The 1062912-nt window shown below is 42.8% G+C and overlaps 6 protein-coding genes across 21 annotated transcripts; 1 reads left to right on the forward strand and 5 right to left on the reverse strand.

The window, feature by feature from the left end:
- Positions 1–18728: 18728 nt before the first annotated feature.
- On the reverse strand, positions 18729–29874 carry LYG2 (lysozyme g2). The gene is made up of 6 exons (XM_020904103.2): positions 29622–29874; positions 27327–27398; positions 24758–24898; positions 23793–23989; positions 22746–22884; positions 18729–20926 (listed from the first exon to the last, which is right to left on the reverse strand). Exons 2-6 carry the CDS (start codon positions 27367–27369, stop codon positions 20808–20810), a joined length of 639 nt encoding a protein of 212 aa, XP_020759762.1. The 5' UTR covers positions 27370–27398; positions 29622–29874; the 3' UTR covers positions 18729–20807.
- Positions 29875–54216: 24342 nt separating this feature from the next.
- Positions 54217–64662, reverse strand: LYG1 (lysozyme g1). The gene is made up of 5 exons (XM_020904102.2): positions 64620–64662; positions 58892–58996; positions 57819–58012; positions 54572–54704; positions 54217–54378 (listed from the first exon to the last, which is right to left on the reverse strand). The coding sequence occupies exons 1-5, from the start codon at positions 64660–64662 to the stop codon at positions 54260–54262; spliced, it is 594 nt and encodes a 197-aa protein (XP_020759761.2). The 3' UTR covers positions 54217–54259.
- Positions 64663–102802: 38140 nt separating this feature from the next.
- Positions 102803–113075, reverse strand: TXNDC9 (thioredoxin domain containing 9). 2 transcript variants are annotated; one of them, XM_020904111.2, is made up of 5 exons: positions 112898–113075; positions 110303–110521; positions 108437–108555; positions 105834–106088; positions 102803–103534 (listed from the first exon to the last, which is right to left on the reverse strand). In XM_020904111.2, exons 2-5 carry the CDS (start codon positions 110489–110491, stop codon positions 103417–103419), a joined length of 681 nt encoding a protein of 226 aa, XP_020759770.1. In that variant the 5' UTR covers positions 110492–110521; positions 112898–113075; the 3' UTR covers positions 102803–103416. The 2 variants fall into 2 exon arrangements, with proteins under 2 accessions (XP_020759770.1, XP_020759771.1); XM_020904112.2 differs by lacking the exon at positions 112898–113075 and adding an exon at positions 112646–112743.
- A 961-nt stretch (positions 113076–114036) lies between these two features.
- On the forward strand, positions 114037–178797 carry EIF5B (eukaryotic translation initiation factor 5B). 2 transcript variants are annotated; one of them, XM_020904109.2, is made up of 24 exons: positions 114037–114252; positions 138497–138622; positions 138724–138808; positions 139467–140142; positions 141472–141689; positions 142090–142240; positions 150197–150292; positions 150767–150856; positions 152665–152739; positions 155723–156018; positions 160595–160702; positions 160885–160995; positions 163602–163669; positions 164225–164366; positions 172131–172262; positions 172663–172845; positions 172985–173146; positions 173671–173802; positions 175217–175348; positions 175455–175531; positions 175645–175809; positions 176581–176719; positions 177861–178022; positions 178333–178797. In XM_020904109.2, the coding sequence occupies exons 1-24, from the start codon at positions 114218–114220 to the stop codon at positions 178438–178440; spliced, it is 3669 nt and encodes a 1222-aa protein (XP_020759768.2). In that variant the 5' UTR covers positions 114037–114217; the 3' UTR covers positions 178441–178797. The 2 variants fall into 2 exon arrangements, with proteins under 2 accessions (XP_020759768.2, XP_020759769.2); XM_020904110.2 differs by having other exon boundaries at positions 155726–156018.
- A 1171-nt stretch (positions 178798–179968) lies between these two features.
- On the reverse strand, positions 179969–265021 carry REV1 (REV1 DNA directed polymerase). Of its 5 annotated transcripts, XM_070474851.1 has the most exons (24): positions 264820–265021; positions 263444–263737; positions 242097–242157; positions 240590–240716; positions 227771–227939; positions 219395–219547; positions 215987–216699; positions 213783–213890; positions 212265–212381; positions 208243–208351; positions 202850–202978; positions 200439–200593; positions 197827–197946; positions 190476–190696; positions 190041–190213; positions 185388–185490; positions 184516–184681; positions 184198–184400; positions 182923–183156; positions 182288–182408; positions 181342–181562; positions 181080–181236; positions 180714–180816; positions 179969–180377 (listed from the first exon to the last, which is right to left on the reverse strand). In XM_070474851.1, exons 3-24 carry the CDS (start codon positions 242145–242147, stop codon positions 180266–180268), a joined length of 3765 nt encoding a protein of 1254 aa, XP_070330952.1. In that variant the 5' UTR covers positions 242148–242157; positions 263444–263737; positions 264820–265021; the 3' UTR covers positions 179969–180265. The 5 variants fall into 5 exon arrangements, with proteins under 5 accessions (XP_070330952.1, XP_070330960.1, XP_070330949.1 ...); XM_070474859.1 differs by lacking the exon at positions 263444–263737 and having other exon boundaries at positions 208243–208348; XM_070474848.1 differs by lacking the exon at positions 263444–263737.
- Positions 265022–302969: 37948 nt separating this feature from the next.
- On the reverse strand, positions 302970–881664 carry AFF3 (ALF transcription elongation factor 3). 10 transcript variants are annotated; one of them, XM_070474946.1, is made up of 25 exons: positions 881116–881255; positions 880503–880619; positions 790212–790286; positions 787872–787992; positions 786492–786801; positions 785983–786365; positions 610190–610237; positions 513742–513822; positions 503356–503392; positions 491075–491126; positions 470225–470278; positions 434848–434899; positions 401809–401846; positions 364123–364309; positions 355614–356723; positions 350393–350517; positions 344770–344971; positions 342734–342855; positions 331479–331542; positions 327032–327168; positions 320669–320740; positions 318675–318768; positions 315413–315462; positions 314811–315034; positions 302970–311073 (listed from the first exon to the last, which is right to left on the reverse strand). In XM_070474946.1, exons 1-25 carry the CDS (start codon positions 881232–881234, stop codon positions 310952–310954), a joined length of 3996 nt encoding a protein of 1331 aa, XP_070331047.1. In that variant the 5' UTR covers positions 881235–881255; the 3' UTR covers positions 302970–310951. The 10 variants fall into 10 exon arrangements, with proteins under 10 accessions (XP_070331047.1, XP_070331038.1, XP_070331067.1 ...); XM_070474937.1 differs by having other exon boundaries at positions 401809–401849; XM_070474966.1 differs by lacking the exon at positions 881116–881255 and adding an exon at positions 881287–881664 and having other exon boundaries at positions 401809–401849; positions 785983–786801.
- Positions 881665–1062912: the final 181248 nt, after the last annotated feature.

Consider the following 1062912-nt stretch of genomic DNA (forward strand, 5'->3'; position numbering starts at 1 on the left):
CAAAAACAAGACCCCTATATATGTTGTCTACAAGAGACCCACCTCGAAACAAGGGACACTCACAGACTGAAAGTTAAGGGCTGGAAAAAGATATTCCATGCAAATAGAGACCAAAAGAAAGCAGGAATAGCAATACTCATATCAGATAAAATAGACTTTAAAGCCTGTGAAAAGAGACAAAGAAGGACACTACATAATGATCAAAGGATCAACCCAAGAAGAAGATATAACAATTTTAAATATATATGCACCCAACATAGGAGCACCGCAATATGTAAGACAAATGCCAACAAGTATGGAAGGGGAAATTAACAACACAATAATAGTGGGAGACTTTAATACCCCACTCACACCCATGGATAGATCAACTAAACAGAAAATTAATAAGGAAACACAAACTTTAAATGATACAATAGACCAGTTAGACCTAATTGATATCTAGAGGACATTTCACCTCAAAACAATGAAGTTCACCTTTTTCTCACCGTTTCTCATGGAAACGTCCAGGATAGATCACATACTGGGCCATAAATCTAGCCTTAGTAAATTCAAAAAAATTGAAATCATTCCAAGCATCTTTTCTGACCACAATGCAGTAAGATTAGATGTCAGTTACAGGAGGAAAACTATTAAAAATTCCAACATATGGAGGCTGAACAACATGCTGCTGAATAACCAACAAATCACAGAAGAAATCAAAAAAGAAATCAAAATATGCACAGAAACAAATGAAAATGAAAACACAACAACCCAAAACCTATGGGACACTGTAAAAGCAGTGCTAAGGGGTGGGTTCCTAGCAATACAGGCTTACCTCAAGAAACAAGAAAAAAGTCAAATAAGTAACCTAACTACACCTAAAGCAACTAGAAAAGAAAGAAATGAAGAACCCCAGGATTAGTAGAAGGAAAGAAATCTTAAAACTTAGGGCAGAAATAAATGCAAAAGAAACAAAAGAGACCATAGCAAAAATCAACAAAGTCAAAAGCTGGTTCTTTGAGAAGATAAACAAAATTGACAAACCATTAGCCAGACTCATCAAGAAACAAAGGGAGAAGAATCAAATCAACAAAATTAGAAATGAAAATGGAGAGATCACAACAGACAACACAGAAATACAAAGGATCATAAGAGACTAACAAACTACTATCAGCAACTATATGCCAATAAAATGGACAACTTGGAAGAAATGGACAAATTCTTAGAAAAGTACAACTTTCCAAAACTGAACCAGGAAGAAATAGAAAATCTTAACAGACCCATCACAAGCACAGAAATTGAAACTGTAATCAGAAATCTTCCAGTAAACAAATCCCAGGACCAGACAGCTTCACAGCTGAATTCTACCAAAAATTTAGAGAAGAGCTAACACCTATCCTACTCAAACTCTTCCAGAAAATTGCAGAGGAAGCTAAACTTCCAAACTCATTCTATGAGGCCACCATCACCCTAATACCAAAACCAGACAAAGATGCCACAAAAAAAAAAAAAAAGGAAAGAAAGAAAAGAAAACTGCAGGCTAATATCACTGATGAACATAGATGCAAAAATCCTTAACAAAATTCTAGCAAACAGAATCCAACAACATATTAAAAATTTAATATATCGTGACCAAGTGGACTTTATCCCAGGGATGCAAGGATTCTTCAATATCCACAAATCAATCAATGTAATACACCACATTAACAAATTGAAAGATAAAAACCATATGATTATCTCAATAGATGCAGAGAAAGCCTTTGACAAAATTCAACATCCATTTATGATAAAAACCCTCCAGAAAGCAGGAATAAAAGGAACATACATCAACATAATAAAAGCTATATATGACAAACCCACAGCAAACATTATCCTCAGTGCTGAAAAATGGAAAGCATTTTTGCTAAAGTCAGGAACAAGACAAGCGTGCCCACTGTCACCACTATTATTCAACATAGTTCTGGGAGTTTTGGCCACAGCAACCAGAGCAGAAAAAGAAATAAAAGGAATCCAGATTGGAAAAGAAGAAATAAAATTCTCACTGTTTGCAGATGACATGATCCTCTACATAGAAAACCCTAAAGACTCCACCAGAAAACTACTAGAGCTAATCAATGAATATAGTAAAGTTGCAGGATATAAAATTAACACAGAGAAATCCCTTGCATTCCTATACACTAACGATGAGAAAACAAAGAGAAATTAAGAAAACAATTCCATTCACCATTGCAACGAAAAAATAAAATACTTAGGAATATATCTACCTAAAGAAACAAAAGACCTATATATAGAAAACTATAAAACACTGGAGAAAGAAATCAAAGAGGACACAAATAGATGGAGAAATATACCATGTTCATGGATTGGAAGAAATCAAAATAGTGAAAATGAGTGTACTACCCAAAGCAAGGGATTGGGGGCAGGAGGAGAAGGGGACGACAGAGGATGAGATGGCTGGATGGCATCACCGACTCGATGGACATGAGTTTGAGTAATCTCCGGGAGTTGGTGATGGACAGCGAGGCCTGGCTTGCTGCAATTCATGGGGTCGCAAAGAGTCAGACACGACTGAGCGACTGAACTGACTGACTGACCCAAAGCAATCTATGGATTCAGTGCAATCCCTGTCAAGCTACAAATGATATTTTTCACAGAACTAGAACAAATAATTACAAAATTTGTATGTAAATACAAAAACCTCGAATAGCCAAAGTAATCTTGAGAAACAAGAATGGAACTGGAGGAATCAACCTGCCTGACTTCAGGCTCTACTACAAAGCCACAGTCATTGAGACAGTATGGTACTGGCACAAAGACAGAAATATAGATCAATGGAACAAAATAGAAAGCCCAGAGATAAATCCACTTACCTATGGACACCTTATCTTCGACAAAGGAGGCAAGAATATACAATGGAAAAAAGACAACCTCTTTAACAAGTGGTGCTGGGAAAACTGGTCAACCACTTGTAAAAGAATGAAACTAGAACACTTTCTAACACCATACACAAAAATAAACTCAAAATGGATTAAAGATCTAAATGTAAGACCAGAAACTATAAAACTCCTAGAGGAGAACATAGGCAAAACACTCTCCGACATAAATCACAGCAAGATCCTCTATGACCCACCTCCCAGAGTATTGGAAATAAAAGCAAAAATAAACAAATGGGACCTAATTAAACTTAAAAGCTTTTGCACAACAAAGGAAACTATAAGCGAGGTGAAAAGACAGCCCTCAGAATGGGAGAAAATAATAGCAAATGAAGCAACTGACAAAGAATTAATCTCAAAAATATACAAGCAGCTCCTGCAGCTCAATTCCAGAAAAATAAGCGACCCAATCAAAAAATGGGCCAAAGAACTAAACAGACATTTCTCCAAAGAAGACATACAGATGGCTAACAAACACATGAAAAGATGCTCAACATCACTCATTATCAGAGAAATGCAAATCAAAACCACAATGAGGTACCATTTCATGCCAGTCAGAATGGCTTCTATCCAAAAGTCTACAAGCAATAAATGCTGGAGAGGGTGTGGAGAAAAGGGAACCCTCTTACACTGTTGGTGGGAATGCAAACTAGTACAGCCACTGTGAAAAACAGTGTGGAGATTCCTTAAAAAACTGGAAATAGAACTGCCATAAGACCCAGCAATCCCACTACTGGGCATACACACTGAGGAAACCAGAATTGAAAGAGACACGTGTACCCCAATATTCATTGCAGCACTGTTTATAATAGCCAGGACATGGAAGCAACCTAGATGCCCATCAGCAGACAAATGGATAAGAAAGCTGTGGTACATATATACCATGGAATATTACTCAGCCATTAAAAAGAATACATTTGAATCAGTTCTAATGAGGTGAATGAAACTGGAGCCTATTATACAAGTAAGCCAGAAAGAAAAACACCAATACAGTATACTATCACATATATATGGAATTTAGAAAGATGGTAACAATGACCCTATATGCAAGACAGCAAAAGAGACACAGATATATAGAACAGTCTTTTGGACTCTATGGGAGAAGGCACGGGTGGGATGATTTGGGAGAATGGCATTAAAACATGTATATTATCATATATGAAATGAATCGCCAGTCCAGGTTCAATGCATGAGACAGGGTGCTTGGGGCTGATGCACTGGGATGACCCAGAGGGATGGGATGGGGAGGGAGGTGGGAGGGGGTGTCAGGATGGGGAACACATATACACCTGCGGCAGATTCATGTCAATGTATGGCAGAACCACTACAATATTGTAAAGTAATTAGCCTCCAATTTAAATAAATAAATTTATATTTAAAAAATAAGCACTCTATGCTGAATGTTAAACATATAATTTTAAGCATTATATGCCCAGTGTTAAACTTTGTACACCCGATGTGATGTGTGTATACCTAACAAATAACGTCAAATGAATGAATTGCATTAAATGTACATATTATTAAAAAAAAAAAAGAAATGAAATTGTCAAGAGTAAAAGCTTGTCAGAAGATGAGCACAGGCTAGAGCGTTTGTTTTCTGTTATCACGTGACATAGTACCACAGTCTTAGCTGCTTAAAACCACATGTACTCATTACCCCACTGTTTGTCTGGGTCAGGCGTCTGGGCATGGCTTAGCTTGCTAGTCCACTTAGAGTCTGACAAGGTTACAAAAAAGGTATCAGCCAAAACTGGCCTCTCGTCTGAGCCTTGACAGGACATGTATCTGCCTCTAAGCTCTCCCAGGCTGTTGGCAGAGTTCATTTCCTCGTGGCTTTTAAAGTCAAGACCAGTTGCTTCTTTAAAAGCAGTATCAGAGTGAGATGGTGCTACCTCTTAGGTAATCATGTAAATACAATTATCTGGATTCCATCTCCTTTGTTTCATTCCACTGGTTAGAAGCAAGTCATGGGTCCAGTTCACATTCGAGGAGGGAAGTTCCCCAAAGGCATGCCCACTAGGGGCTGGGATCAGGAAGGCCTCCATGAAGTCGATATGTCAAGCCTGGTCAAGTCCATCCTCAAGCTGGACAAGGGGAATCCCAAGATTGATACTCCTTTGCCTCCCATCATTTCAAACCTTTTAGGCACTTCTTCTCTCCAGTCTTTGTGTCTCTGAGAATTGCTTTATTGCAGAAGGTTTGTCTGGTCACTCCTTGGTGAAACCATTGGCCCTTTGGTCAGGCTCAGGGGAGATAAAGTTACTCAAGCAGTATCTTTAAGAGCCTCTCCAGTTCCCAGGGTCTTCTCAATCTAAATGGTGCCTCTTTCAGTCCAAACACCTTTCTTGTTAACAGTACTAACTGTTAATAGTATACTTATCACTCTGTTACAATTTTACCAAAGTTTGGAATTGCACTGGCCACTTTAGGAAGCTCTTGACAGGAGCAAGATTGTGTGTTTGGAAGGTACTTTAGAACAAAAAGTAAATCTTGATGAAGACATCATTTGTCTTGTTTTTCTTAAAATTTTTTTAAGACTATTTAATGTAGGTGGTATCCTCTCCCTTTCTTATATTTTGAGGAGTATTAAGTATTGATTTTCGAGCACACAGCTTGATAAAAATATCAAGGGTCCAAGTTACTGTAAACTATCTGTCAAATTTTTTACCATCTGTCAAATTTTTTAAAGTATACGTGTCACAATCTAAAAAATAAAGTATACATGTCACAATCTGTTTTATACATTTAAGCTTTTCTCAACTTTAATATCTTAGGTAATTAAGTAATTAATTAAGACTGGGGGACTTGCCTGGCAGTCCAGTGGTTAAGATTCCACACTTCCACTTCAAGGGGCATAGGTTCAATCCCTGGCCAGGGAGCTAAGCTCCCACCTGCCATGCAGCCCGGCCAAAAATAAAAAAAGACTGGAAGTCTGGACAGTTTCCAGATAAGAAACAGATACAAGAGGGTAGGTTTGGGGAAGGGGAGGGGAAGGGAGGGCAGGTCCAGAGCAGAGTGGGTGGAGTGGAGGGGGCTGACTGAAGGAAATGAGACAACCTTTTCCTCCCACCGAATCGTGATCCTCCTGCGTCTGCTGGGGTTACCACCGCCGCCCGTGAGCGCCCAGGCCGGGACCGCGTGCCCACAGGTCTCCCCTGGGGTTTCTTTCCGAACCGCCAGTGCCAGCCCCAACCTTGGCCACAGCTTTGCTGCGTCCTCCTCTCAGGGATCGGCTCCCGGTCCCCCGGCTCCGCCCCCAGCACCCGGAGCCAGGACCCCGGAAGTGCGCGCTGGTGGCTCCGGCGAAGGTTGTTTCCATATCTTGGTTGCTGTGAATAATGCTGCCATAAATATGGGAATGCAGAAAATCCCGAGGGAGCAGCTCTGTACTTTGTCTCTGGTGTGTGTATTGGACTGGTCCTCACCCTAGCTGCCTTGGTGATGAGGATCTCTTGCCACATAGACTGCTGTCAGCATTCCCAGAAGCTTCTGAAGGACCAAGAAAGCAGCAGCAATAGCAGCGACAGCGAGGATGGCAGCTTGGATGCAGCATCTGACATCTCAGTCAAGAGACATCAGCGCTTTGAGAGGACTTTGAACAAGAATGTCTTCACCTCAGTGGAGGAGCTGGAGCGAGCCCAGTGGCTGGAGGAGCGGGAACGTATCATCAGGGAGATTTGAATGAATGGCCAGCCTGAGGTTCCCGGCACTAGGAGCCTGAACCGCTACTACTAGGGGCAGGAGCAGGAACCCATACCCCACTGTTTAGCTGCCTGGGAGAGAAAGGGCCCCGCAGAGACAGTGGCCACTAAAAGTTGAATGCAGTTCTGCTAATGTTATGGTGGCAGAGATAAGCAGGACACTGTCATTTTTGAGACAGTAAGACAGATTTGTCCCTTTTGGCTACATGGAGAAGTAGAAAAACCAAGTTGTTTTATCAACCTTTCTAGATCTTGGAATTGTGCTGAAAACCCTCTCCAGCAATGTGGATGGAGATTAGAGGAATGGGACTTGTGGTGTGGTTTCTCTTGATTTCTGAGGATCTCAGAAGTTTCTGCAGACTTCATTGCTATGTTTTATTTCTATAGAAAAGGAAATATTATTATAGCAAGAGGGCTAGGAAGAGCAGGGTTACCTTAACTTAGTAAATGCAACTTAAATGACTGTTTGCATGGAGGTGATTTTGATCCAGATAGCATGATCCATGCTTATTATTTAAGGCCTGTTTTCAAATCTTGTCTTGTAATTGCAACCTCTTCCATTTTAAATGGCACCTCAGGGATTAAAATCCTGTTTTTTATTACAGTTACCACTTCACTCATGAAAATGAATAATGTATCATAGGAGATATGTCAGTGAACTAGAAAAATGTCAATAACCTCAAAGGATGAAGGGTTTTATTTTAAATAGCTTCTAAGGACTATATTAATGTGCATTTAATGCTGTATGCATTTGAAAATGCAGCAGAACAAAAGCCGTGTCTCCCCCCTTTTGGAGAAAAGAAAACTTTATGACTCTAGATAATCATGACTTTAGACATTTTGTTAAAAAAATAAAAACCATGTTTGGATTTATAGTAAGAGAATGGGAATGGGAGGTGAGGAATAAAGCCAAAGTTAGGTTGGGATAAAAAATAAAAGTTACATAAAATCTTAAAAAAAAAAAAAAGAAACAGATACAAAACATTAATCACTAAATAAAAATTTTACCCTTATTTCTTAGAATGGCCATCTAGTGACAAATGATGAAATGCCTTTAGATAAGATTACTTACATTTCTTTTTCCCTCGAAAGTATTAAGATGATATGAATGACTGGAGAAAAAAATAGCTAAACAATCTTTCAGTTTCTGTCCTCTAATTTTCTTCATTGTCTGGAGAAAAAAATTACTGATCACTTTAGTTAATGATAATGTAGTTAATTAGGCGTGTGTGCCTTCTTAGTCAGTCAGTCATGTCCGACTCTTTTTGAGCCAGTGAACTGTAGCCCGCCAGGCTCCTCTGTCCATAAGAAATACTGGAATGGATTGCCATTTCCTCTTTCAGGGGATTTTCCCAAACCAGGGATGGAACCCAAGTCTCCTGCATTGACAGGTGTGTTCTTTTCCACTGAGCTACCTGGGAAGCCCAGAGGGAACATACCTCAACATAATAAGGGCCATATATGACAAACCCACAGCAAACATAATTGTCAGTGGTGGAAAACCTGGAAGCATTTCCTCTTAAGATCAGGAACAAGACAAGGATGTCCACTCTCTCCACTATTAATTAACATAGTTTTGGAAGTCCTAGCCATGATAATCAAGGAAAAAGGAATAAAAGAAATCCAAACTGGAAAAGAAGTGTGCATAGAAAATCCTAAAGATGCTACCAGAAAACTACTAGAGCTCATCAATGAATTTGGTAAAGTTGCAGGATACAGAATTACTACACAGAAATCTCTTGCAATCTTATACACTAAAAACGAAAGAAAGAGGAAACAATCCCATTCACCATCACATCAGAAAGAAAAAAATTCCTAGGAGTAAATCTACCTTCAGTTCAGTTCAGTCACTCAGTCATGTCCGACTCTTTGCCACCCCCACAGACTGCAGCATGCCAGGCCTCCCTATCCATCACCAACTCCTGGAGTTTACTCAAACTCATGTCCCTGAATCGGTGATGCCATCCAACCATCTCATCCTCTGTTGTCCCCTTCTCCTCCAGCCTTCAATCTTTCCCAGCATCAGGGTCTTTTCAAATGAGTTAGTTCTTCGCAACAGGTGGCCAAAGTATTGGAGTTTCAGCTTCAGCCATCAGTCCTTCCAGTGAACACTCAGGACTGATCTCCTTTAGGACTGACTGGTTGGATCTCCTAGCAGTCCAAAGGACTCACAAAAGTCTTCTCCAACACCACAGTTCAAAAGCATCAATTCTTCCATGCTCAGGTTTCTTTATAGTTCAACTCTCCCATCCATACATGACTACTGGGAAAACCATAGCCTTGCCTAGATGAACCTTTGTTGGCAAAGTAATGTCTCTGCTTTTTAATATGCTGTCTAGGTTGGTCATAACTTTCCTTGCAAGGAGTAAGCATCTTTTAATTTCATGGCTGCAGTAACCATCTGCAGTGATTTTTGAGCCAAAAAAATATAAAATCTGCCACTGTTTCCACTGTTTCCCCATCTATTTGCCATGAAGTTATGGGACCAAATGCCATGATCTTAGTCTTCTGAATGTTAAGCTTTAAGCCAACTTTTTCACTCACCTCTTTCACCTTCATCAAGAGGCTCTTTAGTTCTTCAATTTCTGCCATAAGTGTGGTGTCATCTGCATATCTGACATTATTGATATTTCTCCCGGCAATCTTGATTCCAGCTTGTGCTTCCTCCAGCCCAGCATTTCTCATGATGTACTCTGCATATAAGTTAAATAAGCAGGGTGACAATATACAGCCTTGACATACTCCTTTTCCTAGTTGGAACCAGTCTGTTGTTCCAGGTCCAAATCTAACCGTTGCTTCCTGACCTGCATACAGATTTCTCAAGAGGCAGAAGATGGTCTGGTATTCCCATCTCTGTCAGAATTTTCCACAGTTTATTGTGATCCACACAGTGAAAGGCTTTGGCATAGTCAATAAAGCAGAAATAGATGTTTTTCTGGAATTCTTGCTTTTTTGATGATCCAGCAGATGTTGGCAATTTGATCTCTTGTTCCTCTGCCTTTTCTAAATCCAACTTGAACATCTGGAAGTTCACAGTTCATGTATTGTTGAAGCCTGGCTTGGAGAATTTTGAGCATTACTTTACTAGCATGTGAGATGAGTGCAATTGTGCGGTAGTTTGAGCATTCTTTGGCATTGCCTTTCTTAGGGATTGGAATGAAAACTGACCTTTTCCAGTTCTGTGGCCACTGCTGAGTTTTCCAAATTTGCTGGCATATTGAGTGCAGTACTTTCACAGCATCATCTTTCAGGATTTGAAATAGTTCAACTGGAATTCCATCACCTCCACTAGTCTTGTTCATAGTCATGCTTCCTAAGGCCCACTTGACTTCACATTCCAGGATGTCTGGCTCTAGGTGAGTGATCACACCATCATGATTATCTTTGTTGTGAAGATCTTTTTTGTACAGTTCTTCTGTGTATTTTGCCACCTCTTAATATCTTCTGCTTCTGTTAGGTCCATACCATTTCTGTCCTTTATTGAGCCCATCTTTGCATAAAATGTTCCCTTCGTATCTCTAATTTTCTTGAAGAGATCTCTAGTCTTTCCCATTCTATTGTTTTCTTCTATCTCTTTGCACTGACCACTGAGGAAGGCTTTCTTTTCTCTCCTTGCTATTCTTTGGAACTCTGCATTCAAATGGGTATATCTTTCCTTTTCTCCTTTGTTTTTTCACTTCTCTTCTTTTTCTATTTGTAAAGGCTATTTGTAAGGCCTCCACAGATAGCCATTTTGCTTTTTTGCATTTCTTTTTCTTGAGGATGGTCTTGATCTCTGTCTCCTGTACAATAAATCTACCACTGGGGGCAAAATTTTAAAAAGTAATAGATTCGTATCAGCAAAAAGAAAAAAAAAGTGGGGAGAATTGATCTTCCTAGGTTAGTTATATGTCTATTAAATACATTTCAGTGAATATATTTTTTAAGTTAAACATAGTCCTTGGACACAAAGACTGGTACCATAAAACTACCTTCTAGAAGTTTTCTCCATTGTTCTGAAATAAAAATTTTCCCTTGCCCCCACTCCCTTTCTTTTTATTATGAATCTGAACAGGCACTAGGGAACAGCTTCAGTTAAATGGAAATCACCAGAGGCTCTTGGCTTATTTCAGTCTTTCTTCACCTCCAGCAGCCAAGATGTGTATCTGCCTTGTCTAAGAACCACAGCAGCAATAATAAAAGTATGAAAACTTCATGAGTTAGTTCTTGGGTCTCCATCAATCTTAATGGCTTCCCATGCGGTGCTATATAGACTTCCACTGACAGTAAACCCTTGGCATCTTTCAGCTAGTCACCTAACCTGTGAAAAACTGGTGCTCTTCCTTCACACATCGCTGTCCAATATTGTCATTCTAAACCCAGCCACCTCCTTCCCTCTCCCACAAAGGAACCGTTCACAGTTGCTTGCCTCAGGGAACTAGCCATACCCTAAACTGACCTTCTAAAGACTCCCCTGAATAACTCTGATTTAATTTCTGTGTAGATTATACATACTTAGTAAAATTAAAAATTACAAAGCAGGTTGGGTCATCAGACTCAAATTTGCCCTTGAAATACAAGCTTTCCTCAAAAGTTATATCCATCTGGACTTCCTTGGTCCAGAGATTAAGAATCTGCCTGACAATGCAGGGGGTATGGATTGGATCCCTGGTCCAAGAAGATCGCACATGCCACAGAGCAAGTAAGCCTGAGCACCCTAGAGCCCGAGCTCCACAAGAGAAGCCACCCCCGTGAAAAACCTGAGTACCACAGTGAAGAGCAGCCCGCCACTCTCCACACCTGGAGAAAGCCCAAATGCAGCACCAGAGACCCAGTGCTTCCATAAATAAATAAAAAATGTTTAATATTTAAAAAATTATATCCATTCAATGCCCTCTCCCAGATCTGCCCAGTAACAAAACTAAATATTTATACTGATAGGCTAGGTAGCTGATTTGGAGTTAGTCTGTGACATTGAAATGCTTTAGAAACAAATGTGCTGATCATCACAGGAGCCCTACAAAACTGACAAAGAATTAAAGAGCCTTGAAGTACTTTTCTATATGTAAGGAGGTGACCGTAATAAAAAGTGAAACTTAGCAAGTATGTTTTGTGATATTACCCACAAAGCAGAGGAAAATCAGCAGCAACATTGGACCAGCATTGGTAGGGTAATTTTAGAGATACCACTGAGGGTTTTTCCACTGCATGTCCTACCTGCCAGCAAAGCAATTCTGACAAGACTAGACAGGATACTCAAAGCCCCTTTGAACACCGTGATTTAATCTCAACTGGTGGTGGTTGGGGGTGGGGCAGTGTATTTCTGGTTGTATTTACATACTACAGGGCAAGCACAATTGTGGATATAAGGATAAATAAACCACCTGATTCTGTAAAGGACCCTGCTGGATTCTGGGATCTCTTCAGTGTTTTCATTGCTTGGGTTATATAATCTGGGACCCTGGCTTTATAGGACTTGTCACAAGACTCATGATCTTTTGGTTTCTGATACTTGCCTGTGTTATGGTTGGTCATTGTTGTTATTGTTCAGTTGCTAAGTTGGGTCCAACTTTTTGTGACCCCATGAACCGCAGCACGCCAGGCTTCCCTATCCTTCACTATCTCCTGGAGTTTGTCCAAACTCATGTCCATTGAGTTGGTGATGCCATCCAATCGTCTCATCCTCTGTCATCCCCTTCTCTTCCTGCCTTCTATCATTTGTCATTGTATCCTGTCCAAAATCTTAAATGCTGCTGTGCAGTCATTGTCACATCAGAGACTCAGCAACTCATCCTACGACAGAAGGGGCATTAGCTCTGGTCCAATAAAGACTATGTCCTCTGGACATCTTCCTGGTCTCACTTGGCAAACTTTCCTGTTTTGTTTTTCTTTTTGCCACACCCCACGGCATTCAGGATCTTAGTTCCCCAACCAGGGATGGAACCCATGCCCCCTCCAGTGGTCCTAACTGCTGGACCCCCCAGGGAATTCCCTGAATCATCAAACTCTTGACAAGTGAAAAATCTGGCTGTCATGCATTCATGCCTGTGGTCTGACTTTGTCTTTGGCCAAGGAGGATCATTAGAGAAAAACAACTCTGACAGTCAGGAGCTGACTTAGAACCATCACACCTTGGTGTGTCTAGGAACTGGAGCGATTTCACAAATTACCAACCTCAGATAAAGCTGCGCTGTGACTGATGGTGGTTTAGTTGCTAAGTTGTGTTCGACTCTCGTGACCCCATGGACTGTAGCCCACCAGGCTCCTCTGTCGGTGGGCTTCTCCAGGCAAGAATACTGGAGTGGGTTGACATTTCCTTCTCCATCTGTGACTGATGGATCAAGACAGAAATAAGCTCATTGTGTAATCATGTCTGAGCAGAGATGAAAACACCGACATTGTTCAAGCCAGAAAAGTGACCGAACATTCCCCTCCTCTGGGTAACGTGGGGGCTGCTGCTGCTTGTCACACAGCTTCAGCCTCACTTCTCCCCTCTCACCTTCTAGATGAGATTAATGAAGACACCAGTCATAGAGCCATCTCTTTCTCCCGACAGCGCCAATCCTGAGCAACCCCTGCTTCTTTGAACACTCATGAAAACCCTCTAATAAAACCCCAATCCTACAGTCCTACCCAAAGAACTTTTTCTGAGATAGAGATACAATAAAGGGAACTTACCAAGCTCCAGGTGTGTCTTTTGGTCTGTGGCGAGCCAGCACTCTCGATGCCCATTGTTGTTTTTTATTTTTTGTTTTTTTGGCTGCATCTGGTCTTAGTTGTGGAACTTTGTTGTGTCATGCAGTTTCTTTCATTGCATTGCACAGGCTCAAGAGTTGCAGCGTGCTCTTAGTTGCCCCACGGCATGTGGGATCTTAGTTCCCTGACCAGAGGTTGAACCCAAGTTGCCTGCATTGCAAGGTGGATCCCACTGGACCACCAGGGAAGTCCCCTGATGCTTGCTGCTCTCAGGGTCTAAGCTGCTAGGATCTCTCCTTAGGATCATTCCACTCAGCCTCCACCTCTTTAGAGTATCTCTGTGCTTCTAGCTTCACCACAGGTAACCCAGTCTGCTGGTTCCCCTGCTTGGAGAACTTGCCAGAAAGAAACACAAGTGGTCCAAGTCTTACTTTCTCTTCTGTGCAGGGGGATCCATCACTTCCCTGCTTTGTGTATTCCTTTCCCAGCAAGGTTGGTGCAATTCCAGGCCCTCAGGATGGCTTGGCCTGACATATCGGGGGAATCTCTAGGGAAGAGAACATGAGGTCCAGCCATGGGGGTGAGAAACAGGGTGCAGGAAATAGGATGGGAGTAACCATCAGGTGCCGCTACCCCTACCAGGACACCCTGCCCCTGTTCCTCCCTGTCTGAGGCTTGTGCCCTGCCCTCCACATTCCCAAGGATATCCCTGATAAGGGCCACTGTCAACAACCGTGTGTCATTATCCGGTTGTGAGATGTCTTCATATGTGTACATATACGGAATCTCCCAGAGCTGGCATTCTGCTGTTTGAGGAGCTTGGAGAAGATGCTGCTTCCACTGTTCCCACTTCAGTGTCCACAGCCCTCTTTCTGAGCCTCCCTGACACCAGCCTCCACCTTCTCAGTGGACCCTACAAGGTCTCCCAGCCTCTGCTGGAGTGCCTTCCACAGGCCCATTTCCCCTCACTGCACCTGTCCAGGCTCCCCTCATTGTCTCCGTCCTCACCAGTGGGTCCTGACCCAACACACTTGCCCACCTCATCACTGGCTTTTGTTTTGCCTCCCTTCTCACCGGCATTTCCTGCTCCCACGGCTGGCCTCACCACTTTGCTCCTGATGCCCTAGCCACTGTGTCCTCCTAAACTTCACTTGCCCTCTTCACTCCGCCTCATCCCCTCTGGCTTCCTTATCTTGGCCTCCAAGGTCTTCTCTGTCATTAGTCCCCCCTCTTTCCCACCAGAGCCCTTTGTGCCCCTGGACTACAGTCTTTTTGGACCATCCTCCAGCCCCCACCAGAGCACACTCAGATACACAAACTTTTTCCCCAGCTAGACTCCCCCTTTGTCTCTGGGGATCACTTCTGTACCCCCATGTTCATAGCAGCTTTATTTACAATAGCCAAGACATGGAAATAACCTAAGTGTCCATCAATGGCTGAATGGATAAACAAAATGTGGTTGTATAATGAGCATGGCATGCTAAATCACTGCAATTGTGTCTGACTCTTTGTGATCCTTTGGACTATAGCCCTCCAGGCTCCTCTGTCCATGGGATTCTCCAGGCAAGAATGCTGGAGTGGGTTGCCATGCCCTCCTCCAGGAGATCTTCTTGACTCAGGGATTGAACCATTGTCTCTTATGTCTCCTGCATTGGCAGGCCACTTCTTTACCACTACACCACCTGGGAAGTCCCATATTATTCAGACATAAAAAGAAGGAAATTCTGTCGTTTGCAACAACAGGAATGGACCTTAACAGCATTATGCTAAATGAAATAAGTCAGACAGAGAAAGACTAATGGTGTATGATATCACTAATATGGGGACTCTTACAAAAAAGAAAGAAACAGCTCATAGGAAAAGAGATCAGATTTGTGGTTACCATAGACAAAGGTCCAAACTTCCAGTTATAAGCAAATAAATCCTGGGAGGTTATGTACCATGTGATAACTTGTTAACAATGCTGTATGATGTATTTGAAAGTTTGTAAGAGAGTAGATCCTAACAGTTCTCATCACAAGTTAAAATTTTTTTCTTTTTAATGTGTCTTCATGAGATGATGGACGTGAACTAAATTCATTGTGATCATCATTTCATAAAATGTGTAAATCACATCATTGTGCTGTACATCTTAAACTTACACAGTGTTATGTGTCAATTATGGGGGCTTCCCTGGTGGCTCAGTGATAAAGAATATGCCTGCTAATGCAGGAGACATGGATTCAACCCCTGAGTCAGGAAGACCGCCTGGAGGAGGAAATGGCAACCCACTCCAGTATTCTTGCCTGGACAATCCCATGGACGGGGGAGCCTGGAGGGCTGCAGTCTGGGGTCGAATAGAGTGGAACGTGACTGAGCGCCTTTCACATTCATTAGAGAATAAGATTGCTTTGCGATCATTGACCAGTATTCCATGAGTAACACCTTTACTGATAAGGGTACTAATGTACGCTTTGCATACAAACCTGCTGCTGAAGCACACACTCTTGGGTGGACATTCACCCCTCTGCTCTCTGAGCAGAAGCCTTCTCTCCCCTCGGATTGCATCTTCCATGCTCTGCACACACCCATGACTCTCACAACTTCCCCCTCCTACTCTGCTCTCGCTGGGGGTGCTAGACCTCAGGACCTTTCAGAGGTCTTCCCTGGTGATGATAGGTAAGGCCTCCACAGATCTCCATAGTGTGGACACTCTCCCCAGATCCCCCTGAGAAGACCCCAAGGCCCGAACCATCCATTGAGCCTCATGCTCTTCACCTGTCTTCAAAGAGTGCTGAGGATATGAGACAACATGGTAATAGACCCTATCTCTTAGCACTGCTCTGTAAATAAGAGCATAGGCAGATGCTAGAAAGATAGATAATAGAAACTAAAACAACCCATGCACTGCACATATAGGAAAGTCTTTGCAAGCACCACAATGTTGAGCAACTGTGAGGAAAACTGTGTTTTGTTCATTCATAAACCCCACAACAATACCTTCAGAACTGTATTGCACTTAAGACATATCTTCTTCCCCTAAGATACTCTTGTCAAAACAGTCCAGAACCCAGGACAATCCTAAGATCCGTTAATTATATTTTTGCAAGAAAATGAAACTAAAAATGTGTGTGCAAAACCCAATTTAACCTAATTAGTATGCTTTCTATAACTTTAATAAGGGCTAAGAACACACATTGAAACAAAATTTTTTATCAATCATTTTTATTTTCAATCCATGGACACAAAGTTCAAAGGATACCTGAGCAGGGAACTCTTTAGAGAGGACTCCAAAAAAACCTCCTCAAAGCTGTAAGTGATAAGGAATTTTTGTTCTTTACCTGTGAAAAGGCTAATCCAGATTCTCTGGCTCCAGTTCCTTCAGTTGGAAGTAGCACATCATAGAAATACCTTGACCGAGAGTTCACTTTGTAACATATCTTTGTCTTAATTTTAGAATTCAGTATGGGAAAAGGGCACAAAGTAGTGATGGAAGGCTGGGGTATAGAGGCAGCAGGAGGGGATGCCAAGCCCAGGGAAGACCCTTAGGAAATGGAGAGGTTTGTGTAGACCTAGGAGTTCAGAAGGGGCAGACAACCTGGAGAACAGGTGGAGAAGCATAGATCCTGCAGAGGGAAGGACCATGAGTGTGAGAGACTGAGTGAAGGACATAGTGGGAAAGAGAATTAGGTAGGATAGGAGAAGACATGGTTAGGAATAGAGCCACATAGAGAATTGGGGAAGCCAAACCTGTTGCTTTTCACAACATTGACTTGGGATATTTAAACAGATAAGACGGGATGCTCACAGTCATGGCTCCATATGGTTTTGCTAGTTTCAAATGACAGTGAACAGCCTCTAGAAAGTTATTTCATTCTTTTAAAAATGAGAAAAGCTGTTTTTCTTTCAGTGATAATTACACTCAAAATGGATTTGACAAAGCTAAGCACTGGAGTGGTGTTGCTACTCTTCGCTGCTGTTAAAGTTGAGCTTGTCAATCAAACAGGAATTCAACCCCAGGCAACCAGCAAAAAAGATAAACAAGTGGAACAGAAATGAGAAGCAATTCACACCCAGATTCCGGTGGCTACTGGTGTGCAGCCCTTCTCAGGATGCCAGAGCCTGCAGATGCGTGTAAAACAGTGGTCCCTAACCTTTTTGGCACCAGGGACCGGTTTCCTGGAAGACGATGTTTCCACGGACTGGGGGTAGGGATGTGGTTTCAGGATGATTCAAGTGCATTACATTTATTGGGCACTTTATTTCTATTACTACATCAGCTCCACTTCAGATCACCAGGCATTAGATTCTGGAAGTTGGGGACCCCTGTTGTAAAGCATTCAGGCTCTTTAACCTCAAAGGCACAATCAGAAACCACACCTCCCCATCCCTTTCTGCGCTTCACATTTTTAAAGCTTCAGCCATGTTTTAACCTTTCATCTTCTTAAAAGTAAACAGTATAGCTTTTCTGAGGAATGTATTGAGTGAACCCAAGCAGCAGGAATGTCCACGTGGCATAATTCCTTTCACACTTTAATCTGTGCTTTGTTCTTTGTGTTTTGTCTCCCTCATTGGCCAGGCCTTTCTTTGTGTTCCTTTGACTAAAGTCAACCTCTCTTTCAGGCATTTGTGAGGTTTGTTTCAGGGTTGGGGGGATGGTCAGGATCTTAGTTCCCTGACCGGTGAGCAAACACGCAGGAGAAATAAGAGACATTGCTTTAATCCCTGGGTCGGGAAGATCCCCTGAAGGAGGGCATGGCAACCCACTCCAGTATTCTTGCCTGGAGAATCCATAGACAGAGGAGCCTGGTGGGCTACAGTCCATAGAATAGCAGAGTTGAGCACAACTGCAGCAACAGCACAGGCTAGAGAGAGGTTTTCTGGAGAGTGCCCCGTACGAAGCAAGGGCCTTTCTATGTCCCTAGACACTTCAGGATTCTAACTGATTTACAACTGCCAGGATCTGCACATCAACATCTACCTGGAAGTGCAGGTAAGTATACCGCTTACTTGCACGGCAGACCAGAAGAGCAAAGAATTAAACTGCTCTCCCCTCAACAGGCAGATACCTCAGTCAGTGGTTCTTAGAAGTTGATGCATAAATACTTCAGCTCCTTGTCCCTAGAGTGTAATATTAATAATTCTGCAGTGTGTGTTTTGTACAATTCCTTGATGTTTGCTTGGAGGAGCAAACTCCAGTGCCCACTGTGGTAGCCGGCTTGATGACATACATTTTATGAGTTGTCTTCCCTTCCCTGTATGCCCAAGCCACTTCATACCAGCACTCCCTGCATCACTCAAATAAACCACCTGCGCCTGAGGGTCAGGGTCAGGGTCAGGGTCAAGGTCTACTTCTATGGTAACCTAACTAAGACACCTTAAATATGGACTCTACAACATCTGGTATCTCAGCCATAAGTCATCATATTTTTTCTTGTTTTTAAATTATTTTGAAATGATCTCATCTGGGTGCACTTTATTGTTTTAGTGGAGACATTGAAGGAGTTTGCAGTTAAACGGAGAACATGTTTGTGGTTTCCCCCACAGAAGAAACCACTCTTGAGCAATGTGAATGTCTAAAAGTGTCCTGGATTGCCTCTATGCAGAGATAATAATCAAAGTATTTAACAGCTGATACAGCATGGCCTCATCTGATCACAGAAGATGCTGGCCTGTGTACTGCAGGGCTATCACACTGTTGGCTCTGCCCTAGTGAAACACGGGGTCCCAGTTCTGCCTGGGTCAAATCTTCAGGCGGGGTTGAGAGGTCACTGAGCAGAGAGGGTTTACCTGGCTTTCTCCAGGGGGGCTCAGATGTAGGTGGGTGTGATTTTTTTGGCTGTGTTGAGCCTTGGTTGCTGCTGGAGGGCTTTCTCTAGTCTCGAGAGTGGGGGCTACTCCTCGCTGCAGTGCCAGGGCTCCTCCCTGCGGTGACTTCTCTTTCTGGGGAGCACAGGCTGTGAGGCACAAGGGCTCAGCTGTTGCAGCACACAGACTCCGCGGTCTCGGAGCGGGTGGGATCTTCCCGGACCAGGGATCGAGCCCCTGTCCCCTACATGGACAGGCAGATTCTTATCCACTGGACCAGGGAAGTCAGGTGGGTATGATTTTGATTCCTCCTCAGAAAAATAAGTGATTCTTAGAAACATTCATCAAACATCTCTGACGGAAGCTAAAGGCCCAGCAGGGACCATATCGGCAGGGACTTTGAGAACTTTACAATCCAACACGTTACTGGTGTTTTCTCCTGAGTATGGAAGTAAAAGCCACACTCTACCTGAGGTTTTCTTCAGGAGGAATGTCTCTTCTCCATGGTAGTGGTCTGAGCAAGACCAAAAAGCAAAGCAGCCAGCCCCTAGGTATGAGTATGACCTGAGATAGTCCATCAGAGTCTCTCTCCTTGGATGATGAAAGTGAAACAGAGTGGTGAAAGGATGGGAGAAAAAGGCGCTGGAGTTCATTTATGCAGTGAGCGCACTAGTTCACTCATGCAGTGGGGTGATACAAAGCATGCTCAGCTGGTTCCTGCTACCCAGAGTCCAGAGTTGCCCGGGTTCTCTTCTTGTCCTTGATCTTCTCATTGGCTCAGTGAGCCTTTGATAGTCTTTCAGTAATTTCCTTTTATTGTTTAAAATTTCAAGGATTGGCTTTTACTTGCACCCAAGAACCATAACAAATTTAGGCCCAATATGCTTATCTTCAGCCATGTTTTGTGGAGAATTGACCCCTTGAAAGAGCATGTGGCAGCAACTACTGACAAAAAAGGGAAGAAAAGAAGCCAGTCCCTGGATCTTCAGCAAATAAGAGGAAGAAGACATAGGAGGCAGGAGTGGGCCTGAGGGATGCGGTGTACGTCCCTTGAGGAGGATGAGCTTCACCGAGGTTGGCTCTCAGGTGCCCAGAGAGCTCGAATTCCACCCTGGGAATTCGACGGTTTCTCCACTGTCTCCCGGGTTGGCTTATGAGTCAGGCATCCCTCACAAGCAAAGCTCTAGGGGCTTGAGCAGATGCTGGGAGGAGGTCCAAGGCTCAGGTCAGGCTCTCTTCTTATTAGTAATTCTGGTAAGACAAGGAGCAGGTGGGCATTGAAATCATGAGCTAGGACTTCCTGGTTGTCCAGTGGTTAAGACTCTGTGCTTCTACTGCAGGGGGCACAGGTTCAATCCCTCCTGATGGAACTAAGATCCCACATGCCATGTGGTGTAGTCAAGAAAAGAAAAATCGTGGGCTAAAATGAGGCCCTGCTGGAATAGGTAGACTTATTCCTAAGAATATGGTAAGAATACATCACTTACTATGATTTTCACTTTTACTGCACAGTAATTATGCATATATCTATATATATCTCACGGGAACCATAATGTGAACTGGGGGGATTTTCCTTTTCTCTATGCTTATTTGCATGAAGAAGAGTAGGAAATGGATTTTTTGTCTTAAGTGTAACCATTCCTTTGCCAGCACTGGGTACAACACAACCTTATCAAATCCTCAAAGGGTCCGTATGAGTACCTGCCGGCCTGGCCTAGCCATGGAGCTTTGTCTAGAAGCCGTGTTTCTTATAGAATTTAGCTCGGGCTAAAATATCATTGACATAGTCAGCCTGTATGTCTGCGGAGGTGGCAATGGCTTCAGTTCCTGACTTGAAGGCTGAGAGACCACCTGAAATGAAACCAGAGGTTCAGGTTGAAAAATTAACTTTCAGCAGAAGTAAGCTATGAGCAAATCTCCAAAAGCACAGCCCCAGATCTTCTTTCCCCCTTCTTCCCCTCCTAAAACGATCTATTTCCTCAAGAGTCACTGAGAAAATTCCAGATTGCTTTCCTTCTGTCTCTCTTTTTCTAGAGGCTTTTGTTTTCTTGCTGCAAAAGTCAGATTTGCTTCTCATTTCTTTACCAATCTTCACTCTGAGAATACTTGTAACATTGTCTCCGTCATTCAATAACTCATTTATTCACTCACTCATGCATTCAATAAATGTTTTTAAGCAACTATTGTGCACCAGGAAGGGTGCCACGCTGACTTGCACGCTGCACAGTGATGCCCGAGACATGCTCATTTCTTTGTAGGTGTATGCGTGCAGTGTGCATGTGTGTGTTATACACCCTAGAAGGTTAATCTTCAACAGTTACTCATGTGTTTAACATAACCATGCTCTTCTTGGATGTCTAGAGAAAAAGACCCCTGGTCCTGATCCCTGCCTCCTAGGAAATTGAAATAGAATATAGAAACTGTTTATTCAAAAATCAGGCTGTAAAGTGTGGAAGGAGAGAGGTACGTGCATATGATGGGTCCACAGGAGGTATGGTTGGATGTGAAAGAAGAAGGAACTAGGGAAACTCAGAAAACAATCTGGTTGTTCTGGCCAAGATGACTGGATCTATTATGGTGCCTTCCACAGAGACAGAAAATACAGAAGAAAAAGCAAATGTATAATGGGAGGCTAGTGAGTTAATTCGCTTCCCTGTGGCTCATCTGGTAAAAAAAAACCCACCTCCCAATGCAGGAGATGCAAGAGATGTGGGATCCCTGGGTTGGGAAGATTCCTTGGAGAAGGAAATGGCAACACTCTCCAGTATTCTTGCCTGGGAAAGCACATGGACAGAGGAGCCTGGTGGGCTACAGTCCGTGGGGTTGAAAAGAGTCAGGTATGACTAAGCAAGCAGGCAAAGTGAGTTAATTCAGTCTGGGAGACACTGAACTTGAGGTGGTCTGTGATCAGCCTAGAAGGCATCTTTCCCTGGACACATCATGATAATTAGAGCCCTGCTGTCACTGAGGATGCTCATGGGGTGAACATGTATTCCAACAGTTCAGAAAGTGTGCAACAGTTTCTTGCACCAGGGAGAAAAAAAATCCATCAGAGAAAGGGAAACATATTCTTTTAAACAATCACACTAACTCTCAGGGCATCACTCAGTGGCTCAGGACCAATGAGAAGACTTCCCTGGTGGTCCAGTGGTTAAAAATCCCCTGCCAAGCCAGGGGACACAGGTTTGATCCCTGGTCCTGGAATATCCCACATGCCATGAGAGCAACTAAGCCTGTGAACCACAACTACTGAGCCCGTGCTCTGGAGCTCCCGAGCCACAGCTACTGAGCGCATGTGCCGCAGCTTCCGAAGCCCGCCCACCACGCCTCCGCCGCGAGAAGCCTGTGCACCGCAGCTGGCGAGCAGCCTCCAGTTGCCACAACCGGAGAAAATCCTGCATGCAGCAACGAAGACCCAGCGCAGCATAAATAAACGAATGCTTTTTAAAAAAGGAGAACCAAGGAGAGATGTAAAAGGAACCCCAACGTCTGGCCGAAGGAAATGGAAGCAGAAAAGAAGACCGCTCCAGGGAGCTCAGTGCTTCGGAGAGCGTTCAGGCTCCTCGCAGGCCCAGAGTTGCCCCGGCGGGCACAGGCCCAGGAATGCCCAGGGCACACCGGCCTCCGGGGCTCTTACCACTCTCTAAACAGCACTGCACATCCGGCCTACCTTTGAGGTGCTGAGCCGCACTCCAGCCGGGGAATTTTTTCTGGGTTGCCTTAATTCTGTCTGTGAGAATCCCAACAGCCTGCAAAAGGTGTTCTTTGCCATCCCAGGTACCGACAGGACGATGAATTTTTTTATCAAGCTAGAAAATTCAGATAAGAATGTCAGCATCTGATTGGAGCAACACAGGTTTCTGCTGTCCTGCTTTCTGTTCCTTATGTTCAAGGTCATGGGCACCGCCTTGCCCCTTTTATGTTTCCACAGAATCAATTCTAAATGTCCTTTCTTTCACGGGAAAGAGTCTGAAAAACAAAGTGAGATTTGGGAGAACTGGGTGTGGCGTAGTTTTAGTTAAGCACTCAAATATTAACAAATAAATAAAGGAAAAAGTTGTTTTAAAACAAATAATGAGCACCCAAAGCCTAGATATTTGCAGTCAAAAGTATCTTTTTTCTAAGTGGGGAGACTGGAAGTCTGGGTTTCTCAGACCATTCAAAATAAAGCCTGGTGGAATTCCCTGGTGGTCCAGTGGTTGGGATTTGGTGCCTTCGCTTCCGGGGCCCAGGTTCAATCCCTGGTCAGGGAACAAAGATCCTACAAGCTGTGTGACACAGCCAAAAAATAATTAAATGTGAATTTTAAAATAAATACAATAATAAAAGCCTGGAAGAAAATATTCTGAAAATTTGGGTCCCCTTCCTCCAAATTGCCTAATGAACAATTTGGTTCAAGTAAGACTTCATTACAGTGTTTTAATCTACATGGATGAAATTTACTATTTCATGAACCTCAACTGGATACTGGTAATAGTGCCCTTTTTCATAAGATTTTCTCAATTTAAGTGCATTGCATAGTATTCATTGCAAATTGTAGTTATAAAACCCGTAAGATACTTTTTAAAAAAGGTATCAAATAACTGGTATATCTTGACATGTTACAGAATTACCAGCAGAAACCATGCAAGTAGCAGTGTTTTAAAGCCTAGGATAAATGCAAATAATCTATCAGGAAGGATGGAGTGGGGCTGATGGAAAGCTTCTGGCTGAGTACCTGCATCAGGCCAAATTTAAGTCCTGTGTGGTCCCAGCCATCCAGCAGGATGGTTCCACCATGACTTTCTCTAGAGATGATGGCTGCAATGAGAGCAGGGTCCACGCAGTGCCGCAGTCCAATTTCTTTGATCAGAATTTGGTAAGACTGTAAGGCCTTCAAATCCATCTCCGCAAACATCTCAGAACCACGGATGCCTGCGTCAATAGAAAATAAACTGTGTTCTCCACTTCATAAGAGGACTCTTTTTCAGTTTAGTAAGTTAGCCCCAGCTCCTGATCGTAGCCCCTCAGGCTTGGGACAACCGTTTTAGGACATTTTTGATCTTTGCATAAAGCCGCAAAGGTCCATAGCCCCAGATGGATACCACTTTCACTTTCTTTATTGTTCTTCTGTTTTCTGCCACATTTGGTGCAAGAGGGGAAGCCTTGGACGTGAAGTCAGCCAACCTAAGTTTGAGTCTGGTTCTGCTACTACCTAGCCCCGGAACCTTGGGAAGTCCCTCCTCCTTGGTAAGCCTCAGTTGTCTGATCTGTAAATTGGGAAGGTAGGATTAGATTGACCTTGCAGTTGCTTCAAACTCTGACATGCTAATGCTGAGACAACGTAAGGAGTCTTTGGAACAGAAGACCGAGAGAGGACATACAGAGAGCCTTGCCTCAAGCGTTCATGTTGTAACATGAAGTAAATACAACAACAAACCAAAAAACAAAGCCAGAATTTGACATTTTACTAAAGCAATCATTTTAATATGTAGAAATAAAGCCATCTGGATCGGGTTTGGAAAGGATGAAGGGAAAACAGAAGAAGTTTGTTAGATGGGTCAGGATTCGGTTTTCCTCTAGTTTTTAATTTTGATAATACTGCTATAAAAATGAACTTCTCAGAATTAAGCTACTTCCTAAGAAAGAATCTGAAAATGATGAAAGGAGGCTAGCCAGATGCTTGCATGGCCTCACACTCACCGCAGGCAACCAGCCTGGTGTTATCACAGGGGACACCAGGGGTGTCCATGGTCATGATGTCGCCGTAGCAGCCATGGTACAGGCGGAAGTGCAGGCGAGGACTCATGGTGTGAGTGGAGGCGTGTGAGCCCCTGGAAGTGCCTGTGGGGCAGGATGGTAATTCACATGAAGCCTTCGAGGAAACACTGCTCAAGCTGCTCTCATGAGTGTTACTAAACCAATGGCAAAGCCATAGGCTTAATCCTCCCAAACCCCTCTCCAAACCCCAGAATGGCTCACTAGACAGAACAGAACAGAAGATTCCCCCTTCCCACTCTAGTTCAACCTTAAAAAAGTTGAATACTACCCTTAATTTTAAACGCTGTCCGAAGTATTATGACAATCAGTTCTTACAGGTCTCAAAAACATTTGCTGCAATCTTCATCAGAACGAAAACTGCCAATAAAATTTTAAGTAAAAACTTGGAGAAAATTTTTAAGAACACCTCTGACACAAATGCTTTTGGAAATGTAAACATCTGAATTCATAATGGCTTTTGTTTAGGAAGATAAGAAAGAAGAGTATCATTCACTTAAAGAAAGAAGGGTATCATTCACTTAGTAATTTGATATCATTTTACTACGAAGTTGAGTTTCTATCTAAGACTAATTAAGAAACTTGGAAATAAAATTTAACTTACCATAAAATTTAAGTTAAATCTATTCTTATTTTTTATTTTGTTATTATGAAGTGAGTTTCTATTTACTGAAGGAGATAAGAAGCTTGTCTATAAGTTGAAAAGTTTCTTCTAGTAGTTCTTATGATGGCTGAATTGTGCCTTAAGACCACAACTTTTTTTTGTAAGAAATTATATTTGTTAAAACATTTGCTGTAAAAACCTATGTTTCACTTAGTGTTGTGAATGGTGTTCTTAACTAGAGAGGTAGATTTTACTCTTTTCCCATAGATCTAGTTCTGATTAACCAGACAGTATAAATTCTAGAGACTTTCTTAGAATTAGGCACAAAGTCAGTGGAACTCTTCCTTGCAAATGTTTAGTCACTAAATCATGCCTGGCTCTTTTGTGATCCCATGGGCTGTAGCCCACCAGGCTCCTCTGTCAATGGGATTTCCCCGGCAAGAGTACTGGAGCAGACCGCCATTTCCTTTTCCAGGGGATCTTCCCAACCCAGGGATCGAACCCATGTCTCCCACATTGGTAGGCAGATAAGTTAGGTAATATTTATCTTCAAAGGAAAGCAAAGCAACTCTAAAGATTAACTCTTCACAAGTATGTGATTTTTAAAAAGCAAAACTCATCAAAACAAATAACAAATACAGGCATAATCTTCTCTCTCCCATCTACAAACAGACAAAAAAGGAATTAAAAAATGAACCAAAATGGCAGAGAGTGAAACTATCAAATAAACTCAGGATGCTGAGAAAGCCTATCTAGATTATAGAAGCAGCGTAAACCAACAAAGCCCTTACATTTCTTTAAGCTGTGTGGATTCCCATGTGAGGCAGAGAGCAGGAGATCGCCTCGACTCCCCTCTTGGCCCTTGGTGTTTTACAATGTTCGTGCCTACAGGGTGTGTGTGAAATACATATGAGTGAATGAATGGACAGAGTCCCACGATGCAGATCACATGTAAAATTGAAGCATGGGTTGTAAAGTAATTGGCCTCCAATTAAAATAAATTAATTAATTAAAAAAATTTTGAAGCATGGGGTTTGAGAGCGAGGGTGCAGACAGAAGACATACATCCAGAATCTGACCACTTCTCTTCACATCTGCTAACACAATAGCCAAAATCAGCATCGTAACTGGTCTGGTTTAATGTTCAGCCTCTTAACTGACCTCCCCACTCCACTCTTGAAGTCTATTTTGATCTTATGAATATTTCTATAATAAAATAAATTACATCAAATAGAGAAAAAGACATTCTAAAAAATGAAAAACAAAAACTCTATGCATGCATGCTAAGTCATTTAAGTTATATCCGCCTCTTTGCAACCCTATGAACTGTAGCCTGCCAGGGTCCTCTGTCCATGGGATTCTCCAGGCAAGATTACTGGAGTGGATTGCCATGTTCTCCAAAGGATCTCCCCGACCCAGAGACTGAAACTGCATCTCTCCCGTCTCCTGCATCGGCAGGCGGGTTCCTTACCACTAGTGCCGCCTGGGAAGCACTTCCACCGTCATGTACCTTCCCAGATGCCTTTTTGGTCTCATCATACTGACTGAGTGTGAACTCTTTCTTCTAAACTCCTCCCAGACTAGAATTTTTCTATTTACTCATATAACTCTTATTTACTGTCCGGAATTGAGAGTTTCCTCTTCATATGTCTTGCCTAACAAAGCACTGTTCCATAATCTCCCACTGATAACACCTCCACTTGCTTGGCAAGAAAACCCTCTTAATTATAGAAATAAGCAGCTGATTCATGGCTGGGCCTGTCAGGAGAGCCCACCCCCAACCCCATGACATATAATCACGGCCATTTCTGATTTATGACTGGGCTGGATGGGGCTAGATGTTTTTGTGGACACCTTGCAAACAGTGATAAATGTCAATCAAGGACTTACCAATGAGGACAAAAAGGCCCCCAAACAGGGCAAAAGATAGCATGGTAGGTGGTGACTTGTATCCTCCAGCACCTGTGGTGATTCAAAAGAGAAACTGGTTAATTTTAAAACTTGAAAGTTTCCTAAAGAAACTAGTTTCGATTTTCTTAAAAAAGGTTTCTTTTCAATTCAGTGCCCTTTTTTTTGTTTCCAAGATATTATTCTCATAGACTCAGTTCATTGGATCACTCTCTATCCTAAGCACCAACTCCCAACTCATTTTAACCAGCTTTTATACTGACATGAACCCATGAACATCTTTTTAAATTTATTTTAAAATTGGGTCATAATTGCTTTACAATGTTGTTTTGGTTTCTGCTATAAAGTGACCTGAATCAACCATGTTGTTGCTGTTTATTCACTAAGACATGTCCAACTCTTGCAGCCCCAGGAATTGTAGCCCCACCAGGCTCCTCTGTCTGTAGGATTTTCCAGGCAAGAATACTAGAGCGGGTTGCCATTTCTTCTTCCAAGGGATCTTCCTGACCCAGGGATCTAACCTACTTCTCCTGCTTTGGTAGGCAGGTTCTTTACCTCTGAGCACCAAGGAAGCCCAAATCAGTCATCAGGTCAGTTCAGTTCAGTCGCTCAGTCATGTCCGACTCTTTGCGACTCCATGGACTGCAGCACGCCAGGCCTCTCCATCACCAACTCCCTGAGCTTACTCAAACTCATGTCCATTGAGTCATCACCTTCTCCTCCCACGTCCAATCTTTCCCAGCATCAGGGTCTTTTCAAATGAGTCAGTTCTTTGCATCAGGTGTCCAAAGTATTGGAGTTTCAGCTTCAGCATCAGTCCTTCCAGTGAATATTCAGGACTGATTTCCTTTAGGATGGACTGGTTGGATCTCCATGTAGTCCAAGAGACTCTCAAGAGTCTTCTCCAACATCACAGTTCAAAAGCACCAATTCTTTGGCGCTCAGCTTTCTTTATAATCCAACTCTCATATCCATACATGACTACTGGAAAAACCATAGCCTTGACTAGACGGACCTTTGTTGGCAAAGTAATGTCTCTGCTTTTTAATATGCTGTCTAGTTTGCTCATAACTTTTCTTCCAAGGAGCAAGCATCTTTTAATTTCATGGCTGCAGTCACCATCTGCATAGGTATACATATATCCCCTCCCTCTTCAGCCTCCCTCCCACCCTCCTGTTCCACCCCTCTTGATCATCACAGGAGTCTATGAACAACTACTTACATGTGTTACCTACACACACACTCCCATCCATCTACAAACAAGGTCACACCACAATTTTGTTCCTATGCTTGTACTAGTCTCCTTAGAAAATCAAAAGAAACCACTTTTAATAAGAGGAACCTTTTATAATGAGTATATATTGGCTTTCACAGGGACGTTCATTTGTCATAACCGGCAGATGTACACTTAAGATTTCTGCACAACACATACTGAACTCTAATATCTTCAAGCTGAACTTATAGGAGTGTGATGATGTCTGTGATTTATTTTGAAATACATTTTAAAAGAAGATGAATGGATTGAAGGCTAGAGTAGTGAAAAAATGAATAGGTATGTGAAAAGACAAGTATAGAAAGGCATTAATTGTAAAATATAAATTTATAGGCATATGCTTGGTCTTCTGATGGCATCACTGACTCAACAGACATGAGTTTGAGTAAACTCCAGGAGTTGGTGATGGACAGGGAGGCCTGGTGTGCTGTGGTCCATGGGGTCGCCAAGAGTCGGACATGACTGAGCAACTGAACTGAACTGGTTGGTCTTCCAATTGTTAAAAATCTTCCAACTTTGCTGTTTGTTTGAAATCTGTCAAAATAAATGCTTTTCTTTTTAAAGATGCAGAACTTAAAAAAAAAAAAAAAGAGGAACCTTGGCGATCATGACTCAGAAGAGGTTTGCTGTGCTGCATCCTTCCTCCATGGGCTCGATCCTTGGTTTCATTCAAAAAGCAGCTCATGTGTTTTACAAGATAGAACAAGGCTAGGGCTCCAAACTGCTCTCCATACTGGCTGTACTGGGAGATTAGGACTGACAGGTACACACTGCCCTGTGTAACTCAGGTAGCTAGTGGAAACCTGCTCTATAGCACAGGGCGCTCCCTGGCATCTGTGACCTACAGGAGTGGGATGGGGGGGGGGGAGTTGGGGAGGAAGACTTGGTAGGGAGGGGGTGTATGTATACTTGTCGCTGATGCACTTCATCGTACGGCAGAAACTAACACAGCATTGCAAAGCAATTAAACTCCAATTAGAAAACAAAATAAAGCTAGGACTAACCTGGTTTGGGACTTTGCAGAGAAAAATCTCTCGTCTCTGTTTGAGAAGGTCTTCTGAACTCAGCAGCAACCTGTCAGGACTTTACACAGTGGTGGCCTTGGTCCTGTAACATAGGTTGGTTTCAGTTCGAAAATTCATGAGCAAATTTCCTTCTTCCTGGCTTCAATCCACCGCCTTCAGTGCAGCTCTTGAGCCGTGGAGGAGCTTTTAAACACCAGCATGCATACTTGCCCGCCTCTCTCACCTTCATCCTGTACCTCCGATCTGGGAGGAGCTTTATATATGCTTTAAAGCCCTCTCTATAAACCGCTGACCTCATTAGGCCTGATTATAATGGTACTCGGGCTAGGTGGCCCTTTTAATAAAAGGATTTGAAAGCATACATTAACCACTATTAATCAATTAATCTAATGAACCCCCAAGTTGTACTGGAGGTATACATTTGGTGGACTGTTTCTGGGTTTCTAAAATTGTGCGAGGCAAACATCTTCTGAATGTGAGAACAAGAAACAGATAATTAGCCTAAAAAAGATAAATAAATAGGAAATACCAGCAGCTGCCACTCTTGGCTTGTTTCCCTGAAATGCTAAGCCTCCTGCTCTTTGTTCTTCATTCCACAGTCACAAGGTCCTTTTGGCTCTTTGCTCCAATTCTGCCTCTGACAAGCATATCTAAGAGTGTCTGCCTGCTCTTGAGATGTCAGTGAAAAGCTAGGGACTAGAAACATGGGTACTGGTTTCCCAAACTTCTGAAAAAATGTGAAAACAAAATTTGGCCAGGGATGAACATTTCTTCGAGGATGGACTGTCTTCATACTGATTTGTAGGAAGAGATGGAGCTCATTGTGCAGCTCCAGAAACAGGAAGTGGAAGGGATGTTCTTTTTTTTTTTTGTCTGCACTGGGTCTTTGTTGTGGCACTCAGGCCTCTCTTTAGTTTTGGCACAGGGCCTTAGCTGCCTCGCAGTTTGTGGGATCTTAGTTCCCTGACCAGGGATGGAACCCACATCCCCTGCCTTGGAAGGCAGATTCTTAACCAATAGACCACCAGGGAAGTCCTGGGCAAAGTACATTTCCCAGAGGGGAGGAGAGTCTGACACGGGTGCTGCCACCAGTGTGAGAAGTCTCTAAGACTGTACAGACCCTTTCATTCATCCCCAGCTGCAGAGGTGTGAGGGAGACTGGTCAGGAGACAAGCGACTTCCAGGCTCCCTGGCAGTGAGCAACCACATCTCCTGGGAAAAGCTGATCTCTGTTCCACCCACTGCACTAGCTGCTGCCCGGATCTGCCTCTGGTTTGTAGAAGAGTCTGCCCTTCACACGGCCTCCAGCCTTGCATTCCAGGGAAGAAGGGTGGGGCTGTCCTGACTGATGGTGCTCCTGCCCCGGCCATCAGGAAGATGACTCGTGCGGGCCCTGCCCCACCACTGCTGTCAACGTCAGGGCCACTCTTCACACAGTGGTTTGGCGTGGGTCCAGCTGCTCCCAGGTGGCCCTCGGGAATGCGTGGGCTACCACCAGTGACTGTGGCACCAGCTCATAGCCTTCCCAGTGCCAGGGTTTCTGTGGGGCTTACCAGCTGGGAGTAAGGAGAGAGATCAAGAAAGGGAGAAGAACAAGTAGAGAAGAGTTAAATTAGGTAAGAGATATGGGGTAGAGGCTAAAGCTGTCTCTAGAGAATAAAAGAAATCATAAAACATAGAGAGGACTGTTGAATGTGGAGCTGAGTTTATTCTTCTCCCTGTTTTCAGAGAAGGGGCCTCCAGTCCTTCCAGGTATGAAGGTCTTAATGTCTAGGCCCTCTGCAGTTTAAAAAATGGCTTTCAAAGTCATGTGGATTATGAAGCTTTGCCCAAGTTATGAGACTACAGATGAGCATTTATTTGACACCCATTGTCCACTAGAGTTGCTGTGGACATTGTATCATTTGATCCTCCCAATGACCTTGTGAGGTCGGTATTGTCCTTTATTTTAGAGATGAGGAAAACGAGACTCAGAGAAGTTAAGCAACTTATCAAAGGTTATGCATGTAGGACATGGCAAAGCTGGGATGTGAACCCAGGACTGTAAAATTCCAAAATCCACGTTCTTCTACTGCATCAGAGGTACTGGCACTGTGGTCCAGTGACCCCAGAGAGTGATTACCCTAACAGGCTCAACTCAACCAGTTTGCACACAAAGCATTATCTGTGGTCTGAGTAAATAATTTCAGTCACAGGTTACCAGTCATTCAAGTAGATCCTGTTGTAATTTTTAAACACAAATGAGTATGAGTCAGCGTATCCTCGATGTCCACTTGTCACTGTACCTCTCTCCATCAACAGCAATGGTAGCTAACATGCATTGAATTTGCACAGCAAGCCTAGTGGAATAATAGTGAGGGGTACAGCCTAGGCCTGAACCCAGATTGGTTGCACTCTAAAACCTTACTCTTTTTAAAAAAATTATTTTATTGAAGTATAGTTGATTTACACTGTCATGTTAATTCTGCCATATAGCAAAATGATTGTTATACATATATACATTCTTTCTCATATTCTTTTCCAATATGGTTTATCACAGGATATTGAATATAATCCCTTCTGCTATACAGTAGGACCTTGTTGTTTATCCATTTTACATATAATAGTTTGTATCTGCTAACCCCAAACTCCCTACTGCCTGCTTGGCAACCACAAGTTTGCTGTCTATGTCTGTGAAGTCTATTGCTGTTTCATAGATAAATTTGTGTCATTTATTATTTTTATTACTTAGGCTGCACAGCTTGTGGGATCTTAGTTCCCCCACCAGGGATTGGACCCACACCCTCAGAAGTGAAAACTTGGAGTCCTAACCTAATTCTCACCAGGGAATTCCCGGTGTCATATTTTAGATTCTGTCCATAAGAGATATATGATTATTTGTCTTTCTCCGTCTGACTTCACTTAGTTTGATAATCTCTAGGTTCATCTGTGTTTCTGCACATGGCATTATTTCATTCTTCTTTAGGGTTGAGTAGTATTCCACTGTGTGTATGCACCACATCTTTTCCATTCATTGCCAATGGACATTTAGGTTGTCTCATGTCATGGCTATTGTAAATAGTGCTACTATGAACACTAGGGTGCATGTATCTTTTCAAATTATAGTCTTCTCTGACTATATCCCCAGAAGTGGAGTTTCTGGATAATACGGCAACTCTAGTTTTAATTTTTTGAGGGACCTCCATACTGTTTTCCATAGCAGCTGCACCAATATACATTCCCTAAAACCTAATTCTTTTTTTATTCATTCATTTATTTATTTTTGGTTGTGCTGGGTCTTCATTGTTGCACAGGCTCTCTCTAGTTGCTGCAAGTGGGGGCTCACTCTCTGCTGTGGGGCACGGGCTTCTCGTTGTTGTGACTTCTCTTGTGGCAGGGCACAGGTTTTAGGAGCACAGGCTTCAGTAGTTGTGGCACACGGGCTTAGCTGCTCTGCAGCATGTGAAATCTTCCCAGACCATGGAACAAACCCATGTACTCGGCACTGGCATGCCGATTCTTATTCACTGTACCACCAGGGAAGTTCTAAAGCCTAGTTATTAACCATTGCAATCTACTGACCCAATGGATGATTAAATCCAAGTGCTATCATATGAGGATCTTAGTTGTTGTTCAGTTGCTCAGTCATGTCTGACTCTGTGACCCCGTGGACTGCAGCACGCCAGGGTTCCCTGTCTTCTACTATATCCAGGAGTCTGCCCAAACTCAAGTCCATTGAGTCAGTGACGCCATCCAACCATCTCATCCTCTGTCATCCCCTTCTCCTCCTGCCCTCAATCTTTCCCAGCATCAGGGTCTTTTTCAATAACTTGGCTCTTCACATCAAGTAACCAAAGTATTGGAGCTTCTTAGTAATTTTTGGATGATATTAGTAATTTTTGATATTTTGAAAGGAATTTACTGAATTTACTGAATGATTCTCCATCTCTTCCTAGTGATGCCAAAAATGACTCTGCACATGAGTTGTACTCATGCTGCCAGAAGGGGCTTGAGGGGAACTTGTCACCTGCTATAATCTCCCTCATTCCCCAGGCTTCCAAAATAAAAATACACTCTACATGCATGCAATGTCCTTGCTGTGCAAACAAAACTCTATGACCAATCCCCTGACCTCATGACCCTTCCAATCAGTTGTCTGCCTCTCAAACTTCACAATATAGCAAATCTCTGGTAGCCTCTTGCAGAAGGATCCCTGGCCTGGACGTCTAGAGACCCAGCTCCCAGTCTCTGATACTCCACTAACCAGCTGAGAGTAGCCAACAGGGCAGACTCCACTTTCCCATTTATAGAGTCAAAAAGTTGGATGAGACCAGATGATCAATGAGATCTCCTCTGACTCCCACCATCTTCTGGAGTTGGTGAGTCAAGTGTGTCTGGATCTAGGAGAGGGAATAAACATGGGAGGTTGAGGAGAAAGTGAGTTGTAACTTTGGAGTTCTTGCAGGAAAAGATAAGCACACATCCTTTTACTCTGCTATCTTGTGGGCCTTTGACTGTGTGGATCACAACAAACTGTGGAAAATTCTTAAAGAGATGGAAATACCAGACCACCTTACCTGCCTCCTGAGAAATCTGTATGCAGGTTAAGAAGCAACAGTTAGAACTGGACATGGAACAACAGACTGGTTCCAAATTGGGAAAGGAGTATATCAAGGCTGTATATTGTCACCTACTTATTTAACTTATATGCAGGGCACATCATGAGAAATGCCAGGCTGGATGAAGCATGAGCTGGAATCAAGATTGCCAGGAGAAATATCAATAATCTCAGATAAGTAGATGACACCACCCTTATGGCAGAAAGCAAAGAAGAAATAAAGAGCCTCTTGATGAAAGTGGAAGAAGAGAGTGAAAAAGCTGGCTTAACACTCAACATTCAGAAAACTAAGATCATGGCATCCAGTCCCATAACTTCATGACAAATAGATGGGGAAACAATGGAAACAGTGAGAGACTTTATTTTCTTGGGCTCCAAAATCACTGCAGATGGTGACTGCAGCCATGAAATGAAAAGATGCTTGCTCCTTGGAAGAAAAGCTATGACCCACCTAGACAGCATATCAAAAAGCAGAGACATTACCAACAAAGATCCATCTAGTCAAAGCTATAGTTTTTTCAGTAGTCATATATGGATGTGAGAGTTGGACTATAAAGAAAGCTGAGCGCCAAAGAATTGATGCTTTTCAACTGTGGTGTCAGAGAAGACTCTTGCAAGTCCCTTGGACTGCAAGGAGATCCAACCAATCCATCCTAAAGGAAATCAGTCCTGAATATTCATTGGAAGGACTGATGCTGAAGCTGAAACTCCAATTCTTTGGCCACCTGATGCAAAGAACTGACTCCTTGGAAAAGACCCGGATTCGGGCAGAAAAAGAAGTAAAAGGAATCCAGATAGGAAAAGAAGTGAAACTCTCTCTGTTTGCAGATAACATGATCCTCTACATAGAAAATCCTAAAGACTCTATCAGAAAATTACTAGAGCTAATCAATGAATACAGTAAAGTTGCAGGATATAAAATTAACACACAGAAATCTCTTGCATTCCTATACACTAACAATGAGAAAACAGAAAGAGAAATTAAGGAAACAATACCATTCACCATTGCAACAAAAAGAATAAAATACTTAGGAGTATATCTACCTAAAGAAACAAAAGACCTATACATAGAAAACTATAAAACACTGATGAAAGAAATCAAAGAGGACACAAACAGATGGAGAAATATACCGTGTTCGTGGATTGGAAGAATCAATATCGTCAAAATGGCTATACTACCCAAAGCAATCTATAGATTCAATGCAATCCCTATCAAACTACCAACGGTATTTTTCACAGAACTAGAACAAATAATTTCACAATTTGTATGGAAATACAAAAAACCTCGAATAGCCAAAGTAATCCTGAGAAAGAAGAATGGAACTGGAGGAATCAATCTGCTTGACTTCAGACTCTACTACAAAGCCACAGTCATCAAGACAGTATGGTACTGGCACAAAGACAGAAATATAGATCAATGGAACAGAATAGAAAGCCCAGAGATAAATCCACGCACCTATGGATACCTTATCTTCGACAAAGGAGGCAAGGATATACAATGGAAAAAAGACAACTTCTTTAACAAGTGGTGCTGGGAAAACTGGTCAACCACCTATAAAAGAATGAAACTAGAACACTTTCTAACACCATACACAAAAATAAACTCAAAATGGATTAAAGATCTAAACATAAGACCAGAAACTATAAAACTCCTGGAGGAGAACATAGGCAAAACACTCTCCAACATAAACTACAGCAGGATCCTCTATGACCCACATCCCAGAATATTAGAAACAAAAGCAAAAATAAACAAATGGGACCTAATGAAACTTAAAAGCTTTTGCACAACAAAGGAAACTATAAGCAAGGTGAAAAGACAGCCCTCAGATTGGGAGAAAATAATAGCAAACGAAGCAACAGACAAAGGATTAATCTCAAAAATATACAAGCAACTCCTCCAGCTCAACTCCAGAAAAAATAAATGACCCAATCAAAAAATGGGCCAAAGAACTAAACAGACATTTCTCCAAGGAAGACATACAGATGGCACAAAAACACATGAAAAGATGCTCAACATCACTCATTATCAGAGAAATGCAAATCAAAACCACACTGAGGTACCATTACACGCCAGTCAGGATGGCTGCTATCCAAAAAGTCTACAAGCAATAAATGCTGGAGAGGGTGTGGAGAAAAGGGAACCCTCTTACACTGTTGGTGGGAATGCAAACTAGTACAGCCGCTATGGAAAACACTGTGGAGATTTCTTAAAAAACTGGAAATAGAACTGCCATATGACCCAGCAATCCCACTTCTGGGCATACACACCAAGGAAACCAGATCTGAAAGAGACACGTGCACCCCAATGTTCATTGCAGCACTGTTTATAATAGCCAGGACATGGAAGCAACCTAGATGCCCATCAGCAGACGGATGGATAAGGAAGCTGTGGTACATATACACCATGGAATATTACTCAGCCATTAAAAAGAATTCATTTGAATCAGTTCTAATGAGATGGATGAAACTGGAGCCCATTATACAGAGCGAAGTAAGCCAGAAAAATAAAGACCATTACAGTATACTAACACATATATATGGACTTTAGAAAGATGGTAACGATAACCCTATATGCAAAACAGAAAAAGAGACTCAGATGTATAGATCAGACTTATGGACTCTGGGAGAAGGCGAGGGTGGGATGTTTCAAGAGAACAGCATCGAAACATGTATATTATCTAGGGTGAAACAGATCACCAGCCCAGGTTGGGTGCATGAGACAAGTGCTCCGGCCTGGTGCACTGGGAAGACCCAGAGGGATCGGGTGGAGAGGGAGGTGGGAGGGGGGATTGGGATGGGGAATACATGTAAATCCATGGCTAATTCATTTCAATGTATGACAAAAACTACTGTAATGATGTAAAGTAATTAGCCTCCAACTAATAAAAATTTATTCTGGGAAAGATTGAAGGTGGGAAGAGAAGGATGAGATAGTTGTATGGAATCACTGATTCAATGGACGTGAGTTTGAGTAAGCTCCGGGAGTTGGTGAAAGACACGGAGGCCTGGTGTGCTGCAGTCCATGGGGGTGCAAAGAGTCGGACATGACTGAGTGACTGAACCGAGAGGGTAATGTGCTGTGCTGTGCTAAGTTGCCTCAGTTGTTTCCAACTCTTTGTGACCCTATGGACTGTAGCCTGCCAGGTTCCTCTGTCCTTGAGATTCTCCAGGCAAGAATACTGGAGTAGGTTGCCATGCCTTCCTCCAGGGGATCTTCCTGACCCAGGGATCGAACCTGTGTCTCTTAATGTCTCCTGCAGTGGCAGCCAGATTCTTTACCGCTAGCACCACCTGGGAAGCCCAGAGGGTATTATGTTAAGTGAAATACATCAGTCATAGAAAGACAAATACCGCATTATTTTGCTTATATGTGGAATCTAAAAAGATAAACAAATGAAAACACAACAGAAAAGTTATACTAACACAACATTGTAAATCAACTATGCCCCCAGTAAAAAATTAAAAAAAAATTTTTTTAAGCCCACAGAGTTATAGAAACAGAAAACAAATATGTGTTTCAGAGGGAGACTGGGTAGTGGGTGAAAAGAATTAGATGAGGGGGAGTCAGAGGTACAAATTTCCAGGTGCAAAATAAATAAGTTGTGAGCATAAAATGTACTGTGTGGGGAATATAGTCAATAACTATATACTGTCTTTGTATGGTGATATATCACAACTAAAATTATTGCATTGATCAGTATGAAATACATAGAAATATTGGATCACTATACTGTGTAACAGGAACTAACATAATGTTGTAGGTTAGTTATACTTCAAAAACAAATTCAGAAAAAGAGAGCAGATTTCTAGATCTGTGGTTACCATAGATGGGGGTGCAGTGGGGAGGGGGGCCAGGATGCAGTCAAAAGGTACAAACTTCCATTATAAGATAAACAAATATTAGGGATATAACATGTGTGTACATGCATGCTAAGTCACTTCAGTCGTGTCCAACTCTTTGTGACCCCATGGACTGCAGCAGGCCAGGCTCCTCTGTCCTCCACTATCTCCCAGAGTTGGCTCAGATTCATGTCCATTGAGTCTGTGATACTATTTAACCATCTCATCCTCTGCATCACCCTTCTCCTTTTGCCTTCAATCTTTCCCAACATCAGGCTCTTTTCCAGTGAGTCTTCTTTTTCACATCAGGTGGTCAGAGTATTGGAGTTTCAGCATCAGTCCTCCCAATTCAGGGTTGACTGCCTTTAGGATGGACTGATTTGACCTCCTTGCAGTTCAAGGGGCTCTCAAGAATCTTCTCCAGGACCACAATTTGAAAACATCAATTTTTCGGTGCTCAGCTCCAACTCTCACATCCGTACATGATTACTGGAAGAACCATAGCTTTGCCTACACAGACCTTTGTCAGCAAAGCGATGTCTCTGCTTTTTTTACATATCTCTGCAGAGAAGCGATTATTTTATTTAGTTTTCATATGATTAACAAAAGACTCGCACAAAAGACAGTGTAATAAGGAATCCTATTTTTATTTATTTATTTATTTATTTTTAAGTTGAATATTTCTTTTGGTTATATTCCCTTTTTTCATTTATTTTTATTAGTTGGAGGCTAATTATTTTACAATATTGTATTGGTTTTTGCATACATTGACATGAATCAGCCATGGATTTACATGTGTTCCCCATCCTGAACCCCCCTCCCACCTCCCTCCCCATCCCCTCCCTCTGGGTCATCCCAGTGCACCAGTCCCAAGCACTTGTCTCATGCATCCAACCTGGACTGGTGATCTGTTTCACACTTGATAATATTTCTGTTTCAATGCTGTTCTCTCAGATCATCCCACCCTCATCTTCTCCCATAGAGTCCAAAAGTCTGTTCTATACATCTGTGTCTCTTTTTCTGTGTTGCATATAGGGTTATCGTTACCATCTTTCTAAATTCCATATATATGTGTTAGTATACTGTATTGGTGTTTATCTTTCTGGCTTACTTCACTCTGTATAATGGGCTCCAGTTTCATCCATCTCATTAGAACTGATTCAAATGTATTCTTTTTAATGGCTAAGTAACATTCCATTGTGTATATGTACCACAGCTTCCTTATCCATTCACCTGCTGATGGGCATCTAGGTTGCTTCCATGTCCTGGCTATTATAAACAGTGCTGTGATGAACATTGGGGTGCACGTCTCTTTCAGATCTGGTTTCCTCAGTGTGTATGCCCAGGAGTGGGATTGCTGGGTCATATGGCAGTTCTATTTCCAGTTTTTTAAAGGAATCTCCACACTGTTCTCCATAGTGGCTGTACTAGTTTGCATTCCCACCAACAGTGTAAGAGGGTTCCCTTTTCTCCACACCCTCTCCAGCATTTATTGCTTGTAGACTGTTGGATAGCAGCCATTCTGACTGGCCTGTAATGGTACCTCATTGTGGTTTCGATTTGCATTTCTCTGATAATGAGTGATGTTGAGCATCTTTTCATGTGTTTGTTAGCCATCTGTATGTCTTCTTTGGAGAATTGTCTATTTAGCTCTTTGGCCCATTTTTGATTGGGTCATTTATTTTTCTGGAATTGAGCTGCAGGAGCTGCTTGTATATTTTTGAGATTAATCCTTTGTTTCTTCATTTGCTATTATTTTCTCCCATTCTGAAGGCTGTCTTCTCACCTCGCTTGTGGTTTCCTTTGTTGTGCAAAAGGTTTTAAGTTTCATTAGGTCCCATTTGTTTATTTTTGCTTTTATTTCCAATATTCTGGGAGGTGGGTCATAGAGGATCCTGCTGTGATTTATGTTGGAGAGTGTTTTGCCTATGTTCTCCTCTAGGAGTTTTATAGTTTCTGGTCTTACATTTAGATCTTTAATCCATTTTGAGTTTATTTTTGTGTATGGTGTTAGAAAGTGTTCTAGTTTCATTCTTTTACAAGTGGTTGACTCGTTTTCCCAGCACCACTTGTTAAAGAGGTTGTCTTTTTTCCATTGTATATTCTTGCCTCCTCTGTCGAAGATAAGGTGTCCATAGGTATGTGGATTTATCTCTGGGCTTTCTATTTTGTTCCATTGATCTATATTTCTGTCTTTGTGCCAGTACCATACTGTCTCGATGACTGTGGCTTTGTAGTAGAGCCTGAAGTCAGGCAGGTTGATTCCTCCAGTTCCATTCTTGTTTCTCAATATTGGTTTGGCTATTTGAGGGTTTTTGTATTTCCATACAAATTGTGAAATTATTTGTTCTAGTTCTGTGAAGAATACCGTTGGTAGCTTGATAGGGATTGCATTGAATCTATAGATTGCTTTGTGTAGTATACTCATTTTCACAATGTTGATTCTTCCAAACCATGAACATGGTATATTTCTCCATCTATTTGTGTCCTCTTTGATTTCTTTCATCAGTGTCCTATAGTTTTCTATGTATAGGTCTTTTGTTTCTTTAGGTAGATATACTCCTAAGTATTTTATTATTTTTGTTGCAGTGGTGAATGGTATTGTTTCCTTAATTTCTCTTTCTGTTTTCTCATTGTTAGTGTATAGGATGCAACGGATTTCTGTGTATTAATTTTATATCCTGCAACTTTACTATATTTATTGATTAGCTCTAGTAGTTTTCTGTTGGAGTCTTTAGGGTTTTCTATGTAGAGGATCATATCATCTGCAAGCAGTGAGAATTTTGCTTCTTCTTTTCCTATCTGGATTCCTTTTATTTCTTTTCTGCTCTGATTGCTGTGGCCAAAACTCCCAAAACTATGTTGCATAGTAGTGATGAGAGTGGGCACCCTTGTCTTGTTCCTGATTTTAGGGGAAATGCTTTCAATTTTTCACCATTGAGGATAATGTTTGCTGTGGGCTTGTCATATATAGCTTTTATTATGTTGAGGTATGTTCCTTCTATTCCTGCTTTCTGGAGGGTTTTTATCATAAATGTATGTTGAATTTTTTCAAAGGTTTTTTTCTGCACCTATTGAGATAATCATATGGTTTTCCTTAAGCCTCTAATTCCACATATTTTTCACTCTCAAACACCAATTTGTTAATGTGGTGTATTACATTGATTGATTTGTGGATATTAAAGAATCCTTGCATTCCTGGGATAAAGCCCACTTGGTCATGTTTTTAATATGTTGTTGAAAGGAATCCTATTTTTAAAAATGAAAAAAAGACAACGAACCTCAATTGGGGAAATGAGACTTTTCTCGCCCAATTTAAAGTCTGATAATAGACAACGTTGGTGAAGATGCGCCCCTCACCCCCAGAGGGTAACTGTGGTGTGGCTGCTTTGAAGTGTGACCTTATAGAATTTCTGGTACAGCCGAAGATGTAACTTGGCTTATTTTCTATAACTATATATATATATATATATATATATATATATATACACCTGCTTAAAACAAAATTGGTAATATTCATTAGTGCCCTTTAATAACCTGCTTACATAAAGTGCTTAACAATATGTCATGAATATTTCTTGTTGATAAACAATAACACTTATTATTAAAAAGCCTCCAGCTGAGGCCTAACCTGCGCTTCCTCTCTCTGCACCTCAAGGGGCCTCTGGCCTGATAAAAGGTCACCAGAGGCCTTTGCACACACCATCCCAGGGCTGCCCACACCTGAAGGCCCCTCACTGCCAGTGGAGGCACTGCATGCTTGACCTGTTCGTCTCATTGATCCACTGCCCACCCCCAAATTGTCCTTCAGTCCTTGATTTTGCTCCTGTGACTGAGGGGGAAATGCTAGGGGGTTCCAGTTCTAGAAATGAAAACTGCAGTAGGCAGGAAAATGGAGTGAATTGCCCTAGAGAAGGGCCTGGCAAAGCAGGTGGAAGCTTGTGTGTTGCTATAAGCTGCAGCCGTGGGTGGAGTCAGAAGTGACAGGGAGAGAGGATCACGTGGGACAGAGGAAGCCCTCTGCTTTCTCCCTGTCCATGCCGAGGTTGCTAAGCCTCAAATCTAGCATTTTGGAGCCTCTGAACATTGACAGGCTCCAACCTCAGCTCATCTGTGTCTGGAGCTCAGTAATCTTTTTGGCTGGGAAAGATTAAAGTCCTATCATTTCCAGGTACAATTTAATTTCTAATTTTCTGAGAAAGATTGAAGGCAAAAGAGGAAGGGGGCAGCGGAGGGTGAAATGGTTAGATAGCACCACTGACTCAATGGCCATGAATTTGAACTCTGCAAGATAGAGTGGAGGACAGAGGAACCTGGTGGACTACAGTCCATGGGGTCGTAAAGAGTCAGACGTGACTTAGAGGCTGAACAAGAATCCTTTTGGCTCTCTTGGCAGTTCTGAGTCTCCAGATTGACTTTCTCACATTTTATCCATTTCCTTAAGCCTCTAATTCCACATATTTTTCACTCTCAGCACACAACTTGAACTCCTATTTCACAGAGGGATTAGGAATCGTTAGAGAGCTCTCTCCATTTTCTTCCATCAATTCTATAAACTGGGGACTTCCCTGGTGGTCCAGTGGTTAAGAATCTGCCTTCCAATACAGGAGACACGGGTTCAGTCCCTGGTTGAGAAACTAAGATCCCACATGCTTCAGGGCAACTAAAACCTGGGTGCCGCAACTAGAGAGCCAGTGTAGAACTTAGTGAGTCCAAGCACTGAAACAAGGGAACCCCCCTCACACCACAGTGAAGAGCCCACACGCTGCATTGAAGCCACAGCACAGCCAAAATATTGATTAAGTAGTTAATAACAAATAAAATTCTATAAATTGAACTGCATTGCTATCTGACTTTTTCCTTTCTTCTGCACTGGAAGAGGGGTTCCCACTCCTGCCCCAGGCCAGTCTCTATGCTTTTAAACTCATACCTTTAACATTACTTGATGACATAATGCTTCCACTCCCAACATCCTCAATACCTTCTACAGTATGTAAATATTCTGAGTCACTTGAAGCATGAGCCCTAACAAAACAGCCCCACCCAAGTCTTCCTCCAGATGCCACCCCAGCTCTTGTCTTCATCACAGGCAGAGTGAGCAATCCTGGCACATGTCTTAAACATTCAGACTTCTCCTTTTTCCTTTTTAAACCACAAGGAAGCTTCTTTTCAAATAAATCTGTTTCTAGATGTAGTTGAATGTGGGCATCTGACCCAACCAAGGGATGGGAGTTCTACCTTCATTTGTTTGCATGTTAATCTGAGTATTATTCCATAATATGGCTATACCACAATTGTTTTTCCTTTTCTTCTTTTTATAGTTTATTTAGTTTTGGTTGCACTGGGTCTTTGTTGTTGCCTGGGCTTTTCTCTGGCTGTGAGAGCAGGGGGCTCCTCTCTAGTTGCAGTACACGGGCTTCTCAATGTGGTGGCTTCTGTTGTGGTGGAGCAGGGGCTCCAGGGTGCTCAGGCTTCAGCAGTTGCAGCACCCAGGCTCACTCATTGCAGCTCCTGATCTCTAGAGCACAAGCTTAATGGCATGTGGAATCTTCTCGATCAGGGGTCAAACTTGTGTCTCCTGCATTGACAGGCAGATTCTTTATCACTGAGTCACCAGGGAAGCCCTTTGGTCTCTTTTTTTCTTTTGGTCATACTGTGCCGTATATGGGATCTTTGTTCCCCAACCAGTGATTGAACCCATGCCCCTTGCAGTGAAAACAAGTAGTCTTAACCCCAGGACCACCAGGAAAATCCCCATATACCACAATTGTTAATCCATTCCCCTGTTGAACTTTTGGAGTGTTGGTCTATTATGAATCAGACTACTATGAACATTCTGTACAAGTCTTTGGGAGACATTTGTTTTCATTTCTCTTGAATAAATACTTCAGATTGAAATGGCTGGGTCATAGAGTAGATGTGTGTTTAATTTCATTAAAAACTGCTATACAACTCTCCACAGAAATGATACCATTTTACAGTCCAAATGTATGAAATTCTATTTGCTTTATGTTCTCACCAACATTGGACACAGCCAGCGTTTGATTTTAGTCTTTTCAGAGAGTCTGAAATGCTTTCTCATTGTGGTTTTAATTTGTAATAATTTCCTGATGCCTAATGATGTTGAGGACCTTCTTCATGAGCTTCTTGACCACTTGCATATCTTCTTTTCCCAAATGTTGGTCACATACTTGACCCTCGAAGGCCATATAAGTGTGTCTGCAGAAGGACATGGAAGTTTACCCGCCATATAGTGATGCATTCCTGCTCAGTCACTTCCCTCATGTCCGACTCTTTGCAGCCCCATGGACTGCAGCCTGCCAGGCTCCTCTGTCCATGGGATTCTCCAGGCAAGAATACTGGAGTGGGTTACCATGTCCTCCTCCAGGGGATCTTCCCAAACCAGGGATCGAACCTGAGTCCCTTATGTTTCTTTTTTTATTTAATTAAAAAAATTTTTTTTTCATTTATTTTTATTAGTTGGAGGCTAATTACTTTACAATATTGTAGTGGGTTTTGTCATACATTGACATGAATTAGCCATGGATTTACATGTATTCCCCATCCCGATCCCCCCTCCCACCTCCCTCTCGACCCGATCCCTTTGGCTCTTCCCAGTGCACCAGGTCTGAGCACTTGTCTCATGCATCCAACCTGGACTGGTGATCTGTTTCACCCTAGATAATATACATGTTTCGATGCTGTTCTCTTGAAACATCCCACCCTCGCCTTCTCCCACAGAGTCCAAAAGTCTGTTCTATACATTTGTGTCTCTTTTTCTGTTTTGCATATAAGGTTATCATTACCATCTTTCTAAATTCCATATATATGTGTTTGTATACTGTAATGGTCTTTATCTTTCTGGCTTACTTCACTCTGTATAATGGGCTCCAGTTTCATCCATCTCATTAGAACTGATTCAAATGAATTCTTTTTAATGGCTGAGTAATATTCCATGGTGTATATGTACCACAGCTTCCTTATCCATTCATCTGCTGATGGGCATCTAGGTTGCTTCCATGTCCTGGCTATTATAAACAGTGCTGCAATGAACATTGGGGTGCACGTGTCTCTTTCAGATCTGGTTTCCTCGGTGTGTATGCCCAGAAGCGGGATTGCTGGGTCATATGGCAGTTCTATTTCCAGTTTTTTAAGAAATCTCCACAGTGTTTTCCATAGCGGCTGTACTAGTTTGCATTCCCACCAACAGTGTAAGAGGGTTCCCTTTTCTCCACACCTTCTCCAGCATTTATTGCTTGTAGACTTTTTGGATAGCATCCATGCTGACTGGCGTGTAATGGTACCTCAGTGTGGTTTTGATTTGCATTTCTCTGATAATGAGTGATGTTGAGCATCTTTTCATGTGTTTGTTAGCCATCTGTATGTCTTCCTTGGAGAAATGTCTGTTTAGTTCTTTGGCCCATTTTTTGATTGGGTCATTTATTTTTCTGGAGTTGAGCTGGAGGAGTTGCTTGTATATTTTTGAGATTAATCCTTTGTCTGTTGCTTCGTTTGCTATTATTTTCTCCCAATCTGAGGGCTGTCTTTTCACCTTGCTTATAGTTTCCTTTGTTGTGCAAAAGCTTTTAAGTTTCATTAGGTCCCATTTGTTTATTTTTGCTTTTGTTTCTAATATTCTGGGATGTGGGTCATAGAGGATCCTGGTGTGGTTTATGTTGGAGAGTGTTTTGCCTATGTTCTCCTCCAGGAGTTTTATAGTTTCTGGTCTTACATTTAGATCTTTAATCCATTTTGAGTTTATTTTTGTGTATGGTGTTAGAAAGTGTTCTAGTTTCATTCTTTTACAGGTGGTTGACCAGTTTTCCCAGCACCACTTGTTAAAGAAGTTGTCTTTTTTCCATTGTATATCCTTGCCTCCTTTGTTGAAGATAAGGTGACCAAAGGTTCGTGGAGTTATCTCTGGGCTTTCTATTCTGTTCCATTGATCTATATTTCTGTCTTTGTGCCAGTACCATACTGTCTTGATGACTGTCGCTTTGTAGTATAGTATGAAGTCTGGCAGATTGATTCCTCCAGTTCCATTCTTCTTTCTCAATATTGGTTTGGCTATTCGAGGGTTTTTGTATTTCCATACAAATTGTGAAATTATTTGTTCTAGTTCTGTCCTTATGTTTCTTATATCAGCAAGAGAGTTCTTTACCACTAGTGCTAACTGGGAAGCCCCAGCATATAGCAGATTAAACCTCAAGCAAGAAAAACATTCAGCAGCTCAAGCCAGGCACAAAAACTTCTTGAGATTAAATTGAACTTTTTAGTGAAATGTGATGGAAAGGCTTCTGCCTTCTGCCTTCCCCCAGCCTCTGTTACCAAAGTGCCTTTGCCATGGGTGTTTAGGCAGCCCCTTCATTCCATAGGTTTTGAAGTCATGTAGTAGATGCCTGGCTATTTCTGTTCTCCTCCCGTCTCACTAGGCAGGCTGCAGAGTCCCAGCAACAGCCCTTGCTTGTCCTGCCATATTTCCTTCCTGGAAGAAAGGAGGCTTTATTTGTTACTTCCTGTCCTATAAGTCAATTCTTCGTTATTGCTACTGAAGATTCATGGATAAATAAATGAGCAAAGGAATAAATCAACAACCAGCTAATCCATCAGGATGTGAGGACAACCCCATCATAATAACTGGAATCTGTGGGAAGCGTTGCAGTTTACAAGATGTTTCCACATATATAATTTATTTTTATCTTCAAAACAAAGTTATAGGGCATCATTATCATGTCCATTTTATAGATGAGGCCAACTAAGGCTCAGAGAGGTTAAAGGAGTGACACATGATAATCAACCTTGGCTGTTCTTAAGGATGGAGCACTGTGGGGCTTCCCTGGTGGCTCCGGGGTAAAAACTCCACCTGCCAAAGTAGGAGACATGGGTTCAAGTCCTGTGCGGGGAAGATCCCACGTGCCATGGAGCAACTCAGCCAATGAGCCACAACTATTGAGCCTGTGCTCCAGAGCCTGGGAGCTGCAACTATTGAAGCCTGCGCACCCTAGAACCTGCACTCCACAGCAAGAAACGCCACTGCAATGAAAAGCCCACGCACTACAACAAAGAGCAGCCCCCGATCTCTGAAACTAGTGAAAAGCCCGTATAGCAACCAAGACCCAGCAGAGCCCAAAATAAATAAGTAAATACAACTATTAAAAAAACAAAGAGTGGAGGACCATGGTTGGCATTCACAAATGGCAGCAGGTGGAATCGAACCTGTGTCTATAGCTACACACTGTTCTGGGAGGGAGGTGAGTGTGGAGGAAGAGGGAGAGGGAACCAGCGGAGCTTGAGATGCTGGCCTGCTTTAACTCCCAAGGATAGGACATGGCTAACTTTCTTTCCTGGGTGTGATTTGAGGACTCCCTCAAGGAACACCCACCAAAACTGAGTTCTGGACACACACAGTGCTTCACATCCCAGCATCATTCCTCTCCATCTCCTAACTAGGAGGACATACTCCTTAAGCTTTTCCCTTGAAGGTCTCTCACTGGCAGAAGCACACTGAGGCTGCCCTGGGGGAGAGAGTGTCTGAGCAGAGTCACAAGAAGGAGCAGAAAGAGAAAGGTTTTTAATCTGATGCTCCATCTTACACATTCTTCTCCAAAATAAAGGTGTGGATTTTTAAATGTATGTGCTTTACTATAAAAATAATGCCCCCTTTGCAATGATGTGTGTTCCCTCTATGCCCTGGTGTCCCCAGCACAGCAGGCCCCAACCTTTGGCACCAGGGGCAGGTTTCGTGGAAGACGTTTTCCCCTAAAGACTAGGATGGGGGGGGGGTATGGTTTCAGGATGATTCAAGTGCATTACATTTATTATGCACTTTATTTCTATTGCTATTACATCAGTTCCACCTCAGATCATCAGGCATTAGATCCCGGAGGTGGGGGACCCACCTCTGACTGGGTCATTTTTCATTTCAAGAAAACAAAACTTAAGGTATTAAGAGCCCTGGTTAAAAATTAAACTGTATCTGAAAATGCTATGACTATATACTTTCTGTCGTCAATGACTACAGTTCCGTTATCAGATTAGCCCAAGGAGAAGGAGGACACTGGGATCAGGAAAGAGAGAGGCAGCAGGAAAGCAAACTAGAAAATTCAGTGGACTTGCTCAAGGCCTCTGACTCTTGTCTCAGACCCGGACATCACGTGACAGACACTGTGACAGCCTTCAGCCTCCACTGAGCCCCAAACTATGAGAGACAGTGCCCAGAACCTGTATCAAAGTCTCCTGACCATTATGATTTTTCAAAAGAGAAGCTTGATTTTTCAATTTACTGTATTTGCCAGCTATTTACATTATTTGGGAAATTTTGAGCCACTCGTCACATGCAGTGTAAAAGCCTCATTGGCAGTGCTCATATCTGCTCTGAGTCACCCAGCCTGACAGGAAAATCCATAATTACGGCTGAGACTAACAAGCAAGTCAGCAAGCGACACTTCTTTTTACGTTGTCCTTGTCCATATGAAAATGGTTGATGAACAGGGTCTTAAATTTAAGTTCTGGACTTGTATATGATAAAGGTCTTCGTGTGTGTGCTCAGTTGCTTATTCGTGTCTGACTATTTGTGGCTCTATGGACTAGCCCGCCAGTCTCCTCTGTCCATGGAATTTTCCAGGCAAGAATACTGGAGTAGGTTGCCATTTCTTCCTCCAGGGGATCTTCCTGACCCAGGGGTTGAACCCTTGTCTCCTGCATTAGCAGGCAGGAGTTTACCATTGCAACACCTTCTACTATTGACTAATTGCAAGGAAGAGAGGAAAACCAGAGAAAATTCACTTTGAAAGCCACCTCAAACACAGGATGAGTTGCATGGCACTTGGCATTTTGATGAGAACAGAAATGCAGTCCAAGTTTCCACACCTTTCTCCTCAATTCAGTTCAGTTCACTCGCTCAGTTGCGTCTGACTCTTTGTGACCCCATGGACTGCAGCACGCCAGGCTTCCCTGTCCATCACCCATTCCCCAAGCTTGCTCAAACTCATGTCCATCAAGTTGGTGATGCCATCCAACCATCTCATCCTCTGTTGTCCCCTTCTATCTTTCCCAGCATCAGGGTCTTTTCCAAGGAGTCAGTTCTTCGCATCAGGTGGCCAAAGTATTGGAGTTTCAGCTTCAGCATCAGTCCTTCCAATGAATATTCAGGACTGATTTCCTTTAGGATGGACTGGTTAGATCTCCTTGCAGTCCAAGGGACTCTCAAGAGTCTTCTCCAACACCGCAGTTCAAAAGCATCAATTCTTCAGTGCTCAGCCCTATAGTCCAACTCTCACATCCATACATGACTACTGCAAAAACCATAGTTTTGACTAGACGGGCATTTGTAGGCAAAGTAATGTCTCTTCTTTTTAATATGCTGTCTAGGTTGATCATAGCTTTTCTTCCAAGGAGCAAGTGTCTTTTAATTTCATGGCCACAGTCACAATCTGCAGTGATTTTGAAGCCCAAGAAAATAAAGTCTTTCACTGTTTCCATTGTTTCCCCTTCTATTTGTCATGAAGTGATGGAACCAGATGCCATGATCTTAGTTTTCTGAATATTGAGGTTTAAGTCAACTTTTTCACTCTCTTCTTTCACTTTCATCAAGAGGTTCTTTAGCTCTTCTTCACTTTCTTCCATAAGGGTGGTGTCATCTGCATATCTGACGTAATTGATATTTCTCCCGGCAATCTTGATCCCAGCTTGTGCTTCCTCCAGCCCAGTGTTTCTCATGATGTACTCTGCATATAAGTTAAATAAGCAGGGTGACAATATACATCCTTGATGTACTCCTTTTCCTATTTGGAACCAGTCTGTTTTTCCATGTCCAATTCTAACTGTTGCTTCCTGACCTGGGTACAGATTTCTCAAGAGGCAGGTAAGACAGTCTGGTATCCCATCTCTTTCAGAATTTCCCACAGTTTGTTGTGATCCACACAGTCAAAGGCTTTGGCATCGTCAATAAAGCAGAAGTAGGTTCTTTATGGAACTCTCTTGCTTTTTCGATGATCCAGCGGATGTTGACAATTTGACCTCTGGTTCCTGTGCCTTTTCTAAATCCAGCTTGAACATCAGGAAGTTCATAGTTCACATATTGTTGAAGCCTGGCTTGGAGAACTTTGAGCATTACTTTGCTTGCGTGTGAGATGAGTGCAATTGTGCAGTAGTTTGAACATTCTTTGGCATTGCCTTTTTTGGGATTGGAATGAAAACTGACATTTTCCAGTCCTGCAGCCACTGCTGAGTTTTCCAAATTTGCAGGCATATTGAGTGCAGCACTTTCATAGCATCATCTTTTAGGATTTGAAATAGCTCAACTGGAATTCCATCACCTCCACTAGCTTTGTTCGTAGTCATGCTTCCTAAGACCCACTTGACTTTGCGTTCCAGGATGTCTTGCCCTAGGTGAGTGATCACAACATCAGGGTTAACTGGGTCATGAAGATCTTTTTTGTATAGTTCTGTATATCCTTGCCGCCTCTTCTTAGGTCCATCCGTATGGTCATAAGCAGCCCCAGGGAATAGGGTTGTCTCAGAAAATAAGAGTGGCCCTGAGAGAAATACACCCTATAGACAGAGTGTAGGCCATCTCAGAAGATGAGAGGCCCTGAAATGTGGGGTGGTTAGTTTTTACAGGTTGGGTAATTTCATAGGCTAACAATTGAGAGGATTATTCCAACTATTTTGGAGAAGAGGTAGAGATTTCCAGAAATCGGGCCACTGCCCACTTTTTGTCCCTTTTTGTCAGCTCAGAACTGTCATGTCACCTGTGAGTGTGTCGTTCTGCTGATGTATTTCAGTGAGCGCATAGTGAGGTTCAAAGTCTCCTGGGAGTTGATTTTTCTGCCACCTTGGACCTCGTTGGTTCTAACCAGATTAAGTTACATCCTCAACGCCTCTTTCATTCTTTGAAAGATTGTGTTCTGCCCCCTTCCCTCCTGTTTCAGAGCTTGGTTCTTTTTTTCTGGGGACACCCTATGCAATCTGCCTACAAGAGCTACCCTGGTGTGATTTCAGGAGTTCATTCACCCAACTGATTCCCATCTGGGCTTGCAACCAGTGCCTCCCAGTTCGCCTCCCTAGTGCCAAGGAAATGGAAATCTTCAAAGCTGTGTTCCTGAGGGCTTCTCAGTCTTCTTGTCCCGAGTGAGAACCCCTTCACCGGATTCAGGCTTCAGACTGGTCTTGAAAGGCAGAGGGCTGGGAGACAAGAAGGCGGTAGCCCTGGAGGAGTTCAAGGACACTGATGGCCATGAGTAGCTTCTGCGTTCCGCTCAGCACAGAAGGTAAGCACTGACACAATCACCCCGTGTCTGCCCTGCATCTGTACCTTGTGTGCACGTGTGGCTGGCTGCTACTCTCAACTCAGTTGTGTGATTGAACAGTTCCTGAGGGCCAAACCTCTGATACAGTGCTTCATACATGCTAAGACAAAGCTGTTGTTTAAAAAATATATATTTTTGCTTGAAATGATGACAGTTGTTCTAGAAAGACCCTCTGTAAAGTGTTGATATGTAGTTTTAGAGCGTGCAAGCACAAGACTTCATTTAGCAGCGAGTGTGTTGTCAGAGTCCTTGAGGGCAGTTCCAACTGAGGATTCACTATATGTGTGTGCTACGTTGCTTCAGTCGTGTCTGCCTCTCCACGACCCCATGGACTGTAGCCCGCCAGGCTACTTACTCTGTCCATGGGATTCTCCAAGCAAGAATACTAGATTGGGTTGCCCTGTCCTCCTCCAGGGAATCCTCCTGACCAAGGATTGAACCCGCATCTCCTGCGGCTCCTACCTTGCAGGCGGATTCTTTACTGCTGAGCCGTGGGGGAAGTCTGAGGAATCACTGTCTGGTGCCCCAAACAAAGGGAGAGCTCAACTGAGTTGGGGGAAACTGGATGTAGAAGACTCTGTGGTCCAGGGGAGGAGAGGAAGAGGTGAACTTACATGTCAGAAAGACCTGGAGATAAGATAATGCTGCAAAGTTTAAAAGTGAAATTGAAACTGCACATCAGAGATTGGGCCTTGAACCCACTGTTTTTATTGAGTTGCCCAAAAAAGTTCATTTGGGTTTTTCCACAAAATGTAAAGGAAAAAGCCCAACAAACTTTTTGGCCTACCCAATAATTGAGATCACACACCTGGTCTCAGGACTTAATGAAGGTCAGTCTCTTTATGTCTCGTCACAGAAAGAATTCATTGAGAGATGAGGTGGTAGCTAAGAAGTGGATTAATTTAGAGAGATAAATATTCCATAAACAGAATGCAAACTGTATCAAAAAGTGAGAGGCACCCCAGTGCATGGGGTTGTCTCAGGAAGGGAGAGCAGCCTGGGGAGAAACACCCCACAGACAGACTGTGGGCCATCTCAGAAAGTGAGAGGCCCTGAAATAGGGGGTGGTCAGCTTTTATGGGCTGTGTAATTTCACAGGGTAATGAATGAGAAGACTATAACAACTATTTTGGAGAAGAGGCAAAGATTTCTAGGAATTGGGCCACTGCCCACTTTTTGGCCTTTTACGGTGGACCTCCGAACTGTCATGGTACCTGGGGGTGTGTCATTTAGCTAATGTATTTGAATGGGCGTATGCTGAGACTCAGGGTCTTTGGTGTTCAGTCACTAAGTCATATGTGACTCTTTGTGCCCCCATGAACTGCGGCATGCCAGGTTCCTCTATCCTGCACTATCTCCCAGAGTTTGCTGAAATTCATGTCCATTAGTTAGTGACGCTATCTAACCATCTCATCCTCTGCTGCTCCCTTCTCCTTTTGCCTTCAATCTTTCCCAGTATCAGGGTGTACCAGAAGTAACATGTTCACATTCTTGGACCTAGCTGGTTCTAACTAGTTTTTGTTACATCCTCAATGACTACGTTATTTTTTTTTTTAAAGGTTGTGCCTTGCCACCTTCCCTACTGTTTCAAAACTATTCCCCCCAGCAGATGGGTCTGGCCACCCTCTTACCCTTTTTCTCATTAAAAGTTTTCAATAAGAATTTGAAACTATGAATTTTTTAAAAGAAATCAGTGATAGGGTTGCCAGACACAATAACCAAATGTCCGGTTATGTTTGAATTTCAGATAGAAGACTGTTGTTCAGTCACCAACTCATGTCCAATTCTTTGTGACCTCATGGACTGCAGCATCCCAGGCCTTCCTGTCCCTCACCATCTCCTGGAGTTTGCCCAAGTTCTTGTCCGTTGAATCGGTGATGCCATTCAACCATCTCATCCTCTGTTGCCCTCTTCTCCTTTTGCCTTCAATCTTTCCCAGCATCAGGGTCTTTTCCAATGAATCAGTTCTTCACATCAGGTGACCAAAGTACTGGAGTTTCAGCTTCAGCATCAGTCCTTTCAGTGAACACTCAGGACTGATTTCCTTTAGGATGGACTTGTTGGATCTCCTTGCTGTCCAAAGGACTCTCAAGATTTTTCTCTAGTACCACAGCTTGAAAGCATCAATTCTTTGGTGATTGGCTGTCTGCCTTCTTTATGGTCCAATTCTCACATCCATACATGACTACTGGAAAGACCATAGCCTTGACTATATGGACCTTTCTGGACAAAGTGATGTCTTTGCTTTTTAGTACACTGTCTAGGTTGTGTCCCAAATATTGCATGGGACTTGGACTAAAAAAAATCATTTATCTGGAATTCAAATTTAACTGGAATCTAGTATTTTTATTTCCTAATCCAGCAATGCAAGCCAGTGAGGTACAGGAAGCATTTCATGGAAATCCACATGACAACTCACGCATATACGCATGTATGTGCACACATATATGCTCAGTTATCTGCGACTCTTTGCACCCCCATGGGCCGTAGCCTGCCAGGCTTCTCGTCCATGAGAATTCCCAGGCAAGAATACTAGAGTGGATTGCCATTTCCTTCTTCAGGGGATCTTCCCAACCCAAGGCCTGAACCCATGTCTCCTGTGTCTTGGCAGGAGATTCTTGACAGGTAGATTCTTTCCCACTGAGCCACCTGGGAAGCCCAATAGAAATACCTTTAAAGAGACACAGCCCTTATTCACACACACACATCAGACCACAAAATGCAGGTAATAATTCTTTAATGTGATTCACGTTATTTTGATGACATTCAGGCCAACTCAGACTCACAGTTATTGGCCTCATTGGCTGCTTTTATTTGTGTAATGGCTGAGGCCGGCTGCATGATAGGCATCTTGGGTTTGAGCTGAAGTTTTAGAAGCCTTGTCTCTTGAAGTACTTGGCTCGTGCAAGGACATCGTTGCAGAAGTCACAGCTCAGGTCCTGGCTGCTTCGGATGTAGCCAGCACCTCCCGCGTAGGCACAGAGTCCACCTGGAATTTGTGACGTTGGTTAATGCTGACCCCACAGCCCCTCACTGTGGCAGGGTGCTCAGCAGTCAACTCACATTCTCTTTCTGAGCTGCTTTTCAGGAGGCAACTGAGGTTTGGGGGAATTGGATGCAGCATATTACATAGCATTCCTGTTGATTTCACTCTGGGAAACCGACCCATGGGGAACACGCACCTCTCAAGCACTGGTCAGGGGTCCAGGTTGGGAACCTCCTCTGGATTTCTTTGATTCTCACAGTCAGGACTTCAGTCACTCGGGAAACCTGGGCCTCACTGATCCAGGATGTGGGGGCATAAAGACCAGGGTCCTGCAGGGAGAGAGGCAGTGGGTCTCGCAGCTTCCTGGGATCAAGGCTACTTTTTCATTTCCATTCTTTTTCTCTCCTCCTCCTTTGGCAGAACCATTGCCACCTTCAATCTCCCCAAGGGTAAATAATCAAGCTACAAGTGTGGGCAAGGGCTTCAGGGTAACGGTGATGGACACAGCTGGAAACCCGAGGTGACACAGTGTAGGGACCAGCCTGATGCCCTCCTCTCATGCTGCAAACACAACCCACGCCCACCCCCACAACAGGTTCGAAAGGGGCTTTTCTATCTGTACTTGTTAACTCTTCTTCCAGATAATCTGAATGTCTGAAGCTATTTCTGACTTTTCTTAGACACCATGTGCGTCTCACCATACGTAGGAGAAATGTCTGACTCCGGAGAGTTATTTCTTCATCTTCAAAAGAGATGGCTCATCTTTTCCCCAAGAATGAGATTTTAGAAGGAAGGCGGAACAGGGCAGGAGAAATGGTGCTGGTGATAACATCACTAATGTTGTCCTCGGTCCCAGTTCTGCATTTTCCAGGTGTCAGGTGACTTTGCAGCAATGACTCTGTCCTCGCAAATCCACTTGCTAACTTGTAAAGGATGGATGACTTGTCTTCCCTGACTCCCTCCAACCCCATCCGGGTGAGTCCCCAGATCAAAAGAAGATAAAGTATTTGAAAGTACTTCTAAATTGTCAAGTGTCACATACTTTGGGGAGCCTGTTTAAAGGTCATTGAGGAATATGCTTTCCTAAAACTATAAATTATGACTGCAATATGTAAAGGTTTATCAACAACTACAATAATGTGAAATACAAAGGAAAAAGCCTCATTGTCATCTTTGCCATCCCAGTTTCCCCAGCACAGAGTTAATTTAACAGTGGAATTCAACAGTTCCCTGAAAGGTTCTATCTGGTTGTGAGTGATACTGTTCAGAGTTAGCACGAAAATGAAATCGATCTTCACAACTAAGAACTGTGTAGACAGAAGACAAGGGAAAGACAAATTCAATATTTGTTGAGAATCCACCAAATATCAACTATTTTTTCACACTGTTTCACTGAATCTTCATAATGATTCTCTGAGATTGCATTTTGTCAATGAGGAAACTGAGAACCAAGGAGAATAAGTGATTTATCCAAGGTCACATGGTTACAATGCAACAGAGCAAGAACTCAGTCTGTGATCTCTCTCCTGCATTATCACCTTATTGGAAATCCAGAATAGGGTATGGTTGAAGAAATTGTGACTCTAAGCAAGGCAGAAGTGCTGGTTCCATCTCTCAGACAGGGCTGGGCTCTTCCAGCTCCAGGGAGCACCTTTCACTCTGTATTCTATGAAACTGTGCTCCAGGGAAGCAATCAGCAACAATACATGTGAAGGAAATAAAAAGAGGGGAGGACTTCCCTGGTGATCTTGTTCTTCAGTCGCTAAGTCTTTGTGACCCCATGGAGCAGCACATCAGGCTTTCCTCTCCTTCACCATGTCCCAGAGCTTGCTCAAGCTCATGTCCATTGAGTCAGTGATACCATCCAACCATCTCATCCTCCGCCGTCCCCTTCTCCTCCTCTCCTCAGTCTTTCCCAGCATCAGTCTTTCCCAATGAGTTGGCTCTTCGAATTAGGTGGCCAAAGTATTGGAGCTCCAGCTTCAGCATCAGTCGTTCCAATGAATGTGTGTGTTAGTCGCTCAGTCGTGTCTGACTCTTTGTGGACCCGTGGACTGTAGCCCACCAGGCTCCTCTGTCTATGGACTTCTCCAGGGAAGAATACTGGAGCAGGTTGCCATTTCCTTCTCCAGGGAATCTTCCTGATCGAGGGATCAAACCCAGGTCTCCTGCATTGCAGGCAGATTCTTTACCATCTGAGCTACAGGGGAGTCCCATTGAATATTCAAGGTTAATTTCTTTCTTTTTTTTTTTCATTTATTTCTATCAGTTGGAGGCTAACCACCCTACAATACTGTAGTGGGTTTTGTCATACATTGACATGAATCAGCCATGGAGTTACATGTATTCCCCATTCCGATCCCCCCTCCCACCTCCCTCTCCACCCGATCCCTCTGGGTCTTCCCAGTGCTCCAGGCCCAAGCACTTGTCTCATGCATCCAACTTGGGCTGGTGATCTGTTTCACCATAGATAATATACATGTTTCGATGCTGTTCTCTTGAAACATCCCACCCTTGCCTTCTCCCACAGAGTCCACAAGTCTGTTCTGTACATCCGTGTCTCTTTTTCTGTTTTGCATATAGGGTTATCATTACCATCTTTCTAAATCCCATATATATGTGTTAGTATGCTGTAAAGTTCTTTATCTTTCTGGCTTACTTCACTCTGTATAATGGGCTCCAGTTTCATCCATCTCATTAGAACTGATTCAAATGAATTCTTTTTAATGGCTGACTAATATTCCATGGCGTATATGTACCACAGCTTCCTTATCCATTCATCTGCTGATGGGCATCTAGGTCAGGGTTAATTTCCTTTAGGAATGACTGGTTTGATCTCCTTGCTATCCAAGGGACTCTCAAGAGTCTCCTCCAGCACCAGAGTTTGAAAGCATCAATTCTTTGGCTCTCTGTATTCTTTATGGTCCAACTCTCACATCCATACATGATTACTGGAAAAACCATAGCTTTGACTACACAGACCTTTGTCAGTATAGTGACACCTCTGCTTTTTAATATGCCATCTAGGTTTGTCATAGCTTTTCTTTCAAGGAGCAAGCATCTTTTAATTTCATGGCTACAGTCACCATCTGCATTGATTTTGCAGCCCAAGGGAATAAAGTCTGTCACTGTTTCCATTGTTTCCCCATCTATTTGCCATGAAGTGACGGGACCAGATACCATGATCTTAGTTTTTTGAATGCTGAGCTTTTTGAATGTTGAATTCCCTGGTGATCCAGTGGCTTAAACTCCATGCTCCTAATGCAAGGAACCCAGATTCAATCCCTGGTCAGGGAATTAGATCCCGCATGCTGCAACTAAGACCCAGCACAGCCAAATAAATAAATATAAATAAATATTTTCTTAAAAAATTAACAAATGTGAAGGAACCCCTTGGGTGGTGAGAAGTGGCATATGAGATATAGTGACTGATGGCAGGTTACCTGTACCATCTTGACTCCATCACCCACACCGTCCACATTGGCCAGGACGTTGCTGCCGTGAGACTGCCTGGACAAGACACCAGCGATGACAGCAGGGTCCACGCAGTACTTCTGGCCAACAGTACGAATGACAGGTCGATATCTCAGGAGGAACGGCATGTCTATTTCAGCCAGCCTTTCAGAAGCACGAACTCCTACCGCAAACATAGAAGGAAGGAGGCAGGTTGAGGTGATTTGTGCTGAAACAGGAACTCAAGAGGGGAGAGAAAAATACACTCCAGGGACTCGGGCAGTGGTCCAGGACTGAGAAGTCCAAGTTTTGGTCTGAAATCTCTGATGGCCGTTCCTAGCCCCGAAGCTGTAATTCTCTTTCTCTGAAGTGGAGTCACTGTGCCCGGAGATGTGCCCGTTGTACTCCTCGGCTGGGCTCTCCGGGGCTGCTCTGCCCACCTGGGAAATTCCACAGGCACACGCACCACTGGCCCCTGAGCATCCCAGAGGGACCCAGGAAAACCAGCTCCCACACACACAGAATGTGAGAGAAAAGTTCTCCCAACCCTTCAAGGAGTCCTTAGAGAGTTTCCCTGACAGGTACGCTCACCCCTGCCCGCCTTTCTACCCTAAAATGACACCCAGAAAGCATGTGAGCTCAAACTTTTATGAAGTAATGAGAAATGACAAAATGAAGATCAGTACTAGTTTACCTGGCTAGTCCACTTTACTGGTTTCACAAGCACTCTCATCCACCTTACAGTAGGTGCTATACTTCCAATGGACACTCAGGAGAACTGGGTGATTTGCTGAAGCCCCAGAACCAAGACACTCAGACAAGCTCTGGGGACCCCACATCTAGTACCCTCTTCACCACTCCACCAGGTGGGGCTGTGGGAGGCAGCGGGGACCTGAAGGATATGCCGAAAGGATCAAAACTGTGGGAAAAGACAGAGAGGCATAGGCCTCTCTGAGGGAAGCGTCAGAGTCCTACTGAAGACATCCTTGCCAAAAGGAGTCACCTTCTGAGAGAAAGAGGAAGAATAAGAAGAAGGCAGGGTGCACAGAAAGATGATGAATACCGCAGTAGCTCAGGCCTTGACGCCTTCCGATGCCACAAGATGCCCCAGGGGTGTGGAGGGTCCGGATGTCTCCATAGCATCCCCAACTGCTGCTTTCCGATGAACCTACAAATGGAGCAAATGTCAGTCTGAGACACTGAACTAGGAGTTCTGATCCCATTTCTGTCCATTACGAAGTGATATTAATAAAAATAACCAAACAAAAATCAGTGACAGTGGAAATCACTCAGCCATGGAAAGCATTCTGAAATTTATAGTATGGCGACTAAGTGATTACAGAAACTAGTGTCTCACCTCTTCTTCCATGGACTTCAGGAACAGTTGGAGTTACAATCCTTGCAAACCTCTGGAGCTGAACAGTGCTGTTGGGTAGGTGTCTTGGAATCAAAGCAGAGATCCTGTGTTCCCTATAAGCTAGTCCTCACCTCGTGTCTTAGGTGAACCCTCAGAGCTTCTCCCTTCATGCACCTTACAGTAGGTGCTTACTCAATGGGACATAGAAACTGTGTTGATTTGTGTAGCCCCGAACCAAGAACTCAGACAAGCTCTGGGGACCCACATCTGTACCACTCTTCACCACTCCACAGTGGGGCTGTGGGAGGCAGGGACCTGAAGGATATGCCGAAAGGATCAACTGTGAAATGACAGAGAGATGGCTCTCTGAGGGAAGCAATCAGGAGTCTAGCTGAAGACATCCTTCCAAAGGGTCACTTCTAGAGACAGGGAAGAATATGAAGAAGCTGGTGCACATAAGATGATATACCGCAGTAGCTCAGGGTCTTGACGCCTTCGAGCCACAATGCCCAGGGTGTGAGAGCCGATGCTCCATAGCATCCAACTGCTGCTTTCGATGACCTACAATGAGCAAGTGTCATCTGAGACACTGTAACTAGGAGTTCTGATCCCATTTCTGTCCATTACGAAGTGATATTAATAAAAATAACCAAACAAAAATCAGTGACAGTGGAAATCACTCAGCCATGGAAAGCATTCTGAAATTTATAGTATGGCGACTAAGTGATTACAGAAACTAGTGTCTCACCTCTTCTTCCATGGACTTCAGGAACAGTTGGAGTTACAATCCTTGCAAACCTCTGGAGCTGAACAGTGCTGTTGGGTAGGTGTCTTGGAATCAAAGCAGAGATCCTGTGTTCCCTATAAGCTAGTCCTCATCTCGTGTCTTAGGTGAACCCTCAGAGCTTCTCCCTCATACTCCTAACTCTGTAGTCTGGTGAGATACTTGTGCTTGCTCTGGAGAAACACATCGTATGAAGCCTGATCTCCCTGAGAGCTCAACCAGAGTCAAAGCGAAGGCACAGCTGGTAAATTGGACTCAGAGTTGGCTTCCCCTGCTCCAGGGCACACTTCTAGGTGGGAGCCTAAGACAGCAAAGAGGGGAGGATACATTGTGAGGTCTGGGACCAGGTCTCTGCACCAGGCTTCCTCTGCCCTCTTCCCTTTCTCTCTGTGCCCTTCTGTCTCTCTCTCTCTCTAACTCCCATTCCAGCCACTGGAGGGGCGAGCATTCCCTAGAATTTATAGTTCACATCAGGAGGGCACATGAGCCAGCAACAAGTTACCTACAGAGAGCAGGAGACTGCCCCTTGACAGAATCATCTCACTGCTATCAGCTTGTAAGAACTTCGCATTAGATTACTCTTTTTTGTTTATTTCATCTTTGACTAAATTGGATTATGTCATCAAATCTTCATGATATGCAGATTTTGGGAAGTATATCTGTGTACTGTAGGTTTGTGTGCTAAGTCGCTCAGTCATGTCCGACTCTTTGCAACCCCATGGACTGTAGCCTGCCAGGCTCCTCTGTCCATGGGATTCTCCAGGCAAGAATACTGGGGTGGCTTGAAGATCTTCCTCCAGGGGATCTTCCCAACCCAGGGATTGAACCTGTGTCTCTTATGTCTCCTGCGTTGGCTGAAGGGTTCTTTACCACTAGCACCACCTGGGAAACCCGCTGTAGGTTTATGTAAATGCATTTTAAAGTTCCGATTTCTTATTAAGAGCTTCATGGGGTTGACATCTGAAAATACAGGTATTTTAGAATAAATACTACTTTAAAAACTTTCAATGAGTAACCTAAGAGAAATGAGGAAATGAAATGACTTGATGCTTTATGAGTATACTAAAAATTAAATAAGCCAACATTTTCTTGTTTATTTTTTAATCAGTGCCCTTTTATCTTTATAATTGGTGACAAATACCCTTAATAGTAGTTGGTTGTGTTACTCATTATTCCTTGCCCTGTAGCCTCTTCCTAGTCACATTATATGATATGCTCCCCAAAGTTTCTTTTGTTTCTCTTTTAACAGTCTTTATTTTAAAGTCTATTTTGTCTGACGTGAATATTGCTACTCCAGCTTTCTTTTGATTTTCATTTGCATGGAATACCTTTTTCCATCCTCTTAGTTTCAGTCTGTATGTTTTCCTAGATCTGAAATGGGTCACTTGTAGATAACATTTGTACGGATCTTGTGTTTTTATTCATTCACCAGGTCTGTGTCTTTTGGTTGGAGCATTTAATCTATTTGTGTTAAAGGTAACTATCAATATGTAGGGCTTCTCTGGTGGCTCAGTGATAAAATAATCCACTTGCAATGCAGGAGACGCTTGTCTGTGGGTTCGATCCTGGGTCAGGAAGATCCCCTGGAGGAGGAAATGGTGACTCACTCCAGTATTCTTGCCTGGAGAATCCCATGGACAGAAGAGCCTGGCAGGCTGCAGTCAATGTGGTTGCAAGAATTGGACACGACTTAGCTACCACCACCACCATGTTCTTGCTACCATTTTGTTAATTGTTTTGGATTTGTTTTTGTAGCTCCTTTTTATTCCCTTCCTCTTTTGTTCTCTTCTACTGTGATTTTTTTGACTAACTTTAGTGTTGTGTTTAGATTCCTTTTTCTTTTTTGTGTGTGTACCTAGTATAGATTTTTGGTTTGCAGTTACCATGAGATTTTGATATAGCAGTATATAAACAAGATTGTTTTAAGTTGCTGTCTTCTAATTTCAGATGCATTTCCAATATCCTACATTTGTGCACTCCTTTTCTTACACTTGCTGGTTCTGATATCATATTTGTGTACAGATGATTTCCTACCTTTACTGTATGTTTGCCTTTAGAGGTGAGCTTTTCTATTTGTAAGTTTTTTTTTTTTCTAGTTGTGGCCTTCTCTTCTCCACCTAGAGAAGTTCTTTTAGGATTTGTTGCCAAGTTGGTCTGATGGTGCCAAAAGCTCTTGTCTGTAAAGGTTTTGATTTCTTTGTTTGATCTGAATGACAGCCTTGCTGGGTAGAGTGTTCTTGGTTGTAGTTTCTTCCCTTTCATCACTTTAAATATATCATGCCTTTCTAGCCTGCAGAGTTTCTGCTGAAAAATCAGCTGATAATCTTATGCAAGTTCCCTTATACATTATTTGTTACTATTCCCTTATTGCTTTAAGTATTTTTTCTTTGTCTTTAATTTTTGTCAGTTTGATTACTATATGTTAGCAGCATATTCCTCCATAGACTCTGCTATTTCTGGACTTGGGTTACTGCTTCCTTTCCCATGTTAGGAAAGTTTTCAGCTATTATCTCTTTAAATATTTTCTCAGGTCCTTTCTCTTGCTCTCTCTTCTCTTTTTAGGACCCCAATAATGTGAATGTTGGTGCATTAAATGTTTTCACAGAGGTCTCTTAGACAGTTCTCATTTCTTTTCATTCTTTTTTCTTTATTCTGTTCTGCAGCAATGATTTCCACTATTCTGTCTTCCAGCTCACTTATCTGTATTCTGCTATTGATTCCTTCTAGTGTATTTTTCATTTCAGTTATTGTATTGTTCACCTCTGTTTGCTCTTTATTTCTTCTAGATCTTTATTAAACATTTCTTGTATCTTCTTGATCTGGGCTGCCATTGTTTTTCCAAGGTCTTGGGTCATCTTTCTTATCATTACTGTGAATCCTTTTTCAGGTCGATTGCCTATTTCCACTTCACTCCACTTCAGTTGTTCTTCTGGGGTTTTATCTTGTTCCTTCATCTGGAACATACTCTTCTGCTGTCTCATTTTGTCTAACTTTCTGTGATTGCAGTTTCTGATTTGTAGGCTGCAGGAATGTAGTTCTTGCTGTCTGCCCCCTGGTGGATGAGGCTAAGAGGCTTGTGCAGGCTTCCTGGTGGGAGGAACTGGAACCTGACCACTGGTGAGTGGAACTGGGTCTTGTCCTTCTGGTGGAGGACAGGGATGTGTCAAGGGGTATAGTTTGTCGGACAGCTGTGTGCTCAGGACAACTCTAAGCAGCCCGTCTGCTGATGGGTGGGGCTGTGTTCCCACTCTGTTGGTTGTTTGGCCTGAGGCCTCCCAGAATTGCAGCCCACCAGCTGTTGAGTGGGGCCAGGTCTTGGTGAGAAAATGGTGGCCTCCAAGAGGGCTCATGCCAAGAACTGCAGCCACTAGTATCCTTGTCTTCACAGTGAGCCACTCCCCCTACCTCCACAAGAGACCATCCAATACTAGCAAGTAAGTCTGACCCCATCTCTGATGAGGCCACTGCATTTTACCCTGATTCCTGGTGTGCACGAGACCTTATGTACACCCTCAAGGGTGGAGTTTCAGTTACCCCAGTCCTATGGGATTCCTGCAATCAAACCCCACTGACATTCAAAGGCAAATTCATCAAGGGTTCCCCCTCCCATTGCCAGACTCCTAAGCTGGGGACCCTGACATGGGCTCTGAATTTTCATTCCAGGTGAGAGAACATTGGTGGCATGATTATTTTCCAGCTTGTGGGTCACCCACCTGGCGTGTATGGGATTTGATTTTATCAGATTGTGCCCCCCCACCATCTCATTGAGGCTCCTTCTTCGTCTTTGGATGTAGGATATCTTTTTTGATAGGTTCTAGCATTTTTTTGTTGATGTTGTGTTCAGCAATTAGTTGTGATTTTGGTGTTTCCATAAGAAGCGGTGAGCTCACATCTTTCTATTCCACCATCTATCTCCTCTTCCCTAGTTTCTTATGGTCCCAAAATTCCTCGTAAAATTTTTTAAAAATACTTCTTGAATTGGTGGGTCAAGAAAGAAAGGAATGAATGTAAAGCTGGCTCCATTTGAGAAATTTTAAAATTTCAGATCCAGGAAAAAAAATTTTCTTCTCTTAAGACGCTATGCTTCCTCTTTTTCTTTGTCAAAAAACATGACCTTTTCCTCTTTGCCCCAGTTGCAAAGAACCTTAGGACCAAATCTTAAATTCAAGCATGGCAACAATGTCAGCCTCAGTGGTTAACTGAGTCACATCTCCTTGATCCCCAAAATGCTAGTTTTCTGTTGAATTACATTAGTTTTACAGTGGTAAATCACCTTAATCCTTCTGTAGAAATATATGGCCTATTAATAAATTCAGTAAGTACTTTTGGTGAAAGAATTTTTATAGAGGAACAGTGAGCATTGTTCAATGGTATAGTTTTGTTGTTTTTTTTTAATGGTATAGATTTAAAGTCTGGCCTCAAGCAGTGCTGCTATAAGCCCACCCCTCATTCTGGAGAACTCCCTCCTTTTGTGAGGCATCTGGGAAGAGACTGGATGGCTGTTACCAACCCAAGGATTTGTTGAACAGCTTGGGGGAAAAAAACTGCTGTTTTTTTTTCACTGCAGTTTTAAGTATCAGAAACACCACTGTATTCCCATGCTTATCTTTCCCATCTCCAAGGTCATTTGGGGAAATGGAGCACACTCACCTGTAAGGACAAGGAGGCCCAGAAGCAGCCAGAGCACAGACATATCAATGACTTGGCTTCACAGATCCTAAAGTGATTTTTAAATAGAAATTAGCTTGAAGATGTGAAAATATCAATTGTCATGATAACACTATGTACTGTTTCTATGGAAAGGTGTGAAAAGAATGAAGTGTCCCTTCAGACAGTGTCCCTGTGTCTGAATAAGAAAATTAATTATTGGAGTCAGAATGAAATAAGTTGAACTGGGACTTGTGCTCCATCTGTCCTTTTAATTAAAAGTGATGAGGCTCCTCCTCAGCCCACAGAGACTCAAGATACTGTCAGGCTACAGAATACTGATTCTTTCAAGAAACCAAGATACTCTGATTCTCAACATGGAGAAACATGCTGACCTGACCACAGATCTTGTAAAGGAAATTTCTGATGCTTTTGCCTTGTCTTAGTAGCCTCCTCATTATCAAAATATAATTACCAAAAGAATTTTATATTAGTTTTTCACTTACTTGGGGTCTTTTTCCTTTAGGTTAGAGGAAAGGTTACACTTTCCTCAGTGCCTTGCCATTGTCTTTGCTTTAAGAAGGATCTGGCTGTTCATTGCAGCACTATTTACAATAACTAGGACATGGAAGCAACCTAGATGTCCATCGACAGATGAATGGATAAAGAAGATGTGGTACATATACACGATGGAATCTTACTGAGTCAGTTCTGATGAGGTGGATGAAGCCTATTATACAGAGTGAAGTCAGAAAGAGAAAAACAAATATTTTATGTTAATGCACATATATGGACTCTAGAAAGATAGTACTGATGATCCTACTTTCAGGGCAGCAAAGAAGACACAGACAGAAAGAACAGACTTTTGGAAACAGTGGGAGAAGGAGAGGGTGGGATGATTTGAGAGAATAGCATTGAAACATATGCATTGCCATATGTAAAATAGATAGCCAGTGGGAATTTGTTGTATGATGCAGGGAACCCAATACCAGTACTCTGTAACAACCTAGATGGGTGGGATGGAGAGGAAGCTGGGAGGGAGGGATGTTCAAGAGGGAAGGGCATATGTATACCTATGGCTGATTCATGTTGGTGGATGGCAAAAACCATCATACTATTGTAAAGCGATTATCCTCTAATTAAAAAATAAAAATAAAGAAGAAGCTGGAAGACAGTCCCACTCCTCTAAGCCCCTAGCCTGGGCATCTCAGACCCCTTTGGTCACCTTGAGCCATGTTCCCTGTTCTCCCTCTGCCTAGGCAAGAAGGGACCTGGGCCAGAGCCTGGGGATACCAATAATCAGGCTATTTCTGCCAGTGAAGTTAAACCCCCATGAAGTCAGGTCATGGTCAGGGGCCAGGACTGAATTCATAGTGGGTTTGGCAGACAAGAGATCAGACAACTGATCACCATTAAGCACTTGCTCTCAAGTTCATTCTCATCCCAACTATTATTCTAATCATCTTCCTCATGTATAAAGAGCCCTGGATCCCCTAGTAGCTACCGAATGAATACACAAATGCCACCCAGGACAACTTGTTGTTGACCCCAGGGAATGCCTAAAGAGCCAGCCACCTGCCCCAAAGCCTCCACTTTCCACCAACCCCTCCCACTGTAAGCTCCTCCCATCATCTCCCTTGGTCAGCTGAGCTTGGCTACCATCATTTTGGATTATTACTATCATTACAAGTAGAGTGTGAGTATAAATATGTACTCAGCACTTTTGTAATGCTCTTTTCATCTTTTTTTGTTTGAAAGTTAGTCTTTTGGGCAGTTCCTTCTAAACACCCTGGATGAGAATATGTCCCAAGATGAAGAAGAGCTATTAAGAAAGTTATTTGAACAAACAAAAGCCATGCTTTTCATTTTTCTTCCCTACAAAATCGAGATGGTCTATTTGATTTCCCTTAGCTGAGCAGAAAATGTCATGCTCAGTCCAAAACACCAGAAAGATACAGGAACTTGGAATCTTAGCTGTGTCTGCAGGAACTCTCAGATTCAGTCACCTGACAGGAATCAGCCACTGAGCCCCCAGCTATGCAAGAAAGAGGACACTCTGGCCCAGGAGAAAGAATAAGGAGTCCTGTAGGTGCAGGAAAAGCTCAGTTTCATGAAAGTGCATCTTTACAGAGGCTTCTCACTGGCTTTCTGGAAAGGACACATCAGAAAAAAGCACTGCTTGCATCCAATTGCTAAAGCCAGAGTATTTTGCTCTTTTTACTGCTTTTCCAAGGAGCAAAAATACTTCTTGGAAACCAAAGTAGAAGAACTTAGCTTTTATTGCAATATGAAAGCTTGTCTCATTTTCTAAGCATGGAACTAAATGTCTGTGTTGAGTACACTCTTGAATGCAAAGAGACTATGTAAACACACATGCAAGTGACTTAGGAACAGAGAGTCACCTTCTTATTTTTTTGTTCCAATTATATCAAGAAGGAGCAAGAAGTGACAATAAGAAGTCAGCTCAGCATAGTGAGCAACCCGAACTCTGTGACCCAACTTTCCAGGTGCCAAAAAGTGGTCCATGTTCAGAAAAGAGTGTTGAGGCATCACTGGAGTGTATGTGAGGACTGAGCACAGGTCCCCCAGGACTGATCTGGTCACACCCTGTGGCTTCCACCGCTTGGAACCACTACCAAAGTGTCCGGTCAGTTGTGATGCCAAGCATGGCAACCCTCTGCTCCCTTCCTGAGAGCAAAACAGTGACAGACAGCATGGGGGTGTCAAACTGGGAGTGCCCTGGAAACTGACAATCTCAACACCCCGGGAGGTAGTTTAGATCCTGGTGGCCTCCCCTCACCCTCCCTCCACTGAGCACTTAGTAATCCTTAAAGCAGGTTTGGATCTGTAAGGCATCATAGACCATTTCCTCCTCAGTTAAGCAACGTTTCTTGGAAAAGTGGAAATAAAGGTCTTTGCACTTCTCTCACCAGAGAGCCCCCATCTGTTTTCCACAAATGTTCTCCCAGATTTTCCCCATAAATCTTGAACCACAGGCATCCCCAGTCTTTGGGGCCTTCCAACCTGCCTGGAAAAGTGGCCATGTTAACATTCTAAGGTGCTGGGAGACAGAGGTGGCCCTGCCCCATCGTGCCCCACCTCATTTGGTCCTGGAGGGATTGAGAACTTCTCTGTACACCCTGACCCTGGCTTTAATGCTGACTCAGGTCTCTTGCTTGCCTGTGTGGACTGACAGGCCTTTCTGCTGATAGCAGCATCTGTACTGATACCATCTCCTCTCTTTCTCTCCCTCCTTGCACACTCCCACAGACTGCTATGCACCAACAGGCCTTAAAATTAAAATAACAGCAATGACAGTCACACATAGAGAATGTTTCTGCCATTAGGACCACGTTTTTTTGAGTCGAACACAAGCCGCCTTCTAAGCTCACTTTTTGCAGAGTTGCATTTTCACATGCTCTGTGAAAATATGTACTTAGTGAATTTAGACTGGTGAGCAAGGAACCAACCTGGAAGGTTCAAGCTCTTCTCTCCACTCTCTGCAGGCAAATCCTTTCCTGGTCGATAGAAATCTAGGAGGGAGTTCTTTCTATCCCTTTGGCCCTTGTGTTTGCTTTCCTCATTTTGCCTATCTGGGATTTCCAGAGTTGAGAACTCCAGGAAGTTTCTCTCCCAATGCTGAGGATTGTCCCAGGAATATTCCATTCTTTTTTTTTTTTTTTGCTATACCACACAGCATGCAGGATCTTAGTTCCCCAACCAGGGGTCGAATCCACTTCACCTGCAGTGGAAGCATGAAGTCTTAACCACTGGACCACCAGGGAAGTCTTAAGGAATATCCTATTCTGAACAACAATCAAGTCCAATAGACTGTGGTCTCTCTTCCACCCAAAATTCTTGAAGCCTGTCCAGTCTTTGACTCTTGGACACTGCCAAGTTTATGCTGTTAGACTTGTTGGCCTTCGATCTTTCACAGCCTCCAGAGAAGACAGGAGTTTGTTATAGCAGCCTCACTTAAGGTGGGTGGGCTTACATCTGGAAAAATACAAATACCTCTGTCTTTTGGCCTTGAATTCATAAAAGAAGACATCCCATTTGGCCCATCACAGTTCCTGTTAAATGCACACATATTTCTGTTCTCCATTTTTTTCTCTTGCCCATGGTCCCTTCCCTGGTGGCTCAGCAGTAAAGAATCCGCCTGCCAGTACAGGAGATGCAGGTTTGATCTCTGGTCTGTAAAGATCCCCTGGAGTAGGAAATGGCACCCCACTCCAGTATTCTTGCCTGGGAGATCCCATGGACAGAAAATCCTGGTGGACTATGGGGTTGCAAAAGAGTTGGACAGAACTTAGTGACTAAACAACAACAAATCCAAAACCAACTGTTAATACATTTTTAATTAAAAGAAGTCTAAATATATCTAAGTATTATTTTAAAAAATCATTCTATCATCTATATAATCTTTTACAACTTGGGTTTTCCTTGCAAGCTGCTTGAGTTTTCTCTGACTCCAACTTTTCTTATTTACTTAGCAGCAGACTCACAATCATTATCAGTTTACCAATTTTTCATACAAAATAGGCCTGAGCAGGGTTCCACCACTCACCTGTCTTCAGCAAGCTCTTGTTCCTAGAACCCATCAGCCCATGTCTGCTTATATAGAGTCCCTGGCCTGCTTCCTCTTTCAAAAAGTGTTGACTTCATCATTCTCTTGGGAAGAGAGTTATGGCTAAGTCTTACAAATTATAGTAATCATCAAAATAATTATAAAGACTTTGAACTTATATAGGGCCTTTTATTCAGGAATGTTCTGACATTTTGTAAACACTAATCAATTAGTTCCTGACCACACCTAAGAAGGCAGATCCTAGTTCTGTTCACTTTGACACTTTCAGGTCCTACGTGTGTGGGTGCTTGGCATGTCCGATTCTTTTGTGACCCTATGGACTATAGCCCACCAGACTCTTCAGTCCACGGAATTCTCCAGGCAAGAATACTGTAGTGGGTTGCCTTTCCTTCTCCAGGAGATCTTCCCAACCCAGGGATTGAACCCATGCCTATCATGTCTCCTGCATTGCAGGTGGATGCTTTACTGCTGAGCTACTGGGAAAGCCCCTTCAGATCCTACACTTGTTTTTTTTTTTTTGTTTGTTTGTTTTTTGTTGTTGTTGGACGAGTTCAGTATCTGTCATATATTAAGCTCTTTTTTTTTTTTTTGTGGTTTTTGTCATACATTGAAACCTACACTTGTTTTTATTTTCACCAATTTCTGGGAATGGGGTCAGGTAAGAGAAGGAAATAAGGAAGGGAAGAAGGAAGAAAGGGAGGGAGGAATTGAATTGAATTTGGAGTATTAGAAGCTCTTATTTTTGGTGTGTATTTTAGGCAACAAGAGCCACGCCTTAGGTTGAATGATGCTCTTTTGTACTCATCCGATACTTACAGTTTTTTCTTAAATGTCTACCCCAATAAATACTTTGAGAGGGTTTATAAGAAGTTTCAAGGAAAGACTCTTTGCCCCAGATTGCCCAAGGGATGAATTTCGTAATTAAAAGAGGGCGCCTCCTGCATCGCCATGCCCTATGCCCCATTACTACTGAATGGCTTGATTGCCACCAAACAGCCTCACTGTTTGCTCTGTGCCTATGAACAGGCCCCTCCCTTTGACAGAAACACCCTTGGGGACTGGATCGGCGTCTCCTTAGTCTTTACAACCCCAGCACCTAGCACCCTGCCCAGCACCCATGAGATGCTCAGCCCATGGAATAAGCGGCTTGCTCATTGGCTGACTCGCTGATCTGTCTCCTCTGCATCCCCTGCCTTTTCCCCAGCCCCCTACTCTGCCACAACTGGAATGCTGGCTCCATGAGGGCCGTGAACTTGGCAGCTTCATTCATGACTGAATCCTCAGATTCCAGATCGAAGTATGGCACATTGCGAGTGTGTATTCAGTAAATACTTGCTGAATCAGTCAGTGCAGAAAGAGTTCCTTCAGTCTCACCCAGGTTCAGATCCAGTCTCCAACCCCACTTCCTATCTTGGGTTCCATTTTGCCTGGAGGATATTTCAGCCTGAAAACAACTTGAGAGCAAAGCCTGAGTCTTTTTTCCTATATCATCTAAATGGCACCTAAGAGGTATTTGGCAGATGTTGCTGAAATGAATAAAAGAACCAATGGATATTTATGACTTGGGGAAGTCACTGACTCTGTATCTATGACCCAGACTTTGGAGACTGGGATTTCTGGTTCTCTCCCTGGGGCAGAGATGGTGGGGCTACAAGAGGGCAGGGTCTTCTGAGCGAGCATCTAGACCCAGAGACCACGAGTTCCTGATTTTCACATTTGTGGAGAGGGTGTGAGAACGCTGATCTCTCTGTTGTTGGCAGAGTTGGCATGAAAAGCAGGTAAATAGGAACTTCCCTAGTGATCCAGGGGTTAATACTTCTCTTTCCAATGCAAGAAGTGCAATTTCAATCCTGATCAGGGAGCTGAGATCCCACATGCCTCGTGGCCAAAAATACCAAAACGTAAGACAGAAGTGATACTGTAATAAATTCAATAAAGACTTTAAAAATGGTCCACATTAAGAAAAAACTTTTTTTTAAAAAAGGAGATAGACAACATACCCTATTATAAACCATATCCCTACCAAACCATAGAATCCTCTCTCTTTATTTTGTCTACCAAGGTCTAGCACACACCCATCACAACTCAAATTCATTAGAATGTGTGGAAATTTGGAAAAGCCCTGGGCTCATCTGTGAAGGCATCATGTCCCCAGGGCCCATTTAACCCAGTGCTGAAGGCGCATATCAGCATCCTGGAAGGCTCTCCCCTGGTTGGCAGCCCGCATGTTGCCTGGCAACAGCTCCACATAAATGATGCCCACTAATGCCCTCAGGCGTTGTTCAGTCTTCATCAAGTCTCTATGGACAACTCTCCCTTCAAAGACCAGGCGGACACCCAGTGGGGAAGCTGAAGGAAGTATTGAAAAAATAGCTTGTTGAACTTGCTCTTAAGTGAGACTAAATAGAAACAGCTCAAGATATTCCCTGCCACACTTCTATAATTCTGACACCAATTCCACTGTGTGAGTTTTGTTCCATTCAGGTAGTTCTGTGACACCAGCTGAGTCTTACAATTTAACTCAATTCTGATACTATCTACCTGGAAATCAGATCTCACAGATTAAGGTCTAAGTCCTATACGGCTGCCCTCTGCTCCCACCTCCAACTTCAGAAGCCAGTTGTAAGTTCAGGGTGCACCTGGACTTCTGACATATTGCTGTAGATCAGAGGTGCCAATGACCTCTCCTTGGGTTCCATTAATTTGCTAGAAGGGTGATAGAACTCAAGAACTTTTTACTTACAAGATCATCAGTTTGTTATAAAAGGTGTAACTCGGGAACAGCCCTATGGATAAGATGCCCTAGGACAAGGGCTGGAGAAGGGATGCAGAGCTCCCGTTGGGCTGGGAACACTCCCCCTGAACTCCACATGCTCACCAGCCCAGAAGCTCTACGACTCCTCTCCTTCTGGGTTTTATGGAGGCTTCATTGCAGAGGCAGGATTGATTAAATCACTGGTTATTGGTGACTGAACTCAATCTTCAGCCCCTCTTCCCTCAGTGGGATTGGAAGTTCCAATCCTCTGATCACTTGATTGATTCCCTGGCAACCAGCCCCCATCCTTGGGGTCTTTCATTAAAATAACAAAAGACAACTTTATGGTTCTCATCACTGAGGAAATTCTAAGGGCTTTAGGCTTTAGGGGCTCTGTGTCCAGAAGGGGACAAATGGAGGGGCGGAGCTTGGAACCCAGGTTTAGGCTAAGAGCCAAACCTGTTTTGCCCTAGATGCTGCTCCAGGTGGCATTCAGTTCTTCTTCTTTTTAAATATTTATGCTTATTTATTTGGCTTCGCTGTGTCTTGGATCTTCAATCCTTGTTGCAGCTTGCAAACTCTTAGTTTCAGCATGCAGGATCTAGTTCCCTGACACGAGTCTTAGCCAATGGACCACAAGGGATGTCCCTTGCCAGCTCTTCTTGCCCTCCCCTGAGGCTGGTGTCAGACACACGCTTGGGGTACAGTCTCACAGAATGTACCCTGTGGATACTGGGTGCGGCATACTCATTCTGTGGGTAGGCCGAAGACGGCTTTCCCATTTCCATATCCTGGAAGGATCTTTTTCGCTTTTCTAAGAACAAGGAAGAAACTGATCTGATCTGATGTGCACCTGTAGAAACTTTGCATTCATTTGAAGAGATCCTATGGTCATATAAGCCTTATTATCGCTCTTCCATGCATGCATGCATGCCCAGTGGCTTCAGTTTTGTCCGACTCTTTTAGACCCCATGGACTGTAGCCTGTGAGGCTCCTCTGTCCATGAGATTCTTCAGGCAAAAATATTGAAGTGGGCTGTCATGCCCTCCTCCAGGGTATCTTCCTGACCCAGGGATTGAACCTGCATCTCCTGTGTCTCCTGCATTGCAGGTGGATTCTTTACCACTGAGCCACTGGGGAAGCCTGTTCTTTATCAAAGACTAGTCAAAACACCAGGAACAATAAAATCTATGCAAGTTTTTCTTCACACATTGAACACAGAATTTATGGATGATTTTTTTTTCTATTTCTTTTCACAGTGTAGGATGCCGTCCTCAGAAAGAAAGGTCTATACTCTCATGTTAAAAGTCCATATCTTCCAGGTTTCAATGAAGTCAATGTGAAGGAAAGCTATGATTGAAATTTCAGTCTAAGAAAAATTTGACTACCAAAACCTGTCGGATGGGAAAAGGTATCATGTCTAAATATGCTGCTGGTTACTGCAAGGACAACTTGAAACCTAACTGCTTTTCTTGTCAGTGATTGCTGGCAGAAGAGAGGTATTTTGATCAATCTTGCTCACAAGAAGCCTCCTGCCAGCTCTAGGATTCAGAAAATTATCTTGTTCTTAGTAGTCAAACTCCAGTTCATTGAGAGGTACTTCCATGCTTGTTTTTCTCTGGGGGAAAATCTTCTATTTTGCAAGCCTACTTTTTAAATCTTTGGCTTGACACATCCCTAGGTTATGAAGTCCCCTTGTGTGTTAAGAGCAATGATTTAATATCAGTTTACAAACATGTGAGTATCTACATAAATTCAGACATGTAAACACATATTTTATTGGCTTTCCTCTTATACATAATAAAATTTCCAAGAAAGATACTTCTCAATTGTCAAAAACTTCTATTACATGGACCAGAAAAACTTTTTTGCCTGAAAGCATTAGGGAGATTGCCTATGAATGAAGGCTGGACCTTTAATTTGTTCTGATTACTTCTAGTTTATATAAAGAAAAAGAATAATTTGGCATTTGAATTATGAACCTGACATAGGCACTTTTGTGCATTTTCTATTTATATTCATATGATGCCTTTTCTCCAATAAGAGTGAAATAAAATATTGACCTTGTGTTAACAAAAAAAATACAAAAGCAAGGCAAATAAAAAAATGCCTAGGCTGGTTACAGAGAAAAGCAATTCCAGGAAGCAAGTAACAACAATACCCCTTTCAAAGTATTTCTGTCCCTCCATTAAATGAATATTTACTTAGTACCTGCAATGTGCCAACCACTGGGTTTATGCCAGGAATAAAATATTTAATAAGACAAGCCTCTGCCCTCAAGAAGTTCACTGCCATTTATTTGCTGATGATTTTCTGACCTCTGTAGGGCTAAGAGGCTAAACTGCTGGCTCCTCCTGGAGCCAACATCCAGCCTTTCATGTACAAGTCATAAAACTCTGTAGAATTTATTAGCCAGCCTATAACACACTGATGAAGTAACTCTGAGTTCTTTGTCCACAGGCATGGAAGTGTGAGACCAATGAAACTGTCGTATTTAGGAACCAATAAAATTCTTAGATGCTGTGACTCATGTAATTTGTGTCAAATAGCCCAAATGTGGGAACCTACCCAAGGGATCACCCAGTCATACCTCACAGTGGTGGATCACTTCCCAGGGAATCAGATACTTTCACATGTGATGTTGTAGCACCCTTGTGATGAATTGTTGCTGTCGTTGTTTAGTCACTAAGCAGACATCATCATTACCCTTATTTTATGGTTGAGGAGACTGTAATATAACAATAATGAAACTGTTTATTCAGATGACCACATCAGCATGGGGGCAGAAGTCAGGTACAGTGGACTTGTTTGCCTTCAACTTATATCCTATAACTCTTCAGAGAGGATAGAGGTCCTTTCTTAAATTGAATGGCATCTCTGAGGACTACCGTGATTTAGGAACCTGCATCAGTCAAGGCCACAGCAAGTTGCTTATTACGTGGAGAACACTGGCTCACTGTGGTTGTATAGAAGTGACATCCTCCAGTGGTGGCTGGGATCCAGGGGTATGATGCATTCCTAGCAAGGCCGGGGAGTTTGCCTTTGATCGGGGAATGCCATTGATCAGGTCTGGGAATGGAGCTCTGTGTCCCATATCTCAGGGATTTGCACTCAGGAATGGAGGACATTAGATGCTCTGAGCATGGAGCTTCCAGGGGTTACTATCCAAAATCAGATCCTGAGGGGAAGCCTGGATCATGGAGTCACCAATGTCAAGTTCAGGGTGACTCTGGAATATCTGAGATGGAGATTTATCTGAGTAGTAAGATGTGTTGCCTTAAGAACATAGAGACCAGGCTTGGGACAGCCTCATTTACAGCCAGTAATTTCAAGCCATCTATGGCCTCTGTAATAGTGGCCAGTTGAGTAACCAGAAGGAATAAGAAAGTTCTTACGGTTTGTAGACACTCCCTTGAGAATAACTGCCTCATATTTGTGTCAAAAAGAATGCACTAGAATCTGGCTAGGGTTTCCTGTCCACTGGTTCTGAATTAACTTTAACTTGGGCTGAGATGCATCAGTTGGCTGTTCTGTCTTATGATTCCTCCAAATAATAATTAATTCTGGGATCCACTAGACTTGTGGACCTGAATGTGTAATGGTGTCATTCAATTCGAAGATTTCTATTTGCTTTTTTGTACCTTTAAAAGCTATTTTCTTTTGCCGAGACTTTCTATTTATCTGCTAAGACTTTGTTTCAAGCAAGCATGTTTGTTGAAGGATTTAGAAATCTTTGTCAGATACATCTAGCGTCTCTGTCCTCTGGGTATGGGCATCTACTGACTCTTCTTTCATTTATTTGGAGATCTCACCTAGTTCTTGGTATGATGAGTGATTTTTCGTTGAAATCTGGACATTTGAGGTATTATGTTATGAGACTCTGGATCTTATCTAAACCTGTTTTAACTAGGGGGCTTCCCAAGTGGTGCAGCGGTAAAGAATCTGCCTGCCAATGCAGGAGACACAGGTTTGACCCCTGGATCAGGAAGATCCCTGGGAGTAGGAAATGGCAACCCACTCCAGTATTCTTGCCTGAAATATTCCATGGACAGAGGAGCCTGGCGAGCTAAGTCCATGGTGTCACAAAGAGTCAGACACAACTGAGCTACTGAGCACACGTATTAGCAGCTCCCTCGGACACTGGCTCAACAGGGGAAGGGAAGGGTGCCGTGTCTTTACTGCTAGGTGGGGTTGGGAGTTCAGGGTCCCCGCTCAGTCTCCGCTGACACCCTGTGAGGAGCGGATCCTTATGACTGTCGTGCAGGGTGGGGGGGTCGGTTCCCAAGCAGGCCTCTGCTACGTCTCCCCAGCTGGGAAGAGTAAGAGTGCCCGGCTGCAACTCTGACACTGGGTGGGGGTGACCTCATTACCTCTGCATGGTAAAGTCCTGATTTTCCATTAGACCCACACAGAATCAGCTCCACTGGAGAGAAGGTGCTCATTACCATCAGGTGATGGTGCAAGTCTCCAGGGACACCACGGTGAGAGCAGGACATTCTGGAGCCCCGTTGGGGTTAAAGTCCCAGCTTCCTTCCTGACACCACAACTTGGGGAGCAATTGAGCCCCTTGTTACAGCCTGCACGAGGGGGGAAGATCTAAGCTCCCTGTTCAGCCTCTGCTGCTAGGGGTGGGGCTAGAGTTTGATCTCTGTGTTTGCCTCGTGTTTGGACACGACTTAGCAGCTAAACAGCAGTAGTGTCACTTATACTGTGTTGCTCCGAGTAGAGCTGTAATTGTCAGAGGTTGTCTGTCTTGCCAGGCTACTCCTTTCTCGGTCCTCTGGTTAGACACAGCAGATTTTGTCGAGGTCTTTTGCAGGAGGGAAGGGAGTTTTTCTGGGATCATGGGTGTTTCCAGGTTGCTGGTTTCTTCCGCAAAGTCTGTCATATACAGAGCAGAAACCAACCAAACAAAAAACAAAGCAAAAGAAAACAAACAAAACCCAGGGAACTCACTGCCACGTCATTCTTCAGGTCATGAGCCAGTCTGCCTTCTTTTCTTGACTTTTCAGTTTTTTAGTGTTGTTTTTTTTTTTTTTTTGGTTGGTTGCTTTTGGCTTTGTGATTTTATTTTACTGAAGTATGGTGGCGCTAGTAGTAAAGAATGCACCCACCAAAGCAGGAGACAAGAAATGTGGGTTCCATCCCTTGATTGGGAAGATTCCCTGGAGTAGGGCATGGCAATCCACTCCAGTATTCTTGCCTGGACAGGGGAGCCTGGTGAGCTATGGTCCAAGGGGTCGAAAAGAGTTGGACACGACTTAGCAGCTAAACAGCAGTAGTGTCACTTATACGGAGCAGTGGAAAGTCTTAGAGCAGGTAAGGTAACTTGTGCTGAGCAGGCAAGCTCTGACTGGTTGACCTGACCCTTCCTTGAATGGGAGAGCTGAAGGTAGAAACTTAGCATGAACAACTCCATGTTAGGCTTAATCTGGTTCCTTTAAGAGCTGTTAAGTAAAAATAGGTTGCCAGGAAGGTTAAATGGTATATAAATAATATTAAGCATCTAAGACAGTGCTAGATACCTAGGTATGTTCTATTTCTTTACAGCAGTGGTATTCAGTGGCTGATCATTAGAGCCACATTAGAGCTTTAAAAAACATCGAGATGCCTGTGCCATCTTCCAGGCCAATTACCTTGGAATCTCTCAGGGTTGGGCCCAGGCATGGGTACTGTTTGAAGCTTCCCAGGTGTGGTGGGCAGAACAGTGGCCTCGCAAAGAAGACCATGTCTTAATCCCCAGAACCTATTTTCTGAATGTATGTTACCAGTAGGGAATCAAGGCAGCAGGTGGGATTAAGATTGCTAACTAAGCAACTGACCTTAAAATAGGTAGACTATTTTGGATTATCCATGTGGGTCCAGTGTATTTTCAGGGATCTTTGACCATGGAAGCAGGAGGCAGAGGAGTCAGTGTCAGAGATGCTATCAGGCATCAATCCTTACGAAGATGGAGTAAAGGGCCCCTAGCCAAGGAATGACGCTGCCTCTAGGTGAGAAATACAAGAAAATGGATACTCCATGGAGCATCCAGAAAGAGGCCAGCCCTGCTGACCCTTAGGTTTGAGCCCAGTGAGTGCCCCAGACTTCTGACCTCCAGAACTGTCTGTTGTTTTTGGCCACCGTGTTTGCGGTAGTTTTTACAATAGCAACAAGAAACTGAGATGTGCAGCCAAGGTTAAGAACCGCTGTCAAAAACCAAAACCCTCTCTGCTGCTGAGTTTCTGTGGGCTCTCAGCCATCATTTGTCAAAATCTTTTCTCGAAATCTTTTGAGGAATGTGGCTTTGCCTGAGAGGGAGTGAGTTGCTGTGGCTGTTTCACTGTTTCCAGTTCTTTTTTTTTATTTCTAAATTTTAAAAATTGAGATAAAATTTACATATAACATGTAAGTTTAAGGTGTATGTGTTGATTTGATACAACTACATATGCAAATTTGGTTACCCCCGTAGTTTTATTTTTTATTTATTTTTAAAATATGTAAGTATGTATTTATTTATTTGGCCGTGTCGGGTCTTGATTGTGGCAGGCAGGGTCCTCAGCTGGGGTTTGGCAACTTTTAGTTGTAGCATGTGGGATTGAGTTCTCTGACCAGGGGTCGAACCCCAGTCCCCTGTGTTGGAAACTTGGAGTTTTAGCCACTGAACCACCAGGGAAGTTCCACCACCATGGTTTTAGCTAATGTGCGTATCATGACACAAGCTTTGCATTTCTTTTTTGTGGTAAGAACAATTAAGATCTAGTCTCTTACCAATTTAGATGTAATACAGTATTGTTGACTATGATGACTGTACCACTTATTGGATCACCAGAGCTTATTCATCTTCTAGTTGCAGGACTGTGCCCTTTAACAACATCTCCCAAATTCCCCCACCCACCAGCCCTTGGCAATCATCATTCTACTCTTAAAAAAAAAAAAAGAGTTTGGTGTTTTTATTTATTTGGCTGTGGCGTGCGGCATGTGGGATCATAACTCGCTGACCAGGGAGCAACCCTGAATTGGGAGTCTTAACCACTGGACCCCCAGGGAAGTCCTGAGTTGGCATTTTCAGATTGTATATATGAAAGATATCATAGTTTATCTCACTCAGCATAATGCCTTCAAGATCCATCCATGTTACTGAAATGACAGGATTTCCTTCTTTTTTTATTTAATTTTCTTAACACCAAAAACATTTAGTATTGGGGTACAGCCAATTAGCAATGTTGTGATGGTTTCAGGTGGACAGCGAAGGGCCTCAGCCATACGTACACATGTGTGCATTCTCCCCCAACCCCCCTCCCATCCAGGCTGGCACATAACATTGAGCAGAGTTCCACGTGCTATACAATAGGCCTTTGTTGGTTATCCATCTTAAATATAGCAATGTGTACATGACCTTCCCAAAGTCCTTAACTATCCCTCCCCCCCCCCCCCCCGCAGCAACCATGAGTTCATTTTCTAAGTCTGTGAGTCTCTTTTTGTTTTGTAAGTTCATTTGTATCACTTTTTTGATTCCACATATAAGGGGTGTCATGATTCATATGATATTTCTCCTTCTCTGACTTACTTTACCCAGTATGACACTCTTTATGTCCATCCATGTTGCAACAAATGGGCTTATTTCATTCTTTTTAATGGCTGAGTAAAATTCCATTGTGTGTGTATACATATATGCTATATATATGTGTATATATATATACATATATATATACACACACCACACCATCTTTATCCATTCCTCTGTCAATGGACATTTAGGTTGTTTTCCTGTCTTGGCTATTGAGAATAGTGCTGCAGTGAACACTGGGCTGCATGCATTCTTTAGGGCCCTGTCTTTCTTTGGATACGTGCCCAGAAATAGGACTACGAGGTCACATGGTAGTTCTAGTTTCAGTTTTTTAAGGAACCTCCATACTGTTCACCATAGTGGCTGCACCAGTTGACATTCCCACCAACAGTGCAGGAGGGTTCCCTTCTCTCCACACCATCTCCAGCATTTGTTGTTTGCGGATTTTTTTGACGACAGTCACTCTGACTGGTATGAAGTGACATCTCATTGTAGCTTTGACTTGCATTTCTCTAATAACTAGTGATTTGAACATCTTTTCATGTGTCTTTTGGTCATCTGTATGTCCTCTTTAGAGAAATGTCTATTCAGGTCTTCTGCCCATTTTGAGTGGATTGCTTGTTTTGATGCTATTACGTGTCATAAGCTGTAAATTTTGGAGACTAATCCCTTATCAGTGACACCATTTGCAAATATTTTCTCCCAATCTGTGGGTTGTCTTTTTGTTTTGCTTATTGTTTCCTTTGCTGTGCAAAAGCTTCTGAGTTTAAGTAGGTCCCATTTGTTTATTTTTGCTTTTATTTCCATTATTCTGGGAGATGTATTTAAAAAGATTTTGCTGTGATTTATGTCAGAGAGTGTTCTGCCTAGGGATTTCCTTCTTTCTCCTGGCTGAATAATACTTCATTGTGTATATATGTAATATACATACATATATACATAGTTTATATACACATTTTTATCCACTGACAGACACTTAGGTTGTTTCCATATCCTGGTTATTGTGACTATTGCTGCAATAATCTTGAGAATGCAGATCTGTTTTTGATATCCTGTTTTCATTTCCTTTGGATATACACCTAGAGATGAGATGTCTGGTTCATATGGTAGTTTTGTTTTGTTTTGTTTTCTGACCATGCTATGCAGCATGCAGGATCCTAATTCCCTGACCAGGGATCAAACCTGCACACCGGACTGCCAGCAAAGTCCTCACATGGTAGTTCTGTTTTTAATTTTTTGAGGAAATTCCATATTGTTTTTCACTGTGGCTTCACCAATTTACATTCTTGCCAAGAGTCTAAGAAAATAAAAGTGTCAGTTGCTCAGTCTTGTCCGACTCTTTGCAACCCCATGGACTGTAACCCACCAGGCTCCTTTGTCCAAGCGGATTCTCTGGGCAAAATTACTGGAGTGGGTTGCCATGACCTTCTTTAGGGGATCTTTCTGACCCAGGGATCAAACCCGGGTCTCCTGCATTGCAGGCAGATTCTTCACCATCTGAGCCATCAGGGATGAACATCTTTTCATGTGCCTGTTGGCCACTCAGATGTCTTTGGACATTTGGGAAAAAGTCTATTCAGTTCTTCTGTCAATTTTTAAAATTGGATTGTTTGTTTTCATGTTATTGAGTTATACAAATTTATAAAATATATTTTGTACATTAACCCCTTATCTAATACATGGTTTGCAAATATTTTCTCCTATTCCATAGGTTGGTTTTTCATCTTGTTGGTGATTTCTTTTGCTGTGCAGAAGCGTTTTAGTTTGATACAGCCCCACTTGTTGATTTTTGGGTTTGTTGTTTGTGCTTTTGGTGTCTTAGCCAAAAATAATCATTGCCAAGGCTAATGTTAAAGAGCTTCTTCCCTGTGTTTTCTTGGAGTTTTACAATATTGGGTCTTATGTTTAAATTTTAATCTACTTCAAGTAGTGAGTAGTGTAAGATGAGTAGTGTAAGATAAATAGTGTAAGATAAGGATCCAATTTCATTTTTGTTTTGCATATGGTCATACAGTTTTCCAAACACTATTTATTGACTATCCTTTTCCCATTGAATGTTCTTGGTCCTCTTGTCAAATAGTTGACCATTTATGCATGGAGTTTATTTCTGAGGGATTCCCTAATAGCTCAGTTTGTGAAGAATCTGCCTGCAATGCAGGAGGCCCCAGCTCAATTCCTGGGTCAGGAAGATCTGCTGGAGAAGGGAAAGGCTACCCACTCCAGTATTCTGGCCTGGAGAATCCCATGAATTGTAAAGTCCATGGGCTCGCAAAGAGTCAAACATGACTGAGTGACTTTCACTTTCACGTCACTTCACTTTATTTCTGAGCTCCCTATTTAATTCCATTGGTCTTTTGTTTCTTTAGGTAGATATACTCCTAAGTATTTTATTCTTTTTGTTGCAATGGTGAAGGGTATTGTTTCCTTAATTTCTCTTTCTGTTTTCTCATTGTTAGTGTATAGGAATGCAAGAGATTTCTGTGTGTTAATTTTATATCCTGCAACTTTACTGTATTCGTTGATTAGCTCTAGTAATTTTCTGGTAGAGTCTTTAGGGTTTTCTATGTAGAGGATCATGTCATCTGCAAACAGAGAGAGTTTCACTTCTTCTTTTCCTATCTGGATTCCTTTTACTTCTTTTTCTGCCCTGATTGCTGTGGCCAACACTTCCAAAACTATGTTGAATAGTAGTGGTGAGAGTGGACACCCTTGTCTTGTTCCTGATTTCAGGGGAAATACTTTCAATTTTTCACCATTGAGGGTGATGCTTGCTGTGGGTTTGTCATATATAGCTTTTATTATGTTGAGGTATGTTCCTTCTATTCCTGCTTTCTGGAGAGTTTTAATCATAAATGGATGTTGAATTTTGTCAAAGGCTTTTTCTGAATCTATTGAGATAATCATATGGTTTTTATCTTTCAATCTGTTAATGTGGTGTATTACATTGATTGATTTGCAGATATTAAAGAATCCTTGCATTCCTGGGATAAAGCCCACTTGGTCATGGTGTATGATTTTTTTAATATGTTGTTGGATTCTGTTTGCTAGAATTTTGTTAAAGATTTTTGCATCTATGTTCATCAGTGATATTGGCCTGTAGTTTTCTTTTTTTGTGGCATCTTTGTCTGGTTTTGGAATTAGGGTGATGGTGGCCTCATAGAATGAGTTTGGAAGTTTACCTTCTTCTGCAATTTTCTGGAAGACTTTGAGTAAGATAGGTGTTAGCTCTTCTCTAAATTTTTGGTAGAATTCAGCTGTGAAGCCATCTGGTCCTGGCTTTTGTTTGCTGGAAGATTTCTGATTACAGTTTCGATTTCCTTGCTTGTGATGGCTCTGTTAAGATCTTCTATTTCTTCCTGGTTCAGTTTTGGAAAGTTATACTTCTCTAAGAACTTGTCCATTTCTTCCAAGTTGTCCATTTTATTGGCATAGAGCTGCTGGTAGTAGTCTCTTATGATCCTTTGTATTTCAGTGTTGTCTGTTGTGATCTCTCCATTTTCGTTTCTAATTTTGTTAATTTGGTTCTTCTCCCTTTGTTTCTTAATGAGTCTTGCTAACGGTTTGTCAATTTTGTTTATTTTTTCAAAAAACCAGCTTTAGCTTTGTTGATTTTTGCTATGGTCTCTTTAGTTTCTTTTGCATTTATTTCTGCCCTAATTTTTAAGATTTCTTTCCTTCTACTGGCCCTGGGGTTCTTCATTTCTTCCTTCTCTAGTTGCTTTAGGTGTAGAGTTAGGTTATTTATTTGACTTTTTCCTTGTTTCTTGAGGTAGGCCTGTAATGCTATGAATCTTCCCCTTAGCACTGCTTTTACAGTGTCCCACAGGTTTTGGATTGTTGTGTTTCATTTTCATTCATTTCTATGCATATTTTGATTTCTTTTTTAATTTCTTCTATGATTTGTTGGTTATTCAGAAGCATGTTGTTTAGCCTCCAAATGTTTGAATTTTTAATAATTTTTTTCCTGTAATTGAGATCTAATCTTACTGCACTGTGGTCAGAAAAGATGACTGGAATGATTTCAGTTTTTTTGAATTTACCAAGACTAGATTTATGGCTCAGAATGTGATCTATTCTGGAGAAGGTTCCGTGTGCACTTGAGAAAAAGGTGAAGTTGATTGTTTTGGGGTGAAATGTCCTATAGATGTCAATTAGGTCTAGCTGGTCCATTGTGTCCTTTAAAGTTTGTGTTTCCTTGTTCATTTTCTGTTTAGTTGATCTATCCATAGTTGTGAGTGGGGTATTAAAGTCTCCTACTATTATTGTGTTACTTCCATTGGTCTATGTGTCTAGCACTATGCTGATGTAATTATTAGTGGTTTGTAGTATAGTTGAAGTAAGGAAGTGTGATGCTTCCTTCTTTCTTAGGGTGCTTTGGCTATTCAGAGTCTTCCATGATTCCTTACAAATTTTAAGATTGTTTTTTCCATTTTTGTGAAATATGCCATTGGGAATTTTGATAGAACTGCATTAAATCTCTAGATGACTTTGGATGGTATGGCCCAAACACAAAATTTAAATCAGCTATAATAAATAAAAATTTTAAAGCGATCAGTTAAAAATAAATAAATAAATAAAGAGATCAGTTATGTTTCTATATACTAATAATGAAATATGTCTGAACTACAATAGTATAAAAAACAATATTTAGGAGTAAATTTAATCAAGGGAGTGAAAGATCAGGAAAATGAAAACCACAAGACTTTGAGAAAAGAAATTTAAGACAATGTAAACAGATGGAAAGAGATCCTGTTCATGTATCAGAAGAATTAATATTGTTAAAAACACCTGGTTTTGATCCCTAGGTTGGGAAGATCCCCTGGAGGAGGGCATGACAGCCCAATCCAGTATTCCTGCCTAGAGAATCCCTATGGACTGTAGCCCACCAGGCTACTGTGTCCATGGGGTCACAAAGAGTTGGACATGCCTGCGTGACTAAGTGCAGCACATAAGTGATATCATATAATATTTGCCTTTTTGTTTCTGACTTATTTTACTTATTGTGAGAATCTCTGGATCCATCCATGTGGCTGCAAATGGCATTTCATTTTTTATGGCTGAGTAATATTCCATTACACACATATGCCATACCACACACATACATATGCTGTCTTCTCTATCCATTTATCTGTTGATGGACACTTAGGTTTCTTCCATGTTCTGGCTATTGGAAATAGTGCTGCTTTGAACATTGAGATGCAAGTAATTTTTCAAATGAAAGTTTTCATCTTTTCTGGATATATGCTCAGGAGTGGGATCTGGATCATGTGGTAACTATGTTTATTTTTAGTTTTTTAAGGAGATTCAATACTGTTGTCCATGGTGGTTACACCATTTTACACTCCTACCTATAGAGTGGGAAAGTTCTTTTTCCTCTAGCATTTACTATTTGTAAACTTCATAATGATGGCCATTCTGACTGGTATGAGGTAATACTCATTGTAATTTTGGTTTGTATAATAATTAGAGATGTTGACCATCTTTTCATGTGCCTACTGGCCATCTGTATGTCTTCTTTGGAGAAATGGCTACGTAGGTCTTCTGTCCGTTTTTTGACTGAGTTGTTTGGTGTTTAGATATTGAGTAGTATGAGCCATTTGTGTATTCTGGAAGTTAAGCCCTTGTTGGTTGCACTGATTGCAAATTTTTACTCCCAGTTCATAGGTTGTCTGTTCATTTATTTCCTTTGCTGTGCAAAACCTTCTAAATTTGATTAGGTCCCATTGGTTTATTTTTTATTTCTTTTGCCTTGGGAGATTGACTTAAGAAAATATTGCTACGATTTACAAAACATTTCAAAGAATGTTTTACTTGTGTTCTATTCTAGGAGTTTTATGGCATCATGTCTTATATTTAAGCCATTTTTAGTTTACTTTTTGTGTATGATGTGAAGGAGTGTTCTAATTTCATTGATTTATATGCATCTATCCAGTCTTCTTAACACCACTTGCTGAAGAGACTATCTTTTCTCCATTGTATATTCTTGCCTCCTTTATTGAAGATTAACTGACCATAGGTGTTTGGAATTATTTCTGGGTTCTCTATTCTGTTCCATTGATGTATATGTCTATTCTTGTGCCAATACCATGCTGGTTTGATTACTGGAGCTTTGTATTATTGTCTAAAGCCTGGAAGGTTTATACCTCCAGCTTTGATCTCTTTCCTCAAGATTGCTTTGGCAGTTTTGGTCTTTTGTGTTTTCATATAAATTTAGGATTATTTGATCCAGTCCTGTGAAATATCATGGGGAATTTGATAGAAATCACATTAAATTTGTAGATTGCTTTGGATAGTATGGCCATTTTAACTATATTAATTCTTCCACTTCAAGAGCATGGGATATCTTTTTATTTCTTAAGATCATCTTTGATTTCCTTTATCAATGGAAACATAATTGATTTCTGTATGTTGATTTTTATATTCTACAATGTACTAAATTTATATAGTTCCAGTAGCTTTTTTTAATTGACTTTTTAAGATTTTCTTTATAGGAGATCATATGTGCATGATCAGTCATATCTGACTCTTTGCAACACCATGGACTGTAGCCCCACCAGGCTCTTCTGTCCATGGGATCTACCAGTTAAGAATACTGGAGTGGGTTGCCATTTCTTGCATCTCCTGCATTGCAGGTGGATTCTTTACTGCCTGAGTCATTGGAGAAACCCACAAGCGATCATATTGTCTATGCTATGCTATTGTGTTCAGTTGCTTCAGTTGTATCCAACTATTTATGGCCCCATAGGCTGTATCCCACCAGGCTCCTCTGTCCATGGGATTTTCCAGGCAAGAATGCTGGATGGGGTTGTCTTTTCCTTCTCTGGGGGATCTTTCCAACCCAGGGATCGAACTCGCATCTCTCATATCTTCTGCTTTGGCAGGTGGATTCTTTACCACTAGTGCCTCCTGGTAAGCCCCATATTATCTATAAATAATGACAATTTTATGTCTTCCTTTCTGAATGAATGCCTTTCATTTCTTGCCTAATTGATCTAGCTAGGACTTCTAGTATTATGGTGAATCAGAGTGGTGAATGTGGGCACTTGTCTTGTTCCTAATGCTATAGGAAAAGCTTTCAGTCTTTCATCACTGATAATGATGTTAGCTGTGGGCTTGTCATATATGGCCTTTATCATGTTGAGGTACATTCCTTCTATACATAATTTTTTGAGTTTTTTATCATATGACTTTTATCTTTCATCCTATTAAAGTGTTGTATCTCATTTATTGATTTACATACGTCAAACCAGCCTTGCATCTCAGGTATAAATTCCACTTGGTCATGGTGTATGATCCTTTTAATGTGCTATTGAATTAGATTTCTTAATACTTTGAGAATTTTTGAATCTATATCCATCAGGAATATTGGTCTGCAGTTCTTTCTTATGGTGTCCTTATGTGGCTTTGTTATCAGGGTAATGCTAGCCTCATAAAATGAGTTTGCAAGTGATTCCTCTTTGATTTTTTGGAAAAGTTTCAGGACTGGCACTAATTATCGTTTATATGTTTGGTAGAATTTGCCAGTAAAGCTTTTTTCCCTCTGGCTGTTTTTAAGATTCTCTTTGATATATGACATTTTCATTATATCTTAGAGAAGAGGTTAGGGGAGAACAAAGGAAAAATAATGAGGATAGATCATTAGACTTCCTTCATTCTATTTTCTTTGTTCTCCACTAACTGCATTATTTCAGAGTTCCAATCCTTTGGCTCACTTTTCCTGTCTTCCATTAGATCTACTTTGCTGTACATGTTTTATATTGCATTTTTCATTTTGTTCACTGAATTTGTCACCTCCAGAATTTGTCTGGTCATTTTTAATGATTTCTGTCTCTTTGTTAAATTTCTCATTTTTCATGTATTTCCCTGATTTCACTGAGTTGTCTGTGTTTTCCTGTAGCATACTGGATTTTCCTCAGAACTGCTGTTTCAAACTCTTTATCAGCTTGATCTCAAAATTCCATGTCATTGCATTCAGTTATTGGAGGATTACTGCTTTCTTTTGGTGATGATATTTTTCATGCTCCTTGGAGGTTTGCAGCTTTTGCACTGAAGTAGTTGTTGTTCAGTGGCTAGGTCGTGTCCGACTCTATGACTCACAGCTTATGGCGAACCGTGAATGCTGCTGCCAGATTCGTGGTCTCCAAAGAAGGATATTTAACTCCAGGACCAAAGAGAGTCTCAGTCACTCAGAGCTTTGTGTAGATTTTATTTAAAGTGAAAGTGACAGAAAAAAGCTTCTGACATAGACATCAGAAGGGGCAGGAGAGTACCCGCCTCACTAGTTTAAGTGGGCCTTATATACTTCTGAACTAGCTGCTGAGAATAGGTTAAAAAATACCTCAAGACTGTGAGAATTTTGCCCAGACCCTTTCCTGTAACATACATCCTGGGATGACATCAGCACAAGATTAGCCAGAAGGAACAGGTTAACCCAGAGCTCAAGGCTGTGGAAGTTTTTACCCAGACCTTCTCCCATGACATACATCCGAAGCTCAAAAAAAGGAATGTCCTTGAATAAAAGATACTGCTGCCTACGAGGCCTACTTGTCTAAGGCAAAAGAATGTGAAAAAGAAAGAATGTTTACCTCCTCCTTAAAGCGGCCTTAGGATTGGACTCCTTATCAACCTGCCGAAGTTAACTTTCTCATGACCCCATGAACTGTAGCATGCCAGGCTCTTCTGTCCTCCACTATCTCCTGGTGTTTGCTCAGATTCATGTCCATCGAGTTGATGATGCTATCTAACTCTCTCACCCTCTGCCACCCCCTTCACCTTTTGCCTTCAGTATTTACCAGGGTCTTTTCCAATGAGTCGGCTCCTCCCCTCAAATTTACCAGTCACCTTCAGGTGGGATATACTGTTCATTGTCTTGTTACATCTGGATTTTCTCTGACCCTGTATGGGCACACCTGCTCCACACTTCTTTCTCCCTTTTGTGATGGAATTTTTAAGCTTTTATGCCTTCTCTGGTTCTTACAACTCATCAGGTTGACCTCTGGAAACCTTTATTTGTTTGCCAGAAGGTGGCACTACAGCACAAGATTGAGGTTTCTTGTCCACAGACCCTGGTCAGATTTTTCTGAAAATACTCTGGCCACTGCAGTCAGTAGCACACACAGTGTCCGAGGCAGAGTAGGGGTGGAGGGGGGACTGTGAGTCTAGCACTCAGGGCTTTGGGGGTACCTGTGGGTCCAGTGGGGAGATCTTCAGGTGAGTCTCCCAGAGGCTCATGAGCAGACTTCTTGCCGGAATCCTGAGCACAGTCAGTGGGAACCATGTCCCTTTAATGCTGTTTGATACTCTTAAAATTTTTTTTATTGGCGAATAGCTGATTTACAATGCTGTGTTAGTTTTGGGCATACAGCAAAATGAATCCATTATATATATACATGTATCCACTCTTTCAAAGCTTCTTTTCCCATACAGTCATTACGGAGTGCTGAGTAGAGTCCCCTGGGCTGTATGTGCCTGTGTGCCAAGTCGCTTCAGTCGTGTCCAACTCTTTGTGACGATATGGACTGTAGCCCGCCAGGCTCCTCTGTCCATGGGATTCTCCAGGCAAGAACACTGGAGTGGGTTGCCATGCCCTCCTCCAGGGGATCCTCCTGACGCAGAGACTGAACCTGACTCTTATGTCTCCTGCATTGGCAGGTGGGTTCCTTACCACAAGCCCCACAGTAGGTGCTTATTAGTTATCTCTTTCTGTTTAATATCCTTATCTGCCTCTTTTCTGATTTCCTTCATCTCTCCAGTCCCGGAGGCCTGCCTCAGCACTCGAGGTGCTGCTGGAGAGAAAGGGGTTTGTCCATCAGTGTCCCGCACAGCCAGGACACCCAGGCGCTCATGCACTGCTCTCCTTTCCCCCTGGGAGGGAGGCTGCTGTTGGTTAGTTCAGCCCTGCAGAGCACTGATTGGGAGGGGCAGCACTGGCAAAATTCTTCTCACCCCCTCCAGTGCATCCAAATCCATCCTTCTTTTCTTTTTTCCCTCCAGCAGTGTGTTGGACTCTCTCCTCTGGAAGGTTGGACATCCGTGGGTATCTGCCCAGGTCAGCACTCCTCAGGGCTTACCTGACCGTGGCTGGGAGGGGTTGGGGCAGGTTCCCCAACTCTGTTGGCTCCACGGCCTGTACCAAGGTCTGCCTATTACCAGATGCACGAGCAGCGAGACTCCTCCTGGACCCCTTGGCTTTCGGTGGTGGAGCCCACAACTCCCACAGAGGTACTTTTGTTTATGGATGGATGGGTAATTAGCTGTTGTCATTGTTTTTAAGGTTTTTTTTTTAAGGTTTATTTATTTGGCTGTGCTGGGTCTCTGTCGCTGCTCAGGTTGCGATGCAGGGGCTTCTCATCGCACTGGCTTCTCCTGTTGTGGAGCACAGGCTCTAGCACATTCAGGCTGCCGTAGCTGCAGCATGTGAGCTCAGTAACTGTGGCTCTCAGGCTCCAGAGTACAGGCTCAGAAGTTACAGCACACGGGCTTAGTTGCTCCATGGTATGTGGGATCTTCCCAGACTCGGGACTTGAATCTGTGTTCCCTGCACTGGCAGGTGAATCCCTTACCACTGAGCCACCAAGGAAACCCAGTTGTTGCTTTATAAAGGGACAGAAAGGAGGAACATCTTATACCACATAATGCTGAGGTCATTTCCCATTTCCAGTTTTCACAATCAGGACTTCTCCCTTACAAGATTCAGCTTGCTTTAATTTTATTTTTGTCTTTCTGAAGGACCACACTCTTCTTTTTTCTGTGCAATTTGAAACACACAGAAAAACAGAGTTGTAAATAATGGGTTTCTTTACAAGGATGGTAATGACTAGCACAAAATTATTTAAGTCAGATGGCTTAAAAATACATGAAACAAGAATTTTTATCATATGTAAGAAAAAGGGCATACCCCTCATTACACTTAATGGAAGAAAGATCAGAAAAGTCTAAGAGAGTCTCATGAAGGGGGGAGTGTATTAACTTGTTTGCTTGGAGGGATCTGGAAACAGGACACTAAGGAAGCTGGGCCACTCACAGAAGGGGTGCACAGTGGAGAGGAGAGAACTTGGCAGTGATCTGAGGGAAGGGAAGCCTTCTAACAGACCTGCACTGTCCAAGAAACCCAGAGAGCATGTGTCCTCTCCCACCTCACCAACGCCTTCCCTCCAAACCAACACATATCCCTTACTCTGTCGGCTGTTTTCCCAATCACTTGAAACATGACACTTTAAAATTGAAAGTACTGGAGAGCTTTCTTTCTCAGTCTTAACTTGCTTATTAGGAAAGATAAATTCAGTAATGCTTCTATCAGGCAATTAAAAACTTAAGATAATCTCTCAAGACTATTTCATAATGTATAATATGTGCTTTACACTTTTATGAGCATACAAAACCTGGTACTTTTCTCAAGATTGTTTTTACATGGAGATGTCATTTAAGAGATTTGGTTTCCTCTTCCTTAAAAATAATTTTTTAAATTTATTTTTGGCTGTGCTGTGTCTTCATTGCTGCAAGTTTTTCTCTAGTGTGGCAAGTGGGGGCTACTCTCTAGCTGTGGTGGGGGGCTTCTCACTGTGGTGGTTTCTCTTGTTGTGGAGCACAGACTCTAGGGCATGCAGGCTTCAGGAGCTGTGGCACATGGGTTTGGTAGTTGCTGCTCCCAGGCTCTAGAGCACAGGGTCCATGGTTGTAGTGAGTTGTGCACGGGCCTGTGCACGGGCTTAGTTGCTCCGAGGCATGTGGACGCTTCCTGGACCAGGGATCGAACCCATGTCTCCTGCCTTGGCAGGTGTATTCTTTACCACTGAGCCACCAGGGAAGCCTTCCTCTTGTTTTATGAAAAAGAAAGAACAACATTGTTGAGGTTTCTGGCCCAGAGCAGTCCACATTTTATTTCCTATAAAGGACTTTCCCTGTGCAATTCATTTCACAAGATGAGAATTTGCAGGGGGTGTTAAAAAGAAAGGGGAGGGTTTTGTGGTTCACATTTGCCTGATGAGGAACCATTTTCATATGCAGCTTCTGTACAATAGGAGACTTTGTATTCATTAGAGAGACAGGTAGCTCTGTACGTATCACTATGGCACAATGTTCAAGCTAGTAGCTAAGTGTGTGTTTGGGGGTGAGGGGAAGAGGAGTCCATGTTATAGGAGGCTGTCCTGACTTCAGATTCTTATCACTGAGAACAGTCCAGTTTGCTTGCTAGTGACAACCTAGAGTAGCTTTTCTGTCCCTTCTAGGCTTTTCTAAAATTATCCATATCCTTTACCTTTCCCTTCTGTCTTTGTGACCCCATGGACTGTAGCCCTCCAGACTCTTCTATGATCTATGAAAAATCATGGGATTTTTCAGGCAAGAATACTGGAGTGGGTTGCCATTTCCTCCTCCAGGGGATTTTCCTGACCCAGGGATGAACCTATGTCTCCTTTGTTTCCTTCATTGCAGGCAGATTCTTTACCCACTGAACCATCAGGGAAGCCCCATATCATCCCTAAATTCCCCAGTATTTGGCTTCTGTCCCAATCACAATGGTGACAATACAAAACAGGGTTTTACACTTAGGAGTTTGATTGCTGAGTCATGGGGTGCTTCTGTTTAACTCTTTGAGGAGCCCAGAAAGTGTTTTCCATGGCAGCTACACCATTTTATGTTTCACTGTTGAGTTACAAGGGTTCCACTCTGTATCTATCCTAGCACCTGTTCTCTTTGAATTTTAATTAGTCATTCTAGTGGGTAATGAAGTGGTATCTCATTGCAATTTTGATTTGCATTTCCCTGATGACTCATGATGGTAAACATTTAATCTGCTTGTTGATTATTTGTATATTTTTTGAGGAAATATATATCCAAGTCCTTTGCCCATTTTTAGATGGTTTGCCTCTTTAAAAAAAAAATTTACTTGGCTACACCAGGTCTTTGGTGCTTCACATGGTATCTTTAGTTATGACGTGGGAACTCTTAGTTGCGGCCTGTGGGATCTAGTTCCCTCCAGGAATTGGATCTGGGTCCCCTGTATTGGGAGTGAAGAGTGTTAGCCACTGGACCACCAGGGACCTCCCTGCCTTTTTGCTGTTGAGTTGTAATTTCATGTGAATTTGAACCGGTCTTTCCATTTTTGCAAAAAACGGCCACTGGAATTTTCATAGGCATTGTATTGAATCTCTAGATTGCTTTTGATAGTATTGCTATCTTAACAATATTGTGTAACTCATGAACCTGAGATATACTTGAATTTTTTAAATAAATATTCATTTACTTCAGTGATGTGTAGTTTTCAGTGTACAGGTACTTAATTTCCTTGGATAAATTTATTCCTGATATTTTATTCTTTGGATGCTATTGTGTGTGTGTGTGTGTGTGTGTGTGTGTGTGTGTGTGTGTGTGCTTGCTCAGTTGTGTCCTATTCTTTGCAACCTCATGGACGATAGCCTGCCAGGCTCCTCTGTCCATGGAATTCTCCAGGTAAGAATACTGGAGTGGGTTGCCATTTCCTACTACAGGGGATCTTCCTGACCTGGGAATCAAACAGTCTCTCATGCATCTTCTGCATTGGCAGGTGGATTCTTTACCACTGCACCACCTGGGACGCCCTGGATGCTATTGTAAATGGCATTATTTTCTCAATTGTTTTACTGCTTGTTCCTTGCTAGTGTATTGTAAACGCAAAACTGATCTTGTGTGTTCACTTTGTACACTGCATCTTTGTAGTATGCAAACTGAAATTCATTTATTCTAGTAGTAAGTTTTCTCTCTCTCTGTGTTCTTTGGGATTTTCCATTTACAGGAGCATATCATCTGCAAGCAGAGGTATATTGATTCTTCCTCTCCAGTTTTGATGCCTTTCCTTTTTCTTACTAAATTGATCTGGCAAGAGCTTCCAGTCCAGTGTGGAATAACAGTGATGAAAGTGGGCTTCCTTGTCTTGTTCCTGCTCTAAAGGGAGAAACTGTTACTGAATATGAAGTTAGCTAGCTTTGTGGTTTCACCTGAATCATGAGGAAGTTCTCTTCTATTGCTAGTTTTATGAGTGTTATTATCCTGCAAGGATGTTAGATAATTTCAAAAGCTTTTTCTGCATCTGTGAAGATGATTATGTGGGTTTTTCCTTGGTTCTATTACCATAGTGTATTATATTGATTTTTCTTATTTTGAACTATCCTTGCATCCTAGAATAAATCCTATTTGGCCATAGTGTATAATCCTTTTGATATGTTGTCTGATTCTATGTGCTAGTATTTAATGAGGATTTTGCAACTATAAGTGATACTGATCTACAGCTTTCTGTTCTTTAGGTACCTTTGTATGGATTTGGTATTAGGGTAATATGACCTCACAGATATTAAGAAGAGGTGGCAAGAATACACAGAAGAACTGTACAAAAAAGATCTTCACGACCCAGATAATCATAATGGTGTGATCACTCACCTAGAGCCAGACATCCTGGAATGTGAAGTCAAATGGGCCGTAGAAAGCATCACTATGAACAAAGCTAGTGGAGGTGATGGAATTCCAGTTGAGCTATTTCAAATCCTGAAAGATGATGCTGTGAAAGTGCTACACTCAATATGTCAGCAAATGTGGAAAACTCAGCAGTGGCCACAGGACTGGAAAAGGTCAGTTTTCATTCTAATCCCTAAGAAAGGCAATCCCAAAGAATGCTCAAACTACTGCACAATTGCACTCATCTCACACGCTAGTAAAGTAATGCTCAAAATTCTCCAAGCCAGGCTTCAGCAATATTGGAACCGTGAACTTCCAGATGTTCAAGCTGGTTTTAGAAAAGACCGAGGAACCAGAGATCAAATTGCCAATATCTGCTGGATCATCGAAAAAGCAAGAGAGTTCCAGAAAAACATCTATTTCTATTTTATTGACTACACTAAAGCCTTCGACTGTGTGGATCACAATAAACTGTGGAAAATTCTGAAAGAGATGGGAATACCAGACCACCTGACCTGCCTCTTGAGAAACCTGTATGCAGGTCAGGAAGCAACAGTTAGTACTGGGCATGGAACAACAGACTGGTTCCAAATAGGAAAAGGGAGTACATCAAGGCTGTATATTGTCACCCTGCTTATTTAACTTATATGCAGAGTACATAATGAGAAACGCTGGGCTGGAAGAAGCACAAGCTGGAATCAAGTTTGCCAGAAGAAATATCAATAACCTCAGGTATGCAGATGACACCACCCTTACAGCAGAGAGTGAAGAGGAACTAAAAAGCCTCTTGATGAAAGTTAAAGAGGAGAGTGAAAAAGTCGGCTTAAAGTTTAACATTCAGAAAACTAAGATCATGGCATCTGGTCCTATCACCTCATGGGAAATAGAGGGGGAAACAGTGGAAAGAGTGGCAGACTTCATTTTTTTGGGCTCCAAAATCACTGCAGATGGTGACTGCAGCCATAAAATTAAAAGACGCTTATTCCTTGGAAGGAAAGTTATGACCAACCTAGATAGCATATTAAAAAGCAGAGACATTACTTTGCCAACAAAGGTCTGTCTGGTCAAGGCTATGGTTTTTCCAGTGGTCATGTATGGATGTGAGAGTTGGACCATGAAGAAAGCTGAGCGCCAAAGAATTGATGCTTTTGAACTGCGGTGTTGGAGAAGACTCTTGAGAGTCCCTTGGACTGCAAGGAGATCCAACCAGTCCATCCTAAAGGAGATCGGTCCTGAATATTCACTGGAAAGACTGATATGGAAGCTGAAACTCCAGTACTTTGGCCACCTCATGCGAAGAGTTGACTCATTGGAAAAGACCCTGATGCTTGGAGGGATTGGGGGCAGGAGAAGGGGACGACAGAGGATGAGATGGCTGGATGGCATCACCGACTCGATGGGCATGAGTTTGAGTAAACTCCGGGAGCTGGTGATGGACGGGGAGGCCTGGCATGCTGCAATTCATGGGGTCACAAAGAGTCGGACACGACTGAGAGACTGAACTGAACTGAACTGACCTCACAGAATACATAAGAAATTGCTTCCTCTTCTCTTTTTCGAAGAGTTTGAAGGACTAGTGTTACATATTTAGATGTTTGGTGGAATTCACCAGTGAAGCCATATGGTCTTGAATTTTCTTTCCTGGGTGTCTTCTTTTTAAAAAACTAATTCAACCTCTTTATTCACCATAGGTCTTTCAGATTTTCTATTCCTTCTTGAGTCAGTTTTGGTAAGTTGTGCATTTTCTAAGAGTTGGTCTATTTCTTCCAGGTTATCTAATTTAGTATACAGTTGTTCATAACATTCTTTTATAACCCTTTCTAATTCTGTAAGGTCAATAATAACATCCCAGTTTCATTTCTGATATTAGTTGTTTGCAGGTTTTCTCTTTCTCAATCTAGCTAACAGTTTGCCATATTGGCTAATAATCTCAAAGAACCACATTTGGTATAATCAATTCCTTTAAAAAAAATTTCTATTTCATTTGTCTCTGCTTTAATCTTTATTAGTTCCTTCTGCTATATTTGGGTTTAGCTTGTCTTTCTGGCTTCCTTAAGATACAAAGCTAGCTTACTGAGATTCTCCCTTTTTAAAAAATATACATTTTTTAAGAGCTGTTTTCAGTTCAGTTTAGTCGCTCAGTCGTGTCCAGCTCTTTGTGACCCCATGGACTGCAGCACACTGGGATTCCCTGTCCATCACCAACTCCCAGAGCTTGCTCAAACTCATGTCCTTCGAGTTGATGATGCCAACTAACCATCTCATCCTCTGTCGTCCCCTTCTCCTCCTGCCTTCAATCTTTCCCAGCATTAGGGTCTTTTCCAATGATTCATTTCTTCACATAGGTGGCCGAAGTATTGAAGCTTCAGCTTGGAAGCTCCGATCCTTCCAATGAATATTCAGGACTGATTTCCTTTAGGATTGACTGGTTTGATATCCTTGCAGTCTCCAGCACCACAGTTCAAAAGCCATCAATTCTTCAGCACTCAGCTTTCTTTATGGTCCAACTCTCATATCCATACAAGACTACTGAAAAACCATGGCTTCTGCTGTTTTAGGTTCACGGGAAAACTGAGTGCAAAGTGCAGAGATTTATCATATATTAAATGCTCCCACTCATGCATGGTCTCCCCCATTCTCAACATTCCCAACCAGAGTGGCGCACTTGTGACAATTGCTCACCTACCTACCTTGATGCATCATTATCACTCAAAGTCCTTAGTTCAGGGTTCATTCTTATTGTTGCTCTGTTTTGGATGTGGACAAATGTGTAATGTAAACATGTATAATGACATGTATCTGCTATTACAGTATGATTCAGAGTACAGATGTCCCTGACCTGTGATGATTCAACTTAAAGATTTTTTTTACTTTATAATGGTGTGAATGTAAATAAGCATTCAGTAGGAACTGAACTTTGAATTCTGACCTTTTCCTGGGCTAGTGCCCTGTTGGACAGAACTCTGGCAATGCCAGGCAGCAGCAGGGAGCCACAGCTCCAGTCAGCACATGATTACCAGGGTAAACAACTGACACGATTATAACCATCTGTACCTAGACAACTCACTTCCAGTACAGTATTTAAATTACATGAGATAGCCAACACTTTATACAACAGGCTTTGTGTTGCATGATTTTGCCCAACTGAAAACTAATGTGTGCCCTAAGCACATTTAAGGTAGGCAAGGCTAACCTATGATGTTTAGATAGGTTAGATGTATTAAATGCATTTTAAAGTTATGGTATCTTCAACTTATGGTGGGTTTATCAGGCTGTAACCCTGTCATGAAGTCCGGAAAGATCTGTAGTTTCACTGCCCTAAATATCCTATGTGCTTCAGCTTTTCATACCTCATTCCACTTTAACCCCTGGCAACCACTCATCTTTTCACTGCCTCCAATATTTTAAGATCTATTTATTTTTGGCTGCCCTGGGTCTTCGTTGCTGCATGCAGGCCTTCTCTAGTTGCAGTAAGCAGGGGCTACTCTTTGTTGCAGTGCACAGACTCTAGGGCATGGGCGGCAGTGATTATAGCATGCAAGCTCAGTACTTGTTGCTTGCCGGCTCCAGAACACTGGCTCAGTACATGCCGTGCATGGGCTGAGCTGCTTCGCTGCGTGTGGGATTGTCTTGGACCAGGGATCGAACCTGAGTCTCCTGGCAGGTGGATTCTTAACCACTGGACTAGCAGGGAAGTCCACTGCCTCCAATATTACCTTTCCTAGAATATCATATAGTTGAAACCATACAGTATGTAACCTTCCAGATTGGCATCTTTCACTTTGTACCATGCATTTAAGTTTCCTCCATGCCTTTTCAAGTCTTAATAGCTCATTTATGTTGAACACTGGATACTATTCCATTGTCTGAATGTACCACAGTTTATCCATTCATCTACTGAAACATCTTGGTTGCTACCAAGTTTAGCAATCATGAATAAAGCTGTTGTAGGCATTCATGTATAGGTTTCTGTGTAGAAATACATTTTCAACTTATTTAGGTAGATATCAGGAGTGCAATTTCTGGATCATCTGGTAAGAGTGTTTTGTAAGTAAGAAACTGCCTAACTGTCTTCCAAGGTGACTGTACCATTATTACCAGCAATGAATGAGAGTTCCTCTCGCTCTGCACCCATACCAGCATTGGGTGCTGTGGTTTGCGTCTTTGGTCATTCTAATTGGTGTGTAGTGGTATCTCATTGTTTTAACTTGCATTCCCCTAATGACATACAATGTGGGGCATATCTTCATGTACTTCTTTATCTTCTGCATATATTCTTGGGTGAAGTGTCTGTTCAGGTATTTGGCCAATCCTTTGAGTTGTTTTCTTATGGGTTGTTGTCTTGTTAAGTTTCAAGACTTCTTTTTATTTCAGGAGTCTTTTATTATACTTTGCAAGTATTTCCTCTATGACTTGTCTTCTTATTTTCTTCACATTTGTTTTCACAGAGCACAAATTTTTATTTAATAAAGTCCATCTTAGCCATCCTTTCATTCAGGGATTTTGCCTTTGGTGTTGCATCTAAAAAGTCATCACCATACATACCCAAGATCATCTAGGTTTTCTCCTAAGTTATCTGCTAGGAATTTGAGTTTTGTGCTTTTACACTTAGTTCTAAAATCTATTTTGAGTTAATGTTTGTGAATGGCATAAAATTTGTCTGAATTCTTTTTTGTGAGGAGGGCATGTGAAGGTCTAGTTGTTGTAGCACCATTGTTGAAAAGGTTATCTTTGCTTGCCTCTGCTTTTCTGTCGAAGATCAGCTGACTATATATACAATATGGGTTTGTATCTGGGCTCTCTATTCTATTTGTCCACTCTTCTGCCAACACTACACTGTCACTGTTGTTGTTGATCAGTCACTAAGTCATGTCCGACTCCTTGTGACTCCATGGACTGCAGCATGCCAGGCTTCCCTGTCCCTTACTAACTCCTGGAGTTTGCTCAAATTCATGTACAATGAGTCAGTGATGCCATCCAACCATCCCATCCTTTGCCAGCCCCTTCTCCTCCTGCCCTCAATCTTTCTCTGTATTAGGGTCTTTTCCAATGAGCCAGCTCTTTGCATCAGGTGGCCAAAGTATTGGAGCTTCAGTGTCAGTCCTTCCAATGAGTATTCAGGGTTGATTTCCTTTAGGATTGACTTGTTTGATCTCCTTGCTATCCAAGTGACTCTCAAAGAGTTTTCTCCAGCACCACAGTTTGAAAGCATCTATTCAGTGCTCAGCCTTCTTTATTGCCCAACTCTCATCTCCATACACTGCTACTGGAAAACCCATAGCTTTCACTATACAGATCTTTTCCAGCAAAGTGATGTCTCTGCTTTTAATATTCCATCTAGATTTGTCATAACTTTTCTTCCAAGGAGTAAGCATCTTTTAATTTCATGGCTTCATTATCCATGTCTTTTTGTGTGTGAAATGCAAAGAAAATATGTACTTTCATTAATACTGTATCACATTAATTTCCTGGTTTTTTTTTCTTTTTGCAACATATTATTTCTTTATATTCTCAGAATTGGATTAGAAGGGTCAAGCATCAAATTCTTTTTGAAAATCATTAAGGTAATAAAATTTCTAGACTTTTAGCAGTAATACCAGATGCCAAAATACACAGAAGTATATTAAAAGCTTTGAGTGAATATAAATTAGAAATCTAGCATTTTATTCATCCTAAGTCAAACAAGTGGAATCACAATGCCATAAATTTTTTACTTAGGCAAAAATTCTTTTCTAAAATATATATTACATTATCAGTTCAGTTGTGTCTAGTTCCTTGCGATCCCATGGACTGCAGCATGCCAGACTTCTCTGTCCATGACCAATTCCCACAGCTTGCTCAAACTCATGTCCATAGAGTCAGTGATGCCATCCAATCATCTCATCCACTGTCATCCTCTTCTCTTGCCTTCAATCTTTCCCAGCATCAGGGTCTTTTCCAATGAGTCAGCCCTTTGCATCAGGTGGTCAAAGTATTGGCGCTTCAGCATCAGTCCTTTCAATGAATATTCAGGGTTGATTTCCTTTAGGATTGACTGGCTTGATCTCCTTGCAGTCCAAGGGATTCTCTGGAGTCTTCTCCAGCACCATAGTTCAAAAGCACCAATTCTTTGGTGCTCAGCTTTCTTTATGGTCCAACAATCACACATGCCTACTGGAGAAACCATAGCTTTGACTACATGAACATTTGTTGGTAAAGTAACGTCTATTTTAATAAGCTGTCTAGGTTTGTCATGGGCTTCCTTTGTGATTCACAAGCTTCCCTTGTGTCTCAGCTGGTAAAAAATCTGCCTGCAATGCGGAAGACCTATGTTTGATCCCTGGGCTGGGAGGATTTTCCCGGAGAAGGGAAAGGATACCCACTCCAGTATTCTGGCCTGGAGAATTCCATGGACTGTATAGTCCATGCGGTCAGAGTCGGACACGACATAGTGACTTTCACTTTAGGTTTGTCATAGCTTTTCTTCCAAGGAGCAAGTGTCTTTTAATTTCATGGCTGCAGTCACCATCAGCAGTGATTTTGGAGCCCAAGAAAATAATGTCTGTCATTGTTTCCTCATGTATTTGCCCATGTTACATTATACCTACTATTTATATATGTGTATAGAAAAGCTCTTTTACTACATTTGATAAACAAGGAGGAAAAAAAGATGGAGAAATTGGAAAACATAAACTAAATGAAATGAGAACACTGAATATGAAATAGAAGTGAAACAAACTAGGTAAGATTTACCAGAATTATGTTGGAGGTTTTTGAAAAATATAAATGCCCAGGTATTGCTTTTTTTCTCTGAAGTTCCAGATGTATTTCTAATTAGTGCTCATGTTTTAAAAAGTGCTTTTTAAAAGGTATGATAAAAAGATATGATGATCTTTTATTTTAAGTCTTAAAGTTGGGTAATGTCAGTCTTCCAACTTTGTTGTTCTCCTTCCATACTGTGTTGGCTCTTCTGAGCCTTTTTCTTTTTCATATAAACTTGAAAATGTTTGTCAGTATCCATAAAATGTTTCAGGGATTTTGACTGGGATTGTGTTGAATCTATGAATTAAATTTATGAACCTGTGAATCAAGTTGACTGTAATAATTAACTGACATCTTAAATACTGAGTCACCCTATCCCTGAACATGGACTGTATCTCCACTTATTCCTTAATATCTTTCATCTGTTTTGTTGTTTTCCCTCAAGTCTTATACATATCTTATGTCCATTTCATTTCAGTCAGTTCAGTCATGTCCGACTCCTTGCGACCCCATGAACTGCAGCACACCAGGCCTCCCTGTCCACCACCAACTCCCGGAGTCCATCCAAACCCATGTCCATCGAGTCGGCGATGCCATCCATCTCATCCTCTCTTGTCCCCTTCTCCTGCCTTCAATCTTTCCCAGCTTCAGGGTCTTTTCAGGGTCAGCTCTCCGAATCAGGTGGCCAAAGTATAAGAGTTTCAGCTTCAGCATCAGTCCCTCCAATGAACACCCAGGACTGATCTCCTTCAGGATGGACTGGTTGGATCTCCTTGCAGTCCAAGGGACTCTCAAGAGTCTTCTCCAACACCACATTTAAAAGCATCAATTCTGTGCTCAGTTTTCTTCACAGTCCAACTCTCACATCCATACATGACTACTGGAAAAACCATAGCCCTGACCAGATGGACCTTTGTTGGCAGAGTAACGTCTCTGCTTTTTAATATGCTGTCTAGGTTGGTCATAACTTTCCTTCCAAGGAGCAAGCGTCTTTAGAACTAATGTAAATGGTAGCATCTTTTAATTTAAAATTTCAGTTGTTCATTGCTGCTGGTATAGGAAGACAATAGACTTTTGTACATTAACCTTGTATTCTGCAACTTTGTTGTATCTTTCATTAGTTCCAGGAGGGTTGTGTGCTTGTTTTTGTAAATTATGCTGGACTTTCTATTAATACATAATTATGTCATTTACAAACTAACACAAGTTTACTTCTTCCTTTTCAATCTGCACATATATTTTTTCTTTCCTTTTTGTATTAGCTAAGAGTTCCAGTATGATACTGAAAAGCAGGGATGAGCTGGGAAAGACAATCTGCCTTGTGTGTGACCTCAACTGGAAAACTTCAAACCTCTCCCATTAGGTGTGATATTAGCTGTAGGTATATTAGTTGTAGGTTTTTGTAGATATTTTTTAAAAATCAAGTTGAGGAAATTCCCTTTATTGTTTACTGAGTTTTTAATCATGAGTGGTATTGGATTTTGTCAAATGCTTTCTCTACTGATAAGGTTATATGATTCTAATTCTTTAGACTGTGATTACATTGATTTTTCAAGTATTGAAACAGCTTTGCATACCTGGGATAAATCTCACTTGGTTGTGGTGCCTGGTTGTTTTTTATATACTGTTTGGACTGATTCGCTAATATTTTAAGGATCTTTGCTTCTGTTCAAGACAGATACTGGTCTGTAGTTTTTCCATAATGTCTTTGTTTTTGGCATTAGAGTAAAGCTGGTCTCAGGAGTTAGGAATGAGACCTAACTCATTCTGCTTCCATCTTTTGAAACAGACTGTAGCGAATTAATAAAACCTCTTCATTAATTAATGTTTGCTAGAATTCACCGGTGAACCCACGTGGGTCTGGTGCTTTTTGTTTTAGAAAGCTAGTAGCTGTTGATTATATAAAATAGGTCTATTCAGATTGTCTATTTCTTGTGTGAGTTTTAGCAGGATCATGGTTCAAGTACCACAGAGACTCACTATTCTTGCCAAGACTGAGTATTTTCTTGAGTAAGTGTTTTTTGTTTGCTGTATGCTCTTATGACAATTCCCAGAGACTTTAATTTTTAGAAAAAAATTTACCAGTTATGGTTGTTTCACTGTAGATCATGCTGCCATTCCCAAAGTGCTTCTTGCCTGTTTAATGCATGTCTTAAAATATAAGCAATCAGGACCTTTAAATAAGGCAGTATGTTCACAACCTGAAAAAGCTTCCTGATGCCATCCGCTGGTTCAACAACACCATGCAGCTTACAGAATAAATAAACAGTTCTTTAATAATTATCTTAAATATATTCCAGAAGTGATGAGTGTTTCTAATTCATTTACAAGTGCTGTTACACCAGTAAATGTTACTTGACTTCTTTATAAAGTAAATAATGCTGCGTAAGAATTAGTCCTGGAATAGTGTGCTGAATTTCTATTTTCAATTCAGTAGATTAAAAACACAATTGTGAATGGTATAAAAACGTAAGAATCATTGTGATAAAACCAATCTCAAAAATAGAGAATCCGGACTCTCCTCAGATTATTTTAGAACTCAAGGCGTTTTCCTCTACTTAAACACAAGCTCCACATAGAAAATATTAAAGATGCTTTTCAACATGATGCCACTGCATAAAACTCTAGAATGTGACCATCAGGAGATGAACATACTGAAATCAATGGAGTTTAGAAAACACATCTAATTGTGAAGTAAGGAGAAATAAAAAGACGATTTACAAAGAATTATAACTGATTTCTAATCATCATCAGAGTCTGAATCATATTTCTTTCCTCGAATAGTTTTCTTTTCCAGCTTTGTGAAGTTTGTTCCAAATTTCTTTTGGCTCTGAAATGGTGGCTCCATTAAATTTCCACTAAAAAGAAACAAATTTGAAAAACACTTAATTCTCTATGATTTAGTATAGCTGGTATACTAAACTACACAAAAATCTATCTTCACTGTAACACATGGAATAGAGTAAAATTTTCTTTATAATGCTGGTGTTGAGGAAGAGGTACTGAAAATTAATACTGATAGTTAATAGTTGATAATGATAATTAGCAGTTTTACACCTTACTTTGTACTACTAAATGCTTTTGACTAGCATTTTATTTTCTTATCGTTAATTACCGATTAGCATTTCATGGAATGTACCAACAAAATCTCTGATTGAAAACCACAGGAGGAAATCAGTTATTTTCATGTTTTGGGTATGCCGAATCTGTATTAGATTCCTATCCCTGTGAGAATGACAGGAAAATCGTGCTCTATTTTCGATAGCCTGTTACGGCCAGTTTGATCCTATTTAACATCTTTTAATGTTTAGATCACTATAGACAACAAACTCATGGAACTCATTATCATTAACCCTGAATTACTATGGAAAGCTTTTCATGATACCTGAAAAACAAGATCTTGGTTTTGAAATATCATTTGTCACTGAAGGGACTCATGGCTTCTCGGAGATAAAGTCAATTCCTATGGAGAGTACAACACAGGTCCCCCTAAAAGATCTTATCTGCACCAGAAAGAAAGTGCTCAAAGGATTATGGGGACATGTCAAGAACACACAGAAGTCAGTATGCAAGGCTCTCACTGGGCAAACGTGAGGCAATCTGAGCTTCAAAGTAAATAATAACAGTAATATTCAATAATATATCCCATTGAACAAAATAATCCATAGCCCATTCTAATACAAATAAATGAAAAAGTAAACTAATGTGGGGTCTGGAAAAGGTCTTCCTTAAATTACCAGTTGGCCTGGTAGACAACTGATTAGCCAGTGCTCAGATAATACTGCCAGTAATGTGACAAACCACCCTATGTCTCCTGATATGGTAAAATGAGAAAGAAGAAAACATCACTTCCATATTACACCTGTGGAAAATATGCAAAACCTGAATCTAATTGTGAAACATTAGATGAACCCAAACTGGGAGATGCTCTATGAAATAACTAGTTTGTTCTCGTCAAAAGTGTTAAACTATTGGAAAACAAGGGGAACAAGCTGCTACAGGTTAAAGGGAACTAAAAATTCACAGTAAATACTTGTGACTCATTTCTTCAGTATGGAGGATATTATTGGGACAATGATGGACTCTGAATAAGGTCTGTAAACTATGTATTTTTGTGTTTTAATAATTTTACTGTGGGTGTATAAGAATGTCCTTGTTCTTAGGAAATGCAAACAGAAATATTTAGGAAGAAAGGGACAATACATCTATAATATCCAGTCATGGTTCTGAAAAAAGTTTATATATACCCAGAAACAGAATGATAAAGCAAATATAAAATATTGAAAATTGGGGGATACAGGTGAATGATATATCAGAATTCTTTGTACTAGTTTCCAACTTCTTTAAAATTGGAAATCACGATTTAATATTAACATTTTACTTAAGAAAAAAAAACCTGGAACTTCAAAATCAATTTCTACAATATAGGAATGACTTATACACATGTAGGAGAGATTCAGAGAAAAAGGAGGAAGGAAAATAAAAAGATGAGGGAATTTTCTTATTGAGAGATACTCTGGAATAACTAGAAAATTTACCCTATTATTTTTGCAAATAAAAAACAGATACATAAGATGATGTGCTCTAATCTGTGAAATTAGATAAACTGCCTGGAGAAGTGAACAAAGAGATGAGTGGAAAATGGAAGCTGGATTTTAGATCATTTTCTACTGAGACTGTTCTTTATAGGTAAGTAATTTAAGCTAAACATAGAAATGAGATGTGATATAGTTTATCAGAGTCGACAAGTGATACAGGAATAACTACATTAAAAATCTAATGTTTGAAAATAAGTCATTATCAATTTGAGTAATCTGGGTTCAAGCAGGAAGGAGTCAATTCTTCCGGAGTGTCATCCTGGGTTTCCAGATGAATACCGAATTAGATTTCATAGGATCTGTTTGAAAACTTTTAGAGTTAGGTGGACTCTAGAACCCAAGATCAACTTTATTTGGAACTCTGATTTTGCTGTAAGATCATACTAAGGTACACTTTAAGAAATACGCTTTTCCTGTGTGGCAGTTTTTCTTCATCTCCAGCTTCAAGATAAAGCTTATAGAAATATTTCCATAAAATAAATATTAACATTAAAAAATTATCTAAAAACTTCAACTGAATATGGCAGTTAAAACAAACTGATGGTTTGCTGAAGGTTACCTGTAATTAAGGATATCAGCACAACCCAGCCTCCACTCCAAGGTTTCTGTGGTGAAGTCATCTGTATTTCCTAGGTCAGAAAATCCAACAACAAAATCCTGTGTTTTGCCATCTTTCACCAGTGCTAGTGTGGGAATGACTTTGATACGCAGTCTCTCACAAAGGAAAGGTGCTTTTTCCACATTCAGTTTCAAAAATTTGGTCTCAAGATGCTTCTTGGACAATATCACCAAATGTCTGTCTAGTATTTTACACCTGTAAATAACAACACATTGAAAACCAAAAGCTAGAAATGACAATTTCTTTATCAAAATAAATATTAAGGCACATCTTAGTTTTTACTTTTTCTGAATCTCATAATCTGCCAGTCAACCTATATATCTATCAGATAACCTTATTCCCATTTCATAGGTTAGGTACCTCTTTTTCTACCTCTTATGATACTGCAGTCTAGAAGGTTGGATCTGCCTTAATGATAAATATAAAGAACAAAGTATTCAACATATGACTTAAGTCTTAAGTGGCTCACAAAGCTGTCATGTTCATGGTTAAGAATAAAAAATAGTCATTTTCCTTATGCATATTTCCTGCCATTTCATAGAAAGAGACAAACCTGAACTTGACAGAGCTCAGAAGACACCTCTCAGAATTAGAAATGTACAGGTGGTAGTGTACTTGGAAGTCACTAAGAAGGACCAAATGTGTCACTGAGAAGGAACCTTTCCAACCATACAAATTCTGTTAGTGTGAAGTCTGTCAAGGTTAAGGGTACAAATATATGGTCACTATGGTCCTAAAGAAGTGCAAAATTCCAGCAGTATTTTTATTAAGCCACCTGCAAAGGAAAAGTGGTCTTTTCTTTAAATTATACTTTAAACTGGCCAACCCTTTAGTGTATCTGAGAGATACACTTATAGTTGAGCAGTTGTTCTTACCCAGAGGTGATTAGTACAATCAACTTTTAAAACATACAGATGAATCAAAATTCTCTGGGACTTGAGCTGAGAAACATGCAAGTGATTCTCATGCTCAGTGAAGTTTGGTAACTACTCTGCTTTCGATGATTAAGACACCAAATTAAGACACCAAAATCATAGCTGATTTTACCAGCAGGTTTTTGGGGTACTTCTTGGTAGTTTTTCCTGAGTTAAGTTCGGGTCCACTGAGTTTCTTATAACCTTGATGTCTCACCACCTCTGAGTGATTCTTTTTATATATCACTCATGCAGTGCAGCAATGGGATTTTATTAATAGTGAAAACTGTCAGGAGAGAATAAGTGGTTTCTGAATGAAACTCCAAAGCAGTGACAGATCATTTGGAGAAATACGTTCTTGAGGATTTCTACATCAATCAACTCCACGGTTTTACTGGAATAATGTGGAATCTATTTTAAATATGTCCCATTGGCCAATTAATCCATTTTTTAATTGAATTTTAAATCCAATTTAAACCCAGAGGTAGCAGTCATGATGCAGTTAAAATAGCATTAAGCTGGGCTCAAATCTGCTTTTATCATTTAGCAACTGAGTGACATCAGGCAGGTCACTTAATTTCTCCAAGTCTTGGTGTCCACACACAAAAAAGTATGGGGATTATAAAGTGCTTACCTCAAAGGGAGATTGTGAATGTTCCAGGATCTTATACCGCCTGAAGCATCTAGCATTACCACATGCTAAAAACTTTGATATCTACCTGTCTATATTTATATCAATTCATTCAACCTTGACTTTATTTTCTTTCATTTGTATTCTATTAGTTAATAAATCCCAGGCATTAATAACCACGTTGTTGGGTGAAGAGGCAAAGACAGGTGCCAGGCAGACTATGGAGATGAGAGAAGAGGGCAGGGCTAGGGGAGACTCTGGGTGGAGTGCGAGTTTCCACAGGAGCTACTCAGCATCAGCAAACTGCTTTCATACAACTCTAGGTCTGTTATCACATCATCTGATGTTAGCAACTATTCAAACTTTGGAGCTAAGGAAAAAAAAAACAGGCTTGAGCCATCTTGTTTAAGATATAACCTCTACTGGGGCTATTTTTACTGTGAGGGATCTGCCTCCAAAGAGAGGCTGGCAGACCTGGGCTCGTCTAAGAGAAATTATTTTCTCCATCTTCCAGCCAAACCTGAAGTTCCAACTCTGCTCCTGGAGAAAGGCCTCATCAAGCCATCGTCTCCCTGTGAATTGCCAGTTAAGAACTGACTGAATTCAAACTTGGTGTTCAGGTGTTGGCCGCATTTCCAACACTGTGGCTGTATTGTAATAGTAGGGACAAAAGCAGAACTCTTGGAATTGATACTTTAAAAAAAAAATTTAAGTGCTCATTGCTAAGATGTTTCTAAAATTACCTAGCGAAAATATCATTCAGAAAATAGCCACTTCTATGAAAATACTGAAATCCAATAATTTATACTTTTTTATGTCACTGGTTTTTAAGTTCATCTTTGATGACTGCTTAATTTTAATATACAGACTTCCAGTACAAAGGGACAACTAAGGAATTAGTTCCTTTCACATTTTTCTTAATTTCTCTATTAAGTCAGGGTACCTATTCAACAATCTCTTCATGTTTAAAAACAGTCACTGAGGGGAAACCAAGTTACCTGAATGTGGAGTCTCTGTAGAAATGGCAAACCACTTTTTTACTCTCCTTGACTTCTTGAAAAAAGTCTCTTTCACTAGGGATTTCTCTGTATTCCCCATGTCCTTTTGAAAGCCATTCCTAATTTGAAAAGAGAAATATCACACATTTGAAATCTCTTTCAATGTCACTTTACATCTTATATCCAAATCACTAAATTATTTTGTAATTAAGTCGATTTTATCTTAGAAATGAATTCTTCTTGGTAATGTACTTTCCTATCTTTCTAGTGTCAATGCAGAAATAGTCTGTGGGCCACGACTATCTCCACAGCATGGCTTGTAATTATCTTGTCTTTGTAACTTGAAACACGTTTTCTTAGAATTTTGAAAATAAAAATTTAGACCATAAAGATTGAGAATGTAAACATCTACTTAATTTCTTTGCACTTAAAACTACTAAAATAAAAAGAATCTGATCCAAGTTACTACAAAGCTTTAAAAAAGAACAGCTGTGAGATAAAGCCAATTGGTATTTGGGGAGGGGGCAGGTACTGCAGCTCTGAAGCTGAGGAGCCCTGTGTACTTTTGATGACCACCTCAGAGACAGCACTCTTCTAGTCCGGCCACCCACGGATAGTATCCAGTGAAGAAAAAGGAGTTTTCTCACGTGGTATCCAGAAAAAGGGACCCACAAGTCCATCTAATCCAATTCTCCAGATCACTGTCTCGATCCTCATCATCCATGTTGGACAGGTATTTCAGTTTCTTCTACCTTTCCCGTGGCAGGTAGCTGACTGCCTCAGGTGGAAACTTGTTTCCTTTCTCAAGACTTCTACTGTCATTTAACCTTTTTTTTTTTTCTTCTCTATTTCTTTGCCCTTCTCAAGACTTGGTTTTAATAAAAAGGAGGACTGGACTTGCAGACAGAAGGACTTGAATCACTGCTCTACCACTCATTAGGCTGTGAATTCTCATAACCCTTCTGAGTCTCACATTCCTCCTGAGTCTCACATTCCTCATTTGTAATGTAGAGATCATAAAACAATTATCTCACTGAGCTACTGTGACAAGACAACATGAAAATAACAGAGTGGCTGGCACATCACACATGCCTGAAAAGCATTAATACATGTATTCTCTAGTTCTCAGAAAAGTCTTCTCCCGCTGACTGCAATATATCCTGACCTCTCGTCTGTGGATCCCAGCCTGGACCTCAAATGAGAGAAGTTCTAATCTATCTTTCAGGTCAGCCCTTCAAATATCACATGATGCTTACGTCTGTCCTCTTCTACAGGGAACACTTCTGTTTGCTTTTGACTTTCTCATATGAAATGACTTTTAGACGTCCTCATCCTCTGAACGCACTCTAGAAAGGGGCAGGAGCGCAGACTGCACCCCTAGTTTAGGCATCTGCTTCACGTTGGCTTACGCGGAGCTACAGGAGGCCCCGGTATTTTCACCGTATTTCTGTGATAAAGCTCCCAGAGAGTTTAAACTCCTTAGTGACAGGCTTCCTTTGAGCACAGACAAATCATGATGGGCTTTCTCCTAACTCTACCTGAAAGGGAACCTGCAGATCCCTGTTTCTCCCAGTGTTCTTCCTCATCCATACTCTCCTCAACTACACAAATCTGAGCTCAGAAAATTATCCTGGGCCAGGTGTTTCTTGTATTTGACTGTCAATTAACACTGAGCAGGCTAACTCGGAATGTGTCTTTAAAAACTATCTTTTCCCCCAGGGAAAATTTTCACTGGCATTAGGTACTTTTGAGGCCAAACAACCCTAAAGACTGAGGACTGAAATGTGACTACTGCGGCACGTGTATATAGAAGTGGTTAGAAGCATACTGTGAGAGCAATTTCAGAAAGCAGGGCAGAGAGGTTACTTGTTTCTGCTGTTGAGCTTTCTTCAGAGCCTCGAGTCTCTTTTCTTTGAGGCGTTCCAATTCATCCTCATCCATCTGATCTAGTTTCTGAATTTCCGAATCCAAATGTTCTTCCACTAGTTTGGTGGTTTGAAGCAACTGATTCTCTAGGACTTTTGAAAACATGTCAACAGATGCATTCGCTTCCATTCTTCTAAATGATATGGTTCAGCCTTGACGCTGGGGAGAAGGGTTACAAAGTTGGAGAAAAAAATAAGACAGGAAACTTTTCTCTTAGTTCCCAAAATGCTAGCAAATATATAACTTGGAGTTCACAAAGTGTTCTGCTGACAACCAACCATGTAATGTTAAGAATTTTTACTTAAATGTTTTAAAATTTAATTTTCAACAGGTTATAGTCACTCTTGTGTGTTAAGTTGCTTCAGTTGTGTCTGACTTGTTGCAACCCTATGGACTGGAGCCTGCCAAGCTCCTCTGTCCATGGGATTCTCCAGGCAAGAATACTGGAGTGGGTTGCCATGTCCTCCTCTATGGGATCTTCCTGACCCAGGGATCAAACCCTTGTCTCTTATGTCTCCTGCATTGGCAGGTGGGTTCTTTACCACCTGGGAAGTCACACTAGTCAAAAATAATTTAGACCAAAGGTTAAGAGTGCTTTTGACTTTATTTGTTTACTATTCTAAAGCAAAGACAAATCTTTGAGATTATCTCCAGACCAGAAAGAAATGAGTTGAAACTAAACCTAGTGTTGTATACTGACAGTATTCTTTACCAAAGGAAAAGGGAAGCAAAGCAGAAATGACTGCAAACATGATAGTTTTTAACTGTAGCAAGGTTTTACACATATGTGTACACACACCAAATTTTGCTTCAAGATAGAACAGATTTGAGCAAAAGACATTATTTTCCATCTCTGCCTAAATTGTTTTAACTCTGAAGAGAGCTCATTACAACTTGTGTAAAGAACTCTGCCTGGTGTTTCCTAAGCTCTAGTTTCCAATTCTGTTCTCTCAGTAACTAATAGTCTATAAGCCCACAAAGATTGACACTAGTATTGATTTAGGGACACTCAGTGCTTGTAACTTTGATGTCAAACAACATAACACTCCAAATATTAAAAGTATATTGATTTTACCATCACTCCTCTATGTAAGACAGGAGTTTAAAAATAGACTCTAATTCAGATTAGAAAGGCAGATCTCAATGACTTAGTCTATTCATTTACAATTTTTATTTTATGTTGGCATATAGTTGATTTACAATGTGTCAGTTTCAGGTATATAGCAAAGTGATTAATTTATACATACTCAATTACCTTTTTCAAATTCCTTTCCCATTTAAGTTATTACAGATTACTGAGTAGAGTTTCCTGTGCTATACAGTATGTCTTTGTTGGTTATCTACTTCAACTGCATATTTTAAAAGAAATTATTTTCTACCAGCAACAATTAGATGGTGATTTTATGTGTACTCCTAGGTTATTACCACAGAAATTTATAATTTTTCTGTCAAAGCAGGAGACTGTTGATCTCAACTATGATATGTTTTCAACTACTACTGAAGCACTTTTTAAAAATCTGAATAAACTTGTGAGCTCATTTGCCCAGCTTCTGACACACAGCCTGGCCCACCAGACCCCCTATTAGCTGTTGAACTGAATTGAAATAGTCTTTCTGCAAAATTCGCCTCTGATTCCACTTTTTTCCCCCACATGAAAAGCAGTTGAAAAGCACACTGGATTTTATCTTTGTATTCCTGGAGCTCGCAGTGTTCGGGACACTGCAGATGCACAAAAAATATTTGTCAACGGCTGAAGTAGCATGTGTCTAGCTATTGTTCAAAAAGTATTTCTCGGTTTTAAAAACCAAAATGTAAGTTCCTCATTTGCGATAGAATTTTAAAGGAGCTGTATTTCAAATACAGGAAATGAATTTCACACTCCCTACTTCTCAAGAAAAATTTAAGGCTATGACTCTCAGGATCGGGGCCGGATGAGACAGAAAAGTATTTGTTAAACACTGACTTGCTTGTCAGATCTTGTTCTTTACAAGGGGCGTAGCAGATGCTTGTCCCTGGAGTTTTAGAGGCTGAACTCAGAATTTAATTCTGAGATAACTGGGAGAAGCGATTAACAAGAGCTGTTGTGGGGGGCAGGTTGTGCTGGTCATCGCCTTCACAAAGGGGGAAAGGAGATGGTGCAGAGATAACTTCATTTTCCAAACCACAAGCTTCTGATTCTTTTTTCAGTTTAACTGAATGGTGGGCAGGGACGTGTCCTCAAGTTACCTAACCATTTCCGCGATTCCCCTGCGTGCACCCGCCAAAACAAGCAGGGGGCCTCACCGTTAACCGCACCCCAGTCGCTTCCCAAAAGTACCCTCGCCACTCGCCGCGCCCCCGGGGACAGACGAGGGCAGAGGCGAGGTGGCCCCAGCTTCAAAGCCTCCCCGGGCGCATGCGCCAAAGCCTACTCCGTGGCGGGGACTCCGGAGCCCGAGCCGCGCCCCTCCCCCGACCAGGCAGGATGCTGAGCGGTCGGGTGTCCGTTAGCACCAGGATGCATGGCCGGTGTTTTCACACCACCCTCTGCCTCACCTGAGCTCTCGGCGACACCTGAGATACGAAGACCCAGCTTCTCCAGAAGAGCAATCCTCTCTCAGTTCGGCCTCCAAGCAGCTGCGGGTAGCTGCGAAGCGGCCGTCACTTCTGCCTCCTCATTGGCCGCAGATCTCACGCGATAGTATCTGCGACGTCCCAGGAAGTGGAGGTAGTGCGGGGGAGGGGGGAGGGAAGTGCGCGCGGCGAGCGCTTCTGCGCGTGCGCCCTTCTGCACCTTTCCTGCGCTCCGGCGTTCCGAACTCTTGGCGTATGAATCTCTCCCTCCCTCCCAGTGAACAGCCCAGAGGGCGGGGGAGCGAAGTACGCTGGAGATTGTAGTTTCCTAGTGCTCAGCCTGGAGTTGACGTTCTTATGTTCTGACACACGTTACATCAGAAAGGGAATAGCTATGCTCCTGCTCGGGAGTGGCACTCCAATTTTGTTTCCGTTCGGTTTATTGAACAATTCCCACCTTTAAAAAACAATTAAAGTATAACTTACGTGTAAGTTTTTACATAGTTAACACATAGTGTCGTTGTCCAGATCCGGATATAAAACACTTTCACAATCCTAGTATGCTCTCTCGCGACTTCCCTGACATAAATTTTTAGAGCTTGTTCTCGGTTTGAATGTAAAGATCATGATCTATTTAGGAGAATTAATGGGTGTGTCCTTTTTAAAAGAATGGTTTCTGTTTATTTGTTTCGGTAATTCATGGACATGACTACGAGGCTCAATACTGTGGATTTCTCTGTCTCCCTTTGGAACACCCAGACGGCTCACCAGTGGTTCACGGTGCTTCTTTATTGAACTTGACGCAGCTGAGTACAAAGGGACAGAGGTTAAAGGTGGAAGGGAAGCCCAAAATCTACTTTTGAACTGAGATCCAATTCCCCAACTCTGCGTCCCCCAGCAGGGAGAGGGGCGGACGGGGGAAATTTTCAACCTCATTGTCCACCCCTAGGTTCTAGAATCTTGAAACCCCGCGGACCTCGGAGCGCCGCAGACACTTGACGGAAGAGGGCGCTCGGGTTCCCGCTTGACGGGCCGGGTAACTAGAGACGCTCTACCCGCGGCGCAGCTCTCGATGAGCCGCGCCCTGCGTCCCCACGCCGAGGCGGCGGGGCGATGCGCTTGCGCACTCGGAGCTCACACCATATGTGCCCTGTCCCAGTGCGCGGGTCTGTGGAGAGCCGGGTGCGAGAGGCGGCAGCGCGAGGGTGACGGAGCCGAGCGGAGACCGAAGTCAGCCGAGGGACAGCGGGTCTGTGAGGGACCGAGTAGAGGGGCTGGGGCTGCGAGCGCCGCTGACACACGATGGGGAAGAAGCAGAAAAACAAGAGCGAAGACAGGTAGCTAGTGGCGGGTCCTTACGGTGGCGGCCGGCGCGGCTCAGGGGGTCGCACGGGTCCCGCGGGCGCGGGGCGGACCCGGGTCGAGGCTCGAGAGCGGCCCCGCGAGGCACAGGCCGGGACCCAGAGTGGGCAGCGTGGGCCCGAGACTCCAGTTCCCGGCGGGCGAGGAGGGCCTCGGCGACGAGCGGGTTCCCAGCCGAGACTCCGTCCCCTCGCCCGGCTCGGGAGAAGGTCTCCGGCTTGAGGAGCCCGGAGTCGTTTTGGGGTTCGCGGTCCCGTGGGGCAGGGCTCGGGCGGCCTCACGGAGCCGGGGGCCGCTTGGCCACCGTGGCACGGGCTGGTGGGAGTTGTTGCGGCGCTGCTTTTGGCGGAGGTCTGGAAGAGTTCTTTTTCATGCCTGTGTACCTATGAATTCTTGGAGAGAGAAGCGTTTGGAATGCGATGTGTCTCCAGCCAGGTGTTCTCACTCTCGGAGCCTCTCAGGCACGTTAGAGACAACTCGAAGAGCGTAGCAGGTTGCTCTGTCTTAACTTCATTTAATTTGGTTCAGCTTTCAATTACTTACGGGCTGATTGTCCAGACTCCATGCTTTTCGTGTTCCTTCTTCCGGCCTTTTGGTCATTTCTTTACTCGCTAGCACCTCCCCTAAGAAAGGAGGAGATGAAACAAACCAACCAGGGTCGCTCTTTTCTAACCACTTAAAAAGGCTTTGGGGGCGAGAGAGCTTAAGGATGTATGTAGCGTTGAGTACCCCGAGATTATTGTAACATTCCTGGGTGTCATATTCGGTGGAGTTCTTTTCCCCTCTTCATGGAGAGGGCTTACTTCCTGGGAGTGAACAACATATGTTTTTACCTTTGTAAACTACTCACCAGACTTAGTTCAAATACTGGGTGTAGTAAGAGGAATTCGAAAGACAAAAACAACAACCTGTGATAGTTCATTTTGATTCAAAACGGATATTTGCTCTTGAAGTTTGAATACGTTGTCATTTGGAATCCTGGGTCGTTTCCTGATCTGGCCCTCACCTAGCTGTTGAATGGAGTTAAAAAGACACCAAGTGTCTTGTATTTCAGTTAGAGGTCTATTGGAAGAAGTTAATTGGTTTGAAGAGTAGCCAGATAAATAAGAAAAAATAAGCAGAATTCTGGGGTGATTTAGTGGGGCAAAAATTTCTATGCTTTTGACAGGATGTTTTGGTGTCTGAGATACTTTTTCTTCAGCCTTACACAAGAAATGGAGAGATGAGTGTAATAAAGCTTCCTGTACCAGTTACCCAGCTTCAGCCATTGTTGTCACGTGACTGGTCCTGTTTCATCTACCTGCTGGATATTTGAAAGCAGCTCTTAAAATCGTTTCATGTGTAAATCCTTTAAGTGTATCTGAAAGGTGAATACTTGAGGGAAAAAACCACAGAAACACAACATAAAGCACAAACACAATGTCATTAAACCTAAGGAATACTAGCAATGATTTCTTAAATACAGTCAATTGTCAGTTTTCTAATTTCACTGATCCTTATTTTAAGAAATCTTTTTTTTAAAAAACAATTGGTTTGTTTGGATCAGGATTACAGAACTCTATTCTTTAGTATAAAAACATATGTATATGTTATCTTACTTTTTTTACTTTTCAAGCTCTTTTGCATTAGAAAAAAGCTATTCAGAAGAGAAATATTTATTCTTGTGTGTGTATTTTTTAGAGAAGAGTGTTACTGATTCATAACGTTGTTTACGGATGACATAAAGTTTAAATTGCAAAGACTAGACCCTGTTAAATGATTGGTTTGATAGTATAGAAAGAAGGCTGTTGAATTTTTTTCCCCTCAGACTAAATCTGCAGCCTTTATTTTTTGGCCCTTGTTGAAGGAAAAATGGTGGCAATGTCAGTGAAAAACACATTTTCTCATAAACCAGTATCAAGTTTCTTTGTTTTTTAATGCTTTTTTAATGCTCCCACCTCCCCTTTCCTTCCCAGTTGTCTTAAGCTGGACATGTTTCTGCTCAGGAAGAACTGGGTGAGGAATGAGCACCTGCTCATTAGCTATCAAGTTGGGCCACTTTTCAGTTACTGGAAAGAACATAAAATACGTGACTATTTTAATCCTTATATTGTTAATTTAAAATTTTTAGCTGCTCAGTGTTCATTTAAAATTAGATTTTACTGTCTAATCTGAGGGCTCCCAGGTGGTAAAGAATCCACCTGCCAGTGCAGGAGACACAAGAGATGTGGGTTCAGACCCTGGGTCGGGAAGATCCCCTGGAGAAGGAAATGGCAACCCACTCCAGTATTCCAGCCTGGAAAATTCCGTCGACAGAGGAGCCTGGTGGGCTACAGTCCATGTGGTCACAAGAATTGGACATGACTGAGTGCGCACATACACACACATGCACATACACATCTAATCTGAGGGATCTTATTTGGATTACATATGTTTTGTTATATCAGTGACTGACCTTTGTTTAAACATAGAGTTCTAGAATTTTGCTTATGAAATTCTGAGTGAGAATTTGGTAGTTGTTAAGCAAGTTTCCTTTTTCAGTTGACTGGGATAAGATTCAATATTCACAGATCATAGAGACAAAATACATGGCCAATATTTTCGTTTCTTCCTGGGCTTCCCTGGTGGCTCAGATGGTAAAGAATCTGCCTGCAATGCAGGAGACCCACATTGAATCCCTGGGTCGGAAAGATCCTCTGGAGAAGGGAATGGCAACCCACTCCAGTATTCTTGCCTGGAGAATCCCGTGGACAGAGGAGCCTGGCGGGCTACAGTTCATGGGGTCACAAAGAGTTGGACATGACTGAGCGGTTAACACCCACACATAGAACTTTCTGGTCATCAGTTTATGTGACCAGGCCGCATCTCATGGTGCCTTGTGTGCTCTAGCAGTGCCCTGCTGTTTACACAGCACATCTCTTTTTAGTATGTGCAGAGAAAAAAATGATCCTGATTATCTGATTTTTCACAGTTAACCTCCAATTCATCATTTTAATCCGTTTTTAAAAATCCCCCAAGTGTGGTAGTTGTAGTTTTCAGGTTGTAAGGGATGTGTTCTGTTGCCTTGTTTAGAAAGATTAATACGTTTCCGTTCCATCACAAAGGCTGCAGAGCGAAGAAAAATCATCATCCACTCACCTCGCAGTCGGACATGGAGATGGGGTGTCACTCAGGAATTAGGGGTTGTTTCAGGGTCGTGCGGGCTTCCCTTGTGGCCCAGCTGGTAAGGAGCCCGCCTGCAGTGTGGGAGACCCAGGTTCAGTCCCTGGGTTGGGCAGATCCCCTGGAGAAGGGAAAGGCTACCCACTCCAGTATTCTGGCCTGGAGAATCCATAGACTGTCTAGTCCATGGGGTCGCAAAGACTCGGACGCGACTGAGTGACTTTCTCTTCACTTCAGGATTGAGTGCAGTTGTGGGGCATCTTCAGCTCTGACTCTTCGCTGGTGGTGAGCTAGTTATTGTTGTTCAGTCACTAAGTTGTGTCTAGCTCTTTTCGACCCCATGAACTGCAACGTTCCAGCCTTCCCTGTCCTCCACCGTTACCTGAAGTTTGCACAAATTCACTTCCATTGAGTCAGTGACGCCATCTCATCCTCTGTTGCCCTCTTCTCCTTTTGCCTTCAATCTTTCCCAGCATCAGGGTCTTTTCCAGTGAGTCAGCTCTTCACATCAGGAGGCCAAAGTATTGGAGCTTCAGCTTCAGCATCAGTCCTTCCAATGAATATTCAGGGTTGATTTCCTTTAGGATTGACTGGTTTGCTCTCCTCACAGTCCAAGGGACTCTCAAAGAGCCTTCTCCAGCACCACGGTTCGAAAGCATCAGTTCTCTGGCTCTCCGCCTTCTTTATGGTCCAGCTGTCACATCCATACATGCCTACTGGAAAAACCATAGCTTTGACTAGATGGACCTTTGTTGGCAAAGTGATGTCTCTGCTTTTTAATAGGCTGTCTAGGTTTGTCATAGCTTTTCTTCCAAAAGCAAGAGTCTTGTAATTTCGTGGCTGCAGTCATCATCCACAGTTATTTTGGAACCCAAGAAAAGAAAAGTCTGTCACTGTTTTCACTTTTCCCCGATCTATTTGCCATGAAGTGATGGGACTGGATGCCATGATCTTCATGTTTTGAATGTTGAGTTTTAAGCTAGCTTTTTCACACTCCTCTTACCTTATCAAGAGGCTCTCTAGTTCCTCTTCATTTTCTGCAGTGGTGTCATCTGCAGGTCTCAGGTTGTTGATATTTCTCCTGGCAGTCTTGATTCCAGCTTGTGATTCATCCAGCCTGGCATTTTGCATTATGTACTCTGCATGCAAGTTAAATAAGCAGGTGAACTAGTACAGTAGCTCTTTGCTTTTAATGGCATATAATGCTCCTGTCATTCCTGGCAAGATTCCTGCCTTTAGGGGAGTTCTGGTTATCTCTGAGTCAACTGTCTATGTTCTAGACTTTTGTCTTGGTTTCACACATTCACCTCACTCAGGTATGATCACAGGGTGGCGGGTCCCTTCCCTGAGATAGAAACGTGGTGATCTGCTTAAGGAGCCTGTGAGCATAGCAGGTCCTCCAGAGCTTTACAGAGGAAGTAGTCCAGGTGGCAAATGTGTCAGGTAGTCCAGTTCAACAAAGAAATTTACTTCTCATTTGTGTATTTTTTGAATTAACAATAAACTATTTGCATACATTAGATCAAAAAAGAAAAAAATATGTATAATCTGACCATTCTCTTGGCATACCTTGTTCCTGTGCTGATACTTCAGGTGATTGATACCTGAAAGGAGGGGAAGATGTCCTAGTTAGTGATAAATGGATAAAAAACGCAGATAATAAACTTGTGAGGTTCTGGTAGCCTTTTCAGCGTTCTATACTGGTGATCTCTGAGGAGCTTATGTAGGTACTTTTGATGTTGCTTACCAGTCTAATTGGACTTTACTTATCCTTCTGGGTTTATTCCAATCTGGCAGTTGGGCTATACATTGGGCAAAGCATTGTTTAACTGAGGAATGGAGTGTCTGGTTAGGTTAGAAAAGCAGTTCTCAAACTTTCTGGTCCCAGGACCTCCTTACACTCTTAAATTACTAGGGAACCCAAAAGGCTTTTCTTTATGTGGGTTATATCAATGTCTCTGTGTGTGTTAAGTCACTCAGTCACTTTCAACTCTTTGTGACCTTATGGACTGTAGCCTGCCAGGCCCCTCTGTCCATGGGATTTTCCAGTGGACAAGAATACTGGAGTAGGTTGCCATTCCCTCCTCCAGGGTATCTTTCCTACCCAGGGATCAAACCTGCATCTCTTGCATTGGCAGGCAGATTCTTTACCACTGAGCCACCTGGGAAGCCCATATTATTGGATACCACATTACAAATTAAAACTGAAAAATTCTTTGAATATATTGATTTAAAAATAAAAACAATAAGCATCACATATCAACATAAATAACATTGCTGAATAATCACTTTCAAAAATTAATGAAAGTAGTGGTGTTAAATGGTTCATAAACCTCCACAGTCTGGTTTAGTAGAAGATAACTTGATTCTTACCTGCTTGTGCATTCAGTCTGTAGCAAATCACACACCATGTGGCCTCGGGAAAACACTACTATACAGTCGTGAGGAAATGAGAAAGAAAAAAGGCCTCCAAGTATTATGTGGAAAATAGTTATGATCTCTTGATTTAGTATAGATGCCCTGAATAAGTCTTGAGGGGAAACTACCTTGAGAACTGTTTATTTAGGGATTCCTAAACTTAAGAGTTAGACATTTGTGAGACATTCTCCAAACAGGTGCTTAGAATGCTTGAGTATCACTCAGAGGAAAACTTAAGATATTTGTGGGCATGTTCATGCTCTTGATAGTTTAGCCATTCATAATTTTAATTTTTTATGTAATAAGTGAGTTTATCAAGGTCTATTAAAAATCTCTTGGGACTGATTTTAATTAGGAATTCCATTAAGTTTTTAGATTATGTGGTACACTTTTATCTTTATGGTATTGAATCATTCCCTTTGAGAAATACATTGAGTGTCTGTTTAAGTTTTTAAGTGCCAAATATAGTGCTGAAATATAGTGATAAACAAGTTAGTAACAACATACTTCTCTGGTTAATTATCAGCAATATTATTTTCTTCATTTGCACCTTTAGGATATTTCTTGTTTGGTTTGTTTCTAGGTATCTTGCAGTTTTGGTTGCTGTTAATATATGAAAATTTTTTGAGATGATCTGACCATCTTCCTGAAGTAGCTTTGTGAAGGATGAGGCCTTAGTTGCGACTCACTTCTTAGTTTGTGATAATATGTGATGGAAGAGCAGGGAGAAAAAATTGACATAACAGCATTCGAATGTTTTAGTGACATACAAATGACTCCTTTTCCCCTCCCTTTCTAACTTTTATTGTTGTTCAGTGGCTAAGTTGTGTCCGACACTTTTCAACCCCATAGACTGCAGTATGCCAGATTCCTCTGTCCTTTGCTATCTTCCAGGGTTTGTTTGAATTCATGTCCATTAGTTGGTGATGCTGTCCAACCATCTCAACCTCTGACTTACCCTTCTTTTGCCTTCAGTCTTTCCCAGCATCAGTGTCTTTTCCAGTGAGTCAACTCTTTGCATCAGGTGGCCAAAGTATTGGAGCTTCTAGTGACTCTAAAGCTTCTAGGATCATCAGTCCTTCTAGTGATTCAGGGTTGATTTCCTTTGGGATTGATGGTTTGATTTCCTTGCAGTCAAAGTGACTTTCTAAAGTCTTCTCTAGCACCACAGTTCTAAAGCATCAGTTTTTCTGTGTTCAGCCTTGTTTATGGTCCAACTTTCACATCCATACCTGACTACTGGAAAAACTATAGCTTTGACTATAATATATGGACCTTGTTAGCAAAGTGATGTTTCAGCTTTTTAATACACTGTTTAGATTTGTCATTAGCTGTCCTTCCTTTTGTCAAATATGTACTGTTAAGAAATTTTAAATCAAGTAATTTGAACTGTTATTAAACAATATTGAAATAAACACAGTATAGTACTTGCCCTAGCAGTAATCACAGAATTTACATAATTTAAATAATGAAAACACTTAATGTAGAGGCAGTAAGTATGCTGTAACTAGTTTGAGAATCTGGAGGACGAGAAATGAACAAAGAGATAAGAACTACTCTGTAACAAGTGGTGGAGGAAACAGATTTAGCATAATAATATGCTTGAGACTTATAGCCTCTCAGTTGATAAGCCAAATGGGGCTCCAGAACCTGTGGTTAAGTGTGCCAGTTTCTTTCTTACTTAACTTTAATTGAATAACTACCTGTTTCATAGTCTGTTTACCATGAAAGCTATGACGATTTGATGTTTCATTCCTTCCCATTTCAGACATGATATAGAAATTTTCGGGTGTGTTTTTTCAGAGGAATCCCTACTTTTCACCCAGGTAGCAGTCCTTTTTTAGAATCATTTGTTTTCAGACCAAATACAAAATATTTGGTTTTTCTGTTTTTGAAACTTGTTTCATACCATAAACTTCATATGAGCAGTCTCCAAAAACACAGTAAGTACTGTTTCAATGAAATTAAATTTGTGTCATTAGGTTTTAGGTACCGAGCTCTGGTGAAACTAGAAGATGTCATTGATGATACTGTAGTAGTTGGAATTTAAGTCTAGAATCACATGCCCTCAGAATTCATTGTATGAATGTGCCACATTTTATTAACCCATCCATATATCAGTTAGTGGAGATAGGGGTTTTTCCCACTTTTTGACTCTTTTGAATAATAACCATTATAAAAATCCGTGTATAAGTTTTTGTGTAGGTGTATGTTGGAGAAGACTCTTGAGAGTCCCTTGGATCTCCTGCAGGGAGATCCAACCAGTCCATCCTGAAGGAGATAAGTCCTGGGTGTTCATTGGAAGGACTGATGCTGAAGCTGAAGCTCCAATACTTTGGCCACCTCATGTGAAGAGTTGACTCTTTGGAAAAGACCCTGATACTGGGAGGGATTGGGGGCAGGAGGAGAAGAGGACGACAGAGGATGAGATGGCTGGATGGCATCACCGACTCGATGGGTATGAGTTTGATTAAACTCTGGGAGTTGGTGATGGACAGGGAGGCCTGGCGTGCTGTGATTCATGGGGTCGCAAAGAGTCCGACACGACTGAGCGACTGAACTGAACTGATACCTAAGAGTGAAATTGCTTGGTCACTCTAGATTTAACTTTTTCAGAAACTGTTGAGTAGGTTAACTTTTTTTCCAGGAAGTGTCAAAGCTGCTGCTCTGTTTTTTATTCCAACCAACAGTGTATTAAAGCTTCAGTTTCTCAGCATCTTTGTCAGCACTTATCATCTGACTTTTTGATGATAGCCTTTTTAGTTGGTGTGAAGTGGTATCTTCTTGTGACTTTTGGTTTGCACTTCATGATGGCCTAAGGTGTTGAGCATCTTATGTTTATTAGACTTTTGTATTTGTATATCTTGTTTGGAGAACTATCTGTTCAGATCCTTTGCTCGTCTTAAAATTGAGTTCTTTACTATCGAGGATTAAGAGTTCTTTATATTTTCTAGAAAAACCACTTTATCGGATACGGCTTGCAAATACTTTCTCTCATTCTGTGCATTATCTTTATTTTTCTCCCATAGGGGGTTCTTTCAGTTTTTTGGTGGTGATGTTCGTAGCACAAAAGTTTCTAAGTGTGATGAATTCTGATTTATCTATTGTTTTCTTTAGTTGCTTGTGCTTTTGGTGTCAGATCTAAGAAATTTATCACAAAATCTAAGGTCATGAAATTTTACTGTTTTCCTCTAGGAGCTTTATAGCTTTAGTTCTTACATTTGGATCTTTGAGCCATCTGGGGTTAATTTTTTTTCTGTTGTCTGAAATCAGCAGTAAAGAATCTCAATGCAAGAGACCTGGGTTCAACCCCTGGGTTGGGAAAATCCCCTGGAGGTGGAAATGACAACGCACTCCAGTATTCTTGCCTGGAAACCCCTCGGACAGAAGAGCCTGGTGGGCTACAGTCCATAGGGTTGCAGAGAGTTGAACACGACTGAAGCGACTTAACAGCAGCAGCAGGGAACCAGGTTCATTCTGCGCATATGGACATTCAGTTGTCACAGCCCTATTATTTTATTTTATTAAAGATCATTCTTTCTCTAATTCCTTGTTCACATCAGTTGGCTGTGTATGTGGTGTTTTATTCTGGGCTTGGTTCTGCTCCATTGATCCATGTGTCTGTTCTTACGGCAGCGTCACACTGTTTTGATTACTACAGCTTTAGTATGAAGTTTTGAATTTGGAAAGTGATTTCTCTTTGTTCCTTTTGGAGCTGTGTTTGGCTATTCTGGGTTCCTTGCATTTCTATACAGATTTTATGGTTAGATTCTCAATTACTGCCCCCCCACCCCCACCCCTGGCCAAAGGAAAAAAAAAGGCAGCTGGGATTTCAATTGAGATTGAATTTCTTCTGTAGATTGATTTTGGGAGTATTGCCAATGTTATGCGTTCAAATCCGTGAACATGGAATGTGTTTCCATTTATTTAGGTCTTCAGTTTTTTTCCAGTGATTTTTTTTTTTTTTGTAGTTTTCAATGTATAACAGTTGCAACTCTTTTTAAAAATCATTGTGACATTTAATTTTTTTATGCTGTCATAAATGGGATTATTTTTAAATTTCATTTCCAGATTGTTTATTGTACAGTTTAAATACAACTGATTTTTATAAATCAATCTTGTTCTTGCAAGCTTACTGAACTCCTATATTATTAATAGCTTGAATGTTTGTTGTGTACGTGGATTCCCCTGGTGGCTCAGTGGTAAGGAATCACCTGCCAAGGTAGGAGACCCAGGTTTGATCCCTGGGTGGGGAAGATCTGGAGAAGGGGATGACGGCCCTTCGAGTATTCTTGCCTGGAAAATCCCATGGAGCCTGGTGGGCTATGGTCCATAGGGTCTCAAAGAGTTGGACACTACTGAGCAAGTAAATAATCATTGTGGATTCCTTAGTATTTTCTGTGTATGTGGTCACATCAGCTACAAGTCCGGACAGTCTGCTCTTTTTTTCTGTTCTTTTCCTGTCTCAATGGTTTACAGTTCTCTGGCTAGATCCTGCTGTCCACTGTTGGATAGAATGGGGAGAATGGGCATCCTTGTCTTGTTTCTGATCTTAGTGGAGGAAAAAGGCTTTCAGTTTTTCCCGAGAATGGCTGTTGGATTTTGTTAAATGGTATTTCTTCATCTGTGAGATGATTATGTGATTTTGGTCTGTTACCCTACTTATACATGATGGATTACATTAATCAGATTTCATGTGTTGAACCAACTTGCAGTCCTGGGATAGATCCACTTGGTCATGGTGTGCAGTCCTTTTTATATGTTTCTAAATTTGGTTTGCTAGTGTTTTATTGAGAATTTCATTTTTTTTCCTTTTTTTACTTTTAACCTTTCTATGTACTTGTTTGAGTTCTTTGGATAAACGTCATAGAATTGAAATTTTATTAATACAATTTGATAATATCTCTGAGTTACTTATACTTGGCTTGTGATTATACATCTGTGTTAGTGGCTCAGTCGTGTTCAACTCTTTGGAACCCCGTGTGGTGTAGCCCACCAGGCTCCTCTGTCCACGGAATTCTCCAGGCGAGAGTACTGGAGTGGGTAGCCATTCCCTTTCCCAGGGGATCTTCCTGACCCAGGGATTGAACATGGGTCTCCTACATTGCAGGCAGATTCTTTACCATCTGAGCCCCAAGGGAAGCCCGATTAATGATATATTTGATCTTATTTCAGCCATCCTGGTTTGTTTTTTGTTTGTGCCAGTTCTGCAGTTCTTTGTTTCTATTTTTACCCCCTCTTGTCTTGGATTAGAATTTATACATGCTGTTTCTATTTTTTTTAAGTGATCTGACTTAAAATTTTACTTTGGTTTGACTTAAAATTTTGCCTTGCATATGTATATAAAGCCCTGTAAACCTATAAAAAGGTAGATTGTTTCTACGTTTTGGCTGTTGAGGGTTTCCCTGGTAGCTCAGTTGGTAAAGAATCCACCTGCAATGCAGGAGACCCTGGTTCAGTTCCTGGGTTGGGAAGAAAAGTGCTGCTCTGAACATTTGTTTGTGGTTTTGTTTTGAGTCCCAGTTTTCAGTTCTTTTGAGTGTAGTATACACCTGGGAATGGAATTGGTAGGTCACTCAATGTTTAAGTTTTTGAGGAACCACCAAACTTTTCCACCACAGCTGCACCATTTTACATTACCACCAGAATGTACAAGGGTTTTGATTTCTTCATTGCATTGCCAGCAGTTCTGTTCCTTTTTTGTTGTTGTTAATAGCCATCCTAGCAGTTGTAAGGTGGGGTCCCATTATGGTTTAATTGGCATTTCCGTGGTTACTGATGAAGTTGAACATCTTTTATGTATTCAGTGGTCATTTGTATTGTTGTTGGTTAATCGCTAAGTTGTGTCCCAACTGTTTGCGACCCCATGGACTGTAGCTTGCTAGGCTCCTCTGTCCGTGGGATTTCTGAGGCAAGAATACTGGAGTGGGTTGCCATTTCCCTTTTCAGGGGAACTTCCTGACTCAGGGATCAAACCCAGGCCTCCTGCATTGGCAGGTGAATTCTTTACTGCCAAGCCACCAGGGAAGCCCAGTCATTTGTATATCTTTGGACAAACATCTGTGAAAGTCCTTTACTCATTAAAAAAAAAAAAAAAAGATTTATTTGGCTGTTGTTCAATCTTAGTTGTGCGGTGTGGGCATCTGCAAGATGAGGCATGTGGGCTTAGTTGTCCTGGGGCATCTGGGAATCTTAGTTCTCAGACTAGGAATCAAACCTGCATCCCCTGAATTGCAAGGTGGATTCTTAACCACTGGATCATCAGGGAAGTCCTACTCATTTTTAAATTGGCTTGTTTCTCTCAGGTTGTAAGAGTTCTTTCAGGATGCTTGATCTTTAACAGATTTGTAAATACTTCTGCTGTTGTGTGGGTTGTGTTTTGACTGTATTGATAAGGTGTCATTTTTACAAAAATTTTAATAAAATTTAGTTTTCTTTGCTTGTGCTTTGGGTATTCCTTGCGTATCAGGGAATCTACTGCTGAGTCATGCCAGGTCATGAAGATTCACCTGTACGTTTTCTTAAGAGTTCTCTTGTTTTAGCACTAACATTTAGGTTATAACCCGTTTTGAGTTAGTTTTTCTATGTAGTGTGAGGTAGGGGGTCCAACTTTATTCTTTTATGTGTGGAAATCTAGTCCCAGCACCATTTGTTGAAGAGACTGTTTCTTTCCTTAGCTATTGATTTTGGCACTGTCACATCAGTTGACCATGGATAAATGGGTTTATTTCTGGACTAATGGTTTTATTCTTTTGTTTTTTATGTTTATCCTAATAACCAGTACCACATTGTTTTGGTCACTGTAGGGTAAATTTTCTTAAATAAGGAATTTCAACTGTATACAGAAGTAGAACAGTTTAATAAACACATCTGTCCACCACTCACCTTCAAATATTATTGATTCACAGATTACTTTGTTTCATCTACATTCTACTCATTCTTCTCCTCACTCTACCCATTATACTGAAATAACCCTAGACATGTGTAAATATTTCAATATGTTATATAATTATAAGAAATTATATATTTATAAGAAAGAAAGCTTTACATCTTAAATATAATTTTTAAAGAATGGTATGTTTTCATTCAGATGAAAAATTCACATAGAGTCCTTGCCTGTGTTAGATAAATGAAATATTGTGGTTTTCTCTCAGTGGGATTTTTAAACTGTTGTTTGAATCTGTTGTCTCAGAAAATTCAATTTGGAAGTTTACAGTGATCAAATACAGTAATTGTTATGCTGGTAGACAAGGTTTTTATTAAGCTCAAGTGATGAAACTGGTGAGGCTTGCCTGTGGTATGCAAATTGTGGTTGCCATTCCAGAATAGGGTTTTTTCTTTAATAGTGTCTGTTAGGAATGTGTTACATTCCCTGCTGGTTGCTAGTTGTAAAAGGTAGGGAGATGAATTGAGCATACAAAAAGACATTTTGTGTTCTCAGAGGAGCTTACATTTTAATATAGCAAATAGGCACAATATAGTGAGGAGATCTCGAGTTGCTTCACTGTTGCCTGTACTTATGTGCAGCCAGATCATTCTAATGATGGTGGTGTTCAGCACATGAGAAGTTCTGTCTCCTGAGAGTAGTTATCTACATCGAAATTTTATTAGTATTTGATTATGCCAGGTGAGAATAACCTTTTAACAGTGATTAAGGACTAGAGTTCTTTTACAAAGAGATTGAGTTTGCTATCTGTGAATGCTTAAAGTATTCAATTCAGTCAGTTAATTTTAAACATAAGTTGTGTCCTTAAGGTGTTAATTGAGAATGTCGACTTAAATTATCAACACTGCATATATATATATATATATATGCATATATATATCTTCAAGCTCAAAACTAAGTATAAACTCTGATGCAGTTTGAAATTGTAAATACTCATCAAATAGAAACAAAGATAAAAGTTTTTGACATTCAGATTTGCAGCATCAATGTGAAGAATGATACTTTTGTTGATTCTAAACCAATGCTTCTGATATTCTAATGTGCATGTGATTCACCTGTAGGTCTTGTTAAAGTGGAGATTTTTGATTCTGTAAGTCTTGAGTGAGACTTGAGATTTGGCATTTCCAACAAGCTGATGCTAATGCTGCTTATCCTGGATTTGTTCTTTGAGTGGTAGGATCTGAATGACCATTTTATTGTGAATGTATTGCTTCCTATGATGGCAAAAGTTCAAAACCTAAACTTGAGTTCAACATGCCTGTGCTAGTAAAGGCTCATTTTTTCTGATATCTTTTTCAGTATGAAATAATGACTTTCAGTTTTGCTTTATAGCACTGTCTTGGGAAAAATGTTTAATTTCCACATTAAGTTTGCTTCTGATCTTTTACATTAATGTGAAACAACTTAGTAGAGGTTTGTAAACAAAAGCCTTGGCTGATGTTCTGTGGCAGTAAACTGTGATAAAGTGGCAATCCATATAATTCATGGAATGTTCAGTTAGATAAAAGTCACTGGGGACAGTTCAGATTTCTGAAAAAGCTGCCCTAAACTGATGACATAGTTGGACATATTGGAATCCATAATAATGTGTGAACTTAGATGTGGATATTTGGAAGGCTACAAGATGGTGCTTGTTCTTGCTTTTGCTTTTGTATTCTTACTACTTCGGTTATGAGGCATTTAGAAAGTGGAGAATTAGGCTGCATTTTGTGGAGGGTAGTAAGATACATTCTGTTTGCTTGCATTGTGTGACGCAGTATGGTTTCATATCCCTCTGAAGGGCATCAAGACTCAGTTCATAAGGAGGGGCTTTTCGTTTTCCTCTAAGACATGATTAGGTACTTCTGAATTTATTAATGAGTTGTACCTAAGATAGAACTCCATTGAGGGAGTGCAGAGTGTTGGGTTCTGTGGTTGTGCAGTTGGCGAGAGCTGGTGAGGAGCAATGACTGCTGGACTTTTTCTTGTTTTATCTTTGTTTTTTCTGTTTGTAACTGTTGTCAAGGAGTGCTTGACAGGTGTTGAGATAAGAAGAGATGGAAGTTGGAGGAAAAGAAATCTGAAAGGAGTCTTAAGGAGAAGGCAGGACTAGATTTCCCTGTTTTCCTTATTGGTACTGGCACTGCCGAGATAAAGTTGGAAGTGAAGAAGAGAGTCCTTATGTTTTCTGTCTTGTTTGCTCTTATTCATAAGCTGGTTTAATGGGAGGAGCAGAAGCCAAAGTAAAGTGAAAAAGGTTAGTGACCACTATGCCTGCCCTCAGTACTTACAGATTATGAACTTTTTTTTTCTTTCCACCCGGGTTTGGGGGAGGGTCAAGTTCTGGGTGGGAAGAGGAAGGACTGGTGTGGTTTGGATTTTACCTTCTTCCATCGCTCTGCTTTCTACTTATAGGCCCTGGTATCCTATTAGGTACAGAAAGAAACATGTGAGTGCTTCAGTTATTATTGTATCCTAGCAAGTCATTCCCATATTTAGTGGTTTAAAACACTGAAAATAATAATCTCTCTTGGTCCTGAGGGTTGACTGGACTCAAATGGGTCTTGCTTGGAGGTCTCCATGTGGTTGCAGGTAAACGATGACTGAGATGGAGTCATCTGACAGTCCCCTCACTGGCCATTGCTTACTTCTGGTAGTTGATGGTAACTGTTGGTTGGGATGTCAGCCTGAACACCCATCCTTGGCCTCTCTCTGTGGTCTGGACATCTTCATTAGCTTGGCAGTGAATATCTCAAGAGCCAGGAAGTAGAAGGCCTGGGCTCAGAAATTGTAGCATCATTTCTGCCATATTCAGTTGAGCAAACATACAACCATGTATTAAAAGGGAGGGGCATAGATCCCTCTTAGAATGTCAGAGAAATTTGGGGCCAGGTTGTAAGACCTCCACAGAGGGTAAAATAAAGAGGCGCTGGAGAAAGGGGATTATAGTAGGAGAGAATCCTTGGGAGCTGGCAGATTTTGAATTGTGGACTAATTTGGGAGGGGATTGGATTTCCTGTGTTTTTATCTAACTTAGACAACTTTTTAGTGGAACATACATGTCATTAATAAATCGAATTTGCCCAGTTCAAAATTGAGAGATTTGTAAATAAGTTAATTTTACTTCTTCACAGTAGACTTTTTTGAGTGGGGTTATATTGTGTATAATTAAAAGGCTTTGGTGTATTGATCTCAAGGTGAAGTGTCTCATTTTAAATTTTTATGTGTTTTTTGATTATTCCAAAAAGCCAAGCACTGAAGTTGATCACATGCTTTTACATACAGTTAATAAATAACCAACCATGTTTTTAAAAGACTCCTTCACAGTAATATCATTTTGGTTACATATTACATTGTGCTAGTAGAGATTAAGGTATTATAAAAATATTATATGTTGATTCTTATTTTCATAACTTATAAAAATGAATAAAATGACATATTATATATATATAATTTTAACTTCACTGTTTTCAGTAAATTGATAAATCCATTCTGTAACCTCTCAGCTGCTTTTATAGTATCCCTAGAGATTTAAATTCTCCTCTTTGAGGTATAATTGACACAAAATAAAATACACAGATTTCAAGTGTGGAGTCAGTAAGCTTTGGCAAATTATACAGTTGTGCTTCTTCACCAGGGCTTCCCTGGTAGCTCAGACAGTAAAAAATCTGCCTGCTGTGTGGGAGACCTGGGTTCAATCCCAGGGTTGGGAAGATTCCCTGGATGATATTTTATATTTTCATTAGCCCTAGAAGTTCATGACCCTTTGTAGGCAATCCTTTCAGGCCAAAAATAACTGTAGCTTTTGGGTTTTTTTGGGGGGGGTATTGTAATTTTCCCTTTTCTAGAAATTCATGTGAATAGAATCAGAGGATGTAGCCTTTATTGACTGGCTGTGTTTCTTTTAAAGTAGTACTTTTGAGATTCATCTGTGTTGGTGTGTATAATATTAATTCTTTATGTTTATTATTGAGTAGTATTCTATTATGTGGGTGCCGTGCCATGCCTAGTTGCTCAGTCATGTCTGACTCTGAACTGCATGAACTCTAGCCCACCTGGTTCCTTTGTCCATGGGGATTCTCCAGGCAAGATTACTGGAGTGGGTTTGCTATGCCCTCCTCTGGAGTGTCTTCCCAACCCAGGGATTGAACCCAGGTCTCTCTAATAGTAGGCAGGTTCTTTACCATCTGAGCCACCAGGGAAGGGTAGCTGGATATTTAGTTTTTATTCCAGCTTCTTGTGATTTCGACTAAAGCTGCTATGGACATTTGAGTACAAGTCCTTGTGTGGATGTGTGTTTTCATTTCTCTTAGGTAATACCTAGGAGTGAAATTGCTGGGTCATATGGTAAGTGTGTATGTTTAACTTGAAACTGCCAAACTCTTTTCCAAAGTGACTGTGCCATTTTTGCATTCCCTCCAGGGGTTTGTTCCAGTTGCTCCACATCTTCTCTCAACACTTAGTATTATCAGTCCTTTTGGTCATTCTGGTGGTTGTGGAGTGGCGGATCGTTGTGATTTGACTTACATTTCCTTATGAGTTAATGGTACTGACCGTCTTATCATGTGTTTGCCATTGTTATATCTCATTTGGTTAAGTGTTGAAATCATTTGCCTGTTTAAAAATTGTGATCTTTAATGTTGAGCTGTAGAAATTTAATATGTTATAGACAGATATTTCATTAGATATGTTATTGCAAAATCTTTTTCTCAGTATAAGGTTTGCCTTCTCATTTAAACAGTGTTTGGTTTTGTTAATTAAACTTTTAAGATTATTGTCGATTCACATGTAGTTGTAAGAATTAATAGATTCCTGTATCTTTTAATCAGTTTCCTCTAATAACATCTTGCAAAACTGTACAGTATCACAACCTGAATATTGACACTGATACAGTTCACTGATCATATTCAGATTTGCCCAGTTTCACTTGTACTAGCACACGTGTGTATGCTTGTGTTTAGTGTTATGCAGTATTACCACATTGGCAGATTTGTATTTTCATTGCCATAGTCAAAATACAGAACATCACTGCAAGGATCCTTCATGTTGTTCATTTGTAACCATGATCATCTCCTTTCTCTGCACCTCCCCCTAGTAACCCCTAGTAACCCTGAGTCTGTCTATACTTGCATAAAATCTTTTATTTTCAAAAATTCATATAAGTGGAGTCATATATGTATATGGCCTTTGGGAATTAGCTTTTTTCCACTCAGTCTAATTTTCTTGAGATCCATCCAAGTTGTTGCATGTATCAGTGAAATGAACGACGCTCAGTCATGTCCAGCTCTTTGCGACTCCATGGACTATACAGACCACAGAATCCTCCAGACTAGAATACTAGAGTGAGTAGCCATTCCCTTCTCCAGGGATTTTCCCAACCCAGGGATCAAAGCCAGGTCTCCTGCGTTGCAGGCAGATTCTTTACCGGCTGAGCCACAAAGGAAGCCCACATGTATCAGTAATTCATTCCATTTTGTTGCTGAATAGTATTCCATGGAATGGGGTGAGCCACGGTTTATTTAACCATTCACCCATTGAAGGACATATGGGTTATTTCCAGTTTTTGTTTATGCAACAAACATTTGTCTACAAGTTTCTGCATGAGATATATTTTTTGTTACTCTGGAATAAATGAGCATGAGTGCAGTTGCTGGATCATATGGTGAGTACGTTTTCAGTTTTACAGGAAAATGACTGTTTTCCAGAGTGGCTGTACCAGTTTTCCTTTCCACCAGCAGTGTGTGAGTGATCCAGGTGCTCTATGTCCTCAACCACTACAATTATTATCAGTGTTGTTTGGAGAGAAGACATTCTGATGGTGTGTAGTGATAGTACATCGTGGTTTTAGTTTGCATTTCCCAAACAGCTCATGATGTGAAACATCCTTTATTTGTCATCTGTAAATGCTGTTTGGTGAAATATCTTTTCATGTCCTTTGTCCATTTTCTTTGTTTGGATTTTTACTGATGTGTTTGGAAATTTCATTAGAGTTTAGATACTAATTCCCCTCCCTCCGCCCTGACCCAGATATGTACTTTGCAAATACTTTCTTCTACTTTGTAGCTTGTTTTTTTACATTCCCTTCACATGGTCTTTTGCGCAGTAGATAGTTTAAATTTTGATGAAGTCCAGTTTTTTTTTCTGAATTGTACTTTTAACTTCAAATCATACCTCCTTGCTTAGTGCAAAGAACTAATAAGTGAATTCAGTAAGTGGGTGGTTGCAGTATACCAGATCAGCATAAAAAATTCAGTCACATTTTTGTGTATTAGGAATTAGTATGTGGAAACATACACTGTGTGGATAAACATATAAACACGTAAACATAGACTGTGTGGATCACAACAAACTGGAAAATTCTTAAAGATGGAAATACCAGACCACTTTACCTGCCTCCTGAGAAATTTGTATGCAGGTCAGGAAGCAACAGTTAGAACTGAACATGGAACAACACACTGGTTCCAATTTGGGAAAGGAGTACGTCAAAGCTGTATATTGTCACCCTGCTTATTTAACTTATATGCAGAGTACATCATGAGAAATGCTGGACTGGATGAAGCACAAGCTGGAATCAGGATTGCCAGGAGAAATATCAATAACCCCAGATATGCAGATGACACCACCCTGATGGCAGAAAGTGAAGAACTAAAGAGCCTCTTGATGAAAGTGAAAGAGGAGAGTGAAAAAGTTGGCTTAAAACTCAACACTCAAAAAACTAATATCATGGCATCTGGTCCCATCACTTCTTGGCAAATAGATGGGGAAACAGTGGAAACAGTGACAGACTTTATTTTTGGGGGGCTCTAAAATCACTGCAGATGGTGACTGCAGCCATGAAATTAAAAGATGTTTGCTCCTTGGAAGAAAAGCTATGACTAACCTAGAGAGCGTATTGAAAAGCAGAGACATCACTTTACCGACAACGGTCCGTCTAGTCAAAGTTACGGTTTTTCCAGTAGTCAGGTATGGATGTGAGAGTTGGGCTACAGAGAAAGCTGAGTGGTGAAGAATTGATGCTTTTGAACTGTGGTGTTGGAGAAGACTCTTGAGAGTCCCTAGAACTGCAAGGAGATCCAACCAGTCAATCCTAAAGGAAATCGGTCCTGAATATTCATTGGAAGGACTGATGCTGAAGCAGAAACGCCAATACTTTGGCTACCTGATGTGAAGAACTAACTCATTTGAAAAGACCCTCATGCTGGGAAAGATTGAAGGCAGGAGAAGAAGGGGATGACAGAGGATGAGATGGTTGGGTGGCATCACTGATTCGATGGACATGAGTTTGAGCAAGCTCTGGGAGTTGGTGATGGAAAAGGTAATCCTGGAGTGCTGCAGTCCATGGGGTTGTAAAATGTCAGACACGACTGAGTGACTGAACTGAACTGATGTGGAAACAAAAATACCGGTTCAGGTTACTTTAAAAATTAAATACATACACTGATGAAAAAAATCAAAGAAGATTTAAATAAATTGAGAAATACTGTGTTCACAGATTGGAAAACTGAGCATAGTAAAGATGTCAGTTTTTTTAAATTCATGTACAGTTAATGCAGTTGCTATTAAAATTACAGCAAGAATTTTTGTAAACTTGCCCAAGAATATTCTAAAATGTATTTGAAAAGTCAAAGGAATTAAGAATAGAGAAAGCAATTCTGATAATGAAAGGAATCATTCCATTTCATTTCAAGATTTATAGCCACATTAATCACGACAGTTTAGTAGTGTCAGAGGGAAGGACACATCAGTCAATAGAGCAAAATAGAGGACTTAGAAATAGCCCCGTACGAGCACAGCCGAGTGGTTTCTGACAAAGGTGCAAAGGCAATTCCATGTTGAATGGGTAGTTGAAATATTGCTGGAGCTGTTGGCTACCCAAAGGCAAAAGATCAATTAAACATCGAAATACCCAATGTTTGGAACACAACACAGTTAAAAATCTTCAGGACCTAAGAGTTGGTGAAAAGTTCCTTTTCATCGCATCAAAAGCATAAAGAACAAACTTGATAAATGGTACCTCATGAAAATTCAAAATTTTTGCTCTGGTTAAAAACCCTGTTAAGTGGATAGAAAGACAAGCTACAAATTGGAAGAAAGTATATATAAATCATATGTAAAAGAGTTCTGAAAACTCAACATTAAAAGAAAATCATTACAACTAGAAAATGGGTAAAAGACATGATATTTCACTGAATGTGTGTGAATGGCAAATACAGGAAACAATGTTTAACTTCTCTAGCCTTCAAGGAATTGAATAGGAAGACTTTATCACCACACATTTACTAGAGCAACTTAAAGGAAGAGTAGCCATAATACTAAATAATAGGCTGGTGTGTGGGAGAAAATGTGTATCTCCGTGGAGATATTGGTGTTGGTGTATGTATGGAGATACATCAGTATTGTTGGTGTGAATATTAAATGGGAAACCACCTCAGAAAGTGGTTCAGCTGTTTCTTGAATTGCACATGCAATATTGTTAATAGCTTCATTTTTTTAAGGCCATTCAGTTATAACATTTTTTCTGTCTTGACAGAGGAGTGTGGCCTCTGAAAACACTGCCTTGATTGAGTACCATGGAAAATTGCCTTTTATTTCTGGAAGTTTGCAGTAAGTTTGGAATAAAAGATTAGGAGCTATAGGGGAAATATGGTAGGAATATTGTAGCTTTAATAAAGGAAAAAGTGCTCTGCAGAAAGATATACCTACGGAAAAATACTCTGACAGATTCCTTAAAGATTTTAAAGGGTTCATTATCAGCATGACTGGATTTTAGATTTGACTCTTAGTTCATTAAAATCTTCAAGCTGTAGTGTGTATGGACAGGTAGAAAAGTAGGACTGAAATGTAGACAGTATATAGAGTATGATTTAAAGTTTCAAGTTAGATCACTGGCACTAATGTCACTTTCATGTCTTGTTTTAATAGGGTTGACATTTTAGGACATTCTTTTGAATCAAGGGCAGGAAGTTCTGTACACATTGAAAGAATGCTTTAAAAACCACAGTAATTAAGACTGTTAAGCATTGCTATATCATTGATATGTTTTGTAGTTGTATTTGAATTTCTCAAATACTTTTCAGAAACTTGATTACTGAATTTCCCATTTTCTAGGAAGTCACTACAGTTTTGGTGTCAGATTTGGGCTTGAGTTCCTGGTGTGTGAGTTTCTGGCAGGATGCCTTTTATAAACTATCTGTCATCATGAAGCTTAATTGAATAGAGTTGTTAAGGAGGATTAAATGGCATAACAAATAGTGTGTCTGGTGACTGGGTCAGCGCAGTGCCTGAGACACAGAAAGCACTAAGAAGCCATTAATTTCTCTTCCTACCCAGGAGCAGCTTTTCAAACTCAGTGGCATACAGATGTAGTTCTGTGTTTTGGTATTCTAGAGCTATTTGTTAATGAATATTGTGGCAGTATAGCCAACCATAAGCTGCTCTGATTAGATGAGTGAGGACTGACAGAGTTTCTGGAGGTGAGGTGCCAAGTTTCAGCATTAATCGCCTTCACCTTCCCTTCTCACCCTGTCAAACTTCTGTTTTGTGAAATGTTGGCAGGGCTGCCTTTGGAGATAGTGCTGGTTGATCTCAAGCTGGGCCAGATGGCTGATGCTGGGCCAGGCTTAGGTCCCTGTTACCTGATGAGACCTGAGATTTGTTCCTTGAGTCTTCCCTTCCCCTTTCTGTATATATTCAGTTGGTCACGGTGTTGCTGATTGATCCCTAAGTATTTACCTGACTCGTATGTCTTCATCATGCCTGCCACTGCTGCAAGTCAGGAGTTTGTCATCCCAATTAACTGTAAAAGCTTCCTACCTTCTCTTGCTTCTTAACTAGTTGGGATTCTGCCCTGTCATTTATACCAGAGGCAGCTTTCTAAAATGCGAATTTGATTATGGCAGCAGGGTTAAGATCTTCAGCTTCAGAATCAGAGCTTCCTGGGTTCAAATCCCATCTCTGCCTTGTCTCATTCTGGACAAGTTCTCTGTGCTTCAATTTCTTCATTTATTAAAAAAGGAAAAAAATTCAAATCTGACTTGCAGTCACCTGGGAAGATAGCTAAATGTACACTGCCTGGCTCCCACCCTAAATTCTGGTTCCCTTGAGAAATTAATAGCCTGTAAAAGGTTTCTCGGTTGGTTCAGATGCCCTTTTTTGAGTCCTCCTGAGGCCCTGTGCATGGCATCACCCTTAGGCTTTTGTGCTCATTGTGTCTGATACCTGGGCCTCCTTTGCCTGGTTAACTTCTTTTTTCCTTCCGAAACTCAGGTCAGAGTTTCCCCTGGAAAGTGTCTGACTTTCTCTTTCTTGATTTGGTGCTTTGGAAAGTCACCACCAGTACAGTGGTTCTGTATTCTATGTGAAGTCACTCAGTCGTCTCCAACTCTTTGAGGTCCCATAGACTGTAGCCTACCAGGCTCCTCCGTCCATGGGATTTTCCAGGCAAGAATACTGGAGTGGGTTGCCATTTCCTTCTCCATAATCTCCCTCAGATACACTGTGTAAAATATAGGACCGAAGAGAACACATTCAATTCTAATGTGTCACTTAAAGTCATTAAATTATTTTGTGGCATTTAGCATTTTGCAGTTCCTGGTTTACTCATTTTCTCTCTCTCTGTCTCTCCTTGAAGCTTCTTGAGTATAAATTCTGTGTCCTCAGTGTCTTTTTACATAATCTTAAAATTTGTTGTTGTTGTTTAGTTGCTAAGTTGTGCTTGACTCTTTTGTGATCTCACGAACTGTAGCTCACCAGGCTCCTTCTTTGCATGGGATTTCCTAGACTAGAATACTGGAATGAGTTGTCATTTCCTTCTCCAGATCTTAAAATTACATATTTCATATTAGGAATTGTTTTTGTTCAAGTGAAACACCTTTGCAACGAGGCACCTACCAGTGGAGGCCATGTTGCGTGAGGCCCTTGTTTTCTTATTGCATCATTATTTGAATTCATACACCTTTTCTGCTTGTGTGTCTCAAACTAACCTTTGTTTCCTGTAGGTTTTAACTGAATTTAGTTTGTTTTGCTCTAAATAAAATAAAATTGGCAGATGAGGATGTTGGGGGATGGAACCAGAAACGAAACCAGGAATGTAAAAGACTGTGAGCAGGTTTGGTTTTGGATTTGGGGGCTGTTTTATGTGTTTTATTTACTCAGTCATTCCTATTTAGATTTGGATGTGTGGTCATGAGTTGCTGAAAGTACTCAAACTTTTTGCATCTTTGTTTCCCCTCAATGAAACTTCCTTTCAACTCTAAAAATTTCTACTTTTCCAAGTAAAGCTACAAAGATTTCCAAAGATTTAGATTTTACTGATAATCAAGTAATAATATTTTTCTCTTTTAAGTTCTTCTCATTTTATAAATAACTCCATTCAGATATTCACACACACAGAAGAAACTTTGGTATCAGCAAAAGTGAGTTTTCTTTTCTTCTTTAGGGTTACTTGAATACAAGCATGAATTTCCTTTTCTTGATTACCTAGATTCTCTCCCTGGAGCTCCTCATTACAACTCTTTCTGGGTTTGAGTGTAACTCAGACTTCATTGAAGATGCAGAGAGTCTGAATAAATACAACCCAAGTGTTGTCATGAAAGAACTTGTCAAGTGAATTTTTTTCACTGGGCTGCCAATGCATGAAAAATGCTAAAATGAAAAAATGTTTTCTGTAAGTGAATGTGGTAGATATATTATTTTGGTCTTGAGTAACACTTGGGTCTCCTTTGCTTTCATTTAAGTGCCAAGGATGATATTGATCTTGATGCCTTGGCTGCAGAAATAGAAGGAGCGGGTGCTGCCAAGGAGCAAGAACCTCAAAAGGCAAAGGGGAAAAAGAAAAAGGAGAAAAAAAGACAAGACTTTGAGTAAGTAGATTTTAAATATATTTGAATTTTCTTAGCTTTGGTGCTAAATTTACTTATTAAACTGAGTCAGTGTCTCAAACTGTATTCTAACCCATTTCCAGTGAAGATGACATCCTGAAAGAACTGGAAGAATTGTCTTGGGAAGCTCAAGGCGTCAAAGCTGACAGAGAACCTGCTGCAGTGAAGGTGAGTACAGGTCACTGTTACTTGTTCATGCTTCTTCCTAGCTCCATTTTTAGGGACTGCCTTTGGAAATTTTTGAGCAATATATGTATGTTGGTTAGAAGTTTCTAGCTGATGCCAAAGGGGGAAAACAGTTTTTAGGAAAGCAATAATGAATTTTGAAGTCTTTCACAGATATAAAGATGCTTTATTTGGGAATCTAAAGCTGTTTCACTTTATATTGCCAGTTTATAAAATTGGTACATTTGGAAATCCAACATTTCACAACTCTACCTCCATATTCTATATTATTTCCTTTCCATCCTTTGAAATTGGATAAGCCTCAGAGTAATGAGAGAGGGGTAGATACTTTTTTTTTCAATTTTCCCCCTTAGGTTTTTTATGCCATGTGAAGAAGGTAGTGAGGTGGACTGTGATTAGTGTCTACTTCAGAGCACCTGGGTTCCAAAACTTACAATGACTGTGAGATGTGCTTGAGTCCTAGGCCAGCTTCTGGTATTTGCTTGAGTTTTATATTCTTGTGAAAGAACCATATTTTAAAATTCTTCTGATAGTTTTTTCCGTGTGTACTTAATGAAGTACATGACTTTGAACAGCTTCAGTTATTAAAAAAAAGTAAAATATAATGCTGTTAATATTTCTAACAGTGGACATGTTTTAGCCAACAGAAAATAATGAAGATGAACCCATTTCAAAACAAGATAAGAAAAAGAAAGGACAGAAAGGCAAAAAACAGAGTTTTGAAGATAATGATAGTGAAGAATTGGAAGAAAAAGATTCAAAATCAAAAAAGACTGCAAAACCCAAAGTGGAAGTGTACTCTGGGAGTGATGATGATGATGATTTTAATAAACTCTCCAAAAAAGCGAAGGGGAAAGCTCAGAAATCAAATAAGAAGCGTGATGCATCAGAAGAGGATGAGGATAACAGTAAAAGAATTAAAGAGCGTATGAGAGCACATTCTTCTGGTGAAAGTGGTGATGAATCAGATGAATTTTTGCAATCCAGGAAAGGACAGAAAAAGAATCAGAAAAACAAACCAGGTCCTACTGTCGAGAGTGGGAATGAAGATGATGACTCCTCCTTCAAAATTAAGACAGTGGCTCAAAAGAAGGCAGAGAAGAAAGAGCGTGAGAGAAAAAAACGGGATGAAGAAAAGGCAAAACTGCGGAAGCTGAAAGAAAAAGAAGAGCTGGAGTCTGGTAAAAAGGATCAGGGTAAACCAAAAGAATCTCAGAGGAAACTTGAGGAGGAAGCTGTGAAGTCCAAAGTGACACTTGACTCTGGAGCAGCTCCTGCCTCTGAAGAGAAAGGAGAGGGTCCCACAGGTGCAGAAGGTTGGTAATAATATTGGCGGAAGGGTCAGAGGCTTGGATTCATAATTAGTTCCTTTATTTATTTGCTGTGCTGGGTTTTCGTTGCTGCGCACAGGCTTTCTGTAGTTGCAGTGAGTGGGGGATACGCCCTTATTTGTGGAGCGTGGGCTTCTCATTGTGGAGGTTTCTCGTTGCAGAGCACAGGAGGTTCTAGGAGCTTGGGCTCAGTGGTTGTGGAGCATGGGCGTAGTTGCCTCGTAGCGTGTGGGACCTTCCTGGGCCAGGGATTGAACCCTGTCCCCTGCATTGGCAGGAGGATTCCTAAACACTGGACCACTGGGGAAGTCTCCAGTTAATCTGAATTTTGATTGTTATGCTCCAAAATCATTTTGTTATTTATCCTTGGTTATAAAGGTACTGAGTTGTAAGATGTGTTAAAAAAAATTAGTCTAAGTACTCTTTTTCAATTGATTTTTGTTGTTAAACATGTATGTAGTATAAATATCTTTCAAATGAGTTGTACACAAAGTAGGATTTTTGTGGAATTTCACTTTGGAAAACAATTTTTTGCTGCTGCTGAAGACTGGAAGTTGCTTAATGAAAAATGTATTGTTCCTTTTTATAACTCAGTGTGAGATGATACCTGAATTCTCTCCTGTTATTAAAAACCTAATTCAGGTTTTCAAATGAAAATGAAATGGAAAAGCAAAATACTGAAATTAGTTATCATCTTTTAAGCAATAGTGAGCCATGTTTTTGTACTGGAACCAGTTAACAAAAAAAAAGCTATCTAGTTAAACTTCCCCCTCTTATTCAGAATGAAAACAAAGAGCAAATGATTTACATAATTTTTCTTTTAGACTGGAAAGCTTTTGATGGGAAAATTGGCATAGCTTTTTAACCTCTCAAATTCTTATTGTCTAGGCATCTTTGAGGAGAACCATCATGAATGTAGCTTCAGAATCTTTAATTCTTTAGGATAATGCTGTAGAGTTCCTGGAACATATTTGTATTTTTGTGTTTTATCCTAATATCTGTCCCCTTAAGGTAGACTTCTTATCATCTCCGTCCTACAGAAGCATTAGATGCGGTGTATCTTCTCCCTTCTGACAGCATCCTGCTGTCTTCTTGAATCCCTTAGGATAACTCAGAGTAACACCAACATCATAGGCTTCTAAGGAAGCCAGCTGGGTTGTTCTGAGCTACTGGCTGCTCCCAAGTGCTCAGGAGGCCTTGATGCCTAAAGACCTTAGTCTGCTGCTGGCCCATTGTAGTCCCTGGATTCTAGGGTTTGCTCACCACTGTTGTAGGAAATGACTTTAAAAATACTCTGCCTCTTTTTTTTTGTAGATGATAATGAAGGAGACAAAAAGAAAAAAGATAAGAAGAAAAAGAAAGGAGAAAAGGAAGAAAAGGAGAAAGAAAAGAAGAAAGGACCTAGCAAAGCCACAGTTAAGGCTATGCAAGAAGCTCTGGCTAAGCTTAAAGAAGAGGAGGAAAGACAGAAGAGAGAGGAGGAAGAACGGATAAAACGGCTGGAAGAGTTAGAAGCCAAGCGTAAAGAAGAGGTGTGTTTTTGTGAAGTTGCTGACATTGACACTGTGTTACTTAAATCCTCTTCTCATGACACATCTCTAGCATTCTAATTGTAAAACTTTCTTAGTTGCATGGTAGTTCAGTTACATTATTGTTCAGATATAGATAATAAGATCAGTACAGAAAATCCTGCCTTATTTCCTCGGGTATAGACAAGAATTGCTTTTGCATCATTACCAACACATAGTCTACCCTCATGTGATACTAATTATATTCATTATGTACAACATTTAAAATACTTTCATTTGAAAGTTCCTAACATAATACTCTGCATGTATCTCAAGAGCTTTGTTAGAAATTTGGGATGTTTGCTTTTAAATTTTGTAATTTGTTAAGCTAATACAGTTTTGTCTGCTGTGTTTTCTTTTATAGGAAAGATTGGAACAAGAAAAAAGAGAAAGGAAAAAGCAAAAAGAAAAGGAAAGGAAAGAACGCTTGAAAAAAGAGGGGAAACTTTTAACTAAATCCCAGAGAGAAGCCAGAGCCAGAGCCGAAGCTACCCTTAAACTTTTACAAGCTCAGGGTAGGTTGTGTTCTTAATTAACTGAACAGTCCAGAGAGTTCTCTCAAGCAGTTATCTCTGTAGTGGTCAAAAGGAGAATTGAATTGAGACAGAAGAATTTCTGTGAAAAGGCTATGAAAAAGTCCAATAGTGTAAATAGGTGAGATAATTTCATTATTTCAGGAGATGAACTCTATGCTGTGATAAGTTTGCATGTAAGTGATAGTATTTCTGTAAATGAAAGTATGGAATAGTGAAACAAGTCCCCATGTACCCATCACTGTTTTAACACTTAACCATTCTTGTTTTGTTCCCCTCCCCCATCCAACCCCAGAGTATTTTAAGGTGAATTCCAGAAGTCAGTATTATTCTACTCACAGTTTACTTTAGTATATGTCTCTAACAGATAAGATTTTCCTTTTTAACATAGTATAGTGTGTATTATTATATTTAACAGAGTTCCTTGATGTCTTGATTTTGTTCATGTCTGTTTTTTTTTTTCACTTGTCTCCAAAACATTGTTTATAATTGATTTGTTCAAATCAGGATCCAGATTAGATTCAAGTATTGCATTTGGTTGGCATGTCTCTCATTGGTACTACTTCCACCCTCTGTTTTTGGCATGGATTGATTTATTTGTTCAAGATACGGGATTTTTTTTTCTAGAATTTTCCCTGTTCTGAATTTATCTAATTGCATTCTACTGGTGTTGGCTAATTTATTTCTCTATACCTTATAATTTTTTAGATCTAGCAGTTGGGCTGCTACTTAGCAGTGCTGTGTGGCACCCAGTGCCTCATGTGAGTAGGCATATGATCTGGTTGTCTTGCTTCTAATGATGTCAAGATTGATCATTGAGTTTAACCTTTGGTAGCCTTGTCCATTACAGAAGTACTTCATTGATTTTTCATCTAATAATGTAAATTCCAATTGGTGATCATTGCCTATGTCCTGTATTTCATTAGGAATTGCAGAATTGTGATAGGAAAATCAGGAAGTATGCTTAATTCTTTCCCTTTCTTTACTGATTTACAAAATAATCATTTGCTGTCCCCACAACCTCCAAAGCTAACCAATGAGTTTAATTTTGTTTTGGATGTAGAACACTTCATCTTAATGGAATTTTATGTATTTGATATGTTTTCATCTCCTGAAGTTATTTACATTTTGGATATTTTGATTAGATGCTATCTTTGGCTCGGAGGAGGTCAGTCAGGTTGGTCCCTGTGACTTTTTCATTTGACTACAGTGTTCTTGGGCCCTTCCTTGCTTTCTGACACCACGAGATATCTCAAGTTCACCTTGTACATGTTCTTCTCTAGACCTTAAAATCAACTGTTTACCCAAGGAACTTAGTTCCTTTTAGTTTAGATTCTATAATATGAACATTTCATTAATTGTGCCTTTGACAGGTAAGATGATTTAAAATAGTGTCTTTGCTCCATTGAGAAGAATGTTTTGGGAATTCTCTTTATGTCCTGTCCCTTCTTTCCACAGGTTTTATATTACAGTAATTTTGGTGCTTATGCTATAATTAAAATAATAGCTACCATTTATTAATGTATTTAGTATATAACTGATGCCATTTTTGACATTATTTCTTCATAAAAGTCTTCATTTCCATCATATAGATGAAAAAATGGAGACTCAGGAAACTTGAACAGCTTGCCGGAGGTCCTGGAGCTGATGTTTAACTTATCTGTGGGACTTCCTCTGTGCTATGTTCAGGTGGAAGCAGTAAATTTGGAGAAGCACAGGACTGAGATTTCAGAAAGTTTTATATTTAACTGGTGATAATAGCTTTTTAAAAAATGAAACTAAAGAACAGATTCGAGTACAACTAGCAAATCCAAATATTGGACTTAACCGATGGGTGTCTGACAGACTGGAAGACAAACTTCTCATGGAGAGGCTGGGATGGGGCCATGCAAAGAGTAGTATGCCTGTCTCGGAAATGCTATTTTATGGAGTAGTTTGACTTGTGTCTATAAGATTAAAATTATGAACTTGGCATCTGTCTTTAGGACAGGCTTGGAAGAGGTGGTGTCTCCTGTGGCATCTCTAGCCTCAGTCTCCTTCTTTATTCTTCATAATGTTGCCCAGTGTTTGCCTTCGTACGGGCTCTGTATGGTCTGTTAATAAAAAAAAATCCAAACTTCCTAGCCTGGGATTAAAGGTCCTCTAAAGTCTGCTCATTGAGTCACTTCAAGGAAGAAGTACTACATGTTATGTTTGACCATATCTTTTGAAGCCACCTTGTTAGATAAATATTATTTACTATGTTCATTACCTAGAATAATATATATAAACTTATTCATGGAGCTCAAAAATGTGTTCTAAGAGAGTATATCTGCAGATGTTTTCAGATAATGACCTTGAGTTGTGCAGCAGGTTACCTTTCTGGTCTGTTCCATAGTTTAGCCTGTAACTGCTGAGTGTGTAGCAAGTACACATTCCTTAAAAGACACAAACTGCCAAAACTCAAGACACTTAATCTAGATAGTCCTGTGTCTATTTAAAACATACTCATATCTCTTTACATTTCAGCTTAGCTGAAAATGTCCAATAAAGAAGACTTTATGCCTCTATGATTTCACTTGGGAATTCTAACAAATATTTAGGGAAGAAATATTGCCAGTTATGAACATTATCTTCTAGAATCACCCAACTCATGAGGACAGCATTATCCTTATGTCATAGTGAGACTGGAGAAGGCGATGGCACCCCACTCCAGTCCTCTTGTCTGGAAACTCCCATGGACGGAGGAGCCTGGGAGGCTGCAGTCCATGGGGTCGCTACGAGTCGGATGCAACTGAGCGACTTCACTTTCACTTCTCACTTTCACGCATTGGAGAAGGACATGGCAACCCACTCCAGTGTTCTTGCCTGGAGAATCGCAGGGACGGCAGATCCTGGTGGGCTGTCCTCTATGGGGTTGCACAGAGTCGGACACGACTGAAGCGACTTAGCAGCAGCATAGTGAGACAAAGACATTACAAGAAAGGAAATTCTAGATCAATATCCCTCAACAGAGATGCAAATTTCTCAGCAGAGTATTAGCAGTGTGATTCCAGCAATGCAGTTGCCCCTTGTGCAATCTAGGAGTCAGAGGCAGCTCTCCATGCAGTCACCAGTGTGTGGACATTTATAGTTGGCCCTCTGTATCCACGGTCTGTATCCACATACTGAACCAGCAGTGGATCTTGTAGTACTGTAGTATTTAGTGAAAAAAATGTGAGTCCAAGTATCCATGTAGTTCAAACCTGTGTTATTCAAGGGTCGACTATATAAATATACTTATATGTTGCATATATTTATGTATATATTTAGGGACAGTCTGTTATGACCAAGTGGATTTTATCCTGGTAGTGCAGGGGTGTTCAGTATTTAAAAATCAAGAAATAGTTCACCTTATTAATAGACTAAAGAAAATCTACATGATTGTCTCAATATACAGAAGTATCATTTCACAAAATTCAGTATTCATATATAATAAGAATCCACAAACTGGGGATAGAAGGGAACTTCCTTCCCTGATATAAGACATTTACAAAAAATATGCAATTACACTTACTTTTAAATGACTGAAAACTAATAAACTCTAATATTGTGATTAAGGCAAGGATATGCACTCTCATCACAATCATTCCACATTGGTCTGGAATGTCGTGATTCAGGCAGTTAGGCAAAAAATAAGGCCTACAGATTGGAAAGAAACAAACTGTCTATTCATAGATGCCAGTTGTCTACGTAGAAAATTCCATGCAGTCTATCCCCCACAAAATCCTATAGTTAGTGAGTGAGGTTAAGAAGATTATAGATAGGCCAGTATGCAAATATCAACTGTATTTCTATATGCTATCAATTAACATATAAATACTAACAGTATAAAATCAACAGTACTATTTATAGTAGCACTCGCCCATAAAAGAAATTGAAATAGTTAGTTAAAATTCTAGTATTTGTGGAATCTATATGCTGAAAGCTGTAAAACATTGATGAAAATAATCAAAGGCCTATGTAAATAGATGTTGCTTTCACGGAGCCAAAGATGTGATATTGTTAAGATACCAGTTCCCAAACTGATTCGTAGATTCAGTGCAATCTCAGTCAGAATTACAGCAGAATATTCTGTGGATATCTGTCAGCTGTTTCAAGATAAAGGAATTAGAACAACCGAAGTATTTTTGAAAGAACCTTGGAGGACTCACAGCATTCACTTTCAAGACTGACTGTAAAACTGCAACAATCACAGTGTGCTACTGGTTAAAGGGTAAACAAATCGGTCAGTAGGACAGAACAGAATTGTCTGTCTGGTCAGGTTTTCTTTGTGTCATCAGTTCCGTTCAGTTCAGTCATTCAGTCGTGTCTGACTATTTGCGACCCCTGGACCACAGCACGCCAGGCCTCCCTGTCCATCACCAACTCCCAGGGTTTACTTAAACTCATGTCCATTGAGTTGGTGATGCCATCCAACCACCTCATCCTGTCTTCCCCTTCTCCTGCCTTCAATCTTTCCCAGCATCAGGGTCTTTTCAAATGAGTCAGTTCTTTGCATCAGGTGGCCCAAGTATTGGAGTTTCAGCTTTAGCATCAATCCTTCCAGTGAATATTCAGACTGGTTTAGGATGCACTGGTTGGATATCCTTACATTCCAACGGACTCTTAAGAGTCTTCTCCAACACCACAGTTCAAAAGCATCAATTCTTCGGTGCTCAGCTTTCTGTATAGTTCAACTCTCACATCCATACATGACTACTGGAAGAACCATAACTTTGACTAGATGGACCTTTGTTGGCAAAGTAGTGTCTGCTTTTTAATATGCTGTCTAGGTTGGTCATAGCTTTTCTTCCAAGGAGCAAATATCTTTTCATATCATGGCTGCAGTCACCATCTGCAGTGATTTTGGAGCCCCCAAAAATAAAGTCTGTCACTGTTTCCACTGTTTCCCCATCTATTTGCCATGAAGTAATGGGACCGGATGCCATGATCTTAGTTTTCTGAATGTTGAGCTTTAAGCCAGCTTTTTCACTCTCCTCTTTCACTTTCATCTAGAGGCTCTTTAGTTCTTCTTTGCTTTCTGCCATAAGGGTGGTGCCATCTGCATATCTGAGGTAATTGATATTTCTCCCGGCAGTCTTGACTCCAGCTTGTGCTTCCTGCAGCCCAGCATTTCTCATGATGTACTCTGCATAGAAGTTAAATAAGCAGGGTGACAATGTACAGCCTTGATGTACTCCTTTTCCTATTTGGAACAAGTCTGTTGTTCCATGTCCAGTTCTAACTGTTGCTTCCTGACCTTCATACAGATTTCTCAAGAGACAGGTCAGGTGATCTGGTAGTCCCATCTCTTAAGAATTGTCCACAGTTTGTGGTGATCCACACAGTCAAAGGCTTTGACGTAGTTAATAAAGCAGAAATAGATGTTTTTCTGGAACTCTGTTACTTTTTCGATGATCCAGTGGATGTTGGCAATTTGATCTCTGGTTCCTCTGCCTTTTCTAAATCCAGCTTGAACATCTGGAAGTTTATAGTTCATGTATTGCTGAAGCCTGGCTTGGAGAATTTCAAGCATTACTTTACTAGCGAGTGAGATGAAATGCAATTGTGGGGTAGTTTCAGCATTCTTTGGCATTGTCTTTCTTTGGGGTTAGAATGAAAACTGACCTTTTCCAGTCCTGTGGCCACTGCCGAGTTTTCCAAATTTGCTGGCATATTAAGTGCAGCACTTTCACAGCATCATCTTTCAGTATTTGAAATAGCTCAACTGGAATTCCATCACCTCCACTAGCTTTGTTTGTACTGATGCTTCCTAAGGCCCACTTGGCTTCACATTCCAGGATTTCTGGCTCTAGGTGAGTGATCGCACCATCATGATTATCTGGGTCATGAAGATCTTCTTTGTACAGTTCTTCTGTGTATTCTTGCCACCTCTTCTTAATATTGTCTGCTTCTGTTAGGTCCATATCATTTCTGTCCTTTATAGCGCCCATCTTTGCATGAAATGTTCCCTTGGTATATCTAATTTTCTTGAAGAGATCTCTTTCCCAATGTCTTTCCCATTCTATTGTTTTCTTCTGTTTCTTTGCACTGATCACTGAGGAAGGCTTTCTTATCTCTCCTTGCTATACTTTGGAACTCTGCACTCAAATGGGTATATCTTTCCTTTTTTCCTTTGCTTTTCGTTTCTCTTCTTTTCACAGCTAATGACTCAGACAGTCATTTTGCTGTTTTGCATTTCTTTGTGTCATAGGAAAAGATGATTCAGTAGATAAAATACAGTGTTTGCTACAAGTGATGGTGGAATAATTAGACATTTATGTGCAAAAAATAAAGCTCAAAACGAAAAACCTAGCCCTCAGTCCCACTCATTATATAGAATTTAACTTGTAATGGATTGTAGATTTAAATGTGAAATATACAACTGAAGAATTTTCAGAGGAAAACATAAAATTATGAGTTTGTGCTAGGCAGGGAGTGCTTAGTTACAACTTCAAAAGCATAATCCATAAAAGGGATAAAATCATAAAATTGAGGAAGTCCAGGTAACAGCTTCTGCCATTCAAGAGACCATTGAGAGAATATCAAAGATAATACCTAAAAATCACACATTTGAAAATGGTGTGTGTATGTATATATAAAGATAACTCAGAATTCAACAAGAAAAGCAATCCTATTTGAAAAGGGGCAAAAGGTAGACGAGACACTTCACTGAGATACTGTAAGCATGTGGAAGGAATGCTCGACACCATTGGTGGTGGTTTAGTTGCTAAGTCGTTTCTGACTCTTGAGACCCCATGGACTGTAGCCTGGCAGGCTCCTCTGTCTACGGAATTCTCCAGGAATACTGGAGTCGGTTGCCATTTCCTTCCATGGGATCTTCCCGATCCAGGAATCAAACCCTGGTCTCCTGCATTGCAGGAAGATTCTTTCCGGACTGAGCTATGAGGGAAACCATTAGGAAAATTCAAATTAAGACCACTATGAGGTATCCCTAAGCATTTATTAGAATATGTAATTTTTTAAAAACCCAGCATTTGTCTCTACCAAAAGCTGGCAAGAGCAGTTGGAAGTGTCATATGCTGCTGGTGGGAATGCAGAATTGTCAAGCCACTACAGTTGGCAGTTTCTTACAGATTTAAATACAGTTGACCTCTGAACAACATGGATTTGAATTGTGAGGGTGTTTTTCAATAATAAATACAACAGTACACGATCTGTGATTGGTTGAGTTGAAGAATTTGGAACCATGCATACAGAGGGCTGACTATAGGTTATATGCAGATTTTCAGCTACATGGAGGGTTGGCAGCCCAGACCTACATGTTTTTCAAGGGTCAGTTGTATGTATTTAATGTCCCATCCATTCCACAATGTGTATCCCAGAGAAACGTTCACACAAAAATCTACGTGCAAATGTTGATAGCAGCTTTATTCGTAATATCAAAAACTAGAACTCATGTCCTTTAGCTGTCTATTGAATAAACGGACTGTGGTCCGTCCATGAATTGGACTGCTGTTCACCATAAAATGAAACGAAGTATTGATACATATAGTAACGAGGATGATTTGGATCCATTATAGTGATAGCCAGACTGTAAAGCTTTATTTTTGTGACTTTCTGGAAAGAGAACATCTTAAGGGATGGAGAACAGATCACTGGTTGCCAGGAGCTTAAGGATGTGAATAGTGACCTCCCAGAGCAGCCCGGGGTGATGGAACTGTTATGCATCTTCATTATGATGGTACTTGTGTAACTACAAGCATTTGTCAAAAGTCAAAGAGCTAGACACCAAAAAGATGAAATTCTAATGCATGTTTAAAATACCTTATGTTGAAAAGAAGGTTTTCCATGAATGTTCTTTATATTTTAGGGTATGTATCTCTGAGGTGAATAAAATGTTACCTTCTTAAATAGTATTTCTTAGGTGACAAGCCAGTAGTATAAACCCTGAAATTTTCCAATTTTATCCTTCAGGTGTTGAAGTGCCATCAAAAGACTCTTTGCCAAAGAAGAGGCCAATTTATGAAGATAAAAAGAAGAAAAAACCACCACAGCAGATGGAAAATAAAGGTTTGCATACAAAACCTGTGACTTAGAAACAGTTTTGCTTGCCTTTTCCCCATAACCTTCAAAACAGAAGTCTCAAAAAGAAATCACATCAGAATTGCATATTGAAACCAACTTCCTGTACCTTGTTTAATATTAATATCATTCTCCACTGATTCAAATGACAGGTTAATGGAAAAGGACATCTGTTTGTAAAATCTGGGTCCTATGCTATGAATAATTGTTCTTGACTCAAAAAGCATAATTATCTTTTTTTTTTTCTTTTCTGTTTCCTTATCAACCTTCTGTAATTACACAGTCTTGTCAGAAAGAAAAACTAGTTTCCTGTTTGTAAAAAACCATAGCTGGTATTAAATGTTTTGTAAACTTACTAAAGAATTTGGATTGTACTGCTGGTTTTTATTCAATACAACAGAGTATCCTAACAGAAAATGCACTGAAAAGTATTGTTACATTGGTTTCTGTTCCTTTTGTCAGTTTCTGAACCAGTGGAATTAAGCGCTACTGTAGAAGTTGTGGAACAAGGAGTACCCGAAAAAGAGGAGACACCGCCCCCTGTTGAACCAGGCCAGTAGTGCTCCTGTGTCATGCGTTGTCTTGGTTATCACTAGTTTGCAGAAACCAGGTGTCTGGCAGAATGGCCTTCTTACTTTATAGTTCTTTCTTTAAATCATTTCGTTTCCTCTGAAAAAATTGTAGAGGTGAGACTTGAATCACTTTTTTTCTTTACAGTAGTGTTGGAAGTGTTTTATAGGAAGGATAGAGGTATTTGGATTTTCTCTGATGTTTTTATTTATGAGTCAGAATTCTTAGGTGGTACCAAAAAGACCTAAAGTTCTTTGTTTAAATCCTTTGGACGCAAATTGGGAGCCCTTTTGATTAGACTTTTTACGGAGAATCATAAGAATTGGGATTTTAAAATCTTTAGAGGTCAGCTTCTGTTTACTAAATTAGTAAAGAGGATTCAGTTTATTCATTCTATGTGTGTATTTTGAGATTAGAGAACATCTCTGGATTTTTTTTTTTTTTCTTTAAACACTGTTCTAATTCATGAAACTAGGTGTTGCTAGGAGAGCCAGAGGCTGGCTAAATTGTATGTTTGGTAAAATCAGGAGAATCTCTGGTGTTTACTGATAGGAGTAGGAGTTCTTTAGAGAATGTTAAGACTGACCCAGACTGGGGAGAGTTTGGGGGAGAATGGATTCATGTATATATATGGCCGAGTTCTTTTGCTGTACTGAAACTATCACAACATCGTTAGTTGGCTGTACCCCCAATACAAAACAAAAAGTTTTATCTTTTTTTTAAAAGATTGACCTACACTTGTGAAAGATACTGGGTTGGCCAATAAATTCACTCAGGCTTTATTTTAAGATGTTACGGAAAAACCCAAATGAACCTTTTGGCTAACCCAATATTACTGATCCTTTTTTTCTTCCCCTCCTATTCTCAATGTAAAAAGGATCATTTTCCTCAACACACCTCAGCTTAACCTGACGTTAAACCTGAGATCAAAGACATTCATGTTGATAGACTTAATGGGAGTTCACTACCTTAGGTGGCAATTTGTAGCAGTAGAAAGAGTTACTAATTTAGGAGTTTAGGGTTCATGTTTCTGACTCATTTCCTCCTCCTCAGGAAAATGTATCCAGGCTTGTTGGCAAGTAGTAATTATGACAGGGAAACAAATACCCCATGTTCCACCCTCATCTTTCTTTCATTTGAGAATAATTTTGCTTGACTAGATTTAAGTAAAAAGAGAGTCATTTTTGTTAATAAGGAGAGTTTATAGTCTTTAAATTCAAAATTATACCTTTCTGGCTAGTTTTGGGTTATAAGCACAACATGCTGTTCTTACTTTCAGCTGGAATAGAACTGTAGATTTGTACCTCCAACTGTAATTTAAGTAGTACTTGTATGTATTTGAAGAGGTTAAAGCTAAATAAACAATACAATCTTATGTATATAGTTTGAAGATCAAAAAGAAGATATATGTGAAATTCTATTTGTCCTTAGGAACTGAATGCCATCATGTGCCCTCTTCAAGATCTAAAGGAACATTTCAATGAGTTGCTAATATTTTGGACAGGACTTAGTGACTGAACAGCAATCTTTTACCTCAGATATGAAATCTGGGTTAAGTTTAATATATTGTATTCAAAACATGAGGAAATTGTGAAGCATTTAGTGACAGTAAAGGATTTAACATGCTAAGTATGTTGAAAAATAGTTGCAAAGAATGAAATTATATACATCTTTTTTATAACTAAAGCATTTTTGAAATGTCAGTATAGTTTTCTGCATTTGTTTTTCCTAAAAGCAATCTTAAATATCTAGATAATTTTTATGTCCTTAATGAAAACTTTGATCCACAGAAGAGGAAGAAGAAACAGAGGATGCTGGGTTGGATGACTGGGAAGCTATGGCTAGTGATGAGGAGAGAGAACCAGGTGAGTAGCTCCTAAGTGCACGCTGATAAGTCCATTGGCTGTTGGTGATGTGTCTGTATTTAAAGGAGTAGTCTCTTGATTGTGAAAGCTGCACGCCCATTCCTGGAGATAGAGGACAGTCTGGCTCTTTCCATTGCCTTGATTCCTAAATCCCCCAGTGGATACTGATTTTATTAATAAATGGTTTTTCAGAAAGTGACTTGTAAGATAGTTGCCTAGGATTTAGAATGCATTTTTTCCCAGAATGGTGATTTTTACAAATGAGAATAGGTTATTAAAGCTCTTTAACTTAAAATAGAATAATACAAAGATAATATAGATAAGATAGTAGAGTTCCTCTTAATCACTATGAATAAAAAATGGTTTTCCCAGTCATTTCCTCCTGGCTTCTATTTTAGGGTTTTATTTGCTGGCTTTTCCCTAACTTTTTGAAGTGACTATTTGGCTCTTTGTTTTTTCAGTCTTATTTTAAAACTACATATTTTTCTCTAAGCCTGGCTTCAGCCAAATTCTCTAAGTTCTGATATATTGATATTTTTAAATTTCTATTTTGATATTTTAGCCTGTAATTTACTTAAAGTTTATTTCTTAATTTATGAAAATGAGGACTTTACATATCTTTGTTGTTTCTTTGTGATCAGAAAAACACATGTTTCTGTCCTTTGAATTGTGTTGACTTAATTTACAACCCAACAAATGGGTGGTTATTTTACATATTTCATGTGACTGGAAAGAATTTATATTCTGCATTAGTTGAGGGCCTTGTTATCTATATTTAGTTTGCTGGTTATCTTGTTCAGCTTCTGAGTTTTTTTTCCTGGTATACTTTTCTCTCTTTCGCTGAGAGTGGTATACTTAAATCTCCCATTGTGCTTATAGATTGTCTTTTTCTCTGAGAGTCATATTAATTTTTGCTTTAAGTATTTTTGTGCTGTATTATTAAATTAATGTAATCTTACATCTTTCTGATGAATTGACTGTTTTATCACTTATTTCTAATAATGTCTTTTTTCTTAAAGTCTGCCTTATCTGATGTTAATATAGCTATACCAGCTTTAATTTACATGATTTTTTCTGTCTGTATTACTCTTTCTGTTTCCTTACACAGCATATAGTTGAGATTTTAAAATCTAGTTTGTCACTTTTTATTTTACCTGGAGTACTTAGCTGATTACATCTAGCATTTAATACAGTTAATGAAGTTTAGTGATTTTATATTTATCATCTTACTCTTCTTAATTGTTCTGTTTTTCTCTTCTTTCTAACTATCTTTTGGATTATTTGATTTTTTAAAAAAATTCCTTTTTTTGCCCTTTCATGAGCTTGGACGTTTTGTACTTTTCTACTTACTTTCGGTGGTTACTCTAGACAGTTTTAACGTGGACTTCTGAAGTATCAACGTCTGTTACCTTCTTTCCAGGCAAGATAAAGACCAGAGAATACATAAATTACATTTGAACAGTTCTCAGTTCATATACCATTGTTCTCATTTACTTTAATTCTCGTTTTAAATGCCAGAAGCTTTAAAACACACACACACAACAATGGGTATATATTGAAGTTTACTCACATTCTTAGCTTTTGTGGTGCTTCTTTTGTTCCCCAATCTCTGACTTTCATTGGGGTCATTTCTTCCAACCTGAAGAGTATCTTTTAGAATTCCCTTCAGTATGAATCTGCTACAGAGACTATCCATATTTGCTTTTCTGAAAAAGCTTTATTTCATCTTCATTCTTTTATTTTTTTAATTTCTTTTTGGCTGTTCTGAGTTTTCATTGCCACATGGGCTTTTGTCTAGCTGTGGTAAGTAGGGGCTAACTCTAGGTGGTGGTACACAGGCTCCTCATTGTGGTGCCTTCTGTCGCGGAACATGGGCTCCAGGGCATGGGGGCTTCGGCACTTGGGGCTTCTGATCTTTAGAGCACAGGCTTGATAGTTGTAGTACACAGGCTTAGTTGCTCTGCGGCATGTGGGATCTTCCTCAATCGAACAGATTGAACCCATGTCTCCTGCTTTGGCAGGCCGATTCTTCACCTCTGAGCCACCAGGGAGTGAATCCCTCATCTTCATTCTTGAAGGTGACATACTAAATGAGAAATTCTTTGTTGTAATTTTATTAATGCTTTGATGATACTAGTCCCCTGTCTTGGCTTTTATTGTTTCTGTTTAAAAGTCAGGTGTTGCCCTGAAGTTTCCATGTGTCTTTGTTTTCATCAGTTTTGTTATGATACAGCGCGGTTTGTTTTTATTTTCTCCTGAGTTTCTTGAAACTGTAGAAATAATTTGATGGCAAAGTTGATGTTTTCTTACTCCAGAGAGAATTTATATGTACATTTACCAGGAGTCTGAGTGAACTAGCAATATAGAATCATCTTATTCCACATTTGGAATTTAGAGAACCTGGAGGTGATCAGTAATGGGAAGGTCCTGTTTACTTCCAGTTTATATTTACTTCCACAGTAGAGTTTTTTAGGATTTCACCCCACAGTAAGGGCATTACTCATTGTTCTTCTACCTTGCCCCCCCTGAAATCCTTGGTAGGCCTGAACCCCCAGTGCCTGGACCCTTGAGCTTTGAGAGGCCTTTAAGAGCACTGCATAGCCTTTCAGCTGCCTCCTCTAGGGTCTGCAGATGACCCTGGGAGGGAGGAAGTACTAAACATTGTGTTCCTCTCCCTGGGTTTCTGTCCTCTCTGGGACAGTATATGCTGGCTGTGTCCTGGCCAGTGATGCTTTGCTTTTTTTTATTAGCTTAAGTATGGTTAATGCATTAAGTTTTTACTGTTAAAAGGCAGTCTTTACTGTAGTATGTAGACAAAACACTCTGCGTTTATGATGTATGAAAACATAAATTTGGAATTACATTGTAAAATGTAACTGCCTTATTTAGTACAGTTTTGGTATTATTTTGTCTTTAAGGTCTCTATTTTAATAGAAACCTCATTTTTAACTTTGGTTTATTTCAAAATGTCTTTTCCTGAAAGAAGAAAACACGGTGCACATAGAAGTAAAAGAAAACCCTGAGGAGGAGGAGGAGGATGAGGAAGAGGAAGAGGAGGAGGAGGAGAGTGAGGAGGAGGAGGAGGAGGAGGAGGAGGAGGGAGACAGTGACGGCAGTGAAGGCGACGACGACGACGGGAAGGCGTCAGATGAGAAGGATGCTGGGAAGACATCAGATAAAAAGCCAAGTAAAGACGTGAGCTCAGAGTCCGAGTATGACTCTGATGATGATCGAACTAAAGAAGAGCGGGCTTATGACAAAGCAAAACGCAGGATTGAGGTATTCATTTTTCCTCTTCTCTAACTTCTTTCCTCCCCTTTCCTCTGTGATCATTAGAACTTTACAACTAAGGCTTCTATTGAGGAGCAATTTAAAAATAGTCTTGGATTGGTATCTGTTCAGTTTTTGTGATGCTGAGACATAATAGGTCCTTGACACTGGTCTAACCCAAGGACCTCACTGTTTGCTGAGATGGAATGATGACTGCTTTATCAGTTTTTCCTTTTTTTAAATCCAAATTTTAGTGTGCTCTTTGAGAGATTTTTTATAGGTTTACAGAGGTATTCTGAGCTTACGTGCTCTAACTGAGTGTTTGCCTTATGTTTAGTCATTCTGACGCATGTGGTCCCTTCAGTTGTTTAAATCAGGTGGGTTAATGAACCTTCCATTTAGTCAAGTTGACATACTCTGCCACTTACTGTTTTCCCTTAATGCAGTAGACTTCTGCTACTACTGCTAGACTTCAAGAGAAAGTTTTCTCTAGTTATGTCAGCTTAGCATAAATGATACACTAAAAACTAATTTGCTTTGAGGAGGCTAAACTATTTTAAAACTAAAAATTGTTTTTAGCTTTCCTTAATTTTTTCATGTGTAATTCTAGCTTTCAGTTTGTGTTTTAATACCTCTGTATCAGTATTTGCCTTTTCCTTCTGTAAAGTTTAGTTAGGAATACATTTTCCAAATTTCTAAAGGACTGGCAAAGTCTGTTACTGTTAATTGGGGTTTCTCAGCCTCAGCACTATTGACATTTTTGGGCCTAAGAATTCTCTCTTGTGGGGGACTGTCCTCTTCATTTTAGGATGTTGAGCACCCTCTAGATCCCCTCCCTTCTGTTGCTTGTGTCTCTGCTTCTTCCCACAGCATCTGCTTTGGCCAGACATTGTATACTGTGCTTGATGATTTACAAATAGAATGGGTATAATCAGAAAGTAAGAGTTCCCTATTATCTCACTCCCTAGTGAGATAGAACTACCCTTGGCAGTGAATCTGTTTATGAACCTCATGATTTTTTTTTAATTAATTAAAAAAAAAGTAATAAATTTAGTGGATGCATTCCACCCCCCCACCCCACCCCACCCCCTGCCATTTAACAACATGCACGGGTCCTCTTTAGCTCAACAGTTTAAAAATCGTTTTTGGCTGCACTGGGTCTTCGTTGCTGCGCTCGGACTGTCTCTAGTTGCAGCTCATGGGCTTAAGTTGCTTTGTGCCATGTGGGATCTTCCAGGACCCGGGATTGAACCTGTGTCTCTGCACTATATGGCAGATTCCTCTAGACCACCAGGGAAGTCCTGGTTTTTTTTAAATGGCTTGGTTGAGATGTGATTTACATACTGTAAAATTGACCCATTTTTAGTTTACAATTCAGTGACATTTTGTAAATTTACAGAGTTGTGCAACCACTCCCATAACTCAAGTTTTAGAGTATGTTCATCACCCCAGAAAGATCCTTCTACCAATCTCTAGTCATTACCCATTCCTGTCCCCAAGCGACTACTCACCTGTTTTCTGCCTCAGGAGAGCATCTTCTCCAGAAACCTCTTCATAAATACAGCTTTATATCACATGGTCTTTTGTGTCTGGCTTCTTTCACTTAAGCCTATTCATTCGTGTTGCTGTTCTGTCAGTACTGTGTTCCTGTTAACTGACAGTAGTGTTCTGTTACATATAGGTATTACCACGTTTTATTAGTGTCCATTTACCAGTTAAAGAACATTTGAATTGTTTCCACTTTTTGGCATTTGTACTGCTGTTACAAAATGGTCTCATAGGAGTCTGTGCGTGGAAATATATTTTTATTACTTTTGAATAAAAACAATATTTAGGAGTGAATTTTTTAAAATCCTAGAAATTTAGCACTTTCTAGGAGTGAAATTGCTAACTCACATAGTAAATTCGTGCTTAGCTTTTTCAGAAACTGCATTTTCAAAGTGGCTCTACAATTAAAGATGTTAACCACTTGAGAGTTCTAATTTCTCTGCATCCTCACTAATACTTGTTATTATCTGCTTTCCCATTGTAACCATTCTAGAGGGATGTGAAGCAGTGTGTCTGTGGTTTCAGTTTGCATTTCCATGATGTTAATCATTTCTTTATATGCTTTTTGGCCATTCCTATAATCTTAATTGTTGAAGCATCTATTCAAACTTTTGTTCATTTTTAAATTTTGGAATTTGTCTTTTTATTATTGTGTTGTAAGAGTAGTTCTTTTCATTTTTAGCTGTTTCTTTTTGAAAGGCATACATTTTTAAGTTTGATAACATCTAATTTATTAAGTTTTTCTTTTACTAGAGCATAAGTTATTCTTCTGGTGTTGTATTGAAGAAATCTTTGTTGAAACCAAGATCATGAATAGTTTGTCCTGTGATTTTATTCTTACAGATTTATACTTTTTGTTCCTTGTATCTTTATGATCTGTTTTAAGATAATTTTTATGTAGGGTGTAACGTAAGGACTTAGGTAATTTTTTTAATGATAACCAGCACCGTTGGTTTAAAAGACGACTCTTCCCCTCTTTATGTTGCTTCCTCATCTTTGACAAATCAAGTGGCCAGAAGTGTGAGGGTTTACTTTTGTACTTTCAGTTCTGTTTAATTCATCTGTACATCTTCTCTTATGTCAGTACCACACTGTCTTGATACTATAGTTTTTATGATAAGTTTTGAAGTTGGGTAATGTAAGTCTTCCAACATTGTTCCTCCTTTTTTAGATTGTTTCAACTTCCTAGGTCACTTGCTTTTCCATTCAGATTTAGAATCAGCTTGTCAGTTTTTGCAAAAGTCTTCTCATACTTTTGATAGAGACTGCATTGAATCTGTAGATCAATTTTAGGGAGAATTACCATCTTATTAATACTGAATCTGCCAATCCATGGAAATAGCTGTCTCTCCATTTATTTAGATCCTTTGAAACTTCATCCAGCAATGTTTTGTAGTTTCAAGAGTATAGGATTTATTTTTCTTTTGTTAAATTTATTGTCACATATATTGTTTTTTTGATGCTCTTGTGAGGGGAGTCACTATTTAATCTTCCATTGTTAGTACAAAGAAATGCAGTTGATTTTTATAGATTGATCTTATATGCTGCACTACACTGAAATTTTTTTACTCCAGTAATTTTTCATAGATTGTAACTAAGCTCGTGATGTTTGCTTTTGAGTCATACTTTTTTTATTTTTTAGATTTTTGTTTATTAGTTTTGGCTGTGCTGGGTCTTCATTGCTGCACACAAACTTTCTCTAGTTGCAGCAAGCAGGGGCTGCTCTCTAGTTGCAGTGCACAGGCTTCTCCTTGCAGTGGCTTCTCTTGCTGGGGAGCAGGAGCTCTGGGCACATACGGGCTCAGGAGCTGTGGCATGTGGGCTCTAGAGCGCCAACTCAGTAGTCGTGGGGCGCGGTCTTCGTTGCTCTGCAGCACGTGGAGTCTTCCTGGACCGGGGATCAAACCGTTGTCCCCTGCATTGACTGGTGAATTCTTAATCACTGGACCACCAGGGAAAGTGTGAGTCATAAATACTGTGAAGCTGTCGTACTGCTCTTTGCTAGTAAACTGCATCTCTCTTTTGGCATTCCAAAATATTTTTTCATTACAATTTCTATAGAAAGATTCAGTGTCTGATGCTAGAAATGAGAGTGTTCTTACGAAAATGGTTTATAGTTTTGTAAATGACATTATTTCAGACTTTTTGTAGAAGTCCTCCTTCATCTGCATGCCAGCTTTACTTGAAAGGCTGTCATTTTGAAGAGGAACTGCTGCCTTGTGTTTTTGTTTGGTTCTCAGAAAACTGAAGTATTTAGAAATAAATGCTTCAATAAACACATTGTGGTTCAAGAGGCTTTCTCATGCTTAGAGGTACCTTAGGGAGGTGGGAAGTGTCATCTGGGTGTCTTAGGCTGAAGCTTGCAGTAGCTGTGTACATTTGTACACTGGATAGAGTTTTGAAATATATTGCTTTAAAATTTTTAACAATTTGAAGTGAAATTTTTTTGAATGCTAGAGTATACCTCTTTTTACATAAACTCCCCCCCACAGGGCTTCCTTGGTGGGTCAGCAGTAAAGAATCCACCTGCACTGCAGGAGACATAGGTTTGATCTCTGGTTTGGGAAGATCCCCTGGAGAAGGAAATGGCTATCCACTCCAGTACTCTTGCCTGGAAAATCCCATGGAGCCTGGTGGGCTACAGTCGATGGGGTCATAAAGAGTTGGACATGACTTAGCAACTAGACAACAGAAAAACAACAACATGAGTTAGAGGTTTTACTATATAGTAAGTGTGAACAAAATATTCATTATATTCCATTAAATTAACCATGTACAAAAGTGTTCAGAAAGTTTGAGCCAATATTTTACATCATTCTAATCCATAATTAGCCGTGCTGCTCTGAAATCTAAACAGGTGTCTCCTTGCTCAAAGACTGTAAAGTTCACATTGTAAAATGCAGTTACATGTAGTTAAATCAGCAAACAACTTGTATGCAGGTTGTGGTATTCTCTTTTGAAGGCAAACTAAAGGAAAATGGTAGTGAAGGTTTGAAATATTTAATTTTGTGTGTGGTTTTTTTTTTGTTGTTCCTAGAAACGGCGACTTGAACACAGTAAAAATGTAAATACAGAGAAGCTGAGAGCTCCTGTTATTTGTGTACTTGGACATGTGGATACAGGGAAGACAAAAATTCTAGATAAGGTAAGAAAATGTTGTGTGCCTTGATACATAACTCTGAATAAGTGAATGATACCTTATGAAAAGCTAATAGAAACTATAGCACACATGGGCAGTTCTGTTTACAAAAAGTAAGCTGTTGTTTTACTGCTTTTGCTTCTTTTTGCATTTTGAAATTTGACTTGGAATCTGCTCTCTTATCCCAGCTCCGTCACACACATGTACAAGATGGTGAAGCAGGTGGTATCACGCAGCAGATTGGTGCCACCAATGTCCCTCTTGAAGCTATTAATGAACAAACTAAGATGATTAAAAGTGTAAGTGCACTGTATTTCGTGTGTCTTAATCTCTGACAAAAATTGTTATAAATAATTTTACATATAGAAAAAAGAACAGAATAGTATCACAGACCCATAAGCTCACCGTTCATAAATAACAAACCACGTTGCCCTTCAGGTCTCTTTTTTTAAAGACATAAAGCATTAAGTATTGTAGGAGTCCTCCTTCCCTCTTGCTCCAAGAGGCAGTCGCTTTTCTTTGTTAAAAGTATGCCATTTCCTTGTTTTAATACTTTTATCATGGGTCTCCATGTTTAAACATTGTGTTTCCTCCCCCACTCTTCTGATTTTATCTCCTATTTCTCAGCTTTGGAAATACTCAGTTTTTATTTATGTTAAATATAACACGAGAGAAAATCACATAAGATTAATGTAAAGCTTAGTGAATCAAACATCGTTTGTGTTACTCAGCTTCTGGGCAGAACCTTGCCAGTTTCTTCAGAAGCCTTGTGTCCCTGTTCAATCTGAGTCTTCCTCTTCCACCCGGGATTAGCTTTTAAAGTCATCTCTAAATGTTGATATTCCGATCCCATTATTTGATTACTTCTGCAGAGTCCTCATCTGCTGTTCGGTTTCAGAGTGATGGGATGTGGGGGAAAGGCCTGATCCTTCACCTTTAAGTCCCAGCTTTTCAGATAAAGAGTGGTTTGGTTTTATATTATTATAAACTCATGGATTTCAACTTCTTTATACTGTGTTTTAATCCATTTCAGTTTTTACTATGCCGAGGTAGTTGCATCGTTCTAGGAGTGATTGGCTTCTGTGTTTTTGATGCTGTTAAAGTGGTCATATTTGTCTCTGGTGACCTCCGTGCGCCCTGGTGTAACACAGTGTGTTGTCACATGCTGGTGTCTGTCTCCATTCTTTGCTTAGTCTCAGCTCTGTTTAGAAAGGCTCTGTGAGCGGGTCACTCCAGTTTTTGTTTTGTTTGTTGGAAGTGGTTTTATGAAGCTTCTTTTCTGGTAGATTCCTAAAGGAGTAATGGGAGTAATATTGCTTGAGTTCTTTAAACATTGAAGCGTTACTTTGTGGCTTTCATCCTGGAAAATCAGTTGGCTGCATGTAAATCCTTGGTTCCCCTTTTCTCTCCTTAAATGTATTGACTGTTATTCCAGTTTCTTCTCACATAAAGCATCACCTTTCGAGCTTTAATATAAGCTGGCTTTCATCCTCTTATAAGCTGTGTGGTCTTTTGCATCTTGGTATTGGTTGTTCTGGGTCAATTTTCTAGTTATATGGTATTCCTTTTTAGTATATAGTTGAAAATTTTTATTTTAGGATAGTTTTCTTGAATTGCAGTTTTCTGAATTTGTAATTTAAATTTGATTCTGGTAGTGTTTATCTGTTACCTGTCTGCATTAGCTCCTGAGGAATTATAATAGCTTATTCCATCAGTTTTCTGATCCTGAAACCTGGTGTTATTTCAGAACATAGTTAAATAGCATGATTTTTATTAGGTCTGTATTAAAGTTCTCAGGATAACCTTTATATGACAATTGTAATTATATTGTTTGTATTCCAGACAGTGAACTGAAAGTAATCATGGCACATTTTGATTTTAAGACCACCAGAATGCAAAATTGAAATGTTTTGTATTTGAATCATTTTGACCTAGATCCCTAGATAAGGTTTGGGAAAATCATTTCAGGATTGACAAAAGTATAGATAAGCAAAGTGAAAAAAGTTCTGTGTGTGTATGAGTGAGAGATTTGTTGGTCGGTGCTACTGTTCAGGTGAAAAGAGGATGTCCATATCTCAGTTCAGTTCAGTTCAGTTGCCTAGTCATGTCTGACTCTTTGAGACCCCACAGACTGTATCACACCAGGCTTTGCTGTCCATCACCAACTCCTGGAGCTTGCTCAAACTCATGTCTATCAAGTTGGTGATATCATCCAACAGTGTCATCCTCTGTCGTCCTCTTCTCCTCCTGCCTTTAATCTTTCTCAGCGTCAGGGTCTTTTCTGATGAGTCAGTTCTTCACAGCAGGTGGCCAAAGCATTGGAGCTTCAGCTTCAGCATCAGTCTTTCCAGTGGATGGATACTCAGATGTAATGCTGTTTCCATTCGTTCATGGACTTTTGTTCAGAAAATCAAGTCTTTATAATGACGTTTGAATAAGCAGGATATGAGCTTAATTCTTTAATATTTTAATATGCTAATTTTCTTTTAAAACATACTTTGGGGTATTTTTCAGAGTTTATAATTGCTCTAAAATTGGACCAGATAAATTTTCCAAACACTGAGAGCGTCTTCTGTGTCAGCTTTTTATAGATAATCACTCTCAGATGACTCCTCTGTCATTTGTTCCTTACAAGTAATCTGTTCAGTTTTAGATTACATCAAAGTTAACTTAACAAGGGGACTTTTTCTCATTTCACTTTTTTTCCTGCAAAACTCCTTTTAATATTAATGAAAATGTTAACTTTTTTGTGCTTTGCTGGTTGACTCACTGTTTTAAAGCAGTTCATTTGGAAAAGGAAGTGCTGTTATTTTGAAGTTCCTGGCAGAATAATTGTCTTGTAAAGATGCTTTTGTTGTTTTGGTTCTTTGTTAAGTAAGCTCTCCACTTTTCCTACTTTTTCTAGTTTGATCGAGAGAATGTACGGATTCCAGGAATGCTGATTATTGACACTCCGGGGCATGAGTCTTTCAGGTAAGAGTGATTTGTGTCTTTTGTCAGCAGGCACACTGCTTGAAACCATTAAGTCTCAACATTCAGTGAGTGAGGACTTCTGACTAGTCATTAATCTTTGTGTACTATTTTGATTCTGTGGTCCCTGTAACTACCAGCCCTCACGTCACTGACTTGTTAGTAGCACTTTATTTGGGTACTTGTTTTTTGTAGAGAGAAGTCTTTTCCATTTTGAAAGAGCAAATCCTAGTACATGCCTGGTCTATCTCCTATGAAACCTGTTACAGGTGGAGTTTTATTCTGTTGCCTCTTGACCATGTTCCTTAGTGCAAAAAACTTGGTCAGTTAAACTGGCAGAAATAATGGAGTAATTTCTGAAACTAAGTCATTGCAACTAATGTCAGTTCACTGTCAGATAAGCATTTTACAAGTTAAGGGCTAATGCCACTTGAATTTAATGCATGTACTTCATTTTGTTCTTTTTGTGTAGGTTTTACAAAGAAGTGAAAATTTTAAGTTTCTTTGAGTAAAAGTATTTAATTTCAAGATTTCTATTTATGTGTCCTTTTCCAACAGTAATTTGAGAAACAGAGGAAGTTCTCTTTGTGACATTGCCATTTTAGTTGTTGATATTATGCATGGTTTGGAGCCCCAGACAATTGAATCTATCAACCTTTTGAAATCTAAAAAATGTCCCTTCATTGTTGCCCTCAATAAGGTAAGCTCCTCTTCTGAAAAATTAAGTCGTGAAAATGTGCTTTCTTTTAATGGTTAAAATAACATAACTTTCATATAAGAAAACACACTCATGTTAAGTGTACAGTTCAGTGTATATGGACAAAATTACACACACACACAGCCACCATCATTTAGAATATAGATTTAACATCCATATTCCCAGAATGTTCCCTCATGTTCTTTTAAGTCAATGTGCCCCTTCTACACCCCTGAACACCAGCCTTCTTTCTGCCACCATAGACTAGTTTCGTCTGGTTTATAGTTTCATGTTAATGGAACTACACAGTGTGTGACCTCTTTATCCATGTTGCTACATAGGTCATAGACTGTTCTTTTTATTGTTCAGTAAGATTTTATTACCTGGTTAATACGTCTTCACCATACTTCATCCATGCATCTGTTGAAGGATTCTTCGATTGATTATAGTTTTAGGTTACTAATGAAGCAGCTGTGAACATTTTTACACAAGTGTTTGTGTAGACATTTATTTTCCTTGTTGTAAATATTTAGAAATAGAATTGCTGGGTCATATGGTAGGTATATATTCAGCCTTATGAGAAAATGACACATTTTTCCCAAAGAAATGGTACCAATTTACATTTTTTAGCCAACAGTTAGGAAGAGTTTGTTTCTGCACATTCTTGCCAACACTTAACCCCTGCCTGCTGCCACTCTGATAAGTGTGTAGTGCCAAAGTGTACCGTTTCTGTTTGCATTTCCATGATGACTAATGGCATGAAACATCTTTTTGTATACTTACTTGATTTCTCAAGTATCTATTCAAAATCCTTTGCTCATTTTTTTATTAGGTTGTCATCTGGCTCAGTTTTAAGAGTTCTTTTCATCGTTGATAGAAGTCCTTTGTCAGTTGTGTGTGTTGCAGATATATTCTTATAGTCAGACTTGAGTTTTTTTTTTAATGATGTTTTTTGAAGAGAAGAAATTTGTAGTTTTAGCAAAATTGATTTATGAGAAATTTTTTTATAATTTGTTGTTTGTATTCTATACAGTAACCTTTTCCCATCCCAAGTTCATGAAATTTTTTTCCAGTGTTGCTAGCTACTTAGCATTTAGATCTGTGATTTTAATTTTGCATGGTATAAAGTAGACATCAAAGTTCACTTTTTTCAAAATGTATATCCACCTCAAAATCCCCTTGTGAGGTTATTCTTCCCCCATTGAATTACTTTGCAATCTTTGTTAAAAATGACCATGTACATGTTTGTTCTTAGTATTTCTCTTCTCTTCCACTGACCTCTATGTCCCTCCGTATGCCACTGCTTCCCTGTCTTGATGATTGTAGTTTCATAGTGATGTCATGAAAGCAGATGGTGGTTAAGTTCTTCAACTTCTTATCTCTCAAATTTGTTTTGGTTATTTCAGGGTCCCTGAATTTCCATATAAAGTTTAAAATCAGCTTGTTATTTTCTGCAAAAAACCTTCTGGGATTTTTATTGGGGTTGTATTTGTAGGTAAATTCTGGGAGAATGGACATTTTAGCAAAGTTGAGTCTTCCAGTCAATGAACACGGTGTGTGTCTCTCCAGTTACTTTCTCTCGACCATATGCTGTAGTTTTTTATTGTCTGTGTGTTGGTCATATTTTACTAGATTTTCCCTAATATTTCATGCTTTTGGTGTTACTGTAAACAGCTGTTTGGATTTCTGATCATCAGTTTTAAATAAAAATACAGTTGATTTTTATATATTGACCTTTATCCTGTGACCTTTTAAATTCAGTAGATTAGGCCTAGGGTCTTCTTTTGTAGTTCATGTGGAATTTTCTGTAGTTTGCCAAAAAGTTCATTCAGGTTTTCCAGGTTTGGGGAAAACCCAAACGAACTTTTTGGTCAAGTCAATACATGATTATGTAATCTGCTGATGAAAACTTTTACACTTTTTCCCTTATCTGTATCCTTTAATTTTTTTCTTCTGTATTGCACTAACTGGGTCTTCTAGAATATTGCTAAATAAAAGTGGTGACAGACATCCTTGTTTCTTCTCCATCTTAGGGGAAAGTTTTCCATTTTTTACCATGAGGTAAAAAGGACATTCCCTTCTATTCCTAGGTTACTTAGTATTGTTTTTTGTTTGTCTTGAGATGGTTGTTGATTTTTGTCAGATGCCCATTCTCTGTCTCTTGATAGGCTCATGTGGCTTTTCTCCTTTATTCAGTAACAGTGAGAATTCCTGTTGATGTGGGGATTGGGGGGACTTGACTTACTTCTTGTTATTGAAACTTTATTATTTTTAGAGCACTTCTAGATTCATAGCAAAATTGAGGGGAAAGTACCCCTGTCTTCACACATGCAAAGCCTCCCCCATTATTGACATCCTGCACAGAAGAGATTCCTTTGTTACAACTGATGAGCCTTCGCTGATGCATCATTATCACTCAAAATTCATGGTTCACTCTTGGTGGTGTTATACTCTCTGGGTTTGGACAGAGCTGGAGGAGACTGACCACTAAGCTTTCTTCACAGACCCAGCCTCACTAGGTGACCTTTGGAAACTGAATTCTTTCTAAGTTCATCACTTTTTTAGAAGAGAGATAAAGATTCTCATTAAGCTCTGATCAGTACCAGTTGTAAGATGGAGTTGTTTTGTATCTTTCTAAGTCATAAATCCTGTTAAATAGTAACAGTAAGAATTTAGTGAGTGCCTGCTGCATACTCAACCCTTACCATATATTCCAACCACTGTGTTAATTTTGGAGAAAGACTGTTTTGTGGGTTGCTTAGTTCAGTTTGGTTTCCATGTCTTTTACTATCTAATGTGCACACCTGATAACCATTTCCTTCCACTTCATTTTGTTAGTTTTTTTCCTTCTAGGAGTTTAACTGTGTTTAATCCAATTCCTTAATTTATTGAGGTCATCCGAATGTTGCTTTGTTCAGATGCAGTCAGGTCCTCCCTTAGGAGTTTTCTCCCAGACCGCACAAGCCTGTGCTTTTGACTTCTCACCAGAACGTGGTTTGGCCATTGGTGGGCAAATCTGAATTAAGCAAGCACAGTGACTCTGGTCTTGTTGTGTCCTGGAAATCTCTATTTGCTCCTTACTCCTAGAATTTTCCTGGAAAAACTGACAATCCTAACAGGACCGCAGCCTGCTCTTCTGCTGTAGGCACCACCTTAGTCAACTGACTGTTTTGTTCTGTTGTTTCTGGAGAAGCAGCATCCTGAGAGCTCGGAGTTAGCAGAGTGGGACAGTGGTTAAGAGCTTGGCGTCCAGGGTTTGAATCCTGGGTTCTTATCCTGGCTTTACCACTTCAGACTTAGAAAAATGGCCTTAATTAGCCTCTTTTTGCCTGCAAAATAGAGCATTATTGAATTTTTGTAAGAATTAGAGGTGATAAAATATGTCAGGTCTTAAGACTAGTATTTGATCAGAGTAAGGTTCAAAATAGGTTAATTATTACCAAGTGGAAAAGCTGTGACATAAGTATTTTTATTCTTTCTATAAATTTGCTTTTTCCTTATTTTTAAAGTGTTAGTTGTTCAGTTGTGTCCGACCTTTTCAACACCATGGACTATAGCCCGCCAGGCTCTTCTGTCCATGGGATTTCCCAGGCAAGAATACTAGAGTGGGTTGCCATTCCCTTCTCCAGGGGATCTTCCTGAGCCTGGGATTAAACTCCAGTCTCCTGTATCGCAGGAGGTCTCTCCATTGAGCCACGGGGGAGGACTGCGGTAAAACTATACACAGTGTGGGATGAGTTTTGGTCTATGTGTTCATAGGTCCTTATCTGTTTTTGTTTACTCACTAAGTTGTGTCCAACTCTTTGCAACTCCATGTACTGTAGCCTGCCAGGCTCCTCTGTCCATGGGATTCTCCAGGCCAGAATACTGGAGTGGGTGGCCATTCCCTTCTCCAGGGATCTTCCCAACCCAGGGATTGAACCCAGGTCTCTTGCATTGGCATGTGAGTTCTTTACCCCTGAGCCACCAGGGAAGCCCACATCTTTGTTAAATAGCCTGAATTAAGACATAAAACTTTCCATCACCTCAAAAGTACTAGCGTGCTCCACTCTAGTCAGTTCCCAGCCCTTTATAGCAATCACTGTTCCAAATTCTATGTCCGTTGATTAGTTTTGCCTGTTCTTGAATTTCATGTAAGTGAAATTTGACAAAATACAGTCTTTAAAAAAAAAAAAAATACAGTCTTTTGTGTCTGGCCTTTTACATTTAACATTATGGTTCTGTGAATTCATCCATGTTTTTTGAGGGTGTGAGAAGCTTATTGCTATTTTTAAAATGTCTTAATTTTTTAGAACAGTTTTAAGTTCACAGGAAAATTGAGGGGAAAGGAGAGATTTCTGATACACTCCCTGCCCCCACACATGCATAGCTTTTCCCATAGTTGTTCCCATGATCAGCATACCCCACCTAAGTGCTACCTTTGTTGGAACTCATGAACCTGTGCTGACACACTCAGGAGTCCAGAGTTTACCTTAAAATTTACTCTTGTTATGGTGCTTGCTCTGGGTTTGCACAGCTGTGTCATGTATCCACCAGTATAGAATCATACATCGTTTTCTCTGCCCTCGATATCCTCTGTGCTCCACCTGTTTGTCCCTCTGCCTCCCACCCCTTGTCAACCACTGATCTTCTTACTGTCTTCCTAGTTTTGCCCTTTCCAGAGTAGTCATATGGTTGGAATTCTATAGTATGTATGTAGTCTTTTCAGATTATCTTTCCGTTAGTAATGTGTTAAAAGTTTCTTCCATGTCCTTTTTCCATGAGTTGATACAGTTCTTTTCTTTTTAGCACTGAGATCCCATTGTCAGGATGGCCTATAGTTTATTTATCCATTTACCCTCTGAAGGACATCTCAGTTTTGATAATTACGAATAAAGCTGTGGTAGCCATTTTGTGTGCGCATAAGTTTTCAGCTCCCGGGTAAATAACAGTGGAGCGTGATGGCCAGGCTGTTTGGTCAGAGTGTTTAGTTTTTGTAGGAAGCTGCCTAACTGTCTTCCAGAGTATGTGTAGCATGTTGTATTTCCACCAGCAGTGGAGGAGAGTTCCCATTGCTCCTCATCCTCACCAGCCTTTGGTGTCGTGTTTTGAAATTTGGCCATTCTAATGGGTGTGTGGTGTGGTTAGTCGTGTCCAAGTCTTTGTGACCCCATGGACTGTAGCCCACTAGGCTCCTCTGTCCATGGGATTCTCCAGGCAAGAATACTGGAGTGGGTTGCCATGCCCTCCTCCAGGGGATCTTCCCGACCCAGGGATCAAACCGGCTTCTCCTGCACTGCAGGCAGATCTTTACAGCTGAGACACCAGGGAAGCCCAGTAGGTGTGTAGTAGTATCTTGTTTCATTCGTATTTCACTGGTGACATAAGATGGCATCTCTGCATGTCCCTGTTTGCCATCTGTGTATCTTTTTTGGTAAAGTGTTTGTTAAGCATTTTGGCCCATTTAAAAAATTGGATTCTTTGTTTACTTACTGTTGAATTTTAAAACTTATTTGTATATTTTAGATATTGTTCCTTCATCCACATGTTATTTTGCCAATATTCTCTTCTAGTCTGTGCTTTGTTATCTCACTCTCTTGACTCTGTTTCACAGAACAAAAGTTTTTAATTAAGTCTAGATTATCAGTTCTGTTTTTCATGGATCATGCCTTTGGTGTATCTAGTCATCACCATGGCCAAGGTCATCTGGGTTTTCTCCTGTTTAAAGAGTTTTAGAGTTCGATGTTCTACATTTAGATGATCCCTTCTGAGCTAACTTTTTTGTGAAGGGTGTGAGATTTGTGTGTCTCTTCAGTGTTTTGCCTGTGGACATCCAGTTGGTCCAGCACCATTTGTTCTTTACCATTGCCTTTTTAAAAATTAAACCAACTTTTTCATTACTGGAACAACACCCATTTGGTCATAGTATATTTTTTTTATGTTTTGCTGGATTTGATTTGCTAACTTTTTTATGTGGGAAGATTTTTGTGTCTATCTGTGAGTGATTTTGGTGTATAGTTTTCTTTTAATATCTTTTGTCTGGTTTTCAGAATAATGACCGTATAAGACTTTATAAGAAGTATTTCCTCCTCTGTTTTCTGAAAGGGTTTGTATAGAAATATTATTCTTTAGGTATTTGATAGCATTCATTAGTAAAGCCACATCAGCATGGAGTTTAAGTAAGCTGCGTTTGTTTATTTTTTTACTTTCCTTTTGTTAGTATAGAAATCTGTGTCTTTCAGAGAACCAGCTTTTGGTTTTATTGATATTCTGTACTGTTTGTCTATTTTGTATTTCTTTGATTTCAGGGGTAATTTTTATCGTTTTTTTTTTTCTTTCTGCTTACATTTGTATTCATTGTTCTTTTTCTGGCTTCTTAAAATGGAAGCTTTCAGATATTTTTTTCTTTTCTAACACAAGCCTTTAAAGCTATGCTTAGCACTGTTAAAAACATTGCTTAGATGTATTGTGTTTTTATTATCACAGGTAAAAATATTTTACAAATAGTTTTGTTGATACAGAATTCTAGGTTAAAAAATTTTTTTTGCCCTTCATCATCATCACTTTCTGGCTTTTATCTCTACTCATTCTTTGTTCCGCAGTATGTAATGTGGGATTTTTTGGATTGCTTTTAAAAAGACTTTTTCTTTAAGAATTTTGTCAGTGAGATTATGTAATAGTTTTCTTTATATTTATCCTGCTTCAGTTTGATTTCCTTAGAAAGTTCTTGGTCATTATTTGTGCAGTTATTTTTCTGCTCTCCTCTTATTCTTTAAGTGTTTGATAGAATTCTAGAGCTTTTCTAGACCCTGAGTACTTCTGTTAATATTGTTTTATAGAAGTTACTGAAGTTTTCTTTTTCTCCATGATTTTTTTTCTATGTGCCTCAGTTGGGGTAGTTTTTATTTGCTTTATCTTATTTGCTGATCTTTGGCATTGTGTCACCTGCTTCAGTTCAATCAGGGATTTTTTTTTTTCTTTTTAGTTCAGATTTTATATATGTATATATACACTTTTTAGCTCTATGGGTTATATGCCTTTCCTTTAAAGTCATTGAGTATATTTATAATAACTGTTTTAAGGCTGTTGGATGCTAATTGGGGGGCTTCCCTGGTGGCTCAGAGGTGATGCTAATTATATCTCATCGTTGTCATTTCTGGGTCTGTTTCTACTGATTTTCCTTCTTGTTAGCATTCAGATTGGTCTGCTACTTTGTATTATCACCCTAGACTGAGCCAACATAAGATATTTTTTTTGTTTTTACTGTTAAATAATTTTCCTCTTTATACCCATTTGTCACTCTTGAAAAGTGAGAGAAAATAGATTATTTAATTAAACAGATTCAACCCTAATTTGAGCAATAAAACAGGTAATGATGGGGTGTTCTCTGAGGTAGGAAATAATTGTCTATTTTCCATGTTTTTCATGTCATTTTCCTGGTGATGTACTTGGCTGTAATTAATCCTTTTTTCTGTCAGCTACTTAACCATTTTGGAATTCCAGCATATGTTAATGTTCCCAGGATATTTTGGAATAAATGGCAGCCTCTCATGAACTGGCTGGAAGCCAGTGGGCAGTGTGGTACTTCAGTTTCTCATTAAGAGGGGGTGCAGCTAAGCACGTGATTGGCACTTTTGGTTCCATGAAATGTCTGAGTAGTACACACTCTTCCACATGTGTGTGATACACATTTGGATTTCCTGGAGCTTTTACATTAACCTTAGTTATTAACTTGCTGAGCTTTGTGAGTGCTTTAGAAATGCTTCTTACATAAAAAAATGTTTCTAGATCGATAGGTTGTATGATTGGAAAAAGAGTCCTGACTCTGACGTGGCTGCTACTCTGAAGAAGCAGAAGAAGAACACCAGAGATGAATTCGAGGAGCGGGCCAAGGCGATCATTGTGGAGTTTGCGCAGCAGGTCAGAATGCTTCCCTTCTTTACAAGAGAGCACATCATAGGAGATTTTTTCTTCTTTTGCCATGTCTTTATAATCAAGCCAGTACTTTGATTGATACTGGTTCTGTTTCCCTATGAATGGCATTTAGCATTTTTCATTCTCTTCTCCAGTCTCCTTTTAAATTCTTTATTTCAAAGACCTCTCTTTGCAGTCTGAATTTTTAACATTTAAACAAATGTTAAAAACCAAGCTGACTTGGAAAGAAGCTGCTTTTCTGTACGATGATTAATACCTCCAGGGTTCATGGGATCCAGGTGTTGGTGAGGAGTTTTCAGAATTCATCCAGCTTCCAGCTAGTGGTTTCTGTTCTGGAGACCTTCCTCCCCATGGCCTGTACCAGTGACTTTGCTTTTATGTCTAGGGGCTGAACGCAGCTTTGTTTTATGAAAATAAGGATCCCCGAACTTTTGTGTCCTTGGTACCTACCTCTGCACATACTGGTGATGGCATGGGAAGTCTGATCTGCCTTCTTGTCGAGTTGACTCAGACCATGTTGAGTAAGAGACTTGCCCAGTGTGAGGAGCTGAGAGCCCAGGTGATGGAGGTAATGCCAGCTATTCAGTTTAATCCACCCCCCCCCCCCCCAGCAGGGGTTTTCAGGTGGGGCCGTGGACTGCTCTCGATTTAATCAATATGGTTCATTGTAGCCTGTGTTTCATCCCATTTACAACAATGTCTCTTAGGTTAAGGCTCTCCCGGGAATGGGCACGACTATTGACGTAATACTGATCAATGGGCGTCTGAAGGAAGGAGACACGATTATTGTTCCCGGAGTAGAAGGGCCTATCGTCACGCAGATCCGAGGCCTCCTGTTACCGCCCCCCATGAAGGAGTTAAGAGTGAAGGTGAGTCACATGAAGGAGTTAAGAGAGTGGTGAGCATCAGCGCACAGGACTTGCACAGAGAAGTTCTGCTGGGGTTGTTCCTCCCTTTGAGAGCCACCTGCTTTAATGCACACACACCCCCGTCACTGGTTAAATTCCAGGTGTCTTCATACAGAAAGAACCTTCTATTAGAATAGAGATTTGAGAAAGTTCTTACTTACCAACAGTTTCTCTCATAAAAATCACAAGTATGCTGTCTTGGTTCCACATAGCTATCTAGTTACTGGCATTAACTAGATAAGTAATTAGCAGTAAGTATTGTGGCATTTGCTGCTGTGACTCATTTGTTTACTCATTCTGTGGTATCTTTGGAATCAACGTTACTTAGCTTTAATGTTATCAGTCTTTGATGTGTATTTATTTCTTTTTGCATGTACTTTAGCGAACTCTTCCTGTCCCAAAGTCATGACAGTGTCATCTATCGTCCTTGTCCCCTGCTAGCCACCTTTCATGTAAATGTAGTAACAACTGTTTTGATTCTGTAGAACCAGTATGAGAAGCATAAAGAGGTAGAAGCCGCACAAGGGGTAAAGATTCTTGGGAAGGACCTGGAAAAAACATTGGCTGGCTTACCCCTCCTCGTGGCTTATAAAGAAGATGAAATCCCAGTTCTTAAAGTAAGTTCATTTATTTCTTCCTCCAGTGATGTTTTGTGTTGTATATTGTGTGAGGAGGGCACATGCTGAGAATGAAGAATAAAATAGGCACCTTTGTCTTTGTGGAGACTTATCTGGGCCTCTTAACAAATGGTTGATGGTTTAGAATTACTTCCGTTTGTATAATCACAAATTGGCATAAATGATCATTTATATACATTAAAGTTAGAACATTTTATTTAAAAAATGAATCAGGTACTTCCCTGGTGGTCCAGTGGTGAAGACTTTGCTGCAGGTTCAATTCCTGGTTGGGGGACTAAGGTCCCACATGCCTCACGGCCAAAAAACCAAACATAAACCAGAAACAAATTCAGTACAGATTTTAAAAATGGTCCAAAAAAAAAAAAGAACCAGAAACTGGAAGTTCTCCATTTGTGTTTATTTTTTTTAAGATACTCAGTTATATAGACTGGTGCTATACCTGGTGGCCCTGGTGGCTCAGTGGGTAAACAGTCTGCCTGCAGTGCAGGAGACCTGGGTTCAATCCCTGGGTTGGGAAGATCCCCTGGAGAAGGGAATGACAACCCACTCGACTGTTCTGGCCTAGAGAATTCTACCGACAGAGGAGCCTGGCGGGCTATAGTCCATGCGGTTGCAAAGATCGGACACGACTGAGCCACTTTGACTCAGTCACAGAGGCAGAACTAATGGATCTTTTATTGGGTTCTGGAGGTCCTTTTAAAGTCCGTCTGCCTGTTTCCAGGAGCAGGTGGCGCACATGAGCCCAGTGGAGCTTCACAGAAGCAAATGCTGAGACATGACTGTTCTCTCGTGAAGAGAAAACACCCCTGTTGCCCGCACAGGGCTCCTGTGTGCTGGGGCCACTGTCCTTGAGGCAGCACCCAGGCACTGTGCTCAGGGAGTCGGCCACTTCAGGACCAGTGAGGACAGGGCGTCCCTCTTGCCAGTCTCCGGGAGGCCATGGACGGGGCTTTCATGACAATGACAGGGTGATTTTACTTACCTCTGGTCAAAATCTCTTCACCTTCTAAGGAACAGTGATGAAATAAAGGACTGTTGAGATGAGGGGGTTTGATCATCAAACCCACTGGGCTTAGGACTCCTGTACCACATTACATCAGTACTTTTATCTTCCAGAAGATTATTATATCATTCCTCTCATCCATCTGCTTTATATCTACTCTGCCACGGTGGTGCAGAGGTATCACCCATCCCAACATTAGTCAGCCTAACAGCCCAGATCTGCACCCACGTCTCTTCTTCCCTTCCTGCACAAGTTTACCATGCCTTGCCCGCATTCAGCCTTGGGTTATATTTTCAGATGAACACTTAATCAAAAAGAGAAACAGTTTAATTCTAGGCTGCTGAGATAGTGGTGTATTTATAATCTTGTCAAATGTCGTTTCTTCTCAAGGATGAGCTGATCCATGAGTTAAAGCAGACACTGAATGCTATCAAATTAGAAGAGAAAGGTGTCTACGTCCAGGCCTCGACCCTGGGATCTCTGGAAGCTCTCCTTGAATTTCTGAAGACATCAGAAGTGCCCGTAAGTCATGGGGCTGACTCCCCAGGACTCAGTGGGAGGCGCTGTCTGGGGGAGCTGTCCCATCACCTGACACAGGCATCTGAACTGGGAAACCCCCTTTTTACAGTATGCAGGGATCAACATTGGGCCTGTCCACAAAAAAGATGTCATGAAGGCTTCGGTGATGCTGGAACATGACCCTCAGTAAGTCACTTCTCTGCGCTGAAGGCTTGCATGCTGCCTGTTTGATTGAGTAGGACTGTTGAGACACGGTCTGTATTTCATCAAATAATCCTTGATGTGTTTTAACCTTGCAGGTATGCAGTGATTTTGGCCTTCGATGTGAGAATTGAACGGGATGCGCAAGAAATGGCTGACAGTTTAGGAGTTAGAATTTTTAGTGCAGAAATTATTTATCATTTATTTGATGCCTTTACGAAATACAGACAAGACTACAAGAAACAGAAACAGGAAGAATTTAAGTAAGTTGGTAATTGTACCTACTTTGGATCTGTGCTAACACTGCTGATGACGTGACTGTCTGCAGCACCAGACCGCTGTGTGCGGGCAGCAGAAGCATGGCACTTGATCTCCTGGAGGCTGCGTCCTGCAGAGATGTGTTACCACAGATCAGGCCCACCTGAGACGCACAGTGTGTGAACCCACGCTCTCTGTAACGTTTCTGTTTGGTGTTTGGTTTTCCAGTCGGCAGACCTAGGTTGCATTAACGGGCTGAGGATGCATCTTGCTGGGGGTCCTCATCTGGGGTCGCGTGGACCAGTGTGAATGGGGAATTAGAAAGTGAAGGAGCCCCACTCTTCCAGCAAAGCTCCAAGGGCGACCCTGGCAGGTCCCTTCTCTTGGAGCTCAGGGAAGACGGGAGAAGCAGAGAACACGGGAGAAGCTGGGAGAAGCAGGGTAAAGCAAGGAAGGGCCTCAGGCAAGCTGAGGTTGACAGTGTGGCTGGGGAGGGGGCGGCGGGGTGAGAACAGCCCTGGCCATCAGGATGAGTGCTGGGGTGGAGGCACCAGTGACCTCGGGGAGAGCAGCGGGAAGCACGTGCAGAGAAGCGGGCAGCCCCCATAGTCCAGGCGGGATGTGAGTGGGGCTGGCCAGCAGGGCCTGAGTGGGGGCCAGCCTACCTGTTGCCCTCCCCTGAGGGGAGGTGACGTCTCATAGTCACCTGTGCTTGCTTTTTCATGCATCTTAAGTGATTCTGTAAGCTTAAAAATTCTTGGGTTTTATTCTTGTAGGCACATAGCAGTATTCCCCTGCAAGATAAAGATCCTCCCTCAGTTTATCTTCAATTCTCGGGATCCGATAGTGATGGGCGTGACTGTGGAAGCAGGGCAAGTGAAGCAGGGGACACCCATGTGCGTGCCCAGCAAAAATGTAAGTTCTGGGTGTACTTAGAAAAGTCTACTCTTAAAGCAGTTCTGGTAGTTCAGGAGTGACGACAGAAAACCCAGCAGAGCCTGTCCCTCCTTGCACGTTATTCCTCGGTGCCAGTTCCTGATCAGTGTCGATTCTCAGCTCCTGGTGTCAGTGCTTGAAGTAATGAAAGCTGCAGAATTATCAATCTTGATACTTCTGAGTCTGGGAGAAAATTCAGACTAGAATAATGAACACTCATTCATCTTTCCTCTGGATTAGCGTCACACCTAAGGAAAAGTAACATTGAGTAAAACCCTGTAATTCACAGTTCTCATTCACACTTCACCAATAATGCCCAAAATGTCTTTGGTCATGTTGTTTGCTGATCCGGCCCAGGGCTCCGTCCAGATGTGCGGGGTCTGGTTATTAGCGCTTCGATCTCAATCAGGAACAGCCCGTCATCCTTTTTGAAGAGTCCAGACCAGCAGTTTCACAGAGGGCTCCTCAGCTTGGATTTGTCTGGTGGTTCCCATGTGACTGGGTGCAGGTTACAGTGACTGGGAACCCAGGCCACTCAGCATCTCCATCGGGGACAGGTTTGCCCCACTTAGCACTCACTGTCCTCCCCTGGGCAGTGTTTATGCCTTCTCCCCATCCCGGACTTTGCTTCAGGCATCTTGTACACAAGGGTTTGTCTCCCTTGGTACCCCAGTTATCCGGTGTTTGGTCCTCGTGTGCTTGCCCGTGGCACTTGGAGCCTTCTCCCCCTTGCTGGTGCACTAAGGTGCCCCAGGAGGCCTGGCTCCCGAGTGGGCGGGGCCCTGCCGTCCTCTGCGCACCGTGACTCAACTGCTCCTCGGGGTCATCGCTCCTCCGCCGTCTCAGTGGGCTGAGCTGGACACTTCCTGGCAGCAGGGGCCGCTGGTGTGGCTTTAGCCAGACTAGACTCCCGTGTTCACTCGTGTTTTCCTGGGTAGGGATCCAGGCAGCAGCGTGGTGCTGTGGCTGAGGGCAGCTGGCTCGGCGCCCACCCCACGTGGGCTCCTGCCCCTCAGCCCAGGCTTGATTCTGTCCCCCCTCCTCCGGCAGCTGTCACGCAGAGGGCAGGGCAGAGACAACTCAGTGCCTCCGCTCACGCCGCAGTTTCTGTTCTTTACAGTTTGTTGACATTGGAATAGTAACGAGTATTGAAGTCAACCATAAACAAGTGGATGTTGCGAAAAAAGGACAAGAAGTCTGTGTCAAAATAGAACCCATCCCTGGCGAATCTCCCAAAATGTACGGACGCCATTTTGAAGCTACAGACATTCTCGTCAGTAAGGTAAGCCGCTCACTCAGCAGTTAAGGGAGGGGGCTCTCAGCTCTTCCGATGACTTTACTCGGGAGCGGAGGGCGGATGTTTAGAACCTGAAGGGACTGGATTCTTCATTAAGGCTTGGCCTGGCGTCCAGCCTCCTCAGAGCACCCGCTGGAACATCTAGGTTGGGTCCCCTCTGCCCGACTGGCCGAGCAGAGTCGGGGACACTGGGCCTCTGCCTTGGTTAAGTTCCGCCTGAGCTTTCTTGGTGACGACAGCGCCCGGCACCCGTTTGTGACGTGGTTTTGTTTACTGTCTGCCTTGGGCCTTGCAGATCAGCCGGCAGTCCATCGACGCCCTCAAAGACTGGTTCAGAGACGAGATGCAGAAGAGTGACTGGCAGCTTATTGTGGAGCTGAAGAAAGTGTTTGAGATCATCTAAGTTTTCCACCCGGGGCAGGAATTGGAGTCAGCTTAATATTATGTGATAATATCACCAAGAAAAACACGAAATGGACCTGTCGGAACACTGATTGACCTTAAGTATAGAAGAAAAAACTAGGTGTATAAAATGTTTTCCATGAGAAACCAAGAAACTACACTGGTTTGACAGTGGTCGATACACGTCCCCACAGCTCCGACGTGCCTGTTCACTCGCCCACGCCCTCCCCAGCCCCTCTCTACTGGCTGCTGTTTTAAAGTCTGCCCTTCCTTCCCCAAATTTGGATTTTTATTACAGATCTAAAGCTCTTTCAATTTTATACTGATTAAATCAGTACTGCAGTATTTGATTAACCAAGCTTCTGCAGATTTTGTGATTCTTGGGACTTTTTTGAGGTAAGAAACACGTCTTTATTTATGCATATCCTTCCCAGTGATTCTTCTCCCAGTGTTCTTCTGCCATATGCCCTTAGGAATTTTTTAAAATAGAAAATTAGGCTTTCTTGATATTTCTTTATCTGCTTTGTGTGAAATCACAGTGTCAAGCATCGCCGGCTTGTTTGGTCATGAGAGTCCACAGTTCTCAGCACCGTCCGCAATTCCAAGAAAGAACCCAGAGGCTGCCTGCAAGCACCGCTGGGCTCCCTTCCTGTCAGCATAGTTGCTCTCCCACGTCTCCTCCTGGTATAGCACGTTCTCTCAAGGACAGGAACTGTCTGATTAACTGTCTGATTAACATGAGGGGTTTTTATCCATCAGTCTGGGTATGTTTTGTCCTAGCAGGTTCTATCATCAGACAATCAGTAGGGTGTTGATCAACTGTCTGGACTTTGTAACAGCTTAGAAATACTGAGACATAACAGTTTCTTCATATTAGTAATTTGGTGGTAGCTAGTCCCCTAAGGTTTTCCTGAAGAATATGGGAAGTGGGTCCCTGAGATAAGCAGTCTTAGCATCAGACTAGTACCTGACTACCTTCTATAGCACAGTGTTGAATGAAGTCAGTGTGGGTGTTGGATAGCAGGTGTTCCCAAGTATTCACTGGCATAGAATTATAAACTATATTTTTAAAGTATTAATAACATATAGCATAGACGAATACTTTTATATACATTTGAAAATCTGTACCATTCATTCTTCATCATTATTGAAGTTTCTCAAGGGCCAGTAGAGGCAAAGAGAAAACCTCTAAACCATCTGGGGGACATAATTTTCCCAGGAAAAACTTAGTCTTCATTGTGTGTGTGTTCTAATTCAGAATATGTAAATTCCTCCGCTTGGAAGAAGTAAAGAAGATTTTCTTAACATGGTCCTGTGTTGGTGCTTTGGGTTAGGATTGAGTGAGTGAGTGCACGCTTTCTTTACCCTTGCTTGGTTGGCACAAGCAGAACGCCAGTCAGGGCTCTCAGGGATTTATTTCAGAGCTTAGCATGGAGCCTGTAACTGTCCGGCTGGGAGGGTTTCAGCCTCTTTAAGTAGTATAGTTCAGGATTTGCTTCCTAAAGGATTCACAAAAAGGAGCCTGTACAAAATATACATACAGTTCTTTATTAAACAACTGTAAACACTTCACTGTAAAAATCCATAAAACTTTATAAACAAACATTTTGTAAATAGAATCTATGCTACAGTAAAAGAACACAATTATTTACATGCAATACTGACAAATTTGGCACTTACTGAAAAGAAATGTACAAAAACACTTGGCTTAAAAAGAAATTTAAAATTATAAAACTCAGAGCATTACTATCATGCACTTTGCAAATACCTCACAAGCACTTATGGCACAGCTAGTGGAGAGCGCCAGGCTCCCTGGTAATTCATCTTCATGTGACTTTTAGTGTGCTTCCGTACGTTTGCTGTAAAACCACCTGAACATTGTCGAGAATAAAGTCAAATGCCATATTCCAAACCGACTCCACCGACTGCTGCATCAGCCTACAGGCAGGAGAGGAGAGGTTAGCGTATATATACATAAAGGTTAGGAGCTTTAACATCTTCAGTATAAACACTCAAAAGGGTACTTTCATGGTTTGACTTACATTTGAGAGGAGGAACAATCTCGTTTTGACCCCTTTTACTCCCCAGTCAACATTAGCTGGTGGGTGTTCAAAATGAACTTAGCGCGCTCACATGAGTAACTCTGAGGAGCACAGTTAACCTAAACCTAAGTGATGCCCAGAAGGAGTGCAGCCTGCTTGCGCCCCCTGCCACCTTCCCCCGCCCCACGAGCCATGGTGACAGACGTGTTGGTAAAAGCGCTGAGTAGTTTACCTTTTCATGTATTTTATAACGAGGTCCAATTTTTCTAAATCCTTTTCCTCTATTAGATCAGTGCAGTATCTTACAACTTGCAGAATGTCTTCCTCCATCGGATCTAGAGCAGGGAGAGCGCGTGTGAGGACCAGCTTGTCCTTCTGAAGGGGAAGGCTGCACTCAGTGGGGACGGTGGGGAGACCTCGCCCCGGGGGGCTGTAGTGAGCGAGGCTGCAGAGCCAACCCCACAGTGCAGACGGCGGGGAGGTGAGTGTCAGAGGCTGGCTTACAGACCTCGGAAACGAGTCCCTCCCTCTAGCCGAGGTCATGCTCTGCACGCCTGCGAGGCTGGCACATCTCAGGACCAACACCAGTGCCACCAACCTGAGATGGTGGTGATCCACTCTCGGAGCAAGGTCTTCACGTCACTGAACTCCACGGCTCCAGCCAGGTTGGGCGCAGGGGGCCTGACACTTGTGGACACGTCAGGCTGCAACCCAGAAAGGCCAGCAACACCTGAAGTGGAAGCAGAGAGTTCTCCCTGTTAAGAAAACAAATGATAACAAGTGCTGGATTTACATAACATCCGGTACAGGAGGAGCTGATGAAGGAAGGGGTCAAAGTTTAAAAAGTGTAGAACAGTTACCAGAGGTTTCTCTGATGTGGAACCTTCCTGTTTTAGAAACCCATCAATGAGCTTCTGGGGACTTGTGCAGGCCCCTGGCTGGGTCTTCGCCGGGCTGTTAACCAGCGTGGTTTTCAGAGGGCTCTGAATCTTTCTTTGGGGGCTGAGGGGACTTTTTTTCTTGTTTCTTTTCTTGTCTTTCGCCGCTGCTGGTTTTAGCTGCAGTAACGGGTTCTTTGGCACTAGAGGAAGATGGATGTAGGACCCTCAACAAACATGCCAGAAGGGAGAGCACCGCAAGTCCCTTTTCTGCACGCGCAGCCCTGCACACAGGCGTGGGCCCAGCCTGAGGGCGGCTGCTGACAACAGCCCCAGTTCCTAGGGTTTGCTCAGCCAGGTGCTCATGGCCTCTGCTTATCTCTCTGGGGGCGCTTACAGGAGTCAATGGAAACGGGTGAACTACTTCCAACAGTTCAGCAGCAGTATTATTGTTTTCATTTTAACAACTTCTTATTGAAATGACTTCTGACCAGAAACTTAATGCCTTTTGTTGTTGGAATGGAATGTTACTGGCCAGAGGTATTTCAGTGTTCACTTACATAACAAATCACTCACTGCAAAAATCCCCAGGTCAGTGAGGTGTTAAATGTGGTGTTTGTGATGCATGTTCAGAAAACCTTCAGATTCTGTGTTTTAAAAGCTATATCCCTACAAGGAGCAGTCTCAACAGATAACATAATTCAGAAGATTTCCGGGTGGTATCTTGTTCATATGTAAGAAGTTCCAGGTGCGAGTCTGCCTGGGACTCTGCAGCCTCCCCTGGACCACGGGCTAGTCCCTAGTCCTGTCTGAGGTGCGGAGCACAAACAGGACTGAGCGAATGCCCCAGGCCCTCACACCCGCCAACCCAACCACACGCTCACTTCTCCCAGCCTCACTGCTGGCCCGGGAAACCTGCACAGCTCACCGGGGGCGCCGGCCGGCTGCTGGGGAGGGGCGTGCTCGCCCTGACGCTGCCTTTGATCGTAAGCTGCTCTCAGCTCCTTCTGAAGCTCCACAGGAAGAGCCGCGAACACCTCTGGATCCACCTGGCGGAAAGGAGAAGGTTCAGTCAGACCTGGGCTGGCCATAGGCAACTGGTTTATGTTCTTCACTAAGTATTTCAAATCATACTTTTCTGATCTGTATGAATTCTTAATAGGTCCTCACTATCAAAGCTCATTAAATTCTCACAAAGTTTTAGGCTGAGAATAAGGAATACAACTTTGAATGTGAACTGATGAACAAAAACAACCAGGGCAAGAAGCATTAGTAGAAAAAGGGGAGCAAAATGCAAGAAAACAGGTGTGTATGTAATGCGCCTGAAACCTCAAACCCTGACTGCTGTTGTCCCTGGTGCTGAGGGGGCCCAGGAACAGCAGACTGTTCTTTGGGGGGAGCTCTGGGCACCCCCACACCAGAGCCTCCCTCCTCTCCGCCCTGGTGTCCTGGCTGCTCTGTCAAGTGTCTGTCCCGAGGGTGATGTGGAGACAGGCCGCCCTCCTCCCACGGGGGCCAGAGGAGAAGAGAAGTGCTTGGGGCTGGACGGCCGCAGACACTCACCTGGGAAAACGCCGGAAGGGCTATTACATTAATCCCCGTGTCGCTGTTAGGGTCCTGAGGGGCCGGTATCTGCAGCAGCACAGTCCCCACGGGTTGTGGCAGGATCCCTGTGCTGCAGCCGTTGACGGGCTCTCTCCTCCGCTCGCCCGGCGGCTCCGCCTGCTGCACCGCGCACGCCTGCTCCACCTGTTCCCGGAGGTCGGGCGGGAGAGCCTCCAGGACAGAGCGATCAATCTGTGAGAGCAGACAGATGCTCAGAGACCACGTCTCCTCTGGACACGGGGCAGCAAACGCGACGTACAGGTGCCCGGCTAGCAAGGCCACCCCCAGACAGACCAGCTTCTGGAATGTCTGGGATTTTGGCCACTGACGCCCGGCTCGTCCGACATGGACTCTGGAGATGACCAGTGCGGGCCCCTGGCTGGTTCCCAGGGTCAGCTCTGCCCCACCTCTTCGCCGGACATCCTGCTCAGGGGCGGTCCTAGACCTTCCCTGGAAGCAGCCAGAGCCCAAGGCACATAGGCATTTCTGGGATAGGTCAGGAGTCAGAGGTTTGAGTTTCAGACAGGAGACTGCCTGCCTCACATCTATTTGACAGCAGCAACCTAGAAAAAAAGGATTCTAGAAGCTTAACTCCGCTCCAGCCTACACACCAGAACCCCTGCCCATCCGAGACATCCTCAGGAACATGACTGCAGACACTGGGCAGGCCAGGCTGCCGTGCTGGGAGCCACTCCTCGGGGAACTCACCAGAAACCCGTGCCCTCCCCTGGCCCAGTCACACCCCCTTTCCCTGGCCTCACAGCCCCCACTGCTCAGGGGAACAGAGAAAATGGATTTCCCCAACAGAGCTTCCAAACAGCAAACACACCAATAGCATATCCTGCTTACAGCCCACATCAGCTGAGTGAATAGATTGTGTGAGGAAAACCATTCACCCTACAGAGCGAGCTGCTTGCCAGGGCTGCAAGAAAAACCTCTGACAAGGCCTCTGGAGCAAAGCGGTGCTGTTGACCAGGGTGAGTCACCACGATTACGTCTGGTGGCTGCTGATGGCGACAGTTCAGGAACTGGCTTTCATCTGTGCTACATGACCTGCAAAAGCGGCAGGCCTCCACGGAAGCACTCTTGCCTCTCGGCTGTTTCTCACTTGAGTGAGCAACTGAATCCTCCCCGACAGGTAGCCCTTTCTTGGCCATTATTGGTAAAGAAAACTTGCATTCTTGCCGTAAAGCTACTCGGGCTGACCTCACGTCTACAACTCTGAGTACCCACCTGGGAAGGCGACGGGACCTCGATGCTCAGGTTGAGTCTTGACTTGAAGCTGACGGGAGAATGCAGCCCGTTCCACTTGCTGGCACACTCGGCTTTGCTGGTAGTGACAGGCGCGGCGCCCGACGTCAGGTGTGTAGGCAGAGATGGCACAGTGCAAGATCGAGAGGCAGGTGGCACTTCCAGATCCACAGCAGCCAGAAATACTGGAAATACAGGAGATGTCATAAAATAGCTTCTTCACGCACAGAAGGCCTTGTTACTCACGTAACTCAGCGTCAGGGTGCTGAGCGTCGGGTGGAGCCCGCCGGCAGCACTGACCTTGTGCGGGCTCCTCTTCGGGGGGCTGCCTCGCCCGCTGGGCCTGCAGGAGCTCCAGGACTGAGGGGGCCCCGCCTGAACTGTGGCTGGGCTGGGCTGCTGGGCGGCTGAGGCATGCGGGAGGGTTTGGATTCGTTGGAACCAACTGATTCACGTGAATCCCAACCTGGAACCAGAATGAAACAGGTTTCTAGGAAGAAAGGTTAAGTGAAAAGTATTTAAACAGCCTTTTATATCATTTATTCCAAAACTACTTCTGCAGTAGCTGGTGAGCAGTTAAGAGTTCAACAAAATTTCACTAGGGGGGCAGTCTCCTTGCAGCCCTACTTCATCTATCATTTTTGGGGGGGCAGGGAGTGGGTGCACTGCAGCGAAGTGCAAGGAAGCAGCCCCACCCTGGGAGCACTCATTCAGTTACTCCAGTGCTCAGGGGTGTGTGTGTCAGGGGGACTCAGCACCACTACGGACGTTTCAGTCCTTCCACAGAGCCCACACCATGCCACTAACTACGCTTTACTCACACGTGTGTGCACACACAACCTACAAAGGTTAACCTTTAAGAAAATTGAGGTTTTTTCATCTAGATGCCCTCTCACCATCTGTTCCAAAGGTATCTTCACCTGCCTGGGGTAAAGTCTCCCTGCTAGGTCATCAGACCTCAGAGCAAATTTCTGACAAAAAAGGACCTCAGAGGTCAGAACATTTGCAGCCTCACAGTCCCCCCGGCCCTCAGCAGTCCCTGACTGTTTAACAGAAAAACGCTTTGAAAATTCAAGACCATGAGTGGGTGAAACCCTACACCGCACCACGAGCACCCTCAGATGAACCCTCAAGTAAGAAAAATGTTCCAGTTTAGGGTTTTACCTACTCACCCCTCGCATATCAGAGATGTTGAGTTTCATCGCATGAAACATGTTCAGTGCGGCCGTGCCAATTAGTTTTGCACTGTCTGTTGCCTGGTCAAGAGTCACGGTCCTGCAAGTGATAGAATCAACTCTTTTGAAGAACAAAAGCTACATTCCATATGTGTTCCCTAGTATGTAAGTGGTACAGAACTGTTTTAAAAGATTAAAGTTGTAAAGAAAGTTATCGAAAGCTTTAAGTAAATGGGATCCTTAAAAAGGAAGGTGTGTCTTCCTTCAGTGAAGCCAATAATGTGAAATCCATTATGCTGGCAACAAGGGGGAAAAGAAAAATCAAGAACACTGGGACTTTCAGAGACCTGGTCAACTAAAAATACGCGGAGAAAACTGTCTCAGAGAAACTGTATTTTAATGTATATTTAATATCAGCATATTGTGCTGCTTCTAAACCATGAGTCTAAGTACAACGATATAGACTGCAACAGAGCTTTTAGGTTGCAAGACTATCTATGCTGACTTACGGTTACTACTCAAGAGAGAGAGATGACTCCTGGATTCTCCTGACTGTTTTCAACACGTGAACATGCCCAACATAACTGTCCTTTTCTCCCAGAGGGTCTCCTAAGTGGACACAGAATGTGTGGACAGCTCTGATAAAGGAAGTGTGGTGACTCCCTGTCTAAAACCCAGACTAGATTATACAATTCTTACATCTAAAGACTCCTCAAGGAGGACCAGAGAATGTGCCAGCATTGGTGGTGGTGGTTTAGTTGCTAAGTCGTGTGACTCTTGCAACCCCACAGCCTGCCTGGCTCCACTGTCCATGGGATTCTCCAGGCAAGAACACTGGAGTGGGTTGCCATTTCCTTCTCCAGGGGATCTTCCCAACACAGGCAAAGAACCCAGGTCTCCTGCATTGCAGGCAGACTCTTTAACAAGTGAGCTACGAGGGAACTGTGCCAGCATTATTAGGTGCCAAAAACTACATTTACTCTTGATTTTTTCCATACCACGAATACATCATGTTCTTATTTAGGAAAGTCCCTATTTCTTTAAGGAAACCCATTTGCAAAAAATTTCCACTGATTACCTCATGGTAATCTTAAGTGTATTTCACACAAATCAATAGAGAATAACTTAAAAGCAAGATTTTCAGGGGACTGTGGTGGTTTAAACATGTTTATTTTCTTTCCAAAACAACACTAAAACAGACTTGAAATTCTTTCCGAATGGTATAAACTCTTGAATACAGAAAGCAAATCAGTAAGTGGTAAGTTACCAAATGCCTGTTAAATGTGTAAAGCAAGGCACCCACTTTGAGAGAAGCCAGTTTACAGTACAGAACCTCGGAAGAGCCCAGCTGTCAGAGGTATGTGTGCGGGGGGTGCCTCCTTCCCTGACAGTTTCCCAGAGACGGGGATGGTGACACAGAAGCTACAGACTGGGGCACAGCGAGGAGGAGCAAGGCCCCTCTGCAGCACAGGACACCCCCCGAACCCTTCCTGAGCATCCAGAACACCAGCTGCATGGCCCACCTTCTCGCCCACCCAGGGCTGCACGCTCCCAGGAAGGGTGGCAGATACCGCCCCACCTGGTGAGTGACCGAAGACACGGCCCTCCATCGGTTCTCCCTGGCTGCGTGTCCTACTGAGTCCAGAGGCTCCCATGTTTCAGCAGTTCACTTACAGATGGCCAACAGCTATCAGGTAAATGCCTGAAGAAAATCTCTATTATAAGACAGCAACCGAAACTGGAATAAAAGGAACTTAAGAAACAGACTGATATTGGGACTAGAAGAATCTTCAGGAGGTAAGAGAAATTCTCTGTGAAGGGATACTATAAATACTTAAGGTCCAAAGAATAAATTTAAAAACGCAAAATGTTAGTAGAAATGAAAAATTTAGTTAATAGAGATGAAAAGTTAAAATCCACTGACAAAGTACGGGGCACAAAGACAAATGAAGACCGCTCCAGGACCCCGGTGATAACGAGGCAATCGGGGCAACCGCACCCCGAGAAGACGGTAGCAATGGAGCCTTTCCATGTCTGAGGGAGGACAGCTGCTGGTCATGTCTTGACCGCCGAGTAAGAGCAGAGACGGCTGTAACCCATGAATTCTTGCTCAAGCTCTGAGCAGACCAGGGGCCCAGGGAAACGGATCCACACAGAAAAAGGACATCTCACAACTCCCAATTGTTCAGCAACTCTTAAAACGAATTCCGGTTGGAGTAGCAGGCTGGGCTGCCCCGAGGCAGGCCTCTAAGAAAAGACGTCAAAACCAGTAACGGACCTGCTGATGTGCTGAAACAGAGTCACACTGGAAGGGAGTTTGGGGGGTACACTCAGTGGTAAATTCACAAAACAGCAAAACCAGATGCTCAGTAACTCGAGGAGAAACCATCAAAAGGAAAGAGCATGTCAGCCTAGTGGACAGTGTGGGGTATATACAGTATACGTATGTCCTAACAGTAGAACACTGGATGGACTGAACAAAACCCACCAACTCTAGCAGGGGCAAAAGAAATACACATGCGAACAGCAAGAGGCAACGGAAGAAAGCGATCCGCCCTCTCCTACTGCACAGCCAGCTGACATTTTGGAAAACTATGGATGTGAGCATCAGAAGAAATGACAAAAGAACAACGGTGCTCGAAACCAGGGAGAAGAAAGGGGCAAGGGGCAGAAGAAGCTGTTATTTGACCTCTGCAATTAATCACTTTTAAAAATATATATACAATTCAAAATACAAACATATACACCAAAGAACCCCAAGAAGGAAAACTTCTTTTTCCAAAAGGAAAACTGTTATGAGAAAAATTTCCCTAAGTGGTAATGAAGTCACAGATTTCAATCTCCACGCGGCTCTCTGGCTTACGAAACTTTTGTCATTGCAGTGACAGTGTCCTAACACGTCTGTGAGTCACGAGACTGCAGGGAGTCTGAGGTCACAAAATGATCACTGAATTTAGCAGGCACACAAGACTCCAAACTGCAACACTTGTGGGACCTAGCACTCTGCTGTCTCTCACATAGCCTCTACTTTACACAGCCTTTCAAATAAAAATCATTCGTCGTTAGCACAAATTAAATAAAAACAGGCCACAGGCTGGAATGTGGGCCTCAGGAAGTAGTTTATCATCCCCTATGTTAGAGGATATACAGGATCAGTATTATAATATTTCAGAAGCTCTTACCTAAAAGCTTCTCTTAGGCAGTTATAATGTTAGGCTCCCAAAATGTTAGGCTGATATTAATGGCTTACAATTGATCAACATCTTGTATTTATAAAATGACACTACTTTCAGTTTAAAAAGTGTAATTATCATGCATTATCATGTCTTACACAAAGGTGAGGGCCAAGTGAAGCCCCCTGGCCTGCGTGTCCTACTAAGAGTCCAAAGTCGCCGGCGTTTCAGCAGTTCACGTACAAACAGTCAACAGCTATCAGGTAAATGCTTGAAGAAAATCACGTCTTACCCAAAGGTAAAGGGCGTGGTGAAATGAGCACTTTATTGCCAGCAACGCAGGCAGCTTTTGAACTGTCCTGTGTTTACTAAACCAGGGTCTTGTCAGAGATAGACACCTAGATACCTGTGGAAGAAATGGTCCGGTCTCTGACAGTCACTTCAGAATAGCTGGGGACAGGGGAGGGCTGGTGCAGGAGCCAGCAGCGACCATGGAGCTCAGGGGGTGGGGTGTGGGGTTCAGGACGCTGTTCTCTACTTACACATGCATACATTTTTCAAAATAAAACTTTCAATAGGACAAAAATGAACAAATACCAGTAACAGCAAGCAGATAAGTGTACGTCAAAAACGCTGAATGAATATTATTATTAAACTGGAGGGTGGGCTTTGAGTATAGTTAAAAATCCCAATTTTTTAGTGTTGTGTTGCTAACTAGATTTTTTGGAATATCTGGATTTTCCAAAAAGGCTTAAATGAAGGCAGATTTTCTTACTGAGCTTAGATAGACTCAGCCCCTAGGTACTGCTGAATGCACCAAAATAAGAGTCCTAAGAAACTGTAAGGTATTTAAAATTGAGTAGAGAGCAAGAAGAAACTACTACAGTGTATTTTAATTTACCCGTCAGTCAACCAAAGCTTTACAACACAGTGTCCTGTATAGTATAAGTGGCACACAAAATCAGGTGTTTTCACACTGGCCGCAGATCTTACATCAGTCTTATATTAGTGGCCTTCACATAAAAAAAAAAAATAGGGTTTTAAAATGCTTTCTACCAATTTCCAGAGACTATCATGATTAATCTTTTCACAAAAAGGAAATCACACCTCCCTAAATGAAGTCAAGTCCTCACTGCAATCATTTTCTGAATGACTGATGCTTCCCTATGGGACCTTCCCACCAAGCCCACAAGCATCCCCCTTCCTGTCCCTGCACCGAAGCCCACGGCCTGCAGACCCCACGGACAGGACAGCCTGCCCCGTCGGGACACGCCGACAGGTTGGGGCAACCTGGCCCAGCAGGGTCGCTCCACGGCAGGGGCCGAGGCCTGGCTCTGCACATCACCCAGGAGTGTCAGTGTCTGCAGCTCTCTGGGCACACTTTTACTTGGGTTTTTTTTTCTTCCCATTTTCCATTCATTACAATGACCTGTAATGAAATATCGGTATCTAATGTCCTTTTTATTAATAAGCTTACCTGGTGGTGATGTCACAAATGCCATGGCCTCCATACTTGGCCGTTTCTACAGGGGCCCCCGGCTTCCGTACCATGATTTTGAGAGTCAGGCGTTTGCCCTTCATGCCCACAGCTTCAAGGCGCCGCTGAATTTCTTCTGAAAGACTCAGAAGAAAAGCTTCTGCTTCTTTTGGCTACAGAAAGACAAACATAAAAAATACCCATGTTATTTTCCTCCGCGCCTAATGGTTCTTCTCAAGTATATTAACCTTCAGTATTTAATATGTGATTTACTGCACTGTCTGCTCTATTTAAGAACATACGTTCTGCCAGCTCTGGGAACAGCAAGGGTTTTAAGGCTTCATTTCAAGTATCAAGAGTCATGGTCTAGCTGGAGAGACAGGACTATGTGCAAATACGAAAAACAGAAGCTAAAACCTGTGAGGAGATCAGTACCTGGGAAAACCTTATTCCATAGTTGATCTCAGCTGAAACAGATTTTCTTTCCTTTTCAGTGCGAACTGGTCTGTCGTCCAAACCTCGGCAGAACCTATAAAGCATCTGACCAGTTTTGGGACCAAATTCTTTCTGGAGTTTGGCCATGGTCATATACTGCAAGTCTCCACACGTCCTAATCCCCAAAGACATCAGCTTGGATTCCATTGAACGTCCAACTCCTAGGAAAGGGACAGTTCCTTAATTCTGCATGTAGACTGTTAAAAACAACTCAGCAACACAAAATAACTGCTAATGCACAACAACTAGTTTAAAATAATCTCCCCTATAGTTCTGAAGTGACATAACTGAAGCATCTCATAGATTAAGAATGTTTTTTAGTGCAAATCGTACTAGGAAAGTTATTTCTGGACACATGCTTCTCAATTTGGACTCCCCCTACAGGTGCGCCAGACTTCTCAAGCAGGTATTAGTAAGTTTTCCAAAAAATGTGATTTTTATTTATTACTGATGACATTCTAGGAGACTCGGGAATGTGAGGGGTTCTACCATGATTCCGGCGATGACCAAACTTTGCAGTGGCTTGAGCCACATTTTCTTTGAATGGGAACTAGAGTCGGAAGTCATGACAGGCCCATGCCCACATGCTCTCATACCAAACAAGGTGGCACAAGTGATGTGGGATGGTGTTTCCTGAGCCAAGTGGCAGCGAGCCGAGGACAGGCAGAAGTCTTCTACAAACGAGAACTATCTCCCTAGACAGACAGCGAGTGTCCTGCAGCCAGCCCGGCACCCAGCAGCCCCCTCGTCACCGTCTGCAAGGTGGAGCCTCAGCCGAAGGGTGCTGGGCTCCTATCAATGTGGTCTCCACGTGCCGCGGTCAGTGAGCCCCTCAGCGACTCAGACTGAGGTTCCGGTCTCCTGCAGGCTCCTGGCTCCACTTCTGAGTGGCCTTGTGGGGACAAGCAGTCCGTCCAGGTTCTGGAGGGGAACCTCTTATAGCCGTTTTGCAGACACATGGCTAGGAGGGAGGTGGACAACCTGATAAAAGCTATACAGCCACGGAAGGGGGAGGGAGACGAGTTTAACTCAAGAAAATCTGTCCCCTGATGGAAGTCAAGACGAGAGGCGCTAAGGGCGCTGCATCCCATTTGCGCCACTTTAAAGTTCAAGTCAGAACAGAGACCAAGCACGGACAGCAGGGTCTCAGTCAACAACCAGAGGAAGGAACACTGTGCGCAGAAACATGGAATTTTAAGTGAAACCTAACAGAATATAAGGGAAGGTTGCCGTTCCCTTCTCCAGGAGAGCTTCCCGATCCAGGGATCGAACCCTCGTCTCCTGCACTGCAGAAGGATTCTTTGCTGATGAGCCACCGGGAAGTCCTAAAGAGAGAAGGATCAGGTAGCAGCAGACGCTGCGCACATGCGTGCTAAGTTGCTTCAGTTGTGCCTGACTCAGCGACCCCATAGACCTTAGCCCGCCAGGCCCCTCTGTCCGTGGGATTCTCCAGGCAGAAGACTGCAGTTGCCAAGTCCTCCTCCAGGGGACCTTCCCGACCCGGGGATCGAACCTGCGTCTCTTGTGTCTCCTGCATTGGCAGGTGGGTTCTGTACCACTAGTGCCACCTGAGAAATGACTAATTTTTAACAAGATAAACAGCTGCTTCCTTGTCAGAATTTTCAGAAACGTTTACTGCCTAGTCTCCTGTACATATGTGAAACCCATTTCCAAAGGAACAGCTCGTAATTTAGATGGGTTACCAGCTCAGGGCAGGGATAACAATTGAAAATGCTGACATTTTACATACTAAAAAGTTCTAAAACCTGTCCAATAATAAATTTGGGGACTTTTATAAAAGTCAGTAGTGTTGTATGTCAGAGAAGGCAATGGCACCCCACTCCAGTACTCTTGCCTGGAAAATCCCATGGGCAGAGGAGCCTGGTGGGCTGCAGTCCATGGGGTCGCGAAGAGTTGGACAGGACTGAGCGACTTCACTTTCACTTTTCACTTTCATGCATTGGAGAAGGAAATAGCAACCCACTCCAGTGTTCTTGCCTGGAGAATCCCAGGGATGGGGTCGCACAGAGTCGGACATGACTGAAGTGACTTAGCAGTAGCAGCAGCGTTATATATAAAAATCTCGTTGACAATTCTGGGTGGCCATAGCTGGCTACAAGCCAGTTCTGAAGGAGAGAGGAGCAGTGGGAGAAGGTGATTTGCGGGAGGAAGTCCATCCTGGCTGCCCTGCTTCCCCCGCATCTCAGCTGCCTCTTAGAAAATTCAAGGCTGTGCTGAAGGATTCAGCCAGGACACATAACCGCACATTTGCCCTTCAAAACATCAAGTCCTTCTGACCATGAATCAAACGAAGGTGAAAGGTAAACTCTCTATTTCTGTGTTTAAAAAAAAAAAAAAACCCAAACCCAACAAATACACTTTACAAAAAAGATCCAGTATGAAGATGGTGCTATGGATGGAACTGCATCCAGAATCTCAGGATTCCTATGCTGAAATCTTAATTCCCAGCATCTCAGAACATGACTAACCGGAGAAAGGTCTTTCATAAAGGTAATTACGGTAACAACAGGTCATACACGCGGGCCCTAATTCAGCATCCCTGGTGGCCCTGTAAGAGATCAGGACACAGACGCAGAGAGCGAGCATCACGCTGAGAAGACAGCCGCCTACAGGCCAACAGGAGAGACCCCAAAGAAACCCAACCTGCTGACAATTCAACTGTGAGCTTCTAGTCTCCCAGATCTTGAGGGAATAAATATCTGTTGTTTAAGTCACACAACCTGTGGTATTTTCTTATGGCAGTTTTAGCAAACTAATATAGATAACCAGTATCATAATCTTGAACTCTTAAGATTTCACAGGCACTTTAAATATACTGGTTTCTTCTTATATAAAACTGCAATAAGATGTGTTAGAAAAATGCTAAACTGTGTTGTCTAATAAGGTAGTTTGCTAGCATGGTTTTATAACGTTAACTACTCTTCAAATTTAACCTCAAACTGACTACCACAATGTTGTATTCCACGTTTCTGATACTAACACATTCTTCAGTTCACTCAGTTGTGTTCGACTCTTTGTGACCCCATGGACTGCAGCACACCAAGCCTCCCTGTCATTCACCAACTCCTGAGCTTACTCAAACTCATGTCCATCGATTCCGTGATGCCAACCTCTATCGTCCCCTTCTCCTCCCACCTTCAATCTTTCCCAACATCAGGGTCTTTTCTAGTAAGTCAGTTCTTCCCATCAGGTGGCCAAAGTAGTAAGAGTTTCACCTTCAGCATCAGTCCTTCCAATGAATATTCAGGACTGATTTCCTTTAGGATGGATTGGTTAGATCTCCTTTCAGTTCAAGGGACTCACAAGAGTCTTCTCCAACACCACAGATCAAAAGCATCAATTCTTCGGCACTCAGCTTTCTTTATAGTGCAACTCTCACATCCATACATGACCACTGGAAAAACTACAGCCTTGACCAGACGGACGTTTGTTGCCAAAGTAATGTCTATGTTTTTTAATACGCTGTCTAGGTTGATCATAGCTTTTCTTCCAAGCTGCGAGTGTTTTTTAATTTCATGGCTGCAGTCACCACCTGCAGTGATTTTGGAGCCCCAAAAAATAAAGTCTCTCACTGTTTTCACTGTTTCCCCATCTACTTGCCATGAAGAGTTTGGACTGGATGCCATGATCTTAGTTTTCTGAATTGAGTTTTAAGCCAACTTTTTCACTCTCCTCTTTCACTTTCATCAAGAGGTTCTTTTGTTCTTCGCTTTCTGCCCTAAGGGTGGTGTCATCTGCACATCTGAGGTTATTGATATTTCTCCCGGCAATCTTGATTCCATCTTGTGCTTCATCCAGCCCAGCATTTCTCATGATGTACTCTGCATATAAATTAAATAAGCAGGGTGACAATATGCAGCCTTGACGTACTCCTTTTCCTATTTGAAACCAGTCTGTTGGTCCTTGTCCAGTTCTAACTGTTGCTTCTTGACCTGCATACAGATTTTTCAGGAAGGTCAGGTGGTCTGGTATTCTCATCTGTTGAAGAATTTTCCACAATTTGTTGTGATCCACACAGTAAAAGGTTTTGGCATAGTCAATAAAGCAGAAACAGATGTTTTTCTGGCACTCTCTTGCTTTTTCAATGATCCAACGGATGTTGGCAATTTGATCTCTGGTTCCTCTGCCTTTTCTAAATCCAGCTTGAACATCTGGAAGTTCACAGTTCACGTACTGTTGAAGCCTGGCTTGGGGAATTTTAAGCATTACTTTACTAGCGGGTGAGATGAAATGCAATTGTGCGGTAGTTTCAGCATTCTCTGGCATTGTGTTTCCTTGGGACTGGAATGAAAACTGACCTTTTCCAGTCCTGTGGCCACTGCTGAGTTTTCCAAATTTGCTGGCATACTGAGTGCAGCGCTTTCACAGCATTATCTTTCAGGATTTGAAATAGCCCAACTGGAATTCCATCACCTCCACTAGCTTTGTTCATAGTGATGCTTCCTAAGGACCACTTGACTTTGCATTTCAGGATGTCTGGCTCTAAGTGAGTGATCACACCACCGTGATTATCTGGGTCATGAAGATCTTTTTTGTATAGTTCGTCTGTGTATTCTTGCCACCTCTTCTTAATATCTTCCACTTTTGTTAGGTCCATATAATTTCTGCCCTTTATTGTGCCCATCTTTGCATGAAATGTTCCCTTAGTATCTCTAATTTTCTTGAGGAGATCTCTAGTCTTTCCCATTCTATTGTTTTCCTCTATTTCTTTGCACTGATCACTGAGGAAGGCTTTCTTACCTCTCCTTGCTATTCTTTGGAACTCCGCATTCAGATGGGAATATCTTTCCTTTTCTCCTTTGCTTTTCACTTCTCTTCTTTTCTCAGCTATTTGTCAGGCCTCCTCAGACAGCCATTTTGCCTTTTTGCATTTCTTTCTCTTGGGGATGGTCTTGATCCCTGCCTCCTGTACAATGTCACAAACCCCTGTCCATAGTTCTTCAGGTACTCTATCAGATCTAATCCCTTGAATCTAATTGTCATTTCCACTGTATAATCATAAGGGATTTGATTTAGATCATACCTGAAAGGTCTGGTGGTTTTCCCTACTTTCTTCAACTTAAGTCTGAATGTGGCAAAAAGCTCATGATCTGAGCCACAGTCAGCTCCCAGTCTTGTTTTTGCTGACTGTATAGAGCTTCTCCATCTTTGGCTGCAAAGAATATAATCAATCTGATTTCAGTGTTGACCATCTGGTGATGTCCATGTGTAGAGTCTTCTCTTGTGTTGTTGGAAGAGGGTGTTTGCTATGACCAGTGCGTTCTCTTGGCAAAACTCTACTAGCCTTTGCCCTGCTTCATTTTGTACTTCAAGGCCAAATTTGCCTGTTACTCCAGGTATTTCTTGACTTCTTACTTTTGCCTTCCAGGTCCCTATAATGAAAAGGACACCTTTTCTGGGTGTTAGTTCTCGAAAGTCTTGTAGGTCTTCATAGACCCATTCTACTTCAGCTTCTTCAGCATTACTGGTTGGGGCATAGACTTGGATTACTGTGATATTGAATGGTGTGCCTTGGAAATGAACAGAGGTCATTTAGTCGTTTTTGAGACTGCATCCAAGTACTGCATTTCAGACTCTTGTTGACTATGACAGCTACTCCATTTCTTCTAAGGGGTTCTTGCCCACAGGAGTAGATATAATAGGTCATCTAAATTAAGTTCACCCATTCCAATCCATCTTAGTTCACTGATTCCTAAAATGTTGATGTTCACTCTTGTCATCTCCTGTTTGAGCACTTCCAATTTACCTTGAATCATGGACCTAACATTCCAGGTTCCTGTGCAATATTATTCTTTACAGAATCAGACTTCACTTCCATCACCAGTCATATCCACAACAGGGTGCTGTTTTTGTTTTGGCTCTGTCTCTTCATTCCTTCTGGAGTTATTTCTCCACCGATCACCAATAGCATATTGGGCACCTACTGACCTGGGGAGTTCCTCTTTCAGTGTCCTATCTTTTTGCCTTTTCGTACTGTTTATGGGGTTCTCAAGGCAAGAACACTGAAATGGTTTGCCATTCCCTCTCCAGTGGACCATGTTTCGTCAGAACTCTCCACCATGACCCATCCGTCTTGGGTGGCCCCACACAGCATGGCTCTTAGTTTCATCAAGCACATTCTTAGATTTATTTACTAGGGAGCCAAGTGGCTTTAAAACTAATTCATCATAAAATGGCATTCGGGTCCTTTAATAACTTTGGCCTATAACAGATACTTCTATGTTAGTTCAGATATACTTTTCTTAGGCTCAGGAACATGCATTCAAAAATACCACTCTACTTTTAACAAACAAACTTTCACTAAAAATATACTGTCTTGAATGTTCATACTACAAATACACAGGAGTTTTGTGAAGCTAACACAAGCTGCTTTACAAAAACCGGAGAGAATAATCTGAAATGGAATCATGGATTACTATAAGGTTCAGAGAAATTTTTTTTAATTTACTTTTAATTGAAGGATAATTGCTTTACAGAAAGAACTTTGTTAGAAAAGAGGCATCACCATAGAAAGCAAGTCTAAATATTTAGTAAAAGTGAAGTGAATTCCCTACACACAAAATTTACACCTGATCAAGGGCCCCAAAGGGCAATGATTTTCCGTTATAGTCGATGACACTTGATGTTTTTCCATAGAGAAAGGTCTCTGCATGCCAGGTGAGCTAGCCACACTACACAAAACAGTAAAACCACTAGCCATGCTGCCCAGGAGGGGAGAAAGGTATGCCCCTCTAGACACTTCACTCCTGCCTCAGTTAACAGAACAGAATACTTCAGTTTAGGTTTTCTTCTTCCTGATATGCTTCAAATATTTTCTACTTTTAAAACGACTTGCTGACTAAACTCAGAAACATATCACTAGCTTGGCAGCACAATTCTGTAAACTAGGGGAATCAACTGTCAAAACTTTATCTTGGGCCTAGATGTACATTATTTCAGTTCTGATTTATTTAAAGGATCAAAAGTCAGTTTCATCATATTCTTTTAAATATGCCTTCTTAGAACTCCTTGACCTTGGTACTTCAGAAATACTTAAACACTTGAAGTAAAACACATGAGTGGCAAAGCTAAAACATTACATCGAGGTTCTGATAAACAAATGGAAGGGTTATTTACTGCGGTGTTGTAAATTTTGTTTACCATGGCACTCAATAGAGATTAAAAAAATTTAAATCATGTTTTGGAAAAGAGACATACATTATACATCTATACAAAGCACCAATGAATATTTAAAACAAACAAAAGTTAGAAAGAAATGCTCTGTATTTACCTGGTAGGTTAGTAACGAGCTGACCTCTGATAAAATCATCTACTTCTTCTGGTTTTAAGTGGTATTGGCCATCTGGTTTTGCCTTTCTAGTTGCCATTCTAGCCAGCAGAATGTTAGAACCTATAAAAATTTGTTTTTAAAAAACAAGTCATTTAAGAAATAGTCACAATTATTTTCAAAATTTCCTAACAAAGACATCTACAGATAGGTTATCTATCAAATTTCTAAAAAGAATGAAAATAATCTGCAACTGTGGTAACTTTGAGTTGCTAAGTCATGTCTGACTCTTTTGCAGCCCTATGGACTGTAGCCGTCCAGGCTCCTCTATCCATAGGATTTTCCAGGCAAGAATAGCGGAGAGGGTTGCCATGTCCTTCTCCAGGAGTATCTTCCCAACCCAGGGATCAAACCCACATTTCCTGTACATGTCTCCTGCATTCAGATGGACACTTTACTACTGAGCCCTCAGGGAAGCTCAAATATTTATTTATTTGGCTGTGCCGGGTCTTATATGCAACATGCGGGCTCTTTAGTTGCAGCACACGGGATAATTTCCTGACCAGGGACAGAACCCCAGCCCCCTGCATTGGGAGCACAGGGTCTTAGCCACTAGACCACCGGGAAGTGGTCATTTAAAGCATAATACAAAACTGGCAGAATTCTGTTAAGTATTACAGATTATAACCACCTTTTGTTCCCAAACATGTGACATTTCAGCATCTCCCACCCAGGTGAAGGAGTAGAGAAAACAATCCTAACCAAAGATGAGAGGTTTACAGGCAGGCAATCATCAGCAATCAGCTCATTTTACCAAACAATCTTTGTGTTTCTGGCCACACCATGCAGCTTGCAGGATCTTAGTTCCCCAATCAGGAACTAAACCCGGGCCCAAGGCAGTGAAAGGTCAGAGTCCTAACCACTGGACCACCAGGGAAGTCCCTCATTTTACCAACCAGTGAATCCACACTAGGGAGAAATAAGGCCAAAGACATGCCATTGGACTGGGTGGGGGGGAGCCCCAAGAACCAAATGTCTCACTATATGATCAGAATATGGGTGCAGAACTGTAGGCGTGAGTGTCTTAAAAAAGAAGGTAGACAGATTGGGAGGTCCAAGGTGTGTGAATGGACACAGACGCTAACGCAGAGCAGACAGAAGGCTACCGGGGCCAGAGAAGGTGTCAGGCAGCTGAGAAACATCTCAACGCGGGTCAGATGAACTTCCATGTAAGTAACAAAATCTCCACAAACTACAGAAGACTTCTATAAAGGACATATCTTAGTTTTATGGGAAGCTTATTTAAAAACAATGTGTTTTCCTAGGGTAAATGTAAAAATACTCGTGAAGAGAAAAAGTACTGCAACGTCACACCAAAATGATAAAAGTGGTAAGTTGTGAAGAAAAAGAGGGCTGAGAAGTAGAAACATCATTTGGGACTTTTGTCTTAATAATGTGCTTGAACTTAAAAGAACATATTCATATCATCCCACTTGTAAATTTAAAATAAATACAATTAAAAACGAAGAACTAAGCCAGTGCCTGATAGCAGACTCCAGGAGGCAAGTCCTAAACAAATGCTGAGGGGGGTCTGCAGGCCACACCCAGGAGCCCAAGAACAGGCCTGCTGGAGAGCGGAGGGATGCTGTTAACCTGCTCTGCACTGGGTGGGCCAAAAAGTCTTTTCAGGTTTTCCCGCTGCATCTTATGGAAAAACCCACACAAACTTTCTGGCCAACCCAGTATTTTCTGGGGCTCATGATGTTCTGACATCTTAGAAGTCCCGCCTGACGGGAGCACCCGCCCTCCCAGGGCTGGTTCACTCCTGAAGATGGCAAGCTGCTTGCAGTTCCTGGGAGCCCACCTCACACAGCCGCCAGAAGCCCAGCCTCCTAACCACACTCACACAAACCCCAGCAGAGGCTCCACCGAGGAGCCTGTTCCCTCCCACTCTGCCTCCAGATGGAGACCTGGTGCTCCATCAGGTCACCCTGCGAGGGCCACACAAGCAGTCGAGGTCTTCAGTCAGCAGAGGTACTGGGTGCTCAGAGAGGGGCAGGTAGGCAGGGAAGCTGAGGGCGACACGGGGGACTCAGGGCACACAGCGGGGGAGTCCGAGAGCAGCACAGACGACCGGGGTGGGGACGGCCAGCGGAGGGAGGCACACGTCAGCACTGTGACTTCTGCAGATCGTGGAGGCAGGGCTGGCTGAGGGGCCCGGGGAGCTTCAGAGGGTAATCGAGTTCCTACAAGACTCATCAACATGGAACTCCAAACCCAGCCCCGCTGCACGGCTTTAAACACAGCCTCTGTTCACGTGAGAAAAATAACATTGTTGACCAATACTGAATTCAATTCTCTCCATTTTTGAGGGAAAAGAAATATTCCAATTTGTACACTCTTCAGATGTTATCAACCATTTACCAACACTTCCATCAGTTTGATCTCAGGCTTCGCCTGTGAGCCATGCTACGTACCATCTCAGAAGTGGAGGCCTAAACATGAAAGTGATAAAAACAAAACCTAAAAATTACTCCTAAAGTTAAGTAGGTTTCAGTGCTCCTAGAGCGAGGCTCTGACTAAAATGAGCAGTACGAGAGACGCCGGCTACTGACCGATCCCCACAGAGGCAGCACATTTAGTCTGGTCCTTAATCTCCATGCGGACAGCGTTGGCAAACTCGTCAGGTGTGAGCCTGGTCTCCGCGAGGATCTCGGTGATGTCCACCAGGGCCTCATCACAGCTGACGGCTTCAATGTTGTGTGTGTAGCTGCCAACACAGAGCAGACGCATGAGTCACAGCCGTGCTTAGCGTCACGCAGGCGCGCCCGGCCAGCAGGCTTCCCACCACCGCCTTCCCCACATCCCCTGAGACTGAAGGTGCTAGAAGTGCTACCATCTGAACTGAGCTGGCTCAGGTCACTTCACCTCTAACTGCAAAGTTCACCAGTATTTTTTTCCATATTAACTACCAAAAATACAACAGAAATGATCATTTCAATTTCTCTACAGTGAGAACACCTCCATAAACCTTTGAATATCTGGAAAGTATTGAGTCAATTAGAATTGTCACAGCATTTACTTTTAAACATATTCAAACATGTTTTACCAGAATCCCTGAGGAAGAAAAATCACACAAATCAAACAAGCAACTGATGGTCTCCTGAACACAAATGCCCGGGACAGAGCAGGATATGACAACCAGTCAGCCACGTGCCCATCTAGAAGGACACTGGTGACATTCTCTTCAGATGGAAACACTCTGGGCTTTGGTTTTGGTTGTTGCTGTTTTTGGTCATGATCTACCTACACAGAGCACTGTTTCAGTTCACCAGAGGAGAGCAAAGTTGTTGTGTGGCTGTTCATTAAATACGTGGACCACAGGCCAGCAAAGGCCTCGGGACGAGAAACGGATCTTCAATAGTCCACCTGGTGAAGTATCAGGGGGCCAGCCCTCCACCTCTCACCACCACTCACTGCAGGCTGTGGACCAGACTAATTACTACCAACAATCATTTAAGAGATGCGTGGTCTGTCTTGGATTAACTCCAGGGAGCCATCTATCAGAGTAGTGTGTGTCCTGATACTAGAGCTGCCCTGAGGCGGGATTTCCAAAGGTGGCAGGAGAATAACGAGGAATCTTTTGTTCAAAGCACACAGCCACATGGCCACTGAAAATGTCTCCACCAACCAAAACTACATGACCGTGTCCGCGAAGTCCCCGCCCTGCGGTCCAGGCTGCCGGCCACTCCGGCCCGTAACCGCAAGCAGCAGCACCAGCTCAGGCCCACCTCCAGCCCCCGCGGGCAGCGGCTGACCACAGCTCCGGAGGGGACCCAACAAGCGCACGCCCCACCTGCTAACAGGGCAGGCCGGTGTTTGGGGTCTCAGGACAGCTGTGTGAGAACTGGCTTGTCCCTCAGCCCTAAGTCCACACACTGATGGCAGAGAGCTTCCCTGGCCCTCTGAGGTTCTCTCTCCGTTAGAGGGAGCCCCCCAAAGGCAGGGTCTGGATCTGACTCCTCTCCTGCAGGACTGGCGGCATCGACAGTTGTCTGCACGTGGTAGATGCCCTGTAAGCAGGAGAGGACGAAGTGACGAGAGAGGCGAGCATCTCCCTCAGAACTCCTTCAGAACATCAGTACTGCCTAAGGGCTGACCGGCGTCCATTCACACCTCGCCCGTGGCGGCTCCAGCTGCCCTCAGCAGAGCTCAGAGGCTGGGACGATGACCTTACCTGGCCTTTTATAGAGAGAATACGGCAGGCCCACATACTTATTTAAAAGTTTGAATTTTGAATTAACATTAAATATATGTATACTGTAAATATTCAAAAAACAAAATCTCCTTTTCTCAAGCCATCTAATCACCTATCTTGAGACTATGGGCGACCCTCGAACAGCAGCAGTTTGAACCTTGAGGGATGGCTCATGCATGGATTTTTTCAGTAGTGAAGACGAAGAGTGCTACGTGATCATGAACACGGAGAAGCCATGGGTACAGACAGCAGGCTGTGGGCTACACACGATTCTGCACCTTGTGAGCACAGCACCCCACTGCCACCAAGTCGTTCAAGGGCCAGCTGCATCACTAAACATTTTCATAAAAGCTAACATCTGGCACGCCTATTGATTTCAGAGGACAAAGGATTTGAAAGAGTCTCTACTTGTGAACCTACAGTTCTAATTTTCAACAAAACTATAGCTCGTATGTAATAAAAGAGAATAACCAGGTTAAAAATGCCCATCTTTCACCCGTCTGGTCCCATGAAGGGGAAACTGGAGCCACTGGGCAAACGCCATGTGGACAGAAGGTGAGACCCGCGGCAGCACCGGCGAGCGGCTCAGGCCCAGCTGCACAGAAGTGTCTTGCGGCCCGAGCCTCGCCCTGGGGGTGCGTACAGGAGGAGCGGGGCCAGATGCTGGCGGCGGAGGAGTGGGTTTCCACCAGGCCTGAGGCAGCGGGTCCATCCTCAGGATTAGGTATGAGCAGTCAAGGGACAGAGCAGTGAGCATGGCGCACATACCTGGCCAGCGTCTCGTACATCGTTCGTGCAACCTCTTTATACGCATGGAAATCGTAAGGGACTGCCTGGAGACTGGGACAAAGCTGCTTGGCTTGCCCGAAAAACATTCCATTCCTAATGCCAACTTGTCTACAGAAAGAACAGAATACAGGGGAGGTTACACCTGGAATTTTTTTTTTTCATTTATTTTTATTAGTTGGAGGCTAATTATTTTACAATACTGTAGTGGGTTTTGTCATACATTGACATGAATCAGCCATGGATTTACATGTATTCCCCATCCCGATCCCCCTTCCCACCTCCCTCTCTACCCAACCCCTCTGAGTCTTCCCAGTGCACCAGGCCCGAGCACTTGTCTCATGCATCAACCTGGGCTGGTGATCTGTTTCACTATAGATAATATACATGTTTCGATGCTGTTCTCTCGAAACATCCCACCCTCGCCTTCTCCCAGAGTCCAAAAGTCTGTTCTGTACATCTGTTAGACCTGGAATTTTTAAAAGCCAAATCAAGTATCAAATATTGCTATCTCCCCAAGCCACTGACACACAATTTTCATTTGACACACAACTCCCCTCTCAGGAGACGTAAAAAACAGGCAGTGAGAAAGCTTAAAGTTTGTTTCCCCACAAAGGAGAACCCCACAGTTGTCAGATAAGTATAAGTGACACAGCAGACACGCCCAAATATGTTATTCAAAGACACCTCCCAGGCCTTATACCTCTGACCCCCCTGCAGATGCCAGAGCGTCCCCAGCCATGCCACAACCACCACAGAGCGGGACCGTGCTATGGAGGTCTGCTGCTCCAAAAGAGGGCCTGGCTCTGCCACGGTTCATCCCCCAGAGACAGAGAACCACAGAGAACAGTGAGCGCTACGCAGGCAGGAGGTACTCATTCCGTCACCACCCAGCTCCCCTGCGATCGACTCCAAGCGCCTGTGTGGGTTCCACGGTGGCCGAGATGCCGAGAGCGGTGGCCACGGCGGGACGTCACTCTGGCAGGAGCCAGGGTCCACAACTGTGAGGGACCTGGTTGAAAATGGTACATCTCAAATCTCCTACATGTCTCTGTGCCCCAAATCACCTTTGATATTTAGAGCATTCAGCACAAAACTGTAATTATGGGATTATGCACAATGAGTAAAATTCCATGTTACTACTCTGCAATGGATCAAGAAAAAAAATCTTACAGTAAAAACATAAGCAGATGCCAATAAGCAGAGTTTCCTGAGATTACATACTTGTAGGTAAATGCATCACATGGTTACTTCATGTTTCCACTCAATAAACATGTACTCACTCAGTACTCAGCACTTAGTATAGAGGTGTCCCTGTTTTTAAGAAACACGGTCTTCAATACGCAGAGGCCTGCAGTGCCTGACTATCCCAGACCAGCAGTGAGCAGCAAGGAGGAAAAGAATCCTCCAAGCTACTGACATGAAATGATATACTTTTTAAATGTATATAAAACAGTAATGGATGATCACACTGCAAAGCTCAAAGTAGATGAGAAACATCTAATAGGAGGGAAAAATGACAGGAAAGGAAGAGATGACTAACAAATCATGGTAAAGAAAACAATGCTCTCATTCATTTAAAAAAAATCTATGCCTCAGGCGCCATGTGAAGCGGTGGGTAGAAGACAGTGAACAAAATGGACCCCCATGACGTCCATGAGGATGACCCACAGAGGCCCAGGAGAGGATGGACTCAAGCCCACGGGCCTTATTATGAGGCAGGGAAGTGCATGCATAATAGTTTACAAGGCTACGTAGAAGTACACAAATAGTTTAAAACATGATAGGTAGGTTCAACATGTAAAAGCTAAACTTACAAATTAAAGGAATGTGTTACATAATTCCTATAAGTACTATATTCTTATATTTACAGTACTTTCATTTTCAAATTTTTTACCTACTCAAAAAATTCCACAGGCGTATCACTTAGAAAAATATAATACATCAACTTACATACTCAGGCGTACCTATGTCCCAGAGAGAGATGCTTGGGGATCACTAGACACTGTAAGAAGTTATGAATGAAAAAGGAAAAATCTAAGAGGCCTCTCACAACTAAGGGAAGTAAAATGCTCCTAGTCGGTGGCTGGGAAAGGAGGCTTGTTTCATATAAAACAAATGCCCAGGACTTCCCTGATGGTCCAGTGGTTAGGATTCAGCGCGCTCACTGCCAAGGGCCCCGGTTCAATCCCCGGTCAGGGAACTAAGATCCCACAAGCCACGCAGCATGGTCAAAAAGTAATAATAAACAGGTAAAGACAATTACAAAGCAGTCTGAGGTGACTTCACTACACTGACATCTATGCCCGCCAACTCAAACACCAAGCAGGACCAACACCAGGACTTCACAGGCGTCCACTGCCCGGTTTACAGGGAAAGCAGCACAAGCCTTCTTCTCTGTGCTATGTGCTCAGGCAAGGGTACTTGGGTTGCATTAGATAATGTTAAAAAAAACCCAGCTATTAAATCGCTGTCATTGTCAATTCAATATTCTGAAGGACATCCACATCACTAATTCAGGATTGTAAAGGGTGAAAACAGAGGTTTAGAAATTATTTGCTCTTTAAAATCAATAATTGTAGGATATATGTATATCATTACCTATCCATCCACATATCTGTCTTCTAACTTAGTTATGGATACAGCTATTACTTGTTCTCTATGGTGGTTTAGTCACTAAGTTGTGCCAACTCTTGAGACCCCATGGACTACAGCCTGCCAGGTTCTCTATGGTAAATATAAGATAACAGGCATGCAAATCCCGACTTGTGGAATTAGGTTCTACCTTCCTATGGCTTCCATGGTCATGTTCCATACTTAGCTAACCCCATTATTATAAAAACCATGTCTACTGAAAACTCTCCAGTGCCTAAAACTGGGATGACTGTCCCTACAACCTAGTCTCCAGTCCAAGTCCAGAAACATTTCTCTGATGCAACTCTGTATATATTCATTAAAAAAAAAATCTCACTGAAGGAAAATGTAACTGTTAGACAGCCTTTAAAAAATAGGATATCCAAGAGACCCTCATTAGGAGTAGCCTAGAAAATGAAAAAACTACAATTAAAGGACAAAAACCCCATTGTTGTGGGTTTCATGTTTTCTTTCCCCCCAACTTACACTCAAATTCATTTTCACCACTTTTCGCATCTCCTTCAACATTTGCCATCTAAGTGACCCTTAAATGGCTTGCTGCACAGCATTTGGCCCTCGTATATCATCACTCCAATTATTCTGTAACATATTCAGCTTGACAATCACCATCTGTGGTACAATACAAATGCCCTATCCAAACACCAACAGAGGCCTGGAGTCCAAAACCACCAGGAGCTGGCAACACTCCTAACTCTGAGGCGACCTTGGCACTCACTCCCCAACCAGCATCCAGCAGGGGGCGCCGGGTACGGGGGTGGGGGGGTGGGGGAGGACCCGACAGAGGCAGCACAGGAAGGCAGCTCCCACGTCATCGACAGCCAAGGCCAAAGATTGGGCAAGCATCCCTCACAGCTTCGAGATGCAGAACACGACGCCCGGTCACCAGAAGCATGCCGTCTGTCACCACCCGTAACTCAGCAGGGGGAGACTAGCCCACTGCACAGAATCAGCTCTAAACTTCCTGCACTAATGAAAACATAGAATCCACAATGCATTCAGATCTAATTATCTTTTTCATTAAAGAAAGTTTCAATTCCTTGGCGACATGATCAGCGAACAATGAAAAAGATTAAAACATAACTGTCACTGAAAAAAATCAAAGTCAGTTGGTGAGTAAAAGCCTGACGTGTCATAAAGGATTTGAATATAATCCTTTTTTCTTAGATATCCTTTTAATAAAAAAATTGGCAAGATTTTAAGCAAACTATTCTGGTTAGCTGATGATGTGTCAAGATACTTTTTTGATCAGATTAGACTTGCTTGAATAACTCCAACTTTAAATCAAGACTGAAAAATGTAATATATATATCAAGTCATTGTTGTATACTGTTAATGTTACATGTCAATTATATGTCATTTTTTAAAAAGCATGAATGACAAAACCATTAAGACACTACCAAACAAAAACAGGACTGAAAAGTGTGCCCAGTGTGACCTCAGCCTGCTCTGTAATTAGTAAACACTCCCACACCTGCCAGCGGTCTGTAAATAAGTGCTTTGCTGTTGCTGCTCAGTCGCTCAGTCGTATCCAACTCCTCATGACCCTACGAACTGTGACTCATAGGCTTCCCTGTCCCTCAGCACCCCCTGGAGTTTGCCCAAGTTCATGTCCATTGAATCAATGATGCCCTCCAACCATCTCATCCTCTGTCACCCTTTTTCTGTCTTCAATCTTTCCCAGCCTTAGGGTCTTATCCAATGATTCACCTGTTCCCATCAGGTGGCCAAAGTACTGGAGCTTCAGGTTCAGCATCAGTCCTTCCAAAGAGTATTTCGGATTGATCTCCTTTAAGATTGACTAGTTTGCTCTCTGTGCTGTCCAAGGGACTCTCAAGAGTCTTCTCCAACACCACAGTTCAAAAGCATCAATTCTTTGGTGCTCTGCCTTCTTTATCATCTAGCTCTCACATCCATACACGTCTAGTGGAAAGACCACAGTCTTAACTACGTGAGCCTTTATCAGCAAAATGATGTCTTTGCTTTTTAACACACAGTCTAAATGCTTGCTGTTTTATAAAGTGTCTGTGTTCAGTTAACAAGGAAGAAAAAAATAATGAATGCTCTTTAAATTAATCACTTAATCATGACTCCATTTTTACAACCTGAATAATCGATTTCTAAAAACATCTTTCTAAACTAGGAGGAACATGTGCTATGTATCTGTTTCCTCCAGAACTGACACAGCCGGCAGTAATCAGGCTTCGTGCTGGCAGGCCGAGAGCACTGCGAAGTGAGCAGATGACCAGGTGTGCCAGGGCGGGACTGCTGGGTTGTGACCTAATAGGCAATCAGGTTTTAACATAACTTAAAAAAATACTGAGTACCAGGTTTAAATAACAAGGGATGTTTCCTGGCAGAAAGAAATAATGATCAGAGTAGATGACCCTAAGGCCCTCTTCCACCCGAAAATATCTAATTCTTTAATCTTATGCTTTGAAAGACAACGACTGAAAAATGACAATGTCCAGCTTCTTTTGGTTTTCATCACAGAACCTACTGCTTCAGCAGGACACTAAGGTATTTATTTAAAGTTACCGAGCATTTGTGAAGGCAAAAAAAGGAAACGGAAGGGATTAAGGTTAGAAAGACTTCTTTCTGTATTTGTTACATTCAAGTCACAGGTTTGACTAACCCATCTAAATCCACTTCAAAAGATTATATAAGAAATGAAGTAAATTAATTATTCATTAAGCATTACAACATCTTTAATGCCTACATACCTGGCTTCATAACTGCAAGATGCGATTTCAGCCTTTGACAAAACAGAATCAATTCCATTTATCTGTGCGGAATCTTGACTCTCCCATGTTGATGGATCTGGTATTTCTGCTTCAAAAATAAAATTGAATGATTTTATGTTAAAAACTGATTTTCCTTAACTTTCATTCAAAAAGTTTGTTTACCATTCATTTCATATACAAATGTTCAATAAATTCCAAATAAACTGACATTTACCCCCTAATCATTTAACAAAAGAAAATCTGAAACTCTAAAATAGCTTACTTCCAGTATATCCTTTACCAGCAATCAAGAACTTATCACAATACATACAGTTCTATCTTAATAACAGTTTGAAGAGACACATACCAAAGGATAAATATAAACCATCCCTTTAGGTCTCTGGAGACACACAATAATAATGAACCCCTTCCTACAACTGCGAAAGGATGACACAGCTCTCCCAACTTCCAGCTTCACACAAGAACACCAAAGCACACAGTCTAGACAGCCTATTGACTGCCCGTTCTATGATGTGACCAGCAAGTGAGAGAAGGGTTAAAACACAACTTCAGTTACATCTCTTGGGACACCACAGAATTCCCAAAAAGAATATGCTCTAAAAAAATCTATTCTCATAGTTCTACTATTCTGAACAAAAAAATACCATGAGTCAGTAAAATAAGACTGAGAGTTTTGGGGCTAATTCCAGACAAATACATTAAGAGCACGACGTTAACAACATCACTAACAAGCTCAGGATCTCTTTCCTATTTATTTCAGAGACATGACATTCCATGAAAAATCAGCCAAGTGAAAAGCACTGCCAGGAAAACAAAGATTTCCGAACAACTCCTCCTGATCTGACTTCAGTGATCCTCAACACATTTCACGCGACTATGCAACACATACAAGCAAGTCTGGGTTCCAGCACCCACATACACGAAGCATAAATGCAAATGAAAGTCTGAGGACTGGCATATTCATGGGGTCAAATTCCACTTGCATCCAAAGTAAAAACAGCAGAGCATACAATCTGAGTCATGATTTCTGATACAGCATGACTAACATTTGCTATACTAGGACAAATTAAGGACAGAGTGCAGAGCAGTCGACCCAGTGTCCTGAAGGGGTTTGGAAGGCTAAATATCAGCTTTAATAGTTCATTATTCCAAGCTGAAAATCTGTAAGGATTTCAGGGTTGTTAGTATGACAGTTCAACGGTGGCTGCTACTAACCCAAAAAAGAAAAGCTGAAGCCTGAACAGCCACAACCAGCTGCCTTTCAAAGAAGCACCCATGAGTTATGCCTTAAGAGCTGGGGAGTCAGGGAACTTCTATTCCAAGGGCTAATTAACCCACCTAAGGGAAAAGTCCCACTGCTGCTGAGAACACTGTCCGCGGCCCCTGCGCCCAGCGGCCTGCCTGGGGAACCTTGCAAAGTTCTCTCCGCTGGGTGGACTGACCCAGCCCACAGTGCGCCAGGGCACAGTGCCTCCACGAGCGGAGCGAGCTGCTCCGTGGGAGGCCCGGGGAAATGCAGGGATACACTGTCCCCCCGGAGGGCAAAGGAGAAGGCGGCTCGTCAAACCCTGACAAGCCAGAGGGCCACGTGGAGTATGTGCAGGGGTGGCTGGAGAAATCAGAGAGGACCCACATCTGTGAGAAAGAAATCGCTGAGAGTAAGTCTATGACTAATACAATTTAAAACTCTGGTCGCTCTTTAGAACTAACACTGAAGTTGCTGATGGGATAGGGAACAGCTGCATTCTGAAATCTGGGAAGGGAGAAAAGGCCCAGCCAGGACATCGTAGTATACACGGATTCCAAATTCAAGAGAAGGCCCACTGCTGAGTATGGCTCAGGAGCAGCTGCAAAGAAGCCAGGGGTGGAGACCCTGGTCACGCTGGTCTGATCAGACAGAGTCCCTGAGTATGACAAGAAAGAAACTGAGGGCCTATAAAAGGCTAACCATGTGTTGGCTCTAATACCTCACCGAGATGTACAAGACAAAACATTAGAACTGAGGTTTCTTTTTTTTTAAGTTATGGTACAGAAGGCAAAGATTCTAATTCCTAAATTGATCCTCAATGTTTTAAAATTTGGTGTCGTATCTAATAACAGGACCCAGGGAAAGAAAGATCAAAGAATAAAAAGGAAAGAGGAACGAAAGCACTGGAAAAACAAGTTCCAGGTGTGAGCTTAACTGCAACCGCACTAACAAAGGCCATCTATTCACATTATATGCAGCAAATATTGTTAAGATTCTAACAGGTCAAAAGGTTCAGGACACACATAAAAGTGAATGATGTCAAGTCAGAGAGAGTGTAAAATATAAAGTATCGTATTCTCCTTTTCTAGTGACAGGAAAATCTAGCTTTGACAGTCTTCAATGGCAAGTCCAACATCAATACTTCTTCTAATATTCACCTCTAGTTTACCACTCATACTTAAAGAGGCAGAGAGAATGTGAGCTATACAAGCTTATGAAAATCCAGCAGCTACACCGAGGATGACAGTTAAGTTATTATGAAGGTCAGAATTCTGCTTACAAACTGCTTATGGTCAGATCATTGGTGACAGGAGGAAAGATGTGAGAACAGCTCTCCACTCACTCTGAGGAAGGCATGCTTGCCAAGACCAAACCTCTGGATGTACACTGCGTAACAGGAGCAGCTCTGAGCACCGGGGAACCAAGAGATGCTACGAGCAGTGTGCACAGGCCTCTTCCCTCTTTAAAGCTCATTCAGTATTTACTGAGCGCCAAGTGTGACAAGTGCCGTGCATTCTCTTAAGCTACTTATTTACCAGAATCTTAGATTTCATCTTTAATATCACACAGAAAAGACAGAAAGGAAAACCAACCTACCACAAAACCAAGCTACCAATACTTCAACTACCCACCTTGTCAAATACGACAATACAACTCTCAACAAGTTCAGAATACCAACCTCAAGATCTACTCGCTTCACACAAAACACTAGAATCTCAAAAGCTCTTATTAAATGACCAGGAAAAGTCTCAGGAAATCTGGAGAACACAAGTGCACATGAAGCTTCAAAATGTAGCTATAAACATTCTCCTCTGTATCCATGGCATGTAAACAGATGATCACAGCCAGCAAGAAAAATGTGATCCCAAGGTCCTCCGAGACATCTAATGGCGTTCCTTTCATCTTAATTTCATCGAGGTCATTTCTAAAATAACCCCCAATTTTTGTAACTGAAAACTAAGAACCTGAAGTAACTGGGACGAAATTTAACTGCAAGCCTTCCAGACTACTACACATCTAATCTCTATTTTCTGAAAAATTAATTTTAAAAAATTTGCAGACATCCATGAGAAAACTGGCCAATGTCAAATAATTACTTAGTAATTACTAAGCAAATATTTCTCAGGGAAAACTGTGGGGTGGGGGTGGGAGGAGGAGGGGAGAGACATGAAAATCTTAAACTGTAATGTGATTAGTGTAATTTACATAGTTTTTGCTTATTAACAGCCAAAATTTAAAAGCCAAAGAGACAAGAAAAGTTTCTCATATGCAACAGGTGCAACAAAGATGGGGGGGAAGATTGCTGGCTTTATCTTCTCACTCCAGTAAGTAAAACCTTAACTCGTCCGCTGATGCATACACGTCTTCAGAAAACAAACTTCAGTGTCCTTACTTGGATCAGAGCCCAAAACAACAGGTAATTAACTTTCAAGTCTAGAGGTTCCTACAAAATGATGTCCATGATTTTCCTCCCCAAACTAAATCTATACAACGCAAGCTAATCATGCCTTTTAAACATTCTTCACTCTCTTTCCCAGGAAAGTATCATTATCCAATTCAACAAAACCTAACTATAAACCACTCATTTGTATTATGTTCAGATTTTGCTTTAAGGTGTGACTGACGCCCTTAAAACCACTGAATGAAAAAGCTAATTGTTTCAACTCTGCTTTTATTTCTGTAACAACAGAACCAAAGCAAAATGCAGAAGTCTTCGACAGGTGCACTAGGACTTTGCAGCTTGTATCTGTACCTGCTTTGCCTCTCAGGATCTTATTCTGATAATACTGCCACTCCAACTGGGGGTTAGCGCCAGGACGCAGAGGGGCCCTGCCGGTGCCCCTGTTACTTGTAACAGCCACTGGTTTTCCTGTAAGAAGAGTACGATTAGTTTTAAACCTAAGTACAGGAACGTTAACAACAGTAAAAAACATGTAACAGAAAATTTTTCAAAAGACGTAAAAAAAAATATGACATTTTTCTTTAGCTTTATTCAGGCATTAGTCCCTAAAGGAGACAGGAGCTTTAAAGATTATCAACTGCTATGCAAGTCATCTAAGTGTCTCTGCACCCCCCAAAGTAAACTATTCATGGCAATTTTGATGCATTTATTCAACTTAAAAGCAACACTATCATAGCTTCTCATTGTCTCTCTGGTTTCTTAAAGTAGAAAATAGGCAACACAGAACCTCAATTCAGAGTGGCAGGGTGAGGAGAGAAAGAAAAACTGTATCTAGGCTTTTTATAATTCTGGTATCAAAAAAGTAAGGTAACATCTAAACTAATCTTTATTTTTACAGCAAGAAAAAACTAATCAAAATATATATGCAGAGGAATCACAACCTGACCTACTATAGAACAAAGGTGAGTGTAAACGATTGTGAAATTTTTGGTTTAGTTACAAAATCTTTCACACACCATTTCCTTGTATGTGTATGTGTCAGAAGATAGCTCTAACTCTGTAAACCAACAGCATGGATAATTCATGTTTGTGTGTGTGTATAAAAATATATTTCACTGAATGCATTTGTAGTGAGGACAAAGAAAAAAATGCATCAAAAAGCCAGTCATGGGCTAAAATCAACTCTTTACAATCTAAACACCTCTATCAGAGCTCAAGCAGCAACTACTTGTGATAAAAATAAAGCCCTATTATTATCCCCAGCAGCTTCTGTGCTTCTCTTACACGAAAAATACTCTCGGAAGAAAAGGTATCTCTTTCAGATCTAAACTTCTGAAAAATCCAGAACAAATATTTCCAAAAGTACTGACAGGTCACAAATACCTAAAATTTCCATTAAAACAAAGACTGCACAGAGGACAACACATTTTAACAATGTTCAATAACACAAAATTATTCTACAACCAAAAAACTTAGAATGTCCTCTAACAGAAAGATAGTTAAGCGATTCACTTAAAGCACAGTGACCCAAGTTGCAAAGACATATGCTGCCATAAAATTTCCATTTATTGACAAAAAATAATAAATATAGATTAAAAACATAGAAAATGCCCTAATCTTAGATGATAGATCCTTCAACTGAAGAGGAGTATTCTTCCCTAAAGGCTTGGTCTCTACAGGGAGGAAAACAATTTTTTCTAACTTCCCTCAATCTTTCTTTATTATGGAGTCCAGAAAATTTGGAAGCAGTAACTGATTTTGCCAAGGAAAATCAGAATGAATATTTCTTAAAGAATATGTTGTGATCCCTTAGAATATATATTTGTAACAATATATCAATTTTCTTAATACATAAACAAGAATACAGACCTTTGAGATCTGGTCTATTTCGTATACCCACTGATACAAAGAAGCAATCCATATCAACATGCATTATACAGCTCTGATGTCTGGGTGAACTCAATACTGACATATTTCCTAGAAGGAAAAAAAGAACGTTCAAACCCCAAACTCATCAATACTTTTTAAAATATCAGGTCTAGTTAACTTTAGAAATTATATTCCTAAATGCTTACAAGCAGAATAAAGTTTTTAAAACAATACAGATTCTATAATTGATTATTTATATCACCTCAAGAGAAATCAAAGTTCAGTTTCTTTGTCTCTAAAAATAATTCAGAGATACAAATTTAGTTTCCAAACATAATTTAAAATCAATTATGAAGACATCATGTTTCCTAGTCTATATTCTAACAAATCTCTCAATCTGTCTAAATACCTATCTCAAAGTTATTTCTATGTGCTGAATGGTACATAAAAATGTACAAAGGTGTGTTCATATATTTAGTCCCAGGGAGCTAAGTAACTTTAGCGACCACTACTCCAGGTGGTGACATCACTCCTTGACAGGATAGCCATAAACACTGCTACTGTTATCCAATGCTTAGCAGTAGGTGTTAGGCACTGTTTTAAGAGGTTTACATGTATTAATTTAAACCCTCACAACAACATTATGAAAGAGGTAGTAAGATTATCCCCATTTTTCAGACTAATAACTTCAGTCACACAGCCAGTAAGAGGCTGAGCTGGTATTTAATCCTAGGGCATCTGATTTCAGAGCCCACAGGCCACCACCCTTGTAAAAAGCATGCTCTCATAAAGGAATTTTCCTCTGATAGATTTAAGAACAACTGTACTGAGGTTAGTCTTCATGACAGGCTCCTAAAAACTTAGTTAGTACCCAAAAGGTTGAGACAGCTCTATTTAGCAGACTGTGACTATGAGCACGTTTCCCTTGTTCCTACTAGGGCACAGCATGGGGCCTTGCTCCTGCCGCCCTCCTGGACCATCACTCGTCAGCCAACAGGAAACAGGCTCAGAGAGTGAACTCACACGCTGCTTCCCGAGAAGGGTGCAGCCCGGCTACGCGCGACTATCTGACTCCAAAGCCTTGGACTTCCCTGCTGCTCTCCCTGTTACCTCAAGAAATAACTTATAAATCTTCATTATAATCCTGCTGGATAAGAAACTATTATATAAACATAATGTAAACAACTCAAAATAATGGTTTTAAAGATTCAAGTCATATGGAAGGCATGTACAAAATGTCCACTGAATGCTTTCATGCAATATAAAAATCTCTCATCTTGGAAAATTCCCACTCATAGAAATGATTCATAATTGCTCTTAGAAGCTTTCGAAATTAAATGACCTTTAGGTAACAAGACCAAGGCATGATATAATGAAAATCTAATACCTATAACCATTATTTTTAACTATTTTATAAATAACAAAAAGCATCTGGAATAATTAAACAGCAAAACATAACAAAAAATCCACATGTAGCGGCTCTACCAGTCTGGGAGACATGAGCTGCTCTCTGCACCTCACCTTCCACAGCTATAGACTGAACAGTAGTATCAGCTCATCTTCAGGGAGGAACCATGTAAGCCACAAAAAGCAACTAAAGCCTCACACTAGATACCAACTACACTGACAGGCACAGAGGTGCAGCCTGTTACTGTGGTTTTGTTTTTGATGACAAGAGAAATGTTGAAATACAAAATACAATTGGCCAATCTACTTATATGAAAATACTTAACCTCACTAAAAGTGTACCACTATAATTACAATAGCTATTATGTCAAAGTTACTGAAAGACTTAAATTCATTATGACGCAAGCTTTTAAAAATTAACAGTTACTCTTATCAAACCAATTCATTTTTACAGTAGATTAAGCACTGAATATAAACTATGCTATATTTTACAGTTCAAAACTTCAACAACTGATAAAGTCTACAGGAAGAATGAATGCTCAGAACCCCAACCTTGGACCTATTCAAATTACTTAAAAGATTTTCAGTTAGCCACAATCAAAACTAATTTTGTAAAAAATACTTTAGTAAGAAAGCTTTTCATCATCTGTTATACTTACTGTTACTTACATAACCCGATACTCCTCAAGGCTGCCATGTTACAAGAGCTTAGTACTGACCAGAACACCAGTGACAGATTAAGAGCAAAACAGTAAGCATGACTGTTTCTTAGAAAACGATTGTAGTTGAGTATCTACCTGTGTCAGTTACAACAAGTGCAGACCTGCCTGCTTTCATTTTTTTTAACTTTTCCCTTCCTGGAAAGATACCACTATTCTGCCTCTGCAGCATATTGACAAACTCAGTCAGTTCACACTTCCACGTGGATATGTGGTGCAGTCTGGACCGGGAGTAGAAGTCCGAGATGAAGTTGCAGTCCGAGGGTCGGGGCGGCCCCGAGGGCGCCCCCCTGCCCAGGGCAGGTACTGACGAAGTGCTCTTTGTGCTTGAAGGCCCCTGAACGGTGGAGTGGTGAGCACCGTTGACTCGAGGGTTGCTGTGCAAAGATGGCGAGGAGAAGGGCTTAGTTCTGTGTGGATCCCGCAGAGCGTCCGCGCTGCAGGTGCTCTGCTGGGCCGGCTGCACGGCGCAGTCTCTGCAGGCGCCGCGGCTCCTCTCGGCCCCCGCGGCCTCCTCCCGGGCGGGCTCTGCGGACAGCCTGCTGGCGACACCGCTGCCCGGGGGCGCCAAGCAATCCAGGCTCTTTAAGGCACCGTGAGAGCTGTGGGCGTGCCCATTACAAAGGGCACGGCCATCTCTGGGATGCGGAATACCATTCTGCTTCCTTCCTGGGAACACAGGCTGCAGCCCTGCAAAGCCAAAGTCATCATCTGCAGCGTCCTCATTCCAGCTGTTCACGCCATTGACTCTGACTTCACTTTCCGTCTCGATTTTCTCAATTATGTGATTTCTAAAGCAGGAAAAGAAAAAAATTGCTTAAATGAATAGTGTCTGACTTTCAAGCTGAAACAATTTTTCATGTAAACTTTCTTACTGATACACACTTTAATATCCCCCCCACCCAAATCTGAAAGATTAAACCATGACTTGAATTACTGCTCTTCCAACAGAAGATAATTCTTCGCTAAACTGAAGGAGCAAGGTACTAGGAAAATTTTAGGATATTAACTAACAGTCTTTTAGGTTTTGTTTCCTTTTTAAAAATTTCAGATACTCCCAAAGAAGAAATAGAATGGGATCTTCTTCAGATTGAAGAAAAAACCAAGAAACAATTTTCAATTATTTTCCCATTAAAAGTTAATTGTTATCTATTGATATAAGTCTGAGTCACAGTGCCTGGCATACACTAGTAATGAAGCATTTGCTCAATTAATACAATATGAATAATTCCTGTAAAAATGGGTAAGAAACCTCATGTGAATTCTTACTGCTATGTTTATTTTCAGTTTTTTATGTAAGGTACTGTTCAACACATTAAATCCAATACTGTTGCCCTCCTGAGGCTGGTTACTTTCCCTCAGGAAACAACCAACATACTATATTCATTAATCCATTAATAGGGTCAACTGGTGTAGATAAAAAGTAAAAAAAGAAAAAGTCAATGTGTAAGGTTAATTCAATGAAATTTATATCTAGAAAAATGAGGATGTTTGCCCTATTGACAGGGAATTAGTGTTTCTGTTCTAAGAAATGCATTATTTAGATGCCAGGGTGGTAGGTCCAAGGCAGTCTGGACCCAGTGTCCTGATGACAGATTTATAAATGCAGGAACTATGACAAACGTTACACTAAATTACATCATGCCTCTAATGATTCCCAGTAATGTTCTGTAATAAAGAAAAAAATCACTTGTATTCAAAACCATCATCTAAGTAACAAAAACAAGAGTCTGAACCACAAAGCCGTAATTCACTCTACTTAGGAAAGTCCACAGCGTTCATTAGCCCAGTTACAGTTCAGACTCCAGATGAGAGCATGCACAGCACCAAGGCACATGTTAGACTACCACCCCATCAACAGGTTTAATCTCAAGTTTCTCCTCCTAATACCAACTGGGTCTATCAGTAATGACAGTCTGACTACACAGGAAAACCACACATGAGCTGGATCCAAATATCACCTCCCATTTCTGGGTTGGCTCTGGCTGATCAGCTTGTGGATCTGACCGCCAACTCTGAGCAGGTCCAAGCCTCACAAGTGAGCACACCAAAGAGAGAAACAGAAAACCACCCAGAAATGATTAAGAGAGGAAGGAAAGAAAACCTAAAGCGAGGCAAGACAGAGAAAGTCTGGCCCCTGAGACAAAGAACAAGGGAGCAAAAGGTGACATGAAGGAGCTTTAAAAAAAATTTATAAAATGCACTGAACATGCCAAAAAATAAAGATCAAAAAAGAAACAAAAGAGAAATCAGAAAAGCCTTAGATCTTGTTTTCTGTGTTATAAATGCTAAGATTTTAAATGAATACTAGCACACATGCAATAGAAATGCACACAATGGCAATAAAACACTGCTCACGGCCCTCTTTCTGCACTGCGGTGTTCCAGCCTAAGCAAGCAGACATCTAAAGTGGCTGGACTGGAAATACACCATGAGTGGATAATACATTCACTAGGCAACAACATAAATGGATCAATAATTAAAATCTAATAGGCAAATTCTTCCTAAAATCGACACAGAGAAGAATTTCAAAACACACACACATAGATATTTTATTAGTGGAGTAAGAAAAAAAAAGATGAAGTTGTGCATTCAGAAAGTTTTCTGATAATGCCTATACACATTGATGATACAAAAAAAACAAAATTAGAAGTTTTAGGTAACATGAAAAACAACTTATGTAAGTGAATACAAGTTAAAGAACAAACGCCAACAAAACTACAGAAGGTAGTGACATCGGATCCCCCCAATGCAATTAAGACTCCTGGTGTTTTGGGAAAAAATATATCCAACTCCCAAAGCAAGCAATTTAATAAATAAGGAGAAGGCTCATGATAATGAATCATGATGATAAACCACCTGATATACAAGTTAAGGCAACATACCAATTAACTATAGAGCCAATTTACCTAGGGTTACTGCAATTAAAACTTAAATCAAAATATTTTAAAAACACATAGAATAAGGCCTAGATTCATCTCTAATTCTATAACCTTGAGGGTCATCAACTAAATTTTCACCAACATAAAATATTTATGTTTTTATATTGTTACTGACTTAGAATATTTCAAAAATAACCTAGAAATGCTAACATTTTCATTATCTATCTTTCTGTGCAACAGTGACAACAAATGTACAGGTGGCGTAGTTCAGTTTTTGAGAAGGTAATACTCTACAGCAAATTACTTGTGTCAAAAATTATTACTGCCATGGAAAATCCATGAAAAATTTTACTTCTAGTAACTTAACAGCCATTGGTTTAACACGGAAATCTAATGTGAGTGGAAAAGTTTTCTTGTTTACATTTTACTTATAAAACTGTCGTGATGAAAATAATTTTCAGCTCAGACACCCACCGCTATGCTTCCACAGGATTAAGACAGATGGGTAACAAGGTTCCATGTGTGCCTCTATCTTGCGCAGAGCAGGGGCCAGGCACACTGCCAAACCCCCACTCTGCAGCCTCCCCAGCCCAGACGCACTTACACCCTGTCGCTGAGCTGCCTGGCGATGCTGCTGGGACCGGGGAGGCCGTCCTCGGGCTTGCACACAGGGTTAAAGTTGAGGCTTTTCTGCACAGAGGACTGCTTGCTGTACAGCTGATACGGAATGCAGGACAGCAGGCGTCCAGCTTTGATGCTGAAACGAAAAAGTCAGACCAGTTTAAGAGTTTAATACTGGGGGTACACAAGCTTCACAGAAAATGAGCGTACTCAAGAACAGGAGTATTCCACCAACAGCATGCCACTGCTCTTTCTAGTTTATTCCTTCCTCCTTCGTTTTAGTGGTCCTAACACAATATAATTTTAGTTAAACTTGAAGAGATATGTCTGAAACTTTAAAAACCAGTGGCCAACAATCTCACATTGAGGAGGGGAAAACTAGAGAATAAGATGGGAAGAGTTTAAATACAGAGCTGGACTAGTCAATATTTTAACCATCATGACTTTAATATTAACCACAATCTTTCCCCAAAATTGCTACAGATGGTGACTGCAGCCATGAAATTAAAAGCCTGCTCCTTCGAAGAAAAGTTTTGACAAACATAGACTGCATATTAAAAAGCAAGAGACATTAGTTTGCCAACAAAGGTTCATATAGTAAAAGCTATGGTTTTTCCAGTAGTCAAGTATGGATGTGAAAGATGAACCATAAAGAAAGCTGAATGCTGATGAACTGATGCTTTTGAGCTGTGGTGTTGCAGAAGACTCTTGAGAGTCCCTTGGACTGCAAGATCAAACCAGTCAAACCTAAAGGAAATCAATCGTGAATATTCATTACAAGGACTGATGCTGAAGCTCCAATATTATGGCCACCTGATGGGAAGAGCCGACTCATTAGAAAAGACCCTGATATCAGCTGGGCAAGAGTGAAGGCAGGAGAAAGGGACGACAGAGAATAAGATGGCTGGATGGCATCACCAACTCAATGGACATGAGTTTGAGCAAACTCCAGGAGATGGTGAAGGGCAGGAAGCCTGACATGATGCAGTCCATGGGGTCGCAAGGAGTCGGATACAACTGAGCCACTAAACACCAACAACTACTACAACAATCTTTCTCCAGCTCCCACACAATCAGCGGGGTTTTCCTCAACCCATCTCACATGGGTTTCCCCAGTGATCCCCAATTCCTAAGATTCATGTCAGGTCTATTACATGTGAAAGCCTGTAATGTGAAGGCCAAAATAAAGAACCTCAACTTTAAGAGAAGTAACTTATACTATTTTATATGTATAAGTGTGATAGAGACAAGGCCACTAGAAGACAGGAACTAAGAGAAGGTACCATATACATCTAGGTATCCTCTTCCAAACATTCACTATCTACATATCAACCACCACCGCAGTAAATCAGGGGGCATGAGTAGTATGATACTAGACAGCCTGGCCCATTAACAGACATTCCCAAACACCTATTGTAACTAAGAACTCAAACCAAGGTCATTAAACTAATATTTGCTTTCTAATAAACTGAGTTACATATGGTTACTGTGTCTTTAAATATATCATTTTCAATTCAAAATTGAAACATTTCAAAGCACGTGTGGCTTTAAACCTAAACTACATATTAAGAAAGCCACCCTTCAATTATTTAGGAAAAAATGAATAAAGAGTAAAATATTTTTCTTAGTATCTGACAAATTCAAAAGTTTTGACATTTTCCTCAAAGGGCACTCCACAAAACTTAAAAAAAAAGTAAGAAATTACTGAACTGGCTTAAACAAACAAACCAATTCCAAATATTGAGTCAACAATTGTGAATACTGAAAAACATATGATGATATCCTAAAAATGGAAATATGTCATGTTACAAACTAAGTTCTTTATGTAATTATATCAGTAATATAATGCCCCCATAACACCTTCAGCTTTAGGTAGCATTACTAAATATGCTGAAGTACTAAATTAAGACAGTGGAGAACATTACTGCTGACAACACACTTCAATTCTCATTTACCTAAATAAATTTACCATCAGGCTAAAGCTAGTTTTTATCAAGATGACAGATTACATGCAAATAAGAGAATGAAAATCCTAAAACTAGACTATTTATTATCCTTTATTCTTCATCAAACTAATTTTGCTTCTTTTAACAACCTGTCTCCGCTGACTGGCCACAGATCTTTGTCTTCTTAGCCTCTCCTGTCCTACCTGCTCCCCCAGTCCCAGTAGCAGAGGGACTTGGCCCTACCCTGAGCGCCTGCCGGCTTCATCACACACAGCACAGCTGGGACTAAGGGCTGAGTGGAGATTGAAACGGTGCCCGATGTGCCAGGGGCACGTCAGGAGGAAGACCCAGGTGCAGCAAAGCCAGGACATGCCCCGCTGTCATCTCCCAGCCTCCTGACAGTGTGCTGGCTGACCAGACCCTGGAGGTGCTCTCTGTGATCAACACTGATCACACACGACCCCTGTGAAGGCTGCGGTTACCTGGCAGAACCTAAGGCCTATATAACTCAGCCCATGAAGGCTGGTAAGAGAGAGCCAATTTTAATACTGCAGGTTTCTAACCAGACATCCTCAGAGATGCCCAGTAAAAGCAACTAACACCCTGAACACTATAATAATGTTAGACAAGGAATTTTTAAAATTTCAAACCCAAACCACTACACATCCACTGTACACTCCTAACTGTCAAGACTTATCCATCTGTCCAACTACAGACATGGCAGAAGTGTTATCTGAAGGAATGTTTTTAAAAGATCTTCTTTTAAGAAATCTCTCAGGGATTAACTTGTAACATTTTCTAATTTCACTGCTTATCCTAAACACAAAGGAACTGTATATTTTCTACTATTTTTAAGAAAAAAAAAAAAAAAAAAGCTGAATACCAAATATCAAAATCCAAATTTCAGGATCAAAAGGAGTTTCACTTTACCAAAAGATATTACTACATGATTTCTTTAAACGGTGGACTTCCTTCATACACTGAAAATAGACTCTGGCATATATGAAAGAGATTACATTCTATTCAGTGTATCAGATACATGCTCACTGATGTGAAACATTCACTTACTTTGGGGACTCTTAACTTGGTTTGTCCTCTAGCCCCAATAAACTTATCTCTAAAGTAGAACTTTGCTTCTAACAATCCTCTAAATCATTTCCTATGCTGACACAATGAATTTACACTGACAGTTATAACCAGAATCTGGAAAATTTTGTAAAAATCAAGATATAAAAGTCACTACGTTGATTTCTATTTCAAACTCTGTAGTATCACTGTAGCAATACTATCTTCTTTGGAAATGCAATTCTGCTCATCAAATGTCATACAGTTCATCAACGTCCGAGTCATTCTCTATTAGAAAACCCCTAACACTGTATATTCATCTGCCCATCCAATTCAGGCATCTGTCTTCTTCCTCATTCAAAAGTGAATTTAAGGCAAGAAAGGAGTGAATTATGTGCTAAGGAAAAACTGAACTGTTTTTGCCTTATATTCTACCACTAAACAAAAATTCTCCATTCAATTCAACATTAAATTTAATCTGTCCCCATCTCCCTGATCAACTAAGCTTTCCAACCACTCACCAAGATCGTACAAGCTCAGAAAAGGAAATAACAGGTATGAACACACACATATATATAACTTGTTGTCCTTTATCCTACAGGGCCCAAACTGCTTTTCATTCTTTAACTCCTGAAAACCAAGAGTATCAGTTCAGTCGCTCAGTCGTGTCTGACTCTTTGCGACCCCATGTATCACAGCAAGCCAGGCCTCCCTGTCCATCACTAACTCCCAGAGTTTACTCAAACTCATGTCCATCGAGTCAGTGATGCCATCCAGCCATCTCACCCTCTGTCGTCCCCTTCTACTCCTGCCCTCAATGTTCCCCAGCAGCAGGGTCTTTTCCAATGAGTCAGCTCTTCACATCACATGGCCAAAGTACAGCAGTTTCAGCTTTAGCATCAGTCCTTCCAATGAACACCCAGGACTGATCTCCTTTAGGATGGACTGGTTGGATCTCCTTGCAGTCCAAGGGACTCTCAAGAGTCTTCTCCAACAACACAGTTCAAAAGCATCAATTCTTCGGTGCTCAGCTTTCTTTATAGTGCAACTCTCACATCCATACATGACCACTGGAAAAACCATAGCCTTGAATAGACGGATCTTTGTTGGCAAAGTAATGTCTCTGCTTTTTAATGTGCTGTCTAGGTCGGTCCTAACTTTCCTTCCAAGGAGTAAGCATCTTTTAATTTCACTGATGCAGTCACCATCTGCAGTGATTTTGGAGCTCAAAAAAATAAAGTCAGCCACTGTTTCCCCATCTATTTCCCATGAAGTGATGGGACCAGATGCCATTATCTTAGTTTTCTGAGTGTTGAGCTTTAAGCCAACTTTTTCACTCTCCTCTTTCACTTTATCAAGAGGCTCTTTAGTTCTTCTTCACTTTCTGTCAAAAGGGTGGTGTCATCTGCATATCTGAGGTTATTGACATTTCTCCTGGCAATCTTGATTCCAGCTTGTGCTTCATCCAGCCTAGCATTTCTCATGATATACTCTGTATTTAAGTTAAATAAGCACAGTGACAATATGCAGCCTTGACCTATTCCTTTTCCTATTTGGAACCAGTCTGTTGTTCCATGTCCAGTTCTAACTGTTGCTTCCTGACCTGCATACAGGTTTCTCAAGAGGCAGGTCAGGTGGTCTGGTATTCCCATCTCTTTCAGAATTTTCCACAGTTTATTGTGATCCACACAGTCAAAGGCTTTGGCATAGTCAATAAAGCAGAAGTAGATGTTTTTCTGGAACTCTCTTGCCCTTTCAATGATCCAGCAGATGTTGGCAATTTGATCTTTGGTTCCTCTGCCTTTTCTAAGACCAGCTTGAACATCTGGAATTTCATGCTTCACATACTGCTGAAGCCTGGCTTGGAGAATTTTAAGTATTACTTTATTAGCATGTGAGATGAGTGCAATTGTGCGGTTGTTTGAGCATTCTTTGGCATTGCCTTTCTTTGGGATAACCAAGAATATATTTTCTTATAAGTATTATCTACAACATGGGGTGGAGGGGACTGAAATGTGTGTACTGGGTAGTTGGCCAAGTAAAAATAATTTGAGAAGAATTCTGTAGTGTAGTGAGAGAAAAAAGTAAACACTCAAGGTAAAACATTTTTTTAAAATGCAAATCTAGACTAGAAATGAGAATCATGCATATTTTCTATTAAGAATTGAGGCAAGACACAGAAACATAAGGAGGAAATCATGAGATAAAATGGCAGTCAGCTTATATTTGATCTCAATAGACACTCTAATAATTACGTTGAGTGTAATTAGAAACAGTTTTATTCCATATGAAGTACGAGGGCTTCATGGCATCGCAATTAAGTGACAGACACACAAGCATGTAACGCTCAGGAAGGGCGCGCTGCCTGGGAGCCAGTTCCTCCCACGAGAAGACCCTGTGGGCTGGCATGAACAGGACCCTCTCTCCTCGCAGCCCAGCCCATGAGAACCAGGCTCTCTCGCCATGGAGACTCGATGCAAAGTGGATGATGAGACCAAAACCATGGTTTCTACTGTGCTGCGCCCTGATGAGTCAGAGGGGTGACCAGAGTGGTTTCTGTAACTACTTCACACTTCAAATTTCCACATCAAATTGTCTGAAGAAAGGGATTAACAAAAATGTGAACATCACAAACTCATACTATACCATAAACAACCGTAAGATTCACAAGGCAAAGCCTTCAGTAACATAACTCAGAACTTAAACTAATGCACACAGGCTTCTCATTAAAGAACTCCCCTGCCTCTTGGAAGTTGTGACCTCGTAATCATGTCTGTATTAACTCAGGTTTAATGGCACCTACACAGGCACCAGGGAATTTGAGTCAAAGCAATCAACCTGCACACTTAGAAGTGTTAGTCACTTTTCAAACTGCTCAAACCAAAAACAGGAAAACCAATTATAGAAGAGAATACCATATATCACCCTTTAAATAGCTAATATAATGTTCAAATTTTTAAGTATAATAAACTCTCATTAAAGCACTGCAGAGGACAAGAGATGAACAAGGCTGGGATTAAGAGTGTGGAAGCAAACAGCTCTGATTTACCCTGGAGAAGCCCATGCTTATGACATTACAGACACCGGGCATTTATGTCATCTATTAGGGCACAGCGCCGACTGATCCATTTCTATAGAGATGAGTGAGCCAGTTCTCCTATAACGACTTAATTAAATGGCAAAGAGCAGACCCAATGATGAGTCAGAAATCTGGATTCTGAACTCTGTCACTTGGGCAAATCAGTTAACCTTATCAGTTCTGCCTTCTCATCTACCACATAAAGCAAATACACCACATAATCATGATTCCACAGTCACTTCAGTTCTTTAAAAACAGATCATTAGGCCTGAAGGTGTATTTTATAACTTGTAACTGCCTCAGCTGCATTTATTATTGAATTACCCGTCTAGGTGCATTCAGCAAAAGAGGAGTCATTATAAAGAAAGAGCTGTCATGAAGACCACCGTTTTCTAAACACGTCCACTTACACCCAGCCAGGGCCCTCTTCACCTCCCTTTCCTGTCATCCACAATCTCACCTACTCCCCCCAGAGCCAAACTAACATCCCCAGATCAAAATTCCAGCCCCAGCACAATGAAATGACTGTAAGTGCCCACACACAGGAACTCTGAAATAATACCAACCTGTTATAAGAAAATTTCACAATTCCTTTTTAAGAAGACACACCACTAAAAGCCATGTGGATAAATCCTATATAATGAACAGTGACTGGGTCCTCGGAACACAGCACAAACATGTCCCAGGGATGAGTCTTCAACTCAATACACCAAGATTTAAATTAAAAAACTATTCATTATAGTTTATATGAATAATTTGGCTTTCTGGAAGCCAAATGCACTTTTTCCCTAAATGTACCTTTGACCTTCTGGAATTCATTTTTCTAATACTTGGTCATGTTTATAGAGTAAAAATAAAATAGCATAGCAGCAGCAGCTTCTTCCATATTATGCCTCTATAATATGTGAAGCATTGTGCTAGGTAGTTTGCAAGAATTATTTCTAGTTTTCACATAACCCTAACAGGTAGACAGTGATCTTCTACAAATGAGGAGACAAGGTTCAGAATGGCTACACCCCCGGCCCTGTTACAATCCAAGATGCAGGGCCCCTGAAGAGCTGAGCTGGCACATGAACCCAGGTCTGTTTCAGAGCCCAGGCACAGCCTTTCCACAATATACTGCCTCTTGTGAATCTATGTTGCTGTATCTGTGATGCAGAAGACCTGAACAAGTCTAATCTACCAAACAAATTAGTTTATGGTGTCAGAATTAATGAAATTTAGGGGAAGAAAAGCTTTGGCAATTGACTTAAATAATTTCTAAGTTTGTGTCATTAACACTCCACTATATAATCTGACCATTCTCTCATATACTGATTACAATCCATTCATGCATAAAATTATTACTTTAATACTTTCACTTTTAACTTTCAATCACTCAAAAATTACATGTGAATCACTTAAGTTCTAGCTCATCCTCAAATTTCAGATGATGTATTTTATGTTAGGAAGTTACTAAGAATGGCCACCACTGATTTACAACACACCAATTCCAAACAACAGCCAAGGAACTGGAACAACTAAAAAATAGGTATTAATAATACTGCAAACTGCTCCCCTCTCCAAGAACTTCAGGCCCACATTATCCTCATCTTTTCCCCCTTAGCATGTACTAAATTTTAACATATGATATAAACTTACTCACATATTGTTTATTATCTATTTCCCCCAGTAGAATGTAAGGTCCAAGAAGTAGGGGAGGTACTCTGCTTTGCTCAATGATGTATTTCCCAAGTACAAAGAACACTGCCTCCTGATAACAGGTGCACAAACATTTGCTGAATGAGTAACGTGCTTAGTCAAGCCCTTCCATCACTGTCTCCTGCTCTTCCTTGAGTCGTCTTCCCTAAGTTCTGGGAGCTGAGGATGCAGGAACACTGACCTCAGACCACAGGCACCTGAACTACAATGCAAGGCTAAGGACTACAGTTGCTGTTTAGTTGCTAAGTCATGTTCAGCTCTTTTGCGACCCCAGGGACTGGAGCCCACCAGGCTCCTCTGTCCATGGGGTTCCCCAGGAAAGAATACTAAACTGGGTTGTCATTTCCTTCTCCAGCGGATCGACCTGACCCAGGGATCGAAGCTGTGTCTCCTGCATTGGCAGGCGAGTTCTTTACCACTGAGCCACCCAAGGAGCAGAGCCGTGTTGTTTAAGACATTGATTACTCTTCACCCTTAAGTTACAAAGGCACTGCAGGTTAGGTAACGGTTTATAATACAAATAAGCATTCCAATTTCTAAAAACGCTTTAATTAAAAATTAAACTTACCTTTCCACAATCCATTCTGGTCGAATTACTTTTTCTCCCTTTAACTCTTTGATTTTGGCATTAGGAAGATTTGTGGCAATGATGTGTGTTGTTTTGGATCTGGAATAATACACGTGATACTGGCCTCCATGCAACATCATTAGCTTTCTCAATTCCTCAGCAGATGGGTCTGTAAAATTAATAATAAAACATGCTGAAAGTTTTACACCTAAGAAAGTAGAAGTAGGGCACTGGCTGAACAATCCCTTCAACTGAATGATTTAAAGAACACATCACTGGTTCACCTTCTCCTTGGCTGTGCTGTGATAGAGCTATTTTGCGTTATTCAGCACAGCCTGAATTCTGATTCTCCTGGCTACTAACAGTCAACCAACACAAGAACATGCACTGCCGGGCTCCCTTGGTGGCTCAGTGATAAAGAACCCACCTGCCAGCACAGCAGACTTGGGTTCGATCCCTAGTCTGGGGTGATCCCACATGCCACACAGCAACTAAGCCCACGTGCCACAACTGCTAAGTCTGCGCTCTAGAGCCCGGAAGCCACAACTACCAAAGCCTGCTCACCCTGGACTCCGTGCTCCACAAGAGAAGTCACTACAAAGAGAATCTGTGCACCACAACTAGAGAGGAGCTCCCATTCACTGCAATGAGAGAAAAGTCCATGCACCAACAAAGACCCAATGCAACCAAAATGAACTATTTTTTAAAAACTCATCCACATTAAAAAAAATCTTAGAAAAGCAAAACCAAAAACATCTACTGACAAGAGATGCCTAAAGAGCAGACAGGCTCCTCAAGTAATGAATCTGATACTGACAACAGTGCAGTATTATGAAATGGTGAGGATTTTTACCACAGCTATATGATTGTGATATTTTTGTTATGCTTGAAAATACTTACTATGAGCAGACTTACTGTAGAGCTTGTTAAGACTTTACTCCTATGAAGCTATCTAAAGTTTTATTTAAGAAAATATAAGAAAAGTTAAAATAATCCTATTTGGTTTCCTAATATGAACTTGCATCAAAGCCAAAAAATAAACCAAAACAAATAAAAAAAGGAACTGCCAACCAAGAAGCACTGTTTTGTCCCCAATTCTGTTTCAAATTATTTCATTCTTAATAAAGCCTCAAAAAAATAAATATCAATCAATGTGGTTTATGCTTTCCCATAAAAATGTCTGACTCACTAAAGTTATGTTATGCCTGGCATTACTAGTATCACATTCAACTAATTATTTTCAATAGCTCTTCTATTTCTTTTAGTTTTTATCCTAAGAAAAGGAAAGGAAAGTGAAAGTCAGTCATGTCTGACTCTTTGCAACCGCATGGACTATACAGTCCTTGCAATTCTCCAGGCCAGAATATTGGAACGGGTAGACTTTCCCTTCTCCAGGGGATCTTTCCAACCCAGGGATCGAACCCAGGTCCCCCGCATTGCAGGTGGATGCTTTACCAGCTGAGCTACAAGGAAAACTCTGCATCACACCTCCCACAGCAGTAGCTATTGGCGGGGTGGGGGCAGGGATGATATCCACAGGAAGCTTATTCAAGCAATAAATTGTTCTTAAGCACAAATAATACAAATCCAAGCACTTAAATGAGTACTTTTATTAGAATAACTAATTTGGTGAGTTTGGGTCTTTAGAAGAAGAAACATGTTCCCTTAACAGGAGTTTTGGTAAGGGTTTTTATCATGAATGACCTAACCTTACACCTAAAGTAACTAGAGAAAGATGAACAAACAGAACTCAAAGTTAGTAGAAAGAAAAAAATCATAAAGACAAATAATATCAGAAATGAAAAAAGTTAAAATGGACACCATGGAAATACAAAGACTCCTAAGAGACTACTGTGAGCAGCTATACATGAATAAAATGGACAACCTAGAAGAAATGGACAAATTCTCAGACAGGCATCATCTCCCAAGACTGAACCAGGAAAAAACAGAAAACATGAACAGACCAATTACGAGTACTGAAATTGAATCAGTAATTCAAAAACTCCCCAGAAAGGCTTCTCCGGCGGTCCAGTGGTTAAGGATCCGCCGTGCAGAGAGGGGATGCTCTGTGAGCCCACGTGCCGAGGAGCTGCAAGCACGCAGCCCGCCACCTGGAGCCTGCGCTGGGCCGCAGGGAAGCCACCGTGGTGCGATGCCCACGGCCACAAGAGAGAGAAGCCTCCACCTGCTGTGCGCGAGAAAGCCCGTGCCACAGCAGCCAGACACCCGACAGGCAAAACCCAGGGCCAGACGGCCTCAGAGGGGAATCCCACCAAACAACCGGGAAGAGCTAGCACCTATCCTTCTGAAGGCGTTCCCAAAAACTGCAGAGGAAGGAACACTACTCCACTCATTTTATGAGGCCACCATCATCCTGATAACAAAACCAGCCAAAGGTATCACAAAAAAAGAAAATTACAGGCTGATGTCACTGATGAACACAGATGCAAAAAACCCCAACAAAGCACTAGCAAACCAACTCAAACAATACACTAAAAAGATCACACAACGTGATCGAGTGGGATCTATCCCAGGGATGCAAGTGTTTTTCAACATTCAAAATTCAGTCATCAACAAGCTGAAGCATAAAACCATATGATAAATACCAATAGATGAAGAAAAAATTTTTAAGAACATTCAACATCCATTTATTATTAAAAACTCTTCAGAAAGTGGGCACAAAGGGAACACAGCTCAACATAATAAAGACTGTGTATGACAAACCCAGAGCTAACACCATATTCAATGGAGAAAAGCTGAAGGCATTTCCTCTGAGATTAGGAACAAGACAAGGATGCCCACTCTAACCACTTTTATTCAATACAGTCTTGGAAGTCTTAGCCACAGCAATCAGAAAAGAAAAAGGAACAGAAGGGACCCAACCTGGAAAAGTAAAACTGTCACTATCTGCAGATGACAGGACACAATTAACATGCTACCAGAAAGCTAGCAGAGCTCATCAGTGAATTCGGTAAAGCAGATTACAAAATTAGTATAATAGAAATCCACTGCATCTCTGTACACTAGGAACAAAATATCAGCAACAGAAATTAACAATCCCTTTTACCATCTCATCAAAAAGAATAAAATACCTAGGAATAAACCTACCTAAGGAGAAAGACAACCGGTACTCAGAAAACTGTAAGGCGCTGATGAAAGAAACTGAAGATGACAGAAATGATGGGAAGACACACCATGCTCTCAGTCTAGAAGAATCAATATCAGAGGTGAGACTGGATGATAGTTAAGATCCCTTACAAAGCTATCATACAATTCTAGGCACTAAAACCATTATCTCCAGCAAACAAAATCTGGAGACTAAAAGCAAAGCAGGTCACAACATGCCCAATTTTACAGGTAAAGGAACAAAAAGCAGAATAATGTAAATGATGGAAAAAATACATATAAATTAGCAGGACATCAGAAAAAGTAGGTCAACAACTCACATACCCTGCCTATAGAATAAACTACAATGTCTTATACACTTAACAAGAACAAAACTGAAGAAGTTTAAAGTCACACAACAGAAAGCACTTAAAAGCAAGCAAGGTCTCTACTTGTGGCAACAGAATGTGGTACAGGGCAAACAGTGCAGGAAGTGGAAGTCCTGAGTGCTAGCCCGGCTACGAGAACTAGCTGGGTGACCCCCACACAGGCTTCCCACCATCTGTGGTTCAGTGTGATGAAGGTCAAATGGGACAGATGGAACAAATGATCTCTAGTATTCCTTTCAGATTTAAAATATAAAGAATTTATTTAGCTTTTGGACAAATTCTCTATCATTGCCTCACATTCCATTACAAATAGATTCCATTACATCAAATACCACCATGGAAAACAAAAATCAGTATTACAAAGTCAATTCTACAACCAAAAAGAAAAAAGTAACGACCTGGTTAAAATAAACCATCTTTTATGATACTTTTTTTCCAGACTCCTGCTTCATTTAGTTTGTCCTCTATAAAGGAAGTTCTACATCTGATACTATTGCATGTAAATAGTATTTGTTAAGGGGATCAAAGATTCAAGGGGTCTTCACTGATATTATTCCCTCAATAAGCAATATTATCACCATTATCATTACTATACATGTATTCATTATATATTTAAGTGTGCTTATATGTGTACCATCACACACCCGGAACTGCCAACATCAACCCCCAAACTGTCCACTAAAGTATCATCAGCCAGTAGGGCTTCCCCGGTGGCTCAGTGGCTGAAGAACCCACCTGCCAGTGGAGGAGACATGGGTTGGACCTCCGGTCTGGAAGATTCCACATTCGGAGGCACAACTGAGTCCGTGCACCCCAACGACTGAGCCTGTGCTCTAAAGCCCGGGAGCCACAGCTACCAAACCCCATGAGCCCTAGAGCCCGTGCCCCACACAAGGGAAGCCACAGCAATGAGAAGCCCATGCACAGCCGCGAGAGCGCAGGCCCCACTCTCCACAGCGAGAGAAAAGCCCAGGCAGCAGCAAAGACCCAGAGAGCCAACAAGTAAATAAATAAAAGAATCTCTTAAAAAACAAAAAAGAAATGATTAAAACAAAGTACCAGCCAGAAGATCAGAGACAGATTTGAAAAGTGTAATCTATTCTTTTCAACTGCAGCTTCATTATGAGGAAAGGCAGTGGTCGGCAAAAGCTACCATGATATATGAGCAATATGCTCAGGAAACCTCTTAACAAAGCAACTGGGCAATCATGTGGAATTTCATGACTTTTACTAGCAATAATTCTAAATATTTGATATAGAAATTTAAGATCAGTTGACAGTTTCCCTAAGCCATTACATTTAACAAAATGCCTTAACAGCAATTTACACAATACTTGGCATATCTTGAAACAGAGTATGTGCTCTCAATACATGATTCCATGCATGCTAAGTTGCTAAGTCATGTCCGACTCTTTGTGACCCCAGGGACCGTAGCCTGCCAGGCTCCTCTGTCCATGGGATTCTCAGGCAAGAATACTGGAGTGGGTTGCTGTTTCCTCCTGCAGGGGATCTTCCCAACCAGGGACTGAACCTGTGTCTCCTGCATTGGCAGGTGGATTCTTTTTCCACTGAGCCAGCTGGGAAGCCCCAATACATAATTCCTGCACAAACTAACAAGGGGACGTTTTTACACATGATCACAGTAAGAATTAAACTTGAAAATATTATTTTTTCTTTCCTATAGTCAGCAGACACTTAACATGTGTCCATTCTAGTAGCACCAACACATATATATATATATCAATTTGATTAAAACACACCACCTCTCTGCTGAACAAAATGAAACTGTCATTTCCTGTTTTATAGTCATAAGCAGATAAAAAGAACTGAGCTAAGAGAATTCACATTAATGCAGCACCTAGTCAGTCATGTACTTCCACACTCTTTCTCACTTAATCCTCACTACTGGTGATTCCAAGATTGGAATTCAACAACAGTCTTGGCATACACGTTCTTTGCAAGGTTATTAATGTCACTGCAATGTTATTCTTACCAAAACCAAAACAACAAGCATGTTCTGGATAATTTGGATAACCATGACTTCTGTGCAGGTTTTATTTATGGAGGTACTGGGAATGCTTAAAACGTCACATGCTAATGAAAAGAACAGAAACCAACATAAGGTACAAAAAATGCACTTGCAGCAAATGAAGACCAAAAACATCAAGGTACACCTATTTAAATGTTGATTGTGTAGTGATGGAACAGACAAAACTAGTGGGGAAAAGGGTCAATAAGAAACACATGTGGGGATTTCCCTGGTGGCGCAGTGGGTAGGAATCCAGCTGCCAATGCAAAGGACACGGGTTCAATCCCTGGTCTGGGAAGACGGCGCATGCCATGGAGCGAGTGAGCCTGTGTGCCACAGCTGCCGGAGCCTGCATGCTCTAGGGCCCTCGAGCTACACCTACTGAGCCCGTGGGCCATAACTTCCAAAGCCCACATGGCCTAGAGCCTGCACTCCACAGCAAGAGAAGTCACTGCAATGAAAAGCCTGTGACCTGCAACAAAGGGTAGACCCAGCTCGCCACTACTAGAGAAAGCCTGTGCCAAAAAAAAAAGCAACAAAAGACCTAGCACAGCCAAAAATAATAAATAAAAAAACCAACACATCTGTTGGATAGCCACAGGCAAAAGAATGAAGTGATTTTATAACATACACAAAAATTAACTCAAATGGACTAAAGACCTAAATGGAAGAAAACACAGGGGAAAAGCTTTATGACGTTGGATTCGGCAATGATTTCTCAGATACAATGCCAAAAGCACAGGCAACAAAAAGAAAAGCAGATAAACTAGACTACATGAAAATGCAAAACTTCTGTTCATGAAGGACACAACCTGTGGGACTGGAAACAATATCTGCAAACTGAGATCACTCTAAGGAGGAGTTAATAGACTATGTAAAAAAGAACAGAAATTCAACAAGAACAAAATGTCCAATTTAAAAATGGCCAAAGGACTTTAAAGATGATATACATATGGCCAACAAGCATATGAAAAGACACTTGACATCACTAATCATTAGAGAAATGCAAATTAAAATCCCAATGAAACATCCCTTTAAACCAAAATTCTGAGCTCCTTCAGCATCCTGAAAGATGTTTCTACAAAGGAGACCAACTTCAGGTAAGAGGACTATAACACGGCACCATTTCAAGTTTTAAAAAATCTAAAAACAAGTTCTAAAATGTCTCTTATAGGTTGAAGAACATCATACACCTTTCTTTTCTGTTACATGCACCCCTACTTCACAAAACACAAGGTACATCAAAGAACATTTGATCAACTAGAAAATAATTTATCTAAGCTATCTATATTTCTCACTAAATAGAATGGCACAATTTTTAAAACTTACAAATATTTTATAAAGAATACTTTGCAAATCTGTAACAATTATATTCTGTAATACTCCTACTGGTAATTTTACAGAACATTCTTCAGGAATATTCTGTATGCAATCAAAGTTTAACATTAACTAAAACCATATTAAGAAACAACTTAAGCATAGAAAAGGTAAAAGGACCACAGTATAGGCCTAAAGCTCCACATGTGAAATTCCGCCACAGTAAATGCCATCACATAAACATCAGAACAGCCACTGAAGACCACTGACAAGTCTCTGGGCACAACTTATAAAAATGTTGCTCACTTGGCTAAAACATATCCTATAAACAAACACATTCTGTAAATTTTAAAATCCTGTACAAAAGTTTTCTTTGATCTTTATTGAGAAAACAGTCTATGCACACCATTTCACTCTGCACATCCAAAGAGCCTGACTAAATATTGGCCATGTCACATGCATGATAGGAAGAAGTAAGCCAATAGCTGTTTACACCTCCTATGGTCTTACAGTAGGTAACACCCTTCACTATTTCATTTGAGTTTCACAGTCCTGTAAATGAGAAAGATATTTTAGCACTGTGTTGACTGCTGAGGAAATGAGAGGATGTATCCACAATCACCCACCACTGTGCAGACTCTTGGTCTTCTGAGCTCTGTCCATCATGACTTTCTCCAGTAGCCATCCCCTCTCCTCAGCAAGTGCGTCAGACTTGCTACCAAATTCAGCTAAAAGCCACATACGCTCAACCAAACAAAAACTGAAGAAAAGTTTCAAAAGCCTAAAGAATCTCTAATAGGAGCAAATACCTTTCAGACTCTGGCAAAATTACAAGGAATGGTATAAACTAACACAGTAAGTCTCTCCCACATAGGAGGTTAAATTCCTCCATTCCTGGATTCACAAGATCAGAGTCCCACAGCAAATGGGAGGAGACAGCATGTATGTATCCACAGAAAATAACTCCTGGAAGGCATCCATTTCAAAAGAATTAGATCAGAGTATTAAAGGGACTCTGTCCCTAAGTCACATTTGTATGCTCAGAAAACATCAATGTTAAGGTTCAGTTTTCAAACAGATCTCTACCACTTAGAACGTCAGTCTGTGGTATGTGTATATTGCCATTTCATTTTGCAGTCATATTTGCAGAATGTCTCTGCCTGCCCCATTTTTCCACAGAATTCAGTAGTGTCAAAGTCCCCAGACCTGGTCTCTGATTCACCTACTGAAAAAGGCAGAAAATTACCCAAACACTTCTTTCCATATTAACTATCCTGATCCAACCTCACAGAAGAGCAGTTACAGCTCCCTATATCTGAAGCACTAGCTGACCCAAGCTTTCACCAAGATAAACACACTCAGGGCCCGGCTCCCAGAGATTACAATCCAGTAAAGCCTAGAGTGTGGCCAGTGTCTTATTTAAAAACTAGAGACTTAAGAAAATGGAGCTGACTTAGCATACAAGTGAACACATTTCAACATTCTGATGTGCAAGCATGACACCCTGGCACTCATTCACACACTCAGCTGATGTTTACTGAGATCTCACAACGTGCTGCGCAAGCTCCGAGCCCTTGGTACTCGCATCGGTGCTCCACTGGGCAGACAGAAAGTAACTCGGACAAATACCAGCACGAGTGCAAGGAAATTCTATGAAGAGAAACAAAGCTGGATAAGAGATGAGAAATTTATTTTAGACAAGGCTGATCAGGGAAAGTCTCCTGGAGAAGGTAACATCTGACCAAGGCATGAATGATCAAGACTTGGAGGAGGAAGGGCTGAATGGAGGTCCAGGGGTCACTATACAAAACGGACTTTCTGACTCCCCAAAACTTAATACATTTAAAAACCTGACAAAACAAAACGACACTCAGGTGTTTTGTTTTCTAGCCAAAATGCTCTGAGATGTATACACTATGGACCAGCTTAGGGAAGGAGGCAAACCTAATTAATGAATGAATCTGACTCCAGGTTACAGAAGTGAGGCAATGAGCTACGATCACAGTGACAGCACGAACAGCAGCAGAGGGAACTGAGATATCAGAACAACCCTGCTGACCACAGTCAGAGGATGTCAAGGTGAAAATGGAGGTGAGGGTTAGGACAAGAATGCCTTTACCCATCTTCATCCAGAAACACTGATTTACCTAGAACCAGTTTAAAAAGTCAATTCTACCTCAAAGGCTTACTTTTGTCTGTGTTGCCACCACTTGCCTCTGTCCATATCTAATGTTCAGAAATTGACTTTTTCATCACAAAATTCATATTCTCCACCATTGTCATCTCTGTTCAAACACAATTCCTAACACACAAGCAGCATAAAAAATATATTTGCTTAATTTATCAAGGTAGAGTAAAATGGGATGAAAGGTTTAAAGACTGGAACACTTAACAAGGATGTCAATTCTTCCTAAATTCAACTATAGGTTTAATGTCATTCCTATCAAAATCCCAGCAAGGCACCTATTTTGTAGACACAGAAAAACTTCCCCTAAATTTTATGTGGAAAAGTACAGGCTCAAAAAAATAGCTAGAACAATCTTGACAAAGAATAAAACCGCAATAATATACCTGATATTACAGCTTACTATATAGGACCATAATCAAGATTATGTGGAACTGGTGAACAGACAGACGCATGTTTCAGTGGGGCAGAACACAGAACCCAGAAACAGACCTACCCAAACACGGCCAACTGATTTTTGAGAAAAGTACAAAATGGAGGAAGAACAGCCTTTTCAACAAACAGTGCCGGAGCAAGTGGATATCCACAGGTCACAAAAAACAAACAGAAATAATCAATATGGACCATGAGTTTAAATATGAAACATAAACCTGTATAATTTTTAGAAAAAACTAGGAGAAAATCTTTAGGATCTAGGACCAAGCCAAGACTTTTGACTTGAAAGCACAATCCGTAAAAGTAGAAGTTGATAAACTGGATCCCATCAAAATAAAAAACTTCTGTTCTGCAAAAGACTGTGTGAAGAGCGAGAAAGCCAAACCACAGACTGGGAGACAACATTTGCAAACCACGTATCTAACAAAGGAGCAGTACTGAGAACAAAGAACCCTCAAAATCCAACAGTAAAAAAACAAGCAATTCAACGGGAAAACAGGCAAAGGACACGTACAGACATTTCACCAAAGAGGATCGGCAGGTGGCAAAGCAACCCGTGAAAGGAGGCTCGGCATCACTAGCCAGCAGCAAACACAGACTAAAGCCACGAGAGGGACTGCACTTCCATTAGAATACCTACATTAAAGCCACAGAAACCCAGCCTGTCTTTACAAAGTGCTGATGAGGATGTGGAGCAACTGGAATACAGACTGAAACCACAAAGAGATATCACTACATACCTATTAAATGTTTAAAACAGAAATCACTAAATCCCAACAAGGATGCAAAAAACCGGAATCGCCCATAAATTGCTCGTGGGAATGTAAATCACACAGCCACTTGGGAAAGAGATTGGCTGCTTCTTAAAAAAATAAAAACCACGCAAGTTCAACCATATAACCCAGCAACTGCACTCTTATGTTCACACAAAAACTCATACATGAGTGCTCACAGTCAAAAAGAGGACATAATCCAGACATTCTTAAATGGGTCAACGGTTAATCTGTGGAAACATTCATACCATGGAATATAGCTCGGTAATAAAAAGGATAAAACTAATAATAAACACAACAACTTGGATGACTCTCCAGAATATTATGCTGAGTAAAAAAAGCCAATTAATTCCAGAAGGTAATGTACTGTATGTTCTATTTATGTAACATTGTTGAATTGAAAAAAGTACATGAATGGTGGCCAGACTAGCAGTCCCCAGGTGCTTAAGGAAGGAGCAGAGTGGCTACAGAAGTGAAGCACGAAGGATCCTTGTGTGAAAAGTTCTGCATCTTGACTGTATCCATATCATCCATACTCTATCCTGGCTGATAAGAGTATTATCTTTTTTAAGATGTTACACTGTGGAAAAGTGGACAAGAGTCATGGTCTCTCTCTGTATTTTTTCTGTGTGTGAATCCATAGTCAAAAAAATTTTTAATTAAAAAAAAAAAGTTGGAAGGCAAAGAAGTGAACTTAGAAGGGAAAAGATGCTGTTTGGCAGGAAAAAGAGAAGAGAGAATAAGTTAACAGAGGCAGAGTATTCAGAAGATGCGGGAACTTATCTCTAAAAAAAAGGGATGGGGGTCACCAAAGAGAAGCTCATATGGCAGAACGGGGAGCTTTAAAGGAATCAAGGAAACCTGGAACATCAGTTAAAGTCTGTGAGGAGCGTGAGTAAGCGTCAACATTATCATACAGTTTCCCCACTGTCTCAATGAATCCAAAGCACTAGTCTTTACTTGCTGAGTCATCACAGAGATCTTAGATTCTGTTTCACCTATAAAGCTGCAAAGCAATCACTGCAAGTGGAAATTTTTTCTAAAAACAATTATACCACAGCTTGCACATCCCTATAAAAGTCAACTTAATGGAACTTTACTTATGGAATTATATAATCCTAACAAAACCAAGAATAAAAACTATATTATTATCCCTATCTTAAAGGAAAGGACAGGGATAATAAAAGGTCCAAACAAGAAAATGTTGAACAGTCACATACAAATTAGTGATGAAAGTAAATTGGAATTCCAAATTGTCAACCATGGTAGTGATTATTACAACATTCATTTTCTTCTCCCTCATACAAAGAATCTCCTTTTCTTCCTCTTATGTAAATGAGGGTGCCCCTGCAAACTGGGGACTTCCAAAACTGGCTAATGTAACAAGTAATGTTTATGTCTTTTTATTAACATCTTGAGTCTTTTATAAAGCATCTCATGAAAGTCTGTGGAGTTTGAATGTTCTAAGATGCTTATGTAGAAAAGCTGCATGTGAATTTTCCGAAAGTTGCAGTAGCACTGACTTTGAGTTAGCATTCCTAAATTGTCAATGATGTCTGATAAAACACAACCAGGCTACATTACTGTTTAACTGAAACCTAACTTTAATCAACAAATACCCCAAGTTACCCACAAGACTGCAGGTGCACCAAGGACACAGGAGTAGTGAGATGTGGAAATGGCGCTCTTGCTCCTGTCTGTAAACCCGCAGATATAGTAAGATCCAAGAAACGCCAGGATGTGAATAAACGCAAGGAGCCACCCCCACAGAACCATGAGAAACCACCCCCACCAAGAGCAGGGAGAGACAACCAACGGGAACTGGTTCACGGAGACCTTAAAAACAAGTAGCTAACAGCCAACTAAGAAATGGACGGGAAAAGTGGGCCCCTGGATGGCTGGTAAAACAGGAAGCTGACAGCTGACACTGTAAACTAAAATTCTCAATCTCCTCTCCAACTCACAGAGAGAAACCATCCTGTCCCTTCTGGACACGGGACTCAATGACAACAGGCGTGGCAGGAGGAGAGGAGGGACACAGAGGAGGAAAAAAATACAGCAGGAGAGTAAATGAGATTTTGCTTCCTAAATAGTGAGAACTGGGCCCTCACCTTTCCTGTTGGCAACCAGATGCCAGCTGCTGCGTTTACACCCTTCTCAAGACTGGATGCAGAGAGCGTGACACACACTCCACCCACTCCCCCACCAGCTCCAAAGGACCTCTGGACAATCACAGCAGAAGAGTCCCCAGGGGAGGGTCCCTACAAGGCCCCCCTCTTTGGGCTCACAGTTTACAAAGCCCCACATGTGTGATGAGCTGTTTAAGCAGGAGGACTACAACTTTTCATTTTAAACTTCATCTGACTTTTAAAAAAACCACGTGCTTTGATAAAAATTAAAATAAGACCATGGCAAGCCGAGGCGAGATGGAAAGAAAGGGTGAGGAAGGAGTATCTAAGCAGAGGGTCTTCTATCTTTTTTATACGCAAGATAAACAATTAAAAACAGAATTTACAACAAGTCACCCCAATCCTAAAAAAAGGTACACGCCAAAATGAGATAAATAAAAGGTAAGATGCAGTCAACCTGTATATCCATTAACATAGATGGCGACTCCACTAAAAATTGTTGATGAAGTTCCGTCCTTCTGGATAGCAGCGTCTGATCGAAACTGTTGCTCCAATTTCTGGACCTTGGCGGCCATATACCCACCCTAGAATTCAAGAAAAGTAAACTAATCATAAAAGATTTATTTCCTTCCCACCTCCCCATTTTAAAATGAAATTAAAATTAAAAAAAAAAAAAAAAAGACCTTACTCTGTGATAGTGATCAACATACAAGGATGAAATAGGGCATAATGATAACATAAACCATAATTCAAGGTGATACAACAGGCAGGTCAAGGGAGACTTTTCCTGTCAACTCGATTTTTAATAATTCTGTCCATAACATTGTAAAGCAGTTACCTCCAATTAAAGAAAAATTCTATCACATTCTTACAACAGTAGGTGCTACGTTAAAAGAGGAAAAAGGTAAGTCTAGAATAAGTGTAATATCACAGAATATTGCTCTTATCTACAAATGTTATGACAAAGTTTAAACCAATTAAAAATTTGACAAGTGGTCAGTTAAAGAGTATATTTTAGACTGGCTTCCACTATCTTCTCTGTATAGTAAGCTTAACATCAAAAACTTCAAGTAAAATGAAGATGTTTGACAAACCAACACAGTTACCCATACATGTGGATAAGAATACAATAAACAATTCAGTGGTTAGGTTCTGGATCTAATCAATCTGATAGTAGTACTAAAATTTATAACACCAACCTAAAAAAAGAATGTAAAAACATTATTACGTCTGCTAAAGACATTTAGAAATCTATGAATTCAGCTATACCTTTCCTGAACACTGAAATAATTAAGCTAAATCTATTAAGACTTATCAATCTTACTTTATTTATAAAGCCTTCAAAGTAAAATTGTAGATGTCTAGAAGTGGTATGTATTTTTCCCAAAATGGAAATAACTTTTAATACTGTTTTTGATTATTCAAATATCACATGCCATTAAAAATTTTTTTTCTATTCCCAGAAAAGAAGAAAATTTAAATTAGCTGTGATCCATTCAGTGCTAACAGTATGGGATCTTACTTTCAAAGCTTATTTCTATGCCTCAGGACACAATAAGTTTTACACACACAGGATCACATGTAATACTCCTTTATACCACAAGACCATCCTGCCAGGTTAGCACACAGCTAAATGACGGGTACTTACTCTTCTATGCTACAGAAGATAACTTACTTGCCCAATCACCTGTTACTGGATGTCTATGTCTTCCTGTTATCTAGGATTATTAGCAAATCTGTGATAAAAGGATGATATAATACATTCTGTGCACTAGAACATTTATTTCCTCAGGACAAAATTTCTCAAAGTTTAAGCTTTCAATATACTGTGAATACACACACAGAGTTGGTGTCTAAAGCGATTTACAATTTAGAAAAGACCTTAAACCACATTATAAACTAAAAGAAGAATGAAGAATACCTAGACAGTTCAATACAATTATTTTTATTCTTTTAAAACACACCCATTTTTCCCAGCCATCTTCAGCTCTCTTCCTCCATCCACCTCGTCTCATGGTGGAGCTTCTGTATTGGGGGGAAGAAAAAAAGAAATACTTCAATCTCTTAACAGACTATACTACTAATTGGTACTATATTTCAATATAAAGAAAAATGAGAAAGTAAAATAAATTCAAATGTTCAATTCATTAAAGTTGAAAGTATAAAACTGAGGAAATTTTCCCAAGGCATATCATTCTCCTACTTCACCCCAAAACTCCTTGCAGATAAGTATCAGGTTGAAATATCAAACTTTAATTACAACTCATTTTTATTTTTGGCCATGCAATGCACATGTGGGATCTTAACTTCCTGATCAGGGAATGAGCTCATATCCTCTGCATTGGAAGCACGGAGTCTTAACCACTGAACCACCAGGGAAATCCCTTCAATTTTAACAGGAAAAACTTTTATGCATTTCTGAGCATCAATTCTAACACCCACTTATATAAAGCATCACCAAATCCAACTAACATACTGTGCTTACTTGTTAACATTAATTTGTGCTAAAAGAACCTAAAAAATCATTTCCCTCCATAAACTGTCCTAAAATATGGCTTCTAAATTTTGTATTTTTAAAAAATTTATTATTTTATTTTTTGCTACACCACATGACATGCAGGATCTTAGTACCTCAACTAGGAATTGAACCTGCACTCCCTACATTGGGAGTGCAGAGTCTCAACCACTGGACCATCAGGGAACTCCCTTGACTTCTGTCTTTGCTATTACATACTGCATACTTAAGAGTGCAGTCATATGACTAAGCACACACACAAAAAAGAGTGCAGTCCCAGTGTAATCATCAATTATGCAAAAATCCTAAAAGAAGTCGATCAAAGCAGTGTAATTAAGGGACATGATGCAGAAAGATTATCACTGATAATAAATTAGTAACTCTAGCATTTTCCTTAAGGGAACACATGACCAACTCTACCATAAAGCCACCAAACTGGCTCATCTCAAGTGTCAACTGGCTTAGCAGTGATAAAGGTATAAATCAAAGCAGGCATTACATGAGGCTCCTTGTAAAGTCGAATTCTTCTAATTCAAACAGCTACATCCTGGGTGGGACAAGACTGCATTATCCTTCACAAAATTAATATGAGCTCCATTCTTCTTGTTTAGTAACTATATAGGTTAATACCGAATGGTTACCATATACCACTGGAGAAGTCATACATACAGTATCCAAGTTAAACTGGTTCTGATATGGTTTAAAACAATCTTTTATTGAGTAACATTTTAAAACAGCCACACTTTATCCACATATATCACCTGATATCTTCCTTCAAATATTTCTTTATTAGTATATATAGGATTTATAATATCTACTTGGTGACTTTGTATTAATTACGAATCTTTACTGCCTACTCTAAAAGGCACCTGAAAGACATGCAGAGATAGTCTCAGAGTTAACTCCAACAGGGGGACAAGGGGCAGGTGGGGAGGCTCTGAGAACAGGAGGCCAAGTGGCCAACCCTGACCAGGTGCGGTGCGCGCAGGAGGGGAGGGTGGCTGTTTTGTCTCCGACGAGTAAGGGCGTGTGTTCACCCTGAGCGCCAGGACAGCCATCAGCGCTGTTTAATACTTCTGGTCTCAACAGGCTCACTCTGGCCAGGCTGCTCCCCCAAGAGCTCTCTCTTATCTTAAAGGAGCCTGGGAATGTGACCACATAGTTCCTGACTAACTCTGACTGCACACATCTGCTCTTACAAGTGAAAAGTGTGGGCATTCTGGTCACTGTACATTAAGAACGAATAATAACAAAAATTATACGAAACCATTAATCTGTTACACGAAGGTAAGTTAATTCACCTGACCATTTAAGAGCCTCATTGTAAAAGGTCAATACGAAAATCCTTACTGATGGCTTAATGAAAGATCTCACTAACACAAAATTTCTTTGAAGAAAAGTTTTAAATAAACTTTTAAGCTTCCCAAATTAAGCTACCCCAGACTAAGTTTTGAAAATGAAAAGCAATGAAGGGCTGAAAAGGTAATTTCATCAAATTTCGAAAAATGTAATTTGACCCGTGTACAGCAAACTCCTATTGGCCCAAGATTCAATAAAAACCAAGAAAAGGGAAATGGAAACAAGAAACACACTTCATTTTATTTTATTTTTACACACTTCACTTTTTACATTCAAATTCTACTCTGAAAAAATTTCAGGACAAATAGTAAACTTGGTTATTTGGACCAACTCCCTGCGGAGGAGGAGGAAAACTAGGCAAAACATTGTTTAAAAAGATAGCCTCAAGGCACAGAAGGCCGAGCAAATGATGAAAAATTACTGGGCCAAGACTCAGCAGCTGACAGAGGAGACCTGCTGCGTCACATCACCTCGCCAAACCGGGTGCCTGAGAACACACAGTGAGCACTGAGGGAGTGCCAGCCGGGGTTCAGGGTCGTCCTGGGACGGAGCTCTTCACATCTGGGCTGAGGGCCCCAGGGTCAGGGTCAGCTGGAGGCAGGCAGCCCAGAGCACCCTGCCCGGGGTCATCCCAGCCTTAAGAGCAGACCCAGGCGACCTCGGCTGCCTCACGGTGCCTGGCAGAAGGAAATGTGGATGCTCTGAGGAGGCAACTTCCTAAACTTCATACATCTCTACACACGAGCTTGCAAATACAGTATCTGGCATGTAAAAATAACCAGGCACACAAAGAAATGATCACACAAACCAAGAGAAAAAGACAAAATAAACAGACCTACACAGATTCGAGTAAAGGAAATTAATGCAGACTTTAAAGTAACCGTGCTCACTCTGCTCAAAGAGGGGAAAGACAAACTTCAGACTATTGGTAAGGAACTGGAAAATACCAGAAATAACTAGACAGCAACTCTCAAGCGAAAAGATAAAATATTAGAAATTAAGAATGTAATGAACAGGTAAAATGTCCAGATATAGAGCATATGGACAGAAGGGAAAGAGATACAGAATATACACAAGAAAGTCTAATTTAAGTAAATTGTGGGGGTAAAGAGGAAAAAGAGAAGTTATGTTTAAAGAAACAATGGCTAAAACATAGTCTAAAACTAATTAAAGATACCAAACTACATATTCAAGAGGCTCAATGAGTCCCAAACTGGAAACAAAACATAAAGAACCTACATCTAAACATATAATAGTAACACTATGAAAAACTAAAGACAGGGAAAAAAAAGTCTTAAAAGCTGTCATGGGTGGGAAAAAGAGATCCCGTTCAAAATACGGTAATGAGACAGTGGTCTCTTCCACAGAAACAACAGAAGCAGAAGACAACAGTGCTGAAAGGAAATGATGCTCAGAATTCTATACCCAGAGAAAAATTCAGCCAAGAGAGATGAAATACAGGCTTTTTCAGGCAAATAAAAAGAGGTTAATATCACCAGCAAAGTTTGTCTAAAGAAAATTAGAAAGTATGTCCCTTAGGTAGAAAGAAAATCCTCTCAGATGGAAGATCAAAAATACAGGAAAAACATAGACACACACACAGCAAGGAAAACAGTAAAGAGCTGCATGAACCAATGTCAGAAACTGACTTAGTAAAACCACATGACAATCAGATACTGTCTGTAGCGTAATGGTCAGAACATACGAATCAAAAGATTATGAATGAAAGACTAGGGGTAAGGGACTTATTTCTAATCCAGGCTCTGCCTCTGACTTCATTGACCACCGGTCAACTGCCATCTCTCTGATGGAATCTCAATGACTATATTATTGGGGTCTCTCACTATCAGGGGTTTGGGCAGTTGACTACTAGAGTTCCCCTTGGTGCTCTACAGAAGACACACTAAATAACTATATTCAGAAATGAAACATAAAAAATTAAAGAGCAACATCATAGGACATCCCTTATATGCAGAATCTAAAAAGAAATGATACAAATGAAACTTTTACAAAACAGAAAAAGACTCACAGACTTAAAGAGAAAGAACTTTTGTTTACCAGGGAAGGGACAGTTATCCAGTTAGACATGTACACTGCTATATTTAAAACAGGTAACCAACAAAGACCCACTGTAACTCTGCTCAATGTTACCTGGCAGCTGGACCGGAGGGGAGTTAGGGGAGAATGGATCCAAGTGTATGAATGACTAAGGCGGAGCCGCTTTGCTGTGAACTGATACTGTTTCTGCTAACCAGTAAGGATCATGGAAAGAGTCTCTGCCTGTGCTCAGAAGCTATCATGAAAGGAACTTCCACAGTAGAGGACTGATCTGTTTCTTCAAACAGGACTTTCCCCAGAATGGGAACCTCAGCTTGACAGAGAGAGCAGCCCTCAGACATAACACATCCTCTAGGTTCCAAGCAACCTTCTGAATTACAGTATGTCCTCTTGAGAACACCCTTTAACAAGCCATTCAGTTATCAAGCCAGACTTGTACATAACAACTGCCTTCTAGTTTTCAGATGAAACTTGCAGACTGGGTTCCCAATCTAGTTCCATTGTACATAGTGGCCTTGAGGAAAGTGTTGCACATTGCTGAGACTGTAATGTACAACCTAGAATAACCATCCAACCTTGCCATATTCAAGCATTAATATAGAAGCCAATTTCTGGGTTTTTAAAACTTAGTTTAAAAAAATGGATAAAGAATGAATTCATGTATGCAAAAGTACCCTGATCTCTAACACTGAGGGACTGTGTTCTCAGTCATGTCTGACTCTGTGACTCTATGGACTGTGGCCCCCCAGGCTCCTCTGTCCATGGGATTCTCCAGGCAAGAATACTGGAGTGGGTTGCCATTTCTTCCTCCAGGGGACCTTCTGGACCCAAGGATCCGGACCCGGGTCTCCTGCATTCAGGCAGAGGATTCTTTACCACTGAGCCCTAGCTGCTATTATACAAATCTACTCTACCCAGGCCACAGTGTGAAAATCAAATGAGACCACATATGTGGAAACTGCTTGAATAGCGCAAGATACAAATGTCTTTCCTTTAAATAAGCTATTTGTGGTCTACATACAACACAGCAGATTTAGTGACACGAGACCTGAGCTCTAACCCCAGCCCTGCATCTCCCAACCTGCATCTCGTCTCCTGTATTGCAGGAAGATTCTTTACCGGAGAGACCAAATCCACCTATTGGGCTTCAAGTGATGAAATCAGGAAGACCCCGCGGGAGGCACCGTGCAGCCCCGCCCTCTATACACACCCGCAGCTGCCAGATGAGGCAAGCGTGAGGCCAACAGGACAGCAGCTCCAGGGGCCCAGGAGCCCCAGTGCCCACGATGCAGGAGTTCCCGACTCTCTCACGCTCTTACCAGAGACACTCAGAACACGATGAAGCGCGTCAGCACGGTCCTACTTACTGAAACTATACTGAAATTACCGACACACTGTTTCACACCTGCTGAGCACACTGTCATCAGTTCACTCAGGACCTCCAACGTGTGTCTCACGAGGCTAGTCAAGTTACCACTGTAAAGAACTTCGTGCTGTCTTCTTTACTAGGATTACTGGTGGATTTTAACATCTCCCCACAGAATGATGTTCATCACCATGAGCAACTGTTTTCAAGCAAAAGTGGTATTTATCTATTTGTTAAAGAATCATTAATATTCTAGATAGTTCAGCACACACCAGCAAAATTCCCACTACATATCTAGGAAATGCCCAAATACATATTAATGTTACTCTACTGGTTACCTATTTGTAACCCTCAAGTATATTGACTATTAAGTCATGAAAATGACACTGAGTGGCTTTTACTCACTCTCATTACTCTAGCCCCTGGTGGCTCAGGTGATAAAAGAATCCACCTGCAATGCAGGAGACCTGGGTTTGATCCCTAGGGCTGGAAGACCCCTGGAGGAGCGCATGGCAACCTACTCCAGTACTCCTGCCTGGAGAATCCCATGGACAGAGGAACTCGGTGGGCTACAGTCCGTGGGGTTGCAAAGAGTCAGACACGACTAAGTGACTAAGCACAGCACATACATACATGGATAGGTTTATCTTATCTTCATTTAATAGTTACTTAAGAAATAGTTAACAAATGAACTAGAATATACAGATATACAAATGAATACACAATGGATGAATGAATATGCAAATTACAGTAGCATAAGAATCCATGACTGACACACATGCAGAGAGCAGCCTGTGGCCACCCAGACCGTGACCGGGCAAGGTCAAAATAAAGCGAGTTTCCCTGTGGCTCTCACCATGTCACTGTGCAATGCTTCTTCTTCTTCAGGGCCTCTTTCTTTACCTTAGTTAGCTGTCAATTCTCTGCTGACAATCAACAAGCTGCTTGATAAACGGCTTAAAGTACGACCACCCCAGGGACCTGTGTATTTAAAAGGACTTCCCTGTGACCATTCAGAGGGGGAAAGCACATCTTTCTGATACATGGAGTTGGGATGTTCAGACACCACATGCAAAAGAATGGACCCTTATCTTACACCATATACAAAAATTAATGGACAGTGGATCAGACTTTAATGGAAGGCCTAAAACCAGAAAGCTCTTGGAAGAAAATAGGAAAAAAGCTACATGGCACTGGATTTGGCGATGATTTCTTGGATATGACATCAAAGCATAGGTAACAAAAGAAAAAATAAACTGGACTAAACCAAAATTTTAAAATCTGCATCAAAAGGATAAATCAAATGAGTAAAATGCAACTCAGAGAATGAGAGAAAATATTTTAAAGTCATCTATCTGCAGAGGGACTAAGAACCAGAGTATATGAAGAACTGTTACAACTTAATAAAAAATACACGGATTAAAAAATGGGCAAAAAATTTCCATAGACATCTCTTTATAAAGAAAATATACAAATGGCCATTAAGCCCATGAAAAGATGTTTAACATCACTAACCATTAGAGAAATGCAAATTGAAACCACAATGAGAACCATCTCATACCCATTAGGATGGCTACTATCAAAAAAACAGAAAATAAGTGTTAACAAGCATGTTAAAAAACAGGAACCCTTGTGCACCATTGGTGGGAAATGGTATAAAATGGTGTAGCCATTATGAAAAATGCTATGGTGGTTCCTTAAAAAATTAGATACAGCACTGCCACATGATCCAACAATTCCACTTCTGGGTACAAAACCAAAAGAACTGAGATATTTGTACACCCATGTTCACAGCAGCATTATTCTCAAAGCCCAAAAGAAAGAAAGAAACCCAAGTGTTCACTGATAGATGAACGGATAAACAAAGCGTGATATACATAAAGTGGAACAGTATTCAGCCTTAAAAATGAAGGTGGGCCTCCATGGTGGTCCACTGGTTTAGAGTCGCCTCGTGAGGCAGGGGACACCAGTTTGATCCCTGGTCCAGGAAGATCCCACATGCCTCAGGGCCACGACTACTAAGCCACAACTGCCCTAGAACCTGGGACCCACAAGTACTGAAGCCCGCACCCAGAGCCTGTGTCCACAAGAGAGGCCACCACAATGAAAAGCCCTCAGACAGCAACTGGAAGCCCCTGCTTGCCGCAACTGGAGGAAAGGCCACGTACGACTACGAAAACCCAGCACAGCCAAAAATAAAAATAAATATTTTTTTAAAAGAAGGTAATTCCAACAAATGCTGAAAAGAGGTGAACCTCGAGGGTATTATGCGAAGTGAAATAAGCAAGTCACAAAAAGACAAATGCCATACAATTTATATAAGGTGTCCAGAGCGCGCAGATTCACAGACACAGAAAGCACACGGGGAGGAGGGAAGCGGGGAGCTGCTGCTCACTGCGTAGTTTGAGCTATCCCCGGTGAAAACCAGTCTGGGAAGACGGACAGTGGAAATGGTTCCACGACAACGGGAAGGTGCTTAAAGCTGCTGAGTGAACGGCACACGTAAAAATGGTTAAGATGGTAATCTTTATATGTATTTTACCACAGTTAAAACTTTTTAAAATAAATTTTTAAAAATAAAGAAAGACCATAACACTGGAAATACTCCGCAGGCACTTGGGTTCTCAGGGACTGGCAAGTTGCAGCGAAGGGTAACAATGTCCACTGGGAACACAAAGTCCGGGAAGAAGCTTTCTTCTCTGGGAAATCTGCAGAGCATACCTGGGATTCTTCACCTCAAGAGGGCAGTGGGCAGAACTAACTAGGGCCAAGTAGACTTAAACTGAAGAAAGTGGGCTATTAAGGTATGACCTAAATCAAATCCCTTACAATTATACAGCGAAAGTGCCAAAAAGATTCAAGGGATTAGCTCTCATAGACAGAGTGCCTGAAGAACTATGGACAGAGGTTTGTAACACTGCACAAGAGGTGGTGATCAAAACCATCCAGAAGGAAAAGAAATGCAAAAAGGCAAAATGGTAGTCTGAGGAGGCCTTACAAATAGCTGAGACAATAAGAGAAGTGAAAGGCAAACGAGAAAAGGAAAAATATTCCCATTTGAATGCAGAGTTCCAAAGAATAGCAAGGAGAGATAAGAAAGCCTTCCTCAGTGATCAATGCAAAGAAATAGAGGAAAACAACAGAATGGGAAAGACTAGAGATCTCTTCAAAAAAATCAGAGATACCAAGGGAACATTTCATGCAAAGATGGGCTCAATAAAGGACAAAAATGGTACAGACTCAACAGAAGCTGGAAATAATAAGAGGTAGGAAAAATACACAGAACTGTACAAAAAAGATATTCATGACGCAGATAATCACAATGGTGTGATCACTCACCTAGAGCCAGACATCCTGGAGTGCGAAGTGGAGTGGGCCGTAGGAAGCATCATTATGAACAAAGCTAGTGGAGGTGATGGAATTCCAGTTGAGCTACTTCAAATCCTAAAAGATGATGCTGTGTAAATGCTGCACTCAATATGCCAGCAAAGTTGGAAAACGCAGCAGTGGCCACAGGACCGGAAAAGGTCAATTTTCATTCCAGTCCAAAAAAGGGTGATGTGAAAGAATGTTCAAACTACTGCACCACTGCCCTCATTTCATATGCTAGCAAAGTAATGCTCGAAACTCTCCAAACTAGGCTTTAACAGTACATGAACCAAGTACTCCCAGATGTTCAAGCTGGATTTAGAAGAGTCAGAGGAACAAGAGATCAAATTGCCAATATCCGTTGGATCGTAGAAAAAGCAACAAAATTCCAGAAAACCATCTACTTCTGCTTCACTGACCACGCTAAAACCTTTGACTATGTGGATCACCTTAAAGAGATGGGAATACCAAACCACCTTACTTGCTTCCTGAGAAACCTGTATGCCTATCAAGAAGCAAGTGAGAACTGGACATAGGACAACAGGCACGTTCAAAATTGGGAAAAGAATACATCAAGGCTGTATATTGTTATCCTGCTTATTTAACTTATGTGCAGAGTGCATCATGAGAAATGCCAGGCTGGATGAAGCACAAGCTAGAATCAAGATTGCCAGGAGAAATATCAATAACCCCAGATATGCAGATGACACCACCCTTATGGCAGAAAGCAAAGAGGAACTAAAGAGACTGCTGATGAAGGTTAAAGAGCAGAGTGAAAAAACTGGCCTAAAACTCAACATTCAAAAATCTAAGATCATGGCATCCAGTCCCATCACTTCATGGCAAATATATGGGTAAACAACAAAACTAGTAACGGATTTTATTTTCTTGGGCTCCAAAATCACTGCAGATAATAATGATTGCAGCCATGAAATTAGAAGATGCTTGCTTCTTGCAAGAAAAGCTATGACCAACCTAGACAACGTATTAAGAGGCAGAGATATCACTTTGATAAGAAAGGTCCATCTAGTCAAAGCTATCGTTTTTCCAGTGGTCATGTATGGATGTGAGAGTTGGACCATAAGAAAGGCTAAGTGCTGAAGAATTGATGCTTTTGAACTGTGGTGTTGGAGAAAACCCTTGAAAGTCCCTAAAAGAGATCACTCCTGGGTGTTCATTGGAAGGACTGATGCTGAAGCTGCAACTCCAATACTTTGGCCACCTGTTGTGGAGAGCCCACTCATTAGAAAAGCCCCTGATGCTGGGAAAGACTGAAGGCAGGAGAAGGGGACAACAGAGGATGAGATGGCTGGATGGCATCGTCGACTCAATGGACATGAGTTTGAGCACCCGAGAGATGGTGAAGGACAGGGAAGCCTGGTGTGCTGCAGTCCATGGGGTCGCAAAGAGGACAGGACTAAGCAACTGAACACCACTACCACCAGATACTGTCCTCACAATACGAGAAGATGGGACAGTCACTACGAAGTTTAACTAGCTGCTCCAACGGGTTCTCGCTTGTCCTTAAATGGGAAAGGCTTCAACACCAAAGAGCTGTTTTGAGGTTTTGTTTTGTTTCTGTTCAACCATAGAGACCCTCATTGTCTAAGGCTATGATCATTCTCAGATCACTGAGGTTATAAGAGCACAATGGAGATTCTTGGAATTCAAAACCCAGGGAAGCAGAACCTTATTCTAGACCCATTTAGTCAGGTTGCCAATTTGAAGAGACTCTCACCAATGTTATTAGAAACAAAAATCAGATAACTATGTGCAGGGCATTATTATGTCTTTGTAACACTCTTTTGTCTTCACCATATACTGGCTTTTAGGGATTCTAAATTGAGCTGACAGTTTATATTCTAACACAGCATGTATTTAAACCTATAAAATACCTTTGAAAAATATACAGAAATACAACATCAAGATATTTAGAACAGATATTACTCCTAATCTAACAGAACTCTTAAAAAAAATTTTTTTTAACCTGGTCTCTTTACCTTCAGTACAGCGAAAGATTTTCCTATTATCAGTTATTTAAATGTGCAATGAAACAATTCCTGTACTACAAGATACCAGTCTGATCAACACCACACACACAGAGACTTCAAAGAATTTAACCCACCAACAGAAGTGGCTACGATATATAGGCATTCTCTAAACAACAAACTGTACGTGTGGGTACATACGACTTTTCAAGAAGTGAACCTGATCTATCTCTTCTCAAGGCATTCTCTATTACCCTCCAAATTCATGGTTTGTGTTTATACACTGCTTTGTCAGATTGCTTGTATTCAGTTGTGCTAGGTGTCCATTTTCAAAAACAGTTTTTCCTTCTATGTAAAAGCACTATATGTTTACTGCAGAAAACTGAGAACTACAGGGAGCAAAAACTGAAGGGAAAATTATCACATTTCCACCTTCTTAAAAAAAAAATCACCTGTTGACTGACACTATTTCCTTTTCAGTATTCCTTAAATTTTTAACATTGAATTTTAAATGTTAAATGTTAAACAATATTATGTTAAATGTTATGCTAAATTGTTATTTAAATTTAAATGTTGAAAATTTAAACACACCACTGTATCTTACCACTGCATTTCCAGTGTCTTACTCTTCCCAGGGAGGTTGGTACATCTCCTATTTATCTTCACAATACATCTATGGAATAGGGAGGCCAAGTACTGATTTTGTCACACACAGGAGCCTTCTAGGTAAAAGGGCTAAAACGTCTGATAAGGCTGCATGGCCGGTTTGTGGTGCAAAACCACACCCATCTTGTACAAATGTATGTCTCCAAATCTCCAATGGAGAAATGAACAACGCTATTAGTGTAACAAACTTCTGAAAACAACACTCCCACTGAACTGAACCAGCCTAACACAACACAAGATGCTTCTACTCGCACTGTCCGGGTCAGCAACGGTAGCTGCCGGACACGTGACCGGACTGCAGAGGGACAGGCCCCCTGAACAGCCTGCACCCAGACCCCACTGTGTGCCCACAGCCATGAGTGGCAGAGGCCCAGGAACAGTGCCCCCTTCAGCTGGTTCTCTGGCCTTAAGCCGCCAGTAGTTCCCGCATCTGTGGACAGAGCGGGGTCTGACAGTTTGTAAAAATTATGATTCTATACATCTATCCATTTATTAAAAAGGCTTTTACAATGAAAGCACACGCATTATGCTACTCTGTTTACTCGTCCAGGAAACAAAGGCTGTGCACAGATGTGGCTCGAACAGTAAGTAATGAACCCTGCTCAGTGAGAGGTCGGCCTTTGCCCCTGGCTGGCCCTGCTGATAAATGTCTCCTTTTACCTGAGGGTTAACAGTCGCTTCAGGTAGCCTAACAAGATTTACAGTGGAGGCTTCGGGCCATGCGCCACTAACCTTCTGGGGGCTGGAGACAGAAGGTCAACCTCATCTATCTGACCAAACTCCAATAAAAACCCTGGCCACTAGGTGAGCTGCCCCGCTTGGCAATACTTCTTGGGTATTGTCAACTGTCATTAACAGAAGTCACCCCCACCTCAGACTCCAGTGGTGCAGCCAAAGTTCCACATGGAACTCCCCCGTGTGGCCCATGCCCTTGGCCGGCTTTAACCTCATCTGTTCACTGCAGTAAGTCACCACCACGATGACCACAACAGCTCCCAAGAGCTCGGAGTCCTACCAGTGAGCTACTGCACCTGAGGGTGGTCCTGGGGACCCCCAAACTCTGGAGTGCCAGAATGACAACAGTCTCCCAGTATTCTTTCTTTCTTTCTTTTAGTAAAAGAACACCTCTCCTAACCCATCTTAGTGGTGAGCAGGGCTGCAAAGGGAGGTTCCATTTCCTCAGCTCCTTTAAATCAGGAGTGGCCATGTGACTAAGCTCTGGCCAGTGAGATGAGAGCAGAGTAATGTATACAAAACTCTGTGCCATTTTTCTGAAAAGAAGTTGTTTACTCTTTTTTGGAATGCAGTTTTGAGGTGACCAAGCTTCAACCAACAGAACAAGGACAGGGGATGGCTAAGAAAACAGAAGGAACCTGGGCCCTCAATGACCTAAAACAAGCAGTCGTCCATCAGCTGTGACCTGCCGCCATCGCAGGGGAGAGAACTGTTAATACTCTGTCATCACCCACATCACTGCGCTCTAAGTCTCGGCCACAACCTTATACCCTGGTACCGTGTTACCCTGCACCCTAATGAAGGTACCTACACTTCATTGTTTGGGTATTATGACTGAGAATCAATTATTACAACAAACTACACAGAAATAAAGAGAGACAAGCAATAAGATCGAGAATTAATATTTATGGATATACAGGTTTTGCCCCCCTTTTTTCAAAAGTTTACTTTGCACCACTTTACTCTTATGAAAGACCTACATCAGTACACGTTTTTGCTAACCAAAAGAAACACCAAGAGGATTTTCACTTTTACAAAAAACCGGGAAAGCAAAAGCAGCATTCGGCTTGCTTTGCAGCAGCCTGTTACCAAGGAAGCGTGCACCCAAGCACTGCCCGGCTCCTTCTCCAGGAACCACGCTCCATATCACAGTATCAAGCCCCCATTGTGGTGGACCGAGTCACTGGGTCTGTGAGCATCTGTACTCCATCTCAGTTTATATTTTTCACCCATTGGCAAGACAGTCCTATGGTGATTGTTTCTTTGCTTTTGGCCATTTCAGCTTAAGAAAGGTTTCACAGGAACACTCTACTCAGTCAGCAGGGGAAATCTGTATTCAAACTGAAAATGGGTAACATACTTGTAATGTCCTGTTTGAGGCTGATCTTGCTAAAAGCAAATTTTCTATCTCAAACCATTCAATATAACAAATTTCTCTCTTATCCTCTTGGTTATCCACAACAATGAAAATACATTCCCCTCCCCCCACAAATGACTGATCTAACAAAATCAGTCATTTGAAAACAAAGTGTTCTAAAAGAATCACTAATAATTTTCTTCCCTGTCATTACAGATTTCCATAGAAGGAAAAGGAAACAAAGACACAGTTGTAATAAAGTACAAACAACCACCTCCTCTGGTTTTCAAGGGTGTAGCAACATTAACTGGTCCTAATGCCCTCCCTCATTAAAGTATCTCCACGGGGAGGTCCCACCTGCTTCTCAAAGTCAGCATGTCTAAAAGTAGGGATCAAGCTACAAAGGAAAAGAAAAGAATGTTCTGGAGATGATATGATTTTAGAAAAGAGAGTCAGCAAGGAGTGATTTCACTAAGGAGAAGCTCCAGTCTCACAGGAAAGCCAAACGGACACCCGGAGGAAGTTCACGGTTGCAGGAAATCAAGGACTCCCAAGGCCACTGCAGAAGGCAGGGACAGAATTCAGCCAGAGAACAAAGGAGTCCCGTCAGAGAAGAGGGCGGCCTGCACTCACACTGGAGCTTCACGAGCAGCTCCTGGAGGGCGTGTCAAAACACACGCTGGGCCCCAACTGCAAGCTCGTCACTCTGTAGGTGGGTCAGGAGTGGCTGGGTACCTGAATTTCTGAAAAGCTCCCGGGGAATGTGTGCTGGTGTGAGGCACAGGCTTTGAAAGCCACCAGCTTTCCTACAGTGCACCTAAGGTGGTCAGAGGACAGAGATGAGTGCAAGCGCAGCTCAGAGGTGATGAGACGGAGTCCACCGAGGAGAAAGGATGTCGGTACCATTTGCACCAGTGAAAGAACTTCACCACAGAGTAAATGCAGCTCAGCAAGACGAGGTCTGGATTAGATTATGGGTAACAAGATCTTTCCTGTCCTTCGCCTTCTCCCTCTCCCCACAAATTCCAGGTCTGATCCAACAGTTTACTCCATAATCACTGAATACTTACTGTAATTTGCAGTTTTCAAGATGAATAAAGTGTAAACCACAATTCAAAATTATCTTTTAGAGAAGAAGGATTTGCACAGACCTGCAATACTGGAGCCAACAGTGGCAGCACCGACAAAAAGCAACAGACCCCCAGGAAGACAGCAATAGGTAGCTCTCTCGTTGGGGACTAGATCCAAGACCTCACTGAAAAGGCAGATCTGAGCTGAGGGCAATGAATAAGATTTTAACAGGCAGAGGGGAATTAAAGAGTGATTTCAAGAAGAAGAAAAAAAAAATGTGTTCAAGGCAACAATCTGGGGCTGACACATGGATAGAGCCAGTGACAGATGAACTAACAAGGCAGGTAAGGGAATATAACAGTAGGCCCACAAAATCGTAAGAAGTCTGAATCTTCCTTTGTGAAAGTGAGGGAAAGAAAAAAGTCGCTCAGTCATGTCCAACTCTTTGTGACCTCATGGATTGTAGCCCGTCAGGCTCCTCTGTCCATGGGATTCTCCAGGCAAGAATACTGGAGTGGGTTGCCATGCCCTCCTCCAGGGGATCTTCCCGACCCAGGGATCGACCCCTGCTCTCCTGCACTGACAGGTAGATTCTTTACCATCTGAACCACTGAACCTGTGAGTATCAATGATGGGGGGGGGAGGTAACGGCTGCACACAGGTTCGAGGTTCCAGCTACCCAGCCTCCTCTACACCGAGAGCTCATGTTTGCTGCCCACACAAAGCATCAGAGCTCCGGACTCAGAAGGCAGACGTGGCGACACACACTAGAAACAGATCCTCCTGAGCAACCGCAGTTCAAAAAAAAGGTCAAACCCACTCTAGTCTAGATCTGCTATCAGTTCCATCTGTCACAAACCTCTTCTCTCACAAATCCTTATGTTAATGCAACTGCAAGTGAAAATAGAATGTTTAAGAAACAGCCACTGCATTACTTTCCGGCCTCTTTTCTCTTGCTTTATGACAGGAATTCCCTATGTTAAAAACAACCAAAAACAACTCCACTACTTTCTAGGATGACAGGACATTTTACCAAGCTACTATAATCATCATAAGACACTAGAAGTCTTCCTCAAGACAGTTTATTTAGGTTCTATGCCTGCATTAACAGATTCTATTTCTGAAAAACCCTCAGTGAGCTCCAAGAGGATATAATAACCTTTAAGGGACAATCAGAAATAAGATGTTCCATTGGGCATAAATAATATGCCAAAAAATTAACCTTCAACACTGTAAACCTAGCAACTTCAACTCAAGATCTAAAATTCAAAGTGCCAACTAAGTGGCTACAAGATTTTACAACTCTAACAACACCACCTCCACCTCAGTAACAAGAATCCCGTGTCATAGATTTAGGTCTCTTTTCAGTTAACAATAGTAATAACCTAAGTTTAAAATTACAAATTCAAAAAGAAACCAAGAGTAAACTTTTTAAGAGTTAAAATTACCGTGCTTTTAAAATACCAAAAGGCATGTAGTTTATAACCATACCTACAACACAATTTATATAAATAAAGTATTTAACTCAAATGAATCCAGGTTTCAAATGCCATTATTTCCAGAAGAGAAAATGCTATTTTCAACAGAAGGCATTCTTTCTACATACATAAATACATTCAAATGCAACCCGCTCCCATTTCTAATACACTGGAGATCTCCAAGTTACCGCTGCAGAGCTGTGTCCAAGACTGAGCTGTGACAACAGGGCATCTGTCCGCACTTCTTCAGCTACTGTCTGTAAGAAAGAATCTGGCTGGCCTTTGTCCCAGGTTCCTGGGAGACTCTAAACCCCTGGAATTTCACAACTGACAGCAGTCTCTGTTACCCACAGCGGACCCCCAGGACCATGTCTTTTATATAAACAGGTGACTCCCAAGTGGCCCCTTATTTCAAGACAGGGAGGCCACGCTGGCAAGGCCAACCAAGTGATTAGAGGCTTGGCTCTGAGCCACACGCCATCAGCCTGACCTCCTGGAAGAGGGGTTTGCAGATGAAATTTGGCCTTGTGGTCCATGATTCAATCAATCATGCCAATGTAATAAAAACCCAATAAAACCTCTGGACTCTGAGATGCAGGTAAGCATCCCTGGTAATCATAAACTGACAGGGCAGGAGGGTGAGTCCTGAACACGGAAGCACCAGGTCTCCACGTCTCTCTTCATTTGGAAGATGCTGGTTTGTATCCTTTATAACAAAATGTTAATTCTAAGTACAGCACCTTCCTGAGTGCTGTGAGTCATTCTAACAAACGCTCAAATCTGAGGGGGCAGTGGGAACTCCCAAATATGGGGCCAGGTGGCCACAAGTGCTGGGGGCCTGCAAGCCCCAAAGCCTGCAGCTGGCAGCTGAAAAAAGGGGAGGCTGATGCCCTTAACCTGTGGCACCAGGATGGCTGCCCCAGCGCTGCGCTGTTAACAGCCAAAACCACACGGTGCACATAAAACAGGACATACAGCCCTGCCCCTCGTCTCAGGACTTAACAGAGGCTAAATGAGAAAAAGTCGAGTGAAAGCACTTTTTAAGGCCTGTGTTTAGTTGCTTAGTCGTGTCTGACTCTCTGTGACCCCATGGACTGTAGCCCACCAGGCTCCTCTGTCCATGGGGATTCTCCAGGCAAGAATACTGGAGTGGGTTGCCATTCCCTTCTCCAGTGGATCTTACCAATCCAGGGATCAAACCCAGGTCTCCCCGTCTTGAGCCACCAGGGATGCCCTTTTAAGGCCTAAAGCATTATAAAAAGGGACTTTTTTGGTTATGTGCTCAAAAAAATTAGAGAAGAAATTATTAAAATATTTTTAAAATTCATGATTGTTCAGCTTAAATTTCTAACAGGCTTAAAATATCAATAAATAGCCAATAAGTTACATAGAAATAAAGTTTACTATAAGATAAAATTGAGAAATTCAATGAAAAGCATTTTAAATCTCAAGTATAGAAATGATGCAGTTTAGAAAATGTGAAATTCAGCTATTATATTCTGATTAAACCTCACAAAAGCTCATTTTAGCCTTGATTCTGATCAGGCATGATTGAGAACAATAAGCAACATTTTACCTACTCATATACTGGGCTCAAGCAAAAACTATTTACATCATAATCAACTTTATGCCCATCCCCAACTAATCTTTTAATTTAAGGATAAGACCATATTGGTCTTTAAAAAGTTTCTCAAACCATTCCAGATGCATATAGCAGAATATACCATTCAACTCTACCCTCTTTAACCTAAGATACTAAGCATACACTGGTCTTTGGGTGATGAAGGGGGAAATCTAGAATATCAGAGAAAAATGGCTTTAGAGTTTAAAGACACAAAAAATATCCCAACAAAACTAGATTCTAGTTCTATTTCTCCTCTCGATCATCAAATAATTCTCTGGGTCTCATTTTTTCTCCAGGAAAATACAGGGCCATGGCCTACAGAACCTTCAGGGTTCATTCTAGCACAGGTGTTCTGAATCTACTTAAGTGTTGAGAAATCAGCAACTTAGAATTTAGATATTCTTCAAATTTTAAAAATGCCACAAAGTGATGTCAAAAATCATTAAAGCTTAACATGGCGTACAAATGTTCTACACCAATGTATCCCTCCTTACTAAAAACAAAAATAACAAAGGTCTGCACCACAATCAACAGAAACACATGTATTTACTTGCCACCTGAAATCTATTTTATTTTAGCCTTAAGCAACTTTAAAGACAGTCACGTTTTCCTAAATCTGATACAATCTATGACACGCAAAGCCTTTTCAAACTAACTACAGAGCTGACCTACCAGGACACACATGATGCTTTGACTTATTGTTAATGACTTAGTAATTCTGCATATCATCACCCTATTAAAATGTTTCACACTTATAAAACACAGACTATTAAGTATAGTGCAGATGGTCCCTAACTCAGAATGCTTTCGTTTACAATTTTTCGACTTTATGGTGATACCAAAGTGACACACGTTCAGCAGAAACCAAACTTGCCCTTCTGACCTCTCCTGTGTGAGACTCTGGTGGTGCTGGGTTGGGGATCCACATTTCCCAATTAGCCACCCAGTCCTGAGGATGGACCACTGATACACCCACAACCACTCTGTTTTTCACTTTCAGTATAGTATTGAGGCTTCCCAAGTGGCTCAGTGGTAAAGAATCCACCTGCCAATGCAGGAGATGCAAGACACAGGTTAAATCCCTGGGTCAGGAAGATCCTCTGGAGGGAATGACTACCCACTCCAGTATTCTTGCCTACAGAATTCCAGGGACAGAGAAGCCTGGCGGTTATAAAGTCCATACAGTACATGGGGCTGCAAAGAGAGACACGACTGAGCACGCTATAAGCTCTACCTAAGAACCACACACATTTTTCGGGTGTGGAACCCGTCATGAAAGAAGGCAGAAACTGAACATACTAAAGACGGTGAAAATCTCCCCTTTCCCAACTACAAGACTTGTACTTCAACTGGGTCTCAAGGATTTTCCTGTCTTCAGCCTCCAGCAAGTCCTTTCATCACCACAACCACATCTCCAGCTGAACTTCAAAGGAAAAGATATAAAAGCCACTCCAGTGGACGACTGTTGAGATAATCACTCTTAGCATCTTCCACAGATCTAAGAATAAAGCTGACTTACACCTAAAGACCAAATACTCGTCACCATTCTCAGCAGTTTATTTTTTAAATCTATTCTAGACATCCACAAAATGTATTTATTTTAAAAGGAGTTCCATAAATATAACTTTGGTAGCCAGAAAAATTCAGCAAAATAAAGATAAAATTCGATGAATTGAATTTTTATCTCATGCAAAAACACAAAAGTCCTAAGTGAATACTCAAAGCTAATTTCAAGTACTGGCTTTCAAAACTGTGAAATAGCCCCTTCTAAGCACTTTATATATATTAACTTGATTATTTCTTACCATAATCCTATAAAGTAGGCATTACTGTCCCATCTTACAGGGAAGGCAAACTAAGGCATCAAAAGATATTCCCTTGCCCAAAGCCACACAATCAGTAAATGATAGAAGCCAGGCTGTCTTGACTCCAGAACTAATGTTTACATCAACTATATACCACTCATTCACTTAACAAGTTTAACTGAGAGCCTACTGTGTGCCAAGCACCCTTCTAAGCACCAGGGACAGAGCCATGAACAAGTCAGACAAGGCCTCTGCCCTCCAGGGGAGAAGAGGTCTTGGAACAAACAAGTCTTATGGGGGAAATGGATACATGAAGAACGTTATCTTACCTTGTAATAAATGCCAGGAAGAGAGAAAAAAAACAAAATGAATCCAAAGTGACAGAGAGAGGGGCTGGCTTCATTTTAGGGGTGAGAGAAGGGATCATTTTGATGTGATGACATCTAAGCAGCTAACGGAAGACATCTGTCAAGGCAAGATCACCACCAGGAGGAAGAGGCAGGCCAACTTAAAGAACAGAAGGTATAACATCCCTAAAACAGGCTTAGCGTGATTTGTTCAAGAAATGGCAAAAAGTTCTGATTCAATTCTAAGGGTAACAGGAAGCTTTTGGAAGATTTTGATCAAGAAGAGTGACGGTGTGATTTATGTTTTTAAAAAGACCACTCTGTTACTTTGGGATTGGTCAGTAACACCCAGAAAAACAGGGCCACGGGGGAAGGCACCGTCACAACCGTCTGAGATACCTGAACTAAGATAAGGATCCATGTATTCTTCATCAGTAGATGCTAAAAGTGATTCTTTTTATTTTTTTGGCCATGCGGCATGTGGGATCTTAGATCCCTGACCAGGGATCAAACCCACGGCCCCTGCAGTGGAAGCTTGGAGTCTTAACCACTAGACCACCAGGGAAATCCCCAGTAGACACTAAAAGAAGAGTATGCAACCTACTCATCCCTGAAAAAGACTTTCTTAAAATAGTCCTCCTTCCTCATCCCCTGTTCCTGACTTTTTTGGGAAAAAAAAAAAAATCAGTTTTCTAAAATATCCATGTTAATGCTTTAGTGGGTACTGTTATAGGAGGAAAATAAGGTTAAAAGGTATTTCCTTCACTTACAAACATACTCTTATGATTTATCATATGCCACACACACCATACATTCCTGAGAAGCAGAAACAGCTTTACTGCTCTTTAGTTCAGGGCCTGTTCATTTACTTGGAGACAAGAAGTGGCAGCTCTTCTGATCAGCTTTCTTCTCACACTTGGTCTCAGCACATCCCAGTGCATACTATTAACAGGTTGTGGACTGCAATAAAGTACACCAAAGGGAATAACACGTATTTAGGGAGCACTACTATGTACCATGGACTCACTAGATGCCATACATTTAAGAACTCATTTAATTCTCAAATACCCCAGGTACGAAGTGAAGTGTTCATTACACAAATGAGAGGGAAAAAAAAAATCCGAGAAATCAGTAACTTAAATTGTCCACAATAATAACAAGCAGAGCCAGGATTTAAGCCTACATCTAACTCTGAAGTTCTTGTCTTTCTACTACAGCAGCTATCAAAGACAGGACTATAAAATATATATCACATGTAGTCTTTCTAGCTTCTTATTACTACCTTGTTGTTGGTGGGGCTGGGTTTCTTTTGTGAAGAATCTGAGTTTTGAAGTTGGGAGTGCAGAAGATGAAGTGATCTTACATATTCAAATACATCATTTTGAAAAAGTATTTTCTGCTTGAGATTTCAAAGAAATTAAAGATTCCCCACCTTTAAAAAAAATATCTTAAATATCAATTGTTTACCATGAAGTAGGAGTAATGCTCTCTGAGAAGTCTGGTACAGATTCTGCCCTCAAAAGACTTACAGATAAAGACAGGAAGCAAATAAAAAGAAAATCATCAGTAATACCTGCGAAGTGGCAAAGAGCCTAAGGAGTGAATGAAGAGCCTTCTAAATCAGGGTAGGATCGCTGGAAAAAGAGGGACTCTAGGTGAGCTTCCCTGGAGACGGGAATGGCAACCCACTCCAGTATTCTTGCCTGGAGAATTCCACGGACAGAGGAGCCTGGTGGGCTACAGTCCATGGGGTCGCAAAGAGTCGGACACGACTGAGCCGGTAACACACACAGGTGAACTTCCCAGCGTCTAGGAGGTACAGGGAGGGGGCAACGCTCTAGCAGCACCCGCTCCGGCTAAGACGAGCCTGTGTGCAAAAGCAGAGATGGAAGTTTGGAAAGCAGGCAGACGGTACCTATGGTTACCTACGTTGCACACTAAAGAGGAAAAGGCTAATTCTCGCAGACTATAGTGCACAGGCTAGGCAGACAGACAGAATTAAGAATCAGAATTACATAAAACTCTTTACCAGCTAGTTACAAGCTCTTTTATGGTACGCGCTACTCTAGTTATTCTCATTTAAATGATACCATCTCTACGCTGGACATGACCTGAAAACATGCGGAAGGCAGAAATTACAGTAGACTCAACACCTGCAATCTTTTTTTTTTTTTTTCTTAAACCAGAGGGCGTGGGGGGGGGGGTCAACTAAGGAGTGATACACTAACATTTCCTTCCCAACTGAGTTTCGGCTGTAAGAGCAGGGAAACATGTAGGGAAATGCCCCTCTCCGTCCACACAGGTGCTGAATCATTTCACAAGGAGTGCAGTGGGCGAGGGGCGCTTGTCAGGACAGTTGGGGACAGGTGCCCGCGTATTAAGGCAACAGATAAGTAACCAGGAAAAACAAGTGAGTAAAAACTGTCTTCGGGGAGTCCCGACACCGATTCCCAGGTCCCGCGGGGCGGAGGGGAGACGCCACGGAGGGAGGCCGGGCGGAGGGTCCGGTGCGGGGCCCCGGCCGCCAGCCCGCGCCGCTCCGAGCGCGGCCGCCCGCGCGCACGAATGAATGGCGCGGGGCTGAAGAGCCGGCGCGGCGCCGGCGCAGCAGCCGGGAGTTTGCGGCGCGGTCCGAACGGGGCCGGCGCGGGGCGCGGCGGAGAGGGCCGCCGGCGCGGGTCGTCGGCGCGGCGCCTCCGCAGGCGGCCGAGCGCGGGCGGCGGCGGCGGGCCGGCAGCGCCATGGCGGAGGGGGAAGGGGAGGTCACGCGTTACATAACCCGGCAGCTGCCGCGCTTCGGGCGCCGCGGGCCGCCCAGGCCGCGAGACCAACGGCCGCGGGGCTCGGGCCGGCGCGCCCGCCCCCGCCCCGCCTCAGGCCGCCGCGCCGGGCGACGCGGGGCCGCTCCCACCCCGCCCCCACCCCCGCCGCCGGCCCGGGGTCGCTCACCTTCAGCCCTGCCCCAGACCACCATGCCCGAGCACGGCCGCCTCCTCCGGCCTCGCGGGCCCCGGCGCCGCCGCACGGTGCCCTCGCCGTGGGCGGGGAGGAGGGCCGGCGAAGGAGTCGCACCGCCGCGCCGCGGTCCACGCTCGCCCCACGCTCGCGGCGGCCGGCCTGCGCGCGCTCGGCGCCTGCTCCGCCCCTCCCCCCCGGCGGGCACGCGCGCCGCGGCTCCGCCCCGCCCCGCCCCTCCCCCTCCGGCGGCCGGCGCGCTCCCAGGCCCCGCCCCGCCCCGCCCCGCCCGCGGCTGCTCGCGCTCCGCCCCGCGCGGCGCAGGCGCCCGCATGGAGCACTGCCCCGGGCGATGCCGAACCGCGGGCGCCGAGCCCCTGCAGTTACCGGCCGGCCGGCAGCGGCCTCGCCTCCGTGGCACACGACCGTCTCGCTCGCGTGGCGGAGAGGAGCGCGGCGCGGGCCCGCCTTCCGCATCGCGCCGCCAGCCCTGCACCCCGAGCCCGGCGCGCCTCCCGCCTGGGTCACGGAGCTGTCCTGGCCTCCGGGAGGCCCCGCCCGGCTCTGCGCTCCCTGGTCCGGGAGGGCACAAGTCAGGGACTGACCATGCTGGAAACCCTGGAAGATCCGTAAAACACCGGGGTCCCCCGCCACTAGCCGTTGACTTACAGTGACATCTAGTGACGGAAGGGACACTCGCGAACTAACACTTTGCTGTGTCAGGGGGCGACCGGGAACAAGGGCCCACAGACGTTAGTGGGAAAGAAAGCTGTGCCGCCGGGGGTAAGCGTTGCCAGCTCCCTTGGGGGCTCGAACACTGGCTCCTGCGCGACCAGGCTCGCCCTGCATTGCTCCTGGATCTTTGTAAACCTGAGGCAGGTGGCCCATCTCACATGCAGCACTGGGGTTACACGTGAAAGCAATTTGATACTACTGTCGAAAAAAAAATCATATATTATGTATGCCTAAATACAATTATAATTGAGGACCTTCTGGCAAAAGACAAGTTGTTCCATAAGGACCATTTTCCTCCTCTTGGCAATTTTGGTTTGCCAGGAGATCATCCCATATCTCTACTACAATAGTCTTTATTGTTGCAACGCACAAGCTTGAAGCGAACCTCCCAGCAAAGGCTCAACACTGTCCATTTATTCCCTACCTGAAAGACTTGAAGAGTTTGCAAGTGCTTAGGAAACAATTAGTACTCTTTTTCAAAACTGATTTTGCAGAGCAGAGGCTTGTTTACTGGTGATTCAGCCAGTACTCAAATAACTTGTTTCCTTTTTCGAGTCCCTTTGTTTTTGCTACTTTATAGACCTATAAATGCACAACTTGAGTATTCTTGTCTAACCTTGCTGAAAATGTTCTTCTGAGACGTCATAATTTAATAAAAATGGCATCATTTCAACAGGATCACAAACAGGTACTTCAGGGTATCACCTCATGAGATGCCACAGAAAACCAGTGGCAGCCCCTTATTTTTTTTAATATAAATCTATAAATGTCAGTATTCTATTAACATGAAATGGTAAAACTCGATTTTCAAATTGAAGAATGACCTGTGAACTCTACAGGAACAATACTCTTGTATTTCAATTTTCTTTCCCATTCTCTCCTATCCAAGTCAAAGATTTTTTCCCCCTGTATTTTCTCAAGAAAGAAACACAGACATTGAGATAACTAACCTCAGCGATACCTTAATAGAATATAGTAAAATGGTATTAGCTGCATTTTAGTGCAAATTAGTAGGCAGTCTCCAATAACAAGGGAGAAAAATCAGTTTGCTCTCTAGATAAAACAGGCCAAAAAGAGAGATTAAAAAATAGATAAATAAAATGTACATTTTATACCTACACATTTTGTATGCAGATATACACAAACCACAGAATCCTGATACAATTTTGTCAAAGTTTTCTTTTGCCCATTCTAGAATATTCTGTTATGCTATCCCATAATATATTACACAGTGCCTAAAGATCCTTCTATTTCAATTTTATCCAGTCACCTACACTCATTCATTCATTCATTTACTTCCATTTATTCTCATGAGGGCTATCTTTCCCAGTCTGAGGAGAGCGGGCCCCACCTTTGGGTAAAAGCAGCTGAGAAGGCCACTCAGGACTCTCTCACATAGGGGACCCCTTTGGGGGCACTGCACCTTACTCCTCTTTTCTGAACTTTATTAAAAATCATTTTTGAAAGGTCTAATATTAATGCTATCTCAAGACCCTATGAAAGTGTAGACCCCTGATACCTGTAGGGGCAGCCCTGGGTAAGGACATGACCCTGATCTCTTTTACTTATTTATTTATTTTTTTCTGGAGCAGAGAAAGTTTTATTGCAAAGCTTCTGGAAGGACAGTGGGCAATTCATGCTTAAAAAGCTTAAATTCCAGATGGTATTTGGGAAAGCATTTTTATGGACAAAATCTCGGGGGAGGCCTGCAAAGGGTGTAACTCTCCTCTCATTGGTCGGTTGTGAGATAACAGGGTGGTGTTCCCGTAATCTCAATCACCGACCTTCTGGTTCCAGCCAGTCTGGGGTTCATGTGCTGGTTCTCTGCCTGAAGTTACCATCCTCCTCCTGGTTGGGGCCCTTAGTTCCTATAGATGGACTTAGAAATATGTGTCAGATTGTTATGTCTAACCCCTCTCCTCACCTAGAGGAAGACCCTGATATCTTTTAACCTCCATATCCAGCAATAAACTCTTCTTGGAAACATCCACCTCTGGTTTCCTCACATGCCAAAAACAGAAAATAAGAACATGGAACCATTAAAAAACAAAATCTGTACTTAAGTCCCTTGGGTGAAATACACACTGTAACTCATGTATGTGCTCTTAGGAAAGAGTGATCTTGCTAATTGTTATAAGGCAATATATGCTTTTATGCTATAAGGCAACTTATGCCGAAAGACAAAATAATAAGGAGCACAAGCCCACAGAAATTTTGAGAGGAAATTGGAACCAGAATTGGCTTACCAAGACTTAATTCTTCTAAACGCAGTATCTGTTTTTACGGAGTAAAGACACACCATGGACAGATATGTATAATATCAGCCTTCCTTAAGAGCAGAATTCCATCTGTAACTGGGCTTCCCAGGTGGCGCTAACAGTAAAGAACCCCTCTGCCAATGCGGGAGACTCAAGAGATGCAAATTCGATCCCTGGGTCAGGAAGATCCCCTGGAATGGGAAATAGCAACCCACTCCAGTATTCTTGCCTGGCAAATTGCACGGACGGAGGAGCCTGGTGGGCTACAGTCTATGGGGTCGCAGAGTCAGAGACGACTTAGCACACACAGTGCCACTGTAGCTGACTGGATCCATCAGATTCGGAACTGTGGCTACAGCGGCCTGACTGCATCACATTGTGTTATATAAGGGGCTTGGGCCTCTGGGGATGCTGGTATCTGAGGGGTTCTGGAATACATCCAACATACTTAAATAGCGTAGTTCACAAGACTCGAGATGATTCAATAATGACTTACGATGAGCATTCTGAGTGCCAGTCACCCTTGTGTGAATAGTGAACATGCTGCATGTCCTGCCCTTGACCAGTGCCCAGTGTAGCAAGGGAAGCAAATAAACACCACACACTTGCAGTACAGGCTCAGAGCTGCTGCCAGAGAGTGGTCCATGGAGCACACACGGAGGGTGTCTGGGAGGGTTCCTAGAGAGAATGACATCCCAGGAAGGACCGAGAGACAAGTGAGATACCACCGCCCATGGAGGGAGCAACATGTGTAATGGCAGAGAAGGGAGGGAGAACAAAGAACATTCCAGAAACTGCAAAGTGTGAAGTACAGAGGGGCATGGGTGGGGGTGGGGTGTGTGCTGAAAAAGGAGGCTGGAGAGGCAAGCAGGGGTCAGGGCAGGGAAGGGCCCCATGAAGTGTATGACGGAGTTTTGACTCTATCCTAAAGGCTTTAAGGGATAGTGTGACTTTAGAAAGTCAGTCTGTTTGCTGTATGGAAAATAGGTTGGGGAGGCAGTCAGGAGGACTTGTAATAGCCTAGGTGTTCAGGTCCAGGCTTAGAGGAGGCAGGGGGTTGCATCTGGCCTGAGTAGGGATTTTGCAAGGCAACTATAATGAAGAAAAGGGCAAATGCAAATCAAAACTACAATGAGGTACCAACTCACATGGGTCAGAATGGCCATCATAAAAAATCTACAAACAGTAAATTCTGGAGAGGGTGTGGAGAAAAGGGAACCCTCCTGCACTGTTGGTGGGAATGTAAATTGGTGCAACCACTGTGGAGAACAGTATGGAGGTTCCTTTAAAAACTAAAAATAGAGCTCTGATATGATGGAGCAATCCCACTCCTGGGCATATACCTAGAGAAAACCTTAATTTGAAAAGATACATGCACCCCAATAGTCATGGCAGCACTATTTACAATAGCCAGGACATGGAAACAACTTAAATGTCCATCAACAAAGGGATGGATAAAGAAGATATGGTACATATATACAGTGGAATATTCAGTTCAGTTCAGTTCAGTCGCTCAGTCATGTCCGACTCTTTGCGACCCCATGAACCGCAGCACGCCAGGCCTCCCTGTCCATCACCAACTCCTGGGGTTTACTCAAACTCATGTCCATCGAGTCGGTGATGCCATCCAACCATCTCATCCTCTGTCGTCCCCTTCTCCTCCTGCCCCCAATCCCTCCCAGCATCAGGGTCTTTTCCAATGAGTCAACTCTTCCCATGAGGTGGCCAAAGTATTGGAGTTTCAGCTTCAGCATCAGTCTTTCCAATGAACAGCCAGGACTGATCTCCTTTAGGATGGACTGGTTGGATCTCCTTGCAGTCCAAGGGACTCTCAAGAGTCTTCTCCAACACCACAGTTCAAAAGCATCAATTCTTCGGCACTCAGCTTTCTTCACAGTGGAATATTACTCAGCCATGAAAAAGAAGGAAATAACGCCACTGCAGCACCATGGATGGACTTAGAGATCATCACACAAGTGAGGTTAAGTCAGAAACAGACTAAAATCACATGGTATCACTGCTATGTGGAGTCTAAACCAATGATACAAATGAACTTATTTCCAAAACAAAGACTCACAGACAGAAAACGAACTTATGGTCACCAAAGAAGAAAGGCAAGGGAAGGATGAATGAGGAGGCTGGAATTAATACACATGATTATATATAAAATAGATAACCAATAAGGACCTGCTGTATAGCACAAGAAGCTTTATTCAATATCTTGTAATAACCTATAATGGTTAACATATGATATTGCTTATATGTGGAATCTACAAAAAAAGATACAAATGAACTTATTTACAAAACAGAAACAGACTCACAGACATAGAAAGCAATCCTCTGGTTACCAAAGGGGAAAAGGTGGAGAAGGATGAATCAGGAGTTTGGGACTAACAGATACACACCACTATATATAAAAAATGGATACACAAGAAAGTCCTACTGTGTAGCACAAGGAAAGATTCAATATCTTATAGTAATCTTTAATAGAAAAGAAATTTAAAAAGAATGTTTGGATATAACTGAATCACTTTGCTGTACATGTGAAACTAACACAACATTGTAAATCAACTGTACTTCAATTTTTAAAAAAATCTCTTTATGGTCATTTTTTGTGAGATTTGGAAGAAATAATGTGTGCTTAAACCAGAAAGTCTCACTGAATTATTTTTAAAATTAATGAATGATTATTTTTCTGGTTTGCTTAGGTCAGTTGTTCCTTCCTGATGTTTATATCAGATGTTTCAGAGCCTGTGTTTTCCATCTGAGATCGATCAATAATCTGAGTGATAGATTTTCTTCCTGCTTTCTTCCTTTCCCTTTCTCTAAATCTCCTTGTGCGTGAAGCAATGTATTTTATTTATGAATTGCCTGGGAATACTACCACTGGATACCAGCCAGGAAAAAAAGCATGTAAAGAATCTGACTGCAATGCAGGAGCTGCAGGGGACTTGGGTTCAATCCCTGGAATGGCAAGATCCCCTGAAGGAGGAAATGGCAACCCACTCCAGTATTCTTGACTGGAGAATCCCATGGACAAAGAAGCCTGGCAGTCTACAGTCCAGGGGGTCACAGAGAGTTGGACACGACTGAGCAACTGAACTGACAACCACCATTTAAAACCACAAGGAGTGTTTCCTTAGACAATGTGTGTGGTGGGGTCTTTGTGCATGTTTGAAATTGAGGGTGTGCCCTTATGAACAGGTTAGAGTCACAAAGAACCATGTAAATGTAATTGTACCCCACCTCCATTTATCTTGGGCCCTGGCTAGGGAGTTTGGAATCAGAACAGAGGGTATCCCCAGGTGACACATAGCCTATGGGGAATTTCTGGGCTGGGTGCCAGGAAGCCTCTTCTTGTGGATTCCCAGAACAGATTCCCAGAGCAAGGCAGCTGCGGTGGACAGAACTCCTCTTGGGCTCCCCTTCAGGGCTTTTCCAGGCCTTGTCAGCCCCGCCTCTGTGATACGCCTGTGTCCTTGAAGCTGCTTTCTCTGTCAAGTGTGAGCTGACTCAAGTTGGTTTCAGTAACTTGCAGCCAAGCTTACTAAGGGCCTCTCTGGTGGCTCAGACGTTAAAGAATCTGCCTGCAATGCAGGAGACCCAGGGTCGATCCCTGCATTGGGAAGATCCTCTGGAGAGGGAATGGCAACCCACTCCAGTATTCTTGCCTGGAGAATTCCATGGACAGAGGAGCCTGGTGGGCTGCAGTCTGTGGGTCACAAAGAGTCAGATACGGCTAAGAGACTAACACTTTCACTTTCAAGGATACTAAGATTAAAATCTGTGTTTCACTCATCTGAAAGGTTGATCGGACTCTCTTTGGAGAGTTAAAGCATTTCTCCCTACTAACATCACAAAGAACCAAGGTCAGGGCTTAGGACCAACAGCTCTCAACTCAACTATCCTGGGGACCAGCAAATTCCCATGATTTTGGACTTTAGCAGAACTTGATCTCAGGGACTCACTATGTGCCACCATATGGAGAAAACAACATAAGGACACAGGCTTAATTTATCGGCCCTGCCCTTTTCACTAGAACAGTAAGCAAACCCAAGGAACATTCTAAATTGCCATGAGTCTTGCCTGAGTGGGAGAGAATGAGAAATGTACTCTTAATTAGCATGAGAGGTGGGAAGATCACATTTTTGGAGGAAAATGTGAATGCCCAAAGTGAATGTCCTAAATGGTGCTGTATATCTTGTTTTTAAACTCTCCTAGATGAGGTTTTTCTTAGGGTCTGTCTGTAACTGGAATCCATCACATTAGCAAAGCCCAAAGGGAAAATACAACTGAAGTTATATGCCATATCGGCAGGAAAGCTGAAAATAAAGCATGAGGACTTTCACTGTCCACTCTGTCAACAATGAGTCCAGGGACCTGCAGGGACCTTGAGGGATGGAGTCTGTTTCTGAATTTTATTGGGTGATTTCCCCTTTGTAGGTGTTAAATACCGGAGGAAAAACAATTATTCCACAAGTTGTGAAAATGATGACTTAGGCCGATGGTATTCAAACATAGATGCCACTTTAAATGGAGACTAGGTTTTGTTATAGAAACATCACTGGACCAGAAGATAGGGACCAGGTGTCTGGTTCTGACACCAGCACCAATGAGCCACTTAATCTTGGACAAATAGTTTAGCTTCTCCAAACCTCAAATTCCTGATCTGTTCAATGAGTGGACTGTGATAAATGGTGTTTTCCCTAGTTCTAACACCCTGTGAAAACACTAATATTTTAAAAAGTTTTACTTTATATTGGAGTGTAGTTGACTTACAATGCTGTGTTAGTTTCAGGTGTTCAGCAAAGTGATTCAGTTATAAATATACATATATCCATTTTTTTCCAGATTCTTTTCCTATATAGGTTACTATAGAGTATTGAGTAGTTTCCTATGCTGTACAGTAGGTCCTTGTTGGCTATCTATTTTAGATACAGTACCATGTATATGTCAATCCCCAATTCCCAGTTTCTCCCTCCAATCTTCCTCCTTTGGTAATCATAAATTTGGAAAACATTCATTTTAAAGGTTTAAAAACTGAAAAAAGTGAATTGGACTGATGGTTGTATTGTGCAGTCCAAAATATTCAAAAGAATGCAATTCACTGAATACAATTTTAAAAAGCTAAAATGGTTAAGAAATATATTCAATTAAGGATACAAAGAACAACAGAGAGGCTTTTGTTTCTATCTCTTTTTTTTTTTTTAAGGACAAGAGGAAGTCAGAATAGAGATAAGGGGATTATAAAAGACAAGCAGAATTCATCATTATATGAATTTAATCAGAGAAAGATTTTAAAAAACTAAGAGGCTCAATACTGCAAGCGGCATTCATAATCGTTGGCTTTTAAACCACACATACGAGACATCAAATGTTTTTGCATGGGGGGAAGAGTGGCTCAGAGTACAAAAGAAATAAAGACTAGTTTTTTAAAAGACAATTTCATGACTCACAGAGGGAGAGTGAAGAATGGCCAGAATCTAGGAACAACAGTTGATGTTCAGGAGGAGACTGAGTGAAAGGGCATTGGTAGAAGTGATTATTAACAGGTGGAATGCATTTCAGCTAGGCAAAGCACCAAGCTCAGGCAGTATTGTCTCAAAGGTGTCCAGCAAAGAAACAGAGATATAGATAAAACTTGAAAACAATTATGAAAAAAAAAAAAAAAAAAGCCCAAAACCCAACCAATGTGAAGATTCCAGAGTAGGAAGAAGCACGGTTACCTTGAAGGAAAAACAACAAAAAAACAACTGAAAGACGAAGTCACAACAGACAACAGTTGGCGCGCATACATGCTAAGTTGCTTCAGTCATGTCCGACTCTGTGCAGCTCTATGGACTGTAGCCCACCAGGCTCCTCTGTCCATGGGGATTCTCCAGGCAAGAATACTGGAGTGGGCTGCCATGCTCTCTTCTACAGGATCTTCCCAACATAGAGATCAAACCCACTTCTCTTACGTCTCCTGCACTGGCAGGTGGGTTCTTTACCACTAGTGCCACCTGGGAAGCCCAGACAATAGTTTAGGCAAATGCAAAATCTATTGTGGGAAAATGGCCAAGAAGAGAGCTATGGAGGGACTTTCCTGGTGGGCCAGTGGCTGAGACTCCAAGCTCCCAATGCAGGGGGCATGGGTTTGATTCCTGGTCAGGGAACTAGATCCCACATGCCAACTGGCATGCCCCAACTAAGAATTCTCATGCTGCAACTGAAGATCCTACATGCCGCAATGAAGACCCAGCACAGGCAAACCAATGAACTAGTTAAAAGAAGCTATGGAAAAGCAATTTGAATTTTGAAAAGCACCATTTGGTCTCATTCTCTGACATGAGGTTAACCATCCAGCACCAAACTTTGGGCATTTCTGGAGGTTACTTCTGTAATGATGAAGTAAAGCTAAGGGTTGGTTCTGTGCACAGTGATTTTTAGTAGGGAGTATTTGAAATTCCTGCAGGGGAGATCATTTCAAATGCTGCGCCAGAGGCTAGCAAGTTGCCCCCCTTATGAGCCAGGAAGAGGTAGAAGGGTGGCTCATCAGTGTCCTGGAGTTAGAACACCACTGCTCAGAGAGCCCAGATCCCCAGAAGGAAATGGGAAGGGCAGCAGGAAAGAAGAAATGGGTGAGGAAAGGGGCTCTAGGGGTGAGCAGCATCTGTGCAGTTTGGTCCCCTCTGCAGTGGAAGTCTTCTCTTGGCCTCCAGGTCACTGGCCTGCTTCCTCACCAGTGTCACTTTGGGGCACTCTCTTCTTCACCCACCACTCTGCAATCAAACTTTGTGCCTTTCCTCAATTCTACCTCTGGCTCTTCCCCCTTATCTGTCCCTCTGTCCAAAATACTCCTTCCAAGCTCCCCGTTCAGGCCCCAGCTCATCACTCACCTTGGCAGAGTGACCTTCCCAATGACCAGCCTGCCCAAGGCGTTGCCACCATGCTTTCTGTACACTTTCCATCACATCTCCGGCTCTGTTGTCCGTCTCCTTTCTTATCTCATGCCCAAATGGTCTCCATCTCACTGCCCTCACTGGAGTATGAGCTCTCTGAGAAGAGAGATTTGGTTATCTTGCTCAGCACTGTGTCCTGCAGGCATTGGTTGCCTGGATAAAAGAATGATAATTACCCAGTTCCCACCAACTTTTCTTCCAAGTGTCCCTTGTCTCTTCATCTTTATTCCAATGACTGTAGTTTTAGCTCATCCCTTTCCTTTCAGACTCACACAGTTGCTTCCTAAAAAAATCACCCTGCCCTTTTCTCTGGCCCCTCCCACATGTTAGTTTCAGATGATTCTCCCTAAGATATCATCTTTGTTATGACTCTTCCTATGATGAATTTGTCAATGCTTGCCAGCCAAGGACCACTGGGGACATACCTGTAGTTAGCAATCTAGTTTATTACTCACTGGGCTTCTCTGGTGGCTCAGTGGTAAAGAATCTGTCTGTTAATGCAGGAAATGCGGGTTTGATCCCTGGATTGGGAAGATCCCCTGGAAAAGGAAATGGCAACCCACTCCAATATTCTTGCCTGGAAAATTCCTTGGACAGAGGAGCCTAGCAGGCTATAGTACGTAGGGTCATAAAGAGTCAGACACTAGCAACTAAGCGACTACAACAACAATTATTACTAGCAATGGAGGACACGCAGTATGTGTGTGTGGGGGGGTGGGACTCTCTCAGGAAGACTGAGAGGAAGAATCTACTGTAAGATTTGTCTTTGGCTGGGTGATTTGGAAGCGGGTTTAAGGAAGTGGGGGTACACTCTAGACTGCATGTCAGAAAGCAGGGGTAATTCTAAGACTGCTTGTCTTAATAACTCTTACCTGTGGGGAGAGAAGATCAGAAGGAAGACAAAGTTGTAATTAATAAAGGAACAGTGTCACTCACTTGGTTGAGACAGGAGCTGTTTGGTAGTTTTGAGTGGCAGAGTGACCTCGGTTTGTCCATACTTAAGCAAAACTATGAAGTGACCTTGCTAGGTCTCATTTCATCACAGTCTCAGAGAGACCTTGTCTGAGAATGGGAAGCTGTGAGATTGTTTCTTTCTACTTGAAGACTTACACACCTTGCTGTGACAGTCAGGCCAGTTTCTGAATATCACAGGCTGCTCTGGTTTTTTTTTCCTCTCTCTCATTCACTTTGGTCAAGGGCAAATGAAGTCAGGCCATGAAACATCAATCATGATATCCAGATTGTTACCGTTGCCAGGTTTTTGTTGATTATGATCAGAAAAGTGTCCTTTGAATGTAGTCTGTCGTTAATCGAAGGTTAATCTTTCCTTCTTCTTTGTAGGAGGAGTTGTTGAAATTCTTAAGTGACAGTGGATTTGCAGAAGCTTTTAAGACTCTGGACAGGCTACATCAGCCAACTGCAACACAGACAATTATCAGAAGTAGAATACTATTAGCCTTTGGAATTGGGTTGGAGCCAGGTCTAGATGATGAGACCCAGGCAATGAAGGTGTATCCTGTAGTCCACCAGAGTCTCTTCAAGAGAGCCAGATAGCCTTTTCTCCTAGCTTACTCAAAGCTGTTTTATGTACACTTGTGTTTATACAGGTGCAACCAAAGTATTTGCTATGGCACAAACTTCCCCTTGGCTGGTTAAGAGGAATTCAAGGGCTACATGGTTCCCATGAAGACTCTAGATGCTGACTTAGACTGGTTTTTGGGATTCTGATCAGATATATATATCTCAAAGGAAAACATAAATCTAAGATCCAGCACCTTGGGGGTTTTTCTGCTATTAACTGACATGGTCCTTTCACTAAATCTCCAGGTCATAGAACTTGCAGAGACTCTTTGTTGTTGTTTAGTCGCTAAGTCATCTCCAAACTTTTGTGACCCCAGGTTGCTCTCTCCCTGGGATTCTCCAGGCAAGAATACTAGAGTGGGTTGCTATGCCCTCCTCCAGGGGATCTTCCTGACCCAGAGATCAAACCTGTGTCCCTGATGTCTCCTGCTTAGATATTGCAGCTAATGATAATACTTTAGGCTATGGGAGTTAAGGGTTTCTGAGAGCTTTGCTAATTTTGCTTTAGAATTCCTCTAGTCCCATTATTATTATTTTTTTGCAAGAATTCTGGATGATTAGTTTCACAGTAGAAGACAGAACTTTATGAAGTTATTTAATAAAAATACCAGTAAAACACATGTCCCTCTCTTTAGAGAAATAAGTGAAGACAAGTTGGGAAAACAAAAGCAGGTAATTTCCTTTTTTCTTTTTAGTTCAGTTCAGTCACTCAGTCGGGTCTGACTCTATGCGACCCCATAGACTGCAGAAGCCAGGCCTCCCTGTCCATCACCAACTCCCAGAGTTTACTCAGACTTAATGTCCATTGAGTCAGTGATGCCATCCAACCATCTCATCCTCTGTCATCCCCTTTTCTTCCCACCTTCAATCTTTCCCAGCATCAGGGTCTTTTCCAATGAGTCAGTTATTCGCATCAGGTGGCCAAAGTATTGGAGTTTCAGCTTCAGCATCAGTCCTTCCAATGAATATTTAGGACTGATTTCCTTTAGGATGGACTGGTTGGATCTCCTTGCTATCCAAGGGACTCTCAAGTGTCTTCTCCAACAACACAGTTCAAAAGCATCAATTCTTCAGCACTCAGCTTTCTTTATAGTCCAACTCTCACATCCATACATGACTACTGGAAAAACCATAGCTTGACTAGACGAACCTTTGTTGGCAAAGTAATGTCTCCACTTTTTAATATGCTGTCTAGGTTGATCATAACTTTTCTTCCAAGGAGCAGGCCTCTTTTAATTTCATGGCTGCAGTCACCATCTGCAGTGATTTTGGAGCCCAAGAAAATAAAGCCTCTCACTGTTTCCATTGTTTCCCCATCTATTTGCCATGAAGTGATGGGACTGGATGCCATGATCTTAGTTTTCTGAATGTTGAGTTTTAAGCCAACTCTTACACTTTCAACAAGAGGCTCTTTAGTTCTTCACTTTCTGCCATAAGGGTGGTGTCATCTGCATATCTGAGGTTATTGTTATTTCTCCCAGCAATCTTGATTCCAGCTTGTGCTTTCTCCAGCCCAGCATTTCTCAGGATGTACTCTGAATATAAGTTAAATAAGCAGGGGGACAATATGCAGCCTTGACGTACTCCTTTCCCGATTTGGAACCAGTCTGTTGTTCCATGTCCAGTTCTAATTGGTGCTTCCTGACCTGCATACAGATTTCTCAAGAGGCAGATCAGGCTGTGGTATTCCCATCTCTTGAAGAATTTTCCAGTTTGTGGTGATCCACACAGTCAAAGGCTTTGGCGTAGTAAATAAAGCAGAAGTAGATGTTTTTCTGGAACTCTCTTGCTTTTTCAATGGTCCAACAGATGTTGGCAATCTGATCTCTGGTTCCTCTGCCTTTTCTAAATCCAGCTTGAACATCTGGAAGTTCATGATTCATGCACTGTTGAAGCCTAGCTTGGAGAATTTTGAGCATTACTTTACTAGCATGAGAGATGAGTGCAGTTGTGCGGTAGTTTGAGCATTCTTTGACATTGCCTTTCTTTGGGATTGGAATGAAAACTGACTTTTTCCAGTCCTGTGACCACTGCTGAGTTTTCCAAATTCACTGGCATACTGAGTGCAGCACTTTCACAGCATCATCTTTTAGGATTTCAAATAGCTCAACTGGAATTCCATCACCTCCACTAGCTTTGTTCATAGTGATGCTTCCTAAGGCCCACTTGACTTCACATTCCAGGATGTCTGGCTCTAGGTGAGTGATCACACCATCATGATTATCTGGGTCATGGAGATCTTTTTTGTATAGTTCTTCTGTATATTCTTGCCACCTCTTCTTAATATCTTCTGCTTCTGATAGGTCCGTTTCATTTCTGTCCTTTATTGTGCCCATCTTTGCATGAAATGTTCCCTTCAGTTCAGTTCAGTTCAGTTGCTCAGTCGTGTCTGACTCTTTGTGACCCCATGAACCACAGCACGCCAGGCCTCCCTGTCCATCACCAACTCCCAGAGTCCACCCAAACCCATGTCCATTGAGTTGGTGATGCCATCCAACCATCTAATCCTGTCTTCCCCTTCTCCTCCTGCCCTCAATCTTTCCCAGCATCAGGGTCTTTTCAAATGAGTCAGCTGTTCCCATCAGGTGGCCAAAGTATTGGAGTTTCAGCTTCAACATCAGTCCTTCCAATGTATATTCAGGACTGATTTCCTTTAGGATGGACTGGTTGGATCTCCTTGCAGTCCAAGGGACTCTCAAGAGTCTTCTCCAAAACCACAGTTCAAAAGCATCAATTCTTCAGTGCTCAGCTTTCTTTATAGTCCAACTCTCACATCCATACATGACCACTGGAAAAACCATGGCCTTGACTAGATGGACCTTTGTTGACAAAGTAATGTCTCTGCTTTTCAATATGCCATCTAGGTTGGTCATAACTTTCCTTCCAAGGAGTAAGCATCTTTTAATTTCATGGCTGCAGTCACCATCTGCAGTGATTTTGGAGCCCAGAAAAATAAAGTCAGCCACTGTTTCCATTGTTTCCCCATCTATTTGCCATGAAGTAATAGGACCAGATGCCATGATCTTAGTTTTCTGAATGTTGCACTTTAAGCCAGCTTTTTCACTCTCCTCTTTCACTTTTCATCAAGAGGATCTTTAGTTCTTCTTCACTTTCTGCCATAAGGGTGGTGTCATCTGCATATCTGAGGTTATTGATATTTCTCCTGGCAATCTTGATTCCAGCTTGTGCTTCATCCAGCCCAGCATTTCTCATGATGTACTCTGCATATAAGTTAAATAAGCAGGGTGACAATATACAACCTTGATGTACTCCTTTTCCTATCTGGAAGCAGTCTGTTGTTTCATGTTCCCTTGGTATCTCTAATTTTCTTGAGGAGATCTCTAGTCTTTCCCATTCTATTGTTTTCCTCTATTTCTTTGCATTGATCACTGAGGAAGGCTTTCTTATCTCTTCTTGCTTTTCTTTGGAACTCTGCATTCAAATGGGTATATCTTTGCTTTTCTCCTTTGCCTTTTGCTTCTCTTCTTTTCACAGCTATTTGTCAGGTCTCCTCAGACAGCCATTTTGTCTTTTTGCATTTCTTTCTCTTGGGGATGGTCTTGATCCCTGCCTCCTGTACAATGTCACAAACCTCTGTCCATAGTTCTTCAGCCACTCTGTCTATCAGATCTAGTCCCTTGAATCTATTTGTCACTTCCACTGTATAATCGTAAGGGATTTGATTTAGGTCATACCAAAATGGTCTAGTGGTTCTCCCTACTTTCTTCCATTTAAGTCTGAATTTGTCAATAGGAATTCATGATGTGAGCCACAGTCAGCTCCCAGTCTTGTTTTTGCTGACTGTATAGAGCCTCTCCATCTTTGGCTGCAAAGAATATAATCAATCTCATTTCGGTATTGACCATCTGGTCATGTCCATGTGTAGAGTCTTCTCTTGTGTTGTTGGAAGAGGGTGTTTGCTATGACCAGTGCGCTCTCTTGGCAAAACTCTATTAGCCTTTGCCCTGCTTCATTTTGTACTCCAAGACCAAATTTGCCTGTTAGTCCAGGTATTTCTTGACTTCCTACTTTTGCATTCCAGTCCCCTACAGTGAAAAGGACATCTTTTGGGGGTGTTAGTTCTAGAAGATCTTGTAGGTCTTCATAGAACTGTTCAACTTCAGCCTCTTCTGCATTACTGGTCGGGGCATAGACTTGGATTACTGTGATATTGAATGGTTTGCCTTGGAAACCAACAGAGATCATTCTGTCGTTTTTGAGATTGCATCCAAGTACTGCATTTCAGACTCTTGTTGACTATGATGGCTACTCCATTTCTTCTAAGGGATTCTTGCCCACAGTAGTAGATGTAATGGTCATCTCAGTTAAATTCACCCTTTCCAGTCCACTTTACTTTGCTGATTCCTGAAATGTTTTTTCTTATCTTCTTTTCTTTCTCTTCTCTCTTTCCTCCCTTCCTTTATCCCTTTCTCTCCTTCTTTTTCTCTGCCCCACCCTGCCATGGTTAGGGCAGCAGCTCTCAGAGGAGAAGCATTAATCTTTCCTTAGAACAAACAGGCAACAACCAGAATAGATTCATAACTCAGGCAGGAGGCTTTGACACAAAGGCCATTAGGAGAGTTTAAGGATTCCTGAAGTTTGGTTCCTATCCACATCTGGTCTCCAGAGTTTTGCTAGGATTGTGTCACTAGCTGGTGGGAGGTGTTTTGGAAACTTCCTCATTATACCTATAAGATTACCCCACTAATGCTAGTCTTAACACCCCTGCCAATTGATTTTTGCTATTACGTATAATACCATAGGGCTTCCCTTGTGGCTCAGCAGTAAAGAGCCTGCCTGCCAAAGAAGGAGACATGGGTTTGATCCTTGGGTTGGGAAGATCTCCTGGAGAAGGAAATGGTAACCCACTCCACTATTCTTGTCTGGGAAATCCCTTGGACAAAGGAGCCTGGTGGGCTACAGTCCATGGGGTTGCAAAGAGTCAGACATGGCTTAGTGACTAAACAACAACATGATATAATAAAACATTTTTGCTAAGCTTCATTAAAATTTTCTTTGGCACAACCAGAGAGGGTGCCATTTTTTTTTTTTGGCTCATCCTGAGAGTGCCAAGTATTATCTAATTAGTTAGCATCCTAATTTTTTCCACTTACACTTTCTGAATCAGGGGCTAGTCTCTCATAGCCTAATCACTTCTTTGAATTCCTCCAACACCTGTCTTTCCTGCATGAGTGCATGAGCAATTCTCTTAGATAATGCTGCCCTTTTTCTGGGCATAGTGGTCAGCTACAGCACTACAGGGAGATTCAAGTTCTTTGCATTTTGAGTGACCTTCTGCTTTTATTAGAGCTATTTCCTTAAGTGAAAGCAAGGCATTAAAAGTTCTTTAATTTGTTGCCTAGTTTTTGTATGGGATCCTGACGATGTAAGAAAGGCTTTCTGAAGCATTTTGAAGTCATAGACTACTCTTAAAAATATATTCATTATCAGTATAACTGTTTGCTCTTTTATTCTTTTCCAGCTGGTAGAGCCAGGTAAGGGCAATTATATCTGAGCTGATTTGATTTGGGGAGTAGCTTCTCTTCCCAAGGTGAATTTGGGTTTGTGGTAACATAACCTGCTTGACAATTTCAGGTTTCTGTTTTTAAATAAGAGCCACCCACCAATAAAATCAGCTTAGGGTTACCAAGAGAATCTGTAATAAATTGGAAGGAGACATAGAGAATTCTTGAAGACACACAAATAATTATAAAGTTCTCCTTTAGGTGAAGGAAGGGGAGAGGTTGGGTTTCCTGTGCTGCAGCAGTAGATAGTAATGTTGAAAGAAAAAGAGTAACGTTTCATTGGATGTAAGGCAGCGAGTTGAGAAACGCTGCCTGCTTTCCGTACGTAAAGGAGTCTATTCACAGAGAGCCATTAGGTTTGGTGGAGTCCCTACATCTAAGCCAGCTGGGGCTGCCCAAGCTTTGATGCTGCCACTTTGTTCTTGTGTGTGTATGAGCTTAGTCGCTCGGTCGTGTCTGACTCTTGGTGACCCCATGGACTGTAGCCGGCCAGGCTCCTCTGTCCATGGGATTTCTCCCAGGAAGAATACTGGAGTGGGTAGCCATTCCCTTCTCCAGGGGATCTTCCCGACCCAGGGATCGACCTGGGTCTCTTGCATTGCAGGTGGAGTCTTTACTGTCTGAACCACCAGGAAAGCCCACTTAGTTCTTAGATGAGGTAACTATGTCTTAGCAGCCAGGTCTAAACGACGATTGAAATAAGCTATGTGCCTCTAATGACTCCCAGGTAATCGAGTCAACATTTATGGTTTATGACAACTAGGCACCCCAGGTTTGAGGTTGTTGCAGACCTGTTTTTAGGTTTCAGAAGGTTTATTCATCTTCCAAGTATACCTTCAAGGTCTGAAGATTTAGTTATGAAAAGGAGATTCAGTATTAGACAAGCTTGGCCCGCAGTGTCTGCAAGAAACAGTCATCCTTGCTTGTTGTTCAGTCCCTAAGTCGTGTCTGACTCTTTGTGATCCCATAGACTGCAGCGCGCCTGGCTTCTCTGTCCTTAACCATCTCCTGGAGTTTGCTCAAATTCATGTCCATCGAACCTGTGATGCTATCCAGCCATCTCATCCTCTGTGCCCCCTTCTCTTTTTGCCTTCAATCTTTTGCAACATCAGGGTCATCCTGCTGCCGCTGCTAAGTCACTTCAGTTGTGTCTGACTCTGTGCGACCCCACAGACAGCAGCTGACCAGGCTCCCCCGTCCCTGGGATTCTCCAGGCAAGAACACTGGAGTGGGTTGCCATTTCCTTCTCCACAGGGTCATCCTAGGAGTCCTCAAAGTTTATTTTAAAAAGTTGGTCTTGGAAAATTCTGAATAGTTTGTCATTTTCAGTGTAGTGAGAGAGTTATCTTCTTGTGATATTGTCTGCCATAAATAATGAACTTGTTGCAAAATTGAATTTCTTTGAAGGGTGTAAGTCTCTTCTGGACTTAGGTCTTTAATAAATACACAAAAATCAATCTTAAAATTTTGCTCATTTTTTGAATGTAGTAAAAGATCATCCACATATTAGATTAGAAGAGAATCACAAGGAAATCTCAAATTTTTAACATCTCAATTAATCTGAGAGAAATAAGAGGGGAGCTTCAGCAAATTTCTGAGACAAAATAGTCAAGGTGTATGGTTTATTTTCCCTTGAGAAAGGAAATAAATATTGACTGTCTAGACCTAATAGGATGCTAAAGAATGAACGTAAGTCCATCACAGTGAAGTGGGTGGTTTCGAGTAGTGGTGAAGACAAAATTGAATTGAGGTTAAAGACTACTGGGAAAAGAGGAATCACCATTTTATTTATGGTGGCACAGTCTTGCATAAATCGATATCTATGCCCACGAGGCTTCTTACCAGGCAATCCTGGAGTTTTATAAGAGCTGATGCAAGGAATAATGAATCCCTGATTTATAAAATCTTCTGTACTGGGTCTCAATACTTCCTTAGCTTCAGGCTTTATAGAGTATTGAGCAAGAACAGAGAAGGGTTTAGAAGAGTCCATTTCTATTTTGATGGGTTTGGTCCTCAGAATTCTTTAGTAGGTCTGTTGGCCCAGAGAAAATTAGGGCTCACATAATTGCTCAAATTGAGATTCAGCTGGATTTGTAGGTATAGCAAAGGTGCCATCTAAATTGCACTATTAAAGGATTATGCATAGGAGAGACTTTGGGTGTTTCCAGCAATAATCTGAGAAACATTTGAATGGGTAGTTCCATTTACATAAGACATCCTTGCCAATAAAATTTACTGGTGTGGTGTCAAAGAGAAGAAAACATGTTGACTAGTGAAGGGCCGAGAGTTACAGTCACAGGCTGGGTAATGGGAAGAGTTTGAGCACTATTTGAAATTCCTAAATGGTTTGATGATAGACACTGTGGTAGAATTTACATTGACAGAGTAGCATGCATATCTATCAAAAAGATTTGCTTTTGTTTTTTATTATTAAAGATAATTCTCCTGGTTGATTTAGAGGAATCATTGGAAATTGGGGACTACAATGAAGGGACTCTTGTAGTCCCTTCATTGTTCCTGTTTGGAATAACAAGGGGGCAGTGTAGTTCTGTTTCATTTTGGATTTTTTTTGACCATGCTCTGAGGCATATGGGAATCTTAGTTCCCCAACCAGGGATCGAATCCCAGGCCCCTACTTTGGAAGCACTGACACTTAACCACTAGACCACCAGTGAAGTCTCAGTTCTGTTTCATTTTAGTTCAGATGGGGTAGATATTTTTTCAGGGCTCCCTTCTCCCCCTCCACTCCTTTATTTTACAGTATTGGCAAGTAGTCTTTGTCAGGGGAAAGTTTTTATTGTCTCTTGAGGGAGAGGAGGGTAGATTTAATTGCTTTAATCAGAACATTATGTGCTTTGTTTGTTTACTGGTTTATTTTTCTTTTGGGTACCTAGAGCCTTTTCAAAATGTTCAGCCAAATGTTAAAGTTTATGAAAAGGGGTGAACTGCAAATCAATTTTTTTATGAACCAAATCTGCAATTTCTGCCTTTAAATCACCAACAAAGAAAGGTGGACAGGGCATTAGAAATGATATCAGGAGCTGAACCAGGATATTGTCTAAGTATGCTGATTAGTCTGCTGATGAAGACTCTTTGGATTCTTTCTTTTGCTATTTGCAAGATGGAATCAAGGTCCATGGTTTTTCGTTTGTTTCTTTTGTTTTTGTTTTAGTAAGAAAGTCTTGTGTTACAGTTTCCAAAAGGTTCTCATCCATTTGCTGTACTTTAAGATGTCCTGACTGAGTAAAAAGTATCTCATTATTTTTATTAAAGTTTTTTTTTACTAATAAAAGTGTAGATCTTGATGTACTTTAAGAAGTCATACAGAGAGATCCCTTGTATCCTTTATCTAGTTTCCCCAAATATCTTGCAAACTGAGGTACGATTTCTCAAGGATGTTGACGATCCACCAACTTGTTCAGATAGCCCCCGTATTACCTGTAAACGTTTGAGTGGACATGTGTACGATTTTGTACCTGGTTAGGCTGATGTACTCCCCACCAACAGTCAAGATGTAGAACAGTTCCACATTGCAACAGCCCCTCTTATTGTCCCTTAAACATTACATCTACCTCCCCCAAGCTCCTTTATCCCTGGAAACCAATAATCTCTGTTTCTAAAATTGTTTTAGATATTATAGAAATGTTATATAAATGGAATCATGCAACCTTTTGAAATTTTTTTTCCACTTAGCACAGGTCTCTGGAGATTCAGTTGTAGCAGTTATCCATAATTCATTCATTTTTAATGGCTGAATAGTATTCTGTTTTCCTCATTCACCGACTGAAGGACATCTATGTTGGGCTTCCAGTTTTTTGGCTATTACAAAGAAAGCTGGTATGAGCATTCATGGACAGGTTTTTGTATAAACACAAGATTTCATTTATGTGGAATAGACACCTGAGTGCAACAGGTGAGATGCAAGCTAATTGCATGTTTAGTTTTATAAGAAACCGCCAGTTTCCAGAGTGACTGTACCATTTTATATCACCACAAACAACGCACTTTGTCCACATCCTTGCCCACATATGGTGCTGTCTTTATTTAGGTGCTTCTGGGTTGGGTACAATTTTGGCCATTCTGACAGGTATGTAGAGGTTTATCATTGTGATTTTAATTTGCATTTCTTTGATGGCTAATGATAAACTTTTCATGTTCTTATTTGCTATGTATTTGCCTTCAGTGAAATGTAAATATTTGTCTCTTGTCCATTGTTTGATTGAATTTTTTTAAGTGTTAAGTTTCAGGATCTTTATATATTCTAAATACTAATCCACTGTCAGATGTGTCATTTGCAAATATTTTGCTCCCAGTTTGTAGCTTGTCTTTTTCATCCTCTTATCAGAGTCCTTCACAGAGAAAAACTTTTAAATTTTGATGAGGTCTAGTTTATCAGTTTTTCCTTTTATGGACTGTATTTTTGGTGTCAAATACAAGAATTCTTTACAAAGGTCCAGATCCCAAAGATTCTCTCCAATGTCAGCTCCAGAAAGTTTTCTAGTTTTTCATTTTACATTTAAGTCTATAATTTATTTTGAGTTAATTTTTGTATAAAGACTAAGGTTTAGGTTGAGGTTTATTTTCTTTATTTTGCCTGTGGATAGCCAATTACTCCAATGCTGTTGGTTGAAAAGGCCATCCTTCCTCTATTGAATTGCTTTTGTATCTTTGCTAAAAATCAGTTGAGTGTATTTGTATGGGAATATTTCTGCATTCTACATTTTAATCCATTGTTCTATATGTATCTCCCTTGCTAGTACCACACTGTGTTTTTTACTCTAGCTGTAAATTAAGCCTTCATATTAGAGTGATTTCTCCCACTGCATTTTTTTGGTCAAGATTATTTTTGCTATTCTATAATCTGCACCTTGTGGCACTAGTGATAAAGAACCTGTCTGCCAACGCAGAAGAAATAAAAGATATGGGTTTAATCCCTGGGTTGGGAATATCCCCTGGAGGAGGGGATGGCAACCCACTCCAGTATTCTTGCCTGGAGAATCCCATGGACAGAGAAGACTGGCAGGCTACAGCCCATGGGATTGCAAGAGTCAGACACAACTGAAGTTTTCTGAGGAACTTCCACAGTGGCTGCACCAATTTACATTCCCACCAACAGTGTAGGAGGGTTCCCTTTTCTCTACACCTTCTCTAGCAGGATATTGCATCAAAAAAAAATTAGAATATACATTATTTTCAAGTGCACAGGGAACATTCTCTAGGATTGACCACATACTAGGGCACAAAACTAACCTTAACAAATTTAAGAGTACAGAAATTATTTCAAGCATCTTCCCTGACCACAATAGCATGAAACTAGATATCAACCACAGGAAAAGAAATGAGGAAAAAAAAATGACATGAAGATTAAACAAGATGCTGAAAAGTCAATGAGTCAATAAAAAGGAAATTTAAAACATATCTTGAGACAAATGACAATGAAAAAACAACTGTTAAAAAATATATGAGATATAGCAAAGGATGCTCTTAGAGAGAAGTTCATAGTGATACAGGCCTTCCTCAAAAAAACCAGAAAAATCTCAAATAAACAACCCAACATACCACTTAAAAGAATTAGAAAAAGAATAAACAAAACCTATAGTCAACAGATGGAGAAGGCAATGGCACCCCACTCCAGTACTCTTGCCTGGAAAATTCCATGGATGGAGAAGCCTGGTAGGCTGCAGTTCATGGGGTTGCGAAGAGTCAGAAATGACTGAGCGACTTCACTTTCACTTTTCACTTTTATGCATTGGAGAAGGAAATGGCAACCCACTCCAGTGTTCTTGCCTGGAGAATCCCAGGGATGGGGTCACACAGAGTCAGACATGAATGAAGTGACTAGCAGAAAGTCAACAGAAGGAAGGAAATAATAAAGTAGAGATTAAAAAAATGATAAAAAAAAGTCAATAAAACCAAGAGCTGGTTTTTTGAAAGGGTAAACAAAATTGACACACCCTCTGGCCAGGCTCATCAAGAAGAAAAGAGAGTGAAGCCAAATAAACAAATTAAGAAATGAAGAAGGAGAAATCTCAGCTGATACCACAGAAATACAACAAACCATAAAAAAATACTGTGAACAATTATATGCCAACCAATTGGAAACCTAGAAGAAATAGACACCTTTCCAGAAACACACAGCCCACCAAAATTGAATCAAGAAGAAACAGATAATTTGAACAGATTGAACACTAAAAATGAAAAAGAATCTGTAGTAATAATAACAATAATAAAACCCCTTAGAAACAAAAGTCCAGGACCAGATGGCTTCACAGGCAAATTCTACCAAACATACAAAGAAGTTATACTGATCCTTCTTAAACTTTTCTAAAGAGATTGAAGAGGAAGAAACACTCCCCAAGAAAAGTCACTTAGTCGAGTCCAACTCTTTAGAACCCCATGGACTGTAGCCCACCAGACCGTGGGATTCTCCAAGCAATAATACTGGGGTAGGGTGCCATGCCCTCCTCCAGGGCATCTTCCCAACCCAGGGATCAAACCCAAGTCTCCTGAATTGCAAGCGGATTCTTTACCTTCTGAGCCATCAGGAAGCCCTCTATGAAGCCACCATCACCCTGATACCAAAACCGAAGACAGCACTAAAAAAAGAAAATTATAGGCCAGTATCTTTGATGAATACAGATGCGAAACTTGTCAACAGAATACTCGCAAACTGAATCCAACAACACATAAAAAAGACCACACATCAGGGCCATGTGGGACTCATCCCAACTTCACAAGTATGGTTCAACATATGAAATCAATCAATATGATACACAAAATAAACAAAAGACAAAAGCCACATGATCATTTCAATAGATGCAGAAGAAGCATTTGACAAAATTCAACATCCATTCATGATTTTAAAAAAATCTCACATATATAATTTGAATTTTTCTAGAAATTTTCCACATTTAATAAGTAAAAAGCAGCTGAAATTAGTTTTAATAATATTCTAATGCAAGGTATCAAAATATTATCATTTCAACATATGAGCAATAAAAATGTTAGTTGGATAGTGTTCTTTTTTTTTTTAATGCTAAACCTTCAAAATCTTGAGGGTATGTTTTACTTACAAACATCTCAGTCCAGGCTAACCTCATTTCAAGTCTTCAGTATCACCCCTTCGCCCCTGCTTTTTTGCTTGACAAATTCTTCCCTTGAGGCAATGAGCACAGAATAGCCTTGAATGCTTGAATTCTAAGGACCAGGAGGTGATAAGTTAGAAAGTGGGAAAACAACTGGCAAATATCCCAAAAAGTATTATTCCAGGAAGAAAAGGAAGTCTTCCATTCATCTGAGAGCCTCAGCTGATTTTCTGCATACTCTTAGATTTTTAAAATTTGTTCATCCATGACTTTTCCATCCCAAACACAGGGCTTAGTTTCCCTGGTGGCTCAGATGGTAAAGAATCTGCCTGTAATGCAGGAGACCCAGGTTTGATCCCTGGGTTGGGAAGATCCCCTGGAGAAGGGAATGGCAACCCACTCTAGTACTTTTGCCTGAAGAATCCCATGTACGGAGGAGCCTGGTGGGCTACAGTCCATGGGGTTGCTAAGAGTTGGACACACTTGAGTGACTAACACACATTTTTTTACACTATACTTTTAAAGGAAGATGACCCCCAGCTCTAGGGAAGCCAGGAGACTAAGAGCCAGTTTTCTGCTCAGAAATGCATCAGCGCGGCCACTTCTAGGAGCCTCCTGCACATTTCCTCCTTTAGGATCTCATGGACAGGATAGAGGAAGAGGAACTTCATTTGCAGCCTTCAAAGGGATGTCGAACCCTTCCTTGACAGAGCCAGCAGAGTACCAGAACAGCTCAGAATGGAATGAGTGAACTGCACGGTCAGAGGGCAAAGGGTGAATCAGGGGGCAGGGCAGGCCAACACCATCAGCAAGGGGGGACATCCAAGGAGGGCCAGTGTTTGAACAGGGACCATCTGGGATAAGCAGTAAGCATTGGAAAGAGGATAAAGTACTTTGCCTGAGATTAAAAAAAAAAAAAAAAATAGCCCAGCAACTGATGTATGTGCTAAGGGCCTCCCTTTATTGATATACATATATATGGTTTTTATGAGGGACCAGCATTTACTTTTATGGCTGAGTTAATGGACTTCTAGAAATAAAAATTGAACGCAGAAAGCAACATTTACTACTCCTGTAGCATTAGGAAAATCTCCAGCAGCCTTTCTCCTTCTTTCTGTCCTTCCTTCTCCCCCTTCCCTGCTTCCCTTCATCTCCCCCTGCATCCCTCCCTCCTCTCAAGCTCATTTACTCAGCATCAAGCCAGGTACTGCGGACAAGGAGAGGAAAGACAGGATCCCACCCTAACGGAGCAGACTAGCTCACATTCTGATGCCATAAAAGTCTGCACCACGTAGTGCAGGCAGGGGCTGGGTGGAGCTCTGAGCAAGGTGATTCTCGGAAGTCAGGAGGCAGAGAAGTAAATGAAGTTTGTATCTAAGTGGGGGGGGGGGGGGGCGTGGTGGTGGTCTGGATGATGCCTGTCTGAGGTTTGAAGGCTAATAAGGGATTGGTTGAGTGAATTTGGAGAAAGAACATCTAGGAAGTGGGGAGGAGGTGTACAAAGGCATGGAGGTGCTGGGTTGGGACTTGAGTCCAAAGATCTCAAGTGGGCTCAGCATGACTGGAGCCCTCAATGGGGACACGTGAGAGGGCTGAGATCAGACAGGCCAAAGCCACATCACTGAGGGTCTTTATATATCAAAGACGCTGGATTATCTTCCAAAGCAGTGGTTCTCAATGTGTGGAGATTTTTCCCGTCAAGAGACCGCTGGTGACGTCTGGAGATGATGTACATGGTCACCACTCGGAGAGCGGTGCAACTGGTATCATTTAATGGGTAAAGGTCAAGAACACCACGGAACATCCCACAGTTCACCAGACAGCTCCCCAAGGCGGACTCCTTACCTCGCAAGGTCCAAACGAGAAGATGACTTTTGATCTAACACACACTGGCCAGGGTTCCCTTTGACCGTGCTATACAAATGCTCGATTAGTTGTGTCTTGGTCTGCTTCCCCTGTGGCCTTCCCTGGTGGATCAGACAGTTAAGAATCTGCCTGCAATGCAGGAGACCTGGCTTCAATCCCTAGGGAATAGCACCCTACTCTAGTATTCTTGCCTGGAGAATCCATGGAGAGAGGAGCCTGGTGGGCTATAGTCCATGGGGGCATGAAGAGTCAGACTCGACTAAGACATTTTCACTTTCTTTGCTTTCCCATTTTAAATGGAGTGAATACATTCTGTTGGAAAGTCTTACTTTCTTGGGGGGTGCGCAGGGCTAGTTCCATGAATTAACAAACTCATCAGAGTAAGAAAGAAATATTATTTTTCTAGATAGTAAGTATGTGGACTGGAATGGGTGAATTTAACTGAGATGACCATTACATCTACTACTGTGGGCAAGAATCCCTTAGAAGAAATGGAGTAGCTGTCATAGTCAACAAGAGTCTGAAATGCAGTACTTGGATGCAATCTCAAAAATGACAGAATGATCTCTGTTGGTTTCCAAGGCAAACCATTCAATATCACAGTAATCCAAGCCCTGACCAGTAAAGCTGAAGAGGCTGAAGTTGAACAGTTCTATAAAGACCTACAAGATCATCTAGAACTAACACCCCCAAAAGATGTCCTTTTCATTATAGGGGACTGGAATGCAAAAGTAGGAAGTCAAGAAATACTGGAGTAACAGACAAATTTGGCCTTGGAGTACAGAATGAAGGAGGGCAAAGGCTAATAGAGTTTTGCCAAGAGAATACACTAGTTATAGCAAACACCCTCTTCCAACAACACAAGAGAAGACTCTACACATGGACATCACCAGATGGTCAATACTGAAATGAGATTGATTATATTCTTTGCAGCCAAAGATGGAGAAGCTCTATACAGTCAGCAAAAACAAGACTGGGAGCTGACTGTGGCTCACATCATGAATTCCTATTGCCAAATTCAGACTTAAATGGAAGAAAGTAGGGAAAACCACTAGACCATTTTGGTATGACATAAATCAAATCCCTTACGATTATACAGTGTAAGTGACAAATAGATTCAAGGGATTAGACCTGATAGACAGAGTGGCTGAAGAACTATGGACAGAGGTTTGTGACATTGTACAGGAGGCAGGGATCAAGACCATCCCCAAGAGAAAGAAATGCAAGAAGACAAAATGGCTGTCTGAGGAGGCCTGACAAATAGCTGTGACTAGGGGAGAAGCAAAAGGCAAAGGAGAAAAGGAAAGATATACCCATTTGAATGCAGAGTTCCAAAGAAAAGCAAGAAGGGATAAGAAAGCCTTCCTCAGTGATCAATGCAAAGAAATAGAGGAAAACAATAGAATGGGAAAGACTAGAGATCTCCTCAAGAAAACGAGATACCAAGGGAACATTTCATGCAAAGATGGGCAAAATAAAGGACAGAAATGGTATGAACCTAACAAAAGTGGAAGATATTAAGAAGAGGTGGGAAGAATACACAGAAGAACTATATGAAAAAGATCTCCATGACTCAGATAGTCATGGCGATGTGATCACTCACCTAGAGCCAGACATCTTGGAATGCGAAGTCAAGTGGGCTTTAGGAAGCATCAAAATGAACAAAGCTAGGAGATGGAATTCCAGTTGAGCATTTCAAATCCTAAAAGATGATGCTGTGAAAGTGCTGCACTCAATATGCCAGCAAATTTGGAAAACTCAGCAGTGGTCATAGGACTGGAAAAGGTCAGTTTTCATTCCAATCCCAAAGAAAGGCAATGTCAAAGAATGCTCAAACTACGGCACAATTGCACTCATCTCTCACGCTAGTAAAGTAATGCTCAAAGTTCTCCAAGTCAGTCTTCAACGATATGTGAATTGTGAACTTCCAGATGTTCAGGCTGGATTTAGAAAAGGCAGAGGAACCAGAGATCAGACTGCCAACATCCGTTGGACCATTGAAAAAGCAAAAGAGTGCCAGAAAAACATCTACTTCTGCTTTATTAACTATGCCAAAGCCTTTGACTCTGTGGATCACAATAAACTGTGGAAAATTCTGAAAGAGATGGGAATACCGACCACCTGACTTGCCTCTTGAGAAATCTGTATGCAGGTCAAGCAGCACCAGTTAGAACTGGACATGGAACAACAGACTGTTTCCAAATAGGGAAAGGTGTACGTAAAGGCTGTATATTGTCACCCTGCTTATTTAACTTATGTGCAGAGTACATCATGAGAAATGCTGGGCTGGATGAAGATTGAATTAAGATTGCCAGGAGAAATACCAATAACCTCAGATATGCAGATGACACCACCCTTATGGCAGAAAGTGAAGAAGAACTAAAGAGCCTCTTGATGAAAGTGAAAGAGGAGAGTGAAAGAGTTGGCTTAAAGCTCACATTCAGAAAACTAAGATCATGGCATCTGGTCCCATCACTTCATGGCAAATAGATGGGGAAACAATGGAAACAGTGGCTGACTTTATTTTGGGGGGCTCCAAAATCACTGCAGATGGTGACTGCAGCCATGAAATTAAAAGACCTTGCTCCTTGGAAGAAAAGTTATTACCAACCTAGACAGCATATTAAAAAGCAGAGACATTACTTTGCCAACAAAGGTCCGTCTAGTCAAGGCTATGGTTGTTCCAGTAGTCATGTATGGATGTGAGAGTTGGACTATAAAGAAAGCTGAGCACTGAAGAATTGATGCTTTTGAACTGTGGTTTTGGAGAAGACTCTTGAGAGTCCCTTGGACTGCAAGGAGATCCAACCAGTCAATCCTAAAGGAAATCAGTCCTGAATATTCATTGGAAGGACTGATGCTGAAGCTGAAACTCCAATATTTTGGCCACCTGATGCTAAGAACTGACTCATTGGAAAAGACCCTGATGCTGGGAAAGATTGAAGGTGGGAGGAGAAGGGGATGACAGAGGATGAGATGGTTGGATGGCATCACTGACTCAATGGACATGAGTTTGAGTAAACTCCGGGAGTTGGTGATGGATAGGGAAGCCTGGCTTCTGCAGTCTATGGGGTTGCAAAGAGGCAGAAACGATGGAGAGACTGAACTGAACTGAACTAAAGTATCTGGAGGGTAGGAATTATCCACAATTTCATTCATTCACTTACTCAACAATGAAGGCCAGGCTCTCTGCACACTTTGCACACATCTGCACAATTCACCATTGCCCTTCACGTTGGTTGTGAAGATCAGGATGGTCCACAGAACTTCCCAAAGTCTGAGAGGGTCCAGGATCACCCACATCTGTGAGTTTGTTTCCAGGGATCCACTTCCTATTCAGGGTCCTCCCTGCATCATAACTTACTCATGTTCTTAGTTACAGACATCACCTCTTCTACTTCCCAGTTGTTCATCTCAGATGCAGAATTTTTCAGTTTGCAGAAATGATTTTTAGAGATTTTCAGAGCCAACCTGTATATTTTCAGAATGAGTCTCTCATGGAAAGATAGATATAAAGTGTTAGTCCAGTGGGAAAGGATGGACGGGCATAGATTCAGACCTTCCTCCTTGTCAGACTATCAGGATAGGATCACTGATGGGAGGGACTTCCTTGAAAGTGGGGAAGTTTTTTTGACCTCTGACAGACATTCATCTGAGCATAGCCTGCGGTCCACTCCCCCGAATCTTAATGGATCCATATGAATTATAAGAAGGTAGACAGATATATAGAGTTTATTCAGCTATGCATGTCTCTTCTTCCCTCCTTTCCCCTCCCTCTAGGAATCAGGTGTATGACAACAGAAGGCCTCTTCTATGAGCCTGAGTAGGAGGGAGAGAGGCTGGGACCACAAAGAGGAGGAAATGGGAAGAGAATCGGGGAAAACCTCCAGCAGCTCTTAAGCTTCTCTGGTGGCTCATATGGAGAGGTTTTCCATTCCTGGGTCGGGAAGATCCCCTGGAGTTAGGAAACGGCAACCCACTTCAATATTCTTCCCTGGAGAATCCCATGGACAGAGAGCCTGGTGGGCTACAGTCTGTGGGGTCGTAAAGAGTTGGACATGACTGAGCAACTAACACTTTCACTTTCCAGCACCTCTTATTTCCTGATCAGTTTGAGGTTGGGTTATGTGGCTACGGAAGAGAAATGGGAAAGAACAGAACCCGTAACTGCTTCCCTTTGTGCCTTCTCTTTGTGTCCTGGAACCACGTGAGCAGAGGGGAGGAGAGCGGCCGTGAGCACCGCCGTTTAGTTGTGTGACCTGGACAGGTTGCCGGCTCTGGTTTCAGACAGGGTACGGAGACCTTAGCACCATGTCCCATGTGTCAGGAGGGCTCAGTCCGTGGCAGGCATGTACACATAGATGTATCACACAAAATGCCAACAAGGGATCAGAGGGATCATTTACCCAACTGGTCAACCTCCTAGATGTGGCGGCCATGGCCCAGAGAAGTTAATGCAGTTTTTTGAGGGTCACAGGCAGTATGATCCCTGGAACCAGCCTCTGGGCCTCAGATTACTTGGCTGAAATTCTTAATGCCAATCACACCCTTGGAGTGAATAAAGAAAAACCTGTATTCTGTCTTCACGTGTTCTTCAGCATCTGTATTGGCTGTTGCTGAACTTAGCATTTGAAGCAATCATTTTCATACAAAAGCAAAATGGAATAAAACAATACAACCCATTCACCATGATTTACAAATCGAAGACACCGAATACTAATACCTTGCACTTCCAGAGAGCTTTTCATCTACAGAGCTCTTCCTAGACAGTAAGTAATGAATTCTCCAACTCCCCTTAGGAATAGAGACACACATCCCCACATGCACCAGCAACTTAATTTACATGAAACGAAGGAAAAGACATTCCGAAGCCATGTTCTGCTAAATCATAATTACAACCCCGAGCCCAAGATAAACATGTTGAACTCTCCCAGGAAGGCAGCGACGTTTACCCATGGGGGACTTTCCTCTTAGATTCCAGCCCTGCCCGTGAGGGGAGGACAGTTTGGGAGTGTCCACATAAAGCTGGCCTCCCTAGGGTCACGGTCTCCTTGTAAAGGCAAACAACTTCAGGCAAATGACCTGTTGGGGGCAAGCGCTGGTGCAGTGGTCGGGTTTGACTTTGGGCCTTCCTCCTCCGCTGGGCAGTCCCCTCGCCTCTGCTGGGCCTCTCTGGTCCTCCCTGGCACCCCTGCCTCTTCATCGTCTCCTCTCGGTAATTGAGGGAACCAGTGTGAAAAGGTGTCACGGTGAGTCAGGGGCTGCCTGTGAGACACCTCGTGGTAAAACAGGCATTTTACAAAGAAGAGCCTGGAAGTGGATGCCCAGGAGCTGTCAGTCACCAAGGGAGGCAGAGTTGTCTTCCCAGCGCCCCGTGAATCACACTATGTGGCTGTCACCTGCCTCCGCCTCCCCCAGGAGAGGGGCCTGTGTCCAGGCTCACGTGTCCGCCTGTGCGTTCAACCCCCTGGACCTTTTCCACAGTCTAGCCTTGCTTACCTTGCTTACTTGCTTTGAGATGACACCAGCCTCCACAGAGGTGTCCCCAAGTCCCGTGTTAGAAATGTCCAGGCTAATGACTCCTGTAGGGCGCAGCGGCTGAGTGCCACCTGCTGCCCTCCAGGTCAGCGGGCTCTGTAAGAGTCGTTCTAGTGGGAAGCATGGACCCCCTTTACTTGTCTCTACCCTTCATCCCCTCCCTTCCCATGGTTGAGGCCATGAGACCTCCAACTGCAGGCCACCCACTTCATTCTCTGAGCCGCCCTGAGTCAGGAGCCACAGCTCACGGTCCAGGAAGCTCACGGGCAAGTTCCCTTGGTGCTGGTCCAGCTCTTCCGTCCCAGCACTGACACCTGATCTCTGCTATTTTTCCCGGGACGGGTCCCTGGTTTACACTCAGGGTAGAAGGTGCTGTGTTGACCAGCAGTGGATTAGAACTGCCTGGTTTCTGGGTGTGGCTCTCTGAAGGCCAGGGTAGAAATGGCCTCCACATGGTCTGTGATGGAGAAGACATCTCTGTTTGGCCTCCAGGGAGCATTGTTAAGGCCAAATTAGGGGTAGGGGAAGAAAAGCACCCTATACTAGACTGATGTATATGGCAGAAGCAACAAAGGCCAGAAACAGCCAGGAGGGAGGAGGGACCCGCCAGGGGTCCTGCTGGATGTACTGACGAGACGTGGAGAAGAGGCAGCAGGGCTGAATGGCAAAGAAGTTCTCGGGGAGGCCTGAGCAGTGACTTAGCCACAAAGGCCAGGATAACCAGAGCTGGCTTGCCAAGGAGGTGGCTGCTGGTGGGGCTTCAGCCTCAGTGAGCTCCTAGCAACATGGAGTCTAGAAGTCCAAGGCAATCTCAGAAAGTGAGTTAGGTGGAAGAGGGAAGAACACAGACCACCAACATGCTGAACCACTGGTAAGGAAGCCTGAGCTGCATCAAACCTGTATGAAATGCTCCTGTATGAAATGATCACAGTATGGAAATGCTCCTGCCACTGGGAAACACCCGGGCTTGGTTTTATTAAAGGAGAGAAAGGATCAAGATGGCCAGAAAGATATAATCAGCATCACCACCACCACCATCATAATCATCACCATCACCACCACCACCACCATGACACCACTACCATCACCACCACCATCACCACAACCACTGCCACCATCACCACCACCATCATAATCATCACCATCACCACCACCATCATAATCATCACCATCACCACCACCACGACCACCACTACCATCACCACCACCATCATCATCACCACCACCACTGCCAGCATCACCATCACCATCATAATCATCACCACCACCATCACCACCACCACTGCCACCACCACGACCACTACCATCACCACCACCGCCATCATCATCAAAATCATCACAATCATCTTCATCATCACCACCATCATCACAATCATTTACCACCATCATCACCATCACAATTATCACCACCATCATCCACAAATTGCATTAAAAACTACAAGCAGTGCCTTAAAAGTTCCCAGAACTATGAGGCATCTCTGAGGATGAAAGGATCATCATGAAGAGGAAAGCACAGTTCTGAGGTTGTGCAGAACTGAAAAGATAGAGGGCTGTTCTAGAATGTGATGAGCTTGGAGATCAAGAACACTGGGAGGATCCGGGGAGGGGAGTCACTTTGTTCACCATAGAGGAGCTCTCCACCCTGAAGGTTGAGAAGCCAGCAGTAGAGGTCTCAGTCCCCCAGTATGGAGCACGGGGTTCAGACAGTCATAACGGGGAGGCCAGGTGAGGCCCTGGCAACACCCAGGAGGGATGGAATGCTCTCTACATTCAGGAGACTAGATGCAGTGAAGAGGAATTGGCAGAGAGGCTGAGAACCAGATGTGAAGTGGAGCAGGCAGCCAATGACCCCTAAACATTCGAAAAAGCCATGAAAGAGAGGTTACAACCCCAACAAATGGAAAAGTTTACACCCACAGAGCAGAGTTAATAGAGCAAACAGAACAAGAATTTGGCACATATATAATTAGAATCCTCAGAGAGAAATAAAATGATATTGCACCCATAAAAAGGAATGTTTTAGAGATCTTGGAAATGAAAAATTTGATGATTGAAATAAAATTCTCAGTAAATGGGCAGAAGCACTGAAGCTGATAAGAGAGTAAGTTGAAAGGCTGAGCATAGGAATGCTCTCTGAATAGCAAAAATGGACAAGGATACAGAAAGGATAAACTGGTTAAGAGAATGGGAGGACTAACCCCACAGTTGCCAACATTCATTTAACCAGTCTTCAGGAGATGAGAACAGAGAACACGGAGAGGAGAGGTCACTCATGCAGGAACGGAAGGCAGATCCCAGACTGAGGACAGGTGTGGGTCCTGGAGACAGCTGAGCAGAATCAAGGTCAAACCGAAGGAAAGACTCTTATCAGCAATTTCAGTGAAATCTCTGAGCTCAAGCATAAAGAGAAAACCCTAAAGGCTTCTGGGAGTAGGAGGAGGAGGGTAGAGAAAGGAGCAGCTACATAACTACAAAAATAACATTGGATATGAGGAAAAACTGGGAAAATAGCTTCAAACGTCTGAGGAAAATCCTTGGGAATCAGTATTCCACAAGTGTAACAACAGACAAGTGTGAGGACCCAAAATGAGATGTTTTTCAGACATGCAAGGATTCAAGCATTTGACATCTCAGACCTGATCTGAAAGAAGAATTAACTCAAGGAGTATGACACAAGAAGGACTTCCCTGGCAGTCCAGTTTTTAAGACTCCAAGTTGCAAATGCGGGTCAGGGGCGGGGGTTCAATCCCTGGTTGGGGAAGTAGGATCCCACATGCTGGAAAAAAAAAAAAGCCACAAAGCAAATGGGGAGTCAATACCTTAAACATAGAGCTATAATTCACATACCACAAGATTTATCCTTTTAAAGGGTATGATTCAGGAGACTTTAGTGTCTCCACAATGCTGTTCAACTGTCCCCAGTGTCTAACCCCAGGACACTCTCATCACCCAGACAGAAATTCCTGTGCCCGTCAGTGGTCTTGCTCCGGGTCTTCATCCTAATTTAATGGGATGTTGAAATAGGGTTCCTTTCCTCTCTTTTCTGAGGAGTCCTTAAGACAGTAGGAGAAAGCAAAATAAATACAACTTGATCCATCCAACAACAGATAGAAGAGAGAAGCTACAGAAAACTGTGGCAAATGAACACACAGTGAGATGGCAGGTCAGTAAGTCACAACCAATCTGGCTCTGTTAAATTCATCTATTAAAAATGTGGAGGTGCTCACAGTGGGTAAACCCTACATTCAACCATATGCTGTTGTAACCTAGGTGAGGGACAAATCTAAAGCAAAACCACATAGGATAATAAGAGATCCTAGGATGGGAAAAGATACAGGCAAGTTATCATAAATGATGCATTTCCATATATAATATATGGTGCTATATATATGGTACACCATATATGGTGCAAAATAGAATTTGAAGCAGAAGCTTAAGAAGACGAAGTATATTTCATGTAGATAAAAGGAATAAACTTTCAAGAAGATCTATCAGCCATGGGTGTTTAAGCATCTAAAATATAGATTCAAAATCTGTTCTATGTCCCCATACACTAGCAATGAGGCAAAACCCACAACCTTGATGATCACAGGAAAATCTGTTAGACTCCAGAGAGATCAGGCAAAGTGACCAGAAAGACATGAACCGGGTATGAGGCAAAAGTCCCAGAGAGGCGTGGGGGTCAAGCCTGCCTGTCAAGCACTGGGAAGTCTGGTGGCCTCGGGCAGACCGACCCAGGTAGCATCTTTTGAGTGGGACAGGATGGCCAAGGTACTAGGTCCACACTGGGTGCTGGGGTGTCTGAGCACAGAGCACTGGGGCAGAAAGGGGCTGCAGGACTCTGGAGGCACAGAATGTCTGGAACAACTTTATACCTCTACCGTACCTGCAGAAACACTATTACGTATATCAAATGCTCCAGCTTGGAGCAGGATACCCACATACCAGCCCAAGAACCCCAGTGTGGGCTACATCTCTTGGAGAACAGGGACTGAGAATGGGCAGGCTGTGGCTGGCTCATGAACCCATTCTGCACTTTTCCTACAGTTCCTTCAGCCATGAGGCTAAGGCACACATTATTTGTTTTTCAACTGGGTTAGATGTCGCCTGATTGAAACAGTGAATTTACAGTTAATTAATTAATTAAAGTTAATTCATAACTGATAGTTAAATAAGAGGCCACTTTTAGCCTATAACAACTTACAAAAGAAGAACAAAGTTGGAGGACTCAGGGTTTCCAATTTTAAAAATTACTACAAAGTTACAGTAATTGAGACAGTGAGGTGCTGTGATAGGAAAGACACAGGGGTCTTAAATTGTCTTGTCATCCTTGTCTGAAATCAAGTGACTACACACTAGAAGGTTTATTTCTGGGGGAGAGAACCGTCTTTTAAACAAAGAATACCAAGACAATTGGATATCCACATGCAAAAGAAAGAAGCTGGACCCCTTTCTCATGCTACATACAAAAACCATCTTAAAGTGGATCCTACATCTAAATTTTAGAGCTAAAATTTTAAAATTACTTGAGGAAAATAGAAGAGTAAATCTTCATGACCTTGGGTTAGGCAAACCCTTCTTATATATGATATGATGAAAGCACAAGAGACAAATTTCAAATAGAAAGCTTGCACCTCATCAAAATTAAACACTTCTGTACCCAAAAGGATACTATCAAGAAAGTGAACAAATGACCACAGAAGGAAAATATTTGCAAATCTTACACCTGATCAGGGACTCATATCCAGAACACAAAAGAGATCCTTACAACTCAACAAGGCAAAAGACAAATAATCTGTTAAAAATGGGTAATTTATAGGCGTTTCTCCAAGGAAGATTTTAAAATGGCCAATAAGCACCTCAGTATCAGTCATTGGATTCTTCCTGGTGGCTCAGACGGTAAAGAATCTGCCTGCAATGCAGGTGACCTGGGTTTGATCCTTGGGTTGGGAAGAATCCCATTCCCAGGAAGGGAATGGCTGCACACTCCAGTATTCTTGCCTGGAGAATCCCATGGACAGAGGAGCCTGGTGGGTTACAGTCCATGGAGTTGCAAAGAGTTGGATAGGACTGAGCGACTAACGCTTTGACACACACACATCATTAGTCATTAGGGAAATGAAGTCAAACCCACAATGTAACACTTGGTAGAACAGTCACTATAAAAAGACAGTAACGTGTGTTGAGGATGTGGAGAAGCTGGAACTCACATATACTGCTGGTGGGAACCTATAACAGTGCTGCTTCTGTGGAGAATGGTTCAAAAGTTCCCTAAAAAGTCAAACACAATAAAGAAAAGGGAAAAAGAAACATAGGCTTACGTTACCTTTCAGTTCAGTTCTTTAGTATGGACCATTTTCAATGTCTGTCTGCCGTTTGTGTTCAAACTAAATCATATAACAGCTAATAAACAAAGCTCAGACATATAAACAAGCAAACAATAAACAACAATCAAAAACTCTTAGCAAGATGATTCCAGACTCCGTCACAGGTTGCTTTATTTTTCACTTCGAACTAACACTTAACTTCTCCTGCCAAAAGCATTATTAGATCAGTGCCCCTTTCTTTAAAATGCTTTTATCCATTCTTCCAGTTCAGGAGGCTTCAGACTTTTGTAGAGGAAAAGATAGCCTGTGACAAGTGGATGACATTTAACACAAAATCCTCTAACACAAGAGAAAGGACATTTTACTTGGAAGAGGTTCTAGGAAGAGACAGTAGGATGTTTGTGAGACAGAGTGATGTGGATTTCAAGGTTTAATGAGATATTAAAAAAGTACTTTTCACTGATGCATCAGTTTTTACTGTCAAATATAAAAGTGCTTATTCTCACAAATCCTTAAGGCTCATTCTGTTACAGTACAGGAAGACACTTTCCCATTTTAGAACTGTGCCACACGCGTTTCATGTGACTTACAGACATGGCAAAACCTCCATACAGTCAAATAAATGGCCAACGATTCCATCATCCTTGCTTGTACTCGTCAATTTAAACTCGGACCAAATATATGATCCTCCCAGACAAATCCTTAATATTAGTTGTTCTCCACTCCTTCCTAATATCTTGCCCAAATAATTCATGATTTGAATGTGTACTTCTGTTTATTTGCAATATGATAAAATAACAGCTGTGGGGGGGGGCAACTTTTTTCTTTAATACAAGAGGGAGACAATTTGCACTTTGGTAAGCAGATCCGAGCAACCAGCAAAGGAGAGAAATTTTACCCTCCAGGACTGTAGACATCTTAGAAGCAGCTGAGAGATGAGACCTCTCTGGAAAAGGAAGAGCTCTTGGTAACTTAGGGAGGGTCCACTGGAATTTCCTTGGAAAAAGTGTTCACGAATTTCAAGAAGAAAACCTGGAGGAGGCGTTCCTTGCTAAAGCCACCATTCTTTGTTAATTTCTTGGGTTAAGATTTAAAAAAAAAAATCACATTATTAAAGATGCACTTGAAAGCACAAGATTTCATCAGGAGTAGGGTGTGTCATGGTGATTCTTAACAGACCATTATGATTACTTGGATTAAAATAGTGACGATCAACACAGATCCTGCGCTTTTTACCCATGTCAAATGCTCTCACTAGAAGTCCCAAATGAATATCACATAACAAAAATGAACTTAAGCTCTTTTAATAGTGAACAGCTAGACAAAAATGAAAACAGTATTTGATGTTAATAAATATAGCACTCTATAATCAATGCTACAGTATATACATTTTTACAGCATATATTACTGTATAGAACTGTCTGACTTAAAATCCTCTTCAATTGTTGAAATAATCTTAAGACCAATTCCTGTAAGAGAAAATGAAGGCCCTTTTATTTTGGTTTGGTGGCTGCTTCAACTGGATGGCTGGAGATGTCTCACGGGGGATGAGCTGGTTTCTAAGCGGCTGGCAGCTTTCCCAAGACCAAGGTGCAGAATGTGAAAAGGTGTTTAGTGTGACACGCTGGGCCTCTGATATTCCCACACTGAAATCTTGAATTAGAATTGCCAGCTCCATGAATAAACATCCAAGATGACACAGCAAAAGGAAAATGGTGGAATTAAAATTCCTGCTCCGGCGGAGGCAAACTGTGTGAGTGACTTTGAGCTTGATTTCACAGAACCTTGGCGGTAACCCGCTGTTGCGCTGTAGTAGGCCTGTCTGTTCCTTAACATCCTGCCTGAGATGAGATGAAATCTGAGCGTCTAGCTGGTGAATCTCCACCTCCTCATGCTAATATTAATCTAAACACCTGGAGTCCACCTTGGTGTTGTGCTGCTGGGGAAAGGGTACTGATATAATTTGGGCTTAAATCAGGCTGGGACTTTCATGACGGTCAGTTGTTGCCCTTTTGTCCTAAAGAAAGACTAGGAAAGGGTTTCCAGTGAGTATGACAAGAAGGGGCCCTTCTGAATGAGCGTTTCATGATTATTTTGGTTAAGCTCAAAGCACCCATTGTGGGACACAAGGGAGCCCCCATGTCTAAATAATAGAAATATTAGGTAAAAGCTGAAAACCTCAACTGAACATTTATGCCTTGACCTCAGTGATGACAGTCAGGTCAATGGTCAGATTTCCAGTCTCTGTCTTGATGCTTGGAGGGAGAGTGGTCATTCTCACAAAGCCACTGAGTTCTCAGGCTGACGTTCCCTCTCCAGGGAGCCTGACTGAGGGTTAGCCTACAATTAAGCAATAACACTGAGGCAATTATCTAGCCCACTAGAGGGAAAACCCCTCCTTTCCTGAAGCTTGTGACATACCCTTGTGACCAGTCCCTTGTGACAGGTCTCCTTTCTCAGGTACAAACCTCCCAGAGCAACTGTCCTCCACCCCACTAGCCCCAAACAACAAAAAAAGTCACCACCAGAGGGGCAGGATTCTCATGACGAGAACTGGCCTCCTGGCATCAAAGGAAAGCCAGGAGAGCATGGGTCCTGACAGACGGTGCCGTGTGGCATCTGGCCAGACCGGTGTGTTCAGAGCCTGGTGGTCTAGAGGCAGGCTGTGTTCTCACTGAAGAGGCACCCACGGGGAGCGGGACCCCATGTCCCCGCTTCCCCTGTTTCTTAGGGCCAGGATGGGACGAGGAAGAGGGTGGTGGGATTATACCCCCACCTGCAGGGGACCTGGCAAGGACAGACCCCTGCCCCCTCACTGATCTATTAGAGCCCTGCCTACCAGCAGGTTGGACTCAAAAGGGGTAACAGCAAAAGCTCGGGGGTCCCATGGAGACCCCACTGTCATCCTCTTGGTTCCAGAGAACCAGGTTGGAGCTGGGACCTTGCACATCACACACCTTTGCATCATGGTACGTAGAGAGACTGGGCTGCAGGCGCCTCTGTTGTGATAGTGATGCTAACTCCAGCTGCCGGCGACCACTGGGGTCTCCAACTGCTGCTCGAATCTGGTGATCCGCAACTGGGTCTTTGGAGCGGCAGTTAATTGGGCTACATTTCACGTAGAGGAAATGGAATTGTGGAGAGGGGCTTTATCCAAGATCCGGGGGCAGCAAGCAAAGGAGGAGAGTGCCTGGGCAGCCTGATTTACCCCTGACCCTTCAAACCTCAACATCATCAAGTTCCAATATTGAATCTGTTTGCTTAAAGTTCCCACTGTCTCTAGTAACTGTTCTTCTAAACAGTCAAGATACAGAATCTGACTGATAGAAGGAAAAAAAAAAAACAACCAAAGGAACGAAAAAAAAAAAAAAATCAAGTCAGCTCATGGAGAAGGAAATTTTGGGTTGAGCTGGCAGTGCTGGGGACTTCAGGGGATTCATAATCAGTTTGCAAATTGCTCAGAGGAAAGTGTTAATATTGTTTTTTGCCCTACAAACAGATCCCAGAGATAGCTGGTAAGGCTAAGGAAGTGCCTATCACTAAAGATGAGTGTATCACATGCTTAGGATTTTTGACACCTGAACTATGTGGCCATACTTCAGCCTTGGTGATCATTCACGCTGTAGATGAAGGTAACAGGAGACTCAAAGAATGTTCCTTAAAAAGCCACATACATTTGGCTACTGTGGGTAGACACTGCCCAGTCAAGTAATGCACATTCCTCAGTCGTAAGTATTTTCTTTGCTCATTTGGGCATCTAGAAATAAAGAGAAGATAAAATACTGGAGGAAAAAAAAAAAACCAGCCCTGTTTTATGAAAAACTGAAAAAGCATTGGAAACCAATACAGAAATAAGAAAATTGTGATTATTTTTTATAAACAAACAGCACTCTTCGATAATTCTAAACATTGGCATTATCTTACATCATAGCTGGATATAAGCATTTTCTGATGAGCTTTTCCTGTGTTAGAAATGAGCCTGCTCCGGCTTTTCAGGTCTCAGCATTGGTTCCTGATGCTTAAAGACAAATGCTGATCCTTGTGTTGACTGGCAATTAGTACCCTGAATTCATCCCTCAGAGCAGTGTGTTCACAATTGGTCATAAGAGGTGGATTTTCAAAGTAACGCAGAGGGATTTAATCCCTTGATTCCCATTACTACAAGTAAGAGCTGTGAGCCTAAATCCCCTTTCAACTGACCCCAAATTCACCCCATGCTGCCTCAGAGCACCAATTAAATAATAAAACCCAAACCAAACCATGGTCAGATGTATTTCATTCGAGAACAGAGTTTTATAATTTCCCTTATGCCAAGCAAACACACCCATCTGATGACATACAGAAGGATTCAGTTTGAACAAAGAAAACACGCATCTCAAAAGTCTGAACATTTCTTGTGCTATTTGTTAGGAAGTTTGTAATGTTGAAAAACTGTGCTCTTCTGGGAATGGGAAGACAAGGAAATAAACTCTGGCTCCAGATTGCTGGAAATGCAGTTTATGTTGTTGGGTTTTTTTTTTTTCCCTTTCATTAAAAAAAAGATCTCTTAAGACTCCAGTTGATTCAGTGAAATGTCAATTGCTCAGTTGTGTCCGACTCTTTGCGACCCCATGGACTGTAGCCCGCCAGGCTCCTCTGTCCCTGGGATTCCCAGGCAAGAATACTGGAGTGGGTTGCCATTTCCTTCTCCAGGGGATCTTCCTGACCCAGGAGTCAAACCTGGTCCCCTGCATTGCAGGTAGATTCTTTACCTTCTGGGCCACCACTTCTTAAAAATAGGATTCTGATGGGAACAGAGTTCAGCTGAGTAGTAGGCTAAACTGCATAAGGGGAAGATAGTTCTTGAAAGACTATTGGACATTTCTTAGCCCAAACCACCTCTGAAAGAGTGCCAAGTTCAGTAGTCTCTGGAGCAAGCAAAGCCAAGGACCCCACTCTGGTCATCTTTGAGATGAGGTGGTCTTCGTGGTGACCAGAGCTAGGGTTCTGCTGTCGTATTTGAATATAAAGATATAGGCTGGGAAAAGTGAAGTAATTGCTTTATTCTGTTTCTACTTAGTTTAATTTGGGGAGGAGAGGAATGAAAAAGGGGAGAAGAGTAAAAAAATATGAGGCTAATAAAAAACGCTCTCACATGGAGGAGATATGTATTATGGGAAGCCACTGGTCTAATATCTTTGTCTTCGGTAGTTCAAAATTCTCTCATTTCACTCAATAATGCTGACGTTATTCCACCATGTTGGTTAGAGTTGGAAAAACCTGATAGACACAGTGAGGGAATTAACTTCTGTCATTATGGAATGTTGAGTAAAACGGTGTCCTGGGGCTGCTGGTTGGACAGGCATCAGTGTAGCTATCAAAATAATCCCCTTAAGCTTCCTATTCAGCATTTTCTGGGACACTGTGGGTGTGTTCTCACACACGTGTGTAAATATGCTGGGAAATGGCAAAGACAAGTAGCAAACTATACTTCCAATAATGAAAACATTACTTTTTTCCCCCATGAAAAATATCAGACTTAGTAATGATAATATGTTGGAAGCGTCATTTAAAAATTTTTATGAAACTACAAGGTCCATTCTAAAGAGATTATGAACTGGGGACCAGAATGCTTATTTGAATATATTTTGAGTCTGAAGTTTCCTTGTAAAAATATTCACAGAAATTGGTGGACATTTTTTCTTTTCTTACGTACAACTCGATGTCTCTCATTTACAACATAAATCATTTAATGTAACATTTGCAACCTTAGAAAGGCAGACATAGTTAATCCAAGTCAGTTTATAAATTCCAATTTCACATGGATTAAAAACTGCAGATAAATTAAGTCACAATAATATCCTGTACATGCATTAAGGCTGGTGACTGCTAAAGTGTTTTGGGTATCTACAAACAGGAAATCACACACAGATTACTGGGTTTGGAGAGTGTCTACATCATTAAAAAAAATCTTGCTTTTTTTTTTTTTGGTGATACAGATTTCAACAGTAACTCTGGAAAACTGTGAAAAATGTTATTTAAAAATATATATGTATATACTACTGCACAGTTTCAAAGATGTGGTTCATAAATAAGGTTGGCTGCACTGATTAATTTGATAACAATTACTGCACTTCCGAGGTGATTTAAACACGCAGTGACTTATACTCAACATTAGGCACTGGTCATATCCTTCAAGCGTACTACAGTTTTATGGTAGCTGCACTGTACATATATATTTTTAAATGTATGCATTTATACAAACTGTGTATATTATGTATGGGATGTCAGAAATGTACACATCACTGTTATGTAATACACACATCTTTGTTGTAGATACGAGGGTACGTTTTAGTGCAGAAAAGCTCACTGCGTTGATTCCACATGTTCAATCCAATACACAGTTTGTCAACTTTTCAGATTTTTTTTTCCAGTACATTTCTCTTTAGACAGTGGGTCCGATTTTCCGTTTGCAATTTGAAAGTTTCCAGAAATAACGTTTTAACCGAACCTCTCTTCCCAAGCACAATTCTGCATCTAAGTCTGATCTGTGTCAAATGGTAACAAATCCCACACTTTAATCATGAATATATTTGGGTTCCTCTCTTTCAAAGATATTTCTAACAATTGTGATCCAGGTCCATTCAGGTCATGGAGGGATAAGGCCAGCTGAACTTGTACTGAACTTCTGAAGAAATAACGTCTTCAAATAGAAGGAAATGATGATAGCCATTCTACATTTAAATGGGAGGCTCTCCCGAAGGATATACAGGGAAGGGTGAGCAGTGCTGACTCTGGGGGTTGGGGCTGAGTACTTCCTACTTTACACTTGTTTGTATTGTTTGAATTTTCACCACGAGTGTCTGTTAGTTTCATAATCAGAAAACACAAGAAAGCTATTTCTACTTTGAACAAAACTAAAGAAAAGGAACCAGCAATGATCAGAAGATGCTTCCTTATCAAAAGCACTGATGCCAAAGCAAGGAACAACCACTGCCCCGACATGCTCCACCAATGAAATGAGACAGAGAAGAACGGCATGCTGTGACTGCCCCCAGTTAACTGGTTTCACGTTTTGTTGGAAACGACCACGGCTCACAGCGTTCTGATGCAGTGCTGCGGCACAACCAGCTGAAGACAGCCTGTGCCTTTACATGTGAGCACACTACGTGGACGCCACCATGGGGCCTGGGGCTTAAAGGTGGATAAGATCAGAAAGGCACCCAGGAACGCCCGAGGGACACTGGGGGGCCGTCCTTTTATGTGAGAGTCTGAACATTTCATCAGAATTCAGCAACAGTGGGTAGAACTAAGCCTCAGTCCTCCAAAAAAAAAACCAAACATAACAAAAACAAAAATGTCTTAAGTGAGACCCCAATGGGAAGGGGAAATCTAGTAATAATTAGTGAAAGGAATGTCAGAAGCACCGCAGTTGGATAAATGTGAAAAAAGAAGTATTGTTAATATTTCCAGCTGCTTAAAGGCCAACACCAAATACGAATTTCACAAAGCCTTCACTTGTTCATTGAATGAATTTCAAATCGCCAAAGCTGTTCAATCACTTGAACAGTTTTGAATCAGTGCTTAGAGCTAGGGGATTACAGCAATCTGATTTCTCACCCACAGATCAGGCTGATGAAAATGTTAACATTGCAACCAAACCAGTGAGACCATTAGCATCTGATATAAATGTTTACATTACCACCACCTTGAAAAATGGATTATTCCATGTACCCCATCACCTGTCTTTCTCAGGCTGTCTTGGGGTAATTTTGTCAAGTGAGAGGCATCAAGGTCATTATTTTTGTTTTTAAAGCATGACAAGGTATATCCTCCTTTCCAGGAGTTTTTCTTTTTTACCAATATCTTTGTATTCAAATATATTTAACAAGAACACTAAATCTAGGGTATGATAAGAGACAATAAAAGAAATAAATTTCAGACAATAAAAGAAATTTCAGACAAACACTGTAAACAAAATGTTGAAAAAACTAAAATGTAAACTTAATTAAACAAAACAAAAAAGAATCGGGGGAAGACATACACGTACCAGATGCACAGGGGGCTTAAGCATGATGTTCGGGTCGCTGCTACCCCAGACAGAACCGCAATCGCTACAGGGATCACCTGCTCTGTGGTGGGCAGCCTGCTCATCAGACCCTGAAATACATCCCCCAGGTCAAAAATGCATTCAAGGTCCGCACGGCACTTTCTCCAAAGACAGGGAGGATTAGGCAGAATCATGGCAACAAACAGTTCTTGGCCTGACAAAGCAACAGACAGATTCCGAGGGAAGGGACATCCGAGACAATGTCCTCGTTTGGCCAAGAACATGGGTAAGAAAGGTCTCACGGAAAGAAAAGACTTGTTGAAAAGTATCGGCTGACAAACCCACGGGGCTCCACAGCCCCTGGGGTCACAGTGGCAGGAGGAAGGAACACACGTGCCGGGGGGCTCCTGGCATGTGCGGGGGTCAGTTCCTCGCCGAGCCCAGGGACACAGCTGTTGCTGCTTCCATGTGGGTGCGTTTCCAAAGACACAGAGTTTCCCCACCCCCCCACCAAATCTCAGGGTCAGGGTCATGGTCATCCTACTTTGGGGGGCAGGGCAGGGAAGGCCCATGGGAGTTGACTCATTTGCGTCTAACACGTTTAGTTGATAGTAGAGTTAGATAGAGAATTGGATGGAGGAGGGGAGGGACTAGACAAAAAGCAGGGTATTTGGTAACATGCAATCTAGTAAACAGCCAGCACAAAAATAACTGACTTATTTTCATTATTCAAAAACCCATTAATACAGACAATAAAAAAATAATGGGAGAAAAGTATATTAATACTGAAAGGAATCAATAGTATAAGAGCTGGGTTCATCTTAACTGGCAGTCAAGCTTTTGGTGTGCTATATTGCACCTGGTTCACTAACCCATGAGATTTTGGTTGAATATTTTAAGAAGTCACGGTTGAGCTTTGAACTAGAAAATGTGTGTGTGTGTGTGTGAGTGAGTGTGTTTTCTCTAATCAGAAACATCAGATCACTTTGTCTAGCCTGGGATGCTGGAAACTAGACAAAGGAGAGTGTTTTAGAGAACTGTCGTGTCTTACACACCTCCACCGGCAGCTTATTCCACACCCACACACACAAACACACACGCCCTGGGAGAACAGACTGCTGTTTGATGCTGAAAAATATTCACCGCCTTTCGAGAAATGCTGCGGCCGGGAAGGTGGGGAGCACAGTGTCCAGAAGCGCTGGGCCGTCCTGGAGACGCACCCGCCGTGGCCGGGGCGGCGTTCAGGCCAGGTGGGCGCTGTTCCGCAGCCAGTGCAGGCCCTGCTGGGAGTACTGGACCAGATGCTCCATGCTGCTGTGCAGTGTGACCGGCCCCATGAGCAGGTCCAGGTCGTTGAAGAATTCTGGTGAGACAGAGAGGGTCGTCAGCGGGATACATGCTCAGCGCCCGGTCCTGCCACGTGACGTGAGCCCCCCCAGCAGAGAGTGCACCTGCGTCCCAAGGGTCCCTCGACTGGCGACTTCTAATTCAAACCAATGACATCTATTCAGCCAGAAAGCAAGGAAAACAGACTTCCCCGGGCGGCATTCTCCTTTCTGCAGTGACACCTCTCACCCTGAACTTGGCCTGAAGCTGTCAGCCTTTATACTGTACTCAACTGTGTTAGATGCTGAGCCCCTGGGGGATTCTGGGGCTCCTGGAGGCAAATCAGGGATGGGTTTTTTTTTTTTGGCTTTGGGAGCAATCAGCTTGTATAAACTGTCTTTTATTTTTATTCTGTTGGAGAAGAGTTGATTTCCAATGTTGTGTTAGTTTCAGGAGTACAGCATAGTGATTCAGTCCTATGTGAAATACGATTCAGCTTCTTTTCCCTTATAGGTTATTGCAAAATCCTCAGTAGAGTTCCCTGTGCTATAGTGTAGGGCCTTGTTCACAGATGGGTTCTGAGACATCTCTACTGAGGTTGCCAACCGATCTGGGAACCTTCTCTGGGTTTGTCCTTGCATTAAACATATTATCACTGCCAAGGCGCTATGCTACGGGCACAAGGGTGGAGCTAGAGAGGACACCAAGATGAAGAATGCATAGGCTCTGCCATCTCAGAGACTGCAGTTTGGCGGCTGACAGAGACAAATCCATTCACGGGGCTGCCATGGTGCACTGTCCAAGACCACTGAACAGCTCTCTCTGGAAGTGAGAATCTGGGGCAAGTGTCAGGCGCGCAGCCGTGTCCGGCTCCTGGTGACCCCATGGACTGCAGCCCGCCAGGCTCCTCTGCCCATGGGATTCTCCAGGCAAGCATATTGGAGCGGGTAGCCATTCCCTTCTCCAGGGGACCTTCCCGACCCAGGGGCTGAACCCTGGTCTCCCGCATTGCACGCAGATTCTTTCCTGTCTGGGCCACCACGGAAACCCAAAGACCTGGACGAGGGTCTGAACGGTGCTCCCGGAGGTGCTGAGTGAAGTCCCAACGAGGAAGGCTCAGAGAAGAGCCAGGGTCCAGGTGGCAGGGAGGGCAGCGTGGCAGGAAGCCAGGAGCAGAGCCGGGGGGGGAGGGCAGGTTGGGGGAAGCCAGGTGGACTTCAGACTGGCTGTGCGGCTCTGCTGAGGGCCAGGTGGCAGCTGGTGGCACCATCTGGAGCCTGGCCTGCTCAGGTTCTCCCAAACCGGCTGTAGAAACCTTTGTACATTTGTCCTTGCTCTTTTATTCACCTGTGACATCCACCCCGACTCCATCTCAGCTACTCAACCAATATCTGCTTTTCAAAACCCTGTTCTGTGCCAGCTCCTCTGGGAGCCTGTCCTGCTGGTCTTGGCCCCTGGCCCTGATCTCCGTGGCATCCCCACTGGGATTTCTGGGTGCGCCATCCCCGAGCTGCTGTTGTGTCCCGATGGTTACACCATCGGTTTCGTGTGCTCAGCGCCCAGCTGCCTCTCTGCCACTGGTCCTCATCTCCCCGTGAACTTGTCAGTCTCGGCCTCAGAAGCATGTTACCATGGGAACAAAGCTCTCACTCAGCACTGGAGAAAGAGCAGGAACTTGGTAGGGAGAAAATTAGTAACATATATACCAATCAGGGCTTCCCTGGTGGTTCAGACAATAAAGAATCTGCCTGCAAAGCAGGAGAACTCGGGATCGATCCCTGGATCAGGAAGATCCCCTGGAGGAGGAAATGGATACCTACTCCAGTGTTCTTGCCTGGAGGATCCTGCGGACAGAGGAGCCTGGCAGGCTACAGTCCATGGGGTGGAAAGAGTTCGACTAATACTTCACTTTCTTTCATAAAAATGTATGTCTTAAAATAATCTATACTTGTTGACCTCAACATTCTATTTCTACAACTCCCTCCTGTCAGAAGGTAATCAGAAATATGAACAATGATTTCTATGAAGATATCTATCATACTGTTATTTGTAATAGTGGAAGAAAGTGGAAGTAACATAAATGTTCAACAGCAGGGGAATGGTTTGAGAAACTGTGATACTTGATGACTGTATAAAGTAGCTCAGCTCCCTAGTAGCTCAGACAGAAGAGCTTCCGCCTGCAATGCAGGAGACCACGGTTTGATCCCTGGGTTGGGAAGAGTGCCTGGAGAGGGAAATGGCAAGCCACTCCAGTGTTCTTGCCTGGAGAATCCCATGGACAGAGGAGCCTGGCGGGCTACAGTCCATGGGGTCACAAAGGGGTCACACAACTGAGCAATGAACACACGTGACTGTATAACCACTATTATGACAGTGTTACAGAACCATCATAAAGGGTGTTTTTGAACTAGTTAGTGACATGAAAATATGCCTGATATAATGTAAAATGAAAAAAAAGGATGTAAAACTGTACATACACTATGATCTTATTTTGGTAAAACTCATGCATATTTGGAGAAGACTAGATGGCATTTCAATAGAATGTTAATAGTGCTATTTCTTAGTGATAAGATTGTTGTTGCTTAGTCGCTAAGTCGTGTCCAACTTAGCGTCCGTGGACTGTAGCCCACCAGGCTCATCTGTCCATGGAATTTCCAGGCAAGAATCCTGGAGTGAGTTGCCATTTCTTTCTCCAGGGGATCTTTCTGACTCAGGGATCGAACCCATGTCTCCTGCATGGCAAGTGGGTTCTTTACCACTGAGCCACCAGGGAAGCCCATGATAAGATTACTGATAATTAAAAAATTTTTTCTCTATTTTCTGTACTTTACAAATTTAGCCATAGTTTACATACATATAAGTTTAAACATGCTTTTATGAGTAAAAACAAACATCATTTAAAAGAAATACAGCTACTGTATAGCTCAGGGAACTCTACCAGGCTCTGCGGTGACCTAAATGGGAAGGAAATCAGAAAAAAAGGGATATATATATCCACACGGCAGAAATTAACACAACACTAAAGCAACCATACTCCAATAAAAGTTAATTAAAAAGAAAGAAATACAGCTTACCCATAAAAACCTTTTTTTCAGTAGTAATCAGCTATCATTTGAATAGGCAGTGACATTCACGTGTGTATGTGTTAAGTCACTTCAGTCGTGTCCAGCTCTTTGAGACCGTATGGCCTGCAGCCCACCAGGCTCCTCTGTTCAGGGATTCTCCAGGCAAAAATACTGGAGTGGGTTGCCATGCCCTCCTCCAGGGGATCTTTCTGACCCAGGGATCGAACCTGTGTCTTTTACGCCTCCTGCATTGGCAGGTGGGTTCTTTCCCCTAGCACCACCTGGGAAACCCAGGAACATTCATACTCATCCGCTAATTAATTCATCCAGTATTTCAGATCCCTAGCTATGTTCTAGGCACTGTGCATGTCTTACAGTTACAAAGTTGAATAAAATGTCATCCCTATTCAAGGACCTCACTGTCTAAAGGAAAAACATATGTGTGCATATCTTTAAAACTTCTATCTATGTCATTGGTACCTGTATCATCTCTAACCCCATCTCTATCTCTGATCTTTCCCACAGTAACAATAAAGATAGGCAAAGGCCCTGGAGGTGCTGAGTAGGGGTAGAAGTCAGGGAAAGTTCACTCAGCAGGTGACAGCTTCTACTCGGTGAATGATAAAATCTCGCCCAGTGATGCCCAAGGATCAGGCTGTCTCCCTGAGCTGTGGCTGATCCACACACACCTCCCCCAAGGTGCACGCACCTCTGTTTTCCTTGGCCAGGTTGTCCGCCATCTCCCAATAGTCGTAGCTGTGGAGGATGCTGTTGGTGATGCTGACGTGGTTGGCTGCCATCTGGTGGATGCGCTGTGGGATGCTGACGATGGTTGATGGGGACAGGGCGTTGGCGTTGGACAGGCTCCCCTGAGAGCCCACGGAGCCGGTGGGGGACGGGTTGGGAGACATGGGGGATGGGGTTCCAGTGCTCCTGGAAGGGGAGAGCATGGGAAAACAGGAGAGGTTAGTACCTGGTGAGGTAGGGCGGCCCCTCAGGCACTGCCAACAGCAGCGCTCTGCCCAGCTTCCTGTGTGTGTATGTGGGTATGTGTTTGGGGTGGGAGGGCTCAGTCGTGTCCATGGACTGTAGCCCACCAGGCTCCTCCGTCCATGGGATTCTCCAGGCAAGGATACTGGAGTGGGTTGCCGTTTCCTCCTCCATGGGATCTTCCCGACCCAGGTCTCCAACCCGTCTCTTGAATATCCTGCACTGGCAGGCGGGTAATTTACCACTGAGCCCCCAGGAAGCCCTTGCTCGGCTTCATGCAACATCTCATTTATCACCTTCACTTCGCAAAAATGAACTTACTTTCCACTGGCCCCCCATGGAGATGGGGCTTGGGCAGCTTTAGATGAATTCTGCAAGAAAACAAAAATGTTGACAGTGAGTACCATCTGCTTGAGTTTAAACAGCCCACAATAACATGTTCTTAGGTGACCGCTGAGAGAAGTAATGGCAGACACTGTAGATAAAATGCAGGTTCACAGAAACTGGATCTGGGAAGTTATAATTACTAAGCTATTGGCTTCGGGCAACCCCCCTCCCACACATACACTGAGAACATCTTTTATTAAATGTAGGGCATATTTGCAGAACTGTTGACATAACATTTAATGCCTGAAAATATATGAGACATCAACTGTTACTGTTTTAACTTACAAAGCTTTAAAGTATTTCTCTTAAAGGAAGTTGCTCTTGAACAATAGATTAAATGTATTTCCTTAGCAGACAGTGAATTCAAAAATTCTGATTTATTTAAATATTCTGATTTAGGATTTGTTGCCTGAGCCAGTTGTTTGCATCAGGCATTTAAAAGAAATTTTGCCTTTGGCAAGGAAAGTTTCTAAATGTACAGAAGATTTCCTCCCTGAGAGTCCAATGAAGCTTTCTTGGACATAAGTCTGTGAGATTGTTAAGGAAAAAATGGTCTTTATAATATGAATGTGAATGTTCCCTTCCAGAAACAAGAAAATATAATAGCCTCAGTGTGGTTCCCCAGAGACAAAATGTTTCTTTTGGTTAAAAAGAATTTTATGAAGTGGTGACTGATTTTTAGCTTTTAGTGGAGGTGTTATCAAAATGGTAAGAAATGGCCTTATACATGGGAATTGCGCAACATCGCCTTCAGGCCTCTTTCACTACAACTGAGGTCCTGTGGCTATAAAAAACACGTGTGGGGGCAAAGTCCTGTTTTTTCAGAGCCAGTTGTACTCATGAAACTTATTTTTTATTAACCAACTATCATTGTTTCCTGGTGACTGAGATGGTAAAGAACGTGCTTGCAATAATGGAGACCCGGGTTCAATCCTTGGGTCGGGAAGATCCCCTGGAGAAGGGAATGGCAACCCACTCCAGTATTCTTGCCTGGAGAATCCCACGGAGAGAGGAGTCTGGAGGGCTATAGTCTATGGCATCGCAGAGTCAGACATGACTGAGCAACTAACACTAATCATTGTTTCCTGAAGTTTTCATGATCTTTGAACTTTAAGTAGTATTGAAATAGCCTTTGATTTAGGATATCTACCAGGAACTTCTGGAGGGGGAGTTCTGATTTTTAAGTTATGTTCTCTGTTCATTCTGTACAGTTTCACAGACAATCCACATACATTAAGAACTTGGATCTCTTAAAAAGTTCTGTGGTAAGCTCTGTGGCTTAGAGTTCAGATTCTTTCTTTATTTAAGTGCATTGCTTTACTATAATAACTCTTAAGTAATAGCTCTTCAGTCAATTCAGTTCAGTCACTCAGTTGTGTCCAGCTCTTTACAACCCCATGGATTGCGGCACGCCAGGCTTCCCTGCCCATCACCAACTCCCAGGACTTGCCCAAACTCATGTCCATTGAGTCAGTGATGCCATCCAACCATCTCATCCTCTGTCGTCTCCTTCTCCTCCTGCCTTCAGTCTTTCCCAGCATCAGGGTCTTTTCCAGTGAGTCAGTTCTTTACATCGGTATTGGAGTTTCAGCTTCAGCATCAGTCCTTCCAATGAATATTCAGGGTTGATTTCCTCTAGGATTGACTGGTTAGATCTCCTTGCAGTACAAGGGACTTTCAAGAGTCTACTTCTACACCACAGTTTAAAAGCATCAATTTGTCGGTGCTCAGCTTTCTTTATAGTCCAACTCTCACACCCATATATGACTTCTAGTAAAACCATAGCTTTGACTAGATGGACCTTTGTTGACAAACTGATGTCTCTGCTTTTTAATATGCTGTCTAGGTTGGTCATAACTTTTCTTCCAAGGAGCAAGTGTCTTTTAATTTCATGGCTGCAGTCACCATCTGCAGTGATTTTGGAGCCCAAAATAGCTCTTAGATTCTAAATTTTTGAAAATGATTTATCTTAAACTTAGGCACCCAAAGTAAAGGGAGACTCTTAGTGTCAGTACTTGTCATTATAACCCACGATTGTCAATGGACTAAGACAGTTACCTTTTTGACTTAGCACCTGGATACTCTACATGCATGGCCAGGCTACTGGATGGACATGGCCCACAGGACCTCCAATGCAGCCGGGCCATCAGAAATCATCTCCAAGAAGTGGAGTTGGGGATTAAAGATCAAAAATGATGACCGTGGGGACCTCCCTGGTGGTACAGTGGATAAGGATTTGCCTGCCAGTGCAGGGGGACATGGTCCGGGAAGATTCCTGGTTCGGGCATGAAGCAACTAAAAGCCGGTGCACCGCAGTTTCTGAGCCCGAGCGCTAGAGCCCACGAGCCGCAACTGCTGAGCCTGCATGCTGCCACTGCTGAAGCCTAGGCGCCTCGATTCTGTGCGCTCAGCAGGAGAAGCCACCGCAAGGAGAAGCCTGGGCACCTTAAGAAGAGTAGCGCCTGCTCGCTGCCACTAAAGAAAAGTCCACTCAGTAACGAAGACCCAGTGCAGCCAAAAATAAATATAAAATGATGGTTGTGTATCTGATAAAGATTGGTGGAGGCAGAGATGGTATAATTTCTTGTTTCTATAGTCAAATGGACAGTGAAGAGGCAAAAAGTCTCAAATAAATTAAGATGTCAGGTCCACTTCACAACAGAACACAGAGGTTTTTTGTCTCCCCTCCTCTTTCTTCATTCTCCCAACGAAAATGATTTCATTCCATAAAAAAGCACAGTTTCCAATTCTATCCTTTTATGTGCACAGTGCTATTCTAGTGCCTCTGGGTTCTACCAAGCCATTTCTTATCATTTAAAATAACACCTTTATTTAAAATTAAATTAGTGACTGGAGATAGCAAAGAGGAGTTACTTCTAAGGAGCTACTTATAAGAGGAAGAAGCTCTGAGTGAACATGAGGAATTTATGTTAGCTATAAAGATGGATATCCTAGGACACTGGGGTGGGTAACAGGATCTTCTTTCTCTAGGGGCTATAAAAATACTTGGACACAGGCAGGGGAATAAATTAGATGGGTTCTCTGAGCCCTGAATGCCATGAGTAGGTCGTAAATGGGGTTAGTGCAGATAGCAGATGTCTCCTGTATTAGCCCCAAATCAGTGGATTCTACATTGAACATGTCCTTGACAGGCAGAAAATTGGGTACAGAATTCTGCCCGTTAGCCAGACAGTACCTTGAAATAGTCGATAAGTGCTTTTGAATACTTCACAGCGTGATCCCTTTTGAGTCGAAACATCCTCCAGTACAGAAGAGCCAGGCATCGGTAACTGCGGCAGGAAGAGACAAGTGAGTGGCCCCTGTGCCAACTGTCTTGTTGTTCCAATGCACTCAATGTTCATAGCATGATTATATATATATTAAGTATTTCTATACATGCATATATGTCTGCAGGTATCTGACCTTCCTATTTGTTTGATGTGATTCAAAACTTCAGTTACTCCATTAAAAACATCACTTCATATAAATATGTATAAAGAACATATATACATAAATAATATAAATATGAATCAATAAACAATGTGTGTACATATAAACAAAGAACATAAGTACAAACGAATAGCTTTATAGCGTCTTCGCTGGGACTAAGCAGCTGGCCATTTTCTTCTTACACCACTAGAGGGCAGTCTCTCTCCACAAGAGGAGTGAGAAGCTCAGCGCTCTGCTTTCTGGGTAAACTTCAGGGCAGAACTAATTTACTCTGATTTTCCTCGGACATCTTGAACTTCTGGCCGTGGCTTTGCTGAAAGCACAGCCCTTCTACCTGTCTTTGTCACCTTCCCTTTTAAGCTGCTTTACTGAGGGAGAATGGATACATGTGTATGTATGGCTGAATCCCTTTGCTGTTCACCTGAAACTACCACATCACTGTTAATCGGCTATACTCCAATATAAAACAAAAAGTTAAAAAACCTACTTTACTGGACTATAATTAGTTCAAATAAAGTAACAGATATGAATGTGTTTTATAAATAATTAAAAACTATGTTGGGAGTAGTTATTATTTTTATAGTTTATATATTTGTTAGTTACATACCAGTAATCCCTCTTACATAATATGAACTAATCATAGTTAATTTATTAATCCTAACATGAAAGTTGAAGTTTGAAAAGAGCAAAGAAAGCATTTCCTGAGCCATATCAACTATTCCTTGGTGCTTTTCACTCATAATTATTTGCTAACTCAGATATGGTATTGACATAGTAGAATACCAACCTAGAAAATACAACTTAATGGTCTCAAACTTTATCTTTTTATTTAAATTTTAAAATTTATTTTTAATACAATTTTTAAAGGTTACTTTCTATTTATGGTTATTACAAAATACTGCCTGCATTCATTCCCTGTGTTGTACTAATACAATGCATCCCTGAGTAACAGCACATCAAACTCTACATGAAGTGGTGATGCAAAACTATCAGAGACCCTCTCCTTTGTGTCTGTCACTGTTATTATTATTACTATTACTATTTCGAGATTCAGTTCTATGACTTGCAAATCCAGTTCTATCCGTCAGAGATAGAGACATTTTGGTTCCTTATCACAGCAGGAACTGAGAGGCGTCCTGTAATTTGATAGAGTTGAGTGAGGCGTCCTGAGGAAATGTCATGGGGAAAATTATTGTTATTATAATCACATAATCATTATAATTTCTGTTATTATAGGAAAAAACCCATTACATGTTGATTAACATTTTAAAAGTCTTTGATTATCAAAGTACAAGGAACGGCTCCTCAGTTTAAAGTGTTGAGAACCTGAACATACCGTCTTGACTCAGCCCTGCTAATCCCACACGTAAAGAGACAGATAAATTGTTTTGATTGCATCCAAACTGTTAAATATGAGAGATTACATTGGGCACAATTCACATTGAAATGATTAAAACAAACTTACCTGATTCTAAAACACACACACACACACACACACACACACACACATACACACAGAACGAGTCCTTGTGTCATGGACCTGTTCACTTTTAGTCATGAATTCCCCTCATGCATAGGACAGCAGGGTGCAGGCTCTCCATGGCCACCTAGAGATATGCCTTCAGTTTGGTGTTAGAAGCACTGTGAACACGTCATGCACTTTGGGACCAGGTCACCAGGTTCGCCAGTGGAGATGTACAAGGCTGGGGCGGCTATTTTAAGCCGATATGGTGCACTTACCATAATGCAGCCAGCTGTTTATCCTCTGGTGTGGCATTGGGGCTGGAGTGCGTTTTTAGTCTCATGGCATACCTTAAAAAGAAAAAAAAGGAAAGAAAAAGAGACAAAGCTTTCTTATCAGCCGTCGAACATCTAGGTTGGTAGTTTTCTTGGTTTTTCATGGTGCTTGCGGATTTTATTGTTATTAAGGCATCAAGTCATGCCCGACTCTGTGACCCGTGGACTACAGCCCGCCAGGCTCCTCTGTCCGTGTGACTTCCCGGGCAAGCATGCTGCGGTGGGCTGCATTCCCTTCTCCAGGGGATCTTCCTGACCCAGGGATGAAGCCATGTCTCCTGCACTGGCAGGAGGGTTCTTTACCACTGAGCCACCTGGGAAGCCCTGACAGTTCTTTCTTGAAAGCCAACTGAAGTTGCCCCATTTCACCTAACCATGACACTATTGTCACAACTAGAACAAAATGCCTTCGATGCCTATCTAGCTACTTTCTGCTTTTTAACAATACAAGTCAAATTCTGCAGATGGTCAAGAGTGTTATCCATTCAAGCATTACCCATGCATATGGTGATGCATCCATTTTTACAAATTCTGATCTATGGCTGAGTGGCTGAGAAGATGTTGGTAAAGTTCAACCCTTTCAGACTAATCTCCAGAAAAATGTTTACTCTTTGTCCTCAGATGAAGGCGTGGGTTTACTTTTTTTTTTTTTTTATTGTTACAAAACTCTTATTTTGACAGCAGTATCCTGGATGCATAACTAGTAGATTTTATGAACTTTACTCAATCTCACTTATTTCTCTGAACCAGCAGTCCATCGTCATTCCTTTCTCCAATAATACACCAAGGTACTTGCAGATCCTTGGAGAGGCCTGAGGCAGGCTGGGGAACAGTCAGGGAGTCCTGGGTTCAAATCCCAGATTAGTCACTTATTAGTTAGGGGAGCTTACACAAATTAACATCTTTAAGCCTCCTTTCCCTTATTTATAAAGTAAGATGAGTACATTACTGCTGATCGCATAGCACTGCTGTAGAGATTAAGTGAAACGGTGTCTGTAAAACTCTTAGCATAGTGGGCTGGCTTGTTGCAAGTTGCTCAAGAAATGATACTGTTATTACACTGTCTCCAACACATGAAGATTTGAGGTGCTTTTAAAAATTTTATTTATTTATTTTTTGATAGGTAAGAAATGGATTTATTCAGATTCAGAGAAAAGCAGACTGCACAGAGTGTGGGCCATCGCATAGGGCGAGTGTGGAAAAACCTATTCATTTTTAATTGGAGGATAATTGCATTACAACATTGTGCTGGTTTCTGCCAGACATCGACATGAATCAGCCGTAGGTATATTTATGTTCCCTCCCTCTTGAACCTCCCTCCCTTTTCGAGTGTATCCCCTTTGTTTAGTTCTCATAGCTGTTGCTCACAGTTAATTGGAATCAACATTTTCTACTCTGCATGAAGAGTAGAAACCTTACTTCCATGTTTATGCCTTTAAATACATTGCCTTGAGCATCAGATGGACTTCCCTGGTAGCTCAGGTGGTAAAGAATCTGCCTACAATGTGGGAGACCTGCTGGGTTTGATCCCTGGGTCCGGAAGATCCCCTGGAGAAGGGAATGGCACCCCACTCCAGTATTCTTGCCTGGGAAATCCAGGGACAGAGGATCCTGGTGGGCTACAGTCCACGGGGTCACAAAGAGTCAGACACGACGGAGCACTAACAGCGTGCACTGATCACAGACGGTGGGATGGTTTTTGTTTCGCGCACTGAGCACTCTGGCTTAGGTAACTCATGAGGAGGGTGGTTTATTGCATGTGCCCACAGTCCTTCGCTTATGCTGCTTTTCCTTTCCTCCTATTGCTCCAAGATTCCTTCTTTTGCCGCTTCCTTTCTGTTTGAGAAACTTCCTTCAGCCAACCTTTAAAGGTAGGTCTGTTAGAAACATACTTCATTTTCCTTAGTCTGAGAATATTTTGATTTCCTCTTTATTCCTGAAGAACGAGGTCTCCCTGAATCTAAGTGATAGTTAGACAGGTTTCTTCTTTCAGCACTGGAAGCACGGCATGCCGCTTCCAGCCCGCATGGTTTCAGGCCGCACATCTGCTGTTACCGGAACTGGTGTCCCGACAGGTAATGTGTCACTCGTCTCTCGTTGCTTTCAGGACTTTGTCTTTGTTTTCAGTTGTCAGAAATGTAGTTTTGATGGTGTACCGACATGCGTTGCTTTGGCTTTAGGCTGTTTGGAACTTTCTCTGCTTCCTGAACCTGTAGGGTTATGCCTTTTGCCAAATTTGGCAAGTTTCAGTCATTACTTCTCTTAAAAAACACTCCTTCTATTTACTGACTTTTGGCTGTGCGGGGCCACTTTTGCTGCGTGAACTTTTCTCCAGCTGTGGTGAGTGGGGGCTGCTCTCGAGTTGTGGGCTGAGGGCGTCTCATTGCTGTGGCTTCTCCTCTTGTGGAGCGCAGGCTCCGGAGCATCTGGGCTTCAGCAGCTGTGGCTCCTGGGCTCAGCTTCTCTGAAGCATGTGGGATCCTCCTGGACCAGGGATGGAACCCATGTCTCCTGCATTGGCAGGGGGATTCTTTACCACTGAACCACCACTGAAGCCCTAGCCATTACTTCTTTAACATGTCTTTCAGTTCCTTCTTCTGGGACCCCAAAGATGACCTGGTGGTTCTATTGTCATTGTGCTTGAAGCTCTCCACTTCTTCTTCAATCTGTTTTCTTGGTTGCTTAGGTTGGGGGTAGGTTCTGTTTCTTGTTCTCAAGTTCATTGATTCTATCCTCTGTCACCTCCTATCTACTACTGTGCCCCTCCAATGAGATTTATATTTCTGTTACATTTCTCAGTTCCATAATTTCCACTTGGTTCTTTTCCAAAATAACTTCTTCTTCTTTGTTGAGACTTTAATTTTTTTGTTTCAAGAGAATTTGTAATTGTTTGTTGAAGCATTTTTATGATAGTTGCTTTAAAATCGTTGTCAGATAATTCTAACATCTGATTCATCCTGATTACTGGTGTCAACCAACTGTCTTTTCTCATCTTGGCTGTGATTTTCTTGTTTCTTGGTATGATGAGTGAATTTCTACTGTATGTTAGCTATTCTGGCTATTATGTTAGAAGATTCTGGGTCCTGTTTAAATATTTTCTTTTAAAAGGAAGTCATCCTGTTGATGTTTACCAGGCAAGTCCTAGCCTACTTCTGTGTATTGTTCCAATAACAATTTAATTTTCAGAAACTTTGTGCTACAATTTTTTCCCAACATTTTGGCTTGTGGGATCTTAGTTTCCTGAAAAGGGATTGAACCCATGCCCCCTTGAAATGAAAGTGTGGAGTCTTAACCACTGGGCCTCCAAGGAAGTCTACAATGTGCAATTTTTGGTTTGAGGAGGTGGGGTTCCACTTGCCAGCGTCCCCCAGGCACTTTCTCCTTGGTGGAGAGAGGAGTTCTCTCACACCATCAGCTGGGCATCTGTGGAAGGAACCCCCCAACCCCCACCCCCAGCAGTGCTCCTGGCTCCCCAGAGTCTCTCAGTGGGGTAAGGGAGTCTCAAACCTGGTGGGCAACATGCAGTTTCAAGCAGTAAATTAATGTTATCTTCTAACTCAGATAAGAAGAGCTCTTATTTTAGTTTTCAGAGTAGCTTAAGGGACTCGACTCAATCATCTAAAAAATGGACTGTATTCTCCACCCACACCAAGTCCCATCCCTGGTGCAGAGCAGGTGAACATGTCAGCACCTCCAGTCGTATCTGATACAATCAGGCAATTACTGCTGTTTGGGTTTGTTTGTTCTTAAAGTGTGAATGCCTTAAGCAGACCACGTACACTCCAGTTCACCACAGGCCCTGTGACCTGCTGATCTGTAATGTTGACTGAATGTGTGCTATGTTCTGGGAACTCCTCCCGGGGCTATGAACACATTAATGAACAGATCAGACAAAGCCCCCAAACCCCTGTGCTCAAGGCACTTGCATTCTAGGATCCCTTGCAGCACTGTGCCTGTCTGCTTCCTCCCACTTTCTTCCCTGCCTGCCTGTGGGCGTCCATGTCTGTGCCTTATTCAGAGCACGAAACATGAGAAACTAAGGTCTCCATGGACGTGGGTCTAAGCAAACTCCTGGGGACAGTGAAGGACAGCCTGGCACGCTGCGTCCACGGGGTCGCAAAGAGTCGGACAAAACTTAGCAACTGAACAACAAGATCTCTTAAAGTAATTTTAAGTTTTGTGTGTTTTTTTTTTCACTATGGTAATTTCTTTACTTCACAGTCCAAAATACTGTACCAAATAAGAAGATAGTATGAAGGAATCACCAATGCATTGGTGTAGTAGAAATATTTTAATAAGAAAAAGGGCTGGACAGCATTGACTTCCAAAACATTCTTGAAAAGTGCGTTTTGCAGATAATGTGTTCTTGATGTTGGGATGACAATTTCAAAAGTTGTCATCCTTTCCTAAATCTCAAAGGAGAGTGATGGAAAACACTGTTGACTTGGGTCAACGCATACCAAGAAGATTAAATTTAGGATGATTAGAAATCTTCCAGGACTTCTCTGGAAGTCCAGTGGTTAAGAATCCGCTTGCCAGTACTGGGGACGTGGGTTCCAGCCCTGGTCTGGGAGGAGCCCACATGAAGCAGAGCAATTAAGCCCGTCCTCTGAGATAAGAGGGGCCCCTGTGATGAATGGCCCCACACCCCGTAACGAAGAGCAGGCCCTGCTCCCCACAATGAGAGGAAGCCTGTGCCCAGCAACGAATACCCAACCCAGCCACAAATAAATAAGACATTTTCCATCTGGAATAGTGAGGCATGGTAAAACACAGCTACTCTCAGGTGGCCTAGAATTCCAGAATTAGAAAAATCTCTTAAAGTTAATTTTGGGAAGGGTTATTTCATATAATGCATATTAGACGTTATTCCGAGCAGCTGAACCAGCTAAAGACATAAAACATGACAAAGGCTCTCTCATAAAGATTAATGGATGAAATTCCCTTAATGGTTCATTAGCGACATGAAGGATGTGCCTTTCCACGCAGCCCTCATGGAAGGCAGGCATCTCCCGCCCGTGGCCCTGCTGTGCCCCTGTCACAAAGCCTGCGTCTGTTCGCCCCGTGGTCCTAACTCAGGCTGGGGGACGGTGCTCAGGTCCAAGTCTTAGACCAGAACAAGCCCAGGGCCTTTTCAGACAGAGCATCATCGGATGGGTTTCCTTTCTGAAAGTCCCCTTGCACCTTCTTTTCCTGTTATTAAATACTCCCGAATCATTTATTGATTGGAGTTAGAATTTAGATTATACAAATCTAAATAATATTGAATCAGATAATAATAATAAAACCACAGCCCAGAGGTGAAAAGAGTTCAAATTCTTCCACTTCTCAGCAGGTGAAGTCAGCAACTCACATCTCCCTCAGACAAAGCTTCTTTCCTGCCAGTGGGGTTGGAGGAACCACCCTCCCAACCCTCGCTCACACAGAGATCAAAGGAGGCAGGCGATACCAAAACACATTGCAAGATCGTCCATCTTATTTGGGGGATGAACACTGGCTCTTGGTAGCTGACAGTGTGACCTTTTTTTGTGCCCCAAGAATAATTATAATAGATATTTATTTAAAGTAATACATTTATAGCACAGATAGTTCTACAATGTACATTTCAGGTTTGAAAGTGTCCAACTCTTTGCAACCCCATGGACGGAAGACTGCCAGGCTCCTCTGTCCATGGGATTCTCCAGGCAAGAATACCAGAGTGGGTTGCCATTCTCTCCAGAGGTCCTTCTCGACCCAGGGATCGAAACTGCATCTCCTGCATTGCAGGCAGATTCTTTACTGTTGAGCCACCCTGGAAGCCCACACTTCAGGTTTAACCAACTTCATAAAGATACTTGAGGGCAGCCACATCCACAGATTTAGACTGCATGATTGTTTCATGATGATTTCTTCTCTCTCTCTTTCCTTTCCCGAATACCCTCTTTCAGGGTATGGCTCAAGGTAGACTTTATCCTCCTCATATTCTGTCACTAAAGGCAAGACCTGTTTCCTCATGTTCAGGTCCAGTGCTCTCTTAATATATACCCCCTGTCATCACAAAAGTCCAGGAAGCCTTCTCATGGCTTCTTTTACATTGTATTTCTCATATACTGTATCAGCTTACAGTAAGCCCAGTGTGCTGAACCCGACAGCATTGTAATACCATTTTTGCATACCCTCCAGCGCCTGCTTGATATTGCAATGGCAGGCCTGCTCACTATTTTGACCCAGATGGTATGATCTTTTCTGTGTTCGCAGTGCTTATACATATATATTCTTCCCTCCACCTCCCTGCACTGCCCCCTTGGAAGAAAACGCAGCACTTACCTGATTAGCTCAACTGTCTCTGAATACATGGTGTAAGGAGATTTGGACTCCATGGGGCCCTGTTCCATGGCATTTCCACACTCAATGAATGACAAGGCTGCTTCTGCATAGTTCAGAGCCTTTCCAAACTTTTCCACCTGGTCAAGACAGTGAACAGTGTCTTCCTCAAGAAGAGTTTTTCAAACAGCGTTGTCACAAAATCTACATACTTTATTTGAGAAACTCGACTTTGAAGTTCCAAAGTCTTGCAAATGGAGCCCAGAAAAGGTAGAAATAGGGTATAATTCCTTCTCTAGTTATTTTCACAGATTCCTGCTGGTTTAGGGCAAGTGAGTAAATGGCTATACAGAGTTATGCCAAATCCACATCACAATCAGAATTACACAGAACTTCACGGCTGCTTTAATTTCTACTGTCCTCTTTCTTAACTCCTAACGGTCAAATCAACTTCACCCCTTGGTCCTTGCTGTTGTGCTAAATATTAATATATGTGTAAGCTGATGGGTCTGACTCTATGTAAGAGTTTTCACATTTTTATGGTATACTCCTACTTGGACAATTTAAGGCCTTGCTTATTATCTTTTACACTGTTTGTGACATCTATTAGGATGGCCAAAAAGTGCATTTGGTTTTTCTGTAACATCTTACAAAAAAAAAACAAAACCCAAACAAACTTTTTGGTCAACCCAACACATCTCCATGTCTTCGTGTAGTTACGTATTTTTCAGTTGTTTCATGAATAGGACTCCGCCCTAAGGGTGAGGAAAGAAAGGGAGAGGAAGTAAAGCTCAAGGAATGATATCAGCTTGGACACAATGTTGAACATTAATAGAACTGATTTGGGAGGATTTGTTGCTGTTTTTTAGCTGCTAAGTCCTGTCCAACTCTTTTGTGACCCCATGGACTACAGCCCGCCAGGCTCCTCTGTCCATGGGACTCTCCAGGCAAGGATACCGGAGTGGGTAGCCAATCCCTTATCCAGGGGATCTTCCTGACCAGGAGTTGAACCTGTGTCTCCTGTATTGCAGGTCAGTTCTTTACCGTCTGAGCCACAGGGGAAGCCCGTGCAGGAGAGTGTAGACCGTCTAAACTTATGTTAATCTTTCCCTATATCAGCTTTACATTCTTAGGTTCTCATAAATCTAAATGTATACATCAGATTCGTGGTTCCATACATTCTTACTCTCGATGGATAACACATTCTAAATTGGGATTGGATAATCTGCCAGGTTTTCAAACATTTATTCATCAAACAAAACAGAATTACAGAGACTCTTAACTACTGATCTAAGTCTTGCCTCTTAAAAAAACCCTCTCATTATTCATGACACCTTAGGAAACGGAAATGTAAGGTAAAACTCTCCTGTGTTAGCAAATCAAAAATTTAAACAGCTTTAAACCTAAGAGGAGTATTTCTTGGCAGTGCTTTTAGATTAAGGAAGTCATTTCTTTCAACAAGTATTTGCTGAAGTACCCGATTCTGTGTGATTTGCACTTGACACACAAAAGCTCCTTCTAGGAACATGTATTTAGAGAAAAAAAATGTGCACTCAAGAGATAGCTCCAAGTGCAAGGGAGTCCATGATTAACTAGTGAAATGCAAAGGGGTCCAATGGCAAAGGGAGGGCAGGAGGGAGCAAGTGGCAGGGCTGCAGGGAGGCTGGGTCCTCAGGGAGGAGACCTGAAGGGACCCAGAAGGCGACCCAGGAAGGGAAGTATGATCTGGTGGAATCTGGGGAGGACACTGAAGGTGTGAGTATGCACGACAGTGAGAGTGTGTATGCGTGAGATACTGCGAATGTGCCCTCTGCAGCTGCAAAGCCCACCGGCTGGCACAAGTCAGGTGTGCTCAGAGGCGGCGGGGGACCAATGTGGTTGCAGCGCAGTGTCACTGGGAAAGGCCAGGCTGGGCAAGGAGACACGGAATGAAGAATCCTGGTAAACCTTGGACGATTCAGGCAGGAAATTTCCTGCTTTAAAATTCAATGTGACCATGCATTTGGCAACCAGACCTCTCCATCACAGAGGTCCCCAAACTTTTTGGCACCAGGGACCAGTTTTGTGGAAGGCAATTTTTCCAGACTGGAGTCAGGGGATGGTTTTGGGATGATTCTCATAAGAAGTGCACAACCTGGATTCCTCAAACTTGCAGGTCACAGTAGGGTTCACACTCCTAAGAGAATAGAATGTTGCTGCAGATCTGACAGGCAGAGCTCAGGAAGTAATGAGCGATGAGGAGCAGCTGTAAATACAGATGAAGCTTTGCTTGCCTACCACTCACCTCCTGCTATGCGGTCCGGTGCCTAACAAATCACAGACCAGTAGTGGTCTGTGGCACAGCAGCTGGGGACCCGTGCTCCATCAGACTGTGGGACTGTGAGGATAAGAACTCTACCTCCTACTTCCCTTCTGTATTTTCTGATACTCTGTGATTATTTCCCCTGTATACCAGTGGACCCAGGAATTAGCTTTATACTAATAAATGCTTGGTGGGCAACCTCAGTAGCATTGGGGAGCATGAGGTTACAATTTATGCATCTGCAACCCTGGAAGAATAATACTCTGAAGGCCATTTGAGAGTTCCTTGGACTGCAAGGAGATCCAACCAGTCCATCCTAAAGGAGATCAGGCTATCCAAAAGTCTACAAGCAATAAATGCTGGAGAGGGTGTGGAGAAAAGGGAACCTTCTTACACTGTGGGTGGGAATGCAAACTAGTACAGCCACTATGGAGAACAGTGTGGAGATTTCTTAAAAAACTGGAAATAGAACTGCCATATGACCCAGCAATACCACTTCTGGGCATACACACTGAGGAAACCAGATCTGAAAGAGACACGGTGCACCCCAATGTTCATCGCAGCACTGTTTATAATAGCCAGGACATGGAAGCAACCTAGATGCCCATCAGCAGACGAATGGATAAGGAAGCTGTGGTACATATACACCATGGAATATTACTCATCCATTAAAAAGAATTCATTTGAATCAGTCCTAATGAGATGGATGAAACTGGAGCCCATTATACAGAGTGAAGTAAGCCAGAAAGATAAAGAACATTACAGCATACTAACACATATATATGGAATTTACAAAGATGGTGATGATAACCCTATATGCAAAACAGAAAAAGAGACACAGATGTACAGAACAGATTTTTGGACTCTGTGGGAGAAGGCGAGGGTGGGATGTTTCAAGAGAACAGCATCGAAACATGTATATTATCTATGGTGAAACAGATCGCCAGCCCAGGTTGGATGCATGAGACAAGTGCTCAGGCCTGGTGCACTGGGAAGACCCAGAGGGATCAGGTGGAGAGGGAAGTGGGAGGGGGGATCAGGATGGGGAATGCATGTAAATCCATGGCTGATTCATGTCAATGTATGACAAAAACCATTACAATATTGTAAAGTAATTAGCCTCCAACTAATAAATGAAAAAAAAAAAAAAAAAACGAGATCAGTCCTGGGTGTTCACTGGAAGGACTGATGTTGAAGCTGAAACTCCAATACTTTGGCCACCTGATATGAAGAGTTGGCTCATTGGAAAAGACCCTGATGCTGGGAAAGACTGAAGGCAGGAGGAGAAAGGGACAACAGAGGATGAGATGGCTGGATGGCATCACTATTTCAATGGACATGAGTTTGGGTAAACTCCAGGAGTTGGTGATGGACAGGGAGGCCTGGCACGCTGTGGTTCATGGGGTCGCAAAGAGTCTGACATGACTGAGGACTGAACTGAATTAAAGGTCATTTGAGATGCCTAACTCGTCTCTAGTGCCCTGATTTCAGTTATGAACACTGGAGGGGAGCAGAACTGAAATGACCAAGGAAGAAGGGGTCCTTCAGGATGAGATTTTCAGATGGAACAACCGTATGATCTCTTACAGAAAAAATAAGGCCTTCTTGCCTGAAGGCGTTAAGCTTTCCCAAATAAGAAAACTTATTCTTTGAAACCATCAAATCATAGTAACTTTATGGTCTTGTGTGTGTGTAATAGTTTCTCGGTTGTCCAGTTTCAGAGGAAGTATTTATTTTGGCAGGTACACATGAAGAACAAAAGTCTTTTTGAAAAGGGATTTGATCCTGGGACCAAGCCAAGGATTGGCTAGGCTAAGAAGGGAGAAAAATGTAAACTTTTTTTTTTTTTTAAGGGAAAAACACCCAAAAAACTACCACCCACTGACTCCATTGCCTCTGGTTCCCATTCAAACTTTAGGACTAAATTGAAATATTTGTTTATCCAGGGCTTCCTCCAAGTCAGACATTATTAGTTGAGGTCATAATTTATTGGGCCATGAGCCCTGGATTATATAAACACTTCTGCATTTAACAGACCCAGCCATCCTTGTAATAGATTTTATAATTATCCTGGCTATGCTGCCCCAGCGATGAAGCTGCAGTACAAACGTAATTTGGAGGAACAGATCTGGAGAGAAAAGGTCTTACCATCGCATCTGCTTTATGCTTCATTCGCTTAGCTTCTTGCATAAAATAATCTGCACTGCGTGGCCTACGAGGAGAGAGCGACATGAAACATCATTACTGTGCAAGTGTAAGATCTTCAGCAAATATTCTTTCCTTTGCTCAAACTTCAACCACAATTTCAAGACTCTGCTTAAGATGGAATCGGTATTTTTTTTTTGCATTTCCAAACTACTGCCTATATGCAAAGGGCCACCATTATATTGCTCTTAAATTAGCAATTCAAAACATGCTGAATATATGTAGATAAGTATATACGTTTATAGTGATTTTTTAACATGGATCCCCAGTGCCTAATTTGTAAATCAGATTTTTTTATTTCATGGTTAAGAAAATGCAAAATCTCATTTCACATGACACTTAGGTAAAACAATCTGTTTCTGGTATAAAGATGGCAAAGATATAATAACTGTATAGATGTGCATAGGTGTGTGTCTTTGTCTAGCCTTATGAAAATCAGTGCTGTCTGTTTGCATAACTGGTACCTAAAGTTGTATGTGTCTCTATAATTATTTTAAAGCTTTGCAGTGAGAAATGAAAAGAGGTGATGCTGGAATGATGGCATTCCAGCTGTAATGAAGCTAATTGTAAAATGATGTCTACCTTGTACTCTCTTGAGTTCTGATTAGCTGGCTGGTAAACATTTAACCCCAGGCATGGGCATTGTTAAAGCAATAACTCGACTCTGCTGCGAGATGAAGGTAATTCATCCAGAGACGAATCTGAGAGTGTGAAATGACCCTAAGTTACACTAAACCACTCATCAGACAGCACCTTTAAGTACTTCGTCAGGTGGATTTTTAAAAATCTACATAGTTTAGGTACCACCAATATAAAGCTTTTGTGTATTATGGGTCTTTATGTAATCAACAAACTTGACCTATTCATGAATACTCAACATAAGGCAGTGCGCCCTGATGGGAGATAAGATGTTAGTAGTGATATTAATCATACATTGTGTAGTCTATTTAACACACTTATTTTGAACTGCCTTCTTTCAGATTCTAATGAGTCTTTTTCCATACTACAATATTAGGTAGCCAGAGCATCCTTTTTTTTCTAAGGGGTCAAAATGCTTTAAAAAATCATACAGATCGTGTCAATGATATTACCATCCAAAACTGTGATCCTCATTTGAATGGTTTAATCAATCAAACAAACGGACAAACCAGGATCAAAGCAAATACTTAATCTTGGGTCACAAATCACAGAAGTAAGAGAAAGACCTTGGTTTTCTGTCTCTTCTTCCCCATAAAATGTCATCAGCACTTGTGGTAACACGCTGGGAATATTTAACTTTCCCAACAAGGAGATAGGAATGCGGCTGCAGCGCCCCCCTATGTTTATGATGAAACTCCCATCTCTGGGTCATGATCCCTTCATGTCTTCCCTGCCACATGGGCCTGGGCCCTTCCTTTCATCCTGACGAATCCGCACGGGTTGGTGAAGCCTGTGGGTTCCTTCAAAGGAAGGCTCAGCTTCAACCATCTCTTCTTTCTCCAATTTATTTCCTCTATGTTTACTCCATTTAATGATGTTTTGGTTGCTTTTCATGGTGGTTTATTCTTCTTTGTCCACAGATTGACCTTTGAACACATACTGCCTATCTATTGGGTCTTTGATGCCAACTCTGGCAATTTGCACTATTTTTGTTCTTGTTTTTTAATAGACTGTCAAGTTTTCTGAGCAGTTTTAGGCTCAGAGCAAAACGAAGTAGAAAATACAGAGTCCCCACAAACCACTTGGTTCTACACGTGCACAGCCTCCCTTACTACTAACACCCCTCAACTGAGCAGCCCATTTGTCACAAATGATAAACCTAAACTGAGTGACTTCCTTCATGGTCCAGTGGCTAAGACTCAAAGCTCCCAATGCAGGGGGCCCAGGTTTGATCCCTGGTTGGTGAACTAGATTCCACATGCCAAAACTAAGAGTTTTCATGCTGCACGAAAAGATCCCACGTGCCGGCACAGTCAGATTAAGAAAAAAAAAACAAAAAACAAACCTAAACTAACACGTCATTATCACCTAAAGTCTGTAGTTTACATTTGGATTCACTCTTGGTGTGGCACATTCTATGGGTTTTGAAAACTGTATGATGACATATATCCACCGTAATAGCACCATACAGAATAGGCTCATATCTTAAAAATCCTCTGCAATACTTTTTGTCTTTTTGCTGAATGCCCCAGAACAGAAGACCAGATCTACCGCCAGCTGGAAGCCAGGTCTGACTCCTGAGTTCACATGGGGTCCTGGAGCCTACCTGTTCAGGAAAGGAGCTCCCGTACCTCCATCCCTTTCCTCCCTGCTGTTATCACATGCTATGAAGGCTTCCTTGTCAGTATCCCCTTCTTTCCTCAAGGACCACATCCACCCAGGTCCAGGCTTTCAATACCTCTCCCGGCCTCGAGTTTCACTCCTGTCCCATCTCTCCTGAGCTTTAACTATTGAGCAATGTTTGTAAAATATGGCTTTTGTTATATATCACCACCCTACTCACAGATCTAAAATCAAACTCCAGGGCCTCTGAAACTGAATCTCAGTTATGGTCCCTAATCTTGCCTAACACTCTTCACTGCATTACTTACTCACCAAGTCCCTCCACCATAGTGAGTGGTGTCCTCTCTGGCTGGTCAACATTTCAGCCCTGCTCATCCCTAGGACACCCTCCTCTCTGCTCCTTCATTAAATGCTTACAGTGAGCCAGATGTTGCTAATGTCTCTAATTCTCAGCCCCTAAGGCCTTTTTGCTGGGAAAGATTGAAGGCAGGAGAAGAAGGCAGCAATAGAGGATGAGATGGTTGGATGGCATGACCGACTCAACGGACATGAGTGTGAGCACACTCTGGGAGATGTTGAAGGGCAGGGAAGCCTGGCGTGCTGCAGTCCACGCAGTCACAAAGAGTTGGACATGACTCAGTGACTGAACAACAACAAAAGGCCTTCTTGGTAATTTTGGCTCAAGCTCAGCTATGTCTTTCCTGATCTCAGATACCGCTTCTTGTTCACACTTCACTTCCAGGCACTTAATTACCTTTTCTGAGCCGTCCCGGGCTGCAGTCATCGCATGTGTGCAAGCTGGCAGCTAGAATATTTTCAGCGTGGGCCCTGCCGTAGACCTCTTTGATCTTTTCCACCTTGTTTTAGGTGTATGATAGAAGAGAAATGAGTACCCCATGCATTCACATTTCAAGTTTAGAAGAGAGAGAGTGTGTTGGCTTCTGATGGGGTGCAGCCTCGAAACCAACGAGCCAGAGAACATCTCCATGGCAACCTGATAGTCTCCACATCATTACTGGTCCCACACTCGAGTAGAGGAGTTTGGTCATTTTTCTCTTGCCCTCTTTTTTGTAGACCTCTTCACTGACAGATCATCATTTTTTCAAACGCATTTTGTTTCCATGAAAGAATTCTGGTAATAAGCCAAGTCATCTTCGTTTTTACTAGCCTTTTAAGTTATCCCTGGGGTGGCAGTGGCATCGAATTCCCCATATGGATACCGCCATCAGGGCTGTTTTTATCTGTAGTGCGTAAATATATTCTTTAAAACTGAGATGGAGGCTGAGTCACAGACTCTCACAATAGTGTATGTGGATAAGTAACACATCTATTTTCTGACTGCATCACAGGAGTGACAACATTAACCTGAGATGCTGAAGAAATGTACTCTCAGGGCCTGTTCAGGAACACATGAGAATTCTCATCTTTGCATCTCACTGCACTGACTCACTGAAGACTGCCTGGTGATTGGCCCATTTTCTCCTCTCAGGTGATCTCTGGAGCCTCGGTTCCGGGTCAGGTCATTATAAAGGCAACTGGATGACGGGACATCACCCAGATTGCCCGGCAACGCCATGGACACGTGCCGTCAGGGAGGCATCACTCTGGCGGTGACCTTCAAGTCAGCAGGAAGATAAAACTGCTGCCACCACTGCAGCAGCTACAGAACGTAAGACTGCAGAGGCACTAAAATGAAACCTAATTATCTCAGTGCTCAAACCGATTTTTCCTCCAGTCTTTTTTTTTTTTATTTTTAAATGTGGAAAGCCTAGAGTTTTGCTTTTCATTGTGATAATAACATTCTTTACATTGTTTCTCAGGGTGATGGTATTTGATGCTAATCCATGAGAAAATCTAAGAAAAGTATAGTTAAACATCACGCATGTAACTGACCGCATCTCCGGGGCTCTTCAGGAACCTAGGCTTGGAGGATCTAAAAACCTAGGCTGAGCCACATGTATCTTTGTTAAAAGAGCTCTTGGCACCAAAAGTAATGTGAGCACTGGATTCAGACAGCAGTGTCCTCCTCTCCTCCCAGCGCCCCCGCCAGCACACCCGTGGCCTCAGCTCAGCAGCAGTAGGTTTGAGCCACCCTCACGTTTCTGCTGGCATGGGAGGATCACAGCGCCCTGATGCTTTGCTCTCCTGTGAGACCGAGATGGAACTGAATGCTCTCCCACGGACGGGCTGGCAGGCAGCTTTCTGTGACTCCTACCTCTGCGAGACGCCGGTCCCCCACCACCACCCCCAACCCGGCAGAGCCAGCCTGTTTTGTGAAAACTGGCAGAGATGGAGAGCCTGACGTGTCTGAACAAACAGGTTCCCTGGCACCGCACAAGTCGAGATAATTTTCTTAGGAAGTTGGAATCCAAACCAGACAACAAGGCAACTGCACACCAGATGAATTCATCATCTGATAGCCTGTCAGCTTGTCATTTGATAAGTCCTGGGGGTGTTACCGTGGCCCAAGCTGTGAGGTTCTTTTTTCCCTAAGAACATGTAAGAAGTGGAGGAACTATTTTCCATGCACTAGATGAATGCTGTGGGTGAGGGCACTTCATAGACAGGGGCCACGGTGCTGCCGTTGGCTTTTATGAGCGCTTCCAGAAAGAAGTGAGAAGGCTGCTTACAGCTTCCCTTGTGATTCAGACAGTAAAGAATCTGCCTGCAATGCAGGAGACATGGGTTCGATCCCTGGGTCAGGAAGATCCCCTGGAGAAGGGAATGGCTACCCACTCCAGTATTCTTGCCTGGAGAATTTCACGGACAGAACTTGGTGGGCTGCAGTCCATGGGGTCACAAAGAGTCCGACATGACTGAGCAACTAAGCACATTAACTTTCAAGCACAAGGATTCAAATGCAGCTTCTGTTCTATGCCCTTGGTGTTGGCTGGGACCCCTAAATCCCTGGCTTCTCAGAAGCACGAGCGACGACTCATCGTCTCTCCCACAGGTCACAGGCTCTCACAGGAGACTCCTCTCCTGGCCACACTTGAAAAATAACACATGCTTTCCAGGATACGAAGGCTAAATGTGCGGGTTTTTGTCATTCTATCATAAGCAACTTTCTGTTTAAGTGGAAACTCATCAATTTGATTGCTGTTCTTCTCCGGGTGTCACGGGTAAGATAAAATCATTTTACAAAGCCCTTAAAAGGATCAGAGGGCTCCGATTTCAATCAGAATGATCTGAAAGGCCCTGTCCACCATTCTTGCCCTCCCAACCTCTGACCAAATCCTTTTGTTCTTTCTTTCTCTCTGTTTTGACCAAAAACAAACAAACAAACAAAAACACCTTGCTGAGAGGGATTTCTTAAGGGAAAAAATTCCATATGAAGAAAGAAAGGCACAGGAATGGTATTATCAGGAAGGGTGGGGTCCAGCTTTGAAGCAATGGGAGGCAGAGGGGCCCCTCAGGAGGGGAATGGTCACGGCCAGCCCACCACAGGAGTGCCTTGCCTTGATCTAATATCACCTACATAAGGATTTCAGTTGGGGTCCTTTGAATAAGTCACCTGACCTTTCACATACAGGAGTCTTCCATCGTCTATAAAATTAAAATCCTTCCAGCTATAAGAATGCTGAGTATCATTACATCACAAGTGCCAACTCTGTCTTCCTGACCTGCCAGCCACATGGCACAGGTCGTGGCTTTAGCATCGTGTGGCGAGGGAGTCTTTTCTCAGCGTCTGGAGGTTTCAGTAGCCGGGCTCCTATAATTGATGCCACGGGGACAGATGGGGCGTTTGGAGGCTTGGCTGAATGTAATGATCGTGACTGACTCTTCCTTGTGAAATGTGGGCAAGAGAGTCAGCACATCCTTCTGGAAGCAGCAGGCAGGTTGGCATCCGGGGTTCTCTGGCTCCCCGGCAAAGCAATATGGCACAGGCGAACGGAGGCCAAGCGCTTCACCATCAGCTGTGCTCAGACGTCTGCACTGAGGCCTTTGTGACACAGCTGTTCCCTAGATTTTCCACTGCCAAGAACTCTCCCGTCACTAGTGATGACACCAAGCGATTTATAGCTCATGGCTTTGCACTAATAAGGTCGGTTTCTAGGCTTTGGGTTGAATGAAGTGCTGTCACTCATGGATATAAATTCCTAACAGATTTTTGAAACAAAAGTTTGGTAATCACACCAGCGTCACCATAAAACCAGAGCTGTCCATTAAAATGAATGAAATAATGCCATTTGCAGCAACATGCCTGGACCTAGACATTGTCATACTGAGTGAAGATAGTCAGATAGAGAAGGAGAAATATTGGATGACATCCCTTACATGTGGAATCTAAAAAGAAATGACACAAATGAACTGACTTATAAAACAGAGACTCATGGACTTACAGAATGAACTCCTGGTTGCCAGAGGGCAGGATGTGGAGAGGGATAATTAGGGCGTTTGGGATCCATATGTGTACACTGCTATATTTAAAAATGCTGTGTGTGTGCCTAGTTGCTCAGTCCTGTCCAACTCTGTTGGGCTTCCCAGGTGGCACTAGTGGTAAAGAACCCACCTGCCAATGTAGAAGACATAAGACATGTGGGTTTGATCCCTGAGTTGGGAAGATGTCCTGGAGGAGGACATGGCAACCCACTCCAGTATTCTTGTTTGGAGAATCCCATGGATAGAGGAGCCTGGTGGGCTACAGTCCCTAGGGCCGCAAAGAGTTGGACACCACTGAGGTGACTTAGCACGCACGCACACGTCCGACTCTGCAACCACAGGTACTGTAGTCCACCAGGCTCCTCTGTCCATGGGATTTTCCAGGCAAGGATACTGGAGTGGGTTGCCGTGTCCTCCTCCAGGGCATCTTCCTGACTCAGGATCCAAACCCTCATCTCCTGTGTCTTCTGCATTGCAGGTATGTTCTTTACCCACTGAGCAATTGGAGAAGCCCCATCATATTTAAAATGGATATACGAGCAAGGATTATAGCAGAGGGAACTCGCTCAGTGTCATGTGGCAGCCTGGATGGGAGGGGAGTTTAGGGGAGAGTGGACACAGGTCTATGGATAACTGCCTCCCTTTGCCATTCACCGGAAGCTATTACAACATTGCGAATCGGCTATTCCCTAACACAAAAGAAGAAGCTTGAAAAAAAAACCCTGTTGAAGATTGAAAGTGGCACATGGCTAAACATCACAGGAGGAGGAGGTGCAGTCATACTGCCTCCCATCTGAGCCTGCAGGACAGGCTGATCTGGATCACATTTTTAAAATAAGTTATTCTGTTCAGCTCTATCTGCATTCTGAAGGCACCACCTGGTACCTGCTGAATTGGTAAGTAACCTAGGAAAAGGGGCTGGAAGACTATGAATTTAAATTGACTTGCCTGTAGTAATTCTTTACATTCACGGAAAAAAAAAAAAAGAAAAAAAAAGATGCAGGCACTACCCCCTGCCCCCTGCCAGACAGGCTTGGCCTAGTGGCTCAGACGGTGAAGAATCTGCCTGCAATGCAGAAGACCTGGGTTCGATCCCAAGATCAGGAAGATCCTCTGGAGAAGGAAATGGCAACCCACTCCAGTATTTTTGCCTGGAGAACCCACAGACAGAGGAGCCTGGTGGACTACAGCCCCTGGAGTCACAAAGAGACAAACATGACTGAGCAACTAACATTTTCACCCCCCCTCCCAGAATGTTATTCCATTTAGGGTCATTCAACAGTTGTTACTGGAGTGCCCGCTGAATTCTGACTGTTGTCTGAAATGCAAGTTTATTCAACCATTAACGAGTATTTATAAAACAAAAGGATGAGTTTACTTTTTTTTTTTTTTAAGCTACGGGATGCAGCTCTAAAAGTGAAATGACAGGATGGCAACTGTTACTTTTGGGAGTGCAATAACTGGATTTCTATCAACTCTAAATCCTTTTGGTGCTAATTCTCTAGTTCCTTCTTTCCTTCTGGTGGTCTCTCTTTGTTCATGTCACTGCCTGTTGACACCTCCAGTGAGGACAAGTCAAGGAAAGTGACAGGAGCCAGGTCATGGTCCTTGAAGCCGGCGCAGAGCGGAGAGAAAGCAGGAGGAGGCTGAAAACCGTGATCGCAGAGGGGTTTCCTGCAGAGGCCGTCCATGGACTGCCATCTTCCCTGAATTAATAACAGAATGAATGAAGCATACACCCCCACTCCCGCCCCTGGACCTCAGCACACACCAGCTGAACACTTTACACACTTTTAGGTGACTTCCTAGCCCAGTGATCTCTTTAAGACCCATATTTTTATTGTTCCGAGGAAGAGACAGTGCCTGTTGTTGCTTTTCAAGCTTGAAGAATTTCCCCACGATTTTCTCAGTTCAGTGGTTGAGTGGCTGTTTGAGCTGCGTGTTTCTTTACTGTCACGGATTTCAAATCAATTGGGACACATGGCAATTGGAAGATGTCTCTCTCTCCATATGATGGATATGTAAGAGGGCTTTTTTTTAATTCTATCTATATCCATAAAAGGAGAAACAGTTTTATTGTAGCTGTCAGCCAGAAAAATCACACAGTTTGCTAATGGGAAGAATGCATGGTAACAGCCTCTTGGTTTGATACAGATAGGGACAAAATTACATTAGCCGCCGTCCCAGCAGATTGAGAGACATTTCCTCTTGTAAACAGTCCAAGGAGCTGCGGGTCCAAGTAGGACCATTTAGCTGTTGCTGTTTTAGACTTAACTTTCTGGTCTATACATTGGAAAACGCCTTACATGTTAATTTCCCATATGTGTGTGTTTAAACACCACGCCCTTGATATGTTTGATGCTCCAGGTACCTTCCTGTTGAATGTGTGTGTATGCTCACTTTGTTAGACTATGACTTCTTCCTCTTCCTCTTTTTTTGTTTCCTATCACCAGATCTTTACTGCACTATCTGCACTATTATAATATCTGCATTATTCTTTTTTTTAATTTATTTTTTATAGAATACAGCTGATTTACAATGCTAATTCTGCTGGAGAGCAAGGTGACTAGTTATGCACACATGTATATTCCTCTTTATACTCCTTTCCACTATGGTTTATCCCAGGATAGAGAATATGGTTCCCTATGCTATACAGAAAGATCTTGCTGTTTATCCATCCTATATACACTAGTTTGCATCTCCTAACTCCAAACTCTCAGTCTATCCCTCCCCTTCAGCAAGCTTCTTGAGATGGATAGGGGAGGTTTGGGGCCCAAAACCTCAGCAAGCTTGGTTTGAATGATGTATAGAGCCACATTTCCATTCTTATAGAGACTTGACTTATAAGACAAGTATAATTGTTTTTCATCCCTCAGGGAACTTAGTTGCAAGTTGAAGGATACAGAGGCTGACCCATCTGTATACTAACTACTTTATCTTCAATTTGCTTCTTAATATTAGGGACAGCATCCTTAATTAAGACGAAAATCAAAAGATTCCTACATCTTCCACATGCAAATTTCCACACTGTCATTAAATACAATTCCAATTGCCTGTTTTTATAAATGGTTAAAGCTCCCTTTGAACAATTTACACCACCAAACACTAATTATATATGGAGTTGACTGTCGAATTGGATTACACTCCCCTCACCCTGGGGATTAATTACCACTGCTTTGGCTGCTCAGGGCAGTGAGATGAGGGAAAGGGCAGCTGGTGAGGGTCAGGGGAGAGCATGTGTGGGGTTGAGTGCAGGTGCGATCACAGGAAGAGGAGAAAAACGCACGTTCTCCTGGGCCACCCTTACACTTTACTAAACTCAGTCATCTGGGAGTGTGTCCAATGAAGAAACAAAAGAGCTGGATCTGGCTCTCAATACCCGAAGTCTGTCTCCTTGTTAGTTTAATGAAGTCCAAGCAAGGACTGAGGGAGACACCTTAGTGTTCCTGTTTCTTGGACATGAAGAAGCAGACCTTGTCTACACTCTTGGTAAAGACAGGATGGGACAGAAGGCTGGGAGGAAGACGAGGGTGAAAGAAGACAGCTTTCAACTCTCCAGGGGGTCACACTGAGAAGGGGCCATCTCACTGGGTCTCAGGGGACCCGCCAGGAGACCAGGGTCATGACTCACTTTTTCTGATTAGGAAGCAGGGACTCAGGGACATTTAGCACCGTTTTGGCTTTTGACTGTGGGTGGGGTGTGTGGTTTACAGTCTGTCTGCTCAGCTGGACTGTCAGCAGTCAGGGGGCAGGGGGTCTCTCACTGTTGCCTGCTGCTCCCTGCTGGGGAATTAAGGGCATGACTCCCACAGATACACAATTGTATGCTTGCTCAACAGCTGAAGTTGACAATGGGATTCAAGCCAAACTCTTGAAACCAAATCTCCTGCCCTGGAGGCTTGTCCTTGACACATATTTTTTTCCCTAAGAGTCTAAATAATTTTCAGTATCATTTTATCATTTCTCATGTGTCATTTTTGGCATCTCCCAAGCTTTCCAGGACGCTATATTTATTCATCTTCTTCTTTTGTTTCTCCATCTCTTAAGTTGATGCTGGGAATGAAATCCTTGGGTTTTGGCACTATGATGGGGGGATGGATGACAGGATATTTTTTCCTGTATAAGAATTATTTACACCTTTATAAAGACTACAGCATTTTAGAGAACAGAAAGCTTTCAGGAGCGCATCACTATTTTTCTTTGCCTGTTACAGTTTACAAAGACAGAAACGCCTCTTTCTGGTAGCATACAACCTCAAATGCAGGCGCTTAGAAATATAAGACTCCTTGATGCCATTTGCCTTAGTTTTCTGGCATACTGGATACAACTGTGCTAGCCCTGGTTGTTCCATTCATTCAAACCACTCCCCTGCAAGGGCGCAGGGAGTGCACTCAGCAATTTCCTTTGAGAGGGTGACATTTAACTGACTGGGTCACATGACAGAAATGGCCACACTATGGTTTATATGTGTCTAATACAGACATACACATATAAACCATCTCCCTGTTCCCACTTATCTGGGCTTCCCCATATCAACAAGACTCCACACTTACATATCATCGAAGATGAGTTTCTGCCTCTTGCAGTCCCGGTGGCCGTTGGTGCCTGGAGACCAGGGCTCTGTCTGTGGCCGTGACTTGTGGAGAATGCTTTCGGAATTGTTGTGAGCCGCTTTCTAGACAACAAACAAACACACCCACCTTTGAGAAACTGGCCCTCTGGCTGAAGGAGTAACCCCTTAGAATTGCTTGGGTTCTAGGTTAGACGTGATAGTGCTTTTTGTTTTGATTAAGAAAGAGAAATACATGCATTTCAGGTGTCAAGCCCGAAGATTTCATGTGTGTGGTCAGATGTCATCCCCACGACAACATCACCAGGGAGGTCTTAGTCTTGCTCTCGCACATCCGGATCCTGAACCTGCCGAAGCTCAGATGACCACTGCGGGTGCCGGCTGCGGGCTCCGACTCAGGCTCCTAACCTTGCCGGGTGCTAGACCCACGGTTCTCCAAACTGACCGCATCAGACAGCTGAGTGCCACACCAGCATCTCCGTCTCAGTAGGTCTGGGGGAGGGCCTGAGAACACGCATTCTGCACAAGTTTCAGACTGCTGGTCTAGGACCTGAGCTCTCAGAACCACCGAGCCGTGTTCATCCCTCACGAGAGGTTCAGGTCATAGACTGGTTCTCATCAGCTGTCTGTGCTGGAAAGGAAGAGCCGATGGGTATTGCAAGAAATTATTTAAAATATGTTTTAAAAAGGAACACTCTCTATCTGGGGAAAAATTTAAACATCCTTTTTTTTTCTCCTGGAGATACAGATATTTAGGGAGCACCTACTGTGTGCTGATCATTTGGATCTTAAAACACCCTGTCTTTGGTTAGGAAATTCAAATGGATTCCTCTGAAGTAATTAAAGTGGACTAGATACCAGTGCTTCTTTAAGTATGGGCTGATTTTATGTGCGGATCAAGCCTCTTTGTTATGAGAGCCTCTAGGACTCTGGGCATTTCTTTTTTGGCAGGCAGAGTAGTAAATTATGGATGTGTGTGAACCCTGGTCTAAGTGGCTCTCCTCAGCTAGACTGTAAGCTTCCTGCAGGCAGAGACTGAATCTGTTAGATCATCAATGCACCTCTATTACTTAGCAGAGTGCCTGGGACACAATAAGTACTTCCTTGATAAACACCTGTTCAGTGAAAGAAGGTCTAAATAAAGTCTGTAATTGGTTAAAGACCCTCTGCACATCACAGTTGCTTGTGATAGAAGGATCTAGAGGCAAAGAGAAGTTGTGTTTGGTTTAAAATTTGAATTGCTTGCTTTTTATTTCCGATTTTCCTAATAACGATCTTCTCAGATTCTTGTATCCTAGAACTAAAGAGAACTGCTCTCAAATGAGGGTGCCTAAGAGGCTTAGTTTCCTGATGGTTCATTAAGACTGAGGCTCTTGCTGGACCTTAACAACTTTTTTTGCCTCTTTGATTTACCGGATAAAGCAGGAAACGCTGCCTCTCCTGTTTGTTTGCAGAGTCCTATTGCCAAGTCTCATTTCTCTCTGCCTCACAAAGCCCTGCTGGTTTTGAGAAGCACAGTGGGGAGAGTTTGAAATTAAATAAAGTACTCAGAGGATGCACAGTTCAAGGATGCCCACTCTTAGAGAGTGTCTCACACTGGACATCACCTTGGTGACCTTGGGCAGCAGGCATCCCTGCAGCTTTGGCCTTGAGCACCAACCCCAGGCTTGACTCTGCCCCAGGGCAAGAAAGATATCAAATGTAAAGACTGGGTGGCCCTAGACTTCCAATTTACTTTGTCCTGGGGGAGTTACTTTAGGGCTGTTTCTTTTCAGAATGGAAAATGAGGTCCTCCAAAGAGGTTCCTAAGCAGAAGAGGCTTAAAATACCGCCTCTTTGTCTTCGGCCACAGCCTGTGCGAGAGGCAAAGGGCAGCTCTTGCTGGGTCTTCCCAGAGCAACATTCAGGGCTGCCTTGTGGCATCTGGAGCTGGAGTTTAGACTGAGCTGGGTTACAGGAAGAGTACGGGGTGCTCAGTTTCATTTCTGTGTTAACTGGGACAGGAGGGCATCAACCTACCATGAGGTCCGCGGCGTGCGTCTGCAGCTGGCTCTCCACCTTATGCTTTTTGTTGGAGGAGGTGGAAGTGAGCAGACCGTTGCTGTTGGATCTGCTGGAGGAAGTTAAGTCCTCGCCGGAGAATTTGTGTTTAGATGCGTCGGAGAGGGGTGAGATGGGCGACCGGAGCATTTTTTCATTTTTATTTATTGGTATTGCCAAGCTGAGAAAGGAAGTCACAGTAATGGAATGTCACACACTCAGCACAGGGGAAGGAAAATGTTTTATATATGACCCAAACCTCCCATTTAAAACCTGCTGGTAGGAAGACATTTACTGGGAATTATTATGCCAGGAAACAATTTTATGGCATTAGGACCGTAACAAACAATAAACACATTTTTTCATTGTTTCTTTACTTATTCTCCCAGAATTAATAGTAATTCTGGAGCTAAACAACTAAGAATAATACTTTCATTTCCCAAGCTTTTCATCTAAGGATCTCAAAATACACAGCAAACCACTTACTGTTTTCCTAACAAGCGCAAGCAGCAGGTAATGGGAAACTCAATTAAATGATACATGAGATCTCTACTTCCAAAAGGACTTTTGCTAACACCTGAGCTTATACTAATTATTACACGGAGAATAACACAACTGCAGAATAATCAAGCATGAAGCCACCTTCCAATTGTTAGGCAAGCAGGCATTGATCAGAATACAAAGAACTGAAATGGTCATTAGAAATGACATTTTCTGATTCCTAGTTCCTTATTTTACCTTCAAAACTATTGTCTCTGCCTGAATACATCCCAGTGGACCATCACAGAAGGGAGTTACTTATATCTGGGTCTTTACAATGTATGTAATGCGGATAGGGCTCTCTCTATTACTTCACTTTGAAACAAAAAGGGTAGGAAGACACATTAGCCCAAAATAAACTCAATCATTGCTAACTTGGGATGGTTCTAGAAGTCACCTGGTGGAGTCAGTTAATGTAAGGTAAATTCATCGGACAAAGAGTTAGTCATCATTCCTGCATTTATGACTTCTTCATTGTATGTGCTGTTGTAAACAAGCCATTAAGGTCACTTCTTATTTTTTAAGCAATATCCTTAGTTGGTAGTCACAGTGTAGAAATTACAAATGTAGGCCTCTAGAACAAATGAGAAACCAAGATGCTTAATGTTATGCAAACACATTTGTGTAGGGAGAGAATTTCTGATGACAGCTTTCTGGTTTAAAAAGCACTGTGCATCCAACAACTGAGAAGTGAGAAGCTGTGTTCTAGAAAACTGCCTTGGGCGAATCAGAAGTAGCTCAGCCAGTGAGGATGAAACACTGAAGCTGAAGATGGATGTTAATTGTCTGAATGTAATGGTTTCTTGACACATGAGTAAAGAAACCCTATTTCTAAGTCTCTATTATTTTACATACAGTACTCAGGTGGTGCTATTGTGGTAAAGAATCCACTTGCCAATGCTGGAGACATAAGAGACGCCGGTTTGATTCCTAGGTTGGGAAGATCCCCTGGAGGATAAAATGGCAACCCACTCCAGTATTACTACCTGGAGATCTCCATGGACAGAGGAGACTGGTGGGCTACAGTCCATGGGGTTGCAAAGAGTTGGACCTGGCTGAATTGACTTAGCACTCATGCACTCAGTTCAGTCCAGTCGCTCAGTCGTGTCTGACTCTTTGCAGTCGCATGGACTGCAGCATGCCAGGCTTCCCTGTCCATCACTAACTCCCAGAGCTTGCTCAAACTCATGTCCATTGAGTCAGTGATGCCATCCAACCATCTCATCCTCTGTCGTCCCCTTGTCCTCCTGCCTTCAATCTTTCCCAGCATCAGGGTCTTTTCCAATGAGTCAGTTCTTTACATCAGGTGGCCAAAGTATTGGAGTTTCAGCTTCAGCATCAGTCCTTCCAATGACTATTCAGGACCGCTTTCCTTTAGGATTGACTGCTTTGATCTTGCGGTCCAAGGGACTCTCAAGAGTCTTCTCTAGCACCACAGTTCAAAAGCATCAATTCTTTGGTGCTCAGCTTTCTTTATGGTCCAACTCTCACATCCATACATGACTACTGAAAAAACCATAGCTTTCACTATACAGACCTTTGTTGGCAAAGTAATGTCTCTGCTTTTTAATATGCTGTCTAGGTTGGTCATAACTTTTCTTCCAAGGAGCAACTGTCTTTTAATTTCATGGCTGCAGTCACCATCTGCAGTGATTTTGGAGCCCAGGAAAATAAAATCTGTCACTGTTTCCATTGTTAAACCATCTATTTGCCATGAAGTGATGGGACCAGATGCCAAGCTCTTAGTTTCTTGAATGTTGAATTTTAAGCCATGCACTAAATGATTTTATTTTATTTTTTAAAAGATTTTTTGATGTAGACCATTAAAAAAGTCTTTATTGAATTCATTACAGTATTGCTCTGTTTTGTGGGTTTTTTTCCTGCCACAAAGCATGTGGGGTCTTAGCTCCCCGACCAGGGAACGAATCCACACCCCCTGCATTGGGAAAGCGAAGTCTTAACCACTGGACTGCCAGGGAAGTTCCTACAGTATTACATGATTTTAAACACTTGTAGGAAAGGAAATTATTACCTTAAATATTGTCAAGCACATACAATCTTTTCTTCTTCATCATAAGTTTATCTATTGAAGTTGACCAAAGTAATTTTGAAACATTCTTGGGATCATGTCTTTGGGACATGCGATTACCGTATATATAGCATTGTCTTATTACACCGGTACAGCTTGACAGAGGTAATCACAATTTCAGAGATACACAGACCACTTTTCCTAGAAAAATTCAAAGCTCTTTCATAGTGGCATTGAGTCCCTACTTAACATAAGTGAAATTATAGCCAGCAGGCTCTGCCAAGCAAAGGGTCTAGAACAGGGGTCCCCAATCTTTTTGGCATCAGACCAGTTTTGTGGAAGACCATTTTTTCATGGGCCAGGACCAGGAGCAGGGATGGTTTTGGGATGATTCAAGTGCATTACATTTAACTGTGCACTTTATTTCTATTATTATTACATCAACTCCATCTCAGATCTTTAGGCATTCAACCCTGGAGATTGAGGACCTCTGCTTTTATCCTGGGGTCCCTGAACTTGCATCGAAAAGAAATTACATCTTGTCATTAACCTCTCACTGAAACTGAACATTTCCTTTAAAGATGAACGAAGGCAGGAAACCAGAGGAGTGGTTTAGCAGGTGTAGTACTAGCAATATCTGTGATTGTGTCACCGGTGGGAATCACAGATATTTTCATGTCCTATCAGTTGTTACAGACATCTTCAAATATTATTTAGACTCATCACTACTAGCAATTATAGCAATTACAGCAGTTACAAGAGCCAGCAGACAGGTTATTTAAGGCATCGACAAAGAAACACATGTGTAACTCAACCACACATTTAAAAGACACTTTGGAGCCACATTTTCTCCATTCACACATCCCCAGTGTTTTGGGACACCATCTGCCGGGCACAGAGGACGGTGTGCTTGGCCAGCTTGTCTTTGCTGCTCCTCCGCACTCAGACCTTCCAGAGCCCCAGGCCTTCCTCCCCAAGGTGACTCTGACCCCGCAGCGCCTGCGCTCGGGCGCCCATGCTCTCTAATTTCCTCTCCGGGCTTTAGTGCTGCTCTACATCTTCCCCTAACCTTTCAGTTTACATTTTTATGTGTTGCACTGAAACATTAATCTCCCCTTAAAAATCCTATGTACACAGTTGGGGAGAGTGAAGAGTGTCTGAGCAGAGGGAAAGTGGTTTCTGAGCTGTGCTGTTCCCAAATGGAAAGAGCTTCTGTGACTGATGATGAGCTCCTCGCTTGTAATAAATACGCGGGGCCTTGCTTTGCCAGGAAGCCGTTTGTCATGCAGCAGAGTCACTGCCAGGCAGGTCCCTCTGGAACCCCTTTGAGGAGGGGTGGGGAGGGGCTCTTTCACCTTGGAGACCCCGATCGTGTCTATCACCACAAATGCAGTCCATAGCCAGGATCTTTAGGTTTGTTGTATGAACAGTCTGCTTATTACATCTGAGTGATAAGCTTAGTGTTCTCATGGCTCTTAATTCAGTTTTTTGGGTCTCCCAGGTGGCACTAGTGATAAAGAACCTGCCCGCCAATTCAGGAGACGTAAGAGATCTGGGTTTGAGCCCTGAGTTGGGAGATCCCCCGGAGCAGGGCATGACAATCCACTCCAGTATTCTTGCCTAGAAAATCCCATGGACAGAGGAGCCTGGTGGGCTGCAGTCCACGGGTCACACAGAGTTGGACGCTGCTGAAGTGACTTGGCACGCATGCACAATTCAGTTTTTAAATTTTCAGAGTGAAGGGTGTGTTTTTGAAAGGATAGAATGTTCTGCAACTGGTAACTGGTCTTTCGTTACAAAGCAGCACTGCTGGTGCACCTGGAGCTGTGACGAGGAGTGCACGCCCAGGCATGCTGGTGAGCCTCGGGTGTGGGCTTAGTCACTCAGCCATGTCCAACTCTTTGGGACCCCTTGGACTGTGGCCCGCCAGGCTCCTCTGTCCATGGAGATTCTCCAGGCAAGGATACTGGAGTAGGTTGCCATGCCCTCCTCCAGGGGATCTTCCCAGTTCAGGGATCAAACCCAGGTCTTCCCGCATTGCAGGCGGATTCTTTACTGTCTGAGCTACCGGGGCAGCCCAAGAATACTGGAGTGGGTGACCTACCCCTTCTCCAGGGGATTTTCCCAACCCAGGAATTGAACCAGGGTCTCCTGCAGGGCAGGAGGATTCTTTACCAGCTGAGCTACCAGGGAAGCCCTGTGTTAAACCAAGGGGAGCAGGTCTGCAAGAGACAGGCTGGGACCCTGGGATCCTCTGCTTCAGCGCTTGCCCCTGGACACTCGTCTCTTATAGCAACAAAATACAAAGCAATTATAGAGGACTAAGCGCTTCCCTGGTGGCTCAGATGGTAAAGAATCTGCCTGCAATGCAGAACCAGGGGTCGATCCCTGGGTTGGGAAGATATCCTGGAGGAGGGCATGGCAACACATTTCAGTATTCTTGCTTGGAAAGTCCCCATGGACAGAGATCCTGGTGGGCTACAGTCCATGGGGTCGCTAAGAGTCGGATACGACTGGGCAACTAAGCGCAACATAAGGGACTAACAACAACTGTGAGCATGTGCAGGTGCAGCAAGTTACGAAGAAGAAGATACAAAAAGACCAAAAACCCAACTTCCAATTTTGAGGAACTGGGAGCAAAAGCAGGTCTTGTGCATGCGCCATGCACACAAGACCACCAAGGGGGTGGGCAGACCACCTAAGTCCCCCCTCCGGCACGGCGCCTGGACCCACAACTTCCCTCCTCACATTTAAGGAATGGGCTTGGCCCCATCAGAGAGTGAGCAAGGGAAACTGTTACTTTTTCCTCACTCCTTCAAGCTGCAGCCTGAGCCTCAAGGAAGCCTTGGCTGAATTTCTCCTCTGGCCTCTTATCAATTTCTATTGATTAAGGAGTCCAAGAACCCTGGTCTGGAGACCCAGAGCAGAGAAATCATTAAAAAAAAAAAAAATCTGACTCTCCCCCTGCAAACACGTGCCTCTCAGGCCCAGGCATGCCTCCACCAGCCCTTGCCTTTGTAGGAGCGCACGTACCTGTTGATGTTCATGCTGCAATGATTTGCGGGCAAAGTACTGTTGGCAGAGGCGGTCAGTCGTGAGGAGCTCTCCCTCTCTCCTGGGGCCTTCTTGATCTCCCTGTAGTCGTCTTCGTTGTCACACTGCGTGGAAAGAAGCAAAAACCAATCAGCTTCGGATTTCGAGGGATCACAGTGGGCTCCCATCCCACCAGCTCAGGGGGCTTTTTTGGACAAGGTCCTGAGCACCAACATGATGGGAGCACCCTCAGCCCCAGCCTTGGTTCCCCATCAGCTCCTCCTCGAACAAGGATGAAATCTGTCGTTTTGACTACTGACAGCTTACTGAGAGGAAAAAGTGTGACACCGGGATCAAAGTGCAGGAGGGAATACTGTGACGGATGAAAACTGCTCAACCAATGGGCTGGATTCTACCCTCCAAAGAAGACCTGCTCTGGAGTCTCACTGCAGCTTCAGCATCCCTTTCTCTGGCATTTCTTGGTACCCAAACAAGGTATAGCAAGTGACCTGTCCCGGGCTTCACGCTGTAGGAGCAGTGACAAGCTCAGGCTTTTCTTCTGAAATTCATGACCTTGAAGGATCTTTTCATAAAACAGCAGTTTGACTGGATTCTTCTTTCCACGATTGTATTTTAACTTCAGACGTGTAATAGGTGTGATGCAGGCCTCCCAGGTGGCACAGTGGTAAAGAACCCACCTCCCAATGCAGGAGACAGAGGAGACTCAGGTTCAATCCCTGGGCTGGGGAGATCCCCTGGAGGAGGGCCTGGCAACCCACTCCAGAATTCTTGCCTGGAGAATCCCATGAACAGAGGAGCCTGGTGGGCTACAGTCCACAGGGTCACAAAGAGTCAGACACGATTGAAGCGACTTAGCACAGCACACACGCAAAGGTGATGCATGTGCACTCAACCAAGTTGTATTTTTGCTGAGATCGCAGCAACGCAGCAGAGAGACATTCAGGACTCTCAGTGGTGTTTCCAGGAGATGGGCACTGGTACTAAAGAGAGAAAGACTCTGACCTTCTCTTTCTAGCTGGGATGTCACACAGCCTCTGGAGGAAGGACCACAGATGCTCACATTGAAACTATGCCCCATGGAGGGTCCAAGCCAAAGTTCTGAACCCCCTAGTTCTGGCCACCAGGGCTCTGGCAGGGCTAGACTCTGCACTCTGGGCAGCCAGGTATACAATGTCCCACCTCCTGCACCCAGAACTGGTGGCTTCACACCCCAGGTGATGAGTAAAGAGTGCTGTGCAAATGCTCTTTCCTTTCTCTATGCATGTTCACCTATGATTCAGTAGATTTCATGAGGAGAGCTGAATGTTGGGCTGAATGCAAATGAAGTTTCATAAGTTAAATTTAAAAAGTCCACGAATAGTAAAATTACTTAAATACAAAATATGATGAATTATACATGTCTCTGTTTTTGCACATCTCTACTGACATATGCCTATGTAGCTATATATATTTCCAATCTCTATATGTTTATCAATTTCTATCTCTGAAACACCTCTCTCTCTCTTTATATCAGCCTGTCCATTTATCCATCAATCTCCAGATAACTGATTGATTTACTCATTAATCAATTAATCACCTGGGAATTGATGGATAAATGAATCTGACAAGTAATGAGGAAGGCAGGGTATGCAGAGGATAACAGAAGGAAAAGAGGGGCAGGTGTGTAGCAAGCTAACCTGTATTACTAAATTATATCATTTAAACCTAACAACATCCCTGTAAAGATGTCACCAGTTTACAAATGAAGAAACACAGAAGGGAAGATCACCTGATTAAGTTCACCTAGGAGGTCAGGGCTGACCGCATGATTTGTGAGGTTCAGTGCAAAATGAAAAGGCTAGGCCCCTTATTGAAAAAGCTGGAGAAGATGCTTGATGTCAGTCTTAGTGATGATTTTCTTGGATTTAACACCAAAAGCAAAAGAAACAAAAGCAAAAATAAACAAGTGGGACTATATTAAACTAAAAAGTTTCTGCAGAGCAAAGTGAAAGTCGCGCAGTCGCATCTGACTCTTTGCGTCCCCATGGACTATAAAGGCCATGGAACTCTCCAGGTCAGAATACTGGAGTGGGTAGCCATTCCCTTCTCCAGGGAATATCCTCAACCCAGGGATCGAACCCAAGTCTTCGGCAGATTCTTTACCAGCTGAGCCACCAGGGAAGCCTGCACAGCAAAAAAAAAAAACCATCAATAAAATGAAAAGGCAATCTATTGAATGTAAGAAAACATTTTCAAATAATATATATGAGAAGGGGTTAATATTCAAAACACATAAAGAACACTTACAATTCAACAACAAAGAAACAAACAAAAAAATCCAATTGAAAAACAGGCAGAGGATTTGATTAAATACTTCTTCTAGAGAAGACATACAGATGGTCAACAGACACATGAAAAGATGCTCAGCATCACTAATCACCAGGGAAATGCAAATCAAAACCACAATGAGATATCACCTCACACCTGTTAGAATGGCTGTCATCAAAAAGACTAGAAATGATACATGTGTGAGGATGTGGAGAAAAAGGAAGCCTAGTGCACTGTTGGTGCAGCCACTGTGTGAACAGTATGGAGGTGGCTCAAAAATCAAAATAGAGCGACTGCATGATCCAGCAATCTCACTTCTGGGTATTTATCCAAAGAAAACTGAAACACTAATTTCAAAAGAGCCCCATGTTCACTGTAGCATTATTTACAATGGCCAAGACAAGGAAACAGCATAAATGGCTATGGATGAAGGAAACTGTGGCATATGTATGTATGCAACGGAAGAAGGGAGTCTGGCCATTTGCAACAACACAGATGGACCTGGAGGGTATTGCGCTAAGTGAAATGAGTGGGATGTGTGTGTGTTAGTCACTCAGTAGTGTCCGATTCTTTGTGATGACAAAGATGACAAAGACCTTAGGATCTCACTTAAATGTGGAATCTGAAAACCAAAACCAAACCACTCTGGGGTGGAGAGGGGGTTACAAAACGAAGGGGTGAAGGAAATAAAATAGTACAAATCTCCAGTTATAAAGTAAGTCATGTGGATGCAGTGCAGCGCTAATAAACAGCATGGTGAGTATTGTGATAATACTGCAGTAAACATTTGAAAGTAGCTAGGAGATCTTGAAAGTTCTCACAAGGAGAAAAGGACATTTGTAACTATGTATAGTGATGGATGTTAGCTGGACTGATTGTGGTCATCATTTTGCAACACATGTAAACCAATATTGAATCATTATATTGTATAACTGACACTTTACTGTCTTTTAAAATTGGTCTCTTAACCTGTCATAGAAGTGTGTTTATTTGCTGTTTTACATTGTGCTTCTTGAAGCATGGGGATACTTGGCATGTGCTGACTCTCCCGAATGCCAGGCATGCTGGCCTGAGACTGGGCACGTGCATGCAGCCCAGCAAATGGTTTCTGCCACCTACCAGCTGTGGGTCGAGGGGTGAGGAAGTGCAGTCAGGCATCACCCCTCCCCCAAGGCCACCTGGAGTCTCTCCTGGGGGACCCCTCAGTGCCTGGATTGAGGGTGGGGAGATGCTGATCCTGACCCCAGCCCCCTGGATGGGGATGCAGAGTGGGGAGGCTGCTCCCGGCCAGAAATGCAAAGGGGCCACGGGGCAGGCAGAACCCATCCTGGGGAAGTGGGTAGGAGGTGGAACCAAGCAAGCTCTATTGTCCCATCACCTTCACTTACAAAAGACAGATTCAAAGATAAAAGAGAGAATTCCAAGATGGCAACCACAGGCATTAAATTCCGGGCATGGAGTCTTCTGAGCGGGGGCCGTGAGGTGAAAGTACTACACAAATCTCCGGCTGGTTTCTTATTGGGAGACCCTAGAGCCAGAGACCTGACTTCATTCCCAGCTCTGTCCTTTCTCACCTACACGACTCTGCAGCAAGTCACGTGAGGCTCTCTGAGCCTTGGTTTCCTCATCTGTAAAAGGGATATGATAATAATATTTGCCTGATAATGTTGTAAGGATTTTATAAATGATTCAGCACCCTCATGGGGACATATACATGTGTTAACAGTTGTGAATGATTTTGTCCCAAATTTGGTGCCATCCATGATGACTATAATCTGGTTTGTCACCCATTGTGTTTTCCGCTGCGGTCCTAGTTACTTTTGAAGATGTAGTAACAGGAGGCGGTAAAGATTCTCAGAACTGGTTTTAAATTATGATAAAGTGATTCTTGTGCTCAGAAATTCTTTAGAAACATCTGAATGGCCAAGTGTTTGGGTCTACTTCTGGACCCTTGTCCAGCTCTCCCTGCACTTAAGTCCCTGCCTGCTTCACTCTGTTCAATCCCTCTTTGCTCAGCTGGCTGCCCAGCTTTGGCAGTGAATCCTCTGAGTACTCAAAAGTCCTTCCTGCTTAGGGCCCTGTTCCCAGCTTGTCTCCACCACAAAGTCCTTCTGATCAATACCATGGGGAGCACCAGCCTATGGCTCCCATGCCGCAGGCTGGGGTCCCCTTCTGGGGTCCTGTTGCCCACAATCCCCCCTGGTCACTTCCATATTCATGCCTCACCACCCTAGGTACAGCCTTACTCAACTCTATGAGGCAGCTGGCTTCTTAAGTCAATGAATGACCCCACCTCTTCCAGCAAAGAATGGGGTTCACCCGTGTTTAGCTTTCCTCACTGGTCCAGCCTCTAGCTCATTCCCTGAAGACACTCAGTGAACATTTCCCAATTGCCTACTTCCACATGCAGTGGGACAGGCCTTAATTATCTATCACATGGGAATAATAGCTGGTCTTCCCACAATGGGCGGTTCTAAGGATGTTTAGTTAATATGTGTCAAGTACTTACACTGGGCTCCCCTTGTGGCTCAGATGGTAAAGAATCTGCCTGCAATGCAAGAGACATGGGTTCGATCCCAGGTTGGGAAGATGCCCTGGAGGAGGGCATGGCAACTCACTTCAGTATTCTTGCCTGGAGAATCCCATGGACAGAGGAGCCTAGTGGGCTATAGTCCATAGGGTTGCAGAATGTCAGACAGGATTGAAGCGACTTAGCAGGCTCCTATGCACTTACATCAGTATCTGCATATGTAAAGTGCTTTATGAACGTTTGCTGAAGAAGGACACATTAACTCCTGCTCCTGGAACATTCCAGACCAGTGGACCTGCCCACAAGTTCGGGGAGGGCCCTCCCTCCCACTGTGCCTTCAGCCCCTCGGGTTTCCAGGCCTACCTTGCGTTTCCTCTTGGATTTTGGCAAGGTCTTTTCCACGGGCGCCTCGGATGCGTGGCTCGGGGGCGCGCTCTCAGAGTCCTTGGCCGCGGGAGCACTCAAGACCCCCGGCTCCTGGGGCAGGTGTTCTGGGATCCTGGACAGAAGTGTCAGGTCAATTTTGACCCAGAGTGACCGGACCTCGTCACTGTCCTTCAACGGGGAGAGAAGCTCGTTGCGGCCGAAGGGGACCAGTGTGTAGAACTGCTCCTCCAGCTCCTTGGCAATGTCGCTGGTGGTCCTGGCGTTGATGGAGCCCACGGGAGCGCGGGGGCCGCCACCGCTGATGCTGCTGGGAGCCTCCTTCAGCCTCGGGTCGTTCCCGGAGGCGGAGGCGGCGGCGGCGGCGGCGGCTGCGGCCACGGCCTTGGACAGAGGGTAGTCCTCCTGCTCCGACTCCAGGTCCGAGTCCGAGGAGGAGGACGAAGAGGACGACTCCGTCTCGATGAACTCCTTGGATTTCGGGACGATCCGGCTCAGCCCCCGCGTGCGGCGCTTCTCGCAGGTCACGGCCGAGCGCAGCTCCTTGCGGTGGTTGGTCCTGCTGTTGCCGCAAGGCCGGGGCTTGGGGGGCTCCGGGGGAAGCCCCGCGCTCGCCCCCAGCGCCTCGGCAGCCACGGGCTCCTCGGGCCGGGGGCCGCTGTCGCAGGCCGAGGTCCTCTCGGTGCGCCGGGCGGGCTTCTTGCCCGCGGACCTCCGGGCAGGCGCGGGCGCGCTCTCGGCGGGCGCGCCAGGCACCGCGGGCGGTGGGGCGGCGGCGGCGGTCACGGCCACGGCCACGGCCGCGGGCGGGGACTTCTGCTTCACCCCCTTGCTCCCCGGGGCCTTGTTCGCGGTCCTCGGCCTCTGCTCCTCCTTGCAGGCGCCCTTGATGTCCTTGTCTCTCAGGCCAGGCGGGCAGACGTCAGGGAGCTTCCCGCAGTCCTGCGTGTCCTCCTTCACTGGGGTGTAGTACTGACTGCTCTCCGGCCCGTGGTGGCTTTCATTTTGGATCAGGACAGGGGGCTTGTGGTGATTCACTTTGTTCAGCCATTTATCCAGCTGCCATTTGTTAGAGGACGCTGGTTCCGCCTAAAAGCAGAAAACCCGCAACAAACACAACATCGTTTAGGACAGACTCACTTAAACACACCTGGCTGTCTTCCTCTTGATTTGCTGCTCCTCTAGGTATGTGAGCAGAAACCTGATGGGCTGGAAACTCAAGGAACATGGGAGCAGTAGGTGTGTCCACCCACCGGGCTTCCCAGGCGGCTCAGGGGGTGAAGCACCTACCTGCCAGTGCAGGAGACCTGGGTTCGATCTCTGGGCCGGGAAGGCCCCCTGGAGAAGGGAATGGCTACCCACTCCAGTATTCTCCCCTGGAGAACTCCATGGACAGAGGAGCCTGGTGGGCTACAGTCCGCGGGGTTGTAAAGACTCAGACACGACTGAGCGACTAACACATTCCTGGCCCCCTGACCCTGAAATGCTAGGGCAGCAGTTTGAGAAGTGAGAGGACACACTATTCCTCATTAGGACCCATTTCCAGCACTTTTGAGTGTTACACGGTGTATATTTTTTGTATTTATACAGACATGCATAAACTTGAGGGCCCATGAAAGTTATCTGTAGTTAGGAGACCTTGAGTGTTGAAGCGCACACTTTTTTGGTGAGACTTGTAATTTGGGGAAAAATTAGAAAAGGGGGCAAGTGGCCCCTGCTGGACTTGGTTCATCCATCCTCAACCCGCCTCCATTACACTTCGCCCGAAATGTTTCAGACGAGGAGGTGACAATGAAAACCTCTCCTGTAAACAGTTTTACTAAATTAGAGCAAATCTTGGACATTCCAGGTCTTAAACTCTGACCCACAGATTGGCTCTGGGGGAGGGGGGAGGCCAGTGAATGCCCTGTAACAGAATGTCAAAGGTCATGTAGACACATTTTTGGGAGAGAGGGTCATAGTTTGCATTTACCTCTCTAGGGATCTATGTCTTATTGAAAGGTTAAGAACTGATTCTCTTACAGGGAGTAAATGTTGATTTCTAATAAAAGTCCATTTATCCAGCCTCTCTGATTATTAGTAGAAAAGAGATATATATTGATAAGTACAGAACTTTGTTGTTGTTTAGTTGCGAAGTCATGTCTGACTTTATGGCAACCCCATGGACTGCAGCCGGCCAGGCTTCTCTGTCCATGGGATTTCCCAGGCAAGAATACTACAGTGGGTTGCCATTTCTTTCTCCAGGGGATTTTCCTGACCCAGGGATTGAACCCATGTCTCCTGCATTGCAGGTGGATTTTTGACCGCTGAGATACCAGGGAAGCCCCATAGAACTTTAGCTAGAATGTTTTTAATTTGTGAGTTTTAATTTGTGAAATGGGGGAAAAGTTTGGCATGATTAAGATGATGTGTGTTTCCTTCCCTATGTCCTCCACTCTATAAATTCATGGCTTCTGATGATTGGGTGAGGTGGGGGTGGGGTGGGGGTGGTGGAATTAGATACCTCCTAGAATAAAGAGAAATGGCTTAGCTTTGCATTTCATATTGGTTTGTTAAAGCCCAGAGCAAGTCAGGCTCCCTTGCAGGAGAAAAACACTGTTCTTTAACATCATAACTTCTGAATGCTTGCTTTTAGGTGTCAAGATTTGGTTTTCAACAAAGAGGTTGGTGTTAAGAGCAGAACTTGGGGCACAGCCTCATGCAGAAAGGATCCAGTGGCAGGGAGGTGAAGTGCAAGGAGGGCAGGCAGTGCTTTAGACCCAGGGGTCCTGGCTGAGTCTGGGGCACAGCTCAGGGAGACGGGAAGCCTTTAATGGGCCAGCAGGGCCTGGGGCCAGGATGGAGAGGCCACAGAGTGTGGACAGTGGGCACTGTGGACATTCTACTGGTTCCCTCCAAACAGACGAGACCAACTACACTTCAGGGAACCGCAGCACAGGGTGTGGAGGGGCTGGGAACGACAGTGACCGTAAGCAGAAAATGACCCGGCAGCACATCAGTGATTACTCCAGTGATTAAATCCTCCCTTTGCTGTGAAGGCGCCCTCCGGGAAATCTTAGTGGGAGTCTCCTTGTGAGGCATTTCAGTGGAGGCCAGCATGGGGATCCCAGGCCCTGCTCCTGGGGCCATGAGGATGGGGGAGCATCCCCATGGGATACAAGTGTGGAAGGGGGCTCTCTCATGACCCTGATAGGGAGTCTGGACTCTGACTTGGTGCTCTGCTGTATTTGCTTTCATGCCACCCATCGGACCAGGACTCCAGAACAAGAGGCAAAAAAACAAAATGATAAAATCTTTTTTTGGGCCCCTGAGTTTTATTTTGTAAATTCTGACCTCACTTTAAGGTGGCACCTCCAGAGACGGGGAACAATGGAACCTGCAGGGCCCACCTGACCCGGCCCATCCTGCAACAGTGAAGTGATAGAGGAAGCAGGGAGGCAGGGCACAGAATGGCTTCTGTGCCAAGCGGGGACTCTCGCCCGCCCTGAGGTCAGCTGAGGGTGATCAAAGGCTACTTTTAAAAAATGTATTTATTTATCCATTTTGGCTGCACCAGGTCTTAGTTGCAACACTCGGGAGCTTCGATTTTTGTTCTGGCATACGGGATCTCCAGCTGGGGCATTTGAATGCTTAGTTGAGGCATGTGGGATCTAGTTCTGTGACCAGGGTTTGAACCCGGGCTCCCTGCATTGGGAGCTCAGAGTCTTAGCCACTGGACTGCCAGGGAAGTCCCCTGAAGGCTAATTTGGTGGCAGACACATTTATGGCTTTTGGCTGTCTCCTCCCCAGCCCCATTTCTCTCTGATCCCTGGCTGGGTCAGTGACTTCTGTTCCTCAGCTTCCTCAGATAAACGGGGCCCAATAATGTGAGTGGACGCTGAAGGCGCCTTGCAGACGGGGGTGCACACTGGCCAGGGTGGACACATTTATGGCAGCATCTGCCACTTACCACCCCCCCTCCCCCCAACCAGGTCATCCTCATCCCCACCGTCCTGAGCCTTCCACACCTCACATCTCTTACATGTGAGAGCACAGATGCTTGCCTGGAGCCAAAACACAGCGGCTCACAGTGAGACTCCCACTCTTCACGGCGAGGGGAGGATTTAATCAATGGGGTAAGGGCCCGCTGCCCCACGTGCCACAGAGTCATTTTTCTGCTCTTCACAGCCCAAGAAATCAGGACCATTTTCAACACATTGCTAAATCACGTTCCCCTTCTCAAGGATCTACAATGACCTCCTCTTGCCTCTCGAACAAAATCCAAACTCCTCAGGCAGCCATCATCTTACAGGCATCTTTCATTGCTGGAACACCCCCAGTGTGCTCCCATATTACATGTATCATCTCATTTAATCCATAGATAAGAGGTACTATCACCCTTAGTTTTTAGATGAGGCTCAGAGAGGTTAAGTAACATGTCCAAAGCTGCAGAGCTACCAGGCACCAGCAAGACTAAACCCACGCTTGTCAAAGCTGAGATCAGATTCCTTCCCTGCTGTGTTGCCTAAGCGCCCATTACTCTCTGGGGAAGCCTCATGCAAAGGGGACCTTGTTTCATTTGAGAAATGTTAGGTCTTCAAATGATAGAATTTGATCTGACTTTTGGAGAAGACACCACTAACTCTCCAGATAATACCTGTTGCCTTCCATTATCCTCAACGGCATCATCTTTTGATATCCACACCTGTTTCATGTATATGCATCTGTGTCTTCAACAAAGATAAACCCTGCTCTCCGTCAGAGGCCAGGTTTCTGCTTCTTTGTATCCCTCGCAGGACCCAGTAGGTGAGGGGCAGCTTGCTATGACCCTGTTGCCACTAATGCCTCACAATGAGCTGTCACTCCCTGTTTGTCACATACTCCTCAGAAACACCTCACAGATTAGACAGTGTGAGATTATCTGCCATTTTGGGGCATAAAACTGTGGCCAAGGAAATTTAAACAGCCAAGAGTTAGGTGGTGGGAGGAGGGCAGACTTGGGGCTTGGGGCTCCTTGCCTGGCAGGCTGCTGGCTCTGGTTTACTGTCTGAGCCATCCAGTGGGGTTCTGCCCAGCGCTTTTGTTTGTCTGCTGGCTTGCAGTATGTATTTCCAGCCAGGACTCTCCTCTCGGAGCAATCTTCCCTCTGACTCATGCACAAGCTCTCCAGGGCATACTCTAGTCTCTATTTCATCTACAACCTTCAGAGCACCCACTGCCACATACCCCATAGATGCCTAATTAAGGAGAAGCTTGTTGAATCCATGAATAACTTGTATTCTTGAAGATTTTCAAGAATGATCTAGGGCAGCATTTTCCAAAATGTGTTTTTAGCCCATGAAGAAAGCCTACCATGGTCGGACATATCTGGGAAATGCCACAATGGAGAACACTGTCTACATGAGTGATGTTGAGGGCTGAGCGATGCCCTGCAGTAGAGAAATGGGTGGAACCTACTTTATCCTGGCTCTTCTCAAAACCCTGGGACCAGAGACTGCCCTGGTGGCCCAGTGGATAAGACTCTGTGCTCCCAATGCAGGGGGACTGGGTTTGATTCCTGGTCAGAGAACTAGGTCCTACCTGTTGCAACTAAGAGCTCCCATGCCACAGCTAAAGATCCCACATGCCTCAACTATGACCCTGTGCAGTCAAATAAAAATAAAGTCCTGTGACCAGGCTCTTTCTTGTCCACATAGCAAGTCGTCCCTTTACTTGGAGCACTGGTCTAAGGAGCCCCGTGTGCTGCTGTAAATGTGCTAATGGAGGGGCAAAGTGTCCCCCAGCCCAACCCCTTCCTACTCCCTGGTCAAGCTCTGGTATAGAGGATGTCCCAGACCAAGAAAGAAAAAAGAACTCAAATGAAAAAAATTAGTCTGCTGACAAGCAAGCAAACCTCAGGCCACAGAGATGGGATCTGCAGCAATGGAAACACTGAATCCAGTGTCTCTTCCATGCCCGCTTGCAGACAAGGGGTTTCATTCCATGGTGATACGTGTGAAAGGCAGTGGCTTTCTACCACCAGGGCCAGAAACACAGCTTGGATGAGACTCAGGAGAGCCAAGCAGATGCCCAGTGCTGGCACGTTGTGGGGGGAGGGGGGAATGCAGGTGTCTTGGGACATCATGAGGGTCTCCTGCTCTCATATCAGAACATTTCTGGGAGGGGAAAGAGGGCCAGATACGTTTTGCTGCAAAGCAGCAGGAACAGGTCTCTATGGTGGAATGGGAGGTGTGTGGCTATGAAGAGCCGGGTGGTCCTGTGGAGACAGGGAAACGGGTCTCCCTGCTCTATGTCAGGGGACCTGGGCCAGCTCAGGGCAGAGGAGAGCAGGGCTGCCATAGAGTCGGCCCGTAATGCTTCTTTCCCCTCTTTTCAATGTTCTTTCTGAAAACTCATTGTAATTTTTTCTAAATTAAAAATAACATTTTTGGCCATGCCACATGGCTTGTGGGATCTTAGTTCCCCGATGAGACACTTAACCCACAATGTCCTTGGGAGTGCACGGAATCCTAACCACTGGACTGCCAGGGAATTCCCTCCTTGTATTTCTGAAGGGCGTGTGTCTGTAGTCGTCTTGGGAAGAAATGTTACAAAAGAAAAAACAAGCCCCAAACCCCTTGCTTTTATTCCCAGGAATACATTCCTTTCCAGCAGAGAGAAGTCATGCTCTGTGGCTATACCTGTCACTTCTGCACTCCCTCTGCAAGGAGAAGCCAGAAGTTGAAACCTACCCATGGCCTCAGGCAACTTAAACTCTAAGGCCTGTGTTAGCAGATTCCCTTCCTCCCCCTCCTCCTTGGCTGGGGGCTCTGATAGCTGCTGGAAGAAACGACAAGTGCTTCTTTTCATCACCAAGAAGTTCGGGTCTTTGTAATTATTTCAGTGACATTTAGAGGGAGTCTGCTCAGAGACCTTTTTAAGTGTGCTTCTCTGAGGCTGGTTTAAACCTCATCTAGAAACTCCAGGAGTCACATTTCAACATGCAAATAATATTCAACATTCCTGAATTTAACCTTCAAAGTCACGAAGAGCCGGGGATGGGGGCTCTCATTCACAGACCCTAAGGCTTTTAATCCACCGCCACTGTCCCCCCTGGCCCTTGCAATGTCCCTGAAACACAGTTCTTCTACTGCATATTCTGGAGTTTTTCAACAAATTAGATCATAAAGCTGGCTCTGAAGAAGCTTGGTTAATGCCTCCAGTTTGTTTTTTTTTTTTGCTTGTTTGTTTCAAATTATTCTCATTAGAATATCAGGTCTGTGTAGACAGGAATCTTTGTCGTCAGATCACTGCTGTCTCCCAGGGCCAAGCCTATCTGTGGCAGAGATTCAGTAAATATTTGTTGAAAAACCATAAATGAGTGAATGAACAGATGAATGAATGAAATGATGCAGAAGGAATAATTTAGCTTCTGGGGGAAGTCAGGGTTATATCAACATGTAGCTTTTATAGGTTAATGTTGCTAAGGGCCTTTCCCTTACTTATACAGGGAGATAGAGATCGCTAGATAGACAGATCAAGAGAGATGGAGGGAGAGAGAGCGACATAGGCACACAAACTGGAAATGTGAGGCTGGCTGGTCCTTAAAGGTGCTCTCCTCTCACCATCAAGGTTTGCACGTGTGGGTTTGTTTTCATTTTAGAGCTTATTTAGAAATTTGGGCCCCGCAGTGGTACAGAGGGTGGCAGGTTAAAAAAAAAAATCCTATGACCCTCAGTAACGTGAACTGTCTGTACACTTAAGAAGTCTATTTTATTCCTTCTTTAGAAATCAAAGTCTACCCTTACTAATCCAGAAACTGGACAAGTGTGTTCTCAGTCCTCTCTCAAGGATCCATGCTCTGAATCACTATTTAATTTTCCCCTTTAAAGTAGAAATAGCAATGGCTTTTATCGGGACCGTATCATATTTTTATATGAGGCACCTAAATCTTCCACACATAGATACTCATAGATACTTCCATATAGATACTCATCATACCTATAAAAGCTTTCATTATTATTTTCAGGTTCATGCTAATTTTTCTCTGTATATTTTCACAAAGAAAACACAGTTAAAAAGGTTTTATTTATACTTATAGCCCGTGTTCTTCTAATCTGCGACAAACTGCAAAAAGGTAAGATTCGAGCCATGTCTAATCCACAAAACTCCTTTCTCCATAATTTACAAGGGCTTGGAGCTGCCCTATCTGCTTACTGCCTCTCTGACCCCAATCCTCAGGTTATTTCCAGTCAGCGATGTTTACAGCATGTTTGTAAAGTTCTGGAAGTCAAGATAGAGATTTTTGGACTGTAAGAGATGAAGTTTCTAGATCTCAAAGGAAGCTCTGTAGCTAGGAGCACTTTGAGGAGGAGGTTGGGGGAAATGAGCCCAAAGCAACCCTGGCAGGCTGCCTGGGAGTGGTGGCCTGTTCGGGTCAGGGCAGCTTGCAGGCCACGGAGGCTGGGGGAGTGGGGGGTGTGAGAACCACACTGGGAGGAGGCCCGACAGTGCTCTCGCAGACACTCACCTCGGGGCTGGAGCAGTGGGCAGGCTTGCTGCCCTCGCTCTCGCTGGAACTGCTCTCCGTCTCCGAGTCGGACCCCGAGCTGGTCTCCGAGTCGCTGGAGGAGCTGCTCCCACTGCTGCTGCTGCCGCCGCTGCTGCCCTTGCTCGAGGGCGCCGAGGCCCTGCAGTCGGCCGGCTGCAGTCCGGCACTGCCCACCCGCGAGGAGAGACAGGGAAGGGAAGCCGAGTGAGCAAACGCGGAAGCGCCGCTGAGCCGGCCGGCGGGCACCGGCGGCGCGGGGCCGCACATCGGCCAGCCGTCGCCTGGACGGAGCCGGCAGAGCCGCCGTCAAGGTCACAGCGGCCTCCTGGTTAAGACAACGGAGGCACAGAAATAAAACTGGGAGTGAAGGCTGGTGCCACCCGGTCGTCGGGCACCGGGTGGTGGGCCTGGTCTGTGTGCCCATTTCAGAAAAGGAGGTGACGTCGCTGCAAGAGGACTGTCCCTGTTTTGCTGCTGTTTCTGGGAATGGCTTTTCAAATGCATCCCCGATTCCAATCATCGGCCAAAAAAGCCAGGAAATCCAAAATGCTTGAAATACTTTGCAGAACGAAAAGGTCTGTTTGCTTTATTTTAGGAAGTGGGCTGTGAGGAAGGGCGCAGTGTCCTGCTCTGTGCTTTCACGGCCTGCTGGAAGGTTCCAGACACAGAGGGACCGACCAAGTTGTCTGGCTTCCTACCTCTGCCCACCCATAGACTCCAGTGCTGTCGTCTTTACTGCAGCTGGGTTGCTGTCTAAACAGTACTTTTCCTTTGAGACTCTTATTAGAAAACTGGAGATCCTTCACTCACACAGTTTTTATTTATTCTGACTTTAAAATTCAACTCCAGTGCAGTGGCATAGAGCAATACCACTTCAAATTATACTCGATGTTCATATCCATGCTGAAATCTGCCAGAAAGTTCTATACTCAAATTAGTAACTCAAAGAGAACAGCAAACAGGGATACTCCTCATGGCAATTAATTAACCACAAAAATGCAAATAACACACATCCACCCAAACAGTGAGCCATAAAGAAAGTTCTGGTACTCACAAAATAGCCAACATCTTCAGTGTCCGTTATTAATTGCATTGAAACACACCTGACTGTCCTTTTTGAGGTCAAACTCTAAACCCAGAAAATGCAGTGACTACTTTTTTAATGTTGAGTCAGCACATATCGGCTTGCTTCTCCCACTTGTGACCACCATTTCAACAGGACTGCATTGCAAGTGAGTTCGTCAGAGTTTATGGTCTCAAGTGCAAAAGCAGCTAGGGCAAGGTAAAGGATCCTTCCCACCCGCCCCTTAGATCTTTGACAAATGCTTTGCCGTGGGACAGATTCCCATAAATCCTCAGTGGAGGGGCCGGGGGAGGGGGCTAAAATGCATTGGGATCTTGCTTTTCAGAAGAATGATAAGACAAGAAATGATCTTGCCGGGTGGACCTACAAATCAAAGCACTGTTTTGAATTGCAGGTTTAAGGAAAAGGGGAGTTTGAACATAAGCTTCCCCAGGGGTTTTTATTTCTTCTGCCAGTGTCACGGTCTGTACCCAAACAGTCTGACAAAATTCTTCACTGTCAGGCAGCATCTGCGGCTTGACACCTTGCCTGAGCTAAAATGATTCCTTTCCCAGCCTGCTATTTGTTCTGGTGTTGAGTGAGGAATCCTGGATCTTTAGACAGAGGCTGGGAAGAGGCGGTTAGCAATAAAAGGGTTATATTTCTTTCTTCCCTTATGAATTAAAACCCATTTTTCCTAGGGGCTGAGTCAAAATGACTACTATCAATGGAATCATTAAAAAAAGGCTGTTAGATCCTGAACTGAACATGAACGTTTGGGATCCATGTTAACGGTTTGTTAGTCGGTCCCCAAAACACTGGGGAAAAACTCCAAAAAACAAAAACCTTCCCAAACCCAAACCAACACAAACCCAAACCTAAAAACTCCCCAAAGCCAAAGAACACACATTGGAGGAAAGAGATCTGTCTGCCTGCCACACTCTGGAATGACATCTGCTGAAGTCCAGGAAATTAAGAGAAATAGAGAGCATTTTGATTGGTTTTATATGATGGTCAAAGGCTTTGATCACCAAGCGGTACATTCTCCTGCTTTCATCCCCATAACAAAGGACGTGAGAGGCTGGCGCTGTGTGCACCTGGTGTTGTGTTTGCAGCGGAGGCAGCAACGTGTGTGGAGTTCCCTGGGGCCTGCACCACAAAGTGACTGTCTTTTGAAGAGCGGCCCTTTAATTTCTGGGAAAATGTCCATTAAACAGTTACTGTGCTGCCTTTCCTTTATCACCGCTGTCCTGTCATAATGAGACCCACTAGCCCAGGGAGACAGTCTCTGATCTGAATCAGATTGGCAGAAAAGCCTTAAGAGTTTTGTTTTCCTTCCTTATATTAGGAAATTCACTTAAAATGACAGTTTTACTGGCATAACTATTATTTGCTTTTGAAACAGTCGGGAGAGCCAAGAATTTTAGGTTTTCTTCCTGCCTTGCTTTGAAGAGCTGTGAGGCTCTTGTTGCCTCTGGGGTCAGGACTGAATACATCCGTGTTTCCGTGGTCAGGGTAGAGACTGCACGGCTTTTGATATAATAATCCATATCAAGGATGGATATGGATTATCAAGGATGATATAATAATCCATATCAAGGATGGAGGCAGGCCTGTCTGCAAGGGCTCTGGAGGCTTCGGTTGTTGGATTAACGTAACTGCCCTGACCTCCATCAAACCTGCTCCACAGACTAGCCTTTTTGGGGGCCACTGGGGAATGCTGGTCATTTCAGACTCAGTGTAGTGACTGTCTTTGCCATGAGTGGAAGCCACCGTGGCAACCAGGGTGGCAGAATAAAGAAGCCAGGGACGGTCATCACAGCAGATGAGAGTTAAGAGAAGGATGGTGGTGGTTTAGTCACTCAATCATGTCCTACTCTTATCACCCCATGGACTGCAGCCTGCCAGACTCTTCTGTCCATGGGATTCTCCAGGCAAGAATACTGGAATGCGTTGCATATCCTTCTCTAGGGGATCTTCCTGATCCAGGAATCAAACCCGGGTCTCCTGCATTGCAGGCGGATGCAAGAGAAGGATGGACTCACTTAAACCAGAGAAGCTCTTTGGAGTAGTGGAATTAAGATGAAGGAAAAAGACATATTGAGCATACCCTCCTGCAAGAAGACTTCAGGCTTTATATATTTAAAACTGCAAACTGTGAATTTTAGTGTGCTGACTAGTCGTCATGTTTCCATACCAAAGACATTAACAGTTTTTTCAACTTAAGTTAAAAAGTAACTTTTTCCTGAAATGATAACATGGATCGACTGTTGTGATGACACAGCACTGGACAATTTTTAGGAGAGTTCTTGGACCCTATGCCATTTCCGGATCATGGTGCCTTTGAAAACACGTGGACGTGAAGATATTACTGAGATCATGGAATAAAAGCCTTTGTGTCAACGAACTTCACACAGTGCCTGGGACATAAATGATCACATGTGATTACTGAATGAAAAAAATCAATAGAAAAAAAAAGGATTTAACCTTTCAAAAAGGTTACAAGCTCATTGGAAAATACCCTGATACTGGGAAAGACTGAGGCAAAGGAGGAGGGGGTGACAAAGGATGAGATGGTTGGATAGCATCACCAACTCAATGGACATGAATCTGAGCAAACTCTGGGAGACGGTGAGGGACAGAGGAGCCTGGCGTGCTGCAGTCCATGCGGTCGCAAAGAGTCAGACCTGACTTAGCAACCAAACAAGAAAAACAATCTCTCTTCTCTATTAAAAAAAAAAAAACCCAAAATAAGTAAGGGGGTTTCAGTCCCTCTCATACTTCTCCAGTGTTAATACCTCTCCTTGAAGAGAATGTCTTTAAATGTACTCAAAATTTCATGTGCTATGTAATGTAAGCCCAGTTCTCCGATGGATGGTTTATTTCCTTTTGGTATTTTTATTTCAAGAAATGTTTTGCCTGCTTTTTGAGGTGGCTGAGACCAAATACACACTTGGGGTGTCTTAGCTTCACTCGAAACAAACTGCTTGCCGTGCTCCTTCCTTTGGCTGCAGCGACTGAATCTGGCCTGGGCTGAGTCTGAGTACGGATGGTCAGAGACGAGATCTGGACCCCAGATACCTAGATCTCACAGCACAGATCCTCCTGCCAAGGGTACTGTGGGGCCTGGATAAATATCTAAAGTCGTTCATGATCTTTAAACTAACAAGGAACGTGGAGGCTGGCTCTGTGCCTGCTGGGCACTGTGTGGGTCTCTGTGATGCCCAGCATGCTGTTGAGATGGGTTGAAGGATAATAGTTTAGGAGAGGTCCCGCTCCTTCTCACTCAGCACTCTGTATGAACTAACCCACGCTTGATCTCTAAACCGTCATCAGTGCCCTGGCGTTGGTCCTCCTTTACTGATGGTGTCTCTCTGGATACCAATTGATCTAAAACTATAACCACACTGTTGTTTAGTTGCTCAGTTGTACCTGACTCTTCTGTGAACGCATGGACTATAGCCTGCCCAGCTCCTCTGTCCTTGGGATTTCCCAGGTGAGAATACTGGAGTGGGTTGTCATTTCCTTCTCCAGGGGATCTTCCTGACTCAGGGATGGAACCCGATTCTCCTTCACTGGAAGGTGGACTCGTCACCACTGGGCCACCAGGGAAGCGCCAATAACCATATTAGGAGAGGTGAACGTGGAAAGGCTGGCACGAGGAGGTCTGCTGTTGCTGGAATTATCTTCCAGAATATGAAACTGATAGGACTGTTGGTCTTGTACTAAAAGTTTTTGTTAGCTCTGGTTCTGGGAAAGATTGAAGGCAGGAGGAGAAGGGGATGACAGAGGATGAGGTGGTTGGATGGCATCGCTGACGTGATGGACATGAGTTTGAGCAAGCTCCGGGAGCTGGTGAAGGACAGGGAAGCCTGGCGTGCTGCGGTCCATGGGGTCGCTGAGAGTCAGACACGACTGAGCCACTGAGCAGCGACAAACCTCTGGAACGCCTCTAGGAGCAAGTCTTGTATTAGACATGGCTTTTGAAGCTCTTCATGGTCCGGCCTTAATTAAATTTCTGGCAATTCCTCAATGGGCCCATCCCTAAACCTCAGCTATAATAAATCTCATCACTTTGACAACCTGGGTACATTTGCATGTGCTATTTTCTGTGCCAGAAAGCCCTTTCTCCCTTTTTTCCTCTGGTTACCTCGAACTCACACTCCAGGAATGAGTTGCAACATCTAAAATTTCCAGGTGCCAGCTTCTCCAGCTAGTCCAGGCTACATGAGGAAACATGAACACCCAGAAACCCCATGGACAGAGGAGCCTGGTGGCCTACGGTCCATGGGGTCACACAGACCTGGACAGGACTGAGCACTCATGTGCACACACACATACAGGGCGCACCCTGCCATGTCTTTCCTCAGGCCCAGAGTCCTTGGCTGACCTGCCTTCTCTCCCCCTTTCAGTCTTCTTAGGATATTTTAATATATACTACCTGAAGATTTTAGCTATGCTTTGCAAGAGGAATCGAGAGAAGTATACCAGCATCTTATTCCAGAATAGGAACCAGTGAATTAACATTTGTCAGGTGGAAGCCAAGACATGGATACAACCTAAATGTCCATTAACAAAGGAGTGGGTGAAGAAGACGCGGTACATGTACACGATGGAATGCTACTCAGCCATAAGAAGAATGAAATAATGCCGTCTGCAACAACGTGGATGGACCCAGAGATCGTCATACTGAGTGAAGTCAGACAGAGAAAGACAAATATCATATGATGTTGCTTATATGTGGAATCTAAAAAAAAAAAGGTACATATGAACTTATTTACCGTAAGAAACAGAGTCACACATGTAGAGAACAAAGGCGGAAGTTACCACCTATGGTTACCAAGGAGGAATAAGCTGGGAGGTTGGGACTGACATATACACATTACTATAAATACAAGAGATAACTAATAAGGACCTACTGTACCGCACAAGGAACTCTACTCAATACTCTGGGAAAATATATGGGAAAAGAATCTAAAAAACAGTGGGTGTGTGTGTATGACACACCCACTGACTCACTTTACTGTACACCTAAACTCACACAGCATTGTAAACCAACTACACCCCAATAAAAATTAAACACAGTATTTATCAAGTCAGAAGGAACCCTCTCTCAATCCTTCCAAACTCCAGCACTGTTTAACTGTATTAAAAGCTGATGTGTGGAACAACAAGCAGGTCTCTTCTACACTCACTGCCCATTCTATCACCCAAGCAAATCAGGCATTCCTTAATCTAGTCAAAAGACATTTACTGTGGAAATTAAGCTCTGATATTAAAAGTCTGTGTACTAAAGCTAGAAAGAACATGTACATGGAGAGTCTTGTGAGAAAAACAACTCGAACTGAGATTGTAAAAATGTTAAGGAGGGCGTGTCTTTAAATTTATGTTCAGAGTAGGCGGCCTGGGGTAAAGGATGATCCTGTGTGACCTTTGTTGAGAATTCGCTTGGTGCCAGGTGCTGCAGAGCTATAGCGTGTGCGTGTGCGGTCTGGGGAGGAGGGAGCTGACAGACACTGAGCCGGGCAGACAGCCTGCCACAGAGACGGTTTCTCTCAGCTTCTCCAGGTAAGGAAGTGAACCATCAGAAACTGCGCATGTGCGCGTGCCTGCCTAGTCGCTCAGTCACATCTAACTCTTTGCAACCCCAGGGACTGCAGCCCACCAAGCTCCTCAGTCCGTGGAATTCTCCAGGCAAGAATACTGGAGTGGGTTACTGACCCAGGGATCAAACCCACATCTCCTGTGTCTCCAGCATTGCAGGCGGATTCTTTACCCGGTAAGCCATCAGGGCCGTATAGAATCATAAAGTACATGAAGTCAGCTATAAAAAAAACTGTAATGCAAGTTATGATACCACTTGTTGACAATGCAAAAACTGTATATTTTTCACTAATATACAAAATCAAACAAAGGAAACTTCTACAAATAAATCAGAATGGAGCACGCAGACCCCAGGGGAGGACAATAGCCATACCCCCAAACAGGAACTCAGGTCTTAAGACCTGAGACCCTGGGTTTTCTTTCAGTTACTTTATGCCTCTGTCTCTTTCTTAGAGGGTGGGTATTATTCTGTCTCTTTCTAGGTAGGGACAACAAAGTTCCTAATAACGGGCAGAGCTGAGATTCTACTTCTAGAAAGGTATCCAAGAAAACAATCAGGGATGTGTAAAATACGTATCTACAAGGATATATGCTCTTGTGTTATTTGCAATGGGCTTCCCTGCTGGCTCGAATGGTAAAGAATATGTCTATAATGCAAGAGACCTAGGTTTGATCCCTGGGCCGGCAAGATCCCCTGGAGAAGGAAATGGCAACCCACTCCAGTATTCTTGCCTGGAGAATTCCATGGACAGAGGAGCCTCGTGGGCTACAGTCTGTAGGATAGGATTTGTAAACAACCAAAATGCCCATAAACAGGAGATCAGTTAAATAACTATACATTCTTATGAGGGAATGTAGTACTATGCAGCTATTATAAACATATAATACACATATAAACACAGCAGAATATTTACTGCCATGAAAAATTCTCACTCTGCATTTGTGAGGCAATGGACTTTCCAGTAGGCCTATCATCTGAGGGCAGAGAAATGGACCAGGAATACCTATGTGCTAACCCTGCTTCTTCCCCTGGAAGAGAGAATAGGGTTTTACTGACTCAGGGTTTTTAAGCTTAAGAATCAGAGGGTCCCACTTGTCTATAAACAGGTTCTGACATGGGAGTATTAAGAACACAGATTGTGTAAGTCTTTTTGACGGGGTTTGTGAGGCCCAAGCATAGAAGCACTGTGATGTAAGTACTTTGCTACAACCTCCAAGGGCACCTGGGGTGCACCTGTGCTAACTGTGGGGTACCGCTTTCTCTGCTGTGTTTCTGAACTCTTTGCCAAGTCAGTGAAGGCTGTCATCTAACCTCACATGATATATGTCTGTGGTCTTTCCTGGACAGTCTGCTGGCTACAAAGTAGCATGACTGGAAGTACATAAAATATATACATATTACATATACAGAGCAAAACACTGGAAGGATACATATTCAAATGTTAACAGGATATTTTCAGAAGGTGGAATTATCTGGAATAATATTTTTCAAACATTCCTATTTTTTCCAGTTCTTCATTTTTTCACCAATATAACATGCTTCCTTTTAAATGTCAATTACATTGTGGAACATCATTCTACTACTATATTATTGAATGTAGCTTGCTAGTATTTTAGTTAGGATTTTGGGAGGACCCATATTTATAAGTAACCTTGACATATATTTACATTTATCCATTTTGTGTTTTATGTTCCCTGGTAAAAAAACCTGCCTGCAATGTGGGAGACCTGGGTTTGATCGCTGGGTTAGAAGATCCCCTGGAGGACGGCATGGCAACCCACTCCAGTATTCTTGCCTGGAGAATCCCACGGACAGAGGAGACTGGCGGGCTAGTCCATGGGGTTGCAAAGAGTCGGTCATGACGGATTGATTAAGCACAGCCCACAGCATTTAATATTTTGGGAACAATTTTTGGCAGATTTTGCATCATGGTGGTTTTAGCTGAAAAGAATATATTGGATAGTGTTTCACCTTTCATAGTGTCCCATCTATAGTAAAGATTACATAGTATGAGAATTATTTGTTCCTTGAAATTTTAGAACTTATCACTTAAAACTTACCACTTTTGTAATAACAAAAGTCTAAAAGGGGGTGCAGGGAGGCAGGTCTGTAAATATCACTGGGAAGCAGAGAAATATATGCACCTGTTGTTTCAGTATCAGACAGGATTTCAGCTGGGAGGCCTGGTGAGTTAGGGTCTTGGAGGACACTGGGCTTGCCGCCTTGTGGAATGCTTCTCCAAAAGCCCGCTGGCTGGGCTAGACCGTCTCTGAACCTTACAGCTAAGCAAAACCAGCCTGCAGCTGCATTACTGTGCAGCCCTTGGCACCGTTTAAGAGACTTGCCCAGAAACTGCTGCCTTCTGGTGATGCAAACTTGCTCCCCTTTGAGTCAGGTGGGTGGTCCTGCCAGTGAAGCTGAGTTGAAAAATCTTTCTTGGCCTAGAGAGCATTTCAAAGCCAAGAACTCAACATCCTTCTCTTCACAATTGGGACTGGAGTTGCAATGCAGTAACAGCTCAATTTACGGGAAGCCAGAAAGACCCCCAAGCACAATGCCTCCCCTGGCAGAGGTACTATCTGGATAAAAGTCCCATTTATATTTTATTAATTTATTATTAATGTAAATATTATATTATATTAATAAAATTAACAATTTTATTACTATCTGGATAAAAGTCAGATATACAATGTGAAAATATTTTCTCCTGTCTGGGTAGTCTTTCCCCTTTCTTGATGATATCGTTTGCAGCAAAACACTTCTAATTGGGATGTAGTTGATTAGCCTATTTTTTATCCTTACTTGACCATTTTTAATAATAGATGCTTCAATGTATATGGTTTATTACAATTTTTCAAAGCATTTTCTTTTCAGATCCCTCCTCTGAGCCTCACGGTAATCCTACATAGTAAGAGAGGCATCCCGTCCTCTTTGCAGCACAGGTGCACACTTGGTGGAGAAGGAAGGCCGCGCCCCGGAGCCCAGGCCCCTCAGGCTCACCTGTGCCCTCTGAGGGCCCAGACTTTCTCAGTGACTGGGCCAAATTATCAGCCTTTCTGGCCTCAGGCACATTAGGCACATCTAGAGAATTCTTACCATGTGAGGCAGAATACCGGGTAAACTTCAGAACTGGACAGACCCAGACGGACATCATCTGCTTGCTCGCTGTGTGGCCTTGGGGAAGTTGCTGACCCTCTCTGAGCCTCTCAGCGGCCTCACTGGATTAAGGGGGTAATAACAGTGTTGGCCTCATAGGGTTGCTAGGTGGACTAGATGAGAACATGCTTGTAATGTTCTTTGCACAGTGCCAAGTATATAGCAAGTGCCCAATACCTTAGGTTAATGCTAGTCTTTTAATTTTTAGTAACTCTCATACTTATTCCAACATGGCAGCCCAAACAGATAGGAATTCTTCCAGTTTACTGGCATTCTTAACTCATATTACCCATCTCTGGTCATTTCATGCGATTATCAAATGTGCGATCAGGAAGGAACCTGGGAGATTAGCTACTCTTTCTCTCCAGAAAAAGAATGTCGAAGGTGACATAGCAAATGAGCTTTCCAACACTACTTCTTAGAGGTCTCCTATTTCCATAAACTTTGCTGTTTTAGTGCAGAGCTCCAGACAGCTAGGACCTTGAACAAGGTCAAAGGCAGCTCCCAAGGGAGGCTGTTGGGGTCCAGAGAGATTGGCAGCACCCAGCTGGAATCGAGTATGTCTCCTGAAAACCCTCCTCCTCCCCTCATCTCCATCGGAATACATCAATCCCATTTCTCTCCTGTGTTTAAAGCGAATAAACCAAGCTTCTTAATGTCAGCATGACGTGGTGTTTAATTTGCATCTCACCAAGGAATACAAGACTTAAGAATGACAAGCACAAGCAGTTTTTATGGAACCAAATGACGGCATGTGGACCCAGACTTGTGGCCGTTGCCCACTCAAGCTGTGATCTCGTGAGCCGCTGTCAACCAGGCTGGATTCGCTCCCCGGATGAGGACTCTCAGGGCAAACGTGTCAAGTATTATCCAGGTGTCTCTGCAGGAAGTGCTCTTCAGAAGGGCCTTTTGAAAGGCTGTGTAACAGAGCAGAGCTGACAGACTATGTCTGGTGACAGGGAACATGGACAGCAATTAAAATAAGCAGAAACCTGGTAAGGAAGGACATGCGGGCCTCACAGTAAGAAGCCCCCAAAGAGGGGAGTTTCCGGGACCGGCAAATTCAGAGACTCCGAGGCCTCAGCAAGGGCCCAGTTTCTTTCCGAATCCTCTCACTGCCTTCCTTGGCTGTCTGCAGGCCGATGCTCCTCACTGCTCCCAGAAGGCTGCTGCAGTCATCGCACATGGCTGTCCACGTCCAGGAAAAGGGATGGTCCTATCTTACTTCCCTCATTGCACAGACTACACCTCCTGTCAAGCCGGCTTGAACTGCATCATGTGACCATGGCTAAACCAGTCCCACAGTAAGGGTGATAAGACCACAAAGATTGAGTTGGACCAATCAACAGACACTTCTTACGGCTGGCGCCTAATCAGCTTCCCCTGAAGAACCTGTGGCTCAGTGTAAGGCGAACCCAACAGAGGGTTCACTCTTTGTAAAGAAGTGAAGACCATCATCCAGAAAGCCTGCACTATCCATGTGATCCTGACTTCTCAGATACCTGCCACATGCCCATCAAGGTGAGCTTGATGAATCAGTCCAGCTGAGGTTCAGGGAGAGTGGGGCAGCCTGGAAACCTGCAATCCTGGGTCATAGTCATTCCCTGGAGGTCTCCACCTCCCCACTGATTAAGACATGGGCTTGGATCAGATGATTTCTAAGGTTCCTCTCACTACTAATATTCTCTGATAAACCTATAATTAATAAAAAATCCAATGATCCTCAATTTAGTTACTTATCCTTAGAGATGTCTAATAGAATTCTAACGAGATGACATGCTCCTTTCTGGGCTTCATAGGAGGCGTTAATGGTAAAGGAGCCACCTGCCAGTGCAGGAGATGAAAGAGATGCGGGCTGGATCCCTGGGTGGGAAAGAGCCCCTGGAGTAGGAAACGGCAGCCCACTCCAGTATTCTTGCCTGGAAAATTCCATGGGAAGAGGAGCATGGCTAGCTACAGTCCATGGAGCCACAGAGTCAGACATGACTGAGCAACTGAGCACACACATGTTCATTTCTACGGAATTCTTTTCCTTCGCCTCATTCAGGATGATGTGCCACGGTGGGGTGGGGGGTAAGAGAAAACCAGGGGACACTGGCCCCAAAGCCACGAAGACTCCTTACGGCTGGTTAGTCCTGAGTGGACTCTAATATGCTGTCCCTGTGTTTTCTTCCTGAATGTGCATGGAGGTTTCTATATAGCAGTTGAGCACATGTGAAACACCTACCTCTACAAGCCCAGGTGATCACAGGCATTCTCTTGACAACTATGTACTGAGCCTCTGATACGTTAGATGCCATGCTGGGGGCTAGAGATTTCTTAGCTTGCTGTGTGTTGACTTCCAAGATGAGCTGAAGGCATTACCTGCCTGAATCCAGCCACATCCAGGGCATCTTCCTCTTGTTTTAGGTCAGCAGGGTTCCTCTGCCATTAGAGTTTGCCAGGCTCCTTTCTTGCACTGTGGGTCTGCACCCACCACTGTCTGGCGTTGTTCTGAGCATGGTGGGGGCAAAATGCACCCTGCAAATCCATACCCTCTGATTTGGAGGGCCCAGAACAAGGTTCCAAACAAGACAGTGTATGTCAAATGTTGAGTTGTGTGATAAAATCCTTAGGGCTGACAGTTGAGAGACCAGGGGAGTAGGGAGGGCCAGAGTTTTCAGGGGGGTCCCCAGAGAAGTGGGAGCTAAGCTGAGTGCTGAACACAAGGTGGGATTTATCCTCTAGAGCAGAGATGGGGCAAGCCTTGGGCAAGGGGGTCGAAGAATAGGTGTGAAGCCAAGGCCGACCAGACCCATCAGGGCGGGTATCAGGGCGACCCATCAGGGTGAAGTAAAATAGGCTCAGACTGGAAGTGGTACTATTTACCCTTCCTCTTAGTCTCCAGAGTCTGGTATCAAGTAGCCCTTTAATTAATTACTTAACTTACTTTGGTCCCAGGGGCCCGCGCCTGTGATCCTGGCTCTCGATAATTGGGACCAGTAACCAGGTTCCCGGGAATGGAGGAGCAGGGACCCTGTAGCTTGCGCATGCAACTGCATGCCTTTCCCCAGGTATCTGGGTTCTCTAGCACCACGTGGACAAGATGGGCTCCTCCCATCAAGCCTGGTTCTGCAGATCTCCTCACCCTGGCCCTTCTATTTAGGCACACGAATGATGATGAACAGTGCTGGAAAAACAGACAGGGACTGATGGATTTCCTGGACTGCAAGAAATAAAATTCTATAAGCAAATGTTCTATGTCATTTAAAAGAGCAAGGCTATTCTGAGTGGGATGTTCTTGAGAAAAGTGCTGGACCAGGGCTCTCCAGGCACACTTCAGTGTAGCCGCAGCTAGAGGTGGGGGCATACAGATAGGGAGGTGGGCTCCACTCCAACCACCTTTACAGTGTGGCCCTACAGATAGACTCTTGGAGGCTGTGCCCCCAAGAGAACACTGGGGGAGACCTCAAGGCAGAAAGCAACCCCCATGGACAGAGGCAGAGAATGAGAGAAACCCAGCTGGGGGGAACACCACAAAGACATTCCAGTCGAGGAAAGACATGTACACATTGGTATATCTAAAATGGGTAACCAAAAAGGACCCACTATAGGACGGGACCCCGTATAGCATGGGAAGTCTGCTCACATGGGAGCTCTGCTCAATATTCTGTAATAAGCTAAATGGGAAAAACATCTGAAAAAGAATAGATACATGTATATGCATAACTGCATTACTATGCTATTCATCTGAAGCTAACACAACAGTGTTAATCAACTGTGCTCTGACACAAAACACAAATTAAAAGAAAACACAATTTTTAAATGGCCAAAACAAACAAAGATGTTCAGGCCATGCCTTTGTTTCTTTAAGGTTAGCTGAACAATGAAAGGCAGTTTCACTGCCACATTGATCAAAGAGGGAGAATAGTGGAGAGGGGTAGGTAAGAAAAGGAAAGGGGAATGCAATGAACTAGAATGTGGGCAATATATTATAACTTTACTTGCTTTATCATTCCTGAGTATGGCTTCCCAGACAGTGCAGTGGTTAAGAACCCGCCTGCCAATGCAGGAAACATGGATTTGATCCTTGGCTGGGGAAGATGCCCTGGAGGAGGGCATGGCAACCCACTCCAGTATTTTTGCCTGGAGAATCCCATGGACAGAGGAGCCTGGTGGGCTACAGTCTGTGGGGTCACAAAAGAATTGAACACAACTGAACGACTGAGCATGCATACACGCGCGCACAGTGCTGAGTAAGTCCTGTGGCTCTCCAGCGCCGTCCTGGAGGAGAAAGTGAGCAGTCCCGCTCCCCAGATATGCAGCCCGCTGACAGGAAGAGCATCCCCAAACATCGCACCACAAGCCAATCAGATTTTCTCGTCCCTGCCCAATGATGATTTGTTCTGGGAGGGCCTGAATGGGCCTGTGCATCAGCCGTGGACGAGCTAGGCCTGCAGGGCCACAGCGTGTCCTTTCCCCGGACACCAGGATGGAGGCAGGAAGGGCAGTCTGGGCCCCAGCTCGGCTCTGGTGAAAGGCAGAGAGCCTGCAGCTTGTCCAGGGGAACGGTTCCTGCCAGCAGGGAGCCCCTGCTTTAGACCTGTGTGTCTCCTTGATCAGAATCACTCTGCCTCAAAGGCTGTCTCACTTTTCTTTTCCCAGTGAAGGAGAAAGGAGCAAGGGGGATCAGAGCAGGCAGGAGGAAGCTCTGATGTCAGAGCACGGCTGGCAGTGTGCCTTGGGCAAGTCCAAGGAGCAGAGTGCATGTGGAACCTGAGTGTCACCTGAAAGAACACTCCCCAGGAGGATCTTAGGTTAAAAGGTGACTTGCCTTATGCTACATAAGGCCAGGACCTGGCTTCCCCAGGCCCTGGAGCCAGGATCTGCCACTTAATTTGCAGGGGCTCACTGCAAAACGAGTATGCGAGCCTGTTATTCAGGAGGCAGGGAAACTAGTGTCATCACAACACTATGAAACAGCACCCCTCTTTTCTTCCGTGGCCTCTCAATGGGCCACAGCACTTTCTCTTTGCTATTTCACACCATGCTCTCTGAGCCCTGGGGAACTTGTGGGGTGAATATAAGCCCAGGCACTGGGGGTCTTATCAGGTGGTGCCCTGGCTCGGGGGTTGTGACGTCGAGCCAGGCACCTCCCCTCCTCATATGCCCACAACCCCAGCCAACATGGGCAGGGGGTGACCTCCAAGGGTATTGTGGCCTGTGCAGCAGGACGCATGAGGCACTGGAGTCAGGTTGGGGGAGAGGCTTGCCCCCAGACAGCTGCCCAGTGAACTTTGCAGTGCCCGAGGCATGCTGCCCTCCCGACCCAGCTGTGTCCATGTCCTGCTGGGGGTATGAGATGGCAGCAGTAACTGTGCGGGGTGGAGCGGGGAACACTAGGTGGGACCTAGGGAGGCAGACTCTGAGAGCCCATCACAGGGAGGTGGTCTGCCCAGAGCCAAGGGCCCCAAGCCCCTGCTGCATGCCCCATGGTCCCATTGGACTTTGCTTACAAAACACAGATGCAAGGAACAAACTCTTCAGAATTTCAAGAGGACAGCTGCAGAGCATTAAAGCAAGTGTGGGCAGTCTGAGCGTGGGGCTGAACGACACTGCACGGTCAGCGGCCCATGACACTGGTCCTGCCTAGAATGCAGGTTTCTTCTGCCTCTGTCCTCCTCTGAAACACAGTGCTCAATGCACAGGCTGTCTTCCAGGCTCCTGTCAGGGGGTGGGGGGGCAGATCCTGCCTGTAATCTACCGGTAACCGATCTGCTCGAATGCCCCTACTTAGCTCACTGCTGTAAAGGTGGAAGAAAATTCTGCAGACTATTTCCAGGTAACCAAGGTGGTGACAGCTTTGGAAGCTCAGAGGAGGCTCTGTAGAGAATGGATTTTTAAATAAGTTGGAGTCTCATGTAATTAAAATAATCTCGAATAAAAATTGCCACTTCAGTAATTGCTTTTATATTATATTTACCACCATTGCCGTTGTGTAACTTATCTCATTAATTACATCTGGAAGAAAGTTAGGCAATGAATAATTAATGAGATGTGATAACCGAGGGAGTAATGGGGCTTAAGACACAGAGCTTGGAAGTGTCACCTGCACACGGTCCCATTAATGAGAACCTCACAGCCCGAAGGCCACATGCTGGCAGGTGCTGCTCTGTGTCCGTCCCCCGGAGTTCTTACAGGTCAGCACAGAAATCTCTGTGGCTTCCTCCCAGACGTTGAAACAGGTCAGGAATTCTCCTCAGTGGCAGCAAGAAAAAGCTTCCACTTTATTGAAAACAGACAGTCCTTGGCACAGATAACTCAGCAAAATATAAATCAGAAATGGCACCAAGGGGTCAGCACAGTGCTGAGGCAGCGGTCTGCGCCTTCTATAAAGTGGAGCCTGATGCTTTCCATCAGGACATGGATGGTGGGCAGGGGATGTGGAGGGAGGAGTAGGAGTGCAGTCAGATGCCTTTGATCTGCAAGTGGTACCCACCCCCCAACTCCCCCACATGGATTCCCAAATAGACCAACACTTGCTCCAAGGACGACACACTCTGCAGGCACAAAGACACACAATCGTCTGGAAAATCAAACAGAATCCTTGTGCACTGTCCTACTGGGAGTGAAGTGCTTATCCTATTGTCTGAAAAGAGAGAAAATTAGTTTTCAGAGAAGCACTCTTGGAGAGTGAGACAGAATTGTGATTTAAGCTGCCCTGATAGTTTGTATACACGTGGCCCTCCAAGATCTGGACATTTTCTGATGTAATTTTCAATGAACATCAGATAGTTTCACAGATTACTTTTTATATGGACTTTCGAACAAGATATGCTGTCTGTGGGGTTGCCAGATAAAATACAGGGCACCCTCTGAAATTTGAATTTCGGATAAACAATGAATAATATGCAATATTAGGGATATACTTATCCCAAAGTTATTCTTGTATTTTTATTTGTTAAATCTGGCAGCCTAATGTTTGTGATCTTTCTAATCCATCCGATGTAGAAATGTGTGGTGCCAAGCATGGAAGAAACACTCCTGGAATGTTTGTGAATGAATTACTTAAGGAAGATGCATGGTCTGGCATGTCTGGCAAACAGCATCACTATTAAATAACATGTAGGGACTTCCTGCTGAAAGTTGTGCACAGTTTCTTCTGGGTTATTTGACAGGATCCGAGATGGGATAACACAAGAGATGATTAATTGCAGTTAATCACAGATTGGGAAGTTGGAGGATCTGGGAGTTCATACTTCAGGTTGCCTAAACTGTATTTTAACATCAATGTAATACAACAGACATTTTCAGGGAAGAACAGTATCAATGAAAAAAAATGTTGCCATATCAGTAAACAAAGGGTGTTACAGCCATCAACCATCACATTAGAGCTGTTTCAACCACCCAGAGAGTGCCCCCCGAGGAGACTCAGGATGAGAAAACGCAGGATACTGGCTCCAGTTAGCTGAGGTGCACAGCAAAGGAATGATTTCGATGAGCCCCTGACTCTCTTGTATTTTGCCATGAATATAAAAGTGCTAAGTTCTTAACCTTGAGATATCTGATTTTCTTTCATTAAAACAGTAATCTCTTGAAGTTCTGACTACCTGGTCTTTGTTGCAAAAATTTCTATATATCCTGGCTCCTTCCTTAGCCCGTTGGAGCAGTCCCCTCAGAGCTATCTGAGATGCTGTGTCCCGGGCTTAAGTCCTCAGTTTTGTCTGCCGAATAAAGCATAATTCTCAACTTTTAGGTTGGGCATTGGTTTTTAGTTGACCATAGTTTTAGTAGACTATAGTCAGAAAATAAAAGGATGATACCATCTGTGTCTATTTCAAAGTCACAAAATTCAGGATTACAATGTTAGCTTTTAAAGCTTTTGAATGAGCTGAAAGGGATGAAAAGTAAGCCTTATGTAACTTCTTTCCCAGTGAAACAAAATTTGTTTACATCTCCACAATTGCAACACTGCCAGCTAACTTAGAAACCTAATGTGGTCATAGTTAGAGATTAGAATTTCTATAAAAAGCAAACGTATTGAACTGGTTTCCAGAGCAGATGCAGACAGTGTCCACACCCAGGGGCCTTTAGCACATCCTGGCTGACAGGGTTCCCCTGCCTTAGCTGTGTGCTGCTGTAACTGGACAACAGACGGTGGAAAATGCTGTTTTGTGCAACACAACAGGCTTGGTGATAATGTTGGAGTTAATAAGTACCTGCCCTCCTTGGGTGTTTCACAGAAAGAATGTGGGATCTTTAAAGCTAGAGCTGATTTCCCAAGCTTGCGTTCGCTGTCATTTCCACTTTTAATCTCATACCACAGGCAAGGTAGAAAAGTCCTTTGAAAAGCAATTCTACTCTGTCAGGCCTTATTGGACCTTCCTACTGCCCTGGATGGTGGCAGGTTCAATTCCTGGGTTGGGAAGATTCCTTGGAGAAGGGAATGGCTATTCACTCTAGTATTCTTGCCTGGAAGAATTCCATGGACAGAGGAGCCTGGTGGGCTACAGTTCATGGGGTAGCAAAGAACTGGACATGACTGAATGACTAACAGTGTCCTGGATGCAGCTTACCCTTTTTAGAACATGTAGGGAGGATGGAGAGGTAGGTGAGGTCGATAGCTCACACCAAGTTTCATTCCAGATTCCTCTTAGGGGGCTGCTCATGGGGGCAAGTGACCCAGCCCCTCAGAAACTCTACCCTTGTGAGGGGTGAACTCATTAAGACCTGAGTTTCCTGGAGAAGCCTGCCTTGACTAGGGTTCTAGCATTAAGACTGCCAACAGGGACTTCCCTGGTGGTCTGGTGGTTAAGACTCCACACTTCCAATGCAGGGGACTCGGGTTCGACCCTTGGTCAGGGAACTAGATCCTGCAAGCCAAAACTAAAGATCCTGCACGCTGTAATGAAGGTTTCATTTGCCACAACTGAGACCTGGTACGGCCAAATTAAAAAGCAAGAACAAACACTTCCAACAGATGATCTTCCTCAGAAAGCTAACACCGGAGCTACCATGAGGATGCATTGCACGAAGCTTGAAAAGGAGAAGGTTAACAAGTAACATGTTAATAGTAACTGAAGTCACAGCAATGGTGATAGCAAATGGAAAATGAACTACAGTGACTATCCACTGCTGGTGTTCAAGCACCTGTCATGGAACCAAAGAGAAGATTTAGATGCCATCATCACACTCCCCTCCACCTAATGAGGAGATGAGGCCAGTGGAGGATGGTGGCCTGGGAGAATCAATGGGGCATGCTCACACAGGAGTGACACAGCAGAGGGACCCAGACCTTGAAGGAAAGGTGAGTCCTGGGCTCCCCTCATGGAAGGGCTGATTTTTTAGGGGACCCAGGGTTTCTGCTTTTAATTTCAATTTGCTTGCTTCTTGGAAGGAAAGTTATGACCAGCCTAGACAGCATATTAAAAAGCAGAGACATCACTTTGCCAACAAAGGTCCACATAGTCAAAGCTATGGTTTTTCCAGTAGTCATGAATAGATGTGTGAGTTAGGCCAGAAAGAAGGCTGAGTGCTGAAGAATTGATACTTTAGAACTGTGGTGCTGGAAAAGACTCTTGAGAGTCCCTTGGACTGCAAGGAGATCAAAATAGTCAATCCTAAAGGAAATCAACCCTGAATTTTCCTTGGAAAGACTGATGATGAAGCTAAAGCTCTAACATTTTGGCCACTTGATTTGAAGAGCTATCACTGGAAAAGACCCAGATGCTGGGAAAGGTTGAGGGCAGGTGGAGAAGGCGGCAACAGAGGATGAGGTGGTTGGATGGCACCATTGACTCAATGGCCATGAGTTTCAGCAATTTCCAGGAGACGGTGAAAGACAAGGAAGCCTGGCGTGCTGCAGTCCATGGGGTCACAAATAGGAGGACATGACTGAGTGACTGAACCACAACAACGTTTCATCAGGGATGGTAAAGTGGAAATGGAAGAGGGCATTTCAGAAGGAAGCAGCCACAAGCCAAGTCTGGAGGACAGGGGAGGCCTGCGGGGTGAGGTAGGCCATGGAGGAGGGCTCAGTCTGGGGGCGAAGGCTCCTGGGGGTGCCCTGGATGTCTCAGCCTCTTCCTTGGCCCCCTGATCAGCATTCTAGAAACTGCAGGGAGCCTTCTTTCCCAAAGAACTGCAGCCTCAAGTCAATGAAAGGATGAAGTTAGATTTCCCCTCACTGGTGGCCTGATTCTCATGTGAACTGCTGCCTATCAACCACCCATTCCAAACAAATGCCCTTTCAACTCTTCCCCATCTGCCTTCATAACCAGAGCTCTTATTCCATAGTTGGAAATGAATGGTTTATGTCAAAAATGTTTCCTAACACTGACACATATTCAGAATTAGTTATAATTAGTGTGGATATATAGTTTATGGTCTAAACCAGGATAATTTGCTTTTTAAAAAAAAAATTTGGTAAAATACACATAAAGATAAAATTCACCATCCTAACCTAGTCATTTAAAAATGTACAGTTCAGTAGCAGTAGGTATATTTGCATTGCTTTGCTAACATCACCACCATCCACCTACAAAACTCTTTTCATCTTACAAAACTGAACCTCCATTCCTGTGAGACACTAACTCCCCATCTCCCACTCTTGCAGCCCCTGGCAACCACCATTCTGCTTTTTGTCTTTATTTGACCTCTCCAGATACAGTTTTTATTTTTTTGGAACTTGTTTCACTTAGCATAGTGTCCTCAAAGTACATAATATCCTCAAGGGGCATGTTAGAATTTCTTAGTCTTTTTTTTTTGAAGCTTTTTGGCCACGCCATGCAGTTTGTGTGATCCTAGATCCTTGACCGAGGACTGAACCCACACCGCCTGCATTGGAAGCAAGGGGTCTTAACCACTGGACGGCCAGGAAAGTCCAGAATTTCCTTCTTTTTAAAGGCTGATTAATATCCCATTGTGTTACACAGAGACCACATCCTGTTCATCCATTCATCCATCTATGGATATCTGAGTTGCTTCTACAGCTTGGCTATCATGAATAATGCTGCTATGAACACCGGTCTGCATACCTCTTGGGGATCCTGCTTTCAATTCTTTGGGATACATATCCAAAAGTGGAATTGCTGGATCATGTGGTAATTCCTTTTTCATTTTGTGAGGAGTTGTCATATTTTTTTTTTTTCTATAATGGCTGTACCATTTTACACTCCCACCAAGAGTATACACGTGTTCCAATTTCTCCACATCCTCGACAACACTTGCTGTTTGGTTTTTGTCATAGTGGAGTAGTGGTAACTCATTGTGTTTTAAACCGGAACACTCTCACCAGTGAGGGAGACGCAGCCCGTCACTACCCTGGGGTGCGTGGCGGCTGCAGCTGCACTCAGCCTGGGGAACGACACAGGAAATGCTGCTGCGGTGACCTCGGATCCGGGGGCAAGGAGGCCAGGCCGCAGCACTCTGCAGAAGAGCGAGCGCCGGTCTTCAGAGGGGCCCGTTCCTCCCTGTCATCCATCTGCTGGCATTCCCAACTTGCATAGGTAGAGGAAAATGTTGCAGATTCCTGCCAGGTAACCAAGGTGGTGACAGTTTTGGAAGCTCAAAAAGGCTCTGTAGAGACACGATTTTAAATAAGGTGGTGTCCCCGAGCACTGTTATTGATTGCATAGTAAACACAAAGAAAATTTAGGCTTGTTGAAACACTCTGGTTAGAAGAGTGGGCATTTGGACCTGGCTGGGCTGATAAAAAAGGCAATGCAGTTAACTGCTAGTTAGCTATGTGCTTCAAATAATCGACATCTCTAACTAGATTTACATATATACCTGGTCATTTCACTTTAGATTAGGGTATTTTATATGATAATTTTTGTTTGTGACAAGTCTCCATTTATGTGTAAAGATTTATTATGTAGGCCAATATTGATTATGAGTAAAGCTTTAGAGATCCTAATAAAATATAGATGCATCGAACAGAGAACAAATTAGTGGTTACCAGAGGGGGCAGGGAAGGTGGAATGTAGGGGCGGGCAGAATTTATAAAAAGGGTTATTATTGGACTATATGAAATCATGTGTGTAAAGCTTTTGAAAACTGTAAAGCACTACAGAATTGAAAAAACTTTCGATAAAAAATTAAAAATAATAAAGACAAATACTAATGCAATTACTGAGAAATTAAACAGATGAGTCAATTCTTAATATTGATAAGACTCTTTGCTTTATCAACAACAACAAAAAATATAGATCCATAGATTGCTACCTGATGTGAAGAACTAACTCATTGGAAAAGACTCTGATGCTGGGAAAAATTGAGGGCAGGAGGCGCAGGGGACAACAGAGGATGAGATGACTGGATGGCATCACTGACTCGATGGACATGAGTTTGAGTAAGCTCCGGAAGTTGGTGATGGACAGGGAAGCTTGGCGTGCTGCAGTCCATGGGGTCTCAGAGTCAGACACGACTGAGCGACTGAACTGAACTGATAGACTGCAACAGGACACCAGCTCATGGGAAAGCTGGATTTAATGAACACAGAAATGGCTCAGGATTAGGTGGCAACATGGTGACCTTGGTGATCCAGGATATTCATGGGAAAAGAGATTATATCAGAGATTTACAAAGATGTTGTTCTTTATCCTGAATATCTAATATTCCAGGTTCCCATGTCTAGTCTACTAGGTGCCTCAAGTAAAGAAATAAAATCACCAATTATACAATTTTAATCTTTCCTAAGGAGATGCAAGAGACATGGGTTCAATCCCTGGGCTAGGAAGATCCCCTGGAGTAGGAAATGGCAACCCATTCCAGTGTACTTGCCTGAGAATTCCATGGACAGAAGCCTGGAGGGCTACAGTCCACAGGGCTGCAAAGAGCTGGACTTGTCTGAGCGACTGAGCACGCACCCACAATTTATGTATTATTTTAGAACTTTAACCAAATCTACACAAACTAAAACATTTTCAAGGCTTTACAGTGGATAGTATTCAGATTCTATTCCAAGTATAGAAAAGGAGGAAACTACTATTAAGGTATTTTTCAGCCAACACCATCCTCCTATTAAGAGACAGTTCTATGAGGAAGGACTATAGTTGTGACACAGCCAATGGTACTTAGCTATATCACAGCTAAGTCTTAACCACTGGACTGCCAGGGAAATCCCCCCAATAGCATTCTAATAACAGATTATAACTATTACTATAATAATTGATGACTTTAGTAACTGGGACAACTCAAACTTTTCTAGAAAAGCAACTGGATATCAACAGCATCTAAGTATTGGCTTTGGATATGTTCAGTTTATGATATGCATTTAAAATCATTCTATTTGATGTCATGTTTGCTGTAAACCACTTGAAGTAATTCTGTCTCTATTTCACGTGATGGACAGGGAAGCCTGGCGTGCTACAGTCCATGGGGGTGCAAAGAGTTGGACACGACTAAACGACTGAACTGAACTGATTCAACAAAAAAGGAGAAAAAGTTGGCATAATTGTGAATATTTTTTAATTAAAATAGCCACTTCAGTGATTGCTTTTGTATTAGAACATTTACCACCATTGCCCTTATGTAACTTATTTCATTACCTTTGGAGAAAAGGAGCCGCCATGCCTAGGTTGGGATGTAAAGGGTTAAGGATGAAGGGGGGAATGGGGCTGTTTTGACTTTACCCTTTATTACTCATCAAGAGCAAGAGCTTTTCAAGTTGCTTTTTCTTTTTTTTTTTTTCAGCAACTGTATTACTAAAAAGTGGGCCATTTGTAATCAGTCTTTTTTAACATAGCTCTCTGGCAAAAATAATCTCTCAAAGCCTGACAACAAGGCCTTGAGATGGACAGAATGAGCATTACTATCTCCACTTCACAGAAGAGAAATTAAGCTCCTGTTGGTGTGACATCAATTCTGATGTCCAGGGAGACCCATGTGGTCTCCACTACCCAGGAACTTCATCTCACTTGGTTGAGGCAAGGAACTTGGGATGACAGATGACCAGTGCCCAAAGGAACAATATATGGTCAGAGAATGCAAGAAACTCAGCAGCTTGTAACCAGTGACGAGGGCCACACAGGAGGCGAGCAGAGGGTGCCATGGGGGCGGATGGCAGAGGCAGCAAGGCAGGGTGTTTCAGAGGGGACTAGAAGCATGGATGGGGTAGCGAGGCATGTCTGAGGGAGGACAGCAGAGGAGAGACCCTGTTTCAGGCAGAAGGAACAGCGTGTGTCTCGGCGTAGGGGAATGAAGACTCCTGTGCCCCGACTCTCGAAATGAGTCCCCAGGGCCCCCAAGGCCTCCTGAGAGTTGAGCTCCTGCTGTGACACCTCTGCTTTTTCTTTTCCATTATAGTTTATTATGAGATACTGAATATAGTTCCCTGTGCTATGCAATAGGACCTTGTTGTTAATTTGCTTTATACACAGTACATTGTGTCAATGGATTTCAACCTCCTAATTTATCCCCACCCACCGCCCTGCAGCTTTCGTCTTCATTAATCACAACTTTGGTCTCTATGTCTGAGTCTGTTTCTGTCTTTTAATATAAGTTCATTTGTACCATATTTTAGATTCCACATGTAGGTGATATCCTGGTATATGTCTTTCTCTCTTGACTGACTTCATTTAATATGATCATCTCTAGATCCATCTCTGTTGCTGCAAATGGTATGATGTCAATTTTTTTTTTACTGTTGTTTTGGTTTAGTTGCTAAGTCATGTCCAACTCTTGTGACCCCATGGACTGTAGCCTGCCAGGTTCCTCTGTCCATGGGGATTCTCCAGGCAAGAATATTGGAGTGGGTTGCCATTTCCTTCTCCAGGGGATCTTCCCAACTAAGGAATCAAACCTGGGTCTCCTGCATTGCAGGCAGATTCTTTACTGACTGAGCTACGAGGGAAGCCCCGTTTATCACTGAGTAGTATTCTATTACTTATCTGTTCCACGTCTTTATCCATTCATGTTGATGGGCATTTAGATTGCTTCCATGTCTTGCCTTCTGTAAGTAGTGCTGCTGTGAACATTGAGGCACACGTATCTTTTGAATTAAGAGTGTTCTTCAGATATATGCCTAGGAGAGGGATTGCAGGATTACATGGTAGCTCTCAGTTTTTTGAGGAACCTCCACACTGTATTCCGTAGTGGCTTTCCACCAATTTACATTCCCACCAACAGTGTAGGAGGAAGGTTCCCTTTTCTCTATGCCTTTTCCGGCATTTATTGTTTGCAGACTTTTTGATGATGGCCTTTCTGACCAGTGTGATACATCACTGTAGTTTTGATTTGTGCTTATCTAATAATTAGTGATGTTGGGCATCTTTTCACGTGTCTGTTGGCCACCCTTATTTCTTCCTTGGAGAAATATCTATTTAGAGCTTCTGCCCATTTTTTGATTGGGTTCTTTGTTTTTTGGTTATTCTGTTGTATGAAGTGTCTGTATGTTTTGGAAATTAAGTTCTTCTTGGCATGACATTCCTTTTGATACCCAGAGAGATCTGTGTGGTCTCAACCACCCAGAGCCTTCACCTCACTTGACTGAGGCAAGGAACTCAGGACGATGGATGACTGGTGAGCAACGGAACAATATAAGGGCAGGTTCACATTTTAAAGACTCAAGCGAGGGTACAGAGTTGCTGTCAGGATGTGAGCAAAATTTGGCCTGTATTTTGAAATGTTAGCGAATAGCTAATATTTCTCCAGCCAGTTGGAAGGAAAAAAAATCTTCAAGAAATATAAGCCTTAGGCAATCATGCTGGCTTGGCTCTCCTTTACTCATCATATAACTCCGTCAAAGCACGACCACAGCGCTTTTCAAGTTTTCCATCATCTTCTATTTTAAGTGCAGGACACAGCAGGAGGTCTGAAATCCCTAGAAGTGCTTGCCCGGAGAAAAGAGATGTGGATTGAGGTCTGTCCTACCACGCAAGCCCCCAGCGGGATCCTTCTTGGGCCTGTGTTCGTTTCCGTTTCATGTGCAAACGTGGAGTGGACAGAGATGAAGCGTGACTAAGCGTGCCTCTGCTCTGACATGCGGGCAGGGGCAAGAGCAGCCTGTGTCCTGCACGAGGCACTCGGGCCTGTGCCGTGACTGTGAGGCCATGGGTTTTGTCCTTTTGGGGATTCTGTAGGCAGAGCAAGGATGAGGCCCTTTGCCATCAAGCAAGTCTGCCAGGCGCTCCCCACCCTAGGCTATGCTGCCTTCCAAAAACTTGGGCTCCACCCACCTTGGGCACCTGACTCCACCCTCCAGTCCTCAGTTTCCCCGTGTGGAAAGTGGGGACAGTGATTCCTACCCCAGAGGACAGTCGGGGGGATGAAGTGGGATGACAACATCAGGTCCTAGCAGAGGACTTGGTGTGGCAGCCATGAGGCTCCCAGAGGCCTGGCGGTGGCCTGAAGACCACGAGCCTTTCTCATTTAGCGTTCTGCTCATCCTCCAAAAACAGCAAAGGCCCACCAGGCTGTCCTTTTAGATTCCACTGAATAGCTCAGTGGCTGGGCAATGACGCAAAGAAAACAGGGCCTCCTTCACCTAGTCCTGCAAAAACTAATAAACACCCCAATTCTCTGTGCCTGTGCAGCATGCATGGCTGAAAGGGCCTCTACACATCCTATCTGCCTTCCCTCCCTGGACCAGGATTCGGCTGGCTGAACAGGGGTTTGTTGTTCAGTCGCTCAGTCATGTCTGACTCTTTGCGACCCCATGGACTGCAGCACGCCCGGCTTCCCTGTCCTTCACCATCTCCTGGAGCTTGCTCAAACTCATGTGCATTGAGTTGGTGATGCCATTCAACCATCTCATCCTGTCACCCCCTTCTCCTCCTGCCCTTAATCTTTTTCAGCATCATGGTTCTTTCCAATGAGTTGGCTCTTCACATCAGGTGGCCAAAGTATTGGAGCTTCAGCTTTAGATTTAGTCCTTCCAATGCATGTTGAGGGTTGATTTCCTTTAGGATGAACGGGGATTATGTCTTCATTTTAAGAAGAGGAACCGTGGCCTAAAGAGGCTTGCTGGCTCCCTTATGGTGAACAGGGCAAATGGGGCCACTGGGAGGCCAAGGGGGCCTCTGGACTTCAGGTCTGGGCTGGGCTTCTCAAGTCTCTGTCCAGTTAGCAGTGAGGAGCCAGTAAGCCGGTGGACCCGGTCTGCAAGAAGGAAAAAAGGGCCACAGCCTTTCCCTTCCCAAGTAGTTGGTTTCGTATCAACATTTAACCCAACTGACCTGTACTTAATGAATGAGCATGGACATTCCAAATGCTGCCTGCCAGGATGGAGGAGCAGTGAATACAGGGCATCGTGAAAAGGGAAACTCAAGGCCAGAGAAAGCTACAGGGAGCGGGAGGAGAGGCTCAGGAAGCCGCTCAGAGTTTGGCAGCAGGTTAGATGGCTGTCCTTGAACAACAGGGATGCAGATGGCCAGGCTCTGATGCTGGCTGAGGAGAGCAGAGGTGGGCACCATATTCTGCTGGCCAATAGGTGGACCCGGTATGATGGTTGGCCTGCCAGCACCTGGCCTGGGAGCCAGCACGGGAAAGGTCAGCCTGCTCCCCTCCAGGGGGGGCACGTTAACCTTTCAACACCAGCAGGGGAGCTCATGGGGCTCCAAAACACAGTCGGCAGAGCCAGCAGGCCAGCCTGCCAAAGCTGGCCAAGGCTGCCTGCGGAGGATGTCAGAGGCAGGAGTCAGAGGAGGCGAGTGGCAGAGAGGGGCGGAGAGTGGCGGAGGGACCGGCCCGGTGCCCAGAGTTAGCAGCTGGCTGGGCAGCTTGTTCCAGCTGGCTCAGCACCCTAGGAGTGAGCAGTGAACCGCCTGGGTGGGGCCGCCTGGCTGCGGGTGGGGGAAGCAGGGAGACGAGGGGGTGGGAGGTGCTGGCCTGAAAGGCTCTGGGAGCAGAGAATGAAGGCTCCAGGCCTTTGGCTAGTTTTCTCCACTAAAAGGAGATTAAAAACAAAACAAAAAACAGCTGTGGTGTCACAATTTAAATAAACTTCCATCAAAAGAAGCTAAGAAGTTTGGTTTTAAATAAAACAAAACCCCACTAATCTACTAGTTTTAAAACTACCCACCCACCACAAATGTTTCTCCAGCTGGACTTCCACTTATTAAGGGCACAGACACAAGTGAATGAGTTATAAAGACATGGCGGCCTCAGTGCATTAAGTAATATACATGGGAGATTTTGCTGGTGGTCCAGCGGTTAAGGGGCTTCCCAGGTGGCACTAGTGGTAAAGAATCTGCCTGCCAATGCAGGAGATGCGGGTTCGATCCTTGGGTCAGGAAGATCCTCTGGAGGAGGGCACGGCAATGCACTCCAGTATTCTTGCCTGGGAAATCCCATGGACAGAGGAACCTGACGGGCTACAGTCCCTGGGGTCGCAAAGAGTCAGACATGGCTGAGCATGCACAAGCAAGAGCAGTGGTTAAGAATCCGCCTGCCACTTCAGGGAGCACGGGCTCAACCCCTGGTCCAGGAGGATTCCACATGCCTTAGGGCAACTAAGCCCACGTGCCATAACTGCTGACCACGAGAGCCTAGAGCCTGAACGCTCCCAGCTACTGAGCTGGCGAGCCGCAGACAATGTACCCTGTGCCCAACAAGAGAAGCCAGTGCGGTGAGAGCCTGCTCCCTGCAGCTAGGGAAAGCCCACATGCAGCAGTGTAAGGGCCCGTGCGCCACGACGGAGACCTAGCACAGCCATAAATACTAAATACATAAATTAAATTTTTCTAAAAGTTCGCTTAAAAAACTTCCTGTTACCAGAGGCCCCTCTGGCTGCATCCTCCTGGCTCAGACCTCAGGCGGTGGGTTCGCAGGAACCCTCAGGCTCCCCCCCCCCCCCCCCAAGTCACCAAAACCACCTTAATGAGTAATTAATGGTTTCAAACAGCTCGTTATTTATTTACTCGAAAGACCGTTAACAGTTTCTTTCAGGCTGCTCTGTTCTGTTGCGTAAAATACATGTTTGGGGCCTTTAAAAATATGCCTTATTTACCTGGTAGGACTGATTGTCTTCTCTGGAGTTGTTACGTTTTATGGTGGCAACCAGGACTGGGGGGCTTTTTAGAAGCTGGTTTTTAGACTCCATGGCCTGCGTCAGCTATGACACTCATGCAGACAGCTGCACGGACAGTCAGCGGAGGGCAGTCAGAACAGCAGCAAGACGAGTGCGTCCGCTCCATGAGTGTCCATGGGCGCCACTGACCCGGTGGGAGAAGAGACCCCACAAAGAGGCTTAGGGAGCACTTTCCCTCTTTCCATGGCCCCCAAACAGGTCTCTACTGGGATCCCCCAGGTTACCTGAGAGTCACTGTTTTTGCAAAACGGATGATTTACTTTAAAAATAGTAAAATCTTTAGAAATCAACTGGGAAAGGTGTCAGGAAATGACCCAGGGTGACTTTTGTAGGTGAGTGAAGTAGGACTGATAGGAGAGGCAGGTGGCGGGCTCCGCAGGGGCCGGGGTGAACTCACCCAGCACCCAGGGACCCACAGGCTTTAGATGGGAGAACAGGCGAGATTAGAACCTAGTACAAAGCTGGGAGGAAATGAACAATGTAAGGGATAGTTCTTGGGCTTTGTTGATATTTATTTTTCTATAATGTCAAGGTAAAAACATGCTCCATACTATGATTTGTTCATGGTTCCATAAATTAAATCCACTCTGTCATATTTTTCTGTGTTCCTTTTTAAGCTTCTTGGCAGGACTTAGAGAATATCTCATGGTACTTTGATTAGTGGGCTTTCTTAGTGATGCAATAGGGTAATTATTATCATATGGATAGACTAACAAAGCACTTTTTCTATTTATCACCTCATTTAATCTGACCATAAACCTAACAAGAAGGGCATAATTACCATCCTTTTTATGCAACTGAGAAAGTTCAGACTCAGATGGATAAATACTTTTCCCAAATTCCAGCCCAAGTTCAAGGATTCGAAATCTGATGCTTGCTTCATGATGTCTTACAAAAGAAGAGAGGAGATCGTGGAAAGCTGGGCCAGATACATGGTGTTTCTCCTCCTCCTTATCATGGGAGCAGAGATGTGTAGCATAATTTGAACTCACGGCCTTTTATGTTTGAAAGGCATTAAGTTATTATTGAGCAGCCATTCTTTTTTCTCTAAATAACTTTATTTACTTACATTTACTTTTGGCTGTGCTGGGCCTTTGTTGCAGCGAGGGCTTTTCTCAAGTTGTGGCAAGTAGGAGCTACTCTCTAGGTGTCGAGCACAGGCTTCGCATTGCAGTGGCCTCTCTCGTTGTGGAGTACAAGCTCTAGATCGCTCTATAACTTGGTGGGGTGGGAGGATGTTACTGAAGTTGCTAAGAGCATCAGCTGTAGCATCAGTTGGAGTCAGATAGGTCGCACTGCGGCTTTTCAGCCATTAGATTGTGGGTCAGTCACGTGTCTCTGGAAACCCAGGTTCCTTGGGATTTCAGAGAGGATATGTGGAGAGTGAAATGAAATAAAAATTCATCTCTTTAGGCCCTAATGTTGAATTCTTCCTTCTTGGCTGAGTGGGCTATCATGAGGAATAACGACAAGTGATAACACGTGAAAAGCTTGGTGTTGTACTTACACGTGTCGGTTGTACTAACAAGTCCCAGGACCACACAAGCACATGCCGACATTTAATACACACAGTAGGTCTGCATGTGTCTATGTTTCCTCTGAGAGTGAAAGTGTTAGTCACTCAGCCGTGTCCAGTTGTTTGCGACCCCATGGACTGTAGCCTGGCAGACTCCCCTGTTGATGGAATTCTCCAGGCAAGAATACTGGAGTGGGATATCCTTCTCCAGGGGATCTTCCTGACCCAGGAATCGAACTCAAGTCTCCTGCACTGCAGGCGGATTGTTTACTGTCTGAGCCACCAAGTTTCCTCTACCACCCTGTAAACTCCCAGAGAGTGGGATACATGGTTAAAGCATTTTTGTGTCTTGCATAGAGACTGACTCGACACCTCACTCACTGCGGGGTCTCTACTGCAACGTGCATTGAATGAAGGAAGGAAAACGGAAACACGAAGAATTGGTAGAGATAGTATGGGAGAGCATCTTAAGATGTGCCCATAGTGGGAAGCCTGGCAATGAGGAGAAGGGAGGAAGAGGCAGGGAGCAGCCAGAGATCATGTCTAGGCATTAACACAACTATGGCATCCTCCAGTTCTCTCTGGTTACTGATTTCTAAATTAACTCCACTCTAATTGAATTGCACTGGGTGGTTTCAATTTTTTGAAGGTTTTTTTTTTTCCCCCCTCTGGAGACTTTCTTCCTACTTTTGGACTGTTTTAAAAAAAAATCATTCCATTTCCCTGTCCTGTCTCAATTTTATAGCATCTTTTAGGCGTAGACTCCTTAGTAATAAGCCCCTGACCATTAAGCTCTGCTTCCTGTGGTGCTCCACTGCCATGATGAACAGGCACCACTTCAGCAAGCAATTTTCTATTTTAAGCCCAAAGTTGCATTTGTTGTCATTCAGTCGCTAAGTCATGTCTGACTCTTTGCAACCCCATGGACTGTAGCATTCCAGTCCTTCACTGTCTCCTGGAGTTTGCTCAGAGTCATGTCCATTGAGTCGGTGATGCTATCTAACCATCTCATAGCATATCAGACACCTTTCGAACTGGGGGCCTCATCTTCCTATGTTGCCTTTTCATACTGTCCATGGGGTTCTCTAGCTAAGAATACTGGAGTAGGTTGCTATTTCCTTCTCCAGTGGACCACGTGGTGTCAGAACTCTTCACTATGACCCATCCATCTTGGGTAGCCCTGCACAGAATAGCTCATGGTTTCACTGAGTTATGCAACATCCTTCACCACGACAAAGATCCATGAAAGGGGCAAAGTTGCCATTGCTTAACCACAAAACGTGGGACCTAATTCATTCATTCATTTGTTCATTGTTTTCTTCATTCATCAAATGACTTCTGTGTCTCCCAGTTGCCAGGAACTGTGCTAGGTGCTAGGGATAAAAAAAAAATAGCTAGGCCAGAAATGTAAGGATTATTATAATCATTAGTAGAAACAAAGGATCTACTAATGCTACTAGCTACTAAACAAAGTGCAGATGGAGTAAGCTATTAACATTTGTTAGACTATAAAACATGGCATGAACCACCAGCCTCTGACCCCACCCAAGCCTGCTTCCTTGCTGCGTGATGGGGACGAGAGAATTCTACTCCACATGAATCAGAGAAGCTGGACTGCAGCCGCAGCTCTAGCACTTGCTATTTTGTGACCTTGGGTGACTTCATCAGCTGTCTCAGGTTCAGTTTTCTTATCTGTAAAATGGGTCCCTTCTATCTCATGGGGTTGTTGTGGGATCATAAAATTAGACAGTCAATGAGACAGGGTTTCTAAACTCTAGAGCTCTTTAAAGACATTTTGCATGGCATACCAAAGTGACTTTATCGTAAGAAGCTGTTGCGTTGGAGAGACTGGAGACCACTGTGGGGCTCCAGGGCGAGGCTGATACTTCCCCTCCTGCTATTTTGTCATTTTACAACTTGGAAATTTGGAACTTTCTTACAAGCCTCTCCTGCTCCCTTTTCGGACCCTTTGAGAAGAGCCCAATCGTCACCAGTGCCTGGCAACTGTGACTTTCTTCTCCAGATTTCAGGGACGGTGTGTAAAATGTGACCCGGAAAGTCTCGCTGCAGGGCGGGTGGCCACGCCCAGGACACTCCCCTCCGCTTGACTGAGGCTGGTCCACTTGGCGACAGGTCAGGAAGGTGAGGCTGAATGCAAAGTGCACACCCTCCCGCTCCCGGCCGTCAGACACCTGCCCTTCCCTCCCCAGAGGCGCCGTGTCCAGCCTCGCTCCCGGACACGATCACACCCAAACGGAGGTGAGCCCTTCATTCCAGATGAATCCTCACTTACCTAATTTCATTATATCCTCCCTAATGGAAAGAGGAGAGTTGATGGGTGAGATTTATTTGAGGAAGGGCAAGACTGAGGCGAGCAGATGCATGAGGCTAATGAGGGCTTTCTCTTCACAAAGTCAGCACCTCTGGACTCTGGACGGGGTCCCTGAGAGCAGGTGACAGGTTGCTCCTCCCCACGCCCGCTGGCACCAGCCCAGGGCCCGCTGTGCACACAAGGCACTTCAATAGAGCCTCCTGGCACCAGTGAATAAATCAACGGCAATTGTTGAGATCCCACTATAAATGGATCTTGGACCTGAGATACCACCAGATGGGCAGACCAGGTTACAGTCTGGTGATGCGTCTCCAAGGCTGTAAAAATGGAGCCATTTCTGAAGTCGCAGGATGACATTTCAGAAGATGATTACATGCACAATTTAACCATACGGCCATTCATGTCCTCCTAGCCCCACGGCCTTAACAACTGTTTTCACGTTGGCTTTCTTGCTTGTTCTTTTTTTCCCCAAAGTTAAGCACAATCTTTCCCCTGTCCACCCCCCTCCCCCCTGCCAGCTTCTCATCTTTCTAGCTGAATGTGATTTATTCATATGAAATTATGCTCCATTTTTATAAAACCCAAGTTACTGCAAATGAAGCTGGAGGTTTCACAGAAAATATTAATTCCCGATCTACAGCTATAAAGCATCCTGGCTCACTCTGCAGCAGCTCCGTTGCTCCGAGATGGATGGAAGCGGTCCAAGGGCATGATTAACTTCTCAGCCCTGCCAACCGCCTAGTGCCCCTCTTGCCCTGGGTTTCCAGATTGACCTCCAGTTTCTCTGCCAGTGTGCAGTGGCTTGATAAATCACTCAATCCTTTTTCTGATCACAGTTATCTACTAGTCACTAGTTAGGAAGGGAAGGTAATGGTATTCAGAGGCACTTTACATACTGTACACATACCCTCTTTTCTCCTGATAGCACTCTGCATATTCTCCACATTACCGGTGATGCAGCACCTAAGACGTGCCTTTAGAAATGACCCACTGGCCAATTAATCCCAATTCTTCTCTGCCTCTCTCTGCCCCACCCAGCACAATGATCGGTAGGAAGAAGAGATCCCTGAGAGGCACATTATAAGGAGTGGGTAAGTAAGAAGGAGCGTATCTCTTTGCAAAGGGTGGTTTTCTTGTCATTGACCGGTTTACCTTGTTGAGAACTTTGCCAACTCTTCCAGATCTTTGCCTTTCCGTTATTCGGGGGCATTGGCAGGCCTCTCTAGTAAGCCAGCTGCCTCTCAACAGCATAAAATGGACAGATGAAAAATTCTGTAGCCATCAGGAGAAAAGAACAAAACCCACCCACCCCATCTTCACTCACCCTTCCCATCACTGCAGGGGGCATGGATGAACGGGGCCAAAGCCTGTCTGGACTTGTGGAGTACTTGGGGTATTTTCATTCAGCCATAAATTAAGCCCATCACTCAGGCAAAACCAAAGAAGGCGACAGGTTTTTCTTGGATGTTTTTTAAATTTTAGTAATGGCAATATCACAGTTTTTTGTTTATTTTTAAAATATATTTTTGGCCACCCAGTGTGTCATGTAGGTTCCTAGTTCCCTGACCAGGGATCAAACCTGCTCCCCCTTGCATTGGAAGTTCAGAGTCCTCACCACTGGACCACCGGGGAAGCCCTGGCAATATTGGAGATTTAATTGATCAACACTGTGTATTGATTGGCTTTCCCGATGACTCTGCAGTAAAGAATCCACCTGCAATGCAGAAACTGCAGCAGAAACAGGTTCGATCCCTGGGTTAGGAAGATTCCCTGGAGGAGAGCATGGCAATCCACTCAAGTATTCTTGCCTGGAGAATTCCATGGACAGAGGATCCTGGTGGGGTTGCAAAGAGTTGGACACGACTGAAGTGACTTAGCACGCATGCTCGTGTATTGATTACGGAAAACCCACTGAACTTTAAAGCATTATAGTCTCAACTGTCAGATGTTGGGTTTCTGCTAAAATGTCCCTGGAAACCAGGAAGCTGGAACAATGAAAAGACAGACAAGACTGACCTTCAGAAAACATCCAGATGTCCTCCACACTCTGACATTCCATGTGGATGAGATTTCCACCTGACCTTAGAAAGGAAAGAGCAAAGCCTGTCCCGTGAAGGGAGACTTTCTTACCGGGAAGCAGGGGACAACTGTCTTCCTACCGTGTAGACTCACACCCCTCCAACCCACATCGCGTAAACTACTTAATCATCAGGCTGCTCATCTTGAGGCAAAACGACTCTACTGCATCAGAGGTCCCGTGTTCACCAGCTAATGGGATGGACGTGGGATCACAAAGGGGCGAACGAGCAGGACACCTCAGTGGGACGTGGGGGCGGGACACAAACCAGACTGGGCTTCCTGTCCAACTCCCAGCTCCCAGAACTCAGGAAGCAACTGTGAAGGCCCCCAAAGTGCTTTTTCTAGATCAGAAACAAAAGTGCCTAATCATTATGGAATTTTATATCAAGAGGTGATAACGGGCTGAAAAAAAAAGTTTAGGAAACCAGAATAGTTTGCGTGAATGGATGTAGAAAAGATCACCACCAGGCCGTAAGGAGTCTGAGGTATGGGGTTAGACCTTTACTTTGGGAAGGTCACAGCCTGGGGTTTTGGGGGGATTTTTACTCAATTCCATTCCCACCCTGAGGCAGTTCTGTGACAAAAGAATTCTAGGCAAGTCATACAGCAGCTGGACCCAGAGTCACATTTCCCATTTTCGAGAAAAGGCTAGTTTATTCCACAGAAGAAGTAACGTGACAGAAAATGACATCTGCCATGTGATAAGCTAGCATTCTCTAACGTAAGAAACTGGAAAACATGAGTCCAGTTAATTCAGTAGGTGTTACAAATCCTTATTTTGAAGAAGGGTTTTTTGACTATATCTCCCAACAACTACAGATACTTCTCACTCATGGAAATACTTGTGTGGCCCTGAATTAACAGAAAACATAGAGCAGGAAAAGCACAGAGAAGCAGCTCTACACGACTCCGCTGCTAGAACAGGAGGTGGAGTCACCTCATTGCTTTGAAAGGCACTGAGTTCCTCGCACTTTGAACAGGAAAACTGCTAGATTTAGAGGGAAATGCTCAGTTACATTTGAATATAGAGAAATTCTTAAGAAGAGCAGTGACAATGGGAACCTCTGTTTCCAGGGAATGGACTTTTTTCCTTACAGTTTCTGCACTTAGTGGTTATATAACAACAAGGGCTAAGATTCTAACTTACAAGTCAATTAATTATTGGGCTTTAGGAGAAGTTTCTGAGAAGATCAGAAAATGTCAAAGGTACTAGTGTTGCTCATCATGAAAGTCCATACCCATCTTTTACCCAGGACAGAGTCATGTGTCTTTTGGGGAGAAGCCTTAGAATATATATACCAGTCCCAGTTTCTGATGACTTGTCTTTGTATACACAATGTCTTCAAAGGGAATCCATACTTTTAAAAACTAGTTCTTGATTCATTCTACCAAAGGCCATAAACAGATTTTGTGTCTCTATAGTCATTTTATTGAATCATAATTGACATACCATAAAGTTCACCCATTTAAAGCATGCAATTTGGTTGTTTTTATTATATTTACTGGGTTGTGAAATCATCACCACAGTCTAATTTTACATGATTTTTATCATCCCAAAAAGAAACCCTGTCACTACTGGCAATGGCATAGCATTGTAAATTGTGGGCTTCCTCTTACTTCTCAATGTATTTTGTTGAAGGAATCACTTAAGAAGAAGAGTCAAAGAGAAAAAAGAAACATGTCGAGAAAAGGAATTAATGTGTCAGATTTTAAATGTGTTTTGATCCAGTCTCTCTCCTCCTCCTACCAACAGACTCAGAGGTGGTACAGTTACCAGCTTTTGCAGAAGTCACAGAAGCAACCCCAGAAGATGACGTGGCAGCCAGTCTTCGAGCAGACAGGCTTGTGTGGTTGTCATGGGGAAGGCTTTTCAGCTGAAGTCACAACACTGCAGCTCAGCCTGCCACCACTGAGAAGATGCTTTTCATCTATGTGCATGGATAATTCGCCTAAGTGACAGATTTTTCCTTGGAGAGGCACTGAACTGAGCTGGTTTACACAGGCAATTACAGCTCATTCCACACACACACACACACACAAAAAGAACTGGGAAGGAAAGGAGTGGGGTGATGGTAGCTAGACAATGCCAAGGTGTCTGCTAGCCTGCTGAGTGGGACGTCTCCTCCAGGTCTTTCTAACTTTGTAAGAACATCACTTGTGGAAAGAAAGAAAACAAGGCTTCGTCTTTACCACCTGATAGTTCTTTAAAACACACACACACACACACACCCCTTGGCAAATGAGAAATAAAAAACCAACCCAAACCAATAAATGGTCAAGTTTACTCTAGGAAGTAACTTATTAATATCCCCACTCAACTATCTTTACACAGCCTTATAGGCAAAGCAAGATGTGAAATACAGCTTGATTATGTTTACTGATTAGGCTTCCATATCTCATTCAATAACACAAGTCAGAAAAGACAAGCCAGAGTGAGGGGTAAAAAGTCAGGCACAGAGGACTATGAACTGGGTTCCGTGCATAAAGTATTTCGAGAGAGAATCTCATCAGAAGACAGACAGCTCCTGGGGAAGTGATATGGGAACATGTCTGAAGAGAACACCCCAGAATAAATGAAGTACTTATTGTTGAAAAATGAGCTCAGATCCCAACCAATCCCAAACTTCAGAATTTACTGCACCGTTCAGGACTTTCCTTCCATGTTTCTTGTCTCCTGTTTCATTGAACAACGAAGGCTTCTCCATACTTTCTATGAAATACAACACGGCGACTTTTGCAGTAATAAACTCCACACATGCATGACAAATCGAAGCATGCAAAATGTTTAACATCCCAGTTCACAGATACTTTAGGGACAAAATCCGATTATGAATTATATGCCACAATAAATAGGGCTCAATGTTTCATACAGCAATTTATGGTTCATAAAAATGACAAAATGTACCTGTCAGACAGAGCGTGGAGGGCCGTTCTCTGGGCTGCCTGCTGGAAGAAAGGGCAGAGATGTTTGTTTAGTATTCTTGCTTTTAAATTATGTGCTCAATCAATACTTAAAAAACCCTGTGTCACCCACATTTTTTTCCAGGTGGCCAAATATGAAATTCCTAGTAACATAGTAGAGAACCCTTTTGTATTATTAGGAATATTAGGAAATGAACATTTCTGAAGTTAACTGAAGCCACCCGCTGGGCACACCTGCCACCAGGGGGCGAGCTTGAGGAGGTTGGACATGGCACCAGTCAGACCTATTTCATTTTTACTTCCTGAAATCATTTTTAACACTGTTTTATTCTAGTTTCCTGTAAGAAAAGGATCTGTTTTGGTTCCGTTGCCGTTACTTTCCCAATGAAGATATAATTTTACTCCCAGTTTTCAGATTTATTGATAAAGTCATCACAACTGGATATTGGAACACTGACTGGCTTTGAGATGACATTAGGTGATTATTGATATGTTTCAGACACAGTTAACATAATTTCTAAAGAGTCTTTCAGAGATTCGCATTGAAATATGTATGAATGTAATTACATGATGTTGGGATTTAAAATAATATAGCCGGATGGGAGAGAGAGGGGGTGGGCATATAAATGAAATGAGACAGCCTTGGGTTGATGACTCTTGAAGCTAGGTGATGAGCTCATTCAGGGAATATTACAGTATTCTGGGAAATTCTGTATGTGTTTTAAAATTTCCATAATGAAAAATTAAAAGAAAAAAGAAAACAAGGAGACCTCCACTGCTCCTTCAGATTCTCCCAGTTTTCCAGTCACTTTCCCTTTGCCTGTTCTTTTTTCTGCCCAGTTGCCTTCCCCTGAATCTATGGAAGGCAGAGAGCACACTGTCTCCTCCGATGAGAAGTCACATGCGGAGGGGATCAAAGCGTGGCCTCGAAGACCAAGGCCTCCTCAGGGTCCACACAGGAGACAAGCAGTGTACATGGTCGTACATGGTCTGTCTTCACTTTTGACCCAACAGGTGTCAGAGTTTACTGTTTATCAGAGACAATAACATCTCCCATGCTCTTCTTCTTCACAGGAAGCAGACAAAATAGAATCTTCAGATTAGAAAAAAGGACACATCAGTACCATTATCCCTATTAGAGAAATGAAAGCTACCCTTGGTGATAGTAGCATATCTGTGGATCAGTCAGATCAACACTTACTGAATTCCTACTACACAGAAGATGACTGCCCTGGGCGCTAAGGGGGACAAAGGCAAAAGCAGAAGAAGTGGTCACTGTCCTGGACAAGCTGAGCCTCCAGACAGAGAGTAAGAATGGAGGTCCAGGGACGACTTGCAGACATTGATGAGATAACATGCAAATAAAATGGTGAAGGTTGTTGTTGCATGGCAGAAGCCAGCCCAATACTGTAAAGCGATTATTCTCCAATTAAAAATAATTTTAAAAAAAAGGTGAAGGTAGGACAGAGCTACGAAGGGGCGGACGTTGAGTGATGGATAATGGCTGGTGGATCTTTAGTCACTCAGTCATGTCCGACTCTTTGTGACCCCACCGACTGTAGCCCACCAGGATTCTCTGGTAAGTGGGTTCTTATTTCCTTCTCCAGGGGATCTTCCTGACCCAGGGGTTGAACCTGGGTCTCCTGCATTGCAGGCGGATTCTTTACCGTCTGAGCCACCAGGGTTCTACAGATCCTCAAGCAGTGTGTGCAGTTGTTAGCAGGTGCTCTGGGGATATCTGCAGAGGAAACGCCAACGAATACATCCCGTAGGGGATACTTCCCACTGAACTGTGGCCCGGGGGGACGAGGCGCTGCTGGTCCTGGACTAGATGGCAGAGGAAGGGCCTGTCTGAGCCCAGCAGTGGTTCTCACCTGGGCTCCCCTCTCCCAGTGCCAAGAGTGTCCGGAATTGAGCTGGGGGTGTTGCTCTGTGTCACACTCATGAGGGGTTCACTACTGGCATTTAGCGCCTGCCCTGAGGGTGCTAACGGCTTTCAAAAGTCAGGGGCGACCCTCGTAGGATCAGAAAGTCTCCCCTTAAAATGACAAGGGTGTCTCCGTGGAGACACGGCAGCAAAGTAGGAATGAAAGGCAGATTTCAAAGGAAGAGCCCAGGGAACATGAGCTCGGGGGCTGAGCACCAGGAACGGAAAATAAGATGAGAAACTTAGATAAGTCTACAAGGGACACAGCCCCAGTGAGTCAGAAAAAAACATCACATCTGTTGAACTGGGGATGGAGAGTCTTATGCCCTGGGACAGGCTCTGCCTTTCATTTATATTATGGACCTGTATTCTGGTCCTTAACCCAGACCTTGGTTTTCAAATGACCCTTACCCTCCCCGAATGGATGCTGAGGGAGCCAGTCGAGGTCCAGGTCCTGGGGACAATCCATGGGGCAGCTGCCCCTTCCTCCCTTCCTGGATTCCAGGGAGTGAAAGCCTGAGTGTCCTGGTATTCTAGGGTCATGTCATCCATTCAAGACAGGAAACAAGAATGTGTGCTGTGCTTTCTCTTCATGGGGACACGTGAGGGAGCGGAATGAGGTAGGGGGGAGAGGTGAGAGGCTGGCCGAAGGTCTGGAGTCCCGGCTCCCCCTGGGACACCTCAGAGGACGCACATCCTTTCCCCTCCTCTCTCTCCTTCCTCTGTGAGGGCCGCCCCAGGAGCACATTCACAGATCACCCAGCTGGTGCCAGGCAGCCACTGCTGTTCCCTGGTTTGTCTCCTAAGGGGGTCTCTCCTCACTCAGCAAGATGGCCTGCATGTTGGAAGGTATCCCTGTAAAGAACTTCATTCTCTACTCCTGACTCTGTTTGGCTAAGTATACAAAAAAGCATCTGGAACTCCCCAGAGGAAAGATGGCACACATTATTAGCACAGTCTCTCCACATCGTCTCAGTAGGAGGCATTGGAGATGGACTCTTCCTAGAATAACAAAAATCACAGGAGATACCACTGAAAGTTCAACAGAAATCTCTCTCATGGCATCTGAATTTTCCCCCAGCCCTGGATGTCCATTTTTTAAAAAGTCTATTGATTCCTTTCTCTCCTGCCTGCAAATACTTCCCACTGGCTTTTGTGATAAGGAAAACACAGCGCTTGTTGATATGCAATCTATAAGAAGATGACTTAAGAAGCAAAAGCAAAGCAAAACAAACCCCCAACAGAAAACTCAGATGCTCATCACTAGAATACCTATGAATGGATGCTTCCCAGGTGGTAGTACCTGCTGAGAATAACTCAGTAGGACTGATGTGGGCGAGGCCTCTAATGCAAGCTGAGCTGAAGCTGGGAACAAGGGCTGCTTTCCTTTAGCAGACAGACGTGACCCTGGGACCAAGAGGTCCTTCTAGGCTTAGACATCATGCACCTAACCAGTCACTCTGCAGTCTGTCCACACAACTGCCTGCACCACTATTTTTAATGCCTGCTTTTGATTGTGCTATTTAATTTGTAGTTATTCTCCATCATTAAAAAGTTAACAGAAGATGGCTCATCATCCATCAAGAAAGGAGATGAGAATATATTAAATGTTTTAAATAACTCCTTGAGGAAAAAAAGCTTATGGCATTAAAACTCTATGTTATATGCCAGAGCAAAGACCACCAACTTTTTTTTTTACTGCATTAAACTTTGGCAGTTGCATACTATTTATTTTATTTTACTGTTGGAAAATAATAAAATAAATAAACATTGGAATTAAACAGCACAGAAAAATTACTTAGGTGACTCATGATTGAAGCCTGAAAAACTACTCATAGTAAACTAGATGAATTGCCCACTTTCGTTTTCTTAAGACTTGTACATTACAGCAACCGTATTTCTCTCTTCCTAAATCATCTTCTCTTGTAACTTTCTTTTTATTCTGCTCTCAGCAGAATAGATTGAGAGGGTTAAGAGCATGCATCATTGATCTTTCCTGATTTCATTACTCATTCATGAATGACTCTGAAGGGTAAGTCTATGAGTCAAAACAAATTTTCTGCCAGAAATAATCATTTTCCAGGTTCTCGTCAAGAGATGACATCTTTTCTCTGTCTTTATTATAGTAAGCTGGTGCTTGGGAGCCTAATCAGTAGACTTGCAGGTTTCAATGTACACTAGATGAGTTACCAGTCACAATCTGTTATCTACGGGAAGTTAAAGAGGAAATTAAGTGCTCTTACTGTCACTGGGTTGAGTGGTGAACAAGTTCATGGATACTGGAGTGGGGAGAAAACAAAGGGAAAAGACTGGAATTCAGAGAGGTCTCAGCATGATCCAGTTTCTTCCTTAATGACAGAAACAGAACTAACATGTGAGTAGTACTGTAAAGCAATCTGATGTACCTGTTATGTGCAGGTACTGGGCTTGGCTTGGGTGACAGTCAAAATAGACAAAGCTTTTGCAACACTGTACTTGGAATCTCCAGGTGAGCCAGACGCAAACGGTCAAACACACAGGAGCATTCTAATGACGAGGGCTATGACCGAAGGGGATAGGAGCTGTGAACCAGAATGTGAAGGGTCCTTGTTTGGGATGAATGTACAAGGAAGCCTCTCTAAGCAGGGGTAACATGACTGAATAAGAAAAGCACGAATGCAGAAGGAGGAAGGGACAACTGTGTAGTAGCAGAGGCCCGAGGCAGGCCTGCATCCCTGCTCAGTTGAGGAGCTACAGCAAGGTTGCTGTCAGGCGCGTTAGTGAGCGGTGGGGACAGCGGCAGGTCTCAAGGGTTGTGCAGGGCAGGTTAAGGATTTTGGACATTATCCACAGCAACATGAAGTCACTGAAAGGTTTACATGAGGGGAAGCTGAGAGAAGGGTGTGTGGGACCTTCTTGTACATTATTTGCAACTTCTGGTGAATCTATAATTTAAAGAAAAAAAAGAGTAGGGAGAAAGGCAATATGACTTACACTTTTCAAATACCCCTCTGCCTTTTGTGTGGCAAATGGATTGGGAGAGGAAGGGACAAAGTTGAAGGTCACTTGCAGTGCTCTAGCAAGAGAAGTGCATGGAAGCAGTGGAGATGGAGAGAGTTCATGTTACATTTTGGAGGAAGGCTTGAGGGAACTGTTGACTGATCGAATGTTGGGGAGGGCGTCAGGAATGAGTCCCAGGTTCCTGGCATGAGCATCTGGTATGGATGGAGAACCACTGACTTGGACAGGCAAGATGGGGGCAGAAGCAGGACAAAGGCAGAGTTTAGGTCTGGGCATGTAAAAACCTCTAATTCGAAAAGATGCATGCACCCCAGTGTTCACGGCAGCACTATTCACAATAGTCAAGACATGGAAACAGCCTAAATCTCCGTTAACAGATGAAAGGATAAAGAAGAAATGGTACGTGTATATGATGGAATATTATTCGGCCATCAAAAAGAATGGAATTTTGCCATCGGCAGTAACATGGATGGACTTGGAAGGCATTATGCTTAGTGAAGTTAAGTCAGACAGAGAAAGACAAATATTGTATGATGTCACTTACACATGGACTCTAAAAAAATCAAGAAACTAGTGAATATACTGGAAAGGAAACACACTCAGATATAGAGAACAAACTAGTGGTTACCAGTGGGAGGGAGGAGGGGGAGGTATAAACTACTGGGTGTAAGATAGGTTCAAGGAGGTTGTACAACATGGGGAATATAGCCAATATTTGGTAGTAACTGAAAATGGAAAGTAACTTTTAAAACTGCATTTAAAAAATGCTAAGATCTCCCCACTGCCCCTCCAAAAGTTTGGGTGTGCAAAGTTCCAGTTGCTTATGGGATGTCAAGAGGAGATGTTGAGTAGACAGTTGGATTTGTGAGACAAAACTGTTAAATGCCAGCTAAGAATACAACATCAACATGTTTTTGGCAAGTGACTATCACAAGGAGAGAGATGGTTGGATTTTCTGGATCTGCATTTTGGTATTGGCCTAAGAGAAGCAGATCTAGACTCCAGCTGAGGAGGACACACTTTTGTCTCTGTACTTCCTGTGGGCATGACGTCCATCTGCTACACAGCATCAGGTTTATGACCAGGACAGTCAAGGAGGTACCACTGCATCAGTAATTACGATCACATCACATCATTGTGTTAGGATTGTCTCCACCTTGAATTACTTGAATAAACACGATCGCAGCTAATCTTAGTTCATTTGTGTTTGGCTGTTATTGAAGCAGGCTATGAAATTGACATGGACGCTCACATCTTTCTAGGAATTCTGGCTGGTAAGTCCTAGTGTCTTCTTGGCATTCTTCTTCAAGTTGAAACTTGCATTTATTAACTTATTTCCCTGTTTAATTTCCTTCTACCTCTATTAGCACATTTTATGTTTCATTAACTTAATTTTTATGCTGTTGTTTTTCATTTTGGTTCTAGTTGATGAGTGTCTTTAACTTTATGTTGTGAGTTTCCATTTGGTGTTTTCCAATCCATTTAGCAATATTTGCATGACAAAGGAAACAGTCTATTTCTTTTTTTGTTAAAGTAATAATGAGTACGTGGCATTTTTAGATGTCTAGAAATGCTGTCTAGGAAGCAGTTTGCTCTGTGGACTTTGACGTTATCCTGTACACTACAGGGGTCAGGCAGAGTCAGGCGTGACATTATGATTTATCATCCAAATAAGAACAGTTTTGAGAATGAAAGGAGATGCTAACCAAATGGGTGTCAGGGCCAAGAGGAGAAAATCCTGCTTTCTTGGGGCACAACATACAGTCACTCGAATAAAGATGACTCTACAAATATAAACACGATCAGGATGAGCAGCATAGAATTTCAAGAGCTGAGGAACTTGTCAAAAAAGAAAGCAAACAGCTGAATGTGGTCATTTGTGGACAAACCACCCCGACTCTTGGTGTCTCTTTAAATCAAGTCGGTGCTTCTCCTGTTCTTCCTCTAGCTTGTCCTCTGTTTAGAGTCTGCCTACAACCTGAGGTCCTTTTTATGAAGACTGCCTTGACCACTCAAGCTCCTGTTGACCCTCCACTCTCAGAGCTCCTGGTCAGAACATGGCTTAGCGCTGGGTTCTATTCTTTCCTGGGGGACTTGCCATCTGCTTCACAGGAATTTTAGTTTTGGCTAAAACTCAAGTCCCTTGAAGATCACTAAAGGCAGAGATCTCAGCTCATCCTCACTCTGCTGGAAAGAGCCTCCCGCGGATGGACAGCACCTGCAGTGGGATTTGAGGTAGGATGTGAGTAGTAACTTCTAGCGATAACAAATGCTACTATGTGCCACGGCTCCAATTTCAGAGCTTTGCGGAAATACACTTTCCCCCCTTAGCTGTATATTCTTTCTCTATTTTACTATCTTGAAAAACTAGGATACACTTTTCTTTAGAGAAATTTTGACTGGTTGTTTTAACTGCATGGCTTTGATTTGCCTATGTCTACCAAGGATTTGATAAAGATAGCAACTGACACTTATTAGTACTTGTTATATCCTATGGGAAGTGCTGATTAGAGTTGATGACACCAGATGGTTTGCTGGATAACATTATCTTAAAATGTGGATTCTGTTACCAACGCATTGATCTGGGGGACTATTTAAGGTTGGTGGCCATCCTAACTTAGCAATTCAAACCTTCTGAGAGGGATTAAGAGGCACTCTTGTCTTCACTGAGCATTTCCAGGACATTTTACTCTAGAGACAACTCTATGAACAATGGTGACATTTGTCATGCTGCCCCTTCTGCATCCAGGAGGGGTTTGCCATCACAAGAGAAGAGTTAGGAGAAAGAAGGGAAGGTGTGGGGATAGTGTGAGCACCTGCCCCAGGGGCTGTCCTCCAACCACAGTGACTGATGTCAGATTCCTCCCAGGAGGCGATGGCCCTGGGGAGGGCCTGGGATGATACAGGCACCCAGAGTGATGGGCCATACAGACCATCATGAGGGCAACGTTATGGGTCAGAGAGTCCTGGGAGATTCCTGGAGGAGGTCTATGTGGTAGAGGGGGTGGTATATGGTGCAAAGAGGTCAGTCTGAGGTGGGTGGGTTATGGCAGGAAGACCCACAGCCATGCATTAGGCTATTAGTGTGGCGGGGAGGTGGGGGGCCAGGCAGAAGCAAGCTGGGTGACACTCAGCTCCTTGCCAGGTCTTGGGGAGCAACTTGTGCTTCAAGAGCTATGGCATCACTGTCCTAGAGCAAGTAGCCTCTTCTACCTGGGCATCGAGGAATTCGCTCTATAAAGGACTAGACTGAGGGAGGCTGGACACCGGCCCCTAAGGACAGGAAGTGGGTACCAGTTACATGACTGAGCAACTCTTGGTACAGTACAAGGTCTACCAACAGCACAGGGCACATAAATACTTGACAAATACAATGTCCCTAGGTGACCAAGACATGCTGGTGCCTCTGCCAAAGCCCTGACAGAGGATGGATTAACTTTCTCTCATTCATTCATTCACTCGGTTTGACCTCATCACTAAAAAGATTTGTGTCAGAGGATGAGAACTCAAAATCAGCAACAGATTTAAAAGTCTCTCACAGATCTTAAAGTTTATTCACGCTTTTGTTAGTATGATTACAAACCAAAGAGGTTTTTTTTTTTTCTTAATTTTAAAAGAACGAGAAAGTCAGTCTTTTGTGTTTAAACTGGCATTACCCTTCAATTGCATTACTCTTTTAGGTAAGCTGTTGTTGCTGTTGTTTAGTTTGTTAAGTCATGTCCAACTCTTGTGACCCCATGGACTGCAGCTGGCCAGGTAAGATGATATAAAAAATCTTTGCTGAACTATTATTTTGTTAAAAATCAAAATGGCATGCTCTATGTTGCTTTCTTACAAGAAATTCATTTTGGGGTTTCCTTGCTGGCTCAGTAGTTAAGGATCTGCCTGCCAAGGCAGGAAACATGGGTTCCATCCCTGGACCCAGGAAGATCCCACGTGTACGTGCGTGTGTGTACACACTCAGTCACTCAGTCGTGTCCAACTCTTTGTGGCCCAATGGACTGCAGCCTGCCAGGCTCCTCTGTCCATGAGATTTCCGAGCCAAGAATACTGGAATGAGTTGCCATTTCCTTCTCCAGGGAATCTTCCCCACCCAGGGACAGAACCCGAGTCTCTTATGTCTCCTGCAGCTGCAGGTGGGTTCTTTACCACTAGCACCACCAGGGAAGATCTCACATGCCATGGAGCCACTCAGGCTGTGTACTACAACTACTGAGCCTGGGTTCTAGAGCCTGGGAAACACAACTAATGAGCGCATGAGCAGCAACCCTGAGGCTTGCATGCCCTAGAGCCCATGTCCTGCAACAAGAGAAACCACTGCAAGAAGAAGCCTGCACACTGCAAATATAGAGTGGCCCCCACTCGCCACTAGACAAAAGCCTGCATGCAGCAACAAAGACCCAGCACAGCCAAATAATAAATTAATTAAATTTTAAAAAACCTTGCAAATTGACCTTGGAATGAATTAGAATGCTGTAAGAGAATGTATAAATGAGCAACATAAAGAAAGTCTGTTCCTCCCCCTTCTTCTTAAAAAAAAAAAAGAAATTCATTTTTTTCCTTGTGGCATTTTTCAGTAAAAGCTTCTATCAAGGTACTAAATAAGAGATTCTTTTACTCTATGTGACTCCCCATCTCTGGGCCCCTCTCCCCCAAATCACCAGCTCACTATTCTCACCTCCTCCTCTGACTTATAGATCTATTCTTCTATCATTAACTACTTGCCTTTACTTAGATAAATCAATTTTCTGGCTCCTTCCTGTACTCCTCTCCTTTTATTATCTACATAAGCCTAAAAAATTCCAGCAATGTAGATGCCAACTTGCAGACTGGGCGAGAGGGGTCAGCTGGGAGAACACAGGAGTCCGTACACTTACCCCAGGCCTCACCCTGTGCGTGGCTTCCACTGGACTATTACTCTTTATAACAAAGAGAACAAGCCCTGAGCCTTTGGAGCGAGAGCACTGACTCCAAGACCCTAGACTAGCAGAGAACTAACCCTAGGGAGTATCAAATAGTGAGAACTCACACAAAGGAAACCACTTGAATACCAAACCTGGCATCACCCAACCACCAGTATCACCCTCTGAAGGATGCTTCATACGAATGAGGAGCAAAACAAAGACACAAACCCAATCATGAGCAGACGCTGAATGAGACACCACCTCACTCAGCCTTGCCCATCAGAGGAAAAACAAACAAACAGGAAAAACTCAGCACAAATCTCACCCCACACAAAACTTACAGAAACCACTGGAACAAACTTAGGAGGGCAGAAACCAAAAGAAAGAAAGAATTCAACCTTGAAGTATGGGAAAAGGAGACCTCAAACACAATAAGTTTTAAAGAAAAATAATGAAAAGGCAGAGAAACGCTACACAAGTGAAGGAACAAACTAGAAACACAGAAGTCCAAATAAATGAAGAAGAAATAGGCAAACGACCTGAAAAAGAATTCAGAATAATGATAGTAAAGATGATCCAAAACCTTGAAAACAGAATGGAGAAAATGCAAGAATCAATTAACAAAGACCTAGAAGAATTAAAGAATAAACAAACACACAACTACTGAAATTAAAAATACTCTAGAAGGCATCAATAGCAGAATATCTGAAGCAGAAGAATGAACCAGTGGGTTGGAAGATAAAATGGTGGAAATAACTTATGAAGAGGAGAATAAAGTAAAAAGAATGAAAAGAACTGAGGGCAGGCTCAGAGACCTATGGGACAATATCAAATGCACCAACATTTGAATTATAGGGGTCCCAGAAGAAGAAGAGAAAAAGAAAGGGTGTGAGAAAATTTCTGAAGAGATAATAGTTGAAAATTTCCCCAACATGGAAAAGGAAATAGTCAGTCAACTGAAAGAGGCGCAAAGAGTCCCATACAGGATAAACCCAAGGAGAAACATGCCAGGACACATACTAATCAAACTAATAAAGACTAAACACAAAGAAAGAATATTAAAACCAGCAAGCGAAAAGCAACAAGTAACATACAAGGGAAACCCCAAACGTTAACAGCTGATCTTTCAGCAGAAACTCTGCAGGCCAGAAGGGAATGGCAGGATATATTTAAAGTACTGAAAGGGAAAATTCTACAACCAAGATTACTGTACCCAGCAAGGATCTCATTCAAAATTGATGGAGAAATAAAAAGCCTTTCAGACAAGCAAAAGTTAAGAGAATTCAGTACCATCAAACCAGCTTTACAACAAATGTTGTGTCAGAGAAGAGAAAGAGCTGCAATATCAACCCCAAACAATTAAGAAAATGGCAATAGGGACATATATATCAATAATTACTTTAAATGTAAATAGATTAAATGCTTCATCCAGAAGACAGAGACTGGCTGAATGACTATAAAAACAAGACCCATATATATGCTGTCTACAAGAAACCCACTTCAGACCTAAAGACACATATAGACTGAAAGTGAGAGGATGGAAAAATATATTCCATGCAAATGGGAAGCAAAAGAAAGCTGGAGTAGCAATCCTCATATCAGACAAAACAGACCTTAAAATAAAGAATATTACAAGAGATAAGAAGGATATGACATAATCATCAAGGGATCAATCCAAGAGGAAGACAGAGCAATTGTAAGTACCTGTGCGTCCAACACAGTAGCACCTCAATACATAAGACAAACACTAACAGACATAAAAGAAGAAATTGACAGTAACACAGTAACTGTAGGAGACTTTAACACCCTATTCACATCAATGGACAGATCATCAAAACAAAATTAATAAGGAAACACAAATCTTAAATGATGCATTAGATGAGATGGATCTCACTGATATCTTCAGGACAGTCCATCCAAATGCAGAAGAATACACCTTCTTCTCAAATGGACATGGACCATTCTCCAGGAGAGACCACATCTTGGGTCACAAATCAAACTCAGTAAATTTAAGAAAATTGAAATTGTATCATGCATCTTCTCTGACTACAATGCTATAAGACTAGATATCAATTACAAGAAAAAAAACCATAAGAAACACAAACACATGGAGATTAAACAATACATTTCTAAATAACCAATAGGTTATTGAAGAAATCAAAAGGGAAATAAAAAAATTTCTAGAAACAAATGACAATGAAAACACGACAACTCAAAACCTATCAGATACAGCAAAAGGAGTTCTATGAGGGAAGTTTATAGCAATACAATCCTACCTCAAGAAACAAGAAAAACATAGAATAGACAACCTAACTTTATACCTAAAACAACTGGAAAAAAAAAACAAAAACCCCCCAAAATTAGTAGAAGGAAAGAACTCATAAAGATTTAAGCAGAAATAAATGAAAAAGAAATGAGAGAAACAACAGTAAAAATTAATAAAACTAAGAGCTGGTTCTTTGAGAAGATAAACAGAATTCACAAACCTTTAGCCAGACTCATCAAGAAAAAAAGAGAGAAGAATCAAATCAACAAAATTAGAAATGAAAAAGGAGAGGTTACAACAGACAATGCAGAAATACAAAGGATTATAGAGACTATTATGAACAACTATATGACAATAAAATGGATAACCTGGAAGAAATGGACAGATTCCTAGAAAAGTTCAATCTTCCAAGACTGAACCAGGAAGAAATGGAAATTATGAACAACCCAATTACAAGCACTGAAATTGAAGCTGTGATAAAAAATTTCCCAAAAAACAAAAGCCCAGGACCAGATGGCTTCACAGGAGAATTCTACCAAACATTTAGAGAAGAGCGAATGCCTATCCTTTTAAAACTTTCAAAAAATTGCAGAGGAAGGAACACATCCAAACTCATTTTACGAGCTCACCACCACCCTGATACCAAAACCAAAGACAGCACCAAAAAAGGAAAACTACAGGCCAATATCACTGATGAACACAGATGCAAAAATCTTCAACAAAATTCTAGCAAACAGAATTCAACAATGCATTATAAAGCTCATACAACATGAAAAAGTGGGTTCATTCCAGGGATGCAAGGATTCTTCAATACATGCAAATCAATGTGATATATATTAACAAACTGAAAAATGAAAACCATATGGTAATCTCAACAGATGCAGAAAAAGCCTTTGACAAAATCTAGCACCCATTTATGATTAAAACTCTTCAAAAAATGGGCATAGAAGGAACCTACCTCAACATAGTAAAGGCCATATATGATAAGCTGACAGCAAACATTATTCTCAATGGTGAAAAACTGAAAGCATTCCCCCTAAGATCAGGAACAAGGGTGTCCACTTTCACCACTGTTATTCAACATAGTTCTGGAAGTCCTAGCTACAGCAATCAGAGAAGAAAAAGAAATAAAAGGAATCCAGATCAGAAAAGAAGTAAAGCTCTCACTGTTTGCAGATGACATGACACTAAACCCTAAAGACAGTATCAGAAAATTACTAGAGCTAATCAGTGAATTTAGCCAAGTTGCAGGAGACAAAATCAATACACTGAAATCGCTTACATTTCTATATACTAACAATGAAAAAGCAGAAAGAGAAATTAAGGAATCAATCCCATTCACCACTGCAACAAAAGGAATTAAATATCTAGGAATAAACTTACTTAAGGAGACAAAAGAACTGTACACAAAAAATTGTAAGACACTAATGAAAGAAATCAAAGATGACATAAACAGATGGAGAGATATTCCATGTTCCTGGGTAGGAAGAATCAATATTGTGAAAATGACTACACTACCAAATGCAATCTATAGATTCAATGTGATCCCTATTAAATTACCAATGACATTTTTCACAGAACTAAAACAAAAAAATGTCACAATTCATATGGAAACACAAAAGACCCTGAATAGCCAAAGCAATCTTGAGAAAGAAGAATGGAGCTGAAGGAATCAACCTTCCTGACTTCAGATTATACTACAAAGCTACAGTCATCAAGACAGTATAGTGCTGGCATAAAAACAGGAATATAGATCAATGGAACAAGATAGAAAGCCCAGAAATAAACCTATGCACCTATGGGTACCTTATTTTTGACAAAGGAGGCAAGAATATACAATGGGGCAAAGACAGCCTCTTCAATAAATGATACAGGGAAAACTGGACAGCTACATGTAAAAGAATGAAATTAGAGCAGTTCCTAACACCATACACAAAGATAAAATGGATTAAAGACATAAACGTAAGACCAGAAACTATACAACTCTTAGAGGAAAACATAGGCAGAACACTTGATGACATAAATCAAAGCAAGATCCTCTATGACCCACCTCCTAGAGTAATGGAAATAAAAACAAAAATAAACAAGTGGGACCTGATTAAACTTGAAAGCTTTTGCACAGCAAAGGAAACTATACACAGGGTGAAAAGACAACCCTCAGAATGGGAGAAAATAATAGCAAATGGAACAGCTGACAAAAGATTAATTTCCAAAATATACAAGCAGCTCATACAACTCAATACCAGAAAAACAACCCAATCAAAAAGTGGGGAAAAGTGAAAGTGATGTAGTTCAGTCGGGTCCAACTCTTTGCGACCCCATGGACTATAGCCTACCAGGCTCCTCTGTCCATGGGATTTTCTAGGCAAGGGTACTGGAGTGGGCTGCCATTTCCTTCTCCAGGGGATCCTCCTGACCCAGAGATTGAACCCAGGTCTCCTGCATTGCAGACAGACGCTTTACCATCTGAGCCACCAGGGAAGCCCACCTAAACAGACATTTCTCCAAACAAGACATACAAATGGCTAACAAACACATGAAAAGATGCTTAACATCGCTCATTATTAGAGAAATGCAAATCAAAACCACAGTGAGATATTACCTCACACCAGTCAGAATGGCCATCATCAAAAAGTCTACAAACAATAAATACTGGAGAGGGTGTGGAGAAAAGGGAATGCTCTTGCACTGTTGGTGGGAATGTAAATTGGTACAGCCACTATGGAAGACAGTATGGAGATTCCTTAAAAAACTAGGAATAAACCCACCACATGACCCAGCAATCCCACTCCTAGGCATATACCCTAAGGAAATCCAAATTGAAAAAGATACATGTAACCCATTGTTCCCTGAAGCATTATTTACAATAGCTAGAATATGGAAGCAACCTACATGTCCATTGACAGATGAATGCATAAAGAAGTTGTATTACATATACACAATGAAATATTGCTCAGCCATAAAAAGGAATACATTTGAGTCAGTTCTAATGAGGTGGATGAACCTAGAACCTATTATACAGAGTGAAGTGAGTCAGAAAGAGAAAGATAAATGTCGTATTCTAACACATATATATGGAATCTAGAAAAATGGTACTGAAGAATTTATCTACAGGGCAGCAATGGAGAAACAGACATAGAGAATAGACTTATAGACATGGGGATAGGGGAGGAGAGGGTGAGAAGGAAGGAGTAACATGGAAACTTACATGAAAATAGATAGCCAATGGGAATTTGCTGTGTGGTTCAGGAAACTCAAATAGGGGCTCTGCATCAACCTAGAGGGGTGGGACGGGAGGGAGATGGAAGGGAGATTCAAAAGGGAGGGAATATATGCATACCTATGGCTGAATCATGTTGAGGTTTGACAGCAAACAACAAAATTCTATAAAGTAATTATCCTTCAACTAAAAAATAAATAAATTAACACAGATGTGTAGAACAGTCTTTTGGACTCTGGGAGAGGGCAAGGGTGGGATGATTTGGGAGAATGGCATTGAAAAAAAAAAAAAACTTCCAGCAATGTAAATAAAGAACATTTGTGGAGAGAAGGGGAAGAGGAAGCAGAGGAAGGGAAGGGGAAGATGTTAAAATATACAGTTTAATAATTTTATGCAAATATCTATTTATATTAAAATACTTCTAAAAAATTGAAGTATGGGTGATTTACAATAGTATTAATTTCAGGTACACAGCAAAGTGATTCATACATACATATATTTTATACACAAATATATATGCATATATATGTATTTTCAGATTCCTTTTCATTATAGGTTATTACAAGATTCTGAATATAGTTACCTGTGCTATACAGTATATCCTTGCTGTTCATCCATTTTGTATATAGTGGTAAGTGTCTGTTAATCCTATACTCCTAATTTATTTCTCCCCTCTTCCCATTTGGTAACTACAAGATTGTTTTCTATGTCTGTGAGTCTGTTTCTATTTTGTATATAAGTTCATTTGTATCACCCTTTTTTAGATTCCACATGTAGGTGACATCATACGGTATTTGTCTTTCCCTGTCTGACTTACTTCACTCAGTATGATCTCTAGGTCCATCCATGTTGGTTCACATGGCATTATTTTTCTTTTTTATGACTAATACTCCGCTGTGTATATATACCACATCTTCTTTATCCATTCATCTATTTATGGACACTTAGGTTGCTTCTGTGTCCTGGCTATTACAAATAGTGCTGCTCTGAACACTGGGGTGCATGTGTCTTTTTCAGTTAGCGTTTAGTCTTTTTCAGATATATACCTAGGAGTGGGATTGTTGGGTCATATGGTTAATTCTATTTTTAGTTTTTAAAGGACTCTCCTTACCGTTCTCCACAGTGGCTGCACTAGCTTACATTCCCATTAGTAGTGTAGGAGGGTTCCCTTTTCTACACACCCTCTCCAACATTTATTATCTGCAGACTTTTTGACGATGGCCATTCTGACTGGTGTGAGGCGATACCTCATTGTAGTTTTTGATTTGCATTTCTCTAATAATTAGCAATGTTGAGGATTTATTCATGTGCCTGTTGGCCATCTGTATGTCTTCTCTGAAGAAGTGTCTATTTAGGTCTTCTGCCCATTTTTTTTTTTTTGGGGGGGGATTAGGTTCTTTGTTAAAAATTTTTTTTAAAATCTACTTTTGCATTTTTGTCTACTGACATTAAGATACTGAAACAGAGGTTCTCTAAAGTTGGCTTGTTTGTGGTCACAGAGTCAGAAAGTAAGACAACTGGACATGCACAGTGCCAGAGAGCACCCTGGTCCTGCCTTTGTTGAGCTGTGGACTGTTCAGGGCAAAAACTGAAGGGAAGGGGTCCATATGCACTTTGGTTTTGGGGCAAAGACTGAAGGGAAGGGCCTAGATACATTTTGGTTTCCGCCCATCCCAGCCAAGAGGACTGGTGGGACACAGAGTGGATGTGGACAGACCTGGAGATGAGATCTCTCTGGGGATGCTCACGCAGGAGTCATCTCTTAAGTGTCTCCCAAAGACCTAAAGATGGGAGGGCTTTATGTTTTTGAGACTAATCTTGATTCCTCAAGAGGTTTCTAGGCAGAAGCATATCGCTCATTTAGAGCCTGCAAGAAACTCCCCAGGGAAGCATTTTTTTTTTTTTTAATCTCCAGGGCTCATTGTAACAGGACTGCATATGTAAAGGAGGTACCTGCCCTTCCAGGTCTAGTGCTGTTGGTTGAAGGTGAAACAGCCAAGCTCAGTGGTCAAGTCTCAGGTCAGTGAGAGCAGCAGAAGCGTTTATTCTGGGAGTGTTGACAAGGCAATAGCACCTTCCACATGAGTCCGTGTGTGTATGTGTGCATGCGCGCACGCACATGTTTGTCAACTTCACAGTGAATGCAAATAAGATCAACAACTACTGATGGCTGAGCTGCTCCAAGGCCCTCTCTGAGTAGGACATGAATTGCAGTTCCTGGTTCTTGGGAGTGGGAGGCTAAATTGGGAGTGTGCAAGGTGATGCCATCCAGACCTTGTGGGTTCTACGTGGCTGCCTGGCTTTCTGGCCTGCTCTTCAGGGCTTCGGTCAATCAGAACTCCTCGAATCTTTACACCGGGCAATTTCAGTGCAGGCCAGACATTGAGTGCAGCCAGGATGACGGCGGCCCATTAATAACTCATCTTTGGCAGAGCAGGCGGACACTGGGATTGCTTACTCCCTGCTCTGCGGGTTTGCCAAATGCCTCTTCGAGCTTTTAACAGAGTCCTTGTGCTACCTTCATTCGACGCTTTGGTGGAGACCCATTCACTTCCCCTTGCTGCAGTACGTGGTTCGTCACTATGAATGCAACCCAGACCCTGGGGTGCAGAAGATAGGTGTTACTTTGTTCTTGTCTGAAGACAAGACATACATATTTTGATAGTTTTGTTAAAAATGCAACCTGTGCTTGAAGAACCAAAATCTAAGTCTGGCTTTCTGTTTCATAACACATCCTGTTGAATTAGACAAAGTGGCAATATTTGAATGTAAAAATGGGTTTGTCATGGTTAGGAAAGAGCCTCATAATTTCACTTTGCAAGCCAGTTAGATAACATAAAAGAAAGCTGAAGCACTTCTGATTGTTTTACTATTGGTGTTAGGATTTTCACCTCTCAAGTGACCACTGCTTGATGGTTTATACTTGAAAGTCTTTTCACACATAACATGTGTAATTGCATCTTTTTCCTTCAACTGCCTCGGACTTTTAAGAATGAAGTCCAGTTAGAGATGAACTTCTTAGAAAGCAGAAAGAGAGACATAGATGTAGAGAACAAACTTTTGGATACCAAAGGGGAAGGAAAAGTGGGATGAATTGGGATATTGAGATCGACATATATACACTATTGAGATGATGTGAAAAATAGATAGGGCTTCCTAGGTGGCACTAGTGGTAAAGAATCAGCCTGCCAATGCAGGAGACATGAGATTCAGGTTCGATCCCTAGGTTGGGAAGATTTCCCTGGAGGAGGAAATGGCAACCCACTCCAATATTCTTGCCTGAATAACCCAATGGATAGAGGAGCCTGGCAGGTTACAGTCTATGGGGTTGCAAAGAGTCAGACACGACTGAGTGTCTGAACACCATAAATAACTAATGAGAACTTACTAGAACAGGGAACTCTACTCAATACTCTATGGTGACCTAAATGGGGAGGAAATCTAAAAATGAGTGCATATATATGTATCAGGGATTCACTCTCCTGTTCAGCAGAAACTAACACAACATTGTAAGGCAATAAAACTCCAATAAAACAATTAAAAAAGGAACAAAGTCCAGGTAGAAAGGAGAGGTACCCAGAGCCGTCCCCAGAGGGAGATTCCGGCGGCCTCATATGCTAGCACTTTTCTATGAGAAGATGACCGTGTCTGATGACATTTCAGAAACCGTCTGGTCTGCTGCTTTTTTTCCTCCTTGGCCAGGCCCTGTGGAATGCAGCATCTTAGTTCCCTGGTCAGGGATAGAAACTGTGACTCCGGCTGGGAAGCACGGAGTCTTAACCACTAGACCACCTGGTAAGTCCTGGATCGGCTCCTTAAAGATCGTCCTGTTTCACTCAGCACAATCTTTCAGCTACAGATCTGGCCAGGATGGAACTGCAAATTCCCGCGGATGATTTTGTTCCCTGTATCACAGAAACAAGAGCCTAAGACGGTCTCCTGAGGAACGCTGTGCGCCTGAGATAACCGGCCCTACTTGGAGAAGACTTGGAAAAACACAAACACAAATAAAACTTTCCAAGCGCATATCTGGACCAGAAACATGAATGAGTGTAGGGAGAGCCTCTCCCACGTGGAGGCCCCCAAGGCTGGGTATGAGAGATAGCGCAGACTCCAGGGAGCATCCACTCTTGAATGGCCGCACCTCTGCAAAAGCTATTGAAGGAAAAAACCCTTAAAAGTCACAGGACAAAGGGCTCTCCCTCAGAGTCCTTTGGAGGGAGATTTCCACTTCCTCTGCCAACCAGTGCGGGGCTAACGACTTCATTTGACAAGAGCATGCCTATCTTCTTCTGTTTTCTGAATGGAGTCTCTTTTGGTGGTTCTGATATCCATTAAAAAAGCCTGGCTTAGTTTCCAAAATGTAGCTTCCTCTGAATTCTTCAGCTTAACAAAGCCACGCTTCTCCATTTTTGTGTTAATTGTGTGTTTGCCCAAATTTAATGGATCACCTTTAAATTTCTACATAATTTTCTCATTTTCCAGATACCCACTGAGGATCCTCAGACTGAAATTAGTCACATCCCATGGTCCACGCTGAGTGGACACAGCTAAGCTTCCATCAATCTCAGGCCCCCAGAGGAGGTTTAAGAAAAAAAAGTTAGAAGACAAGATTGTGGGCCTTGGTATATCTGAGCTCCATGACATTTACGTTGGCTGACTGTTGCAGTTTTGGAAATGCCTGTTGATTAACATAAAACAGATTTAACTACATTTTTGTGTATCCCCATTTATGTTTATGCTGCTCACAAATGATGTTTATAAAGACTGGCATCATGTTAACCAACAAGGACCTACTCTACAGCAAAGGAAACTTTGCTTGATGTTATGTGGCAGCCTCGATGGGAGGGGAGTTTTGGGGAGAACGGACATATGTATATGTATGGCTGAGTCCCTTCACTGTTCTACTTGAAACTGTCACATCATTAATTGGCTATACTCTGATATAAAACAAAAAGTTAAAAAAAAGAGTGCTATCATATAATAAAACTGGCCATCTTAAAAGAATTTTGCATTTGCTTCTGGTGATAGTAAAATTTTATGTATAAAAGATTACCTAACTAAACTTTAGGGCCATTAAACAAATAAACAGACAAAAACCTCCTGTTGAGCACTGGTGTTTCACTGACTGTGACTGAGGTTTGAATGATGATTACTTCATGTGACCAAGATCTGATCATTTTCAAAGAGAGCTACTGTTTTGTTTCCATATTAACAAGAAACCAATCTATCAGTATAATTAAACTGGATAGTTAGCTTAGGCACAGCATTAATGAAAGACTAAAAATAAAAACAAACCTAGACTACTCCTTTTTTCATTCCTGCTGTTAGGTTTAATACATGTAATATTTTATATACATTCCCTGGTAGCTCAGACAGTAAAGAATTCGCTTGCAATACAGGGAACCTGGCTTTGAACCCTGGGTTGGGAAGATCCTCTGGAGATGGGAACAGCTAACCACTCCAGTATTCTGGCCTGGAGAATTCTATAGATGGAGGAACCTGGCAGACTACAGTCCATGGGCTCGCAAAGAGTCGGACATGACTGAGCGACTCTCACTTAATATATGTAATACATACTTTTTTGTATAGTCATTGAGAATAGGGCATTTCCCAGCATTTAAAAAGTACTTTGGAATTTTGAGGTTAAATGATCATAATGAATATTACAAATGTGTAATTCATCAAGACTGACAAGCCAGCATCTTGCACGATATCTGACATTTAGTAGGCATTCAAGATTGTTCTGAGAATGACTTTTATGGAAAAATGTTTTAGTTCTTGTTGGCTACAAACCCCATCTATGATACAGGTCATTTCTAATGTAGCAGAAACTTGATTTTGGAGCCTCAGCCCTCAAACCTGGTCCTGATTACTGCTTCAACTCCTGTTTATATAATTCTACACAATTTTGGCAGGAATCAAGAGCACATACCAGGGTGTTGGCTTTTATGAATCTCCTGAGATGTGAATGTCAAGTTGACTGGATGAACTCTGGCCACAAATCCCAGACAAGCACAATGACTCTATTTATTCAGACTTGGCCGCCTGAATGCAGATTGACTCTGCGGGTAATAAATTTTCACAGGCCAAGAACTTCAGCATCCACCAAGCTGATCCTGAGAAGAAAAATGCACCCAAGGAAGTGGAGCTGGGCTGCAAAAACCTCCTGTATTTTTACTTCACATCTGCATGTCATTCAGCTGATTCATCTGGTGACTGATGGGCATGCCCTGCTGATGGCTTCAGAGGTTCTGAAAAGCTCTGCTTTCTGTTATGCAATTGTCATATTAAAAAGGAACAAGGGAGAAAATGAACAGCGGCCATTACAATTGGCAATCTGCTTTTAATATCCCACTCAGAGCTGATGCTACTTACCCAGTGACCTCTACAGTAAAGAGCAGAAAATTGAGATGGGAACGTTCTGCATGCTTCTTCATAAGAAACGAATGTTAACAAAAAGCAGTCAGAACTGCAATTCGGCACTCAGAGCGGCCTCACCTATAATCCTGACACCTTGATGAGCGAAACTTTAGCATTTTTCTCAGAGGACTAGATTCTTTTTGAGAGAGATTATTAGTACTCTATGCGTTAAGAAGAAGCAAATAACTGGCTCTTTAACTTGCAGATTTATGTTAACTACGTGGACATCTATTAAATTAATTGTGGGCTCTCCAAATATTGATTGGGGATTAAAAGGTAACTTTTCTTCATTGTGAGAAGCAAATGATGCCAGTAGGAAAATTTCCCTCTGCAGATTATATCCCATGATCACTGCCTGTAAAATTAAAACTGTCAGTTTAAGTGGATAAACCATGCTCATTTAAAGAGAAAAATGCAGTTATATAATTAAAATGAAAAGACTGCCTAATATGTGTGGATAATGTAATTACTGGAAGCTGCAGGCACACACATAGCCATTCAGTTTGGATCCCCGTGCCTTACTTCCCTGAGTTAATGTATTTGTCATCTCTGAAACACTGTTTGCAGTTGACACCATCTCAGCTGCTCCTTGTTGAATGTTTTAATCACGTGGCCTTGTCCTTACACCTTAGCTATAATAATTTCAACTAAGTACTTGCTATGTCCAACTGCCCAAGCTCACCCTCCTCACTTGAGAGGCAGAACTCATTTTTTAAACTTGCCTTTTATTTATTTACTTTTATTTTTGACTTCAATGAGTGGCATGCAGGATCTTAGTTCCCCAACTAGGGATTGAACCCATGCCCCCTGCAGTGGAAGCATGTTGTTTTAACCACTGGATCTCCAGGGAAGTCCCAGAACTCATTTTTTCACTGAATGGGAAGACATGCAATATAATTCATCTCTCCCTTCCAAATCCACCAAAAAGTTCCTTTGGTACTTAGTAGTTTCAGGAAGCACTTTGTCTTAAATCTTTTAATGCCATCACTTTCTTCCAAAGGAACACTGGTGTCCAGAATTGCTAAAGCCAAGGGTTGCAGGCAAGGAGGTGCCACACATATTCTGTGTCCTTCCTTAATTTGCCCAAACAAGAAATCTGACTCTCAAATCATCTGTCTTATTTCCATTTTGAGAGTCAAAAGTATGAAAATTATAAGAATAAACATGAGACTGAACATCCATTTTTCTTAAACCTCCAAATTCATTAAACCTGGTCACAATTCCGGATCTAGAGATTACAGTCAAAATTCTACAGTGTGTGAAAGGGGAGGCTGTGAAGAAATCCATTCTCTTGGTTTTTGGAGATTTCTGGAAATAACTAACCTCAGTATGCCCTGGTACAAAGCTGTAGGCTTCCTAGGTGGCTCAGATAGTAGAGGACCTGCCTGCAATGCAGGAGACCTGGGTTCAATCCCTGGGTTGGGAAGATCCCCTGGAGAAAGGCATGACAACCCACTCCAGTATTCTTGCCTGGAGAATTGCATGGACAGAGGAGCCCAGCAGGCTACAGTCCGTGGGATTGCAAAGAGTCAGACAGAACTGAGCACAAAGCAGTTGTTGACGTTTCTACAGAGATTGGATAAATGTTTTTCTCCTAAATAGGTAGGTGAATTGTGTATTTATCTACAATTTTTGACCTTGGGTCTGTGCTTTTTGTCTTCTTTGTCAACACCTTTGATCTTCGGATAAGACTAATTTGAAAAATCACAGTGTTTAATAAAAGAAATAGATGGAAAGTCATCCTTGATACTTAACAATAGACAGCAGGAAGTATTCTTAATTCAGCTTAACATTATGCATCATTCACATATCCATTTAGCAAGTACACAGCACCTCTGCTGTGCCAAATACAGTTCCTTCCCCTCAGGAAACTTCCAATCTGGTTGGTAGAGATATTTTTAAAAATAAATATAATACATAACCAAAATTATGATGAGTCCTAAGAAGAAAGATTAGGTATGATGACAAGGACTAACAAGGGGCCCAAGTTAAGACTACTGAAGGCTCCCTGATGAAGTGAAATTGATGCTGCACCTCCAAGATGAGTAGGTATTAGCGGGGCAAAAAATGAGGGAGGAGAGGCCTACGGAGGCCCTAAGCCACCTGGGCTCAACTTCCTAGAGGAGCTGAAATAAGACCCCTGGAGTGGAAATACCAAGACCCATCTCAGTGTGAAGTGAAGTGGAAGCCCTGAGTGAAGCCAGCCGGTGTAGGGTGCTGTCAGCTACACTATGGGCTTTGGATTGTGCCCCAAGTGGAATGGGAGCCCATTTAAGGGATCTGATTTTGATGATCTGACTTGATCTTTTAAAAAAGATCCCTGTGTATTATAGAGGAGTAAGAAGGGAGATATGCTGGTTCCTACTGGACTGGTTTAGACTAGCCAGGATGGAAAGAGGTAAGATGGATGGACTAACAGCTGTGAATTTATAGGACTTGGAGATAAAACTAACATTGGAGTGAGGAATGGGGGCGTCATCAAGGATGAGTCCGATGTTTCCAGACTTGAACAACTGGGTGTCTGGCAGTTCTAGGTTAGAAATGGAAACAATTGCAAGGGAACAGATTTGTGTGTGGGTAGGGAGAGGGGTGGCAAAAACCAGACTGGATCTGAAATGCCTGTGAGACATCCAAGTGGAAAAATCAAGCAGGTCTGTGGTTCAGAAGAGAGCTCTGAGCTGAGGATATAACTTCAGAAATTGTGAGTGTATAAAAACTGAAGGTCATGGGAATTGATGAGCTCACCCTGAGAGAGACAGACAGACAGAGGAAGTGGGGAAGATAAATCAGGAATAAACGATGAAAGATTTCAACATTCAAGACTGGCTGGAGGAGGCGCAGTCAGCAAAGGAGTCTGAGAAGAAGACGGGCAAGAAACAAGGAGGGTATGACATCAGAAACCTCCAGAAAAGTGGAATAACCAACAGTTTTCAATGCTGTAAGTCTTCTGAAAGGAGACTTCAGAAGGAAAAAGCCTGAAAACAGCCCAGCACATGTGGCTCTGCAGAACCACTGCAGACACTGTGGCCCAGTGAGTGGTTCTGGTGGAGAGCAGGGGCAGAAAAGGGTCCAAGGAGTGAGTCCCCAAGCACCTGGGAGGAAATCTTGATAAGAGGAAGGCAGTATCCTCTTGTAATAGGGAGAAGGGAGAAGATGAACGAAGGAAAAGGTAGCTGTGTCCATCTGGTTACAGGAAGATGATACTTTCCGGCTAGATGCCAGTCAGCACGGTATGCAACAGGGAAGTAAAGATGAATAAGGCACAGAATAAGATTCAGGTCATTCACTCAAGAAGTCAGGAAGATAGATAACTAAATCTCATATTATCAATTCTGTGATGGAGGTAATTACAGGATCCTAAGGGAGAAAACTTAAAAATTCCATCACTAGTGAACTGTTATGTGTATATAATGTAATACCTAGAACAGGCACTAAAAAAGCTATACAAAGAGATCCACTCAAAAATACTATACATAAACAGAAATGGAATTCTATAAAATGTTCAGGGAACCCATAGGAATTCAGGAAAAAGAAAACAGAAAAATGAAAAAATAAAGAGAACAATCAGAAGACAAAAAATAAAATGATAAAGATTAAGTCCTAACATAATTATCATTAATGTAACATAATGTTACATTATTTACATTAATATTGATTACTTACCTTAATTATCAACCAGTAATTACATTAAATGTAAGTGGTCCAAATACATTGAATTAAAAGACAGAAGTTGCAAAGAGGATGAAAGATATGACATCATATGTTGTCTATAAGAAACTAATTTCAAATATAACAATATAGGTAGGTTGTAAGTAAAAGAATGGGAAAAGTTATATCATGCAAACATAATTAAAAGTAACCAATAGGTGCCACCCTGATATCAGGTAAAGCAGACATCAATGCAAAGAAATTTAGGAGTGCTGGAGTGGAGCATGTGTGCGAAGGTGCTTTAGTTGTGTCCCACTCTGTCCAGCCAGGTTCCTCTGTCCTCGGCATTCTTCAGGTCAGAACGCTGGAGCGGGCCTGCCATGCCCTCCTCCGAGGGGCCCTCCTGACCCAGGGATTGAACCCAGCTCTCATGTCTCCTGCGGTGGCAGGCAGGTTCCTTACCACTAGTGCCACATGGGAAGCCCAGAGTGGCACATACATGATGACAAAAGGTCAGTCCACCAAGAAGAAAAAGCAATCCCAAATGTGTGCGCAAAATAACAGCAGTAAAGCATGTGAAGCAAAAACACTGATGGAATAGAAAGGAGAAATAGACAAACCCACAGTTGCAGTTGGAGGCTTCAACACTCCTCTCCCAACAATGGATAGAGCAACTAGACAGAAAGTCAGCAAGGATACAGAATAACTCAAGGATGACATCAACCAACAGGTTCTAATTGACATTTATGGAACACTCCATCCAATATCAGCAGAATATACATTCTTTCAAGTGCCCATAAAACATATCAATGTAGACCATATCTTGGGCCATAAAAAGTACTCAATATACTTACAAAAACTGAAATCATATAGGATGTATTCTTAGACCATAATAGAATCAAACTAGAAATCAATACAAGGAAGATCACAGGAACTCTCCAAACACTGGGAAATAAAACAACATAGTTCTAAAAGCATCAGAGAGGACATCACTCTGAACTCAATTACAGTGAAGGTACAAATATAGAGAAATTTATGAGATGTAGCTTTAGCACTGCTGAGAGTGAGATGTATAGCACTAAGTCATTATTCTTAAAACAGGACAATCATAGATCAATAATCTAGGCTCCCTCAAGAAAGGAGAAAAAGAAGAGCAAAATAATCCAAAGCAAATACAGGAGGGAAATAATAAAGGCAAGAAATCAATGAAATTGAAAGCAGAAAAATTGACAGAGAATATCAGTGAAACAAAAAGCTAGTTCTTTGGGAAAAGCAATAAAATTGATACCCTTCTAGTAAGACTGACAAAGAAAAAAATAAAGATCAGTGTTAAGAATGAAACAGGGGCAAGGATAAAGAAGTTTTGGTACACATATCCAAAGGAGTATTACTCAGCCATAAAAAGAACACATTTGAGTCAGTCCTAATGAGGTAGAAGAACCTAGAGCCTGTTATACAGAGTGAAGTAAGTCAGAAAAAGAAAAAAACGTTGTATGCTAATGCATTTATAGGGGCTTCCCTGATAGCTCAGTTGGTAAAGAATCCACCTGCAACGCAGGAGACTCTGGTTCAGTTCCTGGGTTCGGAAGATCCTCTGGAGAAAGGATAGGCTACCCACTCCAGTATTCTTGGGCTTTCCTTGTGGCTCAGCTGGTAAAGAATCTGCCTGCAATTCAGGAGACCTGGGTTGGGAAGATCCCCTGGAGAAGGGAAAGGCTACCCACTCCAGTATTCTGGCCTAGAGAATTACATGGACAGTCCATGAAGTTGCAAAGAGTCAGACACAACTGAGTGACTTTCACTTTCATGGAATCTAGAAAGATGGTACTGATGAACCTATTTGCAGGACAGCAATGGAGACACAGACATAGAGAACAAAGCTGTGGACACAGTGGAGGAAAGAAAGGGTGGGATGAATTCAGAGAATAGCATGGAAACATATACTTTACCATATGTAAAATAGATAGCCAATAGGAATTTGCTGTATGATGCAAGAAGCTCAAATCAGGTGCCCCGTGACAACCTAGAGGGGTGGGATGGGGTGCGAGGTGAGAGTGAGGTTCAAGAGGGAGGGGACACGGGTATACCTATGGCTGATTCATACTGATGCATGGCAGAGACTAATGGCAAATAGATGGGGAGACAGTGGGAACAGTGGCTGACTTTATTTTTCTGGGCTCCAAAATCACTGCAGATGGTAATTGCAGTCACGAAATTAAAAGACGCTTACTCCTTGGAAAGAAAGTTATGACCAACCTAGACAGCATATTAAAAAGCAGAGACATTACTTTGCCAACAAAGGTCCCTCTAGTCAAGGCTATGGTTTTTCCAGTGGTCATGTATGGATGTGAGAGTTGGACTATAAAGAAAGCTGAGTGCCGAAGAATTGATGCTTTTGAACTGTGGTGTTGGAGAAGACACTTGAGAGTCCCTTGGACTGCAAGGAGATCCAACCAGTCCATCCTAAAGGAGATCAGTCCTGGGTGTTCACTGGAAGGACAGATGCTGAAGCTGAAACTCCAATACTTTGGCACCTCATGCGAAGAGCTGACTCATTGGAAAAGACCCTGATGCTGGGAAAGATTGAGGGCAGGAGGAGAAGGGGATGATAGAGGATGAGATGGTTGGATGGCATCACTGACTCGATGGACATGGGTTTGGGTAAACTCTGGGAGTTGGTGATGGACAGGGAGGCCTGGCATGCTGCTGTTCCCTGGGGTCACAAAGAGTCAGACATGACTGAGTGACTGAACTGAACTGAACGCAATAGTGTAAAGCAGTTATTCTCCAATTAAATATAAACAAATTAAAAATTTTTAAAAAGAATTTAAAAAAAAGAATGAAACAGGGGCTATCACTGTAGACCCAGACTTCAAATAGACAATGAAGTAATACAACTCTACACACATAAATATGACAATTTATTTTTTTTTCTTTTCTTTTTTTTTTTAAATATGACAATTTAAATGACATCATGGGGACTACGTCCCTAGCAGTCCAGTGGTTAAGACTTCGCCTTCCAACCCAAGGGGTGCAGGTTCAATCCCTAGCTGGGGAAGTAAGATCCCACATGCCTTGGGGCCAAAATCCAAAACATAAAACAGAAACACTGTAAAACAGATGACCAGTGCAAGTTTGGTGCGTGAAGAAGGGCATCCGAAGCCAGCGCTCTGGGATAACCCAGAGGGATGGGGGGGAGGGAGGCGGGAAGGGGGGACACATGTATACACATGCTCCCCGATTCATGTTGATGTATGGCAAAACCCACCACAATATTGTAAAGTCATTATCCTCCAATTAAAATACATTAATTTAAAAAAATGGTCCACGTCAAAAAATCTTAAAAAAAAAAATGACACAATGGATTAATTACTTGAAAAGCATATCCTGCCATAACCTACCCAATGTGAAATGATCTAAATAGCCCTTTAACTATCAAGAAAATAGAATATTTAAGTTTCTAAAAGTCTCCAAGCCCACATGGTTTCCCTGGAGAATTCTGACAAAAATTTAAAGAAGAATTAACATTAATCTTATACAATTGCTTCAAGAAAAAGAAGAGCCGAAAACACTTAGCAATTCATGTTATAAGCCAGCATTACCCTTATGTCAAAACCAGACACAGACAATACAGAAAAAGAAAGCTTTGGATCAATATTCCTCATGAATATAAAAAGACAAGCATGTGAGGAAATGTAGAGCAAAAGGAATTCTCTAACATTGCTGGTGGCAGAGTCAGAAGGTACAACCATTTTGGGAAAATGGCTTGGGATAATCTACTCAAATTGAACATCCTACAGCATTTTTACTCTTGCGGACAGACCCAACAAGAACGTTCCCACATGCTCCTCAAAGACTTGTACAAGAATGTTAGTAACAACACTATCCCAATAGCCCTAAATGCCCTTGTGTCTGTCAGCCGTAGGTTGGGTAAGCAAATGATAGTATATGCACATGATGGATAAGGATCCAGCAATGGAAATGAGCAAACTTCACTTATATGCAATATCATGCATGAGTCTTACAAACAAAATGCTGAGTGACAGAAGCCAGACACAACAGCATTCAGTCAGAATCCTACTGATGTCAATGTGAAAGACAAATGCAGTTATGATACGGTGTTAGAAATCAGGAGTAGTTACTCTGGAAAGAGATGTGGGACACCCGAGAGACTGGTCATGTGTGTGTCTTGATTTGAGTGCTGGTTACATGAGTGTGGTTTATGAATACTCATCAAGTCATACTCTGAGGTGAAAGTGAAAGTGAAGTCGCTCAGTTGTGTCTGACTCATTGAGACCCCATGGACTGTAGTCCACCAGGCTCCTCCATCCACGGGATTCTCCAGGCAAGAATACTGGAGTGGGTTGCCATTTCCTTCTCCAGGGGATCTTCCCGACCCAGGGATCGAACCTGGGTTTTCCGCATTGCAGGCAGACACTTTAACCTCTGAGTCACCAGGGAAGCCCTTTATGTGTAACTTTTATCATGCATGAGTGCTAAGTCACTTCTCTTGTGTCTGGCTCTTTGCAATCCCATGGAACTTTGCCTGCCAGTCTCCTCTGTCCATGGAATTCTCCAGGCAAAAATATCGGAGTGGGTTGCCATGCCCTCCTCCAGGGGATCTTTCTGACTCAGAGACCAAACCCATATCTCTTATGTCTCATGTACTGGCAGGCAGGTTCTTTACCACTGAAGCCACCTGGGAAGTCCAACTTTTCGTCTGGCATATTCAACTGTGGTGGTTTAGTCACTAAGTTGTGTCCGGCTCTTGCAACCCTATGGACTGTAGCCTGCTGGGCTCCTCTGTCCATGGGATTCTCCAGGCAGTTGATGTAAAAAGAAGGAAAAAGCCTGTTGGACCTGGTGATATGAAGGTTACCGGTGAGCACAAGTTGTGAGGAGGTGGCGGGCTGCAGGCATCTCATGTCAATTCCAGCTCTGCATGAGCAGCACTGGAACCCAGGGCTGCAGGGCCGCCGGGGGTGGGAGGGGGGAGCAGGGAGCCGAGGCCAGGCTGCAGACAGCGCAGAGCAGCTCGGGGGCTGGGGCAAGGCTGCAGGGCCGCCGGGGGCAGAGAGGGAGCCGAGGCCAGGGCTGCTGAGCCCGCGCTCACTCAGTAAACTGGCCTGTCTCAGATTTTGAAAGCACAGAGGCTGCGAGGATAAAGGAACACTAGACAGGAATATGCAATTGCATCTGAGTCTGAGGCTACTTTCTGAACAACAAACAGGTGGAGCAACTCTGTGCTCTTGTAGGAGCTCCTTTATCACCGCAGCTACACAGGCTGGTGACCGACAGTCACAGGACAACCCGGTGTCATGTCAGAAAAGGCCAAGAATTTCAGTGCACTGTACTTACCAAGGCCGGAAAAAGTTCTTGAAAGATTTTGGGCTAAGGGACAGACTCTGATTATATTTGAAAACCTCACATATGTAAGATGCTTAATTATCTCTCCATGCCAGAGAAAGGCAGATTGTGTATATGTGCTGTGTGTGTGCAAATCCTCCACTCTTTTGGGGGCACAATCATATTTTGGTCGTGAAGAGAAAACACAATTCTGTATCATCAGTCTTTATTTATCTACTTTCCTTTTTTTCTTTTGAAAACCTTTATTATTTATTTATTTGGCTATGCCAGGTCTTAGCTGCAGCATGTAGGATCTTTAGTTGCTGCCTGGGAGATCAAATTTGGGTGCCCTGATTGGAAGTGTGGAGTCTTAGCCACTGAACCACCAGGAAAGTCTCATTAGTCTTTTTTTTAAAAGCATGAGAATTATAATTTTGTGATTAGGCCAGGAGATATATATGTATATGAAGGCCAAGCTCTACACACACACACACACACACACACACACACACACAAAGGATAACATAATCAGTGTTAAGACAATCACTAAACTGCCATATACAAAACCACTGTCTGGAGTTTTAATTACAAGGGAGGATTAGGATATGAAAATCGTTCATTCTTTCATTGCAAATGACAGGACGATGTAGAAACATAGGGACCAAAAGCAAGAAGAAAGACCTGACCAGTATATTCACAGAACAGGATTTTCCATGGCTACAGAGTGGAAAGGAGTAGCTAATAAAGCAAAATGGGTAAACTAAAAGTTTCCACTGCCTTAGACAATTTGTCTGGTCCATCCTTGAATTTTTAAACTGTGTTTTCAGTAGGAATATTTTCTGGAAATAACCCAGGAAATTCTTTCCAAATTAACACTTGCTGAATGAAACAGTCTGTAAACCACTTTTCCAATATGAAGTATACACAATCTACACATTTGCTGTACATTCCACATTAAGTACATTGTGGAAGGTACTTAATCTGAATGTTCACTGGGGAAAAAGACACAAGAGATGAGATCATTTGCTTATAGATACAAAGATGATGACCAACATGACCAATTCACTCCCTAGTTCTGCCAAGATCATCAGGTTGTGGATGTCTGGCCTGCTGGGTGCACCCAGAAACAGATGGATCTATCTCTTAACAACCAAAAGCCTGAGTGGTCCTGCTTGCTCAAAACTCCTTCCCGTGGGCCTTTCTTGGCTGGCCCATCTAGTTTCAAACTGCACTGAGCTCTGTCTTGTCCTCAGTCCCTTCTTCAATGCCTCACCTTCTCTTACGGGGTGGGGGGCTCTTGTGTGACCCCACAGCTCAGATGCTCTTCCTGGATTTTGCCTTTGACTTTGATCTCTCCTTGGCACACTCTCTTGGTACCTTATTTGCGTTTGGATGTCTAGACGGCTGCGTGACCTGAGTGGCATTCCGTGATACCTCTGCATAAAATTCACTATCCCAAGATCAACTGAACAGTGCATGTGTCTCATATCACATGTAAAAATGACACAGAAAACCTCTCTGAATTGTCTTTATACCGATCACATTTACCCCAACTTGACACAGTACAAAATAGGTGATGAGAAAAAGGAAACAGAAGCAGAGGAAAATCTGTCTTCCAAGTTTTCAAACTTGCTTTAAAATACAAACATTTCCTGAAATGCAGAAGTGAAAGTGATGAATGTTAAGTGGGTATTTGTTCACCTTAACTGACTGATCAGAAGAGTATTTATAAACCCCTGACTGATGTCTGCAGCTGATAAATCAACACCAGAGGAGAACGTTTCAAGCACATTTATCACTTAAGACAAACAGGCTATTCTGAGTGTGATTATTTTTTATTCATCACTTTAGCTTACCTCTGCATTCGCTTCTGCTCAGTGTTAATAGTATCTGTGGAAGACTTCTCAATATTTAATGCTACAGCATGCTTACTGCATGCTGATGAGGTGAAACTCACACGTTTGATCTCCAGAAAGCCAGTAACCTTTCCAAAAAAAGTTTCTATCTCACACTGAAGCCTGATCCCAGGTGGCTTCCTATGTAAATAGCTGCTGATGGCTTCAACGCCATGAAGATACAGAATTACAGCTTTAAGGGAAATTAAAGGCCAAGATATTTATATTTGAACAGACTTGCTGAATGGCACAGAATCCCATCATCAGCAGAGGACACCCAGCAGCCAAGGGTATTGCAATCCAGCATCCATACGACTCAACACCCAGGACCATCTACTGGGTCAGCATTACCATGTCACATTCAAAGAACTACAACATGAAAGGAAATCTTACCTGTTCATTTTCCTCTTCATCGCTGCTTAGCTTAAGGTCATCCTCTAGCATTCTAAAAGAGGGAACACAAAAGTACAGATACTTAGCAAATTCAAGAGACTTCAGCACCAAAATACCTGTGTTAGAGCAACGCTCCAGTAATGAGTGTAGCTTTTGTTCCTGTTCAGTCGCAAAGTTGTCTCCGACTCTTTGTAGCCCTATGGACTAGAGATCAAATCAGTCAATGCTAAAGGAAATCAACCCTGGATATTCATTGGAAGGACTGATGCTAAAGCTGAAGTTCCAATACTTTGGCCACCTGATGCGAAGAGCTAACTCATTGGAAAAGATCCTGTTGCTAGAAAGATTAAGGGCAGGAGAAGAAAGGGGAGATAGAGGATGAGATGGTTGGGTATCATCATCAACTCGATGGACATGAGTTTGAGCAAACTCCAGGAGATAGTGAAGGATAGGGAATGAGTGTATTAGATTTCCTCATTGGAAAAATGTTTCCTTTTGAGCCCTTTTCCTCCAATGCCACATTATGAAAATGAACCCTCAGGACAGCCATAGGACATGACAAGATGCTTCAAGAATATGAGGCTTTAAACAAACAGAATCAAATGGGTGCTCTTCCTTGTGACATTTTAATTCCATAATTATTTGCTCATTGTTTCCCATGTGGCAGGGGTTCGGCCATATCTCTATTATTATTGGCAGGAGGAGAGGAGGAGAGTGAGCAGAACTCTGCCAAGAGCTAGAAAATAGTAAACTTGAGTTCTCGGTGCAGCTGTTTGATGTTCCCCATTGGAGATCTGGAGAAGAATCACTATCTGACCATCCTCCTGGATGGGAAGAATCAAGTAGCAGGAAACTTTCTGAAATATCTCATCCCTCAGGTGCGTCATGACAGACCCAGTGGGAAAGCATATTTTTGGGTCCATGAAAGTTAAATCCATGCTTTCAAACTGTGGTGCTGGAGAAGACTCTTTGAGAGTCCCTTGGACTGCAAGAAGATCAAACTAGTCAACCCTAAAGGAAATCAACCCTGAATATTCATTGGAAGGACTGATGCTGAAGCTGAAGCTCTAATCATTTGGCCACCTGATGCAAAGACCCAACTCATTGGAAAAGACCTTGATGCTGGGAAAGATTGAGGGCAGGAGGAGAAGGGGATGACAGAGGATGAGATGATAGGATGGCATCATTGACTCAATGGACATGAGTTTGAGCAAATTCTGGGAGACGGTGAAGGACAGGGAAGCCTGGTGCACTGCATTCCATGGAGTCACAAAGAGTTGGACACGTCTTAGTAACCGGACAACAAAAAGTTAAAAGTCAAAAATTTAAAAAAAAACCTGAAAAAGAATAGATACATGTATATGTAAAACTGAATCACTTTGCTGTACACAATATTGTAAATCAACTATACTCAAATATAAAATAAAAATATAGGAAGATGATAGATATATAAAAAATTAAATTTTAAAAAGAAACAAAATTCAAATGTTATTATTTCTGATGATGATGAAACTATATTCTTAACAGCATTGCTCATTTATTTCTTTATAGAATAATTGTTTTCACAGGACATCATTCAAAAGAAATCTCACTAAGAAGCACATCTAAACACAGATGAGTGCAAAACTGCTCTGCCTGAAGCAAGGGGAAAAGTCCATTTTTGGATGGACACCGAGGCTCCAGGGATCAGTCTGGAGGCCCATGAGTCCCTGTGCTCGAAAGGCCTCACTGTCCTCTCTGAAGTTACCTCCAAAGTCCAAAGTCTGGGACTCCCCTGGTGGTTCAGGGGCTGAGACTCTGTGCTCCCGAGGTGGAGGGCCCAGGTTCCATCCCTGGTGGGGGAACTGGATCCTATGTGACACAACTAAGGGTTCAGATGCTGCAACTAAGATCCAGTGCAGCAAAATAGATAAAATAAAGATCTTTTTAAAACTCCAAAGCCTGACCCCTAAAATGTGTTGTTTCCTTTAACAGCTAATTATAGGCCTATTGTTGATAAATTCCTCTCAATATTTAAAGATCTCTTTTTTGATAGAAACCATTTAAAAAGTGTTTATTGAATTTGTTCCAATATTGCTTTTGTTTTATGCTTTGCTGTTTTTGTTTTTTTTTGGCCATGAGGCATGTGGGAGCTTAGCTCCCTGACCAGGGATTGAACCTCCACCTCTTGCCTTGAAAGGCAGAGTCTTAACCACTAGAAATGGAAGTCCCTTCTGAATATTTTTAGTAATTTCAGTGACTTTCGGGGTAAACTTGGGGTAAAGATCTGCCAGGGCAGGGTGTGGGCTCAGTTCTGCCCCAAACAGCCCTTCACCAGCCCCATTTCCCTCTGTAAAGTGAAAGGTTATAAAACTGGGCATCTGCAAGGCCCAGTATTGCTTTAGATTCTTTGAGTCTGCAAAATAAATTTGCCCCTCATTTCCTAAAGTAGAAAAACTCTTGCATTTGTTCTAAACAGCACGACTGTGAAATTTCCAGGCAATTTTCCTGTACCATTTAAGCCATAACCATGAGGGCACCAAATCCTCCCCTGGTTGTGGCCATTCTACCGGCAGCAAGTGGTATCCTTCTTTATTACCTAAGCCAGAAGCAAGCAAGCCAAGTGCCAGCAAAGACGGCACAGTTACACTGTAACTGCCTTTACATCCGTGTGGCTTATCGCACATTTCCCTCGACCTCATGAATTCGTACCTGGGCTTCACAGAGAAGACACACATTGAGATTTATTAGAGCATTGCTGGGAAAGAACCTAGGAGGGGACTGTGTGTCCTTGGTCCTGGGACCCTAGTGGCCAGCAGGGTGATGGGACAGGTACAATACTTGCTGGCTGCCTGGGCACCTATCACAAGATGACTTTCCTACCTAAAGGCACAATTCCTTTCTGATGAAAGCGACAGTTTCTGTTCTCCCACTACCTGTCTTGGGGTCAAGTGTCAACTGAAATTTGGTTTAATCTCGAGGACTGCTCTGTAAGCACTGGATGTTCAAAGTGTGGGTGGGAAGGTGGAGGGAAGGACACAGCATCATGGTTAGGAAGCCCTTGTTAGACGGAAGTTATGTCAGGGGTGACTGAGGAGTTCATCTCTGTGTGGACAGCAGTGTGTACACATTTGAAGACCACTGTCAACCAGAGGAAGACACTCCGACACGCCCCAAAGCCAGGGTTTTTAGCTTGATTGCACACCAGTCTTATCTGAGTTGGTCCCTGGGAGCTGTGCAGAGAAAAGAATATGTGGCTGTTTGCCTCTGAGAATCCAATTAAACTTCAGAATGTCTAGAAATAGGAGAAACTGGCAGTGGGAACACCGAGTTCGACAGCTTATTCACAATGCACAGCGCCCAGGAAGCTGCTGCCACCAGCACCCGGAACCGCAGTTCTGTTAATAGTCACCACCACCCGGAGCTCAGACGCCACAGGCTGAGGTGATTCAGGCTCAAGGCCCCCGAGAACACGCCTGGCCTTCTGCTTCGTTCTGGCCACAGCAGAGTCCCTGTGACTCAACTTAGAAAGCACAGTGCTTGTCCCTTTCAATGCTGGGAACGTCAATGTGGCTTCTTAGAGAGCCTGAAGAGGCGCTGAAGAGTATCTGAGGTTAGAGAAGAAAAGAGAAAAGCTGGGACCACTTAAGACCCTCAGAACTGTCCCCACTGGGTGCAGACTGTGGCTGGAGGCCACCCTCCACCCACATCCACATGCACCATCAGAGCACTCTGTCCCCAACTCCAGCCTACCCACTGACAACATATTTATCATCTATTTTCTAAAGGAGATAGATGAGCTTAAGTAAGTTAAACAACAATAAATAACAATAAAAGCTTTAAACCAAGAGTGAAAGAAAATGCAAACTAAGCACTGGTGAGGACTCAGGGCAGGGGTGAAGGAAGGAAGGCCGACTGCAACACTCTGAAGCACTGAGGTCGGTGACTGGGATGGAAGTATAGACTGCATCTCTAGGCCCCTCCATCTGAGCCCCACCAGGCTCCTCCCTTCCATGTCCCTTGGCCCCTCCCCTCTACCTGGGGTGTCCTCCTAGGTGTCCCAGCTCCTGTCCAACAGTAGCAGCTCCCAAGGTGCTAGGCCTGCTGAGCACTTTCTAGACCTCATTCTATCCCACAGCATCTCCTTGAGGTGGATGCTGCCGGGACAGCGGTCCTCAGGGGTCAGAGGTCAGACCACCCTGGGAGGAATCTTGGCTTTGCATTCAGCTAGTCTTTTCTCAGTGGGTTTCCTGAGAAATCATTACACAACCCTTGGAAAGTGCTTAGTGCAGAAGCTGGTCCAGAACCAACATTCAACACATGTTCATTTTTCATGAATATTTCTCTCTTACCTCTGAGGATAAAGCCTTGGAGCATTTAAGAAACGTGCATGTGTCAACAATTTGGGACAGAAGATGTTTCTGTAATAATGCCTTAAAACTAAGCCATTGCTCTATTTTCAGGCCATCTTGAGAAGAAAAGATGATGTTTTCTAGAGATTGTGGAGAGGGAACATATTTTAGGATATAATTGCTGCCATGGTTGATGGATCTGATGTGACTTTATGTCTACAGGGGGCAAAAAAAACACAGCCAGCAGTCTGAGTGCACAGGAGATGTGTCCTGGAGCCTCTGGTCGGCCACATGACAGAGTCCCTTAGCAGGACTCACAATCTGATGACAGTAGGGATGCTGAAATAAAACAGCTGATAAAGTAAAATGCTGCGAACGAAGGCCAGAGAGCAGAGGTGCAGCCAGAGGTGCAGAGACACCTGGACTTCCCGTCCTGAGTGCCCGAGGAACTGTCACACTGTGTCTGCGCCACTTCTGGTCAGTACCTGGGGGTGACTTCACGGTGGAGTCTGGTCAGACAGCTGAGAAGCAGCACCCTGACAGGACTGAGGCAGGGCTTCGTTTTAAACATGCATCTCGGCGATTCAGATTCTATTCATTTCTCACTGGCACAACGTGTAGACAACAGTTTCTGAACACTATTGTCCCAGGAGCAGCTGGTGTGTGTGCATGCTCAGTCGGGCCGGACTCTTTAGCGACCCCATGGACTGCAGCCCGCCAGGCTCCTCTGTCCACGGGATTTCCCGGGCACTCTTACTGGAGTGTTTTCCTCCGACCCCGTGATTGAATCTGTGTCTCCTGCGCTGTTTTACTGCTTTCCACCTGAACAAAGGGTCCTCTGGGGGCTGTGCAGGGAAAAGGGTGTGTGGTTGTTTGCCTCTGAGTTCTGATGGGGAACCCAGCACAAACACTTCCCTTCACAGTTTGCCAAGTACCACCTCGGGTGGACTGCTCTGTTTCTGGAAGTGAAGGATGAATGAAAACACTGCCTCACCACTGACAGCAGGATTACCATCCAAACTCCCAATCACGTACTCATTCCATCTTCTGCATTCTTTCGTGGTGGGCACCTATCTTTGGAAAGCATACTGTCTTCTAGGGCTGGTTCTTCTCACACATTATGTTCAAACCAGTACCAACATTTTTAAGGGCCTTAAAATTTTGAAGGTCTGGCATAACTGATTCTCATGGAAGTCAACTGCCTCATCTGAAGGTAAGGCTCTCAGAAAAGTGACGATTTCAATACAACCCTTGCGATTTGGACAGAGGAGCCTGGCGGGTCGCAGTCTAGAGCGTTGCAGAGTCAGACATGACTGAAGTAACTTAGTATGAAGCATGCGCTTGCAACTTTAATATTTGAAGATGGTAGCTCTGGCTCAGAGGTAAAGAATCTGCCAGGCAGACCCCTTGGTGGGGAAGATCCCCTGGAGGAGGAAATGGCAACCCACTCCGGTATTCTTGCCTGGGAAATCCTATGGACAGAGGAGACTGGTGGGCTACAGTCCGTGGGGTTGTAAAGATTTGGACACAACTGAGCTCTCTCACACACACAGCTTTACATTGTGGCTGCTGCTTATATTTGTGATATCCACAAGTCTTCAGGAAGCAGAAATAGTAGCCTACCCTTCACAGATGGCCAGCTGCTCCTAGAGCTCATCTTTTTACACAGGTATTGCAAACAGCCACACTAACTACCTTCAAATATGATGGCAGTCATTTCACACAGCAGTGGTTTTTAATTGATAGCATTTCCTGGAACTGCTTGTCATTTGGGGCCTTTATCAGATCTGAATCCTTTAGTCCTTTAATGTCCATTTCATGGTCTTAATGGCTTCTTAAAAATCGGATTTTTAATTGGGCTTTTTGGTTTACAGATTTGTTTCTATAGCTGGTGCTTCTATGATCTCCACCTGTTTGAGATTTAAAGCCAAAGACAAATGCTTATGACTCCCTATTAAACATATTCATATATGCAAATATCTAGTCTAACAATTAGCTGTGGCATGTTAAACCTGCCTGTCATGCAAGTTCATCCCTCTGAAGGAATTCCCCGAGTCTTCCACTCTGCTGCTTGGAACACAGGAGGGGAACTTATGAAACTCCTCTTCTTGTTTCTGAAGTCCACTGCTCTGTCAAGGTTAGCGCTACCACCTGCCTGGGCTTATTTTCATAAACAGGTGACACCCTTCCTCTCTGTGTTTGTTCAGAAGAATTCAGCTTGTGCTATTCCCCAGTTAACTGAGAACCCAAGTGGCCTAGGACAGGCTCAGCCAGAGTTGGGGATGTAGTGCATCCAGGTCACAAGTCAGGGAACTTAGTCTGGAAGCCAATATAGAGATCAGGAACAAGACAAAGGGTGGTCTATACAGATGGCCTGAGACTCTTCCAATTTTGAGTCTATCCTACCCAGGTGTCATGTCGACATCTTTTGAAGCAATGCTGGTTCATGGGAAGATGGCATCTGCTCATACAAGTCTTTCTGGATTCCCTCTTTCAGGATTAGTCCTAGCTATTCATGAAATCACAAACTGTCTTCTAAGCTCTTTCACCCATGTTCACTCTGGGGTGAAAGAGTCCTATAGCTTTTCTGTGTATGGCCTTATGTTTTCTTAAGGACATTAAGTTCCAATGGTCCTTTTCTTCTACTGAGTCTACCTGCTGTCTTGACACAGGCCTGTCTTCCCTAGGGGACAGTATCTCATTTCCTACCACTTAAGACCCTCGCAAAAGCCAACCCCATTTAGGAATCCTGCCCGACCCTGGTGAGACACGTTTGTCTTCGAAATCTCAATCAAGCAGATAGTCTCATGTGTGTGTGTGCTTAGTCGTTCAGTCATGTCAGACTCTTTGCAACCCACAGACTGTAGCCTGCCAGGTCCTCTGTCCATGGGATTCGCCAGGCAAGAATATGGAGTGGGTTGCCATACCCTTCTCCAGGGGATCTTCCTGTCCCAGGGATTCAACCCAGATAACCTGCATTGCAGGAGTATTCTTTACCATCTGAGCTACAAGGGAAGCCCGGGTAGTCTAATATCTAGTATCAATACATAAATATAGAATAAATGGAAATCAAAGGAAGGTGAAAATCAACACGAATAAAAGGACACAGTCTGTGGCACTAGAGTGTGGGGTGGTGGAATGGGGTTGGCCAGCACTGAGTCTGAATTCTGTCCCTAACCAGCTCTGTGAACTTGGGCAACTCATTCACTCATTCTGGACATGGTTTCCTCAGCTCTAAAATTAAGCTGGGATAAAATGACCTCTACAAACTCTTGTGGCTCTAAATTCTGACTCTCTGCCTCTCCCAACGGGTGGAAAGTCCAGTTAGACTTGGGACTAACTGGGAGTTTAGAGAGTTCCCTGGAGCTGAGTTGACACGACTCATTTAAAAGTAAAACTGCTAGGTTGGAATTTGATTAAATGGCCCAAGTTCCACACTGGAGCCAGGAGCCTGGAGTGAAGTTCAGTTATTTCTTTGAATGCCTACTTTCTCGCATGTCAGGTGAAACATTTCACATGGTTCTTAAATTTACATAAAAATGAACATGGCAGTGCTTTTAGATGGTAGAGTGCTACAGAGTGTTTGACATTTCTAGAAACATCTCAGATATGCAGATGATACCCCCCTAATGGCAGAAAACAAAGAGGAACTAAAAAGCCTCTTGATGAAGGTGAAAAAGGAGAGTGAAAAAGTTGGCTTAAAATTCAACATTCAAAAAACTAAGATAATGGCATCCAGTCTCATCGCCTCATGACAAGTAGATAGGGAAAAAATAAAAACAGTGACAGATTTTATTTTCTTGGGCTCCAAAATCACTGTGGATGGTGACTGCAGCCACAAAATTAAAAGACGCTTGCTCCTTGGAAGAAAAGCTCTGACATACCTAGACAGTGTATTAAAAAGCAGAGACATCACTTTGCTGACATAGGTCTGTAGAGTCAAAGCTATGGTTTTTCCATTAGTACGTATGGATGTGAGAGTTGGATCATAAAGAAGGCTGAGCACCAAAGAATTGATGCTTTCAAATTGTGTTGCTGGAGAAGACTCTTGAGAGTCCCTTGGACAGCAAGGAGATCAAACCAGACAATCCTAAAGGAAATGAACCCTAAATATTCACTGGAAGGATTGATGCTACAGCTGAACCTCCAATATTATGGCCACCTGATGCCAAAATATTGGCATCACCTTTTTCTCATTGGAAAAGCCCTTGATGCTAGGAAAAATTGAGGGCAGTAAGAGAAGGGGGCAGCAGAGGATGAGATGGTTGGATGCCATCATTGACTCAATGGACATGGGTTTGAGGAAATTCTGGGAGACAGTGAAGGACAGGAAAGCCTGGTGTGCTGCAGTCCACAGGGTTGCAAAGAGTCAGACACAACTTATCAGCTGAACAACAATAAGAAACATCTCTCATGTGATATGGTGTGAAGGACAGAGCCTCACCTGCAAGCACCAGCTACACTGAGTCTATAATAACTGAGCATCTTCCCAGGAACAAAGGCTCTTGTGCCAGGAGGTCACGAGAGCTGGACCGGTAGGTAGTGGCAGCTCCCCACCGGGGCTCAAGACCAGGGAAGTGTTCTTTCTTCTGTTATAAACTAACCCGTTGTCTCTAGATATTTTCTAGATTCTTCCTTATTATAGTGGAATGTGATCCCAAACACATGTCTAACAGCTTTGGGGTAGTTTAAAAAAACCAGACTCATATTTTTCTTTTCTCCTAAGGGCATCTACAAAGAAAATCAGATGACACATATGCTAAATGATGAGCAGAGCAGCACAGAAATTTGCTGAGAACCCCCATCAAGCCTTTGCCAAGGGCTCCAGGCTCTGTTCTGTGCAGCACTGGACGCATATGTCCTCTTAAACACTGTGTCTGCAGGAGCCTTCATTCTTTCTAAGGAACAACGTGTCCCCGAGCTCCACTGCAAAGGCACATTTAGAAAAGCACGTGGTCACAGGACATTCTTCCAAGTAACTGAAACAAGGAGCTGGTGGCCAAGTGTACTGAGCCGTTAGCTCCTTACCAGATCAGTCTTCCGGGGCAGCAAGGACCCCGAGGTGCTGCGGCAGACTGTTTACCGAGGAAAGCGGACTCGGCAGGCCTGCAGCTCTGACCTCCAGCGCCTAGGGCAGCAGGAAGTTCCCCGCACAGGAGCCTTGGAACTCAAAGCTGGACCAGTGGTTCTTAGACACCTGAGGGCTCGTTAAGACACAGGAAGCTGGGCCCGCCTCCAGGTGTGGGAATGGACCCCCCCATATTTGCATTTATAAGTCCCCGGGTGATGCAGAGGCTGCCGGCCAGAGGCCACACTTTGAGAAGCACTGGGCTAGGCCGTAACCTCCTGCCCACAAAGGTTTATTACATCTCGAGTCAGCCACTGAGAGCAGAGAGCCTGTGGGATGGTCCCTCAAGGCCCCTCTGAGGACTTACTGGGGCCTGTGGTCTGGGTTGGGGGTCCTGCGGCCCTGACACTCAGGCACACCCCAGTGTGGATTCCTCTCCAGATCTCTTCCAGTTTGACCTGGGCCAAAGGGTGGGATCCTAGAGAGAACCAGGGAGAACTCCTCTCACTCACTCCCACATCTGCTAAGGAAGGAGCTCATTCATCCGACCAGCTGAGCCTGACTCACTGGACACAAGCTCCCACGGCCCGCACCCGCCCTCAGAATGTTGGGTTAGCCAGGCATGGGGACCGGTGACCCAGTGAGCCCCCGAGCAGAGCACTGCGGGACGAGGACTGTGCTGGCCTCAGGCTCGTGCAGGGGGCAGATGGAGTCGAGGAAGGGGATCCCCAGGCCTGGGGATGGAGGTAGATTATATCCTGCAGGCCCATGGTGCTCTTTTTGAAAAGTGACACACACAAACGGTTCAAAACTGCCCCTAAAGATAAACGGTCCAGGGAAATGCCTCCCTCCTTCCTGTCCCTACCTACTCACTTCCCAGTCTTGCCCCCCAAAGTCACCACTGTCTGCAGTTTCCTCTGTATGACTTCAGAGCTTCTTTAAGCATTAACCAGCAAATACGAATGCAGCGCCACGAGCCCCTTAGAGCTGTGCTTAGTCGCGTCCGACTCTTTGCCGCCCCATGGTCTGCAGCCCGCAAGGCTCCTCTGTCCATGGGTTCTTCAGGCAAGAATACTGGAGTGGGTTGCCATTTCCTCCTCCAGAGGATCCTCCTGACGCAGGGATCGAACCTGCATCTCCTGTATCTCCTGCATTGGCAGGCAGATTTTTTTTACAACATAAGCCACCTAGGAAGTCCCAATTCAAGCCTAACAGGTCATTAAAATGTTGTAGTAGCCATGTTAAAAAAAGTAAAAACAGGTAAAATTAATTTCACAATATATTCAATATATATATAAACCAATGTTATCATTTCAATGTGATAACATACACATTTCCAGGGCTCAACAATCATAGTGGCCAGTGGCTGCCAGACTGGACAAGACAGGCTCAGAACTTCTGCAGATGAGGACTGTTTGTATCTCGAGGAGGTTTCACATCCCTGCCCCCTCCAACCTTCAGCCCCTCTTTGCCTCTTTCAGGGGTCACTCTTCTCTACATTTCCTTCCTCACGGGGTACACTGGACAAGCCTGTGAAGCTAAAGACCCTGATAACTCAAGAGCGTGGAGGGGTTGAGCAGGAGAAAGGCCAGGCTCTGGTCAGAACAGATGCAAATGTGCACCCCTGTTGACAATTCCTGGTGGGGTCAGGGACCTCAAAGGCGAGTTAAATGTGTCAGTGACCCACCTTGCTCCCAGTTCTGAGGACACTCTCTGCTTGGGACCTGACATACCCAGTGTCTTATGGAAGAGCTGTGAGGAGAAACCAGTGCACAGCCACAGGCGGTTCACAGAAGGATGTGCTCAGGACGAAGCACGAAGGAGCCACGGCCTTGGAAAACAGCTGTGCAAATGCGCTACATCAGATGCTGACCGCCTGGCCGGGGGGTCTGTTTGCTCTCTCCTCTCACTGATCATGTCCCTGCTTCTCTCAGATGTGGCATGGACCCATCTTACCAAAGTTATTTGAAATAGCCCAGTTTTTGTTTGTTTTTTTCTTTTTCTTTTTTTTAGTTACCTATTTTAAAAAGTGTGCTGGCTCTTCTTTTTATTTGGAATTGCAGTTCTAGTGAGGGGATCTGGGCAGCTGGGCCCAGTTTCCTTGAACAATTCGGACCTCTTTCCACCCAAAAAGTTGTAAGCACACCACACAGTTGGGATGATTCTGAAAACAAGAAAATGCTCCCTCTTTTCCCTTCAGGGCACTGTAGATTATAAAGTAGCTTTCTCAGAACTAATTATTAGCCTTGAAAATTGCTTCCTCCTGAAAGAATTACAGGGAAAGAGGGCTGGCTGGATTCGATCATCTCTATCAAAAACAAGCTGGACTTTAGAAAGAGTACTTTAATAGGGAAGGCTTGCTCTTCAAAGCTGGTTTTAAAATTCCCAACTTTGTCTGTTACAAGGACTTTTAGAAAATTAGCTTCTGAACTAATGTTTTTGGTAGTAGAGGATTCTAATAATGCTAATTCTAATTAGAGGTTTCTAAGGCGCGATGAATTCAAGTTCTGCAGACCTGGGAGAGAGGTCAGGGGACCCTGACTGGGAACTTGGAGTTTGCTGTGCTGCCCAGATCTGACCACGGGCATTTCTTTACATGAACCTCTTCGAAGGGGATTGTATACCTACCCCGAGGGGAAGGAGAAAAGAGGTCTGCGCAGATTGGGCTCCAGTCTGTGATGCCAAATGTTGATGGTCAGAAACTGGGTTGCCTATTCTATTTCCTAACTAGTGGTTTGCTTATTTCATTCATAACTTTTGACAGGAAGGATGCATTGAGTCTGGAAGGGTCATACATAGGGCAGGCAGGTTAAGATGTGTTCTTTTGTTCACAATACCAGTTTGTGCCTTTTTGTGGTGATCGCTATTGACAAGCTGACTGCTGAGACAGCCCCTAATTAACAGATTTATTTGAATAGATACACTGTGAAGGTTAGAAAACAGAGTCATGCATAATCTCCTAATAAGTAAAGGCAGGCAAGCTGAACTACACTCATGTCACATGTTCCCTGAGTGTGGCCTAACACAGTGGTTTCTAGACTTTATTACACAATGGAATCACTTGGGATCTTTAAAAAGAATATTAATGCCAGGCTCCTACTCCACCCCCACATTCTGATGTAATAGATCTGGGATGTGATCTGGGCATCCAGAACTTTAAAAGCTCCCAGGATGATTCTCATTTATAGCCAAACATAGGAACCACCATATAACACATATAACTGGACAGTCTGCAGAGGGGAATATCTTGAATAGCTCTGGTCCCTGGAAAAAGTCCCCAACTCTGAGTTTTACTCTGTCCACTAATAAGAAGGCATGACAGTCAAGACACAAATACAAGTGAGAGCACAATGGAAACTGGAAAGCCTCCTAGGGGTTTCTCATCCATGAGGTCAGCATTACCTGGGTGTTAAAGCACTGACTCATGGGCCTCTTTCCCAGAGATGCTTATTTAATTGGTCCTAGCTGGGCACCAGCGTCAGTACTCTTGTTTTGTCATGCTGCACAGTATATGGCATCTTAGTTCCCTGACCAACAATTGAAACTGCTCTTAATCACTGGACTGCCAGGGAAGTTCCAATATTGATATTTTTGGCAAGTATCCCAGATGAATGTACTATTCAGCTAGGGTTGAAAACCACTGCCTAATTCCAAACAAATGCTCACCTTTTCATTAAAGCCGTCTGCAATCTCCACATCTTATCTGACTTTGTACAGAACTAGTGCATTGTATTAAGACCATGTATCAACTCAACTGCCTTCACCTTTCCCCTAGCTTCCATTTGAATACGAACGTTTCCAGGGAGGTGGGCATTTCCTGAATGCCTAGGGTAAGGCACAACTCACCCTTACTAATGAGTTAATGGATTATCATTCTATGTTTTAGAATTCTTAGTGGTTGTTTTCAGCAATGATGGGCAGTGCTAGGGCATCTGAGATCATCTTCTGGCTTGTTCTTCAGCCTCTGGGATGAAATAGAGATGCTTCCATAGGTTATCCTACCTTCCAAGGTCTCTGCAGAAGTCCCCAAACTTTCTTCAAGACAGTACAGCATAGTTACTGCTGTTGTTCAGTTGCTAAGTCGTGTCTGACTCTTTGTGACGCCATGGACTACAGCACACCAGGCTTACCTCTCCTCCACCATCTCCCAGAGTTTGCTCAAACTCATGTCTATCGAGTTGACAATGCCATCCAGCCATCTCATCCTCTGCCTGCCTACAGGGCTTTGGGTTAGATGTCACCAGTGAGAGGCGCCTGCACAGGATTTGGAAGGCGGAAGGGTAACAGAAGGTGTTGCACTGGGGCAGTGGAAGCAGGTGTATAAGCTACAGCAGGTGGTAGATGTGAGGCTCTTCCAGAGGCTTCCAGGATCCTTCTGGGAATAACACCTGCAGATGCCAAGACATCTGAGATGACTGTCGGCAGTTTTCATCCACGGCTTTCCAGAACTGATCGCTGATTCCCAGCTGGCCCCTGACCTAGCTTACCTAGCCCTCCTGATGGACTTGGAGGTCACTTGTGTCCTGTGTTAAGTGTCTTCCTACTTGAAGTACCTCAAGTGGCTTCTCTTTTTCAGATCAAATTCTAACTGGTATGTATAGTAATTAAGAGCTTGAGCCCTGCAGTCAGAAAGCCTGACTGATGGATCCCTATGCCTGTTCTGCCACATACGAGCTGTGCATCCTTGTGCAAAGAACTCAGAGTTGCTCTCTCAGTGTCCTCATCTTTAAAATGGACAAACAAACAATGTTCACCTCCTAGGAATGTGGGAATTCTATGGGGGGAAATGCATAAAACATTTTATACAGTGGCTGATACACAGGAATTACTCAATTTCAATATTAGTATTGGAATTTTATTACCCATTCTGTCTTATAATAATACCATGGGATAATGTAAGTTGTTTTTACTTTTTCTAAAAGAGAATATACACTTTTTAATTTATTGACCACCTCCAGTGAGCCAGGTACGTTCTAGGTGCTAGAAATAGAAAGTTAAAAAGTTTTTGCCCTTATATGGCTCATAAAGGCAGACAAATAAACCTAATGAAGTGAGTAAAGAGCGGGAGCACAGATCCCTATCTTTTTTCCTTGTCAGACAGCCCTGCCCCTCTTTTTCTTTCCTCATAGATTTTATTCTCCCACATCTCCTGCATTGGCAGGCTGATTTTTTTTTTTTTTTTTAACCTCTGAGCAAGCAGAAAGCCCCAGACAGAGGCTATGATATGAATCTACTTACCCTCTCTGCCACAAACCCAATAAGCAGTTTGCTTAAATATAAGGAGAAGGAAAAACCATCTACGTTCCATGTTAAAGCATCCTATTATCTATTCATTGAACTTGTTGGGGGATTGGTAGATGATCGTCAAACCAAGGCATTTGGTGAATTCACCTTTAATGCTACCATTTTCATAGTACTTTGCATAATACCTCTGATGCTTCTAGAATTTTTCACTATAAAACTTATCCAGGTGGTCTGAATACATAAATCAAATAACCTCAATTAAAAAAATTTCTCATACATACTAAGGCTAATTCACCACTTTTTTTAAAGTGAAAAGGGCTGAAAATTAGGTCAAGTATATGAACTATTCTATTCATAATTTTCAGGTATACACACTGGCTTTGCAATGGGAACTATGATAACCCATTCAACATGCATCTCTGGAGTTCCCTGGTGGTCCAGTGGTTAAGAATCTGCCTACCGATGCAGGGGACACCAATCTGAACCTTGGTCTGGGAAGAGTCCACATGCCACAGGGCAACTAGGCCCATGTGCCCCAACTACTGAAGCCCACATGCCCTAAAGCGTGGGCTCAACAACAAGAAAAGCTACTGCAATGAGAAGCCCTTGGGTCACAACTAGAGAAAGCCTATGTGCAACAACAAAGACCCAGCACAGCCAAAAAAATTAAATAAATAGATCAATATAACCCCTGCATCTCGATCCACCAATGACATCCTTCGGGAGTTGCTCTCATGGCGATGAAAAATGTATCAAACAATCCATGCATATCAAACCCCGTCAGCCTATTGAAAGAGTATGGAGGGTCCTTAAAAAACTGAGTTGCCACATGGTCCAGCAATCCCACTCCTGAACACAGATCCAGAGAAAACTAACTCAAAATGAAACATGTCCCCCAATGTTCATAGCAATTACAATCCAAGACATGGAAGTAAACTAAATGTCCATCACCAGATGAATGGATAAAGAAGATGTGGTACACATATACACAATGGAATATATTTTCAGCCATAAAAAAGAACTAGGAGGAGTTCCCTTGTGGTCTAGTGGTTAAGACTCTGCCTGCCCATGCAGGGGACACTGGTTCGATCTCTGGTCTGGGAAGATTCAACATGCTGCGGGGCAACAAAAGCCCGTGTGCTACAACGACCAAGCCTTCACGCCACAACTACTGAAGCTCGTGCACCCTGAAACCTGTGCTCTGCAACAAGAGAAGCCACTGCAGTCAGAAGCCCTCACACTGCAACTATAGCGTAGCCTTCGCTTGCTGCAACCACAGAAAGCCCACGAACAGCAATGAAGACCAAGTGCAGCCAAAACATTAAAACAAAACAGAAAAATGAAGGAATTCGCTGGTGGCCCAGTAGGTAGGACTTGGTGCTTTCACTGTCAAGGGCCCAGGTTCAACCCCTAGTTGGGGAACCAAGATCCCACAAGCCTTGGGAACCATGGCATAGTCAAAAAAAGAGAATGACATAATGCCATTTGCAGCAACGGACATGGACCTAGGGATGATCATACTAAGAAAGTCAGAAGGAGAAAGGCAAATACCATATGATGTCACTTTTATGTGAATTTAAAATATGATGCAAATGAATTTATTTACAAAATAGACTCATAGGCACAGAGAACAGATTTGTGGTTGCCAAAGGAGAGGGATGGATTGGGAGCTTGGACTTCCCTGGTGGCCCAGGCGTTAAAACTCTGTGCTTCCCATTGCAGGGGGCGTGGGTTCAATCCCTGGGCCCCTGGTCCACAAAGTTGTGCATGCCACGCCGGTGTGCCCTCCAAAAATGTACTAGACTGAGTAGTCTGTAGACACAGCTAAGGGGTGGAGCTGCAGCGTGTCTCTATGATAGCTACAGGCACAAATCAAAGGCTTGTCATTATCTGTGCAAAGTGGTTAAATTCTGGCCAAATAGTCATTTTAAGTCCTAACAAAGCATTCATATTCTTGACCAGCAAGAGTAGAATTTTTTCCAGGTGACGGATATCTGCATATGCAGGCACAACCCATTAAGGGTATAGGGGACACCCTTGTTTCTTGGTCTTGCTTGGGCACTCTGACTTATGTGACATTTACGTGATACTCCTTCTTAGAGATGCTCCGTGCATGGCTCTCTGGCCTCTTGAGGATCTCTTTAATTTGAACCTCCTTGATGAATCCACCTCCACTGGCCACTCCTCAGAAGCTGATGCAATCCTAGGATCCTGCCTGCCCCCACTCTCTGATCTTCTACACCCTCTCATCTCTTCATCTGCTCCCAAGGATGACCACTGTGACCTTATCCTCCACTGTGATATGTCCCAAACCAGATTCCACTACCTCCCCACCTAAAATCCAACATTCACTGCTGAATTCCATGTCCACCTGCTCACCTGGATGCGGGGTTTGGCTTCCCCTTTCTCTTCCTTACAGCTTCTTCAGCTTTCTCTTGAACCCATTTCTGTCTGTACCCCTTCTCTCACTCCAGGTCTCACTGTAATCTACTCCCTCTCCCCCGTCATTCCTCTAGACTCCGTTTCCCACCTTGCTTCAGTCCATCTCAAGTCTACGTTCATGGTCCCTGCTGCCCGTAAGTACACAAACCTCCTCATGGCCTGGCCTCAACTCGTGGCAGTGGCTCCCCTGTACACACTTGGCACTGACCTCGACTGTGGCTTAGAGGGCCAGGCCCTCAGAAAGCTGAGGCTAAGCAAGTGCCTTCCAGCCCTGGCAGGCCCCCTCACTGCCCTTTTCCCCTCCCCATCAGGACTGTCTGAACCAGAATTCCCTCCCTCCCACCTGCACTGCACTCCCTGTTTCAGGGAGATCTCAGGCTGCCCGATTCCCAAGGCTGGTCTCCCACCCTGGAGGCTCCCCATCACAGCTCTGTCCCCCCAGCTGAGTGTGAGTTTCAGGAAATTTTAGAGTTTCAGGGGTACTTTGAGAGCTCCATGAGGGATCTTGCAATATATCTGTGCCCAAATTATCTTCATGAAAGATGCAGACACCATCACGAAACTCCACCTGAGACACGTGTAGGGGCCCAACTCCTGCAGCCTGTGGTCCAGGGGCAGGGCTTTATTTTGGAGCATCTGGTGACAGAGTGCCTTTGTGTCCTTCCCCCCACACCCCTGCCCTGGACTATTTCTCTGCTCCTCTGACCTGCCTTCCCCAAAGACATTTCCCTCAGGCTACAGTGAGGGGACTGCGGCTGTGAATGAACTGTGCACTAGAGAAATCCTCTGCAGAGGGACTTCAGAGGCGTTGGTGACAACGGAGACCAGTGGTTGATAAGCTGCGCTGTCACTGGCAGCCCAGCCTTTTTAGCAGAGGAGAGCCTGTGCAGGAGGGCAGGGCCTCAAACGTCTCAGTAGCCACCTTAGCCCCAGAGGGAACAGGCTCGTGACAGTGCATGCGGACAGCCCTGCAGGGTCAGGAGAAAACCGGGCTTAAGGGGAAAGCTCCCTAGGATGAAGGTTGTTAGATAAAAAGGTAGAAACTCATTCTGAGGGAGGTTGTGTTTCAGGAGGACGTTTACTTAGCGATTAGGAACCAGGGGTGGCTCAGACGCTAAGGCGAAGGTGGCTCATCCCACCTTCAATGCAGGAGATGCATTTTGATCCCTGGGTCAGGAAGATCCCCTGGAGGAAGAAATGGCAACCTACTCCAGTATTCTTGCCTGGAGAATCTCCATGGGCAGAGGAGTCTGGCGGGCTACAGTCCATGGGGTCACAAAGAGTTGGACATGACTGAGTGACTAACACTTTCTCACTTTCAGGAACCAGGGAAAGGCCAGGTTCATTCAATTGACTTAGTATTTAACATGGGGTTAATGTTATCTAGAATTCAGAAGCCTTTAAGGACATTTCAGCACAGCCTTCTTCCCTTCTCCTTGGGAACTTTTGGAAGCAGTGACTGGTCATCAGTCCCTGAGGCTTGGCTGAGCTTGCTGGATTGCAAGGTCAGAACAGCTTTGCTGAAACCTAGGGAGGGTGTGGCCATCGCTGCAGGGCCCACACCCTACCTCTCTGGGCCCAGGCTGCCTCTTGAAAATCTCAAGCACTGTTAACTCTTTCCCCTGCAGAACTGAGTCCCAAGGCATGAAAAGTCCCCAGATGTTAAATCCAATGCTGGCCTCTGTAGAGGTCTCCCATTAGCCCAGGGGGCCGCTCTGGTCAGGGGACAGGACAGTGAATTCTGTTGATTCCTGGGTCTTGATCCCTTCTTCAGCAGCACTGTTCCTTATTCTTGCTCTTATGTGTCATCAACCGCAGCAAGGGTTTGGGAAGAGCTTATCTGTTTGTGGTGGTCAGAGGTGGGGATTGTGCCTGGGAGATACAGGTAGCATAAGGAGGATGGGCTGATAAAGGTCCCAGAGGCGTTTTCGAGGAGAGGGGAGGAGGAGCAGCAAGTCATATCCTACAAATCTCTGGGTGCTGCGTCCTCACCTGCAGCCTGCTCCCAACCTCTGTCACTTGAACTGTACATACCTCTAAGGTCCACCTGAGATACGCTCCTCTAGGAAGCCGCAGGCAGTCCACCTGCTCTGGTCTCCCGTCTTTGAGCACCACCACGGACCCCTGTCCTGGCTGAAGGACCAAGATGATGAATGAAACTCCTCACAGCCTGTGGACCAGTCAGGTGGTCAGTACCAGGTGAAACACGGCGCGAGGGGACTCGGCGTCAAAGCTTCCTGAGGCTGGAGCTGCTGCAGCTTTGTGGGGGCTCTGCACCCATCCCGATGCACCCCCCTCTCATGGCTCCTGACACCTTGCACAGAAATCCTCTCTCTCCATTTCACCCCCTAGCCCCACAGGGCCAATGTCATTTGAGCAGGGGCTGAGAATGTCATATTCGCATGTTCACAGTCGTGTCCAGGGCTGAGCATGGGGCCCCTGACAGAGCAGGAACTTCACTGGACAGATTCTCAACTGAACCAAATGAACAGAAATAGACCACTGTGGTTACAGAGGAACAGCTGGGCAGTACAACAGGAGAAAAGGGCTAAGACGACGTCACGATGAGAATTCCATTCTAACTGCAACTCAAGTCTATCAACTGATAGGAACGTTAAGATCATTACTCCAAATGGGTACCTCTAAATGTGATTGTGCAAGAAAACTGTATTTTTCTCTGTGTGTATTTCAATCATATTCTTGGAAAGAAACCTTCCCCCGCTTGGATAGTGCAAAACCCGGATATGCTCAAATCTAATTTTCATATGGAAAGAGTTTATATACCATTAGGATTTCATACCTAAGATCATCATTTACAGTAATTCTAAGCTTTTTCTATTAAGGAAAAACACTTAAGCTTTTCCTTTTTTTTAGAAGCCAGGGTGATTTCAACCAAAGAAAAATGAAAGCATTAGTGGATATTACAGAAATGGCATTGCCTCCTAGATCCTGCAGTTTGTAAGTCCTACGTTTATTGCTGGTTCCTTGACAACAGGGAAATGACTTTTTAAATCTTATGACACCAAGTAAATACTTCCTTCTACCTTTCCCTTATTACTCAGAAATAAAGTCATTAATTTTTTTTTAAAAGAATGAACATGAAAAAAATAAAAAAGAATGAACATGAAAGTCAGTGATTTTTGGTGCCTTATTTACATTTAGGTTGGTAATAAGTAAAGCACTCACAACACCTCTTTCTTTTCCCATCATTATTTCCAATGTTGAGGTATTTTACATAAATAAAACCCAGCCTTTTCATTGTGCAGGCAAGGACTTCCCTGGTAGTACGTGGATAAGAATCCTCCTGCCAATGCAGGAGACAGGGGTTCTACCCCTGATCTGAGAAGATTCCACATGCCTCGGAGCAACCAGCCCGTGTGCCACAGCTACTGAGCCCACACTCTCGGGCCTGGGAGCTGCAACGACCAAGCCCAAGTACCACGACTACTGAAGCCTGTGTGCCTAGAGCCTATGCCCTGCAAGAAGAGAAGCCACTGCGATGAGAAACCTGTACCATCTCAACAAAAAGTAGCCCCTAGCTCTCTGCAGCTAGAGAAAGCAACTAGGCTCCAGCACAACCAAAAAAAAAAAAAAAAAAAAAAAAAACCCTCCGGCCAAGAAATTGGAGACGGGTGCTTAAGCACTCAAAGGATTTTGTGGGCTCAAGGTCAAATTCTGAAGGATGACCCATTTGGCTGTTCTCACCCTACTGATCTGGTAGCTCAGATGCTAAAGAATCTGCCTTTAATGTGGGACACCGAGGTTCAATCCTTGGGTTGGGAAGTTCCCCTGGAGAAGAGAATGGCTAGAATCTCATGGAGAGAAGAGCCCGAGAGACCAACTTTTTCACCCCACTGATCAGGCAGCAGGTGTAAACACAGGGCGCTTATAGTTAGAGTGGACCCTGGGCAATCAGCCCCTGGGCAGCCCAGAGGAAGCTGGGGGCTTGGTGTGTAAGCGATTCGATTTCTGGCTCTACTTTCTAGTGTTCGTTACCAGCTTGGTGATCTGGTGGTGATACTTGCTGTCCATGTTCACCTCTATAAAGGAGAACACAAAATACTCTCTCAGAATGGCATATTTGAAAGAAAATATGTTGAACAAAGGCTTCTGTATTCCCAGGAATGAAACATTATCAAAAGTTTATCACTTGGTTATGAGAATTACTGCAGTTTCAGATCTAGGGGATTTATCCTCTAAATACTTATGCACAACTGCCCGTCCCCCACGTCCCCACAAGAGGGCATCTCCCTTCATGAGCCAGAACCCTGGATCACTCTTGCTACGCACAATGTATTTTCAGCCTCCCCTGATCCACTCTGCCATTTCACATGGCTGGGTCAACCTTTCCTTCACAAATTTGGGGTATCATTTTGATTTTCAGCCTACTTAAGATATATTAGAGAAAGAGGCTAAACGCTGTCAACGTTGCTTTAAGAAGCAATAAGAACAGTTGCATTTCTGGGTCAGCTGTGAGCAGGCCTCCACACCTCCTCAACGACCTTCGAACGTTCAACTTTTCCACTTAAAAGAAAGCTCTGAACCCCTCAAGTTACGTATGATATGAAGAGGAAGCGGCTGACACCTATGCAGGAAAAAGTGCTGTGTCTGCAGTTAGTTTTTGACTTTTAACATTGCCACTTACTTACTAGCTCTACGGTCCTGAGTCATTTAACCTTTTCAGGTCTCCACTTCTGAATATACATTGAGAATAAATAATACACATCTCAACTTTAAAGGGTTGAGTAAGATAATGTAGATGAAAGTATTCTGTAGATTTTAAATCATAGTATAAATGAGGGTTTATATCAATGTAGGCTCGGAGCCTCATATAAAGTAGGGTCTCAATAAATGGAAACTGAATTGCAGGGTATGAAAGAGTCACCACTAATTCCTACGGCAACTTGACGAGTAATCCAGGGGTGAGGGAGGGCGGGAAATCCCGTTGGCAGATTACACTTGGGCTTAGCATGCTCCAATCTGCTTTCTTAACTGACACAAGGATGGAAGTAATGAACTTCAACATCTGGTTATATGGCTCTAAGGAATCAGTTCAAGTGAACAAACACAGGGAATTCATTTAACTCTCGATGGCATGGCCCCCCTGGAAAGGCAGGCAATAGGCCTGCCCTCAGTGAGTATCTGGAGAGGGCAGACGTCCAGCTGAGGGACAGGGGAACTGTACCCCTTCCCTTCCCTCTCCTGTCCCCTCACCCCCATCCTGTACCTGCCCAGCCTGCCTGCCTGCCTCCTCCCCATGCCCGGGACCTGGGAGCCCAGGCTGGGTGCTTCTGGCCTCTTCCTTCTCTTCTTCTGCTTGTACCTGTAGCTGGTTTCATTCACCTAGGCACTTAATTTTTCTACTGTTCACTATGTTTCCTGGAGCTTTACCTCTCTGCTTTGAGGTCAGAGATGGCATTTCAAGTGTCTTTTGAGTCCCCTCAGCCCCTGTCTGAGGACCAGGTCTGCAGCAGATGATAGCTGATGAGGAGCCCGGACACCTGTGAAGGTGCTGGGCTCTGGTCGTGAAGGCTGCAGGCATCCTTCAAAGGACTGAGAGCAGAACAAGGACCTGCCTAGCCCCGTCTTTCAGAAAGACGATCTTTAGGGCGAACTTGATGGGAGGCTGGGAGAGAGCGAAGCCAGATTTTAAGGGAAAAACAGGTCCACAATCCTTATCTGAAACCCTCAGGTCTGCATGTGTTTGGGGTTCAGAACATCTTTGTATTTTAGGAAAGCAAACCAATGCCTATACTGCACAGCCTACACCATCCCAGGCAGGGTCTGGGTGCTCTAATGACTAGATAGTCTCAGGAAGTGGGATAAAAGCTGCACATCACTTTCAATTGGTTCTGCCAGAGGAATTTTTAAAAACCTCAGGTGTTCAGAGCTTTTAAAGTTTATGGATTGAGAGAGAGGCTGTGGGTTGGTATTTAAAAGAAAGCCTTCTAAGAAGGATGGGTCTTGCGGACCAAAGACACTTGTGTTTTGCTGAGTGCCTGGAGTGGATTAAGTGGAGCGGTCAGGGAGAAGCACTGCTCAGCCCCACGGAAGGCAGGGTGTCTGGACTGTGGGCAGAGATGGGCAGAGGGCAAAGAGGGGGGCCAGCAGGCTGGTGCGGGGTAGATGCTGAAGCTACCCAAGCAAGCCAGGCAGAAGAAGCTGGTGGGGCAGACAAGGGCTTTTAAGAACAGAAATGCCTAGTCCTCAGTTTGAAATCATCTGCATTGTTTTCCATAAGTCCCCCTCTGTCCGCCCTCACATACCTGATGACTGCCTACAATAGGACTGACTAACAGAAGGATCAAGTGAGCCACCTAGGTAATTTTAAAATTTCTAGTAATAGTGCTAAAAAAATAAAAATAGTGTAATTGTAATAATATACTTTAGTTGACCCAATACATCCTAAATAGTGTCATGTAATCAATAAAAGGGTTTCCCTGGTGGCTTAGATGGTAAAGAATCTGCCTGCAATGCAGGAGACCTGGGTTCAGTCTCTGGGTTGGGAAAATCCCTTGGAGAAGTAAACAGCTACACACTCCAGTATTTTTGCCTGGAGAATTCCATGGACAGAGGAGCCTGGCGGGCTACAGTCCACAAGGTCACAAAGAGTTGGACACGCCTGAGGGACTAACACTAAACATCAATAAAAAATTACTGAGACCTTTCACTTTTTTTTGGTACCAAGTGTTTGGAATTTGGAGCGTATTTTACACTAACAAACTTCTCAGTCCAGACTCGCCACATCTCAGCAGCCAGCTGTGCCTGGCGGCTCCTGGACTGGGCAGTGCAGGCCTAGATTCCCCAGGGGCCTCAGGGTTGGGTGGGGGGTGGCTCCCAGGCCCTACTCTCAGCTCTGTGCTGGGTGAGTCTCCCTGGTGGGACTCTCATAGATTCAATGCTTCTAGCCCTGGACAATCTGACTCCCAGCAACCAGGGGATTTAGGCCAGGTGCCTTATCTTTGAGCACGAACACGTTCTTCTCTAGTTAGATCTTTTAAGAAAGGCTGGAAGCATGCCTTGACACTGCAAGGGAAAATATGGAGTACGAGTTTCCCCGTAAAAACTCTGATTTTACATGTGTGCCCATAGCTTCAAGGCATGGAGCAGGTGGAACTATCCCTGCCCCCACTCTTTTCATTATAAATGAACACGTTTAGTTTCGACAACCATAATAAAGAGATTTTTCACACTAACAACAAAGCCCTACATTTTCACTTGTTTTTATTGGTCAGAGATTGGATTTCATTTGTAATGATTAATCCTGAGACTCTGCGAGCACTTATACACACTTGAATGCCATAAAATAAGGGAGCTGATGAAGAAGCTGAAATAAAGTATCTGCAAAAATAAACATCACAGGGTCATTTTTCTCTGGCTAAAGAACTCTCCAGAATCTCTGAAAAGATGACCTATGTGTGTGGGAACAGCCCAAACCATACCAATAAGGCACTTACTAAACATGAGTCATCCAGAACTTAGCCCTGCCGTGGAGACACCCACTCCTCAAAGCCTGGTGCCCCCCGCCCCAGTTAGCCATCCAAGCCCATTCTAACAAAACTGATTGTTTTTTTAGTGACGGATGTGGATAAAATTCTCAAATGAATTGCCTGAGAAGTCTATTTGACATATGATCACCTAAAATCTTGGCTTCTCAGAAGAACTATAAAAAATTTCATTAATGTCACACCAATCTCCAGCGTCCTCCTACCAGCAGCTTGTCATTTAACAGCATCAGGTCTCAGGTGGTTTATACACAAGAAGCTAAAGTGACTGCATCTCTGCCAAATAGTATGCAATTATAAACCAAGTTTATCCTGTACTGTCATTTAAACTTTAAGTTGTGTTCCATAGAAAAGGTATTATGCATTTCATAATCCAGGGAGTATGTCAGCAACATGCACAGTTATATCTACCCTCACTCTGTTTTCTACAAAAGAAAGAGAATCAAGTTATGCTTGTTACTGTTCTATATTGTTCTCCCTTATGCACCAGACACATGGTCTCTGGAAGCCCAGAACTTGGACTAATGAAAGGTCTACACGTGGTATGACACAGCATGCAATTTCTATGTTCTGGTGGGATTACTGATGGCCGTGGAGAAGAAGGCGGCCAGACTCTCTGCTCTTTGCTCTTCTCTCCCACCATCTATTTCTTCTGAGATCCCTGCCCTGCCGTGGAGATTTGAAGGTGTTAGCTCTCTCAACTCAATTTTTCTTTCCACCTCCAGGAAATAAAGCCCACCTGGCTCTTTCTAAGTAGAGACTGGAAGAAGGAGGGGAAAGCAGGTGAGGGGTACGTTTCACAAGAGTTCAGGTCAGGTTCCTGCAGATCTGCGAATACTCAGGGCCATGTGGGGTCCTGCCACATATGCAGCTGAGTAGACCTGTCTGTGGCATGAGATGGCCTTCTGCCCATCCCTGACCCGGGTGTGGGAGTGGTCTGTGTGTGTGTATGTGTTTTGAATTGTGGATATCCTACCTTGAAATAAACTTTCCAACTCAAAGACTGACTGTTAAGAGTCCAGAGTTTTTATAGAGTAAGAAATATGGAAATTTCAGGTCTACAAGGAAAATGTGGTAAGAAAGAGCAATGAATAAGATGATGAGTTATGCTTCCAGACATACTTCTACTGTAAAGGCTACTTTTGTTTTAGATAAGCAAAGTGTTCTGTTCTGAAAGAAAGGTCCGCGGGATGAAAATAAGAGAAAAAATAGGTCCTAATAAGGATCCAAGTCCTGATAACTGTTTTCAGGGTCTGGCAGCTCTGCCACATGCTCAGAGCTGGTGACTGGTAGATCGAGGATCTGAATTCTCCTCCTGGTTCTAATGTTAACTATTTGGCCATAAACTTCCTTGCGGCTTCTTTACAATGGGAATAAAGAACCCAATTCCCAACCTTCTTTATAGGTTGTTGTTGAAGAAAATGTGATAAAGTGCTTTGAAACCCATTATTTTATGAACATAAATACAGTAGTAAACAAATACCTGACTATGAATTTGCATGCCATTAAAAGACATTTACTCCTTGGAAGGAAAGTTATGACCAATCTAGACAGCATATTAAAAAGCAGAGACATTACTTTGCCAACAAAGGTCCATCTAGTCAAGGCTATGGTTTTTCCAGTGGTCATGTATGGATGTGAGAGTTGGACTATAAAGAAAGCTGAGTGCTGAAGAATTGATGCTTTTGAACTGTGGTGTTGGAGAAGACTCTTGAGAGTCCCTTGGACTGCAAGGAGATCCAACCAGTCCATCCTAAAGGAGATCAGTCCTGGTGTTCATTGGAAGGACGGATGTTGAAGCGGAAACTCCAATACTTTGGCCACCTGATGTGAAGAGCTGACTCATTGGAAAAGACCCTGATGCTGGGAAAGATTGAGGGCAGGAGGAGAAGGGGATGACAGAGGATGAGATGGTTGGATGGCAGCACCGACTCAATGGACATGAGTTTGGGTAGACTCTGGGAGTTGGTGATGGACAGAGAGGCCTGGTGTGCTATGGTCCATGGGGTTGCAAAGAGTTGGACACGACTGAGTAACTGAACTGAACTGAACTGAATATATCTACTGCCTGTATGACAAGGTCTCATCTCTAACATTCTATGTATGTTTTTTCTCTCTAAAACTTCTCTGTATATTCCCAGCCTGTTCAAAATAGAATTCCAAGTGCGTATCATCTGTAGGACTGGGCAATGCTATGTTGTTTCTGGACCTAACCCAAAGTTCCAAGAACCAGACCATCTCTAAACTTCTTCCCAGTTTGAAAACTCATCTAATCTAAGCAACAACAATCTCTAGCCAGGAACCTCTCCTCTTTGCCTTTGGTCTATTATTTTAGCAGCTTATTATTATTTTTTTAAAGCTCATTTCTCCATCCCATGGCTACGTGTCTTCTGACACCACTAATGATGGAGTGCTGGGGCCAACCTGGGCATCTCTCCCCTGCTGACTGTCCAAGAGCCTGCCTGTGACTCACGCCTTGGGCTATCCAGCACTGGGGTGCTGGGTGGCTGTCACCATAATGTTTACAGGATTTGGAAATTCCACCTCAAGCCCTACTCCAAGGGTGTTGATCCTGGCTAGCTGCTTTCATGAAAAACAATCCAAGCACCCTGGCTCATTTGGGGAATCTGGCATTCTTGGGCTTTTGATACTGAGACAGTGGAAAACTTCATCAGTATCCATGCTGCAATAATTTTTATCCATTTGAGCACTTAATCTTTTACATATTTACCCAGCAATTTCTAAGGCTTACTACGGATCAGAGTTAGCACTCTTCTGCTAGAAGACAATACCTCATGGTTCTGATAGACATGTTCATAGGCAACATGTGAGAATGTTTTAGACATTTAGGCATCAGCATTTCATAATGTCCATCCCAGAGTCCTTGTACATGTTTTGTTGGAATTACACTTCAGCATTTCATTTTCTTTGAAGCAACTGTAGATAGTATTGTATATTTTAATTTGGTTTCTACTTGTGGTCAGCATATACAAGCCTAACTGATTTTTGTGTGTTGATCTTGTATCCTGTAATATTATAGAACTTGTTCATTAGTTCTATTTGATAGGTTCTTTGGGATTTTCTATATAGACAAGCATGTTGTCTTCAAATAGACACAGTTTTATCTCTTCTTTTCCAATGTATGTCTTATACTTATTTTTCTTGCCATATTTCAGAGGCTAGAATTTCCAGGATGACACTGAATCAGAGTGATGACAGTAAACATCCTCATCTCGCTTTCACTCTTAGAGGGACAGCATCCGCTCTTTCACTATTAAGTATGATGTTAGCTGTGGTTTGCAGATGTTCTTTGCAAGGTTGAGGAAGTTCCCCTAGAGTACTGAGAATTTTTATAATGCATGGGTGTTAAATTTCATCAAATGTTTTTTCTGCATCAATTGATATGATCATATGCCCTTTCTTCTTTAGCCTGTTGCTATAGTTGATTACACTGGTCGATTTTTGAATACTGAACCAGTCTTGCATACCTGGAATAAATCCCACCTGGTCATGAGCATGGTCTTTTTATACAATGTAAGATTTAAGTTAACATTTTCTTAAACCTTTTTTTAAATGTCTAATTTATGGGAGATATTGGTCTGTTATTTTCACTTTTGTCTTCGCCTGGCTTTGGCATCAGGGAAATGGCCTCATATGATTTGGGAAGTGATCCCTCCTTTTTCTTTTTCTGGGAGAGTATATAAAATTAATGTTAATTCTTCTTTAAACATACGGTAAAATTTTGCAGTGTAACCATCAGAACCTGGAGATTTTTTTTTTTTTTTTCAGGGTGGAAGCAAATTTTAAACAACAAATTTCTTAAATAGTTACAGGTCTATTCTGTTCAATCCCTGGGTTGGAAAGATCCCCTGGAGAAGGGAAAGGCTACCCACTCCAGTATTCTGGCCTGGAGAATTCCATGGACTATGTCCATGGGGTTGCAAAGAGTTGGACACGACTGAGTGACGTTCACTTCACTTCATTGTGGTTAAGTATTTCAACTTGGCTGAGTTTTGATAATCTGTTGTTTCCAAGAAACTGGTCCATTTCACATAAATCATCAAATTTATGTGTGTAGAGTGTTCATAGGATTATCTTATCCTTTTGACATCTGCAGGGTCTAAAGTGATACTCCCAATTCACTCTTGATATTGGTTATTTGTGTTTTCTCTCTTCTCTTCAATCATGCTAGAAGTTTTTAAATTTATTCAAAGAACCAGCTTTTTGCTTATTAATTTTCTCTATTGATTTCCTGTTTTCGATTTCATTGATTTCTGCTCTCGGCTATATTATTTCCTTTCTTCTGTGTGTCTTGGCTTTTCAAGTTTCTCAAAGTAGGATTTAGATATCGATTTCAGATCTTTATTCAGTTCTAACATAGTATTTAGTGCTGTGAAAGTGAAGTGAAAGTGAAAGTTGCTCAGTCATGTCCAATTCTTCTGCGACCCCATGGACCATACAGTCCATGCAATTCTCCACGGCAGAATACTGGAGTGGGTAGCCTTTCCCTTCTCTAGGGGATCTTCCCAATCCAGGGATCAAACCCAGGTCTTCTGCATTGCAGGAGGATTCTTTACCAGCTGAACCACAAGGAAGTCCATTTAGTGCTGTAAATTTACATATTGGTGTTGTTTTAGTTGTATCCTACAAATCTTGATATGCTGCCTTTTTTGTGTGTATAATTTTTCTTTCCATGTATATTATAAATTTCCTTTTTGACCTATGGGTTATTTATTTAGAAGTGTGCTGTTTAATTTCCAAGTGTTTGGGAATTTTCCTGTTGTCTTTCCATTACTGACTTTTAGCTTGACTCTGCTTTGGTGAGAGAACACACTATGATTTCAATTCTTTTAAATTTGTTAAGGTTTTTTTTTTTAATGTACCAGAATAAGGCTTATCTTCATGAATGTTCCATGGGAGACTGTGTATCCTACTGTTCTTGGGTGAAGTATTCTATCAACATCAATTAGATCCTGTTGTTTGATGGTATGGTTCAGTTCATCTATATCCTGTCTAGTAGTCTGTTAATTGCTTAAAGTAGGGTTAAGTCCTAACTATAATTGTGGATTTGTCTTATCTTTTCAATACTATCAATTTTTGCTTCATGTATTTTGAAGTGCTATTATTTCTTCATACACATTTCCAATTGGTATATCTTCTTAGTGGGTTGACCTTTTTATCTTTATGTAATTTCCCTATTTGTCCCTAGTAATTTTATTTGCTATAAAATCTACTTTTTAATATTAATATAGCCACTCTTGATTTTTAAAATTAATTTTTACATGATGTATTTTCTGATATTTTTACTTTCAATCTACCTATGTCATTATGTTTGATGTTTCTTGTGGACAGTAAATAGTTGGGTCGTTTAAAAAAATCAACTCTACCAATCTCTATCATTTAGTTTCTGTATTTAGACCACTCACATCTAATGTGATTATTGAAAATGTTAGGGCATAATTCTGCCATATTGTCTATTGTACACTGTTTATCCCTTTTGCTTCCTATTCCTCTTTTTTCCCCTTCATATGGCTCACTAGTACATTTCTTGGAGCTTCATTTTGATTTATTCATAGTGTTTTTTTAATATGGTACTTTGTATAGTTTCCTTAGGAGTTGCTTTAAGTAGTACCATACACATAGATAACTTTCAGTCTACTGGCGTCCACTTTGAAGTATAGAAACTTTACCTCCATTTAAGTCCCTTTATACTACAGTTTACCCTGGGATCAGAATATAGCTTTAGAAGTCTGGGTCCAAAATATGAGGCCCTGTGGTTCCTGAACTTGAGGTGTGACCTTGAGGTCTCAAGCCATTCCTGTACCAATAACATCTTATTTGTATAGGCACTGGGCTTGCAGGTACTTTATGTAACATGAATTTAGTTTAAAGAAACATAAGAATATAACCATCCACTATAGCTCAGATCTCAGATGTATGATAAAAGCCCTAGGCAGATGGTCAGATTCAATATATAGTATCATACCTGTGGATGTAACTGGGTAAAATGAAGTACTGGTCTCAGAAGTTGTGGATCCCACCATGAACAGTCACTCCACTTTTAGGATTTGTTTTTACACTAAGTTATTTCAGTTGTGTCCGACTCTGTGCAACCCATCGACTGCTGCCTTAAAACCAACAAGCAATTAATCATGTTTCTTGCCCTTTATTGCTTTTCAAGCCCCTAAATCATCCAATTAGTAGAACAAAGTACACAGTTCTAGATCATGGAATGTATTATGTTCCCAGGTCAGTGTGCTAATCCCTGGCTGACTCACATTTTGGCATGATCAGAAATGTACTTTAGATAAATTAATCATATAGTTGGAATGAAGAAACTGGTAGCAGGAAGATCATGCTTCTATAGAGGCCTGGGAACAAAGCAGGGAAGGCCTGAAAAAAGGTATGGCTACAGAGACATAAAGGAATAGAATTATTATATGCAGGAGAAGCTGCGGAAATAGAATGTGAAAGGATACAGCAAGTGACTGGGTTCTGGAGCTAAGGAAGGAGACAGAGTCCATGGTTTTGACTCCGGGTGGCAGCACTAATGAAAGAGGAAGAGCCGGGGGGTGTGGTGGAACGGAGAGGAATGTGAGGTTCTGAACACAGAAGAGTGTGAGGTCTTGGTGACTGGCTGGAAAGACTGGCTCCAGGGCTCGAGGAAGACATCAGAATTAGGGATCTTGATTTGGGAGGCTCCTGGACAGAGGTGAGAGTAAAAGATGTGGGAATGGATGACATCACCATTAGCAGGCTGCTGAGAAAAAGAAACATATCAAAGATTGAACGTTGGTAAGAAAAACGACAACAAAACAGATCAAGGGGGTGTAGCTGGATAGCAAAGAGCAGACGGTTCAAAGCAGGCATGAGCTGCAGGCGCAGTCTGCAAAGACGCCAAGAAAGTCAGGGACTGGGAAAGGGCCACTGGTCGGGCCCAGGACAGGGGGGTCATGGTGGTACCCAAGTGCAGATGCCAGAAACCAGACGCAGGGGACAGGAAGGCAGAAAGGAGGGCCCACGGGAGGTCCAAGGACGGGAGAGAGAACAAGCATGAGAGCCCGGCAGCCACAATGCTTGACGGGTGTGGCTATTTGGTCTGGTTTGGGAAAATACCAGAATGTTGCAGGCTGGGAGGAAGAGTACCTAAGGAAAGAATGAACCGGGGCTGGAGAAGGACAGAGGGAGGAGATGAGGTCAGGGAATCAGAAGGCAAATGGATCAGGCATTTCTTCCTCTGGGATGGGAGGAAGCAGCGGGGCACAAAGCTAGGGAAAAATTTAAGGTGGAAACAAAGCAAGTACAGGATGCTGCTCCAAAGCCTCTGAACACACAATTACTCTTCTTTTTAACCTACGATGCTTCTCTTGTTGAAATCTGTGTGATTCCGTTGGGGCCTAGGGGGTTTCCAAATCTGACTAATCAGCAACATTAATTGGGAAACTTAAAAAATACAGATTCCTAGGCTCAAACCCAGCCCCAGTGAATAAGAATTTCTGGTGGGGGGGCCTAGGAATCTGCACTGTAAAGCCTCCTCAGTGATTCCTATGGTGATCTGGGTTTGAGACCTCCAAGTATGTTTTTAACCAAAGATGTGTACCAGAATGACAGGGGCAGGCGCTGAGTCCTCAGAGCACAGCTACTGACATTTCCAAAAGCTCCCTGGGATCTGGTGTGCACCCTGGTTAAGAACCACAGTGAGGAGATGGGACTGAAAAAGCAACCTGGTCAGGAAGGATACTGAAGTCACCATACAGACTGCTTCTCTGTTCCTGACATCACCTGATAATTTCCTGTGGACATTTTTCCTATCAAAACAGCACCTGCTCCCAGCCCCAGCCTGGCTGTTGCAGGTGGACTGATATGATTGCTTGCGACTTGTCAATGCATTTCCAAGGCAGCCAGGCCGGTGGGGAGGTCAGCTCTGCTTGTTGGAAGGAGACTGGCTTTGGAACTGTTTTTGCAGGTCCTTTAAGTGAAAGCATATAGAAAAACATTGCTCTTTCTCTGAACTAACCACACACTGAACCTTATGAAAGAAACAGTAAGATGCAGAACAGAGACGAGGTGGTAGAAAAAGCCACATTTTACTAATTCAAAAAAAATCTGATCAAGTAGATTCATAATTAATTTGGTCTGAAAATTCCTTGCCCTCTTCTGTTGATTTCTTTTTTTTTTAAAGCAGCAGCAACAATACAGTAACAAGTACAGAAATGAGAGCCTGACACATGCTTGTCTGGCTTTGAGAGAGGCTGCAAGCCCAGCCCTTTTAATACCTCCCAGAGAAACATTTTCTTTTATCCAAAATGGTGGTGTGATCCAGTCCCTGCTCCAACAGCCCCAATGCCTCATCTGTTGGAGTCTTTTAAGTTTACGGCACAGACGGAAGCTGTCAGTTTCTCTCTCTTTTTATAGGACATTCACATTTGCATTCTCAACAGACAGTACACGCCTCAAAGGCCATATTCCCCCCAACATAATAATCCCTACGCTTGAAATATGAACAAGATAATAGTAGCATGAAAATATTCTTACCCCGATGAAGGCTGGCTCCAGCTGTGGCTTAGTAAGTCAAAAACTAGTAAACTTGCTTGTAATAACATCCTAAAAATTCCAAAGGTTATTTTCCCTCATCCACAGTTAAAAAGCCATCTCCTACAGAACAGTGTCATGTCTGTGACGTGTCCAGGATTAAGGCAAGAGAGTTCTTGGTTATAGTAATTTGTCTGGTTAGAGATTAAAGAAAAAAAAAAAAAAACTTGACTTGAGCTGTCAGTTAATATTTTTCACTTAACAACAACAACAAAAAAGCCATTTTCATGCTTCACAGAAGAACTGTGTGATTTTTAAACAGGTAAATTCTCCTCCGTCTCTGGCATCTGATAGTTTTTTTGCATGTCAGCGTAAGCAAGCAAGCAAAACACGACCGATGAAGTTTCAAACGCGTCTTAGTTACATAAACGGAAGTTAGCTTTCTTTGATATAGAATTACCGAAGCATCTCACTGAAAAAGCAAAATCCTCCTTGTAATTAATAAAGAATTGGGGTATTCTAACCAAGCTGAAAACTAAGAACCTTCAAATTCCAAATCTTTCCATTCCTGGATGAGCTTTGGTATTCACATGTTAATAGGATGCCTGCTTTTTTTTTTTTTTTTGGCCAATGTTCAGGCCAAAGAGTCTGCGAAACAGACTTTTTCCATCTTATGACCTGTTTTAGAATTTCTTTCTTGCAAAACGTTAGTTATTTTGCTTGGTAGATTGCCTGAATTCATTCTTATTTTCTCTCCCTCCTATTACTTTATCTCTCTCCTGTCTCTCTTCTCTCCCACCTTTCCCCTCTTTTTCTTCTATTCTTTGATAAATTATATATTTAAATTAGAGTCCACTTGGACCTACAGTCTATGTCTGACTTGGCAGGGTTGCTAGAGTTAGCAAATAAAAATACATAATTCCCAGTGAAATTTGAATTTCAGGTAAAAAATATGCCCCCCTCCACCAGATTTTTTGTTTTGTTTTGTTTTGCTTAAGTGTAAGTATGTCTCAAATGGGGCTTTCCTGATAGCTCAGCTGATAGAAAATCCACCTGCAAAGCTGGAGGCCCTGTCCGATTCCTGGGTCAGGAAGGTGCCCTGGAGAAGGAACAGGCTACCGACTCCAGTATTCTGAGCTGCCCTGGTGGCTCACGTGGTAAAGAATCTGCTGCAATGCAGGAGACCTGGGTTCAGTCTCTAGGTTGGGAAGAGCCCCTGGAGAAGGGAAAGGCAACCCACTCCAGTATTCTGGCCTGGAGAATCCCCATGGACAGAGGAGCCTGGTGGGTTACTGTCCATGGGGTCACAACGAGTCGGACACGACTGGGCGGCTAAGCACATGGTACACGTCTCAAATACTGCATGAGACACACTTACACTCATCAACTATTCCTCATTCATCTGAAACGCAAATGGAGCTGGGTGTCTTGTGTTTTATCTGGCAATCCTAGTTTAGAGGTTAAATAGAGGGACATGAAACAACAAAGACTTCCATTTACAACTCCTGGCAGAAGAGACATTTCCACTCCTGTCCTTCTGAATGCCTTTGGTCTAGGTACAGCCTTCTCCGTGGCATTACTTCAGTTTATTTTTGATCAATCCAGTTTGAATAAAAGATCCACAGGGGGTACCACATCCTGACACTGAAGGAGTCCACTCAGAGTTCCAGGGCTGACCCAGTATCACCCGAATCCAGAACTTGTGAAACTGGTCCCTCAGGCAACATGCGATCTTAGTGCAAGCAGATACCAGACAAACACTTGAGTTTTAATGGCTCACTTTTCTTTCAAATTTGAACCTCGCATTTAATGCTTTCAAAGGCACTGAATTCTGCTGTTCTGACTCTGAGTCTGTACAGCATGACTGGGAACGATATGATTAAAAAAAAAAAGAAGAAGAATTCAAATGTACTTCAAAATGTAATGAAATGATCACCTCTTGGACATTCTGAGGGGAAAATAAAAATAATGATATGCTACAGACATTTAAAGATAAGATAAACACATTACGCTAATTCTTAATTCAAGTGTATTTTCCAACATCTAAGTACTCCCAGGGGTATCACACAATTTAGAAATGCTCTTCTCTAGTTTACAGACACAGTCATATTCAGTATTTGGAAATAATCTGAGTCTAATTGCGGAAATGAAGGCTGTAGAGAAGTGCAGTTAAAAGCATGAGCTCAGGCGGCAAAATGAGTTGAAATCCCAGCTCTGTCACACAATGGCTGTGTGACTCTGGGCAAATTACTTACCCTCTCAGCGCATCATTCCCCTTATCTGTAAATGGGGATAACCATCCCAGAGAGCTGTGAGAATAACATGAGTAAAATCTTAGAACAGTGCCTAGCACATAGTAAATGCTCAGTAACTTTAAGGGGTGAGTCATACGACCTAGCCAAAACTGTCAGCAGGAAAACAAAACTCACAAAAGTAAGAGACTATCTCCATTTTCACAAGTGACTAGTGAGAAAAAAGATTTTTTTTGTTTTTGTTTTTGTGGTAAAATGGATAACATCTCTTTTTTCAAAATTAAAAATAAAGATATTTTATGCATTTTTTCATTAAAAATCCTCTGTTTTTAGAGGAATCTGCTTCTGAAACTAGCATCACCCTGTTTCAAGAAGTAAGGCTGTAGGGTCACCAGTTCTACCCAACTACTGGTTGTTGTTCTCGTCTCACCCTGTTTATTAATTTTCCTTACTTGCCAAAACTCCAAAAGCAAATGAATAATACCCTCTCCCCCATCCCTACAATCCAATTAATCTAACTCGATCCTCTCAGTTTAGTGTTAGACAGACTTTCAAATGAAACAGTCCCCAGTTGCCGGGTTTCCTGCCATCTGGTGATGCAGAACTTCATTTGTTGGTGTTTGGAAGCGGCTGCTGAGCCCGGGCAGTGCTTAGGGCTCCAGCGCAGCCAGTGCTTCTGCAGTCCGAGGCGGTGTCAAAGAAAGGGTGCCTTCAAGTGTGACACGGGGAATTTCCTTGCTGGGTCACGCTACCTGTGTGAGCTCTCTGAGCCTGGGTTCCTTATCTATAAAAAGGGAGATTCTAATGCTGTCGATGTTTTCGAGTTGCTATAAGGATTCCAAGAAATGACTTGTCTACAGGGTGATCCTGTGTTCAGTTTACGCCAGCTGTCCCTGCATCACTGTTATATATTGTACAACCCTCCGAGTTTTAGAAAGCATCAGCACAGTCTGGTCTACAGTTAATATTCAGTATTTGTAACCTCTTCATCATGATAAATATATACCCCCATGGTACTATTTGAAAGAAATGCTTTACATCCAGCAGAGCCATCACTTTTAAAGCAGCAACGGCCTTCTTCACACAGAAGGGTGAGTGCATACGTGTGAATGTTTTGTCACCTGTCCATTACTCCTACAGTCCCTGTCCCTTTCTATGTGTATGTGTGTGTGTGTCTGTGTGTGCACGTTCAGTTGTGCCTGACTCTTTACGGCCGCATGGACTGTAGCCTGGCAGGCTCCTCAGGCTCCTCTGTCTGTGGGATTTTCCAGGCAAGAATACTGGAGTGGGTTGCCATTTCCTCCTCCAGGAGATCTTCCCAACCCAGGCATCGAACCTGTGTCTCTTTCATCTCCCACCCTGACAGGTGGATCCTTTACCACTAGCGCCACCTGGGAAGACCATTTGTACTGTTCAGTCATTTAAGAAGCTCAAAGTGGAGATGGAATTCTCTGTGGCAGAAACTTGAGGGCAGAGGCTTAAATACTCTACATGCTTCAGGGGGATCATGTGAACACTGCTTTACCAAGACACACTCTGCCAATAGCAGAAGGCCCTTTGATGTGAGCAGGTGGGCCAGGGCTGGGAACACTGTCCTTTGATGTCTGCCAGCTTCTTGGACTGTCAGATGAATTCCAGACTCCAGCCCCTGCTCTTTCCAAGACCTCCATCACTGTGCAGAAACACCACCTTGACTCATGGCCTGTAACCAGGCTTCCTCCTGACTCCTCCCGCTAGCCTCCACCTGGGCTCTGGGGCCACAGCTCTCTAAACTCTACGGTGGGAGAGCAGATAGTCAGGGCTTTTAGGGAGATGCCAGCCTTCTGCTCAGAAGCAGGATTTCTTTCTTCCTATCCTACTTCATGAGCTCTCTGCACCAGACTTAAAGGAGTGCCTCCAACAGGGATCTCAGATCTGTCACTGCCAGCTTGGGAGGTCTCACTGGCTGAGACCTTGCCTTTCCCATCTGTAATATGAGATGTAGTAACGTCACTGGACTGTTGTGAGACTGAAATAAGACAACGTGTCCGGCAGAGTGCTTGGCACTAAACAGACACTGAATGCATGGGAGTATCATGTTGGCACCAGGCTGCCTGAGAAAGGACCAGCATTAGAGAGAGGCATGGGAGTGCAAAGAGAATCTATGATCCGGGGGTGGGAGGGATGGGGAAAACTCAGGTTGTAAATATACAAGCTCTGCATTTTACAGATTTACATTTAATTAAAATCCACAGAAAAGAAAGAGCAAATCAAGCTAATGGTATTTCTGAAAGAAGATATACGAAATATACAGTGGATGTATTCAAACCAGCCTCTCTGTTACCCTACATTTATTCATTTACTCACACTAATAATCTTTTACTGAATAAGTATTATGTTCTAAATGCTGGGCCGGGCTTCAACACAAGAATGTGAAGCAGCTTTATGAAAGAAAACATTTGGATGAAGCATAATCACTCTGTTAATGTCAGGCAATATTTATTGATTATGTACTGCCATCAATACATATGGTAATATTTATTGATTTACCACAGTCTCCCTTGGCCAGAGTGACTCAGAAAAATACTGCCATCTGCTACAACCACACTGAATACAGAGGTGCTCCAGTTTACTAATGAATGTCTCTTTGGACTGAATGAGCTCATTGCAAAGGTGCCAAACTCACTTCCACAGACTGTCCACCTTAATCATCAAGTGAAAGAAGTAGTTGCTTCTCTGGTTGAGTTAGAGGTTGGTGAAAAATAACCCTTCCCATACAGCATTCACCCCAAATACATGCTCCGTGAGGCTGTGAATGGGTCCTGAAATTTTCTGAGTTGTCACTCCCTAGAGTCAAAGTTTTCTTTGGCTCTATTACAATGCCTCGGGTTCTCTGAGGGGAGCACTGCAGGGCTCCCTATAAACTAGCCTGTCGGGCAGGGTGGGCCAGAGAGAGGCCCCACAGCAGACAGACTCCGTGGAGGCAGATCTTTAGACAAGCCTGGTTTCCTCCCCTGTAAAGTGGGAAGGGAGAACTCCCTCTCCAGGCCGTGAGGAGGCTGGAAGAGCTCACCCTCATCAGTGACGAGCCGGGGATACAAACTCGGCAGGCTCCCACACGCCATGTCCTTTTCTTCCCTCACCCTCTCGGCACAAGTTATTAATAATATCTCGTTTGTTGGTCAGTAACCTTTACTATGTTTTGTGAACCTGGGTTGACAAAAATGAATTTGTGTGGTTTGACATGCATTAAAAAAAAAATACTAAGAATAGAAAATGTCAGTGTCACGGCGGGTAACGTTTTGTGACACTTTTGTTTGAAACATACACTCTCACAGGATGTGATGTACAGCTGACTGAGAAGGTTATGTTTGAAAATTTGAGATGTGTGTACACTCCGAAGAATGAAAGCAGGAAGGGATGTTTGTATACTCATGTTCATAGCAGTGCAATTCATAACAGCAAAAAAGGCAGATACACTTCAAATGACTATTGATGGATAAATGGATAAATAAAATGTCTATACACATGATGGAATATTATTCAGTTTTAAAGAGAAAGAAAATGCCTTTTTAAAGAGGAAGGAAATTCTGACACATGGTACAACATGGATGAACCTTGAAGACATTATGCAAAGTGAAATAAGTCAGACATGAAAAGACAAACATTGTCTGATTCCACTTCTATGAGGTGCCTAGAGTAGTCAAAATTATAGAGACCGAAACTGGAGTAGTGGCTGCCATGGGCTAGAGGGAGGAGGAAACAGAGAGATATTGGCTACAGCAATTTACTAATTTGGTATTAATGGGAACAGAGTTTCAGCTTGGGAAGATGAAGGCCTCTGGGAATACTTGGTGGTGACGGTAGCCACAGAAATGTGAATGCACTTGATGCCTCTGAACTGTACACTTCAAGATGCTTAACGTGGTAAATTTTATGTTATGTGCATTTTATCACAATTAAATTATAAACCCTTTAAATTACAAAAAAAAAAAAAAAAGCTTGAGAAACCCTGACCTAGCTGACACCTTGAGGAGAGATATGCTTGGATGAAATCCAGGTATAGAGAAAACAGAAAGCATGAGTCCAAGGGAACCAAACAGGAGATGGGGTCAGACTTCCTAGTGTGGTCAAAGAATTTTCTTTTATGATCTCTGGGACTATGGGCCTTTCAGTCTGGTGTAAGGATATGGAAGTTAAGGTTTGCAGTCTTGTTCTGGGATGGCATAAGTTCCAATCTACATTTCTGGATTCATTTAGTATTTTAACCTGAGAGTACAACTAACACAAAGTGAAAGTGAAAGTGTTAGTCACTCGGTCGTGTCTGAATCTTTGTGACCCCACGGACTGCAGCCCACCAGGCTCCTCTGTCCATGGAATTCTCCAGGCAAGAATACTGGAGTAGGTAGCCATTCCCTTCTCCAAGGGATCTTCCCGACATCTTCTGGGGTCACAAAGAGTTGGACATGACTGAATGACTAACAACCAACACAAAGCAACATCTAATTTCCTTCTCAGGTAAAACAACTTCCTGACCCCTCCTCCCCTTCAGCAATGTTGCCCATTCCTGGTTGGAGCAGTTGGTCCCTGAAGGCCGGGTCAAGATCCTCCCTCCATAATCCATGGGACACACCACACCCCTCAAAGGCCTTCAAACTAATTTCATCTGTGTAAGGAGCCCTAAATGGCCTTCCAAGGTTATTTTTTATTCTGTGCCTAAGAGTTGGAGAAACGGGATCTGGCCACTTTTCTCTAGACAAAGGGCCTATACTAGATTTCTCATTTTCCTAGCAGACAGGATCCTGGCAAATGACTTAAACAGATATAGAAAGGAAGTCTCTCGGGAAGGTACCTCATGGGCTAAAAGAACAGTCACAGTTCATCATTTTAGACACGGACTGCTACGGCCAAAATAAATATCAGGAAGGTTTCAGATTTCTCTAAAAAGAAAATAACCTTTTTTGGTAACAGTTCTCAAATCGACTTTGATCTCTCAAATTCCAAAACCTATTATATGATTAGTTTCTATAATCTTATTATTAAAAGCACATGCATAAGTGAGAGATCTCTTTATATGTTTAGCACATAACTGTTCCTTTGTATTTTTCCTCCATATTTAACATTTTCTAAGGTAATTCTACAGTGGGCATAAGATATGTTTAATAAATAACTATGGGCTGTGTCCCCTCTCCCAAACTCATATGTTGAAATCCTAACACTTTATGTAATGGTATTAGGAGGTAGGCCTTTGGGAAGTATGAGGTCATGAAGGTAGAAGCAGCACAAATGGGATTAATGCCCTTATAAGAAGAGACACAAGAGAGTTAGCTTCCTGTCTCTCCATCCTTTGCAGGGTGAGGACACAGCGAGAAGACAGCCACCTGCAAACCAGGAAGTTTTGGTTTTGGCACTGAGCCTGCCGGTAACTTGATCCTAGCTTTCCTAGCCTCCAAAACTATGAGAAATAACTTTCTGCTGTTTATATGCTGCTGAGTCGATGGTGGTTTGTTATACAGTAGCCTGAATTGATGGAGTTGATATAAACTCATTGATATAACATGGGTCACCTCTCACCTTTGTAAACGACTCACAGGTACACATCAGACACCTGGAAAGGAGCTCTGGACATCATTTAGACCCACTTTGTTCCACCAGTCTGTGCTACCCAAGTCTTCCAAGATGTTTAACATTAGCAGCGGTGGAGGTGAATTCTCCAGCCAACTCCTGGCTTGGAGTTTACCTCTGGGGAGAGGTAAAGCCACGAACTGTTGGCCTCTGGTTCTGTAGTCTGAAGGCTGGGGGAAGAGCACGTTCCAGCTGACGTTTCTGGAGAAAACTGACCACTCAGCCTTTTCTTCACAGCCTCAGCTTCACTAGGAGAACTTTGTAAACTTCTTGCTGCTGTTCAGTCACTAAGTCACATCAAACTTTTTGCAGCCACATGGACTGCTTTCCTGTCCTTCACTATCTCCCAGAATTTAAGTCGAATTCATGTCCATTGAGTCGACGATACGTCTGACCATCTCATCGTCAGTCACCTGCTTCTTCTTTTGCTTTCAATCTCCCCCAGCATCAGGGTCTTTTCCAGTGAGTCAGCTCTTTGCTTCAGGTGGCCAGTGTATTAGACATTCAGCATCAGCCCTTCCAATGAATATTCAGGGTTGACTTCCTTTAGGATTGACTGGTTTCATCTTGCTGTCCAAGGGACTCTCAAGAGTCTTTGTAAACTTAACCCTTTCTAATTGTGTTATCTTTTTAAAAGGAGAGATGAAAATTCTCATTAAGCTCTGATCTGTACCAACTGCAGAGATAGGGTTGCTTTCTCTCTTCCTTTCTTTTCACTTTCTCTCTCTGTCACATATTATTACTGCTGAATAGTAATAATGAGAATTTACTGAGTGCCTACTAGGTAATGGGCCCTTACCATATATTCCAACTACTGTATTAACTTTGGAGAAAGAAGGCTTTGTGGGTTGCTCTAGTTCAGTTTGAGCTCCTAATAGTTTCCCAGTCTTTTATTGTACAATGTGCACAGTGGGCAGACCACTTCTTTCCACCACATTTTGTTATTTCTTTTTCCTAGGAGTTTAATTGTTTGTGTTTAATCCAGCTTCCTTAATTTATGAAGGTCATTTTGAATACTCATTTATTCTTTAAAGTTATCGCTATTTTTGTTCAAATGCAGACGGGTCCTGCCTTAGGCCTTTTCTACAAGCCTATGCTTTCAACTTCAGACTTGAGCACTGATTAGCCAGTGGTGGGCAAATCTGGATTAAGCAACCACAGTGACCCTGCGGAACTGCAGTCTTCGTTGTGTCTTGGAAATCTCCAGTTGCTCCTTATTCCTAGACCTTTTCTAGTAAAGATGTAGAATCTAAAAGGATTTCAGTCTGCTCTTCTGCTGTCCCGTACCGCCTTAGTCACCTGCTCTAAAAAGTCATCACTATAGTCAAGGTCATGGAGGTTTTTTGTTTTTCTTTTCTTTCGGCTGTGCCACGCAGCATGCGGGATCTCAGTTCCCTGACCAGGGATCAAACCCATGCCCCCTGCACTGGGAGAATGATGGAGTCTTAGCCACTGGACCATCAGGGAAGTCCCCATGTAGGTTTTCTTCTATGCAACCTTCCAGGAGTTTTACGGTACTGTGTTTTACATTTAGGTCTGTGATCCATTTTGGGCTAATTTTAGTGAGGAGTGTAAGGCTGTGTCTGGATTCATTTTATCATATGTGGATATACAATGTTCCACCACCATTGGTTGAAAAGACCATCTATATCCATTGTACTGTCTTTAATCGCTTTTCTGAGACCAGCTGATTATATTTATGTGGGTCTGTCTCTGGGCTCTCTATTGTGTTCCATCATATACTTATCTATTCTTCTGCTAAATACTGTAGCTTTATAGTAAGTCTTGAAGCTGGGTAGTTTGTGTCCTCCAGCTTTGTTCTTCTTTCTTATTGTATTGGCTATTCCGTTAGCGACTTTAGAATCAGTTTGGTGATATCCACAAAATAACTTGCTGGAATTTTGATTCAGATTGCACTGAATCCAAAGATGATGTTGGGGAATTTGTTAATTTTTTATTAGAAGTATTCAATTATGTTTCCAATACATTGGAAAGTATTTCAGTATTCCAATATGCCAGAATTGTTTATCCATTTACCAGTTGATGTATATTGGGGTTGTTTCCAGTTTCTGACTATCAAGAATAAAGCCAGTATTAAAATTCTTGTGCTAATACTTTAAATGACATATGTTTTTCATTTTTCCCATGTTAATAATTACAAATGGAAGTGTGTGCCTAATTGCTGGGGAATGCAATAAATGTGTGTATAAGAAACAATTTTTAAAAATGGTTATGTCATTTTACACTCACAACAGCAATATACAAGAGTTTCAATTGCTTCATAACCTGTGACTATTTGGTGGTGTTGGTCTTTTCAATTTTACTCATTCTAGTGGGTATATAGTCGTATTTCATTGTGGCTTTAATTTGCATTTCCCTGAAGATGAATATTATTAGTAAAATGAATGTTTTCAATTCCTTGTTGGCCACTTATATATCTTCTTTTGTCTGTTCAAGGCTTTGCCCATTTAAAAAACCTGTGTTTTCATCATTTTGTTATTGAATTGTCAGAGTTCCTTACATATTCTGGATACAAAGTATTTGTCAGGTATAGGTACTGTAAATACGTTCTCCCAGTTTGTGTCTTGTCTTGTCATTTCAATGACCATAGATTTAGAATTTTGATGAAGTCCAACTCATCAGGGTTTTCTTTTCTATGGTTTTGTGGTTTCTGTAAGAAATCATTGCAGGTTATAAAGAAGTTTTCCTATGCTTTCTTTTAGAAGCTTTGCAGGTTTGGGCTCTTTATTGAGGTCTGTGGTCCATCTCCATTGTGTCTGGTGTGAGATTCATGTTTCCCCAGCAGCTGCTCAAGCACCATTTGTTGAAGATTTGGCTTTCCCCACTCAACAGCTTAATGTCTGTATCAAAAATCAGGTGACCATATATTTGTGGGTCTATTTCCATACTTGGTTCTGTTCCATTGATTTATTTATCTGTCTTATGTCAATGCCACACTATCTTAATTACTTTAGTTTTACAGTAAGCCTTGAAATCAGATACTGTAGTAAGGCCTCCAAACTTGCTCTTCTTCAAAACTGTTTTGAATACCCAGATCCTTTGCTTGTCTATAAAAATTTGCAAGGCAACTTGTCATTTTCTATAACAGTGTCCTATTGCCCTTTGATTAACATTGTGTGTACTTATATGAGAACTGACATATTAACATTCAGTTAGCCTTCCAATTTATGAACTTCTCTCCATCTATCTAAGTCTAAACTTTCTCTCCTCAAGGTTTAATGACTTTCAGTGTATAAGTCTTATATGTCTTTTGCTAAATTTATTAAGCATTTTATATCATTGTAAACAGGGTGGCTTTTATTTTGCAACTACTTACTGTTTATTGCTATTAGAAACACAATTGAGTTTTGTAAACTGACCCTTCTAAATTCATTTATTGGTTCTAGTGCATGTGTATTAAGTTGCTTCTGTCATATCCAACTCTTTGAACTCAGTAGACAGTAGCCCACCAGGTTCCTCTGTCCATGGAATTTTCCAGGCAAGAATACTGAAGTGGGTTGCCACGCTCTCTTCCAGGAGATCTTCCTGACCCAGGGATTGAACCTGTGTATTGTATGTCTCCTGCATTGGCAGGCGGGTTCCTTACCACTAGCGCCACCTGGGAAGCCCTAGTAGTCGTTTATTACATTTCTTAGGATTTTCTCTATAAGCAATCATTCATAAAGATTTTTCCAAAAGATTTTTCAATCTTTACGTCTCTTATTTCCTTTTCTTGCCTTATTGCACTGACTAGAATTTCCAGTGCAATGCTAAATAAAGGAGATAATGCAGACATTAATGCTATGTTCTTGATCTCAGGAGGAAAGTGTTCAGTATTTCACCATTAAATATGATGTTAGCAGGAGGTTTGGAGGCAGATGCCCTTTGTCAGATAAAGTAAGTTCTCTTCTTGTCCTAGTTTGCTGAGAGTTTTAAAAGTCATAGATAGGTGTTGAATCATATCAAATGCCTTTTCTTCATTTATTTAGAGGATCATATGGTTTTCTCCATTATTTTATTAATATGGTGGGTTAATTATGTTTTCTAATGTTAAGTCAACTATTCATTCCTGTGATAAACACTACTTGGTTATAATGAATCATACCCTTCTCATGCATCGTTGGATAATACATACTAATGGTTTGTTAAGAAGTTTAAGTTTTTAATGTTTATAAGAAATATTGGGTGATAACTTTCTTACTGGTGATAACTTTCTTTCTTATAATCCTATGTCATATTTTGGTATCAAGGTTATACTGACTTTATAACAACAAATTCAGTAGTTTTTCTTCCTCTCCTATTTTCTGAAGGAGTTTGTATAAGACTAGTAGTTCATTTGTTGGTGTTTCATTGGTAGAAACATTTCTTACTTAAGTTTTGATGAAATTTGCCAGTGAAACCACCTGGCTCTGGAGGAATTTTCTTTTTGGGAAAGTTTTGAATACAAGTTTAAATTCTTTAATAGTAATAGGGTCATTCAGATATTCCATTTTTTTCTCATGGCAGTTATGATAAATTGCATTTTCTGAGGAAATTGACTATTTCATCTAAGCTGTCAAATTAACTAGCAGAAATGAGTCCATAATATCTAGTTATTACTGTTTAAATTTCTGCAGGATATGCAGTGATGACCACTTTTCTTTGCTAATGTTGGTAATTTATATTTTTTAAATTTCTGCAGGATATGCAGTTGTGACCACTTTTTCTTTGTTAATGTCAGTAATTTATATTTTTTCTCTTTTCTCCCTTGATTAGTCCTGCCAGTGTTTTGCTAATTTTACTAAATTTTTAAAAGAAACAAATTTTGGCTTTCTTAATTTTCTCTATTGTTTTAAAATTTCTACTCCTATTGTTATTACGTATTTCTTCCTAATTATTTGGGCTTAATTTATTCTTCCTTTTCTAGCTTATTAAAGTGGAAACTTAAATTACTGATGTTCACCTTTGTTCTCTTCTATTCTAGCCATGTAAAGTTATACATTTGTCTTTTGCTGTGCATATTGTTTTAGTGAATCCAATAAAAGCTTATAAATCGTACATGCATTTTCATTCAGTTAAAATTATTTTCTAATTTCCTTAGTGATTATTCTATTTAGGAATGCTATTTAACTTTTAAATATTAGAGGTTTTCTGGAATTCCACTGCTATTGACTTAAAATAGAATCATGCTGTGATCATGGAACATATTCTTTAAGATTTTAATCCTATGGAATTTATTGATATGTCTTTTACTGTGCACAATAAGGTCTATCTTGGTGAGTGAATCATGTGTACTTGATTAGATTATATCTTACACTTTTTGGGTAGTGTTTTATAAATTTCAGTTAGAACAAAGTGGTTGTTAATGTTCAAATCTTCTATATATTTCCTAATATTTTGCTTATTTTTTTATCAATTACTGAAGAAAGAGATTTAAAAAATCTCTACTGTTTTTCTATCAGTTTTTCTTTCATATATTTTGATGATCTATTAGTAAATACATACATATTATGACTGTTATGGTTTCTTAATTAACTAACCTTTTCAGAATGGGAAAACGTTCTTTTTACCTCTTCTAATAGTTTTCACCTAGAACTCTATTTGGTAGTTTAATAGTATCACACTAGCTTTCTTATACTTACTATTTACACAGTCTACCTTTTCCTCTTTTGGCTTCAACCTACTGGTTTTTGTATTTAAACTGTATATCTTAAAGATAGTAGGCAGTCTTTTAAATCTAACCTATTTTTTTATTTTATTTTAATGTCTTCAATGACATTTATGTTCTTTTGGATATTTTTTAGTGGTATTTCACTATGCATCCTTAACTTACTGCCAGTCTCCTTGCATTTAATATTATTATATATCACTTCACATAAAATGTAAGAATCTTGCAGTCATGCAATTCCATTTACCCTCTCTTATCCTTTGAGCTATTTTGTCATATATTTTATATTTGCATACATCATAAACTCCATAAAACAGTATCTTGTTTTTAGCATTAAATAATCTTTTATATTTACACATATCTTTTTCATTTCCTATAAATACTTCCTTCATGTAGGTTTGAGCTTCCACCTGATATTATTACCCTTCAGTCTGACAAATTTCCTTTATCATTTATTGTAGTGCAGGCCTACTGGAGACAAATTCTCTCAGATTATATAACATCAAAAACAACTTTATTTTACTTTATTTTGAAGGATATTTTAGCTAGATTTATAATTCTAACTTGACATTTATTAATCTTCTTTTTTTTCCCTGTCTTTCAGCACTTTGAGGATATCTTTGCTTGTAATCCAGCCTCTGTACTTTGTAGTAGGAATTCTTTGGTTAACTGCATCACTGATACCTTAAACACAATATGTCATTTTTCTCTAGCAATGTTTAAGATTTTCAAAATCTCTTTAATTTAGGTTTCAGCAATTTTACTGTATCTTTCAAGGTGTGGTTTTACTTTTCTTTATCCTGTTTAGGATTTGTTGGGAGAAGGAAATGGCAACCCACTCCAGTATTCTTGCCTAGAGAATCCTGAAGAGAGAGGAGTCAGGTGGGCTGCCGTCTACGGGGTCGCACAGAGTCAGACACAACTGAAGCGACTTAGTAGCAGCAGCAGAATTTGTTGAGCTTCATGCTAAGTTACTGTTTTCAGCCAGTTTAGGAAAGTTTCAGCTATTAGTTCTTCAAATATTTTTTCTGATCTACTTTTCTGTCCTCTCCTCTGGGACCCCAATTACATGTATATTATACTGCTTGGTACTGTCCTATCTGAGGCTCTGCTCATCATTTCTAATCATCATTCTCATTGTTCTTCATATTAGATAATGCTTACTGACTGAAGTTTATTTACCCATTATTTCATCATTTCCATTTTTCACTTAAGATTATCCAGTGACATTTTCATTTCAAACATGTTACTTTTCAGTTCCAGAATTTTCATTTGGTTTGTCTTAATCATTTCCATTTCCCTGCTGAGAGTCCTCTTCTTTCACTTATTATGACCATGTTTTTGTTTATGTTCTTGAACATATTTTAAGATCTGCTTTAAAGTTATTGTCTGAAAATCCCAACATTTAGGTTACTTCAAGTTCTATTATAGTAATTACTTTTTTTCTTGACTATGGATAATAACAATTTCCTATTCCTACACATATTCTTTAATTTTTGGTTAGGCAATAAATATTTTGAATGGTACGTCATAGAGGGTTTAGATTCTGTTTTATACCTTTAGAGTATTAATATTTTTGTTCTTTCAGACAAATCACTAGCTGAACTTGTGAATACTTAGGATTACATTTTGTTATGATCCACTTTGGTTTTGCCCTTAAGTTTTAGGGTGAATCCTTTATTCTTAAAGGCAAGGCCTTTCTGAGGTTTCAAGCAAAAACCCAAGTGTTTGCCAAGTGTTTGCAATGATTTATATTCCCTATAACTTGGGTGAGAGTCAAATTCCATACACTATAGGCAGTCATTGTAGGCAGTAGACAGATGTTGAAATCTCTGATCAGCTTTTCAGTGGTTCAGTTATTGTTTTCCACTGGACTCATGGGCCTTTTCCCCATACATATGCAGTTTAGAAGTCATTCAAGCATGACAGGGAATTTAAATACAGAAGTGGAACTCTCTTCTGTATGGCTGCCTTCTCTCTGGAATTTCCTCCCTTAAATTCCAGGCACCCTTGAACAGCCTTGAACTCCATTTTCAGACACTTCAAGATTATATGATTATGGCCTTGAATTGCAGTTGCTCTTTGTGGAATGTGGAGTGCCCTCAGGGGAGAAGCTGTATAAATGTAGATCTCATTCTTTCCAATTTCTTTCTTTCAAGGGCCAAATTGCCAACATTTTCTGCCTTTTCTCGATCAGACTCTGGTGTCTTCAAATGTTAAGTTTTGTTTTTTTAAGAATATTTCATCTGGAGTTTTCAATAGTTATCAGCAGGAGAGTTAATCCAACATAAGCTTCTCTATCATTGAGAACACTGGCACCCTATCACAGAAATTTTAATTTGTGTGTGTGCTAAGAATAAATTGTACCTCTCATCTTTATGAATACTCAGAAAACCATTCAATAATATATCCTGAAGGGATCCTCAGGTGTTATCCATACTACTGTGTCCTGTAAGGCAATCCCTATATATGTATTACCTATTACGTATCATGTATTACGATTAACCTCCTATGCTTACTGATGTAATGTTAGTTACTAATGTTTCAGTAACGATTCCATACAAGTATATACTGCAAAATGATCACCACAGTAAGTCTAGTTGACATCTATTACCACACATAGTTACACTTTTTTGTGTGTGTGATGAGAACGTTTAAGATTTACTCTTAGCAACTTGCATATACTTAATACAGGATTATTAACTATAGTCATCATGATTTACATTACATTCCCAGGACTTTTTTATTTTATAACTAGAAGTTTGTACGTTTTGACCACCTTCACCCATTTTGTCCATGCCTCACCCCCAGCCTCTGGAGGCTACTAATCTGTTCTTGGTATCTATGAGCACCCTCTCTCTTTTTTAAAGATACTACATACAAGTGAGGTCATATGGTATTTGTTTTTCTGTTGGACTTATTTGACTTAGCATGATGCCCTCAAGGTCCATCTGTATTGTCACAAGTAGCAGGATATCCCTCTCTTTAAGGCTGAACAATATTCCATTGTGTACATATACCACATCTTATTTATCCATTCATCTATCAATGAACACTTTGGTTGCATCCATGTCTTGGTCATCACAAATAATGCTAATCTCCAGCTCAGTTGGTAAAGAATCTGCCTGCAATGCAGGAGACCTGGGTTCGATTCCTGGGTCAAGAAGATCCCCTGGAGAAGGAAATGGCAACCCACTCCAGTATTCTTGCCTGGAGAATCCCCTGGACAGAGGATTCTGGCGGGCTACAAGGATTCTTGTAATCCATGGGGTTACAAGAGTTGGACATGACTTTGTAACTAAACCACCTCGCTTTTAAAAGAGGCCACTGAAAAACTGACAAACCGTTAGCCAGACTCACCAAGAAACAAAGGGAGAAGAACCAAAACAACAAAATTAGAAATGAAAATGGAGAGATCACAACAGACAACACTGAAATACAAAGGATCATAAGAGACTACTACCAGCAGCTCTATGCCAATAAAATGGACAACTTGGAAGAAATGGACAAATTCTTAGAAAAGTATAACTTTCCAAAACTGAACCAGGAAGAAATAGAAGATCTTAACAGACCCATCACAAGCACAGAAATCGAAACTGTAATTAGAAATCTTCCAGCAAACAAAAGCCCAGGACCAGATGGCTTCACAGCTGAATTCTACCAAAAATTTAGAGAAGAGCTAACACCTATCTTACTCAAACTCTTCCAGAAAATTGCAGAAGAAGGTAAACTTCCAAACTCATTCTATGAGGCCACCATCACCCTAATTCCAAAACCAGACAAAGATACCACAAAAAAAAGAAAACTACAGGCCAATATCACTGATGAACATAGATGCAAAAATCCTTAACAAAATTCTAGCAAACAGAATCCAACAACATATTAAAAAGATCATACTTCATGACCAAGTGGGCTTTATCCCAGGAATGCAAGGGTTCTTTAATATCCTCAAATCAATCAATATAATACACCACATCAACAAATTGAAAGATAAAAACCATATGATTATCTCAACAGATGCAGAAAAAGCCTTTGACAAAATTCAGCATAAATTTATGATAAAAAAAAAAAACTCTCCAGAAAGCAGGAATAGAAGGAACATACCTCAACATAATAAAAGCTATATATGACAAACCCACAGCAAACACTATCCTCAATGGTGAAAAACTGAAAGCATTTCCCTTAAAGTCAGGAACAAGACAAAGGTGCCCACTCTCACCACTACTATTCAACATAGTTTTGGAAGTGTTGGCCACAGCAATCAGGGCAGACAAAGAAATAAAAGGAATCCGGATAGGAAAAGAAGAAGTAAAGCTCTCACCGTTTGCAGATGACTTGATCCTCTACAAAGAAAACCCTAAAGACTCTACCAGAAAATTACTAGAGCTAATCAATGAATATGGTAAAGTTGCAGGATATAAAATTAACACACAAAAATCCCTTGCATTCCTATACACTAACAATGAGAACACAGAAAGAGAAATTAAGGAAACAATACCATTCACCACTGCAACAAAAAGAATAAAATACTTAGGAGTATATCTACCTAAAGAAATGAAAGACCTATATATAGAAAACTACTAAACACTGATGAAAGAAATCAAAGAGGACACAAATAGATGGAGAAATATACCGTGTTCATGGATTGGAAGAATCGATATTGTGAAAATGACTATACTACAGAAATCAATCCATATAGATTCGATGCAATCCCTACCAACAGTATTTTTCACAGAAATAGAACAAATAATTTCAGAGTTTGTATGGAAATACAAAAAACCTCGAATAGCCAAAGCAATCTTGAGAAAGAAGAATGGAACTGGAGGAATCAACCTGCCTGACTTCAGGCTCTACTACAAAGCCACAGTCATCAAGACAGTATGGTACTGGCATAAAGACAGAAATATAGATCAATGGAACAAAATAGAAAGCCCAGAGATAAAATCCACTACCTATGGACACCTTATCTTTGACAGAGGAAGCAAGACTATACAATGGAAAAAAGACAACCTCTTTAACAAGTGGTGCTGGGAAAACTGGTCAACCGCTTGTAAAAGAATGAAACTAGAACACTTTCTAACACCATACACAAAAATAAACTCAAAATGGATTAAAGATCTAAATGTAAGACCAGAAACTATAAAACTCCTCAAGGAGAACATAGGCAAAACACTCTCCGACATGAATCACAGCAGGATCCTCTATGACCCACCTCCCAGAATATTGGAAATAAAAGCAAAATTAAACAAATGGGACCTAATGAAACTTAAAAGCTTTTGCACAACAAAAGAAACTATAAGCAAGGTGAAAAGACAGCCTTCAGAATGGGAGAAAATAATAGCAAACGAAGCAACAGACAAAGGATTAATCTTAAAAATATACAAGCAACTCCTGCAGCTCAAATCCAGAAAAATAAATGATCCAATCAAAACATGGGCCAAAGAACTAAACAGACATTTCTCCAAAGAAGACATACAGATGGCTAACAAACACATGAAAAGATGCTCAACATCACTCATTATCAGAGAAATGCGAATCAAAAAACCACAATGAGGTACCATTACACGCCAGTCAGGATGGCTGCTATCCAAAAGTCTACAAGCAATAAATGCTGGAGAGGGTGTGGAGAAAAGGGAACCCTCTTACACTGTTGGTGGGAATGCAAACTAGTACAGCCACTATGGAGAACAGTGTGGAGATTCCTTAAAAAACTGGAAATAGAACTGCCATATGACCCAGCAATCCCACTCCTTGGCATACACACCGAGGAAACCAGATCTGAAAGAGACATGTGCACCCCAATGTTCATTGCAGCACTGTTTACAATAGCCAGGACACGGAAGCAACCTAGATGCCCATCAGCAGATGAATGGATGAGGAAGCTGTGGTACATATACACCATGGAATATTACTCAGCCATTAAAAAGAATTCATTTGAATCAGTTCTAATGAGATGGATGAAACTGGAGCCCATTATACAAAGTAAGCCAGAAAGATAAACACCAATATAGCATACTAACGTATATATATGGAATTTAAAAAGATGGTAACGATAACCTTATATGCAAAACAGAAAAGGAGACACAGATGTACAGAACAGACTTTTAGACTCTGTGGGACAAGGCGAGGGCAGGATGTTCTGAAAGAATAGCATTGAAACAAGTACATTATCAAGGGTGAAACAGGCCACCAGCCAAGGTTGGATGCATGAGACAAGTGCTCAGGGCTGGTGCACTGGGAAGACCCAGGGGGATGGGATGGGGAGGGAGGTGGGAGCGGGGATCGGGATGGAGAACACATGTAAATACATGGCTGATTCATGTCAATGTATGGCAAAACCACTACAATATTGTAAAGTAATTAGCCTCCAACAAATAAAAATAAATGAAAAAAAAATAAAACAAGAAACAAAAAAACAAAAGAGGCCATTGAGGAAAGATGCTTCCTTGGAAAATGAGCTGTATGGAGACTCAATTTTATACTACAATTTAAATCCATAAAATGCCTTTAAATAACTCACAGTTGGTGGAACTATACAGACAAAGGATGTACAGGCATTTTGGAAGTTGACATTTTCCCACCAAACCACAAATCTGGAAGATGTATTTTTCCCAGTGCCTGTGTGGATATTATTGACAGTTTTCTTTGCTCTGCCTCACCCCTTCAGTTCCCAAGGAGTTCATAATTTTGGTCTGTTTTATCAGCTTATCTCGGGCTTCCCTGGTGGCACAGATGGTAAAGAATCTCCCTATAATGCAAAAGACCTAGGTTCAATCCCTGGGTGGGGAAGATCCCCTGGAGGAGGACATGGCAACTCACTCTAGTATTCTTGCCTGGAAAATTCCATGAACAGAGGAGCCTGCGGGGGGTCACACAGGGTCGGACACGACTAAAGTGACTTAGCAGATACACATCAGGTCCTCTCAGCTTGTGCTATCTTCTGGCATCTGTACACTCTGATTCTGCTGAACTGGCTTCTAAATCATTATGATTGTCCTGACCCTTAATGTTGAGTATCCTCTGAAAATCCACATGTTGAAGTCCTAACTTCCAGTACTCCAGAATGTGATTTTTTGTGGAGACAGTCTTCACCAGGGTAATAACGTTAAAATGAAAACATTAGGGTGGGCCAAAATTCAACATAACTAGTATTTTTATAAAAGGGGGAAATATGGACACAGAGACATGCATTGGAGGAAGAGGATGTGAAGAAACATGGGGAGAAGATGTTTATCCACAGAACAATGAACAAGACCTAGAATAAGATCCTTCCTTCATAGTAGAAAGAAACCCTAATGATATTTTGGGTTTCTAGTTTCCGGAACTCAGATAATAAATTTCTCTTGTTTACGGGACCCAGTCTGTGCTATATTGTTACAGAAGCCCTAGCAAATTAATATGCTTACCATTTAACAAAGAAATAGATCCCCATTTTTATACTTGGTTTGACTTATGACTTTGTCTCCTAAGATCCACTCACCTCCTCATCATGGTAAATAGCCAAAAAAGCAAAATATCCTAAGATTTGTGTCCTATTTTTATCACTTAAAATGAATGACTTTTCTGATCCTTAGATTCCTTATATAAAAAGTACGGACACTATCCCTGCCCTACTTATCTGTCTACATAGATAAAGCTGAGACAGGGTACCACATAGAGACTGTAAATCTCTACCCAAGTCTAAGACAGCCTGAGTCCTGCTGTTTATTCGTAATAAGCTATTCCTCTTGCCTAATCATAACAGAGCAGAAAGAGCTACAGGGCTCTTTGAGAGGATCAAGCTCAGAAGTCTCCACTTTTAACAGAGGTCCAACCTCAGACTTTATTTGTGCTATTTCCAGTTCAATAGGCAGGATGTGAGCAGATGAATAAGGAACTGCTTTGTTCAGGAATGTGAGGTGATGCTTCAAAATTTCACTATTCACAAATCTCCAGAGGGTTTAAAAGTAATTTCTCCGACATATTGATTTTGTTAAGGTAATAAGTTATAGAAACTAAGACTTTTCAGAAATATATAAGGGAAGGAGAACTTTAGTGGCACATCAAACTGTGTTAACAAAATTTGAGTCTATCGAATGTGATTTTTCCTTTTTGGTTGTTCTGTGAAATTTGTGGGATCTTAGTTGCCCAACCAGGAGCTGAACCTGGGCCCTGGGCAGTGAAAGTATGGAGTCTTAATCACTGGACAGCCAGGGAATTCCCATTGTATGTGATTTTAAATTTGAAAAACTTAAATGTAGGATGCTAGCTGCTTTCCAACATATTTTGTATGTATCTTTGTCTGCTTTTAAAATGATTTTGTTGAAAAATGGATGCTTCTATAATAATTAACACTTTTATAAAATTAATTATAAAAATATAACTTACTCTCAAATAGTTTACATTTTAGTTGCATAAATTCTTATCTAGTCTCAAACGCTGCTCAAAAGAACTACATTTAAAAAAATGACTCTACCTTTTACAGTTCTCTAGAATGCCTCCAGATGGCATTAAAACCCTTTCCTGTTTTACATAGTAAAAAAATTAAAAATTAGTAATATTTTAACAATTTAAAACCAGTCACATTCATTATATCATTAGAAATCATGACAATAGAACCATTTATAACTTTTAGGATAATATCTTAAGAAAGACCAGCAAATAATCACAATCTTTATGAAATAAATAGTCATCCTATGCAAGCCAAAGACTCTTCCTAGACTGAAAAACCACATCTTGGACAAATACACTCAATAATGTTATATCACAAGCTGTCATTTCTAATGGCTAGAAAGCACTTTTTTTTTTTTTTTTTAGAAAGCACTTTAAATGCTTACCAGTGAAGAACACTGGTCCAAATATAAATATATTCACAAAACTGTCTTATAATAAGAAATCACATCTAACTCCTCAGAAATGATAAAAATAATGATTTTTAAGAAAAAAAAACCTGTTACTAATTCCTATTCAGCCAAAATAATTTGTTAGTTCATGAGTTATGTAAACTTTGGCACATAGATTTGGCATCAAATTAATCATCAAAACATTTTTCGACTGCTTGAGTATTGAGAGGAGAAAGATGAAATGTGGAATGAAGAACATGTTTAAAAAGAGCCTTTTCTTATCTTTTTACAACTGTGTTTGTTAACTCAGAAACATGAATAAACCATGGTCCAGAGATGTCTATAATTGTATGTTTCACATAATTCAGAGGTGAGGTTGCAAAGGACGGGCTTTAAAATGACCCTGGTACTTTCCAGGTGTGTAGGACAGACAATCTCCCAGTATGTGAGAAATGTTCTCCAATTATTTATGACAGTGATAGAAGTTGCTGAGCAAGTTCCAAAAGCTCTCCTCCCCTCCTCCACCCCATAATACCATCAAATCTCATTACATCTGTACATTATAAAGAGGAGCCTTGTGTTTTCAAGATTACTCTTACTGGGCTAAAGCTAAAGACCTCAAAATGCAACTGCATCCAAAAGCATTTAAGCAGGCATTATCATGAGAAAGAGAACCACAGACTTCCTTCCATTATTATTATTACTATAACAAGATATTTGCGCTATTTTGTATTATAAGCATATTAAAGAACTTGGGATAGAAACAGGAAAGAGACTTACGATGTATTCGATGTGCCATTGTCTGGACTCTCTGGCTCGGCATCACCTTTCTCTTAAAAAAGGAAGCAGAAAAAAAAAAAAACAACATATGAGTGTTACAGCCTTTAAGATTTAAGAGAGATTCAATATTAACAATCATTCAAAATGTGCAGCAGGAGGCTTTAAAAACATCTTTTTATTGTCCAAGAACTGGATTTGCAAAATAGTTTCTTCTCTGTAATACAATTGCCTGGGCATGGATCTATGAATAGGTGCGAAGGAGCTGTTTGCAAACAACCAGGGCTCAGAGTAGAGACCCTGCCAAGAGATGAATCTCTTACAGATGGAAGCTGTTTTCTTCCCCTTCATTTTACAGAAAATTTCAGGAAATAAACCCCATTAGCATTCTAGATGCAAGGCACTTTGATCCTTTCTGCCACGTGCATGCTCAGTCTCTTCAGTCGTGTCCGACTCTTTGTGACCCTATGGCTCCTCTGTCCATGGGATTCTCCAGGCAAGAATACTGGAGTGTGTTGCCATGCCCTCCTCTGGGGGATCTTCCTAAACCAGGGATTAAACCTGAGCCTCTTATGTCTCCTGCATAGGCAGGCGGGTTCTTTACCACCAGCATCACGTGGGATGGTGGCGTTTAGCTTGTGTTTAGCCCTAACACAAGCTAAACCAGGTGGGCACACCAGAGCTTGGACAAGAGGACTGTACACAACACTGAGGCTGCACCCCCGCTTACGAGATCCCCAAGAATGACACTCCACAGACAGCCCTGGCAGCAGACTCTGGGGTCACCCTGTTAATGCAGAGTAAGATGCAAATCAGAAATCCTTCCTGACCATCTGAGAGGCCACTTAAGCCACATTTCTGCCATGTGTAGTCAAGGATTGAATGGGTCCATTTTTTGGAGTTTTAAAGGGCAAATTCCTCGTACAGCAGATATAATTCTTAGATCCTCAACCACTGATGGTTTGAAACTATACATCCTCACATTACAAGGTGTTTCGTTTTATTTCCTTGAGGCTAGGAGACAGAAGAAGGGCTTCCCAGGTGGCTCAGTGGAAAAGAATTCACCTGCCAAACAGGTGACATGGATTCGATACCGGGGTAAGCAGATCCCCTGGAGCAGAAAATGGCAACCCACTCCAACATTCTTGCCTGGTAAGTTTCATGGACAGAGGAACCTGGCGGGCTATAGTCCACACGGTCACAAAGAGTTGGACACAACTGAGCAACTAAACAACAACAACAGAGGAGACAGAAGGTCACGACTGCCACTGTGAGTCAGCTGTGGCTACGCACCGCTAATAGTTTAACAAACCCCAGACGAGATTATGAGTTGCAAGAGATGGGACTGAAGGTGGCAACTTGCTTTATTTTGCTATTTCAGGTCAGGCCTGGAGACCTCATAGAATCCCTCAGTCTATCGTTAAGGACTTCAGGTTTATGCCCTGCACCAAGCCCCTTTTTGAAACCTATCAGGAACGACCGCCTAAATCACACGATGAACACATTCCAAAGACACTGTCCAAGCTGAACGCAAAAGTAAACTTCTTTTTTCCTTACAGGAAAAGGAACAGTTGTGAGAGAAGGAAGACCATTATATATGGTCCACGCATCTATCTCAGATGTGACTGCGCTAACAAGTGCCCACAGAGTGCTTTGGAGCCGCCAGGAAGGGCAGCCACTTTGTAAAAAAAGCCACACCACCTGTTTACCTGCCTCAACGGCAACCCTGGTCAGACAGAGCCCCAAACACAGGAAATCATGGTGAAGTAAAAGTAGAGACAGCAAACTAATAAACTCTGAAGCTCATATTTCCGTATCATATTTTGTCTTTCAGGCCAGATCTGTTGTGAACTCATTGAGAGACAGGCAAGACCTTGTCAACTACTTTCATGTTAGAAAATAGCCTAATTTAGTAGCTTCCAGAATTACCTTCCAATAAGTAACCACAATTCCTGCCAGAATCCCCAAATACAGTGTTACAATAGCTGCATCAACTAAGACAGGTAAAGACAACTAGCTGCTGCTGCTGTTCAGTTGTGTCCGACTCTTTGCGACCCCCATAGACTGTAGCCCGCCAGCCTCCTCCGTCCTTATCAAGACTGCTGGGTGAAACATCAACAACCTCAGATATGCAGATGATACCAGTTTAATGACAGAAAGTGAAGAGGAACTAAAGAGCCTCTGGATGAGGACAAAAGAGGAGAGTGAAAAAGCTGGCTTAAAACTCAACGTGAAAAAGACAACTAGACGGAGGTTTAATTTTCCTTAAACACCGTGACTTTTCCCTCTTTCATTTGGAGAAAATGGTTATGTTTCCTGGTCTGCAGCCACCAGAAGTCACCCCACATCTCATCATCACCAGGAACGTGAACAGCAGGCAACAGTAAACATTTCTGAACAAATTACGTCAAAAAAAATCAATACGCTATATGAATACATTATTTGGACGCTTGAATAAATATGTTTTACCTTGATCAACAATGCTGCCAGATAACCTGTGGGCTGGGGGACAGAGGCCTTACTGCACCTGGGATCTGGGGGCTGCGGGGATTGGGGGCTGCGGGGATCGGGGGCCGGATCAGCGCAGGCACAGAGCTGCAGCTGATTACCTCTGCTCTTAGCAGCGCTTATGTTGTGGCAACAGGGAAAACAGAACAGTTTCTGGCAAACAGGAAGGATGCAACAGGGCCAAACGAGGCATTTGTGAACAGTCTGGGAGTGAATGTTCTCAGCTGATCATGAATTAACCTTTCTGGGGGAAAAGTAAGCTCAGGATAGGGTCAGGAATGAAAACTATGTCTGTTCATCAGAAAGAATGAAACACAAAATTCTCCCCCAATATCTGGAAATTTTAGATGATGCAATTTCTGAAGTTAACTTGAAATGTCCTACAAGCCAGGAAGAATCATAGGCTCTTTACCAGGACCCAAGGGAAAAATGATGAATGTAAGCCAGAAAAAATGCTCAGGAAGAGACTTTTCAGTTGGGTGCTCAGGAGACGTTTCCTTGCCACCACCAAAGAGGACTACTGGGGGTTGTTCTGACTATTTCAGCTGATTTCACAATAGATTCCACATTGCTGTCCTTCGGAAGGGACCTAAATTGATCTTTTGAAGACACTAGGCATAAGAGATGGACTCAGGTGTATCACGGTCATCTTCATGAGGAAATAAAATTACAGATAGGAAGAGAGAAAAAATGAGCCATAGAAAGAAAAATTATATACACACATACACATATATGTATACATATTTATACTCACACATGTAAATAGGTATGTACATGTATATCTATATTATTTGTGTTTTTTCTTTTAAAATTTACTTTTAACTTTTTATTTTATGTTGGAGTACAGTTGATTAACAATGTTGTGTTAATTTCAGGTGTATAGCAAAGTGATTCAATTATACAGATACATGTAACTGAAGCTGAAACTCTGGCCACCTGATGCGAAGAGTGACTCACTGGAAAAGACCCGGACGCTGGGAAAGATTGAGCGCAGGAAGAGAAGTGAGCAACAGAGGACGAGACGGATGGATGGCATCACCAACTCAACAGACATGAGTTTGAGCAAACCCTGGGAGACAGTGAAGGACAGGGAAGCCTGGCGTGCTGCAGTCCAAGGCATGGCACAGAGTCGGACACGACTGAGCAACAGCATTCTTTCTCAGCTTCTTTTCCTGTTTAGGTTGTTACATAACGTTGAGTATAGAGCTCCTGTGCTATACAGCAGGCTCTTGCTGGTTATCCATTTTCAATATAGCGATGTGTCCATGTTAATCTCACATGTGTTCTTCCAGCTTGATTTGTCTTCCACAGGCCCAAGCACATATCACACACTCAGTTTGTGTCCGCTGGCTGATGACCTCTCATTACTGCAGAATCCCACGCTATAGTGGGAAAGGGGAGTGCTGCCCCTGCACGTTCCACTGAGGTGGACACAGACTCTGGCGTGTGCAAGTTTCGAATCTCCAACAGGCCACTTAAAAAGTTACAGTAGCTACATGTTTAATCCAATAAATGTACCAAGGGCTTAAATGGTGTGTACTGTCTGGAAAGATAGATAATATCTAATTTAACTGCAAACGACTGCACTGTTGGAGTACTGCACTCTACGTAAGTTGTACTGTGAAAAGGAAATCAAAATAGACCTGGGCTGCATTCTGCTTGGAAGGAAACTTATGCTATACTACAACATTTCTTTATGATAAAAGTAATCTGTGCTCATGGTAACAACCATTATGCTAAATAATACACTTATTTTTAGATGAGTCAACTTCAGAGACTACATAATAATTTCTAATATGAAAAATGAGAGAAGATAAAATTTAAGATACATGACCACCTCCCTTCTTACAATTGTTGCCAGTTCTTTAACTACTTTTAATGTCTGTGCTGGGCTTAGTCACTCAGCTGTGTCTGACTTTTTGTGACCCCATGGACTGTAGCTCGCCAGGCTCTTATGTCCATGGGGATTCTCCAGGCAAGAATACTGGAGTGGATTGCCGTGACCTCCTCCAGGGGATCTTCCCAACCCAGGGATCAAACCCAGGTCTCCTGCGTTGCTTTACCATCTGAGCCACCAGGGAAGCCCTTTTAATGTCTAGTGGGTATTTTAACTTTAAGTAAATTTAATCTTCTATTTTTTGATTAATCAGCTTCTGACAGTACTTTTTCTTTTAGACTATGTGAAGAAGCTCCCCCCATTTATTCTTCCCTCCTGCTCTCCCCTCCCTCCATCACATCCTACTCTGCACAGCTACACCTTTCTTCCTGCATAGCTGAGGTTTAAAATATTTATACTCTGTTCAGTATTATTGAGTCATCTCATTAATATTAATTTAATTAATAGTTTAATTTTGGGAAGTGCCTATAGGCCAATGAGAAAAATTATATATGATATAGAATTTACAATATTGTAACAATATAAATATTAGTGTCTAAGAAACAGTTAAAAGACTGGACCTGTGCAGAAGGACTGCCACTAGACTTGAATGAAGGCAAGGGTTCCCAGCATCTATGTCAAATGGATTCTCATTCTTATATCTCACTGTGGCATAGATTAATCTATCTCAGACAAAGGCTATGCTTTTCCTAAAAAGAAGTTCAATAGAGCATGCATGTAATGTGTGTAAAAATGCACGCGTGTGTGTATATATAGGCTTCCCAGGTGGTGCTAGTGGTAAAGAACAAACCTGCCAATGCAGGAGACGCAAGAGATGGATCCCTGGGTTGGGAAGATCCCCTGGAGGAGGGCATAGCAACCTACTCCAGTATTCTTGCCTGGGAAATCCCATGGACAGAGGAGCCTGGTGGGCTACAGTCCATGGGGTTGCAAAGAGTCGGACACAACTGAAGCAACTGAACACACACACACACACACACACATATATATATACACACACAGTTTTTAAAAAGTAAATTGAGTTAACTGTGAAAACACCTTGCAAGCCTAGAAATAGGACACTGACAAGAAACAACCCAGAATGCTCCTACTCCTGCATCCTATTGAGTTCCAGTTAGTGAGTGATGGAATCTTGCATTAATATTCCAATTTTTCTTGATAGTTTTGGCTGTCCTATATTTGTTTGTAAACAAAATAGTCTTCAGTTTTTCCTGATTTTAAATTTCACATGAATGGAATCGTACTGCATGCACTCTTCTGGAACTTACTTCTGTCATTCTAGTATGATTTTTAGATTCAGCGAACATGATGCTCCTAGCTTTGGTTCATTCATCCTCACTGCTGTGCAGCATCCCTTTATTCAATTCAGTTCAGTCACTCAGTCGTGTCCGACTCTGTGACCCCATGAGTTGCAGCCTGCCAGGCCTCCCTCTCCATCACCAACTCCTGGAGCTTACTCAAACTCATGGCCATCGAATTTGGTGATGCCATCCAACCATCTCATCCTCTGTCATCCCCTTCTCCTCCCGCCTTCAATCTTTCCCAGCTTCAGGGTCTTTTCCAATGAGTCGGTTCTTCACATCAGGTGGCCAAAGTATTGGAGCTTCAGCTTCAGCATCAGTCCTTCCAATGAATATTCAGGACTGATCTCCTTTAGGATGGATTGCTTGGATCTCCTTGCAGTCCAAGGGACTCTCAAGAGTCTTCTCCAATGCCACAGTTCAAAAGCATCAATAAAAATCTGCTATTTTCCTTTATTTGACACTTTCTTTTGGTGTTTTACTTAAGAAATATATCAGAAAGATATTCTCTATACCCTTTTGAAAGTGTATAATTTTACTTGTCACATTTAGGTCTTTTACAAATACCTGGAATAGTTTCTATATGAGATGTGAGGTAGGAGTTAACTTCCTTTTTCTCCCTGTAGATTACCAGTTATTTTGGTATCTTAATAGAATCCCATTCTTTCTCCATTGATCTACATTGTTAGCTCCGACATGAATCTAGTTTTCATATATCTGTGGGTCTGTTTCCCGTATACGGTTTCACTGTTCAATTTGCCCATTATTATCTTCATTACTTAGTTTTGTTGTTGTTCAGTCGCCAAGTCGTGTCCTACTCTTTGCAACCCCATGGACTGCAGCACACCAGGCCTCCCTTAGCTAAAATATTCATTCATTCATAATATTGGTAACACAAGCCTTCAGCCTCGCTCTTCTTCAAAAGAGTATGAGCTATGTATTTTTGGCCCTTTATAATATCAAATAAATGTGTGAATCAACTTTGTCAGTTTCCACATACAGAAAAATGAAGTTATAATTTCATTGTCTCCTGGTTCCCACAGCTGCTGTCAAAAGTCAACTGGAAGTTTAACTGTTGCTTCCTTATTAAATGGTATTTTAAGAATTTTTCTTTATTTATGTGGTTTGCAGTTTAACTATTATGTGTCTAGTGTGGACTTATTTTTCTTTATCCTGCTTAATATTCATTGGATTTCTTGAATCTGCAAGGTAGAGTCTTTCAATTGTGGAAAAATTTCAGCCATCATCTCCTTTAACATTCCCTCTCTTTCCTTATCTTTTTCTGGAATTCTAGTTAAATATATGTTAGACCTTCTTGCTTTATATCCCAGGTCTTTAAACTTCCTTTCTTGACTGCACTCTAGGTAATTTCTTAAGTTCAATTTCCCGATTCATTACTTTTTCTTCACCTATATCTAAACTACAGTTAAACCTAACCAAAGAAATTTTAATTTCTGTAGAGGTTCTGATTAGTATACTTTCAAATACTTTTGCTACCATATTTTCAATTTTCTCATTTTTGAAAATTAACGTAAACATTCTTATTTTATGTTCTGGGCTTGGTAATTCCAGTATCTGAAGTCCTTGGAGGTTTCTTTAATTCTTGGCTGTCTATTGTTTTTCTCTGCTTTTGTTCAAGGTCTCTTGTTTTCTTGCATGTAAATATTTTTGATAATAAGCTCTCATTTCCCTAGGGATTCTCATTCTATTATTATTTGTTCTTCTCTATTTTCTTTGTTTTCTTTTTGTGGTATATTCTAAATAGCCAGGTTTGATCTTTCCATTATGACTAATCTTTATGTACCTTAATTTCCTTTCATATTTTTCATCTGTCTTTTGCTTTATATTCAGAAAAAAATGTTATCAACCTTATATTCTAGACTTCAGCTATTATCTATCATTTCTATTAAATTTAAAAATTTTGTCAACTTTATCTTTGATTCTCAAGTACTCATTTGTTCTATAACTGCTTCTTTTTCATACCAATCTGTTCTTTTTATTTGATGCAAATAATTTCAATTGCTTCTAAAGACTGCAGTCACATTTGAAATTTTTTTCTTCTGTTTCTTGAATTAAGTAGATTTCCTCTGGGTCAGTGTTTTTCTTTGTTGCCCATGGCTATGTATTCACCTCTTTGAATGTGAATTCAAACTGGTTAAAAAGGTACTGGTGTGGATTTTCTGTATTAGTATATTGATCCGTTTTGCTAACGTTTGTCTCTTTTGTAGGGAGGGGTGATTTACAGCTTTTTCTAAATGGACAGAGTATGTTAATTAGAGTTCAAGAGAGAAGAACTCTCAAGACAAGCTGGGAGGCCTGACTGTCCTCTGAACCCCTAGCAAAAATAGGAAGTAGTTTATTCTGGGTGTACAGCATTTTGGTTTATTTCCCTCTTGAGAAAAACTTATTTTTCTTCCACCAACCTTAGATGTTGGAAAAGACTCTTGAGAGTCCCTTGGACCGCAAGGAGATCAAATCAGTCCATCCTAAAGGAAATCAGTCCTGAATATTCATTGGAAGAACTGATGCTGAAGCTGAAACTCCAATATTTTGGCCACCTGATGCAAAGAACTGACTCACTGGAAAAGACCCTGATGGCGGGAAAGATTGAAGGCGGGAGGAGAAGGGGACGACTGAGGATGAGATGGTTGGATGACATCACAGACTTGATGGACATGAGTCTGAGCAAGCTCCAAGAGTTGGTGATGGACAGGGAAGCCTGGCGTGCTGCAGTCCATGGGGTCACAGAGAGTCAGACAAGACTGAGTGACTGAACTGAACTGAACTAAATCATAGAAGTCTATTTTTAAGGTTTGGTATTATCTCAGAATCTACTCTGCTTCTCTCTTAGATGCATGCATGTGCGTGTGCTTAGTCACTCAGTTGTGATAGGCTTTTTGTGACCCTACGGACTACAGCCTGCCAGACTACTCTGTCCATGGGGTTCTCCAGGCAAGAATACTGGGGTGGCTTGCCATGCCCTCCTCCAGGGGATCTTCCTAACCCAGGGATCGAACCCAGGTCTCCTGCATTGCAGGTGGATTCTTTACTGTCTGGGCAGGCAGATTTTTTATTTTCTGAGCCACCAGGGAAGCCCAAGAATCCCTTCTCCAGGGGATCTTCCTGACCCAGGAGTTGAACCAGGGTCTCCTGCATTGCAGGCAGATTCTTTACCAGCTGAGCTACGAGGAAAGTATCTCTCTCTTAGGTACCAGCTCCCAACTAGAAGTTCTAGATAACTGTTCATTTTCTTGGCAAATGTTACTTTTTTTTTTTGTACTTTGGTGTCTGGGGGAGGAAAACCAGACTGAAAGCTTCCTATGAAAACCTGCCAAGACAGGAGTGGAGGAGAAAAGGGTGGAAGAACAGCCACGTTCCTATCACGGTCTACAGTCCACACTTCTTCTCTGTTGGGGTTGAGAGGGAATTGAGTCTCTCTTGGAGTGAGCTGCTAAGGACATTCCCATCACCACTATGGCTTGTTCCTGTTTGTTTCATTATTTTCCTTTTTCTGAGCCATCACCTTCCCTGCCCAGGATTATCTAACAGCACAGTCCCATCCACTCTCCATTTTCCAAGAAACTCGGCTGAATTTCTGGTTTGTTAATGAAATCCTTTCCTCTCCTCAGGGCTATTATGGATTTCCTTCCTTCACTACCGCTTTTGGTTATTTCAATGCAGATTCAGAAGGGAGGGGAAGAAATGCTTACGCTCAGTCTGACACCCGAACGGGACATTCTCACACCTTTAAGAAACCATAAACATGCATCACCTATTTTAATATTTAAGTTTCTCAATACTTAATAAGCTGCCATTTTATAATATTAAATTAATTGGTAATCAGCAAGCTTGCTAAAGCAGCTCTCTTTTAAAACATTTGGATTAAAAAATAATTTTGTTTAATTTTTACACTCTTTTCTCTTAGTATCTATGTAACATAGTTTTCTAATTTCAAAAATAAAAAAAGCACTGACCTAGAGTGGGGAAGATCAGTCCATCAAGACACATTTTGTTTCTCTGAAATTCAGTGTTTTCCTATTTTCTACATACTTAGTGGAGTCATGATTCCCCAAACTGTAATTATTTCAAACCAAATGCAAGAAACAGCACTGGAAATGCTGGTAGGACCAGCTCTGTAAAGTTTCCAGTGTGCTATAATCCACAGAGGACACTCTGATTTTTATTTTTTTCCATTATGATTTCTTACAGGATTTTGAATATAGTTCCCTGTGCTATACAGTAGGATCTGTTGTTTGTCTATTTTATATACATAATAGTATCTGCTAACCCCAGACTTCTAATTTGTTTCCCCCACTTTCCGCTCTGGTAACCGTAAGTTTGTTTTCTATCTCTATAACTGTGGCTCTGTTTTGTAAATAGGTTCATTTGTGTCATATTTTATATTCTACCCATAGGTGACATCATGATATTGCTCCTCTGTCTGACTTACTTCACTTAGCACGATAAACCCTAGGTTCACCCACCTAGCTGCAAATGGCATTATTTCATTTTTTTTTTTTTTGCTGCATAGCATTCCATTTTGTGTGTGTGTATGCACACACTTGTATACATATACATACCACATCATTGATTTTTAAATAATATTATCTTTTTTTTTTTTAAATCGGGGAAGCTTTATTTGAAAAAGAAAAAAGAAAAAACCCTTACCCCTAGAAAAGAGAAAGTCAATGACAAATATCCTTAGATGATGACTTGCCAGAATGTGGCTTATGCCATATCATGCAGGTGCCACTCACAATTCCAAAGAAAGTAGGCGTGCTTACATAATCTCAACGGTAGGATCAGCAAGTGAATGTTATGCCATGCCAAAAAAACAGGCCAGATGTAAACAAGAATCTTGGACAGGAATTTAATCTCACACTGAAGGGATGGAAGCAACCTTTTTGGGGTCAAGGTTATTGGAAGGAAAGCCTATTGTCTTTGGGACAGAGATCCCTGAATTCGAATCCTGTCACTGTTTTTAAGCCATGTGACCATGGTCTAGGTATTAACTGCAGAATCTCATTATCACCCTGTGCAGAATGGGAATGCAGTGCCTACTTCATACAGCTACTGTCAGCATTAAATGAAAGAGCAAACATAAAGAAGAGACTAAACACAGAAGGGACTGAACAGCTATTTCCTTTGTTCTTCTTTATGTCAAAGACTCCAAGCTGAGAGGAAGTACATTTATTCTATTATATCTGTTGTCTGCTCCTTTTACCCTGAACTGTTTAAGTTGAAATGGAAAGAAATGGTGAGGAAAGCAAAGGCAATTCTGTATGCTCATGTCTTCATATGATGCCGATGCCTGCACACCTCATGAACTTAACCACGCATCTCCTGATTCCTTTCCTTACTATTACATTTATTAATTTCTATGATTTCAAGTCCCTTAGAACTTCACTATTCCCTGGTGCTTGTGCTCACAGCACATTCCAGCAGAGGGTGGGATAATTAATGAGATTGCCCATGCACCGTTATGCCACTATCCCCCTCCCCTGACCTTCCTCTAGCTGTGCATTAAAGTCTAGGGCTTCCTAACGCATTTGTCCCGATGTCTTTTCTCCATAATCTTTCTGCCCTCACAGATGCTCAGTGAGTGAGCCCCAGACACATCTACTGGCTCAGAGTGATTTTCACGTTCAAACATAGCTTTGAAATTTGCAAGCAATGCTCTTTAGCCAACTGGCTGGTCAACAGACTAACAGAGCACAGTCTCTGTGGGTGTGATTACACGACATGGATGGGGTGGCTTATGCATTTTTAATGCTCAAGAAAACATTAATACCAATTAGCCCTGCTGAAGAAGAGAATTAAAACAATACTTCTTGGAATGATATTCTCTGTTTGGTGATGAAGCCCCAGTGTTTTATTAGACACTGGGTTCAATAACGAAATTCCTTCCAGGACACTTTAGTCTGTTTCTCCCCAGAAGAGGGCATGGTTTCTTCGTGGATTCTAAGAACATTTATCATGAGATCTTCTGATTGTTCTCTTTGCCCATCTATTTTCTTTTAACTTAGGTAACTCATTAGTTGCCTTTAAAAATATTTTCCCCTCATACACACGAGAGGCCAACTGTAAGAAAGGATGGTATTCCTTCCTCCTAGGGCTACTTTGAAATTCACCATTTTATATTTTGACCCTTAGTAAAAAGCGTTAGTTGCTCAGCTGTTTCTGACTCTTTACGACCCCATGTACTGTATCCCACCAGGCTCCTCTGCCCAAGGAATTCTCCAGGCAAGAATACAGGAGTAGGCTGCCATTCCCTTCTCCAAGGGATCTTCCTGACCCAGGGATCGAACCTGGGTCTCTTGTATTGCAGGCAGATTCTTTACTCTCTGAGCCACCAGGGAAGTCCATATTTTGGCCCTGCTTCCCTTGAATAAAGATAGAATATTCAAGGACACGATGTACCTTATCCACGTGGGCAGCACTTTAACAATGACTCTCATATTCCCCACTTAATTTTGTCCTAGTGAAGTTCATTTAAACCTATTGTATATTGCATGCATGCCCACTCTTCACCCACTCCCACCCCCACATACGAAGCTACAGAGAGAAGCATTTCTTACTTGGATTATTGTGTCCAGAGGAGGCAAGCTGAGAGTCCTAAAATAAAACAAGAATTATCAATTAATTTTCTTATTTTTTTCATTAGACTTTGTTCTTCATTTCACTAACATTTTAATACTGATTATGTATTGAAACAATACTATTTTGTTTATATGAGATTATAAAAATTACGTGATAAAATTATTTTTACATCTTTATTCTTACAGTTTCAATGTGGCTACTATGAAATAAAAATTATATGTGTTTATATTATATATCTGTTGAACAGCACTGCTTTTGAGGAATAACAGAATGACTGGATATCTAGTGGAAAAAAATAACTCTGACCTTTATATGAATTAATCTTAAAATCACTCTAATTAAATCATAGATCTAAGTGTAAATACCCAAACTATAAGAGGTCGAGAAAAGTAATCTTTTTATTTTGACTTTCAAAGTGAGATATATTATTGGTCATTCAGAACCTAATCACTGATCATAATCTCTATCAGCTAACATAATGAGAAACACTTATATGCTCCTTAAGCAGTTCTGGTATACAGCTCATAATCACTTCTATGTTGTCTTGTGGACTTGTTTTGTTCACTTTAGTGAAATTCTTATAACAAAAAATTAAGCACTTTAAACTGAACAGTTCAGTGGCATTTCGTACAGTCGCCATGTACTAAACCACCATTTCTAATTGCAAAACATTTCTATCATTCCAAAGTCAAATTTCTTACCCATTCACCACTTTCCCCATTTCCCCTCTCCTCAGTACCTGGTAACCAGCAGTATACATCCTGTCTTTATGACTTCTTCTGTTCTGGGTATTTCATATTAATAGAATGATACAATATGTCACATTTTTTTGTCTTGCTTCTTTGATTTAGCATAATGTTTCAGAGGTTCACCCATGTCATAGCATATGTCAATGTTTCATTCCTTTTTATGGCTGAATAATACCCCATTATATACGTATACACACACACACAAAAATTTGTTTATCCATTCATCTGTTAGTGGACATGTGGGCAGCTCCCACCTTTTGACTATTGTGAGTAGTGCTGCTAAAAACACATATGCACATGTACTTGTTGAATCCTTCTTTTTAATCCTTTGAGTATACATCTAGGAGTAAAGTTGCAGGGTCACATGCTAATTCTACATTAAACTCTCTGAGCAGTCACAGTGGCTGAAACGTTTTGAGTTTCTACCAGCAATGTATGAATTTCAATTTCTCCACATCCTCATCAAAGCTTGCTATTTTCTTTTAATTAAAAAAACTTATTATAGGCATTTAAGTGAGTATGTAGTAGTTTCTCATTGTGGTTTTGACTTGCATTTCCCCAATGACAATGATGCTGAACATCTTTTCATATGCTTTTTGGCCATTTGTATACTTCTTTGGAGAAATGTGTATTCAAATACTTTGTCCATTTTCTTGTTTTCAAGAGTATCAAAATTATCTTTATTTTTTCATTGAAGTATAGTTGATTTACAATATTGTATTAGTTTCTGGTGCACAGAAAAATGATACAGTTATATATATACACACACACACATATTCTTTTTTATATTACATTGTCCATTTTTTAATTGGGTTGTTTGCCTTTTTGTTGTTGAGTTAAAAGAGTACTTCATATATTCTGGATACCAAGACTCTTATTAGATAAGTGATATGCAAATATTTCCTCTTCTTCTGTCATTTGTCTTTTCACTTTATTGATAATGTCTTTTAACACACCAAACTTTTTAACTTTGATGAAGTCCAATTTATCTATTTTATTCTTTCGTTGCCCATGCTTTTGGGGTCATCTCTGAGACTCCACTGTTAAATCCAAGCTTGGAAATATTAATCTCTATGCTTCTTCTGTGAGGTTTATGGTTCTAGCTCTTACTCCTGGGATCTACTGTATTAGTGGCTTTTAATCCAACCCTTCAGTCTCACCACCCCTTTCTGCGGATGAGGCTGGCCACCACCCTCAGGGACGTCCCCCTGCACAGCGGCTGCCGGTTTCACACCGGTGGACAGGAGATGATTGCAGCTCTCCACACGCAATGGCATGCAACAGCAGAATGCCAGTGCTATGCAGGGTCTGATTTCAGTTACTGATCAGGTAAGCGGTGAGTGAACCTGATTTTATTTCCACTAAAGTGAAATGCTAAATTCTGTTTTGGGAATTCACACCCTCTTTCCTGGCAAAGGGCTTCCCGCGTGGCTCAGTGGAAAGAATCTGCTTGCCAATGCAGGAGACTCAGGTTCAATTCCTGGGCTAGGAAGAGTCCCTGGGGGAGGAAACGGCAATCCATTCCAGTACTCCTGTCTGGGAAATCCCATGGACAGGAGCCTGGTGGGCTATAGTCCACGGGGTAGCAAGGAGTTGGACATGACCGAGAGACTGAGTACCTTCCTTGCAAGATTCCTATTTAATGTGAATTATAAAAGAGAGTTATAAAACAATGCATTGAGATGATAGGAATGTAAAAAACCCATACAGTCCAGTGAAACTCATTTACAATTTTAGTGTGTGGGACAAAAATCCAATGAAATGAAGTTAACTTCTATTTTACGGCTTTTTTATTATTTTAAACAGCAGTGAACATTTTATTTATTCTTTATTATTATTTTAATTTTACTCAGACTGGTAGGTGGGGGTTGGGTAAGAAATTTGGATTTCCACTCTACTAAGCAGACTGAGTCATACACAGATGCCTTTAATGTTAACGTTGATAGAAATGAGCTATTCACCTGAAGAAAAATAACAAGCTCAACTCTCAACCCAAGCTTCAGCTTTTGGAGACAGTGTATTAAAGATAAAATACGGTTCTTGAGATGATGGGCTAGAATGTAATCCTCAAAATTATTTTGGCCAATTTGAATAGGTTGCTGTTACAAAGAGGACATCCATAGTAAACTTCCCCAAATGGACTGGGATATTTCTCACTCCTTCTAACTAATGTAGAGTGTACATGTGAACATGAATTAGTGTGAGCTCTTATATGTGAAAAATACTTTGAGTCTCATGTAGTTGAGTCCCTTGAGCCATCTGCAGATTTTGGCATTTTGGAGATGTCTTGTACCAGAGTGGTGAAGACTCATTTACTGTCAGATGAAGAAGAATGGTAACTGAGATAGTTTTCAACATTATGACCATTCTTGGGGGAAAAAAACCCAAAAAACAGTACAAATTTTTGTGAAATTGCTTGCTGATGTTATTGGGACATAGATCATTTTATAGCTTGATGCACTGCAGACATCCACAAACCCAGATGATGACTACTGACCACAGGCTTTTGAGACCTGAAAATGAGCTTACGGAGAACCTGAATGGTAATTACACACTGCAAGAACATGTGTTTCATAAGCAGTAAATTTCAAAATTTAATGAACACATCTGTGTCATTAATGATGATAATTTCTGTTTTGGATGGGGGAGTGAAAAGAGGCAGAACATTTTCTGCCCATTTTCCCCCATCCAAAACAGACATTAATGTCATTGGTTTAAAAAAAAAATCACCATCGAAATCTGCTGTCTGGAGAGAAAGAGACTTTTGGAGAGACACAATAAAGACTCTGCCCCTAATGTGTCATCTCACGTCTCTAGCTGACATCCTCTGGATGGTGCACTAACCACAAATGGAGCCTGTGTGCCTAGACTGGACCACTCTATGGGTACAGATGATGCCCCGTTATCCTTCTTACTGATCTGGAGAGTGCATCACTTGTCTGCTGGTGGAAGGTGTAATGAGGCTCCTCCCAAGTTTAGGTCACAGGGCCCTGGCTGCATTCTCATCAGTTCTCTGCTGCCAGTGACAGGGCCCATGGTTGCTGCCTCTTGAAGCAGTGCTGCCCTGCCCAGCCGGCTGCAAGACTGACGGGTGGAGGCAGGGGCAGAGGGCACAGAATATGCAGATCCTTTATCCCTCACTGAGCCAGAGCCTGGCTGGGCTCAGAGGGAAACCAGCTCCAGACACTGAAGTCCTTTCCATTTTCGTGTCTCCTGCTGCCCAAGTCAGACACTCAGACGCTGTTACAGCTATAGCTTCTGTCTCAGAGGCTTCTTCTCTCCCTGTGAACACCATCCCTGGGGAGCTGCCTGGAGAGTGGCTGGCCCCATCTGGGCACTGTCATTTCAGCCTCCTCTGGGAGCATTCCACCAGACCTGCAAGGCTCTCTGTCAGGTCCTCGGGGGTTACAGAAGTGAGGGTACAAAGCCCCTGCCTTCCCCGCCTGGGAGCCCAGTGAGTTAGCAGAGGAGATGATGTGTACACAAGTTCTGATAACCCAGGGCGGAAAGGCACGCCATGACTGCTGTGTGGGATGCTTTGAGTTTTTAGAGCCCGTTCTCGTCCTTGGGTGTGTGTCCTGCCGTCTTCTGTTTTCTGCCTAGAAACTTCATTCTCCCCTCAAGGCTTAGAACAAAGCAGCTCAAGGGTTATCTGTTCTTTGAAATACTCCTGAATCTCAGAAGGACTTATTTGCTTATGTTTTCACTACACAGTGTCAAACTTCCATTTTAAGAATTGTCTTTTTGACTATGACTCCTGTTTTAAAAATAAAGCTTTATCAAGGTATAAATGATATAACATAAACTGTACATATTTAAGGTATTCAATTAGATAATAAATATATAATAAAAGAATGTTACTATTATTATCTTGACCCAAGGATGGCTCCATCTTATTAAATAGCATTTGCTATTTAAACAACAGCAGTTTCCTAAAGGAAATCAAACCTGAATATTCACTGGAAGGACTGAAGCTGAAGCTTCAATACTTTGTCCACCTAATGCAAAGAGCTGATTCATTTGAAAAGACTGAGCGAAGGAGAATTGGGCAACAGAGGATGAGATGATTGGATGGCATCACCAACTCAATGGACATGAGTTTGAGCAACTTCCGGGAGATGGTGAAGGGCAGGGAAGCCTGGTATGCTGCAGTCCATGGGGTCACAAAGAGTCGGACATGGGTGAGCAACTGAACAACAACAAAAGTAACCATTAAAGAAAATTCAGGAAAACAGGAAAGTATAAGAAAAAGTTTCCTGTATTCCTATAACAGGACATTTCTGAGGTTACTCTGGTGCTTTTAGTTTTCCACATTCATTCATGAAGCATGTGTCACTCTGAAGGTCATGTGCACAGAGGGGAGAACCACCTCTGGTTACTTAGGATATCTACAGCTGGAAACTTAGGCTTCTCCATCTTTAAATCCTGAATTCCCAACACCTAAACTATTGTTGGGTACACAGAAATCCCAAAACTTCTTTAAAGGTGGTGATGAGTTGGGAAGTAAAGTTTGTACAAATCATTTTGCTGAAGACAGAAATAGCTGAGCATACTAGAGGCTGAGAAAACCATTCGAGGAAGCATTATAATAAATACCATATTTCATCAAAGGTAGCAAAACTGTATAAGGCTGCATTACCTCATGCATTACTGTTGAAGACAATTGCTGCCAATTAATTGTAAAATGCCATCAATGTAAAACACATCCTGATACTAGGATCTTAAAATGTGAAAAAAATATGCATGTTAGACCAATAAAATACAGTTGCTCCTAAGCTACGTTGCTGATGGGAGTCCTTTCCCCGTGAAGACACTACTGGAAAGTGGCTGTGGTCTCTACTCCTGCCCTGAAAACAGGTTTCTCTGTACCACTTTTCTAGATTTCATATCATACTCGTTGTTGTTTTTTTTTCTGACTTACTTTACTATGTATGATGGTCTCTAAGTCCATCCACATCTCTACAAATGATTCAATTTCATTATTTTATGGCTAAATATATATTCCATTGTATATATGTACCACAGCTTCTTTATCTGTCCATCTTTTGTTATCCGTTAAGGCTGTTTCTGTGACCTGGCTATTGTAAATAGCACTGCAGTGAACAGCGGGGTACATGTGTCATTTTGAATTATGGTTTTTTTCTCAGAGTACATGCTCGGTAGTGGGAATAACAGCAGAAACTAACAGAACATTGTGAAGCAATTATACTCCAGTTTTTAAAAAAATGGCTTTTTGGAACCATCTGAAGACTGCTGTCCTCACATGTCCTCTTGCTTGTCTGTCAATCCATCATAGGAATTATAAAAGACAAGAAATGGAAATACAGCTTCTTTGCTTTTCAGACCCCCACATAAAGCGAGTTACTAGAGGAAAAACAACACTTGCTGTGGTTTGGTTTTCCTTCTTCCCCACCAATCACTTTCTTTTCTATGAAGCTCGGAACAACTGAAATAATGCAAATTAAAGTCAATTTAAATGTTTACTTTGAGGTAATGAAGTAAAAGTGAAGTTTTAGCCCAAACATTTTGTGGTCATTTCTAAAGCATGCTAGGAACCCAAAGAGAGATATAGATCATCAACTTTTCAACTTCAAAGTGCTTTCCTTCATGCTTGCTGGCTTTCATTCTCCTTGTACTATACAGAGAGAAAGGCAATAGGGCTCTCATTTCTCTTATCAGGCTAGAACTCTTCTGCCTAATGCTTTAGAAACTGATCAGCAAGAACAGTTTCAAACCAGATCTGATTCCATCAGTTTCGGCATTCACTGCCATGTGAAATGTTTCCGAAATGCCATTAGATTTGCACAGATGCCTTCTGGGGATGAAGAAAGTTCTACCATTTTAGTTCCCTATTTGCGTTTCAAAACTTATGAGACTGCTCTGGAAATCAAGGGAAAAGGACAAAACAGATTCTTTTTTTTTTTTTTCTTGGTTGAAATACCTGCTAATGGCATGCATTCTTTACCAAATTCAATTACTTTTGAGATTTGAAGAATAAGGCAGACACGTCTTGTAGTGTTTGTCTAGGGAATTGTGACTCGAAATTAAATCTTCAGAGAATAGAAAAAACATCCAAGTTCAGTATCAATTGACTTTATTATATGTTATGTCCTTCAATACCCAGACAAATTGGGGAAATTCTCGGAAGTATGTAGCTAATTAATTTAGCGCTACTGGTAATTCAGAAAGCACATTTAAATCGACTTTCCTTTGAGGTCAAATTGCTCCTTTAATCTCAATAAGGGCCTAATTTCATTATTTATTAGTCATTTTGGAGATTTTGCCCTGCAAGTTCCATAAACAATTCTAGCTCCTACACACTAGCAATCATGATAATCCCAAACATTAATAATCTAATTAATGAACTGCAAGCCTCCAGCTGTCAGAATACTAATTAGTGGAGATACAGGTTAAAAGAGAATTAGTGAGGTCTTTGCAGTAGGCAGGACAAGGGCTCCTCCAAAGACGTCTGCATCTTAATTCCCAGGCCCTGTGAGTATGCTACTTCTCATGGCAAAAGGGACTTCGCAGAAGTGATTAACTATTTTGAGATGGGAGATCATCCTGGACTATCCAGGAGGCCCAGCATCATCATAAAGGGAAGGGAGGTGGCATGAGAGTCAGGGAAGATGTGACAAGGAGGTTAGAGGTCAGAATGACGAGAGCCATGAGCTAAGTAACAGGGGCAGCCTCTTGGAGCCGAGAAAGACAAGATAGCCAATTCTCCCTTAAAACATTCAGAAGAAAGAAAGCTCTGCTGACACCTGAATTTTAGCTCTGTGAAACTGATTTCAGACTTCTGACTTCCAGTGTTGTAAAATAATAAATTTGCGTTGTCTTAAGTCACTAAGTTTATGGTGATTTGTTATAGTAGAAATGACACTAATGCAGTCTTATTTCATTGGCATGAGATAAATCACCAATACTTATTGTGAAATGTTTGAAAGAAAGGCATTATTAAAATCATGCAATGTTCCTACACTTCACTTATTTATTTAATTTTGGGGGCTGCGCTGGGTCTTTATCGCTGCGCGCAGGCTTTCTCTAGTTGCAGCAATAGCGGCTCCTCTTCAGTTGCGGTGAGCAGGCTGACTGCTGTGGCTTCTCTTGTTGCAGAGCATGGACTCCAGGGTATGCGGGCTTCTGCAGTTGTAGCACATGGGCAAGGTAGTTCTGGCCCATGGGCTTAGCTGCTATGTAGTATGTGGAATCTTCCGCGACCTGGGATGTATGTTCCCTGCGTTGGCAGGTGGATTCTTAACCACTGGACCACCAGGGAAGTCCAGTGTTCTTATACTTTGTAAAGTCACCTATTCTTTCTTGAGAAAAATCAAAAGATCTAGAGCTGAAATAGCTCCCCACAAATTCTATAGTAATCCTAGAGAAGACAGGATTGCCCTCTATGATGCAATGATGGGGAGAAACATTTAGATTCTAGACATATTTTGAAGGTAGGGTGGATATGATTTAATGATGGGTTGGATGCATGCCATGAGGGAAAGAGAAAAATCAAGGATGGTGTTGAAGAGCATCCCCCAGAAGCTCGTGTCTGCTCACAACCTGTGAATCTGATCTTATGTGGATAAAGAGTCTCTGCAGGTAAACTCAAGTTCAGATGGTTGCTGAGGGTGGGCCCTAAATCTAGTGACTGCCATCCTTGGAAGAGGAGGGAGACTTGGCGAGATGGCCTCATAAGTGTAGAGGCAGACAGCAGAGTGATGTATCTACAAGCCAACGGGTGTGACCTGCTGTCAGCAGTCACCGGAAGCTGGGAGAGGCAAGGAAGGATCCTTCCCTCGAGCCTTCAGAGGGAGCATGAACCTGTTGACACTTTGATTTCAGACTTCTAGCCTCCAGAACTGTGAGAAAGGACTGGATCAGTCCTTCCAATGAATATTCAGGGTTGATTTCCTTTAGGATTGACTGGTTAGATCTCCTTGCAGTCCAAGGGACTCTTAAGAGTCTTCTCCAGCACCACAATTTGAAAGCATCAATTCTTTAGCACTCACCCTTCTTCACAGTCCAACTTCCACATCTGTACATGACTACTGGAAAAACCATAGCTTTTATAGGTACCTTAGAAAAGAATTAGAGATGGCTCCAAGACTTTGACCTGTGCCAACTGCAAAAATGAAGAAACCACTTATTGCAAAACACAACATAGAAGGTTAGTGGGAAGAGTAAAGGCTCAGTTTTTGATATGTCAAGCCTGAGATGTTTGTTAGATCCCCAAGTGGGGATGCTGAGTAAGTAAACGGAAACACAAGTATGGAGCTTGGGGAATGGAGAGGGAGATAGAGATACAGATTTAGACGTCAGCCGGCTGAGCATACATGGTATTTAAAACAAGAGACCAAGACAAGAGTGCCAGGAGGGTGAACCAGCAGAGAGGAGGGAGGTTGAAGGACTGAAGGTAAGTACAAAGAGTGACAATCAGAGACTTTGGATCAAGACTGGACTGGAAACCTGATAGAAAATACACCCCAGCAACACAAGCACATCTTAACAAGCAGAAGATTTGAGACACAATAAACCTTGATGAATTAAGAAACTGACAAGTCACTGTGAAGGCATAATGCTAAAAAATAGTTACAAAATGATTGCTTGAAATACTGTCCACTTACTGCTACTGTTAAGAAAAATAAAAAAAAACTCTATATGCTCACTTGGAAAGACTTCTAAATATACCTTATTAAGAGAACTAAAAGTCAACTTTTAGGACAGAGCAACTTTTAGGACATTGTGATAATTATAATGAACAATTATTTTGATAATTTACTTTAGAAAATTGTGATTTAACATTTAGCAATGACATTTGTGCATTGTGTGTATCTGGAAAAAAAACAATTTTTAGAAAAAGTACTTTCAGTACTACACTATTTAGGGCTTTTTAAAAAAACTGCATATACACAAATGTGTATATAACGCACATGATATACACCAAACTCTTGATGGTAATCTCTGGGTAGGGAAATAAAATCTGGACAAGAATGTGATAAACTTTCATATTTTTCTTCTTCTATTTGTATAATTACATCTTTATAATGAGTATATAATTATGTGTTGGTTGTATGATTAAAAAAATCAAAACTTGTTACATTCATGTATAATTGAAATACATTTTGTGACAGATATTTTGTGTCTGCTAGATCTCAGAAAATCTTTTTTATTAAGTCCTAGAAAATATTTTCAACTTTATAAAAGATAACTAAGAAATTATATACTTCATGTCCTTAATTCTAAGACACTGATTTTAAGATACATCATTAATTTAATAACAGCTTTTCAGAAAGAAAAACAAGGCATACAATCACAACGAATGCATAAAATGATTATCAGATGCATTTCAACTTCACACTTTTCTAGATAAAATAATAATTACAATAGTCATCATGTTTTGTAGGAAGTAGGAAAGTGGAGGTAAGTATAATAGGACTGTAAGCTTGATATTATCCCTTGGATGAACAGACCTACACTTGCAAATTGTTGAAAATCAGATCCATGTGCCCCTGCCAGGAATATTTACACAGGGAAAGACAGTAAGGGAAAACCCACTGTCCACTAGAAATCTTGTGTGAGTGAAGTGTACTCATCCTGAGTGATGCCGGATCTCACCTTATTTGGAAATGGAAACTTGCTTGGTTCCACTTTGCCAGGTGGTTGAATAGCAGCAAGCGGTGGAGGCCAGGTCATCTCCTAGAGGGAGGGAGAAAAAACAACGCTGTCAAACAGAGAGCATTTGAAGTAGCACATAAAACAGTCTCACAAGCCGGTCTTAGTAAGGCATGGAAGGGATAAGGAGTGAACAGAGATAAATAATAAACGAAAGGAACTTTTTTAAAAAAAGATCTGAAACCCACTTTTATGATTGCTTTTCCTCATCTACCAATTCCTGGTTCCATGGCTATCTCCATCAGTGCTTTCTACCTTAGAAAGATCTACTAGGCTATCCTATTTTCATTTCATTTAAGCTCCTTAGTAAAGGGACGACCCAGTGGTAAAGTTCTACAGAAAATACCATACAAAGGGGGCTGCTTCCAACAAAGTTCACAGGGTGTTTTTGAAGGAATGCACAAAATACAGAGATCATTATTTAGAGGGGCTATTTATTTTATTAGGAGCAGTATAAGTTTCCAGTAAGTCCAAAACATCATTTTGGTCTTCATAGAAATGTCATTCTTGGAGAAGTGAAAAAACAAATAAAGAATACAACTTTAGCTCAACATGTAATAATACTTCATCTGCTTTCTGACATACACTCTCACTAAACTGTGAGAGACAGAGAGAGTGCAAGATGGCAGGGGTGCAAGATGGCAGGGGGATGGTGTTTGTTTCATTCATATCTGGTATTTTTCTCCAGTTCCATCTCCTGGAAAATATTTGCATTCACTAAATGATTGTGGAATTCAATTGAATCCATTTCTGATTACCAAGAAACTGGCTTGGAATTTACAAATCAGTTCTGAACCCTATTTCTTGATTCCTTCTGCTTCCAAACCTAAGTGACAAGCACTAAGGCAAGAGGTGATCTATTTTGAGAAATAAACTCAACATTCAGAAAACTAAGATCATGGCAGCCGGTTCCATCACTCCATGGCAAATAGATGGGGAAACAATGGAAATAGTGAGAGACTTTATTTCTCTGGGCTCCAAAATCACTGAAGATGGGGACTGAAGCCATGAAATTAAAAGACACTTGCTCACTGGAAGAAAAGCTATGACCAACCTAGACAGCATATTAAAAAGCAGAGACATTACTTTGCCAACAAAAGTCTGTCTCGTCAAGGCTATGGTTTTTCCAGTATGACTGTATGGATGTGAGAGTTGGACCATGAAGAAAGCTGAGTGCTGAAGAATTGATGCTTTTGAAGTGTGGTGTTGGAGAAGACTCTTGAGAGTTCCTTGGACTATAAGGAGATCCAACCAGTCTATCCTAAAGGAAATCAATCCTGAATATTCATTGGAAGGACTGATGCTGAAGCTGAAACTCCAATACTGTGGCCACCTGATGGGAAGAACTGACTCATTGAAAAGCCCCTGATGCTGGGAAAGATTGAGGGCGGGAGGAGAAGGGGATGACAGAGGATGAGATGGTTGGATGGCATCACCGACTCGATGGATATGAGTTTGAGATATCAAACTCCAACTCCAGGAGTTGGAGATGGACAGGGAAGCCTGAGCTGCTGCAGTCCACGGTGTCACAAAGACTCAGACACGACTGAGAAACTGAACTGAACTGATTTTGAGAAAAGCAAGAAATTCTCTGTTTAGGTGAACACATTTTCTGGAAGTCCCACCCTGGAAGGACTTACTGACTCTATGTCACCTCTCACCCACCGTGACACATGTGCCATGGGGCGGGGGGGGGACCAAACTCTTGCAGTCAAGGTGTCCCTTCTCTATCCTGCTGTTACCAAGGTTTTCTAAAAAAAGCAAAGGAAGACCTAATGTCCCCTTATGACCTTCTCCCCTCTGCTCCCCAAGCATCTGCCTGTTCTATCATGTATCAAATCATGTTATCTCTTTTAAAGAGACTGCAAAGCAACACTGCTGAATTTGTGTCTAGGGATAGCGTCAGTTCAGTGCATTTCTTAATTCGTATTCTTGCAACATATCCTTGCAACGTCTCTACCTTTCCACTTACCTGAACTACCATTCTAATCACACCTTCATTACTTTTAACCTGAAAGATGTTAATGCTTTCTGATGGTTCTCCTTCTACTGTTGTTATTAATCCTTCCCACACATCTCTGCTGAATTAATTTTTCTAAAGTGCAGATCCAAAGGAAAAGCTTGCCTGGCTCCACAGTCTTCATATACCACCACGGACACAGCCGGAAGGGCTTCCCAGGTGGCACCTTTGGTAAAGAACCCACCTGCCAACGCAGGAGACAAGTGACTCAGGTTCAGTCCCTGGATCGGGAGGGTCCCCTGGAGCAGGGAATGGCACCCCATCCCAGTATTCTGACCTAGGGAACCCCACGGACAGAGGAACCTGGCGGGCTGAAGTCCATGGGGTTGCAGAGCTGACCACAACGGACAGACTGAACACACACGCACAGTGATAGAGCTGCTGGTACGCCACGGGCTGTGCCTCACGGTTTTCAGAGTGCTAGCTCCATTCAGGTTTACACTCAACCCTTAGCGTAATGATTACATCCCCATGTTACAGGTGAGGAAGCCAATGTTCAAAAGGATTCATTGCTTTGCCCAAGTTCAAAAATGCCACCGCTGAAGTGCGCACATCTGTCTCCTTAGCACAAATCCAGTATCTGTTTTTCACTCTACCGTGTTTACTAAGACATCATCCCCGTGTTCAAACCTTCTACAAAAAGATTCCGATTTTCAGCCTTGTGCCTTTTTGTTAAACCATGCACACTGCAGATAGGACGAACTACTCTTTCTGCTTTTACTTACAGCATTCTCTTCGTGTGTGAACGCCCTACCACCACATGCTTTTTGGATTTCTAGCCATGCGTGAAGGCTCGTCTTAAACATCACCTCTGTTGTGAGGCCTTTGTCGTGAGGCCTTTGCTGATTCCCCTTCTATTCCAATACAATAAGAGAGCTCCCTTCTCAGTCTCCTCCAAGGCACTTTTCTCCTCTCTCTATTTCATGGTAACTGTTACGTTCCTTTTTGTGTTGTAGTTTTGTGAGTAAATTCCTCAGTCTGCATTCAACTGTTTTTCCCTCTTCTGATACCCTTCTCCCAATGGAGAATAAAAATCATGCATAGGAAACCTAATGTCTTTCAAGAACAGTCCTCTAAAGAAGGATTGAACATTTCTTTCAATAGAGATACTGTCTACTCATCTTTGTGTGGACTAAGTAAAACACCTTGCTCAAAATTACCTTGTTGAATTGAAATGAGCACCTATATGTCAATGCAAATTGCTTGCTAACATTAATTATAGCTAAATATTTCCATGTGATTTTTCCACCTAACGAGTACCACTAAATTTATGATGGAATAGTAAAGATAATAAGTCCATCTGACTCTTTGCTACCTGATGGACAGTAGCCTGCCACGCTCCATCATCCATGGGATTCTCTAGGCAAGAATACTGGAGTGGGTTGCCATTCCCTTCTCCAGGGGATCTTTCCAACCCAGGGATTGAACCCAGGTCTCCTGCATTGCAGACAGATTCTTTACCATCTGAGCCAAAAGGGAAGTCCAAAACAGTTTATTAGAATTTCCCTAAACATTTAAATATACTTGTTTTTAATTAATGTGGAATGACTTTCTAAGACTGATTCTTTATATTAAAATTCTCCATTAGAGTTTCATGTGAAAATTGAGGGCAAAAGACTATTTTCATTTCCTCTTCAGTCACTTACTAGCTCAGTGAACTAGTAAGTCACATCTTCAGCCAGTTGTAGTGATTTCAAACCATCAGTTTTGGAAGCAACCAGATCTCAGCTTGTGGTATCTTTGAAACAGAGGGAATAGAGATGCTAACTATCTCATGGCTTAATCATGAGGATTAAATGAGATTTTACAGATATTATATGTGTGTGTGTGTGTGTGTATATATATATACATATATATATATTCCCAACTCTATATGTGTGTGTGTATATATACACATATATGAGCATGGTTCCCTAATGTTTAATCATTCAATAAAAAACAGAACTGATGCTGATTAGTACCAAGCTGAGTTTCAGAATTCTCTCTAAAATGAGAGGTTAGAATTTCTCTTTGTTTTAGATGTCGGAAATCTGAGATGACAGAATATCTGGGAAAGTGTTTTTATAGAAGAATGAAGTATTGTGCAAATGTAATCTATAATTAAGTTAGCAATGATTAATAGAAACTACATAGTACTAAAACAGGAAGTTATTTAAAGAGATTATTATGATTCCTAAGTATGATTTGTACTTTATACTGGAGAAAACCTCCTTAAGCTTTCTCATCAGAATAGATCTCTGACACAGTAATAACAATCAGTGGGAAAAGATGTGACTTTAAGAAAGTGTTTCATTGGTAACTTATTTCTGGGAGTGATTTAGATGTAAGCAAAGGTATATTTTCTCATAACTGCTAAACCTTCACTTAGTATGCCTCAGATTATTTTCTCTACAAGGAAAGGATGCTATGTCCCATTGCCAGACCATGGACCCCACACCATTGCATCCAATAGTCCTCAGCCCTGCCCTGCCCCAGACCTCCGCACCTCAACCATCCCTTCATCTTCCCATCCTCACCCCCCACTCAGCTGTCCTTTACCCACTTCCTGGACCACAGATAAGACAGGAAGAGAAATACAAAGCTTGAAGCCAATTACTCCAAACTCTAGCCAGGTACTTTCTGATAAACTTTTCTGCTATGGCGTGCATCTGTCTACCTTCTTTCCTTTCTGATTTTCTTGTCACTTAGGAATGACATCATACCCTGTTCCCCAGCAGCTGGGAGGTCCTCAGTTAAGAGCCTATGCTTCTTAGCCAACTGATGGAGTTAAGAATCTAAAAAAATGATACAAATGAATTTATTTACAAAACAGAAATAGACTCAGAGACATAGAAAGCAAACTTATGGTTACCAAAGGGGAAAGGTGGGGGGGGGGTTATTAGGAGTCTGAGATTAGCAGATATTCACTACTATAAATAAAAGAGAGAAACAGTAGAGAACTACTGTATAGCACAGGGAGCTATATTCAATGTATTGTAATAACCTAGCATGGAAGAGTCTGAAAAAATTATTGCATATGTGTGTATATAACTGAATCACTTTGTGGTACACCTGAAACACAGCATTGTAAATCACATATATGTCAAAAAATTTTTTGAAGGCAATCTGCTTTACTTTTTTTATTTTTTAATGTTTACAATGATGTGTTCATTTCCACTGTACAACAATGCAAATCAGCCATAATTATACATCTCCTCCCTCTTGTACCCTCCTCCCCACCTCTCCCCTATTCCATCCTCTAGGTCATCACAGAGTGCCAGATCGGACTCCATGTGTCATATAGTGACTTCTCATCAGCTATTTATTCATGTTTTACACATGACAGTCTATATATGTTGAAGCTACTTTCTCCATTCGTCCTGTTCTTTCCTTCCCCCGACAGTGTCCACAAGCCCCTTCTCTACGTCCGTCTCCATCCCTTCCTTGCAGATAGGTTCATCAACACCATTTTTCTAGATTCCATAGATATGCGTTAATATCCCAGTGTTCACTGCAGCACTGTTTACAAGACCCAGGACCTGGAAGCAACCTGAATGTTCATCAACAGATGAATGGATAAAGAAGATATGGTATATATACACAGTGAACTATTACTCAGCCACAAAAAGAACTAATTTGAGTCAGTTCTAGTGAGGTGGATGAACCTAGAGCCTGTTATATAAGAAGTAAGTTGGAAACAGAAAAGCAAAAGAAATTTTAAGTATATATTATATATATATATACATATATATATATATGTATATATATATATATATATATATATATATGTATATATATATAAAGAATCAGTCCCATCTCCCAAGGGAAGATGTCTAGTTATCCGAGGGATATATATCAGAATATCTTCTTATTTCCTAGACAGACTTTAAACGTCAAGTCTCTATATAGCAAATATACTCACTTCTGTCCTAAATGAATGAACAGATAAGGTTAAATAATAGGAGTATAGAAGGTTGTCTTTCATGAACTGTCCAGCCTTTTCTCTCTCCTCCATTTACCAATCTTCAGAAGCCAGGGGTTACATAGGCCAGTTTCCGTGTTCCTGCCTATTAGAGAGCAAGACTGATCATGGGTCCCAGGACTCTGCAGCGTCAAGGTGAGAGGATGCTCATACACTCATTCTGCACCCCTGCCCCCCCACCGTCATGTAGCTTCCACTTGCACTGATATCACCTGTATCAGCCCATCTCAGGACAAATGGTGGGAGACTTAAAGCATCCATTCAATAAGTAGCACAGCTCATTATCAAAAGAGAGAAGAAACAAAAATTTGCATTTTACGCTGAGGTCTAATAATCTTAGAGTTCAAAACATGCAGTTAGGAAGATCTGCAAAGCGTTGAGCTTGCAAAAAGATGAAACTAGAAAAAATTTAAATTGTATCTTATTCCTACTAGATGCATTGAATAGAAAAACAACTTTCCCTGGTCTCTGTCCCTGGTTACTGCTTCCCTGTACAATCTACCTTGGTCACAGCCACAGAAGTGTTTTATCTGAAACTGACCATGCCACGTGGCTTCCAGGACCTTGCTCCATACACTCAGGATGCCCCATCATAGGATGCTATCAAGGCACACTGCAGTGTTACTCTCTGTTACCTTCCCACTGTCCTCCTCTAAGGTTGATGGACTTACTTCCTGTCCTGTCCAAGCTTTTCTTGTCCTGAGTTCTTTCAATTTTCATTTCACGTTATTCCAACCCCACTTACCTCTTCTTTCTTTCTCATCCCCACCTCTCTTTGAATCAGGTCACTGACCAGTGCTGTCCTCAGGGAGGGCTGCCCAGCCTCCTTTCTCTCACCCATGATTTGTGTCACTTCTTTATGGTTTACAGGCTATTTGGGGCTGTGAGTTTTCCTTTTATGGGTTATCCCTATCAGATTGTAAACCTTTTATTCCCTACCAGATGATAACCTCTTGGAGGGAAAGGATCATGTCTGGTAACTCCTTCAATGCCTACACAATGGGTAAAATAATAGGAATCCATTTAACCTCTCTGAGATTCTTTTTTGCCTGTAAAATAGCAACAATAAATTATACTTGTCCTACCAAACACATATGACTGCTGCCAAGATTGCTGTTCAATTGCTAAGTCACATCTGATTCTTTGCGACCCCAAGGACTGCAGCAGGCCAGGCTTCCCTGACCTTTACCATCTCCTGGAGTTTGCTCAAATTTATGTCTATTGAGTTGAAGATGCCATCAAATCATCTCATCCTCTGTTGACTCTTTCTCCTCCTGCTTTCAGTCTTTCCCAGCATCAGGGTCTTTTCCAATGAGTCGGCTCTTCACATCAGGTGGCCAAAGAATTGGAGTTCCAGCTTCAGCATCAGTCCTTCCAAAGAATATTCAGGGTTGATTTCCTTTAGGATTGACTGGTTTGATCTCCTTGCTGTTCAGGGGACTCTCAAAAGTCTTCTCCAGCACCATAGTTCAAAAGCATCAATTCTTTGGCGCTCAGCCTTCTTTATGGTTCAACTATCACATCCATAAATGGATGAGAGAGATTAAATTACATTAAATTAAATTACTTATTTCTCTCTCTCAGCAATGTCTCCACGTTTGCTCCCAACGGAGGGTCCACCTCCACAGGCCTGGCCAATGACCACAGTGAACTCCAGAATGCTTTGGGCTCAGCAACTGACTCTTTACAAAATAAAACACTGGGTTAATCCTGTCAAATGCAAAAGGGCAGTCGATTTTTATCTGTGGCAGGGGCTGCTGCAGATCAGAGCATGATTTTATTTTCAGTTTCCATATCAGAATCATCACTCAGCATTGCTGTTCTTTCACACATATTGTTCATGTTATTACACTCTTATCAGTTAAGTGCCACCAGCAATGGAACCTGGTAATTTTGATTACACTTGCATAAACTTTTAATGCTGGAAGCCAACAGAAGCACCTTATCTGGTGAAAGGGAGGTGTTACAGCTGGCCTGTATGTGGCAGAACTGGAGTTAGATGAAGTGGGAAGACCATGCTCCTTCCTGGACAGAACTACAAAGAACTTTCTAGTTGACAACCCATCCCTGGACTGTAAACACAGACTCCAGGTCAGACTTGAAGCCTAGGCAGGCTTGAGCTTAGAACAAGGAGGTTACTGTCAAGATCACTAATTTGGGCTTCTCTGGTGGCTCAGATATTAAAGAATCTTCTTGCAATGCAGGAGACCTGGGTTTGATCCCTGGGCCGAGAAGAACCCCTGGAGAAGGGAATGGCTACCCACTCCAGTATTCCTGCCTAACTGAAGAATTCCATGGAGAGAGGAGCCTGGCGGGCTACAGGGCATGGGATGGCAAAGAGTCAGACATGACTGAGCAACTAACACAACAACTCGACAAATCTGCAACAAGTCAAAAACATCTTCATTCTGTTCCTACAGCAGAGGGACCTGTAGCCTGAAAAATAATAGGAAGTACAGGGCATTCATAACAACTGATGGAAAGCTTTTGGAAAAGCAGTAGCTGCTGAAAAATAAAAATACTTTTCTTATTAAGATTCTTTACACCTATTTTTCTTTTTCAAAAAAAATGTATTCTAAAAAAAATTAAATAAAAATGTATTCTATTGAAGTATAGTTGATTTAGAATGCTAATTTCTGCTGTACCGCAAAGTGATTCAGTTATATATATATATATACACACACACATATATATGAATTCTTTTTCATATTCTTTTCCATTTTGGTTTATCACAGGATATTGGATTTAGTTTCTTGTGCTATACAGTAGGACCTTGTTGTTTATCTATTATATATATGTATATATTTAATATATTTATGATTAGTGTTTGCATCTGCTAATCCCAAACTCCCAACCCACTCCTTCCCTCCCTTTCTTTCCCCTTGGCAACCACAAGTCTGTACTCTAGATCTGTGAGTCTGTAAAAACCTATTTTTCTTAGTACAACTCAGGCTGCTAAAATTAAAACTATGCAAATAACCAATGGAAATCTGTAAAAAGAGGGTTACCAAAAGCATCATGAAATCTTGTTCTTTTAAACTGAAAACCCAGGCATATGTCCAATATAAATTAAAACTGGCCTGAGAAGGGGATTCCCAGTTGCTGTGTGTGTATTATCTGGTCTCACACACCCTCTCCCACCAGCGGTGGGTGGGAGACTCTGACTGGAACACTGACTAATCTAATTCACTGCAATGCAGAGCTTCTAAACTTGTCGCTGCCCTCTGTTCTCAATGAAGTTAATCACCAGTGGATACAACAGAGGGTACACCATGTAGGTAAAGATTAATGGAATCAATTCAAGAAGCAGCTTTTAATTCAGGTTTCACAGACTGGAGAACACGTGCATGAGAGGACAATATAATCCCACGGGCTATCAGCAGGAAGGCAGGCACTGGGCGCTGACAACAAAAGGAAACCTTCCCAACTGGAAATTCCAAGGGTGCCTTAAGACCTGAGCCACACGCTCACTCCTATAACTCCATATGACTTCCAGTTCTCACAAAGCTAAGCCCACATGGTGTATGGCCTTTCCCTATTGCCTTCACACTGGGAAGAGTGTTATTCATTGTAAGGCAATCAGTCCCGTTTGCTGGAGACCCGGATCCCTCACCTCTCTGCCTTCAGCTGTCTTTGAAAACTCTGAACTCCTTGTGGAAAGGATAAGAGCCTTGACTGAACTAACTGTCACTCTTGAAAAAATTATCTCATGCTGGAAAGTGAAACTGTTAGTCGCTCAGTCATGTCCAACTCTTTGCAACCCCATGGGCTATGGCCTGCCAGGCTCTTCCGTCCATGGAATTCTCCAGGCAAGAATACTGAAGTGGTTGCCATTCCCTTCTCCAGGGGCTCTTCCTGACCCAGGGATTGAACCTGGGTCTTCTGCCTTGCAGGCGGATTCTTTACCATCTGATCCACCAGGTATATAACTATCATTCTTGAAAAAACTATCTCATGCTAGATCCCTGCATTTTGGACTTTTCTGAAGATTTCTTGTTCTAGATGAAGTTTTGTTGTTCTCTTGTTTTATTTCGGAACAGGAAGATGGACATGATCCGTCTTATTCTCCTATCCCTTTGTGTTAAGTGCATTCCCCTTTCTCTCTGTGTATTACTTGGGACCTTCCAGAACAATAAAAACCAGCTACTTCTAAGGTTCATTTTAAATGAAATCTATTCATTTAAGATGAATATATCTCAAGTTTACTGTCATTCCCATTCTTTGATCTGGGGATAGCTTCTAGGACCTAAGAGTGTGTTAAAATGTTACAAGCAATGAAATCTACATCAGGTTCTCAGAATGTAAAGGAGATGGTTTGATGTTGAGTGCACAACTGCAGGAACTTCATGGTTCTTGTTAAACCTAGGTGATAGTTTCACCCCTGAATTCCTGCTGGCAACACACAAGTAGGTACCTGCTAGCTTCCTGCATTCTTACAAACCCTGTGCTCCCAATGAGAAGCACTCACAGGTTAATAAATTTAAAAGATGCTTTCAAGGAGAGACTGAAGCATTTGAGGAGCATTAAGAGGATTTCCCACATTTGGGATCTTGGGCTGGTATTTTCCTGTATTCTTTCTGAGAATAAATCATATTAAATCCAGGTTTACAAGAAGAGAGCCAAATTTCTGACCAGCTCATGAGAAAGGTCATGTTATTAATGATGCCACTGTCACCCTATTTCTGATCTATGTTATACCTCTTAGTGGAGATGCAGACACTCAGAAATTAGCCCTGGGAAAGACATATAAATTATAATTAATCTCTGAACTAACTGTGGTTTGCAGTAATCAAACTGCTCTTTCATAGTGGCTCAGTGGTAAAGAAACCACCTGCAGTGAGAGAGATATGGGTTCGATCCCTGGATCAGGAAGATCCCCTGCAGAAGGAAATGGCAACCCGCTCCAGTATTCTTGCCTGGAGAATCCCATGGACGGAGGAGTCTGGCAGGGTATAGTTTATGGGGTCACAGAAGAGTCAGACATGACTGAGCAACTAAACAACAAAAACAAGGGGAAAGATGCTATGATCTGGGACAGAGAGGAAGGGCGGTGAGGTTAGAAGGAGAGGAGAGTCATAATTATGTTCTTGGCCATGTTTTTCACTTTATATGTTCTGAACCACTTTCCACAGACAGATAATCTGGAAATGTACTTTTGATGAAGCCTGTGTCCCAGTTATAGAGAAGCATAATGGTGGAACAGAACAGACTCCGAGTTGGCATTACTACTGGCCAACCTTGCCTAATACTTGCCCTGCCATGGACCAGCAGGACGACGCTGGGCAACTTTCCTGTTTTGATTATTGGTGTCCTCATCCACAATTGGTGTTAATAACCTTCTCTTGCAGGATTACTGAAAGGATTAGGGATAGATGCACAAAGTACCTAGCATAGGGTCTGGCCTGAAGTCGGTGCTTCCTGGAAGGTATTCATTGCTGTGTCGCTAACTTTAGGATGCATGTTCCAGCTTTTGGCGTAGACTTTGTGAAGGGATGGGATGAATACAGGAGAAGACATTTATGAGTTTTCTTTTTTTTAAATCTATCTTACTTTGTTAATTAGTTAATATTTAACTGGCTAATTATTCACAGTCAAATAGAAGGCATAAAGAACGTGTGCTTATTAAACAATAATTTGCTTCCCTAACTCCCTTGCCACTAAAGCACCACGCACACGGCGGGTGGGTGGGGGATGTGCCATGTCAGTGACTGGTGTTTTTCCTAAATGGGACAGTTATGAGTAACTGGGATGTGTCCTGTTTCCAAAAGTTGGTTTTGGGTTCCAAAGAGTTCAGATGCTTTGCCTTTGTGCCTACAGATTCCTCCCGGGACAGCAGTGAGGGTTGTCCAGCTGGCATGCTGGCCTGAGAGCTCATCTCAGATGAGCTGCAGGATGCAGTGGGGAAAGGGGATGTAAAGAAGGAAAGCTTCTGTGGGGCGGGGGGCAGGACTTAGCATCCAGGCAGGGCACATGCAAAGTGGGCCAGCCTAGACAGGAACAGACCCTGGAAACCACTGGGGTTAAGATAAAAAGTCTCTGCTGTGGCAGGATTTCTGGTTCACCAGAGGGAAAGCAAGTCTCACTGCTTCACTGCTATGAACCTAACCCTGTTGAAGGCATGCGTCTTTCCAAGCCCTATCCCAGCTAACTTCCTACCAGACACCAGGCTCCTGTCTATGAATTTCACTCAAATATCTCTTCTCAGGTTGAAAGGTGATTTATAAATCACTGGTTGGCATTGCCCAAGACCAGTCAGATGTTCCTGGACTTAAGGATGAATGTGAAAAGCAGGGTGACTTCATAGGAGACAGAAAATGTCTACTGCAGTGCTCCATATATGGACAGTCAAATCCAGAGACTGGGAGAAAGCTGGTTAGCTCCGGAGAAACTTCTTTTTTTTTTAACCATGAGGTTAAAATATCCTTAAAAAAAGGAGAAGCAAAAGATTAAAAGAAGAAGAGAAGTTGGGGTCAAAAGAAAAATAGGATAACAGTTACCTTTATTAGAAGAAAGGAACAACAAAAAAGACTGAGTTTAGTATAGCCTGATAAGAAGCTTACCCCTTGGGAAAAAAATACTCTGTGAAAACAGAGGAATAAAGATAAAAGAGGAAGACACCAAATTAATGATGTCTAAAAAAGATAAGATTCAGAGCTCAGTTGCTAAATGTGTCTTTACATGAGGAAAGGAAGAAAAGAACTTTAGGAGGAAATTAGAAAGCAAAGATGATCTTGCAGCAGTCTCTCAGGAGAGGGAGAAAGTGAGAAGGTTCGGAATACACAGGGCAAATGGATGATGTACAAATTTCAGACAGATGTTTCTCTTCTTTGATCCTTGCTGACAACACACAGCTCCATGTCAGGAGAAGGGGTCTCCAATCAGCTGAATAGTTTATGACTCAGTAAAGCCAGTCGGGTTAGTGTCTACTAATGCACCCAGATGCGAACTCCCCCAGACACATATTTTAGCCTCAGACTATGTGCCAGGTGCTACTTGAGGTCCTGGGAATACAATGCAACGGACATGGCCCCGGGCTCTTAGGAAACATGAGCATCTGTGGGAGAGCCAAGTAATGAACAATGAACAAGAAATGTAACTACAGCAGGCCCACACTCCTCATAGTTGCAGAGTTTTGTTTTGTTTTCTGATAGGGCCACCCCAGTCACCAGTGCCTATCCTGCCTTAATGGGTGCCGGTTGAGAAACCATATTCCTCAAGCTTGCTACATTGGTCTGATGTGTCTAACTAAAGAACATGAGAGGGGTCAGGATTGCTGTTAACAGACATCTGAGGGGTCGCCTTGTGGAAAAAACATTTTGTGTGTCCTAAGGAGACAAGAAGCACGAATGGAGTCAAAGGTATAGGAAGGAGTTTGTTTTTTTATAAACTTTCTAATGAATCTGTCTCCGGTGCTAAATATTCCACAGGTGCTTTGTGTTAATAAGCCCGGCTTTAAGAGCTGTTTCGAAATAAAGATGAAAATAAAGTCAACGTCCTCATGGAGGTCACCTTCTGGCCAAAATGAGACAATACTTTGTAACACCGTGTAATAAAACACAGTGAAACTTAGCATAATGTAATAGCATAATAATGAAACACAAAAACTATTCAATAATAGCTGGCCATCTTAAAATGGTGAGCTGCTTATCTTGGAAGTTTCAGGATCACATAGGGTGAGAGGTCTCTGGGAATTCAGTCTGGAGCATCTGCTCCGTTCTGACTTTGGTGGGACCACAGCCGGGTTTGGGGCAACCCCTGCCCCCTCCATTTGTTTCTGATTCCTGACTCAATGAATTCTTAACTATCCATGTGATCCCTGAAAGGCTGGGGATACATGATTCCGTTTTAATTTTTGATTTAACTGAAAAGTATCCTCACTACATCTTTTGGCTTACATAAGTAGTACATGAGTTTTGTTAAAAAGTTAAACACTGCAAAAATACAAAATGCAGGAAAATGAAAGTCAGCCAGGATCCTAAGATGTAGAGATAATGCCCACAGTAAACAGTTTTAAGCCCTGGCTACTTATCCAGTTCTTATATACATATACTAACAGGGGGATTATATGTATACTTCTAATAAGATCACACTGTCTAGTGACTTAATCTTTTTCATTTTTCATTTCTTCTTTCCCCAAAGAACGTATAAACCTACCATCTTTTTAAAGGCTGCATAGACCACTGCATTGCCTGGAAGAACTATAGTTTATATAATCAAGTGATGTAGAGTTAAATTGTGGCTAGTTTTCATTCCTACAACCATGCTTTGGCAAAAATGCTTGCATATTGATTTTTTTCATGGTTCTGTATTTCTTCAATAGGATTAATTCCTGGACTAATTGATTTTCTAAGTCAAATGACATAAATATTTTAAATTTTCACATAGTGTCAAATTCTTCTAAAAAAAAAAGGCCTATTAATTTACATTTCTCCAACAGTATATGAGTTTCTGTTCCTTTACTAATATTCTTTTTAAAAATCAGATCTGAAGTGGCTTCTGACCAAAATGATGACATCATTCAGGTGGCTTCTGAATTTCTCTTCTCTCACAGACTCACTGAACATACACGGAGTAAACATACACTGAACATATATGGAGTAAAAATTCTCTGAGAGAAATTCAGAAACTAGAGGAGTGACTCCTACACATCAGACAACAGAGAAAATGCCCGTATCAAAATAGGTGCGCAAGGCTGAGACACTGCTGCCGTGAAGCCCACCCCTGGCGCAGCACCATACAGTTGGAGGGCCTCCCCAACTCCCAGCTTGTCCTTGGGGAGTGAGCCTTCTGGACCACAGACCACACACCCAGCACTCCAGCTTTTAAGCATGCAGCCTGAACGAGAGGCCCCCCAGTCACCCCAGCTCTGATAATCAGTGGGGCTTGCATGCATGAGTCCCATAGGACTATAGAAAACAGGACCACAGAAGCAGTTTTTAAGAAGCATGGCAACACTCCCATGGTTATATACCTGGCTCAGTGCAGGGGAGAAGTAAAAACACCCAGCTTCACGTTCTCCCTGGAATGGGTTCACCTGCATACTTTACCAGTTGCTGCCAGGGAGGCCAGCTTCTGATCAGTCTGCACCCAGTCCCCTCTGGGACACTGATAGGTGTTGGCACACTCTCAACTACTGGGAGCCACTAAGAACAAACACAGCAGTTGGACAATCATAGAAATTTGAAAGATAACCAGGAGCTTGGACCAGGCTGATTGATGAGGTTAATCTCCTATAGGAGACCAGTCTGTGAAGACTGAAAGAGGTGACTCTTTGATCTAGTATGCAGAAACCAACACAGAATGTATCATAACATGAAGAAACAGAGAGATATGTTGCAAACAAAAGAACAAGATAAATTTCCAAAAACCAATGTTAATGAAATAGAAATAAATGACTTAATAGAAAGTTCAATAGATAGTTCCAGATAATCACAATGGTGTGATCACTCACCTAGAGCCAGACATCCTGGAATGTGAAGTCAAGTGGGCCTTAGGAAGCATCACTATGAACAAAGCTAGTGGAGGTGATGGAACTCCAGTTGAGCTATTTCAAATCCTGAAAGATGATGCTGTGAAAGTGTTGCACTCAATATGCCAGCAAATTTGGAAAACTCAGCAGTGGACACAGGACTGGAAAAGGTCAGTTTTCATTCCAATCCCAAAGAAAGGCAATGCCAAAGAATGCTCAAACTACTGCACAATTGCACTCATCTCACACGCTAGTAAAGCAATGCTCAAAATTCTCCAAGCCACGCTTCAGCAATATGTGAACCGTGAACTTCCAGGTGCTCAAGCTGGTTTTAGAAAAGGCAGAGGAACCAGAGATCAAATTGCCAACATCCACTGGATCATCTAAAACGCAAGAGAGTTTCAGAAAAACATCTACTTCTGCTTTATTGACTATGCCAAAGCCTTTGACTATACAGATCACAATAAACTGTGGAAAATTCTTCAAGAGATGGGAACACCAGACCACCTGACCTACCTCTTGAGAAATCTGTATGCAGGGCAGGAAGCAATAGTTAAAACTGGACATGGAACAATAGACTGGTTCCAAATCGGGGAAGGAGTACGTCAAAGTTGTATACTGTCACCCTGATTGTTTAACTTACATGCAGAGTACATCACATGAAATGCAGGTCTGGATGAAGAACAAGGTGGAATCAAGTTTGCTGGGAGAAATATCAATAATCTCAGATATGCAGATGACACCACCCTTATGGCAGAAAGCGAAGAAGAACTAAAGAGCCTCTTGACAAAACTGAAAGAGGAGAGTGAAAAAGTTGGCTTAAAGCTCAACATTCAGAAAAATAAGATCATGGCATCTGGTCCCATCACTTCATGGCAAATAGATGGAGAAACAGTGGAAACAGTGGCAGACATTTTGGGCTCCAAAATCACTGCAGATGGTGAATGCAGCCATGAAATTAAAGGACGCTTACTCCTTGGAAGAAAAGTTATGATCAACCTAGACAGTGTATTAAAAAGCAAAGACATTACTTTGCCTACAAAGGTCTGTCTAGTCAAGGCTGGTTTTTTCCAGTAGTCATGTATGGATGTGAGAGTTGGACTGTAAAGAAAGCTGAGTGTGAAAGAATTGATGCTTTTGAACTGTGGTGTTGAAGATGACTCTGGAGAGTCCCTTGGACTACAAGGAGATCCAACCAGTCCATCCTAAAGGAGATCAGTTCTAAATATTCATTGGAAGGACTGATGTTGAATCTGAAACTCTTAATACTTTGGCCACCTGACATGAAGAACTGACTCAGTTGAAAAGTCCCTGATGCTGGGAAACATTGATGGCGGGAGGAGAAGGGGGCGACAGAGGACAAGATGGTTGGATGGCATCACCGACTCGATGGACATGGGTTTGAGTAAACTCCGGGAGTTGGTGATGGACAGGGAGGCCTGGCATGCTGCAGTCCATGGGGTCACAAAGAGTTGGACACGACTGAGCGACTAACTGAGCTGAACTGAGATAGGTCAAAATAACAGTCATAAAGATGCTCACCAAGGTGAGGAGATCAATGCGTGAACAAAGTGAAAATTACAACAAAGAGAAAATATTAAGAAGTGTGAAAGAGAAATCACAGGCCTGAAGAATATAATAAATATAATAACATGGGCTGTAACTCACCAGGCTCCTCAGTCCAAGGAATTCTCAAGGCAAGAATACTGGAGTCGGTTGCCATTCCTTTCTCCAGTGAACCTTCCCAATGCAGGGACTGAACCTGAGTCTCCTGCATTGCAGGCATTCTTTACCATCTGGGCCACCATGGAAGTCCCAAAAAGTTCAACAGAAAGATTCAAAAGCAGACAAGATGAAGTGGAAGAGAGGATCAGTGAACTAGAAGAAAGGGCAATGGAATTCATCCAGTAAGAGGAGGAAAAAAAAAAAAAAAATTGAGAACGAGTGAAGACAGCTTAAGACCCTTATAGGACACTATCAAATGGAACAGTATATGCATGTGGGGATCCCAAGAGGAGAAGAAAGGAGAAAGAGGCAGAAAGCTTTTCAGAGAACCTGGGGAAGGAAACAGACATTCAGATCTAGGACTCTCAGAAAGCACCACAGGAGACTCATACTGAGATGTGTTACAATTAAATTGTCAAAAGTTGAAGACAAAGAGAGAATCTTAAAAGAAGTAAGAGAAATGCAACCTGTTTATGCACAAGGGAGCCGCTCGAGAACTATGAGCAGATTTCTCAGCAGAAAACTTGCAGGCTGGAAGGTAGTGGGATTATGCCCAAGAACACAATACCCAGCAAGGCTGTCCTTCAGAATTGAAAGAAATATAAAAAGTTTTCCAGTTAAACAAAAGCTGAAGGAGTTTACTACCATTAGACCAGCCTTACAATAAATGTTAAAGGGACTTCTATGAGCTGAATTCAAATTAGTAACAAAAAAACATATGAAGGTGTAAAAGTCACTGGTAAGGGTAAATATATAAATCTGTAATACTCTAATATTAAAATGATGGTGAGTATTAACAAGGGAGGGGATAAATAACTTACAACTCTAACATAAAGGTGAAAAGAAATTATTTAAAATAACTGTAATTATAATAATTTGTTAATGAATATACAATATAAAAATATTTAGATTGTGACATCAGAAACAAAATGTGGGAAAGGAAGTGTAAAAATAAGCAAGTAGGATATCAGCCTAAAACAATTCTGCACAGCATAGGAAACATCAACAAAATGAAAAGGTGACCCATGGAATTGGAGATTTGCAAACCACACATCTGATAAAGGGTTAACATCCAAAACAGACAAGGAACTTATACAACTCAATAGTAAAAAGCCAAATGACCCAATTAAAAAATAGGCAATGGACCTGAAGACACTTTTTCCAGAGATGACACACAAATGGCCAATAGGTACATGGAAAGGCACCCAATATCACTAAAGGGTAAGGGAAATGCAAATCAAAACCACACACACCTCGGAACTTCTCCAGTGGTTACAAATCTGCCTTCCAATGCAGGAGATGTGGGCAGGGAACTAAGGTCAACGAGTACCCATCAGGTTAATTCCCAGCTTAAAACAATTGCCCTTTGTTGAGAAGAGCCCCACCCACAGAGGTGGACCTGAAGTAACGATGTGCAAGGTCCTTGCAACCTAACCCTGACCTCTGGCCACTTACTAGGGGTGGACAACTGACCTATGCTGGACCAAGATTTGAAACTTGAACAGAGAGACTGAAGCTGGCTGAAGCTGGTACCTGAACGGCAGTGTCCACGTACTCCCATTGCTGAGGCATCCATAGTCCGCTATCCATGAAGACCACGGCTGCCATTACATTGCGGAGGCAGGGGTGGGGAAGGGGTTCCATTGTCTCAAGGCCTGGGACCGGCTAGCTGGCGGCTGTGATGAGGGCTCTGGAGCCCTGCAGGACATAGCCCTCAGCCTATCCCCGGCCCACAGCTCACCCACAAGCCCCGAGGCTGGAGGGCCTGTAGGGCCCCAGGGAGCAGGCTACCGTCCACCTCCCACAGCACCCCATGTCACAAGGGCAACCACGAGGCTGACCCTTAGCAGAGCGGGACCTCCAACTGCTGCACTCACTCTCGCAATAACTGTCCTGTGCTAACAGCTATGCCCTGACCTGCCCTATTACAGAACTACCACCCGATCCAGCAATCCCACTTCTGGGTATATATCCAAAAGAAACTAATCATCATCCCAAAGAGACATGGGCACTCCCAAGTTCATTGCAGCATTATTCGTAACAGCAAAGGTATGCAAAGAACCAAAGTGTCCACTGGCAGATAAATGGAAAAACAAACTGTGATATATATGAATGTTATTTAGCCTTAAAAAAGAGGAAAATTGTGCCACTTTCAACAAACGGATTGACCTTGAGGACATTATGCTAAGTGGAATAGGTCAGACAGCAAAGACAGATACTGTGTGGCATCACTTTTTGTGGAGAAAGAAAGAAGAATGGTGACCGCCTGGGACTGAGGGGTGGGGTAAACAGGGAGAGATTGGTAAAAGGATGCAAGTGAAAGCATCCCAACTCTTCGGGATCCCACGGACTATACAGTCCATGGAATTCTCCAGGCCAGAATCCTGGAGTCGGTAGCCTTTCCCTTCTCCAGCGGATCTTCCCAAACCAGGAATTGAACCAGGATCTCCCACATTGCAGGCGGATTCTTTACCAAGTGAGTTATCAGGAAAGCCCTGAAGGATGCAAACTTTCAGTCAGAAGAGCAATAAAGTCTGAGGACCTAAGTACGGCTGATAATAAGATACTTACAGTTGTAATGATTATGCTGTACTGTATAATTGAAATATGACAGAGGAGCCTGGCGGGCTACAATCCATGGGGTCACAAAGAGTCAGACACAACTTAGTGACTAAATCACAACCACGACTGAAACTTGCTGAGCAGAATTGAAGTGTGCTTACCAAAATAAGGAAGATAAATATATGAGGCGATGGATGTGCTAACTACCCTGATGGTGGGAATCCTTTCATAATGTATATCATACCATCATGTATACTTCAAATGTACTGCAATTTTATTTCATTATACACAATTCATTATACCTCAATTAAATATATTTTTTAACTCACTGCCAATTTCATAGGAGAAATAAACTGATGCTTTAATTGCATCCCTATTAGTATAGCATATTTATTAGATGCATTCTTTTCCTATTCTAGAATACCTGTTTATATCTTTGCTCACTTTTATATGAGAATATATATTTTTATTATTGTTTAAAGAGTGCTTCGGGTATTTGGGAAATTTCTCTACCTCATCTCTTAGGTTGTCCCACAAATATATTTACCATATCACATCTCTATGGGTAGAATTCCCGAAATAAATATGAACAAGAAAACTGGAAGGAAAAGCAACTTTTGAAAAGAAAAGGTGAGCCATAAAATTTTATCTTTGAAGAGTATTCCATATAATCATTAAAGTATGCAGCGGGCAAGTTTTATTATATAGTAGCAAACTTTTCTAAATGTTGAAACCTTATTGCTAAAAATATGTTGGTGTTTAGTTGCTAAGTCACGTCTGACTCTTTGCAACCCTATGGACTGTAGCCCACTAGGCTCCTCTATCCAACAGATTCTCCAAGCAAGAATACTAGAGTGGGTTGCCATTTCCTTCTCCAGGGATCTTCCTGATCCAGGGATCGAACTGGTGTCTCTTACATGGCAGGCAGATTCTATACCACTTCCCCGTTAAAAATATGTGTTGTACTAAAAGCCTAAAGAGGGCAGGGTATAAATATTCTAGTTGAACCATCCAACGTATAAGAGTGTGTGTGTGTGTGTGTGTATATCTGTGTGTGAATGTTTCCATATAATGGGTATGAGGGATCTTACTGGGTTGAGGCAATCTTCTAAAACTATATTATGATGACGGTTGCACAGATCTATGAATTTACTACATATCATTGAATTGCACACTTGAAATGGGTTAGTTTTTTGATATATAAATCACGTCTCCATACAGCTGTTAGAAGACCTAGAGATTGCTCAATTGCGTGTGCAGACGGTGAGTGGCAGAGGGGTTCTGAGACAATGAATATCCTCTGGACTCAGGGAAGGAGTAGCAAGCTTCTGATGAAGGGTCCAGACCCTCCTCAGCGTGGCCCTCCTCCTCAGAGGACCCCAGCTAAATGCTCTTATCATTCTTTGACAAACTGAAGCGATGCTGAAGACACAGAGGCCCTGGGTCCACATTCCAGCTGAGCCCCAGAATGACTGCTGGCTGTGGGCAGACAACTTCTCCAGGTCAAGACCTCTCATGTGAAAAGTAGTAATGCTGCTCACTACAGTGGCCTCTGCCCCCAGATTCCAGGGTTCTCCGTGACCCTGGGACCAGACTCACCACCTCCTCATGCCAAGTCCAGGGCTATTCCTACTTCCTTTACACAGTTATTGTGCCTTTGGGGGCCCTGAAATACTGGGGAAGGCATATTTTTAAATGCCAGGCGCCAAGATGGCGGAGGAATAGGATGGGGAGACCACTTTCTCTCCTACAAATTCATCGAAAGAACAACTGAATGCTGAGCAAACTTCAAAAAACAACTTCTGATCGCTAGCTGAGGTCACCAGGCACCCAGAAAAGCAGCCATTGTCTTTGAAAGGAGGTAGGACAAAATATAAAAGATAAAAAGAGAGACAAAAGAGCTAGGGACGGAGAGCCATCCCGGGAAGGGAGTCTCAATAGAGGAAGTTTCCAATCACCAGGAAACCCTCACACTGGTGGGTCTGGGGGAAGTTTTTGAATCTCGGAGGGAAACCTGACTGGGAGGGGAAGAATAAATAAAACTCACAGATTATGTGCCTAAAAGCAACTCCCAGCAGAAAAGTACCCCATATGCCCGCATCCGCCACCAGCAAGTGGGGGCGGAACGGAGTGGAGCCGGCGGCATTGCTTAGGGTAAGACCGGGCCTGAGTGCCCTGAGGGCAATCGGAGGGAGCTTTTGTGAGTTACCAACTTAAACTGTGGGATAGCAAGAGAGAGAGAGAAAATTAACCAGCCCGAACACACTGCCGGCTGTTCGCAGAACAAAGGGTCTGAGCAAGTCCAGAGAAGAGCTCGCGGGCTGCGGACCGGCCCAGCCCCACCGGAGGCAGGAGGCAGGGGGGAGGGGAGGAGAAAGGGGCAGGCTGGGCCCCAAGGACCGCATCCCCTACCGCACTGCAAACAGGACTCCAGTTTCTAACCAAAGACCTCCTGAGATTCTGGATGGTCGACATCCGCCGGGAGGGTCGCGGCGAGACCGGCGCGGGCGGGGACTGGGGCTGGGGACGCAGAGGGCGGAAGGTGCACGCACCTGACTGGCGCTGGCGGAAACTGAGGCTGGGACCGCGGAGGGGAGAAGGCGCGCCGTGACCGGGGAGAGTGTGCCCATCAAGCTCCTGGCTGCCTGAGCCGCTCGGACGGGGAAGGCACAAAACACAGGCGCAGCTTTTTGTTCCTCGCTTTTGTGGAACACCCGAGGGCTGGAACCGCGTGCAGCGCAGGGCACGCTCCATATAGAGCAGCCGGGAGCCTGAGCAGCGTAGACGGGGAAAGCAGCGCCAGCCCCTCCCCGCAGCGCGACGGAACTAGCAACCTGAATAAGAGACCACCTCCGCCCGCCTGTGTCAGGGCGGAAATTAGGCACTGAAGAGACCGGCAAACAGAAGCCAAATAAACAAAGGGAACCGCTACAGAAGGGACCACTGCAACAGATTAAAATCCCTGTAGGTAACACCGACTACACCGGAAGGGGCCTGTAGATATCGAGAAGTGTAAGCTGGAACGAGGAGCTATCTGAAACTGAACCGAACCCACACTGACCGCAACAGCTCCAGAGAAATTCCTAGATATATTTTTACTTTTCTTTAAAATTAAATTAAAAAAAATTTTTTTCTTTTTTCTTTTCTTTTAAAATTCCCTATTACTCCCCTGTTACTCCGTAACTTTCATTTTCATAGATTTTTACAATTTTTTTAATTAGGAAAAATTTTTTTCTTGTTTTTTTTCCTTGTTCTCTTCTTTTTCTATTTTTCTTTTTCTCTTATTTCCTTTTAAAGTCCTCTATTACTCCTCTACTACTCCTTAATTTTCATTTTCATTACACTATAACCTTGCGAAAAAAAAAAAAGAGAAGCCCTATTTTTAAACCGAACTTCATATATATTTCTAAAATTGTTTTGTGTTTTGGTTTTTGTTTTTAATATTGTATTTCTAAGAGTCTAACCTCTACTCTAGATTTTTAATCTTTGTTTTTCAGTATATGATATAAATTGTGGACATTTAAGAATCCAATATTCAGTTCCCATTTTTATTCAGGAGTGTGTTGATTACTCTCTCCCAATCTTGACTCTGCGTTCTCTACCTCAGAACACCTCTATTTCCTCCTTTCCCCTTCTCTTCCCAAGCCAATTCTGTGAATCTCTGTGGGTGTCTGAGCTACGGAGACCACTCTGGGAACAGACAACTGCATAGATCTGTCTCTCTCCTCTTGAGTCCCCCTTTTTCTCCTCCTGCTCATCTCTATCTCCCTCCTCCCTCTCCTCTTCTTCATGTAACTCTGTGAACCTCTATAGGTGTCCCTCACAGGGGAGAATCTTTTCACCATTAACCTAGAAGTTTTATTATCAGTGCTGTATAGTTGGAGAAGTCTTGAGACTACTGGAAGAATAAGACTGAAATCCAGAGGCAGGAGACTTAAGCCCAAAACCTGAGAACACCAGAAAACTCCGGACTACATGGAACATTAAGTAATAAGAGACCATCCAAAAGCCTCGACACCTACACTGAAACCAACCACCACCCAAGAGCCAATAAGTTTTAGAGAAAGATACAACAAGCAAATTCTCCAGAAATGCAGGAACATAGCCCTGGACGTCAACATACAGGCTGCCCAAGGCCACACCTAACACATAGACCCATCTCAAAACTCATTGCTGGGCACTCCATTGCACTCCAGAGAGAACAAATCTAGTTCCACGCACCAGAACACCGACGCAAGCTTCCCTAACCAGGAAACCTTGACAAGCCAATCGTCCAACCCCACCCACTGGGTGAAACCTCCACAATAAAAAGGAACCACAGACCTTCAAAATACAGAAAGCCCACTCCAGACACAGCAGTCTAAACGAGATGAAAAGGCAGAGAAATACCCAACAGGTAAAGGAACATGAAAAATGCCCACCAAGTCAAACAAAAGAGGAGGAGATAGGGAATCTACCTGAAAAAGAATTTAGAATAATGATAATAAAAATGACCCAAAATCATGAAAACAAAATGGAGTTACAGATAAATAGCCTGGAGACAAAGATTGAGAAGAAGCAAGAAATGTTTAATAAAGACCTAGAAGAAATAAAAAAGAGTCAATTAAAAATGAATAATGCAATAAATGAGATCAAAAACACTCTGGAGGGAACCAAGAGTAGAATAATGGAGACAGAAGATAGGATAAGTGAGGTAGAAGATAAACTGGTGGAAATAAATGAAGCAGAGAGGAAAAAAGAAAAAAGGATCAAAAGAAATGAGGACAACCTCAGGGACCTCTGGGACAATGTGAAACACCCCAACATTCGAATCATAGGAGTCCCAGAAGAAGAAGACAAAAAGAAAGGCCATGAGAAAATACTCGAGGAGATAATAGCTGAAAACTTCCCTAAAATGGGGAAGGAAATAGCCACCCAAGTCCAAGAAACCCAGAGAGTCCCAAACAGGATAAACCCAAGGCAAAACACCCCAAGACACATATTAATCAAATTAACAAAGATCAAACACAAAGAATAAATATTAAAAGCAGCAAGGGAGAAGCAACAAATAACACACAAAGGGATTCCCATAAGGATAACAGCTGATCTATCAATAGAGACCCTCCAGGCCAGAAGGGAATGGCAGGACATACTTAAAGTAATGAAAGAGAAAAACCTACAACCTAGATTACTGTACCCAGCAAGGATCTCGTTCAGATATGAAGGAGAATTCAAAAGCTTTACAGACAAGCAAAAGCTGAGAGAATTCAGCACCACCAAACCAGCTCTTCAACAAATGCTAAAGGATCTTCTTTAGACAGGAAACACAGAAAGGTGGTATAAGTGTGAACCCCAAACAACAAAGTAAATGGCAACGGGACCATACTTATCAATAATTACCTTAAATGTAAATGGGTTGAATGCCCCAACCAAAAGACAAAGATTGGCTGAATGGATATAAAAACAAGACCCCTATATATGCTGTCTACAAGAGACCCACCTCAAAACAAGAGACACATACAGACTAAAAGTGAAGGGCTGGAAAATAATATTTCACGCAAACAGAGAACAAAAGAAAGCAGGAGTCGCAATACTCATATCAGATAAAATAGACATTCAAATAAAGGCTGTGAAAAGAGACAAAGAAGGACACTACATAATGATCAAAGGATCAATCCAAGAAGAAGATATAACAATTATAAATATATATGCACCCAACATAGGAGCACCGCAATAAGTATGGCAAATGCTAATGAGTATGAAAGAGGAAATTAATAGTAACACAATAATAGTGGGAGAGTTTAATACCCCACTCACAACTATGGATAGATCAACTAAACAGAAAATTAACAAGGAAACACAAACCTTAAATGACACAATGGACCAGCTAGACCTAATTGATATCTATAGGACATTTCACCCGAAAACAATCAACTTCACCTTTTTCTCAAGTGCACACAGAACCTTCTCCAGAATAGATCACATCCTGGGCCATAAATCTAGTCTTGGAAAATTCAAAAAAACTGAAATCATTCCAGTCATCTTTTCTGACCACAGTGCAGTAAGATTAGATCTCAATTACAGGAAAAAAATCATTAAAAATTCAAACATATGGAGGCTAAATAACACGCTTCTGAATAACCAATAAATCATAAAAGAAATCAAAAAAGAAATCAAAATATGCATAGAAATGAATGAAAATGAAACACAACAACCCAAAACCTATGGGACACTGTAAAAGCAGTGCTAAGGGGAAGATTCATAGCATTACAGGCTTACCTCAAGAAACAAGAAAAAAGTCAAATAAATAACCTAACTCTACACCTAAAGCAATTAGAGAAGGAAGAAATGAAGAACCTCAGGGTTAGTAGAAGGAAAGAAATCTTAAAGATTAGGGCAAAAATAAATGCAAAAGAAACTAAAGAGACCAAAGAAAAATCAACAAAGCTAAAAGCTGGTTTTTTGAGAAAATAAACAAAGTTGACAAACCATTAGCAAGACTCATTAAGAAACAAAGACAGAAGAACCAAATTAACAAAATTAGAAATGAAAATGGAGAGATCACAACAGACAACGCTGAAATACAAAGGATCATAAGAGACTACTACCAGCAGCTCTATGCCAATAAAATGGACAACCTGGAGGAAATGGACAAATTCTTAGAAAAGTATAACTTTCCAAAACTGAACCAGGAAGAAATAGAAGATCTTAACAGAGCCATCACAAGCAAGGAAATCAAAACTGTAATCAGAAATCTTCCAGCAAACAAAAGCCTAGGACCAGACGGCTTCACAGCTGAATTCTACCAAAAATTTAGAGAAGAGCTAACACCTATCTTACTCAAACTCTTCCAGAAAATTGCAGAAGAAGGTAAACTTCCAAACTCATTCTATGAGGCCACCATCACCCTAATTCCAAAACCAGACAAAGATGCCACAAAAAAAGAAAACTACAGGCCAATATCACTGATAGACATAGATGCAAAAATCCTTAACAAAATTCTAGCAAACAGGATCCAACAGCATATTAAAAAGATCACACATCATGACAAGTGGGCTTTATCCCAGGAATGCAAGGATTCTTTAATATCCACAAATCAATGAATGTAATACACTACATTAACAAATTGAAAGATAAAAACCATATGATTATCTCAATAGATGCAGAAAAAGCCTTTGACAAAATTCAACACCCATTTATGATTAAAACTCTCCAGAAAGCAGGAATAGAAGGAACATACCTCAACATAATAAAAGCTATATATGACAAACCCACAGCAAGCATCACCCTCAATGGTGAAAAACTGCAAGCATTTCCCCTGAAATTAGGAACAAGACAAGGGTGCCCACTCTCACCACTACTATCCAACATAGTTTTGGAAGTTTTGTCCACAGCAATCAGAGCAGAAAAAGAAGTAAAAGGAATCCAGATAGGGAAAGAAGAAGTGAAACTCTTGCCGTTTGCAGATGACTTGATCCTCTACATAGAAAACCCTAAGGACTCTACCAGAAAATTACTAGAGCTAATCAACGAATACAGTAAAGTTGCAGGATATAAAATTAACACACAGAAATCCCTTGCATTCCCATACACTAACAATGAGAAAACAGAAAGAGAAATTAAGGAAACAATAGCATTCACCATTGCAACAAAAAGAATAAAATACTTAGGAGTATATCTACCTAAAGAAACAAAAGACCTATACATAGAAAACTATAAAACGCTGATGAAAGAAATCAAAGAGGACACAAACAGATGGAGAAACATACCGTGTTCATAGATTGGAAGAATCAATATTGTCAAAATGGCTATACTACCCAAAGCAATCTATAGACTCAATGCAATCCCTATCAAGCTACCAACGATATTTTTTCACAGAACTAGAACAAATAATTTCACAATTTGTATGGAAATACAAAAAACCTCGAATAGCTAAAGTAACCTTGAGAAAGAAGAATGGAACTGGAGGAATCAACCTGCTGACTTCAGACTCTCCTACAAAGCCACAGTCATCAAGACAGTATGGTACTGGCACAAAGACAGAAATATAGATCAATGGAACAGAATAGAAAGCCCAGAGATAAATCCACGAACCTATGGACACCTTATCTTTGACAAAGGAGGCAAGGACATACAATGGAAAAAAGACAACCTCTTTAACAAGTGGTGCTGGGAAAACTGGTCAACCGCTTGTAAAAGAATGAAACTAGAACACCTTCTAACACCATACACAAAAATAAACTCAAAATGGATTAAAGATCTAAATGTAAGACCAGAAACTATAAAACTCCTCAAGGAGAACATAGGCAAAACACTCTCCGACATGAATCACGGCAGGATCCTCTATGACCCACCTCCCAGAATATTGGAAATAAAAGCAAAATTAAACAAATGGGACCTAATGAAACTTAAAAGCTTTTGCACAACAAAGGAAACTATAAGCAAGGTGAAAAGACAGCCCTCAGATTGGGAGAAAATAATAGCAAATGAAGCAACAGACAAAGGATTAATCTCAAAAATATACAAGCAACTCCTGCAGCTCAATTCCAGAAAAATAAATGACCCAATCAAAAAATGGGCCAAAGAACTAAACAGACATTTCTCCAAAGAAGACACACAGATGGCTGACAAACACATGAAAAGATGCTCAACATCACTCATTATCAGAGAAATGCAAATCAAAACCACAATGAGGTACCATTATACGCCAGTCAGGATGGCTGCTATCCAAAAGTCTACAAGCAATAAATGCTGGAGAGGGTGTGGAGAAAAGGGAACCCTCTTACACTGTTGGTGGGAATGCAAACTAGTACAGCCACTATGGAGACAGTGTGGAGATTTCTTAAAAAACTGGAAATAGAACTGCCATATGACCCAGCAATACCACTTCTGGGCATACACACCAAGGAAACCAGATCTGAAAGAGACACGTGCACGACAATGTTCATCGCAGCACTGTTTATAATAGCCAGGACATGGAAGCAACCCAGATGCCCATCAGCAGATGAATGGATGAGGAAGCTGTGGTACATATACACCATGGAATATTACTCAGCCATTAAAAAGAATTCATTTGAATCAGTTCTAATGAGATGGATGAAACTGGAGCCCATTATACAAAGTGAAGTAAGCCAGAAAGATAAAGAACATTACAGCATACTAACACACATATATATGGAATTTAGGAAGATGGTAATGATAACCCTATATGCAAAACAGAAAAAGAGACACAGATGTACAGAACAGACTTTTGGACTCTGTGGGAGAAGGCGAGGGTGAGATGTTTCGAGAGAACAGCATGTATATTATCTATAGTGAAACAGATCACCAGCCCTAGGTGGGATGCATGAGACAAGTGCTCGGGCCTGGTGCACTGGGAAGACCCTGAGGAATCGGGTGGAGAGGGAGGTGGGAAGGGGGATCGGGATGCAGAATACATGTAAGTCCATGGCTGATTCATGTCAATGTATGACAAAACCCACTGCAATGTTGTGAAGTAATTAGCCTCCAACTAATAAAAATAAATGAAGAAAATAAAAATAAAAAATAAAGGCCAGGCACCTCTGGGCCTAACAGACATGTCCTGATGCCTCTCCCAGGAGCATCTCCCTGGGGTTCAGGCAAGCTGGGTTCCCACTGCTCCCACATGAAGGAGGCTCATGCACTTGCCCCCTCTTGAGGCTGCCCGGATGTCTGACCTCTGCGTCATGTCTCTGTCCACGTTCTACCGTTTCATCACATTCTAGGTCATGACCCCAGTGGTTCAGGAACATCTCACAGCCTCCTTCGTTTAACTCTCCCTTTCTCTGAAAGCCTAGAGCACGAACTGTTTGTAACTCAGTCAATACTGATTGAGACCGCGGTCAAGCCCTCTGAGGGAAGAGACCCCCCCTTGTGTTCATGACTCCATCCCCAGGGTCTGTCTCAGCGCAGTGCCCATGCCAGGTACTCAGAATGGTTGCTCAACAAGTGAGATGTGATGCTGTCCTGAAGCTGTTGTTACGACCTTGCTAATTCAACACACATGCGTTTCATTTGTTGTTGCTGTTCAGCAGGTGGGTCTTTCTTTCCACCAGGGCTGGGGCAACTCAAGATCGTTCTGAAATTCCTCTTTGGGAACTAATGCCTCTACATCACAGGCCTCTGAATTCCTGGGGGATGAAGGGTTGGGCGTGTCAGCGTTAACAGTGGATCTGAATTCAGAGAGAGTCAGAAGTGGTTCAGAGTCAAGCTTCAAGAAAGTGAATGAGTAAGCTAAGGAGAGCCATTCTGGGTCATAACTCAACTCAGAGATCATCCACTTCGTTCTCAAGAAGAAAGTAGTTCTAGGAATGCTTGTGAGATGACGTTACTAGATCGAGTTATTTAGTGTCTCAAAATGACTTTTTGAGGGACAGTGAGTAATCCCTTTGAATGCATTAAAAATACTCTAGATGTGAGTATTTCTTTTAAAAACAAATCTAGCAACTAAATACACAGTAGGAACTAATTCGACACCAACTGATCTCGTCTTATTTAGAGTTGTGGCAGAACACTAGCTTGGTTCTGAGCAAATATGAACTTTGAAATAAATTTGATGCTGAACAAAAACCCAGCATCTCCAGTAGAACAATAAAATAATGCAACAGTAGGGGACACAGAAAAATACACAATGACCTCTCAGAAGGAAGGAAATGTGCAGAACTTGCAAATTACGATTCTCAGAGGGGTTTCAAATAACACTTGGCAAAAAAGAACACTCTAGTTGTTTCTGGAGTTCCTTATAATTGTGTATTTTTGGCTCCTAACAAAGAATCAGCAGCAGACTATGGATTATTCTGGACAAATTTCAAGAAATTAAAACAAAAGTTTAAAAAAATAGTAAGAAGAATAGAGGTCAGTCTGTTTACCTAGCACAGACAGATGGCTGTATTTATGTAGTTAGAGGAGTACGGCAGAGAGACTTCCAAAGTTCCATGAAGTGCATTTGCCAAGAAAATGCTTCAGGTTGGCAGAAGGTAGAAACCCAGTATTGGGTAAATATTTAGCAACACTGACGAATTTTTAACACTAATATCTCTTGTGCAGCAGAACGTGCTTTATAGTCTGAAATCGCTCTCTCCATTCTGTTTTGCAAGTGATGATACTAATCAAAACATAGTCACCTGTCGAGGATGAATCCTGCACCTGTGAAACTGTATTTCAAACAAGCCAACTTCCTAATTACAATGGAGAGGAGCTGGCAGCACATGCGCTCCCTGCTCCTGTAGTGGGCTCCTTGGTCTCACATAGACGGGCTGTTGGTGCCACTATGAACAAACCACTGAAATCACCTTTTATTACTGCTGTCTGCACAACCGATGTTCTGTCTGGGCTCTGTGGCAGACTCTGACCCAAACCCGAGAGGCATCCTCAGTGGCTCTGCCTTGGGTAGAAACCAGACTTCTGGGAACGTCGTGAGAACAGTCTCCAACCTGGCTTCAGGGCGAGGGAGTGGCCCTGTGCTGTGCTTGTGGGTGGGGCACAGAGAGCAGGGATCATGGAAGGGAGCTTACAGGGCAGCCGGGGAGACAGGAATCCGCAACATGAAGGCACAGGAAAACAGTCATTCAGGCATGGGTTGCAGTTGCTGTTGCTTAGTCACTAAGTTGTCGTGTCCAACTCTTTGTGACCCCATGGACTGTAGCCCACCAGGCTCCTCTGTCCACGGGATTTCCCAGGCAAGAATACTGGAGCAGGTTGCCATTTCCTTCTCCGGGGATCTCCCCCACCCAGGGATTGAACCTGTGTCTCCTGCATTGGCAGGCGGATTCTTTACCACTGAGCCACCTGGGAAGCCCTCAGACATGGGCAGCAGATTCCAAATTCAGGGCCAGGCAGTGATGCAGGGCTCACCATAAGCTGGCATGGCCAGGGCTGCATGAATCTATTGTCCAGAATTTACAACAGAAGGTGAGAGTTGGGTGACCCCAGGAACAGGCTGGTGGGATAGTCTGAGCTGGGGCAAGGGAATGAGTAGAGAGCAGAGGAGGATAATGGGCAAGGTCTACAAGGGGATTTGAATGTCACCTCGAAACATGGAGGTAGGGGCTGGCAGTGGGTGGGCAGTGAGGGTCTAAATGTGGAGGGTCACACATATCTGGTGTTGCTTTAGAATGACTTGGCAACAGTGGGCCAGACAGTCTGGATGAGGGGACAGTGGGAAAGAAAGTGACCTTTTAAAGTGATGAGAAATACAATTACAGGAAGGAGGAGATGGCAGGCTCTAGGAAAAATCAGATATTTCGGCATTAGAGTAAGGAACTGGTTTTAGAGGACAGATTCTGCAGGACCAGCTTCTGATCTCAGAACAGGTTTCTTTGGAGGTAGCTGGAGCACCAAAGTGTCCCAGGCCCAGAAGAATGACTTGGGGGCAGCCATGCCCCACCTCAACTCCTGGACCCCTTCCGTGCCCCGCCCTGTCCAGCCTAGGCACCCTCAGGACACAGGGAGCCCCCTTCACTCTTCCGGATTCTCCGTCACTACAGCAGAGAGAAGGGAACCTGGTCAGTGTGCCCTCAAGTTAAACAAGCAAAAACTGTGTATCGACCCACCTGATTTATCCAACTCAACCTAGAGTCTTCATACAGTCTTTGCCGACCTTCAGACCATACAGAAGACATCAAAACCACAGTCTTTCCCCTCAGGAGGATCACAGTTAGAAGTGAAGATGTGGGACTTCTATGGTGATCCAGTGGCTAAGACTCTGAGCTCCCAAAGCTGGGGACATGTGTTCAATCCCTGGTCAGGGAACTAGATCCCACATGCTGCAACTAAGACCCAGAATAGCCAAAAAAAAAAAAAAAAAAGTGGAGACACAATGCATGCATGCTCAGTCATGTCCTTTCTTTGTGACCCTATGGACTGTAGCTCGCCAGGCTCCTCTGTCCATGGGATTTTTCCAGGCGAGAACACTGGAGTGGGTTGCCATTTCCTCCTCCAGGGGATCTTCCTGATCAGGAGATCGAACCTGCATATCCTGTGTCTCCTGCATTGCAGGCAGATTCTTTACTGCTGAGCCATTGTGGAAACCCATGATGAACACATATTAATTAGTGAGCATCACAGAATGTCATGTAATTCGTATTTTTAGAATGGCAACATTATGCATTTTAGATCACAAGGGTTAGATGAGTTGCGAGGCATTTAGAATCAATGACCAAACAATTTTGAAAAAGCATAAGAGTCTGAAATGAGCGCAGCAGCCTTGCTTTAAAGGACTCTTGCTCTTCCTTACTGAAGGTGAGTCTAAGACAGAACGAATGCTGGGCTTTGAGAAAGAGAAAATACCTGCGTGGATGTATGAAAATTAAACAATGACCAGCGTGATCACCGAGTCACCTTTAACTGGAAACTTCACATTTAAAATCTCAGTTCAAGTGTGAGACTAGCTGATTCAGTTCCTTGGGCTAGTGCTGATCAGAGCATGGATACCTAATACGTTTTCAAAGGTGTTGAGTATAGAACACTTGCCCAGGTCTCCTTCTGCATGGCTCTTGCAGTACTTAGAACAGCGTGAGGTAAGTGCTACTGACCCATTTTACAGATGAGGAAACTGAGGACTTGAGAAGTTAAAGAACTTCCCCAAGGTCACACAGCCAGGAGGTGAAGGAGCCTCACCTCCACCTGCCTCTGAGCCACCCTGTCTCAGTGCTCACCTTCACGGGGAAGGGGCTGCTCGGTTCCCACCCAGAGGGACTGGCTGCCAGAAGGCTCCCATGCCCTCAACAGGCACCTTCTGCTACTGACCAAGCCCTGGACAGAGCAGCAGAGCAGAGCAAGGCTCTCTGAGGTTCCATGAGAAATGCTTCCAGAGGGGATGCAGGCCCTGAGCTGCTGTGCACTCTCTGAAACATGGGTAGTTTGACATCGCAGGGGAAATCTATTTTGCACTAGTATCATTTCATAGGCATAACTAGTTGCTGAGAACTGGGTATTTCCAGATAGACTGTTTGCTGGGGTGGCGGATGTGATGGTAAAGGGGGAGTCCTCGCCATAAAGTAATCTTTGGCCCAGAGCAAGGCCTCTGATAAGGGGGTCTATGCTTTTCTTAAAAATAAACAAACACACCAACAATAATAGACAGACAAAAAGCACACCATTCAGGCTTTCAAGTCAGTCGTGGTTTTAAACAAGCATCTATGGAGAGCCTCCTGCGTCACGGACCTACGTCCTTCCCAGGCATGTCTAGGGAAAGTGCACCAGACATCTGCTGTGCCCTCCACACAGAGGAGGCCTCTGTTCCCCCAAAAGCCTTGTCCTGGTCCTTCCTGACCCCAGCCCCATCCCTCGCGGGCCTTCAACCAGCTGACGGCAGATGGTGTCTGGGATGAGCCCAAGGGCCAAGACCGTGGGGGTCTGCGGACAGACCACACGGGGTCCCTGGCTTGAACTCTGAGTCCTAGGGATGACTGGCCAGGGGAGATACCGTCCTGGCTGCCTGGGTCTTTGCTTCCTGCATGGGTTTAAGCATCCCACTGCCTGGCCTTCTACACTTCTCTCGAAGATTTAAGTACGTGGCTCCTCATTACGACTCTCTCAAACCTCCTCATTATAACTCATCAGGATGCTAGCTCGACAACTCCAGCACCTGGCAGGCTCTCTACTCTGTTCCTGTCCTTTTTGAGAACATGAAACTGCCCTGGAGAGCTGGTCTCTGCCAGGCTACCTCCCTGGAGGCAGTTCCCTTCAGTAGCTCCCCAGGCTGCCCAGAGGAGAGGCCCAGCGCTCCCCCAGCAGGCCTCCAGGGTTACTCTACAAAACCCACGTCTGGGAAAATTAGTTCCAGCACTGCTGGTTCAAACAGGAAGCTGGTATGTCCCTCTGACCTGGTCCCTACATGTCTGTGTAATAAGGACAGATTGGCTTGTCCCAGGCTTGAGGGGTTCTGCAGCAACGCGTGTGCCTGCCTTGTGCCCTTGGCCAGAGCGGCCTGGTGCTCCGGCGGCTTGCAGCTCACTTCCTCTTCCCTGGCTTCTGGCCTCCTCTTCCAGTTCCTCCTGCAGGTTCAAGGCCGTTACCTGCAGCTCACGCAGCACTGGCGCTGAGCTTGGGGGCATATTTGTTCAATGAATAAAAGGATGGACCGTGGATCTAAGGAAGGGGTGAAGCCGTGGGTGTCTCAGACAGACAGTGACTGGGATGGGAGGTGGAGGAAACAGGGGGCTAAGAGCAGATTAGAAAGCAGAAGAAGGATCATGCACACATATGCATTCCAGCATGGTTCCCCTACAAGCATGCTAAGTCACTTCAGTCGTGTCCAACTCTTTGCGACCCAACTGACTGTAGCCTGCCAGGCTCCTCTGTCCATGGAATTCTCCAGTGAAGAATACTGGAGTGGGTAGCCATTTCCTTCTCCAGGGGGTCTTCCCAACATAGGGATTGAGCCCGCATCTCATATGTCTCCTGCACTGGCAGGCGGGTTCTTTACCACTAGTGCCACCTGGGAAGCCCCATGGCTCCCCTACTCTTAAACAATAACCAGATGGGCAGGATCGAAGTCTGCCTCTCCTGCTCCCACATCCATTTCCCTTTCGTGTGAGCATCACTGGGATCCATAGGGAAGCCCCTCTGTCTCGGTATCTATGTATCCATCTGGCAAGGGTGTTCTGTGAGGGCATCTCTGTGTATGCCGTACATGTGTGTCCGCCCCCACTCACCACACATATAAACATGGAAAGAAGGAGCTCAGAAAAGTTGTCTCCATTTAAGTGGTCCCTCCTCAAAAATTTCAATATAAGGATACCTTTTGGAAGTCAGAATTTGGTAGACTTGTAATTTTTAGGGTATAGTGACCGTGAAATGACTAAAAAAGTTACCCTAAATTCAGTATCACCTTTAAATGAACACACCACATTTAATAATCAGGAAACAATGACATTTAAAAAAAGTACAGCCCCTCCTTGGGCTTCTCAGGTGGCTCTCCAGGTGAAGAATCCGCCTGACAATGCAGGAGAAGTGAGAGACTCAGGTTTGATCCCTGGGTCAGGAGGATGCCCTGGAGAAGAGCATGGCAACCCACTCCAGTATTCCTGCCTGGAGAACCCCATGGACAGAGAAGCCTGGCGGGCTGCAGTCCACGGGGTGGCCGAGAGTCGGACACGACTGAAGCAACAGCGCATACACAGCCTCTCCTTCGGGAGCATCACAAACGTAATGATGAGAAAAAGGGACGGGAAAAATTCCCACTGGACTCTCACTGATGGGAAAGTGAGATGAATTATAGACTCTACTGGTGGATCTTCAGATATTCAGCGATGATGGTACTAAGCTTCTCAGTTATTTTCACTTCTAATGGCTGGAAAAACATGTTGATTCATGATTCCCAGAACTTGAAATGTAGATAGGCTTTGGAGAAGGAAGAAGATAACGGGGCTTTAACACTACATTGACTACTATGTTAGGGTAATAGGCATGTATCGCAGAACTTCACTATATTTCCTATATGGAAGCTCTTTTTTTAAATTTGAACTGTCTACTTTCACAATTTAAAAAAATCTTTTCCTTTTAAAGTTTTTTTTTTAATGTGAACCATTTTTAAGTCTTTATTTAATTTGTTACAATATTGCTTCTGTTTTATGATTTGGATTTTTGGCCTCGAGACATGTGGGATCTTTGCTCACCTACCAGGGATCGAACCCATATCCCTTGCATTGGAAGGCAAAGTCTTAACCATTAGGCCGTCAGGGAAGTCCCCTACCTTCACAATTAAAAGAAAAAAAATAGTAGGAAGGAAAGACATCTGAGTTTGTGTGTGTGCGTGTGGATGAGTGTGTTCGTGCTAAGGAGACGCTTCTTGGGGAGAACCTGGCCACTTTCCAATAAAGTACATACTACAGTTTTATTTTTCTGGCACCTCAGAGCCTAAAATCGCTATTGCATTATTTTTACTAGGAATTTTACAAAATCACTTTCTAAAAACTGACATAAAACTCACATACTATAAAATTCACCATCTTAACCATTTTAACATGCACAGTTGAGTCAGTTATTAGTTATTCACAGTTATTATTAGTTATTCACAATGCTGTACAATTGTTGTCCATTTCTAATTCTAAAACATTTCCACCATACTCAAAAGAAACCTTGTACCTTCCAATCCCAGGCTCCTCCTACCCTCTGGCAACTACTGCCTATGTTCTGTCTCTATGGATTTACCTATTCTGGACATTTCACATAAATGGAATCATACAATGTTTGGCCTTTTGCATCTGGCTTCTTTCACTTAGCATAATGTTCCCAGGGTTCATCCTTGTTGCAATCTATGTCAGTACTACTTCATCCCTATTTATGGCCAAAAAAGACTTCATTGTACCATAATTTGTTTATCCACTCATCAGTTGATAAACATTGGGGATGGTTTCAACTTTTTGGCTATTATGGATAATGCTGCTATAAACATTCATGTAAAAGTTTTTGTGTGAACATGTGTTTTTAATTATCTTGGATATATACTTCAGGGGGAACTGCTGGGTCACTGGTCACTTTATGTTTAATTTTTTGAGAAATTGCCAGCAGTTCTCCACAGCCCCTGCACCATTTTACACTCCCACAGCAAGGTATGAGGTTTCTGATTTCTAAACATTGTTGCCAATACTTCTTTTATTTTTCCCTCATGGGGTATGACGGAGAAGGCAATGGCACCCCACTCCAGTACTCTTGCCTGGAAAATCTCATGGACGGAGGAGCCTGGTAGGCTGTGGTCCATGGGGTCGCTAAGAGTCGAACGTGACTGAACAGACTTCCCTTCACTTTCCACTTTCATGCATTGGAGAAGGGAATGGCAACCCACCCCAGTGTTCTTGCCTGGAAAATCCCAGGGACAGGGGAGCCTGGTGGGCTGCCGTCTATGGGGTTGCACAGAGTCGGACACGATTGAAGCGACTTAGCAGCAGCAGCAGCATGGGATATGAAGTGGTAACTCACTGTAGTTTTGATCTGCATTCTGCTAATGACTAATGATAAGCATTTTTTTCATGTGCTTTCTGACCAACCATTTGTAATCTTCTTTGGAGAAATGTCTATTCAAATCCTTTGCCCATTTTTTAAAGTTTTTTTTCCCTTTATTGTTGTAGTCTAAGAGTTCTTTATAAATTCTGGATAACAGATCCTTTTTAGACATATAATTTGCAAATACTTTCTTCCATTCTGTGAGTTGTCTTCTCACTTTCTTCATAGCGTCCTGTGAGGCACAAAATATTCAGCTTTTGATAGGTGCTAATGTAGCTATTTTTCCTTTTGTTTCTTGGGCTTTTTGTGTAATATTTAAGAAGTAACTAATCAGAGGTCACAAAGATTTGGGCCTATATTTTCTTCTAAGATTTTTATAGTTTTAGCTCTAAAATGCAGATCTTCAGTCCATCTGGAGTTAATTTTTACTTAAAAAAAATTCTCTATTTACTTTTGGCTGCACTTGGTCTTCACTGCTGTGCTTGGGCTTTCTCCAGGCGCCGCGAGCAGGGGCTGCTTCTCCTGTTGTGGTGTGCAGGCTTCGGACTGTGCTGGTTCTCCTCACTGTGGAACATGGGCTCGGTAGTTGTGGCCCGTGGGTTTAGTTGCCCCGTGGCATGTGGAATCTTCCTGGATCAGGGATTGAACCTGTGTCCCCTGAATTGACAGGTGGATTCTGGAGCATCAGAAAAGTCCGAATTAATCTTTATATATGGTGTGAGGTAGCTGACTTCAGTCTTTTACATGAGGTTGTTCAGTTGTCCCAGCACCATTTATTGAACGGACACTTCTTCCCTCATTGAACGGACCTGGTATCCTCATCAAAGATCAACTGACCATAAATTCAGGGGTTTAGTTTTGAATTCTCAATTCTATTCCATTGATCTATATGTCTATCCTAATCTCATCACCACAACACCTTAATTAAGTATGATTGCTTTGCAGTAAGCTTTGAAACATCAAGAGTGAGCCTTTCAACTTTGTTCAATATTTTCTTTAGGCTTTGGAGGTCTCTTGATTTCCGTATGAATTTTAAGATCAGCTTGTCCATTTTTGTAAAAAGGGCAGCTGGAATTTTGATGGGAATTGCACTGAATCTGTGAGTCAGTTTGGGAAGTACTGCCATCTTAATGTTATTTTTCCAGTCCATGAACACAGGATATCTTTACATTTACTTAGACCTTGAACTTCTTTCAACATTGTCTTCTAGTTTTCAATGTAAAAGTACTGCATTTCCTTGGTTAATTTTACTCCTGATTTTATTCTTTTGATGCCATTGCAAATGGACTTCTTTTCCTAATTTCACTTTCAGATTTTCCATTGCTAGTATAGAGAAATATTTATTTTTGTATATTGATCTTATATCCTGCAACACTGCTACTTGTTTATTAATTATAATAGTTTTGTGTACATATATGGGGGCTCTTTAGGGCTTTCCATATAGAAGATGATGCTATCAGTGAATGGAGATGGTTTTACTTATTCCTTTCCAATCTGGATGCCCTTTATTTTCTTTCCTAATTGCCTTAGATAGTACTTCCAATACCATGTTGAATGAAGCAGTGAATGGGGACATTCCTGTATAGTTCCTGGTCTTAGGAGAAAGTTTTCAGTTCTGCACTATTAAATATGATATAAGCTGTAGGTTTTCCATAGATACTCTTACTGGTTGAAGAAGTCCACTTCTATTTCTAGCTTGTTGAGAGTTCGGGCCTGGTGCACTGGGAAGACCCAGAGGGATCGGGTGGAGAGGGAAGTGGGAGGGGGGACCGGGATGGGGAATACATGTAAATCCATGGCTAATTCATTTCAATGTATGACAAAAACTACTGTAATGATGTAAAGTAATTAGCCTCCAACTAATAAAAATAAATGGAAAAAAAAAATTAAAAAAAAAAAAATGAAAGGGTGTTAGATTTTTGTCAAAAGCTTTACTTTTTAGTCTATTAGATGATAAGAGGTTTTTAAAGATCATTTATTCTATAGTTATTACATTACTTGATTTTCATTTGTTGAATCGATTTTGAATTCTTCGGACAAATTCCTAAACAAAAATTTTAAAACAGCAGGAATATGATCATTATGCTTATAGTATCATGTACCAGTGTTGGTAATTCACATTTTCATGGGATTTTCACAAACAAAAAATCCTGGGAAAGTGACCACACAGTTATTATTTTTAATCTTCATTTTACAACTGAAGAAACTGAAGCTTAGAAACGCCTAGAAGACCATGCTGGCATATGATACAGACATTGAACAAACTTGTTCAAATTAATGAATGAATGCATGAAAGAGGAAAACAAAAAAGCAAGGAAATGGGGTGAAGAAATATAACAAAAGCGTATTTGCATTTGTTAGCAACTTAATCAAGTCTAGCAGAATACAGAAAGGGATTTGAACTTAACAAAATCCAAACATATGTAACATATATTTTATAATTCTCTTTCCTGTAAGCTGGAAATACAATGCATTTTCTTTGATGTGAGGAGAGAGAAACGCTGAGAGGGATACTGGGGGCCGACATGTCATTTAAACTCATGGAGAACTTTATTACTTTGGAGACTTCATTCCAAATAATCAAACACACACACACACACACACACACACCCAAAAAACTAGTGCTTCAGAAACCTGAAAGGGAAGTTTTTTTCCTTTCTCTTCTTTAAATTATTCTGGCCAATGTTTTGATTTTCCGTTTCCCTTTGGGCACAAAGACAGTTGTCTTTGGCATTTAGGGTCTTCACATTGTAATAATTGTAAACAGAGTGCACTTGAAAGGCTTCATGTACATGTTACCAAAAGCCCTGTAGCCCAAACATCTGTAAATGCTAGTGAACATTATAAAATAAAGAAACAGAATTCCAGGTTTATGATGCTATTTTTCTAAGGCACTAATTCTGAGGGAAAGAGGGAGGAAAAGAGGGAGAGATAAAGGAACACAACCTAAAAGGTTAAGGTAAGCATTAGAATTTTAAAAGGCAATACAATGTCCCCACCGAACACTCAGGGGACACCCTGCCTGACCATGGCCTTTGCTACGGCAGTAGGACTGCCACTGGCCCTGCCAAGGTTTTCTGAGGTGATCTATTTGAAGCTGCTCCTGAAATTTTTATTTATTTATTTTTTATGAGTAGCATATTTTAATTTATTCCCTTAAATGCATTAAACTGAGTGGATTAAAAGACATATAAACAGAGAAAATCTTACGTAGCATATCTAATTAACATGCACTGAGCCCTACATTTAAAAAAAAATTAATTTATTTATTTGAATTGGAGGCTAATTGCTTTAAAATATTGTAGTGGTTTTTGCCCATACATTGGCATGAATCAGCCACAGGTGTCCATGTGTTCCCCACCCTGAACCCCCCTCCCACCTCCCTCCCCATCCCATCCATCTGGGTCTCCCCAGTGCACCAGCCCTGAGCGCCCTGTCTCATGCATCCAACCTGGACTGGCGATCTGTTTCACACTTGATAATATACATGTTTCATTCTAGTCTCTCAAATCATCCCACCCTGGCTTCTCCCAGAGTCTAAATATCTGTTCTTTATGTCTGTGTCTCTTTTGCTTTCTTGCATATAAGGTCATCATTTCTATCTTTCTAAATTCCATATATATGTGTTAATATACTGTATTGGTGTTTTTCTTTATGACTTACTTCTTTCTGTATAATAGGCTCCAGTTTCATCCACCTCATTAGAACTGATTCAAATGTGTTCCTTTTAATGGCTGAGTAATATTCCATTGTGTATATGTACCACAGCTTCCTTATCCATTCGTCTGCTGATGGGCATCTAGGTTGCTTCCATGTCCTGGCTATTATAAACAGTGCTGTGATGAACATTGGGGTGCATGTGTCTCTTTCAGATCTGGTTTCCTCGGTGTGTATGCCCAGGAGTGGGATTGCTGGGTCATATGGCAGTTCTATTTCCAGTTTTTTAAGAAATCTCCACACTGTTCTCCATAGTGGCTGTACTAGTTTGCATTCCCACCAACAGTGTAAGAGGGTTCCCTTTTCTCCACACCCTCTCCAGCATTTATTGTTTGTAGACTTTTGGATAGCAGCCATCCTGACTGGCGTATAATGGTACCTCATTGTGGTTTTGATTTGCATTTCTCTGATAATGAGTGATGTTGAGCATCTTTTCATGCGTTTGTTAGTTATCTGTATGTCTTCTTTGGAGAAATGTCTGTTTAGTTCTTTGGCCCATTTTTTGATTGGGGTTTATTTTTCTGGAATTGAGCTGCATGAGCTGCTTGTATATTTTTGAGATTAATTCTTTGTCAGTTGCTTCATTTGCTGTTATTTTCTCCCATTCTGCAGGCTGTCTTTTCACCTTGCTTATAGTTTCCTTCACTGGGCAAAAGCTTTTAAGTTTAATTAGGTCCCATTTGTTTATTTTTGCTTTTATTTCCATTACTTTGGGAGGTGGGTCATAGAGGATCCTGCTGTAATTTATGTCGGAGAGTGTTTTGCCTTTTCCACTAGGAGTTTTATAGTTTCTGGTCTTACATTTAGATCTTTAGTCCATTTTGAGTTTACTTTCGTGTATGGTGTTAGAAAGTGTTCTAATTTCATTCTTTTACAGGTGGTTGACCAGTTCTCCCTGCACCACTTGTTAAAGAGATTATCTTTTCTCCATTGTATATTCTTGCCTCTTTTGTCAAAGATTCCTGAAACTTTTTAAACCTTGACCTGCAGTGATTGTTCTCAGGAGGTCCAACTTCAAATGCATTCGCTCTGGGCTTTACTTTTGGTGTTAACATCCAAGGACTGATCGGGCCTCACCCGATGTTTGTTTAAACGGATAGTTACATTTGTGAACAAATACTCCTGCTCCAATGTGCACCCACGCGTGCATGCCCACCCCCCACAACCACACCCACTAATGGCAAAATCAGAGGCAAGGCTTCTGAAGGTAAAATTAGTGCTCCAAAGCCCCATAAAAGACTCAAAATATTTTAAACTCATGACATTAAGGTATCCAGAAGTGAAAAAGACATAAATGCTTATTCTGGCCCACGAGTGTATAGAGGGTCCATTTTCTTAAGTTTGAATATTTGCCACAGAAATAATTTTCAGCATCCAAAAGTTTGTTCTGCTCTGCTGTTTTTAGGCAAGTGCCTTGAGTTGCAGGGAGTTACGTGGCAGGCAGAGACAGTGAGTGGCTGCTTAGAACCTGGGCCCAACCCGGCTTTCTTTTCTCTAGGCACTTCTTTTGCAGAAGACAGTGGTGTCCAAAATCCATCCCTCACAGGAAGAAAATGGACAATGAGCAGAGATTTCCACGAGAAAACTTCACTGTCTACCCAACTTCGAAATGGACAGAAAGCTTTGGCTCTATCTCCAAGTTTTTCATAGCTGCCATCTGTTGCCAGTTCCACCTCCTAAACCACCTCCTCTTAATACCCTCCTCCAAACTTTCAGGATGGACATTCCCTCCATGCTTGGCCCCAAGCGTGGGAATCCGGACACAGTGGGGCCTCTAACCTGGAGTCCGGGTGCTCTGAGGGGGCTGGTGTGTTGTCTGTGCCCAGGGCTGCCAGGGGAAGGTGTAAGTGTCAACTCTGCAATTTCATGCCAGTAGCCAAGCTGCCCTGCAGCGTGAGAGAAGCCACACACCCTCAGAAGCTGTCACTCAGAACTCTGCTTCCCAGGGCACTCAGTACCTACTCAGCAAAGATGCCATGTGACAGCACGGATTAGACGACCTGAGAGGGTTCCTGTCAACCCCACGCTGTCCTAAGGATGAAGTCCAGCTTGGTCACTGACAAAACATGTGTTCTTTTTGAAACTAAAACATTATCTGTCATAAAACATTTAGCCTGACTGTCTTTCTAGAATCTAGGCATACTCTAGGATGTGGAAGGCTGTCATTAGGAGGAACTTTTCTCCAGAAAAAAAAAAAATGGTGAGAGACCTCCCTGAAGATCTAACACCAACCACTTTTCTAAGGTATTCTGTTTTGCTTCGACTGCACCAGAGAGGGAGCCCTCGTGGCGAGGGAAAGTGACTGGGGAGGGTCTAATGTGTCTGATTAGAGGACCCACTCTGTACCAAGCTCAGAGACTGTACTCTGTCAGCCAGACATCACTCATTGCAAGAAGCCGGGGCAGCTGCATTCACTCTGATCTACTTTCTGGGTGCACCCGGGCATCCCCCATAGCACCAAAGAAAACACTCGAGGAAACCTCCTTGTATGCCTGGCTGAGAAGCAAGGACTTAGCTCACCAGCTGCTCTGGCCTGAATGATTAGCGAGGGATTTATTTAAGCCCTCAGCCCCTTAGAGAACTGGATTCAGTCCAGAGAATCTGGAGGCAGTATCTGTTGATCAGAACCAGGCCCGCACAGCCCGCGTTTCCAGGACCCTGTCCTCTCCAACACCTCCCTGCCTGGAGACAAGACTTCATCGGGGAGCTGCCCCTGGTCTGCAGTTTGGGATGGTGTGTGTGTGTGATGGTGTGTGTGTGTGTGTGTGTGTGTAGTAATACCCTGTCCAGCCTCAGCAGGCTCCAAGTCTGACAGATGCAGGACTCATACCAAGAACCATATCACAGAAAAAGGATGACAGACAGACAAGGCCTGGAGCTTCCATCTCTGCAGGGGCTGGGAACAGACTTGGAGCAAAGAATAGATAGAAGGCAAAGGCGCTGGCTGACAGAGCTGCAGACACCAGGCGATTCTATTCCTGCACATGACGATGTATGGGGCTTCCCTGGAGACTCAGATGCTAAAGAATCTGTCTGCAAGGCAGGAGAGCCAGGTTCAATCCCTGGGTCAGAAAGATCCCCTGGAAAAGGAATGGCTACCCATTCTCCAGTATTCTTGCCTGGAGAACTCCATGGACAGAGGAGCCTGGTGGGCTACAGTTCTTAGGTCACAAAGAGTCGGACACGACTGAGTGACTAACATCTCCACATTTTTCACATGACACATGAGCACAATATTAGGACAGGAGAGAGCTCTGTGCAGTACTAAGATACTGCTTCTCAGCTTCAGAATCTTAGGTTGTTAGCATGAGGCAAGCAAGCTCTACATGGCATTAGACATGACAGCAATTTTCTTCTATTGAATAAAATGAGCTTCAATCCTCTTAGATGCCTTTTATTTTGGGATCTGAAGTAAGAATATATCCATGTAATTGTTACTGCCCTCAAATTCAGTCCATACTCTTTCAATTACCTTTAGAGGCTGTTTCTATCATGAGTACATGCTAAGTTATTAGAGTATAAAAATTCATAATGGTCCCATCAGACGGCTGTATTAGTTTTCTTCTTTGCAAATGTGCTCTCTGTACTCTCTCTGCATATCTCCTCGATCCTTAACCTTAGCTCTGAAATCGTTGAGGGAATCCTAACCACAGTGTGGGAAGCTGCCTGTGTCTTGTTTGGTGGGTACGCACAGAGGTAATGTGAGGACCCTCTGAGGTTTTCTCTACTTGATCCTCATGTGCAGCTCTGCTTGTGTCCTGACATCCAAGAGGCTGGAAGAGGCAGAATGAGTCAGGGACTCTGCAGCTCAGCGTGAACTGGTTTGTCTGTTTGTAACTCAACGCAGGAGGCCTGGGTTTGACCCCTGGGTTGGGAAGATCCCCTGGAGAAGGGAATGGCTACCCACTCCGGTATTCTTGCCTGGAGAAGCCCATGGACAGAGGAGCCTGGCAGGCTATACAGTCCATGAGGTCACAAAGAGTCAGACTCAACTGAGCAACTAACAGACACATGCAGTCAAAGTCTCGCTAAGCCACCCCAAGCCCTAATCTATGTGGATCTGTATAATAGCAAGAGAGAAAAACAGAGGATAGAGGGTTACAGTAAGACTCTATGACTTGTGAAATTGTGTATCACTGGGACTTTTCTGATAGTCCAGTGGTTAAGAATCCACTTTCCAATGCAGGGCTGTGGGTTTGATGTCTGATCTGGGAACTGAGATCCCACATGCCCAGGGGCAACTAGAGAGCCCTCTCGCCACAGTTACTGAGCCTGTGTGCTCCAGAGCTTGCGCACCACAAAAAGAGAAGCCGTGCATTGCAACAAAGATCCAGCGCACCCAAAAAAAAAGAAATTATACGCCACTACCTTAGTGCCCACTCATATTAAACAGCCATTTCTAAATCTAAGATAATAGCACAGAGGTAGATTCTATCTGCCTGTAAAAGGAGAGTGCTAGTTCAAAAATTATATTCAAATCTCCAACAATTACCTGGAAAGGTTACAACTGCTAAAGATAGGATGACTGACTAGCTTAGAAAGAATAAAACTTTACTCTTGTCTTATTCCTTTCCTCTCTTTATAATGGAGTCTTATAAGTTCTCTAAGGGCAGTAAAAGGGGACATCTCCTTTCACTTCAGGTTTCTGGGAGACAGTTAAGCTAAAAGTTCTTAAACATATGGCAGATGAAAGGTTCATCTGCTGTATCTTATTCTGTGATAGACAAGAGTTTAGAACTCTTCAGAAAACTTCCAACTGTTTCCATATTACTCAAGAAATTCTGAGACTTGGAGTCAGTGCAAACATTTCAGTTCTTTAAGACATTATAGTCTTTAAGAAGTTACAGTCTCTTCGCTCCATCCCACGGATATTAATCAAGTTCCTGCATTTGAAGCTCAATTGAATTTCATTGAGTGACATGTGACACCCAGCCAGCACAATGCCTGATAAGTTTTGCATAAGAACCACAGGAGGGAAGAGTCTGGGCTTTGTAATGTGACCCTGGTGAGTTTGAATCTTAGCTCTGCTGCCTAAGCTCTGTGTCCTATGGAGCCTCTGAGGTCCAGTTTCCTCATCTGTAAGTGGGGATTGATGACCATACTTAACTTAAGGGGCTGATGAGAGGCTCAGATAAGACAGGAGCACCAACGCTACCATCAGCGTTACATAAACTCCTTGTGTCCTTAAAATCTCAGTTGTGGCCAATGAAATTTTGTGTTTTTTTCGGGGTAGATGCTTTCTTTTCTTCAATTAAAAAATTTTTAATTGAAATATGGTTGATTTACAATGTTGTTAGTTTCAGGTGTAGAGAAAAGTGATTCAATTGTACATACATATGTGTGTGTATGTATACATATATTTCAGATTCTTTTCCATCATAGGTCAAGAGTCACAGAGAATCGGACACAACTGAGCAACTGAACAAAAAACATGATAGTTATTATAAGATATTGAATATAGTGCCTTGTGCTATCCAGTAGGTTCTTGTCGGCTACCTATTTTATATCTAGTAGTATGTATCTGTTAGTCCCAAACTCTTCATTTATCCCTCCTCTGCCTTTCCCCTTCAGTAACCATAAGTTTGTTTTCTATGTGAGTCTATTTGTGTTTTGTAAATAAGTTCACTTGTAGCAGTTTTTTAGATTCTAAATATAAGCAATATCATATGATCTTTGTCTTTCTCTGTCTGACTAACTTCACTTAGTGTGATAATCTCTAGGTCCATCCCTTATGATGTAAATGGAATCATTTCATTCTTTTCTACAGCAGCAAACATGGCTCAGAGGGTAAAGAATCTGCCTGCAACGTGGGAGACCTGGGCTCAACCCCTGGGTTGGGACAATCCCCCGGAGGAGGGAATGGTAACCCACTCCAATATTCTTGCCTGGAGAATCCCATGGACAGAGGAGCCTGGTGGGTTATAGCTGACAGGGTTGCAAAGAATCAAGTAATAGTTCATTGTATATATGTGCTGCATCTTCTTTATCCACTGAAATTATCATTAAGGATAAAAACAATATATCATATAATAATAATACTCATAAAGTGAAGGATATAGTATTGGACAGTCAGATTAAAAAATGTTTCATCTTCAAAATCACAAATGTTTTTAAAAAAAATTTAAGCTTCCCCACACTCTGTTTCTTGGTCCTCTGGGATAAAAACATAAGTGTAATTCCGCACTGTGATCAAGAATCAGGCAGGTAAGTCTCTGATGCTGCCTAGAAATTGGGGGTGCTGGAGCCAGCAAACAGAACAGATACTGGAAAGCATCTGTGGTTTTTATGCCACAGTGCTATAAAGGAAGATAATAAAAATATAAACGCTAACTCCAAATTAATCCTTTTATGCCAACTCGCTGTAAAATATTTAGAGGATTCAGGCTGGTTTTTGTGATAGATTTAACGTGTCGGTGGAACTCTGTCCTTTCCGGTGCTTTTAGCCCCAGTGGCTGGATTCCCACCATACCATCTGTTCCTGACACTTGGTCTCATTAGCACGACTATTTTTATTGATACGCACAGCAATGCATCTCATACCATCTTAGCTAAGCATTATTTATTGTATCTATATATACAACAATATTAACACAGTCAAGCACCAGGATCGGCCCTTGAGGGCATCATTAAAATCAGCCAGTGTTCAGCGAGAGATTTAATGATGGATTTAATGGTATTAAATGGGAAAAAATGCCCTTGGCCTTTACATTCTCATTTAAAAACATATAAAAGAGCAGTAATTCAGGCAGTTATACTTCTCTCAAAGATTTTGCTCTAAATCACAGATGGCCATGGGAGGCCGTGGCGGCGGCTGGCTCACACCCACGCACTCGACTGTAGCCAGAAGTGCCTCATTGGGTCATAATTAGCAAACTGCCTGCAAACTCAACTCTTTAAATCAGAGACCAGCGAGTGCCAGGCTAAAGCACAGAGGGAGGAAAATGAGCAAAAACGACCTTTTCTCGGTATTCTCGGGAAGCTTCCCTCTCTGGATTCCTGCAACTCCTTCATTTCACACTTATGCCCTGCAAAGTGGTGTGTCTGCTTTGTAAGAAAGCCTCATGGTTTGGATCTTTGCTTAAGGACTTCGAGGAAGTATGCTTCCCTGGACCAGTTCCTGTCCACCCCTCTCCCCAGACAGGTTACAAGTTTCTATTTCAGAATCACATCACTTGACCAAACTCACCATCATTTCCATAGGACTGGGTACCCTGGAGAGCTCTGATCAGGGGCTGCTGGTCTGAAACATTCCTGATTTGACCATTTGTCTGGGTTTCAAATCTGGATGGAGATGGTTTTGGTAGAGCAGGGAAAAAATCCTGAACGTTACTCAGAGGATTGGCTTTGCATTTGCTGGGTTCTGAACCTGCTCTGTGACCGGGGCTAGACATCCTCTGAGTCTGTTCTGTAAGACTCTGTTATCTGTAAGATGCCTCCCAGACCTGGTATGATACATCTCATAGAAAACAACTCTCATAAAACAATTAGCTAACACTTGTGAAATGCTTTGTATAAAGCTTAATATTTTATTTCTTACTAAAACTTCTTACTAAAATTTGGTAATTTAAAATTACTAAAATAACTTCTTACTAAAATTTATTACTTGTTTTAGTAAGAAATTGCTGGGACTTCCCTGGTGGTTCAGTGGCTAAGACTCTGTGCTCCCAATGCAGGGGGCCTTGTTTCGATCCCTGGTCAGGGAACTAGATGCCACATGCTGCAACAAAGATCAAAGATCCTGTGTGCGGCGATTAAGACCTGGCAAGTCAAATAAACAAATAAATAATAAATATTTTTAAAGAAACTGTTGATGAGGGGCTTTCCCAGCGGCTGAGACGGTAAAGAATCTGCCTGTAATGCAGGAGATCCAGGTTCCATCCCTGGGTCAGGAAGATCCCCTGCAGGAGGAAACGGCAACCCACTCCAGTATTCTTGCCTGGAAAATCCCGTGGAGAGAGGAGCCTGGAGGGCTACAGTCCATAGGGCCACAAAGATTCACATAGGACTGAGCGACTAACACTTCCACTTTCAAGCAGTAAGTATTGCTTTGTTTTCTAGAGGCCCTAGAAACCCTGGAAAGTGAGTCCAGAATGACAGTCCGGTTGCCCTCTCTTGGAACTTCCATCATGCCTCTCTGATACCAACTGGGATTAACAAGCAGTGGGTGGCAGCTGCATTGTTCTTGCCTCTGGAGTCACGAAAGACTCATTTTGGAAATCCTGCAAATCAGCACCGAGAATGGGTCCTGGGGGAGAAGCCAGAGAGGAAACTGCCCAAGGACTCCAGCTGCCTCAATGGGAAAGTTGCAGTGCTGGGTCCTGCCCACATGTTTTACAGTCTTGTCAGGAAAAATAAACATTAGTGGCAGAAGCCCAAGCTCTGCAAATTAAAATACAGCTACAAGAGGATCTCCTTTGCATTTTAAAGCCAATTACAGAATCATTCAACTAATTTCAACAATGAAAGGAATGTAGATCCCATCAAAATCAGACACACACACACACACAAACACAGAGACCCTGGTGATGATACCTAAAATTAGATTCTTGGGGGCAGCTCCTGCAAAAATAAATGCAAAGCGATTGCTCATCAGAAAATACATACTTTCCCATGCAAAACTCTTTCGCCTGTGATAAATTCCTCCAACAAAATGACTACTCAAGCATTTTTAACCTGCTTTGAAAAATACTGCAAACTAACGTTTCTTGTCCAAAATGTGTACACAGCATGGAAAAGAGAAGAAATGTGACAGCAACATCAGAGTCTTGAACTGTATGAAAGCCAATACATAAAAGAAATGTCACCAGAACTGGTTGAAATTGACTAAGAACCAGGTAAACATGGTAACCATGGTGTTCAACAGTTGCAAAACAAAAACCTCTAAAAACCTATTAATAACCATATTACCATCTTCTCTTCACCATCAAGACACAATGGGCTTAACGCTTTGGAATTTTTGAATAAAATACACTAAATAGAATCTTCTGTGAATGAACGAGACACCAAAGATCTGCTTCTCCCTAGTAAAAGAACTCTTAGGAAATACTCATCTGAGGATAAAATGCTTCCTTCAGGGAGCACTGTTTGCTTTTAGAGTTTAAATTATCAACCTGCACTAAGTCGCTGTCAAATTTTATAGTAGTTTTCAATCCGGAACAAGGTCTGCAGGCATTTTTTTCATTGTCAGAACTGAGGGGGTGCTACTGGCCTGCAGGGGGCAGAGGCCAGGGGCACTGCTGAACATCCTATGATGCAATGGGCCCTCAGAACAAAGAGTCCTCTGGCCCCACATGTCAACAGTGCCAGGGCTGATAAACAGACAACCCAGAGATTCCCGAGGTATTTACCCAAGATAAACAGAAACACATGTCCACAAATCAAGAACCATGAATGAATGGACACAAATGAATAGCCAGATAAACAGATGCATAGGATGAGGTCCAGAAGATCCTGAGGAGGAGTTTTGGGTGAGCCACTCTCCCAGCACATGGATAAGTTCTTGTTCACTAACCTGGAAGGTCCCTGAACCCCATCCCTCTGGAGTTTTCCAGAGGCTTCATTTTGTAGGCACGATTGATTAACTCATTGGTCATTGGCAATTAATGCAACTTTTAACCTCAGGACCCTCCCTGGTGGCCAGGATGTAGGGATGGAAATTCCAAGCTTTTAATGACATGGTTGGCTCAGAGTTTAAGAATCTGCCTGCAGTGCAGGAGACATGGGTTCGATCCCTGGGTCAGGAAGATCCCTGGAAAAGGAAATGGAACCCACTCCAGTATTCTTGCCTGGAGAATTCCATGGACAGAGAAGCCTGGTGGGCTACAGCCCACAGGGTTGCAAAAAAGTTGGAAAGAACTGAGTGACGAAACAACAACATAATGATAGTAACTTTCTGTCTACTTGTTCTATCAAATAAGGAGAAAAAAGTTTTGAAACTTACAACTAAAATTATGAATTTGTCAATTTCTCCAGGCAATTAACCAGTTTTCACATCATACAATGTAAGCTCTTTTATTAAATATATACATATTTGAGGTTATTATGCACCTTTGATAACTTACTATGCAAACTTTATCATTTTAAAACACACCACTACATCCTGGCAATATTATTCTGAATTCTACTTTGGCTGATATTAATATAGACCCTCAGTCTTTCCCTAGATTAATATTTGAATATATTTTTCATCCTTTCACTTTGCCTATCTCTGTTTTTATATTTCAGCAGTGGCCACGGGACTGGAAAAGGTCAGTTTTCATTCCAATCCCAAAGAAAGGCAATGCCAAAGAATGTTCAAACTACTGCACAACTGTACTCATCTCACACACTCAAAATTCTCCAAGCCAGTCTTCAACAATACATGAACCGTGAAATTCCAGATGTTCAAGCTAGTTTTAAAAAAACAGAGGAACCAGAGATCAAATTGCCAACATCCGCTGGCTCATCGAAAAAGCAAGAGTTCCAGAAAAACATCTATTTCTGCTTTACTGACTATGCCAAAGCCTTTGACTGTGTGGATCACAATAAACTGTGGAAAATTCTGAAAGAGATGGGAATACCAGACCACCTCACCTGCCTCTTGAGAAATCTGTATGCAGGTCAGGGAGCAACAGTTAGAACTGGATATGGAACAACAGACTGGTTCCAAATAGCAAAAGGAGTATGTCAAGGCTATATATTGTCACCCTGATTATTTAACTATTATGCAGAGTACATCATGAGAAATGCTGGGCTGGATGAAGCCCAAGCTGGAGTCAAGACTGTTGGGAGAAATATCAATAACCTCAGATATGCAGATGACACCACCCTTATGGCAGAAAACAAAGAAGAACTAAAGAGCCTCTTGATGAAAGTGAAAGAGGAGAGTGAAAAACTTGGCTCAACATTCAGAAAATAAAGATCATGGCAACTGGTCCCATCACTTCCTGGCAAATAGATGGGGAAACAGTGGAAACAGTGGCAGACTTTATTTTTCTGGGCTCCAAAATCACTGCAGATGGTGACTGCAGCCATGAAATTAAAAGACACTTACTCCTTGGAAGAAAAGTTATGACCAACCTAGACAGCATATTAAAAAGCAGAGACATTACTTTGCCAGCAAAGGTCCGTCTAGTCAAGGCTATGGTTTTTCCAGTAGTCATGTATGGATGTGAGAGTTGGATTATAAAGAAAGCTGAGCATGGAAGAATTGATGCTTTTGATCTGTGGTGCTGGAGAAGACTCTTGAGAGTCCCTTGGACTGCAAGGAGATCCAGCCAGTCCATCCTAAAGGAAATCATTCCTGAATATTCATTGGAAGGACTGATACTGAAGCTGAAACTTCAATAGTTTGGCCACCTGATGTAAAGAGATGACTCATTTGAAAAGACCCTGAAGCTGGGAAAGATTGAAGGTGGAAGAAGGGGATGATGGAGGATGATATGGTTGGATGGCATCACTAACTCAATGGGCATAAGTTTGAGTAACCTCCAGGAGTTGGTGATGAATATGGAGGCCTGGCATGCTGCAGTCCATGGGGTCGCAAGAGTTGGACACAACTAAGCAACTGAACTGAACCGATATTTTTCATCCTTTCACTTTGCCTATCTCTGTCTTTATATTTAAGGTATGTAGACAGAATATAGTTGATATAGCTTCTACTATATGCATTTAAAAAATTGTGGTTAAAAAAAAGAAAATCTTGGCCTTTTCATTTAATATAATTATGAATTACATTAATTTAATGTTACATGTACATTATCTTGGACTTTTAAGTTTATCTTGGTAGCTGCTTTCTATGTGCCTTATCCTTGGTTTCTTTGCTTCTCTTTTCCTGCTTTCTTTTGTATTAATCATGGCTTAACTGGTAAAAAATCTGCCTGCAATGTGGGAGACCTGGGTTCAATCCCTGGGTTGGGAAGATCCCCTGAAGAAGGGATAGGTTACCCACTCTAGTGTTCTGGCCTGGGGAACTGTAAAGTCCATGGGGTTGCAAAGAGTTGGACACAACTGAGCAACTTTCACTCTCATTTTGTATTAATTGAATCTTTCTTGTATTTTCCCCCCTTATTCACTTATTTGTGATATTTCTGCTTACTTTTAAATTGTTGCTTTTTAGTTTATGATGTGTATTTTTATTATGGCCTGTCATAAAGTAATATATCACTCTATTTCCAACGTAAGAACTTTATAGTAGTACCCTTTATTTCCCTGTTCAGTCCTTTGTATAATTGTTGCCATTCTTTCTATTTTTACACAGACACTTGAATAAATTTCTATCTTTGGTTTTAGATTACCAGTTATCGTTAACATAGAATTAAATTAGGAAAAATATTTTATATTCAATAACATATTTAATATTCCTGGAGCTCTTCACTCCTTTATGTATCAAGTTTCCCTCTGCTACTATTTTTCTTAAGCCTAAAGACATTTCTTTAAAATTTTTTTTAGTCCAATACGTTGGCAATGTCTCACCTTTTGTTTCTTTGAAAAATTCTACTTTCCTGCGTTTTTGAAAGATATTTTCATTGGATATTTATTTCTAGGTTGATTTATTTTTCTTTCAACCCACTTTGAAAATGTTATCCCATTGTGTTATTGTTAGTATTATTTCTGGTAATAAGACTGTAGCTATGTTTTTATATTTGTTCCCCTGTATATAGTGTTCCTTATCCTTCTCTGTCTGTTTAAGACTTTTCTGTTACTCATTTTTAGCATTTTGATATGATCTACTTTGATTGTTATGTTCTTTGTATTTATCCTACTCAGGATTTGTTAAACTTTCTGGATCTGCAGGTTTATAGTTTCCATCAAATATAGAAGATTGTAAGCCATTATTACTTCAAAACATTTTTTTCTTCATCTTTCTCTCTTCTCTCCTTCTGGAATTGACTGGTAAACCTACACTAGCCATCTAGATAATGTGACACAGACCACTGAGTCTCTGTTTTATTTCTTTTGTAATCCTTATGCTTTATTTTGGATAGTTTCCATGATGATATCTTCCGTTTCACTGATTTTTATTTTCTGAAACATCAAATTAATGGTAAATCTGTTTGGTGAGTTTTAAAATTCAATAGCATACTTTCAGCTCTAGAAGTTCCATTGTTATATAATCAGTATGTTTCCTTATTGTGTTACATCATCAACATTTTATATCATCATCAACTTTTATATCATCGATTTCTTTCCTTATTGTGTTAGTCTTTTCCTTTAAATCTTCAAGATCATTTATATTAACTGTTGGAAAGCCTTTATCTGATAATTCCTTAATATTTTCACTTTTAGGGATGTTTCTATTGACCAATTTTCCATTCGTTAAAGGTCACATTTTGCTTCTTTTTATGTCTAAACAATTGGAATCAATACTTAACATCATAAATGTTACACTGATTAATTTTAAAGCTTTTAGCATGTGTCCAAAGTAACCTTTACTCTGGGGATATTTTATCCTTATTACTAAGGTATGTCTCCACTTATTGGTGGCCTTTTGATTTTTCTTTTAAAGAGATTTTTCCATTATGGTTTGTGAGAATTCAAATACACCTCTGCCTTGTATGAGCTCTGGGAATTGTTCAGTTTATAGCTCCATGGAAATCTTTATTTGCATGGCCTGTGGAGTTTCACATTATGTATGCAAGGATTAGTATTCAGTCAAAGACTCAAGGGATTTCCTATGCAGATTTCTGAAACTCTTTCTTTTAATGCCTCTACTTTTGCATTCTGCCTTGCAAATTCCTGTTCCCTGGGCCTCTCCAAAGGTTGTTCTCTCCTCTCAACTTGGCAAGACTTCCAGATTCTGCTTGAAGCTACCTCTCTCTACTGCAGTCTGGAAAGCACTTCTGAGTATAAATTTGAAGTGGTTTCAGTAGTCACCTAATTTATTTTTCCTTCTTATAGAATCACAAGTCTGTACTGACGGTGTTCCAGTGTCTAAAAATAGTTACTTCATGTATTTTGTGCAGTGTTTAGTTATTTATGGCAAAAGGACAAATTTTATGCTGTTTATTACTTCATCAGTGGAACCAGAATAATCATTCAAAGATACAAGCCTGATGATGGCACTCTCTGACTATATAACTTATTGTTCACACTGAGATATTTTGGTAGTGCTAAAATACTAATCAAAAGGGGGTTTTGTGATAACAGGCATAAAGGCAGATGATCACAGGAAAACTGTAACACTCTGCCATTGTCGTGCATCTTGGCTTAGCTTCCGAGCTTTTATTACCTTTACCCAACCTCCTTTTCCAACATTTATTCCTTACGCTTTACTAACTTGATAATGCTCTTTCTTTTGCTTTTGACACCTCTCTTCTCTTGTCCATCTAGTAAATTATTCTTCTGCCCTGAAGGTGGTTGAAAAACTATCTTCCTCTATGTCTACATAGGACATTGTACCTTATTTGGCAGGTACCTCATGGCATTGCATTAATTTGTTTACATTTTTCCTCCTCTCATGAGCTAGACTTCTGAGGAAGTACAAAATCAAGAAATATATCTTTGAAAAATTAATATAGAAGCAGTATTTGTGAAATATTGGATAAAGGAAAAGTGATATGGGTAGGTTAGGAGATAGTTCAATATCTATAGTCTGAAGTTAAAGGGCTTCTGTTGTGGTTTAGTTGGTAAAGAATCTACCAGCAATATGGAAGACACAGGTTCTATCCCTGGATCTGGAAGAATTCCTGCAGAAGGGAATGGCTACCCATTCCAGTATTCTTGCCTGGAGAATTCCATGGACAGAGGAGCCTGGAGGGCTACAGTTCATGGGTTCGCAAAGAATTGGACAAGACTGAGCAACTAACACTTTCACTTTTTGAAGTTAAATAAACTCAAAGGCCTCTTAGCACCAAACCATCTTATTAATCTTAAGAGTCTGAACAACAGTCAAAATCTGTTTAGAAAGTCAAGATTTTAAAACCTGAAAATCTCAGTATAGAGGTTCTTTATAGTTTATGATCTAAGTAAACCTGCCAAAATTTGATGAGTTTCAATGTTGGGAAAATACCAGAAATTTCCCCACTGTACTATATTTAATAGTCTACTACAGTACCTACTGCAGCTGACATACATAAGCTATCATACCCACAATCTCACTATTTGATGCAAAGTGAAAGTGAAAGTTGCTCAGTCGTGTCTGATTCTTTGCAACTCCATGGACTATACAGTCCATGGAATTCTCCAGGCCAGAATACTTAAGTGGGTAGCATTCTTAAGGGGACCTTCCCAACCCAGGGATTGAATCCAGGTCTTTGATCCCTGGGTTGGTACAAGACTACAGTTAAATATGGTGTCATGAATTTTTTTTCCCTTTTATGAACATTTATTTTAATTCAAAAAGTTTCCCAACTGGGACAAACACATAAAACAAAGATTTTTAAGACTCTTGACATTGGACAACCAACAACACTGATTCTTAGGAGATGGGAAAGAAGTAAGGTAAAGCTGTGCATTACGCCAGGTTCCTGTACTGAAAGTTTCCAGACTACGGAATTGAGAGGATAATTAGAGTTATCACTAGTCCAGTTAGAGCCCAGTGACCATCCTGAGCTGAGACTCCGGGAAGACAAGTCAACCAGAGGTTGTAGGACAGGGTGCCAGGGAGGAGACTGCTACATGCAGAGAACCCTGCGACCTGAGGAAGGTCCCCTTGAGGACTCAGAGTCCTGTGCAACACAAGAGTGAGGAAACAACGTGAGGCTGGAGAAGGAGTCATCTGGAATGAGCAGAAAGAAAACACCAGGGGTTCACAGAGAGCCAGAAACAGTCACTGTTCTCACTAGCTCGAGTGGAAAACCTCACCATGAATAGGGCATTGGATATCGCATGCGAAAGAATCTCGTCTCAGCTCTGGGGAGCAGTCAGCCACAGACCAAATGCTTCTCTGCTCTCACCTTCAAAGTTGCAAAAACAAGACCCCAAATGATCAAGCTGTTTCCAAGTAACTCGACTGCACCCTAGAACAAAAGCTCAAGAAGATGCATAGAAATAAAAAAAGGCAGAATTCTCACTGTCTAATATCCAACTAAAGATTACTAGACCTACAAGGAAGCAAGACAGTGCCACCCACAATGGGGAGAACAGAGACCAAAAGCAACGCAGAAGTGACAGGTATTAAAATTAGCAGCTAAAGGCATGAAATAGCACTATAATTGTAATCTATATGTCCCCAAAGTAAGACACAGAATATATACAGAAGACCCAAATCAAACTACACAAAAATGAAACACAGACCAAAAAGAGAGGTTAAAAAAAAGTAAAAACAGTATCAATAAACTATAGGATCACTTCACAGATGTCTTAATGTACATGAAATTGGAGTTCCTAAAGAATAAAGGGATGAAAGGGATAGAAAATATGCTTAAAGAAATATAGAAAGAAAAAATTCAAATTTGATGAAAACTATAAATTCAAACATTCAGGAAACTAAATGAACACGGAATCACAAAGAAAGCTATGCGAGGACACAGTGTAATCAAGTTGCTCAAAATCAGTGATAAAGAGAAAACATTAAAGCAGCCAGAGTAAAATGAAATGCAGATTTTTGTCAGAGTACAGCAGATTTTTGTTGCTGTTGTTGGAAACAATGCAAGTGAGAAGACAGTAGAACAACATCTTTAATATGTGGAAAGTAAATAGATACCAACTCAGTAACACATAACCAGCAAAAACACCTGTGAAAAACTAAGGTAAAATAAAGACATTTTCAGACATATTGAAACTAAAAGAATTCATAATCAGTAGACCAGCACTTCAAGAAATGTTAAAGGAACTCCTATAGGCAGAAGGAAAACAACAGTAGGAGATATAGACACACAAAGGACTAAAGAGAACTGGGAATGGTTAACTTCAGAGGTCAAGATATAAAAATATATTTTATCATTTAAATGTGTTTAAAATATAATTGTTTCAACAAAAATAATAATTAATGTGGAGTCTATAACATATACCAGCAAGCCACATAACAACAATAGCAATAGCAATAACAACAATAATAACAATAGTAAGGGTGACTGGGAAGTGAATGCATCATATTGCAAAGTTCTTATACAGTATATGCTTGCTAAGTTGCTCCAGTTGTGTCTGACTCTTTACCATCCTATGGACCAGAGCCTGCTGGGTTCTCTGTCCATGGCATTCTCTAGGCAGTAATACTGGAGTGGGTTGTCATGTGCTCCTCCAGGGGATGTTCCCAACCTACGTCTCTTACACCTCCTGCATTGGCAGGTAGGTTCTCTACCACTAGCGCCATTTGGGAAGCTCCTATACAGTATATGAGTAGCTTCCCTTGTAGCTCAGTTGGTAAAGAATCTGCCTGCAGTGCAGGAGACCTGGATTTGATCCCTGGGTTGGGAAGATCCCCTGGAGAAGGAAATGGCAACCACTCCAGCATTCTTGCCTGGAAAATCCCATGGACAGAGGAGCCTGGTGGGCTGCAGTCCATGGGGTCACAAAGAGTTGGGCACGATTGAGTGTCTAGCCTTAACCTTAATATAGTATATGAAGTGGTATAATATCTCTTGGAAGTAGACTGTGACAAGTTGAAGATACAAACCCTAAAGCAACCATTAAAATGACAGAGTTAAAGTTAGTAAGACAGCAAATAAGAAAAAATTGAATAATGAAAGAATAAAGAAGGCAGAAAAAGAGGGAAGCAAAACAAACAAAAGATTGAATGAATAGAAAATAGCAAGACATTGCTGTGATGAACATTGGGGTGCACGTGTCTCTTTCAGATCTGGTTTCCTTGGTGTGTATGCCCAGAAGTGGGATTGCTGGGTCATATGGCAGTTCTATCTCCAGCTTTTTAAGAAATCTCCACACTGTTTTCCATAGTGGCTGTACTAATTTGCATTCCCACCAACAGTGTAAGAGGGTTCCCTTTTCTCCACACCCTCTCCAGCATTTATTGCTTGTAGACTTTTGGATAGCAGCCATCCTGACTGGTGTATAATGGTACCTCATTGTGGTTTTGATTTGCATTTCTCTGATAATGAGTGATGTTGAGCACCTTTTCATGTATTTGTTAGCCATCTGTATGTCTTCCTTGGAGAAATGTCTGTTTAGTTCTTTGGCCCATTTTTTGATTGGGTCATTTATTTTTCTGGAGTTGAGCTTCAGGAGTTGCTTGTATATTTTTGAGATTAATCCTTTGTCTGTTGCTTCGTTTGCTATTATTTTCTGCCAGGACATGGAAGCAACCCAGATGCCCATCAGCAGATGAATGGATGAGGAAGCTGTGGTACATATACACCATGGAATATTACTCAGCCATTAAAAAGAATTCATTTGAATCAGTTCTAATGAGATGGATGAAACTGGAGCCCATTATACAGAGTGAAGTAAGCCAGAAAGATAAAGACCATTACAGTATACTAACACATATATATGGAATTTAGAAAGATGGTAACGATAACCCTATATGCAAAACAGAAAAAGAGACTCAGATATATAGAACAGACTTGTGGACTCTGGGAAAAGGTGAGGGTGGGATGTTTCAAGAGAACAGCATTGAAACATGTATATTATCTAGGGTGAAACAGATCACCAGCCCAGGTTGGGTGCATGAGACAAGTGCTCGGGCCTGGTGGACTGGGAAGACCCAGAGGGATCGGGTGGAGAGGGAGGTGGGAGTGGGGACTGGGATGGGGAATACATGTAAATCCATGGCTAATTCATTTCAATGTATGACAAAAACTACTGTAATGATGTAAAGTAATTAGCCTCCAACTAATAAAAATAAATGGAAAAAAAAAAAAGAAGAAATCACCCATTGTAAGAAAAAAAAAAAAAAAAGAAAATAGCAAGACAACAGATTCAATCCTACACATATCAATAACTACACTAAATGTAAACATCCTCAAGTCTCAACTGAGAGACAGAAATGATGAGACTGCATAAAAAAGCATGACCTATTATAGGCTGTTTATAAGAAACACACTTTAGGGACTTCCCTGGTGGTCCAGTGGCTAAGACTCTGTGCTGCCAGTGCCAGGGGCCCATGTTCAACCCCTAGTCAAGGAACTAGATCCCACATGCTGCAATTAAGACCCAGCACAACCAAATAAATAAAAAATTTAAAAAGAAACACACTTTAAACATTAAAAACAAAGAGATTAAAACAAAACGACAGAAATACATATTACATGCTAACATTAGTCAAAAGAGAGCTAGAGAGGTCATATTAACATCAAAGTATATCTCTGTGCAACTAGGGAAGAGATGGTTATATATTAATGTTTAAGGAATTCATTCATCAATAGGACATTACAATCTAAATGAATGCATACCTAATAGCAAAGGTTCAAATGTATGAAGGAAAAGTGGATACAATGGCAAGAAGAAATGGACAAACTTCTAATTATAATTCAATATCCCTCCCTTAGTAACTGACAGAATAGGAAGAAAATCAGTCAGGATGAAGAAAATCCAGTAGAATCTACAAAATGCTAATAAAATTAACAAGTTAGTTTCACAGTGTTGCAAGATAAAATATCAGTAAACAAAGATCAATTTTATACCTATATGCTAGAAACTAATAAACAGAAATTGAAAACAAATGCCCCTTTACAATGGCAAAATACTAGGGACAATTCTGATAAAAGATACTCAAGTCCTGTACACTAAAACTGCCAAACATTGCAGAGAGAAATTAAGAGATTTAAATAAATGGAGATATATACTGTGATCACGGTTTGAAAGAATCAGTATCGTTAAGATGTCAGTTCTCTCCAAACTGATCTGCAGATTCAATACAATCCCGATAAACATCCCAGCAGGCAATTTTTTGGGGGGTACAAATTGACAAGCTGATTCTGATATTCACAAGGAAATGCAAAGGTGTTAAAATAACAAAACAGCTTTGAAAACCAAGAACAGAGTTGCAGAACTAACAGTATGTGATAGGAAATCTCATTATAAAGCTACAGTGAACAAGAGTGTGTGATATTGGTGTAAAGACAGAGATAGGAAGAAAATGCAGAATCCAGAAATAGACACATGTGGACAACTGATTCTTAGCCAAAGTACAAGGATAGTATTTTCAACAACTGGTGCTGGAACAATTGGATATCCATGTGCAAAAACTGAACGTCTATCCATTATTTTGAAGTATGTAAAACCTAAAGTTGCAAAAATTTTCAAGTAAAACATAGGAAAAAATTCTTGTGACCTTGGATTAGGGAAATGTTTTGCAACTATGACATCTAAAACATGATACACAAAAAACTGATAAACTGAACTTCATCCAAATTAGTTTTTTTAAATGTCATCTTGAAAAGACATTGTTAAAGTAAAGACGAACCCTGTACTGACAGAAAATATTTGCAAAGTATGTATCTGCAAAGTATGTATACATATAAATACTTTTATGTATATAAAAACTTTCAAAAATCAATAATAAGAAAAAAATCAATGCAATAGAGAAGTGCAAAAGTTTTAAACACTTTGGCAAAGGAGATATTAAAAGATGCTTGCTCCTTGGAAGAAAAGCTATGACAAACCTAGGCAGCATATTAAAAAGCAGAGACATTACTTTGCCAACAAAGCCCATATAGTGAAAGCTATGGTTTTTCCAGTAGTCATGTACGGATGTGAGAGTTGGACTATAAAGACAGCTGAGCGCTAAAGAATTGATGCTTTTGAGCTGTGGTGTTGGAGAAGACTCTTGAGAGTCCCTTGGACTGCAAGGAGATCCAACCAGTCCATCCTAAGGGAGATCAGTCCCTAGTGTTCATTGGACGGACTGAGCCACTGAACAACAGAAGAAGATATATAGATGAATAATAAGTGCCTGAGAAGATGCTCAACATAATTAGTCATTAAGGCAACATAAATTAAAACCATGAGATACCATTACAAACATCAGAATATTTAGATTTACAAAGACCAAGTGTTGGCAAGGCTGTGGGGGAGCTGAAACTCTCACACTGCTGTTGGGAATGAAAAATAGGGTAAGTGCTTTGGCAAACAGTTGGGGAGGTTTCCTAAGATGCCAAATATACTTCTACCAGTTGATCCAAACACTACTCCTGGATATTTACTCCAGAGGGGGAAAAAAAGCATAATTCTACTAAAAGACATTTTGTGTGTTATAAACATGTGCACAAATGTTTATAACAGATTCATTTGTAATAGCCAAGAAATAGAAACAACTCAAATGTCCTTTAAAAGTCAATGAATAAACAAATACAGTAAATCTATACATTGGAATTCTGCTCAACAATAAAAAGAGAATCAATTATTGATACAAGCAAAAAGACAGATGAATCTCAAAATAATTATGTATAGTGAATGAAGCCAAACAAAGAATACATACTGTATGATTTTATGCATGTAAAACTATAAAAAGAACACAAACTCATAAGGAAATGATACTTAATACCATATTCTAACACATATATACGGAATCTAGAAAAATGGTACTGAAGAATTTACCTACAGGGCAACAGTGGAGAAACAGACATAGAGAATAAACTTATGGACACGGGGAGAGGGGAGGAGAGGGTGAGATATATGGAAAGATATATGTAACATGGAAACAAACAAAAAAAAAACTTAATGAAAATACAAAAACCTGGCTTTTCTATTAAAGAAAAAAACTCACAAAAGTCTGGTAATACTGAATTGATATCTTCATCAGGTGTCTGTGAGCTGGAGCTGAGTAGAACCTGACTTTTTAATAAAGATGGGTCAGGAGAGCTTTCCACTGGTTTGCACAGTTATGTTACCCACCAGGTCCTATAAACATTTGTATAATCAAAATCTCTGTCTGAAAGAACTTGAAATCTGATCGAGGAATGGAAGTAGTAGCAATAAAATTAATGTCAAATAGGAAACTCTTTTCAGACCCTGGGACACTTCCTTTTACCTAATAAAGAGGTTTATGGCGCGTGTGTGCTAAGTCATGTCAGTCGTGTCTGACTTCTGTGCAACCCCATGGACTGCAGCCTGCCAGGCTCCTCTGTCCATGGGATTCTCCAGGCAAGAATACTGGAGTGGGTTGCCATGCCCTCCTCCAGGGGATCTTCCCCACCCAGGAGTTGAACCCATGTGTCTTATGTCTACCTGCATTGGCGGGTGTGTTCCTTACCACTAGCACTCCCTGGGAATCCAAAGAGGTTTATACTGCATTATTATTTCTTTTTAGTCAGGTTATCAGAAATTTTAGATGCAAGTATAAGCAAAACAGTATACTTTCTAATTCACTAGAAATTGTATCTATGCCTTTAATTGTAATATTTCTATAAATTTTGTTTGGAAAAGGAAAAGAATAAAACGTGATTCATAAATAAAACAGTTAGCCGATGGAATTTTGAACAAATAAATAAATAGAACACAAACTCATCTATAATGACAGCAAATCAGTGGTGGCCTGGGGATAGGTGGGACATGCAGAGACAGGTAAGAAGGGTGAATGAAAAGCAGAAAAATTTGAAAAAAATCTGGGGAGTGATGGATATGCTCATTATCCTGATTGTGGTGATGCTTCTACATGAAAATTTATGAAGCTGTCACTCTAAACATGTGCAGATTATCGTATGTCAATTACACCTCAGTGAAGAAATGCAAAAATAATATTTCCTATTTTCCCCCAATTCTATGCAATTTAGACTTCACACATGCCATCCTTGCTATATGCTCCAAGTAGTACCTCTTTCATCAAAACAAGCCCAACAATTTTCAAGAAAAGAAAATCTTCAAGTATGCTAATAACTTCAGTTATTTCTTGTCATTTTATAAGTTAACTTTCTCCTTTAACCTTTTTCTAAGTGTGCTGAAAGGTATTTTCTCATGTTTTCATTAACCTGGTCTTCGGTGTCATAGACTCTGGTGATTGTGGATATTTTAGGTTGAGAAAATGAAGCCAATGGCATTGTTGATCGGATGCCTACGTGAGGCAGCCACCGCCCCGGCAGGACACTCCTGAGCTGGGCGTATAGCAAGACCCGGCTGCTGCACACAGAAACTGCGCTTCTTTTCTTCAGGACACCTGCATGAAGGCGGCTGCTCTGCTGAAAAGTCTTCACCAGCTGTGTCCGTGTATGAACACCTCGTCGTAGGATCTCTCACCTTCCGCAACCCCCCTATGCTCCAGTTCTTCAATTTATGCATTCCCTCTGATCATAAAAGCAGTTCTGAACACACACACCATAGCATCAGTGCTCTCTATATTATTTCAAGTCATTAATTAGCCAAGTTCCTGTATTTTCTGTAAGTCAATCCTTTTGCGGCTCTTCCCGTTAACTACCTCCCCTTAGAACTATTTCCTTTGTTAAATACGTGCTTATACAAGTTTCTGAATGTGTATTATGTATCAATTATATAATTACATAATTACAGTAATCGGATTTAACTGCATAATTAGAATGTGTAATTACATAATTAAAACATGTAATTACCAAGTTAAAAAAATAATATGGAAATTATTTTTTAAATGAATAATGCATGTATGAATAGGCAGCTCTATTCACTCAGCTCTAAAGTTCACTACTTTAGCGTTCTAAAAATCATTTTAGCTGCAACAAACTTAGAATCCAGCAAGCAGTTATTTCACTCGACGGGTTGAATATTTTCAAAAAATGTAATAGATTTTGATTTTATTAAAATAGTAAAAACCTTTAAGAGTTCATAATTTGGATGCAGGAGAAAGCCAAAATAGTAAGTAGTGATGACTGAGTACAAAAGTCGTGACCCAGCTGGTATTCTGGTGAATCCATGAGACAGTATTTCTGATTCTGTCCCAAAATTCTATGCTTGGTCTCAAAGGTACAATGCTAATTTTAAAAATAAATGTTGATTATACATGGGCTTCATAATAAGAAAAATCTACCTCTATCCATTTAATTTCAACTTGAACAAAAAATTTTTTTAAATCTAGAAGTGTATTGTCTCAGTGGTATGATGATGATGGTCAACTATGCTAGGTTGGAGATGCAGAGAGGGATCAGGTGAGTTCTCCAGATTTATGCTGTTCAGACAGACACATAGCCAATAAGTAAAATGCAGAGAGAATATGGGCAGTAATAGCTTTAAAAGACTTTTAAAAAATCTAATAAGTCATAATTTGGTGCCTAAGGAAATAATCCTCATCATCTAAACCAGCAATCAATTGCTGATTTTTGTGATCCAAATCAACACAGCAGTTGATTACTTTCTTCACAGGAAAAATCCCTAAGTCCTCTTCAGGCCCATAACACTTTGTACATGCTTAATAATACAGCACTTAATCCCATTATCTCATAATTATGTTTACGTCTGCCACTTCTTCAGAATGTGAGTTCTAGGAGAGCAATCACTCAGTGCAGGAAAGATTTCTTACACACGTTGAATGCCTGCAGAAGTCTCCTACACACATATACATACACAGGCACATATATAATGAAGGCATATCTGCCTGTCCTTTTCATGGGGACATAGAATGAATCTGTCTCTTGACAACACATGTCACCAGCACATCTTTCAAAACCCAACAGTTTCACTTGCAAATACTGCTAAAGATCATTCTCAGATGACAACTTGTTCTTGGAAAGAAAAGGAAACACAAACATGAAATAAAAGAGTATGTTGCACAGAGATGGCAAGAAAAAATTAGCAGAATAGTTACAGTAAATCACAGCCTAAAGCTTGATATTTTGCATCACATGATGTTAGAGGACCATTGTATTAGTAAGTGTGTATCTGTCGGATGTGATCAGTCTGGTCTTCAGAGTTGCCCCGTTTCAGCAGACAGCTCCATCACTCTTCATCTTATGAATTCATCTGCAGCAGTTTAATGTTCAGTTCATTAGTTAATTATCTGCAGCAACATTTCTTGGGCTTCTGTTTACATGAAGCAGTGTGCTGGCATGAAAGATGCAACAAAGAGCAGGAAGTAGCAGCCCCTGCCCTCATGGAGCTCATGCTCCAGGAACAGGACAGACGCAGAAGCAAACGGCAGTGCACATGCTCAGTCTGTGGTCAGAGGGTGTGCCAAGACCCAGGGAGTGTGGAGAAGAACAGCGCACCATGACAAATTCTGCACATGGCATGAGGGATCAAGCTCCTTGGACCCTAACCATTTCAGAGTTGTTGCAGATAATCCAAGTTGAACTTCATACACCAGAGCAACTGGCTTAGAATGACTCCAACATCCCAGAACCTAGAGTTGGAAGATTCATTAGTTTTAGGAACCCCATTCTCTCTAAATACACCCATCCCCAACTCATTCACCCTCACTCCAGGGTAAAAACTGGCAAGCATTGTTCTCAGTCTGTTTTTGTTGGCAAACAAATTAGTAGGTTGGGGTCTAACATGTGTGTGCATGCGTGCATGCTAAGTTGTCTCAGTCATGTCCAACTCTTTGTGACCCCACGGACTGTAGCCCACGAGGCTCATCTGTCAATAGGATTCTCCAGGCAAGAATACTGGAGTGGGTTGCCATGCTCTCCTGGGATGCTCCAGGGGATGTTCCTGACCCAGGGACCGAACCTGCACATCCTGCAGCTCCTGTATTTCAGGTGGATTCTTTACTGCTAAGCCACCACGGAAGCCCCTTGCAATGTAATACATGGCCCTAAACGGAGGAGTTAATGATCCTGCCTAACAGCAAAGAAGAAACTTGCAAAAATCATGGAAGCATGCAAGTTCACAGATATTCACATAAATACAGTTCAGTGTGGTGTGAGGCTAATCAGGAAGGTTTGAGTCTTGTTTCCTTGCTTTTTCTGGGGAAATAGGTTCCTCCTTAGCTACTTGGGACCGAGTAGCAGCCATCCCAGAGCCTCCTCCACAGCTGGATGTTGGTCACAGCCAACCAAGAGAGAGGTGCCCAGTGACTCTGAAGACAAATCCTGCCTTGAATTCCAGCCTCACCACTGACTAGCTGAGCAATTCTGGGTAGATCACCTATTCTCACTGAGCCTATTTTCTGTTTCTGTTAAAGCAGGATGAGCTCAGTCTGACTCTTTGCGACCCATGGACTGTGGTCAATCAGGCTCCTCTGTCCATGGGATTCTCCAGACAAGAATACTGGAGTGGGTTGCCATGCTCTCCTGCGGGGGCTCTTGTCCACCCAGAGATTGAACCCAGGTTTCCTGCATTGCAGGCGGATTCTTTATTGTCTGAGACACCAGGGAAGCCTACACGGAGGATGAAAGGAGACAGCATATGCGAAGCCCCGGCTTGGTGCGCACATGCCCCCCTCCCCACCTGACGGAGCAGCGGCCACAGTTAGGAGTGAGGGTCTCAGCTGGCCGCTAAGAGTCAGCACCTCAGAAGCTGCCTTTTCTTCTCCACTAGCCCTGCCGTCATTCTCCCTTTCTAGCCTGCCTCCACTCCCATCTCCAAGGTCAGACCTTGGAACCTCAGAGGTTTTCTGCCTTCCAGAAGCTTCCTTCATATTCCAAAGAAAAAAATTTTAAAACTCATCATGAAACACCAGTGCTTCATGTTAATTTCATCATCTGTCTTCCCTTTAAAAACCCCACATGAGACCACTTCTTGCCTGGTTCTCTCACCTTTTGTAGGCGAATTTCCCTGTTTTAATTCACTGCCTTTTCTATCTATTGAGTTCTCCTGCCCAGGCAGTGAACCTGTGAGCTTAAAATGGAAACAGAGAACCTCCTCCCTTTTCTGCAGCTGCCGCTTCACTAGTACTCATTAAGTAGAGTCAGTGTTTTAACGCACTAACAAAAACACATGATTGTTTAACAGAGTATATTATGGAAAATGGCAGTGTTAATAGTCTCCGTGGAGTTCTAGTTGGGGAAAAGTACATTATAGCCTTGCCAAGGCAGGGGGCTGTTTTTGTACGTGAAAATAAGTTACCGACATTGTATATCATTTTTATATCTTGTTGCTAGGCAACATCTAAGAATGTGGTTATTGCAAATGTGTCTGCTTTCTTGTTTAAAAAAAAATCCGCTTCTTAATTCTGTTAAATTAGCCCCGTTATTGATTCTGTGGTCTTTCCTGAGTATATTGATTGAGGTTCATCCATTAGCTTGGGGTGAGGCGGGGGAGGGCAAGGCAGGCTGGTGTCTGTAACTAGAACACAGACATTAATACTAATCATTAGTTCTCTTGTTTGTCACTCTTTGTTTTCATACACAGACAGGTAGAGTTCTGGTACCCAGAGATGCGTTCTTCAAAGGACGAGAGGAAGATGGGGACAGAGTCTGCCAGTGAATGAAGTAAGTAATTACACGTATTTTCTAGAGTAGGCTTCCTATCACTGATGGTCCTGAGGCCCCAGAATATTTCTTTATTTTCTTTCTCTTGAAGTTTGACTCTTGATCCAGCCTCTGTTTACTCGTTCTTGTTTCCTGCTGATGTGGCACATTAGAGCCATATCCCCTGTCACTCAAGAGAATGGGGGAGGGGTATTTAGAGGGGGTGGAGAGGGTAAGGAAAGGTGACTGGTCATTTCCCATGAAAGAATTCTCCTGGCTTCTCTCTCACCTACTCTTCCTGGACTCCTGCTAATGGGAAGTGCCTTCTCTTAACCCTGCTGGTGAGGGAGGGACTCTGGCCCTACAGTGATGGGGATGCAGAGTGTGGTCCTCCCGAGGCTAGGCAGAGGCGATATGCAGCGGCTTATCGGTCACATTTATCCTCAGCCTGGGGAGAGGCTCTCAGGGCGTAGAGTGAATCAGCAGGGGCTGTGGGAGGCAGGCAAGAGGATAGGGTGACCATACTGGGGGGACCTTGGCTTGTTCTACTAATTCCACAGGCTGGCAGGGAACTAGACTCCTTCCGCGGGGATGAGCAGGAAACCGTGATAAGGAGGGCTGTTAGCATAGGAGACTTAGCCATGAGGATGAAATAGATGGGAGCTTGTGGTTAGACCATGTGAAGCCCTCCTGGTTTCACCAGATGTCAAGGGAGCACACAGTATTGAATCTCAGTCTTAGTTAGTCCATCACAGAGACAGATGATTGGATTGGCTTTTCCAATTTCAGGGCAAAAAAAAAAAAAAAAAATCCAGGACCAAGAAGTCAAATTCATAGTTGCGGCTGACCAGGAAGACCTTTCTATCAGCTGAGAGATCAGAAAACTAAAGGGTCTCTTTGGGGACATCACAGCTCCCCACCCAAGGAAGAGCAGAAACTTTAGCAGGGGTTAAAGTTCAGCAGGGATTGCTGCCTTCTTGCATGGAAAATTCCATGGCCAGAGGAGCCTGGTAGGCTACAGTCCATGGGGTCGCAAAGAGTGGGACATGACTGAGCGACTTCACTTTCCTTTCTTGCCTTAGGTTCATGGACAGTCCTTCTAAGGGGGATTCTGTGAACTTTTAGGAAAGAACCAACAGACCAGGTAGCAACCCATATACCAAGCCATTTCCTCTCGCCTGTTTTGTGTTCTCTCCCCTTCTACCAGGATCCTAATTCCTTCTGTGACTGTTGAGGGTGCAAGAAATAGCCCTGAAGGTACCAGTCGCCCCACCCAAACAAGGTAAGGAATGTTTGGGGGTTAGGCTAAGATTTAGGCCTCAGCTGAGCTTTGAGCCCTTAAACATGGCTTTGATAAATTCTTGAGGTCATGATCAAGTCCATGATCTGTGAGAAATCAAGAGGTTTCCATGGACTACTACATTCCATCAGTATGTCCCCCAGATTCATCTACATCTCTCTTTCAGAAATGATGAAAAACTACTGAAATAGAGAAACCCACTTGAATGTATAAGAGACTATAAGAGACACCCACATAAGGATTCAGCGTTCAAAATGGAATGCTTATTACTACTTGCAAGATGGTATGCTGGACCCCAGGCTTCCCAGGTGGTGCTAGCAGTAAAGAATTCTCTTGCCAGTGAAGGAGACATGGACATCTTTCGGGGAATGGATCTGTCTGATTCATGGTGCTGGCTTCAGTACATGTGCGGAAACAGAGTAAGTGCTCACTGACTATCTATAAAATGAATTTTAGGCACTCATGAATTTCAAGGCTTCCATAATAGGCCAGTGATTTTTCACTCATGAGCCTCTGGAGTTTGACTCAATATTCACCTATCTATCTATCTATCCATATAAAGCCCAGGATGAGAAAAAGGTCTGTTATCCCTGGAGGGAATCTAGAGTGGAATGAGTTGTTTACTGGGAAGGGCAGTGACTGTAGGTGAGGACCACTCCAAGGCAGCTAGGCATCCTTCAGTTGCTATGCAACCCCAGGCATTTTCCCTCATCTTACCTGGTATTTCTTACCTCACCTGGTTTCCTGTCTAGGAAATAATTACAACACTTACACTGTCAGACAGCCAAGACATAGTTATGGAATACCCACAGGGCACAAAGCAATAAACTTATTGCTTATTTAAGTCAGAAAATAAAGCTAAAGCAAAGGACAGGATTAGGCCAAATACCTGGGCAAACCAGGCTCAAGTAGGAGCATTAGACTCTTACTGCCTCCAGGCAGTCATGGTCATATGCAGTCTTGGCTTTGGGGTATTTAAGAGCAGTGTTTGAAAAAAATCTCATCTACCTAGTTTTGTCAAAATCTGTTTATATGCTTGTGTTGGTTTTTATTATTTATTTTATTGCTGCTGTAACAAATCACTTCAAAATTAGTGGAATGCGAGTCATTCCACTCCAGATTCGCTCCAGGAATAACAGACCTTTTTGCTTATCCTGGGCTTTGTATGGATAGAGAGATAGAGAGATAGAGTATTGAGTCAAACTCCAGAGGATCATGAGTGAAAAATCACTGGCCTATTAGGGAAGCCTTGAAATTCATGAGTGCCTAAAGTTCATTTTATACATAGTCAGTGATTAGTGCGTGTGCATTTATTATCTTACAGGTCAGAAACTTGGAAGCCCAGAATTGGCTAGAATCAAGGTAGTGGCAGGGTTGTGTTCTGTTTTGGACGCCCTAGTGGAGAATCTGTTCCCTGCCCCTCCCAGTTTCTAGAGGTTGCCTGCATTTCTTGGCTCATGGCTCCTCCTTCCATCTTCAAAGCCAGTAAAGGCTTTTTCACACCCCCATCTCTCTGGTTCTCTCTCTTCAGCCTCTCTGTTCCACTTATAAGGCCATCTGTAATTACGCTGCACCCACCCAGATAGTCTAGGATCTTTCCCCATCCCAACATCAGCTGCCTAGCAACCTAATTCCTTTGTTCCCCTAACTCCCCTTTGCCACATAACACATTCCTATATTCTGGGGATTAGGAATGTAATCCTAATTACATTAGGCATGACTCTGTCCCCCACAGTGTCTGTATATGATTCATTATCTGCCTATCGAGAGCAATGATGAGGAGTTCCCTGGTGGTTAAGAATCTGCTTGCTAGTGCAGGGACAAGGGTTCGATCCCTGGTCTGAGAAGATCCCACACACCACGGAGCAACTAAGCCCATGCGCCGCGACTACTGAGCCGATGTACCTAGAGCCCATGCTCTGCACCAGGAGAAGCCACCGCAGTGAGAAGCCTGCACTATGCAACTAGAGAGTAGCCCCTGCTCACGGCAACTAGAGAAAGTCCATGCGCCACTATGAAGACCCAGTGCAGTCAAAAATAAAACACACACATACGTAAAAAGAAATTTTTTTTTAAAGACTAATGATGGGTTATGAATCTATGGGTACAGCCCAGCAACCTGTTCAAGGCTGTTTATCACCTTGAGAACCTTGCATTCTAAGGAAGGTAATGCATAAAGTATTAATTACCATGAGAAAAGAACCCTAGCATTTATAACATGATATTTCTTATTAAATCCTCATCACTACTTTGCAGGACATGTAAGGAAAGTATTATTATCTCTAATTTACAGGTGAGTAAATTGAGGCACGGAGGAATTTTTTTTCTCTTAAAGTCACAGAAACAGCACATTTAAACCTGTGTGTGCAAATGTGCTATGTCGCTTCAGTCGTGTCCAACTCTTTACGACTCCATGGACTATAGCCTGCCAGGCTCCTCTGTCCATGGGATTCTCCACGCATGAATACTGCAGTGGGTTGCCATGCCCTCCTCTGGGGACTCTTCCTGACCCAGGGATCAAAACCATGTGGGTGCTTTACCACTAGTACCTCCTGAGAAGCCCCGATTCAAATGTAGATGGGCAGAATTCCAGCCCAGCAAAACCTATTCATACTGCAAAACCCTGACAGGATATGTCAGGTCAACATCTACCGCCCAGAGAAGCAGGAAGAGATCCTATTTCTACTGTATGAAAGGAAGCCCAGGTGTGGGGCTGTTCAGAAACTTTATAAGGAACACTCAGTACGCCTACACCTCCTGCAGAGCCGACATTCTCCCCGCATCACCCCGGAACTTATCTCTGGTCCTCACTGTAGACAGTGATGTAATGACGGAAGGGCTGCGTAGACAGCGAGCATGACCACAGGGCTGAGGAGCAGCAGGGCAACGTGCGTACTTCACACCCAGAGCTGCAATCAGCTACTGGCTTTAGTGTTCTGTGTATTAATAAAAGAAGCAGCTGTGAACGGCTGCAGCCTGCCATGCCCACTGGCAACTAGGTACCTGAACACATATAACCAGGGAGGTGGAGGAGTTTTGTTAAAATCTGGTATTCCTGCTTGCCACTCCAGGTTCTTTTATTCTCCAAAAAGGTACTTTTTTTTTTTTCATGGAGAATCCAAGGTCAGAAACCTGTTTGCTCTAATGATCTCACAGATGAGTTCTGATGTCTTAACTTAAAAAATAAAGGGACTGATTCTCATGCTCCACCAAAGAGATGGACGTCTGTGAAATGTGGCCCCTCCGTAGACCATCTATAGTGACTGCTTTTTGGTCACCATCGCCCACTCTCCCCACCTGGAGGCAATCCACAGAGGCCATGAGAAATGAAATCTTTTCCCGGGATCTTTGAAGAAACCCGTGCAGGTTAAAAACTAACAGAAGCTGAAAAGTCATGCTCGCCTGCCGGTGGAGCCCAGAAAAGCCTCAGGGAGCACACTGGGGGTCCTGTTGTAGCATCCTCTCGAGGTAAGACCTGCCAGGCCCCAGAATGCTCACTGGCCACCACCTTAAGACGTGACTTTGATGGTTAAAGCGGTAGAGGGTGAGAAAAATGAGAATCACTGGGAAAGGAAAACACACAAATTCAAAGGCATAAAGGAAGCCCAGAGTGACTCCCTTTCTTAATTGCCTAATACAATCCCCACTAGATGCATAAATTACAGTTCCTATTAACAGCTCTATGAATAATAATCAGTTTACTTCCTGACTTGTACCTAAATATACTTTCTATATGATTTCATCTTTTATTCAGCTGTTTAAAAGCAGAACATCTAATTACAGTTCCTATTAGTCAACATCATTTTTTTTCGTCTTTGCCATGGAGCATGTGTGATGACTGATTTTCTAAAAACAGAATTCCTTAGCATATGGAACAAATCGTGTTATTATTAATGCATCCCCAAATGACTCTGCATTTCAATTCCCTTAATTATTTAGTCATTGCTGATTATGTCTTTTTACAATTCATTATCGCATTTCTCGCAACATGAACATTTTAGTCATTAAGTGTCAAAATGAACGGTTTGACCTCATAAAAAAGACACAGTTTTAAAAGTCCGTGCTTCTTTTCTTTAATGTTTTCATGCTATATGATAACGCGGTGCTAAACAGAAAGCTTTTCAAGGACACTGTAATATACACCTAATATGTTTACAGTGACAGCCATTATTGTCTGACCTTGGGGGGAAGTGAGGAGGTGGGCTGTGGAGCTGCCCCTGGCACATCTCTAAAGATCAATCCAGAATAAATGAGGAGTTTGGGATTAACATGTACACACATAAAACAGATAACCCACAAGAACCTACTGTATAGCACAGGGAACTCTATTCAATGTTTGGTACAACTTATTAAAATTCTCCAAGCCAGGCTTCAGCAATACGTGAACTGAGAATTTCCAGGTGTTCAAGCTGGTTTTAGAAAAGGCAGAGGAACCAGAGATCAAATTGCCAACATCCACTGGATCATCGAAAAAAGCAAGAGAGTTCCAGAAAAACATCTATTTCTGCTTTACTGACTATGCCAAAGCCTTTGACTGTGTGGATCACCATAAACTGTGGAAAATTCTGAAAGAGATGGGAATACCAGACCACCTCACCTGCCTCTTGAGAAACCTGTATGCAGGTCAGGGAGCAACAGTTAGAACTGGACATGGAACAACAGACTGGTTCCAAATAGGAAAAGGAGTATGTCAAGGCTGTATATTGTCACCCTGCTTATTTAACTTATATGCAGAGTACATCATGAGAAACGCTGGGCTGGTAGAAGCACAAGCTGGAATCAAGATTGCCAGAAGAAATATCAATAACCTCAGATAAGCAGATGACACCACCCTATGGCAGAGAGTGAAGAGGAACTGAAAAGCCTCTTGATGAAAGTGAAAGAGGAGAGTGAAAAAGTTGGCTTAAAGCTTAACATTCAGAAAACTAAGATCATGGCATCTGGTCCCATCACCTCATGGGAAATAGATGGAGAGACAGTAGAAACAGTGTCAGACTTTATTTTTTGGGCTCCAAAATCACTGCGGATGGTGACTGCAGCCATGAAATTAAAAGACGCTTACTCCTTGGAAGGAAAGTCATGACCAACCTAGATAGCATATTAAAAAGCAGAGACACTACTTTGCCAACATAAGTCCGTCTGGTCAAGGCTATGGTTTTTTCAGTGGTCATGTATGGATGTGAGAGTTGGATGGTGAAGAAAGCTGAGAGCTGAAAAATTGATGGTTTTGAACTGTGGTGTTGGAGAAGACTCTTGAGAGTCCCTTGGACTGCAAGGAGATCCAGCCAGTCCATCCTAAAGGAGATCAGTCCTGGGTGTTCATTGGAAGGACTGATGTTGAAGCTGAAACTCCAGTACTTTGGCCAACTCATGTGAAGAGTTAACTCACTGGAAAAGACCGTGACGCTGGGAGGGATTGGGGGCAGGAAGAGAAGGGGACGACAGAGGATGAGATGGCTGGATGGCATCACCGACTCGATGGGCATGAGTTTGCGTAAACTCCGGGGGTTGGTGATGGACAGGGAGGCCTGGCATGCTGTGATCCATGGGGTCGCAAAGAGTCGGACACGACTGAGCAACTGAACTGAACTGAACTGAACTGATTTGGGAAAAGAGTTTGAAAGAGAATAGATGTATATGGATAACCGAATCACTTTGCTGTTACACCTGACACTCATATACCATTGTGAGTCATCTATACTCCAATATAAAATAAAATTTAAAAAAAGAACCCTAATTCAATCATACTGGGATGTGCTCATTTTAAACAAACATACTACCTGTGTAAGAAGATTGTTGTACTAGTTTTATTCACAAAGCTAAAACCAGCTTTTTGGGAAACTCCGGGTAAGAAACATTTACTAAAATGAGAACTGACTCTTAATAAGAATTAATTGTGCCCTCTAGTTGATCCTCCAGAAGTTATAGAACCAGATTCTGACCTGGACTCTTTACTAAGGCCTGGGCACTAGGACCCCCATGCAGATGTCGGCTCATGATTTCAGGCAGGTCCGTATACCTCGTCTGAGGCCAAATTCATTGTAAAAAGTTAAAGGGATAATTGGAGAGGATTAAGAAGGCTGAGAATGTGAGGGAATTAAAGGAAAACAGACATGCTTATTTCTGCCTGGCTAAAGCCTTGTCTCTGAGATGTGCGATTCTCTTACAATCATGCTTCATTTGTAACCTAGATGGTAGATACTACCATAATGTAAGGGCTCCCCTGGTGGCTCAGACGGTAAAGAATCCGCCGGCAATGTGGGAGACTCGGGTTTGATCCCTGGGTCAGGAAGATCCCCTGGAGGAGGGCCAACCCCGGGATCAAACCCGGTCTCCTGCATTGCAGGCAGACACTTTTCCATCTGAGCCACCAGGGAAACCGAGGGCATGGCTGCCCACCCCCGAATTCCTGCCTGGAGAACTCCATGGACAGAGGAGCCTGGTGGGTCACAGTCCATGGGGTCACAGAGAGTCAGACAGGACTGAGCGACTAACAAAATGGTAAACCTTTTCACTAGGTACACTTTCTATTTCAGCAAGTACCTCCTGGTCATGCTGACACTGAGTCCCACTGAAAGGACATGACAATGGAACTTGTTTTTGTCTTTGTCTTTTGATTTAGAACAAGCAACAGATGCCACATTGTCAAAGGGAAGTGTACCTAGACAGGGCAGAGCTCGAATCAAGTGACAATCCTTCATACATGGTATAAGAATATCAACCCATTTCCTTTCTCATTTCTTCTTTTAAGGGTCCATGTGGAAGCTGGAGATTTTATTTTCTTTTTTTTTGACACCCCTTGAAAAAATTCTTTCTTTCCTTCTTTATTTTAATTTTTGTTGGCTGTGCTGGGTCTTTGCTGCTGCGTGCCGGCTTTCTCCAGTTTTAGAGAATGGGGGCCCCTTTTCACTGCAGTGTGCGAGCTTCTCATTGTGATGGTTTCTCTTGGTGCATGGGCTTCAGTAGATGTGGTGACAGGCTTAGTTACCCGGAGGCATGTGGGATCTTCCTGGACCAGGAATCGAACCCATGTACCCTGCCCTGGAAGGAGGATTCTTAACCACTGGACCACCAGGGAAGTCTGAAGTTGGGGATGTTCTGAACCTACCTCTTTGAAGACTCCCACTATTTTAACTGTTCCTTCCAAGCCCAAGTAGATTTGTGTGTTTCACACTGCTCACCTCAGATGGATACGTCTGGGAAGGATTTATATTTAAGTAGGAGGGTTCTATGTCATTTGCCAATAAGACAGCTGCTCCAAGCAATCTACCAAGTTTATTCCGATGTGAAAATACTGCTGTAAGTTAGAAGCTATGCATAATTTTTAATCCTTTGTGAGCTCTGAGAAGGAGTCTTTAGAAACACAGTAGACTAGAACATATATTATAAAAACTACTTTGCCTGGGTAATCTGATTCATAATTAGGCATAATTGGTATAACCATATACTTGTAAAAGCAACGAAAGGGGCATAAATCGACACAAATGAAGGTAGTTTTACCATAACTAAGAAGGCAAAGAAATTTAAATGAGCACTTTAACTGTACTTAGAGAGATAAAAAACCATCAACCACCTACAAACAATGTTCCACCAGGGGGTGTAGTCTGCATTTACTTGCTTTGTGGCTGCTTTGCAAATGTATGCACCTGAACAGTTGTTTTAAAAAACAGTATTTTTGTAAAGTGATTTATAATGCCCCACTGGCTTTGATATTTATTCTGAGGAAGGATTGTCTTTATATTGTATTGTTTGTCGATCAAACTCAAAGTGATTCCAATGCTTTTGTTTTCTAGTAACATTACCTTGTAAAAAAAGCTGTAAGCAGACACCTAGACTCTAAATATCTAGGGGAATTTACTATTAATCCTATATTAATCCTTTCCTGTAGGCAGGAGTCTTTCAGCAAAGCAATGATTTCCTAGCAATAAAGATAATCTCATCAATACTCTACAACTGGATTTTACAGATGGATATTTCCTTAAGTGAACCTCATCTCTAATGAATTTGAAACTACTTGATTATCCTAACGAGAATAATAGCAGCTAACAGTCATCAGTTTCAAAATAAACTGTTTATCTCAATCACAGCTTTGCAAGATTGGTTTACCTCCAGAACTGTGTGTGATGAATGAAAACATTTGGTTAGACATGTTGACTCATGAAGAAGTGTGTATCCACAAATTTATCTGGCAATAGATGTTACAACCACATCACAAAGTGAGTGAGAACAATGCCTTTCTTCTCTGCGAAATGCATGCTGTATTGAAATCTCTATTGACTGGCTGTCACCAGGCTGGTCAGTGGCAGAGCTGTTGTTGAACAGAGTGTCTGATGCAAGAGCTCCAGCTGCGGTGAAAACTCACACCCTGGCAGGCAGGGGTGCAGGCTGTGGCCAACTGGACCTCTTGGGGCCTCTGACTCTCCATCTTTATCCACCCCTCTCCTGGAGAGGAGGACAATGTTGACTGCTAGAGCTCTTACGAAGAGTAATATGAGCAGGTGGTGTCAGTAACAGAGCTTTATGGAGGGAGGCAAGACACAGGCTGATGCAGAAGAGCCCTGTGCTTCAAGATGCACTACTCATAACTGGGCAATGCATAAATACATGCTAGAGACCAATCTGTAAGGAACTATCAAAGGTTCTTTTTGAAAAAATTTATGTATTTATTTATGGCTGCGCTGTGTCTTCATTGCTATGTGGGGCCTTTCTCTAGCTGCAGTGAGCAGGGGCTGCTCTCTAGCTGTGGTGCACAGGCTTCTCTTGTTGTGGAGCACAGGGCCCTAGGGCGCACGGGTTTTGGGAGTTAGGGTGCATGGGCTTAGCTGCTCCGTGGCACATGGGATCTTCCTGGCCCAGAGATCATATCTGTGTTCCCTACATTGGCAGGTGGATTCCTAACCACTATACCACCAGGGAAGTCCCTCAAAAGTACCCTGTGCACCCCTTGTGCCACATGTCAGGTATCAATCCTCAACCAAACTACTGGAAGCCCTGTACAACTTCTTCCCACTGAAGCAACAGTGGCAGCCACGAGTATCCTTTTATATCATCGAGGCCAGGAGAGAGAGGTGATACAAACAAGAGACCAGATGCATCCCCACAAGGAGAATTTGCCTAGTCTTATGTATTAAAAAATCACTCTATCTGGTTTATGAACTTAGGCTCTGGAGTCTGGAGTTTAAACCCTAACTATGTCTATTATTTATTATGTGTTCCCCTCCCCTTATCACAGTTTCCTGCTCTGGAAGAGGAGGATGACTTCATCCAGGGTTAGAATGAGGATTAAAGGAGAGAGTACAGAAAGCCATCGATGCGTGACACGCCATGCTACCGTTACTGCTTCTGTTGCGTTAGTTCATGCAGTCTGCTCTGGTCCACAGAGTCTATTCAGGTCCCTGCACCTTCAAGAAAAGGAGGCTGTCATGCAATGTGGCTCTGATGGGCTCTTTATCATTTTTGGTAAGAAAAGGTCCAGCACATGTCCTGCAAGATTTTACATCCTGAGTTTTCCCAGCACTGCTAAGACCTTGGGGCGGGGTGGCAGGGTGGGTGGGCAGAAGGAATGCATTTAAAAAATGCTCCAACCAAAGTTATTGCTAATCTGATCTCCAAAACATGTGTTCTAATACACCAAATATTTTGCCCACTGCTTTTTCTTTCCATTTTCCCCCATGAGCACGTGCTTGGCTTTTGATGTGGCACGCACTCTAAAAACACATTATTAAGCATACAAGTCGGTCACCCCTGGAGCTGACACTCTCTCCCCTGCTTATTCTTAACAAGTCTCCTTTTGTGCTGAAGTAATTAATCATTTCAACTTTCTAAGGATTGCTGATGGCCTTTCGAGATGACTCCAGTTACCAAGGCCCCCCTCCTCCCATCACTGTCTACACTGTTCTGCACATGTCAGGAATCTGCTCCTGGGTCTGTATTCATGTCACACTGGGCTCCTCATCTCATATAACAATAACCGCCAACGTCCAAAAGAACTTAGTGTTCACTTGCCTTTATCCAGAGTCTGGGCTTGGGGTGTGGGTGGAGGTGTGAGTGAGAAATTTTGGTGAAAAAAACAAGGAAATGGAAAAAGAATGATCAGTGCTAACTTTGCAGCCCAGAGGGGAGGTTTTCATCTCGGGGTCCTGGAGGGAATCTCTTAGGACACCACCTTCTTCATGCATCGTGGCTGAATTTTCTTTCTCTCTTTTTTCTCTTTCTCTCTGGTTTATTGGCAGCTGAGTTTTCAAAGGGCTTTCCTGTTTGAAGCTGAGTCTTTGACTCACCCGGGTCAGAGAATGTCATTTGGTTTCCAGGGTAGGTTGCAGGGGAGTTAGTAATTTTTTAAGATGCAGTATCAACAATTTTAGCTAGATTTAGGTTCTATTTTTAAAAGCCTACCCTTCCCTGTCCTCCACCCAGGTATCCACTGTTAAACTGAATTCAAAAAACAGGTTTTAAAATGACCAAAAATACTATGAGATCACAAGTTATTGCCAGAGAAGGGAACACAAAAATGATTCATAAATTAAATATGCAGATATAAACATACCAACAATGTTGAATTAATTAATATAGATTCCCAGGGTGATTTTTAGAAAATATGCACTTTATACACAGAGACAAATCTATATTTGAGATCATTAAAAAGATATTTATGAGTAACTAAAGAATAGAGATGTAACTGAAAAATAGAGAAGTAACTGAAGAATGATCACATGGACCACAGCCTTGTCTAACTCAGTGAAACTAAGCCATGCCGTGTGGGGCCACCCAAGACGGTAGGGTCATGGTGGAAAGGTCTGACAGAATGTGGTCCACTGGAGAAGGGAATGGCAAACCACTTCAGTATTCTTGCCTTGAGAACTCCATGAACAGTATGAAAAGGAAAAAAGATAGGACACTGAAAGATGAACTCCCCAGACTGGTAGGTGCCCAATATGCTACTGGAGATCAGTGGAGAAATAACTCCAGAAAGAATGAAGGGATGGAGCCAAAGCAAAATCAACACCCGGTTGTGAATGGGACTGGTGATAGAAGCAAGGTTCGATGCTGTAAAGAGCAATATTGCATAGGAACCTAGAATATTAGGTCCATGAATCAAGGCAAATTGGAAGTGGTCAAACAGGAGATGACAAGAGGGAACATCGACATTCTAGGAATCATCGAACTAAGATGGACTAGAAGGGGTGAATTTGACTCAGATGACCATTATATTCTACTACTGTGGGAAGGAATCCCTTAGAAGAAATGGAGTAACCATCATAGTCAACAAAAGAGTCTGAAATGCAGTACTTGGATGCAATCTCAAAAAAAAAAGAATGATCTCTGTTCTTCTCCAAGGCAAACCATTCAATATCACAGTAATCCAAGTCTATGCCCTGACCAGTAACACTGAAGAAGCTGAAGTTGAAAAGTTCTATCAAGACCTACAAGACCTTCTAGAACCAACACCCAAAAAAGATGTCCTTTTCATTAGAGGGGACTGGAATGCAAAAGTAGGAAGTCAAGAAACACCTGGAGTAATAGGCAAATTTGGCCTTGGAGTACAGAATGAAGCAGGGCAAAGATTAATAGAGTTCTTTCAAGAGAACACACGGGTCATAGCAAACACCCTCTTCCAACAACACAAGAGAAGACTCTACACATGGACATCACCAGATGGTCAATACTGAAATCAGACTGATTATATTCTTTGCAGCCAAAGATGGAGAAGCTCTATACAGTCAGCAAAAACAAGACTAGGAATTGACTGTGGCTCAGATCATGAACTCCTTATTGTCAAATTCAGGCTGAAATTGAAGAAAGTGGAGAATACCACTAGACCATTCAGGTCTAATCAAATCCCTTATGACTATACAGTGGAAGTGAGAAATAGATTTAAGGGACTAGATCTGATAGACAGAGTGCCTGATGAACTATGGATGGAGGTTCCTGACATTGTACAGGAGGAAGGAATCAAAACCGTCCCCAAGAAAAAGAAATGCAAAAAAGCAAAATGGCTGTCTGAGGAGACCTTACAAATAGCTGTGAAAAGAAGAGAAGTGAAAAGCAAAGGAGAAAAGGGAGATATTCCCATTTGAATGCAGAGTTCCAAAGAATGGCAAGGAGAGATAAGAAAGCCTTCCTCATCGATCAACGCAAAGAAATAGAGGAAAACAATAGAATGGGAAAGATTAGAGATCTCTTCAAGAAAATTAGAGCTACCAAGGGAAACTTTCATGCAAAGATGGGCTCAATAAAGGACAGAAATGGTAGGGACCTAACAGAAGCAGAAGATATTAAGAAGAGGTGGCAAGAATACACAGAAGAACTATACAAAAAAGATCTTCACAACCCATATCATCACGATGGTGTTTTCACTCACCTAGAGCCAGACATCCTGGAATGTGAAGTCAAGTGGGCCTTAGGAAGCATCACTACGAACAAAGCTAGTGGAGGTGATGGAATTCCAGTTGAGCTATTTCAAATCCTAAAAGATGATGCTGTGAAAGCGCTGCACTCAATATGCCAGCAAATTTGGAAAACTCAGCAGTGGACACAGGACTGGAAAAGGTCAGTTTTCATTCCAATCCCAAAGAAAGGCAATGCCAAAGAATGCTCAAACTACTGCACAATTGCACTCATCTCACACGCTAGTAAAGTAATGCTTAAAATTCTCCAAGCAAGGCTTCAGCAATATGTGAACTGTGAATTTCCAGATGTTCAAGCTGGTTTTAGAAAAGGCAGAGGAACCAGAGATCAAATTGCCAACATCCACTGGATCATCGAAAAAGCAAGAGAGTTCCAGAAAAACATCTATTTCTGTTTTATTGACTATGCCAAAGCCTTTGACTGTGTGGATCACCATAAACTGTGGAAAATTCTGAAAGAGATGGGAATACCAGACCACCTGACCTGCCTCTTGAGAAATCTGTATGGAGGTCAGGAAGCAGCAGTTAGAACTGGACATGGAACAACAGACTGGTTCCAAATAGGAAAAGGAGTACGTCAAGGCTGTATATTGTCATCCTGCTTATTTAACTTATACGCAGAGTACATCATAAGAAACGCTGGGTTGGAGGAAGCATAATCTGGAGTCAAGATTTCTGGGAGAAACAGCAATAACCTCAGATATGCAGATGACACCACCCTTATGGCAGAAATTGAAGAACTAAAGAGTTTCTTGATGAAAGTGAAAGAGGAGAGTGAAAAAGTTGGCTTAAAGCTTAAGATTCAGAAAACTAAGATCATGGCATCCGGTCCCATCACTTCATGACAAATAGATGGGGAAACAGTGGAAACAGTGTCAGACTTTATTTTTCTGGGTCCAAAATCACTGCAGATGGTGATTGCAGTCATGAAATTAAAAGACGCTTACTCCTTGAAAGTAAAGTTATGACCAACCTAGACAGAATGTTAAAAAGCAGAAACATTACTTTGCCAACAAAGGTCCATCTAGTCAAGGCTATGGTTTTTCCACTGGTCATGTATGGATGTGAGAGTTGGACGGTGAAGAAAGCTGAGCACCAAAGAACTGATGCTTTTGATCTGTGGTGTTGGAGAAGACTCTTGACAGTCCCTTGGACTGCAAGGAGATCCAGCTAGTCCATCCTAAAGGAGATCAGTCCTGGGTGTTCATTGGAAGGACTGATGCTGAAGGTGAAATGCCAATACTTTGGCCACCTGATGCAAAGAGCTGACTCATTTGAAAAGATCCTGATGTTGGGAAAGAAGGTGGGAGGAGAAGGGGACGACAGAGGATGAGATGGTTGGATGGCATCAATGACTTGATGGACATGGGTTTGGGTGGACTCCGGGAGTTGGTGATGGACAGGAAGGCCTGGCATGCTGTGATTCATGAGGTTGCAAAGAGTCGGACACGACTGAGCGACTGAAGTGAACTGAACTGAATAGAGTTTTAAATTAGCACATAATGTATCAATAATAATGCTGATCTAAGATTTTTTAATCAGGTTCCAGAAGCCTAATCAATGTTCATAGAAAAAATACCTTTTTTTTTTAAAAAAGGAGTAGAATAAAAAATGTTTAGTAGTTTTAATTACATAGAACCACAGAACTCTTGTTATTTAGGACAACATAAAAATAAGGCATTAAAATGAAAACACTGTTGTGAAAAAGTTGTACTAATAAACATGGGTAATAATAAACCACCCATGAGTTATACTCCTGTAACTTTTTAGGAAACTCAGGGGAGAAAGACATCCATTTGGATAAACAGATACACCTTTTTAGTGGGAAGCTAAAGAAGAGGAAACTCTAATAAATAAAATAGGTCATCCAGTGTCAGAATACCCTGGTGGCTCAGTGGTAAAAAAATTCTTCTGCCAATGTAGGAGACAAGGATTCGATCCCTGGATCAAAACTATGCCCTGTAATAGGACATGGCAACCCACCCAGTTTTCTTGCCTGGGAAATCTCATGGACAGAGGCTCCTATAGGGCTATATAGTCCATGGAGTTACAAGAGTCAGACACAACTGAGCAACTAAAACAGTAACAGCAGTGTCAGGATATGACAAATATTTTCCAAACCAAAACAGCAATCCCCTCTTATCTACGGGGGAAACATTCTAGTACCCTAGTGGGTGCCTGAAACCACAGATGGCAGTAAACTCTGCATACATTATGTTTTTTCCTATATATGTTAATACACAAGTATGGAAAAGTCTGGGCTTCCCTCGTGGCCCAGATGGTAAAGAATCTGCCTGCAATCTAGGAGACCCAGGTTTGATCCCTGGGTTGGGAGATCCCCTGGAGAAGGGAAAGCCAATCTACTCCACTATTCTTGCCTGGAGAATTCCATGGACAGAGAAGCCTGGTGGGCTACAGTCCATGGGGTTGCAAAGAGCTGGATATGACTGAAAATCTAACACACACACACACACACACACACACACACATGGGATAAAGTTTAGATATAAATTAGGCACAGTCAGAGAATATCCAAATTGCTAGTATCTACTCTTGCACTGTTGGGCCATTATTAAGAAAAATTAGAGCCACTTGTATATAAGTACCGAGACACCAAGAAGACTCCAAGGTCACTAGCGGGTGGGCTGCACTGGCTGAAGAGATGGTTCGCATCCCAGGTGGGATGGAGTGAGGTGGTGCAAGATTTCATCACGCTGTTCACGATACCATGTGATTTAAAATCACATGGTAAACAAATTGTTTATTCCTGGAATTTTCTATTTAATTGTTTCAGACCTCAGTTGACCACGGGTAACTGAAACTGTGGATAAAAGAGGACTGCTGTACCTGGAGAGACAGAAAGGGGTGTCCTTTCCCTAATTTATCAACAGAAATAAAAGCGTTAGGAACCAGGCTGAGCACAGTGAATCTCCAGAATTTCTCGGCTACACGTGGGCCCAGGAACGGAGCCACAGACAAATTCGAAAACGCCTCATGTGCAAAATTCAGTTAATTTGGAGCCTAAAGAATGCTGAGACTGGATTTCCTATTCTGACATTGCGGCTGTGTGTGTGGACAGCTTTCAAAATCAGAACAAAACAACATGTAGATAAATAAGGGCGCATGTTCTAAAAGTCATGAAAAATGTCCTGAGTCTCAATCCCTATGTTTTTACAATACTAACATCTCACTGCCTCCAACAACTATTAAAAAAACAAGAACTGCACAACTATAAATCAAATATGTCAGAATTTACAAGACAACATACATATGAAATGGCAAAAAAAAAAAAAAGTCAGGTTTCTGGTTGTTTTTTTTTTTTTTAATGTTATAATGTCTACATGGGCTTCCCAAGTGGCACAGTGGTAAGGCATCTGCATGCCAATTAGGGGACTCAGGTTCAACCCCTGAGTTGGGAAGATCCCCTGGAGGAGGAAATGGCAACCTGTTACAATATTCTTGCCTGAAAAATCTCATGGACAGAGGAACCTGGTGGGTTACAGTCCATGGGGTCACAAAGAATAGGACACGACTGAGCACACACAGCAATGTCTAAATAATTATGAGTGTAAGAACTACAGGTAATTATGTCTTATTTAAAAGACGGATGGACTTGAAAGCACTATGGTAAGTGAAGAAGCCAGCCACAAAAGACTATATACTATTTGATTCCATTTCTACGAAATGTCCAGAATAAGCAAATTTATAGAGACAAAAGGTGGGTTAATGGTTGCCTAGGGCTGAAGCAGATGGGGAAAGAAGAGAGGTGATGGCTGAGAGGTGGGGGTTATTTTTTTGGGGTAATGAAATGTCTTAAAGTTAACTGGGGTGAAGGACACATAATTATATGAATGTACTAAAAGCCACTGGATCGTAAAAGTTCAATGGGTATGTGAATTATTCTCAAAGAATTTGTTTAAAAAACAAACAATATGATTAATATCTAGATAGATGTTCTAATTTTCCAGGCCTGTATCTTGTCAATCCTCAAATGATCATTTTCAACCTTAGAAATTATTCAAAACTTTCTGGTGAGTATATAATAGTAATGTGCAGCACATCAGTGTAATATCACAACTCTCCATGTGAAATAAATAAAGAACACTGTGTGTGATTTTCACGATAGTAAGTACAGCCTTAAAATGCACTTCTTGAGTTGGTAACTTTGGGTAGATGTGCTTTAATTGTTCCATGAATGGCTTTAGATGGAGCATATTAGTCATGGAAATAGCTTTGACTTCCCTCTCCCGATGCCATGATCAACATTTTAATTAACTGAATTATCCCTGCAAATTTATTACCTTGATTTCTTCAACTTGTAGATTCATCAGATATCAGAACAGAAAACTCAGTCTCATGAAAGATACTCAGACTACAGTTAGCAGATACTACACAGAAGGTCTGAGCTTTTCTGGCGTGGACATCAGCGGTATGTCCTTTCCACTCCCAACCCTCAGGAGTTGTTAAGTGAATTCTCATCTCTCTTGAACGTGTCCCAATTGCAGAATGTTTCCTAATGCTCCCAGGTAACCCAACAATCTTGACTGTCTTTGGAGAGCTTATGTTTCAGGTTATTCTTCAAGCTTATGCTTCAAAAAAGCACTTCAGTCTTTTTGGGGAAGGACAACAGGGTAGAGAGCAAAAACAGACATTGAGCAAAAGGTCAAAGTCATTCATTCATTATTCCTTATCCATTTATTCAGCATTAATTAAATATCCATTATGTGCTAGTTTCTTGCTAGCCTGGAGATAATGGTCACTGCCTAATGGGACTTAAGAAAGACCATTATGAGTCCATACAATAAGCGCTGTGATAAAAGTAAAGGGTCCCTGCAGAATATAGAACAGGAGCATGTATTCAGACTCTGGTAATCAGGAAGGCTTCCTGGAGGCAGTGGCATCTTAAGTGAGGCTTAGAGAAAAAGAAAGAAACACTTGGATGTTTGGGGAGTGAAGCCTGGAGGGGAAGGAGACGGCTGTCGTAGTGCTTGTACAGAAGTCGTGTACAGAGTGGGAGGTGGGCAGCGGGGAGAGATGAGGCTGAACACCCCGGGACCCGGAGCACGTGTGGCTCTGTAGACCAAATCCAGGAACCCGACCATGTCCTGAGCCTGGGGAAGCCACTAATGTGTTTCCAGCAAACGTTTTTTAGAAAGCTGATTCTGCCTACACTGGGGAGAGCTAGGGGGAGGCAGGAGACCGGAAGCCAGAAAGGGGGTCTCTGGAGTAATCAAGGTGGGAAGGGATGGTGATGGGGACAGGAAGCAATGGACCCATTAGGAGGAGATTCAGGAGACAGCCGGCAGAGGAAAAGCCAGTTGCAGTGAGAGGCAACCTCAGGGCAGAGATATTAACGACACATCTGGTGGGGCGACCTGGGGGCATGGCACAGGTGAGCATGAAAATCAGGAAACAGAGGTTGATAAATATGCGTGATATCCATCTCAGCACAGATGTGAACGTGAACCGAGGAAAGCAGCCTGTGAGAAGGAGAGTGAGCCGGGGCAGGAGACCTCCACCTAAGGGACAGTTACAGGGAGAGACGTCCATGGAGGAGCCTGGGAGGGAACGGCCACCAGGATGGGAGTAAGCCCAGGGGGACGCGCTGTGAGAGATGGCATGCTGAGGCGGGAGTGGTGGTCAGTGGCGCTGAATGCCCACCAAGGGCTCACAACACTGCAGTGGCAAATCTCATTCATGGAAAGAGATAAATAAGGATTTGCACAGGCTCCAAGTTCAAGTGCTTATCTTTATGAGAATGAAGACTCACTGAAATATAAAGAAGCAAAATACTCTGAGATGCTGTGAAAACAGGGGTGGACACACAACACTGGTAATCCAGTGGACCCCACGGCTGGCTCCGTCACACCTTCTACATTCTTGTATTGTTGGGGCTGAACCATGCATACCGCCTTTCAAAGGAATGCATCTCTATTTGTTTTCTTGTCCACATTCCCTCTCTGTAACCCACTTGTCCTGTAAGCGCGGGCTGAGCTCCTCCTGTGAGTCTGGCTGGCGTTCTAAAGCACCGAGTAAATCTACTTCTTTTTGAGTCACATTCAATCTTATTATCTTTCTGGCTTTGTGGATGTACCTTGCAAGGCTACAGCAACAGAAAACTTTAAAAAATCCAGTCTATTTAACGCCCTGGTCCTCTCACGTAGTGCTGAAGTTCTCCCAGTATCCTGATGTGAAATGAGGAAGCTGTGTCTTTGGCCTTGTTGGGAACCCCACCATCATGCAGTCTGGCTACTGACATGCAGACCTGGCCCAACCTGGGCACTGCAGGAGGCACCAGCGCCCAAGCTTCCTTGACGGCCCGTAGCGTCCAGCTGTTGTTACTATTTGGGGACCTGCTCCTTTCCTCCAGGTGGCCCCTTCACAGCAAGATATTGACAAACATGGGAGCAAAGGTATTGACTATGGTATCAGAACACACCTGGGACTGTGAGGGTAGAGAGTGTATTCCCACATACCGCTGGGCCTGCTAACATCCCCTTGTGCTTCCCACTCCTGGTTCTGTAAGCCTCCGTGATGTCTAACCATGCATATGGACAGGTAAACACAGAAAGACAAAGTCATTCACTCTGGACTGGAGCCTCCAGACCCCTGAGGTCCCTCTGGCCATTGCCCCGAAGCCTCTGGGCTCAGAACAGATTCTGAATTACAAAATTCTCACCCCACTTCTGTTAGAAACTAAAGAGCTTTGGCATCCCCACAAAGCCTACAGAGTGTAGCCCAGTGGCCCTGAAACTAGCAGCAGGCTGCTGGATACCCCTCATAGGCACCAGGCTGCCTCAGGCAGAGACATGGAGCCACTTAAGTAGGGCTTCTGGTTTCAGCCAAAAGGACTAATAACATCTAGCAAAACTGCAGCTTCAGATTAAAATAAGATATTTTACATGGTGTTTGTGTCTCTGTCCATCCAGGGCGTCACTGTTCAGTCTCTCAGCGGGGTCTGACTCTTTGTGTCCCTTGATTACTGAATGCCAGGCTTCCCTGTCCTTCACCAACTCCTGGAGGTTGTTCAAATTCATGCCCATTGAGGCGGTGATGCCATCCAACCATCTCCTCCTCTGCCGCCCGCTTCTCCTCCTGCCCTCAGTCTTTTCTAGCATCAGGGTCTTTTCATCCAGGTGGCCAAATGAAAAAAAGAAAAATCAAAACAAGACACTGCCAAGTGAAACTCATATATCTTGGATAAGACATGGTTTGCTCGGTGAATTTCTCCAGACTTCCATCACGGTTACTTCTGCTTTGATTCTACTTTACTATATCAAGTAATGGGATCTGTAAATGGGGCTCCTCTGCAGTTATACCCAGCCTGATTTTGCCATTTGTGGGCTTCATTTTGTCATGAATAAAATCCTTACTACTTGAAACAAATGAAATAATTTACAAAGAAAACAACATGAGGCAGAAAAATGCCTGTCTGGTCGGAAACAGAGCAGATCTAACCTCGTTCCAGTTCTGCAAATGACCCAAACAGATCATTTAAAACAAGAGTCTCTTTGTTTTCTATTTTCTCCAAGAGGGGTTAATGCATTTTTGTGGCACAGTGGTAAAGAATCTGCCCGCCAATGCAGGAGATGCAAGAGATAGATTTTATCCTTGGGTCAGGAATATACCCTGGAAGAGGAAATGGCAACCCACTCCAGTATTCTTGCCTGGGAAATCCCATGGATGGAGGAGACTGGCAGGCAATAGTCCATGGTGTCTCAAAGAGTTGGACACAACTGAGCACATACACACACATGCATTTTCATTTGGATTAAGGAGCATGCAGACATTTGAGCATCAGGTTTCTCTTGGCACACCACTCAGGGCCTGGTCATGTAGAGGTGGCATGATGATGTACGTGGTATGTGATGGTAACCTCAGCTCTCCACTCTTTCACAGACCTCCCAGAAAGACAACAGGAAGTCTTGTCAAGGAGGCTCCTTAGTTTCTACAAAACCAAGGAAATTGAGTTCCCTCTATTTGCTGGACACCTGACCACTCACAGTGTCAGGAAATTGGTATAGGTCTCCAGAATTTAAACAAGTCCCAGTTACCCACTTCATACAGCAGAAAGGCAACTCTATGTACATATCCACCATGAATATTTCACAGGAAATTGGAATTAAATTAGTGACTAAAGATGAAAGCCAAGAAGATAATCTGCTCAGACAGTGCCCTGAAACTGTCTGTAAACCCATCCTTTATATCCAAACCAGATCTCGAACACTGGTCTCTTATTACAAAAGCTCCCTATGTTATGAAGGATGCCTCTAAATAACCACCATCTAAAGCTGTCTGGCATCAAATCTGTGCATTCTAGTTTCAGCCCCGCATGACCCCATTACATTGTAAATGGATTTTATTTGCTGAACAAATGTTAATGCCATTCTACGTGAATGGATAACGCTAGGAAAAGCACCTAAGTATTACAGCACTGGAGCCCTTAAGGATGAAATACAGTGTAACTTAGAAAACTGTCTGTTAAAAACATATGTCAAGCCAGGAGGGCTCCCAGCCCTTGGAGCTCATCTCCATAGAACTCCGTTATAATTTGTCCCTTGGTTAAATGAATGTTGCCATAATACATAGATTTACTAGGTCCCAGGAATGAAATTCTCTGAGCGAGGATAAAAAATAATTGTACTTGAGAACATAATGTAATATTCAAATGACTGGAAAACAGTCACCTCAGCAAAAATAAGAGAGGGGAGAGGAAAAAGAAGTTTAAAGGTGAGATAGCTAATGTTGGCCATAAAACCTCCGTGAGTTCAAGTGCATGCACGCGTGATCAGGCGCTTTTGGATCACAAGCACGTGGGAGCGGGAAACCTCCCTTTCACGGCAAAATGCCTGAGTGGCTTCATGAATGAGCCAGGGCAGGGAGGTGGGGGTGTGTGCTTCTTGCTTTAATAAGACAGTACAGTGGGTGGGGAGCGGTGCTGGTCCCAGACAGAGCTGGTCAAAAACCCCAGCTCTACTGCATGGCAGCTGTGTTTAACCTCCCTCTGCCTCAGTTTCTTCCTCTGTAAAATGGGGATGATAATAGTTCCCAACTACACAGAAGGCAGCTGTGATGGCCTGATGAGAAAACATAGGCAAGAACCTTAGAAGATGTCTCAGACACAGTGAAAGAAAGTGAAGTCGCTCAGGCATGTCTGACTCTGCGACCCTATGGACTGCAGCTTACCGGGCTCCTCCGTTCATGGGATTTTCCAGGCAAGAGTACTGGAGTGGGGTGCTATTTCCTTCTCCAATAAATGTCAGCCCGTCCTTGGTGGTGGTCTTTATAGAATTTGGGCTTCCTAGGTGGCACTAGTGGTAAAGAATCCACCTGCCAAGGCAGGAGACACAAGAGATGCAGGTTTGATCCCTGGGTTGGGAAGATCCCCTGGAGGAGAGCATGACAACCCACTCCAGTATTCTTGCCTGGAGAATCCCAGGGACAGAGGAGCCTGGAAGGCTACAGTCCATGGGGTCACAAAAGAGTAGGACATGACTGAGCAACTGAACACACACTCACGTAGAATTTAGTGCAAATGAAGAGCATGAATGGAAACCAAGGCCTCTCCTCATGAGCAGTTTCTAAACTCAGGGACCCCACCCGTTTTCTCCAGTCTGGACTCTGCCCTCTCTCCCCCACAGAAACAGCACTCCCCGGGGGATGTCCCCAGCAGTCCAGTGGTTGACTCCAAGCTTCCAATGCAGGGGGCACAGGTTCAGTTCCTGGTCAGGGAACTAAGATCCAGCAGGCGGCATGGTGTGACCAAAAAATAAATAAATAAAAATAAATTAAAAAAGAAAAAAGAAACAGCACTCCATAAGCTCACCCATGACCTTTCTTTCCAATCCTTTGGGTGGTCTTCCACCCTCCTCTCTCTTCTCCTCTGGGAAATTCTGAGCCCAGTTGAATGGAAATTCTCTTGGCTTCAACTCTGTGACTTTTCAGTCACGATTTTTCCTAAGGTTCTCTGCTGACTCCCTCTCACATGCATTTGCCAGTGGCTGATCCCTTGCCTGGCCTTGAAATGGTAGACTTTAGGTTCTCATTGCTTCTCAGCCTGTAGTTCCTCTCCAGGCAAATGGACCCACTTCTGTAGTTTTACAACCAATGTGCTAATTCATCCAAAATGTTGGCCTGCCTTTCAGACCTCTGTTCTGAGCTTATGCACATTCTCCACATCTACCTGAATATCACAAGGCACCTTAAACTCAGGATATCTGAAAATGATCGTGTGATGCACTCCCTCTTCTTGCCCAACACTTAAACAGGGCAGGACCCTATGGTCCTTCCCCCTCCCTCCCCCCCACCGTCCTCTGCTTGCCTCTTGCCTGTGGAAAACTTTAGTCAGAGAATAAGCTTAATCAGAGAAATGAGAAATGCAGAGAAACAACAAAGGAGACCAAATAACAATAATGTAGTTATTAAGCACAGCCAAGGACTTTTAGCTCCTTCTCAAGGGCTATAGATAATATTCTGAGCCACATCCTCTGAGCTGTCTTATAGATACTGAAACCCCAGGTAGAAGAATAGCTAATATTCTGAGCCATATCCTCTGAGCTGTCTTATAGATACTGAAACCCCAGGTAGAAGAAGCTAACTACATAATGACCGGACTATACCCATGACATTACATTAGCTGACACAATTCTGAGAACTGGCCTCAAAGAAATGGGGACAAACCAATCGTAGAACTGAAGATTAACTGTACCTAAAACAACCAAGATGACGCTGGTCAGACCACCAATGACCAATTTAAAGATGACTGTCAGAGCTGACTGTGCTGTGTTTCTGCATGTACCGCCCCCCCCCCACTTCTGTCTATAAAAGCTCTTGCCTTTGTACAGATGGCAGCCCTCCTCTGCCAGTTGCCAACATCTAAAATAAAGCAAACGTTCCTCTCCACCAACCTGGCCTGTTTATTGGCTTTCAGTAACCACTCTTTTGGTAACAGCATCAGCCTCTCCCTCCATCCTCACAGGTCTCTACCCAGCATCCCTGCCCTGGGACCTGCAACAGCCTCCCCCTCCTCCCCATGACAGCCAGTCTGATCACATCCCTCCCAGTTCTGATCCTTCACCGGCTCCCTGGTGCTTAGAGGTTCCCGAGTGTGGCCGAGAAGGTGCCGAATGACTGGCCTCTCCTGCCCGGCTTCTCCCATCCGCCCTCTGGCTGCACGGGCCTCCTCTTTCCTTCCCAGGTTCCGGACAAGCCAAGCTCTTCGCCCCTCCTAATGGGAAGCCCCACCATTTTCTTTAGGTTGCTTTCCTATTCATCCTCCAACTCTCAGCTCACAGGTTGCTTCCTCAGGGACACTATTCTTGATCACAAATTAGGTAATAAGTGCTAGAGAAAATGTTCAGGAAACCCTGAGTATTTATCACAAGTAGCAGGACAGGTTATTTATGAGATTTAAAAAATAATGTAGCATCTATCTCTTCCAGCAACACTGTTGCTTCCAAAAGGGCCAGGGTCACATCTGTCTGAAACCTACCACTGATTCCCGGTACCTCCCATATGGAAAGGATATGCTAACGCTTGTTCAATGACTATCTCAATTTTAATTATTTTAAGGCATTTTTAATGACCCTCCTCTTCCTCCACAAGAAGAGAAGCCACTGCTGTTCAGCATGAGATGCCTGCAAATTATAATTACCTCTGGTGATCTTGATGACATCAGAGTTGCCTGAGTTGATCCCAAGGGGAGAGAACCTGGTAAGGAAAACTGGGCTCCACAAAGACAGTCCATAGTAACCCAGCATTAAAAAGGCCAACACACCTCTTTTTTTAAGGGGGGAGGCATACAGCATGTGGAATCTTAGTTCCCTGACCAGGGATGGAACCCACGCCCCCTGCTTTGGAAGCTCAGAGTCTTAACCACTGGACCACCAGGAAAGTCCCATCCAATGCATCTTGTCCATGATTTATAGCGAAGGGAATCCGCTTGTGAGCCATCACACTGATGCTCACCATTCTCCTTTAGAGTATTCTTTCACTCACTCACTCATTTATTCATTCATCCCACAAGATCATGAATTCTAAAGTCTAGACACTGGGGTCGCCATGTGGGAAGGACAAAGATATATGATGGACACACAACCAACCCAGCAGGCTGCACCTGAGAAGGAATCGTGCATGTGTCTGCAGGAAAGGAGATGCTTGAAGAGGCCAAGAAGATGCTGGGGATTCCTGCTGTGAGAAGCAGGTGATGGCCAGGAAAACAGTCCAGGCAAAGCTGGGAATACCCACATGCTCCTCGAGGAGCTCCCAAAGTACCACCGGCCACTCTAACACCTTGACGGCCAGGTAAGGGGCAGGAAGATGCACCCAGGACAGCGCCAGCACCACTAGCACCATCTACACTATCTCCTCACTGGTTGTTCCTCGCGGCCTTTGGGAAGCCCATGACCTAGAGCTCAGCTGTCTTCCAGGGAAGGCAGCGTCCCCCACCCCTGACCCTGCACATGTGCATAAATCAATTATCTCCTGGGTCCAGGCTTTCCCTCTTGTTCCACACCTGATGAGGCACCCATGGTATGATGGGTTAGGGGTCAGTATTGTAGGGAGGCAGGAGTGAGGCGAGGCTGTGAACCTCAAATCAGCCCTCTTAAGAAAAAAACAAATGATGGTTTAAACACTACTGCAGTATCCAGTTTTAAGTGATTTTTGCATTATCTAACACATATCCTTCTGGTATGAGAACTACTCAAGCTCTTTATGAACAAGCCTTGCCTGGAGTGTAGAACAGACAGGTCAAATGACAGAGCTCTTCCATATCCTCAGAAAAGACAAGAAAGGATCAGAAGGGGCAGGATTTTTAACACAGTGAAACCAATAAGAGGACTGGTATGTTGTGATCTTCTCATTTTTCAGACAGACGCCAAAACCAATTGAAGGAAGATGGCTTCAACACTGAATACTGGGACCCAAAACATGAAAGTATGTTGAAAGAGAAAAATAGGACAAGTACATTAGCATTTTACACTATTTGCATTTAGTCTGAAACAAGGCCTCAGGAAAGAGAATTTAGATATAAAATACAATGTGCATTTTATTCAGCATATACTTAAATGCCAGGAATGAAGCTACCACACTTTTCTGACAACTGTTTTCTCTATAAACCTATGCCACAAAAACAAAAATCATTACAAATTCAACAAACCAAATTTCAATTAATTATTTTCATCAATTCTACAGTGAAGAGATTTGTGAAATAATGCTTTCCAGGAAGAATAAAAATATTCTACCTCTGAAAATGATTTGACAGTCAATGTAAAATTTTAAACCAAATAACTGTATTATTGTAGTTCACAAGCAATTCAAGAAAAAATATGTAAGGTGTCCAAACATTAAAAATATATTAAAATAAAGTTATTTTTTCTTTATAGGGAATTGCCACACCATCTGGTCTGCTTTATCCTGGTGTTTTGCCCAGTGTAATATCAGCTTTCTGAGAGCCATAAATTATTAGGTTATTCCAATGAAAAAATCTGAGTGAAGAAAAAATATAGGTTGAAGAGGACATCCTGGTTATAAGTCTGAATACTCAGGAGAACACTAACATGGCAGAACAGCCCAGCCTAAGAAAACCTGTGTGTGAAACTAGTTCACAGAAGGTGTGCGTGTGAGATGATGATGATGAAAAGGACAGGCTTACAGAGAGGACCAGGCGAAATAATAACGTGCGTAACAATATAGAAATAAATCTTCAGCATTGAGCATTACCTCTTTGTCAGAGTGCTTCTGATTCTAATTAAGTTTGGGAGAAAAATAACCAGGCAACCCCTGCCTGACTGGGAAGCATGGACTATTAAAAGATGCTTTTAAATAGTAGGGAGATGAATGGGGGCACCCAAATGTGAACACGGCCATATTTTTCATCTCAACTCTGCTGCTCTATCTTCCAGCTGATCCCCTTCACACAGCGTCACCTCAGCCTGTGCAAAGGGGCCAGATGGAGGTGGAGCTCCTAGGTTTCTAAAGGAAGCATGGTTTTGTAAAGTCTTATTTAGGCAACTTGGGTGATTACCCTCTGAAAGGGTAAAGATCAAACAACACACAAACAATGGGCTCACTCTGACACTCTAGCTGCACACCTCCCTCTGTTTAAAACCTACATCAACCAACTGGTAAAAATTTTAAAAGAATATCCTTACCCGAATGATTTCTTCAACACAGCTGTTGGTTTCTCCAGATCGACTCTCCTGCAAGCAAAGGGTAAAAAACATTAAGCCTGATAGAACAGTCTTATGGTTACAATGAAAAGATGGCACGTAAGCCTCCAAACTGAATAGAGTTTGGACAGGGTGCCATGCCTCACAGGGGACTTACAGATGAGCTCTTTTCCTTAATGGGACAGCACCCATCACGGCTGAGACCACCCCCTTCCCCAACTGCTGCACCACGGACAGGGTGGCCAGAGCATCGCACACACCCCAGAGTTGCAGCATTGGACCCCCCACCCTGGTCAACTCTGAGCAGGGCAGGCTCCTCAGGACCACAGCACACACCTGGCAGGTTAGGGTTAGGGTTAGGGTTAGGGTTAGGGTTAGGGTTAGGGTTAGGGCTAGGTGTGTGCTCCGTGCACCTGGGGCTCCATCAACGTGTGGAAGGAAAGGTGGCTTCTGCTGCAAAGGTGCATCTAGCCCACTCCCTGGATACATGCAAGGGCCCTGCCAAACACAAGAACAACTCTGGTAGTTGTATCACTCCCAGAGCCTAGATTTCCAGGGTGATGGGCTGCAACCTGAAAAACCAAAAGGAGACACATCCTGCAAGGGCAGGCTGGCTGTCACGTCACCCACACTGCCCTGAGCTGAAGACGCGGTTCAGGCTCCAAGGAATGGGGACATCAGGTCACAGCCAACTTTGGGGACCATTCTAAGTTTCAGAGATGCTGTGGGGTTACTACTGGTAACATACTCCCAGAGCACAGGAGATGGTTTTGTGGGGACGTGAAAGCAGCGTTTGCTGGTAGAAGTGCCAGCTGTGGTCTCAGTGAGACACTTCTCTGGCCTTCGATTCGATGACATTGACCAGCACTCGGCATGACCTCCCAGAATGAGGCTTTCTTTTTTTTTTTTTTCCATTTATTTTTATTAGTTGGAGGCTAATTACTTTACATCATTACAGTAGTTTTTGTTATACATTGAAATGAATTAGCCATGGATTTACATGTATTCCCCATCCCAGTCCCCCCTCCCATCTCCCTCTCCACCCGATCCCTCTGGGTCTTCCCAGTGCACCAGGCCCAAGCACTTGTCTCATGTACCCAACCTGGGCTGGTTATCTGTTTCACCCTAGATAATATACATGTTTCAATGCTGTTCTCTTGAAACATTCCACCCTCGCCTTCTCCCAGTGTCCACAAGTCTGTTCTATACATCTGAGTCTCTTTTTCTGTTTTGCATATAGGGTTATCGTTACCATCTTTTCTAAAGTCCATATATATGTGTTAGTATACTGTAATGGTCTTTATCTTTCTGGCTTACTTCGCTCTGTATAATGGGCTCCAGTTTCATCCATCTCATTAGAAGTGATTCAAATGAATTCTTTTTAATGGCTGAGTAATATTCCATGGTGTATATGTACCACAGCTTCCTCATCCATTCGTCTGCTGATGGGCATCTGGGTTGCTTCCATGTCCTGGCTATTATAAACAGTGCTGCGATGAACATTGGGGTGCACGTGTCTCTTTCAGATCTGGTTTCCTTGGTGTGTATGCCCAGAAGTGGGATTGCTGGGTCATATGGCAGTTCTATTTCCAGCTTTTTAAGGAACCTCCACACTGTTTTCCATAGTGGCTGTACTAATTTGCATTCCCACCAACAGTGTAAGAGGGTTCCCTTTTCTCCACACCCTCTCCAGCATTTATTGCTTGTAGACTTTTGGATAGCAGCCATCCTGACTGGTGTATAATGGTACCTCATTGTGGTTTTGATTTGCATTTCTCTGATAATGAGTGATGTTGAGCATCTTTTCATGTGTTTGTTAGCCATCTGTATGTCTTCCTTGGAGAAATGTCTGTTGAGTTCTTTGGCCCATTTTTTGATTGGGTCATTTATTTTTCTGGAGTTGAGCTGGAGGAGTTGCTTGTATATTTTTGAGATTAATCCTTTGTCTGTTGCTTCGTTTGCTCTATGACCCACATCCCAGAATTTCAGAAATAAAGGCAAAAATAAACAAATGGGACCTAATGAAACTTAAAAGCTTTTGCACAACAAAGGAAACTATAAGCAGAATGAGGCTTTCTTCACGATGTCTTTCCCAAGACTCCTCTGTTCTCTCTTTCCTTCTCACGGTTCTCTCTCCCCGACGAAGGCTGACTTTCACATTGCTGGTTTTCCTTGTTTGTTCCAAGTCATCCTTCAGAGGGCAGGTGTCAGCCGTGACTTCCTCAGAGTAGCACCCTGGCCCTGGAACATTCAGCCACGCAGCATTTGCCTCTTCTCCAGGGCGCTCACCAGGATGGTAATCCATGCACAGGCCCTGGAAAGAGCCCTCCTCTGGGGGCTCTGAGTCCTTCAGCACGCGCTTCATACAGCCTTAGGCATCTGCAGTGAACGGGGATCTGTCAGGAAGGCACGAATCCATCTACTTCTTGCCGTTCCCGGGGATGGGAACGCTTACCACAACCCACTCGAGGACTTTCCAATATTACAAAGGTTCTACCAAAAAGTGTACCTTCAAACCCCAGACCTCCATGTATGCCCCCCACTTTGTCTTCCTAGTGGTGGAGTATTTTATCAGAAATATCCCACACTTTACACTAGGTAAGGAGCATGGGTGAATGAAAGTATGTGAGGCTTGAAAAGGTCCTATACATGATTGAGATTTTTCCTACTCAGATATAGATAGTTTGTCCAAGGCTCCCAACTGAGGCACAAAAGGTTTACGTGACTTGCCCTCAGGCCACAGAACGGCAGGGCCTGGATCAGGAAACAGGACTCCCAATCCTCAGCTGTGTACAGAAGCTTTCCCCAATCCCAAAGGCTGTGCTGGAAATATACCCATTCCCAAACCTGAGCTCACGTGTTTGTCAAAGGTATCTCATCAGCATGGTTTCTAGGAGTTTTCTATAGCTTGCAAACTTTTTTTTTTAAATTGTGGTAAGGTAAAATACACATAAAATAAGTGATTTTAACCATTTTAAGTATATATGGCCTTTAACCATTTTAAGTATATAAGGCCTTTACTGGCCTTAAATGCATTTATAATGTCACATCTAATTCTAGAACATTTCTGTCACCCTGAATAGAGACCCCATGCCCCTTAAGCAGGAACTCTTCATTCCCCCCTCTCCCCAGCCACTGGTAACCACTAATTTTTTTACTTTCTATCACTATGGATTTTTCTATTCTAGATATTTCATATAAATGAATTATACATTATGTGCCCTTTTGTGTCTGGCTGGTTTGTTTCACTTAAAATAATGTTTTCAAGGTTCACGTATGATGTAGCTTATGTCAGTACTTCACTCCTTTTTGTGGCTAAATAATATTCCATTGTATTTGAATATTATCACATTCAATTTATCTATTCTTCAGCTGATGGACATTTTGATTTTTCCACTTTGACTATTGTGATAGCACTTCTATAAATATCTGTGTACAAGCTTTTGTTTGAATACCTGTTTTCACTTCTTTTGGGTTATAGACATAGGAGTCTAATCGGTGGGTCATATTGCAATTCTACGCTTAGCTTTTTGAGGAACTGCCACAAGGTTTTCCATAATGGCATTTTACATTCCTACCAGCAATGTATGAAGGTTCTAATTTTTCCACAACTTCACCAAACACTTGTCATTTTCTGGTTTTGTTTTGTTTTGGATAATAGCCATTCTACTGGGTTGAACTGGTAACTTACTGATGTTTTAATATGTATTTTCCTAAGGATTAAAGAGGTTGAGCATTTTCATGTGAATGTTGGCCACTTATGTTTCTTTGGAGAAATGGCTTTTTCCCAGTTTTTCATTGGGTTGTTTGATTTTTTATTGTTTGGTTGTAGAGTTCTTGATATATTTTGGATAAAGACTCTTATCAGATACAAGATTCACAAATATTTTCACCCATTCTGTGGGTTGTATTTTCACTCTCTTCATAGTGTTCATGGATACACAAAATTTTTAATTTTGATGAAGTCCAATTTACCTTTTTCTTTTTTACTTTGCTGTTGAGGTTATTTCTAAGAAACCAAAGCCAAATCCAAGGTTATGAAGATTTCCCCATGTGTTCTTCCAAGAGTTTTACAGTTTTAGTTTTTACATTTAGGACTTTAATCCAACAGTTTGAGAACTTTTAGGTGATATTTATTTCCTTACAAATTATTTGCTAAGTTTTAGTTAAAATAGGAACACTATTTTAGTTAAGATAGGAAAACTATCTTTGTATAAATGGTTCCTTTCTAGTTGCATCATTAAAAGATCAATAACAAAATGTGTAAAGCACAAGTACTGTGCTAACAGTGCATTAACATAATATATATGTCTATCCCTGTAAAAGCAGTGTTAAATATCAAGATAAGATTAGAAGACCCAATGCTTTCACTAATATCTCATTCTTCTTTCCTATATTCATCCCTTCTTCTGTTTTCCCAAAAGTTCTCTTCTGGCAAAACACATTGACTACACCCCACAACTTCCATTTCCAGTGCCTTATCTCAGGACTGCTCTGGAAATGTCACCATCCTGTTACTTCAGTCAAATTAGATCAGAGAATTCCTTTTGGAACAGACCTAAACCCTATGTTCTTTCCAGGGCAGCCAGAGGCAACCATCATGAAGGCCTCAACGGTCCTTTGAACAATGATCTCCTTTGGAGTTCAGCTGAGAAAGAATCGATGAATTGGAAAACGTATCTTCAGACCCATCAACCATTCCTCTTATCCCACTTCCAAATTCCAACCCTAAATTGTCAATGTATTTGCTATTTTCCACCTTAAAAACAAACAGCCAAGGAAAATGAGACTTTACACTCTCCTGGTGGACTCACTGAGGCACACAACTTATTACAAAAACTGTTTACATGTTTGGTTCCTTAAAGTTAAGCTTACCCTGAATACCACACCTTAATTTCATTTGAAGTGATTTATATCAATGACAGGTTCCCCTTAGTACCTCACCTCATAATCCTATAAATTTCCACTACCCTTCTCTAAAAATAGAACACCCGGAGAGGGAAACAGTATAGAAGCCTTGTTAAATACTTCCCTTGTCAATGTAGATGAAGGACGTAGGATTATTACATTCGGTCATCTCAATGGGAACTCCAACTGTGAGCTCTGAGGGTCTGGCCAAACATCAGGTCCTTCCTTCTTGGGAGGGCCCTCACCCAGCTGAGAAGGTGCCAGGAATGAGGCCAGGACAAAGGCCTTCCAACAACAGTCTCAGGGAGTCCTAGCTTTAAATTACAGTGTTGGAGGGGCTTTGGCGAGGAACACTTGGGGCTTTTTCTGGAACATCTCTGACTCCGGGGGGGGTCCCAAAGGAAGGCACCACATTGGGTTTGAATTTCCCAGATCCTATGTGGATTGGAGTGGATCCATGAGGCACGATATTGTAGACAGTTTGAAATGGAAGGAACCTTAGTGCTCATTTTACCCAATTGGATGACTTCAACAGATGAAGAAACTGTGACCCACAGAAGTAGAGAGTCTTGCCCAAAATCATTTTTGGCAGCAAGGGACAGTCAGGGTGGAACCTACACACATCTGTTCAACACCAGTTTAGTGAATTTTACTACCTCATGCAATCTCTCCAAGCTCAACCTTCAGAACTGGCTCAATTTGAGGTCACCATCATGCTTACTGTATAGAAATGAAAGAATCTGGACAGTAGTCAGGTAAATTTCCTCCTCTCTTCCCATGCTGCAAATTATCCAGTACTTAGTCACTCTGGATCTTACTCATTAACCTCAAACATCACATGGATAAACCAAAAGTGGGAGAGACAGGAGAGGAAGTGGAGAAAAAGGGTTAATACAACTATTTCTTCTGTGACATTAACACATCAGAGATAAGGATTTGTGCCCTCAGAAACTGGAGGACAGAATTCTACTTCACCTTTTCCAAATCTACAAAGGTTGGGGTGGGTATGTAGGGTTGGAGTGAGTTAAGCATGAGAGTTAGGGAGATTGGAGGGCTTTTTACCTGCTTTCTTTCTCAAAGTCTTTCTCAAATATGGTTTCAGCTGCAGTTGTACACTTTGATTATATTTACATTTTTAAAACTTTCAGTGTTTATGAACAAGATTAAAACATGCATGTAATTTACATCTCTAAATTTTTGTTTATATTTTTCACAATAAAGTCATAGCTTTCCTTGGAAAGGTACCCACTGAGGAGCATGGCTGCACAATGAAAATTTGAATTACTCTGTATTTTGTGAGGGTTTGGAGCTGTTACTTCATGCTGGGTTGCTGAGCTGTTGCTCCCTATTTATTCTGACTTTGATGAACCCACGCCATTTTCCTATCATTACATTTTGAAAATCTGTCATAACAGCCTCACCTCATTGAACCTCCAACTAAACTTCAATTAAAAGCGAGCAACCCCAGCTGATTCCTCTTCTCGACAGTGTTGTCGATCACGTTCCTTTTTCACAGAACTGCTTTCCTCAAATCTTTACTGCTTGAAAATACACACCACACATTCTCAGCACAATGTGAGGAATGGAGCTGTGGGTAAGGAGAGCTCAGCAATATCCAGGAGCATCCTATTTCTGAGAGCCTAAGCCCCTAATTACCATGCCAGGCACACAGCCCTGGAAGAAGCAAGCCGAGCTTAAGGAGAAAAGGCTCGAGCCAATCAGTGGGAAATGGCATTTCACTACGGAGGAGATGAAGCTGTACGCATCCTATTTTCAAAAATAGTTTAACTCTTCATCAGACGCATTGAAGGAGGCACTTTCATTCTAAAATAACACTGTTTTAAAGTCACAGCACCTCTGTCTGCAAGCACTCAAAAGGTCCTCAAACATTCAGGAACTGTTTACCACATGCAGAGTATTAAATACTTCTACAAAAGTATTCTTAAATGTCTTACTATTTTTTTTCAGAGCATCATTTTGCATATATTTTATTTTGCTAATGTTTTTTTAGTTGTGGTAAAAGTCACATAATAGAAAACCTACCATTTTAACCATGTTGAACTGTACAGATCAGTGGCACAGTGTACATTCACAGTTATGCAACTCTCACCACCACACACCTCCTGAATTTTTCACCTTCTTCTAAACTGTAACTCTGTCTCCATTAAACACTAACTCCTCTTGGCATCTAACAAGGTACTTTCTGGCTATGAATTTGACTGTTCTAGATACCTTGTAGAAGACTAATCAAACTTGGTTCAGAGGGAAACTGAGATACAAAGAAATGAGGTGTCCTGTCACTGCCACCAAAGCGGGCACAGGATCTGAGCTCGGATTCAGGGGTGTTCATGTTCACACATCTGTGTGAAGCCCCGTGCTCTGACTGTATCCCTGGCCAGGCCCACCCGAGGCCAGGAGTCAGCCAGCCCGTGCTCTCCTCAGCAGGTCTTCCAGCAGACCTGGCACCTCCCCTTTCAGGCTAGCCTCTGCTCCCAGTCACCCACGGGGAGGCTGGCCCCACCCCTCCTGGGTGTCCCTCCTGATATCCCGGATGCGCTCAGCAGACCTGTTCACCTCTTTTTCTGCTGCTGACATCCCCCTCTTCCTCTCAGAACTCTGGTCATCACCACCACTGAGACATTGACTCATTGAGGGGAAAAAACAGAATAATATAAATAGAAAGCTGTATTTCAAGAATGCAAACAAAATGGCAGCAGAGGGTAGCAGCATTATTTTCAACTGAAGGACAGTTCATAAGAAAAATAGAGCATCAAAATAAGGTACGCTATGAAAGAGAAAAAATAGTTATTATGGTTGGATGTCTTTAACCCACTTCTATTTTCCCTAATAGACAAAGGATACCAAAAGAAGACCCCAGCTATATAAGGGGGATAGAGAATTTGAGAATAAAATTAAATAAGGCTAAACTGAGAGATATAATGAACCTAGACAGTTATGAGGAAACCCCAATGTTTCAAGTATATGTGACATGGCTACTGAAGTGGTTACACGATGAGCTACAAAAGAGCATCAGCAAATTCCAAAAAGCAGTTGTTTTATAGTCCAGACTCTATAGTCACAAGTTATCAAAACAATTAAGCTACGAATTAAAACAGTAGACATAAAAAACTCCTAGAATTCTTGTAATAAAACAAATACCACACAACTATAAATAAATCTTCACATTTACAGGAAAATAAAATTATAATACTGCAAAGCAAAATAATGGGATATTATTAGAGCTAAATTCATACACTAAAAGCTTTCATTCTTTTTTAAATAAAATCTATGTGCTAAGCAATCAATTAAAAATTTAAAATCAAGGAGACATACAAAAGGAAAATAACAAATAGAGAAAACCAATTAAATATTTATAAAACAAAAAGTCACAATTTATAAAACAAAAATATAATTTCTTAAAACAAAAACACGTTACTCAAAACTATAATAGAAAGTCACTTAAAAATCTATTCAATAAAAGAAGTCCAAATAAACATAATGTGTTATAAGAAGGAGATAAAATATATGGAAGGACTTGTAATCATAAGAAAGCATTGATGTTAACATTAATATAGAAAATAATACTAGTAAAGTTTGATGAAGTTGGTAACTTTCTGGGAAAAAAGCTGATATAAGAAACAAAGAAAAATGAGGTTGGACCTATAAATCTGAGAATGCAGATTAAATTAAAAATTATCTTCAAATAAGGCTTTAAGCCAAATAGTTTTAAAGTGGAGGACTTTAAACTTTCAAGAAAGAACTAATTTCCACATGTTTATTCTTCCAAAGTAGAAGGTAATGGAGAGCTATGTGATTTATTTTATTAAATTAGTACAAAAACCTCACATAAGAAAATAAATCAATCCTCCTCTCAAAATCTGTGTAAAATCCTTAATGGATTATTTGTAAATACGATTCAATAAAATATTTTAAGAATTAGTGGAAACTTAGTGGGCTCTGTCCCAGGAATGCAAAAATAGTACAATCCTGCTGCTAAGTCGCTTTAGTCGTGTCTGACTCTGTGCGACCCCACAGACGGCAGCCCACCAGGCTCCCCCGTCCCTGGGATTCTCCAGGCAAGAACACTGGAATGGGTTGCCATTTCCTTCTCCAATGCATGAAAGTGAAAAGAGAAAGTGAAGTCGCTCAGTCATGTCCGACTCTTAGCGACTCCATGGACAGCAGCCTACCAGGCTCCTCCATCCATGGGATTCTCCAGGCAAGAGCACTGGAGTGGGGTGCCATTGCCTTCTCCAAGTACAATCCTAGGGCCTCTTTAAAGTAATGTATCACTAGGGAAAACATGTAAAACTGTGATCATCTCAGGTTTTTTTTCTGACCTCAAAAGATTTTTTTGATCATATATCTAGAAAAGTCCAAAAGAGTCCACTGTTACTGTTATTTAAAAGGGAAGTTTAAAAGTGGTTGGCTATTAACAGTCAAAGCTCAATAGCTCTTCTGTGCAGCAGCAATAAACACTTTAAAAATATGAAAAAAATCCCACCCACACTATTAAGAAAAATAAATGAGGAATAACCTTAACAAGACATGTTGAAGATCTGTAAGAAAAATCTTCAGAATTCTACTGAAAGATGAAATGCTTGGAAGAGACCGCTCCTAGCTTCTCCAACACCTTTCAACTCTATTATACAATACAAAGCTAAATAAGTGTATCAATTAGGACAAACTGCAAAGTGTATTATCTTAAAAAAAAAAAGGAGGTGAATGCCATGTAACAGAAAACCAAGCATTTTTAAAGTGTACAGTTTAGTGGCCTTTTATATATCCACAGTGATGTGAGTCATAGTCATCTCTGTTTAGTTTCAAACGTTTCCATCATCCCAAAGTGAAACACTGCATCCATTAAGCAGTCTCTCCTCACTCCCCTTCATGCTAACTTTTTACTATGATTGTAGTAGAGTAATGAATACCATACTGAATTGAAAAGAATAAAATGAGAAAAATGTTGATGAGTATCATTTACTTGTATTAGTAGATTTTACAGTGGATATGTTATCTCTCATTTATGTGTTGATGACCAGTTTCTGGCAGAGTACTTGGCACAACAGAGTAAGCACTTGAAGATGTTTGTTGAATGAATAATAAATGGCCAATGTACTAAAAAAATGAAAAGACTATTAAAAAATCAGTCTTACACTTTAGTAGATTGGTCATCTATATAACAATGTCTTCACTTTAATGAAAAAAAAAAACAGAATTATCTTAAAGACAAACTCTTAAAATATCAACATTTATATACTTTATTAAAATTAAGCATATACCCATTAATAGAGAAATCATTAACAAGTCATTTGGCTTCCCTAATCTTCACATTTGTATCTGTAAATTAGGGAACAAGTATTAGCCTTCTATTAACAGGCAAAGTTGTTAAAGAGTTAATAATTGATTTTTTCGGTCAGATTCCTAGCCATAGGACAAGATCTTTCAATCATGTTGCTATTTTTATAATGAGAATTAGTGATCTCAGTGAGAGCTTGTAGTTAAAAATGCATTTGGTTTTCAGGAAGTTAAGTGGTCTGTCAGTGCACTGACCTTGTCAAATGTCTGCTGATGGCACAGAGAGATTAAAACCAGAGACAGTGGTTTTACATCCTGATCACTAATTGATATTGAGTGCTTTTCCAGGGGGTCATGTCTCAATACAGAGCCCTGCGCTGTATACCGGGGCCACGCTCCACACTGTCCTGTCCTAACTGGGTACAGAATTCACAGACAGAATTCACATGCAAGTCCCACCTGTAGCCTGACGCTGACAAGACCACTTCAAGACTGTTCTTTGCTCTGTGTTTTCTCATCCACAACTGTGTGGTCGTTACTTTTAGTGAGAGGAAGACCACACAAGCTCAGGTAAGAGTGACAAGGCTGAAGGTATTTGACCCTCCCATGTCAGGCATTCTTCACTGAGACTTCTAAACGCATCACTCCCTTTTTAATCCTGAATCTCATCCAGCATTCCATTTATATATTGTTAACTGCTGAATAACATGGGTTTGAACCATCTATATGCCTATTTTTTTCCAATAAATATAGTAACTGTGTTTTCATTTTACATATCTTTAAGTGAACTAAAGGTAGGGGAAAGTGTGTGTTTGGAGAGAGATCACAAGATGTGGAATTCAAAGAACCGAGAGCCGAGTCCTGATTCTATCCACACTGTTTCCTGTCCTTGGGTGATGCATTCATCAATTCATTTGTTTCAGAGGCAGAGATAGCAGTAAGTGAATTCTGGATTGTTCAAGGGTCAATTGTAATCTAATAACACATGTTATTTGTAGGTAGCAGAAGGCTTACTAATAGGGAAGTCCTATAATCTATCCTTTTTTTCCCCTTAAAAATGGAATGAAATGTACAAGAAAAAAACATTTGATTACTGTGTACAGTGAGAACATGGTTTTTGTTTCTAATCATGAAATTCTGAACACAGAAACCTATAAGGTGGAGAGAGTAATCCAGAGGGCCTGAAGAAATTAACCGATTAAAGAGACTTAGGGCTGCTCTGATTTGTGTCCCGTGGTAAGACGGATAATCAATTCTCTTTTAGCACTGAACTGAAATGACTATTGGAAATGGTAAAAGTGGGGCTAAGTATTTGGCAAAATTCTATGTGACACAGTCTATTAATTTTACCTAAGCATTTTGCTAAGAGAAATAAAGATTCACAAATAACTCTTAACTCATTACAGACCAGGGGATTTTTGCAAACTTAACACCTGTGGCCGGCAATTTGTATTCTGTCCAGTCAAAAATTAATTCTGTTACTTCACTAATGGTTTGCCAGTTATCACATTCAATAGTTACGCCTGACACACCTGTAAAGTCTTCTCCAGCAAGGTGAGTTTCATTTTGACTTTCCATATCAGAATCAATCACTAAGGTTTTTTGTCTTTTTGGTGGTCTAATACTTACATCATCTGAATCAGAACTATATTCTGAAGAACGATCATCTTCTGAGACACCAGTATATATGTTGCTTGGACAGTCAGACAAAGTATCTGCATAAATTCACTGAAAAATTCTTCTTCACTCAAAATGTTGCAATGCATCATCTTTGAAAATTTTACAGTAATAAACTTGCATTTATAATACACACAAGGTTGGAACAAAAATCTAATGGAGCAAAATGTAAATGATAACGACAATCATAAGTTGTATAATGAATCTTTCATCCATTTTAAGCTTTAACAATTTTGTAAGGTGTTGTTAATTGTATCACTCTTTAAGAATGTATTGATACATCTCTGGTCAATAATGTGTAATATATTAAAGTCCCTCATGAGTTTTTCTCTGCATTATCATTTCACTTTTCCAAAAAGGTTTCATGTCATCTCGCCCTCAGAACAGGGTTCATCCTGTGTGTACACTTAACATAAACTCTTTCTATGTATGCCCTTGGAGGAGATATGCTATAGATATGTGCTGAATTAATATACCCAGCTGAAATCAGCTGGGATAGGGGAGAAGATCCACATGCCAGGAGGAAGCAGGTAACCTTGGAGAACATGAGGAAGAGATCAGTATGCATTTTGATTGGCTGGTGAGAATTTTTTAATACTAGGAAGTTTTCTATTCTTAAATTCTATTCTGTAAATCTATCTACAATGCCATGCTGCTGCTATTTAGCCACTAAGTTGTGTCTGACTCTTTGCAACCCCATGGCCTGTAGCCCGCCAGGCTCCTCTGTTCATGGGATTCTCCAGGCAGGAATACTGGAGTGGGTTGCCATTCCCCTCTCCAGGGTATATTCCCGACCCAGGGATCAAACCCATGTCTCCTGCTTGGCAGGCAGATTCTTTACCACTAAGCCACCTGGGAGGCACCCTACAATGCTATATTTACAGGTTTTCTTCTTTTTTTTCATTTATGCATATTTAACAGCATTTTCATTCTTTCTGTTAAGTCATCCTTTTTAAAAAATTTACTTTATTTTAATTTATTATTTGTTTATTTGGCTTTGCTGTGTCTGAGTTGTGTCATGTGGGATCTAGTTCCTGACGGGGGATGGAACCCTGCATCGGGAGCATGGAGTCTTAGCCACTAGACCACCAGGAAAGTCCCGGCGTTTTCATTCTTGAGTCTGCTGATGTAGTTTTACTGGTCATCTTGGAACATATTTGCAGGCTATCGCAACATAACAGTCACAATAGGTTTTATCTTTTCCCTTCCACTGCCATAAAATGCTTAGTTATTTCAACACCTGTGTGTGTCACAGGGTAAGGCAGACTGAGTCCATTGGCCTGTGCAACCAGCGGTGCCTGGGGCTGAACCTGGATATGAGTCCAACCGTTTTCCCCTTCCTTTACCAGGGCAGGTCTCAGAAGGCCCCTGGCAGTGCCTGATGACCACTGGATTTCCACGTGAAATATGACCATCTTCTGGTGACCCTCGCTGGGCAACTCAGGAAGACAAGAGGCACACCAGCTCCTGTGCCCCTATAATGCGGGGAGGAGAGCTGGACTGTTTGCCACCCCGAGGCCAGGGCCTCTGTGGGGCCCAATAAGAGGACAAACTCTCCATCTTCATTCCCTCACCGGGTCACAAAACCCCTTGGAGTTATAAGCTGAAAGGAGAAAAACAGGGCTTCCCTGGTGGCTCAGTGGTAAAGAATCTGCCTGCCAACACAGGAGACACGGGCTTGATTCCTGATCTGGGAAGATCCCACAAGCCGCGGGGCAATTAAGCCCGTGAGCCACAGCTCCTGAGCCCGAGCTCCAGAGCCTGTGCCCTGCAACAAGAGAGATCACCGCAGTGGGAAGCCCGGGCACTGCTACCAGAGAGTAGCCCCCGCTTGCCGCAACAAGAGAAAAGCCTACCCAGCAACCAGCAACGAAGACCCAGCGCTGATACTGCTAAGTCACTTCAGTCGTGTTCGACTCTGTGCAACCCCATCCCTGGGATTCTCCAGGCAAGAACACTGGAGTGGGTTGCCACTTCCTTCTCCAATGCATAAAAAGTGAAAAGTGAAAGTGAAGTCGCTCAGTCGTGTCTGACTCTTCGCGATCCCATGGACTGCAGCCTACCAGGCTCCTCCGTCCATGGGATTTTCCAGGCAGGACTACTGGAGTGGGGTGCCATTGCCTTCTCCGAAGACCCAGCACAGCCAAAAAGAAATAAACAAAATTATGGAAAAAAACAAAAGGAGAAAAAAGATTTACAAAGCAAAAATTTTATAATAAGTAAATACCCCATTTAAACTATACTGTGATTATTATGGCAAGATGCTACCTGGACAGAATGCAGACGGCCCCTCTTCACTGTTGTCTGACACCATGTGTCAGGTCTTCCAAGTACAAGAAAGAATTGGAGAGAAAACCATTTGCTTAGGTCCCCTGCTGGTCGCACAGACTTTGACTTTTTTGGCTTCTCTTGTTAGGATGTTACCATATTTGATCAGAAGGCAGATTTCTGCATCTAGAATCTCTCTTTCCAAAGAAGAAAATTTTAACTGTGTTTATTGAAAAAAATAATAATAAAAGGGGCTGAAACCTAAAGAAAACACACCCATGATTATATTGGAACAGTTTAATGATAAAGAACACTTTGTGATAAATGCCAAGAGCAGTCAAGTGAAGTCAGAAAGTGTAAGTGAAAATTAGTCAAGGCTGTTTTCTAACACTATGGCTTAAAGGTTCACAGGGGAAAAAAAAAAAAATCACTAAGTGACTTATTAACCGTTGTCTCTAACATAATACCAATGAATAACAATGTTTGAATGTTGACTTGATTTCTAATACTGGGAAAGTAAATGATTTTTGAATCTTTTAAAATTAATTCTTATTGAAGTTGAGTTGCTTCACAATGTTGTTAGTTTCTGCTATAGAGCAAAACGAAACGGTCATACATATACATATATCTCCTCCCTTTTAGGACCAAAATGAGGCCACATGTATGAGGCATTTAGGAGAGTGCCTGCCACCTGACAGCCGATCAGTAAAGAGGCCCAATGATTTTATCTTAGAGAATATTTTAGTACTTAGGAAAGAAAGCAATGAACACTAGGGACCATCATGAGGATCACAAAGACCAGATGATGTTCTCACTCCAGTTTCCTCTGGTCTTTTTCTTTTTTTTTTTTGAGGCTGTGCTACACAGCCAGCATTCGTGATCTCAGTTCCCCCACCAGGGACTGAACCCATACCCCCTGCAGCAGACCGCCAGGGAAGTCCTTCCTCTGGTCTTAAACATAATGTATCTAGATTTCTTTAAGGTATCTATCTGTCAAGGACTTAAAAGATCTCCCAGTAGGTGAGCTGCAAATGTATGAACCGGTTGTTAACATGGTCAGGTGAACTAGTACACAAGGGGTAAGTACTGTTCAAAAATTACTTACTGCATTTACTATGTGGCCAACATGTTCTAGATGCCAGGGACTCGTAACTGAATATAACAGGCAAAAATTCCTGCCCTTGTCATGTCTAGATTCTAACGAAAAGGAATGGTAAAAAGATCTCGCACACCGAAACTAAAGATCCCGTGTGCCACACCTAAGACCTGGCATAGCCAAAGAAATGTACAGAATAAATATAAAAAAACACTAAGCTAAAAATGGTAAACAGATAAATCACATAGTATCCTAGAAGGTAAAATGCTAAGGGGAAAAACGTGCAGAGCAAGGGGACTGGGGCCGTGGGGTAGGACATTTCACGTGGCTCATCTCACGGGCCACTGTCTCTGCAAGCAACAGAGAGTCTGAGGCCTGGGCTGGGGGAGCTCCCTCCCCACCACCTTCCCGTGTCTATACCTGCAGCACTTTCTCTATACCTGCAGCACTTTCCCTTCCGCGGTGAGAGCCTCGTCACTCTTAGTCAGACTTGTCTTTAGTGCTTCCCTTTGTTGCTGAGCTGAAAGCTCCAGCTGTCTATAAAAGAATGACAAGACTGAAGGAGGTCTGAGCCTCTGAGGAAGAGCTGGCGGGAGTGGAAGGACAGGAGTGGAGTGGGCCACAGTGGACACGTAACACATTTCAAGGCCACTGCTACGGAAAAGGGTTGAAAGGAATTCCGGGTCACTCCAGACAGTGGAGTTTGACCAATGGGGTCGAATACAGGAGTCAATCTAGAGTCCTGAAAGTTCTTTAACAAAGAAATATTCAAATAGAATGATTAATTACATGTTCAACCAGAAATTAAGCGACTGAGTGGAAGTTAGACCCTAAGAGTCGGACATGACCAAGTGACTAACACACACACACACACACACACACACATGGAGTGGAAGTCAGTTATTAAAGTCACACCTCTAAGGGTGAGAGTCTCGCTAACTTTAAGACTATAATTTTCGCCACTACCAACCAATTTTCAATCAATAAAATGTTGCATGATGAATTTTCTTCCACTTTAAAAATTTTTTATTGAACTATAATTGAGTTATTATGCTGTGTTCATTTCTGCTGTAGAGAAAAGTGATTCATATATATATATATATACACACATACACATATATAATTATCTTTAACATTCTTTTCCATTACGGTTTATCACAGGATATTGAATATAGTTCTCTGTGCTATACAGTAGGACTATGCTGTGTTTTTTTTTCCTTTTATTAAGCACAGTAAATTTGTTTTTTTATTGTTTTTACTTATTTTAATTGGAGACTAATTACTTTACAATACTGTGGTGGTTTTTGCCATATATTGACATGAATCAGCCACAGGTGTGCAGTTTAGTTACAGTACTATAAGTCTGTATGAGTTATTTGTGAAGAAAATCCATAAAGAGAAGAAAAAGAATATTTTAAAAGCACTAATCTATAAGTATGAAATAAGAATTATTACAGAACCCAATAAATTAAGTGGATTAATTGGGTAGAGATTTGAGAGATTTTAATGAACAATTAATCAATAAAAGTATTCAATGTGAAAATCTGTTACAACCCTGTTGACATTATTTAACTTCAAGCACTTGAGTTCTGTGTGCTTGTAATTAGCAAGCTATAAAAGATGCCATCCATAGGAACATAATGAAAAAAAACTGTTTATAATGATAATTAGTATTCGTTTTCACAGAGAGGCAGGTCACATGACTACAGGCTGCAGCAAACAGAGGGACAAACTCATTACTGAGGAAAATACTACACTTAGGCAGTGTTCCTTAACCCTACAACACAAAGCCTTGCCTTAGAAAATACATTATAAATAAAGCTTCCTGCTAAGACAGGTGAGCTTTTCCAAAGTGAGGGAGGAAGTTCAGCGAAGCCATACATTAATATCTTCACTGAACGTAATGAACTCTACCATGTTGGAAGACTCAACTGTAGAAGCTGATTTTTGTCTTCTCTTCTTGGTTCCTCAAATCTCACCTGCATAAATGTTTCACAGAATATATTCTGTGTATTGTGAAAGCCAAGGGAAATTTTTTTAAAGATTTTTTTGATGTGGATCATTTTTAAAGTCTTTATTGAATTTGTTACAATATTGCTTCTGTTTTATGTTTGGGTTTTTTGGCCGTGAGGCATGTGGGATCTTATATCCCCGACCAGGGATTGGATCTGAACCACCTGCATTGGAAGGTGAATTCTGAACCACTGAACCACAGGGAAACCCCCTTAATTTTTATTTTATATTGGAATATAGTTGATTTAATTTTGATCCTGTGTTACAGCAAAGTGATCCAGTTATATATATACATATATCTATTCTTTTTCAAATTCTTTCCCCATTTAGGTTTTTTCCTGCATTTGGGCTGTGGAGCTGACCTTGGACAGGACTTAATCTCCTACTCAGCACCGCGGGGGGCTTCCACGGCAAAATCTAGGCTCAGAAGCAGGAAGTATAAATGCACAGTACAAAGACACTCACGTTTGTCATTCTGGCTTCAGAAAAATCAAAGTTTTCATTCAGCAGAGATGAAGCTCTGCTGCCTTTTCACAGAAACTCTAACATCTATAGAAACCTACTCGGTGAAGCCCAAAACACTTTCCAGACACAAGGTGAAGTAATCAAAGTGTCCCCTCACCTCTCACTGTACCTCTGAGCTGATAAAATCTATTAATCTTCTGACAAAGAACCTGCCAACACTTGGCAATAATTAGAGACAACGGTTCTCTTCTAGACACAGCAGAGAGTCACCGTCAATATTAAGTGTTTCCTCTATTTGTTCTGTATGTGCGGCTCAGTTTGTGTGAACCTTAGAAAGATCCCTAGCCTGAAGTCAGGGAGACATTCAGTGCAGGCCACGGGCTGGGCAAATCCAGATTCGCACGGACAGTAAGCCAGTCGTCAGACAGTGCAGCCCACGGCATGGACCCCCTGGGCCACACAGGTCCCTCAGCAGACCTTCTTTAAAACGAGAAAAATCAGGACTTCTCTGGTGGTCCAGAGGTTAAGAATCTGCCTGCCAATGCAGGGAACACAGGTTCGACCCCTGGTCTGGGAAGATTCCACAGCTAGCCACAACCACTGAGTCCGTGCTGCAACTACTGGAGCCTGCGTGCTCTAGAGCCCGTGCTCCAAAGAGAAGCTGCTGCGATGAGAAGCCCGCAAGCAACTAGAGTAGACCCCACTCGTTGAAATTAGAGAAAGCCCGTGCACAGCAAGGAAGACCCAGCACAGCCAAAAATAAAGTTAATTAATTAATAATTTTTTTTTTAAAGAGAAAAATCTAAGGACCTTAATAGAGACATGGCAGCGGTGGTGGCGGGGGGAGGGCGGTGTACTTTTCATCATCACGTGCCTTTGAAAGGGCAGGCCTTGGGGCAGCTCTGATCAATACAGCCTTTCTGGTGTCCTGTGTCTTTTCGATCTGAGAAGCAGGAGGATGCCTTGATGCTGGCACTAATCCCGTTGTGCCCCCCAAGTTAAAAAAAGTCTCTGAGGACTCCCCTGGTGGTCCGGGGTTAAGACTCAGTGCTCTCAATGCAGGGGGCCCAGGTTGCATCCAGGTGGGGGAACTAGATCCCACATGCTGCAACTAAGACCTGGAGCAGCCAAATAAAATTTTTTGAAAAGTCTCCTGAGGGACTCTTTATATACACACATTTTTATTTTAAAAAATCATATATTATTTTTTAAAAGCATAAAAAACAAGGAAGATTATGAAGATATCACTTTTGGACAAACCCTTTTGCAAACAGACTTGAGTAAAATAAAAGCTAAGGAGACTAGAAAAGCAATTATGTTCAGGGACAGTATCTAGAAGGCCCCTTTTCAATGATTTCACTCATACATTTGTCCATAGGTGATCAATGGGGACCAAGGAAACAGACAGGGTCCTGAGTCTCATGGAGCTTATTCCATCCTCTGGCAAAACAGGGCAATAAACCAACAGGACAATTTCGGATAGCAATGAGAAAAGTCAACAGAATGGCATGAAAGGGTGACGTGTAACCATCAAGATTCCTCTCAGCACGGATACTACTGTGTTTTTACTCATATCATAAAGGTATAATGAGGACTTTTAGTCCTTTGGGTGAAAGGGGCAGTTTGAGATGAGAGTGTGTACTAATAACAGCAGGTATAAAATCCCAAAATACAATCACATAAAACTGAAAAGAAACAGCAACACGCGGTCCCAATTTCTACCACATCCCCAGCACTCTAGGAAAGAACCTATTTACCGTTTCATTGCAGCCATACTGAAAAGGTAGAAAAAGAATCACAGGTTTGTGATAAGAAATTTTGCAAATAACATGGCAGGATTACAGAATGCAAATGTACATGCCATCACGCCATCTGTTCAATGTGATGACAACATTGGGAAAAGGCCCCGAAAGAAATGATGTTTGAAATCATTAAAAAAATAACATTTCAAGTTTAAAATACTCAGGAATCTTAAAACCAGCATCAACACATTCAGCAACCATATGGCTCTGCAGCAGGTTACAAAAAAATCACCCTGCTTGCATTTTCTACTTCAACCCAATGGTTTCTAAAACAGGTTCCCTTTTTTTCTGTTGAATTCCCTGGTGTTTCCAGCTTCTCGAATTATACCTAGAATCATAATATTCATTTCACTTTTCTGATGGAGTAGACAATATAGTGAGGAAGATTAAAGTCAACTGTTCCAGAAAAAGGAACATGGAGGTGACTACATATAACTTAATGAACACACACTTGTTTTAAGTCTATTGGTCTCTGCATATTGATCTCACAGTCTCAGAAGTAATAGCCAACTTCATTGAGTGTCTTAACTTGCCAGGCACTGTGCTTTATATTCATCATCTATTCCAATCATCACAGTTTCACAAAGTGGATACCACTATCATCACATTTTGTAAAAGAGGAACTTCCTCAGTGTCACAAGACTAGCATGTGGCAGGACCATAGTCCAAACCCAACTTTGCAGGCCAAGAACACATTCTCAACTACTATTCCATGCCATACATCAGTATTCAGATATTTCTGTGGACCAAACTGAGTTGACTTTTCAAGCTTAAGAAATGAGCAATGTATGTTTAAGTGTATTAGTCGCTCAGTTATGTCCAACTCTTTGTGACCCCATTGACTGTAGCCCACCAGGTTTCTCTATCCATGGAATACTCCATGAAAGAATACTGGAGTGGCTAGCCATTCCCTGCTCCAAGCGATCTTCCTGACCCAGGGACCAAACCCAGGCCTCCTGCATTGCAATCAGATTCTTTACTGAGTCACCAGGGAAACCCAATGCATGTTTAGGGTCAAGCTAGCTTTCTTGTCTCATCAATACGAGATTCTTAGAGAAGTGCCTTAAACTTTAAAGAACAGAAGGAATGTTCTAGAGCAGTCTACAGGAAAATCACTGCAGAGGCAGAAGACAGAAGGACAGACAGTCACAGGGTGGGAAACCCAGGACCAAACGGAGGGCAGTGAGTGCACACTGCCAATGCGGTGTTTGAGGAAGGCATCAGAAGAAGATTAACATCAGCAAAACCTACCCCGTCTCCCGCAGTAAGTCGGAGACCTAAATTTTCAACTAGCTTTTAAAATGACATCTACAGTGGGACTTTTGCTGGAGGTTCAGTGGCTAAGACTTCGAGTTCCAATGTAGGGGGGTTGTGGGTTTGATCTCTGCTCAAGGAGCTAAGCTCTCACGTGCCCCATGGCCAGAAAACTAAAACATAAAACAGAAGCAATATTGTAAAAAATTCAATAAAGACTTTAAAAATGGTTCACATAAAAAATATTTTTTAAAAAATGACATCTACAAAGCCGTTATTTCCATTGTCAGTAACAGATGATGCACCCTACTATATAACCCAAAGCACTCACCACTAGAGAAGCGACTTTATCTCAATCAGAGAAACAGAGTGCAAATGAGCATAAGCTTTCCAGCATCCGCCTGAGGACATGCCTGGTGCACCTAACACAGTGGCGGCCAGCATTACAGAGATGTGTGTCCATCAAATTGAGCAAAGCATTTGTGATAAATAGTTCAACTGGTGAGACAGAAAAGCAGCCTGAAGTTCACTGGTTGTATTTCAGTTCATAATTCATCTTACAAGCCAATTCCAATGCCTGGTAAAATTTACAAAATTTATAAAGACCTACAGAATTAAAAATTCACAGCAGAAATCCTTGGGGTTTCAAAGGAATTAAAAAGGTGTTTCATTCAACTTAACAGTTTCAAAAGGTATCTTTGGGATACAGTGGGAACCTAATTCTTGATGACTGAATAGCATTTTTAATTCACATGTAAAAATCAGAATATAAATGTCTCGTTCTATGGCACTTCACTTTTCTTTGCTTTATAGATATAGTGATTTTTTACAAATTGGGTCCGTGTCAGCCCTGAGTTGAGCAAACCTATGAACATCATTTTTCCCAACAGCATTTGCTCACTTCATGTGTCTATATCACATTTTGGTAATTCTCAAAATATTTCAAACTTTTTCACAATTATTATATTTGTTATGTTAAGCTGTGATCAGTGATCTTTGATGTTACTATTGCAAAATATTACAACTCGCTGAAGACTCAGATGATGGCTTTTTTTTTTAAGCAAGAAAGTATTTTTAAATTAAGGCATAAAACACTGCTTGTTTGTTTTTAGAAATAATGCTATCACAAACTTAATAGACTACAGGATAGTGTAAATATATCTTTTAAATGCACTGATAAACCAAAAAAAAAAAAAAAAAATCAGGTGACTTGCTTTCTGAACTGAACCTGCAATCTCTCTGAGATAAGTGTCTATTACCTCAAAAGGCTGGGGTCTGGTGAGTATATTTTAAATGCTAAAGTTACTTTTGTATCTAGAAGACTTTTTAAAAAAATAACAAAACATATTATTATTTTTATAATGGTCTGGCTTGTCTGGCTCTTATTTACAATCTGCTCCATGGAACAAATATTTATTTACCCATTTCTGATTTTTAATTAGTAGTTTTAGTTAATTATTTTAAGTGTATGTTTTTGTAATAAAATATAAGTATGCAAAAAAAATAACAAAACATATTTAAACAACTTGATGAATAGTTTAGGGAGAGCTCAAAGGAAGTCAGACAGTAGGAACATCTCTTAAACATTTAAGTTCTCTGGAAATGAAGTTGTAACTGTAATCTCACAAATGCAAAAAATTGTACAAGGCTAGATGTGAGGTACTCAGTGACTTCCAGCACTCTGCAAAGGTACACTGCCCTTGAGTTACGTCTACAAATCAGCCAGCAAAGAAGTTATTGATACATATGGCCATGGGCATTCATGTTGCACAGAAAGCTATGTGGTCTCATAAAACTCTTTCCCAAAACTTTCACTTCACACTCACCTTTTTTGTTTTTGTCTAATGCTTTTATTTCCTGACTTCTTAGCAATCTTGACTGTGTTTAGCAACTCTTTAAATCTCATGTAGCCAAAGAGATAACATAAAGAGAACCAGAACAACAACTTTGGGCAGAACAAGAAAACATGACAAGTTTGTAACTACAACTGTTTATCAGAGAAAAAAATCCATACACCCAATTCACATAAACACATATACATTAGTTATAGCTCCCAGCCTCCTATCACTTTTGCCTCTTGTATTGAAATTCTGCTAGAAATTAATGAGCTCTGTTTTTATTGAGTCCATCTCTTTAAATTCTTCAGTCTTTTTCCTAGAAAGAATCGGAGACTAATTAACAGGACTCTAATTTTTATCTTTACTTATTATTAAATTATTTGGAGAGGGACCTATGTACATAGATTTCAAGATTGTCCACATGAATATTTATTTTCTCAAGGGGAAAACTGTGAAACTAATCTTCTTTGATTTTAAATAAATGAGTAATCATAACTGGTGACTAAGTTTGGGAGCTCGTTTGCAAACTGTTCCTATAATTGTGTCACTCATTTACAAGCACAATTGATCAAACCAGTACATAATACTGCATCCTACTTATTTGCATTAATTGTGATCAATTGTCACAGTTTGTTAATAAGACTGAATAATTTTTAATCCTAAAATAACTATGCTGATTATCAAATGATTCTGTATTATTTAGTTTTTCTTTGTAACAGAAATTGTTTAATATAATCACTGCATTCTTGAATTTTTGAACCGTAGGGCCTTTTTATTTTACTGTGCTTGCTTTACTTCCAAGAATTTAGAGGTTTTTCCAAGCCATTCTGTCAACAGCTCATTAGCAAACTAAACTAGGGTGAATACATGCTGTGATTTTTAAGCATAAAAAACATTAAGATATAGAAATGTAACATTCGTATGTGTGTGTCCAGGCGTTTCAGTTGTGTCTGACTCTTTGCGACCTCGTGGACTGTAGACCACCAGGCTCCTCTGTCCATGGGATTCTCCAGGCAAGAACACTGGAGCGGGTTGCCAGGCCCTCCTCCAGGGGATCTTCCCCACCCAGGGGTGGATAGAGCCTCTGGTGTCTCCTGCACTGGCAGGCAGATTCTTTACCACTGAGCCACCTGGGAAGCTGGGATTATATGGCACATCTCTCTGTGCTTTCCCCTCAATTTTCCTTAAAGGAAAATTTTACACTTTAAAATGTTTACACTTTAAACATCTCTGAAAAGATAAAGTCAAAAAAATGTTCAAAAAATTTAAAAATGTGAGGTTTCATTCTGTATGAATATATCTGTGTTAAATTATATTCTGAAATAATCTCCAGAATAACATATTGTAGCTCTGCATTTCCCACATCCTAAATACAGTGTTAGATTGAGATTGGGTTGCTTTCCTATACTGTCATTATCTTACACTTGCCTACAGTAAATCTAATGTCTCTCTTTACTGCCCACTCAGTCTTTGAAGATTCTCCTGGGAGTTTTCCTGACCGCGCTGTTCTTCAGAAGAATTGTTAGGGTAATCTGCAAACATGTTACTCTGCACCCTGATTTCTAGAATCATATCATTTTTAGTATGAACTGCTGGGGGGCAGTGAGGGGAGGAATATGGTCAGAAACTATCCACAGCACAATCATCTAGAACTTTTGTTAAAATTACCAATTACTGGGCCAGTTCCAGACTTACTGAATCAGAATCTCTGGGGTAGGATCCAGGAATTTACATTTTTAACAAGTTCCCTGGGAAATTCTTGTATTACAACCAAGTTTGTAATATACTTGCATATTAGGAATATGGTAACTAACTAGATCCCAAGCTAATACTGAGGATAATCCTAGCGGAGTTACTTGATTATCTATCATCATCCAGAAATATACCTGCTTATCCTTTGTTTTCTATATGATCATTTTCTACCTACTTCAAAACATTGCTTTTTCTTCCTTCCACATCTCCACCTTTAATCACATGAAAGCTCAGTTTTATTTTTCTGTTTTTTGTTTGTTTTAGTAATCTTGGTACAGAGTGTTTTTAAAGGCCTTCTGATAATCTAAGTGAATTTTTCAATGACTTCTCTCTATTAACAAATTTATATCTTCTCTCAAAGCTGTGGCTTCTGGGTTAGTCAAGATATTCCCTATGGAAACCACATCCCCACCCCTCCACGTGTTGCCTGGCATTTTGCACTCAGTGACTCTCTCCTTTAATGATGTTCACTGGCTGGCCTCTTCCAGAAATGACTCATAAATATTAATTCATTAAATTCCTGATGAAACAACTCAACTGGTCACCAGGCTTTCAGCAATTTGCCAGTTAAATGATGGGTTTTGGTCAACAGCTCCAAAATCAATGCTGCTGCTGATTCGTTGTATTTGTAGTTTCATACCTCTCTGATTCAAAAGACAATTTAAGACATATAGATGGTCAACAGGCACGAGAATGATTCTCAACATCACTAATTATTAGGGAAATGCAAATCGAGACTACAGTGAGGTATCGCCTCACATCGGTCACAAAGGCCATCATCAAAATACGTATAACTGAGTCACTCTGCCATACAGAAGAAAAACGACACTGTAAATAAACCATACTTCAATAACATTAAAAAAAAAAAAAAAAAGACAATTTGATCTTTTCCAAGAGCCAATACAGGTTTTATTTAGTTTACTACTATGTAGGTGGTTTAGAAAAGAGGCCAAGAGCAGTGCCTGGATTTGCACTGTAGTCACACTGCGCGTCTTAGTTCCCACCTCTGTATAAATGGCCATGCCATAGCAGGACTTTCCTGGTGGTCCAGTGGTTAAGATTCTGTGCTCCCAATGCAGGGGGCCTGGGTTCAATCCCTGGCCAGGGAACTAGATCCCACATGCCACAATGAAGACTCAGCAGTGTCAAAAAGAATTTTTTTTAACTTCTAAAAAATGATCATGGCAATAACATGTTACAGAGGTTGGTATATTACATGTATTACATTGAAAAGTGACTGAAAAGGGCCTGGCTCCAAAGACAAGATGTGAGGTCATCATTATTACTTTGAAATCCTCAAGTGTATTCTTGGCACTGTTACAAATCTTAGGCTCCTGGGTCCTTAACCCACTCGTCGTTCTCTTTCTTAAATGTTTTACTTCAAAATATGTCATACAGGACCTGCCTGGGGGTCCAGCCATTAAGAATCCACCTGCCAATGCAGGGGACACAAGTTTGACCCTGGGTCGGGAAGATCCCTGGAGAAGGAAACGGCAACCCACTCCAGTATTCTTGCCTGGAGAATCCCACGGACAGAAGAGGCTGGCGGGCCACAGTCCATGTGATCTCAGAGAGTCGGACACAACTGAAGTGAGTCAGCACGCACGCCGGGAAGATCCCACATGCTGCGGGGCAATTAAGCCTGCGCATCGCAACTCCTGACCTGAGCTCTGGAGCCCATGTACTGCACCTACTGAAACCCATACACCCAGAACCCATGCTCTGCAAGCAGAGAAGCCCGTGCAGTGAGAAGTCCGAGCACCGCAACTAGAGAGCAGCCCCTGCTCGCTGCAACTAGAGACAGCCAGACCCAATGCAGCCATAAAGAAATACCTATCTATCTGTCTACATATAAACACATACAAAAGTGTGTTCATAACACATAGGCATGCTTTAAAGAGTAACAGTAAAATGCCTATTTGTATATCCAAACAGCTTCAGATACAGAATCAAAATATATTTTCAGGTCCACTGTGCTCCTCACCTCATCACCCACCCTTCCCCATCCCAAATGGTGTGTCTGTCATTCCCTTGCTTTTTTAGAGCTTTACTACCTTTCTGTTTAATACAATTTTTAAGAAAACTTTGCAAGTTGCTCATAAATCCTTTTATGACCTATTTTCTTGTCAACACTTCCCATCTGCCACCTTTTTATTAAGCTCTCCTGTTTCCTTAAAGTGAGGACTGTCACAGACTCTGAAAGCTGTTTTGTTCCTCACAATGGTCCGCTTCTTTCTTCACTGCCTAGCTTTTGAAGGCTTCCTCTATCCCCCATCCTCCCCAAGACTCCCTCATTTAACGTTTTGACATCTAGCCATGTTTATGCATCATTACTCTGGCCCGGGTACCACGGTTCTGTGGTCCTGACACTGGCCTAAAGTACTTAGGCAGGGAACGTCCACAGTCTCGAATCATCCCTTATGCGCTTCACTCTGTGTAACAGCTGAGTACAAGACAATATTTTACAGCATAAGAGGGATCTCTGAGACCTTTTTGGTGTGTCAGCATGCCAAAGGCGAAGGCCTCATGAAAGGAAAGGAGCTAAATGAGATTGTGATAAAACGTACTCAGTTTTCTGGCCTAAATTAAATTTCTGTGCTGGATACCAAAGGTTTCCTCTTTGTGTCCTTCTTTTAAGTAGTTCTGATGGCAATTAAAAAGAGCCCTGTGGTCACTACACTGTGCTCTATTCTAACCACTTCTATCATCTAACGATGCTAGTTTGGCCAATGAATATTATAACCAGGATTTTTTATTAAAATAAATAGTTTTAAATGGAAATACTCAATAAAAAATCTCAACAGATTTTTTCCTGCAAAGGAAATGGAACCACAGAATTCAAAACGAATCCATCTACCTTGCTCAATGAAGACTCTGCTGTTCGTTTACTGTGGTCATTGATTTTTGCAGGTAATAACAGAGGTTGAGAAGAAGTAAGCTTCTAAAAATGTGGATGCTTTTGTCTTTCAAAAAGGAGCCTTTTTTAGAGGCAGAAAAAGAGTAAAATTGCCTATTTCAGACAAAAAAAGTTAAAAATGTATCTTGTGCTAAAAGGATAACTATTTCAGAGTAAAAGTAACACTTTTGTGCTATGAAGATGACTATTTCAGTGTAAATACACTATTTTCTCATGGGCTATGAAGTTAGCTGATGACTGATTTAAACTGTATAAACATCACAGTCAGACTGTTCTATTTATTTTGTCTTCACTTAAAAAAAATTTCAGGAAAGAATTCACACAACCCTAACCCTAATCCTTTAGCCTCCAAATAAAGTATCTTAAATAAATAAAAGTATGATTTAGAGACACTGGGAAATATCTGAGTTCCTCCACTGATTTATGTTTCTTACATGCCATGTTATAGAGACCACTTCTAAAAATCAACTAGTAATGTACATATTATGCTTTTATCCAAAGACACAAAAATATGATTTAGTGGAGACTAATTTATCCACACAGTAGACCCATTCTTGCCAAGGTGACCCAGAGGTTTTGGGGCTGCGTGTGGCCAGGGTGTGTGAGTCAGTCGACAGCATCCTAACTGAGCAGCTCTGAGCCGGAGGGGGATGGAAGCACTGCATGAAAAGTAACACGGCAGGTTCATGGTCAATTTTCACCTGAAATCCACAGGCCACAAAGATGTTGCTTCTTTCCCAAGGGTGGAGCAAACACACCACATTGGAAATGACAGAGAAGGGGGTAAAAGAGAGACATTAATGAAGAACTTCCAAGCCATGAGGGTACCAGGAAGATGCAGCAGAAACCACCTATCTCGCTGGCACTTCAATTCCTCTGAATCACCTTCCCAAGGGAACCTGAGGAAGTCAGTTGTTGCCGGGGGCCTCCAAGAGAATTCACTACTGTTGTAACATCTGACTAGTCTAGCTACTGCCCAATCTCACCCACTGTGGTCTTGCAGAATTACAGTTTATGTAGCTTTTATTTGATTTATGATACAAAGAATCTGCTTCTGGGTTATGGCTGCATAACCCAGACAGAAAACAGACAGGGGATAAGATCAAAGTCTCTACTCTGGGTCTGTCACTTTTATCCAAGGTGTGTGATATCATTTGGAGTTGGATTCTAGGGTCTTGACAAGTTCATCTGCTCATAAAAATCCACACATCTTTAAAAGTCCACTTAACATTTCCATGATCATGAGGGATGGAGTAAAGCAGAGTTCCACAACAGTTTCTATTTTGTTGGATCTATTTCATACCTTTTTGAAGCATAAACACAGATTTGGAGACTGGGATAACTATGAATCCAGTCCTTTGAAAGAACTTCTCAGTAGTCTACGAAAGTCAAGAGAATCCTACAATCAGCCATTCGATCAGCCATGTGACCCGCTATCCGAAGGGCGCTCACTCTGCAGACACCACGACCACGCTGCTGGTACTGCCCCTCCCGTGGGCGGGGAGAAGCCCGAGTCTACACGCTGGTCGATGCCAGGGAGACCTGCAAGCAACCCGAGCTGCATCAGGGAAAGTGAACCGGGGAGCTTTGCCTGAATGTGGCTCCACAACCTACTACATTCACTGAACACGAAGCTGAACGTGACTCAGGGTGGACACGTTCTTCAGGAGCATGACAGACAGCACTCAGCACCAGCAACACCCCACAGAACCCAGAAGGAAACAAAAGGCCCAAGAGTTACGCCTTCTGTGCCGCTGGATACTCAGAGGTGACAGGGAGGTCACATGTTGCTTCTCAGGCATTTTAATCAGCGTCCTGTAGGAACCTTCTTCAGCACTGAATACAAAGAAGAGATGCTGAGAGACAATTTGAGGACACTGCTGAAAACATGTGGGCACTGATGACCTCAGGCAACAGCTGCATGAGCTGCTGAATGGTCGTCAACACGAGCTGCAGGTAGGTGAGTGCTGGAAGGGCAAGTGGCAGAACTCTGATTGCTGTGGGCCAGCCACCAGTGCTGGCGGAGACAGCAACAGGGACCATCCCAGCTAGTGGAAACGGGACAGCTTCTCTGGGCTGACTCTTTGGAAGCCTTTGATGGAAAAAAAAAAATACAACTGGGCAGGCAGCTTTGACCCATGAGCAATGAGCTATGGAAACAAAGAGTGATTAAAGAGTAAACCAAAGAATTATTTATATGAGCACAGAAGGTCCTGGCTGTCACATTGCTTATTTTAGCCACACATACTCCATATGTTTGATGCCAGAATTAGATTCAGAAAGAGCTCATTAAGCAGGATGGGCCATTCTAACAGAATGGAATTTAATAGAGATAAATGAATATTATATTTAGGGCCAAAGATACAACTCCAAGAACATATGAGCTGGAGCTTAAGCAGCCTCCTGTGTGTACAACTTAGAAGTTACTGGTGGGAGTCGACAGTGAAGCAAAGTTGACTTATAAATTATTATTATTTTTTTTTTTTGCAGGAAAAAGGACAACCTTGCTCTGGACCAAATAGAGTGCCCTGTGCTACGTTCCAGAAGCCATTCATTAGAAAGGCGCCCAGAGAAGAGGAACATATGATGTCACTGAAAAGTCAAGGATATTCTATAGCCCTCACATTTCTGAAAGGGAAATTAAAGCCAATGAAGGGCACACGGTTCATTCACTCAACTGGTATTTGTTGAACTCCTACCATGTGTCAGGCATTGTGCTCGGCAGTGGAATTGCAAGGTACATCTCCTCAACACTCAGATCTTCCCAGAAATTGGCTAGAATATACAATGACTACAGGGTCTCTGAAGATATTAAAGCCAAGCCTGGAAGCTACTTTTCCATCTTAGACTGACCAGAAATGGAATAGGTGAATTGTAAACTCCTAACTCAGAGCGTTTTATGACCACCTACCAGTTACACTATGTATTTCTCTTTATTAGTTCTTCCACATTCTAAGAGAGAAGCTAACTATTCAATGTGGCTTTTGGTAGAAAGCAACAGAAACCAATTCTAGTGAACTTAATTTGAAATGGCATTTATTAAAGAGAATATTGGGTTTCTTACAGACACCGCACGAAATCTGGGAAGCTAGGCTTGAAGACCTTAAAAGACAGAGAAGGTGCAGAGTGTGCATGGCTGGGGTCTGGGGAAGATGCCTCTCTGTAATTGATGGGCCCCATCCCTATCAGTGGGCACTGGGTGGCAGGCACGGGATGGGATGGTGAGCACTGGGTGGTGAGACTGGGTGGTGGGCACTGGGTGGTGAGCACTGGATGGCGGGCACTGGGTGGTGAGCACTGGGTCGTGAGCACTGGGTGGCAGGCACTGGGTGGTAGGAAAGTGCTACAAGGAAACAGCAGCCTGGAAACCCGAAGACACTGTCTCCACTGTTGGCATCCTTACTGGATGGACTCCACGCATTCCCTGCATCTTTGGACCACAAGTCTCCGACCGGGTATCTGGAGGGGGATGAATCAAGCTGGCAGAGCCTGTATCATGAGCTTAAGCCCCAGTTTCAAAGAAGGCTGGAGAATCAACTATCCAGCATTTTCAGTTTCTGCAGCTTGGCTCTGCCTCATAAGGCAGAGGATTCTATTAGGATGATCAGAAGCTGAGTTCTCCTAAAACTAATAAAGATGTAAAAACACTCAATGGAAGTTACAGCAATTCTTCTCCCAACAGTATATTAATGACCCAGTAACTGAAAGAGAAGGCCAAAAGGTGAGAAAATGAAAGCTGGTAAAGTAGCTTCTCTAATATGAGAGGGAATATTTGCTTCCCAGGTGGCACTAGTGGAAAAGAACCCGCCAACCCATGCAGGAGACAGAATAGACATGGGTTCGATCCCTGGGTCAGAAAGATCCCCTGGAGGAGGGCATGGCAACCCACTCCACTTCTTGCCTGGAGAATCTCATGAATAGGGGAGACTGGCATGGGGTCGCAAAGAGTTGGACACAACTGAAGCGACTTAGCACACACACATTTGCTCCTCTAAATCCCAATTTTATGGAAGAATTCTGATAGTCATGGCCACTCCTAAACATGGGTAACATTGTAAACTGTCATAGAAGGTCTGAATGGAACTGATAAGAGGAGAAAAACCAGAGAAAGCAGGGAGCTCCAGGCTGTGGCTCAGGTAGTAAAGAATCCGCCTGCAATGCAGGAGACCTTAGTTTCATTCCTGGATCGGGAAGATCCCCTGGAGAAGGGAATGTCTACCCACTCCAGTATTCTTGCCTGGAGAATTCATTCTTCAAGAGCCATCTCAAATCTATTATGGCAGATGAGGTTGAAGTCAGCCTACTGGAAAACTCATCACAGCAACAAGACTAGAATAACCTACTAGTATCATGGGACTGGGAGCAACCTCTAGCAGCCAAGGAACCCATCATATAGTGTCCCCGGGCCTGTATTGCTGGCCGCCCCCGTTTGCCAAAGGGCCTCTAGAGAAGGTCATGTGATAACTTCCGTAGATAAGACAGAGGGCTTCCCTGTTGGCTCAGTGGTAAAGAATCTGCTTGCAATGCAGGAGACCCGGGTTGGATCCCTGGGTCGGGAAGATCCCCTGGAGGAGGGAATGGCAATCTACTCCAGTATTCTTGCCTGGAGAATCCCATGGACAGAGGAGCCTGGTGAGCTACAGTCCATGGGGTCCCAGGAGTCGGACAAGGCTGAGCGACTAACACTTAACACAAGTAAGACAGTACTGCAGATGACTTCCATCTCATGCTCAGAATGTTCTTGGGTAACACTTTGCTCTTTCCATCCAAGTTCCCCCTCCAGTCCCCAGGAGTGAAAACACATACAAAGGGCTCACCATTTCTTCCATCAATTTCACTGTGGTCTCCACAGGACAGTGCTGGGTGCGGGGCACCGCAACCTCACATACAACACGGGAAAGCATCCTCTGGGGCATCCAGACGCTAGGTGACACCTCTGAATGCCAAACTCCCCCCAGGAAGTGCGAGTGTGCTAATCACACCCCTGGGACAGGTGGGCACACGGAGAAAGAGACTGGCCCTCCTCACAGCTGTCAAGCTGGGGCCTTCTCATTAACACCCACGTTTTGCTTTCTTTCTTTTTTACTTTTTTTTTTAAGGTCTTTTGTCTGCAGCTTGTGTACTTGAAGCATGTCACTGAAAAACGCACAGATGGGATCTACCAGCTCATGAGAAGGCTCTCACAGCTTCTGAAAGCATGCTTGGTTTCGTTCCTTAGGAAGAAAAAGAAATCCTGTGTCTGATGTCTCCGCATATCCCACACTCTCCCTGCTGCAGAAACAGACTATCAAAAAAGCCAACATTCCAAGCAGTCCTAAGCAATAGGGCAATAATTAAAATCGAGTCCTTGTGATTTCTTTTTTTTTTTTTTTAATCTTAAAGCAGCTAATTGTATCTGCTAATCTTGTCTGCATAGTTCACAGAGAGGGCACAGCACGGGAAACAGACTCAACATTAGCTGGAATTGACTGAAATTCAATGTTAGGCTGGAAGGGTAGACAGGCCAGGCAGGGGGTAGGGGATGGTGGTCTGACAGGTGGTGCCCTGAAGGGATATGTGTCCTGAAGCAGGAAGGTCTTGAAGGAGGGGCCTTTTATCTTGTTAGGAAAGTTCTGGAGAGAGGGGGCTGGGAGTTTCAGTACAGAAGCAGGAAGGGGATGAGCACTGCAGGAAGAGTTCTGAGAACCGTGAGTCTGTCTGGGATGACCCTGCGACTTGAGCATTTTAATAAGTAGCATCTCGGATCCTCTGAACAGCATCAAAGAAATAGAGAGGATAAAGTTATTATTCTCTGGCTGGACGCTGTGTTCTCTTTGTAGGAAGCTGTCTCTTTATAGAAAGAAGAAAGGGAGCTATGCCAAGATCCAACAGTCCTAGTTCTGGACTTAGAGATGGCCCTGGCCACCCCCACCTGGCCCCAGCCAGCTCACAGGTCTCAGCGAACTGTCTCCCAACAAAGGGCCCCCTTCCCTGTGGGAGTTGGTACAGAGAGAGCGGTAGTCAATACATCCAACACATGCCCAGAATTTGGAAAGGATGAGATCAGCAATCTTCCCAGAAAATACCCAAAAGAATTTATTTGGCTGATAAAATTATAGGACTTCTTCAATCTCAGCAAAGGCATTCCATAAAAAGAAGGCACTGGCTCAATAAACATTTACTCAGCACCCACTATGCCCATGTGTCAGCTGCAGGCCTACAGGGGGGTTGTGGGCAGATGGGAGGGAATTAAATATGACTGGGATAGGCTTTCTACTGCAGGGAACCCACAATTTAAAATATCACTGATACAACCTTGGAAATGACAACATCTGTCCCCAGGAAGTGCTGGCACTGACTTAACTGAATAACAAGAAATGCTGAACAAGTAGCACAATAAGTCCTCTACATACGAACCTTCAAGTTGCAGACTCTCAAAGATGCGCCTGTGCATTCCATCAGTGTCAGGCATGCGTGAAACTGCAACCCGCCCTCCGTCTCCCGTTGCTGATGACCTTCAGCTCTTCCGTCTCCCACCTCATCTCCCTCCCCCGTCAGTGACGCTTCTGCCTGTGCAGTCAATGCCAGCCCCTGGATGCCACTATGACACTCACTACTGTGCTTTCCAATGCACTATACTGTAAGAGTCAAGACGTTTTGTTTTTTATGTATTATTTGTGTGAAAAGCATCATAAACCCATTACAGTACAGGACTACATAGCTGATTGTGTTAGCTGGGTACCTGGGCTAACATTTTGGACCTACGAACAAACTGGACTTAATGAACGTACTCTCAAAAAGGAACTTGTTCGTATATAAGGGACTTACCATATTCAATTGTATCCATTCTCTCCAGCCCAGCAGGTCCACCACCTTGTGTCCTTTCAGAGGACATCAGAGGAACACAGCGTACCCCGTGTTACCCGGGAGGCATCCCAGTGTACACAGTGATGTGCCGGCCAGCCAGTGAAGCCAGTGTGTAATGACAGAACCCTGTCACAGAGGATCACTTCGATGGGAGGATTTAGGAGGGGAAAGTCATATATTATTAAAAAATCTTGTCACTAGTGGAGGAACTCAAAATTCTGCTCTTCTCCGTGAGTTAATTTCACACTATTCCTAAACATTCAGAAAGAGCAGGAATGTGTGCGTTCAGTGAGGGGCTGGCTGGCTAACAGGGAACCTGTATTAGGGAATTCACCAGGTCCAGGTGAGCCGGGCACAAAGGAGCTAGTGGCGGGGATGCTGGCCGGGGTCAGACCCTGGTGAGGCCTCAGTGTATCTGCAGGGACCCCATGAGAAAGTTTGTAGAAAACGAATACACTGTGAACTTGGTGGTCCTGCAGGTAGGCCTCACTTCAAGCCTGCTGCTTCTTCCTAACAGAGCTGAGCAGCCTCCACGCCTCTCCCCAGCCTCCACCTCTGGACCCCCGTCTTGGCCACCCTCTGCTTCCAGCTGGCATCTTGTCACTGAGCAGCCTTGAGCTCCCAGGCCCAACTGGATCACCTCCCCAGTGATCTGCATTCACCTCCCAAACCTCCTCCCTCTGAACCTAGACTTCCGCCCTGATGGCGTGGGCCCGTGGGGTGTGGGCACTTCCCCAGTTGGCAGAGGAGAGTGGGAGGACGTACCTGCTACCCTCTCCCCCACACACACAGAGTTGGCCTCCGTGGGGGGTGGCACCCTGGACATCTCAGCGCAGATACTTCTGCTCACACAGGTCCCCCACGCCCCATCCCTGTGACCTCCTAGGACCACTTCCTACACTAGGACAATGAGGAGGAAGGTGACCTCTTGACTATCCTTCACAGAGGTCAGGCTGCCCTGTGGGCTGGGCCAGGACCCCGGAGAAAGGCTGGCACTCTGGGCCTAGGAGCCTCCGGGAGGGAGGTTTTAACCACCCTGGAAGCCTTCTCCCCTAAGTGGAGTGAAGAGCAGAAACAATGCAGCTTTTTGCAGGAAAAAAAGGGTCACTAAGCAACTGTAAGAAGCATTATGTGCAAAATTATCAACTACAGAAAGAAACCACTCTGTCCCTCAAATTGGTTACATTTCCTGAAAGGTAATTAAAAATGTGACCCTTGGATGTGGATGGCCTCAGTCTGAATGCTGACTTTGTCATTTGACAGTTACATAACCACTTTGTATCTGTTTCTTTACTTGTAAAATGTATGACCACCTGCCTCACAGAGAATGTCTCAGTTCAGTTCAGTTCAGTCACTCAGTCGTGTCCGACTCTTTGCGACCCCATGGACTGCAGCACGCCAGGCCTCCCTGTCCATCACCAACTCCCTGAGTTTACTCAAACTCATGTCCATTGAGTCAGTGACGCCATCCAACCATCTCATCCTCTGTCACCCCTTCTCCTCCCGCCTTCAATCTTTCCTAGCATCAGGGTCTTTTTCAATGAGTCAATTCTTTGCATCATCAGGTGGCAAAAGTATTGGAGTTTCAGCTTCAGCATCAGTCCTTCCAATGAATATTCAGGACTGATTTCCTTTAGGATGGACTGGCTGGATCTCCTTGCAAAACGCCTGGCACATAGCAGCCACCCACTCTGGTGGCTCAGTGTAAAGAACCTGCCTGCCAATGCAGGAGACACAAGAGTTGTGGGTTCAATTCTTGGATCAGGAAGATCGCCTGGAGTAGGAAATGGCACCACATTCTAGTATTCTTGCCTGAAAAATCCCATGGGCAGAGGAGCCTGGCGGGCTACAGTCCATGGGGATCACAAAAGAGTTGGACATGACTGAGCAACTGAGTACGCACTCTCCATAAATATTAGCTACTAAGTGTCTATTTACATCATAACACTATGCTCTGTTCTATTTCACTTCTTGACAAATTCTCTCTGACCCACCATAAAACATTAAAAACTTGGGTAAGTTGAATAAAATCCTTAATGATAAGGAAAGGCTCACAAAACTAGCTTATTTTGCAGAGGTTTCTTCAAGGTTGACTTCCACACAACAATTAACTGAAGGCAATGTTGTGAAGGTTTTTATTATCACAGCAGCAATGTTTTGAGAAATGAGAAAGGTTAGTGGTAAGGTGAATTCTGAAATCATAGCAATGGTTTTCAAATGCCATTGCATTAAAAGCCATTGGTTTATCCGGCACTTTGAAAAATCTCCTACACATGCATGATATGTATGCATGGATGTGGAACGGGATGCATTGATAATTTGGAAAATACTGGTTGGTTGAATTAAACATATCTTCCATATGCTAACACATTTCATTATAGAACATCAAAAAATCACATTTATTTACCTCACCACCAGTCTCATCAAAAAAGATCTTAAGAGTATAAGTTAATGTAGCTGTCAAGCTCCTAAGTGGCAGATACAAGTTTTTTCTAAAATTGTAATTTTTACTTGCAAAGCTCAAATTTTATCATTAGCAACAAACACTGTCAATTGTTTTCCTGGAAGTGACAGATTCACTGCATTCACTTTAAAGAAGCTGTCTGCCGTACACCCAAGTTTTAGAACCACTGGGTGTCTCTCAGGCATTCTTTAAAGTAAAGTCGCGTTCCATTTTCCTTTTGCACCACTAAGTAGTTTTTCTCAACCTATCACCCTATGGGGGAGACAGAAATGCCTTACACATACTCCTCACTTAGAAAGTATTAGAAAGACATGTACTCAGCTGTTGAAATCTAATAAAATGAATAATTTCACTTTTTCATCAAGGACATTCTTAAGTGAAACTGGCAGGTTTTTGGTTTTTTTAAACTGTGAGTCCATGGCTGTGAATGCAGTTATTTATGGTAAGAAGCCGGTAGTTTTATTCTCCCATTGTTTTCACACCAAGTGTGACCGTCAACACAGTGGAAAACAACAACAAATAGCTGTTATCTCAACATTACTGTGAAGAGTTCTGGCCTTGGGGACCCACCGTAAGGGTCTTGGTGCCCTCAAAGATTATGTGGTAAGAACTTTACCCCTCTGCCTCAGTTTTCCTATTTGTAGAATGGAGATGATACATAGGACAAACCCCACAGGGTTGCTGTGAGAACTCCATGGGATAAACCATGTAAAGAACAAAGCTGGCTGATGGCAGGCACCATGGAAGGGTGAGGTGAAAGGGCAGTAGGGGCCATCTGGGAGCTGTGGCCCATTTTCAGCTCAGTTCAGTTCAGTTTCTCAGTCACGTCTCTCTGCAACCCCATGGACCACAGCACGCCAGGCCTCCCTGTCCATCACCAGCTCCTGAGTCTACCCAAACCCATGTCCGTCGAGTCGGTGATGCCATCCAGCCGTCTCATCCTCTGGCCCATTTAGGCATGATCAAAACAATCAGCTCAGTGAGGGATTTAACAAAAAGGAGAACATTCATCAGTCATTTCTGCTGAAAGAGTTGTTGGTTGAGATATCACTCTGAGATAGTGATATTGGATCACGATCAGGGGGATATCAGTATCATGCTTAAAAATACCAAGCCAATGATGTGTTCCTTCCATTTGTATCTACCTATCTTTTAGGAGCTTTTTTAAAAAATTAAATTATAGCTGTCATTTAAAATCAAATGTCAAAATAAATTGAACTTACAGCCAAATTTTCAAACAACTGACTACAGTATGCTAAACTAAGAGTTTTCAAAAAATATCTCATGAACATTAATAAATTAAACTTATTTAAAAAGTAAAAGATCAACAAGTCAGTCAGCCAGTCAGTCAGTCAGTCAGTCAGTCAGTCAGTTCAGTTGCTCAGTCATGTCCGATGCTTAGCGACCCCATGAACTGTAGCACGCCAGGCCTCCCAGTCCATCACCAACTCCAAGAGTTTACTCAAACTCATGTCCATTGAGTCGGTGACGTCATCCAACCATCTCATCCTCTGTCATCTCCTTCTCCTGCCCCCAATATTTCCCAGCATCAGGGTCTTTTCAAATGAGTCAGCTCTTCGCATCAGTTGGCCAAAGTATTGGAGCTTCAGCTTCAGCATCAGTCCTTCCAATGAACATTCACGACTGATTTCCTTTAGGATGGACTGGCTGGATCTCCTTGCAGTCCAAGGGACTCTCAAGAGTTTTCTCCAACACCACAGTTCAAAAGCATCGATTCTTTGGCGCTCAGCTTTCTTTATAGTCCAATTCTCACATCCATACATGACTACTGGAAAAACCGTAGCCTTGACCAGATGGACCTTTGTTGGCAAAGTAATGTCTCTGCTTTTTAATATGCCATCTAGGTTGGTCATAACTTTCCTTCCAAGGAGTAAGAGTCTTTTAATTTCATGGCTGCAATCACCATCTGCAGTGATTTTGGAGCCCCCCCAAAATAAAGTCAGTCACTGTTTCCACTGTTTCCCCATCTATTTGCCATGAAGTGAGGGGACCGAATGCCATGATCTTAGTTTTCTCGATGCTGAGCTTTAAGCCAACATTTTTCACTCTCCTCTTTCCCTTTCATCAGCAAGCCAGGGACTCCTTCAAAGGCCCTAGTGATGAGATCTAAAAAACTCTAACTGCTGCCCTCCCCTGTGTGGCCCAAGCACCTCGCTTGGGGTTTGCCAGCCAACTCCTCAAAGCACTGGGGAAAAGCTGACACTTATGCACATCTCTCAGTAAACTCTGAGAGACAGTAAAGGACAGGGAAGCCTGGCGTGCTACAGTCTATGGGGTCGCAAAGAGTCAGACACCACTGAGCAACTGAACCACCACAATATACAGGATAGTCCATTCTCCATGCTCTGATCTTTAGAGGCATAACACTTTTGATTCATACAGAGATAAAAAGTTGCAGAATGGAGAATAACATTTGTCTTATCGGAGGTTTATAAGAACAGTGCAGCCAGACCTATGTGGACAGCTGTAAGAAAAAAAATAACTCAGATAACAAGAAGTTTGCAGCAACCAGTCACACCCCCTGCCCTTTTAGGATAAAAGAAGCCTGAATTCTAACTCAGGTAAGATGGTTCTTTGGGACACTAGTCCACCATCTTCTTGGTCTGCTGGATTTCAGAGTTAAGTTGCTATTCTTTGGAACTCATCTCTCCATTTACTGGCCTAGCTCATGGTGAACAATACCAGTCTGGACTTGGTAACAATTTCATGATAAGTACACTTTAGTAAAAATAAAGTAAACAAATTTCTGTTCTGTCAGTAAACACTGACATATTTCTTTCCATTGTCATATTCTCTGAGGCTAGCCTATCAAAACTGATACAGGCTAAAAATAATCAATAATAAGTGCAAATTTAAGAACATGTAAGACATTTCAATCAATTAATTAGAAAAACTATTCCTAAATTCTTGATTTAGCAATGGGACATCTTTCAAGTGAAAGACAGATGATTCCTGAAACCTGCCAACAGGGTTTGTTTTTGCACTCTTATTTTAATAAGAGTCACTGGACCACTTTTAAGCAGTAATCCCACACCTTGACTCTTTTAAGTCTATGGAAAATCTTGCAAATATCTGAATTAAACATGGGCAGAGGAAGGAGAAAGCTAAACAACTTTAAGCCCACAAAATCAGATCACAATGGAGGAGATACCAGTTTTTCTTTGTTTGCATAAAGTCTGCTCTCAGGGCAGCCCATGAATCTTGGATAGAGGCAATGAAGTAATAACTCATAGGGCTGAAAGAAAAAAAAAATCCCAGAGCTGGTCATGGTGAGGGAAACACAGAGTGTGCAGCTCTAAAACTGTTTTCCAGATTGTATTCTTTAACAAAGATACCTATTATTCATGCTTTTGAAAAAAGTCAGTCACTTCCCTAGGCAGTCCATAACGAGTTCTGCAGATTCATGGAATTCCTTTCTTGAAATCGTTTCCTTTACCTGAATTTTTATGTTTATACTATCTGTCTCCAAGCTATTTAAATTCAGCTTGTGAACAAGGGACCACGTTTATATCTTCTGAGCCATGCTCATCAACCTCTTAGCAGCTCCATAAATGTCTAGATAACAACAATATTAATAATATTAATGAAGCGTTACATATTGCAGAGTGGGTATCAGTTTTTCTCCCATTTCCTGTGGGTGGAGAGAGCCACCTCTGTAAAATTTCTCTATTATTACCTCATGGTAGGAAAACAGTCAGAGGTTCTCTGCAAAGGCAATTCTGAACTTTTGGAAAGCTCAGAGTTGACGGGGAATAAACAACTGGTGGTTATTTTGCAAAAAGCAGCAAAAGAAATGGGTTATTATTTCATATGTGGCCAGATTCACAAGCAATCCGGTCTTGCCAGTGTGTCCGAGGCCACAGCTGTGCTCCTGTCCTAACTATGAAAACACTGGTCTTAAGCTTTCTTGAGTCTTTAATGCCCTTTTTGATGATTATTAGTGTCCATGGGAGTAGATACAACAGCTACCCCTTTTAAGTATAAGCTAACATCATTGTAACTTTTATTTAAAAAATTAAAGTAGTTAAGGACCAAAGAGAAATAGTCTTCCTTACTGATATCATTTAAAAATGCCAATGACAGTGGTATGATAGTTCCATGTTCATTCAATTGCCAATGAATCCAGATCCATAACTCAAAGCTGGATTCTCTGCAGAACATGGGTTCGAGGTATCAACAGCCAAGATCATTTGATAAATGAGATTTAAAATTTGTATCAGGATTTTACTTTCCAAGAATTCATCTTTCAGCTTTTGTTGCTGGTTGTTTTATTTCCAGCCTACTGGGAAAGGTAAGACCATCTGAAGTAGGCAGACGTTTGAGCCTAGATGCAGGAAGGAGATGATGAAGAAATCCTTGCACATCCTATGAAAGTGGATGGGCCCGCACTGCACCCTGCCGGGTTCTAAGTCACGCACCCCAGGAGGGCCCTGCAGGAGCTGCGGAGCTATCTCCTGGGATGCGGCTTGCTTGGAGGTTCTGACTCACTGTATCAGGGCTGTTTTTCCTCTTGGGAAAGATTAGACACTTGCCCTTTATAAAAAAAAACCTCCAAGATGAGTCACAAGGAAAATGAGTTGGCATTCTGGGGTGGCGTGTGGCAATCAAGGCTCGGAGCGAGGCCATGCACGGGCAGAAGGATGCTGCGACCGCTCACAGGCAGTGAGGGAGGGTTGGTGAGCATGCTGTGCGCGGAGAAGCCCTAGCTCTAGGGTTCCTGGCGTGGACCTCATCATGCTTCTGGGACTCCCACTCAATTTCCAAAGGGTGCTACCCACCCTGGAAACAAACCTGGTCCACGGAGGAGATGGGAAGATCCACAGCCAGGGGAACAGATGGCCTGGGGAGAAGCAATCTGGAATGATAGTGAGGTGTGGGAGTCGACATGGAGGCTGGGGAGCAGAGAAGGGGCCTCAGTATGGTGACAGATGACGGAGTGTCGCTGGGAAGGAGCAGTTGGGGGAGGCAAGGGAAATGGAAGTGATGTATTTATGCAGAAGGATTGCAGGATAATTAGGAAAATTCCCCTTCTGTCGACTCGGCCAGTCCAGCATGGTTCAGACTGAGCGAGCACTGGCCTTCTGGAGGAAGCAAAGGTTATAGGCTCTTCCAGTCGACATTCTATATCTGATGGAAACAAATCCAAACTGAGCTAATTTGTGTACAGCTGCGGGCAGTATAAACATGGCTGTGTGGAATTCTTTATGGAGTAGAGGCCTTTGTACTCCATACTTCACTGAAGTTAATAAGTAGGTGTCAAACTCTGAATTAAAATTCCCAGAAGAGGACACAGCACAAAGGACAATAAAAATGATTTTTAAATAATCATAGGGATAAATAGCATCCACTTCTGACAAATGTAAGTGCTGGCATAAAATGTTATTAGGCTACAGAGATCGTCTTTTGTTCAGGAAGTGTGTTTTATTCTCCAGCCATGTCATTCATCATCCTAATGACCCCTCAAAATGTAAATTAAATAGCAAAGATGGATTCATTCGAAAAGCATCTTTGTGCTTGGTGTTAAACCATTTTTCTACTTTTATTCTTATGTATCAGTTCATTTTTTTGCTGGGGGAAAAAAAGCCCTCAATCCGTGAACACTTTATAGGGTAAGTTCATGTAATTCATATTTTCAGTAAACAGTTCATTCATTCTTTAGTACTCTGGGATTTGCGATTAAAAAAACCACAAAAAACCCCCAAATCACATTTTAAAATGCTGTGCCCTGTAAAATTATGTCTGATTCAGAAAAATCTTAGAAACCTGTGCGTGCATTTGCTTTGTTTTATTCAGAAGCGATCTGGTCTGGGGAAGCCCTCAATAGGAAAGGATTAGTGAAAATTTCAAACAGCCTGAGTTTACTGAACCGAATGCATTAATGGCTAGGCAAACACCATTTCAAACATTAATGATAAAAGAATAAGGTCATGAGCCAAATTAGTTGCAATTTCTTGTTCTGTATTGATAAGAACATTCCCCATTCCTATGATGAATAGAGAAATCAGGGTTTTGTACTTGACCTGAATTTATGCATGAGCACACACACGACAGGAGTGACGGAGCAGCCCTGCTCGGGAGGCATCCAGGAAAAATACGCCGGGAGAGGAATACAGCAGCAAATCATGTCTCATTTTGGCATGATTGGTCCTCATTTGCCTCTCTCTGTCTCTCTTTCTCTCTCCCTCCCCAGCTACCCTCTTCCCCTCCTCCCAAGCCTAGCCTCTCTTTCTGCAACTTATAAATCATTCTTTGGCCGTTCCTGCTTATGGGAGAGCTCAGCTAACCCATGTGTCTCTCTAGCTCTCAGCTCTGTGTGTGTGACTGAAAGTATATAAAATGAAGGTACAAATAATTGCACTGCTGAGGTTTACCTGATGTCCAATGGACACCCATTAATCTGTGCAAGGGGGTTTCTACAGTCCCAATCTGCAGAATAAATTATCATTAACCAAGCTAGGTATTCTAGAGACTTTCTATTTTATGAGGTCAGAATTGTTGAAGAGAGAGCCCAGAAGGGCGGCTTGAAACCATCCAGCTGGGAAAGAAGCAAGCTGGTAGGCAGCATCACCGTGAAATCTAGGCTCTTGCAAGGGCTAGGGACCAACTGCTGGCCTGGCTTGAGGGACATCCCCAAAGCCTGTGTGGTTTGTGGGGATTGTTGCATCTTAGAAGCTCCCATATTTAGTAGCAGTTCCTAGGGAGGGTCCCCCTCTGGTTGAGTGTCACCTCCTTCTGAAGGTTTGGCTGATGAAAGAGCCCATTAGGACAAACAGGGGCTCACAGGAAGATCCACATATTCCACCCCACATCCCGTGGGTTATTGTTAATAGAGAATGTTCTTTACAACATGACAGAGCTGAATTCAACACAAGACTCAAGACTGTCAACATGACAGTTGGCCACATAAAGAGACTCTGTCGTCTGAACTCAAGCAATGGCCGTTTCACTTCTGCCCATCAGTTTCCTAAAATGCACATTTTGACGGGCCCATTGATTGGTATATGATCTAAGAGCAGCATTAATGGGTGAGGAGGACACTAACGCCACAGGTCCACAGGGTCTTGACAAGTCCTGATGGGAAAGGAACAAGAAGATGGGGAAGGGATGTAGTCTGAGCGATAAAGCAGGCATTACTCCTGACAAAGAAAACAAGGCATGGCTCTACATAGACATTTAACTCTAATAAAGTACTATACATCGAGAGATGTATTTTTAAAATTTATTTTTAATTGGAGGATAATTGCTTTACAACGTTGTGTTGGTTTCTGTCATACATCAAAAAGAATTAGCCCTAGGTGGGATTTAACCCTCAATCCTTAACTAGAGTCTGGGTAGATAACTGGTTAGGAGTCAATAAATTAATTTATTTTTTACCCCAGGCAGGAAAACATTGTCCAGTCCAGGAACAGGGAGATTGCCTACTGAGGAGAATGTGCCTTTTAAACTTTGCAATCTGATAATAACATAAATTCACACCAATATGGTACCTCCTTAAAAACACAGAATGTGCACACACAAAACCCTTCAAGAATAAAAGAAATAAGCTCCTCCCCTAAATGTTTTCGGAGCAAATTCCCAGTGAAGAAGGATCTCACAGTTTGAATGCATAGACTTTTAACCAGATCTAAAATTCCTGCAAACAGGCCCCTTTATAAATGACTGACAGTCTCACTAGGAACTCCACAAAATAAAATCCATGCTTCATTAGTCCTCCAGCTGAACTCAGAATCCTCTGGCTCAGAATAAATCTCAGCCTTTAAAAATAAATTCTCCTCTGAATTAACATCTCAGAATCATTAATCTTTGGAGTGACCCTTCCATTTCATTTGGAAGAGAACTACCGCATTTCACAAAAGGTCTTTTTTTCTTTTGGCAGACCATGATTTCATGGCGAGAAGGAAAATAGCATGGCTTTTTTCTTCTTATCACTTCCCCATTCTCACCCTCAAGGTGGCTGCTTTTTCCTTCTCAACTGAAACACCCTAAATTTAAAATTAAGGAGCAGCTATAGACTGGATCAGGAAGGGACTAAAATTTAAGGTCAGGTCTGTGGGAAAATAAAAACAGGCTAAAGGGAATGATTACACATTTCAGGGAGAAGGAAGCACTGCGATTAATAAAAGTTTAGTAAATTCACAAGAGCTGGGATTTTATTCTTCATTGCGGGGATCTGGTTTGTCAAGAAGACACAACTCTGCTTGATTTTCCACAATATAACCCCATGGAACATGAATTATGTTAATGTAGTTAACAAGTCAAATGAAGAGAGGAGGTCTGTGTGCAGTCAGGAGAGACGCTGCTCCCTTTCACCCAATGTGTCAGATATCAGAGGAACAGAAATCAAGTTTTAAATACATGTGGAGGCCTTGGTCTACAAGGTAATTCTTACTGTAATTCCCCCTGAGGAAGATATCCATTTTGGAAAGTAAATAATTGTTCCTTTATATGCTAATGTACGAATCTAGATTTTCAAAGCTGTATGTTTACCGAAAGCAGAGTATGCCATCCTGCCGGCCAGCTTTCACCATGAAGCCCACGCAAGCCAGGTCGCAGAGGAGAGCCTTTCTGGCATAAGGACTGCTGGCTTCACTGTATTTCCTTCTCTTATCATCTTCTGTCTTATCATGGGGCTTCCCCAGTGGCTCAGCTGGTAAAGAATCCACCTGCAATGTGGGAGACCTGGGTTCGATCCCTGAGTTGGGAACATTCCCTGGAGAAGGGAAAGGCTACCCACTCCAGTATTCTGGTCTGGAAAATTCCATGGGGTTGCAAAGATTTGAATGTGACTGAGCAACTTTTACTCACATCATCCTTCAACCTCAGTTCTTCCCTCTTTCAAGGATATTCCATGGAACCATCTGTGTCTTTCCGTATTTTGGGATTCTTCAGCCAGAATTATTCCCCGGTGGCCTCAAAGGGTATTTCTTTCTGTTCCTCTGACTGCAATGCGGGAGACCCAGGTTCGATCCCTGGGTCAGGAAGATGCTCTGGAGAAGGAAATGGCAACCCACTTGGGTATTCTTGCCTGGAGAATTCCATGGACGGAGGAGTCTGGTAGGCTACAGTCCACAGGGTCGCAAAGAGTTGGACACGACAGAATGATCTCTGTTCGTTTCCAAGGCAAAACATTCAACATCACAGTAATCCAAGCCTATGCCCCAAACAGTAATACTGAAGAAGCTGAAGTTGAACAGTTCTATGGAGACCTACAAGACCTTTTAGAACTAACACCCAAAAAAGACGTCCTTTTCATTATAGGGGACTGGAATGCAAAAGTAGGAAGTCAAGGAACACCTGGAGTAACAGGCAAATTTGGCCTTGGAGTACGGAATGAAGCAGGGCAAAGGATAACAGACATTTCCCAGGTATTAGGTCTACAGATTACAGATCATTTTCATAGGAGACATTTTTGTACAAATTTTACATGTATTGAGGAGGAGATCATAAACCTTTTTAACAGGGCGGCAGGGTGGAGGAACAGGGGGAAAATGGCGTTTTTGTGTACATCTACTTGGAAGGAGTAAACAAGAAGAGAGTAAACCCTACCACTTCATCATCTATAGCAAATGGTTTAAGAAAAACATCCTCTCAACCTTGGGTATCTCTAAAAGCCACTTGCTAGCTACTAGCCACTCCAAGCCAATTATTTAAAGCTATTTCAGTTGGTATATCTTTTGTGTCCACTGGGTAAATGATTCATTATGCTCACTGCTGCAGTACTCATGAAGCAACACTCCTGAATGAAACACAGCCTTCACCACTCAGCTCTCCATGCGTCCCAACTCTGAGTGGCTCTCCATCACCGAGAGGACAAATCTACAGCCTGGAGAGCCATGGGCTGCCCCATCCTAAGCTTTCCTGTCTGGTTCATTTGGGCATTTCCTTCACAACAATCTCTCTAGTAGCATAAACTGGGACTGGTACTGAAATGCATGCAGCCTACCTATAACATGAGGTGCGTCCCTGGTGGCTCAGCTGATGAAGAACACTCCTGGCAATGCAGAAGATGCAAGAGACATGGGTTCAATCCCTTCTCCCCCGGGTAGGGAAGACCGCCCTGAAGAAGGAAATGTCAAAGCACTCCAGTATTCTTGCCTGGAAAATTCCAGGGACAGAAGAACCTGGTGGGTTACAGTCCATGGGATGGCAAAGAGTCAGACATGACTGGGCATGTGAGCACACAGACACACATACCTATCACAGAGTGCCTTACCCAGAGTAAAGACTAAATGACAACTTAATCATCTCCAAAGGAGTTTGAGGGAAAAATGAGTCTCAGAGAGATAGTCTCAGTTCTAAATGTGTGTTTGTGCCAGTAGTTGCTGGTTGTAGGGATGAAGGTGCTGGGGCTTTGAAGCCCTGAAAATTCCATCCTTGACTTATTATAGGTTCCAGAGGCAGTGAAAGGTACGAAGTGCTTTGGGTCCTTGTCAGTGATCACTGAGTTGTTAGGTATGGAGCCCTCTGGGTGCTTGTCAGTGATCACTGAGTTGTTAGGTATGGAGCCCTTCTGGGTCCTTGTCAGTGATCACTGAGTTGTTAGGTATGGAGCCTTCTGGGTGCTTGTCAGTGATCACTGAGTTGTTAGGTCTGGAGCCCTCTGGGGTGCTTGTCAGTGATCTGTGTTAGGTATGGAGCCCTCTGGGTCCTTGTCAGTGATCACTGAGTTGTTAGGTCTGGAGCCCTCTGGGGTGCTTGTCAGTGATCACTGAGTTGTTAGGTCTGAAGCCTTCTGGGTCCTTGTCAGTGATCACTGTGTTAGGTATGGAGCTCTCTGGGTGCTTGTCAGTGATCACTGAGTTGTTAGGTACGGAGACCTCTGGGATGTTTGTCCGTGGTCATGGAGCTATTCGTGCTAGATCTGCCCTTCACTGCATCTGTGAGAGCGAAATTTGACCACTCACTTAGGCCATTTGAACAAGGTCATTTGGAGGGCAGATCTCACTTCTGGGCAGATCATACTGACAGGACCAGCCTTGGAAGCTATCACATGATGGAATGTCTCTGTATACCCTCTCCTGTTACATTACAGGCTATGGAGCTTACCTGTTATCAGCTAGTTTTATTTCACCCCCTGCTGTCTGGAGACATGCCAGGAGCTACTAAAGCAGGAGACATGTAGACAAGTGAAAGCTATGGATCCAGTTGACTTTTGGTGATGAATCTGGGTGATGAGGAACTAGGTCTGAACCAGGTGTGCAATTCTTTTTTAAGTCCTCAAATTACATAAACAAACAAACAAACAAAAACCTCCTTTCAAATGCTTCTTATTCACCCTCCGCCTGTTATCCAGCCCTGTTCATGTTTTATTCAGTTCCACTGTGCCTTTCAGATTTACGATCTTGTTCCTACTTCAGAAAGGTTTACATGACCCTAAGCTGGTGCTCAGACTCATGCTTGCTGGATCTTGTCATTACTTTCCACCCACACATCACAAATTGGGAGGACACTCATCTGAGCCCCCGGCCAGGTCTTGCTGGGGAACCCTTTCTTCAGATTGGCTGCAGCCTACCCCGACACATGGATGTCCCAAGATTCCCACAGCTAAATTAAAATCAGTACGCTAGAGTCATTAAAGAAAAATGTTTTTTTCCGGAACAAAGGGGGGACATGCAAAGGTCAGACAGCCTCCTTAACAGGAGATGGACAAGTTCCCATGATGTCAGGCCTGCGGGCAGAGCTAAAAGCACATACAGTCCCCTGCTGTCTCCCCTCCCTGCCAGGAAAATTCAGAGCATGCAAGTCTGCCATCAGGACAACCTTTGATTGCTTTTGGACTAGTTTAACTTCAAGTCCATTGGATTAAGGTCCTTTAAAAAGGGTCTGTATTCCACGCTCCATGGAAGAAATTTTATTAGCCAAATTGAAAAAAACTGAATGACAATAAGGCAGACATATATTACATCAAACTGAAGGCTGCAGAAGAAATTCCATTATAATATTTGATTTGTAGATTTCTTAACCGGAAAAAGAACAACAGTTCATGAGGAAATTTTACTGTATTAATTTGGGCTATTCTCTTACAGGCTTTCTTTTTTAATTAAGGATAATTGCTTTACAATACAGCATTGGTTTCTGGCAAATGTAGGAAAAAATATTTAAATTATGTTGACTTCAAGTTTAAGAAATAGTACTTTTTTCTGAATTATATTTCCAGTGAGTCCTAACTTGTAAAATACCCTCACTTGTCCCCTCTCAACTTCCCGTAATGAGATAGTTGCTCAAGCTCACCCACCCAAAATCATGCTCTTGAGTCACCCCCAAACCATCCCCCCACCCCAGTCTGTGGAAAAACTGTCTTCAACGAAACAGGTCCCTGGTGCCAAGAAGGTTGGGGCCTTCTCGTCTAGATCTGCTATGAGGAGAGGAGACTGGATTAAGCCTGGTTTATCCAGCTCCAAACAGGAACATTATTAAATATCCATGACCACATGTGGTTCTAAGGGCTCCTTCTCCGCACTTACTATTTGTAACCAAAGTTAGCAAGTGTTGCACTAATAATTTCACAGACACTGCGATACATAGTCAAAACTATGCATGGAATTTTTTAGTAATGAACCTAATACGAATACTTTAGATAAGGCCAAAGCAAGAGAAGAAAAAGTATATCCCTAATAGCATACTGGGGATGGGAACTCAAAAAATAAAATATAGTGAAATGTCACTGTAATTTGAGAACAAATGAGAGCAGGTAATGGGAGGATTGGGATAAATTAAATAAATCTTGTCTATAAAACATAGACATTGATGACACTATATGAAATTTCAAGTGAATAAAAACTGTCAATTAAACAGAAGCTTTAGTATATGTATAATGTTTGAACTTTGCCATTTTAAAATAGCATTTTCTGTATTATATTTCAAAATCACATCCAGGATTTCAGTTACAAGAGTAGGAATGTTTATTTAAATTAAATGTTATAATTACTCCATTGCTTGCAGATAATTTTCTTAGCTCTTCCTTTATTGTTTCCTACTTTGTCAGTTTCTTTTTAAAAACTGTGCTAGTGTGGATTTTGAAAAGTTACTATCCTACGACCTTTGTTCTTAAGTATTTCAGATGGACATTCAACTGAACATAACTTTAAGACATCTTTCTCTTTTGTGTATTGTCATCCATCACTTGTAACTTCTGAAAAGACTAAAGCATGTAGGTCCATACTGTATCTTTTTGAAGCGTGCAGCTGTCTTTGTCAAAGTGTTGCGTCTTTTCAAGGAAATGTCAGCAATGTTATTGTTGGGCCTCCCTTTGCCCAAGAGGCCAGTGAGGGCTGAACCACGAAGCCAACAAGACAATTAAATCAATAGCAGTCACCGCACCATTGTTCACCCAGCAGAATCTTCATTTACAATGAGGTTTTTTACATCATTAAAGCAAGAAACAGGACTGTCGATCTCTACTGGTTTCAAGTGCTAGATGAAAGAATTAACTTGACTGTCATAAAAAATATGATGTGACTGTATGCCTCACACCTTTAAAAATTCATGTTTCGGTTTACAATCTAGAAGGACAGATGTACTGCCTAGAATTAAAAACTCAGATTTATCAATTCTTTCTTTTCTCATAGTCTACATAGACTTCAAACAGATCTAATCTTATATAGAGAAAAGCAAAAGGTTTCAATATAATTCCTTTAAGATGTCATGAATAATATATTTGAAATACATTTATGTTGACACATCATAACACATGCTCTATCATGACAGACTTCTTTGAAAGGAATGAAAACATCCCATAACACCCAAGCACACCTTCTCAGGGGCAGATGTTGGTTTTGGGAGCCCCTGGAGGAGATTGCTTAGAAAAGAATGCAAAGTGCGGAACACAAAATTAAGTACAGGGTTTTGTAAGAAGACAATGCAATCCAAAAGCCCTGAAATTTAAGCTTGATTAACTGAATGGTAAATTTGCCCCTGCCTCAACCATTGAAAAGCACATGTATCCTTCTGTTGTCCACTGACAAATTCTGAATGAACTGGGCTTCTAGCTTGGTCTTGTTCTCACAGCGGCCTCCCCAGAGGTCCCCTGGATATTCTGTCTTAGGGCTGGGAGAGAAGGCATGGGTATGTGGGTTCAGTCCACAGTGTTCTGTGAACATCCTGAAAAACTGCCGGCGGCCACTCCCACTCAGAGAAACAGCGGCCAGGGAATACTTTCTGAATTTTACACAATTTAGGGGGCTGGACAGGCTTGCCAATAGGTATAAGTTTATAGGTTTCTGAACTAGCTTTATATATGTACATGTTTTGTTTCTAATTATTTATTTTTAGTATGGATTTTCAATGGAAAATTAATCAGAAAAGCAATAAAGAAATTCAGTAAAGAACATCATCTACTGGAGTCAGAAAAATAAATGTATAGTTACAGAACAAATCTCACTGTATGGTATACATTATGATGTACAGCATGATTTTAAATGGTTATGATACTGAGAGATTGAAAACACAGTATTACTTCACTCTTTTAACTGGTCTTCTGTATCGTATACTATGATTAATGGGTCAAATCCAGCCCTCCACCTGTTTGTACAAATAAAGTTTTACTGGAATACAAGCATACTCATTCACTTACGTATTGGCCACGGTTGCGTTCATGCTACTTTGCCATGGCAGACGTGAATGTCTGCAGCAAAGACCAGATGGTCCCCAAAGCCTTAAATCTTTATTATCTGGCCCTTTATAGAAAAAAGCTTGCTAAATTCTGTTCTGTTCTGTTCCACTTTAATTTGCAGAATTACCTGTAGAAAATTAGAGGCTAACATTCACACTTACTGATTTTTTTTAAAAACTTTTAATTTTGTATTGGGGTAAAGCTGATTAATAATGTTGTAACAGTTTCAGGTGAATAGCGAAGGGACTCAGCCATACATACACAGGTATGTATATCCACATTCTCTCCCAAACTCCCCTCCCAAGTAGGCTGCCACAAAACATTGAGCAGAGCTCCCTGAGCTATACAGTAGGTCCTTGTTGGTTATCTATTTTAAATACAGCAGTGTGTGCATGTCCATCCCAAACTCCCTAACTACCCCTCCCCCCAGCCTTCCCCCAGGCAACCATAAATTCATTCTCTAAATCTGTGAGTCTTGTTCTGTTTTGCAAGTAAGATTATTTGCAGCAACATAATGGACATAGATACTGTCACACTGAGTGAAGTAAGTCAGCGAAGGAGAAATATTGTATGACATCCCTTATGTGTGGAATCGAAAAAGAAGTGATACAAATCACACTTACTGGTCTTAATACTGTGATGATCTTAATTCTGCGATCTAGACTTCCATGATCTTGGTTCTCTGAGGTCATTTTTCCATTTTCCTCTCTGTTTGGAATTTCCTTTCAACACTGTCTGCCTGAAGAAAATGGTTCCTGCCTTCTCCCTCAGACGGCTGCTCTAAAAGTCATGTCTTGGTAACTTGAACACATTCTAAATTACTTGCCTCTTTCTTATTTTTCTAAGGATCTGGTGTAACTACCAACGTTTCATCACACCTCAGATCTCACTGCAGCATCTGATACCTATAATGCTACAGTGTATGATCTCACAGTTAAAAAGAAGGTGAGAATATTCAAACACAGGACAGATTTCTAATGGAGTCTCTGGGATATTTGTGAAGGAGTTTGCAAGGTCTGGGAGTCAGCTGTCCTGAGACTCTGACCACATTCTCCTTTTGCTACCTGGGCAATTTAACACAAATTTAGGGTACATTAGTTTAGATAAATTAGAACTAGGATACTATTTTCGAAGTACACACGCCCTCAAATGTAAATTGCTTTTGAATGTGAAAAAGGAAAGTCTATATTATTTGATGTTATTTGTTTAAGTCTCTTTGGAGAGACTCTTGGACTCATAGAGCCTCAGAGAATATCATTCAGGCATCACGATGAGGAGACAGTGGAGCCTATATGCCGCCATCCGTCCTCTGCTAGTCAGTCAGCATCTGTCATCCTCCCTCCCACCCAATTCTTCCTAAAGCCCATGTGTTCCTTCCGTCTGAGCTGGGCTGGGACCAGGGACCTGGGACCTTTTGCTGCAGCGCCTGCACCTGGACAAACATCTCTCCAAGCAACAGAACACAAAGAAATTTGAAGGGACTAAAAATAAATCCACGCCTGTGCAGTTGGGGCAAATTATAAATAACAAGACATAAAAGATCACAAACCCAATTGCCACTATTGAGGTATCAGAGCAAAAGCAGGGACCTGTGCATGACCCTGCACACAGCACCACCAAGGGGGTGGGAGACCACCCAAGCCACCCCTCTGGCCTGACCCATCACCCCATACAAGAGACCAGCTTTCCCTGCCCTCCTCAGGGAGCAAGCAAGGAAATCTGTTCCTTGTTTTCATTCCCGACGGCTGCAGCCTGAGTCCCAATAAAGACTTGTCCAAATTTCTTCTCTAGCTTCTTATCAATTACTATTGATCAATGAGTCTAAGACCTCTGATCAGTAACATATCCACATCAACATTCTGAGCACGGAAGAGAATCTCGTGAGATCAACAACACGGAGAATCACTGCAGGATTTCCTCCCATATCTGTTGTGGGGATCAACATTCCACACTATGATCTCTCCTCCTCAAACAGCTCAGATGGAGGGTGTGGACTTGTGGGGGAAGATGGGAGTGATGCCCCGTCCCGGACAAGAAAGAGGACATGGTCACTTAGTTCTCGTCACCCTGAGGCTGACGCAGACTGCTCTGTGACCCGTGAAGAAGAGAAAAGCCATTCTCACCATCTGGATGGACATCATAGAGGGAATCAGCTTTGGCCCTCTCTGACTTTTTTTTTTTAATCCAAATAAACCATTTTGTTCACCAGGGCTGGGCCTGTCTGCTTCCTGGGGCTAGTTAAGCTTTCTTTTCACAATGAAGACGATCAGAGCCTCCTCAACACCTCCCACAGCAGGAATAATTTCTCTTAAGGATGTATCTGAAGCAGTTCAGAGTATGCGACACAGAGAAAGTATTTAATAAATGTAAGCGATGTGCTAATTTTGACAGTCCTATTTTAGACAGTGCTACTGACTGAAAATTTGTCTTCTCCCAAGTTTATATGTCAAGGCCCTAAACCCTGATGTGACAGTATTTGGAATTTTGAGGTGGGGGCCTTTTAGAGGTAATCAGGGTTAGAAGAGGTCGTGATGGGGGGAGTCCTCCTCACAGGATTAGTGCTATTTTAACACATATTGACTGGAAACATATTCATATGTCATTTGCTACCCAAACATTACTGACCAGACATAGACATATGTTTTTAGACAGTGATAAAATTAACATTTGGTTAAGTTCAGTTCAGTCGCTCAGTCATGTCTGAGTCTTTGCGACCCCATGGACTTCAGCATGCCAGGTCTCCCTGTCCATCACAAACTCCCGGAATTTACTGAAACTCATGTCCATTGAGTCAGCGATGCCATCCCACCATCTCATCCTCTGTCATCCTCTTTTCCTCCTGTCCTCAATCTTTCCCAGCATCAGGGTTTTTTGAAATGAGTCAGTTCTTCACATCAGGAGGCCAAAGTATTAGAGTTTCAGCTTCAGCATGAGTCCTTCCAATGAACACCCAGGACTGATCTCCTTTAAGATGGACTGGTTGGATCTCCCTGCAGTCCAAGGGACTCTCAAGAGTCTTCTCCAACACCACAGTTCAAAAGCATCAATTCTTCGGTGCTCAGTTTTCTTTATAGTCCAACTCTCCCATTCATACATGACCACTGGAAAAACCATAGCCTTGACTAGATGGACCTTTGTTGGCAAGGTAATGTCTCTGCTTTTTTATATACTGTCTAGGTTGGTCATAACTTTCCTTCCAAGGAGTAAGCCTCTTTTAATTTCATGGCTGCAGTCACCATCTGCAGGGATTTTGGTGCCCCCCAAAATAAAGTCTGTCACTTTTTCCACTGTTCCCCCATCTATTTACCATGAAGTGATGGGACCAGATGCCATGATCTTAGTTTTCTGAATGCTGAGCTTTAAGCCAACTTTTTCACTCTCCTCTTTCACTTTCATCAAAAGACTCTTTAATTCTTTGCTTTCTGCCATAAGGGCAGTGTCATCTGCACAATTAACATTACTGTGTGAAATTGTTAGAGTTTAACATTGATCAAGGTTCACTATACAACTTATTGTTATGACTTACCTCTTGATCCATTAGGTTTTCTTGCTAACCTTGTGTATATTATAAACACAAAATTTTCCAAAAATGATACAACATGAAATTTTGACTGAAGAAGTTTTTCAGTGAACTTCATGCAAATACTTTATCTGACTATCCAAACAACATATACACTAGTGTCTCAGAAGATGACAGTTCTTCAGGATATAGTTCTGATTCAGGTTATACGAATATTAGACCAACAAGAAGACAAAAATCCTTAATGATTGATTCTGATACATAAAGTCAAAATGAGACTTGGTGCTGGAGAATGCGCCTTTGCTTCTGCAGAAGAGTGGACTGAAGACAATATTTCATGAAAATGAGAAGACTTTACAGGTGCATCAGGCCTAACTACTGAATATAATAACCCACAAAGTGTTAATGAAATAATAGAGTTAATTTAATATTATTTAATTTAATATTAATTGATTAATTAATTTAACTAATATAAATAGATTAATTTAATATTAATTAATAGAGGCATTGATGCTGTTGAACTGTGATGTTGGAGAATACTCTTGGACTGCAAAGAGATCCAACCAGTCCATCCTAAAGGAAATCAATCCTTGAGTGTTTATTGGAAGGACTAATGCTGAAGCTGAAACTCCAATACTTTGGCCACCTGATGTGAAGAACTGACTCATTTGAGAAGACCCTGATACTGGGAAAGATTGAAGGAAGGAGGAAAAGGGATGACAGAGGATGAGATGGCTAGATGGCATCACTGACTCAACAGACATGAGTTTGAGTAAACTCTGGGAGTTGGCGATGGACAGGGAGGCCTGGCGTGCTGCAGTCCATGGGGCCACAAAGACTCAGGCATGACTGAGCGACTGAACTGAACTGAACTGAGAATTAATTTTTGACTGGCCAAAAGAAAACTTGCCAGCCACAGGAGCTGGTTTCTGTAAAAGTCTCCCAATCAGTAATGGGTTAAGAAGAGACATCAGAGCTTCCCCATGAGGAATCTCCCAACCACATGAGGACACAGAGAGAAAGGGACAGTCTACAAGCCAGGAAGATGGCCCTCACCAAAACCCAACCATGCAAACATCTTGATCTATGCCTTCTAGCTTCCAGAAACTCAAGGATATAAATGTGGTTTAAGCCACCAGTCCACGGCATTTTGTCATAGCAGAATGAACAGATGAACAGAGATAGCTTTATGGGGCTGAGAAAGAGCATCAATTAACATTATTTCATAAATTGAGACAGATAAACGAGACAGAGAGATCCAGAAATTACTAATTACCTTTTATCATTATCTCCAGCTTTCGACTTGAACTTTTTATCTATTAACATTTAAAGGATTCAAAACTAAGAATCTAGATTCAGACTACTGGAATTCATATCCTGTTTTGCCACTTGCTCATTTGTAAGACTCTTCTCTCTAAACTACAGAGGGATCTTATCTATGAAACAGAATTCATAACAGGGTTAAATGAGAAGTTCCATATAAAGTGCTTAGAAAAGTCATGACTTGCCCATACAGTGAAACACCATGCAGCTGTGTAATGTGCTAAGGAAACTTCTAGAGAGAGAGATGTCCAAACAAATTGGTGAGTGAAAAGAAAAGATAAACAAGGAAGAGAAAATATACATTGATATGTGTCTTTTGTAAAAAGAAAGAGAGAGAGAGAGGGAGAGGGGGGAATGGGGAAGGAGGAAAAATAAGGAAAATATTTATTCCTATGTGATTGCACTGGCTCAGTGAAAACTTTAGATGGATCCACAAGATAATAAATACAGCGATCGGAGCATTAGGAGAGCTTCTGGCTTGGTGAACACTTGGAGATGTGGGGAGAGTGAGCAGCGCACCTGAAAAGAGCCTGGAAGCTCCGTGTCCCGTCCCATACACTCTTCTCTCTGCATCTCGTCCATCTGGCTGTTCCTGAGTTACATCCTCGTATAATAGACCAGTGATCTAGGGACCCAGGTTGGATCCCGGGGTTGGAAAGATCCTCTGGAGAGGGGAATGACTATCCACTCCAGTATTCCTGCCTGAAAAATCTCATGGAGAGAAGAGTCTGGAGCACTACAGTCTACGGGTTGAACACGATCGAGCAACTAACAGACAAGAGCAGAACTAGTAGCTGTGACTCAGTGAGGTAAAATTCTCTTAATCTGAAACGTGAAGGGCTTCATACAAGAAGCATTCACACTGCACATAAAGTGGATGAGGTTGGCAGGACTCCCTGCTGTCAGCTGAAGTAGAGTTCCAGGCTTCCAACTCTTGTACGTCCACCATCTCAAGACAGGTTCTCAGCAGGAGCTAAGCTGGTGGAGGAATAGGACAGGGAGACCACTTTCTCCCCCACAAATTCATCGAAAGATCATCTGCACGCTGGGAAAACTCCACAAAACAACTTCTGATTGCTAGCAGAGGATATCAGGCACTGAGAAAAGCAGCCCATTGTCTTCGAAAGGAGTGCTGTATGGATGGAGAAGTCTTGAGGCTACTGAAAGAATAAGACTGAAATCCAGAGGCAAGAGGCTTAAGCCCAAAACCTGAGAACACCAGACAACTCCTGACTACATGGAACATTAAGTAATAAGAGATCATCCAAGAGCCTCTATACCTACACTGAAACCAACCACCACCCAAGAGCCAATAAGTTCCAGAGCAAGACATACCACGCAAATTCTCCAGCAGTGCAGGAACATAGCCCTGAGCGTCAATATACAGGCTGCCCAAAGTCACACCAAACCCATAGACCCACCCCCAAAACTCACTACTGGACATTCCATTACACTCCAGAGAGAAGAAATCCAGCTCCACCCAACAGAACACCGACACAAGATTCCCTAACCAGGAAACCTCGACAAGCCAATCGTCCAACCCCACCCACTGGGAGAAACCTCCACAATAAAAAGGAACCACAGACTACCAGAATACAGAAAGGCCACCCCACAGCAATCTAAACAAGATGAAAAGGCAGAGAAGTACCCAGCAGGTAAAGGAACATGAAAAATGCCCACCAAGCCAAACAAAAGAGGAGGAGATAGGGAATCTACCTGAAAAAGAATTTAGAATAATGATAATAAAAATGATCCAAAATCTTGAAAACAAAATGGAGTTACAGACAAACAGCCTGGAGAAAAGGATTGAGAAGATGCAAGAAATGTTTAACAAGGACCTAGAAGAAATAAAAAAGACTCAATTAAAAATAAATAATGCAATAAATGAGATCAAGAACACTCTGGAGGGAACCAACAGTAGCAGAAGATAGGATAAGTGAGGTAGAAGATAAAATGGTGGAAATAAATGAAGCAGAGAGGAAAAAAGAAAAAAAAAATCAAAAGAAATTAGGACAACCTCAGGGACCCCTGGGACAATGTGAAATGCCCCAACATTCGAATCATAGGAGTCCCAGAAGAAGACAAAAAGAAAGGCCATGAGAATATACTCGAGGAGATAATAGCTGAAAACTTCCCTAAAATGGGGAAGGAAATAGTCACACAAGTCCAAGAAACCCAGAGAGTCCCAAACAGGATAAACCCACGCTGAAACACCCCAAGACACATATTAATCAAATTAACAAAGATCAAACACAAAGAACAAATATTAAAAGTAGCAAGAGAGAAACAACATATAACACACAAGGGGATTCCCATAAGGATAGCAGCTCAACATTCAATAGAAACTCTTCAGGCCAGAAGGGAATGGCAGGACATACTTAAAGTAATGAAAGAGAACAACCTACAACCCAGATTACTCTACCCAGCAAGGATCTCATTCAGATATGAGGGAGAATTCAAAAGTTTTACAGACAAGCAGAAGCTGAGAAAATTCAGCACCACCAAACCAGCTCTTCAACAAATGCTAAAGGATCTTCTCTAGACAGGAAACACAGAAAGGGTGTACAAATGCGAATCCAAAACAACAAAACTAATGGCAACAGGAACATACTTACCAATAATTACCTTAAATGTAAATGGGTTGAATGCCCCAACCAAAAGACAAAGACTGGCTGAATGGATACAAAAGCAAGACCCCTATATATGCTGTCTACAAGAGACCCACCTCAAAACAAGGGACACATACAGACTGAAAGTGAAGGGCTGGAAAAAAATAGTTCATGCAAACAGAGACCAAAAGAAAGCAGGAGTCGCAATACTCATATCAGATAAAACAGACTTTAAAATAAAGGCTGTGAAAAGAGATAAAGGACACTACATAATGATCAAAGGATCAATCCAAGAAGAAGACATAACAATTATAAATATATATGCACCCAACATAGGAGCACTGCAATATGTAAGGCAAATGCTAACAAGAATGAAGGGGGAAACTAACAATAACACAATAATAGTGGGAGACTTTAATACCCCACTCACACCTATGGATAGATCAACTAAACAGAAAATTAACAAGGAAACACAAACTTTAAATTACACAATGGACCAGCTAGACCTAATTGATATCTATAGGACATTTCACCCCAAAACAATCAATTTCACCTTTTTCTCAAGTGTACACAGAATATTCTCCAGAATAGATCACATCCTGGGCCATAAATCTAGCCTTGGGAAATTCAAAAAAATTGAAATCATTCGAGTCATCTTTTCTGACCACAATGCAGTAAGATTAGATCTCAATTACAAAAAAAAAAAATTTAAAAATTCAAACATATGGAGGCTAAATAACACGCTTCTGAATAACCAACAAATCATAGAAGAAATAAAAAAAGAAATCAAAATATGCATAGAAACAAATGAAAATGAAAACACAATAGCCCAAAACCTATGGAACACTGTAAAAGCAGTGCTAAGGGAAGGTTCATAGCAATACAGGCTTACCTCAAGACACAAGAAAAAAGTCAAATAAATAACCTAACTCTACACCTAAAGCAACTAGAGAAGGAAGAAATGAAAAAACCCAGGGTTAGTAGAAGGAAAGAAATCTTAAAAATTAGGGCAGAAATAAATGCAAAAGAAACAAAAGAGACCATAGCAAAAATCAACAAAGCTAAAAGCTGTTTTTTTTAAAAGATAAATAAAATTGACAAACCGTTAGCCAGACTCATCAAGAAACAAAGGGAGAAGAACCAAATCAACAAAATTAGAAATGAAAATGGAGAGATCACAACAGACAACACTGAAATACAAAGGATCATAAAGAGACTACTACCAGCAGCTCTATGCCAATAAAATGGACAACTTGGAGGAAATGGACAAATTCTTAGGAAAGTATAACTTTCCAAAACTGAACTAGGAAGAAATAGAAGATCTTAACAGACCCATCACAAGCACAGAAATTGAAACTGTAATCAGAAATCTTCCAGCAAACAAAAGCCCAGGACCAGATGGCTTCACAGCTGAATTCTACCAAAAATTTAGAGAAGAGCTAACACCTATCTTACTCAAACTCTTCCAGAAAATTGCAGAAGAAGGTAAACTTCCAAACTCATTCTATGATGCCACCATCACCCTAATTCCAAAACCAGACAAAGATGCCACACACAAAAAAAGAAAACTACAGGCCAATATCACTGATGGACATAGATGCAAAAATCTTTAACAAAATTTTAGCAAAGAGAATCCAACAACATATTAAAAAGATCATACACTATGACCAAGTGGGCTTTATCCCAAAAATGCAAGGATTCTTTAATATCTGTAAATCAATCAATGTAATATACTACATTAACAAATTGAAAGATAAAAACCATATGATTATCTCAATAGATGGAGAGAAAGCCTTTGACAAAATTCAACATCCATTTATGATTAAAACTCTCCAGAAACCAGGGATAGAAGGAACATACCTAAATATAATAAAAGCTATATGTGACAAACCCACAGCAAACATTATCCTCAATGGTGAAAAACTGAAAGCATTTTCCCTAAATTCAGGAACAAGACAAGGGTGCCCACTCTCACCACTACTATTCAACATAGTTTTGGAAGTGTTGGCCACATCAATCAGGGCAGACAAAGAAATAAAAGGAATCCAGATAGGAAAAGAAGAAGTGAAACTCTCACTGTTTGCAGACGACATGATCGTCTACATAGAAAACCCTAAAGACTCTACTAGAAAATTACTAGAGCTAATTAATAAATATACTAAAGTTGCAGGATATAAAATTAACACACAGAAATCCCTTGCATTCCTATACACTAACAATGAGAAAACAGAAAGAGAAATTAAGGAAACAATACCATCGACCACTGCAACAAAAAGAATAAAATACTTGGGAATATATCTACCTAAAGAAACAAAAGACCTATATATAGAAAACTATAAAACACTGATGAAAGAAATCAAAGAGGATACAAATAGATGGAGAAATATACTGTGTTCATGGATTGGAAGAATCAATATTGTCAAAATGAGTATACTATCCAAAGCAATCTATAGATTCAATGCAATCCCTATCAAGCTACCAATGGTATTCTTCACAGAACTAGAACAAATAATATCACAATTTGTATGGAACTACAAAAAACCTTGAATAGCCAAAGCAGTCTTGAGAAAGAAGAATGGAACTGGAGGAATCAACCTGCCTGACTTCAGACTCTACTACAAAGCCACTGTCGTATGGTACTGGCACAAAGACAGAAATATAGATCAATGGAACAAAATAGAAAGCCCAGAGATAAATCCACGTACCTATGGACACTTTATGTTCAACAAAGGAGGCAAGAATATATAATGGAAAAAAGACAACCTCTTTAACAAGTGGTGCTGGGAAAACTGGTCAACCACTTGTAAAAGAATGAAACTAGAACACCTTCTAACACCATACACAAAAATAAACTTAAAATGGATTAAAGATCTAAATGTAAGACCAGAAACTATAAAACTCCTAGAAGAGAACATAGGCAAAACACTCTCCGACATAAATCATAGCAGGATCCTCTATGACCCACCTCCCAGAGTAGTGGAAATAAAAGCAAAAGTAAACAAATGGGACCCAATGAAACTTAAAAGCTTTTGCACAACAAAGGAAACTATAAACAAGGTGAAAAGACAGACTTCAGAATGGGAGAAAATAATAGCAAATGAAGAAACAGACAAAGGATTAATCTCAAAAATATACAAGCAACTCCTGAAGCTCAACTCCAGAAAAATAAATGACCCAATCAAAAAATGGGCCAAAGAACTAAACAGACACTTCTCCAAAGAAGACATACAGATGGCTAACAAACACATGAAAAGATGCTCAACATCACTCATTATCAGAGAAATGCAAATCAAAACCTCAATGAGGTACCATTACATGCCAGTCAGAATGGCTTCTATCCAAAAGTCTATAAGCAATAAATGCTGGAGAGGGTGTGGAGAAAAGGGAACTCTCTTACACTGCTGGTGGGAAAGGAAACTAGCACAGCCACTATGGAGAACAGTGTGGAGATTCCTTAAAAAACTGGAAATAGAACTGCCATATGACCCAGTAATCCAACTCCTGGACATACACACCGAGGAAACCAGATCTGAAAGAGACATGTGTACCCCAATGTTCATCGCAGCACTGTTTATACTAGCCAGGACATGGAAGCAACCTTGATGTCCATCAGCAGACAAATGGATAAGAAAGCCATGGTATATACACACAATGAGATATTACTTGGCCATTAAAAAGAATACATTTGAGTCAGTTCTAATGAGATGGATGAAACTGAAGCCCATTATACAGAGTGAAGTAAGCCAGAAAGATAAACACCAATACAGTATACTAACATTTATATATAGAATTAGAAAGATGGTAACAATAACCCTATATGCAAGACAGAAAAAGAGACACAGATATATAGAACAGACGTTTAGACTCTGTGGGAGAAGGCGAGGGTGGGATGATCTGAGATAATAGCATTGAAACATGTATATTATCAAGTGTGAAACAGATCACCAGCCCAGGTTGGATGCATGAGACAAGTGCACAGGGCTGGTGCACTGGGCAGACCCAGAGGGATGGGATGGGGAGGGAGGTGGGAGGGGGGTTCAGGATGGGGAACACATGTAAATCCATGGCTGATTCACCTCAATGTGGCTGATTCACCTCAATGTATGGCAGAAACCAGTACAATATTGTAAAGTAGTTAGCCTCCAACTAATAAAAAAAAAGAAATATAAATAAATAAATATAGAAATATTTATAATATTTAAATAAATATTGAGGGGAGACAGAGGGGAACAATACAGGATAGATGAGGATGAAGGTGGAAGTGGAATTTTATTTTATACTTTCTTTAAAAGTGAAAGTGAAAGTCACTCAGTTGTGTCCAACTCTTTGCAACCCCATGGACAATACAGTCCATGGAATTCTCCAGGAGAGAATACTGGAGTGGGTAGCCTTTCCCTCCTCCAGGGGATCTTCCCAACCTAAGGATCAAACTGTGGTCTCCCACATTGTAGGTGGATTCTTCACCAGCTGAGCCACAAGGGAAGCCCTTCAATATTATTTAAACTTGAAAAATTAAGAATGAAGGAAAGAAACAACGAAAAAAGAAAGAAGGACTTTATCTGGCATGTAGCATTTAGATTGTTTGACAATTGTTCTGATGAATGTCAGGAAAATATTTTTAAAACCTTAGTTACATAATACATAAGCACACCCTTTTAAAAATCTTCACAAAGCACAAAAGTACACTATTGCTAATTGGTTATTTTGGAAGAGAGATACAGACTGGCAAAAAGCAAAAGTGATTAACACTTTAAAATCTATGTACTCTTGTACTTCCCAGGTGGTGCTAGTGGTGAAGAACCCACCTGCCAAGACACAGGTTCGACCCCTGATCCAGGAAGATCTCACATGCTGCAGAGCAGCTAAGGCCCTGCACAGCTAGAGAGCCTGTGCTCTAGAGCCCAGGGGCACCAACTACTGAAGCCCATGTACCCTCGATCCTGCGCTCCACAGCAAGAGAGCCACTGCAAAGAGAGGCCTGCACACCGCAACAAAGAGAGGTCTACCCCCCACCCCCACTTGCCACAACTAGAGAAAAGCCTGAGCAGCAATGAAGACCCAGCACAGTCGAAACTAAATAAATAAATAACTGAAATTATAAAGACAAATAAATAAAAAGAAAAGTAGAATCAGGCCCATATACTTGTTTCGCAACTGCTTTTCATTTAACTTTTTAAAAGTTCTTTCATCAACTACAGATTGATACATAGATCTTCTACATTCAGCATATGTAGATCTGCATCATTTGTGTGTCATTGACATATGATAAGCCACAATATTTTTATACCCCAATTTAATGTCTTCCCTACAGGAGGCATTCGGGTTGTTGACAGTTTTTCTCTGTTACTAGTTCTTTGTGCACATGTGTGGATATTTCTGCCAGAAATGTGCTCAGGAATGAAACTTCCAGCCTAAACGGCTCATATACTCATATGGGTTAATATTCTCAAATACTGTTAGATACTGCTAAATTGTACTCTGAAAAGACAATGCCAGTTTACAATCTCACCTACAGAGTACTTCCCTATATTTGAGAAGAAAACTGATACAAAGACTGATTTTAAAAATTTAAATATTGCTTTTGAAGCTGAACTGTATATATACACAGTATATATACACAGTCCCTACAATAACACAGTGTAGGGACATGCCTTTGATTATGAAAAAGATGACATGTTGAAATTCAGACAGGCTAAAGCAGAAGATGCTGAAGAAGCTGAAGTTGAACGGTTCTATGAAGACCTATAAGACCTTCTAGAACTAACACTCAAAAAAGACATCCTTTTCATTATACGGGACTGGAATGCAAAAGTAGGAAGTCAAGAGATATCTGGTGTAACAGGAAAATTTAGCCTTGGAGTATGGAATGAAGCAGGGCAAAGGCCAATAGAGTTTTGCCAAGAGAATACAATGGTCATAGCAAACACCCTCTTCCACCAACAGAAGAGAAGACTCTACACATGGACATCACCAGATGGTGAATATAGAAATCAGATTGATTATATTCTTTGCAGCCAAAGATGGAGAAGCTCTATACAGTCAGCAAAAACAAGACTGGGAGCTGACTGTGGCTCAGATCATGAAGTCCTTAATGCCAAATTCAGACGTAAATTGAAGAAAGTAGGGAAAACCACTAGACCATTCAGGTATGACCTAAATCAAATCCCATATGATTATACAATGGAAGTGACAAATAGATTTAAGGGATTAGATCTGATAGACAGAGTACCTGAGAACTATGGACAGAGGTTCGTGACATTATACAGGAGGCAGTGTTCAAGAAAAAGAAATGCAAAAAGGCAAAATGGTTGTCTGAGGAGGCCTTATAAATAGCTGAGAAAAGAAGAGAAGCAAAAGGCAAAGGAGAAAAGGAAAGATATACCCATCTGAATGCAGAGTTCCAGAAGAATAGCAAAAAGAGATAAGAAAGCCTTCCTCAGTCATCAATGCAAAGAAATCGAGGAAAACAAGAGAAAGGGAAAGATGAGATCTCTTCAAGAAAATTAAGGACTATTTCATGCAAAGATGGGCACAATAAAGGACAGAAATGGTATGGATCTAACAGAAGCAGAAGATATTAAGAAGAGGTGGCAAGAATACACAGAAGCACTGTACAAAAAAGATCTTCACAACCCAGATAATTAGGATGGTGTGATCAGTCACCTAGAGTCAGACATCCTGGAATGTGAAGTCAAGTGGGCCTTAGGAAGCATCACTACGAACAAAGCTAGTGGAGGGGATGGAATTCCAGTTGAGCTATTTCAGATCCTAAAAGATAATGCTGTGAAAGTGCTGAACTCAATATGCCAGCAAATTTGGAAAACTCAGCTGTGTTCACAGGACTGGAAAAGGTCAGTTTTCATCCCAATCCCAAAGAAAGGCAATGCAAAGAATGTTCAAACTATTGCACAATTGTACTCATCTCACATGCTAGCAAAGTAATGCTCAAAATTCTCCAAGCTAGGCTTCAACAATAAGTGAAACCATAAACTTCCAGATGTTCAAGCTGGTTTTAGAAAAGGCAGAAGAACCAGAGATCAAACTGCCAACATCTGATGGATCATCAAAAAATCGAGTTCCAGAAAAAATATCTATTTCTGCTTTATTGACGATGCAAAAGCCTTTGACCATATGGATCACCACAAAATGTGCAAAATACTTAAAGAGATGGGAATACCAGACCACCTGATCTGCCTCCTGAGAAATCTGTATACAGGTCAAGAAGCAACAGTTAGAACTGAACATGGAACAACAGACTGGTTCCAAATTGGGAAAGGAGTACGTCAAGGCTGTATATTGCCACCCTGCTTATTTAACTTACATGCAGAGTACATCATGAGAAACACTGGACTGGATAAAGCACAAGCTGGAATCAAGATTGTTGGGAGAAATATCAATAACCTCAGCTATGCAGATGACACCACATATACAGCAGAAATCAAAGAAGAACTGAAGAGCCTCTTGATGAAAGTGAAAGAGGAGAGGGAAAAAGTTGGCTTAAAACTCAACATTCAGAAAACCAAGATCATGGCATCTGATCCCATCACTTCATGCCAAATAGATGGGGACACAATGGAAACAGTGACAGACTTTTTTTGGGGGGGCCTCCAAAATGACTGCAGATGGTGACTGTAGCCATGAAATTAAAAGACACTTGCTCCTTGGAAGAAAAGTTATGACCAACCTAAACAGCATATTAAAAAGCAGAGACATTACTTTGCCAATAAAGGTCTGTCTAGTCAAGGCTATGGTTTTTCCAGTAGCCATTTATGAATGTGAGAATTGGACTATAAAGAAAGCTGAGCACCAAACAATTGATGCTTTTGAACTGTGTTGCTGAAGAAGACTCTTGAGAGTTCCTTGAACTGCAAGGAGATCCAATCAGTCCATCCTAAAGGAAATCAGTCTCGGACATTAACTGGAAGGACTGATGCTGAAGCTGAAACTCCAATACTCTAGCCACCTGATGCAAAGAACTGACTCATTGGAAAAGACTCTGATGCTGTGAAAGACTGAAGGCAGAAGGAGAAAAGGATAACAGAGGATGAGACGGTTGGATGGCATCACCAACATGGTCATGAGATTGAGTAAACTCTGGGAGTTGGTGATAGACAGAGAGACCTGGCATGCTGTAGTCCATGGGGTCAGAAAGAGTCGACCATGACTGAGTGACTGAACTGAACTGAAAGCAGAAGATATTCTTGTGGAATAAGGATCATTGCCTTCACTTACAATTGCTTCTCTTCACAGAACTCTTGAAATCAGCTTTATAGAGGCCCCAGAGCTCACAGCAGAGAGGACTGCCACCCGCGGTCAAGCCTGATCTCTTACACAGATGTAGAACCTGCTTGCCATGGCCCATTCCAGCAAAGGCATGGGCTGTATGCTCTGTCTGTGCTGAAGAAACAGAAAGAGCAGTGCATCAGACACTTGGTGTAAGTGACTTAAAGTAATAAAGCATATTAGTAGCTGCTTGTATACTGTAACCCACTCCAGTACTCTTGCCTGGAGAATCCCACTGACAGAGGCGCCTGGCATGGCCTGGGATGGCAGAGTTGGACACAACTGAGTGACTAACACACATATACTGTAAAAGGGCCATTTCTTTTCTTTCATTTTCTTGCATCTCCACCTCTACTTCTTCCTCCTCCTTTTTTTAAAAAACTAAATCTCAATTAAGTAGTCATATAGCCATAGAAAACAAGAAAAGTGTTCACCTTAGGTTTCTCAAGTAAACAGGCAGGAAGACCCAAGGTGGTTATATGATAAATACAACACATATGGCTCAGATGGTAAAGAACCTGCCTGCAATGTGGGAGACCAGGGTTCGATCCTTGGGTTGGGAAGACCCCCTGGAGGAGGGCATGGCAACCCACTCCAGTATTCTTGCCTGGAGAATCCCATGGACAGAGGAGCCTGGGGGGCTACAGTCCATTGGGTTCAAAGAGTCGGACACAACTGAGCAACTAAGCATACACATACATATGATTTTATAAATTTAGATGAAACTGTTATTATCAGTTCATGGAACTCCCCACCAATACCATCTAAGTGCTCACCTATTACCTCCAAATTTCAGAAACAGAAAAGCCCATTCTGACCTACTTCCTGCCATAGCCACCTTCCCACAATCTACTCCTGTGACTTTTGCAGGCATGTCTGGCTCTAGAAGAATTTTCCAGGGTCAGTACTTGATATTTTTTGCACAAAACTTGACCCAAGAATCTGTTAGAAGTTTCCATTTGAAGTGAGGCAGAGTTAAGTCAAGGTGCTTTAAATTTGCTAGTCAAGATGTTTCAACTGGTCATCTTTTCCCAGTCAAAAATACATTTTTTTTCAATAGTTCTCTACCCAAGGGGTTAATGAACTCTTTTTCAAGTACAGCAAAACTTTTAAATCTTAAACAAATGATTTACTTTTCCTTGAGTTTTTAAAAAATCTTTTTCATTATTTTTTCAATTGCACTGTGGAGGTTTATTCAAAAATGGAAAATGGTTGGTCACTTTACCTGCCAAAACTAAATGAGGCAGATATTTATTATAAAGTCAACAGAAAGTTGAATTCAACTAATTACCATAGGTATGATCACCATTTTAGGACAATAAAGACCAACATTTAAACTTCATTTCAGAAGTTTTATTTCAGCAACAGATAAAAAAGAAATTGGACTGTAAACATATATACTTTGTTGTTGTTGTTGTTCAGTTGCAAAGTTGTGTCTGACTCGTTGTGGCCCCATGAACTGCAGCATGCCAGGCTCCCTTGTCCTTCACTCTCTCCTGAAGTTTGCTCAAATTCATGTCCATTGGAGTCGATGATGCTATCTAATCATCTCATCCTCTGCCACCCCTTCTTTTTCCTTCAATCTTTCCCAGCATCAGGGTCTTTTCCAATGAGTCGGCTCTTCCCATCAAGTGGCCAAAGTACTGGATGGAGCTTAAGCATCAGTCCTTAATGAATATTCAGGGTTGATTTCCTGAATAGTTATGTGCAACTGATTCATTTTGTCATAAAAAACAAACTCCCCTGCCCAACCCCCATCCCCTTCTCTAGCAAGACATTCCACAGATTCTCAGGAGAAACTTAGGAAGGAAAGCGTCTCACTGTCTACACTCAGCTGCCTCCTCAGAGGCCAGTTTCTTGCCCTTTATGAATCCTCTCCTGATGATTCTGGTGCATATTTCTAACTTCCTTCAATTTCTGGAATGTGGACTGTCCACACCACTTCTTGCCTTCTTTCATTTACTTTGTTATATCACACATCTTATGCCTTTCTCTTTGTCCAGACTAGTGATGAACACAGAGTTGGCAAATGCCAGTAAATACTGAATTGAAATACTTGGTTGAAAAAAAGTGATATAGATAGAGCTGATGAATATGATTCATTTAAGAGTCCCTGAACTGCAAAGCAGACTAATGATCTGCCAATTTGATAAAAATATATTAATTGTGAAATGATAACAAAGTCTCTAATGAAATGAAGAAATGAAGCCTCCCAAGAAAATGAAGCCTCTCAAATGATTAATTTTTAGAATATCCTGGAGAACTTGTCTGATAAGCTGGGTCAACAAGACTGAAGACTTCTCTGTTTTCAACCCTCTCTGCAATTACTGCTGAGGACATTATAAAGGTACACACAGAACCCAGACAAAAGTGGGTTCTCTTCTCTCTTGTTAACTAAGAAACATGTTTGCAAAGAAAATTTTGTGCTCTCATCCCCTTTGCTTTTCTTTCAATTTTCCTGAGATGTAAATTTTGAAGTAATGACTACATACATGTATTGAACATCTACACTGTATCCAACAGGGCGCTCAATGTTTCAACTGAATCGTCTCATTTCATCCTCATATGAGGACACCGAGAGCAGCTCAAGGCCAGCATTCCCCATCTCCCTTGGATTCCAAAGCCCTGGCTCTTAATACTGACCACAGCACTCCATGACCTCACACTGGACAAGCTGTCATCTCCAACTTCAAGAGCAAGCTCACGATCTCAAAGAGCACGTCCTTAAACAACTGCATCATGGACACCTTCCCTTTCACTGTCTCCTCTTCTCCCGGGAGACACCTTCCTCAATCCTGCATTTGCTTCTGCCAACACTTTCAATCCCCAAATGTTGCCTCCAGCCTGCGACTGTGTTCCCTCAAGAAGCTTCTTCCATATCTGCTCTGCCCACCTCCTACCCCCAGACAAAGCCTTAATAATATATTTTTGGAATATTAAAAGCAGGGAAAATGTGTTAACAACTGCTACACGCGACAGCATGATGACTCACACATCTGACATCAGTTGAAGAAGCAAGATAAAAAGAGAACACAGTCTGTATTTCCAAATTAGAAAGATAATTCACGGTGACCTTTGGGGAGAGCATGAAGGCCATGTCAAGGTTATAGGTTCTGTTCTGTTTCTAGATCTGGGTGCTGATTACATGGGTTTACTTAGTAAAATTTTAGCAAGCCATACACTCATGATTTACACATTTTTCAGAATTTGCTGTATTTATTTAAAATGTGTAAAATCATAGTTTTACTTTTAGGAAATTGATATGACTTCATTACATTTTGAATACTAGAATACAGTGTGCAAATTTTCCAAGTGTCTCTCCCCTAATGTAAACTGGTACAACCATTAAGAACTGTGGAGCTTCCTTAAAAAACTAAAAATAGAACTACCATATACTCCAGCAATTCCATTCCCAGTTATATAACCAGAGAAAATGATAACTCAAAAAGACAGATGTTCATAGCAGCATTATTTATAATAGCCAAGACATGGAAGCAACCTAAATGTCCATCAACAAGAGGAATAGATAAAGATGTGATGTGTGTATACACACACACACAAACCCAACACAATGGAATAGTACTCAGCCATTAAAAAGAATGAAATAATAGCATTTGCAGCAACATGGACGGTTCTAGAGATTATCATAGTAAGTCTGACGAAGATAGAGAAGTATCATATAATATCACATATATATGGAATCTAAAAAAATGATACAAATGCACATATTTACAAAACAGAAATGCTCAAAGACTTCAAAAACAAACTTACAGGTACCAAAGTGGAAAGGTGGAGGGGAGGGATAAGTTAGGTGTTTGGGATTAACATAGATGCACTACTAAATATAAAATAGATAATCAACAAGGACCTACAGTACAGCACAGGGAACTCTGCTCAGTATTCTGTAATAACCTGTGAGGGGAAAGAATCTGAAAAAGAATTGATACATGTGTATGTATAACTGATTCACTTTGCTGGACACCTGAAACTATCACAACATTGTAAATCAACTACATTCCAATGTACAATTACAATTAAATTTTAAAAGTTTCTTTCCCCAATCTTTATAAAAAACAACATGTACAGTGGAAAAAAATAATACATTTTCATCTCAGCTTAAAATTCTACAATGGGAAAAAAAAAAATTCTACAATGGGTCCCACTGCCTCCAGACTTCAAATCCAAGGTCCCGCTGACGGCCTCCTCTTGTTGGTCAACTTCATGTTCCATTGCCGCCCTGCTCCCTCAGGACTGCTTGCCTTCCCTCTGGTCCAGCATCCCCGCCTCCTTCCTGCTTTCTGGTCTCAGCTCCTTGTCTTCTCTTTATATCTCTGCTTAGGCTAACCTCACCCCTTCAAACCCAAGAACTGTTCAAATACCATTTCCTCTAGAGTCCATCTTGCAGGACTCAGCACGATGTTGTCTTTAATAAATCCTGTGGCTTTGGAATGTCTGGGTTTGCTCACACACACAAAAATGCAGTGTATTGAAAACAAAAAAGCCCACTTATGGGGAAAAAAAAAAAAAGCCTTCTTCATGGTTTCTTGTCTTTCACCCCACATTCACTAATATACACAAGTCCTTTCAACTCCCGTAATCTTGGCAAATTGAAACTGCAGTTTTCTGAAACAAAGGTCACTTGCTCAGCCACAGATAAATAAAAATTCACAAGCATCTTCAGGAAAATCAATACAGGTACTAAAAAATCCAAGTTGATAATAAATTTTAGTTCCCCTTGCACATTGCTCATGAATGTCACTATTTACTGGAACTGCTGTAATATCAAATATTTCAGAAGGTTATTGATTTTGCCACTGAAGTGTGACTAAAGGGATAAATAAACTGTTCCTGGGGTCAATCGATCCATTTATCTTCACTGGTATTTTATAAAAAGTCAAAGTAGCATAAACTTTGATAAATAAATGTTATCATGAAAGAAATATCACTGACATAAGGACTGGAAGGAAGAAAGAACAGACAATTCTGATTTCTGAAAGACAAAACTGGTTTAACATTTTCACAAACACAGGATCAAGAAAAATAGGACCTAAAAATGAAGTCCTCATGAAATAGGTATGCAAATCAACAAAGGGTTTGTTTTCTTTTTTCTTCTTCTTCTTCTTCTTTTTTTTTTTTTGCTTTTTCATTCTGCTAATTGGAAAGTAATGCTAGAAACTCTAAGGTAGAGAAATGTCTGAATATTTTGAAGGTATGTTTGGAAATGGCAGTCTATTTAGATTAAAAAACATCAGAATGGGGTACACTCTGAAGTGGCTTTTGAAGGCTTTACGGTTAAATCAGGCTGTACCAATAATCACTTACCTGCACCACAATGATCCCATAAAGATTTCAATGCAAGGCTGTGATGAAACCACAGCACGGTGGTTGTAAGAGGACATTAAGGTTTCCAAAGTGAAAGTGTAGTCACAGTGTTAGTCACTAAGTCGTGTCTGACTCTTTGCGACCCTATGTAGCCCAACCAGGCTCCTCTGTCCGTTGGGATTCTCCAGGCAAGAATACTGGCATGGGTAGCCATTCCCTCCTCCAGGGTACATCCCCGACTCAGGGAATGAACCCAGGTCTCCTGCATTGCAGGTGGGTTCTTTACCGACTGAGCCACCTGGACATTAAGGCTTCCAAGGAATCTTGACTCAAGTCCAGGAAAAGTGGGAACCCTGCAAAGTGGCTATAACATACCATGAGAACTTAAACTGGCAAGAAGATTTTACTGCAGTTGTGTGAAGACAGCATTACCACCATGTGATGGAACAAGCTGATGATGATAAAAGTACACAAGTTGATGCAGTCATTTCAGCCCTATCACGACTTCGGTCAAACCCCATCCTCCAGGGAGATGCGCGGCTCTTAGAATGCAGAGACTGATTATGAACTTGGTTTCGGTGTCCTCAGAAAAGGCTCTCCCGACTTAACTTTCCAGTCCAAAGCTCTCAGATTTGAGCCTGCTCTGCTTCTCTTCTTATTAGTACCAAGACGCCTTTAAGAACGCCTGATTTTTTTCCTTTCCTTCACACAGACTGTGGCCATCTTCAAAGACTCCTGCCTAGAAAGAGGCTTTTCAGGGTCCCGTTAGAGAAAAGCCCATTCAGCATTAGGCGAGGTAGCTAAAAGCAGGGTCTCTCCCCTGGGGGCTGGTGTGATGCCCACAGGACATAGTGGGCGCTGCATACAATGCTATTTACCGATGGCAAGTGTCTGGATGGCTAGAACAGGCCTGGGATTCCCTGAGGGTCACAGGATGCTGGCAATGTGGTTCTAACAGCTGCGCAAGCCACCCCAGGCAAGGACAGAGCAGTAGCCAGGGGCACAGTCAAAGGGGGAAAGGCCCTCAACAAGAGGCTGTCTGGTAGGGCTGGATGCGCTCCATGAAACAGGCCTGGAACATTCTCATGATGACAGGTCACTAGAAAGAGTCCATGGAGTGTACAGTGCTACTCAGTTTCCATCCCCTAGACAGCTCAAAGTACAGGATCAGCACCAGACTTGCAGAAATGCACGTCCCTGTCCAACAGCAGCATCCCTCCTGGTCATTTGAAGGAACAGGCTATGTGTGTGCATGTGTGTGTACTTGTGCAATCATGCTTGGGTGTATATGCACACATGCCATCCAGCTATAAATTTATTAGAGTAAATCTCCCTGGTATGATGGCACTAAAGAAATTAGTGGGAGATTTCTTCTCTCTTCCCCTCCTTCCCAAGTACCTCTGAGGCATACTGGACATATCTTCCCAATGCATTATAGAAAGACCCCTACATATGAACCTTCAAAGATGCAAATCTATGTGTGCATGTCCAGTCACATAGGTTAGCTCACATGTTCACATCTGGCGTCCACTGTCACGTGCCTGCGTCCTCCACAAGCCGTCGTGCTTTTGTGTACTTCACTGTACAGTACGGTGTAGAGGACAGTAGTACCATGTCTTTATTTAAAGCCCAGGAAGCCCAGAAGCAAGCATAAAATCAGCAGTGATGTAGCTGGTACTGCTAAGAAGTGCCAAGTGGTAACAACGGAAACAAAAGTGAAAATGATGGAAAGAGTGGAAGGAGGAAAAAAACATGTTTTTTATGTATTATTTGTGTAAAAGTATTATAAACCTATGACAATACAGTAGTACACAGCTGATTGTGTTAGCTGGGTATCTAGGCTAACTTTGTGGGACTTATGAACCAACTGAACTTGCAAATGTACTCTCATAATAGAACTTATTCGTACGTTGGGGACTTACTGTAGAAGAAAAAGAAGACTTCACTGTCAAATCAATGAGATCTTCCCTTCCTCTACCAGGATGCCATCTACACAAGGGTGATGCAGCACAGTTGGAGAAAATCTGAATGTAACCCGGCAGACTGGGCCCTGTCCTCAGGCTTGGCCATGCAACCTGTGTTTCTCCATCCAGGCTGCTCCGAGTCTCCGACAAGTTCTGCCAAACTTTGCGGGCTCTCCACTTGGTCCACCTTGGTCCCCTGCCTTCATCGGCTTTTCTTCATGTATTTAATGTCAGGGTGACACTGCCACCCTTCTGACTGCTCAAGCTGGAGCCCCGGAAGTCAGCCTCAACTTCTGTCCTCATTTCACCCACAACCGATGCATTACAAACTCTTCCTGAGCCCTCTGTCCTCTGCATGTTCCTCTCCATTTCTGCAGCATTCAGTCTGTTCCTGCTTCCGATCTTTCTAGTCTGGCTGCAGCAGTTGCCTCCTGACACATCTTCTGGGGTCCCTTCCGACTCCAGGGGCTTCTCCCACGGCAGCTGCAGTGATCTTTCTAAAGCAGCAGCAGAGAGGAGTCACTGGGAAAGAGCCTGACGCTGGGAAAGATTGAGGGGAGGAGGAGAAGGGGGCGACAGAGGATGAGATGGTTGGGCGGCATCACCGACTCCATGGACATGAGTCTGAGATAGTGAAGAAGATAGTAAAGGACAGGGAAGCCTGGCAGGCAGCAGTCCATGAAGCCACAAAGAGTCGAACACGACTGAGTGGCTGAACAACAACATGACCTCTCTCCCCTGCCCAAGACGCTTCGAAGGCTGTGCCCTTAGAAGCGAAGGCAGCTGCTCATCACAGCTAGGAGGGCATTTCATGATCCGGCATATATGCACCTGCTCAACTTCTTCCACAGTTCCTCCTTCCAGCCTTGTTCAGCCTCACCTACACATCTAGGTTTTGCAAATCTGTTTCCCCTTGTCCCTCTGCATCATCTACTTCTCTGCTTGGATGTAATTTTCTCCTCAAACCGGAAAGGGAGGCCCCTCCTGGGTGTTCCCACAAAACTCTGTGTGTGGTGGCCATTAATATTGCTCATGAAATCAAGATTTTACACATATATGGAACTGTATTTGCACATGACTGTTTAAACTGTAAGCTCATGAACTAAAAAAGTACAAACTTTAATAAACAGTATAAATAATTTATAGCCCTATAAATTTTTAAAATCTGGAAGTCACGTGCTATAATTAATACTGACTTGTTCTGCATACACAGTGAAGGAAATAATTTCTTTCTACAGTCAGAGAAATCAAACATTTATTTAAAATCAGTAAGCAATAAATTCTAATTCCCAGTGGGGGACTTTTCTGAATAATGCTTAAATACACACATATGCAGCATACTATGTGTCTGAGTATAGTTAGCTGAATTCTGTTGACTCAGCTCAACAATGCAGGTGTACCTCATTTTACATGATGGGCATCCTTTGATAACTGTGTGCAAACTAAACTTCTGTGAATCAAAGTTTATTTTAAATGTTCCAATGAGCAAATTCTATGTAATTCCATGTTCAAAGGGAAGAATCATGTCCTAATTTAACTTGCTTGAATAATCCAGACTTTTATAATTGGATCTACTTATAGCAATATTATAAAGTAATTAAATTGATTATCATCACAGAATAAAACATGAAGAAAAAACCTAGTAATATAAAATATGTAGCTACCTATTACCAACATCCTACATAATACCAACACTGAGATGATTAAGCTGTCTTAAAAGCCTCTCATGCATAATGAAGGAAGAAATACAGGAAAGTTTAGTATTTATATCCTTCTGAATCCCATTTGATCTACTAATTTCAATTTTTTTTAAAACTCCCAATTTACAACTACCAAGAACACACATGGCATTTTAGAATAGAGGCATTTTTCCCAAAGGCACAAATATTGGATTCTTAGAAGAATTATCTCAATTTTTAAGTAAATAAAGACGAAATAGCTTCTTAGGCATACCAATATACATACACATGTAATTGTATCATTACACTCTGTTTCAACAATTATAAGACGCTGTCAACTGTGAGATGTACCACAATGCTGTGTGCTATTGAGAAAGAAAAACTTCTGTCAACCACATTATGATTCATAATAGATTGTAAGACACACTCTAATTTCAAAGATGTTAAAATGTGAGAAAATGTGCGTTTTGAAATCACTGATATATAGGAATAGACTCCTTTCTGCTTCTTCTCTAGCATTTTGGAACACTGCTTGGCAAACAGTAAACACTCTGTAAATATTTCTCGAGTGAAGGAAAAAATAATAATATTTAAAACACGGCAAAATAATATCTTGCATATAGGAAAATTATATAAATTATGGACACTGATCAAAGGTTTTAAAGAATAACAGTTGTTTTATATACCAATTGTCTCTCCTTTTAATTGCAGCTCAGGAAATTAGAATATAAATATAACTCTTATAAATGTCCATTAAATAGATGACAATCAGGTTTAAGACATGCAAAAAAAATCACCTATAAATTTTATGAGATTCTTTTTTATAACATTTTTAAATGATCACCCTGCTATGCCACTTTGATAATAGTTTGCAATAGACTGTCCTTTGAATTTTACTTTAAGCCCATTTATTTCAGACTTATCTCAAAGGTCTGAATTATCTTAATGTAACCAAATACCCCTTAGATTATATCTTAAATCCTGTCAATATGAATGGGAAAGTGCCCTATTTTACACCTGCTGACAACTTGCTGATGCTGCCAATTACAAACTCCTAAGTGTATTTCATGAACAGTTCTTCCTTAGTATATTTCTTTTCTGTTAGCTGACATTCTTTTGAGATATTACCAACAGGAAGCACTTTTATAAATGAAGAGGGTTCAATAACTTCTCACTTTTTGCTTAAATTGGCTAAGTGTTAGTTCATCCCTTTATACATCTTCTTTATGGATTTTCACCTTCATCTAAAAACTTCCCTTTCTTCCTGGTTGTTTTGCCTCTATGGGCTTACAAGTATGAAAATGGGAACTGGTAATGTCATCTTTAATGGTTTTGCCATCTGATGGTCCACTGGGAATGGAAGCTCTGGATTCCCCAAGCCTTGATCTTCATGTAAAAATGCCAAGTCCACTGGGTCTGAAATATCTGTACTCAATAATGCAAAATAGGGTTTGGACTCTGGAGAATAACGAACCAAGGTCATCGTGTTCTGTCTTCACAACGAAATGCACATCTCCTATTAAACGGCAAATCCTTCGCTTCCAAAGGTTGAATAGGACAGTATTTATAAAAGAATTCCACTTGGTAAAATTTAGAGTACAGGAAAAAAGTCCTATCCAAAAATACACTCTGGTTTGGGGCCCTTTTTGTTTGATTTTGAATTAACTTATTTTACACTTTTTTCTCTCAATATCTTGGAAGGCAAACACTGCTAGATACAGAAGTCTCAGGCCCTGAAATCTAAAATACTTCCCCATGCTCCTTTAGCTGCCTTGTAAAGTTTTCAGGTACAAGAGGGCTTTCATTTTTATTGATATATTTTTGGTGCAAGTGATACTGGTGGCAATGTTTCCCTATCTTTTTCATTGTTTTGTTTCTTCATTAATCAACTTTGCCTTGGCCTTGTTCCCTAGGCTCCTTTGGAGGGGGCAAGAAAATTCCAAATGACTGTCGCCAGTTCTATAAGACTGTTTGGATCACTAACATAATGCGTCTCGTCCTCTTTCCTAGATGTCTTTTAGGGTTTAGAATTATAGCCCTTCCCATACCCCTAGGGCCTGCCTTCCTGCCTGTAGCCATGTTGGCGGGTTGCTCCGTAATGATGCCCAGGTAGCTGGGGCCCCACGGGCCTGCCTTCCCTTCCCTCCACTCTCCTCTTCGCTGGTGCCGCCTCTGGCTTCGTCCCTTTCCCTCCATGCCCTCCGGCTCCCTCCTCTTTGCTGTCACTCTCCTGCATTTGCTCCTCCCACTCTACCACTTTGGTCTCCATGCTGCGGAAGTCCATAAACCGTGCTCCCCCACAGCCAGCATTTCAAGGGATGGAACTGTGCTGCCTACAACTCTGCAGGGCATCTGACAATGGTGTGCCATCCAGGAGGCTCTCCTGCTTCTTTTTCCAGCTGGCACCCACATCTTCAAGGAACTGCCCTGAAGATGCTTGCTCAAGTTTCTGCCAGTCTTACTCTGCTACCTTGGGGAAAAGCTTCCACTGGAACTTACATAATAGCACTCTTAATTCTTGGTAACTAACCTTCCACATTAAGGACAAAGTCAGTCCTCAGCATACCTGCCTGGCATTCTTGGGCAAAATGCTTCTTGCCTGCCCCTCCACCCTCCCTCCCTCCCTCCCTCAGAAATTAAGGTCATCTAGTTACTGTTTCTACTCTCACCATCTCTGATGTTGGTTGTCGTGACAAGGAGGAACAGCCCCAGTGCATTGCTCCCTTTCTCCTGGGTATTTATTCCCAGCTTCAGACCCACAAGGACAGAAGCGTCATGCACTCCACGACATGGATACGAACAGCAATGTAAGTCCTTTGTTGCCATTTTATATTTTAAAAACTATAACAGATATTCATGAGTTTAATTTAACTGTCTACTTACAACCAGCCATGCTTGTTAAGGGCTGCAATAAACCAACAGAAAAATTAAGCGCTCCACTTCCTCACATCCTAAGTAATAGATTATTTGAAGAGTTCCACATTACAGATTCAGTTGGTGCTCATACCAGCAGCATAGATCCTAATGATTCCATTTGGTATTCCTACAGACGTTATCATGTATCACGCCTTCCGCTGCCATCGCAGAATCAGGCCCATTCACTGTTGGTTTTTTTTCTTTTTTTCCAATTCCTTGTGTTTGATAAATAAGCTGACAATCTTTGTGGTGCACAATAAAAGAATATTAAAACCAGGCCTGACTAATTGTGTCTGGAGATATAAGAAGGAATAAGCTATTTCAAGTCCCAGCACCAAAACACTCCAGCTTCTTGCCTACCACTCCATCCAGCTGATTGTTAGGCATTCTTATATTTCCAGATGTGATTACAAACAATGTGAAAATGAAACTCTCCAACTTTACTCGGAAGCCTTTAACTGTGTTCTTTAATCACGCCAGATATTCATGTGATTGGCCCAAGAGCCCCACAAGCTCCATGTTACAGACAAGGACACTAGAACAAAGACAGTTTAGAGGGATTCCCTGGTGGTTCAGTGGTTAAGAGTCTGCAGGTGATGAGGGCTCCAGCCCTGGTTGGGGAACTAAGATCCCAGATGTCACAGGGCAACTAAGATTGCTCACCACAATTAAGACACAATGCAGCCAAATAACTAAATAGTTTTTTTTTAAAGGAAGAGTTTAGCAAATGCACTTGGTAGGCAGAGAACTAAGATGTGGTGGACCTGGGCTTTAGACATACACCCTGTGACATCCAAGTAGGTGCTTGAAGATCTGCACGTCGGCCTCAAACATAATCCTACCCTTGTCTGTCTGGGGTCATCAGATGTATGTGTCAGCTTAGCTAGGCTAGAGGCCCTGGTTTCTCAATCAAATGCTCACCTAGGTGTAAAGGCAATCTGTAAAATGCTGTTAACATCCACAATCAGGTGGCTTCATGCAAAGGGCATTATTATTATGGATAATATAAAATTATCCTTGAATGTTCATTGCAAGGACTGATGCTGAAGCTGAAGCTCCAATATCTTGGCCACCTGATGTGAAGAGCTGATTCATTGGAAAAGACCCTGACGCTGGGGAAGACTGAAGGCAGGAGGAGAAGGGGGCAACAGAGGATGAGATGGTTGGATGGCATCACTGATTCAATGGACATGAGTTTGAGCAAGTTCCGGGAGATAGTGAAGGACAGGGAAGCCTGGGGTGCTGCAGTCCACGGGGTCACGAAGAGTCAGACACAACTGCGACTGAACAACAACAATCTAATACATACATATTATATTATGCATATAATATGTATGTCTCCTTCTGTTTCTGATCCTTTTCCAGAACCTTGACTGCTTCACACCTAGGAACTCTACTGATGAATAAGGAACTGTCACGTGCCAATACTGCACAGGGCCCTCTCCCGTGACAATGTTCAGCAAGTCATACACTACCCGCCAGGCAAATATCTGATGCACTATATTCCTGAAAATCAACCTATCCCAATCCCTTAGTGACAAGCAAATTTAATTCTATTTTTCCTTTTGTAATTCGGGACTCCTCTCTCCTTAATGGAGGTGTATCCTTCAAGGACATCCTACTCATGTACTTGGAGTCACTCACTCATATATTTATCATGTCATTGACTAAAAGATGTCAGAATTATGCAAAATCTGTGTAAGCTGCCTAACACTAGCTCAATTCTGTTGCACTGTGTACAGTTTTACCATTTTACATAATTAACGAGTTCATGCAAAACTCAGTCATTCTATGCGCAAGATTAAAGTGAAGTATTCCTAGTATTACCAAAATATTATTCCTTAGATACTAGTTTAGAAAAGCCCATTCTTCTCTTCAGGTTAAATAACCACATCCCCTGAATGCTTCACAGTGAATCATGCATCCAGTCTGGCAATTACTTCACTTGCTCGCCTATGGAGCTTTTGCTATTCATTCTTTCTCATCCTAAGTAGCTAGCATTTGATTCTTTCTTCTGATAAGGGATTCTGAATTGCTGAGGAATGCTGCTCTTATTTGGAGGAGGAAATGGCAACCCACTCCAATGTTCTTCCCTAGAAAATTCCATGGACAGAGGAGCCTGGTGGGCTACAGTTCATGGCGTCACAGAGTCAGACATGACTGAGTATGCATGCACACTACTCTTAATATGAAATAAATATTTACCACATGAATAGAAACAAAGGTCAGATAGGCAGAGAGATAAGCTGTAAGCATCACATGCTCAAAAGTCCAGTCCTCATTCATTTGATTCAAGATGGAAAGTAAAGAACCAAGTCCCTCTCTGCTAAGAAGAATGAACAGGTGAATAATAGTATCAAAAGGTCTTGGATTCACTATATTCATCCTTTCGCTACTACAGTTCCCCCATTCATTATTAAGGGAAATGGAAGAAAATGGGCAAGTACAGATCATATGAATAAAAACAAAGATCAAGCAGGCAGAGAGATAAGCCATAAGCATCACGTGGTCATAAGTCCAGTCTTCATTCATAATTTTTAATCTGTGCTGCCCATTCTATGTCTTGTCTACTGATCTAAAACCAGTAAGAAGTCATTTATGTGTCACTGAAGCTAACTTTCAACCTTCACTCAATGTCACTGATGAAAAAATGTTTAAAAATGATTTCTTCATATACAACAGTGATAGGTTCAATCTGAGATGAACTCCCAAATATAAAATGTACTGATTTAGATTAAAAAGAATGCAACCACAATGCTATGCTCTGCCACAGAGACTACTCACTAAATATTAATCACAATAAAATGACTACTCAGAGGAGAAAAGCACTCTCAATACTTGATTTGGGAATAAACATAGTTCAGGCAACGATAGAAAACTATCCTCTCATTATTTATTCACTAACTATCGTTAGTTAACAATTTTATTGTTCATTTATTTTCAATTCCAAGCCTATTTTTTAAAACTATATCTGATTAATAATTAAAAATACTGTATTATGTAGTAGCATTTGGATATTATATTAAAACATTAAAGAAAGCTCTAGAGATAAAATAGCAATCTATTCATCCTCTACCACCCTTGTGCTATATTTTAGCATTTTGATCACGGTATGCACAAAGGGATGCACCAAAAACACCTAGATGAAAATTCTATAGTTATTTCAAGGATGTTATAAACAATCTTGTCATCTGTGTCACTGTCTATGAGAATACTAAGGAATAAAGTCTCTTGGATCACAATGAGGAAGGACTCTGCTTCTCCTAAGTAACTAAGTTTGTATTTAAGGACAACACGAACCTTTTTCCTTTTTTTTTGGCCGCACTCCATGGTATGTGGGATCTTAGTTCCCTGACCAGGGGTCGAACCTGCATCCCCTGGACCATCAGGGAAATCCCAAGGACAACATGACTCTTGAAGTCTCTCGAATTTCCCTGTTCACTTTCACTGCTAGGAATCTCAGCATCAACTTACAGGCTACTTTTACTTACCAATAAGTGTATGAATTTTGGTAAGTTACCTAATGTCCTTTTCAGTATAGGAGAACTACGAGGAGCAGTGTGGTTTGGCAGATGAAGTTAAATATCATTTCAGGAACTCTGGGTGGCTTTGCTCTTTGGCTGGAGCAAATCACTTAATTAAAGCCAACATCATATTTCTCCAAATTCAGAATTAGGGACGCTACAATTCCTTCCTCCTTATCCAAGGCTACTCTGATGATTGGTGAACTTGGTGAACTTTAACTGAAAAATCTTAAAAGAATGCTTGCACATAAATGTTAAGAAAAGTATTTTTTAAAAAAGCTTTTGATTTGTGTGCACAGTATAATAACCCAGCGCAGTGTCTGAGTCAGAGCTGTGGGCTCTGGGCTTCCTGGAGTGGAGCATATTAGTCCATTCATCCTGCCAGCTGTCTGATGCTTTGTCTTTGACGGTGGATTGGCCGGTGCTGCAGGAGGTGCGGCCTCACGCCCCGGTCCAGGTGGTTTTGTGTGTGGCTATCACATCCCAATCTCTTTCAACCACTGATCTATTATTTCTATGTGTTCCTTTTCATAAGACTGAGAATGTACCAAGATTTAGTGCAAAAATGATTTTTTTTTTAAGAAAAAGAATACTCTCAAAACTCAGTAGAAAATGGAAATTACAGACTAGCTCCCTCAATAGATCAAACTGGTTTTGTCGAATATTCATGACCATTTCAAGATGTGCACTTTTTATGTTCTCTTAGATCAGCAGGGCAAAGGGTATAGGTATTGCAGCTAAGCAAGTTCTGACCCCTGGGACATGGCAAAATCCAAGTAGGAAGGTCGAGGAGTCCTGGGGGTTTTCTGTGTCCCAAGATTCATATTGAAATTTACTGATTAACGCTTTAAACTGAACATAAAAACAGATTGTAAGTGATGTGTCACGTATTACTGCAAAATGTTTCTTTAAGAAATAAGCTGCTTTACCCGGCAGCAGCTGCCATTATCCCCCTGAACGGATGCCAACTGGTACCCAAATGGGGTCAACTGAGTCACGACAGCCAAGGGGCTGGAAGTGGAGACCTGTATACCTGTGGCAATGTGGCGCCAGGAAGACAAAACCCAACACCAGGCTAGGCGGTGAAGGACCCCCATGGTGAGGGCTGGGAGGTGAGATTCCAAGAAGCCCTGGGTATCTGAAAGCCACTTAACATTTTAAAAGCTCTGAATGGTAAAGGTTAACTTCTCTATTGATTCACCAGTACTGTCTTGTTGAGATGCTAGAATTTACAAGCTAAAGGGACTGAGGCCCAGTGAAACAGAGGGACAGAATTCATTTGCAACAAGGACTGGAGCCTCAGACACATATTCCAGGGCACACGGAAGTAGTTCACAGATAACAGGACAACAGATTGCTCTTCAGCACCAAGGAGAGCAAGGCTACATTCACATCACTGAGGAACAGCCAGCCCTGGTTTCTCCCAGTGATTGACCTATAAAGGGAAGACTGCTCTATTTATTAATGTAAGAATCTAGCATTATGAGAGGCTAAGGGCAAAAACCTACTGTGACCCATGGGAAAACGTTTGCCTGGGAAACGAACAATCAATAGTTCTATATTATATTTAGCTAAATTTTATGTGTGATGACAAACACAGTCCATAAATGTCACTTGGTAATTTGCATGGGCAAAAATTATTAGCCAAAAGTCACACATGGGGCATGCGTGCTTCCAAGTACCACATAACTGATTACAACAGGTCTTCATATTTATAACTATGCTGTACGTCCCTATTAAGACCTAATAAATTACATCTCTGCACCACTGATTATGAAGATCTTTCTTCATTAGGGTAACTTCCAATCACACAGAGCTTTCAAAAGGTCGTATTTTTAACCTGAATAAATGCAGTTGTATTTCTCACCAAATGATCCCTTCAAAATCAGAAATCACTAGGGTATGGAAGAGACACAGGGCTACATATTTAATCAGGAAATCGTAAATATAATGAAGGACAAAACCTCACAGGGTCGTATATCCCCAAATGATAACACAGGGAAACAAATTCTCAGCTTATTGTTTCTGTATTAGAGATTGATTTTTGCTCTGCCAAAATCACATATTCCACAAGCAAAATAAATTATTCTCGTTGAGGTGTTTTGCCATGCAGCAACAGCTAACACAAAGACTCCTGTAAGAAACGCACAAAGGCGCCTGTGACTGGCTGTTCTCTTTGTAGAGGCAAATGCTAAGAGGCATGGAAACAGGGACGAGAAAGGACAACCCTGATCTGAGCTCAGCACCTCCTTCCCCACCAACTCCACACCCTGTCGTCACCTGGGCTCTCCAGCCCTCACTGTGTTCTAACAAATACTGGAGCAGAACCAATTCCACCTCACCCCTTCTGCCCAGAGAGGACGAGAAAGAAGAAAAGTTGAAACTGAAGTGACAAGGACAGTGTCTTATCTAGCTATACCTACCACTGTGCCTAAGGCAGTAGGAACTTTACTTAAGTAATTATATTAAATATTGAACTTCTGGTAGTATTTTTCTCACATGTGTATGTATTATCAATGGTGAATTTTTGTGTGTGTATGTTTGTGTACATTCTAATATTGAGCAAATAAGTAAACAGATTGTGGATAATAAGAACAAGATTTCTCTCTGTCAGAAAAGGCAGTTATGAATACAGAAAGAGAATATTAGAATGATCCCTGTGAAACTGTATTGGAATTAGAGCTATCAGTATGAACCCTATTTTTTGTTGGATAAAAAGGAAGATAAATAAGATATATGGATGTATGATAGATGTTAAATAGATACTTATAGTAGTTACAGATGGATGGATGTGTATATGTATTTTATATGTATATTTAGTATACTATATAAGATAGATAGGTCATGTAGTAGCTTTGTCCAATGAAAGGGCCTAGTAGCAATGAGCACACACACAGTGTTTGCTAAAAACCATTTCTGCGATAAGTGAAACCAGGGCTCCCTGAAGATGGCTGATTCTAGGTCTAAGGATTGTAAAACATTGACTACAATAAAAATTCATAAATTCATATTGGTTAAGTAAATCAAGCAGATTTAAACTTGATTTAAATCTGTAAGCTCTTCCTTACAGAGGAATGCTGACTAACAAATGTAAAGTTAACTATGTAACTAGAAAACCACCATCTCTCAAGCATCACTATAGTAACTGATTCAGGCAAGAATCATCAATGAATGTTAAAACTATTGAGTGAAAGTTGGATGATAAATAAGGTGTTGGCATAGCTCAAAGATTCTTACTGATCAAACTCATTAGTAATTTCAGTGGAGGAACCTGACAGACACCACCTTAATCAAGTGATGATGTTCACAGCACCAGCAACAGGAGAAATTGATATCATGGGCCTCCTGACATAATGTTCTGAGAGGGATCAGCACCCTTCCAGTGCCCAAAACGCAAAACTTGAATCTTCTCAGTTCTGTCCAACTCTGAGACCCCATGGACTGTAGTCTGCCAGGCTCCTCTGTCCATGGGATTTCCAGGGCAAGAATACTAGAGTGAGTGGCCATTTCCTTCTCTAGGGGGTCTTCCCAACCCAGGGATCTAACCCAAGTCTCCTGTGTCTCCAGCATTGGCAGGCAGGTTCTTTAACACTGTGCCACCTGGGAAGCCCCAGAAAACATCAAACAGACTTAAACTAAGGAACAGACTATAAAACCATGGCCTCAAGGCCTCAAAATGTGTCAAAGTCACAAAAGACAGGAAAAAAAAAAAAAAGCCCAAGGAACTGATACCTATTACAGGAGCCTAAAGAGAGATGTCCACAATGATCTTAAAGTGTATCCTGGACCAGAAAAAGAAAGAGAGGAATCATTAGTACAATATGAGAAATTAAAGTAAGGACTGGAAATTATAACATTATAGTAATTATTAAATCCCTAATTTGTATCACTGTATGTACTATGGTTATGTAAGAGAATGTTCTTGCTTTGGGGGTAAATATACTGGAGGTGTTTAGGAATAAATAAGCATCATGTCTGTAACTTATTCTCAAATGGTTCCAAAAATTATATGTACATATGCTAATATATTTTACATTATATACACATAAAGGAAGCAAAGTAAGGAGAAGCAAAAGAAAGAAGAAGGGAGGAGGAGGAGAGGGAAAAGAGGGGAGAAAAAGAGAAAAATAAAGCAATGTGTTTAATATTTGGGGAATCTGCATAAAAGGTTTAAGGGAAGACTTTGACTCTACCTGCAACTTTTAAGGATGACATTATTTCAAAGTAAGTGTCTTAGAATTATACAGATATGGAAAGATGAAAAAATTCACTTAATAATGAAACAGGTTAATTAAAATGCTACATATTAATTTCTAACAGTAGTTAACATGAAAAAATACAGAACAACATGGACCAATAGCGATAGATGCTGAAACCATGTCAAGTGAAAAAGGCAAGTTAGATAATGTCATGGACAGTTCAGTATCATATGCAATTTAAAACAAACATGGGAAATATTACCATAAGATATTTGGTGAAATTCTTAGTATTTTTTTAACATGAAGATCCCACATTTTCATTTCTGACTGGGGCTTAAATTATGTGTCCCATAAATTATTGTAATATTTTATTTCTTTCATAACAACCAAAATGAATTAGCTATTTCTGGATAGTATATATCCAGGTGTTCACTATATTATGCTATGTACTTTTCAGTATTTCAATTTTTTTTTTCAGTTTATAAAGGACCTTTCCTTAAGTTCATCCTTAAGTTCATTCCTTAAGATGTTAATATAGCTTTAGCCTGTGGTGATAAAACCAGAAAAAAAGCAGAAAAAACAATCCAGTATTCAACATTTCAAAGTCTTTTTTAAGGTTTGTTATATTTTTCTATAATTGTCATTTAAGGAAAAATAATGTCACCTATATAAAAATGTAATTTCATGATAAACCCCCTGATTTTCTCTTCCAACCAAATTGCTCTCCCTTCTTTCCTGTAAATAGGGCATCCCACGTGGCTCAGTGATAAAGAGCATGCCTGCCAATGTAGGAGATGCAGGTTCAATTCCTGGGTCGGGAAGACCCCCTGCAGGAGGAAATGGCAACCCACTCCAGTATTCTTGCCTGGGAAATCCCACAGACAGAAGAGCCTGGCTGGTTACCGTCCATGGGGTCACAGAGTCAGACATGACTGATGCGACTGCAAACACATGCACATAACAGATTACTAGATAGACCATCAGATTTTCTGATACTAAAACATAACCCAAAAGTAACAGAAATTACAATACTCTGATTATATGTGATAGCAATGGATATCTATCTCATTAATGGTAGCCTGAATTCTGTACCAACTAATATGTATTTCTATACAAGATACAACATTATTTGGTAAGGAAATTATTTGGTAAATGATGAAAGTAGCTTGCTATGTGACAAGGAAACTGTATTATCTGCTCTACAAAACAAAATCCACAAAAATCTGTGTGTATTTATTACTTGGCCATTATATGAAAATATTACAGAAATAAAAACCCCATGAAGAGAAAAAACCTCCCAATGAATTCTTACAGAATTGAATAGTAATGTGCTAGTGCATGACCAATCCAAAACCAAAAAAAGGAAGAAAGAGAATAACCCAGTTTTTCTCTTTCAGTGTAGTTTTCAAAGGGGAAAAAGTAATTTACCATTCCTTCAACCAAGCAGTTCTCTCCTATTATTTGAAAATATATTCTGGTTGAAGAAACAAAATAAGACACAGATTCCCGTTCTTATTTTCTGTACTGGCTTGCCCTTTGCATTGCTGGGTATCTTTTAATGATGAGCATGATAATTCACAAGTCATAGAGGAAAGTTTTCAGAGCATCATCATCTAGCTTTAGAGACAATGAGGAAAAGGCAATCAAAGTTGGAAATACCCTGGGAATTTCTTGGGCCATTTAAAACAATTTAAATTAGACCACTACTTCATTACATTTGTTGTTCTTAAAAATCTACTAACAAACATCTCCATTAACCAATTCCCAGCTCTTTACACACTCTGCACGTCAGAAGTACTAAGTCCCCACATGCCATGCTCCACTCCTGCCTTCCACAAAGATGGTGCCACCATTAGAAAAGATCAGTGCTTGCAATATTAAATGTGCCAATCTTTAATTCATTAACAACTCTGGGTTGTTGCACTCATTCATTCTGACAACAAATATTTATAAGGTGAGATGAACAGACATAACCCAAATAAGCATTAAACAACAGGCATAGGAAGTGCTAACCTCAAGCCTACCTCACAGAAGTCATGTGCCAATGGAGCATGAAGAATAAGTACAAGCGTCACTTGAAATCAAAACCTAATAGAAGCAGCCTCCACGGGCCAACTTTATATACGCTAGAGTCTTGTTTTCAAAGATTTTATGAAAAATAACAGCAGGTACAAAATTCAGTAGAAAAGTTTCATATGAAGACTAAACTTCAATGTCAGTCCCTTCTTTGTCATCCAAAACTGCTTCTACTCAAAACTCCTATATCCCCCTATTGCCCCATAAAAAAGGTACTTTTCATCAGGGGCATGAAAAGGCCTGGTTATCATGCTTTGAAAAGCAGGAATTATTATTAATCCTAATCATTATCTTTATTGCTTTATGGTATACCTTAGGTTACTGTTTGATTTTTATGAACATAGACAATAATCATTAATTCTTAGTGGCAGTCTGGAATCATTTCCCTCCATAGTTAATGTTCTTCCCCATAAATGACATGGATGAAAAACATCTGGGGCACCTAATGCTTTTATGGAGGATCCATGAGCATAAAACTATTAATGTTTATCTTTTAAGTGTAATTACCATATTTCTCACGTAAATGCTCATGGTTGAACACATCAATTAAAACTAGATTCATAATTTTCATGTTTCAAATGAATTTAATTGTGTGAAGAAAATCTGTTGTATGCCCTCTTGTATATGTCTTTCAGGAGACATTACTTCGCCAATGCTAGAAAAGGTTGTGGAATATGGGATGATTCCTTCTGTGAACAAGTCCAATCCTATGGGCAGCTGCCATCAATTGGCATACATGCACTACCATGGGTAAAATAGATAGCTAGTGGGAAGTCGCTCACCGAGGGAGCTCAGCTCATGCTCCCTGATGACCCAGAAGGGGGAGATGGGGTGGGGTGGGGTAGGAGGGAGGCTCAAGAGGGAGAGAAATTATGTATACTTATGGCTGATTTATGTTGGTGTGTGACAGAAACTAGTACAACATTGTAAAGCAACTATCATAAAATTAAAAATAAATTTAAAAAGACCAGAGCAGCCATGCTTATTCAGATTATTTTAGGTCTAATAGATAAACTTTGTTCATGTTTAGAAAACTAAATTCAACTTACCTATAATATTTTTAATTTTAAAAATCCCTGTTAAATTTTTTTCACATGAATTAATCTTTTTTCTTCTTATTAACTAGTAATACTAAGGATAATGTTAAAAGTAACAGTTTCCCAAATTAAACCTGAAGTGAGTAGAAAATAACAAATATGAGAGGAAATTAATGAAATAGAAAACTGACAAACAAAAAGAATCAACAAGGCTGGAAGTCAGTTCTTTAAGATTGAAAAAATTGATAACCACAGAGCTATACTGATCATGATGATAAAAAGACAGAGAAAACATAAATTATCAATATTAAGAAGAAAACAGTGACCATATTACAAATTGCATAAAAATGAAGAACACAATGAGGGGGTAGCATAAACAACTTTAAACCAATAAATTTGACAACCTGGATGAAACAGACAAATTCACTTAAAGATACAACTTACCAAAATTGACACAAAAAGAAATAAAATCTAAATAATGTTGCATTTGTTAAAGAAATTGAATTCATAATTAAACAACTTCTCAGAAGAAAACTCTAGAACTAACTGTCTCCACAGTTAAATTCTTCCAAAAACTAATAAAAGAACTAAAACCAGTCATACACTTTTAGAAAATAAGGAAGAGAATATTTCCCAGCTCATCATATGAAGTCATTATAATTTCGGTACCAAAATCAAGGATAAGAAAAGAACATTACAGGTCAAAATTCCTCAAGGATAGCAATATAAAAAAAAAATCTTTAAAAAAATATCAAATCACTTGGAAATATATAAAGAAAGATAATATACTATAACCGGTAGAATTTACTCCATGAATTAAAGGCTGGAAATCAATTAACGCTGTTCAATGTATTAACAGATGAAAGGGGGATATTCAAATGATCATTTCAGTAGATGCAGACAAAGCATATGACACATCCATTTATGTCCATACACATAACCCATTTGTGTTATATCACCCATTTAAGTGAAGAACTTTCAGCCTGATAGGAAGAAAAGAGAACTTCCTCAGCCTCTGTGTGCACAAAGTATCGACAAGACTTTGGTCCGAGCTGTATTTGTGATGCTTAGCAGAACTCTGATCATCAATTTCTAGAAATAAGCTTTCAATAATGAAAAACATATGGGACAGCTGGAAAGAAATAGGCTTTGGGCTTCAGAATCAGCAAGTACTTTATTTCACATTCTATCCAAAGTATTCCCAAGATCTACAGTTATAAGTTCTATAAATTTAGGAGATGATTCACAGTTTTGCAAAAGGACCAATTAGAGATGATTAGGATCTTCTAGACAGAGAGCCTGATGAACTATGGATGGAGGTTCGTGACACTGTACAGGAGACAGGGATCAAGACCATCCCCATGGAAAAGAAATGCAATAAGGCAAAAATGGTTGTCTGAGGAGGCCTTACAAATAGCTGTGAAAAGAAGAGGAGCAAAAAGCAAAGGAGAAAAGGAAAGATATTCCCATCTGAATGCAGAGTTCCAAAGAACAGCAAGGAGAGATAAGAAAGCCTTCCTCAGCAATCAATGCAAAGAAATAGAGGAAATCAACAGAATGGGAAAGACTAGAGATCTCTTCAAGAAAATTAAGAGATATCAAGGGAAAATTTCAAGCAAAGAAGGGTTCGATAAAGGACAGAAATGGTATGGACCTAACAGAAGCAGAAGATATTAAGAAGAGGTGGCAAGAACACACAGAAGAACTGTACAAAAAAGATATTCATGACGCAGATAATCACAATGGTGTGATCACTCACCTAGAGCCAGACATCCTGGAATGTGAAGTCAAGTGGGCCTTGGAAAGCATCACTATGAACAAAGCTAGTGGATGTGATGGAATACCAGTTGAGCTATTTCAAATCCTAAAAGATAATGCTGTGAAAGTGTTGCACTCAATATGCCAGCAAATTTGGAAGACTCAGCAGTGGCCACAGGACAGGAAAAGGTCAGTTTTCATTCCAATCCCTAAGAAAGGCAATCTGAAAGAATGCTCAAACTACCATACAATTGCACTAATCTCACACGCTAGTAAAGTAATGCTCAAAATTCTCCAAGCAAGGCTTCAGCAATATGTGAACTGTGAGCTTCCAGATATTCAAGCTGGTTTTAGAAAAGGCAGAGGAACCAGAGATCAAATTGCCAATATCCGCTGGATCATTGAAAAAGCAAGAGAGTTCCAGAAAAACATCTATTTCTGCTTTATTGACTATGCCAGAGCCTTTGACTGTGGATCACAATAAACTGTGGAAAATTCTGAAAGAGATGGGAATACCAGACCACCTCACCTGCCTCTTGAGAAACCTATATGCAGGTCAGAAAGCAACAGTTAGAACTGGCATGGAACAACAGACTGGTTCCAAATAGGAAAAGGAGTACGTCAAGGCTGTATATTGTCACCCTGCTTATTTAACTTATATGCAGAGTACATCATGAGAAATGCTGGGCTGGAAGAAGTACAAGTTGGAATCAAGATTGCCAGGAGAAATATCAATAACCTCAGATATGCAGATGACACCACCCTTACGACAGAGAGTGAAGAGGAACTAAAAAGTCTCTTGTTGAAAGTGAAAGAGGAGAGTGAAAAAGTTGGCTTAAAGCTTAACATTCAGAAAACTAAGATCATGGCATCTGGTCCCATCACCTCATAGGAAATAGATGGGGAGACTGTGGAAACAGTGTCAGACTTTAATTTTTTGGGCTCCAAAATCACTGCAGATGGTGACTGCAGCCATGAAATTAAAAGACACTTACTCCTTAGAAGGAAAGTTGTGACCAACCTAGATAGCATATTAAATAGCAGAGACATTACTTTGCCAACAAAGATCCGTCTGGTCAAGGCTATGGTTTTTCCAGTGGTCATGTATGGATGTGAGAGTTGGACTGTGAAGAAAGCTAAGTGCTAAAAAGTTGCTGCTTTTGAACTATGGTGTTGGAGAAGACTCTTGAGAGTCCCTTGGATTGCAAGAAGATCCAACCAGTCCATCCTGAAGGAGATAAGTCCTGGGTGTTCATTAGAAGGACTGATGCTGAAGCTGAAACTCCAGTACTTTGGCCACCTCATGCGAAGAGCTGACTCATTGGAAAAGACCCTGATGCTGGGAGGGATTGGGGGCAGGAGGAGAAGGGGACAACAGAGGATAAGATGGCTGAATGGCATCACTGACTCAATGGACATGAGTTTGAGTAAACTTTGGGAGCTGGTGATGGACAGGGAGGCCTGGCATGCTGCGATTCATGGGGTCGCAAAGAGTCAGACACGACTGAGCAACTGAACTGAACTGAACTGAACTGAGGATCTTCTGAATTCTGGCTGAGTGGAGAGTGAGGCCCAACAAATTTATTAAAAAGACACAAATCACAGAGACAACAGAGGTTCAATGGTGTAAAGCACACCTATGATGCTGCCTGCAATAGAAATTCATAATTTTGCTTTGGGAAAATTATACTCTCCAAATAGAAAATTTCTGCCTCCTTGGCTTCTAAGATCTACATAGCTTTAAAGAAAAAAGGAAAAAGAAGATGCTCTGACTTACACCAGTATGCATGTACTGTACTAAACATTAAGTGTGCTTATTGTCTCTCTATATTCATAACATGGAATGCATTTTTAATGTTGCAGTTCTTACCACAATAATTAAACCAAGGTCAAGAATAAAATTGTACATAAAGGTTCAGAAAATTCCACTTTAAGATGGCTCTCTGCTTTCTGACTAGAGAATGGAGAGAATCAGAGTAGGTAGCTAAGTTCAGATCTATGGAGAGGACTGCCCGTGAGGACTGTCAGAGAAGGAGCACCATTCATGTATCCAACTCAAGCTACTCCTCCTAGTTTGTTGTAATACCACTCCCCCAACCCTTAAGTTTCCCAGCCCTGTCCTTCCTCCAGCAAACACCATGGAACAAACTTTTGTGCCCCACATCAGACTGAGGACCGAGGGTATCTTAGGTGTTTCGGAAAGAACACACACACAGAGAGACCAGTCAACAACGCACACCCTCCTCCCTCTGCAGCGAACACAGATCTCACACAGCCGTCCAGGTTCCACTTGCAGGTCACTTCCTGTGAGTTGCTTTCCTAGGCCCACAAAGAAACCGACCTTCTTCCTCCCATCACTGCCCGTGCCCCTGTCATGGCTCGCCTGTGATCCTGTGGAGAGCTACGGTTTACTTCCGGGACACGTGTGGGTATTCGCTCTGGGTCTGTCTATGTGGAGGTCTTCCCACAGGGGTCAGCACAGACCCTGCAGGCAGCCAGTGCTCACTCAACAAGAAGAGCTGCTCCCCGGCCTTTTCATTTCAGTCAGGAACGTGAGAGAGGACCATGGCTATCAGGAAGTCAAGGGAGCAAAAATCCCGCTCCTTGTCCTTCCATCCATCACATTACATGTGAACCCACACTTCACTTTACCTGTGCTTATTGCTATAAACTCAGCATTGATCTGGCAAAAAATAGCAACATTATGAGGACACTGTATCACATGCTATGCTTCAGATTAGAAACTATTAAGATGACACATTAAAACCCAAAAGCCATTTCATCAACTTAATTTTCCCATGTCACATACTTCAAAAGGGAATTTCTATTTTAGAACCACAGCATCAAATGCAAATGCTAAGGTTTTTATTACTACTATTGTTATTATTGCTATAACTATCAACAAGATTATTACACCAGATTTTTTTCCTTTTGCTCCCACTGATTTGTTAAAATTTACTTCAGTTTTGGCATGGATGATCAATGTCCATTTTTTCAAGCTCAACACAGATCTTTTCCTACAAACTATTCCCAGTGGCTCAGTGGTAAAGAATCTGTCTGCAATGCAGGAGCCGCAGGCTCAGTCCCTTGATCAGGAAGATCCCTGGGAGGAGGGCATGGAAACCCACTCCATTATTTTTGCCTGGAGAATCCCATGGACAGAGGAGCCTGGTGGGCTACAGTTTCATAGTGTCACAAAGAGTCAGACATGACTGAAGAGACTTAGCAAGCACACATGAACGCATGCTTATTATTATTGATGAATGCAAGCATATTCAAGGAATAAATCAGATTACCACTGAGCAGATACTGGCATTTACATGTATTGCTTTTGATCTCCATGAGGTCAAGGACCACACATGAATGTCACATTTGTGTTCTCAGCAGACAGCAGAGCGCCTGGCACATAGTAGATGCCCAATCAAAGTTTGTGGAATGGATGCCCTTCAGTTAGTCTTGGGCAGATGAAAAGATGACTCAAAAATGAAAAAAGGAACGTGCTGAGATCTCAGCCTTTCACAACCTCTGACCTTCCTTGCTGGGCTTCCGTGGGGTGCGTGCCTTTGCTGAGCCTGTCCGGGTGGATAGAGCAGTTCAGAGGTTAAGTGCAAGTGGAAGGGCACACACAGAACATGGCTGCAGACCCTTGCACCACTCAGCACACAAAAAGACAAGCAGCAAATGTTTGTCAGTTCAACAGTGCATATTGTTCTGAGACCCACTAGCTGAGCTTTCATTCCTGGGAAGCTGTTAATTATCAGGGAATCAACCAAGGTCATAACTATGGATCAAAAAATGATAACATTACTGGGTAAGCTGATGTCCCTTTCATGCTACAGACAACTGTGCCATCTTTGCAGACATTTTAATTAATATCTGAAAAGGAAAATGAAGTCATCATTCACACATCTCAGTAACATTTATTGAGCCCCAATTCAGCTGCGTGAGGAGTTGAGTATACAAAAATGAATAATTCACAATCCCTCATCCTCATGGGGCTCCCCACCATGGTGTCACCGTTGTAACGTAAACCAGTAAGTACAACACCAGAATCCGAATATATATGCCTGGAGAAACAATGGAGAGAGCTAATGAGAGCCAGGGAGGAAAGCACAAATGCATGGGTTCAAGAGCACGACACTCACTGAGGCATCTATCGCTTCCAAGGGCCATGTCTCTGCTATGAGCACGCACGCCCAGAGTGTCTGGAGTGGAGCAGGACCTGCTGGTCCACATGCAGGTCTAGGTTCTTTGTTTCTCATTTCGCCACACTGAGTTGGGTTCTACTGTTTACAGACATATGTTTTTTATACAACAACCAAAAAGCAACCTAAAGCACCTACTTCCTGCATTGTTAACTTATGCATACTTGGTATACATACATAGGTGGAGGACCAGATATGTTAGAACAGGCATAAACTGTTCTGTATGGGCTTCTCAGGTGGCTCAGTGGTAAAGAATCCACCAAAGCAGGAGACACAGGAGATGTAGTTTTGATCCCTGAGTTGGGAAGATCTCTTGGAGAAGGAAATGGCAATCCATTCCAGTATTCTTGCCTGGAAAATCCCATGGACAGAGGAGCCTGGTGGGGTACAGTCCATGGGGTCACAAAGAGTCGGACGTGACTGAGCTTGCAGGCACACGGTGCACTCACAAACTGTTCTGTAGGGGAGGCTGAGAGCATTTCAAGGGCAATCTTCATCTCGTACATGGACTTTGAGGCTAACCCCTCCACCAGATGTGCAAAGCGCTTTGAACACACAGGACCTGGATGAGGGGGTAAGCCTGATGCCACGCAGGCTTGCAGAGGATGTAATACGGCCTGTCCTTTTATTATCCAACAACTTGTTTCCAACATATCATACACACTGAACAATGCTTCTATCGATCTCCTGCTAGAAACCTGATTTCTTTCCTCTGCTTATATTAACAGATTAAATACTTTCTCAAATAAAATCAAATCTCTGAGGTCAAACCAATCAGGATGATGCTCATATATATAAACCTCCAAAACCTCTAGATAAAAGCATCTTAGTGGATACGCCATGCGTGCATGCTCAGTCCTTCAGTCGTGTCCAACTCTTTGTGACCCCATGGACTGTACCCCGCCAGGCTCCTGTGTCCATGGGATTTCCCAGGCAAGAATACTGCAGTGGGTTGCCATTTCCTCCTCCAGGTGGATGTGCTGATCCATGTCAATTTCTACCCAGTTTCCCTCTGGCTCCTATGGGCTCCATGCTTGGGGTATAAGTGACATACAAGGTTGTCCTGGACTCTCTTGAGTATGGTCGACATCTGCTTCCTTGAAGGAAAGCGGCTGAAACCTACACCTCTCATCTCCCTACTTTTCATCATGCCCCTGCTTGTGTAGAAAGATACTGGCTTAGGGGCAACAGCTAGAAGGAGTTGAATAATTAAATAATTTTCATCAGAAGGAGATGAATAATTAAACAATTTTCCAAAGGATACCAAATTACAAGCCTCTGAGTTGGGATGGAGCTGGAAGCAATCCAGCCTCGGAGCCTGTCCAAGAATCTAAACCTTCAAAATAGGAAATATCCTGAGCAGAGAACCATTGATGTACACAGAGATCCCACAGAGAGCATGAGAGGCTATTTCATGCTTCAGGGTCCATCAGGCTATTGCGGGACAGATGTTCTAACGTGAGAAAGGAAATGAAAGCTTCAGGCTACATAACTTCACGAAACCTCAAAATGACAGTAAAATAGCATCATGTCCATCTTTTTAGTATGCACAACATGAAACCTGGGATCCTTCCTAAAACACAAGTTTCCTAAAGTTCTTTGATCACACAGATATTTGCAAGTGATACTTATAGGTCATCTTCACATAGAACGTACTCATCTAATTTTATTTACAAAACTAGAATAAACTAGACTTTGTCTGCCAGTATCCAGAGAAACTTGAAAGTCTCTGATAGATAAAATAACCTTGCTTTAAAAGTTTAGTGACTGTATCTGCATAAACTAAATGAGGTTACTTTTTTTTTATCATCACTCTTTAGATAAATAAGGAAAGTCCAATGTGTTCTTCAATAGGAAACACAGAAAGAAGCCAGAAAACAAGACAATTTCTCTGCCAGGATTTGGTGATTTGCTGGGTAATAAACTAACTCTACTGTGGCTTGTGATGATCCAACCTATGTTCCTAGCTATGACAATCCCAGACAGCATATTAAAAAGCAGAGACATCAGTTTGCTGACAGAAGTCCAAATAGTTAAAGCTATAGTTTTTCCAGTAGTCATGTATGGATATCAGAGTTGGGCCATAAAAAAAAGCTACGAGCCAAAGAATTGATACTTTTGAACTGTGGTGTTGGAGAAGACTCTTGAGAGTCCCTTGGACTGCAAGGAGATCCAACCAGTCCATCCTAAAGGAGATCAGTCCTGGGTGTTCATTGGAAGGACAGATGTTGAAGTTGAAACTCCAATACTTTGGCCACCTGATGCGAAGAGCTGACTCATTGGAAAAGACCCTGATTCTGGGAAAGATTGAGGACAGGAGGAGAAGGGGACGACAGAGGATGAGATGGTTGGATGGCATCACCGACTCACGGACACAAGCTTGAGCAAGCTCGGGAGTTGGTGATGGACAGGGAAACCTGGCGTGCTGTAGTCCACGGGGTCGCAAAGAGTCAGACATGACTGAGCAACTGAGCTAACCTGAAGACATTTTGAGCTATGATTTAAGAAACAGCATGGGTAAATGGAAGTAAAAACTCTGCTTAGTATGAGAAAATTCATAACCAATTATGTCACATAATTGAAATTAAGTCCATGGATCAACTCAATTCAAGAAGAAATCATTGTATCATTAAGTCTTGACTGCTACCTCCTTTCATATAACTTCACACTAACTTAGGTTGACCTCATTTATTTTTTAAAAAACCGATCAGTTTCTTATTTCTGGGACTTCTACTAATCATCTGAAAAACCACTTTACTAAAAGTGTAGCTTCTTATAGAAAAATGTCCTCTTAGAACAAAGCATTTTCTGATATCACATGGCTTTGTCTTCACTTTACTTAGATTCAAGTTCATAGTGCAATGAAATAAAAAGCAATTGAAAACTTTTAAAATAAATGTGTTTGGGTATAATATTTTACAACCAAAATAGCTTTCAAATAGCATTTCTAAACAACTGAAGAGGCTGGAATGCCAACAAAGAGCAGAGAATGAGCTTCACCTTAAAATATAGTTTGACATGTTCAGTGAAGGGGAACCAGAGGCAGACGCACTATCATACATTTAGAATTTTAATTTTTTTTTAAATGAGCATATAACTTCTTTATATGTTTCAAATTCAGGAAAAGCAGAAAATCCTGAGATATTCACATAGATAAACTACTTTCAGGATTCCACAATGACTGCCACAGAGCTGCACACCAGCATCTCTCTAAACTTAAGGGAAATGTTGACTCTGAGCTAACAGGTGTTCGATGCCCAGGTGAGGTCGATAGGATGAGCTCAGTTTATCCAAACCCTGCACCCTCCAACCAGGAAAGGATAAAAGGATGGTTCCTATCTGAAGAATGAAACAAAATCATTCTCTTCCCAAGGATTGCAATCTGTTACTAAGAAAGACAAGCAGAGCTGAACAAACGGCTGGTTCCCATGAAGGGCCGTGCAGCACACCCAGTAATGTGCGGTCAAAGTTCAAGGTCAGCTGCATTGTCAGCTGTGTCTTCAACGTGGCTGCTGCATGCTGGTCCCACACTCGTCAGAGTCCAGCCTGCGCCCTGACCCCACTTATGGATACCATGTGGTCACCTGAATGTGCCACGAACTATTTTTTAAATGTTAATTGGCATATAGTTGCTTTATAACATTGTGCTAGTTTCTGCTGCATAGCAAAGTGACTCAGCCACACATACACATAGATCCCCTTTCTTCTAGACTCTATTCCCACATAGGTCGTTACAGAACACCTAAGAATTCCCTGTGCTATAAAGTAAGTTCTTATTAGTTATCTTTTATATATAGTAGAACTTGCTTTGAGAAGGGAGAAGAAAATTCTCCAGCAGGTGAGCTAGGCTCCTCCCCCTCCCTCCTTCCATCCCCTTCCTCTTTCGTTCCCCCTCCTTCCCTCTGTCTCTCCCTCTTTCTCTCTTTCACTTAACTCCTACATTTCTGTACTCTGGGACCAACGAGGCTTCCGATCAAAGGTGATCTGTGACTAGGGTTCCAAAGTGTTGATTAATGCTTGTACCTGCTATGCAGATCCATGGGGGGAGGGGAAGACCAGCCTAAGGGCTTTCATGTTTCTTTAAAGTGCCAGCATTTGATGGGCAAAGTTTCCCACTGGGACCTTAGAAGTTAGCTTCAAAATGCAAGCTCAAATGTATGTAATTTCCAATCTACATTCTCAAGGACATGCCCCATGTCTAGAAGGCTTTCATGAGACCTGAGAGGTTCATGCTTATAACTGTCCTCTTAGCACATCTGGGTATGATTTAGTAACCTGCCTAAGCTTTTGCATACTCAAGTTCCAACTCAAGTTTAAGATCTGGAATTGAAATTCATATAAAACAGCATTTAAAGTTACTGAATGAGTCTGCCTTTTTTTTTTTTTAAACTTCACAATTTTGGCAATGGTTCACAGTTTCAAGACATTGAATAAGTATGGATTATCATGATCCCAGGATCAGCCTGCTTGATAACAAATCAACAAATTAGAAAATAAACACAATGGTGTCCTCCCACCTCATTACCTTTGGTTGGTTTAGGCCTTGAGTGCATGATGCGTCAGGTGCTGAGAACCTCCATTCACTGAATAGCATTGTTTTTGTCATTGCTTAGTTGCTCAGTTGTGTCTGACTCTTTGTGACCCTATGGACTATAGCCCACCAGGCTCCTCTGTCCATGGGATTCTCCAGGCAAAATATTTTCTCCTCCAGAGGATCTTCCCAACCCAGGGATCAAACCCGGTCTCCTACACCTCCTCCACTGGTAGGCAAATTCTTTTTCAATGAGACACCAGGGAAGCACATTCACTGAATAGTTGTTGAGCTCAAACCACTTGCTGGGATATCAAGCAAGGCAGTCTGCATGCTCTGTCCACCAAGAGCTCTCAGTGTGGCCAGCAAGGAAAGCCACAAGGTACAGCTCCTTTGAAGGGAGAGTCAGGTATTGGTTTCATGACTAAAAAGAGACTGGATCTTTCTGGCTACCAACCCAGAAGGACCTCAGCTATGAGGCCTGGTTGAGATGCTGGAAGACCTCCCAGGGATTCTTTGCTTTTCTTTTTCATTTCACTGAGTGCTTCATTAAAGCCACAGTTATTCACGTACACTGTTTAGAGATCACTGTGATACTTTTGTTGTTGTTTGATTTATAGAAACACACTTTAAGTAATTTGCATCATGAGGTTTGCTATGTACCCACTTCAGTCCATGGGAAACGAGATGTTCAACAGCGCAGTCTTTGTAACTATAAAATTAGGTGCATTTATCTTCCCTAATTTAGCACTACAATCAGTGCATAGATGATACAGCTGACTCTGCTCATTTTTCTCTTTGAGAAAGTGCATTTCAGAAGATAGTTCTCCTCATTCCAGATTTTATGCTGATTAAGAAAAGAAAAAAAAAAACAACACCAAGATTCGGTAACGGAGCACTCTCTAGTTTTATGGGGCAAGTAGCAAGCACTGCCAAGAGAATGCTGCACTGCAGAGGCAGCCTCTGTATTTATGGCCTTTCCCATGCTACACACACCAGAGCACTGCATGCAGACTGTGCAAGGGGCCTGTTGGGTGGTGCTGACTTTCCTGCTTAGTGACAGTACTGCGCACGGGACACCATGCCACCTTACAAACTGTCTGCCCAGCTAAACTGTAAGAACTAGGAGGGCAGGCTGTGTGTATTGCTCAGTCATGTCTGACTCTTTGCGACCCCATGGACTGTAGCCTGCCAGGCTCCTCTGCCCATAGGATTCTCCAGGCAAGAATACTGGAGTGGGTTGCCATTTCCTTCTCCGAGGAGGGTAGGGACTGCACCTCAAATTCATCCTTGTGTGGCACACACAAAGCACCCGTCAGGGTCAGCTCCCCACTCTCAGGATCAGAGAAGGGAACTTCAAGAGTTTAAAGGGCTACATGGAAAGGCGGCAGGGGAAACAGCCTCCACGTGGCCCTCTGGACTTCTGAGTTAATCATATTTTCCAATTAACTTTTCCATTGTGCTACACAGATTGTCTTGTTCTATTCATGATCATAACGTACAGTTTCAATAATGTGGGTTTTTTTTTATTGATGTTAAATATGCTCCTAGGAGTTGCACTGCAATGAAGTAATTTCATAGAAAGGCAAACCAGATTTGCTTGTCAGATAATAAATATATATGTTCATAATTAGAACAGATTTATATTTCCAGCAAGGAGCATAATGGAAAGAAGACGGCGGTATGGAAATTTTGAGCCCTGCAACAGTGGTGATGTATTTCGCCTGAGATCGCTTTCAGACAGACACAACATTCTGAAAATTAAAGGTCTGGGGAGGAGTTGAAGAAAGTTCTCTTGAGGACTCATCAAGAAAGCAATGATCTTAAACCAGAGGTGGTGGTATCTAGGGTAAGCAGTTGAAAGAGTCTTAAACATGAGCTTTGTTTGTAGAGCAGACAGCTAATGGTGGCTGGAGGTGTTAGGAATAAGGGAGTCCCAGGAAGGAGATAGGCTTCAATACCTGTGTCAACCCGGCTGAGCATCCTGATCTCCCTCGGGTCTGAGACCTCCACAAAATGCTCAGCTGGCACTCCAGGCTTGGGGAGGAAGCCCCAGCATCTCTAGGGAGCCAATCGCTCCTCTGGAATGGTCAGAACGACCGCACACGGAGCTGAAAGGGGCGGACGTATAGGACACAGCAGACTGAGGAGCAGACGCCCTTCTTGAGGTCTCCCCATCAGAAGCTGGGCTTCTGCTTCCTGACGCTTCTCCCAACACATCGTGGGAAGGGACAGTGAGGTCTGGATCAAGCCTGTGGCTCTCTTTTAGTCCTATGCGTTGACCTTTGACACTGATCTATCAACTGTACATTTTCAGGTCTAGAAGGTGAATACATTTACATGAGTTTTCATGAAGTGCTGAATGTCAAAAATGGTTCTGAGAAGGCTCCTCTGTGACCCAGCACATCAGGAGCTACAAAGGCAATTCTCTAAAGCAACAGAGGGATCTACAGGACTTCAGAGGGGCTGCACGTGTATCTATAAGGGCCCGCTCACAGGAGCAGAGGAGCAGGGCAGGTCCGAGGAGGCAAGTCCTGGCCAACCTCCACCCACAGGACGGGGCAGGGGAAGAGTGGGCTTAGCCTCACAGTGAGGGCAGCGCTGGCCCAGGGACAACAAGAGAATAGATCCAGAGACTTTCTAGATGCCTTGTGCTAACAGTAGATATTTACATACAGATGGTTACCTTTTCAGAGCTCCCCTCTTCTTTTTGACCCAGAGGAGAAGAGGCCTGCACTCCAGTGCTCAGAAGGGGCCCGATGGGAAGAAGCACTTTCAGCCCCAGGCAGGGGGGGGCCTCCGTCTGTTACTGCTTAAGGGAGATGGCCCAGCGCCTGGCTCCAAGTCCTTCTGGTACTTTCCTTTTGCTCTCCCATCAGACAGGAAGCTTTGCCAGGCCTCTCAGGGAAAGCTGTGGCTTCCAGCATCACCGAAACCTGCTGGAATTGGAATGTTTAATTCCGGGGAGAAGAGACACAGATGGAAGACCACCTTCTCTCATCCTCTCTGTCAGCTGAGCTTTCCACCTACATCTGCTGCTTATATCTTACTTCCCAACTAGCTCTGAATCCAGGATAGGAAGAGACTTTATAGCCTGCCTAAAACCTGACACCTTCATGTCTGGAAAAGGGAGGTCACCCAACGCTGAGGATTGGCACAGCGAAGGCAACGGCCACCTCCAGCACGGGTGGCATCCTTTGCTCAGGAGCCGTGGAGACATCTCAGAACCCCCCGCACCAGGATGTCTGCAGCGGCAGCACTGCCACTGAACCGCCTTTGCAACATGAACTGTAACCTGTTTGCTATTCCTGTTCCTGCATGCCGGACAAGGGCTGTGTTTTCTAGAAAAGACTCTTCCCATACTTAGTCAAATGGCTTCTCTCTCTCACTCATTTATTCATTCACTGTACAAATACTTAATAAGCAGTTTATAACCAAGTAGGAGAGGAAGCAGCACATATTTTCCTTAACGAACTTCTTTAGAAGAATTAAGTACTGAGCATAATAGAGCACCATGAGACATATTCTCACTACACTCATGGCTACAATTTAAAAAGAAAAGAAACTCAAACATCCTCTGAGGATTGCCAGCCATGCCCCACGAATGAGGGTGGTGGCTGTATGTCCCATCTGATGGCAGAGAACTCTGAGGGATCCTCGCACCCCATGGGCGTTCCTAGGACCCTACAAATAGCCCCATACTGGAAGGCATACAGTCTGTTCCCAAATTCCACCACCACGCCTTTATTCTGAATACCCTTATGATTTGAATACACTTCAGTTTTTTCCTTTCCACTGAAGGTTATCAGAAAGTAAGATATACGAGTGCTCAACAACATGGAGGAAGGAATTGAGAACATTTGCTTGAAACAATCCAACTTTGAATACTCTTCCCAGTAAATAATACAGTTTCCTCATCCTTAATTAACAGAAATGAAAGGAAGGAGAAGGGATATAAGACTATGAGTTCAAACAAAAACAAAAGCAGAAATAACTCCAAAATCAGGAAAGGAAAATACACATACTCATTGACTGATCTTGGAGCACAGATAGATAGGTAAATTGACAGATCAATCAATAGATAGATGAATGTTCAGGGAGAGAGCTAGAGAGAAAGAATTTTCTAAGATACTTGGAAGGAAAAGTAAGCATAACCCACCAGTCCTGTGCTTTTCTTTCTTCCCTTCCCCCCTTCTCTTTCTCTCTATTGCTCAGAGATCACAGCCTTTTGGGAAAGGGAGTTGAGTATCAGCTGGGTATTAATTAGAGGACTTCAGTTCACTGGTACAGAAGGATTAGCGCGAGCCAGCCACACGATGCTCGGCTAATCCCTCACCTGAGGCACGGGAGCCGCCAGGGCCTGGTGGGGCTGTGTGGGCAGAACTTGCCAGGAAATCAGAGGATCACTTCCTGACAGCTTCATCTGCTGAGTGCCAGCACCTGGCCTGCTTTGATGATGGGTTTTACCCTAATCAGACCACCCAGGAACTGAAGGGACAAGAAGCCAGCTGAGCTTCTGAGAGATGTCCATGCTGCTACCAGGAGGATTACAGAACCAAGGCATTCTTGTTATCTGTCAAATCCGTGTACATTCCTACACAGGTGGGAGGAAATGCCATTTGGGCTTGTGCCTGTGAAGTTTATAGCCTTGTGACTTCATGTTCTAACTTTTTTTAGAACACTAAGGAGAAGTTCCACAACATGAAAGGCATCAAGTCCAACCTCAACTTCAGAAGTCTCAGGGAAAGGAAAGGGAATTAGGGGGCATCCACTCTGCCTGCAGATGCTGGCTCACAGGGAGAAATCACTGGACTTACAAAGTGTAAACGCATTAGTCAGAAAGGCAAACACTCTTTAAGGGACTAATGACCTTCATCAAGAAAGAGTCTCTTCCTTCAATAATTATTGGCATGTCCCTGTCAGAATGGCTGCTATCAAAACATCTACAAGCAATAAATGCTGGAGAGGGTATGGAGAAAAGGGAATGCTCTTACACTGTTGGCGGGAATGCAAACTAGTACAGCCACTATGGAGAACAGTGTGGAGATTCCTTAAAAAATGGAAAACAGATCTGCCATACAACCCAGCAATCCCACTGCTGGGCATACACACTGAGGAAACCAGATCTGAAAGAGACACGTGTACCCCAATGTTCATCACAGCACTGCTTACAATAGCTAGGACATGGAAGCAACCTAGATGCCCATCAGCAGACGAATGGATAAGGAAGCTGTGGTACATATACACAATGGAATATTACTCAGCCATTAAAAAGAACACATTTGAATCAGTTCTAACGAGATGGATGAAACTGGAGCCCATTATACAGAGTGAAGTAAGTCATAAAGAAAAACACCAATACAGTATATTAACACATATATATGGAATTTAGGAAGATGGTAATGACGACCCTATTTGCGAGACAGAGACACAGATATAAAGAACAGACTTTTGGACTCTGTGGAAGAAGGCGAGGGTGGGATGATTAGAGAGAACAGCGTTGAAACATGTATATATGTGAAATAGATTGCCAGTCCAAGTTTGATGCGTGAAACAGGACACTCAAAGCCAGCACATTGGGACAACCCAGAGGGATGGGATGGGGAGGGTGATGCGAGGAGGGGTTCTGGGTGGGGGACACAGGTACACCTGTGGCTGATTCATGTCCATGTATGGCAAAAACCACCACAATATTGTAGTTAGCCTCCAATTAAAATAAGTAAATTAATTAAAAAAATAATAATTATTGGCGTCTATTTTCTGCCCTCAGTCCAGACATGAGCTCGAGCTGGATCTCTGTGTGGTATCGTCCACAATCAAAGTCAGTGCAGGATATCTCAGTCTAAGTGGACCCTCAGACTCTCGGGCATGATCCAAGGACACTATGATTATTTAATGGGCCCCAAGCCCCAAAAGTAACATTCTAAAATGATTATCTATATTCAGGAAGGAAAGAGGAGGAAAGTACAGTGTATTTCATGGTGCTTGGCCATAAGAACCGTGGGGTGTTGGTCTGACAGGCAGGGAGACAAAGGTAAAAGGCAATTCACACAGATATATAGGAGCATAAAAAGAGATGAATGTATAAAGCACGTATAATTTAGTGAAATGAAGGTTCTTATCAGAAAAGATTTGAGAACAGTGATAGCCTTTATTTGTGTGTGTGCTTAGTCGTGTCCAACTCTTTTGTGACCCCGTGGACTGTAGCCTGCCAGGCTCCTCTGTCCACGGGACTCCCCAGACAAGAATACTGGAGTGGTTGCCATGCTCTCCCCCAGGGGACCTGACCGACTCAGGGATCGAACCTGTTTCTCTTGTTTCCTGCATTGGCAGGCAGGTTCTTATCACTAGTGCCATATATACTTTTGGGAAGTGCCATATATGCTTTTAATATATAATATATATTAATATATATACTATACTCTTGCTACATGTGTACATACATATGTATATGTGTGTATAAATGTACACACACAAACACATATGCACACGCCCTATTGGTTCTGTTTCTCTGAAGAACTCTAATATAAATGTTAGCCTTTTATTATTACTTTATGGCTAAGAAAGATGAGACATGCAAGGGATCAATATCACACGCAAGATTCCATCTTGATTGACTGTTTCCACAAGGATCGTCCTGTTTGATCTTGGATCCCAGAGATCTCAGGCAGAATGTCAAGAGGATGATCTACTTAAAACACATACCTGGTTGTTTCCTTTCCATCACAAAATAAATATAAATGCTTAGTTTAGCTTAAATATAAATGTTCAAGATGCACTTAAGTAACATTTTACATTCCTGATCACAAAGGTCTTTACACATAAACACAATGACTAAATTCTTTGATTTAGAAGAGAAAAGGGCTTCTCTTTTACTTTTTTGGTCCTCCTTTTCACTTGGTTAAAGAACCTAAGCCCCTTTCCAACACAATAGTTTCTTTCTGTTTAGGTTGACACTGTACCTAAGGAGCATTTAAATATTTGCAACAAATTGGAATGAATTACCCAGAAACATCCAACTACGTGCAGCTTTGAAAAGGCTATGGTATACTAAGGTAGAAACTAACAATTTTCTTTCATATTTCTTAACTCCAGACAGGGACAAATAGACCTATTTGTTAAAGCTAAGCTTCCGGAAACATTTGATATTCTACCTGCTTCTTCTGCATTAATGAAACACTTGAAATACAAGAAGTGAAATTTATATTTCTTTCATTATCTGTTTATGGCATTAATAAGAATAACTTTGCTAGTGTGTCAATTTTCTCTTGAGGTAAATTTAAGTTGTTAAGGTACATAAAAGCTTTATATTTAAGTCTTGCTCTAAACAATGACTATATTGTTCTGATGGGGTCCGCAGCATTGAGATGACAGTCAGATGTGTTCCAGTGTACTGAACTAAAAGCTAATTTAGGGAAAAAATATTCTTTCTTTCACAAACACTGAGATCTTAGATTTCTCATTAGAGTTCACCTCCAAATACATATACATCTGACATGGCAGATGACTCTTGTTATATATTTCTTTTACATTTTTTCCAGTTTTATTGAAAAATACTTGACATACATCACTGTAAAAATTTACAGTGTATAGCATGATGGCTTGATTTACCTCTATCATAAAATAAACCACAATAGGTTTAGTGAACATTCATCTCTCACATGGATACGATAAAGAGGAAAGAAAAGGCCTCCTGTGATGAGAACTCCTTGGTGGCTCAATGGTAAAGAATCTGCCTGGAATGCAGGAGATGTGGGTTCAATCCTTGGGTTAGGAAGATCCCCTGGAGAAGGGAATGGCTACCCATCCTAGTATTCTTGCCTGGAGAATCCCATGGACAGAGAAGCTTGGCGGGCTACAGTCCATAGAGTCACAAAGAATCAGACACAACTGAAGTGACTTCTCACACACATGATAAGAACTCTTAGAATCTTCTAAACAACCTTGCATCATGTGGCAACTCATGCTACCATATAATCTTAAATCAGGAGACCCTGACACTCCAGAACTTCTGTCTATGTTTGCAAGTGAGTGCTCAGTGGGTATGTGCATGCTATTCCATTTAATCTGTTACATGGACTTTCCTCTGTGATTATAAATTTTTTTATCAGTTAAGTGATTAGAAAAATATCCCTCTTAAGTAGATAGAATTTTCCAGTTTTCCAAATTATCTTCCAGATAACTTGTTTCCAGAAACCAAAACTAGAACTAGAAACAAGAGGCAATTCCACTTTGTTTTGTTTTCCATCTGTCAAAACCCCACCTTTATTTCCTAACCACTGCCTTCTCACTCCCTTTCTTCATGCTCCAGATTACTAGGTCCATATTAAAGGGAATCAGAAAAGGTCTGCAGAGGCTGAAGACCCATCAGTGGAGAATGAGCATTTCCGGAATGTTGCTATGAAGCCCTGAATAGGGAAATGAGCTTTTACTTCTATGGAGACCAAATCAGGACAGTCACACCCCCTCTCTCCAAGAAGGAGGGTCCCAGTGAGAGTCAGTCATCAGGATATGGACGGTGCATGGGAGTTCCTCTGGCAGTCAGAGCAAAAGAAACGGGCTCAGCGCTGCTCTAAATTCAGAGGAACTGCCAAAAATTCCTTAGAAGATTCAGCAGCCATTCCTGCTACAAGAAGCTTTGCCTAAAAGATTTCTGTAGGTAGAATCTTTCAGGCAGTCTACTAAGTTACCATGCCATTGTCATGTTATGCTTACTAGAGCTGCCTTGCAGGCCATGTGCAGTAAACCTTCCAATTTTATATAATCTCAATTACACGTAGTGGCAGAGATGAGTAACTATATTACTATCCATTGTCCCCTTCCTCTTTACCAACAGCACCCAAATTTTGTTGGATGAGGCAATGTACTCACTTGATAAGTCATATTTCCCAATTTCTGCTGTGACTACTCATGTGATTTAGTTTCTTTCAATGAGATACAAGGAGTTATCTGTTGGGGCTTCTGAGAAAGTTCCTTAAGTAGAGTTACTCAGCTGGCAGCCCTTCTTCCATCCATTCCCCTCCTTCCTGGCAGGGAGAGCAACATGATGGCTGGAGATGCAGCAGCCACCTTGTGACAATGAGTAACTTCGAGGAAAGAAGCTACACACTAAGAATCTGCCTGTGATTCAGGAGACCTGGGTTTGATCCCTGGGTTGAGAAGATCTTCCAGAGAAGGGAATGGCAATCCACTCCAGTATTCTTGCCTGGAGAATCCCATGAACAGAGGAGGAGCCTGGCGGGCCACAGTCCATGGAGATGCAAAGAGTCAGACACGACTGAGCAACTAAACACTACTAATACTACTAAGGATGGTAACAGAAAGAATGAGCCTGAGGCAATGATGACATCATGGCTAAACACCCTGTTGAGATCAATCAACAGGTCAATCTTTTAAAGAAACACATAGCTTATCTTTCAGGTACCTTGGTCATCCCTTTCTCTAGTCAATTATTCAGCATTACTGAGTGTGCCAAGGACTGAAGAAACAAATGTAGGTGAGATGTAGCTATAATAGTCTACTGGGAGGAACATTCAGGTAAGCAGCAGCATACATTTTATATTACACAAAGATGCTTATCATCATTCATTTAAGAGATGCTTTCATATAACATATATATGTGAAACCTAGAAAAACGGTATGGATGATCTTATTTGCAAAGCAGGAAGAGAGACACAGATGTCGAGAACAAACGTGTAGGCACCAGGTCGGGAAAGGGGTGAGGGCTGAATGAACCGGGAGATCAGGACTAACATAGATATACTATTGATAACACACATGAAATAGATAACAAATGAGAACCTACCACATACAGCTCAGGGAACTCTACTGAATGCTCTGCGGTGACTTAAATGGAAAGGAAATCCAAAAAGAGGGGCTATGTGTATACACACAGCCGATTCCCTCTGCGGTACAGCAGAAACTAAGGCAACATGGCAAAGCAACTGTACCCCAACAAAAATTCATTTTAAAAAGTAAAAAAAAATAATAATAAAAGATGTTTGTTAAGTACTTGCTAAGTGCTTGGTGCTCTCCGAGCAACATATGACAATGAGTTTATACTCCAGGTGACAAGGGGAAGAGCAAGAGAGGAAACAAAAATAATAAAGAAGGAAATTAATGAACAAGGCAGCTTCAGAAAACATGGGTGCTGTGATAGAGGGACTGCTGAGGGGCTATTTAGATACGTTCCAGAAAAAGCCTCTCTATAGAGATGATATTGGAACTGAGATCCTGAACAAAGAGGAAGAACAGCCCTGTGAAGAGCGAGGGAAGGAATCTTCCTGGCAAAGGCAGAGCAGATGCAAAGGTCCTGGGGTAGGTATACAGTCAGCACATTAGAGGATGGTACTGATGACCCACACAGAAGCCCTTAGCTCTGACTAGGGGAAGGGAGAAATCAAGGAAGTTTTCCAAGTTGGCCTTGCCTACAACCATGCTCTCCTCCTCTCTAGAGCAAAGGTATTCCCAACAGAGAAGGAGCACAGTGACTGGATCCCCTCTCCACCCATGCTCACCACACACCTGGCTCAGTGACACCACCATCTGTGCCTCACTCCCAACAGATTTTACTTCCCTGAGAAACAGTCATGTGAGGGAAAAAACAGAAGAAACCCATCCTTCTCCTTCCCTGTTGGAGGACCACATTGTTGGCGGCATCACCACATCAACAGCGGTTGTCGTGAATAAGACCCAGCCTGTTCCCAGACTAATGGCCATTCAAAAGTTCACTAAAACCCCATCCCTGTTCAAAGTTTGCCAGTGACCTCTGATTGAAACAGTTGACTGTATCTTCCCTGACCATTTGCCAAGCTGTCATGGGAGAGAAACTGTCCCCCTAGGACTTCAAGGCTGCAGAGAGCACACAGCAAGTGAAACACACAACACAGCCCCTTCCTCCAAAGCCCCGAGGGGGGACCCAGGGATGGTCTGCAGTCCCGAGGCCCCTTAAGCGGCTCCAGGACAAATACTGAGAAGAGGGCAGCAGCCCATTATTTGAACCCTGAGGAATGTAGAAACGCACTAGTCCACTGACTTTAGAAGATTCACAGGTGATGTATTTGGTTTTCACTGGATGATGATATTATTACAGGGACAATAATTCTTTGATCTCTAAAAGAAAATGTGGCACTGTCTTCTTCTCAAACCCAAAAGAGCTCTTTTCTTCTGGGAAAAAAAAAAAATGAGAGCTTATTAAGTGAAAGGGTTTTTCCTCATTTTAGTGAAGATCCTTTCTCACTTTTCATAGATTTACTGCCTTCCATAACTGTCAAATTATTACCTGGTGATCTATTTCTAATGAACTCAACTTGGTTAAAAAAAAGAAGCCCAGTGTGAAATAATAGTTTCTCATCAGCTTCCTATTACCCCTCTGCTGACTGTTCATGGTCTCTTGTGTAATAATGAGTTGAGAGCAATCTTTGCGGAGTCTTCTGGTGCTTCCCTTCTTGTATGTTTCTCTCAGATTAGTACTTTATTTAAAACTGGGACCAGTAGATCATCCTTCCCACTGAAGTCTCTATTTGCAACTTTTGCTTATATGTTCATCAACATGAGACTGACTGTTGGCTTTCAACCTAACCCACTTCTGCCTTCCATGAGTTCTCTGTACTTAAAGTAAGTCTACTTGCATTAACTTCTTGTTCTAATGGCCACAACTGGCGTTGGGGTTGATTATCTCGGGTTAGAGTTGATTATATTCTTTGCATGTTATCACAAGGGCCTCCCAGATGGTGCTAGTTGTAAAGAATCTGCCTGCCAATGAAAGAGACATAAGAGACCTGGGTTCAATCCCTGGGTTGGGAAGATCCCTTGGAGGAGGACCTGGCAACCCACTCCAGTAGTCTTGCCTGGAGAATCCCATGGACACAGCAGCCCTGATGGGCTACAGATCATAGGGTCACAAAGAGTTGGACATGACTGAAGTGACTTAGCACACATGTTGTCACAATGTGAATATTTCTCACTAAAACTTAAAGCTATTTAAATGTACTCATGACTGCCCTATCAGTAATAACACCCATACTCAGGAATGTCTTAATAAGTAAAGTAGGGTTGATCAGACAAAAACTCAACTTAAGGCAAAGCAGACTCATGGATGGTGGAGAATCTGAATTCCTGCTTCTTCAGAAATCTAGAGTTCTTGGTGAAAGATTCCCAGCCACATCAAATTACACCACCTGACAGGAGCTCTGACCTCAAGAAAATACCAAGAACCAGCCCTTCTCTCACTGCAGGTTGAGAAGCTGACATCCTACGGAAGAATCAACATGCTCTACTACTTACTGTTCCTTGGCTTTTTCAGCACTTAATGTGCTATGAGCCATGCTTGGCCTGGCTGTTCAAGGAAGGATAAGACTCGGCAGCGGGTGCCAGAGCGGCCAAGGAGCTGCCCTCTACCCAGGGTGACATACGGTCAATAACCCACAGGATCCGAGTCCAGAAAGAGATCTCTTTTTCAACATGAACTATAATAATCATGGTTTAAAACATACATTATTTTACATTCAATTAAGAAAAGAAATGGACCTCAAGATGTTATCTCTTGGGTATTTTTTTAAAACAGATTTTTAGAGAAAATTCAGTGCTAAGGAGTTTGGATGCATCTGTGATGTATGCTCTTTATTGTGATTCCCCCATTCAAGCATGCCACAGAAAACTACACTAAAATTCCACACTACTGCACTAATGCCAGAGGAACAAAAGCAAGACCTGACCCTCCTCCTGAGGTGACCTCATCCTCAGAGATGAGGTCAGAATACAATCACTCTTCATACAGGACAATGAGGGCTGGTGCAGAGATAGGGACCAAGCACAGAGGAACCAGCAGTCAAAGAATGGCCTTTAGCTGGTTCTTGGGAGACAAATATGATTTCTAAGACCTGGTATCCTTTGACTGAGAATTAGTTTGGGATTTCTACTCCTCCAAAGCAACAGTGTCTTTTTCTCCCACTGTTCAGACGCCACCAGGATCACATTAATACATGGATGCAGAAGACACAAATGCATAATTCTCTGCTTGTCTAGTTAGCAAAACAAGCAGCAAGAAAACAACTCTTTGAGCAGATAAAACTCCTAGGCTCATGGAACTCCGAGGAAACCATCTACATCTTCCTTGTAGACTGGTGGCAACCATGACTCCCTCTCCAGAGACGGGTGAAGAGCAGAGATCAGATGCCCCATCGAGGCTTCTCAGTTCCCATTACACCTTCTCACCTGTGAAGTCAGACCACTCAGGCAGGCATCCCAGTGGTCCCCACCAGAGGGGTGGAGTCCAGCCCTTCCTGCTCTTCATGAAGGCTAATGAGGATGGTTTCTGTTTTCCACTTGTTTCACTTCTGTCTCATGCTGTCCAGCCAGGGACAATGGGGACCTCACCATCAGTCTTATCCTCACCGGGGAAACTATCTGTGATCCAGATTATGCAAACATTGATTCCTTCAATTGGCTCCTTGCTGACTCTAAAGCCTAGTCCACAGGTATGTTACACATGGCTCAGCTCTAAACTCTGGGAAAAATAATCCCTAGAGAAGTCATGTTCTCTGAAAGTAAGCCCTGTATCTGGAAGATGCTTGGGGTTGGAACGCAAAGGCTGTAGACAGAAATCTTAGCACCCACTCAGCATTTCTCAAGAAGAGTGTGAGGGATGTGACAGATGGCTCTGCCCCACGCCGGCACAGACCTGGAGGCAAACTGTTACATACATGATGGATAAACAAGGGCCTCCTGTATAGTACAGGTAAAACTCTACTCAATACCCTGTGATAAACCATATGGAAAAGAGTTATGAAAAAGAATACATAAATATATGTGTGTGTATAACTGAATTATTTTGCTATATAGCAGAAATTAATACAACACTGTAAATCAACTATAGTTCAATGAAAGTGAAAGTGTTAGTCAATCAGTCATGTCTGACTCTTTGCAACCCCATGGACTATAGCCCGCCAGGATCCTCTGTCCATGGGATTTCCCAGGCAAGAATACTGGAGTACCATTCCTTTCTCCAGGGAATCTTCCCAACCCAGGCATGGAACCCAGGTCTCCCACACTGCAGGCAGATTCTTTACCATCTGAGCCACCAGGGAAGCCTTTATTTTTAATAAAAGTAAAAAAAAATATACTGAATGATTACTATAAATGACTACATATGTGCAAAACCAGTTGCTGAATTTTGGACAGATAGAAATTCTTCAGTTGCCTACTTCAATGATTTTCTAAACGCTTCACATGTGTCCCCTGTGAATCCTTCTCCTAAGCTCTGAGAGACACACATAACCCCTACCTCGCAGATGTGTTTCTATCCTGCAGTATGACAGAGGGAAGGAACATGAACTCAAAATATGGTGATGGTCCAGAGGGAGACTGTGACCTCCTGCTGGGGGATCAGGAGGCACCAGCATCTCCAGAATTTCTCCATCACACGCCTCAAATTCAGACAAGATGTTTCCCTTGCAGACTGACAGTTATCAAGAATAGAGGGAAGCCAATTAAGGTGGGCCACCCTACTTAGAAATCAATAATAGATGAATAAAAACTAAGTCAAAGTTTACATTTATTTTTTGATACTTGGGTAAAATGGTTTGTTAAGAAAATAATACTAAGAATGGGCATGTGGGAGGGTCATTTATAACTTACCTCAGAGGCTAGACTATCTCAGGCTGCTTTAATCCCTAATTACATACAAATTAGTAACTAATCGCCAACCTTTAAGCCATGACTGTGCCTTTTCATTTGTGCATTACCCAGCAGGCCTTGCCTACATCTGGGATGAAAGCATCCTTTTGAAGACATGTCACTTGTGGGTTTCTATTTGGCAACATTTTGTTGCCCGCATGCCAGTGAATGTGTTATTTGATCTATTCAGTCATTAGGTAAATATTTATTCTACACCTATTATGTGCATAGCCCTGTATGAAGTATTGTGTGTGTGTGTGTGTGTGTGTGTGTGTGCACGCACGTGTATGCTAGTCTCTCAGTCAGGTCTGAGTCTTTGCAACCCTATGGATTGTAGCCCACCAGGCTCCTCTGTCCATGGGATTTCCCAGGCAAGAACACTTCCTTCCTTCTCCAGGGGATCTTCCCAACCCAGGGATCAAACCCGAGTCTCCTGCATTGCAGGCAGATTCTTTACTGTCTGAGCCACTGGGAAGCCCATGAAGTACTGTAACAGATTGGAAAAATAAACAGACACCTAAACAAGTTCATGGAATAGATAATGAAAAAAAGAGGTATGTATCGATGAACTGCAGAAACTTCCGCAGGAAGTGGAAGTGGCATCTTACCAGGGAGATCACGACGGGGTCTTTAGGACCAGCTGGACGGTGGGGTGTGGGTGGAGACTGTAAATCAGCTGGGAGAGGGGGGAAGCATGCCTGGGGTGCGTGGGCAATACTCAGGCATCCAGTTTTTTCAGCCTTGGAGTCAGCCAAAGGACTAGTGGAGGATAAACCTTAGAAGAGAGCTCAGGGAGCCGGAACAGAGCATCCTTCAGCCACAATCAAGCATCGAGACTGAGGCTGTACACAGCGAGCGGCTGGACTCCTTTACAATAGGGAGATCACGACACTGAACGTAAGGGCAATAAAGCCAAATTACTTTTTCAGTCCTCTGCAACACACGGCCCTGTCACTTGGGCTGACTGACCTCTCTCCTCCATGCTGGTCTGCGTGGTACAGATCCCCAGTCGGGGCCCTCGGAGTTCTGTGTGCTCTGCCTTGAGGAAGGCCTGGCAGTGTCCTGCCTGCAGTGTTCAAATTTTGTACTGAAGGAGGCAACAGACAGAACAGGCTCCATCTTGGGCCGGACTGTGGACTTGGAGCTCTGTGCCCAGTACCTATGGAAACAACACACCACCCAGAAAACCAGCGCCCCCTTCCCATGGAAGAGCCCCAGGGCTCGTATCGAGACTCCCCATCCCCTAAAAGAATGCCCTAATTGTCTGTGTAACTGCATAGAATCATAAATTCTATTATGCTTATTGGGGTGTGACCACAGGCCTATTGATAATTGTCCACTGTTAACTACCTAGGCTTAAGGCATACGAATCACGGGTTAACTTTGATTGTATATTTCTTTTCCTTTGTTCAGACTAGTTTCAGAAAATTTGGGGAGGTGGGTTTGAGCACGTACACTGAGGGTATACAAAGTTTTCACAAAAACTGGTCGGGGTTCTTGGCTAAGAGGAGACTCTGCCGTGGGCCCGCCGGTGTAATAAACTGCACTCCACCATCTTCATTGTCATCCTGAGTGAGTTTGTTTCCTGGAACATAGGGCTACAACAATTACCACTCATTCCTTTGAGAATCCCCCAGTCACAGAGACTCTTCCAAATTAAACCCTGCGAAAGCTCCCCTTCGTGCCTGGCTGCATCTACCTGCTGGGCCTTCGCTGGGCTTTGTATGCATGCATTTTTCTTGCAATTCCATTCAATTCTGTTCCACATGGAACAGAAAAACTCAAAGGAAAACGAAGACGAATGAAAATAGTGGAGAACAAGGGCCTTGTTAAACAGCACATCTCTCCCCGACAAATGCACTTCTCCTGTTGTCCCCAAAGGGGCCCTCTGCCTAATCCTGAGGAAGAATTTAAGTCCTAAAGACACAGCCCAGGAAATCTAAGGCAGAGCCATCACCCTCTATTCCAAACCAGCAGTTCCTCCAGGAAGACATCTGAGAATGAAAAAGGCTGGGTCACAAACAGAAAACAAAAAGCAAACAAAACACAAGAAAAAATAGACACGGGGGGAAAAAATAAAAACACCTCAAAAATGAGTCTTCCCTGCCATTAACTCATGACATCATCTAATCCTCAACTAGAGGGAGATGAATTGGGTGGGAGTGGGGGTGGGGGGAACAGGTGGGAAACCTCTGGATGTGTCCTGAATTTACTTGCTCCAAATAAAATTTTAGTTGGAAGAAAAGTCCCTTTCAAGGTGACCTTGAGCAAGTTACTCAGGTTTTGGATTTCTCATCTATAAACTGGGAAAATAATAGTACCAACCCAATGGAGCTGTCAAGAATTAAGTGAACTAGTTCATGTAAAAGTACTCAACACACCCACTTTGGATACCTTATTGCTGCTAATGTTCATGTATCAAAACTGTTTTATTTATTTAACTGTTTCCATTACAAGTAAAATATCTTTCCTTTTAGTTTCTCTAAAGACAGGAGAAAAGATAAACTTTGGGGGAAGTGTATAAATGCCACCTGGTACTGAATGTCCTACAACACTCACAGGCTTCTAGGTATGTATTTTAAAGCTCTTAAAATAATATTTCAGTGACAAGAAATAGAATAAAATGTTTTTTTTTACACAATAACCATGAGGTGATATTTTTCACTCTCTCCAAGTACTTAAAAAAAAAGCTCTCTATTTTTCCTAGCCATCATAGAGAAACTTTTACAATCAAATCTCTAATATTAGCAATTTGATTTTATAAGAGACAAATAAAGCATTACTAACAGAGTGATTTTATAGCTAAATCTTAATTACATGTTCAACTGTGTCAAGTAAGTTTGGACAAAGAACTTAACTGTGAAATTACATGTAACCTAACAGTAAGATTAAGTGAATTTTCTTTCTGTTCTTTCTGTTCTCAAGTATTTCTACATTTGTGGTTACGTTCCTCAGGTTTTGTTTTCCCTTTTTAATCCACCCAAAAATAAGAGGGGACACAAGATAAAGGAAAGTGGGTGTGTGGGGAAATAGGTGACAGACATTCCAGGAGAGGAACAATGAAATTATGTGTTGAATCTCAATATTCTCTTTGGTAAAAGAGATATAAAGTCACAGTATTCTGGACTCCAATACCTGGGGTACCGGAGACAATTAACTGTTTCTTCTTTGAATGATCACAAGAAATCATTAGTACTAGTAATAATGAAAATAATATGGCTGAACAAAAACTGAGTGGGTTTTGCTTTGGTGTGTGCTTTGAGTGGATTGCTGAATCTATGAAATCATTTTATTTTACAAAATTAAGATTAAAAGAGTAGACTTAACCATTTTAAACTCAAAGATGGAGAATGTATGCATCAAACTAAGAAAACATTTATTAACTTGTAGTTGAGCATTTTACCATTCTAATTTAATATCCACTCTGTCAAGAGTAAAGAATGAATCAAGTCATAATTACTCTTCAAAATAATGTTTCTGACAAAAACTGAATGCCTGTCCTTGAGAACATCTTTCTGAGTTTCAATCCATAAAGAGGATTCCTTTGCAAAAATAACTTAGAGGGTCTATGATTCTTCCAAAGATTTCTCTTTTCAAAATACCTACCAGGCCATCACCCTGGTTGATTTTTTTTTCTCTAATTACTAACTTGTTTAACTGTCAAATGCTCACTTGCCAATGGCACACTGCCTGTGACTCGAGTAGTTCTCATCACTCTCACTGATAGATGAAATTAAGATGTGTGTGTCCCATTTCCAAGTGTGGTGTTAGCCATGCAGTCGTGTCCGACTCTTTAGGACTCCATGGACTATAGCCTGCCAGGCTCCTCTGCCCATGGAATTCTCTAGGCAAGAATACAAGTGGGTAGCCATTCCCTTGACAAGATCCATTTCCAAACTGATGTGTATTTGCAATTTATCATCAGATGTTTACAATCACTTTGTGACAAATAGGATGGGCAGACACAGGGTCAGAAAAGAGACATCTGAATTGAAATTAAAGTAACAAATAGTGAGTTCACTTGTAAATATTGTCATTTGCAAATCTGGAGTGACTGAGTTCTATAAGAATTAAAAATGAGATACAAACTTGCCTTGTTTAGAGACAAGAGGTAGCAGTGGAATTCTTCCATTTCAGAAAAGTCCTGGGCTTTCTAAGACTGAAACCCTTAGTTGCTTCTCTGTGTCCCACTGCCCCCATCCTGAAGATTCTCCCCTTGACCTTCCCTCCAGTGTTCTGCTTTTCCTCCTTCCCTGATTATCCAATCCTGCATATTACTATTTCTAAGCTTTATTAGGAAAATAGCTATCTAACACACTGGGCTGGCCAAAAAGTTTGTCATTATGGAAAACCGAATCAACTTTTCGGCCAACCCAATAAAAGCCTTATCTGACGACATCATTTGTGATTAGAAATGGTGCAAAGACAGAAGTCCTTTCCTTTGACACACTGCCCTTTACCAGGGCCCTTCTGTTTCTTCCACTAAGGACTGACTAATCCCAGGCACGTGGACCCTAGTGATTGAGAATGTAGGTGCTGAGAACAGACAGCTGGGTGCAGATCCTGGCTCTATAATTTACTATGTGACCTAGAGTGAATTGCTCATCCTCTCTGGGCTTCAGTTTCCTTACCTGTAAAATGTGGGTAGTAATGGTGCTCAATTCAATAGATCAGGGAGAGGATGAGGTGAGATAATGTAGGAAACGTGCTGACACAGTGCCTGGCACCCAGTAAGCACTGAGTAACAGCTGGTCATTACTGGGAACGTCAAGCACCATCCAGGGCTACATTAACAAGAGGCATCAGGATCCATGCCTGAGCCCTGAAATTTGAAAAGGGGTCTGTAAGGTGGGAACTTCAAAAGGAAGTATCGCATTCATGGCTGTGTAATTTAGGACCAGGTAAGAAAAATGATGCTGTGAAAGTGCTGCACTCAATATGCCAGCAAATTTGGAAAACTCAGCAGTGGCCACAGGACTGGAAAAGGTCAGTTTTCATTCCAATCCCAAAGAAAGGCAATGCCAAAGTATGCTCAAACTATCACACCATTGCATTCATCACACACACTAGTAAAGTAATGCTCAAAATTCTCCAAGCCAGGCTTCAACAGTATGTGAACCGTGAACTTCCAGATGTTCAAGCTGGTTTTAGAAAAGGAAGAGGAACCAGAGATCAAATTGCCAACATCTGTTGGATCATTGAAAAAGCAAGAGAGTTCCAGAAAACATCAACTTCTGCTTTATTGACTATGCCAAAGCCTTTGACTGGGTGGATCACAATAAACTGTGGAAAATTCTTCAAGAGATGGGAACATCAGACCACCTTACCTGCCCCCTGAGAAACCTGTATGCAGGTCAAGAAGCAACAGTTAGAACCAGACATGGAACAACAGACTGGTTCCAAATTGGGAAAGGAGTACATCAAGGCCGTATATTGTCACCCTGCTTATTTAACTTATATGCAGAGTACATCATGAGAAATGCTGGGCTGGATGAAGCCCAAGCTGGAATCAAGATTGCCCGGAGAAATATCAATAACCTCAGATGTGCAGATGACACCACCCTTATGGCAGAAAGTGAAGAAGAACTAAAGAGTCTCTTGATGAAAGTGAAAGAGAAGAGTGAAAAAAAAGGCTTAAAGCTCAACAATCAGAAAATTAAGATCATGGCATCTGGTCCATCACTTCATGGCAAATAGATGGAGAAACAGTGGAAACAGAGACAGACTTTAATTTTTTTGGGGGGGGGGGCTCCAAAATTACTGCAGATGGTGACTGCAGCCATGAAATTAAAAGACGCTTCCTCCTTGAAAGAAAAGTTATGACCAACCTAGACAGCATATTAAAAAGCAGAGACATTACCTTGCCAACAAAGGTCCATCTAGTCAAAGCTATGGTTTTTCTAGGAGTCATGTATGGATGTGAGAGTGGGGCCGTAATGAAAGCTGAGTGCTGAAGAATTGATGCTTTTGAACTGTGGTGTTGGAGAAGACTCTTGAGAGTCCCTTGGGCTGCAAAGAGATCCAACCAGTCCATCCTAAAGGAGATCAGTCCTGGGTGTTCTTGGAACACCCAGTCCTTGGAAGGACTGATGCTGAAGCTGAAACTCCAATACTCTGGCCACCTGATGCAAAGAGTTGACTCATTGGAAAAGACCCTGATGTTGGGAAAGATTGATGGTGGGAGGAGAAGCGGACAATAGAGGATGAGATGGTTGGATGGCATCACCCACTCAATGGACATGAGTTTGGGTAGACTCCGGGAGTTGGTGATGGACAGGGAGGCCTGGTGTGCTGTGGTTCATGGGGTCGCAAAGAGACACAACTGAGCAACTGAACTGAACTGAACTGAGTAGGGACAGACATTAAACACCACCTGTGCATCCTGGCAGTTGTGTGACTCTAGACTGAATATCTAATATATTGTTAGACTTTCCTTCACTATAAAACATGAACACAATACTCCCCAACACATGATGATTTTTTTTTAATTTTTTTGATATGCAAGACGTGTTTGACAAAGGATCAGAAGCAGACTCACACAGCTACTCACAAATGTTCATTTCCCTTTCCTTCTTTAGAACAAAGCCCCTCTATTGAATTTACAAATACCTAGAAGAGGATGTGCCGTGTAAATAAAAGTGCATTGTGGTCAATTTTAAATTGTTATATGTCCAAACTATAAGCCTTTGAAGATGGAGGATCAGGAATAGCTGTAACTTCTCAAAGTCACCAAAATCTATTATTTCATCCTGTACAGAAGAGGCTGAGAAATGAACTGAGAAAGTTATTTTATAATATCCTTTCTGGGGCTGTGTTTTATACAGAAGCGGTGTGGTGCAGCGGGGTGGGGTGGATGCCAGTTGTTAAAAGTAGTCAGGAAATGGTGAAAATGAGAGACAAGGTGATGGATGGTTCTACAGACACAGTGAGCGGACAGCATGGGAGAGACGGTGGCAGACCAGCCTGCGAAGGACCTCACTGAGCAGCTGGCTTCCCTGTACAGCCCCGGTTCCCGTGATCCTCCACTACCTCCGAAAACGGTCCCCAGCTGGAAAGAGGCAGCTCTCACCCATACGACGGTGTGAGTCATTACGCAGATGTAACAAATGATGAGTGGATATGAAACTGTGTCTTGTGGGTCTGACTGCATGCCCAAGGTCATGGATTAACTTAGGGGCTTCATGGCTTAACTTACCTTGTATACTAATTGCAGGGTCTTACTGTGAATGTGTGGAAACAGATGATGGAGCTTTATCTCTGCTGCACACAAACTAAAATCCCCAAAAAATGTCCTTCTGATACAGGATCAGTGACATCTTTTCATATACATTTAGAATTATATAAAAGCAGGGAAATTAAAATTTAAAAAATAGAAAAAATATAATAACCTGCTTAAATAACAATTTGCCACACTAATAATTATACACAGAAGGTATTGCTTATTGTTTTTTTTTCAACCCTCATTCACATTGTAGGACTTTTCCAACTTGTAAGTGGAGAGATCGATTTCAAATATTTTCCAGTAAATGGTGATATACTTATCTGTCTCTATACAGATACATGCACGTGTTCTCAGTCGTGTCTGACTCTTTGAGACTCCATGGACTGTGGCCCGCCAGGCTCCTCTGTCCATGGGACTTCCCAGGCAAGAATACTGGAGTGGGTTTTCATTTCCTTCTCCAGGGAATCTTCCCAACCCAGACATTGAACCTAAGACTCCTGCATCTCCTGCACTGGCGGGCGGATTCTTTACCACTGAGCCACCTGGGAATTCTCTCTCTATAGATATATACCTATTGAAACTTCGTGGACGTGCTAACAAGGCAATAGTGCACACAACACTGTAAAGAACTACAGTGCTTACAAATGCTTCAATTATCACCAAGGTGATGTAGTAAAGTAAAAATGATAAAATATAATCAAACATTATTTACAGAAACTATTAAAAAAATTGATTTTTACAAACCCAGAACTCATATGAAAAAAAGAAACTGATGGATAATAAAATATACTGTATTCTTCTAGACATAATTACTTCAAGATAGCAATTAAAGTTATAGAAAGCTGTTAAGTTTGTTTTGTGACACTTTACTATTGTGAACTCAAGATACTTTAATGGAGAATTGCCTCCAAAAAATTCTTATGATGGTGGAACATCTTAATTGGAACTCAAAGATGTGTGTTATAAACAAGTAGAAATGAATGTTGACATAGTCAGGACTCAGCTGTACTTGTCATATTTCTGATGCCCATGAGACAGACTTTTGCTCCAATTAGAAATGTCCAATGCTCTGAAAGCCAAGGCTGAGCACAGTTTAATATTAAGAAAAAATTAAATTTTAATGCAAAAATAATATTCTGCAGAAAGACTGGCAGAAGAATATATTTTTACTAATGATGATCATGTCAATTTTTTTTTTACACATTTCTTTATCATTTAAGGAAGTAGAACAATGTTCTATAAAGCCATTCCAGTGTCCTTGTGGGAAGCATTCAGTTTTTAAAAGGGTATAAAAATCCCACCTTTCAGTCTTTTTTACAGCATATTCAGAGTCTAGAGAATTCTCTGTATACATAGGCACATGTAAACATAAACTCTATACTACTGCAAGGGATGGGGGAGAGGCTAAGATTTCAAATGTTTTTATACAGATTTTGTAACCACTCAAAAATGAAGATGTTTTACTAAAAAACAGTCACAGTAAATTTGAGAATTGTATATATATATACATCAAACAGCTATCAAGAATCCAACTGTATTTAATTTTTCATCCTCTAATAATTTCCTTGCCCACAAAAGCTGCTTTTTAAAAATATACAGTTTCACTCCAAACATACACAAGTGAAGGTAATACAGTGGGACATTAAAGGAAGAATCGACTAATGTGCGTCCACTGGAAGAACAGCTGAGGGTGAGACCAGCGGCAGAGCAGGAAGACAGCGGCAGCAAGCACCGAGGCCCTCCCACACGGCCGTGAGAAGAAGCCTGAGCCACGGGAGTGAGTGTCTCCTGAAGCAGAGCTGAAATGGAATCATGACAAGCCTGGAATGGAAACCACTCTGTCAGAAGCCACTCAATCAGGGGCTGTTTGTTACCGCAGCAGAGCTTAGCTTAAACTGATTGACGTGAAGCCTGCATCTGGTTTTTATTAGCAAGCTGTGGTTTGAGGACCTGTTTTACTCTACCACAAAAGTTATCCCTCTCCTGCAAGGCCTTGTTTTTACATAAAAATAAATGGAAACGATTTGGTGACATTCCTTAAAGATGCCTAATTTCGACCCTTCAGTATTATGCCATGAAAGAAATTTCAGGAGCACTTGTGTCCATCATCCATTGCTATTCATGACAGAACATCTCAGCATTGCTGAACAATAGGCGACAGATTATCCCTGGAGAGTGGTGACAGACAAGCCTTTCCTGAGAGAGGAACAGAAGGTGGAATAGGAAATAAGGAACTCATTGGTATTATATGATGATTCATTACCATTGCCTCCGACTGAGGGGGAAATGGAAGCTTCATGCCCTAAGAATCACAGCGTAAAAGTAGGTTAAGTATAAAGCAAAATATTATAAGTACCTACCCATCAAAGTCACAATTTAGAGCAAGTTCAGCAGAAAGGACTGGGCATGGTGCTCAATAAACTCAAGCCCCACGTCTGAGCCCTGGTATGAAGGGACAACACACTTTCCCTTGCCCATGGGATCTGAACAGGGGTCTCCAATGCAAAAACCACACAGGTCCCTCACATTCACAGACCGCGCGTGTGTGTGTGTCCCTCTCTGCAGGGCCAGGTAGAAACCTGCTACATACCTTACTTAATTAAAGCTTGACCCTAAGAATTGGGGAAGGCATTCCTGAGTTATTTTTTCAATGTGTCACTCCTTTATAGGGAAGGGAGTCATGCTGGCACCTCAGAGTTGCCAGCAGAAAGAGATTAAAATCAAAGGAAAACAACCCCGTGTGATCATTCCCTTAAGTTTATCTCCACAACCTGTCACGTCAGAACATTCATTTACGTATGCGTGTGGGATGTGGAAGAATGGGAAGAGATGGGAGTAAGCTAGTATATCTCTTTACAGAGTTAGAAACATATAGGCCAGGGTCACAGAAAGACCAGCTTCCTGGTTGTCAGCCCCAACCAGGCGTTCACAAGGCAACACTGTCTCCAAGGGTGGTGTGAAGGTTCTGCAGGACCAACCGGATCCTCCAGGTTAGAGAGATCTTTCAGACGGGGCACGAGCAATGAGCAAAAAAGAAGCAAACTCTTAAGATCCCTGGAAGATAAGGACAGGTTCAATCTTTTTCAGCAGAAAAGCCACTCAGTGTGTGGAAACAAAGGGTTGTGATGCTGTTTGATGTATCCTCAGCGTCTAAATGAAGAAGGCAATGACAACCCACTCTAGTCCTCTTGCCTGGGAAATCCCATGGACGGAGAAGCCTGGTAGGCTACAGTCCATGGGGTCGCAGAGAGTTGGACACGACTGATGTGACTTAGCAGCAGCAGTATCTAAAGCAAGAGAGGCAGGTGGGCCTTTCAAGAAGGAACAGCCACAGGACCTGGGTTGGCCTGGCCACAGGCCCAGCAGCATGGCTCATGGCCACTTGGCCCACAAAGAGTTTCTGGTTGACTTGCGTGCATGCTAAATCGTTTCCATCATGTTTGACTCCTTGTGACCCCATGGACTGTAGCCTGCCAGGCTCCTCTGCCCATGGGATTCTCCATGCAAGAATACTGAAGCAGGCTGTCATGCTCTCCTCCAGGGGATCTTCCCAGCCCGGGGATTGAACCCATGTCTCCTAAGGCTCCTGCACTGCAGGCAGATTCTTTACCATTGAGTCACCAGGGAAGCCCTGGTTGACTTGACTTGCCCACAATAATTAAAGCAAAATGTCCCTCATGTCCCTAGGGGGGTAGTTTTCCACCTAGAGCAAGGAAATTGGTCATCATGTTGTCCTCGGCACCAGTAAGAGCTCTGTTTTCAGTTCTAGATACACGGTTAGGACAAGATCGAAACAGGAGCAAACAGAAAGACAACGGCTTTGGAAATCAACCTTAAGAACTGAAGATGGAGAGCGAGGAAAACTGGTGGAACAGAGTCAATCCTCAAAGTATTTGAAGGTTTGCTATCTGATGCAGTTCAGTAAATCTTCACGAAGGAACCTCCATGTGGATAATGCCAGGAGTAACACTGACTGTCAAAACAGTCCCTATCTTTGGGGAGCTTGCAACTCAGTGTAGCCTGGGAGGTTAGAAATTACTAGTAAGGACACAGACAAGTGTAAGGAAGCCCCACGGGCCCTGGGGACTCATGGGGGTGTGGGGAGGTCATATTTCACTAGAGCGCTTTGTGGAGGGATGATGAAGTACAGAGCCAGACTCTGAGTATAAGGTAAGAAACAGGACATTACCAGGAATAGTACACACAGAGGTTGGTATGGAAAATAAAATGTATGAGGGTGGAGGGAAGAGTCTGGTTTTGTCTGGAAAATACAGAATGATGAGGACAGTAATGGAAGACTGGTGTGTGAACATGTATTTCCCAGGCATATTTATATTCAAAGAGAATTTTTATCACATTATAAAAATAACTCTTATTTGAGTGTTAGGAAAACAGAGAACAAATATCCTTCCCTCACAACCCCCTGGTTCCAGGTAAAACTTTATGGTTCAACCCATTGTAAACACTCAACAATGGACTACTGATTTGAACAGGAAAATGAAATTATGTTTTTTAAAATAGTATAACAGGATAAATACAAATGAGATTATTGGCATTTTTCCTCCTAAAATTAGTCATAGGTTTCTTTTTCCCCTTCTGTTTGTCAACACAGCCCACTCATGTTAAAAACAGCCTTACAATATGGGCCCCCCTTTTAAATCCCTAAATTCCATATCAATCTCCTCTAGACACAAACGGAGTTCACACCCCTCCCTCCCACACCCATAGCTTCCACATCACATCACAAGACCGTAGATATTTTCAACAGTGACTTAAGACAAACCAGACATGACCAGGGGCTCTTGTGTGCTCCTATTAGACTAGAACAATCCCTGGTACATGGTCTGTGATCAACAGTTTGTTGTCAAATAAAGTAAACAGATCTTTAACTTATGTAGAATAACCCAAAATAAAATTATGTGTTTAATTGTTTCTTTGCTCCTTAAAATTATCCATGATACCAACAGAGTTTCCAACACAATCCTGATTTCGCACTAAATGTTTAAAATGTGAATGTGCAGACTTTAAAAGGGAAACCCTTTCCTTCCTTGATGGACTACCAGATTGATCATTGCCCCCCACCCCAGTACCCACCTTTAAATATTTAGCTGTATCTAAACAACAATAATAATGGTGCAGGTTTCTCAACTGTGATATTTAGACTCAACTAAAAAATGCTGGGGGCCCCTCAGGTGGTGTTAGTGGTAAAGAAACCACCTGCCAAGGCAGGAGACATAAGAGACCCAGGTTCGATCCCTGGGTCAGGAAGATCCCCTGGAGAAGGGCATGGCAACCCACTCCAGTATTCTTGCCTGGAGAATCCCATGGACAGAGGAGCCTGGCGGGCTATAGTCCATAAGGTTGCAAAGAGTCGGATTCAACTGAGCAACTGAGCACGCACGCATAGAAAATGCTGACCTCCTATGTTCTCACGCTTTCATAACTATTACAAGAAAGTAGTCATTCTGATGTTTCATCTAATATTACTACTTATGATTATTTTTTATGTTTACAGAAAAAACTGGTAATACCTTATGGACTAACTCAGATAATCTGCTGGGATGTTGTATTTTATGAACAGTATGCTAAATGCTATCAACCTTATAATAACCCTCCCAATACTTCTCCTCCTATCACCTGCTGAGCTTCAGGCTGCAATCTTTGATTTAAAAAAAAATCAAGTATGCAATCTATGTTGAATCATTTTTCATCTCTTCCTCCCTCCTCCCTCCCCTCCTTCGTGCCTATATACTACCCAGCACAGGAACCCTGAAAACTGGACCAGGAGCTTGGAGCACCTGAGGAAGGGACACTGGCAGGTTCCGGAGGGGAGTGGGTACCAACCACAGCATACATCAGAGCGTGGGCCTCGCAGGCCCCCCGCTGAGCACTCTGGCAGGCTAATTCAGGATCCGGCCTCCGCCTTCTGCCAGCCCCTGCCTGGGCCGTTTGCTCTCAGCCTCATGGACACAACTGCCAAACCAGTGACCTACTTTCTCAGTGCCCTGTGCTCCTGGCTTTCCTCACTGACACATGTCCATCCGTACAGAGGGCTTGCTACCTGTTTTCTCAAAACTGGAAATCCCACTGACTCAGCCAGATACCTCTTTCACTTTTCAATCACTGCCTTCAGGGTTTTAGTCACCACATACAGGCATTCATTATGAAAGCCATTCTCCCAATGTCTTCCTCATCACCTCTCTCCCACTGATCTCTGCCTGCCCTGGTTCCCACTCTCCCAGGATAAGGTAAAGCAGGGACCAGATGACTTGGGGGCGGGGAGGTATCTTGCTTTAAGATGTGACTTTTTAGCTCTTGTTTTCATATTACCAGTTAGAAGCCTCTTTAATCTTAAGATCATATCCTATTGGCATTGTGACCACTGAAAAACTGTGGTTATGAATTGCGGAGATCAGACTCGGAGATATATTGATCTTTCCTCCCTTGGAGTCCCCAATGTTTCCTGTCTATATCATTCACTTGGCAGTTAATCACGTCTTGCTTTGCAACACAGTGGTTTCCCTTTTGCCATTTGCCATTTTCTTTAGCTCTTTGTTCCCAACTGGCCAGTCCGTTTGACACAGAGGTTATATGGATTATACATCTCTGCATTTTTCATAGGCTATGCAAACTGGGTCTCAAACATATGTGTGGAATGACTTGTGAGCCTCAGTTCTGAAGAGGGATGGTGACAACTCATTTCTCCCTGTTTCTGCTAAGTGCAGCAATGAACCCTGGAAATAACACAAAGAACAGCTGAAGGAAAAGTCTAAAAGGTGTCAAAGGTAAGGTGAATTGGCCTGGGATCCTAGGTCCTAAGGTACACAGAGAGACAGCATCTTAGAACTGCCTCATCCAACCCAAGATGATGTCTCAGACCTGGCATTCCCCAGCCCATAACCTGCAGGAACAGAAGGCAGCCAGGTAGACTCAGTCCTTTTGTAAACTGAATGAGTCTTAACCTACCCAGGTGGTGCTAGTGGTAAAGAATCCTGCATTGGCAAGAGACATAAGAGACACGGGTTCAATCCTTGGGTCAGGAAGATTCCCTGGAGGAGGGCACGGCAACCCACTACAGTATTCTTGCTTGGAGATGCCCACGGACAGAAGAGTCTGGCGAGCTACCGTCCATAGGGTCGTGAAGAGTCGGACACATCTGAAGTGACTTAGCACACTTAATCCACAATAGCACATGAGGCAGAGCTGGTACGGGGGGTGGGTCCCACGCCCCACGCACAGACTGGTGTCAAGAGGTGTTCTGCGTGAGACTGAGACAGCCCTCCTCGCCCGGACACACCACGGAAGGGGGCTCTGCCACAGTGACTTCACTGCTTAAACACCCCACTTCCAGCACCAGTCATTGTTGGTTAGCCCCTCAGTCACGTCTGCTTCTGCGACCCTACGGACTGTAGCCTGCCGAGCTCCTCTGTCCATGGGATTTCCCAGGCAAGGACACCGGAGTGGGTTGCCACAGAACTGCTAAACAGAACATCAAGAAGAATGTGGGAGAGATGAACAGCACAGATCTCACTGCCATATACAGAAAACTCCGCTCAATGATAACAGAACTCACATTTTTTTTAAGTGCCCATGGAATAGTCAACAAGACAGAGCATTTCCTGTGTCACAAACAAACTTCAACCAACTTAAGAGAACTGAAATCATACACAGACCATAAGGAAACTGGTCTAGAAATCAGTAACAAAAGACAATAACCTCTAAGCCCTTGGAAGTCACACAACATACTTCTCAACAATTCATGGATCAAAGACAAAATCTTAAAGCAAATAAAGAATCCACACAACTGAATATGAAAATATACCACATTCGGCATTCAGGACAGGCAGCTACGGCAGTACTGAAAGGGAAATTGATAGTGCTAAAATACTTGCATTAGAAAAAAAGAAAGATATCAAGTATTAGAGACAAAGAAAAAAAAAACCTCAATAAAATACTAGCAAATCAAATCTAGCAGTGTATAAAAAGCATTAAGCACCATGATCAAGCGGGATTTATTTATGGAAGGCAAGGACAACTTGAAGGAAATTTGTGGTGATGGAATTCCTCTGATGTTGACTGTGCTGATGTCAATATCCTGACTATGATATTCTACCATAGAGTTGCAAGATGTTACCCCCTGGAGGAAACAGGTGAAGGGTACCTGGGGTCTTTCTGTATTATTTCCATAAACTGCCTGTGAATCTGCAATGATCTCAAAACAAAATGTGTAATTAAAGCATCTGTGGCTGCTGGATCTAATGCAACTCAATCATTCATCTCTAAGAGATCTCCATTATTATGGAAGACTGAATGCCATGGTGGTTGGCTCTTAGGGGTTAAAGAAACCTCAACTTTATGAACGACTCAAAGTGAATGCAAAACAAAATATAAAAATACATTTAAAAAAATTACTATGAATGCTAGACTTAGAAGACAATGGTATAACCAGACTGAAGCTACCTAACTAAAGAAATGCCATGTGACTCAGAAGCATGGTTGAGGTGACTGACCATCCCAGTCCTTTCCAGGGAAGAAGCCTTAGTCGAATCTATCACTAAGATCCTATTAATAAGGCATTCACACCATCAGGATGGAAGCGCAAAATTGTCCTTACTGGACTTCAAATATTCCAGTCCTATTCTCCTTCCTAGGGTGCATGGCAGATAAATCAAAATATTTAGAAATCCATAGTAATCCTGTATCTGCTGACAGCTAGCTGAAAGCTATTGTTGCATACATGTCTATCTTTTGCTTTTTTCCCTCAAAGCCAGCCAGATCTCAAACCTATATTCTTCCCCAAATTTGTAATCTTTTCCCCACTTTAGTGAATAAATTGACATTCTACTTCACACATCTTGATAGTTTAATTTATGTGAGTACAGTTTTAAGACTCTGGATACATAATCAGTTTTCTGAGCCTATGGACTGTGGCAAATGCACCACTGAAAGGCACCACCACAAATGACCTCTTAAGAACTGGGTTGATTTTCACAGCCAATGTCATTCCTTCTGTTTGTCTTGGGGGCTCTGATCTTTTTGAACCCATTCTTCTTGCCCATGAGATATTTTTGGGGTAGTTTGAGCATTCTTTGACTTTGCCGTTCTTTGTAATTGGAATGAAAATTGACCTTTTCCAGTCCTGTCGCCACTGCTGAGTTTTCCAAACTTGCTGGCATATTGAGTGCAGCACTTTCACAGCATCAACCTTTAGGATTTGAAATAGTTCAACTGGAATTCTATCACCTCCACTAGCTTTATTCGTAGTGATGCTTCTTAAGGCACACTTGACTTCACATTCCATGATGTCTGACTCTAGGTGAGTGATCACACCATCGTGATTATCTGGGTCGTGAAGAACTACTGCACAATTGCACTCATCTCGCATGCTAGCAAAGTGATGCTCAGAATTCCCCAAGCCAGCCTTCAACAGTACATGAACCGTGAACTTCCAGATGTTCAAGCTGGTTTTAGAAAAGGCAGAGGAACCAGAGATCAAATTGCCAACATCCTCTGGATCATCGAAAAAGCAAGAGAGTTCCAGAAAAACATCAACTTCTGCTTTATTGACCACACCAAAGCCTTTGACTGTGTGGGTCACAATAAACTGTGGAAAATTCTGAAAGAGATGGGAATACCAGACCACCTGACCTGACTCTTGAGAAACCTGTATGCAGGTCAAGGAGCAACAGTTAGAAATGGGCATGGAACAACAGACTGGTTCTAAATTGGGAAAGGAGTATGTCAAGGCTCCTTTGTCAAGTATTGTCATCCTGCTTACTTAACTTATATGCAGAGTACATCATGAGAAATGCTGGACTGGGTGAAGCCCAAGCTGGAATCAAGATTGCCAGGAGAAATATCAATAACCTCAGATATGCAGATGACACCCTTATGGCAGAAAGCAAAGAAGAACTGAAGAGCCTCTCGATGAAAGCGAAAGAGGCGAGTGAAAAAGTTGGCTTAAAACTCAACATTCAGAAAACTAAGATCATGGCATCTGGTCCCATCACTTCATGGCAAGTAGACGGGAAACAGTGGAGACAGTGACAGACTTTATTTTCTGGGGCTTCAAAATCACTGAAGATGCTGACTGCAGCCATGAATTTAAAAGACGCTTGCTCCTTGGAAGAAAAGTTATGATCAACCTAGACAGCATATTAAAGAGCAGAGACATTACTTTGCAAACAAAGGTCCATCTAGACAAAGCTATGATTTTTCCAGGAGTCATGTATGGATGTGAGAGTTGAACTATAAAGAGAGCTGAGCATGGAAGAATTGATGCTTTTGAACTGTAGTGTTAGAGAAGACTCTTGAGAGTCCCTTAGACTGTAAGGAGATCCAACCAGTTTATCCTAAAGGAAATCAGTCCTGAAATTCATTGGAAGGACTGATGCTGAAGTTGAAACTCCAATACTTTGGCCACCTGATGTGAAGAACTGACTCATTTGAAAAGACCCTGATGGTGGGAAAGATTGAAGATGGGAGGAGAAGGGGACAACAGGGGATGAGATGGTTGAATGGCATCACCAACTCAGTGGACATGAGTTTGAGTAAACTCCAGGAGTTCGTGATGGAAGGAAGGCCTGGCTTCTTCAGTCCATGGGGTCGGATAGAGTCGGACCCGAATGAGTAACTGAACTGAACTGCGTCATTCTTCAATCAACAAAACCAAATTCAATATGGCACTTTGTTCTTTGATTATATTAACACAATTATCGCATGACAAATAGAAATAATATACATGACAGTTTTACTACTGCTTTGACTAGCAAGTGAAATAATTTGTTTCTGCTTATTTTAAAGCACTATGAAAATTCAAAATTTAAAAATTATTATAATAGAGGCAATGTAATTAATTTCTCCCAATTCCAGGCTTGAAGACTCTTATTAATTAGCTCCATTAGGCTTATGATATGGAAGATTAGACAAAGACCTTTACAAACACTTCATCTTTCTCCATTAGGACCTCCCCCCAACCTGGTCTCCCTTACCTGAGCCGTGGGCTCACGTAAACTGGTAGGAGAAAGCAATCATTTTAGATGAGCTTATTTGGTTTGAATTGATCCTTTTGAACTGTGGTGCTGGAGAAGACTCTTGAGAGTCCCTTGGACTGCAAGGAGATCAAACCAGTCAATCCTAAAGGAAATCAACCTTGAGCACGCATTTGAAGGACTGATGCGGAAGCTGAAGCTCCAATACTTTGGCCACCTCATGTGAAGAGCTGACCCACTGGAAAAGACCTTGAAGATGGGAAAGATTGAGGGAAAGAGAAGGGACAACAGAGGATGAGATGGTTGGATGGCATCACTGATGCAATGGACATGAGTCTGAGCAAACTCTGGGAGATAGTGAAGGACAGGGAAGCCTGGCATGCTTTAGTTCATGGGGTTGCAAAGAGTCGGACAAGACTTAGCAACTGAACAACAATTGGGTTTACATTTGAAGACAAAGTAAAACATACATGGCTATAATGGCCAAAGACTAAAATTAATATGGATGAAATACTGCCTAAGGAGATCACCTATTATTAATGGTTAAAAAAAAAATGACCAAGGGAAACCGGACTCAGAAACAATGGTCTCAAAAGAAAATGTATGAGAAAGGAATAATCAGTAAAACTCAATCGAGATTTTTAAAAAAATCATTGATAAATCATTACCATATTATTTATGAGGAAAACCATTGATCCTGATTTAAATAATTTCATTAAGCTAAATATGAAAATGAGAAAAATTGGAAACAGATTAACAGTGCTCTATGGAAAATTGATTATGGGAAGGAATTAAATTGGCTTAATGATGTTCCCTCAGGAACTTCATGAAAATTAATTCATGCTGGGCCAATTCTGATTAAAATGTTATGCTCATAAATTGGAGTCAAAACATCCCATGCTCTGATGACATCATTCTGCAGCTTGAATGCTTTGCTGTCTCAGATGCTCCTAGGTTGCTTTCTCCTGATTTTCCCCCACCCCTGCTCTCTCTTTCCCAGGCCTTCACTTCCGTTTATTTTTTCCCACATCTCAGCCCTTATACCCAGATCTTCCCCTGGACTCAGCTCTAAACCCACGTCTGTAAATTCTCTCTCCCCCACTCCCTCACTCTTCCCAGTCTCCTTCCCTTTCTTCCTCCCCTCCTCATCCCCAGAAAGTTCAAGACTTCAATCTCCATGTCTCCCCGCCCTCTCTCCCGAGTGCCAGCTATGAGTTTCCAATGCCTGCAAGACTCTTCATATAGATGTTCTGCTCATGCACGACATTCACACCATTCCCAACTGGACCCAGTGTCCTTCTCCACAACCTGCTGGACACAGGCATGTGCTGGGGTGGGCTCCGAGCAGCTCGTGCTCTGACTGGTCCCCTCTTCTCAACTCCACAGGTAGTGAGCGACACCATCCCAGCAGGCAGAAATCAGCTTTGGAGAAAGTGTCTGTGATGTGAAAACTGGCAAATGGCCCGTCTCCGGATTATTCCTCCACATTCCACTCAGTGCCACTGCCTAATGCAAGTCATCAATGGTGTGCATCTAGACCATTGCAGTTGTTTCAATTGCAATTGATCCCCTTGACTTCCACCTTTGACCATACAATCTGCCCTTCTCACAGCCACAGGACTCTATCCCTTATAATAGAGTTTTGTACCTTCGATTCTGCTTCCATATCTCACTATTTTCTAAGGAATTGAGTCCAAAGCACAGTAGATCATCCTGTGTTCCCAGAACACGAGAAGTACCTGAACATGTACATCTGTGAATTTCTCCTTTAGTCCCTTAACTTCAAATGATCTTACCCTCATCACTCTCATCTCAAGGTTCACTCAGCTGAGAAGCCCCCTTCCTGATTCTCCCCAGGAAGTAGTAACCCTTCCTTCCTTTGTGCCTACATAACCTTTGTTTGGTCACAACTTCTTCCCTCCTAAGATGCAATGTCTTGTGCGTGAAACTTGGCAAGCCATTGACTTCACTTCTATCTCTTTTTAAAACTTCCTTTTGCTCTGAACTGACGAAGATTGCATGTTCCTTTCAGCCATGGATTTCCTTCATTTTGCTTTCCTAACCCAATTTAATTATTCCTCAAACCATAAGTATTTACAGAGTTAAGAATGCCTGGTCTGTCTCTCACAATCATGCAAGATGAAAGGATATTTAACCCCAGGCTGGGTGTTCCAAGTGCCTGCAATTAAGTGAATCTTTCTTCCTCCTGTTGGTTGACTCTGTGATTAAAAAAGAAAATGATTTCATTAGAGATAATTTAGTTGACATTTCTGCTTTGGTTCAACTTGGAGTTGCAATGGCTTCCGCTGCCCTGGCATGATTTAGCATGCAATGACATCAAGAAACAAGGAATGGGAATGCCCTCAATGTATTTGAGTCATGGGTGAAATGTGGAGTGAGCAAGAAGAGACAGGGACCCAGAGGAGATCTGATTTGTCATAAACACCCACGGGGAGCCACACTAGCTTCTGGCTGGCTGGAGAGGTTGTACAATTTCCCATTATCCTTCCTTTTTCAGCTTTACTTCCCTTTACCTCTTCATTGCCCACATCTAAGGCAACTGAAGCAGCATCCTCTTAATTATATACCAGAATTCAGTATTGTGCAATCACAAAAGAAGACATTCACAGATGTAGGGTCAAAAGTTGTTTTCAGTTGCTCAGTCGTGTCCAACTCTTTACAACTCCCTGGACTGCAGCACGCCAGGCTTCCCTCTCCTTCACCATCTCCCAGAGTTTGCTCAAACTCATGTCCACTGAGTCAGTGATGCCATCCAACCAACTCATCTTCTGCCACCCCCTTCTCCTCTGCCCTCAATCTTTCCCAGCATCAGGGTCTTTTCCAATGAGTCAGCTCTTCAAATCAGGTGGCCAAAGTATCGGAGCTTCAGCTTCAACATCAGTCCTTCCAGTGAATATTCAGGGTTGATTTCCTTTAGGATGGACTGGTTGGATCTCCTTGCTGTTCAAGGGTCTCTTAAGAGTCTTCTCTAGCACCACAGTTCAAAGGCATCAATTTTTCGGCACTCCGTCTTTTTTATGATCCAGCTCTCACATCTGCACTTGACTACTGGAAAAACCATAGCTTTGACTATATTGACCTTTGTAGGCAATGCATGAGATAAAAATGAAGAAAAAGGGAGGTGACACAGGCTCTGGAGTCAGATGGAGCAAACGTGCTCATTCTGAGACCCATGGAAGGAAGGAAGGAAGCATGGCCATAGTTTTTGGATTTCTGCTCTCCCCTCTGCTGGGGTAGAAGGGTGAGGCGCTTATACCCACAGCCATGCAGGTGAGGAGATGCTCTCCTCAGGTGGGTATGCGACATCTCCCTGCCAGACTCCCCAGGGATGGCGGGGCCTGGGACATTCCTCTGGCCTTAACACCCTCACCGGTGACACTAACACTTATTTTTATCTTTTGGTGACTGGCGATCCCAGTCTGCCTTGAATAAAACATACTAGTCAGTAGAAAGATCCATGTTTGGATAATGCTGCTTTCTCTGGGGGAGAAAAGTGAAAGAAAAAGTGTTACTCAGTCACATCTGACTCTTTGTGACCCCATGGACAATAGCCTGGTGGAATTCTCCAGGCAAGAATACTGGAGAGGGTTGCCATGCCCTTCTCCAGAGGCTCTTCCCGACCCAGGGACTGAACCCAGGTCTCCTGCATTGCAGGCAGATTCTTTACCATCTGAGCCACCAGGGAAACCCTTTATGGGGGAAGGGTCAACTTAAACTCTCTTATGTAAGAAGAAAGACAACTTTATTAATAGAAACTTATAAACCTGAAAATCCATATGGCTTCTACCAGGTCATCTAGATCCATTCTTAAAAATTCATAGATCTCTACCAAATAAAATGATTTTAGTATTTCTAAGCCTGAATATCTACTTGCTGTCATCTTTTATACAGAATAGTTACAATAGCACTATACATTTATATAACATTCTTCTCTCAAGAAATAACATTCGCCACGGAATAACATTGTCCACCTCAGCCTCAATTTTTGTCCTGCTCTTTGAACTGAGAAAAACACAATATTACCTAATAGCCTACAACGGTGCCTCTTCTCTGGGAGAGGGAAAAACATTTTCAATAAGTACTAAAAAGGGAAAAAACGGCAAAAGGCACAGACCTGAAAAGATGTCCCCATAGTTTTTCTTTGGGGTACTTCCTCTTTTTTTTTAATTTGTATTGGAGCATAGTTGCCTTACAGAGTTGTGTTAGCGCCGACTGCACAGCGGAATGAATCAGCCTCCATATACAACTCTCCTCCCCTTGGGACTGCCCTTCCACTCACCACAGTGCATTAAGCAGAGTTCCCGGTGCTACACGGTATGTTCTCATTAGCTATTCTATATATAGTATCAGTAACACAGAGGTGTCAATCCGTATCTCCCAATTCCTCCCACTTTCCCCCTTCCCCCTTTGGTATCCATATATTTGTTCTCTATATTTGTGTCTCTGTTTCTGTTTTGCAAATAAAATCGTCGATACCATTTTTATAGATCTGATATATATGCATTAATATATGATATTTTCTCTTTCTGTCTTACTTCACTCTGTATGACAGTCTCTACATATATCTGCAAATGGCACTATGAAAATTCCTTCCTATGCCTGAGTAATATTCCATTATATACATGGCACCACATCTTCTTTATCCATTCATCTGCTGATGGACATTTAGGTTGCTTCCATGTCCTGGCCATTGTACATATCAGGGCAATTACTCTTAAATGACAACATACCCAAGTCACCTTCCTGATGTCCTGAAGAAAGAAGGGCCCCACTTTCTCTTGAGTAACCCTCCGCCTGTGACCCAGAGAGCATCCTTGGTCATCCTGAACCTCTCCTCCACCAACACCTCCTTCCCTCCCCTTCCAACAACCACAGCTCTTCTACAGCCTGAAAAACCCACTGACTGATCCTCTTGCTTTCCTGGAAACCTCCTTCTCTCTCTCCATCCTTCCATCATTCTTCATTACTAAACATAACTTAGAATCAAAATCTCTATTTCATCGTCACCCATCCACTCACTTTGAAATCTTTCCCCACCTGGCTTAGGCTCTACCAAACTGTTTTCCTATTTTTATTGCTTTCACACAAGTCAACAAGGACCTTCTTTTGCCACAGAAATAAACTTTCTTCCTAACTTCCCAAGGCATGTACACGGGAGACACCTGCTTCTCCCCTAGCCCTCCTGACACACTGCCCCTCCTTCCGCTCCAGGACACTCCACATCCTTCTCACGCTCCGGCAGCTGTTCTCTGCTGGGGTCTTCACTGCGCACTAATGCTGCCGGGTCCCAGGGCTGAGTTCTGAGCCCATGACGACTCTTCTTTCTCTCAATCTCCTCCCAAAGAGACTCACTCACTTGTTCCATTCACTGAATTCTCATTTCTAGGACTGCTCTCGCAAGCACCTACCTTACCTCTCTAAATGCCTCAGAATTCCACTTAGATTTTCTGCCATCAACTCAAATTCAACATATCCAATGAGAAATTGTCACATGCTGGAACAGATCCCAGAGAACCGAGGCTGCTTGTCAGTGTCTCCACGTTTATGACCCACGTGCCTTGCATGGATTAAGCTTTCTGAATACCTACATCTACAACACGAGAGTCAAAAATATCTTTGCTGCCTGCTTCAGAGGGTCGTTGTGATGGCCAAATGGTTTTTACATCTACCGAACACTCTAAATGCCTACAATAGAGTCTTGTCATTTCTCCTACCTACCCCAATGCTCTAAGGAGCCCTTCCTTAGAGTCAGTGCCTTCTCAGAATCAGTGCCTTCTCTTCCATGTTCTCCCTTCTCGCACCTCCGGGTACATCCTCACGTCCTGCAGCTCCCCTTCGAGGCATCCATCCTTCTCATTCTTTCAGTCCAGACCTTCACCCCCCCAAGTATTGGGTTGACCCAATAGTTCATTCTGTAAGATGATACAGAAAAACCCAAACTTTCTAATCAACCCAATACTTACTTTCTGCAACAGTTTCCTAATTCAGACATTTCCCCCTTTTTCTCTTCTCTATCCATTCTGCTACCCACTCACCCCCACAACAACCTTCCTAAGTTTTAACTCCCACAACATCTCTTCCCATTTCCTAAACTGATAATGGTCCCCACTCTGCCCAGGAAAATATCCAAACTCTCCTGGCTGACTTTCAATCCCTCTGGAACATAACCTTTTCTGTCCAATCAAAAGGATCTCCAACAAATCCAAAACCAGAACCCATGACTCCTAAATGTAAACGCCATGTCTCCCCTCAAGGCTGAAAGCTCCATGAAAATATACCTACATTAAAAAAACATGTCTTCAATTTATTTTGTGTAACCCACACTGTGTAGTCCACAGTGACTGAGCATGTGGTGTTGGATCCAACTTGCGCTGAAAGCGCTAAGCAGGGTAATATGATCACAAAATCATATTGAAATGAAAGCCACTGCAGTTTCAATAATAACATCATCCAGCCCCACACTGGGGAGCCAGGCCCAGGGCCAAACCAAAAAATGAGCAACAAAAATCAGTGTATTAGTTGGAGGTTTTAGCACAGTAAGACTGATCTAGAAACATATCCTGAGGCCCAGTTAACTTTATGGTGGGAGGAAAAAAAAAAAACACATGGATGATTCCCAGTGTCTAAACCATGAGCAGGAAACCAAAAGAATCTGACATGTCTGTGCACTGCAAAGACAGAAGCAGCCTCGATCCCTGAACAGGTGAAACGAGTCAGAGCCGCTTCCAGCCAGTGTCCTCTCCAGGGGCACAGCAACCTTCCTGTTTAGGGCCAGATGACCATCTGCCAGAGGACAGCGGCTCTGATAAGTCCACCGGCTCTAAGAGCATGGAACTCTGCTCCTGGGCATCAATCAGAATAGATCCCCCAACTCCACAGGGAAGGCCAATGACGGTCCAGTGCAGAGGCCACAGGAGTGTGGCAGGCTCAGGAGCCACGGGCTGGCTTTCCAGTTACCCTCTGTTCCCAGAGACCATGAGGAGGCCACCAGATCTGTTTAGCAGGAAGATCTGGACAGGAGCGCGTCCAAGACAAGGTTTACCTCTAGGGCTGCTATCGTTGGTGAATTCTGAAGTCAGGGAAGCCTAGGGCAGTGTCCTTTCTTATCAGTTTATGGAAATCACGTGGGGGAGGGGGTCAATGACAACCAGTGACACCATGCAGAGTTTCATGGAATATTCTGGTTAATTTTCTTTTCAAGATGGATAGTATTTTCATTAACTCGACGACCAGTTACGGGCCCTTTATTGGATGCTAGGCACTGCTGGGGGTGCTCACGATACATCAGTAAACAAAACAGACATGGTACTTAATATACTGAGGAGGCAGGCAATGAACCAGAAAGTGACGAAGGGAACTGCAGACATTGATAAGTGAAATGCAGCATTCTTAACAGGCTGGAAAGGATGCAGAATACATGTAGGTGGTCAGGGACCTGAGGGAGGCAGTCAGTGGAGGCCATGGGACAAGGATGTGTCTCCAACTCCTTCTCACCACCCTCCCCTGGCTCCTGGAGTTGGAAGCCACCTCTCTGCCAGAGCTCTGTCTCTGCTCCTGCCTGGGACAAATAGTACATTGCCTCCTTTCTCCTTTGTGAAGCCCGGCACCATCATAACAAAGCAATACCTCCATACCTACACGTGGTCAAGTACATATGGACACGTGAGCTCTTTCCTGGTTGTTTCATTTCATGGACAAGCGTGCTTTTGGACATACTTGACCTGATCAGAAATGGACCCTAAAACAACACACGATCCCTTTCATTTATTTTCCTGGAGATCTTATATAATTTCTGAACAGTTCCATTCCCATGACACTCAGTTGTTCTGAATGGAGTGTTCACTGTGGATACATTTGTTGTTCTCAGCATTCATGGGTCACACTCACCTCTCACTGACCTGTGCGTGATGCAACCAAAGGGCAGGCCAGCTGCTCACAGGAAAAACACCTGTTTGCTAGGAGTTGACAGGAGGAGGGAAAACAGGCCCTCAGGACTTGCATCCTTTGTAACTTTACACCGGTGAAAACTGGGGGCAACGAGGTTGCTCTCCTGGCCTTACTTTCTCATGACCTGCATCAATTCAGAATACTTCATGAGTAATTTTTATCCATCCTTTCAGACCAGCACTTAGGATGGAGGGGTTTGTCTCTTTTGTTTGATTTTATGCACAGAGGAGGAAAAGACCACTTAACTTGGACCCACGTTTCTCCAAAGTTTCACACCCTAAGCCTGCGCCACGGGGAATTAGACCCAAATTAGACATTTGGGTCCATGGAAATCAGTCTCACTGTTTGGAAGTGGGTGTATAACATTGTGGGCTTTTCAGGGGGCTCAGTAGTACAAGAGTCCACCTGCCAATGCAGGAGATGCAGGACACCGTGGTTTTGGTCCCTGGGTTGGGAAGATCCCCTAGAGGAGGAAATGGCAACCCACTCCAGTACTCTTGCCTGGAGCATCCCACAGACAGAGGAGCCTGGCGGGCTGCAGCCCGTGGGGTGGTGAAGAGGCAGACAGGACTGAGCAGGCACGCGCTCCGTGAGGCACGGCACAGCCTCCGCCCACTGCCTAACTCGCATTCTTAATATTCTCTCTGATCCAGGTGCAATTTTTAAAAGATAAGACCTTTGATGGCAAATGATTGCTACAGGCCTTCTATTTCCACTTTGCATCTGCAGCTATTGTTTTAACTAGTTTGTGCGCTGGTGGGCTGGCCCTTTGTTGTGGCCTGCTCTGGGGCGTGGGGGCCTGCAGAGGGGTCTTCTGTTGGAATGTGGGTCTTAATGAGCCATTTCAGAAAGACAGCCTTCTGCTGAGCCAGGAGCCAGAGCACCCGAGATGCCCCCAGGAGAGGATGGCTCATGAATTTCTAAGGTTGCCTTTCTCATTTGCATTTAAACATAACTCCGGAAGAAGAACAATTTCACCAGGGATTTTCTGAGCTGGGATGTGAGGGAGTTTAGAGGTTGAATATGTACAAATTATGTTAATACAACAGAGGTAAATGAAAGTCAAGAGCATTGTCATGTAAAACATATACCTGTTATCTAAATGCCTATTTTCTACGGAAGCTTGCTCCCCCCCTCCCTGCCCCTCACCTTTAGGTGAAGTGTGATGGAAAGGTTTTAAAGCAAGTGAACCTTTAAAATTCCTACTTGATTAAAACCATCTGAAGATTCCTCCCAGTCCTGTAACCCGGGCTTTAGAAACCTTAACAAGAGGAAGAATAGTTGGTGCCTGGTGACTCCGTACAATGCCTTGAAACCAATCTAACACCTGTGCGCGTCAATAAGTGTCCTCCAGCTCAAAAGTTAGCACGGTACTGAACGATTTTGCCACTGACTGCATGACAACCACAGACCCTGTACTCAAACACTGGCAGATAAGAAGCTAAGTGCAGGGACGGAAGGCGCCTGGCCACAAGCAGGCATCATCACAGCCCGGACCCACAGAAAGCCTGCTGGTGCTCCGGCATTTATTTGAAACCACCTCGACCAGGTCTGACCACCTTTTGTCTCTCTGACTAATGAAAAGGGGTAATGGTCTGACAGTGCCGCCCCTGGACAGTGAAGGGTCTCTTGTTGAGCATGAAGTAATTCAGAAGCTGACATTGGTGATCACACCGCAGGGCTGAAAGGTTATTGAGTGGGATCTGTTTGAACCCCTTCTCCCCGTCCACCCGTTGGGTACCGATGGAGATCATGGACATATCACTTTCTAAGCGGTGAAACGACACACCTGTGAAGCCATCCCAGGCCAGCAATGATGCAGCCCTGTGATGACGTGGTGACACGGAGGAGTCCCATAAGCAGGCTGTAATTCAAGGTCATTAAAAATGTGCTTCCTGAAATACACAGCTTCCACCACTAAGAGGGTGTTAAGAAGACTGTCCACTTTGTTTGGAACTTAAAATAACCAAAAGAACCTGCGGTATGTGAGCCAACCATAAATCCTGCCAACCTGGAAGGCTTCTTTAACCTGGGATTAGCATTCGCCTGCCCTTACTTTTCGATCAACTTGATTCTCAGTCTCGCTGAGCTCTTTGGGTCTTTTATCTTGACAGCAGTTAGGCTAGGGAGCATGATGTGGAGTTTGAAGCCAGAATCCACTCAGACTCACTGAATTATTTAACCCCAATAAATTGGGGAAGAATTGGGTCTTCTTCAGTATCACACAAAGCAGGAAAAAACCTCAACAATCTATCTAAATTATCCAAGAGTTTGAACAATTTTACTTGGGTAAGACACTGATGCTGGGAAAAATTGAGGGCAAGAGAAGGGAGTGACAGAGGATGAGATGGTTGGATGGCATCACTGACTCAATAGGCCTAAGTCTGAGGAAACTCAGGGAGAGTGTGATAGACAGAGAAGCCTGGCATGCTGCCATTCGTAAGGTCGCAAAGAGTCAGACATGACTTAGTGACTGAACAACAACCAAACAAGATATTCCTAGATGTGAAAGTGCTTGTCACTCAGTCATGTCTGACTCTGGGACCCCAGGGACTGCAGCACGCCAGGTTCCTCCGTCCATGGAATTCTCCAGGCAAGAATACTGGAGTGGGTAGCCATTTCCTTCTCCAGGGGATCTTCCCGACCCACGGATCAAACCCAGGTCTCATGCATTGCAAGCAGATTCTTTACTGTCTGAGCCTCCAGGGAAGCCTAAGATATACCGAGACAGTATATTAAAGAGCAAAGACATCACTTTGCCAACAAAGGTCTGTATAAGGAAAGTTGTGGTTTCTCCAGTCGTCATGTATGGATGTGAAAGTGGACCATAGAGGAGGCTGAGTGCCAAAGAACCGATGCTTTCAAACTGCGGTGCTGGAGAAGGCTCTTGAGAGTCCCTTGACAGCAAGGAGATCAAATCAGTCCATCCTAAAGGAAATCGATCCTGAACATTCATTGGAAGGATTGATGCTGAAGCTGAAGCTCCAACACTTTGGCCATCTGATGTGAAGAGCTGACTCATTGGAAAAGACTCTGATGCTGGGAAAGACAGAAGGCAAACGGAGAAGAGGGAAGCAGAGAAGGAGATGGTTAGATAGTATCACCAACTCAATGGACAGGAACTTGAGCAAACTCTGGGAGATAATGAAGGACGTGGAACTCTGGGGTGCTGTAGTCCACGGGGTCGCAAACAGTTGGTCACAACTTAGGGACTGAAAACAACACAACAAAAGATACACCTGCTTCTAAAATATGAATCACAATGGCAGGGAAGTCTTCTATTTCAAATCTATGGATGCCAATGTGGACCAAGGAAATATATTTGTAAACTAATTATCTGTAAACCAAGACATTGACTTTGGCATTTTGCTAATTAGTGAGAATAAAATGGAGAAACTGTTTAGGAAATCTGGATTCTCATACACCCTGTATCTTTAAAGCACACTCCTGGGCGAGGAGTGAGAGGCATGTGAGTTTCCATTTTATTACAAGACCTTTGGAACCCAGCTGGCTAAGGTAGGATAAGTGACAAATGTGCTTTGATGAGCACTTGTGACCACTGCCCTTCCTGCCAATATCTCGTCATAGTTTTCCTTCCCCCTTTGTTTGTTTGTTTGTTTGTTTTTTTGGCCAAACCACCCTAGATTATAAAAGTGATGCATCAAAGAATACCTCACTAAATTGTGGAAAAGCACAGCCAGGGAGATGGAGAGCTAAAATACAGAAAACGAAGCTAAAAAACAGATTCTGAAAGAAGTATTCTACTGGTAAGAAGGACCAAGAAGGTGCCAGATGGACCCAGGTCCATACAACCAGCCAAGGGCTGAGGCAGGATATTTTACTATCCTGGTGCCCACCCAGGGTTTTTGCACACAGTTCACTGCACTGTAAGAGGAGGTTAATACCAACTCTTCTTCAAAATCAGATTCTATTAGATATGGATTTCTGATGGGAATACTTTAGAAATTAAAAAGCATTTTCAATTTAAATTAAATATCTAATTATGTCTCCTAGAATTCATACCTCAATAGGAATCTGTTTTACTTCACCGTTTTATAAAAAGAAAAATTCCCTTTTTTCTTTCTGGTCATAAATTAAGAGTTCTGTGCAAAATGATTCATTTTCACCTCTGATTAAAATGCAGCCTATTAAAATAAGTTTGGGGATTAGAATCTGAGGTCCAGGGATTCAGTGAAATTGTAGGGACTAGTTCCTGGATGTACATACAAATATTTTTCTAGGAAAATGTTCTTAGCGTTTATCAGATTTTCAAATGGATCTAGGACTTTCCCCAAAGATGAATAACTTCTGTTCCAGAGAGGGCTGAGGTTTTGGCAAAAGTAAGGAATCTGCACTCTGGAATCTTGTTTCTCTCAATAGCTTCTAAATCTCTTTGATTCGCGCAATTGCTTTTAAATTCACAAAGGAAATCCGTAAGACCTACAAAGAAAAGTCAACTCCAGCTCTCACTGGAAGGGAAACGGGCAGGAACTGATGAATTCTGCACTGATGAAAATTTAATATACAACTTTTTACTTCATTTCAGGTAGCCTGAATTTCAGATTGGATAGTGTCAGCAGAGAAACCATTTCTTTCCCTTTTTTACCCCCTTATCTCCTAGTCTTTTTACCTTAAAAAAGAAAGGCTTATATTTACTTGACTTGAATTTTCCTATCAAGCTTTTTTCTTCTGAATTCAAGTGACTGGAACTGAAATTATTCTACCTGGGGAGAAGAGAAAGCTGAAAGCCAATTTAATATTGGTTTTCAAATACATAAAGGGTACTCAGATGGAGGATGATGGCCCAAGGAAATGGTCTTTGAACTAAACTATGAAGAATCTGAGTTTTGCTCTGAAGTTAAATTTCCTGACATAAAGAGTTCATAACATTAAACTGAGAGACTTAAGTACTGTTTTTGGAGACTTTCTGAATAGGATAGATTCTTTAAAAGTATGGGATGGCTTGGATGCGGTCTTGCCTGACGTCAGGAGGCTGAATTTTGCCTCCCACAGTCCCTTCCTGGCCTGTAAATGTAAGGATACGGCTGGTGTATCAGAAGTTCCAACACTCACCCTGGATGTCCAGAGTCACCTCTGTAACCGGGGCTGGACAGTCACCAACCAATAAGTCCCACACACCGGTCATCTTTCAGCCACTATTGCCCACTTGGGGCCTGCTTCTGCCTGAGGCTAGGGAGGAGGTATCCAATAGAGGGGAAAGTGCTGTTCCCCAGTTTTACCCCCAATTTCCACCAAAGTCTCGGAGAACCTAAGTTTTCAAGGAAAACAGAAGTATTGGGTTGCCCAAAAAGTTTGTTTGGGTTTTTCTGTAAGATCGTACAGAAAATCAGAATGAACTTTTTGACCAACCCAAAAGATCTCAGGTGTGATAGTAGAAACTCACATGAACATCAGTTTTGTTTAAATCTATATTTAATTTTTCAGCACATCTTTTTTCTTCTCTTGGCAAAAAGCAGAACCTGGCTCTGCTACTGAAACACCATCTCTCCAACTGGGCTGGTTTCTGCCTCCCTATTTGCTGGACAATCCTGCCCCCACTTAGAAGGGAGGAGATGTCTACTGTCTTAGACTTTCAGATCGGCCTCAAAAGACTTTCTCAATGTGAAACCCAAAGTGGACACAAAGGGGACTCAAGGGTCTGGAAACTCTGCTCCCCCAACTCTGATCAGCCCATCCTCACAGGCTCAGAGACCCTGAGCTGTTCAGGGAGCCTGGAAGACATCTGGTCGACTTCTGTCTACAATGCTTGCCCCTCAGTCAAGGCCCCCAAGTGGTTCACCCAGCTCCAGCCAGGGCGTCTCCAGGAGGAGGAATCGTTACTTTCAACCCAACCATCCACAAGTTGGCCTACTCTAAACTATACAAAGAGCTGGGCTGAAATCTGCCTCTTTCTCTGGTCCACACGTGTCCCTTCACACGAGCCTGTGCAATGTCACTCAAAGATCTAAATGCAGGATTTTTTTTTTTTTTTTAATGCAGGATTTTCACCTGGGGCAATAAAGCCCAAGACAGCTGCAGTGTACGTGCCTTCAGGTATAGAGTTTCGGGGTTGTTTTGTTTTTATATTTTGTATGTTTTTTATTTGCTTCAGATGTAGTTGAACTGTCACTTGCTGGCACCCTGGATTTTTTTTTATCCCCCTGCAAGGAGACCTCAAGTCAGCTAATGTGAGACACTGGGAACGAGGACCCCTTATCCTGCTGTCTCACTGAGGGGATCTCCTTTTCAAAATAGAAGTCAAAAGGTTATTGCATGAGCCTGGGCAGATCCCACTCAGCTTTCCATGGTCGCGATCACAGAATCTCAGGTTCAGGAGCAGAATTCCTGTGAGGTTAGTGCCATCTCTTCTTTTCGGAAACAAGATAACTTGAAAAACATGTCTGAGGCTCCTTTACAAGTGAAGAATCCTCACAGAACTCCGATCCACAGGAAAAATCTCAACATGGTATACCGTAGCTGCCTAGTACAGAGTTGAAAACCCAGCAGAAACCAAGAGTGGTTCAGAAGTTCAGTATGGGAAACATATTTAGAAAATGCTCACAGTGTGGTTTTATTAACATTAGTAACACGGTAATAATAAGAGTCGGACACGACTGAGCAACTGAACTGAACTGAACTGAACTGAATATTAATGTGGTACTATGCATACATCAACATTGCATGCATCCTAAGTCATTTCAGTCATGTCCCGACACTTTGCGACCTCATGTACTGTAGCCCGCCAGGCTCCTCTGTCCACAGGATTCTCCAGGCAAGGATACTGGAGTGGGTTTCCATTTCCTCTCCAGGGATCTTCCCGACTCAGGGATCAAACCCATGTCTCATATCTCTTGCACTGGCAGGTGGGTTCTTGACTACTAGTGTCATCTGGGAAGCCCATCTCAACATTACTTATTGATGAATAAAAATGTCAAAGTATTGACAAGAATAATATGAAGGGGAAAGTCATTGGCTTTTCCCCAAGCACACAGCCCGAGCAGCCAACATGGCAGATGGAAATCATCATCCAGAGGATGGGGGCGTCCTCCTTCTCCTCCTGGAGGAGCGCACACAGCACATGAGCATGCATGACACAGCCAGGAAGAGATGAAGAGCTAACGGGACCAAGAGTAGGCAGACAAGGCCTGAGAAAGCATCCTCCAACTGGGAGAGACCAATTCAAGGAGGGAAGGAAGATATTTTAAGCCTCTCCAAAAATCTGAAAAACGCAGGGAATATCTGACTAACAAGCACATCTGTCTGCCTCCCTCCTTCTCTCAAAGACAAAGACTTGGACTAAGTTATTTCCAAGTGACCCTGAGACTCTCCAGGGCCTTGCGCACACTCGGCGTTTCTCACACATATATACAGAACGGACTGCATTTTCTCCAGGCCAGAGTCCCAGATTGAGAACTAGCTCGTTTCAGTAAGAGGCGCCATGTGAGGGGAGTCTCTGTAGAAAAGAAGTAGGTTGGTTGGTCACAAGCTTAGAACAGCTGTGGGGATGAGGCTGCGTAAGAACAAATCAGGGAGAAGTCTCCTAAGCCATGAAAAGCCACCATTCAGAGTCCAATGGAGAAAAAAAAGCTCAGTGTATTTTTAGGTTTCTTTTTTCTATTCTTTATTTACAAAAATAAATGACTTCTTAGTTCTGCTATCTCTATATTAAATGTTTTCTTTCCTGCTGCAAATTCACTATTTGAACTCTGAGCATCATTAACACTTTGAATTCCGTAGAGCCAAGCAATGCAGATAATGCAAACACTGTTCTGAGTATCGTATCATGCTGTCCACACGTCTCACCATCTGTGGTTTCCAACAACTACACTTCTTACCATAATCAGGTGCCCTTAATTAAGTTTGTTTCTACCCAATTTTTTTTATGTAAAAATTCCCAACAATCTCCTTGGACTTACAGCCCCATTATGGCTACAGCACACTATTCAAGCCCAGGGACTACCTGACTTCAGTTAATAAAGGATTGTGAGTTTCATATTCATCGTCGTAATGTTGCTTATGGAAACACACATTGTGCTGTTTGCCTTCCCCTGCTGTTCCGCAATCTCGTTTCAGCCTTGAGGGCTGTGGGGCACACTCGGCCCCTGGGCCAGGACAGAAGACACAAGAGAAGCCCTAACAGACCCAATGTCCCTGTTCTCGCGCCTCTGACTGCCGCTATGCTGACCCTCTGGCACAAACCTGCACAAGGTGCCAGCTAGAGACAGGGCACAGCTCAGAAACAACTGGACCAGAAAGAGGGAAACGAAGAAAGGCAATGAGTTCTCTTTCCCAAGAGGTGGCAATTTGTAGATTTCAAAGGAATAACAGACGCACTAAGAACTGGACTTGTGACAATCGCTTTTCTTTTCCTGATTCCATTAATGCCAGGTTTGTTGACCTGAACCATGAGACCATGTATTTTCTTCTTATTTAATACTCCCTGGGCAGCAATTATCTGGATCAATTTTCTTTTATCCAGATTGATTCTATAAAAAAATATGTCTTTCAGTCATGGTATTGTATTTACCAAAATATGTGTTGGCAAAACACGTTTTTCATAGTCAGTCTAAGAAAACTTAAAGTAAGAGAGTTATTGTTAAATTTTAGGAGTAGTTTCTTTAATTATAAAAGTAATTTATGTTCATCGTGAGAACAAAGTAAAAAAGAGTAAAAATATTAAATAAAGTCACAGATAGTAACAGTGTATATTTATAAAATTGAGATCATCCCCCGCGTGCTGTTTTATACACTTATTTTTCAGTTAACATATTATAAAATTTTCTCATGATATAAGTGATCTTCAAAATTGTCTTTTAATGTCACATAGGACAAAGGAATTTTTTCCAATTCCTTGATGCATTAGATGAAACTATGATACACATTTCTGTAGATACCTTAAATTTCTTTACTCATGCTCAAAATTGCTCTGCAGAAAATTAACAATTTAAACCTCTAAAAGGATATGACAAGAATGTCTGCTCCCAATCCTTCACAGTCTTTAATTTTTGCCAATGTGATGGGGGACAAGCCACGATACTGATATTTTCATTTGTGTTTTTCCATATGGTTTCCTAGACAGTTTGACACTGTTTTTTGTGAACGGGCTGCCCAGGACCTTTGCCCATTTTTCTTTTACAGCCCTGGGTCTTTTCCTGCGTGTGTGTGCTGAGTTGCTCAGTGGTGTCTGACTCTTTGCAACCCCATGGATTGTAGCCTGCCAGGCTCCTCTGTCCATGGGGATTCTCCAGGCAAGAATAGTGGAGTGGGTTGCCATGCCCTCCTCCAGGGTATCCTCCCAACCCAGGATCGAATCCAGGTCTCCTGCATTACATTCAGATTCTTTACCATCTGAGTCACCAGGAAAGCCCGTGGGTCTTTTCCTAATTGACACTTAACAGTCCTTTATGTTTCAAAGATATTAACAAACTAAAAAATTGTCCCAGTTTGTCATTTGCCTTTAAATATGAGATCATGTTTTAAAAAATCAAATGAATAGGAATCTGTATCTGTGTCATTTCCCAGGGGAGCTTCAAGGCATCACTGGAAATGACTCCATTTATAAAAATCAGATACAGGTGATACTCTGAACTTGTCCACTGGCTGCTAACCACACAAAACAGAAAAGCATTTAAAACATTTTGTAAAAAAGAGAGCCTTGACAATTATCGGAAGACAAGTGCCAATAGCTTCCATTGTTCTTTTGCCATTCATGAGATCAGGACCCAGCAGTATCCAAAGACCCCATCCCTACAGAAGGCTCTTTCCAAGCACAGGAGCCACACGCCAGCAGGCAAAGGCCATCCAGGCCAGTGGTCATCCTTTGGGATGCCGCCTGGAGTTTAGAGGAGCCCAAGGAACATAAACTGAACAAAAGAAAGCACCCCAATCTGAGCAACCACACTCACTGAGCCACTTGAATTCCTGAGTCTCATTCTGGCAAGTTAACTACAGGAAATATTCCTCAGGACTTTGCTGTGTAGACCCAGGACACTAAATTTACTAGAAATATGTAGAAAACAGATGTGTAGACCCAGGACACTAAATTTACTAGAAATATGTAGAAAACATTCAATCCAGAGCATTTAATTCAAAATGCAACTGAAAACGAGGCAATCAAGAAGAGAACTAAGATTAAAACTAATACAGAAAATCAGGACAGAAAAAAAAAACCCAACACTTCCCAATTATAAATAGTCAGAGAAAGAGAAAGACCATATGATACCACTTACATGCAGAATCTTAAAAAATGATACAAATGAACTAACAAAACAGAAACAGACTCACAGACTTGGAAAATGAACTTACGGGTGAGGGCAGAGAGGGACAGTCAGGGAGTCTGGGATGGACACATACCCACTGCTATATTTAAAATGGATAACCAACAAGGACCTACTATACAGCTCAGGGAACTCTGCTCAATGTTATGTAACAATCTAAATGGGAAAAATTTTTTGAAAAAGAATAGATACATGCATAACTGATTTACTTTGCCATACACCTGAAACTAACACAATACTGTTAATCAACTATACTTCAACACAAAGCAGAGAGTTAAAAAAAATAAAGTGTATGATAGGTCTAAAAACATACTTCGTAATTAAAGACAAGGGAGGATTTAACAGTGGAGGAAACAGAACACTCTGGGCTTTAGGAGTTAAGTTCACTCTTCCACAATTACTCAGTTAATTACCACATACAAGTAATCTCCCTGATGGACAGGACACTATCTTTATCATAGTATGTAAGCACTCATTCATACATAGGATAATCCACAAACCCTTAATAAAGACAAAATCTCAGATCCTTAAAGAATTATTCATGTGCCTGTGGCTGATTAGAATTCAACCATAAGAGATTAGAAATATACGAAAGGAAACCTAAGTTCTGCTTCATCAGATGAGCCTGTTCTTCAGTCGACCCGTTGCCTCCACTCTGCTGTGAGTGGTTTATAACTTTTCAGTCCTTCGCACAAAGGATGCCTCCCACAGTTCTGCGTCACCTGTGTTTTCCTTCATCTGTGTGCGGCCGCTCACTCAGTCAGGACCGACTCTTTGCGACCCTATGGACTGTAGCCCACCAGGCTCCTCTGTCTGCAGGCGTCTCCAGGCAAGAACACTGGAATAGGTTGCAAGCCCTCCTTCAGGGGATCTTTTCAACCCAGGGATCAAACCCACGTCTTCTGTGTCTCCTGCATTGCAGACAGATTCTTTACCCCTACACAAGATGATACAACTCACTTTCATTTTTTCGTGGCTCACTCGTGAATTATCTTTTAAAGTCTTTGTTGTTATTAATATTAATAATACTAGTATATGTGTGTTCGGTCGTTAAGTTGTGTCTGTCTCTTGCCACCCCATGGACTGTAGCCCGCCAGGCTCCTCTGTCCATAGGCTGAAATAATATCAAATACTTGACAATCTCAAGTGTTTTGACCTTCAAGGGTTTGGCATGGTTGGCCACCTGAGCAGAGAAACTGCAGAGAACCAGTCCTGGAATCTTATCTGATTGACCTCAGAAGGGCCAGAAGTCAGAAACATAATTATCTGGACAATTTGGGTGAGAAAAACTCACTTTTCCCTGAATTCTTTGTTTAAAGAAGCTTTAATGGACTGAATTACTCAGATAATTATTCTGCATTGGTTTGCCTGTAATTAAAATCAGGAAGGGAATAATTCTGCCAGGCAAGCAGTGCGGTCTGGTTTAGAGTACCGAGGACTCGCTTCAAGGGTTAATGCAATGGTTGTACTACACAGCTCCAGAAAGTGCCAGCTGAGCAGAAAAATTCATTCAAACAACATTAGTTTTAATTTCACTAATTTCATAAGAAATCTACTTCACAAAGCTTATATATAAAACCATGGTTTTCAAGCATGAGAAAGAAAAGCTCTTTCCTTTTTTTTTTTTTTTACATAAAATAACCCAAATTATAAAAGTGCTTTCCTCCCAGTTTGTCAAGACTTAGCTCTGTTTTTTTCACTTTTGTAATCTTTCATTTTTTCAACTTTATCATGGATTATGAAAAAAAGTGAGTATTATTCACTCAGTCGTGCCCAACTCTGTGACTCCATGGACTGTAGCTTGCTAGGCCCCTCTGTCCACAGAATTCTCCAGGCAAGAATACTGGAGTGGGTTGCCATCCCCTTCTCCAGGGGATCTTCTCAACCCAGGGATTGAACCCAGGTCTCCTGCATTGCAGGCAGATTCTTTACCATCCGTGCCACTAGGGAAGCCCCATAATCAATTATAAGTTGCCACTCTTTTTTAAAATGTCAGGCTTCATGTGTTGAGGTGATTATGCCAAGAGCTGAAATACTATGGATAGTGAACAAGGCACACTGCATTAAAGGCTCACATATAGGGATCCATCCTTCCAACTACACAATTCACTGATTTTTGTATACGAAGGGAATGTATGAAGCTTTTAAATTTGGCCCCAGGTAGAAAATTTTCATAATGTAAGATCTTCACTCAGCTTCCATATCCTGTTTAGTCCAATGTCCTTATCTCAAGTACACTATGAAATACCTAGAAAAATTAAACATTGGCCCCTTCTGTGAAGGCCTGGGCTGAGAACTAAGATCACTTAGAAATAACCTGAAAGATTGTCTAAATGTGTTTTTGCTTTGTTTTGATAACTTACAAGATCAGAAATACGCTATAGTCCTATGGATGTAAAAATAATGACTAGAGGGACTTCCCTGGTGGTCCAGCAGTTAAGAATCCACCTGCCCTGGCAGGGAACTCGGGTTCAATTCCTGATCCAGGAACTGAGGTCCCACATGCCTTGGGACAACTAAGCCGAAACACCACAACTACTGAGCTTGCTTGCTCTAGAGCCCAAGCACCATAACTACTGAATCCTGGGCACCTCAACTAGATAGTAGCTCCTGTTCACTGAAGCTAGAGGAAAGCTGCTGCTGCTAAGTCACTTCAGTCGTGTCCGACTCTGTGCGACCCCACAGATGGCAGCCCACCAGGCTCCCCTGTCCCTGGGATTCTCCAGGCAAGAACACTGGAGTGGGTTGCCATTTCCTTCTCCAATGCATGAAAGTGAAAAGTGAAAGTGAAGTCGCTCAGTCATGTCCGACTTTTCACGACCCCATGGACTGTAGCCTACCAGGCTCCTCCGTCCATGGGATTTTCCAGGCAAGAGTGCTGGAGTGGGGTGCCATTGTCATTGCCTTCTCCGAGGGGAAGGCTACCTGCAGCAATAAAGAGCTGGTGCACCGCAATGAAGACTGCACAACAAAAAATAAATTTTTTAAACTTAAATAAGATTCCCAAAGTGCAAATATGAACTACTGTTTAAAAAACATAAGTGGCTTGAAATGGGAAAAGGTATGTGAGTAAACCTACAAACCTAAAAACAAAATGGTATCTTAATACCATTGCTCTAGTTCTGGACCATCCAGCCCTACCCCCACCCTGCCCATCAGGAGGACCCAGTTAATTCAGGAGAGCGGCTTGCTGCCTGAGATTCTTGCCAGAACACTTAACAGGCCCCTCATTTGTTGGGTGGTTTTATAGGTCTCTGGTGCTGAGCAGAGGTAAGGACAGCTGGCGGGGCAGGAGGAAGACAGATAAACCCCCCCCCCCCGCTGTGCAGACTGAGCCCGTTCGCACTGGCTCTCATAGAGAAAACAAATTGCAACCTCTCACAAAGGGGCTCTTTTCTGCACTAGCAACCCTGAAAAATGCAGGCAAAAAAAAAAAAGTGAGTAAATCAGGCAACTTCACATCAGGAGGAAAAAAAAATGGCTACCACTCCAACAGCTGCTCTCATAATTAAGAACAGATTTCATCACTAAACTCTTGCTGGTTTTGTCTGCAGCAAAACAAATACACAGATGTGAGGCATTCCATACTGGAAATTTTGTACCGGGTAACCAAACCGAATTCACCTTTTCTGCTTTAAAATCTTCTCTTAAAATATAATCCAAAGAGAAAAGCATACGCCAATGTTCAAACCTTAAGTACAACTATATTTCTGTCATCATCTTGCAACTAAATTTATTTTGGCATTCTCCCAAACTCACTTTCTTTTTACATATTCAGAACTGCAATGGGCTGCCATGGACATGACCTCGCTCAAATAATGAAAGTGTGCCACCAGCTTCTTTTACTCATAAAATTGGCTCAATTTATGGCTGCCTCATTTATCCATGTTTTAAAAGATTGCATGGCACATGCAGTAAAAGGAATAGCATTTGACCTTTTTAAAGGTAAATTGGTGTGCTGTTAAGTCAGAGAAATAAAATTAATGAAATGATAAAATTATAATAAAAATGGGTAGGTGAGGGCAAGTTAATGGAATTCTCTGCTGCAATGAGAAATCTACAGTTCACATAGTATGTGTGATTCTCACAAACAAAATGCTGAACAAAAGCAGACAATAATATAAAGTACAAAAATGGGCAAAAATGATTTAAATCAAGATACTAGTCAACCACGGGTGGATGGGGCAGGTGGAAGGGGGTTATCAGAGGGTTTCTAAGGGTCAAGTAGTGCTCTCTTAATCTGGGTGATGGTTACACAGATGTATTCAATTTATAAAACGTCTTCATACTAAATACTTAGGATTGCTTTTCCATAAATAAAGGGTACTTCCACAAGAAGCAAAAAAGAAATTAATTTTAAAAAATACTCAAGGCGTGCACTAAATTTCCAGATTCTCAATCACCTGCTCACCAGTTTGAGCCAGAACCTTTTTACATGACCCAATCCACCCAGTGATCACAAACTTCCTGACATTATTACAACAGTGTCTTGATTAATAATCTTCATCAAGTCTTAAGTTACACTTTTTGAGTGACTAAGTTGGCCATATGTTTTGGCTTCAATGTCCTAGGACAGCTTATTTAATATATTAAACTAATCACCACCCCCCAAAAGTGTGGATGTTAAACAATTTTCTGTTGTGCATTTCACTATACGCCTAAAATTCAAAGCAAAGGAGTTCTAAACATGTAATTTTCAGTAAAATGTGGTTCTAGGAGCACTTTTTTTTTTTTTTTTTTGGTTATACTAGTGGTTTCAGTTTATTTCCTAGGAGCACTTTTTTTAAGGACATGTTATCACATTATTTTTTGCCTGAGGAACAATAATCCTTATAGAAAGCTACCAATGTCAATAAGCTAAGGAAAATGTAGGATAATGCCTACCCAAGTTGACATAGTACTTTGCAAGAGTCCAAATACTTAAAATTAGATTTAAAACACTACAACCACCAAAATACCCAACATGTAGTTCAGTGATGTTTGATTAGTAGATTAAAGAGCGGTGGAGTTTTCATTTGGAACTGCAATTTCAGAAGCTGACATCAATGCTGTAAATAAGCTTTAAGATATGAGAGGACCTGGATAAGCTTACTAAGTGAGTCGTGGTGTTGCTCACGAGGGTGGCGTTTTGCACGCTCTCTCCTCCCAGTTAGGTCTTTGATGAACAAAAAGGCTGATCGTTACAAACATAATCACACACGCTTTACTTTAAGTGGCTTCACAGCTGCACTTCTCAAATGGTGACCATCAATGCATGAACCAGGGGTCAAAGGCATAAAGAAGCTTTCTCTGCCCTGAGAGGAGGGGCTCTCTGACCCGTCTCATTATGTTTGTTCATCTATTTCAACACTGTTGCCAAGGCTGGATTCTCTTCTGATAGCTTGATCCTACTCAGTAATTCGTGTCAAACCTAAAAGAAAGGGATACAGGACACTTCATCTGTAATCTCTGGTGACTCACTCTGGGGTCCACACGGAGAAGGGAAACCTAAGAGACCCTGTACCCGGCATAATGAAGCTCTCCATAAACTGGTGTTTGCTGCAATGAACTGAAATAGCTCAGCGTCTGGTTTTGCCTTCATGGGCAACGATCCCACAGACAGACATATCTTCAAGCTACTGTTAGCGTAGATGCAGCCACAGACCCTCCAAGTGCATGCGGTTCTGAGACAGAGCTGCAAACCCAGGACGGGGCAGGGTTCACCTCACTTATTTCTCAGCTTTAGCTAGGGTAAGAGATGTGACTTGGACTTTGAATATATCAGACTATGAGCATTGACTTGTTTCAAAGAATTCTTCCGCAGCCAGAATTTAAGGAAACTAGATCTGTATCCCAGTGAAATTATAGATTTCAAATGTGGACACTTCCCTACCAGTTATTCACTACCTCAAAGAAGGTTTCATACACACAGTTTAATCCTGCACTACCCACAGCTTTTGAAAATATTCTCTAGTGTTTAAAAACTTAATGTCTGGCCAGAATTCTGACAAGATGTAGGATATAAAGTATGCTATTTTCTAAATCTCCAGCCTCAGATAATGTTTTCTTATAAAACTAAGTTTTTTGTTGGGGGGTGGGAGGGGGATGCTATGTGATCTTTTTTAAAGATTTTCTTTTAAAGCTTTAAAGAATTTTTAGTGTTGAATTTAACCTTTTAACTGAACATTACTTTGTAAAGCACCTGCATGGTAAGCAGGGTACTTAATGCGCAGGATATAAAGATGAATAAGAAGGGGTGCCAGCCTGACTGGGAGCTCACAGGCCGCAGCTCACTGAAAAAGTGAATCTGTGAATGGAAGGATGGATAAAACAGAGAGACGAGAAGTGCCTCGAAGGAACAGAGAAAGCAGCTCATTCTGTGAGCAGAGGTCTCACAGAGGAGATGATAAAGAGGTTTAGTGGCAGAAGCCCAGTGGAGCAGGGGTGAGTGCAAGCAGCAGATTTCTGGCAGGGAGCGTGTGTGTGTTCGGTTGCTCAGTCACGTCCAAGTCTTTGCAACCTTATGGACTCCTCTGCCCGTGGGGTTCTCCAGGCAAGAATACTGGAGTATCCCAATTAAATTATAGTTTTCAAATGTGGACACTTCCCTACCAACTATTTGCTACCTCAAATGAAGGTTTCATACACACAGTTTAATCCTGCACTACCCACAGCTTTTGAAAATATATTCTCTAGTGTTTAAAAACTTAACATCTGGCCGTTTCCTACTCCAGGGGATCTTCCAGACCCAGGGATCAAGCCCCCATCTCTTATGTTTCCTGCGTTGGAAGGCAGGTTCTTTAGGAGCAGTTCGCTATAAAACATGGAGGCATGAGCATGTATGGTGTGTTGTTCTGAGTGGCTAGAAAAGAGAGGACCTGGCTCAGGGTCCTGGGGTGAAAGCCAGAGCAGATGAGGGAAGATGGTGAGGTTCTAGACTTTTATCTTCTAAGTTAGTATTTTCTAGCATGTTTCTCAGAATGCTAATTCCATGAGTTGCTCTGAAAAAAAAAAAAAAAAAAACAAAACAACCACCACCAAAACACTGTTGTAATCAAGTGAGCTTAGAAAATGCTGCTCAGAATAGTCTCCTTTCAGAGATTCATAATATAACCTTTGGTATAAGAGAAATATGAAAGTAAAAACCCATGTAACTCAAACATCATTTTCATGGAGCTACTGATAACCTTCCAAACTAACGTTCTGCAGAATATACTTGGGGGATGCTGAAAGCTGCTCTAGGAAACCAGGTAAGAAAAGGAGCTGCTGGAGCAAGAATGTAACATGATCAGACTAGTGTTTTCGTTTTTATTCTCTCTATATTAGAAAAAAAATTTTCGTTATATATGCCTGGTAGTGAGTGGATGCTGAACTACATTTGGAAGAGATTAATGGCAAAAAGCCAAGAGGTGATGAAACCCAAGGATAAGGGATTCCACTCAAGAGACTTTCAAAGGTAAAATTAAAAGGAATTAACAATGAAGTAGAAGTCGTGTGTGTGTGTGTGTGTGTGTGTGTGTGTGTGTGCACACGCACTCCTGTGTGCTCAGTCATGTCCAACTCTTTGTGACCCCCATGGACTGTAGCCCACAGGCTCCTCTGTCCATGGCATTTCCCAGGCAAAAGTACTGGAGCAGTTTGCTATTTCCTTCTCCAGGGGATCTTCCCCACCCAAGGATCAAATCAGGTAGAGATAGAATGATGTAAACAGCAAATGACCTCGAAGGTTCTAGCTTAGAACCCAGAGGAAAGGCCCTCTTTTAACCAAGACATAGAATTTCAGAAGGGAAGTCCTCTGCAGAGTTATTGGTGCTGGTCACTTTAAATATGGGGTGTCCACAAAAATATCCACATGCGCACATCAAGAAGCTGTTAGAAATATGGCTTTTTGGCACAGAAGGACAGTCAGGGCTAAAGAAATATATTGTAAACATACAGATGATATATGAAGTTACTGGAATGATAAAGCCCTTCCCCCACCCTCATGGGAAAATGTGTAGATTGAAAGAGCACAGAACCAAGAATATCAACACTGCAATATATAAAATACAAATTAATTAATCAGCTTTATGCAACATTTTGGGGTAGTTTTAATTCTAGGGGTTTTATTATAATTTATTGTAAAGTTTTATTATAATGTAAAACGTTCTATTTTACATTATCTAGAACAGAAAATTCGGTGCTGAGGCTGACAAGGCTGCATGTTATATTTTTCACTTTGGTCATCGATACAACATGTAAAGGAACCAAAATATGTTTGGAACAGAATAGGGTGTAATTTAATACGCCTGAAGGCCAGAGCAATTAAGAGAACTGACCGGAGTCTTGGTACTGGTTAGTCTCATTGGTGAAAAGACCAATAAAGATTTTTTAAAAAGAATCAGGTCTGGAAAGGAGACTGAGAAATCCATCTGTGAATTTTAATCAAAACCATATATTTTTTAATCCTATGAAGTGAGAAGGTTGAAAATTAGTTCAAAATATGATGCTTTCTTTTATTTTACTTACTTCTAAGGTATGTGAGAATGCAAATAAAATCAAATAATTCACTTGAATAAGATCATTCACAGATATTAAAAAAGCATCCTGCTACTTCCACATGTCCTCTTCATAGTTTTAATTCCTTATTTGAGAGTATCAGCAATATTAACTATTCTTTTTCTTGATGTAGTCAAATTGTGTTTCAGTGTGTGTTAGTCGCCAACTCTTCGTGATCTTGTAGGCTATAGCCCACCAAGCTCCTCTGTCTATGGAATTCTCCAGGCAAGAATACTGGAGTGTGTAGTTATTCCCTTCTCCAGGGGATCTTCCCAACCCAGAGATCGAACCCAGATCTCCTGCACTGCAGGCAGATTCTTTACCATCTGAGCCACCACGGAAGCCCAACTGCATTTCATTGTAACATCATGCAATTAGCCTGGCTTATTGGGAGGGTGATGACGAAAGGCAGTATCCATTATCGACAATCCCACACAGTCAATCAACAAACAGTCCCCAAATACCTAACATGAGTGAGACACAGTCCCTAGTCACTTGGGAGACACCAGCAAAGGAGGAGGGAACAGTACAATCATAACTGATCTCCAGGAAGGTTCCAGGAGCCACCACTTAACTGCATGTAATGACTGTAACTGACTGGCATGAAGTTCTTCGGCTTTAAGGACAGAATACTTTGAAACCTGTGTGAGATATAACAAAATTTCAACTCTCTTCAAAATGAGGGGGATAAAAACCCTCAAGAGTTATGAGATACTGCTGCGCTGCAATGGGAATGCATTTAACACAACTGAACTGTATATTTAAAAATGCTTAAGATGGTAAATTTTATGCTATGTGCTCTTTTATCACAATTTTTAAAAAATTTAAAGGAATTATGAAATTAAATTATCTTAAATTTGTCCATGAAATACCCGTTCTGTATCACACAGATATACTTCCCCCCTGTTCGCCTGCAAGGATTTTTAAGGTGGGGAAGAAAGAGGAGAAACTGGACCTTTAGAAGGATTAATCAGATAATGCTCTTCAGGCTTTGTTAAAGAGAAGTGGACCTGATGAATACTCAAAAGCTAGAAAAGCTAGTAGTTAAATAGGAAGTAGCACTAAGATTTAGGTGACTCTTTGAGATTTTTGGAAAGAGCAATCAACAAGACATGGTATAAAATAAAGAACCCAAGATGATTCCAAGAGTCCCAGTGAGACAATGGCACAGGCTGTGGTCAACTTGAATTTAAACCATTGAAATGAAAACATCCAGAAAACATTTGGTTAAAGGAGACTACAGCTTGAATGCTGTTTAACCATCAAGGCCCAAAGATACCATCCAGAGATACACGCCAGAAACTCAAACCAGGAACTCAGATGAACCCCAACTCACCACAACCTTCCCATAACCAGCTGAGCCATCACTTTTTGTCCCAGGGAGGTTATCCGACTCACCTATCCCTACACAGTCTTCACTAAGGGATTAACAGAGAGAGGAAACAACCGTTTCATTTTCAGTTTGAAGGAACTGAAGAAACTTCTGGAGGGTGGAGGAGTCTCTTCTAAAAGTTTGCTGAGCTCTAGGGAACAGAATCTAACTGAGAAAAATTAAACCTTTTACAGATTTTATGCCTTTAGGCAATCTGACAATTGATCTTCCTTCTGTTTGGATCCTCTTTCTGCAGGCAACTTGGAAACTCTCTTCTGATCTGAACAAAATGTCATCTGGGATTTCCAGATCCATCTCTGTGATGTTCCATTCACTGAAACAGCAGATTACATTAATCTTGGCTGTTCAATATTCATAAGGCCTACAATCTCTCCTCTCCATTCCAACACATGGGCGGAGGTGGGGGGTGGAGCAAGTCAGAAAGCCATTATATTTAAGTGGAAGAATCTTACCACAGGGTGGGGTATTGAAAAAAAGAAAAAAGGAAAACTCAACTTTTTAATTAAAACCTTCACAGCCTTATCACAAAATGTTTCAGCCTTTGCAGATTAAATAGAATTTTTCCATTTAAAAGAAGTGTAGTCAATTTCTAGTGGGTGGGAAAAACAGTACCTGGAAAAGCAAAATGTATTTTTTTCACTGGAATGGATATATTTAGACAATCTTACCTATCTCTATCTTTTAAATTTAAGCTCAAATATTTGTTTTCCATTTTAAAAGGAGGCATATTTTAATTTCTAATCTAAGGTTATTGTGGTCTACTAAATATTTTATTTTATTTTTACTTCTGCTAGATAATTAATCTGTGAAATACAGCTCAGAAAAAAAAAATGCAGTCATAAAACCTGTTGGTATAAAGATAAGCAGTTTATTTAATATCTAATTAAATGTGGTCACCAGAGAAATCACAGCTTATGAAACTTTATCAGAAAAAGATTAATCCATTTCAGGCTTAACCCAAATGTCAGAAGAGAACTTATGAATTTAGATAGGAATCCACATATTAGCCAAAGAAATTTTCATATTGAGTAGAAAGAACCTATATTACTGGCTATATTTATACTTACTTCAATCAAATTTATATACTTTGTAACTATCATTGATGTCAGGGGCAATTATCACATATAATAATATAATAGGGAGCTCTCTCTATTTGTCAAAAATGTCTACAATGTTCTTAAACACTTTATGAATTTATAGATCCCATTCATCCAGGAATTCATAAAATTACATAGACTGTGTCATCCTAATTCAAAAACAACAATTCAACAAAAACATTGGACTCAAACACTGGAGAAGTGAGAAAGGAGAAAAAGATTCCTTCCTTTGAAGGGCTCATGGAAACCATGAGAACTAAACCTTTAGACGAACAACCACTGATATGAAGTAGTAACTACTATACGGCAGGGACTGCTTGCTTTCCCCCAGTATCTATTCATGTCTTCTTCCAGAATATAAAATTTTTCTCAGGGCACACAATGACCCAGCATAAAGACTGGACAATTTTCTCAGCCTTCTTTGACTCTCAGAGAGCTGGGTGACTAATTCGGGCCAATGGAATATGAAAGAAAGTGGTTTGCACTCCTTCCAAGTTGAACCTCTAAAGGGCAGGACACGCTCCCCACCATTCCCCTTCCATCTTCCCAGTCTGGAAAGGAACACGGAGCATCTTGGATCACATGTATGAGCCTAACACTCCTACTGATCATAGAACAACGGGATAGAGGAGCCTGAGTCCATGACTGGATATCACAAAGCAGAACCAGTACACCATCTCAGATTTAAAATGAAAGAGAAATTAACTTTTGTCTTGTTTTTAAGCTGCTAATTTTGCAACCTATTATAACAATGTGCTCTAATTAATTTATAATAGAGATGCTTCTTTTTCTGAGGATTATGTTACTGGAAAAATGGCCATTAAAAGGAAGAATCAAAATTTAATAGTGTGAGTAAAGGAAAGTATGATTTATAATTTTTTCATGAAAAATAAAACCCTGAACTATGGCAATAAATTAATCTTATAATCAGTAAAATAGAAATGAGAAGTATAATTTTATAAATTCTTGGAAAAAAATGACAAGTAATCACAGGGAGAGGGCATAATCTCTTTTTTTTTCACTAAGGTATACAATCATGTGATACAACTAATGAAAAAAAATCAGAGACTGTAAGAAACAGACTGGAAACTGTTTGAAACTGTCTGAATCGCTGACACAGAGAAAAGGATTAGGAAAAATAACAGTGAATTCAGGTGAAAAAACACAGATCAAAGCAATTAGAAAGAAATTAGTATTAATAGAACTGCAAAAAAGACCAATCTGACTCAACATAAGGATAATTCAATTAAAAGGCAAATCAAAACCAATATGTGCAAATACTTAATATAAAAGAAATTCCCTGAACTAGAAAAATGAACTAATCTTGAAAGACTGAACAAACACCCCATGTTTCAGGAAATGCTCAGTACTGAAACATTTCCATTAAGCTACAGAATTATAAAGAAGTGATTCTTCAGGTATTTAAGCAGAAAGAACAAAACATCTACAAGAAATAACAGATGGGCATATCAGAGGAGCATATGACAGAACTCAAGAGGGTTCTGTGTTTGATGAATCTAAAGAAATGTAAAGAGAGAGAAGGAAAAAAGTGTTGTCTGGAATGAAGTTCATCTTATATTTTTCTTTTTCTGGATGGTGGGATCTGAGCTGGTTTTAAACTTTCATTGTTCTTCATTATTTAAATTGTTTAAATGAACATGTGGCCTGTTAATGAAAACAATGAGTGATGAAACAGAAAAGTATCAGGAATAAGGGGGAGGGACTTCCCTGGGAGTCCAGTGGTTAAGATTCTGTGTGGGTGTCCAGTGGTTAAGATTCTGTGCTTCCAATGCAGGGCGTACAGGTTCAATTTCTGGTTGGGGAACTAAGATCCCACATGCCACATGGTAGAGTGGCAAAAAAAGAGAGAGAGAGAGAGAATAAGACAGAGAGCAAATGTGCCAATATATCAACAATGTTCAATTCTAGGTGGTGACTTTCTAACTTCCAAGTATTATTGTTACATTTTTTAAGAGGAACTGGCCTGGGAAAAAAAGAGAATTTGGCAGGCAGACTAGGAAAGGACAGCACTCCAAGCACAAAGAAAAGAGTGAAAGAAAATGACATGCTTAGGACCAGCAAGAACTCTAGTTAAGCAGATGGAGATAAAGCCTGGGTCACATTATATGCTATGCTTGAACTTCATTCTAGTCTATATTTCTGTCACTAAACCACAGAATACTATTCAAACCAATTAAAGTAGGTCTGTCTCTATTTACCAGGTACAGAAATGCAATGCCCAGACCTCAGGAACAAAATAATTCAGTATTAGATCAAACAGAATCCTCATCATTAATGCAAATATAAACGAGAAGGGAACCCTGATGTCAACATATTTGTGAAATCAGATGTACAAGATATTTGTGAGATCAGATATTTGTGATACTTACAAGATATTTGTGAGATCAGATGGACACAAAGAGAAGTAAATAGTAACACACGGTAATAGAGCACCATGGATGGCAGTACTGACTCAGTTTGAGCAAACTCTGGGAGATGGTGAAGGACAGGGAAGCCGGGCGTGCTGCAGTCCATAGGGTCACAAAGTCAGCCACGACTTAGTGACTGAACAACACGACAACAATACATCACACGTGGACATGATGGGAATTTAGAAAAGAAGTTCTTGGACGCTTGAAGCAGGCTGTCAAAGTGGTGGGGGCTTAGTGGTAGGTTTTGAAGAAAGGATGAAGTATTTTAAGTCTTCCCAGTTTTACAAGAAATTGTATCATAGGATCCCTACCTACAGCTGGATCACACTTTCATAAATATGGAATATTTGTCTTTTTTCTTACTGAACTTATAGTGAAAAGATATACTAATTAATCAGTTATACTGGACTTTGACTATTTGAAAAAATAAGCAAGCAAAGCTTCACCTTACAGCAAAATAAGTTCCTGATAGATAACTTTTCATCCAGTTCGTTTATGGGTTTCATGTTAGATTTAACTCTTCAATATACCTATGGAAATAGCTTTGTAAACCATAATTACAAAGAAACACATCACAGGAAGGATACAAAATTTAATTTCTCTACTAAACAAAGTTAATCAAAAGACTAAAAACTGCTTACAATATATTTAGGAAAGGTCAACTTTAAAGAACTCTTTCTGAACCCAGGGTTGGGAAGAACCCCTGGAGAAGGGAAAGGCTACCTACTGCAGTATTCTGGCCTGGAGAATTCCAAGAAATGTATAGTCCATGGGGTGACAAAGAGTTGGACATGACTGAGTGGCTTTCACTTTCATTTTCTCAGTAAGAAAACACAAATACTTCAATAGAAAAATAAGTAAAGGACACGAACAGAAGATTCACAAAAGATTATATATGAGAAGCTCTTGTTCATTTTGGAATCATAAACTAGATGTCTAAGAATTTTTTCTTGGGAAATATTATATCAACACAAAATTTATTTATTAGGACACTCACTGCAGAATAATTTACAATAATTAAAAAAAAAACCGAAAATAGCTTCAGTGTCCAAGAAAAGGATTATATAAATAAATTGTGGTACCTCCACAGGATAAAACCACTGAAGAAGTCTCCCAAACAAATGAGATGCAAAAAAAAAGGCATCAAATGCTGTCAAAGACTGTTCAATGACATAGTACAGTGTTGACGGTGTGTTAGAAAAATGAATGGGATAATGACCAAATCTAACAGCTTCATCCCAATTCCATACAGGAGGAAGTATAGGAAAAGTCCAGAAGGATCCATACCAAATATAAGTTGTGATTTTTTTCCAGATTGTGGGATAACAAGGGATTTTTTTTCTGCTTTGTGTTCTTAATGTCATCCAAGTTTTTACAGTGAAGACATGCTATTTGTAAAATCTTTGCTGATCTTTAAGTAAAACTTCTGAAAAGAGTTATCTATACGTAATGTCTCTAATTCCTCTGCTTGATTTTCTCTTCAAACCAAACAGGCTTTGGCCCCAAAACCCTTCTTCCATGTTACTAAATCCAGTATCAGCAGAACTGCCCCTGGTGATGATTCTCTTCCCATCTTGACACCTTCTGTCCTTGTGGCTTTTGGACAGCACATGGCTGTCCTCCTACCTACTGATCCTTCTTCTCTGTCTCCTTTAGGGCTTCCTTCTACCCATCAACGCCTTGCCCTCGGACTGCACCACCACTCACCTCTTTTCTTCAGCCGCCCTCAACCTCTGGGAGACCGTCCAGCCTCAAGGCATTCGATACCACATGTTTGTGGAAAACTCCCAAATCTCCATCTCTGGCCCAGATGTAGATTTTCTTCTCTACTAAACTCCAGAATTGTCACTCCAATCTGTGTGCCCACTTATTACCTCCATGTAGATGTCTAACAGACATCTCACACTCAATAAACCCATGAACTTCTGCTCTTCCCCCCAACCCTGCTTTCCACATGGCTTTCCCCATCTCAGTTGACAGCAACTTCCTTTCAGCTGCTCAGGCCAAAACCTGACCTCTGTTCCTCTCCATCGGCTCTCCTTCCATGTGGATCTAGAGTCCAACCTCATCATGTTTGCCACCGCCTGATCCCCTGGATCAGGGCAGCACTCTGCCAGCAGTTTCTATTCCTGCCTGGGTACAGTCTGCTCTTGACATGACAGCAAGACCGGACTTCGGACCACCTAAGTCAGACCCTCGCAACACCTAAGTTAGATCACGACACCTGCACTCCAAACCCACCAGTGGCTCCCCATTCTCACTCACTGTCCTTACTGTGGCTGAGAGGGCTGAGGGTGGGCTTCCCCTCCGGTCTTCTTCCTCCCCAGACACTCTGGGGCAGCGTAGGCCTTGCTGCTATTCCAGGGCGAGGTTCTCTATCCTACTCTACCTGACACCCTCTCAAGCTGTCTTCCTGGCAGACTCCCTCACTTTCTTCTTGCTCAAATCTCCCCCACTCAGCAAGGACTGTCCTAACCACCCTTTCTACACTGCAACCCAGTCCCTACCCGACATCACATGCACCCCCCACCCCTTACACTGCTCTGCTTTTTTCTTTTTCCCTAATACTTATCACCACTTATAAAAGGTTAAAAAGGAGTGATAAAACAGGCCATGATGAAGCGAAGAAAGCTACTCTGAAAACTCACACTTAAATGGACTCTCAGGAAAGGGTGCTATGATCCTGCAAGGAGTACTGCAAGAAGGACATGGTGAGGATTTAACCTACAGGAGTTAATAGTTAAAAAAAAGAAAAAAAGAAAGAAAGAAAACAAAAAACCAGAACTGAAACAGACCACCACCGAAATTCCAGGAAACAAATCTAAAGCCAAGAAGCCCAAGTGGCGGGTTGATCTGCAGGTCCACACGGGAAAGGCGAGAGCATCCAAAGATGGGGCGGCCTCCCTGGAGGCTGCGAGCTGCCTCTAGGCTGTGGAGTTGGAGGAGGAACCTGTACGGGGCTGTCAAGGGAGGAACCACAGAGGTTTGGAGAAGACCTTCCATCACCAAGGCTCTCTGTGAGATTTTCAAGACTTCTGAGAATTAAAGGGAGAGGGGAGGGGCTGATACACTGCTCAATGTGTACACCTTTCTATTTTTCACTGTTCATCCTCCTGGTCACACACTTAAATGGGTCAACCCTTTACTGCGTTGACCCAAGGGCTACATAGACTTGAATGCTATGTAACCAGCAGTATCACTGAAGGATGTGTCTGGAAGATGACAAACAAACCTGGATGTGGATTATGTTTGTGTAAATTATGAAACGGTGGATTACCATGAGTAACTGGAATAGGACTGTGACAGAAACACAGACTGACACCCAGAGGAAAGGGCCGTGGGACATTCTGGGACTCGGCGCTCACTGGCGGGGGCCTCTAAGAACCCCTGTATCCTAGGCTCTTTCCAGTACATGAATACTTGATTCTCATGGCAGAAAGTGTGAAGGTGCAGGCGCTGCCCTGCGCCCCCAGCACCCGCATCGCCCTGCTTGTTCCCACGTCTCACATCACGTGGCTGGAGACCCGAAGAATCACAAACACAGCCCACTACACGCCCTGCCCCCCAGCCAGGACTTCTGCTCATGGAAATCAGACAAAGGAGAATAGTGAGAAAGAGGCCAAGCCCCTACACAGCACCCCCGGCAGAGGCCTGGCCTGCTTCGGCTTTTGTTTCCAAGGCCTGCATATAGCTCCGTGGTTTATTTCATTTGGGCTGTGTTTACATACATCAGTAAATATGGTTCCCATTGCCCTTCGGCAGAGCGGCTATAAATTACTTGTTGGAAGCATCAGCCTCCTTCCTTCCCATAAAAGGCTCGGCAGAAATGACTGGGGCCCCAAAGAGAGGAGGTCAGTGGTTGGAAGGGAGTGACTTCCTTCACCCACGTCCTTACATTAATCAACTGATTCAACAAATATCTAACTGAGCCAGGCACTGTCAGGGGTGCTTCCATAAACACAGAAGTCAAAACAAAACAGAAATCCTTGCCCTCACAAGGCACTCCAATTCTAGTGAGCCTCATCCACCTCATCTCAATTTCCAGATTCTGAGCTCTCAAACCATCTAGGGGTGAGCACATCAGGAGGGACATGTGAGCAGCCAGAGCTACTATGAACAAGTATAATAATAACTTTAGCTGTTTTTTTAGCGTGGATATTTTGAGCGTTTACCATGTGCCCACCCCTGTTCTAAGCACTTACATCACTAACTTATCAAGCAGTCATAAAAATGCTATCAATGGGTACTGTCACATTCAACTGTGATCCTCACAGTTTTAAATTTTAGATGGAAATAGGGTCTTGGCAAAGGCAACTGGTTAAAATGAGGCCATCTGGGCGGGCTCTAAGCCAAAGTGACTGATGGCCTTACAAGAGGAGGAAAATGGGACAGACACAGGTAAAGCAGGCAGAGACACCATGAGAACACGAGGAAGACGCTGCCACCTACAAGTCAAGGCAAGAAGCCCGTAGCAGCAGCCCCTTCACACCCCACCAAGGAAACCGACTCTGTTGACACCTTGCTTTCGGGCTTCCAGTCTCCAGAACTGTGAGACAATACATTTCTGCTGATCTATGCTAACCAATTTGTGAAAGTGTCTGCTGGTCCTGAAGCCTGACCTGGGTCAGAACAGGAAACCGCCGTGTCCAGGGGTGGCCGGCAGGGCACCCGTTCCCTGCGCAGCCCCGGATGGAGCGTGTAAGCAGCAAGATCCTCCATACGTGCACACTATAGAGGTATCACTAATGCAGCTTCCTCACGTGGGTGAGTGATGCTGCCGCTCAGCTCAATTAAACACGCTATTTAATACTCTGTGCCTTCAAAGAGATCTATTTCAATGAGTCATTCTGAATATGTGCTACCTGAACATTTTAATGTTTCTTCTCAGCCCCAGTCTTGTTGATTTTGTGTTTCATGGAACTAGAAATAAAACTCGAGAATGATGTGGTCCACGGCAGATAATAATAGCTCAGAAAAACCGAAAACACAGACTGAGAAATTCCACGCCAGACTCAGCAATGAACTCTCAGGATGGGGCTAAGCGTTAAGTAAGGGAGACTCATGTCACTCAGGCTTTGCTGTATTAATCCAGGATAATATCAGTCTTCATGACTGCAGTGACTTTTAACAAATAAACACAAAAGAAATTGCAGGATTTCATTTTTCTTTCTCCTCCCACTTCTTGTCACGGGGCCACTACACCTCCAACTCACACACAAGCAAAACCACTTTCAATAACACCCTCATTTTTATATTTTGTTAGCTTTTGTTGTTTCAGGGGCATTTCAAATGAGAAAAACGTAGCCAGTAATTTTCGAACGCTTACCATGATATCACCATGCTAAGCACATTACAGACTTGATGTCATCTACCCTCTGGTAACTCTGTTGAGCAGATACGATCATTCTCTCCACTTCATAAGAATGGAAACCAAGGGGAAGTTAAAGCCCTGACTCCCGGTGACATGGCTAACAAGTGTCAGAGCCAGGACTGAAACCTGGTCCTTGTGGGTGTCCAGAGACCTGATCATCTCACTGAGCCGCGTGCCAGCCCGGTGTGTCTGAAAGCCTGCACATGATTTCTGCCCAAGACAGGATGAAACACATAAGAAGAGGCTTTCCTCCCTGGACTGTGCAGGGCAGGGAGATGCTGGACCACCCAGCATCTTTTCAAGTGACTCCCAACTCCCAGGCTTCAGGCTCTCAGTCCCAGGTCTGGAGTAACCCCCACAAGGTTGCCATTTAAGGGAAAACAGACCCATCATCTGTCCAGATGATATCTGGGATGGGAAGCTTTATGAGAACTGAGAAAATATATGGGGAAAATAAAGTGGCTTGCCACCCACCTCTGTCTGTGTCCTGCCTGCAATGCCTCCATCACTGGGAGTAGCTTCCCACCTCATGGCTAGAAAACTCTATAATATGAATCTAGAGAAGCCAGAGGGGAAGGGGGGATGGGAAAAGATACCTACCTTCTCCCAACAGGTCACATTTTAATATGCTTTCTCTACCATTTTCAATATAAGATTAGAGCAACTGAAGTCATTTTAAAGTGACTGAGTGCTTTACCTTTTAGGGTAAATGTAAGAGTACCAAAACAGGCTGGCTGAACATAAGAGCACTGAAAACTACAGAAACATTTCCACTTGCCAGCCTTTGCTGCGACCTTCAGGACGACCCACCTGGAAGATGGAAAACAAGCGCTTTCGTCCCACCATATCTGAGATCAAATTTGTGAGTCTTCACTTCTAAGTCTAAGCAGTACCAGTTCTTTGAGGCTTCCCGAGAGAAAAGAGGATGCATATCTTGTGGAGAGGAAGAAGCAGAGTGTAACCATCGATGCCGTTGCTAAGCCACACTGAGGGAGGATGGAGGCTGTCGTGATAGGCAGGATGAAGCCAAAACAGAGTGGGACCACAGGCTGGCCACACACCCTCTTTCCATCAGGGAGCAATCAGAGAGCATCCTTTGATTTGAAAACATTAAGCAGCTCAAATGTAATTAAGAAATTTAGCCTGGTATGAATATGTAATGTACACACTGCTTTGCAGACGCCTTCTCCCTCCGACAGGCTGGTGCCGACTTTCATTTGGAAGAAATCCATTTTCATACAAAGGTAACCGAGAGTGACAGGATATAGGAAGCCTACCTCATTTATCTTCTGTGAACTTTAAAGAAAAAAATCAGTTAATTGCTTTTCTAGGAAGCTGTTTTATGAAATCAAGGTGCTTTATCTTTCTGCTCTTATTTGTGGTATAAATGGTGATTTTAAAATGCCCGTCATGAAAATGCTATGATTAATCAATACATCTTAAGGGATTTAATGACTTCTTTTAAAAACAGAAATCTGATCAACCAAAAATGGTCAGTGTGTTCTTGTAAATGAATTATCAACCACTAAGAAAACTCCTAACATACAGTCTACTAAATGATATTCAAATATAGGTGTCTCTTTCCCCGGAGAGGGGCAATAGTCACGGGCTTCCTGACTTTGCAAACGCGTTCTTTTCCCAGCCACTCAAGCCCCCTGCAAGAGCAGTGTAAGTTACTGCCATTTATTAAATTAATAGCAAACAGAAACTAAAATGTCAATGTTTTAGAATGCCACCACTGAAGCTGTAGAGTGCCAAACAAACTGATTTCATAGACTTAGGCTCATATTTTGTCTCCACTGCACTACAGATTAGGCTTTTCTATAGCACTGCCCAAATTTTGTTTTGCCTACAGCACCTAGGATAAAAATATGTATTTTTTAATTCTACCAACTTTGAGACTAATATGAAGCACACTTTCCAATCTGAAATTAGATAATTTCACCTCTTATTTCAAATAACAGTGTCTTATTAGCCCATGAGCCGAAGACAGGCACTGTGAAACTAATGAAGCATAAGCTTCAGGGGCTCTGGAGTCAAGGTTCCTCCCAAGGTCCCAAGAGGAGCCCCAGTAATGTGTTTTTGCAAATATTTCAAGTGTAAAATATTTTCCTATTCTTTTTTTTCCTAAACAGGACCTCTAAGACAGTACAAATGTTAGGTCTCACAACCTATATTTGCCCCCTCTAGGCTAACAGTGAATTACATGCTCCATGTTAAGGGCAAGTATTAATTGTGTATGTGTGTGCAGGAGACAAAAAAATAATTCACTTACACCAGAAATAAGATTCAGAGTGCCTGCCTTAGGACACCCCAGGACACCTGCCTCAGCCATTCCTCAAGGCTCCTGGCTCCTACAGGACCACCCTTCCAAGCGGCACCCCAGGGAGGGCTCACTTAATGAGGGGGAGCATCAGGAGTGAAAGTCTTGGCTATAACAACAAAAATATGTTTTTCATTAAACACAAAACTGAGCTGGGAACAGCCAGCTGAGAGGCAGGTGTATCAGTGAAGGAAGTCCCTTGAGCTCTCTCACTTCCACATCAAACTGCACTGAAATTTCTCTGCACTAATTACCTATTATTGAAGATGAAAGAATGGTAACAAATAATTCGCCATGGCAGCAGATAGGGTGCACATGTTGGAAAGAATGAAGAATTTACCAAGTGTAAAATCAGACAAGAGAGATTCTCAAATTCTCAATTTTTAAAAGCAACAAAGAATTTTTTTCTATTCTAAGGATTATGAAGTTAAGGGAATTTTCCTAGGGCTAGAAGCCCAATTTTAAATTTAGTTTGGACTATAAGTGAGAGAAATGGCAAATTAAAAGTGAAGTGCTGGAATCTCCTTCATTTCTTGGAGGCAGAGATCAGGTTTTAAAACATTTTTTTTTTAAATCTCTCACACCACATTCCACCTAGCTATTGATTTGCTTTTCTTATGAGGAACGGCCCTTCCCAGTACCATACATATAGTTATATTTTCACTTCCCTGGTTTTCATGTCATTTTTACCCAACACTTCTTTTGAGTCTCCAAATTCTTCACAGTGTCTTAAGTTTTGCTCTGTAGCTAACATCTTGAAAAAGTGTAGTCAAGTAATGCAAGGTCCCTTCAGGTCATCTCCTGTGTCAATTTTCCTAAGAAACATATGCTCTATCTCGGTGAAAATAACATCAGTACTACTGAAAGGACATTTCCATAGAGCTGGTATCTGTGTAAAAAAATACAAAGGCATTAACATTTATTAAATGGTTTGCTACCTTGTTTTATTCCTTCCAAAAAATTAAAGCAATACCTTCAAATCCAACTAGTTGATAAAATTCTTCAGTTTCTATTATGACTGTGCCTTTACAGAAATGTCTTATAAATACTGAATGATAGGTCTACAAAGAGTATTTTTTAAACTCTTGGGGATACTGTAAAGAAACAAACCAACCAACAAACCCTTTGAGCTTCAAGGACAGGAAGTGGAACATTCACTTACAGGTGCCACCCTGCTGCCCATTGGAGAGTCATGTTATTATAACAGCAGACTGACTGAGCACACAAGAGTTACATGATCCAAATTACCAGAGTCCTTAATATGCAAAGCTTTTTGCTAAAATAAGGACCATATATACCCTCCCCCACCAAACAAACAAAACACCCCATCAATTTTAACTTTGTTCTACAAACAACTTTACCTCTTTTCCTCAATGCATGATTGACCTCTCTGAAATATACCCTGGAGAAAGTTCAATGTCATTCCATGTGGGGGAGATGAAACACTTCTTATATAAAAGTTCTCATTTCTCTTGGTCTGCATCTTTATCTCAAGCATTTCCCCCTTTCTGTGAACACTGACACTTGCACAGGATGTCATTCTCAATCTGGAATCTGAGACAGGCATCATGGAAGCATCCACATGATCAAGGACATACCCAAAAGCCCAGTGAAAACTGGAGAGTTGTCCACATAAGGCTGCCCTGGTTGTCAGAAACAGACTTTCCACCAGAGCTTTACCAAGCTCATTAGGTTCCAAAGTAAATAAATTGTTACCCAATAAATTTTAAGTTCCTTTGGTGCATAAAAAAATAATTTTAACAAGGAATCACTGGGAATTAAAATTATGAAGGGATTCATGGTGATTATGGTCACCTCTGTTCAAAAATAAGTCAGGCTTCACTGGCTGGTACAGACCATTTATTTGATGAGGATAAGAAAAATCAAAGAGCTGGATGAATTCACTTTTGTAGGCAGGTATCTAGGTATGTTTCCTATAGACGTTTAGAAATGTAAATGCTTACAGAAGTTACATTTTGCTTCCATTAGTTCCTAATAAACACTTTTTGGGATCCATCATAAATGAATAATCAAAAGAAGTTATTGGTATGCATGTCACTTAATTTCCTCATGAGAACCTGTGTAAACATCTCAGAGTAATAAATGTGTCTTCTCTAAGGGGAATACATTGATCTCTCAGTAGGTATCTGGTGCTTTCTGAGATGAGGAATCAGAAATGCATAAAAGAGCTGACAGTGGCTCAGTCTTGTCGGACCCACGATGAAAAATGTCAAATCATCTGTTTCACTTGGTTACTAGATCAAGTTAAGATACAAAGAATATTCTGGCCATACTGTTATACCATTGTTTGAAAAGAATATGTCAAAACAAAACCACAAACAACTCCTTGAAGAGTCCCTAAGTATAACGTTCTGGAGCTTATACTGTATGTTAGTAAGTATACCAAATCACAGCAAAACAAACAAAAAATGTAGTCATATTTCTCCTTCATGTGATCTTAGCAACTGTCATCTATTTGGAATAGAATACGAGACGTGATCTTCTCAAACAGAACCTCATCTTCCACCCAGATTTACTGTTCAAGTGACTAGCCACAGCCTCTCTGCTAACTCTGATTGGTATTTACTTGTTTTAAAGTCTAATATTCCACATATTCATCCTATATATATTTTGTCATGCAATAAAAAAGCACTTTAGAGTAAATTCAACATGCAAACCAGAAGATCCTGAACTAAAAGATTTCACTCTCTTCACATTACCTAAGATCACTTCCATAGGACAAGGAGAATTCTCACTTAACATCAGTGAATCCAGATCTCAGATATTATAATACAGATAGGACACCTGAAACATTTGAATAATCACCATGTTCAATACTGAATCACTTAACAATTACTTTAGAAAACATGATGAGGCCTGCCTTGTCAAGTTTCTCCTGGAACCTTTCAAAACTGTCAGAAATGTTGAATTTCTGAACTCTTTTACATACAAATGAACCTCTTTGCATACTAAAAGCTTTGACATACTTTTTTCCAGTATACAAAACCTCTGACAACACTGCCTTGTTCACACACACACACACACACACACACACCCCTTAAACTATATTACTTCAAGGCATTCCTTCCTGAACTAGCAGACACGCCACGCCACAGCTGCATACGCTGGTACTTAAAAATATTCTTATCATAATCAACTTGAGATTTTAAGAGTCATTATGGATGCATATACCCTTCTGTACTGATGGCTACAAATCCCACCACGTGACATTAGCCACACACTGACATAAAGAAACAGGGAGGGAAACTCGGAGCTGTCAGGTCAGCACTCGGACGACCCAGGTGCGCGTACGTGGTGCTGAGAAGACTCACCTCTCCTTGCTTGGGGATGCTGAACTTGGACAGCTTGGCCTTGGCTCTGGCTGACTCCGACTTGGCGGCCGGGACACCCCTGTACAAGCAGTGCACGCCAGTCTCTGTAGACGACTTCAGCTTCGGAGACTCATCGGGCGCCTGATCTTGGCCGTCCATGGGCCGCACATAGGCGGTAGGCTTCTGCTGGACGAGGCTGGGTTTCGAAGCCAGGGAGGGAGGAAAGTTCTGCACGCAGTGGCCACTGCCGCCGTGCTTGGCTCCCATAGCAGGGGGCCTGTCCTGGGTCTGAAGACCCACCTCGACATTGCACACCTGTTTGGTCCGCGGTTGCTGTCTGCCAACGCCATCGCCAAGCAAGTTCCTGAGAGCGCCCTGTTGTGCTGAGTTGGAAGAAGAAGAAGAGGAAGATGAGGAGGAGGGGCTTGACACACTGGGGCTGGGGTTTTTATTACGATTTTCTGGGTGAGCAGATCTGTTCAGATCAAGCGTCCTGTGTCCGTGCTTACTTGCTCTCTGTTGGCCATCGGACGGCGGGTGCCCAGCCTTCTGCCAGCCCACGGTGCCCCGTTTACTCTGCTGCCCGGGGACGGCTGCTGGGGCAGATGTGGTGCTGCAGATGGATGCTGGTTGAGTCTGGGTTCTTGAATCTGCCACAAAATGTTCATCAATCTTGGTCACAGGAGCCTGAGGAACCCCAGGTTTGGGAACACCCACAAGATGACTCTGGTTTGATCGATCCGTGAGAAAGTCTTTCATTTCATCGTAATTGCCTAAAGTGTTCTGGAGCCGGTTGGAGAGCTCATCCCCCTTGTTAGTCTAGAGAGAGAACACAACACCCACAGTTCTGTTAGAGATCACAGGAACACAGGGGGATGATGGAAGAACAGGCCCTTATCACTCAAAGAGACAGACCTGCCACATTCAGAACGAGAGCAGGAAGATTGGATCAGACTCGGTGCTTCTGAAGACATCTGTCTACTCTCTGCATCTCACCAGAGCTGGACCACTGCTACCGGCCTCAGCACTCGAGAGTGAAGCATCTCTCCGTGGTCTTGTGCCACAGCCAAGGAAACCAGGAAATTTACTATTGCCACGTCACCAAATGGTCTGGACTAAGGCTTTTCTTAGGAGTGGATTTCCTTTTCCTTTCTTTTTTTCATTCCACTGTAAATTTTCCTTGAAAGTCCAGATTTGGCTCAAATTGTTTCACTTCCAATGTCTAAATATACAATTATTCTCATCAGAAACCCAGAGAGACAGACAGAAGGAGCCAGAGAGCACAGCACCATGTCCGTCACCCCGCCAGCAGTCCCTGGGCAGCAGACTAAGGGGGCACCAGGGTGCTCAATCTGCCCTAAGCCCCCGGCCTGAAATATGCTCACTTCCAAGCAGCCTGAGATATGAGTGAAATCTGGGAAGAGAATTTCATTTTGGAAGCGAGGTTGCACTTCTGGCCTTCAGCAGAAATAAGAAACAACCAACAGTTCTTTTCTTATGAACCATATCAAGTACCCTGCTCCTAGTACAAGCTGCGTGTGACAAATGTGTGACAAGTATGGAACCCAACCTCTGTTTAGTGTTTGCTTCCTAACAGTTTAGAAAACATAACAAACAGCACTGACTTTGCAAGTCAGTGCAGAGATGAAGTCAATTATGGATAAAAACCACAGCATGCAGATGTCCATCTTCAATAAAAGTTGTACTTCACTGAGGGACCAGACAGTAAAGACATACGAAAGAGACACCAAAATTGTGGGGGCGGGGGCATATTTAGGGGCTGAGCTGTCTCAAGCTGGGTTGGCCAGCTCCTGTAGTCAAAACTGCCATTCCACGGGGTTAAGCAGGAGGAAAGGCGGGGTGAAGAAGGACAAGCAGAAACCACCTACCTTGTAGGGTTCACTAAAGAGGGAGTAACTCGAATTAAATGTGCCATCGTCCTGCTGAGTTTCCTGATTTCTTCTCTCTCGTTCTTTTCTCCGTAACACGTTTCTATCTGGTTCGTAGACACTGCATAAGGGAGAAAGAGGAGGATAACCACACACACAAATTAAATGTAATGACCAATGCAACATTCACCTGAGTGCAGAGGTCTGCTTCACTGGGAAATGACGATGGTGAAGGGGAACATGGACCAGATGAAAGCCAGCCTAATCAAGCAGTATGGTGAGGGTGTTTTAGAATTCCATTCTTCAGGAGGGAAGAAAAATCTTCAGGACAAGTTGCAACCAGTACTAGACCTCTCTCCTAACACGTGAAAGAGGGAGTACCTACACAACTTTGACAGGAAAAGACTGAAAATAATCTTAAAGCAGATGGTAATTACAGCAATGTGTAAATAGAAATTATGAGTGTATTTCCTCTTATGACATAGCCCCAGAATGTTATATGGGAATGTGTCTGCTCTTTTCTTTCTCCCCCGCCTTTTTTTTGCATGGCTGTGTTTCTGTAGTGATTCTTTCATTAACTAGATCCCCAAAGAGCTGTTAAAACTCCATGCTGCAGTGGTTTTCACGGTTATGAGCCTTCTTCTGATCTCTGCTAATCAGTCAAGTCGTCAAACCCCTCCCGAATCTATCCTTCCTTCTGATATATTTGACACGATCACTCTTCCTCACCATGAAAAATGTGCAAAGAGGAAGGGATGCAGGCAACGACAGAGAGGACGGAAATTGAATCATGGTGTGTCATCAAGGAACTCGGGCTTTTTGTGCAAGAGAATTAATATCTATTCCCTCAAGATGTAATTACGAAGTGACCAGAAACCTGATAACTAGAAGGACTAAGGAAAAAAAATAGTGTTCCTTCCTCTTAGTGAGGGGAAAATAAAGGGGCTAATTCAACTAATAATAAGGAAGTGACTCGTTAAGTGATGGAAGGAAACAGACTTGTTTTTTCAGCTCAGTAGACAGAAATCTGGCTGCCGTGTAGACAACAGAACTACCCATTGTAAGGCACTACCACGTCCTCCAAATGAGTGCTGTGTGCATTTCCAGCAGTTAGTTTAAGTGACCTTGTCGTCATTTTGCTCAGACCTCCCTCTCAGTCTAGGAGACAGAGGCTGGACTTGGGAGCCAGGACGGCCACCTCCTCACCGCAATCCTGCCATAAACCAGTGATGTGATGACAGAAAAGCCATGCCATCACTCTCTCTGCAGCCCTCATTATAAAAAAGCACCTTCATGGTACTGTCACAAGGGTTAAACGTGAAGGAAATCTCCAAAAAGGGCTTTGTAATAGCTGCGGGTGCCCCAAATCCAAAGTGCTGCCTTCAAATGTTGTTATAATGAGAGGATTCGAGGGTTCAAAGAAGCAAAAAAATAAGTGAGGTTTGGGATATTTTTTTAGCTAAATTGCTATCTCGAGTAAAAGAGCATATGCATGTCATGTTGCTGTAAAGGATGCAAATAAAACGATCATAAAATAAATATTGCTTATCCTCCCAGCTCTGCCCGTGAGACCAGGATGTATTTTAAATTTGCTGTCAAAGGGGTGATGTTCAATGTGCTTCTGGCAAGACTTCGACAGCACCTAAGGCATTTCATTTAAATTTCAGATCAGGGAAGGTTAAAATACCCAGAACATGTAGCCTATTAGCATTTTAATTCATCCTTAGTACATTACCCAAAGTTATTCGGTTTGGGAGTCCAAGAAGTGACCTTCACGTAAGGGAGGCTGGGACCCTAGTCTTCCCACAGTGAGGCTCACCACTCCAACCCTATAGTTACTGGGGACTCCCCAGGGTGGCTTTGGTGACAGTGACGGGCTTAAGGGAGGCACGAGATGGGAATGACACTCATTCACACAACGAGGTTTCAGATTCACAGGGGAGTGCAGACATCTGGGCCTGACTTCTGTGAACATACCGTGGATTTCTGATGGAGGCTGCTCTGAGGACACAGAACACATGCTACGGATGGGCATGAAGTGGGCTGGAGCCAAGAGAGGCGTTGCAGGTTTCCAATGAACTGGCTCATTTCTGGACCAGCACTGGCACTCAGAAACACGTGCCTGCATCACATGCACACATCCATGGGTGAAGCACCTACTGTGTGCCCCCCATGCACAGATTCCCACAGACATGCTTGCTGTCTTCAGCCAACTCAGGCTAACCAAACACACAAGACTGGTGGGATGCATGAAGTGGACTGATGTAACACAGAGCAGGCAGGTGGTCACTCAGGATGATCCCCCGGGCTTCTGCGAAACCCCCTTCCCCAGTATGATACCTCCTGCATCTGCTGGCTGACGACTGAAACTCCACAACTAGAGAGTCATTCCTCTGGTTTAGGATGTCTTCACCCCTGTAAGAAATGCAGATACCACAAGGAGGGAAAACATTTTACACCTGATCAGCCCCCAGCGCCTAAGTGCGCATACATTTGTCAGCTTTTCCCCAGAGGCCGGAGGAAAGGACACAGGACATCACGGTCCAAGGGGAGTCCAAATAGGACTTGTGATGCAATGAAAAGTTCAGGAACAATGCAGAGTATAGCAATGACGATACAGAAGTTACATTTCAAGGGATTCCCTGGTGGTCCAATGGTTAAGAATCCGCCTTGCGGATTTGATCCCTGGTTGGTGAACTAAGATCCTACATGCCACAGAGCAAGTAACCCATGTGCCACAACTAGAGGGTCCACACACTGACACAAAAGATTGCACACAATGCAATGACGACTCCATCTGCTGCAACTAAGACCAGATGCAGCCAAATAAATAAATATTTTTAAAAAAAATTCCTAGAAGGGGGATTTGATGTTTGGCTAGCATTAAAAAAAAAAAAAGATACTTAAAAAAAAAATGAACCATACCTATTCTGCAGCGAGACTTGGACGTTTAAGAAAAAGGCATTATAAAGAAACAAAAGACCTATACATAGAAAACTATAAAACGCTGATGAAAGAAATCAAAGAGGACACAAACAGATGGAGAAACATACTGTGTTCATGGATTGGAACAATCAGTATTGTCAATATGGCTATACTACCCAAAGCAATCTATAGATTCAATGCAATCTCTATTAAGCTACCAATGGTATTTTTCACAGAACTAGAACAAATAACTTCACAATTTGTTTGGAAATACAAAAAACCTCGAACAGCCAAAGTAACCTTGAGAAAGAAGAATGGAACTGGAGGAATCAACCTGCCTGACTTCAGACTATACTACAAAGCCACAGTCATCAAGATGGTATGGTACTGGCACAAAGACAGAAATATAGATCAATGGAACAGAATAGAAAGCCCAGAGATAAATCCACGAACCTATGGACACCTTATCTTCGACAAAGGAGGCAAGGATAAACAATGGAAAAAAGACGACCTCTTTAACAAGTGGTGCTGGGAAAACTGGTCAACCACTTGTAAAAGAATGAAACTAGAACACTTTCTAACACCATACACAAAAATAAACTCAAAATGGATTAAAGATCTAAATGTAAGACCAGAAACTATAAAACTCCTAGAGGAGAACATAGGCAAAACACTCTCTGACATGAATCACAGCAGGATCCTCTATGACCCACCTCCCAGAATATTGGAAATAAAAGCAAAAATAAACAAATGGGACCTAATGAAACTTAAAAGCTTTTGCACAACAAAGGAAACTATAATTAAGGTGAAAAGACAGCCCTCAGATTGGGAGAAAATAATAGCAAATGAAGCAACAAAGGATTAATCTCAAAAATATACAAGCAACTCCTGCAGCTCAATTCCAGAAAAATAAATGACCCAATCAAAAAATGGGCCAAAGAACTAAACAGACATTTCTCCAAAGAAGACATACAGATGGCTAACAAACACATGAAAAGATGCTCAACATCACTCCTTATCAGAGAAATGCAAATCAAAACCACAATGAGGTACCATTACACGCCAGTCAGAATGGCTGCTATCCAAAAGTCTACAAGCAATAAATGCTGGAGAGGGTGTGGAGAAAAGGGAACCCTCTTACACTGTTGGTGGGAGTGCAAACTAGTACAGCCACTATGGAGAACAGTGTGGAGATTTCTTAAAAAACTGGAAATAGAACTGCCATATGACCCAGCAATACCACTTCTGGGCATATACACTGAGGAAACCAGATCTGAAAGAGACACGTGCACCCCAATGTTCATTGCAGCACTGTTTATAATAGCCAGGACATGGAAGCAACCTAGATGCCCATCAGCAGATGGATGGATAAGGAAGCTGTGGTACATATACACCATGGAATATTACTCAGCCATTAAAAAGAATTCATTTGAATCAGTTCTAATGAGATGGATGAAACTGGAGCCCATTATACAGAGTGAAGTAAGCCAGAAAGATAAAGAACATTACAGCATACTAACACATATATATGGGATTTAGAAAGATGGTAACGATAATCCTATATGCAAAACAGAAAAAGAGACACAGATGTACAGAACAGACTTTTGGACTCTGTGGGAGAAGGCGAGGGTGAGATGTTTCGAGAGAACAGCATCGAAACATGTGTATTATCTAGGGTGAAACAGATCACCAGCCCAGGTTGGATGCATGAGACAAGTGCTTGGGCTTTGTGCACTGGGAAGACCCAGAGGGATCGGGTGGAGAGGGAGGTGGGAGGGGGGATCGGGATGGGGAATACATGTAACTCCATGGCTGATTCATGTCAATGTATGACAAAACCCACTACAATATTGTAAAGTAATTAGCCTCCAACTAATAAAAATAAATGAAAAAAAAAAAGCCAACATGAAAAAAAAAGAAAAAGGCATTAAAGGGACTTCTCTAGTGGTCCAGTGGCTAAGACTCTGCACTCCCAATGCTAAGACTCCTGAACTCCCAGGTTCAATCCCTGGTCAGGGAACTAGATCCCACAGGCCACAATGAAGAGTCTGCATGCCGAAACTAAAGATGCAGCAAAATAAATTAATTTAAAAAAAGAACAAAAAGGCATTAGGATACAAGCCACATCGATGAAGCAGGTATCCGACTGGCTGCATTTTTGGGCTCAAGGGTCACTCCCAAATACGGAGAAGAGGGAGGTAAGATGCTGCACTCCTCTTTAGGCAGACCTGCCTTATTCCCAAACACCTGGAAGCGTAAAGATACCCAGAGGCGCTCGCAGATGCAGACTGCCACTGGCTTGCGTTCTCTAACGAGGTCCCGCAGGCTCACCCACCCTCTGGCTTTCCTACAAGGAGGACTGAATGCCCTCAGGACCTCCTCCACATAAGCCACTAACACAAATGCACTGGCCACCTTTCGTGGGACACCATGACGTACCCTCCACTCCATCAGATGAAACCAGAGTGACCCAAGATGACACCTCCCCCTCTCCCGAGAGGAGGGCGATGGAAGCCTCACCAGGGAGGCAATCCTTGTTGGCTGCCTTCCCTCAGGTTTCTCTTCTCCATCTGGAGAGGGAAGCACTGCTTTCACTGCTCATTCAGCATCTCCTACCAGGAACCTACCTCCTCCTCCCTTATCCTGAACTGGAACCACAACCCCCTCATCACCGACAGAGGTCATGGGAACAGAAAGTCTGGAGCTGCCAGCCCTCACCTCTCCCTAAGCGTCTGCACTTCTCTCTCTTCCACCGACACTGAGACAGTATCTGCCCAATGGTGATTCCACCATTCCTCTAACCGCAAGCCTGGGAAGGCTCTCACAACCCCGGAGAGCACATTTCTCTTGATGCCGTGCCAATAAAATTCAGCCCTCTTCCCCACTCTGCCATCCAGCAACACTAGGGTCGGGCCATTTGCTTTTCAAGCAAAGAAGCCTTCCTCCCACGTGCCAAAAGCCAGGCCAGCCTCCCTGGGGACAGTCACAGGGAACTCCGATGCTTGGCGTGTCAATACACAAACTCAGTAAGAGCCTCATGGTATGTGTCACGTCTCTTTGTTACCAGCAGACGGTAAAATCTCTATCATCTGTAAGGCGGTTTCTTGTTTCCCTGACATTTACAGGAATCATACTCCTCAAATGCATGTCACCAAATGTATTTATTTATTTTGCATGAAAGTAAAGGCAGTCAACTGCTATGATACTATTTATTACTTATTGCCAATGCATATCATTCCCACACAATGAAGCTTTTTAATCAACTTCTTCTAAAAGACTTACTTATTAAAAAAAAAAGTCAATGAAAAATGCTGTTAAAAACATATCTGATAATTTCCCATATATTTGTTTTTAATCTATAAATTGAAGGATTTTGTAGGGCTCTGGTCAAAGTCAATTGTGCTGCTTAAGGAGGAAAAGATGCACCAATATGACATTATCATTGCCAAAATTAATGTATCCTCGATTACATGGTGACAGCATGGAACCAAGCAGCAATAATACCTTTGAGCCTTAGACTTCTACCCTCCACTGAGCTCAAAGCATTTCACATATATATCCTTTGATCCTTACAACATCCCTTGGAGAAAGACAGGGATGGAAGATATTCCTAGGTTCACTATTTCAAAGATCGAGGAACTTAGGATAAGAGTTTGATTGTCTAAATAGTGTCATGAAGAAGACACCATGTGGAAGAACCTACGTCCAAAGTACTTTCTTCATGTCCATCCATGGAAGAGGACCTATCTAAGAACCAAGAAGTGGCCACATTTCCTAAACCCTGGTGTCCGCAAGCCCAGGGTGGAGCAGCTGGGAACATAAGCAGCAGCGAAGCAAAGCAGGGCAAGTGAGACGAAGGGAGGCTATTTTCTCCTTCAGACAGTAGTTAGAGGACCCCTTCTAGCAGAGGAGATTGACATCCTGTGATCGGGGCACTTGAGAAGGAGCCAGGATCGCTTCCTGTATGAGATCTCCTTTGAGCTGGGTCTCAAAGGAGCAGATGGAAGAGAGGGAAGGGAAGAGGACCAGGACGTAGAAGACCCACGAATGAGAAAGGGGCCTTTGACAGTGTTTGGAGGAGGTGACATTTGCCTCCACCACACCATCTTTAACCAGATGGAATTCCACATTCAAAGTTTCGTTTATTGGCTTTGCTCCACTGCTAAGCTACCTCACCCTAAATAAGTTTATTTGATCTCTTCCTGAAAGCGGGCCTGGTTGGGAGTGAATAATGAAGGGTGGATGCAAGGGAGAATGAACGGGCACCCAGACTCACTAGCCCTTCTTTACAGTTTGCATCAGGGCCTTCCTCAACCAGCTGGACCACAGAGGAGACAGTCTTATCTGTCCGAGGATGTGGACAGCCCTGGGATACAGGGCTGACACGCCCCCAGGGGGTGGGCTGGAGGCACAGGGTCAACGGGAAGAAGAAGCACCAAGCGAAGGGGGAAGGATGTTCTGCAGACACGCTCCTGCTCTTCAGAGCAGCAGCATCAACAACCGTGTGTAACTAAGGAAATGAAACCAAGCTCCAAAATTATAACAATTGCTTTAAATTTAATGAGTCTAATTAACAGCTCTTGTTATTTATAAAACAAATACTAAAAGATCAGTAATCCTTCCTTAAATCAGAGAAAAGCAAGGTTGCTGAAGTTTACTTGCAAAATTCTTTCTTAGTCTGCAGTCAGAGCAGTGGACTGAAGGGAAGAAAGGTGGTCAGGGAGTGGGTAGGTGATAGAGGCAAGTCAGGCAGAAAAGATGTGGCTGGAGACAGAGATGGGTAAGGAAGCAAGGATCTTCCCAAATGGGGTGCAGGAAGGCCCTGAGTTATTGGAGCTGCTGTGGTGTTGGTGGTGTTGATGGTGACTCTGACAGTTGTGATTGTAATGGTGATAATTGTGATAATGGTGATTGTGATGCTGATGACTATGATGATGGTGATGGTGGTGACAGTGGTGATGGTGATGATCATGATGGTGGTGATGGTGCTGATGGTGACTGATGGCAATGGTGGTGGTGATGGTGATGGCAATGATGGTGGTGAGTACAAAGGTGATGGAGGTGATAGTGGTGATTACAATGGCAATGACTGTGATGGTGATGATGGTGGTGACTGATGGTGATGGCTGTGATGGTGGTGGTGACTGTGATGGTGGCAGTAGGTGGGGGTAGTGATTAAAGCCCTGCTCGGGAATGAGGACTGGTCAACAGTGCATACTACTAACCCTTAAACCCTGAAGAACACTCCAATGACCCTGCTCACTAATACTAGGCTTTTCACTCTGAGTCACTGAATCCCAGTTCCCATGCCTGCTCACCCTACTTTCCCCCCACAATTCTATGCCTGGCTCACCATAAGCTCTGTAAGTATAAGCGTCAACCCCACGATTATTTCCACCATGGATATTTTGAAAAGGTCAGCCCAACCTTACTTGTGTGTCTCTGACCAAAAAGGCTGTCTCAATCTTGGAACTCTGAAAGAATTTACAGATCTCTGCCTTAGGGCTGCCAGCCTGTTCTATGAGAAGGGGAAGAGATTTGGGGCTGGTCTGTGCCATAATCTCTCCTGCACAACAGCTTTTGTGAAACTAAAAAATTGAAGGGAGTCAGAAAGTAATGGACACTCACAGAAAAATTCAGCCAGTAAATATTTCAACAAAAACTAGCCTTTTGGGATGACCTGTACCACCATCTCAGACCCATTAGGCCCAGATTAAATTTTGCTAATACCAATTCCCCTTTATTACTCTACACAGCCACTGTAGGAAGGACTTCACATGCATTATTTCATTTCATAGTCTTTAGAATCCCAAGAGACTTCTCTATCCACCCACAAAGAAACGAGAGGCTCAATGCCCATAGCCGGTGAGCGACAATGCCTGGGTCTGAAGCCAGGCCGTCTGGCACCAGAGACTGACTTCTTTGACTCAGCTTGCGTGGCTCCCCAGGAACTTACTCATTGACAGACTTTGACAAATGGTGCCCCATCTTTTGTTAGTAAATGTCAGGCAGAAGGGTGTTCATTTTCAGATCGTGACAATTTCAGTTCATTCTTCCAAGATCTGCTAAGCCCCCTTGGTGGTTATGCATGAACCATAAGAATTCTTCTAAATCCTATAAAATATAACTGGAATAAGCAAGTCAAGTGAGTCAGCACAAGAAATTAACTAATATTCCAGCTGATGAATTCTATATAGTGAGCTCCTTGAGAATTACAGAATACCACAGATAGTGCATTTTACAATGGGGCCAGCAGGCCAGGTCACTGCTGCAGGATGGGCCTGGGCACTGACTGTTTCCCAACTATTTACTGAATCCCGACTCCATTTCAATCTTGGTGGAAATGACGACTGCTCCAAATCTCTCTCGTAAACATGCTCCAGTGAGTGTTCAGAGAGATGACAGATAAATGACAGCTTTGCATAGCCAAGGGTTAAACGCTTTTCCTCAGGGATCCTCAGTCTTGGTGCCACGAGAGCAAGTGTCAGGTTCTAATGGAATTGTTCCGTGATAAACCACTGGGCTGGATGACAAGCAGCTTTCAAAGAGTCTCTCCATATAGTATCCACAGCCCAAGTTAATTTGAGTTTCTTAACAGGACCTCTTCGCTTTACAATATAAAAGTGCCTTGGGATGAAGCAATTACACTGATTTACCATCTTCTCCTTGGTAGACTATAAAGACACGGCAGAACCTCGCAAGAGCCGTAACTTAACCAAATGAGGCCCACCTGCGAAGCCCCTACTATGCCATTTCAAAGAGTCCACCACAGCCCAAGGCACAGAACCGGCATCCATCACAGGGGTCCATAGTGAGCAGGATGCCTACTCCCAGGGCTTCTCATGTTAAGAGCCCATAAATTACTTTTCCTTCACCAAATGCTCAGTTAAATTTCATTTTCACTTTACAGCATCAGTTGTTAAACTTCAGCTCCAAGGGATTTTAAAGCCACTCCCAAGGAGGGCTCTGTCTTCCAGCCTCTTGTAACAAGGATGCTCTCCCAAACAACCCCGGTGTGGCCACTGAGGCTCACGGGCCAGGGTGCCCATGTGAAGGGCAGAAGAGTGACTGGCATGCCTCATCTAACTTCCTGATGTTTTCAACAGGTCAGGCTCCCGGACAAGGAAACCTCTGGGACCTCAAGCATCAACCATTAAGGAATGGCTCACCTTCTTCCTAAACCCAGCTCTTCACCTCTGCTTCCACCCAGAAACAGGATTGAGATAAGCACTGACCTGCGGACATGGGCCCTGGAGGAGGAAATGGCAACCGCTCCAGTATTCTTGCCTAGAAAATCCCATGGACAGAGGAGCCTGGCGGGCTGCGGTCAGGGGGTCACAAAGGGTCAGACACGACTGAGCACACATGCACGCTGACACGAATACTCTGAAGATGAGCAGCCGTCAGCGCGGGCTGCTGCAGTGTGAGGTCCAGAACCGACCCAGGGCTAGGAGGACGACAGAGCGCTCCCGCTGTGGACAGGCAGCATTAAAGGGAAACTGGGGCTGACATATGTGCACTGCCGTATGTAAAACAGCTCGCGGGAAGCTGCTGCATAAAAGGGAACTCAGCTCAGGGCTCTGTGATGACCTCGAGGGGCGGGATGGGGCGTAGGGCGGAGACAAGAAGAAGGGGACATGTGTGTACTTATAGCTGATTCACTTCGTTGTACAATGTTGTAAAGCACCTATACCCAAATTAAAAACAAAATTTGACCTGTACACATTCCACAATTTAAACAAACAGAATGAAAAATCCATTCAATTCCTGGATCCTAAAATATTTTCAAGGCTACAGAATATAATTATGAGAAGCATAATAATATCAATATTGGACAACTGTCGTGTTCAAGAGTTTCTAAAGAATTTTGTATTTGTTATCTTCTTTATCCCTCTCAACAAACCTGTTATGTATCCTCTGTTTATGCAAAGCACAACATCATAATGAATGTATATATAAAATGAAATAAAATCTGTGTGCCATAAAGATTCTTATGCTCATTTTACAAATAGACACCCTTCTTCAATGAAAAGGGCTTAGGAAATTTAAACCTAACTCTTAGTAGTAACCATTACTATTAAATTCTAAGTTCTGTATAAGTTCTGGATATTAAATACAATTTAAGTTTTTAAAATAATAGATTCTTATTCAAAAAATGCTCAGCTAACACACACTGTATACAGAGTGCCAGCCAGTCTGTGGCCCCACCTTGACACAGAGACTCCTGAGGATGTTTCTCCATCTTGCTGGGGTGAAAATTCTGTAGTCAATTATGCTTGATGTAGAGGAAGATGTTGAAAATTATGAATTATTTGAACTCTACGGTTCTATAATTCATCCTGTGCAAGTGACACTAAAGATGATTGATTCTAAATATCCATATAACACAGTGTCAGAAAACCAAGGGGTCCTCCCATGACTGATGCATCACTCACACATTTCTCCAGTTCAACCAGACATGCCATTGATCATAAAACTGTTTTATTTGATCCCTAGAACATTAAGATAGTATATATTATGAGGCTGCCTACACATGATGATAATTATCCCAGTTCTCCAAGAAACGTTTCAAAGAGGACACTCGCTAAGTCTGTTCTGACAGCATGCTTGCTCCATGTTTTCTTAAAACGTCACCTCTTCTTCTTTCCTCTCCTTCCCCAGCCCTTGTTGTTGTTGTTGTTTAGTTGCTATCCTGTCCAAATCTTTTGTGACCACATGGACTGTAGCACACCAGGCCCCTCTGTCCACAGGATCCTCCAGGCAAGAATACTGGAGTGGGTTGTCACTTCCTGCTCCAGGGGATCTTCCCAACCCATGGACTGAACCTGCATCTTCTGCATTGGCAGGCAAATTCTTTACCACTGAGCCACCTGGTAAGCCCCTTCCCCAGCCTTTAACTCTTTTTTTTATGTTTCCCACATACACCCATATACAAAGTAAGCCCAATGTCTTAGGCGATGTAAGGAGCTCCAATATTAGGGTAAGTTTACTAATGTCCACACCTCTCAGAATAAACTGGCAATGCCTGGCTTACAAGAGGCACTCAATGACCATTTATTTGTTCCATGAACAGAGGAACAGATGGATGAATGAATCATTGACTTTCTTTTTCACTAATCCCACCTTCAACTAAGCCAGGGAGGAGAAGCAACACTGGGAGTGGATTTGTCTGGTCTCAGGACACTAAAGCACATGCTCCGATAAACAAAGCCCTTTCAGGTACATTCTGAAAGCAGCAGCTTCGAGGAGCTGCTGAAGCTAGGCTTTAACAAATAATTTTTTTAAGATTTGCACAAAGAGACAAGGAAGTGTCATGATGTTCTTTTGCAATGAAAAATCTACATGCATTTATGGAACATATTGTATTAATAACAGGTCAGTGGAAAACAAACTGGAAAATTACTGAACTCGAAGCCTTCAGTAAGAAGAAAATGAATGAGAGTCGGCTTGGAATCACACGGAAAAGACACAGCAAAGCCTCCCACTTAACAAGACCTTAACTTCCAAGGACTGTCCTCTATATTCAAAGGCATTACCGCTGGGCCGGGAGTGAGAAGACTCAGAGGTGATCCACCAACAGACAAGCTGTGGACTATTCCGTCCTGCAGGCTCAAACATGTGAACCAAAGCAATCCATACACTGATCAGTGAGAAGCACAGAAGGTACTTGAAAATGTTAACATGTTCTGCCAAGGTGAAGTGTCATGAGCTGGATGGAAGGTGATTAAAATACCTACCACGCAGGAAAAAATATGACCCCTTATCCATCCCAGGTAGATGGCCTGAGAAGGCCGTCACGAAGTGCTGGCTTTGACCTAAGAATGTCCTAACTAGGAAGATACAATTCGTACTTAGGAGATCACCACAAAATGAATTATGAATTAAATTACAAATAAAATTTAAACCAGTTAAATATCATTTCAAGAAGACTGGCTGACAAATTACAATACTTCATCCAATGCAACAGTATGTCGCCATTGGATGGCACGGATCTAAATGTGCAGATGTGGAAAATATCCAAGACACATAAACCGAAAAGAATAAGTTGTAGATGGGAAACGATATAATCTCTTTTACATAAAATAACCTGTGTGTTTATGGATACATGAAAATGTTTAAATATTTATCTCTGAGATGAATGATGGAATGGTGGGGAGAGAAGGGAATTTATATTCTTCTGTCTTCTTTCAATATTTTATAACCACATATTACTTTTGGAATAAACAGCATTGTTTTAAAAATATTAACAGTGTCTTTTTTAACTTTTTATTTTATATTGGAGTACAGTTGATTAACAATCTTGTGATAGTTCCAGGTGCAGAGCAGAGCCATACACGTCCATGTAACCACTCTCCCCCAACCTCCCATCCTATCCAGGCTACCACTTAATATTGAGCAGAGTTCCCTGTGCTATGCAGCAGGTCCTTGTTGCTGCCCATTTTAAATATAGCATGTGTAGTGCGGGCCTCATGGGTAGCTCAGTGATAAAGAATTCACCTGTCAATGCAGGAGACACAAGAGACTTGGGTTTGATCCCTGGGTTTGGGGAGATCCCCTGGAGAAAGAAATGGCAACCAACTCCAGTATTCTCACCTGGGAAATCCCATGGACAGGGGATACTGGTGGGCTACAGTTCATGGGGTCGCAAAAGAGACATGACAGCACACACACATGCAGTGGATCCCTTTCTGAACTATCTATAAACATGCAAAATGTAAAATTAAGGCTGCGCTGTGCTTAGTCATTCAGTCATGTCTGACTCTTTGTGACCCCATGGACTGCAGCTCACCAGGCTCCTCCCTCCATGGGGATTCTCTAGGCAAGAGTGCTGGAGTGGGTTGCCATACCCTCCTCCAGGGGATGTTCCCAACCCAGGGATGAACCGAAGTCTCCCCGCACTGCAGGCAAATTCTTTGCCATCTGAGCCACCAGCGAAGCCCATGAACGCTGGAGTGAGTAGCCTCTCCCTTCTCCAGCAGATCTTCCCAACCCAGGAATTGAAGTGGGGTCTCCTGCATTGCAGGCAGATTCTTTACCAGCTGAGCTACCAGGGAAGCCAAAATTAAGGCAGTGATTAGTAAGTTTGGATTTACTAATCAGATTTCGTGCTGCCCTCTACCAGGACCCTGGCTCTCCCCGCCAGGCCAGGCCGATTTTCTCCTCTACTCCTTCTCTCCTACTGACCACCCTCCAGAAGGATACACTAAACCAATCTCTCCACCTATCTCACCTACTGACTTCAATCCAACCAAATTCTACATCAAGCAAAAACATTCTGAATTTCCCAGTATTTCCCCTGTAATTACACATGCAAAAACAAAGAAAGAAAGAAAGCCACTATATTCATCTTGAGAGCATCTAACTTCTCACCGCACCTACTCCAGTATCATTTGGGCCTCAGACAAATAACATGCATGATTCCCAAGGATAATTCAGAAGACACCAGGTCATTTGACAGCAGCTCTGGGAACTTCTCTTTGGGAACTCAACTTGTCTGCTTCCTCCAAGAGACACAGAACCACAAGATTATGAATCCTAGGCGCAGAGGCATTTTGGACATTGCATTTATAGTGGGACAACATTTTACATCAGAAAGGGGTGGCTGAACTTCCAAGGCCCTTCAGTAACTCTGAACCCTACTCTCCTGGCTACAAAGTAACTGTCCATTCCCTACAAATCTTTCCTGCCTTCTAATTTCTCTAGGACTCTTTTCCAGTTTTTATGTGAAACTGACTCATCTTTCATCTCATCAAACTTTGTTTGCTGTTTAAGAAATACTACTTATGATATTTCTTTTCAAGTTTAATTTTAGAGGAAAAAATAATTTTTCTTCAGATTATGTTGTGTGTTTCCTTTGTTTCAAATATTTACATTTTAAGCAGTTGTCTATAACTAGTATTGAGTCTTATAGAGCAACAAAATTATCTTTAATAAATGCAAAATCACCATAATATTAGACATATCACATTTTCTTCAACATTAAAGGCTATGACTAATGGTATTTCTATTATTATCTCTAAAAATATTAGTAAGTCTGCAAATCCAACGTGCCATTTCCTAACCATGTCAATTATTTACCAGGTATATTAAGAAAATATATAAAAGAAATAATAAATATGTAAAAATTGCATATCTCCACTAATAATTTAAGAAATGCAAACTATATCAAAGTGAAATCATTTTTATCTGTCCAATTGAAAAAAAATTTTTGAAAACAAGGTATAAAGATAATATAATATTCAATCCCAGTAAGTGTTGGGTGACTGGGGTGTCTCCCCTGGGGCTGAAGGGAGGACAGACCAGAATATAATTCCTGAAAACAACAGTGCATTTTGTAGTACATATTTGGAAACTTTAAAGAGAATTGTTTACCTTGCTAATCTCCTTCTAGGAATCTGGCCAAAGAAAACTGTCAGAAATGCAAAGATTCATGCAGATGAAATTTTTATCAGACTATTGTACATAAGGGGGCTTCTCTTATAGCTCAGTTGGTAAAGAATCCACCTGCAATGTGGGAGACCCCAGTTTGATTCCTGGGTCGGGAAGATGCACCGGAGAAGGGATAGGCTACCCACTCCGATATGCTTGGGCTTCCCTTGTGGCTCAGCTGGTAAAGAATCCACCTGCAATGCGGGAGACCCGGGTTTGATCCCTGGGTTGGGAAGATCCCCTGGAGAAGAGAAAGGCTAAGGTACACTCCGGTATTCTGGCCTGGAGAATTCCATGGACTTGGGGTCCTTGGGGTTGCAAAGAGGCAGACACGACTGAGTGACCTTCGCTTTCACTTTCATTGTATCTAAGAGGGGGAACCAGAAGCAACCCTGTGTGCAATGGTTAGAAAATAATGAAATCATTTGTATGTTGTAGCCACTCTACTCATGTGTTCAATAATATTTAATGACATAGGAAATGCCCACAATGTAATATGAAATAAAGAAACAGAATAAGAATTATATAAGCAATGTGATTAAAATTCCATTAAAATTATCCACAGACACATGTGTGTATGTATGTGTGCACATATACATGAATATATACATAAAGAATCTAAGAGAATATCAAGATGTTAACATTGGTTATTTCTTAGTAACAGAAAAAAATAACATTTTATTTTTCCTTTGCTTTTACTTAGTATGTTTGATGCTGTGTATTAAACATTTATTATTTTTCATACATATTAGGATAGGTACTCTCAAAAAAAAACCACCGAAAATATTCTTTCACATTTTTCTGTACGATGTCATGGAAAACCTTGAACAAATTTTTGGCCAAACCAACAACAAGTGTTGGTGAGGATGTGCAAAAGCTGGAACCATGTATACACTGCTGGTGGGAACATACCAATAAAGTACAACTGTCATGTAAAAGAGTATGGCACTTGCTGAAAAAATGAAAACTAGAATTACAATATGATCAAACAGTTCTACTTCTGGCCATATACCTGTAAGACTTGAAAGATGGTCTCAAAAAGATCAATGTTCACAGCAGCATTATTCACAACACCCATGAGGTGGGAACAGCCCGAGTGATGAGTGACTGGGTAAACTAACTGTAGTCTGTACATGCAATGGAATATTACTCAGCCTTAACAGGAAGGAAATTCTGACGAGCACTACAATGTCATGGGCTGAACTGTGTCCCCTGCACCCCACCAATTTCTATACTGAAGCCTTAACCGCTAGTGCCTCAGAATGTGACTGTACTTAGAGATAGGGTCTTTAAAGAGGTGATTAAGTCAACATGAGGTCATTAGGGTGGGTCTTAACTCAATCTGACTGGGGTCTTATGAAATGAGGACACATGAAGGAGAAATCAGGAAGGCCTGTACAAAGACCACAGGAAGATCTCACGAGAGCTTGTCCTCTGCAAACCAAGGACAGAGGCCTCAGAAGAAACCAAACCTGCAGATACTTTGACCTTGGACTTCCAGCCTCCAGGACTGCAAGAAAAAAAATTTCTGTTGTTTAAGCCCCCCCCAAGACCAAAAAATAAACATTCATTATTAAAAAAAAAATTCTATGATCCTAAAAATTCTATGGCCTTAGTGTATGAGGAAGAGTTAAAAGATGTGAAACTAACCGGATTTATTTTACACATCTGAGCTATGACAAGCTTGCACCTACATACTCACACACACAAATGTGGGCTACATGAATCGTCAAATCTGTACGAAACATCTGAGTTACTTGCAACTCTCTAAAATTAACTCAAATCATTTACCAGATGGCAAATTCTGGAAATAAATTTAAAATATGCAAAAAAATACTATCTGACTTTTATATGAAACACAGAGTACCTAATTATAACTTTGTATTTCAATTTTGAGAAGAATTTTTATTTCTAATATCAGTTCTGAATGATAATCAATTCTGATTTGCAAAAAGGTCTATGTTTTGTAAGCAAGTAAGTATTTCCCACTTGCAATTTTTATTGGACAATAAAGACCATATGGCTGAGAATTCATCTGAATAAATAAAAAAAAGATACAAATTTTTATAATACAATGTGCCTCTAAAACTTTTTAAGACCCTCTGCAACAGCTTTTTGTGTGTCTCCAATTAAGATTTACTACATAATAAAATGATGTAGTAATAATACACAACCTTTATCTAAAGTCGTATTATTCTTCGATATTTACCCTTGCTACACCGAAGCATATAAATCATGCAAGGGAATTCTCACGATACACATTATTTAGGGCACAGAATCATTTTGATTTAATTCTCAGTAAGTGAAGCAGTAACTTGTTACTTGAGACTGGCAAATCAATATCAAATGCTTGTTCTAAGATTGCTTATCACTCTAGTCATGCAAGTAGCTTGAAAAACTGAAGTATTCTCATTGACAAAGGGATTGCTCTATTTGTTTTCTAAAAGCTTTCCCATATGACACTATACTTAGTTTTACAACCAAGAAAAAAATCAATTTCTTTCTTCAACTTGTCAATCAGAAAACACATACAGAAACAATGATTTTATTAGAACATATAAAAGTACACTGAATAATAATGTAAGATGCAATGGAAATATAAAACAACGTTATATATAAAATATACACATATAAAATAGAATTAACATACACATAAAACAGAATGAATATACATATGAATAGAGACTTAAATGCAAAAAAAATTAAATATGGAAATTAAAACTAAGATGACAAAAATCAGTTGGACAGACTTACTCTTATCTTTGGTTTTCAAATATACCCATCTCTTTTTCAGTTCAGAATTCAAAATAATAAATAAAATGATTAGAACAACTACCTTTTCCCACTACCATGAAAGTCAACTGAAACCTAATTTTTTTAGTTTGTTTGTTTTTATGTATGAACACTAAACTTCCTAGGGGGTGATAATGCTGGCACATTCATATCAGAGCACCAATAAAAAAAAAATTTCTCTTTAAAACAGAGTCTGAGTGACTCTAAATTATACTTTATACAATAAAGAACCAAGAAATACAGATGTCTGCCTGGCTTTTGATCTAGTGCCTATAAAGACTCCTAAAAAGTTATATATGGGCAACTACCTTAGGTAGATAGCAACATAATACACTGATCTAATCATTATCCACATCCCCTCATTACATCAAGGTCACTCAAGCTCACCATGTATGAAGTAGTAAATGTCACCCATACACATTGCCTCATATAATTTTTTTTAATTTTAACATATTATTATTGTTTTTCAGTCGTGAAGTTATGTCCAACTCTTCACGACCCCATGCACCCAGGCTTCCCTGTCTTTCACTATCTCCCAGAGTTTCTCAAATTCATGTCCACAGAGTTGGTGATGCCATCCAACCATCTCACCCTCTGTTGCCCCTTCTCCTCCTGCCCTCAATCTTTCCCAGCATCAGGGTCTTTTCCAATGAGTCGGTTCTTTGCACCAGGTGGCCAAAGTACTGGAGTTTCAGCTTCAGCATCAGTCCTTCCAATGAATAGTCAGGGTTGATAGCCCTTAGGATTGGCTGGTTTGATCTCCTTGCAGTCCAAGAGACTCTCCAGAGTCTTCTCCAGCACCACAATTCAAAACCATCAATTCTTTGGCACTCAGTCTTCTTTATGGCCCAACTCTCACATCCATACATGACTACTGGAAAAACCACAGTTTGGACTATATGGACAGTTGTTGGAAAAGTGATGTCTCTGCTTTTTAATACACTGTCTAGATTTGTCATAGCTTTCCTTCCAAGGAGTAAGGTATTCTAATTTCATGGATGTAGTTACCATCTGCAGTGATTTTGGAATCCAAGAAAATAAAATCTGTCACTGTTTCCACTTTTTCCTCTTCCATATTTTAACGGATGGTTATTGCCAAGCACCAAAGGTTGACTCTTAAAAGTGAAGTCTGCTCCAAGAAAAGTCATTTCTTGTTCCAGTGTCCATTCCCTGGGAGGGAACCACACTGTGCCCTACCTGGGCGTCCTCAAGGTCACCAGCAAGGCAGTGCACTGCTCCATGGCATCTCACGATTAGCAATACACGACTGAGCGCCCATCAGGGCTCTCTTCTCTACAGCCAAGGCCGACTTCCTCCATTCAGACTTCCATCCTTGGGAACCCATGGAACCACACACTGTAACAAAGTGGAGCCTGCTTGAGAACTGCTCACACCAAGAACCGCCCTGGTGCGTGCATGTGTGTGAAGTCACTTCAGTCATGTCCAGTTCCTTGCAACCCTACAGACTGTAGCCCGCTGGGCTCCTCTGTCCATGGGCTTCTCCAGGCAAGAACACTGGGAGTGGGCTGCCATGCCCTCCTCCAGGGAATCTTCCCAACCCAGAGATGGAACCTGAGTCTCTTTACATCTCCTGCATTGGCAGACAGGCTCCTTACCACTAGTGCCACCGGAGAAGCCCAAGAGCTGCCCTTACTTTACCCGAACTCTGCAAAAACAAGGATGCTTATGAGGTCTATTGCACCCAAGGATCAGCACCTATATCAAGCTTAAGAAATCCTCACTGAATTAGTCAACCTTCTGTCCAGGAATGCTGCCAGCGTGCTGGGACCCTCCAAGTGTGGATGAATCACATTTAGTTGAAGCAGTAACCAAATACCGCAACTATGAATAAAAATGACTGCAACAGAGGATGAGGGCTCTTCAGTTGACCGTCCAGTCCTGACAAATGAGGACAGCCAAGCACTTTTGACCAGTCTTGGCCACAAAGCTTACGGGTCCACGAACCAGAAAATAAACTGCACTGGGAAGACTCCAGCTTGGAATCACAGGATCCAGGTTCTAGCTCCAGGGTTACCTTTTCTTTCTCTCAAGCACTTGAAGAGCAAGACCTCCCCTTTCTGAATGAAATAAATGCTATTTGCAGCAACATGGATGGACCTCGAGATTATCATACTAAGCGAAGTCAGTCAGACAAAGACAAACATCACATGATGTCATCTACACATGGAATCTAAAATACAACACAGGTGAGTTTATCTACAAAACAGAAACAGAGTCACAGACATAGAGAAGAGACTTGTGGTTGCCAAGACAGGTAGGGATGAGGGAGGGATGGATTGGGAGTTTGGGATTAGCAGATGCAAACTATTATGCACAGGATGGATAAATAAGGTTCTACTGTATAGTGCATGGAAGTACATCCAATATCCTAGATAAACAATGATGGAAAAGAATACGAACAAGAATATATATATATATATATATATATATATATATATGTACATATGGGTTTCCCTAGTGGCTCAGATGGTAAAGAATCTGCCTGCAAAGAGGGAGACCCAGGTTCATTCCCTGGTTTGGGAAGATTCCCTGGAGAAGGGAATGGCAACCCATCCCAGTATTCTTGTCTGGAGAATCCCACGGACAGAGGAGCCTGGCAGGCTACAGTCCATGGGATCGCAAAGAGTCAGACACGACTCAAGTGACCTGGCATGCGTGCCTGTGCATACACACAGACACACAGACACACACACACACACACAAATAATTAAATTGCTTTGCTGTAGAGCAGAAATTAACACAATGTTATAAATCAATTAAACTTGAATAAAATAAATTTTTTATGAAAAGAATTTCCTTTCATTTATGTATTCTCAGGATCTAACAGTGCTCAGCATAGGATCAGCCCCCAGTGAGTGTTTGATCAATGAAAGAGCAAGAGAACGCATCTTCTTTGTGTTTACCTTAAGCCCCTCATGTTTCCAAAGTTTTTAAAACAAGGACATCTCAACACCCATAGGACTTTACATCAGATTGTTTTGAGAACAGGTGAACTAATACAAACAAAAATTGTCTATTAACTATAAAGGTAAGTTAAACAAAGGTGACAGAGTTTATAAAGGTAAGTTCTAAGTAAAGATGCATTCTTGGGATGGGTGTGGTGGCTGTCAGGAGGGTACTTCAAGGAACAATTGTGAATAAAAATAAAACAACCTCCAAAAGCCCAGATTTCTCCTCTGTCCCTAAACCACTTAATCCACCTCTTGGCTTCAAAGATGCTCAATCTACCAAGAAAAATCACTGATATGGTTCTAACTAAACCTGTAAGTGTGTGCCAGGCTCTGAAAAACTAAGGTGTTGAAGAAAATTTTTCTAAGTCTCTGCTGACAAGCTTCTCCCCTCATGAATTTCCCACTTAACATAGATGGCACCACTGTTACAATGCCTTAGGTTTGAAGTGTCTACCATTTATCTATCACATTCAATTCCTTTAATTTAACAGCCCCAGGATTGGCCCACACAATACCTAAGGTCATTATTATCCTACCAACTTTTAAAAAACTAAATTCATATCATTACACATGCTTGAAGAAAAAAATGCTTCTTCAATAATCCCCCTTATGAGTTTTGGAATCATAGGTAAAGTATTTGGGGAAAAAAAATTTAGCTTACCTCATAACATATTCAAAAATAAATCCCAATAAATTAAAGAATCATTTTTAATGAAGTTATATACCAGGAATAAAATAAAAGTAAATATTTAAGTGATCTTGGAGGGGACTAGGATTCTTAATCACTAAAGCAATAAAAAAAAAAACTTGTGATATTTGACCATGTAAAAATTATACATTTATATACTTCATAAGATCTCCAGCTAAAATATTAAGAGAAAAAATTTAAAGGATATAAAACATATAAGAAAAGGGATAACAGTATTATTTCATATGGGGTTGACAAAAAAGTTCGTTGAAGTTTTTCCAAAAGATGTTATAGAAAAATCTTAACAAACTTTTTGGCCAACTCAATATATAAAGAGTTGTTAGAAATAAAGAAAATGGTTTAAAAATAACAGATAAAGTGAATCAGGATATAAAAAGCAAGTCCAAAAATAAAAAAATGAAGAGAAAGAGGAAAAACTGAACATGTTAAGAATGCAGATAACCAGTAATTTTAAAAAAGGGAAAAAGAAAGAAAATCACCTTCCATACCAAATAGATGAAGAACTAAAAGTATAATCTTCAAAACAGACAATGGTACAGGGCAGCAGGAGGTCTCACTCACTCCTGCTGGTCGCTAAACAGGTCAAGTCTTTCCGAAGGGAAATTTGACAATATATCAAAAAGTGTATTAAAGCTCACAATCTCCAAACAGGAAATCCATTTTTAAGAATTTTTGCTAAAGGAATTACCAGTGATATCTGCAATGTCTTCTGTATAGGAAAGCTCACCATAGCTCATGTTAATGTAACAGCTAAAATATTATGAGGAAAAAGAATCTAAAGGTCTAATAGAAAAGGGTTAAGTAAGTTACAGTGCTTTCATGTAACTGAGTATTATGAATCTGTTTTCCAGGAAAATATCACAATATTTAATGATAAATTCTTACAATATTAGTGAAAATGCAAGATTCATAATTATATAGGGTAGGATCCAAACATGCGGGGAGGGGCCAGGAGGAACACACATTGTGTGGGCTTGGCCCCATGAGAAGAGCAGGAATGGTACTCTCAACCTGAACCTGGAGTGACCTGCTGCTTTCTGTTTGGTTTCTTAAGTGTGCGATTTGGGTTTCTGTTGACTCTGAAATGGCATGGATAGAAAGAAAGACTTCCAAAATCAATATTTCAAATTATAAAACTCTTGGCTTTATTTCTTCTCACCTGAAAAAAAAAAATCCCAATCAAGTCACTAAATGAAGAGGGGAAAAAAAAGAGAAAGGAGGAAAAGGCAAGGACAATACAGGAGTCATTCCTCTGCAATGAAGAGTCCAACACAGAAGCCTCTTCAGCCCCCGTGTGGTTCTCCAGAGGACACAGGACACAGAGGGACCCATGAACACTGTAGCTGAGCAAGTGGACCTACAGATGTCTGCGTTCCCACCACGCGAAGGGTACTGGGTGGTCTCCGCAGATCTGAGCCCAAGAGACCACCTGGCCCCTTATCTCATCATCTCCAGGATTCCAACCTTCCACAAGTCGACTTACATTGTCCTCAAATTTAAAAACTACAACAACAACAAGTGGTGATATCAATAAGCCCCCAGAATGATGAGCAAGTGTGTATATATCAAAAGGAAAGGAAAAGGGCTGCAGATAGCAAAAAATGTTTTACAGTAAGCCACAGAGAAGAGTAAACTATCTCAACCATTTTGTGAACTAGTAATACAAAGAGAGCTTTGATTTTATTTCTCATATATTTCATAAAAGCTGGAGAGAGAGAGTGAAACACATCACAGGGCTTGCCGTTTTGGGGGAAGAGGCTGGGCACCAGGCCAAATCTTCCTGTGATTTTACCCCTGATACATAAAGACCACAACGTAACAAAGCATTCAAGTGATGGAATCTGTACCTAAGGGTCATGAGACTAAGCAACATGTTTTATTTTCTTCTTTACAGTTCTTCTACATTTAAATTTTCCTGAAATTGGTCTTACTTATACAATGAGAAAAGACTTTTATAACTGTGCTTAAAATGCTAATTAGCTAAATGAAATGCCACCTTCATTATGTCAGCTTCCTGCTCAAAAATCTACCACAGCTTCCTAGGGATTAGTAGCTATCCAATCAAACTTACTCTCTTTCCAATCTTTTCTATCAGATGTGATGATTTCCAGAATCCTTAGCACGACATAAGAATTCTCCCTAGCCCCCTGCCCTACCCATCGACCTACCTGCCTCCCCACCCCTAACCAAGTTACTCTGCTACACGCGCTCGTATTCCTGAAAGGCCAGGTTGCTCCCCACACACTGGGCTCCTTACGGTGCACACATCTGGGTCGGCATGGAATTCTGTTTCCTGACTCACAACTCATTACTGGAAGGTTCCTCCTCTCCTCTAGGGGGCAGTCTCTCCCATAACTAGCTCCTGGCTCCAGGGGCCTGGGACTCACATGGAGTCCAGATAGCTTTCTTCATCCTCTTCCCCACCCAAACTCTGCATTCTCGGGCAACTCGTTTTTGCTCTCCTAGAACCCAGCTCCATGCATAGCTCCAACGGGGCACTGAATACATGTTGTGAAATTGAGTCCTCTCAACAGACTCATTGGAAAAGACCCTGATGTTGGGAGGGATTGGGGGCAGGAGGAGAAGGGGACGACAGAGGATGAGATGGCTGGATGGCATCACTGACTTGATGGACATGAGTTTGAGTAAACTCCGGGAGTTGGTGATGGACAGGGAGGCCTGGTGTGCGACCATGGGGTCGCAGAAAGTCGGACAGGACTGAGCGACTGAACTGAACTGAACTGAACAGTTCTAAGTCTTCTACATTACCAATACAGCAAGAACCTGCCTCACCACTGCACATCCAAGCTCTCTACCCGCTCTGCTTTCCCCCTGGAATTTCACCTGCTCTCATGACCCATAACATTTCTCCTTCCTCATGACCCTTGTCATTCTTTCAAGTGGAGCTTCTGCCCCTGGACCCCACTCTGTTGACCTCCCCCATATATTCTTCTGACCTTATTTTTCTCTGGGGGCCTTCCTAAACATGTAGCTGTTTGGACCCTGTGGTGCCCAATGTTACCAAGGACAATGACAATCATAGCTTGTTGTTTAGAAGATAAGTCATATCTGACTCTTTTGCAACCCCATGGACTGTAGCCCACCAGGCTCCTCTGTCCATGGGACTACCCAGGCAAGAATGCTAGAGTGTGTTGCCATTTCCTTCTCCAGGGGATCTTCCTGACCCAGGGATTGAACGTGCGTCTCCTGTGTTGGCAGGTGGATCCTTTACCACTGAGCCACCAGGGAAGCTCAATTATAGCTAACAGCCTTCCCCGAGAGCTCAGCCGGTAAAGAATCCTCCTGCAATGTGGGAGACCTGGATTCAGTCCCTGGGTTGGGATGATTCCCTGGAGGGAAGGCATGGCAAACCCACTCCAGTATTCTTGCCTGGAGAATCCCCATGGGCAGAGGATCCAGGGGGCTACAGTCCATGGGGTCCCAGGAGTTAGACACGACTGGGCGACTAAGCACAGCACAGCACAGCCACATCAGCCTGTGATCTCTCTAAAGAAAGAAAACACGACAAGTTACTTGGAATTCCATTTTTCCTGAGTCGCTGACACTCCACACAGAGTTCCACCCCAATGACTAGAGCTTCTTTGCTCCAAGAGTCTAATCCAGCTGAGATGCAATCATCTGACTAACCCAGCTTGTATACGACACTGAGCTTTTTCAAAGGGTCTGAATGCTCCTGGGGACCTCCCTCCTGTCACTAAGAGGCAGAGGGAAAAGAAGGTAAGGGACCCCCTTCCTTGCCATTGGCAGCAGGAGAAAATGTCCTGGTTTCACAGCCTACCGATCCCAGCAGGCGCCCACCACGAACCCCCGCTGTGAACAGATGATGGGGTGGCCACGAACACTGGTGTCAGCTTCTCCTGCTGTGGCCCCCGCCTGGTGACGGTGTCCAGAGCTGGGCACCTGCTCCCTCGCCTGATGCTCACAGGCCTGCCTTTTCTTTGGAGCATTTTCTCACGGACCATCACTAGTGAAAGCGGTGTTTGAAAACAGTTTCAGGGCTGAGGGAAGTGTTGTTTTGTCAGACTGGGTGGGAAGTCGGACTGGACAATGATGGGAAGACCCCCCTGAGGGGACAGAGTCCTCACTTGGCTAAAGTCTTGAAGGAAAACCAGGATGTGAGACTAAGGGATGGAAGCCCCCGTCAACTGGGGGATGTACCTGTGACAAGAGTCAAGCAGACCTGTGGTCTGACTGCAGTCTGTCACATCCTGTGGCACGGTTATCAACCTTGTTATTTTTCCCCTTTAATTAGGATTGTTAAAGTAAAAAGAAATGTGAGAGCAGTTGTCAGTAAAAAAAAAGAAAAGAAAGAAAAGAAATGCTGACATATAAAAAAAAATTTCATAACTGTCTCCATATACCCTCTTCTTGCTGCTGTTCAGTCACTAAGTCATGCCGGATTCTTTGTGACCACATAGATTACAGCACACCAGGCTTCCCATCCTTCACTATCTCCTGGAGTTTGTTCAAACTCATGTCCATTGAGTCAGTGATGCCATCCAACCATCTCATCCTCTGTTGTCCCCTTCTCCTCCTGCCCTTAATCTTTCCCAGCCTCAGGGTCTTTTCCAATGAGCTGGTTCTTCACATCAGGTGGCCAAAATATTAGAGCTTCAGCTTCAGCATTAGTCCTTGCAATGAATATTCAAGGGTTGATATCCTTTAGGATTGACTGGCTTGATCTCCTTGCAGTCCAAGGGACTCTCAAGAGTCTTCTCTAGCACAGAATTAGAAAGCATCAATTCTTCAGCACTCAGCCTTCTTTATGGTCCAACTCTCACATCTATACATGACTACTGGAAACATACAGACTGAACACAAGCAAGAACTAAACCTTACCAAATTCTAGTCTATGAATTCTAAAAAAGGTACAATTCAATAATCTCAATACACATAGCTCTTCATCCTGAAGAGGACTGCCTCCTCCTTGATCACATTACTTTCCTATGAAACCAGTGCCAAAGGAATATTGAAATACTCTAGATAAATTTTTATTACTCCATACCCTTTCTTAACCAGAAAAAAAGTTACACTTACCAACTCTGTAATTTAGTGATTTCTTATCAAAAACTGGAAGGCGGCATGGAAAAGAAGCACAGAGCTTAAGGTCTGCACTTCTGGGGGTAGGGTGGGGGGGGAGGGACCCAGCTCTACACTTGCCAGACATCCACCTCTGAGAAACAATCAATGTCTTTACCCACAAAGTGAGACAATAAGGCTGATATCCCACATCCTCTTTGTATTTTTGGAAAGACAATATAAGACATTGCTCTTCTACTATAAAAGAGTAATTCAAGTAAGAAAGCAGTTTATTAGTAGCAGCACCAAAGAAAAACTGATGCTGATAACATAACATTAAAATCTGTAGCAGAGTTGAATTTGTCTCCACTACTCCTAAATTTTATTATTGAGCTTCTTGGAAAGTCATCAACTTTAAGAATTTGAAAGCACATCTGAATTAAGTTTAAATGTGTCAGGAGTGTTTATGTGATGGATGCTCCAAATGGTGGTGAGAGTCTGGAGAATCAGTTAGGACCTCTGAAGCTTTCTCTTACTCTCAAGAGGTGAGGAGTGTATAGTTTCAACACCAGCTCATCAGGACAAAGGCCCCATCACCCCAGTGCACCAGCCCTGTCAAGTCCTCCTCCAGGTGATAGCTTCTTTCTTCATCACCTGGAAAGTTGAGCCAATCCAGGTCCCTGAGTTTTCCAAACATGCCAACACTGAGCCAAAACTATATGCAAATGCATCAACTCAAGACAAAGAAAGTCACATGGGATGGATGGTTCCATCAATATCACATCTGCAGAGTTCAAGTAAGTCTCCTAAGTCTCTGGTGGAACTCCTCCAGTTTTAGCAGAGTAGCCAACAGGTCCTCAGACGAGCTATGAAACCGGCCTCATCGCACAGGCGTGGCTTCAACCATACCTTGACTTCAGGGAACAGAGTGTTTTTGAAACACACCTTGGAAAGACCCTCACTTGTAAGTATTATATATGCCAGGCAGTGTCAATGCTTATTTGCAAAACATTGTGAAAGTGAAAGTGTTAATCACTCAGTTGTGGCCCACCAGGCTCCTCTGCATGGGGTTTCCCAGGCAAGAATACTTGAGTGGGTTGCCATTCCCTTATTCAGGGGATATTCTTGACCCAGGAATCAAAACTGGGTCTCCTGCACTGCAGGCAGATTCTTTACCAACTGAGCCACCAGGAAATAGTGTAACACTAGGCAAAATATTCTGTTAACAATAAGAGAAGTATCATGATTTTAATCATAGAGTGCCAAGTCAACTCATCTTCAATGTGTTGTGTTCAGATGACAGGCAGGCAGCTGATGCTAGAGTTAGGCTTGTCCAATTAATCAAATAACCTTCATGCCACTTACCCTTGGAATTGGCATTAGGAAAGCCCCTGTGTGCCCCCAAATCATATAATTCCATGGCATCCTGTTCATTAAGTCCAGGTTGGGCTAGGCTGGTATGTCATATTTTGACATGTAGCCACAAGGGATATACAATCACAATTAAGAGGAGACCTTAGCTAAAATTGACATGCCCTGCTCGAATGAACAATTTATGCCTGCACAGGGGTAAAACCACATATAGCTTCTCCAAGTGATGAATATTAAACTGTCAGAAGCACAAAGAGATATAATTCATTTATTAAGTTTGCATAAGATGTTTCTTTTTGCTTCAAACCAAACATAGAGAAGAGGTGTTTGAATCATGGCAAGTACACAGGATGTTATTAATTGCATACAGGCTGTCAATACTAAGGCTATCGTGATATTTATTGAATAAACCTGCAGCATACATAAAATCCTTTTTCTCTCACATTTAACCCTACCCTGGTTTCCCTCTGCATTTAGAATAAATGCCAAACTCCTCATCATCACTTGGAAAGCTCCAGCCTGCACCCCCTCTCTGAGCCCATCTCATGCCCAGCACCCCCACCCCACTCCACAATCTGTCCAAGCCCCTGGCCGAGCCTCACCCTGACTTGTGCTTCCCCTGGCAGGCTGGCCCTCTTTGTTTTCTGTCCTGTGATGAGTGAGCAGAGAAGCCCGTCTTGCTTCTTCCCTTGCTTAGAAAGCTTTACGCCCCTAAACCTCCATGTAGTTAACTTCTTGGTGTATGTTAGTTGCTTAGTCATGTCCGACTCTTTGCAACCCCACAGACCGTAGCCCACCAGGCCCCTCTGTCCATGGGATTCTCCAGGCAAGATCACTGGAGTGGGTTGCCATTTCCTTCTCCAAAATGAAGTATAGAAAGAAAGTGAAGTCGCTCAGTTGTGTCCAACTCTTTGCAATCCCATCATGGACTGTGTGTAGCCTACCAGGCTCCTCCATCCATGGAATTTTCCAGGCAAGAGTACTGGAGTGGGTTGCCATTTCCTTCTCCAGATCTCAGGTCAAATGTCACCTCACCGGTATGGGGGGCTCCTCCTGCCCCCTCAATGAGGGATGCCTCCACCTGCCATCATTATCACGTCCCCTAGCACCCATTTCATTTTCTCTGTTGTATAACTACATGTCAGGCTAAAATTTGCTGTCCGCTGATTATCTGGCCCATTGAGATGGAAGCTCAGATTGGAAAGCTGTTTCCTGTCCGTGGAGTTTCTAGAACATTGCTTGGCACACAGTAGGTCCAGAATAGCTATAGGTCACATAAATAAATGCTGTGCTAGAAAATGGATAAAGCAAGTTACAGACATGATGATCCACACCGCTTAAGATATCTAATGATTGAGAATTAAATGGACTAAGAACAGCCAAAAAACATTTAAAACAAAATGAAGCAGTTTCATACCCAACTGAGATTAAGCCATCAAAGTGAGCTGACTGTATTCAATTCAAACAAATTATTTAATCAATCAAATAAGGACGATCACACATAAATCCGAGTGGTCCAGGCTGGGAAGGTGTTGCGTGAGGTTTGATAATGAAGAATTTGGTGAACGTTCTAACATGGTGTTACAGACTGAATATCTGTGTCTCCCCCAAATTCATGCTTTGAAGTCCAGAATCTCCTTTGACATTATGGTATTTGGAGGTGGGGGCCTTTGGAAGGTAACCAGGTTTAGAGGGGCTGCCCTGGTGGCTCAGTTGGTAAAGAATCAGCTTGCAATGCAGGAGACCCAGGTTCAATCCCTGGGTGGGGAAGATCCCCTGGAGAAGGAAATGGCAACCCACTCCAGTACTCTTGCCTGGAAAATCCCACGGACAGAGGAGACTGGTGAGTTATAGTCCATGGGGTTGCAAAGATTTGGACACGACTTAGTGACTAAACCACCACCATCACCAGGTTTAAAAAAGGTCAAGAGGATGGGGTCCCCTGATGGGATGAGTGTCCTAATCTGAAGAAGAGACACCAATGTATCTCTCTCTCTCCTCACCACATTCCATCACCACCACCACCACCCCCCACCCCCCAGCCCAATGTGAGGACACAGCCAGAAGGCAGCTGTCTGCAAGCCAGGAAGAGGGCCCTCACCAGAAACCAAATCAGCTGACACCCTCATCTTGGACTTCCAGCCTCAAGAACTTTGGGTAATAAATGTCTATCGTTTAAGCCCCAAGACTCTGTATTTGTCATAACAGCCTGAGCTCACACACAGGGTGTGTCTGATGTGGTACCCACTGCCTGGAACATCAGAATTGCTCAATAAATATCACTGAATTGTGAAATATTTAAACTAAGAAAACTCTGGAAGGTTACTATAGCTTTCTCAGTGAATCATTTTAAAGACCACTTTATAGAGAAATATCTCTATAATCTCTAGTGATCTTTCCAGCATAAATACGGGACATGTGGATATTAAAATTAGGCAGGAGAAAAATCATCTATGAATGTAGAGATGACAAAAACCAAAATAATTTTTTTTAAGTAGGGAAGACTTATTTTCTTTAGCCTCACAAATTTCAAAGAGGCTCTGACATGCAAACAGACTCTAGCTTTTCCTCGTTCCTCATGCCCAGAAACTGGGACGTTCAGATGCCAGGAACTTGTTCAATATCTAAACCATGTGATAAGCACACAGGAGAAACTCTCAAACAACCATGAGAACTTCTGTGGAGCTGCCAAAAGGCCAGATGCTTCCCTCTAAAGACTACAGATTTGGCATGGGAAAGAACCTCCAGCCTCAGCCTCCAACAAGAAGGGCAGGTGGAATGATGCAGTGTGCCGTGTGCGTTCCCGGCCCCTCTGCCAGCCTCTCCTCTGACAGCAGCACTCTGTCACCACCAGGCTTGGTGGCCCATGAGGACATGTGGCTCTCCCGCACAGGAGGGCAGGGCTGGCAGGATCTGCTCTGGGGCTGTGCAAAGTGAATCCTGTACAATCACACAGGGACAATGTGGCATTAAGGGCTTCCCAGGTGGCGCCAGTAGTAAAGAATCCACTGCCAATGCAGGAGACACAAGAGACACGGGTTCAATCCCTGGGTTGGGAAGATCCCCTGGAGAAGGGCATGGCAACCCACTCCAGTATTCTTGCCTGGAGAATCCCCATGGACATAGGAGCCTGGCAGGCTACTGTTCATAGAGTCACAAAGAGTCGGACACAACTGAAGCGATTTAGCACTCACACACACACACAATGTGACATTTAAAAAGACGTAAAATCACTTCACTGCACCTGAGATTTTTATTTTCAGAGAAATTGAATACAGATGAAGGGAAAAAATAGCTACATTCAAAAAAAGGTTTCGTGATCAAGAATATCAGAAAATAAAACTTTTTAACCAATATTAACAAGAGAGAGCAGTTATTTTTACTACTGCCATCTACTAAACCATCAACTGTGTGATCTTTTGCCTTAAATCTGAGCTTTTAAAAGATTCTCCTCATGTGCATTCATTGTCACACCTGCAAAACTGGCATGAAGATCTGGCTTGAAATAATTATTCCAGAGGGGTTTTGTAGCTGTTGTTGAGGGGTTTTGTGATTTTTTTTTTTAAAGAAAGCCTAGACTTCTTTTTCTACATTTGTAGCCCTGATAGAACTCATCTGAGCTTGAATTTGCTGCCAAAATAATTTTCCAATATCTGTAACACTGGTGGGCCTCCAGAGAGCATGTGTGCCCTGGGCTTTCATAATTAGGCAGCTCACACCTGAGCGTCTCGCCTCCGGTAATGAGATCTCGTGGCACAGCTTCCTTCCCATCTGGCCATGGGGCCAGATGAACCCAGCGTGCCCGTGACCATGAGCAGTGTAGCCACCTGCCCTCCCTCTCCGCCTTGAGATACCCAGGCCTTCCTCCCCTCGGTCAGGCCTGGAGGGCACACCTCTCTCCACACCTAGAAGAATCCCCTGTTGTGGAAGATGCTTCATAAACATTCATTTCCTGGCAGTAACAATATCTATATATTCATAGACAATGATACATTTCCAGTGAAAATAGCTCTTTCTGTTTTCATTTGCCTCTGTCCTCTAAGACAAATATTGGGGGTGGTACAAAGAAAAATCTCTAGATGAAAATATTGAATTTATGCAAGATTGCCCCTTCTCTCGCCTCCTTTGTGTCTGTCTAAATGAGTTAGAGAGTGCAATGATTCTCAATGTTGTTTTTCAAGATTTTTTTTCATTCTCAACACACCACAGCAGTTCCCTTTCCTGAATGGACACAGTAGCCAACTGCTAAGAGAGTCAAATCCCTACCACAATAAACAGAAACACAGACTATCTCCTTTTCCCCTCTGTGGGCTGGCCCACTGTTTGCTGGCTCACTGGCCGATGGATGTTTGACATGACATTCCATTTTGGTTGACCCTTGAGATTTTAGTTTGGGGGAAGTTGATATGTTTATATTCCTTCAAAACTAATCCATAAATGTGCCAAAGAGGAAACAGAAAACATTCTGTCCATCCGGAGGCCATGGACTCTCTCTGTTCTACTACTGGCTTACTGTCCAGGAGCTCCCACCACATTAAGCCATGAAGCAGATCTGAAAGCACTGATAGGAAAAGTCTGCTAGGAGCAGTACGGGATGACCATCTTTTCTGGGAGAAAGAGCCACGGCCCAGAGACTCTCAAGCACCTCCCTAGCCTAGCCAGCCATCCTCCTACAACTCAGGGTTGGAAGAGCTCGGATCTGAAAGGAAGCAGGAGAAACCAACCAGGGCAATGGGTGGTGGGGAGAGCATAAGGGGAGGTGGAGGTAGTTTCTTTAATCAAGAACTGTTTTCTTTAATCAAGTGGCCAGTGGTAGCCAGAGAAGATGTGAATTCCCTTCAGCAAAGCTGCAACTTATGAGCTAGTTGTTGTTCAGTTGCTCAGTTGTGTCTGTCTCTTTGCCACTCCATGGACTGCAGCACGCCAGGCATCCCTGTTCACCATCTTCAGGAGCTTGCTTAAACTCATGTCCATTGAGTCAATGATGCCATCCAACCATCCCCTCCTCTGTCATCCCCTTCTCCTCCTGCCTTCAGTCTTTCCCAGCATCACGGTCTTTTCTAATGAGTCAGTTCTTCCCATCAGGTGGCCAAAGTATTGGAGTTTCAGCTTCAGCATCAGTCCTTCCAATGAATATTCAGGATTGATTTCCTTGAGGATGGACTGGTTGGATCTCCTTGCATCCAAGGAACTCTTAAGAGTGTTCTCCAACACCACAATTCAAAAGCATCAATTCTTCAGCACTCAGCTTTCTTTACAGTCCAACTGTACTGTACACATGACTACTGAAAAAACATCCATACATGACTACTGAAAAAACCATAGCTTTGACTATACAGACCTTCGTTGGCAAAGTATTGTCTGCTTTTTAATACACTGCCTAGGTTTGTCATAACTTTTCTTCCAAGGAGCAAGCATCTTTTAATTTCATGGCTGCAGTCACCATCTGCAGTGATTTTGGAGTCCAAGAAAATAAAGTCTGTCACTGTTTCCATTGTTTCCCCATCTATTTAACATGAATTGATGGGACAGGATACCATGGTCTCAGTTTTTTGAATGTTGAATTTTAAGCCAGCTTTTTCACCCTCCTCTTTCACTTTCATCAAGAGGCTCTTCAGTTCTTTTTCACTTTCTGCCAAAAGGGTGGTGTCATTTACATATCTGGGATTATTGATATTTCTCCTGGCAATCTTGATTCCAGCTTGTGCTTCATCCAGCCTGGCATTTCATATAATGTACTCTGCATATAAGTTAAATAAGCAAGGTGACAATATACAGCCTTGATATACTCCTTTCCCAATTTGGAACCAGTCCACTGTTCCATGTCTGGTTCTAACTGTTGCTTCTTGACCTGCATACAGGTTTCTCAGGAGGCAGGTAATATGGTCTGGTATTCCCATCTCTCTCTCTCTTTTTTTTTTTTTTAATTTATTTGGCTGCATTGGGTTTTTTTTTTTCTTTCCCATTTATTTTTATTAGTTGGAGGCTAATTACTTTACATCATTGCAGTGGTTTTTGTCATACATTGAAATGAATTAGCCATGGATTTACATGTATTCCCCATCCCGGTCCCCCCTCACACCTCCCTCTCCACCCGATCCCTCTGGGTCTTCCCAGTGCACCAGGCCCGAGCACTTGTCTCATGCACCCAACCTGGGCTGGTGATCTGTTTCACCCTAGATAATATCCATGTTTCGATGCTGTTCTCTTGAAACATCCCACCCTCGTCTTCTCCCAGAGTCCACAAGTCTGTTCTATACATCTGAGCGAAGTAAGCCAGAAAGATAAAGACCATTACAGTATAGTAACACATATATATGGAATTTAGAAAGATGGTAACAATAACCCTATATGCAAAACAGAAAAAGAGACTCAGATGTATAGAACAGACTTCCCATCTCTTTTAAGAATTTTCCACAGTTTGTTGTGATCCACACAGTCAAAGGCTTTAGTGTAGTCAATGAAGCAGAAGTAGATGTTTCTCTGGAATCCTCTTGGTTTTTCTATGATCCAACAGATGTTGGCAATTTGAGCTAGGCGTGGCTGCATGGCACAGTCCCCATGTATCAGCAGCTCTCATGTTCTCACTAGGGCTCTTGTTTTGCCTCCAAGATGCCTAGAGAACAACCCAGCAACTGCAAACTTACTTAAGAAGAACAGAGATCATTATTGCGTTCTCACTATACATCAAGTGTTCTGCTACTGCCTGAAAACTTCCCTTCAGGGGTTGTGGTTGTCAGTCACTCAGTCGTGTCCAACTTTTTGTGACCCCAAGGAGTGCAGCATGCCAGGCTTCCCTGTCCTTCACTATCTTCTGGAATTTGCTCAAACTCAAGTCCATTGAGTCACTGATGCCATCCAACCATCTCACCCTCTGTTGCCCCCTTCTCCTCCTGCCCTCAATCTTTCCCAGCATCAGGGTATTTTCCAATGAGTCAGCTCTTCACGTATTGGAGCTTCACCGTCAGTTCCTCCTGCCAATATTCAGGATCAATTTCCTTTAGGATTGACTGGTTGGATCTCCTTGCAGGCCAAGGGACTCTCAAGAGTCTTTTTCAGCATCATAGTTCAAAAGCATCAATTTTTCAGTGCTCAACCTTCTTTAAGGTCCATCTCTCACAACCGTACATTACTATGTAAACACTCTACCTTGAAGGGTACCGATATTTATTATTCTGGGTGGATGTGTACACACACACACACACACACACATATGTGATTTCTAAACTACCCTACAATCCTATGTTGGTGTGTTAACCACAATTCAAGGGACCTCCCTGGCAGTCCAGTCGTTAAGACTCTGTGCATCCAATGCAGGTACCTGGTTGGGTAATTAAGATCCCACATGATGTGTGGCATGGCCAAATTAAAAAGAAAATAAATAAATAAAAATTCAATCCACAGTACCCATACTCGACAATTTCTTCTTAAATTCAGAGTGATTAAAATCTCGAGTTAAAAAAGAAAAATCAACTGTGAGATCTAAGCCGATGTTTATCATGGCCATAACACTTAGTTCTTCATTCAATCATTAGCGTCCTGATGAAATCCTCTGTAAGGAGTAAAACATCGTGTCCTTGGTGACATATTAAGCTGCAAAGCTGTTTCCTCTGTTCTCTGGTTTCTCACTTATATTAACGAGTGTCATAAAAGAAAACCTTTAAGATAATATTTATTTGCAGAAACAAGCATTGATTTGGAGCACTTAGAGGCACATATGTGCCTGGAGGGGAAACACTCGAGGGAATCCTGATGTTTTACCACGTCGTGGATGTCATTACCCATACCTGCACACCTCCACGCTCGGCCCGCTCTCGGCACTTCATGCCTACCTCTACCCTGACCAGGGCCCTGCACATCACCCTCAGTCATGGCACCAGTAAGTAACACGGTTTACCCTCTGTCAGAATTGTCTAAGATTAAATAAATGTGACATATTTCAAGAAGGAGTGTGTCTCTGTTGTTTACAATTTAGCAAAGATAAAGCCATGACAAATACCGTAAGCCATAAATCAAGACATCTACCGTTGTACTGCTCTTATTCATCTCCGGGTTGAACAAATGTTAATTATAGGGAATTTGAAAATGAGACTTGTTAATGTCATTTTTAATTTAGCATGTTACAGTGTAAATGTTTTCCATTGTGTTAATTTACACCTGTTATCACAAGCTTCATTATTAGGTTTATAGCGGAGCAGTTCTTTGTGACTCTGGAATTTGCTTAAAATGGCAGAAACAATTACTAATTAGAAGGGCATGTTTACTTTAATTATATTTATTTCCTAGTCTAGTTTTATATGTAATATACTATGGAAGTGTATGATTTAATTAGTGGAACCCATTTATCACAAGTAATTTCTCAAATGAGAACTGCTTAAAAAACCCAACAGATTCATTCAGAGGATGATAAACTCCTTGAATGATACTCCTGCAGAGTGACCCATCTCTGCAGAAATCTTTCACTCATGAACTCAAGGTGTTTTCCCACTTCTGTTCCAAATACTGTAATAATTACCAGTAATAAGACTTCAACTCTAAGTTCTTAATGCAAATTTTAAATGGGTGTCCAACATTTAGAAATTTATAAGCTCAAAATTTTAAAACCTGTATTCAAAATTAACATAGCCTTCTATTTATTGATATGCACACTGACAACTTTCATTTAAAACTCTAAGTATAGAAAAAGCAAATTCCTTTTGTTTTTAATAAAAGGACATGCCTTTTTTTCCCCTTGAGTCATTTCTCTGGCACCCAAAGTATAACTGACTTTTCCCCTCCAGATATTGGGGCATAATTTACTACCAATGGAATAATTAATTCAGGAAAATACTATCAGTAGATGCTCAATTCCTGGGAAAGATGGATGGAGAACAGGACACTTGGTCTCAAACGACCAATCCAAAGGCTCTTAATCACAGAAGGAAGTGCCTTTAGGGCAGATAAGTCTGGTGGGCACCTGAAACATGTGACCAAGAGGCAACCCCACAAATGCGGCTTGACCTAGACTGCTTCACCCAACTGCACCTCCAACACAGCTGACCTGACGTGCTTCCTAAGGACCACGCGGGAAGCAGCTCTTCCTCAGGTGGCCTACTTAATTAACTCTTACAACAGGAAATTAACAGACACGGACTGCAGGACACTCCACAAGAACTAAACTAGACTTCTCCAAATGGTCTACATCGCAAAAGGCTCTGAAAAAGCCAAGGGAGTGTTCTAGATTTAAAAGAGACTAAACAGATGTGACAACTGAACACAATATGTGATACTTGACTTGGATTAAAAACAACAATAGCTCTATGGAAAATTATCACGACAACTAGAACCTGTGCACTAGAATATGGACTGGGCACTGTATCATCATATCAAGGTTACTTTTTCCTGGGGTTTTAATAGTAACAGATTGTGTAAGGGAATCAACTAATTCCTCAGAGACATACCTGAAGTGGTTCAGGATGAACTGTCATATCGGCAACCTTCTTGGAAATCTGCAAAAAATGACTAAGACCCCATGCTTCCAATGCAGGGGGCCCAGGTTCAATCCCTGGTTGGGGAACTAGATCCCACACGGTGCAACTACGACTGGGTACAGCCAAATAAATATTTAAAAAATTTTTTTTAATATATTAAAAACAAAGTTAGAGCCAGGAAGCCAGAAAATGACAAGTGAATGGGGTTAAGCTCATCACAACGTCTTCCCACTTTTCTATAAGCTTGAAGTCACAGGTTGGGGAAGTATAACTAGTCCAATGGGCTGGGTGGGAGGCCAAAGGAGAGACACTCTTTCTACAACTTCTCACTTGCAGACTTTCATGAAATACTGTACTCCTCCATGTGCAACCTTTTCAGCATGACGATTAAACCCATCAAAATGGCAGTTACCCTTAGAAATGGCTTCACAGTCGTGCTTCCATATATGCACAGGCAAAATTCCCATAAAGTACATTCTAATCACCTGACATTTTCCGACCCCAGAAAGGATCCATTCTGCAGAGCAGCCCATTTCCCATAGAGAAACACTCTTTCATAAATCCCACAGCTGGAAGAGAGAGCCAGTTCTCTGTTCGGTTCTGTTATTAAAACTCCAGATATACTGGTTTTTCCAGTAGCTATGTATGGATGTGAGAGTGGAGCCATAAAGAAGCCTGAGCGCCAAAGAACTGATGCTTCTGAATTGTGGTGCTGGAGAAGACTCTTGAGAGTCCCTTGGACTGCAAGGAGATCAAACCAGTCAATCCTAAAGGAAATCAGTCCTGAATATTCATTGGAAGGACTGATGCTAAAGCTGAAGCTTCAATATTTTGGCCACCTGATGTGAAGACCTGATGCTGGGAAAGACTGAAGGCCAGAGGAGAAGGGGACGACATGCTTGGATGGTTGGATGGCATCACCGACTCAATGGACATCAGTTTGAGCAAACTCCAGGAGATGGTGAAGGACAAGGAAGTCTGGTATGCTGCAGTCCATCGGGTTGCAAAGAGTTGGACATGACTTAGTAGCTGAATAACAACAATTCTTAATAAGTAAAAGTAAGTGTTTGTACATGGAGATTTCACCCAACTAAGAGAAACCCCTCAGAACACTAAAAGGCAGAGTGTAGACCGCTCATCTCTAAGTAGAGCCGGCTGAGTATTTCCATCCTGCTTCTGGACCACTCCCGCTCACCCCCAAATGGCAGGCAATGCTGACTGTCTCTTCTGGAGGTTGCTCACTGCTCTCGGGTTGCTGGGGTTTAATAGCCACTAGGATCCGCTGTCACAGGACCTGCAAAAAGACCTATCATTCCACAGCCCCTGCCTCCAGTCCTCCCTGCTCAAAAAGAGGAGCACACGCGCTCCCTCTTACTCCTTGCACGTGCGTCCTCAGTCGCTCAGTTGTGACTTGGGAACTCCATGGACTATGCAGCCTGCCAGGCTTCTCTGTCCATGGATGAGAGGGGTCAAAAGATGTTTCACGAAAGAGCAGGAAAATCTAGGCAGAGCCCATGTGATGCCTCTCTAAGGCAGGTGCAGAAGGCTACTAGTGAAGAGCTAGTGAGGTCGCCAACCCCTAGGTAAACCCGCAGCTGGGCACTGAAACGATGGCCTCCAAACCCACTGTGCTTGCACATCTCCAAATGGACAAGTTTCTGGGGTCTTCCACCTCCATAAAAGGAAAGAACTAGGATGAAGCGAGGCTTGTAGGAGAGACAAGAGACCAGTAGTGACCCTGCCTGGACAGCAGCATCTCCCCACCCCCTCTCTGCCAGGCTGTTAAAAACTAACCTGACTCCTGATCTACTGTTTATATAGAGTCAAGCTAAAGCCCAGGGTGCTGGACATGCACAGACTGTATTGTGTGTGTCTGCATGTGTGCTCACTTCCAAGTTCACACATACACTACTTACACTGCACTGTGTGCTTCAGGAAGTAACAACCCCTTAAGGAGAGGCCGCTGAAGCAGGTAAGTTTCAGTCAAACGTAACCTTCACCTTAGAAACCAGGAACTGGAGTAATTAGATTACCATCTTTCCAACACTGTGGGAGAGATGTGATCAATTGGAGCCAAGATCAGTTACATTATTTGGTTTACCTAAGTAATGGACCCTTAAATGCAATCAATACTTCTCCAGGCTGTGAGCCTTCAAGACCTGAGATGCATTCAACAGAAATGCTGATGCATTTTCAAAGAGCCTTAGGATGTTCAGGCATGTGGGAGGGGACTGCAGAGACTGGGGGGAGAGAAGGAAAAGGTCATCTAAACGTAGGGTCTGCCTCTCTTTCCCTCGCTCATGTGCTCTTTTCATGTCTGTTTGTCTGGACAGTTCACATATGAGCTATATGAATTACATTAGATATCATTACATCACATCTTTCACTGAAGATCCTAATCTTGGGAAGAGCAGCCGTGCCACTCAGCTTCTTTTTAAAGTCTCAGCACTGAAACTTCTTTACAGGATCAAGAGTAAAATTAAGATCGCTACTGATGTTCAAAGAAATTCACAAACTTAAGTAAACTGTGAAGTTATGAAAAAAAATAGCAGAGGCAGCGTCACATCTTCTATCTTACCCCACCTTCCCTCCAGGAATGGATCAAGGGATGGGCAGTGTGGGTATCATAGCCAGTATATGTGGGGACCACCCAGTGCTGTTATCCTGCCTTCCAGGACGACACTTGCTTGGGCTGGATCTATAATGTCCCTGTGTGTGTCGGTGTGTCTGTCGCTCAGCCACGTTCAACTCTATGTGACCCCATGAGTTGTAGCTTGCCAGGCTCCTCTGTCCATGGGATTTCCCAGGCAAGAACACTGGAGTGGGCTGCCATTTCCTTCTCCAGGATAACTTGATAACTTCCCTGTGGTAACACCAAACTTCCCAACTGCCTACACTTCCTGTCCCCCCTCTAGTCCCAGTGCAGGAGCTGGGTCTAGCGATTGTCATTCAATTCTTATGGTTTAAAGCCTAGGCTCCCCAGGTGGCGCTAGTGGTAAAGAACCCAACCTGTCAATGCAGGAGACACAAGAGATGTGGGTTTGATCCTTGGGTTGGGAAGATCCCTTGGTGGAGGAAACAGCAGCCCACTCCAGTGTTCTTGCCTGGAGAAGTCCAGGGACAGAGGAGCCTGGTGGGCTACAGTCCATGGGACTGCAAGGAGTAGACACGACTGAGCACACAGCATGGATGGTTTAAAGCTGAAAAGGAATGGACTTGTAATCCAGACAGAACACTCCTCAAAGCATCACAGGTCCACGCACCATCATCCTGCATCACATCTCAGGCAGTGGCTGGAAAGGAAGGTAGCACATGCTCCTGCTCTCTCTAGCCACCTCCCTCAGGTACCTGGGTGCCTGCAATGCACAAGCCTCTCACCTGGATTTGTTTAACACACTCGTCCTAACTCAAAAGTTAAGCCACTAATTCCTGACTTCCCCAAGAGGAGGACTTCAATTAAAAGGGGTAGAGAAATGTGACAAGAGGGGAAGAGGAAGGAGGGAAATTTATACCAAGAGACTTTCTTCTGTATCACTTTTAAGTCTCTTGGGTAAGGATGAAGAGAAGCTTCAGTAATCTACAACAACAGGTAATCAAAGAGGCATTCATGTTTACCTGTTAGTATCAATTATCTTCCTCTTGGCAGCAGTTGAAAAACTGTGTTTCAATCAAAAGTCAGCCTGTTGATTTTATTTCAACAACACCCAAGTGGTGCTCCGTGGCAGCCTGTCAGCCTGCATGCTGCTGCTGAGTCGCTTCAGTCGTGTCCGACTCTGTGCGACCCCACAGACGGCAGCCCTCCAGGCTCCTCTGTCCACAGGATTCCCTAGGCAAGAACACTGGAGTGGGCTGCCATTTCCTTCTCCGTCAGCCGGCATGGACTTTCACATTTTGCTGTTTGCCAGTAACTGAGAGCTGACTCTGAATAACTGTATTAATGGTCCTAAAATCAAATGGACCCCATGCCAGCATAGTGAAAGCATACCAGACATATCTAGGCTTTCGGCTCAAACATCTTTCCTCCAAAATGAAGAAAAGGCACCTGGAGCTCTGTCTTCTCATCTGTGCAATGGGGGTAATTAGGAGCCTGCACAGCTTGTCTGGGACTAGGAAAAATAATGGGGCATCTAGAAGCATCTTAGACTCAAGGTAAGTGCCTTAGCCTGTTGTGACGGTGTCAGGAGCAGCACCCTATAGGAAGTTTCCCTTTGAGGGTCTCGCGTCTTTCTGGCCACATCATCTGCTGACTCAACAAGAGGAGCCCATGTGCCAAGAACACTCAGGGAAGCCCCCCAGTGGAGCTTCTGATGGGGGCCTTGAACTCACCTAATCCTGCACACCCTTGTGAATTCTGCCCGAAGAGCCCTCTTCCTCATCCTCTTGACAGTATTAAAGGATTAACTAGCACTTGGGACTCCTTGAAGAGGCCTGAAGGGTGTTTATGCATGAAATCCATGTACCTAAGCCCACAGCTGTCCCTGGGGTGCCCACTGACCGCCTCCGTGTATAATGGATGCACCAGCTCCTCAAATCAAGTACTGAGCTTGCCAGGGGCTGCGGGCTCTGTCCTGGTGAAGGTTTCTGACTCCAAGGCATTACTGCTTCCATTTCTTTTAAAAACGTCAGTCTAACCCTGAGGATTGCAGAGGGCCCTGTGGCCACTAGCACTAGGGAAACAGAATTCTCTCCGCCTGAGGCCCTGAGGCTGGGACATGGGCTTTTTCCTGCCTTCAAACTTGAACTGAAACATGGACCCTTCCTGGGTCTTGAACCTGCAGGCCTTCAGACTGGAACATATACCGTCGGCCCTCTTGCTCACCAGTCTTAGAACTCAGACTTGAAATTATTTGCTCTTCTGAGTCTCTGGTTTGCTGACTGACCCTGCAGAGTTTGGGACTTGCTGGCCCTTATAATCACATAAGCCAATCCCTTACAATAAACCTCTCTGTATAAACACACACAGCCTCGTGGTTCTATTTCTCTGCAGAACCCTGACTGATAAAATCACCAAGGGCCTCTACAATTCTAACCTACGCCTGATGGTCATCCAATCTCTGCTCGCACACCTCCCACGGCAGCTCATCCTGTTTTAAGGAGGGTGGTATGTGGGAAGTACCACCTCTGGATGAGAATCTAGAGTTGAATCAGCCACACTCTCAGCATAGGGAGCCTGCAGCTAACAGGTGTGACATGACCTGAGCAGAGTACACACAGGGAGCCTTCTATCCTTGTTTCCATTCTAACCACATTAACACAGGTCAAGACTGCCTTGGCTGGTACTGTCAGTTTTGATTCCTTTTGATTTTCCTGGCTATAAATATAATGTTGGTAATATTGAGTCCTCAGGGAACCCTCAGCCCATTTTCACACACATCATAGTGAAGTGAAACCACCCCCCACCCCACCAATATCCTGTTCTGCCAAGGACCCTGAGTGCAGAAGTGAGGGACTTCACATTTGCTATAATAACCAACATCCTTTTGTTACCTTCGGGGCACAAATGGTGGAATTATGACCTTGTCATCTACAGAACCAGCTCTTCCGCTCTCCTTCCTGTCATCCAGAGACTGGATTACACATCATTACCTCCAGCAGGAAACAGGAGATGGTTTCCGGCTCCCATAGCACTCCCTCTCCCATCCCTTCTCCTGACCAGAGGCCACCAGCCCTGACAGCACATTACAATCAACTGGGAACCTTCAACATGAACACCAGGCCCAAGCTCAGAGATTGCTATTCCGCTGTGAGTGGAGGGGTGGAGGTATTAGTAAGAACTACTTTGGTGATTCTAACATGCAGCTGATCTGAAAGCCAGGCCTCTGTCTAGGCCAGGGGTCAGCAAATCTTTTTCTGTAAACAGCCAGACAGCAAACATCTCACGCGCTGTGTGGGCCATCTGGTCCCCAAGGCAGCTGCTCAGCACTGCTCCTGCAGCACAAAAGCAGCCGCAGACAACACCTAAATGAGTGTCTTGACCGTGTTCCAATAAAACTTTATTTACAAAAGCAAGCAGTGCATTGTAGTTGGCCCACAGACTGTAGCATGTCAATTAATCCATTCCTCATCCAGTTTTTAAAGGGTTGTTGCACCAAATGCAAACTCTGAACTGTGTTATCACCCAGCTCACATTTTTCTGCCTTGCCATGCCACCAGGGACTCTCAGCTTGGTAAGATCAATATTCACTGTCCATCTGACATTCCCTTCCTATATCGAACTAATAATCCCATGCAAACAGGAGTAAACGTGTTCTTCGAAGATCCTTTCTGTCTCCCAGTAATCGCTGCTGCCTTTTTAGATGTTCATAAACATCTGTTCAAGATTGCTTCTTGAATTTCATCATAAACTGACTTAAGCGCACACATCTGAAGGTTCTAAACTATGCTTTTCCCCCACTGAAAACCAGGACATGTTCACTGAAATCATTTACAATCTCCAGGCATCGCTCTTTTTCTTGATTCACAAAATAATATCTACAGTGGCTCCACAATCCTATCTGCAGGTTCTCTTGGTGCCCAGGAGACCTACATTCTCTATATAGCGGCTCTCATTCTCTCTCCTACCTTGGGCTTTAATTTCTCCCAACCATGTTTATTCTACCCTTTCCCCATTTCAAGATCATTTTTCCTGATAAATATGATAAAGTCAAAACCGGAGTCAAGCAGCTCTGCTCTCTCCGTGACATCTGTTTGCACTATACCATCTGTTCTAAATAAGGCTCTGCGTTCTTCCTCTTGGCTCCAAATACAATTGCTCTAAAATCTCTATCCAGGTGGCTGTGCATTCTGGGCTGCCTGGGGCAGTCAGGTATCTGTCTTTGGCCCTGAGGTAAATAAATGGTAACAGAGCCTCTTCACTCCAAAACATTTTCAGTCTGAACAGCTGGTTCTATACAGAAAGCAGAGGAAATGGAGGCAGACAGTATTTCATAGATTTGGTGGCTTCCTGGGTCTCTCACACACTCAAGAAGAAGAGGAAAACATCCCTGATAAAGTTTCTAGCCATGCTGGGTTCTCCTCCTGGATCTTCTATTTACTAGCTGTGTGACCTCAGCGTAAGTCAATCAACCCCGAACTGGCGACTTGCTGGAATCTTTGTACCTATTAAACTCATGCATGCCTGATTATAGCACTTAGCACAGCACACAGGTCACAGAGTAAATGCTCAGTGTGACCTGCTATTACTATGAGTATCATTAGCAAAGATATTCACCCCCTCAACCCCACCTCCCCACAGTCTCATAAAGTCTCTCCCACCTTGCTGGAGAAGTCTTTTGTCTTCCCTGGAAAGTGGGGCTCCTCAGAGGAGCTTTCTGCCCTAGCAAAGAAACAACTTGCATTAATAACCTACATAACTCGTGAGCTGCTCTGGCAGGAATGCAAACACATATTCCGCGAATCCCTGAGCATCTTGAGTCCCTGGAGTCAAGATAAACAACACTCCTGCATAGTTCCCCTAGGAACAGCAGCCCCCCACACACACTGAAACTTGGGAGATTTCAACTCCCAAAGAACTAGAGTAAATCATACCAGCTAGAAAACACAATGACTACATTAACTTCCTGAGAAAAAAGACTGACCGAAGCATATTCAAATAAGAGCATTAGAAAAAGGACCACACAGGAAAAAATGAGTGATAGCTGGGGTTTCAGCACCAAATATAAAAATAGCAACGCTTTACTGAGCGACTACCATATGCCAAGAAATGACATGCTAGGCATTTCATAAATGTTATTTCATGCATCCTTCTCAACAACTCTTCTGGGGAGTGAGGCTCAGAGGACTCGATGGGTGCATAATTAGTAAATGGCAGGAACAGAGTTCACCCCAGGTCTCCTACACCCAAAGTTGAGGCTCTTTCAGATACACCATGTTATTTTTTTTTATAAAGACAATCCAAACCTGGTTTTAGACACTTAAAAAGCAAAAAAAAAAAAAAAAAAAAAAAGCAGTTTATGGTGTGTTGCAGTTCATGGGGTCACAAAGAGTCAGACATGACTTAGTGACTGAAAAACAAGAAAAAAAAGCAAAAAGCCTTCATGATAAAAAAGCAAAATAATATTTACTTGCATTTTAGAGAAATCTATAAATCTTGTTGATTAAGTGGATAGATGACTTTTAGTCAGCAATTTGGATGATGAAAGTCAGACACCCAAGGTGCTTTTTACCCAAGACATATAAAATATACACAAGGCCAGTAGCCTGAAGCAGGTCATTACAATGAATTACTTACATCCAGCACACTCAAGAGAGGTCTCATTTTGACACATTCTGTGTACCAGAGAGAAAGTAAGTAAATACCATGAAGTGGCCCAGAATTTAGAAGATGGGGTCCTATTAATAATGGACTGAATGTTATATGGAAACTCTAATCCCCAGTGGGATAGTATTTGGAGATGGGCCCTTAGAGAGATAATAAGGATTAGCTGAAGTCATGAGGGTGGGGCTCCTATGCTGGAATTAGTGCCCTTATAAAAAGAGGGAAGGACCAGAGTCCCCTCTCTCTCCACCAACTGACTTTTCAGCAAGAGGACATGCAGCCAGCAACCAGGAAGGAACATCAGCTGGCACTTGACCTTGGGCTTCCCAGTCTTCAGAACTGTGTGGGATAAATGCCTGTTTAAGCCACTCACTCTGTAGTAGTTTTGTTAGAGCAGCCTGAACTGACTAAAATAGGTCCCTATCATAGTCCACATACTGGCTACATGAATGAACTTGTATTAGATGTTTGGTGTCCATGAGCTTGAGCTTTCAGCAGTTAAATTTCTCTTTGAAACTATGTCTTCTTTCAACAAATGATGCTAGAACAACTAGATATCCACATGCAAGGGAATGAAATGGGACCCTGTGTTGGGGAGCCCTAGGGCCACCACCATGCTCAGATATTTGCTGAAAGGACAGGGACTCAGCAGAGTTGTAATAGATGTATCACAGCCATGCAGTAAGGATGCAAAGCTAAATCACAAAAGAAAAGATATATGGGAATCTGGAGGAATCCAGGGAAAGTCTTGCCTTTCTCTCCTTTCTCTCCATTCCTTGAGGGTTTACACTGATCACACTTTACCCCCAGCAACAAAAATGCAACAACACGGATACAATGTTTCTGCCCAGGAAAGCTCATTAGAGCCTTGGCACCCCAGGTTTTTATCAGAAGTTGGTCATGTAACTCAAACCAAAACTACAGACACCCCTCTCACAGAAGGAAAGCAAGAGGTCTCTTCCTCACATCAAAATTAACTCAAAATCAGTCACAGACCTAAATGTAAGAGCTAAAACTATTTTAGAATATAGAGGAGTAAATCTTCATGACCTTGATTAGCAAAGCTTTCTTAGATATGACACTAAAAGTACAACAAAAAACAAAGTAGATTTAATCAACATCATAACAAGAGCTGGTGAGGATATGGAGGAATTAGCACCCTCATACACTATAGGCGGGATATACAATGATGCGGCCACTTTGGAAAACAGTCTGGCAGTTCCTCAACCAGTTAACCATAGATTTAAACATCTCAACCAGCAAATCCCCTCCTAGGTATATACCCAAGAAAACTGAGAACATATACACACAAACCTGCACACAAATGCTTGAAGCAACATTTCTGTAATAACCAAAAAGTGTGAACAAGGTGGTCTGTACATTTAGTGGAATACTATTCAGCAATAAAAAGGAATTAAGTGTGCTACAATGTGGATAAACCTTAAAAATGTTATGCTGAGCAAAATAGACCAGACAGAAAAGGCCACATATTGTATAATTCCATTTATATGAAATAGAAATCTATAGAGAACAGAAGTGGTAGGTTTATGGTTTTTACAGGAGTGGGCGTAGTGGAGAGCTGGTCAAGGATGATAGCTACAGGGTACACAATTTCTTCTGGGGGTCATGAAAATGGTCCAAAATCAACTGCAGTGAGGACCACCCAGCGTGAAAAGACTTTGTACGGATGAGTTGTATGGTAAGTGAGTTATACCTCAATGAAGCTATTTTTCTTAAAGTATATATCTGTACTATACCAAGGTAAGTTAATAAAAGGACAATGATAAGACAAAAGCAAATTTTGACCCAGAGGCCACATCAATGCTCCCATCCATCTGAAGAGTCAACCAAGAAGCCAGATGTCAGACCTGGAAGAAGGCAGCCCGGGGCCTGGCCCTGATGCCTTGCAAGGGCCTCTGGAGAAGATAATGAAAGTTTTCTTGGCATGAAATTTGGCAGTATTGACAGGACACCTTTTATAATCCCGACCATATGATGTGCTTCCTTAAAGTCATAAATAACATTCTGCATGGCCACAATCACAAAACACCCATGACTAAATGTACTCATCTGCTCCATTCATCAATCATTAAAGAGCACTTAGAGGGTCCAGGAAATACAAGTGATGATGCCAGGATAGAAATCTGACAGAAGGGGACACTGAGGCACAGCAGTGTTAACGGGCCTGAGGTCACACAGCTGCAAGGAAGGAAACTGGGCTTTAAACCCAGTTGCTTTGGCTCCAAAGGCTGTGCTCTTAATGGTGCTAAATGCCATCCACTTAACGGTGCTACCTTTCAGCCACAATTTCCCATCCCCTCTATAAGCTGGTCAAAGGTTTTTTGAAATACAGACAAACCACACATTGAATATCTCTCAGAGCTATTAGGAAAACTATTTTGATAGCCATTTTCGTTTACTTATACTTATTTTAAAATTTTTGATTGAAACACCCCTTTGGTTTTACAACAGTTTTAGATGTAAAGAACAGCGGCACAGACAGGGCAGTCATCTGCATTCTCCACCACCCCATTTACTCTACTGTTCGCCTTTCACATGACTACCTCTGCCACAAGGAAGGAACCAACCCCGGTTTACTGCTACTAACAAAACGCTGCACTTTCTTTTAGTTTCACAATTTCTCCCCCGCCATCCTTTTTTTCTTCCAGGGCCCAATCACATTACAGTTTGTAGTCAGGGTGCCTTCACCGCCTCCAGACCGTGACAGTTTCTCAGACTGGCCTCATTTCTGATGACCTTGACTGTTCCGAGGCGTACCGGTCAGGCATTTTGTAGGACGTCCCTCAGTGAGGGTTTTACTGATGCCTTCCTCATCCCTGGACTGAGATTACAGGAGAGGAGCCCAGGGGTGAAGGGCCCTTCTTGTCATGTCTCATCAAGGACATGCGCTATCACACGCTCACCACTGCTGACACGGACCCTGACCCCCTGGCTGAGGAGGCGTTCACCAGGTGCCTCCATCAAAACACACTCCCCCCAACCCCCACCATAAACGGCGCTTTGGAATACGTCACAAAAAGCAGCCCACACTCCAGGGATGGAGAGTTAAACTCCACTTCCTCGGTGGGTGTAGCTATATAAACAGAATTGTATTTCTAAGTGGGTTTAATCTGTCCTGGCGTTGAAAAAACAAAACATGCCAACTGAGCGTGTCCTGCCGCGTCCTGAGTGACCCTGTCAGGGCTCTGAGGCTCCACTCTGTTCTTCCGGCGCCTCAATATCAGTGAGGAACAGGTACTTTCTGAAAGGCAAGGAAAAAAGTGAACCAATGAGCTTGCAGAGAGAAGCTGGAAATCTGCTCCATTCTAGAGGATGCTTAACAAACAGGAGGTGAGAGGAAGGGGAAAAGTTATCCCGTGAGAGAGGGGGTGACACAATTTGTATATATGTTCATATGGACTTCTTGCCTGGAAAATCCCACGGACAGAGGACCCTGGTGGGCTGCAGTCCCTGGGGTCGCAGAGTCGGACACAACTGAGTGAGTAACACTTATACTTTTCATATGGACAGCTATTCTTTTAAAACATATTTTTTAATGCGGGCCACTTTAAAAGTTTTTTGAATTTGTTACAATATATTTTCTGTTATCAGTTTTGGTTTTCTGGCTGCAAGGCATGTGGGATCTTAGACGCCTGAGCTGGGGTCAAACCCGTACCTCCTGCATTGAAAGGTGAAGTTTTAACCACTGACCACCAGGGAAGCCCCGCATGGACAGTTACTAAAGTGCAAGCTTCCAGTGAGCTTTCCAGTCACAACAAGTGTAAACATAGTTCCAAAGTGAGGTGTCAGGCTTCTCAAAGGAACTTTTCAAGGTTAACGTATCACAACTATTTCATGACTGTTTATACCCTCTGCCCACTCTAAATTAAAAAAAAAAAAATAAAAGGAGGTCAAGAGAGAATTTCTTTCTTTGAGGAAAAAAGCTGTGCTGTGATTACCATTGCCGCTGGGGTTGGGCTGGCATAGCAAGTGGATGGAGTGCCCACTCTCTCCTGAGTCTCGTGAGAGAAGCTCCAAGAAGAAAAGCACTGCCCTCAACAGGGCTGCCCTAGAGCCAAAGGCCGCCGGGGCTGGGTGGGAAGCCGACCCCCGCCTGGAGGCCGGGATGGACACAGCTGCTCGGGCAACACCTGCACCCTGGTCCCCGCTCAGGTGAAACAAAGGGGCCTTGACCTGGGGAGCCACACACAGAAGGTACGGTGGGGATGCCGCCCGGAGGTCACCCTGCGGCTTCTTCCAGGGGGCAAGGTGAACCCAACAGCGTCTAGATGGAGCAGACCGCCGTAAAATCACTATCTGTGAGGGCACCTGGGTGCAGCTGAAGGAAAAGGCTGCCCCGGCAAGGGGGCAATTCAGACAGACAAGGAGGTGAAATACAAAAGAAACATTAACAGATATGGAGGACACGATGAAAGGGTCTAAAATAAGTCTAAACACAGACCTTGAAGAAGAATAGAGAAGATGGAGGGAAGGGGATACGTATTCAAGGAAATAATAACCGAGACTTTTCCAGAGGTGATAAGACATGAATCCACAGATATGCTAATTGGGGTAAATAAAAAGAAATCTAACTTACACACATTGTAGTGAAACTGAAAAGCACCAGAGTTAAAGACAGAACAGCCGCTTGGCCCAGAAAACACAGAGCCAGCTTCTAATCAGACTGGGCAGGTGGGAAATCTCTATTTCTCACAATTAAATTACCATTCTTTCCTCAACTCCTTTTCTTTCTCAACACAAGCCCAAGGAGAAAGGGCAGTGAGAACACAGGGGGATGATGAAAAAGGCACCAGATACACCTCCTCCTCCATTATCAGGGTGGATGCCCACAAGCATGCCTCAGGCAGGAAAAGTCTTACCTTTGGAGGAATGAAGTCTCTCAAGTTTTTACTAATGTACTAATTCTTTGATGCTTTTGAACTGTGGTGCTGCAGAAGACTCTTGAGAGTCCCCTGGACAGCAAGGAGATCAAACAAGTCAATCCCAAAGGAAATCAACCCTGAATATTCTTTGGAAGAACTGATGCTAAAGCTGAAGCTCCAATACTTTGGCCACCTGATGCGAAGAGCCGACTCATTGGAGAAGAACGTGATGCTTGGAAAGATTGAGGGCAAGAGGGAAAGAGATGATAGAGGTTGAGATGCTTGGATGGCAACACCATTTCAATGGACATGATACTTGTGCAAACTCTGGGAGATGGAGACGGTGAGGAACAGGGAGGCCTGGCGTGCTGCAGTCCATAGGGTTGCAAAGAGTTGGACATGACTTGGAGACTGAACAACAATACAGTTGATTGTCTATTCCAACTGCTACTAATTTGAGACAGTGTGTTTTCTACTTAACCCAAATGTCCCCTGTAAAAACAGACTCATGGGTGACCCCTCCTCAATGCAAGTGTTAAGCTCCTGTGACTTCTATAGTGCAAGCCGCAAAACAAATCATGACTATCTCTCGCCATTTGTTCTCCCAGGAATGGAAACCACAGTTGGCTTGATACATGTGGCCTGTGTAAACACAGAAATAATCACTATGCCGCAATAATTTCAATGCCTGCACTCACCTCCACTCCAATTTTTAATAAGCAAAATATTAACCTGCCAACTTGTTGACAAAAGCATCTATTCTTTTATGAATACTATAGATGCCTTATGAGATGCTCTTCTTATACATCAGCTGACCAGAAAAGAGGATGAGATAATGAATAATTCCCAAGAGAAGGAAAAATCCCCTCTTCAGCTGGTTTAAGTCTTGCCGATAATGTGCACAGAGCATTTCGCATTTACCATAAAGCTCTTCAATTAGTTCATAGACAAGTTAACCTCCTCACTCCCAGAAAATATAATTCAAACACACTTTATACCGTGCAGCATTCTGCTGGCTATTATCCATCATTTACAAGTGCTATTTGTCTATAAAAATGACACTAAATTTTTGAAAAATGACACTGCTCTGCCTGCTTCTAGCAATGTTTTAACAAATGGTACCCCTGCAAAAGGCTTTAAGTTGGATAAGAAACAATTAGTCAAAGAAGCAATAAATATTTTTTAAAAGGATATAAATGATTGCTTGTCCAGATAGCCAAATATCTAAAGGCTGATACACAATAAAATAAGGGTTAATGTAAAAGAGTCCACTTGATTATTTATGGTTAATAAAGTTAATCAAATTCAGTGCTTCTTACTCATGCATGCATTTAAACAGAAACACAAATATGATATGCATATTTATGGAAAGCAGCCCAAAAGATCATTATCTCTAAAAGAAATCCAGCAAAGAAAGAGATGCCTAAAATGTTGTTTCCTCTCACAACATAAACTGTTTTGCTTCAAACACAAACATTTATTTTAATTAAAATGATTAAGCCAAATAATATTTTCCACAACTGACAACCATGACTAAAACATGAATTCCAGGATTAAATATTAAAATAATTTTTGGAGACATAAAAACACTCAGTCAGAGCCCTTCAATTTTCCTTTTTCTGGTATCTCATCCACCTATCCTCGAGTATTTTTGTTCCTCCACTCAAAAATCTAGTCTCCAAAGATATATTAGGATCTTTTTAAAACAAAATTAGATAAGCATAAGCTCATCAATCAGCAATTTCTAAATGCGTTATCTTCAAGTGGTTGGGTCTTTTAATGTCACTTATCTGCTTAAAATTAAGTGTAAAAGAGTTCCCAAGAAAAGAAGATAGAAAATTAACTTCATTTCATAATAAGTTCTCCAATCATGTCAGCAGACAGCTGACATTATTACAGCTCACACTTATAAATCAGTGGTTACATACACTGGTTAAGCAAGAAAAGAAATGAAGAAGGCAATTATATAGTGGTGAAATTCCCATGTGGCACATTTGCAGTCAATATTGCTAAACAGGGGTTCACTTGTACTTAAAAAATCTCCAGACATTTTGGGGGTTAGTCATTTTTGAGGGGAAGAAAGTAGGAAATCAATGCAATGTGTCTTACAAGAAAAAAAAAAGTCAGCAAGAAATCAACAAATAATCGTTATAGCTCATTTTATTGTTTATTTTGAAAGTGAATTCTAAAACTTCCACATATCATAAAATGACAAAACAGTGAATTAAACTGAGAGTAGAACATTTTGGGGGAAGGGGTGACATACAAATAAATACAGACATTTAGTGACAAATGAGCCACTGGCAAACACACACAGGAAAGAACCCAACTTGGGTTTCCTCTCTTTTCAGTCCTGTGCCACATGAATAGGGGCCACAGCGCCATTCCTAACCTTATTTTCCATTTCTTGGCGCTTTATTAACTCTTCTTTTAATGCACAGTTAAATATTCTAACCGACATGCTGTAGACACACAGTTACTAGATGTTGATTAGACTGTAATGTGTTTGTAATGGTCTGCAGTAGAAGGTCCCGGCAGACCCAGTGAGGGCTCCTTGATTTCTCCCCTTATGAAGTGTTAGTCACTCAGTCATGTCTGATTCTTTGCGACCCCATGGACTGTGACCTGTCAGAATCCTCTGTTCATGGGATTCTCCAGGCAAGAAATACTGGAGTGGGTTGCCATTCTCTTCTCCAGGGGATCTTCCCAAGCCAGGGACTGAACCTGGGTCTCCTGCATTGCAGGCAGATTCTTTACCATCTGAGTCACCAGAGAAGCCTTCTCCACTCACGACTACACGTTAATGTGTGATGGCCTAAGGAGTGCATCCGAACAAAGCCGTTCACATCACTGCAAGAGGAGAAACATCCTCTCTTCCATCTTCTTAGAATTACTTGAAAGAAATAAGAGATCTTTTCTACACACTCCAAATGAGGACCAAATAACATTTATCATGTCTGCGGCACCATTTGATTTTCAAAGCATTTGCTAGAGATCCATTCATTAACCCCCACAGCATCTCTGCAAGGAAAGCCAGAGAAAATACTGTCTGATACGGATATTTTACAGAGGGGAAGACAGGAGAAAAAATCTACAGAAAACTTGATGACAGTCTGAGAGCGTCAACAAATAGAACCTAGAGAAGATAACTTATTTGTATCTTCCACTCCAGGGTCACCTATGACCTGAAGGCAATAATGCTCTTGACAATGGGCAGCTGCAGTGAATTGTATCTTCAGCTAAACTCTCCTACCCATAATTCTTTCCCTCTCAACCAGGAAACGCGAAGATCTGCTCATTCTTTCACTTGGTTAAAAGTGGTGCTGCTCAAAAAGCCAGATGAATAATCCAAATCCTCAGGGAGACGTAAAAAGTTGACTTCTTGGAGTCCAGTCTACAGCCAAGGAAAGAGCTGGGTGATCTGCAGGGGAAACAGTCTCTTATCTGTTTCCTTCCTAAGAACAAATGAAGCCAGCAACAGATCCGAATGAGCATGTGTGTGCGCACACACACCCTTCTCCAAGCTCATCTGAGCTCAATTAAGAGAGCTCTTTCTGAGTGATCTGTTCCCCACAAGGTCAGAATTTTCTGGTAAATATTTCTGACAACTCCACCCTGTTTAAGAGCAACAGCAAAATAAGAAAACAGCCCACTGGAAAAAGAGTCTGAATTCCTCGGAGAAGTCAACAGTGGTGTTAAGAAGAATGGCAACTAAATAGTCACAACATTTGTGGCCTTTATGTAACCCATACATCAAGACTCTGGCTAGGCAATATTTTTAGCTTCCCTCCTCACAAGGTAGGGCAAGGATGCTTATTAACCCTAATTCAGAAAAGAACTTTGGCCCAGAGAATTAAAAGACTTGTCTGGACTCTAAATGGGTGACAAGGTAGAAAGACATGAATTCAGGTCTCCCAACTCCTGGCTAACTAAATGACGGACAGCTTAGAAAAGTTATAGAAAAGTCAGCACAAACAGAGTGTCAGCTGTTATTTACACTGCCTATGATAAATGTTTGTTCCAGGAAAAAAAAAAAAAACACTTCAAACAAGATGGGAAAGAGTTTAAACACAAAGGGCTAAAGGGTTTAATATAGGAGAAAAATCTGTTTGCTTTACCTCCAGGGGAGGAGCTGGTCAGGAGCAGCCTGTTCTGGGAAAGGTTGGCCCAGCACAGCCAGGGCCACCAGAGCCCAGGCCACGTGGACCTGAGATGCATGCTGCTTCGGCACAGCTAGCTTCTCTCTTAACGTTCCAAGTTCTGCTCTTTTAAATCCTGCCTGTCTTTGACCTGGAATGTCAGTGAGCTCTTCTGACAAGCCAGACTCAGATTTGTGTTATAAACAATGACCACGTGTCCAAATTCTGATGTGGAGCTAAGGGAGAAAGGAGGAAAAGAAAATTAACTGTGGGTCTGCAGAAAGCGAAGTGATGATCCTATCCTGGAAGGAACAGACACACCGTACCCTGCCCATTGAGCTGGGAGGTTTCTGTGGTTGAGATCTGGGTTGTTTTGGGGGGTGGTATGGGATTTCCTTTATGGGGGGCTCACAGTTAGCTCAGAGTAGGAAAGCCTCAATAGGAAGAAGCTGGGTTGCTTGGAATAGCATAAAGGCTGTCATGCCAAAGAAGGACTATACATGCGCAGAGCTTGCTTACTAACAATCAAGAAGGGATCAACCACGGCAAAGGCCGACCAGCAAACTGGAGGCTCATCTGCCTCCCACAAAAGCTCAGATGCCCTCAGTCAAAGATGTTGGGAGGAGACTTTCACATGGAGAAAGACAAAATGAAAGCAAGGACTCCTTCAAATGCTAAGATTTGACTGTTGTTGTTTAGTTGCTGAGTCATGTCTGACTTTTTCCGACCCCATGGACGATAGCCCACCAGGCTCCTCTGTCCATGGGATTTTCCAGGCAAGAATACTAGAGTGGATGGCCATTCCCTTCTCCAAGGGATCTTCCCAACCCAGGGATCAAACCCACATCTCCTGCATTGGCAGGCAGATTCTTTATCACTGAACCACCTGGGAAGCCTGCTAGGATTTGACAGTGGTTTCTAAATGACTCTGCTCAGGCCCTCACAATGGTCACTTGCAGAGGATGAGCACTGGGGTCACAGACTCAGTCCCAAGGTCGACACAATCATGTCATAACTGGGTGACACGAGGTTGCTCTTCCAGCCAAGTGTGGTCCCCAAATTGTGGTGTTTAGTAAAACCTACTAGTGAACCAACTCAACCATAAAGACATTTCTATCTATTCTCTACAACTTCTAAATCCTACTCTACAGAAGTGGATCCAGGAATCTCATTTGTTAAAAAGCCTTCCAATTTGCAGAATCAGGGTTAAACTTTTTAGCCAATATCTTTATTTGTGAAATAGGATGTTAGCTTTTGCCTAAATAAGTCATGAAGATATGTAAACAAGATGACAAATGTAAAACACTTAGCATGGCCTGTTTCTAGTAAACACCCAGTCCCTTAAAAAATGCATTCTCTGTAGCGCAAGATCAAGCTCATAAGCATTCATTAACTAAAAATGAGGACACCGTGGCTTCCATAAAGTGAATGTTCAGCCATCTCCTATGTTCCTATTTTCCTGTCCTTCAGGCATGAAACCTGGATGAAACTGGATGCAACAGTATTTTAATCAGTCAGAAAAAATGCCTTAGGCACCCAAACATTTGTTGTTGTTGAGTCACTAAGTCGTGCCCAACTTTTTGTGACCCCATGGACTACAGTACGCCAGGCTCCCCGGTCCTTCATTATCTCCTGGAGTTTGTCCATTGAGTCAATGATGCCTTCCCAGCACCTCATCCTCTGTAGCCCCCTTCTCTTTCCCTCAATCTTTCCAGCATCACAGTCTTTTCCAATGAGTTAGCTGTTTGCATCAGGTGGTCAACTACTGGAAAAACCACAGCTTTGACCACACAGACCTTTGTCGCCAAAGTGATGTCGCTGCTTTTTAATACGCTGTCTAGGCTTGTCATAGCTTTTCTATTGTGAACATTACCTTAAGTTAATTTAACATAAAGATGCCAGGAAAAGTTTAATACAGTACTACATACAGCCTTTGAATTTTTGCTCTTTTATAACAATTAGAAGCTTAAGCTACAAATTTTGTAGAACGTTGAAAACTCATATTTCCACATACTCAGGTGAAACATAGACTCTATTTCTCTTCTTCCTTTTATCAGGCAGTCACACTCACTCGTTTAAAATCCTGCAAGGCACTGAGGTGGAAGAATTATCCTGTTCTGACATTTCTATTGCCACAAACGGCTCCCATTCGTTAATTGTAAAGTTTATACAATTGTAAAGTTTAATTGTAAAGTTGCTTCTAGACACTAGGGTGAGCATTAAAATACCCCCAGACAAAAAGGAAGAAAAGAGGTAATTGGAGCAATTTATATCAAGTGAAAAGACATCTCCTGGGTCTCTGCATCTCTCATTGCAAGTTACTAGACTATTTCTGTTTGGGTGGTTTTATACAAAAAAGTGGTAAAGCATGGTTGTTTCAGCACACCTAGAGGTCACACTCCTAGCAGCTGATCTGTACGTGAGAACAAGGAGCTGTCAAATACTCTGCCTTCCAGCAGATTAAAACCGGCTGACTAACAGATGCGAAACTGTCGTTGCTGAATTGCTGTGAATAGAAATCTGAGCATTTTTGGAAGATACATCACTTTTTAGAGCAGTTGTCTGATGCCTCGGGTCCATCATCCTGTTCATGACTGAGACAGAACCCCTGTCTCTCATTTATGTCCAGCCTCTGGCTCTCCTGAACGATGACACGGGGTTCGGCATTATTCTCCAGCTGTGTTCTTGAAAAGTGATATGCTGGTTTCTAATCACTGGTGATATTCTCACCTTGTTTCACACATGATCATTTTAGAAACACACCGTCTTCATTTCTGACTGACCCTAAGCGGCCGTGGCCCCGAGAGTCTCTGTGCCCACATCTGTCACATAGGAAGCCTCTGACTCAGTGCAGATGCTTAGTCAAGATTTGCTGAATGAAGCAACTATCCTTAACACCTAAAGATCTATGCCCTCTGGATGGTTTTTGGCAAAGTCTTCATATTGCAAATCTCCATCTCTAGTGAACGTGTCTGATTGTTCTTAATTTTAATAAATGAAGTTTTCCCTAAAATGGAATATATTGTTTCTGGCTTTCTGTTTTAAAGTTATTGATAGAAATGAACATTTTGAGAGTACACAATAGAATAAAATTACAGTTATATTCTTGTCCAGCAGAGCGTAGGTGCTCAAATATTGTTCAAAAAGACTCTACATTTTAAAAGTTACAGCACTGAAACACTGGATTTGAAATATACTGCAATTTAACAATGTAAATTTATTCTTTTTGATTGTGGTCTAATAGTATATGACCTTTTCTAAAAAAAAAACCAGAATGTGTGTAAAAGCTTAATGCTAGAACTGTCATCACATAAAATAGAGAACGTTTCTAAAAACAAAAATGATTGACAGGAGAAAAGTCTGAGATATCTTTCAATGAAAGTATAAAAATTACAGGAAGGGTTCAAAGCTCCAAACTCTAGGTTTTCATGTAAAGAGTGTACAGAACATGAATTGTGATATGTACGCTAGACTGTCTATGAATGAGATGACTCCATGAGACCACACTGTACAAATATGGACTTCAGTTTGAAGTAACAGTCCCAGGCCAAGAGGGAACACACATTTATTGATCCTCGAAACACATTTGGAGGGAAGGGGTGCAATTCTGTAAGACTCCTCATCTGAAGAAAGCAAGCTCCAAGCTTTGGATTCAACCGAAACAGGACCAGTGAGAGAGCTCCATGTCAGAGTCTTCCTTCAAAGGGTCTGGCAATGTGCAGATGTTAGAAGGCTCAGGCAGAATGATCCACGAACACCAATGACGCAGTAAACAGGCTGGGCCTTTATCTAAGCACCATGACTGTGGTGTGCTTCTCCTTTTTCTCTGCAAATCAGCTGCCCGTTTCCTCGGGAGATATTCTGCCCATCTCAGAGCCCCAGTGAGTACAGACTCCAGGCACCCTCTGCATGGCAGAGGTGGTTATCTGTAGGTAGGACAGTCTGCAAATCCAGCTTGCTCAACTAATCACCACTGCTTGTGTATTTTTATGCCTTCTGATGCCTGTTACTAAACATAGACCCTAGGAGAGTTGCTAAAAACTGGAGCTTTCTAATCTATAAGATGGGGTGGCCAAAAAGTCACTTCAGTTTTCACCGCAGAAGGAGACATTTTGGACTCCCCGCAAGATGTCCTCCAAGTGACCCCTTGGCCTTTAAGGGAACACGCTGTGGACCCATGGGGAGCAGGAGCCATGGAGGGGGGGAGTCCTGAGCTGGCTGAGGCAGACTGCTGGCTAGGCTGCACTGGGAGGGGGCCCTCCTACTGATAAAGGCTGCAGTCCCAGGAAGCGCCCATTTGGGACCAGGAGGCAAGGTGTCAGCAACAAACCGAAACACCTCCAAAGTCATCCCGAGTGCTGCTCCTTTGTTTTTTCTTAAGTGTGGGATTAATGCCACGAATGCTAAGAATCCACCTTATCACAAACATTAACTTCTTGGTTTTTATTACAATAAAATATGCTTGGCCCACTTCATAGATTCTCTGCACCCAGAAAATTCCATCTGAAACATGCTCCCCAAATAACTATCGTGGCTGTCTCTTATTTGTATTTTCTTTCTTTATCTTTGACATTTTGTCACTGTTTTCTTTTTTCCTACCATCACTCATCCTTTTGTTCCCGATGTCTGTTCCCATATTAAATGACTTGGCTAGTGAATTTACAGATTTAAACAAGAATACGGTATTGCTGGCCTTCAGTGAAATGTCAATGACAACTTCCAGCACTTTAAAGTCTGAATGCTGAAGACAGATTCCCTAATCTCAGTCTTGGAGAAACTTCCTCTGCTGTAATTTGTGTTTCCCAAAATTCATCCACTGAAGCCCTAACCCTGAGGCACACAGAATGTGACCTTATTTGGAAATAGGGTCTGTGCAGATATAATCAGTCAAGATGCCACGCCAGAGTAGAGTGGGCCCCTAATACATTATGACTGATGTCCTTACAACAGGGAGACATCTGAACACAAACCTGCACACAAAGGGTCAACGTGAAAGTAGAGATCAAGGTAAGGTGACCACAAGCCAAGAACATGAAGTGTTGCCAGCAAACCAGGAGAAACTAGGAGAGGCATGAACAGATTGTCCCTCCCAGCCCTAAGAAGTCCTGCCTACACCTTCATCTTGGAGTACCGGCCTCCAACAAGATGAGGCAGAGAATTTCTGTTGTTAAAGCCTTCCAGTTGGCGGCACTTGGTCACAGTAGCCCTAGGCACGCAATGTCTCTGCTCCCCAAGAAGCTCAACTCAACACAGAATCAATTAAGCTTAACACAACATGGAGCTCAACACAACACAGAACAGAGTCAGTCAAACTCAGTACAACACAGAACCAGGTACACAAGACCACTAACCTTTTCTCAAATAAAGGCAAGTTCATGTGTCACGGTCAGAAGTTAAAAATTAAAAGTTTCACTGTTGCCATCTATAATTCAAAGGCTGCTATCAAGAGCTTTCAGATGGCTGCTTCATGGAAATCAGGGGGGTTTTGTTTTGTTTGGGGGTGTGTTTTTCCCCCACACTTCAAGAACTAAAGAATAAAGGCCCCGGAGAGTGCCTACTGACATGGTTTATCCTGATTACACAAATTCTGCCCCCGCAGAATGAAGCAGGATTTTGGAAAGCGCCACTGCCTCTCAGAAGCGCACGGAAGCCCACCTTTAAGCCCTGGTAGAGAAATGGCACCCCACTCCAGAGCTCTTGCCTGGAAAATCCCATGGATGAAGGAGCCTGGTGGGCTGCAGTCCATGGAGTCGCAAAGAGTCGGACACGACTGAGTGACTTCCCTTTCACTTTTCACTTTCATGCATTGGAGAAGGAAATGGCAACCCACTCCAGTGTTCTTGCCTGGAGAATCTCAGGGACGGGGGAGCCTGGTGGGCTGCCATCTATGGGGTCGCACAGAGTCGGAAACAACTGAAGCGACTTAGCAGCAGCAGCAGCAGAGAAGAAGGTAAGAAGAGGCAGCAGGATGCCTGAATAGATTTTTAAAATTCTAATTTAAATGTACAAAAGGACCATTATAGGATCTTAACTCCTGCCAGTAAATAGAGCACTTAATTACATGACAATGAGCTATAAATATAACCCCTCTAGAAAGGAAACTCAGGGCAGAGTTCTCTGGGCTCTAGGGAGTATCCTGTGCTTTTACCAGAATGACCTGAGCTAATGAGTTGTGTTTCTCGGTGGGGGATGAGAGGACTTCAGAGAAGACCACACAGAAGCTAGCCTTGGATGAAGTTCAATGTCAAGGATCCCAGGCAAAACATGGCAAACACCCCTAGCTCCCCAGCCCACCTCTTCCAATACCCTCCTAGGAACCACAATGATCGAACCTTCACTAACAAACAAGTCCTCGAGCACAACAACAGAATCTGGGGCCACAGTTTTGCCCCTCCAGTGAAGGGGGCACTTCTTACACTAGAGCTCTGAAAACTAAAAGGAAGAAGCATATGACATCAGTCATAATGCATTTAGAGGCCCACAGTCAGAGGATCGTCTGGGCTGTTTGCTTCTCTGACTCTCCATCAGGATGCTGTGCTGAAAATAACCTTTCATGGAGTACAACTAAAGCAGAGCTTGGAGGACTAGCAGCTACACCTCCTAGAAATTGTCAGACCAGAGTAATCCTATTTCTAGACGTGGCAACAACAGTAGCAAAAAATATATACAAAGCAAAAAAGAAAAGAAAATTCGGGAAATAACTAAGGAAATTTCCATACAATTAGGGAAAATCTCAAACTCGGATATTTTATAAATGTTTCAAGCTTTCACTCTTCCTTACATGTTCTAGTCAAATTCCCAGTGTGCATCTGTCTGCTGATGTTTCATATGATGGTGAACACAGAAGACTGTGTTCTAGTTGTCTCTCTGGCTTCTCTTCTGTAAGAGGTTTCAGGCCTTGCAGGCACTACACTATCAGAATATCTTGGGGTCCAGATTATGGAGCCCTGGTGCCTCCTGGCTAGCGGGACACACCCATAGCCACACAGCCCGGAATCTGTGCTCATCCACCACTCACAGCGGGTGTTAATCTGGTTTGCAGGCCAGCTGGCAGGCCTCCACCAAAGCAAATGAAAAAATCAGAACGGACTAGAGAAACAGAAAATTCTCCTGGCCCAACTGAGTTTCTTCTGATGACATGGATGCAAAGTGGCTGCAGTTTATGGGGGAAAAGTTGTGTCTTCAGGGTCACTGAAGTTTGTTCCCTCAAACTCTGTATCGTCCCCCATCAATTACATCTCTAATGACATTATCTAGCGCGGTGACAATTAAAATATCCCCCGAGACACAAAGAACACACATTCACCACAACTTCTGCTGCAGCAAACGGTCAACACTGTCAGCGTCACCTTCACACTAAATACAGGAATTGGTTTCCCATAGAGAATCCAATAATTTCCCAGTGCTCAAAAAAAAAAAGCCTCACCACCAGAAAGTAAATACATGTGACCTCCACATCAAGTGCAAGGGTGGTCACTGCAGCTGAACTCCCAGAGCAGCAGAAACCTCATACCTCACACCTAACTTCCCAGGAGACAAGCCTCGAAGTACCTGTGGTTCTGGCCCCGGGAACCTCTGCCTTTTCCTCTGCTCGACTGAGTCAGTGTACATCCTAGATGCTCCTTCCAGAGGCTTTGCCTTTGACTATGAGTTGCTAAAACCGTCTCCCAACAGTGTCATTCTTTCTCCATTGTTTCCCTTTTTCCTTTTAACAAACTTCCTGTTGCAGCCCAAGAGGCTGGAACAGTGCAGGTGTAGCTCCTTCAAGAATGCTAAAGATGATTTAATCCATTAGCAATACCTCCTCCACAGGAGGGAAGCCTGGTCCCCGGTGCCAGGGCAAGGCCAGCAACACCTGGGTGTGTGAGAGGCAAGAACATGGCCCCCAGAGATGGGGATGGCCCTAGGGACCTGGGAATATGTTACTGCACGAGGAAAAGAGGCTTTGCAGGGGGATTAAGGTAGGGAGTTCAAGCTGGAGATATTTTCCTGGATGATCTCAGTTTGTGCATCAGTCACTCAGTTGTGTCCAACTCTTTGTGAACCCACAGACTGTAGCCTGCCAGGCTTCTCTGTCCATGGAATTCTCCAGGCAAGAATACTGGAGTGGACTGCCATTCCTTTCTCCAGAGGAACTTCCCAACTCAGAGACTGAACCCTGGTCTCCTGCATCGCAGGCAGATTCTTTACCATTTGAGCTACAGGGATGATCTCAGTGGACCCAAACTAATCACAAAGGTTCTTAGAAGCAGGAGGCAGGAGGGTTGGAGAATCAGGGGTTTGGGGGGGCAGCTGCTGGCTGTGAAGATGGAGGAAGACACCAGGAGTCAAGAGTTGCAGAGAGACTCCAGCAGCTGGACAAATTCTCCTGACAGCAACAGATTCTTCTGACAGCCTCTAGAAGGAACACAGTCCTGTGGACACCTTGATTTTAGCTCAGGGAAGCCTGTTTCAGTCTTTGGACCTTCAAAACTGCAAATAACTGTGTGCAATTTCAATCCACTGAGTTTGAGAAAATTTGCTCCAGCCATGCCACCGAATCTAATCCAGCACGTTACCTCCCTCCCTCCTGATCTAATCTGACCTGGGAGTTTGGGGAAGCAAGTAGGTAGAAAATACCTAGCAGGCCTCCAAACTCTTCTCAGCTCCTCCACTCCCCATGATGAGCTGCTCCATTAACAGAAACTAACCAGGCATCAGTTCCTTTCCTTGAAGACTACTCAGCATTGCAGAATTCTTAAGGCTGCACACACAATCTGATAATTTAAGCCAAATCTGCAATTTTTATCAAGAGGAAAATTATTTCCTTTTTACCAAGAGGAAAATAAGAATGCAGAGAGTGTCGAGGAATGCCCAGGGACATCCAGTCAACTGGTAACTTCTGCTGATATCGTAACTCAGTTTTCCAAATTTCCCATCTCCTGCTTGTATTGTCAACAACTGGGTCCATCAGAAACACAGACTTTCTTCCCTAAATTATTCCGTTGGCAAACTTCTCCCAAATAACGATCTCAGTTAGCAAAATGTACCTATTTTGCATGTTTGCACAGACAGCTCAGAGAACTACAATGCACGGCACAGCATCAGGCACAAGCTCGGACAGAGGGCGCTAGCCTGGTCGTGATCCTGAAGCCAGGTGCCTTCAGCTGCTGCTGACACATACAGGATATAATAAATTGATGTAGAAGTCTGTCAAATGCAGGTTCTACAGATGCCATCCAAAATATTTATATGTGGGATCCAAACTATGACACAAATGAACTTATCTATGAGACAGAAACAGACTCATGGACACAGAAAACAGACTTGTGGCTGCCAAGCCAGAGAGGGAAGAATGATGGATTGGGAGTTAGGGATTAGCAGATGGAAAACTATTATGTATAGAATGAATGGACAACAAGGCCCCCATCTGCAGAGCACAAGGAGCTATACTCACTGTGACAGTGATAAACTATAACAGAAAAGAAGATATATATATATATATGTATATACACATATATATAATGGAATCACTTTGCTGTACAATAGAAATTAACACAACATTGTAAATCAACCATGTTGTTGTCGGTCATTAAGCTGTGCCTGATTCTTTGTGACCCCATGGACTGCAGCACATCAGGCTTCCCTGTCCTTCACCATCTCCCAGAGTCTGCTTAAACTCATGTCCATTGAGTCAATGATGCTATCCAACCACCTCATCATCTGCCACCCCCTTTTCCTCCTGCCCTCAATCTTTCCCAACTTCAATAAAATAAATTTTAAAAATACAAAAGAGTTTTTAGCACCTCAAATTTGCAGCTTTTTACAAGGCTTGTTTTTATAATTTTGAACCAAAATAATCTGTTTAGAGCTGGAAAAGACTTAGAGACTATTTGTTCCACCTTTCACTGAGTCAGAGAATTCTCTCAACAGGAGTATGTACACATGACATGGTCCTGACTCAGAAGTGCAAACTAAACAATGTCTCAGGGGGCCTTCTCCCAGCTGCATCACTGACTCTTGTTTTTAATCAGTGTATAAATGATGACACAGGGCACAGGCTCATTGTGCTGCAGGCTGAACTGGGTTAAGTGGACTTGCAAACATCTCCCAGTGAAAGGATTAAAAAATCCAATTAAGAATAATATGTCAAATGGAGTTAATTGTTATATACAGAGAGTACACTTAATATCCTGGGCATATTTACTGGAGAAAACCATAATTCAAAAAATACATGTACCCCACTGTTCACTGCAGCACTGTTTACAATAGCTGAGACATGGAAGCAACCTAGATGTCCATTGACAGGAATGGTTAAAAAAGATGTGATGTATATTAGTGTGTATATGTATTATACACACACACACACACACACACACACACACACACACACACACTGGAATATTACTCAACCATAAAAAAGGATGAAATAATGTCATTTGCAGCAACATGGATGGACCTAGAAACCATCACACTAAAAGAAGTCAGAGAAAGACAAATACGATATCACTCACATGTGGAATCTCATTTTTCAAATGATATAAATGAACCTAGTTACAAATCAGAAACAGATTCACAGACTTCAAAAACAAACTTACGGTTACCGAAGGGAAAATATGGTGGGAGGAGCCATCAATTAGGAGCTTGGGATAAATACACACGACTACATATAAAAATAGAAAATCAACATGAACCTACTGCTGAGCACGGGGAACTCTACTCAGGCTCTGTAATAACCTATATGGGAGAAGAACCTGAAAGAGAATGAATGTATGTATAACTGAGTCACTGTACCGTACACCTGAAACTCACACAACATTGTAAATCAACTAATACTCCAAAAATTCTTTTCAAAGTTTAACTAAAAACTAGCACACATTTCTCAGCTACATTGTCAACACCCTGGCTGACCTGCCTGCCACACTGCCCTTCTTGTCTCCACCCCTTGTTTTACAATGGGTGGCCCACCAGGACACGGTGACTTCTACAGGCATGCACAATTCCTGCTCAGCCCTCAGAGATGGGCAGACCCTCCAGAACACAAGAGTTTACAATATGAATTGTACTTCCTTCCAGCCCTTCAACAGAACTCAAAGGCCCTAGCTTCATAAACACTTGCAGATATAATCTAAACATTTCCTCCGGGCCTAGTTCCTGTAGCAGTGCTTGCTCCTTGGTTTGAAGTTTATTCTCAGTTGGGACTGAAGTCAGTCTGATGGATGCCAATGTCGTGCCTGAGTGCTGGCCGAACAGGCTGCTATCAGACTCGCTGGAAGAAAAGATTATAAGTCAGTCTCCCTGAAGCTGGTCGTTTCCCGAGTTCCTAGCCATGAAGACAGAACATCCAGGTGCTTCTTCTCCTTGCTCTTGACTACCCAAGCATGTATGTCAACATTACTTACATAGTATGTAAACTACTGTGCCCTACCCCCAGCCCTCTAGCACAGCGGCCTGACCAAGAATAAGAGTTAAAAAAAGTTTGAAGGCTGCTATATCCTTTAAAAGAGAGAGACAGAGAGAGAACCTGTTTTGCTTTAACGCTGGGACGATGCTATGTCCAATGTCATAACTGGGCTTCAACCTCAACTATGCCTTGCCTTCCGTATCTGCCAGCTGGGGTAGGTTATTGTGAAGACTAGAGAGAGTGTGGATGAGATGCCCTTAGTGATGAGTAGTTCTTGTTACTATCATTTATTGCTACTGGCGAAGTATTTCCTGCATGTTTATCACAAGTTTGTTTAGCTCTGTCAAAGAATATTGGGTTGGCCAAAAAGTTCATTCACATAAGCTGTTATGGCAAAACCCAAACAAACTGGCCAACTCAATATATTACTTCTAATTAAAACATGACTACAGTTCATTTTGAGGGCTTTATTTTCCTTTACATTATCATTCAAGGCCTGATGGGTCAACCCCCTTGTACATCACTGTTCCGAAACCCAGAGACAAGAAGCAAAAGCACAGCCAACCATCTCAGATCATAAAGAAGGGGATGGAAGAAGGAGCCAGGAAGGAGAAGCAAGAAGGTTCTATCACCAAAAAAAAAAAAGAAGAGGTAAAACTCTGGAGGAAAAAAATCATAGGCATGCACCAAGTGCCAACAGGTTTGCCTCAGATCTTCTCCTTGAAGGGAAAATTCTGTATTGTTTGGGCTACATGGTCAATCATACAGATGGAGAATCAGTACAATGTCGGTGCCTTCTCAGCCAAATCTCTACTTCAGGGCTGAAGAACACTGTTGTCCTCTTCTGGGGACTTCTCCACCTGTCACAGAGAGCTAGGATGCAGCCCTGGCGCCACCACTCACCAGCTGCAACATTCAGGTATGAAGTTAACGCCTCTGAGTCCCGCTCTGCCGGCTGTCAAGAGGGAGAGCACGAGTGCCTTCCAAGCAGAGCTAACTGGCCTGTGACAAGCGCCTGGGTGAAGCTGCATCCTATCAGCCTGGCTCACCCACCTTTGTCTCTAGGAAACCAGGGTGCTGCCCCAGGACCTGCTCAGCGAGCTCTGCACGTCTCCAAAAGAGAAGGCCTTTGAATGGGTCATAACTGGGCCTCATTGCTACTGGCACTGGAAACCCAGGAGGACCGGCAAGGCAGGCTGGGAACCACGGCGGGGCCTTTGCTGGGCCAGGAGCAGAGGCAGGCAGGGAGGCACCCAGAAGTTTGTAATCAGGATTAAGGGTTGTGTTGTGTTAGTTGCTCAGCCATGTCTGACTCTGCAATCCCGTGGACTACTGTCCACTAGGCTCCTCTGTCCACGGAATTTCCCAGGCAAGAATACTCCAGGAGTGGGTAGCCATTCCCTTCTCCAGGGGACCTTCCAGAGCCAGGGATCGAACCCAGGTCTCCTGCATTACACGGATATTCTTCACCATCTGATCCACCAGGGAAGCCAATCAGGATTAAGGAGCTGGCTAAAAAGCCAGGTGACAGTAGAGACCTGGGAGCCACATGGAAGCCATGAAAAAGCGGGGCCCCGAAACCAACCAGACTGCCTAGACAGAAGTCAGAGAGCAGCACGGACAAGACCTCAAGCTCCTGGGTGTCCCACTGGGGAAGGGGCCAAGCCCACCACCCACAAGCACAATGAGAAAAACAGCCCTCGGGAGGTAGGGTGATCATGCTGAAATGGATGAAAAGATCTTGATACAGAGACCTGTTTTCTGTCCAACCATGAAGTGGCTTCCAAATTTCAGGAAGTGGATTTGTAAAAACTATTCTCTCCCCTTCATTCAGATCTGAAGACAAGGAAGAAAGTTCTGGGAGCCACGTGGAACAGAGCTGGGAAAGCATGAAACCCCCACCTGCTTACGTGGTGAGCCCCCCCACCGCCAACCCCAGACAGGTTCTGCTTCATCTCCACACTCTGCTCTGCCTCCCCGACTCTCCTCGCCCTGCACTCTCCTCCCTCACCTGGCCCAGGAGCTGTGTGTTCTAGATTCTCAAAGGAACAGAAAGCAGGGGGACCCTGAACAGCATGCAGGCCCCAGCAACTGACTCAGACTCACCTCTGTTCCTTCAGATGCACTGAATCTTTGGGTGGAAAAGAGTTATGATTTACTGAGTGCTGAGTGCAAGACTCTGTCCTGGGTTAACTGTCAGAATTCATTCATTTAATTCTCCTAAAATGGGGCAGTAATAGCATGCCCACTTTATAGGTATGGAAATTAAAAATCAGATCCTAACCATAGGCAGAGCCAGAAGTAAAGCCCACATTTGGTCTCTTGTGAACCAAATGTGCTCCTGTAATGGTCAACAGGCAGCCTCTGTAAAGAAATTATGTCTACTGGAGGTAAAAATGAGATGGAACCACACAGAAAGCTCTTGTGTATAGGCTGTTTTGTTATTATTATTACTTTAAAGAAAAGTTCCTATTGACATTTCTTTCCTTCATTCAGTTAATTTTAATATCTGGTTCCCTGAAAAGTTCTTTAAGAAAGTTTAGCCAAAGTATAAAGGCTCTAATGTCTTCTTAACTGTAATTTTTCATTATGAGTCTTTCTTATCAAAAATGGTTCAGGTCATCCTATAAGCAAACACAATGTCAGGAAAAATTAAGATGTATTGAAATATGAAATGAATGGATGAGCAAACACATTTCAGAAGAGACGAGAGGGCAGCACTGTTCTAGATGCTTAAATTGTCTAATTCTAGCAGAACTGTGACTGAACACTCACTAAAGCACAATGACCGGACCACCCCATGGTGGTTTCTGGATTCTAAATATAGACCATGTCCAAATTCCCCAAGTCTAACCCCGGCTTTATCACACACACTTGGTGAAAGAATGTCATCCTGATAAAGCCTTCCATGGCTAATTCAACGCCCCCAACAAACTTGTCTTCCCCAACTGCCAGGGGAGAAATGGATCGCCTCTGTACTCTTGGTGTCCAGCCAGACTATATTAAAAAGTCCTTGATCTTGCCACAGCCAATAAAAAGTGCCTCACCATCAGTTATGAGAAGCTGTCATGTGACAAATTTGAATACTACATCATGGAGGGGAAAACATCAAGGGCTGCATGACACTCTCAAAGTGACACGGGGAGCTATTTGGTCATGACTTTATCATTGAGTCAGTGATCTTCAGGGTTTACTCAGGCTCCAATTAACACTTGAAAAGCCCTTAAGAAACAGGGTGATATGCAGTCTTATAAAATAGCTCTATAACAATGCATTTGAATTCCTGAGTCCTTATGCACAATACTGGTCTCCTTAATTTTTCTTTAGTCACAGAACACCAGCGGTTTTTTTTTATGAGTTAGGCCTACACTATGAAAACATCTACATAATCAACTTTTGCAATTAAGGCAAATCGAAGGCAGCAGACTCCCGTCAAGTCCTTAGGAAATGACAGGTGAAGCAAGGCCAGCATAGTCTCTGAGTCCTTACTGGCTGACTCTCCATGGCCCAGGCTGTCCCTCTGCCCCAGCTGTGTAACTCCAAGCCTCCTGCTTGTTCAGACAGTTCAGAAGAGACTCAGCTGTGCCTTCAGGATGCAATCATTTTCACCCAGCAACACAGCTTGGCCAGGCCTCCCTCTGAGCTCGCCCTCTTTCCTCTGCATCTGGAAACACTAACAGAGGAATACAGTTCTTCTCTGAGTGCCAGCTCAGCTTCTGCTCAGGGTAGAAATCGGCTGCTGCCAGGGCCATGTCCATGCTCCTGGAAAGTGGGGTCACAGATGCCTCTGGGAGTCTGCTGAAAGCTGGAGGCTCTCTTCTCAGGAAAAAAAAAATGCACAGGTGATGTTGGCGGGCCGGGGGGGTTCCCTAACCTCCAGTTTTCAAGGCTAAGAGAGGAAGATTGGGGTGAGCACAAGCAGAGAGAAAGAGATGAGGGTAGGGGAGACAGAGAGAGAGAGAAATGGGTGGGGGGAGCCAGAACAAGTGACAGACACTGAAGAACGTGCTGCGGAGAGAACCGACTCCCTTCTCTCTTTGCCTGGGAGTCGTCTAGGTTCTGGCTGAGGGTCTAGCTTCCCAGTGACCTTGAGCGAGCTCTTGGAATAAGCCCCAGATTCTTCCGGTGTACAAGGAGGGGCATTAACTAGATAACCTCAAAACAGTTTATACCTATGAACTCATTTAACCCTGACAGCGATCCTTTGTGGTGGGTATACTTTTTATCAAGAGTTCACAGTTGACAAAATAGTCATCCATGGCCAGTGAGTAGCAGTGGCCCCAGGGGGAGTGGGGGTGGCAGGGACTCAGACCACCTGATTAAGAGCAACGCTCTCCAACATCAAGTAGGTGGTTCCTGCCTTCCACCAACTCACACACCAGGGGAATAGTTTCAATACAAAATATATATATATATGCTCAATATTTTGACAGTGAAATGAACATAGCTATAAATGATATGTAAATATGCAGTGGATAGATTTTCTTATTTTTTTTTTTTACAAAAAAGGGGATCAATGTCTCACTAGGCATACTGGTTAGACACATTAATTTATTATGAAAGATTTGTATTGATAAAATATCATGTATCTTTAGTAATATTTAAAATGTCATCAAGCCTCCAAGTAATAAAAATAAATAAAAGAGGCTTCATTTAAAAAAAAAATGTCATCAAGATAACTCACTTTCTTCAGGACATAAAATTATTTTCAACAAAGGATAGTTTATAAATGTTCGTGTTTTCACTGCTTGTCCATAGCACACTTCTTTATGCACACGTTTATTAGCATAGTGCATATCAATTACTTTATGACCAATAGATACAGCAACTAACACACAAAATTATCAGTGTTACTCTAAAACCAGTTTGGGGAAGGCAGTGAAGACGCAGGTGACCCTCGGTATCCACAGGTTCTGCAGAAGCAGAATTCAACCAGCCAGAGATTCCTGGATATGGAACTTGTGGATGTGGAGGCCGACGTGCTATGCCATTTTGTAGAAGGAACTTGAGCATGGGTGGATTTTGGCATGCTCAGGGGTCCTGGAATCAATCTCCCATAGATACCAAATGATAAGTGTATTAACCATGACACTAATGATAAACTTGAAAAAAATTATGCTTAGTCAAATACAATGAATTCAGGTTTGCAAAATTACTTGTAATGCAAACACTTTCTTAAAACCTTCCACACACACACACACACACAAGTCAAAGTGACATCAGAGTGTCTTGAGCCTGTCATAGCTCTTTGTGAAAGCAAAGGTATGAATGCCCCTTCAGCCCCTTTCTATCCAAGAGGCTGGTCTGATGCAAACATCTTTCTCATCACCGTAGCCACACCAGTTCCCAACTCCACACCCTTCCCTAACAGCTCTCCTATCCCTTGACCACAAACATACAAGTCCTCCATCAGGGCCTTTGGCCTTTCACTGAGATTTCTACACCCTGAACTCCAAAACCACTCCCAGCTGGATTTCCATTCCCAAATCCATGCAGCAAACTGGCTATGCCCAAATCGCCTGAGACTGTCAGTGTTTCATATGCCAGTACAAATCCCTGGTCCCCCACCCTAGAGACTCTGAATGTCTAGGTGATTCTGGGAAGCAGCTAGATCTAAGAACCCCTGGACTACACCATAGATATTAACACTGTGTATGGAATCGATGTCCTTCACTGCACAATGAGGAAACTGGGCTGCAGAGATGATCCCAAGTCTCTGTCCACACGGACCTAACGGTCTGGGAGTCTAGCTTCTAGAGCTACTTCAGGGATACTGGTTTCTCTCCAACCAGACTTCATGTTTTTCAGAGTAGAGACCACATGACTTCTTCTGAGTGTTTCGTGCACAGTTCAATAAACGTAATCATGAGCTCCTATGACTATGTCCTGCCAATTGAGGAGATAGACGCTGTTGTGGCCAGGCAAATCTTGTGCAGAGTCTGATCCACAAGTTACATCCTGCACCAAAAGAACCTCCCACAGAGGCTTCAAGATATTGGCACTTGATTCACTGCCATCTGCAAACTAAAGAAATCACTCTTTCAAATACCAGAAAACCAAGAAAGCTTAAGTTTTGACTTTCTGTCTGTTTGTTAAGGAAACCACAGAAAACTCTTACAGATTCCATCTCTGGTTTGTGAGAATTATAAGCCATATTGCTGGTACTGTCAAAAGTGTTCACATATCTAAGAGAAAGTAATGGTGAGAAAAACAAGATCATAGTTCTTTTTACTGCAATGCCAAGAGGAAAGTGAAGGTAACAATTCAAGTTCAGCAAATATATCAAATGGGCTTTGCATCTATTACCAAGCTTATACTATTGAAAGGGGACTTTACTAGCTGGCCTTTTGGAGTTTTCCAGTGTGTGGCTATGGAATCTTCTTAACAAGAAAAGTATCTTTGTTGAAAAGCTAAGATTTACAGAAGCAGAAATAAAACCAATAGTCCTCACATTTATATAGGCTTAATCCCAGGTGGCTCAGTGGTAAAGAATCCACCTGCCAATGAAGAGAATACGGGTTCAACCACTGGATCAGGAAGACCCCGCAACCCACTCCAGTATTCCTGCCTGGAGAGTCCCACAGACAGAGGAGGCTGGCAGGCTACATACAGTCCACAATGTCACAGAGAGACGGCCACAACTTAGCAGCTAAAGAACAACAATGTAAACGACAATAGTGTTCAGGTCATTTTCACATGCTATTTCATTTCAGCCTCTCATAACAGCCCTTGGAGCAGGCAAGGTGTACATTATCTGCATTTTTACAAATGAGAAAATAAAACAGAGAGGTTATCAAACTTCTCCATGGTGGAGCTAGAATCAGACACCCAGGGTTCACACTCTCTTACTGACTGTTTCTACCAGGAATCCCACAGAGGAAGAAGATGTGTGATGTCTAGCCAGGTCAGTGGGGGGGTTGGTTTGTTTCCTTCATTTTATTTTAAATGTGAAGGTCCTGAAACAAGGTGTCAGAGCATCCAACTGGCCACAGACTCCATCACGTCTAATTATGTAACTGTTTCAGACAATTCTCCTTTGGGGCTTCCCAGGTGGTGCTACTGGTAAAGAACCCATCTGCCAATGCAGGGTGCATAAGAGACACGGCTTTGAACCCTGGATCAGGAATGTCCCCTGGAGGAGGGCATGGCAACCCACTCCAGTATATTCTTGCCTGGAGAATCCTATGGACAAAGGAGCCTGGCGGGCTACAGTCCATTGGGTCACAAAAAGTCTGACACAACTAAAGTAACTCAGCATGTTTGGACAATTACTGGGTCTTCCTGGTCCCTGAAGGTATTTGAGTTTGTGAACCCACTGCTAAATAGTTACATTTACATACTTAAGTAAATATAAATAATTCTATCCTAACATCACATAATATCTTAAGAGCACATTCACAGCATATGTTTCACTTGCTTCTCATATTCCTATTTCCTGATTAGAAAACTAAGCTCAGTGGGGGAGGGAGAGCATGGAGAAAGCAGCACCAACATACACACACTGTCAGGCATAAGATGGAGAGCTGGTGGGAAGTTGCTGTGTAGCCAGGGAGCCCAGTCTCATGCTCTGTGATGACCTGGAAGGATGGGATGGGAGTAAGTGAGGGAGGCTGGGGAGGATGGGGATGTATGTATAATTATGGCTGATTTGCATTGTTGTATGGCAGAAATCAACACGCATTGTAAAAAAAAAAAAATCTAGCTCAAAAAAAAAATTAAAAAAAAAAAAGAATTCAGACCCAAAACAAACAAAAAAACTGAGTGACTTTCACAAGGTCAGGACCTAAACTCTGAATGTGTCAGGCAAGAAATAACATGGTGTGGGTATTTCTTAAGCAAGTTTCAAGGTAAAGCTCTTCAGATAACCATCATATAAAAGTTTCTGAACTTGAGTACTCAGGAAGGCATATTTTGAAGTTTGGTTATCACTCGAAGGACAGTCATTAAGAGTATGAGCAGAAATGAAACTTCCATATTTCCATTAAGGAGTCATGTACCAACATTTTTCTCCCCCGTATTCATGAGCTTCTAATTGTAAAAAAGAAGCTGACAAAATGTCTGTATTTTTTAATAATTCAACAAAATTACTAGCAAAGAGTCCAGCATTGTACAAAAGAATTATACACCATGACAATGTGAGATATTCTGGGAATGCAAGGTTGGTTCAACATACAAAAATTAGTCAATGTAATAAATCACATCTACACAATAAAGGACAAAATTCACATGATCAGATCAATAGATGCAGAAAAAGCCTTTGACAAATGAAACACTTTCATGATAATAACATTCAATAAACTAGGAGCAGAAAGAAACTTCCTCAACCTGATAAAAAAAGACATCTATGAAAACCCACAGACAGCATCATACTGAATAGCACACGCCTGAACGTCTTCCCCCTAAGATCAGGACCAAGTCTAGAATATCCATTCTCACTGCTGATATTCAACTTTGTACTGGGGGTTCCAACAGACCAGTCAAACAAGAAATAAAAGACATTCAGACTGAAAAGGAAAAAGCAAAACTATCTCTATTTGCAAATGAGCTGATCTTGCATATATAAAATTCAAAGGAATACATACATACATGCACAGAAACACACCACTACCCAACTATCAAGACTAATGAATACATTCAGCAAAGTTGCAGGGTAAAGATCAATATACAAAAAATAAAGTAAAAATTATTAGCCATCCACATTTTCATCAATATATAACTAATTGCAACTAAAAAGGTTGCTCTTTTATTTTTATTCATCTCCATCTGAGATGTAAACATATAAAATTCAGAATTTATTTTAGATGTTTCAACTATCCATTATTTAAGAGATATGTTTCTTGGAATACACACAGTTCTAGAAAATGTGAAAGGAAAAATCTTTTGCTTATATAGCCAAGAAGGTTAAGTGATGAGAGTTAGAAAAGATTTTGAAGAAACAAAGATCTTCTGCTAGGCCCACTGCTGCTGCTAAGTCGCTTCAGCCGTGTCTGACTCTGTGAGACCCCATAGATGGCAGCCCACCAGGCTCCCCCGTCCCTGGGATTCTCCAGGCAAGAACACTGGAGTGGGTTGCCATTTCCTTCTCCGGCTAGGCCCATTAAAGAACACTAATTTGTTCATGTTTTAATTCTCTAATGGGTCTTGTTGTAATTGGTTCAAAATATTGCATCTTGATGCTCACACAAACTGAAAGTAATGACTACATTTTCACTTATAAAGTTTATATTTTTACTTTGGGCCAGTCTCCTGGAGATTTTAAACACCATTAAGCACATCACAATATTGGTGTGGACTCTCTTTCTTCAATTTCATTAGAATTAATGTAGAAGAGTATCTTATTCCAATAATAGTGAACATGTTTCTTAAGTAACATAAGCCCAAAATACATAGCAAGCATTATATTTAGCTCTTTTCTAAAAATCTGAATATGGACCCTGCCTATTCTAAAACCTATAAGGAATAAAGTGGGCTTTATATATAATAAAGTATGACTAAGTTCTGAGAAATACTATGAAGATCCAGGAAATTCCCTTCATACCCTCTGCTCTAGGACCGCAATAAACACACACTCATTAATTCACATCAATGGTTATTTATCATTCCCCGTGTACTTGTAGGTTCACACATCTTCTTTTGTTACTTAAATTTTTTTCAAACATCAAAACTAGGTTCAAGCTATATGTAAAGCTTCAGTTAAGGAAGACATTAATGAGACTTTTTCTGTAAAGCAGATAATTTATTGCCCAATTCCCTTCCAAAGCATATGGATTTTGCTCCTCATTTACAACTTGATTATAATAAGTGGCAAGCAAAGTCAAGTTATTAATTTACAAATCAGGACATAATAATTGAATAACAGTATTCTTTTCTACATGGTGGAGGCAAGTTATTTAGAGATGAAAGTTTAACTAAACACATATTTTTAAAAACAATTTCCCTAATGTTATAAGTCTGTAACACAGAAGCTTTGGACTTTTGGATGAAAACATCTCACTAGGGTTTATCATCTGTCCCTTTTCTTCAAAGTGTAAATTCAAAAGAGATGATAAATTCCAGTAAAAAGAAAACCACAGGCCAAAAGACAGAAATCTTCTATAATATAAAAGGATACATACCAGACAGTTCTATAAACTCTTTTTTGAATCTTGCTATTTTTCTTTCATCTAAAAACACTGATTAACTATATGCACACATATATATATGTGTGTGTGTGTATACACTTATAAACATTTATACATACATACATGATGCTGCTACTAAGTTGCGTCAGTCATATCTGACTCTGCAACCCTACGCACTGCAGCCCACCAGGCTCCTCTGTCCATGGGATTCTCTAGGCAAGAGTACTGGAGTGGGCTGTCACACTCCCCTCCAGGGGATCTTCCCAGCCCAGGCATCGAACCTGGGCCTCCTGCATTGCGGGCAGATTCTTTACCACTGAGCCACCAGGGAAGTTCATATATATACATACATACACACACACACACACACCGCACATATGACTCCCCCAGTGCAGAGGTAAAGAACCTGCCTGCCAATGCAGGAGATGTAAGCAATGCAGGCTCTATCCCTAGGTCTGGAAGATCCTCTGGAGAAGGAAATGGCAACCCACTCCAGTATTCTTGCCTGGAAAATTCATGGACAGAGGAGCCTGGCAGGCTACAGTCCATGGGGTTGCAAAGAGTCGGACATGACTGAGTGACTAAGCACTCACATATGCATATACATGCACACACATACACTATGATTAATTACAAGTAGACTATTCCACTTTCCACTTTTTCATCACCCTCCCTTTAAGAGAACATGGATCCCTGCTGACTGGCATGTGACCTGCAGTACTGCTTTGGAAAAGAGGGATACTTCCCCTTCCAACTGATGTCAGGCTTGACCTTTCAACTTATTAAGCCAATGACATGGGAGCCATATGATAGACTCCACATCCAGCAAAAGCTCTCTGTCCCCTCTATCGAGAGGATGGCGTATTTCAGAAGCATGCTCTCTGTCAGGTTGCGTCTGGGAATGAAAAAGACGAGTGCGCACCTGACCTTCACCTGCCATGTAACACGGACAAGAACAACAATTTGCAGCTATAAGCCAGGGATCTGGGGGGTGTTTGTTACCAGAGCATCACCTGACAAGAGCTGCCTGATACAAATTACAGCCCTAACATTTAACCTGCTTCACCAATTTAACTTATCTGCAGGGAGACAAACCTAAGAGATGTCATAAACAACTCCTAGGGGAGGTTGATTTCACATTTCAATATGAAAGAAATACTTCATGACTCATCTCCAGGTTTGCCAGGATCCAGCAATATGATGTAAAGCTATCCCATGATCTACATCAGTGATTAATGCAGAGATGAAAGAAGAAGGGAATCAAGAGAATGGAAAGCAGGGGAATCTAGAGACTATAGGAATGAGGACTACACGACTTCAGGTCACTATACCAAGAGCACAAGGAACAGTCATTCCACTGGAGAATCTGGGGTCATTCTGTGACCGAAGACTGGGGAGCAGGCATACGGGTATGGACTGAGGTAGAGATATGAGGTCAAGGTATAGTTGCCCATCTGAAATAATGATCTGTTTGTACTGACAGAAAAGAATATAAACATTGCCATTTGGACTATCCATAGTCATCGCTCCTAAGTCCACCTCAAATGAACAATAATATAATTGCTTCACCAATTTTGAAGTTCCGGTTTTAACTGTTCTCTATCTTAACTAAAACACATATAATAACATTTTAAAACAGGTAATTCTTAGCACTCACAATGAACAGGGCTCATAATGTTTAATATTAGCACTGAGGAGCCAGAAGAACGAATCCTTGCCCTCTAGAGAAGAAAGTACTAGACCATCTTCTGAGCCTGTGTTCTGCAGTCCTCAGGCAAATACAAGCACAGACCTTTGGGGTGGGGGGAGATATCAGCTAAAAATTAAGATACAAACTGACTCTGAGTTTCTGAGTATCTTTTCAGCCACAGAATGGATACAATCATTGAATATAATTGCTAATCAAAACATTAAGTAAAAAAAAAAAAATTAAGTAACCATGAGACAGAAAAAAAAAATGAATAATAAAGTTGCCACTTCTTGAGGACCTACTGTGTGCTGGGCTATATTATCTTATTTAATCTGCATAGCAAATCAGTTGCATAGGCCTTATTGCCTATTTTATACATGAGGAAACTGAGGTTAGGAAACAGAGAAGTTAGGTTACTAGTCAAATGTAGTGCACCTTGTAAATGACATAGTCAGAACCCACCACATGCTGGTTCAAAACCTCTGCCCTTCCCATTATCAAATGTCAGTGTCTGGAATTTTATCAGCCAAGCAGATTTTTTTTCCTTAAAACTTAAACTGTCTTATTCAAGGATTTTTAAAGGAGGCATTCAAAGTTATTTTTGTCACCTGTTTCAACATGTCACAATTCCTTATGCCAAGAATCTATTAACTTTACTTCACCCAAATATCTTGTGACACAAATTAAGCCTATTTACTCTTTCCATGTCATCAAGGTAACACTCTTTATAGAAGCAGTAACATAGCTTGAAGAGACAGTCTGTCTTTATGTAGAAACTAAGAAGAAACTGCAGGAAAATGTGTATGAAAAAGAATCACTTACACAGTTTCAAATTACTTTCATAAGGTAGTTTTACTAATTTGTCTGCCGCCTCATTACTGTTATTAATAAAATTACATTTAGGTGTTGGGGTAGATTGGACCAGCTGGGGTGAACAGTTGTGACCATTTCTTCATGCATAAAACTTGTCAAATCAGTGGTTTTACGAGGATACAAAGTTTTTATATGTTTGAAATGCTGACAAAAAGAGCAGTATCTAAAATGACAATGAATTTCAGACAATCCTAGCACAGGAAAGCCTGTTTGATCAGAATTACATTTATCTGAAATATACAATAATTGGACACAGTATACTATTCATCCTGAATTTAAAAGCTGAAAGTAAATCTTGAGATGCCTTTCCATGTATACTTTATTGTACCTGCTGGAGACCACACACACACATGTATATGCATATACACATAAATTACAAATATCTTAACGTCAGAAGGGACCTCAGAACCCATACCCTATAAGTCTGTCATTGAGAGATATTGAGATAACTTCTGATAGGATGATGGCCACAAGGAAGGACCTTGGAGCCAGACCGCCTGGGCTAAAACCCCAGCTCTGCCTGTGCTGGCTGTGGGGCTCTGGGGCTTTGGGCAAGGTACTGTTTCCTTCTCTATAAAATTGGGAATAAGAGAACTGACCTCACAGGTTAGGAAGATTAATTGAGATACCATACATGTAAAAGGCTCACTGCACTTCCTTATGAAGAAAAACTATGAAACCCTGAGACCAAATGGGCTGATGAGCACCCTTCTAAGGAGATCCTGCTGTTAAATGTCAGAGCAATGTCCCAGGGCACCTGACTCTGTCAGTCTTGTCTATTTGAAAACATTTTTAATAATCCATGTTCAATAGTTCACCGTGAGAAAAGTCCACTAATTTTTCCTGGCAATGTAGCCTCATCCAATTCCTTCTGAATCAAAAAACCACCCCAGCCTCCTCACACTAGGTGACTCCTCTAAAGCAGCTGCCCACTGGGGCAGGCCGGGAGGAGGAGGGATGCACTGTGGGAACAGATGCAACTAGTATAGACAGGATGGATAAACCACAAGGTGTCTCAGATGGTAAAGAATCTATCTGCCCGCAATGCAGGAGACCCGGGTTCAATCCCTAGCTCAGGATGATCCCCTGGAGAGGAAAATGGCAACCCACTCCAGGATTCCTGCCTGGAGAATCCCATGGACAGGGGAGCCTGGCGGGCTACCGTCCACGGGGTCGCAAAGAGTCAGACAGAACTGAGTGACTAACAGTTTCCGTTTCAAACCACAAGGTCCTGTTGTGTAGCACCGGGAACTATACTCCACACTGTATGCCAAACCCTAATGGAAAAGAATATGAACACAAATACACACACATGCATAACTGAACCGCTCTGCTGCAGAGAGACGAGCACAGCATTGGAAAGCAACTACACTTCCATAAAACCGAGCAGGCAGCCACGATCCCCTCTCTCGCCGGGCTTCCATCCCTCTGACGATTACTTCAACCTCCTGCTCAGGCTGGCCTTCCAACCCACTGCTCCTCTGGGTCCTCAGCCAACGTATTCTCCCCTCTCTCTTCCTAGGTAATCCCGTCCAATCACATGACTGTCACTAGCACCTACATAATGATAACTCCCAAATATTTATTTTGTCCTTGCCTTCTTTCAAAAGGTCACTACCACACGGCAAGCTTGCTCCAGGCAACTCTACCCGGATTGTCCGCAGGGATTTCAAACGGAACATTTTAAGATCCAAACACTCCATCCTTCCCCACTCAGCTTGCTCCTCCCCCATACTCCCACCTCACCACACAAGCCAAACATCCTCAAAGCATCTTTGCCACCCCCCTAGTCTTCCTCATTCCCCCAAAAGGTCAATCAGCAAAATTTCCAGTAATTCCCTAAGACTTCTCTAGTCCTCCTCTTCCCTCTATCCTTCCTGCCTGACCTGATCCTCCAGATGTGGCCCATCACGGCCCCCAGACTCACCCATGCCAAACGCCTTCTAGAAATAATAATACAACATAAGTGGGACCATTTTGCTCCCTGCTCACACAGCAGTCCACTGCCTACTGGAAAATGTCTAAGCTCACTGAAATGCCAGGGGGGCCCTCCGCACCCCAGCCTCCTCTCCGGCTGCTCCCTGCCTGGGGTGCTGCAGACCCACAACCTACCTGCACTGGTCACAGCTGCTGTCTCCACACTGTCCCGCGCCGCTCCACCTTACTCTCGCTACTGCACCTGCAGCACCCTCTTCTCCTAGCCCACCTCCAATTCATCCTTCAAAACTCAAATTGGATGTCACTTCCCCCAGGAAATCTTCCCTAAAACTCCATAATGGAGAGGGTACTCTTTTATGTACTCCACTGGGTTCCCTATTAAAACAGGTACAAACCTTACTGAGATTATTTGAAATAATCTGTTTGAAGCTTAAACACCAAGGGCTAAAAATGTGGTGCTTATTTCTGTGTCTGGCTTAGTAATCTCAAGCCAGAAACCTATAAATCTATAGAGAAAGAGGGATATGAAGAGCAGCTTAGGCATACATATTGTGTTAGATATTATATATACTATTTCAGGATGTAAAAACATTACTTTTATCCTGCTGAGGGATAACAGTAAAGAAAAGAATAGAAATCAATTTATGTAACTAATTATCTACCTAAATACTAGAAATGAAATTACCATACTTTCTTTCTTTTTCTACTATAAATATTTAATTTCCATATTCAGAACTTGTTAACTCAGCCTTGAAGTTTTCATTCAACTTGCGGGGTGGGAGGGGAGAGACGGGGACTAAAGTGATATGTGAAATTCACTGCTTTCCCGTAAGATACTTTTCTCAGATTCTCTGCTTGTACTAAAAGATTAAAGTCTACTTACTGAAAAATACACACACACCTGAAGGAAAGTCACCTAAAAGATTTAGTTCTCAGAAGAAGCCATGCCATATTCTGGGGAAGGATCTACCTTTGATGAACACACACGCGCGCACACACACACACACACAGGAAAGTCCAGCTGGGCCGCCCACTCTGGCCCATGGAGGCAATTCTGAGAAGGACTCAGCAGCCTCTGCAGGCTGCATCTGTCCTGAGCACCAATATCATGACCAGCAGATGATCGGGGCACTCGGGAATAGCATGGATGTTCCCTCCTCACCCCAACATGAGCCCAGACAATGGGAGCCAGGCAAAGGCTTCATCCTGAACTTCCACAGCCAACCATACAACACAGCCATACAACTATTAACTGTTCAATTTTCCACCAAAGAGAGAAAGCTGTTAACATATGGAGGTTGTTGAAGAGGTATGGTTTCCCCATCACTGCTGATGCTGCAGCCTGCTCCCTCAGGATGACAGACAGCTTACATACTTGGCTCGTAGGGTCTCTAAAGTTACACCCTCCTATCCAAGGAATCCTCATCTCCACTGCTGTTAGGGACCACAAGAGGGGCTAAGTGACACATTTCAGAAAGTGGATGGACCAACCCATTACAGACCCTGAGCCTCTATTTCAGTGAACTGCAGAGACAGGCCAGCCTATCTCGTCAGTCAAGCTCCACTTCTGAATTACATAGCCAAAGTCCAGAATTTGGCTCACCACTATCAATTGCTTTTTTTATTCCAAAGGAACAGCTGGGTGTTTCTTCTTCCTGTTGTTGTTTGTTGTTCAGTCAGTAAGTCATTTCAGACTCTTTGCGACCCCATGGACTGCAACATGCCAGGCTTTCCTGTCCTTCAGTATCTCCTGGAGTTTGCTCAAACTCATATCCATTGAATCAGTGATGCCATCCAACCATCTCATCTTCTCTTGCCCCCTTCTCCTGCCTTCAATCTCTCCCAGCATCAGGGTCTTTTCTAATGAGTCAGCTCTTCACATCAGGTGGCCAAAGTATTGGAGCTTCAGCTTCAGCATCAGCCCTTCCAATGAATGTTCAGGATTGATTTCCTTTATGATAGCTTTTCCTCCAAGGGGCAAGCATCTTTTAATTTTGTGGCAGCAGTCACATTCACAGTGATTTTGGAGCCCAAGAAAATAAAATCTGTCACTGTTTCCACTTGGGGCCCAACACAGCAAACCACTGACTCTGAGAGCCTCCCCTCCTTGACTAGGGAGCTGTGCAAATCACCTGGCTATTCCGTTATCTGTATCATTATTGGTAGTCATTAAATAATGTTTTCTCCAAAGTAAGAGAAAATACATTAATTTGATGATAATAGTATAAACCTAAGCAATAACCAAACCCCTGCTTCCTTCTGATGGGTCTGATCTATCTCCATGCCCGGGGGCAGCTGTTTCCCTCTCACTTATTCCCTATCTAAAGGAGAAGTTACATAGAATCTAATGTTGCCTATTACAGGAAATGGTTAAATGCAATTGGATAACAATGGATTATGAGGTAGAAGGCAATATTCCAGCCACTAAAAGCACAAATGCAAAGTGCTGCCCCAAACAATAGGCTAAAAGCAACGGTGAGCACTTCCTCTGAGGGGGTCACGTGTGTCTCCAGGCTGCACAATTTAAACCAGTCACTATCATTCCTGAAAAGTCGGCTCTATTTTCCAAATCTGAAATAGTCACAATTGCTGAAGCCCAATCTGGCTTGCTCCTATCAGCTACACTCTTCCATGCCTATCTCAGAGAACGAAAATCTGTGTGTGTGTATGTGTGTGCATGCACACAAACCCTCATTAAGAAGATAAAGTAAATAAATTTCCCGCCAAGCTCACAATACACTCAAAGTCAACTGTGCTGTGTTTACTCACATAATCAGTCTCATCTGCACTTATTTTTCTAATGAAACAGGACTGGAAATTAAACATGGCTAAACAGCAGCTAAGTCTGACTGCCTAATGGACTCGGGCACTCTGCTGAGGGAGGGAAGGTCCCCCCAGAGGCTCTGAGCCCACCCTGGGTTCCACCTGGAGCTGAGCTGTGATTTCTTTTAGGACACTGGGAAAGGTGCAGTTTGCAACTATGGCCACAGGGTAGTGCAGTAATTCTGCAAATAGTTACCCCCTCCCCCATCACTGCCACCTCCCTGCCCCACCCCACCCCTAGTTACTTCTTAAAGAGAATGGGACCATTTGGTCTGAGTCCTGGGCACCGATAGGAACGTTTGTGAGATTCCTGAGAAACCCAGAGTATTTGTGAAACTCCAAATCCAGTCACTGTAAGCACTGGCTCCTAATGCAGGACTCTGTCTCTGAAGGGCTGACAAGAACTGTAAAGCTATAAAAAGTGATTAGCCTATTTATTACAAACTTTGTTTACTTAGGTTTTTATGTTTATTTCCCACTATATCCCCACTAGGATACAATTAACCACCCCCTCACTCATCAAAATTGTATTAGGAAGACTCATGAAAATAAAATAAATGCCGCATCAAAATGTAACCTCCCAGCACTGTGGAATTATAATGTTATCATGCAGAGCCTTCTCAAAACAAAGAGATGATGCAAAATTTTTAAAGAGCTTCTTTTCAAAGGAATGTGTATTCTTTTACTTCTTGCTACTCAAGGTTTGGTCTAAGGACCAGAAGTTCTATCTGGGAGCTGATTAAAATTGCAGACTCATAACCCTACCAGGGAAACGGGGTGTGCTGCAGTCCATGGGGTCCCAAAGAGTCAGACACGGCTGAGTGAGTGAACAACAGTAACAACCCTGCCCTGCACCTACTAAATCAGAATCTGTATTTTATCAAGATACAGCTTATCTAGACTTAGGTTAAAATTTGAGAAGCACTGGCCTGAGAGATAGGTAAATATATGGACTTTTGTACTTTAAAACTATTTTCTAAGCCCTTAGTCCCTCCTTCCTCAAGATATATTTTATAGAAAAATAAATATACCTTGAAATTCAAAAACAAAAGCAGACAGATTATTTCCCAGAACTGCTGATGATCAGCTAGAATAAAGCCTTTTGCTATCTAAACTGCCAGGTAACTAATTATCATTTCAATGAACGCTGACAGAAAATTTGGTCTGTCATTTCATAACTCAGGTAAACAGTGCAGGTATGACAAGAAAAATTTACCTAAGACTAACAGACTCCTATTACAACCTCCAGAGGGTTTTCAGAAACTAATTTCCTGTCCATAAAAAAGGAAAAATAGAATTATTTCAGTTCAAGTTAAGCACATAACTCTAAACTGAGTTGCTATGTTAGTGTGGTCACCAAATTACAGTCACTGTTGTTTACCTCAGCTAACAACGAGCCTCCTGGGAAGAAATTAATGTGAAGAAGACTAAGTACCCTCCACGCCTTTCCCCACATGTGAGTAGAGAAATTGCAAAGGGTAAAATACACAAGTGAACACAATTAATGACTTTGGCTCTCTTTGATTCCTGCTCGCATGTGATAGGAATGATCATAGAATTCTGAAGCTGGAAGGACTCACAGATAACTTCCTGCTGCCAGTCCGCTTACTCTGGAAACTCATTCTACAAAGTCCCTGGCAGGGGGTCTCAGCCTCCTAGGGACAGGTCGATACTCTCTGAGACAGCCTTGTCACTCACACCCACTGACCCTAATGACATCCTTGGACAAACCAGTGAAATAGCTGGGAACAGTCAGAGCCCCTATCATATCCCCAGGTATTTCATGTCCCCAGGTATTTCGTTTCCATAGACTAAAACCCATTAAGTTCCTCAGATGGTGTGGTACTCTCTCATCCTGGTATAACTGTGTTATTTTGTTTTTACTGAAACTAAATTATGATTAGCCTGACATAATTTAATGAGACCCACAGAGCCAAATGAAGTCATTTGATGTAATGGGTGGTAATTCAATACATTCTCAGTGAAACATCAAAGATTATGTAATGGTTAATATATCTACACGTTACTAGTACAGCTGTAAGGACGGACGTATTTGTCTGCTCAACCATGATGTACAACTAAGAAAAACTATTGACCTCTACTCAAAAAGGTCCCTGGGTCCTACTGCCAGGGACAGAACTCTGCACCAGATGGATGACCTGACCCAAAGTGACCTTTCTGTATCCGTCCCTGTTTATGATAAAGAGACATTTTGAAGGAAGTAAAAGGTATAAAAGAACTGTGTTTGGCATTCATGAAGCAATTGACACTTTCATTACTTAACATCACAACCTTATGAGGTAGGCCGGTATAAGTGCCGCCTTTTTATAAGTGATTAAACAAGACTGAGAATAGGAAATGAGAAAGATTGTGAGCTGCCCAGGGCCAAACAGAAAGCAAGGTTGGAGCCAGCTGAATTCAGAAACCTCAATTAAATTCCCAAACAAAAGAGAACAGGCAACACTAAAATAAGTTTTATGGGTTCCACTTTGAAACAAAACAAGGAAACATTATGTTATCATCAAATGATATTAAAATCATCTTTTATGGCCCTTATTTTGCCACCAAGGCTTTATTCCACCCCCCCCCCCAAAAAAAAATCCTGCATTTTTAGGGAGTTTTTTCTTAATTTGACTGTTATTTTAACCAAAATTATGCCAAAGGGCCTCGTTCAAGTTACTAAATTTAAAGTGCCATTGATTAGATCCATTCTGGTTCACAAGGACATTCTCCCGAAATAGACTTTTAGCATTTTATAACCCTCCTACATTTTCACAGAAGAGAATCTGGAACACAGGAAGGAATCATTTCCTCACACACAAGACTCATTTTCATCGTCATCAAAAGGCACTTGGTTAAAACCCTTGATTAAAGCCCGTATGCACATCTAGCGCGGATCCTCCCCATTATCCTGACACCCAGTTTGAGGACCCAGGGCCCTCAGCTTCAGCGCCCTGAATTAACCAGTCTCCCCCACCACCCCACCCTGGCTTCCTCCAAGATACACCACTCACGGAACCACAAGGGGACACACCCCTCGGCTCCCTGCGCTCAGCACTGCCCTGATTCCCACCTCTCACTGGCCACCAGCCCCTCCAAGGGCGCAGCCCTCCGGCCCTGGCCCCGGCCGCCACTCAGCTGTAACGTTCTCATCCCTGCACCGGGGAGGCCCTTTCCCACGCTCTGTGCCTGCGTGCTCTGGGCCAGTGATGGCCCCCGCAGCCACCCATCCTCCACCTTCGGCCAATGAGAAGGAGCGCGGCCAACAGGACTGCTCTGGTTCCGGCACGCCCGGGGCTCAGGCCACGCCCAGTGGAGGTGATGCTACCAGTTTCACCTCTCCTTCTGGTAAACTGCTTCCAACAGTACAGAAGGAATGGGGATAGGCCTGAGAATGTTTGCTCTGTTGGAGCTAGAGGAAAGGGCTGAGGGTCAAGATCAGGAATGAGGGGCCGTCTTCTGACCCTACCATGGGGGGAGCCTAAGGAGGCCTGGAAGAAGGTGATTGACTTTTAAGACAACCAAATGGGCCCCACGGCGCTCCTGGGGAGCCTTCGGCTTGGGGACTACGTGGTTAGTGGCTCCTCCGCCTGGCTCCCCGCCCCCCACAGGGGTGCAGTCCATCCCCAGCTGAGTTATTAGTAGTTAATAACTTCATCCGACAAGCTCCACGCTGTATTCCCGCCTTATTTCTAGTCACAGCTTTCCCCCTATAAGCACTTCCCTCCCTGTCACCTCCTTCTCCCGAAAGCCCACTTCTCCAGGACGCCTTTCACAGGCCCCTCTGCCCTGAAGGCCTCTCCCCCCACCGTTTGCTGTTGTTGTTAGTCGCTTAGTCGGTCCGACTCTTTTGTGACCCCATGGATTGTAGGCCCCAGGCTCCTCTGTCCTCGGGATTTCCCAGGCAAGAATACTGGAGTGGGCTGCCATTTCCTTCTCAACCCAGGGGATCTTATTGACCCAGGGATAGAACTCACGTCTCTGCTTTGGCAGGCGAGTTCTTGCCAGTGGAGCTACCAAGGAAGCCTGCCTCCCCCTCAACAGGGCAGCCTGGCTTATTCTCCTTCAAGTTCCCTACAAATCCAGTTTCCTTTGCATTACTACAGTAGATTTTATTTTTTTCCTCCTAAACTACAGGTTTCAACCCATGGATAAGGAATTTTTAAAAAATATAATATAAAATATCAAAGTGCCTCTCCCATAATGCAGGCAAGTGTTACTTGTGACAGTAGTTTCAGTTATGAGTCTGTGTGCACACAAATGATGTGGTGGATTGCAATGTTAAACATACTTGCTACTGTGAGTCATGGTAGAAAACGTTTGAAAGCAACTGCTCTCTGACACCTAACCTAGAGGCTGCCTAATGCTCTGTGAATGCTCATTGAACAAATTGATGAGTATGATACTATCCATTTATTACAACTTCAAAGGTTTCACTTGGAAAGAATATAAAGTAGAAAGCCTATTGGAACAAAAAGAAATGGATTCTGGGCCATGTGAAGCTATGGGGCGGAGGAGTAGGAGAGAGAGATCTGAATATTTACTATTTTAGTCCAACAGACTTTCTCCCCAGTAACTAACATGTGTCTATATTTAAGGGAGATTAGATACAATTTTGACTTAAGTTCACTGTGGAAAGCTTATCTCGGTCACCGAAACCACCTCATGATTACAGAGTTCTGAATCTTTAAAATATTTGGTATAGGTAATTCCACCATGACTCATAAAAGGATCTTTCAGAGACACCATGAAAGCCTTTGTTCCAGTTCTTTCTTTGCCCAAGATGCCGCTATGTCCTCTCAATACCCCACCCCCACCGTCTGTAAAAATCCCATTCATCTTTCAAGGCTTAGTTCAAAGGCCACCTTTTCCACGGAAGCCTTTTTTTTAAAACTCGATTTTTCCTCTTTCCCTCCTCCACCACCCACCCACCCTGGTCCCAAATATGGCCTTTTTCACTTGGGAATCACCAGTGTGGAAGCCTTTTTAATATGTGTTTTCTTGTCTCATCTCCACTAGACAATAGCACGCACAACTCACGGTCTACTCTTCTCTGCATCCCCTGTGGTAACCAGCACGAGCTCTTGTCTTTAAGAGATGATCAATACAATGTGTTAAGTGAATAAATGAAAGCAACTGTTACACCATTCAAAGGGATGGTCTTTATTTTAAAGGCCCTGTGGAATGGCATACATGGCCAGCAGCTGATCAAAAGCTCGTGGAGAATTGGAAAAAGAGGGGACGGAGGGGACAGAGGTGGAGTCTGAGAAGGGGCTTGGCTTCTCTAGGCATCTGCTCCTGGAAATTTACTGAATCCCCAGCTCTTCAGGGATTCAGCTCTAAGAATGAAGCCAGGGAGCTGGGGACAGGATGCATGCCTTCACCTGCTCCAAACTCTCCACTCCTGCTTCAAACCAGAAATGAGAAGTAGAAGTGGGAATAAGGGCAACCCTTCTCAACTTTAAGGTATGGCTGAAAAGAAAACTGAAACTGTTATTTGGATGATTCAGGTTCAAAATCTCCGCCCCCCCCCCACCTTGAAAAAAAAGAATGGGGGTTTCTGGAGGGGAGCGGAGGAGGGGAAAGGGTGTGCAAGGAAGCCGAGGAGATTAAATTCAACAGTACTGAGCTCTTTAGTTCATACTGTCTCTACAGTCATTTGGGGATGCTCCCAGTGACCACTAGACTAAACTAGCTCAGGTTCAAAGGCACAGTCACAACTAATAAACTGAAATTTGTTTTATTGGAAAATGATATCCAGCAGTGAAAACATTGTTTGTTAAAATCCCATTCTCTTTTGCCTTAGTACCTTCTCCCCCCACCAACTCCACCCCAAAGAACAGTGTTTTCCTAAAAGGGATTAAAGAAAGAAATTTTTAGTGGTCTCTATTTTAAATTTATATACATTTTATAAGCTAATTCAAATAGGGCAGCAGATGTAATTTCCTAAATCATGGTATTTTGTTTTCAAATCTTTAACTTTAAATTAATATAATTAAAGGCTCTGACCTTCTCTTTAATATTATAGCAGAATCTTCATCAAGATTTTGTTTTGTAATAAATTCCAGACCTGCCCTCATAAAATGGGAATACATCTGTAATACTTTAGAAAATACATTTGATTTAAAATCAGAAAAGTTGAGTTTTGAAATTAATGCTTGGTTTAAACATGGCTCCTCCACTTCAGGTCAGCTAATATTCCCAACCCTCAATTTCCCAATCTGTAAACTGGGAGTAAAAACAGTACTGGGTTGTTCCCTAAGGTTGTCGTGAAAATTAAATGAGTTAAGACATGTAATGTACTTAGAACAGAGTTTAAGGATGCTAAGTACGGGCACTATACTTAGAGCATGTGTCTGGTAAATGTTAGCTTAAAAATTCTGCTGCCATTTGTTTTATGATCTCAGTAAAGTCATTCTACAGTTCAAGGCCTCTATTTCCTTATCTGTAGAATGGGACTACTACCACTTACCACTTCTGGGATTGTTATGAGATTCAAGTAAGGAAACAATGGATATGAAAATGTTTTGACCCATAGAAAGTACTCAAATGTTAGCTATTTGGGGTCACCTATAAGCTTAAAAGTAAACTTAAAAACAGAAAAATGTAAAAGTCAACCATTAAACTGAGTTAGCAAATAGCATCCATTCCATGTTAGAAATGTATACTTAAAGAGTTTGGTTTTGCCTTAACTGATCAGAAATATGTAAGCTCTTAGAAGATGTAACTTCTGCATATGCAAACTATAAATGCTCCCTCAGTCATGCCAAAGTGTTCTACTATGAAAGCAAGAAAGCCTGCACAGCTTCATAAGCCAAAGAGAAACTGATGGATTGATTAAAATTTGACTGCATGTACAGCAACTTAAAAAAAAAAAAAGCTTATTTTTTAATTTTTTTAAATAATAAAAGTACTGTAGCTAATGTAAATTTTAAGTCAATTCAACAGACATTTTTTGTGTAACTGTGCTCCAGGTAACTCAGCCAGAAACTATAAAGATGCAGAGGAAAAGAGAGCTTAGGCATGTGTTGGAAAAGTCACAGATTATGACTGATAATTTCAAAATATCCCGTGTAAGAGTCAAAAGGGGGCTTCAGTTTTGAGTCAGCAAGCAGACAAGCAGCCCAAAACCCCACCAAAACAAAAAGTTCTTTCCTCTGACTGACAAACTGCCTTTTAAAAGCAAAAGTCATTTTTAAAGCAGTTTCTATCTCCAAACCTACTGAATTAGTGCCAGAAACCAACATTTCAAAGTGTAAACCTGTAAAGTAATAAGTATCTATAAATGAAAGACTGAAAAAACCCCAGAAGCAACAACACAGTAATTAGTGACTTTTATAGAGTAATAACATGTTTCATATTCTTTCTACACTGACTCTCTGAAGTTTCCAGTGTAATATATAAAACTTTTATTACATTAGGGCCCATCCTTGTGTATTTTATGGGTGCCAGCATTATGCAGAGCAAGCTGCACTTACTCAACCTCGGATCTCCTATAAGAAACTAGGAGAAATGCACTAGCTTTGTGTCCAGTTTAGTTAGTTACACCTGGTTTTAGACGGAGTAGTCACTGGAAGCATGAAGCAAGGGAAACATACACATATCCACAAATCATCTATATGATCTATAAATCAAATAGCAGTTTAGCTTTAAAACTGCACACTGCATATTCATGTGCACACCACTTGCAGTTTTAGACACATGTGAACTCTTTACTGAATTAAAGAAGAAAAGGGAGGGGTGGGGGAAACCAAAGCTCAGCTCTACAATGAGCCATTTCCAGAGGCAGAACAGAATGCAGTTAATACGCTTGTTCCACAGATGTTCATTCCCTAAATATTAAACATAACACAAGTTCCTCCAGGAATATGCAGGCAGTAATTTTACCACCTGAATAGGGCTGGTTGGAAACATTTAGGAGATGGGGGGAGGCGGTGGATAAGAGGGATGTGGAAGCAGCCAATGGGATTTTTAACACACCCGAAACTAGAATTAAACTGTTTCCAGCGGCGCTTTACCTACAGCAGCTCCTCAATGTGAGAAGCCCGAGCCACAGAGGGCTTCCGCCAGGCCGCCCGCTCCCCAAGCTGCGAGCTGTGAGCGAGGAATAAGGGGACACACGGGGCGCCCGTGGGCTGGAGCGGGGACAGGAGGAGTGTGGCCAGGGGAGGTGTGAAGAAAGTGCCCACAGGGATTGCGAACCTCGAGGAAATGAGTCTCCCAAGGCCGGGGCCTCCGGAATTCCCGCACGGAGAAGCACTCGCCCCACTGCCCTCGGGTTCACTTTCTATCTCGGGTGGGAGTGGGTGGGAGAGACAGAAAGGATGCGGCCGCCAGGACCCGGCGCAGGCAGGCGGGAGGCTGGAGCATCCTCTAAGGGCACTTGGCTGCAGCCTCAACTCCAGGGGGTCGCTGATGTGACGACGGGGTGCGCAAACGGAGGGAAGGGAGGTGAGAAGTGCGGGGGCGGCGTGGGGGAACCGAGGGGTGGATCCCCGGCACTAGTGACACGTTCTAGAAATCGGTGCATTATCAAGGCTGCGCTCTGCCCCTGGCTCCCCAGATCACCGGCCCCGGGGCTGGGGGCCAACAGCACCGTGCGGAGGAGACGGGAAAGGGGGCCGAGAAGACAAGCGGGCGGCGGGGCCTCCCCCCGGGGGAGACGGGAAGGAGCCACCGCGGCGGGCGCCCCGGACCCTCCCCGCCCCCACGGTGGCTGGTAGCCGGAACCCCCGACCCAGGTGAGGACGCGCGGGCCGCCACGGTCTCCCCTCGCCGCTCGCGCCCGCCCAAGCGGCGGGCACAGGGGACTCACCACAGCGACTCGAGGTCCCATTCCTGGAGCAGGGCTAAGTCGAAGCTGTCCATGGTGGGAGGTGTCAGCGCCGCCGCCGCCGTCGCCGCCGCCGCCGAGGATCGGGCCGCCCGCGCGCTGCAACGAAAGGCGCCGCTCAAGGTGCATCCCGGCCGCGCCGGAGGGGCCACCGCCCGCCCGCCGCCCTCCCCCGGCTCGGGGCTCCCGGCGCCCCCCTCCCGCCTCGAGGCTGGCCCGGCGGCTGGCGGCGGCCAGCGCACTCACCCGCTCGCCAGCTCGCGCAGGCACACTCCGCAGAGAGCGGCGCGATCGCCGCCGCCGCCGCCGCCGCCGCGTCCTCCTCCCCCCTACCCCGCCCGCCCCGCGCCCGCCCCTCCTCCCGCCCTCGCGGCGGCCCGGCCCGGCCCGGCCCGCTGCAGCCGCCGCCGCTCCGAGCCCGCCCGCCCGCCTTTCTCCTCCGGGAGGCGCGTGTGCGCGGGCGAGGCCGAGACGCGCGCGCGCCGTGAGCCCCGCGCCGCGCCCGCCCCGCGCGCCCCTGCGCTCCCCGCGCGGCTCCCCTGGGTCCCGACCGCTAGCAGGCCGCGCCACCCCGCCCGCCCCGACCCCCGCGTACCGCTCCGCGCCGCGACCCCGGCCTCCCGGGGGCGCCCGGCGCGATCCGGCCAGCCGGGCCGAGGGGCGGGCGGCGGCGCGGAGGGTCGGAGATGCACAGCTCGTCCGGGGCTGCCGCATCTTCTGCCCTTGCCCCGCCCGCCGCCCCCCCCTCACCCCCGGATGCACACACTTCTTGGGGGGTCCGGTCTTCAGCTGATCCGGCCGGGCGCTCCCCGCCGCGGGCCGGGCGTTGGGGCGGCTGCCGACCTGAGTGGGTGCTGGGAGATGTCCTGGCCGCTCCAGGCGCGGAGCGAGTTGGCGGTGCAGCCTGCAGTAGCGCCGTAAACAAACCGCTTAAAATATCTGGAGCCAGTAAGTTACGTTAAATCAAGGGGGTCGGGGATGAAACCTCTTCTGAGGGGACCTGCAGTTTGAGGAAGGTACCCCCATCCCCAGTGCTCCAGCTGGCCGGACCCTGGAAACCCATCTCCTTTCTATTTCTTTCAGGGAAGGCGGACAGGCCTCTGGGGGTTGACTGCAAACTTCCAGCCCTATCTTCTGTCTGACAGAAGAATGAAAAGAGTGTCACTGTGGCTCTTAAAAACCCAAGTTCTTATTATTATTACTACTTCCTGGATTTTAAAGATCACTTCCCCCTCCCTTGCTTTTGTGTAAGTGATGAGAAGCCGGCGTCTCCATCAGCGCCCTAGCCCTGTTTGTTTCTCTATAGCTGGCCAAAACCCAGAACCTCTCTTTTGTCTCCTGACTCTCCTGTCCTCCTGGCCACAGCGCTGGGAGCCTGGCCCAAGCTCCCAAAGACTTCCTGGAGACAGCAGTACAGGGCAGAGTAAGACCCATCCCTTGCACCCAACCCCCCAAGGCCCTACCATAGGGAGTCTTCTGACACGCTCCCCTTTTGTTCATTCTAGACAAGAGGAACCACTCCCGGAGGCTGCCAGAAATCTAGACCCTTGGGTAGAAGTCAGTCACAGGATCCCTCCATCTGGAGGCAAGCCTAGGAATTATACCCTCCTCACCTCCCTGACCTCTGAATGAGGATTAACAAACTAAGTCCGGAGCACATGCAGGAGAAGAAAGGACCAGGGAGAATTCTTTCCTGTTTGGGGTTGGATTACAAAAACGCTCAGCCCCCTGCTGCCTTCCCCCAGCTCCGATGTAGTCCTTCCTTTATTAGCATCCATAACTAATGTGCAGAAGGTAAAACAGTAAAGGAAGGCAGAGTCTGACAGAAAGGAATTTCCCTCAACACAGTTTGAGGGAAAAGAATTGTTATTTTACAAGCTGATAATTCCCAGCCCCTAAAGACCTCCCTCATTAGTTGAAGGTAGTAACAAGGCTAGGAGGAACAAAGAGAATGTGAATATGGGGGAACACATAGGTGTGAAGCACTCTTCCCAGGACCCAGTCCAGGGTGTATTTGGAGAGACTGGGAGGGAGGGGGAATCTGTCTTCTCAACGTCTCCTTAGCATAAGCCTTGCTGCAAATGTTTGCTCTGGCAAAAGTGAGATGGCTGAAGCATCCAAACAGTGTTCCCAGGAACAAAGGCGGAGGGGCGAGGGGCATTGTGGAGGGTGGAGGAGAACTCAAGAAAACAGCCCCGCTCTGGAACAGCTGCAAGTTCCACTCCCCAACAAGAGGAGCGTCCTGTCCCTGGGCTAAGGGCTGCCGGCTGCGTGCCGGGAAGCTTCTCCAGAAAGACCTCCCACCCTTCTCAGGGATCTGACTTCCCTTCCCTTCCCTTCCCTTCCCTTCCCTTCCCTTCCCACATGTCTGTTTATACAGTGGAGGAAGGCTGAAGAACAAACAGAACCATGTTTACTGGGACTCCCATCCTGGGCCTAAGCTCAGGATACAGAATTGCCCACACCATGGAAGCTTAGGATAGATGGACGATCCTGGAAAAGGGAAAGGAGAAAGCCTTAGGGGTAAGGAGCTGGCAGAGTGGTTCCCTCATAAAAGACCTCTTCCCCCAAAGCCACAGAGGAATGGTTAGATAGATTTCTATTTGAATTTAAACACGGAGTCTCTCGTGCTCATGCGTGGGTAAATTTGAACCTAAAGCAATTTCACTGTGGGTAGTAGGCATTTTTTTCTTCAGGAATAGCTCATGTTTTCAGTCTGGGGCCTCTAACACAGGGGAAGTTACATGAACACTTTTATTTCCAGTTTTTGTGTATAGTCTCCAGTGGGACAATAAGGCCTTTTGAAAAAACTCAAATAGTATTGTATCAATAGATGCCAGTTTGCTAAGTTGTCATGGAAAGAAATTTATATCATTCACAGGTAAAATGTAGAACAGTTAATGAGAGCTTTTATAGTGTGGTCTTATTATTATTATTATTTATCAGGTTTATTAAGCTGTTCTTACTATCCTCCAGCCAGTGGTATGTTTTGGTACACATACCAAAGCAAGCACTTATGTCAAAATGCTCAATCCTTAGTAAAAAGCACCAAAAAGTGTGTGTGGGGGGGGGGTGGGGGGGGGCGGGGGAGAGTGGGGAGGGTGGTGCTTGGACACCCTGGGATTCAAATGCCAGAACTAAAAGGAAGGATTTTTTTTTTTTTTTTTTGTAAAGGAGTAAGAGATAACCTTTGTTAAAAATAAAAATAAATTGGTATTTCCTATGAAGCTGATATAGTTTCTGTGCATAGTAAAGGCTGTCAGGCTGGAGGGACTTCTCTCTCTCTGGAGATAAATGAGACACTACTACAGAAAGCTCAACAAAAGCGCCCAGCTTCAGAGAGCAGCCGGGGGAGGCAGCTACGTGAGAGGGGCTGCTGGCATCCTAGGTCAGGTTTGTTTGTTTAGGCCACATCTCTGAATGAAAAGGACTCAGAAATGAATCCCACTCAGTCTGGGGCAGGCATTCAAGGGGACTTAGCTAGGGCCTCACCTACATTCTGCCAGCCTAGAACTGGAAACCTCCTAAACAGACCCAGAAGTAAACCTGTGGTATCCAACTAAGATCACCTTTTGGATACGAATTGAGAGAAAAGAGCCTTTACATGGCTTTATTAATTCAGGCCTTATTCTGAAGACCTGGCTGCAGCTCAGAGGTCTTTTGTGACCAGGTGGGAGTTTTCCTTTTCCGATCCCACCATTCCTCTGGAAGGATATGCCTGGCCAAAAGTCAGTGGTGCAGGTGGTCCTGCAGGAAGGTGGTGGGCACCCTGCCCCGCCTCCGCCAGCACTGTTTTCACCACAGCCTCCCTCCTGTTTCGGCCAGACTGTGGATGGCACCGGCGTGCGGTGATCAGTCTGTGTCTCCTTCCTGAGGCTTCTTGGATGCTTGTGTTTGTCTGTAGGGATGGCAGGATCAGCCCTCTAGGCATTCTGCTTGCAAATGACATGCTAACATGTCAAGCCTCCCCAGACAGCTCCAGTTTTAATCCACCTGGGAGTTCAAGAGTCCTCCGGGCTTTCCTCTCCACTGCTATCTTAGAGTGGCTCTAGCTTGGGATCTGAGGTGCCTTTCTTTTTCTATCTTTTTCATCATTCACCGGGTCCTGAGCAGATGGTGTGGCTGTGCTGGCTGTCATCACTCTTCCTATGTTTCCATGGAAACCTGGGGCATAGGGACCATCTCTGCCTTGGGCTCTCTGGCAGTATCCTCTGGCCCCTCCCCCTTGCCTGCCCACGTTCTGAAGAGTTGGAGAATCTTCAGCCAGGGTCATTTCCGAGATCATCTAAGGACATACTCCCCAGGAATGGTTGAGAACTGACTAGAAAAGGGATGGGAGGAGAGGGAATGCCAGTACCCCAGTTGTGTGGCCGAGGCCAGTTTGCAGTAGGGGCATATTCAGACTATCTGTCCCTTCAGCCAGATTCCATAATGGCTGATTATTGCCCACATGTCAAAAGAGATGCGCCTAAGCTTGTCTCTGCTCATCAGGCAGCAGATATGTAATGAGTGTAACAATGTTACTGATAGTTTACCTTTAACTGACATTCTGCCCCCTCCCTGAGCAGCCTTCTGGATTTTTTTTTTTTTAAACAAACCATGTTTTCCCTAAGGAATGTACCTTCCTCAAAGTTTCCAACATCCTCCTGCCTACATAATTCACTTATATAGCTACTAAGACATTAATTAGATTCAGAAGTCTGTGGAAACAGCAGAGCTGGGCAGGTCAGAGGCCAGGCAGGGCAGAGAAAAGAGTGGGGGAAATGACCCTTGGGAGAAGGGAGGGAAGCAGAGGGAAATTTTTCATGCCATTCAAGTACCAAACAAGGCAATTTCAAAATGTGGACAACTACTATAACATTGTTTAGAGAATTAAAGTAGTGCCAATTAAAGATTACTTTTATTAAAAAAAATTGATTTCCATAAGAATTCTATGGATATACGTCTTCAGTGTTGTTCAGTTACAAAGTTGTATCCGACTCTTTGCAACTCCATGGACTGCAGAACTCCAGGCTTCCCTGTCCTTCACTCTTCTGGAGTTTGCTCAAACTCATGTCCATTGAGTCAGTGATTCCATCCAACCATCTCATCCTTTTTGTTGTTAGTTGCTCCTTATACATCTGCTACAAAAGACTATTGTGTCTGAAGCTCACCACAAATTTTTTTTAAAAAAAGAAACAAAGCCTGTGTACTGAAAATGAAAATGCAGACAGAAAAAGCATAGGCAATTCAAAAAGTGGATCAGAAAAGTAATTCCTATCACATTTCATGTATTTCATGCCATGCTGACCTACTTGGGGGATAACCCCTTTATTTGTGATACGAGAAGATCCCTTGGTACTGCTAACAAGAACCAACCGTCCTGCCTTAAAATTTAATATTCCCACTGGCTCTTTGTTGTGCTTCTTTGAGATGTGCACTGACCATTGTGTAAAGATTCAAGGACTCTAAACCTTTGAGAATGTGTGCATGCAACTCTTTGCAACCCTATGGACTGCAGCCCACCAGGCTTCTCTGTCCATGGGATTCCCCAAACAAGAACACTGGAGTGGGTTGTGATGCTCTCCTCCAGGGGATCTTTCTGACCCAGGGATTGAACCTGCATCTCTTGCATTTCCTGCATTGGTGGGTGGGTTCTTTACCACTAGCGCTATCTGGGAGGATGGCCAACACTTCTATATTATGATATACTGGGTTCTATCAATTCTGTGTATTCCTCCTAAAACCACATGAGGTACGTTACCATTGTTTTTGTTTTACAGATGAGTAAAAAAGAACAGCTATGTGTCACAAACAAAACGCAGATTGGATCTAGTGACCAAGGCTGGGTTGGACATTTTTGTCTCTAACAGCCCTAAAATGTTGGAGTTCTATCTTCAGCTGTCCTCCTGAGCAATGCCAGACAGAAATCTCTGGAGGACAGCAGGGGAGCCATAAATCTTCTCCTGTGTAAATGGAGGCCCTCCTCCTTGGTTTAAACAAATCTCAAGGTGTTGGCCTGTTCCCAACAGGAGCACCTCTGTTTGGTTAGGTGTTGACAGACAGCAAGAGTAGCGTCCAGGAGGAGGAGATGCAGCTCAGGTCTAGGGGGAAACGTGGTAAGGAAGCCATGACATGACTGCATGTCAGACTCTTTTCTCCGGGGCACCAGAGAGCATTCACGTGTAGAGCTAATGATCCCCACAGAGCCTCAGAGGACACTGAGGTCACAAGTGGGCCAGTTCTGGCTCATGTCCTAAAGACAGAGAAATTTCAAATATACGTCTTGACAGTTAAACATTGATGGGCCAAGGACAGCAGTATAAGATCCTCACAAAGTCCATCAGGCAGCAGCATCTCCAAACCTCAAAGTTCATAGCAGAAGTGCTCTCGCCTAGAACTAGAAGACACAGAGAGAGCAGGGCACCTCATTGGGAGCTTGGAGCAAACACGTGATGGTGGTCGCTGCTAGTTGCCTACCCAGTATCTATCTGCCCTCTTTGTCACTAAGAAAACCAAAGTTTGGGGAAGTGATGAGCCAGGTGAAATAATTATATTTTCTAGGTGCTCTCGCAGCAAGAACTGGGCATGGAACACAGCTCAAGCCAATGAGACAGAAGCCTAAGCCGGCTGGAACTTCTTGGCAAGTTTCACTTTCCTGGAGTAGGCAGACTTTTATCCTCTAGGTCACTTCTTTCTTCTTTCTTCCAGAATGCAATTGCAGGCCTGAGATAGAACTGCTACCTTGGACCCTGCAGGCAAAACCCACAAGCTAAAGTTGGCAGATCTGAAGTTAGAAGGAGGCCATGCCCTTGTTGGTGTCTTCACATAACTGTGCCATCTTTGAACCACCACCTAGCTCAAGACTTTTGGGGACAAAACAAGACTGTATTTGGCTGAACCACTATAATCATGTTTTGACTGTTACAGTAAGGTCTATGAGATGTCCCAGACGATGTGCCCCATGGGCTTCCCAAGTGGCTCAGTGGTAAAGGATCCACCTGCCAATACAGGAGACACAGGAAACTGGAGTTTGATCCCTGGGTCGGGACGATCCCCTGGAGAAGGAAATGGCAATCCACTCCAGTATTCTCGCCAAGAAAGTCCCATGGACAGAGGGGCCTGGTGGGTTACAGTCCATGGGGTTGCAAAGAGTTGGACACGGCTGAGTGCACACACACACACACACACACACACACACACACTTGCCCCAAAGGCAAAGCCTATATTTTCTCTCTTAAATACAGTCTTGCCTTCTGGGTTCACTCCAGTGGTAAGATCAGTTAACAAGAAACCCATGCAGCCTCAATTGTCTGAAGACTGATTAATTCAGCTCCAACATTTTTTTAATATTCCATATTAATAATTGTTTCTTTATTTCCATGTTATTTATTAACCTGGTTAAGTGACTGTTACATCCCTCACAGGGATACTGGAAGATCTCATTTCTGGAAAATAGTGTAGGAACAATAAGAGTCAGCCCTTCTTGTGTCCTTGCCACATATGCAAAAAATATGCATGTTTTAGGCTCTGCCATTGTTTCTACCAATAAACTAATTACCACTGTATGAAGCTGATTTACTTCAGAAGGAGTTCAGAAAAACAACTAATTAAGAACAGGATTTTGAAATATAAACTGTATTACAAGGTTAGAACTCTATAATGAAATTGTAGAAGCTTGAAAGTCAGGAGGAACCATGGAGGCGCTCTCTCGCTAACCTCCAACCCCAGGCAGGAATTCCCTCTCTGTTAGCCCTGGAGTGTTCAGCCCACTCGTGGAGATTTCTAATGATGAGTGGTGCACTCTCTCAAAAGGCTTCCTATTCCATTTTTAATGGCGCTTAGCTCTGCCTGAACAACATTCCTCTTTAGATTTATGAATCCCAAATTGATCTCCCTGCAACTTCCTAGCATCTCACTGGCTTACAGTAAGCACAGTTACACTCAGCTCCACTGAACCTCTCTTGGCCCTCAATACCTGGAATTACTTGCAAGCTCAAGTAGTTTTCCTTGGCACTTTTGGCAGAGGGATCTCCTTGTTGGGTTGGGAATCCCTTACAATGAAGCGGAGTCCGTCTCTTAGAAGGAGGAAGTAGACAGGGGGTGAAAGAAACTCCATCTTCTTCCACGTGGTCATTGGTCTCTTGGAGGAAGGGAGCTTCAAAAGGCGGGAGCCACGAGCAAGAAAATGGAGGGAGGCAGGAACCTTCCCAAAAGAAAGCTACATCCGCCCGGGTTTTTAAGGAGGAAGCTGGACAATGAGAAGTAGAACATGGGGGCCCAAAACCCTGGGAGAAGGGTGAGAGTGAGGCCAGGAAGGAGGCCTGATGAAAGCACCAAGGCCTCAGGGCCAGACCCACCCTGCCGTCAAGACAGCAGCTCTTTCAAGAGCTAGTTCCCAGTGTTTTTCCAAAGTTCCAACTCTCCTGTGACGCATATTATAATTCCATATACTTGGCACAGATAGTTACATTTTTATGAATTTAACATTACTTTCTGTCACTCTCTAGACAACAATATGAAGTTTATTACAGCATAAAGGGAAATTCATCCTTTTGGGCCCAAGTGAGTGGCAGCCCGGATCCCCACACTGTCATCTCTGTCATCCTTCTCTGAAGGATGCGACCTGAAGTCAAGGGTGGGGTTACTTAACCAAGCCCAGGTCTCGGGCTCAGGACCCAAGACAATATTCTCAATGAGCACATAAATCATTTCATATATATATGTATATATTAATGAACAAACATTATTGAGCATCTAGTACATGCCAAGCAGTGCATTAAGAAGTAAGGAGAGACTTCCCTGGTGGTCTAATGGCTAAAACTCCGCACTCCCAATACAAGGGGACCAGGTTCGATCCCTGGTCAGGGAACTAGATCCCACATGCTGCAACTAAAAATCCTGCATTGCCACAACTAAGACCCACTGCAACCAAATAAATAAATGTCCTTCTGCTCAGTCATGTCTGACACTTTGCGGTCCCATGGACTGTAGCCCGCCAGGCTCCTCTGTCCATGGGATATTTTTTCAGGCAAGTGTATTTGAGTGGGTTGCCATTTTCTTCTCCAGGAGATCTTCCCAACCCAGGGATCAAACCCATGTCTCTTGCATCTCCTGCATTGACAGGTGGATTCTTCACCACTAGTGCCACCTGGGAAGGCCAAATAAATAAACAAGCAGCTTAAAAAAAAAAAAAGGAGTGATTATATTATCATGTGATTAGTGGTATGTCTAGGGAAATGCAAGTACTTAGGGAGATCTTCTAGAAAAAATGACTGACTCATATTCTAAGTCAAGAACTGACTCATCCAGAATAAGGTGTGTGGCAGAGGATGGAAGAGGTCTGTATGCCATGCTGAATCACCTGCTATGACAGAGGTATGTCTTCAAAGCTATAGGAGCAGGAGCAAGGGGGTGATGAGTCCTGTCTGAGGCTCTCGTAATGCAGAAGCTAACATGTGGGTTGGGCCTAAAGGAATGAGAGCCAAAGTGTAGTTGGAAGTGATGGAAAAGCATTCAAGGCAAAAGGAAAAGCACAGGATGGAGCACAAAGGCAAGATACATGTCACATCCTGGTGACAGAGGAGGTTCTGTGTCATCAAAGTGCTGCTTTGGGGAGGAGGGCTGGAGCTGTCAGTGGGTCATGTTCAGGGTGGGAGCAAAAGCAGAAGAAAAAGGCGCCAAGGCCAGGGTAAGAGACTAGGGCCAGGTGGTGAAGCGCCGCGTTCGGCTGTTGTGAAAACACTGTAAGTGGGCAGGAAATGAACATCAGAGATTCAGTAAAGCAGCACTCATACACCCAGCTGCTAAACCCAGGGGGATAACTGAGAATCGAAAAGAGGAAATGGTTTCTGAGAAACCAGAGAAAGTATTGCACGGAGCACTCAGCCCAGAGGCTTTTTTTTTTTTTTGGCTATAAAATCGAGCAAGCCCTTCCTGCAGCACAGGGTTGACCGCATCGTCTGCAGGGCCCAGAGCAAACTGAAGATGTGGAGCCTCCTGTTCATAAATGATGAAGAATTTCAAGATGATGAGAGGAGAGTATTAACCCAAGGGCAGGACCCTTCTAGGTGTGGTGCCTTGTGTCACTGCTGAGGTCACAGCCCACAAAGCCAGGGCTGCTGAGGTACTGGTGCTAAAGGGCACCTTGTCACTAATAGGGTGAGTGTTGGGAAGCCGGCATCACAAGGCTGGTTGAGTAGCACGTGGGGAGCAGAGCCGGCATTCACACAGTCTGTACCACAGTACTGCAAACGTTCAGTGGAAGATAATCCAAGCCATGCACAGCAATATGTGATGGGGAAATTTTAAATTAAAAGTAGTCTTAGGACATCTCTAGTGGTCCAGGGGTTAAGACTCTCAGTTACCACTGCAGAGGGCATGGGTTTAATCCCTGGTTGGATCCTGCATGCTGCCCAGCGCAGCCACAAAAAGTACTTTCAGTTTATAAGAGTGAGTCTTCACAAAGGTTTCTGTTTGCTAGGCAAGTGATGATAGAGCTGTTAGGGAAACTGAGGGAAGGAGGAAATTGTTCTCCAAAAGAAAATAGTAATAACAGGAGTACAGGAAGAAATGAAGAGCTTGGCTAGAGGCAGAAGGAATGGGAAGGGGCCACAGCTTAAGGGAGTAGAATTTGGGGCAAAGACAGAAAATCTAAATGGGATTTCAGAATTTTTTTATGATATGATATACCCAACCAGTTTTAAATAAAAAACTGCAATGCTCTTCCATGCTTAGGAAGAAAGAGGTGTGTGTGTGTGTGTGTGTGTGTGTGTGTGTTGGGGGAGATGATTTTCAAACCCAGTTGCAGATTAGAATCACCAGGGAGAGTTTGAAGAGCCTCTGAATCAAGGGAAGCCGTCACACAAGTGGCCAAGATTAGGTATCTCTTCCGGCCCTGGTTCAGGCCATTTTCTCTGGTCACCCTGTCATTTCCATTGACCTGTTTGTCTCTCTTTGGGCCAATACCACATATTTAATAACTATAGCTTTATAATAAACTTTGATGGCTCCCAGAGGCAGCTACCCTCACTTTGTTCTTCCTTAAGACATTCTTCTCTTCCTAGTTCTTTGTTTTTCATCATTGCTTTAGAATCAACTTATCAAATTACACACACACTCACACAAAAATCCTCTTATCATTTTTACGGGAAATGCTTTGAATATGTAGTTCTGTTTACATCAATAATACTGTCTTCTGATACCTGAACATGCTATGTTACTCTGATTATTTAGATTTCTACTTAGATCAGTTAATGTTCCATATTCATGTCCATAGAGATCTTGCATATCATGTGTTAGATTTTTTCCTTTGATTAAACTACCCTATTTATTTTAATAATTTGTCTGTAGCTTTATTTATTTCCTATGTACACGATAATTCAGCAACATCATCATGTGATTTAGGGATGGCTTTTTCCCAACCACTGCAATCCTTACACCTTTATTTATTTTCTTAACTTACCAGCTAGAACTTTAATAACTACAATGCTGAGTAGAAACAGTAATGGTGGGCATCCTTGTCTTATTCCTGATTTCAAACTAGGGTTTTTTAGTAGATCCTTTATCAGATTAGGAAATTTTCCATTTATTCCTACTTTGTTAACCTTATAGCTATTAATTTTTGTTTGTTGAAATCATGAGTTGTAGCTAAAATTTATAAAATGTTTTCTGTGGCCTGTTGATTGTATTATCTAAATTTTTTTTCTATTGATGGTTAATGTAGTGGATTACATTGATTAATTTTCAAAAGTCAAACCAGCCTTGTATTCGTGGAGTAAATAAAAGTCAGTGGTGATACGTTACTTGCTATAGATTCAATATGCTGTTTTTTGTAGGGGAGGGGAATTTCTGCACCAATGGTCATGAATAAGTGAGTAAAATTTTCCTGTTTTGAAGTGAGCTCATTAGCTTTTGCTAAGAAACCCTTGGAAATGAACTGGGGACATGTACCTCTTTTTCTTTTTATTCTCTGGGAAAGATGGTATAATCTTGGAATGATTTCTTCTTTAAGAATTTAGTGGCATTCACCAGTAAAGTCATCTGAGCTTAGACATTTCTCTGAAGGAAAAATTTTAATTATGGATTTCACCTTTTTTTTTTTTAATTTGACTTTTAACAGTTTAAAGTCTACTTTCTGTCAATTTTGGTAAGTTGCTTGTTTCTACAAAGATATCATGGAAATCATGAAAAATTTCAAATTGAGTGGGATAGTCATGATGTTTACTTATTTGTTGTCTTTTTAGTAGCTGTAGGGTCTGTAGTTATTCCCCTCTTCATTCCTTACACTGCATATTTATGGTTTCTCTCTCTCTCTCTCTCTTTTTAAGTCAATATCAGCAGCACTCAATTTTATTATTTTCACAGAACAGCCTTTTGTCTGTTTTGATTCCTCTCTTTTCTGCCTCATTCATTTCTGTTCTCATCTTCATCATTTCCTTCATTCTAATTTACTTCATTTTGATTTGCTGTTTTCTTCTTGAGTTGGATGCTTGGCTCTGATAGTTGATCTTCCTTCTCTTCTAATATGTGTATTTAGTGCTACATGTTTTCATGTAAGCACAACTTTAGTTGCATTCTATAAGCTTTGATATATAGCACTGTCATTATCATTTAACTCAAAGTATTTTCTAATTTCCATTGTGATTCCTTATTTAACATGCTAGTCACTTAGAAGTATATTTCTTTGCTTCCAAACATGTGGGATTATCTAGTTAACCTTTAGCAGTTGACTAGTTCAACTGCACTGTGATTGCAGAAGATACTCTAGAATTTTGATCTTATGATAAATTTTGAGACGTACTCTCTGGTCTTACATATGATCAATTTTGTAAATACTTTCTGTGTGCTAGAAAAATATGTGTATTCTGCTACTGTTGGTATAGTATTCTCTCTCTAATACATATGGGCTTTCCTGGTGACTCAGTGGCAAAGGATAATGAAGCTGTTTGCCAATGAAGGAGATGCAGATTTGATCCCTGGGCTAGGAAGATCCGCTGGGAAGGAAATGGCAATCCACTCCATTTAACATCCAAGTATTCTTTTCTGGGAAATCCCATGGACAAAGAAGCCTGGTGGGGCTACAGTCCATGGGGTCACAAAGAGTCAGACATGACTTAGCAACTAAACACCACAATATATACATATGTGCATATATATATGTCATGATTCTAATATTATTGTTCAAAGCTCTTTATCCTTATTGATATTTTTTCTGCAATCATATCTAAGAGACACATTAACATTTCCCACTATAATTAAGAATTTACTTGTTTCTTCTTATAATTCAAGTTCTGCTTTATATATATTGAAGCTATGTTTATTAAATGCATAAATATTTAGACAGTTATATCATCCTGGTGAATTGATCTTATTAAAAGGATGCTGTGTCCCTCTTAATTTCTAATGATGATTTTTGCCTGAGAAGACATAGATAGGAAAATACTGCTAAGATTAGTATCAAAGATTATACCACCAATGTTTTCTTCTAGGACTTCTGTGGTTTCAGGTCTTACATTCAAGTCTTTAATCCATTTTCAGTTGATTTTTGTGTATGGTATAGGGTAGTGGTCTAGAGTCTTCTTTTTGAGTGTGGCTTTACAGTTTTGCCAAGCATCATTTATTGAAGGGACTATATCCATTGTATATTCTTTGCTTCTTTGTCATAAATTAATTATCCGTATATGTGGGGATTTATTTCCAGGCTTTCATTTCCATTTTATTTTTCTGCTAACACTGTGTTGTTTTGATTATCAAGGCTTTGTAATTATAGTTTGGAATCAGGGAATGTGACTATCCCTAGTTTTATTTTTTTCTCAGGATTGTTTTGGCTGTTCAGGGTCTTCTGTGGTTCCCTATAAATTTTAGATTTTTAAAAAATATTTCTGTGAAAAATTGTCCTTGGAATTTTGATAGAGATTACACTGAGTCTGCACAGTAGTTTAGGTAATATGGACAAGAATATGGACAGGAAAAAAAAAAAAAATGCAAAAAAGAAAAATGGCTGTCTGAGGAGGCCTTACAAATAGCTGTGAAAAGAAGGGAAGTGAAAAGCAAAGGAGAAGAGGAAAGATATACCCATTTGAATGCAGAGTTCCAAAGAATAGCAAGGAGAGATAAAAATGCCTTCCTCAGCAATCAATGCCAAGAAACAGAGGAAAACAACATAATGGGAAAGACTAGAGATCTCCTCAAGAAAATTAGAGATACCAAGGGAACATTTCATGCAAAGATGGGCTCAATAAAGGACAGAAATCATAGGGACCTAACAGAAGCAGAAGATATTAAGAAGAGGTGGCAAGAATACACAGAAGAACTATACAAAAAAGATCTTCATGATGCAGATAATCACAATGGTGTGATCACTCACCTAGAGCCAGACATCCTGGAATGTGAAGACAAGTGGGCCTTAGGAAGCATCTCTATGAACAAAGCTAGTGGAGGTGATGGAATTCCAGTTGAGCTATTTCAAATCCTGAAAGATGATGCTGTGAAAGTGCTGCACTCAATATGCCAGCAAATCTGGAAAACTCAGCAGTGGCCACAGGACTGGACAAGGTCAGTTTTCAGTCCAATCCCAAAGAAAGGAAATGTCAAAGAATGCTCAAACTACCACACAATTGCACTTATCTCACACACTAGTAAAGTAAAGCTTAAAATTCTCCAAGCCAGGCTTCAGCAATACGTGAACCATGAACTTCCAGATGTTCAAGCTGGTTTTAGGAAAGGCAGAGGAACCAGATATCAAATTGCCAACATCTGCTGGATCATTAAAAAAGCAAAAGAATTCCAGAAAAACATCTATTTCTGCTTTATTGACTATACCAAAGCCTTCGACTGTGTGGATCACAATAAACTGTGGAAGATTCTTCAAGAGATAGGCATACCAGACCACCTGACCTGCCTCTTGAGAAACCTGTATGCAGGTCAGGAAGCAACAGTTAGAAATGGACATGAACAACAGACTGGTTCCAAATAGGAAAAGGAATACATCAAGGCTGTATATTGTCACCCTGCTTACTTAACTTATATGCAGAGTACATCATGAGAAACACTGGGTGGAAGAAGCACAAGCTGGAATCAAGATTGCCGGAAGACATATCAATAACCTCAGATATGCAGATGACACCACCCTTATGGCAGAAAGTGAGGAAGAACTAAAGAGCCTCTTGATGAAAGTGAAAGAGGAGAGTGAAAAAAGTTGGCTTAAAGCTCAACATTCAGAAAACTAAGATCATGGCATCTGGTCCTATCACTTCATGGCAAATAGATGGGGAAACAGTGGACACAGCGGCTGACTTTATTTTTCTGGGCTCCAAAATCACTGCAGATGGTGACTGCAGCCATGAAATTAAAAGACGCTTGCTCCTTGGAAGGAAAGTTATGACCAACCTAGACAGCATCTTAAAAAACAGAGACATTACTTTGCCAACAAAGGTCCATCTAGTCAAGGCTATGATTTTTCCAGTGGTCATGTATGGATGTGAGAGTTGGACTATAAAGAAGGTTGAGTGCCGAAGAATTGATGCTTTTGAACTGTGGTGTTGGAGAAGACTCTTGAGAGTCCCTTGGACTGCAAGGAGATCCAGCCAGTCCATCCTAAAGGAGATCAGTCCTGTGTGTTCATTGGAAGGACTGATGTTGAAGCTGAAACGCCAATACTTTGGCCACCTGACGCGAAGAGCTGACTCATTTGAAAAGACCCTGATGCTGGGAGGGATTGGGGGCAGGAGGAGAAGGGGACGACAGAGGATGAGACGGATGGCATCACTGACTTGATGGACATGGGTTTGAGTGGACTTGGGAGTTGGTGATGGACAGGGAGGCCTGGCATGCTGTGGTCCATGGGGTCGCAAAGAGTCGGAAACGACTGAGCGACTGAACTGAACTGAACGAGTCTTTTTCTTGATAGCTTTTAGTTATTGATTTTGACTCATTCTCTCTTTTTCTTCTGAGATTCCAATTTCATGCATGTTAGAATTTCTCACTGTCTTCTACTGTCTTTCAAAATTTTAATTTTTTGTCTTTTAAATCTCCTTTCTGAATATTTTCTTCTAATGTATTTTCCAGTTAATTCTTTCTTCAGCTGTGTATAATCTGCCTTTTAAGACATTTACTGAGTTCTTGATTGAAATATGTTTTTTCATTCCAGAGTTTCCATTTGATTCATAGTTTCTCATCTTCTGTTAAAATTCTCCATCTTACCTGCTTTCAATTTAGACATCATGGTTATCTTAAAGTTTGTATCTAATGATGTCTTTATCTGGAGCCCCTATAGTTCTACTGTCTATGTTTTTCTGCTGACAAGTCATTCATATTTTCATACCTCCTTCTATAAATTTTTTTTCATATGCTGGATATTGTTGCAAAATAATTTTCAGAAGTAATTTGAGGCCTACAGTGATATTATTTTTCTCCAGAGAAGTACATCCCTTTCTGCCAGGTTTTTAGGCTCATTAGCAATTTAGGATTACCTTTATATAATTCCACATGCTGGGGAATTTTAAACGATAGAAAATTACCTTTAGGGGCATATAGTTTTCATTAGGGGGGTATACACTCCCCAAGATTCCAATCCTAATAATGGGTGTTCATTATGCTTAATTTTTTTCTTTATGGACTTTTGTCATCACCTGAGCCCTAGAGGGCTGCCAACAGCTTGTGTTATCGTCTTACCACTGCCTTCACAGTTGACCCTCAGACAAAAAGTAGTCCTAGACACCAAACACACGTCCCTTAATTTCTGTTTTCTTCTGGAGCATGGCTCTGCAATCCTTCACTTAACTTTTAGATCTCTAATGCCTTTACATTCTAATTATTCAAAAAGTTCTTCCTTCAGATGCACTGAATAGATGCACATGTGCTACAAAAAGCAAAGCTATTCTTGGATTTGGGTAATTTGCTCTGAAAATGACCTTTACAGGATGGCTGTGAACTGTCCTTTGTGTTAATAGTTAACAGCACAGGATCTGGTTCCAGCAAATCTGGTTCAAATCTTTGTTTTGTTTCTGTTAGCAGTGAGATTTACAGCAACTTAATTAAACTTTCTGATTCTCACTTCTCTCATGGGTAAAATGTGAATGATGATTACAGCTCCTTTGCTGACAAATAAATAGAACAATATTGTAAAGATATAATACAGAGTTGGCATCTAGTGTAAGGACCGATCAAATGGCAACTATTCTTATTCAGTATAAATTATTTAAATATTCCATGAGTCAAACATAACTATTATTTTAGATTTAAGATGTTTATAATTATGGGATTTTTTTTTCTGGTATTGCATTTCAGAAAGAAACTCTTAGGTCATGTCTCTGGGGTCCTGGAAATACTTGCTTTGTAATTTTCTCATACTCAAATCTCAGCAGTGTTTATGCTGTAGAACTCAGGAACCCAGTGGAATACTTCCTTGCATTGTGGGGTCAATTACAAGCTCCAATTAAAGCAAATCTGGCTTTGCCTACATGTAATGTTGAAAAGTATACCTCCACACAGAGATGTATGAGATTTCTGCTTATGTGTCTAAGTTTCTACAGTTGCTCCAACTGTTTTTATGCCTCTTCACCCACAGGTAAGGCCAAAGGTACATTAGCAAAAAGTCCCTGTGATTACCCTCAGGGGCCCTGTTGTTCCAGCCCTACTTTTAAACCACTTGGCCTTGTTTTATATGTCTAGATTATCTACTCTTCAGGAGACTATTCCTGCCAATTCTGCCTGTTGGGCGCTTGAAAGCAGATTCATTTAAACATCAATAACTAGGAGTCTTCATTGACCTCATGCTGCTTAATTCCTAACCTAGTCTTGACCCCAGAACAAAATCTTGTGAAAAGTCAATAGAAGTAGCAAACAGTGTTATGTTATCCTTGGCAGACTTTGCAAAACAATGATAGGGTTTAACAATAGTTCATCACAGGCTTAATAGTTGCTAACAAATATTGAGTGTTTACATGCACATATGCGCTCACTGGATGCACAGAACAACCAAATGAGGTAGGCATTATGATTATCCCTATTTTACAGGAGAGGAACTACGGTAAGGAGATCCAACTAGTCCATCCTAGAGGAAATCAGTCCTAATATTCATTGGAAGGACTGATGCTGAAGCTGAAACTCCAATACTTCGGCCACCTGATGTGAAGAACCGACTCGTTGGAAAAGACCCTGATGCTGGGAAAGATTGAAGGTGGGAGGAGAAGGGAACAACAGAGGATGAGGTGGTTGGATGGCATCACTGATTCAATGGACATGAGTTTGAGTAAACTCCAGCAGTTGGTGATGGACAGGGAGGTCCATGGGGTCACAAAGAGTCGGACATGACTGAGCAACTGAACTGAACTGAACTATGGTTTACAGGGGCAGAGTATTTAACCAGAGGCCACAAACCATCAACTGGGCCCCTATCAGTATCTCCTGGAGTCAATGTGCTGCCCCTGTAGAATCTTAGACTGAAAAACTGAGACTTAGTGTATCACAGAGGAAGCAGCTGTGAAGTTTTGAAGGAATGACCAGAGAATTAATAGATCTATAGTTATTCTGCAGAATTGCTCTGTTAGAATGGGGTAGAATATGCCTTTTCGGGAGGGCAGAAGAATAAACCTTTAGTTTTCAAGTACATGTGGAACATTTCAAAATTTGACTATGTACTTCACCAATGAAATTAAGTTACAAACCAATAACAAAGATAACTTACAAAGAAAGAAAGCATAGGAGTACTTTCTAAGCAGTGAGAAAATGAGACAAAAATCATAATGATATTAGAATGTTTTTATACTGAATGATAATATAAATGGCACGTATCAAAACAAGAGGGATATAGCAATGCTTAAGGGGAATGTATGTGTGCTCAGTCATATCTGACTCTTTGCAACCCCTGGACTGTAGCCGGCCAGGCTCCTCTGTCCATGGGATTTGCATACCCTTAAATACATTAGAAAAACTAAAGTCTCATAATTTATTTTTAATTGAAGCATAGCTTATTTATACAATGTTGTATTAGCTTTGGGTATACAGCAAAGTGGTTCAGTTATACATACGTATATATATATGTATAATATATATAATACATATGTGTGTATACATATTCTTTTTCAGATTCTTTTCACTTATAGGTTATTACAAAATATTGAGTATAGTTCCCTGTGCTATATAGTAGGGCAGTGTTGGTGGATTGTGCTTTTTAAGACTATCCTGATGAGAACAGAGACTAAGGATCTAATTAAAACAATTAGGTTAGCAAATATCCAAATGAATCCATCAGAATAGGGTGAGAGGATTCTGAAAGCAAAGGAGAGCATCTGGCCATGTAAGTGGTCATGTTCAATAAATAATCCATTAGAGGAGGCATTAGCAGATCCGGAGAAGATGCTTCTCAGAGGAACTTACAATGGGCTAAGTGAGAGGTAATGCTCCTGAAAGTACAGCTGACCCTTGAACAACCCAGGCTGGAATCACTGTGTCCACCTAAATGCAGCCCTTATTCAGCAGTGGACACTGCGGTGGCACAGGATGGGTGGTCAGTTGAATCCGTAGACCTATGGATGTGGAGCAACAATGGTGAGTTAAATGTGAATTTTCCACTCTGTGGAGGTTGGTACCCCTAACCTTTTCATTGTTTGGGGTCGACTGTTTAAGCCTGTGAAAAGTTAGCCTTCTAGTCACTGGATTATGTGCTTCCATAAGATCTCTGACTCGAACCATTTAGTGGGTAACCAGGTTACAGCGCCTACCCTCACTAAGGAGTCTAACAGCCCAGCCCAAGGCCCTCCACACAAGTCTTTGTACTTGAGGATCTTTTATTGAGGTGACATGAAGTTAGAGTAAGAATAAAATTGCTTAGTGGTCCTGCTTCCCTGACTACTAGTTTTGTTGTATCCCTGTGAATACTTCTCCAATGAGAAGCCTGAAGCCTGGAGGGTAAGGACCCCACCAACCCAAACAGTTCTGACTACCCCCACTTATCTGAGAGGAGGAAATAAACTTCCCCCTTAACTTCTTTTGTTTTTTAAGTCATGCCTTGCAGTTTGCAAGGATCTTAATTCCCCAACCACGCATGGAACCCATGCTCCCTGCAGTGGCAGTGCAGAGTCTTAACCACTGGACCCCAGGGAATCCCCATTCCCTTTAACTTCTTGAGACAAATTAAAATGTAGCTTCAGAAGATTATCAGAAGATTGAAGGGTTCTTCCCTTCACCCCAGGCTTTCAACCTAATAAGATGAGTCTAAGTAGGGATAGAAATAGATTTGGGAACTGCTAATATTAAAGTGCTGGCATGAAGGTGAAATGGCCTGTGACCCCTGTTCCAAAGATGGTGGAGATGAGGGGAGGGCAGTCACAGACTATAGCAGTGACTTCCCAACTGAAGATTAAAAAAATGAAGTTCACATAGGTTTGCTCTGTATCCCACTAGTCATTAATCCTGGATAAGGCTTGGGCCACTGAATCTTAAAAGAATGCTGGTTCTGTGGATACATTTATTTAGAAAGTGCCAGAGCTGGTCAAAGCTTTGAGCCAGATCTTAAAGGATGGATTTGGTCAGTGGAAAAGGGGTTCGTTCAAATCAGGAAAGCCAAGGGGTGAGGATGATTCTGAAATTCTCACTCAGACAAATGATGGGCAGTGCTGCCAAGATAATGGATGGAGGAGAAGATGTCAAAGTCATAACAAACATGGCATCTGGCCACACATGGGAAATCCTTCTTCAAGACACTGGTGGACCTTAATCAGAGTTACTGTCTCAATCTGCCTTTCTCTGTATTTATACAAATTGCAGTCCTCCTATAACTTTCTTATGGGTACATTTGTGACTATCCTAGAGCTTCAGTCTTTACATATTTTTCAATATGTTATTGATTATAATGGGATGTCATCTTCTGAGGGCTGAGATGATCAATCCCAAGAGAACTCTCCACAAGCAGGAACTTTATTTCAAATGCTTTACTGTCAGCTTTAGATAATAGGTAGGCTGCAATCTTTCTTTGTCATGGGGCTTCCCAGGTGACTCAGTAATAAAGAATATGTCTGCCAATGCAGAAGATACAAGAGACAGAGGTTCAATCCCTGGGTCGGGGCTTCACTATTTTGCCGGGAAAATCCCATGGAAATGGACAGAGGAGCCTGGCAGGCTACAATCCATGGGGCTGCAATGAATAGGACATGACTGAAGCAACTGAACATACACATAATCTTTCTTTTTCATGTCTCACGAACACCTAATGAGTTTGTGGATTCATATTTTGTACATGAGGAAATTAAGGCATTAACATATAGCATCTTCAAGGACATAAGGAATGGTTGCAAAACTAAGAGGTAGTCATAGCCCAAATGCAAAGAACAAAAATGAACACAGCAGCGAGGTTACCCAACCCAAAATAAAGACAACGTGACCCAGTCATGAAAAACTACATTGCCATACATGTGGCCTAAAGCTGAGTAACTGAGAACATGTCTCTGAAGATGAAAGGAAAGCAAAATGGCTCTTTAATAAATTAAATCAATGTCTTTCAAATTATGTGTTTTCTAAATTGAGCATTTCCCAAAATGTGCTTTTCTCAATGCCTATTACCAATGAAAGGGTCTGAGAAGAGCAGCTGCAAAGGAAAACTAACTTCATTTAATCCAGAGCTGATCAAACTTATTTGACCTGGGAATGCATTTTTCATGGAATATCTATTATCAAATCCCTAAAAGTTGTGGGGAATGTTGAATTAAGAAACCAATTCATGTGGTGCAACCAGTGTGGAGAACAACATGGTAAACTAAAAATAGAGTTGCCATATAATCCAACAATCCCACTCTTGGGCATATATCCAGACAAAACTATAATTCAAAAGGATACATGTATGCCTAAGTTCATAGTAGCACTATTTGCAAGGGCCAAGACATGAAGACACCCTAAATGTCTATCTACCATGAATGAATTAAGAAGATGTGGTATATACATTCCATGAAATATTACTTGGTCATTTAAAAAATGAAATAATGCCATTTGCAACAACACAGATGGACCTAGAGATGATATACTAACTGAAATAAGTCAGACAGAGAAAGAGAAATACCATACGATATTACTTGTATGTGGAATCTAAAATATGACACAAATGAACCTATCTATGAAACAGAAATAGACTCAAAGATATAGAGAACGGGCTTGTGGTTGCCAAGGTGGGGAGGCGGGAGGGAAGGACTGGGAAGTTTTGGGATTGGCAGATGGAAACTATTACATATAGAATGAATAAACAACTAGGTCCTACTTTGTAGCACAGGGAACTATATTCAATGAACTATATTCAATATCCTATGATAAACCATAACAGAAAAGAATATGAAAAAAAAATACATATGTATAACTGAATCACTTTGTTGTATAGCAGAAATTAACACAGCATTATAAATCAACTATACCTCAATAATTTTTTTTTTAAAAAGCACAGGACAATGTATGTTGTAATTGTCTTCACTCAACATGAGAATCTCTGATGCTTAACAGAAGGATTTTATCCATTAAAAAAAGAAACCAACCCATGGTTTACTGTCATGGTGTCTGGTGTAGCAAGGTGATCCATACATGCTTATTTTTTAATTTTCAGAGAATTTTTTTAATAACAAAGTCATTATTTGTCATCGAGTTTTTAAGTAGATTTTTTAAAAAGTGAAGAAGCAGTGATCTTCAGAATCAGGACAAAACCTTAGAATTAGGAGGAATGTGGCTTTCTTAACATCCACTAAAAATAATTTAAGAAATTTCTACCATCTCATGACCTGCCCAACCCAGGAATAAATTATTCCCTCTAGCTCCTCAGCTCATAGTTCCTCTGAAACTGTTAATTCTGCTTAGATGCCTTCTGAGTGTGAGTGAAATTTAATTATCTCATTTTCTTTAATAGCAGAGTGCAGATTAATTGCTTAAGAGGAAAAGATGGCTGTTACATGAGAGGGAAGGTACAGAGTCTTTGGTGCTCAAGATATGGCCATCTAGGTGGAAGCTTTAGTTGTAGAGCATGTGAAAGTGTATATTTACAGAAAAGACAGAGCTTTTATTCATGTAACATGATTTTCCCATTTATGTTAAAATTTATTTGGTTTTGTGGAATGAGAATAAAAGTGTTCATCCGGCAAACAGCAGTTCAAATTTTAGCTTCATCACTTACTAGCTATTTAACCACAGGCAGGTCTCTGAGCTTCAGTTTCCTCTTTTTTAAATGGCATTAATAGCTCAGCAAACTAGAATAAAGTCTTTGTCATTTTAGCATTTAGAAATCTTCAGGATGATTGTGGCTCACCATCTTGCTACCCTCAAGCAAAGCTTCCTAGCAGACACCCACCCCCATCCCACTCACAGTTCTCAAGGAGAGAGATCCAGTCAGAAAATAGATCTGCTGACAATAAACAAATGAAATACACACACTCTTTCCTTCTCTCTGAAATGGAAATGCAAAACTAAGAATCACCAGGCATACAAGGAGAACATGGAAAAGAAAGATCAGAAGAAACAAAAACTGATCCAGAAAAAAAAGAAAGATAATTAGGGAACAGAAGACAGCATTAAAAACACTCTAACTAGACACAAGTGTAGAGAACAAACATATGGACACCAAGGGAGGAAGGGGGGAGGAGCTGGGGGATGGGATTGTCATACACACCCCAGGCTGTGCTGCCCTGCACCAAGTCACTTCAGTCGTGTCTGACCCTGCAACCCTGCGGAATGCAGCCCGCCAGGCTCCTCTGTCCGTGGGATTCTCCAGGCAAGAACACTAGAGTGGGTTGCCATGCCCTCCTCCAGGGGAATCTTCCTGACCGAGGGATCAAACCCGCGGCTCCTGCATTACAGATTTCTGTAATGAAACCTGTAAGAATCCTGCAGATTCTTTACCACTGAGCCACTGCGGAAGCCCCTGTATATACACTACTGTGTATAAAGCAGATAACTAGTGAGAAGTGATCACACAGCACAGGGAACTCTATTATGCTCCGTGGTGACCTAAATGGGAAAGAAATCCAAAAAAGAGGGGATATATGTATTTGTATAGGTGATTCATTTTGCTGCATAGCAGAAACTAACATAATACTGTAAAGGAACCATATTCCAATGGGAAAAAAAAAGACTCTAATTAATATGCCAAGACAATTTTGGAGAAAATATAATATCCTTAAAATGAGAACAAAATGCTAAGAAAAGAAATGGTTAGACAATAAAAGACAGTGTTTACAGATTAAAAAAAAATAAGGCTGGTTAAAAGAAACTTTTTAATTAAAGAAAAACTAGAAAATAAACCCAAATACTGGACTCTCTTACAGTATAGGGGGAAAAAGACAAGGAAATTTAAAACTATGAGAAAAAAAATTAGTCTAGAAGATTTCACATACAGGGTCAGAGATGAAAAAATATTTTTCTTAATAGTTGAAGAAAATTGTCAAAGTTTAAGAATAAAATTCTTCAGGATTAAAAGAGTTTTCTGAATGTCCAGAACAACTAAAGAAAAGAGAGCCATACCTAGACACGCCTCTGATGTATTACCTAGACAGTACTCTGATGAGTACTGAGGATATAAAGAAAACTTTGTCTAAAGGGTTCTATGCCCAGACAGGCATCAGTCAAGCATGAAGGCAAAGCAATATTTTCAGACAAATGCATATCAGAAGGTTTATTTCCTATATATTCTTTCCTTTAAAAGTATTTAGAGATACATCTAGAAAACGAAGGGTAGAATAAGAAGGATATTGTGGGGTCTAGGAGTCTGTGGTTCCAACCCAGAGTCCTGACAGCAGTGGAAGAAATTTGCAACATAACAGTTGCATAGCAAGCTTAGAGGAAGGAGCAGAAGGGTGGTGGGGAGATCAGGGGCGGAGGTCTCCAGGAGAAAGGGGGGACTGAAAAGAAAACACAGACTTGGGGAAAATTAATCACAAGGGCAAATAATGTCAGAAAAGCAACAGCCACCAGGGATCAGTGGTAAGGTGAGGAATGTGTAGTACAGCTGAACACATAATAAAACCATAATTCACACATGAAGTAAACTAAAGTGTGGCCATATTGGAGGATATAAACAAAAAGAGAAGATTCATGACCCTTGATTGTGGGAACATTATCTTCTCACTGGCCCATGGGTTAGGATGTTAAACTTATTAAATGACTTAATCAGTGGATGGAGAGCCGTGGAGACTTGGCTGCAACTACAGGACAAAAGTGTACAGTCAATGTTTATTCCAAAAAGTGGAACATGGAAGGTGGAGAAAGTGTAGGGGCACCTTCATCTTCTATAGTGAGGAATAGGAGAGATAATACTAACAAAAGTTGAAAGAAAGTGAAAGTGTTAGTTGCTCAGTCATGTCTGACTTTTTGGAACCCCATGGACTGCCAGGTTCATCTGTCCATGAAATTCTCTAGGCAAGGATACTGGAATGGGTAGCTATTCCCTTCTCCAGGGGATCTTCCCTACCCAGGGATTGAACCTGGGTCTCTTGCATTGTAGGCAGGCTCTTTTCTATCTGAGTCACCAGAGGAGCCCATCAAAAGTTGATAGATTGAGACATGCAGAATTAGTATAATACTACAAAATACAAATATAAACACAGGAAGAACAAAAATAATAATAAGTCAAACACTCTGAAAAAGAATATATATATATATATATATATATATATATGCTACTAAGTCGCTTCAGTCGTGTCCGACTCTGTACGACCCCATGGATGGTAGCCCACCAAGCTCCCCCGTCCCTGGGATTTTCCAGGCAAGAATACTGGAGTGGGTTGCCATTTCCTTCCCCAGTGCATGAAAGTGAAAAGTGAAAGTGAAGTCGCTCAGCCATGTCCGACTCTTAGCGACCCCATGGACTGCAGCCTACCAGGCTCCTCCGTCCATGGGATTTTCCAGGCAAGAGTACTGGAGTGGGGTGCCATCACCTTCTCCGTATTTATGTATAACCAAATAACTTTGCTGTACACCTGAAACCCACAACACATTGTAAATCAACTATACAATAAAAAAGTAGTCCTCTGTGATCACCGACTCAATGGACATGGGTTTGGGTGGATTCCGGGAGTTGGTGATGGACAGGGAGGCCTGGCGTGCTGCAGTTCATGGGGTTGCAAAGAGTCGGACACGACTGAGCAACTGAACTGAACTGTGATGACCTAGGATGTGGGATAGGGGTAGGGATTTTATATGACAACCAGTAACGATGAGCTCAGCTGTTGGACCAAGAAGAAGCTCCAAAGCACTTCCCAAAGCCAAATTTGCATCAGAAGAGATCATGGTCAATGTTTGGTGGTGTGCTGCTGGTCTGATCTACTACAGCTTCCTGAATCCTGGCAAAACCACTACATCTGAGAAGTATGCTTAGCAAATCGATGAGATGCTCCAAAAACTGCAATGCCTGCAGCCGGCATGGGTCAACAGAAAGGACCCAATTCTTCTGCATGACAATGTCAGACCACATGTCCCACAACCAAGGCTTCAGAAGTTGAATGAATTGGGCTATGAAGTTTTGCTTCATCCGCCATATTTACCTGACCTCTCACCACCCAACTAAGCCTTCTTCAAGCATCTCAACAACTTTATGGAGGGCAAACGCTTCCATGATGAGCAGGAGGCAGAAAATGCTTTCCAAGAATTCATCTAATCCCAAAGCATGATTTTACACTACAGGAATCAGCAAACTTATTTCTCATTGGCAAAAATGTGTAATTTTAATGGTTTCTATTTTGATTCATAAAGATGTATTTTAGCCTAGTTATAATGATCTAAAATTCACAGTCTGAAACCACAATTACTTTCACACCAGCCTAATCATTGTAATGGTACCCAGAAGAATAGAGTTGGTCACATGGAGTGGTGGTTTCCCTGGGGACGTGACCAGCAAGAGGAACCTGAGGAAGATCCAGCCAGGTGAGGGGAGAGAGCTCCAGGCTGGGGAACGCAGGCGCAATTTCAGGCAGAGGAAAGATCTGGTGGCTGGGGTAGACTGGGGTGCTGTAAGGAAGCTCCATGTGAGCCTGGGAAAGGGGAAAAGCCAAGTCTAACAGGGCTTTGTCAGCCATATTTTAGGATGCTGAGAATTCACTCAAGAGATGCCATGTAAGTGTGGTGACTTGTCTGTTATCAATATCATGCTTCAGCCTGGGATCCCCTGGCTCTGGGCATGCACCTGAGACAAGAGCTTCCAAGTAGGCTTCCTGACCTCTCGGGAAGGGACCCGGCTTGTGGGTTTGCTTTTCAGGATCTAATAACTGCGCTACCAAAGCAGAAGAAAACATTCTCAGAAAACAGTGGAATGCATGTGTGCTCAGCTGCTTCCGTTGTGTCTTAACTATTTGCGACCCCGTGGACTGCAGCCCACCAGGCTCCTCTGTCCTTGGGATTCTTCAGGCAGGAGTACTGGAGTGGGTTGTCATTCCCTCCTCCAGGGGATTTTCCCAACTCAGGGATCAAACCTTCATCTCCTGAGGCTCCTGCATTGTAGGCAGATTCTTTATTGTTGAGCCACCAGGAAAGCCCCTGAGAAGAATCCACTTACTCCACACACTGTGTGCTAACTTGCAGACCCCTAATGAGAGGAGCTGAGAGTGCTGAGGGAAACGGCTGGATGTCCCCGTCACCAGGGTGCCAGTCCTCGTCAGAATGCTGGGAGCCCATTTCAGCAGGAAGCAGAGGAACATGCTCAAGGCCACTGAGGCAATGATCAACAGCAAAGTGCTCCATTCAAGAAGCTGGAGATGCGTTTACGGGGCTCTCCGGAGCCTGGGGCTGGGCCAGATGCCAGCAAGCTCTGTACAGATACGGGTACTACCCCAGGAAATGCCTGTTCTAGGAAGACAGAAATAGATGTGGGTGAACGCAGATCCAGATTCTCACAGAGCACAAACGCTGCCCAGGGATTAGGCTCGGCACTCCGGGAAGCTAAAAGAACTCTTCTAATCCACTGGGGTCCTCGTTAGTGCATCGAAGCAGTAATTTAGTCAATGACAAGGGTTCACGGCGTTTTCTAAGGCACTTAACTTACTCCCAGGATGTTGGTGGCACATCAAGGGAATCCAGCTCACTAATCTTTAACACTTGTCATAATTATTTCTCCTTCCATAATACTATTTTCCCCCTGAGAAATGCAAAATTATTACATAAGAAATGTAGAAATATAAGTCTGTGAGCTTTTTTTTAAATAAAATGTAGTCAGAGACCCCGGGGAATTTTTGTAACAAAAGCCTCTCAAATCAATTATATTTTCTCATTCCAGGTTCTGATAATTGGATATTTTATTTTGATATTTATTTAATTTCCTTCCAAATGAAAAGGTGGAGTTCTGTTGACACTCTGAGAAGGGAGGGTATTATTAATTAAGGTTGTTTAAAGTCGAAGATGAAAACAGTGCTGGCGCATATAAATGTGCTTCAATGAGCTGTCAGGATGCTCTGGGAGGTTGTCAGGACCTTGGGGGTGATCCTGCTTGGAGGGACAGTAGTGCTGTGTCCCCATCCTTGGTAGGAGGTAACTCTACATTCACAGTTCATCAAGTCAGAGAAAAAGAACCTGATGCCCCCAGCTGGGTGTAGTGATGGGTAAGGAACATCAGGTTCAGAAAGGTTGCGGACACTTTCCCAGGACCACACAGCTGCTTGGTGGCAGAGCCAGAACCGGATGAGGGTCTTTGATTCCTGGTGGCACTTCTTTCTATTTATTTTCTTATTTTTATCTATTGGCTGTTCCAGGTCTTAGTTGCAGCATGCGGGATGATCTTAGTTGCTGCAGGCAGGATCTTTAGTTATGGCACGTGGGATCTAGTTCCCTGACCAAGGATCGAACCCAAGCCCCCTGCATTGGGAGCGTGGTGCCTTAACAGCTGGACCACCAGGGAAGTCCCCACAGTGGGCACTTCTAACTGACACCCTGACCCCGGAATCTACTCGGCCTGACCTCTGAACGTCAATCGTTGCTTTCCATCCCTGCTACTGCACAAATGTTCTGAACGTCTGAATAAACAAGGCCTGCCAGAAGCAGCCCAAGGACGGTGGTCCCCCGCTCCCAGCTTGATGCTGGTGAGTTACCCAGAGACTGGAGAACTCCAGGCTGGGGTGCAGCTGAGGGCGGGGCCGGCATCAGTCAGCAAAGATCACGGGGCAGGTAGATACCTGAGCCTCTCCTTCTAGCTCCCTGCCTCAGCTGGGGACACCTTTATGATAGGTGTGAACGATACCCCTCCTAGTTTCTCTCACTCATTCTCTCTCTCTCTCCCCCTGCCCCCCTTCTTTTGCCCATTCTCATGGGAACAACTATCCAGAGGCTTCTGGTGTTTTTAGGGGTTGGTTAAGGATGACCAGAGTGACCCACTCATGAAAGGTTAATTTCAGAGTTCAAGCAATGAGTTTTCCAGAGCCTGCCTCTTCCAACTGGTGCCACTGGAGATAAGTAAATGATACTTATTGTTATTGGGCCCAAAGGATGCTTTGAGTACAGAGAACTCTGATCTGTCTGCCTAAGTCAACCTCATATTCTTTTCTTTATTCCCTGTGACGCCAGAAGGCAAAATGGGAAACAAGGACCAAATTTACAAAGAGACCAATTTTGCTTTGAAAAGAAAGATTTTCAAGTCACTGAAACTCTTTGGAAAGAAAGAAATGGCAGTATTCAGGGACTGTGAGCTTTCTGTTGTCAGAGATAGTTAAAGAGAGTGAACAGTTCCTTATCAAAATATGCTGGAAGAGGAGAGTATGGTTAGAATCTGTGACCTCTAAGGTCTCAAGGCTCACATATCTAATTTGTTTATCCTTCCTATGGACACATTTCTGGAGTTAGGTCAGAGGTCAGGGGTCAACTGTCAGGCACCTCCAGTCCATCTGTCGCCTTGGCTAACCCAGGCTGCTCATCCACTCGGTCCAGCCAGGAATATACCGGCTGCAGCATCGAAGAGGACAGCTGGGAAGAACACGTGCTAAGGGGTCAGAGCTCCCTGATTTCAGCTACACCACCACCGTGCACAAACTTAGCAGCATCAAGCACTTAACCAAACCAAAGGATTCATTTTGATGAGATTCTAAAACAAGAATCCCTAATGATTCCCCCGCTTAGAGTCACAGGAAAATGTGGCAGGCATGTCATCATATCATTTGAATGTGTACCCACTTGCCAGTTACTCTGGGTTGATGCTTCCTGATGTAAACAACTGAACATAAAATCCAAATCATACATTTGACACTTTATCCAAGACCAAAGAAGATTGACTATTTCAGCAAAAACATCAGCCTCACAGTTTTCCTGGCAAATGTGCTATTACTAAGTGGATATGTGTGTGTGTATGTATATATATATATATATATGTAACAGTTGACATTATGAGCAAGTAATGGTCAGGCCATTCCAATGGGCAATTTACTCTCCAGGAAAGCAACAGGGCTGGTGCTAGATGCACGCTCTTTTCCAGGCTACTCAGAGCCATTTAAAAAAATCACTATTATTATTCACAAAACGCTCCACCAATGTGAGGAATTAACCCTCTTCTCCAACATGTCTCAATTATTTGTTCTTCAAGTAATAAGCATGTTAAAGCTGAGGTGAGTCCAGTGTCTAAATAGTAAAAAAAAAAAAAGTTACTTTTTACTGAGAGCTTGGTATGTCCCAGGCACTCTGTGTGTGTGAATAGGGACTGTAGTCCAGCCTCGTTAAGTCCTCACAGCAGCCCAGATGTGTTAGGATCCCTGTTTTAACAGAAGAGTAAACTGCGTCTCGGAAATGAAAGTTACTTGCCAGTCAGAACAGCCATCAGAAAGTCTACAAACGATAAATGCTGGAGCGAGCGGGGAGAAACGGAACCCTCCTGCACTGTTGCAGGGAGTGTGAACTGGTGCAACCACTGTGGGGGACAGTGTGGAGGCTCCTTCAAAAACTGAAAATAGAACTAGCACGCGACCCAGCAGTCCCACTCCTAGGCACACACCCAGGCAACACTATAATTTGAAAAGATGCCTGCGTCTCTGTGTTCACAGCAGCACTATTCACAACAGCCAAGACGTGGAGGCAACATAAACGTCCATCTACAGAGGAATGGATACAGAAGATGTGGTACATGTATACCATGGAACGTTACGCAGCCAATAAGAGGCAAACGATGCCATTTGCAGCATCTTAGATGAACCTAGAGGTTATCATACTAAGTGAAGTAAGTCAGACAAACACAAATATCCCATGATAGCACTTGGGTGGAATCTAATTTTTAAAAATGATACAAATGAGCTTATTTACAAAACAGAAACAAGCATACAGATACTGAAAACAAACTTATGGTTATCAAAGGGGAAATGTTGGTGGAAGGAATAAATCAGGAGCTTGGTATGAACATATATACACCACCTGACCTGCCTCTTGAGAAACCTGTATGCAGATCAAGAAGCAACAGTTAGAACTGGACATGGGACAACAGACTGGTTCCAAATAGGAAAAGGAGTATGCCAAGGCTGTATATTGTCACCCTGCTTATTTAACTTATATGCAGAGTACATCATGAGAAATGCCAGGCTGGATGAATCACAAGCTGGAATCAAGATTGCCAGGAGAAATATCAATCACCTCAGATATGCAGATGACACCACCCTTATGGGAGAAAGTGAAGAAGAACTAAAGAGCCTCTTGTGCCACTTTCAAGTGCAAGAGGAGAGTGAAAAAGTTGGCTTAAAGCTCAACATTCAGAAAACTAAGATCACTGCATCTGGTCCCATCACTTCATGGGAAATAGATGGGGAAACAGTGGAAACAGTGTCAGACTTTATTTTTCTGGGATCCAAAATCACTGCAGATGGTGACTGTAGCCATGAAATTAAAAGACGCTTACTCCTTGGAAGGAAAGTTATGACCAACCTAGACAGCATATTAAAAAGCAGAGACATTACTTTGCCCACAAAGGTCTGTCTAGTCAAGACTATGGTTTTTCCAGTGGTCATGTATGGATGTGAGAGTTGGACTGTGAAGAAAGCTGAGCGCCAAAGAATTGATGTTTTTTAACTGTGGTGTTGGAGAAGACTCTTGAGAGTCCCTTGGACTGCAAGGAGATCCAACCAGTCCATCCTAAAGGAGATCAGTCCTGGGTGTTCTTTGGAAGGACTGATGCTGAAGCTGAAACTCCAATACTCCGGCCACCTCACGTGAAGAGTTGACTCATTGGAAAAGACCCTGATGCTGGGAGGGATTGGGGGCAGGAGGAGAAGGGGATGACAGAGGATGAGATGGTTGGATGGCATCACCGACTCGATGGACATGAGTTTGAGTAAACTCCTGGATTTAGTGATGGAGAGGGAGGCCTGGTGTGCTGTGATTCATGGGGTCGCAGAGTCAGACACGACTGAGCGAGTGAACTGACTGACTGATACAAGATAGATAACCAAGAAGGACCTACTGTATAGCACAGGGAACTATACTCAATACTCTGATAACCTATATTAGAAAAGAATCTTAAAAAGAATGAATATATGTATTATTGAACCACTTTGCTGTATACCTAAGACTAACACACATTATAAATCAACTATACACTCATAAAATTACTTTTTAAAAAAGGAACATAATTCGCCCACAGTCAAACAGCAAAGTACTTGATGAGTGATCCTTAACATCCCTTCCACTGGGAGGCAGAGCCCGGAGGGGCCTCATGTCCATCGGAGCCCTTTCTCTTGGCCTCTCTGTGGTTCTCCTATGACTTGTAGCATCCAAGAGAAGGAAGTGGGCCATGGCCACGTGTCACTGGCAGGAATCCTCGTCTTAAGGGAGCCATACCGTGTATGTTACACTTTCAGGAGCTCCCTATCATTTAAGAGCAGGTAGCACCCAAACAAATGATTAAGATGTAGTCTCCCAACTTGAACAGGTGTAAAGAAAAGATTCTAGAGGTTCGCCGATTCATTCAGTGTTCATGGCAGCCATGGTTAGGTTCTCTGCTGCACATGTCATCATTTCTAAAGCTGACGTGCCTAGGGCTGTGTGTGGGCAACCTTCCATGCCAGCTCTCCATTCCCCGGCACCAGAGATTTATGCTGCACCAAACACTGCCCTCATCCAGGCCTGGCTGGTGTTCATGCGTAAGAGATGCCTGTTCCTAAGGGTGCAGCCCCGTGGACACTGGGTTTGGTGAGACACTGGGTCCATCGTGAGAATGGAGGAAAAGGCGTCTGTTGCTTCAGGCAAATGGGGTCGGCGGGATTTTCGTCCCTGTTCACACACTCAGCAGTGTGACCTGTGCAGGAGGCTGCTACCTACACAGATCTTCCTACAGTGCACGCTGTATTCACTGCCCCAGAAATACGAGTCCTGCACACCACAAGTTCCAAACAGCAGTTTCCAGGAACTCCAGGTTTTCTGGAGTCCTTTTAGGAGGCTTGTAAACAAAATCATTGATGCAGTTTAGAGTGGTGAGATAGTTGGGCTATCTTGTAGCTTCCTTGAGCAGGTACTACCTCAAGGAATAATCCAGCTTAGGCACCATCAGGACCACAGAAGTGTCCATGGAGGGGACAGAAGGGTGTCTGTTTGCCAGTCCAAAACTCTAAGTGCTCTCTTTTATTGCTAAACAAAGATTGTCGGGCATCTCCTAAAGTACAAAAGCATAATTTCAGTCCAGACAACAAAAAGGTTGAATAATAGACTCATAGGGCCTTCCCAGTAGCTCAGTGGTAAACAGTCGGCCTGCAAAGCAGGAGACGTGGGTTTGATCCCTGCATCAGGAGGATCCCCTGGAGGAGGGTGTAGCAACCCACTCCAGTGTTCTTGCCTGGAGAGTCCCGTGGACAGAGGAGCCTGGCGGGCTACGGTCCACGGGGTCACAATGAGACAGACATAGCTGAAGTGACTGAGCACATACTCACACATACTCATAAAATCAATGCCCAGAAATTCCACACCAACATTTTCAATCCAGAGTTTCTCAGACCCCAGATGGTAAAACATGCTACTTAGAAATCAAGAAGATGGACTCGAGAACCCAGTTCCCCAACATCCCTGTTCCTTTAGGAAGAGGGAGGCCTACTACTTCTGTGACATTCAGTCCCCCCGGTCACCAAACGGAGGAACCGTTCTCTCAGCCTGTCACTGGGGTTTCCTCTGCCCTTAAACTGCTCAGATGAGTATGATTTTCAGGTTACTGTTATTGATATGATGTAAGAGCAGTTTTCCTGGGCGAGGCTGTCTCTTTAAATAGATTTCTCGAGAATGAGAATTAAAGATCTCCTGCAGCACCTTCTCTTTATTATGTTTATGAGTCAGTGAGGGAAGAAGGCAGAGTGCAGTCTGTGAAGTGGTGCACCCCAGGGAAATAGTGAATGAATGGATGGATGAATAGATGAATCAATGGATGGATGGAGGGATGGATGGATGGATGGATGGGTGGATGGATGGATAAAATAATGAATAAACATTTAAAGCCCCGTCTGTATGTCATGTGTGGAAACATAATAATATTAAAAGTTAATGGTTATCTCAGGGTGTATGCCCAGTAGTAAGATTTCTGGGTCATCAGTTCAGTTCAGTTCAGTCGCTCAGTCGTGTCCGACTCTTTGCAGCCCCATGAATCGCTGCACGCCAGGCCTCCCTGTCAATCACCAACTCCCGGAGTTTAATCATGCCCATCGAGTTGGTGATGCCATCCAGCCATCTCATCCTCTGTTGCCCCCTTCTCCTCCTGCCCCCAATCCCTCCCAGCATCAGGGTCTTTTCCAATGAGTTAACTCTTCGCATGAGGTGGCCAAAGTATAGAAGTTTCAGCTTCAGCATCAGTCCTTCCAATGAACACCCAGGACTTATCTCCTTTAGGATGGACTGGTTGGATCTCCTTGCAGTCCAAGGGACTCTCAAGAGTCTTCAACACCACAGTTCAAAAGCATCAACTTTTCGGCGCTCAGCTTTCTTCACAGTCCAACTCTCACATCCATACATGACCACTGGAAAAACCATAACCTTGACTAGATGGACCTTTGTGGGCAAAGTAATGTCTCTGCTTTTTAATATGCTGTCTAGTTTGGTCATAACTTTCCTTCCAAGGAGCAAGCGTCTTTTAATTTCATGGCTACAGTCACCATCTGCAGTGATTTTGGAGCCCCCAAAAATAAAGTCTGACACAGTTTGCACTGATGATTCTGGGTCATAAGGTAGTTCTATTTTTAGGTTTTTAAGGAACCTCCATACTGTTATCCATAGTGGCTACATCAATAATATATTCCCACCAACACTGCAAGAGGGAAAACCATAATTCAAAAAGACACATGCACCCCAGTGTTCATCGCAGCACTATTTACAATATCCAGGACATGGAAGCAACCTAAATGTCTATCAACAGACGAATGAATAAAGAAGATATGGTATGTATATACAATGGAATATTACTCAACCATAAAAAGAAACAAAATTAAGTCATCTGTAGCGATGTAGCTGGAGCTAGAGTTGTCCCAGAGAGTGAAGGAAGTCAGAAAGAGAAAAACAAATATTGTATATTAACGTATATATATATATGGAATCTGGGAAAGTGGTATAGCTGCATCTATTTGCAGGGCAGGAATAGAGACACAGACATACAGAAAGGGCATGTGGACACGGGGGAAGGGGAGGTTGGGGCAAACGGGGAGAGGAGCGCTGACATACACACATGCCCGCGTGTAAAACAGGCGGCCGGTGGGAAGCTGCTCGGCCCAGTGCTCCGTGATGGCCTAGAGGGCGGGAGCGCGAGGCGGGAGTGCGGCTCTCGGGGGAGGGCACACAGGCGTATTCTCCACGTGGCAGATTCACGTTGTTACACAGCTGAAACTAACACATTATGAAGCAACTACACTCCAACTTAAAAAATAAATAAAGAATTTAAAAAGCCCCATCTAAAAGTTATACATGGCACTAGAGATAGTAATATTAAAAGCTGATGCTACTAACCACCATCATATGCCTAACAGTTTTCTAAGAAAGGTGTGTATATTTGCTCACTGAATCCACCTGGTTTCCCCTTTTACAGAACTGAGTAACTTGCCTGCCAACCACACAGCTGGTGAGATTTTTCTTCTGAAAAGCTTACTAGGCTTTTGTATTTTTTTTTCTTTTCTGAATTTATTTGACAGAGCTCTTTATATATTTGAAACAGTATTTTCTCATTATATATTGAAGTATTTTTCCAAGTTTGCTGCTCATATTTTGTGTGTTTTTGACAGAGTCAAATCTATATTTTTATTTATACTTCATTTATTCAGTATCAGGCTTACAAAAACCTTTCTCACCACAAGATTATTTCACCTTTACCTGAATTTTTCTCTAGCAATTTTCAAGCTTTATTATAAGACATTAAAACCTTTCTAGAACATATTTTGGTTTAATGTACTAGGTATGTATACCTAGACAGCATATTACAAAGCAGAGACATTACTTTGCCAACAAAGGTCCATCTAATCAAAGCTATGGTTTTTCTGGTAGTCATGTATGGATGTGAAAGTTGGACTATAAAGAAAGCTGAGCGCAGAAGAATTGACGCTTTTGAACTGTGGTGTTGGAGAAGACTTGAGAGTCCCTTGGACTGCAAGGAGATCCAACCAGTCCATCCTAAAGGAGATCAGTCCTGGGTGTTCATTGGAAGGACTGATGCTGAAGCTGAAACTCCAATACTTTGGCCACCTGACGTGAAGAGTTGACTCATTGGAAAAGACCCTGATGCTGGGAGGGATTCGGGGCAGGAGGAGAAGGGGATGACAGAGGATGAGATGGTTGGATGGCATCACCGACTCAATGGACATGGGTTTGGGTGGACTTTGGGAGTTGGTGATGGACGGGGACGCCTGGTGTGCTGCAGTCCATGGGGTTGCAAAGAGTCGGACACGACTGAGCGACTGAACTGAACTCATGCATCTAATTTTATTCTCCTTCCCACCACTCCAACAGTTAAGACAGTGTCCCAGTATCATTTAATGAAAAGTTACTTGTCAAATCATTCATTTACTCAATGAATATTTATCCAGAACCTACCATGAACAGACATTTTTCTAGGTCCTGGTGATAGATTACATTCTAATGTGAAGAGGCAGATAATGACAACTAAACATACAACACATTAGATGGTGTTAAACACGACAGACCAAGAGGGGCTGGAATGGCTTTCTTGGTCAAGGGTGATCAAGGAAAGTCTCTCTGAAATGGAGACATCTCGATGGAAACCTCAAGGAGGTAAGAGATGACCCAGGCACCCAGGCAGGGAGTGCTAGGCAGAGGGGACCACAAACACTGGACCAGGAGGTGGGATTACATTTGGTGCAAATTGTAAATTACATTTACAAATCATGGCAAAGAGGCCACTCAAACTGAAGCCATACCACTAGTTAGGGAAAAGGAGGCCAGAAGTCAGAGGGGTGGCAGGAGTCAGGCTGTGTAGGACCTGACAGGTTATGGTAAACACTTTGAATTTTGGTGATGGCTGAGTTGAGCGGATTGCATTTCCAAATATGACCTCAGCAACATCCTCTGCATGCTTCTGCATGGCCACATTGCCCTGCCCCTGTCAGGAAAGGCTGTCTCTCAACCTCTCTGAATCTCGGCTGGCTTGCTGACTGCTTTGGCCAACAAAATATGGCAGAAGGATGTTGTCCCAGCTCCTTCTTGTGTGGCAGCTTCTTCTTCCTGCCTCTTAGAGACCATCACAAAGGGAAGCGTGCATGAACCTCAGGACTGGTCAGACCACATGGAGAGCCCTGGAAGGAGAGTGGTCACCAGGGGCCAGGATGTGAGTGAAGAAGCCACCTTGGAGGGGGCCCTCCAGCCTAGCCCACACTAAACTGCCCCCATTCATGAACCACAAGATTTTGAGCAAAATGGAAAGGCTGTTTTAAGCCACCATGTGTTTTGGGGGTTACTTGATTATGTAGCCTGAAACAGTGAGGTAAGGATGCCATGGGAGGGTTTTGAGCAATTATCTGATTTGACTTCAGTTTTACAAGAATTCCTCTGACTCTGTGCTGAGAACAGAATAAAGAAGGGAGCATGTTGTGGAACAGGTGAGGGACCCAAGAGGTTGAGTGCTAAGAAGGGTTTCAATCTGGATATATTTCAAAGGACATGTAGATGGGATCTTCTGATGGATTAGATGTGGGTTGTGAAAGAAAGAAGTGAAGGATGACTTCAGAGGGCGGGCCTGACCCTGGAAGAATGAAGCGGACTTCTGGTGATGTGCAAGGAAACCACAGGAGGACCAGGGCTGGGGCTAGGGAGATCAGGAATTCTGTGCTAGACCTATGATGGCTGTGAGGCTGGACATACTTTCAAGGGGAGATGCTGAGTGGTGATGGAGAGTGAGGTGTCCACTCAGAAAGGAGCTCAGGGCTGGGAGAAGTCCTCTCAGATGTCGCTGGTGTTTCAGTGCTGTTACTGGACCAGATCACACGGGGAGTGAATGCAGACACAGTAGAGATGCTGGAGGTCTGAGCCCTAAGCACTGAAGCGTCTTACACACATGGAAGAGTTGGAAAAGGACTCTAACAGGAGAACAGTGAGACAGGATAAGGAGGAAGAGGAGGATGTTCTGGAGGTAGAAGTAGGTATTTCAAGAAGAAATGAGGGACTTCCCTGGTGGTCTGTAGCTCAGATGGTAAAGAATCTGCCTGCAATGCAGAGGACCTGAATTTGATCCCTGGGTGGGGAAGGATCATGGCTACCCACTCCAGTATTCTTACCTGGAAAAGTCCATGGAGGAGGAGCCTGGATTGCAAAGAGTCAGACATGACTGAGCAACTAACACTATATCTGATGGCCCAGTGGTTTAAAATCCACCTTGCCATTCAGGGTACGTGGGTTCAGTCCCTGGTTGGCGAACTAAGATCCCACATCCCATGGAGCAACTAAGCCTGCATGCTCCAACTATCATGCCTGTGGGCTCTAAAACCCACCACGAAGACCCAGCACACCAAAAAAAAAAAAAAGGAAGAAATTACTGTGTTAAAGCTGCTGAAGATAAGCCAAATGAGGACTGATCACTGATTCTCAATATGACTGTCCTCACTCTTGCTATTACTGATTCCAAAAGGTGCTTTTATCACCCTGTACATTTGCATGTGTGTGAGAGCTTGTGTGCGTACTTTCTCTTCTCTCCCACTGATCTGTTTATCCATCTGGAACTATGCGACCACTGAAACTTTCATAGCTGACAAGACAAGCACCATGCCTGTCCCCACCTTTTCTTCAAAAATATCATTGCTATTCTTCAGAATTTTAGATTGGAATTTTACCAAGTTCCTCCCCCCACCAATGCACTGGAAAATTTTTTTACATACTTTTTGCATACAAATTAGGTTGGTGAAAGTTCATATTGCTTATCTAGTCTCCATATGCTATGTGTTTCCAATTATATATTTTATGTCCCTAAGTAGATTTTTTTTTTTTTGGTAAAGGTCTCATGTGTTTTAAGTTCTTTTCTAGATATTTATACTGCAGTGACTTTCGTGAATTAAATCCCTTCTTACTGGCTATTTTGTGCCTTAAGAAACCTATCTATTTTTGTATAAAGAATTCTCTTATCATTTCTAATGATTTTACAGGTGATGAAGACAGATTTCAGCCCTTTCACTATTGTCATGGGCAGGACAGCTTTGGAATCACAGAGCCAGTGGATAAGACTGTCTGACTTTCTGTTGATAAAATCACTCCTAGTTTGGAGAATGGGATGTAATGTGTCAGGATTTCAAAGTGTTTCCCAAAGAACTCCATGATCCCCAGGTGCTCTGAGAATGACTGTAGCCACACATCTCAAACTTTCCCGGAGAGCCCCAATTTCCAATATTTTTTTCCCTTTGTTAATCCATGAGTCAGACCATATGTCCTTTGATCTCTGCTTCAAAAAATATTGCCACAGTATTTAGAAACAGGGACAGCCCAGACAAAGTTAGAACATATGGGATGTTTTTTCTCTGAAACCCTAAGTTTCCTCTTAGAATTCTTCCTGGTGCTGTGTGTCGGGTGTGTGCATGTGCATGCACACACGCGCACACACACCCCGACACACACACACACACACACACACACACACACACACACACACACACAGTAGTGTCCCAGAAGAAAAAGATTCCATTCAAATAATACTACACATGCTGCTTCTGTGCAGCCTGGACTCAGCGTAGCCCTAAAGCCAGTTGGGGGAAGGTTTCAGAGCTGGGGAGCCTGGATTTGAGCCCCACATCTAACTGTGTGCACTCGGTGGACAGACGGCTTAACCTCTTGGAATTTCCATCTTGCATATATAAAAGGCATGTGTAATATTTAACATTGTGGGACTGTTGTGGGGACTCAGAAAATGACTCTAAAGTGCTCAAAACAGGTTGGAGCTAGGGAGATATATCTATTCCTTTGATTTGCAAGGAGGTTCCATATTTTTGTTCAAATCCTTAAGGAAATTCCCTGGCCTCCTACTCTATTCCCTGATGTAGAAGCAAAGTGACCAGAATAAATGAGGATGCAGGAAGCAGTGGGGCTCAGTTTCCTGATTCTCCCTGGTGTGCCCTTGTCTGTACAAGCAAACCACCAAAGGCTCATCTCTCCAGTGACAACCAGCCAGATTCCACTCATAGACTGCTGTGTAAGAATCACTTGTCACTTCTCGCTGTCACCATTCAACCACTCACCCTTTCCTATTGTGTTTCCAGTTTTCCTCTGGGAGGCCTCCCTGTGCATAGCTTGGAGTCAAATGGATGGATCTGACTTTCCCTGGGGACGCACATGTGACTGACACACAGCTCATCACCCTCCCCTTCCTGGGATCCTATATTTTATATACGTGGTGCGCCAACATGGGAGCAGTTGAGGTCTTGTCTGCTACAGTGATGGCTACATTACGTGGCCCAGGCCATGCCCACATTTCCACTGCCACGGTTCTTAATGGTATCTTACTGGTTCTGGCTGCCTGGCCTTCAGATCTCCCCTTACTTGCTGTTCTTTAAGCCTGGTCAGCCTCCAAAATTGTTACAAAAGATGGCCTTTTTGGAATGAATAAAGAAGTGGTACATTTATACAATGGAATATTACTCAGCCATAAAAAGGAACAAATCTGAGTAGCTGAACTGAGGTAGACAAACCTAGAGCCTGTTATACAGAGTGAAGTAAGTCAGAAAGAGAAAGACAAATATCATCTATTAATGCACACATATAGAATCTAGAAAAATGGTACTGATGAGCCTATTTGCCAGGCAGGAATAGACACAGAGAAGAAGGACTTGTGGACACAATGGGGAAAGGAGAGGGTGGGATGAATTGAGAGAATGGCATTGAAATATATACATTACCACAAGTAAAACAGATACCTAGTGGGAAGTTGCTGTATATCAGAGGGAGCTTAGCCTGGTGCTCTGTGATGACTGAGAGGGGTAAGATGGGGGAGGGGGCAGGGGGGAGGGAGGCTCAAGAGAAGGGGATAAATGTATACATACGGCTGATTCATACTGTTGTACAGCAGAAACCAAGATAACATTGTAAAGCAATTATCCTCCAATTTAAAAAAATCAAACAAAAATAAAAAATAGATGGTCTTTTTGTTCGGCACAACTCAATGTGGTTTCTCTCCCTTGCAACAAGAGCACAGTCTGACGCAGCCAGATTCCACAAAATAAAGAAGAAAAGGAGGCTCAACTCACTCCAAGAGTTCTCTCTTACTGTGGTCAACATCCAGGACTTGGGAGAAAGGTGAAATCTTAACATATCACTAAATGGGACAGGACCACTGAGCTGAAGTTAGGCATCACCATGCTGGAGAGAATCTGGGAGTAGAATGCCTTTTAATCATCAAAAAGGGCAGGAGGATGGAGGTGCAGAAGGGGTAGCAAACAGCAAATTGACATAACTACCAATAAAAACTCCTGTATGCTTTCAGGAGAATTTGAAACAATTTCTCTGGGGGAGATGGGGGAAAGAAAATGCTCGATTGGCCCTTTCTCTCTTACTATCCATCATCTCAGCATTGCTCCTCAGCCCTGAGAAAGCCGCCCCAAAGTGTTTTACTAGTTATCTGATTGTCATCCTACTTAATGCGCTTCGTGGTCTGCCGGCGGATGGTAGTTTAAGCAGAATCTAATTGGTAACATATTGTCGATTGAATTAAGTGCCATATGATAGAGATTTAAATCCTGGTAATTTTTCCAGAAAGAAAAAAAATAACCTGTCAACGGGCTACAGCAGAGGAACAGCAATAAATCAAATTGTCATGTTTATTAGTTATTGCAGGAGTCTGGTTGTCTTGTATTCATTATAATCCCCCATTTTTAGCACTGATAAAAACTATAAAGAGAAATATTTGTGCAAGGTGCTTTTTAATAGGTCTATGTTTGCACACAAATACCTGCTTGTATTTTAATCATGAGAAAAATGAAGCTATTTCACTTTAAAAGGAATTCTGACTGTTTGCTAGATGAAGGATAGTGTGTTTCATCTTTTATGAAGCTATGTTTTAAAACATTGGGATTCAACTCACTAATCACCAAGAAAAGCAAATAAAACCAATGGAGCAATGCCATTTGCTTATCAGGTTTGCAAAAATTAAAAGAACTGATTAAAATGATGGCACTAAAGGATCTGTAGAAAAATCACTGCAGTTTAAAATGGAATATTTAAAAATGGAAATAAATTTATTTTCCATATATGAGTCTAGTTAAATGAATTATGGGATGTCAGTATCAGAGAGTGCGAAGTAGCCATTTGAGAGAATAAGTTAAATCATACTTAATGATGTATTATGAAGAATCAGCATCACTTATAGTTCCCTTTTCTTTTGACCTTACTGAGTGTTGCTTTCAACATTTTTTCTTACACGGATCAGAAATATAATAGCTATAGAGTTACCAGATAATTCAGCAATCTGACCCCTGGAATACATCAGGAAAAGATGAAAACTCTGATTTGAAAAGATACATGCACCCCAATACTCATAGCAGCACTATTTACAATAGACAAGACAAGGAAACAACGTAAATATCCATCGACAGATGAATGGATGAAGATGTGGTACATGTATACAATGGAATACTACTCAGCCATAAAAAGAATAAAATAATGTCATTCGCAACAACATGGATGGATCTAGAAGTTATTATACTAAATGAAGTAAGTCAGACCAAGAAAGGTAAATATCATGATATCACTTAGATGTGGAATCTACAAAAATAATACAAATAAACTTATTTCCAAAACAGAATTAGACTCACAGACATAGAAAACAGCTTATCATTACCAAAGGGGAAAGGAGAGAAAGGCCAGTTAGGAGTTTGGGATTAATAGATATGCACTACTACATACAAAATAGATAAATAAGGACATACTGTATGGCATATTCAGAATCTAGTAATTAATAATAGAAAAGAATCTGAAAAAGTGTATGTGTGTGTAATACATATATATATATGGAAAGAGAGAGATACATATATAACTGAATCTTTCTGCTGTATACCTGAAACACTGTAGATCAATTTCACTTTACATAGCATTTACATATGTAGCGTTTTACAATTTAATAGTATTTTACACATGTAGCTTTGCTGAAATCTCATAAAACCCTATAAACTAAGTAGAGCAGGTTATTTTACCCCCTTTACAAATAAAGAAGAATGGAAGAAAAAATGACTTACTGAAGGAGTCCCACGGCTGTTAAGGTCAAGAGGCTGGGTGCAAGCCTATGGGTTCTTCCCCTGAACCACAGAGCAGAACAGAGGGTCTAGAAATTAGAGACCAGCATCCAGCTCCCGCCACAGCTTTAACTCTCAGCGTGACTTTGAATCTGGTTCTTAATTTCCTGGGACTCAGCTTCCTCACCCATCACATTCCATAACCACTGCGCTCACACTGCAGAGGCGACAAGGGGAGCTAGGAGCTGAGTCTGCATGCTTAGACCAGCGCTCAGCTTTCTTCTTCAACAGGCACCATCACACAAGGATCTGAGCAACGATGTGAGCAAGGCGTGTAACATGGGAGCACACGCCTTCCACACGAGAGGCACGGACACAGGCCATCTACTATCCCTTGGATGCCAGTTACACCCGTGTGCTTTGGCTGCTGTGCGCATGGACACACAGCATGTGGAAGAGCTCACGAGCTCGTGGAATCAAATTCACTGAATTCACGTGCTTGTCCCTCTCGCCAGGGGGATTTGTGGAGGGCTGCCCCTGCTCCTTCCCCACCTCTTGCTCACGACACCCTGCAGGTAAACGACTGCGTGTTGGTGTCATTGCTCTGACTTCTTATGTGTCTCCCCAAACACCCAACCACACAGCCCCCTCTCCCACTACTGACCTTTTCCTCCTACCATTTCCGTTCACATCTGAAAGCTTAACTGCACAAAACGTGGTGACAACAATAACAATAATGCTGGCCACTAACACTTATGAGGCCTTTTCAATGCATCACTCTTCTAAGCCCTTCATATGTATTAGTTCCTCTAACCCTTATTTAGATGTAGACTATTATTGTAGAGACTACTACTGAACCCAATTTACAGATGCAGGTGTAGTGACTTGCCCAAAGCCAAAGGAAGTTAAAGTTGGGATTTGAACCCAGAAGTCTAGCCAATGAGCAATGAATATATTTTCCATTTCCAAATGCAAAATAAATAAAAATATGCATGACATAACTGAACACAAAGTTTGGGTAATGCCCACAGCAAGGGAACAGCAGTACAGAAACAAAACCAAAACCTTAGAATGTTGAGTCCTTGTGCTACTATTACTCTAAAACCCTCACTATCATGAGATGGGAAAGCTTGAAAGCCCTACGTAAGGGAGGGCCCTCTTCTTCAATTTTGCACCCACAACCTGATACTTTGGGCAGAGGGCATACTTTTCTTACCTGAGGGATCAGTGTGTACACTCAAGACTCAAAGAATGAGCATATACTATCTCTTTGTTATGTGGGTGTGAGTTAACATCTAGCCTTTAGCTAATTCTTGCTGCAATATCAGGCCCCAGACTACTTGAGCAGTTCCCATCCCCTGGGACTTTTACCCCTTTGAATAAAAGGGATTATAAAATACATACCCAAATATGATTTCACTTTTATATTTGTAAGACCTGAATAGCAAGGAGTTCACATCTTAGGGAAGAAAATCCTTTATCACACCATAAACTCTCTAGATTCAAAAATACAGTCGCTATTGCTATTTTGTATCATATATGAGTCTTTTTGTGTCACATGTGTGTATGCCTGTCTCTAAACATAATGCTGCACATACATGTGCATGACGGGTGTACTCACATGCACACACATATACAATTCCATTATCGCTTAGCTCACAATGCAGAGGTGACACGGGGAGCTAGAAGCAGAATCTGGACGCAGACTCCATTCTGCACACTTAGACCAGCTCTTAGCTGTGATAATGTGCTGTGCAAGAAATACACATAGTGCTGTTGGCCCCCGCCCATGAGGCGGCCTGAGCCATTTCTTCAGGACTGGCGGTGGCCTCAGACTGAGCCCTGCCTGCACACTTGATCCCTCCTGGGCCCAGGTCTCTGAGACCACTCATGGGCTCTTTATCTGAGGTGGAGCCAATGGCCTCCATGGGATTCAGACACACTCCTCCTGACGCCCAGAGGCCCAGCCACAAAGGTGGTGCACACGCTCAGACCCAGGTTGTGCATACTCTACAAGCTCCCCCCATGTGAATTCTGCAACCTTTCTGGACTACATTCCACATCTGCTTCCCCAGTAGGGGCGGCCACTCACTGAGGCTGGGTTCTGTCTATGGGGCAGATTGAGAGTCCCCACTACTGGACCCGAGGAGCTTGGGCCAGGCTCCTCTGAGTCACCCCCTGAAGGGTGCAAAGGGAGGGTCACTGCTTTTCCACCCAAGGTGGCCCAGAGAGTCAGACCTCCTTGGCTTGATCTTACCTCTCAACACACACGCTCTTTTTCTTTTTCTCCCAAATTAAGTTGTTCAACGTCTTCCTTCTGAGGCTGAGGGTGCAACTCCCTTCTCCCTGGCAAGCTTTCTGAATGGCACTTTCCGTATAAACAGGAAGAGTGCATGTGGTCACCACTGAAGTGTGCAGGTGTTGATAGAGGATGTGAAAGTGTGGAGGCGAGTGACTAAACCAGCCAATGGCGTTTCCCCCCGAGGCATGCAGCCAGCCTCCTCTCACCCACAGCAGAGCAAGGTCAACCAGAAGGCTGGAACCAGCAGCCTGGGCCCCCTTCTGGGGGATTGCTTAACACAGAGCAGAAGAACATGGTCAGGAAGGCCAAGGCAGAAGTTCTCAGTTGCTCTGATCCTCTTCCTAACTCTAAATAAACCCTTTAAAAGAATCCCAGGAATAGCTTTGAATCCCCTAAATATATTCTTGTCATCAGGTATGCTGACTTAGATGGGCTACTGAACTGAAACTCTGCTGGTTTCCCTAAACTTCCTGGGCACCCAAGAGATCACGCCAAAAGCTGTATCCTGCCTCTGGACTGTAACAGGCCTTCTACAAATTTCTAGGGCCCAGATGCACTGGCAGAGAAGAAAGAACACTAGATGAGGAATCAGACAACCTGAGGCTGTGTACTTGAAGGGTTGGTACCTCCTCATCTCCACCAGTAGGGTTCCCTGCTCCATGCCCTTGCCTCTCTCTCTCTGCCCCCACCCCCATCTCTAAAGTTACTTTCACTAATGTCACCAGGAAGCTTAGACAAGAGACACTTTTTCAGTTCCTGTCCCTATTTGTTCCCCAGGAGTGTTGACACTTGTGCCCACTTCTTTACTTCTGGAACTTTCCCTTTGCCCCGTGACTCCCAACTCCTGGTTGTGGTTGGTAACTTCTGTCACTGTCAGGCTTCCATTCCTCTGCCATCACCTTAAATTCTGTCCTTCCCTGGGGCTCCATCCTCAGTGTAGTGGTTCGCATTCTCCTGAGTGGCCCCTTCTGCAAACTAGATACCACTTTCCAAAGCCCATGTCCACCTATTCCCATCTCTGCTGCTCTCCCAGGGCATCTCCCAGGCATCAGATTTGACTGTTTGAATGAAATCCTGGTCTGTAAACTGCATCTGCATCACTTTCCGTGTGGCTTGTGAAACCCTTCCTGTCATCTTCCCAACTTGCTCCTTGATTCCTGCTCCTGAGTTTGCCTCCGTCTGGCTTTTTGCTCTGACCTTGGCTAATATGGCTTTTTCAGGCTAGACTCTCAGTTTCCTTATCAAACAGAGCCATCCATCCATATCCTCAGGCTGGATAAACTTCTGGATACACGTAGACACTGCCCTACTCACCCCCATGCCGATCCCAGTATTGGCCACACCAGTTCAGTTCAGTCACTCAGTCCTGTCCGACTCTTTGCGACCCCATGGGATGCAGCACGCCAAGCTTCCCTGTCTATCACCAACTTCCAGAGCTTGCTCAAACTCATGTCCATTGAGTCAGTGACGCCATCCAACCATCTCATCCTCTGTCATCCCTTCTCCTCCTGCCTTCAATCTTTCCCACCATCAGGGTCTTTTCAAATGAGTCAGTTCTTCGCATCAGGTGGCCAAAGTATTGGAGCTTCAGCTTCAGTATCAGTCTTTCCAATGAATATTCAGGATTGATTTCATTTAGGATGGACTGGTTGGATCTCCTTGCAGTCCAAGGGACTCTCAAGAGTCTTCTCCACAGTTTTTGAACCACAGTTCAAAAGCATCAATTCTTCCATGCTCAGCTTCCTTTATAGTCCAACCCTCACATTCATACATGACTACTGGAAAAACCTTAGCTTTGACTAGACAGACCTTTCTTGGCAAAGTAATGTCTCTGCTTTTTAATATGCTATCTAGGTTGGTCATAACTTTCCTTCCAAGGAGTAAGCGTCTTTTAATTCCATGGCTGCAGTCACCATCTTCAGTGATTTTGAAGCCCCAGAAAATAAAGTCTGTCACTGTCTCCACTGTTTCCCATCTATTTGCCATGAAGTGATGAGACCGGATGCCATGATCTTAGTTTTATGAATGTTGAGGTTTAAGCCAGCTTTTTCACTCTCCTCTTTCAATTTCATCAAGAGGCTCTTCAGTTCCTCTTTGCTTTCTGCCATAAGGGTGGTGTCATCTGCATATCTGAGGTTATTGATATTTCTCCCAGCAATCTTGATTCCAGCTTGTGCTTCATCCAGCCCAGTGTTTCTCATGATGTACTCTGCATATAAATTAAATAAGCAGGGTGACAATATACAGCCTTGATGTACTCCTTTCCCGATTTGGAACCAGTCTGTTGTTCCATGTCCAGTTCTAACTGTTGCTTCTTGATTTGCATACAGATTTCTCAGGAGGCAGGTCAGGTGGTCTGGTATTCCCATCCCTTGAAGAATTTTCCACAGTTTGTTGTGATCCACACAGTCAAAGGCTTTAGTGTAGCCAATGAAGCAGAAGTAGTTTTTTTTTCTGGAACTCTCTTGCTTTTTCGATGATCCAGTGGATGTTGCCAATTTGATTTCTGGTTTCTCTGCCTTTTCTAAATCCAGCTTGAACATTTGGAAGTTCAGGTTTACATACTGTCAAAGACTTGCTTGGAGAATTTTGAGCATTACTTTGCTAGCATGTGAGACGAGTGCAATTGTGCAATAGTTTGAACATTCTTTGGCATTTCTTTTCTTTGGGATTGGAATGAAAACTGACTTTTCCAGTCCTGTGGCCACTGTTGAGGTTTTGAGATTTGCTGGCATGTTGAGTGCAGCACTTTCACAACATTATGTTTTAGGATTTGAAATAGCTCAACTGGAATTCCACCACCTCCACTAGGTTTGTTTGCAGTGATACTTCCTAAGGCCCACCTGACTGCACTCCAGGATGTCTGGCTCTAGTGTGATGGTGTGATGATCACACCATCGTGGTTATCTGGGTCATGAGGATCTTTTTTGTATAGTTCTTCTGTGTATTCTTGCCACCTCTTTTTAATATCTTCTGCTTCTGTTAGGTCCATACCATTTCTGTCCTTTATTGTGCCCATCTTTGCATGAAATGTTCCCTTGGTGTCCCTAATTTTCTGAAGAAATCTCTAATCTTTCCCATTCTATTGTTTTCCTCGATTTCTTTGCATTGATCGCTGAGGAAGGCTTTCTTATCTCTCCTTGCTATTCTTTAGAACTCTGCATTCAGATGGGTATATCTTTCCTTTTCTCCTTTGCTTTTGCCTCTCTTCTTTTCTCAGTTATTTATAAGGCTTCCTCAGACAACCATTTTGTCTTTTTGCATTTCTTTTTCTTAGGGATGGTCTTAATTCCTGTCTCCTGTACAATGTCACAAACCTGTATCCATAGTTCTTCAGGCACTCTGTCTATCAGATCTAACTCATTAAATCTATTTGTCACTTCCACTATATAACCGTAAGGGATTTTATTTAGGTCATACCTTGAATAGTCTAGTGGTTTTCCCTACTTTCTTCAATTTAAATCTGAATTTGGCAATAAGGAGTTCATGATCTGAGCCACTGTCATCTCCCAGTCTTGCTTTTGCTGACTGTATAGAGCTTCTCCATCTTCAGATGCAAAGAATATAATCAGCCTGATTTTGGTATTGACCATCTGGGGCCGTCCATGGGTACAGTCATCTCTCGTGTTTTTGGAGTGTAGTTGATTAGCAAAGTTGCACTGGTTTCACATGTATAACAATGTGATTCAGTTATACATATTCGTTAGTGTTTAGTTGCTAAGTCATGTCCAACTCTTTGTGACCCCGTGGACTGTAGGCCACCAGGCTCCTCTGTCCATGGGATTTCCCAGGCAAAAATACTGGAGTGGGTTGCCGTTTCCTTCTCCAGGGGATCTTCCCGGATCAGGGATTGAACCTGTGTGTTCTGTGTCTCATGTATTGGCAGGCTGTTCTTCATCACTGAGCCACCTGGGAAGTCCTATTTATATATATACATGTATCTATTCTTTATCAGATTCTTGGGATTGACATGTATACACTGCTATATTTAAAACAGATAACCAACAAGGACTCACTGTATAGCACAAGTAGCTCTGCTCAATATTATGTAACAACCTAAATGGGGAAAGAATTTGAATTTGGAAAACCTATTCCTTACCTTCTCAATCAATATGCATTGTTCTCCTTCCATGTACCTTGCCCAGCCCAGACTGGCATGATGTGTAAGAAAAGTACTTCCTCTGTCACAACACCCAGCACACTTCATTACAACCAGTGGTTGTTGCACAAGTCCATGAGGTTATTACACTGCAGTTGTGTAAAACCAGTTATGGGCCCAAGTCCAGCTGTGTGTCAGCCTTGCCACGCAGTGTAGCCTGGAGCCAGGTATCACATCTCGGAGCTGCAGGTCCCTCGTCTGTAAAATGAGAAGCACAAGACATACCTTCCCGTAGGAACAGGGTAGTGGCCAAAGCAGGTTGTAAACTGCAGAGCCCATTGTGAAAGTGATGCGGCCAGGTGTGTTTGGAGCTGGAAGCAGGAAGGGAGGATAGAGGAAGGAAGATGACAAAAGAGAAGGGGGGAAATCCTCTGCACCCAGCAGGACATCAGCTGGATGCCTGACCAAACATGCTGCTTCTCCAGCAGGAGCAAGTTGGGGCTTTGCCTCTGTCCCAGGAAGGGCTGTATTTGAGCCAATTCCCTGAGTATTTGCAAAGTTTCGGCCCTCCCTGGAGGGAAGTAATGCATCCTACAACCTCATGCCTCACGATGGGGAACAAGAATACAGGAAACACAGCTGGTCTTGTCTGCCGGACCAGGAGACAAGCCCCCGAGGGGCTGCATGGGAGAACCTCTCCGTGAGGTTGGGGTGGGGAGACGTGTCTGGGAATCCTGCACTTCTTTGCTGGGCAAACAGAACAGCGTGGGTGGTAAATGGGTGAGTACGGGCTGGTTAGTGCCGACTGAGTCCGTGTCATCGTTCCCGACCACAGTGGGTGTGGGCAGCCTCCCCTGCCTCGTGCCAGTTTCGGTATGGAGACCAGGTACTAAGGGAGGGGCCCATCGGGTCCTTACTTGGGAAGACTGCACAATCATGAATGCACATCTGAGAAAGCACCCATCTCCACACCACCCTGAGCGCCCTAGCGAGGCCTCCTGCACACAGCTATGCTATGAAATTAGGTTGACTGAATAGAAGGATCTAATCTAATTGATACCTCTTTGTGTATGTTTATATTTATTGTGGGGTTTCCCAGGTAGCACAAGTGGTAAAGAACCTGCCTGCTAATGCAGGAGACATAAGAGACTCAGGTCAGGAAGATCCCCTGGAGGAGGGCATGGCAACCCACCCCAGTATTCTTGCCTGGAGAATCCCATGGACAGAGGAGCCTGGCAAGCTACAGTCCACAGGGTCACAAAGAGTTGGACATGACTGAAGCAACTTAGCACGCATACATATCTACTGTGTGTCCTGTGTGACAATTAAAAATAACTGACATTTATTGCATTCAAGCTTACAGTGCCCCAAGAAGCACTCTGTATGTATTCATTTACTTAACCCTCCAAAACCCTGTGAAATAGATATGATTCTTAACCTCATTACCAATGTGGAAAATAAAGTACAGAAGTTAAGAAACTGTCCAAGGTCACACAAATAATCAATGATAGATCTAGAGTTTAAACACAAGTATTACTATTTCAGGGCACATACAGTTTCTACACACACACACACACATGCACGCACACACTTTATTCACACACTTTTGTACATATGTGTAAAAGCAAGTCTACATGCTGTATTCATATGTAAATCTATATGCATAATGTTTATTCCTGGCATGACTGTCCCACATGAAATTTTCATTAGATTTATCAGCCTTCCTGAGCAACCCCAAACGTACACATGTATATAAAATCATTTTACTGGTAGTAGTAAATTTCAGTAGCACATATATCAAACTGAGGGAAAAGAGGGATGAAGCCAAGTTAGTGGAACAACTTATCTGTCCTAGAACCAAAGGTTTCCAGATTAAAGAACAGGAGGAAACAATCCAAAGGCAGAAGCAACAAGCCTCACACACGGGTTTAGAAAGTGATGGCAAAAGGGGAACGAACACATCAAGGGGAGGGAGGCAAAGCATCCCGTCACACAGAAGAAAGAGTGCTGCGGAGCCACTCGGTAATTCATGACCGGAACACGAAGCAGGAGCTGCGGCAGGGATAAAATAAGAAACAAATAGGGTAGACAGGGATGGAACATAATTACAGAGCCACTCAATCGGCTGGCACCGTTTACCGGAGAATAAGTTGCCTCCATGAGAATTTGCATACAAATGAGATGCTGAAAGCACGGGAACGGGACGGTGATAAGACCTCATACATGTTATTAAGGCATGTCAGTAGGGAAAAATCATTCAGTTGATACCGTGTAGGTTTAACGACATAACATGACCAAAATAAAATTTAAATGGTATCCTTGGCTTCTAAACAGGTATGTGGCTCTCAATTCAGAATGCTAACGGATATTTTGTGTGTCTATCTCATTCATTTTCTTTCTTCTCTTTTTAAAAATGTTTATTTTAAAATTTGAAGCATAGCTGATTTATCATGTTGTATTAGTTTCAAGTGCGCAGCACAGTGAATCAGTTACACATACATATATGTACATATTTATGTATGTGGCTTCCCTGGCTCAGATTGTAAGGAGTCTGCCTGCAGTGTGGGAGACCTGGGTTTGATCCCTGGGTCAGGAAGATCCCCTGGAGAAGGAAATGGAAACCCACTCCAGTATCCTTGCCTGGAAAATTCCATGGACAGTGGAGCCTGGTGGGGCTATAGTCTATGGGGTCACAAAGAATCGGACATGACTTAGCCACCTCATTTTCACTTTCACCCTATGTATGTATATTCTTGGCCTCATGTATTTGAAGTATCATTTTAGGAACAAATATTTTAAAATAAATATTGAAGTATCAGTTCTCTCACTGGTTAAATGTAATCATTCCTTTATCTTTTAACTTTCATGAACACTGCTGTATTCTCTTGTTCTATGCTGCATCTAATTCCTAAACAAGACTTTTAAAGAATAATTTCTGCCAATCTTTCATTGCTAATGTTGACACAACTTTCCTTTATAGGTAAGACAATAATGTTGTTGAAAATCGCTCAGTCATGTCCAACTCATTGCGACCCCATGGAATATACAGTCCATGGAATTCTCCAGGCCAGAATACTGGAATGGGTAGCCGTTCCCTTCTCCAGCGGATCTTCCCAACCCAGGAATCGAACCGTGGTCTCTTGCATTGCAGGCAGATTCTTTACCAGCTGAGCTACCAGGGAAGTCCTGAAACTGAATCACTGTACTGAACACCTGAAATGAACACAACATTGTAAATCAATTATACTACAATAAAAAATTATATTTAAAAAAAGGCACACCTGCCACAAAGCATCCGCGTCACAACAACAGTGATGTAAATGCAAGGCCTGGCCTGCATCATCCTCCTTAACTCCCAGCCAGGTGCTTGCTATGTGACTTGCTCCTTGGGCCCCCTATCTGGACTCACCTGTCCCAGGACAGGCAGTGAAGACCTTTCTGCAGGTGGCTGCTGAATCAGTGGCTCAGGTGGCAGACACTTCCTTGCCCATGCTCCGTGGACTGGGGTACCCCAGACAAAGATAAATGTTGCTTATCATATTCTCTCTCTGGTCTCAGGGACTGCAGGCCACGTGGTCACACACAGTCTGCTTAAGCAGTTCTCTGAGAAGTACCAGGAAAAGCTGCTCAAGGCTGGAGGCGGACCAAACTGAAGTTTTCGGCATCCTTAAGCTCCTTACATGACATCCTGAGCTCCTTAAGGGCTAAGAGGTCCTCCAGCCCAGGATGCTTGTTGGTTGGTGGGGAAACTCTGTTCTAAGGTACAGAAGTTAAGAGAGGGTTATGATTTCCATACCCTGTAGGCCCTTGGCTGATACGTGTGTTACTGCACCCCTGCATTTGGGGGTTTTAGTTACCAATTTGATTGTCTTAAAATTTTGCCTTTTCTCTATCCAATACTATGTTTCAGGGCACATTAATGTTCTGCTTGTTTTAATTTTGTTAGTAATTATGCTTTATACCAATTTATGAAATTATTCCATTTCTCATTATAATTACAATTTTACATTGACTTAGACTTTGTGTGAATATAAATACTGCCCGCCCCCCCGGACTCCTTTATGTTTTGCATATTCCTGAGAGTCTTTATCTATTCTTTTTATATTTCTTTGTCATTTTGATTTACATATTAGGAGCCTAGAAGCTTAGTTAGAGTTTATGTTTCAGCTGGTATTTTGCCCTTTAGAAAAGGAATTTTCCCCTATTTATTTTTATTGTCTTAATTCAATTGCCTTTTCTTCTGTTATCTTTCAGGGTTCTCCTTTTTTATATTTCTATGTAAATTATGTGTTCCTTTCTTTGAAAGGTGGAGATCCTGTTGTAATTCCATTGCCTTTTATTCTCTAAACCTTGTCATTTTTAAACTGGTAAAAACAGAAGCAATATTTACTGTTTTAATTTTAGTAAACTGATATAACATCTCACAGAGAAGCCTATTAAATAGAGCTACTAATGGCACAATAACTTCAGTAATTACGGTGGGAACTGGTGGTAACTGAGTGTGTAGCACATCCTAGAAACCTGGGCTAAGTGCTTCAAAGATGTGACACAGGGATGGAGTTCCCAAGGCTGAGGGCCTGGCCAAGGCCAAGGGCTAGCAGAGTTGAAGCTGGATGCTGAATCCAGGCTGTGTGATCCCAGAGGCCAGCCCCAGATCCAAAGTGATGCCCTCAAAAATCACCTAAGGAACAGTCCCTTCTCCCTGGGTGGCCTCTGCAGTTCCTCCACGGATGTTCAGAACGGTCCTCTTAGCTAAAGATCACTGGGGAAAAAGGATCATCGGGATTCACTTTGAGTGAATCCATTTCATCCTGAGAACAAAACTTGATACTTAATAGAGAAACAAGAAGTTTGATTGCCAACCTGCCTGACTTCAGGCTCTACTACAAAGCTGCAGTCATCAAGACAGTATGGTACTGGCACAAAGACAGAAATATAGATCAATGGAACAGAATAGAAAGCCCAGAGATAAATCCACGATCCTATGGACACCTTATCTTCGACAAAGGAGGCAAGGATATACAATGGAAAAAAGACAACCTCTTTAATAAGTGGTGCTGGAAAACTGGTCAACCACTTGTAAAAGAATGAAACTAGAACACTCTCTAATACCATACACAAAAATAAACTCAAAATGGACTAAAGATCTAAATATAAGACCAGAAACTATAAAACTCCTAGAGGAGAACATAGGCAAAACACTCTCCGACATATCACAGCAGGATCCTCTATGACCCACCTCCCAGAATATTGGAAATAAAAGCAAAAATAAACAAATGGGACCTAATGAAACTTAAAAGATTTTGCACAACAAAGGAAACTATATGCAAGGTGAAAAGACAGCCTTCATAATGGGAGAAAATAATAGCAAATGAAGCAACAGACAAAGGATTAATCTCAAAAATATACAAGCAACTTCTGCAGCTCAATTCCAGAAAAATAAATGACCCAATCAAACAATGGACCAAAGAACTAAACAGACATTTCTCCAAAGAAGACATACAGATGGCTAACAAACACATGAAAAGATGTTCAACATCACTCATTATCAGAGAAATGCAAATCAAAACCACAAATGAGGTACCATTACACGCCAGTCAGGATGGCTGCTATCCAAAAGTCTACAAGTAATAAATGCTGGAGAGGGTATGAAGAAAAGGGAAGCCTCTTACACTGTTGGTGGGAATGCAAACTAGTACAGCCACTATGGAGAACAGTGTGGAGATTTCTTAAAAAACTGGAAATAGAACTGCCATATGACCCAGCAATGCCACTCCTGGGCATACACACTGAGGAAACCAGATCTGAAAGAGACACGTGCACCCCAATGTTCATCGCAGCACTGTTTATAATAGCCAGGACATGGAAGCAACCTAGATGTCCATCAGCAGACGAATGGATAAGGAAGCTGTGGTACATATATACCATGGAATATTACTCAGCCATTAAAAAGAATTCATTTGAATCAGTTCTAATGAGATAGGTGAAACCGGAGCCCATTATACAGAGTGAAGTAAGCCAGAAAGATAAAGACCAATACAGTATACTAATGCATATATATGGAATTTAAAAAGATGGTAACTATAACCCTATATGCAAAACAGAAAAACAGACACAGATGTACAGAACAGACGTTTAGACTCTGTGGGAGAAGGCGAGGGTGGGATGTTCTGAGAGAATAGCATTGAAACAAGTATACTATCAAGGGTGAAACAGATCACCAGCCCAGGTTGGATGCATGAGACAAGTGCTCAGGGCTGGTGCACTGGGGAGAGCCAGAGGGATGGGATGGGGAGGGATGTGGGAGGGGGGATCAGGATGGGGAACACATGTAAATCCATGGCTGATTAAAAAAAAAAAAAAGAAGTCTGATTGCAACTTAATCTTTAAAAATCAAGTGAAGAATTAAGAAAGTAAGTTTATCTTACATTTACAAAAGTGTTGGTTATCACTGTAATTACATTCTCATTCTTAAGGCAAACAAGATTGCCTTAAACTAAATATTCTTTGGGTGGCTTTTGGGTGCAATATTTCTGGAGAAAGAGTAGGATGGCACATAAGGACACCCTTCACTTCACATGGTTTTATGACAAAAGCATGAAGAAAGTGTCTCTTGTATTTAAATTAAAAAAGCAACAGCAACAGCAAAGGATTTATGTATTTGCTTAATGTCTCTCTTAATCCTTGACATTAAAAATCACTCTCTTTTGAAATGCCTAAGTGTGGATTTTCTCTTCAATTTTTAACTAGAGAAATTCTGCTAAACTGCAATAGATAATAGTTTTACATGTGATTCAAAGAGCTCTCCAATACCACTTTTATCCGCTTCACGAAATCCCACCCTCTCTAGCAAAATGGATCGATTCACTTTGCGACGGACTTGCATCACCCGTTCACTGCATTGCACTGTCCTGTTCTGCTTCACGTCTGACCAGTGAAGAGGGACACACTATACCAGTCGTGGTCCCTGCAGGAAACAGATGGCCTCCTCACTCAGATGGTACAATGGAGGAGAGTTTAATAAAGAAAACTTAAAATGTTGTTGGGCAGGGCTAGGGGAAACCAGGAAAGGATGCTGCAGGATATCTGGGTTAGCAATGTCAGGAAGCCATTACCAGTCACCCTCATTCCTCAAACCACCTCCCGTGACCCAAGGAGCATATCTGGTGCTGCAGCGCAGGGATGCTTTGCAGGAGCTGTTGTTTAGATAGAAGGACACAAGCCATTTGCAGTGACCCAGCTGACAGGGAGCCGGGGGTGTAATTACCCTGACATCACTCTTGTACTGTCTTCTGCTCTCCTACTAGTGACACCCATTGGCCAAACCCAGTGAAATCCAAAGAACAAGGGAGGGACTTCCCTAGCACTTCAGTTCCCAGCCAATGCAGGGAAGGTTCAATCCCTGGTCTGAGAGGACTCCACATCCCACAGGGCAACTAAGCCTGCACTCTAGAGCCTGTGATCCACATGAGAAACCACCACCACGAGAAGCCTGCGTGCCACAACTAGAAAGTAGCCACTTGCTGCAACTAGAGAGAGCCAATACGCAGCAAGGAAGACCCGGCACAGCCAAAAATAAATAAGAAAATAAATAAAAATACAAGGCAAGAAAAGCAAGGGAGCCCACTGACTACATTTATAAAGTTTAGACTCTCAGATCACAGTGTGGGAAAGGAGAAATTGAACATGAAAGTGAAAGTCACTCAGTTGTGTCTGACTCATTGAGACCCCATGGACTGTAGCCCACCAGGCTCCTCTGTCCATGGGATTCTCCAGGCAAGAATACTGGAGTGGGTTGCCATTCCCTCCTCCAGGGGATCATCCCAATCCAGGGATCGAAGCCAGGTCTCCTGCATTGCAGGTGGATTCTTTACACAGGGGGCCAAAAAAAATATCTATCTCTCTGACATATTTTGCTACCCCACAGGCTGTAGCCCACCATGGGCTACAGAAAATATCACAAATATTTTCTGGCATTTTGAGTTCAAGAGGCCATGTCTAAGTTTCCAAGCCTTAACTTAATCACCAGTTTCATAATCTCACTTGATTCATAAGGTTTAATGAGCAAATGGAAGTTTGATAAAGGAATTAAGAGGGAAATCACCCCATACAGTATCATACTTTGAACGACTTAAGAAAAATTTGAAAAGCAAAGTTACTCCTGGCCCCTTTTTGAACACATTCAGAAGATCCGAAATGAATGTCATCTAGAATAATCATTAAAATCTATTTGCTTCTATACATTCAGAATAATTGCCCTGTTTTTGAACATGCTGATGGTTAACTCAGGGCAAATAAAGGCAGAAGGAACAGAATACCTCATCCTGATAAAAAGCTTTGTCTAGGCTACACTTGAAGACACAAGCACTTGTTTCTAGCCAGTGAGTCATTTACTTACTTCCAAAATGTAGCTTCCCACTATCTACACAACTGGGAGACAGACATTCACTAGTGTAGAAGATTCCTTTCAATTTAACACTACTTCAACAAGCATTCTGCGAGGCTGACCATGCCTCATGGCCCACAGGCCTCATGAATCCTGTCTTTCATCTCTGGAGGCTCCATTATCTCCTCTGGCTACTGTCTGGGAGCCAGGATCTAGAGCATCTGTGTGAGTCCAAGCCATGTCTTTGGTAAGGTCCCCCAGAAATGGGCTCTTGAGATGAGGATTCTAGTGCAAATCGTTTCTTTGGGAGAGGAAGAAAGCATCAGCAGGGTAGTTGGGAGGAGAGAGACAGGAAAGGGAAGGCACCCAAAAGAGGGCGATATCAAGCCACTGTGGCCAACTGGAATGTAACCTCCCGGGAAAACGAGCTAGGAACCCACAGAGAACATACAACTCAGGAGCTAGGGACTGGAGTGTTTACATAACGACTCCTATCTGTCATTGGTTGAAAGCTGCTTGCTGGAGGGACTACTTGGCTGAGACCTTCAGTCTGCCACAGATGAAAGCAAAATGAGGTTTGAAAGCTAGAGAAAATCCTCAGGCATGGAAGTGCAGGCCTTGGCAGCTGGCTGTCAGATTGGCATAGTCTAAGGTATAACTGGGACCAGGGGGTTGGGTAACCAACGGCGCCTGCTACACCGCGGCTCTCTCTCCCGTCACTTTCTGTCACCGCCAGTTCTGGGGAATTATGTTCTTATCTTGAAGCAGGGAGACCTCTACTGTTCCCACCCTGTTTCTCTCAAGAGTTTTGTTGAGTCTTCAGACTTAGAGAACAAATGTATGGTTGCCAGTGGGGGGAGGGGGGGAAGGATGAGGGGAAGGGACAGTTAGGGAGTTGGGGATGGACATGTGCACACTGCAGTACTTAAAATGGGTGACCAAGGTCCTACGCTAGAGCACAGGGACCTCTGCCCAGTGGGATGTGGTGGCCTGGATGGGAGGAGACGCGGGGAATGAGTACATGTGCATGTCTGGCTGAGTCCCTGTGCTGTTCACCTGAAACTATTATAACATTGCTAACTGGCTATACCCCAATACAGAATAAAAGGGGGGGGCGCTTCCCAGGTGGCTCAGTGGTAAAGAATCTGCCTGCAAATGCAGCAGACGCAGGGGACGTGGCTTCGATGCCTGGGTTAGTAAGATCCCCTAGGGAAGAAAATGGCAACCCAGTCCAGTATTCTTGCCTGGAAAATTCCATGGACAAAGGAGCCTGGTGGGCTACAGTCTGTGGGGTCACAAAGAGTGGGATACGACTGAACGACTGAGCACAGCACAAAATAAAAAGGTTTTTTTTGTTGTTATTGTTGTTGAATCTTCCCATTCTCTAAGCTGTTCTGAAGTCCTAGGCTTTTGGAACACCAAAGTCAGCAACTGACATGCCTCCTGACTCTCTAGTCTATCCTATTTTCACATGAGACAGTGGACACAGAATGAACCCTCGGTAGAAATGCGTAAAATTAAATGGAGGGTAATCTGGGAAGTTTAACATCTCAAAACTTTCCTCTTCCATAGACCCCACCACTGTTATTTCATTAGATATTTCATTAGATATTTCATCATCCCATGTACAACAGAAAATATTACCATGAGAACACTCACAGACACTAATACTAGTAAGTTTGAATAACTAGAGTCAAAAAATAATATATAATCTTTGGCATCTGTATGCTCACAATTCAAATTTTTTTTAATCAAATTTCTAGATAGTATTTTTCTTTAGGCTATGATGATTCCATCATTTGTAGTAGACAAATGCTTCAGCTGAAGACAAGCAGACAAGAAAATACACAATAAATTTATTTGAGGGTCCTGAAGCGTTGCTGGGACAAATGCCAGCACTTGAGGGGCCAAAGCTCTCAAGAAAAAGGAAACCCATTGAAAAATCAACTATTTTCATTTCTTTTAGGACATTTGTGGATTCCTGACACAGAGAGAAGGTTGAGCTGGGCAGAAGAATGTTATGAAGAATCAGAAAATCCAGAAGAGCTTTTGCTAATCTCACAGGGATGCAAAGGCAAAACGGGAGTTTGGGGTTGCCAAGGCAGCAGAGACTTGAAGGACTCAGTGCACAAAAGGAAGAGAAACTCGGGAAAGCGAGTCTGACACCCCATAGCAGTGTTCTCCTTGAAGCACTACCTGATTCTTAATTTCTGTAATACAAAACACTCAGAAACCTCTAAAAACATAGCTGGAAAGTACTGCAGATATTTTAGTGCTCTTGTATATCTGGGGAGAGAAAAATTGTGAGTCCAGCACCCTTCAAGCTCTAGTAAACACCCACACTCTCAGCTGAGAGTCTGGAGTACATACTAAATGTAGTTTGATCAGAGACAGAGAGTCTTACAAAGTCTATAACATAGGATAACATTAATCCTCTCTGAAGGAAGAAAATAAAACATACTCACAGTCACCTCAATTTTCATACATGATATTTGACACTTAATTAAAAATATCAAGTATACAGAAAATAGTTCAGTTCGGTTTAGTCGCTCAGCTGTGTCCGAATCCTTGCAACCGAACGAAACACAAATAACACAAATAACAAAATGGTGAGGATATGGAGAAAAGGGAGCCTGCCTACACTGTTATTGGGATTGTAAATTGGTACAGCTACTGTGGAAAACTGTATGGAGGTTTTCAAAAAACTAAAAGTAGAGCTGCTATATGACTCATTGATTCCACACTTGGGTATTTATTTATTTTTAAAAAAACACCCAATAATCCAAAAGATACGTGCAACCCAATGTTCATAGCAACATTATTTACAGTTGCCAAGATATGGAAGCAACCTAAATGTTTGTCAACAGATGAATGGATAAAGAAGATATATATATATATATATATATATATTACATATATATATATATATATATATATATATATATATATATATATATATATATATATATATATATACATATATACCACTTAACCACTTCCATTTAAAGGCACAGATTGTCAAGAACAAATGGGATTTAAAACAATCAAAACCCAAGTAGATGCTGCTTATAAGAATCTAGTCAAAATATAAAGACAAAAAAGGGTTAAAAGTAAAAGAATGGAAAAAAGTAAACCATGCTAACAGTAGTCAAAAGAAAGTTTGGCTGATGTATTAAAATCAGGTAGAGTCAATTTCAGAGCAAAAAAATCACCAAGGACCAAGAGGGTCAATGATAATGGTATCTTATAATGATAAACAGATCAATACATCAAAGGAACACACAATTCTAATATTTATGCTTCTAAAATATAAAGTAAAAATTTAAAAAACTGCAAGGAGAAACAGTGAAATCCACAATTATGGTAGATGTCACCACCCATCTATCCACAATGGAGAGAACGAATACACAGAGAACCAGAGTTAATATAGAAGATTTGAACAACCCTATCAATGTAACTGAACCAATTTACATCAAAGAACATTCCACCCAACAACAGCAGAACGCATTCGTTTTTCAAGGGCAAGTGGAAAGTTTGTCAAGGTAGACCATGTTCCAGACCATGAAACTGTTCTCAGTAATTTATAAAGGGATAATGTCATCCAAAGTATGCTCTTTAGAATGGGATTAAATCAGAAATAAATAATAAAAATTCCTAGAAAATTCTCAAATATTTGGAGGGAGGCCTGGTGTGCTGCAGTCCATGGTGTCGCAAAGAGCTGGACACAGCTGAGCGACTGAACTGAACTGAAGAGACTTCCAAATAGCCTATGGATCTCAGGGAAAAAAACATTAAGGAAGAAAGTATTTTGCACTGCATGAAAATGAAAACACAACCTATCAAAAATCTTCAAGATGCAGCTAAAGCTATATTTAAAAGGAAATTTAAAACGCCTATAATAGAAAAGAAAGAAATTTTCAAACCAAAGACTACCTTAAGAAATGAAAATAAGAGGAGCCAATGAAACCTGAAGTAATCAGAAGAAAGGAAATAATAAAGGTCAAAGCAAAAATTTATATAATAGAAAAACAAAAGGGAAATATTAACAAAACAAAAACTAGCTTTTTTGAGAGCAATAAAACTGATAAACCTCTAGTTAAATGGCTTCACTATGATTTTCACTAAATATTTCTTCAATAAATCGTGGTGTATCCATACAATGGAGCACTGGTCAGCTTTTAAAAAAATGAAAATATGGCACAATATGGATCAGTCTCTAAATAACTATGCTGAGTAAAAGATGACAGACAATAAAGAGAAGAGACTGTGGGATTTACTTCTATAAAATTTGAGAAAATGTATGGAGAAGGAAATGGCAACCCACTCCAGTGTGCTTGCCTGGGAAATCCCATGGACAGAGGAGCCTGGCAGGCTCCAGTCCACAGGGTCGCCAAGAGTCGGACCTGACTTAGCAGCTAAATGCCATCAACGAGGCAAGCGAGGGTGCCATCGGGCTGAGACTGCAGACGATACCAAATGCGTGCTAAGCAACCAGGCTCGCCCCTCCTGGGCGCTGACACTGTGCTGTCACCAAAGAGCTCTTTCTTCAACCTCCGCAAGTTCCCGATATTCAGGCTCCATGGGTCAGTAAAATGTCCCCTTCCCTCCTCACCAAAATAGTAAACCTAACGATTTTGAAGGTTGGCCCTAAAAAAGACATTAATAAAGCAACTTACCATTAATTATTGAAAAAAAATTTTTTTTTTAGAAAATGCAAATAATCTACAATGCAAAAGCAGATCAGTAATTGCTGGCGGGGTAGGGATGGGGAGGGTCAGAAGGGAGGTGGTAAGAAGGAGTTCGATAAATCTTTTGGAAATAATTCTACCTCTGGTGAGGCTTCTCAGGTGGGACCAGTGATAAAGAAACCACCTGCCAGTGCAGGAGACGTAAGAGATTCAGGTTCGATCCCTGGGTCGGGAAGATCCCCTGGAGAAGGAAATGGCAACCCACTCCAGTATTCTTGCCCGGAATTCTTGTCCAGTTCTTCCATGGACAGAGGAGTCCAGCAGGCTACAGTCCACGGGGTCTCAAAGCAGAGGACATGACTGAGCGACGAAGTGCACACACACACATCGTCTCTGCTGCGTTTTCTCATTTTGTTTTTTACAACTCTTGACAAAAGCAAAAACCATTCTTAGCTGGTGGGCCATACAAGGGCAAGCTGGGGTGGGCTGTCATCTGCTAGTCTCTGATTCAAACCACTAGCAAGGAACATGTTACTCTATATGCAATAACATGAATACATTGCCTGAACACAGCTTTGCATGAGAGAACCCATTCATAAAAGTGTATATACTTATAATTCTAGACAAAACTGCTGCTGATAAAAATCTTGATGATGGTTACCTTTAGGGGTAATACTAATGATGAAAGTAGACACTTTTGTATAGACACTTTTAAATAGGGCTTCTGAGGGGCCAGCAATGAAATTGCTTCTTGATCTGGGTAGGGGCTACATGTGATTCATTTGTGGAAACTTCCTTGAGTTACATACTTATGATCTGTACCATTTTCTGTGTGTGTGTTGTACTTCCAAAATAATTTTATGAAAACACTACAGGGACTCCCCTGGCAGTCTGCTGGTTAAGAATCCACCTTCCAACACAGGGGATGCAGGTTCAATCCCTGGTCAGGGAACTAAGATCCCACATGCCATGGGGGCACCTAAGCCCAAGCGCTGCAACTAGAGAAACCCATATGCTCCAACAAAGACCAGTGCAGCCAAAATTGTTTTTAAATTAAAAAAATACTACAAAATCATAGATGTCCATTTTTTTTGCCCCACAAAACTTATTTTCTTCTCATTGCCATTTTATATCAGTTTTTCAGCTGTCTTAATTAGTAAGAAGCATAGCCCACCCAAGTTTCCACTTCTTCTAAAAAGCTTGCCGATGGCCCAGAAGACTGTTTTATGACTCAGGGTCACTGTAATGCTACTAAATAAGAGTACCCCAAACATTGACTTTCCATGTCATGAGTGAGGTGGGAGGGAGGGAGAGAGAGAGAAAATGAGACAGAGTCAGAGAGAAACAGCATAGCCCCTCGAGGGAAGTCACCCCAAGTACAGAAGGACAATAGTTTCGTCATCTGGCCTGCGGTCATTCTCCCTGATCAGAACACATTTCAGTAGAAGAGAATTAAGAACACAGTTTAGCCCAAATCAAAAAGCCTCACTGAACATGTTTTTCTCATTTGTGCTTTATCCTAAACATTTGTAAAGATTTAGCAGTACACCCCTGCAAGCCTTTTTAATCCACATTCCAGTACAAGAGTTTTTACAAAAGCTTCTCAAGGACCTTTTTATTTCCAAGCTTCAACAGAGCCAAGTTACTTCATTCTCCCAGGTGGCTTGGGGAAACCTTGAGATCATGGCCCACAAACAGGACAGATAGGAAGGTGACTCATCCAAGTAGGGAGTTCTCATATCTGCCAGTGTCACCAGGATGGGGCTAGGAGGGCAAGCCCCAGGGGCCAGACATAAGCAGACATACAAGAATGATCAGAGTGGTCTTCCACTGCTGAGAGGTGCTGCTGTGTCTCAAGTCTGGGTTGAAAAAATAATGTGTACTGACCTGGCTTTCAATTTGTAGTTGAGCTGAGATGCAGTAAGGTTGGGTTTCTTAAGCAGAAAACGAGGCTTTAAGAGAAGAAAGGGAATGACTGTGGGGTATTAAATGAAAGCACAGCATCTCGGAGCTTGTGACCCCAAGAAGGGCAGGAAAGTGTTTAAAACTGTGAGCGCAGACAGAAATGTCAGCATCACAAGTGTGTGGCTAGGCACGGATAGGAAGAAGATAAAAATATCGGTTGAAAATGGGGAAAGAGAAATAGAGTAACACAGAGACGTGAAAGGGTAGAAAGAAGATGAAAGGATGACCAGGAAATGTGCCAGGGCTGGTACCTCTTGATGCCTGCCAGCCAACAAGAGGTGAGGGTAACTCAGATGCTGGTGACCCTTCAAGCTAGCCTCCCAAGGAAAGGATTAGCCCTCCTGGACCAAATGACCCGAGCCTCCACTCCACTTTATTTCACTATGCCTGTACATGGAAGAATTTGGGAACTCAGGGAAGAAAAAAGCACGACAACACGTGATTATAAATGATGGGGGCTCAGATGACAGCTTTTGATAGTTCTAGGGAGTCTGTGTGGGAAAAGACAAAATCAAAAGAAAACCCACAGCACTCAAAGGTCAGAAGATCTTTATGGAAGCATTGGAAGTGTTTCTCATTCTTACAGCTGTAGGGCAGGCATAGCTGTGGAACAAGCTTAGAATCTGGTTATAGCATCTGGGGTGTTGCTGCATCAGTTAAGCACCCCCCCCAACCAGGTCTTGATCCCCAGACTTCTCCTATCACTGTGCTTTTGTTGTTGTCGTTCTGTCGCTAAGGCATGTCTGACTGCAACCTTGTGGACTGCAGTGCACCAGGCCTCTCCGTCCTTCACTGTCTCCCAGAGTTTGCTCAAACTCATGTCCACTGAGTCGGTGATGCCATCCAACCATCTCATCCTCTGTCACTCCCTTCTCCTCCTGCCCTCAATCTTCTGAGCATCAGAGTCTTTTCCAATGAGTCAGTTTTTCACATGAGGTGGCCAAACTAGTACACTGCTGTACTAGGACATCACTAGCACTTTAATGCTAGGACATACTATTAATAGTACATCACTGTACTAGGACACTGTAAAGAACAAGATGTGTCCTGAGAAGTAGGATGCAGACATCTGGGCAGACGGGAAGAGGCTGAGAGTTTTGAACTAGCCAAATTCCCCTTAATCTTTTAGTAGTGGAAAGAAGACCTCACATCCTCCCAAAAAACTTTCCCTGAAGCTTTTCAATAACTGTGGCTGAACAACTGTATCACAAGACCCCCGGACATCAGCCCTCATTACCTCTAGATGCTAAAGACAGCTCCATCCCCATGTACCCTTGATAAATTTACAAGACCTGCTCTGGAAGGTAATAACCTGTTTGGCTAAGAGAGAATGACAACAAGCTAAGAGAGATTCAGAGCTTTGCTGAATTGTTTGCTGAGTATTGTTGGCAGTTAATCCACACGGAAAGCATATAATGGAAGCGAATTCTGAGGATGTAAAGCCAAGGAAAAAGAAATACATAATCAGGTCAAATCAATTAATATAATATACTCACTCAGGATTTTGGATTTAAAGTGCTGACTTTTGCACCGGAAAGTGACAGCAATTATTTGCTGGGATTCATTGAAGCCTGGACTCAAATCCTGGTCTATAGTCAATGAGTTTGAACACTCCTGGTAACGCTTTGCACAATCTGGTGAGTTTATTAAAACAGTTTCCTGGGTAGCACCTCCAGAGATTTTGATCAACTAAGTCTGGGTTAGAATCTGAAAACCTGCATTTCTAAGACGCTTCTAGGTGATACCTATGCTCTAGGTAGATTTGGGGTAGCATTCAAACGATACCTGAAGAGGCAAGTGTCTGATGATGAAGGGTGATGGCAGTGATGGGATGGATGTGGTAAGTACAACCTGTTCAGATGTCTCCTGACTTTAAGCCATGGGAGGACCATCCTTTCCCCAAGGCTGTAAGAGGTGAATCAGTGAAAAGGGCCTGTGATCGTTGAAAAGCTCTGAGGTGGCTGTCTTTTGAAGGTTGGGGATATTGGTGTGGCCATTTATTGAATTTTCTTTTTTATTTAACTAACTCAACTGTGTTATTTCACTTCTTTTAAAAACAAATATTTTTGACTGTGTCGGCCTTAGCTGCAGCGTGCAGGGTCTTTCGTTGCGTGTGTGGGTTTCATAGTTGTGGTGCACGGGCTCAGCTGTTGCAATGTGTGGACTTAGGTGCCCTGAAGCATGTGGGATCTTAGTTCCCCGAGCAGGAATCAAACTCATGTCCCCTACATTGGAAAGCAGATTCTTAAACACTGGACCATCAAGGAGGTCCCCATTTACTGGATTTTCTGATCTCAATGGGAACTTGACTTTGTTGGCCTGGAAAGACCAAGGTTGTCTTGGACCGAATCCAAGAAGCCTGGCTGTTCATGTTGGCTGCTGACGAGGAGATTGGCTGGGGCCGCTGACCACAGTACTTGCACATGGGCTCTCTGTGAGATGTGGGCTTTTGACAGTGTGATGGTTGTCTTCCAAGGAGGAAGGAGGGAAGAAATGAATGCCACCAGCCCTCTCAGTGTCCAGGCCTAGAACACACAGTGGCACTGCTACCACATTATTTTCTTGGTCCATCAATCTAGTTTCAAGGAGAGAAGAAATAAACTCTACCGCTCAATGGGAGAGAGTGACAGACTTTGCTGTCATGCGTAATCCACTACAGATACCGAGAGACAATACACTCTGAACTGGCTTCCTGAAGGTATTATCTGATGTATCAGATCATAAAAAGGGACATACATAATAACATTCCCTTGTCAGATGCAAAATGGCAAATGTAAAACTGAGTCAGAGCAGGTCTGGAAGGCATGAATACACTGCCCGGGCCAATGGATCATAGTCATATGCTTCCTGCTCCTATTTCCTTCTTCTCCCTTGACCCGTGGCTTCCTGAGGCGTTCCTTAGGATCAGTAAAATGGGGATGCTAGGAAAGCAAGAAGTAGATGGGGTTAGCACTACAGTCCTTTTTGAAGTGTCCCAGAAACGCAATGGTGGAGTAAATCCTCCCAGGGGCAAAGCTTCAGGTAACACATCTGGTTGACCACTTCGTGTGGAGAGAGACATGGCCTGAAAAGTGATTCTACGCTTGTTTAAGTGAAGGGGCTGTTGGTTCAGCCAGTAGGTGAAAGATGTTGAAAAACACAGGATTGACAAGTTAGTGACAAGGAGGTCTGGGAGAGAGGTGAAGACTCTCTCAGAAGACATCTATGCCCGGTGGGCCCCTGCTACAGAGGAGGCTCTGCAATTTCAGCGATTTGTTGAATAAATTATCTGACCAGCATGCTCATAGAAGTTTTGATATTTGAAATAATATTTTATATAATTACTATTCATAATGTGATCATGAAGAAAACCACACATAATTACCTTTTAGAAGTGATTTTTTTTTTCCTTCCTAAAGACCCACCTTTAAATCTGTGTGGAGATGGTCAAAATATTCTGCCGTGCTCTCTGGGATGAGCTGGGGACCACAGTTCACCATGAATAACGTGTATGTGTGTGCATGTATGTATATATGTAGGTATGTGTGTGTGATATGTGTGCATTCGTGTGTGTATGTATGTGTTTGTGTGTGTGCGCATGCACATCTGATGTGTATGTATATCTGGGTGCACATGTGTATTCATGTATATGTGTCTGTATGCATGTGTGTATATGGTGTGTATGTGTGTATATACCAATATGTATTTATGTGTATGTCCATGTGTATTTATCTGTGTATATGGGTGTGAGGTAAATGTGTATATGGTGTATGTGTATAGTTGCATGTATATGTTTGTACGCCATGTATGTGTATATGTGGTGTGTGTACATCCATGTTTACACACATGTATATGTGGCAGTGTATATAGCTGTGTGTGTATGTGTGTGTGTGTATACTGGTGTATGTGGGAGGTGTTTGCTGTGGGGGGTGTGTGTGTGTTAGAGGGGCAGCTAGAATCCTAGAGCAGAGACAGAACACGGTAGGTCTAAGATGTTTTAACTACATGATGAGGAGAGAGCTTGGGCCAATGGGCTCTCAGGAAGCTAACTGATGCCCTTCTCTGAGCAGTAGAAAGCAGAGGCAGCCAGAAGAAACGGAAAAGTTCCAGACCAGTGCAGGGTGAAGAAGAAGAAAAATCACATTTGAGGCCTACTCAAAGAATACAATGTTTAGTGACTCAGGAATTACAACAGTTAAGTGATGACATGAGGCTTAATGTATACTTAGGAGTTATATTCAACTCTCGGCAGTAATTCAGGGCTCATGAAAAGAGAGATAATAATAATAATGAGGATGATAACTGAGACTATTAAGCACTTACTGGGTGCTAGAGCTGTTCTAAGCCTCTTGCGTATTAAAAGAGTTCTGCAACCAATTCCACCATGGTGGGGTGTGTATGTGGCGGGGCTTCCCCCCTACCACCACCAAGCAGGCAATTGTCTAATCACTCGCTGGGGATCGTTTAACTTGACTTAACCCTGACACAGTCTACACAGAGGTGGCCTCAGGTCCCAAAGCCTAGGGCCCAGGTCCACAAGACCGCCCCTACGTCAGAGGCCAATCCTAGGCACTGGCCATCACTGTGCTCCTGACCGACTGGCTATGTCAGAGGTTGGTATTGGTTAATTTGCTAGAGCAGCTCACAGCACTCGGAGAGCCGTTTTACGTACTCCATCACTGCTTATTGGGCTTTCCTTGTGGCTCGGCTGGTAAAGAAGCTGCCTGCAGTGCAAGAGACCTGGGTTCGATCCCTGGGCTGGGAAGATCCCCTGGAGAAGGGAAAGGCTACCCACTCCTGAAGAATTCCATGGACTATATAGCCCATGGGGTCACAAAGAGTCGGACACGACTGAGCAACTTTCACTTTCCCTGCTTATTATAAAGGATGTGATTCAGGAACCGCCATATGGAAAAGATGCATTGAACAAGGGATGGGGAAGGGGTGCAGAGCCTCATGCCTTCTCGGGTCCATTCTCCCCACATCTCCATGTGCTCACCTACCCAGAAGCTCTCAGAACCCATCCTTGGGGTTTTCATTGAGGCTTCATTACACAGGCAGGATTGATTTCACTCACTGGCCATTGGTGACTACACAAAACCTCCACCCTTTCTCCCCTCCCCAGAGGTCAGGGGGTGGGACTGAAAGTTCCAATCCTCCAATCACAGGGCTGGCTCCCCTGGTAACCAGCTCCCAGGCTTAGGTTCAGTCCACCGTGCACCTCATTAACATAACAAAAGACACCTTTATTGCGCACATCACAAAAAAAGTCCCAAAGGTTTTAGAATCTCTGTGTCCGGAAAGCACAACAACCAAATATGTGTTTCTTATAAATCACAATATCACACATATATTAGCTCCTTGAATTCAGATAACAACCCACCGAGATGTGCTCTATCATCTCCACTTTATAGACAAAGTCACCAAGGGACAGAGGGAAGGGGCGACAACTTGCCCAAGTTGTACAGCCTGGAGGTGGTGGCGCCAGGATTCAGGTCCCAGTAGCCTGACTCCAGAGTCACTGGGGTCCCCAGCGAAGCAGGTTCACGGTGGTTTTCTTAATATTTTTATGTCCTTAGATAAAGCTAGAGGAGTGAATCACCCATTAGAATTTTGCTATCCAGTTCTGGAAAATGTAATAGTTTCTCTTATACTATCCTAAACCAGCTACTCTGATATTAACTAGAAGTAGGGTGACCAGCCACTCCAGTTTGACCAGGAGCTAACCAGGATGGCTGGTCATCCTAAAAAGCATGCTATGTAAAAAGAATAAATTTGTTTCTGTGGACTTCCACCAATTTATTTTAATAAAGTCACAAGGATAATTTTTACATGTTGTCTCTGGCATCTAGGAATAACTATTAATAACCTATTAACAGGCAGGTAGGCCTTCATGTGGTTTTTCATTGAGTGGTGGCTTTCTTCCCAGCATCCTGAGATGCTGGGTGGAAGGGAGGGGGCAAAGGGACCCCCAGCCCACTGAGCGGGGCTCAGGCACAGCTAGGTAGAGGGAGCACTCTCCTAAAGGAGGGACAGGAGTCCAGGGATGGTGGAAATCTCCCAGGAGGTCCAATCTCTCTGATCTGCAGGGTCACTCTCCCAGTAGAGCACAGATCAGTCAAGACGCCCACGCATACCACCTGCGTCCGAAAGACGGGGCACACTGGGCCAGCCTTTCTCTCTGCAGAAGATCTGAAACTAGTGTCGGGTGCATGGCTGGCCAATGCCTTTGATGTCTTTGTAGTAACTGGCTGATTGTCAGCGTTTCTCCCACCTCTTCACCTTGTGGCCTCATAGGGTCACTCCCATTGGGCCTTTAGCTCTCTTTGTCCCTTGGCCCCCTGCCATCCGCTGGAATCTTTTCCTTGAGCAACTGGGGAAACACATTTACCCCAGTCTCTCTGGTGAGATCTGACCGCCTCAGCTCAATGCACTGTCTCATTTTCTGTAAGTTCAATATCCCAGTGGGGAGAAAACCCCCCGCCTGCCCTGCTCTGTCTTATCAGACCAGTCAAAGTAATGTGACAAGTGCTGGAGGGCCTTCATTTCCTGAGCCTCCCTTCGCACCTGCTAATGATCTGCCTTATCTGGGCTGAGGCGTGTAGACTGGCAAAAATAAATCCTAATGGGTGATCATTTCAAATGGCATCAACAAAGTCACTCAGGCAGAAAGGGGTTTGTGTGGCATGGATAACCTGTGACCAAGACGCTTTTGAACTCAATTCTTGCTTAAAAGTGAGTGACAAACAATCGAGAAATGAATAACATGGGATCTGGGATCATTTGTATGATTCATATGCATCAAGAGAAACCTGTGTGCCAGAAGCAAAACCCTGGTCATTGTGGCTGACAACATCCTCCCGAGTGGTGATCACTAAAATGGAACTCTGCATAATTTCCTGACATTTGTGCATCTCTTCAGCATGAGAAATCAGTTCTGAAATCCAAACAGCTTCTCAGGAAAAAAATATTTGAAATATGAAAGGAGGTTTCATTTTCTCCCAATCTCTAGAGATTAAGCGGCACCACTTCAAGAGGGACACAATTCAATCATTTAAACCTCCAGTCTTAATCTAGCATCACACTGTAATCGTACAGTTCTTCCCCGGGGTAAACAAAAGCCTGCTTTAAGGCCCTAGCTTATAATTATTTTACCATTAGAAGCATAACCATATTCAAAAACCTGGTGTTTACTGTTCTGATCTATTTGCTTCACTCCCAATGATCAGCTGGTTCCCAGTTAGAGAGATGAGCCTGGAAGGAAATGAAGGTCTTTCTAAGAACTAATAAAAGACCATCTCTTCTGCAAGTGTTGTTTATGTTTGTCATCATTTGCTGGAAGACACTCTAGGAAATGGGAAGGAGATTATTATACAAGAACACATCTTGTAGGGAGAAATAAAGCTGGGCCTGTCGATTCTGTGTCCTATCCCAGAAATTGGGCGATGCAGTTCCAAGATGCTCAGTGATGTTCTTTTATTTTGCTTTGGAGCGAGAGAGAGAAAGTGAGCAGCTTGGCGCTGGGAAGCCAGCAGTATTGTGCTGGGCCCCGGCATGGCACTGGGGACGATTGATTAAGAGCCCACAGTTAATTTATCATTAAACATATGATGAAATATGACATCACTTATATGTGGAATCTTAAAGAAAGGTACAAATGAACTTATCTACAAAAGAGAAACAGAGTTACAGATGTAGAAAACAAACTTATATCTTCCAGGGGTAAGATGGCAGGGATAGAGAAACTGGAATATTGGGACTGACATATACATATTCCTATATATAAAACAGATAACGAATAAGGACCTATTGTCTAGCACAGGGAACTCTATTCAGTATTCTGTAATGGCCTACATGGGAAAAGAATCTGAAAAACAGTGAATATACATATATGTATAAATTACTCACTTTGTTGTACACCAGAAACTAACACAACATTGCAAATCAAATATATACCCCCAATGAAAATTTTTTAAAATACAATGAAAAAAGAGTCTTGACATTGCCTGGCCAATTCTCCAGTCTAAAAAAGGAGATGGTTTTCTTTCTGTTGCTTCGCTTAAGGACCCAAGAGAGTATGCAAGAATCCCCGATGACCCCAGTGTATTTAAGGAGTCCAGGTTTAAGGAGTGCAAAAAGGATACAATCTAGTGCATTAATCTCTGGGCTTATTTATTCCCTGCTCACTCTTTTTCCATGGACCCTTTATAGCTCTGCTCTGAACTGGCAAGATGGTGGGAAACTCTGAGTGACATGAGGATGTTATGGAGCCCAGGGGTGGAAGGGAATAGACTGGCCCCTCTGTGTCTGTCTTCCTTCGCTGACCTTGGTCAGTTTCTCAAACAAGCCCCGCCTCCCCAGCTAGCCTCCATGCATTCTGTCTGCCCAGAGCCTTGAGCTCAGACCTGGCTTCCTCCAACCACAGCCTCCTGGCTCACACTACTTCCCATAACAGCCCCACTCTGCCCTGACCTGTGTGCCTTGCCAGCTGGACTCTCTTCCCTCATCAAATTTTTACTGTGATGTTCATTCTACCCATAAACTGAGAATATTGCCTTATTGGCTAATATGTTAGGAAAGTACAAACCTCGCACCATTTTCAACCCCAATACAAGGCAGCAGTGGTACCAACATACCCTCTGGCTCTCCCTCTTGACTCTGGGCAAAATAACAATCAGTATTGATTACTGTATGCTGATGCTCAAATCTTTCTCAGCACAGCCCTCTGAACAGCTACAAGCTACTGCTGTGGGTTAGCAAGCAAGATCTCTCAGCAAATGAGTATTTGTTGAAGCCTGTCATAGCCCACTTACCTCTCCCAGGCTCTGGGGACACAGTAGAAAACACAGCAAATGACATGCCCTCATAGAAGACAGATAAATAGATACATACTTTAATAATGTATTGAAGGAAAATTAAAGCAGAGAAGGAGACGGAGTTTCCTGGGGTGGGGTGGAGAACGGGGTTACTCTGCTAATGGTGGTTGACTCTGATCATATGAAGAAGACATCTGAGTGGAAGGGAGGGAGTTGAACCTGCAAATTCGTGTGGGGAAAAGTCTTCCAGGCAAACGGAATAGCAAGTGCAAAGGCCCTGGGGTGGGAGCCCCATTCACTGTCCCATACTTAGCTCTTTATTTTATTCAGTGTAGGCTTGTTTTGTTTATTCAAATAAGCAAAACAAGATCTGAGCAGCCTAAAACAACAATGATACAATTCCTGCCATGTTAGTTGGCCAGCACATCTCCAGAGGGAAACCCAGGAAGGAAGGACCTTCCATTAAGGCACAGTCCCTTCAACCCAAGGCCTGGGAGGGCAACCTGGAAGGATCCCACTGGGATGCTCCAGGAGCCAGGCCTGAGGGCACGCACCTAATTTCTGGCCGTTTTTCCAGAATCAGCCACCCAGCCCTACTTATTTGCCAGGGACACTGGGAAATGTAGCCTAGGAGGAGGAGAAGGGATCCATATGGTGTGGTGGTTGGGGGTGGGAAGGGTGTACAAGCACTGTCTCTGTTCCACCAAAATGCTGCCTCATTTTGACTGTATTTTGTCTCTATATTTCCATCTATGCAGAGAAGTAATAAGGGACCTCAGAGGTTTAACTGAAGTATCTCATTTCACAGATGAGGCAAGAGAAGCAAAGTGACTTGCCTGGTGCAGAGTCTAAACTAAGAACCCTGCTCTCCAGATTCCTTCCATCCTTCCTTCTTTCTTCCCTCCCTCCTTCTTTTCCTTCTTCTCTTTGGGTTATTTTATTTACTTAGGTATAACTTATATACAATAAAAGTCACCACTTTCTAAACATGTCATTTGATGAGTTTCAACTACACTCATATAATCACAGTCATTACACACAGAACATTTTCATCACACCAAGAAGTTTCCTCTGGCCCCTTTGCATTGTTTCCTCTCCTATCTTCTTGACCTCTCAAAATCACTTTTAAAAAAAGATTCCTGCTCCAGTGCTCACAATTCTACCCAAGCAATACTTTTACTTGACCAAGAAGCTACACATTCATTGAGGTCAAGAATTAGGTCTCTAATCTCAGCTCCTAGAAGAGGACTGGACAGGGAGCAAATCCTAATAATTGATCAGAGGTGAAGGTGGTACAACTTTTTCTCTTCAAAGGTGAATCTGTCAATTGAGCCTTTTTCATATGGAGGGAGGAGGTAAAGGAAAACATATGGCCATATTTCACAAATCTAGGATGTCTGTGACCACAAGATCTACCATTGTTTCACATACCAATGAAAAAGGAAAATGCTATCAATTAATTCTGACTAGATGCTCTCTTATCACTTAAAGATATTAATTTATACTTATTAACAGAGTGTATACATGTTTAATAAGATATAGATTTCCATTGTGGTAAATATACAAAACATAAAAGTTACCATTTTAACCATTTTTAAGTGGACAGTTCGACAGCATCAAGTGCATTCGTACTGTTGTGCAACCATCACCACCATCCACCTCCAGAATTCTCCATCTTTCCAACCTGAGCCTCTGCACCCATTAAATAGTAACTCCCCACTTCTCCCCTTACCATGGTCCCTACTATTCAACTGTCTGTCTCTATGAGTCTGACCACTCTTGGACCTCATATAAGTGAATTCATACAATGTTTGTCCTTTCGTGACTTATTTCACTTAACAATGTCATCAAAATTCATCCAAACTGTAGAACGTATCAGAATTTTACAAATTTTCAGGGCCGAATAATAGTCCACTGTACGTAGAGACCACGTTTTGTTTATCCATTTATCTGTGGGAGGACCTTTGGTTGCTTCCATCTCTCAGCTCTTGTGTATGATGATGCTCTGCATGGGGCTTCCCAGGCGGCACTAGTGGTAAAGGGCCCGCCTGCCAGTGCAGGAGACGCAAGAGACACACGTTCAGCACCTGGTCAGGAAAATCCCCTGGAGGAGGGCACAGCAGCCCACTCCAGTATTCTTGCCTGGAGAATCCCACGGACAAGGGAGCCTGGCAGGCTACAGTCCATGGGGCTGCACAGAGTCGGACACGACTGAAGCGACTTAGCACACAGGCACGATGCTCTGAACACGAATGTATAATTATCTGTTGAAGTCCCTGTCTTCAGTCCTTTGGAATTTATACCCAGAAGTGGAATTACTGGATCATATGGTAATTCTTTGTTTGATTTTTTGAGAAACTGCCATCCTACAGTGGCCACACCATTTTACTTTCCCATCAGTGGTGATGCACCTGGATTGCAATTTCTCCACATCCTCATCAACATTTTTTATTTTCTGATTTTCTTTTTATAATAGCCATTCTAATTATACATAGATTTCTATCACATATCACTCTTGTGCATTCATAAAAAGGAAAACATAAGTGAAATGAACAGTTCTAGATACCCCTAAAACTTAATATTTAGTCTGACCTTCTGGAGTCACCATATGACTCAAAGAGGAGGTTTTCCTGCCTATGTCACACTCTGGGATATAGGAGCATCAAGCTCATTGGTGATGTGGCACTTTTAAAAACGGTCCTAAAAACAAGCCCTAGTGGACTTCACAGGTGGCACTAGGGGTAAAGAACCCACCTGCCAATGAAGGAGACGTAAGAGACATGAGTTCGATCCGTGGATTGGAAAGATCCCCTGGAGGAGGGCATGGAAACCCACTCCAGTATCCATACCTAGAGAATTGCATGGACAGAGAAGCCTGGCAGGTTCTCTGGGGTTGAAAAGAGTCAGACACGACTGAAGTGACTTAGCCCAAGAGCAACTGGCGCTGGGCCCCTCAGCTCTGCTGCTCTTTGTAGAGTCAGCAGACCTGTGACTCTTGCTTTGAGAGTGTTGCCCCATAGCCTGGTTCACCACCTCCTCCCCCACACCAGCGTGTCCTGTGACCACTCTCTACAGGGCTGCACTGTGACCTCAGGGTTTTCTTCCAGGTCAATGATCTCCATTCTGCAAGTTTTGATATTGGTGTTTCCAATGTCAACGCCGACTTGGGCGATGGCAATGATGTTACAACCTTGACGAAGAATGTAAGATGTCACGGATTGCAAGACATATCTTAATTCCAGAAAGGTTAAAATTTAAAAATAATTTAAATTATGTGTATGGTGGCCAGAACATGGAAGCAACCTAGATGCCCACTGATGGTCGAATGGGCAGAGAAGCTGTGGTACACATACAGTGGAACACTACTCAGCCACAGAAGGAAACACATCTGAGTCAGCTGGACTGAGACGGATGAGCCTGGAGCCTGTGATACAGAGTGGAGCAAGTCAGAAAGAGAAAAACAAATACCATGTATTAACACATATATGTGGAATCTAGAAAAATGGTGCTGGTGAACCTATTTTCAGGGTAGGGATAGAGACACGGACGTAGAGAACAGACTTGTGCACACAGCAGGGTAAGGAGAGGCTGCGACAGGTTTAGACAGTAGCATAGAAATATACACGTTACCACGTGCAAATCAGATAGCTAATGGGAAGTTGCTAGGTACACAGGGAGCCCAGGCTGGCACTCTGTGATAATCTAGGGGGTGGGTGATCTGTGATGATGGAGGAGGGTGGTGGGAGGGAGCTTCAAGAGGGAGGGGATATATGTATACTTACAGCCGATTCACATTGTTGTATGACAGAAATCAATACAATATTGTAAAGCAACTATCCTCCAATTAAACATAAAAATTTTAAAACTTACGTGTACTGTTGAATGATGAAATTTATTGATAAAGTGTGATGGATTTTGCATGTGGATCACTTGATATGAAGACTCTGCTGTAATGCAGTCCCCTCGCTGGAAATTACCATTTAATACCTCAGTTAGGTGGGCAAGGGACACACAGCACACCCACCCAATGAGACCAGAGCCCATTTCAACCTGGATCCTCAAGGCACAAATAATAGTGCTGCCCACCCAGCTAGAGGCGGCACAATGGAGCCACACCAGCGGCATCAGGACGCGTGACCTTCCATTAAGATGCTTGCCAATCCTGTTACTCCAGGAGAGGGAACTCTTCTGGTCTTTAACTGGGAAAAAAAAGACATCTCTATGGAGGAAAGCCCGAGGGTCTCTTTCTGCCATGAAGGGGCAGAATGGACACTTGTTTGTTTAGTCGCTAACTCGTGTCTGACTCTTCGTGACCCCACGGACTGTGGCCCGCTTTTCGGCTAAAAGGATTTGGTTGCATTCTCTTGAAAAGCGAAATGAAAGTGAAAGTCACTCAAGTCGTGTCTGACTCTTTGTGACCCCCGTGGACTGTCCATGGAATTCTCCAGGCCACAATACTGGAGAGGGTCGCCTTTCCCTTCTCCAGGGGATCTTCCCAACCCAGGGATCAAACTCAGGTCTCCCACATTACAGGCAGATTCTTTACCAGCTAAGCCACAAGGGAAGCCCAAGAATACTGGAGTGGGTAGCCTATCCCTTCTCCAGGGGCTCTTCCTGACCCAGGAATCAAACCGGGGTCTCCTGCAATGCAGGTGTGTTCTTTACCAGCTGAGCTCTCAGGGAAGCCCTTCTCTTACATGTGATATAATTCTTCTAAGTCTTGGCATAACACTTCTGGGAAAAGTTAACTCTTTAATTCATCCCTGACTACTGTTCCCATTTTCCTTATCATTGGCAGGATCATGAAAAAGTGTATACCCCATCTGGAACTTACGGATCTGAATTACTTCTGAGAAGTGAGAAGGGAATAGATGGTAATGTAGAAACACCCAAAACAATCATGGAAACAGAGAGAAAGTTCCCAGGAGAGGGCAATTTAGAAACTTCATTAGACTTACAATGAATTTATCTTCATCATTTACTTAAATTTTTATAGTTGGAAAACATAATAAATATAGGTTGGCAGAAGTGCATAAAAAACATAAATTTGCAATAAATGTAATTATAAAGTTGCTTAAGTCAATAATAATTAGAATCTAGGCAACCCCTCAGGGCTTCCCTGGCAGCTCAGACAGTAAAGAAACTGCCTGTAATGTAGAAGACCTGGGTTCAATCCCTGGGTCGGGAAGATACCCTCAAGGAGGGAATGGCAACCCACTCCAGTATTCTTGCCTGGAGAACCCTATGGACAGAGGAGCCTGGTGGGGTACAGTCCAAGGGGTTGCAAAGAGTTGGACATGCCCGAGGGACTAACACACCCACAGCCCCCTAGAAACCTAGCCCTGGGCTCCCCTCCCCATTGCACACTGCTCGCCTTGCTGTGAACATCTCAGCCAGAGACTCTAGGCTCCAGGCAGCGCTGCTTCATGGGTGCCAGCTGCGTGGCTTCACGAAGCCCTACACTCAAACCAGTCCCAGACATGGGCTTTAACGCTCTGCTCTCACCATCTTTGCATTCTTAGTAACTCTTTGAACTCGTGGTTTTACAAGTGAAGTCAATGGAGTATGCACATGAGCAGAGGAGATATATGTATACTTTATATTTTAGTACTATTCCCTTTCTTCTTTTGGACAAAAGATCCGAAAAATTCATGGTGTGCTGGTCTAATAAATTATGTAGCTGGTTGCAGATAAAGGAATGTTAAATGCAAAAGGAAGAAAGAGAGAAAGGAAGGGAAGGAGGGAGGTAAGGAAGAAGGGAAGGAAGGAAGAGAGGGAAGGAGGGAAGAGAGGAAGAAAGAAAGGAAGAAAAATGTTAACAGGCAACTTCTGGCAAGAAACCTATAGGTACTCATATGTGAGACAGCTGGAGGTGACCTCCAGCTGTTCTAGATGTAATAGAAAGGATATAATCACTCAGCAACTGACCTCATTCCCTGAGCAGACACTGAGTGCCAACCATATGAAAAGCATTGCAGCAGATTAATGAAACACCATTCCTACCCTCAGGGGATCTCGCATTTCCTGGGCAAAATGAAACATACATGTTCCTTCCTGGCTCCAAACATTTATCTTCACCGCAGCCAGAGTGATCCTTCTAAAACACAGATCTGAATATGACACTTCTGTCCTTAAAACTCTTCTTTGGCTTCCCAGTACCCTCAGAATAAAGCTCCAACTCCCTGACTTGGTAATTTACCAATAAAATTCGTAAAGGGCCAACAGTAAGACGGCAGACTACCTTCCATAATGAGAAGTCCTAGGAAGAGAGGCCTGAGAGCTAGCCAATTCATCTGGCCAAAGACCTCATTGTAAAAGCGGGGTCTCTTCATTGGCTGCTCTGGCCTGTCAACAAATTGATTTGTTCTCTGGAGTTGGTTTATCTTTTGATCCCCAAACGGCAAGTTATATCCACAGGGGCAAGAAAAAGGGAGTGATGTGTTTGCTTCTATGTGACACTTTTAATGAGCACGGAAAGCTTTGTGGAAAACACTCCTCCCAACTTTCTCATTGGCAAGTACTGCATTCTTGCCAAAGTTACCCTTGTCCCTGAAAAGGGAGTGGGATGACCATCATCTGCTTAGACCCTGGTCTGGGGAGGAGTGGTCCTCCTCTCAACCACATCCTGCCTAGCAGCTAAACAACACAGAGATTCCAGGAGCAAAGAAGGATGGCTAATGGCAAAGCAATCATTAGTGCCCACCACCTCAGGCTTATAGGACCCTCCATCATCTGGTCCTGCCCACCCAGCCTCATCTGTTGCAATGTCTCTCGCCCATTCTCTTCTTCAGCTGCACTAAATTTCCCCACCTGCCAGGCTCTGTTCTTGTTCTGGATATCTGCTTATGCCATTCTTTTACCGAGAACCCTTTTTCCACTGAAGCACGTCCTCCCAGACTCCAGCATGAATACACATATACATACATACACACACACAAACACAATTTACTTGGTGAATTCTGGCTCATTCGTTTGAGCAGTAGTATTATCCGAGTGGGAAGCAGGCAGTATCTGATCTATTGATACATTTTGTGTGTTTCCCTTCGTGTTTTTATATTTTTGCATTAGTTCTGGACATTTAAAAACAAAAATCCAGCTTATTGATTTCTCTTGAAAATTGGGAACACTGGCCCCACATGGCTGCAGGACTCCTTTCATTTAAGCCAACCACTCCAGTTCATTCAGCCTCTACATGGCTAGATTAACTCTTTTTTCTAGTCTGCTTGGCCCTGTAGACATATGAGGTTGGCAACTGGCTTTCCTGGTGGCTCAGCGGTAAAGAACCTGTCTGCCAACGCAAGAGGCACCAAAGTCACTGGTTCAGTCCCTGGGCTGCAGAGATCTCTCAAAGAAGGAAATGGCAGCCCACCCCAGTATTCTTGACTAGGAAATCCCACGGACAGAGTAGACTGTCAGACCATAGTCCACGGGGTCACGGGGTCAGACACGACTGAGCAACTGAGTGTGCGCACACGCACACACACACACACACACACACACAGCCTTGGTTTAGACTTCCCCTGCCTACCCACTCCCAATCTGGTTTGGGGTGTTTACCAGGCCCCCTTCCATGTCCTTGTCAAAGCATTTCCACATACGATTGCAACCAGCCATTTTCTTGTCAGCTCCCTCAATATCCTTTCAGAGAGGAGCTTCCTTAAAGGCCGTGAATGTGTCTGTCATGTTCACGGTTCTGGCTTCATCATCTGGCCCAAGGCCTGGCAAGTAGCAAGTGCTTAATGAAAGTGAAAAGTAAACAATATGCTGTTTGTCTCAGGAGAGCATTCAGACCCTATTTGTTTAACCTGCAATTACATGTTCATTCAAGCAGTATCAACTAACTGCCCATTTTAGGTCTGCTAGTATGCTCAGTGCTAGGAACGGAAGGTAAAGAAGTCAGCCCTGAACCTCAATGAGCTCACAGTCTTTAACAGAGAGACTGAGAGATACGTGAAGGTTACAGTGGACATGGTAAATGGTATCAGAGAAGAATGTGGAGGGGCCCTGAAGAGCGTCGTTGACTATCTTCAGTGGTAAAGAAAATTCAGCTCAGGAGGGAAGGGAAGAGATGCAGAACCCGGAAAGGAGCCTTCAAGAAACAGTAAAGCAGTCTTGGGACAGGGCCTTGGTTCCCGCCCAAGGAATACACATGACAAAACCTTCCAGTTCTTCTGTAGGTACTAGAGTCCCCACCCAGGTGGAGGACGGTAACTTCAGGCTGAGCACTAGATTCCTAGAGCACTGCCCTGTTACCTCACCACTAACCAATCAGAAGAAACTCTGAACATGGTGGAAGATGATGAATGGCAGAGAAGCCCCAGCAAGATGGTAGGCGCTGGAGCAACGGCTGCGTGGCGGTGCAGAGGCAGCTGTGTGGCGCTGGAGCGACTTTGAGGAGATACCCACCTCCAAGGGCAGAGGAGAACCCCAACACGATGGCAGGAGGGGTGAAATCACGTTTAGAATCAAACCCCATACCTGCCAGCGATGCTCAGACTGAGCCGGAACTGTGCTAGAGTGTCTCCTGGGGGGGTCCGGGTCAGCAGGGGCCTGCGCGGGGGCGGGGCTCTGGGTGCCGCAGACCTGGGTGTGGCATCAGCCCTCTTAGAGGAGGAGGTCGCCGTTAACCCCACCGCAGAGCCGCCAGAACTTACACTGGACTGGGAAACAGACTCGGGGAGGCACAGACAGAAACCGTGCACACCAGGACCCAGGAGGAAGGAGCAGTGACCCCACAGGAGACTGACCCAGACTCGCCCGGGAGTGTCCAGGAGTCTCTGGTGGGGGCGTGGGTCAGCGGTGGGCTGCTGCAGGGTGGGCACTGAGTGCGGCAGTGTGGGCACGGGACCTTCTGAAGGAGGGCGCCATTAGCTCCATTGCCTCCACCAAGGTCTGGCCTCAGGTAAACAACAGGGAGGGAACACAGCCCCACCCATCAACAGAAAATTGGATTAAAGATTTACTGAGCATGGCCCCACCAAGCAGAACAAGACCCAGTTTCCCCCTCACTCAGTCTCTCCCATCAGGAAGCTTCCATAAGCCTCTTATCTTTCTCCACCACAGGGCACAGAATGAAAACCACAGTCTCAGAAAACTAACCAATCTGATCACATGGAACACAGACTTGTCTAACTCAATGAAACGATGAGCCATGCCATGTAGGGCCACCCAAGACGGACGGGTCATGGTGGAGAGTTCTGAAAAAATGTGGTCCACTGGAGAAGTGAATGGCAAACTACTTCAGTATTCTTGTCTTGAGAACCCCATGAACAGTATGAAAAGTTAAAAAGATAGGACACTGAAAGATGAACTCCCCAGGTCAGTAGGTGCCCATATGCTCCTGGAGATCAGTGGAGAAATAACTCCAGAAAGAATAAAGAGAGCCAAAGCAAAAACAGCACCCAGTTGTGGATGTGACAGGTGATAGAAGCAAGGTCCGATGCTGTAAAGAGCAACATTGCATAGGAACCTGGAAAGTTAGGTCCATGAATCAAGGCAAATTGAAAGTGGTCAAACAGGAGATGGCAAGAGTGAACACTGACATTTTAGGAATCAGAGAATTAGGACTGGAATGGGTGAATTTAATTACATTACATCTACTACTGTGGGCAGGAATCCCTTAGAAGAAATGGAGTAGCCATCATAGTCACAGAAGAGTCCGAAATGCAATATTTGGATGCAATCTCAAGAACAACAGAATGATCTCTGTTCGTTGCCAAGGCAAACCATTCAATATCACGGTAATCCAAGTCTATGCCCCGACCAGTAATGCTGAAGAGGCTGAAGTTGAATGGTTCTATGAAGACCTACAAGACCTTCTAGAACTAACACCCAAAAAAGATGTCCTTTTCATTATAGGTGACTGGAATGTGAAAGTAGGAAGTCAAGAAACACCTGGAGTAACAGGCAAATTTGGTCTTGGAGTACAGAATGAAGCAGGGCAAAGGCTAGTAGAGTTTTGTCAGGAGAATGCATTGATCATAGCAAACACCCTCTTCCCAACACAAGAGAAGACTCTACACATGGACATCACCAGATGGTCAATACCGAAATCAGATTGATTATATTCTTTGCATCCAAAGATGGAGAAATTCTATACAGTCAGCAAAAACAAGACCAGGAGCTGACTGTGGCTCAGATCATGAAATCCTTAATGCCAAATTCAGACTTAAATTGAAGAAAGTAGACCATTCAGGTATGACCTAAATAAAAATCTCTTATGATTATACAGTGGAAGTGAGAAATAGATAAAAGGGATTAGATCTGATAGACAGAGTACCTGAAGAACTATGGATGGAGGTTTGTGGCATTGTACAGGAAGCAGGGATCAAGACCATCCCCAAGAAAAAGAAATGCAAAAAAGCAAAATGATTGTCTGAGGAGGCCTTACAAATAGCTGTGAAAAGAAGGGAAGCGAAAATCAAAGGAGAAAAGGAAAGATATACCCATTTGAATGCAGAGTTCCAAACAATAGCCAGGAGAGATAAGAAAACCTTCCTCAGTGATCAATGTAAAGAAGATGAAAACAATAGAATGGGAAAGACTAGAGATATCCTCAAGAAAATTAGAGATACCAAGGGAACATTTCATGCAACGATGGGCACAATAAAGAAATGGTATGGATCTAATACAAGCAGAAGATATTAAAAATAGCTGGCAAGAATACACAGAAGAATTATACAAAAAAGATCTTCATGACCTAGATAATCAGAATGGTGTGATCACTCACCTAGGGCCAGACATCCTGGAATGTGAAGTCAGTGGGCCTTAGAAAGCATCACTACGAACAAAGCTAGTGGAGGTGATGGAATTCCAGTTGAGCTATTTCAAATCCTAAAAGATGATGCTGTGAAAGTACTGCACTCAATATGCCAGCAAATCTGGAAAACTCAGCAGTGGACACAGGACTGGAAAAGGTCAGTTTTCATTCCATTCCCAAAGAAAGGCAATCGCAAAGAATGCTCCCACTACCGCACAATTGCACTCATCTCACATACTAGTAATGTTCAAAATTCTCCAAGTTCAGTTTCAACAGTACATGAACCCTGAACTTCCAGATGTTCAAGCTAGATTTAGAAAAGGCAGAGGAACCAGAGATGAAATTGGCAACATCCATTGGATCATCAAAAAAGCAAGAGAGTTCCAGAAAAAAAAAAAACAACCTACTTCTGCTGCATTGACTACACTAAAGCCTTTGACTGTGTGGATCACAAAGCACTCTGGAAAATTCTCCAATAGACGGCAATACCAGACCACCTGAGCTGCCTCCGGAGAAATGTGTATGCAGGTCAGAAGCAACAGTTAGAACTGGACATGGAACAACTGACTGGTTCCAAATAGGAAAAGGAGTACATCAAGGCTGTATATTGTCACCCTGCTTATTTAACTTATATGCAGAGTATATCATGTGAAATGCCAGGCTGGGTGAATCACAAGCTGGAATCAAGATTGCTGGGAGAAATATCAATAACCTCAGATATGCAGATGACACAACCCTTATGGCAGAAAGTGAAGAAGAACTAAAGAGCCTCGTGATGAAAGTGAAAGAGGAGAGTGAAAAAGCTGGCTTAAAACTCAACATTCAGAAAACTAAGATCATGGTATCTGGCCCCATCACTTCATGGCAAATAGATGGGGAAAGAAACAATGGAACAGTGTCAGACTTTTTTGGGGGGGGCTCCAAAATCACTGCAGATGTAACTGCAGCCATGAAATTAAAAGACGTGTGCTCCTTGGAAGAAAAGTTATGACAATCTAGATAGCATATTAAGAAGCAGAGACATTAGTTTGTTAACAAATGTCTGTCTAATCAAAGCTATGGTTTTTCCAGTAGTCATGTATGGATGTGAGAGTTGGACTATAAAGAAAGCTGAGCATGGAAGAATCGATACTTTTGAACTGTGGTGTTGGAGAAGACTCTCGAGAGTCCCTTGGACAGCAAGGAGATCCAACCAGTCCATCCTGAAGGAGATCAGTCCTGGGTGTTCATTGGAAGGACTGATGCTGAAGCTGAAGCTCCAATACTTTGGCCACCTGATGCGAAGAACTTACTCATTTGAAAAGACCGTGATGCTGGGAAAGACTGAAGGTGGGAGGAGAAGGGTACGACAGAGGATGAGATGGTTGGATGGCATCACTGACTCAATGGACATGAGTCTGAGTAGCCTTCAGGAGTTGGTGAAGGACAGGGAAGCCTGGCGTGCTGCAGTCCATGGGGTCACAAAGAGTAGGACACGACTGAGCAACTGAATTGAACTGAATAAATGACCTACTCCGCCAATTATTCCCCCTTTAAAAACTTTTCATGATTGAGCAGAATCTTCAAAGTTGATTTTTGGACATGAGTCCTCCTTCTCCCCAGGTTGCTGGCCTCCTGAATTATGCAAATAATTCCATTCCTACTAGTCAATTCTAAAGGAAATCAACACTGAATAGTCATTGGAAGGATTTATGCTAAAGCTGAAGCTCCAATACTTTGGCTACCTTATGCAAAGAGCCAACTCACTGGAAAAGACCCTGATGCTGGGACAGATTGAAGGCAAAAAGAAGAGGGTGGCAAAAGGATGAGATGATTAGCTGGCATCACCAACTCAATGGCCATGAATCTGAGCAAATTCCAGGAGACAGTAAGGGACAGGGGAGCCTGGTGTGCTGTAGTCCACAGGTCACAAACAGTCAGACACGACTTAGTAACTGGACAACAACAACAACCAGTTCGACCAACACTGGTCTCTAGAATTTTGACTTTTGAGCAGCAAGCAACCAAACCTAAGTTTGGTAACATTCTTGTTGCAACACTGGAAGCCACTGCCCTGCTGGGACGGAGGGGCAAGAAGAAGAGATAGTACAAAGGAACAAAGGAGAGCTGGAGTTCTGGGGGCCTGATCAAGAGGAGAAATCTGGCCCCACTGCAAGCAGAAAGAGAGTCTCCAGAGAAAGAGAACCAGGCATCACTTCCTTGACATAGCAAAGCCATTTTGGTCTAAGCCATTTTGTGATCTAACCCTGGCCACAATGCTTGTCCTTACAAGTCTCAGTAATCAATGATCTTAAGGAAAATGAGACAAGGCAGGAACAAAGCGAAAGCAGTCAAGAAACAATAGTTCAGTGACAAAACTGAATCCTAGTTCCTCCTCAAGGAATATACATAACAATCTGACACAGTCTTGAGTTCTGCAGGAATTAAGCCCCCACTCCCAGATGGAGGATGGAAGGATGATGTTGACCCTCTTGACTTCAGCCAACTAAAGCTTGGACTCTGTTGACCTTTGCCCTAACTCTATGTGAAATTCTCCTCTGCTCAACCCCTTCGTGAAATACATGTAGCTTAGTTTAAAGCTTTCCCAGTTTTGTTGTTCGAGAAGATACTTCTTTGGGAAAGGTCTCCGATATTCTCCTTACTTGTTGCAGATAACAAATCTTTATTTCTCCCCATGTTTGGCTCGGTTGTGTCTATTGGCTCAACACCCACCAAGAGGCAAACACAGTTTTCAGAAAATACCAAAGTATGGAGTAAGGAAGAACTATCCAACCTCTCTCTCTTCCCTCCTGCCAGCCTCTCCCATTGGCTGAATCTCACCAGGAATTGAGTGGACAGGGTGCCAGGTGACATGTTCTGCACACGTCAGCCTCCTGGGACACAGAACAGGGCAGAGGAAGGAAGAAGGGAGAAAAGGACAGGGGGCAGGGGTGGGGAGACAGAAAACACCTGATATAGAGACTTTCCAAGACGAGATCCCCCAGGAGCTGAGCATAAAGTCAGGAGGAAAAACACTGTTTTTGTGATATTTGGTTTCATTTTTTAGTTTTGTTTTATTGTTGTTCTTGGTCTCTTTGGTTTATTTGTTGATTATTCTTATATGTATGGATGTTTTCACCTTATCTGCAGTTATCATCACATGGAAATAAGTTTGCTGAGTCAGCTACCCTTTGTAAGCCCCAGTGACACGTTCATTCACTAAGGCAGAAGTTCTCCATTTAAACGGTTGGCCTTGGAAATAAAAATCTAAACAAAAGAACTCAAGAATTTGGGGGTTTGGTTTTGTTTCTTCAATTGCCGACTATATCAGCTGGAGTTCAGGCACTGGCAATGGCGTTGTATTCAGTGCTATAGGGAAGGTTGGAAACTACTTCTGTGATCAATCTAGATTTCCCTGTAGCTCTGAAATAAATGGAAAACTTGCCTTAATGTCCTCATCTCAAATTTTAATTCCCTTGAGCTCTCTTTGCTCCTTCTCTTTGCTCAAATAAAAGAAGGAACATTTATGAAAGATTTGGTTTCTCCATCTATTTCTGCCCTTAAGGGAATAAAAATGGTGGTGAATTGTGCAAGTTGAGAATGAAATCTTTGGAGCAGATTCTTCCTTGTGATCCAGTTAGGAATTTCTCAAAGTCTGTGTCTACACTACATGGACCAAAACATCTGGCTGAAAAATGAGACCAAAACAAAGTTGGGTGTTTCATTTCATTGCCTCCCTAAGGGAAAACCCAGGGTCTAGGTGTAGGTTCCCAGCAATGGCTCCGCAGAAGACACACCTGCTGACCACGTGGAGAGGGCTGAGGGCCATGCTACTTACAACTTACAGCTCACGGAGGAGATGAAAGGCAGTTAAAGATCTGAAAGACTGCAAAAGTCCTTTCCAAAAGGCTTTCAAGGGAGTTTATACTAAAGTGCTTTGACCTGGCAAGCTGATTGATTTCTGACCCTCCAATGGTTTGCGCTATCAATACTGGGCATTCTTATGGAAAATATCCTCCATACACTGCAAACTTAAATTTTATGCAGGTTTTTAAAAATTTCCATTTCAAAAGGAGATTTTGAAAATCATTCCAACAGGATGTCTACATCCCAACGGTTAGATGGACAGGAGGGGAATTGGGGGACCTGTGTTCAGGACCTTTTAATCCCTGGCAAACAGCTGAGTCTCTTGTGGCTTAATTTCTCAGTGAGTAAACAGAGATGAACACCTCTGCCTCATTGTCCCATTGGAGCCTGACAGGGAACGAATGAGAACTTGTTCTGGTGCTTGAAGAAGCACAGAGCATCATCGAAAAGCACAGTACCACTTACTCGCCTTTCTGGCTGCTTGCCAAGCACTTGGGCTACAGTCGGGCTTGGTCCCTGGTGGGGAGAGAGGGAAGAGGCGGTCACTGTTCCCCAGCAGTGCATCCACTGCCATGACTGCAGCGGGTTTGGGCTTGGTGGGTGTCAGGAGGTGGGTTTTGGGCACACTCCCCAGACAGACAGGTCTGCATGTGAGGTCTAAGATGCTCTGAATGCTTCACCCACTAAAGGGGGCACGTGGTAAGGGTGAGGGAGTCCCCAGGACTACAGGGACCTCTGCTGTGACACTCTGCTTCCATTCTAGGGGCCTGTTGTAAGAAGGTGTGTGTGGGGCTCTCAAACCACAGCTACCGGGAAGGTGTGGTCAAGGGAACGTGGGCCTGCTGGGTCTTGAGCCTGCCATCTTCCCTCCCCTAAACACACGCCAAGTCCCTCGAGAGTCCTGCCACAGCTGTGCTCCCCCACTTGTGTGTCCTTAGGGAACACCTACTTCTGCGGTCAGGAGCAATGCTCTTCCTCGCTCACCTGTTCCCGGGGGCCAGGGACACCGGGTGTCCCTTGTGAGACTCTAGGTTTCATGACCTTGAGCTCTGTTCTCAGTGAAATCAATTTAGTCACCTCTGATTGTCAGGGTTGGACCCCCTCTTTCCCTCCACATGAGTCTGGGCATACCCCTTGGGTAAGGCAAGGGCTTGCCATCTAACTGTGACTCACAGAAACAATTGAGATCCGTAAATACGGAGACTTAGAGTCTTACAGTGACCCTAGGGTAACAAATTTTCTCTTTCTTTATTTTTTAGTTCAGTAGAGTCACCTCCCCTCCCTTGCCACTTGGGCCTTCATTAGATGCCCCAGGGGCCAAGTTCAAAGTCAGCGCCTTCCATCTATGCTGACTGGACATCAAAAATGGTGTTCCCAGGGCCTCAGTGGGCACTCTTTTCCCATCCATTCTGCTTCTGGGAAAGCTGAGGGAAAGCCCTTCCCTTCCCATACTGCCTGCAACCCAGAAAGACCCTGTGGGGCTAATGGGCCCAGAAGCCATTCAAAAAGTTGCTAAGCAGGGAAGGGAAGGTGATACAGAGACAAGGGAGGAACAACCAAGAAATAACAGTGCATCCTTGGGGCAGGGTCCTGGTTCCCCCTCAAGGGATGCACATAACAATATCTTTAAATCCTTCTGCAGAACTGAAACCCCCGCCAAATGGAAGATGTTCCAGAGAGAAGCTCATCAGGAGACTACCTGAGGCCAAATTAAAGGAGTGCAGGCCCCAACACACTCCATCCTTATCAGCAAGCCTGCCCTTGAACCATTGCTATAAAACTCCTCACCAAATCCCCCAGAGTTGGACACACAGTTTTGAGAGGCTCAAGCCCACTGTGTCCCCCTTTGCTGGCAAAGCAATAAGGCTATTCTTTTCTACTTCACTCAAAACTCTGCCTCCAAGATTCGATTTGGCACAGATGCAGAGGCTGAGTTTTTAGCACTGCCAGGACACTCAGGGCCCAGGAAACCTCTCCTCCACTTGGGGAGTCTCAATACACAGCATTGGACAAATATGCTGTCCTTTAAACTTATCCTGTAGATTTAACTTCAGACCAAGACAAATATGGAGTTTTGAGCTCAAATGTATTAAAGGGATTTATGCATGACTAAAAATAGAGAGAAATTCATTACATTCTTTTCTTGTAAGAAGCTGGATTTACTTTGCCAAATGTGTCTCAGAAAGTGCATCTTTTTTTTTCCTGTCAATAGTTACATCTGCTGCTGTTCCCAGCAGGGCAGATTGTCCATTAAATAATCACAATATAAGGGAATCCTCTATGAAATATAATTTTAACTCAGGAGGACATAGGTATGCCATGCTTTAAAGGATAGAGATGTTCTTCAAAGTGATTTTTCGGTAAAGCAACTAAGAAATACCAGAAATGCACCAGAAGGGAAATGAAAAATGTGGCTCAGACTCCAGACAGGAGGCGAGGTGGCGGGGGTGGGGGGGTGGGGGTGGGGGTTTGGGGGGGTGGCAGCAGGAGTGGTGGGGGAGGGGCGCAGCCTCAGTCTGGCGGGGAAGGAGGGCTGCTGCTGTCTCGGCTAAAGTCTATGGCTCCAGGAAGCCAGAACCCTGGCTGCCCAAAGGGCCGCTGCCAGCAGCCCCAGGAGCTCTGGCTCCCCTCCCCCACTCCCTTCTGGTCTGCTTTGCACCATGATCAGGCCCAGGCAGAAACAGCCAGGGATGGGGCCATGCCTTGGAGAGGACCCCGGAGCCAATAGGAAAAGAGCTTTCACTTCGTGGACAATTTACAGCGGTTTCTGAAGCACAGTGGCTTCTGTGATGCAAGGTACAGTTGGTACAGCTCTGAGGAAGGCATTTTATGTCCTAGAGATGTTCTGTGCCTGTCGGAGATGCTGCCTTTTAGGCAGACAAATTGCTGATCTAACTCAGATGTCCGCTGAGGCCTCACTGACGCTGGAATTGAGGGAACCTTGGCTTCTCAAGCCCTTGGGGGCCTTCTGATGACTCCTGAGCACCCTCAGATTCACTCTCAGTCTGGACCTTACTCCCCACACCCTGTCTCCCATATTCTGTCCTGATGGGGGTGAGTCACAGACTCCTCTTGGATCCCTTGTAGGAATCCCCTTATACAAAAGCCTAAAGGCTGAGGTTGGGGCGCATTTGGGGGTTCTGTCATGTACTTGCCTGCTCACAACATCAAAACCTCCCCCCAGGGTCTTCCTTGGAGGTGATGAAGATGCTTTGGAGCTTAATGGAGGTGACGGTTGCACACCACTGTGTATGCGCTACCACCACTGTAAAGTGGATCACCTACTGTTCTGTGAATTTCACCTTAGCAAAAAACAAACACCATCTGCGCAACATGGATGCACCTAGAGATTACCATACCAAGTGAAGCAAGTCAGAGAAGACACACACATGATAGTGCTTATCTGTGGAATCTAAAATACGACACAAACGAACTTATTTACAAAACAGAAACAGACTCACAGACATAGGAAATTAACTTATGGTGACCAAAGTGGAAAGATGGGGAGAGATAAGTTAGGAGTTTGGGATTTACAAGTACACACTACGATATGAAAAATAGATAATCAACAAGGGTGTACTATATAGTACAGGGAACTACACCCAATATCTTTTAATAGCCTGTAATGAAAAAAAAATCTAAGAAGAACAGATAGATGGAACTGAATCATTTTGCTCTACACTTGAAGCACTGTAAATCAACCATACTTCAATTAAAAACAAATAAAGGAAAAAACAAACGAAAAACTCCAACCCCCAAACTCCTCCTCCAGAGTCTCCTTCACTTGGAGCCCAGCTGCCCCTCTTCCCTTGTCTCCCCTCTCTCAGGCCAGGGCAGCCTTCCCTGCCCACCATGGTGCCTATACTTGCCCTCACAAGTGATGCCAGGGTGTCTGCTTTCCTGAGCCTGGCCTGGGCCCATCTACCCTCCAAAAGCTGAAAAGAGTGACATTTCTCTCTGTTCCGGTGACTTGAGTGAGGGGCTGTGAGGAGTCAGTGGGCGCAGAGGAAGGTTTGCTTTTTAATGACCAGTAGCATCTGTGACATTCCACCCCTCACGTAACTGGTCCCCCTGAGTAGATTCCCAACTCTCCCAGCCCTACAGAACTCCTCAAGAGCTCAGAGAGTAGAGACAAGCTGTCCACAGCTGAGTGGTCAGACACTGACCGGCAGCCTGCTTCTGCTATTTCCTTGCTCCTTGACCTTGAGGGGCCCTCCAGCCTCTGTGCACTTTGGTCCCTTCACAGCTACAAGGGGGTCATAGCAGCGAAGCAGGAGAGAAGGGGGCAGGGCACAATCTGTGAAAGAATGACACAGCCTGAGGACAGGACATAAACTGAATGGGATCAAACACATCCAATATGGCAGACAAGTCTACCTCCACTAAACCTTGAGCCTAAGTACAGCTCATCATAACAGGTCAGCAAGCTAAATGACACACCCAGAGGCGCCATGACAGTTCCAAGGCCAGCCATAAAGGTCAAAAGGTGGGTGATGGCCCAGTTCCTAGAAATGTCCCCTTCCCCCAAAATAGCTCTTCTACTCATTAAGCCTATGAAATTACCCAGCCCTATTAAAAACTGCTGACCCCTTACTATGAGACCACTCTTACCTTCTGAGATGGCCCACTCTCTGTCTATAGAGTATGGCAGTTTAGTCGCTAGGTCTGTCCGACACTTGTGACCCCATGGACTGTAGCCTGCCAGTTTCCTCTGTTTATGGGATTCTCCAGGCAAGAATACTGGAGTGGGTTGCAATTTCCTTCTCCAGGGAATCTTCCCGACCCAGAGATTTATCCTGGGTCTCCTGCAGGTTCTGGGAGAGTTGGAGGCAAAGTCTCTACTGACTGAGCTACAAGGGAAGCTGTAGCTTAGAGTATGAAAGTGAAAGTGATAAGGAAGCTGTGGTATATATACACCATGGAATATTACTCAGCCATTAAAAAGAATTCATTTGAATCAGTTCTAATGAGATGGATGAAACTGGAGCCCATTACACAGAGTGAAGTAAGCCAGAAGAATAAAGAACATTACAGCATACTAACACATATATATGGAATTTAGAAAGATGGTAACGATAACCCTACATGAAAAACAGAAAAAGAGACACAGATGTACAGAACAGACTTTTGGACTCTGTGGGAGAAGGTGAGGGTGAGATGTTTCGAGAGAACAGCATCGAAACATGTATATTATCTATAGTGAAACAGATCACCAGCCCAGGTTGGATGCATGAGACAAGTGCTCGGGCCTGGTGCACTAGGAAGACCCAGAGGGAGCGGGTAGAGAGGGAGGTGGGAGGGGGGGATCGGGATGGGGAATACATGTAAAACCATGGCTGATTCATGTCAATGTATGACAAAACCCACTACAATATTGTAAAGCACTTAGCCTCCAACTAATAAAAATAAATGAAAAAAATAAAATAAAATAGAAAAAAGAAAAGAAAGTGAAAGTGAGAGTCTAAGTTGCTCGGTCTCATCCAGACTCTTTGCAACCGCATGGATAGAATTCTCCAGGCCAGAATACTGGAATGGGTAGCCTTTCCCTTCTCCAGGGGATCTTCCCAACCCAGGGATCATAACCAGGTCTCCCACATTGCAAGTGGATTCTTTACCAGCTGAGCCACAAGGGAAGCCCAAGAATACTGGAGTGGGTAGACTATCCCTTCTCCAGCAGATCATCCTGACCCAGGAATGGAACTAGAGTCTCCTGCATTGCAGGCGGATTCTTTCCCAACTGAGCTATAAGGGAAGCCCATGTTTCTTTCTCAATATATCCACTTCTTACTTTTCACTTTGTCTCTCACTGAATTCTTTTTCTGTTGAGACTAAGAACCTGAGCTTCATTAAGTCCTGAGACCAGATATGTGATCTCAGTTAAAAGGCCATGGGTTTAAGCCCCAGTGAGAAGTGCATGGTTTCAGCAGGACTTACTTCATCTGGTCATGAGAAGTGCTAGGTCATGAGAAGTCGCCAGCCTGCAGTGGTGATAGTGACAGTTAATGTTAGAGTCTGTGGCTCCTGGCACCTCAGAGCACAGCCAGCAGAAGGACTTGCCTGCGTGGAGTTTTGGCTTGGTGATCCTGTATTCCAACTATCTCCACTTTCATTCTTCACCTTCCCAGAAAACCTGTCCATATGGACTCAGAAATTCTGGGGTCCCTGGGACTGCAAAGATGCCTGGAAAGTGGGTGCTTAGGCATAAGTGTCACATTTCAACTGGAACTTGCTAAATTGCTTATATTTGTATTAATTACAGTTTACAAAACACCCTCACAATAATTTTCTCACTTGTTTTCACAACCACCATACAAAGCAGATTTTTCCCTATCTTCAGAGATGAGAAAGCTGAGATTCAAAGAGGTTAGGGGACTTACCTAATGTCACAAGGCAAAGGGTAGCAAAGAGTCAAAACCAGGAGTTCCAGTGGAAGCCCTGTCCACAAAGCCAAGGTCTTCCTCAGCTGAGTGCTCCCACGCAGCCAGCATGGGCTGACAGCTGGTGGGCAGAATGAAAGAAAGTTCACGCAGGTCCGGCCTGTCCCAGCCAAGCTTCCATTCTACATGGGGACAACTGAAGCTCTACAGTCCCTGGTACATAGGGTGGCCAAATCTCTAGGACATTGTACAAGGAATTCTTTTTATTTCCTTAAAGGACATATTGTGATGATGAGCTGTGCCTCTGGCGAGCATGCATGTGGATGCAGTGAGGAAAGCTTTGTGGCTGGTTCTCAGCTTGGGGAGGGAGGTGGCCTAGTTGAGGGGACCCTTGGTCCAAGGCAAACTCAGGGGACTTTGTCACTGGGCAAAGCAGTCCGGGCTCACCTAGACATGACTCAGTTTTTTAACTCGTCAAAAGGGGATCATCAGAGTACCTGCCTCATAGGGTTATTCCACAAATAAAATGAGACGATCTATGTACGGTATTTCAGAGCTTCCCTGGTAGCTCAAACAGTAAAGAATCTACTTGCAATGCAGGAAACCCGGGTTTGATCCCTGGAGAAGGAAATGACAACCCATTCCAGTATTCTTGCCTGGAGAAACCCATGTACAGAGGACCTTGGCGCGCTACAGTCCATGGGGTCACAAAAGAGTCAGACACGACTGAGAAACTAACACTTTAACTTGCTTTCATGTAAGATATTTAGCATGTGTCCAAAATTATCAATATTATCTACCCAAGCAAGCTCTGTTCCACTTCGACTATCATTAGTATTAAGCAAATTCAACATTAGCTGATGCCACATGCTTTGTACAAAGATTGGGTCATATCAGATTAACTGCAATTAACCACTCCAAGTTGGATATTCTTTATTCCTCATAGATTATACATAGACTTGAAATCCAGGGAGCACTAAAAACATCACCGCATTGAATGGCAGAGAGAAAAATTATAGTCAGAGTTTTTTACAATCTCAGTCACAAAAGAGGTTTTGGAGAGAATGCTCCATCATAAAGACATTTTTTATGTCTACTATTTCACTTAAATGTCAGATTAGAGAGTAGACTTTAATTAAAGTTTTTAATAAGTATGCTTCATCTCTATTTCATATGTGTTTAGGAAGTTTTGTAAAATCTACTAAAATACAGTAAAATAGATTAAGAAGGTGGGATGATGGCCTTTTTAAAAATTTTTTGAAGAATATATAAGAAATGGCAATTTCCTACTGTTATTATTTTGTTCATTTTCAAAAAACAAGAACTTAAAATAAAAAGATATTCAAGAGAAGATTTTCTCAAATACTGAAGGTAAACTATTTTCACATTGTGATGGCAACTTGGGTCACTCATCATTTTTAATAAACTGATTAATGACTAAGAGTGAACAAAATAGGGAAGTGATTAATCAAGTGGAATTTATGTTATTTTAAAGCTGGAATAAAAGTCTATGGGACAGAAAAAAAAAAAAGCCTTTGGGGACTTGGCCAAGTTCTTCAATCAGGAGGCTGAGCAGAATGGCTGCTCTCAGGAATCAGCATCCGGGCGCACAGACAGAGCCTATTAAAAATTAACAAAATAGTTTGGATGACTATTTTAAGCACTGTGAATTGGCAAATGGTAAGTACCTAGCTGAACAGATGATGGGTTTGGATTCTTAATAGCCAATTGTGAAGGAAATGGACCACAACAGGCTTTCAGACACAGAAGTGGCCCACGACACAAAGACTGAGGCTGGGGTACATCGCAATGTATGATCAGCGATTCCCCGGGGAGCAAACGGGAAAAGCCCAGTCTAATGTCCCCTCAGTTGCTGAGAATTTTCTAGGAAACTAAGGGTAAATCTGGAACTGGCGGTGGAAACATGGGTCACCTCCATTGCAGTGGGCCTTAGGAACGGGGACACACAGTAACAGGCAGAGGCTATCACAGGCGTTATGCAACGGTTTAGTAGTCTGGGTGTATGTGTATGTGTGTGTTTTCTGATGTTCTGACACCTTGGGGCCTGGATATACCTAGAGAGAATGGCCCCTCGAGCGAGGGCTGTCAATTTCCGGGTCTTTGAGCTTGCCTCTCATATGCAAACCAACCCATCCAACCCCCTCCTCTACCAGGCTCCTACATTCAGGGTCACTCCTCTCCTGCCCTAACCACCTCAGGACCAGATGCCAGACAACTGCCACAGCCCCCATTCCTCCCTTACCTGAATAATAATAAAACAGCCACGCCAAGTATTCCTAGCTTCAAAGAAGCCCCATCAAAATGTCATATACCCAGAAAAGGCCGGGCTGAGGAAGTGAGTCTGAGTTTAGAATGCAGGGCCCCTGTGCCCGCATGAGTAACCTGGACTTTATCCTGCAGACATCAGAGAACCTCTGCCACCTCCTGAGCCAAGGGCAAGGAGGAAGATGTCCTGGAGGAAGATGGATCTGGAGGAAGATGGATCTGCTCTGGGCTGCAGTACATGTGGTGGAGGCAGGGGGGCCTGTGAGGAGGCTGGGGTAGCTGCGTAGGCAAGAGGGCTGGGCCCAGGGCCCTTGGAGAGCGAATAAAAAGTGCAGCGTAGATCACAAGGGCAAGATCTGCCAACCAGCAAAGTGCGGTGGCAGGAGAAGAAGAGAATGATCAGAGCTTCCAAATGCCAGCCTCTCCAAAGACAGGGGCAGGAATAGGAGTGAGGAAAAGAGGAGAACTTTGGAAGTAAGGGGCTAATTGGCTTCTTCATTTCCTCTTTCAAACGAGGATGCTAGTGACCATCATGTTTGCCTTCATCCCACAAGCATTGACGGGCCTAGCACCTCCCAGGCCCTGTCCTAGGTGCTGAGGAGAAGCAGGGAATGAGCAAACCCCAACCAGCCACCTGCACAGAGCTTATATCCCGGTGGGGAAGATATTTTATAACATCGTGCTGGGACTTCCCTGGTGGTCCTGTGGTTAAGAATCCACCTTGCAATGCAGCAGACGCGGGTTCAATCCCCAGTGGGGGACTAGGAGTCCCACATGCCACGGAGCAACGAAACCTGAGTTCTGCAACTGCTGAAGCCCATGCACCACAGCTAGAGCGTCTGTCTGCTGCAACATGAGATCCCACATGACACAGCTAAGACCTGACACAGCCAGTGAATTAAATAAATAAATAAATAAATATTAAGAAAACACACTGCTGCTTCTTTAAGGAGCATCATAAGCCAGAAGCTGCAGGCCAGACTCAGCTGCATGCCCTTCTCCAGTGACTTGCTGTTCATTTCATCCTTGAAAACACGTTCACATCTGCCTCATCAACCTCATTCTCGCTGACATGAAGATAGCATCAGGGCTTTTAGCGGACAAGCCAGAGTCAGTTACACTAACTTAGAAATCCATATTTATTTATTTTCCCCTTCAGTGTATCCAATAAGTGCTAATAAAAAGAGATGAAGGAGTCACGTGGGTACTCCTTCACACTCCAGATGGGTGTGAGCGAATCTCCCAGCCTGAGGAGGGCAATTCCTCAGTTATTGCCTGATTCTGTTCCTCCCTGAAGGCAGGAAAGTCCTCTCCATTGGCCAGGACTGTCCTTTCCATCCTTCCCAGGGTGCAACAATCAGCATTGCTTATGTCTGACTTCTACCTGCAGAATGATCATTTTGCATCGGATTCCTTCTCCAGCACCAAGCCTGGGAGCCACAGACCAACAGCAAAAGCCACAGGTTAGACACGGCCAGACAGGCACCAGCTGGGTGAAGCCATGCGGTGTCCCAACAGCAGGATGCGTGCTTCCCACCTGGGTGTCACCTCTGCCCTCTGACATCTCCCCTGGCTGTGGGTAAGAGCCGCTGTCTTTCCTCGGTCTTAGGCAGCTCAGGCTGCATCAGATAGCAGCTTCAACCACAGACAACTACTCCTCACAGTTCCGGAGACTGGGGCCCGACATAAAGCTGCCGGCCAGTTTCCTTCCTGGTGAGGGCTCTCTTCCCGGCTTGCCGGCGGCGGCCTTCTCACCATGTCCTCACATGGTAGACGAAGAAGATCATCTTTCTCCTGCCTTTCCTTATAAGGGCACTGAGCCCATCACAAAGTCTCCATCCTCACAACCTAATTCCCTGCCCCAGGCCCCATCTCCAAATACTATCACATGGGGGTTAGGGTTCCAATGTCTGAATCTGGGGGGGAACCCAATCATTCAGTCCATAGTAGCTTCCTTGGCCCAAAGGCCATGAATGAGCCCTTCAGTTTCTCTCATCATGGATGAATTTGTGTTGACATTTTTTTTAAAGCCAAACAGAAGGTAAAAGGTTTTACTACTTAATAACACCAATTTTATCATCACTTAGCATAACTTCCTTCTGACAATTTTATCATCACTTACAATAACTTCCATTAGGGTAATAAGGCATTAAGTAGATGTTGATTGCAAATAATCTGCTTACATTCACTAATTATATGGAGACTGATTTTTTTCCTCCTGTTTAAAATGTAATTTTAAAACATCAATACTTCCTAAATACAAGACTTATCAAAGTGAGGAGACACTTTGGCCTCAGAGATAGAAAACGAGATTTTCATATATTTGGCAAGTGCCCGATTACAGGATGAACATAAATGAAGGATTCATCTTCAGCAATAACGTAAATGACTCACTCTGGCTGATTTGCTCTCACCTTCTCTCCCTTGGGGTCAAATTAATATGTTTACTCCCGACAAGCCATTTTATACAGCAGAAAATATTGATGCCTGGCTGCCGTCTCACAGGGTGGGGAAGGGGGCAATCTAGCACATGGTCTTTATAGAGATTAAGTATAAATTGCCAGGCTCTGAATTTTACGAGACTTCCATAGCTGCGAAGTGCTAGTTTAAGTGAGGTGTAGAGGGGCTCTGGCTACATTATATTTTTATTTAAGGCTGCTATAAAGTTTTGTAAGGCTATCCATTACAACCCTGGCTTTCAGGTGGCTATCATAACTCAATGGGGATAATGATACTACTATTACTATGACTACTGGCAAATTGCTACCTGAATATTGGCAAGAACATAGATTCTAATTATTTGTTCTCAATCTGATAAAAATAACCTTTGGTTATTTTCAAGTTTATAAGATCAATAATGGCCAGACCCGGGTTATCAGAGACTTCCTTTAAGGTTCTTCTGCAATCAGAAATGATTTCATCAACGAACATTTTCTAACATCTTTTTCAGTAATATATTCAGATCTCGTTAACTTAGTGGGAATAAAAAATAATTCAGATTTCAGTTAAAAAAATGACAATGATAGTTTGCACTGTATAATATTTTTAACTATTTAAAAACAATTTTCTTCTCTCATTCTCTCTTTAGAAGATCCTGAGCATTAGTTGAACACATCTTATGTGTTATATTTTATGGAATGGGCAGGTATTCCCTGTTTTATAGATAAGGAACCAAGGTTTAGAGAAATCAAGTGACTTGCTCCAGGCCATATAAGTGACTTTCCACAGTGAGAACAGAAAGACTTAGGTGTCCTGATCAATAGCCTTTCAGCTACAGAATGTGAGATGCCTACGATGACAAATGTACACACACTCTTTTTAATGTACTTTCATCACAATCTCCCGAGAGGGGGTTGTACATGAGCACATGACTTTGAGTGTTAGACCTTGCCCAGTTTGGGCCGATGCCAAGGGCCTGGCCTATCACATGCGGCCTATTTTGCGCACAGTCACCATCAGATCCACCATGCAGAAGAGGTTTGAGAGAGCTAGCTGTCCTGCCCCGGCACACGTGGCCTGGGGCACACGAGAAGTAGCTGCAGGGACACCAGTGGCATCACTCCTATGCTGGATGACTCTGCCCCGAGATGTACCTTTCAGACCAGCCACTCTGGTTTCGACCCCTGCCAGCAAAAGCAATTAAAGGTGGGCATAAGTTCTGTCTCCCAGGAGGTTTCCAAAGAGCAAGTAAAAAATTTAGCATAACTGAAATTCTCAAGTCCACTAACACTTGAACTTGTGTCTACCAACTGCAAACTGCTACCCCCAGGATGTACTGATTCCCACTGACACGCTGCTACGATGCTTGATATCTGGGAATTAGGAGAGGGGTGATGGTCAAGAAAGTTTAGATCAAAAAGACTCAAGAACTGTATAGTACAGGGAACTATATTCAATAGTCTATGATAAACCACAATGGAAAATAATATGGAAAAGAATATCTATGTGTATAACTGAATCACTTTGCTATATGGCAGAAATTAACATACATTATAAATCAATGATACTTCAATAAAATAAACTTAAACAGACATATAAAACAAACTTACGGTTACCAAAGAGGATAGTGGGGTACAGGGGGAGATAAATTAGGAGTTGGGGATTAACATATACACACTGCTATGTATAAAATAAACAACAAATACCTACCATATAGTGCAGGAAACTATATTAGATACCTTATAATAACCTATAATGGAAAAGAATCTGACAAAGTATTTACATATGTGTATTTGTATATTTATATACATATATATATCTGAATCACTTTTCTGTGCATCTGAAACTAACACAACATTGTAAATTAAACATACTTCAATGGAAAGAGGCTTCCCAGGTGACTCAGTGGTGAAGAATCCACCTGCCATTGCAGGAAACTCACGTTAGAAACCTGGGTCGGGAAGATCCCCTGGAGAAGGGCGTGACAACCCACTCCAATATTCTTGCCTGGGAAATTTCACGGACAGAGGAGCCTTGAAGGCTATAGTCCATCCGGTCGCAAAGAGTCGGACATGACTAAGTGCACACAGATACACACACACACAATTTAAACAATGGTTCCAAAAGAAGAAGAAGAAGATTCTAGCCAAAAAAGGTCAAGAAACTCCTCTATACAAGATTCTTCCTCATTTGCTGTCTGTCCCCTCTGTCTACACAGCCCACAATGACAGCCAGGGGTCCCAGGGCAGATCCAGAGCCAGAGAAAGCAGGCTTGTCCACATATTGCCAGAGACGCACACTCCCAACCTGAACTGTCAGGTGACTCCCACCATAGCATCCTCCTTTAAACAGCAGCTCGTATTCCTCAAGGTACAGAAAGGAACTGCTTGGCTTCCCTAGGCGTAAAATCACCACAGTGAGTATTTTTTCCTTGCCACAGGTTGTCTTCTCAAGTTTAAAGGTTGTGGTAACACATTCGCCATCAACCCACCATTGTGTTTACAGAGCATCCTTTGCAAGGGTTCAAATGAATAGATGTAGGCCCTGCAGGCCCAACATTGACAATCTTTATATTTACAAGAACACAGGTCTAATTATTACAAATTCTGCTACAATTAGGCCCAAATGTTCAACTTTCCACGTGTTCCTCTTAATTAAAAATGAAATGAAAAAGAAACCATCAAAATTATATAAATAAAAGCAGATGGAATGCAGTATGGGAAGCTCTTCTATGATAACATTCCCTTTAATAAAACCTATTGGTTAATTTGGTTGATAAAAGCAGTGTTAAAATTAAATAAGAATGAACATACACTGGGTAAACACTTGTGGTTTCCAGCCTGTGCTACCATGATAAAGGTAATTTAGCTTAAAAGCAGTCATCATCTTTCTTCATAACTGATAAAGCATTACTAATTGTGTGTGTTAATATGATACAATATGGAATTGAATCGAGATTTTATCTTAATAACATCTCCACTAAATTAAAGACGGCGTTGGATGACAGCAAAGATAAGTCTGTTTATCTCCTAGTAGGACATAAAAAAAAACTGTGAAGAGATCGTCCGGTGAGTATGTTCTCTATACTATTTTAGCTGCTAGTTGTATTACATTTATCATCACTGTTGTAAACAACACTTTCTGGAGGGATAATCTAGATAATGTTTTATGGAGAAAAGTAATACTTTAATTATGATACACAAGATACCAATCTTTTCCTTTCCATGTCTGATAGGATATTTCTATAAACAAGATGCTGGGTAGAAAATGATTCGACTTGGCTGCAAGGAAATAAACATCCTTCACAGCTATTTCATCACCCCTGAGACTCTACAAGCATGAGATGGGCAGACAGGGGTTGCCACAGAGAGAACTCCCTGCTTTGTGGGAGCGAACGATAATGATTTAACTGCAAGAATGCTCGTGCCATGGTTCCCGTTCATCCCTTCCTCCAGACCCTGAGCTGTCTGTCAGCGTGTGACTGGGGTGTGCACAACCTGGGGAGGCTCTCAGCTGTGTCCCTGCCTGACTGGACGTGCAGGACTCCCTTCGGGGCACTGTCTAGCTGGAGGCCCGAGGCCTGAGAAACCCAGCTCCTTTCTCCACCTGGGCCTGGCAGGCCTCACCTGATGCATGCATCACTGCCACAGTCCTAGCTGCCCTGAAGGACCTGGAGAGGTTTTGAATGTCAGTTGTTTAGTCTGTGAATGTGTTTGTCTTTACAAGCACATGATGCAAACTGCTGTGAATTTACTGTGAGCAAAAGACCCCCCGCCCCTCCCAACCACACATCTCTATATGGCCTAGTGCCCTGTCGTCTCGCCTCTGGGGGCAGATAGCCCAGCCCCCCACACATGTGCAGACCTATCTCCTCACTGCCGATTTTCAGCACATACATCACACAGTCGTGTCTGATACAACACAGCACAAGTGTAAATAACCAGAGTTGTTATCAAGTTCTGGCTGAGAATGAAAGCAGTTCAAGAATAAATATAAACCTCCCCCCAAATATGTTGTTCACAAAATCAGCCTGCAGGAGCGGATGCCAACCCTATTTTTATATCAACCTGATGGAATTCTTAATACTCAGCAAAAAAGAAAATCAGAGTTTAACATGAAGTAGGAGATGTAATAAATAATGAACAGCACTAACAGCTTAGCATCCTAAGGAAACAGATGGAAAACTTCTCTCCCGAGATCACTGCTTCCAAAATTAGAGAAAGGGCTTCTGGATGTGTTCAGGGTGGAGAGTTCAAGCCTGAATTTCAATGAGGTGGGAATACTTTTTAGTAGGGCTGCAAGACTTTCCTGTCTCCCTTTTAGAAAACACAGAAAGGATGGCATTCATCTGCTTTACCCAGGACTCAAAGGCAAAACCTCAGGCTCTTCCAGAATGTTGGATTCAATTAAACCAGGGAAGATGCTGCTGGGGCTTTGTTGCCTACAGAAGTGTTACGATGCCATCGTCTGTCCAGGAAAAGAAAGGACCACCCATCCACATGCTGAAAGTCCTCAGAATACCAGAGCATCAGGAATACAGGAATGCTTTCCATGAGGAAAGCCTGACCAGCCACGGTTTCTTAAGGGGCTAAAAGGCCAGTGACCTTTCTCAGGGACCCTGAAGGCCTGTCTTCTGGACCTACAGCTGCAGCAGGGTGGACACCGTGCCAGCGGAAGAGTGAGGGTGAAGCTGGACTCTCTGCTCTGAATTACCTGGGAAGAGCACGCCTGCCTAAGTCCCTCTCTACTGCCTTTCCAGAAAGAAGCTAGAAAGAGGTGTGTCAGATGGACACGCCAAAGCACAGGTAATCTTGGGGGAGCTCGTAGGCCACCAATCCTAGTCCCTCTGGCTCTCCGGAGTCCCCCCTTCTCCAGCTGCCATCTTTAGGAAGTTACTTGACTGTACCACATCCTCCTGAGAAGCAGGTGCGTGCCTGTGACCTTCTTGTCAGGAAACCCCAGGTGGGCTCCAGCCCCTTCTGCATCAATCCCAGTGATAATGAAGTCCTTCTTTAGACTTTGGCTCCATAGCTGATTCAAAGCACCTCTGCCAGTATTGTCATCATCTCACCAACACAGCTTTCATACTAGAATGGCGCTCAGAAATTGGTGAGAGCAAAATTTGCATAAACAGATGATCCAAAATACTCTGGTTGGGGCTTGGGGCCATCCAGAGCAGTCTGGCAGAGAATGGCTTCCCTGGGAGACTAGAGCCTGATGTATCACTAGGTATCCCGATCCCAGCAAAACTTCAACAGGCTCTTGACTGAAATCTTGAGTCTAAAAACCATGAACTAGGGACACTGCAGATTGTGAGGTGGTCCAGTTTCACCACAGTGGTTCTGAACTTTTCAACCCGTGACACAATGAACACAAATGGATGGTCAAGCCAAACCCAAGTTGAAAATGTCAGAAAATAGGAGATAAGGTAACTTTCCTCAATTTCAGGAAAGGATAGGAAATGATGAAGTCAAAAGCATGTTTTTCAAAACCATAGCAGCTTCTCTTTTCAAAATTTCCCTGTCCAGTGGTTAAGACTCTCTGTTTCCACTGCAGGGGGTAGGGGTTCTATCCCTGGTCTGGGAACTAAGATCCCACATGCTGTATGGAGCAGCAAGATAAATTTAAAAAGAAAGAGGTCATCAATCCTGCCCAGTCTCAAGGGAAGAGGATCATATGAGGCAAGAATACTAAGAGGTGGGGTTTATGGGGGACACCCTATGTGTCTTCCTGCCATAGCACACAGTTACCAAAATCAGGAAATTGATGCTGTCTTTCTCAGGGGACCAGAACCTGATGTCAGTTTGTCCCATCATTGATGATATAAACTCTGATCATTTGGTGAAGATAGCATCTACTAGGTTTCTCATCTGTAGTAAATTTACCAATTTCCCCTTTGTAATTATTGTCATAACCTGTTCTTCATCAAATCTTTACCCAATAATTTTAGCAAAATTAATGATCTTTGCCTCATTCAGCTGTTCCCAGGATCACTGCAAATTTCGGAGGCTTTGTCAATTTCATCCCTCCATTTTTCTTTTATTAGCTGGCATTCTGCATCCTCTCTCCCTGCATGTATGTGGGTATCTAAGTATGTTTGCATGTGGGTTTGTATGTCAGTGCAGACTCACGGATTCTCATTATTTTAGTGGTTTAAGGTCTATTACTGTTCTTATTTATTCTGATGTTCAAATTGTTCCAGGCTTGGTCAGAGGGAACATTTGCATGCTGGCTCCTATCTTTTAAGTTCCTTTAACATCTCCCCATCATTCTGTGCATGCTTCCTTACTTTCCGGCATAACAGTGATCCAGGTCCATCTTGTACTCTCCTGGGACAGCCCTGGAATCAAGTCATTTTTCTTGGGAGTGCTGGTTCCTTGTCTCGGAGAATGGCATGTAGAAACCAAGATCAGTGTGCGTGACCGGCTTTCAGATAAATATATGGATGGTAAACATGGAGAGACCACTGCAGCGGCTGGGACAGTGGACACCAGGAGTGCTGTCGGTTAGAGGCCAAGAGCCCCACCGTAGACAGCCTGTCTCTTGTCCTGAAGTGTTTAGAACCACGCCAGACCCTTAATGGGTCCTCCACAACTACCTGGTTGATTGATCTGTCCATCCACTGACCATATTTACTGTTCGATAATAGAGCTGAAGTTACTTTTGTTGTTCAGTCGCTAAGTTGTGTCCAGCTCTTCTAACCCTGTGAACTGCAGCATGCCAGGCTTCCCTGTCCTTTATTATCTCCAGGAGTTTGCTCAGATTCAAGTCCATTAAGTCAACGATCTTATCTGTCTCATTCTCTGTCACCCTCTTATCCTCTTGCATTTATCAGGGTCTTTTCCCATGAGTCAGCTCTTCACATCAGCTGGCCAAAGTATTGGAGCTTCAGCTTCAGTCCTCCCAGTGAATACTCAGAGTTGATTTCCTTTAGGATTGACTGGTTTGATCTCCTTGCTCTTCAAGGGACTCTCAAGAATCTTCTCCACCAACACAATTTGAAAGCATCTTTTCTTCAGTGCTCAGCCTTCTTTATGGTCCAGCTCTCACAACAGTACATAACTATTGGAAAAACCATACCTTTGACTATATGGACTTTCACTGGCAAAGTGATGTTTCCGCTTTTTAATACACTGTCTAGGTTTGTCATAGCTTTCCTTCCAAAGAGCAAGTGTCTTCTAATTTCATGGGTTTATTAGATGTATTTTCCTGGACTTTTGCAATAGGTAAAATCCAGTGAGTGAGCAGGTTGGAGATCATCTAGACCACCCCTCCATTCAGTTAACAAGGCCTCTTGGACCTCAGGGGTCTTCCCAGGTGCCTCAGTGGTAAAGAATCCACCTGCCAAGCAAGAGATGCAGGAGACACAGGAGACTTGGGTTTAATCCCTGCATCAGGAAGATCCTCTGGAGGAGGGACTGCCAACCCACTCCAGGATTCTTGCCTGTAAAATCCCATGGACAGAGGAGTTTGGCAGGCTACAGCCCATGGGGTCACAAAGAGTCAGACACAACTGAGCAACTGAGCACACACACACAACCTCACCAAGGGAAATGCCATCTCCAAGTCACACGGGTACATGGCCAGCAGCAGAGCCAGGCCTGGACACCAATCCTCCTGGCTCCAAGCCCTGCATGTCCCACACCTCTCATGAGAACCATCTGTAATGAGGCACCAAAAAGAATCCTTTCCTTTAAACAGAGAAGGTTTTCTCAAGCCTCTCCCCTTACTGCCCTAATGTGGCCTGGCCTAGGAGCCATGCCTCCTTCCCAAGCCCACACTGGCGACCACTACCTGGATCAAGGTAATGGGCTTCAGCAACATATGTTTAGGGGAGTCACACCCCACACCAGGCACTGCAAGTTCTGAGTACACACACTACTGGCTTTCTTGACCATCGAGACCACCTGCAGGGCTGTAAGGAGGGTAGTGACTTGGGGAGGGACATGGCCTCCCATCTCCACCCTGAGGTCCTCGGTGTCTATTGCATGGCAAGAGTATGCTGTGTTACTCCTTATTCATTAAAAATACATACAATTTTCTAAAAGTCTAGATGAAACTATAGCTGCAGGTTACTCAGACCTTCTTCCAGGCCCAATATCTTGTATATTTCCTCTGTCGTCAACACAAACACCTTGCAAGGAAGCTATAATTAGCTCCCATTTTTCTTTGGAAAAACCTAGGGTCGAAGAGGTAAGCAGCCTCATCTAAGGTCACACAAAGGGGATGGAGGTAAGAGGGCTGGGGGCTAGCCCCCTCACCCACAGACTCTGAAGCAAGACGTCCCCCTGGACAGAGGTATTTGAAGGGGGTCAGAGGCCAAAAGGCTGATGTGCATGGCTGGGTAGCCTGTGCTCCCAGGAGCGGGCATCCCCTGGGCCTTTGCCTGACTCCCTTCACCAGCCTGTCTCCCCAAGCCCCAGCCAAGGGCAGGCTCCTCAGGCCAGGCTCCAGGCTGCCCTCTCTCTAGCTGGGGCATCTTCACTGGCTTCTTTCTTCCCGGAAGGACTTAGTTCCAGTTCTCAGCTTTTAAGTCCCCGAAAGTCTTCTGGCAGGGCCAGCCCATAAATGTCCCGGCTTGGCCGGAGAAAGCAGTAAGCCACACCGAGGTTTCCCTCACACGACTTGGAGCTTTGCCTGGACTGCTCTCTAAGGGAGGGAAGCAGTGTGGAGATGGGATTTGTCTGGTACGGAAAGAGTTCCAGGAAACACTCCTGGGATAGGACCTGAGATGGAAATAGAACCTATTGCTCAGGACTCTACTCAGGAAGCTTTGCCTGAAACACCTTAAACAAGCAATAATTTCCACCGTGAGACCAATACTCGAATGAAAAGGTGCTAATGACTCCAGACGGTGCAGGCATCAGGGTTTCCAACAGCAGCTAAGAGTCTGGATCTTTTGGAGTTAGATCTGGATTCCAGTGCCAGTTCTATGGGTTACCAGCTGTGGGACCTTGGGCACACCCCCTTAACCAGAAGAGAGACTAAACATGTTATCCCCTCCCAGGGGCCTGTCTGGCCTAAAGTTAATGAAGCCTAAGATTTATCTGTAGTTGTAGTTTTGTGTCACTTGTTTGGGAGGAGGTGCTCTCAAAGTGTAGTAGGGAAGAACCTCTATTCTTAGTCACTAAAGGGATGCTGCCTATAAACTGAAATTGTATATAATGGCCCATCTCTGGGAACCCTGCCTCCCAGGTAATGATCATTAAGCTAAAAACTTTTCTGTTTAGCTCACAGGAGACACTGTGAGACACTGACCAGACTGTGTGAATGACTACAGAAAGGAAGAAATGAACATATCCCTTCTGGAGGCTGAGCTGAGCCAGAAAATAGTTAACTTCATTCCCTCCCCTTTTAGTACAAAAGAAGCCTGAGTTCTAACCCAGGCAAGATGACTCTCTGGGACACAAGTCCACCATCTTCTTGGTCTGCCGGCTCTCTCCGGAATAAAGCCACTATCCCTTGTCCCAACAACTCATCTCTTGATTTATTGGCCTCACTCTGTGGTGAGCAGGGCGAGCTTAGGCTGGGTAACAGAACTGCATACACCCCAAAGCCTTGACTCCACTTCTGCGGTTGCTATGGGCCATTTATGTTTGGAGGGACAATCCTTACTGCCTAAGGTGTAGGTGCTATGGGAGAAGCAATAGCATTCAGAGCTCAGGGCCCGAGCACAGCCCCAGGAATCTGTGGACTGAAAGCATCATCGTCCATGAGGCCTCGGCTCTGACTCCTCCCCTTCTCCCCACCTGCCTGCACTGTGCTGTGCCAAGTCGCTTCAGTCGTATCTGACTCATTGAGATCTCATGGACTGTAGCCTGCCAGGATCCTCTGTCCATGAGATTCTCCAGGCAAGAGTACTGGATTGGGTTGCCATTTCCTCCTGCAGGGGATCTTCCCAACCCAAGGATCAAACTCTCATCTCTTAAGTCTTCTGCATGAGGCAGGAGGGTCCTTTACCCCTAGCCTTACCTGCCTGGGTCTCTTGAAAGCATGTACGTGAAAGCACCTGGAACAAAAAAGTGCTATTCAAATGTCCAAGGTGAGCATGTCCTGCCTTTTCCAGACCTTGCCTCCTGGCACAGAGGATCCCCAACTAGCACACACTGGCATCACAGGAGGGATCTGGGGAAATACAGATGTCTGGAGTCTACCCTAAGCCAATTAAATCAGAGACCCTGGGAGCAGAGCTCAGGCATGGGCTCTGGGTTTTTGTCCCTCAGCTGCTGCTGCTGTGTATCCAAGGTTGGGAATCACCGTCTCAGAAAGCCTTCCTGTGCCTCCCAGCCCTTGTTTCTGGAACATTGATCCTGGAATACTTCTCTTTGCCATTCATTTGTGCTTAGCATTCACTTCCTGGTACTGTCACTTGTCATTTTGTTTCTGCCTCCTAGGGTAGGTAGTATCTTCACACCCTCCCCATCTTCCCCTTGTCCCCTTACCACACCACCCCCACCAGCTCTTGGCATTTAAATATACCTCCAGTTGTGAGCAGGAGGAAGGAGCTGGCTGTCTGCTGTGCACCCAGGGACAGCTAATCTACTGGAAGATAGGAGAATAGCCACCACATGTGTCACTTTATGTGCCAGAAGCTTCCATGCTAGGAGCCCCATAAGATGTTAAGGTGTCCACTGGAGAAGGCGCTGATCAGTCCCAGGTTATAGGTGAGAGAGGTAAGGCTCACAAAGATGCAGTGGTTTGCCCAAGGTCACAGGGCTCCCCAGTGCTGGAGCTGGTCTGTGGCTCTGAAGCACATGCTCTTCTCTGAGGAGGCTGCCCCAACTATGGTCTAATTGATGCAAGGGTTGATCAGAGTGAAAGTGTTTGGGTCCAAGACTGGGTGCCAGCTCAAGCAGAGATCAAGAGGACAGTAAAACCGAGACTCGAATTTCACTGCACATGTTCCTGATATGATTAATACTTGTTTTGTGTGGCCAGGCTGAGAACCAAATGACTAACTCAGCTATGAAATCTGGGTGCTTTCCTGAGTTCCTGGAGAAATAAATTAATAATAAGGTAACCTATAAATATTTAATTGTCGATTAGAGGTTTTTCCTTTTTTGGATGGGAATCAACATCCTTTGATAATTGCACCTGAAAGTTGCAAATAATCTCTGACCCTCACGCTTCTTGGTGAAACCTATGTAAATGATCTCTTCAAAAATAAATCTATTTGGAGTAGAAGACCAGGAGGGAAGGATGAAGAGTGAAACCATTCTAACCTGGAGGTCATTTCACCACGAGGGTGTGAGGACAGGGCTGGAAGCAGGCAGGCAGTGGGTGCATAAGTGAAAGGCTTACTCTGTCCAGGCTGCCCCCTGTTCTCCTTTATGCCCAGGGGGAAAAAAAAGGTGAAAGTTGTCAGTCACTTAGTTATGTCTGACTTTTTGCAACACCATGAACTGTAGCCTGCCAGGCTCCTCTGTCAATGGGACTTCCCAGACAAGAATCCTGGAGTGGGTAGGCAATCCCTTCTCTAGGGGGTCTTCCCCACCCAGGGATCGAACCCAGGTCTCCTGCATTGGCAGGCGGATTCTTAACCACCTGAGCCACCAGGGAAGCCCTATGCCCAGAAAAGCGTCCACCAAATCCCACGTTGATCTCAGATGACTCAGAATTTCCTGCCCTGTTGTATGGTTGCTGGACCAAAAGCACGCGGCCCACCCGCTAAGGCAGTTGTTCCTCTTCAGTGGTTAGAAGTCTGATCCTGGAGCTATTTCTCAATGCAGTCCAGAAAGTCTGGTTCTGTGGGCCCAGCTGGGGCCAAGGGAGGGCTCAGGAATCTGTCATCTTAGTGGACATCCCAGACTCATCAAGGCTGTGAGATGCAAGCTTAACATCACAGACTCAGGATGCCTCAAAGGTCATGTGGTTCAACCTCCCCTTTTTGTCTTATCCCCCATCCCGTCAGGGGTCCCCTGTACTCCTCTCTGGGCTTCCAGGATCAACACCTGTGGAAAGGAAGGGAGGGGAGGGAGGCAGGATTGGGCCAGGTGAGAAGCCTGGCTGCAATGCAGACTCAGTGAAGGCCCACTCAGCTCCACAAGGGGAGTTCTGCAGCAGGAAGGGCCATTCAGAGCGGTCCCGAGCCAAGTGAGTGGAAAGATCCGTGCCTTTGTACCTCTGCCCGGAGCAGTTATTCCTGGAGAGGGCTGACAGCCAGGGGCATCTCCAGCAGCACTCCTGCATCTAGGGGAGGGAGTGCTGGTGGGGACCGGCTTGGTCCCCCAGCGTCCACCATGGTTCTCTCTACTACCGATTATCTGCCTCCTCCAGGACTTTCACAGCTCAGGACTATAACCTCCGACACATGCTGGGTGAATGCTCAGCTGAGGAGCTCTGTGGCTTGGGAACATATTCTCTCTCAAGGCATACAACATGCTTTAGCGGCTCTCCCATATAACGGGCAGGCAGGTGGCGCTAGTGGTAAAGAACCTGCCTGCAAATGCGGGTTGGATCCCTGGGTCAGGAATCCCCTGGAGGAGGGCATGGCAGCCCACTTCAATATTCTTGCCTGGAGAATCCCACGGACAGAGGAGCCTGGCGGGCTACAGTCGATGGGGTCGCAAGGAGTCAGATACACCTGAGCAACTTAGCATGTGCACACAACCTTCATACAGAGGCAAAGTCAAGATGTGCCAGGTGCAGTCCTGTGGGCCCCTCTAAGGACACTGTTGTGGTCATCATTCATTGCAAACATCTCTATACCCCAGATCCTCTGCTTAGAAAATATCCACAAATTCAACCCTTAAATAAACCCATGAAGCGGGACCTACAAAATCACTGTTCTCATTTTACTGATGAAGGAATTTTGAGATGTTCAGAGCAATTAAATACATTGCCTGATATCCCATGCAGTTGGTGGGTGAGCCTGAATGAGAGCTCAGGTCCCCTGGCATGCTGCTCACCAGTGTTAAAAATATTCACTTTGAAAGTTGGGTCCCAGGCCCCATCTCCAAAGGGGAACCGACAGAGAACCACGCACTGCTTCTGGGGTTGGCGTTAGTGAAACCTCATCTGGCAGCCAGGATGTCAGCTGCCCCTCTTAGATGCAGAGTCCTTGCTGTGATTGTCCACACGGCCTCAGCCAAGGTCTTGGCTGCTCTCCCTGTGACCTGTGACCTCCTCACGCCCCAGGCTTTCCTAAGCAGAAGAGGGTCTTCAGGGAATCCCTTAGATATTACATCAACCAGCCTAATCCTTCCTCACTGATAAAGGGAAATGATGTCACGTGGCAAATCACTTTACATGATTGTTCTTTTCCACTCCTTGGCAGTCTGACTCTTTTAAGGTATATGTTTAAAAAACATTCAGATATTTCAATAAAAATGTAACACACACACACATTCCTTTTTTTCCCAGACAGGTTTTTCTCTGAATGTTTTAATAGAAGCAGGTGGGAAGCCCCGAAATCACAGAAAAACTAATTAACAGGCATGGGTGGGGAATGACATCATTCAGCATCCTCATCAGCAGAGTCCTAGCTAGGCTGTCATTGTCAGCATCCTACCTAGGGTGTCCTCATCGTCAGGGTCCTACCTAGGGTGAAGGATCCCAGGCTTCACCTCGACGCTCCGAGGTACAGAGATGCAGTTGCATTGCTAAACAAACACAGTGCTGGGTCATCCCTCAGTGGCACCCCCAAACTCAACACACACCTATCTAGGCTCCATGGGGGCCTGCTCTTGGCCCTAAGAGGCCCCCCACCAGCCAGAGAGAGACGATGAAGGTGACCAAGGCCTCCTGACATTGAGAGTGCAGTTCATGTTTTCTTCTGAAGTCCTGGAAGATCTGTTTTATTAAAACTCCCCAACTTGGCTGGGGGCAGGGAGAGACCATCCGTGCTTCTCTTAACATGTCCCAACACTACTGCTTCCCAGGAGCAGAGAGACCTAGGTCAGTATGCTCTCTCCTCCTCTCTCTCTCCCATCCTACACCCCAGGGTCCCTCCCCCTGCAACAAATGCAGCCACTCATCAGCCACCAAATCCCTGTGTGACAGAAACACATACAACTCTGATTCTCGCAGCTGCAATATCAACCGAGAGCCCTTAGGTAGGCACTGACCTACATAGAGTTTAATATGGAAATATAAGAATGTTTATCTTTAAAAAAAAAAATCCCTGACCCACTTTCAGGCCACCAACACAGGTACTCCCCGGGTAAGGCAGATTCCTGTTGACTCCTACCCGTACGACTGTTAATATCACTAGCATTTCTCCTGGGGTTTAGAGTAATTCAATCAAAGCCCCCTCCCCCTACCCAGCAAGGGCCAATTCTGAAAAGTGCCTTAATTTATTTGTCAGAACACACAGATGCTGCTTCGAGGGCCTGAATTAAACCTGAATTCTCAAACACAGGCTCACGGCCTAGCAGTTCTATGCATCCTTCACAGGATGGGGCATTTGGGGGAAGAAATGAAGCTAAAGTATCATAGTGATGAATTTATGAAAGAGTGCTTGTTGTTCTTCCCTTCACTTTTCAGTTGCTCTAAGAAACTCCTTTAAAATTATTTAAAATAATTATTGTGTTGCATTAAATGGTACTAGCTGAGATTTAAATTCTCTGGGGAAAGAAACAGAATTGGCTCCATCCACATTAGTGTAGTTGAAAGAACACATGATTTGGAATTCATAGACCTGGGCTGAAATTCTGGCTCTAGCATCTAATCACAGCATGACCTGGGGTGGTCCTTACCTTTATGTTCTATTTGCTTCTTTTGGAAAATGGGAACCACATTTACACCTACTTCATGAGTTATTTACTATAAAGACCAAGTAAGATCATGCATGTGTTTTATCAGCTATAAAACTTTTCCTAGGATAAGGCATCTTCCTTCATTTTACATTCACTAGTAGGAGGGGTAGGGGCTTCCCAGGTAGAAAGAATCTGCCTGCCTGGGGGAGAATGGATACATGTATATGCATGGCTGAGTCCCTTTGCTGTTCCCCTGAAACTATCACAACACTGTTAACTGACCATTTTCCAGTATAAAACAAAAAGCTTCAAAAAAAAAAAAAAAAAAAAACTAACAGCAACAACAAAAACGAATCTGCCAGCCAATGCAGGAGACACAAGAGGTGTGGGTTTTATCTCTGGATCAGGTAGATCCCCTGGAGGAGGAAACGACAACCCACTCCAGTATTCTTGCCTGGAAAATTCCATGGACAAAGGAGCCTGGTGGGCTACAGTCCATGGGGTCACAAGAGTTGGACACTACTGAGAGACTGAGCGCTCTTGTAGTAGAAGGGGTAAAGCGAACACTGAGAATCAAGAAAAGTTCTTTTCTAAATCATGATTCGCTTCCCAGTTTATCCTGGGGCCCTCAGAGGTACTCAATCTCTGTGTTTATCTCCACATGTGGCACAAAATTAATTATAATTCATTCATACTAAAGTGTAAACATCTCTTGCAGGAACCAAGACTTTAATCTGCATTGCAAAGTTCTCTGAGTGAGGAACTGAGGATCTATTAATAATTTGGGAATAGGAAGGCATATTGGATTTCCCAAAGTCCACTAATAGGGAATCCTACTTGTCAATGGAAATATTAATTTTGAGGAAATCACAAGCTGCCTGCTTGTGGATACTTAAGGAATGGCAGAGATGTGATCTGAAATGAGTCATTTTCCACAAGAACCCAGGGTAACTGTTACCAATCTCTTAATCGGCACCACCACACACTTGTCACGAATAATCACCTTCCTGGGACCCCTTGCAGCTGTGGTCCTGACCCAGGCTCCTCACGCTGTATTAACACCCAAACACCAAGAATATAAGAGGCTCTTCTTTTAGATGCTATTATAGATGGAATTGTTTTCTGATTTTTGTTTTTTGATCGTTCCCTGTAAGTATATAGAAATAACTGCTTTTTACACATTGATCTTTTATTTGCAATCTTGGTGAACTCATTCATTGGCTTTCATGGGTCTTTGAGTGGATTCCTTAGGGCAGGGGTCCCCAACCTCCGGAATCTAATGCCCGATGATCTGAGGTGGAGCTGATGTAACAATAACAGAAACAAAGGGCACAATAAATGTAACATGCTTGAATCATATGGAAACCATCTCCCTTCCCCTGTCTGTGGAAAAATTGTCTTCCACAAAACCAGTCCATAGTGCCAAAAGGGTCAGGGACCACTGCTAGGGTTTCCTGTATGCATGATCATGTCATCGGCAAATAGATATGTTTTATTCCTTCCTTTGCAATCTGATGCCTCTTATTTCTTTCTCTTGCCTAACTGCACTGGTTAGAACCTCCAGGACAATACCGAGTAGAAGTGATGAAAATGACAGCCTGGTCTTGTTCCAGTCTTAGAGTGAGAACATTCAGTCTTACTTTGAAGTATGGCGTTCGCTGAGGGCTTCTCATGGTTGCCCTTTACCTGGTTGAGAAATTTTCCTTCTTATTCTGGTTTGCTGAATATTTTTATAACCGATGTTTTGAATTTTGTCAAATCTTTACCTCTATTGACATGATCATGTGGGTTTTTCCCTTTATTCTATTAATGTGGTGTATTATGTTGATCAACTTTTAGGCGATAAATCAACCTTGCATTCCTAGGATGAGTTTCACTGGGCCATGGTGTATAATCCTTTTTATATGTTCCTGGATCTGATTTGCTAGTATTTTGTTGAGGATTTTTGCATCTGCATTGATAAGACATATTGGTCTGTAGTTTTCTTTTCTTATGATGGCTTTGATTCGGGGATTAAGGTTATACAGGCCTCATATGATGAATTGACAGGTGTTCCCTTCTTTCCTGCTTTTTGAAAGAGTTTGTAATTCTTCAAATGTTTGGTAGAATTCACCAGTGAAGCCATTTGGGACTGGACTTTCCTCAGTGCTTTTTATATTATTGTTATTAATCTCTTTTCTTGTTACAGGTCTATTCAGATTTTCTTTTTTATTCTCTTACCTAGTTCTTAAAGGAATCAAGTCACCCTAAAGTGAACAGGCTCAGAGATGCTACTGAGTTGATGCTTGCAACTGAGTCCTTTTCCTTTATCCAAGGAAGGAGCCTGTGGCAGCAATATCTTGAAATTTTCTTGAGCCAGTTTAATTTCCTGAAACATTTGGTCCAAAATATGGGCTTGTGAATGAGCAAACGCATGCTGGAACTAAATCCCCATCCTTTTGCAGTCCAACACAAAATGCAGCAGGTGTTCACTGAGATGCCCATAAGCTCTTCGCTAAAGCTGGAGAAGGCTGGCTGATATTACATGACTTCTTAGAGGTGGTCAGTTCCCAGGAAATGCATTTTAAAAGAAACAACATGCTTTTTTCCTCTTCCTCTTGGATAGCTCAAAGGCCTCTGAAGAGTTATTGTCAACAACCATCTCCCCCACCCCAGAGGACCAGAGCCCTTCAGAGTTGCCGCCATGGACTCAGTTTCTAGTGATTGCTTTTCCATTTCAGCCTGGCTCCAAGGAAGTGAGTTTCCCAGACTTCATTTCTAGGTTTATCTGAGAGTCACTTTCATTGTTATCATTTTTGTTGTTACCAATGTTTCATTGTTTCTATCATTACATAGAAATGGAATTATGGGCAAAACTAATACCTGTGGAGAACTTGTAAGACTCAAGAAATCCAACCACGTTCTCACAGTCATTCTTGGACCACACTTTTTGGCTTCCTTCCTGCATGGAACCCAGAGGCTCTTATTTTTCACTTGTTCTCTAAAGTTTACTCCTGAGAAGAGAACTTGTCAAACTGCTCCCATTAACTAGACTCCCTTTGTATCTAAGTTATGTAGGTCTCTTCCTTCACAAAGTCTGCAAAAGTAGGATGAGACCCCCACAAAAGCAGTAAGTGGCCACTGGGACGTCCACCCAGAGCCAGGCCACTGTTTTCTCCTCTCTGGGTGATTCCAGGACCTCCTGCTGCTCTCCCTGCTTCTTCCCACCCACCAGGGTCGACCCTCACCCCAGGGGCAGAGTGCCCTTGTTAAAACATAGTCAGAACATGTCACTTCTCTGCTAGGATTAGTCCAATAGCTCCCGATCTCATTCAGAAGATGAGCCAGTCTTTACTGTGACCTACGAGGCCCTCCCTGATGTGGCTCCCCACCTGTCTCTCTGCCCTCATATCTGTACTCTCCCTGGCTCTCCACCTGCTTCTGTTTTGTGGTCCCCTTAAACATGCCCGTGTATCTTCTCTTCCTTCTGCCTGCAACAATCTTCCCCTAGAGAGTCACAGGTTCACCCTTTTCCCGTCTCTAGGTATTTACCCAAACATCACATTCAAAGTGAGGATACTCTGCAGACACGTGGTTGCCAAGGGGGAGTGGGACGGGGGAGGGATGGATTGGAAGTTTGGGGTCAGCAGACACAAACTGCTATATTTAGAAAGGAGAAACAACAAGGTCCTACTGTAGAGCACAAGGAACTCTATTCAATACCCTATGATAAACCATAATGGAAAAAAAGTTTAGAAGAATGTATATACATGTATAACTGAATCACTGCTGTATAGCAAAAATAAACACAACACTGTAAATCAACTAGGCTTCAGTTTAAAACAAAGGGAGGTTGTTCTTGACCACTCTTTAAAATTTCATCTCCATCCCTACCCCTAAAACCTCTATCTTCCTTACATTTTATGCATCAGTTCTGTTATTGTCTTTCTCTCTGCAAGACTGTGAGGCAGAAGTTTTCTATTTGTTCACTGAAGGGATCGGGGTGGAGGAAGGACACCTTTTACACAGCTTAACATCCCATCGCCCAAGCAGGTACCAGTTGTCCCTAAGACCTGGATGACCCTGTAACAGAGTTTCCTGTGGATCCATTTAACTGGCTGCATGAAGCCAGGACCACCATGCTGATTAGACAATTTATGGAAAACTTCTTCTTCTTCTTTTCCCAAGTAGAAAAATAAAATTCAATGCCCAGAGAATTATTACCTCTCCTTTTAAAAAGATTAGTTCACTTTTTATCCTTTACCAAAGATATATAAAAATACACATGTATATAAAAAAATATATCAGACATGACTGAGCAACTAAGTACTGCACATACATAATATGTTTACTATGTACTGTTACGATTTCAACATATGAAATTTGGGGGGACACAAGCATCAGTGCGAGCACATGCTAAGTTGCTTCAGTCGTGTCTGACTCTTTGTGATCCCGTGGACTGTAGCCGGCCAGGCTCCTCTGTCCATGGAATTCCTCAGGCAAGAATACTGGAGTGGGTTACCATTTCCTTCTCATGGGGAGCTTCCCGACCCAGGGATCAAACCTGTGTCCCTTTATGTGTCCTGCATTGGCAGGCAGGTTATTTACCACGAATGCCACCTGGGAAGCTCACAAGCATAGTAGTGAAAGTCTCTCAGTCATGTCCGACTCTTTGCCACCCCCTGGACCATACAGTCCATGGAATTCTCCAGGCCAGGATACTGGAGTCGGTAGCCTTTCCCTTCTCCAGGGGATCTTCCCAACCCAGGTCTCCCGCACTGCAGGCAGATTCTTTACCAACTGAGCTATCAGGGAAGACCAAGAATACTGGAGTGGGTAGCCTATCCCTTCTTCAGCAGATCTTTCCAATCCAGGAATCGAACCAGGGTCTCCGGCATTGCAGGCGGATTCTTTACCAACTGAGCTATCAGGGAAGCCCAAGTAAATTCTAAAAACACTTTTTAAAATCACAGATATATAAACATATATATGGACCTGTAGATAGACACACATATATACATATGTGCTGTTAGGATTTCAATATACAAATTCTGGGGGAATACAACTGTCAGTAGTTATGGTAGATGCTAGAAAAAACACTTTTTTACCTCAGATATACAAACGTATATATGCAGTATATATATATTTTATGCAAGTAGGATTTCAACATATGCATTTGGTGGGGCGGGGGGACACAAGCATCAGTAGCTATGGCAGCTTCTAGAAACACACGTTTTTATACCACAGATATAACAAGCACACATGTATATGTAACACATACGTTATGTGCTAGGCGGGTGAGGAGGGCCAGTGGCCGGAAGCGGAAGCGTGTGTCGTGCACGCCGGGCCTACCCGCAAGGTCTGAGGCGGGACGTCTCCTGCAGTGGCCGCTTCAGGGTGTTTTTCACGTCCACAAGCTCTGAGGACGGTGGCGAAGCAGCAGCTAATCACTCGGGGAGAAGGTTCTTCCGACTGCGGTCTGGGGGCCATGGTCCCTTCCGCGGTCTGACAGCTCTTTGAGGACCCGAGTGGAGAATCTGACAGAAGCATGTTCTTTGGGAGAGAGTTGTCTCAGCTCCCATCGCGGAGGGGACAGCCTGCGTCACAAGCCAGAAGACAGAGCAAAAGCTGGTGGAAATGGAGGTGGTCCCGCAGACCATTCAGCATCTCATGACAGCTTGTGGAAGGAGGGTGGAGTGATCTAGCGGGCGTGCGCTCAGGTGTTCCCGGGACTGGACAGCGGGCCTTGCAGTGTACACCCGCCGCTCCCTCCCAAGGTGGGAGCCACGGACACAGCTCCCTGAGCTGGGAGAGCAGGGTGCCGGTGAGACCCTTTGGGGGCCGTAGGCGACTGGCCCCCACAAAAGCCTGTCTGCAAACGTGAGATTCTGGTGAGCAGGGGTAGAGATCTGCTTGCCAGGATGAGCAAGTAGCATGTATAAAAAAATATATACATAATTATAATAAAAGTTGATATTCATTTTAAAAATAAATAAAAAATAGATCAGTTCTCTCCTGATCGTCAATCTTTTTTATTTTTTTTAATGTGGACCATTTTTAAAGTCTTTATGGAATTTGTTACAATATTGCTTCTTATATTTTTGTTTCTTTGGCTGCAAGGTATGTGGGATCTTAGTTCTCCAACCAGGGATCAAAGTTGCACCCCCTGCATTGGAAGGTGAAGTCTTAACCACTGTACCAGGGAAGTCCCACCCTGAGCTTCATTCTATCCACCCTATTGAATGCTCTAACCAAGGTCTCTGCTGATGTCCTCCCATCAATCCTAGCTCTCAGTTCCCAGTTCTCATCTTATTCATCATGTCTTTCTTTACTTGGTTTTGAGGTCACCATTGTCTCTCCTCTCCCCTCCTACCTCAAGGCACCTCCTCAGAGTCTTTGGCTAGTTCCTCTTCATCAATCCAACCTGGAGTGCCCAGAGCTCGGTTCTCAGATTTCTGCTTGTCTCTCTCCACATCCACTCCCTATGAGGTATCACTGCTTCTAATTGCTCAGGACGGTGGAATTCACACCTCTAGCCCAGGACTCTCCCAGAAAAGGCAGATTCATAGCCAATTGCCCACTTGACATCTTTATGCAAATTAAGCATCATCTCAAGTTCATTACATCCAAACAGAACCTTGGAGCAAACAGGAGGTTTTCCATTCTAAATGAGTGGTACTTTAAACCAAATGACCTTTGAGTCATCCTTGGCTTCCTTTTTCTCCCATGCACCACCCAATTCTTCAGACTATATCTAAAATTCCAACCTTTTTTTTTTTTTTTTATAACTTTACCAGGATATTTCAGTGGCCCAGCTGACTCCCCCTGTTTCCTTTTTCTCCCCTTTACAATCTACTCTCTATACAGTAACTTTTGTTATTGTTGTTCAGTTGCTTGGTCATGTCCAGCTCTTTGCAACCCCATGGACTGCAGCATACCAGGCTTCCCTGTCCTTGACCGTCTCTTGGAATTTGTTCAGACTCACATCTATTGAGTCGATGATGCCATCCAACCATCTCATCTTCTGTCATCCCCTTCTCCTCCTGTCCTCCATCTTTTCCAGCATCAGGGTCTTTTCCAGTGAGTCGGCTTTTTGAACCAGGTGGCCAGAGTATTGGAGCTTCAGCTTCAGCATCAGTCATTCCAAAAAATATTCAGTGTTGATTCCGTTTAGAATTGACTGGTTTGATTTCTTTGCTGTCCAAGGAACTCTCAAGAGTCTTCTCCAGCGCCACAGTTAGAAAGCATCAATTCTTTGGCACTTAGCCTTCATTAAGGTCCAACTCTCACATCTGTACATAACTACTGGAAAAAACATAATTTTGCCTATATGTACATTTGTCAGCAAAGTGATGTCTCTGCTTTTTAACATGCTGTCTAGGTTTGTCACAGCTTTTCTTCCAAGGGGACCTTTAAAAAATATGTAAACCAATATCATCCCTATCATTCCACTTACATGCTCAAGTCTTTCCATCTCACTCATAGTTTCATCTGGTTACTAGCAATCTCTACAACCTCATATCCCCTCATTTCCTCCTAACTCACTGCATGCCAGCCACGCTGGCCTCCTGTCCTTTCTCTAATATATGCCTCAGGGCCTTTGCACTTGCTCTAAACTCTGTCCAGAATACTTCCTGTCAGATATCTGCCTGGATTGCTCCCTGCTTCTTCTTGGCCTTTTATCAGTTAGGCCTCTGAACACTCTCTGTCAAATAGCAAAGACTCCACATACCCCTCTCTTCCCCTCACCCTTCCTAGCACTTCAGCCCTGCTGACATATAATACATTTATTGCTTAGAGCTTGTCTCCTCTACCTACATGCATGCATGCTAAGTTGCTTCAGTCGTGTCCTACTCTTTTTGACCCAGTGGAATGTAGCCCGCCAGGCTCCTCTGTCCATGGGGATTCTCCAGGCAACAATACTGGAGTGGGTTGCCATTCCCTCCTCCAGGGGATCTTCCCAATTCAGGAATCAAACCTGCGTCTCATATGTCTCCCACATTGGTAGGCAGGTTCTTTATCACTAGTGCCACCTGGGAAGTTCTTCTACCTACAGGGGAAAACAAACCGCTTTGACTGGTTCACTGCTATACAGTCAGTGACACATAGAGCACACTTTTGCATCTTTTCTGTAATAAAAGAATTAATTTATAATAGATTTCAGAAACAATATGCATCCAATAGCAGAAAAATGATTAAGTCAATTAGTTTCACTTCTCAATGGAATTTTATGTAGTCAATAAAATCGATGGAATCACTCATAGATATTACACAAAGGACACAAACAATTTCCAAAAAGGACTTCAAATTGTTAACAGACACACAGGGGGAAAATATTACTCCACCTCACAACCAAGAAAAAGCAATTTAAAACAATGATGGGATACCATTTTCCCGTTATTAAATTAGCACATGTTTCTCTTTAAAAGTATATCACTGGGTTCTGGAAAGGCTTTTCAATGGTAAACTCTATTCTAGGGGATGTAAATTTATACACCTTTGGAAAAAAACTTCTGGACAAAAATGCATCATATTACATCAAGATGTTCATTCTTTTTCATCTGGTAATTCTGCTGGGAATATCACATAAGACCATAATAAATACCTTGGAGATATATTTATATTTCCATGGTATTTTCTATATATATATTTATATTATGGTGTGTGTGCATGCTCAGTCACTAAGTAAGTCGTGTCTGACTCTTTGTGACCCCATGGACTATAGCTCACCAGGTTCCTCTATCCATGGGATTTCCCAGGCAAGAATACTGGGGTGGGTTGCCATTTCCTCCTGCAGGGGATCTTCCCAACCCAAGGATCAAACCTGTGTCTCCTGAGTCTTCTGCATTGGCATATGGATTCTTTACCACTGACCACCTGGGAAGCATCTGTTGGTGTGTGTGTGTACACATATTTACTTACACATACACACACACACATATATATATCAGATAATCTACATGTCTCATGGTTAAGAAAATGATGTATCTACCTCATTGAACATTATAAAGCCACTAAATTGATGCTCATTAATGGTTTTATTGACTTGGAGAAATGTTTATAACATAACATGATACTAATTAAAAAAAATAAGCACCAGGTTATCTAGATAAAGAGTATAGAATGTCCACAGAGTGCCTTTAGGAACCTGGAGAAATTTGACTTCTTCATAGAATTACTGACTTGACATTTTCTATTTGTATTTCCAAAGTCTTAATTAAACTTCTCTTCAGTTATGCTTTGGCTGAGCTCTTTTTAGTTACAGATAAACGATAAAAATTTCACTCTGCCTTCCCTACTGCTAACCTCCATTAGTACTACACATAATTATTCAGGTTTATCATGATAGAAGTTTTGTGCTTAAGTTTTAATCATAAAGAATTGTTAGCATTTTAGTAAGTCATAACATTTCACATCTATTAATGAATATTAATATACCAGTTAGCCAGAAAGCTCATTCGGGTTTTTCCACAGGATATTAAAGAAAAGCCATACAAACTTTCTGCCCATCCCAATAGAAACTGATTTTCTTTTTTAACTACATCTGTTTTTCTCATCAAAACAAACAATAACAGGGAAATAATACCTCTAAGAAAACTCTCCCAAGTTCTCTCTTTTGGAAAAGACTCATTGATCACCATGGTGTGTGGAGTGTTGGAATCAGCTGTACTCGGAAAAGAAAAACTGACCAAGAGGGACTTTATCGAGTGGTTTCATCACCTGCTACTCAGAACCCAGGAGGAGGGGGGGAGGACAGCAGAACTGCCAGTCAGCCGCGTGGAATTCACCAAATAAATTTTAAACCCTGTTCTCTGTTGCACACCTGGGCTCCTGCACATGCAGAGCTGGCCTACAGTTGATCCAAAGAAATGAATGGGGACTTCCCTGGTTGTCCAGCAGCTAAGACTCTGTGCTCCCAATACAACGGGGCCCAGATTCAATCCCTGGTCAGGGAACTAGATCCCACATGCTGCAACTAAGAGTTTGCACACTGCAATAAAGACCCAGAACAGCCAAGTCAGTAAATTATCTTTTAGTGTTAAAAAAAAAATAAGTGAATGCCTTTCTAAGTTGAAACTTTTGAAATAGCTGTAGATGCAGAATAACACAGAGACACACCTTTACCCAGTGTCCCCCAGCCATAATATTTTGCAATACTATAGTACAACCCCACAACCAGGATATCAAACGAGGTTGATACAATCCACCGATCTTATTCAGATCACCCCAGTTTTACTTGCACTCATGTGTGGGTATGTGTTGAATTGCGCACAATTTCATCACAGTTGCAGTTTCACGCTTTCAACACGGCAGTCAAGATACAGAGCGGCTCCTCACTACAAGGACCCCTCTGTTGACCTTTTACAGACACCCACTTCCTTCCTCTGACCCTGGTCTATTCCTAACCTCTAGCAACAACTAATCTGTTCTCCATTTCTACATTTTTTCATGTCAACAAAAATATATAAATGGAATTATACAGTGTGTAATCTTTGGGGTTTGGTTTTTTTTTTTTTCACTCAGCATAATTCCTTCTAGACCCATCCAAGGGATTCTTCTAAGTAGCTACATGTGTCAATTCGGGTTCCTATTTATTGCTGACTAGTATACCATGGCCTGGGTGCACCACATTTTGTTTAATCATTGGAGGCTTTTAGAATGTTTCCAGTTCTTGGCTATTACAAATAAAGCTTCTACAAGCATCCATGTAGTTTTTTCCTATGAACTTAAGTTTTCATTTCTCTGGGATAAATGCCCAAGAGCACAATGGTAAAGAATCCGTCTGCCAAGGCAGGAGGTGCAAGAGACACAAGTTTGATCCCTGGGTTGGGAAGATCTCCTGGAGGAGGAAATGGAAACCCGCTCCAGTATTCTTGCCTGGAGAATGCCATGGACAGAGAAGCCTGGCGGGCTACAGTCCATGGGGTCACAAGGAGTCAGACATGACTGAGCGACTGAGCACACATGATAATTCCATTCAGTGTTATAAGAAACTGCCAAACTATGTTCAGAATGGCTGGACTATTTCACATTCTCTCACTAGCAATGTGTGAGTGATCCAGTTTCTTCACATTCATACCAGCATTGGGTAGTGTCATTATGTTCTAACTTTAGCTGTTCTGATCAGTTTACAATCACTTTCATTTGCATTTTCCTGAAAGTCAATGATGTTAAATATCTTTTCACGTGGGTTTTTTTTTTTTTTTTTTCCATTTATGTGCCTTTTGGTGAAATGTCTATTCGTGTTTTTTACCCATTTTATGATTAAACTGTTGTTGTTGTACTACTATTGAGTTTGTTTGTTTTTTTTAAAAGAGTAGCTTTTCGAAGCAGTTTCAGGTTCACAGCAAATTTGAGCAGAAAGTACATGTACCCATATATGCACAGCCTCCCCTACTATCAACTCTCCCCACCTGGAAGTGAAAGTGTTGGTTGCTCAGTCATGTCCAACTCTTCGCGACCCCATGGATTGTAGCCCACTAGGCTTCTCTGTCCCTGGAATTCTCCAGGCAAGAATACTGGAGTGGGTTGCTATTTCCTTCTCCAGGGGATCTTCCCAACTCAGGGATCAAACCCACATCTCCTACATTGCAGGCAGATTCTTTACCGTCTGAGCCACAAAGGCTCTACATATAGCCCCCACCTGAGTGGTACATTATTACAACCCATGAATACACACTAACGCATCATCAGCCAAAGTTCAGGGTTTATTTTAGGGTTCACTCGCAGTATTGTACATTTTATGGGCTTGGGCAAATGTATAATGGCATGTATCCACCACTGTAGTTTCAGACAAAATAATTTCACTGCCCTAAAAATTCTCTGTGCTCCGCTTATTCATCATTCCCTCCTCCTTAACCCCTGGCAACCACTGATCTCTTTTACTGTCTCCAGTTTTACCTTTTCCAGTATGTCATGTAATTGGAATCATACATGTAGCCTTTTCAGATTGACTTCTTTCACTTAGTAATATGCGATAAGGATCTTCCATGTCTTTCTATGACTTAATAGCTCATTTCTTTTTAGCACTGAATAATGTTGCATTGTCTGGCTATATCAGAATTTATTTATCCATTCACGTATTAAAGTATATTTTGGCTCCTGCCAAGCTTGGGTGATTATGAATAAATCTGCTATAAACATCCATGTGCTGATTTTTGTAAGGACATACGTTTCCAATTCACTTGGATAAGTCCCAAGGAGCAAAACTGCTGGAATGTTGAGTAAGTTTGGTTTTTTTTAACTGTCTTCCATGTTGGCCATACCATTTGCATTCCCACCAACATTGAGTAAATTCTGTCATTCCACCTTTTCACCAGTATCTGCTGTTGACAGTGATTTGGATTTTGGCCACCTCAATAGGTGTGTAGTTGTATCTCATTGTTGTTTTAATTTGCAAACCCTGAATGACATATAATGGGGAGTATCTCTTAACATGCATTTGTGCTATCTGTATATGTTCTTTGGTGAGATGTCTGTTCAGGTCTTTGCTCAATTTTTATTCAGGTTGTTTGCTTTCCTATCATTGAGTTTTAAGAGTTACTTGTATATTATAACTAACAGTCCTTTCTCAGATGTGACTTTTGCAAGAACACTTGTCTGGCCCTAGGCCCCAAATATGTTTGCTTTAATGTAAGAGGCAACTAAAGAGAGCTCTGAAAAATAGAAAGAGGAAAACAGAGAGACTGAAAAGTGGAAGAACAAGGCAACATGGCTGTGTTTTTCTTCTTTCAACCCGCGACCCATGAGATGAACGTGACACAGCCTTCTTATCTGGCAACTCCCAATTCTGCGATAGAAAATGACCAAGGTAACACTCCTTCCCTGGATACAACAGGAGTCCTGCCCCCCAAATACCAGAAGGGATGGATCAGGAACCCTGCCTACAAAACAAGGCAAGGGGAAGTGTTCTCCTTTCCTTCTGGCTTGAGACCCTCCTCCATCTAGAGATACCAGGGAGCCAGAAAGTCCTGGCAAAGGGGCTCTTCCATAGGAAGTTCTGAGCCAAAGAAGCATCTCTGTCTCCTGATAAAGACTCCAACCCAGAGACATCAGGTGCAGGGCAGCATCAGCAAGAGGGAAGCTGCCACAATAAGCACCCATCCCAGGAAGTGCTCTCTGCCCCCAAAGGCAGGGAGGAGCCTGCCCAGGAATCAGTTTACTTCCAGGACCTGCAGTGTCCCTTCCCTCCTTTACAGGCACCAGCTTAGAAGTTCCCTCCACCCCCTGTGGCAGCACAAGGAACAACCAGCGGAAACCTCAGCACCAGATAAATCAAACAAATCAAAATAGCACCAGGAAGGCTGTGAAATTTAATTGTTTTTGCAACCTTAGCTTACGAAATTAGTCTGGATGCTAAGCCTAAAAAGATAGTCACCTAACATTATAGCTAAAATGTCCAATTGCAGGTTAGTCACTAAGTTGTGTCCAACTCTTGTGACCCCATGAACAGAAGCCTGCCAGGCTCCTCTGTCCATGGGATTCTCCAGGCAAGAATGCTGGAGTGGGTTGCCATTTTCTTCTCCACTAAAATGTCCAGGATACCAAAAAAAAAAAAAAAAAAATCACGTCATACCAAGAGGCAGAAAAACCACAACTCAAGTGCAAAAAGACAATCCACTGAGGGCAATGCTAAGAGGAGTCAGACATGTGGGATTATTTAACAAGAATCATAAAGTAGTCATTATAGAAATGTTTCAACAATCAATTACAATTCTGTTGACACAAATGAAAAAAATTTAAATCTCAGCAAGAAACGCAAGTTATTAAAAAAGAAAGAAAGAAAAAAAAAGAACCAATGGGGGACTTATCTGGTGGTCCAGTGGGTAAGACTTTGCACTCCTAATACAAGGGGCCCAAGTTCGACCCCTGCTCATGGAACTAGATCCCACATGCTACAACTAAGACTCAGCACAGCCAAAATAAATAAATAAGAATCAGTGGGAAATTGAAGAACTGAAAAACCCAATAACTGGAATTTTTAAGTATTGGATAGGGTCAATAGTAGAGTGGAGATGTGAGATGATCAAATTTGTAAACTTGAGAAAATAATAACAGATTTTACACAGTCTGAACAGGAGAAAGAAAAGAAACTGAAATAAAAGAAAACAAAAACAAAAAAAAGAATTTCAAGGATCTGTGTGGCAATAATAGAAGATCCAACATTTGCCACATCAAAGTTTCAGAGGGGAAAGAAAGAGACTATGGCTGAAAGAGGATTCAAAGAGATGATAATTGAAAACTTCTCAAAGGTGGCAAAGGACATCAGCCTACAAATTCAAGAAGCTGAGTCAATCCCAAACATGATAAATCCAAAGAAACCCATGCCAAGACACATCACAATTAAACTTCTGAAAATAAAAAAAAAGAACAAAATCTTGAAAGGTGCCTGAGGAAAACAATACATCACCAAGATACGGATAACAAATTGTATGAGAGCAGGCTTCTCATCACCTGGAAACCACAGGTACCAGAAGGCAGTGGGATATTTTTTAAGAACTGAAGGAAAAGGACTGCTAACGCACAATTTCTATATTTGACAAAACTATCCTTCAGGATAAAGAGGAAATAATATCGTCAGTCGGCAAACACAAAATTTGCAGTTAGGAGACCTACCATTAATGAGTGGCTAAAACAAGTTCTACACAGAGAAAAGTAATAATGAAAGACAGAATTTTGGAACACCAGGAAGGAAGAAAATAACCATGGAAAGAGAACGCTATGGATATATACAATAGGCTATCCTTTTATTTCTAGGTTTCATAAATCATATTTCACTATGGAAACAAAAATAACTATCTGACATTTAAGTCAGTGTAGGGGAGATGAAGGCACTTCAGTGGAGGTAAGATTTCCAAGCCCCACTTGAAGTGGTAAAATGCTAGTAACAGTAGATCGTCATAAGTCACATGGTTTATGGTAACAGACTAATCACTAAGAAGCCGTTTCAAAAGGATACACTCAAGAACACTAAAAGCAAAGTAAAATGTATTCTAAAATTTGTGCAAAGCATCTATAGGGAGACAAGGAAAAAGAAACAGGCAAATGAGAGACAGAGGAAAGAAACAAATGACGGACTTAGTTCTAACATATCAATGCTTAAATATAAATAGCCTAAATATACTTAAAAGCTTTTGGGAGGAAACCATCAACAAAATAAAAAACAACCTACTGAATGGGAGAAAATACTTGTACATGATGTGATCAATAGGGGGTTAATATTCAAAATATTTAAATAGCTTTATATCTCAATATAAAAAATTTAACGGGCAGAAGAGCTGAACAGTCTTTTTTCCAAATATGACATCCAGATGGCCAACAGGCATGTGAAAAGATGTTCAACACTGCTAATCATCAGAGAAATGGAAATCAAAACCACGGTGAGATATCACCTCACACCTGTCAGAATGGCTATCATCAAAAAGTCTACAAATAACAAATGTTGGTGAGGATATGGAGAAAAAGGAACCCTTGTATACCATCAATATGAATGGAAATTGGTGTAGCCACTATGGAAAATAATATTAAGGTTCCTCAAAAGACTAAGAATTAAACTATATATGATCCGGCAATTCCACCCCTGATATACATACAACGAAAATGAAAACACTAATTTGAAAAGATGCATTTGCCCCAATGTTTGTAGCAGCACTATTTATTTTACAATAGCCAAGACATGGAAGCAACCTAAGTGTCCATCAACAGATGAATGGATAAAGAAATTATACACATACACACATACCCTCATGAAAAAGAGTTGAATTCTGACATTTGCAACACTATGGATGGACCTAGTACAGGATATTATGCTAAGTGAAACAAGTCAGAGAAAGACAACTGCTATGCATGATCATTTGTATGTGACATCTACCTACCCACCTAGCACCTGTATGTGAAATGAGACCTACCATATTCTGGGTCATAAGACAAATCTCAAAAGATGTAAAAGCACTGAAAAAATGCAGACCTTGTTCTGTGTCATAATGGAATCAATTAGATTAGACCTCAATAAGATAAAGAACACAGGGAAATCTCTAAACACTTGGAAATTAAACAATATACTTCTAAAAAAAGTCTGCTTCCCTGGTGGTCCAAGGGTCAAGAATCCGCCTTGCAGGGCATGGGGCACCGTTTGAGCCCTGGTGGGGGACAATCCCACGTGCTGCGGGGCAATTAAGCCCAGGCGCCACAGCTACTGAGCCTGCGCACTAGACCCTCTGCTCCCCGAGAGAAACCACCGCAGTGAGAAGCCTGTGCTCCTCACTAGAGAGGAGCCCCGCTCTCTGTAACTAGAGAAAGCCCGCACACAGTAACAAAGACCCGGCACAGTCAAAAATAAATGAATCAACAAATCCTCATTTAAAAAACCTATTGGCCAAAAATGGAGTTTCAAAGGGAAATTTTAAATGTACACAGAACTGCATGGAAATGCTCACCAGTTATTAAAAGTTTGAAAGGTTTATAAAAGAAAGAACTTAGCTTTCTTTTTTTAAGTCACTCATCAGGCTCTTTCCTCCCCTGGCTGAGTTATTCCAGTATATCTAACCATTCCATTTTCTGACTCCTCAACGAATTTTCAGTCTTTGCAACACAATCTCTCCTCACCAATCACAGCCTTCTCCAAGTTTTCATTCATATTATATGGTCCACAATATTCTTCTGCAGGTAGGAAAATTTAAAGGAAGGAATTTTTCCTCTCAGAGATGCTGTCACAGAGCAAATGTGTTCAAAAGTGTTAATAAAGTCTTGATTTTAGGAATGGCTCCTAAAGAGAGCTGGAAAGGCTCTAATGGGGTATAAAATCTGGCAATTAAATCCTGAAAGAATGCCTGAAAACCTCTAATGAGCTTTGCATGTTTCCTCTTTTTTTAAAAGCAGGGTTGAACGAGTTACGTTATTCACACTTGAAAGTGTGAAGCTTAGCAAAAGCAGGCTTAATGACGTTTCGGCCAAGTGCTATGAGAGAAACATGGTACTCAAACACTAATCTTCAGAAATTATAAAGAAATATATGCAGTGCTACAAATGGAAGCATTTTTCTTATTTAAAAAAAATCAGATATAAGTACATGAGTAGACATAGTTTTGCCTTCCATCAGGCAGGGACCCTGGCGAGGGTGGTGACAAGTTAATTTCAGGAGTATGTGTCTGAGAGGAGAAACATAGCACTTGCTTTATGACAAGTTTCACTTGGGGGCAGAGGTCCAGGCTGGCTTTGGGGGTGGTCTGAGGGCCACCTGGACAAGTCAGGTCTCTGGTTTGTTCTAGAACTGGCTCTTTTCCAGGCCTCATTAGGCAAGGTTAAATTGAAGCCGGTGGGTGGGGGGGTGGGAGACAGGTCAAACCACCTGGGGAATCTGGACAGTACACACTGGAGCCCTTCAGATTCAGGACAGCACCAGACTCATCCACACTCATCATGGGTAAGACTTGGAATTGGGTGGGTATCGCATGAGGATAAGACCTGATCTTTGCCCTTAAGAATTTTACAATCTCCATGGCCATGCCTTTGTTCCCGAAAGTTGACTTTCAGTGGGACGTCACACTCTGAAAGCTGGTAAAGAGCGCTGCTTGACTGTCTGGAGAAGAACCACCTTCCTATGAAACACAACCACCCTCGGATGCTGGCATCCCCTTCACGATCATTCTGTTCCATCAAGGCTGCAGGAAAGTATCTCGGTGATGGGATCTTATGACAGCGCGCCAACCCCTGGCTGGGCTAACGGAAGCCTGTGCTGGTGAGTGAGTGCTGCATGCTCGGTTGCTTCGGTCACGTCCAACTCTGTGCGACCCTGTGGACCGTAGGCCCGCCGGGCTCCTCTGTCCATGGGATTTTCCAGGCAAGAACACTGGAGTGGGTTGCTGTGTCCTCTTCCCGCGGATCTTCCCGACCCAGGGATTGAACCTGCGTCTCTCATATCTCCCGCATTGGCAGGCAGGTTCTTTACCACCAGTGCCACCTGGGAAGCCCATGAGCTGATACCTCTGATCTAAAAGTCACAATCTCTGCTCTGAACTTAGGGCATGAATTTGAAGCTGCTTTGTAGGCTCTGCTGAGGCTGCCACTAAAATTCATGGGCATGTCCCAATTACACAAATGTGAAGGGATGAAGCAAGAGCCAAGGAGCAGATTGGCCAGGAGGAGGAAACAGCCCAAGCCTGGAAACCACTGGTGCGGCTTTTTTCAGGAGATAATCAAGCCACGTGCACTAAACTGCAGTGACCTAGTATTCCAGCGACCAGACTGCTGAAGCCAAAAATGGACCATTAGAATCAGCATTGGTGAGGGCATAGGAAATAAATGGATGCTGGCGTCCATGGCTGACGAGAGTATAAATCAGTACACTTTTTGTTGTTTTTGTTCAGTCACTCAGTTGTGTTTGACTCTTTGTGACCCCATGGACTGCAGCACGCCAGGCTTTCCCTGTCCTTCACTATCTCCCAGAGCTTGCTCAAGCTCATGTCCATTGAGTCAGTGATGCCATCCACCCATCTCATCTTCTGCCGTCCCCTTCTCCCCCTGCCTTCAATCTTTCCCAGCACATCAGGGTCTTTTCCAATGAGTTGGCTCTTTGTATAAGGTGGCCAAAGTATTGGAGCTTCAGCCTCGTCATTGGTCCTTCCAATGAATATTCAGGATTGATTTCCTTTAGAATTGACTGGTTGTATCTCCTCGCAGTCCAAGGGACTCTCAAGAGTCTTCTCCAGCACCACAGTTCAAAAGTATCAATTCTTTGGTGCTCAGCCTTCTTTATGATCCAACTCTCACATCCACACATGACCACTGGAAAAACCATAGTTTTGACTAGACAGACTTTCATTGGAAAAGTAATGTCTCTGCTTTTTAATATGCTAAGTTTCCCATAGCTTTTCTTCCAAAGAGCAAGCTTTTAAAAACATATACACTTTTTAAAATAGATGTATTTATTTATTTGACTGCACTGGGTCTTGGTCATGGCATGCAGGATCTTTAGTTGTGGCATGCAAACTCTTAGCTGTAGCATTCGGAATCTAGTTTTCTGACCAGGGGTTGAACCCAGGCTCCCTGCCTTGGAAGCACAGAGTCTTGGCCACTGGAACACCAGGGAAGTCACAGTACACATTTTTGACTTGTAATATCTATTGAAAAGTTTCAAGGTCATACCTCTTGACCTGGTATTTCTATTTAAACCTCTGAAACCATTCTATAAGTGCTCTGAGACTCAGGAATGTTCCTTGTGGCTTTGCTTAAAAACTTTAAAGTATTAAAAACATATAAGTAACCCAAGCGAACTCTAAAGAAGATTAAATAAATGTTGGCACCTTCACACAGTAGAATACTGTACATGTCTTAAGAGTGAATTAGACCTCTTTATACTGATGTGGAAAGTGAAAAATGCAAGCTCAGAGCAGCTTGGCTCATATGAGTTCACATCCAAAATAATCAATGGCAACAGAGTTAATATCAGTGTGAAAAAAAGAGAAGGTAGAGAATTAATTACCAATTTTTGGCAGCCTGTCTCTAGAAGGGAAATAATGCACATTCCTGGAAACTTTGGAATTTTAAGTAACCTGGAATCATTTAATCAGCAAGAAAGAAAAACAACAAGGTCCTACTGTATAGCACACGTAACTCTATTCAATATTCTGTGATAAACCATAATGCAAAAGAATATAGATATGTTCAATTGAGTCACTTTGTGGTACGGCAGAAATTAACACAACATTGTAAATCAACTACACGTCAATAAATTTTTTGAAGAAAAGAAAAAAAAATAGGACTGTGTTGCAGTACAGTTCTGAAACACATCTCAAGCCAGTGAATATTACCAGGAATTATTCATGATGTTCTTAAACACATGAACATAAGAAGTGATACTTCACAGAGGACACGGATCCCCAGTGTGAATAAACAAGGGGAGGTACACCCAAAGCCACGTCGCAGGTTCATGTAGACTCCACATCACAGCAAAGATTGCAACCGGGAGACTTCCCTGGTGGTCCAGTGGTTAAGAATCCGCCTGCCAATGCAGGGGACACAGGTTCTATCCCTGGTCTGGGAGGATCCCAAGTGGCATGGGGCAAATAAGCCCATGTGCCACAACTACTGAAGCCCGACCTCTAGAGTCCATGCTTCACAAGAGAAGACGCTGCAGGGAAAAGCCAGCACAGCCTGACAAAGAGCACCTCTGTCTGCCACACTGGAGAGAGTCTGGGCTAGCAGCAAAGACCCAGTGCGGCCAAAAGCAAATGAAACTTTAAAAAGTGCAGTTGGAAGCATATACACTACCACATGTAAAGTAGATAGCCAATGGGAATTTCCCGTATGACTCAGGGATCTCAGACGGGGACTCTGTGACAACCTAGAGAGGAGAAATGGGGTGGGAGGTGGGAGGGAGGTTCAAGGAGGGGACATATGTATACCTATGGCTGATTCATGTTGATGTATGGCAGAAACCAAAGCAATATTGTAAAGCAACTATCCTTCAATTAAAAATAAATTTTTAAAAAAGAGTGCGGTTGGTTGTGGGTTTTGAGTGAGCAGTTTTTAAGTCTCTTGAAGCCTCAGTTGGGCGAGAAGTCCTTTTTAAGGTCTGATTAAGAAGAGCTCAGTGGGCGGGTACGGAAGTGCAGGTGAGAATTTCTGCTGGCCATGGCACATGTGCTGGCACCAGGGCAGTGCGACCTGGCTGACCACCACCGATCTAGCTAAACACAGACCCTCTTCCAGAGTAACCTCAGTGGACCTTCCTACTCCAATACTTTCTCTCTTTCATCCGAAGCCTCCGCTTCCCCAAGCTATTCAACTGAAGAAAATCAGAAAAACAGAGACAGACAGAGAGAAATGCATTAGGAAGAAGAAAATACGAGTGATGATGGGGACTGTCAGGAGGGAGGGCCATTGCAGATGAGTTACTGGAGGTGCAAATCACACTCACAAATGTGTGCAAAACCAACCAGGACCTCAAGAGGTAATACGGACCCCCAGTCCCAGAGCCTGCCTTCCGGCTGCCCCAAGGGAGCCTGCTCCACAACGTGGCCATTGATCCAGCCCAGGTGCACGTAGCCCTGGCCACCCCCATTTCCCCTTCCTACCCACAACCTCCGCACTGCTCCGGAAGCTGTGAGGTCCCCGCTGCACATGCAGAACTCAACAGCTCAGGAGCCCAAGGCGTAAAGAGGTGGGGAGGCGGGTGGGGGACAGTTCCAGGCCGATTCTCACCCTGAGAGCAGCTCCCGTGGCAAAGACAAGCCATCAAGTGAGCTTGGGACAGCCTTGTAGGGTTTATGCCTTTACTGCCAGCCAGGGTTGGACCAGGGAGAAAGAAAAAGCCACCAACAATACTGGAGCCGTTACAATGCATTTTGTGGGCCCGTTGGGCCAGCCTAGACTCCCCAGGTGGCATCAGTGGTAAAGAATCTGCCTGCCATTGCAGGAGATGCAGAAGCCTCAGGTTCGATCCCTGGGTCAGAAAGATCCCCTGGAGGAGGAAATGGCAACCCACTGCGGTATTCTTGCCTGGAGAATCCCATGGACAGAGAAGCCTGGCGGGCTATAGTCCACGGGGTCACAAAGAGTCAGACACCGCTGAGCATGCATGCACACACTGACCAGAGCCTGGCAGCAACGGTTTGCAGTGCACAGGTGGAGGACCACGGTGCTAGAGAGCTGAAGGCTGAGCGTGACTGAAATCTCTCCTGGGCTTGACTGCAATCGGGTGAGATTCCTGAAAACCAAGAATCTCCAAGATGCAATGAAAGAAGTCTCTAAGGATGTTTCAGTCACCCACAGGGATAGGCTTGGGAAGACTTCAAACCAGGAAAAAACACATCTCTGTAGTTTAAGACACCAGATTCTGGACTTTGTGCTGGTTGCCTTTGAAAACAAACACAACAGCTCATTTTCAACATCCTGCTAAAAGAAACCCAGCCTGTCTACAACAGTTCCCAGGATAAGGCTACACGGTAAAATACAGCAAAGCTGGAATTACATGCTTTCAGCCTAAACTAGGGCTTCCCCAGTGCACAGCTAGAAAAGAACCTGCCTGCCAATGCAGGAGATGCAAGAGACAGGTTCGATTCCTGGGTTGGAAAGATTCCCTAGAGAAGGAAATGGGAACCCACTCCAGTATTCTTGCCTGGAGAATCCCATGGACAGAGGAGCCTGATGGGCTACAGTCCATGGGGTCACAGAGAGTCAGACATGAATGAGCACACACACAGCCTAAAATAGGATCACAGGCTTTCCGTGAGACTTCCTCACGTCTCAGGAAACTGTCCAAGAACCATCTACTTATCAAGGGCAGTGCCACCTGCAAGGGATATTTGTGTTCTTAACTGACATATTGTAAACACACACAAAAAACCAGAGAGCTGATACCCTAAGCATAAAGTCCTAAATATTCGATGAGAATTAGATTAAGTGCATGTTGATTCCATTTAACCCACTTAACTGTGTTTTAGTCCTCCATATAATTGTCGACTGGAAATCTATGCATGTGAAAAAGCATCTAGGTTTTCACTTACTATCCTTCCATGTTTATAACACACAGAAGAAAAACATCCATACAATATGGGCTCCAAAACAAATGGAATCAAACCAAGATGTTCTTTGTTTGAGGGACGTTTTCTGAATTAGGGCCATGAAAACATTCATGATTTTGTGGCAAATTCACAAAATAGGATTTACCTTGATGACTTTGTAAAGCCTTGTGCTGTAATTTTATCTACAGACATTTCTGATTTTTCTGTCATCTGATATGCATTTTGCTGGATGAAGACATAAACATGAATTCCATTTGGGATTGTTTTCTTCCTCATCACTGTTAATTGTCACAGCACACCCACAGACAGACAGGACATGAGCTCACCAGAAGTGGAGCCGGGGTTCAATTTGCCTCAGGCATCACAAGCATGGCACAGCATCACACTGCATGGACACTGCATAGTTCATTCATTCATTCAACAAACACACCCTCCCCAGCTACTGTGCCCAGCATCCTATATGATGATGAGGAACCCTCATCATTTACATTTACCTCATATTTTACAGGGTAAAATAACCCATCCTAGAAGGAAAGCTGCTGTTGCTATTTAGTCGCTCAGTCATGTCTGACTCTCTTGTGACCCCATGGACTGTAGCCCACCAGGCTCCTCTCTGCCTGGGATTTCCCAAGCAGGAATCCTGGAGTGGGCTGCCATTTCCTTCTGTAGGAGGTCTTCCTGACCCAGGGATGGAACTTGCGTCTTCAAGCCCAGAAGGAAAGTAGCATAGAAGTATTTTTTCTATCTACGTTAATGTAGTCTATACACATGTCTATTCACCACCTTGTCTAAAATTATTTTTGGCAAACCCCACAGGCCAGTTTTCTGTTTGTTCTCTGAGGGCCCTGGAAGGTCTGCGCTGGCAGCAGCAGGACTTAATCAGGTCTCGTGGGCTCCTTCCTGAGGATCTTAACCTAGGACAGGGAGCAGAGGGTGATACAGAATGTCATTTCTAGTTTACTGCTTTTGACTAAAATAATAACATTCACTCTGACATAATGACTGCCCCAATTAGGCTTAAGCAAAGAAAAAACTCTGATGGAATACATTTAGTTGTGGGAGTGGAAACCTCTCTAGCAGTCCCTGCAGTAATTTTTCCGCATCCTCCCAGGGGTTGGTGACAGGCATGGTGCAGGCTGGACAGCCACAGAGAGGCTAAGCTTCCGAGCTGGGGGCAGGGGCTCCTCCTCGAAACCAGCTGCTTGCTGGGCACTGCACCATCTCTCCTGCCTTGCACCCCCAGCACAACCGAGTCAGGGCAGGGGTGCAGAGGAAACAGGGAGAGCTGGATAGCAGGAAGGGACTAAACAGTACTTGGGCTAAAGTTTCCAGAATCCTGCCTTGAGTGGAAGCCCCCAACGATAGGGTCTCAATCATCCGACTGCACAGAGCAAATAAATACCAAATGAAAGAATGGTTGGATCCTATTTCAAGGGCATTCAAATAAGAACTACTCTTATAACAGCCCACGTCCTTTCTCTGAGTGATGGTGTACAGAGGGCCTCATCCCACACAACCCTCTTTGTGTATAGGAGTGGGGTGTAGGACTGTGGTCACGATTTCTTGGGGTACTGAACAACAAATCAAGAGACTAGGAGCATTTAGACTTTAAAAACAAACAAAATAAAATGGAGGTTCCAATAGAAAGTCATTTTGAATTATTGTTCAAAAGTACAAATGTCTCTCCGCCACGACCAACAAAAGCAAGTGTTTACTCTGTTTTGCTTTTTACATGAAACTGTCAGCCAAGTTGAAAAACCCTTTTCATCCCTGGCTGCCGCCTACGAGGACACCTGATGCTGTGCATCTGTGCAGACGCTCACTCGGCAAGGCCGAAGCCCCACCCGAGAAGGCTGCTAGGATCTTGGGCTCTCGCAAAGACAGGGAGACATGAGAAGCTGATTACTATTCAGATCAGCAGCCAGGCTTGGCTGTCTGGAACTGACATCGCCACGTAAATAAAAGGGCATTCACTGCAGATGGAGCACGTTGTCACCTCCACCGTGGAAAGGGGAGATGCCTGCACCCACGGCATTTGTGGCCCCCATGTGGATATGTCTCCAGCCCCTCAAATGCAGAGGTCATGCTTTGTACACAATTATACATGCTTTGTGTAATTTATTATTTCATGTCACTTAGCACCCGCTCCATCCTCAACATCCTTAGCCAGCAAGTACCTGGACCACTAGATGTAGCATCTAGGCGGGGATGGGTCACAGCCTGGGGTCTGATTCTTGGTCCCTTCACTCACTTCCTGGGTTGTGGATTCTTCACATAGGACACTGTCCACTTGTCAATTATGACCTTTATCAAACCACAGCAGCAAAGCCATTGGCTCTGTGGCTTATGTGTGTGTGTACGTGCTTTAGTCACCTGGGTCGTCTCTGACTCGTTGTGACCCTATGGACTGCAGCCCACCAGACTCCTCTGTCCACGGCTTATGTGGATTAACGAAATGACCTCATAATAATAGCTAACTTGTATTGACCTCTTTCTCTGCACCCGAGACAGTGCTTCATATTCATTATCGCACAATAGCCCTGCAAGGCTGTTAGTACCCTCCTTTTCCAGCTAAGGAAGCTGTGCACAGAGAGCTTAAGTAACTAGCCCCAAGTCACACAGCCAGCAAAGTGAGGTAGCTCAGATGCCGATCTGCTCTGTTCCTGACTCCAAGCCTATGCCTTCTCCTCCACACGGCCTGGGGGGTAGACATAGCTCCTGTCTCCTACTCCCCTCCCTCGAGTGGGCTATAGCACCATGCTTCAACTTGTGGAAGGCAGTTTCTCAGTCACACGCAAATGTGATTTGCCTTAAGTATCAACCCCATTTTATCTAAAAACCCATCTTCACATGAGCTTGCAAGGAGCTGAAAGGGGCTGTGGTGACTCAGGAGTTCAGGGCCTCTCCTGGGAATGACTGCGGTAAGACTACACCCTGCCTTATAAATCTTGTCCAGGAAAAGAAAAGAAGCCAGATTGCAGGCATAGAATTACTCCAGCTGCCGGGACCCCCGGCTCCCAGACTCCGGGAGATCAGAGGGGAGCCAGGCCCATCGGATGCCTGGCCTGGAGGGCCGTGTTTGAAGCGAAGACTCTCAGGTTTCCAAGGAGGGAAGGGTCGCTGGGGCTGAAGGATGAATCCGCGCTGTGTGGCTCCTCAGATAAGTTGAGGGCGGCAGACAGGATAACGAGCCAGACTCCTCTCGAGCTCAGATAAGATTGAGGCCCCCGTCTCCAACCATGTTATTAATACCTGGCTTGCTCTGCTGCCTGCCCAGGCAGAAAGGAGAGAGAGCTATTCTCTCCCTGCAGAGTCAGAACAGGCAGGGGCTTCCCCAACAAGGGGGATCTCAAGGTTAAAGACCAAGGAGGGTGGTTACTGACCGGGCCAGGCCAACCTCATCTGGTCCCATCCCTGCATCTCGGGAATTTGGCTCCATCCCAGAAGTGAGGCTGTGGCCATGACCTCCCTCTACCTCGCAATGTAACCACATTTACTAAAACATGGATGTGGCACAAAGGCTTCCCAGGTGGCGCTAGTGGTAAAGAACCTTCCCACCAATGCAGGAAACATAAGAGACAGGTTCAATCCCTGGGTTGGGAAGATCCCCTGGCTATCCACTCCAGTATTCTTGCCTAGAGAATCCCCACAGACAGAGGAGACTGGCAGGCTACAGTCCATGGGGTCACAAAGAGTTGGACATGACTGAAGTGACAGCACGTACGCATGGATATGATACAACAAATACTATGTTTTCATAAATCTGTTTGTGAGATCAGCAGTGTACTAAAGATGATGAAATATGCATCAAAATCTATGACAGCCTCCTCTGAGCATTTCAGATAAATCTTTACCTGTGAGAATATTGTGGGGCTAAACTTGCAGGACCAGGTGACTCTCAAAGCTTCTTCTCCATTACAGTGAGATGTTAGCAAAACTTTTTTTTTTTTAAATGGACGCTTATCTCTGGGGTTCCCGTGTCCTGCACTTTCACCCTAGGAAACATGTGTTTCCATCTGCATGCACCACCACTGCACCTATCCCCCAAGCTCCTCTGTGCTGGTCCCACCTGCCAGGCAGCCACCCAGACCCTTGGGTCCATGCGAGCCCTAGGGTCAGCACCTGCAGCTGGCTTCCTCATGTGTCCTTCTGCGAAGAGGATCAGTATGAGGCATGTGCCTTCCCCAAGCTCCCATCGTGGTCCTTCTGTCTTCCAGCATCCAGTAAATCAGGGGTCCCCATCCTCCAGGGTCTAATGCCTGATGATCTCAGGTGGAGCTGATGTAATAATAACAGAAATGAAATGCACAAGAAATGAAATGCCCTTGACTCATGCCAAAACCATCACTTTCTGGTTAAAGGAAAAACTGTCTTCCACGAAACTGGTCCCTGGTGCCAAAAAGGTTGGGGACCACTGCAGTAAACATTTACATACAGAGAATGAGTCAGTTCCACTAGAGACCCTCTTTCCCACACACACCCATATTCTCTCTAACCTCTTCCACTTCCTCATTCTCTTGAAATTCATCGGGGTTTCTTCAGGAAACACCCTACCCACCTCCTAACCCTCTTTCCATTAGGAAGTCAAACGTGAACCAGAATCAGGGGTGGATGGTGCACAAGTGGTGGTGAGGATCTGAGTCCACCCAGAAGAGACGTGTCCACCTTTGCCATGGAGGCAGATGCAGCGACACCCCCAGAAGTGCTGGCTCCTCTCCAGGAGCTCCTAACTGCTCATTCTATTTCTCCAAGGAAACCTGCTTTCCTCAAGCACTAGCATTCAAGATGAACTTCACAAACATGATTTCCTGCAATGTGATTTGTTTTTATGTTGTCTTCTGCAGAGAGAGCCTTGATGGCATTGCTATATTTCCCTGAGCAGTGCATCCAGATGCAGCCTGAGTTGTCCATGGACTGGTCTACAGGGTAATCTAACCTCATTTTCGTGCAATGTGCTCTTGATGGAGAAGTGTGATCTGAGTACCAACCGTTCACCCTGCACCTGGGCGGGGGTCACCTTTGGTGAATCACTTCAGCTCCTGTCTGCCTCACCTCTTGTTCCAGCCTTTGTCCTAGGGACCAGCTTCATGCAGGTGTGAACAGCCAGCTTCTTGCCTCACCACACCCAGTCTGGGTCTTCTCTCTGATGCTGAGGATGCCCGTGGAAAATGTCTCACCCGCACATCACCTGAAAGTGCAGAGTTAATGCCTGTGAGGATGGGAGGGGAGGCCATGCTCCCCTCTTCAATGCTCAGGTTCTGAATCTTATTCCAGAAGGTTCTTCAGAGCCCAAGGAGCAACATCAAGTGACCCTTTGCAGCGCCCAGCTGGATCACACATCTCTCCGCTTCCTGCTCCCTCAAGCCGCTTCCTGGGACCACCCAGTTTATTTATTTGGCCCAAAATAAACCAGTCATATCAGACCTTGTCTCAGGATGTATCCTGCTGGGAAACCAGGAAGAGACTGCTTCTCCGTGCCCCGAGCCACACATGGACTAGCTGAGAACCAGGCGGGAAGGCAGCTTCTCAGCACATCAGCAGGTATGCACGCTCAGTCTCTCAGGCATGTCCAGCTCTTTTTCGACCCCATGGACTATAGCCTGCCAGGGTCCTCTGTCCATGGGATTTCCCAGGCAAGACTACCGGAGTGGGTCACCATTCCCTTCTCCAGGGGATCTTCCCGACCCAGGGATTGAACCCAAGTCTCCTGCATGGGAAGGTGGTTTCTTTACCACTGAGCCAATTGAGAAGTCCCTTAAGTGTGACTGTGGCTCGTTTCGTTGCTCTGGGCACTGAAACCAGAAGCCTATTTGTGACAAGCCCCAGAAGAGCTTCCAGAACACAGGATTGCATAAAGACAAAGGAAGAGCCGGTTCTTGCTCTAGAATGAGACATAAGGCAATTTCTTATATACTTAACTTGAGCGTAGACACATAAAACGATCTCCAGGTAATATAGACAGGTTCTGACATAAAGTTTCAACAGTCTGCACTGCCAAAAGTAAGAACGTTTTTAATGGCAGGTGGAGAAGAGCTGGTCTCTGCTCTAAGCTGAGCCAGATCCCTTGGCTTCAGCATTTTCTCCTCTCTGGATTTTGCTTATCCTGCAAAGTTTGTGCTGGGACATCATTTCTGCCACCAGGTTCAGAGTGAGCCTCAGCAGTTTTATGGGAGGGACTGCAGAGAAGACTTGGTTCCCCCTAAGACTCTGCTAAGTGCCTCCCTCCATGTGGAGCACCCTGTCCTGGCGACCGGACAGCCTGCACAGCCTGGGCCCCTGGCTCTCATGGTCTCTGATCCCTCGCTCCCCACCTGAACTGTGGCCAAGACTCCAGGTTCATCCTCCGCCTCTTTGGAGGGAAGAGTGTCTTCCTGACCAGGGTCTGAGCTAGGAGGGATCCCCCAGTGAGCAGGGGTGGGCCTGTCCTCTCTCCCACTGTGCTCAAATCACCTTCCCTGCCCGCCACAGTGTGGACTGCATCTCAGTACTTCCTGCCCGAGGTCCTGTGAGCTACAAGGAGATGGAGGCAGCCCTCCCGGTGGCATGTGGGTCTCTGGGCACCACGTGAAGCGAGCTGATGAAAAGAACGTGAGGTGGGATAAAAGGCTGGGCGCGGGCAGGGGAGGACGGAGCTTCAGGCAGCCAGTCATTCCTCTCTAGCTCTGTAGACAGCTTCATGCAAGTGCTAGAACAAGGGAGGGTAGGGGAGAGGAAAGCGAAGATGGACAGAACCGACCCTCTTATAAATGGTCTAGTCCGGCCGGCTAGAAAGTATGTAAGTTTACGTAAGATAAAAACCCCGTTGGGGACGCAGCCTGCAGGTGGCAGGGTGCTTTCTTACCCCTCTTCACCGCCCCCTTCCCCCGCCCCCTGCACTTCTAGAAAGCTCAACCTTGGAGCTTCCTAATTGCCTGGGGGTGGGGTCACCTGGCTCTTTCCAAGGTAGAAGCAGGACGTTGGCTTTAGAGCGCCACCTGGAGGCCGAAGGGGCTCAGTACGCAGAGGGGCCCGGGTTCACTTATCAAGCTCTCTGGGGAGACCAGGGGCCTCAACCTCACTACCACTCCCCAACCTCCCCCCCCATCCCCAGGACAGGCTCAGGCACAGCCAGGGCACTTTAACACAATCCGGACTCAGGGAAAGGCCGGCAACCCCAGACCTCTCAGAGCTTCCTCTGGAATTTTTGGATTCTGTTTTTCCTTCCCATTTAGTCCCACCAAATGCATTCCAACCTTACAGACTCTTACAACTCAAGGCAGAGTTGCTTATTTTTATGAACTGAGTCAACACAGAAAAGTGGAAAACCCACACTTCTTAACCCAAATGCTATTGCTTCCCTTGATTCTTTTAAGAAGATTGTTGGGAGAAATATCGACAACCTCAGATATGCAGATGATACCACACAGCCGAAGCAACTTAGCATGCATGCACACAAAGACTAGCTGAATTCCTGTCTTTTGTACATGTTCTTATGGTGCTCTGAAACACACACACAGAGGTTGTTCACGTTTCTGCCTTTGTTTAATATCTACCTTCCCATAGACTGTAAACTCCTTGAAGGCACGGCCATACCTCATTCACTACTGTTCCCAGGCACTTGCACACTACCTGTGTTGGTTTTCAGGACCAGAAATGAACAGAATTAGTATCAGGTTTTTAGCTGATCACAGGAAGGGACACGGAAGAACTTCCACGGGGTTGAAACTAATTTAGGGTGTACCTTCATGTGGCTCCCTCACTCCCACCTCAGCTTTTTCTGATCATGCCCCTCCTTGAGCTCTTTAAAGGACAGGCCTTCATACTGGTCAGAATGGCCATCATCAAAAGGACCACAAATAACAAGTATTGGTGGGGATGTGGAGAAAGGAGAACCCTCGTACATCGTTGGTGTGAATGGAAATTGGTACAGCCACTATGGAAACAGTTCAAGAAACTAAAAGTAGAATTACCATATGACCACTTCCGGGTCACATACCTGGAAAAAATGAAAACACTGACTTGAAAAAATATGTGCACCCCAGTGTTCATAGCAGCACTGTATATAATTGCCAAGATACGGAAGCAACCTAAGTGTCCACCAACAAATGAATAAGTAAAGAAGATGTGGCAGATACACACACACATGTATATATACATATATATGTGTATTATTATGTATATTTTACATACATATATATGTAAATATACATATTTTTATATATGGGCTTCCCTGGTGGCTCAGCAGTAAAGAATCTGCCTGCAACGCAGCAGACCCAGGTTCGATCCCTGGGTCAGGAAGATCCGCTGGAGGAGGGCATGGCAACCTATTCCAGAGAATCCATGGACTGAGGAACCTGGAGGGTTGCGGTCCGCAGAGTGGCACAGAATCGGACACAGCTGAAGAGACTAAGCATTATACACACACAATGTAACACTACTCAGCCATAAAAAAGGACAAAACTTTGTTATTTGTAGCAACATGGATGGACACGGAGGACATTATGCTAAGTAAAACAAAAGTCAGGTGGAGAAAGACAAACACTATAATATCACTTATAAGTGGAATCTAAAAAGTACAACAAACTAGCAAACATAACCAAGATACAGCAGACTCACAGAAATAGAAAACAAACTACAGGTTACCAGGAGGAGAGGGGAGGGGCAATATAGGAATAGAGGATGGGGTACAAATTATTGGGTATAAAATAAGCTATGAGGATAGATCATACCACACAGGGAATATAGCCAATATTTTATACTCTATAGAGTATAACCTTTAAAAATTGTAAATCTTTATATTGTATACCTGCAACTTATATAATGTTTCTGTACATCAATTATACTTCAATAAATTAAAAAAAGAAAGGGAGTTTCTTTGAGTTTTAGGAGGCTGCCCTCCAGGGTTGACCCTGGAATACTGGGAGGATTCAGAGCCTTGGGACAGGGCCGATCTTAGGGGTGAATCTAGAGTGAGAAGAAGCCTAGTTTTCCAGGCAGAGTGTGGCCACTGACAGGGGGGACGCAGCTCAGAGATGAGCGGTCACCCAGCCCAGGTTAGGAGGCTCCTGGGCATCTCAGGTATCCTGACAGCTGAGCAGAGCGTGGGGGCAGAGAACGCAGAGAGGGCCCTCTGCAAACACTGACTCTAGGGCAGTTGGTCAGCAAATGGCAAGAGCTCACCCACCAGCTGGTGGGGCAGGTGGTTCCTCACCACTTCCTGGGGCTTCACACCACACAGCGCCCCCTCCATATCACACATTATCCACCAGATAAGACATGCATTCACGTGACATTTTCTTCTTCGCAGTCATTTGCAGGTACTGTTTATACCAGCATTTATTGAAGCTGCAGTATCTTAGCAGAATTTATTCCAGGCATTGCTAACATATTCTCTCTCGCCCCCTGGAGGTCCAGCCTCCCCTCAAAGACCAGAGAGCGTGGAAGGTGAGGACTTGACCCTCTCAAGGCAACAAGGAGGGCTCCATACCTAAGCCAGGGCATCTGAGCCTGAGACACTAACATGCCTGCCTTCTTGAGGAGAAGACAGCTCTAACGGGGCTTAAAGTGTGTTTGTGTGTGCTGTGTATGTGTGTGGGTGAGCGCGTGAGACCTCTGTGTGTGTGTGTAGGTTCTGAGTGTGGGAGACCAGGTGTATACGTGTGATTGCTAGTAGTGTGCTGTGTGTGTGTACATGAGTGTGTGAGCAGTGAGAGCCGTGTGTGTGTGAGTGTGTGAGACCAGGTGATGTGATTGTGTGTCTGCTGCATGTATACATGAGTGTGTGAGCACGTGAGAGCCGTGTGTGTGTGAGTGTGTGAGACCAGGTGATGTGATTGTGTGTCTGCTGCATGTATACATGAGTGTGTGAGCACGTGAGAGCCGTGTGTGTGTGAGTGTGAGACCAGGTGATGTGATTGTATGTCTGCTGCATGTATACATGAGTGTGTGAGCACGTGAGAGCCGTGTGTGAGTGAGTGTGAGACCAGGTGATGTGATTGTGTGTCTGCTCTATGTATGCATGAGTGTGTGAGCAGTGAGAGCCGTGTGTGTGTAGATTGTATGTGAGACCAGGTGTATGTGTGTGATTGTGAGTGTATGTGTGAGTGCATTGTGTGAATGTGTGTGTATGAGAGTGTGTGAGGCCGGTATGTGAACATGAGTGTGTGTGTAAGTGTGTGAGCTCGGGGCGGTCAGCCAGGGTCCAGGCGCCGGCCCTCCAAGGGGCCCCTCACAGCTCCTTGGACTGGCCAGCCCTGCACACCCACTCCATGCCCAGGACGCAGTGGAGTCCTGTGCCCGGGGGTGCCAAGCCTGGCCTCGCCGCACGCCTCCTCCAGAGAACCTGGATGAAGCACCAAACAGTCAGATATTTTCCTTTTCTGTCATCGCTAAGGATAGCTCCGCAAGTTCCCAGATCACTGCGTTCGCTCATTGCCATAATTAGCAATTTTCTGATATCATGCAAGCACTGGTTAATTATTTCCTAGGAGACAAAGCAAAGTCGTGGGAAGCTGCTATGCAGTGGATACATTCTGCTCCCGAGAGAAGCCGGGCGCTTATGTGTCAGTCACCCCGCAGGGCAGGCCCCAGAAGGGCACGGGGACCCCAGGCGGGCCCGGGGTGAGGGGGGGCCCCAGTCCCGCTGTTCACCGATGCATCAGTTGGGTCCACAACATCCCTGGCCAGGGTCCCAGTAGGAAGAGAGGACACTTGTCCTCACCCCCTCCCCAAGCCACCTGTGTGTCCAGCAGCACCCCCTCCTGCCACGTTCCAACCCCGCTCGCCCGTCTTCACCCTCCTCCTTAGGACCCTGCTCTCCGTCTGCTTCTCCCCTCGGGGACCTGGGGACTTGTAATCCCCTCCCGAGGGCAGAGCCTCCGGCAGGGGCAAGGGTCTGGACACAGGCCCCCCTCTCCCCGCAGGGCCCCTGAGAGTTCTGGGGCACGTGGTTACACGGGACGCACCACAGACCCTCTTGGCAGCTGGCTCGGCGAAAAGAAGGAAAACCACCTAGGAGGCTATTTTTGGCCGGGGTAATTCTAGAGACTGGAGCGCACACTGGGTTTTCTTGCCTGCGTTACTCAAATAACAACCCCAGTGGTGTCTTTTGTGAGCGAGAAAGTCCCTTCTGGGTGGGAAGTTTGGGCTTTTCTGTTCCCAGAACCCAGCAGGGGCCGCAGGTGTGTGGTCCAGGTGCGTCCAGACAGACGGGATGCTTTCCTCTCCCCCTGGCTCCCCCTCCCCTCTCCCCTTTACATGGGGCTCTGAGAGGGTCTCTTGCCGGCCACATCCTGTTTGGTCAGGACGCCTTCAGCTGAGCCCTGCCACCCAAACCCCCTGGAGCCCCATCTGGGGTGTCGGGGGCCACGCTGGGCTGCTTCCATGTGACCTGTGTCCCAAAGGGCCAGGCATCTGGCTGCTCCATGACAGTCTGACCACATGACCCGGTTTGCTGGGACAGCCCCGGCTGACACCTCCTGTCCGGGATGAATGGTTAAGAACTCCAGAGTGTCACGGTTTGGACCACAACAGTCCCCCTACCTGGTAAAGGGGGCTTCCCAGTGGGAAAGAACTCACCTGCCAAAGCAGGAGATGCAGGTTCGATCCCTGGGTGAGAAAGAGCCCCTGGACGAGGAAATGGCAACCTACTCCAGTGTTCCTCCTGGGAGAATTCCGTGGACAGAGGAGCCTGGCGGGTTACAGTCCATGGAGTCGCAGAGTTGGACAGGACTTAGCGACGGAACAACAGCGGCCTGATGAGGAAGCTTTGAGCACCAACAGCATCTCCTTGGTCCCTAAAGTCCGGCCAGCCTGCAGGATCTCCACCCCTGCTGGAGAGGAGCTGGAGTCCTTCTGGAAGCCTGAGAGGATCTGCTGTGGGCTGAGCAGAGCAGGCCGCTCCCGGGGCAGACACCCGAGAGGCATCGCTTCACGCCTGGCGTCTGTTCAAATCCAGTTCAACCCTCTGGTGACACCAAGTCCTAGAGCCCTGCTTCTTGTCTCCAGCTGAGGCGTTCTCTCTCTGAGCCTGCAAATCCAGCCTGAGCTCCTGTTGCCTCCCTTGACTCTGAGGGGCAATGTGACCTCAGGCAGGTCACCTCCCCGCACTAAGCTTCCCTTCACCCACCTGTAAAGCTAGAGTGCTAACTGCGCATGCCCTGCAGGCTTCTCAAGAGTGAGTGAATACACCTGAGGCCCAGGCAACAGGGTCTCACATGGGTGTTTGCTCTAAAGTTTGGAGACTTCCCTTCCCTTTCATGCAATCTATGGGGCTCTCCAGGCAAGAATACTGGAGTAGGTTGCTGTTTCCTTCTCCAGTGGACCACAATTTGTCAGGAGAGTGAAAAAGCTGGCTTGAAACTCAACATGAAAAAAACAGATCATGACAACCAGTCCCATCACTTCATGGCAAATAGAAGGGGAAACAGTGGAAGCAGTGACAGATTTTATTTTCTTGGGTTCCAAAATCACTTCAGATAGTGACTGCAGCCATGAAATTAAAAGATGCTTGCTCCTTGGAAGGAAAGCTATGACAAACCTAGACAGCATATTAAATAGCAGAGACATCATTTTGCTGACAAAGATCCGTATAGTGAAAGCTATGGTTGTTCCAGTAGTCATGTACGGTTGTGAGAGTTGGATGATACAGAGGGCTGAGTGCCAAAGAATTGATGCTTTTGAACTGTGGTGTTGGAGAAGACTCTTGAGAGTCTCTTGGACAGCAAGATCAAACCAGTCCATCCTAAAGGAAATCAACCCTGAATATTCATTGGAAGGACTGATGCTGAAGCCAAAACTCCGATATTTTGGTCACCTGATGTGAAGAACTGACTCATTAGAAAAGACCTTGATGCTGGGAAAGATGGAAGTCAGGAGGAGAAGGGGATGCCAGAGGATGAGATGGTTGGATGGCATCACCGACTCGATGGACATGAGTTTGAGCAAATTCTGAGAGACAGAGAAGGACAGGGAAGCCTGGTATGCTGTGTAGTCCATGAGGTTGCAAAGAGTCAGACATGACTCAGTGACGAACAACAAGTACTCCCTTCCATTCTAGACTGTAAGCACCTTTTCTTTAAAAGGCAAAACCCAAAGTTATGTGTTGAGTAGAGACTACACACCAGGTACTTCACAGCCACGTCACCAATGCCCAAGCTGACTCAGAGCTGGGTGTCATCAACCCATTTCATAGGTAGAGAAGAGGAGGCTCAGAGGTTAGCTTACTGGCCCAGGTCACACAGCTTAGCAGTTAAAAGATCAGGGATGATTTTGAACACAGGCCCTTCCTCCAGCTTGTCACACAATCCCATCTCCCTCCACAAAAACCTCACAATGACAAACAAGCCTTTGTTCTGAAATCTACTGCAGGTTAGCCATGAAAGTGAAAGGAAGTGAAAGTGTTAGTTGCTCGGTCGTGTCTGACTCTTTGTGACCCCACAGACTGTAGCCCACTAGGCTCCTCTGTCCTTGGAAGTCTCCAGGCAGAAAGACTGGAGTGGGTTGACAGTCCCTTCTCCAGGGGATTTTCCTGACCCAGGGATCGAACCTAGGTCTCCTGCATTGCAGGCAAACCCCTTACTGTCTGAGCCACAGGGAAGCCCATGGTTAGCCATGGAGGGGTACAGTGGATGACGTTTAAAATCAGCTGTGCTCTTTAAGAAAAATCGAATGGATTCCAGGCATCACCTGAAGAGAACAATCATTTACACATGCCAAGAAGCTTTAAGAGCTTCAGCCAAAATCAATAGGTCACTGCTCCCTATCTTCTGCCCTGAATATGTGCCATTGAGTCTGCTCATGACCGTGACTTCTGGATCGAAGAAAAGATGTTCCAACAAGGTTTGCTATTTGCTAAAAGGGCCAAGGGATGTTGTTTCCAGGTACAAGGACTTGCGTGTCCAGGGAGGAAGTCTTGCCAGTCCATCCTCGGCTTTTCCACTTCCCCTCTGGGCCTCAATGCTCCCTGGGCAATGGGCCTGGAGGAGGTCTGCTTCAGGACCCCTCCAGCCCCTCCTCTCTGCACAGACCCCTGAGGCACACATCTTAGATGCTCCAGGTTTCTTCTGCTGTCTAGAAGGTTTGCATGCGCAAGTAGTGGTATAGATTGATTGGTCCCTCCCCAAAGATAAATCCACATCGTAATCCCCAGACCCTGTGAATGTGACCTTATTTAGAAAAAGGGGAGTTTCCCTGGTGGTCCAGTGGTTGAGACTCCGAGATCCCAAAGCAGGGACTCAGGTTCGATCCCTGCTGGGAGAACTAGATCCCACATGCTGCAACTAAGAGTTGGCATCTTGCAGCTAAGACCTGGCACAGCCAAATTAAAAAAATAGAAAAGGGCCTTTGTGGATAAATTAATTTCAGGATCTTAAGATGAGATCATCCTGGATTACCTAAAGGAGTCCTAAATTCAATGTCAAGTATCTTTTAAGAGACACATAGAGGAGAAGGCCACGTGAAGACTGAGGCAGAGGCCTGGCTGATTTGGCCATGGATCAAGAAGCATCATCAACCCCACCCGAAGCCAGAGGAGGGAGGGAAGACAGTCTCTTCCATGGCCTCCAGGCCGACCCAGCCCCACGACACCTTGATTCTGGATTCCCGGTTTCCAGAATTGTGAGAGAATAAGTTCCTGTGGTTTCAGGCCATCCGTTTTGGGGTAACTTGTTACGGGAAACTTTCAGAAAATGAATGCTAAGAGTCTGCTATGAACACAACCTGAGGGCGTGCGTGTTCACCCTCCAAATGTTGGTACAAGTCGGCTCCCCGTGTAAAGGTTTCTGAAAGGAACTGTTGGGTGGAACCACCAACTGAAATCAGGGTAAGCCGCTGCCTGTTGGAAACCCAGAGGATGATTTCCAGTAAAAGGCACAGGGGACTGAACAAGTCCCTCCAGCCACTGGGTTAGTTCCCACCTTCCCCGAACACTCCCACCGCCCACTGTCACCGAGGAGGTGGCCCTGGGCTCCCCTCAGACGGCTGAGTGGTGTCTCTCCTGCCTCCCCTGCTGCTCTGCGGGACGCCCCACCTGCCAGCCCTCCTCATTCTCAGCCCAGATCCTGTCCAGCACAGCAGGCCCTGCCGACCACTCTGCCCAGGCCTTCGGGGGCTTATGGCCAGAGGCCAGGTCCTCTTCGCCCAGTTCCCTCCCTGCTTCCTTAAACCCCCAGGTCCTGATGACATGACCCCCCCCCCCCACTCAGCTGACCTGTCTTCAACCACCTTCCCAGTTTCCATCTTTTCTGCTCCCAGCATGGTCCTCTTGGGCCTGCCCAGCCTCAGACTCACCTGGGCCAGGTGAGGGATTATTTTATGTCACCCTGCCTGGGCCATGGGGTGTCCAAACATTTAGTCAAAATTCCATATTTATATACACATGTATATATACAAAATATGTATACATGTGCATATATATGTATATACATATGTTGTAGTCAACTTCCCTCATGGCTCAGATGGTAAAGGATCTGCCTATAAGGCAGGAGACCTGGGTTCGATCCCTGGGTCAGGAAGATCACCTGGAGAAGGAAAAGGCTACCCACTCCAGTATTCTTGCTTGGAGAATCCCATGGACAGAGGAGCCTAGCGGGCTACGACATGGGGTTGCAACATGGGGTTGCAAACAGTTGGACATGACTGAGCGACTAACACTTTGACTTCATGTATGTGTGTATACACATGTATATGCATATATACATATAATGTTGTGTGTGCTTAGTCACTCAGTCTTGTTTGACTCATGGACTGTAGCCCACCAGGCTCCTCCATCCATGGCATTCTCCAGGCAAGAATACTGGAGTGGGTTGCCATTTCCTTTTCCAGGGGATCTTCCCAACCCAGGGATTGAACCCATGTCTCGTGCATTTCAGGTGGATTCTTTACCAACTAAGCCACCAGGGAAGCCCATATATATAAAATCAGGAGAACCATGATGTCGGTAGTCGTTACAATGACGATTCTTGAGCGCTGCCTCAGACCTAATGAATCCACATGTTTGGAGGCGCCCAGGAGTCTGCAGGCATCTTGGCAGCTTCTTATTCTCCTGTGAAGGAAAGCAGCTGAGTTTCATGGCCAGCAGGGGGTTTCAGGGCTCAGGAGCCCCTCTTTCTCAGTCAGCAGGGTCACAGTCCCCTGCTGGCCCCTCTACCTTCACCCAAAGAGGCCGGGATGGGGTCCCCAGGAGAGCAGTTAGACTCTTCCTGGCAGGGCAGCCTGGGCCTGCAGACCTGGCTTCCATTCAAGCCCCTGGGGCCTCCAGTGGAAGTCAAGAGGTGGCCCATCTCTGACACTTTCAGCAGGATTGCTTTCTTCCTGTTGACTAGACTCTGCGGTCATCAAAACCAGCCTTCCAGGAACACTCAGCCAGGTGGTAACACCGCCGAATTAAAAAGACTCTTCTTCTTGTGGGCTCTTAGAATCCACTCGATTGAAGCCAAATGCTGACACCACCACCAAGCCCGCCCCAGCTCATTTCACAGGCACACAGGTGAGGCCAATGTCATCCACACCTGGGCCAATGGGCCAGGCTCCCCGCTAGTGCCTGGGGCCGAGTTTCTTTCTTTTTAATGTATTTTATTGGAGTTTTGTTGGCTTGCAATATTGTCAAGTTTCTGGTGCACAGTGAAGTGATTCGGTTATACATGTATGGATGTTCTTGTTCATGTGCTTCTCCATTGTGGTTTATTGCAGGATATTGAATATAGTCCCCGGCACTGTACAGTAAACCTTGTTGTTTATCCATCCCATATGTAAGAGCTTATATCTGCTGACCCCACATTCCCGATCCATCCTTCCCCACCCCACCTGCTCTTGGCAACCACAAAAGGTTGCCTCCTAGAATTCTCCACCTAGATGCTCAGCCTGCATTCCACTCCGCATATCCAAACCCACTTTATCAGCTCCCTCCCACGCTCCTATCCGAGTCTATACCTTTGGTTAATGGGAGCACCAGTCATCCAACTGTTCCTGTTAAAAATTCCACTGACATATCTTCTTCCCTTCCTCTCTTACCTCCCCCGCCTGGCTGGTTACAGGATCCTGTCTGAGTTTCCCCTCCTCTCTCTGACCCTGCAACAGCCAGACTTGGCTCAGTGCCCGTCACTTTCTGCCTGGATTCCCTATAAGAAAGGAGAGCTCTTTAAAAGGTTGTAGGTAGAGATCTGGGCTTCCCCAGTAGTTCAGGGGTAAAGAATCTGCCTCCAAGGCAGGAGAGGCAGGAGATGCGGGTTCAATCCCTGGGTCGGGAAGACCCCCAGGAGGAGGGCACGGCCATCCACTCCAGTATTCCCGCCTGGAGAATCTTATGGGCAGAGGAGCGTGGCGGGCTATGGTCCAGAGGATCGCAGAGGGTCACACACGACTGAAGAGACTTAGCAGGCGTGCACAGGTAGAGTTCTAGCATCAGACGAATCTAGGTTCAAAGCCCAGCTCCACCATTTACTGGGTGACTTTAGGTGGGCCAGCCAACTGCTCTAGGCCAGACAATTTCCTTCTGTGGAAAATTCCTGTTTCATAGGGTTCTGATGAGGGTTAAATAAGATGATGTTTAGCTTAGACCCTAGCACAGTGAGTCCATTCAAGGAACACCTGCACTCAGTACTATCAGTCTCCTGGGTAGACAAGGTCTCCCGCAGCCTGGACATGGTCCTTCACACTCCATTTGGGCCCCACGTGCATTTTCTCACACTGCTTTTCTCTCTGCCTGGAGCATCCAGTCCTTTGTCCATCCAGTCAACGCAGATGTGTCCTTCAGAAACAAGCTTAGGTGTCACTTCTTTATGACAACATGTCAGTAGCTTGAAATTGACTAGGCTGGGAGTATTTACACAAAGGAAATTGGCAAACACTGCAAACCAGGGGGTGATTTATTATTTGCATGATTGTCTAGACTGAGAAAATACTGACGAACACGTTACTAATGCAGAATAAATGTAAAAGAGGGTTGTGCCTGTAACAATTACACTGCAAACAGCTCAAAAACTGAGCAAATATTCTTCCAGTATTTGCAAACTGTTATCTAATTTAGCAAAGAAGTTGCTTACATCATTGACAAATGAGTGACATACATCTTTGTTGGTTCACTTTGCCTTATGAACAATAGACATTTATGGTGAGGTTTTATTCATTTAGAATGATATAAGTGAGTTCTCTGTCAAATCAGATTGTATCATGCACTTATCTTAGTGTGATTTTGTGACACTATTGTCAATGATAAAATGATAAAGACTAATAGATTTTGCAAGAAATAGTGAGTCACTGAAGTTACAGGTATAAACTGAAAAATAAAGTTGCTTAAAATCTGTATCATTTCTAAATGTAAATAACAAGATCACAAACAGAAAATTTTGTAAATCTTCAATTGGTCTCATAAATTTCACTCACAATGTAGAATTATTTTTCAGTTTCTAGTCCCCAAAATGTCAAACGACATGGGACTTCCCTGGTGGCTAAGACTCTGCTCTCCCAATGCCAGGCTCAATCCTGGTCAGGGAACAAGATGCCACATGCTGCAACTAAATATTATGCATGCCACAAAGAAGCAATGAAAATCAAAGACGCTGAGTGCCCTGAGTGCCACAATTAACACCTGGAAAGGTCAAATAAATAAAATCTTTTTTAAAAAAAAAGAAAAATATTTTTTAAAATATCAAATGACAGAAATCGGCTAAGCTGTTTAAATGCAAGCAAGATGAAAAGAGATAGAAAATAACAAGAACAAAAATCATGTGACACATTGAAACCCCTCCATTTATCACATCAGTCATTGAGATTTGACCACAGGGTGGCTAAAGGTACAAGAGTTCCAGAAAAACATTCTTGGACGTCTGTGTGGACCCATTAGCTATGTAGGTTCTACGGTAAAGAGTACTATGCATTTTATAATTCCCTGTAGATTGTGTGCTGGGCATCCTCACGTGCGTGAGAACTCCTTTCAGCTGTGTGCAGCTGCCAGATTTTGTACTGGGTGGTACGCATTCCTGGGATGCCTTTTGTAACTTTTTACACAGAGGGAAAACACAAATGCAGTAAGTTACATAAAATGCATTGAACTTGAGTATAGTCTTCAATGTATTGGGTTGGCCAAAAAGTTTGGGTTTTTTCATTTGCTGTTATGGGGAAATCCGAACAAACTTTTTGGAAGACCCAATATAATCTATTCATAGGATGGACTACTACCAGCAAGAGGAAGGGCAGGAAGCCCTGGGCAGAGAAAGATGTGCAGTGAGTGGAAGAACCTGCACAGAGGCACGCGTCCTGTGCCATCATCTGAAGCTCACCAGCCTCTTTCCTGAAGAATACAACGCTCCTGCCGAGGTCCCAGGTTCCAGGCGACGTGCCGCTGACTCCAGGGTTTCCACGAAGTGACCGCGCCCGGACGTCTGTGGCGGCAGAGGGTCCCCGGCGAAGCGGCCAGTGGAAGCCGCCGGGTGGGAACTCGGGCTTCATTCACTGCCCGCAGAGGCTGCCTGGGGGAGGATTCACCACCGGGACGCTCAGGCGAAAAGTCCGGCTGGGACGCCCGGGATCCAGCCTCCACTCCTGCCGTCCATCCACGTCTCGGAAGGAGAGTCCCCAGACAGGGGAGGGGAGAGGGCACAGAACGGCCGGGAAATGACTGCCGGACACGCTCATGTCCCTCTTCTCCACGTCTGACCCGGGCAGGAGGGCAGAGAACCACGGGGGCGACTTGGGCGGCGTGGCTCCGTGGCTGATCCCTGTCAGTCCTTCCCCGAGTCTGGGCAGGTCCTCAGAGGGAAGGGCCCACCTGGTGGGGGAGCTGAGCAGGCAGAACCCTCGCTCCCCAGAATGCGGGTCTTGGGGAGCAGCGGGCAGGTGTCCCACGAGGTCGGATCTCACCTTCCACCAGGAAGAGATAGGAGGTCACATACTGCTACCGCCCAGCGGCTCAGCTGCCTCCGGCCCCTAGTGGGAAAGGGCTGCTCTTCCGTGTAGGTGCTCGATGCCTAGGATGCTGCAGCCCACAGCCCAGACTGACCCTGAGGCCAGCTCCTTCACCAGAAGGAAGCAGCGTGTGCTTGGAAACAGAACAGTGCAACCAAAGGCAGGAAAGCCAAGGAGCGCCTGCCAAGAGCCAAGCCTCTGGTGAGGACAGCTGGCTCCGCAACCCACCTGCCCCAGCTGCCCCGCCCGCCCCGCCTGCTCTCATCACTCTGCTGGGAGCAGGCTCCTGCCTTTGATTATGGGTGCTGAGACGTAGTAGGGACACTCCTCTTAGCATCTACCCTTCCACCCTAGGAGGCCAGCATTCTGTTTGTGCTTTTGAACCAAAGAGAATTTGCCCTCCTGGGGAAAATTGCCACGTGTCATCAATATTTAGAGCTAAATGGTACATCCCTGTGTCCTATTAGAAAACAAAATCAGGGCTTCCCTGGTGGCTCAGCGGTAAAGAATCTGCCTGCCAATGCGGGAGACACGGGTTTGATCCCTGGTCCTGGAAGATCCCACATGCCGCAGAGCTACTAAGCCGGTGGACCACACCTATTGAGCATGCATGCCCTAGAGCCTGTGCTCCACAACAAGGGAATAGCCCCCCACTCATCACAACCAGAGAAAGCTGGTGCAGAGCAACAAAGACCCATCACAGCCAATAAATAAATAAAATTTTTTTACAAAACCAAGCAAACAAAACATCTCCAAGTGGTAAGGAGCTCTAAGCAGCCACCAACTTGACTGAGACTCATTCCACTGATGGGTCAAGGCTTTGGGGGTTGTGGGTTCAGAAGCTACTTTACACATCTGGCTATTGAGCCCACGAAGGGTGTCAAGTCCCAGTGGAGATGGGTGTTGATTTTAAAATCCATACTGGATTTCAAAGACACCACACACACACACACAAAAGTGAAATAGCTCATTCTTAATTTTATATGGATGATATATTAACACACCAAGTTAAATAAACTATATTGTTAACATTTATTTTGCCTGTTTCTTTCCATTTGTTAAAAATATGACCACCAGATTACCTATGACTTGTACTGTGGCTGATATTCTATTCCAGTTTTAAGGGAACGTTTCTGCACATATTCCAAGGGAATCAGGTTTTAAAAAATAACCAGAATAGTAAGAAACCAAACCAAAACTTTTTTTCGATGACCTGGCATTCTAAGGGCTTCTCACCGAGGATGGCGGGTGTGGGGGGCTCTGGTGCTCGCAGCAAGGGATGCACTGTCTGTGGAGAATTTATAACAATGACAAACTCTAACCAGAGATCAGTCTGCTGTTTATTATTGTTACTATGTTGCTCCCGCAGTGACAGATGGTTCCCAGAGTGCTGAACCCTCCCCCAGCTGCACACGGGACTTACCTTTGGGACACTCAGTTCTGCTGCCCGCCCCTGCCCGGGGATCCTCCTGCCACGTGGCACACAGCCTGCCCCTGCTTTGGTCAACAGCGACAAGGATCAGTACCCAGTCTGGGCCCTCTCAGGGACCACAGGCTGACTGCCCCTCTGCTTCGCCCTGACACTCACTGGTCAGGCACTGTTGTCTCGCTCCCAGGGCCTGTACCCCGCAGGGGTCCAGGAGGAGCAACCGCCCTTCTCGGGGGTGAGGGTCCACTGCATGGGGGCCCCTGGGCTCTCGAATGCTTCTGTTGCCCCCATGAGCTGGCGGCTACACCGAGTGCCCTGGAGCTGCCGAAAGCATAGACTTTACAAAGCGTTCCACTAGTAGCAGGGTTCATTCCCCACAGGAGCAGAACCAACAGGATGTATACATGTATAGAGAGAAAGAAAGAGGCTTATTAGAAAGAACTGGCTCAGATTTCCCTGGGCATCAAATACTTAAGAAGGCTTCCCAGGTAATGCTAGTGGTTAAGAACCTGCCTGCCAATTGAGGAAACATAAAAGACACGGGTTCAATCCCTGGGTCTGGAAGATGCCCTGGAGAGGGGCATGACAACCCACTCCAGTATTCTTATCTGGAGAATCCCCGGACAGAGGAGCCTGGTGGGCTGCAGTCCATGGGGTCGCAAAGAGTCAGACACAGCTGAAGCAACTTAGTGCACACGCAGGTAGTGCTTAAGAGTCCACCTGTCAATAGAGATTCGATCCCTGGTCCGGAAAGATCCCACGAGCCATGGAGCAGCTAAACCCTGCACCACATGAGGCCACATGCTGTGACTACTACCGCCTTCGAGCCCTGGAACCCGTGCATAGCAGCAAGAAAACCCTCCGCTCGCTGCAGCTGGAGAAAGACCACATGCAGCAACAGAAACCCAGCACAGCCAAAGATAAATAAAAAACAATTTTTAAAAATTATAAAATACAGAATTGGCTTACATGATGCTGGAAGCGGTCAAGCCCAAAATTTGCAGACCCAGTGTCCTAGGTCAGATCCAAAGGCTGGAAGCTACATAGAACCAAGAGGAGCTCATGTTCCAGTTTGAAGACTTCAGGTGAGAGGCAGTCTCTTTTACTGGGGGTGGGGGTTGTCTTTTGTTCTACTCAGGCTGCAGCTGATTAGAGGAAGCCCCCCTCAAAGAATTAGGGCCCCGTGTTCTACTCACCATCCATCAATCAAATGTTAATCTTGTCCAAAAACACCATCACAGACTCACTCAGAATAATATCTGGGCATCATGGCCCAGCCACGTTGACACGTAAAATTAACCCTCATGGCTCCTGAGTGCTGGAGAAGACTCTTGAGAGTCCCTTGGACAGGAAAGATCAAACCAGTCAATCCTAAAAGAAATCAGTTCTGAATATTCTTTGGAAGGACTGATGCTGAAGCTGAAGCGCCAACACTTTGGCCACCTGATGCGAATAACTGACTCATTGGAAAAGACCCTGATGCTGGGAAAGATTGAAGGCAGGAGAAGGGGATGTCAGAGGACACGGTGGTTGGGTGGCATCACTGACTCAGTGAACATGAGTTTGAGCAAGCTCCGGGAGTTGGTGATGGACAGGGAGGCCTGGCGTGCTGCAGCCCATGATGTTGCAGATTCAGACACTACTGAGCAGCAAGCAAGCTCCTTAGAGGTGAGCACCAGGGAAGAGATGAGGGAAGGAAGAGGCAGCTGCAGGGGCTCGGATGCTGAGGGGCACCACTCCCGCTGCACAGCCTCCCTGGGCTGGTGCCTCCTCCCACAGACCACACCCACTGGTGGAGCAGCACCCGCGCCATGCTCAGGGTGGCACCTCACCGCTGCCACCGTCAGCTCTACACTGAGGCTGGGACAGTGGTCCCGGGAGCTGAGGAGCCAGGAACGAGAGAAGGCTGAAGGGTAAAGCAGGGAAGGCGCCTCGCGGGAGGTGGACATTCTAAGTAAGCTCAACATCACTTCCCATGGCTTTGTGGCTTATTTTCTTTCATTTGCCTCTTAACTTCTAGATCTAGGACCTTTTGAAGGTAAAAAATTTCATCAGATCCCCAAATGAGTGCAGACCTGCTTTTCCTGGATTAACCCCAGTTCTGTGGGTCAGGTGGCAGCAGGCCGGGAGCACCCCCTCCACCAGGCGGGTACTCCTCTCACCCCCGCACCTCCCAGGACCCAGGGCCTTCTCAGCCTGTGTTTACTCCGGGGCTGCTGAGCTCAGGTCATCTCGCGGCTCTAATCTGAGCCCTTCCAGGCTGAGTGTCTGAACTGATTGGACAGAGCGGCTACACACAGGCACTGAAGCTAAAAATAGGCATCTTTTCAGAGCGAGAGGAGGCAGAGTCCTTAGAAGCCACACAGCGGGAGAGACGCAAGCCCTGATCCAGGCCCCGGGGCCGTGGGTGGGTGAGCACTGGGGTCCAATGTGTATTTATGGAACACTTCCTGCACACGGGGTACTCTGCACACGGGGTACTGGGGCTGGTGGGGGGCTAGTTCCTTCTTTCCTTGGGGCTCGGGGAGGAAGGATTCTCCCATCCCTCCCCAGGCTCCCTGACAGACTCACTGGTTAGGACTTAGCATCCACTGGGGCGCGACCAGTAGACACCATGCTCCCACCCCCTCCTCTACTCCTCCGTCCCGAACTCTAATTCTGCCCCCCGACCAAGTGCACGGAAAGTCGCTCAGTCATGTCTGATGCTGGGACCCCATGGACTATAGCCTGCCAGGCTCCTCTGCCCATGGGATTATCCGGGCAAGAATACTGGAGCGGGTTGCCATGCCCTCCTCCAGGGCATGACTCCTGACCCAGGGGTCAAACCCGATTCTCTTACCTCTCCTGCATTGGCAGGCGTGTTCTTTACCACTAGCGCTGCCTGGGGAGCCAAGTGCAAACACACCCATGCTCAGATTGAAATGGGGCGGGACCCTATGGTCCTCCCCCGCCTCCCCCAGCCCCACCTCAGGTCCTCAGCCTCCCTTTTGTCTGTGAAAAACTTTAGCCAAAGAATAAGTTTAATCAGAGAAGTGAGAAAATGCAGAAACAAAGGAAAACAGTCTAAGAAGACAAAATAATAGACGAAATAATAACAGTCACTAAGCAAAGTTAAGGCCCTTCAGTTCCTTCTCAGAGGCTGCAGACAATATTCTGAGCCACACCCTGGGAGCTGTCTTGTAGAGACTGAACCTCCACCAGTGGAAGAAGTTAACTCCATGATGACTGGACTACAGCCATGACCTGAGCTGCCACAGCTCCCAGAACTGGCCTCAAAGAGATGGGAGCACTGACCCTGGAACTGAAGACTAATTGTCTTCAGTTAGTAAAAAAAAAATGATGACCTGTCAGACCACTGATGCCCTGTTTGAAGATGGCTGTCAGAGCCGACGTGCTGTTTCTGCATGTACCACCTCCTTTTGCCTATAAAAGCTCTTGCCCCTCGACTGGGGGAGGGCAGGGGGGGATTGGGGGAGGCTGTCAGCCTTTGGACATGAGTCTGACCTCCCCCCCAACTCTCCACCCCCCACGCATCAGAGTCAGACAGGACTGAGCATGCATGCATCCCCTGGGCTGCAGGCCTGTGAAACGAAACAAACTTTCCTTTCTACCAACTCCCCTCTTTGTGGGCTTTTGAGCTGGGAGAAGCCAGACCCCACTTTTGGTAACCATGTCGCAGCCATGGACTTCTCCCCAGGCCTCTCCTTCCTGAGTGGGAGGTACATGGTCATCTACTGATGGCTTTCCACATGCTTTAGCAACTTTAACTCCAAACAAAGGTGGAGCTCAGCGTTCCCATTTTACAATAAGAAGAAAAGCAAGTCTCCAGTAAGTGAAGTGGGCCATGCTGCCAGTGCGGGATTCAGAGCCATCTGCAGTGGCTCTGTGGGTCTTTTCATCCACCCAGCAGGGGGCGATAGAGGACCCTCTGAGCCACAGGCTTTGGCCTTGATTTATCCTAGTGGGTATTTGATCTTTTCAGAGAGAGGGTGGGGTTTCCCAGGTGGCTCAATGGTAAAGAATCAGCCTGCCAAGGCTGGAGACATGGGTTTGACCCCTGGGTCGGGGAAGATCTCCTGGAGGAGGAAATGGCAAACCACTCTAGTATTCTTGCTTGGAGAATCCCCATGGACAGAGGAGCCTGGCAGGCTCCATGGGGTCACAAAGAGTCAGACACGACTGAGCATGCATGCATGCGAGAAAGGATCTATAGCTTTCACCAGTTGTGAGCCAGAAAAGGTTACACAAGAATTCCAAAATCCTATAACGATGAAAGCAGTAACAGTAAAACCCTGCAAGATTGCTTTTTGGGTCAAAAACAACACGAAGACTCTCCTCCTGGCTGCAGGGGCGGGGGTGCTAAGCTGTGCAGAAGAGCATCTTCTGTCTCTTCCAAGGGCAGCTCCGTCCCCAAATACATCTCTTCATTTCTGAGCGCACAGCGACACTGTGTGGCCATTTCTCAGTACAGCGTCTTGCTGCTCTAGTTTCTCATTATTTAAAAAATCACCAGATTGGTGTTTTTGCTAGCCATTTTCCTTCATCCCACTGCACAGGAGAGCAACGGAAGCAGCTCTGACTAGGCAGAGGTCAGCTAAGCTGATGGGGACAAACGTCCTCCTGGCATGCTGGCCGTGGGGACACCAGCTCAGGAAGCCGGCCGAGCGCGACCCCTTTGGCACTGTTTGGGGGGACAGCAAGGTGGTGGTGGGACCCCAAGATACTGAGCTAACATTTAACCCCAAAGTGAGCTGCTGCCCTAACTGGCCCCTCCACCTGCCCCCTTCTTCCCCGCCTCCCACCCCGCCCTCCAGCCCTCCCCGAATCCAGGCAGCTGAAACTTGGTGGAAAGATCAAGGCGAACAGGTGAAACCAGGGAAACAGCCTTGGTATAACCTCCAGCCTCAGGAGGTGGAAATGGGAGCTTGTTACGTGAGAGGGGAAGGTCCGGGGACGGACCCCTCCTTTATTTTATTAAATGTTAAGTGAGGGAAACGACTTTCAGAGGTCTCCCCTGAAGGAACTGCTTATGGCCGTACTGGGAAATGGCCACACTGGGGCGCAGCCGGCATAGAGATGATGGGATGGGCGCCGGCAGGAGGGTAGAGGGCGGTTGCCTAGGTGGCTTTGGATTTGAGGCAGGATTTGCCCCTGGAAGGGATGGAAGACGCTGCTTTCTGCACAGCTCAGGCCCCCACTGCAGCCAGGAGGCGAGTCTTAGTGTTGCCTTTGGCCCAGAAAGTAAACTTGCAGAATTTTCCTGTCACTATTTCCATTGCTATAGGATCTTGAAATTCTTGTGTAACCTTTTCCGGTTCACAGTTGATAAAGTTGTAGTGCCTTTTTTTTTTTTTTTTTCCAGAAACCCACTATGAAAAATCAAGGCTGTGGCTAACATGTGTCAAGGCATGGTGGCTCAAACAAGGTGGGGGGTGTTTTCTCACATAATCTGAAGTCCGATAGAGGTACAGGTGACCCAAGGCGGCTATGGTGACTCCATGTCATGAGACCCTAACTGCTCTGCTTTCTGCTTCATCAATCCTGAAGTATGTCTTCTATCCACAAGGTTACATTATGATCACAATGGGGTTGCTAGAGCTCCAGCCATCAGTTCTGAGTTCCAGGCAGAAAACAGAAAGAAGTCTGATTTGTAACTAGCAGGGACGATAGCTTCTATTCCTTCAGTGCCCACTGTCTACATGCACCGTCTCGTCCATTCTCATAATAGCCCTTCCAGATAGTGCTTACCATTCCCATTTCACAGGTGAGGGAAATGAAGTTTATTGAGGCAGTTGCCGTTGTGCTTAGTCGCTTCAGTTGGGTCCAACTCTTTGTGACTCCAAGGGCTGTAGCCTTGGATTCTCCAGGCACGAATACTGGAGTGGGTTGTTGCCATGCCCTCCTCCAAGGGATCTTCCCAACCCAGGGATCGAACCTGTCTCTTACATCTCCTGTATTGCAGGTGGATTCTTTACTGCTAAGCCACCAGGGAAGCCCAGGGAGGCTGTTACCTGCACTCTGTAGTGAGTGATGGAGACAAAATCTGAACCTAGAGCTGACTTCAAATTCCATGGTGTTTACACGAGCACCAGTTGAAGGGGAAAAGCCACAGGACTCAGCCAGGTATTTTGCCCCAAGGGCCACCTTTCAAAGCTCCTTGCTTGGCATAGTTATTAATGATTCTTAATTGTAAGCAGAGAGAAATGACACCAAGGCATTCTTTTTGAGGAGGAGGTTGTTGCTGCTGTGCCACCGTGGGGAAGAGGGGGGAGCATTAAATAGAACGGTCTGCTGCAAAATTAGCAACTTGGCCGGGTACATTTCACGGAGAGTTTTCATCATTCTGCTCTGCTGCTGACTTTGTAGCCACAGGTAAGACCTTCCACATGACCCTGGACTGCTCTGGTTTAACAGCCCATCATAGTGTCATCTTTCACTATTTGTACAGTTAGGTTCAGAATTATGTAAAACTCATTTAAATGTATCCACGTGTGCGTGTTCAGTTGCTTCCGTTATGAACAACTCTTTGCGACCCCATGGACTGTAGCCTGCCAGGCTCCTCTGTCCATGGGGTTCTCCAGGCAAGAATACTGGAGTGGGTTGCCATGCCCTCCAAAAGGAAAATCCTTTTCTTTGGTTAAAAGCAACTTACTCCAAGGTTCCTTTGACTGACACTCCAGTATTTTTAAGTATATTTTTAAGGATTAATTTGGCAAAATGGTTTCCCTGGTGGCTCAGCAGTAAAGAATCTGCTGCATTGCAGGACACCCAGGTTCAATCCCTGGGTTGGGAAGATCCCTGGGAGGAGGGAATGTCAACTCACTCCAGTATTCTTTCCTGGAGAACCCCATGGACAGAAGAGCCAGCGGGTTATAGTCCATGAGTTTGCAAAGAGTCAGACACAACTGAGCACCTCATCGCTCAGAAGACAGATTCAAGAAGCACCTGAATTGTGTTCTGCTGGTCTGCAAAGTGGAGGAGGCTTATAAAGGAAAAACTCACAAAATACATAAGCTGTCAGGAATAATAACTAGAGCTGGCAAGAAGGGTGGGCGCTCACTGGACAAAGGGTCTGGAATGGTTGTAGTTACAAGGGTGAGACCTTGAGACCTTAAGGCTGCAGGTGGCAGCTTCCAGCAGATGTTTTGGGAACAGCTGGTGGTGTCCTTGAGTCTGACACAGTTCGGGAAATCTCAGTTCTCAGAGAGGCAGGAACGTGCTTGAAACCATATCCACAATGGCCACCTGGCTTCATTTTTGATGCCTGAACCACAGTGACTCCATTTTTATTTCTTAAATGCATTCTTTCCTTTCATAGTTAAAGCAGGTGTACAATGCATGTTTGGTGGGCCACAAAACAAACTGTTCAGTGAGCATAAAGCTCCAGTTACTTCACATGTAAGTCAGAATGGCTTATCCCACCTGTCAATGTGAAAAGTCCTTCCGCCAAGGTCAGATGTCACATAGGTCTCATGGGGCTAAAATCAAGGTGTCATCAAGACTATATTCCTTTGGAGGATCTGGGGGACAATTTGTTTCGCTGCCCTTTCCAGCTTCTCAAGGCTGCCCATACTCCTTGTTCATGATTCACTTCCATTTTCAAAGCCAGCTATTCTATTGCTCTGACTTCTGCTTCCATTGCCCCATCTTCTCTGACTTCCCTGTCTCTCTCTCTCGCTTTTAAGGACCCTGGTAACTGTGTGGGCCCATCTACATAATCCAGGAACATCTCCCCATCTCAAGGGGTGTGTGTGTGTGTGAGAGAGAGAGAGAGAGAGAGAGAGAGAGTTGCTTAGTCATGTCCAACTCTTTGTGACCCCATGGACTGTAGCCCACCAGGCTCCTCTGTCCATGGCATTTCCCAGGCGAGAATACTGGAGTGGGTTGTCATTCCCTTCTCCAGGGGATCTTCCAGACTCAGGGATCGAACCCAGGTCTCCTGCATTGCAGGCAGATTCTTTATCATCTGAGCCACCGTTTAGTCTAAACTGCAGAGCCCCTCTTGCCCATAAGTTAACATATTCACAGATCCTGCAGGTGAAGACATAGGCCTCTTGTTGTTCAGTTGTCCAGTCATGTGCGACTGTAGTCTGCCAGGCTCCTCTGTCCATGGGATTTCCCAGACAAGAACACTGGAGTGGGGCGCCATTTCTTCTTCCAAGGGATCTTCCCGACCCAGGGATCGAATTCATGTCCCCTGCGTTGGCAGGCAGATTCTCTACCACTGAGCCACCGGGAAGCCCACGGGCCTCTTGGGGAGCCCTTCTGCCTACCACACAGGCCCTCAGCACTCACCCAGCCTGCCCATGGCCACCTGGCCTGGCCCTGAGCCCTCAGGCTCCAGGTAGCGAGGACTCGGGAACCCAGGCAAGGCTTTCCCGCACGGCCCAGCCAGGTCTCTGGGTTTGGAGAAACTATTGTTGGCCAGAAGAAGTCCACCCACCCCTCCTTGGGCCCCTGGTCTGTGCCCAGCTGCTAAGAGGCCGACATGCTCATTTGCTCACCAGACGTGCTGCTGCCAGACACAGGCTGCATCACTAACGTGTCCTGCAGCCGTCTATTCTGCTGATATGAGGGGTGCTGCAGGCTGGGTTTTGGGAAACAGACTCTGAGATGGATTCTGGTGTGTGGGATGCTTGTTAAGAAATGCTCTTGGACATAGGTACACCTATGGTTAATTTATGATGATGTATGACAGAAACCAAACCAATATTGTAAAGCAATCATCAATCAATTAAAAGTAATTTTAAAAAAGAAAGAAAGAAATGCCCTTGGAGTCAACATCTACTGAAGGGAAGGCAGGAGGCAGAAATGGGCAGAGCAGCAAAACCACAGGCTGGGCTGGCCCCACGGGGAGTGCTGAAGCTGGAACGACCTCTCAAAGGTGTCCTAGGCTAGGCTACAGTCATTCCTGGGTCTGAGCTACGGAAACTCTCTGCAGTTAGGCAAGCCCAGAAGGGGCAGGGCTGAAGGCTGGGGGCTGAGAGCACTTCTAGCCCCCAGAGAAACCTGTCCTTTGCCGAAAGGGGCCTGGGCGGCACCACATGGCAGAGGTCACCAGAGCCCACCCTGTGCCTCTCAGACACACTGCTTCCACCCCTTCTTCCACTGTATGTTCTAGAAGCAGCTGCTTCAAGATTCCCATGGGCCTCTTTCCCTGGGGACACTTTAAAGGACGTTGTGTGTGTGTGCATAAAATCACTCAGTCATGTCTGACTCTTTGCGACCCCACGGACTGCAGCACGCCAGGCTTCCCTGTCCATCACCAACTCCCAGAGCTTACTCAAACTCATGTCCATTGAGTCGGTGATGCTATCCAACCATCTCATCCTCTGTCGTCCCCTTCTCCTCCTGCCTTCAATCTTTCCCAGCAGCAGGGTCTTTTCCAATGAGTCAGTTCTTCGCATCAGGTGGCCAAAGTATTGAGTTTCAGCTTCAGCATCAGTCCTTCCAGTGAATATTTAGGACTGATTTCCTTTAGGATTGACTGGTTTGATCTTCTTGCAGCCCAAGGGACTCTCAAGAGTTTTATCCAACACCACAGTTCAAAAGCATCAAATCTTCAGCACTCAGGTTTCTTTATGGTCCAATTCTCACATCTACACGTGACCACTGGAAAAACCATAGCTTTCACCATGCGGACCTTTGTTGGTAAATGTCTCTGCTTTTTAATATGCTGTCTAAGTTTGTCACAGCATTTCTTCATAAGATGTAAATAAGACCCTGATGCTGGAAAAGATGGAAGAAGAGGGTGGCAGAGGATGAGATAGGTAGTGTAACTGACTGAATGAACATGAAATTGAGCAAATTCCAGAAGATAGCAGAAGACAGCCGAAGACAGGGGAGCCTGGCATGCTGCAGTCCATGAGGTTGCAAAAGGTCGGACATGACTTAGCAACTGAACAGTAAGATGCCTCTGGTGCTGCTCTCAAGGCCACATCTGATAACCATGGTCTCCCTCCTGGACTTTCCACTCCAGGCTCCACTCACCTGAGCTAGCAACTCTGCTGGTCTCAGTGGCTTAACCGATGTGATGACCCAGAACCTCATCTCTGAGACATATGAGCCCTAGGCTACACACCCATCTCAGGCTGGAGCTGTTGCTTGTTCATTTACATCAACACTAAGCAAAGGGGTTCCAAGAGTCTCCCATCCATGTGCGTCACCCGGCTTCACGTACATCCCCTTTCTCCCCCGTGTGTGGCAGCTCTGCCTCCCGCTCCTGGGCAAATACCCCCATCAGGATGTGACTCTTCCTGCTTGCTGGTGACCCTGACATGTTCGGATACAATGACGGCTTGTGTTTCAGTGAGTCTCACATGTTCCCAGGCAGAGATCTACCTTTGAGGACAAGGACATCTGTCTGCAGAGCTTAGAATTAGGAGTTTGGTTTTTTTCCCTTGCTATTGTTTCAAGGGGCTTCTCTGGTGGCTCAGTGATAAAGAATCTGCTTGCCAATGGCGCAGACATGGGTTCAATCCCTGGCTTGGGAAGATCCCCTGGAGAAAGGACTAGCAATGCACTTGAGTATTCTTGCCTGAAGAATTCCACGGATGGAGGAACCAGGTGGGCTATGCAGTCCATGGGGTTACAAAGGGTTGGTCATGACTGAGCTACTACAAAGCTCTTTCAAGACCACCCTTGACTGTAGGAGTATAAAGCTGCCATCTGTTTTCAGCTTCCACATGTGTACCAAGCTCACATGACCATAAACTAGACTTGGACTTTTCCTTCCTCCTTCGCCTGGTCACACACAAGCTCCCAGTCTCAGGAAGGCACTGAGGAGCTGCGCTGGCGGGAGAACGGTGGAAGACAGAGACCTGGGCTGTGAGTCATATAGTTTGCTGTCCCCTCTGATCTGGCTTATTTGACTGTAGACCACGTCTACCATAAAATGAATCTTTGTGGGCCCACCCAACCTTTTCCAGGGGCAGGAGGTATCAGAACCCAGCTTGTCACAGTCATCTGTATAACCACTATATGCCCCATGGTCAAGGGTCCCATCTCTACCAGCCTCCTGCAGCACACTACAACTGTTTCCTTTTTTAAAAAAAAAGATATGGGAGGCACAGGCTTGTTCTGCCGGGCAAAGGAGTGTGTGCTGTGCTCCTACTGTGATTTTCCATAAAGAAACACAGCTCCGAGGGCGGAGCCAAGATGGCGGAGGAATAGGACGGGGAGACCACTTTCTCCCCTACAAATTCATTGAAAGAACAATTCAACACAGAGCAAACTTCACAAAACAACTTCTGATCGCTAGCTGAGGACATCAGGCGCCCAGAAAAGCAGCCCACTGTCTTCGAAAGGAGGTAGGACAAAATATAAAAGATAAAAAGATAGACAAAAGAGCTAGGGACAGAGACCTGTCCCGGGAAGGGAGTCTTAATAGAGGAAGTTTCCAATCACCAGGAAACCCTCACACTGGCGGGTCTGGGGGAAGTTTTTGAATCTCGGAGGGCAACCTAATTGGGAGGAAAATAAATAAAACCCACAGATTACATGCCTAAAAGCAACTCCCAGCAGAAAAGTACCCCAGACGCCCGCATCCGCCACCAGCAAGTGGGGTGGAATGGAGAGGAGTGGGCGGCATTGCTTAGGGTAAGGACTGGGCCTGAGTGCCCTGAGGGCAATCGGAGGGAGCTTTTGTGAGAAACCAACTTAAACTGTGGGACAGCAAAAGAGAGAGAGACAAAATTAACCAGCCCGAACACACTGCCGGCCGTTCGCAGAGCAAAGGGTCTGAGCAAGTCCAGAGGAGCTAGCCGGCTGCGGACTGGCCCAGCCCCGCCGGAGGCAGGAGGCAGGGGGGAGGGGAAAGAGGCAAACTTGGCCCCTAAGGCGGCATCCCCTACCACACTGCAAACAGGCCTCCAGTTTCTATCCAGACTTCCTGAGATTCTGGATGGTCGACATCCACCGGGAGGGTCGCGGCTAAACACAAGGCGCATGCACCCGACTGGCGCGGGGGGAAACTGAGGCTGGGGCTGCAGAAGGAAGAAGGCGCACCGCACCCGGGGAGAGTGCGCCCATCATGCTCCTGGCTGCCTGGGCTGCTTGGGCCGGGGAAGGCACAAAACGCAGGCGCAACCGAGTCCGCGCCTTTGTGGAGTACCCGAAAACTGGAACCGCACACAACGCAGGGCACGCTCCATATAGAGCAGCCGGGAGCCTGAGCAGCATAGACGGGGAAAACAGCACCCCCCGGCCCCGCTCCCGGCAGCGCGACGGAACTAGCAACCTGAACAAGAGACCACCTCCACCCGCCTGTGTCAGGGCGGAAATTAGACACTGAAAAGACCGACAAACAGAAGCCAAATAAACAAAGGGAACAGCTTCAGAAGGGACCGGTGCAACAGATTAAAATCCCTGTAGATAACACCAACTACACCAGAAGGGGCCTATAGATATCGAGAAGTGTAAGCTGGAACGAGGAGCTATCTGAAACTGAACCGAACCCACAATGACCACAACAGCTCCAGAGAAATTCCTAGATACATTTTTACCTTTTTTCTTTTTAATTAAAAATATTTTTTTCTTTATTTTTTGTTTTATTTTCTTTTAAAATTCCCTATTACTCCCCCATTACTCCTTAACTTTCATTTTCATATATTTTTTTGATTTTTTTAATTAGGAAAAAATTTTTTTTCTTGTTTTTTTCTTTTTCTCTTATTTTCTTTTAAAGTCCTCTATTATTCCTATACTACTCCTTAATTTTCATTTTCATTTCACTATAACCTTGCAAAAAAAAAAAAGAGAAGCCCTATTTTTAAACCGAACTTCATATATATTTCTAAAATTTGTGTTTTTGCTTTTCTTTTTAATATTGTATTTTTAAGAGTCTAACCTCTACTCTAGATTTTTAATCTTTGTTTTTCAGTATGTGATATAAATTTTGGACATTTAGGAATCCAATATTCAGTTCCCATTTTTATTCAGGAGTGTCTTTATTACCCTCTCCCACTTTTGACTCTCTGTTTTCTACCTCAGAACACCTCTATTTCCTCCTTTCCCCTTCTCTTCCCAATCCAATTCTGTGAATCTTTGTGGGTGTCTGGGCTATGGAGAACACTTAGGGAATAGAGTACTGCGTAGATCTCTCTCCTCTTGAGTCCCCCTTTTACTCCTCCTGCTCATCTCTATCTCCCTCCTCCCTCTCCTCTTCCTCATGTAACACTGTGAACCTCTCTGGGTGTCCCTCATGGTGGAGAATCTTTTCACCATTAACCTAGAAGTTTTATTATCAGTGCTGTATAGTTGGAGAAGTCTTGAGACTACTGGAAGAATAAAACTGAAATCCAGAGGCAGGAGACTTAAGCCTAAAACCTGAGAACACCAAAAAACTCCTGACTACATGGAACATTAAGTAATAAGAGACCATCCAAAAGCCTCCATACCTACACTGAAACCAACCACCACCCAAGAGACAGTAAGTTTCAGAGCAAGACATACCATGCAAATTCTCCAGCAATGCATGAACATAGCCCTGAGCGTCAACATACAGGCTGCCCAAAGTCACACCTAACACATAGACCCATCTCAAAACTCATTACTGGGCACTCCATTGCACTCCAGAGAGAAGAAATCCAGTTCCATGCACCAGAACACCAATGCAAGCTTCCCTAACCAGGAAACCTTGACAAGCCAATCGTCCAACCCCACCCACTGGGTGAAACCTCCACAATAAAAAGGAACCACAGACCTCCAGAATACAGAAAGCCCACTCCAGATACAGCAATATAAACAAGATGAAAAGGCAGAGAAATACCCAACAGGTAAATGAACATGAAAAATGCCCACCAAGTCAAACAAAAGAGGAGGAGATAGGGAATCTACCTGAAAAAGAATTTAGAATAGTGATAATAAAAATGATCCAAAATCTTGAAAACAGAATGGAGTTACAGATAAATAGCCTGAAGACAAAGATTGAGAAGAAGCAAGAAATGTTTAATAAAGACCTAGAAGAAATAAAAAAGAGTCAATTAAAAATGAATAATGCAATAAATGAGATCAAAAACACTCTGGAGGGAACCAAAAGTAGAATAACAGAGACAGAAGATAGGATAAGTGAGGTAGAAGATAAAATGGTGGAAATAAATGAAGCAGAGAGGAAAAAAGAAGAAAGAATCAAAAGAAATGAGGACAACCTCAGGGACCTCTGGGACAATGTGAAACGCCCCAACATTCTAATCATAGGAGTTCCAGAAGAAGAAGACAAAAAGAAAGGCCATGAGAAAATACTTGAGGAGATAATAGCTGAAAACTTCCCTAAAATGGGGAAGGAAATAGCCACCCAAGTCCAAGAAACCCAGAGAGTCCCAAACAGGATAAACCCAAGGCAAAAAACCCCAAGACACATATTAATCAAATTAACAAAGATCAAACACAAAGAACAAATATTAAAAGCAGCAAGGGAGAAACAACAAATAACACACAAAGGGATTCCCATAAGGATAACAGCTGATCTATCAATAGAAACCCTCCAGTCCAGAAGGGAATGGCAGAATGTACTTAAAGTAATGAAAGAGAAAAACCTACAACCTAGATTACTGTACCCAGCAAGGATCTCATTCAGATATGAAGGAGAATTCAAAAGCTTTACAGACAAGCAAAAGCTAAGAGAATTCAGCACCACCAAACCAGCTCTTCAACAAATGCTAAAGGATCTTCTCTAGACAGGAAACACAGAAAGGTTATATAAACATGAACCCAAAACAACAAAGTAAATGGCAATGGGGCCATACCTATCAATAATTACCTTAAATGTAAATGGGTTGAATGCCCCAACCAAAAGACAAAGACTGGCTGAATGGATATAAAAACAAGACCCCTATATATGCTGTCTACAAGAGACCCATCTCAAAACAAGAGACACATACAGACTAAAAGTGAAGGGCTGGAAAAAAATATTACACACAAATGGAGACCAAAAGAAAGCAGGAGTCGCAATCCTCATATCAGATAAAATAGACTTTCAAATAAAGGCTGTGAAAAGAGACAAAGAAGGACACTACATAATGATCAAAGGATCAACCCAAGAAGAAGATATAACAATTATATATATATATGCACCCAACATAGGAGCACCACAATATGTAAGGCAAACGCTAACAAGTATGAAAGAGGAAATTAATAGTAACACAATAATAGTGGGAGACTTTAATACCCCACTCACAACTATGGATAGATCAACTAAACAAAAAATGAACAAGGAAACACAAACTTTAAATGACACAATAGACCAGCTAGACCTAATTGATATCTATAGGACATTTCACCCCAAAACAATCAACTTCACCTTTTTCTCAAGTGCACATGGAACCTTCTCCAGAATAGATCACATTCTGGGCCATAAATCTAGTCTTGGTAAATTAAAAAAAATTGAAATCATTCCCGTCACCTTTTCTGACCACAGTGCAGTAAGATTAGATCTCAATTACAGGAAAAAAATTGTTAAAAATTCAAACATATGGAGGCTAAATAATACGCTTCTGAATAACGAACAAATTATAGAAGAAATCAAAAAAGAAATAAAAATATGCATAGAAATGAATGAAAATGAAAACACAACAACCCAAAACCTATGGGACACTGTAAAAGCAGTGCTAAGGGAAGGTTCATAGCATTACAGGCTTACCTCAAGAAACAAGAAAAACATCAAATAAATAACCTAACTCTACACCTAAAGCAACTAGAGAAGGAAGAAATGAAGAACCCCAGGGTTAGTAGAAGGAAGGAAAATCTTAAAAATTAGGGCAGAAATAAATGCAAAATAAACTAGAGACCATAGCAAAAATCAACAAAGCTAAAAGCTGGTGTTTTGAAAAAATAAACAAAATTGACAAACCATTAGCAAGACTCATTAAGAAACAAAGAAGAACCAAATTAACAAAATTAGAAATGAAAATGGAGAGATCACAACAGACAACACTGAAATACAAAGGATCATAAGAGACTACTACCAGCAGCTCTATGCCAATAAAATGGACAACTTGGAAGAAATGGACAAATTCTTAGAAAAGTATAACTTTCCAAAACTGAACCAGGAAGAAATAGAAGATCTTAACAGAGCCATCACAAGCAAGGAAATCGAAACTGTAATCAGAAATCTTCCAGCAAACAAAAGCCCAGGACCAGATGGCTTCACAGCTGAATTCTACCAAAAATTTAGAGAAGAGCTAACACCTATCTTACTCAAACTCTTTCAGAAAATTGCAGAAGAAGGTAAACTTCCAAACTCATTCTATGAGGCCACCATTACCCTAATTCCAAAACCAGACAAAGATGCCACAAAAAAAGAAAACTACAGGCCAATATCACTGATGAACATAGATGCAAAAATCCTTAACAAAATTCTAGCGAACAGAATCCAACAACATATTAAAAAAAATCATACACCGTGATCAAGTGGGCTTTATCCCAGGAATGTAAGGCTTCTTTAATATCTGCAAATCAATCAGTGTCATACACCACATTAACAAATTGAAAGATAAAAACCATATGATTATCTCAATAGATGCAGAGAAAGCCTTTGACAAAATTCAACACCCGTTTATGATTAAAACTCTCCAGAAAGCAGGAATAGAAGGAACATACCTCAACATAATAAAAGCTATATATGACAAACCCACAGCAAGCATTATCCTCAATGGTGAAAAATTGAAAGCATTTCCCCTGAAATCAGGAACAAGACAAGGGTGCCCACTCTCACCACTACTATTCAACATAGTTTTGGAAGTTTTGGCCACAGCAATCAGAGCAGAAAAAGAAGTAAAAGGAATCCAGATAGGAAAAGAAGTGAAACTCTTGCTGTTTGCAGATGACATGATCCTCTACATAGAAAACCCTAAAGACTCTACCAGAAAATTACTAGAGCTAATCAACGAATATAGTAAAGGTGCAGGATATAAAATTAACACACAGAAATCCCTTGCATTCCTATACACTAACAATGAGAAAACAGAAAGAGAAATTAAGGAAACAATAGCATTCACCATTGCAACAAAAAGAATAAAATACTTAGGAGTATATCTACCTAAAGAAACAAAAGACCTATACATAGAAAACTATAAAACACTGATGAAAGAAATCAAAGAGGACAGAAATAGATGGAGAAACATACCGTGTTCATGGATTGGAACAATCAATATTGTCAAAATGGCTATACTACCCAAAGCAATCTATAGATTCAATGCAATCCCTATTAAGCTACCAACGGTATTTTTCACGCAACTAGAACAAATAATTTCTCAATTTGTATGGAAATACAAAAAACCTCGAATAGCCAAAGTAATCTTGAGAAAGAAGAATGGAACTGGAGGAATCAACCTGCCTGACTTCAGACTATACTACAAAGCCACAGTCATCAAGACAGTATGGTACTGGCACAAAGACAGAAATATAGATCAATGGAACAGAATAGAAAGCCCAGAGATAAATCCACGAACCTATGGACACCTTATCTTCGACAAAGGAGGCAAGGACATACAGTGGAAAAAAGACAACCTCTTTAACAAGTGGTGCTGGGAAAACTGGTCAACCACTTGTAAAAGAATGAAACTAGAACACTTTCTAACACCATACACAAAAATAAACTCAAAATGGATTAAAGATCTAAATGTAAGACCAGAAACTTTAAAACTCCTAGAGGAGAACACAGGCAAAACACTCTCCCACATAAATCACAGCAGGATCCTCTACGACCCACCTCCCAGAATATTGGAAATAAAAGCAAAAATAAACAAATGGGACCTAATGAAACTTAAAAGCTTTTGCACAACAAAGGAAACTATAAGCAAGGTGAAAAGACAGCCCTCAGATTGGGAGAAAATAATAGCAAACGAAGCAACAAAGGATTAATCTCAAAAATATACAAGCAACTCCTGCAGCTCAATTCCAGAAAAATAAATGACCCAATCAAAAAATGGGCCAAAGAACTAAACAGACATTTCTCCAAAGAAGACATACAGATGGCAAAAAAACACATGAAAAGATGCTCAACATCACTCATTATCAGAGAAATGCAAATCAAAACCACAATGAGGTACCATTACACGCCAGTCAGAATGGCTGCTATCCAAAAGCCTACAAGCAATAAATGCTGGAGAGGGTGTGGAGAAAAGGGAACCCTCTCACACTGTTGGTGGGAATGCAAACTAGTACAGCCACTATGGAGAACAGTGTGGAGATTTCTTAAAAAACTGGAAATAGAACTGCCATATGACCCAGCAATCCCACTTCTGGGCATACACACTGAGGAAACCAGAACTGAAAGAGACACGTGCACCCCAATGTTCATCGCAGCACTGTTTATAATAGCCAGGACATGGAAGCAACCTAGATGCCCATCAGCAGATGAATGGATAAGGAAGCTGTGGTACATATACACCATGGAATATTACTCAGCCATTAAAAAGAATTCATTTGAATCAGTTCTAATGAGATGGATGAAACTGGAGCCCATTATACAGAGTGACATAAGCCAGAAAGATAAAGAACATTACAGCATACTAACACATATATATGGAATTTAGAAAGATGGTAATGATAACCCTATATGCAAAACAGAAAAAGAGACACAGATGTACAGAACAGACTCTTGGACTCTGTGGGAGAAGGCGAGGGTGGGATGTTTCAAGAGAACAGCATCGAAATATAATATATATAGATAATATACTATATAATATATATATATATTATCTATAGTGAAACAGATCACCAGCCCATTGGGGCAACTCCCCTTGACCTCTTGGTCACTGCTCCTGATTCCCCTGAGTGGTACAGACTGACTCTCTCCCGTGGTGGCTGTCCACCTATTTTGCCCCAGGGGACCCTCTGTTGTAATAACCATCCTTGTAGCCGTCTGCAGTCAGCAGCACCTCTCCTCACTGTGACGGCCCACCTCCTGCTGGAAGGTATGTGTGTTCTGTGGCCTCTCCTGCTTCAGAATTCTCTAATCCCAAGTGCCATTGGCGGCATGGGTTCTGTAACACACGTTCCCACATTGGCCCTGGATCATGATGGATTTTAGGATTTATGTACCCCCATTGATCAGGCCACTGTCCCAGTCCCTGGAGTCCTTCTATCATGTTAAATAGATCTGGAATCCCAAAAGATTGTGCCCACAGTCATCAGTTCTCTCTTACTCAACTTTATGCTCCAATCCCTTTGTTGAAGTGCCCACAGAATCCCACTCCACGCACTGTCTTCTGCCTTCTGCTGGTATACATGGATGAGGTCTTGTCCCTTCTTGGGTTTTACAGTGATTTTAACCCTAGTTATAGGCTTAGTGGGGCTTCCCAGGTGGCGCAGTGGTAAAGAACCTGTCTGCCAATGCAGGAGACACAAGAGATGCAGGTTCGATCCCTGGATTGGGAAGATCCACTGGAGAAGAGAATGGCCACCCAATCCAGTATTCTTGCCTGGAGAATCCTATGACAGGGGAACCCTGTGGGCTACAGCCCACAGAGTTGCAAAGAGTCAGACACGACTGAGCTGCTGAGCACACAGGCTTAGTAACAGGAGGGTAGGTGGGGGTGGATTCTGAGGGGCCCATGGTGTTAGCTGCTATAGGAAGGAGCACTGGCATCATCTTTAAGCTACTTTTGTAGGTTCACTAGGTCCAGGAGGAATTCCCCAGGGATTTTTATTGGCAATAAATTGTTCATAGCTTTTGTCTAGAGCATCCATCAGTCTTACCAATAGCTACCCAATTCCATTTCTCAAAGGCCTGACAGATGGCATGAACTGGTGCCTTTCCTTCTGCTAGGACACCATCTCAGTTCATCACCAGGGAAGGTTTTCACAGTTAGATGGTCACTTCATGCAAGGGGCTCTCCAGCCAGGGATGGGGATCTTACTGCAAGAAAGTGGTGAGAAATCCAGCTCCAACACCTCATTTTAAGACTTGATTTCTTGGCCTGGTATGAAACCACTGCAGGCTGGCTCTAGGGAAGCAGGCTCTGAGACAAGAGTGTATCCTGCAAGACATTTATTAAGGCAGGACTTGGGAAGAATGCCTGTGAGATCCACGCCGAAGGAAGGAAGGGGGAACAGGCAGAGGAGGAAATCCAGCCGGACTGCAGGTGCAACAGCAGCCTCAGCTGGGCTCCCATGTGGGACCCTCTGTTGGGCTGACACAGCTGGACCCTTTACCCTATCACTTTGATCAGTTACTGAATGTGAGTCTCCCCAGGAAAGGATGAGACCTGGTGGAACATGGCCATCTGAAGGGGCCAACAGCCAGATACTCTCCCAGCAGAAGGCCACCAGTCTCACATTAAAGAGGACCTGGGCCACGCACTGCTGGTGCCCACCATGCATGAATATGACACGTAGATAAAATAAATAAATGACAACTTTTGCCATTTGAAGACAATGAGGTTTGGGGGCATGCTCGTTACTGTAGCATCACGTGGTCTATCCTGACAGATATATTGAGTTTCATGCTTTGAAAGAAGCCTCAAGAATATGCAAAAGGAGCTTGTTCTAGAATTCTAGTCTTTTCTTTATTAAACATGATGATTCAACAGTCATTCTGAGCACACAAAGGTGAGTGAGGGAGACAATTTTTTTTGTACCTCCACATCCTTGGTTGGTTTCACCAAATTCACTGGCTCAGATCCCCAGTCTGCTGACACAGTCACTGGGTCTGGAGGGGGCACACACAGAGGTGGGCCCTGGGGCTGGAAGGGGCAGATTTCTGGGTGAAAAGCCAAGGGTTAAAATGGAATTAAACAAAAATTCAGTTTTTTAGCCACACTAATTACACTAAGTGCTCAATAACCACTTGTGGTTAGCAGCTACCATATTAGCATCAATAAGCAACATTTTTGTCATCATAGAAAATTCTACTGGACAGTGATGAAGGATTTAAGATTAGTCATCACTATACCTTGATAAAGGCCTGAATCATACAGTTCAGTTTAGGCTTTCCCAATTATGACAACAATCCTAACAATTTAAATAAAATTACCAGTAACTATGAAGACTGAAAGTTCTAAATAGTGTTTTACAACCAAGCTACAGACAGAATTTAAATATCACTGAGAAACTAACATAGTACAAAACTATCTCAAGGAGGAGGTGGTCAAAGTATATGGAACCAACTAAAAAGGGAAGGAAAAGTATCAAAAAGGTGTCAAATAGTTAATAAAAAGAGCTTATAGTGTTTTGTGATGAGTTTGGTATGCCAGCTTTATATTTTTTTAATTTACTTCTTTAAAAATTCTAAATAAACATGCATTATCATACCTAGCTCTGTACCTAGAATTTTATATTCCTTAAGAAACATGACCCCCTATCCCTGGAAAAAAAAATAAGCCCAAGTTTCTATAAAATTTTTCTGTAAATTCTATAACATAAAATCTTATCTTCCTTGGACAGAACTGATTTTAAGAAGTAATTTTTGTTTTTAAAGCAAAGCCACTGATAGCCTCTTCTCTAATTTTTCTACTCCTGGATTAAGGTGGAATAGTTCCACATCTGTGCTGAGTTGGACAGTGTTCCTCCGAATTCATGTCCAACTGGAACCTGTGACTGTGACCTTTTTTGGAAACTGGATCTTTGCCAATGTAATCAAGTTAAGATGAGGTCATGCTGAAGTGAAAGTGTTAGTTGACCAGTCATGTCCGACTCTTTGCAACCCTGTGGACTGTAGCCCTCCAGCCTCCTCACGGAATCAGGTTAAGAAGAGGTCATGAGGAATTAGGGTTGGCCCTACAGCTAATGACTGCTGCCCCTCCGTAAGAAGAGGGAGATTCAGACACACAGACACACACAGTGAAGGCAGGCATGCTGCGGACACAGATGAGCTCTGCTGCCCACAAGCCCAAGTGTGCTGGCAGCCACCAGGAGCTGGATGATGCAGAAAAAATTCCTCCAGAGGGGTCTCTGGAAAAACCATGACACTGCTGACACCTTGATTTTGGACTTTTAACCCCAAGAACTTCAAAATGATAAATTTCTGTTGTTCACCACCACCAAGTTTGTGGTTAACTGGTTGGACAGCATCCATGGAAAAATCATACAACATCCTGCATACCAATTCAATCTAATTTCCAGTCATTCTATCCTATGACTCGGGTACAATTACTTATTAAAGGACATTTACAACGCTTTTATTTACAACAAATACCACATGTTAGATATACATTTCCAGTGAAAGAAAGTAAATAGCACAAGAATACATGAAGTAAATATCACAACACTGAAGTCTGGTCTCGCTAAGCAATAAGAAGTGTCAAATATTATTATTACACCTTGAATTCTGATTCGAACTTAGGAAATAAAAGGAAAGCCTGAGGAATCATCTACATTTTATGAATGTGAAAACACACTGCCAATCTCTAAACAGGAAAAAGCATGATTTTTAAGTTTATATCTGTTGACTTATGTTCAAACCTGCCCTTCTGATTAAATAGAAAAAAAAATAATGTATCAAATTCTTAACTATAAAATCATTCCAAAACAATCACACTGAGATGCTATAATGACACCATCCTCTGCTAGCATGAAAAAAGCAATATACAAATAGAACTCTCTGACCTGCTAAGTTTTTTCCCCAGAGTTCAGAGGGAAATTGTGTGGATGGGACAGGGGTGGGGTCAGCAGTATGAAAGAAGATAAGCCAGTGGGAAACTCAATCAAACTATTCACATTACAGGAGCATATTAAACAATGAAGGTCCACCTGCAAGGTTTTAAAAAGATTCCCAGAGGTAAAAAGTTAGAGGTAATCCATGTTGCAAACTCCATTTCTGCCCGTAAGGGCCACAGATGCCAAGTCAGCCTCATGAGCCAGGCCACCTTCCTCGGTGTATTCTACTGTTATCAGGCCCGATCTTTCTACCCGAGGACTGTCACCTGCCCAGGAGCACCCTGCTCTGCAGAGCTGTCTCTTTGCTCCCCAACTGCAGCAGTGGGTCTGCACCCACAGAGGGGGGTGGCCCCAGGCTCACCTCCTGCAGAGAAATACTCATTTTGAAAGTAAAAACCTCTAACAGAGGCTGTAGCCAGAATGCTACAATGAGCTTGTTTAATCATATTTTTCGTATTTTGTGACACTTTGACATTTTGGTAGCCTCCCTGACAGGGAAGAGCCCTCCCTTGGCAGCAAATTCTATTTTTTTTTTTTTTTTTGGTCTGAATTTTTGTTAAAGCTTTTTGTTCTTTTTTGGTATTGGGATATAGCCAATTAACAATGTTGTGATAGTTTCAGATGAACAGCAAAAGGACTCAGCCATGCACGTACATGTATCCATTCCCTTGGCAAGCAATTCTCAGAGACAGCATCAAGTACCCAACAAGAACCATGACTTTCACAGGAAAACCAACCAACCCAGCAGCCACACTTTGAGCCACCTCCTTCAACAGCTCTTACCTGCTGGGAGGCAAGATTCCCCTGCCCGAGTCACCCAGGGCCAGTACCAGACAGCCGACAACCAGCCTGCAGCCCAGGCCCAGGCCCAGGCCCAGGCCCAGGCCCCGACACTGTTCAAACCGGTCCGTGCCTCCTGTCTCCCTGCCTTCACAATGCAAGCTCTGCCCCCTTCTCCCCCACGCCAGCCCCAGCTCCAACTGGAGCTGCTGCTTCTCCCTGTGGCCCTGGGGGACACGGCATCACCCTCTTCTCGCTGTTCCTCAGTCACCTCCGTAAGTTAAAGCCCTGTGGGCAGGGACTTCCCAGGCGTTCCGGTGGGTAAGAATCCACTTTGCCGGCTTCCCTGGTGGTCCAGTGGGTAAGAATCTGCCTGCCAATGCTGGGGACACAGGTTCAATCCCTGGTCTGGGAAGATCCCACATATCTCAGAGCAAGTACCCCGCACACAACTGCTGAGCCCACGTGCTGCAACTACAGAAGCGCGTGCCTAGAGCCCGTGCTTCACAGGAGAAGCCATGCAATGAGAGGCCGGGTCACTGTAACTAGAGTAGCCACCACTCACTACAGCTAGAGGAAGCCCTCATACAGTAAAGAAGACCCAACACAGCCAATAAAAAACTTAGAGAAATCCCACCGAATAAATAATTCTTAAAAAAAAATTCCCAGGGGACCTTCGTTCAATCGCTGGTCAGGAACTGAGACTCCCACATGCTGCGGGGCAGCTAGGCCCTCACATCACTCCTAGAGAGCCGGCGCTCTCCTCACGTCACGCCTAGACAGCCGGCACTCTCCTCAGCCAGCACTCTCCTGACTTCACACCTAGAGAGCCGGCACTCCCCTCACGTAACACCTAGAGAGCCTGTACTCTCCTCACATCATGCCTAGAGAGCTGCACTCTCCTCACATCAAGCCTAGAGAGCTGCACTCTCCTCACGTCAAGCCTCGAGAGCCGGCACTCTCCTCCAGCACTTCCGCTACACGCCTGAGAGCGGCAC

Source organism: Odocoileus virginianus, chromosome 2, assembly GCF_023699985.2.
Source record: "Odocoileus virginianus isolate 20LAN1187 ecotype Illinois chromosome 2, Ovbor_1.2, whole genome shotgun sequence".
Classification (NCBI taxonomy): Eukaryota; Metazoa; Chordata; class Mammalia; order Artiodactyla; family Cervidae; genus Odocoileus; species Odocoileus virginianus.

Bases quoted from the DNA above. Each gene is read 5' to 3' on its own strand.
- LYG2 (XM_020904103.2), bottom strand. From the start codon at position 27,369: ATGCTATCTTTTGCCCTGTTTGGGGGCCTTTTTGTCCTCATTG. The intron at 24,899-27,326 runs GTAAGTCCTTGA...CCTGCCCCACAG, and splicing joins GGGCCTTTTTGTCCTCATTG to GCACTTCCAGGGGCTCACAC. The intron at 22,885-23,792 runs GTACTCAGCCAG...TGAATTTTCTAG, and splicing joins TTAAATTTGGCCTGATGCAG to CTTGATAAAAAAATTCATCG.
- TXNDC9 (XM_020904111.2), bottom strand. From the start codon at position 110,491: ATGGAAGCGAATGCATCTGTTGACATGTTTTCAAAAGTCCTAGAGAAT. The intron at 108,556-110,302 runs GTAACCTCTCTG...TTTTCAAATTAG, and splicing joins AAGCTCAACAGCAGAAACAA to GAATGGCTTTCAAAAGGACA. The intron at 103,535-105,833 runs GTAACCTTCAGC...GTTTCTTTTTAG, and splicing joins GCTGATATCCTTAATTACAG to TGGAAATTTAATGGAGCCAC.
- REV1 (XM_070474848.1), bottom strand. From the start codon at position 242,147: ATGAGACGAGGTGGATGGAGGAAGAGAGCTGAAGATGGCTGGGAAAAA. The intron at 200,594-202,849 runs GTATGTGCGCCA...CTGTGTTGGCAG, and splicing joins ATGTACGAGACGCTGGCCAG to CTACACACACAACATTGAAG. The intron at 190,697-197,826 runs GTAAATACAGAG...TCCCTTTCCTAG, and splicing joins GCTCGTTACTAACCTACCAG to GAGTTGGACGTTCAATGGAA.
- EIF5B (XM_020904109.2), top strand. From the start codon at position 114,218: ATGGGGAAGAAGCAGAAAAACAAGAGCGAAGACAG. The intron at 138,809-139,466 runs GTGAGTACAGGT...GACATGTTTTAG, and splicing joins GAGAACCTGCTGCAGTGAAG to CCAACAGAAAATAATGAAGA. The intron at 150,293-150,766 runs GTTTGCATACAA...TCCTTTTGTCAG, and splicing joins ACAGCAGATGGAAAATAAAG to TTTCTGAACCAGTGGAATTA.
- AFF3 (XM_070474904.1), bottom strand. From the start codon at position 881,234: ATGCGGCAGCCCCGGACGAGCTGTGCATCTCCGACCCTCCGCGCCGCC. The intron at 342,856-344,769 runs GTAGGTTGATGC...TTTGTTGTCTAG, and splicing joins CGCACGCCGCGGACCTCATG to AAAGCGGCTCACAACAATTC. The intron at 327,169-331,478 runs GTAAGACCTTTT...TGTCTTGACCAG, and splicing joins AGCATAAAGCAGATGCGATG to GTGGAAAAGTTTGGAAAGGC.
- LYG1 (XM_020904102.2), bottom strand. From the start codon at position 64,662: ATGTCTGTGCTCTGGCTGCTTCTGGGCCTCCTTGTCCTTACAG. The intron at 54,705-57,818 runs GTAACCTGCCAT...CTCTCCCTGCAG, and splicing joins ATGGAGTCAAGATGGTACAG to GACCCTGGTCTTTATGCCCC. The intron at 54,379-54,571 runs GTGCGTGTTCCC...CACAAATTCCAG, and splicing joins CCCTGACCAGTGCTTGAGAG to GTGGACTCTGTGCCTACGCG.